General features: G+C 41.5%; 5 protein-coding genes across 5 annotated transcripts; 2 read left to right on the forward strand and 3 right to left on the reverse strand.

Annotated features, from left to right (window-relative positions):
* Positions 1–494: 494 nt before the first annotated feature.
* LOC124805725 (putative inorganic phosphate cotransporter) lies at positions 495–113,343 on the forward strand. The gene is made up of 6 exons (XM_047266295.1): positions 495–522; positions 2,967–3,151; positions 14,066–14,236; positions 24,609–24,696; positions 105,105–105,346; positions 113,188–113,343. The coding sequence occupies exons 1-6, from the start codon at positions 495–497 to the stop codon at positions 113,341–113,343; spliced, it is 870 nt and encodes a 289-aa protein (XP_047122251.1).
* A 22,266-nt stretch (positions 113,344–135,609) lies between these two features.
* LOC124805356 (elongation factor-like GTPase 1) lies at positions 135,610–733,021 on the reverse strand. Its single transcript, XM_047265897.1, has 20 exons — positions 732,860–733,021; positions 724,547–724,724; positions 711,555–711,634; positions 694,755–694,894; positions 683,494–683,625; positions 678,700–678,893; positions 662,997–663,201; positions 659,736–659,871; positions 645,442–645,629; positions 641,604–641,712; positions 620,362–620,585; positions 614,370–614,520; positions 581,212–581,345; positions 573,706–573,851; positions 568,923–569,058; positions 566,560–566,778; positions 550,885–551,153; positions 548,787–548,935; positions 152,138–152,322; positions 135,610–135,943 (listed from the first exon to the last, which is right to left on the reverse strand). The coding sequence occupies exons 2-20, from the start codon at positions 724,708–724,710 to the stop codon at positions 135,755–135,757; spliced, it is 3,150 nt and encodes a 1,049-aa protein (XP_047121853.1). The 5' UTR covers positions 724,711–724,724; positions 732,860–733,021; the 3' UTR covers positions 135,610–135,754.
* On the reverse strand, positions 731,414–732,866 carry LOC124805357 (cytochrome c oxidase assembly factor 7 homolog). Its single transcript, XM_047265898.1, has one exon. The coding sequence runs from the start codon at positions 732,793–732,795 to the stop codon at positions 732,094–732,096; it is 702 nt and encodes a 233-aa protein (XP_047121854.1). The 5' UTR covers positions 732,796–732,866; the 3' UTR covers positions 731,414–732,093.
* A 103-nt stretch (positions 733,022–733,124) lies between the features above and the next one.
* On the forward strand, positions 733,125–847,844 carry LOC124805159 (protein AF-9). The gene is made up of 7 exons (XM_047265637.1): positions 733,125–733,357; positions 748,731–748,908; positions 763,052–763,275; positions 787,811–787,948; positions 802,859–803,896; positions 809,588–810,220; positions 841,862–847,844. Exons 1-7 carry the CDS (start codon positions 733,346–733,348, stop codon positions 841,973–841,975), a joined length of 2,337 nt encoding a protein of 778 aa, XP_047121593.1. The 5' UTR covers positions 733,125–733,345; the 3' UTR covers positions 841,976–847,844.
* A 141,335-nt stretch (positions 847,845–989,179) lies between these two features.
* Positions 989,180–1,097,134, reverse strand: LOC124805027 (myotubularin-related protein 10-B). Its single transcript, XM_047265437.1, has 14 exons — positions 1,096,617–1,097,134; positions 1,096,484–1,096,535; positions 1,096,275–1,096,411; positions 1,091,921–1,092,079; positions 1,091,706–1,091,830; positions 1,076,340–1,076,477; positions 1,070,458–1,070,619; positions 1,066,102–1,066,247; positions 1,057,870–1,058,016; positions 1,047,180–1,047,352; positions 1,046,829–1,046,999; positions 1,020,477–1,020,734; positions 1,013,192–1,013,424; positions 989,180–991,333 (listed from the first exon to the last, which is right to left on the reverse strand). The coding sequence occupies exons 1-13, from the start codon at positions 1,096,677–1,096,679 to the stop codon at positions 1,013,215–1,013,217; spliced, it is 1,941 nt and encodes a 646-aa protein (XP_047121393.1). The 5' UTR covers positions 1,096,680–1,097,134; the 3' UTR covers positions 989,180–991,333; positions 1,013,192–1,013,214.
* Positions 1,097,135–1,153,433: the final 56,299 nt, after the last annotated feature.

The raw sequence follows: 1,153,433 nt of genomic DNA on the forward strand, positions 1-1,153,433 counted from the left end.
ATTGTGAAAAACATGTTGTTCTAGACAGCCATAATTGATGTTGTATTCAAGAATTTCCTTTCATTGGGCCCGCAGCTTGCATGAGTTCGAAGAACGATTTATTTTATTTTAAGAATAAACTTTTTGCAGCACTATTTATTTACATACTAGTAGTGATACAAGTTACAAAAAGGAACACGTTTCCGAGCTTTGCCATTTTCAAGTGTAGCTGTGAGGATGGTAAAATAGGTGTAACATTGTTCCTTACGTCTACGTTACTCCATGTCTACATATTGCACCTTATGTTTACGTCTTAGCTGGTATGAAGTGTCCCTATGTCATCTTGAAGCGGAAACTGAAATTCCATAGTAAATATCCAGAATCTCTGCAGCCGAAGCTGTCAAGAAAGCTGTCAAAAACGAATTTACAAGATCACTCAAATAGAAAGTAAACGTACAAATAACAATATCATATCACAACAAAAAGACAATCGACATTAGGCTGCAAGATGCAATATGGACCACGTCATACCAGGGAAGGCCCGTGAGTATAGGGTGCAATGTGTAAACACAAACGTAAGAAACAATATTATATCTGTTATACCATATTCTCAGGCACACTTTATAACGCCAAAACTTGTATCATCATAATTATATGAATCCATTTTTGTTGTTGTTGTTGTCGTGGTCTTCAGTCCTGAGACTGGTTTGATGCAGCTCTCCATGCTACCCTGTCCTGTGCATGCTTCTTCATCTACCAGTACTTACTGCAAACTACATCCTTCTGAATCTGCTTAGTGTATTCATCTCTTGGTCTCCCTCTACGATTTTTACCTTCCACGCTGCCATCCAATGCTAAATCGGTGATTCTTTGATGCCTCAGAACATGTCCTACCAACCGTCCCTTCTTCTTGTCAAGTTGTGCCACAAACTCCTCTTCTCCCCAATTCTATTCAATACCTCCTCACCAATCTAATCTTCAGCATTCTTCTGTAGCACCACATTTCGAAAGCTTCTATTCTCTTCTTGTCCAAACTATTTATCGTCCATGTTTCACTTCCATACATGGCTACACTAAATACAAATACTTTCAGAAACGACTTCCTGACGCTTAAATCTATACTCGATGTTAACAAATTTCTCTTCTTCAGAAACGCTTTCCTTGTCATTGCCAGTCTACATTTTATATCCTCTCTACTTCGACCATCACCAGTTATTTTGCTCCCCAAATAGAGAAACTCCTTTACTACTGTAAGCGTCTCATTTCCTAATCTAATTCCCTCAGCATCACCCGCCTTAATTCGACTACATTCCATTATCCTCGTTTTGCTTTTGTTGATGTTCATCTTATATCCTCCTTTCAAGACACTGTCCATTCCGTTCAACTGCTCTTCCAAGTCCTCTGCTGTCCCTGACAGAATTACAATGTCATCGGCGAACCTCAAAGTTTTTATTTCTTCTCCATGGATTTTAATACCTACTCCGAATTTTTCTTTTGTTTCCTTCACTGCTTGCTCAATATACAGATTGAATAACATCGGGGAGAGACTACAACCCCGTCTCACTCCCTTCCCAACCACTGCTTCCCTTTCATGTCCCTCGACTCTTATAACTGCTATCTGGTTTCTGTACAAATTGTAAATAGCCTTTCTCTCCCTGTGTTTTACCCCTGCCACCTTTAGAATTTGAAAGAGAGTATTCCAGCTAACATTGTCAAAAGCTTTCTCTAAGTCCACAAATACTAGAAACGTAGGTTTGCCTTTCCTCAATCTTTTTTCTAAGATAAGTCGTAAGGTCAGTATTGCCTCACGTGTTCCATTATTTCTACGGAATCCAAACTGATCTTCCTCGAGGTTGGCTTCTACCAGTTTTTTCCATTCGTCTGTAAAGAATTCGTGTTAGTATTTTACAGCTGTGACTTATTAAACTGATAGTTCGGTAATTTTCACATCTGTCTACACCTGCTTTCTTCGGTATTGGAATTATTATATTCTTCTTGAAGTCTGAGGGTATTTCGCCGGTCTCATACATCTTGTTCACCAGATGGTAGAGTTTTGTCAGGACTGGCTCTCCCATGGCCGTCAGTAGTTCTAATGGAATGTTGTCTACTCCCGGGGCCTTGTTTCGACTCAGGTCTTTCAGTGCTGTGCCAAACTCTTCACGCAGTATCGTATCTCCCATTTCATCTTCATTTGTATTCTCTTCCATTTCCATAATATTGTCCTCAAGTACATCGCCCTTGTATAGACCCTCTATATACTCCTTCCACCGTTCCGCTTTCCCCTCTTTGCTTAGAACTGGGTTTCCGTCTGAGCTCTTGATATTCATACAAGTGGTTCTCTTTTCTCCAAAGGTCTCTTTAATTTTCCTGTAGGCAGTATCTATCTTACCCCTAGTGAGATAAGCCTCTACATCCTTTCATTTGTCCTCTAGCCATCCCTGCTTAGCCATTTTGCACTTCCTATCGATCCCTTTTTTGAGACGTTTGTATTCCTTTTTGCCTGCTTCATTTACTGCATCTTTATGTTTTCGCCTTTCATCAATTAAATTTAATATTTCTTCTGTTACCCAAGGATTTCTACTAGCCCTCGTCTTTTTACCTACTTGATCCTCTGCTGCCTTCACTTCTTCATCCCTCAGAGCTACCCACTCTTCTTCTACTGTATTTCGTTCCCCCATTCCTGTCAATTGTTCCCTTATGCTCTCCCTGAAACTCTGTACAACCTATGAATCCATAGTGCAGCAAAAAAATTCCACTTAAAATCATAAATGACTTAAGCGTAACTTATTTTGGCACGTTTGCATCTGCTCACTATTTTTCATATCAGTAACTGCATTTTCCTATTTAAATAAAATAAGCAAAGTGAACATGCATTGTAAGTTCCTCCTTAAAATTTCATAGATAGTAAAGACACAGGATTGTGTAATTCACGCACGTTGTTGTGTTATTGTGGATACAACACTCACAAAAGAGTATTTTTCTTACAGCTGTTGTTCCACTGCGTGCTGTGATTGGAGTCCTCGGCTTCCTGGGGATAGTTTTCCAGTACGTCCTGAAGGTGACCTTGTCCGTAGCCATCGGCGGAATGGTGAACCACACAACAAGTGGCGCAGTTGACACCAGCACGTGTCCGCTGCCAGACGGCACCAGCACCGGCGAATCAATCACAGAGGTACTTGGCAACGATAATTATGGGTAATACCATGTCTTAGAACAAATCACAAACATACAGCAACGTTAAACTCAAGATGGTATGCGCCCGATGTCAAGAAACCTAGACAAAGTGTATACCACGGCACGGAAAACATAAAATATGATAACAGTGAGAAGTCAGTTGCATGTACCGCAGATCACATCTACCGAAAGCATGTGGAACAACTCAATCAATAGGCTGTGTGTACATGATGATATGTTTGTTGCGGGTGGCCATTTAGAGAGCACTGAAGCGAAATAGCATATATTTCTTAAAAATAACAGTATTAGCACAACTTCTTCATTGTGGGCATCAGAACCCTAAGTCTGTTAAAGAAAGGCGGCAGTCTGGCACTTAGGCTGTATTTATTTATACTTTAATGTTTCACAAGTACATACTTTCATCTTTTTCAGCCATTATCTATATTTTAACTTATAAAAAAGCACGCTGCAATACCGCCACTAAAGAGGAACGCAATAGTGTGAAAGTCATTGTCTCGGAGAGAGAGTAGTTACTTACAGCTAGGCACCACAACTATGATATTCTGGTTAGGTGCTTACGTTCGTTTTGGTTCACGTACTGTGCTGTTTTTGATGGTTTAACAGGTCACTTGTAAGGTGACCACTGTTGTGTCTAGACAAGACAGCCTAGACACAAGGAGAGGAAGCCGAAAGGCACGCGCTTAAACTCACACAGGCTGGCGTGAGGTCTGAAACAGGATACGTAATGAATGCTGTAAAGAAAAGTACGTAGCTTCTGGAATACTTAACTTTAATCCATAATTGTAGAACATCGCTCTTGATGATACAGGCTTTATAAAATAACCAGCAAAAGATAAATGGCGCCTTGCTAGGTCGTAGCAATTGACGTAACTGAAGGCTATGCTAACTATAGTCTCGGCAAATGAGAGCGTAATTGTCAGTGAACCGTTCCTTGAAAAGTCGGCTGTACAACTGGGGCGAGTGCCAGTACGTCTCTCTAGACCTGCCGTGTGGTGGCGCTCGGTCTGCAATTACTGACAGTGGCGACACGCGGGTCCGGCGTATACTAATGGACCGCGGCCGATTTAAAGGCTACCACCTAGCAAGTGTGGTGTCTGGCGGTGACACCACAACCACTCTTTTTACAACCGGATTTCTGTTGCAAGTAATGTGTAACATACCCTGATTTGTGAAACCTATGCCCTATCATAGATAAAGTTATGACTCACGTAATTAATTAACGAACATATAGCAAGAGAAAACTGAACACAAATGAAGACGCAGAATCATCCTCAAGATTTCAGCAGTAATGAATGTGAAGGAAGGAAGATTAATGTCTCGTTGACAGCCTGGTCATTAGAGATAAAGCACAATAAGTGCACGTTTGACTCTACTGCACCTTCTTATATGTTTCCGGTGAATTCATTAAATGTTCGAATAATTTTCCGAGTCAATGATGTAAGTGGACAATGCCACTATGTTTATACACGCAGATCGTAGCGTTCTCTGTTGAGGAGGAAACAGCTGCCTCCTTCACGAACCACAACGACAAGAATAACATGCAGTAAAGCCCCGTATTTTAATTATTATCCTTGCGTTCATCGAAACGTACAATCAAAACGTTGGAACAACTATTTAAAAAATCTACATAAAAATATCACAAGAAAAAGAATCTGAAAAGCAATTACAGATTGTGTTTCAGTATCCAAGTGACACAAACTGTAACCAGAAAATAATATAAAAAAGCCCAGGTGGTGGAATTTAATAATGTGTTACTGAAGTCTGAAATTTTAATGATACAAAATAATTTATAAACAGTCCTGTACACAATCGAAAAATGCTTTACACATAATTTGGATATCCTCAAGAACAATCAACACTGGCACGTTTGGTGGAAGGGTCACTGTGCAGGTGTCTGTGGATCGTGTCAGGAAAATCAAAGATGTAAGCATCCAAAGAGAGTGTTTTTTCGAAATAAAAGTAGGATTTTAATCCTGTTTCTGTATTCTCCCACTATGTAATGTAACTGGGCGTGCCCTGGGTACAATGACAAATGTTCAAATGTGTGTGAATTCCTGAGGGACCAAACTGCTGAGGTCATCAGTCTCTAGACTTACACACTAGTTAAACTAACTTAACCTAAGTTATGCTAAGAACAACACACACACATCCATGCCCGAGGGAGGTCTCGAACCTCCGGCGGGAGGTGCCACGCATTCCGTGACATGGCGCCTCAAACCACTCGGCCACTCCGCCAGTCAAGGTGGTTATTGTAAGACGTTGTGTTGTGTCGGAATAAATTCCGAAAGCTATCAGCAGAGGGAAGCTACACATCATGCCCAGCTGGAGCCCAGAACCAGAGAGAGCGTCCTTATCTGAGTCCTGCAGCCAACACGTGAGTCCTCTGCCACTCTCCCCGTTGGCCATTCAAATGCGATGCAAAGGGACTTGTCGGGCAGCGAATTTTACGGAAGCAAACAGCCTCTGCTGAAGCAGTAATTCTACTCGATTGGTTGGTTGAGTCGGTCATCGATCCCATCGGATTAGGGACAGATGGAGAAGGGAGTCGGCCGTGCCTTTTCAAAAGAACCATCCCGGCATTTGCCTGAAGCGATTTAGGGAAAACCTTGAACGGGATAGCCGGACGCGGGTTTGAACCGTCGTCCTCCCGAATACGAATCCAGTGTGTTAACCACTGCGCCACCTCGCTCGGTGTAATTCTACTCATGACGTAGACTGTACCGTCGAAAATTTTGGAATTAGAAACAAAAACTCGCGCTATCCTTAGAAAGGCCAGTCGACCTGCACAGCACCTTCATTATCACAAGATTTTCGAGTAAGCTTTTCTCCTCTGCTTCGAAAAAACTGCAGCTTTGCATCAAGTGGTTTACATTTCTTCATTCGCCTGTCATTCATAAAGAATACTGTACTTGACCACCGGGTAGTGTAAGTGGGAATAAGTTGGACAACGGTTGATATTCATTTTTACCAGTGTGTATATAGCTTCTAGCTCGCCATAAATTCTCAAAAGCACACAGAGTTGAAGATGGACTGCAGAAAATTGTTGTTCTATGTTGCCAATCATTTGACCATTCCTTATTTCTGTAAACGTATCTAGAAATCGGAGGGCAAGACAGTGATGTTCCTTTTGGAGCCATACATACCGGCTTCCTTCGCCAACTCGTCCATTTTATCATAGTATACCAAACTCACATGAGCTGGAACCTGTATACTACATGTTCCTACATTACTTCTTTGTTTTGCAGTAATTCTTGAGCAATTGACTTTCCAACAACGGGTTTTCGGTGGAATGCGATACACGAAGCCAAATGCTACATTATCCGCTATTAAAGTTGCAACACTGGGATAGAGCAAACAACGAATTTTACTTTGTTTTTGTGCATGTACAAAATAGTCGGAAGCACAAGGGACTACATTTGTAGGCTATTTGTCAGAATACAGAACACGAAATGTAACATAGAGAGCTGCCATCTCAGGCAGCAACAACGGCTCTGGCCCAGTGGGGATCCAGTTGAAATGAGCTTGGATGACAAGTAACTGCCGGCCGGAGTGGCCGAGCGGTTCTAGGCGCTACAGTCTGGAACCGCGCGACTGCTACGGTCGCAGGTTCGAATCCTGCCTCGGGCATGGAAGTGTGTGATGTCCTTAGGTTAGTTAGGCTTAAGTAGTTCTAAGTTCTAGGGGACTGATGACCACAGCGGTTAAGTCCCATAGTGCTCAGTGCCATTTGAACCATTGTTTTTGACAGGTAACTGGCATGTCATTCCATGCTGAGCTTGGATGACAGGTCACTCCATGCTGCTTCAACTATACAGAATGTAACGAGTATATGTGCAGATATTTTTATATGTGATGCTAGGATCCCTCGTGATGACTGGGTGTTGTGTGATGTCCTTAGGTTAGTTAGGTTTAAGTAGTTCTGAGTTCTAGGGGACTGATGACCATAGATGTTTTAAGTCCCATAGTGTTCAGAGCCATTTGAACCATTTGATACTAGGATCTGTACACGTATTTGCATCGAACATTTTTCCCACAAACACGTCACAAACTACATGACCTGATGTTTTCTGCACGGCTGTAACTGCACCACCACGTAGACTACGCCCGTCAGTAACGACTAGCCGTTTTGTGTCCACGCGTCCACACTTCAACATTTGATCTTCTACACAGGGGAAAATAAGCATTAATGACTTGCTCTTGCCACATGTATTTCGAAGTACTAACCAACGTAAAACATACAACTTGTAATAGCTATAATTATTAGTCTGCTAATGACATAAATACTGATGTAATGTTGTTTAGTGCACCGTGCTCAGTCACCAATAGAGATATCTGCACTTCGACCCATTACACCCCGAATGCCAGTGTTCATCAACCATAGTGGCTGGCGAGTGGTACCATGCTAATCTCTTGGCGAGAGGTACGGAGAAAGTGCTGCCCAGGGCAACAGTCGAACACCTTCTATATCGAGGTAGTTCATGGAAGCACAATCAACATACAGTATCGAGTCACATTGCTGAACGATCACGTCATAGAGACCTTGAAGATAGGACAGAGGTAGCAGTCTTAACACTCCGAAAATATAATGCCTACTGTCCAAACTACAGGTTGTTCAAACCAGAGGTGATTGTGTTGTACACCCTCATGTCCTCGTATCCTACACCGTTCACGCAAGGTGCTAGGCCCATATGATGATGACGAATACAATCCGTCAACGTTCGTTCCCCTCGCAGCCTTGACACACAGATATGACCATCGTCATACTGTATGTCAAGGGTCTCAAACTTGCAGCCCATATGTGTGCGCCCATAAAGGTTTCCTGTGCGCCACGTCCAGCCAATGAAACGGTCCTAAATATCGTGTCCCTTACACGCATGTGTACAAAACCTAACTAGCGGTGAAGATATGGCAGGCGTCTACCACACGATAGGCCAAATGAGTGTAAAACGAGACCCCATTTAGGTGTTTTGTAGATTCTTCCTTTCAGAATGCGCTGCAATCGGACCTGTGGAGCAACTGCGTTAGCTTTGATAGATAGAAGAGTTGACTGCTGTGCATTAGAGCAAAATTAGTCTTAGTCAGTATAGTCTGTCGCAGATATTTTAGGTTATCAAAGGACGTAAATCTCGTGTTGGATCTAAAATTTCAGACATTCACTTGGGTTAATTTTGACAGTAATTACTGTGCATAAGTTTTCTCCTGAGGCATGGAAGGCAATAACAGAAAAAGAGAAGGAAGAAAACGTTTATCTTTATCCTCGTGTTTTCTACCGTATTATTTTAAATAAATAAAAACTGAATTTGAAGTACTTTTTTTCTGCGGACCTCCTCAACTTAAACCCATGTCTCCTTTTGAGTTTGATATCCTCGCCGTATGCAGAAGCAAGACTCCTCTGAAAATACGAACTGGTGCCTCTCCTGTGTCGGTGTTGTTTTCGACTGGAGCGCTGTGTGCGCGCCTCTCCACGCTATCGCGTCAAAGGGAGCCGCGACGATGATTGCAGTGCCGACAGTCTTGTCTTGCTCCAACCAAGCCCTTTACATGGGTCATGGTATGTGATGAGGCTTTACAATCCTTCACGACCGAGCATACATAATATCCCTGTCCTCTCGGCCGCTAGTCACGTTGGGCTATTGAAAACCTGCATGGCGTTGAGTATAGCCTTCTTGAACTTATCGATCCCATATTGGCCTGACAATCGTGGGCGTGCGACCAAAGCGAGCAGCTATAACGTGTAAAACTAAACTACAGTCTCCATATGGGCAATTTTGCCCCTACCGAATTCCGTCATATGCAGCTAAACTTATGTGAAGCATAAAACAAATTTCTCAAAAACAGTAACATTGAAATACAAATTCTGTGTAATAAATTCGTTGCTACTCCTTGCATCTACTCATATTGTATTTGGTGTTACTTTACATCTACGTCTATATTACGAAGTCACTTTACGGTGTGCGGTGGAGAGTACTTCCCCCTTTTTCTATTCAGTCGCGTATGGTTCACGGGGAGAACGATTGCTGGTGAGCCTCTCTGTGGGCTCGAATCTCTCTAACTTTATCTTCATGGTCTTTTCACGAGATATACAAAGGTGAAAGAAATATGTTGGTTGACTCTCTATGAACATACGCACTCGGGATTTCATTCGCAAATGGCACCTTGATGCAGGATGCCTCTCTAGCAGTGGCTGCCACTGGAGTTAGCTGAGGATCTCCGTGACGCTTACTAAACGAACCTGTAACGAAACAAGAATAATATACAGAAGAATGGAAAAGAAAATTTAGGATCTATTGATGAAGATCAGTTTGGCTTTAGAAAGGTATATGCAGCAGAGAGATGGTTCTCATGTTCCGGTTGATAGTGGAAGCAAGACTGGAGAAAAATCAAGACATGTTTATTCGTTTTGTCGACCTGAAAAAAGCATTCGACAATGTAAAATGGTGCAAGATGTTCGAAATCATCAGAAAAATAGAGGTAAGCTACAGGGAAAGACGCCTAATGTACAATGTGTACACGAAGCAAGAAGGAACAATAAGAGCGGAGGACCAAGAATGAAGTGCTCGGATTAAAAACGGTCTAAGACAGGGATGTAGTCTTCCACCCCTGCTGTTCAATCATGTATCGAAGAAGCAGTGATTGAAATAACGAGTAAATCGAAGAAAGACGAAAGTGATGTGAAGCAGCAGAAATGAGAACAGCAAGAAACTTAGCATCAGGATTGACAGTCACGAAGTAGATGAAGCTAAGGAATTCTGCTACCTAGGTAGCAAAATAACTAATGACGGACTGAGCAAGGAGAACATAAAAAGCAGACCAGCAGTGGCAAACAGGGCTTTCTTGACCAAGAGAAGTCTATTACTATCAAACATAGGCCTTAACTTGAGGAAGAAATTTCTGAGAAAGTACGTTTGTAGCGCAGCATTGTACGGTAGTGAAACATGGGCTGTGGGAAAACCAGAACAGAAGAGAATCGAAGCATTTGACATGTGGTGCTACAAACGAATGTTGAAAATTAGGTGGACTCATTAGGTAAGGAATAAGGAGGTTCTGCGCAGAATCGGAGAGGAAAGAAATACATTGAAAGCACTGACACGGAGACCAGACATGATGATAGGACACCTGTTAAGACATCAGAGAATGATGTCCGTGGTGCTAGAGAGAGATGTGGAGGGCAAAAACTGTAGAGGAAGACAGAGATTAGGATACATCCAGCAAATAATTGAGAACGTATTTGCCAGTGCTACTAACAAGCAAAATTCACGTATTTGTCGAACTAGTGTTTTGTAAGCTACTCGCTTTGTTAACAGACTACATTATTTCCTGAGAATCCTCCAATAAATCTCAGTGTGAGAATTGCCTTACCAGGAATTAATTTTATGCAGTCGTTCCACTTCATATCGCTCCTTATGCATACTACTAGATATTTTAAAAAAATGGCTCTGAGCACTATGGGACTCAACTGCTGTGGTCATCAGTCCCCTGGAACTTAGAACTACTTAAACCTAACTAACCTAAGGACAGCACACACATCCATGCCCGAGGCAGGATTCGAACCTGCGACCGCAGCAGTCGCACGGTTCCGGACTGCGCGCCTAGAACTGCGAGACCACCGCGGCCGGCACTAGATATTTCACAAAAATAAATGTTTCTTCTGATTGTCTGTAGTTTTCATCTTACAGTAAATGGTCTTTCTGTCTACGTATTCGCAAACGTTGCATTTGTTTGTGATGAGGGCAAATTGTCAGCCCCTGCACAAGTTTCAATCGTCTGCAAGTTTACCTGCATTTCACTACGATTTTCTTCCTTCCAGACTTATCTGTATACAACAGCATCATCCACTAAAAGCCCCATCGAACTTCTGACCTTATCTACTAAGTCATTTGTTCCCTTTGTGAAAACTAATGGTCCTATAACACTCCCCTGAGGCACATCCAAAGTTACTTTTATGTCTAAAGACTTCTCTTTGTTGAAAATAACAGGCCATTTTTGTTTGCTATAAATTCTTCCGTCCAGTCACACATTTGGCCTGGTTTCCAGTACACTCGTATGCTGTTTATTTGACGGCAGTATGGAACTGTATCGAATGCCTTCCGAGAGTCAATGAACACGGCATCTACCTGAACGCCTGCATCTACTGCTTTCTGGGTCTCCCGGATGAATAGAGCAAGCTGGAATTCATAAGGCCGCTGCTGTAGGAAATCCATGTTGATTCCTTCATAGGATGTATTTGGTCTTGAGAAATGTCATAAAACACGAGCGTAAAACATGTTACAGAATTCTGCATAAGATCAGCTTCAGAGATTTAGACCTTTAGTTTCGTGCGTCTGTTCGACAGCCCTTCTTGAAAACGGGAATGACATGTGCGCTTTTTCAGTCATTAGGAACACTTCACTCCTCGAAAGACTTACGGCACACGGCTGCGAGAAGACGGGCAAGCTCTTTCGCATACACTGTGTAGAATCGATTTGATATCCCGTCAGGTTCAGTGTCCTCTGTTGAGAGACTTCAGTTGCTTTTCTATCTCTTGAGCACTTCAATAGCTGTCGTTTTATAGTTTCGTGCGACGATTTATGAGAGAAATTACAGCGCGATCTTTCTCTGTGAAACAGTTCCGGAAAAAGGCGTTCCGTACTTCGGCTTTTCATGTCACTCTCTGTTTCAAAGCCATTATGATGACTGAGAATCTGGACAGATGGCTTCGATCCCTTTACTGATTTGACATAAGACCAAAACTTCTAAAGAGTTTCTGTTATGTCTGTAGAAAAGGTTTTATTTTCTAATTGGTTGAATGCTTCACGCTTAGCCCTCCTTCAGTTTTCGTCTGTCTGTGATGCTTTCGCTAGCATTAAATCTGCAGTGAAGGTCTTCTTGCTTTCACGGCACCTTTCTAAAATAACCCTAAGAATTTTGCTTGGCACATATCCATCTAAATCATATCGTGCGATGTTCTTGAACTTTGTCCTACCTATTTTGCGCCATTCTGTTGAAGTGACACTCATTTTCAAATCAAGCATGTAATAAAGTTCATGCCAGTTTGACTTTCGTTGCATGTCGCTTCATACTGTTGCGATTTTAATGGCCATCAGTGTAGAAGCGGTCTCCGGTATCCCGAATTTAGTTTCCTATTCAAGTACCACATTAACAGCCCCCCCAATCACTGTAGAAAGTGTTTGAACATCAGACAGTTCTCAAAAATAGGGAACCTAATACAGTGCGTCCTCAAAGCCTCTCCGCAGCGGCGACCATCGCATGTCTCGCCTTGGCAGCACATTCAAGTCTCGCCTGAACGTGTTCCATCGACCCGCAATAGTAGGGTGAGGGTAGTGGTGGTGTGAGTGCTTTACAGCTGTTACTTGTGTTACTGTCCACTTCATGTGCAAGCTGAAAGTAGTGACAATGCTTAGTACTGCAGAGAGAGCGTTTTTATTGGAAGAGGTTCTCCGTGGAGGAGGAAACTTTACGGAGAATGTGAGGTGGAAATTTAGATTGCGTTTTCTTACTTCGAAGTGTCCACATCGTGACAATGAAGTTATTTAATTCGCTAATTCTAGACAACAAGTTCATTTCAAGACGCACCTTGAACTGGAGGCCCACAATTTTGACAGGATGGAGACTCAACGACATTTTCGACATCATGTTGTGAAGTCCAAGAAAATCAGTGGGGAGATTATCTCAAGAGGCTAAAGTCTCTCGTACGACAGCACATAAAGGCCAAAACCAAAGAACTGGGGATGTTTCCTGATGAAATTACTGATTGCAACAATTACATTGTACGGAGCATGCGAAACGAATAGCGTATTGTGAACGGTTTCAGCGATTTGTTGACTGAAATGGGGTTGGGTTTTTAGGTAGAACCTTTTTCTCTGATGAGGCTTGATTTCACCTATCTAGCTACATTAATTCCCAAAATACACGAATTTGGTCATCAGAAAATTCACGTACCTTAAGAGAAACGCCATTGCACACAGAGAAAAATCGAAGTGTGTGTTGGCATAACTCGAGCGTGAATGATACGGCCGATCTTTTTCGATACTACCGTCGCTTCCGACGTCTATTGTTCGGAGATAATTTATCCATTTATTGCCCTGCTGAATGAAAATGAAGCCGGCCGAAGTGGCCGTGTGGTTAAAGGCGCTGCAGTCTGGAACCGCAAGACCGCTACGGTCGCAGGTTCGAATCCTGCCTCGGGTATGGATGTTTGTGATGTCCTTAGGTTAGTTAGGTTTAACTAGTTCTAAGTTCTAGGGGACTAATGACCTCAGCAGTTGAGTCCCATAGTGCTCAGAACCATTTATTTGAATGAAAATGAGATCGATCATTCATTTTTCCAACGAGACAACGCTACTGATCATACAGCACACCAGTCCCTCCGGCTTTTAACTGAAATTTTTGGTGACGGAACAATTAGGAAGGTCTCTGGCCCCCACACTCACCTGATCTGTCTCCTCCAGAACATTTCCTTTATTGTGTGGCTAGAGTGTTTGTGTATCAATATAACTCAGAAACAATAGATGAACTGAAGACAGCGATAATTGATTACCTGCATTCGACTACACGTGAAATATTGGTAAGAGCGTTTGCAAGTAAATGTAAAGGTACTGAACTGTATCTTCAAGAAGTAGGAAAAAATTTACAACACCTACTGTAATATTGGTCAGTACACTGTATTTAATTGTAATTAATTTCATTGTTTTAATTTTAATGATGTTGAATCCCATCACCCAACAAAACCGCAGCCAGTAGCAGTGAATCCCGGCCCATAGCTTATACAGCGACATCAATGTGCCGTCAACCTCACGCGCTCCGCAAGGTGACTCCCGTGGAGCTCACCGCTGCGGAGAGATTTTGCGGATGCACATATCTTAGAATAGCAGTTGCTTCTCTCATGTTCCAGGAAGGTGAATTTGACTGGGGCGACAAGATGCAGGGGTACATCCTGTCGTCGTACTACTACGGCTACGCTGCGACCAACATACTCGGTGGGTACGCAGCGGCGCGTTTCAGCGCCCGCTGGGTGTACGGGCTAGGACTCCTCATCGCGGGGGTCTTCACCATTCTTGGACCGGTTTGCGCGTACGGTGGACCTGTCGTATTCATGGTTTCTCGTATTATCGTCGGAATAGCTTCGGTAAGTATTTCACAATCATTCGCTTATTTGTTTGTAGCGTAAAAACGTGCAGCGTACATAAACAGAAATATACAATGAGGCGACAAAAGTCATAGGATAGCGGTACGCGCCTATACAGATGGTGGTAGTATCGCGTGAACAAGGTATAAACCGCAGAAATCACTGTGGAACGTACGACGAGCGTATCCGGTAGGACAGTGAGGCGAAATTTGGTGTTAATGGGCTAAGGCAGCAGACGACCGACGCGAGTGCCGTTGCTAACAGAACGGCATCGCCTGCTGCTCATGTCCTGGGCTCGTGACCACACCGTTTAGATTCTTTTTTTTGTGTGTGTGTGTACATAGTCATCAGTCTTCTACGTCCTCAATTATTTGCTCGGTATATTCCAACCTCTGTCTTCCTCTACAGTTTTTACCCTCTGCAACTCCCTCTAGCACTTAAAAAATGTCCCATCATGCTGTCCCTTCTTCTTGTCAGAGTTTTCCATATATTCCTTTCTTCTCAGATTATGCGCAGAACCTCCTCGTTCCTTACCTTATCAGTCCACCTAATTTTCAACTTTAGTCAGTGGCATTTCCTAGTGTGTTCCTACATTTCTTCAGAATGCAGCCACACATCCCTGAGGTCAGCTTCCAGCTCTGTAAATTTTTCGTGTCAGCATTTTGCAAAGATGAATTATTAAAATGACGGTTAGGTAATACTCGGCACTGTGTGAGGGTATTTCTCCTGTCATATAAATTGTGTACCAGGCAGAATAATTTCCTCTTAGTATCTCTCTCAAGGACGTCTGTGATTCTGAAGGAATGTGGTCATCGCCGTCTTGCCTGTTGCGACTTAGGTCTCTCAGTGCTCTGTCAGGATCTGCTCGCAATATCATTTCTCCCGTCTCATTTTTAGCTGCTTTCTCTATCATTTCTACAACATTTGAAATAAATTAAGATTGCTCCAGTTGCGCAGTCGGACCAAGTATTTCGCGAGGCTGCCGTTGGTTGTTTGGCAAATGCCGGAACTGAAAATTCCCTCACAATTTTTTCGCCCCATTCAGATTCGATTTGTCCCACTACCAGATCGCGTGATATTTGACTGGAAGATTGTTGATGGTGTACAGCAACGAGCTACTTTTTTTTTAGATTCATTTGTTGAAAAAGTACCGTTCCCGGTTTCGAACTGTTCACACTTCATTATTTCATCATCAGACGGTTTGTCATGCTTTCATAAAAACAAACGTACATTGGTTTACTGTACTAACTATGCTAAAAACATACGACTTGTAACGGCTATAATTATTAGTCTGCTAATGACGTGAATACTGATGTAATGTTGTTAAGCAGATTTTACTCACAAGGGAACCTCACCATCGCACCCCCCCCCCCTCCCCCCCCCCCTCAGATTTAGTTATAAGTTGGCACAGTGGATAGGCATTGAAAAACTGAACACAGATCAATCGAGAAAACAGGAAGAAGTTGTGTGGAACTATGAAAAAAATAAGCAAAATATACAAACTGAGTAGTCCATGCGCAAGATTGGCAAGATCAAGGATAGCCTGAGCTCAGGAGCGCCGTGGTCCCGTGGTTAGCGTGAGCAGCTGCGGAAAGAGAGGTCCTTGGTTCAAATTTTCCCTTGACTGAAAAGTTTGCTTCATTTTCGCGAAGTTATGTTCTGCCCGTTCGTTCATTGACGTCTCTGTTTACTGTAATAAGTTTAGTGTGTGTTTTGCGACCGCACCTCAAAACCGTGCGATTAGTAGACGAAAGGACGTGCCTCTCCAATGGGAACCGAAAACATTTGATCGCAAGGTCATAAGTCAGCCGATTCCTCCACAGGAAAATACGTCTGATATATTCTATACGTTCAATTCCTTAAGGAACATTCCGATTCCTTACAGTTCTGAAAATATTCGTTGGCCTTGTTATTGAACTCGCGAGCTATATTTGCTGGATTCATATTGCTCACGGAATACATCTCACGTATTTAATGCACTCCCGTCCAAAGTAGCGAACAGTCAACTGCCAGCCAGGGAGCCTCGTTAGCAGGAATACTCTCTTCCGTGCGCTGTAGTCGACTGACGTCGTGTGTTTCGATGTTTGTTTAGGTGTAGCGTCCCCATGCTACGGCGCAGTAACCTCGCATCGGACGGACGGACGGACAGATAATAATTGTCTGAAAATAATAAATTAAACTTTTCACTCGAGGGAAGACTTGAACTAAGGACCTCTCGTTCTACAGCTGCTCACGTTAACCACGGGATCACGGCGGTCCTGAGCTCACATTATCCTTGATGTTGCCTATCTTGCGCATGGACTACTCAGTTTGTATATTTTGCTTATTTTTTTCATAGTTCCACACAACATCTTCCTGTTTTCTCGATTGATCTGTATTCAGTTTTTCAAGGCCTATCCACTGTGCCAACTTATAACTAAGTCTGAGGGTTTTTTTTTTTGTGTGTGGGGTTTAAGGGCGCTCAACTACTGAGGTCATTAGCGCCCAGTCACAATTGTTAGAGCACATAGAATCTAGTAAAATTCAAAGGGGGGGGGGGGGACACCAGAAAGTTCTTACAAAGATGCAGATAAAATAAGTGAAAGAGTTAGATGTCTCTGGACAAGCCAGTCAAAGTAATGAAACGAAGAACACGAGCAGCTGCTCGAGCGTCATCCGCTAAAATATCCTGTAAAGTAGATGGCAGAGACAGGACAACACGAAATTGACTAAAACGGGGACACGACAATAAAACATGGCGCACCGTTAATGCATGACCACAAGGGCACTGCGGGGCTGGGTCACCGGAGAGCAGGTAGCGGTGGCTAAACCGGCAATGCCCAATCCGCAACCTGGTCAGAAGGACCTCTTCTCGCCGAGATGGTCGAGAGGAGGTTGTCCAAGCAGTTGGAAACGGTTTTACTGCCCGGAGCTTGTTTCCTTGAAGTGACGACCAAGTGTCCCACCACAAGGACACAAGCCTCTTACAAACAACACCATTAACGTCAGATGACGGGACACAAAGGGAGGCTGGCCGAGGCAGGAGGACTGCAGCCTTGGCTGCAGCATCAGCAGCCTCATTCCCAGGCACTCCTACATGGCCGGGAACCCACAGAAAGCTGACAGGAGAGCCATCCTCAGCAAAGGAATGGAGGGACTGCTGGATCCGTTGCACCAAGGGATGGACCGGATATGGAGCTCCAAGGCTCTGAAGAGCACTGAGTGAATCAGAGCAGAGTACATACGATGAATGGCGGTGGCGGCGGGCATACTGAACGGCCTGATGGAGAGCAAAAAGCTCGGCCGTAAAGCTGGAACACTGGTCGAGGAGCCGGTATTTAAAGGTGACGGCCCCAACGACAAAGGCACAGCTGACACCATCGTCAGTTTTGGAGCCATCAGTGTAAATAAAGGTGTGACCGGCAAGTCGAGCACGAAGTTCGACAAACCGTGAGCAATACACTGCAGCCGGAGTACCCTCCTTCGGGAGCGAGCTGAACCGGAGCCTGGAGCCAAGGTGGTGTCGGGCTCTCACCCTCTCTGAAGGTGGTAGGGAGGGCAAAATCCAATTGTCGAAGCAGGCGACGGAAGCGGACTCCAGGGGGCAGCAGGGCAGACACATACAACCCGTACTGACGGTCGAGAGAATCGGCGAAGAAGGACGGATAACAGGGGTGGTCGGGCATTGACAACAGCCGGCAGGCATACCGACAAAGCAGTACGTCGCGCCGGTAGGTCAATGGTAATTCGGCAGCTTCAGCATAAAGACTATCGACGGGACTAGTGTAGAATGCTCCGGTTGTAAGACGTAACCCCCTATGGTGGATGGAGTTGAGACGGCGTAAGAGGGATGGCCGAGCAGACGAGTAGACGAGGCTCCCATAATCCAGCTTTGATCGGACTATGTACCGATACAAGCGAGAACTCTGAGGACATTAAGGGAACGTGTACAACGGGCAGCTAAATAAGAGACGTGCGGAGACCAACAAAGTTTCCTGTCCAGTGTGAGCTCTAGGAACTTAGTTGTTTCCACGAAGGGGAGAACAACGGGACCGAGATGTAAGGATGGCGGAAGGAACGCTTTATATCGCCAAAAGTTGATGCAAACCGTCTTCTCTTCAGAGAACCGGAAGCCATTTGCCACACTCCGTGAGTATAGGCTGTCTAGACAACGCTGAAGGCAGCGCTCCAGGAGGCATGTTCTCTGGGCACTGCAGTAGATCGCGAAGTCATCGACAAAAAGAGAGGCCGAGATATTAGGTGGAATGCAATCCATAATTGGATTGATCGCTATGGCAAAAAGGGCTACGCTCAAGACGGAGCCCTGAGGCACTCCGTTCTCCTGGAGGAAGACGTCGGACAATACGGAACCCACACGTACCCTAAACTTTCGATCTGTTAAAAAGGAATCAATAAAAAGGGACAGGCGGCCGCGTAGACCTCACCTGTGCATAGTGCGGAGGATACCTCCTCTCCAACAGGTATCATAAGCCTTCTCCAAATCGAAGAACACGGCTACCGTTTGGCGCTTTCGCAAAAAGTTGTTCATGATGAATGTCGACAAGGTCACAAGGTGGTCAATAGCGGAGCGGCGGCGACGAAAGTCGCATTGAACATTGGTAAGTAGCTGTCGAGATTCAAGAATCCTAACTAACCGAGCGTTAACCATGCGCTCCATCACCTTACAGACACAGCTTGTAAGAGAAATGGGGCGGTAACTAGAAGGAAGGTGTCTATCCTTCCCGGGTTTGGGTATAGGAACAACGACGGCGTCACGCCAATGCATGGGGACTTGACCTTCGGTCCAGACGCGATTGTAGGTACGAAGAAGGAAGCTTTTGCCTGCCGGAGAAAGGAGTGCCAGCATCTGAACGTGAATGGCATCTGGCCCCGGAGCAGAGTTCCCGAATAGTAAAGGGGGCATTATAATTTTCCAGATTCAGCGAGTGGAAGGAAGGTCGCCGAGCCTCTTCTGCCTCATTCCTGGGAAGGAAGGCAGGGTGGTAATGGGCGGAGCTTGAAACCTCCGCGAAAAAGCGGCCGAAGGCGTTGGAGACATCCACAGGATTGACAAGGACCTCATTACCTGAAGTCAGGCCAGGTACCGAGGAGTGGGCCTTAATGCCCGGCAGCCGGCGCAGGCCACCCCAGACGACAGAAGAGGTAGTAAAACTGTTAAAGGAGCTGGTGAAAGAGGCCCTGATGTGTCGGCAGCTGGGCCAACACCTTGTAGATCGAGATGGCTGAAAATGCACGCTAGACTAACGCAGACGGGCGTGAAGTACTGGAACAGGCTACGTAATTAATGCTATGAAGAAAAGTACGTAGCTGGATTAATACTTATCTTTAATCAATCATTGTGGTACATCGCTCTTGACTATACACAGGAGACTTTAATTACAATCACTGTAAGGCTAATGGCGCCTTGCTAGTTCGTAGCCATTAACTTAGCTGAAGGCTATTCTGTCTCTCGGCTAATGAGAGAGAAAGGCTTCGTACATCTAGTCGCTAGCTAGGTCGTCCGTACAACTGGGGCGAGTGCTTGTTCGTATCACGAGACCTGCCTTGTGGTGGCGCTAGGTCTGCGATCACAGTGGCGACACGCGGGTCCGACATGTACTAAATGGACCGCGGCCGATTTAATCTACCACCTAGCAAGTGTGGTGTCTGGCGGTGACACCACATTCCTCCCCCGCAAATCGGCGAACGGTCGTGAGATAAGGCTTCATCCCATCCTCGTTGCCATGTGATGTGTCGGCAGCTGGGCCAACACCTTGTAGATCGAGATGGCTGAAAATGCACGCTAGACTAACGCAGACGGGCGTGAAGTACTGGAACAGGCTACGTAATTAATGCTATGAAGAAAAGTACGTAGCTGGATTAATACTTATCTTTAATCAATCATTGTGGTACATCGCTCTTGACTATACACAGGAGACTTTAATTACAATCACTGTAAGGCTAATGGCGCCTTGCTAGTTCGTAGCCATTAACTTAGCTGAAGGCTATTCTGTCTCTCGGCTAATGAGAGAGAAAGGCTTCGTACATCTAGTCGCTAGCTAGGTCGTCCGTACAACTGGGGCGAGTGCTTGTTCGTATCATGAGACCTGCCTTGTGGTGGCGCTAGGTCTGCGATCACAGTGGCGACACGCGGGTCCGACATGTACTAAATGGACCGCGGCCGATTTAATCTACCACCTAGCAAGTGTGGTGTCTGGCGGTGACACCACATTCCTCCCCCGCAAATCGGCGAACGGTCGTGAGATAAGGCTTCATCCCATCCTCGTCGCCATGTGATGTGTCGGCAGCTGGGCCAACACCTTGTAGATCGAGATGGCTGAAAATGCACGCTAGACTAACGCAGACGGGCGTGAAGTACTGGAACAGGCTACGTAATTAATGCTATGAAGAAAAGTACGTAGCTGGATTAATACTTATCTTTAATCAATCATTGTGGTACATCGCTCTTGACTATACACAGGAGACTTTAATTACAATCACTGTAAGGCTAATGGCGCCTTGCTAGTTCGTAGCCATTAACTTAGCTGAAGGCTATTCTGTCTCTCGGCTAATGAGAGAGAAAGGCTTCGTACATCTAGTCGCTAGCTAGGTCGTCCGTACAACTGGGGCGAGTGCTTGTTCGTATCACGAGACCTGCCTTGTGGTGGCGCTAGGTCTGCGATCACAGTGGCGACACGCGGGTCCGACATGTACTAAATGGACCGCGGCCGATTTAATCTACCACCTAGCAAGTGTGGTGTCTGGCGGTGACACCACAGGCCCAACAAGCTTTTTTGTTGTCTTTGATGACTCTACGGCATTGTGTTCGGAGTCGTTTGTATCCAATACAATTCGCCAACGTAGGATGGCGGCGAAAGGTGCGTAAAGCATGTCGTCGAGCACGGATAGCGTCTCTACAAGCCTCATTTCACCAGGGGACGGAAACGCGACGTGAAGAAGAGGTAGTATGAGGAATGGAACGTTCAGCAGCATTGATTATAACAGCCGTGAGGTATTCGACCTGACTGTCACAACTGAGAAAATCGTGGTCCGGATATGTCGCCAGGGAGGAGTAAAGCCCCCAGTCAGCTTTCAGTATGTTCCAACTCGAAGGACGTGGGGATGGGGTGTGGTGCAGGAGACGAACGACACAGGGGAAGTGGCCGCTCGAATAGGTGTCAGAAAGGACATACCACTCGAACCGACGGGCAAGAGTGGTAGAACAGATCGAGAGGTCCAAGTGGGAGTAGGTATGAGTGGAATCCGAGAGGAAAGTCGGGGCGCCAGTATTGAGGCAGACAAGATTGAGATGGTTGAAGACATCCGCCAAGAGGGAGCCTCTCTGACAGGATGCAGGAGAGCCCCAAAGGGGATGATGGGCATTGAAGTCGCCAAACAATAAAAACGGCGGAGGAAGCTGAACAATCAGGTGCATCATGTCAGCCCGACTAACTGCGGATGACGATGGAGTATAGACGGTACAAACAGAAAAAGTAAAGGCAGAAAGAGTAATACAGACTGCTATTGCTTGGAGTGGGGTTGTCAATGGGATGGAATGGTAATAGGCAACGTCCCGATCGAGCAACATGACTCCACCATGAGCTGGAATACCATCTGCAGGGGTGAAGTAAGACCGCTCTGAGGTATAGTGGGTAAAAGCAATACGGTCAGTTGGGCACAACTTGGTTTCCTGGAGACCAAGGACGAGTGGACAGTGCAGGCGGAGGAGCAGTTGTAATTCCTCCCGATTAGATCGAATACCTCTTATGTTCCAATGTAACAAAGCCATCGCTAGTCAGAAAAAAAGGGGAACGAAACGGGTGAAGAGCGGGTCACCTCGACGGCCGCGGAGGGCCAGGTTTCGAGGGAACAACGCTACAACTGGCGGGAGGCGGATCCTGTTCCATCTAGTCGTCGCCAGCTGCGGCCGCTTTCCCGGGTTGCGTAGGAGGGGCAGCATCATTCGCCGACAAGAGGCCAGATGAGCGCCTGGCAGCAGAGCGTCTCGGCGAAACTGAGGACGGCCGGGAGCAGCAACTCGCGGATGGAGCTTCAGACGAAACGCGCCGGGGTGGAGAGGGGGATAAAGACTTCTTCTTGGAGTCCTTCTTGGAAGTCCGATGTGGCATGGGGATGGTGGGCTGGACCCGAAGAAGGTCCTCACGCGCGGGGTCCGTTTTGGAACGCCGGACCTCGGAAGCCGGGGTCTGGATCGTTTCCCCGATGGACGCCTGAGAAGAGGATCGCTTCTCAGGCGGAGGAGGGGGAGGAGGAGGAAGGGTGGCCCCTGGGGCAGAGGGGGCAGGGGCCGCAAGGGAGGAGGACTTGGAAGGGAGGGATTTGGGAGGCGGAGGCACAGACCTCGGATGGGGTGAGGAGGTGGAGGGGGGACAGGATAGGGGTGAGGATACTGTGGAAGGATGTACATGACTGAGGCAAACGAAGTTGTCAACGTCACGGGATGGAGGCGGTCATACTTCTTCCTGGCCTCAGAATAAGAGAGACGATCCAAAGTTTTTAATTCTTGAATCTTCTTCTCCATCTGATACGTGGGGCAGTCTAAAGATCTAGGCGAGTGGATGCCAGGACAATTGACGCACCGAGGTGGTGGGGTGCATGTACGTTCCTCACGAAGAGGACGTCCACAATCGCCACAAAGGGGCTCAGCCTCACACCGTGACGACATATGCCCAAAGTGCAAACACCATAAGCAGCGCATAGGAGGCGGGACGTAAGGTCGCACGTCGCACCGGTAGCACATCACCATTACCTTCTCTGAGAGAACGTCCCCTCGAAGGCGAGGATAAAGGCTCCGGTGTCGATGCGATGGTCTTTGGGGCCGCGCTGAACTCGCTGGACGAAATGCACGCCTCGGCGCTCCAGGTTGGCCCTGAGCTCCTCATCAGATTGCAGCAGGAGGTCCCGATGAAAAATAACCCCCTGCGTCCTATTCAGTGCCAGATGCGGGACAATAGACACTGGGATGTCCCCTAGTCGGTTGCACGCCTGGAGCGCCGCCGACTGTGTGGCGGAGGCGGTCTTTATAAGAACGGACCCCGAACGCATTTTACTGAGAGCCTCGATTTCCCCGAAGATTTCCTCGATGTGCTGGACAAAGAACATGGGCTTGGAGGTGGCGAACGTTCCCCCATCGGTCCGAGAACAGACTAAATAGCGGGGTAAGTACTTCGCCCCAAGCCGGCGGGCCTGTCCTTCCTCCCAGGGAGTGGCCAAGGGGGAAAGGGCAGGAGAACCAGAACCAGAGACAGTACCTTTCTTTTTAAAAGACTCGGCCGCAGAGCGACCTGATATATGTTGACGTTTCATCTGTGAAACGTTCGCCCCGATACCACCCACTCCGACCAGGGTCTCTCCCCACGGGCGCCACCTAGCCTCAGCAAGGGCCACCTGGCAGGATGACCGTTGCCAGGAGTCCTGATGCCCCAAGGAGACGGGCATCTACTCCTTGGCCGACGTGGGGAGGGTGCAGCTCAGGTATCGGCAGTACGATCCCTGTGTTGTCAGGGGGCTACAACCTAGAAGGTACATGACGACCCCACCACAACGGGCTGGCTACCATGCTGGATTTCGGGTGCCATAGAAAGTCCATCATGATCAGAGGTGCATATGGGGACGCACTATGGGCGTAACTTGTGCAACCCATCAGAAGTTTAGGCCCAATTTGAGGAATAGTGGGTGTGGTTACAACGCTATTACAACGCTGAGTGCCAAGGTCTGAGTGCACTGAGGACCAGTGATATACCACATAAGGCGTCCTTCCCCAAAAGGCTCGTACTTCTGTAGAATTTTGAAAAATGGAGGTCAAACCCCAAGGGGGACCATGACATGGAAGGCCAAAACGGTTGAGACTCCTTTTAGTAACCTCTTACGACAGGCAGGAATACCTCGGGCGTATTCTTACCCCGGACCCGCAGGGGGGAAGTCTGAGGGGGGTGCGATGGGGAGGTTCCCTTGTTAGTCACGAATAGAAATATCTGCACTTATATCCATTACATTCTTTAAAGCCAACCACAAAGCGTCTACTTGATGCCAATTTGACGTTTCTTGCATTTCACCTTCAATGTGTTGCAATTTTAATGTCCAGGATTACAGTAGCATTGGAAAATATTCCAAGATATCACTGTTCCTACTTGTGCGAAACACTTGGAAGTCCAGGAGCTAACTTCCGGCGGCGTTTACATTTTTATATCTTATGTATCGAGTTGCTTGGTTTCCAGACGAAACTACTTCCACACATGAACACTGTTCCTGTGTGTGTCACGAGAATGTCCCATTTCATGGTAAGGTAACTTCTGTGTTCATGTTGCAGGGCGTCGTGATACCAGCAATGCACGTCCTTTTTGCAAAGTGGTTCCCCGAGCACGAGCGCCAGAGGTTAACAGGAGCTGTTTTCTCAGGTCAGTGTACTAATACAATAAACTATCGAAACTTCCCGTACACGGTATTTAGTAGTAGTGATCCGAACAGCAAATGAGAAATTTTCAATATAATGACTTCTTTTTTTTCAAGAAACACCTATTTCGATGTAGAGAAAGTCATGAAAAAAATCGAAGATGGTTTTTCTGTAAAAATGACTATATTCAAGAATTTCTCTATGACGTAAATAAAATATTACCCCTAAGACATTGGTGGATGAATATGCAAAAAACTGATGCGCGAACCTTAATGACGACAGCAACTTCCGCATGATGTATCACTGTTTGGTGTGTGGTCACGACGGACTGCACTGCATGCTCACATCGTGCTCTTATGCTGGTCACAAGGTTGCTAAGAAGTTCTTGTGTTGGAGCGGTCTATGTCCCATCAGGGCGGTTGACATCTGCCGGACGGTCGTTGGAAGTGATGGGACAACGACTGGTCTTAACATTTGGTTGGTCAGTCGATTGATTTTTCTTTCGGTAGGCTTTTTCAGGCGAATGAAACAAACCGAATGAAAGTATATTCTGCAGCCACGTCAGCTACTTAAATGTTTTTCATTCATTCTCCGAATGACAGACAACAGACTGACAAATCTCTGGCAGTTTCGTCAGTAATACGAAAGTTTCACCCAGCCTCCAGACTTGAGTGATTTCACTTAAGCGCTTATTCAGACTTTGCAGACGTATTTCAGCCATGACTAGCGTTGCCAACTTTTTTAGAGACAAATAACGTATTTTATTTCAAAGAGAGGTAAATGAAAAGCGTACTTCTACAAATAAAGTTTTTGGAAAATTCATATATTTGTTTACTTAAATACGAATTTTTCGTACTTCTGACGTTAACTATCAAACTTTGTTTTAAAAGTCTAAAAACTAGTGCTACATAAATATAGCTAGTGCTACGTAAATGAACAATTACTTTTACAACTTACAAGAGGAAGGCCTCAGACACGGCCAACCGATTCGGCTCAAATTTTGCAGGTCGCTTGTGTACAACCTAAAACGAAGGAATCTAAGATATTTTGGGTCACCCCCGCAATTTTGAGAAAATCATCCCTAAAGGTTATGACGAGCAGTCGACTCAAAATTGGAGGGATCGATGGATAATTGCAAATAGAGCATTTTTCATCATCAGGTATGGGGTCCGCAAATGCAAACTTTTCCTGAAATTGGGGAAAGAAACTTTTACAACTATCGCTTCTGTATCCTCATGGGAAACGCTTTTCGCCAACAGCGCCGATAGCGCAACGGCCAAGCTAACTGGCTGGGAATCGGAAAACCCTGGTTCGAATCTCGAAAAAACCTCGCGGAAGTTATTCTTTTCGTTTGTGTTTTTCCATATCTCAATCGATAGGGATAGGAGGGTTAATAAGGTAAGTAAATCAATAAGGAATGTTAATAATAAGGTAGGCAAACTAATTTCCCAAACGCCGTGAGTTATTAAAGTATTAAACTTTTAAGCCTTGCCACATGAAAGCAACTCCGAATAAGAGTGCTGCGAATTCTTCACGAGGGACCACAGATAGCCAACTGCGCGACGCTTGTTTACAACGAGGCACGGGACGGAATGCACACGGGGAGAGTTATGTTGTCCCAGTTGCCCCGTCGTCATATCATAGTTGTGAACCTGGAAGAGTGAAGGTGTCCAGCACGAGCCTTATAGAAGTCAATCGGAAAGAGTTGTTTTCCGTTATTAGGCTGCCGCGAACCTCATGGATACATATAGTGATTATTTTTCCATCGTTAATGCGCCGAATGAAATACGGTTTCTGAATGAATACAGTGTTCTTCCGCAAGTAACATATAACGAGTACTGTATGTAGTTTGTAGTAATTAGCTCATCTGTTTATGCCGTAGTAACTAGTTATTGCTTGTTGTGTCATATCTTTCAGTTTCTTAATCTGAATAATGGAGGATGTACACCCTTCGACTAGCCCTGTAATATATACTTGGGAGCCTATCACAGACGATGGCAAGCGGGAAGTTACCGACGCTGTGTTTTGGTTTGTAAAAGTGTTGCAAGACAGATGCATTATCAATGTACTACCGGAAGCAGGCAGTTCTGTTTCTCAGCATTCCAGATTGATAGGAGCGGCTATCGTCGAGCGATTTTTGGAGCTGACGAACGAAATGACTTTTGTTGATACTGAAGTACTATACCATGAAGACGAAGCAGAAGGTGATTCAGTGGAAGATATCCCCTTTAGTGAATCGCAAAATAGTCATAACACTTTGGAAATCTCCACGTCACTGGGAATATGTGCGTCATCTGTTCCCGATGAGTATTACGAACCGGTTACCAAACGACTGAACTACGACGCTATACCCCTTGAAGTAAAAGTAAGGGCTAGCCAGGAATCATCCAAATTGGAACTTACAAACACTACAAAAGAATGGAGTAACAACAGCCCTGAAAAGGAAGAACGACTTGAAATTGTGGGAAAGTGATTTCGTTAAAGGAGGGACAAGATACGACAAATACCAGGCGATAAATAAGTGGATATACGACAGATTTGTCGAATCTGGTTGTCTTAACGAGAATGTAACAACGAGAATACTTCAGGAGTGGGCTGCAGATGCAGCGCTTCAGTATGCGGCCAACAAGGATTTTACGTTTGCTGCATCATTATCTTGGCCAATAAATTTCAAATCGGAGTATAAAATTCGTCAACGGCACGTCACTAAATACGTCTCTCATAAGGAGGTACAAAATATAATAGATATACAGAAAGTGGCGGCTCTTTTCAGCACGCAAATGGCGTCACTCGACGCACACTCGACGCACCTCATCGCATAAGGGAGAAAAAACCCTTGTCGCAGTTAGTAGTAAAAACAAACTAACACATTCGTATACGGCGAAATATGCCATCGCAGCCTCTGGAAAAGTGTTGCCTAAGGTTTTCCTGTGTTTACAAGAAACGAATGTTTCATTTGGTCCTCGGGTTATAGAAGAGGTCAATCGTTTAACCGACTCGTTGAAAAATGTTTACATTACCTGCTCTAGATCCGGGAAACTGACGAATGCGATTTACAGAACATTTCTTGAGAATGTTTTAAAACCATACGTTTCTGATACCAAGTTTTATCTAATATTGGGTTCCTGGAGTGGACAAATTAACACTACAATATATGACACAATGTTTATAGATGGTGAGGGTCAGCCAACGTGCACAGTAAAAGTAATACCGCCAAACTGCACACCTGTGTGCCAACTGTGTGATGTTTATTTCTATCGCCAGGTTAAAAACTTTATTTCCAGGCTTCAGAATTGCAGTGTGCTTCTGGAAACCCAGCGGGAATTGCACAACCGCACGGGTGCAGTAACTATTCACAGCACAATTCATAACCAACTTTCAGCACCGATTTTTCACGCAGTGATATCGTATGCGTGGTACGCATCAAAATTAATTACCGGGAAAGACGTATTTTTAAATGTAAACCATGTCTGTTTTCCGCCAACTCTTCGGAAGGAACAGTGTAGCTGTCGAAAGATTGCATTCATTAGATGTCCTTGGTGCCGTGAGTATATTTGTTTCGAATGTTTATATGACAAGTACCATCCATCTGTTTGTTCGAAGAATAGTGAGGACACGTAACAGTGACTGGAAGAGCCACTGTAAAGTGACCTGGAGTATCATTTTAGTTGTTTACTTTCCCAAGAGGTTTGAGAAATTTATTTGCCTACCTTATTATCATAATTCCTTATTGATTTACTTACCTTATTAACCCTCCTATCTCTATCAATTGAGATATGGATAAATACAAACGAAAAGAAAAACACCCGGGCGATTTCTTCACGATTTGAACCCGGGTTCTCCCATTCGCAGCCAGTTACCTCAGCCGTTGCGCTATCGGTGCTATTTTCTTTTTCCTTTATTGAAACAACCATGTATGTACATAAGCACAAAAACAAAATAATGAAGTGCTGGAACTGTTTCAACACGAATTGTATCCTACAATAGACTGAAGAACATATTTCAATATATTGCCATTTGTAAGCTTACAAAATAGAACAAAAATAGTAAATGAAAAATAGCCTCTTTAGTCCAGACAGAGACATAGAACCAAAACACAAACATACAGGGCTATTACAAATGATTGAAGCGATTTCATAAATTCACTATAGCTCCATTCATTGACATATGGTCACGACACACTACAGATACGTAGAAAAACTCATAAAGTTTTGTTCGGCTGAAGCCGCACTTCAGGTTTCTGCCGCCAGAGCGCTCGAGAGCGCAGTGAGACAAAATGGGGACAGGAGCCGAGAAAGCGTATGTCGTGCTTGAAATGCACTCACATCAGTCAGTCATAACAGTGCAACGACACTTCAGGACGAAGTTCAACAAAGATCCACCAACTGCTAACTCCATTCAGCGATGGTATGCGCAGTTTAAAGCTTCTGGATGCCTCTGTAAGGGGAAATCAACGGGCTGGCCTGCAGTGAGCGAAGAAACGGTTGAACGCGTGCGGGCAAGTTTCACGCGTAGCCCGCGGAAGTCAACGAATAAAGCAAGCAGGGAGCTAAACGTACCACAGGATGGTGCTCCACCGCACTTCCATCATGATGTTCGGCATTTCTTAAACAGGAGATTGGAAAACCGATGGATTGGTCGTGGTGGAGATCATGATCAGCAATTCATGTCATGGCCTCTCCGCTCTCCCGACTTAACCCCATGCAATTTCTTTCTGTAGGGTTATGTGAAAGATTCAGTGTTTAAACCTCCTCTACCAAGAAACGTGCCAGAACTGCGAGCTCGCATCAACGATGCTTTCGAACTCATTGATGGGGACATGCTGCACCGAGTGTGGGAGGAACTTGATTATCGCCTTGATGTCTGCCGAATCACTAAAGGGGCACATATCGAACATTTGTGAATGCCTAAAAAAACTTTTTGAGTTTTTGTATGTGTGTGCAAAGCATTGTGAAAATATCTCAAATAATAAAGTTATTGTAGAGCTGTGAAATCGCTTCAATCATTTGTAATAACCCTGTATATATAATTGACTGTCTTAACTAGAATGGCAGTTCTGTCATTTGATTCATAACCGTCCAAACTCAAAGTTATTTGGAGCATACAAACGGAGAACAAGAGATGCGCAGGGGCCTTGAAAGACTCACTTGACCCAGTCATCTCTAGGCAGAAGAAATTCCTGACCCCGCTGGGGTGCTATCAGCGAAAAAACGTTTACCATGTGGGTACAGAAGTGGCAGTTGTAAAGGTTTCTTACCTCGATGTCTGGAAAAGATTGCGTTTTCCGACCCCATACCTGATGATGAAACATGCTCTATTTAAAATTACCTATCGATCCCGCCAGTTTTTAGTCGGTTGCTCGTCATAACCTTTAGGGGTGATTTTCTCAAAAAACGCGGCGGTGTTTACCAAAAATATCTTAGATTCCTTCGTTTTAGGTTGTACACAAGCGACCTACCAAATCTGAGCCGAATCGGTTGGCCGTGTCTGAGGCCTTCCCCTTGTTAGATACATTGAAGCTATATGTCTTTTTCCCGACAGCTTGCACCCAAACCGATTAAGTGTCTTTCGGTAAATGGTGATGTGACGTGAACAGAAAGCAGATAGGACACAATTTTTCCGATGTCATCTACATCTGTATCGACACTCCGCAAGTCACCGTGCGTAGCGGAGGGTACCCTGTACCATTACTTATTTCCTTTTCTGATCAACTCGCAAGTAGAGCGAGGGAAAAACGGCTGTCTATAGGCCTCGGTATGAGCCCTAATTTCTCGTATCCTATCTTCGTGGTCCTTAAGCGCTGCAGCAGAATCGTTCGGCACTCAGTTTCAAAAGCCAGTTCTCTAAATTTTCTCAATAGTTTTCCTCGAAAAGAACGCCCCCTTCCCTCCAGGGATTCCCATTTGAGTTCCCGAAGCATCTCCGTAACACTTACATGTTGGTCGAACCTACCGGTAATAAATCTAGCAGCCCGCCTCTGAATTGCTTCGTGTCTCCTTCAATCCGACCAAGTACGAATTCTAAACACTCGAGCAGTTCTCAACAACAGATGCACCAGCGTCCTATATGCTGTCGCCTTTACAGGTGAATCATTCTTTCCTAAAATTTTCCCAATAAACCGCAGCGTCCTATATGCTGTCGCCTTTACAGGTGAACCATTCTTTCCTAAAATTTTCCCAATAAACCGCAGTCGACCGTTCGCCATCCCTACCACAGTTCTCATTTGCTCGTTCCACCTCATATCGCTTTCCAACGTTACGCCCAGATATTTAAATGACTTGACACTGTGAAGCAGGACACTAGTAATACTGTATCCGAACATTACTGGTTTGATCTTCCTATTAATCCGTATTAACTTACATTTTTCGACATTTAGGGCTAGCTGCCATTTATCACACCAACTGGAAATTTTGTCAAGTCGCTTTGTATTTTCCTACAGCCACTCAACTTCGACACTTTACCGTAACCATGGCAACATCAACAAACAAACGCATATTGCTGCCCACCCTGTCCGCCAAATCATTTACATATATAGAGAACAACAGCAGTCCTATCACACTTGCCGAGGGTACTCCTGACGAAACCCTTGTCTCTCACGAACACCCACTGTCAGGACAACATACCGCGTTCTGTAACTTAGCAAGTCTTCAAGCCACTCACACGAACTTCCGCCAGCCGCCTGTACGAACTGAGGACCGCCTCAGAACCCATGCAACAGGCGCCGTTGGTGCCGACGTGTGCCACAACATGCAGACGATTACAACCTGCACGCTCGATGGCCGCAGTCCAGGCCGCCTCCACATCTCGGATGAGGCGTCTGGCAGACATATCGTCGTTGGCTTTCTTTCCAGCCCTGAACGCTATCTGGCTAAGGGGCTCCATAATGCGCCTAACATTGGAGCTCCCAGCAACTAGTAAACCCCTCCCTCTGTTCCTGCTCGGACCCTGCTGAAGGACGCGTAACCACCCGCCATTCACCCTGCTGTGAGGGCGGATTAACTGCTTCAGATGCAGTAGGCGGTGCTCGGAAGCAGAACCCGTGGGCAAAACAAGCGACACTTGAGGTGTCACATGCGACGCGCCAGTTTCTCCGCCACCGCTACACCCCGAGGGTACAGCCTGAAGCTGACTGACCGTAACCAACTGCGCGTTCAGCTGTTCGCGAACTGCTGCTAGCTATTCCTGCGTCCGCACACAGCATGCACACATCCTAGCCACTCTTGCAAGACTAACTGAAGAAGTGAGCTATAAAAGCAGACAATCCTAGATATGCAACATGCTACCCTCATGAAGTGTGACCAATGGACGCTGATGCTTTAATGAGCTATGTAGCTGGCTTTTTAGTGAGAAACTATTGCACTATAGACTGAATTAATTTACATTTACAAAAACGCGAGATTAAACCACTTAAACAGAGGAACGGGCAAGAAATTTAGTAACTACACTACGTGGAAAACACAGAGAAAAAGAAACACTTAACCTTACTCTCTGTAGACGTGTATTAGCCGAGAGCTGGAGCCTGACTGTCTTACTAAATGAACGGACGGTTGCTTTCAAAACAAAACAAATGAGCAACTACTGCGCTATAGGCTGTTCTGTAACTTAATCACTTGCTTCTTAAACAATACTTTCAGAAGTATTTTTTCTCGAAAAATGTTTGTCACCAGTTGCTAGGATCGGACCTCGTTTCCTCATCGGAGATATCATAAGATAACATGGGTATCCCCTGATCATATTACAGAAAATCAAACTGACCATATCGCAGTATCCATGAAGTTCAGGAGGAGCCTGGAACATGTGCGGAATAGAAGAGGAGCAGACGCAAGTAGCGACCACCATCTTGTTACTGCCAGTTTCCGAATGAAGATTGTGGCTTCCAGAAAGAAATTCGAGCCGAGGAATAGAAGATTAGACGTAGGTGAACTGAAAGATCCACAGATAGCTGAGGGGTTCCAACTGTAACTTCCGAATAGATTCCAGTCGCTGGAACTGGTGATGACTGAGGATAAGAACATGGAGAAAATGTGGACAGAAGTTAAGAATACTTTTGTGCAAGTGAGTGAGAGACAACTTGGCCTTAAAAATCGCCTACGGGGAGATTGGATATCCGAACATACCTGAAGGAAGATCACCCATAGAAATTAGGCCAAGGGAAGAGTAAACCGGAGTAGAACCATACAACAAAAAGCACAGGCACAAATTGATTATAGAGCAGCAGATAAGGAAGTGAAAAGGAGTGTGAGCAGAGACCACAGGATATGGATAGAGCAGAACAGGCAGCCCGGAGAGGGATGTAAAAGAACTATATGATATCACTAAGATGCTCTCAGAGAAAAGCTTCCAGAGGAACCGACCAGAAAGGAATAAGAAAGGTGAGATACTAATTACACATGAAGATCAATCACGTAGTTGGAAAGAACACTTTAACGAAGTTCTAAATAGAGACCATGGAGGTGAGGTAGAAGAACAAGAACAAACGGAATACAATGATCCTCGTCCCAGCACTGGTGTAAATGCACCCACGAAAGCAGAAATTCGGATAGCAGATCAAGAATGGGAAGGCACCAGGACCAAATAATATAACGCCTGAGATGCTGAAAACAGAGTTGGACACCACTGTCGAGGTATTGTACATCCTCTTAGAGAAGATACAAAGAGAGGAGAAACTGCCAACAGATTAGAAACGATGTATTATCGTGAAAATACCCAAAGAGATGGAAACCCAGTTTTAAGCAAAGAAGGGAAAGCAGAAAGGCGGAAGGAGTATATAGAGGGTCTATAAAAGGGAGATGTACTTGAGGATAATATTATGTAAATAGAAGAGGATGTAGATGAAGATGAAATGGGAGATACGATACTGCGTGAAGAGTTTGACAGGGCACTGAAAGACCTGAGTCGAAACAAGGCCCCGGGAGTAGACAACATTCCATTAGAACTACTGACGACCTTGAGAGAGCCTGTCCTAACAAAACTCTACCATCTGGTGAACAAGATGTATGAGACAGGCGAAATGCCCTCAGACTTCAAGAAGAATATAATAATTCCAATCCCAAAGAAAGCGGGTGTTGACAGATGTGAAAATTACCGAACTATCAGTTTAATAAATCACAGCTGCAAAATACTAACACGAAATCTTTACAGAACAATGGAAAAACTGGTAGAAGCCGACCGCGGGGAAGATCAGTTTGGATTCCGTAGAAATATTGGAACACGTGAGGCAATACTGACCTTAAGACTTATTTTAGAAGAAAGATTAAGGAAAGGCAAACCTACGTTTCTAGCATTTGTAGACTTAGAGAAAGCTTTTGACAATATTGACTGGAATACTCTCTTTCAAATTCTAAAGGTGGCAGGGGTAAAATACAGGGAGCGAAAGGCTATTTACAATTTGTACAGAAACCAGATGGCAGTTATAAGAGTCGAGGGGCATGAAAGGGAAGCAGCGGTTGGGAAGGGAGTGAGACAGAGTTGTAGCCTGTCCCCGATTTTATTCAATCTATATATTGAGCAAGCAGTAAAGGAAACAAAAGAAAAATTCGGAGTAGGTATTAAAGTCCATGAAGAAGAAATAAAAACGTTGAGGTTCGCCGATGACATTGTAATTCTGTCAGAGACAGCAAAGGACTTGGAAGAGCTGTTGAACGGAATGGACAGTGTCTTGAAAGGAGGATATAAGATGAACATCAACAAAAGCAAAACGAGGATAATGGAATGTAGTCGAATTAAGTTGGGTGATGCTGCGGGAATTAGATTAGGAAATGAGACACTTAAAGTAGTAAAGGAGTTTTGCTATTTGGGGTGCAAAATAACTGATGATGGTCGAAGTAGATAGGATATAAAATGTAGACTGGCAATGGCAAGGAAAGCGTTTCTGAAGAAGAGAAATTTGTTAACATCGAGTATAGATTGCCGGCTGGAGTGGCCGTGCGGTTCTAGGCGCTACAGTCTGGAACCGCGTGACTGCTGCGGTCGCAGGTTCGAATTCTACCTCGGGCATGGATGTGTGTGCTGTCCTTATGTTAGTTAGGTTTAAGTAGTTCTAAGTTCTAAGGGACTGATGACCACAGCAGTTAAGTCCCATAGTGCTCAGAGCCATTTGAGTATAGATTTAAGTGTCAGGAAGTCGTTTCTGAAAGTATTTGTATGGAGTGTAGTCATGTATGGAAGTGAAACATGGACGATAAATAGTTTGGACAAGAAGAGAATAGAAGCTTTCGAAATGTGGTGCTACAGAAGAACGCTGAAGATTAGATGGGTAGATCACATAACTAATGAGGAGGTATTGAATAGAATTGTGGAGGAGTTTGTGGCACAGCTTGACAAGAAGTAGGGACCGGTTGGTAGGACATGTTCTGAGGCATCAAGGGATCACAAATTTAGCATTGGAGGGCAGCGTGGAGGGTAAAAATCGTAGAGGAAGACCAAGAGATGAATACAGTAAGCAAATTCAGAAGGATGTAGGTTGCAGTAAGTACTGGGAGATGAAGAAGCTTGCACAGGATAGAGTAGCATGGAGAGCTGCATCAAACCAGTTTCAGGACTGAAGACAACAATAACAACAACAACAACCCAAAGAGGAGAAGTTACTAACTGCAACAACTGGCGGGGCCTTACGATATTGTCAGTACCGTGTAAGGTACTTTCGAGGATCATTTTAAACCGCATTAAGGATTCTGCGGAAGCACAACTGAGGAGAGAGCATGCGGGTTTTAGAAAGCATCGAAGCTGTGTGAACCTTATCAATACTATCAGAAATATTCTGGAACAAAGTGCGGAGTGGCAACACACCCTCTACCTTGCCTTCATTGACTTTGAAAAGGCTTTCGACTCTTCCAATCGAAGAGTCGTGTGGGATACACTTGCAAAATATGGCATATTTTAAATGTGAGATGGCCAGATATAATGACAAATGAAGATTTCTGGATGGTGACAAATCAGCAACCAATCAATATACAAAGCAAGGAAATAAAATGGAACTTGATTGGGCATACGTTGAAGGAACTAGATGGATCTGTTGAAGGGGAGGCGTTGGATTGGAACCCTCAAGGAGCTAGAAAACTTGGTCGTCCCAAACAGAAGTGGAAAAGGACGATCGAGAGAGAAGCTGCAGGGGATGGGAAAATCTCAAGTGAAGTGAAGAGGCTTGCTAGAAATCGTACCAGGTGGAGGAATTTCGTCACGTCCCTATGTTCCAGAGGGAACGACAGGAACTAAGTCAAGTCAAGTAAGGATGGTTAACCATTCCAAAATTCGCCAAGACGAGTGTGGAGAAACAGCATGAAAGGTCACATTTCGACTGACTGTTAGAACCGACAGGAGGACTACACAAATTGTTTCTCAATACGCAAAATTACAAGGGACTGTATCGATTGTTGTCATTATGTTGCTCCCTCAGACTGATATCTCACTAAAAATAATGCAACCGTCACGCAAAGCTACCACCGACTGAATCAACTGTTTTCATTCGGTTGTTGCCATAGTCTGGTTCCACTCGAAAAAATGAATGAATAATTTAACCTCTACGCAAAATACAACCGAATGTGTCGATTGTTTCCCATCAATCGACTGAATCGATTGTTTTCATTCGGTTGTTTCCATCACTATATAGTCGTTGCAGCATGTTGACGTGCCGCAATAAGTCTCCCCAACGTATGCCACAAGTGCTCGATGGGATTGCGGTCGGGGGAGCAAGCGGGTCAGTCCATTTGCCGAATATCCTCTCGTTTCCAAGAGCTCCTCCACCTACACAGTTCGATGCGGTCGCGCATTATCATTCATAAAAATGACGACAGGGCCAGGCCTGAAAAGACGCTCATGGGGAAGGGGCACAGTGTCACAGTCATTGACCGGTGAGTGTACCGTGTTCAAAACAACACAGCGATGCAACGGTATGTCTCCCCATACCTAGACCAACAAAGTGATCACATTCGACAATTTTCCCCATCTCTCCCAGTATGACGATACGTCCAGCGTATGTCCGTAATAATAATTATTGGCCAGCAAACTGCAGACGCAAACGTTTTTGTGTCATCAGTCTTCTGAATGGTTTGCTGCGGGTCACCACAGTGGGTCAAGACGCGGAGTTTGGAAGCGACCACGAGATGAGACCAAAGTTGCCAAATGAAATGCGACTCAAAAGAGAAATGAGTGCTTATCGTTCGACATGTCTGATATTGTGGACGTCAGGTATCGGATCATGTGATTTATTCATTCATAGCACGTAGCATGTGCATGCTACAAACTGTCTCTACCTACTACTTGCTCACTTTAAGATGGTTTCCTGAATGATTGCTGCCGAATGTATTATTTAGACTGAAATGAGAAAAAGATAAAGTAACGGAAAATAAAGATATTGTAGCTGAGGGATTCTGTGCACACCACTTCTACCCCAGAGGGCTCACGGATGGCCGTCCTCAACCCAGGAAGGCTTCGCGAGTTAACAGGCAACTCCGTAAAATGTTTAGACAATGAAGCCTTTCAGCGGATCAGGCCTGAGGCGCAGAACGATTGACTTTTGAATCGTATGAGGAGATCCTCATTGATGTCCCCTTTTTCCCGATAATTTCACAGATGTGGTAAGTGCCACCTGCTGGTAGAAATTCTCTTATTATTGTTTTTTTCAGTGCCATCGGGAGAATACCTCGCGTCAGTAAAAAGTCTCCGACGCTTAAACACGCCTAGTATGTTTCAGCGACAATATTCAGCTTGTAGTGTGAGTTTCAAAAGAAGCTTAGGGCTTAAAGCTCGGCTGATAGCTAGACCATTAGATACAAAGCACTCCTCGTATTAATTAAGAAGAGTGAAATAATACCGGGAGTGTCCTTTTGAAAAGAACCGTCCTAGTATTAGCTATAATCATTTTAGGAAGGCCATTATAAACCTAAATCTGGATAGCCAGTCGATATTTGGACTGGTGTGCCCTCAAGTGCGAGTCCAGTGTCCTAACCAACGCAACTCCTCACTCGGCGGATTATGAAACTCCTCTTTCAAAATTACGGAAAAGCAATGGACATTTCAACCCATCTAAAGCTGCCCAAGTCAGCTGTTGTTGATCTGTTTCTGAATGGGGTACAGTGGTCGAGCAGCTCGTCATAAGACACACACTTCGTAGTCAGTGTTACGCGAAGCATGAGGTGGTGCAAAGAGCGACGCCACTGTATTGTGGATGACCGGAAACGAGTGATCTGCAGAGACGAATCACACTGTACTCTGTAGCAATCCGATGGACGGGCTTGGATTTCGCGAATACCTGGAGAGGTAATCTGTCAACATGTATAGTGTCAACACTGAAGTATGGTGTAGATGGTATTGCGTTATGGAGATGTTTTCGTGGTTAGCGTGTGGTCCCATTATTGCACTTAAGAAAACGCTAAATGCGGAGGGATACGTACACTTTTCACAGTATTGTGTTTTGGGTACAACAGAGGAACAATTCGGAGGCGATGATCGTATCAGCATGACAGTGCAGCCTATTAAAAACCTGTACATGTGAGGCAATGGTTTGTGGACAATAACTTTCCAGCAATGGACTGGTTTGCCGATAGTGTCGATCTGAACTTAATGGGACGGCCTTGGAGTGAGTTATAAGGTCGACTTCGCTCTAGACCCAAGCCTCCAACATCACTACCTTCTTTGGTTTCTGCTCTTGACAAAGAATGGGCTGCCATTCCTCCACAGACCTCCAGACGTCTCACTGAAAGTATTCTCAGCAGAGCTAGATACCCCATAAAACCATATTTTCTGTAAGGGGTGTGGTGTTGTGTGAGAGTGAATCAAGAGTTTTTGGAAAGTGAAGAAACACCACAGGGAACTGGTGTCGTATGTGAAAAAATTTACGCATGACCGTCGTTTTATGTAGCCATGCTAATGACCATGGAGAACGATACTTCGTTCCAGATGGGTCATACTATTTGTCATCAGGATATGTTATAGGATTTTGTTGCAAATAGATGTGAATGATTCACGTTGGTAGTTCTGTGTATGAGGTCCACTTCCATTTCTGTACGTTGGTTTGACCTACACGCTTTTACAATCACAGCGACAGCGAGGGCGGTTCAATAAGTAATTGACCACACTTTGTTCTGAGAGTGGATTGGTTTTATTCAGGATTCCAACACACTATGTTGTTTCCCACTCTTCTGACTACAAAACCCTATTTTTCAACATAATCTCCGTTCACTGCAATCGTATTACACCACCTTACTGAGAGGGACTGTGTGTCCGCATGTTACCGCTCCACCTATCGACGTCGGAGCCAAGGTCTTGTTGCATCAATAACCTCCCAACCTTCCACGTACTGCTTCCCACGGATTGCTTCCTTCATTAGGTCAGACGGATGGAAATCGGAAAATGCGAGATCTGGGCTGTAGGGTGGCTGAAGAAGAACAGTCCAACGAAGTTTTGTGAGCTCTTCTCGGGTGGGTGGACTCGTATGAGGCAGCGAGGTGTTTGACAGTGATCCGTCGATCACCTCCAATGAGAGTGTCCGCACGTTCCAACAGTGCAGGAGTCGTAGCAGAGTGGGGCCGGCCGTCAAACGGCAGATTGGACAAGTCTGCGCGACTTTGCTGCGATGATGACAGGCGCCTCGCCCAACGACTAACCATGCATCTGTTAATTACCTCGTCTCCGGAGACATTCGCAAGCACCTATGAATATGAGATGCTCTGGTTTTCGGACAAAAGAAGCTCAGTTAAAACGCTCTGCTTGGGGAGCGCCTTCGCTACAAACGCCATTTTGAAGGATAAGTGCAGCGCCGCAAGCCATCGGAACTTCATGAAACAGTAGGGGATAAAGCAGGAATATTCCACGACGTATCACAACTGATTCTTCATTTTTGTAACCGAAACTGGCTAGAAAACAAAAAAATGTTGCATTACTTATCAAGCGCACCTAGTATATCTACACTCAGTGGGTTTGTGTAGTTTATTATAATCAAGAGTGGAGATAACTGACTTGTAAAGTCTGTATATAACTTCATTCTCTGTTGTGCGTCCTCTTACAAAGTGAATGGGGGCAGCGACGGGAGGGGTGTGAGAGAAGGGGACATATGAAGAGGAGGGGATCTACCTCTAGCCAAGAGAAAGCATCCATATTTAGAATGCAGCTGAGTTGGATACCAATTATATCCATTGATGACCTGATGTTCTCTGCAGGTAATGTTGTTCTTCCGTTTCGCAAACAGCTCAGCAGGTGCGTCACGCGATGCACTTGGACACATGTCTGCAGACATCCTGCGATAATACACAGCAGCTGGCTTGAATCGTCGAGTACAGGTCCGTAACACAACACGGCAGATGTTAGTTTTGTACAAAGGTCGGATCTCAACGTACGCAGAAGCACCACGTAGGGTTTAACATTAGTGTCACGAGCTCCAAAGCGATAATAATTTGGTTGGTGATTCATTTCAAATCTAAATCCAACTGTACAGTTGTCCTGCTTAAGACACAGTTGCGATGAGTCGTGGACTGTGTGCATGGTGCATCATTTCCCACCTTAGCGTTCCAGTCGAAGATGACAAGTGGAAAAATTTAAGCCGATATGACTATTTTTTTAACCCCATTAGTCTTTAGACTGTTTCGACGCTGTCTTCCACATTTTCTTACCTTGCACCAATGTTTTCATCTCTATACAACTACCACATCCAATAGTCTTTATACCCTTTGCATATTCTAGTCTTTTCCTGTCACTACTTTTTTTACTCTCTATTGCTCCTTACAAAATCATGTTAGCTTCTTCTGCAAGCTATAGCAGATGTCTCACTAAAGTGTGTTTTAGAATCGTCCTTTATCTTTATATGTAACTTTTAACTTATTTCGACAGCATCATACTTCAAATGTTTTCACTTACAACTTTCTGTGATATATAAAACGACCGCCAGAGTACACTCGTGTTGTTCGTGTTTAGTATTGTTATCGAGCCTGGTAGTTTATTGCATCTTTTATTAAGAAAAGAAATATGTTATTTGTTGTGAACTAAACATGGACTGTTATTCTTTATAACTAGTGTATCTGTGTGAAATGCGAAACAGTGGAAGTGGTGTAGTTACGGAAACTCTTAGGCGCCAAAACTGAAATTGCGTAACTGTATTTTAATTAACGCAAAAAATTAATTAGAAAACCAAAAATGTAAACTAAGTAGACTGTCCTATGAAACTACGTGTTGTGCAGGAGTGAGCAGTGCTAGATGCGTGTCGTCACAGACTTACAAGTTCAACACACAAAGCTAACAGAATAAAAATGCCACATAAAATTACCAAAACAATTTTGAAAGAATGATACACCAAAACATTTCTGTAAAAAGTCTATTAAGTTTACGTAAGCATTCTGACTAAACAAATATCAAACACTGAATGCTGCATATGGAAAGGTAACACCGCACTGTGAACTAAAACTGCCTGTATATGAAATGAAAACTGAACTGATCCTTGCCTAAACTGAATCTGATAATAATTTTGAAAAGCAAAGGTAACTGTAAATATGCAACTAACGTGACTGTAAAATAAATTTTTATAGCTTACCTGTCGTAACGGGAAGTTGGTACTGGTAGAAGTAATCAACGTAAAATATGCAGCGCAGCACCAAGCAGGCTAAATAAGGAAGAAAGGACTTGCGCAGTGCAATGCAAGGAGATGCAAGGACATGCAACTATTTTAAAAAGGTCTCCTGTTTCATTCTTACTGTGCTGCGCAAAGTTCAGAGCGGTGACGCACCTAATCAGAAAACATAAATTTCTTCCATGAGAATACGGTGATGCAATATGAACTTGCAAAATAATTAAATTGAAACAAACCTTTGAAACACTGTACTGCAAAAGCTGAAAATCATTGTATAATTATTATAATCATCGTCACAAAAAATAACAAATATTATCCGGCCAAGTGAATAATTAATGAAAATGGTAAAGGAGTGGTAAAAACCTCTAACTTCTGAGTGCGAGCCATGAGAATTGATAACTTTACTTACTCTCGTCTGAACAATGATCTAAATAACCCAGACCAATAAATAAAAAATCCTACTAAAAGCTTCCGTTATTCAAACGCATGATTACCCGCAATCGAGTAGTGCAGCAACAACTGTACCTGGTAATCTTCACTTCTGAAATTAATCTTTACCAAATCATATTCCAAAGTTCATCATTCTCTGTAGCTTTATCTCTGTTCACAGCGAGCTATTTAAGACCACTCAGTAGCATAGCCAACACCCAACCTACTCACTAGAGCGGCCAGCACTAAAATAGGGCTTCGCCGGCCGAAGTGGACGAGCGGCTCTGGGCGCTACAGTCTGGAACCGCGCGACCGCTACGGTCGCAGGTTCGAATCCTGCCTCGGGCATGGATGTGTGTGATGTCCTTAGGTTAGTTAGGTTTAAGTAGTTCTAAGTTCTAGGGGACTGATGACCTCAGAAGTTAAGTCCCATAGTGCTCAGAGCCATTTGAACCATTTGAAATATATATATATATATATTAACATCCTCAAAGTTTACAGATGCATATGCTGCTTCTTTTATTTAGTATCGTTAGTGATCTTGAGTTAGACGAGTGTGGGTCTTTGCTATCTCTTATTATTCACCTTGGAGAGTATTTAGCCAGACCGTGGTTCATAAAGTCTTCCACCTTTAGCTACAATTGTTCTGCGTTTGCCAAATCTGAACTAAATGTTTTCTAGTCATTCTTTAAAGGAAATGGTATTGACTTTCAAACAGTTCGACCAAACAAAAGTACTCCTCGCTGTCTTGAAAATATTTCTGCCTTTGGTGACCCTTGTATCTGTAATAGCAATATGGTCGCTGATCCCTCTCTCACTGGTACACTCTCTAAAAATCTGATCTGTTAGTAACTAGGAGATCTATAATATACAAGGGACGTTCAATAAGTAATGCAACACTTTTTTTTTGAAAGTATGTTTGTTTTATTCAGGATTCCAGTACACCATATTATTCCCCACTCTTTTGATTACAAAATCAATTTTTTTCAACATAGTCTGTGTACAGTACGACGGTCTTACGCCAACTTATTAGGAGGGTCTATATGCCCGCGTGGTACCACTCTACTAGCCGATGTTGGAGGCATCGTCTTGCTTCATCAGTAAGTAATCTTCCCATCGTCCACGTACTGCTTCCCGTGGAGTGCATCCTTCATTAGGCCAACAAGATGGAAGTCGGGAGATGCGAATTCCGGGCTTCAGTGAGGATGAGGAAGAATAATCCACGGAAATTTTGTGAGCTCCTCTCGGGTGCGCAGATTTGTGTGAGGGCTTGCATTGTCATGGAGAAGGATAAGCTCGTTTGCATTTTTATGGCGACGAACACGCTGAAATAGTTTCTTCAGTTTCCTGAGGGTATCAAAATACACTTCAGAGTGGATCTTCGCACCATGAAATGGGACGTCACACAGAATAACTCTTCGGAGTCCCAGAAGACCGTCGCCACGACATTATCGGCTGATGGTGCGGCTTTGAACTATTTCTTCGGGGGAAAGGTTGTGTGGCGTCTCTCCATAGATTGCCGTTTGTTTCGTGTTGGAAGTGGTGAACCCATGTTTCACTACCTGTGACGACGTTCGACAACAAACTGTCACGATCAGCGTAGGGCGCAAGAAATTCCGCACAGGTGGTCATTCGTTGCTCTTTATCGTCTGTTAGGCGGCAAGGAACCAAACTGGCACACAGCTTTGGGTACCCCAACCGTCGGGCGAGTGTGTCAGTACTACCAACCGATACGTCCAGTTTAGCAGCGAGATGTTTGCTAATGATCAGTCGATAACCTCGAATGACAGTGTCCGCGAATTCCAACACTGTAGAGCTGCGTGCTGCCGACCGATACGCGAGAGATCGGACAGGTTTGCACGACCTTGTTGCAACGATGACAGACGCCTAGACCAACAACTCACCGTGCTTTTGTTCACTGTTGGATCTCCGTAGCCATTCTAGCAGCACCTATGAAGATCTGCAATACTCTGGTTTTCCGCCGGAACGCACCTCCCTTACAGATGCCAGTTTCAAAGCTATGTATAGCGCTGCCCCATATCGGAACTTTATGAAACTATATGGGCTGAAGCGGGAATATCCCACGATGACCCACAACAAATCCCGTATTTTTCAACCGAAATTGGTCGACAAAAAAAAAAGTGTGATATTACCTACTGAACGCCTCATACCTTTCACTTTTGAGCTATCAGACTAGTTATTCGAGGTCGTTCTTAAACAAAGTTTTCAACAAGCCTGAATGGCCCGACCTGTGTTTATGGCGTTGGTTGATTATTCGGAAACTATTTCAAAAGCATTGTGTTCAGTTTTAAGTGGTTAGAACTGTGAGCCCTGACATCCAACTTGTCAAAATTTATTACTAAGCTACTGAATTCGTCTCAGAAAATATCTATCACAGCCATAAACTCAGCCAGCGAAAGCCAACCAAAAGGCAGATATTCGTTGAATTTATTGTGTTGAAGAATAGATTTGAATCGAGAAGGTTCCTGACAGTTTTTGTTCATCCTGACCAATGAAGACGTACCAGCTGGAAATGAACATCTGCTGTACCTGCGCCCTATAAGTAAAAACTTACCGTACAGAATCTTTGGTTCAAATAATTTGAGTCTCATAAATTACAGTGTGCGCAAATACCAATGCTGAGGCGGATGCTGTGTTGCAGCCGCAGGGACAAAATCAGAAATGAAATCCACAGAAGATCAAAACGGGTAACAGACATTCTCGAGAAAATTACCAGGCTGAAAGAAAAATGGAATGGCCACATAGTGCAGCTGGTAAATTAAAATGATGGTTCATTTTTGACGTTGGGGGCCGGAGTCCCCTGAAGGGTGGCTGCATGAAATCAAAATGACTGCTGTAAGACTGTGGTAACTGACAATATAGAATCGAAAATGAAGAATATAAAAGGTGCCTTCATTCATCTGTGGACAGATGATGGCCATAGAAGAAACGCCAGTTGGAAATTACAACTAGCTCGTCTCGAATACGAATCCGTTACATTAGCCGTTGCACCACTCCGCACAGTAAGAAATTTCCTGCGCTTCGTAATGCGTAATTGGCGTAATTGGCGTAGCTACAGCAAGCAGCTGTTCTCACAAAGGAGTAACCAAATGAAACGAACGCTACATATAAAACCCGGACACCGGAGCTTACTTGTCCATTTGTTCTTACATTCGCTGCCTACGCTTTAGGGCTGTAATTCAATCATTGTAAACAATTTTTTATATTTTCGTACATTTAAATGAACATTAATTTTCATAATAAATATGTTCAAACAATGAAAATTCTAAATTCGATGTAGACCATGTCCAGGTGTAACCCAGTAACGAGTTTGATGAAGATCGAGTTTAGTACCACAGGGTTTGATGTTTAATTTAGTATTTTATTTTCTCGCGTAAAACGAGTACCACTCTGACTCTGCTTTGTGTGTAAAAAATGTAGTCCTCAACCTGGCTAACTAGCCACTCCACTAGTTAGAGGGAGCTAACGGCATACCACGCCCAGTAAGGGCGCACCCAGAATACGATTGTAGTGATCCATACAGTCTACAGCGTGTCTGCTTCGTATTTCAATTATGTTCTAATAACCGCTTAAACAAAGAAATACATCAACAGGCATGAGAATACTACTTCTTCTACCTCCATTTCAAGGAGTGTATGTTGGCCAGTTTCGAAACCAAGGAAATGTAACGAAACTGTTGTCTTCTCTTCATTGCCTCCCTATGTACCATTTTGCAGTTTCGTTCAATGCAGGCGCTCAGGTAACAGCCTTTTGATGTTGCCATACCGTTTTTTTTTTAATCTAATATCTTCTGTTTTTACGTCTAGACGTGAAGTTGTTGCCTCATATCTTCACACCGCGCTCTTTTAACATTAGTCCAAGAAGTTACCTCAGAAACTTCATCTCAGAAGCCTCAATTCTTCGTCCTAACATCTAGTTTTCACTTTCGTTTGTAAGAGCACGCTAACCCACCACGTTGTGTGGGTTTAGTGTTATCTCTTTCCTCATAGTTCTACCAAGATACTTGCTTACATAACCATTTATAGCGTTATGTTTCTGCATATTTTGAACCACATCTGAAATAGTTCTGCAGATTGATACATCTGTCTCGATATATTTGAACGAGTTTACCTGTTCTACTGTTTTACTGTTTATTATTATTTTTGCTCTTCTTACTGATGTAACCATTTTATAAGTATTACTAAAACGTTATTCGATTTAAACACTTTCTTGGAAAGCGCTTTTACTGCCTGCTAGGGGAATTGGATCCTCTGCAAAAAAAAATTGTTAATAAATTTGTTCCTTCCCAGGTCCATCCGTTCTGGGTTTTTAGACTTCCATTCTTCTAAAACTTTTTGTCCATATACAAGATTGGTGAAAGACCCCACCCTTGTTTTAGTCCTTGGTTTTCAGTCAATAACGGTTAGTTTATACTAATTTTAGTGTTAACATAAAGTCGTTTAATAGCATTCAATAACCTTAGGATACATTGTAATTGAAACCTCCCCTTAGAAAAATTTATACAAGACTGTGCTTAAACTGACAATATTTTTTTAGCGCAACGCAATCTGACTTTCAAAAAATCCCTACAAAAGAATGGCCCTGACTAACATTAACCTATACCTTTCACAAATCACTTACCTCACAAAAATCTTCGTTACTCGAACTACTGCAATACCGCGAGCGCCACTACTGCCAGCTAAATAAAAGATTTAAACTACGTAAGGCACTAACTACTGATAGGCATAGTTAGCAAATGAAAGATTTTAATAGAGAACAAACAATGTATTTACCTTAATAGTCATAATATATATAGCAGTTCATGACAAATTACAAAACTCCGCCATCTCTCTCCCCACATCCATCACTGCTGGCGGCTCACCTCCAACTGCGCAACGCTACGTGCTGTTCACATCCAGCTGCCGCTGCCCAACACTACAATGGCAGACAACAATGCAAACTAGCCACAGACTGCACACAGCACAGCCAGTGATTTTTTATACAGAGGTGGCGTTACCAATAAAAAAACCTAAACAGCCTACTTACATAGCCCCCATGCTCCCCACAAAAAATTTTACAAATTGTTTTGGGCAGTGGCCAATAATGATTTGATAAAATTTTTCATAATTACAATAACAAAGTAATCAAAGGCACAAACTTATTGATACAATGTTGGTCAAAAGCTAAACTTTCTCACAGTCCATAAAGACAGTCCTGATCATTCATCACAGAAAAACTGCCGTTTCTTTTCTCAAAGTCTGAGCAGTAAAAGACAATGCACACGGAAATAGTGGATTTCCATGCAGTCTTGAAGAAGTAGTGTTGTCCTTCCAATGGAAAGATAGTGCTGACTCTTGACATGCTGACAGGTAATGGGCTACAACAGAGCAAACCCACAGCAGAGTCAATCGAAGTTTTGAAGAATATCGGTTGGTAGGTCATCACAGAGCAGACCTGGTAGAGATTACGATATTGGTGGGCCACCAGAGGCGCAGACTCGCTGCAGTCCTTGTAGAAATAATGGTACTGGTGAGTCAGCAAAGACGCAGACCCACTGTAGTCCTTGTAGAAATGGCCAGCAGCCATCTGTTGTGGCTGTGTAGGTGCACAATCACCATTGAAGAGTCTTGCGGATAATATAGCAAGTCCATAACCACCACTTGTGCACTCACAAAGTTTTTGGAATTGTCCTTAGAACCAGCAATGCTGTTATCCAGTCCCTTGCTGAATTATTAACACACGTGCAAACACTAACAGTCCCTACTTCTCACATATTGTCCATATACTATGACCAACAGAAACGTGTGCAGTGAAAAGTAACTTACAAGTTACTTAATCTGATGAACTGGTGTCAAGTACAATTTTATAACATAAGAACACAATAACAAAGGTACAAAACACATCATTAAAAACATAATAGTACAGATAACACTTGTAGTAACATGGGCTTTACAAAAGAATTGAAATAACATATACATCAGTGTTACAGGAATTATGACATAAGTAAATATATAAAAGATCAAAATAACTTTTGAAACATCAACTTCACACATGAGCAATAAAACAAAACAGAATAAATAATGTCTAAACATCTTTACAAAATAAATAACATAGTATTTGAAAAATTCTACAACATAAATCTTATTAGCTAAACACTTAAAGACAGGAAAAAGACAAATACACAATGGTACATACAGTCTACCCCCTCTTAAGCTAACTTAAATCTACTGAGCTCAGATGCTAAACTAAGGGATGAGGCAATGCAGCAGCACAAAACAATTAATACAAACCGCAATGAAAAAAAAATGGAAATTGTCAAAGCAAGCAGCAATATTACAACTAATATAAGGCAATGAGCAGCAAACAAGAAAAATAAATAAGTAGTAAATCTGGCTTAACAGAGTAATGTATAGTGAAATTTAGTAGCACTATGCCTGGCAGACAATAGCAGAAAATGAAATAACTTATACCTAAACATGACATAGCTCAAGCAGAAAAAATAGTACACTAAAGATAACAAGGGGAATAAGGGAAATGTATAATCACATCTTAATGTCTAAGTAATTAAAGTGGTGCACCACAACTATTTCTACAAAAGAAATTACCAAGTACTTGAAAAGAAAATTATGAATGCAGTTCCTGTGAAGGTAAATGTCTTTTTGTGTTCCCTCATTTTTTTGAAAAAATTATTATTTTCTCGATCTGTAGACAGAAAATATTTATATTAGTACATCTATAAAATTCGATTTTAACCAATGCTGCAGTGCTGCTAGGAACTATATATTAAACAAAATAGGCAAAGCAAGGCGTGAAACGTCATTCACTAGCCATATGGCATTTCATAATGCAGTAAACAATCTTTCAACTAGCAAGACAATAGACATAAAATGTTTCTCATCATTTCATTTCAGTAAATATCATAAATTAAGAACTCTACAGTGTAATCATGTTTTCAAGTTTGAGGGTGTCGTATTTACGATGCTTTCTACAAAGGAATGTCAGAAGCGACGTTAATGGCCTCTTTTCTTTCTTTTTGCACCTAATGGCTTTCTTTTGTCAGGCGTCTACCTCTCAGCTGGGCGCCAAAAACGCATTACGTCAAGGTCACTTACCTTTCTTAACGAAATATTTACGACAGCAGTTTCCGCTACAGTGGCAGTCTCATGTAAAAATATTTCACAGGTCAAGAATTTGGGTTACACATCTGTAGAAACAAAATCCTATAAATATAACAGCGTCCAAAATATTTTCGCCAGCATTGTGATACATTCACGCATATACACACATTTCATAACTCTTAAAGTACGATTCTTGGTTTCCAACAACCTTTTTCACAAACCAGAGTCCCTGACCACTACTCATTATTCCTTACCCTATTCGTCGGCACTTCTTCAATATTTCATCATTACAGATATGTAGCATAATCAAATAACTCATATAGCATCAGCTTACTGATCATAAACATATCGCAACAGCATAATACACATAGTCATCGTAATAATAACATCATAACACCTCAATCAACTCTCAAAATCGTCGTAGCTTCCTCCAATAATTTCAAAACATAAAAAAAATTCTCTGCTCATTTCAATAGTGTCATCTACCTCAAACATACTTTAAAAATCGTGATCACATACCAAATACCTCATTCAAAGCTCTCATAGTATCACAAGTGTTCCGAAAAAATATGGACAGTTCACAAAGTACAGACAAAATACAGTTCATAAGTGTGAAATTATCCAACTGTGTAATTGCGTAAACATGTGTCACTGACATAAAAAAATTCTTTTGTTTCTCTGTTAAATAATCAGATAGCTGTGTAATTCTGTGTTGAAGAAATATGGTACCGATGTGTAAAGTTGTATAAGCAAATACCATATTAGCTAGGGCTCCTTGTGCTTGCCAAACACATGGTACACAAAGTAGGCGTGTACCCCCCTGAGGATTAATGTAATTATACCCTCAGGTGTTACAGATGACAGCAATGGAATGAAATCTATCACGGAAAACTTTCTTTGTAATTCAAAAATCTTTAAAAATAAATGTTTTAAGAACAAAATTAATCACTCAAATGCGTGTACTGTAGCGCTAAATGTGCGTCTTATTGCAACATAATCTCTGTGGAGGTGTCGTAGTTATCGTCCTCTGAAAGCTAAGTTCTGCAGAAGTCAATGTACTTACCTCATGATACACAAAAGTGAAATGCTTTGCGTATAGATATCTTAGTTATTACGCTTATTGCCATGATGAGGAAAGTACTGTGCTGTAACGTATTGTTGTGCTACGGAAAAGGCAGTCTCATTGTAGCTATACCACAAAAGTTACTACTAAAACCTGTTGTACTTTCCAGAAGAATTCAGAAAAACTGTGCAGATATAAAACAGATACATCGCAAAAGCAACATTGTAAATTGTCACTCATTAGTAGCGTCGTGATAAAATCGTGTAGCTGTCACATAAACTAACCACTGTGTCGTCTGTTCACAATAACAATGCATTCGTAATTTCTGTTTAAATAAGTTCTCTTGGTTCTTGACTGGATATTTAACTTCAAACATTGTTGCATGTTAACAGATTCTAAGTCTGACAAAGCATACTAGAAATGTAAAGTGAAAAGTTATATGGCAAAGACAAAGTTAAAAAGCAGATTATCTTTCAATAAACGGTTTTACATATGAAATGTGGTGCAAGCCTTTACTCTTCCTACTATCCAGAGTTTCAACTGAAAAGCAATTGTCATGTTTTATACGTCGGTAAGGAATGTTAAATCTTTTCTCAAGGTTAGCGTCTGTGTTATTTTTCTCTGAGGCAGCCGGCGCAGGTGGCTGCCTGCGGTGCGAGTCATTGTCTGTTCCTTTGTTGGCACGCGTCGTTATTGGGATTAGGAGACCTAACTTCTACAAATTCACTCTGACGAGAAGGCCCTGCCCTGTTTGAATCCCGCCAGTTCTGATGCAATTCAGGTCTGTCGTTACGATCATATCGTCTGTCGTCATGTCGGTAGATTCCATAGTTTCTTTCTTGTCGGTCACGTGGTGGAGAATTTCTCCCTGAATCGTAACTGCGCGCTGGACCGTTGCGTCTAAACTTATTCTGTCTCCCTTGATAATAATAGTTCTGGTTGCCATATTGTCTGTTTCTGTGATTGTCTCTGTCGTATTCATTACTACGGAAATGCGATCTTTCTCTGTAACTATTATTCTGCCAGCGGTTGTCAAAAGGGTGGTGTCTGTTTTGGTCACGATTTGCGTTGTAAGAATAGACTTGTCGTGTCCAGTTATTGTTTCTGTCGTCACGGAATTGTGACGGATGTGACCTGTAGTGATTGTTTTCCTGTTTTCGCATCCCGCGACTGTCTGTGTCAGTTTCCAGTTCTTGTGACCGTCCCTGAAAAGCTTCAATGTCATCTTTGCAACGTCCTGCCAAAATAATATTTCTTAAATGTTCAGGCAATGTCATTAAGCAAATGCGGATGAGGTCTGAAGGGCTGTATGGGTTTGAAAGATATTGATTCTTCTACAACATGTCTTCAAAATATTTGACAAGACTGGAAAATTCAGATTGTTCAAAGTGTTTCATCATCATGATGCTATGTTTTACTCGGTCTTGTGTAGCTTGAGACCAATGTGCTGAGAGGAAGGCATGGTAAAATTCTCCTTCACTGTGACAATCGTGAATGACCGATCGCATTCTTACAGCTGGTTCATTCTCTAAATAGCCACACATAAATTCTAATCTGTGTTCTAACGACCAGTTGGGAGGAAAACAATGAGAGAATTGATGGAGCCATGCTTGTGGATGAATGTCGTTGCCAGAATTCTTAAATGTTTTGAATTTACGTGTAGTAATGAACAGCTTATAGTCAAAGTCATCATGTCGGCGAGTCGCATATCGGTCATTGTTACGTCGTTTCGGCGGTTCCATTTCAAAATTCGGTGCACCTTGCCAATTTCTTTCATAATTTCCGAAATGCGCTGTGTTATTATTTTGTGGCTGTTCCGTATTTCTATGTCCCTCTTCCCGTATTGGGGCGCGAGTGTCCTCTGAAATACGTAATTCTTGTATTACCTGTGTCAGCTGATCTTGTACTTCGCGGATTTCTCTTTGGTGTTGCGTATTAATTTGATTCTGATTTTGTTTGAATTTCCTAATTTGTTCGCACTCTTCTGTGTCATTAAAGACTACCGGTTTTGTGTCATTCAGATTATCATCTACCTTCGTAGATAAATTATTTAGCTGATCCGAAAGTTCAACTACTTTCTCTGATAATGTACTAATTTCCTCCATGTGTCTTTCTACTGTGTCCTTTAAGTTTTCCTGAGTTTTTGCAAGTTGCGTAACCAAATCGGTAGACGCAACTAAGTCAATTTTAACTTGCAAGGTCTCATGATTTTCATGAACAATAGTTTGCAGTTCTTTTATGGCTGCTTCGTGATTCTGTAATGCATTTTCATGCCGCGAAAAAATAGGTTGAAAATGCTCACAAATTTGTGTTTTTACGTCATTACAGACTTTTTGACATGTCGATTCGATGTTATGTAACTCAGTAGTTAAATCTTCACGTGTTTGTTCAAGTGTGGTGTGAAGATTTAGTTCCATTGCGTCTAACTGTTGCTGTGTTTGTCTCTGGTGTTGTTCCATTGTGTCTAACTTTTTAAGATTTTGTCCCATTTGTCTCTGATTTTGTTCCATTTGTTGCATTAATAGCAATAATAATGTATTAGTGTCTGGAATCTGTTTCTCTATGCTTTTTAGCAGTGCATTTTCACCGGCAACATTCACATTTTGACAAGCAGAAAATGTGTCTTGACTCATTTGAGAAAACGGTGAGGACCCAAAACCTGAATCTACAGTATTTCTGAGATTGTTTCCTGTCATTTCGGATTCCTGAGGCGAGCTGTTGCCTACCGATCGATCGATAATGCTTCCCTGTTCACTTGTTTCACTATGTACACCATTATTTGCAACCCGCTCCATTTCCCTATGCGCAATTACCAAATTACTACTTTGAACATTAGTTAATTCATAACTCTGCGGCGCTAACACACTGCTTTCGTCTTCACTGTCATTTCTCAGTTTACTTTGGAGCCTAGTATTACGTTTTTCACACGCCATAATTGTCACAATATTTCACACGATAACACAGAAAAGCACAATTTGAAGAGCAAAAATAAGAGAACACATTAACATAGCACTGAAAATAATATGTAGTTAATTGCAAGCGCAGCTGCGAAATACTTGGTGCAAATCTAAATGCATGCCACAACTGTGTACAACAATGAAAAACTAGAACTACAAAGGAGATTTTCTCTACAATTACGCGCTAGCAATAAACAAAAGCTACACTAATTACACAAACTACAAGAAAAAAATCAGAAGATTCCAGTGAGGTATCCTCGGCTAAGGGTCGATATATGAAACGTCCCCTTTGAACAATTATACAGGACTGTGCTTAAACTGACACAATATTTTTTTAGCGCAACGCAATCTGACTTTCAAAAAATCCCTACAAAAGAATGGCCCTGACTAACATTAACCTATACCTTTCACAAATCACTTACCTCACAAAAATCTTCGTTACTCGAACTACTGCAATACCGCGAGCGCCACTACTGCCAGCTAAATAAAAGATTCAAACTATGTAAGGCACTAACTACTGATAGGCATAGTTAGCAAATGAAAGACTTTAATAGAGAACAAACAATGTATTTACCTTAATAGTCATAATATATATAGCAATTCATGACAAATTACAAAACTCCGCCATCTCTCTCCCCACATCCATCACTGCTGGCGGCTCACCTCCAACTGCGCAAAGCTACGCGCTGTTCACATCCAGCTGCCGCTGCCCAACACTACAATGGCAGACAACAATGCAAACTAGCCACAGACTGCACACAGCACAGCCAGTGATTTTTTATACAGAGGTGGCATTACCAATAAAAAAACCTAAACAGCCTACTTACATAATCAGTGAGTATGTCCCATAATTTCAACATGCGTATCTTATCATAGACCTCCTCATAACCTAGGAACAGAAGAAATTATGGCTTCTTGAACTGTCTTCTCTTCTAACAGAAGTATCGCTTTCTTGAAATCTCTTCTCTTTTCTATCAAATATTTTAAAACAAACGATGCATGTGCATGGGGCGTGCCTTTACGACATCGGCATTGCTCCTCCATAGAAATTTTTCTGATATTTGTTGGAGCTTCCTTTTAATAGTAGATGAGAATGCTGATAGTTTATTTAAATTTTTTAACTTCTTGGGAGACATCTTATGGCCAAAGACGGGAGACTGGTACTTATAGATCCTATAGGGATTTTTGCCTAGAGAAGAGATTTCTTTCAGACATTTTATCCATCATTTGCCATCATTCATTCTATTTATTTTACTGTGAAGTTTCACGAAAGTACATGGCAAGCATATTTCAATACCGAAAAGAAACTGTCGTTGAACGTTCTTTTGGCAGGAATGATGACAATCTTTATTCCAAACATATATGGTATTAATGGTAAGATTCTTAAAAATCAATGGCGATGGGTGTTCCGTAATAGCTTATAATAGTAATGGGCTTAGTGTTGTGAGCTAACATCCGAAAGTTCGCATTAAACGCCCTAAATTAGACACTTGTGATCCTTTGGTTTAATTGTCTGACTGACGGCAATTTTGCGAAATACAAAGTTAATATAACATATAATAACAGTAATAGTAATATCGGGAATTAAATTAACGATCCATAAATGATGTAGGCCACACAGTTGCGATTTGGTTAGAATAATGTTTATTCAGAAAGCAAACTAATAGAGAAAGTGTACGTATTTAGAATTACTATTACACACGAGCGCATATCCAGTTGACACAGTTCGTTCACAATCTCATCGCGAAATAGAAGTCTAATATTCCACCTCGTTACCTTCACGAAAAGTTAGGGTTCACACCAGGCGCACGCCTGCTAACCTGACAAAGTCCCGTGATACCATACAACACGAAAGTTTCTAAGTCGTTTCTCTTCCTAGCTGCCTAAAGACCGACCGTCCGCTTTCACGTCTCCACCAGCACTGACCTCGAAGCCGTCCATCTGATTGGCTACAATTTATTCTGCATTACTTTACATTTTAACATATTTAAATAATCAAAGCTTGACCACTGTCACGTTCTAAATAAAGTAAAATTAATATCCATTGCATAATAAACGTTAAATTCTTTTACATAAAACCAATACTATTTCCTTCTTAGCGTTGAATGTCACGGCCAGTAGCCTTGCACCAACGTGCTTTCTGATAAATAAAGAATAAAAGTAACTATCATGCACTAAAATTTACAACATGTTCTATTACCTAATGCTTCAATAAGGTGTCATGCTGTCATCGTTCAATGTGTTTTGTGTGGAGGAAATGATGATCTGATGCTTAAATGAAAATATAGATAATTTAAATTTACTATATCGTTTAAACAAATAAAGTTACGGAGTTAATATATTTACAACATTTGTCATTCTAATGATGCCCTTCTATTTTAAATGTCGATCGTTAAAATTGACCAAAGCGTTCAGATTTTAGCATTCAGGTCTTTGTTACAAAACTTGTTAATTTCACTTTAACAGTAAATCCTAAATTATTATGGATATGATCAATATTCAAGTTTTATTGGGCTCACCATGAATTTTTATGGAGGATGGCAGATTAAAATACTGTGGCTTGTTCCCTGCAGTACTACAGAATTAAATGGTTTTCATAAGTGTTTCCCTTTATGGCCGACCTCAGGTCCGCCATTTTAACACTGCTACGTCTCTTTGGCCACTAAAGTCTTCTACTGGGTTTCCCTATGACGTAGGTTCTCGTCTGTCTCACTCGCACACTACAGCGCTTAGGCCTCAATAGACAATAGACGCCTGTGGACGTCCCCATCTCGTGGTGAATTGGCGCCCTTTGTGGCACGCGGTCATGGACGACAGGGTTCGTTTCACAATTCCTGAAGGATGACCCTTTCGGCCATATATTTAAATGAGACCGCAATGCTCGTTAGCTCACAGTGTGCATAGCAGAGAAAAATCAGAGAAATGTAAAACAAATTGCTAGAAAAAGAGAAAAGTGTGTAGAGATGAACGTGAGGAAGTCCTTTGAGAGAAACAGCCCAGAAAATCCACAGGAAGCTGTACAATGAAGAAGACATGGGAACTAACCGGCCAGTGCATGCAACACATGAACGTCTGTGCGACATAGGGGCGATATCAAGTGTCCAACCTGCAGGGGCGAGTAGCGACGTTTCCTCACCTAATAAGACCGCATCTTTACCATCTAACGGAGGCCTGTTGTGGACACGGGCTCTACAATGCCCATAAAATGCGCTTCCTCAAAACTTCGGCATTGTGTAGAACACTCTTACTAAAACTCCATAGAAAGTCTCTGATCACTAATCTGTCGAAGATGTGCGGAATACAGTAAACTATTTTCACACAGCTGCTAGATTATACTTGAAAAGCGTTAACTCCGCACAGTGTTTTCGAATACGAATTGGACTGAAACAGGAATGTACTCCGATCACAGTTTCGACTCCACTTGTTGTGGCAGTGCATAACCAGCAAAAACGATCCATCGGTTACGACAATAAACAGCACAGATAAACTTTTTGCCTTAAGACTGATCTTGTAAGTTGTTTTAGCAAGAGTATTCTACCCCAATTCCGAACTGACGAGGAGGAGCATTTTTATGGACCTACAAAAACCCCAAATGACTGCACAGGATGCATAGATAGAAATAATTATGCAAAATCCGCCTCGATTGCACAAACTACCTCATGTTTACCTAGGTTCCAGCGTGGGTAACCACGTCTTCTTCAGAACAAATATAAAACAGCTTGTCTAAATAGGCATAGTCAAGGGCTAAGATCAACACCTACAGCGACAAGGCCCCATAAAAAATTTTACAAATACACGGTACATGTGTACCAAGTCAAAAATATTACTTATCTCAGCCCTGTGTGTGCTGCCTCGCCCCAGCCAACGTACGATGGTCACAGGCTCTCCAGGCTGAGTTCGGTGGAGAGCCTGTGACCATCGTACGTTGGCTGGGGCGAGGCAGCACACACAGGGTTGAGATAAGTAATATTTTTGACTTGGTACACATGTACCGTGTATTTGTAAAATTTTTTATGGGGCCTTGTCGCTGTAGGTGTTGATCTTAGCCCTTGACTATGCCTATTTAGACAAGCAGTTTTATATTTGTTCTGAAGAAGACGTGGTTACCCACGCTGAAACCTAGGTAAACACCAGGTAGTTTGTGCAATCGAGGCGGATTTTTCATAATCATTTCGATACTTACGATTGCTGACGCGCTGCAATGCTGAAAGTGCATAGATAGCTTTATTTGATGTACTAACCTGACTGTATTGTCAGCCTTTGGGGTACGATCAAAATAATGGATTGTTTAATTAAGGCTCAGTGTAATTTAGTACAACGTCTACATCTGCATCAAAATGATTATTCTTCACTTCACTCTTAAGTGTCAGGTAGAGGGCTCACAAAACCACTTTCAAAGGATCTTGAATAGCACGTGGGAAAAATGAGTACCTAAATATTTCTGCCCGAGGTCTGATTTTTCTTATTTTATTACATTGGACATTTCTCCCTAAGTAAGTGAGAGTCATCGTTTCGAATTCGGAGGAGAAAGTTGAAGATTGTAATATTGCGGAAGTATCCCGCCGGATGTTCTAAGTCAATCCTATCTGGTGAGGATCCCATAGGCACTGTAATACTCCGAAGAGGCAGATCAAGCCGGGTTAGGTTTTATCTAAGTGTTCTGTCAATAAAACGTAGTCTTTGGTTCGCTGTCCTTTCAACGTTTTCTGTGTAATGGCTCCAGTTTAAGTTATTGGCAGTGGTAGTTCCTAGGTATTTAACTGAACTGGCAACCTTTAAATTTGTGAAATTTTTCGTGTAACCGGATATAACCGTAATTTTTTTGTACCCATGTGGATGACCTTACACTTTTTAAAGTACTGAAGAAACTGCCACTTCTCGCACCACATCTTGTTTACATTATTTTGTAATTCATTTGGATCTTCCGATAAATTTGTTAGGCAGCAAATGACAGCACCCTATGCAATCCAAGAGGGCTGCTCAGACCGTCTATTAATTCGTTTAAAAACAGCTGAGAGCCTATAACGGTACCTTCTAAAATCTCAAATATACCATTGGTTTTACTATATGACCCTTCGTCGGTTACTAGGATCTGTGAACTTTCCTACAGAAAATCACGAATCCAGTCGAGCAGTTAAGACTGTACTTCATAGGCAGGGAAACTGATTAGATGTGACCATCGGTGTCAAAAGTCTTCTGGGAATCTAGAAATATGAAATCACGTGAGATCCCCTAGCGATATCACTCATTACTTCGTATGAATAAAGGGACTGTTATATTTCACATGAACGGTAATTTCTGAATCCGCGCTGGTCACGTATGAATAGATCGTTTTCTTCGAGGCATTTCGATAAGTTGGTACACAGTATATACTCCTAAATCCTACGCTATATGAATGTCAATGATTTCGGCCTTCAGTCTCATAAGAAACTTTAGCCTTAACGCCCGCTATAAACGCTTGCACCTCCTAGTCTACACTTGATATATTGAGTTCTTCCCTGCATTGTACGAAATCTCAGATTTTATAACTAATTAAAGTTGTCTGCCATACCAGTCTGAAATCAAGTTTTAGCTTAGAAGGACGTTTGATCTTCTAAGCTGTTGAACGAATGGTCAATTCTAGACAGCCAGAATGAGATTTTCACTCTGCAGCGGAGTGTGCGCTGATATGAAACTTCCTGGCAGATTAAAACTGTGTGCCCGACCGAGACTCGAACTCGGGACCTTTGCCTTTCGCGGGCAAGTGCTCTACCAACTGAGCTACCGAAGCACGACTCACGCCCGGTACTCACAGCTTTACTTCTGCCAGTATCTCGTCTCCTACCTTCCAAACTTTACAGAAGCTCTTCTGCGAACCTTGCAGAACTAGCACTCCTGAAAGAAAGGATATAGCGGAGACATGGCTTAGCCACAGCCTGGAGGATGTTTCCAGAATGAGATTTTCACTCTGCAGTGGAGTGTGCGCTGATATGAAACTTCCTGGCAGATTAAAACTGTGTGCCCGACCGAGACTCGAACTCGGGACCTTTGCCTTTCGCGGGCAAGTGCTCTACCAACTGAGCTAAGCCATGTCTCCGCTATATACTTTCTTTCAGGAGTGCTAGTTCTGCAAGGTTCGCAGAAGAGCTTCTGTAAAGTTTGGAAGGTAGGAGACGAGATACTGGCAGAAGTAAAGCTGTGAGTACCGGGCGTGAGTCGTGCTTCGGTAGCTCAGTTGGTAGAGCACTTGCCCGCGAAAGGCAAAGGTCCCGAGTTCGAGTCTCGGTCGGGCACACAGTTTTAATCTGCCAGGAAGTTTCATATCAGCGCACACTCCGCTGCAGAGTGAAAATCTCATTCTGGAAACATCCTCCAGGCTGTGGCTAAGCCATGTCTCCGCTATATCCTTTCTTTCAGGAGTGCTAGTTCTGCAAGGTTCGCAGAAGAGCTTCTGTAAAGTTTGGAAGGTAGGAGACGAGATACTGGCAGAAGTAAAGCTGTGAGTACCGAGCGTGAGTCGTGCTTCGGTAGCTCAGTTGGTAGAGCACTTGCCCGCGAAAGGCAAAGGTCCCGAGTTCGAGTCTCGGTCGGGCACACAGTTTTAATCTGCCAGGAAGTTTCATATCAGCGCACACTCCGCTGCAGAGTGAAAATCTCATTCTGGAAACATCCTCCAGGCTGTGGCTAAGCCATGTCTCCGCTATATCCTTTCTTTCAGGAGTGCTAGTTCTGCAAGGTTCGCAGAAGAGCTTCTGTAAAGTTTGGAAGGTAGGAGACGAGATACTGGCAGAAGTAAAGCTGTGAGTACCGGGCGTGAGTCGTGCTTCGGTAGCTCAGTTGGTAGAGCACTTGCCCGCGAAAGGCAAAGGTCCCGAGTTCGAGTCTCGGTCGGGCACACAGTTTTAATCTGCCAGGAAGTTTCATATCAGCGCACACTCCGCTGCAGAGTGAAAATCTCATTCTGGAAACATCCTCCAGGCTGTGGCTAAGCCATGTCTCCGCTATATCCTTTCTTTCAGGAGTGCTAGTTCTGCAAGGTTCGCAGAAGAGCTTCTGTAAAGTTTGGAAGGTAGGAGACGAGATACTGGCAGAAGTAAAGCTGTGAGTACCGGGCGTGAGTCGTGCTTCGGTAGCTCAGTTGGTAGAGTACTTGCCCGCGAAAGGCAAAGGTCCCGAGTTCGAGTCTCGGTCGGGCACACAGTTTTAATCTGCCAGGAAGTTTCATATCAGCGCACACTCCGCTGCAGAGTGAAAATCTCATTCTGGAAACATCCTCCAGGCTGTGGCTAAGCCATGTCTCCGCTATATCCTTTCTTTCAGGAGTGCTAGTTCTGCAAGGTTCGCAGAAGAGCTTCTGTAAAGTTTGGAAGGTAGGAGACGAGATACTGGCAGAAGTAAAGCTGTGAGTACCGGGCGTGAGTCGTGCTTCGGTAGCTCAGTTGGTAGAGCACTTGCCCGCGAAAGGCAAAGGTCCCGAGTTCGAGTCTCGGTCGGGCACACAGTTTTAATCTGCCAGGAAGTTTCATATCAGCGCACACTCCGCTGCAGAGTGAAAATCTCATTCTGGAAACATCCTCCAGGCTGTGGCTAAGCCATGTCTCCGCTATATCCTTTCTTTCAGGAGTGCTAGTTCTGCAAGGTTCGCAGAAGAGCTTCTGTAAAGTTTGGAAGGTAGGAGACGAGATACTGGCAGAAGTAAAGCTGTGAGTACCGGGCGTGAGTCGTGCTTCGGTAGCTCAGTTGGTAGAGCACTTGCCCGCGAAAGGCAAAGGTCCCGAGTTCGAGTCTCGGTCGGGCACACAGTTTTAATCTGCCAGGAAGTTTCAATTCTAGACAGCATTTTCCAGCACGACAACATATAAGATTTCATCATCAGTGGTGAGTGAAAAAGTGCTACTCTCTGAGTAATATCAGTGCATAAAGAAGTGAACTACATGTGGCTATAATCCCGTACACGTTTTAGTTAGCGACGTAATCCGTGCAAAGTACACACAGTCAGAAAAAATATAAAATGTTATAAACATTATCAGAAATATTTCATGGACGTATAGAGATAACTCACTGCTAATCGAACATTAAGATTCTTATCAGCATTGTTTAACTGTCTCAGTAATATATCCTATCTCAGTTTACTATCATTTCCATCGTGATTCGTAAATGGAAGATGTAAACTAATCATTTCCTATTCTGTTGCAGCAAACTACTTAGGTACCGTGCTTTCTATGGCTTCGTCAGGAACAATGGTGAAGAATTTGGGATGGAGTTCCGTCTTCTACATATATGGTGGTATAACGACATTTTTAATTCTCCCCTGGGTTTACTTTGTGTATGACGACCCAGAATCTCATCCCAGGGTCTCAGAGAAGGAGAAGACATACATAATAGAAAATACGAAACGCAATCGTATAGAAAGCAGTGACAAGGATCCTGACGCACATGATAAGGTATAGTATAAAAAAGTTTTTTTAAGTAATTAATTGTTGTATCTCTTATCACTCAATCGACGAATATGTTATGAGCACGCACTTAAATATGCGTTGCTCCATTTGCCGCAGGAGCCGGCCGTTGTGGCCGAGCGGTTCTAGGCGCCTCAGTCCGGTTCCGCGCTGCTATTAGGTCGCAGGTTCGAATCTTGCCTCGCGCATCGATGTGTGTTATGTCCTTAGGTTAGTTAGGTTTAAGTAGCCCGTAAGTCTAGGGGACTGATGACGTCAGATGTTAAGTCCCATAGTGCTTAGAGCCATTTGAACCATTTTTGAACCAGCCGCAGGAAAACTACAGTTTGTTTCAGTTTGTGTTCCATTAGTTCCGATATATGACAACAAATAAGTAACACCAAATATCTAGACATAAGTAATCTAATTTCCATAATTACAAGCAAGTAGTCATATTCTAAGTGGGTGCTCAGTGACAAGTAAGATCTGATTAATCTGGGAACCAGGATAGCAAATAGCGTGTAACATACTGTTCTTCATCTCCGTGACCATCTGTTACAAATAGTTGTCCTACTGGTAAGAGAGCATGAAAGATATTGAAGTACAAGGTGTGGACAAAAAATGAAACACCAAAAACTCAACTCATTACCATGCCCAATACTTTGCAGAAAATCCCTTGACATTCAAACCAGTTTCCAGCCGTGTCTGATTGCATAAATTCAAGTCCTGTATGGTTTTCAAGGGAATTTTATACCATTCTTCCTACAAAATAGTGACAAGTTAAGGTAACGATGGTGGTGGTGGATAGCGATTACGCATCCTTCTCTCCAAAGTAGTCCACAAAGGCTCAAAACACATTTAATATCTGGCGAGTGTTGTGGCATCAGAGATGCGACAGTTCGTCCTCGCTCTCACAAAATCATTCCTGGACGATGCGAGCTGTGTGAACAGAGGCGTCACCATTTGGAAACGAACGTTGTACCATGGGGTGGGCCTGACCAGTCAAAATGGCCACATTATCCTTAGCAGTAAAGTGATCTTGCAGAGTGACAATGAGATCATTTAGAATACAGCGGTATGGTTTCCTAAATCATCACCGAACCCGCCGTGTTTCACTCTTAGGACGTAAACTCCGCCAAAAGGTGGAATCAGTGAGAGACGAGATTCACCCGAGCAAATGACATTCTTCCATTGCCCCATAGTCCACTTCGCTTTCGGTCGGCCGTGGTGGCCGAGCGGCTCTAGGCGCTTCAGTCCGGAACCGCGCGACCGCTACGGTCGCAGGTTCGAATCCTGCCTCGGGCACGGGTGTGTGTGATGTCCTTAGGTTAGTTAGGTTTAAGTAGTTCTAAGTTCTAGGGGACTGATGACATCAGATGTTAATTCCCATAGTCCTCAGAGCCATTTGAACCTTTGTGTGTGTGTGTGTGTGTGTGTGTGCGTGTGTGTGTGTGTGAAATCTTATGGGACTTAACTGCTAAGGTCATCAGTCCCTAAGCTTACACACTACTTAACCTAAATTAACCTAAGGACAAACACACACACCCATGCCCGAGGGAGGACTCGAACCTCCGCCGGGACCAGCCGCACAGTCCGTGACTGCAGCGCCTGAGACCGCTCGGCTAATCCCGCGCGGCTATGATGTTTCTCTGCTTTCTCTGTTATGTGTTATAAATCTTCCATACAGTGCCCCTTGAAACACCGAACACTTCGCCTACCTCGGATGCAGCAGCACCCAGCATACGAGCACGCCCACGTTCGAATTCACTTGATTTCGACATAACACACTCACAACTACACAAAACAGTGTTCTGATCACGACTGGCATACGCATCGTGTTGAGGACACTGCACAGGTGCCGTTAATGGTTTAACGCAGTCTGCAGGCTTGGCTAACATCTGCATTTATCTACAAGCATGTATTTCTTGCGGTGTTTTCATGTCTATGTCCAACCACTATAGTTTACATAGCGTACGTCGTGTTCCATGGATCCCGCGTAGAGAAATCTCTGGGACATGCAATTAAGTCAAGAAAGTAAATTTTATATATGTGCAACACAATATATGAGTTAACATTATGAAATATAAGCGTGTTACAACGACTATATTAGTGACGAAATAACATAAAACATTGCTTCTAACAGTTTCTGTGAAAATACTCATTATACCTGTAGTTCACGGAACTGCCCACAGCAAGATCTTCAATTCTGTCTAAAACACGACTATACCATTCAAAACACATTTAATATACTCTAGCAGGTTGTTGACTACATGTGTATCCTCTTTGATAGAAGCTGTTTTTGGGCCTAGTATTACGTTCCAGTTTTGCCACCGTTTTTTATGAGGAAAGGAAGAAACGGTGATAACGTCAAAAGACACTAATGACTGTATGTCTCCTAAAATAGTTGTCAGAATTCCTAAGGTTTTTTCTTCTTTCTAGTTTTTAAGAACTAACAGCAGTTAGTTTCATACTATATTCTTTTAATTAGATAAGATGAAAACTATCTCTGATATCATAATACTTACGTTTCTCTAGGAGAATAGTGTGAAATTCTCAATAGAATACTTTTGACGAGCGACAAAAGCATTTCATTCTGCATTAAACAGTGCATAGTCGACGACTAAATAACTTTACGTGTCATTGTCGTCTCATTCAAGGAAGTGACCAGTAAAATGAATCAGAAAACGGAGGACAAATGTGAAAATTGTTTCTCCGAGTTTTCAGTGTAGTACAAGCACTTAGTTGCGGCAAAGAAGAGATATTAGGTGGAATTAACTTCTCTGATTTGATGCTTATCTCAGTAGGAAAACAGAATCACGACATGTCACTATCGGAAACCAAATTTTTCTTAATTCGTTTCACTGATTCACCAAACTCTTTAGCTGAAGTACGTTGATATTCGGTTACGAAACATATTATGTTCTAGAATAAATGCACTTGTTTTTACATTTTCTCAAATCACTGAGAGTAATGCTGACAGTGTTTGAAATCTACACGAAATAAACTTAAACTCTGAAGATTAAGATTAGTTTTAGGTTTAAAATGGCCATAAAATTAGAGCCAAAGAAGAGTTAGTTATTAATATGTTGTATTTCGTAGATAACGTCTGAATAAAAAATGTTTTTGTTTTGAGGTCGAAAACAGCTTTCGCAAACAGAGCGACCATGAGATTATCTGACGGTCATGTCTGGCACCCTTGAAAAGCTAATCATGGTACACAAGCGGCAACTTACGTAACAGTTACCTTGGATAAGAACATGGTGTTTTGTATGTGATCATCTCGCTCTTCAATTTAGATAACGCAAAATATATTCATTACAAATGATAAAATGTATCAGCAGATAAATACCTCTACAGGGTGTGTCATTTATTTATGATATCACAGCTAAGCGAGGAGCATAATCTTATCCATTTTGAAAAGACGTGAAAGCTGCGAGTAAGCAGTGGTAAAAGGAACATTCAGCCTCTGTCACTGTAAATTAATAGCTGTATATTCACCACACTACATGTTCCAGTCGATTACCTCATCAGGTGTGGTAATGTGAGTGGTGAAATTTTCCCGGTGATCTGAACGGTCGATGACGTTTCGGGAGTGCAGACGGTCGTTGTTTCCCACCATTCACGATATTTCATATTGGCACGTGCCAGACATCTTCAGGTGAGCCAGCGAAGACTGAAATTAATCTGTTCCCATCCATGCACAACCAAGGTAACTCACAAGTTTTGGAACGGAACGCAAAAGGAAAACATACAAACTGTCTACGATGCGGCCATATTTTAGGCATACCAGAATGTGCCCATTAAATAGTACCTCACAAAACCAGTGACAACGCGAAATGGCCTCATGCAGCCGCGCTAACGTTGACGTCAAGTTTTTCACGTTACCAAACCTGATGGCGGAAGCTGGCCTTCCAAAACATAAAATATGGTCACAAATTAATTCACAATGGTAGCGGTTTAATATCCTTTCATCACGGATTATTTCAGTTTACTCGTCTCTGCACCTTAGTTTGTGAATCGACGTAAAAACTCACAACCGTGAGCCTTCCTCCCATTATATTATTCAAATCAACACTAAAGAGTCACGATATCAGCAAGGTTATTGTTGGTGACAGGCTTTAAGCGGACTGAATTCTGCCACCACGAGCTCCGAATAATACATTCGAGACATTGCCGTCATTAAAAATCGAAATATATTAATTACCCTGTTGTTGTTGATGTTGTTGTGGTCTTCAGTCCAAAGACTCGTTTGATGCAGCTCTCCATGCTATTATATCCTGTGCAAGCCTCTTTATCTCCGAGTAACTACTGCAACATACGTCCACCTGAATCTGATTACTGCATTCATCTCTAGGTCTTCCTCTACGATTTTTATCCTCCACACTTTCCTCCAGTACTAAATTGGTGATCCCTTGAGCATCAGAATGTGTCCTATCAACTGATCCCTTCTTCTAGTCAGGTTTTACCACAAATTTCTCTTCTCCCCAATTCTTTTCAGTACTTTCTCATTAGTTACGTGATCTACCCGTCTGATCTACAGCATTTTTCTGCAATACTACAGTTCAAAAACTTTTATTCTGTTCTTGTCTAAACTGTCAATGTTGCGCTACCATACATGTCTATAATCCATACAAATATATTCGAAAAGGACTTCCTGACACTTAAATCTACACTCCATGTTAACAAATTTCTCTTCTTCAGAAACACTTTTTCTTCCCATTGCTAGTCTATATTTTATATCCTCCCTATTTCGACCATCATCAGCTATTTTTCTTCCCAACTAGTAAAACTTACTTACTACTTTAAGAGTCTCATTTCCTAACCTAATTCCCTCAGTATCACCTGATTTAATTTGACTACATTCCATTATCCTTGCTTTGCTTTTGTTGATGTTCATCTTATATGCTCCTTTCAAGATACTGTCCACTCCGTTCAACTGCTCTTCCAGGTCCTCTGCTGTTTCTGACAGAATTACAATTTCATCGGCAAGTTTTTATTTCTTCTCCCTGGGCTTTAATTCCTACTCCAATTTATTCTTTTGTTTCCTTTACTGCTTGCTCAGCATACAGATTTAATAACTCGGGGATACACTACAACCCTGTCTGATTCCCTGCTCAACAACTGTTCCCATTCAAAGTCCTTCGACTCTTTATAACTGACATCTGGTGTCTGTACAAATTGTAAATAGCCTTTCGCTCCCTGTATTTTACCCCTGACACCCTTAGAATTTGAAAAAGAGTATTCCAGTCTACACTGTCAAAAACTTTCTGTAAGTCTACAAATGCTATAAATGTAGGTTTGTCTTTCCCTAACCTATTACCTCAATATTGCCTCGAGTGTTCCCACATTTCTACGGAATCCAAACTGATCCTCCCCGAGGTCGGCCTCTACCAGTTTCTCCATTCTTCTGTAAAGGATTCGTGTTAGTATTTTGCAACCGTGACTTATTAAGCTGATAGTTCAGTCATTTTCACACGTGTCAGCACCTGCTTTCTTTGGAATTGGGATTATTATGTTCTTCTTCAAGTCTAAGGGAATTTCGCCTTTCTGATACATTCTACGCTACCAGATACAACTCCCTACGTCGCGAAAACAAATACATTTGCAGGAAGAAATGATAGACAAGTCATAAGACTATGTGAGAGAGACTGCATTCCGCTATGAACACTGTCTCGGGCGGTTTAAAACACTTTTCCCGAAATTGTGCAATGCCAGATCTTCTGGAGAGGTGAACCAAATGTGTTACAAATCAGATACATTTCTACGGAACAGGGTGAAATCTTGTTTCACGACATCAGTAGTAGTAAGCACGACTTTTATGACATTTGTGCTTTAAACAGAATCGACATCTTTCCGACGGTGGCCATTTGATGTGGCCATTCTAGCGGGTGTCGTGGAAGATAATGAAAACGAAGTTTCATGTAAATGTTACTCTCTTTTATTGGAATGATTGGGTTTACGCACAGACAGTAATCGTACTGGATGAAACGTACTCCGTCAGTACAAAAAGTTTCGATACTGGATTTATAAGAAATAGAGAAAAATTAAGACGTCGATTTTAACGCTTCAGGTGTTCTACATAACGTCTCACCCCTTCCCTCTCTCCCACCCACCTGAATACATTGCACAGAAAGAATCGTGTGAAACTGTCAGAAAAGTCCTTGTTTGGGATGTTGCTCAATCCTCGCATCACATTGGCTTAAATGTCGATTATGTCGACAAAACGTTAACGCTTCAGGTGAATTTCTATACTTTGACGTATGTTCGTACTGTTAACACTAAGTATCCCGCCGTAATGACTCCTGTCTAGGAAAGAACTGCTCGCGTTTTGCGTTTCGAGCAAGTCGGGGCAGGCGTCCACGCATCGTTGTTTTAATTTGGGAGTCAAGGTGTGCGTGACAAACTTTGCACACATTATTATTTTTTTCTATTTTGGAGAATATTTTCAACACTTTTTTGCAGTTGTTACTCCAATGAGATTTGTGACACAAGAACGTGGACACACTACGGTCGCATGTCCACCAATAAGCAGTGCCTTCTCACAACTGAGTGGCCCTGCGTACTGTATATCTGTTGTTCACATTTGTTAATTCAGGCTGCCACCGTAGTTACTGTGCTGACGTCACCTATACGCCAGCAATGAAAGCAGTCCCGAAACTTTTTGCACAGGCTGTGAATTTCGACTCTACACCGCTACTGAAGACGCACCGCAGGTCAGACTGACGACGTCCTCAAGCTCCTCAGTACGCTGCTCAGCTACAGTTATCCGAGGTTTGGGGACCGTAAATACATTCAGAAGCACGACCTGGCCATGGGGTGCCCGTTGTCGTATTGCACTGCTAATATACTCTGAAGCGCCAAAGAAATTGGTACAGGCATGCGTATTCAAATACAGACATATGTAAACAGGCAGAATACGGCGCTGCCGAAGGCAACGCCTGTACTAGACAACAAGTGTCTGGCACAGTTGTTAGATCGGTTACTGCTGCTATAATGCCAGGTTATCAAGATTTAAGGGAGTTTGAACGTGGTGTTATATACGGCGCGCGAGCGATGAGACACAGCATCTCCGAGGTAGCGATGAAGTGGGGATTTTCCCGTGCGACCTTTTCACGAATGTGAATGTACCGTGAATATCAGGAATCCGCTAAAACATGAAATCTCCGTCATCGCTACGGCCGGAAAAAGATCCTGCAAGATTGAAGAGAATCGTTCAACGTGACAGAAGTACAACCCTTCCGAAAATTGCTGCAGATATCAATGCTTGGCCATCAACAAGTGTCAGCGTGCTACGCATTCAACTGAACATCATCGATATGGGCTTTCGGAGCCTAAGGCCCACTCGTGTATCCCTGATGACTGCACGAGACCAAACTTTGCGCCTCTCCTGGGCCCAGCAACACCGACATTGGACTGTTGATGACTGGAAACATGTTGCCTGGTCGGACGAGTCTCGTTTCAGATTGTATCGAGCGGATGGACGTGTGCGTATACGGAGACAACCTCATGAATCCGTGGAACCTGCATTTCAGCAGGGGACTCTTCAAGCTGGAGGTGGCTCAGTAATTGTGTGGACCGAGTGCAGATGGACTGATATGGGACCGCTGATACGTCTAGATACGAGTGTGACAGCTGACAAGCACGTAAGCATCCTGTCAGACCACCTGCATCCATCCATGTCCATTGTGCATTCCTACGGACTTGGGCAATTCCAGCAGGACAATACGACACCCCAAACACCCAGAATTGCTATAGAGTGGTTCCACGAGCACTCTACTGAGTCTAAACACTTCCGATAGCCAGCAAACTCCCCAGACATGAACATTATTGAGCATATCTGGGATGCCTTGCAATGTGTTGTTCAGAAGAGAGCTCCACCCCTCCTACTCTTACGGATTTATGGACAGCCCTGCAGGATTCGTGGCGTCAGTTCCCTCCAACACTACTTCAGACATTAGTCGAGTCCATGCCACGTCGTATAGCTGCACTTCTGCGTGCTCGGGGCGCCCTACACGATATTAGGCAGGTGTACCAGTTTCTTTGGCTCTTCAGTGTATTTATGACTAAGTCTGAAATGATATTTGTGCTCTGCTTCTAACCTATGCTAGTGGAGTTGTAATATGGTGCAGATACGACATATTTCTACTGTACGACAGTACTAATGTGGATGGTGGTGGTTGTTGGTATGTTTAAGGGGGACTAAACAGCGAAGGTCATCAGTCCCCCATTCCAAAATCAGGCGAGCCGAAAATCTACGAAGCAGATAAAATCCAAAGGGGGAGGAGACGTCCCCCCAGGCGCTAAAAGCACACAAATTCAGCAACAAACACTACAGACAAGAACAGGACAGAGGAACACCAGACAGAAAGAAACAGAAGATGATGATGATGGCCGGAGACTGGTTGACTGACCACGAGATCAAAAATGGGAAAGAGTCAACCATCTCACGGCACACCAGAACAGCAACAGACACAAGGACAAAAGACACAGAAAGGGAAAGGCGCAGGACCTCCCTAAATCGAACCATAAAACGGACTACCACGGATAAAATTTAAAACGTCATCAGCCATGGAGGCATCGTCAGATAAAACCAAAGCCAAAGTGCCTGGGAGATTAAAAGAGTGCCGGAGTGTGCGCAGTCGAGGACACTCCAGCAAAATGTGGCCGACCGTCAGCCGGGACCCACACCGACACAAGGGGGGATCCTCCTGACGCAACAGATGGCCGTGCGTCAGGTAGGTATGGCCGATGCGCAGCCGACACAGGACTACCGAGTCCCTGCGAGAAGCCCGCAAGGAGGAACGCCACACATCGGTCGTCTCCTTGACAGCCCGCAGTTTATTTGGGGCTGTCATGCCACGCCATTCAGCAGCCCACATCCCACTCAGCTTACGGCGCAACACCAGCTGCTGGTCGCGAGCCGTAAGGCCGATCTCCAAAGCCGGGCCGTCGATCGCCCCTTTTGCCAGCCTGTCTACACGTTCGTTCCCTGGGATGCCAACATGACCGGGCGTCCAAACCAGGACCACCGAACGACCAGAACGGGCAATGGCGGAAACAGATTCCTGAATGGAGGACACCAGAGGAGAGAAGGGATAGCAGCGGTCGACGGCCTGAATGCTGCTCAGGGAGTCACTGCAGATGACGACGGACGCATCTGAGCAGGAACGCATATGCTCAAGAGCTCGCAAGATGGCCACCAGCTCTGCAGTAAAAATACTGCAGCCAGCCGGCAAGGAGCGTTGCTCAACATGGGCAGCGTGAGCAAAAGCGTAGGCAGTGCGACCATCAACCAGGGAACCATCAGTGTAGACAGGCTCACAGCCCGGAAATGAGTGGAGGAGCGCAAGAAAACGGCGACGGAGGGCCACAGGCGGAACCGAGTCCTTAGGTCCCTGTGCCAAATCCAGATGGACGGACGGCCGGGACAAACACCAGGGAGGCGTAGGTGTACAGACCCGGAAGGGAGGCAGAAGAGGGAATGACCCCAGTTCTGACAGCAGGGACTGGACACGGACAGCGACGGAAAGCCCAGACCGAGGTCGCCGTTCGGGCAGGTGGTGGACCAAGGCAGGGAAAAGCAGGCGACGGTTGGGATGGCCTGGCGAGCAATGTACGTGGACAGCATAGTCGGCGAGCAGACGATGGCGGCGTATCCGCAGCGGGGGAACCCCGGCCTCCACCAGTAGACTGTCCACGGGGCTGGTGCGAAAAGCGCCAGTTGCAAGCCGAACCCCACAGTGATGTATGGGGTCTAACAACTGCAACACTGAGGGTGACGCAGACCCATAGGCCAGGCTCCCATAATCAAGCCGGGACTGCACAAGGGCTCTGTACAATTGCAGTAGCGTGCAGCGATCTGCACCCCAAGACGTGTGGCTAAGGCAGCGGAGGGCGTTGAGGTGCCGCCAGCATTTTTGCTTCAGCTGAGTAACATGAGGAACCCATGTGAGCCGGGCATCAAACACGAGTCCCAAGAAGCGGCAAGTGTCCACCACTTCAAGCAGGTGGCCGTCGAGGTAAAGGTCAGGATGAGGGTGGACCGTCCGACGCCTGCAGAAGTGCATAACCCGAGTCTTGGCAGCAGAGAACTGAAAACCATGAGCCAGAGCCCATGATGCTGCCTTGCGAACGGCGACTTGCAACCTGCGTTCGGCGACTCCCGTAGTTGTGGAGCTAAATGAGATGCAGAAGTCGTCGGCATACAAAGAAGGAGACACCGACGACCCCACTGCTGCAGCCAGACCATTAATGGCCACTAGAAATAACGAGACGCTCAACACCGAGCCCTGCGGGACCCCACTTTCCTGTATATAAGAGGAACTAGAGGTGGCGCCGACTTGCACCCGGAAAGAGCGGCGCAATAAAAAGCTTTGAAGAAAAGCCGGGAGCCGACCACGAAGACCCCACCCGTGCAACGTGGCGAGGATGTGATGCCGCCATGTGGTGTCATACGCCTTCCGCAGATCGAAAAATACAGCAACAAGGTGCTGACGTCGGGCAAAAGCCGTACGGACAGCAGATTCCAGCCGCACCAAATTGTCCACGGCAGACCGGCCCCGACGGAAGCCACCCTGGGATGGAGCGAGGAGACCGCGCGACTCAAGGACCCAACACAAACGCCGCCCCACCATACGTTCGAGCAATTTGCACAAAACGTTGGTGAGGGTAATGGGACGATAGCTGTCCACCGCCAGTGGGTCCGCACCGGGTTTCAAGATGGGGACAATAACGCCCTCCCGCCATTGCGACGGGAACACGCCTTCGCTCCAAATGCGATTAAATATCGCGAGAACGTGTCTCTGGCAGTCCCTGGAGAGATGCTTCAGCATCTGCGCGTGGATGCAGTCTGGGCCTGGTGCTGTATCAGGGCAATCGGCGAGGGCGGCGAGGAATTCCCTCTCGCTGAAAGGAGCATTGTATGTTTCAAAACGACGCGTGTGGAATGAGAACGGCGTCCGCTCGGCTCGCTCCTTTAGAGAGCGAAAGGCGGCGGGATAGGATGCAGTAGCAGAGCTCTGAGCAAAGTGCGCGGCTAGCCGTTCAGCAATGGCGGCAGCGTCCGTGCAGACAGCGCCGTCCAAGGAGAGCCCAGGGACACCCATAGGGGTCTGGGAGCCATAAATCCGCCGGATCCGGGACCACACGTGCGAGGACGAGACACGGGAGCCCAGGGAGGAGACGTACCTCTCCCAGCACTCCTGCTTACGCCGTGCAATAAGACGACGGGCGAAAGCACGGAGCCTCTTAAAGGCGATGAGGGTCTCCAGAGACGGGTGCCGCCTATGACGCTGGAGAGCCCGCCTACGGTCGCGAATAGCCTCAGCAATCTCCGGCGACCACCAGGGGACAGCCTTCCGCCGAGGGAGGCCAGAGGAACGGGGGATGGCAGCCTCGGCCGCCGAAATGATGGACGTGGTGAAAACACGGACCACCTCGTCAATGTCACCCTGTGGGGGAGACGCAATGGTTACAGCGGAAGTAAAAGCTGGCCAGTCAGCCCTGTGGAGAGCCCAGCGGGGCAAGCGCCCAGAAGAATGACACTGTGGCAGTGACAAATAGATGGGAAAATGGTCACTGCCACACAGGTCAGGATGCACCCTCCAGTGGAGGGATGGGACAAGTCCAGGGCTGCAAATAGAGAGATCGATGGCTGAGAACGAGCCATGGGCCACACTGAAATGCGTGGGAGCACCGGTGTTCAAGAGGCTAAGGTCGAGCTGAGCCAACACATGCTCCACGGCCCGACCGCGATCATCGGAGACAGTCCCACCCCATAGAGGATTGTGGGCATTGAAATCGCCCAGAAGCAGCAATGGTGGTGGGAGTTGAGCCAGCAGCGCAGCCAAGACATGGCGGGGGAGCTCCCCATCCGGAGGAATGTAAACAGAGCAAACAGTAATAGCCGGCGAGAGCTCAACCCTGGCAGCAACTGCCTCTAAAGGCGTCTGAAGGGGTACTGGCGAGCTACAGACAGAGTGGTGAACAAAGAGGCAAACCCCACCTGACGCTCGTTGACAGGCAGCACGGTTCTTATAGTATCCCCGATAACCGCGAAGGGCGGGGGTCCGCAGTGCAGGAAACCAAGTTTCCTGCAGAGCAATGCAGAGAACAGGGGAATCACTCAAAAGCATCCGGAGCTCTGGCAGGTGGCGGAAATAACCGCCGCAGTTCCATTGGAGAATGGAAGCAGGAAGGGACTGGGAGGGCGTGAATGCGACTAAGAGGCAGACAGCGCTTCAGAGCCAACCGCCGCCACTGGGGGAGAGTCAGCTGAGTCCATAGGAGAGGCCCCCAAGGGTTCCGTGAGGGCGAGATCCGCGGCAGAGGCGAGGATCTCCACCTCATCCCCGGAGCCAGGACTATGTACAGCAGGCGGTGCTGAAACCGCCGGAACGTCCTTCTTCTTGGACGCATTCTGTTCCTTCTTCTCGCGTCTGCCCTTAGGATGAGAGGGCTGGGAGAGCTTCTCTGAAGGAGCGTCGGAGGCTGACGACGACGCAGAAGCCCTACGACCAGCAGGTGGCGGAACCTTCAGCCACTGGCCGACATCTGGCTGGGAAGGAGAAGAAACGGAGGAAGGGAGAGCCCCGAGGGACCCCTTCCGCGAGTGAGGAACCGGCGGAGGCAACGCCGCCGGAGAAGGAGGGGGAGGAATCGAGCCTCCCGGTTGTGGAGCAGATGTCACTCCCGAAGTAAGCTTGGGGGGAGCGACAGAAGAGGGTTTGCCCCCAACTGCTAAGGGGGCAAGAGAGGAAGGCTTGCCCCCAGGGGGGGCAGACAGAGATACATGGCCCCGAGGGCCCACTGAAGGCGGCACAGATGAAGCGACAACCGTCGCCCGTGCGGGCGACGATAACGTGGCTGCAGCATAAGATGTTCGAAGGGAAGCAGGGTACAACCTTTCATATTTCTGTTTAGCCTCTCGATAAGTAAGCCGGTCCAGGGTCTTAAATTCCATGATCTTCCGCTCCTTATGAAGAACGGGGCAATCCGGCGAGCATGGAGAGTGGTGCTCCCCACAGTTAACACATACAGGTGGAGGTGCACATGGAGAATCAGGATGAGAGGGGCGTCCGCAATCTCGACATGTAGCGCTGGATGGGCAACGGGAGGACATATGCCCAAACTTCCAGCACTGGAAGCACCGCATCGGGGGAGGCACGTATGGCTTGACGTCGCAACGGTAAACCATCACCTTGACCTTCTCGGGCAAGACATCACCCTCGAAGGCCAAGATAAAGGCACCGGTGGCCACCCTGTTTGTCTTGGGTCCTCGATGGACACAACGGACAAAATGCACACCACGTCGTTCCAAGTCGGCTCTCAGCTCGTCATCGGATTGCAACAAGAGGTCACGATGGTAAATAATCCCCCGGACCATATTTAAGCTACTGTGGGGAGTGACGGTAACAGGGACGTCACCCAGCTTATCACACAAGAGCAACGCTCGTGACTGGGCTGGGGAGGACGTCTTGAGGAGGATGGACCCATTCCTCATTTTTGACAACCCCGCCACTTCCCCAAACTTATCCTCCAGGTGTTCCACAAAAAACATAGGCTTCGTCGGAAGAAAGGAGTCACCATCAGTCCTGCTGCAGACAAGGTATTGCGGTACGTAAGGCTCCCGCTTGGCACTAGATCGGCGTCCCTCCCATGGCGCAGCCAACGAGGGGAACGTCTGAGGGTCATACTGCGCAGCATCGAAGTCGACTCTACCTCGCTTAGAGACGCTGGTGGCCGTGCGACCACCAGCTTGATGTGATTTATTGCGCTTCATTGCGCCACATCCGCCCAGATGCCACCTACTCCGAACGAGGGCTCTCCCCAAGGGCGCCACCCAGCCAAAGCAACGGGTACCTGGCCAATATCCCGTTGCCCGGAGTCCCCGTGCCCCAGACAAGATGGGCACATACTCCTTGGCATGCATGGGGAGGAAACAGCTCAGGCATCTGTAGTGCGATCCCTGCGTGGTCAGGGGGCTACCACCAAGAGGGTACATGACGACCCCACCACAACGGACTGGCTACCGTGCTGGATTTTAGGTGTTTAAAGGGTCCACAGTTGTCGTAGGCGCTAAGAAGAATAGTGCGCACAAGGCGAGAAGGAGACCACCCAGAAGATGTTGGGCGTAGTCCCCCCCACACGACAATAGGTAACATGCAAGATGGTGGAGCATGATGGACCAATACAAAAACACCACGTAAGGTGTCCTTCCCCAAATGGCACGCACTGACGACGGAAATTTGGAAGAAAAAAGGAGGTCAAACCCAAGAGGGGACCATCACAGAAGGCCGAAACGTTTGAGACTCCTTTTAGTCGCCTCTTACGACAGGCAGGAATACCGCGGGCCTATTCTTACCCCCGAACCCGCAGGGGGATACTAATGTGGAATGCTGTGATTTTGTTGATAAAGTGAATGCTATACGGGAGAGGACAGTTTACCAAGAAACACAGTGAGGGAGGATTACTACTTTATTTAGATCTAAAAGTTTCCTTTCACTTCAACCATCACTGTAGTAAAAATCTACTAATACCAGTATTGCTGCCCCCTGTTTTGATCACAACCGTGGTAGATTCTTCCTAAACGACGGTGAGGGGCCTGAACGTGGCGTAGTCAAACGCTTGCCAAATAAAATAAGGTTGGAAACTTGACGGCTGAAAGATGTTCAATTTGACATCCTTTAATCACTCGTATCACTCGAAGCGAAAGAAAGAATTAAGGGGGCTTGTGTTCAAATTCCGTGCCATAGACTTGAGGCCATTTTACTTCCCACTGCTAAAAAGAAGAGCTACGGTACTGGTCGAAGCTGAGAAGTGCCTGAAAACCGAATCTGGATTACTGCGCGAGGCGTCCGCAACATTATACGTGTCAGCACTAAACAGGGTCCTCTTCCTTTCTGCGATAACATACATCATTCTCACATAGCACACAGGCGATGTACCAAATCACGAAGGACAACAAAATCTGTAACTGGTATGCCCGACTAAATCACACACACTATCACTTCAACTGGCATGTAATCTCTCGCCTAGCGGAGATTTCGTTTCGGCAGTTAACCCGCGTCGGTTGTTACGTACTGTATGGTCGGTGGGTGACAGTGCTGTGTCGTTTGGTGCATACCATTTACAGAATGCTGTGTTTGCCTAGACCATTAACAACGCTAGCTGTTTACGACATTTCGCCGTTTCCCAGTGTTGTCATTAAAATTGATAAAAAATATGTGTGAAATGTAATGGGACTTAACTGCTAAGGTCATCAGTCCCTAAGCTTATACACCACTTAACCTAAATTATCCTAAGGACAAACACACACCTATGCCCGAGGGAGGACTCGATCCTCCGCCGGGACCAGCCGCACAGTAAAACTGATAGACTTTAACCATTCAATCTCTTAAACATTGTACAAGTGAAATCTTTGAAGATACCAATACACAAACGTCTGAGGCAGTCAAACATTGACCGATTGCTTTATTGCCTTTGTCCATCACACTCGAATGTGCACAGGCAACTGAACTACTAGGCTACTGACCATGAAGTTCTTTCACAATGATTTGCTGCAAATCTAAATCTATTAATGGATGAATGTCCCGTAGGATCTCGTCAGGGTGCTATGGAGTCTTCCGCTTACATTGTCAGTATATTTACTCCTCGATATTAGTCAAGGCAAACAGTTAAGTTGTAATTGAACTGTAAACAGCCCGAAGGTTGATTTGAGCACAACAGTACGTTACTGTGCATGGTCCTATTGGAGGTGGTAAGTGCGTGGCTTCCTCCGTCCACTGAACAGATTCAGCCACCCAGGTGCAGGGAAACCAGCAGTTTAATGTGAACTCCAAACCACGGTACAATTAAGCATTCTTCACATTAATAAATGCTGCCATAAGTGAAAAAAATGATAAATTACAGATTAAATTCCTAGAACTGACCAGGAAACGACTTCACCACTTCTGATCCCACAATGTAGTACTTCAGCACTTTGCCACCAAAACGCACTGCGGCCAGTATAAAAAATATAAAAGTAAGTTCGACGTAGATTTTGCGATCTCGTCCGTGGTTGCAAAGTCATTACTTTATTTCTGTTTGAAAATTTCTGCTAAGTTATCAACAGTAATGACAAGATATTGAAATACGCCATAAATTCAAATCTGAATTAAAAACGTAATTCATTTGCCCAATTATTATGTAGTCTGATAGAACATTAGTATTCTCGACTTACAAACGTTTGTTGTCTGTGTAGAGGGGTCGTTAGGAAGCCTTATTCATTCCCTGTGCTTATACATGACTCTCATTTACAAAATGATTAACCGAAATTCTCATGCTACAGTTACTCGTGTAGTAGCAGATCAGAAGTGGATGTTGTTTGGTCTACAGTCCGAAGACTGGTTTGATGCATTTCCCTTTTCCAAATCAACTTAAGCGTTAATGATTCCATTAGATTTAGTAACTCTTCATTTGCTACACGATCTACCTATCTAGTCTTCAGCATCAATGTAGAGCGACAATTGAAACGCTTCTACTCTCCTCTTGTCTGTAGCGTTTATCAGAGCGCTGCGGGCGCATGCCCTATCCGCTTGTTCACACAGCTGAAATGAGCGAGAGAAGGGGCGAAGAAACTTTACACTCCTTGGCGGATGTTGACGAAGATGAACAACAGTACCTCGCCTATTTTTTCTTTACTGTTATTTTATCCCCCTCGCCTCATATGATGAGCGGCTGTCAGCGGTATAATATTCCGCTGCGTACCAGATAGTTGTTTAGAAAAATAACAAGGACGTGAAACAAACATTAATAAAGGTGAAAAGTTGATTGATGGTTTTGAAAATGATAAAAACGGTGAATTTTGTTAGCGTCTGCATAAAAAACGTTGATACTGTTGTCCTCTTTTTTAAAATTAAAATCAGAGGACTAAAAGCTAGAAAACAAAAATACGAGTACGTGCTCAAAAGTAATGCCTCCTAATTTTATATGCGAAAAACAAACTTTATAAACACTCTCCATCTTAATTCTTGTGGAAAATAAGAAATTTGTGGTAAGTTCTTATGGGACCAAACTGCTGAGGTCATCGGTCCCTAGGCTTACACATTACTTAAACTGACTCACACACATGCCCAAGGGAACTCGAACCTCCGATGGGAAGAGCCGCGCGCAACATGGCAACGTGCCTAAGACCGCGTGGCTGCCCCGAGCGGCCGTATTTCTTTTGTGTACGTATTTTTTTCTCAACATCGTCACCCAAGTGACGAACAAGTTTCTCCCAACGAATGACCTGTTTGTGGATACGGTCACTGACTCTGCTGACAAAGCCACAACCCCACCCCTTCTTACACCGCTATCTCACTATCAAAGCTAAGTTCTCGAAGGTGTTCTTTAAGTTTTGAAAGCAGATGAAAATCAGCTGGAGCGAATCCGGAACTGGATGGAGTATGATAGATGACAGTGAAGTCAATGCGACCCATTGCTACAGATGCAGCAGCGCTCGTGTGTGGTCTGTAGTTGTCATGCTGAAGGATAGGATGCTCCAAATGTGGACGAACTCTTCGAATTTGAAACTCCATTGACAGCGGCGTTCGCTGTTTCTCGCGCATCGACATAAGCACGTTACACGCCGCTCTGTTACACGCTACAATTCGGAGCTCTCCAGCAGCAAACTGATGAAAATATGTACACATGAAGAATAAAGATGTAGTGTATTAATAAAGTTTGTATTATTTAAAAATTACATCAATTCGGAGGCATTACTTTCCAGTATGGCCACGCATGTTGTTGTTGTGGTCTTCAATCTGACCTGTGCACGCCTCTTCAGCACCATATAACCACTGCAGTCTACAAACTTCCGAATCTGCTTACTGTATTCATCTCTTGGTCTCCCTCTACGATTTCTACCACCCACACTTCCCTCCAGTACAAAACTGATGATCGTTTGACGTCCCAGAAAGTGTTCTAACAATTGATCCATCCATGTAGTCATGTACTGACACAAATTTCTTTTCTCCCCAATTTTGTTCAGTACCTCCCCATTAGTTACATGATCGACCAATCTAATTTCAGCATTTTCCTGTAACACCACAGCAGGATCTCCTATTCTCTTCTTGTCTAAACTGTTTATAGTCTATGTGTCACTTCCATACATGGTTACGTGGCCGAGCGCTTCTAGGCGCTGCAGTCTGGAACTGCGCGACCGCTACGGTCGCAGGTTCGAATCATGCCTCGGGCATGGATGTGTGTGTTGTCCTTAGGTCAGTTAGGTTTAAGTAGATCTAAGTTCTAGGGGACTGATGACCTCAGATGTTAAGTCCCATAGTGCTCAGAGCCATTTGAACCATACATGGTTACACTCTATGCAAGTACTTTCAGAAGGGACTTCCTGATAGTTAAAATTATACTCCATGTTTACAAACTTCTGTTCCTCAGAAACGCTTTACTTCCCACCACCAGTCTACATTTTCTATGCTCCCTAATTCGACCATCATCAGTTAGTTGCTTCTCAAATAGGAAAACACATTTACAACTTTCAGAGTCTCATTTCCAAACCCAAATACCTCAGCATCACCTGATTTAATTCGACCAAATTCCATTATCCTCGTTTTGTTTTTGTTGATGTTCATATTACATCCTCCTTTCAAGATACTATCCATTCCGTTCAACTGCTCTTTCTGCTGTTTCTGACTGAATTACAATATCATCGGCAGACCTCAAAGTTTTTATTTATTCTCCCTGCGCTTTAATTCCTATCCCAAGTGTTTCTTTGGTTTCCGGCACTGCTTGTTAAATGTACAGATTGGATAAAATCGGGGACAGGCTACAACCCTGTATCACATCCTTCTCAACCACTGCTTCCCTGTCATGCCACTCGACTCTATAACTGCCGTCAGGTTTCAGTAAAAGTCGTAAACAGGCTTTCGCTCATTATATTTTACCCCTGTTATCTTCAGAATTTCAAAGACAGTATTCCAGTCAACATTGTCCAAATCTTTCTCAAAGTCTACAAATGCTATAAACGTAGGATTACCAACCTACCTTCTAGGTCGTTTGGTCAGTACTGCATCGCGTGCGCCAACACTTCTGCGGAATCCAAACTGATCTTCCGGAAGTCGACTTCTACCAATTTTTCCATTCTTCTGTAAAGAATTCGTGCTAGTGTTTTGCAACCACGAATTATTAAACTGACAGTTCGATAAATGCTTTATTTGCAATTGGAATTATTATACAGTATTCTTCTTGAAATCTGAGACTGTTTCGCTTGTTTCTTATATTTCGCACACCAGATGAAAGAGATTTTCACTGCTGGCTCTCCCAAGGCTATCAGTAGTTCTGACGGAATCTCGTCTGCTCCCGGGGCCTTGTTTCGTTTTAGGTCTTTCAGTGCTCTTCACGCAGTATCATATCTCCCATTTCATCTTCATCTTCATCTACGTCCTCTATCATTTCTACTATATTGCCCTCAAGTACATCTCCCTTGTATAGACCCTCTATATACTCCTTTCAGCTTTCCCTCATTTGCTTAGGATTGGTTTTCCATCTGAGCTCTTGATACTCATACAGTTGGTTCTCTTTTCTCCAAAGGCCTCTTTAATTTTCCTGTAGGCGGCCTCTATCCTTCCCCTAGTGATACATGCTACTAAATCCTTACATTTGTCCTCTAGCCATTCCTGCTTAGCCACTTTGCACTTCCTTTCAGTCTCATTGCTTTGACGTTTGTATTCCCTTTCGCCTCCTTCATTTACTGCATGTTTATATTTTCTACTATCATCAGTTAAATTCAATGCCTCTTTTGTTACCCAATGATTTCTTATTGCCCTCGTCTTTTTATTTACTTGATCCTCTGCTACCTTCACTTATTTCATCTCTCAAATCTACCCATTCTTCTTCTACTGTATTTCTTTCCCCTTTTCTTGTCAATCGTTCCCTGATTCTGAAACACTCTACAACCTCTGGTTCTTTCAATTTATCCAGATCCCATCTCCTTAATTTCCTATCTTTTTGCAATTTCTTCAGTTTTAGTCTACTTTTCATAGCCAATACATTGTGATCGGAATCGATATCTGCCCCTGGAAAAGTCTTAAAATTTAAAATCATGTTCCGAAATCTTTCTATTATCCTTATTAATCAGTCTGAAATCTTCCGGTGTTCCAGTTCTTTTCCATGTACACATCCTTTTACATGATTCCTGAATCGAGTGTTAGCGATGATTAAATTATGCTCTGTACAAAATTCTTCCACGCGGCTTCGTCTTTCACCCAGTCCACACGCACCTACTATTTTTCCTTCTCTCCTTGTCCTACTGATGAATTCCATTCCCCCTTTACTATCAAATTTTCGTATCCCTTAACTATCTGAATAATTTCTTTAATCTCATCAAACATGTCTTCAAACTCTTAATAGTCCGCGAAGTTAGTTGACATATAAACATGTATTAGTGTGGTGGGTTTGAGCTTCGTGTCTATCCTGGCTGTAACAATGCGTCCACTATGTTTTTCTCGGTAGCTTACCCGCGTTCCCATTTTCTTATCCTATTTTCTCATTCATTATTAAGCACGCTCCTGCATTACCTCTATTTGATTTTGTACTTATAACCCTGTATTAAAGTAACCAGAAGTCCTGTTCCTCCTGCCACAGATCTTCACTAATTTCCACTATAACTTCAACGGATCAGTTTCCCTTTCTAAATTTTGTAACCAATCTGCCCGATTAAGGGATCTGACATTCCACCCTCCCATCCGCGTAATGCCAGTTTTGATTCTCCGGACGATATCCTGTTGAGTAGTCCCCACCCGGAAATCCGAATGAGGGACTGATTTAACTCCGTAGTATTTTACCCAAGAAGATTTTTTTCATTTAACAATACAACAGAGTTGCATACCTTGGGGAAAAATTACGGCTGCAGTTTCCCCTTGCTTTTAGCCGTTCGTAATACCATCACAGCAATTCCGTTTTGGTTGATGTTAAAAGGCCAGATCAGTCCATCATCCGCACTGTTGCCCCTGAAACTACTGTAAAGGCTGCTGCTCACGTATATACATTCTAAAACCACATTGCAGAGTTGACATTCTTCTAAGAAAAAAGCACTACACTTTCACTTAAATTGTGGAGGACCTGCACTGTATTTGTCGAGGAGAGAATGTGCTCTGCAGAAATTATCTGGGGGTCCTAAAAGGGTATGAAACGACGGAGATGGAGGTAGGTTATTGAGTGGAATGTGAGAAGACACTAGGTGAAGAGTAGCTTGGTGTGTGGATAGAGCAATGATATCAAGAGGAAAGGTATGGGGAGAGATGGAAAGAAAAAAGGAGATGGGAGCCATGGTGTGGAGTAGGATGGATGGGGAAGAGTTTTACGTTGTAGGACGGCTTAATGTCGGGGTGGATCTGATTATCTGGGAGAGGGAGTCGGTGAAATAGCACAGGGTTAGGATACCGAGTGTGCGTAGGTGCAGGGGCAGTTGGGTATGTTTATAAAGGCGCGGCAGTATACCGGGATTCGTGATCATAGGGTAACAATAGGGTTTCCAGAATGAGATTTTCACTCTGCAGCGGAGTGTGCGCTGATATGAAACTTCCTGGTAGATTAAAACTCGAACTCGGGACCTTTGCCTTTCGCGGGCAAGTTCTCTACCATCTGAACTACCCAAGCACGACTGACGCCCCGTCCTCACAGCTGGAAACATCCCCCAGGCTGTGGCTAAGCCATGTCTCCGTAATATCCTTTCTTTCAGGAGTGCTAATTCTGCAAGGTTCGCAGGAGAGCTTCTGTAAAGTTTGGAAGGTAGGAGACGAGATATTGGCAGAAGTGAAGCTGTGAGGACGGAGCGTGAGTCGTGCTTGGGTAGCTCAGATCGTAGAGCACTTGCCCGCGAAAGGCAAAGGTCCCGAGTTCGAGTCTCGGTCTGGCACACAGTTTTAATCTGCCAGGAAGTTTCGTAACAATAGGGTTATTTGAATCTAGTTTGCGGACAGTGTAGGATATGCGGAGACGTTCGAAGTGAGCTGGGAGAGAGGGGGATTTGAGGAGAAGGCAGCGGATCCACGTGGAGAAGGCAAAAAAATGTTCCCGAATTTATTGGTCTCCAAAAACTTCGTCGCACTCATATTCTCGGGACATGGCTTGCTGGCTGAAATCCAAAGTAGAAATCTCTGAGATATTAGCCATTCATGGAAAGTATATCGAAAAAGAGAGATTAGACGCCATAGGAGAGGGAGTATTCATAGCAGTTGACAATAATATTTCTATTGAGTTCGGATTCCATTATGACAGTGACGTTAGCTGTTCGCGTTTAACAGGCCTAGATGAAATCAAGTTAATTGTTGGACGTTTTTACTCGCCACTCGATTTCGCTGTGACAGTTTTAGTCATTCAAAGACAATCTAATGTCAATAACGTGGAAGTAACCTGATCATACATTGTGAGTTGGATGCCACTTTAACCTACAGCGTATAGACTAGGATACCTTTGGACTCATTACAGGGGGTTCAGACATACAGTATTACGAAGTACTTTGAACACGTTTTCCGAAAACTGTCTTGAGCAGTTAATTATACAGCCCACACGCAACCGAAATATTTTATACTTTGTAGCTATAAACAGGCCTGAATTTATCGACGGCATTAGTAAAGAGAGAGAGATTAGTGAGTATAGTAGCCAACATGGTTACCAGAGCTAATAAATCAATCAAACAGACTAGAAGAGTATTTCTGCTAGAAAAAGCAGTTGTTAGCATACCATTTAGACAGTGATGTCATATACGCTGTGTAATTTAGTTCCAGTAGAGGAATTATGGGCAAAGTTTAAACTGACTGTAAGTCGTGCTCTGGAGAAGTATGTGCCGAATAAGTGGATTAAGGACCCATCGTGGTTTAACAACGAAACTCGTAAAGTGCTGAAGAAGCAAAGACTTTTGCACTCTCCGTTCAAAAGAGAACGCGCAATCGATAACTGGAAAAAGTTAGTTGAGATTCGTGCGTCTGTAAAAAGATCCGTGAGCGATGCATACTATAACTTCTGCCGTCATACCTTAGCAAAAGATCATTCCGAGAATACGAGAAAATTTTGGACCTACGTAAAATCGTTAAGGGGGCCTAAGGCTTATATCCAGTCACTCGTTGACCAGTCTGATGTGGCAAAAGAAGATAGCAAAAGGAAAGAGGAAGTTTTAAATTTCGCATTTAAGAAATCGTTCGCGCAAGAGTTTCGTACAAACATACCGTCGTTTGACCATCGAACAGACTCCCTTATGGACGAAATAATAATAAGCATCCATGGCGTAGAGAAGAAACTGAAACTGTTGAAAGCAAAATGTCGCCAGGTCTGAATGAGTGCCAATTGGGTTTTACGAAGAGCATGACCTCTTACTTAGCTTGGATCTATCGCGAATCTGTCGCCCAGCGCGAAGTCCCAAGTGACTGGAAAAAGGCCACGTGACTCCTGTATATAAGAAGAGCAAAACAACGGACATACATGGTTATGGATTAATATTCTCAACATCGGCTTGCTGCAGAATTCTTGGAATATATTAAACTTTCTTGAGGCTGAGAAGCTTATGTTCACGAATTAGCATGGTTCTAGAAAGCACCGCTCGTGTAAAACTCAGCTTGCCCTTTTCTCACATGATGTACTGCGAACTGTGGATGAAGGATAACAGGCAGGTTACATATTTCTAGATTTCCGGAAAGCACTTGATATCGTGCCCTACCGCAGACTTAACGAATTTACGAGCATACAGAATATGTTCATAAATATGTGAGTGGCTCAAACACTTCTTTAGTAACGGAGCGCTGTACGTTGTCCTGACAGTGAGTGTTCTTTAGAGACAAAGGCATCGTCAGGAGTGCCCCACGGAGCTGTGATATGGCTGCTGTTATTTTTTATACACATAAATGATCCTGCGGACAAGGTGAACAGCAGTCTGCGGCTGTTTGCTGATAATGTTGTGGCGTACGTGAGAGTGTTGTCGTTGAGTGACTTTAGGAGGATACAAGTTGACTTAGGTAAGATTTTTAGTCGGTTTAACGAATGGCACTTATCTCTGTACTTAAAGAAAATATAAGTTAATGCAGATGAGCAGGAAAAACAAGCCAGTAATATTCGAATACAGCAGTAGCAGTGTGCTGCTTGACACAGTCACTTCGATTAAATACACTACTGGCCATTAAAAATGATACACTATGAAGAAACGCAGGTGATATACGGGTATTCATTGGACGAATATATTATACTAGAACTGACATGTGATTACATTTTAACGCAATATGGGTGCATAGATTCTGAGAAATCAGTACCCAGAACAACCACCTCTGGTCGTAATAACAGTTGTCTTGTGACAGCCAGAGCGAGAGCACCAGCAGCAGCGAGTACTGTTTGTATAAAGCGTTTTTGTACTTCTTTGCTGCGCTTAGCTTTTAAATAGTTTTTCTGGGAAAACCTAGCGTAGTTTTCGCGTCTCGTATTTCAGTGAGTGTTTCTTGATTATCAGAGTAGCTCATCAGAAGATTATCTTGGGAATTTGTCACCGTATAGAGTAGGGTAAACATAGTCATGTGTAGGGACTGTGGTTGTTGTGAGCGGACGCAAGGAGAATTGGCCACTCTTCGGGGGCAGGTGGAGGCTTTGTCTGTTAGGCTCATCGAGCTCGAGGCGCAGGCGTCGGCTCGTAGTGGCGTTGGGGCAACTGTGGTGAGACCTATGCCTACTTCGGTGGCCTTGGAATCACATGGAACCCCTGATGTCGCTGCGTCTTCCGGCAGTGAGCATCTTACCGGTCAGTCATCACTCCAGGGTGAATGGCGGACAGTGGTGGGCTCGCGCGTGCCTGGCCGAAAGGCGAAGGTGGGATCTGGCCGCGTGGCAGCTGCCTTACCCCTTTCCAACAGGTACGGGGTGCTTCCTAGTGGTGATGACATCGTTTCCGAGCCACCACAGGATGCCTCGCCTGTTGGGCCAGTGGCCGATTCTCCGGCAAGGTCCCGACAGTCACAGAGGGCGGGCCTATTAGTTATAGGGAGCTCCAACGTTAGGCGGGTTATGGAGCCCCTCAGGAAAATAGCGGGTAGGTCGGGGAAGAATGCCAGTGTGCACTCGGTGTGCTTGCCGGGGGGTCTCGTCCGTAATGTGGAGGAGGCCCTTCCGGCAGCTATTGAACGCACTGGGTGTGACCGGCTGCAGATAGTAGCACATGTCGGAACGAATGACGCCTGCCGCTTGGGTTCTGAGGCCATCCTTGGTTCCTTCCGGCGGCTGGCTGATTTGGTGAAGACAACCAGCATCGCACGCGGAGTGCAAGCTGAGCTTAATATCTGCAGCATAGTGCCCAGAGTCGATCGCGGTCCTCTGGTTTGGAGCCGTGTGGAGGGTCTAAACCAGAGGCTCAGACGACTCTGCGACTATAATGGTTGCAAATTCATCGACCTCCGTTATTGGGTGGAGAACTGTAGGGCCCCCCTAGACAGGTCAGGCGTGCACTACACACCGGAAGCAGCTACTAGGGTAGCAGAGTACGTGTGGCGTGCACACGGGGGTTTTTTAGGTTAGAGGGACCCCCCCTTGGGCGAAACGATAAAATACCTGACTGCTTACCAGAGAGGACATTATCATCGTTGATAAAGAACGTCCGTCCTCAGAGACCAAAAACAGGAAAAGTTAACGTAATATTGGTAAACTGCAGGAGTATCCAGGCAAGGTTCCTGAATTAGTATCTCTTATTGAAGGAAATAGTGCGCATATAGTATTAGGAACGGAAAGTTGGTTAAAACCGGAAGTGAACAGTAACGAAATCCTAGACACAGAATGGAATATATACCGCAAGGATAGGATAAACGCCAATGGTGGAGGAGTATTTATAGCAGTAAAGAATTCAATAATATCCAGTGAAGTTATTAGCGAATGCGAATGTGAAATAATCTGGGTTAAGTTAAGTATCAAAGGTGGGTCAGATATGATAGTCGGATGCTTCTATAGACCACCTGCATCAGCAACCGTAGTAGTTGAGCGCCTCAGAGAGAACCTGCAGAACGTCGTGAAGAAGTTTCGTGATCATACTATTGTAATAGGGGGAGACTTCAATCTACCAGGTATAGAATGGGATAGTCACACAATCAGAACTGGAGCCAGGGACAGAGACTCTTGTGACATTATCCTGACTGCCTTGTCCGAGAATTACTTCGAGCAGATAGTTAGAGAACCAACTCGTGAAGCTAACGTTTTAGACCTCATAGCAACAAATAGACCGGAACTTTTCGACTCCGTGAATGTAGAAGAGGGTATCAGTGATCATAAGTCAGTGGTTGCATCAATGACTACAAGTGTAATAAGAAATGCCAAGAAAGGAAGGAAAATATATTTGCTTAACAAGAGTGATAGGGCACAAATCGCAGAATATCTGAGTGACCACCATCAAACGTTCATTTCTGAGGAAGAGGATGTGGAACAAAAATGGAAAAAATTCAGAAACATCGTCCAGTACGCCTTAGATAAGTTCGTACCGACTAAGGTCCAAAGCGAGGGGAAAGATCCACCGTGGTATAACAATCATGTACGAAAGGTACTACGGAAACAAAGAAAGCTTCATCATAGGTTTAAGAGTAGTCGAATCATAGCTGATAAGGAAAAGCTGAACGAAGCGAAAAAGAGCGTAAAGAGAGCAATGAGAGAAGCATTCAACGAATTCGAACATAAAACATTGGCAAACAATCTAAACAAGAACCCTAAAAAGTTTTGGTCATATGTAAAATCGGTAAGCGGATCTAAATCCCCTATTCAGTCACTCGTTGACCACGATGGCACCGAAACAGAGGACGACCGAAGAAAGGCAGAAATACTGAATTCAGTGTTCCGAAACTGTTTCACTGCGGAAAATCGTAACACGGTCCCTGACTTCAGCCGTCGCACGGACGCCAAAATGGAAAATATTGAAATAAACGATATCGGAATTGAAAAACAACTGCTATCACTTAGTAGCGGAAAAGCATCCGGACCAGACGAGACACCCTTAAGATTCTACAGTGATTATGCTAAAGAACTTGCCCCCTTTCTATCAGCAATTTATCGTAGATCGCTGGAAGAACGTAAAGTACCTAGCGACTGGAAGAAAGCGCAGGTCGTTCCCATTTTCAAGAAGGGTCATAAATCAGATGCGAATAATTATAGGCCTATTTCGCTTACGTCAATCTGTTGTAGAATAATGGAACATGTTTTGTGTTCTCGTATTATGACGTTCTTAGATAATACAAATCTCCTTCATCATAACCAACATGGATTCCGCAAACAGAGATCATGTGAAACTCAGCTCGCCCTATTTGCCCAAGAAATTCACAGTGCCGTAGACACTGGCGAGCAGATTGATGCCGTATTCCTGGACTTCAGGAAGGCATTTGATACGGTTCCGCACTTACGTTTAGTGAAAGAAATACGAGCTTACGGAATATCGGACCAGGTTTGTGATTGGATTCAGGATTTCCTAGAAGAAAGAACACAACATGTCATTCTTAACGGTTCAAAATCTGCAGATGTAGAGGTAATTTCGGGAGTACCGCAGGGAAGCGTGATAGGACCTTTATTGTTTACAATATACATAAATGACTTAGTTGACAACATCGGTAGCTACGTGAGGCTATTTGCAGATGACACGGTTGTCTACAAGAAAGTAGCAACATCAGAAGACTCGTACGTACTCCAGGAGGACCTGCAGAGGATTAATGCATGGTGCGACAGCTGGCAGCTTTCCCTAAACGTAGATAAATGTAATATAATGCGCATACATAGGGGCAGAAATCCATTCCAGTACGATTATGCCATAGGTGGTAAATCATTGGAAGCGGTAACGACCGTAAAATACTTAGGAGTTACTATCCGGAGCGATCTGAAGTGGAATGATCACATAAAACAAATAGTGGGAAAAGCAGGCGCCAGGTTGAGATTCATAGGAAGAATTCTAAGAAAATGTGACTCATCGACGAAAGAAGTAGCTTACAAAACGCTTGTTCGTCCGATTCTTGAGTATTGCTCATCAGTATGGGACCCTTACCAGGTTGGATTAATAGAAGAGATAGACATGATCCAGCGAAAAGCAGCGCGATTCGTCATGGGGACATTTAGTCAGCGCGAGAGCGTTACGGAGATGCTGAACAAGCTCCAGTGGCGGACACTTCAAGAAAGGCGTTACGCAATACGGAGAGGTTTATTATCGAAATTACGAGAGAGCACATTCCGGGAAGAGATGGGCAACATATTACTACCGCCCACATATATCTCGCGTAATGATCACAACGAAAAGATCCGAGAAATTAGAGCAAATACGGAGACTTACAAGCAGTCGTTCTTCCCACGCACAATTCGTGAATGGAACAGGGAAGGGGGGATCAGATAGTGGTACAATAAGTACCCTCCGCCACACACCGTAAGGTGGCTCGCGGAGTATAGATGTAGATGTAGATGTAGACGTAGATACGCCTGAGCATTGAGTCAAACAGAGCTTAGATGGCGGATACAGATATAGCTGCCCATGCAGCTTCAACACGATACCACAGTTCATCAACATTAGTGACCGGCGTATTGTGACGAGCCAGTTGCTCGGCCACCATTGACCAGACGTTTTCAATTGGTGAGGGATCTGGAGAATGTGCTGGCCAGGGTACCAGTCGAACATTTTCTGTATCCAGAAAGGCCCGTACAGGACCTGCAACATGCGGTCGTGCATTATCCTGCTGAAATGTAGGATTTCGGAGGGATCGAGTGAAGGGTAGAGCCACGGGTTGTAACACACCTGAAATGTAACGTCCACTGTTCAAAGTGCCGTCAATGCGAACAAGAGGTGACCGAGACGTGTAACCAATGGCACCCCATACCATCACGCCGGGTGATACGCCAGTATGGCAATGACGAGTACACGCTTCCAATGTACGTTCACCGCGATGTCTCCAAACTCGGATGCGATCATCATGATGCTGTAAACAGAACCTGGATTCATCCGAAAAAAATGACGTTTTGCCATTCGTGCACCCAGGTTCGTCGTTGAGTACACCATCGCAGGCGCTCCTGTCTGTGATGCAGCGTCAAGAGTAACTGCAGCCATGGTCTCCGAGCTGACAGTCCATGCTGCTGCAAACGTCGTCGAACTGTTCGTGCAGATGGTTGTTGTCTTGCAAGCGTCCCCATCTGTTGACTCAGGGATCAAATGGTTCAAATGGCTCTGAGCACTATGGGACTTAACATCTGTGGTCATAAGTCCCCTAGAACTTAGAACTACTTAAACCTAACTAACCTAAGGACATCACACACATCCATGCCCGAAGCAGGATTCGAACCTGCGACCGTAGCAGTCGCGCGGTTCCTGACTGAGCGCCTAGAACCGCTAGACCACCGCGGCCGGCTCTCAGGGATCGAGACGTGGCTGGACGATCCGTTACAGTTATGCGGATAAGATGACTGTCATCTCGACTGCTAGTGATACGAGGCAGTTGGGATCCAGCACGGCGTTCCGTATTACCCTGCTGAACGCACCGATTTCATATTCTGCTAACAGTCATTGGATCTAGATCAACGCGAGCAGCAAAGTCGCGATACGATAAGCCGCAATCGCGATAGGCTACAATCCGACCTTTATCAAAGTCGGAAACGTGATGGTACGCGTTTCTCCTCCTTACACGAGCCATCACAACAACGTTTCACCAGGCATTCCCGGTCAACTACTGTTTGTGTATGAGAAATCGGTTGGAAACTTTCCTCATGTCAGCACGTTGTAGGCGTCACCACCGGCGCCAACCTTGTGTGAATGCTCTGAAAAGCTAATCATTTGCATATCACTGCATCTTCTTGCTGTCGGTTAAATTTCGCGTCTGTAGCACGTCATCTTCGTGGTGTAGCAATTTTAATGGCCAGTAGTGTATCGAGGCCTTCTGTTGCAGAGCGATATGAAAAGGAACGGGTATGTAAGTATTGTAGTAGGGAAGGTGAATGGTGGATTTCGGTTAGTCCCTGAATTTTAGGAAAGCTTGGTTCATCTGTAAAGGAGACAGCATGTAGGACACTAGTGGGACCCATTCTTTGAGTATTGCTCTAGTGTTTGGGATCCGCAAAAGGTCGGACTGAAGGAAGACACCGGAGCAAGTCAGAGGCGGGCTGCTAGATTTGTTACCGCAGATATTACCGAGATGCTTCGAGAACTCAAATAGGAATCTCTGGACGGAAGGCGACTTTCTTTTCGAGGAACACAACTCAGAAAAAATTACGGAACTGTCGTTTGAAGCTGACTGTAGAACGATTCTACTGTCGCCAATGTACATTTTGCTTACGGATCACAAAGAAAGGGAAATTAAGGGTCATATGAAGGCATATAGATAGTTGTTTTCCCCTCGCTCCATTTGCGAGTGGAACAGGAAAATAAATGCCTAGTAATGGTACAGGTGTCCTCAGCTACACACCATAGGGTGGCTTGAGGAATATGTATGTAGAGGGTTAACGGATGCGGAACGTGAAACGGAGTACATGGCGTTCAAGGGTTTGGAGGGACTTAGGGAACTCTGGTGGGACGTAATTCGCTTAAAGCCTAGTTTACATGACGACACCAGGTTGCAAGCAACTTCGATAGCGGCCCCTGAGCATGGGCTCCGTGCGTTTGCGCAACACGTCGGTGAAACTAAACACTTCGGCGTGTTCCAACTTTTGCGATACTAGTTGCGTGAGTTTTGAGGTTACGTGTGTTCGTAGAGTGTAGACAAACTGAAATATGATGTGAGGAACGGAGAATAATGTTCGCGTTTTGGATATCTATGCACTGCATACGTGTTTGTGGGATTTCAGTGGTGCTGATTACAAAAATAGGCAAAATATTGCTGATCCTCAGACCTTCATGTGCTATCATAACCTAGATGGTTTGACAATATCTGAGCTGGAGGACAAAATTTATTGAATTAGGAGCACATGTCCAACTGAATTAAGAGAAATACAAGCAAGTGTAATTCTAGCTGTGGCAATGTTCTCATCTACAAGACTAAAATACCATCGTTCGAGTTGGCCAACTCTTTGTTAAGGAATATTGTTGACAGGAGGGAAGGCTGTACAAATTCAAGAATCTGCATTCTTTATTCAATATTCATCTATTTAAAACTTCGCTGCAGTGCTTCCCATTCACATGTATTAGAATTCTGAAAAATTGCCACTGGACAGATCTATCTTCAAGAGAGCAGTTTGCAAACCATTCTCTTCTGAATGCAGCCTGCTTCGAATATTTATTGCTGTTAATGTTAATAATTATTACTGTTAATGTTAATAATTATTGGTGTTAATGAAAAAGCGTCATCATCAACTAAAACCCTATCTTATAGCATGACGAGTGTTCTCGATTGTAATGCACCCAATATGATATATAATTTCAGTTCTGGCGACAGTGGGTCATGCATTACAGTACCGTTATTCCTTATCACATAATTAACTCTATTTAGAAGAAACGTGAACAGTTCTTGTGACATTCTAAGATAATTAAAATAACTTCTTGGATTTTCCATTGTAAATTATTTCATCAAGGATGCTGGGCAACCGAACTGAGGCCTTTTCTTCATCTAGTCATGAATCGAAACACGTTTCTAATTTTTTTCTTATGTAGCGATTCCACGCAACAAGCTTTAACTCCATCACAACTCGTGCGACGTGCAGCTGCCAACACTTTCATTTCAGACACGACTCAGGGACCCACAAGACGACGAAACTGAAGTGTATACTGGTGTCACCGTGTCTATAGTAAAAAATGAAATCACTTGCGTGCAACTCATTCCACGCAACGAGTGGCACAACCCACTGTCATCGTGTAAACGTGGCTTAATGGCATAGCCGCATGTGTTGCTTGCATATCCTTGGGAACTCAAAATTGGAGAGCGCGCAGGATGAATTCCTCTGCATCTCGTTCTGCATTGTGAAGCAACTAACCACTGGTTTGAGTCGCAGTCAGCGAGTGCTAGCCAATGTGGAGGCGAGAGGTAGGGAGCAACTAGTGGTCAATCGCCATCCCCACACGGGTGCAGTGCTCTGTTTACCGTTTACGATTCATTTTTATGCAAAGCTACACTTTACACAAAGAGATGCAGAAAGTATTTTCAATATTCGAATCACTATTAAGTGTTAACATCATTGTCTTTTTGAGAAAAGCTCTTGTTGTTGTTGCTATGTTATTCTGCGTTTTATATTTTCTGTATAGCAATAATATAATAAAAGTTGCAACCCTATTAAAAGTAGCTGCCTAGTTACTAATTACATAAGACAACACATTCCAGTCTTTCTAAGTGTCCTTGACAAATTACGTGCACAATATGTGTTCAATCGCCGTTTTATATTATGTGCAAAAGTAGTTCATCATAGTTATAATGCAGTGCTTTTACTTATTCTACATCCTTGTGGTTCTCACTCCAGATAAGAGCTACTGAACAGGTTATTTGCAATGATTATATCAGTGAACACTATGTGAATGTCTTGACCGGCAACCTACTAGTTATAATGAAGTGGTATCTCAGCGTATGTTTCAGTTAAGTGTGTATAACGTTTTCTCAACATGCAGCATTCAAAGGTTTTTACTAGAACCAATCTCGTACCTATGAATTTTAGAGATAAATGTTACAATCATGAGGCATATTAAATTTTACAGAAAGATCTGATCGGGAACCCGTGGCCAATGATCCTGACAAGCGTACCGATGTGGGCCCATGTGCTCATCATGTTCGCCACAGGTTGGGTCAACTACACTCTGCTCTCCGAACTGCCCACTTATGTTGGAAATATACTACACTATGACATTGACGATGTGAGTAGGATACTATTCGTTTGTACTTCACCCAGCTCTGGAGGTATAAAATGTTACAGCTGATGATTAACCTTTCGCTCTTCCAGGCTGGTCTCATATCTGCACTGCCTTACCTCTTTGGTTGGATTAGCTGCAGTGTATATAGTTTTCTGACGCAAAAGTTTACGGAAAAGGGAATGCGTGTTATCAATACGATGAGGATTTGGGATGCAGTTGGTAAGTCTCTCTTCGCAGTGCTTTAGATTATAAGAATTTATCTCCGTAAATAAATAACAAAAATGTTGTCTTCTCAATTGAATGCCGAATAAGCACTAAATTTTTCTGTACGTTTTTCCTTATCCTGACAGAAAACTAAATATCAAAATATTTAAATCATATATTTTTTTTAAATTTTAAATGTTGTTAGGTTTCAGCAACGGTGCACGCAGAAACTTTATAGGATTCGAAAATAACAGCCGACCAGTTGCAAATTAAACGTTTATTAAACTCTTATCATGGTTTCGAAGAATATAATTTGTGTGATGAAGGAAAATCGACACTTAAAATCACTTATTGACATAAACGGATGTTGAAGGTTATGGTCTGTTTTCGGGTGACACGCACATTGCACTAGGTAAGAGCCTTATGGCTTCAACACCTGTTTACGTCAGTAAGGGTTTTTCCGAGTCCAGTTTCCTTCCGAAGAAGACAAACTTATATTTGTTGAAACCATGGTAAAGTATAAATAAACGTTTAATTCTGCAAGTGGTTAAATGTTATTTTCCAATCATATCGAGATTTAAGTCATAAGCTAAGTACACGGAAAGCTACAAATACATGAACTTTTAACATACGCTTTTTGGATGTTTTTAAATTGAATTCTTTTAACTGTTTCTCCCGTTTCATGGTTAATACATTGGGGGATATCTGTACTCAATGCGATAGCAACAGAAGCGAATGTTGCTGATACTGCAAGGAATAACAGCAGTTTCCGCTCTAAGCAACCTTTATTTCATAACTCTTTTCGTTATTTCCCTAAAGCGTGAAACATCTGGTAACTGAAGTTGCTTAAAACTGAACTGAAATCATCTTATCAAGCTGACGTTTAAAGCATTGCCACTCTGATTTCTGCAGTGACATCTGTAGAGTGCCTCAGATATACTGATAACGAAAATGATACATCTGAAATAATAGACATTGCGAAATAAAGGCTGCAGCCGTTAAAAGAAAGGCCGGCCGGGTTGGCCGAGCGTTTCTAGGCGTTTCAGTCTGGCACCGCGCGACAGCTACGGTCGCGGGTTCGAATCCTGCCTCGGGCATGGAAGTGTGTGATGTCCTTAGGTTAGTTGGGTTTAAGTAGTTCTAAGTTCTAGGGGACTGATGACCTCAGATGTTAAGTTCCATAGTGCTCAGAGCCATTTGAACCACTTTTCGTTAGAAGAAATTTAACCAGTCTCGAATTTCCATTATTTGCTTTAGGGAAACCATAGAAATCTAAAGTTCATGACCGGACCGGGACTTGAACTGTCGTCCTTCTGTATGCGACTTCTCTAGGCCACCTCGCTTGGCTTCAGCCTCAAGGAAATACAAACATTTACTGCTCTAACCTGTGGCCAATTACAACACATCGTGGTCTTCCTGTCTATAGGACACTGCGCGCAATGATACGGTGCACTTTGGTCAGGTGTGGGATAGGTCAGTTTCGTGAGCACTTAGACAAAAACTGCAGCGGGTACAACATGACGTCGTGGGCATAACCGCATGAAGACTAAAAAATAGCTATGCGTAAGCGGTGCTAGTCGCATAGGACAGAAAATCTTTACTGTAGCTAAACACTACTCTGTGCACTAGACGCTCATAAATTTAAAAAAAATACGATATCTGCTTTTACAGACCATAACTGGAAGTAATGAGAGTGATGAAATTTGAAAATAGTGCAGTCTTGGTGGACGCAGTGACCTACTGAAAACTGGTGATAAAAAGACGGAAGAAATCCGCTTAAGTCCCAGGCTTTTTAATAAAGATAGACGAAGTATTGTCATGAGATATAAAAAATTGTTTAGACAAGAATATGTATGGTGCGAAAAGTGAGAATTGACTTCTAACTACAAGAAGAGTAAGTTTCTCCACATGAGTACTAAAAAGAAAGCCATTAAATTTCAGTTTCACGATAAATAAAAATGTTGTGGGTGTCGATTCAGCTAAATACCAATTATTACCATTATAAACTATCTCATTTGGGACCGTCACATAAAAAATGTTACGAGAGAAGTAGAACCAATGATTCCGTTTTATTGCCTGAACATTACTGTAGAAGACGCAATAAATCTAAACTGCTCAGCACAATGAGAGGGTTACTTCTTCGAAACCCCGTAATTAGCTCCAGTTGCAACGCTAATGTTTGAAAATTGGCTCAAAGGTGCCTAAAACTTTCCTCTGTAATGCAAAAGTGTGGTTCCCTGCCACATCCTCCTCTGTCTCGTCGACGCTTCAAATAGCAAGGTGTTTACATATGCGAAGGAAGCGCCAGAGATAAGTTTATGTGACGTGTAAGATGGGTTAATGATGCCATATTGACACCAAATTTCACTTTAATTCTGCCAAATGCCACTGTTGGGCCGTCACCCTACGGGAAGGTCGTTCAGTCTCTCTTACCCACATTTCAGTCCTTCTTTCGGCACCTTTACGATTTTTATAGCTGACCGAGGGAAGCGTTTCAGACACACCGACGCTCAGAATCGACAGGAAAAGGTCTCAGGAGGTGGCATAAAGGGAGTCTATGGAACCACCCTTCCTCTTGGGGCGTTGATCCCCACATGTTTCGCAGTCGAAAAGGATATTTTGCAGTGCAGTGAGCAATAGGAACAGGACGACGTTTTTGGCAACATTTGACACTGCAGACACTCCTCCCCCACCCTCTCCCAGACGATTCAACACTTCTTTATGGATATCATACACTTTAGAGTGTAGAGCTCTGGTGACCGGGGTGGAACCACTACAACCATTCGACGAAATATGAACGTGATCTTAAGTAGGAAAGGGTGTTTATGCTTTTTCAGGCCTCCTGTTTCACACCATCCTGTGGCGTGATCACAGTGGATACAACATTGACACAAGCATCAATAAAATGGCAAATGGTCCTTCTAATATCCCCCAGTTCGGCAACGCCCTCGGTGCCACACATACACCTTCGTTGAGCGCTTTAAAAATTTTCCTGCACATAAACAACTCTTGATTCCTAGTCGCCTGCAAGCAGCCAACACCTTTGACATCGCCCAGATTCCACATGCTCGCAAGCAGGTGCTACAGGAGCAGTATAATGCCACTCAAGCTGAAAGGTGTCACATGGTTGTCTGCAGGCACCTAGGAATCCATCAGTGTTATCACTGTACAGTTACATCATTAATGTGCCTCAACAAGGGTGTGTGGGTGGCACCGAGAGTGTTGCTGAACTACGGGGTCTTCACTGTTTTATTCATGCATGTGTCAATATTGCGCCTGCCGTGATCACGCCACAACAGGGTGAGAGACAGGAGGGCTGAGGAAGCATGAAAACACTTGCTACTTTGGATCACGTTCAAATTTCGTCGAATGTTGAACGGTTCCTAGTTGTTCCACCCTGTACACCAAAGCAAAATTTGCGATCGCATTACATTCCAAGGGTTGTGATCACATTGCTTGTCTTTGGAGGCCCAAGACGTCCTTAGAGCACGGTGTAATCATCTGAGGGAGGGGGGGCAGGGGGGAGGGGGGTTTCAGTAGTGTTGCCAAGGATGTCGTATTGTTGTTCATCGCACTGCGAACTGCCGTTTTCGACTGCGAAATGTTTATCAACACCTGAAAGAAAGGGGTGGAGTCACTGGCGCCCTTTATGCCACTGTCTGAGGCCTTCTCGTGTCGATTCCGAGCGACGGTGTGTCTGAAATGTTTTCCTCAGTTACCTATAAGCAAATCGCGTCGTTTCAACGCTGGGCGTCGCGGTTATTAACTCCAGTACAGTGGTGTCAAAAGAGGAGCTGAAACGTGGAAAAGGGAGTGCATGACGACCTTCCGATCGAGTGACATTCCACGGTGGCGTTGGGCAGAATTTTAGTGAAATTTGGTGCCAATGTAACATCAGTAACCCATCTTACCCATTACATGAACTTCTGAGCTCTGGCCTTTCTTTCGCATGTGTCGACGACTTGCTGTTAGAAACAATACTCTTATGGAGTATTGCTGGATGATACGCTACCCTTACCAGATACGACTGAGGTAAAACATCAAAAAAGTTCAAAGAACGATAGGTCGTTTTGTATATGATGGGCGAGCTAGGGTGGCATCATTAAAACAAAGGCGTTTTTCGTTTCGGCGAGATTATTTCACAAAATCTCAATCATAATCTTTCTCCTCAAAATATTTTGTTGACTCGAACTTACAAACGCAGAAAGGAGCATCGTAATAAAATGAGACGAATCATAGCTCACACGAAAGATTTAGGTACTCATTTTTGCCATGTGCTGTTCCAGAAATAGTCAAACCTGTGATATGAAGCATCTGCTATGCATTTTTACATGAACTTCGCAGTATTTTCGTAGATGTAGATGTAGATATGCCCGACTGTATAGTTTTGAAATAATAGTCTCAATTGCAAATAGTGGCAAATGGTAACTAACAAAATGCATTTTGCAACCGAGACCGTTTTCATTCAAAAATTTTTATATCCGGTTGTTGCTTCAGACAACCAAAATGGAGTGGAACCAGCATTACCTACTTTATATCACTTAACTGATCATCAACAGACCTGATTAATCACGAGTCGTTAAAAATAAAAATGTTATGTAAAAGAACTGTAGCATGAGTTGTAACACAGAAAGAACATTCAGCGGTATCCACCCCAGACCACAAAAATCTCACGTGATCTGGGTATCCACGTATTCGGGTACATCGTTGAATACCATTGAATGGTTTTAGAAATTTGTTATTCTTCTGTTCATCTTATTTTACAGCTTATGACTGAGCTCTATCACAATTTTTGACTTTTCACAGCTCGTGATTAATCAGAATTGAAGATGATCATTTAACGATAGAAACTCGCTATCGCCTGTCATAATTTGCAGCTGGAATTGCTAAAATATATATATATTTTTATTTTAATAAAGGAAATAGTTAGACCATGCAGTAAGTGAAATAATGCGAGGGATGTTAAGCACTGTAATTGGGGAAAGTTTTACAGATCAATATATAATTAAAGTGGCGACCCTCGCTTCCAAACTTGTCTTCCTCCATGCCAACAACGATAGTAACCAGTCTTAGTGAGGGATTGTCTGGGAGAGAGGCTTTCTTTTGTTTAGTGGTGTTTGATATACAGATCATGCAGCCAGCAGTTTATTACTTAGGGAATAAATCTTACTAAAAAAGAGTTGCGACAGGGCACGCAGAGCCCATAATGGCTGACAGAAAAATCAGTACGTTTTAACTGACAATAAATACAAATTATTTTAGATTACTGGGGGGAGAAATGGTGCAGGACACTACTGATACACTAAGCTGGCCTAAAATTATTTTGTGCCACATTTGTTACACGATGGCTTCTATACGGCATACTTGTCAAACAATACACAAGTATGACGCCATCACCTAACACAATCCAGTGGTCCTATGTGAGAGCATACACTGTATTACATGTGGAGCTTACAGTCTCTTAAAGCCCATGATGGTTCTGTAAGTTGCTCGCTTTTAAATGTGACGGTAGTGGTGACACCTGCGGAAAATTGGTGATTCAGCTTGCTTACTCTCTTGCAGAAGGTAGTTAGTATCTCACACGAAAACTACCTCATCTACTTTTGTTCAGTCGAACGATGTAGTATCAGATTCGTTGACGCTTATCCTCTGTACGTGACTGGTGAAGTCTTCGTGATGAAAAAGCATCTTTACGACGGCAGTAAAATGTTGTCTGCGCCATTTCTAATCCGTAACCAAGCTCTCTGGGAAAGAGCAGGTTGTAAGATTAAAATAGTGGCAGCCTGTAAGGACTCATATTTGTTCCTATTCTTTGCGAGTATTGTATGCCTCCCTTTAAGTTCAGGGACGCGCACAGGCGCATTAAAATCGGGGTTATGCAAATGCCCGTCGTCCGCTGTGTCCTTTGAGAGGAGATCAGCCTACTCTCATTAGTGAATGCATACGTATTCTGATATCCAAAGAAGGTTCAGTGGAGTTCCATACGGCTATAGCTTCTCGCATTAAGTGTGCAACTATTCGTTGTTGTGTTTCTTTCGCGATGGGGTTTGAGAGCTTAACGATCCAGCTACGATCAGGATCTCGTACAGCCCAAGTGGTCTCACCATCTGGAGAGCTTCCGTCGTAAAAACTGATGCTTTCTGTGGGAGTGAATATGATAGTTCTACCTGGAGATAAGCTGCAAAGGCCCTGCCAATATATGGCTGATCAGTTACTTTCGCTGCGTCAACGAGTAATCCAATTGCAACGCCTGTCGTGAATGTTTCGTTGGTGTCTGACGTTTTACATTGGGAAAATCCAGTGAACTGCGTGGTGAGAAAACGTTCCTGTTCAGCAGCAGTTATTATTTAGCAACGTACTTTTCAATTGGACAGAGAAACCGTAACTGCTCCAAAGAAGCTGCGGCGGGTCTTCTAAATTCCCCGCAGTGGAAATAAATGCACCACGTACGGGCGCCGAACATGGAGATAGGTTCACACTACTTCTAACAGTATTTCAAGGGGAATGGACATCTCTAAACTGGGCGGTCGCAGAAGTTGGACACAATAATAAATAAAGATAGAAGGAAGGTAACTGCGAAGAAACCTTAATCAACAGACGAAACACTTCATTTGTTCGACGAAAGTAAGAAACACAAAAATGTTCAGGGAAAGACATGAATATATCAATATAAGTCACTTAGAAATGAAATAAACATGACGTACAGGCAAGTCAAGTTAAAATGGCTGTAGGGAAAAATTAAGAAATGGAAAACGTTGCAGTCATTAAAGGACTGATTCAGCACATACGAAACTGAAAACAATCTTCGGTGAAACTAAAAGCATTGGGGCCAACATTTAGCATGCAATGGAAAATCCACTGTTCAATGTTAAATGCAGGGGAGAGAGTGTGTAAGCGGAAAGAGTATTTTGAAGGTATCTACAAGGGGGGAAGTACTTGTCTGATGACGTGATAGAAGAAGAAACTGGAATCTGTATGGAAGGCATAGGGAATCCAGTATTAGTCAGAACGTACAAACACTCTGGAAGACTTGAGATCAAGTAAGGTAGAACTGCCACATAACATTCCATCGGAATTTCTAAAATCATCGGGGGAAGGGGCAACCAATCGATTTTTCAAGTTGTGTAGAATCTATGTGGCTGGAGATATAATACTTCCAGAAAAATGTCATCCACGCATTTCCAAAGACAAGGGCAGGTAAGTGCGAGAACTAATCACAATCAACTTCATATCTCACTCAACTAAGTTTCTGACAAGAACAATATACAGGAGAACGAAAAAAAAATTCAGGTCTGTTAGACGACGATCAGTTTGGTTTTCGGAAAGGTGAACACACCACAAAGGTAGATCTCGTGTTGCGCTTGGTAATAGAAACAATACTTAAGAAGTGTTCAAGAGTAGGATTAAAATTCAGCTTGAAAGGATCTCAGAGTTAAGATTTATTGATGACGTTGTTATCCTCAGTGAAAGTGAAGAAAAATTACAGGATATGTGAAATAGAATGGACCGCCTAATGTGTGCGGAATATGGATTGAACGACTAAATTAATGAGGAATAGCAGAAATGCGATTAGCGGTACAACTTGAAGTCAGAATTGCTGATCACGGAGTACACAAAATGAAGCAATTCTGGTTCTTTGGAAGCAAAATAACATATGACGGACGAAGTAAATGGAACATAAAAAGTGTACTAGCACAGGCAAAGTGGGCACTCCTGGCCGAAAGAAATCTTCTGTTATCAAATATAGGCATTAAATTAGGGAAGAAGCTAATGAGAATGGATATTTGGAGCACAGTATTGTATGGTAATGACTCATGGATTGTGGCAAAAACGAAAAAAAAAGAATGATAAGGTTTCAAATGTAGTGCTACAGCAAGACGTTGAAAATTAGACGGGGTGATAAGGAATAAAAATGTTATTCGCAGTATCGGCGAAAAAGGAACGTATGGAAAACATTGACGAGAAGAAGGGACAGGGTCGCAGGTTTAGTGTTAAGGCATCATCGAATAACTTCCATGGTACTGGAGGAAGCTGTACAGGGTAAAAATTGTAGGAGAAGATACAGACTCGAACACAAACAACAAATAATTGAGGACGTAGGTTGTAAGTGCTACTCTGAGATGAAGAGTTCAATACAAGAAGGTATTTGCGGCGGGCGCCGTCAAATCAGTTAGAAGATCGATGAATTAAAAAAAAAATGTAATGTGAAGAATTCTATGGGTTGTTCTGCGCCGTTACAAGGATTACCACCATCTAGTTCATGAGATGTAAAACAGGCTACGGTCACTGTAGCAAAACGATACCAACAAACTTCGATAGACTGAAGAGGGTGTCATGAAGAATCAACTGTGTACGAGAAACCAAGGTTATTTTCACCAGAATCGACAGCAAACCAACGACATCAATGACAGTTCAGATATACTTTCTGGCGCCACAAGCAGAAAAGGAACAGATAGAGAAAGTACATGAAGATATTGAACGTTGAGTTCAGTATCTAACGGTTGACTATAATTTAATAAATTTAATAATCATGTGGGATTGGAACGTGTTAACAGGGGGAGTTACTGGATACTTATGGAGTCAGTGTTAGAATTGAGAGAGGAGAAAGACTGAGTTCCGCAATAAATTTCATCCAGTAAAAGCGAGCATCAAAAGCGGAGGAGGTATACTTGGAAAAGGCCTGGAGAAACGAGAACATTCGAGTTGGGTTACATCATGTTCAGACAGAGATTCCGAAATCAGATATTGGATTGTAAGGCTTACCCAGGTGCAGATACAGACTCGGATCGCCATTTGGTAGTGATAAAGAGTAGACTGAAATCAAAGAGAAACCAAGACCTGAAACATCATACAGCAAAGCTATAGGGCGTCGAAGTCATAGAGGCTAACGCCTGTAGCTAGACCACACATTCGGCTGCAAACTCTCTGCAGCATGGATTATCAACCTCTTACACCCACCGCCCACCTTTATGTCTCTGTTGGTAGTAAAAGCTTCTAACCGCCCATCAGTTTCACAGAAATGATGATTTATGAAGTAGGAAAGTAACTTTATAAAATTTATAAAGGAGAGCTGCAGCAAGTTATATCATTTGATAATAATTTCTTATGAAATACTTTATCAATATCGTTTGGAAAACTTAATGAAAATATGTTTAAATCCCAACCGCCTACAGCCCACCATGAAATCTGGAATTCCAATTAGTGGGCGGTAGGGACCAAGTTGACTACTAGTGCTCCGCAGTGTTGTTGTGAAAGGCGTGGACGCGTTGGAAGCCATCTAAAGTAACGGACACCGTCAGGCCTAGTGAGAGGAAATCAATTCACGATCCGTCACCGTGCAAATTTATGTCTGCTGTCAAAGCGCCTGCCACTATGACAGCCTGTAGCGTTGTTGGCTGACGTTTCCGTATATGGGTTCCTCTTCATTATTTATTCCTCAAGACCGCCGCTGCAGTCCGTCAAAATTTATTGGTGTCTTTTCCTTACATACTGAATACCCTCAGGTAAACTCTGATTATACAGGGGATTTACGCAGTTCGCCATGCGCCAGAGCTTACTTTACAATGAAATACCGCTTTCACCCGAACTAGGGCTTAGGCTAAATGGCTGGTTCATTCACGCGTTTGACGGAAGAGTTTCTAAAACAGTTCCAAGGAAAACTGTCCACCGTCCCTGCAATAAATGGCCTGCGAGATCGCAGAATCTGGATTTTTCTCAGACTGTTACTTGAGAGCAGCATTATTACATTACAAAGTAGTTAAGTACTAACTCATCTACACTAGGGTCATGCTATTCTAGAAACAATGTAGAAGAGACTCTTGGGTTTTGCTCTGTCCCTTCACAACTACTATGCTTATATACGTATATGATGGAAAGTTAACAGATTTGGAAAAATGAAATATGCCGATAGCATCACATAAACAAGAAGGATAAAAGATTTTGTGGACACTAGCGTCCCACAATCTGTTATCCCTCACGAAATCAGACGTATGCATTCCAGTTACTATGAATGAATTTCAACCAACAATCGAGAAAATTTCTAACAATAGCCATGCAACTGACAATATTTATTACCCGATTCAATGGATGGCCGTCAAAAGCATTGTATCATCAGCCACATATCCTGAAGGAGTGGCCTACGGAATCCCTTCCAACAAAGTTGGTCACTGGAATCATTATGCCCATCCTGAATCAGGAAATGGAACCCGTCTGCCATGTAAGCAGGAGATCCCGGGTTCGAATCCCGGTCGGGAAACACATTTTCATCTGTCCCCTTTGACGTATGTCAACGCCGGTAAGCAGCTAAGGGTGTTCATTTCATTGTAATTTCATTCTAACGAGCTGCATGGTCACTGATGGTATCTGTTCTTTCTGACATGTCCGAAAGAACAGATACCATCTTAGGATATATATACGAAATAGTTCTACCACTAATTCTCAACCTACGCAGACGCGGACGAAATATGACTCTATTGAGTTATAACATGTTACCACGTTATTAATTAATGTAAAAAAAGACAGTCTGTGTGAATTTCTGCTTGATTACACGATAAACTAAACATGTAAATAGTTGATTTTGGCGAAAGAGAACTGCACAACAGATCGTAGTCAAAAAATATGTAAGCTCACTCAGTACTCGAGTATGAGATTAAGTTCTTGGAAATCCTGTGCTACACATGAATAAACCTAACGGGTGCAGTAAATTTATTCTTGAAACCGAAGTTGGAACAGTTGGAGGATTTCCAGAAACATTGTTTGTGATGGGTGAAGTTAAATTTTCACCCACGTTCCAATAAACACAAACATCTTATCAGTACATTCCAGCCAAATCTGAGAAACTTACAGCGTCACTTGGGAAGCTTCGCCACAGAATGTGTTTGGTTCCTTTATCCACAGCGTGCGTCGGCAGCGCGCTGTGCCTGCTGGGAGTGACGCTGGTCGACTGTGACGTCACACTGATCATCGTGCTGTTCGTGCTGACGATGGTGTGCCGCTGCGCCGTGTACGGCGGCTCCTACATGAACCACCTCTACCTCTTCCCGCACTCGTACGGCGGCGCGGCCGGGCTCGCGCTGACCGGCGCCAACGTGTCCGGCATCATAACGCCAATTGTCACCGGCGCCTTTGTTTCGGGACGGGTAAGTTTCAGCCGCTCTTATCGTGAGTGACGTCACTTTCTGGCAGGGGGTCGTTCGGATAGAGAAGAACATATTCGAGGCACCTAAGCTTCCGTTCTCTTTTAGTTGATTCCATATTTCAGTGATCATTTCCACTATTTCCAACGAAATTATATAAAGTAAGGCCCTTTACGAACTTTATATATGTGATCTGTTTTTGTTATGGCAGCAAGCGTGGCTTTTACGGGCTACTAAACTTCCGAAACATTACAAGGACTTAAAAATAACAACAAAAATTAATATACTAGTTTTTGACATTGACTACTACTGCAATATGCATTCTTCTTCTTCTCCTTCTTCTTATTTCGTTTCACCCTACTTTGCGGTACGTTAAATCGATCAATTTTTCATGTTCTATGCCTTTCTATTAGCCCAATATTATTTCATTCTTTTTGATCTTGCTATCTTTCTTCTTCAGTGATTTGTATTGTTCGTTTGGTCTTCATTTTGACATGGAGCCTTTCTTTCTTGTCTTTTTTTTTTCAGTTTTATCCATGAGCATATTTTCTGTAATTTGAAGTTCTCTCAAGTCCTTATCCGTTTTCTTAAACCAATTTGGTTGGGTGTTTTTTTTTTTTTTTGTTGCAGAAGTAGTAAGAACCATTTTGTTTATCTATTTGCGTTCATTCTGAGTACGTGTTCATAAAAACCTATTCCTCTTTTCCTCATTTTGTCTTAGAGTTTTTTTGGTAGTTTCGTAAAGGGTTCCTTTTTTATGTGAATTTGTTCGCTGTTGTGGTGTCTGGGGCCAAAGATTTTTCTTAATATCTTCCCTTCTTTGATATCCAGCATTTCAACTGGGCCATGATTGGTGATGGACAATGTTTCGGCTGCATGTAGGGCTTCAGGATTTGATTACTGCATTGTAATGTCTAATTTTTGCATTCCATGGCAGGGACTTTTTATTACGAGTCATTTTTTGGTAAGTTGGAAAGCCAGTTCAACTTTATTTCTACTAGATTCTGTTGCCCTTTCCTCGAGGCCATTCCAGCTGATCCATTCTTGAATATATTTGAAGTCTTTAACGATCTTTATTTTTTATTCTCTCTCTTTAAAGTGTTTTGGTGGATTTTTTTATTTTGTCATTATCTTGGTCTTTTCAAAGGAGATTTTGAGGCAGATTTTGTCAGCTTGTTTTTGTAGGCCGAGGGTTTGTTCTTTGGCTTTGTCCCATGTCTCGGCTAGTAGTGCTATCTATCTGCAGAGGCTAGATAATTGACATCGATGATTTTCTGTTTCGTTCCTAGGTGGATTTCACTATGGATCTTTGTGTACCACTCTCTCTCTACATTTTCTAGGGGGCAATTACACAGCAGTGGAGAGAGTCGATATCCTTGCCATACACCAATATTTATCTTAAAAGGGTCGGAGAGATATCCATGAATTTGACTTTGGAGTTTGTGTTTTCTGATTAAGTTTGTGGTTTTGTTGTTTATGTGTAATTCTTTTACCAAAAAGATGAGGGATTCCCTGTCTAGTGAGTCGTATGCTTTCTGAAAGTAAATGAGACTGATACCATATGATTTTGCTCTTGATTTTTGGTACACCATGAAGTTTTTGGGGTTTAGGTCTTGTACTTTCCTGAAACCCGCTTGGTATTCTCTAAGCTGATGGTCTAATTGTTGTTCTGCCCTGTTTAGTAGGACTTTAAAGAATATCTTGTACGTTACACCTAGGATTGAGAAACCTCTGTAGTTGTTGTGGTCTGTTTTCGACTGTTTATTATGGAGTGGTAGGATGAGGGCCGTCTTCCATTCAGCTGGAATTTTTTCATTTTTCCATATTTCTTCAAAGATTTTTTTTTTAGATCAAAGTTCAGTTGTGATTTGGTTTCCTCTCAAGACTTTATAGTTTTCGAGATTTGAAATGACTGTCTGTAGTTCCTCGGAGGAGGATGGATCAGAGTTAAGGTTGGTTATTGTTGACACCTTAAAGTCCATTTTTTCTGTGAGTTCTTCACAGCTGAGAATGTGAGAGAGGACAAGTTACTCTCCCACCCACTTTTCGCATATGGAAAATTATTAAAGATTTTATTACAATCTGACACACCATAAGTGAGAGTCCAGAAAGTTAATGGCCTGAGCAGACATTGATGGAGCCTGGTAGGGTGCTAAAAGCATGAGGTACTTTTATGATTCTTAGCTCATAGAAACGGCTTGTTGGGAGTAGAAAGCCATTGGTGGCGAGCCCATCCCTTAGTAAATCTTGCCGGACAGCTCCATAGCCATACAGGACACACAGGGCATCCCCTCGTCAAGACAGGGCTCCAGTAGAACAATGCCGAGATACCTGCCACGACGCCAGTAGAAGACTGGGCAGGGCCGTCTTCACATGTTTTCGTGTTCATCGATATTGCAAGAAGGCCAGTGAGCCACTTCCCTCAGCTGCCCCTGTTGTATAAGAAAATTCTGGCACCTGAGAAACGTTTAGGAATGGAATCTTTATTACACCTCATAGCTAAGACTAACAAGCTCCAAGACACAGGCGATTTCGATAAAGACCTTTGAGATTGTATCTGTTCGCTTGTTGCCATGGGACATGAGACATGATTTCAGAGAAAATCACCTTTTCCACCTCTGTGAAAACTTAAGAAAGCCAGTAATTGGCGGTTTCTTTCTTTTTAAGAGATGCCAGTTTCTTCACTCCTGCCCTGGTGACATGAGTTTGTGCTGTCGTGTGGGAGGGGAGCTTCAGCGCCTCTAGAGCCTTGTGATTGGCTCAAGACGATGTGAAGGCGATGTAGTTCGTGCACTTTGAGGGAAAACAGAATTTTTTTCTGGATATATGGGAAGTACTCAAGTGCAGGACCTCGGTCTGGTAAGCCCTTCTGGTGGTTGGTACTAGGGGCCTGTCCAGATACTGATTTCACTTGCAAATAGTTTAGACTGGGGAGCCTGTGGGGAAGTTCTTACTGTATTGACAGCATGAATTCAAATGTCTCGGACTACTCGTTTGTTGAGGACACACTTATTCGTTTTTGTTTTACCAGTCTTGACGTTTGGTATCCTTGTGCACTCTGTCATATAAGTGAGCCAAATTGGTCCTTGGTACGACCAGCAAACAGGTGTGTCGCACGCTGAAATCTACCGTGATTTCAGGGGAGGGTAAATTGCGATCCATCTGCCTGATCTCTAGACTATGAGATTTTTGCATTTCTTTTGTGGCAGTGATCGATTCACAGGTGACGCCTCCACGTCTCACCTCCTCCGCCGCACACATCTCGCCAGCTGCAAGTCACGTCGCCGCACGAAGTAAACAGGGTAACATACTGCCGCCCTGGCATTGTCAGGGTGTACAGATCTCAATCGCCACTTGCTCTCAGCTGCATCTACGTAGAGAAACTTCGGTCGAGTTGATCAGTCAAAGTCTGCTCAGCATCAGATCAATTCAGTTTGCGTTATCCACATTTTTAGGGCGAGAGTACTTGACTCACTGATCATCTAGTTACACTGTATTTGCCAATCAGGCGTCACCCATTGGAGTGTTTAATCATCTGTTAGTTGTTTAGGGAATTTAATCTATAAATTGTTTAGTATAATTTATGTCTTGTTTGGTAAAATAAATGTAATTAGTACACTAAATTTTGTCAATATTCTCAATGAGCTAAATAGTCCAAACAAGTTACCTTTCAAATGTTTCTAAAATATTCTACCAATATTTTGCAATTATTCCTGTTGTGGGCAATATTTTCGTTTTTGTCTTGGAGCTGTGGGATTGGAGGGCTACGTTTGGCCATTTTTTGTTTAAAAGTCCTATAAAAATTCCTTGTGTTGGTTTTGATGAAGTCATCATTGATCAGAAAGCGGAGTTGGTCTTCTTGGGCTTTTTACACTCTTTTGGTATTTTTGATCACTAGTTTTCTTAAATCTACGAATTTTGTCTGTTACGTTCATTTTTCTGTGATTGCCACTCTTGCCGCACTTTTCTTTTTACTCAAGGAGTCTGTCACATACTTCTGCTCATCAGGCCTGCTTTTTGGCTTTGGGTCTGGGAACTAATTGTTCGGCTTTACTTATTAGGCACTCTTTTATTTGATCCCAGTTTTGGTTTTGCATGTCTTTTGTTATGGAAAAAAATGGTTCAAATGGATCTGAGCACTATGGGACGTAACTGCTGAGGTCATCAGTCCCCTAGAACTTTTTAGAACTACTTAAACCTAACTAACCTAAGGACATCACACATACAGCCATGCCCGAGGCAGGATTCGAACCTGCGACCGTAGCGGTCGCGCGGTTCCAGACTGTAGCGCCTAGGACCGCTCGGCCACTCTGGCTGGCTTTTGTTATGGAGGTAATTCCTTGGAGTTAATACCTTTTCTGGATTGTATTTTCTTTTTTGGGTTGTTGGTTCCGTTTTCCTTTTTTGGGGTGATTTTGAGTTTTATTTTGGAAAGGAGAATCAATGTTAGCTCCTCTGAGAACTTTGAAATTCCGTATTTCTGTATGGAACTTCAGTGATCAAGTTGGCATTCACCTATTTGTGAGTTTATTGAGACCCATCTTTTCCGTTTTCAAGGTAGCTTTTTAAAGGCTCTGGATTTAAGAATCATGTTGTGTGCTTGGCGAAGTTCTATTAGTCTAAAGCCATTTTGGTTAATCCTGTTGTGTGCTGGGTAGTTACCAACAACTTTCTGTATTTCTTCTCCTTCCCTATCTGAGCAGTGAAGTCCCCCAGAAGAAGACATTGTGTTTTTATGGGATTTTTTGCACAACATCATAAAGCTGGTCCAAAAAAACGTTCCATCTTGTCTTTGTCCTTTCTATTATCTTCATTTATGGGGCTTGTGCATTCACGATGGTGCGTACTGTGTTAGCAGATAAGGAGGTAGGTGTGGAGAGTCTTTTGGACTGTGATTCAAAGTTGATACCAGTCTAAAATATTTTTGTCTATTATTAGCTCATTTCCAAAGTGCGGTGTGTTTTTCATAATTTTTTTGCCTACCTTATCATTGTTTATTCTGAAGTCTTCAGATTCAAAATTGCTTTCACCCAAGTATTTAGTTTCTTGTTTGGCCGTTATAAGAATTTTGTGGTTCTTAGCGGTGTCTATAGATGTTTTAATTTTCCAGTTTTTAGAAGAGAATTTACGTTGAAATTAGCTATGTAACTTGGTTTTCTGTACTTGAGGTTCCAAAACACTCCGACTTTTCTCTTTGTAATGATGCAGACTCTCCAGAATCCGATTGTCTGCTTACGCACTTTGGTGTGGTGGATTGTCTACATGGGGTTTCACATCACACTCTTCCATAATTAATACAATTGTGTATGATGTGACTCCAGTGTTTGAAGATCAGAAGTAAACCAATTTTTTCTACTGTAATATGCATACATTTAAATTCGTTAGTAGAATAGATGTAATGTATTTCTCCAGAAGAAGTAATTTTTGTTTGGATTTGCTACCTGTGAGACATTTCACGTGTTTGGGTGGATGGTCAACGATTTTGTTGACTGCTAATTGCATGCCTCTCGGCCACCGGCAGCTGTAGTACACTGAGGTGACAATTTTTTCTGTCTGTATGTGACGGCTAACAACCTCAGGAACTACCATAGCGACTTTGTCACGCTTTTCTCTAATAGACAGAATGAGTCACAAGGAATTAGTGTGTGTGTGTGTGTGTGTGTGTGTGTGTGTGACGTCACGCCAGACAAATTGTCCGGCTAGAGATCGTTAGTGCCATCCATGCGAAGCCAATGCGAGGCGCTGGTACTCTTCATTTCTGACTTCCTGTCTGTTTTGCCCGAGACGATGACGGAAATCCATCGTATAACGAAGCCTAATTCGCCACAAAAGCTGTTGGACACTCACTCAACTCCCAAAATGAAGGAAAACGCTGTTCAGCACTGACTGAATCCCAAAGCAATCACATGCTGTGGAGAGAGACAGTTTAAACTGGCCTCGAAATCCGACAATTCTCCCATGTACAAATCATTTGTGAAGGAATGAAAATCTATCTACAACAAAACGTTCTTTATTTCTCGAATGACGTAGTTGGTAGCCTATCGCCTGATTTCACATTGTTCTCCGATACTTATTTCTACGTTTCTGCAAACCCAAAACTAATTTTTATTCAATTCTGCAATCTTCTTCATAACTTCGCCTTAACCACCAAACTGACCACTCATGATTTCTTAAGGAAAATCTATTGACGCAGAAATGATACTTACCACTTACTGTCAGCGTCATTTTATTATGTGCTGATATTCATCATAGTTCACTTGGACATTTCTTGCATATTTCTTGTTAAAAATCGTTTTTCGCCCATCAGTAAGTTTTTCCTATTCTTTTACCTTCATTTATTTTGTGTTGTACCTGTTTGCATATTACATTCTAAATTCTATCTATGCACCGCTGGACAGCTAACAGCTATGCAGTTCTTGTCATAAGAATTTGCATAAAATATATATGCGCCCTCATGCTACTCTAAACTGATTAGCAGTTTCCTAGTACACCGTCTCAAAAAATTTATTTAGCAAAGATTTCTCGTTATGAGAGGTCCCAGCGGTGGGATCGACTTTTTGAAACCAAATATACGGCGATATACGTTATGATCCCAGGTATCACATCTTGCAGCCTTTCACACTGGTGAACTCTCGTTTGCGAGTAAATGACGAAAAAATTGCGGAATTTGTGTGGTGCTCGATAGCATAAAAAAAATAAAATTATGTAATACGATTGTGTAATGTGATGGGTATGATAATAGTTTCACCTGCGAGAGGGTGTGGGTTCGTATCTCGTCAAGTGCATTAATGTTTTCTTTTTATTTTTACATTTTTATCGAAATGACTTTTGTCATTACTTTTATTCAAGTAATTGGTTTACATGTAATTTCGTAATTGTATTCCTTTATCACATTACTTAAATCACCATATGAAATTTTCTCATTTGTTTCATTTTTTCTGTATATCATTCTTTTTCCAGTTTTAGTGAATATGAATTTAATTGTACTTGTTTATTGTAATATTCAATTATTTGAAAATTCCGACCTATCAATTAAAAAGAGACCAAATAATCCATTTATATTTACTGTGCAGTGGTGTGAAAATTGTATTTTTCGTTACCAGATGTGCAGTTTTGTTTGCATGTTAATAGTCATACAAACTCAACCTAAATACCTATTGCACTATGGATAAAATAAAGTCGATGAACATGTAAATGAAAGAAGGGTTTTAAGTATAACGAAATTCAAACTAAATGAGAAATAGATATAATGTACTGTGCATGATATAACGTGCATGGAAAAACAGGGTAGTAAAACAAAAGCATTTAGATCGAAATTAAAACATAAAATTTATTAAAACCACATGAACAAAGATTTCAAGTGGAAAAAGAATGATAGGAAGGAAAATGAGAGCAAACGAATAAGTTGATATTATGATTAAAGTGGCGGGACAAGGGAATAGAAATAAAAAATTACATTTAAATCAATTAAATGAATAACAGTGACGACCAAATCATTTCGATAAAGATTTTAAAATAAAAAGATTTACTGTACCTGGTGAGATTTGATCTCACAACCTCCTGCATGTGAAGCTACTATCCCATGAATTAGACCTGCAACTAGACTATTTAATTTAACTTTTTTAGCTTTACTGAACGTCACACAAAATTCCGAGTTCTTTTCTTGAATTACTTGCAAATAAGGGTCCAAAAGGGTGAACGGATACAGTGTATGATACCTCGGATCTTAACCTAAATAACTGTAAGTTGATCCCACGCCTGGGGAGCTCTCCTCATCAGTCACAAAAACTTTTCAGTGTGTACGTAATTCTCATATTAATGGCTATTTTTGTACTGTGTTTCAGCAAACGGTACAGCAGTGGAAATACGTTTTCTATCTAGCAATGGGTATCTCTGCAGTACCGTACATTTTCTATCTAATTTTTGGCTCTGCTGAGGATCAAGAAACTCCCTGGATGGAGAAGAGAAAACTCAAGAGGAAACAACAAAGTGAACCTTGAACAACGTCACCGTGTGTCTTAGAAATTCGTCAATACTCAACTGCATGGACATAATGTTCGAAATGTTCTTCGTCGTTCGACGGGCGATGAGTAGGACTGCACTACTGAGTGAACGAAGGAACTGTGTAGACAAGCACAGAGCGCTCATTTTGCGCATTTTTCTTCAACGATGCCAGCGTTAGTATCCCAGTAAGAAACGATTAGATCGCTGTTAAGTTCGTATCGGCAGCAACTCTCGAGCCAGTCATAGAGCAGCTTTACTAGAGTTGAACGTGAAATGAAAAAGAGTTTAAGAGATAAGGGGACGATCTGAAACGTATCTGGAGCAGTATTACGAAAATATGATAGCTAACTATAACGCCACGATCTGTGATCAAAAAACGCTAAAATTAATAGTTATTCCTAGTCAGGATATATCACTCATTGGCATTTTATACAGCCGAGGCAGCTTAAGACAAATGAAACAGTCCACATTTGAGCCAACAGTTCGTCCTTCGTAAGTTTTGGCCTTTCCATTCGACAGCAGTGTGCTGTTTTGCGTAAATAAGTAGGGTGCATTACGCCAAGAATTTAATTGTTATTTTTATTAGGGGTCTCTGAACCCTTGCGCGATAATAATGGTATTTTAACACTCTACTTGCAATTTTACGTATTTCCGTCTACATTCTATTTAAAAAGTAGTATATAGCAGATATGCCCCAATTTTATAGTGTTGCCGCAATAAAAAAGAAAAAAATGTTATTGAAGTGTCGACTCGACTTATAATACAAACATTTTGACTGTTCAAATTAACAAATAAATCACCAGATTTTTTTAAGTGGATAATATTACGTTTTAATACTTCCAACGGACAAAAAACTAAATGACCCAGGGACTCTCTGTGGTTTTTTTCTTCTCTGCTACAGCTCTCAAAATGAAAAAAATTCCTATTCTTGAGTTCTAGTTTTTTCAACTATAACTTTTAAGAAGGAAAAGCAGTCTAGCTATTTTAAATTTACCACAACTTTCTCAAACAACATGCTGGTGTAATAATGAATGTTTTTTGTACTCTGTTTTGTTTCTGTGTGTAAGTAGAAATTTAATCCGTATCTGATATGTTGTATTTGCACTTTAATGTGTATGTAAAAAATTTCGAGTTGTACCAGAGCAAATATAAATATGATGAATATGTACCACAATACTTTCTTCTTCCTATCTTATGCACGACACCACAACGTGTACCCCAGTTCGAGACTCAGCCAGATGGCTAAACGAAATTGGCACATTGAGTCGTATCATAAAAAGAAATTAAATGCCTGGCTAGGAATGACATTTCTCTTTGAAGAAGTGAATAATTAGTTGTCTTCTAGCTGTGAGTAGGCTAGCCCAGACTATAATTAAATGTAGAGAGCAACCATGGACCATTTGATTTTTCAATATACACGAAACATTCCGAACACTAGCGGTCATGATACATAAAAACTCTGAAGACTATGTGGGTGGAGATCAAAGAGTACACGGCGACTGTACCAGCTGCAACTGATTAATACCGCACGAAACCAAACAATTGTAATGTACTGGGCGCTGGGTAATGAATAAAGAGAAATTAATTGCCTGTCAGCATTCATTTGTTGCTGCCTAACCACCAGAGGGTTTGTACACTACCTTAGATTTTAATGTAGTGTTGCTTTCAGCCCCTATAGAAACATACATTATTCATGAGGCATCTAAATTTGACACAGATAAATCAGTGAAATTATTCAAACAAATCATCAATTGGAATTATTACAGGAAAAATAATTAAGAATATGATCCCGTAGAGTAATAATGTGGATTACAGCCAAAGGATTAACCTTGTGTATTCATTTAAATCACGCATAAATTGATTCTGGATGGTGGCCTCACACAGGTTGTTGCTGAACACACGTGGGCTTCCACTCTGCTGGGAAACTGACATTATGTACGGTAGGGGCGCTAGGGTTTAACTCACCATGATTCATAGTGTGTAATAAGGATATGCAGAACACAATTTCACTGCGATCGTGCACATTTGTAATCTTCATCATAACGTATCTGCGCAGCACTATACACCAACAGGCCACGCATCCAGCAACGAACAATGAACACTTGCAACGCAGTCTCCCTATCTCATCTACTTATATCTTTGTCCCCTTTGAACCCCATCCATCCTTTACCACCACAGGTGTAGCAGTTACGCTGTGGACTGCGTTTTATTAGCGGAACATTTATAAGATGCAGCAAATCTACTAAAGAGAACAGTAAATAGAAGCAGTTCAGTAACACAGATTTCGTTCTTACCATTAAGACTAGGTCCTGCTGTCAATTGGGGATTGTATATAAACTTCTCCCATCTATGTTAGTAATAACTATACACTGCTTAATATTTTTCATGTATAAATAACACACTGGGAGGGCTATAACGTATGACTGACTTCAGTATCAGTTTCTGTAGAACTAATACAAGTTTTTGACAAATAATATAGACAGTTTACACTTGAGAATAACATTGTTTACTTTGGTACAAACGTCAAATTATTCCCATCAAGGGGTGCACTTTAAGCTGTAAGTCAGATCATTTGCAGCGCCATACGTGTGTGTTTTGTAATGTTACAGAAACAGTCTTTACGTATTTTCATTATCAATAGCGTCAATCGTTAGCCCTGTGTATTTTTTCACCGCTATAGAACAAATAAGTCACAAATGTGAGACGAAAATCGACAGATGTAATGGTAATTTCGAGTCAAATGGTTGTTAGTGTTGTTACTACCTACAACAGGTAACACTCAAGGTTCCATTGTTACCAATGGAGACGCAAAAGGCCGAAATCAAAAAGTAAAATCAAGAATATTTGGTGATAACAATCGTCACGAAGAAGGAATGTAAACTGCTGCCGGAAAAAAAAGAAACGTCAATAGAAGATATCAGCATCTCTACTTAAGGACCAGAACATCTCTGCTTTGAGTATAAAAGAAAAATACTCTGAAAGGCCACAGTTTGGAAGCTTCGGGTCGTTATAGGGTTGTTACTGCCTACAGTAAATAGAACTGGAAATATTTACCAGACAATACCGTTGTCTATACAAAGATTGCAACATCAAAATCTGTATGTTTCGTGTATAAATGACATCTTTACGTACTCTTCTGCAGGCCGAAGTGGCCGTGCCGTTAAAGGCGCTGCAATCTGGAACCGCAAGACCGCTACGGTCGCAGGTTCGAATCCTGCCTCGGGCATGGATATTTGTGATGTCCTTAGGTTAGTTAGGTTTAACTATTTCTAAGTACTAGGGGACTAATGAGCGCAGCAGTTGAGTTCAATAGTGCTCAGAGCCATTTGAACCATTTGAACATACTCTTCTGGACGAGATATCATACTATCCTCTACACAATTGGCTGGTCTCATGGAAGGCGAACCAAAGACCGTGTATTATTCCCAAAACAGTTGGAAAGTACAGCAAGTCTGCTAAAGAGACAAAGTACTCTACATTTACCAGTCCTCTTTTAAATTATTGCTGTGAAGTATGGGATAACTGCCGGATATGATGGTTCCTCAGAGAAGAACACAGTCGACTTACTTCGTCATACCTACCTAATTATCGGTTGTGCTCCCTCTACATCGTAATCTCTGTGTATAAAAGGCAAAATCCTGACCGACTGATGGACTCATCATCGCCCAGCCAAGCAGCTAAGGATACAAACTTGAAATGTGGAGAAGTTGTGGTCTTATACTGTAGGCGTCTTTCAATAAGGTATTTTTCGAAATTCCAGCCGTAAGGGGGTGAAATACGTTTAGTTTTTGTTTGAAAAATGTCACTACTAAGATAATTTTGAAGCTAGACCTACGAAATTTGGTATTTGATTCAAATTGTTCAAATGGCTCTGAGCACTATAGGACTTAACATCTGAGGTCATCAGTTGTATTTGATTCCTCTATAAGAAATAACGAAACACGTGTTTCAGCATTTTTGAAAATTTAACCCCTATGGGGGTGAAATAGTGGGTTAAAGTTTTTTTGAAACTAAATAATTAACAAAGAACTACTAAAAGATTTTTAAAGCTACATCTATGACACCTGGTATTTGACTTCTCGTTTGGAAATAAAAAAATACCTGTTTCATTGGTTCTGGACATTCAGCTCCTAAGGGAGTGCAGTAAGGGTTTATAATTTTTAAGAAAATATTTCGTTACATTAAAAAAAATTTAAATCTATATTAATGAAAATTGGTATTTCATTTCTCCGTTAGATATAAAGAAATATTTGTTATGATATGAAAGTTTCTATGGAAATATCTCAACAAGAACGCAAAAGGCATGATTAACAAAGTTTGGACTCCAGCTAACAGAATAGCATTTTGGTTGGGAAGTACATTCGGAAAAGGCTATGCTTATATGGCCTTAATTAGCGTGAAAAGCTTAGTACGTGTTGCAGTTTGTAGACAACATAAAAATTCGTATAAATAAAAACAAAAAAAATCTCTGTTGACCATACATTCTACATGAGCGAAGCAGTGAGCGCTAAGCTACTAAAATAAAAACGGGCAAATCGGCAGATATAACCACAATTTCGAGTTACAGGGTCGTTACTGTTTACAGTGGATAACATCAGGAACCCTATAAAGGTTTTACTATGCGAAGAGATTTCTTACAGCTCTATTTTGCTAATGGAAACAGTATCAAACATAAAATTCTTCGTCAGTACTACTTGGTTCATGATGATGACTCATATAGTTTTTATCAGGCTACAGGTAAAAAAAAAGGTGATGGAATGCAGTTGTTATGTGATATTTGGTCTAATCATGCACATAACTACAACTACAGTTTCCGTTAAGACTTGAGAATTGTATAAAGATATATTTTGTTGACTCTATCCTACATAGGGATAAAACAACTATTGTAATAGAATAAGAGTAAAAAAGAGGCATGAAAAGACTTAGGTGTCCCTCTTTCCCAAATGCTATTCAAAAGTGGAATGATCGACAAACAGTCTCTGAGCGCCATGTCAAGTACTTGGATGTGTATTGCAGAATAGTTACCTACAATTTTGATGTGACATGATAATGTATGATGCAAAGTGTCACAATTTTGTTCAATGCTTATCTAAAACCGAGAATACTATTTGCAATCTATTAGCTGACACCTTGTAAAATACTTTGTTACAGTTTTACTGCAAAATGGTGAAGTATGGGGTGAAGTGTCATGTACTCTCCACTGTGCAATAGCATATGTAAGCAGAAGATGGCAAATATTTTGTAATGTAAGATAAAATGTTTACCCTACCATGGAGTCATTACAATGACTGAATGACTTTTACGTTAGTTTTAACAGAACTAAGACGAGTTCTTGACAAATAATACAGACAACTTAGCTGTGAGAATAATATTGTTTGCTTTGGTAAAAATATTGAACTATTCTTGCTGAGAAGTTCACTTCAAGCTGTAAGATAGATTCTCCATTTTATGAAAAATAAAACTGATAATTTTGGGTTTCTTAATGTATGTTTAATGTATGGTACTAAACGCATTGACAAATGCTGTTAATCTGTTAGTTTCTTCAGTAGTGCCATTATGTAAGCCATGCCTCTTTTGTTTACTGCTGTACAACAGTTAAGTTATGACAGTAGTGTCACTTGTTTTTTACACAAAATCTTACATATTTTGGTAAATTATATAGACATTTTATTTTGAAGATAGAGGACTGAACATTTTTGTTTGCAGTCAAAGGTTTGTAATCATAATTGTGTATTACACTAAGCAATCTGCATACATTTTGTGTGCACATTGTGACTCTGTACCCTAGTTGTACGTGTATTGAAGTTCATATTAAAAATAATTGAATGCTTTTAAAAATTATTTTGTTTCCACACATTTTACGTGCACATACGCCACCTAACGATTTTTTAACTGTGTAGAATTAAGGAATAGCACACAACAGCTTTATAAAATTATGTGGTATAACCAGAAGTAACATCATGAGCATCTGATTCGAAGTTTCACTGTCTTGGATCTTTACAATGTATAATACCCTTGATAACCACACCTGATCAATATTCTGTGGTGGCAGAAAGTTTAAACATGTCTCGCTCCAAAGTGCTAAACTTGCCTCAGCTGTTAGGAAAGAAAATGACACAAACCAGTGAATGCTTTGGTATGTGGTTATTATCATATAAATTGGACACTCTTTTTAATTACAATTATATACTAAACACACTGAAAATGGCAAACTCCTTAGCAAGAAAAATTTAAATGTACTTCCATCCATTTTGGAACCCTTTTGTGACAACATAGCAATGTTTAAAATCTGTGATCAAGTGGACTGCAGAATTGGAGAAAGGCAAATCTGTAATGTTAAAGAAGACAATTTGTACTGTATTTGACAATTCTCTGTACAGTAAAATTGTCAAGCCTTGCTGCTGTGAGACTTGGTTTCAAGGGAAATACCATTTCTCCTATATGGGAATGACCATATAGCTGCAAGGGACATACTGGAAAAAAATTGGCATGGAACAGATGGAAACCATAAGGAAACACAAAAATCCAGTGGCTATACAATAAATATAAAGTAGAATTGGCCAACATTAAAATGACTGTATTAATGGGTGAGCCATCTCGGATATTGCAGCAGCTTCACGTAGATGACTATTTGTTAATGGACAGTACCACTGGGTGAGCCACCTGGTATATTGCAGCAGCTTTATATAGATGCCTATTTTAGATGACTATTTCTTTGTGGACCTGGATATAATGCAAGATTTTGCTGAAATTTCTAACAAAATGGAAATGTGTGACTACTTAACATCAAAGCACATCTTCTTTCTGCAACAAGACTATCAACAAAATTGCAATGTGATTGCAACCAATGAACAGAAAGTTGCAATAGTTTAACATGGACAAGTTCCAACTGTATTGTAAAGATATATAACAACTGTAAATGTCAATTCACAAGTCCAGGAGGGAACAAAGATATTGTTGACCACCTTATCAATTTTTTAGTGTCCTGATATCCACCTAAAGGAAAATTTTACATCTTCCTTGACTAAAGAACATGGTATTAACAGACCGGAAGCAATGACTTAAAGCTATGGAATTGATGGTGTGTTTGATCCTGTGGAAGACTGCTGAAATGTATAAAATGTCAAAAAACAGTATTTACAATATCCTCTGCTGAACTCTGTGTCAATTGTTTCTACATGGTACAAATTATTGGGTGGCTTAAAGAAAAGTTGCTATGTTGTGTTTAACGATATTCCTCAATTTTTTGTTTTGGGGTAGTAAAGTTACTCAAAAGTTGACCGAGAAAAGATTATAAACCGTGTTCTTTCTGTCTACAATTTTAATTATTTACATGTAAACTATGTGGAAATTGTTAAGACAGAATCCAACAAACTTGATAGAGGCAAACAGTGTTATATTAAAACTGTAAAAACATATTTTCCCAATCCAGGACGTTGTCTTCCACAATATCATCAAGTACAGATATCGTCAAATTAGAAATGGTTTCCACATATAATGTTCTTGCACACATTTTAAGAAAATGAACCAACATATTGTACCGACTTAAACCATCCCCTATTTAAAAAATTACTCATTTAAGTGTAATTAATGTATTGTGCTTACGAAAAAGGAAACTGGGAATTGGAAAGATCAAAGTCAAAAAAGTCTGGCGAAAACAATTTGCCTGAAGAGGGGAGTACAAACTACAATCGGAAAGTGAACAAGCCATTGCAGAAGCACAGGCAAGCCTTACAAATTACTTTAAAAATACAGTATGGAAAAATCTGGATGTGATTGGGGAATACAACATATCAACATTTACCTTGAATCGCAAAGAAAAGAAGTTATACATAGAAGTACTCACAAAAAATTAAGGATTTGAGGACTTATACTACTGGGCAATTACAATTAAAGTTGAACTTTCACAACGCTGTAGAAATAAGACCACTGGTCAGAATGACGTTAAATGCCAACGGAATATTATCGGAGAAGGGGAAAACGTATGGCAGAAGAAAAAAATAATGTGAAAATTGATCAACAGGTGGTGTTGTATGTGTCAGAGTATATAGATGAAAACACCTGGCATGCGCATGACGCCTTGAAGTTGGTATAAACAAGTTGCGTGCACGGCTTTTCCTCCTTTCGCGTCTGCGACGTTCGCCATGACTGTCTCAATGCAGAATCGTGCTCTGCTTGTAAAGCTGTATTACAAGACTGATGACTGTGCACACGTCGCTCTGTAGACCTTCCGGAAACTGAACGGTTTGAAAGAAGGGCGTTAAGTCCGATGACTGCCATGGGTCTGGAGATCGTTGTTGTTGTTGTTGTGGTCGTCAGTCCCGAGACTGGTTTGATGCAGCTCTCCATGCTACTCTATCGCGTGCAAGCTTCTTCATCTCCCAGTACCTACCGCAACCTACATCCTTCTGAATCTGCTTAGTGTAGTCATCTCTTGGTCTCCCTCTGCGATTTTTACCCTCCACGCTGCCCTCCAATACTAAATTGGTAATCCCTTGATGCCTCAGAACATGTCCTACCAAACGATCCCTTCTTCTAGTCAAGTTGTGCCACAAACTTCTCTCCTCACCAATCCTATTCAATACTTCCTCATTAGTTATGTGATCTACCCATCTAATCTTTAGCATTCTTCTGTAGCACCACAATTCAAAAGCTTCTATTCTCTTCTAGTCCAAACTATTTACTGTCCATGTTTCACTTCCATACATGGCTACACTCCATACAAATACTTTCAGAAACGACTTCCTGACACTTAAATCTATACTCGATGTTAACAAATTTCTCTTCTTCAGAAACGCTTTCCTTTCCATTGCCAGTCTACATTTTATATCCTCTCTACTCCGAACATCATCAGTTATTTTGCTCCCCAAATAGCAAAACTCCTTTACTACTTTAAGTGTCTCATTTCCTAATCTAATTCCCTCAGCATCACCCGACTTAATTCGACTACATTCCATTATCCTCGTTTTGCTTTTGTTGATGTTCATCTTATATCCTCCTTTCAAGACACTATCCATTCCGTTCAACTGCTCTTCCAAGTCCTCTGCTGTCCCTGACAGAATTACAGTGTCATCGGCCAACCTCCAAGTTTTTATTTCTTCCCCATGGATTTTAATACCTACTCCTTACTTTTCTTTTGTTTCCTTCACTGCTTGCTCAATATACAGATTGAATAACATCGGGGAGAGACTACAACCCCGTCTCACTCCCTTCCCAACCACTGCTTCCCTTTCATGTCCCTCGACTCTTATAACTGCCATCTGGTTTCTGTACAAATTGTAAATAGCCTTTCGCTCCCTATATTTTACCCCTGCCACCTTCAGAATTTCAAAGAGAGTATTCCAGTCAACATTATCAACAGCTTTCTCTAAGTCTACAAATGCTAGAAACGTAGGTTTGCCCTTCCTTAATCTAGCTTCTAAGATAAGTCGTAGGGTCGGTATTGCCTCTCGTGTTCCAACATTTCTACGGAATCCAAACTGATCTTCCCCGAGGTCGGCCTCTACCAGTTTTTCCATTCGTCTGTAAAGGATTCGCGTTAATATTTTGCAGCTGTGACTTATTAAACAGATAGTTAGATAATTTTAACATCTGTCAACACCTGCTTTCTTTGGGATTGGAATTATTATATTCTTCTTGAAGTCTCAGGGTATTTCGTCCGTTTCATACATCTTGCTCACCAGATGGTAGAGTTTTGTCAGGACTGGCTCTCCCAAGGCCGTCAGTAGTTCTAATGGAATGTTGTCTACTCCGGGGGGCCTTGTTTCGACTCAGGTCTTTCAGTGCTCTGTCAAACTCTTCACGTAGTATCATATCTCCCATTTCATCTTCATCTACATCCTCTTCCATTTCCATAATATTGTCCTCAAGTACATCGCCCTTGTATAGACCCTCTATATACTCCTTCCACCTTTCTGCTTTCCGTTCTTTGCTTAGAACTAGGTTTCCATCTGAGCTCTTGATGTTCATGCAAGTGGTTCTCTTTTCTCCAAAGGTCTCTTTAATTTTCCTGTAGGCAGCATCTATCTTTCCCCCGTCTTTTTACCTACTTGATCCTCTGCTGCCTTCACTACTTCATCCCTCAGAGCTACCCATCCTTCTTCTACTGTATTTCTTTCCCTCATTCCTGTCAATTGTTCCCTTGTGCTCTCCCTGAAACTCTGTACAACCTCTGGTTTAGTCAGTTTATCCAGGTCCCATATCCTTAAATTCCCACCTTTTTGCAGTTTCTTCAGTTTTAATCTACAGTTCATAACCAATAGATTGTGGTCAGAGTCCACATCTGCTCCTGGAAATGTCTTACAATTTAAAAGCTGGTTCCTAAATCTCTGTCTTACCATTATATAAACTATCTGATACCTTTTAGTATCTCCAGGATTCTTCCATGCATACAACCTTCTTTTATGATTCTTGAACCAAGTGTTAGCTATGATTAAGTTATGCTCTGCGCAAAATTCTACCAGGCGGCTACCTCTTTCATCTCATAGCCCCAATCCATATTCACCTACTAAATTTCCTTCTCTCCCTTTTCCTACTACCGAATTCCAGTCACCCACGACTATTAAATTTTCGTCACCGTTCACTATCTCAATAATTTCTTTTATTTCATCATACATTTCTTCAATTTGTTCGTCATATGCAGAGCTAGTTGGCATATAAACTTGTACTACTGTAGTAGGCATGGGCTTCGTGTCCATCTTGGCCACAATAATGCGTTCACTATGCTGTTTGTAGTAGCTTATCCGCATTCCTATTTTCCTATTCATTATTAAACCTACTCCTGCATTACCCCTATTTGATTTTGTGTTTATAACCCCGTAGTCACCTGACCAGAAGTCTTGTTCCTCCTGCCACCGAACTTCACTAATTCCCACTATATCTAACTTTAACCTATCCATTTCCCTTTTTAAATTTTCTAACCTACCTGCGCGATTAAGTGATCTGACATTCCACGCGCCGATCTGTAGAACACCAGTTTTCTTTCGCCTGATAACGACATCCTCTTGAGTAGTCCCCGCACGGAGATCCGAATGGGGGACTATTTTACCTCCGGAATATTTTACCCAAGAGGACGCCATCATCATTTAACCATACAGTAAAGCTGCATGCCCTCGGGAAAAATTACGGCCTTAGTTTCCCCTTGCTTTCAGCCGTTCGCAGTACCAGCATAGCAAGGCCGATTTGGTTAGTGTTACAAGGCCAGATCAGTCAATCATCCAGACTGTTGCCCCTGCAACTACTGAAAAGGCTGCTGCCCCTCTTCAGGAACAACACGTTTGTCTGGCCTCTCAACAGATACCCCTCCATTCTGGTTGCACCTACGGTACGGCTATCTGTATCGCTGAGGCACGCAAGCCTCCCCACCAACGTCAAGGTCCATGTTTCATGGGGGGGGTGGGGGGGGGGGTCTGGAGAAAATGATCCTTAGATACGAAAAGACGGATTCTTTTGGTGAGCAACCTGGTAGAGGGAGGAAACAAATTGATTCGACGTCAGTGGAAGCAGTGGCCACAGCAACACATGAGGAGATGAGTGGTGGTGTGCAAACGTGTAGTGCACAGAGAATTATTCGAACTTTGGACATACCCTGAACACGGTGTGTAAAATCCTACGAAACATTCTTCTTTGCTATCCATCCAAAATTATCGATGCGCACGAGTTGCTTCCTGTTGACCTGCCAGGAAGATAGACCTTTCCTCTAGAATTTCTTACGCGCATGGAAGTGGACAATGACTGGCCGTGGAAGATTTAGTGGACAGACAAAGCCCACTTCCATCTTACAGGATATGCCAATACAAAGAATGTCGAATATGGGCAACGGAAATTCCACACGCAAATTAACCAGTAACGCTTCATCCTGAAAAGGTCACTGCTTGGTGCCGGTTTACGGCATCTTTTATCATAGGGACATATTTTTTCGAAGAGGCAGGTGCTTCTAATCCTGCTACCTGTACCGTCACTGGGAGACGCTTTGAGTGTCTTTTACGCAACCACGTCATTCTAGCTCTCCACCAGCGTGAATGTGTGGATGGGATCATTTTTATGCAAGATAGTGCACCTCGGCACGTGGCAAATCCAGTTAAGCAGCTGCTTAAGCGCCATTTCGGAAATGCTAGAATTATCAGCTGCCATTTCCCTACAGCCTGGCTGTCCCGATCACCTGATAATCCGTGTGACTTCTGGCTGTGGGCTATCTGGAAGATGTTGTGTTCAGTGTTCCGATTGCAAACTTATCTGCATTCAAGGCATGCATTGCGCAACACATGCCGAATGTGACCCCATAAACACTTCGATCAGTTGTGGAATATGCTGTTTCTCGATTTCAACTTGTTGCAGAAAACTGTGGAGAGCATATTGAACATGTTTTGCGCCAGTCACACCGAAATTAAGAATAGAATTTGATTTTGATTGATGCTTTTTATGCTGTTTTTGGCCTCAGGACAATTAAAAACCGATTTTTCCCATTCATTGTGATGTGACCTTGTCGTGGTGGATGGGCTTACGTAACTATCAGTATCACACCTAAATAAATGGCAAATTTAAAATACCCCATATGCCCCAAACTAGAAGAACTGCAAGAAGGATTGCAGCTAATTGTTAAGGGGACAAGACAGATAATTCACAAGAAGGAGTGCACCTAACTGTTAAGGAGATAAGACAGATAATTTACAGGGAAACAATTGGATATGTATTAAAATATGAGAACGTACATTCTCCACATTTATTGAATTACTGGTTGGAAAAAGAATTAGATCATCTGGATGCAGATTATATATCACAAATGAAATATTATACTGGGTGTAATCAAAACTATACCAAGTAAACACAAAGAAAGAATTGTTTTCTGTGTATAAACGTCTATGAAAAAAACAATAAAGATTTTGACATGAAGAATTGTGATCTTACTCATTACCCTATCAGGTGTGGGCCAATTTCCTCAGCACCCACCAGTGATTTCGATTGCCCACTCAGTCAGCCTATCTACAAAGTGTTTCAAGGACCACTACCAAGAAAAGCTTACGTCTAAACAATGTTAGCTGCCAAATCTGGCCATTATATACACTGGAATAAATGAATTGTGGTGGAGGTGGAATGCATTACAATCTTAGTTAGCACACTGTTGGTGACCGTGTTGGCTTAAGCTCTCTTAAATGCATACTGATTCTTACAAAATCTTACTCTATGACCAGCTAACAAAGGTGACACACTATACTAGTAAAATACAGCTGTCAAATTTTCTACTATACTGTAAGGATACAAGGTGAATGTAACAAATGAATATAATGTTCAAGGAACTGGGTTACTCAGTTGTAAATTCATAACCTAATTAAATGACAGTAGTTTGATCTTTTTACCAAAGTAAAAACTGTTACTCCCACATCTGAATTGTTTTTACTATTTTTCAAAAATTCGTCTTAATTCACCTATAACCAATATCAAAGTCAGTCATGCATTGTAGTGACTCCCGTGCTGGGACAGAAAATTTATGTTGCCGTCTTCTGCTAGCACGTGCTCTAGCACAATAGAGTGACAGCTAAATTGTAACAAACCACTGCACATTACAACAAAATTGCAACAAACTACTCTGCAATTCACGCCTGAGTGCTTGCCATATGGTTCACAAATTATTTCTCGAGTCTTCCACTCCTGAACAGCATCTGATAGAAATGAACAGCTAAATCTTTTGTTTCTATTATTCTGTTATGATAGTAATTTCTTCCTATGCAGGATGGAGTCAAAGAGATGTTTCCATAGAACATTCGAAGGCTTGTGCAAATTTGTAATCATGTATGTATGATAATCCCAAAGAGGACATAACAACAATATTTGATCATACATTTTCCCCCCATAGCCTGATGCAAACTATGCAAGTTACTGCCATGAACCTTATAGTGCTGTCAAGGTATTTAATGGTTCATACTATGTCCACTAGCAAAATCTAACAGTAATGGATATCTTCGCCTATTAATAGGCTTTATCCCCCATTTATTTACGTTCAGGACCAACTACAAGACCTGCACGAATCACTGATTCTCTCTCTGCAGGATTTCCTGTATTTCGGTACTGTCTTTTGGTGTTGCAGCATTTGTATAGTAAGAGCTTTATGGAACTTTCAACGTCATCAATACAGAATGACTCTATAACTAAAAATCATGGTTATGTCTATGGATTTCTTCTCATTATATTTTATTATGATGTATGTAAAGCATAAGAGATGAATCTGTAAGGATGGGGAAGTAATTAATCTGTGTCCTCTAAGAGACCATCAGTCCTATTCCACGTTGCAAGGCAGTACTCTTGGATGGGTAAGCGTAGTATGCACTGTCTGTAATCGATTTGCTGCATTTTCTAAGTGTTCTGGGAATAAAATGCTGTCTTAGGTTCGACTTCAACGTGACCTAGCCTTTTTTTTAAAGATAGTCGTGATATTTCCTCTGATCAGTTTATGTACAGATGTTATTTATACACGAAATATGCAGTCTTTTGTCGTTGCATTCTTCATAGAGACAATAATATGGTCTGGTAGAAGCTTTCAGTGTTATCTATTGCAAGCAGTAAAAACCCTGTAACCATTCCGTGACTCGAAATTATGACTACATCTGTCGATTTTAGTTCTCTATTGCAACTTAAATAGCAATATTCATTGCTCACATATTGACACTGCCGATAATCAGAATATGTAAATATTTCTTCTGTAACATTACAGAACACACACATATGGGACTATCACTAATATAACTTACAGCCTTAAGTGCACTTGTCGATGGGAATACTTTTGACATTTTTACCAAATCAAACAATATTATTCCTACATCTAAAGTGTCGGTGTTATTTAACAAAGGTCTGACATAAGTCACATATTATCTGTCAGAAATACGTCTTAGTTTGACTAAAACCACTATCAAATTCAATCATACATTATAGCGCCCCAGACTATTTTTTGTAGAGGAAACAAACTAAGTAGATTATAATTATTACTAACTTGAATAAGGAAGTTACTATACAATCCACAGTGGACCAAAGGACTTCATCTTACTGGAACATATGAAATCTGTGTTACACATATGTTTCCAGTTGCTACTCTCTTAAACAGATTTGCTGTGTCTTCTAAATATTCAAGCATTAAAATGTAGTCACACAGTGTAATTGTTACTCTCGTGTTGGTAGAGGATGGGCAGGGTTTGAAGCAGACAAAGGCACAAGTGTATGAGATAGACTGACTTGCTGGTGTTCCTTATGCACGATGGATGCGTGACCAGCAGTCATGTCCACTGGCTGTCCTCTCTACAAGGCCCACTATGGAACTATCCCCCCATCCTGGCCGGATTGACTCAGAGTTGTGGGTACAAACAAAATTGCCGCACATGCGGCCGTGTTCTCCCATTCCCATGGATTGGACTACCATATGTGTCCCGGAACACAGAAGGCCAAATAAGGAGGCCAGGCGAGACAGAAATGTTTATAAAATGCTCCAAATAACACTTGACGGCGCAGCGAGACCATTATTGTTAGATTTACTAATTCCGCTGTGCATACCTATGTCAGCTCTTGTATGAGCATCAAATGACAGGAGAACGTCCGTATTTCCTACATATGTCACCTAACATCACAAGTTCCAGAATTCTCTCAGGGCACAATTATGATTAACTGGGGCCCAAATTATTTTCATTTGTATATCCACTCCAGTAGGACGCAATTATTATTAATTAGGAGTTGGGGATCATCACACTTCCCTTGGCTTGTGATGTAATCACTCATAGGGGAGCACAGTGGGCGCCATCTTAGACCGCCATCTTGGCACCTCGGGGTCCAGTTATGATTACTTAGGAGTGGGGGTAAAGGAGAGGGAGAAGGTCATAAATCATTGTATTGTTTTCGTTCTGTGTCCAATAGGACAACTGCCCATCTGGCAATTAGCACATCCGGTCCACAACTATGATTAAGTGGGGTAGGGTCAAATATCAGACTTTTGTTTTGGATGACATATTGTGGAGAGGGGTAATAAAAACACTGGGCAACTACTATCGGTCCACGCTCGTCGTTGTATCAATCCTTTTGACTTTTTACTTGTTTCCACAAAAACTGTTGACTTACACATGATTAAGTACATAATTTAAAATAGTTTCTCTATGTCGCATCTGTTATGCTACAGCTTAGCGTATAGTTCCATATACAGCAACTGTAGCTGACCCTGTATCTACGTCATATAAATAGGGCCAAAAGGAAATACATTTTATCTTAGCAGTATATAATGAAAGAATATCATAGCAAAAAATGCCACTTGGAGGTGTTTACAGAGCAATAGCTGTCTCAGACGGTCGTCCGTTTCAGTTTTAGCACATATCCTGGATATTTTGGTCTTACGTTTCAATGGCAACATTAACGACTACTCTGTTGCTGTATTCATCTTTTCAGCAGCTTTCAGTGGCGTTAGAAATATACCGTTCCATTTCAAAATTATGTACACTACTTCAATATCTTGACTGATACATGAGTTACGAGTATTATCCAAACAACAAAACTGCGCCCCCACTCTCCACTATCATTTGTAAAAATGTTTTGTCTCAGTACCTTGCACAATTCACGAAGTAAAATGGCTCTGAGCACTACGGGACTTAACATCTGAGGTCATCAGTCCCCTAGAACTTAGAACTAATTAAACCTAACTAACCTCAGGACAGCACACACATCCATGCCCGAGGCAGGATTCGAACCTCGACCGTAGCGGTCGCGTGGTTCCAGTCTGTAGTGCCTAGAACCGCTCAGCCACACCGGCTGCCAACGAAATAAAAGAGGTGTTAGTAATTACTACAGATACAAAAAACAGCATTGTACACTACAACCTGTTTTCACGCTAATTCCACTCAGCACTGAGGTGGCATAAGGTACTCCATAGCAAATTCTGAAACACTTTCCGATACTTTCCCGCAACTTTCATTTGAATTTTCATTAGATTTGATGTAAGGCAGAAAGTAAAATCGTCTGCTTCTGACTGAAAGTTCGCAGTCTCAGTTGTGGTGCATGGATTTTAGGAAAAGGCATTAGCGCTATGAGGGATTGGGGTTCAATTCGAAGCGGGACTCATCACTGAGGACAATTCTATACCAGTCAATGAAATTCCAGACCCCAATGAACATTTATTTATTTGTTTATTTGCTGCCATTTACAAGTGACCTGTCGCCTTATTACTAAGATAGGTCGTACTTTCACAATAGAATATCGTATATGTACAGAATGTGAAACTTATTTGTTATTTCTTATTTTTAATAATGATTAATAATATTGCAGCTTTAAATACTTATAGACTTAAATGGAATTAAGAAAAGAAAATCTTAAAATTAATTATTTATGAATAGAAAATACGAGTTTAGGGAGATATAGAAGAGGTTATGACATATCAAAACTTTAAGAAATATTATAAATTCGGAAATTTTTTCTAAAATAAACAAGATCCTTGCATTTAAGATGGATAAATAAAAGCTAAATAACATTTATGAAAATCGAAATATAAACCATAACCATATTTTTAAGAAGAATGGATCAGAAGAGGAAAGATGATAGTGGAAGAATGTTCCTTCACCAAATGTGTATGACAGTGAGTGGAATTGTCCATTTAGCCACCAACTGCCAATTACAGCTCTTCATCTAAATCTAACATCTACTCTAGATTCCCTAATAACTAAACATTAACCTCTAATAATTGTCTTTACAATATGTTGTCAGTATGTTCTTTTTCTTCTTGGATACAGTGTTGTTTATTTAGGGAATTTCATTTTCATTTATGGTTGTGTCGGAATCAATATCATCATCTCATTCCATGTCGGTATCATAGCTGTTTTCCACTCTGTGGATTCCTACGGTCTGTGCGTATTGGCTCATTGTCTGGCTCAGACATACTCTCTATAGGTCGCTTTGGATGCAACGTCAGTGAGTGTGTTTAACATGGTCCAATGGTCTTCGTCTATGAGCATTGCGTGTATGGTATCTTGAATATTGTTTAGGTTTAAACGTAATGTGTGTTTGACGTTGGTATGTTGACCGCAGAAAAATATGATGTGTTCTGGAGAGCCTTCTCCCCACATGTCCATGTTGGTGTCTGCCTCAGACTCACGCGGTTAAGTGCGTGGGATAAGGGTCTTGTCCTGTTAAGAAGTTGGCAATACTGTGGCTGGGATCGACATGTTTGAATTTCAGTCTCTCACTTACATCGGGAAAGAACTGGTGTAGCCTGTAGCTCTTATCACTTGTGTTCCAGTCACCTTGACCGATATCAATCCTCCAATTTTTTAATTGACATTTCGTGTCGATTGGTACTCCACTGATCTTTCGAACCTGGTTCTTGCTTTCCCACCTTAAGCCAGTAAATGGCCACTCTGTATCTTATCTTAATGTCTGTTGAATAGATTCCGAGCACCACACAGAATGATTCCACTGAGGTGGTGCTGAAAGTAAGCTACTCCTTTGTCCTCGTCTGACGAGGGTCCGTTTTGTTGATAGGCTCAGCCTGTGAGTCCATGTACTGGCGGCGAAGCTACGTACCGACCTGAAGAAAGCACAATGGTATGTCCGTGTAACTAACAAGGGTAGTTTTAATTGTTCTGAATTTAGTCTTGCCGGTTTGTGTAGTATTTTTTCTGCTTTGTTTGTGATGATGCGCATGTGTTCATGGAAATTTTGTTTTTCTTCTATATGTACGCCAAAATAGCATGTGGTGACTGATCGATTAGTGTTTGTGTCCCCTAATTTAACACTAGGGTTTCTCTGGAGAGACCCTTTCTGTGATGTGTATGTTGTTTTTTTGTTGGCTATCTTGAGTTCATTGTTCTGACACCATCGTGTAATTGTTTTGAGTGTTCCATCTACTTTTTCTTCCAGCTGGGACCTATCGTTAGCAAACACTACGACCAAAAGGTCATCTGTATATGTGACAACTCCATCTATCGCTATTGTTCCCTCCAGTACTTGCAGGATGTGTTTGATAGTGATGTCCCAGAAGATGTAACCACAGATCGACTATTTGGGGCAGCCTTTTGTAATTCGTCTGATTACTTTTCGGCCGCCCATTTTCCATTCGACCATTCTGTTCTTTCAGTAGTCTAATAGACTGCCGTATAGTGTTTCAGGTACCTCCAGTTGTCTGAGTCTCTTAAACACTAAGAGCCAACAAAGATTATCAAAGGGACCCACAATGTCGATCATAGCTGCCCTTGCATACTTAGCCTTCGTGTTGTTGACAAATTGTAACGCTTGGTTGATGGCATCATCAATCGACTTTCCCTCTCTGAATTAGAATTGGTGTTAGCTTAGGACATGGAGAGCTCTGTGCCCCTGTAAATGCCTGCTACAGCAGCTTTTCCTGGACCTTGGCAAGTGTTTTTATAAGACACATAGGCCTATATGATTTAGGATCTAATGGATCCCTGTCAGCTGCCTTCTTTATTACGACTGTCTTGGAGACCATCCAAACTGTAGGCACTTGACCCAGCTGTAGAGCGTCATTTAGCAGAGTTGTAAGGAATGGTGTGATCTGTGGTTCAACTGTTTTAATACTTCTGAATGAATTCTGCCTGGTCCCTAGTCCAGGTGCTTTCTTGTTTTTGAGCTCTGAGATTGCTATCGCCTCCTCTTCTTATGCATAGGGACACGTGACCGTGGCGTTCAGTTCCTCTCACAGTGTTGCTTGTTGGTGTGTCAGTGTTGATGATATCATCAGGTAGGAGCTTGTGCAGCAGGAATTGTGCTGTTTGTCTCCATATCTTTGTCATCGCACCGTGATACTGTCTTAGCGTTCCCAGATCTAATGGGCTCTTTATTTTTTCAGTAGTTATTTTTCATGGTTCCCCGTCATATGTTTGTCTGCATTTGCGATGCCACACGTCTGTTCCAGTGTTGTTTGCGTGTTCTGAACATTTCATTTTTGTGTTGGTTTTTAACGAGCTTATGTCCTTCCAGTCTTCTTTGTCTATCTCTGTCTGCTATTGTCCGTTGGTATAGTCATCTCGCTCTTCGGGATTCTTGTTTTAGTCTAGTCAGTTTATTTGTCCATGGTGTTAGCCTGCGTTTTGTGTTCAGTGTTTTTGGCATGGATGTATTTTGTGAAGAGATCGGTAATCATGTGTGTCTTGAAGTCATGCTTCCGTCGATAGTTTCAAAGTTTCCATTTTGTACTATTCCCCTTAGTCTCTCCCGTACAGCTTTATGCAATAGTAAGCGGCGAGTGCGAACTGTGTTGGATATGTTGTTTTGTCTTGTTAGTGTCAGAGTGATCGCGTCATGGTCGCTGACAGTAATGTGGTCTTATACTTTCCAGTACGTTATGTGTTCTCTGGCGGCGTTATTTGTGTGTGTGATGTCTACATGACTTTTCGATCTTTCATGTCCACTGTATGTTGGTATGTTCCCTTCTACGTTAACTACGTGTAGTCATGTTTCCTGTATTAGTCGTTTATCATGCATCCTCCGTCGTCTGTTGTATTGGAATTCTGCGGGGTTGACCTGACATTTATGTCCGAGCATATGAATACCTTTTTACCTTGTGCATATTCGGCTATTAGTTTTGTATAATTTGCATATGGCGCTATGGAATGACTATATTGGGCATACAGTGAAGTCAATGATCCATTTATCTCCTTGGTATGAAAGCTCAATTGTTACCAAGTGTTCATCATATAATTCGGTTATTTTGACAATATTTACATGTTTATTTAATATAGAGACTGATGCCTTGCTGACTACCGGTCAAGGTTATCACATTTGCCGGTAAGATTGTCAGGTTACCTTGGCTGGTGTATGGATCCTTTAGACACAGTATATCCATTTAGATCTTTCACTATTTTGGGGAGTTCTTCATTAACTTCTTTGCTCCTCTTTGCATTCAGTTGAAGAATATTCGTTAGCGATGCTATGGGTGTTTAACGTATACGTGGCATTAGCTAACAGTTTGAGCATAGTTGAAGTATGTCTGTCCGTGTGCCCTGACATGGTCGGCATAAATCCTTCCATGTCAAATGGTTCTTCTCCTCGTGTACATACTTGCATCATTAAGTCGAACAACTGTTTGGGGTCGGTTATTATGCTTTCCGTCGCAAGGGTGCTTCTGTCTGTTTGCCCCAATGAACAGTGAAGACGTCCCAGACAGCGGCAGGATACCCAACTACCTGTCGCCCGCCATACGGCCCGACAAACACGAATGATCGTACAGGGTGCCATCTCATTTCACAGCAGGATTCATTTGGTTGTCATCTGCGGAACCCTTACAGCTCAGCAGTAGGTCGACGATATTCTACGCCCTGTTTTGTTGCCCTTCATGGCAAGCCTTCTTTGACTTACGTTTCAGCGAGATAACGCCCGCCTACGCATGGCGAGAGTTTCTACTGCTTATCTTCGTGCTTATCACAGTTGAGAACGTTTGGACCATTATGGGCATGGCCTTCCAACCTTCTCGGGATCTTGACGACAAAACGCGCCAATTGGATAGAATTTGGCACGATATGCCTCAAGAGAAAATATAACAACTCTACGTGTGTATGCCGAATCGAATAACTGCTTGTATACGGACCAGAGGTGGACTAATATGTTACTTACATGCTCAATTTGTGAATCTCTTTCTCTTGAATACATCATACAATTTTATTTGAAATTGTGGACATTTGTTTGCCTGTACATGTACGGCATATGTACCGATTTCCGTCCCAGTCCGATAACTCTTTCGTGGTGCGTCGTTTGTGTTGTCTTAAGAGTTTATTGTCGGTGTGATTCATATCCAGGGAAGTGCACGATGAGCCGATAGGAGAAGACATCTCTAGAGGTCTGAATCGTCGACATAATCATGAGGCTAACGTCTCCAGATTGTACTGCAAGAGTTTACATGTGCGGTATTGGTACAACGCGTTACAATATTGAGTTCTGTTGCGAAATGCGAGTGCCCCTTCGCTACTGGCGTTGCAGTAACTTTAAAAGGCATCACAAGAACTCTCAAATTCCAGTGGTGCTACAATGCTACACCTTAAAGGTGTAACGTCGTTTCAGCAAAGGAACGACTACCGCGAAGTGTTGCATTCTTGTGCAGATGAAGAGTCAGAGTCTGATGCTTATGCTAATCTGCAGTTCTCGTTGATGTGGTATTGGTAGCCAAGAATTTTGTATTTGACGATGTGCGTAAAGCACTGATATCGGTCAAGAGTAATAATTGCCGCTAGGACCGAAAAAGTTATTTTATTTACAACAATTGTTCTTGTCAAGGGGGAGAAAATAAAAATCTATAAGCTGAGCAATATTTATTTAAAAGTTATTTTCTCGTACAAAAGGCTCATAAAAAAAGAAAACAACACGTGTATGGTATAATACGTCACTGGTGGCTGTTTTTAGCGTCGCGAGGCGATCACGTGCGGCTGTCAGTCCAGCCGCCTACTTGTTCTTGGAGAGCGTGCGCTGCTTCTCGGCGAACTCGACGATCTTGCGCTCGACAGGCAGCCCCTTGCGGCGGCGCACGGCGTCCATGTACTGGCGGGCGCGGTTGCCCGAGTCCGCCTTCTCCCCGAAGTGCAGCAGCTCCTCCTCCGTGTTCGGCCGCCAGAACGGGTCTATGTCGATCACCTGCAACAGCCGCACGGACTTCAGTTTACGGTACACGACAGCCAACTGTGCACTGCACACCAGGGCCGGCTATCACTGTAGCTGACTGTGTATGGAATACCTACTAGGATTTTTCAAAACAAGCGAATTTGTCCAACCAGGAAAATATATTTCTATAAAGAGCTCCAAAATTCTCTTCTATAGGCCTCAAGAACTGCCCCAAACGAGTGGCAAAATTAAGACATTCAGATGTTCTTCTCGTCTGTATTTCGGAGCTTCCGTGACATCGTTCGAAGTCTAATCGCGGCCACGGGTACTATTCACACACTCGTACCTTTATCCGGCACTCGAGACAAATTACACGACGTATCTCTCCGTATAATTAATCGGAAGCGTTTATTGGCGGGCCCGGAGTAATCCTCTGCCTGCTACGCTTCCGAATTAGCCTAATTAACAGTCGCCAGTGCCGCTTTGACCTGAGAGACAGTTAAATTTCTCTATGCTCCAAAGTCAAAGATGAAGACCCCTGCACCACAAAAATACTCTCTGCAACACAGATGCCGCTAACAGTTCATACACCTACAACTGAATCCATCAACTTCCATCCATATTCTCCACAAAATCAAAATTGGTCAACGTCGAAAGGAAAACAATATAATTCATTGGCTTTAATTAAAGGTCACTAAGTCTCTAGGTCGATCGTTACACACTACCTTCCAGCTAGCTATTTGGTTACGCAACATAATTTGAAGTCTCTGCCTACTGCACAACAGATACAAAACGAATTCGCAGGCAAGTAGATGTTAATTGAAACACACTAGGCTACCAGGCGGTCAATCCCTGAGGCCATCAATTTATTACCGCGGCAAAATATTATTGCAGGAGCCCTGCCAAAAACTCTGGAAATTTTAGTCATCTGTTAAGACTGTCAGTGGCACAAAAAATAGTTTCTACACACCTATGTGCGAGACTGGAACCTAAAGATAAAAAAAAACAGCATGACAAAAGAGGAAACATAGAATTTCGACTTTAAGTGTTCTCTCATAACCAAGGAATATTGTTATACACGGCGACTTTTCCATCGTGTACAAACTCTAGGTACTGATCGATGAGAGGATAGGGAACAAAAACGGTCTAATGAACTTACGTCCGGAAATGCATGGTTTCCATGCTAGAGACTATTTATTTAATCATACTTTGTACAGAGACTGCGGTCTAATACGCGCTGCACCATGTAGCCACAGTTACAGTATGCATGGCTTCTTACTAGAGGGTGATACTGTTCCTCTTACGTCATGCCCTAGTGTCCTATCCTGCCATAGCAATTGGCAATGTTGTGTCCGATTCACTTCTCTTGCTAGCCCACCTTGTAATGGATTAATACAGCGTTGTACACAGTCGTTCCGTATTCGAAGCTTGACGACATTGTGTTCACTTACAGAATGGCAAATGGTAATAGGCGGCGGGCAGCAAGGTTGTATAAGGAGTCTTACCCCCCCCCCCCCCCCAAAAACAACTACAGCATTTAATGTTTGCAACGTGTTTCACCGTTTGTCTGCGACAGGGTCGTTTCAGGAAGCAGGAAATTCTGGACGACGTACCCGAAATGTTCGGAACCAGACTTGGACGAAAATGTAACACTGTGGAAGGCGAGCGCCGTGTCAGTATCAGGCAATAGGCCCGCAGACGATCGTGTGGTATATTTTCCATGACCATTGTTACTGCCTTTATCACTTACAGCGTGTGTAGGGCTTATTAGCGACAGACTTTGCACATCGGAAGCAGTTTCGTCACTGGTTTCTTCACCAGGCAACTACGATTCCGGGATTTGTGTCATCCATCCTATTCACAGATGAGGCCATCTTTACGTGGAGTGGTATCTTCAACTCTCATAACAGTCATCTGTAGGATAGTATGCAGAAACCCCATGGATAGTGACAACGAATCATCAGTATTGGTGCAGCCGGAATGTGCGGATCGGGATAATTGACGACCGTATTTTGGGACCAGTCTTCCTCCCATGTCGCCTAACACGCCGGAACTATCGGCATTTCTTGCGGGTGACTTTGCCTCCCCTGCTGGATGAAGTGTCATTGATGATTCGAAGGGCTATGTGCTGCTACATGATGGTGCTCCACTTCGCCGTTAACGTCCGGACGCATCTCAATCGTGTCTTTCCTGTTCGACGGATCGGACGTGGGGGTCCAGTTGCATGGCCTGCTCATTTACCGGATCTCAACCTGTGAGATTTCTGGTTATGGGTTCATCTCAAAAGTATCTTGTATGCAGAGCCCATTCCAGATCAGGAGACACTGGAGCAGTGTATTCATGCTGTCTTTGACACTGATCAGATGCAGCCTGCCGATGTGAACGTGTGAGACAGAACATGCTACAGCGCGTACACGCATGCGTTGAGGCACATGGAAACAATTTTCAACACATACTTTAACTGTGGCTGCGTGGCACAGCGCATATTATACCGCAGTCTCTGTGACAATGTATGATTGAATAAATGGTCTCTAGCATGGAATTCGACTCCCGGCCGAGTTGGGGATTTTCTCTGCCCGGGGACTGGGTGTCTGTGTTGTCCTCATCATTTGATCATCATCATTCGTGACAGTGGCTAGACTGCATTGTGAAAAACTTGGATAGCGTCAAAACTGGACTTCGTATGGGCGCTGATGACCGCGCAGTTGAGCGCCCCACATCATCATCTAGTATGGAAACCATACCTGGACGTAAGTTCGTGAGATCTTTTTTGTTTCGTATCCTCTGATCGATCAATGCCTATAGTTTGTACACGGTTGAAAAAATCATCCTGTAATTCAGAAGGTGTATCGATTCTAAGTCACATAGCTATGGGTATTAGTGGTGTTGAAAAACGCCTAAAATCACAAAAAGTCTATAAGGACCCAAGAACACGCACTGTCCCTGCGGCTTCCGATACAGAACTTGGATTGGATTGGTTAACCTCATAACAGTAATTTAGCTCAGATTCCTTTGTCAGGAAGACGTTCTTCACGAATGCAAGAAAGTACAAGTCACACACAGAAAAAAAAACGGAATATAGGTTAGATATGTCGGCTACTTGGAGACACAGAAACAGATAATGTGTTGATGTAGCGTTTCTTGACTTTTGTTTCAGTATGACGTAAGTGCGTTCTACTGAAGAAATGTTCCTATAGGGGTGTATAAGCAGGTTTTCGACTGGTTCGAAAATTTGCTAACAGGCACGACTCAGTACGTTGTCGGAGACAGAGTGTTACTTGCAGACAGAAGCAATGTCTAGTATAGCCCACGAGAGTTTAATAGGATCGTTTCTGTTATCCATCAGTGTCTAAGCAGGTAATATTGGTTGCAATCGTATCTATAAGGTAATTGTGTCCGGTAAAATCCCAGAAATATCCTGTTGATGTCGACAAAATATAAGCCGACTGGAACTATTGGCAACTTGCTCTCAATGAAGGCAAATGAAAAGTTGTCAAAAAAAAAAAAAAAAAACAAAAAAAAAAAAACGTAAAAGCGTGACCTCCTCTGACCAAAGGATTAATGAGTTCCAGCTAGAGACACCCATACCATACATATGCTTGAGAGTAACAATTGAAGTAGTTATGCGCAGATGAAGAGGCTTGCATGAGATCTTCAGACTGAAGACGACAACAGCAGCAACAGTGCATAAACACACAAAACTGAGCGACTATGTAAGTTTATTTGTAGATACAGCAAATGGCAGACTACGATCCCACACTTGAAAACTGTTGTTAGTCTACAAAATATATTGTATACGAAATACAAATACATCTCAACCTGAGTTTCTCTCAAGCGTATGTGACCATGATCAGGACCAACTAACAGGGGAGATCGATCATCTACGACGAAGTGGGGTGCAAACAATCACTGCCTCGTTTCACTGGAAGAGAGTGCAACAACAAATATCGAAAAAGATTAAATGACTGACCGAAATGCGCCGTATATCTCGCGAGAAACTGATAAGATGGATTATTTATGAAAGAAACTACGAAATTCTTCAGCCTCCTACGTGCGTATCCTCTAACGAGCGTGCACATAAATACGGTCAAATAACACCACGTGTACACTATCTGATCAAAAGTATCTGGGCACCTAATAGTGGGCATTAATATGGGGTGAGTCAACCCTTCGCCTCTGTTGACGGCTTGAACTCTTTTGAGGACACTTCCAGTGAGGTGTCTGAATGGCAGCCCACTATTTCTCAAGAGCCGAAACCAGAGAACGTACTGATGTTGGACGCTATGGTCTGGCGCGAAATCGAAGTTCTAACTTATCCCAAACGTTTTCTATTGGGTTCACGTCGGGACTCTGGGCAGACCAGACCATTTGCGGAACGTTGTCCACAAAACTTTGCCTCACAAATGTTGCTTTATGTCAGGGCGCACTGTCATAATGATTCAAACGTTCGTCGTCTCCGAAATGTTCCTCTGCTGTACGCGGTACACAACATCGCAAAATGTGTTCAGAGCCTTCCGCATTTAGTGTTTTCTTAAAGACACTAAGGGGAACACACCCTAACCACGAAAAACACCCTCATGCCGTAACACACCATCTCTGTTCTTCACTGTTGGCACTACACGTGATGACAGGTAATTTTCTCCGGTTTCCATTCATCCACTGCTGAGAGGGGTCGCTCCATACACCACTTCAATCGTGACGTAGTATGGACTACAGAAATGTGTGGCTCATAAGGAGCTGCTCGGCCATTCTACCTAACTCCCTACTCACACAGCCACTGTGTTAGCTGGACAGCTGGTAGCACTTTGGAAGTCGCGAGTGATTACTTCCGCTGATTTTATTCGATTTTTTACAAATACTGTCCTCGAGGCACGATCCCTGTACGTCAGTACATGAGGTCTCTCTGGTCTCGTTTTAGCGGTGGCTGTTCCTCCGCGTTTCCACTTCGTAATCAGATGATCAAGAGTCGACTTGGGAAGCTTTAGGAGTGTTAAATGTCACTGACGGACTTGATGCTCTGGAGACATCCAACGAGTAGTCCTCGTTTAATATCACTGAACTCTCCTGACCATGATCCATTCCCCTGTTACTGCTCCTCTTGTAATAACACAATAATGTTAGTCTCTTTTTGTACACCTCTCGTGAGACCCAGCGATCAATTCCACATAACGCAGCACTCTGCGGATACTTCTGACCAGGAGCATACGCGAGATGCTCCCCACGCTCTTCTCGTATATGGACCGGGAAGAAAGGTTAATATATGGTATATTCATTCGTTCCTTCATTTATACAAGGTGGAGAAAATTTGTGTCACGAAATTTTAACCCTGGATAGCTGATGCCAGTAGGAACCAAAATTACTAATGTTGTGTAGGTCGACAAAACACCATTTTTGTACTACGGAAATTTGCTGCCAAGCGCTCCGACTGGCCGCGGGACAAACAAAAAGACCTATTAGACACGTGTGCGTATCACGTGACGGGGCGAGGGACGTTTTTATGAGTGAACCGCCGGCCGAGGTGGCCGAGCGGTTCTAGGCGTAATGTCTGGAACCGCGCGACCGCTACGGTCGCAGGTTCGAATCCTGCCTCAGGCATGGATGTGTGTGATGTCCTTAGGTTAGTTAGGTTTAATTAGTTCTAAATTCTAGGGGACTGATGACCTTAGAAGTTAAGTCCCATAGTGCTCAGAGCAATTTGAACCATTTTTATGAGTGAACCGACAACCGTGGCGCTGCCTGTCAACCGACGAACGGCAACAGGGCAGTCCCACGGCCAATCGGAGCGTGTGGCGGCGAGTTTAAAAATTGTGCGTTGTCGAGATACACAACATTAGTAGTTCTGGTTCCTACTGGCACCAGATATCCAGGGTTAAAATTTCGTGACACAATTTTTCTCCACCCAGTATATTGCGACCCACAGACTACAGCACTGAAAAGATTGATCACTGGTATGAAAAAAGATAAATTCTACATCAATTTGCGGTGACAGCTACTTGAGACTACTTCTTTGAAGTACAGAAACAACGGATTGCAAGTGCGGTAATCTTCTCAAAATGATAATCACGGGCATTTGACTCCTGGATTACTTTAGGTAACTATATTTTTAAAGTATTTGATTAGCAATAGTTTCAAGTGGTTATCGCTATAGTTTACAGAATTAAATAGAAGTGTCTGTTTCTGTAAAGTGATGAACAATTTCACACGTTCCGTATCCTTGGAGGTCCTCCTCCATTATGGGATTTAAGCATCAAGCAGCTACTCTGAAAGAAGCTAGTGCTTTTCCTGTTACACAATTTAGCAGCAGTTTTATATAATATTTCAAACAAAGCTTTTATACAGCCGCAGAACGCTATCGACTGTGTAAATACACTCTAGCGGGAAAAAAACGCAACACGAAGTAAAAGTTGTGCGAAATAAGCGAAAGTTGGTACGCGCTTTTCTACTTCTGAAAGATAATGTTTAATAAAATGTCATGATAGTCGCATAAGAGTGGCGTTAGTGGCTCCACTATGAGGACGGAAATCAGGTTTGCTTTAGTTAGTGAGCGTTAGTTACCTTTGAGACTGGACGTGGTAAATTATTGTTCTTCAAGAATGCCTTACCAGGCGACATCGATGCCATTATCAGCACGTCACTGAGTTTTAACAAGGTCGTGTGATAGGGCGACGAGAAGCTGGATGTTTCTTTTGTGATACTGCAGAAAGATTTGACAGGAAAGTAACCACTGAACACGACTGCCAGAAGCAGTGGTCACGAGAATGGACGGTAGCAAGAAGACCAGGCTCTGGATGGCCACGTGGCACTACCGAGAGGGAAGGTCATCGTGTTCGGTGTGTGACTGCCACATCGTACTGCATTTGCAGCAGCCGTTTGAGCATCGGTTGGCACCACAGTGACACAACGAACTGTTACAAATCGGTTACTTTAAGGACAGTTCCGTGTCAGACGCCCTGTAACTTACATTCCACTGACACAAAACTAGCGCTATTTGCGACTTCGGTGGTGTCAAGAGAGAGCTCATTGGAGGGTAGGGTAGAGGTCTGTTGTGTTTTCCGATGAAAGCTGGTTATGCCTCGGTGCGAGTGATGGCTGTGTGTTGGTTGGAAAGAGCCAAGTTGAGGGACTGCCACCAACCTATCTGACACACTGGACCTACACATTGTGTCATGGTCTGGGGCGATTTCGTAGTGCAGCAGGAGCACTCTCGTGGTTATCTCACGCACCCAGACCGCAGAACTGTACGCCAGTCTGGCGATGCGACCTGTTGTGCTGCCATTCATGAACAGCATTCCATGGGATGTTTTGCAACTGGATAACGTTCGCTCACCTACCACTGTTGTAACCCAACGTGCTCAACAGAGTGTGCAGATGTTGCACTGACCTGCTTGATCACCAGATCTGTCTCCAATAGAGCAGATATGGGACATAATCGGACGAAAAGTCCTGCGTCATCCACAAACAGTATTAACCGTCCCTGTACTGACAGTCCAAGCGCAACAGGCATGGAACTCTATCTCATAAACTGACATCTGGCATCCGTCCGACACAATGCATGTATGCTTGCATTGAACATTCTGGGGATTACACCGATTATTAATCTACCAACATTTCACAATTCAATAGCTTATCTCGATCTGACATTTACCTTCTAACTTGCAATGTTAATCACTTAAATACGATACCTAGACAAATGTATTCCCGAAATTTCATTACTCGACATTAATTGAAGTGATTAATAAGGTGCTATTTTACTTTTGACTATTTCAAGATTTACAGATTCCAGCATTAGTAAACTTCTGAACCCTGTACAGATATAAATAGTTTATACGGAAATTATTAACAATTCTAGAATTTTGGTCGTGAATTTCGCAAGTCATCGCAAATTTGCTCTTATTATGAACCACAAGTATCATTAGAAAGGAAATATATTCATACGCAAGCGTAAGAAACCCATGGTACCTGAAGAGGCTTCTGCAAAATGTTATGCTATCAACTTTATATAATATTCTTACTGCCTGCTTCTGTAGAGAAGATACTTCTTTTTACCGTGGCTGAATTGACCCAAAGGTATGCTACAGGGCAGCATCGCAGTGACTACACAACACGGACGACATTAGAGAGGCGGAATGTTATGGTCGTTGGACAGTGAGTTTAACAGGTGCCGTTTATGTCCTGCCAGTACCGCTGTTCCGTTAGGACGGCAATCGGCACACATCAAGTCTCCCAACATGGCGAGCACAGGCGTCGCGTAACCTGAATGCAAATATGCAGACCGTACTACTTGATTCGCTGTGTCAGGCAAACATACAGAGTATTTCAGCTAAGGTGTTTTCCTCCTAACTTACAAAATAATAAGTTAAAAGAATATTCACTTAGACGGGTAAACGTAAGAAACGGTACTCTTTCTGCAGAATTATGAACATAGTTCATTTAGTTACGGTAACTACAAAAAGTATCCGTCCGACCATAGCGCACAGAATATAACAAGCTCAATCATAAAAATATAGCTTAGAAACGGACAATAACTATTTCCTTACAACGGTTAATATCTACATTTAGAAATAAAATTCTGTTTGGGTTCATAGGTTGCTTAATTTGTGAAAAAAACCACATTGTTTAAAATTATGTCCCACATGATGTCAAACGAATATTCGTCTAGTAAACAAAATACCAGGTATGGTGCCGCAGTGTCACATATACCTCTCCCTTTCCTTATGAAGTTATGTTCCATCCATTGCAGTGAATGTTCCCCCTCTGTTTTCAAAGCCGTTGAGTTATATTTAAGTAATATGGGTCGAAAGCGTCGCCAAACTACAAAGAAGATGGAGAAATCTGCTTCATCAGGTTGTTTCGAAAACGAAAATAGTATCAAGAAATCGGAGAAATCATGGGCAGACATGGTACTACAGGGAAGACGCAGGCTTAATCGGAACACACCAATCAGGAAGTGTTCTTCTTACAGGTCTACTCCAGATGGAAAAAGACAGCGAAAAATCCAAAACTAACCGTTTCAAAGCTTGCAACTGCACATAAAATGCTTACTGGAAAGTCTGTTTCAGCATGATGTGTGATAAATATGCGTTATAAAACTGGGTATAAAAGCTGAACACCAGTAAAATGGACAGAAGGAAGCAAGGACGTAAATCCGATGGAAGACGGTTGTATTTACTGACGAGAGTCGATATGAGCTGCTTCAGTCAAATGGGGGACTAACAGTGTGGAGAAAATATAATTTTTAAGTTGTAGAGAGAAATATAACAGCCTCACTTAAACGTGGAGGAGTCTCAGAACTTTTCTAGTGGTTGCCTGAGTGCAAATGGTGTGGGGGATTTGTGTTTTATTTATGCAATTATGGAGAACAAGGTTTACATAAACAGCCAAAAACACATCTACACAGAAGTGCTAAAAGCATGAGCTTTTTTTGGAGATTATATTTTCACACAAGATAATGATCCGAAACACACAGCTCTCCATGAACGGCTGTGACTGTTATTTAACACTCCCCGCTGGATGCCGACACCACCACGATACATTAATCCAACAGAGTATTTGTGGAATGTATGCGACAAAAATATGAGGAATCATCAGACACTCAAATGATCAAGTAACGCTTTACTAGAGGAATGAAATAAAATTACAGTGAAAACAACAAAATCTTTGGTGAAATCCATGTCAAGGACAAAGCAAGAAATTATAAACTGTATAGGAGCGTCTATTAACTACTAACGATAACATTCTATGTACAGAGCGCCATATTCAGTATTGCAGACAAATGCTTATTTTGCACCGTACTTTGCGTATCTTTGCTTCTGAATGTTTGCTATGCTTATGTAAACAGAAATTTGAGTTTCTTTATCACATTCTCCTTTCCACTGTATAATAAACAAGTGCAAGTCTCTGTTTTACTTCATTCTGACAATTTTGCAGTATCTATATATCCTTGAACATAAATTCATGTATCATACGAATACTTTTTGGAGTAACCGTATTTTCCAGAAAGGTAGAGGAACTAGTTATAATTTTTTTTAACTCATAATTATGTTTTCGACCATATATCTGGTGTATTTAAACCAACTGCGTACAAACCAATGTAAACCAAATTTCTATCAGTTTTGATAAGGTAGCTAGAGACGGCCAAAAGCGTCAGGAGTGGATGCAACATGTTGTACGTTACTGTCTGTGTTCAGATGTGTGTTCCGGTAACAGAATGTTCATTGAAGTCAAGCGTCAAACGACTGTCAATTTTCCTGAATGCACAACTCAATGTGCCTTTTAAACAACCTGTGGACGAGATGTCAAGCAGCTGGTGTCAGGGAGTGACAAGCTTCTTCCGTGTCAGACCGAACCTCGTTTGTTTATGTACTTTGATCTGTCTTGTATACGGAAGAGTAAAGCTGCAAAAAATTGTTCAAATGGCTCTGCGCACTATGAGACTTGACTTCTTAGGTCATCAGTCCCCTAGAACTTAGAACTACTTAAGCCTAAGTAACCTAAGGACACCACACACATCCATGCCCGAGGCAGGATTCGAACCCGCGACCGTAGCGGTCCTCTACCTTTCTGGAAAATACGGTTACTCCAAAAAGACTGTAGTGCCTAGAACCGCTCGGCCACTCCTGCCGGCAGTAAAGCTACAGTCTACAGTCTAACCGAATATCATTTCAAACAGCGGACCAAGGAAACTCATCCGCAAAAAATGCTAGGATTCGCAGAATTTTTGCCTATAGATTTATTGACCAGTGTACAACTAAAGTCAATGGAGACTAGAAGTTGACCGTTATACACAGAGTGAAGTACGAGGAAACCGTAACAAAAAAAAAAAATATCTGTGAAAGGCACATATTTTGCTTGCGTCTGAGCGGAAGATCGTACTATGGAATACCACGAAGGGAATCAGTGGACGATTCCAGCTAATCACAAGGATAAGCGTTAAATAAATACCATTATCTGGCGACCTAGCGAGAGAAGAGAGGGAGTTGGGCGACAGAGTGGGAAGGTGTAACATGGGGCACTCGGTACGGAGAGGTGAAAAAGAAAATAGGCCGGTTCGAGAAGCGTGTTCTGTATGAAGATATTCAAATGAGAGGCAGAAGGTTGCTAACTCCTTACTTCCCAAAACAGTAGTGCAGCGCGCACTCAGCAGATACGGTCGTGTGTGTGACGAGAGGTCAGTCACCGACCAGCGCTTGTCGAGAGGACCGAAGGGACAGCGTTTCCATTAAATATGTGAATTGAAGGTGGAGGGGGCAGCAAGGAAAGTAAAAGAAAGGAACTGATGATATCAACTGCATCGGGAGTTTATGTGGAATCAGCAGCGACGAGTGAAAATGCGTGTCACACCGAGACTTGAACCTGGGATCTCCTGCTAACCAGGCAGCTGTGTCACCGGCGGCATAACCCGGACGCAGTGTTCTACATCTACATCCACATACATACTCCGCAATCCACCATACGGTGCGTGGCGGAGGGTACCTCGTACCACAACTAGCATCTGCTCTCCCTGTTCCACTCCCAAACAGACCGAGGGAAAAATGACTGCCTATATGCCTCTGTACGAGCCCTAATCTCTCTTATCTTATCTTTGTGGTCTTTCCGCGAAATGTAAGTTGGCGGCAGTAAAATTGTACTGCAGTCAGCCTCAAATGCTGGTTCTCTAAATTTCCTCAGTAGCGATTCACGAAAAGAACGCCTCCTTTCCTCTAGAGACTCCCACCCGAGTTCCTGAAGCATTTCCGTAACACTCGCGTGATGATCAAACCTACCAGTAACAAATCTAGCAGCCCGCCTCTGAATTGCTTCTATGTCCTCACTCAATCCGACCTGACAGGGATCCCAAACGCTCGAGCAGTACTCAAGAATAGGTCGTATTAGTGTTTTATAAACGGTCTCCTTTACAGATGAACCACATCTTCCCAAAATTCTACCAATGAACCGAAGACAACTATCCGCCTTCCCCACAACTGCCATTACATGCTTGTCCCACTTCATATCCCTCTGCAATGTTACGCCCAAATATTTAATTGACGTGACTGTGTCAAGCGCTACACTACTAATGGAGTATTCAAACATTATGGGATTCTTTTTCCTATTCATCTGCATTAATTTACATTTATCTTTATTTAGTGTTAGCTGCCATTCTTTACACCAATCACAAATCCTGTCCAAGTCATCTTGTATCCTCCTACAGTCACTCAACGATGACACCTTCCCGTACTCCACAGCATCATCAGCAAACAGCCGCACATTGCTGTCCACCCTATCCAAAACATTATTTACGTAGATAGAAAACAGTAGCGGACCTACCACACTTCCTTGGGGCACTCCAGGTGATACCCTCACCTCCGACGAACACTCACCATCGAGGTCAACGTACTGGGTTCTATTACTTAAGAAGTCTTCGAGCCACTCACATACTTGGGAACCAATCCCATATGCTCGTACCTTAGTTAGGAGTCTGCAGTGGAGCACCGAGTCAAACGCTTTCCGGAAGTCATGGAATATGGCATCCGTCTAATACCCTTCATCCATGGTTCGCAAGATATCATGTGAAAAAAGGGCGAGTTGCGTTTCGCAGGGGCGATGCTTTCTAAAGCCGTGCTGATGCATGGACAGATGGACAGCAACTTCTCTGTCTCAGGGAAATTCATTATTTTCGAACTGAAAATATGTTCAAGAATCCTGCAACAAACCAATGTCAAGGATATTGGTATGTAATTTTGAGGATCCGTCCTTCTACCCTTCTTATACACAGGCGTCACCTGCGCTTTTTTTTTCTTCTTTTTTTTTTTGACCGCAAATGCGCGGACTACCACGTTCCCACCCACCGTCACCTTTCCGCAGTCCCCGTCCGCGTCCTCCACGCTCGCTAATTTTAGATTCCCACTCACGGCCAAACGTCAATGTACGTCTGCACCGATGGCTGTGGCTCCATTGCCCATAGAGGTGAGTCAATTACATGAATGCGTGGTGTCTGTTCCTTCCGACACGTCTGAAAGAACTCAGACGCCACGCATTCGCATAAAAGTTTCCTCAAGTGTATTACAGCGGTACACGGTGTGTTTGTAATTGCTGCTTCATAGGTGCACTATAACATAAAAATCACAAAAACTACAGATGACAAACAGTTGGATGAAAAACATTATTTACTAGAAAGAAAACACTGGGAACCCACCGATTACAGTGAAATGTCGCTTAAATGTGTATGTGTGATAGCAGTAAAGAAAACTGTGTGTGTTACCGAAAGTTTTTCTAAAACATATTTATTTAAAATCAAACACGGACACAAAAAATGAGCTTGAGCCTTAAGATGGATATAAGTGGAAACTGTTTATTAGCAGCAGCCTCACACTGCCAGAGATCATGACATATTTTACATGCAAGACTACTCCAGTTCACGACTTTTAAATTCACTCGAGTTTAATCGCCCGTAAAACGACCGTTGAGAAGGAAACACGTATCAGCATTTATAACAGTTTGAATTTCATTTAAGTCCGTGCATGACCTGGTCGACTGAATTAAATAAATCCCCAGCATTCTAATTGCTCTATACGTGTTTGTATTTCAGGAGATGCTCGATTTATTCATGCAGCACCACGGCCACTGGCGCCCAAAATTCAACGCAAATCATTCCAATCAACTTCTCATAATAAAAATAATCACACACTGAATGAGGAGTTCCTATTGTAATTGCAAAATATTAACATTTAAGGCAATCACTTTCGTCTGGAGTGAAGGTATGCAAATGAATTTCGCAATCGCATCCCCAGCTCAACACATTCAGAGAAATTTCTGTATGCAAAGAGGGTAGAAGTGAGTTTTTCTGTCAATTCAGCCAATTTATGGTGTCGCCTCGTTTTGTTAAGTGTGTGCCTACGTATCACTCTTTCTGGTACCTTGAGTAGTTTTTATTTGTTTCGAGCTGCATCTTGTGAGTCTCTGTAGGATAAAGAGTTGACAAAAGGGCCAAGGCTTAATGCAGTAAGCATGTTCGGTTTCGTTATGGAGGAAAGTGTGAGAGATAAAAAATTGTAGAGGGAGACCAAGTTTTGACTACAGTATGCATGTTGAAGACGATGTAGCTTGTAGTAGTTACGCAGAAATGAGAAGGCTTGCGCACCATAAACTAATTTGGAAAGCTGCATGAAACCAGTCTTCGGCCTGAATACCACAACAACAACAAAAACTTAACGTTGGAACAAGAATAAGAGTGCATTGCATTTTGATGTAGCATGTCTCTCCAAAAAGTCATCAGGCACAATTTCTCCGGTGTTTCGGCATATTTTTGCAACGTGTAGCTGGCGTTAGGCCAGACAAATCCTGCTCGTCACGTCTTTCATGAGGCGCCCGTTACGAAGAAGATTATTTTTAAAGTGGAATTTTAGGTGTCAATCATACAGAGTGGTCCAAAATTAGTCTAGTGCGATATTCGTTTTATCGATATGTATATACAAGGACTTCGTATGTTGTATTACCTAAACGAAACACTTTTCTAGCATTGTTTACAAATTTTATTATTACCGTACGACCTAGATTTCGGGTTATAAGGTCATTTTCTAGTACAAACCGATCCCAAAGATGAGAACCAAGCATAGATAAACATGTCACTTTTCAAATCTATGAGTTCTCGACTTAAACCATAAAAGTTATCTCTGTTAACAATTTTGACAAATTACAAGTGGATTTATAAAATTCATTGGGGCATTCTTTGCAAAATTCATTGGTACAGCATTTACAATAATTATAAAGCACTGCGTGCATCCCAGCACAGTGCCAGTTAACAAGTTGACATTGAGTTGTACAGTGTTGTATTGCCTCATTTCTTACGAGTGCAAAATAACATTAGAGAGAGAGAAGGTGGTTGCGTCTATGGGCAAAACGTTACATACACTGTACAGAATAGACAAAGGAGAACTGTTGCAAAAATTTCGGGTTCGTTCAGGAGTACAGACCCATACCGGCGACAATTCACTATTCAGTGCCCTATGATATGGCCATCCGGGCGCGTCTGCAATGGTTTATCTCTGAAAAGCTCGTTGGCTTCCTACAATTCACGTCGTTTCACTTTAAAGCTGTATTACGAGCACAAACTCTTACATACTCCATTTCTCCATCGTAACTGAATTTCCCACTCCCTTGAAATGCTGCTAGCATGTCAGTAACGGTCCTCCGCCAGGCATGTGTGTGTGTGTGTGTGTGTGTGTGTGTGTGTGTGTGTGTGTGTGTGTGTGTGTTTTGTCTTTAGCATAAGTTAGATTAAGTGGTGTCTGAGCTTAGGGACCGATGACCTCAGCGGTTTGGTTCCATAAGACCTTACCACAAATTTCCAACTTCCATGTCACTGAAGACCTGCGCATGCACCCACAGTCACAATCGCCAGCTGGAAAGGGGCGTTGTTCCTGACTCACCTTGTATATGTATCAGTATCTCTTCTGTTTTTAATTGGCGTTTGGAGTGACAGCTCACATGCTACGATCTCGTATGATAGACAAGGCAGTATCTTGTGGGAAAAACAGCCGACACAACTCCAGAGAACAGCACATCTTTACTATGAAGTATACGTATTATAAAGTCCCCCTTTTCTCTAGCTGTATGTGAAAACTAAATTCAGGAGCTGCTGTAGGCTTTTTGAAATGGTTTGGCTCTTGAGGGAGGTTTAGGTATACGTACACATATGACAAATTAAAGACTCTCACTGCACTTTTCTGGGTGTTTGTGAAGGGTAATTGTAGAATCAATTGTAGCTATTCTCAGGTACTACCGTAAGGATTCTCATACAATGAATGATTCACGTGAATGGTTTGTTTATATCATTACATATTATAAATAAGTTGTCCTCCCGTAGATACTTAGTACTACAAGTGCGAAGCTGCAGCGGGTCGCTAGTAACATATATTTTCAGATAAGAAATTTAATGTGATCGCATTCGTTAAGACACATGATCATCGTTAACAACAAATGCGCGGTACAGATGTGATACTGCTATCCGTGAAACAATCCGATGCCTAAATATTAAAAATCATTACAAAATGGATAAGGAGTTTACAACTATGGAGATGTCTACAATCCAGAATTGAGCCAAAGTTGAATTGCCATGAGGAACACGCAATGCCAGCTTGACTAATTTGACGAATTCTATGTAGCCATAAGGACAGCGTAATATGGAGGAAGTTGTGAACGGTGTGGCTAAACCCGTGCAGCATGGTATGGTGTTGCGTCGTGTCGACTGACCTCCCAGTGGCTGAAGACGAGCTGCGGGCTGGCCAGTCCCGATGTCTGCTTGCGGATCTCGGCGGCAAAGTTGAAGCTCTCGACGACGGGCAGCACGGCTTCGATGGTGAAGGAGGCGGAGCCCTCCGTCATGTCACCGTGCAGCACGCGCCCCTGCCGCCGGCCCAGCACCGCGTACATCCTGCCTGTCGACACACAAACACCACCACGCGTCAGCTCCAGTGCCCTCTCCTCACACCCCACTATTCTGTCGCTTTCTTGTTGTACACTCAAATCAAACGCAGTTTATTTTTACCTCACATAGCCCAGTGCGATAACTTCGTACACACACACACAATGGCAGATGCACTTCACAAAGATTCAAAACTCCTCTCCAGAGAACACTCAACTGTTAACCTGTCCGCTATCTTCTTTCTGTAGTCTGTAATGTGTGACAGTGCAAGTTACTTAGCGCAGCCTTCACAGTGAAGATAACGGGAAAACCAGAAAAAGTAAATGAAACGTATCGTAAACACACACACACACACACACTTCTTCCACATAGACTTAGCTAATGGGACGCATAACAATATCATCCCCAGCCATAAAATTTCTAAGTAAATAAGTGTTCTACATCAAGTTCTGTATGGTTACAGATGAAAAACTGGAAAACAAAACAACTACAACAAGTAACATAAGAATGCAAGTAATCCACACCATGTGTAGCTAGACATGTATAAAAAAAACTTTGTATGCTTTTCAGATATGTAAATACTGTGTGAAAAATTCATTTATATGTGTATAAGTAGTAAACACCACTTTCCTGTTTTATAGAAAGATATTTTAAAAAATCAGAAAAACATCTCCGAAAAATAAAAATAAAAATTGTGTTTTGTTCAATGTGGACCCTCTCCAAAAACAAATCTATCTGTAAGCAAACAAGGACAGAAGAGCTTCAACTCCAAGATGAATACTAATATTAACAGCAAACTCTTCACAGATGATGAAGTTATCTATAAAGAAGTACCGTGTGATAAAATCTGCAGAAATATTCACTTAAATCTTCATAAGATGTCGAAGGGGTACAAAGATTGTGGATTGTGTTCAGAAATGTAAAATTGTGCTCTTCACAAAAGGGGAGAAAAACATAGTATCCTATGACTACAGTATCGATGTGTCACAAGTAGAATCTGTCGACTCATACGAATAGTTCTGTGTTCCAGTTGTAGGGATATGAAATGGGACGATCACACACGCTCAGTCGTAGGTTCATCAATAGAGGACTAGGAACCTGAATCCGTCTACAAAAGAGATTCTTACCAAAACACTCGTGCTATCAGTCCTAGAACATTGCTTCGACGCGTGGGAAACGCACTAAGTAGGACTAACAGAAGACACTGAATGAATACAAACAACATGAATGTATATAAACAACATGAAGGGTCACAGGTTTGTTTGACCTACTGGAGAGGGTCATGAAGATGCTGAATGAACTAAATTGGCTGATGTTTGAAGACAGACGCAAAGTATTCCGAGAAAGCCTAATTACAAAATTTTAAGAAACAAATTTAGGTGCCGAATACATGATTATATTACAAGACCCTACGTATTGGCCGGCCGGAGTGGCCGTGCGGTTGTAGGCGCTACAGTCTGGAGCCGAGCGACCGCAACGGTCGCAGGTTCGAATCCTGCCTCGGGCATGGATGTGTGTGATGTCCTTAGGTTAGTTAGGTTTAATTAGTTCTAAGTTCTAGGCGACTGATGACCTCAGCAGTTAAGTCGCGTAGTGCTCAGAGCCATTTGAGCCTACGTGTTGCTCCCGTAGGAATCTCGAAGGCAAGATTAAGGTAATTATAGCTGGCACATAGGCTTTTAAACAATCATCGCTGAACAATCATTATTCCCTCACTCCTTGAGTGAATGGAACGGGAAGAAGCACTAATAACTGGTACAATGGCAAGTACCTTCTGCCATGCACTTCACAATGGTTTGCAGAATGTAGATGTAGAGTCCCAGAAAGCGTTATTTCGTGGGAAATAGCAAGCTATGTAACGATGTAAAGAAGGTCTTACAGAAACTAACACTGTAATGAATATGTCACTCACCATGAGAAGCATAAAACGTTATAGCCCAAATTTCGTTCCAATAAGTATTACCTAAAACACGATTGTGTTTTATTCAGACCTACTAACGATAGTGTCGCATATAAAAACAAAACCTTGTTGCAGATCAGATTCACGGAATGCCGTAATGTGAAACAGGAAACGCGTCTGCAACATTAATAAATATACATTGCAGCAGGAAAATGCGTTTCAATTTATAAAACGAAAAAAATATAAAGTGTATGTTACAAGTAAGTCTTTCAACTTAGATCTGTAAATGAGATTTATCTCATTTTTTCGTTTCTCCTTCAGGTTATTGAGAACAGAATCTGCACAACAGTCCATGGTTTCGTGCACAAGGGTGAATTGTTACCCAAAAGAGGATCTTTTTTCTCTCTACTATTTATAGAGAGAACCTCTGGAAAACCTGTTGTACTACTTCTGTATTCTGTGACGAAACTGAATTTCAGGCTGTAATTTCTGTGACATTTTCCGGAAGGAGCTACTTTTTCTGAGTGTTCAGAGCGAAGAGGAAAAGATGGCGCTATTGGCCACCTAGATGCCTGTGGTCACGGGAAGAGGGGCCTGTAGACAGCAGCCTTTGTGCGCAGCGGAAATGCCCGGCAGCCCCACAAAGGCTTAGAAATTTCCAGTGAAGCGGGAACAAGTTTGGCACGCCTAGAAGCAAGTCTCACGTCTGAGCAACGAGAAGACGACATTTCTTATACTTCGTGTTTAGTATTTAATTTCAGTATAGCCGACGTCCCACAACATAAAGCATTAGGAAGAAAGTTGTCCGATAAGTGAAGATACGGGCCAAATTAACTTTTGACGCAAGTAAACAATAAAAACATTAAACTATGGTGGGGGCAATGTAACTCACTGATTTGTCTTTCGTCAGCTGGACTCAGAACGATGCGAAGTTTTCACTGTTTGGACACTCTTGTCGTAGCTCACTGCTATGGAAAAAAAAGTTTTTAACTGCAACTCTTAAACTAATGTTCAACCAAATCAATACGGTTGTACTAAATCTTCTGCATGTAATTTCATTTTAACATTAACTTACAAATGGTTCAAATGGCTCTGAGCACTATGGGACTCAACTTCTGAGGTCATCAGTCCCCTAGAACTTAGAACTACTTAAACCTAACTAACCTAAGGACATCACACACATCCATGCCCGAGGCAGGATTCGAACCTGCGAGCGTAGCCGTCTCGCGGTTCCAGACTGTAGCGCCTAGAACCGCACGGCCACTCCGGCCGGCCATTAACTTACATCTAAGCGCAAATTTCTTAGTTCATTACTAGAATTATTTTTGAGTCAGGCTTCCAAATTCAGTTTCGTTGATCCTTGCGAATATTATTTCTCTCAAGTACTCAGTAACTTAGTTAGCCACACGTCCTATAGATCGCTTGAACCATTTTTTACACCAAAATGATGTGGAAGGATTCAATTTACAGGATATTTATACATGATTACTTTTAACATTAATGAAAATATTTGCCGCGCGGGATTAGGCGAGCGGTCTAACGCGCTGCAGTCATGGACTGTGCTGCTGATCCCGGTGGAGTTTCGAGTCCTCCCTCGGGCATGGGTGTGTGTGTGTGTGTGTGTGTTTGTCCTTAGGTTAATTTAGGTTAAGTAGTGTGTAAGCTTAGGGACTGATGACCTTAGCAGTTAAGTCCCATAAGATTTCACACACATTTGAACATTTTAACATATTTTGAAAATATTTTTCCTCTCTACTCGTGCAACAATACTTAAAAGTTTATTTGTACAACTACAAGATTTTAAATTAATTTGTCTCTGGAATAGAACGAATTGTCCAGAAAAACTGGTTTTAGTTTAGATTTAAAATTTGTTTTGCTACCGATAAAACATTTTATGTTACTCGGCAAATGAGGAAAAATTTATGTTGATGCATATTAAACTCCTTCCTAAGCCACTGGCAGTTATAATATTGGGTAATAAAAGTCATTTTTTCTTGTAGCGTTGTAGGTATGGATATCACTGGTCTCCTCAAAATGTTGTGGATTATTTATGACGAATTTCATTGGCGAATACATACGTGGAGTCCCAGGACAAATGGTCAATATTCATATATATGACAGCAACGATCATTCGAAGCAAAACAGTGAAGTAAACAAGGGTCTAAAACGCTTTACCTTTAAAGGTGTGAGCATTTCTCATCTTCGATACTGCGGAATAAATCTCTTCTATTTCTCTATTTCTACGTTTTGAGAAGAATTAGTAAGGACCAGAACAAGAAAAAAAGTCCAATAAACGTAAGCTCTAAAATGTATAGGACCAGAACAAGAAAAAAGTCCAATAAACGTAAGCTCTAAAATGTATACGTTACGAGCTATGATCGTTTGTTCATCTCCTCAATACAACTAGTGCTTATAGCAGGCATTTTAGAGGCCACGTTTGCTACACAATTTTTTATTGTTTTCATCCTTACTACCTTTTCCCAAAATATGGAAAGCAAAGAGCTTGTTGTAGAAGAGATTTATTTCACAGTATCGAAGATGTAGAAGTGCTCATAGCTGCATTATGGAGCCCACAGTTAGCAGATGTTTTTGCTTCGAATGATATTTCCTGTCATATCCCCAAATATTGAGCATTTCTCCTGATACACCCTGTATGTTGTGAGGGCGGAGTTAAAATGACTGACTACTACAAGGTGACTGCAGTTCAATCTACATATTATTCTTACTGATCTCTTTTGTGCTGTCAATGCTGCCAATATTTTCTTTCTAAGTAATAAGTTACCCCAAAAAATTCTTTCATAAGACATTTAGTGAAAATATTCAAAATACGTTGGCTGTATTCTTCTGTTTGCAAGAATAGCAATTATACGAAGTGCAAAAGTAACTCAACAGTTTGAGCAGTTCAGTAATATGTCTCTTCCAGATTAAGTTTTCAAAAATTTGGAGCATTCTACCCCCTTTACTCACTCCTGTTCAAGCGGTACATCAATTGTCTATCTGCTGTACAGGTGGGAACATAATGCGTTTTCTCAAAATTTTGGGTGAGCCTATTTTTAAAGAACCACCTAATAAAACTTTGAAAAATATGATTAACAATTTCTGTTGTTGCTTTCTCTCTAATGGGATTTATTATAATACTTCTGCTTGATGAATTTCAAGTGAAAGGTCATTCACATATATAGGGAATACGAGTGGACCCACAACAGAACCCTGGATTCTGTATAATTTCTTGCATCCTGCATGTGAAATATGATTCGAACCAACTGTTTGTAAGGCCATCAATGCGATAAAACTTAACTTTTTCTCTAATAGAATAACATGTGTAAAACCTGCTAATATAAGCAAGCTAAATCGTTCTTAGTGCCGAAATGGTACAAAATTATCGACGTGATGAAATTCCATCATAAGTCAATAACTGTTCGACGAAATCGGTGGTGGCCCATTGATTAATAAAAATGTGTGGTTAGTAGATTCAACTTACCCTGCTGCTGTATTGTCAATTGCACTTACGGAAGTTCAGTAATTAGAAGTCGTTATGAGGAGACACGTATCTTTTCTTCCACACTGTCAAGGACATTAGACTAAGAGTGCGAACTGAAAACAGTTTTCAAAGTACTGCGTGTCCAGACGCAAGGTAAAATGCATTGTTTCTCGTGTAAATTTCAGGCCGAGGGACGAACATGGCTGGCATGAACTGACAAGAATCTAATTGTTTAGCGAGCTGTTTACGAAGTCCGCTTTGCTAGTGCCACTGCAGCGATCCCTGGTTAGTCGCTTCCCTCCGTCCTGTTAGCAGCACGGATGGCTCTGCTGCCGTCTCGGAGCTCAACTGTTGCTGCTCGATTAGTCTCAATAGCGTCTCGTTAGGCTCAATGGGTGACACGACGTGAATTCGCTGGTGGCAAACCTGTAGCGCTCGCGTTGCATTTCGCCCAGTGTGAGAGTCAAGCCGTCCCGCTGTGATCCTCTCTTGGAATGGAGAAAGGGAGGTTTCATTTTAACATCCCGTCAACGTCGAAGTCACTGAAGATAGAGCAAAGCACCGTTTGAACAAGGCTGGGAAAAAGAGCCAAATGTGTCCTTTCTGAAGGGAGGATATAGACCAGGGCTATCCAACCCGCGGTCCGCATGCGGTCTAAAGTGAGAATCTGTCACACGACCGGTAAAAAAATAAAAAAAATAAAAATAAAAATAAAAATAAAAATAAAAAAAATAAAAAAATAAAAAAAAGAGATAGAACTCACGCCCTTCTCACGACCTTGTCTTTTACCTTAAGTCTAATTCAGTTGCAACACTCACGACCTTGTCTTTTACCTTAAGTCTAATTCAGTTGCAACTGGAAACTAGAGATATAGGGACATATAATGAAATTAATTTATGAAAATACAAGAAAATTCTGTGTTATTTCTGTACAGTTGTGATAAAGAACCTTTTTCACCGAAGTTCGGCTGATTACAAGTCGACAGAAATTAGAAATCGTCATACATATTGCAATTACTGCCTATGTTTGCTGTCCAACAGCGCCATAATTCTATTGTAACAAGTTTAATTTGAATATTTCATCCACAGCAACACACAAAAAACACATTTCAACATGAACGTCTCTCTAATGGGCTTTCACGTACGTTTGTCAACAGGTATTTTCAAGACTAAAACAATAAAGCATAAAAACAGAAAACATTGAGAACAGCCTGAGAATTGCAACCACTCCGATCGGGTCTGATACTAATATACGAGTTTCCCAAATTCAAAGCCAGATTTCACATTAATTCTATAATTTGTAATAATTCATACATGCAATTATTAATGAAATCTCATACAAAATGTGTCAAATTAATTCTGTCTTGCCTTTCTGTAATAAAGACTCCGATCGTTCCTCCTTATTTTCTCACTCTTGTTTTTATTTTTTTCTTCAACAGTTATTGTTAGTGTTGAGTATATTATGTGCGGCCCAAAAATACTCGTTTTCTTCCAATGTGGCCCAGATAATCAAAAAGGCTGAACACCCTTGATATAGACATTCACTTTACGTGTTTGAGGGAGACCAAAGAGAAATTGGATGAGGATGCCCCGCAAGTGATCTGAAGCCCAATCATCGTATTACCTCTAATGGCGAATAAGTCTTCGATAAAACCAAATTCAGTGCTCAAATCACACACTAAACAAAACGTAAAGAACTTGAAGATGTATTTAAAATAGGCACTGCAAGGATTCTACGACAAGGCACTCAGTTGACACCTGGCAATGGCCGATAATCCCTGGGCCGATAGCTAGTAAGAGTTCATATACGTGATGCCTGAGATGATTTTATTGGTTCAAATTACCGCCAGACCATGAACAAAGCCAATAGAGCAAAGGGACAGCCAGTCGATGAAGCAATCAACGAATTCAAAAGTAAAATTCTATTTGTCGATCTGACAGGAAATACTAAGAACGTTCGGTCTTAACGTTAAATCAGTAAACGGATTAAAGCCATCTGTCCAGACACTCTACGACCTTAAGGACATCGAAACGGAGAATGATGCAGAGAAGGCAGAAATACTAAATTCCCTTTCGCTGAAGATTACTATACTGCTGTTGCACCTATAAATCGTCCCAAAAACGTCAAAATAACAGATATCGAATTAAGTGATCTGGCAGGGCTTCAATACGGTATTACACTGAATATGCGAAAGAAATCGTGCATCTTGAAGCGGCAGTACGACTATACCGTAGATCGGTGGAGAAGGGAAGCGTTTCTGGTGGTTGGAAAAAAGCGCTGGTCATCCCAGTTTTCGAGAAGAGCTGTTCAATAGATGCACTAAACTACAGACCTCTATCGCTGACGTGAGTATGTCGTACAACTTTGGAATATTGTTTATTACATTTCTGAGAACCGAATCAACATAGATCCAGCAAACAAAGACCTTGTGAAACCCAGCTCGCTCTGTTCATCCACGAGACACACAAATCACTGTATACCGGCGCCCAGGTTGAATACGTGTTCTTTGACTCCAGAAGGCATTCGATACAGTTCCACACTGCTGCCTAATGAACAAAATATGAGCGAACGGAATATCAGAGAAGCCGTGTAATTGAACTGAAGCGTACCTAGCAAGCAGAACATAGCATGTCATTTTTAACGAAGTGAAATCTTCAGACGTTAAAGTAATTTCGGGCTTATTCCAAGGATAGTGATATGCACACATACAGGTGACGGTAGTAGTAGTATCGCGTACACACGGTACAAAAGAGCAGTGAATTTGCAGAGCTGTCATTTGTACTCACGTGAGTCATGTAAAATGATGTCCGACGTGATTATGGCTACACGACGGGAATCAACACATTCTGATCGGGGAATAGCAGTTGGAGCTTGGCGTACGGGACATTCCGTTTTGGAAATCGTTACGGAATTCAATATTCCGAGATCCACAGTATCAAGAGTGTGTCGAGAATACCAAATTTCAAACATTACATCTGACCACGGACAACAAAGAGGCGCCGGCCGGAGTGGCCGTGCGGTTCTAGGCGCTACAGTCTGGAACCGAGCGACCGCTACGGTCACAGGTTCGAATCCTGCCTCGGGCATGGATGTGTGTGATGATGTCCTTAGGTTAGTTAGGTTTAATTAGTTCTAAGTTCTAGGCGACTGATGACCTCAGAAGTTAAGTTGCATAGTGCTCAGAGCCATTTGAACCATTTGAACAAAGAGGCCGACGGTCTTCACTTAAGAAACGATAGCAGTGGCTTTTATGTAGAGTTGTAAGTGCTAACAGAGAAGCAACACTGCGTGAACTAACCACAGAAATCAATGTGGGACGTACGACGAATGTATCCGCTGGGACAGTATGGCGAAATGCGGCGTTAATGGGCTACAGAAGCGAGTGCCTTTGTTAACGGCACTACATCGGCTGCAGCGTCTCTCCTCAGCTCGTGACAATATCGGTTGGACCATAGACGACTAGAAAACCGTGCCGTGGTTAGATTAGTCTCGAATTCAGCTGGTACGAGCAGATAGTAGGGTTCGAATGTGGAACACACTCCACGCAGACATGGACCCAAGTTTTCAACAAGACACTGTAAGCTGGTGGTGGCTCCATCATGTTGTGAACTGTTTACATGGTGTGGACTGGGTCCTCTGGTCAAACTGACCCGATCATTGACTGAAAATAGTTATTTTCGGCTACTTGGAGACCATTTGCAGCCATTCATGGACTTCATGTTCCCTAACAACGATGGAATTTATATGGATGTCAATATGCCATGTCATCGGATCCAGTTGTTCGTAATTGGTTTGAAGAACATTCTGGACAATTCGAGCGAAAGATTTGGCCACCCACATCGCCCGACATGAATCCCATCGAACATTTATGGGACTTAATCGAGAGGTCAGTTTGTGCACAGAATTCTGCACCGGCAGCACTTTCGCAGTTATGGACGGCTATAGAGGCAGTGTGGCTCAATATTTCTGCAGGGGACTTCCGACGACTTGTTGAGTTCATGTCGAGAAGCTGTACTATGCCAGGAAAAAGAAGGACCTAAACGCTGTTAGGAGGTATCTCATGACTTTTGTCATCTCAGTGTAAATGACCTATTGAATAACATTGGAAATTACGTGTCTCTCACCGAGCGAGGTGGCGCAGTGGTTAGCACACTGGACTCGAATTCGGGAGGACGACGGTTCAATCCCGTCTCCGGCCATCCTGATTTAGGTTTTCCGTGATTTCCCTAAATCGCTTCAGGCAAATGCCGGGATGGTTCATTTGAAAGGGCACGGCCGATTTCCTTCCCCATCCTTCCCTCACCTGAGCTTGCGCTCCGTCTCTAATGACCTCGTTGTCGACGGGACGTTAAACACTAATCTCCTCCTCCTCCTCCTCCTCCTCCTCCGTGTCTCTCATCGAGGATGATACTGTTGTACACAGAGAAGTCGCAACGCTAGAAAATTGTAGTGAAATTTAGGAAGACCTAAACACGAATAACAACAGGTGCAGAGACTGGTAGTTATTTTCCACATAAATAAGCAGTATGTAACTTTACAATTACACGATTGCAGAACAATCACTGGAACCAGCTGCATACGTAATATATACGGAGTGATTTAAAGTGGAACGATCACATAGAACTAATCGCAGATGGAAGGCTAATGCCAAACTGAGACTCATTGGAAGAATCCTCAAGTAGTGTAGTCCACTCACAAATGAAGTAGCTCACAAAATCCTCCTTCCACAAATACTTGAATGTAGCTCGTCAATCTAGGTTCCGTACCAGGTGGGACTGAAAGAGGAAACACAGAATATCCAAAGAAGAGCAGCATGTTTCGTTACAGGTTCAGACGCTCAGCCAACTCCAGTGGTATACGCTACAAGAGAGACGTTCTGCGCAGCGGTGTAGTTTAGTGATACATTTATGAGAGTGTACGTTTGCAAAAGAGTAAACCCCAATATACTGTTACCCTCCACGTACATCTCGCGGAAAAATCATGCAAGTAAAATTAGAGAGATTCGATCTGACAGTTCGTTCTGCCTGCAGACCATTCGTGACTGGAACAGGAAAGGGGGAGATGAAACGGTATACAAAGTACTCTTCGCTACACATCATGTGGTGGTTTGCGGAATAGAGGCGTAGAGGGAGATATATCATTCTCACAAGCTACTAGCTTCTGTGAATTTTAGGGAGGCCTATTAAGATAATGTTTCGGAGAAACAAATATCAGGTTCTGATTTTAATTGGGGCAGGGATTTACTTTCTATCTGTATCTGCCGCAGCAGATGGCCGTACCATGGGAATGTGATCTCGGCTGTTAGCACTGTAAGAGCTGGTGTCGACAAGAGTCGCCTTGGGCCGTGGCTACGTGGCTTGACCTTGCCTGTCAATCTGGAGCTCATGAACTAGTTTCTCCTTGTCCGCTGGAAGTGAGTCGAGCGGAGACCAACGATGCACACTAAACGTTTTGGCACTCCTCGCTCTCTTAAAAGTTAGACAAGTTTTCCATAATAGCAAGTATTTTTCCAGAAACATTATTTTTATAAAAATATTGCAAGAATCCCAGAGAAATGTATTGGCGGGGAAAGAGGATTATCAGTGAAGAAGCTTGCATGTGACTCAAAAGTTAATCATTCTGCAAGTCAGGAATGGGGAAGATGAAAGGCCTCAATGTTTAAAAAATTTAAAGAATTTCTTGGAGATCGTGAAAGATGAACGTCGGTCGGCAGCCACTCTTTTAGGCGAGTCGTGGGCCCTCTGGAGAACACTTAATGTATAAATCTGTTTTATGGTTCTGAAAGTTATAGTTAGTATCCACAGTGCTAGGTAAAGTTATTCTGCCACTAAAAGGAAAGCTTACATGAGTTTGCAAATATGACCCCGTGTACGGGCGGCGCAAACTATTAGTTCTTCCAAGTTTTGTAGAGTTATGGCTTAGTGACTGCAAATCAAATGTTCAAATGTGTGTGAAATCCTATGGGACTTAACTGCAAAGGTCATCAGTCCCTAAGCTTACACACTACTTAACCTAAATTATCCTATGGACAAACACACACACCCAAGCCCGAGGGAGGACTCGAACCTCCGCCGCGACCAGCCGCACAGTCCCTGACTGCAGCGCCTTAGAGCGCTCGGCTAATCCCGCGCGGCACTTAGTTACTGCGCAAGTGGTTTTATTACACTGTGGTCAACTGCTACATACCTCGTGTTTGTTGGGATAGACGGACATATAGTGGATTACTTAAAGGTAATAAACTAAATTTGCTTCTGTAGAAACTTGATGTGTTTGAGTTTGGTGTGACATTACATACTTTTTTTTTTTGGCTTGTTATGTCGTGGGTATAAACGTGATCGTAAACGTGGCATTTGAGTGGGATCTCTTTCCTGAAGATATTTTTCTCTTCAATGTATTGATGAACAGTCACCATAGCTGTGCAGCTGATACTGCAGGAATTGAACTTGTCGCCATATCGGAGTAATTCCGAACTCAATCAGGACGTCACTGCCTCACGTAGGCCACTACAGACGTGCACGGCAATTCTGTCGTGTGGTGGCTGGCCTCTGCAGTGGCAGAGAGCGGCAACACATGGTCGACGGAAGGCAGCAGCTGCGTTGCGGCGGCTCGCTGTAACCCTGTTAAAATACTTGTTTAACACTGTGGGCCATCGAAAAGCCAGCGAGCTGCTGTACGGCGGAGTCTGTAGCGTGTTAGGAGAAGGAATTAGAGGATTACGAATAGCGCCGACTCCGACCGAGTCGGACACAAATTGCATGTGGGGAACAAAAGACGTGAGCGATAAAATTTATTCGATACTCCGTGTCACTAACTACTTACTCCACAGAGACTAAGAAGCTGGAGGATTACGACAACTACTAACTAGGCGCCCACAAAGCATCTATATCGGGAAAAGGAAAGGAAGCTCTTGCGGAGAGAGAGGCTCCCAGAGCACGTCGTAATACACTGCTCACTTCTCACTTAGGCCAGTCGACTAAGGTACATACATATACGAGGACTTGAACAACGCGACCAGAGACGAAACAGCATGTAAAGAAATCAACAGCACGTAGACTCGATCTCAAAGGCCCTGCATCTGCAATAAAGAAACGAATGACAAAATGGACGTGAAAAGAGACCCAAGAAACAGCAAACAGTCTACATGATAGACACTTCAGAAGAAGACGGCGAATATCGCCCAAGAAACTACACAGACTATAATGATAACGATTTCTCTGACTTAGTCACTTAGTATATGTGCCGTGACAGGTTACTGTAGGTAGAGTCACGTAAAACGTGTATAGTAGAAGTAGCACAGTAACAACGAGAACCAGTGATGGGCGCATGGCTCCACATCTTTTCGAGGTACACCCTCCCCCCTCTCCCCCCCCCCCCCCAACCCCGCGGTGGCCTATCGTGGCTCATCTCTAATCTTTTCTATCATCTTTAAACTTCCTTCAGTTTCAACCATTTACTAACAATCTTATCTAACATCCTCCGTTTCCGTTATTTAATTCTTTACCATTACTTCGATTTTTATTGCTGTATCAACATTTGCTTGGAATGATGGAACAATTTATGTTACCGTATGGAACTCTGTAAACAGTTTTAAAATACTAGGTAATAAGCTCTCTAAATATGCAAGTAATGAAATGATAAAAATGTCGGTACGAATGCGCAGAAAAGAATGGCAAGTAACGATACATTTCAGTTACTTTGAATCCGCTGCGGGCAAAATTGGAGGAGTACCTAAATTACCGACTTGGCCCGAGTCTGGCAGTAACTGCGTGCGGGACGAAAAACATACAAGTAAGGTCGTACCGAAACGGTACCCTTTTGAGCTGTGGTCTACGACAACAGCTGCCAGTACTAACGTCGGAGAAACTGAGGCGAAATCACATGCTCTAGCTGACAGTGGACATACAGTCTAAATGCAGATGCGACTCCTACGGGTCCCACAGGGTACAATTCCCTTCCTAGAAACGAGAGTGTCGGCCGCCCGGCCGGCGCCGCTGAAGGCAGCGGTTATCTTACCCGTTGGACCTCTCATGGTCACCTTTATGCTTACAGTGACCGACTCGTATCATGCCCGCTGTAAGCACATGGTTCAACTCGCTCTCGAGCGAATTCGTAGCTCAGCGTTTCTCCTACGCCTGGAATGCTGAGTGAAAGCTTTTGACCAGAGCCGACCCCACTCCAGCTAGATAGAAGTAGGAATACTTAGTTCCTCCCCACCAAATTTCGTACAGGCGACAACCGCTGTTATCGTTCAGACCAAAAAAGGTAACAACCTTCCCTTGCGACCACACACTAAGGCAGACACTTCACATGGTTCCGCGATGCTCTGGGATGTTTGTCACGTGGAAGTGGCCGACTACTACCTCTGCAGAAGGTGAAGACGAAAGATCCTAGCCTATAAAAGCCCTTATTTTTTATTGAACATGGAGTATCCGGGCGTCAGTCTCACAGATGCCGAACCTGTGACGGTATAGGAATTTTCATTTTCGCCCGATCCTCTACACTTTCTATGTACTTCTTGTATGGTTACTCATAGGTAAAAAGTACACACCTGCTAAACTTCATTGTTGGTTCCGTAGAATTTCCTTTCTCTCAGACTTTACAGGATACAGGTGTTGACCGTCTAAGGCGCGGTTCACACTGATACGATACTTTATGCGAAACGACACATTCCAATATATATATATGAAATGTATTCGCAGCTGCAAATATGCAAAACCATCAGCTATATAATGCAATGACGACAATGAAAATTGGTGCCGGGCTGGAACTCGAACCCGGATTTTCCGCGTATCTAGAGCGGTCGCCTTACCATTAGCTACTTGAGCACGTGTCAAGGCCAGAACCAAACTTTAGATGAAATTTATTCGCAGGTGCGATTATGGACAACAGTCAGCTGCATAATGGAACGACGACAATGAAAATTTGTGCCGGACCAGGACTCGAACCCGGATTTCCCGCTTGTCGAGAGCTGTGGCCTAACCATTTCGCTATCCATGCACGACTCATGACCAGATCCAAACTTCCACACGCCATCAACTATGTGTCTACAACCTGTACTCGTACATCTATTATGGATATTCCCCTACAGGTGACACATTTAAATTACTTGCACGGTGTCTACGGATAAGTACGATATTGTAGTGTCTGTGTTGTTCACAGGTACTATGCAGTATTCCTTCGGTTACGCACGCACTACATCGTACCTCTGAACAACACATACACTACAATATCGCACTGAAATAAAGGTCGCGCAACGCGACGGTTATTGGTACGATACGTGTGTTCCCACCGAGACGATACGATAAGCGATGCGACTAGCCATACGACAAGCAACAACACAGCACAAATCACGTTTCTACTTCATTTTCAATTACAATCGTGAGCTCGTTTGAAGAAGACGTTAGTGTGGCTTAGCGCTGCAAAACTCAAAAAGCTGAAATAAACAAGGCGTTACTGAGTGCACCTGTACAATGCTACAATTATCAAACACAGTTCGGCTGTGGTTCTTCGAAAGGTCTCTCAACACGAAAACAAATTCCACTAATTCCACAGAATAAGTTCAGGCAGCTGCCACTTTTTGTAGCAACCAGTATCAGCTACTCTGACAAAGCAGGACACAAATTTTCGACTTGCTGTATTTTCTGCTGAGAAGCTACTCCTTACAATAAGGTACGTTGGTGAAAATGCGTGAATGGCGTTAAAAATGTTAATCTCGTGTGACGGACAACCCAAATCATCGCGTAACTCTCAGAAGTATTCTCCTCGTTTCAGTGTGCGGTTGCGAAGGAGGGTTGCTTGCGTTTTTGGTAAACACGTTGTCGCCTCTCTAGTATGGTACTGTATTCAATTTGGTTCAAACTGTTTAAATGGCTCTGAGCACTATGCGACTTAACTTCTGAGGTCATCAGTCGCCTAGAACTTAGAACTAATTAAACCTAACTAACCTAAGGACACCACACACATCCACGCCCGAGGCAGGATTCGAACCTGCGACCAGAGCGGTCGCTCGGCTCCAGACTGTAGCGCCTAGAACCGCACGGCCACTCCGGCCGGCATTTAATTTGGTACATATCTTGTACATAAATAACGGTTACAAATTAATAAACCTAAGATAGCACTTCTACAACCGTTCAGTTTCGCGAAGTACATGAGTCAGTTTAAGGAGTGTTCAGAAGAAACCCTGCTCAATTCGAAATGGGATGAGTCGCAATGGATGGTGTAGCAGTGGGTGGTGAACTCTCTGTAGCGGTAGATAATGGGTTTTAAAAAGCAAAAGAAGCCCACAGTAACAACAAGAATCTCGGCTTCGTCCTGCTGCTCATTCAGAAGTAACAGGAATTTAGCTTTCAGATCTCCTTTTTGCCAGTCACGAAGTTTCCTGAAATCAGAGGGCACAGACTGAAAGAAATATCTGGTCAGCATCGTCAGCTGATGACTCCCGGTGCCTTTTCATTGCCAGCTTCGGTTTGTATCGGCAGCATACTAAAAAAGAAACATGAGGCAGTTCACCTCCGCATTCCGCATAGCACGCAACAGCGGGAGGCAATAGCGTCGCACGTGACTAGTAGTTGACAACCTCATCGAGGAAAACCTCAAATAAATCTCGCGTACCTTCTCGAGAATGGAAACCTTCCACCGTTAAAAACAATTTCGATATGTTACCTACAGTTCGTGAGCAGCAGTCTAAGATCGAAAACTCGTCAAACCTAACTGGGCAGTGACTATCCCCTTCACAGTAAACTTTTCAAAATATGTAGGGTGGTTTACGTATTTGCGAAGTATCACAATAACTAAGGACAATAACCACTTCGTCATCAAGTTGTAATTTCAGACTATAAGCTAATGCCAAAACAGCGGTTTTTAATTTTTTACGCAAAAAGTAAAAGTTTTACTGGGAACGAGCTACATAGACGAATATAGTTTTGCTTCATCTACTAAAACAATATTTTTTAGCCACATCAGATGACATGAAGTTTCCCTCGCCGCGTATAGTACAACAGTACTTGGTTTCAGAAGGTTTGTGCTAGTGAGAATGCCATTTACATATTCGCTTACCAGATTTTAGAAGCATTAAATAATAAAATAGCGCCGGTGGTATTTTCTGCGACCTATCCACGGTATTTGACTCTGTTAATCACAGTATTCTCCCAGATAAATTGATGTTTTATGGCCTCGATGGTATAGCCAACCAATCGATAATGTCAAATCTAGCCGAAAGAATGCAGAAGTTTGTACTCAGTAATTCAACCAATATAGTTCGGCGACATAATTCTGAGCGGGGAGAAATCACGTTATGGGGTTCCCCAAGGCTCAATCTTAGGTCCGCTATTGTTCCTCTCATATGTAAACGACCTTCTGTATTACATACAACTAGCAGATTTAGTTCTTTTTGTCGTTGACGCCAGTGTTGTAATCAGTCCAAGCACGCATACAGAAACAGAAGAAATCTTAAAGTTCTTAAAAATATCATTGACTGGTTTTCTGCGAATGGTCTCACCCTCTATTTTAAAAAGGCACAACGTACTCAGTTCTGTACATATAGAGGTACTCTACCAGGGATAAGTACAGGACAAGATGAGGAAATAATAAATAGGATGGAAACTTGGAAATTCTTAGGTGTACATATTGATGATAACTTATATTGAAAGAAAAAAAGCACTTTAGAATTGCTAAGACAACTTAGTTCAGCCGCATTTGCGCTTACAATCATCGCAAATCTTGGACAGAGACAAATCGGTAAGCTGATATTGCATATTTTCATTCAATAACGTCATATGGAATAATGTTCGGGAGCAACTTTTCTTTAAGAAAGAAAGTTTTCATTGCGCAAAAAGTCTGTGACGATAATATGTCGTGGTCAAACGCGATCATCTTGTAAACATCTGTTTAAGGAGTTGCACATTCTGACTACTGCTTCACAGTGTATTTACTCTCTCATGAAGTTAGTTGTAAATAATCCACTGAAACAATGACGTACGTAATTACAATACCAGAAGGAAAAATGACATTTATTACTCCATATTAAGGTTGTCTTTAGCACAAAAAGGGGTGCGCGACACTGCAACAAAAATTTTTGATCACTTTATGTAAAATGTCTCACAGACAGCAAAGCAAATTTTGAAAACAAACTGAGAAATTTTCTACTTGACAACTCCTATTTCGTAGAAGAACTTGTATTACAGTAATACATGTACAAGGTGGTGGGTAGGAATTACTAATCCACATCCGTGTATCTATTATCTTTTTATAAAAACAAAAAATTAGAAATGTTCAGAATGTAACCATATGTACAAACTAATTTCTGATATGAATATAAGTCGCTCATTCCACATCATTACGATCTATCGTGCATAATGATCCATGGAACATGTAACTAACACAAGTTGCGTGGAGCGACCTGCACTCAGTGTTGCGCCGGTCGACAAAACGGGTACGTATCAGCGTCGTATCGCTGTCGTCCAAGTGAGAACCATTTACGTCAGTTCCACTATGTTTCTATGCGTTCCGCCGATGCGGGTTGCTTTTGAGTATTCGTGGAGTAATTGTTAGTCAGTAACGAATACATACGATATACAAGAGTCTTGCCCGCGGCATTTATCGTTGGTACTGGATTAGCGTTGGTATTCGCAGGTTGAAGAGACTTGCAACCTTCATTAAGACTTATAAGACCGCCAATTAAAGTTTTCTTGTAAATCATTGGTACAACACGATCCGGAATTAGCCTCGTGCAGCTCATATCACTAGCAACGCGTGCACCCTGGCGGTGCGGAGGAGCCTGAACCTTCGCACAACGCCACGGCACCGCCTAGGACAAGTCGGGGGAACGGTTCAGAATACGGTGCGTAATGCCTGCATGAGCACTTGAGCCCATCTGTTCCCGCAGGCCTCAAATTCTTCCCTGGAACAGGACGGACTCCATTTCTTGTTAGGACTTCTTTGTACAGCTCGGCTCAGGTCGGGTCGCGTGATCCTTAATGCGTGCAGCGCCGTGTACAGAGATGCGCTGTAGCGGCGGTGAGTCAACATGACCGTGACGCTGCTTCCTGGAATGAGGGATTCCACTGTGCGCGCGCACGCAATGAGTGCGGTGGCGGCGGCGGCGGCGGCGAGGGTCTCGTGAGTAACGCCGTGACTCAACGCGCGGCCCGGCTTTGTTTACCTGCGTCTGCCTCTGCCCGTGCCGCGTCGATAGCCACCTGGGATCGCATCTGCTGGCTGCCGCGCTCGGGAAAGCTGCCGTGTCTTCCACATCCGGCAGCATTGTCTACTGTCGTATGCAGGAAGCGAAAGTGGTCAACTCAGACAAACAGGCCGGCAAAACGGCACGAGCAGCATTCTGAAATGCGACTGCTATTTCTATCATGGGACGGCTATTAATTACATGGGATTGGGGGGGGGGGGGGGGGGGAAGGACCGGTCAGAGTTTCACCAAATCTCATTTAAAGGAGGGGACGGCAATGTAAACCTGTTTTAAATGGTTCAAATGGCTCTGAGCACTATGCGACTTAACTTCAGAGTTCATCAGTCCCCTAGAAAAACCTAACTAAAATGGCTCTGAACACTATGGGACTCAACATCTGAGGTCTTCAGTCCCCTAGAACTTCGAACTACTTAAACCTAACTAACCTAAGGACATCACACAAATCCATGCCCGAGGCAGGATTCGAACCTGCGACCGTGGCGGTCGCGCGGTTCCAGACTGAAGCGCGTAGAACCGCTCGGCCATTCCGGCCGGCAAACCTGTTTTAAGTCAGACAGTATATATATATATATATATATATATATATATATATATATATATATATATATATATATATATATACTATCATTATAACGGATAGCATTTATTGTCCCATAAAATTAATCCCGAGCACAGATAGGTTTTAAAGTGCCCACCAGTCTTTAACGCCTCTCTGAACTGAACTGTTTGCTTTAGGCGAGTCTGTGCCCGGGATGCTCCAATTTGCAACAAGTGCCGCACAAGTGACGTCGAAAGCACTGCGAATCAGTCTGTGCTTGAGTCCTAATATTGTGAAACGCATATATACTGAGGTGAAAAAAGTCATTGCATACCTCCTAGAATCGTCATGCAGCACATCGATGTGGCATCGACTCAACTAGTCTTTGGAAGACCCTTGCAGGAATCCTGAGGCAAGCCGCGTCTATAGCCGTCCATAATTTTGAACGTGTTGCCGGTGCAGGATTTTATGCACGAACTGACCTCTCGATTATGTCCTTTAAATTGTCGTTGGGATTCGTGTCGGGTGATCTGGGTGGATCGGTTTAGCTGGAACGTACGACCCAGTCCATTTCATGTAAACGCAGCTACCATCATCACGCAGCCACCACCAGCTTGCACAGTGCCTTGTTGAAATCTTGGGTCCATGGCTTAATGGAGTCTGCGCCACACACGAAAACTACCATCAGCTCTTACCAGCTGAAATCGAGACTCATCTGACCAGACCACGGTGGGTTATTTCACAAAGTGCTGCTTGTCTGTTAGCACTGACAGCTCTACGCAAATGCCGCTGCTCTCGGTTGCTAAGTGAAGGTCGTCGGCCACTGCGTTGTCCGCGGTGAGGGGTTAATGCCTGAAATCTGGTATTCTCGGTACATTCTTCACCCTGTGGACCTCGGGATGCCGAATTCCCTAACGATTTCCGGAATGAAATGTCCCATGCCCATGTGTCTAGCTCCAACTAATGTTCCACGTTCAAAGACTTAACTCCCGTCCTGCGGCCATAATTATGTCGTAAACCTTCTCACCTTTATACCCTGTGCACGCAATATTACCGCCATCCGTATAAGTGCCTATCGTTATCCCATGATTTTTGTCACCTTAGTGTAAAGCCGATGTTACTAAGTTCAACATACACTTGTGTCAAAACTTGGCCAATTCAATTAAACTCGTTATATTGCACCTTAAACGTATTTATCATTTTCGCCTGTAATTTCCCCTGAAAAAAATGTAGTACGTAGAAGATACGCTTTAGGTAGTTTTACTGGCATGAAGCAAGAACACGAACAAACCAAATAAATTTAATCATTTAAAAATTATATGGTAGCCTTCGCGCGAGGGGAAGGGGGATCCTACCACATGAAATTAAATCCTATCATGAGAGAGGAGGAGAGGATCCAAATTAGGAAAAAACCGCACGTACTTAATGGACGTCCCCTAAGCATCCGAAAACCTGTCCAACCACTCTCACGGTATATCACGCTGCAGCCTCAAAGCTGGAACACTGCTGCTCCCCTAGAGCCTTTACTACAAAGCTAAAGGTATCTTCGGTTAGAAAACATTTTTCAACATAAGCGACATGTCGCATGCCCCCGCATCGCAATCCCTCACCCCGCCTACAGCTGCCTCAGAATTAGAATACCTTGGGCTCTAGTAATAGTGGATGAGTTGTTTTCTTATAAAATACGAGCGGAGTTGAATAAGTAGTACAACAATTTTTCTCTGAAATCGGGTTGGTTTTATTCACGATTGCAATACATCACATTATTCCCCTGTTTTTTGGCTCCAAAATCCTATTTTTCAATAAAATCTCCGTCCAATGGGAGGGCCCTACGCCACCTTATTGGGAGGGCCTATATATGTCCGCATGGTACCACTCTACTAGTTCCCACAATCCACGTACTTCTTCCTGCGGGGTACATCCTTCATTGGGCGAAACAGATGGAAGTCTGAAAGTGCCAGGTCCGGGCTGTAGGATGGATGGCGAAGAACAGTTTTGTGAGCTCCTCTCGGGTGCGCAGACTTGTGAGAGACCTTGCGATGTCACGGAGAAGGAGAAGTTCGTTTGTATTTTCTGGCAATGAACTCGCTGAAATCGTTTCTTCAGTTTCCTGAGAGTAGCAAAATACATTTCAGAGTAGATCGTTGATGAGGGAGGACATCAAACAGAGTAACCCCTTCAGAGTCGCAGAAGATCGTCGCCGTGATGACCACGCTCGTATAACGCGCAAACAATTTCACACGAACGGTACTTCGTGCTCTTTACGATCTTCTGTTAGGCGGCGAGAAACTCAGCTTGCACACACCTTCTATTCGTTGGATGGTTGGTTTGAAGAGTAAAGGGGCTAAACTGCAAGGTCATCAGTTCCACACACTTTGGGGTACCCCAACTGGTGGACGAGTGTGTCAGCGCTACCAATAGAGATGTCGAGTTGAGCAGCGAGGTGTTTCATTGTGAACCGTTCATCACTTCGAATGAGTGTGTCCGCACGTTCCAACACTGCAAGAGTCACAATTGTGTGCCGGAGATCGGACAGGTTTGCGCAAGCTTTTTGCGATGATGACAGACACCTACCCCACCCACTCACCGTGCTTTTTTTCACTGCCAGGTCTCCGCTGACATTCTACAAGCGCCTATGAATATCTGCGTTGCTCTGGTTTTCCGCCGAAACAAACTCAATGATAGCTCTCTGCTTGAAACGCACCTCCATTAAAGATCCCATTCTGAAGGCTACGCATACCGCTGCCACCTATCGGAACGTCACGAAACTATAAGGACTGAAGGGCAAATATTCCACGATCCCCACAGCGAATCTCGCATATTTTCAACCGGAATTGGCCGAGAGAAGAAATAATTACTGCGTTGCGCAAAGAAAGATACGCCTTAAGTGAAATTGGAGTCCGATTATAAGGCGATTTAATCGGAATGTTTACCTTTCAAACATATATGTACTAACTAGAACAGTATTTGACTCTGAAGTCAGTGACGCCTCGGTTTCTCACATTCGCCGTTATCGTTCTGGGACCTATGTTTACTGGAACATTTCTCCTTCTGTACTTTCACAGATGTCAGTTTTCGCTGCTAATTATCATACACGGCGTGCTCCTTCCAGCTTGGCGTACGGTTTTGTCGCTTGGGCCTACACCGGCCCTGGCTAGGTGAATTTATTAAGTGCACAGCTGTGAAGTGAAAATTATATCCTCCGCGTCATCTGACGACAGTAAGAGCAGTTGTTGTTCGCCAAAAATGCTGCTACTGGTGTAAACGAAGAGGATGCATAGATGTACATTTTGAATGCGGGAAGTCTATACTAAAGATATGTTCACTAACTCTAAAAGCAGCTCAAAAATTATCCTGATCACTTTACAGAGAGTTTCAAATGTTCCAACAAATTTTCCAGTTTATTTTAAGCATTATTCAAACATAAATAATTAAATTATTGAAGATTCGACCCAACATTATTAATGCAATTCCTATGGAAGAGCGATTGGTAGGCCTACTCCGAGGTAATATTGGCTCAATTTCCTGCCTGCACCCACTTCATGTGCTATTTCTACCACAAGCAGCGTCTCAGTCTGATATTTGCCGGAATAAAAACGGTAATTCAAGTGAAACAGAAAATAATTTCCAAAAAATATCACACCTAATATTAATCAGCCGTCCTTATAGTCCACGTACCTTTGGCCACAAAAAGTTTTGTGTTCAGGAGCGACTGAAAAAAAGTGCCTGCTTAAACTTGCGGATCTCACACTTCAAATTATCTCCTAAACTGAAATAAACATTACTGTCTATGTGTAGTAGTTTCTTTGGTGAAAGACTGGGAAAAGCAGTGTGTTTCCAAGGGATCTCCATCAGTTCAAATGTTTGCAGAAAATGATACAAGCTGAACCACATATGAACAGCAGCAGGTCTCACATAGCATTCGTTACCTAAAGTTGACAACGACCAGACACTGAGAGTAGTGACACCTTTAGAGACAAACCAAATTGTTTACTGGAAGGCTATGCACTTTGGGGTTGAATCTGATGTATTTGCAGCTGTAGAAAAGTAAATTAAATATATGTGGAATTGTTTGTGCAACATTAAATACTATGGGTAGGCTAAAATTTGCATATACATCTTTCTGCATAGTATTAGACTAAATACGTTCCTCAGTCACAGCATAAATTTGAACGTTATTTTAACTAGCTCAGGCACTAAAAGATGTTTTAAAGCCTTTCTCTAAAACTGAAAAAAAAAACAATTTGGATGTACACCTACTGCGGAAATATGTTAAGTCTCTTCGGGAAAGCGACGCCGTTGGCACGCTCACAAGGAGAAAGAAATCTACGATCATGATGCAGTTGGAGCGACAGCAGTTGCCCAGTAAATATGGTGCAAAAATATGGAGAAACGGATAAATCTTCAATAAACTGAGTAATCAGGGGCCCAACACTGCTACCTGATGGGAACTGTAATAACTTACGCCAGCAGGGAATATGGAAGGCACTGTAGCTTAAGTTGAGGTCAACAGCTGATCGGGCTCTTCAAAACTACATCCATTGCAAAAAAATCAAAGATGATAGAGATTCCACGTGATACAAAAACATCAGGTGCAAACTAAAAGATTAGACAGGCAGATGCAACAGATACACGTTTAGCTACAGGAAGGGTGCTGTACGAAGCCTTTAATAGGTAATGTAGGAAAGTGCCCCCGCTAGACCTCTCTCGACACCCTAAGAATTGTAGTGACATGTTTAGACTACCACGGAAGAAAATTTAGTGTCCTGTTTCTTGTGAATGCCCCAAGGACCTTCCCGGACAGAAATAAAACCAGAGCTGAAATGTTTAATTCCGATGAACAAACAGCGATCATGCTAAATACCACGTGTGCCTTTCACACAGGGTCCTGACAGCGGTGCACAAAAGGTAAGCAGATAAATTTGTTGTGTCCCGGCTTACGAAAATATTTTGATTCAGTAACACACAGATGCTTACAACAGACTAAACAAGATGTGGTATCTAGCCGGAGTTGTGACTGATATAAAATGTCACGCGAAACTTGATAGCCTATCGACACAAAACTGCGTTACACAAAACAAACAGTAATTACAGAGATGCGACGTATACTGTTACAAAAGACAAGATATTACAAAATTTTGAAAACAGAGCTACGGCATTGTTAATGTTGTTGATCTGCATATCTTCTTCAGTGGATGGTAATATTATATTAATGATTTTATGGATATGTCTATGCGTAACTGAACAAATACAATTTTCGTTTTGCCAGACGTATTTGGCGTCAATTTATTGAGACTTCTTCAGTGCCAGTATATGTTGAAGCTGGTGTTCTCCTACCGTGTGCATGCTATTCTGTTAGTGCAACTACACTTCTGCTAACGCCACTAAAAATAATCATCAGCACAGCATGCAAACTTGACATAATGTTCGAACAAAAGCAGTTTCTCTCAGACCAAGAAGTCCACATCATCCTTCCCCCTCCCCACAGTATCTCCTTCACGTTCCTTTCACTATCCAGGTCCTCCTGTTTTCTTTCTCTGTCCATCTCCTCTTCTCCCCGCTTTCTGTTCATCTCTTTCTCCTTCATGCTCTCTCTCTCTCTCTCTCATCCGTATCCTCCTCCATATGTCTCTGTTCATAAACTCCTCTTCCATTTCTCAGTCTATTTCCTCCTCCTCACTCTCTATTCATCTCCATCTCCCACCTTCCTCTGCCATCTCTGTCTCTCCTCTCTCTCTGACCACACCCCAATCTCTGTTCGTCTGCCTTCCCCCCTTATCTCTGCCATCTTTGTCTGTCTTCTCTCTCTCTGTCCACCTCTGCATCTTTCCCTTCTCTGTCCTCCTCCGCCTCCCCCACTTCCCTCTAAACGTTATCACACCACCTCCAGTAGAAGGTTGCTGGTTCTTGCCCCCATATTATTTCTTTCCAGATAGTAAGTAATATGTGTACGAATTTTGGTTGAACTCGAGCCAGTGGTTAAGGAGGAACTTTTTACCCGCAGTTTTGCCCGCATACATTAAACATACTTCACACATATTTATTCAGATATTTCACCTGTATCTCTAGCGAACCTTGCCCTGCAGTTTCGTCTCCACACAGCTCAATGTTTATGACGTCGTACCCCCTGAACTGTATGTCCTACAACGATATATTTTTGCATGTTCAATCAGTGGTAAATGTGAATACTGTCTACAAAATGTGTCGCAAATATGGTACTAAAGAAGTAATAAATTAAAAGGCCATGCCGCATGAAACAGTTCTGGTGTATACATGACGAAAATGTAGTAAATGTTCATATTTTTTTCCTGTCATTATATATTAAGGGGTGCCAGCGAGAAAAAGTCTTGTAAACGTTCGAAATTATATGTAAAGATGGTTGCAAATCAGAAAGTGGTTTCATATTGGATGAATATAGCTTGGGTATTTGCGCCTCATGAGCATGGTATGTGTAGCAACTTTAGTTGAAATCGATACAGTGGCTTAGGAGGAGATGTGGAACATACGTATACATACATCCACTTTTAAAATACAGAGGGGTCCAAAAAATGTATCCACTGTTTAAAAGTCCATAACTGGCAAACTAATTGACGGAGTTGTCTCATCTTTGGTAGTGTAATAGTTTGTAGTTCCGGCAATCGGCACACAAGCGTTGTATTGCTTTGTTTTGTTTTGTCAGATGACAGTCACCAGATAGTCAGTGTTTTGTTCTTAGTTGCACCTAGTTACTCGAGTAAACATGGCTGGCGCAAGGCTTACATTCGATGAGAGGAAGTCAGTTTTGAAGTGGTATTTTAAGTACGAAAACATTAATGAGGTATAACGGCAATGACGAAATGAGTATCAAACAGAGCCACCGACACGTTTAACGATTCGTCGCATTCGAGACAAATTTGAAGCCGAAGGCTGTGTTAAAAATGTACACAAACAACGATCTGGGCGACCCGCAACAGTAACAAGTCCAGCTAACTCCCGTCGTGTGTTACAACAATTCACTCGCGCACCACTGAAGTCTGTGAGACAGTGTGCCCGTGAAACTGGAGTGAGTCGCCCAAGTGTTCGGCGAATTTTGATGACAGCAAAGCGGAAGTGCTACATCCCACGATTGCTACACGCAATGAACGAGGACGACCGAGATCATATTCGGAGTACTGCGAGTGGTTTACTAACATGGTGCGCAACGATGAAGAGTTTGCAGATGTGATTGTGTGGTCTGATGATACACATTTCAAACTCAATGGTACAGTAAATGGCCACAATTGCATCTACTGGGTCGCCAAAAATCCGAACGTCCATGTAGACAAAGCTGAATTTGCCAGGAGTAAATGTGTGGTGCGGGTTGCCTTACAGGGGCTTGATTAGACTATTCTTCTTTGACGGCACAGTTACCGCTGAGGTGTATCTTCAGAAGTATCAGACATCCATTTTACCTGCCACCCGAGACAATGGAGACGGAAGAGTATACTTTCAACAAGATGGTGCCCCAGCCCACTACCAAAATCGTGCTAGGGCGTATCTCGACGAAAATCTGCCAGGAAGATGGATAGGCCGTAGAGGTGCTGTGGAGAATCACCAAGTTCCCCAGACCTAACTCCTCTGGACTAGTGGGCAACACTAAAGGACGTCGTTTATCGACAAAAGCCACGCACATTGGATGAACTTCGAGAATCCATCGTACATTCATGTGCAAATATCCAACTGAACACGTTGCAATCAGTTGTTCGTGCTGCAGGTCGGCGGCATCGTTTGTGTGTGGATGATAATGATGACCATTTCGAACACCTACAGTAATATCCTTAAGTTGGACTTTAAGCTACACTTTCACCAAAAATGAGACAATTAGTTTGGAGGTTATGGACTTTTAAACAGTGGATACATTTTTTTGGACGTGTCTGTATGTGTAGATGCAAGGATTTAGGTAACCAATCATTGTTCCGGCAACGCATATCTCGCCTAAACGCCGTAAAGATAAAATTGGAGAGATCAGAGATCAAATGGAATCGTTCTTCTCGCATACAATTTGTGACTGAAACTGGACGAAAGTGACAGCGGTACAATAAGTCCCCTCCGTCACACACTGTCAGCTGCCTTGCGGTGTACAAACGAACATACCACTTTGAGCTCGGAGGGCACAGATGTACTCATTTCAGGACATCGCCGTAGACGCACTAGAAATTTTCCATTCATTGACCCACTGGTTTCTCCCGTGAGACTTGGCGCGACAGCATGACATCACGGAAGGACGTAGTAAAGAAACGTTCCAGCTTTACGGGCGGTCCCCACGCAGACAGATCGTTTTGCACACAAGAAAAAGGGAAGGGTAGCGAACTCGGCCGAATTACCAGCGAATGCTCTTTCGTTTGTGTTCGCTCGGGTGTAAACGCGCCTCTATAAGAGTGGACGCCCGCCACGTGCGTACGTGGTGTTGTGAGAGAGCTGGCAGGCCGCCAGCGGCAGGTTCGGGGCGCGGGCGCGTGCTGCGGCCGGTAGTATCGGCACGGTAGTAGTAGTCCTTGGTGCGCCCACGCGACTGTACAGGCGGGCTCGGCCTCATGAATGGACGGCGGCAGTGGGAGCGGAGTGGGAGAGGGAGAGGCGGCCGCCTTGCCCTGCCTCGCCTCCTCAGCCCTGGCCGGCCGCGGCCGCTTTTTCCTTTTGGCTCGCGGCGCTGGTCCGTCTGTCGAGGCGAGGCGAGCCGAGCCGAGGCGCTCCCCGGGTCCCCCCACCCCCACCCCCAGAGCTACGCTGCCCGGGCTGCACCTGGCCGCCCGCTCGGGTCCATTCACGCGCGCGAACCCGCGCCGCCGACGACGACGACAACGAGCGCCAGCAGGCAGCCCCCGCAGACGGCCGCGCCCGCGATGCCCCCGACCACGCCGCTGGTGATGATGACGCTGCTCCTGCTCCCGCTGCTGATGGAGATGGCCGGCGCCGTCCGCGCGGTGAGTACGTCCGCCGGACCCTAACGGCGTCCCACAACCTACGAGCAACTGACGTCTCGGACGCTAAACGCGGTGACAGTGCTCCATGTCTCGTGCCAACACTTATGGTTTGTACTACCTCAGCATTCCTTACAGCTGTTTGCTGTTCTACCCGTAGGACTACGTACGACAACGTCTTCACTCACAAGTTATTTTATACCACAGAGGTGTCCGTTCTTCCTAAAAATTACATACAGTCCATGCAGATTAAGGGGTTGAATGACTATGTACTTTCATTTATTTATTTATTGCAAGATACATTTCCAAGAGCATTTCACATTCTCGCAACTGGTTTCGCCCAGTTAGTGGTCAACTTTAAAATGCCAAAAGGTATAAAAGAGGAAACCATCAGTCATTATACATTATTATTATTATTATTAAGAATAATATTTAATTATTATTCATATCTGTGGATTTTTCGCCGGCCGTAGTGGCCGAGCGGTTCTAGGCGCTTCAGTCTGGAACCGCGCGACCGCTAGGGTCGCAGGTTCGAATCCTGCCTCGGGCATGGATGTGTGTGATGTCCATGGGTTAGCTAGGTTTAAGTAGTTCTAAGTTCTAGGGGACTAATGACCTCAGATGTTAAGTCCCGTAGTGCTCAGAACCATTTGAACCATTTTTTGTGGATTTTTCCGTCACTGCTTGTTACAACAGTTTCATATTTAAGGCTGAAAAAAAAGCGAACTGCGTTATTCTTCTACTAATATTTTATATATATATATATATATATATATATATATATATATATATATATATATAATTAAGACGTGACGGCCAATGATCTCTTGAGTGCAGATGTACACCAGATTCGAAATCTTACGAGAATCGGCGAAATGCCGCGAGTAATGAGAATAATACACAAGGGGCACTAAATTAGTGGTGTGTAGGATAAGTTGAGAATTTCAGTCTGACGTGAGGCGTGCTATGTTAGTCCGTATAGCTGCAATGATCACCGTGTCCGGATGGTTCAATGGTATGCCGGCACGGTAGCTCAGCGTGTTCCGTCAAAGGGTTAGCTGCCCTCTGTCATAAAAAATAGAGTGAATCGATCAACAATGAACTTGAACGGGTGTCATGGGACGTCCAAACCGAAGAAATGCAACGGAAAAAAGGCGGTCAGAGCGACTCCCTCGTAAGCAGAAGAACCGGGTTCGAACTCCAGTCTGGCACAAATTTTTAACCCTCCCCACTGATTTAAGTCAGTGCCACTCGCAGTCAATGTCTGTAATTCCTTTACGTATACTCATATCTTCTATTTCGGACGAGTTTGCCATTTATTGGGCCAGCGTCAGGAAATAACTGACTAGCGTCCAAGAGACACACTAGTGTGTGTAGGAAACCAGACATTAGAAACAGATACCATCAACACACACAGAATCTTTGGTCTTGGTGTTAACATGAGAAATATCAAATCGAGTCCTCAACACTTGCGTTGTGCCTCAAACATGTTGAATTACAGTCTTAAATTACAGTTTACAAGATTAATATTATGAAACGCAGTTCCAGACGAAAACATACAACATTAAAATGTTCAAGTTGACTGAATGGAATACTAAAGGTCGTAAGGGAAAAAAACGTAAGGTATAATAACGATTCTTTTGAGGTACAAGTTTTTGGGAGATGAATGTGATGACTGGGATCGAGGTGTGGATGTGCGTGGCTGGTTGTTTGGAACAAGTGGAGCTTAACAGTGGAGATATTCTCAACTGTAACTGGTCATTCAGAACCAGGTCAATTACAGGTGAGCATATCCCCACTTTTAAGCTTCACGGGATCCAATCAACCAGCCACACACTCCCAATCCAGACGTCTAACCGAATGATCACATTCATCTCCACAAATTTGTAACACAATAGAATAAAAAAATATTAGTACCACATAAAAGCAATTAGTTCATCTTGCAACCTTAAAATAGTAATAGTTATTATTATTTTATACATTCTATAATGATTCGTAGCCTCCCCTTTTTAACCACTGACGGTGTAAGATGACCACTGGGTGGCACGAATCGGTTACAGTATTGTAAAATGCTTATGTGATAACACCTACAGCACTATTCAGCAACTCACACGTGTTTGGCAGGGGATGATTTGAATTAATTTAAGACTATTTCTCTGCTGTTACGTTCACGGAGTGCAGAAGGAAGGGGTGAACATTTACGTGCGCGCCGTAAGTATTTTGACTCTGCTCGTACATCAAGTACTTCTTCACTCTAATCGGCGGTAATTTCACATCTGCCTGAAATTGATGAACATTAACAGGGAGATGTTAACTTGTATTTACTTGACACATCATCTCCCACCGTCCTACACCGCGCCCATTTATTTTGGCAGCATGAAACATGGCAGAGGAAAATTGAATTTGCCTCATCGTTGTCGGTGTGTTGTCTCTCTATGGTATCCAATCTCTTTGATCTAATCTTACCTTGCGCATTAAGTTGCGTGTGCAGACAAGTGAAGATGCTTTTTGCAGCCTTCAGTAATTACTTAGATTGCAACATAAGACTTCTCTTGGTTCAAGGGCTTGCCTATTTGAAATGGATAGCACACATGTAACACTTTTGAAGTAACTGAACAAATCCTGGAAATACATCCTCAGTCGCTAGACCATTCGACCTGGTAAGTATCTAAATGCGAAATGACCCACTGTCATAATTCCATTTTCTGTCTACTGCTTCAAGTCGTGACGATATCCCACGGGTGGTTGAGACGTTACTTTTTCAATTTTTGTCCAGGAGGATCAAGGAGCATTTCCCATTTGAGATTACAGTTAAGTAAAGCAATTCTGAATCTAAAAAAGAAGTGAAGACACTACTTAGTGCTTGCGTTCCTTCAACTCGCGAATCGTGTTATTTCGGAAATTATTGATATAAAACAAATGCCTGACAGTATAACTGCCATTCACGAGCCGATCTTTGCAATTTTTACTCGTGGTTTGATTGTAGTAGTCCTAAAGACATCCTATGCCAGTAAAACAGCCAGGTCTTTCTTAAATCCGCCATCGATTAAACATTATTCCTTCGATTTAACTTTTCGGAAAGAAAAACTACTTTGTTGACGACTAGTCTGACTATGAAAAGCAAATTTGTTCCAGCAGTGACCACTGCGTTATGCCATCTCTACTCTCGCGGCTACTTGTGCGTACGCTATAGAGAGAGAAATGAACGGTAAAATCGAAGTAAAAACACGAAAAGAAACGTAGTCGACACCAGTGCTTGCAAAACGTTTCTACATGCCGACGTTATGTAATTAGATTTCAAAATGAGAGCACGTGGTTATTGGGTTTGGCAGAGCTTCCTGAACTGTACTGTGTGCCTAATTAAAGAATTACAGTTGCTATGGAAGTTAGTGAGATATCGCTGCTTGAAGATAAGGAAGCCATTATACACTACTGTTTTTAAGTAATGAAAGGCTCCATTGCACATTTGTAAACACACAGCTGTGCCTGTAGGGTTGTTCTCTTATGTCCTCATAAGCTTTAAAATTATGACTATATATTACAGCGTTCGACCATGTTAGGCGTCTTCTGCACTGAGCAGAAAGTGGTCTAACATACACACACATGAGAAGCTGGATTGGTAATGATCTCCTCTTTCCGTGGTAATTCTGCGAGATTGCATAAATTTCTGGTAAGGTGGGTGGGAGGGAGGGAGGGAGGGGAAGGGGGAGGGCAGGAGGGGAGGAGGGACGGTACGGCAGTATTTAGATCACTAACTCACTTGGTAGATCGTGATTTTGTTAAAGGGACGGGTGGTGGCACGGAAATTCTAATCCTGCCTCTCTTGAACATGAACCCATTGAGTCATCTTATTTTGTCAGGAACCGACATGCCTTACCAAGTGGGCCACAACTTGTGCGTCTTAAGTAGCACCTACAACTACAGCAATTCATGATGAGAGCTGTTTTATTTTCGTACTGTTTCAACTATTTCTCATAGAATGGGTTAAAATAGTACACTCGATTCGATTCTGTGAAATCACTTACTGGTAAGGCAGTATGACCTCATTTGTATCTGGATGTATTTTAGACAACCTGTTAAATTTTAACGCTGTGAAGGAACAGCGTAAATGAAACGGAAGTTACAGGACATGCAAAATATTGTTTGAAAAGAAAGAAATTAGATTTTAAAATGAGAGCACGTGGTTCTAGGGTTTAGCAGAGCTTCCTGAAATGTCCCGTGTTACCTGTATTAAAGAATTACACAGTTCTATATCGCTGTCTGCTCGAATGTTCACTACAGCTTTGGACTTCCCAGCACACCAAATGACCAATCTGTGGATCTCGAAAGGGGATGAATGCTTGACTTCCGTGAATGCAAAATATCCTATTGTCAGTCTGACTCCCGAACGAAACATAACGCTACTGCAGCGACGCGTATCTACCTGTGATGTACTCGTCTGGCAGTTGCGTCTTGAACTTGAGATCACATGCTGCACTCCTTTGCGCAATATACGACCGATACATACCGAAGCAGCCTGCTTTTGCAGTAAGGAACCTGCTGATATCGATTTAACCGCGAGCAGATGATCTCAGCCTGAAGGTATAATGGTAAGAGGGTCTTTAGAGACGAACAACTAAGTCTGTTGTACCAGGATATGGGAAGAAGTAAGCAGTCGCCTCGTTGACAGAAAAATTCTGGCATTCGCGCGAAGTGATTCAGGGAAGCCAGGGAAATCTTAAATATAATATAATTGACACAGAATTCACAGAACAGATACAGATGTAGCCATCTTGGAAATATGGTTCATGGTGCCTAACTGATGTACGTTTCGTCACACACACTGTATGATCACTCACATACTTCGTACACATTTAAAATTATTAAAATGCTGTAGATAACGGATTACCATGTTCCACAGAGCTCAGTTTAGTCGTTCCGTGATGAACAAGTTACCGAACCAGTTAGTTTTCCTTATAACGGCAAGCGTCCTGGCGTGAAACGATCGAGCTGCTGCCCTCTGTCCCTGCCTCGCAGCGATGCTTCACATTTTCTCAGGGATTATGTCAAGAACCCATTATAAAGTCTAATTGGAGTTTTTGCAAATGAGTTTCCAAATCTTAGTCCCATCCTTATACAAAGCAGCAAAGCAATATATTAAGAATGTTCCTACGAAGGGACAGATTGAGTTTCAGTACTGAAGAAACAAATAACATTAAACGGCATTTGTACAATGGCATTTGTACAAAATTATAGGGAGTCTGAAACACGTCACAGAGCTTAAAAATAAAGCTTCGAGGATAGTAAAAACCCTGTAAATGACTTCCGTTGTATGCGCCCGTTCTTTCAACAGCACGTAAAGAACTATATATATTTTTCGAAAGGGAACTTATGTTAGTCGAACTGTCTTCCAAAGAAAAGAATCTGACGATATAGTAATCAAACAAAATATCCCTAAGATCGGAAGAAAGGACGATTTAAATGAACTGATACGTTACAACGCCCAAATAATGATTTTGTAGGATTATTCTGAAACTCACTAGTGCACACTCAACATTAGTTGGTTTGCTGAGATCTAATACGCAACCCTTGAACCGGGCTGTAAACTAAATAACGAAAGCGTGTAGCTGCAGACACCTAGCAGAGAGTTATGACACTGAACTCGTGAGAACTGGGCCTCATACACTTAACACATTCTCAATAGGTCTTACACTTTTTCTCTATCACTTCTCGTTCACATTCAGAGTACATACCAAAACATCTAGTCGCCAACTTAAAGTTGAATTATCCACCTAATTCCCAACATCTTACTCACAATGTTCACATTTTTGTGACTCCTACTACGGAGGTCTTAGGCAGGCAGTATGACTGTAATTCTTAGTACTAGTTTATTATGGAAGCAACTACAAATTTGAAGACACAGTAACTACGTGCTTCGTACCATACGTGCTGTCGCGTGAAATGGAATTAGCAACCCCGAGCTACATAGACGCACTATTTGGCGAAGCGCGCCGCGCGTGACAAATTACGCTGCATAACTGTACCATGGATTTAATTGGAAATGTTTATTAGCGGACCCGGAGTGTTTGCTACCCTACACTATCAAATCAATCTAAATAAGGGTCACTAGCCACGGTTTATCCCGCGAGACAGGAATAAACTTCCGTCACTCGAAAGTCAACAACTAAAAGCCCTCAAGCTACCAAACTACCTTCAAGAAAGATTCCAAGATTTCACCACGGGACTGGAGTATGTTCAGTACACTGGTTCCAACTGGCTACACGCCACGCAACTCTCCTGATAATCACAACAATAACACAGGAATACAGTTTAAAGTTAGCAGGGAAAGAGTTATTAAAAAATATCAACCTCAAATGTTTACGGAAACAAATTAAATTTGTTGGCACGAATAAATCCTAGCCAAGTCCGTCACCTGTATCCAAAGCCACCTCCAGCTAGCTAATGGCTCAACGCTCTGCTCCGGTTTCTCTTGCTACGGAATATGTCCACGCTCAATAATCGCAGCAGTCGCCGAGAACTCTTACGAAAGTTCAACCCGAAACCCTCGCCTGCGCACGGTAAAGCACTTCCGGAAATCTCAAATTTCCGTACTTCTGGAAACAATTTGGTTCAATACGAAGTATCACCTGCTCCCGATTTTTAAAATACAAACAGAAAACACCGCCTCCTCCCCAGAAGATACACGGCGTTTACACTCCACGACAATTGGATTGGATAGGATTAACTGTGGGGAAGAGACCAAACGGCGAGGTCATCGGCCTCATCGGATGAGGAAAGGATAGGGATGGAAGTCGGCCGTGTCCTGTACAAAGAACCATCCCGGCATTTGCCTGAAGAGATTTAGGGAAATCACGGAAAACCTAAATCAGAATGGCCTGACGCGGGATTGAACCGTCGTCCTCCCGAATGCGAGTCCAGTGTGCTAACCACTGCGCCACCTCGCTCGGTCCACGACAATTGCCAGTTAACAACTGTATTTCGGGAGCTCACAACCGCAGCACGAAATTATTTAACAATTAGCCAATTAAAATCAGGAGCAGTACGTAGGCATTTTGATATTCGATTTCCTACTTCCCACTGCCTTATAACCATCCTATAAAGTGCTGCTTCCTGTGAGGATTTTAGAGAAATATTCAACTTTTGAGCCGGCTTGATAAGCCCAGTCCACTACTAATTTAGGAGGATTAAGGGAAGATTGGCCCAGCAACTTCTGGCTGAAACAAGCCTCCTCCCACCTCCCCCCCCCCCCCCCCCCCCCAAGCAACCGACGCCGCTGTAGACCGTAATCACAGGGAGAACATAAAGGAGCGGCCAGTAAATGAGATGTTACAACTCGGAAACTGAGATGTCCACGAAGAAGAGTTATTCAAGAACTCGTGATCGAACAGCGACTGACAGACCACCGCGAAACATCATGGCGCATAAAAATGAAAATGCAGTAGCAGTATTAGGGTGAGGGGGGGGGGGGGAGGAATAGGGAAGAGGAAAGCAGGGTGGGGGGGGAGGTAGGAAGAGGAGGAGGAGGAGGAGGAGGAGGAGGAGGAAGACGGGCAGCAATGCAATCGGACCTTGATCTATGAGGTCCACGCCATATCTTGAAGCGAGGACTCTGAGAAGTTGGTGCTTTCTCTTTTCTTTCGTTACTGTTAAAATTACTTGGTGTCTCATGTAGCTCGGATACCTCTTATATCACGTGAATTGTTAACTACAAAGAAAAACACTTTAAGTCATATAGCCGTCGTAAACGGTAGCAGAAAATTTTGTCTTAAAATGTGTTTAGAATGTACTGAAAGATAATGCCAAGCCCAGTTTTAGTTCCATTACGTGATTTTTACTTGCTTAGTTAAGGTACACCTATACTGTTCCGATAGCTTTGCCCTTTTTTTTGTTGCAATGTTTGCCGGTTATTTGTGGTACATTTGACTCCAAACATTGACAAGGACAAGGAAAATATGATTCAATTTTTCTTTTTTATAGCTGTATCATAGGACTTTTATCAGTAACTTGTCACCTTCTTTCACCTATGCTAATGTGAAAAATACCAAAGTGCACATGGTTTAGAGGCCATATTAAGCTGTGGGTCATACAGTAACTGGCTGAATAAGTGGGTGGAAAAATCAAAGGAAGGCAACGGATGTCATCTCAAGAGGACTATTCCTAGTAAACCACCGTGGCGTTCAAACCAACCTTCGGGTTGATGGCATCTTTACCTTTTAATGGACCAGTACCCATTAACGGCACTACGCATACCACGTCCTCGCTGGACGGTCAGTGCAGCGACTCCGTGCATCATTCATTCACGAGGCGAGTCCGCCGCCGGTAGCGGGCAGCGAGCGGCCCACAGTCGGCGAGCACGGGGACGGCCAAGGCAGGCCGGCGAGGAGGAAGCGGCCGCCATTAGCTCGTTACTCTAACTGCCGCTACCACAGACACGCGGCCCGCTCCGTCGTAAATAATTCGCTGCGTCTGCTCCACTCTCGCCTGCGACGATACAAGCAAACGCATTGCGAGTCGGGGCCGAGGATTTTCTGTATCCTACAGCCAGCGTGGCCCCAGCCTTCATTGTCGTTTTCGGTCACGGTTGAACTTGCTATCGACGGCGCTATTTCTTACGGCTGAAGGGCTTACTTCGACATTCTGCTACGCAAGCGGGTGGGGGGGGGGGGGGGGGGTAGACTGTCACGAGCTTTGAAAACTGCTGCACTTGCTATAGGCCTATTACCGCTCCCTTCCTTTGTACAGACGAAATACATATCCTCCGTCTACTGTGTAAGTAGTTGCAAAAACATTTTCTTCAATGAAATATTCAAACCTTACAATTCACTAAAACCACAAGGACTGCAAAATTTGTTTTACAATTGACCTACCTTATCTGAAAGCACTCATTTTCTTGTTTCTAAGAAACATATTCCCTTTTCTGAAAAATGTCTGATTAAAAAGTTATCTTCATTCGAAACTGATGGATTCCAGAATGGTCGAATCTTAGAAAGCAATATTTTTGAAAATCCACTATGAGAGTATCGTAGCTCCGAGTTTTACATTTCTAAACACGTATGATTTTACTACAATAACATGTTAGTTAATGAAATATTTCAATTACAATCAATGTTTTCAAAAAATCTTGGCAAACTTCACGTCCAAAATTTTACTACATAAATTGAATAAATGACTTTTGGCAATTGAAGAATACTTATGCCATTGTTAAACAAAATAAGTTATCTCTAAAGTATATACATATCATCCTGTATCTTATTTTATTACTAAATATGTTATTACCCTCTATTCATACAAAGTGTTAAAAAACAAGCTTACTCACGTCTTCAAATATGCGCTGCAAACAAAGTCAAAGTCAGTCAGCTCTGAGTTACAATCATGTCAGTCACTATGTTCGTTAGTCAATGAGTAAACTTCGGTGAAAGTTGAACACTTATTAAATATGTCTAATGTTTTATTGTGACTCGTTAAATTATGTTAGACGCGTCAAAGCCTATGTGGTTTCGATTAAATCATAACAGTCAATGTCTTGCTCATACGTTACTTCATTAAAATTGATTAACGGTTCCGGCTTTGCAACCATCATCAGAGCTAATGATTAAAGCAATGATATGTAGGCACATAGTCAATAAATGACATATTGGCTATCCTATGACTACAACATCAGTTAGTCACAGTTATTATCAGTCAACTCATAGAAATACGTGGGTGAAATAATTTGTAGTCGTATAAAATGGAACGATCGCACAGGCTCAGTAGTAGGTAAACAAAGGTGGCACACAACGGTTCATCTTGGTAGGATACTAAGAAAATGCAACCAGTCTACAATTAAGTAAGTCTCCTTACAAAATACCTATGTGACCCATACAAAATTGATCAAGTTGTGGGAGCAGTACCAAATACTACCAACAAAGGAGGTCAACATTAAGGGTCACAGGTTTGTTGGATACGCGGGAGAGCGTCACTTCAGTGCTGGGAGACCAAAGCTGGCTGACGCCTGAAGGTGGACGTCAGTTATTCCTTGGAAGCCGACTTTCAAAAGTTTCAAGAACCAGCTTTAAGTGAGGGATCTAGGAATGTAGTGCACACTCCTGCGTTTCGCTCCTGTACAGATCGCAAGGTAAGATTAGACCAAATAGATTGAATACCACAGAGAGAGAACACAGCGACGACAGTGAGGCTAATTCAGCTTTTCTCCGCCATGTTTTACGCTGTCAAAATAAATGGGCGTGTTCTGGAACAGTGGGAGACAATGTGTCAAGTGACTACAAATTAACATCTCACTGTTAATGTTCATCAGTTATAATTACCGCCGGTTAGAGTAAAGGAACACGTGATATACGAGGGGTGGACAAAAACACAGAAAAATCATAAACAAAGCACATTGCCGTGCCTGATACGGTGTAGAAAATCCGTTGACATTCAAGACAGCTTCCAGTCGTTTCGGAATGGATAAATACAGGGCTATTACAAATGATTGAAGCGATTTCATAAATTCACTGTAGCTCCATTCATTCGCATATGGTCACGACACACTACAGATACGTAGAAAAACTCATAAAGTTTTGTTCGGCTGAAGCCGCACTTCACGTTTCTGCCGCCAGAGCGCTCGAGAGCGCAGTGAGACAAAATAGCGACAGGAGCCGAGAAAGCGTATGTCGTGCTTGAAATGCACTCACATCAGTCAGTCATAACAAAGCAACGACACTTCAGGACGAAGTTCAACAAAGATCCACCAACTGCTAACTCCATTCGGCGATGGTATGCGCAGTTTAAAGCTTCTGGATGCCTCTGTAGGGGGAAATCAACGGGTCGGCCTGCAGTGAGCGAAGAAACGGTTGAACGCGTGCGGGCAAGTTTCACGCGTTGCCCGCGGAAGTCGACGAATAAAGCAAGCAGGGAGCTAAACGTACCACAGCCGACGGTTTGGAAAATCTTACGGAAAAGGCTAAAGCAGAAGCCTTACCGTTTACAATTGCTACAAGCCCTGACACCCGATGACAGAGTCAAACGCTTTGAATTTTCGGCGCGGTTGCAACAGCTCATGGAAGAGGATGCGTTCAGTGCGAAACTTATTTTCAGTGATGAAGCAACATTTTTTCTTAATGGTGAAGTGAACAGACACAATGTGCGAATCTGGGCGGTAGAGAATCCTCACGCATTCCTGCAGCAAATTCGCAATTCACCAAAAGTTAACGTGTTTTGTGCAATCTCACGGTTTAAAGTTTACGGCCCCTTTTTCTTCTGCGATAAAAACGTTACAGGACACGTGTATCTGGACATGCTGGAAAATTGGCTCATGCCACAACTGGAGACCGACAGCGCCGACTTCATCATTCAACAGGATGGTGCTCCACCGCAATTCCATCATGATGTTCGGCACTTCTTAAACAGGAGATTGGAAAACCGATGGATCGGCCGTGGTGGAGATCATGATCAGCAATTTATGTCATGGCCTCCACGCTCTCCCGACTTAATCCCATGCGATTTCTTTCTGTGGGGTTATGTGAAAGATTCAGTGTTTAAACCTCCTCTACCAAGAAACGTGCCAGAACTGCGAGCTCGCATCAACGATGCTTTCGAACTCATTGATGGGGACATGCTGCGCCGAGTGTGGGAGGAACTTGATTATCGGCTTGATGTCTGCCGAATCACTAAAGGGGCACATATAGAACATTTGTGAATGCCTAAAAAAACTTTTTGAGTTTTTGTATGTGTGTGCAAAGCATTGTGAAAATATCTCAAATAATAAAGTTATTGTAGAGCTGTGAAATCGCTTCAATCATTTGTAATAACCCTGTACAGGTCCTGCCTATATGGTTTTCTAAGATATCATATACCATTCTTGCTGCAAAATAGAGTCAAGTTCAGGGAACGATGATGGACGTGGATAGCGACTAGACACCCTTCTCTCGAAAGCAGAGCACAAATGAGCGATAACACTGAGATCTGTTGACCGTGGTGGGCAGGGGAGATGCGACAGTACAGCCTCGTGCTCACAAAAGCAGCTCTGGACGATGCGAGATGTATGAACACGGGCCCTGTCGTCTTCGGACAAAGCATCACTACTGGGGAACAAACATTGTACCATGGAATGAACCTGACCGGCCAAAATGGTCACATAATCCTTGGCAGTAATGTACCATTCTGAGCAAGTATGCGGACCATGCTATACAATGATATGGCTGGCCAAATCATCGCCGAAAACCACTCGTTTCGTTCTTGGGACGTAAACTCAGCAAGAAGTTGGAAACAGTGTGAAACAGGGCTCATCCGACCGAATTACGTTCTTGAATTGCTCCATAGTCCAGGTTTTTATGGCTTCGGTGGCACGTTTTTCTTTTACAGGCATTTGAATCACCGATGAGTGGTTTTGGAATTTTAGTTCGTCCTGCAATTCCATGCTTTTAGAGCTTCCTTCGTGTTGATTTGCTGCTGACAGGGTTCGCGAGTGCGACATTCAGTTCTGCAGTGACTTTTGCAGCTGCCGTCCTCTTATTTTTTGTCTGAATCGTCTTCAACGACCGTCCGTCGCGATCACTGAACACACACTTTCGTCTGCGTTGTGACTTAGTGGATAACGTTTTACCGCTTTCTCTGTACGTAGCGTAAATCTTCGATACGGTGCCTCTTGAAACGTCAATAACTTCAGCTACCTCAACTACGGAAGCATCCACCATACGACCAACAACAATTTGCCCACCATAAAGTTTACTTACCTCTGACATGATGCAACACAACACTGTTCTGATCACGATGGAAAGTTGCGACATATTAAGGACGTAGCACAGATACCGTTAGTGGTCTGACACAACAGCGTAATTTGCGCAGGGTCGGCTAGCATCTGTATTTAGGCTCAAGCGTGCATTTCTAGGGGTCTTTGCACATTTTTGACCAACCCCTGTACGTAATCTTTCAGCAGCGACTGTAACGTATAGATGCAAATGCTGTAGTTGCAAACGATAAATTGTGTGACTTTCACAATCGGAAGACACCGTTTGGAAGATTCGGTTTTAGATCAGTATTCGTGTGTAATTATTAATTAGTACAGCCTTTGCTATACTTAAAATATATTCAATAAAGAAAAATCCCACCATCAACGCAGAAGTTGGGAAGAACAGAGATTTCAGGTAGAAACATTGTAGAGAAAGTCTGCTTTTATATAAATTTGATGTAACAAGTGGTTAAATGATTATGAGATTTTAAATAAATTGTGTTTTACTTGGGCCGAAAACGAAAACTCTGACTTATGGATGGCGTAAAATATAACCTAATCGATCCAGTCAGTCGAATGTGGAAAGTAAAGTGCTAGCTAACCGTAAGTTACCAAAATTAATACTTGAAACACACCCTAGCTAAACTGTCTCTCTCCTAAATCAGCTTATCTTCTTCTAGTATACAGATCAAAATTTTACAGAATGGCTACTCATATATAAAAGGACGACACGATTATTGCTAGAGTAAGACGCTGGAATTTTTAACTTTCCGTACAAACGGCTTCTGTTATAATTTGAAGTTATAACTTAAAACAAGTAACTACGTACTGAAAAGAAATTAAAGGTCTTTCTGTCCGTAATGCATATTTCCTTATGTTCTAGCATACTTCATTTAAAATTTAACAAAAGCGCCAAAAACAGGTACTGAGTAATGCCTATTAGGGCTGTCAAAAACTGAATAAATTACTTTGTAATAAACGTATAAAAAAGACGTAGTTGAAAAAAAAAATGGTTCAAATGGCTCTGAGCACTATGCGACTTAACGTCTGAGGTCATCAGTCAACTAGAACTTAGAACTAATTAAACCTAACTAACCTAAGGACATCACACACATCCATGCCCGAGGCAGGATTCGAACCTGCGACCGTAGCGGTCGCTCGGTTCCAGACTGTAGCGCCCAGAACCGCACGGCCACTGCGGCCGGCAGGCGTAGTTGACTACCTGCCTTCAGCAAATATGTTTTCTGTCACAACAAGAACTCCTGACATTCTGGATATGTTACAAAGTGTACTGCAAACCTTTGTCAAGATTCTTAATTGCCACAAAATTTTGGAAATATCACTTGGCTTAAGCAATATGCCAAGGAGGACTGGGATGAAACAAGCTTTATTACAACAGTAAACAAATGCATCAATACGCACAAAATACAGCTCAGACAGAGAACAAGTGTAAAAGTATGTACCGTAATCTTTACAGATATGTACGTGCGTTTATACCCTGAGCAAACGGCCGACATGATTCTGAAAATAAAGTTGGAAATTGTGTAGCTTAAAAACGAAACACGAACTCTCTCGGTTCCACAACAACCGCAGAACGAGCACATAAAATACGGATGTGGTAGTATGGCCCAAGGAGCGCTAAGTAACGCCCCACAGCCTTTGTATGTATCTCTTTCTCCTTCTATTAGACTAATTACAGCGCGCGGAGGGTCATCCAAGCAACCATTCACCCCACGCTCCATGCGTGAATGGGAGTAGAAGAAGCCCTAATAAGCGGAAAAATGTGATGTAACCTCAGCCTAGCGCTTCACGGTAGACTGTATAGTTCAAATTAACACTGAGGAAAAACAGTCATGGAATTCCTCCTAATATCGTTCGGACCTCCTTTTGCCCGGAGTAGTGCAGGAACTCGACGTGGTATGGAGTCAACAATTCGCTGGAAGTCCTCTGCGGAAATATTGAGCCGTGCTGCCTCCATAGCCGTCCATAATGGCCGGTGTAGGATTCTGTGCACGTACTGACCTCCCCATTACGTCCTATAAATTTTCGATGGAATTCACGTCGGGTGATCTGGGTGGCCAAATCATTCGCTCGAGTTGTCCAGAATGTTCTTCAAACCAATCGCAAACAACTTTGGTGTGGTGACATGGTGCGCTATCATCTACAAAAATTCCGTCGTTGTTTGGGAACATGAAGTCCATGAATAGCTACAAACGATCTCCAAGTAGACGAACATAACCAATTCCAGTCAATCATCGGTTCAGTTGGACCAGAGAACCCAGTCCATTCCATATAAACACAGCCAACACCACTATGGAGCCACCACCAAATTGCACAGTGGCTTATTGACAACTTGGGTCCATGGCTTCGTGGAGTCTGCACCATACTTACTCATCTCAACAGGCACGGTTTTACACTCGTCTAGGGAGCAACTGATATGGCTACGAGCCCAGAAGAGGCACTGCAGGCAATGTCGCGTTATCAGCAGAGGCACTCGTGTCGTCGTCTACTGCTACATCCCATTATTGCCACATTTCGCCGCACTGTCCTAACGCTGGGTTGGGTTGTTTGGGGGAAGAGCCCAAACAGCGAGGTCATCGGTCTCATCGCATTAGGGAAGCATGGGGAAGGAAGTCGGCCGTGCCCTTTCAAAGGAACCATCCCGGTGTTTGCCTGGAGCGATTTAGGGAAATCACGGAAAACCTAAATCAGGATGGCCGACGCGGGATTGAACCGTCGTCCTCCCGAATGCGAGTCCAGTGTGCTAACCACTGCGCCACCTCGCTCGGTCTGTCCTAACGGATATCCCTACATCCATCCACATCCATAGTCCGCAAGCCACCTGACGGTGTGTGGCGGAGGGTACTTTGAGTACCTCTATCGGTTCTCCCTTCTATTCCAGTCTCGTATTGTTCGTGGACAGAAAGATTGTCGGTATGCCTCTGTGTGGGCTCTAACCTCTCTGATTTTATCCTCATGGTCTCTTCGCGAGATATACGTAGGGGGGAGCAATATACTGCTTGACTCCTCGGTGAAGGTATGTTCTCGAAACTTCAACAAAAGCCCGTGCCGAGCTACTGAGCGTTTCTCCTGCAGAGTCTTCCACTGGAGTTTATCTATCATCTCCGTAACCCTTTCGCGATTACTAAATTATCCTGTAACGAAGCGCGCTGTTCTCCGTTGGATCTTCTCTATCTCTTCTATCAACCCCATCTGGTACGGATCCCACGCTGGTGAGCAATATTCAAGCAGTGGACGAACAAGTGTACTGTAACCTACTTCCTTTGTTTACGGATTGCATTTCCTTAGGATTCTTCCAATGAATCTCAGTCTGACACCTGCTTTACCGACGATCAACTTTATATGATCATTCCATTTTAAATCACTCCTAATGCGCCGGCCGCGGTGGTCTAGCGGTTCTAGGCGCTCAGTCCGGAACCGCGCGACTGCTACGGTCGCAGGTTCGAATCCTGCCTCGGGCATGGATGTGTGTGATGTCCTTAGGTTAGTTAGGTTTAAGTAGGTCTAAGTTCTAGGGGACTGATGACCACAGATGTTAAGTCCCATAGTACTCAGAGTCATTTTTTTGAACTCCTAATGCGTACTCCCAAATGGTTCAAATGGCTCTGAGCACTATGGGACTCAACTGTTGAGGTCATAAGTCCCCTAGAACTTAGAACTACTTAAACCTAACTAACCTAAGGACAACACACACATCCATGCCCGAGGCAGGATTCGAACCTGGGACCGTAGCGGTCGCGCGGTTCCAGACTGTAGCGTACTCCCAGATAATTTATGGAATTAACTGCTTCCAGTTGCTGACCTGCTATATTGTAGCTAAATGTTAAACGATCTTACTTTCCATGTATTCGCAGCACATTACACTTACGTTCATCGTTCGTCGTAAGTCTCACTGATTTCTGCGTTTATATCACGCAGTGTTGCTTGTCTGTTAGCATTTTAGCACTGACAACTCTTTGCAAACGCCGCTGCTCTCGGTCGTTAAGTGACGGCCTTTGGCCGCTGCGATGTCCGTGCTGAGAGGTGATGCCTGATATGTGGTATTCTCGGCACATTCTTGACACTGTGGATCTCGGAATATTGAATCCTCTAACGGTTTTCAAAATGGAATGTCCCCCGCGTCTAGCACCAACTACCATTTCGCGTTCAAAGTCTGTTAATTCCCTTTGAGTGTCCATCATCATGTTGGAAGCCTTCTCACATGAATCACCTGAGTACAAACGACAGCTCCGCCAATGCCTTGAACTTTTGCATCTTGTGTACGCGGTACTACCGGCATCTGTATATGCGCATTGTGTCATCACATGATGCAGGTACAGTTCGTGCTACAAACGACGTTGCGGCGTGTGTACAGAGACAGAGAGAGAGAGAGAGAGAGAGAGAGAGAGAGAGAGAGAGAGAGACGTACACGCTACGCGCCGTGGCGGGGAGTCCCGATTTCCGCCACGTAGGAGTGAAAGCTCCGCCGGCCGTGGGCGCAGCTGCTGTCATTACAGGTTGCGGCAAAAAGCCGTCCTCGGTGCGTCCGGTCGCCCCGGCCGCCCTTGTTTACACCCACGCGGAGCGCAGCGGAGCCGGCCAGGTGCGGCGACCTGCCGCTGGCGACGTCACGCACCGCACCGCACCACCTCCACGCCTGCCCGGCACTGGCGGCGGCGCGCAGGTGCCGCTGCGGTAGCTGCCGGTGCACGGCGAGGCGCTGGTCCGTTACTTACTGCCTCTGCTTCCCGTTGCAGCAATCGCTAATAGCCTCTTTCCTCCGAGAGACTTTACTGCTTATGACTGAGATACTGATAGGCGAAAGCGTCAAGTACAATGAGCCCAAGTAACATCAGGTGTACCCCAAGGAAGCGTAATTTGAGCACTGATGTTCTCAGTAAACAAGGCGGTGAAAAGCAACCTAACAAAAATGTTCAAATGTGTGCGAAATCTTATGGGACTTAACTGCCAAGGTCATCAGTCCCTAAACTTACACACTACTTAATGTAAATTATCCTAAAGACAAACACACACACACACACACACACACCCATGCCCGAAGGAGGACTCGAACCTCCGCCGGGAGCTGCTCACAGTCCATCCTTAGACCGCTCGGCTAAACAACCTAACAAAATAGAAAAAAATAAACAATGGTCAGAAATGCATCGTTCTAAAGGTGTAGTCATCAAACCATTACTTATCAGTGCTCGACCAGAACTCTACACTGCATATTCTTCAAAGCGCGCTTTTCACCGGCACGTCGATACGAGGGGCGTTTGAAAAGGCCGTGCAAAAATAATAACTACTTACGTGTTTGGGGTAAACGTTTTTCATTTTTCGACATAGTCTCCTTTTAGGCGTATACACTTCGTCCAAAGCTGTTCTAATTTGTTGATCCCTTCCGAATAAAAGGAATTGTCCAAGTCTGTAAAATAGCTATTAGTTGCTGCAATCACCTTCTCGTTTAAACAAAATCTTTTTCCCGCCAGCCATTTCTTCAAATTGAGGGACAAATAGTAGTCCGTGGGAGCCAAGTCTGGAGAATAGGGGGGGGGGGGGGGATGTGAAACGAGTCGGAATCCTATTTCCATTAATTTTGCGACCACACCTGTTGAGGTGTGTGCTGGTGCATTGTCGTGATGGAAAAGGACTTCCTTGCGGTCCATTCGCCGGCGTTTTTCTTGCAGCTCGGTTTTCAAACGGTCCAATAATGATGAATAATATGCACCTGTAATAGTTTTACCCTTTTACAGATAGTCGATGAGGATTATCCCTTGCGAATCCCACGAGACTAAAAAATGGTTCAAATGACTCTGAGCACTATGGGACTTAACTTCTGAGGTCATCAGTCCCCTAGAACTTAGAACTACTAAAACCTAACTAACCCAAGGACATCACACACACATCCATACCCGAGGCAGGATTCCAACCTGCGACCGGAGCGGTCGCGCGGTTCCAGACTGTAGCACCTAGAACCGCTCGGCCAACCCGGCCGGCCCAAAAGACTAACCTTTCCGGCCGAAGGTCTGGTCTTTGCCTTTTTTGGTGCAGATTCTCCCTTGGTAACCCATTGTTTAGGTTGTTGTTTGGTCTCAGGAGTATAGTAATGTATCCATGTTTCATCCACAGTGACGAAACGACGCTTAAAGTCATGCGGGTTCTTCCTGAACAGCTGCAAACCATCCTTGCAACACTTCACACGATGTCGTCTTTGGTCAAGCGTGAGCAATCGCGTAATCCATCTTGCGGATAGCTTTCTCATGTCCAAATGTTTATGCAGAATACTATGTACCCCTTCATGTGAGATGCCCACAGCACTAGTAATCTCACGCACCTTTAACTCTTCTGTCATCCATCACCATATCATGGATTTTATAAATGATTTCTGCAGTAGTAACCTCCATAGGGCGTCCAGAACTTTCACCATCACTTGTGCCCATATGGTCACTCCGAAAATTTTGAAACCACTTATAAACTGTTCTTAATCGAAGGTGCAGTATCACTGTAATATGTTTCAAGCTTCTCTTTAGTCTCCTGAACCGTTTTTCCTTTCATAAAGTAATGTTTAATCACCACACGAAATTCTTATTCGTCCATTTTTTGACAATCACTCGATTTCCTTGATTCACACGAATGCCAGACACAAAGAAATAGACCAATACAGCTGAAACTTGGTATGCGTTCTTTCCAAAGATGCTATGGGCCGGTGGTTCCATCTCTCAGACTTTGCACGGACTTTTCAAACGCCCCTCGTAGATCCCAACTGATAAATCTCTCACAAGTTGAACACTATCTTCTCAAATTCTACTGTGTAACCGATTCTTTGCCGACAATACTCGTCAGTATTCTGGGGCTTGTACGACCCAATTTCACGTACGTAACTCTCGACGGCGACAAATTTAAGAATACAATTGTTGCAAAATGTTTCTCTATAGTCTATACGATAGACGGGCATTCCGCAACAACATACTGCTGCAACATACTTTAAATGTTAGATTCTGTAACGAGTAATACTGTAGTTTCGACAGTAAGACAATTACGTATTGTTAGGAAGGTGCAGCCAAAAACGTCCATGCTGCATCAGTGGCTTGTCATGAAACATGGGCAGAATTATAAATAGGCGCCTCAAAAATGCATTACTCAGTGAAGATCTTGTACCGCCTGAAGTATTTATGACCTTATCACTTCTCCTTTGTTTCAAATAGTTTAGAATACCCTACAGCTTGCAAACTCTGACCGTATGATTTTGGGATACCTTGTATCTACATCTACACACACACACACACACACACACACACACACACACACACACACACACAAAGCAAGCCACCATATGGCGCATGGCGGAGGATACCTTTCACCAGTGCTAGTCATTATCGTTTTTGTTCTACTCGCAAATTCAGTGATTAACGACTTGTAAGCATCCTTCGCAAACCCCCCTCCCCTCCCCCCACCCCCACCCGCTTATCCAACGAGCCGAGAGATGACGAGAATATCCTTGGGGCACGTGACTGCTACTGGGCAAGCAGTCCGTTGGCGGAAATCGCATCAGGTGGTAGCAAGAGCGGGTGTGGACGTTTTTAGTATTTCTGTAGAAAAAGCAGATAGTCGAATTCAGTAACGACGACAGCAAAATATTAAAATCTTTATAACCTGACAACCTTTTATCTTTGCGTAAAATTCGCCCCATAACTGTGTTACCGAGGACGTACAACGGCAGGAATGCCAACAGCACGTAATCAGTGAGCGAAAGAACGCAAAAACCTACACGTAAGTACTTTCGGCAGCGGTTCGAGAGTTCGTGTATGAATTTATGTGTGTTAGCTGTAGGCTGCGACGAAACTACATGTTATTAATGGTAGCGAAATTTTAAGTCTTTAGTCGCCATAGAGAAAGACATCGGATAAATCCGAAAGATGCCCAAAGCCCGCTTACAGACTGCCTGCCTGCTTCCGTACAAGCCGTGATTTGTCTTGTCTTGTCTTGTCGTTGCATTGGTAGCAGTACAATTGTTCTGCCGTTAACAGTAAATGCCATTTCTCTAAACTTTCTCAATAGTGTTTCGCGAAAGGAACGTCTTCTTCCCTCCACGGATTCCCATTTGAGTACACGGAGCATTTCTGTAAAACTAACGTTTCGATGAAACCTGCCGGTAACAACAGTCACGCCTCTGAATTCCATCGATGTCTTGCTTTAAACCGACCTGGTGGCAACCCCATAAGCACGAGCAGTACTCTTAAGAATGGACGTCACAAGTGCTCTGTATGCAACCTCGTTAATGAATGAGCTACACTTTCCTAGAATTCTCTCAAAAAACCGGAGTCGACCATTCGCCTTCCCTTCAACGGACCTTACGTGCTCGTTCCATTTCATCTCTCTCTGCAGTGTTATAGATTTTTAATCGACGTGACTGCATCAGTCAGCACACCACTAATACTGTATTACAACATGACGGGATTGTTTTTCCTGCTCATCTGTATCAACTTAAATTTTTCTACATTTAAAGCAAACTGCCATTTTTATCACCTCAAATAGAAATTCCGTTTAAGTGATCGTGTTTCCTCCTACAGTCACTCAACGATGACACTTTCCCGTTTTTGTAGAGTGGTCCTATCACGCTTCCTTGGGATACTCTCGGCGATACCTTTGTTTCTGATGAGTACTCGTCGGACAGGACAGCGTACACGAGGCCATTACTTAAAAAGTCTTCGAGTCACGCACATATCAGATAACCTACACCTTGCGTTTGGACCTTCTTTAACAGTAGGCAGCGTGATGCTATGTCAAACACTTATGGGCTCGGTCTGTTCCCCTTCATCCACGGTTCGCAGGATATCGCGCGAGGAAAGAGCACGCTGAGTTTCGCACCAGCGAAGTTTTCTAACTCCACGCTGATTTGTGGACAGAGGTTGTTGTTAAACAATCATTTTTTCTGTCAACAGCTGTAGAGTTTTATTTGTTCGCTCCCGGTTTCGGTACTAGCTACCATCTTCACAGGACATATTGCAAGGTACAAGACAAGAATGACACAAGTATGTCATTTCCCATAATTTTGCAGCATGAAAGTAGTTACAAAAATTTGAGGCATCGTAATACTTACATAATGTACATCAACTGGTCGAAAATTCATCTCTGCCAAATACGGTAACAACAAGTATAAAATGCGAGTAATTATCATGACGACTGTTTCAGTAAGTTTCCACTGTAGTACAGTTACACAGTCAAAGTGTGGTACAAGCACACACTTAATCTTAACATCTAATAACTAATACAAGCTTAGTCAAAACACTATCTACGCAAGAAAACACTACTCGGTAGATATGTAGCACACCGGTCAAAAGAGAGTTCAAAGATAAAATAACAATACTGAAAGAAGTAGACATTAAATGTTCATCAAAGAATATCAGAATATAGTTATTTGTTGCTGGTATATCTACTGTATTATTCTTTGGCCAGAGCTGAAGTGAATAAAAAGTCAGGCGTCTGTTAGCAAAAGTGACAACGGTGTTATTACACAAAAATGCGCGCCACAACTGCATACAAAACTAAATAAACGCTCAACACAGGTGTTTTTCGCTCACCGACTGGAGGAATCTACAGTAATCAAATACTCATATGTATTACGTGTTCTCTATGATACTGTAGATACCTCCAGTTGTGAGCGAAAAATACCTGTGTTGAGGGTTTATTTAGTTTTGTATGCAAATGTGGCACACATTTTCTGGGCAATACACCCTTGTCACCATCGCGAACAATCACCCTCTTATTTTGTAAGTTTATTCATTTAATCAGTGGTCACAGAATAACACAGTAGATATACCGACGACACATAACTATAGCCTGGTGTTCTTTCATGAATATGTAATGTCTATGTCTTTCAATAAAGTAATTTTATCTTTGAGCTGTACTATGACCTGTAGACTATATATCAACTGTATTAGTCATATGATGTTAAGATTAATTGTGTCCATATTATCACACTCCGATTGCATAGTACTACTAGCGTGTAAATTTACCGAAACAAGCATCGTGATAATTAGACACATTTTATATTTGAAGTTGCCGTATTTGGCAGAGACTTATTTTTGACCAATTGACGTACATTGTGTACGTATTAAGAAATCTCAATTTTTTGTACCTATTTTCATGTCGTAAGATTGCAGGGAACCAGATACGTATGTCACTCTTTTCTTGTCCTTTGCAGTATCTCCTGTGAAGACGGTAGCAAGTACCGAAATTGTCACAAAAAATGATTTTTTCCAAATATTTATCGGTTGTAGATAGCCACTTAAAGAAAGCTTCAGAAACTTTTCTGTCTCTAGGAAATTTATTATATTCGAACTCTGAATATGCTCAACGATTCTCCAGCAAACCGCTGTTAAGAATATAGGTCTACAATTTTGCGGGTCTGTATTTCACCTTTCTTAAGTCGGGGAATCACCTACGTTTTCTCCCAGTCGCTTGGTATTTTGCTCTGGGCGAGAGATTCGAGATAAATGCACACTAATTAACCGATCAACGCCTAAGAGTATACTCTGTAAAATCTAATTGGGATTCCATTCGGACCGGGACACTTACCTGTTTTCAACTCTCTAAGTTGCACGTCAACGGCATTATTCGTTTCAGATAGACAGCCTTGTAGATAAGGCAACCACAACTATGACTAATCATCTTGGATATTAATAAAACGCTTCAGCTGTATTTAGTCATTTATTTTTAGCTCGTTACCAGTTTCAGTGCACTAGAAACCACATCTTCAGGAGAAGATCTGTTTAGTAATAAATCAAGAAGGAATAACAACCTCAAGACATCCACTGATCTGGTAATATTCAGAAAACATTTTAAGGTTATCAATCAATGGATGTCTTCAGGTTGTAATTTCTTTTTCATTTATTGTTACGCAGATGTTCGCCTGAAAATGTGGCTCCTAGTGTCGTGAAAGCAGTAGTAATCTAAAAATAAATGACTAAAGCAGTTTGTTAATACCCAAGATCGTTTCAGATAATTTTTTGGTGCTACAATTAGTAGTCCAAGTCAAAGTAATCACATCGTAAAGGTAAAATACTCCTCGTTAAGAAACTGCAAACGATGTTAAGCCTCCAAATGGTAATGACTTTCCGATAGAATGAAGCTGTATTAACTTTGGAGCCGTGTCCGCATGTACAAATCTTCGACATTTACATTAGCGATATTTGTACACTGACCAGCTGCACTATATTCATACACTGCGGTACTTGTTTTGCTCTCAACTTTCTACCGACATCCTCGTCAGGAATTTCTCCTCCCAAGGTTGGCTGCAGAAACAGGCCGTGGAGTTCACAGGCAGACGGTCAGCCCTCTGGCCTTAATTATTACTGCGGTCAAATGAGCAAAATCTACATCTACATCTAGATGATTATTCTGCATTTTCCACTCTAGTGCTTGGAAAAAGGTTCATCGAACCATCTTCAGACTATTTCTCCACAGTTTGACTCTCGAATTGCACGCGGAAAAAAATGAACACTTAAATGTTTCCGTGCGAGCTCTGATTTCTCTTATCCTTTTACTACGATCATTTCTCCCTATGTAAGTGAACATCAACAAAATATTTTCGCATTCGAAGGAGAAAGTTGATGACAGAAATTTCGTGAAATGATCTCGCCGCAACGAAGAACGCCTTCGTCTTAATGACTGCACATCGTATTCATGACACAGGGTGGTTCCTCAAACTTAGAAAAAAATTCCCTTAGAATTCCTGGTGTGAGGACGAAGAGCATGTTAGGAAGAATTAATGGTGAGCGTGGGGGTGGGAGGCAGCACACCCCAACAGTGATTTTCCTTGCCTCTCAGATGAGCTATACACCAGACACAACAGCTTAATCTCTCAGTTTTTAAACATCGATAATTTACATTCACATAATTAACAAACTTTGAATATCAGGTATTTTAAAATCTGTGGTTTATAAAGCTCAATAAAATTCAATTTCAATGCTGGGTTAAGAAGAAGAATTCCCTGAGATTTTATGAAGTTTCTGAAATTTCCCTGATTTTTCCGGGTAAAACGTAATTCCCTGAGAATTCCAAATTTTCCAGAAGAATAACCACCCTTGACACTATCTCTCGCATTTCGCGATAAAACAAAACGAGCTGCTCTTCTTTGAACTTCATCGATGACCTTCGTCAATATTGCCTGGTAAGAATCCCAAACTGCACATAAATAGTCCAGAAGAGGACTGACAAGCGCATCGTAGGCACTATCTTACGTTGCACCTTCTAAGTGTTCTGCCACAAAAAAACGCAGTTATTAGTTCGCTTCCCAACAAAATTTTCTTAGTGATGGCTCAAATTTAAATTCTTCGTAATTGTAATCCGTAACTATTTTGCGAATCGACAAGCTTTAAATTTGTATTATTTATCAAACAAAAAAATTTAACAGATTATTATCAGTAGTCATATGGAGGACCTCAAACTTTTTATTGTTTAGTGTCAATTGCCACTTTTTGCATCGTACAGGTATATTGTACATAATGCGGTGGACAGTCAAACAAATTAAAAATCAAAGATGGTAAAATGGTCTATATTAAACTGACTGAAAGTCCAAATCCGCACTAGCTGTTTATTGTGTTTTTCCCTGTATGACGACATGTTTCATACCCTGGAGGTATACCTTCAGGTACATAGAATGATATTACATACATAAAAGCGCTAATAAATCAACAAAGTGCACAGAAAAGCGATGTACTCAAAAAATCAATACTTCATGAGCAACGACTTCCACGGAGCAAGTGCGCCTAAAAATATGTTACTCCTTGGCAAAATCATAGATGAACCAGCAGATGGGCATCCGATCCGAACCGTGCATGACCAATAAAACAACTCCAAAACTCTGTCAAAAGACGAGCCCGAACAGCACATGATAATCCACGTCTGATAGGATAAAATCTATGAGCACAATAAAATGCTGAATGAACGTAATGTAAATTAAAACGTAGCTCGTGGTGTCGGTAGAGTATAAAAGAGGAGAAACCTACCATCGTCAAAATTCGCGGGGAAACAAAGAATTAAAAGACACACAATCCTTGGGAGTCGTCAACATACTAAAATATATTGGCAGGCGTCAAATAGAATTGTTTGGTATGTTATGCTGATTATTAGCGCTTTTACTTACGTAGTTTAATTCTATATGCAGATATGATCTGAAGATATTCGTCCAAGGTATGAAACCGGTCGTCATACAGGGAAAAACCCAATAAACAGCAAGTGCCCATTTGTACTTTCACTCAGTTTAATATAGACTTATTTTACCGTCTTTGATTTTACATTGTTTGATTTTCCGTCACATTCTTACAAGTTCTTTAGCTGAGTTTGCTCGACCTTTGTACACAGATGTCTCATCTAAAATAACCCGCAAATGGCTTTGATCTTCTGATGAATTTACTAGACGGTAAACCACAGAATCACCTGCAAACAATCTAAGAGGACTCCTCAGAGGACCTATAACACTTCCTTGAGGAACACCAGATACTTCTGTTTCACTCGACGACTTCCCGTTAGTTGCTACGAACTGTGACCTTTCTGACAAGAAATCACGAATCCAGTGGCACAAATGTGACGATACTCTACAGGCACGCAATTTGATTAGAAGCCGCTAGTGAAGAACGATGTCACAATTACCAAATATTCACAGATGCTGTCGTACGACAGGCAGAATACAGACTAGTATTTTCGCAACAACAACAGGCAGAGCCCATTTCCGCATCTGCTACCGGCACTTTCAAAAGAGATGACCTTAAGAGTAAAATAGAAGAGAAAGGTATTAAGCGCAAAATACTGGCAGAATTCCTGATGCTTTTCCGTCACCATAATGACGTTTCTCACTCGCACGCCCGTCTCTGCATCGCTACACACTACTCATTAACAGAAAGACGATGTATCATTTACAGAGTGTACGATTGTCTCGTGTCATGGATACAGCCAGTAATGTACACCCAGTAAGTTCCCGACAAAACCACTTTAAAAGACTGCCAACAAGATCAAGTGATTTTCTTAAGGATTACGGGCGAAATACAACGTCGCGGTATAGAGTCTCTGTCTGACCAACACACATTTTAAATACGCCACGAAAGATCCATTACGGGAGTTTAGATGTTTAAAGTGTAGTCGGTAACAGGGTTGTACGAGAAGGAGAAGACGCTCCCAATAGACAAGAATACGGGAGAAAATCTTACTATCAATGAACAAAGACGCTTACATACGTTCATCACAGTCGATAATTAGCTAACAATGGTACAATAAATTTTATAATTGACAGCTTTATGTGTGTAATTTGATGCACAGGAAATGTAACACGTCTGACTATAGAAACTCTGTATGAAAGCATACTATCGTAATATCTCTGCAGCATGTTTTGACTACAAAAACAAACCGCGTAAGTGATTATTCCATGAGTATGATATTCTTCGTAATGGAGGAGACACAATGCTTGTAAGAAGAAAAACAAAAATACTATCTCTAACAGCAGCATACAAAAAACATTCCTAGATCCATTTCTCCAATTTTCCGAGTGCAGTATAATCTCAAGAAGACAACTACAATAGAAGAGTGGCAGAAAATGACACATGCAGACGACACAAAAAAAAATTGACGTAAACAAACAGACTTGAAAATGAGAGCTAATACTCCAAAAGGGTTGTGCTAACCATAAAAAACTAAGTAACTGGTACAGATTTCATTATTAAATCACAATAAACACTCTGTTTTCACAGATTTAGGGCGACCATAGAAAACTGAAGTCTGTATGGTCCGCTCCTCTCCCATTAGGGGAGGGGATGCTAAACCGCAGCGCTGATATACATTATTTGTAGACAGGCGTCTTGTCATTGTGTTCAACTATAGAAACTCGCTAGTCGGATCTATGACGTCAATTGCAACGAATACAATTTTGTTTTCGATGTGTCGTTGTCGATTTTCAAGCTTACTTTCAAACTTTTCTTATTAATACGATATTGCAGCGCCTGTGTTATTCCGAATTACGATGCAGGCACTGCGGCGACTACAGCCGTTATGAAATACACGAAATGTATTCGTAGTCGTGAATATGAACAACCATCAGTTGCATAATGGCAGACATTCCACTATGCAACTGATGGCTGTTCATATTCGCGACTGTGAATACGTTCCACGTATTTTCTTTTTAATGTTTTGTGTTCGTAGGTGAATTCTATCTTCACTAGAGGTAAACAGTGCAATGTCATCGGCAAAACTACGAGAGTTCAGGGATGGACTAAAAATTTGTCGTGTTAATAGAAAAAAAATTCAATATGAGATTCTTCATTTATTTTTCTGCGAGTGTTAAGCTTACCTGGGATGAGTTATTACGTAACGCTTTGTTGGGACATGAAGGGAATTATGTACACTCGGATCGTGCGTGTGAGGTCGTCTCTGTTCGGAGCACGCCAGTTAACATAGCATTTCAGTGCCGTACGCCTGTCGACAACCTGTATTCATGTTTTCTTGGTGTCCGAGCGGCTGGGGGTAATCTATTACGACGTGTATAAAAAGTTAATCTACGGACGCGGAAGAGGCCCAACCCCCTAACGCCTAATTATGGGAACCCTCCGCTTCTCCGCCAGGTAAGGAGGCGGGAGTGTATCCCGGATGGGAGTGAGTGAGTGAATGAGAGAGAGAGGGGGGGGGGGGAGGAGAGGAGTGGAAGGAGGGGCAAAAGCCCAGAGAAGTGAGCATCCGCAGGACCAGTACATTAGCACTTCCTTAGCTGTCACGTTTCCGTTCTGAATGCGTTCTAATGAATTCGGTAGTTCTGTACTACAGTTCACGGACTTTCATATTACAGAAACGCGTTCACACGTTCCTAGTTCAATTTGCTTAACTAATCGTTTCTTGAAATCTTTTTTATTTCTGGTATAGTTTTGACGATCTAAAGCAGTAATATAAACACATACCTGATTCTGTCTGGAAATAAGGATTATTTTAGCAGATATAGCAAGGAAGATCGTCTCCAAATAATAAAAATTTCGTATTGCATACAGCTATTTCTGCTTACGATATGCTGCTTTCGCGCCTTTGTTATTGGCGGCTTGTTCGCTTAACAAAATCCTATCTATGGGTATTTGGATGTCTATGTTCTACAGAGCTGTTATATATATATATAGTTTTCGTCTTAAGTGGTCTGTAGTTTAAGAGTTACACCACATGCGTTTGGCTTTTACTGAAAATCCTTATCACTGACAGTTATGTAAAGTTTACACTCAAGACACGTTTCTGCATATAGATTAAAAACAGGTTATCAAACTGTTCACCGCATTTACAGGCATAAACCATTTTACTGTATAACAATCAAATTGCAGACATGTACGATGTTGCAATATTTACAGAACAGCAGCTGAGGCTGATTTGCCAATAAAATCCAAACACATTTTGTGCAACACGCTCTTAAATTGCAGTACGCTTACGACAGAAAAAAAGTAAGGCAACATACATTGAAAGTAATATTGTCAATATAGGTTGCATGAAATTAAGATGAATGATTGATGAGTATGAGAAAATCATCGAGGAACTCAGGCATGGTGTATCAATCAGAAAGCACAACAATCAAAGGGATCTATAAGCTAACCTCCACTTTTCTTCTTTGCTCTAGGTGCCAGCATGTGATGACTAGTTTCAGGACAGAGAAAGTCCCCTGGAAGAAGAACCACCTTTCGTGTGAAACGCAATACACTCTTTGTTGTAGAGAACCAAAGGATTAGAGATAGAACAGCCGATTTTCAAGTTTTCTTTCTTTTTTTCGTCTGAGTGTTGTGTTTCTCATACAAAGACGTAATAACAAATGTGCGATTGGCTGTTGTAGCAGCCCGACGATAGTTAGAACGAATCTGAAGTGACAATTCAAAATTTGTGCCAATACCGGCTTTTCCTACTTGTCACAAGGTGTCACCTTGTCATTAGATTAATGATATTCGCCTCTTGGCGAGTAAGCGCTTCACCAAATATGAAACAGTGGAATCCTTTGGCTACAGGATTTATAAGTAACAACTAGATTTAGTCATGTCATAAAGTATTTGGCGTAACAAAGGGTACAGTTGTGGAATGAAACTATCAACGAGGCTCACTTGTGAGAGAACAAAATGGAAGATTGTTACGCAATGACAGGATGCACGCGAATTGCAGTTCGTCTACAAAAGAAACTTCATAATAAACACGTGCACAGCACATACTTGAATACTTTTGAACTTCATGGAACAAGTATCGACTCGCACTAACAGAAACTTTCTTCAGCCTCCTACTTATCTAACCCGTAGAGGTAGCACATATGGAATCAGGCAAAACAGCTCGCACAGGATGATACAACTGACCATTCTTTTCGTGCCCCGTTCGTGAATGGAAAGGAAAGAAGTCTTAATATGTACGGTACGGTAAGACGCAGTCTCTGCCATGCGCTTCAGTGGTCTGCAGAGTGTTTTTGTGTAAGTAAGCCATGTGAGAAAAAGTCTCCGAATACCCCTACGTAATGGAAATAAGTGAGGAGTGGAACAGTTTGGAGATAATGGTTGTTTGTATCAGCATGAAACAGGGTTAAAGCTCAATCCATTAACAAACCAAGCGGCACTGGTTGATCAGTCTAGTCTCATTAGCCCAAATATCCGGAATCTCTTGCATTGTTAACCCTAAATGGGACAAATATCAGCTTCTCTCCCTGAGCACAGAGTCTAGAAGTCATAATGCATGAAAATTTAAACTGTACTGAGCACGTAATTGCAATGTGCAAGAAGACATCAACATCTCTCCATGCCTTCTCTTTGACCTGAAAACGAAACTTATACAAACACTTACGCATCCAATTATTGATTACAGCGATGTTATCCTGCAAGGTCCAACTCAGGAAAGCTCACAGTGCCTGGAACTCGTTATGAATGTATGTGCTCGTTGTACCTCTGATGTTCGACTCTTTGATCATATTTCACCATCATTTGCACATCTATCCTGGCTGCGCGCAGACAAACACAGAGATTTCCGTACCCTCTGTCTTTTCTACTATCTTATCAAGGAACACTGTCCCTCATATCCCTCCACGACTTTAACGCTCTTGACCGCACAACATAGAAGAAGCACCCACTCCCGTCAGAACAAAACTCCATTCCATAGGTCAGTTACTTTCTCAAAGCCCTACTCAGTAGCGACTCTGCAATAATTTCCCGTATTATATTAGAGCAATGAATAACATCTCCAGCTTCAAAAGACAGTTAATGACATACGTGTTAAAGGAACAATAAGGATTACGTTGTGCCTATACGCAACCGTTACCAGTGTACTCTCGTTACCGTTGTGCACCTTTCTTTCCGACCACATCATCCGCATTTGCCAGTAGTCTTAGCTGGTGCAGCCTCCTTAAGTTTCCTTTCCCCAGAAATCGCTATATCAGAAAACATCTATTTTGTAGACCTATAAATTCTTTTTGTATCTGCCGCTATCATTATTGTTATTATTGTCATTTAATTTATAATAATAATAATTATTATTATTATTATTACTATTTTAATGGCTATCAGTAATAACAGCAACAACAGTACTAGTACTGCCAGTATTAACTTTATTAGTTCATAGTCGGTATTATTTATTTATGACTATAGACACTCAAATCAGGCCGGCCGAGGTGGATGAGCGGTTCTAGGCGCTACAGTCTGAAACCGCGCGACCGCTAAGGTCGCAGGTTCGAATCCTGCCTCGGGCATGGATGTGTGTGATGTCCTTAGGTTAGTTAGGTTTAAGTAGGTCTAAGTTCTAGGGGACTGATGACCTTAGAAGTTAAGTCCCATGGTGCTCAGAGCCATTTGAGTCATTTTGAACTCAAATCATTTTAATACTATCTGTCATTATTTCTTTGGCAACTATGATCTAAAAAAGGTACTGTATGTGTGAAACCCTGGCCCCATGTAAAAGAGGGCCTGAGGGTTCTAACCACATCAGATTAAATAAATAAATAATGCACCCGATCATAAACCAGAGCCCAACCTGAACCCAACAGAACAACTTTGGGATGACTCAGAACATCGACTTCGCTCCAGACCCTAGCGTTCGACATCACTACTTTTACTGATTTCAGCTCTTGAGGAAGAATGGGCTGCCATTCCTCCGGAGACATTCAGACACCTTACTGAAAGCGTCCCCACGAGAATTCAAATCGTCTTGAGGGCGAAGGGTGGACATATCTCACATTAATTTCCATTAACAGGTGCCATCTTTCGAAGAGACTGTCCGTAAAACGCTGCACGCCAGTTTTCGGAGCAATGACGCAGGGGCTGATACAGGATGCTGTTTCTCAGCCGGTCTTCGAAGCTCCTTGAAAAGCGTCTCTCGTGCGGAGGCCCGCTGTGTTATAAGTCTCTCGTCGTCCCAAGCGGGGCCACATGCGCGGCGTAGACCGGTGTCGCAGATTGCGGCGGCGTGTGCGTGGAGCGCGCCACGGTGCGTGAGAACGGAATGCGCGCGGCCGGCGGGCTGGCGGCCAGGACTCCTGGGGGCGGGAGGGGCGGAGGCCGGAGAGGCGAGGCGAGGCGAGCGGACCAGCAATGCCGGCCCCGGCGGGTGGCGCGCAGGATATCCGGTCACCCGCGGCGAAAAAAGCGGCACCGCACCGCGCCGGGCAGCGCGCGGACGCCGCCTCTCACTTTCTGACCCATTTCGGACCCCTTCTTCTCTTCTCTCTCCATTTGCACGTGCTCTTTTTATACCGCGCTGTTGTTTATTTGTTGCCTCAATTTGCTCATCAAATATGCCGCTGGATGGAGCATTTATCGACAGAAGGATGAAAACTCACAGGCAAAAATGATTATCGTGCCAGATTTGTGACTGGATTCGCGACTACTTTGCAGGTAGAAATCAAGACGTTGCTCTTAAGAAATAAAATCGACAGATGTGAAAGCACGAGGGGCGCTCAATAAGTAATGCAACACACTTTTTTCCTCGGTCAGTTTCGGTTGAAAAAATGCGGAATTCGTTGTGGGACATAGCGGAATATTCGCGCTTCAGTCCCTATAGTTCATGAAGTTTCGACAGATTGCTGCGCTATACGTTGCTTCAAAATGGCGTCTGTAACGGAGTTGCGTTCCAAGCAGAGAGCCGTTGTTGAGTTTCTTTTGGCGGAAAACCAGAGCGTCGCAGGTAATCGTTGGCGCTTGCAGAATGTCTACGCAGACCTGGCAGTGAACAAAAGCACGGTGAGTCGTTGGGCGAGGCGTCTGTCATCATTGCAATGAGCTAGCGCAAACCCGTCCGATCTCCCGCGTGCCAGTCGGCCCGCTCAGCTGTGACTCCTGCACGTGCGGACACTCTCATCCGAGGTGATCGACCAATCACAATCAAACACCTTGCTACACAACTGGACGTCTCTGTCGTAGTGCTGGCACATTCGACAGGAGCTCATAACTTCATTTGACTGTTCTTCCCGATCCACCCTAAGGCCCGGATTTTGCACCTTCCGTCTTCCACCTGTTCGTCCCAACGAAGGATGCGTCCTGTAGGAAGCAAAATGTGGATGACTGGGATGTTACTGACGCAGCAAGACGCTGCCTCTGTGGTCGACCAGTAGAGTGGTATCATGTGAGCGTACACACTCTCCCAGTAAGGTGGAGCAAGACCATCGAAGTGAACGAAGATTATGTTGGAAAATTAGGTTTTCTAGCTAAAGGGTGGGGAATAATATAGTGTATTGGAATCCTGAATTTAAAAAATGTGTAGCATTGCTTACTAAATGACCCTTTATATACAGGGTGTCCCACAAATGTTGCAACAAACTTCGAGGGCTTGTTGAGGGCGCCTTGAGGAACAAATCGACGATAGGAACCCGTTCCCGGAAACGTCATCCAACAACGCTACAGAGCGTCGAAGTTATAGGTGCTGGTGCCTGGCAATAGATCACCCCTTCAGCAGCAAATGTGACTTCATCCATTGACAGACCGTAGGTGGAACGCCTTGCAATGTTGTTTCTTATTCAATGATCACGGCTGATGGCCACTATCGTCAGCGAAGAAGATGGAACTAGCTGCTATGAATGCGATGCTGTATCGCCTTGGTGGATGACAGTTTCGGGTACTGGTTCCATCCGTAGTTTATTTTTCTTCTGTATACCTAACAGTGCACATTTAGAGGGTTCCAGGAGAAAAGTACACTGTGAATGGAAATTCGTGTCTGAAACCGCCATCCACAGCGGCAAAAGAGCGTCACATTAATAGGAACAAGGCCTTTCTATGCAGCAGCTAGCTGCATATTCCCCACTGGCGATCGTGGCAATCAGTCGCGATCACTGAATAACAAACAACATTGCGACAGGTTCTGCCTACAGTCCGTCAGTGTACAAAGTCATGTTTGCTGTCGAAGGGGCAGCCTGCTGGCAAGCGCCGTCACCTGTAAGTTCGACGCTCTGTAGCATCATTGAATGACGTTTCCGAACACGGGTTCCTATCCTCGATATGTTCCTCAAGACACCCTCTACAACTCCTCGAAGTTTGTCGCGACATTTCTGGGACACCCTGTATATATGAACTAGAGTCCCACCGAGAAACTGATTTCTTGCCACAGTTAGCTCTGCATCTGCATTGCACTGAAAACAGCACACAACAGCGTGAATGTCAACGGTATACGCTGTGTGTCTTCTTTCCATTCGCTCATGGTACCTGCTATTGAGAACAGTAACGCCTTTGTTGTCTTATCTCTTTCAGATTTACATGCAGCACTATTCGATTCTGTCTATAGTTTTGTTTTCCAGCAGAGTTAGTTTTACGTTACAGTGGTAAAGAGCACTACTCTGAACAGGTTCACTGATAAGAAGAGTTGGCCGATATCCACCTCATGTATAGGTTCACTGAATGCAGTGGTAGGCCAGTACAAAGACGCTATGTTGAGTTGTTCCCGCAGTAACGGCAACCCCATCACAGCAATGACCATTATGAGGATTGTTGCATTACTCTGTGTTGTGTTGTATGTTTTCGTTATTGCATATTACAGGCTTTTTCACTAATGTGAAGCTATTTTCACAGAAACAACGGCGACTGCGGTAACACAGCGTAAAATCATAGTTAGTTTATTACTGTGTAACGAGGCGCCGTTGGTTGTGCTTAACTTGTACGAAAACACTCAGAAGGTTATCTCTCAACAACCTGTGAAAGTTCGTCGGTGGAGTTGTGGTTCACTCTATGTAATAATCTACTGTAAACCACAGGAAGCTACACGGGACTGTTGGCAGATGAGGCAGTTGTCTCTAAGGTCGAAGCAGAGCGAAGAAACTGTAGTGAAACGCAGGACGATCTACAGTGGATCGACGAACGGTGCAGGGACTGGCAGTTGACCCTCAATGTACATAAACGTAAAGTATTGCGCATACACAGGCGAAGACATATACGACTGGCCGCGCAGTTTGAGGCGCCATGTCATGGATTGCGCGACCCCTCCCGCCAGAGGTTCAAGTCCTCACTCGGGTATGGGTGCGTGTGTCGTTCTTAGCATAAGTTAGTTTAAGTAGTGTGTAAGTCTAGGAACCTATGATCTCAGCAGTCTGGTCCTTAGGAATTCACACACATTTGAACATTTGAAGATCTACGACTGTTCAATTACACTGTTGTTGACAGACCACTGTAAAGACGAAGTATGGGTAAATACTTGAGCGTAAACCATCCGGAGCGACCTAACGTGGAACGATCACATAAAACAAACAATAGGAAAGCATTTGACAGGAAAATTCAATGGAAAAGAAAATGTAAGCAATCCACTAATAAAGTGGTTTACTAAACTCTCGTTCGATCGATTTTCGAGTATTGCTCATCAGTCTGGGACCCTTACCACATTGGATTAACATACTTCAACGAAGCAGTCGTTTACTCGGTGCGAGAGCGTTACAGAGATGATCAACAACCCTCAGTGGCAGACGCTACAAGTGAGGCGATGTGCGTCATGGAGAAGTTTGCTAATGAAATTTTGAGAGTGTACGTCTCAGTAGGAGTCGGGCAACATGTCACATCCTCCCACATACGTCTCACGAAATGAGCACAAGGAGTTAAGGCGAGGAATTAGAGCTATTATGAAGGTTTACCCAGGGCTGGTTCGAGAACATTTTTCGCATAGGCGAGTTATAATTTGTCGCCTCCCCCGACCCCCCCCCCCCTTCTTTGTTTCTCGCACAATCTCACCGTGCCAGTGGGTCAGTTTTCGTTACTAAGTTTCATAAAACAGTCATCAATCCGATGAATGTTTTAAACACCACAGTGCTTTACTGGGCACGGTCCTGTTGGAGATGGTATGCCGCTACCTTCTTCCGACCTCTGAACTGACTGACGTGGATTCCGAAGCACAGTGCTACCCGCCATGTTTCACACCAACAAACATTGCCAGAGATGAATGAAGTATCAAGGTTGTTTCGAGTACGCTACAGAAGTTTCGCTGGAAAGTTCTTACACATCCTTCATACACTGGGGAGGAGTGGTGACAGCAACGATACCCAGCCATTCTCTACCACTAACACTGCCAGTTACAAAAATTAACATACCTACGTAGTGAAAGCACAAGATAAAGTCCAGCAAAAAGAAGAAAATGTGGTATACCTGCAGTGTATCTAACCCAATTGCTTACCTCATTGCTCTTCGTATGTCAGCCGGCCGATGTGGCCGAGCGGTTCTAGGCGCTACAGTCCGGAACCGCGCGACCCCTACGGTCGCAGGTTCGAATCCTGCCTCGGGCATGGATGTGTGTGATGTCCTTTGGTTAGTTAGGTTTAAGTAGTTCTAAGTTCTAGGGGACTGATGACCTCAGATGTTAAGTCCCATAGTTCTCAGAGCCATTTGAAGGTGAAGAGTAAATCGGTAATTACTGTAGTCAACACGGAATTATCCTGAGTTTTTAAACAAGGCATTCGGCGCATACTAAGGTGGGCTCTAAAATTCATACCTTAGGAGCCATGAGCACGTTCAGAAGAAGATATGTGTTTCACAGCAGGGAAGATGGACAAGTGCTCATAACGCTTAAGGTGTGCAGTTTGGAGCCCATGTTTACTACGCTTTTTTGCTTCTAATGATCGTTCCTGTCATACCCCATAATATTTACAATTCCTCCTGGTACAACTTCTATACACACAAAGTAAGATATCAAACGATATACAATGAGGTGACAAAAGTCATTGGATACCTCTTAATATCGTGCCGGACCTCCTTTTGCCCAATATAGTGTAGCAACTCGACGTAGTGTGGACTCAACAAGTCGTTGGAAGTCCCCTGCAAAATATTGAGCTATGCTGCCTCTATAGCTGTTCACAATTCCGAAAGTGTTGCCGATGCAGGAGTTTCTGCACGAACTGACCTCTCGATTACGTCACATAAATGTTGGAAGGGATTCACTTTGGGCGATCTGGGTGGCCAAATCTTTCACTCGAATTGTCCAGAATGTTCTTCACACCGATAGTGAACAACTGGGGCCTGGTGACATGACATCGTTGTTTGGGAACATGAGGTCCATGAATGGCTGCAAAAGGTCTCAAAGCAGCCGAAAATAACCATTTCCCGTCAAGGATCAGTTCAGTTGGACCACAGGACCCAGTCAGTTCAACGTGAACACAGCTCACACCACTATGGAACCACTACCATTTTGCACAGTGTCTTGTTCTCAACTTGGGTCCATGGCTTCGCGGGGTCTGCGCCACTCTCAAATCCTATCATCAGCTCTTAGAAGCCGAAATCGGGACTCACGGTTTTCCAGTCATCTAGGCTCCAACCGATATGGTCACGAGCCCATAACAGGCGCTCCAGGCGTTGTCGTGCTGTTAGCGAAGGCACTCGCGTCGGCCGTCTGTTGCCATACCCCATAAACGCCACATTTCGCCGCCATGTCCTAACGGATATTTTCTTTGTACGGCACACATTATTTCACGCAGTGCTGCTTGTCTGTCAGCACTGACAACTCAGAGCAAACTCCGCTGATCTCGATACTACCGCCATCTGTATATGTGCCTATCGCCCTCAATGTATAATGACTCTGTAAAGAATCACCTGACACCACTGATCCCCGATACTAAAATATTTAGAATATATCCCTCAACTACCTTCGAGACTTTGGCGCTGGAGTTCGGGGAGACGGTACCCTCACAGTGTAAAGAGAGGGAGTTTTGTGCCATACGATCATGGACTACGAAAACGACAATGACAATCATGGAAAGCTAGTTTTGTTCCACGGAAGCCACTATGTTTGGACTCGGAAGAAGTTCGTCAATCCAGTTAATGACAAAGTGATGGATTTAGGATGAGACCAAGTATATCAGTTGAGCTGCCTTTTTCTGTAGATAGTTAATTGTACCCTTTTTCCATTCCTTTGGGACTCCCAGGTGGCAGAAAAAGTATAACATAGTGATATCCGACCGCTTCGTGTGTTCCTGCGCACTCAAGGAGCGGGGAGGACGAGCGAGGTATCAGTGGGAAGCTTCAAGCGTCTGGCACGGTTAGACAGTGCATGGGAAAGAATGCGAGTGCGGCCTTCAGCAGGAGCTATACTGGAATCCGGCTGGACGCGCTCGAGAAGAGCGCGGAAAACATAAATCAGGGGTCGGAATGCGCGCGCGGCGTCTTCCCGGATGCTGCGCCGCTCGCCGGCGCAGGCGCAGGTGCCGTCGGCGGCCAGGTAGCCAGCTGGACCGGTCCACTTCCGCGCGCCGCGCCTCCACAAGAAACAGGCGACCGGCGCCCCCTGCTACGTCACTTCCTGCCGCGGCCGCGGCCGCCGGCGCCGCCGCCCGCCGGCCCGAGCTGGACACCGCTACTCCCTCCGGCTCCCGCTCCCAAATCCCGACCGCTAATGGTCCGCATATCTTCTCGCCGCAGCCGGCGTCAACCGGGAAGTTGTACAGTTGGGATGGCCTAAACTGTGAATTCTGAAGGCAGTGATTACTGTGAATGCTGTTTTTCGATAATTGGTACTCTTAGTTGCGATCTGTCACAGTTTAAAATCACTTTTTACGATTTCGCATATTATATCCTTCCGCACTGCACCAACGTTGTGTTCCTTACGTTACCTATCGTCGTCACAGTAGCTGTTACACTGTGACTAATCACAAATCTTATATATGAATAGTGTCTGTTTGTTCGTACCTTATATAAATCTACAGTTTTATTCCGACTTGGTGAAATTTTGCACATTTTACCTTCAAGACAAGACGAAGATCAGTCTCTATATAATATTCCGTAATTTGATTTGAAACATATATGTATAAAATGTATACGTAAACGGGAAAGGCTCTTACCAAAAACTTCTAAAAGTTCTTAGCTGATTTACTTCAACTTTCTACATTCACATGAAACAATGAAGATTCAAATGGCTCTAAGCACTAAGGGACTTAACATCTGAGGTCATCAGTCCCATAGAACTTAGAACTACTTACACCTAACTAACCTAAGGACATCACACATATCCATGCCCGAGGCAGGATTCGAACCTGCGACCGTAGCAGTCGCGCGGTTCCGGACTGAAGCGCCTAGAACCGCTCGGCCCCCGCGGCCTGCAATGAAGATAATTAAGAAAAGTTAAATACATAACAAACCAAATACATCGTGATAAACTAACTGTAATTGCTATCGCGAAAATATACAGCATCAATACCCGTCTTGCAGATAGTGCTATCAGACGTCTCTAAATTACGGGAAGAGCAAGGAAAACGTCCAGAACTTGACACAAACATGACCGCAAACTCTTTTCTTCATCGATTAGCTGCCGATGTTACTTATTCAACGGAACAAGGCTGGTAGTGAAGAACCTATTGCCGAACCTAGTAGAGACCATCATCATCGCGGGATATGCCGCATTCATTCTTCGCGTTCCGTTGATACCCAGTGATTTAAAGCGATTGGAGTTTTCTGTGCGGCTTGCATTCGCTGTGAGTTTCGACAAGGCATAGTGTCAGTCACTTTCTGTGATAGACATTAAACATCCCCGGAAATTCCGGCCATTACAGCTGATAACGACTAACAGATACTGGCAAGACTAGTATAACTGCTAATTGATGTACACTGAAGAGTCAAAGAAACCGATACACCTGCCTAATATCGTGCAGGGCCTCCGCGAGCACGCAGAATTGCCGCAAAACGACGTGGCATGGACTCGACTAACGTCTGAAGTAGTGCCGGAGGGAACCGACACCATGAATCCTACAGGGCTGTCCATAAATCCGTGGAAGAGTACGGGGTGGAGATCTCTTCTGAACAGCACGTTGCAAGGCATCCCAGATATGCTCAATAGTGTTCATGTTTGGGGAGTTTGGTGGCCAGCGGAAGTGTTCAAACTCAGAAGAGTGCTCCTGGAGCCATTCTGTCGCACTGTCCTGCTGGAATTGCTCAAGTCCGTTGGAATGCACAACGGACATGAATGAATGCAAGTGATCAGACAGGATGCTTATGTACGTGTCACCTGTCAGAGTCGTATCTAGACGTATCAGGGGTCCCATATCACTCCAACAGCACATGCCCCATACCATTGCAGAGCTTCCACTATCTTGAACAGTCCCCTGCTAACATGGAGGGTCCACGAATTCATGACATTGTCTCCATACCCGTGCACGTCGATCCGCTCGATACAATCTGAAACGAGACTAGTCCGACCGGGCAACATGTTCCCAGTCATCAATAGTCCAATGTCGGTGTTCAAGGGCGAAGTGTAAAGCTTTGTGTTGTGCAGTCCTCAAGGGTACACAAGTTGGCCTTCGGCTCCGATAGCCCATATCGATGATGTTACATTGAAGGGTTCGCACACTGACACTTGTCGATGTCCCAGCACTGAACTCTCCAAGCAATTTGCAGACGGGTTGCACTTCTGTCACGTTGAACGATTCTCCTCAGTCGTCGTTGGTCCCGCTCTTGCAGGATCTTTTTCCGGCCGCAGCGATATCGGAGATTTGATGTTTTACTGGATTCCTGATATTCACGGTACACTCGTGAAATGATCGTACGGGAAAATCCCCACTTCATCGCTACCTCGGAGACGGTGTGTCCCATTGCTCGTGCGCCGACTACAACACCACTTTTAAACCAACTTACATCTTGATAATCTGCCACTGTAGCAGCAGTAACCGATCTAACAACTGCGCCAGACACCTGTTGTATTATATAGGCGCTGCCGACCGCAGCACCGTATTCTGCCTGTTTACATATCTCTTTACTTGAATACTCATGCTTATACCAGTTTCTTTGGCGCTTCAGTGTATCTGCCCAGTTGAACTGTGACAACGCAAATTATATTTTATCGCCTGTAAAGTGTGCATATTGAGTATTTCAACAACGTGTCTTTCAAGTAATTATGCGGTTTGTAAATTATGATAAATAAATGTGAAATACACATGAGCGAATAATGAAAATACCATTCTTCTCTTGTTAAAGTCGTCGAATGACCCAAAATTTTCTGTCATGCAGTTATTAATAGAGACTTTTTTATCTCCTTTAATGTTGAGATTTGCAAGTGGAAAGTGTGGGAAGAAGGATCTTCCAGTTAAAAGCTGACATCGCGAATAGCTTAAGTGCAAAGATTGAAGATACACAGAAAAGATTTATCTTTCTTTTATAGTGTTAAAAAATATACGAATATGTCTTGTGAAAACACTATTGCCAAACATTTGGTAAAAATTACACATTGTAGCACCACTTCCCCTTGCATTTTTCGTTGTTTACGTATGATATATGTGTACAATACGCATCAAAACACTCGTTGGGACTTTTTCCATTATCTGATATACATTTTCTTAATTTACCTCGCAGTTTAAGATTTTATGATGAAAAGTGTGTTGTGTGTGTTTAAATATGGCGCCAATGTAAACACTGGCTTACGCTACAGGTCAGACCAATGTGTTACCACAAACTCTACTTGGCTTTGACATTCGTTCGCTTCGCCAACTCGCAACCAAATCATCAAACTTCAATCTAACCTAGACCTCGGGCTACGCTAGAGATAAGTCTATCACCACAACCAACATTTCAGTGGGGGGAGCGGGATCAACATTACACTGTCGCGAAAAATTTCAGTGATTCCGCCAGTTGTACATCAAGTATAATTTTTTTCCTCAGAGCAAATTGGTTTCTAGGTTCATTTATTTGACCACAGATAGGCTATACATCGATAACGTAACGTACAAGGTTATTAGAACGAAGTACAAATGTCGGTTAACAGATGGCACACAGCGTAGAATGATACCTTTCGTCATTTATTGTGACACAAATGACATTCACATACCGAAAACTTGTTACTGTGAAAACTTCCATTCATCAGTCACTCGTGATTTGTAACATACGTGATTTCTCGCCCACCCTTTTTGGACAGTTTGCGAATCTATAGGTCTGTATGTATGCAGGCATCCGCACGTAATTTTACTTTACCTTTTCATGTCCAGAGGTCGAAGTTTTTCATCCTAAAATTGAGCTAAGTTCAATGTTTCCTTGCCATAATTCATCAAGAGTATATTTACTGGGACAGTTACGTCAGGTGATGTTCCAATTCTCGATATTCCGCAAAATCACATCTGTCATCACGTTCATTTATAAAGCGTCCCATTTGATCACATTTGCCTTCACTTTGCTACGCCTGGTCTGATGCGGTTTAGGATACACTAAATCTTCCACCCCAAGTTCTCGTTCTGGATACGAGCTACAGCGGAGGTCAGTCGTTGGTAGCTTCGGCAAGTTTTTTGCTCAAGAATCTCTTGCGAGATTTAAGTCTTCCAGGACCACAGGAAGCTCCAAATAAGGCGTGACGATCTTCGAAGGTTCGCTTAAGCTTCTCAGTGTGTCCGTGACCGGGTCTTCCGCAGTTGGGGTCTCTAAACCCGGCCCCTTTGTATGCTTGGGTTTCACGCAACCTGCTACTGGTCGGCTTGTCTCATTAAAGCTTTAAGTTGATATTTATCAGAAGCACAGATCTGGACCACACCGGCCAATCATATCCTGCTGTGCCTCAGCTGTGGTTCTCAGTACCTTTGGTCCCCATTGGCCGTTAGCAGTAAAAATTACCTTGAGACTAAAAGGTAATGGACAGTGTAAATGTTACAATTTTTCGCTATTTACCTTCCATGTACGTAAATAATGTTTGGTATAAAATCAATGAATCCATCGGCTTTCTTTGAAACATATTTACATGTAAGTTACATACAGCAAGTTTTCTTACATTGGGAAGTGTAGAACGCTGAAATGTCGTTGCGTAATGATGAATTAACACGCATTTTATACACGAATTGTAAAACTAACATACAAAGGCGAAATACCCACAGACTTCAAAAATAATATAACAATTCCAATTCCAAAGAAGACAGGTGTTGACAGGTGTGAATATTACGACACATTAGTTCAATAAATTATGGTTGCAAAATAGTGACGTGTATTAGTTACAGATGGATGGAAGAAAAATGTAGAAGCACACCTCGGGGATGATCAGTTTGTATCTTGGAGAAATGTAGAAATTCGCGAGGCAATACTGACACTACGACAGTTTTAGAAGATATGTTTACAGCATTTATCGGTGTAACGATAGCTTTTGAGAACGTTGATGCGGAATTATGAAGGTAAAAGGTATAAAAAATGTAAACCTAGCTACAGTTTGTACAGAAATCAGACTGCAGTTATGTGCGTCGAACGACATGGAACGGAAGAAGTAATCAGGCACAGCTTGCGACATGGTTATAGCATATCCCCAATGTTACTCAATATGTACACTGAGCAGGTTGTACAGGAAATTAAGGAGAAATTTCGAAAGATAATTAAACGTAAGGGAGGAGAAACGAAAACCCTGAGGTTCACAGAGGGCATTCCAGTTCTGTAAGAAATGGAAATGCCGTGTGGCTAGGGCCTCCCGTCGGGTAGACAGTTCGCCTGGTGGAAGTCTTTCGAGTTGACGCTAGTGAGGCTACTTGAGTGTCGATGGGAGTGAAATAATGATGATAAGGACAACACAAAACCCAGTCCCTGAACGGATAAAATCTCCGACCCAGCCGGGAATCGATCCTGGGCCGTTATGTATGACATCCGTCGCGCTGACCACTCAGCTACTAGGGGCGGACGATTCTGTAAGAGACAGCAAAGGACTTAGAAAGTGGGTACATCTACACCGATACTCTGCAAATTACATTTAAGTGCCTGGAAAAGGATTCATCGAACCACCTTCACAATTATCTATTATTCCAAGCTCGTATAGCACGCGGAAACAACGAACACCTATATCTTTCCGTACGAGCACTGATTTCCCTTATTTTCTCGTGGTGATCGTTTCTCCCTATGTAGGTCGGTTTCAACAAAATAATTTCGCATTCGGAGGAGAAAGTTGGTGATTGGAATTTCGTGAGAAGATTCCGTCGCAACGAAAACCGCCTTTCTTTTAACGATATCCAGCCCAAATCCTGTATCATTTCAATGACACTCTCTCCCATACTTCGCGATTCTCCTTAATAGATCTGTTACATTTTCTAAATGTCCTGCCAATAAAACGCAGCCTTTGGTTAGCCTTCCCCACAACATTTTCTGTGTGTCCCATCCAATTTAAGTTGTTCGTAATTTTAATTCCTAGGTATTTAGTTGAATTTAAGGCCTTTAGATTTGACTGATTTGTTGTGTAACCGAATTCCTTTTAGCACTCACGTGGATGACCTAACAGTTTTCGTTATTTGGGGTAGGTTGAGTAATCTAATAGGTGAAAATCAAATTTGTGGCACAATCTGACTAAAAGAAGGCTTCGGATGATAGGACACATCCTGAGGCAACAAGAAATAGTTCCTCCGGTCTGAGTGGGATAATAAATAATGTGCCCTCTAGTATTTCGGGTAACTCTAAAATATTACTGTTTGTTGGTGGCATTAGCTTGGTAGTAAAGGATGTTGTGTGCAACACTGGCTCCGTTTCGAATAATACAGTTCATGGCTTTAATTCATTGCTTGTAGAAAATAAACTAACACTAAATCACAGTAAGACTCAGTTTTTACACTTTCTAATATAAAATTCATCAAAATCTGACGTTTCAATTTCACAGAATGGGCATATGATTAGTGAAACTGAACAGTTCAAAATTCTTGGTGTTCAGATAGATAGTAAACTTTCGTGGAAAGCCCACGTTCAGGATCTTGTTCAAAGATTTAATGCTGCCATTTTTACTATTCAAACAGTATCTGGAGTGAGTGATCATTCGACACGAAAATTAGCCTACTTTGCTTATTTTCATTCGCGTATGTCGTATGGTATTATATTTTGGGGTATCTCTTCCCATTCTAAAAGGATATTTTTGGCTCAGAAACGGGCGGTTCAGGCAATAAGTAGTGTAAATTTACGAACCTCTTGTTGATCCCTGTTCACGAGCCTGAGTATTTTGACATTGGCCTCTCAATATATATATTACTTACAGTCACTTCTTGTTAACAATATTAGCTTATTTCCAAGAATAAGCAGCTTTCACTCAGTTAATACTCGGCAGAAATCAAACCTGCATTTGGATCGGACTTTCTTAGCTCTTGTGCAGCATACTGCTGCATCCATTTTCAGTTAGCTACCACTAGAATTCAAAAATCTTAGCCGTAATCCACGCGTTTTCAAATCTGAACTGAAGATTTTCCTCAGGGGTCACTCCTCGCTTAAACTTATGGCTTGACTTTTTTCGGGTTCATAAACACTTCATTATTATCAGTTATTACATTTTTGTTGTAATTTCATGTACTGACACGTTCCATGACCTTGGAGATTTGCTCCTCAATTTGGTCCTACGCAACTTGACGTGTAAATAAACAAATAAATTTATCCGTCGCAACAGTATAGCCACGTTACCCTCAACAAACATCTACATCTACGTGATTACTCTGCTATTCACAATAAAGTGCCTGGCAGAGGGTTCAATGAAGCACCTCTACCGCTCCACTCTAGAACGGTGCGCGAGAAAAATGAGCAATTAAATTTTTCTGTGCGAGCTCTGATTTCTTTTATTTTATCATGATGATTATTTCTTCCTATGTAGGTGGCTGACTGCCACACCAATTCACGTATCATGTCTGTGGAACTATCTTCCTTACTTCGCGATAATACAAAACGAGCTGCCCTTCTTTGTACTTTTTCGATGTCATCCGTCAGACCCTTCTGATGCGGATCCCACACCGTACAGCAATACTCCAGAATAGGGCGGACAAGCGTGGTGTAAGCAGTCTCTTTAGTAGACTTGTTGCACCTTCTAAGTGTTCTGCCAATGAATCGCAGTCTTTGGTTTGCTTTACCCACAACATCATCTATGTGATCGTTCCGGTTTAGGGTATTTGTAATTATAATCCCTAAGTATTTTTAGTTGAATTTACAGCCTTCAGGTTTGTGTGACTTACCGCGTAATCGGAATTTAGCGGATCACTTTTCTTTTTTCAGGTCAATTCCCACTTTTCGCACCATACAGATATCTTATCCAAATCATTTTGTAATTCGATTTGATCTCTAATGACTTTACAAGACGGTAAATGACAGCATCATCTGCAAACAATTTAAAACGGGTACTGAGATTGTCTCCTATGTCGTTAATATGGATCAGGAACAATAGAGAACCTATAACACTTCCTTGGGGAACGCTGGATGTTATTTCTGTTTTACTCGATGACTTTCTGTCTATTACTACGAACTGGGACCTTTCTGAAATGAAATCACGAATGCAGTCGCACAACTGAGGCGATATTCCATAGACACGCAGTTTGGTTAGAAGACGCTTGTGAGGAACAGTGTCGAAAGCCTTCTGGAAATCTAAAGTTATGGAATCAATTTGACATCTCCTGTCGATAGCACTCATTACTTCATGAGTATCAAGAGCTAGTTGTGTTTCTCAAGAACGATATTTTCTGAATCCGTGCTGACTACGAGTCAATAAATTGTTTTCTTCGACGTGGCGCAGTGGTTGAGACGCTGCACTCTCGTTCGAGAGGATAAGGTTCAAGTCCCAACTCGGCCACCCAGACCTATGTGTTCCGTGGTTTCCCTAAATCGCTGAAGACGAATGCCTGGATGGTTCCTTTTCAAAAGGACAAGACCAGCTTCAAATTTATGCTTCGTCTCGAAAGATCTGGTCCTCGGTCGGGCGTTAAACCCTACTCCTCCTTCCTTCCCCCTACAGGCCATCTGCTAAAAGTAGGTTTACACCAAATTTTAATGTCTACAATATTACAAAACATAATTCTAAACACTTTTTGTATCATAGATTTTACGTTTATCTTCAGTATTTATAAAGAAGGTTTAGTGCACGGGATTCCTGGGATGGGCTACATCCGAAAGGCAAAAAAAGAAGAAAAGAAAAAAAAACACCAAATGGACTCTCCACCTAGCGGCCAAAAAGCGACGATAAGGAAATGCTTAGTATTTATATTGTTGTCGCAGACCTCCTGCACGAATTCATATGGCAAGTTAATCAGCCAGGAGACAAATTTTAAAAGCCTGCTGCTCAGGAAGGAGGGTATGATATTTGATCACTAAGCTGCCCCACATTCCTCCTCCCCCTCCACACACACACACACACACACACACACACACACACACACACACACACACACACTCATTCGGTACGCTAACCGAAGCAGTTACGTTTTGGGTGTCAATTGATTTCATTCTACATCTTTTTCAATGCGTTCTTGTGCTTACTTCCAGCAGTGGCTGCAAGCAAGTCCACAGTCGAGTCGACGTAAGATGAACTCTGATAGCTAACAGCGCTACTCCGAGCTTTCAACTGCGACGTGCAAACGGTTGCAGGCGAAAGCAGTGGGCGCGCAAAACTTTTGCACCCAGCCAACTGCAACTGTCAGGAGTGAACTTAACGTCGACTGGACTATAACAACACAGAATGCCGCACAGTGTAATGTGATTTCAAAGGTTGAATCCTGTAGGCTCTTGACATTTTCCCATCCAAACTTCTTACTTTTCACAGCGTTCCGATTTGCCAATGTTATTTTTGTTCTTGTATTAACCTATCTATGAAACGCACAAGCTGGTGAAATATAAATCTGATTGGTATACAGAATATATGTTTATTCCTTTAGTTTAAATGTAAGAAATGTTATTTTTACACTGTTGGCGCCACTGCCGACCCACTACTTTCTACACGGCGTGTTGCAATGCACCAGATTTCAGTTACATCACTGTTGTGGTGCCAACTTTAAAGCCTGCTGAAACGAAACATGGGCACTACTTTTTTTACAGGTAATATTGTACAGCGAGTTTCCACGTGTAATAGGAAAGTTTACATGTACACACGTTTGGTAGGCTGCTTCTGTGATTGTCTGTTTAAAATATGAATAAAAACAACCTAATCACTCGCTAAAATTGAAGTGTTTTATTTACGGCGTGTTTCTGAGACTTTGCGCCATCATCAGGTGGCAGTTCCGCTGTTTAGTTCAAATGCATTGTTCGTGAAAAACCAACGACGACGAATTATCTAGGATTTTTTAAATTTATCACTTTTACTGCAGAATTTTTTTTTCGTGGATTCGTAGCAAGAAATATTTTGGAACTGTTCCACCAATGCATTTTGCAATCAACTTGATAACCTTAAAACATCCTAGATATTTCGACACCGTTAGTTTCGCGTAAGCAGTACACCTAAGCTAAACAACGGAACATCTGACAATAGAGCTAAGCCTCCGAAACACGTCGTAGATGAAAACTTTAGATTTAGTGCCTACTTACATTGTATTTTTATTTATACTGTAATGTAATAGTAAATGTCTTCTAGTATCAGTGTGCCTTGTCAAAACTCCATATAACATCATTCTTCGAACGGACTGAATGGTTCAAATGGCTCTGAGCACTATGGGACTTAACATCTGTGGTCATCAGTCCCCTAGAACTTAGAACTACTTAAACCTAACTAACCTAAGGACATCACACACATCCATGCCCGAGGCAGGATTCGAACCTGCGACCGTAGCAGTCGCGCGGTTCCGGACTGAGCGCCTTAACCGCGAGACCACCGCGGCCAACGGACTGAAGCGTGGACGTCACAACCATATATCCGAAAATAGCTTCGAAAGGCATTTTAAGTACATCATAATATTAGTCGACCACAATATTATTGCATATGGGAATGAGGACGCTTCGGTCGGCTTATCGTGTGTTTTTAACATGACATTTCACGAGGAAACGCTACACCACTTGACAGTACGTGCGCAAGTGTCCTGAAAGCATTCACAGTGCGATGCGTCTTCTTTTATCTGCGCTGTAATTGTTTACTGTAACGTCACCGCAAGTTTCCGATAACGGCTACGGTAGGTCAAAAAAAAAAATGGCTCTGAGCACTACGGGACTTAACTTCTAAGGTCATCAGTCCCCTAGAACTTAGAACTAGTTAAACCTAACTAACCTAAGGGCATCACACACACCCATGCCCCAGGCAGGATTCGAACCTGCGACCGTAGCGGTCGCGCGGTTCCAGACTGCAGCGCCAAGAACCGCTTGGCCACTCCGGCCGGCCACGGTAGGTCAAGTGCAGTAATATCGAGGTCGAGTCGTTGTCGTTTGGCATTGTTAGCCAGGATGTCCCACGGGATGGGTTGAGCCACTGATTGGAAAGGTTATTCTTCCTCTACGCCCACTGGCCCCTTTCCCTGCAGGTATGTGAGAGTTGTGTCTATGCGTATTTTATGAGTGTTGGTAAGTGTAACGGATGCGTCCATAATGTGTTGGATGATGATGATGGTGATGCAAGAAAGAAGTGCCACCCGGTGCCGTCACATAGCCTACTCCTCTCGAATAGCACGAAGGGGGGAGGGGGCGCCAAGCTTAACGTCCCCATCCAACGGACGGATCACCATTAACGATTTCACACGACCCCCCTTCACGTGGCACTGCGGAGAGAATTAGAATTTAATCTAGGACATTGGCGTAAAGACTAGTGGTAAAGAACTTTACGCCACCACGTCTCCTACCCTTGCCAGCCAAATAATGATACCGAAAATTACAGCCACCACCAGGATTCGAAGCGACATACTTCCGAGTCGAGCGCCACTGCACAGGCGTGCCTTAATGACCGCCCTCCCCCCTTTTTTCTTTAAGGAACACGCGAGTCAGAAAATTCAAATGAGCAAACTGACAGTTCCTTGTAAGCGGACGGAAGATAGGGATGATGGGAGATAAGTACGTATGGCGTCACCAGCTCAATGACAGGACGGGAGGCGAAGTGGGCAAGGACTACCACACGAGACCTGGCCACGGCCTCGCCAACGCCACCAACCAAACGAAGAAGACATGAATGGACAGTCTCGGAAGGAGTTACTCAGCTGTAATCACGAAATCATATAATTCCAACATGTGACACAGCCGTGGTAGGCAGGGGAGAGGGGAAACGGAAAACAAGGACTGTGCGGTATCAAGCATTGTGCTCGCTGATGGCTTGAATTTAGTTCAAGGGGGTACTAGTAGTGCCCCTCGACAGCAGTCGAGCCAACAGCGGCACGCACGTTCCAGCTGAGAGTGGGATCGCACAAAACACCATAGAGGTAACTGGCGAAACAGGCGCTGTAGAGTGGACGTATTTCTATCAGCGCATGTTCGTTCTGTAGGATAGTCCAAAGACCGAGCCGCGATTTGACCCCGTCTCCATAAAGGTGAGTGACTGTCCACCCACTGATTCAGACTGTCGTTGTAAGTCTTGGCTGCAGGCAATCACATGTACTCCGGGCGAATGAAAGCGTACGTGCCGACCACATATGGAGAGGCGTGGAGGAAACAGGGACATTTGCCGCTCCAGCGTCCAGATTCCACGAACACCAGTGCAGTGTGTCCACCAAACCAGTCGCATGTAAACGCTGGTCTGTGGCGAATTTTCTACATGCGATGTGATACCACGTCGCTCCGAAAGATGTCGGGAGGTAAAGCTGATGAGGGTTGTGCCGCACCGCCTCCACCTCGTTAAGGGATATTTGACCTCAACGTTGTTACAAGGTACGCCGCGCAGTAAATGAACGTAAAAATCCTTTGGGTGTGAAGGGCGCATACATAGGAGGTCGGCGGGTCCTACATAGCTCAGGTCCACGAGAATAGAGGTGCAACGTGTTCTACGGACACCAGCAGGGAGTTGGAGGCCGGGGCGTAAATTTCCAAGAGTTGTCGCATGAGTGAGTTCCCTGTGTCCGAGCACTGCTTTTTCGTGGTGTTCGGATATAAGGCTGCAGCGCGACACCGGACATTGGTCAAGTCCAAGTCCGGGAGAAGGTGAGTGTATCGTATTTGACTTTAAAAATTTTACAAGCCGTTACGAAGTAGCCCATGGCAGCCTGCATCGGCTGCGAAGGCAGGTTGTACCAGCGTATCGTATAGTCATGGTAGTGGTAAAGTTAAACATTTGCTATTAAAAAGAGGTATTACTTTCATGCTTTGTCGAAAAGAGCGTACCGCCTTCGTGCTATTTTGAATACCGCTGCTAGCTACTTCCGCTGGAGTCCCTGGTGCAATTCACGGTGACCTATGATTTTCCTGTGGTGGAAAGATCGAGAACGGAGAACACTCAGTTTTGTGAAACCACAGGAGGCGGCGGTCGTTAAAACAAGCAGCGAAGCTCGCGCCGCTGAAGCGGACGTCGAATCGAAAGTTTCGCGCCTGGCTGGGAGCCACAAAACATTAATTACTATCGGAAAAGGCCCGGAGAGACTGCAGCTGCCGGCGACTCGGCACTGTAACGCGAGTGGCGTCGTAACTGAGAGCGTTTTCTGCTTTCGATTGTCACTCTAAAGGAAACAAGCGAGCGGGAACAGAGCGGGCACCTGCGGCGGCCGCCCCGTAACCCGATCGCCGGAGCGTGGCGGCCACCCGACCTGTTGCCGCCGCCGCCGCCGCCGCCGCCTCCGCCGTGGCTGCGTTGCGCAACGGCACGCGCGGGGCACGTGGGGGCCCACGTGGCCTGCCCGCCGTCGCGCCGTTTTCAGAGGCGCCACCACAGCTCGGTACACTGGTCCGCCGACAAGTGGGAGGGGTAGTCACCTCGAAAAAAATTATGTTAACCCTCACAGTACCAAGCTGGGTATTCTGACTATCTCACTTTGACTTCTTTACCTATTACAATATTATCTGCAGAGCTGAATGCTTGTGGCGTATGGCTTTGTTCTAAAACGATTGAAGTTGTATTCACATTCGTGACTGAGCCATTTTTTTGTTTTTATACTTATTGTTGACAGGATATATTATTGGGATTGTGAGATTACCCTGCTTGGTATGAACTGTCTTATTTGCTTACTAGTAAAAAATTAAGGTTTTACGAAATCTGCTGGGTTGTATGGCCATGGTCGAAGAAATTTTTCGGTTCCTGACGTGTCACCCAGAACTCCGCTGGATATCTTCGGAGTTGCTCCTGGCGATGCTGAGTCTTGCCGACTGAAGACGAGTCGGACGCCAGAGAGTGTCTAATGAAGGTCTAATCATCTGCCCATTAAGGGAGGTACCTGTTGTAAATAAAACACGCGAAAGTCCTGGTAGGAAGGGGCGCTTCCAGACGAGTGCCATTATAGAGAAAAGAAAATAACCAATGAGAATGTTTGGTTTCTGCTCCTGAGGCTGAAAGTTTAAAGTATTTTCGGAAGCTGTGAGACGACCGTGAAATCGGTTAGCGGACCGGCAGCCCTCCTGGCCGTTGGAGTGGAAGGCTGTCCGCAGGTGACATACTGTTACGCGACCAATCCTGATTCCTGAGTTCGGAGGTTTGTGATTCACCGTGATCCACAATGTGTTTCCGGCAGTACAGGAAACTGAAAGAATTTCGAAGTGCGTTTCCCCGTGTTCTAGTGGGTAGAAGTCAGTTTTTTCCGAATGTTGACAACAAGAGTGCAGTTTACGATATGCGTACGTGGTTCGTAGGGAGAGGCCGGTACCAGGTTGTGGAGCCATCAACTAGCTGGTAGCCGGCCGGGGTGGCCGAGCGGTTCTAGGCGCTTCAGTCTGGAACCGCTTGACCGCTACGGTCGCAGGTTCGAATCCTGTCTCGGGCATAGATGCGTGTGATGTCCTTAGGTTGGTTAGGTTTAAGTAGTTCCAAGTCCTAGGGGACTGATGACCTCACATGTTAAGTCCCATAGTGCTCAGAGCCATTTGAACCAATTTTGAACTAGCTGGAGGTGACAGTTTATCCAACAGGCAGATAAGACCTAATTGAATCTAACTAACAACATTTGTTTCCGTGAAAGATTGACTATGGTGTTTTGGATGCCTTGTGGCTTATTGATTTGGAATTGTTATCCCGCTTTTTTCGTTGTGGACATAATCTCAGTGAGTTGCTAGCAGGAGGCAGCATCTTTACTGTCAGAGTTGTACGTTCTCCAATCCTGAGTCCGGACGTTGTTATCTTTCTACATGCAATTACACAGCTGCAGCGCATCAATCATTGGTTTTGGAGCACTGACGACTATTATCCTTTTCCGCAGAACAAAGCGGCGCTGGCGACCCTTATTAAGACAATTTTATGAAGTATAGCAGTGCTGAGAATTAATCCGCGTCCATCGACAGCGGATTCCTAGTTAATCTTCAGAGCGATACGTCGCGTGCTAAGAGCGTCTGGGTGCCGGCCGCGGCAGAACGTGTGAATTCGCTGAAATCCTGACCACGAAGCGAAGGATCGTTTCAAGTGTTAGCGTCGACATCAGTGGTGTAGTTCCAGATCACACTTCCTTTATGCTCCACTGCGATTACTTTTCAAGTTCAGTTTGCAGTTGAAAAGCTACTGGCGTTATTGGCCACATTGAAACTGCAGTTTCAGCCTGTGAACATTCTGTCAGCATCCAGTTGAGCTCCAAAGCAAGTGACGGCTGCAGTTAGTAAAAAGTGAAGATATGTACATACCTTTTAAAAAGGAGCACCTCGGAGAAAGCAAGACGAATGCCACCATCAGAACACACTTTCGCTAGAAAACATGTCTTCAGGCAATTTGGGATTAAATGTGGAATTCATTATCAATTATCTCGGAAGAACTGCACAGATGACACTAACTCCGCAAACCCCACCTTGCGGAAAATGTTTTTAATTACAAATAAGAAGTCCCATATATACGCTAGCATTGACACGTTCTTCAGAGAGAAACTGTAACACATACCGACAGAAAAACTAAAAAATATTCTAAATTAAAGGTCATAACGAAATTTACAAAGACGCACATAAAACACATAATTTAAACCTACGAGCCCTGACATCTTTCGTCGGGACGGAGACGGAAATTGTTGTGCATTACTGAACCATCCCTGGGCAGTGTCCATTCGACTAGCTGAAGCAAGAAATGGCTTGTGTAGAGGAAGTAGTTGTGACATCTATTTCGTATCACGGTGTTATTATCTTAAGTGACGACCTGTTCTGGCGCTTATATTAGGCCATTCTCAGGCGTGAAACTGCCAAATGTTAATATATATAGTACTACGGGTATATAGATGTATTTTTATAATAGAAGATAAGAGACAATGCGTATAGGTCCCAAATGGACAATAACAGTTCAGAACGAGTATACAACTTACTTAATGCAGTTGAAAAGCAGTGTCAAATGATAAAAGCAGTGAAAGTCAAGTGAATTTTCAAGTTTCGCGCTCAGTGACGTCATGACAAAATGGGTGTGTCGCAATTATAAAAACAGTAAAATCCGATTCATTAAAACTCTTAACAATATTTAGCTTAAAGGGAGTTATTTGACGTGTTTCAAAATCGTATTTCATGTTTTTCAGATAATATGCTGATAGCAAATCATAAAACAGTAAAATTCAAGTGCTTTTAAAAAAGTTTCACACCTAATGACGTCTTTAAATCCACTTGACTGTTACTGTTTCCGCGTCCAATGACGTCTTTAAACCCACTTGACTGTTGCTGTTGTTATCATTTTACGTTGCTTCTATAAAGCATAGCGTATGTTGTATACTGTTTCTGCACTAGTACCGTGCATACATAAGAATTGTGTAGCGTCTCCTATTACAAAAGAAATACCTAAACACCTATCATATTATGTATTAATAAAGTGGCGCTCCACCAAAACTACGGTTCAGTAGTTTTCGTACAGTACATTGATGCCGTAATAAATGGTAGTCTTACCGGTAGTGCAGGTACCGTTGGTAGAGAAAGAAACACACATGAATCTGTGAGAGAGAAACTGCGAGGCGACGACTTCTCTTTGTTTGTTAGTTTGTTTTAGCGCATAATTAGAACCGTGCATCGCTCAGAGTTCGTCCATTGTGCATTTCATATCCTTAATAAACATAAACTGCATTTTATAGATAATAAAATTTAGTTTATCGCGTACCTTCTGCGTTTTTATGTACGAAAGCAATTAATTTTTATGCAAGTACAGTTTACACGGACAAACATAATAGAATCTATATAATAATTGTTGTTAGTTTGCACTCCATAAAACGTTCATCATCTTGATCAAAGGAAAGAGTTCCCTGTTATTATTGATAAGTGCGAAAGCTGTTTGTGAATAACCGAAACATGTTTCATATAAGCTCGACGAAGTATTGAAGAGATCTTTGATATGTTTTTGTTTTGTGTGGTTTTTTTATAATTTTAACTATTTCAGGAAATTGCGTTTTCTAGCTCTATATAATAAATCTGCATTATTTTTTGTGTTTAATACAACAATTTTCGAAAAGAAAACGAATTAAAAATTTACAGTTTCAGCTTTGCTACAAACACTTTATTTTAAGTAACAGGCAGGGGGATAACTATGCAGGACATAAATGTTCGGTAGGTTACATTCACTTTCATATATCCTCACTCAGTTTCTAGAGGTTTCGTCGGTTCCAGTTTCTCCGCGTATCTCGTAAGACACTGATCGCAAATGCAGACAAAGTGATAGAAATGAGGTAACGCCCATTACGTATTCGACACACCCAACGTGCTTGTAACGCAGTTACGATATTACCTGACCACAGCCACTAGCAAAACTATAGTAGTCTACCCCTACTTATGATAGTCTACGGTAGTTCCACAATACTATACATTAACATTTGGCAGCTTCAGATACACTTAATAACGGTCTAATATAAAAGCCGAAACTGGTCGTGGAGTTCTAATTAAGCAACTGGGGAGGTTTTTCATTAATTGAACAACAATGTTGTGGAATCAGTATCATCGAAACATGGTAAAACTGTTAACCATGGGAGAACGTCACAGAGAGGCTAAAAAGTCTGAAATACGCGACGCTTGAAGACAGCCGCCTACTATACCGTGAAAGCGTATTTATAAAGTTTCAAGAATCAGTTGTAAGTGAGGAATCTGGAAGTATACTATAAGCCCGTACATGTGGTAACTGTAGTGACCGCGAGGACAAGGTTAGAGTAATAACATTATGCACAATGGCATTTAAGCAACCGTTCTCTCCACGCTCAACTCGCGAATGGAATGGAAAGAAGCCCTAATTTATGGTACAAAGTGAAGTATCTTACGCCATGCACAACGTAGTGGTAAATCTGCTGGCCGGCAAACTGCCGCCAGAATACAATGCAAGACTCCGGTCGTCAGTGGAACTCGGCGACTTCCGTGGTGCACAGGCACGCCCGCGAGGCGCGGCCTTGGCTGCAGACGCACTGCGCGCGGGGCACGCACCTGCGTAAGGAGACGCCGGCGGCCGGCCCGCGGTCTGCGGCCGCAACTCGGGACTCTGGTTACGCCGCCAGGTGGCGCGCGGAGCACAAAAAACCAGCCGCACCCACCTGGTGTCGGTTTCACGGCGGCCCCCTCGGTCCAATACTGTCAACTGGTGGTGCAGGGGGACGGACAAAGTAACCTGTTTCTCCAAGGGCCCAAGTATGCTTCCGAACAACGTGCAGTGTTCCAGGTCGTACCGCAACCGGTCCAGTGAAGTGGATGAGAGGGTACTGATGTCACCGGACGTCGAAGATACCGACATCTTACGTGCAACTAGCTTAGCGCACGCTGCTTTTCAAAATGTCAGCATGACGAGTGCGAAGCACGCCCATGTGTTACACAATCGCATCATCCCTAGACTGGGTGATAAAAGACTTCTGGAAGGTACGACCTCTACGCACCGTGGCGCTTCACCCCGTATTGTCACGTGTGTGAAAGATCTCTTGCGCACATCGTCTGGTGAGGACCGCGTGCTGAGCCGCCACTTCCGTCATGCTTGGTCTCCCACGTTCCCAGACCACAATCCATGTAATTATTGGTTGTGGGGTTCCCTGAAATCGCAAGTCTACCGCGATCGTCTGATCTTATTAGGCATGCTAAAAGACAACATCCGACGTCAGTTTCTCACCATAACCACAGATATGCAGTACAGTGATGCTCATAACATTGTCCCTCGGCTACACAAGAATGGTCTCCCGCAAAGAAGTGTTTTGGCTCCAATTCTGTTTCATATACACACGAACGACCAACCTATAGCCTCAAACACCAGGAGCTTCCTATATGCTGACGACCTCGCTCTAGCCACCCAGAGCACAGATTTTGAATCAGTGGAGAACAACCTCACGAGTGTCCTATCCAGATACTACAACACAAACCATCTTAAACCAAACCCTTTGTCCGCAACCCGTGGTCGTGCGGTAGCGTTGTCGCTTCCCGCGCCCGGGTTCCCGGGTTCGATTCCCGGCGGGGTCAGGGATTTTCTCTGCCTCGTGAAGACTGGGTGTTGTGTGATGTCCTTAGGTTAGTTAGGTCTACGTAGTTCTACGTTCTAGAGGACTGATGACCATAGATGTTAAGTCCCATAGTACTCAGAAGCATTTTTTTGAACCAAACCCTTTAAAGACCCAAGTGTGTGCCTTTCATTTGAGAAACAAGGAAGCCGCTCGCATGTTTAAAACAGTATAGTCGGGGGTCGAACTGGAACACTACGAGACTCCAAAATACCTAGGAGTGACACTTCACAGATCTCTCACTTTCAAACAGCACTGCATGAAATGCTAGTTGAAAGTTCCCCCTACGAAACCTGACCGGATCACAGTGGGGTAGTCAACCTGAAACAATCCAAATATCTGCAATGGCACTATGCTATTCTGCGCCAGAGTATGCTTGTCCTGTTTGGTATAATTCAACTCATGCCAAACAGGTGGATGTAGCTCTCAACGAAACCTGCAGAATTATACCAGGTTGCTTGAAATCCACTCGAGTCGGATGGCTTTACGACCTCGCAGGAGTAGCACCGCCACCTGTTCGAAGAGAGATAGTTGCGAACATGGAAAGAAAGGCAGTGGAACAGGAAATTACACATCCTCTGTATGGGCATGAACCGCATCTGCAACGACTGAAGTCAAGGAAAAGTTTCCTTACGACATCAAAGTAACTTAGAACCACAGCTGAAAAAGCTACGCTACAACTATGGTGGAATACGAGCTACCTTCCCCCTGGTTGGAAAAGAGTTGTCGAAGCTTTACCTCCAGGCGATGACGGGAAATGGACAACTTGGAAGTCCCTGAATAGACTGAGATCCGGAGTTGGAAGATCAAACGTTTACTTGGCAAGATGGGGATACACTGATCCAAATGATATTCGGTGTGATTGTGGAGAAGAACAGACAGTTCGGCACATGCTTTGCTATGGATTGTGCCCAGTCTCCTGTACAGAAGGTGATCTTCAACAAGCAACAGAAAATGCACTGGAAGTGGCCAAGTTTTGGTCAAAAGTAATTTAATCATAACTATGTAAATGTATGTACATGTACCTGTATGTTTCTGACACGAGAATAATTAAACAAGTATTGCTCATGAATGGCGGCGGAGATGTTGAGCATTTGTTATAAAGAACGTCGTCTTTGCTAAAAATCAACTGTTATGCTAATTATTGCTTTGGTACCATATGAAGCGCCATGTGTTGCTCATTTTGTGTTCTATACTTTGGTTTCAAAATGCATGTCATTTCAAAAATATATGCCAATTTTTAAGTCTCTACCAAAATTATTCAGTAAAGTATTGACTTTTCAAGCGTTAACGTACTTTTGAGTTACCCCGTGCACTGATTAGCCAGAATATGACGACCGCCTGGTTAACAGCGTGTTTGTCCACCTTTGGAAAACAATGCAGAAGCATTTCCGCGTGGTATGCTTTCGATAAGTCCATTATAGGTTTCAGTAGATCTTCAGACCACTAACTGCTTGCTAAAAGGTCTAGCTGGTACAGGGAATTGTCAAGTGTACTAAAAGATACAAGTAGCAACTGCTTTTGGTACGCACAGCAGCTCCCCGTACCGGCTCCACATGACACCAAACAGTTAGTGGTCTGAAGATGGTCGTGTCTGGCTAAATCGGTCACCAGAGTAAATGAATATTAGTTGCAATCTAGACTGTCTGCTTTTGTTATACTGCTTAAGATGAAGGTCGCTGTCATTCCAATATGAATTACTTCCCACAGAAGCTCTCGACAGTAGCACGCCAACTGCGGACCAGGTTCGCAGTTTCTGATATGCTCATTTCCAGGCGCTGGGCCACAACAATCTGCCGATTTGTCAGAGTTGCTTATATCAGTGGATTTCTCAATTTTCGGCCGGTACAAGTCACTTCAGTCGTCTCTGTTGCGCTTATAAATTTTGTAAAATCTCATTTCTTGATCGCGCCTGTGGGCTCTTCTGCGCCTACTGTCTACGAAAGGGCCAGTTTCTGAGAAAGGAGGCTTTCTTCAGCTTCAGCCTGAGCTTGAAGGCCTTTTCTTTTCCTAATCCTCCTAAATGGACAGTTGTCTGGACATAAGAGGTTGACTCAAGATCGAGAGATTCCCCAGGACGATCGGTGTTTGCAACAAACACTGCAGAATAATTTCTAAAGGCCTCACAAGAAGCAGTACATTGCAGAAGCCCTATACGTGGGAGCAAGAAAGAGAGAATGGGGACGTATCTTTTTTACTCCTGATTCATAAGGGCTGAAAGTCAAAAATATTAAATAATTTTGTGGGGCGATAAGGGGATCACGAAACGGAGGGGTGTAAAAGTGGTGTGAGCCAGAGGCATAGATCCTGTGCTGTATTACAAACATTTCGAGAAGATGATCCTTCGTGATCAATCGACAGCTGAGAGAATCATACACGGGCATAAGACATTTCATTGAATCATTCCCGGTTTTTCTGGGCGACTGGTTCTTTTGAGTGAGTGTGAAAGCGCTTCATAAGAAGATGCGTGTTATACGAGGTCCTGGGGCCAAAAAGCTACCTGCAAATTGTGGTGTTTTAATTTGGCGAGGTGTAATTCAAACAATTAAGCTCCATTTTCTCTGTGGAAATTTGAAGATGGCTTTTTTTTCTCTTAATCTTTTGACTCTGAACTATTGTTTTGTCGTGGTGATTATCGGCGGAAGTTACGAATGGCCTTTTGGATACGGTGTATGAGATGTTAGCGGTATTTATTATCGTGTCAGAAATACAAAATATATAGTTAACAAAGGATATCGATCGCTGACACCAGTTTATATATTAGTTGGCCAGAAAATGGCCACGTCGAGTACGGCGCAAGCGCCTGAAAATGAATAACGCTGTAGTAGATGGCTGTTAGTCTGCACAACAACACACTTGCAAAAAAACTGACCGTACACGAAGGCCCCACGTCTGCAGGTTGGTCTTGTACCGCTTGGTCCTACAAAGTAGTCTGGTAAACAACTGATATACAACTTTGAAGAAACAATAATCTCAGTTTGTCAATAGTGAAACGTAGTCCAGTTAAGACTTTCTCCTAAGTCCTTGATTTGAGTTCGTCGGTCACAGCTGAAGGCTGCTATGATCGTTCATGAATATTCATTCGTACGCCATTTCGAAGTGACGATCTATTTATCACATTTCCGTAAACTTCGGTTGTGTGTCTCTAAAATTTCGATAGGGCGGACAGTTTTTGCATTTAGAAATCGTATCCCACACCGAACCTCCAATTAGGCGGGAACTTTAACTTTGTTACACATTTTAAAATCGCACAAGTAAAGCGTTTACGACCGCTCCTGTGCGGAGTTAGCGCCCACTGGCGCCTACGATTGGGAAGGTCTATTGCACGGTGTGCGGGAGTGTGAGGAATAATGGTATTTTGAATATAATGTCCAATTACAAACATGTAATACCGGGTGATTAAAAAGTCAGTATAAATTTGGAAACTTAGTAAACCACGGAATAATGTAGATAGAGAGGTAAAAATTGACACACATGCTTGGAATGACATGGGGTTTTATTTGAACCAAAAAAAGTTCACAAAATGTCCGAAAGATGGCGCTGGACAGCAAAACGTCAGTGACTACGCATGACAATCGTGTATAAAAGGAGCTGTAATGAGAGACAGAATCAGATGCGCCAGCAGTCGCAGCATGTTGACGTTACCTGAAAAGGCGTTTTTAGTGAAGCTGTATTATCAGAATGGGGAATGTGCTAGTTGAGTGTTATGATCCTATCGTCATAGGAAGGGGACTCGAACGGGTAAAGGTCCGTTGACAAATGCAGCTGTGGCGAGAATGATTTCGAAGTTGCTGCTGAGACAGGGAGACTGTCGCGGGTTCGTCTATGCACGGGGAAGTCAGCTCTCGTGCAGTCGCACGTCGCACCGGCATTCCATGCACTGCTGTTTGGTTGGCACTTAGGCGTATCCTCCGATGCTATCCGTACAAAATCCATCCGCATTATGAACTGTTACCTGACGATTTAGTGAAGCGGAGGGCATTTGCGGTGTGGGCGTTTCAAAAGATGGCGGAAGATGACGATTGGTTGAGTAACGTGTTGTGGACCGACGAAGCTCATTTCACGCTCCGAGGGTCTGTCAGCGCCCACAACTGCAGAATTTGGGCTACCGAAGGTCCTAGAATTGTCGTGGAAACTCCATTGCACGACGAGAAAGTCACGGTATGGGTTGGATTTACCGCATCTACCGTTATCGGGCCATTTTTGTTCGAGGAAATGCGTGATGCTGGTTTTGTAACTACTACCGTGACGGGTGAGAGGTACGCCGATATGTTACAGAATTGCGTCATCCCCAGCCTGGCTGATAAACACCTGCTGGAATGTACGATGTTTATGCAGGATGGCACTCCACCCCATATTGCTAGACGCGTGAAAGAGCTCTTGCGCGCGTCGTTTGGTGATGATCGTGTGCTCAGCCGCAACTTTCGTCATGCTTGGCCTCCCAGGTCCCCAGACCTCAGTCCGTGCGATTATTGGCTTTGGGGTTACCTGAAGTCGCAAGTGTATCGTGATCGAGCGACATCTCTAGGGATGCTGAAAGACAACATACGACGTCAATGCCTCACCATATCCGGCCGGAGTGGTTGTGCCGTTCTAAACGATACAGTCTGGAACCGGGCGACCGCTACGGTCGCAGGTTCGAATCCTGTCTCGGGCATGGATGTGTGTGTGATGTCCTTAGGTTAGTTAGGTTTAATTCGTTCTAAGTTCTAGGCGACTGATGACCTCAGAACTTAAGTCGCATAGTGCTCAGAGCCATTTTTGAGCCTCACCATAAATCCGGACATGCTTTACAAAAAAAATGGCTCTGAGCACTATGGGACTTAACATCTATGGTCATCAGTCCCCTAGAACTTAGAACTACTTAAACCTAACTAACCTAAGGGCATCACACAACACAACATGCTTTACAGTGCTGTTCACAACATTATTCCTCGACTACAGCTATTGTTGAGGAATGATGGTGGACATATTGAGCATTTCCTGTAAAGAACATCACCTTTGCTTTGTCTTGCTTTGTTACGGTAATTACTGCTATTCTGATCAGATGAAGCGCCATCTGTCGGACATTTTTTGAACTTTTGTATTTTTTTGGTTCTAATAAAACCCCATGTCATTCCAAGCTTGTGTGTCAATTTGTACCTCTCTATCTACATTATTCCGTGAGTTATTCAGATTTCAAATTTATACTGACTTTTTGATCACCCGGTACATTCTCCCCCCCCCCCCCTCTCTCTCTCTCTCTCTCTCTCTCTCTCTCTCTGTGTGTGTGTGTGTGTGTGTGTGTGTGTGTGTGTGTGTTGGGCGCGCTGGCTGGCACGGGCTGGAGCTCGCCAGCCGGGTCGTAAGACGGCGGTCGGCGCGGCGTGGCGCTGCGCGGCGTGTCGTGCGATGGTAAAAACGACCGGAAAAGCCGCGGGCTAAAAAGCCGCCCGCTGCCTGCCGCAGCGCCGGGCAGGAGCAGCGCAGGGCAGAGTGGAGCGGGCGACGCCGGCTGGCTGGCCGGCTGGCTAGCCGCAGTTCTCCCGGGCAGCCGCTGTGGATTCCGATTCCGCCGGCAAAACTTGTAACACGGCGTAACGTGTTGTAAACAGGTTGCCCGCCCAAAGTTACACAAGCTGGGCACTACTGGTAGACCAACCCCAGGCCAGTACTCGTACGGTTTTTTAGTACTGTCTCTTCGAGGAAATTGTTAGTGTTATCTGCGCCCGTGTACCAACATCCCACTAGGTACCCGCACATGGCTACCTTTGACATGAGCAACATGTATACCAAATATGTGGAATAGTTCTTGAAACCCTTAATAGATTTAGCGGCAGGCCATTGAATGAAATCACGAAGGTTGTCAATATTTTAACTTTGTTCTTGAGTTTTAATTATTTTAAAACTGGCGCCAAGCGTACAGGCTGCAACAAGGTCTAGCCATATGGTCCCCTCCCCGCTCCCTAACATGCAGTTTTGCCACTATTTTAATATTTTATTTCGAGTATGAGTTTTTTAAGAAGTATCCGGAGAAGTCCGCTAAGGTGGTATGCTGGAAACGTTATGTTCCTGACATTTTTGTTGTTTTTGGGGACAGTAACGAGGAGTGTGACAATTTACATAACAAATTTAAAACATTTGTTGGACAGATTTCTTTCTCTGTTGAACATCAGATTAACGGGATCTTGCCGTATTTAGACTTATAGATCGCCTTAATGGCGGCAAGGTAGAGTCTACTACTGATTTAGCTCTGAATGTTGCATCGAATCACCCGTTTAAATATAAAACCGTTGCCTTTCGGTCCCTCCCAAACATATTAAATAATGTGCCCCCTCACATCAAGGGCACGCGAAAAGGACTTCGGTGTCATCAACTATATTGCAGTGCGTAATGGGTATCCGGGGTCTATGATCGAGAAATTGAATAAGAAAATACTAGTGAAGCGGGGGGGCAGGGGGGGGGGCAGAGAGGGAGGACTGGAAAGAAACTGATGTCAGCCAACATAGCTCCAGCATTTTTCACGACAAAAAATTTGGGCAATACATTAAGGAGCCGTGAAATCTTCAGAAAGGATCCTTTCCCCTATTCCGGAGTGTATCGCATTGAGTGTGATAAAACCCATTTATATAAGAGCAGACACACTGGCCAGACAGGCAGGAATTTTTACACGAGATTTAAAGAACAAACACCTGGCCAGTTACAGGTCAGCTCTGCAAATGCATTCGACTGACAACCAACGTCAGCTGCAGCAGGTTAGCGACAATTTAACTCTCTCACATACTGAAGAGAAAGGTCGGATACTCAATGGTATGGATGAAATTGGAATCTTAAGACGTCCTTATCCCCATCCTCTCAATACAATGATGAACGAACAAACCTGTATCACAAAAATATTTTAGTACATCTTGACATTTCCCATGCAAACGAAGGTGTCCACCTAACGTAATATTTTTCCTTATGCGGCTCCCTCCTAATGTTGCGATGGTTCCGCCACCTTTCTCCTGTTAATTCCCGATTCTACGCTTTAAACAATTCACCAATCTTATGTCTGTTTCGTATCGCGCTTGCGCTTGGGGCGTGTGCGGTTTCAGCACTCACGGCTAATATTTATTATTACATAGTTTCTTCTGTTTTGTGTTCCCGGTTGTGCAGCACGGGGGAGGGTGGTTATGGAATTTAAGTTAGTAATTCCACGCTAAATGTGATTTTTCCCAACCCCGAGCGATTTCATTGCATTTTACACGTTTCATTATTTAGGTAACTTTTAGTGCCCGGTCGTGATATCGGTTTTTCGGATTTTTTTACGTTCCGTTTATCCTTTTGACACGGAAGCTTTGGTTCCATGACAACACTGGTGTGAGGATGACCTAGTTGATTAAGTAACGTCTTGTTCTCTCTTTTAACTTGTTTTAATTTAGAAATGTTTAGCCTCATAGTTCTTTACCTGATATTTCAGGCTTGAGGATCCCCACCCACTACCGTGTAACAGAGCATTTTTACTATCACAGTTTACACCGGATGATGGTAGTGGTCTAGTGGCTAGCGTTGCTGCCTCACGATCACGGATCCCAGGTTCGATTCAAGGTTGGGGATTTTCTCTGCCTGGGGACTGGGTGTTTGCCAGCCGGAGTGGCCGTGCGGTTTTAGGCGCTACAGTTTGGAACCGCGAGACCGCTGCGGTCGCAGGTTCGGATCCTGCCTAGGGCATGGATGTGTGTGGTGTTCTTAGGTTAGTTAGGTTTAAGTGGTTCTACGTTCTAGGGGACTGATGACCTCAGAAGTTAAGTCCCATAGTGCTCAGAGCCATTTGAACCATTTTTTGACTGGGTGTTTGTGTTGTCCTTGTGTTGTCATCATCATCTCATCATCCTCATATGCATAACAGGGTGGCGACAGGAAGGGCATCCGGCCACCACTTCAATTAACACTACCAAATCTGCTCCTAACCATGCCGACCCTGTGAAACTGTGAGACGTAGGCACCAGGATTAGAAGAAGACACCAGATGATGGAACTTTAACTGTTCCAAAACCAGTCGTGTGTACATAATAAAAAATTATACATTAGGCAACTATCCCATAGTTCCTTCATTATCTTCAGTATCTTGAGAATGAGACATTGTCGTCTCAGTTATACATAGTTATACATACAAACTGTCAACGTACTGCCTTTGCTGTCGAGACCAGTCTTGAGCCTGTCAACATTCGAGTACTGCATAACATCTACTCCATATCCTCGGCCTTTCTAGGTACCGGAGAACGGTCCAAAGATTTCCAACAACAAGAGGCATGCAATAGTTATTGTCATACCTATATCAGGGATATAATACTACTGATTCTTTCATTATCGAATTAACTGTTCCACGTCAGATAAATCAATACCGTGTCCCTTGTTCTGATAAACTAAGCGAGAGGCCTCAATGCCTCGCACAGTGGACTCGCACTGGGGAGGACGATGGTCCAAAATCCCCGTCCGGCCATCTAGTTTTGGGTTTTCCGTGATCTTTTTAGCACTTCACACCAGACTGCTTCTACCTCTTTTCTGTTTTTTGCGTGGACAATTCTCCACTTGCGTGTAGGGATGCCAAACTGTAACATTCGTCTTCTGTCGCTTTTGTACTATTTCGGGACCCTATTCCTCGACGATTCCACCCAAATATTTCTTATCGGTAGACCAGTTTTAATGAAAAGAACTTTCAGTAACTATAAGGGCCTATTTCTGACACCTGCTTCGTACATATTCACAAATCATTCTTCCTAGTTAAGAGCGATGCCTAACTTGTTGTCAGAAAAAAATGATGCAACAATTGCCTCATCTTAGCAAGAGACCTATAAATCTTTCCTCCTTAATTTTTCTACAAGGCAGTCACACAATTGTCATCCGCCGACGGACTCAGCATTGCTCTCCTCGATACCTGCTCATCACCCCAAAGACAAAGACAGTCATAATATTATACTGCACATCTGGTAGAGTAAGTCGTTCAAAAACCGGACAAAGCCTTCGGGTTGAGGACATGCACCTTGCCAAGCCGTCTGCTCCCTTAAATAAGTAATTATTCCCACTTACTTCAGGTTTCTTTGTACCAAATACACGATCACACTGTAAGTCGGACACCTGCCTACAAAAGACAGAAGAAAGTGCTTAGCTCTAAACGCTGCTACATGGGAAACACATTTGCCAATTCTCGTAAGTTTTCATACTGTATGAAATATGCTCTAAGATAAAAAATACGACGCACCACGAAGGACATATGCAAACTGATCACAAATTGATGTTTATACAGATATCGACGGAAAATCCAAATTTGTAAACTTTGGCGGCCGATGGATGGATGTGTGGCGCGGCAGCGCAATTTCACCGCGCAGCTGATAAGTATAGTAAACACGGGACATGTCGACAACAGGACATAAAGTCTGCGAATTCCATTCCGTGCACTCAGAGTTGGACAGTAACTATGCGTCGCAGGCAGGCGCGTGAACAATACACGCAGATGCCAGCAGTTGAGAGAGGACGTGTAGTTGAACTTGTGAGGGTACTGGTGTGTAGTATCTGTAAGTGGTTGTTCTTTGGAGGGCGACAATGCCCAGTGGCGCAGAGTCGCAAGCAGAGGCAGTTGTTGAGAGGCTGTGGAAGGTGTAGGCTGCGTGAGCCAAAGGCGGTTGCGTAGCGAAGGATTTATCTCTATGTTTAATACTAGTGGCACACAGTTTGAATAATAGTGTGTTTATGTTTGTGCAGTGTGATAAAGGAAATAAATTAAATTTTACCAGTTCTTAATGTGTCTCCATCAGTTACTACCACACCATTGCATTTAACAATGAACGAAGTCTCGATATACACGGTCAACTACAACAAGAGGATTGTAACAAAATAATCATTAATTAACCCATATAATCTAAGGAGACGGGAGCTTATAAACTCAAAGAAGCAGTTGGGAGTAATCGGCGAACCGATTGAATAGGGGCGATGCCACTATTCGACGATGCTGGCTGGAATGGGTGAACAATGGCCGAACACAGCGTCAAGAAGGAAGTGGTCGATCTAGACACACGACAGAACGAGAGGACCGAGCAATCTTCAAAGTGGCACTAAGAGCCCCGGATTCATCATTATCACTGATCCGACGTGCAACTGGTGCTTCAGTGATCACAAGGACTATTAACAGGCATCTCACACAAAGCGGGGTGAGCTCATAGCGTCCCTTACGATGACCTCTGTACACCAACAAAACCGTTTGCAGTGGTATCGGGAACATTCGGGTTGAATCTTATTTGACTGGAGTAGAATTGTCTTCAGGGATGAGCCCTGCTTGGAGCTGAACCCCGAGGACCAGCGAAGACGTGTCTGGAGACGCCCTGGACAGTGGTGGAACACGAACCTGACTGTCGCCCGCCATACTGCGCGACAACCAAGAGTGATAGTTTGGGATACCATTTCATTTCACAACTGGATCCCTTTGGTTATCGCCCGCGGCACCCTTACAGCACAGCGGTACGTCGACGATATTCTGTTCCCCGTTTTGTTGCTCTGCATGACAAGCCATCCTGGGCTTGTATTTCAGCAAGATAATGCCCGCCCGCACTCGGCGAGAGTTTCTACTGTTCATCTTCGCGCTTGCCAAGCTCTGCCTTGGCCAGAGAGGTCGCCGGGTCTCTCCCCATTTGAAAAAGTTAGGAGCATTGTGTGCAGGACTCTCCAAACAACTCGTGATTTTGACACTCTATTATAACTTGCCAATTGGACAGAATTTGGCACGATATCCCTCAGGAGAACATCAACCAACTCTATCAATCAGTGCCAAGGTGAATAACTGCTCGCAGGGTCAAAGGTGGACCAACGCGTTATTTACTTGGTCCATTTGTGAAGCTCTTTCTCTTAAATGAATCATGTAATTTTTCAGAAATTGTAGTCTTTGTTTGTCTGTACATGTAAATCATATCTACCTATTTCCGCCCCTTTTGCATAATTACTTAGTGGTGCGTCTTTTGTTTGAACTTTCCGACCTTCCACCCAATCAGCAGAATGCAGGCATTCTTGTTGGTCATTTCCGTCTCCCGATCGTAGCAGCCCGTTGGAAAGTGCTGGTTTCCGCCAGGAATTTTTCAATGTTTATTTCCAATAGGTCCTGGACAATCTCTACCACCACTGAAAATTCGCCATCCTTCCAAACTAACCTATTATGTTCCGACCGCAACAATCAGGCTGCATTGTGAATCTCGCATACAATTCACTTAACGCGGAATAGGGAGACAAAATGAGACCCAGACTGTTTCCACGACATGACGTCTCTCGTGTCTGTAGCAGCCAAGAGAACAGCCCCACACCACATCCGTCAATCGGGGGAGACTCAAAAGGAATAAAACCACGACCCAAGTAAAATTAGAATCGGAATTTTCATCCGAAACTTATTTTTAACGGGCTCGGATACGAAACTTTACGCGTTTCTGAAATGTTGGTAGCGCTGCGTCACGTGGAACAGCGTGCATCTTCATAGCAAAATGTTTTTTACCTCACACAGTAGAACATTCACTAAATTAGTGGCCACGCTGTATAAATAAATACGTTATCCCTGTAGAGAGTGGCATGGAGCACCCTTCGCGACGTCCACGTGGCCGACGTAACGGCAGCTGGCTGGCTGGCGGTAAAGGTATCGCGTGTGGGGGTTTTAAAAGTCGGGCTGCGGTCGGCGTGCGCGCCCTGCTGAAACGGAAGCGGACCCGCAGAAACCGCAGCCAGCACCGGAGCTACCTGCCCCGCCGGCTCGCGCCAGGGGCACAAAATACAGCCTCTGCTAATAAACACAGCTAAACTCCGCGCTCAGATGAAACACAACACGTTAATGTCCAATAGGTAAACAACATAAAAGAAGGAAAGCTCTCATCATGTAAGAGCTTCGTTGGCATGGGTCTTTCTTTCCCTTCATTCTGCATGCTGAAGAATAAAGTCCAGCGAGACTGCCACCAGTTCTGGCTTCTTCCAGAGTTGCAAAGCTCAATAAGAAGTAACATTTATCTTACGAATACTTTAATGTTTTGTATTATTATAGTCATATGTAATTCATAGCCCGCAACACACAGTAACACGATAATCAATGTTTACGTCTCGCATTTAAGCCGCAGCATTACCTTTTACGGTTTGTCTAACATTTCTTTGTCTGTTTACTCTTTTTCTCCTTACTTCTCTACTATCCATTTCATTCATAGCCTTTTTGGAATCTTCTACAAAGAAAACCTTTCCAAGTCTCAATTTTGATCCTGTATTCCTTTCGAACATCGTACGAACGTCGAAATGGCGCCGATGCTGAGATAACCGATCGCGCTATAAGAAAGCAACTACAGTCCCTTAGTAGTAGAAAGGCATCAGGACCAGATGAGATATTTATAAGATTCTACACAGATTATGCGAAAGAATTTGCTCCTCTTCTGGCAGCAGTTTATCGCAGATCGCTGAAGCAACGAAAGGTACCTAGCGACTGGAAAGAAGCGCAAATCATTTCCGTTTTAAAGACGGATCGAAGAACAGATGCACATAATTATAAGCCTATATCGTTTACGCCACTCTGTTGTACAATTATGGATCATGTTTTGCACTCACGTATTAGTAGGTTTTTGGAGAACAAAAGTCTGATCAACAAAAATCAACATGGATACTTCAGGAAGGCACCTGACAACGTCTCGCACCGCGATTTAGTGAAAAAAATACGAGCTTATCAAGTATCGGACAAGATTTGCCACAGCATACAAGAGTTCCTTAGAGACACAATTCAACGCGTCGCTCTAAACGGAACAAAGTCGACAGATGCAAAGGTAATCCCCGGAGTAGTTCAAATGTGACAGGACCGTTATTGTTTACAATGAATATAAATGACCAAGTAGAAACTGTCGGAAACTCTTTAAGACTGTTCGCAGATGATACGGTTGCCCATAATAGAGTAGCAACACCAGAAGAAAGAACTGATTTCCAGAATGACCTGCACAGGATTGATGAATGATGCAGGCTCTATCAGTTGACCCTGAAAGTAAATACATGTAATTTATTGCGCATACAGAAGAAAAAACCCACAACTGTGTAACTACACTACTGACGACGAACTGCTGGAAACAGTATACATCTTAAAATACCTAGGAGTAACTATCCAGAGCGACCATAAGTAGAATGACCACATAAAGCAAATAGTAGAAAAGGCAGATTCCAGACTCATATCCATAGGAAGAATCTTAAGACAATGTAAGTTGTCCATAAAAGGAGTGGGTTACATAGCGGTTGTTCGACCTATTCTTGAGTACACTTCATGAAACTGGACTCCTTAGGACTGACAAAAGAGACAGAAAGATCCAACAAAGAGCGGCGCGTTTCGTCACAAGATCGCTTCTACCGCGCGAGAGCGTAAAGGAGATGCCTAAGAAATTCCGATGGCAGACGATACACGTGAGGCGTTGTGCATCACGGAGACAGCACTTTCTGGGAAGAGTCGGACAACGTATTACTTCCTCTCATATACATCACACGAATGATCACGACGAGACACTTCGAGAAATTAAAGTTAATACACTGGCTTACCACAACCATTCTTCCCATGCGCCATTCGTAAGTGGAACAGGGAAGAGGGAATCACGCAATAGTACCGGATGCAGCCCCCGCTATGCACCGTTAAGTGGCTTGCGGTGTATGATGTAGATGTTGATGCAGATTTAGTTCTGTTTTCATTTCTTGCTTATAAACGCAAAACTCTTCTAATTTATAGGCCTATACACAAACCTCTTCAAAGTCTTCATGCATTTTCCTAAATCAGTCAGGTTTGCCATTTCATTTTATAAAATACTGTACAACTTTTCTTGTCAGTCTGTTAATTATAACTTAGAGTATTTTATAGCACATACACTCCTACTTCCTATTATTATGAACACTCTTGATCAAATACGTTCAAAATTCGTAACTTGGTTTTCATTTGTTACCACGAAAAAAAGTCAGTTAATGTAAAGAAATTGTAACTTCTCCATTACTTGGCCATAACTGTGCACTCTCCCTTTCGGCATTGTCTACGACAGGATCGCGTTTGTGGGGGAAGGAGGCTTGCTTCAGACAGGGTTTTCCACAAATCCTCCACTATGCGTTGTGTCTGGAACCTCCAAGTTAATGTTTGCAACATCCGTTGCTGAAAAAGTTCCTAATGCTCTGCTAGGAGGCAGAACCTCCTGGAAGCGGTGTAAATAGCAGGGAACGGACAATGAGAATGTCAACATTGTGGTCCTGATTCTGAATGGCTGAAAGACTCATTTGTTGGACTAATTTCGTGGAGCAGTACGAAGATCGTGAGATCGACGACTCAGCCGATGGCTCTCGAAGGGGTAACATGAAAATTCGTGGGCCCTCTAGTGGTTTTTTCTGAGTTCTAGAGTGAGTGAGTGATCGTCCGCGATCAGTACGCAAACATTACAAAGCATTCTGAAGTGCGTTCCCGTGTGCAGGCGTCGTGTTCTGCTAAGACACTTCTGAGCGAGTTGTGGAGTCCACCACCTTAGGTGCGTGGTCGGCGCGACTGACTGCCATGAAGTGGGCCCGGGTTCGATTCCCGGACGGATTGGAGATTTTCTCCGTTCGGAGACCGGCTATTGTGTTGTTCTCATTGTCTTTTCATCATCATCATCGGCACGCAAGTCGCCCCGTGTGGCGTCAACTGAAATGACTTGCAACTCGGCGGCCAAACTTCCCCAGGAGCTCACTCCCGGCCATCAGTGCCATACGATCATACAGTATATAGCGAGTCTTGTGGATTAGCCACCATGGACTTATTCGGTCAGACGAGGACTCAAGGCAGAATGCTGTGGCATTAGCTAGCTAAGGGAGTGTAGGATAAAAGTGATGGACTTGGCTAGTGTTAGGTGATGGCAATGGATTTTATTTGTTGTCGTGCAGATTTGAGTGCGTTGTTTTTGTGAGACTTTTTCCTGTATTGACGTTGATCTGAAATGCTGTTTTAGTGTGGAGATAATCGACGGGAGTTGTTACGGGCCAGTTGGGAAGCTGCACGCAAGTTGATAGCGGTGATCGCATTCCACTCCAGTCATATCTCGGAAGCTTTCTTGACAATACTTAAGAGATAGGTACACGGCTTTTAATTATTGACTTAGGGCTGTGAAATTTAACCAAGGTATTTGGTATCTGTTGAAAAGAGCCACGCAGAGACACAATTATCAATGTTAACTGTGAAATACCGCGCAAAAGTAGCAGGATAATAGCAAGACGAGGCCAATGTCTGAGTGTGCGCCGCAGTTTAATACTCTCTGTAGAAATGTTTAGACGACAGTAGGGGCGAAAAGTCTTATTACAAATATTAGTTCAGATGTGTCCATTTTTTTAGAACTTGAAATAATGATTATTAAACTAGCCTACAGTGACACGTCACATCGCACAGCAAGTTGACCTTCGTATAAGCTTCACTACGATCTCGCTTCGAGCTGCGGCATTACTATCTTTGAAGTTTCAATAGCAGCCATGCAGAAGGTCAAAGCCGTTGCAGCAGGTGTCCTAGCCACGAATGTAGGAATATGTGTCTGACACTCGTCGGAAAATGGCTGTCGAGCAGCGAGGCGGCACGTAGTTTTCTGTTTGTGGGCGAGAATTCGTCACATTCGACCCGAATACCGGGAGGCAGGTACACAGTCCCTCCCCCACGACAACGCCCCACCCAACAAACGAAGATTGTGCACGTGTTTTTGGCCAGCAAATAGATCGCAGTGCTGGATCACCAACCGTATTGGCTGGATTTAGAGCCAGCCGACTTATGGTTGTTCCCAACTGGCAGTGAAAAAACACCGTTACGACGCAATTAAAGACATCCAGGAATACAGTTCTGCAGCACTAAACGCAAGTCCGAAAAGGAACTACAGAGAGTATCTGAAAATACTTTTAAAACGATTTCACCTGTGTACTGATTCAGGTGAATAAATATAGTGAGTTTGTAAACATAAGCCACGATTTATACTTTTCATATCCACAGTCCTAATGGAACTGTGACACAATGAGTACACAGTAGAAGGGAAATGTGACTTTCTTTTGCGAGTTGCGGTGTTGTCGAGCGCCTGCAGCGAGTTTATTTACAATGCGGGTTGTCGCCGTGGTGCGCCGCAGGTGCCGCAGACGACGCACTCGCCCTCGCCCTCCCCCGCGCAGTCGCCCGCGCCTTCGCCGGCCCTGCCTCTGCCGCTGCCGCTGTGCCCACCGCGCGCCGTCTGCGCCAAGCTGGACCTGTACGAGCCGTCGGCGCCGTGGCTGGAGCGCCAGTGCGCCTGTCCCAGGGGCCTTCAGTGCCCGGAGTCGCTCGACCCCGCCGACGGGCACACGCTCCGCGACCGCACCCGCCTCTACAAGGTACGCTTCCTCATTCTACTTAGCGCATGATTCATACATCAATTGATACAAGACGCTATATTACCTATACAACAAAATTACGTGCCCTTCCATATCCTACCACTGGAGCCCCGAGGGGTAGCCGTGCTGTCTCAGGCGTCTTGCCACGGTTCGCGCGGGTCCCCCCGTCGGAGGTTCGAGTCCTCCCTTGGGCGTGTGTGTGTGTGTGTGTGTGTGTGTGTGTGTGTGTGTGTGTGTGTGTGTGTGTGTGTTGCCCTTAGTTTAAGTTAGAATAAGTAGTGTGTAAGCCTATGGACCGATGACCTCAGCAGTTTGGTCCCATAGAGCTTACCACAAAATTTTAAATTAGCACCAATGGCCAAAAACCTCGTTTCGATATCTTGAACAGATCATGAAATAAAGTGGGTTGCAAGTATTACGTGAGTCATCCTGTATAAACGTACGAAATTAAAATCTTGAAGTTACATAAACATTATTACTATTCCTAATTATTCTCCGTGGTCTGATGCTTCGTGAACAACACAGTTTCCAAGAAAATATGTCCATTTGTGTCTGACGCCTTTGCTACGACTGCACAGCTTATACATAAAGAGTTTCCTCTGATTCCAATACTACCCCATACAGTCCCTTTTCTGTTGCTTTTGTTCTTCCGTTCATGTACTTCCAGTCTTTGTAGCTCTTCTTTCGGCTTCAAAAACTTTCCTAACTTTGTATTCTGTTTCGAAACAAGTCCCTTTCTAACGTGCGAGATTACAGGGAGTTGGATCTATCAAGGTATTTCTGAACTGCTTTAATCCACGTCTCATTGGTCTTCTTCTTCTTCTTCTTCTTCTTCTTATCGGTATCTGCCTTGTAGCTTAATAGCCATTCACTACAACTTACAAACAGCCTACCAACAGCTGTCCCGCAGTCGTGCACCGCGACACTCCTCCAATAGCGCACGTATACACTGAAGAGCCAAAAAACTGGTACACCTGCCCAATATGGTGTAGGGCCCCCGCGAGCACGCAGAACTGCCGCAAAATGACGTGGCATGGACTCGACTAATGTCTGAAGTAGTGCTGGAGTGAATTAACGCCATGAATCTTTCAGGACTGTCCATACATCCATAGGAGTACGAGGGGGTCGAGAGCTCTTCTGAACAGCACGGTGCAAGGCATCTCTGATATGCTCAATAATCTTCATATCTGTGGAATCTGGTGGCCAGTGGAAGTGTTTGAACTCGTAAGAGTGTTCCTGTAGCCACTCTGTAACAATTCTAGATGTGTGGGGTGTCGCATTCTCCTGCCGTAATCGCCCAAGTCCTTCGGAATGCACAATGGACATGAATGGATGCAGCTGATCAGACACGATGCTTACGTACGTGTCACCTGTCAGAGTCGTATCTAGTCGTATCAGTCCATATCACTCCAACTGCACACGCCGCACACCATTACAGAGCCTCCACCACCTTGAACAGTCCACTGCTGACATGCAGGGTCCATGGAACCATGAGGTTGTTTCCATACACGCAAAGGTCGATCCGCTCGATGCAATCTGAAACGCCGGGCGGTGTGGCCGTGCGGTTCTAGGCGCTGCAGTCTGGAACCGCGTGACCGCAGGTTCGAATCCTGCCTCGGGCATGGATGTGTGTGATGTCCTTAGGTTAGTTAGGTTTAAGTAGTTCTAAGTTCTAGGGGACTGATGACCACAGATGTTAAGTCCCATAGTGCTCAGAGCCAATCTGAAACGAGACTCGTCCGACCAGGCACCATGTTTCCAGTCATCAACAGTCCAATGTCCGTGTTGACGAGCCCAGGCGAGGCGTAAAGCTTTGTATCGTGGAGTCATCAAGTGTACACGAGTGGACCTTCGGCTCCAAAAGCCCATACCGATGATGTTTCATTGAATGGTTCGCACGCTGACACTTGTCGATGGCCCAGCACTGAAATCTGCAAGCAAATTGCGGAAGGGTTGCACTTCTGTCACGGTCAAGGGTCCCCCTCAGCCGTCGTTAGTCTCCTTCTTGCAGGATCTTTTTCCGGCCACAACAATTTCGGAGATCTGACGTTTTACAGCATTCCTGATATTCAGGGTACACTCCTGAAACGGTCGTATGGGTAAATCAACAACACTTCATCGCTAACTCGGAGATGCTTGTGTACCATATCTAGTGCACCGACTATAACACCACGTTCAAACTGACTTAATCTTGATAGTCTGCCATTGCAGTAGCAGTAACCGATCAAAGAACTGCGGCAGACAGCTGTTGTATTATATAGGCGCTGCCGACCGCAGCGCCATATTCTGCCTGTTTACACATCTCTGTACTGGAATACGCATGCCTATACCAGTTTATTTGGCGCTTCAGTGTAGTGTGGCTTCGTACTACTTCCATGTAACTATTTCGTTTGATGTAAATCAATAAGCGATTCTGAGTCAGTCACATACTTAATATTCGTCACTACCTGTTTCGAGGATTCTTCAGTTAAAAAATTAGGTGAATTACATCACTAACATGACGATATGAATTTATCACTGTTTGATCTCACCAAAATTTATCTGTTTATCATCTTCGATTTTATTACATCTATTGAAGGATAATCAACATTGGACGTTACGAAACAGGATAGGACGTCACCGCCAAATTGTGGTATGTTGACACTAGGTGGAGCTTGAAATTGACTGAACGTTGTATATCAGGTTATTAGAGACCGTCCCACACAAATTAGGAATACATTCTCAGAATTAAGGAACTTTCAACGACGGTATAGTTTATTAATGTCCAAAGGAAACTTCATAGCGGATAATCGCACAAGATAGGTGAAAGAGGGTTCTTTATAATGTTAAAGATGACGTAGATCTCCGGAGTCTGAATGTCTACCGTATTTCACGCAAATGTGGACTGTGTAATGTACGGGAAACCATTAGAGAACTGCATGAGAGGTGCTAGGAAGATGAGCGACATAGTCGACAAAAAATAACCAAGCAAACGGCTGTGGCCCTAGAATACGATCATGAAATGAAATACGACGAGATCAGTATCATGGTCAAAACGTTACGTTCCTGGGAAAAAGTAATTACGGAATTTATCGAAAGAGAGATATCGCAAAAACTAATGAACAGGGGCGGAGGTTTCAGTTCAAACAAGGCTCGAGGTCCAGCGCACAGTTTATTAAAATATCGCCGGCTATCTACATCCACGAGAGAGAATGTGCGTTTCATGCAATACAGTGCGATTTCTGAAAAACAAAAACACATGAAAGGGCGTATTGGACGTCGGCGTCGAACTCAGGTACAAAGGGTGGCGCGACACCAACAACATTGAGAGTCTGGGTCGAATTCAGCCAAGCGAGTACACATAACAACATCATTCGCAATTTCTGAAGAGGGCTGCCTCCGTCGCATAAGTATTCTGCATAAAACAGAAATAAGAACTCGGCTCAGTATCTGACAACACAACACGCATGTCAGATCCCGAGCATTTTTGAAAGTAACGTCGACGGTCTGTGAGGAAGCCACCATCTGAAAAGTTATGTTCAATGTTCCGTTCTCTGACATCCGGTGAGAATCGACTTTGAAGGAAGCGGGGGAAGGGTGGGACGTGAATGACAAATAACAAAACAAAATCGCCATAGATGACGTTACATTGCGTAGCGACTTTCTGAGCCTTTTGACTAAATGTGTACTGCATGCGCCCGAGACGTGTTTGCCTGAGGTGAGGACGGTGTCGTTGTGGCAGATGTGCGAGCCGGTGCGGACGCTGCCGCGGTGCCGCTTCTTCCGGGACGCGACGTGGTCGGTGTCTGTGGAGGGCGGCGGCCGCACGCAGCAGGTGGTGCACTGCGCGTGCCCGCGCGGCGCCGTCGTCTACCTGCTGAGCAGCCGCCGGCCCGCGGGCAGGCAGCGCGCCACGCAGTACGCCTTCGCCTGCTCTCCGCAGAGCGTAAGTACCACACCCCTAGTCCCGCCCCTTTCCACCTCCCCTTCCCCCACCTCGGCGCTCTAACGAAAGTAGCCAAGAAAGTTTGTTCTTGTGCGCGCTCGGTTTCACTCAGATATGCTCGGTACATTTCACGGTGTGGAAGACTGAATTTTATTTATATTTATTATTCATACAACACATATAATAGACCTAGAAACACTCATTCCAACGTCAGATGTATATGGAAAACCATCATATTTACTCTGTCTGATAAAAAAAGTGAAGTTTCTAGAAGGAGAGGAGAAACCAAATCGAAACTTTGCATGTTGAGAGAATATGTGCAGAATTTGGCAGTATGAGGCCCTTAATCATCATGACGTTGCAGACCCTCTAGTCTGGGTGCACCTATGAATATGGTTGGGAAGGGTGTCATAAAGCCGTTGTGAGGTAAACTGGCCCACAGCTGTTGTAACTGATCCTTGTCCTGGATACCGGCGCTGGGACAGAGTTGACGTCCGAGCTGGTCCCACACAACTTCTCCCGGAGACAGAGCTTGGGGTCTTGCTGGCCACGGCTGTACCTCAGCATCATGCTGACACTTGGCAGCCACACGTGGACTGGTGGACGAGCATTATCCTGTGCCGGCCGGGGTGGCCGAGCGGTTCTAGGCGCTACAATCTGGAACCGCGCGACCGCTACGTCGCAGGTTCGAATCCTGCCTCGGGCATGGATGTGTGTGATGTCCTTAGGTTAGTTAGGTTTAAGTAGTTCTAAGTTCTAGGGGACTGATGACCTTAGAAGATAAGTCCCATAGTGCTCAGAGCCATTTGAACCATTTGAGCCATTATCCTGTTGAAAAATCACTGCCAGCCGTGACTTGAAGTTATACCCTACAGCTTCTCACACCGTAATGCCAGGATTAACACCGGCGAGCCTCTCCAAAACACTGGAAGAAAAGGGACCTCTCCCCAGGTCGCTGTCGTACTCGCCGACGATAGGTTGGGTTGGGTTGTTTGGGGGAAGAGACCAAACAGCTAGATCATCGGTCTCATCGGGTTAGGGAAGGAAGTCGGCCGTGCCCTTTCAGAGGAACCATCCCAGCATTTGCCTGAAGCGATTTAGGGAAATCACGGAAAACCTAAATCAGGATGGCCGGACGCGGGATTGAACCGTCGTCCTCCCGAATGCGAGTCCAGTGTCTAAACACTGCGCCACCTCGCTCGGTACCGACGATGGACATCCAGCGTGCTGCACAACGCCGATTCATCGCTGAACACAATGCGACGGCATACATCGACATTCCAGCATCACACGAAACACAGCCGATTGTGTTTTGGTATTTACGGCAGACTACACACAGAACGATAATTCCCTAGTCCTACTGCAGCTAGTCCCTGACTAATAGTGCGGCATTACACGGAATGTTGTTGCACTTTACCCGGTTGGCGGGCACAGTTGTTAAGCTGTTACGACGTGCTGGTGCACAATATGGCGATTCTCCCTTGTGGTGGTCATATGCGGTCCTCCAGAACCTTGACGAAGTGTATGCCTGCCCACGCAGTCCAATATGGGCACTGTCGCATCCTAATAGTACACATATCTCAATACTGTACGATTCGACCAACCAGACAAACAATGAGAGCTCTTTCAAATTGTCAGGTGCTGATAACGCCGTCTCATATTTGTACGCGGTTTCTCCATATCCTTCACACTGATCACTCAACATCCGATGCCGTTCACACCACATATGAATCTTTTCCAGCCCTGGTAACATTACCAAACACGACAACACTAATGCACTCTGGTGGCTGGTCTATCGTCAAAACGAATTACAGCTCTAATCATTTACATACCCTTTTGTGTCAGACTGTATTTTTACCCAGAGTTTGTAAGACATGGCAGTCCAGAATACAACTTTGTCAAGTCTGTCTCTGCCATGAAACATCACTTTCACCTAAGTATTTGCCTGGACCATAAGTTCACAGCGCTTTTGTTTTGCACGTTGAGATACCGGTTGCTATAGGATTGCTTATCGATTGTTATTTTCTATTTGTAGTTCTCTGTTGACATTTGAATTTACATATTACCACTTTGTCATTTGGAGAAACTGAGTGGAGAGCTGTGGATGCTATAAAATCGAGTGCCAAGTGGAGAAATCGGAACGTTCTGACATATTCTTATTTTTGAGTTCAACAAAGGGGTCACAGCAGCTGAGGCAGCCAGAAATATTTGCAGTGTGTTTTGGGATAATGCCACTGGACAGAAGACGGCAAGAAAATGGTTGTCTCGTTTTGAGGAGGATCATCAGTGACTCTACAAGTTCAGGAAGACGTTCGCGTTTTGATGAAGATCGTTTGAACGCATTAATTCACATTGATCCACGTCAGTGTACTCGACAACTGGCATATGTGATGAACTATGATCATCATGCAAAGGGCACGTTCAAAAATCCGGTGTATGGCTCCTGAGTGTTCTAAGCCAAAAATCACAAAAATCAGTGTGATGTTTCTGGTGACGAGAAAGGTGTCTTTATGCTGACATAAGGAAAAGAAAGGAATGGTTGAGACCAAGCAAAGCAGCAACTCCCCTACAAAAATTTGCGCCCATTCACAATAGCTAATGTTATGTATCTCATGGAACAGCGACGGTGTGGTGTACTACGAATTGCTTCTCCGAGCTGTAACCATCACTGCTTACGTTTATTTTCAACAACTGAGACGTCTTGGAGACGCAGTCCAAGAGCAACTACCAGGCAGACTATGTGAAGTGATGCTACTCAACGATAATGCCCGCTCGCATTCTGCTAGACTGACAAAAGACGCTATACTGGACGTGGATTGAGAAGTCATTCCGCACCCACCTCATTCACCCGATCTTGCACCCTCAGATTTCCACCTTCTCCGCTCTCTATCGAACAACTTTCAAAGAACTTCCTTTCCGGTGAAAACGCGATCCGAACATGGCTCGACGAGTTCTTCGTCTCAAAACACGAGATTTCTACAGTCGTGGAATCGAAAAATTACCCCAGCGTCGACACTGTTGTAAACAGTAAAGGAGAATATATTACTGATGACTACAGTCTCTGTTATGTGTATTTCTTGTGTTTATTAGACTTATGGAAAAACATTGTGAACTTAAGCACTAATCTAGTACCAGCTTCTCATTCTAATGAGTAATTCACGTCTTCTAGTAACACACACTTACTAAGCTCCAAGTCGCCTGCTACTTTCGGAAAACTGATCAAAGCTCCAAGACCATGCACGGGAACGCACTTGGAAGTTCTTACCAGTTTCCCATTTTGGCAGACTCAGTTTATCAAATATTGTGGACCACTGAGTCCGAACTTTACAAATATTAAACACTTCGAAAAATCCCCATCGGGCCAAAGGACCTACGCCTCCTCTCTTTACACTGCAGCCTTTCATCAAATCTGATCTGCGATGTAAAACGATTGACGTTTGACACAAATGCGGGCATTTTCATTAGTGATCTCCTTTGTCTCACTAATAGCACTCTTCTGGCCAGATAATCTTCCTGACAGGACGTCTTGTGCTATTATTTACCACTTAATGGAATTCGGGAGAGTAAGTGATGTCAACGAATGCGGGCTTGGTTCACTGAATTCAGCATGTATTGTCAATTTCCCCTGGGACCCACATTATGTGTCTTAGGAAAAATCAACCAGTTAGTTACCGACTGCACACAAAAGCGAGCATCAGCAAGCGAGCAACAGCACGCAATGGAGCCTCGAAACTCAGTAAGTGCTCGCTCTTGCCTGAATGAGAGCTAAGATTTAGACCGAGGGCGCGGCCATCATTGTATTAGTATTGCTCCTTTTTAGTGTAGTTGTAAGGCCTTGTAGGGTACATAAGGCGGAATGGACAGCGTCAGATGTTGAATGATCGCTGTGAAGAACACGGAGATGTCGCGTACTCCCGTGAGACAGCGTCATCAGCTCCTGACAGAGTTTGAAAAGTGCATCATGGTGGTTCTCCATTTGACTGGCTGGTCGAATCACGCAATATCCACATTTGTGGGATAGTCAGATGTGACAGTGGCTCGATGTTAGACTGTATGGGAACGCGAGGGGAGGCACACTCGTCAAGATTTCTGTCTACCATATCTGAAAACCACAAGGTAGAATCGCCCAGTTGTGCACAGGGCACATCGTAATGCATTCACATCTGTGTCTGCCATGCGAGAACATTTCTGCAACAATGGTCGGAGACTAACAGCAGCCAGACTATAAAATTACCGTCCCATGTGTAGGCTGCCGTTAGCACAACAACACAAAGGGCTGCGTTTGGATTGGTGCCATGACAGGGAGGCGAGTATGATGGTGACCTAAGGAGATGTCAAGAGCTTTCCAGTGTTTGGGAATGGTGCAACGTTGTTATTATCGACGTCGTGGTGCGGTGAGCCACCGGGTATGACTTCAGGTCACGGCTGGCAGTGATTGACGGAGCTCTGACAGCACTACGGGCGTCACGGACACAGTGGATCGCCACGTGTTACCTCACATGCAGCAGTATCGCGGTGCCATTTTTCAGCAGGAAAAGGTTGTCCTCAAAAGGCATGTGTCTCTGTGACGAGTCTGCGTGATGCTGCGGTACCGCCATGTCCAACGAGACCCCCAGAACTGTCCCAGATGTAAGGTGTGTGGGACCAGCCCAGATATCAGCACTCTCTCTCAACGATGATATACACGATATCAGAGACTAGTTACAACAGCTGGGGGCCAGCTTGCCTCAGCAGAGGATACAAATGCTTTTTACTACATTTCCCAACCGAATCAGTGCATTCATCTAGGCCACAGGAGTGCAACGTTATACTGGTAAGTATAAAGTTCTTTGTAAATTTGACTCGATGTTGTGATCTCTGAAATAACGTCATATACACTGAAGAGATCTCCGCTCCCTCGTACCCCTACGGATTTATGGACAGTCCGCAGCTCGTGGTCGTGCGGTAGCGTTCTCGCTTCCCGAACCCCGGGTTCGTTTCCCGGCGGGGTCAGGGATTTTCTCTGCCCCATGGTGACTGGGTCTTGTGTGATGTCCTTAGGTTAGTTAGATTTAAGTAGTTCTAAGTTCTAGGGGACTGATGACCATAGATGTTACGTCCCATAGTGCTCAGAGCCATTTTGATTTATGGACAGCCCTGCAGGATTCATGGCGTCAGTTACCTCCAGCACTACTTCAGACATTAGTCGATTCCATTCCATGTCGTGTTGCGGCACTTCTGCGTGCTCGCGGGGCCCTACACGATATGCAAGTGTACAAGTTTCTTTCGCTCTTCAGTGTACCTGCTCAACCCGTGAAGTTTCATTTCGTATCGTCATTCCCGTCTGGGTAGTTCACTTTTTTTTGTCGGGAGGTGCATAAACGCGAGAGACACGTATCCTCTTGAGTTATCGTGTTTTTAGTGCTGTATCCTCGATTTGTGAAAATCAGTGTTATTTCGTGTGAATTTCTTGTTTCGCATGTTATCCTATTTGCTGCCACTCATTTCCCGCGTCTGTTTAGGAAGAGATGCACAATGTTTACCTAGACTCCCAAATCCAGTTTTTCGCAAGTATAATACTCATTGTCTATTTGCGTATATTACAACAATTTCGCATTGTTTAATTTGCGTAGATGGGCGTTATCTATTCTGATAACCACTTCATTGTGCTGACCAAATCGAAACAGCTGTCTTACAAACAGTATTGGTGTAAAACAGCACACACTCGGAAAACGATATGCGATCGGGCTAGCGAAGTCTACATGTAAATACGTCAGTGAAAATCGGTTCCCGAAATTAGATTTTCGTCCTCCGGGAACTGTGCTCCGCGCTTTACGCTTGCGGACATAACGGCCAGTGCCGTGGACCGGGGCCCTGGATGCGGGAGTGTGTCGGAGGAGGACGCGGGCCGCCCGCGTCGCCGGAAACCGGCTTCCCGGGCCGCAGTGACATGCGGCGAAAATTGCGCGCTTCCGCTCCACGGGCGGCACTCGAGGGGCAAATCTCACCTCGAATCACCTCACCTCTTGCGGACAGTCGTGTACCAGAGAAAGGGTCACAGGGCCTGAAGACGTCAACTCTTCTAAAGTTTCCGCCGCATTTACGTTCACTTAAATAAGCGGAACAAGCATATGAACTTGAGTTCTACCCAACCGGTACTCGATGTTCTTGCTGCCGATTGTAACCGTGTAAATCCATCTCGTGGGATAATTAACTACCTAACTGACGATGGGTCATACCTTGAAACTTCATCAAGTATAAAGAAACGTCCGACAAAAGTGGTACACCAGACCATACCAAACTCAAGTGTCGAGCATACGAAGATTTGCGGCTTCAAGACAAGTGGCAGTTGTTGAACGAAGTAGCAAATAAGATATCTGGGAGTGAACTTAGAAAGTATTTTAGAGTGTAAGAGAAACCACAGATGTAAGTGATAATGCTGAAGTGAATCGCGTGAGTGAGTGGGTGAATATCATCGAGGATTCATCAATGAAAAAAAATGGCTCTGAGCACTATGGGACTTAACATCTATGGTCATCAGTCCCCTAGAACTTAGAACTACTTAAACCTAACTAACCTAAGGACATCACAGAATACCCAGTCATCACGAGGCAGAGAAAATCCCTGACCCCGCCGGGAATCGAACCCGGGAACCCGGGCGCGGGAAGCGAGAACGCTACCGCACGACCACGAGCTGCGGACGATTCATCGACGCTAAAATTAATTATTACACAGAGGACGGCAGGAAGCATCGAATATGAGATCAAAAACGTGGCAGTTATGACAAAAGCGTCAGAATGAATGTGAGGTTGTAGGTGACTTACGCGACCCTCTCAGCAACAGCAAGCTGCAGGGGGTTGGTACTGTGGATATGTTAGGTCACATTGGTTGATTCGACTGGGGAAGCGGATGACAACGCTGCCTAGCTCACATGTCAACCTTAGGGCTGACGCGCGGTAAGTTCGGGATTATTAGGGGTTGGTGAGTGTTTCCTGAAAATACGGTTCTAGAGATTTAGCATTCTGTCCCCAGAAATCGGGATTCACTCGTATAGAAGTAACGCTAGCCCGGGTCATGCATGTAGAATTCCGTAACATGGGCTTCCTGAGGAATATTTTATCTTCCTTAAACCTAATGTGTCCCACCACTGCGAACTGCCTGCAAGCCACCTGCCGTGATGGTAGTGTACGTGATTAACCAACGTAGTACCATGGTTAAGAGTTCTGGATATTTTTCCTTTAGATTTATCTCTGTAAATAAACGGCAATATCCCGAATAACTGACTCATTCGCCGACTCATCATCGCCCAGCTCAAACCCACAGGATAGACACTTGAAATTTGCAGAGGGTGCTGAACTAATGCAATAGTCGTTGTTTAAGAAGAGATCTTTCGAAACTGTACCCCTAAGGAGGTGAAGTAGAATACGTAAACTTTTTTTAAAAAAATATTTCGCTATTAAGGCAATTTTGAAGCTAGACGCACGAAAATTTGTATCTGGTTTCTCGGTCAGAAATAAGGAATTACGCGTTTCAGCATTTTGAAAAATGTACTACTTTGGGGGTGAAAGAGTGTGTGAATTTTTTTTTAGTAAATCATTATTAGAGTAGGTGTTAAGACATTTATCCACTGGGGGACGAGACGATCAATTTCTGTTTCGCAATACACGCTCGGCCACTGATGGATCCACAACTGTTCCCACTCCTGTGATAATCACACGGTGAAATATCCGGGCTATACGGAAGTGGTGCAGTGTTTCCCAACAAAATCACTGAAGCGTAGCCTTCGTTCGATCAGCGGTGTTGAGGGCGGGCGTTATCGTGCAGCAGGATGATTCCGTCCGACAGCATTCCTGGGAATTTTGACTTTACGGTGCGTCGCAGTTTCTGCAAAGTGTCTTCATAGCGCTTCGCATCGATTGTAGTTCTACGCTCGAGGAACTCTGCGAGTGGAGGGCCCTTGCAGTCGAACAAGGTCAACATGACGCTACCGGAGCCTGTGTGAACAGCTTGGAATTCTTTGGCGGGAGAGGTGTGGGATGTTTCCACTGTTGGCTTTGCCGTTTGCCCTAGGGCTATCGGAATGCTGTCGCCCCCATATTGCCAGTCGGACGAAGACTGCGCTACAGTTTACAGCAATCTGGTTAGGAAACGCAGTAACGTTCTCTGTACAGCCCGGATCGTTCACCGTGTGGTTTACATATCAAGGCGGCCTGAAGAAAGACATGAGTGGACGTCGGTTTCAGTCGGACGAGGAAGTGCAAGAGTCGGTGTAGTTGTGGTTCCGTCAGCGACCGACTGCGTTCTACGAAACAGGAATTGATCATCTCGTTTTTACTTTTGAATAGACCATTCCACGGTACCGTTGTAGCGGAAATTCGGTTTTCATTTGACTGCCCCTCATAACTAAGACTGAATTCATCTTGTTTGTTGACTACTGCCCCTGCCCGCGCGACTGCTACGGTCGCAGGTTCGAATCCTGCCTCGGGCATGGATGTGTGTGATGTCCTTAGGTTAGTTAGGTTTAAGTAGTTCTAAGTTCTAGTGGACTGATGACCACAGCTGTTAAGTCCCATAATGCTCAGAGCCATTTGAACCATTTTGAACTACTGCCCCTGCAGTTCAGCTACCATTAGCCAATGATGTCGATATAGCTCTGCAGAGATGGAGGGGTGCATTATTTTCACGACAATCCATGATGCCATCGCCCACTTACAGCAGCTCTTAACGGACGTCCGGAAGCATACAGGGATAAATTATATCCCTTGCAAATGTCACACGTTCTTTTTTAATACGATTCACTTTGTATCTTGAAGGATAGTGCGGGCTGTTAGACATTCGGCCATTGTAGAGCTCTGTTGTTTTCAGCTAAATCTTAAATGGTGCACACAGGATAGCAAATGCAAAAATTTGGGAGTGGGTTACCAGTTACGGTATTGGCCTTAGAACCGAACCGTAGGCTACCTACCCTAAACCGTGGATGGAACCGGCGGACTGGAACTATTTTTCATTTCTTTCGGGGAAAGTTTGTATGAAACAAAAATATGAACGTATAGTGTGTGTTTGCATATCTGTTGGTGGGTATCAGACAGTGAAGTCGATGTGTAGCTCGATAGGTGCAGTACGTAGGAATTATTCATCAGCAGTGAGCATTAATCCACAACCGACAATGGTACAACAGGAAGATCGAGTGCAAAAAAGATATTGCCACGACAGACTTTCTGGAGTGGTAATTACATAACACGACTCCACCAGAGGCACAGGGTAACAGCAGATTTTTGATTTACTCCGTATCTGTTCTGGACCTAGTAAAATTTTGAGAGCATATAAAAGGAAACGGCGACTGTGCAGCAACGGGGGGGAATAAACAGAAGGCGTGAACGGTACACGAACAGATATTAGTTGCTTACATGGCAAAACAAAAGCTATGGCTCAGAGATCTTGTATTGTGTTGCACTGTTTAAAGATGCATGAAATACAGCAGTTCGATGTGGAACCAATTGACTTTGCCAGAGAAACATGTATGGCGGCAACTCTGTGAGATTGATACATCTGTCTTTCAGGAAGAAATCGAAGATCAAGAACCAACATTCCGCCGCCGACGAGGTCATTAGAGACGGAGCTGAAGCTCTCGTAGGGCGAGAACTGGTCATTGAAATCGCAAAAAGCTGGTAATTCCTCTTAATCGATCTGGGTAAATCACGCGTAACCTAAATCCGGACGGTCAGATGGGTATTTCAACCTTACTTCTCTCGAATGGGAGTCCAAACCCCCCGTGACCTTGCTCCATGCGTGTTACAGAACAGGTGAAACATTAAGAAGAGAAAAATACATTGTGGAGAAAGCACTACAACCTCTTACCAAAAAAAACTTAATTTACTTCCTGAATAATTACGTGTTTTCAAATGAAACGTTTCATAAAGTGCCAGTACACTGGCAGTAACGTATTTAGATCGATGAAGCGCTCAGCACTCTAACAACAAGAAACATCTTCGCCTTCAACTTTCGGCGAAAACTGCTCAGCAGACATTGAAACGTATTCGTGCAGCACACGCTGTCTCCCGTCACGGACGGCACGTCTTGTGTCAAAGTGTGACGAATCTGCAACGTCCCTTCGTGAGCAAGCAAGCAAGAACAGTCGACACGTCTCGTTACAAAGCCACGAAGCCGCAGCAAGGGAGAGGCGGAGCAGCAAGCTACCTGGGTCCGTGACTGTAACTGTCCTCACACGAGTGGTAATGTAAAAAATGCAATGCTTACAGACTGCGCCGACTGCATGCTGCAGTCATGCAAAATCTGGTCCTGGACAACTGTGCTCTGAAATCAAAATTTACTGTCAAACGGTGCTTTCATTACGCAAGAAAGAAGCATCTTTGTCGGTGATAAATGTGCAAAATATATTCATTCATGGTACGATGTTACTGGATACGACATGGATAGCGATTCGAACCAGAATCCAATGAGTTACATCTTACTGATGCACGGCCTCGCTGACCGTGCGGATGTATCCCCTCCAAGTGAGTTACAGACATTGTCCCTAATACGGAACTCCGGTCATTGTGCGAAGTATGTCTTCGTCTTTCACACAAACTTCGCAGTCATTTAAATTTTATTAATGTTGCTCCCAAATAATTCCTAGACAATGGTGTAACTACACCTCTCAGACAGTCGCCAGCACTATTTGCTTCTAATGCTATTCATTTTAATAGAAAATGCTGATAAACGAACATAATCGATTTGTGAAATCTTACGACATATCAATATGAAGCGTCAGAATGCGACTGGAGATAAAACACTATTTATCACACGACAGGAATCGATTTTATTTCAAACTGACAGGATTCTGGCTAATAAACCCAGCCCCTCCCTCCGTCTTCGCTTTACACACACACACACACACACACACACACACACACACACACACACACACACATTTCAATTTATACACGCGTATACTATCCCCCACGAATGTGATGCATTTCACGGTTAAGTTTTTCAATTATTACACTTTTTATAAGCAACAGTTCGGTAATTCGTTGTACTTTTGATCTAAATCTCTATTCTGAGTTCAATAACTCACAATTTACTATGGTACATTGTAACCAGGTCGTGAACTTATTGGGTGTATTAACCAGGAGACATGCGAAATGTTTCACCATGCGCGTATTCATCAGTTTATATGACTGGTTTACTAGCCAACTATGGTCTAGTTACTGACCTCAGACTCCAGCACTGTGCGGTTAAATTAGCTGTCGTATAAGTCGTTCTGTGCGTGGGGTTCGAGTCAAGAAAGTTTTGTGAGCTTCCGTGACCACAGCTCTAACAACGAAGCAATTACTTTCCAAATTTTTTAAATTTTGGTCTGCGTACAATCATATTACTAGTAAACAGGCATTTTCAATTACAGAGATTCCGAAAAAAATTATAAAACAATATTTGACGTGTTGTGAACTTTTCAGTCGATCGACATGTATATTTATGTTCTTTTGCGTTTATTGGCAGGCACCTTCACAAATTATGTTGGCAAAATAAACATAGTGTAAAATAGAGTAAACGGACCGAAAGGCCACATAACCAGTGAAAAAAAAGTGCGAGTGTATCTAACTGCCAAGCAATTGTAAAAAGAGAAAGAGAAAGAGAGAGAGAGAGAGAGAGAGAACGCCACCCGCCATAGTTAGGGTTTCCCGGAGATAATTATTCATGATATTATGCTGAAGAAGTGTCACTACTAGTACACAAAAGTTAATTACGTCACGAACCCGACAGAATGACTGTATGAAAACGCTTTGAGTATGTAACGATTATAGTGAGTAACACGGAGGCCGAAGGAGCCATTGTAAGATGTGTATCAGAGGCGAAACGACATTTCATTTCCACGGATACCCAAGTTGGCTCCACTAATGTATTTGGGTTTAGGACTAACCTAACAATAATGTATTAACAATCCGCTCAAATAAAAGTGTTACCTGAACAAACACTGTGTGTCCTTTTTATTTTCAAAGAAATATCATTATTTACATAAGTATCTAATAGTATTCTAGGCGCTACAGTCTGGAACCGCGAGACCGCTACGGTCGCAGGGTCGAATCCTGCATCGGGCATGGATGTGTGTGATGTCCTTAGGTTAGTTAGGTTTAAGTAGTTCTAAGTTCTACGGGACTGATGACCTCAGCAGTTAAGTCTCATGGTGCTCAGAGCCATTTGAACCATTTTTTATGTAATAGTAGCATAGCTGTTTACTTTCGTACAATCTCGAAAGAATAGGATCATACTGTCCTTGAAAAGGACGGTGCAACATTGTATTTCAGCTTGATAGTCCGAAATGTGGTCAACGAACAATTTCCCCAATGAGATGACTGGAAGGAGAGACCCTATTACTTGGCAGTATCCAAGTTCATATGGCACACTATTAGACTTCAGTGTCTATTTGGTGTCAGCTGTCGCACTACTACAGACGCGCCTTTGAAAATGGCTACATTCAATTGCATGAAACGAGTACCACTGAACAGGGACAAGGCCATTGCTGCCGCGCGCCTTGTGTCGCCGAAGTAGCCGCACTGAAATCGCTGATTATTGATCATTGTGTACTCCCCTGAATGTGTATTGTCGCTGCCTCACACCGGTCATGATCCAAAAAAGGCTGAGAATGACTCAATATCGTTTTGGTTGTGTCGCACTCTTAGCGGCATGCCTTTCAAAGTTTGCTGACAATGATATAATAGCCGATGGGTGTCGTGTAAAAAATTTTACCGAAGTAAATATTCTACTACAGCACAAAATAGTTTTTTTGTGCAGACCTCGCACCCGCTACCTATTATTCGTTTCTTTTATTAAGACATTGCGACTGTTAGTGAGAGACAAAAGGACTAACTAACAGTTATGAATGATGATCCGTCCAGTACTAAAACAGTGAATACTATTAACTAGGTTTTATTTATCGAAGTTTTCGCAATGCGTCTTATATCTTGCACCCCACACAGGAGCTTCTGAAAGGATAAGGATGAAAGATTTTGGTGCAATTCTTTGTGGCTGTAATGGAAGAAAGAAATGCTAAAGACAGAACAATGGTTCAAATGGCACTGAGCACTATGGGACTTAACTTCTGAGGTCATAAGTCCCCTAGAACTTAGAACTACTTAAACCTAACTAACCTAAGGACATCACACACATCCATGCCCGAGGCAGGATTCGAACCTGCGACCGTAGCGGTCACGCGGTTCCAAACTGAAGCGCTTAGAACCGCACGGCCACACCGGCCGGCGCTAAAGACAGAGTAGCTGTTATTGCCCCTTTCCTTATTGACTCTTGAAAGATGAACTCCAAATACTAATAATTAAAATGAGATTTATTTAATCCTCTCCATGATGTATGGAGATTTATGACGTTTCTGACTGCGTCTTCAGTCAAGTGATGTACAGTTACTGTCACGCTGGTAAATATACATTGTGTTTGTGCCTTGCGATAATGCCTGGTGTGCTTATCTCTAACAAGACAACATAATCCCAGTGATAATTAGCAAGATATGCCAGATATATTTTTCAGACATCTCTTTCTGTTCCACAGATAAATATTTTACGAAACACTGGTAGATTTTCCAGTATAGCAGAAAAATATGTTTACTTTGTTGGTTAAATTCGTGAATCACTTGCAAGAAAAACAATAGCGAAAACTAATATATTCATTCTTTTTTTTAATTATAACATTTTCCTGTTTACTATTCTGTAAACGATCAGTATGCATCAATAAAGACAAGCAAATCATAGAATAACATGGCCCGTTATCGGCCCGTTTCTCTATTATTTCACAAATTCTGCAAATGATGTAGGGAACATTAACTTTATGTCCTCGATTGCGCTTAATCTTACAGCGATCCCACCTGTGAGCAATGTAGTGCAGCAATTTACTGAAAACGTACATATAAGGCGAATTCGCGAGTTCATTAACTTTTTCCATATCGAGTGGAAGAGCCAGAAAATTTATTAAAAGACGTTTCCATTTTCCACCTTAGCTGTATTATGATCACTATCATCTATATTACACGATCATTTGATTTCGGTCCTGTGCCATTTTCAAATCTACTCCTGTCGTCCTAATTTGACACCGTCACCCTCCGTGGGTCTGGGAGTGATCAAATGTGTGTCTATCATTTAAATATGGAACCGCTGTCGTAGTAGAAACGAGCGAGAGCGGCGGACCACACAGCATATAAAACAATATGACTGCCGAAAATAGGCTACTTAAAAATACTTAAAGTGTCTAATGTAATTATGCAGCGTGTCTGGTTAAGAAACAAAATTAAATCCCGCTGCAAAGAATGATTAATACTAATTTTGATCTATATGGTAAAAAGCCTTGTTTGGGTACCGTCTTCATACCACTCAGACCTCCCATCTGCTCCATTGCCAGTGTCGGGTAACGTGAAGCAGTGCCAACTTCTCTTACGCACAGGGATTGCATTGCTGTGGACATAACATTTTAACAAAAATGTTTACTTTGCATGAGAAACATGGGCGAATGAACTACTTACCTTTGGAGCGTTAAATTTTTGAGACTCGGCTGCACTTTTTGACAAATGACAAATGAAAATCGTGAAAGATGTGTTAGCGCGAGATGTATTAATATGTAAAACGACACCGCATGGAACACAAAGCAGGGGATGAATCAGTAAAGTTACTGCAAAAAACTTAATTTAAGTAGTTTTCCTTCCTTTTAAAGGCACCATAGATTTCTAACAGAATCACAGTAGCAAACTAAAACCATATCATCTTCCTGCAGAGTTTGATGTTCAACAGCTTATTTGTTTTACAATACGGACAATGCTCAAGCAAGGAAAATAGGAATGGAAGACTAGGAAACACCTGAAGAAAATTAGTCACGAGGTGAATCCAATGGCGGCGCAGAGCGGGTTGGTCTGCAGTCTCCAAACTTTTGCTTCGCGTCCTTGGACTGATGAACGGGCATGCATCTAATGGAGCTGTCGAAATGACCAACTGACATCTTCACGTAATCAGCACTGACAGTGAGCATCGTTATCAATGGTCCGATCTTAAAAACAATGCCCTGAAGGCTGAAATTTAGTGGTGTTAACTGTTCATCGAAAATTTTACACAGATTCGTAATCAACCGAACACATTCTCATTGAAACTGTGATTGTCAAGTCGTCGAAGTAAACACTCCAAAAACGAATTCGCGGAATCCAGATAGTAATGGCTCCAATGTGCAAGTATCGATATATTTGACTGACGATATATGGAGCGCTTAGAGCTCTGAATATGGCATTACTGAGATGCCGGAACTGATTGTCTTAATGAAATAACTTCTCAAAACATACAGCTGTTTGGCGATTTTCCTTGGTAAATCAAATTTTGTTTCCTCGTGCGGCCCAGAGTACAGGTTAAACTGTTGCTCGCGCTACAAATGACCAGGAAAGTCCTATCAAAGGTTGGAGGAAGTCGCGACGCTTAGTGAAGGACAACAAAACAATGTTCGGGATGAAGTCGGCATAAGCCTAGTACAACAACGCGGATGGCGACTAGTTGGCACATGTAATCAGAAATAACTCTGAGGACATTTCCCCTCTTCAAACGCATTTTTAAAGAAAAACATTGCTTGATTCTACTTATAACTTGTAGTAATCGGCTCTCTCTTCCTGTTACGGAGAAAATTTAAAACAGGGATGAAAGAGCAGAGCCGATACAAAATATTCACTCCCATCTTTTTATCAAGCGTAAGTGTCGATACCTCAAGGTAGCATATTTTTCTTCCGGAATTCTATGAGTAGAATAGTTTGCTTACGACACTTCTCATAAGTATCAATAGTTTTCGTTCGATGCGATGTCCCGTACATTCAAATGATCAGTGACGTCACTGACTCGCTCGTGATGTGGTTGGCGGGTGATTTACACACGCGAATGTGAAGCGCACCCACCGTGATTTTGACCAGCAAGTTGTTCGTGTAAAAAGGGCTTACGCCACGAGAAGAGAACAGATTCGCTGTGTGTGTGTTTTGCTGTAGCGCGCGGCGCGCGGCGCGCGGCGGTGTTGCAGAAGCTGCGGTGCTCGCGCAAGGAGCCGTGCCGGCTGTTCACGGCGCGGAAGCGGCCCGAGCTGCGCGACGAGGTGACGACGAGCTCGCTGTGCGTGTGCCCGCCGGCGCACTCGTGCCCGCGCCACCACGCGGCGCCCGGCGTCGTCCCGGGCGGCGTCGCAGCGGCGGGCGGCGCCGTCCGCACCTACAGCGCCTTCTGCGTGCCCGACTAGGCCGCGGGGCGCGCCCGCCGCTGTCCTCCACCGTCCGCCGCCCTGCCGCCACATCCCAGCCACATCCCACCTGTGCACTACGCCGACCTCCCTGAGCTGTTGCTAACTCTTGTGGTTATGTGTCTCACTGGGGTAACAGTCCGCGACACCCACAGGACAGCTCAAGTGACATGCAGCTACGGAAAAATACCTGTATCATCAAACAAAGCCTCACCCCACGACCAGTTTTCCTGTTGCAGACTTCCACTTCCCCTAATTCGCTGTGTGAGTTGCTTTTAGCGCCTGAGGATAGCAAATAGACTATATAACATCTCTCACACGTTCACAGTAGCAAAGTACTGCCGTATTCAATCCAGTCTGCGGCACTGTAACTACCTCATCTATCTGTAGACGTAAGAGCAGTAAATTCTGATAGATGCGCGTGCGACTCATCGCAAAATAGGCTGAAACCTGACGATGACATTAGAGCTCCGAGAAAAGCAACAGTTAAAAAATGCATAGGTCTCATTACTTGAATAAATACCAAATTCACAAGTGGATCCTACAGATTGTACCTCTTCGATTTTCTTCATACTTTAATAGTACTTGAAGCACAGTGTTCGGTCATCAATTCTTTACAGCTGTGAAGTACAAAAAAATTTTAACGTATAAACATAGTTGTTTGTACATGAGAGCATAGTGCAAAATCCTCGTAATTCTTAGGTCGCTACTTCGAATCTCACGGTTACAAACATGTTCTCGTTGCTTTTACTTACATTGCATAATTATTAACAAACAGAAATGTTACTTAACAAACATAATACCGTAATTTTTAATAAAAATAACACCTTTCCACTTTTAATTACTAATTCCTTACAGTTGGCATCAATCACAATCAGTTTAAATTTGGTGCAAAAGTCCTATATGTTAAACAAAAAAGAAAATACTCTTTTATTCGAAGAGACCGAACGCTATTTCATGTTCGTACTTTTTTTCGTTTAATAATAAGGCGTTTCAGATGTCTGTTTCGAAATTTAAATTCTTGTCAGAGAGTAAGTAATTAAACGTAAAGGATATAATTTTTATTAAAAACGAGATGACTGGATATTTGTTAACATTTCTGCTTGTTAATAAGTATGCAATTTAAAGAGAAGCAACGAAAATATTTTCACTAGCGATATTTGGACCACGCACTTCTCGGTTGTCAGACCCCTCCCCTACGTACTTCGCTACCAACGGTATCTATATTAATGACCAGCTATCCTAGAAGCAGCTACTAGTTGCAGGTTGCCTATCTAAAGGTTTCCAGCGGCAACAAAAATTTTATTTTCTATATTTAGCTTAATTATTGACCGAATTCAAAAACGTAAAATGCTGTCATAATATACTTATTAATATACCTTATGTTAAAATTTTAACATAATAAGACAAGAATTATACCTAGAAATACACTTAGAAATTGCGTGTCTTGAAGCAGCGTATCTGACAGCACACAAATACCCTGGTTATACTCACTCACTATTTTACAGTGAAAAGTTACGACTTTAGCACATTCAGTCAAACTTCAGCAACAGACGTTACAGTTTAAGTTATTATTTCTGCAATAGTAACTCTATTCCCAACACAAGACAGGATCCCTATAACCCATTGAATGCACCCGCAAACTTATATAATTGCAGGGCACTTACTTCAGGAAAGATGACTTCATTAATATTGAGTTCCCTGAAACACTACCTTTTGCTTAAAATGGAACGCAAATTACTCAAACTGTATACATCCAGTGTTTCATAATGGCAGCAATAGCGACATCCAACAAACTTTATTCATAATTTTAAACAATTCCTAATCTTTCTCTCGCTTATATGCTGAAAGTCAAATATTTAACAGTTTAACTCATTAGTAAAGTAATCTGATGTTTCGAGCTTTTTTTATAAATGGCAGCTCGATTCTTTAAACAATCGAATGTTTACTGGTGTTAACATTATGTCTTATAACTGACAGCACTTGAAATCTTCTGCTCTTCAGACATGATGTTTACGAGTTTTCTGCTTCAGGAAACTGATGTCTGGATACTGCTTTCAGATCCTCTAGGTATGCAGAAAATGGAAGAGGGCAGAGTAGTGCGCAAGGTCCCCTTCTCAGTGTCTATTGACACCAGCAGAATACAAAATTCGTTCACTGAAATCTACAAACACCTTTCATACACGCTCACAATCACATTTCCACTCAATATTTTGCGCGTAAAGAAGAGCCTCTGCAGCGACCGTACCAACTACATAATTTGACAGAAATCAAAAATGAAACGTCCAAATCTACAGAGAGTAATTAGTAACTATGTAACAAGGTACATGTTAAAAGCGTCTTGCATATTTGTGCCGCAATGACAAGTTAACAATCGATTAATCAAAATTAGAGATAATTCCAATCACAATGGAGCCTTTGATTACGAAAGTTCTCGTCAGTAAATAATTTATCGAAATTCATAGAAAGACGGCAACTGCTCCCTCCTGTACGTATGCAATTGATCAACTGGGATTAGAGTTTCCGCGTAAGTAATTCGTTACCTAAACGATATATCACAAAATGTCCTTCCTCATAATGTGAGGCACCGTGATGTCTCTTTACTCTCACAAACTTATACCACACTTGCTTTAAAGTTTTCTCAAAAGACTTCAAAATGGTTGGATAGTAGCTCAGTCAAGCTCCTCTACTACAGACTAAACGGGGTCTAAAATCAAATATTATGTCACGCAGACTGTCTTAGGATCTTCTTGGCGACAATCATATTCAAATAATCTCTTTCAAATATAGAACAAATAGCAATGAACAGTTAATACCACGCGGAAGTTGAGATTATTTTTCGAGCGAAAAACAATTAAATGTCCCTCCTTCTCCTCACCCACCCATCACAGCCACTACCAACAACCATACAACAAACGTAAAGGTGGCCCTATAAAAGCCTAGAGAACACAGGGATCAAACGATCAAAACGCAGACACTCTGCAATAGAAAACTGTAAAATAAAGGAGAACGCGTAGGAATTACGAGGAGAACCCGAATTCCTAATAGAAGATAAGTGTCAGACACGAAAGAACTTTTACTTCCTTTCCTTTCGTTGCTGCACGTCACGCAAAGATTCGATCGATCATGGAGCGTCTTAAACGGGTAAAATAATTAAAGTTTCACACACTGACTCTGGGTGCTCCTGCATCTTCGACAGTTCCATACAATCGACGAAAGTTTACCACTATGTAATGTACAAGCTAAGGCGACAAGATTTCAAAGCAATGATCTTTTTTTTTTCTTCCTACAGCACTGATCTGTCAAAATTAAAACACAAGACCGAAAACAATTGAGGGAGGCAGGAAAATGGTTGCAGACAGAGACCGTGGGTAGGCTCTGCCAGAAGGGTATAGCATATGCAAAGTGCTTTACAGTGTGTACCATACTAATGCTAGATCTTCTTTTGTACCTGATTATTGTAAGCCTTTTGCCAACAAGTATATTAGTTATTAAGTATTTAAAAACGTCACTACATTAACATGTATTATATGCAAATAGAATATAATTATTTTTTGTATAAAAAAGGAATGTAGCTCCTCTGAGTTGTATATCAAATAAAACTCTAATACAAGTTCAACTGCTGTATCTGGTAACCACAACGTTTCTCATACTATATTCTGTTATTGCTCTCCCATACACTCAACCAAATAACCATACTACCAACTGCACCTAGTTCCCACAGAGCCTTTGCTTGTCCCCGACGCAACAGCATCAGCAAGAGCGACAGATTCTCTTCAACAAGCAAATGTAGCATGTAGTGTCAATAGATAAATTATCTATAGTACCAACTGTCAGTGATCGAGGTGCTTCTAAACAATTTCTATACGACAGTCTTTATTATTCACTTCCTGTTTGTATTAAAATATTATTATCACATTTGAACTCACCTATGTAAAAAAAAACGCGGTACACAATGATTGGAATGGAAGGAAACTTTAAATACATGATACACTAAGAAATATGCTCTGCCACCAACACTACCGCGTTTTTTAGAGCAGAGGTTGTGACAATTCCAATTATCCGCGGAGTTTACTGTATAATATATATCGATTCCACCTCAACAACCGACTAAGTTCTGCAGTCTGGAATGTTTGTGGCTCACAAAATAAGTTTAGGTAATAGTTCACTTAGATTTCCATTGTACACTACATAGATCTGAGAGCACGTTAAATTTTGCTTGGAATTTTTTGATTTGTTGGACACGAACACACTAAATGCATTTGCTCTAGTTGTTATTTGCAGTTGAATCCAATGCACATCTAAATTCTCTGTTTTATATGGAAACTGGTATATATTAACATTTATTGGAAGATAGTACGCATAGTTCGTAGTGATATTATAGGTTATGGAACTAATCATTTCATGAAACTGATCCATTGCACCTGAAAAGTGGTGATACACATGCGTAATACTGTTACATTTGCATTACATCATGAATTACCCTGATCTTGCTATTGCAAACAACGCAGGGTGCTGAACTATTTCGCTGCATTAAAATGAATTAAGCCACAGTGGTATAATAAACATTGACTGCAGGCTGGGATAGATTGAAATCAGTGGGGAAGGTAAAAAATTGGGCAGGACCAGCATTCGAACCCGTGTCTCTTGCGTACTAGGTAGATACTCTCGCCACTAAGCGATCCGAACACAGTCGTCACTGCAACTGCACGGACTACACTAGCACGCCTCCCGTCAGACCCAAATTCTCAGCTTGTCCACATAATATTAATATACAGGGTGTTACAAAAAGGTAAAGCCAAACTTTCAGGAAACATTCCTCACACACAAATAAAGAAAAGATGCTATGTGGACATGTGTCCGGAAACGCTTAATTTCCATGTTAGAGCTCATTTTAGTTTCGTTCTTCCACCTACGCTCAATGGAGCACGTTATCATGATTTCATACGGGATACTCTACCTGTGCTGCTAGAACATGTGCCTTTACAAGTGCGACACAACATGTGGTTCATGCACGATGGAGCTCCTGCACATTTCAGTCGAAGTGTTCGTACGCTTCTCAACAACAGATTCGGTGACCGATGGATTGGTAGAGGCGGACCAATTCTATGGCCTCCACGCTCTCCTGACCTCAACCCTCTTGACTTTCATTTATGGGGGCATTTGAAAGCTCTTGTTACGCAACCCCAGTAACAAATGTAGAGACTCTTCGTGCTCGTTTTGTAGACGGCTGTGATACAATACGCCATTCTCCAGGGCTGCATCAGCGCATCAAGGATTCCATGCGACGGAGGGTGGATGCATGTATCCTCGCTAACGGAGGACATTTTGAACATTTCCTGTAACAAAGTGTTTGAAGTCACGCTGGTACGTTCTGTTCCTGTGTGTTTCCATTCCATGATTAATGTGATTTGAAGAAAAGTAATAAAATGAGCTCTAACATGGAAAGTAAGCGTTTCCGGACACATGTCCACATAACATATTTTCTTTCTTTATGTGTGAGGAATGTTTCCTGAAAGTTTGGCCGTACCTTTTTGTAACACCCTGTAGTATTCCTTGCCCATTATCCCCATTACTCGCGGAATTTCTCTGATTCCCGTAAGAGATCGAGCGTGGTGTGTATCAGCACTTATTACATCATGGGCCGTCTCTCTTTAAGTCACATTAAATTATTTTACATCATGACCATAAAGGAAAATTTAAATGCGTTGAATAATCTTTAGATACAAAATGTAACGGAATAACAAGGACCAGAAAAGTATTTCCGCAGTTTCAAATTTTAAGCAAAGTTAGTTTTTTATCATTCCATGTAGGCTTTCACGGCCGGCGTCTTTATCAGTAAACTCTTCCGCGCTAAGTTGCCGTGGTCGATCTGTAGAACTTCTTCTCCCTGACGTTTCGTTCTCAACTACGGAGAACGTCTTCCGAGGTGGGTCGACGACTCACCTCGGAAGATGTTCTCCATAGTTGAGAACGAAACGTCAGGGAGAAGAAGTTCTACAGATCGACCACGGCAACTTAGCCCGGAAGAGTTTACTGATAAATTAGTTTTTTTAGTTTTAAACTAGCTGAAAAACAGGCTTTGTTTGGTCTTTATTTTCTGAGATCATCTATGTCAGTTGTAAACAGACTAGATATGAACATAAAACAATATGTTACTTTTTCAAGTTCAAATATACTCTCGCAAATTCAAAAATACTCTTAAGTACTCTTAAATATTCTGAAGTATTCAACAATATCTTAATCTGAAATAATATTCTCTGTCACTCACATAATCATTACTTTATAGAACACGGAGGTACATCGCAAAACATTCAAAAATATTCGATAAGGCTGAAGAAAATTGGAAATTTCTAGAACATTCGAAAACAATGAACACTCCAAGATGACTTGAAACACTGTCGAGTATTCAAGAACATTCTAGAAGATTTTAGAACATTCGAAAATATTCGTTGACATTCGGGAATAATAAATATCGGATTTTTTACCACGAAAGATGCATTGATACGATATAGATGGTAGATGTCCTGGTGATCAAGTCAACTGGATTGCGATCACTTCAAACACTCATATTTACACAACCATACACTGCCTGTCAAGCACAGTGAAGCGTCCAGAAAGGCAGTAGGACACGAAATGAAAGTTCACGGAGTGAGAGGGTGATGTTATTACAGTGATCACAAAATCGAGTCAGATTAACACAGAACTTGGCAATATGAGCCCACTTATCAGTATGACGTTGCATCCCATTTGGCCAGAATGCATGCATTGGTTCGGTTGGGAAGGGTATCATAAAGTCGTTGTATCCTCCCCTCAGGCAAGCTGGCCCACAACTGTTGGCTATTTTACCTCTCACAGAGAACTGCAACACTAATTATACACACATGACGATAGTATGTACGAGTACAAAGTTACACTGGCATCCTAACATGTCTTCTGATTGGTTCAGGTTCTTTGTCAGACAAGTACTTTCTATCATTTTAGAAATTACACACATCAAAAAAAGTTTTGCATCACCTCGGTTCCGAGAGTTCCCAAACCTGTACAGAAAACTGGAATAGAGATCAACATAAACGACATTTATGCCCTTTATATTGCTCATGAAAACCACACATTGCATGTTGTACCTCCATACAGCGAGACCTTCAGAGGTGGTGGTCCAGATTGCTGTACACATCGGTACCTCTAATATCCAGTAGCACGTCCTCTTGCATTGATGCATGCCTGTATTCGTCGTGGCATACCATCCACAAGTTCATCAAGGCACTGTTGGTTCAGATTGTCTCACTCCTCAACGGCCATTCGGCATAGATCCCTCAGAGTGGTTGATGGGTCACGTCGTTCATAAACAGCCCTTTTCAATCTATCCAGGTATGTTCGATGGGATTCATGTCTGGAGAACATGCTGGCCACTCTAGTCGAGCGGTTATCCTGAAGGAAATCATTCACAAGATGTGCATGATGGGGGCGCGAATTGTCGTCCATGAAAACGAATGCCTCGTCAATGTGCTGCCGATATGGTTGCACTGTCGGTCGGAGGACGGCAGTCAGGTATCGTACAGCCATTACGGCGCCATCCATGACCACCAGCGGAATACGTCGCTCCACATAATGCCACCCCAAAACGTCAGGGAACTACCACCTTGCTGCACTCGCTGGACAGTGTGTCTAAGGCGTTCAGCCTGGTAGGGTTGTCTCCAAACACGTCTCCGACGATTGTCTGATTCAAGGCATATGCGACACTCGTCGGTGAAGAGAACGTGATGCCAATCCTAAGCGGTCCATTCGGCATGTTGTTGTGCCCATCTGTACCGCGCTGCATGGTGTCGTGGTTGCAAAGATGGGTCTCGCCATGGTCGTCGGGAGTGAAGTTATGCATTATGCAGCCTACTGCGCACAGTTTGAGTCGTAACACGACGTCCTGTGGCTGCACGAAAAGCATTATTCAACATGGTGGCGTTGCTGTCAGGGTTCCTCCGAGCCATAATACATTGGTAGCGGTCATCCACTGCAGCAGTAGCCCTTGGGCGGCCTGAGCCATGCATGTCATCGACAGTTCCTGTCTCTCTCTATCTCCTCCATGTCCGAACAACATCGCTTTGGTTCACTCCGAGACGCCTGTACACTTCCCCTGTTGAGAGCCCTTCCTGGCGATCGAACCGCGGTATTGACTGTCTAGGCATTGTTGAACTACAGACAACACGCGCCGTGTACCTCCTTCCTGGTGGAATGACCGGAACTGATCGGCTGTCCAACCCTCTCCGTCTAATAGGCGCTGCTCGTGAATGGTTGTTTACATCTTTGGGCGGGTTTAGTGACATATCTGAGCAGTCAAAGGGACTGTGCCTGTGATACAATATGAACAGTCAACGTCTATCTTTAGGACTTCTGGGAACCAGGGTGATGCAAAACTTTTTTTTTTATTTTATATAACCTAGCGTGCAGTTCGTTAAACAGACACATGTATTACCTCGACTGGTACGGGAAAAGACTTAATGCACCTACTACACTTGTATAGAGCACCAGTTAGTTTTATAAGGTAAGTAATCTTACAGTTTCCACTAAATTATACCAGAATAGTGCCAAATTCAGAACTGAAAGCGGGGCTGAGAAAGGAAATTCCACATCGTCAATACTGTGCACAGTAATCCTAGAAGAAGTTTTTAGAACTTCCCCAGAGAGAACGAAGAAGGAATACACATACTGTACGACATACTGGACGACTCTGGTGCATATGAACGTCATCAATTAAAGGAAGAGCTTGAAAATCCGTTACAATAATACCACAGTTATGTACAGTCAACATACCTGCGATAAAATGGTGCAATTTACATAAGAATTCACACAACTTGTTGAAGGCTACGCCGTCTTATGTACAAAACATAACATTACCAAGTGTCGGGTCAGATTTGCGACTCAATTCAAGATTTACTTGCAAAAAGAACTCAACACATCGCTATTAACGGAACAAAATCTGCAAATGGAAAGGTACTTTCAGCAGTGTCCCAAGGAAGTGTTATGGGACTGTCACTGTATACAACATATGTAAATGATCTAATAGATAACGTAGGGACCTCCGTAAGACTGTTCGCAAATCATGTGGTTGCCTATAATAATGGAGCAACGTCAGAAGACTGCAGTGACCTGCAATAGGAGCGGAGGACTGCGAAGTGCACGGCCCACATATTAGGTATCTTCCCAGTCCATTCGCGGGATAAATGATTTTAAGTAACTCTAGGCGAGTTGCAATTAATTTTGTCTTCGCGGTACCTACTAGCGCAATATGCAAGGAGCTCTAGTATATTCCTAGATTCCTCACTTCATACTGGTTCTTGAAACTATTTGTGTAGGATTTCGCGAGATAGTTGCTGACTCGCTAATGACATGAAGCACTGATTTACTCTGATTCACTGAGTCTCAGTTTTATGTAAGAAGAATATGGTAATTTACAAGAAAATTATTTCGCCGAGTCACTACGAGTATCGACTGGTGCTGTATAAAATTTCATGTTAAAATACCATCCCAAAACATTTAGAAAACTTAGTGGGCAAACCCTTAACTCACGAACTACTGTGGTCTCTCTCAGACCGTACGAAATTTTTCGTGCTCGCTCTCCAAGGTCAGTTCTGGCGGAATGCTTCTATTCCCCTACTACCCCCCCCCCCCTTAAATCGCAAACCCTAAAATGTTATACTGTCGGCGGCGTTATCGCCTTCTTTGTTTGTTGTTGATACGTGTTGTTCACACGCATCAGAGTTTCTTAGGCAGTGCCTTGTAAACTTCGCATCTGTATTCTAAATGTTTTCGCAGGAACGTTTCAATTTCAAATGATCCTATGTCTGATAAAATTTTTAGCCTGTGGATGGAGAAAGATGACAGTGACACAGATCAAGAAATAGACGAAAATGACGACGGTTTTGCAATATCCAGTGATCACAATTCTGTTAGTGAAGAATAGGATCATTCACAGAAAGTACTGCAGGACAATGATGATGGTCACCCTCTTGTTTCTCCAATAAAATAGGGAGGCCAACTTTAACTGGATCCAAAACCAGACAACTCAAATATGTATTATTATTATTATTATTATTATTATTATTATATTACTGTTATTATTATTACTAATCCTATTCTTATTATTCACAACACATTACAAAAAACATACATTACAGTTGCTACAACAGGAAGCACGCATTTATTTAACGCCATACTCACTGATAATACCGCGAATCCAGCCATTTCTGCGAGTCTCTAGTTTCTTTGTTAGTTATATTTTTAAGTTATACTTCTTTTCTAATTTCACAGCTTTAACAAATTCTTTACCGTTGTCGGATCAGACAAATTTAGCAAATTCAGCACATTTCATACGGTAGTTAAAACTCACAAATAGTTCAGCTTTTACAATTTCCGGTTCTAGGCGCTCAGTCCGGAGCCGCGCGACTGCTACGGTCGAAGGTTCGAATCCTGCCTCGGGCAAAACTCACAAATAGTTCAGCTTTTACAATTTCCGGTTCTAGGCGCTCAGTCCGGAGCCGCGCGACTGCTACGGGCGAAGGTTCGAATCCTGCCTCGGGCATGGATGTGTGTGATGTCCTTAGGTTAGTTAGGTTTAAGTAGTTCTACGTTCTAGGGGACTTATGACCTCAGCAGTTGAGTCCCATAGTGCTCAGAGCCATTTTTACAATTTCCGCTTTCAGTCTGTTTCTTTCGTCGCTACAGATATTTTGCATCACACTGAAAATCCGCTCTCCAAACGCATTGGACGGTGGCAACTTTCAGCAAATTATGTGCTTTCATAAAAAATGTCACCCATTTGTCTGAAATGTTTGAGTTTGGTAAGTCCTTAACGAATGGCAACACGTCATGCAGTGCACATATTTTTGTCCATTTTAAGGGACTCTTCAAGATTTAACGGAGAGTTAAACTTGAAAATTGCACCTTCACTGAAGTCCAACCATTTTTCTAGATATTCCGGAATCCTAGTAAAGACTTTCTGAGCTTCTCTGACAACTTTTGCTTGTTCGTGTTGCCGATATTTTTTCAGCTGTTGTAATACCTTGAACCGAAGCAATTATTTCTTTGTCTACTAATAATGACTGTACGCAACTTCAGGAATACAGAATATATTTCAGTTACCCGTATATAATCACTTTCCACGTGTTTAAGGTTGTATTAAATAAACGTATAATACTGTGAACAAAATAAATGCAAATCTCTGGGAGTGTTACTTCATCGTACACTTCACCGTCGTTTTCATGGGCTACAGAACGTCCAAATAAGTTTTGCAGTATTGTCTTCACCCTGGCTTAGAAAATACGACTTCAACAACGGCCAGGTCTGGAGCAAAGTATCTACAGCAGAAAAAAAAAAAAAATCACAATACGTGCAGGAACATGACGGAGAAGTTTGGAGTACTCTGACTGCAAGAATTCAAGAAAAGTTCTTCACCTCATTCACCTTGAAGGAAACTCATTAATACCTTAACCACTAACGATTCAACATCGTATGGCAGTAGTTTTAGTCCATATATCGCAGTATTATGCAGTATGAGTACGTGACAACGTCCTGCAAAAAGGTGTGGTGCTTCAAACATTTTTTCAACCTCACGAAAACAGGTTGGTTTCGCCCGTAATTGACGGAACAGTTACCCGAACCATAAGCAACTAGCTGCCATCCCCTGACGGAACAGTTATCCGCACCAGAAGCAACTAGCTGCCATCCCCAAACACCAATCTTCATTATGCTCTCTTTGAGTTTCTTGGCTATAGAAGTTGATGTTTCGTCAGCGTCTTCATAAAAATCTATAACAGCTTAAGTCGTTCCCATTTCTTAGTCGAAGTATCAGATAGCAACTGGAAATAATTTCGTATTTCGTTTATTTGAAGCATCACATGCAGTCGAGAATGGAGATGTATCAACTTTTTTTTCGGAAGTTCTTGCAGAGATTGTGGAGCCAGTATATTCTCTCTACTATAACTTCGGATGATAGTTTCGAACCTTGAAACTAAAAGTGAGATAGGAGAGCATTTCCACAGCCTTGTGAACGGCAACTGTGATGATGTTTCACTCCATATGTGTTAATATTAGTTTCTTTGCTGACACTTTCTCTTCCTTACTAGTTCCCGCTGGCACTACAGCGGAGTTTCTTAACACATCCTGCACCTTATCAAAAAGGAGTCTTGGTACTGGCATGATGCTATACCGTTTTCACTGAGTCGTATTTCACAGCAAAATGTACACGGCGTGTTTCACAATATCCGGTATAGTCATCTTGTTTCGAAAGCCACTCAGAAAAGACTGTTTCTTGTAGCCATTTGTCATTGAAATGACACTCATGGCCTTGTTTTCAGAGTGCTGTATTTGAGAAGCTTATTTAATACGATGTTACATACGTACACGTAACACACAGTCACTACAATGCCGTTCTTAAACACTTCAATTTTAAACTATATGCACGCCGTGTGTGGTTCACCCAATACGGCCACGACAAAACAGTTCACTACATCAATCAGCTGCCCGCAACAATATGTATAATTGGCGAGTTCATTTGTTCGACAGCCACATTTAAAATTAGTAAGTCTTTACTGCAAAACCGATAATAAAATGAAAATGCGATAATTGTCTCGGGTTGTTTTGTTTATTGCTTTTCTCGATGTATAATGTAACTGTGCAGAAGAACAAATAGACATAAACTGATACTGTGACTCAGCTTATTGTCCACGTGGAAGTGAAATATAAGGTGATAAGAAAATACAAAGTGTTATTGGCCTGTCCTTCCTAGTCCGTTCTTATTGGAGCGGTCTTTAAATGACTTGACGACAATGGACCCCGCGGTGCAATAAAAATACAAAGCCTGTTTGACCTCTTTGACAAGGCTTGCAGAACAAATTAATGCTCCAACTTATATTAAAACACATTGGAATTCGTGGTCACAAATTCCCAATGCTCCCAATTTACAACACAATCTGATACAAAATATTGAAACCAGAGAATAACAAAACTGAAAAGTTTAACAGACTCCATTTTCATTACTTGGCTTCCGCAACAAATTTAAAAAAATTAAATTGGTAAATAAAAATTTAGCCTAATTTAAGGGGGACCGAAAATCGGAATTTTGACGTCCGGTCGGGACGTTCGACCGGACGCCACAGTTTTTAATCAAAAACCGGACAGTTCGCAAGCCTACAATAAAATACACTATGTAATCAAACGTATCTGGACAGCTGGCTGAAAATGACTTACAAGTTCGTGGCGACCTCCATCGGCGATGCTGAATTCATTATGGTGTTGGCCCACCCTTACCCTAGATGACAGCCTCCACTCTCGCAGGCATACGTTCAATAAAGTGCTGGAAGGTTTCTTGGGGAATGGCAGCCCATTCTTCAGGGAGTGCTGCACTGAGGAGAGGTATCGATGTCGGTCGGCGAGACGTGGCACGAAGTCAGCGTTCCAAAACATATCAAAGGCGTGCTATAGGATTCAGGTCAGGAGTCTGTGCAGACCAGTCCATTACACGGATGTTACTGTCGTGTAACCACTCCACCACAGCCCTAAATTATGTACAGGTGCTCGATCGCGTTGAAACATGCAATCGCCATCCCCGAATTGCTCTTCAAAAGTGGGAAGGAAGTATGTGCTTGAAACAACATTGTAGGCATGTGCTGTGATAGTGGCACGCAAAATAAAGGGGTGGAAGCCATCTCCATGAAATACACGACCACACCATAAAACCACCGGCTCCGAATTTTACTGTTGGCACTACATGCGCTGGCAGATGACGTTCACCGGGCTATCGGATCGCCACATTGTGTAACGTGATTCGTCACTCCACACAACGTTTTTCCACTGCTCAACCGTCCAATGTTAACGCTCCTTACATCAAGCGAAGCGTCGTTTGGCATTTACCGGCGAGATGTTTGGCTAATCAGCAGCCGCTCGACCATAAAATCCAAGTTTTCTCACCTCCTGCGTAACGGTCACAGTACTTGCAGTGGATCCCGATACGGTTTGGAATTCCTGCATGATGGTCTGGATAGATGTCTACCTATTGCAAGTTACGACCCTCTTCAACTGTCGGTGGTCTCTTTCAGTCAACAGACGAGGTCGGCCTATACGCTTTTATGCTGTGCGTGTCCCTTCACGTTTCCACTTCACTATCACATCGGAAACAGTGGACCTGGGGATGTTTAGGAATGTGGAAATCTCGCTTACAGACGTATGACACAAGTGACACCCAATCACGTGACCACGTTCGAACTCCGTGAGTTCCGCGGGGCACCCCATTCCGCTCTCTCAACGATTTCTAATGACTACCGAGGTCGCTGATATGGAATACATGGCAGTAGGTGGTAGCACAATGTACCTAATATGAAAAACGTATGTTTTTGTGGATGTCCGGTTACTTTGGATCACTTAGTGTACTTAGGTTTTGGTTACAATCGGCTGTGTTCTGAGTGGCAGTAGCGAAAAAGTAGGATATCAGCATTTAATGTCAATTTTGGAGACTTTCTTTTTCTAGTTATACAGTGAAATTTTTATGTGCAAGTTTCAAATCAGGAAGGTAATTTTATGCGAAAATTAAGCTCCTACAGAGATGATATAAATTTTCCGAGTGTAAAATTCAGTTCTATAACAATTCGATTAGACGTAATATTTAAAAAAAAAACTGCACAAAGTATTTGATTTTATGTGGTAAAAGTAAAATACTACAGGCTCTGCACTCCGCTGCACAGTGAAAATCTCATTCTGGAAATCAAAAGTGTATTTAAACCAAACTTAAATACTTGTAAAAATAAACGTTACACGACCTAAACTAAAATTTTCAAATGACTTTTTTCTTAAGTACTGGTCTAAACATAGGTGTCCCAGAGACACCATTTCGTAGAATCCCAAATGTCACAGAAAAATCACCTCTTTAATTAAGGGTGAAATCGGTGATTACTGACATCTTTCTCGAAATCCTTATTTAGAAAAAAATCAACAATGACTAAATTAATCTCTCCACATTAATGCCTAGAACCAAATGTGGATTTCATGTTTAAGTTCAAATTTCACTTATTTCATGAAATCACTATATAGAAAATATTCAACAATGGCTAATTTAATCTCTCCACATTAATTAATGCCCAGAGCTAAAAGCGAATTACATATTTAAGTTAAAAAATCACTTATTGTGAGAATAATTTCAACTCAGTCAAAAAGGATAGGCCAATTAAATTTGTTTCATACTTTGCAACATTCGCTGTACGATTTTTAACTGAAAAAAAAAAAAACTCGTTACCTTACCTTTTATCTGAGTAATCTCATTCAGTCGCAGTCGATATAGTATGAAAGCTCTAGCTGAATGGCTTACAACGCTCTTCACGGTTGAAAAAAGCGTTCAAAAACTTTTTTTAAACAATATACGCATTTTAGGAAACAGGAAATGACAGTCGTGACAAAGTGAGAAAGGAAGGACGTTACCGTGACACCTAGCGGTGATGCCTGTAACGCCGTAGTTCCCGGTTTCGCCGTCGAGGTCAGGAGAGTAAGGTATTTGCGGCAAGGCGCTGCGTTGCCCTGCTTTTAAAAGAAATACCAAGATCGAGGTATCGCACACCTCATACATTACATTATAGTTGACATATCCGTCACCGCGAATTCAGCAACTGTGTTGATGTTTAAATATAATTTTAATCATGAACATTTTACTTCATATCTTTCAAAATATTAGTGTTATAAAGCTATTTACCTATGAAAAACTTGAGAATGACATGTGTTTTTAGATGATCTATGCATTTCACCTCAGCTAAATGTCCATAAACTGTTATCTGCTATAAGTTTTCACCCCTTTTAATTTAAGGTCTTGTCTATAGCGAATACGGACAGGACAAAACTATGTAACAGATATTAAACAAAGGATCTTCCAGTCTAAATCAGAGGCAATGTATTCTGCTTCTAGATTATTATCGATAGCTAGGCAAAACGGCAAATCTATTTTGTTTGTAAAACCATTACGCTACACCTAACAAACGTATTCGCTGTTCTTTTGCAACGAATTTATGGAGTGTGTCTTTCTTCATTTTAATTTTAACAAATTAAATTTCATTCATGACTTATGGGAAGTATGACTGTTTATGTGCCTCCGTGATTACTGTAATTAATTCACTATGGGACCATTATGTTGTCCGTTGCAGATAGTTGTAGACACAACTGGCATCGTGACATGAAGTTTACGACACTAGATTACTAGCAAGGGAACCTCCCCATCGCACCCCCTCAGATTTAGTTATAACTTGGCACAGTGGATAGGCCTTGATAAACTGAACACAGATCAATTAAGAAAACAGGAAGAAGTTGTGTAGAACTGTGAAAAAATAAGCAAAATATACAAACTGGTCATCAGTCTTCGTCACATAGGCAACATAAAGGAGAACATGAGCTCAGGAGCGCCGTGGTCCCGTGGTAGAGTGAGCAGCTGGAAAAGGAGAGGTCCTTGGTTCAAGTCTTCCCACGAGTGAAAATTTTACTTTCTTTATTTTTGCATAGTTATTATCAGTCAGTTCGTTCATTGACGTCTCTGTTCACTGTAATAAGTTTAGTGTCTGTGTTTTGCGACCGCATCGCAAAACCGTGCGAATAGTAGACGAAAGGACGTGCCTCTCCAATCGGAACCGAAAACATTTGATCGCAAGGTCATAGGTCAACCGATTCCTCCACAGGAAAACACATCTGATATATTCTATACGACACTGGTGACGGCATGTGCGTCACATGACAGGAATATGTTGTCGACCCACCTAACTTGTACACTTGGCGAATGGGTAAAAAGATTCTTCTACCTTGCCGGATTTAGGTTTTCTTGTGGATGTGATAATTATTCCCAAAAAAGTGATGAAAACATAAGAGTTTGTCACATAAACTGAAAATAAAAAAATTAAAGATTTCACTCGATGAAAGATTTGAACCAAGGACCTTTCGTTCCGCAGCTGCTCACGTTACCACGAGACCACGGCGCTGCTGCGGTCCCAGCGTCCTTAATGTTGCCTATCTTGCCATGAACTACTCAGTTTATATATTTTGCTTATTTTTTCACAGTTCCACACAACTTCTTCCTGTTTTCTCAATTGATCTGTGTTCAGTTTTTCAAGGCCTATCCACTGTGCCAACTTATAACTAAATCTGAGGGGGGGTGCGATGGGGAGGTTCCCTTGTAGGTATACAAGAAGAATGTTCTTCAGAGCCCTTCGTGACACCCCGATTTAGGTTTTCCACAATTTTACTAAATCATTTCTCGTGACTGATGCCTATAAGTAGATTCTTACAGCAGCCACGATTTCTCTCACCTCGGTGCTTCTCAAACCGAGCCAGTGTTCTTTTCGCCTAAAGACATTACTATCTATAAAATTTTAAATATTAAACCCTCTTTCCGTTTGACCTAAAATGTGTGTGATTCTGAAGCACTATCTCTTGTCTTTGCATCAAATAAGCTGATTTTTATTCGTCTTCGGTACATAAACAAACTCGAGTTTATGTCAGAATTAAACATAAAGCCTTTATCCAAAGAGAAAGAAAAAGAACCGCGAGGAAGACGGCAGATTTCCCAACGTCGGTTAGTTAGTGAAAAGTTGCTGCGAGCTACAGAAGAACTGCCGATTGCAGAAGAACTGCTGTTGATCGGCTGCAACTGTTCTCTCGAGCAGACAGTAAAACCTAGATATAAGGAAACTGTACATGAAGCAGAAACGAAAGGTATGAAGCTTGCTTTGATATTGCAAGGACAATGTATGCGTTTGTACGTCTTATGTCGACATAATATATGCTTCTGGTTACGTAGCGTTCCGTTGGCGTAAACTGTTAAAATACTATTTTTGAAATACATAACCGAAGTCAGTTACATGTGCATCACAAGACAGATTTCAAGGCATGCTGAAATATACTATTGTCAGTGTCATTTAAAATATGGCTTCAAGACTGCTACCAATAATTATCTCCGCCTTAAAAGTATTGGAAAAGTGTAAGTATCCGTAAAAGGTAACACAACTATCCCAAAGTAAGATACTTAGCGTCAGTTGGGATTCAAAAAGAGTATCACCAAGTTACATACTATTTCTCATTTATTGAAACATTTTAAACAAAATTTAAGTGACAAAACTTTGCCAACTGATGTTTTCTGAGATTTGTGGAAAGCATTCGATTGTGCAGATCACAACGTTCTAGAAACAAACTGAGGTATCACCCTCTCGGTTACCTGCTGGGAAGTGGTTCCTCCCTTCTAACCTCAAGAATACAGAGTGACACATTGTTAAACACAGGGAGTGTACATAACAAAGCAGTATTTTTCGAATGGCGAATAATTACTGCGATGTAAATGGTGTAGCATCGTACGTCTAAGAATTTGAAAGAGTTCACTTTTCTAAGAAAGCAAGTATTCTAGTCTGTTCTAATGGGCGAATTTCAACACAGAAAAATCTAAATATAATTTTGTTATAAAACATTAACTGATTCTCGGTAAATCACTGAATTTCAAAGGGAGTCGATGTGCTATTAGATTACAACGCCGCGTGTACATCCGAATTATTTTTATATATTTCATTTCTCATGTAAACTACAGGCTCGTTGCCACCAGATTCCTACGTGCTGTGAATAGAGCAGAGTAACACCAACAGAGGATTTTTGAACATAACGTGATTATTACTGCGATAATATGCGAGTCTCGTGTAAATGCTTCTGTGTGAAAATTAAAATCTACGAATTACTCGATACGGTATGTAATCTTAGCAGCACTAGAGTTCCCACACCTTGGAATGATTAAGAGATGTGTGTGTGTGTGTGTGTGTGTGTGTGTGTGTGTGTGTGTGTGTGTGAGTGAGAGAGAGAGAGAGAGAGAGAGAGAGAGAGAGAATGGATGTAGGCCACTCCTCGAAATGGAAGCGTCGGAGTAGTCTGTTGACAACACATATACTTCTTTTTAAAACGGTACGAGTTCAGTGACACTGAAAGAAAAAATTTATTGATAATATCATGCTCGTGGATATATGGCGTTCACAGGCATAAGTGTTAACTAGAACTTTTAAGAGTTGCAAGTAAACAAGTATTTTTTTTATTTATTACACATGAACCATGGACTTTGCCATTGGTGGGAAGGCTTGCGTGTCTCAGCGATGCAATAGCCGTGTCGTAGGTGCAACCACGACGGAGGTGTGACTGTTGAGAGGCCAGAAAAATGTGTGGTTCCTGAAGAGGGGCAGCAGCCTTTATAGTAGTTGCAGGGGCAATAGTCTGAACATCAACTTCTAACATCAACAAAACGGCCTTGCTTATCCCGAGGGCATGCAGCTTTACTGTGTGGTTAAATGATGATGGTGTCCTCTTGGGTAAAGTATTCTGGAGTTAAATAGTCCCCCATTAGGATCTCCGGGCGGGGACTACTAAAGACGATGTCTTTATCGGTAGAAACAAAACTGGCGTTCTACGGATCGGAGTGTGGAATGTCAGAGATCCTTTAATCGGACAGGTAGGTTAGAAAATATAAAAAAGGAAATGGATAGGTGAAAGTTAGATACAGTGGGAATAAGTGAAATTCGGTGGCAGGAAGAACAAGACTTCTGGTCGGGTGCATACAGAAATATAAACACAAAAGAGGCCTGGAGACGCTGGAAGGTTTCAGATAGATTATATAATGGTAAGACAGAGATTCAGAAACCAGGTATTAAATTGAAAGACATTTCCAGGGGCAGAAGTGGACTCTGACCGCAATTTATTTGTTATGAACTGTAGATTAAAACTGGAGAAAGTGCAGAAAGGTAGGAATTTAAGAAGATGGGACCTGGATAAACTGAAAGAGCCGGAGGTGGAGGTTGTAGACAGTTTCAGAGAGAGAATTAGGGAACGATTGACAAGAACGGGTGAAACAAATAAAATAGAAAAAGAATGGGTAACTTTGAGAGATGAAATAGAGAAGGCAGTGAAGGTTAAAAGACGAGGGCTAGTAGAAATCCTTGGGTAACAGAAGAGAGATTGAATTTAATTGATGAAAGGAGAAATCACATAAATGCAATAAATGAAGCAGGCGAAAAGGAATACAAACGTCTCAAAAATGAGATCGACACGAAATGCAAAGTGGCTAAGCAGGGGAGGCTAGAGGACAAATGTAAGAACGTAGAAGCGTATATCACTAGGGGTAATATTGATACTGCCCACAGAAAAATTAAAGAGATATTTGGAGAAAAAATCACCAGTATGAATATCAAGAACTCAGGTGGGAAATCAAAGCAGAAAGATGGAGGGAGTATATAGACGGCCTATACAAGAACGATGTACTTGAGGGCATATTATGGAAATGGAAGAGGACGTAGATGAAGGTAAAATGGGAGATATGATATTGCGTGAAGAATACGACAGTGCACTGAAAGAGCAAGTCGAATCAAGGCCCCGGGTGTAGACAACATTTCATTAGAATTACTGATATCCTTGGGTGAGGCAGGCATGACAAAACTCTAACATCTGGTGAGTAAGATGTATGAGCCAGGCGACATACCCTCAGACTTCAAGAAGAATATAACAATTCCAATCTCATGAAATAATATGTTGACAGGTATGAAAATTACCGAACTATCAGTTTAATATGTCTCGGATGCAAAACACTAATACGAATTCTTTACAGATTAAGGGAAAAACTGGTAGAAGTCGGAATTTGGAATCCGTAAAGATGTTGGAACACACGAGGCAGTACTGACCCTAGAAACTTTTGTAGACTCAGAAAAAGCTTTTGAAAATGTTGACTGGAATACTCTCTTTCAAATTCTGAAGGTGGCTGGGGTAAAATACAGGGAGCGAAACGCTATTTACAATTTGTACAGAAGCCAAATGACAGTTACAAGAGTCGAGGGGCACGAAAGGGAAGAAGGGAGCGAGACAGGATTGTAGTCTATCCCCGATGTTACTCGAACTGTATGTTGAGCAAGCAGTAAAGGAAACAAAAGAAAAATTCCGAGTAGGGATTAAATCCATGGAGAAGAAATAAAAGCTTTGAGGTTTGCCGACGACATTGTAATTCTGTTAGAAACAGCAAAGGACCTGTGTGTGTGTGTGTGTGTGTGTGTGTGTGTGTGTGTGTGTGTGTGTGTGTGTGGCTTCCTAAGGGACCAAACTGCTGAGGTCATCGGTCCCAAGACTTAAGCACTACTTAAACTAACTTATCCTAAGAACACCACACACACCCATGCCCGAGGGAAGACTCGAACCTCCGACGGGAGGGGCCGCGCAAGCAAAGGGCCTGGAAGAGCAGCTGAACGCAATGGACAGTGTCTTGAAAGAAGGATATAAGATGAACATCAACAGAAGCAAAACGAGGATAATGGAATGTAGTCGAATTAAATCAGGTGATGGTGAGGGAATTAGATTAGGAAATGAGATGCTTAAAGTAGTAGATGAGTTTTGCTATCTGGGAAGCAAGATAACTGATGATGGTCGAAGTAGAGAGGATACAAAATGTAGACTGGCTACGGCAAGAAAAGCGTTTCTGGAGAAGAGAAATTTGTTAACATCGAGTATAGATTTAAGTGTCAGGAAGTCGTTTCTGAAAGTATTTGTATGGAGTTTAGCCATGTATGGAAGTGAAACATGGACGATAAATAGTTTAGACAAGAAGAGAAGAGAAGAGAAGAGAAGCTTTCGAATTGTGGTGCTACAGAAGAATGCTAAATATTAGATGGGTAGATCATGTAACTAATGAATAGGTACTGAGTAGAATTAGGGAGAAGAGGAATTTGTGGCACAACTAAGCTAGAAGAAGGGATCGGTTGATAGGACACGTTCTGAAGCATCAAGGGATCACCAATTTGGTATTGGAGGGAAGTGTGGAGTGTAAAAATCGTAGAGGGGGCCCAGAGATGAATACACTAAGAAGCTTCAGAAGGATGTAGTTTGCAATAGTTACTCGGAGATGAAGGGGCTTGCACAGGACTGAGTGGCATGAAGAACTGCATCAAACCAGACTCTGGACTGAAGACCACAACAACAACAACAACACATATTAGTTACAATATTTTTTCTCGCACTTGGCTGTTTCCCACCTTATTTTACTGTGTACCTAAACTTGCAAGGATTACTTGTCATGCCTTACAATTTCTAAGCACAGCACGCAGTATTCGGATTTGAGTGCCCTGTACGTCTCGGAAATCCCGTTCTCGCATTCCTGCTATCAAATTCGCATTTCTCAGCATATCTCCACGAAATAAAGAAGTATTATGGCCGTGTCAGGCGAGTGAAGCGTCGTGATAGCGCAAGTTCACTGCCATCAATCATTATCTACTGCGAACGACTGACAACAGATTAACGAGCGAGCGATACGGCTCCTCGTGATGACAACATGAGGCAAACACAGCTTATGATAAGAACGCCAGTGAGTTATCATATTACTCAAGTAATCAGACAAACAGAACTATATATCAGATTTCTTATGAAGATAATGGACAATCGGGTACAATGCTGTTTTTAACCTTCCATTTGCTTGGACAACAGTTCGGCAAGCTATCGTCCGCACTCGGCAGAAACGTTGCTTCCATATCGCGCGAACGGAATCCACAAACCACGTCTTGTACGGCTACGGATGTCGCTGTCTCTTGCAGTGGCATTGTACAGCTGAAGGCGCGTCAGACTGTCTTATCGTGCTCTGCTAGTACATTTCACATTTTCGGTAGAGAAGAATGACGAGAACCATTATGTAATGGTTTGTACTGTCTCCCTGTAAGTGAACTCTTGACATCAATAGATAGAAGTCTCTGTGAAGGAATAACTATGTCATGCACACAGACGGTTGTGAGCTGTGCTATCACAGTGTATATGAATGCATATTGTGTAAAAGGGTGTGATGTGGTAACAACTGGCCATCACAATGGAAGCAGACAGATGGATACTAACTCAAAAACACCGCCATACTGTCGCAAGCCAGCACCCAGCATTACGCTTGAAATAGATATGTAACTCATCTGACGATGAGCCTGATAAGGTTTGAAAACCGATTCATGGAAAAATAAATATCTATTTTACAACAGTGACTGGTTACAGTTTTATGTATTTATATATGTTGTTATTTCTTCTATTTTGTTCAGCGCGACCCAGGTTACTGCTCCACAGTTCAGGTAATCAATTTCTCTACGACATTTATAATTAGTGCGAATTTCGCGTCTGTAAGGAAAATTGAACCGTCACTCTAAACCAGATTTAACTCACGCATGCCTCCGATTGAGTGAATCGATTTAGATACTTAAATTCAATGGAATAGCACACCCAAAAGGGCACTGTCTGTGAAAGCAGTGCGCATCTACATACATACTCTGCAAACCACTGTGAAGTGCACAAAAGAGGGTGCTTCCCCCTGCACCATATATTTGGACTCCTTCCTGTGGCAAATGTATATGGAGTTTGGCAAATATTGCTACTTCAATGCCTCCACGTGCTCTATAATTAGTCTAATATTGTCTTCCCCGTCCCTGTGGGACTCTTACTTAGACAGGTGTAATATATTATTAAATTTCTCACGCACTGGTTCTTGAACCTTTGTACGTATGCTTTCACCGATAATTGGTGTCTATCTTCAAGTGCTTCCAAGTTCAGGGTTTTTAGCATTCTCTTGATGTCCTCTCGTGGGCCAAACAAACCTGTAAGCATTCCAGCTGCTCTTCTTTGTATACCTGCGATACTGACTATTACCTCTATTTGGTACGTCTTCCACACACTTTTGGAATATTCTACGATGAATCGCAGAGTGTACACAGCTGTTGTACAGTTCACAATTAATGTTCGAATATGCATTTCTGCACTATAGGGAGACCATGTTGTGTTGCTTGTCTGAGTGCCTCTGCGCGTTCTTTAATGAGGATAGCAGCGTACATGATGCGACCAAGCATTTCATCTCGCGTATTCATCTTCCATATGTACGCCTCAGACTTCATACAACCTTGTAACATAAATCTAATCGTGTTAGGTCTGGCGATCTTGGTGCCCAGTTAATTGTACTAGCAGGACCGATGCAGCGATTAGGATAAGACATATATATGCGCGCCTCTAGTGCAAAAATAAATGAATATTAAGTGGGTTATATATCGGAAATCATTCAGAATAGGGCGTAGTTCGAAACGAAGTTTTTTTTGCTCCACATTACCATTCCTGTCATGTCTCTGAATACAGCCCACTCCTCCTGGGACATCCTGTATTTTCGTACCACTCATCTTTGCAGTGGGGTGAGATTTAAACTGGAAAAGTATTCCTGGTGTCCTTTAAAGAGGAACATTTGATAACGGAGTCCACTATTTCTGCTTTTGCTTTGCTACCCTCAGTTTCAGTTCCTGTGTTCTCCGTGAGTATCTTGATACTTACTTCGATGATACTGACTGATTGTCTTCGCAATATCGTATCTTCTAGGAGTGCTAGTTATGCGAGGTACGCAGAAGAGCTTCTGTGAAGTTTGGAAGGTAGGAGACGAGGTACTGGCGGAAGTAAAGCTGTGAGGACGGGGCGTGAGTCGTGCTTGGGTGCTCAGACGGTATAGCACTTGTCCGTGGAAGGCAAAGGTCCCGAGCTCGAGTCTCGGTCCAGCACACAGTTTTAATCTGCCAGGAAATTTCATATCAGCACACACTCCGCTGCAGAGTGAAAATTCAATTCTGAAATACCTAAAACATGGTCACAATTCTAATGGTTCCTAAAGCGTCACTCACAGTAAGAATAGGCACTTTTTTTCTTTCTTCTTCATCTCCCCCGCTCACTTCGTAGTCACTGTGGCCCTGATTCTTCACTTCATTTGCAATTTCATCTTCAGTTTGCGCTTCGTTTGTAACGAGGTCATCATCTATTGTTGCATACATTTCATAGTCGCACTGATTGAGAATATCACAGTTAATTTCCGACAGCAATGTTGATAGCGGCAGATCTTGAGTGTCATTGAATGTGTCTTCAGTTTCGGCGACATCTGTTCCTTCAGTTGTGATTCCCGCATGGTGGAAACAGTTCTTGATGATTTGGACTGCGACTCAAATCCAACCTTTGGCGATGCATCTGATCGCATCCATCAGTGTAACACAATAATCCTGCTGTTTCTCAATGCTTAGTATCATTTTCAATAATATGAACTTGCGATAGTGGCATTTCAGACTCCTAATTACTCCTTGGTTCATTGACTGTTATAAACTTGTCGTATTTGCAGGAAGAAAAACAGACTTTATATTCTTCAGACCAGAGTATGCAGGATGCGCTGGACAGTTGTCAACAAGAACCAGTATCTTCCTTTTATGACTTCTAAGTTCCCGATCGCAACGCCTTGTTACAGCTTCGAAGAGTTCAGAGGTCTTCCAGCACTTTTCATTAGCATTGCAGTGCATTGGTAGACTTTTTACGTTCTTAAAACACCTACGATTTTTTGATTTACCTATAACGAGCAACTTTTTCATCTCCGTTCCATATGTGTTAGCACGAACCAGAACTGTTATTCGTTCTTTGGATGTCTTGCTACCAACACATTTTTCGCTCTTGAATTTCAGAGTTTTGTCAGGTGCCAAGTTAAATACAATGTCAGTCTCGTCTGCAATAAGGACATCACAGTCTACATATCCTTCACGAATTGCAGGCCACTCGGTAGTGAGCCATTGTTGGATTGATTTAGTATTTACACTGTGGCTTCACGCTCACTTTGATAAAAGTAATGCGTGACGTTGCTTGAATCTGCCAATCCAGCCACTGCTACACACACATTCCTCATCTGTTAATTTCTTTGCAAATTCTTCTGTTTTCGTCACAAGGAGAGGTCCACTAATGAGAACATTGGCGCTTCTCTGTTACTTAAACCACTTAAGCAGCACTTCATCCACGGCGCTCTGTTCAGGTTTTTATGACCGCTTAACTTTGGATCCATTTTGTTCATGTGCAGTAGCAATTTTATCCCTGTTCTTCCTAATCGATTGAACTGTGGAATTTACGAGGCCAAATTGACGACACACGTCAACCTTTTCAGCTCCATTCACGATTTCATGATTCACGTTCACTTTTTCTTCCATCGTCAAAACTTTTCTTTTACTAGCCATACTGTGTTAAAATGCGTGCACTTACTAACAAATTGTTATGACTGGTGACGAGTGCGCTAGAGTAAAAATGAGGGGAGGAATCTATACTAACCTATTGTTGACGTAAGAGTAGAGAGAAGAGTATGGCAGTTGGCACATTACAACAACAGATCTCCTTCTACAGTACATTGATTCTTGAAAAATCTTGCTAACTGAGGCTGAAAATGACGTTGAACGCGAGGTACACGCATATACATTTGTCGTATTCAGCAAGGATGAGAAGTACGTTCCTTAGAAGGCATATGGCTATACCACAGAAATCACTAAGTTATAGCCGGGTTATCGATGTAAACGATGTCGTTATAATGAATCTCAATTATATATATATAAATTTTAGAAAAAGGCGTAATACGAAACTAACTTTAGCTCTCCTGTGCTAACACACAGCGCCGGTATTAAGGTTAACGTAACTCGTTCACTTGCTTACGTCAACAGTAATTACATGGAAACACAAAGTAAAATGTCCAGTGGTCATTAAGTCAACCATGTTCAGTTGCAGGCATGTGAGAGTAGAATGCACACCAATGAAGTTTTCATCATCGTGGCACATCCCTCGGTTGAACTGTCGGCCGGCGCGCTTGGTTCACTGTTACGAATGTCGTCTACCACCTTCTCAGCTATATTTGGACGACGTTTAAAGACCTGCCATCGCCCACTTACATGCAGAAACATCGTGAACGGGTAATTGTCGCATAACGTGTGCATGTTACCAACATTTGCAAAGATTATAACTACCACAGAAACTTTTGCCGTCCGTTAAAGGCGTTGCTCATGCGAGTATAATATCAAAAACACAAAAGTCAATTAGATTCTCAAAGGAGACCAGTTGCTTTGTATAGCCAGTGCGGGAATGAAGTTTCTCGCGACGGCATTCGTGTACAAAATATGTAGGGTCCTGGGCAGACAAAGCATATCACTGAAAACCCAAAAAGATTAGAGAGATTCTGCGCTCGGATAAGAACAGTTTTAGCTTCAGGGTACATAACATTTATAACATTATTTCCAGAATGAATTTTTAGTCTGCAGCGCACTGACAGCACATTATTTTAGAAAAATACGCGGCTGCTGAGAAAAGCTTCACAGACAAAGATACAATTATATTTATTGAAATAAAAATCCTCCTCCAGGCTTCAACGTACAGGCTCTCTTCCAATAAAGAGGCCGTAAACATCAGGATGTGCAACGATAACATTATGGGGACAGAGACTACCTTCTTGATGCTGCATGGACCCGTGTCCTCGACCGCGGGACACTGCAAAGAAATTCGCCTAATTGTTTACATTCCAACCCACCACCACTAGCATCATAGATAATATAATGATCTCTGACGGAAGGACGACAATAATTTCTTCCTAAGGAAGATTATGGAACTCATTGTCAGTAGCCCTAGTTTTTATTCGAATACGTCGCCGGACGAACGTAGAGAATATTTTACTATACAAAATAAAGTTTTCCATGTCCCTCATGACTTCCATAGTTTGTGTTATTTTGGTCGGGAATCTCTTTCTCAATACTCCTGTGATAACATGAATCCCTAGTTACAACCACCTGTTTAAAGGAGGTAAACGTGAGCCAGCACTTAGTGTGTGACGTGTCTCCAATAGTGAACGGGAAAATGCAATATGTGTATGATGTTCAGTATGTCTTGAAGAGTCGTTTTAAGCCCAGACCATGTGCTCATGTCACTGGTACTTTACAGCTAGAATGGTTGCCAGAACTGGAAGTTAACTGCTCAATATTAGAATCCACCAGACTGACATCATTTGCGCTATCGTGAGACACAAAAGAATGAATATATGTCCCGTAATGCCCACTCGCGATTACCAGCACCATATAACAACCATTACCAACAAATTATAGTCCGTAGGTCCAGCGAAAAAAAAACTGTATTCCTCTTCTTTTGGAGAAAACTGGAAAGGCCGTGTCGAAACTGACAATTCGCAAAGTCTCCACACGATCAATTTGGCCTCTAGGCGTCCATTATGAACAGCTGTGCATACCACCAGCACCGTGGTGGGTGAAGAAGGTAGGTAAGGGAACAGCTGGAACTGAACAGTTATCAATTGCTTCGTGCTCTCTTCACCGGCGAGTGCAGCGTATGTCTGGCGCCAGAGAATAAAAAGAGTGCGGATGCAGGCAGATATTAATCCACCTCTCAGGCATGCAGACCTACAGATTCAGCTGTTGAGTGGGTCAATCATGTTCTGAACCGACACCACGTAAGGATTTCGGAGGCCTCAAATCTCTCACGAGGATAGTTAGTAAGCTGTGCAGTACAGACAGAGGGCTCTTCATCCTACTGTTCACCTCGATAGTCAACATTTCGGTAATAGGTTGCTCTCTGAAGGTGGTAGCGCACGAGCATACAGCGCCCACTTTGTACATACATTCCTCCAAGAGATAGGATTGAATCGAATGACATACCTTTCTCTAAGAGATAGGATTGAATCGAATTAAAAGGCGTGTGGTATCCGCTGGGAAAAAAAAAAAAACAAAAAAAACAAAAAAAAAACAGACTGAACATGCATTGGACTCTTTTTCTTCTAGGTAAATTTGTGGAAAGAAATTAATAAAGCCCGGTGGAATGGCGTCTTTCCTCAAATGGACGGGCTACTTGAATTTTGCAATGCGTCTTAACAGGAACCTTTCTGACACATTGGCTGACCTCACGAAGTCAAACAGTGGAGGGAGCTTCCGTAACATCGTTTCGACCATCTTGGGTACACCACACCAAGGAGGACCCAAGCATGTTACCAGCTACAGAGCGGGGCAACACGTTACTGAATGTTGTCTAGCAGCAGATTCTGGTTTCACAGATATGCACTTTCAAACAGGCTGTCTCTTTTGTTACTGTTCTCTTTTTAATACTCAGAACAATTAATTTTTTAAGGCTTATTCTTTGATTCCCTTCTCACACTGAATTTGCAGTTATACAAATGGTATTAAAAAAATTGAGTCGTTTACGAGCGACTGGAGGTTCATCGTGTTATCTACACTGAGAATCCCCCCCACCGTGCAGCAGGGAGGTCACGCGCATTACCCTGTGAGTGACAGAATAACAAACAGTGGTCCCGTTAATATACCGGCGGGGCGTGAAGATTTGCACGAGAGCGCACTTCGTGTCGAGATGTCGCGTCAGCTTCCGGTTCCCACCGCTGGAGGCGCGCTAGCCGTGAAACACGACGCTACCGAGTTACACGGTGGTACTAGATATTCCCGCCCACGAAACGCCCACTGTCCATGACGCCTGCAATGGAGGAGAATCAATCTTCAGAACAAGATCGTATTTCTTTTTCACGGGCAGCATCAAAGGATTTGATCGTGGCTTCTAAAGCTTGAGACGCTCCATTTTTGAGAACGTACAGACATTGGATTATTTCCTTTTTTTATCTTGTCATGTGCGTCCCATATACCGGTATGTGCTTCCAGGGGATTTAGAGAGGACACTTTTGGTAAGGAGTTCACGCCCGGAAACGTACGTTTGGACGTAAAATAAGTATAAGTCTGAAGATAGCATCACTTTTAAATCTCCAGCTTCACGGCATGCACACGGCGCAGAGAACGACCTCTGACCTCTGTGCTTTACGGCAGCTGCTCCTCGTGGTGAGCCTCCTTTCCGTTGCACAAGGCGTACGTGCGAGGCATGCTTTCATACACATACACAAACGCGTGCGCGCGTTCCACCAACCATGGCGTGCGTCCGTGGAGCATCACAGCCAATTCCTAATTGCGAAGCCGTTGTTATAGCCAGACGACAACTCTCCCACTACGTACTGCACCGCGAAGAGGGAGATTTGAAAGTGTTTCGATCTTCAAACTTTATATCCAACTGGCACATTTCCGGACATGGGTTCCTTATCAAGACTTTATCCACTAAGTCCCTCTACAAACCCTAGAAGTCTATATCTTATTGCCGTAGGTAATAGGCAGTAATATTCAGAAAAAGCTCTTTCTTCAGTCTTGCAGGACGACCGACAATCAGCAGAACTGTCGTAGCTTCATCTACAAGAACGATTCAGCAGGTATTCACAGGTTCAAATGGCTCTGAGCACTATGGGACTTAACTTCTAAGGTCATCAGTCCCCTAGAACTTAGAACTACTTAAATCTAACTAACCTAAGGACATCACAAACATCCGTGCCCAAGGCAGGATTCGAACCTGCGACCGTAGCAGTCGCGCGGTTCCGGACGGAGCGCCTAGAACCGCTAGACCACCGCGGCCGGCATATACAGGTGTCTGCCCCAAGATTTGTTAGGCTCATTTTCTCCAATATTTCAGCAGACATTTGCAATTTCGTTTTTGCAGTGTGAAGCTGGAGTTAGTCCAAACAAATACTACTCATCACGTCTTACACGCAAGGCCCGACATCGCCTTGTTCCTCCTTTCATAGCGACATTTTACGAGCTCATTACACGGTGATCCCACATTAGTCTCGTGCGATATTTGTTTTACCGGTACGTATTAACAGGAACAGTATAACAGGAAGAATAACCAGAGCTCCAGCAGAGAATGAGGAGCGCAGGTTCATGGCGGCAGCAGTTAGTGCAGGCCAAGGCGGTGCTGTCGCTGTTGGAATATTGTTTATTCTTCGTGTTACGCTGTCCCTGTTAATAGATATCGATAAAACACGTACCACACTTGACTAATTTGAGACCGCTCTACCGAATTGACACGTAAAATTTCTCTTTAATTTAAACAAAAAACAAAACAAAGAAGGGATCAAACCGACGCTGGCGTCACGTGAAAGATCTGGTGAAGAGTATCTGTTTGGATTGACTCCAGCTTCACATTGCATAAACGAAATTGCAAGTACCTGCCGAAACACCAAGGAAAATGCGCCTTACGACTCTTAAGACGGACACCCTGTATATATCAAACAGCGGTTGCAAAATGTAGCGACATCGCTCTGTTCTTGTTCAGAATACAGTTTTACGTTTTTTTGAAATCCTGCAACGCTAAAGGGCATCCACTGTGAACATTAACTTCATGAGATTCAGTTTTTATTTCTGGTGGACTAAGCCTGTTTATTTATGAAGACGTTTCGGCCACTGGCATTATAAGATCTGTGATTAAGATCTAAGGGGAATGAAATATGTTAATTATGCATTATCAGCGCTCAAAATATTAAAAACTTTAAAAAATTCACTTACCAAAATTTAGAACATGTAAAATATGGTTCTAAGGTGTGGTGAGAGAAATTTTTAAAAATTTTACACTTCTAATTTTTTTAAATCTTTTGTCTCCTGGTAATATATCACGTCTCAATCTTATGTTCCTTTGATCTCAATTACAGGTATGATAATGGAAAGAGCTACATTAATCGATCTAGAAATCTTTAATTTACAAAAGTCCACAATAATCGCAGACTCGTTCAGGAAACGCATTCACTTTCTTAAATGGACAAAGATCAATCTTCAGTTATCCAATAAGGTGACTACTGTGAACAACCGCAACAAGCCACTACCTGTCAGAAACTGAAGCCGTGCTGGGCGCCGGTTCCCGTCAGTTACGACCATTTACATCATTCCTAGTGGACATACTGTACTGTCCTCGTTGATACAACAATAAATCTGGGAACTTTATTCTACTGCGCCGATTCCATAAAACCGATTGCCTAACACATTCAACATCATGCCAGTGTTGGAGCATCAAATGACCGCGTCGTGTCAAAGAGCTTCTAAGCTGACCAGTGCGGTCTTTTAAGGAAAGGGTGACTAATAATTTATCGGGTACCGTATTTATGTATGCATTTCTATAACGATCCCAGTTGTACCGTAAGCTAAAGGTAGATCAGTGTTGCGGTAACCACGTTCTCTCAGAGTTTTTCAAAACTCTGATAACCTTCTGTGTAGTGGAATTCTTACAGATAATAATTTTCATTTTTATCGCGCGAATATGAGCTGTAATCGATAGCTGATTGCCTGCAAGTCATGACTAAGGCCATGTGCTATCATTGTGGCGATAAGTGCCCAAGCTGAGGGATCAAGTATCTCGGACAGTAGCTGTGGCGCCACGAACTGATAACTTCAGGGAACATGTGTTACGCCACTGGCCATGGATCCACAGGGCATGGAAAAATAAAGGCAAGCAACTATGGCTTCACAGCTAAAGAAGAACTGATCGTTGTAAATAATGAACTCTAACCAGTCAGTATCAACGACGTACAATAGCAGCTAAAAAAGGAAGCGGTTCTTGATTTTCAGTTATCAGTGTAACGTGATCACGCATATGAGTTAATTAAGAGCAACATACTAATGAGCTGAATTACAAATAAGAGGAAAATGTTAGTTTTTTTGTCTTATAGCTGAAACACTTGGTATCAACAACAACAAACGTATCTCCACAGAGCTCCGGAGACTAATTCCATATGCTAGCTAACTGTTGTTGGTTCCCTTACACGTATCCAGTAATCTGTCCATGTACTGTAAACGTGCTGATGATAGTGGTGGTCTTGTTCCATTGCCGGCCGGAGTGGTCGTGCGGTTCTAGGCGCTACAGTCTGGAACCGAGCGACCGCTACGGTCGCAGGTTCGAATCCTGCCTCGGGAATGGATGTGTGTGATGTCCTTAGGTTAGTTAGGTTTAATTAGTTCTATGTTCTAGGCGACTGATGACCTCAGAGCCATTTGAGCCATCTTGGTCCATGTCAACTGGTAGTTTTCCCGGACCTATCTAGATCTAAAGGAAGTTCTTAAATTTCACAGACATACTCTCGGAATACCTTGTGAACGTAGTACGCGAGGAAGAAAAATAAAGAGAGACAACGTTCGGCGCAACTGTATCCTTTAAGTGGTGATATTAAGTACATTGAGGACGGCAATTTGCAGGTTTCTATAGGTAAATAACATAGTTATTACGGTTTGTGCACGTAGCCTTTGTTGATTTTAATTGTAATGAGAATTTCAATAGGAAAATAATTTTAACTCGTAATTTTTGTGTTCATGGGAGTCTGTTTAGCTCCATGAGTCGAATTATATACAGGGTGTCCGGGCCAGAGGTATACGCAAACAGATCACTACAACGAAAGAACTCGACATTTTATGTTGTTGGGTAAATACGCAATAGATAGAGACACGCTCCAAGATGTGATTCTCAGCAGTTCATGAACAAGACTGAGTCGCGTGGCACATGCGCGCTAGTGACAGGGCACACCTATCGCGACATGATGATGAACTAAAATTTTCAAAGATGCCACTCGATACCATTTTCCAGCAGTATGGTGGCCCCCTCCAGTATCATGGGGATGTTACCACCATTTCTCCATGGGACGTTTCCTGAGAGTTGAATCGGAATGGGGTCCCACTGCCTGGCAACATCAGTCTCCCAACCTGATTCTGCTGGATTTCGGTGCATGGGGATTTATCAAGGACATTGTTCAGAACCAGGGTACGAAATATGATCGATTTAAGACAAATGATCTACGTCGCAGTAGAGGCCGTAACACCTATCGCGCTTATGAACATCTGGCGAGAAGTGGAGTACCTTTTTGATGTCTGTCGAGCTACAAACGGTGCCCACATTGAACTGTACCAATATGCATAAAATTTTTCAGCTCCTTTGCACAATATTGGACAAATAAAGTTTTAAATTTTAAAAGGTACTCAAATATAGACAAATGTTTTTGTGTACCTCTAGCCTGGGCACCTCGTATATGAGATTCATTTCTGCAGATGATGTACGATGTGGAAGATTAGACAAACTCTTAATAAGATTTCTCTGGTGTACTATCATGCAGTAAAAGCAAGTACAAACCTAATACCAAGCTAATTTCTCCAAGTATATCAAATGCGTTAGCATTACAAACCGGCAGCACATTATATAAAGGACGAAGGTCCAAACCAACGTATGGCAATCCGGCTTTAGATTTTCCGTGACTTTTCTGAACAGTTAAAGGCAAATACCGGGAGGGTTCCTTTGAAAGAGCATGGCCGACTTCCTTCCCCATCCTGCACTCCCCTGAGCTTGTGCTCCGACACTAGTGATCTCGCCGTCGCGGGTATACGAAGGGTAGTTATTACATTTAAATTATCGTCTCGGAAAAATATCAGGTTGCTAACATGAAACCTGACAATTGTGTTAATCCTTCTCTTATATTCACTCTCCAATGTGCACATTTTTGCTAACTATGGACACTTGGTGGAGACCTCGGTTTTACGAGTCTGTGTTTTGGCTGTTCAGGAAACGTTTCACCTCGAAAACGAACTCGCCACGCACTGGTTTCTCCCTCTGAGGAAAGAGGAAGAAGTCACTGAATGGCATGACAGGAGAATATGAGGGATGGGGCAAAATCTGATTGGCCACAGAATCAGCATGTGAGCTGGGGCGTTGCCCTGTTGCAAAAGCACCCCGGTGGACAGCTTCTTAACAGTCTCCGGTAATCTCATTAGGAAATTTCTGTGGTACGCTGACGCTCCTGTGACAGTCTGTTAGCACCACGCCATCGTAGTCTCAAAATACACTCAACGGCACCTGGCCCGACAATGGTTGAATCTGTGACTTTTCCAGCTGTGATGAATTCGCACGTTTCCACCGCTTGCTTTGCTGCTTCGTCCCAGGGAACACCGGTACTACTAGCATTGGTGCATGGTTGTTACGCAGCTGTAGAAGTCATCTGGATTGGCCTCACATAACTACAACATTTCTGCCGCTGTCTCGGTTCGGCTGACTTTTTAAATGAGCGTGGCCAGTCATGAAACTGCGAGTGACGACTTCTGTCAGTTTCAAAATGTGGCGCAAGATGTTGAAACTGATCCATGACTGGCTTTCATTTTTTCCACTATGGCCTCAGTTGTGATACGTCGACTTCGAACACCATGTCATCTACTTCTCTTGCAATTCCCGACTCTTGCCAAAGAGATGATCTGCCACTTCCTTCTTCCTCATTCAGACTTCTTTGACCACACTGGAAGCGTTGAGCTACCTAACCATTCTGTCACATGATGGTCCCCGTGCACTTTCACCAACTCAACGTCGACTGTTGGAGCGTTGTTCTTCTTCAAATGCAGAAAACTAATTACTGCACGATACTCCACTTTATCAATTGGAAGCGCTGTACGTTGGAGTATTTGCACTCTAAAACAAGTCAAAATTGCCAAGTTACTTTAAAATATTTTCAAAAATGTTAATCTTCGAGGTCGATAAGCCGCCCGACTTTTAGCAGCCAGAACCTTCCTCCACGTTCACGCCACCTGTTGCAAAGTCAGCACAAACAAGACACAGTGGACAATACATTCGCTCGTCTGTGCGCTCTTGATAGTGACATTTGTTTCTCCCGCTTTTGTGATTAAATTTAGATAAAAACACCTCCTGAATATGGTCGGAGCACTCATTTTCAACTGTCCCCGTTGACGTATATCAACGCCTGTATGCAGCCTAGTGATTTAATTGTAATTTCATTCTAAATAAAGGTATTTACTTCATGTTACATCATAACTTTATTGCTTTAATGTTTAAATTGTACGTTTATAAAAAAATACTGTTTATAAACAGTATTTCTGTGGCTATTTTTGTTACCTTAAAATCTCGAGATTTAAAAATTTTTAGTTACCTGTCACATCTTGTTGAGCTATATTTGTTTTACAAGCATGAAATGATAATTGTTTAACACAATAATGTTGTCCACCCTCATCCGCCATTTTGTTTTTATTCATTCATTCAAAGCGAAATCTTAAATTAGTTAAACTACTTCAGCACAGCAATTTTTTGTTTATTCTGTTGCAGATTCTTTGGGAACAGTCAAGATGTTTACCAGAAGAGCTTTGTACGATACTTTGAAGCAATTTAATGGAAAATTATAAGACGTTTTCGTTCATAAAAGAAAAACCAGCATAAATTTTAAAATGTCCAGCTGATCAAGTCGTGCTTTGAGATCTTTCGAAAGTGACTTCATGGATGTGCGAATACAAATGACGGCGACACATCCCGAATATTTTTTGCCGACCCAGAATGCTCTTCCCGAATCACTGGTCTCAATGCGGATTTAATTAAACGATTCAATGTAATCCTGGAAGTTATTTCGAATAGTAAAAACAACGATACTGAGAAATTTCATGCCTTTGCTAATGAAACTGTAAAAATGTACACAGATTTGTATGGCTGGTATCCTATGTCGCTAACTCTTCACAAAGTTTTAATGCATGGTGCCGAAGTCAAATCTAAAGCAGTTCTACTTATAGGTCATTTGTCAGAGAAAGCTGCTGAGCCGCACAACAACCGTATACCGCAATACAGAATAAATTTCACTCGTAAATTTTCAAGTGTGGATTGTAATACAGATGAACTACACGGATTGTTACTATGTTCAAACCCCTTATTCAAGTCGTAGTAGAGCAATGCATCATAAGAAAAGTGCCTAATTTCCTCAGGAGGCAACTAGATGAAAACGATAGCGACGAAACTATAGAGGAAGGGAAAGATGATTAAGTGGATGTTGACACTGCATAAAGATATATTGTAGTGGTTTGAATGTCAAGTTTGTATATTTTGTAAATAAACATATAGTTACGGTCAAATAACGTAGTTTAGGTGAAAATGTTGTGAGAAAAGCACAAAATAATTTTGACCGGTTTTTGAGTGCAAATACTACGACCTGCGCTGTTATGTTTTGGTTCCTGTAGCATCGTGCTGCGGTAGTGTGGCGCGGGCATTTCAATGGTACTAGATCTGCAAACATCTGCCTTACAAACAAATAAAACAAATTTATTTCTCTTTGCGATAATTATAAGTTAATGTACAGGATGATTATAATTAAAGTTTCAAAACGTTGCAGAAATAACACCACTGGTCAGAATGACGTCAAATTGCAACGGAATATTATCGGAGAAGGGGGAAAACGTATGGCAGAAGAAAAAAAAAGTAGTGTGAAAATTGATGAGTAGATGGCGCTGTATGCGTCAGAATACGTAAATGAAAACACCTGTCATGCGCACGACCCACTGAAGTTGGTATAAACACGCCGGATACAGGGCTTTTCCTCCTCTCGCGTCTGCGGCGTTCGCCATGACTGTCTCAATGCAGTATCGCGCTCTGCTTGTAAAGCTGTATTACAAGAATGATGACTGTGCACACGTCGCTCTGCAGAAGTTCCGGACACTGAAGGGTTTGAAAAAAGGCGTTGGTCCGATGACTGCCGTGGGTCTGGAGAAAATGATTCGGAAATTCGAAAAGACGGGTGCTTTTGTTGTGCAACCTGGTAGAGGGAGGAAACGAACTGATTCGACGTCACTGGAAACATTGGCCACAGCAGTACAGGAGGAGACGAGCGGTGGTGTCCAAACGTGTAGTGCACGGAGAATTGCCCGAACACTGGACATACCCATGAGCACGGTGCGTAAAATCCTACGAAACATCCTTCTTTGCTATCCACTCAAAATTACCCATGTACACTAGTTGCTTCCTGTTGACCTACCAGCAAGAGAGACCTTCGCTTTAGAATTTTCTGCTCGCATGGAAGTGGACAACGATTGGGCGTGGAAGATTTTTGTGGACAAACGAAGCCCACTTCCATCCGACAGGATATGTCAATACACAGGATTGTTGAATGTGGGCAGCCGAAAATCCACACGCAAATCAACCAGTACCACTTCATCCTGAAAAGGTCACTTTGTGGTGCAGCTTTACGGCATCATTTATCATAGTGCCATATTTTTTCGAAGAGAGAGATGTTTCCGATCCTGTTACTTTTACCGTCACTGGTAAGCACTACGAGGATCTTTTGCTCCCCAACAGCGTGAATGTGTGGATGGGATCGTTTTTACGTAAGATCGCGCATCTCCGCACATTGCAAATCCAGTTAAGCAGCTGCTGGAGCGCCATTTCGGAAATGCTAGAATTGTCAGCCGCCATTTCCCTACAGCCTGGCTGCCCCGATCACCTGATCTTAATCCGTGTGACGTCTGGCTGTGTGGCTATCTGAAAGATGTGTTCAGTGTTCCGACTGCAAACTTATCTGCATTGAAGGCACGCATTGCGCAACACAATCTGAACCTGACTTCTGAAATACCTCAATAATTTGTGGAACATGCTGTTTCTCGATTTCAACTTGTTGCAGAAAACGGTAGACAGTATATTGAACATGTTTTGCGCCAGTCACACGGATATTAATAACCCGATTTGGTTTTTATTGATCCTTTTCATAAAGTTTTTGGCCTCAGGACAGCTAAAAATTGATTTTTCCCATCCGATGTGATATTGCCTTATCTTTGTGGAGGGGCTTACGTAACTAACAGTATCATACCTTTAGACCCATGCACACTGAGTAGTAAAAGCTTGTTTAACGTCAAACGTACACCTTAGGCATTGTTGTGTGATTCATTTGTCATTTGCAGTCGACCACTATTAAATTATGATGCTTACAGCGCCATCTATTGCTACATTTTGTAACTATTTATTTTTCTTCTGTTATACGTTTTCCCCCTTTTCCGATAACATTCCGTTGCAATTTGACGTCATTCTGACCGGTGGTGTTATTTCTACACCGGTTTGAAGGTTTAACTTTAATTATAATCACCTTGTATACCCCCTGTAAAACCTAGTTTTCATATTTTTGATATTCAAATCCATATGGGAACCGATGTGCAACATATTATCTACGAAATTACGGATGTAGGGTGCCTCCCTCCTTCCATCCGCTTAGTTAATAGTGTCGTAATGTGTTCACGTCGGCAGAGTAGATTCGCTGTCAACTGTAAACTCCCGCAGAGGCATCGTCTACACATCTTCTCCATTAGATAATGGAAAATCATTTAATGCATCATACAATTCCAACCAAATCAATGATCTTCGAAGTTTCTGTTTCTGGATTTGCTGTTTAGAAAGACATGCAACATTCTCTGCTTGACACGATCTGATCAACAGCGTACGGACAACCCTACGTAATGCTGTCACAAGAGGCGGACCCGTCAGTACAAAACGAGGCGGGGGCTATGCAGCAGGATTTTAGAACATATCTTGTGTTCGAACATAATGAATTACCTCGAAGAAAACGGTCTATTGACACACAGTCAACATGGGTTTAGAAAACATCGTTCCTGTGAAACACAACTAGCTCTTTATTCACATGAAGTGGTGAGTGCTATTGACAAGCGATTTCAGATCGATTCCGTATTTCTGGATTTCTGGAAGGCTTTCGACACTGTATCACACAAGCGGCTCGTAGTGTAATTGCATCTTTATGGAATATCGTCTCAGTTATCTGTCTGGATTTGTGATTTCCTGTCAAAGAGGTCACAGTTCGTAGTAATTGACGGAAAGTAATCGAGTAAAACAGAAGTGATTTCTGGCGTTCCCCAAGGTAGTGTTATAGGCCCTTTGTTGTTCCTTATCTGTATCCTAGAACATATACTGTATTAGAACATTATGAAGTACCTCGAAGGAAACGATTTATTGACATACAGTCAGCACGGATTCAGAAAATATCGTTCTTGTGAAACACAACTAGCTTTTTATACTCATGAAGTAATAAGTGCTATCGAAAGGGGATATCAAATTGATTCCATATTTTTAGGTTTCCAGAAGGCTTTCGACACCGTTCATCACAAGCGTCTTCTAACCAAACTGCGTGTCTATGGAATATCGCCTCAGTTGTGCGACTGGATTCGTGATTTCATGTCAGAAAGGTCACAGTACGTAGTAATAGACGGAAAGTCATCGAGTAAAACAGAAGTAATATCCGGCCTTCCCCAAGGAAGTGTTATAGGCCCTCTATTGTTCCTGATCTATATTAACGATAATCTGAGTGGCCGTCTTAGATTGTTTGTAGATGATGCTGTCATTTACGGTCTTGTAAAGTCATCAGATGATCAAAACGACATGCAATATGATTTAGATAAGATATCTGTATGGTGAGAAAAGAGACAATTGGCCCTGAATAAGGAAAAGTGTGAAGTTATTCACATGACTACTAAAAGAAATCAGCTAAATTTCGATTACGCGGTAAGTCACACAAATCTGAAGGCTGTAAATTCAACTAAATACTTAGGGATTACAGTTACAAATAACCTAAATTGGAACGATCACATAGATAATATTGTGGGTAGAGCCAACCAAAGACTGCCATTCATTGGCAAAACACTTAGAAAGTGCAACAGGTCAACTAAAGAGACTGCTTACACCACGCTTGTCCACCCTATTCTGGAGTACTGCTGTGCGGTGTGGGACCCGCATCAGGTGGGACTGGCGGATGACATCGAAAAAGTACAAAAAAGGGCAGCTCGTTTTGTATTATGGCGAAATAGGGGAGATAGTGCCACAGACATGATACGTGAATTGGAGTGGCAATCATTAAAACAAAGGCATTTTTCGTTGCGACGGTATCTTCTCATGAAATTTCAATCACCAGTTTTCTCCTCCGATTGCGAAAACATTCTGTTAGCACACACCTACATAGGGAGAAGTGATCATCACGATAAAATAAGAGAAATCAGGGCTCGTACAGAAAATTTAAGTGCTCGTTTTTCTCGCGCGCCGATCGAGAGTGGAACGATAGAGAGACAGCTGGAAGGTGGTTCATTGAAACGTCTGACAGGCATTTTATGGTGGCTCTGAGCACTATGGGACTTAACATCTGTGGTCATCAGTCCCCTAGAACTTAGAACTACTTAAACCTAACTAACCTAAGGACATCACACACATCCATGCCCGAGGCAGGATTCGAACCTGCGACCGTAGCAGTCGCGCAGTTCCGGACTGAGCGCCTAGAACCGCTAGACCACCGCGTTTTATGGTGAATAGCAGAGTAATCCCGTAGATGTAGATATTATCTATATAAACGATTTGGGAGACAATCTGAGCAGCCGTCTTCGGTTGTTTGTAGATGACGCTGTCGTTTATCGACTAATAAAGTCATCAGAAGATCAAAACAAACTGCAAAACGATTTAGAATAGGTACCTGAATGGTGCTAAAAGTGAAAGTTGACCCTAAACAACGAAAAGTGTGAGGTCATCCACATGAGTGCTAAAAGGAACTCATTGAACTTCGGTTACACGATAAATCAGTCTAATCTAAAAGTCGTAAATTCAACTAAATACCTAGGTATTACAATTGCGAACAACTTAAACTGGAAGGAACACATAGAAAATGTCGTGGGGAAGGCTAACCAAAGACTGCGTTTTATTGGTAGGACACTTAGAAAATGTAACAGACCTACTAAGAAGACTGCCTACACTACGCTTCTCCGTCCTCTTTTAGAACACTGCTGCGTGGTGTGGGATCCTTACCAGATAGGACTGACAGAGTACATCTAAAAAGTTCAAAGAAAGGCAGCACGTTTTGTATTATCACGAAATATGGGAGATAGTGTCACAGCAATGATACAGGATTTGGGCTGGAGATCATTACAAGAAAGGCGTTCTTCGTTACGACGGAATCTTCTCACGAAATTCCAATCACCAACTTTCTCCTCCGAATGCGAAAATATTTTGTTGACACAGACCTACATAGGGAGGAACGATCACCACGATAAAATAAGGGAAATCCGAGCTCGTACAGAAAGATATAGGTGTTCGTTCTTTCCGCGCGATATACGAGATTGGAATAATAGAGAATTGTGAAGGTAGTTCGATGAACCCTCTGCCAGGTACTTAAATGTGATTTGAAGAGTATCCTTGTAGATGTAGATGTAAATGTAAATGTAGATGTGGAAACGCTAAGGAACAACCACAGCTAAATCAAGACCAGGCAGACTTCATGTACTAAAGGGCAGGCACCGCCGAGCATCGATAGTGGGTTCCAAAGCGCTATCAGTAGTCCAGTTAGCATAATGAGTATGCATAGAGAATTAAAAAGAATGGGATACAACGGCCGAGCAGCCCCTCATAAGCCACACGTTTCCGTAGTCAGTGCTTAAGCGACACCTGAGGCGGTGTAAAGAACGACGCCACTGCACATCTGATGACTGGGAACCAGTGAGCTGGAGTGATGAATCGCGCTATACCCTCTTGCAATCCGGCGGAACGGTTTGGCTTTCGCGAATGCCTGGAGAATTTTACCTGTCATCATAGTGCCAATATTGAAGTTAAGAGGAGGTGGTGTTACGATACGGGGTGTTTTTCGTGGTTGGAGTGTGGTCCTTTACTGCCCTTGAGAAAAAGCGCGACAATACACCCTATCATAAAGCAGCTTCTACGAGGTAATAGTTTATGCACAATAACATTGCTGAAATTGACTGATCTGCCCAGAATCCTGATCTGAATCCAGTGGAACACCTTTAGGGTAAGTTAGAATGTCGAGTTCGCTCCAGATCTCAGTATCCAGCATAACTACGTTCTCTGATTTCGGCTCTTGAGTAAGAATGTTAGCACAAATATTCACCCATCTCGTTGAAAGCGTCCCCTGCAAGATCGTAGCCGCCATAAAGGCGAATGCTGGACATACCACATATTAATGTCCTCAAACAAATATCCAAATGCTTTTGATTAGTGTATTGAATCAGTTTCATCACTTTCTTTGGCTAAGTATTTATTCTGAGATTTTCACCGACGCCATTGATTTTAGAGACACCTCAAAAGAGGATGGACTGTGTCGTCAACACCGAGAATAGTAGAAAAAGGAATTATTCCAATATTGTTTTCTCTCGGGCTTTCTCGGCTGACTGATTCGGCTGTTCAGCCGAACCGTTGATTACATTTTACCCATTTTATACATGACACAGAATCAAGAGGTAGGTTGAACAACCGACAATGCACAATCGATCATCCTAATATTCTTCGAAATTGTTAGCTGAATCTCGGACAGTCTCAGTCAAGACCTGCAGTTTTGCATTTAGTTTCTACAGCCAAAAATTTATTGAAAATAATTCTTTGTCATGTCGATCGAATTTATTAGCAAACACGCATTTACAAAATGAATAACTTTTCATATCAGGAAAATTGGAGCGAGACTTGAGAACCTCACATTCTGGATTCGATTACAGTTTCTTACGTAAGCGCATTACAGATGAGACAACCAGTTTTGAGTTAAATGTCTCTACCGCATTAAGCAGCACTTACGTGTATTTAAAGTTGCCATCAATATTTGTTCACTTCTTCTTTAACAGTTTCCCTGTTATTTCATCTCTCCATAAGAATTTGAACATTCTATAGCACCATTTCAGCTGTAACAAGCCATTCCTTCCACTCACTCACTTAATCGTGCGGATGTCACGTAGGAGAAAGTTTTACACATTAGAAATCTGTGTACCAAAGTATCAATGCGTCGTCCGATAACCAGAGAAATAGATAATAAGCAAGTCGTTCTATTTTTATCTGCACAACATCTATTGAGATAAGCGCCGTTTACTTCAGGTTTTCGAAATAACGCTAATTTCAATGTTGGAGTTATAAACAATTTTTCGCAGTTTTATTAAGCAGTGATACCGTCACTGTCACACTACTTTGTTGATTTCATGCCAATATTGTATAAGAGATTTCAAATAATAAAACCAACGAAACACACGGAAAAGAATCACCCGATTTTCTTCAATATTTGCTAGTTCATTTGCACAAGAAAATACGAAGTATTAAAACAGATCATAATTTCAGCCACATTGTCAAGAGATCACCACTGTTTCCAATCTTCAGATTAAGTCAATACGGTTTTATTTATCAGTAATTAGTTAGACAACTGTGTCTCAGACGAAAAACAAATTAGTCCACACAAAAACGATTGACGCTGAGATACACATTACACACAGTTTGCACGATGTACAGCTATCAGGGACTTCAAAAGGTCTCACACAAACGTTCTTTCGCAAAATACAATGCTGACCTCGAAATTCCCAGGATCTGTTTGCCCTACAACGTAGTCCGCGACCAGTAGAGGAGCCCCTCGGCTAGAAACGAAACGTGCGGTGATGCGCTGCTCTCATGGTCCAGACACCGCAAAGCGTTGCTCCAGCTGTGCTCTCTCTGATGTTTTGCCCTCCCACCGCACTGGCAATGGCCTGTTATTCGCTGCTGGTTACTTCTTCCTCTTTTCGTTCTTTTTTTTTTGTGGGGCCGTTACTCTCAAGGATTCTCAACAGCCTTGCGAGCATATGCCATGACTCACCGCACTGGAACGTCGGTTTTCTCTGAGGGGATATTCTGTTTCTTGGACTGCGACTATGAAGATACATCTTTTAAAATCGGATAGAATCAAAGGATCCTTACAGAATACAGCTTGAGCTTGGTGACGTTTGAGAGGCATCCACGTATCCCGTCATATCGATTTACACACCACGAGCGGACGTCGGAAACAGATTTAATTACAGGTGTCTTCCCACAAAACAAACGACTGATTTCGGCTGCAGTTGTATTGCATCAGCACAGTGTTCGCCAAGCTACAGAGAGTAATATTTAGTAGCACCGTCAATCAAAACACCAGCACCCCTACAGGAGTGTGGGGTCCTACAAAGACATCTCGGCGAAAAGATCTCTTGAAAAATAAACAGCACGGATTCAGGAAATTTCGTTCTTATGAAGCACAAATGACACTCTATTCGTACGAAGTAATCAGTGTCATCGTTAAGTGATCTCAAATTCATTACACGTTCCTAGGTTTTCAAGAGATTACGACACCGTTTCTTACAAGCTGCTTCTAATCAAATTTTATGTCAGTGGAATATAGTCCCAGTTGTGAGTGGCTCACCTGAAGATGACTGCAGGCGCGGTGAATTAAACGATGACCGGCTGCAAGCCGGAAATTTGCTTCAATAGTCTTGGTTTTGCGACTAGGTTCGTCATTGCCTGCACAAAGATCACAGTTCGTAGGAATTAACAGGAATACATCCAGGAAAACATAATTTACGTCTGGCGTTCCACAAGGAATGGTGATAGGCGATTTACGGTTCTTGATCTACATAAATGATTAAGAAAATATCTGATAATCTCTGTTAGACTGTTTGCATATGACGCCGCTGTTTCTCGTCAAAAGAAATCAAAAAAAGAACAAAATTAATAATAAAATTATTAAGAGAACTTTCCTGAATAGTGTGAAAAGTGGCTACTGACACTGTTCAGCGAGGAGTGGTCTTCCACATGAGTACGCGCGATAAAATAAGAGAACTCGGAGCTTGCATTTTTACTACAGACTATTCCAGTCTAATGGTAGAGATCGAGTGTTTCAAAGTGGTGCCTCACATCCTCTGCCGAGTAGTAAACTGTATATTGGAGATAATAATACAGATGTAAGTGTAGATCATATGACCAAGTTGGCAATCGAAGTAGTGCAACATTAGGTGAATATAGTAACCGTCATTAACTAGAAAGCAAGTTAAAATTCGAAAAAGACAAATTTAGAATTACTTATAACAGTACGAACGTCAAAAAAGTGAAATGTAGTAAGGAAATAAATAAATCAAACTGTAGTCTCAGACATCTGTTTACAAATTAGAGCTTTAAAGAGCGAATGAATGAGATGGGGTATGGGATGTTTTTCGCTAGTAATTTACTTAAAATTTCTTCCAACACACTGAATTTGTTTACATGGACGGCTAGCGAAATACGTGCTGTTTTGTTCTTAGGATTCAGTAAAGTTTACATGATACAATGAATGCTGGTAAACAACGGCGTAGTTCAGCATGTGATAAGTTATTTATGTTCAAACGCATTGTGGCTATCGGTGGTCACAGCGTAAATCCCTGCAGCATGCGCTTACGTTAATTTCATTTCCATCGCTGAGTTTGTATTATAAATGATAATATAATTACTCTGTCAGAAAATAAGTGCTCCATGTAGTAGCGTATTCGGCAAACGAAAATAAATTGTGACAGTTAATCAGTAACAGTACGAACCAACGGACACCAGACATTCATATAATTTACATGAATGAAAATTGGGTTTTGTTTCGTTTTCCTGTAGTAACTAGGCCGGTCTCCACTACGAGGTCAACCACCACGCCAAGAGTTCCTTGAAACTACCTGGCAGACTAGAACTGTGTGCCGGACCTGGACTCTAACCTGGCACCTTTGCCTTTTGCTGGGCAAATGTTTTGCCGTCGAAGCTATCCAAGCGCGACTCACAGCCTATCCTCACAGCTTTCACTTCCGCCAGTACCTCATCTGCCACGTTCCAAACATCACAGAAGTTCTCCTGCGTACTAGGGCCGTTGATAAAATATCGACAACGATACATCGATGTGTTTCCAAAAAATGTCGAATGCATCGGAAATATATCGATTTAGAAATGGCAATATCGAGTGCTTATATTTTTATTTTATATTATTTTTTTCACAATTTTCGGTAAATATTTGTTCTATTGAAATCGTAGTACCTTACTTTCACTGTGTGAAGGAATCTTACTATTGTCTGAGCTTTCACTACATCCAATCTTTAACACAACTAGTGTGCTATTTCTTCACATCACCATTCGTCAAAAACAGTTGCTGAAAACTACGAACACAAATCTAAATGGCAAGATCGGTCTTTGCGGTGGGCCGAGACGTGTGAGGAGAAATGCTGACGTAATCGGCACTCAGTGCTATCAACATTTACTGCAACGTTTAGCTTCACCATGCAGTTTTCACACTACAACTGCTAGGTCGCTGGCATTGGTAGAAACGAAATCGCACGACGGACCCATTGGATAGCTTTTATTGTGTCGCTTACATGCACTTACAGCTGGTAGCAAAGTGGTCAATGTGGTTATCGCCAAGCGTGAACCTGCGTCGTTTTCCTTTCAATTCTTGATCTAAGGGGGATAGAAAGGCTGCTAGCTTGTTGATGTACAAAATATCTAATAATAAATCAGTACTTAAATATACAGCTCCAAAGCTGGTAGTATATTTGCAATGTGCAGCAGATATTCTCATAGGCTGATACGTCGATATTTTTTCGGTCAGTATATGAATACTTTTCGAAAAATCGAGAGCCGGTAAAATGTTTTTTAAAATATTGATATATCGGACTCCCGATATTTTTAAAAATATCAACAGTCCTACTGCGTATCTTGTGCACGTAGCCGTCCCGGGCCGGCCGCGGAACCGCGCGACTGCTACGGTAGCAGGTTCGAATCCTGCCTCGGGCATGGATGTGTGTGATGTCCTTAGGTGAGTTAGGTTTAAGTAGTTCTAAATTCTAGGGGACTGATGACCTCAGATGTTAAGTCCCATAGTGCTCAGAGCCATTTTAACCATTTTTAGCCGTCCCGGAAGAAAGGATATAATGGTGGCTTCGCTTAGCCACAGCCTGGGGTATGTTTTCCAGGAGAACTTCTGTGAAGTTTGGAGTGTAGGAAACGAGATACTGACGGACGTAAAGCAGTGAGTACGGGTCATGAGTCGTGCTTCAACAGCTCAACTGGTGAAGCACTTGCACGCGAAAGACAAAGGTCCCGGGTTCGAATAACCGTGCGGCACACTATCTTAATCTGCCAGGAAGTTTCATATTAGCGAACACTTCAATGCAGAGTGAAAAGTCATTCCGGCAAGTGCTTCTTGTCAATGAGGCAGATGGAATAGGAGCTGAGCTCTTTGAACAACTGTTCAATGTTCTACATTGCTCGGTTGTTTAGTAACAATATTGTCCTGCGCCCCGATGCCATTCCAATAATCATCTTTTCTTTGTGCTAAGCAGAGGCGACGACTTATAATCCTCATATAAAGTGGTCAAAGTACTCTGTATGCATCAGTAAAGAGAGTAGACCGTCGTCCGTTAGTCTGTTCAAAACATCGGTGCTCTTTACTTTCGACTTGCCGTGCTCTCAACATTCCTATGCGCAACTGCATTCCAAAAGTTTCGAGTCATTTTATTCTGTCAATAAAACCGTACAGATCGCTTAGTAAAATTTCTCTATTTATTACAACGTTCCGGCTATTGCTGTTATTAGATACCAAAAAGCTTAGAACTGCGACAAGGTTCAGCGTGAGCACTGCAATCCTACGCGTAGTCGGGACGGGTTGACGCCGATGTCAAATGCTGTCAGCGACGGTTCTGCTGGAGACTTAGTCAACGTGTGACATAGTGCGTTATTCAAAATATTACGCTTAAAAATGGATCTGCTGACCTACGTACATTGATTGCACTGAGTAAACCTCAGGTTTCATGTCAAGATGCTCCCAACCAAACCATTTGACAGTTCCTAAAAAATGGTTCAAATGGCTCTGAGCACTATGGGACTCAACTGCTGAGGTCATTAGTCCCCTAGAACTTAGAACTAGTTAAACCTAACTAACCTAAGGACATCACACACATCCATGCCCGAGGCAGGATTCGAACCTGCGACCGTAGCGGTCTCGCGGTTCCGGACTGCAGCGCCAGAACCGCGCGGCCACTTCGGCCGGCGACAGTTCCTATATCAGTGTTCTGACGAAATGAGTGTTAAATAAATAAAGCAGACTCTGAAGATTACCGTAAGTGTTAAACGTCGCTGTTACAGAAAAAACAAACGAAAAAGTTCGTTTGTACCTTACAGTGATTCATAAGATAAAAACGTATTTTTAAGAAAAGAGTTACATATAAATTTCTGATATACGTGTTTTGTATCTGTAAATGAAAAAAGTCCTTTCGCGTCGCGGCCTACATGGTGCGATTCCCGGCACCTAATCAAATTTTTTCTGATGTAGAAAGATCTGAAACTGAGTCCTCTCATGATCAGCCTCATGAGGTCAAAAGAGGAGCGGCTTGAACAAAGAAGCAGTGACGTCACCAGGAACCATCTACTGGCAATAACGACTAGAAGGATCGGTAGCTTGTTGATCATATGTCCGGCTATCACATATCGCTCTTCGTACTGCCTTGAAGACAGCAGTCGGCCAGTCGGAACAGGTCTAAGGCCTAATCCGTGACTGGTGTTTACATTTGAGGAGAAATGACGTACACCATCCAGCACTCGCCGTTTAAGTAGTTCTAAGTTCTAGGAGGCTGATGGCCTCAGAAGTTAAGTCCCATAGTGTTCAGAGCCATTTGAACCAAGCCAACAGTCCCCTAGAACTTAGAACTACTTAATCTAACTAACCTAAGGACATCACACACATCCACACCCGAGGCAGGATTCGATCCTGCGACCGTAGCGATCGCGCGGTTTCAGACTGTAGCGCCTAGAACCGCGCTTAGAAGCAGCTGTTGAAAACACACACACACACACACACACACACACACACACACACACACACACACATACGAAAAATGCAAATAACTAACTAGGGAAGGATGAGAAAGGGGCATAGGCCGCGTCCTCTTCTAAGAAATCACCTCGGCATACAGGGGACAACTGTGAAAAGCCGGGCGAAGCTTCAAACCGCTGTCCTCCCAAGTGCGACTCTATGTCTTACCGCGGCACGGCCACAGCACAGAAAGTGGGAAAGCTAAGGAATACTCTAACGCTGCGTGAGGATGTAGGAAAGAGAGAGACAGGGAACGAGGGAGGGAGGTTAAAAAAGCAACACCATGAGACTGGGCTGAGGACGAGTAAGGCCGCTGCGGTTGCAAGTCCGCGGTCCGCTCTGGTTGGGAGCGGCTAAAAACGTGGCGAGCGACGTGACTGCCGCGTGCACCGCAAGGCACAGTTTCTACGCCGGCGGAGGAGGCTCGCGGCTGATATGCCTGCCATCTGGCGTGCCACGCGCGTACTGCCTGAGGACGTCTGCGGCAGACAGCGCGGCGCCTGCCCGCAGGCACCGGGGCGCAATACGGGGCGGTGGCGCTTGTTGGTAACGAAACAACCCCTCCCCCCCCCCCCCCCCCCCGCAACAAATAGGTGCTGTCATATGTCTCTTTAATTCCTCCCTCTTCTGGTCAATTTAAGATCGTCTACAAGCATTCCATAACTAACACAAGTGTTCAAATGAAAAGCTACGAAACGACGTAGTAATCAAACCGGATGAAATTTACATACGCCGCTTTGGGATAAGGTAGGGAGACACCTAGCGCCGCGAGTGTAGCGTCGTCACCTCTCCCGTAAAAGATTCAAAGCTGTGCGCTCAGCAGGCAAGGTGAAGGGCGCTTATCGAATTCCTCGAGTACGGGAAAACCATTAACAGTGACGCGTCCACAGTAGACGAAAGTCCTTTAAGAACAAACGGCCTTGATTGCTCCACAATAACGCGCGTTCATACTAGGGATGCGAAAAAACGACCGATTAAATTACACTACTGGCCATTACAATTGCTACACCAAGAATAAATACAGATGATGAACGGATATTCATTGGACAAATACATTATACTAGAACTGACATGTTACTACATTTTCACGCAATTTGGGCGCATAGATCCTGAGAAATCAGTACCCAGAACAACCACCTCTGGCCGTAATAACGGCCTTGATACACCTGGGTATTGAGTCAAACAGAGCTTGGATGGCGTGTACAGGTACAGCTGCCCATGCAGCTTCAACACGATACCACAGTTCATCAAGAATAGTGACTGGCGTATTGTGACGAGCCAGTTGCTCGGCCACCATTGACCAGACGTTTTCAATTGGTGAGAGATCTGGAGAATGTGCTGGCCAGGGCAGCAGTCCAACATTTTCTGTATCCGGAAAGGCCCGTACAGGACCTGCAACATGCGGTCGTGCATTATCCTGCTGAAATGTAGGGTTTCGCAGGGATCGAATGAAGGGTAGAGCCATGGGTCGTAACACATCTGAAATGTAACGTCCACTGTTCAAAGTGCCGTCAATGCGGACAAGAGGTGACCGAGACGTGTAACCAATGGCACCCATACCATCACGCCGGGTGATACGCCAGTATGGCGATGACGAATACACGCTTCCAATGTGCGTTCACCGCGATGTCGCCAAACACGGATGCGACAATCATGATGCTGTAAACAGAACCTAGATTCATCAGAAAAAATGACGTTTTGCCATACGTGCACCCAGGTTCGTCGTTGAGTACACCATAGCAGGCGCTCCTGTCTGTGATGCAGCGTAAAGGGTAACCGCAGACATGGTCTCCGAGCTGATAGTCCATGATGCTGCAAACGTCGTTGAACTGTTCGTGCAGATGGTGGTTGTCTTGCAAACGTCCCCATCTGTTGATTCAGGGATCGAGACGAGGCTGCACGATCCGTTACAACCATGCTGATAAGATGCCTGTCATCTCAACTGCTAGTGATACGAGGCCGTTGGGATCCAGCACGGCGTTCCGTATTACGCCTCCTGAACCCATCGATTCCATATTCTGCTAACAGTCATTGGATCTCGACCAACGCGAGCAGCAATGTCGCGATACGATAAACCGCAATCGCGATAGGCTACAATCCGACCTTTATCGAAGTCGGAAACGTGATGGTACGCATTTCTCCTCCTTACACGAGGCATCACAAGAACGTTTCACCAAGCAACGCCGGTCAACTGCTATCTGTGTATGAGAAATCGGTTGGAAACTTTCCTCATATCAGCACGTTGTAGGTGTCGCCACCGGCGCCAACCTTGTGCGAATGCTCTGAAAAGCTAATCATTTGCATATCACAGCATCTTCTTCCTGTCGGTTAACTTTCGCGTCTGTAGCACATCATCTTCGTGGCGTAGCCATTTTAATGGCCAGTAGTGTAGATATTACTAGTATTTTAGTTCTCAATAACCGGTATTTTTAGATATTTGTTTGGTCTCGATTATAAAGGATGTTTTTTTTTTATTTTTTTCTAATCACCGAGTAAAAACCGAAATATCAATTAGCCATAGAAGCAGTCCCCAAAATTTTCGGTTGTAAATAAACCATTTTTTTAAAAAAAGAGACTAATTTTTATTTGTAAAATTTGCGCAGATTTGAAACACTATGTTATTATAGAAAACAGGAAGAGCGACCAGCGCTATTTTAATAACAAGCGACCGACAAACACATGGCATAAGAACTGGCACAGCACTGCCGAAACAATGATGTCCTTGTTGCCCTGTGTCGTGGCTTAAGGGGGGTACGCCTGTACGTGCAGTGTACAAGACTTCTCCCACATCGTATATACAGTAGTTTCTCGCTGTTGTCGCTGGGCACCCGTCGTATTGCGGAATGACGCCAACCCTAGACTGGAAACTTTTTTACGACGTGACGTAGTAATGAAGTACAACGCTTCATTTGCCCTCAAACATAAAAGATTTATCTGCCACTTCTATGAAATAATAAAAGAGGAAGGAAATTATGGTTACAGTAATAAATTAAATTCATTCACACACAATAAAAATAGAAAGTAGCTGATCTGCTGCCCGTCTCTAAATAATATACCTTTATCTGCTTGTAGCTCCTGACTATTCGTAATGCCAAAATAATGGTATCATCCCCGATTACAATATGATTTTTGGGTAGAGTTACAAAAAACCAAAATCAACAGGAGACTACTGGTGATTTTTTTAGTATTCAACCACTTATCACATTTCAAAAAAAGCAGTGAACGATAAACGGACTAAGTTTTCTCTCATTAGTCTGTTGAATTTAATGTCCCCAGGAACTCACACCTACTGAGTACATGGCTGATGACCACGGGACCCCGAGCTGACTCCTGGTATTGCTTCCACTTACTAATGTCAGGCTCCTCACTTTTATCTTTCCTATCTGGCCACCCTCGGCCAACTCTTGTTCTTTTCCGACCCTGACGCTATTAAGTTTCGAGGGCTAGGGGTCTTTCATTTTCCAACCTCTACTTCTCATGCAGCGTCTGACCCGGAGCGGACGGCTACGAAAGGCGTCTGTATCCCATGTTAGGGGCGGCCTACAGAACTGCGGAAGGCAACAGAATACCACCGCAGATTATGAGTCTCCATTTTATGCACAAAAATGGCTTCCGCTCTTGTTAAATCAGAATCCTGAGGTCCCCCATTCGGATGTCTGGGGCGGACAACCTGAAAGGAGGCAAAAATTCAAAACGAGAATTGATACCTGGAATGTTAGAATTCTGCTACAAGCAGCGAAACTAGAAAACTTTGAAAGAGAAATGGAAAAGAATCATGTGGACCTCGTAGGAGTTGTTGAGGGAAGATAGAATGGATGTGGAGAGTTACAGTTAGATGAATATGTATTGTACTACTCAGGAGGAGAAGTAAAAGGAATGTATGGAGTAGGAATGATTATGACAAAGGAATTGGCTAAATGTGTGAAGTATGTGGACTATGCAAATGACCGGGTGGTGTAAGGCTGACGGAGCACAGAAAGATTTACTGATTGCACAGGTGTATATGCCAACTTCAGAACATGATGACCAAATTGCAGATGAAACGAACAATGTAATAGAGAGTATAATGGACAAAAATAAAAAATGCTGCAAAATAGTAATGGGAGACTGGAACGCCATTGTGGGAAAAGGAAAAGAGGGAAACATAGTAAGCAGTCATGTTCCTGGCAAGAGAAGTGATAAAGGCGAATTGCTAATTGACTTCTGCAGCGAAAGGCAGTTGATAGTGGCAAATACATGGTTCAAGAACCACGAGAGGAGGATGTACACTTGGAAATCAGCAGAGGTTACATAGAGAAATTTTGTACTGGTAAAAGAAAGATACAGGAATGGAATTAAGAAGGCGCACACATTACCAGGTGCAAATATTAATAGCGACCACAACTTACTTATGGAAGAAGAGAAACAAAAATGAAAAAACTGAAGAAGACGACCATGGTGAAGAAGTGGGATCTAGAGAAGATAAGATCCAACAAAGAACAAATTACAGAAATTCTGTCACTTGCGTTTCTAATGCTGAAAGAAAGAATGATTAAAGCAGGACAGCAAAATATAGGATATCTGGAAGGGAAAAGGGCAAAACAAACCATGGGTCACACATGAAATGATTTCCAAGATGGAAGAGAGAAGAAAATTTAAAAACAAGAACTCTGAAGATGCAAGAAAGATGTATCGAAGGTCAAATGATGAACTGTTAAGAGAAACAGAGCAGGCTAGGAAAAAATGGCTAAAAGAGGAATGTGATGCTACTGAAGAACTGGACAGGGGAAGATACGACTTACTATACAAGAGAGTAAAGACTATGACATGGGATCAAAACAGAGCAGGAAGTGCTACTATGGACATTTTGAGTAGAGACGAGGAGGTAGTGTATAAAGATCGTGATGATGTCCTCCAGAGATCGGAAGAATATCTAAAAGAGCTATATGACACAGATCACAAACCAGAAACTCTGGAACTTGAATCACTCAACAGTGTAAGTGATGACGAGAAAGAACCAACCATCATAGTGGAAGAAGTTAAGTCTACCACAGCTGCAATGAAAAATGGCAAAGCAGTAGGTACAGGCACGATATCAGGAGAAATATTAAAATGCTTGAACCAAGATGGAATAAGAGTAATATTGAGGTTATGTAATAAAATATATGACAGTGGTGAATGGCCTGAGGACTTTCTGACAACAGTAATGATTTCATTACCGAAAAAACAAGGAACCAAGATATGCAGTGAGCACAGGACAATTAGCCTCATTTCACATGCAGCCAAAATGATGTTGAGAATAATTAATAAGAGATTTGAAAAAGTAATGGAGGAGAATCTTGGCGAGGAGCAGTTTGGCTTTAGACGCAATACGGGCACCAGAGATGCGATAAGGCTCATACGAATCTTGGGACAAAGGTTTATTGAAAAAGAAAGAGACCTCTATATGTGATTCATCGATCTAGAAAAGGCTTTTGACAATGTGGCTTGGGACAAGCTGGCGACTATAATGAGGGCAAGATAGTAGACTGGAAACCTAGAAGACTTGCAAACTCATTATATCTGAATCAAAAAGCCTCAGTTAAAGTGAGAGTAGAAAGTACAAACTGGATCGGACTAGGAAAAGGAGCAAGACAAGGACGCTGTCTATCATCTACCTTTTTCAACCTCTACTTGGAAAATATGATTGACCAATGCTCACTACATGACGAAGGAGTAGAAATTGGAGAAAGAAGAGTGGAGTGTTTGAGGACTGCTGCTGACATGGTCCTTCTAGCCACAGGGGGAAAAGAATTACAGAATTTAGTGGACACCATTGAAGCTAACGGAAGAAATTATGGAATGAAAATTAACACAAAGAAAACAAAAGTATTGGCACTAGGAGGAAATAAAGAAATAAAAACCATGCTGCATGGAAAAATATTAGCACAGGTGCAAAATTTTAAGTATTCTGGAAGCAGGATAGACACCGACTGAAAGTGCAGCACAGAAATTAAAACAAGGATAGCAATGGCAAAAGAGGCATTTTATAAGAAAAGGAGAATTTTCTGCAGCAGTGTGGAAAGAGAACTGAGGAAAAGACTCATAAAATGTTTTGTATGGAGTGTTCTTCTGTATGGCGCTGAAACATGGACTTTGAGCGGAAGAAAGACAGAGAAAAGCAGAAGGCTTTTGAGATGTGGACATGGCGGAGGATGGGAAGAATAAGTTGGACAGAGTAAAAAATAAAGAGTGGGAGAGAGAAAAAAATGTTCAAATGTGTGTGAAATCTTATGGGACTTAACTGCTAAGGTCATCAGTCCCTAAGCTTACACACTACTTAACATAAATTATCCTAAGGACAAACACACACACCCATGCCCGAGGGAGGACTCGAACCTCCCCCAGGAACAGCCGCGCAGTCCATGACTGCAGCGCCTCAGACCGCTCCGCTAATCACTCGCGGCGGGAGAGAGAAGACAGTTTCTATATGTAATAAAAATATATTAAGAAAGAACGACGGACTGATAAAAACAGTTTTTGAAGGTTTTGTAGAAAAGAAAAGGAAGCGAGGAAGGAAGAGATTTCAGATACTGGATGACATGATGGACGGCACAACATACAGCAGCCTTAAGAAGGAAGCAATGGATAGCAGAAAATGGAGAGGCAAAGGACGTGCTAATATAGCCGAAAGCTGATGATGATGATGATGAATTTAATATTTTCGTTCTCTGTCTCTTCAAACTGAGAGCGAAAAAAATTTTCAAACTTCGTTCGATTTCTACGTTTACTACAGTAAATAATAGGAATAAAAAACCGAAAATCGGTCGTTTCAGAAATCAGTTATTTAGAGCAGTTTATAAGTCAGGTTAAACTGGCATGGAAAAAACCAGATAAACCAAAAACCGGTTGCTTCAGTGATAACCGCCGCCCACGGTCCACACGTCTCCAGGTCACACAAACTGTAAAGGCCAAGTTCAAGTGGCAGCGGCTTGAACATCCACCCTACGGCCCGGACATGTCGCCCTGCGACTCCTATGTATTTAGTGCGCCAGTAAAGAAGGACACAGTGGAGGACTGGATCCTGTCACAGCCACAGGACTTCTGGGAACAGTGAATCCTTCGTCTCGTAAAACAATGGGATACTTGTGCTCAGGCCTCTGGTGATTACTTTTGAATAACTACTCCACAGTGTTGTTTCGTACCTTTTCTTTTGAAAACCCCTTGCTCATCTAATCGACTGATTCAGAAGCGTGGCACTTTGTTCATCACAATCTAAATTTTCGTGTAATTAAAGTTGGTCCTGATACAACATTGCAGACACTTCTGCGTACAACAAATAATTGCTGGATAATTCCTTTAAATTATCCTTCTGTTTTCATATCAGCCTTTTTACTTAAATGATGAGATAAAAGATTTGTGACCACGGCCCCCCACGAGATTAAAAGTTGCCTGATGGAGTTGCGGACAAAAAATATATAAACGGGACAAAGACGAATGGGGAACTGATTGTAGAAACGATAAGAGACGCGAATGAGGAAATCCACTGGCATAGGCGACTTTGGGAAACGGGAGATGGTTATGGCCCTCCACCTGGGAACAAGCATCTATGCAACAGTGAATATGGTCGGCAGTTCACTTGCTATTCTCGTCAGCACCTTTGGAAAGCGTTGAAGGACGGTGAAACCACCAGTCGGCGAAAAGATGTTGGACGTCCACGCCACATCAAAGAAAGTGCACGTCGGAAGCTTGCCCGCTCTGTACAATGGCGACGCTGGTGTAGGCACAAATGTTTAGGAGCACACTGTCGAGGGAACATTGTTATTCTGAAATAGACGACCCCTTGTTGTTCCCATGCTGACCGTCTGACAAAGGAAACAAGTTACCTGCTCGGGTGACTCAAGTTCCTTGTTACACGAAGTGGATGGTAGTGCCCAAATATGCCATCACCCAGGCGATTGGCTACTCGAACTATGCACCACCTCACGGCGCAGCCGATGGTGACAGTATTACGATATGCAGGATATTTACCTGGGCTTCCGTGGAATCGTAAAGACATCGTGACAACGGCGGATCGCGTGAACATTATTGCGGACTACCTGCATCCCTTCATGCTTGATCTCTTCCCCGACTGCGATGGCATGTTCCAGAAGCTGTCTGTGTCACAATTCGCCTGATATGAACCCAATGGAATACATCTGGGACACTGTCGGGCACCAGCATCCCTTCATGCTTGATCTCTTCCCCGACTGCGATCGCATGTTCCAGCAGCTGTCTGTGTCACAATTCGCCTGATATGAACCCGATGGAATACATCTGGGACACTGTCGGGCACCAGCTCCGCGTCCATAAGCCACCGGCTCGTAATTCACGGAAACTGCGTGACCTGTGCCTAGACATCTGGTGCCACATACCACTGGAAACCTATCAAGGACTTGTCGAATTCATGCTATGAAGAATCGCTGCTGTACTGTGTTCCAAAGATTGGACCAACACGCTGTTATACAAGTGGCGTTAATGTTTCGACTCATCTGTGTGTACTTACTACATCAGCTTTTATCGTGTCATTCAAGTTTTCGCATTTTTTCTCTTGCGTAGAAATTACTGCAACATTGGTAAAATTTGTGAGAAAGTCAGAACCATATATTGCTCAAAAAGACACGATAGGTTTTGTGCGGGACAGCTTTCTTGAAGTAATCCTGGAAAACCTGATACGAGAGATCTCTCAACCTACTTCTTGATATTTTCTTTGAAAAGAAGCCTAAAGCAATGTAGCAGATCGAAATACCACGACATGGATAACGTGTTTCGTCTAAAAGAGAATATTTTGATTTCTATCGTTTAATTAAAACATCGATAAAATGTATCGATACTTTTGGCGATAATAAGTCTTCACGAAGTCCAGATTTGTATTGTACTAATCAAAATCAATCATTTTATCCAAGTACCAAGCATATTCTGTTTAATTTTTATTTTGGTACTTGTGTAGTGGTTTCCTTATGTATGTTTGTAGCCTCTCTGGACTACCTGGGAGCTCGGTTCAGTGTATATATTGTAAACTAGCTGAGTACCCGGCGTTACCCGGGTATGTATTTCTTCCAGTCTTCTACCATCCCATCCCCTCCCTCCCCTCTCTCTGCCCATCTCGACCACCTCTCTCTCTGTCCACTTCCTCCACCCCGCCTCCTCTACCACTCTCAGTCTATCTCCTCCTCTCCCCTCTTTCTGTCCATTTCCATCTCCCCTGTCTCTACCATATCCTCCTCCTCTGTATGTGCCTATCTCCTCGTTCCCTCTCGCTGTCTGTCCATCTGCTCGTCCTCCGTTCTCTCCCACCGTTATCACACTCACTCCAATAAGAGGCTAGTAATTCTTACCCCTACAGTATTTCTTTTCAGATTGTAACTAATACGTGTACCAATTTGATTGAAATCGTTCCAGAGGTTCACGGCGAGCTTTTTACCCGTGGATTTCGTGAAAACGCACAAGTCACATATTTTCACACATATTTACAAATTTCACGCGTGTTAATACACATATTTTACCTGTATCTCTATCGAGTTTCGCTCTGTAGTTTCATTATAACGGAGCTCAATATTTATGACACCGTCTCTACTGAAATATGCGCTGTACAGTAATATGATTTTTCAGGCACATCCAGTCTGCGAAATATGCCGTGAATGGAGTTAGTGGTAAAGAAGTAATAAATTAAAACGCTATGCATGATGTGACAGTTCTTTCTCACATATCAGTATTTGTCGCCTTTTCTCCTGAACGTCGTCGTACAATGATATATTTTTTGTAGGTATATTCGGTGCCAAATGTGGCTACTGTCTGCGAGAAGTGTTGCAAGTAGTTATTAGCAACGAAGTAATAAATTTAAACGTCATGCACAATGCAGCAATTTTACAGCACGGACAGCGAGAATGTAGTAAGCAACAAACTTTTTTTCCTTTCACCATTTTGTGGGGGCCGTCAGCGAGAAAAAGATTCATAAAGATTTAAAATTATGTGTAAAGTTTGTTGCAAGTCTCTAAGCCCTCTCATTCTCAATATTTAAGACTAAAAATATGGCTATTTTCATGTCGTGGGTGGTTGTTACCTCCACAGTGGTCCTTTCCAGACAGCACTATATGATATGAGTACCATAGTCGGTTGAAATCTGTCCAGTGGTTTAGCAGGAGATGGGGAAAATACATGCATGTGTACATGCATTTTTATAATTTGTATGGATATGATTTGCATGTGAACAGAACCGAAAATCTGTGAGGGTTCTCGTAACCTATTTCGACCCAATGAATGTTTCGTAAAATTATCCTCCAGTGTCATTTTAAATGGTAATAGTCATAATTTGATTCAAAAGTCTCTGACGAGGGGTACGGCTAACACCAGAAGAATGACGCGACAAGGCGCCGCAATAAAATAATTTTCTCGGATTATGGTGGACAGCTTTCAATCGGTCAGGAGAAGGCGCAAACTGACAGGGTTACCGTACGTGCTGACAACAACAAAGCTGAATGGTTCACGATTCCTCAGGTGAAAGTGATAATCCACAAAGCCATCTCAAACATCGCATGACACCATCGACCTGCAACTATGGATACAGCAAAGACTGCGAGATAAGTATGACCACACATGTAGTGAATTTACTGCAGTGGCAGGTTTCGTGGACTACAAAAGGCGAGTGCAGCGTAGACATACTACGCAACGTTCTTCTATGGTGCTTGTCGTCAGACCTACACAAACCATAAAACATTGACAACCATAATCGATTATTGAACACGGTGGGAAAATTTCATAATTCTCTGCTAGAAGTGCTCCTGCATTTACAAGACCAGTGTTCCTAGACGAAAGGATTTCGGGGCTTATTTCCAGATAGAAATTTTCACCTGCTAGCGCTGTGTGTGCTGTTCTGTAACTTCCTAGAAGACTAAAACTGTGTGCTGGATGAGAAACTGACCCGGGACCTTGCCCCTAGAGTGTGGCTAAGGCAGTTCTCTGCATAACCGTTCTTCCCAGAGAGTTTGTCCCGCCAGGCATGCAGAATGTATGAGAGATACTAGCAGAAGTAGAGGTGCGACGGTGGGTTGTGAATCCTGCCTGGGTACCTCAGTCGGTAAGAGCATTGTCCGAGAAAGGCAAAGGTTTCGGGGTTCGAGTACCGCTCAGGCATACAGATGTAATGTGCCAGAAAGTTTCATGCAACTAAATGGTTCTCACACGTGTTGCAAATGAGCTGCGAGTTACCCGTAAGTAACGGGGTCGCAGCCGGGGCGCTACGGGTGCAGTGGGCGGGTCCCGCTGGGCCCGCGACAGGAATATCGCAATTGGGCGCGGCGGTGCGGCGACGCACCACTGCCGTCACAGTTAGGCAGGGCAGCCGAGCCCCAGGCCAGGCCAGGCCTCGGTCTAGCCCACAAAGGCACGCCACGGAACGGAATGCGACGCTGCCGACCCCCCCCCCCCCGATGGGTCCAGCCGGACCGAGCCGGATGCTGCCTCCGCCTCTGCCACTGACAACAACTCACTCCTAGTGTTATGACCAGACAGGGGTCTCGGTGGGAACCGCCCATCACGATGCACCTAGTTCACAAAATCGAACATTTTAGTGTACAGATATACACTCCTGGAAATTGAAATAAGAACACCGTGAATTCATTGTCCCAGGAAGGGGAAACTTTATTGACACATTCCCGGGGTCAGATACATCACATGATCACACTGACAGAACCACAGGCACATAGACACAGGCAACAGAGCATGCACAATGTCGGCACTAGTACAGTGTATATCCACCTTTCGCAGCAATGCAGGCTGCTATTCTCCCATGGAGACGATCGTAGAGATGCTGGATGTAGTCCTGTGGAACGGCTTGCCATGCCATTTCCACCTGGCGCCTCAGTTGGACCAGCGTCCGTGCTGGACGTGCAGACCGCGTGAGACGACGCTTCATCCAGTCCCAAACATGCTCAATGGGGGACAGATCCGGAGATCTTGCTGGCCAGGGTAGTTGACTTACACCTTCTAGAGCACGTTGGGTGGCACGGGATACATGCGGACGTGCATTGTCCTGTTGGAACAGCAAGTTCCCTTGCCGGTCTAGGGATGGTAGAACGATGGGTTCGATGACGGTTTGGATGTACCGTGCACTATTCAGTGTCCCCTCGACGATCACCAGTGGTGTACGGCCAGTGTAGGAGATCGCTCCCCACACCATGATGCCGGGTGTTGGCCCTGTGTGCCTCGGTCGTATGCAGTCCTGATTGTGGCGCTCACCTGCACGGCGCCAAACACGCATACGACCACCATTGGCACCAAGGCAGAAGCGACTCTCATCGCTGAAGACGACACGTCTCCATTCGTCCCTCCATTCACGCCTGTCGCGACACCACTGGAGGCGGGCTGCACGATGTTGGGGCGTGAGCGGAAGACGGCCTAACGGTGTGCGGGACCGTAGCCCAGCTTCATGGAGACGGTTGCGAATGGTCCTCGCCGATACCCCAGGAGCAACAGTGTCCCTAATTTGCTGGGAAGTGGCGGTGCGGTCCCCTACGGCACTGCGTAGGATCCTACGGTCTTGGCGTGCATCCGTGCGTCGCTGCGGTCCGGTCCCTGGTCGACGGGCACGTGCACCTTCCGCCGACCACTGGCGACAACATCGATGTACTGTGGAGACCTCACGCCCCACGTGTTGAGCAATTCGGCTGTACGTCCACCCGGCCTCCCGCATGCCCACTATACGCCCTCGCTCAAAGTCCGTCAACTGCACATACGGTTCACGTCCACGCTGTCGCGGCATGCTACCAGTGTTAAAGACTGCGATGGTGCTCCGTATGCCACGGCAAACTGGCTGACACTGACGGCGGCGGTGCACAAATGCTGCGCAGCTAGCGCCATTCGACGGCCAACACCGCGGTTCCTGGTGTGTCCACTGTGCCGTGCGTGTGATCATTGCTTGTACAGCCCTCTCGCAGTGTCCGGAGCAAGTATGGTGGGTCTGACACACCGGTGTCAATGTGTTCTTTTTTCCATTTCCAGGAGTGTATTCCGAAACCCACTTTATAATGTGTGGTGGACGGAACTTTGTATGCCCCCCCCCCCTTTCCTGTTCCAGTGCCGGCCGCGGTGGCCATGCGGTTCTAGGCGCTTCAGTCCGGAACCGTGGGACTCCTAAGATGTTAAGTCCCATAGTGCTCAGAGCCATTTGAACCATTTGAACTTGTTCCAGTACCGAATGGAGCTCAGAAAGTACAACTGTTCGTAAACCTCCGCGTAGGCTCTTAAGTACTCGACTAAGAAGCGAAATGAAACGCGACGATCATGTGAATTCCCAGTATTAGGAAACGCGAACAGAAGATAGGAAAAGTGTTATGCATATAAAGAATGTAGCACACAAGACGCTAGTGCGATCAGTTCTAAGAGTTCCGTTGTAGTTTCCTTTTACCTTCATTATAATGTGCCAGAAAGTTTCATGTAACTAAATGGTTCTCAGACGTGTTGCAAATGAGCTGCGAGTTACCCGTAAGTAACGGGGTCGCAGCCGGGGCGCTACGGGTGCAGTGGGCGGGTCCCGCTGGGACACTACCTGATCAAAAGTATCCCGACTCATATTAGTGAACACTGATAGGGGCTGTGTCTACCCTTCGCCTGTATTTTTGCGGGGTACACTATCGATCAAAAGTATCCCGACTCATATTAGTGAACACTGATAGGGGCTGTGTCTACCCTTCGCCTGTATTTTTGCGGGGTACACTATCGATCAAAAGTATCCCGACACATATTAGTGAACACTGATAGGGGCTGTGTCTACCCTTCGCCTGTGTAATGGTTTTAAATCAGCAGCGGGCTCTTTCAATGAGCTGTCTGAATATCTGTTGACGAATAACAGCCCATTTTTCCTCAAGAGCTGAAACCAGGGAAGGTACTGATGTTAAACTCTGGTGTCTGCAGCTATGCACACGTTCCAACTCATACCAAAGAAGCTCCATTGGGTTGAGATCGGGATTCGGCGCGGGCCGCTTCATTTTTGCAATGAATTGCCCACTGACAATTGCCTCAGAGATGATGATTTATGACAGGCTACACTGTCACACTGACACAAGTTATCATCGTCTCCGAACAGTTCTTCTACAGTACACAGCACACAATACTGTAAAATCTACTCATATCCGTCTGCATTAACACCACTTCTTTCATACCTCACCGTTCCCACTACATATAACGGCAGGTAAGATTCTCCAGGCATACGCCAAACCCAAACCATCGCATTTGATTGCTATAGAGTGCATCGCGATTCATCAGTCCACATGCGTCGTTTCAAATCATCCACTGACCAGTCGCGTCGCTCGTTACACAACCTAAAGAGGCGGTAGAACTGACTACAGAAATGTGTGGTTTATGTGGAGTTGCTAGACCATTGTACCCCGTCCTTTTTGACTCCCTACGCACAGTCACTGAGCTAGCTGGACTGGTAGTAGCACTTTGGATCTCACGACTGATTCCTACAGCGAATCCGTACGACTTCTTACAACCGCCCTCTGCAATTCTCGACGGTTCCAGTCCGTCGGTACATGAGAGGTCTGGCTGGGGTTTGTTCAGCTGTGCTTGTTCCTTCTCGTTTCCACTTCATAATCACGTCACCACCAGTCAGCTTCGGCAGCTTTAGAAGGGTTGAAATGTCCCCGACGGATCTGTTACTCAGCTGACATCCAATGACTAGCCCACGTTGCGAGTCACAGCTCTCCTGACCGACTCGTTCTGCTGTTGCTGGTTCTCTATTGGTAGCACGATATTCCGCGCCTCCTTTTATACTAGCGGGCTGGTCCCGCCTCCCGTGACATCTAGTGCCCGATTCCGCATTACATAGGGGTGTCCGGTTATTTCCGATCGGATAGTGTAAACATACGAGGAAGCAATATATTGGCTCAATCTTCCAGGAAAGTTCGGTCTAGGAATTTTAAGAACAAAGCAAACGGTGATATACAATGCCTATGTTGTAGGGTCCACCAATGTGGTTTGTTGAGAACTTCCGAGACCTTTTCGCACTTACTAAATGAACCTGTGACGAAACGCCCTGCTCTTCTTTTGATCTTCTCTATTTCTTCTATCAGTCCTGTCTGGTAGGACTGAAGAACAATACGGAACTATCGACTGAACAAGGGTTTTCTAAAGCACCTCCTCCGTGGCTGCACTACACGTTCATAGAATTCTCGCACTAAAACTTCGTTTGGCATCTGCCTTTTTTCCATTTACTTTATGTGGTCGTTCCAAATGGCTCTGGCCGGCCGGTGTGGCCAAGACGTTCTAGGCCCTTCAGTCTGGAACAGCGCGACCGCTACGGTTGCAGGTCCGATTCCTGCCTCGGGCATGGATGTGTTTGATGTCCTTAGGTTAGTTAGGTTTAAGTTGTTCTAAGTCTAGGGGACTGATGACCTCAGATGTTGAGTCCCATAGTGCTCAGAGCCTTAAAAAAAAAAGTACAAAATAAGTGACTAATGCTCAGTTAAGTAGTTCTCAACCAATGTCACAACTTCACAAACTATGGCACCACAAACAATCATAGACCTGTAAAACTGTAGTAGTCTATATATTAATTATTGCGTTTAATACTGTCCAATGCGTAATATGTAATTTACGAGATTGAAAAACATGTTTGGTGCACAACATAAACGAAGATGCTCAGTTTGACAGTTGTTCAATCAATGTGACATTATAACCATATAACCTGTAATAATTTAATATTGTATATTTTAATTATTTATAGTGCATTACTCTGTCCATTGTCTAAAGAGTAATTTGTAATGTTAAAAACTAAATTTGCTGCACAACATCCTGTGCAAGTGGACTGTATCCTTGCTTATAATGTTTTGTTAGCTAAGAACTAGTGTCCCTTGCAGACTCTACTCAATTGTTTCCTGAAGATGGCCCAATAAGACGCAGACTAGTTAGAAATACAGAAAAACCAGCAGAACGAAAACAGTTGTCTCGATATTCAACATTAAATAATAATAATAATAATAATAAAATAGAAGTGTGCACTCACCATTATCAATATTTCACTTAACTCTAAAAATTGTGAACACAGATCCGCGGACAAGGGATACACGAGCATATAAAAGGGGTGGATGGGGGAGAGCTGTATCTCACCATCGTTTCCACTTACGTTCGGGAAAGTCGGTCTTTCTGTTATATTTTTTTCTTAGTGGATCATCTTTTCCCCATCCTCTTGCCTTCCCTCAAATTGCTGTCGGCTCACGAACCGTATCGGGTTTGTTATTGGCAGCAGGCGCGGTCAGTCTGTGACTAGGCGCCTAAAGCTGGCTGGAATGTTTTCTACATCAGTCAGCAGTCAGGCTGCAAACCATTCCAGGCAGGCTGACCCTCAGGAACGCAACTGAAAAATACGCCGCATTAGATGAAGCGTGTAATTCCTTTCAGCTTCTTCCTATTGTCGAAGTTGGGTTCCCACGATAACGTATTCCCCGAAAATTATCTGAAAATTTGGAAATTAATATACGCAAAAATATAACACAATCAGATATTAGCGTTTGAAGGGTGGGGGGAGTTCATGACCCTCCCCTTCCCCACCTACGAATCCGCGCCTGATATCACGCGGTTAATTTTCTTAGCGTTTTTTACGACTGTGAAACCTTGATCACTTATAGGAGACGCACAAAATTTACCAAGACTCACACCTTTGTATTTGTAGTCTGTGATTGTACGGCAGTCATTCTGTCAGCAGCATCGGGGTCCGACAGACGCCGCGAACTTTCCCTGCTACAGCCTACGCGATCAGCAAAGCGGCGCAGATGAGTAACCCTCGCCGTTGGACAAGAGATGGCTCCCTAGGCCCGTTAGCCTGTAGCGTCACGCGGATGCTGCTAGTACTGCGCAGGCGTTAACTTCCGGGCGTTATGTCCGGTCTTTCCACAGCTGCCGTCATCACCGAACCGAAAAGGACGCGCTACAATGGAAACCAGGTCGACTCGACCGCAGGTATGCGAACGGTAAGCGGCGAGCCTCAGTCCAAAGGAACAATGCATTTCAATGCCTTGCGACTCACAAAAGGGTAGAAACCGCAAGTCGGACATCGATGCTCATGAGCATAGATTTAGGGATAACGCGTATGCTTTTTGGAGACGTCTCCGCGAATGCAGTAATTTGGGGTGGTAAATAGCCGCTATGCCTGGGATCTTACGCGGCAGATCTCAGTGACACTCGCAGGATGCGAAACATTCCTGCGTCGCTTCCACGCTCATATGACTCTCCAGTAGGAAACAGAGTCAGAAAGAAAGAGTTTACGTATCCAACAGAAATCCATCAGAAAGTAAGTCGTGAAAATGCTTTCCACCCAATGATACAGCCAGAGGTCTATGCAGATGAGAGTATGCGCAGTAAGGTTGATAAAAGTCTGGGCCGAAGTGGATACATACGTGTGTATCTGTGGACATCCGCAATAACTACCACTTTGTAGTTAAAATTTAATGAACAGTGTCCATATCAGTACATTCGTCTATTTTTGCAACACAAACAATGGGTGATGAATTACTGTTCATATCATTATTATTACCCATCTTGATGGAATCCCATCCTGTTGGCTTCAAGGCGTCGTACCATCGAGACGGTAGATGTACGTTGACGGCTCCAATGGGCTAAGAAGCCGACAAAACACTCTTCCTTGTGCGGCGCACTGTTACAGGTACTTTCTGTTTGTGTCGTATTAGCAACGACCTGGATGATTTATGTACCGTTCACATTAACAAAGATCATTTACATAATTACCGAAAGCATTCAAAAAACGACGTGAACGCTGTTCTAGGTCTCTCCATTAACTGGAATTTTCACTTCATTCTGTTTGTATATCACACTTAACACAAATAACGTGCACAAAATCAGTAATCTAATGATGTTTCTCGTCAATACACTGTCTGGCAAAAAAAAAGGTGAAGCACGCAAAAGGAGACGAAGAAACGAAATGAAACTTTAGGGTTGAGAGGGTATGTGATGTTACGCAATGATTACAAAAACGAGTCGAATTTACAAAAAATACTTGGCAGTATAACCTCACATAACATTAAGACGTTGCACCCCCTCTGGCCTGAATGCATGCACTAACTTGGTTGCGAAGGGGGTCGTAAAGCTGTTGTACCCAACCTGGCCCACAACTGTTGTAACCAGTCCTTCACATCGTGCTTGCTGGCACTATAACGAAGGTGACATCTGAGCTGGTCCCACACTTGTTCTATCAGGCACAGATCGGGGAATCTTTCCGGTCACGGTAGTATCTCAACATCACTCATCCAGTTCATAGAAGCATAGGTCAAGTGTGAACGAGCATTGTTCTGTTGAAAAATGGCAACACGATACTGTCGTATGAGAGGTAACACGTAAGAGCACAGGACGCCTGTGACGCACTGTTGCGCCATCAGAGTTCCCTCAATCACTACCAATTCGTGACCTCAGGTCATAATCGATGCCTCCCCCTACCATGACGCCAGGAATAACACCACTGTACCTCTCCAAAAGACTGGAACCATTGGACCTCTCCATAGGCCACTAAAATTATTCGCCGACGATTGTCATCCGGGGTAGTGCAGAAACGCGATTCATCGCTGAACACACTGCGACGGCATTCATCGACAGTTCATGCTTCCTGGTTACGGCACCATACCAAATGCAGCCGTATGTGTTGTGGTGTTAACTAAAACCTAGGCACACGATGGTAATTCGCTAGTCCGGCTAGTCTCCGGTCAATGGTGTGGGATGGGACAGAACGTTGCAGGAAGTCCATTACTTCTTCTCGGATGACAGGGGCAGATGTGAAGGCGTTATGAGGTGATTGGTGCACAGTATGGCGATGCTGCCTTGCCCTGATCTGACGTGGTCGACTGGAACCTCGACGAGTATACTTGCCCCTACATTCCCATGTAACCCAACATCGAGCCACTGTCAAATCTGAATATCCCATTCACCTGGATACTGCACGATTTGATCAGCCGGCCACAATGAGGCCCCTTTCAAACTCCGTCGGGTGTTGACAACGCTGTCTCATACAGAAGTGGAAATCAGTTTAAAGGCAGGGTTCCTATGAAGTAATAGTACAATGTCGAATTTAAAATGAAAATAGCAGACACATAAAGACATACACAATCATGACGGAATTAGATTCTTTCATAACAGGAGTAGCAAAAAGGGTGTTTGGATTTCCTGTATAAAAATTGGTGTAAAGGCACCCACAGTCCTCTTGCGTTATTGGACTGTCGGTATCTTGTCCAACCTCCCCGTTCTTCCTACTTATCTCAAAAATTCTCTTCGGCGTTGATTTTGTTAGAGTTTGTAGTTCTTACAGTGAAATCGTCGACCACACTTCTCGAATCGCTCTTTCCAGTTCACATACCGCATCGAATTGCCTTCCATTGCGATAACCAAGCCTTGCAAGTATTCCCCAGATGTTTTCCACGGGGCTGAAATAAGAGCTACGTGCAGACCAGGGAAAGACATCAATAGCTTTATCTACAAACCACTTTTTGGTTATAGCAGAAAGATGCACGGATGCATTACCTTGTTGAAACATTAGACTTTCGTTTCCTAGGTCCTCATACATCCCAATGAATTCTGTTTATAGCATCTCAGTGTATATGTTACAGTTCATTCTAGTGTTCAACGAAGCAATGCGTGATTTACCTTTAGCGCAAAAGGCGACGCTAACCATAACACTTCCACTTTGTACTCATTCTTACCTGCTGCTCTGTTGTAAGATCATGGTAATAACACTGAAATCCATCTGGCCCATCTAAATGCAAGTTCTTCTAATCACTGGAGATCACTTCATCCCAGTCTCATGTCCATGACATACATTATTCAGAAAACTTCATCCTAGCCAGTTTATGTCTGGGTGTTAGAGCAAGTTTCTGCAGTCGTTTCGAGAATGCAAGATGTTTATTATTTTGCAAAATTTGTCGTATACGTCCGGCAACTACTCACAAATATAAATCAGCAAAGAGTTGAGAAGAATTATGGTTTTTGGCTCTTGCTTTGCGCAAAAGGAATCGTTCGATGCCTCAAATAATTTTCTTCATAGCCCGTATTTGCCGTTCTGTCCATATCGTGCGCCCAATATAACGAAATTATTAGTCATTGAACTTCAATGGTTCAACTTTTTGGCGATTTGAAGATTAGAGAATCCCATTTTCTTGTATGCAGCGATTTTTGCATTTTCATCACATGATAACTGTTTTGTGCGTGGCATGGTCACAATCGTGGATTATGTGCATTGTCACTAATAGTACTTACTTCCTACTTGCAGTAAAGACACATAGGCACACACTAACATCGTAGACAGCCAACAGCCTATATACTGAGTTCCATCCTCTATGATCCGCACGGTTGATGTTATACACTGAACTACTGACATCAACTGCGGTACCATTTGAGTACATTTGTCGGTATTACCGGATGTCATATTATTGCATATAGAATTTTCACGATTATTCCAACCGGCAATGTTAATTTTCCAGCAAATATCCATGTCTTTTACCGATTTCCACTACTGCAGGAGATGGCTGCATCTCCAAGGACTTCACACAGACCACTCAACATCTGACGATGTTCACGCTCTTTGTATACCCTGCCAGGCCTGCTAACAACACTAAACACGAACAACACTAATGCACTTCGATGGCTGTTCTATCTGCCACATACAATTGCAACTGTTATAATTTACATAACCACCGATGATGTATACTTGTACAAAGTTACATCTGACATTCGACCACGTCTTCAATGTGCTTTACTTGTTTGTCAGGCAGTGTAAATTTTTCATTGACATTCGAGAGCTCTTGAAATTGCGAGCAGGCCCACAGCGATACAACGCTATGTTCCGCAAAAATATTCCAGAAATGTGCAAAAACTGAATGGCAAGGAGGTCGGAACCGGCTACAGCGGTGTAATCATCGCCCCTCTTGGGGGAGGTTACTCCGCAGTAGCAGGTTCCAGCGACCACGTCAGCAGTGGAGGCTCACACGAGCGCCTCGTACCAGTCCTGCACCATCTACAGCACTCCAAGTGAGTAATATTTATTCCGGTGAGTCTATATCGAGAACTCACTTGGCGACTGGCGCCGTGTGCCGTACTTGGGCCGCGCCACTGGACTACTTGCAGTTGCCTGGGTGACCCGGCGCGCCGCTGACCTCGCGCTGCGGCCTTGCCAGCGCCTGGGGGGCCCCGTCCATCTCCAGCGTACCTCCCGTCCCGTTTGGCTTGCTGACAGAAGAAAGCAGCGCAGGTCGGAGGTCGCCCATCTCGCAGTCCGTACTTGGCAGAAGGCGGGCGGGGCGCCCAGAGTCATTGTATTCTGATCGGCAGAAACACTCCTTTGTTCGTGCAGGAAGGAATTCTGAAATTTCTCCAAGTCCTCAGGGCAGGGAGACGTAATGGATTCCGACTGGTAGGACAAGTAGATCGAATGCGAACAAGAACAACATAAACCACCCGAAGAACCGCGGTGGAGCGGTAAGTATGGTAAATATCTATCACAGTTGTGATGTCTTGAACTGAACTCACATTTACGCAAATGTAATTACCTAGATCCAAGGGGCAAATTGATAGGTGATATGTCCCAGCAACTGATTTATATTTCACGGAAGCAAGTAAATGAGTTTAAGGTTTAATGTGACGTCGAAGACGAGAATATTAGAAAGGAAGCATTCGCTCGGATGGGAAAAGGAGATAGACGATGTCCTTTTCGCAGTAACCGTGTCGGCATTTGTTTTAAGCAAGTAAGGGAAACGGCTGAAAACTTAAATCTTGAGGGCCAGACGGGTTTTGAAACGCCGTCCTCCAGAATCTCAGTCTATGACATGCTACTGAAGAAGCTAAATTATGCTGACAGGACGAAATACAGAGAGGTCCAAAAAAATTTATCCACTGTTTAAAAGTCCCTAACTGGCAAACTAATTGACGGAGTTATCTCATCTTTGGAAATAGTTTGTAGTTCCGGCAATCGTCACAAAAGCGTTGTATTGCGTTGTTTTGTTTTGTCAGATGACAGTCGTCAGATAGTCAGTGTTTTGTTCTTAGTTGCACCTAGTTACTCGAGTAAACATGGCTGGTGCAAGGCTTACATGCGATGAAAGGAAGTCAGTTCAAGTGTTCGGCGAATTTTGAAGACAGCAAAGTGGAAGTGCTACATCCCACGATTGCTACACGCAATGAACAAGGATGACCCAGATCGTACAGCGAGTGGTTTACTAACAAGGTGCGCAATGAAGAAGAGTTTGCAGAGAAGATTGTGTGGTCTGATGAGGCACATTTCAAACTCAATGGTACAGTAAATGGCCACAATTGCATCTACTGGGTCGCCAAAAATCCGAACGTCCATGTAGACAAAGCTGAATTTGCCAGGAGTAAATGTGTGGTGCGGGTTGCCTTACCGGGGCTTGATTGGGCCATTCTTCTTTGACGGCACAGTTACCGCTGAGGTGTATCTTCAGAAGTATCAGACATCCATTTTACCTGCCACCCGAGACAATGGAGACGGAAGAGTATACTTTCAACAAGATGGTGCCCCAGCCCACTACCAAAATCGTGCTAGGGCGTATCTCGACGAAAATCTGCCAGGAAGATGGATAGGCCGTAGAGGTGCTGCGGAGAATCACCAAGTTCCCCAGACCTAACTCCTCTGGACTAATGGGCAACACTAAAGGACGTCGTTTATCGACAAAAGCCACGCGCATTGGATGAACTTCGAGAATCCATCGTACATTCATGTGCAAATATCCAACTGAACACGTTGCAGTCAGTAGTTCATGCTGCAGTTCGGCGGCATCGTTTGTGTGTGGATGTTAATGGTGACCATTTCGAACACGTACAGTGATATCTTTCAGTTGGACTTTAAGCTACACTTTCACCAAAAATGAGACAGCTCCGTCAATTAGTTGGCAAGTTATGGACTTTTAAACAGTGGGTACATTTTTTGGACCCCTCTGTGTACTGACGGGAAAAAAATCCCAGGGCCAAGAAGGAGTTGAGCGACATGAACGAAAGTTGGTAGATGTGTTTCTAAACTTGAAAGGTGATGTCTATTCCAGTTTCGCACTAGTCGCATAAGAGTGGTCCAAGTAGAACCACTATGAGGATGCAAATCAGGTTTGCTTTAAATATTCACTGTAATGGTCGTGAGCGTTCGTTACCTTTCAGATTGGACGTGGTGACTTGATGTTAGTCAAGAATGTCCTTAAGGCTACAAAGACGCCACTATCAACAACTCAATGAACTTGAAAGAGGTCGTGTCAGGGCTACGAAATGTTGGATGTACCTTCTACGATACTGCATAAAGATTTGGCAGGAATGTAGCCACTGTACATGATTGCTGGTATCGATGATCAGGACATTGTACAGTCGCAAGAAGACCGGGCTCCGAACAGTCAGGCGACACTACCTACAGGGAAGACCATGGTATCCGACATTTGGCCTTGGTCCATCGTAGTGCATATGTAGCAAAAATTTCAGCTGCAGCTGGCGACACAGAGAATTGTTATATATCTGTTGTTTCAAGGATCGCTCAGAACTAGACGCCCTTTTGCGTGCATTTCACTGACGCCAAAGCAGCGCTTTTGCAACTTCAGTGGTATCAAACGATAGCTAATTGGAGGGCGTAGTGGAAGTCTGTTGCGTTAAAAAAAAAAAAATTTGGATCCGCCTCGGTGTCAGTAATGGCCGTGTGTCGGTAGTAGGAGGCGGTCTGCCACCAACCTGTTTGCGTGCTAAACACATTGGACCTACACCTGCAGTTATCGTTTGGGGTGCGATTTCGTATGACAGCAGCAGCACTCTCGTGGTTATCCCACAGACACCGTACTGAAAATTTGTACGTCACTCTGGTAATCAGACCTGTTGTGTTGCCATTAATGAACAGCATTCCGACGGGTATTTTCCAACTCGATAACGCTCGTCCACATAACTCAGTTGTAACCCAACATGCTCTACAATGTGTCGACATCTTGCCTTGGCCTGTTCGATCACCAGATCTGTCTCCAATCGAGCACATATGGGACATCATTGGATGACAACACCATCGTCACCCACAAACAGCATTAAACGTCCCCGTATTGACCAAGCGCAACAGGCGTGGAACTGTATCCCACAAACTGACATCCAGCACCTATACAACACAATGCATGCATTCAACATTCTGGTGGTTACACCGGCGATTTATGTACCAGTAGCTCACATTTGCATTGGCTTATCGCACGCTTACAATAACCTGTGATCTCGCAATGTTAATAACTTACTTATGTTACCTAGACAAATGTATTCCCGAATTTCATTACTCTAAATTAATTTTTTTCAGTGTTGCTGCGATTTTTTTCCCGTCAGTCTATATAATTAATCGAGACATTTGCATCCTACAATACTCTCAAATACATGCAATAATATTCGATAATTGAAGAAAACAAAGTTGCTGGTGACTGGAGAAGGTTGGGCAGAGGGCGGCATACGGTAAACCAAGGATTTGTTGTGAAGCATCAGCTCACTAAAAACGATGATGTTAAAGCGCTTGTGCCACCTTAAGCTACGAGATGTATTCAAGTTATAACACCTCTGAATTTTTCTTCGTCACTGGAAAGAAATAACATGCGGTTTGTTTTAAAATATACGTGCACCTGTTGTGGAAGCGTAATGGACATGACCCCACTGTACGACACAGAGAACTCCAGCGGCAGTCGGGAGAGAGAGGGCCTTTTCTGATACTTGGAGATTTTTTGCATTACAACAGCGTGTTATCATTCGTTTTCTCCATTTTCGTGTCTTGATACAAACTGAAATTCATCGTCAGTTGAGCGAAATGTGCGGCGATTGAGGTTGGATGTGTGTAGTGTGCGTTCGTGGGTGCGGTAGTTAAAAGAAGACAGAGCGTCTGTGACACCAAACGAAGACTATGTCGGCCTCACACCAGCCGATCTGACGACATGATCGAGCAAGTGGAGAAAGTTGTTTTGGAGGATCGCCGATCGAGTGTTGAACACATCGCCTCCAAAATTGCCATTTCCATGGCACGTGTGCACGCAGTCCAACAAAACAAGACCTAAAAATGGGAACAGTGCCCGCCAGGTGGGTGCTATGAATGCCGGGAGGCGACCACAAGGTTGTGCGTGTGGCACGTCGCCAGGCAATGTTGATGTGTGAACACGGCATGAATGGAAGTTTCGTTTCACCGATTGTGACAACAACTGAGACATGGAAGCCGTTTCTCAATCCTGAAACGAAGCGCCAGTCAGCCCAATGGAAGCACACACTCTCACCGCCATCAGAATTTTTTTTTTCAGATAAGCGCCAGTGCTGAAAACATGATGGTGCCCATGATCTGGAACAGCGATGGCGTCATCCTCACTCACTGCGTTCCAAATGTCACTACGATGACAGGCGCATTCTACTAAATGTTACAAACACAAGCTCCTTCCAGAATTGCACGAAAAACCGTCGAAAAAGGCAGCATGTGTGCTCTTTCACCAAGAAAACGCATTACTTTGTGATAACTACTCTGATGTGATTTCTCATGCTCCCTACTCACATGAACTGGTTCCTAGCAACTTTTAGCTACTTCCAGCGATGAAAGACACACTCCATGGTCACAAATTCAACAGCCGAGCCGCTATTCCATCAGCGATTTTCCAGTGACCGACCCAGGCTCCTAAAGAAGTGTTCGCAGCAGCAATGGAATAATGGGGGTCAACATTGTGAAAAACTTGTACAGTTGCTCGGATATTTCGTTGAGAAGCGACATAAATATCACAATTTTCGTGTGAGTGGCATGTGAGAAAAATATCGGAGGTGTTACAATTGAATACACCAAGTAGATCTGATTCGCTTGATTCCGTAGCAGGGAACAGTGAAGGAACAGAGATAAGATAAATTCTGCATCTGTATTATCTTCCTGTTTCAGGGCAGCTCCAGAACTCCACATACAAGCAAAATACAGCCGAAAATTGTATACAATGGATGCCTCTCGACAGCCTTCAGAGCCGTATCATGCTCTCTCGTCCGACAAGGACGAAAATCCGTCACGTATCGAATATGTTTGGAATGGGAAAAGGTCTTCTTCGGCTAGTTTGTAACAAGGACATATTAAACCATATGCCTCGCAGTCTTGGACGTAAAACGACTGAATGAAGACTCCAAGAACCATTCCAATTTAGCACACTCAACTTGCATTCGGTAGGTTTTCTGTAGTTTCCTTACGTCGTTCATGCAAATGCCGAAATATTTCCTTTAAAAATGACACGGGCGATTTACTTTCCCAGTCTGAACTTGTGCTGTCTCTAATGACATCGTCGTCGACGGAACGTTAAACCCTAATCTTGTTTCCACTTCGTGTCATCTTCGACAACGTGTCGTACGCCGTAAGCTGCCTTGTTAAAAGCGTAATTGAACAATGTGATCATCGATAAGGATAGAAGCTGTGGCAGCCACAATGCCACGGTGGTGTAGTGGTTAGTCCATCTGCCTAGTACGCAGCAGACCCGTGTACAAGTCCCAGGGTTGGCTCAAATTTTAATTTATTACTTCAGCTTCTAGCATTATCGAAGATAAATTTGAATTTCATATGTCTGTACGAAAATGTAATTCTATCAGATCAGTGTGATCATGTTCACATCACTGCAACACTGGACAACTGCGACTAATATGTAAATGTGGAAGATATTTTTTTCTCTCTTTATTGCGACGTATTGGTCAGATTTGGAAGTATTACTTACGCTTGTACACCAGCTTTGACAGCTCTGAACTAACGACGGTTGGTAGCTTTGACGCGCTGGGATCACTATCCTCTACGAACTCTGTACGATCTCCGGAGCATTTGGTCGATGGCACCGGTCATGTATCATATTTTTTCTGCTATCATCCCTTACCCCTAGCTGCGCAAAATGTGCCCAAGGCGTGTCTAATTATGAAGAAAATTGTCAACTGACGACCGAAAGCAAAATGAGTTCTCACGTGCACATAAAAACAACGCGTTCCGAGAGAAGAACGAGACAGCTGCAATTTTCATCGCCCCACGTAACAGCCGGAAGAAGCTGTTTGTTGCGCGTGGCGGTCTCGGTATACGAAAGAACTGGAGATAGGAAGCACACTGCGTCTGCTACGTCTACTCACTGTCGCGGCAGTGACGTGGATTTCCCTTCCAACTATGAGATGACACCTATCCGAACAGCGCTAGAGAAGACCGTAACAGACATAGTAGCGTCACCAATCATACAGAACACGCGAGGTAAACTTCAGAAGAACAAGCCACAGGCCTCCAGTATCTTACCTCCATTGGTTTCCACCTTCCATAAGGCTCGATCCATGAGACTGTATACTTTCAACACATTCCGAGGTTAACTGTTCTGGATTTTATTATGAGATGATGACCTGAAGAGACGCCTACGTCGAAAATTGGAGAAGGATACGACGATTTTCTTGTTAGTGAACACTAAGCGTTGGAAAGCTCGTCCGTACAAGCCAACAATAGACCTATTCCGTCTGCAGCATCATTAAAGAATAATCCATCGTAACTCTCTCAATTCTTGTTGACTTCTTCAACTTTTAGTACTTTGCTTGAACGTGCCGTACCGTTTTACGCAAACACTGTCACTCCTTTCCCCTTTCCATCGTCAATAAATTTACTAACGTTAACACCAAGCCTCCACGGATGAACACGAAGGGATTAAACCGCGATCGCCATCCATTCTTACAGAGCGAATTAATAACGCGCTCTACTGTGAACTGGAACATGACTTAAGCGGCCGGATCTAAGGTTCGCATTGTGGAGTAGTGTATGTTTGTATGTTTATATTCAGAAGGTGTTTCATAATTAATAATGGAAACTAACAAGGCTGAAAGTATACGACAATGGAAGCAAAAATGTTCCAGTCTGCAAAGGTGCTATTTGTGAGATGATCGCAAATTAGTCGTTAAGATCGGGCACTGACTTCAGAAATGACATAAATGTATTTGAAGAGTAATCTTTTCAATTAAGTCCCAATTTAATTGTGCTCAGATTTCAATTGTGCCCTACCTTAACAAGAAGTACAATATTGCTTCAGCACATTACATGTCACACTTTACAGTACACTTGCATCTTTTGTAGCACGTGTTCCATTGGCCTATTGAATTTAGATGCAATACTGCATTCGGCACGGCAGTGTGTTACGAATTCTTTCAAACACCCCCTAACCATATCGTAAATCTTGACAAGGCTGTACAACTCGCCCGTCCAGTCCTTCAATTGTGTCAACGGGAATATTATACATTTCACTTCTGAGATGGCTGTAGATTGAAAAAATTCCGGAAGACTGAGGTCAGGCGATCTTAGAGGCCGAAGTACAGCCATGCTCGATCTATACAACTAGGACATTATTGGTGCGTTAGATATCATTTTATTTCAGCAATAAAATGTTCCAGTACCCCGACCGCATGATCGACATTCTCCAGCGACAAACTTGGATTGAATTTCAGCTCTATTAGATTGAGACTGAACCGAAAAGTCTAAATCTGAAATACACTGAAGAGCCAAAGAAAATGATACAACTGCCTAATATCGTGTAGGGCCCCCGCGCACGCAGAAATGGCGCAGCACGACGTGGCATGGAATCGACTAATGGCTGAAGTAGTGCTGGAGGGAATTGACACAATGAATCCTGTAGGGCCGAATGTCTATGAATATCCATAAAACCGTAGGAATACGAAGGAGTGGAGATCCCTTCTGAACACTACGTTGCATGGCATCCCAAAGATGCCCAATAATTTTCATATCTAGTGAGTTTGGTGGGCAGCAGAAGTGTTTAAACTTAGAAGAGTGCTCCTGGAGCCACTCTATAGCAATTCTTGACGTATGGGGTGTCGTATTGACCTGTTGGAGTTGTCCAAGTTCGTCGGAATGCAGAATAGACATGAATGGATGCAGGTGATCAGACAGGATGCTTACGTACGTGTTACCAGTCAGAGTCGTATAAGGAGTCCCATTTAACTCCAACTGCACACGCCTCACACCATTACAGAGCCTCCACCAGCTTGAACAGTCTCCTGCTGACATGCAGGGCCCATGGATTCAAGAGATTGTATCCATACCCGTACACGTCCATCCGCTCGATACAATTTGAAACAAGACTCGTCCGATCAGGCAACATGTATCCAGTGATCAACAATCCAATGTCGGTGTTGACGGGCCCAGGCGAGGCATAAAGCTTTGCGCCGTGTAGTCATCAAGGGTACAAGAGTCGGCCTTCGGCTATGAAAGCCCATATAGATGATGTTTCGTTGAATGGTTCGCACCCTGACACTTGCTGATGGTGCAGCACTGAAATCTGCAGCAAGTTGCGGGAGGGCTGCATTTTTGTCACGCTGAACGATTCTCTTCAGCCGTCGCTGGTCCCGTTCTTGCAGGATCTTTTTCCAGCCGCAGCGATGTCGGAGATTTGATGTTTTACCGGATTCTCGGTATTCGCGGTACACTCGTGAAATGGTCGTACCGGAGAATACTCACTTCATCGCTACCTCGGAGATGCTGTATCACATCGCTCGTGCGCCGACTGTAATACAACGTTCAAACTCACTTAAATCTTGATAACCTGCCACTGTAGCAGCAGTAACCGATCTAACAACTGCGCCAGACACTTGTCTTATAGAGGTGTTGCCGACTGTAGCGCCGTATTCTGCTTGTTTACATACCTCTACATTTTAATACGCATGCCTCTACCAGTTTCTTTGGCGCTTCGGTGTATATTTGCACTAACTAGGACAATATTTCAAAATGATGTTAGTGGCGGCTCCTGACTAAACATTCACAGTTAGATCACGAACGGCTCGTTTGCAAAACCGTGTTTAATTAAACAATCACTGTCTTCGAAACCACGTAATTCTGATGCATAAGTTTGAAATTTGGCTGACAGGTGCGTACAACCTTCATTTCTAATGAAATGGTAATTAAAACAAGACCCTAACCTGTCGACAGGCGTTGATATAAATCAACCGGGACAGTTGAAAATGTGTGCCCCGACCGGGACTCGAAGCCAGGATCTCCTGTTTAGATGGCAGACGCTCTATCCATCTGAGTCACCGAGGGCACAGAGGATAGTGCGACTGCAAGGATTTATTCATTGCACGCTCCCCGTGAGACCCGCATTCCAAAATTATATTTCATTTGTAATGATGCAAAACTCTGACCCCCTGCGACCTCACCCTCAGTCTCGACGACGCTTCGAACAGCAAGGTGTCGACACACGCGAGAAAAAGGTCGCAGCTCGGAAGTTCACATGACGTTTAATGTGCCACATAAGTATCAAATTCTACCACAATTCTGCCTAAGGCCACTGTGAACGTGTCACATGATGGGAAGATTGTCACAGCCTCTCTTACCCACATTTCACCCTTTCTTTTGGCGATCCTGCGATGGAGGTCAGATCCGCGAAGCGCGGCGTTTAAATCACGCGGTTTTCTCATGTGTGGCCGAGGAAAACATTCCAGACACACAGCTCCTCAAAATCGGCACGAAAATAACCTCAAGAGGTGGCATAAAGAGCGTGAATGAGACCACCTCTTTCCCTACTGCGGTGATCCCACTAATTTCGTGGTCAAAAACGATAGTTGGCAGTGTGACGAGAAAAAGGAAGATGTTCTTGACAGCCTTTGACACTGCTAGCACCCTCGGGCGTTTCAACCCTTCTCTAAGGACACTGAGGGGCACACTGAGGGGCCGCATCCCCATTAAACGTGATCGCACCCCTTTGTGGTACAGTTCGACCACAACTTTTGCTCTCGTGCACAGTCTCGAAGCTGTACGTACCGTTCAAAACCATTAGACGAAATCTGGACGTGATCGAAAGCAACAAAAGGTGCTTAGGCGTTTCTAGCCCTTCTGTTTTGGTCCTCCTGTGGTGTGATTACGGATGGCTGCGACATTGACACATGCGTGAATAAAACGGAAAAGGATACCTCTAAGAACCCTCACTTTGGCAAAACCCACTGTGGCACCCACCCATCTTTACTGAGAATTTTAAAAATGAATGTCTATAGAGACAAGCTGTACAGTAGTCCGAGTCACTTGCAGGCAGGCAACTGGAACTGCAGCGCTGTCAAGGAGTTGGCTGCTTGCAGATGCCTTGGACTGCTTCACAGATTGTCTCTGTTCACATTCAGTTTCAAAATTCTCAATAATGACGGACGGATGCCGGCGCGGGTTTTGCCGAAATAGGGTTTCTTAGAGAGAGATCCTTTGCCGTTTTATTTACGCATGTCTCAACGTCGCATCCAACTGTGATCACACCACAGAAGGACGCTAAACAGGAGGGCTGGAAAAGCCTAAGGACCCTCTGCTGCTTCAGACCCCGTTCAAATTTCGTAGAATAGTTTTGCTTGATCCCTAATGGTTCCAACCAGTACCCAAGAGCAAAAATTGCGGTTGCGTTGCACTTCAAAAGGGTGAGATCAAGTTTAACGGGGCTGCAGCCCCCCAATATACTTACAAGGGAACCTCCCCATCGCACCCCCCTCAGATTTAGTTATAAGTTGGCACAGTGGATAGGCCTTGATAAACTGAACACAGATCAATTGAGAAAACAGGAAAAAGTTGTGTGGAACTGTGAAAAAATAAGCAAAATATACAAACTGAGTAGTCCATGGGCCACATAGACAACATTATGGAGCTCAGGAGCGCCGTGGTCCCGTGGTAGCGTGAGCAGCTGCGGAACGAGAGGTCCTTGGTTCAAGTCTTCCCTCGAATGAAAATTTTACTTTCTTTATTTTTGCATAGTTATTATCTGTCCGTTCCTTCATTGACGTCCCTGTTCACTGTAATAAGTTTAGTGTCTGTGTTTTGCGACCGCATCGCAAAACCGTGCGATTAGTAGACGAAAGGACATGCCTCTCCAATGGGAACCGAAAACATTTGATCGCAAGGTCATAGGTCAACCGATTCCTCCACAGGAAAACACATCTGATATATTCTATACGACACTGGTGACGGCATGTGCGTCACATGACAGGAATATGTTGTCGACCCACCTAACTTGTACACTTGGCGAATGGGTAAAAAGATTCTTCTACCTTGCCGGATTTAGGTTTTCTTGTGGATGTGATAATTATTCCCAAAAAAGTGATGAAAACATAAGAGTTTGTCACATAAATTGAAAATAAAAAATTAAACTTTTCACTCGATGGAAGATTTGAACCAACGACCTGCTCACGTTACCACGAGACCACGGCGCTCCTACGTTCTCAGTGTCCTTGATGTTGCCTATCTTCCCATGAACTACTCAGTTTGTATATTTTGCTCATTTTTTCACAGTTCCACACAACTTTTTCCTGTTTTTTCAATTGATCTGTGTTCAGTTTATCAAGGCCTATCCACTGTGCCAACTTATAACTAAATCTGAGGGGGGTGCGATGGAGAGGTTCCCTTGTTAGAGTATGATTGAAACGTCCGAGGGTGTCAACAGTTTCAAGAACGTCTTCCTGTCGCCCATCTCACTGCGAACTTTCGTTTTCGACCGTGAAGTGTATGGGAATCAAAGCAGCAGGGAAAAGGGGTGGTTTCATTGAAGCTATTTATGCAACCCACACAGACCTTCTCGTATCAGTTCTGAGCGGCGGTGTATCTGAAATGTTTTCCTCGGCCGCCCATAACAAAAACGCGTGATTTCAACACTGGGCTTCGTTATTCTCATCTCCAACGCACTGCGTCAAAACAAAGGCTGCAATGTGGGCAATAGGGGCTGTGATGACCTCCTTCTTATGCGACACGTCCACAGGGGGGTTTGGGCAGAATTCTAGGGAAATTTGGTGCCGGTATGTCAATAACCCACGTTACACGTCACATCGTCTTCTGATTGTGGTCTTTTTCTCGGATGTGTTGACACCAACTGTTTGAGGCGTCGTCGAGGCCGAAGGTGATGTTGCAGGGCGCCATGCTTTTGGACCATTTCAGAGGAAGGTTGTACGGACCTTTGACAGAAGAACCAAATTTCAAACTTACGCATCGCAATGGGAGGCAATTGTAGGGTTTCGAAAAAACAGTCATTTAACTCTGTTCCGCAGTAGACCGGGGTGACAGAAGTCAAAAATGGCTCTGAGCACTATGGGACTTAACATCTATGGTCATCAGTCCCCTAGAACTTAGAACTACTTAAACCTAACTAACCTAAGGACAGCACACAACACCCAGCCATCACGAGGCAGAGAAAATCCCTGACCCCGCCGGGAATCGAACCCGGGAACCCGGGCGTGGGAAGCGAGAACGCTACCGCACGACCACGAGATGCGGGCAACACAGAAGTCATTGAATAGCGATATGCACATCACGTACACAAGGTACACACTGATAGCCAGAACGTTATGACCACCGACCAACTGTTCTATAAACCCGTCCAGGCAATAGTAGCGTCACCTGGCAAGGAATGACTGCTAACCAGACATACGCACGGTGCATGTTGTATCAGTCAGCGTGCTGTCTGTGTGTAGAATGGGAAAAGTGCGCGATGTATCAGAGTTTGGCCGAGAGCAGATTCTGACTCCCCGAAGGCTCGGCACGAGCATTTCGGAAACTGCACGACTTGTCGGGTGTTCGAAGAGTGCTGTGGCTAGTGTCTACAACACGTTGTGAAACCAAGGTGAAACCATATCCATACGTCGTGGAGTTGCGTGGCTGCGCCTCATTACAGATGTCGGACGTTGTAGGCTGGGCAGACTGGTAAAACAGGGCAGGCGGCGAACTATGGAGGAACTAACATCAGACTTTTAATGCTGGGCACAGCACATGTGTGTCTGAACACACGGTGCACCAAACACTCCTAACGATGGGCCTCCGCAGCCGACGACCCGTGCATGTGGCAATGTTAACACCGCGATATCGGCAACTACGACTGAAATGGGCACTTCACCATCGCCCCTGGACGTTGGTGCAGTGGCAAAGCATCGCATGGTCTGGTGAATGCCAGTACCTTCTTCATCATACCGTTGGGAGGGCGCGAATTCGTTGTCTTTCAGGGGAACAGCTCCTTGACACCTCTGTTGCAGGAAGGAGACAAGTTGACGGCGGCTCAGTTATGCTCTAGAGAACATTCACGTGGGCATCCATAAGTCCAGTGGTGCTCGCGCAAGGCACAATGGCGGGTAAGGATTATTGTACGCTGATTGTAGGCGACGTACATCCCTTCATAACGATCTTGTTTCCCGACAGTAGTTGCTTCTTTCAACAAGATAATGCGCCATGTCACTAGGCCAGAAGTGTGATAAAGTGGTTCGAGAAACACAATGGCGAATTCCAATTGATGTGCTGCCCCCCCCCCCCCCCCCCAACTCGCCAGATCTGAACCCGATTGAATGCATCTAGGATGTGATTGAACGTGGCCTCAGAGCTCCGCGCGCCCTCCCCGGGAATTACGAGACTTGTGAGTGCAGATGTGGCGCCAACACCCCCTCCCCCCCCCCCCCCCAGCGACATAACAAGGCCTCATTGCTTGCATGCCACGACGCATAGCCACTATTATGCGTGCCAGATGTGGTCATACCGGCTGTTAGGTATGTGGTCATAATGTTCTGGCTGGCTGCTCAGTGTAAACGGACAGTGATTGGCGGAGTTTTCATTTGTACTCAAATGGTTCAAATGGCTCTAAGCACTGTGGGACTTTCCCGAGGCAGGATTCGAACCTGCGACCGTGGCAGCAGCGCGGTTCCGGATTGAAGCGCCTAGAACCGCTCGGCCACAGCGGCCGGCTGTCACTTGTACTCAGGTAATTCATATGACAGGTTTCCGACATGATTATGGTCGCACGACTCGGGTTAACAAATTTTCAACGCAGAATGTTACTTGGAGCTAGACACATGGAACATTCCATTTCGGAAATCGTTAGGGGTCTCAATATTCCCAGATCCACAGTGTCAAGAGCGTGCCGAGAATACCAAATTTCAGCAGTCATCACGGACAACGTTGTGGTCGACGGCCATCAATTAACGACTGGGAGCAGCTGTGTTTGCCAAGTTTTGTCAGTGCTAACAGACAAGCAACACTGTGCGAAATAGCAGCAGAAATCAATGTGAGACGTACGAATAATGTATCCGTTAGGACAGTGCGGCGAAATATGGCGTTAATGGGCTGTGGCAGAAGACGATGGACGTGAGTGCCTTTGCTAACAGCACGACATCGCCTGCACCCTCTCCTGAGTTCGTGACCATATCGGTTGATCCATAGGCAACTGAAAAACAGTGGCCTGATCAAATTAGTTCCGATTTCCGTTCAAGTATGGTGCAGACATCACAAAGCTATAGAGCCTAGTTGTCAAAAAGACACTGTGCAAACTGATGGTGGCTCCATAATAGTTTGGGTTGCTTTTACATGGAATGGATTGGGTCCTCTGGTGCAAGTCAGCCGATCAATGACTGTAAATGGTCATGCTCCGCGACTTAGAGACCGTTTTCAGACGTTCGTAGACTTACGTTCCCAAACAACGATGGAATTTTTATGTATGACAAAGCGCCATGTCACCGGGCCGCAATTGTTCGCAATTGGTTTGAAGAACATTCCGGACAATTCGAGCGAATAATTTGGCCACCCATCGAATATTTATGAGACATGCCACGTCGAACCGCTGTATTACGCCGGGCAAAAGGAGGTTCGACATGATATAGGAGGTATTCCATGACTTTTGTCACCTCAGAGTATTTGCTGCATCTTCTTTTGGTGAATGAATTTCCGACAACCGTGTTCAGTGACTGCGCTTTAGTGGCGCTCTCATCAGTAACATTAACACTGGTATCGCGTGGTGAAGGTACTGATCACGCGTTGCCGCTGCTGTAAGTTAATTAAGACCGGAAACTCATTGGATCAGGTTCAAATGGCTCTGAGCACTATGGGACTTAACATCTGAGGTCATCAGTTCCCTAGAACTTAGAACTACTTAAACCTAACTAACCTAAAGACATCACACACATCCATGCCCGAGGCAGGATTCGAACCTGCGACCGTAGCAGTCGCGCGGTTCCGGACTGAAGCGCCTAGAACCGCTCGGCCACTGCGGCCGGTCATTGGATCAGGTTTCGGACTGAAGACAACAACAACAGCAGCAATATTTTATCTCGGTTTACTACGCTCGGTAAGACTCTCTGGTGACTTGGTGTTCGCCTGCAGTAAAGAGAAAGTCGCGTGAGTGCGCCCATCTATACTAGCGTGTGATTCACGGCCAGCTTTAGCTTCAGCTTAATGCCGGCCAGCCGCCTCGCATCTGAGGTCTACTCATTTCACGGCTCGTGGAGAGCGTCGCGGCGGGCTGTCAGCCCGTGTATTTAGAGGCACGCGCCGTCGCGCAGCGTTACGGGCTTTCTTATTCACACTGTGTGGAGTCACCTCGCGACGGCGACCTCGCACCGCCTAGCCGGGACGGGACGGGGCGTTGGCACGCGAGCACTGCGCTCAGTCGGTCGACGACTCTCCAGCCGTAAGGGTTCTTTATGGCGGCTGCTCTGGAGAACTGAATACACGACGCACTGCGGCTTTACGATCCTCGTACAATCAGACGGCCAATCGCTCAGCGTAGCTACTGGTGAAAGGGTACAACGTCCAGTACTGTGTTAACAACACGTTTGGAATTACATTGAGATTTTCTACATGACCAGATCGAAAATTTACTGTACGTTATAAGAATTGCTACTGTCGCATAACAAAATAATAAACAAATCTGAGAGATTCCGCAAAGAATTACTCATGAATACTCTTTATGACATAGGGGTTTTCTAGAATAAACAGACGCTGAGAATCCACTTTTTAATAAGATACATATTTTTTAATTTTCCACCTACGCATGTTCCAGCAGTATTTTGAAGTCTTCACTGCACTATTACCATTATTATAATTATTATTTCTCAAGTGCAGAGTTGTTTCAAGATCGCGGTCCATACATCACGGACGCGTGGTGTAGCCGCTCGGTCAAGGGCGCCTTGCAATGGTTAGTGCAACTCCCCCTATCGGAGGTTCGAGTCCTCCCTCGGGAATGGGTATCTGTGTGTTGTCCTTAGCATAAATTACTTTAAGTTAGACTAAGTAGTGTGTAAGCCTGTGGAGCGATGACCTCAGCAGCTTGGTCCCATAGAAACTTACCAAAAATTTCCAAACATCACGACTGCAATAAAATAACCTTCGAAATACCATTAAATTCTTGTCCTAGAATATATGAAGTCGTTGGAACTTTACCATTCCTTCATTTTGTATTATATGCACCGTAAATCTTACCTGCTTTAAGAAATAAAATATTTCATTCAGCGACGGATATAACTGCTGACCGCAGAACGAAACAAATACGGAATGCAACATATTCCATCGTAAAAGCAATGTATCGTGAAAATGATCATTGCAATATTTTATTCTTGTTTACATAGTAAAAAACGTTTAACACGAAACTGAGGCGAAGATATATTTTTTCGTGTTACAAGTATTTTATATTTTTTATGACTCAGTATTCATTTATTTTAATTTCCATTTGACACATATAGAATTTAAATAAAAGTAAAAAAATTGCTACTAAAGAGATTCGAACAAGAGATTCTTCGAATACCAGACTCTGATTCTTCACACTTTTTTAATTATAAAATTTTATTTAAAAAATACAGTTTCTAAAGTTATTTCTGTTAAGTTTCGCGCCTCATGCCGGTTAGTACTCGTTTCTATCTCAATGACGGCGTTTTCGATCTCGTTAGATTTTATTGCAATACATTAATTCTATTTCGAGATAAAACTCACTGCTATCAGCTACACACTGCACAATGACAGCCTGTATAGTATATTATTGTTTTTAGAAACCAAAGGTTTTTCTTTTTGCAGTGTCTTTTTCAGCATCTAATTTTCGAAAACTGCTCGATATCATCCATAGTTTTATTCATTTCGGGATTCGAAGCACAATAAAATACACTAACGGAAAAAGAAATAGCAACACCAAAAAATAATTAACGTAGAGTAATGAAATGTCTGGAATACGTTTCTCTTGGTAACATATTTAAGTGATTAACATTGCAAGATGTCAGAAGCATCAGGTAATCCATTGCAAATGTGAACTGCTGATACATAAATCACTGATATAACAGACAGAATGTTGAATGCAAGCATGCAAACGCGCCTGCATCGTGTTGTACACTTGCCGGATGTCAGTTTGTGGGATATAGTTCGATGCCTGTTGTACTTGGTCGGTTAATATAGAATCAATTAATGCTGCACAACAGCAGTTTCTTGGGGAGCATTATACTGTTGGAAAAGCACCCCCTGGAATGCTGTTCATGAGTGGCAGCACAACAATTCGCGTGACCGGACTGACGTACAATTTTGCCGTCAGCGTACGCGGAATAAACACGAGAGCGCTACTTCTGTCATATGAAATCATACCTCAAACTAAAAATCCAGGTGTAGGTCCAAGGTGTCTAGCTCGCAGACAGGTTGTCTGCATGCCCTCAACTGGCCTCCTAACCGACACATGACCATCACTGCCACCGACGCAGAGCCGGTTTCCATCAGAAAACGCAACAGATCTCCACTACTCCCTCCAATGAGATTTCGCTTGACACCACTGAAGTTGCAAATAGAGTTGTTTGGGAAAAATGGACTGCACACTACGGGGTGTCTGGATCGGAGTTGTCCATTAAGTATTCGATGTATAACAGTTCTTTATGTCATTGTGGTGTCAATTACTGCTCAAATTATTGCAGATGCAGAACGATGCGACAGAGCCATACGCCGAACACGATGGTCTTCCCTCTCGATACTGCCACTTGGCCATCCAGAGCTCACTTTTCTTGCGACCGTACACACTAACGACCACCGCTGCCATCCATTATGTACACTGGCTAGATTCCTGCAAAACTTTCTGCAGAATCACAGAAGGAACATCCAGCAACTAGTAGCCTATAACATGACCGCATTCAAACTCAGTGAGATGCTGACAATGCCGTCTTTGTTGCTTTAAAGGTATTCTTGACCAACATTAACTCACCACGTCCAATCTCGAAGGTAATTAACGCTCACGACCTTTACAGAGTGTATTTAGAGCAACCCTGATATGCTACTAGTACCACTGTTATAAGACTGGCGCGAAATTTGAACAGAGATCATCTTTCAGATACAGAAACACGCCTACCGACTTTCGTTTATGTCGCACAACTACTTCTTGCTGTAGTGATTTATTTTTTCCGTCAGTGTAGACGCTCATACTTTTCATGATGTTTAGCATTTTTGATGTAGTGGAGGCGGGACGTCGCCTACACAGATGCGATCTTTTCTCCTCTGGCTGATATTTGCCATTGTACATAAAAAAGTACATATATCTAAAAATAAAAATATACGAAACAATTTTGACAAAACATTCATTGATTTCGACACAAAATTCATCCACTTCGACTCACCAACTGCTTTTCGACTACACTGTACGTTTACCAGCATTTCAAATTGTAAATGGAACGCCACCATTACGAATTCATTCAACTTTATACATCGGTACATTGTCGAGAGAGAAAAAAAGAAGATCCACAATACAGTAAAACAAGAAGTTAATAAAAAATAATTACGCAGCAATTATCGCAAATGGAGGGAAAAAAATCAAGATTCACTGACACGATTTCCAGACGCCTACGAGCCCCCGAGCCCTGATTCTTGTACTGTCACCTGATTTTCTGACGGATCATGATAACCCCGAGGATCAAGGAGCGATATAGAGGCACTCACATTAAGACCCAGATGCAAAGAATTTCAGTGTTGGTGACAGAGTTTCGTGAGGGGAATGGACTTTCTCATTAACGTATCTTTCTTCGCTCGCGGGGATTACAACTGAGAGCAGTTTACCCATACGGAAGATATTATTATAAATCTTTGGCTCAACCCTGAGCTCCTTTAAGTCGTTGACATTGCTGTACCCCATCCTTTTCAGCAGATATAGCTTACACCATTTCGCGCATTTCTCCTTTTGAATGTTATTCGGGTGTTCACAGCAAGTAACGAACCTACTATAATCAAGTTGTTTTTTCTTTTAAACCTTATCGGGTTAAGCGTAAAACAATTTATTCTGTTATTTATCCAAGATAAATTTCGTTCCTGTGAACAAAGCGTAAAATATGCAATCGTCAAAACATGGATGAAACAGGTTTTTCGTTGGTGCCAACGTACAGATGCAAAAGTATGTGATCGAGTACCGGTTGCTGTAAGAACTGTTCAACGTAGCTTCGTTGCACTGTTCTACCATTGCATTCAGCACGCCCACACACGAGATGCATATCGCCAAACTCTTCATGAGTAAATCTATCCATATGCGTCTGTATCAGTGTTGAAGTACCACTAACACTGACGGAAAGACAAATCCCATATCGCACCAAGCTGTTCTGAGTGGCAGCTTGACGGCGAAGAGCAAACTGGGCACTACTGTTGTCAACAGGAAGTACTGTGGGTGAATGGAACAGGTTTGCTACAAAGACACACAGCACATACAGTCGACATTTGCACCGTTGCGCAGATTTATTTATTTATTTATTCGTATGGCTCACAAGCAGTTTAAAAATACACGAAACAATTTTGACAAAGCCTCGGCTCCGAGAGTTTTGGAACCTGTACAGAACATTGGAATAGAGATCAACATAAACATCATTTCCGCTCTTTTTATTCCTCATAAAAACCACACATTCCATGTTGTACCACCATATAGCGAGACCTTCAGAGGTGGTGGTCCAGATTGCTGTACACGCCAGTACCTCTAATACCCAGTCCTCTTGCATTGATGCAGGCCTGTATTCGTCGTGGCATACAATCCACAAGTTCATCAAGGGACTGCTGGTCCAGATTGTTCCACTCCTTAATGGCCAATCGGCGTAGATCCCTCAGAGTGGTTGGTGGGTCACGTCGTCTGTAAACAGCACTTTTCAGTCTATTCAGGCATGTTCGATGGGGTTAATGTCTAGAGAACATGCTGGGCACTCTAGTCGAGCGATGTTGTTATCTTGAAGGAAGTCATTCACAAGAAGTGCACCACAGGGGCGCGAAATGTCGTCCATGAAAACGAATGCCTCACCAATATGCTGCCGATATGGTTGCACTATCGATCGGAGGAAGGCATTCACGTATCGTACAGCCGTTACGACGCCTTCCATGACCACTAGCGGCGTACGTTGGCCCCACATAATGCCACACCAAAACAGCAGGGAACCTCCAGCTTGCTGCATTCGCTGGACAGTGTGTCTAAGGCGTTCAGCCTGACTGGGTTGCCTCCAAATACGTCTCGGACGATTTTCTGGTTGAAGGTATATGCGACACTTATCGGTGAAGAGAACGTGATGCCAATTCTGAGCGGTCCATTCGGCATGTTTTGGGCTCATCTGTACCGCGCTGAATGGTATCGTGGTTGCAAAGATGGACCTCGCCATGGTTGTCGGGAGTGAAGTTGCGCACCATGCAGCCTACTGCACACAGTTTGTGTCGTAACACGACGTCCTGTAGCTGTACGAAAAGCATTATTCAACATGGTGGCGTTGCTGTCAGGGTTCCTCCGAGTCATAATCCGTAGGTAGCGGTCATCCACTGCAGTAGTAGCCCTTAGGCGGCCTGAGGAAGGCATGTCACCGACATATCCTACGTCTCTGTATCCCCTCCATGTCCGAACATCGTTTTGGTTCACTCCGAGACGCCTGGACACTTCCCTTGTTGAGAGCCCTTCCGGACACAGAGTAACAATGCGGTCGCGATCGAACCGCGGTATTGACCGTCTAGGCATGGTAGAACTACACACAACACGAGCCGTATACCTCCTTCCTGGTGGAATGACTGGAACTGATCGGCTGCCAGACCCCCTCCGTCTTATAGGCGCTGCTCGTGCATGGTTGTTTTCATCTTTGGGCGGATTTAGTGACATCTCTGAACAGTCAAAGGGACTATGTCTGTGATACGATATTCAGGAGTTCTGGGAACGGAGTGAAGCAAAACTTTTTTTGATGTGTGTATAACAGGAATGAGAAAATACAAAACTACATTTAAAACTAACTAAATGTCAATATCTTGGTTCCTAATCCATATAAGAGCCGTATCTTCAGCTTTCATGAGGTCGCTCCAACTCCCGTGGTATGAACGTAAGGGGCATTCATCTCTAAGGTGCTTGATTGTCTGTTTCGGAGCCCCACAGTCACAAACCGGAGACTCTGTAGCACCCCATTTGTAAAGAGAGTCTGCGGATCGTCCACGCCCAGTGCGAGCTCTGTGAAATTTGACCCACAGTTTCCTGTCGAGTTCTGCGCCAGCACTATCAAAAATATACTTTCGGAACCACTCACGCTCTTCAGGATTTTCAGTACGTTGATAGCTCTGTTCCCACATGTCTCTCGCCCCAGTATTACTGGCATCTAGCTGATGTGCTTGTCGTAATGGTGGTTTTCTTGAACGGAGTTTGTTTCTTTGTAAACTTGGTATGTCTTCCTGTATGGGTAATTCCAGGTTCTCCTGTATCTTGTAGTATTCCCTAAGCAAGGCCTCGCTTCTGCCGATTGCGCAGATATTTTCAGTGCAGTACAGATAACAGAGGGTGCCATGATCATGGTTAAAGTTTAATCTGTATTGAGTTGCCTCTGCGCTGCACCAACATAGAACGTCGATTAGCAAAACATGTTCAGCTAGCAGGGAATTTTATCATTATTGACTATGTGTGTTACAAAGGCAAGCGCCCATTACACACGCAAAGTTAACCTATAATTGCCCTCTGTGGTGCTTATGCTCGCTTTTCAGTTTGTTATCGTGACGTGAATATTGTTACTGCGCAAAGGAGAGCAAGAAAAGGACGCCGAATTTTTCAAACTTTGAAACTGATATTCTTTTAGAACTGCTCGGCTGTAATGCAAAAATTTTAGAAGGCAAAAAGCCGACGGAAATAGTATTAGGGAGAAACTGGAAGCAAGTAGAGAGAGTACAATCGTCCATCGCAATACAGTTTAATTCCACTACAAGTAAGATTAAATTTTATTCGATTCATAAATTAAAAAATTTCTGCTAGTAACGTACCAAAATGAAAACACTGTTTTCTAGGGCGCCTAGGTTACCGCCGTTACCAATAACTATATCAAATGCACAATTTGCATTGCCATAATGTAGAGTGTCCATTTCATTTTTCTTAGAAAATGGGACGTTTTATAACGTTTAGGAAAAAAATCCTGGGACACTTCTGGAGAAAAAAAAAACCGGGAGGCACATCTGTATGGACAAAATTTAATGGACATAAATTTTAGCTGAGCATCGTGCACAGAAGTGATCCAAAAGACTTGCTGAACTTTGACTGCAGTTTTCACTTTAACGTGTTTCATCAAGAACTGCGTTTTCATTTGAATTTTGTCATAAAAGTGAGCACATGATAGCCCATGAAAGTGTGTTTTGAATCAGCAACGCCTTCAGTGTTTCAACTTTCATTCGGTTTTAATTTTTATGTTTTTTATCTGACCACTAAGGGTAACACACATATCTCGCTGAACAGTTTCTGCACCTCCGGTGATAAAAGATAAGGCACTATTTGTATTCCTGTGATAATTACACTTTTGTTTTTGCATAATGACACAGTGATTGTGTAGATTTAAAACTGTCACGTATCTACGAAACAGAAAATACAACTCAACATGAATCGGCACGACCAACAGTGAAAAACATTAACAGTTTATAAACAAAAATTGTGGGGTAATTTGTACATATGACGCTTCCTAGTGTATATACTTGCGCAGTAAATTGCTCGCAGAAAATATTTAAGCCAAGGGGCATCACAAAGAAGCGGAACATTGGAGCGTCCCAGAAAGGACTTTCGGAACAGCGGGACTGTCCCGGCAACAACGGGCTGAATGGTCACTCTAACTTAGCGTCATTAGAAGTCTGTTCATGCGCGAGGTAGGGTTATGCCGATAAGGAGAAAATTCCAACCTCTCGTTGACTTGACCTAATAAAAACCACACTCTTACTTTTGAAAGACGAAATCTCTCTTCAAATTTCCTATCCGCCGTAAACTTCGAAAGCATTTCACTTTTCACAAGTACGCCAATATGGTTGCTATGGGATTTACGAGTACATGGTGACGATATAACATTTCTTCAACTTCAGTGCCGTCTAAAACATCAAAACGTGCCGCCATCTTATTACAGTACATATTTATTTTATTGTAACCGCGATCAATTCAAGATAGACGAGCCTCCGACCTCGTTCAACTTTAACTGTGATCAGTTCCTTGGTGTAATTTTAGTCAGTGTTCAGGGAGTCGAATTTTGCGCTGAACAGGTTAAGCGCTGGCTAAACCGCGGTCAACTTTTAATCGACGTCGGTGCAGACGGCCCTCAGACGTCAGTATCTGGGATGCTGGTAAACAGCACCGCACTGCCTGTGCTCTCAGCACGGGCCTCGTTGGGAGAAACTGTCGCGAGTCGACAGAGTACATTCGCGGCTGGGCCGCGCCTCCCCCCAGGGCGCGAGGTGACTGTCATTAGCGGCGACGTCATTGCGCTCTCTAGTGGCTGAGTAGCGGGACGCAGGCGTAAGAAAGCGGATGTCTAGTCGCTCAACGGCCCCAGGCCAGCGCTGCCGCTCCAGGCTCCCCCACTGAGCGCGTACTTTGTCCACAATGGCGATGTAACACGCACATCTATCGCCATTCAACTGGTATGAGCATGCCACAGAACAGCTGGAGCGTATAATCAAACTTTTACCTGCAATCTAGATGTTGTCAGGCAAGAGAGATAACGAATAAAAGAAGTACTATATAAAGGGCATTCACATAAAAACGAGCCGGAGGCATAATTACAGAAACCAGTACCTGTATGTTAGAAGTATTGACCCTGGCTGTTGAGACTCTTGTCCAACTGTGACAAGGCGGTGAAGGCTGTCTCAAAAAATTCCCAGAACTGTGATGTTAACCAGTTCCGCACGTACAGCTGGACATCGTCGTCCAAGGTGAATCGTTTGCCCCTCAGAGCCTTTTTAAGGGGACCAAAAATGACCTAGTCACAGGGAGAGAGGTCCGGACTGTATGGAGGGTGGCCGAGAATCTCCAATTTGAATTTCTGCAGGAGTGCCGCGATTTTGTTGGCTGTATGAAGCTTTGCATTGTCGTGGATCAGAATGACCCAACGGGTGACATTGCCTGGTCATTTTGATTTGATCGGTTGGAACGCGGTGGTTAAGGTTTGCGCGTAACGCTAGGCATTCACTGTTGTCTCGTGCTGCAGGATGTGAATCAGAAGGGGGGCATTTGGTCAAAGAAGAAAGTCAGCATAACCTTTCCCGCACTCGTGCGGGACTGGTTAACATCGCAGCCCCGGGAATTTTATGAGACAGCCATTAACCGCCTTGTGTCGCAGTGGGACAAGTATCTCAACAGCCAGGGTCAATACTTCTAACATACAGGCACTGGTTTCTGTAATTATGCCTCCAGCTCGTTTCTTTTTGAACGCCCCTTATACATCTTATTTTTTTTTTTTTTTTTTGGAGTAATTCATAAAGTGAAGCTAAGGTTTTCAGAGTCCAAAAACATGTAATAAGAATTGTTTTTGACGTGAACTCACCAACGTTCTGCAGAGGCAGTAAAATGCACAAGGGATACTAACTAGGGCTTTTCACTATCTTTATTCCCTAACGAAATATGTTACAATTAATATATTTCTTTTTCAAACCAATATCTCAGTTCATGGAAACAATGCTGCACTAACAATAAACTCAACACCGATTTAAAGTTATTCATTTAGGTCCACATAGCTGTCCACTGCTCAGGAACACACATTTTCAAAAACATGCCAGCAGCCTTAAAAGTTTAACTAGTACTAAAGTTCAATGTAACAGGAGCCTAAAGAATTCACTGTTGGCCCACTCTTCCTACCTCCCACTAACGAATTTCTTTGCTGAATATATGGGGTGACTCAGCTGCCCCTGCCGATGTCGTTTGATGCAGCCCGCAATTTTATATCTAGCCTTCAAAAACCACACACAAGATTTCCATATTCTCTCACTCGCTAAACTCCAACTATGCGTAGGAAATTTAATGTGATTAAATCTTGCACTGGGGTACGTTTCGCTGGAGACCACGGCTTCCGAGTTAATGAAGAAAAACTTACAAAAGTAACCTTCAAACGAACCTCCGCCACCACACTCATAGCTTATCACCAGGATTTCTAGTATGTTGTTCGAGGCACCCCCTCCTACCACTATACAAAAATTTGCGACAAGACGTAGTATTCTCGATATTCGACATTTTGTTTCAATTGAGTGAGCTATTACGCCACCAGCACAGTCGGCTATTTCATCAACATTAATAATTTAAACCTGTCCGTGAGGGTAATGAAAGAGAAACGACTTTTGTAAAGGTTAGGCTAAAACATATTATGTTGAAAATTCGATCCAAACTGAACCCTTACAAGCACAATAATTTCGTAGTCGGAAGGCCTGACGAATACAACGATTTAATTGTTAACTTCAAGTTGTTAAAATTCAGTGGACTGTTGGGAAAAATTTACATAAACTTCAATTTTACTGTTTTTTAAGTGCTAAATTAAGCTAGTAGCGTAATAAGGTCAATGACGGAAATAATTCTTGCAGCAACAGATTTCGTGCAGTGGTAAGAGGAGCGCCATAAGCAACTTACTAGAAATCCTGACCAGTGGGACCGCGTTTGACTGTCACTTTTGTAGGTTTGTCTTAAATAACGCAAAAACTACGGCCTCTTGCGAAAATGTATAAAAGTGCAAAATTAAACTACATTAAATTCACTACAAAAGGGCGCTGTTCATTTTTTTTCCGTAGGATTAAGAGTTCGCGCGTAGGTAGCGAGAGAATACACAAATATCGCGCGGCTTTTTTGAAGGCTAAATATATCATTACAGGTTTATATAAAAAGACATCGATAAGGGCAGCTCTATCGCTCTGTATACTATTAATAATATCACATAACGTGCGCGTTACATAACAGCTTACTTCTATTTATCTCCAGTGTAGTAATGTCATCAGTGTAATTAAGTGTTGTAATATTTCCTCTGACGATCGTTGCACAAGTTTCTTGTCAGCACTGAAAATAAGTTTACGATTTTTTTTTATTTGTTCCACATCCATGAGGACCAAAAGCTTAGGATCTACGGAAGGAACATTAGCATATCTACATTGTTTTGTAGATATGTATTATGTATACCTATTTTATGAGATGTTCTACATCCTTGAGGATCTCCTCATAATGAGTCTATAAAACAAGAAGTAAAACTAATCTAATGTATTCACGCCTAATCGAATTTAACCCACTATTTTTTGGTCAAGGTTCGAAAAAACAAGTCGTTTAGACAGAATTTTTGTTAGCAATGGTCATTTTATAAGAGTGATTATTCTCCACAGTGCAAACTCCGCTACAGAGTGAAATACCAATGCAGAAAAAAAATTCTCTATTAGTCTGAAAAAGAAGTCACGAGGACTTCACACTTAATAGACTTCAAGGGCCGCTGTTTTTATAGAAATAGGGAAAATATCACTTGTAATAACCATGCTTCGTCCATGTACGGCCAACATCACGTGTTTCAAGGGTTTTCATCATCATTCTCAAGTGGATACAATAGTTTCCACACACGGCAAGGAAAAATACAGATCTATATCACAGTACCCACCAGAGGATGACGGTGAAAAACCGACTATGCGCGTCTTGGTGGTTTGATAAAAAGGTGTCCGATGCAGTTACCTAGTTTAACTTCTCATGTAACGTTTTTTAAATAACTGTGAAAGAACAGACCGACGAAGTACAGGAAGAGTGCACTTCGGTTTCGCAGGAGTTGACACAAGTATTTATTGCCTCAGTGCCTCCAGGAATCCAACAGTGCCTTTAATACGTGGTGATCACATCGTGCATCGAAGGGTCGAAAGGTGCGCACAAACGGAAATCTTCGTCTATATTTCACAAGCCACCCTACGGGGGAAATATTATCACTACCCAACGCCCTGCATGTACATGTGGATCAGTGCTGACACACCTCTTCATGTAGGTGAATTTACAATCCCTTCAATGGATTTACAAAAAGAACTGTCAGCTGTTCTATATATAAGAAAGGTAAATAATAAGTTTCAGATCAGTTCTCCACTGACTGCGCTCTGACAATGTTTTCATCAATTGGAAAGCTACGCTCTCGTCATCCGTTATTATAATAGTGAAATGCGATCAAACACGATCATCTCTGGCTACTGTACTGACTTTTCTTTGCTGCCTGTGGTAGGTGTGACTGCGGCGGCAGCCAAGTGTGAACGTAACAAGCGTGAGTTCATCTGAATGAAAGTAACTTTCACTCTGCACGGAAACTGAGCTGATTTCACCTCGGGCAGGGACAATAGATCAGTGTGCCGCAGACTGCACTGAAACCCAGAGCCGCAAATCCGGGATCGATACTCTCTCGTCAATGATGCCAGCGTGTACACAACAGTACAGGCTGACAGGCGCTTACTAGAGCGTACCGACGCTGTAGGAAACGCTCGCTTACGGCGTTGCGGTAGCTGGAGCTCAGGAGGATTGCAGTCCTGTGGAACGTTCCTATTTTCCATATCACATAACAGACTAGTTGGCCACACTCGCCGAGTCAGTCACAATGAAAGGGTGGAAAAAATCGAACAGCTGAACTATTAGACTGGAAATACTTTGCCATATTCTTGTATAACGATAAGGTATATATGACTACGATTAGTGCAAGAGATAAATGGGACTACAACTTCGTCGTGAACTGAAATATAAACAATAACGAAGGTGGATTCCATACCGGGAGATAATCGACATGTGCAAATGACCTTCAATGGGACCACGACGTCCTCGTTCAAAAATCGTCTTCAATAGTGAATCACGTACTGACTTCAAAACCACAAGATGTTTTATATTTAACACTGTTTCGATACATAAAACGCATTTTCTCGTATCGTGACAGCCAAACATTAAATCCTTCACTCGACATTATTCGCCCAGTGAACTTTTTGTTGCGAGTCACGGCTAATACGTGAATCAACGCCTCTACGCTGCACTCATTAGGGAGCGGCGGGATTCAAAAAATCTTCAGATGTGTGTGAACTCCTAAGGGACCAAACTCCTGAGGTCATCGGCCCCTAGACTTACACACTACTTATATCTTATATTAAGTTATGCTAACAACAACAACAACAACACACACACACACACACACACACACACACACACACACACACACAAACCCATGTCCGAAGGACGACTCGAACCACCGGCGGGAGGAGCCGCGCAATCCATGCCATGGCGTCTCTAACCACGTGGCCACTCCGCGCGGCGCGGGATTCAACCTGCGATAATCATCGACATATTGATTTCCGAATGCCAGGATCTTTCCATCACTAAGACTGTGGCCAAATCTTTCAGCTATGTTTTATTTATGTTGGGGACTCAAAGCATTTAGTCAACATCGCACATGAAATCTTTATTTCGATTGATTCCTAGCCGTCTTCAGACCATAAAACATTCTTGATTCGTGTTGGTGCCATTTGGCTTCACACAGTATTTAAACCTTTCTTAAAATGACAACATCCATGCATGATATAATTAATAACAGCTTTTCATCATTCGTGGCCAGAATAATTGAATGATGATCATAAAACAAAATCGTTATGCCGTTACAACGTAGTAACTGACAAAATCAGTGTTTCAATCATTTCGTAGCAGAGATCAGCCGATGCCCATTAAAACATATATATGATGATCTCTGTTACGAAATACTGTAATACTGATTGTGTAAGTTACTAAATTGTAACGGCATAACGTCTTTGTTTTATGACCATCGTTCAATTACTCTAGCACGAATGATAAAAAGCTGTTTTTAATTATGCCATGTATGGATGTAGTAAGTGTGTGAAAGATTTTGAGGCTGTGTGAAGCGTAATCGCACCAAAACGAATTAAGAAAGTTTTATGATCTGAAGGTGGCTAGACCGTTAGCCGAAACTAGTAATCGATAGAAACAAAGAATATTTCAAGTGTGATCTTGACTGTGTGGTTTTCAGTCCCTAACACAAATAAAAAATTTACAACAGACCTCGTATCTCCTGGGTGACAATGTCAACAAATTTTTCTTTCATCTATGTTTGTATAAATTACTTATCTGTCTCTGATGACTCGGATGTCGATGACTTGGGACACCCAAAAAGAAGGATAACAAATTCATTAAACCATTCCACGCAAACTGTATGAACTGATGGTCTCATAAGACAGTGCAGTGGTTTGTCGACTGGAAAATTAAACCGGATATGTTTTTGGTCGAAATGCTTTGAACAATAAGTGAAGTATTTTCTATTACTTGAGAGCCTAACTAATTTAGTGAGTTTGTTATCCTTCTTTCTCTCTCTCTCTCTCTCTCTCTCTCTCTCTCTCTCTCTCTCTCTCTCTCTCTCTCTCTCTCTCTGTGTGTGTGTGTGTGTGTGTGTGTGTGTGTGTCCGAGATCATCGACATCTTTGTTGTTAGGGACTGAGAAATCACACCCAGTTAGACATACATATGTGAATGAAGGAGTTGACCACAGTCTGCCAGTGTTTATTCATTTCTTTCTCTTTTTAAATGTCTCCATACCACTTAATTTCACAAATCTCCTACATCCTCTAACGGAAAAGCGCTTTTGGTGAATTTTCACAATCCGCACAAATATTGCAAGACGCTATTCACAGATCATTAGCGTCGATTAAATTAAAACAGTGAAGGACATTGTAAATCTATGCAAGCCCAAGTAAAGAGCCGACATTTCAGAGATTGCTTAAAGAATTATTGGAACATGGTTCGGACCGTTAGAGTAGTGTTCGTGTTTCACCCGCCTCTCTAAGTCTCTGCAGATGCCGAAATCCGTATCGGTTCGCGGCAGACAAACTGTGACTACATCATCATGTGGGTAAATAAAAGTGTCATTTTTACAACGGCGCCAGACAATGTTCTATAGTAAAAATGATGTTATGTTTTTCCTGTCCGCAATTTAAGTAGAAACTCTACACTGCGAATCCTGGCCAAACACTGAATTTAAAACAGAGCAAAAAATAAATCGCCAGGATATTGGACGTTGAAATATCGGAAATACGATGGATGAAAAACTCGATTCCCATAAACACGGCGCGTCAAAAACTGTTATCTGTCAGCACAGTGTCTCTCTCCGAACAATGGAACGTGTACGAGTGGGCTCAAGATTGTGGACTGCCATCCAGCCGTACAACATCTCATGATCCAATACACACATTCTCTTTGTGCAGATTTTATTAAGACGACTATAGCACTGCGTGTGATACTTCGTCCTTAATATATCAAATAAAAATCCTTAATACATCAAATAAAAACTCATTCCCATTTTGAAAACGAGCCTCAATTAACCAGTTTCTCTTCGCTCTATTTCCGTAGTCAGTCTTAAAAATCACATATCATGTTCCTACAAATCTGGAAAACATGTAATAAAATTACCGTGAATCAGAAACGAAAGAAGAACTCAAATATACGGATACATAAAAAACGCTTTTTCTCTTCATTTCGGATGACAAGACCTCGTCCGGCCTCTTTCAATTATTGGTCCTCTATAACGAGACAACCTAACGCGGTTAAACCAGCCTAACAGCCATGGTGCTTCTTCGTTGCGCCTGGCGTAGATAAGGAGAAACTACGTTATATTATTCTTATATCCAAAAATATTAAAGCGATGCAGCGACTGCTTAAAGGCAGCTTCGTTCTAGTATTTCCCACATGTTTTTAAAAATGTTTCAGCTGCGTGCGGCAGGTACCCATCGCAACATCAGTGACATGGTCGTAATTTGGACAAATTGGCCCAGGATAAGAATAGTGAAACAAGCACAAAATTAAATGTGATCAATCAAAAATTGCATCTCTACTTGTTCTAACTGCGTCCATGACACTGAGGTCACTAAAATCAGAAGGGGTAGAAACAGTCCTTAGTGAGGCCCCTAAATTCAAAATGCACAACAGCAATCCCTACTTGTATGGGGAAGCGGGCGCTTGAAGCTGAGGGGTTACACGGAAATACATTCGCTGTTAATAGCGGGTTGATCTCTCAAACCAAAGGCATATTATTTTCATGACGTCAGTTACAAATTGACTACAAAGTGATCACAACGGCAGTCGCAGCATTCATTTGCTCCTTAACTTGATGGCCTAGAGTGCTTATTCCATTATTTTTATTGAGGACCAGCGAATATTCACAAAAAGGATAGCCGAGGTACTCGCCAATTCCTGGACGCGTATTGGTGTAATTTTTAAGAATTACCGAGACATAAGGAAGCTTTCATCGAAATTGCTGCGGAAATCTCTCAACAAAGGTCACAAGAAGGGACGAATTGAGAAATCCAGAGCGCTTTTGGTCCATTTTGATGATGGAAGGGACTTTATGACTACATTAGCGACTCAGAATGAAGCATAACTCCAAGTTATTATCGCGAAAGCGAGGAATATTCAAAGGAATAGCGCCTCAGTACGAACCACGCGATCGAAGAAATTAAGCACCCTAAAATCATCAAAAAAAGCCACATGGCGTAAGTCTTCTGGTACAAAGACGATGTCTTATTGGTCAGGGCTCTAGCGTAACCGGAGGCTACTCGATTATCTGAATGTGGCAGTAGGAAGCTGATGAAACGGATCCCTTTGCTGCAGGACAAGGCATCTTCCCGTACGATGCAAGTAGTGGCTGCCAAACTGAAGACCCTATATTTTCAGTTGTTCGACTATCCCCCATGTTTGCCTAACGTGAGTCCTTCGGCCTACCGTCTGTTTCCAAACTTGAATTCCAAACAATGTGAGCATCGCGCAAAGGCAGGTTTGCCATAGCGACATTTCTTCGTAAGAATATGACTCGGCAAAGAAACGTCGTTAACACTGCTGAAGACTACACGCGCTGGCAATAATTTCTCAGCAAACAATACATAACGGACCACTTCACCGAAAAGTGGCGCTTGTAATTTATTATGAATCTAAATACACCATAGGAATTTCACCGAAAACAGTTTCAAATAATTTTTCCAATCATTTACTTTAAATTCATTCACCATGGAATTAGTTTTCGAATAAGGACAACGTTATTTTAATACACATTGGAAAACATTCGTGTATTAATCTGTTAGAAACATGGGTAGATAAACTAAAAACAAAAATAAAGTAATATTTGTAAGTCGTATCTGTTCTTCGGACATGCCCGAAAGAACAGCCAACACTTTTATCCAGCAGCCACTACGAATTAAGACGCAAAGGAATTACAGACAATGGTTGCGAGTGGGCACTGATTTAAATCAAATGGTGTCTGTTCTTTCGAACATGTCCGAAAGAACACACACGAAGCGAGGACGGAGAATTATTTCTTCTGTGCGGATGCACACCAAGCTCGAACTCTTACGGGAATCAGCGAAATGCGGCTAGTAATGAGGATAACGTGGAAGGGACACTACGTTCCACTGGGGTAGTACGTGCAGTTGCGATGACCACTGTGTCTGCATAGCTTAGTGGTCCGAGCATGTGCCTGGTAAGCAGGAGACGCGGGTCCGACTTACAATCCGGCACAAATATTCAACTTTTAGCGTTGATTTAAATCAATGCCTACTTGCAGGCCAATGTCTGTAATTCATCTGTGTCTCCAATAAAAATAATAATCGGGTTCCGAACGGGGGGTGCAGAAGTGTGAGACCGCGACGTTATCCACTGTGTCACCGATTCGGTTGAACCATTTACTCCCTCAAAGGCACGTAAACTACCTCGAAAACTTTGAATATGTTTTCACGGACACTGTCGAGTATATACTGGTAAGCTGAGACACGTGTTCGCTTATTTTGACTCCTCTTCCACTGAGCGAAGTGTCTGGGAAATCGAGTTAGGGCACCTGCCGCGTTCTTCTCTCAAGTGGTAGAGTGGAAGGAAGAGTTTATACGGACAGCTGTATCACGACTAGCAGTTTGTAATTCAGCGGCGACATCCATAAGACACTGGGCGGCGGCGGCGGCCTAGAAAGGCGTGCCGCGTGTATTTTGTGAGGCGCAGCGGCAGCGGCGGCGGCAGAGGCCCCCCCCTGGTGGGGGAGGAGCGGCGGCCGGCGCGGAGGCCGTAGTCTGCGCGAGGACATGGCCACGACCGGCAGCTCTGGCCGCTGCCGCTGCCCCCGGACGCTGCTTCTGTCGCTCCTGCTGGCGCTCGCCGACCTCTGCGGAGCGCTGGCCGCCAGAGCCAACTCCACCGCCCAGGTAAGCGCGGGATTTCAAAATAAAGGCAACTCGTCGACCAGCAACTGTGCGTAGTCGACGTAGCCACCAGCGAAGTATTTGTGCACTAAGGCCACTAATAAAAAATGATGGACAGTGTCTCAAGGACTGAGACAGATTAGGTAATACACCAAATAAATCTTTTACATTATTTTAACTCCAGTGCGCGTTCCGAAGCTCGTCCCAACATCAGAGCTGACAAGTTTGGAAAGAAGATACCAACTTAACAACTGAAAATGCTATATTCTCCTTTCTCTGTGAGGTATTGGATAGTTTAAACAAAAGGTTTCAAGCGATAGGGATATTTTTTTGATTTTACTAAGGCGTTTGATTGTGTTGATCACAAAATATTCCTCCAGAAGTTGGACCATTTCGGAATATGTGGAGCAGCACACAACTGGTTCACTTCTTACTTTACCAAGAGGCAACAAAAGGTCATTATTCACAGTGTTGAGAATAGCTGTGATGTGGGGTTTGAGTGGGGTATGGTAAAATGGCGGGTGCCCCAGGGATCAGTGTTGGGGCCACTCCTGTTTCTTATGTATATAAATGACATGTCCTCTAGTGTTACGGGTAACTCTAAAATATTTGTTTGCTGATGACACTACCTTGGTAGTAAAGTATGTTGTGTGCAACATTGGCTCGGTAGTGCAGTTCATGACATAAGTTCATGGTTTGTAGAAAAGAAACTAACGCTAAATCACAGTAAAACTCAGTTTTTACAGTTTCTAACACACAGTTCAACAAACCCGACGTCTTAATTTCACAGAATGGGCATATGAAACTAAACAGTTCAAATTTCTAGGTGTTCAGATAGATAGTAAACTGTCGTGGAAAGCTCACAATCAGGATCTTGTTCAAAGACTTAATGCTGCCATTTTTACAATTCGAATGGTATCTTAAGTGAGTGGTCGTTCATCTCGAAAATGAGTCTGCTTTGCTTATTTTCATTCGCTTATATCGTATGGTATTATATTTTGGGGTAACTCTTCCCACTCTGAAAGGATATTTTTGACTCAGAAACGGGCGGTTCGGGCAATAAGTGAGATAAGTTCGCCAACCTCTTGTCGACTCCTGTTCACGAGTCTGGGTATTTTGACATTGGCCTCTCAATATGTATATTCCTGACTGTTATTTCTTATTAACAATATTAGCTTATTCCCGAGAATAAGCAGCTTTCACTCAATTAATACTCGGCAGAAATCAAATCTGCATTTGGATCGCACTTTCCTAACTCTTGTGCAGAAAGGTATGCAGTACACTACTGCATCCATTTTCAATAAGCTACCACTAGAATTCAAAAATCTTAGCAGTAGTCCACTCGCTTTCAAATCGTAACTGAAGAGTCTCCTCGTGCGTCATTCCTTCTATTCTGTCGAGGAGTTCCTTGAAAAATTAAGCTGATTCTTGTTGTATTGTTGACTGCGTTTATTTAAGCTAATGGCTTGACTTTTGTCGGGTTCATAAACATTTTAGTTTTACCTGTTATTTCTTTTATGTTGTTATCTCATGTACTAACACGTTCCATGACCTTGCAGATTTGCTCCTCAATTTGGTCCTACGGATCTTGACGTGTAGATAAATAAATAAAAGTAACCGGGACAATAAATGGGGAGCTGAGTCCGGGAGCCCTCCAACTCACTTTTTTTAAATTGACAACAAAATTCTAATAGTAACGCTTGAAAATTAAATATTTAGGCCCGAAAGAGACTAAAGAAAGTGGGAGAGTTAATTTAAATGCTACTCCGTTGGTTTACACTCTACTGTGACGTCACAGCGTGAACATCAGTACGCCAAATCGCAATATAACTACAAGCTTACGCACCCACAGTAGTGAAATTAGCGAGGCACCATTGTATTGGAGAAGTGCCTGTGTATGTTATACAGATGATGTGATAAACAGATGATGAAAAGGTATTGCTTTACTTCTGAAATACACTGCTTTACAAAATAATGCGCCGAAAAAGATTTTCTTGTCACACTACTAAAATAAATCAAGTAACGAATTCCGTAATTTTAGCAGCAGCTCCCGTACGACCGTAATTTTAGCCTAAACATCGTGATGATTACGGACAAATCGTAATACCTGACATGTCTGCGTCATCATAGTCACCATCAGGTGGATTTTGAAGTTATTAGCCCATGTACTGTGCTAGTGACATGCTCATGCGTCGTCCACTTGAGAGATAGCTACGTGACAACGAGCTAATGTGTCGTCTTGCTCTTCTGAAGAAACGATTTACAGACTGAAAGGTGTTTCATAAATTGCTGCATCAATACTAAAGCGCCAGACTATGGATCCAAGGTCTCTAGTTCAGTCCCCGGTCCAGTCCTACGGTTTTCGTCTGTTATTTATTACTTCTGTCACATCTGACCAAGTCAGTTAATGTGGATTCCGATTTCCACCGTGGTTCAGAAGCCACGTTTAACTTTAGCCCCCCCCCCCAGTGACTGGATCGTAGGTGGGTAAGTCAATTGCAGATCGGAGGTACGCAACGTCATACCACCCCCATGCTGACAAAGAAGACATGACAAGTGCCATAACCCGATTTCCCAGAAACTTCACTCAGTGGAAGGGAGCTCAAAGTAAGCGCAGAAGTGTCTCGGTTTATCCATAGATACTCGACCGTTTCTGAGAAAACGACAGTCAAAGTTTTTGAGGTGCTTCATATCCCGTTGAGCACGTAACTACCTCAGTGGAAGCGCTCGCACAGTTGCTGATGTCGTGGCTTAGCACTTTGTGCCCCGTATTCGAAACTCGATTGTTGTTTTCATTTCATTTTTCTCTTTGTTTTTTATCTACCCATTTCCGTAGAAACTTACTGTACGAATTTTTCCTATCAAGAGCTACAAGGGCGTTATATTAATTGCAAGATTACAACTGGTTTCACAATAAATGTCATACATTTATTGTATACTGTGTGTGTGAGTGGTCCACTACTGTCTGTTCGCTTTGACAACTGATTCGGGAACGATGTGTCTCCCTTACGGATTCCCTCAAAAGGACAAAACCAGCTGGGTAGATCAGAATAGATTGAATGCAAAACCCTCCTTGCAGGCTGCAGGAATAAGTGGATATACCTGCTAGCCGACCGATATCCATTTCTCGGGAACAGGTACGCAACACCACCAATATTACTGACAAGATGCACAACAAGAATTTGACTAAAACCAGTTTAAAATAATTAATTATTGTTTTACACATTTGTGTAGTAACATGGATTGGTAGACGAAAAAAATAAATAAAATGAAAGCAATAATCGGGTTTCAAACGCAGGGCGCAAAAATTTGAAACCTCGATGTTAGCCACTGTGCCAAGGCTTCGACTTACATGATTACGTGCTGAACGACATATACATCCTCAAAAACATTGAATGTCGTTTTCTCAGAAACGGTCGAATATTTACGGATAAGCCAAGACACGTGTCCGTTTATTCTGACCCCTCTTCCATTGGGCGAAGTTTCTGGGAAGTCAGGTTATGGCACTTGCTGTGTTCTCGTCATGATGATTTATTGCCACTTCACTTTTTTTTTACGTTTTGTGCAGGTTATTATATCGCACCGCAAGTGGTTGTCACTACACATTTCAAAATCACAAGATTCTGCAAGTCTTATAATGTAAAGATGTTAGCTGTTACAAAGATTCTGGGCACTTTGGAGCGACGCTTCAAACATACTGAGATTTATTAATAATAGGGAATTCTTAGTTCTATATATTATACTACTAATAAACTAATTATTTTTATTTTAAAACACAACGAAAATGTGATACGAATCAGTACTATTGATCTGCAGATTTTGACAGGTCTACTTTACTGCATCGTGTACTTAAATTAATATTAAATTTAATATATATTAAGATTTCCTGGCAGATTAAAACTGTGTGCCGGACCGAGATTCGAACTCGGAACCTTTGCCTTTCGCGAGCAAGTGCTCTACCAACTGAGCTACCCAAGAACGACTCACGCCCCGTCCTCACAGCTTTACTTCTGCCAGTACCTCGTCTCCTACCTTCCAAACTTTACAGAAGCTCTCCTGCGAACCTGCAGAACTAGCACTCCTGAAAGAAAGGATATTGCGGAGACATGGCTTAGCCACAGCCTGGGGGATGTTTCTAGAATGAAATTTTCACTCTACAGCGGAGTGTGCGCTGATATGAAACTTCCTGGCAGATTAAAACTGTGTAACGGACCGAGACTCGAACTCGACACCTTTGCCTTTCGCGGGCAAGTGCTCTACCAACTGAGCTACCCAAGCACGACTCACGCCGCGTCCTCACAGCTTTACTTCTGCCAGTATCTCGTTTCCTACCTTGGGTAGCTCAGTTGGTAGAGCACTTGCCCGCGAAAGGCAAAGATCCCGAGTTCGAGTCTCGGTCCGGCACACAGTTTTAATCTGCCAGGAAGTTTCGTATCAGCGCACACTCCGCTGTAGAGTGAAAATTTCATTCTTTAATATATATTGTTTGCAGTTAACTGGTATGACACTGCTAAAATTGGGACACTTTCAAACACCCTGACAACATTTGATTCGGTTTATCATATAGTGCATTTTGGCTGTTCTGCTTATTCTCTACGATAATCTCAAGCTCTTCGTTAAGGACCATTTATGGTCTTTCTGTAATTTGAGCAGTACTTCGGCGATACTGGTAATGTGCTCAAACGTATGTGCAGTGTCTGTCATGCGTATCGTGTGGACAGCTTCAAATGGTTCACATGGCTCTGAGCACTATGGGATTTAACATCTGAGGTCATCAGTCCCCTAGACTTAGAACTACTTAAACCTAACTAACCTAAGGACATCACACACATCCATGCCCGCGGCAGGATTCGAACCTGCGACCGTAGCAACAGTGCGGTTCCGGACTGAAGCGCCTAGAACCTCTCGGCCACCGCGGCCGGCGACAGCTTCAAGATACATGCAGTAATGTGAGGACACATTGCAGTGCTGTAAATAACGCTAATCATTTCTTCACTGCTGCAAAACAACAAACACACAATTTTCTTGCCACAGAAATGTCTGCCAATTACACGATACACGTGGTCACCACAAGTACACTCTTTGATGTAAAAAAAAAAAAAAAAAAAAAAAAAAAAAAAAAAAAAAAAAAAAAAAACAGACATCCACCTGATGATGATGGTACGATCTTTGAAACTATCAGTGGACTTCATAACGAAAGTGGCCGAACTACTGACCAATGACTTTTATATGTGTACGAAGCAACCAACGCTGAAGTTCGGCGATGCGGGATTCCAAACCTACCAGCAAGTGTTTCTGCGAATTGCTTCAATGATGCTGACTTTACTAACTGTGGCGACTCTGTTCCCAGAGAGATTTTGAACAATGAGGAAAACTGTCGGTGACCATTCGGAAATGATAAGCAGCAAATTAGATTTAATAAAGATACAATGGAGGCAGATTTATACACTCGGTTCAGAATCCTGTATTGTGAATTCCAGTGGACGATGCGATGTAATTGGCCGTGGGAGTGAGGCGGCGGGCAGGACCACGCTCACATACCAGCCACGTGAGTCTGCGTACTGCAGGACGCACTTCTTAACAGCAAGCCGCTGCCGCCACAGTCAGCACTGCCGCACCTTTTCAGGATTCAGGATGCTAAACCGAGTCATCCGTGGAAACAAAATAGCCGCTAATCGCCTCCCACAGTTTGTCTCTCTTGTTCAGTTTCACTCTGTTTACTAAAAGTATCGTAATCGATAGGCGAAACAACTGGCGATTTCACAGCGCAAGAACTGTACACTCCTGAGTTCTCGATTTTAAAAAACGTAAGTAATTGTTGACGCATTCCATCCAGAACAGAAAAACGTTCTCAGTCATCAGCATTTCACAGATTTCCAAGTCATATATTATATATATTATATATTTATAATCTAATATATATTTTTCCGTATTATGTCACTGATATGTGCGGAAAAGGGGACGAATGTACTGAGAGAAAGAAACGAAGGCACTGCTTTACAATTAACGTTAAAATTACCTTTAGGTGTCGTTCTCTGAGCTTTGGGTTTGAGCTATATGTCTGCAACATTTTTTGAGAGCTGAAAGACGATGACGAAGCCATCCAAAATGCAGTTTTCACTCCGTTGAGGAGTGTACATTGCTTTGAAACTTATGGCACATTAATAAAAGAAGCGGGGTTGGAAGCTTCCCAGGTCACAAGGCGTGCCTGCGTGCCTCAATCGGTGAAAACACTGCCCACGAAACACAATAGTCGGGTTTCGAAGCTTGGTCCAACATATTGTATTAATCTGCCAGGATGTGCCACATAATGTCATTGTTATGGCCCTCAAGAGGCTGAGGAAAATAAGATTTCACCAGCAGTTCTATTCGATGTCTATTCGGCTGTTCACCGCTATTCTCTTTGCAGTGATGATGCGCAGCGACAGAATTCCTCGAACCACACCTGTTTATTTCGATGTTTTACTGCGAAAATGCCTAGTTCCTTGCCGATTTTTTACCATCTCTCTATAAGTCACAAACAAGTTCCGATAGGAAAAAACTGTAATTCACTGATCAACCATTACGTTAATTTGAAAAGAACGTTCTCCACAAAAGGAAATTTGACGCTGACTACCTATGAACTGAAAACTGGCTCATCCACTCACGCAGTCTTTGCATTTTCCACACGCAGAAAGCATGTATGTAGGTAAATGATTGAAATAACCGCATTCACTTAATATAATTTTACGTCTGTTTTATAATATGAAACCTTAATACTTAACTGATTTCTTACTTTCAGAATGTGTGGTTAAGTTACGTCTACCTTGTAGTTACATGAAAAAAAATGACTCACGTCTAGTGACGTACTTTTTTTTAAAAAATAATAAATGGTAAAAGACTGCAGCGTCTGACATGATCACATTATATTGTTGCTGCGTCTGATATTTCACTTGCAATGTTGAAACAGGTAGGCACAATACTTCTCGTAAGGTACTCACAACAAGTAACAAAAATAACGTTACAACTTGATCACTAGCCATATCGAGAAATGGGGTATTTACCTGGCGCTATTGTGTTGAGAACTGAGATTTCAGAATTTTGGTGACCTGTGCGTACGAACAGAGAGCTAATTTTAGTAAACTATAGGCATTTAGCAATGTTTTAGTAAGGTTTATATACAGTTCCAAACGTTCTCCAAATTTATGTATCAGTACATAAGTTTCCTCGGGTAAGACCTCTGCATCAGACCACAGTGGACAGTTCCATTTAAAATATATAAACGTTGAATATGGAGTTTTCGCTTTTAAATGCGCGTATTGGTTCAATGCCCGAAAGAAAATCAGCTGCCAGACTTTCATTAACAAAACGTGTACTTGAAACAACTCTTTCATTGCAGGTTAAATTACATTATACGACAGAAATGTAGTTTAGATGCTCTGATGCACGCTTGAAAGAATTTCTAAGCCATGGAGGAACCACCGCTTGCGTTCTTACGAGTAAAAATCTAAATGTCGTGTGACTAGGGCCTCCCGTCGGGTAGACCGTTCCCCGGGTGCAAGTCTTTCGATTTGACACCACTTCGGCGACTTGCGCGTCGATGGTGATGAAATGATGATGATTAGGAGAACACAACACCCAGTCCCTGAGTGGAGAAAATCTCCGACCCAGCCGAGAATCGAACCCGGGCCCTTTGGATTGACATTCTGTCGCGCTGACCACTCAGCTACCGGGGGGCGAGTACAACCCTATCTACTTGGCGTTGATGATAAGAACAAGTTCCAGAAACGTCTAGCACACTTAGAACTACACAGTCTCCTATTGATACCTGGTTTTTTTTTTTCCCCCACTGTATTACCTAATCCCTTTGCCGCCGTCGCAGGACTTGTGCGGTCATTAGCGCACTTTTTCTAGGAGGCGATTTACTCATGTTTGTTTTTCCCGCCAAATTCCTTCGTAAAAACAATCATGATACGCGTCCAGTAGATCACCTCGCCCCCTAAGTTAACAGTCATCTAAGGCGGATTCCAATTACCTCAAAAGAGGAACTCCCCACAGAGAGTTTTAAACTAACTCCTAGACACTACTGTCAGTACTACTGCTATTCTCGACAATGCTGTCTTTCATGTTACGCGCCTGGTATAAGTTGTGGTACGACTAACTTAGGAAACTACGATATACACCTTAATCAGCTCAAGCAGCGTTAGCAATATAAACTTATCTCCCAGCTGCCGCCTCCGCGCAGCCAGCGACGCGTCACATGTTCCACACGCCACGTCCACTAAGGCGCGGTGACATGCCTCTGGAAATACAGCAGCATGCCCGAATCCTGCTATCACTTTTAATAGAGGAGTGTGTTTGTCAGCTTCACTGTTATTCGTGAGAGAGTATTAACTGTTAATTTTCATTAGGTACCCTCTCCTCTGATGGCATGCTGGCCGCTATATGCAATTCCCACCTCCGTGTTCCAAACTGGAGATCACATACCTAACGCAGACTATGCTTTCCTCTTTTGATAAAAGTGGAACTTCATGAAAATCTGGAGCGATACAATCTTCATACTCTGGTTTGTTGTACAGTGTGGGGAAAAGATCACACCAATTCCCCAAAGATACGGTATTCAATAGCCAATAACTTTTTGGATTTTGTTGGTACTTACAGTGCACGTTCACCTTAAGACTGTGCTTTGTGTTCCTGAATTGTAAACAATGTTAACGTGATACATGAAGCATTTGACTGCAGACCACCTGTAAGTTACTAGCTCAGACGATTCCTAATTTGAAAGGGTGTGAGATTTAAAAATGCCTCGACACTTACTAAAACCACAACTTAAGCTAAAACAATAAGAGATTGCTTTATTGTGAACACAGGTTGCTGTAACCAGTCAACTTCATTAATCTTCCTACTACCAGTTTCGGAGGATTATACCTCCATCATCAAGCAGACTTATCTCAATAAATAAGACATAGAAAATTAGTAAAACGACTTTTACGAAAAACCTGTGACACTGTCTGGCAGAAGAGGACAGAAATGCGTGTAATGTATTATTCAAGAGTTATGTGGGTGCTAACACAAATGTAAATTAATTTCACTCAACATGATGATGAAGGCATAACCCATCGAAATGTGTGCTAGAAAGACCAGTCAAAGCTACTCGTTACAGTTATTTGTGTATTTCAGTTGATAGGAAGGGCTGCTTCGTATATTTGTTCTATTCGTTTACACCTTGCTTGACTGTATTTCCCGCATGACCTACTCAACTTCACGGCTGTTGTTGAGCTCACCACAGTCCGACAGGGCAGGCACCGTTCTCAACCCACGCTCCTTAGCAGCCGAACAAGACTGCCTTTGGATAACGAGCCAAGTATTTTTCCAAAGTTCGGATCCTTGACAAAATTTTCCGCCAGCACTAACTTCCCTTAGAAACGCATTTATTTAAAGAGTCATTAAAGCTCGTAACTATGGCTCCGTCCGACCTGTATCGTCAAACACTGAGTATTTTCGGGAAATTTCTACAAATTTCGTCGGAAACCTAAATGGTTCAAATGGCTCTAAGCACCATGGGACTTAACATCTGAGGTATCAGTCTCCTAGACTTAGAACTACTTAAACCTAACTAAGCCAAGGACATCACACACATCCATGCCTGAGGCAGGATTCGAACCTGCGAAGATTCGAACCTGCGACTGTAGCAGCAGCGCGGTTCCAGATTGAAGCGCCTAGAACCGCTCGTTCACAATGACTGGTGTGGGTGACCTAGACAGCTAGGATAGTCAGTCACTTCTTGGTGATACGTAAGTAACCTTTTCACACATATCATATAAAACTTTGATTTTAAGGTTATTATTAAAATTTTTTGTTTAGTTAGTTGTTCAGATAGTAGTTTATTTAGTTCTTCTGTTATTCAGCTGTTGTTCTTTAATTAATCGGTAATGATCTGAGGTCAGTGGATTCTGAACTGCTAGCAAAATTTCAGAAAGCCGCTGCACTAGCCTAAGATTTCGTCTGTTAGCTGCGACTCCGCTACGTAATATACGATAGCCCGAAACTGTATATTGTATTTATCTTCAAACATCTTCGGAACTGATACTAGTGGAATTACAGAACTCGGCTGACACATGGATCCGGATACAGTGACCGTGCATGCAGATTCTCCGAGAAACATCTAGAAATCTTGTCCGAAAATCCTATGGAAATATTCACTGTTCACGACTCAGAAAAGCCCTTTCGGATAAAAAACAAACGCTGTTTACCTTAAACTTTTTATGTTCTATTTCCTTGAAAATATTACACGTCTTTAAATAGAGATAAAATTGATCGTACACTATTTGTGTCGAAAAACTGACTTTGAATGAATAAAGACCGTAATGGCGCCAACAATAGTAGAAATTGCTGCTAATCAATATACACGTCTATAGTCGCTAAGTCTCCGTCACGATCGTTGCATACGTTCATTAGAAGATTCGCTCTCCAAGCAGAAGCAGTACGGTCACAGGACGTCTAGCGGATTCTCACAGTTCTCAATTTGATAAAATCCGTTTAAATTTTTTGAATGTGGACGTAAGCTGATCTGAAAAACTGTAGATTAACTAATGTACGTTAATCTAAGTCAGCCATTAAATAAACAAATGAGACTCGTCCGCGAACTGGCAACTCTAATTAAACATGAACTTAATCTCACATAATTAGCCAAATGGTAGGTCAATAGGTTCGAAACTATTCCTTCATCTTCAACAATACATTCAAAGAGCAAGATGGTGCAATAGTTGAAGGCGCTAGACTCTAATAATAAAGCAGCAATATTCAAAATGATTTTAACTAGTCTCTTCGGTCACCTGAGGTGAATGTTCATTTTGAGCCATGGCCAGAGCCCCGTCTCTAATGGAAACACACACACACATTTTCCCATTTTCCGACGCGTGCCTTAGTAAGCACCTGGTACATCTGTCAGTGTAAGAGAGACAGAACTCACCCGATCGTGGCGGTGGTAACGGCAATAAACAGCACCCTAGTAATCGCTGCTTGTCCAGCCGTATGTGAACTTCCTTTCTCATAACTGCTGCAGGAAAACGACAATACACTTCTTCCACATGGCCGCAACTGTATATTTATGTAGTCGCATATTTTAATGGTTTCGTTGCTCCAAGTAATACTGAGTCGGCAGAGAACACCTGTCATGAAAATTACACATTGTGTTCTTGCTTTATGAACAAATAAAAGTGTTTGATGATACAGTACTGTTGAGAACACTGAGAGACACTCGTACTGCTGTACTGTGCAGAATTTGGTAAAAGTAATTTGTCGTTGACTTGCTCCGATCGGATATGAGATGTTAGCTCTGTATCTGTTTCTTAGGGCTGACAGCAATGAGTGTTTGTGAAGTAACTGTTGGGTTATTATAACGGAATATGAAATGTAAGGAAGGGAGATGGTGAGTCACGGTACCAGCACATAGCCTATCTGCCTCGAATAGCGTCAAACCACCCACGAGGTTAATCCCTCCATCCGACAGTAGGAAGTCCAGAAACATTGCCACATGCCTTCCTCACTCCACTGGACGCTGCAGAAAGATTTGGGGTTTTACCAAAGATATTCGAGCGTAGACTGATGATTAGGAACTCAACACCTGTCGTCACCTCCTTACCCGACATATTTTAATGGTGACATTTTTACCAACAACGAAATTTTAATACCACTATAGCTGGTTTAACAGAGACCGCATTTATTTGATTACGGAGACGAATTAATATTTAACACAAACATACAGGGTAACCAGGGGAAATGTCAACTTCATGTGCTGTGTGCCTTGCTTGGAAACAAACTTGTTCCAGTCACTCACGGTATTTGCTGTTGACAAGAGATATGCTCCACTTACTCTTCCACCGCGAGGTTGCGTTTAGTACTGCTTGGCTCCGTCTTAGGTTAGTTTTTTCGGCAGTGTTAGTTGTGAACAGTGATACACTGCAGTGTAGACAGCACTTTCTGATAATGAGAGAGAAAAGCTGCAGTACTGCGCCGTCATTGCGTCATTATGCCGCTCTTTCTGTACGTTCATCCATCCTATCGACGAGGTGCCTAAACGCCGGCTGCTTTGTATCACCATTAACGCACAACTACACTCAAGGGAAAAAATCGCTACGTAAAAACATAATTAATGTAGAGTAATGAAACTTCGGGAATACATTTGTCTAGGTAACATATTTAAGTGATTAACATTGCAAGATCAGCGGTAAGCGCGCCATAAGCCACTGCAAATGTGAAATGCGGGTACATTGGCAACAGGTATAGCTTTAAAAATGTTGAATGCAAGCAAGTAAATGTAGGCCTACATGCATTGTGTTGTGCAGGAGCAGGCTGTCAGCTTGTGGGATGGACTTCCGTGCCTTCTGCACTTGGTCGGTCAATAGAGGGATGGTTAACGCTGGTTGTGGATGACGCTGGAGTTGTCGTCCGATGATGTCCAATGCGTGTTCCATTGGAGACAGTTCTGGTGATCGAACAGGCCGAGACAACACGTCGACACTCTGTACAGTACGTTAGGTTACAACAGACAAAAAGAGAATAATATACAGGGTGAAAAGTATTTAAACCGACAAACTCTGGGAGGTTGTAGGGGAAATCAAAACAAATATTTTTCCCTAATGTCATTTTTTCCGATGAGGAGTATTTAAACCAGTAGAAGAAGATTTCTCTGGCAGCAAATTAATTAAACCAACAAATACTTCTCCATTTTTTTATGACCGAGAGACATCACATTAACACAACCCAATTCCAATTGCAGTATATTTTCAAAAATGCCTCCATTGACACGTAAACAAAGGCTACACCGTCGGATCATGTTCTGTCTGACACGGGCAAAAACCCCAGAAGTATCCTGAATTGCTCCTGCTGCTGCTACTATCCGGGCAGCCAGTCTTCTTCTGACGCAACAGGGTTGCGTAAAGAAGGTTGCGCATCTCTCCCCACACAAAAAAGTCCAGAGGGGACACATCTGGGGATCGAGCAGGCTATGGTACAGGGCCACCTCTGCCAATCCACGTTTCTGGGAACCGTCGGTCCAGGAATCTACGCACAGACGACTGAAATATGTCGGCACCCTGTCATGTTGGAACCACATGCATTGTCTTGTAGGGAGCGGAACGTCTTCCAACAATTCTGGCAATGCTCTGGCGAGAAAATTGTAACAGTGTCTGCTATTTAATGGCCTAGGTAGCAGATACGGCCCAGTTAAACAGTCCTCAACATCACCGACCCACACATTAACGAAGAACCGTACTTGATGAGCGCTAATAACTGTGGAATGTGGGTTATCCTCACTCCAAACTTGCGAATTGTGCATGTTGAAGACTCCATCACGCCCGAACGTTGCTTCATCGGTAAACAGCACAGAGGATGGAAATGTAGGATCCATTTCATCCTGTTCCAGGTACCACTGCGAAAACTGTGCTCTGGGTGGATATTCAACCGGTTCCAGGTTGTGTACACGCTGTAAGTGAAATGGACGTAACAATTGCTCTCGAAGGACTGTTCTTACATTCGTCCCCATGTTACGTGCAATTGCACGAGTGCTGATTGAATGATCCCGCTCCACATGCTGCAAGACAGCTTCGTCAAATTGCAACGTTCTTACCGTGCGACGGCGTCCCTGTTCAGGTAATCTGCAAAATGACCTGGTCTCACGTAGACGTTGGTACACAGCAGCAAAGGTCGTATGATGCGGGATACGGCGATTAGGATATTGTTGCTGATAAACCCACCGTGTAGCTCGACCGTTGTGGTGCGCTACGTAGTACGCACCAACCATATCAATGTACTCACTCCAGGTGTATCGCTCCATTAGTAAACAGAGACAATGCACTACTACACTGGTGGACAGCAGTTGCTTACAACTGAAGAGCGTAATACGCCCTCTAACAACTGAAGATCGTAATACGGCTTCTAACAACTGAAGAGCATAATACAGCCTCCACCGGTTTAAATAATCCTCACAGGAAAAAATGACATTAGGGAAATATATTTGTTTTCATGTCCCCTACAACCACCCAGAGTTTGTCGGTTTAAATACTTTTCACCCTGTATAATGAAGGACATACAGAATCGAAGAGAAAGTGTGGCTGGGCACTTAACTACGGCGTGAGTCAATTCTGGAAAGTTGTAGTTGAGGGAACAGAAAGGGAACACTCGCAGGAGAGGCCTATACATGAGTACGTAGGGCAAATTGTTGATAATGTAGGACACAGAAGTTATACTGATATGAGGAACAAATCTGGGGAAAGACACGATTGGAGAACGGCATCAAATCAACCTTAGAGTTGACGACCAAAACAAATGCCAAACTATAATGACGGCTTCGTGTGGAAGGACGGTTGAAACCTCATCTTCTTTCCAGCGAATATCCGTAAGCCGTCCTCAAATGAGATGTGAAAGCGAACGTGGTGGTGGTGGAGCTGGACGACGTCACAAAGTGGGATTTCACGTTGCAGAGCAGGCCCAAGCGCGAAAGGCTGGAACAGACACGTCAGACTTCCGCTTCGTGGATACAAAATCGCCTTCTACGTCACAAGCAGAACTTAACCAAATTATGCGGGATTAGTTTGGTTACAGTAAATACAGTATTTGGCGATTTTTATATTGTAACTAACGCGCTTTAAATATATACAGTTTCAAAGCATTGGCACTGATAATCTCTCGGAAAAGCTTCGTTTTCGATACGATTAGTTTTAATAAAATGACGAGAAACAGCATATAGCTAGATAAAGGCTTTCGTATTTGGTACTTTTCTGTATTATAACTTGCTTGATATAAAAGTATGCCGTTTCAAGACACCGGCACATTCAAAATTTATCAGAGGCGCGTGGCTTTTGGTACACTTTGGTATAATCAAATGCCAGGTAAAGTGGTTAATGTCTTTCGGGCTTCGTAAGATAAAAGGAATTAACTGAAGAGACTTCAGTCAACTGTAGTGTGGTGGACAGAATCTGTTTGGCTGTAGGCTGGGGCCATTCTAACAGTAAATATTTTTCACTCAAATTTACGTTACCTAAAAAGTGGTTTACAAGGCGCCAGTGCGGCCAATTTTTGAATAGCTTTCCAAAGAGAGTCGAACAACATATTAATTCCTTTCACACACACTGCATGAAATGACTACGAGAAAATTCAAGAAATTAGAGCTTATAGAGGTCCTTAATGATGATCATTCTTCCCATGCGCCATTCGCATATTGAACATGTAACGGGGGACCAGTTAGTGGTACCAGAAGTACCCTCCGCCACACACCGTTAGATGACCTGCGAAGTACTGATGTAGATGTGGATACTGACGTAAAAATATTCAGACGCGTTAATTTCATAGAAGTGTATTATGGAATGTCTGATGTAGTGCGTATATTAAGAGGGCTGTCCGTTCAGGAGTGAGTGTGTTCCATTTGCTGACCGTCCCAAGAGAATATGCACCTTCCGTCGACGTCACTGGTTGATTCCTTCGCAGTTCAGTACAGTGTATACTACAAACAGAAAAATACGGCTAGCATATGGACGATGGAGCAAATGTGCGCTCTAACAGACCGAGTGAAAGAGGAGCAGTGTTTGTATAATGTTAAAAGTAACATATGCAGCTATCCTCCACCAACAATTCGCTGTCCTATCGACGTGTCCAGAATCTTCTTCGTGATTTCCTCCATTTATCTTCGATGCTCGCTAACAGAGATGTCGTAGCTACTTCACGCGCGCCCATTTTTGTAAATAAACCGTTTTCGTTTGAGCGCCAGATATAGCCGACAACTGCTGATAGAGAGCCCTACCGACCGTATAAGAAACCACGTTTGGCGTGTTTCACCTTCAGAGTCGTGGCCCGAGCGAGGAAGGCATTAGCCTAACGCTCGGTACAGCGCGGCTAAGTAGCAGGTGCCGCCGCAGAGGCTGAGCCCGGCGTGAGGCGAGAGAAGTCGGCTGATCGGAGGCGGAGACGTCGTCGGATTGTAGGCCGCCGCCGCCGCTTCCGCGACACCTGCCCGTTCCGTCTCCTACCTTTCCAGGTCAGAGCTGCACCGCTTCCGCAACGCAGGCGCCGCCCGACGCTGGTATTCCAGCGTTTACGCAGCAAACAGAAAGCTGCACCCAGGTCGTCGCGGAGACGCAGCCCGTGGCCTTCGGCGCCTGAGAAGTCCACCCAGCTGACCACGGTTGGAAGCCCTACCCCGATTATGAGACTTCTCAATCCACATCCACAGGCCTACTCCGCAAGAAACCTTCGGGGTGTGGCGCAGGGTAGATTGTGTACCACTGACACTTCTCCCCTTCCCTGTTTCTGGCGCGAATGGTTCGCAGAAGGAGCGATTATAAGTAAGCTTCCGTGAGACATCGAATCTCTCTAATTTTAACTCCATGGCATTTTCGAGAGATATACGCGGGAGGAAGCACTACACCGATTGACTCTCCTAGGAAAGAAGCCACTCAGAACTTTAATAGTACACCACACCGTGATGCAAAACGCCTCTCCTGCAGCGTCTGCTACTGGAATTGGCTAGCATCCCCGTGACGCGCCAGTGTATCTACGGCCGAGAATTTAAAGGAACGGAGGGAGTGCTGCACCTCAGTCGTTTGGCTCACTCTGGAGATGGCTGAACGATATACAGACGAAATATTAGAAGAAGCAGTGGAATTTATACGAGTGCACGCACGAACTTTAATGGAGCAAACGCAAGTGTGAGTGTAACTTGTCGAATGTTACTGAGCACGCCCTCCATCTGTGTTCTGTAATGAAATTGTACGTGTTGTGCAGCAGCGACGTGGCGTGTCGCTGAATTGTGAATCAACACGACGCAGAAGAGAGTATGCAGCAATAGCTCCTGACTGCCGATACGCCGTTGACATGAAGACGGCCATGGTCACGACAGTTCAACAAAATGACTAAACGTTTTAACTTCAATTATGCACACTTCAAGAAGTCCCTCCTTGGTAACGATGTCATTAATTCTTCCATTTGTCCTGGTAGTGATGAAGAGGATATCGACCACTAGTTCACTAACAGCAAAAGTCGTTTTTCTTGTGGTTTACCACTAGAATTCGTAAAACGTCATTCTTTCCAGGCAATTCCCATACAAAAATCTTAAATAGACCTCGGTGGTTATTACAATTGACGTGACTTAGAAAATGTGCAATAAGTGATCAGGCGCTAGGAAAAGGGACATTGATAAAGCAAAGGCTCTAACCAACATCAGAAATTCAGGTAGTTTGCTTACAGTAAAAACAAAACTCGCATTCTTCTTCTTTCCACAGCACCACTATAAGTTTTGCGACAATCTACGTGTTATTCCCGTTGTTTTCAGTCGTAAGTGTCATCACCTCACAATGAATCTGATAAAGACTGAAAGGCAAATCGTGCACAAGCACGCATTTAAAACAAGCAATTGCAAAAGTTGTTTTTTTCTAACGGAACTACCAAAAAGAAAAAACTTCTTTCAAAATTGTTTCTTCGATAGAGACCCGGAAAATAAAAATTAATATTTCGAACTGTTTGTAACAAATCAAAGTCTCAACACATGTATTAATGTTTTGAAAAATCAGTCTTCTTAGATTGACAACATCGCTTCTTTTCCCTACAAACGAAAACTCTTACTATTATGCCACAGTTACCCAGTTGTGGAACGATGTATCTCAAGTCTCATAAAAGTTCTTTTTTTCATGCTCAAAATTAACTTAGCGTTGTCTCTCAGTGGTCAGTCATGTGTCACCTCGAACAAAATCAACGAGTGACTGAAATGAACACTCCAAATTAGGTGCCACAGGGTTATGGAATTGGGCTCGCATTCGGAGGAACTACTCTCTTGCGGCCAAACAGATTTACTTCTTAAGTGGTTATCCCCAATCGCGGCAGGTGTCGGGATTGGTGCCTTGAGGAGGACATGGCCGATTTCTTTTCTCATTCTGAGCCTGAGATCTGTCTCTAATGAGGTCGTCGTCGACACGACTGCAAACTCTAATCATTCTCTAAAGCCCGTGCGATCTTGCAAGATTACTCATGATTCACCATGTCTACCGGTCTCTACCGTGTAGACGGGACCACATGCACAAGATTCACGCGTATGATCGCTTTTAGACGGAATAGGATGGACCCATCCTCATGTGTATTCAGGTGCTTCGCGCATTCGCGAACGACCGAGTGAGGAGCCCACCCGACAAACAGCAAGAAGTCATTTGGGAATTGTCTCTCCTGCTCAGCGGAATGTTTGATTTGTTCGTCTCATATATAGTTAACGGATGAAACATCTGCTATAAACACGCAATGGAATTTAAACGATAAGCCACCCGTGCGAGGAAATGAATGCAATTCAGCGATCCCGATCTGTCTGGAACTACCGTTAAAAATATGTTCTTGTTCCCTTGCACAAGCAATCACAACGTAATTAGAGGTGAGCCTCAATGTGTCTTCTCATTCAAGGAAAAACTTGTCTTAATCGAGTAAATTAACACTGGCAACAGAAAGGAGACGTTTGTGTTGGTCTGTCCGTGATATCCAGCTTTTATAATTTGATCGTTTATACGTATAGGCGACTTAGTTTCACATAAACTGCATGAGAACAAGTAATACAGCATCACAGTGTCCGTGTATAATACCAATAAATAAAGTGATCATTACAAAAGAACTAATATATTTGATAGTCTTGGAAACGGAATTTAAGCAGTAGACACGCAGAGCAGACCACTAGGTAATTACATACCGTGAAAACGCTTTTTTGTTTAGCTGGACCTTCTATCGCATGAAGCGTTGCAGCAGGCAACTTTCTTGTTCGTGTCGCACGTCCCATGTGACTGTGTCCCTTTGGCTTAAAGGGACACAGTCGCGAAGGAACTCCCATAAGGAATCAATGTTAAAAGAGCAAACTTTAGGTACACTTTCTGAAGAAACTGAGAGAGATAAAGACCCAAAACCTTTATACAAAACAGATGAAACACCATCTTCAAATCGCATAAAAATTGTCACTGTATACAATGCATGTTATGAGTAATGTTTTTTGTTCTAAAAGAAAAAATGTAACTTTTTTAAAAAAACCTTGCAGCTTTTAAATTTATTCTAGGTGTCATTAGAGGTCCTTTTTTTACCTGTTTAATCATCGTTTTAAAACAAGAGATACTGAAAGTCTTATGTCTTTATCAGTCTTAGTTATTGAGAAAAGTATACCAAAATATTTTAAAATGTAAAGCGAGTTGAAGTTTTACGTACAAGAAACTAAAATACATTAGCATACAGACACTCTTTTAAAACATTACAGGGCAATACTGGGGCTCAGATTCAATCGCTTCATGTGCTTTTCTTACTTTCTTTGAACTTCTGGCTATCCTGGCCTACTTGGTTGCATTTCCTACAGAAATTTCAGCATAAGAGATACGGTTCATATCGATGATTTTCAGTCACCTTTCACTGCTATGCCTCCTTTGTTCCCAAGAGCTTTCTTTTTTTTAATCGTAAACACCAAACCTTAGTAAATTCTTTCTAACAAGAACAGTTTTTGGCAGCATTGCCCAATGACCAAATACAATCTTTCACTTCAATTCAGTGTTTTACGATGGAGATACTGTTTCAAGAGCTGTTATTGGCTAAGGTCTCTGAAAATAGGTTTGACAGTAGGCAGGATAGTTTCTGGAATTCAATGTTTATGCTTTTAATTGTTTATTTTTATATATTTATTTCCACGAAATCTGGGCTTCTACCCAAACTTCCTTACTCTGTTCATTCTACTTACAGCTGTATCTGGGTTGTTGAATTTGCTCCAATTGTAGGGTCCCCTTAGGCAAAGATGATGTTGTGGTTTCCCATTCATTGAAATTTTATGAAAGAATATAGCCCAGATAGCTCTTCTCATTGCTTGTATATCGTTATTATTAATTGCTTTAACATGACAATTTCATCCTTCGACAGGCCCCCTTTAGCGCATTATTCCTATTTGCCATATCATAATAATTCCAGATTCTTTCTATTTCAACCTTCATCAGGTCTCCTTTACCACATAACTTTTTTCCTTACACGTCTTTAGAGGTTGTGATCCCATTCTTTTCCGTATATCCAGTATACATTCCAGTTTATTAATTTTTACTGTAGGCCCAAATGGTTTCTTTTGTACCACTTTCTAATAAGCCTTACTGTCCGCTTCCTCCAAGACATTCTGTACACAGGAGACTTGTTGACTGCTTGGACCTTCGGCACAGGAAGCACCCAGAAGCTTTTTAATTGAAGAACAGACACTCGGACTAACTTCACCTTCAGCATTATTTTCTTCCCTCTGTTAATAATTAACAACTTCATTGTTTACTTGTACATATTTATTTCCACTAAATCTGGGCTTCCACCCAAACTTTCTTACTCTGTTCATTCTACCTACAGCTTTTCACATAACCGCAATAGAACATTACATTTGCATCGCAAAAACATAAACAACAAAGGTAAGAGAGCTGAGAAACGATAGTCAATAATGCAGATGGGCTGGCAAACATCGAAACAACGAATCTCTCTTGTAAGCGACACGATAGTATATATGAAACAAGTTATTGCTGTGCTGTAGTCAATTCTCAGCAAGACAGTGTTAAAGCACTTAGCTGCCATGTGTCACGAAAAAAAAGGCTAAAAATCTACTCGATAAATGACTTTTGCAGTCAAATAATAGGCGCATTTAACAAGACTAAAAATATATTTCTGGTTTTTTTTTAAATCGCGTTGGTGACTGCGTCACTTTAAAGGAACGCGGTGACCGCCGTGGTACTTGCTGGACCACGCGGGACGAGCAGGGAACGGCCGGCTACCGGCAGCTAACAGCCGGCTATCAACAGGCGGTGACGCCGGAAGGACACAGGACGGGCCGGGCGCCTAAGCAAAGTTGACACTCCCAGGCCGCGACGACACCGAGTGAATAACGTATAGGCAAGCCGGAGGGCAACGGGGAGACAGGACGATCACAAGTGGGACACTTAACCACCCTGGCAGTGGGACACTACGCTTCTCAGGTACCTATTTTGGTATGCAGTTCCTTCCTACAAGGGTTGGAAATAAAACGGAACACCGCCAGAAATGCATTCTTGAATACAAATGCAAATCTTAGCCAAGCCCTGCGGGTTGCGCTGTTGTATCTGACGACGAACGGAAACTTTGCAATGCCCACAATACGTTGCAAGCGTCAGTCGCTGTCCGAAAAGTGTTCTGTGTAGTTGTGGGTGCATTATGTGAATTCGAGCGAGGGCAAATTGTTGGTGCTCGTACACTATGTGATCAAAAGTATCCGGACACCTAGCTGAAAATGACTTACAAGTTCGTGGCGCCCTCCATCGGTAATGCTGGAATTCAATATGGTGTTGACCCAACCTTAGCCTTGATGACAGCTTCCACTCTAGCAGGTATACGTGCAATCAGGTGCTGGGAGGTTTCTTGGTGAATAGCAGCCCGTTCTTCACGGAGTGCTGCACTGAGGAGAAGTATCGATGTCCATTGGTGAGGCCTGGCACGAAGTCGGCGTTCCAAAACAGCCCAAAGATGCGCTATAGGATTCAGGTCAGGAATCTGTGCAGGTCAGTCCATTACAGGGATGTTATTGTCGTGTAACCACTCCGCCACGGGCCGCGTATTATGAACAAATTTCATATGGCTCTCAGCACTATGGGACTGAACATCTGAGGTCATCAGTCCCCTAGACTTAGAGCTACTTAAACCAAACTAACCTAAGGACATCACACACATCCATGTCCCAGGCGGGATTCGAACCTGTGACCGTAGCAGGAGCACGGTTCCGGACTGAAGCGCCTAGAACCGCACGGCCACATCGGCCGGCCCAATATGAACAGGTGCTCGATCGTGTTGAAAGATGCAATCGCCATCCCCGAATCGCTCTTCAACAGTGGGAAGCAAGAAGGTGCTTAAATCATCAATTTGGGCCTGTGCTCTGATAGTGCCATGCAAAACAACAAGGGGTGCAAGGCCTGTCCATGAAAAACAAGACCACACCATAACACCACCGCCTCGAATTTTACTGTTGGCACTACACACGCTGCCAGATGATGTTCACCGGGCATTTGCCATATCCACACCCTGGCATCGGATCGCCACTCTGTATACCATGATTCGTCACTCCACACGATTTTTTGACACTGTTCAATCGTCCAATGTTTACGCTCCTTACACCAAGCGAGACGTCGTTTGGCATTTACCGGCGAGATGTTTGGCTTATGAGCAGCCGCTCAAGCATTAAATCCAAGTTTTCTCATCTCCTGCCAAACTGTCACAGTACTTGCAGCGGATCTTGATGCAGTTTGGAATTCCTGTGTGATGGTCAGGATAGATGGCTGCCTGTTACGCATTACGACCCTCTTCAACTGTCGGCGGTATCTCTCAGTCAACATACAAGGTTGCCCTGTACGCTTTTGTGCTGTACGTGTCCCTTCCCGTTTCCACTTCACTATCACATCGGAAACAGTGGACCTAGGGATGTTTAACACAGTGGATATCTTGCGTACAGACGTATGACGCAAGTGACACCCAATCACCTGACCACTTTCGGAGGCAGTGAGTTCCGCGGAGCGCCCCATTCTGCTCTCTCACGATGTCTACTGACTACTGACGTCGCTGATACGGCGTACCTGGCAGTGGGTGGCAACACAATGCACCTAATATGAAAAACGGATGTTTTTAGGGGTGTCCGGATACTTTTGATCACACAGTGTGTGGTGGGTGCTTCTGTAACCAAGGTAGCTGCAGCGTTTGGCGTTTCAAGAGGCACCGAATCCAAGATTTACACCGCATAGATGGAATGCGGTAATCATCATCCGCTAAGTGACAACGCGGACGAAAATGTGTGTTGTGTGATCGTGACGGACTGTCACTGAAGAACATTGTGGCGAAAAATAAGAAGACGACTGCTGCAAAAGTCACTGCAGAAATGAATGTCGCACTCGCGAACCCTAACACCAAAACAACACGGAAAGATCCGTAAGTTGGGAAATTGCAAGTCGAGATAGAATTTAAAAGCTAATCATCATTGATAACGGGAAAACTTGATGCCGGAGCCATAAAACCTCGATTACGGAGCGATGGAAGAAAATCATGTTTTGCATTGTTTCCATCCTCTGGCTGAGATTACGCTCCAAGAGTGAAACATGGCGTGTGTTCAGAGAAGATTTGGGTTCAAACGGTTCAAATGGCTCTGGGCACTATGGGACTTAACTGCTGTGGTCATCAGTCCCCTAGAACTTAGAACTACTTAAACCTAACTAACCTAAGGACATCACAAACATCCATGCCCGAGGTAGGATTCGAACCTGCGACCGCAGCGGTCGCGCGGTTCCATACTGTAGCGCCTAGAACCGCTCGTCCACTCCGGCCGGCGCAGATTTGGGCAGCCATGGCCCTCCATGGCTACTCTAGGAGGTCGCATTACTGCCAAGGATTATGCGACCATTTTGGCTGATCAGCACCATCCCAAAGTTCAGTGTTTGTTTACAACTGCTGATGCTGTGTTCCAAAACGACAGGACCCGTGTTTACACCGCTCACATCATCCAGGACTGGTTTTGTGATCACGAAGTTGAACTGTGGCATCATCCGTGGCCACCACAGTCGCCAGATCTCAATACTACTGGGTCTTTGTGGTCTATTTTGGATAAAGGAGTGGGTGATGGCTATCCACCTCCATCATCGTTACTTGGCTTTGCCACTAACGTGCAGGAAGAATCGTATAAGATTTCCTTGAAAACCATACAGAACCTGTACTTATCCATTACCAGACAACTAGAAACTGTTTTGAATGACAACGGATTTCCTACGCCATGTTAGGCATGTTAGTGAGTTGTGTTTTTTGTTTTTTTTGTTTTTTTGTTTTGTTTCCATATTGCTGTCCTGTAGGTGAAAACACTTACGTCTGTGCTCCATACAGCTACTGGGTATCATCCCTAATGCGTAATTCATGGAGGCCAGCAAACAATCTGTGGCTGCCAAACCCGCCTCACTGGGCTGAAAACTTTTTCCAGTCATAAAATTCCTTATCTGAGACAACATCTGGAAGCGAGTACTAAATCCTGCAAACAAAGTGGATGTTCCAACAATTACTATTTCAAATCCCAATATGAAAGCACATTTGAGGACACGTACACTGTCTTGAAGTAAAATAATTATTCCATTTTACTGTCCAGGCCTCGTCTAGCGGTTTTTCCATTCGGTTGCACCAGAAGACTTGCGTCGTTTTTGTCAGTTACTTTCAGCCTTTCGCAAGGAAATCAATGAGAAGAATCACTTTTACATTCCAGTTTACACGACAATGAGCTTTCTGGAACACAACCGAGCGAGGTGGTGCAGTGGCTAGTACAGTAGACTCGCATTCGGCAGGGCAACGGCTCAAGTCCCCGTTCGGCCATTCAGCTTTCGTTTTTCTGTGATTTCCGTAAATCGCTTACAACAAGTGCCGGGGTAGTTCCTACGAAAATGGCACGTTCTATCTCCTTCCCATCCTTCGCTAATTCGAATCTGTGCTCTAGTCGTTAATGACCTGACGGGACACTAAACTCTAATCTTCCTTCCTTCCTTCTTGGAAAATGCACTTTTTGATGGAGGGCCATCAGCTGCAACTCTTACTTTCAAAGGCTTTTTAATTTTTGTCGTGAATAACGAAGCAACCTCAAACCTCATCTATATGATCAAATCGGTGCAAAACACCAGTCGGATTCCTTCTTATAACTGCCCAAATATTTTCCGTATCGGTTGCCACAGAGGTAATTTACTAAGCGCTAAGTTTTAATCAATGCATTTACATACAGTCATTATAAAGTAAGTCATACGTATCGTCCCACGCTAAGACCACTGCGTAACATGAATGGGGCATTGTCAGAATACAGCACAAGTTTTGAATTTTCTGCAGATGCAATTCTACTGCGGTACGGAAAACAGGAGCACCACTGTGTGCGAGTGAAATGGCGTGGCAACTGGAAACGTACTCCAAACTTAAAGTACGCGGGACAGTACGATTCTTGTGGGCAAAACATCTAAATTGCACACAGATCCATCATCCAATTCTGACGGTATATGGACCAGACGCAATGTAGCGTCCAGGTGTAGTAAAATGGCCTCAACAATAAGATCAAAGCCGCGCTGACGTGGGTGACGCTGAACGGGAAAGCAAGTCATCGACATCGACTACAGACTAAAATGTCCACGCAATGGAGGAACTGATTCGCAGTAATCGCAGAACAGCTATCGCGGATATTGCTCGGCAGACACGCATGTCAATAAGCAACGTTCATTCGATATCCTAGACCGTCTGCAGTATCGGGAATTGTGCTTTCGCTCGGTTCCGCGATCATTGTGCCTGCACACAAAGACGGAAAGTTTACGGCCATAATGAACAAGAGGCGTGGGAAATGCAAAGGCATTGTTCTCCTGTACGACAACGCAACACCCCACACGGCGAGCACAACACAAGCTTACAGAATGCAGTTTTCACTTTGCAGCGGTGTGTGCGATGACATGAAACCTCCTGGCAGATTAAAACTGTGTGCCGGGCCGAGACTCGACCTCGGGACTTTTGTCTTTCGCGGGCAAGTGCTCTACCGTCTGAGCTACCCAAGTACGACTCACGACCTGTCCTCACAGCCTTACTTTGTACAGTACCTCATCTCCTACCTCCCAGACTTTACAGAAGTTCTCCTGCGAATTTGCAAGTCTAGTACTTCAGGAAGAGAGGATATTAGGGAACATGGCTCGGCCACAGCCTGGGGGATGTTTCTAGAATGCAATTTTCACTCTGCAGCGAAATGTGCGCTGATAGGAAACCTCCTGGCACATTAAGAGTGTATGCCAGGACCGAAACTCGAACTCGGGACCTTTGCTTTTGCGGGCAGTGCTCTACCAACTGAGCTACCTAAGCACAACTCACGCCCCGTCCTCACACTTTTACTTCCACCAGTACCTCATCCCCTTGCTTCCAAGAGTGGTAATCCTGCAAGTTTCGGTGGAGAGCTTCTGTGAAGTTTGGAAGGTAGGAGTTCAGGTACTGGCGGAAATAAAGCTGTAAGGACGGTTCGTGAGTCGTGTTTAGGTAGCTCAGTTAGTAGACCACTTGCCGGCGAAAGGCAAAGTTCCCGACTTCGGTCTCGGTCCGGCACACAGCTTTATAATCTACCTGCAAGCTCCAACAGAAGCTTTGCTTCAACGTTTTATAGTTTTGGAAACATCCACCATACAGTTCAGTTCTTGAACCATGCGATTTCCATCTTATCGGCAAGCTGAAAAAACTTCTGGCGGAAAATAGATGGGACCGTTCACAGGGTGGGTCTCGAACGGCTCCATGGACCAAGGAACGGGTTTCTGACGTCGAGGAAATGAACTATTGGTAGAACGTTGAGATTGTTCTTTACAGAGGTTTGGTGTTTTTACTGAAAAATAGTGTCATCTATCTGTGCCACTTTGAATGATAGTGCACCGTTCAATAAAGTTTACTTGGCCTGCCATAATAATGAGTAGCTTATTGGCGCTTTTTGATGCTACCTCATACAATAGCTCTGGGTATCGAGAGCCAATATTCTGAAGCACAAACACTCACTGATTTTACGTAGCTTTACGTACAGAAATAAAGACCATCTTGATACAATATACTTCATGGATTTTTTGGCATTTATAATTTTATTTGTAGTTCCCATAATACACTGAAACTGGCCAATCGTGTGTATATACTGAAAAACCTTACAGATAAAGTAATAGACAGCTGATGTGGAAGCAATAACTCTAACGTCAAATACTGTTGAAAAATTCATTTTCGAATTTTTTGTGATTTGAATAAACAATAGGTTCTTTATGAAAAAGTAAACGTTTGCACTTATTATACCACGATACCCAATTTATATAATAACGCTGTGTGGCACGAGGGTTATTCAGATAGGCGTATATTGGTTAGCCAAAACGTCATAACTGGTTAATACAGCAGTGCTTTAGGCCACAATACAGCAGTGGTTCAACGTGGCATGGATTCTAGAACACGTTTCCAGGGGTATATGACACCAGGTCACGCTGTTCCCGTGTATTACGGGCTAGTGGCTTCTTGGCGCGAAGCGTCAGAGATGTATTCCATCGAGTTCAGGTCAGGCGAAGCTGTTAGTCAAGACATCGTCGAGAGTTCATGTCATGCTCCTCAAACCACTGCAGCACTATTCTGGCCTTGTGAAACAGACAGTTACCAACTGGAAGATGCCATCGCCGTCGGAGAAAATATCATGCATGAAGGGACGCAAGTGGTCCGCAATAATGTTGTCATCGTCCCGACACTTTTCAGCTGTTCCACGGTCCATCTCGATGATTCTTTGCTCACTGCAGAGATCACTGAGGACGTCGTTGGATCAACATGGAAACAGGTAGGTGTCTTCTAGTGCGGAGCCTCATTATAAGGGTTATGTGTGAAGGGGACTGGTTCGTAAACACAAGGGGGAAATCTTGAAGAATTTGTCCGTTTTCTAAACAGCGTAGCTTAAAGAATAACAGAGGTATGCCCTTGTAACGCTTACCATCTTTAAACAGATCTTTTGGAACAATCGATTTCTGACACTTATTTACGTATTACCCTGAAACCAGTGGCCGTCAAACTTTGGCCCGAATCACGTATTTGTGCTGCCCACGGCTCCAGCCGTACTTTATAATAATATGCATGCAGCAACTAATACCCGAATCCATAAACGTTAAGAGTTTCTTAAGAGAGTAGTTTTTCTGCTCAGTAACGCACAAAAAGACTTACAGAGACAGTAATATTTTAAGATATGCTTGATTTTAAAAGACACTGGTGAATTCGACCGCATAGCTCAGGGACAGAAGCGTAACTAACGCGGCCACTACCGGGTTAGAGAATATGAGATGGGGAATGTCTTATTGTTTGTCTTCCACTACTGACAATGCACGGGCGTGAGCAACGAGTACCGATCAGCAGCCGATCTTTAAGTCCGGAATATAATTGTAGCAAGGATTATGAAATTAAATCGGGTATATTGTAATGCAACGCAATGAGTAGAAGATAAATGACTTCCATAACACTTAGCAAACATTCGTACACTTAACTCATAATGCATAATTCCTTTAATTGCCACAGTAATGTTACAGGATCGCTAGTACTCCTGATCTACATAAACGATTTAGGGGACAATCCCTTAGATTGTTTGCACATAATGCTGTCATTTACTGCCTTATAAAGTCATCCGATTACCCAAACAAATTGCAAAACGGTTTAGACAATCTATCTGTATGGCGTGTAAAGTGGATATTGGTTCTAAATAATGAAAAGTGTGAATTCATCCACATGAGTATAAAAACGATTCCGCTAAATTTCGGTTACACGATAAATCACACAAATCTAAAGGCTGTAAATTCAACTAAATACTTAGGGATAATAATTACGAATACCTTAAATTAAAATGATCACATAGGGAATGTTATGGGTAAAGAAAACCAAAGACTGCTATTCACTGGCAGAACACTGAGAAATAGCAACAGGTCGACTACAGAGGCTGGCTGCACTGCGCTTGTAGACACTCTTTTGGAGTACTGCTGTGCAGACGGGATCGACGGAGGACATCGAAAACGTTCAAAGAAAGGCAGCACGTTTTGTCCTACGGCGAAATGTGGGACAGAGCGCCATGGGTATGCTATGGTGAACTGACATTACAACAAAGGTTTTTCTCGTTGCGGCAGGATCTCCTTATGGAATTTCAAGCACCAATTTTTCTCCTCAGAGTGTGAAAACAAATTGTTGGCGCTCGCCTACGTAGGGAGTAATGAACATCATAATAAAATAAGAGAACTCAGAGCTCGCACAGGAAGATTTGGGTGTTAATTTTTCCCGCCTGCTCTTCTAGAATGGAACGGTGGAGAAATAGCTTGAAGGTGGTTCGGTGAATCCTCTGCTAGGCACTTAACTGTGAACTGCAGAGGAGTCATGCAGATGTAGATGCATATATGAGTACCATTACTGCTGTTAATCAATTAATCATTCGCTCACACAGACAACACAAGAACACATCGTCAGGCAATTATAGTGTCATAACTTTGGGGTCGCTGAGAGTGGCAGCAATCTGAGACAGAGAACAGTTGACACGAAGTGTTCCGAATGGTGCCGACTTTTCGCGATCAGTGCTTAGGGGTAGCGGCCGACTTACTAAGCTCTTACTATAGTTAATCTATTGGTTGTTCATAACGTACTAATTTATGCAGGACATCAATTAATAATAAGATCGGTACATAAGTGGCTCGAGATGCATCCCCACAATGTCATTAACTGACTCTTTAACAAGAAAGTTTGACGACCACTGTCATAAACGGTGTCTTCCGAAGCACTTATGCTTACAGCAGCATTGTACCCTGTCGTCTCGTCCGTCGCAGATCGTCGCCTCTCCTGCTTTACACATCAGGAGAGCCTACTACCTCCACGTCCAGTGATGAGGCGTGGACGGCCAACACCTTATCGCCTAGTGGAGCTTTCACCGTCGTTCAGCCACCTTCCACAGGTGCTCACGACAGTGGCACACCGACAGCCGATATGCTCGTTCCCGGGCCGTAACAACCTGCCCTTTGTCAAAGCTGCTTATGTCAGTGGACTTCCGCACTTATTACCCGTATCGTTGTTAGAATGATTTCTCATTAGTCTCTGCTCCGTTTATGTGCTTTCCTTACCGAGTCAAATGGCCGCAACGCTACCAAGTGGCATTCATTCCAGTGACGCGTAGTGGCCGTAATGTTTTGGCTCATCCGTGCAAAATGTCAGTAGCAGACTGCCCGAAAATTAGCCGACTCTCCCTGCACAACAAAAAGAGGAAAAGATGTCCCAGAACGGTGGCCGCACGCCCGACGTCCGCCCGCTGCTCAGCGTTCTGAGGGCCACAAGCAGCGAGGCGCCAGCGGAAGCGATTAACGGTTCCGGGTGACAGTCAGCTCGGCTCGTCCCATTCACGAGGAACAAACGGCGTTCCGCACGTGATTCACAAACCAAAGCACTCTTCCCCCAAACCGAGAGCGCTTTTTTTCGTAGCGACTTCTCTAGACTGAGGTCGCCAAACTGTACGAAACAGCAAGGGAGAATTCTGGCAGTCAGTGCCCTCTTTCACATTCCCGTGACTTGCGCTTTCTCGGTCTCACGCCGCACTGAAACATAGCACTTCTCCAGGTGGCTCCGTGTCCCGATCGGGCACACCGACACTGCAAAAGTAGACAACTATCACAAGAAAGAATTGCATTGGCGTCGATTAGGAGCGTCATGCAGAAGCACTTTTCACTGTGTCACCCTAATAAGACCTTCGCGCCACTGTGATTACATACATAGTAAACAAGCAAGGTCAACAATGGCAATTAAGTACATGCATCTACTTCTTTCGCTCAAAAGTATTTTGTAATTTGCTCTGATGGGACTTAAGCATTTAGACAGCGTTTGTTTATTTGTACAGACAACTAGAAGCATGTCAAAACACAAAGGATACTCGGCTTGTGTCAGACAAGATGTTTTTCACGCTTTGTAGACAAAAAAGTCGCAGTCTAATGTTGCTGGACACTTTGGCGTATCACAGCTACTAATAAGTGTGTGGAGTCGACGACAAAACATGAACGAACAGTAGCCAATAAGCCTCGAAAAACAATAACGAGGGAGCAGCAGTCGGCTGCTGATCCATTAAAATCAACTGTTCAAATTAGGGTTGACTTGGAGCAGCATCACGCACAGAACATACACGTCTCTACTGTAAAATGGTAGACGACCATCACGTAAACCACTCATAAGTTCGAATACTAGAAACACTAGGACAGAGTTTGCCAATAAACATCATACATGTAATGCTACAGATTGGTCTAACGTTTTACGGAGTGCTGAGAGCAAATTTAATGCATTTTCTTCTGATAGTGAGCAGCATATACATCAACCAAGAAACCAATGGGACAGCAAAAAGAACCAGGTACCGACCATTAAGCACGGTGTTGGCAACGTCATGGTGTCGGGATGCTTTTCTAGATGTGGGATTGGTCCTCTAGTCCAAACAGAAGGTAAAATGGGTCGTTTCCTGGACACTGACATTTTAGAAAAGAGTGTTTCCACATCGGAAAAATAACATGGCACGTAACTGGACATTTCAGCCGCCGGCCATTTAAAACATTTCTTTTCAGCGCAAAAAACCTAATTTTCGGAATGGTCAAGCCAAAGCCCGGATCTAAATCCAACTGAACACCTCTGGGAGGGATTGGATCGACGTGTTCGTCGTAGAAGCTACTGAAACAAGTATGTTTGCTGTTGCCTTATTTGTCATTCGAATGGTTAAAACTTCTATCTGTCCTATTACGAAAGCTTGTGGATTCAGTGCCAAATAGATGTGCATATGTGATCAAAACGCATGGGTAGTATACAACAAAATTCTGATTTGTTCTTCAGATTCCAAAATAGTTTTGTTTTATTATTACATACTTACACCTGAAAATTACTTTCGAGCAAAAAGATTTGTTATTTCCGTTTTGATGCAATACAACTTTGTTTAAACTAAATGTAGTTTTGTACTAAATGGATTTTAATTACCCACTTTTCAACTATCCACTGGCAGTCTTTTCTATTACACACTTATCTTTATGCAATTGTACCTAAGCTCTCTATAAAATACTTTTGAGCGCTACTGTACATCAACATTCTGAAAAGCACTGAAAATGTGAGGCAAACTGGGTGCATTTTAATGTATCATGTTCCTCCTATTCTATTCATGAATGGAGCATGGGAAGAATGTCTGCTTGTATGCCTCTGTACGAGCCGTTGTTTTCCAAATTTTATCTCTACCCTCTCTAAGATAGATAGTCTGAAAAATATTCGTAACGTCTACCACGAAGGCTGGGTTTTGAAATTTTCTAAGCAGATTTTCGTAAGATGTTAGGTGTTTTACTTCAAGTGCCTGGCAGTCAACGTTTTTCAATATTTCTGTTACACTTAATCGCCTATCCAGCAACGCTATGTCAGTTGGTATCCACTCGGTCTCCCCTGTTTCTTCACTTTGATACGAATTCCATGCTTTTCAATAGTATTTATGTTGAGTGCACTAAATATGTTTTATGAAATCTCTTTTGTACACAAACTGCAGTATCAACCCAATGACGTGAAGCCAAATTTGTATCCTACACCTAGAACTGAGCCTGTGTAGTCGTTCAAACTTCATACCGCTACATACCGTTAACCGGAGTTATTTCAGTAGCATGGCTGGCTCGAGTTGTAACTATTGAATCATGTACTCAAACGATAGCACACATTCACGTTTCGTGAATAGCACCCTTTGCATTTATCTACATTAAGAACTAGTTATCCGTGTTTGCATCAGGCTCATATTTCGTCCATCGTGTTTGCATCAGGCTCATATTTCGTCCATTAGTAACTGGATTGCTGTAATTTTTACAGGACAAAATTTCTTCATAAAAAACTGTATCATTTACGAGAAGCCTGAGACTGCTAATAATACTGTCAGTGTTATTTTATTTCAGGTCGGATTTTGTTGAACTCCATGGCTTGTTATTCAATTCAATTGTTGAGGGAGACCACTACCAGCCAAAGATGCTTTTATGAAGCTGTATTCTACTAGCATGAGCGGTTTGGGGCCATTTTTCGCATCTTCAGATTGCCACACTTGTTAAGCCAACTGAAAATGGGCATAATGGCCAGAAACCGGTCATGGCAGTTGACTAAAGTCTCTTAAAAGTATTTCTGGATGATTGCGTTCTCCCTTACCAACCCTCAATACCTGCTAAGGTCCACAAACATAAAAATCGAAAGAGGTGTCCTCCGTAATTCTAGAACCAGGCAGTCGCAAGCAATACGAATTTTAGTGGATGTGTACACCCCGTTAAGCAGCACCATTTTATGACGCTGTGTGCCATCCTTACTACAGTATTTGTTTAGCAATATTAACCTCGTTTTTCCCCCCAAATACACCGCGACTCTCTATAACGTTTACACTTTCTAAAGCACATACGCCCAAACACCAACCTATATTTCGTAAAGGTGATCATTTTCCTCTGTAGGCCATTCTTGTGTTTTGAAATGAACGCTTTATTTCATTACTTAGAATTAGCTACTTGCGCCTCCTTGCGGATTATCAACCTGCATCACAATAAAGATTGTTATTCTTCGAGCACGCTATACTTCACACATCACTATGGAGAAAGTGCAACATATGAGTGCATTTAGCACAATCATGGTAGGTTACGACAAAGTATCACAGACGCATACTGGAAAAAGTGCAACTTCTATGCGGTTTTCGTCACTGTGCTAGCATACATAACAATATTTTTTGATTGATGTAATGCTCAGGGTGGTGAAATTAGCTAATTGTTAAAAATAAAGTGGTTAATTTCAAACTAAATTAACAGCCAACGTAGGAAAACTCTCTCCTCCAAGAAATTAACAACAGCTGTGGAACCTTATATAAAAAACACTTACCTGTATTGTGCCTTCAAGAAATCTGATAAGGTAACTAGCTCAGAGATTTTACAGACGTATTCTGCGCCATGTATGTAGGCATAACTCACGTCCTGAGCACGCATTAAGTTGCACCCATCCAATGCAGCACCGCCATGTTGCCGCGCACCAGTGGTAGCGACATGGCCCTCGAGTTGCGAGTGCCTCATGTAACAGGGTGGCCTACATAAAGACAAATCTCGCTGTGATATTCGAGAAGTGTCTCGCACTTGCATCAGCGTCGCAACAAGGAAGTTACCACATTTTCATTTAGAAAGTTAGAGCTGGCGAACTATGGCCATAACCTTCACAAGAGCTGGGTCTCGGGTTACAAACGGGTAGGAGAGAAATAAGGTTTGGCCTTGTTGTAGAAATCATTCTGCCTTTCATCTGACTTTTCAGTGTTCACTATGGGTTAGAATGAAACCAATTCCCTAATGATAGGAAGGAAATTTAACTTGCTCACCCCACTCCGTCTCACTTAAACACAGCAACTACCAACTCAACAATATAGGGAAAAATGCACGAAAGCTAAACGATAATCTCTGTACTCCTGAGCGCGAGTCTTTTGCTTGACCATGAAATCTTTCTCCGAAAGAGCAGATTTTACTAACGCCTTTATTAAAGACGTTAACAATGGGTCACAGAAGATCTTGCGCTTCGAACAAAAAGACACTCTTATTCTAGTACTACAGAGGTAGATAGGCTCGAGCAACTGAATGGGCGCACAAGATGCCATGTCCTCCAGTCTGTACCTTAACAGCACTAAACTCGATAAAAGCTAGAGGAATATATGAGGACTGAGCTCTTTCCGGCCTTGGCTTGTTTCAGAGGATAACAGTTCCCTCTCTTCATGGGACAGAAGAAATACGGTCTTGCATTTTCTTTCACTTTTATCTTCGAAGGCATATAGCATTATGTTCGTACTTATCTTGAAACTTCCGGGCAGATTTAAACTGTGTGCCGGGACGGGGGACTCGAAACTTGGACCTTTGCCTTTCGTGGGAAAGTCCTCTGTCGACTGAGTTATCCAAGTACGTCTCGTGATCCGCCCTCACAGCTTTACTTCCGTCAGTACCTCAGCTCCTACATTCCAAACGTGACAATTTCTCCTGTATCTTTGCAGGACTTAGCACTTCTGGAAGAAAGGATGTTGCGGAGTCATAGCCGGAGGGACTGTTACCAGAATGAATGAAAGACGAAAATCTAAGATTCGAGACCCGGTCTGCGATACAGTTTTAAACTGCCAGGAAGTTACAAACAAGCATCCGATCCGCTGCAGAGTGATAATTCACTGTGGAAATTATCTTATATGTGAAGGAAACTCCTCAAGAACATAACATAGAACTGGGTTGTTGTTCTTTTGAATATACTATTTTATGTTTTTGATTCTAAACGTTGCAGTATCATATCTTACGTGAGTTTGGAGTATCTAGATACACATTTATATACCCCTTGATCGCCTTAATGCATCTGGCGGAGTGTAATTGTGGTTCCACTGTGATATAATCACTTTTCCATATGCGACTGATGTGGGTGAAGATCGAAATGTCGGTGAGCCTCTACACGCGGTAGAAATTCTCTGAACTTCCTTCACGATCACTGTGCAAGATGCACACGGGAGGAAGTTCTCTTATTCTCCTTGCAATGTACGCCACTGCAAGTTTAATAGTTAATATCCGTATGACCTACAAAAAACTGTTACAGAGTCTGGCTATGGAGTTTCATGAGAATCTCAATGACATTTTCGAGCTTATTAAATGGGACCGTGATGAAAGGTTCTGCCTTTCAATTGAAACAAATTTGTTTTAACTAGTCACAATTTATTTTATTCCCACTAAGTGTTTTAGATGTTTAAACGCCCATCATCCGATGGATTTATGTGAATTAATGCGGCATGTATGTGACGTAATTTAGATTCTGGGGCTACGTGAGGCATCTTTAAAAAGACGAACAGAAATATATATGTTTTCAATGAAAGATTTCCTAAAACTATGAGACATGTACTAATTTTTTGTTTTGTTTTTGCCTCTTCCTCCATTACACAGTGCCACAGGTTACTCCAAAATCGTAAACAAATCACATACACTGATCAGTCAGAATATTATGACCACCGACCTACTAACAACAAAAATCCGTCCAGGCGATAGCAGCGTCACCTAACGAGGAACGACTGCCAGTCACACATATGCAGGGTGCATGTAATATCGGTGAGCATGCTGTCCGTGTGTAGAATGGGGAAGGCGCGCGATCTGTCTGAGTTTGATCGAGAGGAGATTGCGATGGCTCGGAGGCTAGGCACGAGCATTTCGAAAACTACACGACTTGTCGGCTGTTCAATGAGTGCTGTGGTGAATGTTTTCAAGGCATGGCGAAACCGTCATGAGGTGGGATGGCCACCCATCATTACAAGTGACGTACGTTGTAGGCGGGGCAAACTGGTAAAACAGGACAGGTTGAACTGTGCCAGAACTAACATCAGACTTTAATGTTGGGCAGAATACAATATTGTATGAACACAGAGAGCATCGAACACTCGTAACGATGGGTCCTCCGCAGACGACGACCCATGTAAGTGCCAATGTTACCACCACGGCATCGGCAGCTGCGACTGAAATGGGTATGTGACTGTCGCCAGTAGGTGTTGGCGCAGTGGCGGAGCGTTGCATGGTCTCATGAATCCCGATGCCATCTTCATCTTGCCAAAGGGAGGGCGTGAATTCATTGTTTTTCAGGGGAACAGCTCCTTGACCCCTTTACTGTGGGACGGAGACAAGCTGAAGGTGGCTCCATTATGCTCTAGGGAACATTCACGTCGGCATTCATGGGTCTAGTGGACTTCGTGCAAGGCACAATGACCTACATGACGATGATGTTTCCCGACAGCAATGGCATTTTTCAACAGCAATAATGCGCCGTGTCACAAGGCCAGGAGGGCGACGAAGGCATCTTAGGAACACAGTGGCGAGTTCCAATTGATGTGCTGACCGGCTATTAGGTTATTAGGTATGGAAATGAAGCCCCATTCTTCTTGACGGAGAGTAGGGGAACGATGCGGGAGACCCGCACCGCCGTACTAGGCTAAGTTCCTACTGGAACAGTCTTCCGACCGTAACGGGGATGAATGATGATGATGATGAAGGCGACACGGCAACACCCAGTCATCTCGGGGTAGGTGAAAACCCCTGATCCCGCCGGAAATCGAACCGGGACCCCGTGCTCGGGAAGCGAGAACGCAACCGCGAGACCACGAGCAGCGGACGGCTATTAGGTAGGTGGTGATAATGTTCTTGCTAATCAGTATATATGTTGCTGCGACTCGTAATAGTAAACTTGTTGTTTCATTGGACCTCGAAAACAGTCGCGGTAAAACCAAACCTAAAATGTTCGCATTTAAAGTAATGCTCTTCTTTAGATCAGTCCTATCTCCTCATTTACTATTAACTCTAATTTGTACAGGCCAAAGACTGATCAACAATACTCAAGAATATGTCTGATGGGCGTCGTAAACTTCCTCCTTTACCGGTAAAAATTTCTTTAGGATTCTTCTCAAATAACTTTACCTGTGATCTTGCGATCTACCTTTCCTACAATTAGATACCTGCTGTGCCCACCGCACCACACGGTACGCTGCTGTACCTACAGAGGGAGCAACACGAAAGGCAGTTTTCAGCGTAGCGCACACTGTTCTGATCAGCGGCCATACGGATGGTACGAATAACAGTAACCTGTTGATGCTTCCGACGTACGACTCACAAATAGTCCGCTCCATCCACCAATAGTTACTTCAGCCTCAGGCGCTGATATCAAAAGTACTTTCAGTATCTGCAAAATAGTTCGCAGATGGGCACGCTTCGTCCTTCGCGGATGAATGCGGACGCACAGATTCACTCCCAAAGTTGTCGCAAATCACCAGTTGCCGACCAGTTATCTACAGCTGCCGCAGTTATAGGCCAGTAGCTATCAAGAGTGATCATCGTACAGTTGACGCCGAGTGTCAAACTGTTCACGGCGCATATACTAAAAAACAGTCTCGTTTTATCCGTATTTTGCAGCTGCAAACGTGTCTGTATTCAACAAACTGCAAGTACGAATTAAAAAACGCCTTCAGGCACAAATTTTCGTCTTTTATTAACCACACGATGCATTTCGGACCCTGTGGGTCCATCCTCAGATGTAAGATGTCTTAATATATGATTTATTTTTGCTCTTGGATGATGTGATATGCATGTTCCTGTCATGCATCGTGTAGTTAATGAAACACGAAATTTTGTGACTGAAGGCGTTTTTTAATTAATATTGCAGTGTAATAAACCGTCAACCGACGGCGGACTATGACTGAACTTTTATTGTTCATCGTACAATGAATTAATTTAGACCAGTATTCCGAACTTTTAGTACAGTACTGCTCCTTATGATCAGATTAAAGATTAATATCTCTGTTGTACATACTTTTAACAAATGAACTGTTATTCTTTACTTACGGTGTTGCCAGCCTTATTCATGTTTTAGATTAAGCTTGCCCTATGACGAGTGTAGTTGCAAGCGTGCAAGCATGCCACCTACATACAGCAACCAGTTTTCTGTGGTACAGGGTTTGCTTCCTGCTGCCTTTTATGTTCGTTATCAAACTTATTTGGTGACTTACGCCATTTTCTGTGTTCGATTCACTGTAAATAGCTCCTGACACCTGTGATCAGTCGATTATAAAGTAACTGAATAGCACTGTCTTCCTGCCTGTTTACGCGCAGTACGAATATTTCTTTCATTGGACGGTGAATAATTAGACCTCTGCATGTCTTTCTGCATTTATCAACAATTTTATGACACCGCGAGTTCCCTTGCATCATCTACGAGTTGTCTGGCGATTTCCATCAGATCATTTATACGTTTCGTTAACCACAACTGTCCTTGGTGAAAGTCCGAAGTTACTTACAAGTAAACCCACGCAAGGGAAACACTTCGATTTTGATCGGCTTAGAGGAGTGAAACTCCTCCTTGAAACCTGAGAATACAGCCGTTAAAGGTGCGAAACATCTCCTTGCAGAAAAAAACTAAGATTAACATTTCTGAACGTTCTTTTCTAAATCCCTTTCGCCCTCTTTCGAAAAAAGGACTTTTTCGACATGTCTGAGTGCACCGCTGTAACGTACACTGAAAGCCATAGAACTTTTATTTGTAGTTCTTTTTCGTATCTGTTACCGTTTCAACGGTATTCGTTCATAAATATTAAACTCAGTTTTTTCAAGATGGTGTTTCGCCCCGTTAACGGCCATACGGGCACGTATAAAAAAATATGTTTCTTATTTTGCTCTACACTACAACATATTCAAAGCCGATTGTATCCCTTAGGCAGGTTTACTTGATGTACATCCGACGACCTCACTCGGTAGGATAGACGTCCTGAGTTCTACTTGCGAAGACGTTCTCAAGCCATCACCTAGCTGGTCCGATATACCGCATGCTCGTATTCTGTTTATTGGGCGACTAAGCCGAACTGTGTCAACCATCCCCCGAAGTTAAGGAACACCACCTGAGCTCTGCTATTCATCGTCTTCTGGTTCTCATTGGCGAACAAAGAGCGATTTTTCACGCGACCGCTGTCTAAACTCATTTTTATCCCTCCAAAACAGATTTCAGGCATCCTGACAGGTGGTAAAGCGCGAGCAGCAAACTGTAACACACGAATAATTGTACAACAGACTGACAGTCAAATGTATCTATCCCATGAATCTACTTGAAAACGGGAATGACCTGCGGCTTTTTCCGGTCTTCAGCGTCAATATGAGAAATCGCGCTGACTTTGACGACTTCATGAATACTCCTGCTGTTTGTTCTTCAGTACGCCGGTAGCCTGCCGATGCGGCTTTATAGGTCGTGGCGGCGGTCTTCTGCCTTTCCGGAGTCTCTCCGCTGTGTTCGCACAGGGTCCCGACCACCATAAACCGTAAGCGCCGAGGACCTTGTCTCCAGCAAAGGAAGCGCCCGAAAACAGTGCACTCCATTGTAATTGCAGCGTGCCGCCGCATGCCGGCACGTAAAGAAGGGGACCCTTTCACTGCCAATAAAGGGACTGCGACCCAGAAATGACGGCCATTCCAGCGTGAGTACTCTACCTTCTGTCGTCTTCTGCCACCGTTCATCCACGACCTGAGTGTTCGTAAATTCACACAACATATTTCGAGAAATCGTAGCGGGGATCAACTAGATATCATGTGGAATAGCAGTTTATGTCTGGAAACGAACCTTGCTGCTGGAACGAACATCTTAAGGGAGAATCGAAACGTTCACTATTCACATTACACGCATGGGACTGCTTCTTTTCTACCACTACGAAAGCTATGGCACAGGTAAGCACTGAGCATTGGTATCTAGGCAGTTAATTGCTTACAAATGTAGTAATTACCGAAGTCACGTTAACTTGTCGGTATGTGCTCAAGAGACTCAGGGGAATAATGCGCTACTTTTCCATGTTCGAAATTTCGTGATACTGGACTGCCCTTTTGTCCCATTCCACATGAAGGCAACAGTGTTAACCCACGCAGCACACAACAACCGTTATGCTACCGACACCCTTAAATCTCTTCAGAAATGCGAACGCAAACGTGAACATGTACAATTACTTTGAGTCAAACAACACTTCGAAAACTCGCAAAATGAAATGGTAGACCGACTGATGAAGTTAGCTGTGACATTAGGCCCCTAATACACACTAAATTATGAGGCTCACTTTATCTCTATCTTGAAGAATTAGAGCCCAAAGGAGTGCAAAGAGGTACAGCAAGTCTTCCAGCTGGAAGAGGGACGACACTATTCCTAAATCCAGGGACGACACTATTCCTAAATCCGACTTCACATATATAAAAATTTTTAACAGCAATACAGTTCGTTCAAAGAAGATTATCTAAACGCCACAAAACTTCAGTAATTCGCATCTGGTTGTGACACTGCGGCCTGCAACGTCCTTGTTTCATATTTGAAAGAATCTTACATCCAATTCAAAGTAAGTTTAAATCGGTTGTGTGTAGACCAAGAGAAGCACCCAAGGATGAATCACGACATGTCTGCAGTTGCATTAAAATTTTGAACTTTTGTCAGATTTTGTAGTTACACGTTACCTCTGCACCTCTATACAAGAAAGGTGAATATCTTATTTAATTTAAAATGCATTTGTAGCCGTGTCAACCAGAGCAGCAGTGTATAAACATATTTTTCTTTATTTTGGAGTATCGTTTATCGGGTATTTCGACAACGGAATCAGTATTTCTAGTGATTTAACATTTCAGAGTATTGTGTACATCATCAGATCAAGACGACTGAATGTTGGTTGGGTTGTTTTGGGGGAAGAGACCAAACAGCGAGGTCATCGGTCTCATCTGATTAGTGAAGGACGGGGAGGGAAGTCGGCCGTGCCCTTTCAAAGGAACCATCCCGGAATTTGCTTCGAGCGATTTAGGGAAATCACGGAAAACCTAAATCAGGATGGCCGGACGCGGGATTGAACCGTCGTCCTCCCGAATGCGAGTCCAGTGGGCTACCACTGCGCCATCTCGCTCGGTAAGACTGTATGCCAATACCGATCATCACAGCTGATTTTCTCTCTCTCTCTCTCTCTCTCTCAAGAGTACATTACATCTGTAAAGTTGAGAGAGTTATCTTCATCTCTAGCCTCTAAACATCCCACTCTTATTCTTTTTAGGCCAACGGCAAAACAGTAGCGGCCCCTTAACTAGTCTTCGCCTGCCTGGACGACAACTACTTAAAATCTCAGTACTGTTCGATCCATAGGCCATCGGATCAGTAATCAAAGATCGAATTACTACACCATGTAGAAATAAGGACACATTTATATTGATAGGATCCCTTGGGAACATCTGATGGCATACGGTTCCACTGGGAAGGCTGAGCCTGACGAAGGAGGGCGAATAAAGGAGGACGTGACACGGAAGCAGCAAGATGAACGGCTGAAGAACGCCCGGGTGCCTTATTACGGGCGTGCGCCAGTGTACACAGCGTTAGTTCTCTCTCTTCTCTCTTCTCTCTCTCTCTCTCTCTCTCTCTCTCTCTCACACACACTCTAACCCAACATCCGCGTCACGGCAGTACCCCGCGCAAGCAGCCCGCCCAATTTACGTTAGCCCAATCAACTATTTCATCTCTTGGAAATGTAAATCAAAGTAATGAGGCATGCCCCAAAAATGACGCGCGTTTTTCTAGGAACTACTGTTACCAGCGAGTACGTTCGTATCCAAAATATACGACAGAAAATCTCGTGGGGGACGTTTTCTCATTACTGATGTGAGATGTGACAGTTTGATAAGTAATCTAAAAAGTCCATAACGACAATCTCCAGACATAATTTCGGGAAAGCTATAATTGCCGCTCAAGAAATCGAGAACAGTGACAACCCACTGAAAAGGAACTTACTTGTCATAAGTGTTGTTAATATTCAATGGATGTAGTGAAGTTGTAAGGCTAAACTTGAGTCCACCTTGAGAACACGCTAGGCTCCTAAAAAGAACAAGGGGAGGGAAGACTTAGAGGCATTTGTTTGCGAGCAGAGAGTGCGGTTGAGATACGCGGCCAAGCGGGAAGTCGACATACAAGCAAGCCAGCGTCAGTACAAGTGACGTCAAAGAAACCGGTGGGTAGTTCAAATTGCGATAAAGCTGAGGATAAAAGCTGACATCGAATCAATTTTTTAAGCAGTTTATTCTGGACCTGGATAATTTTTATAGCATGGTTGCTTTGGTACCAACGGCGTCGCCGCAATGGTAACACCGGTTCCCGTCGGATCACCGAAGTTAAGCGCTGTCGGGCTTGGCTAGCACATGGATGGGTGACCATCCGGTCTGCCGAGCGCTGTTGGCAAGCGGGGTGCATTCAGCCCTTGTGAGGCAAACTGAGAAGCTACTTGATTGAGAAGTAGCGACTCCGGTCTCGTAAACTGACATACGGCCGGGAAAGCGGTGTATTGACCACATGCCCCTCCGTATCTGCATCCACTGACGGCAGTGGGCTGAGGATGGCACGGCTGCCGGCCGGTACCGTTGGGCCTTCATGGCCTGTTCGAGCGTAATTTATTTTTAACTTTTATGGTTGCTTATGGGGCGGTAATTCATGTTGGAAGCAAGTACTAGAACACATATTCAGACCCCAAGCGGACGACGTGGCTCTAAAGTTTGCGTTCTTTCTTTCTAATTTTGTCAATCCAGAAGTAGTTCAACAGCATTTTATTATCTTTTTCAAAAACTGACACTCTTGTTGTAGTTGACATCTAATAAAAGTTATTCGATTTGGGTTTCTGTTACATATATACAAGGTCCAGATACATTAATGTGACCACCGCCTATGCTTGACGACCACGTCCAATTATTACTCACAGACGGAAGATGGTAGCACTAACAGTGGAGATTGTATAAAGATTGTCGGGAGGGGGGGGGGGGGGCGACAACAGAGCAGTAGTTGTCGTAATGCGGAAACAGAGTGATTTATCTGACGTCCGATAGGGCTTGATCATTGGCTTTCGGGACAAGGGTGGAAGCATTTCCGAAACGGCTAGGTCTGTAAACTGCTCGCGTGCCGCAGTGTATGGCAAAGTGGCGCCACCCAAAGCGTGCAGCTGTTGAGCAATTGATCACTTAACTCCCCGGATTTAAATCCAATCGAAAATGTGTAGGACCACCTCGATCGGGCTGTTTGCTCCATGGATCCTCAAATGAGAAATCTAGCGCACTTGGCTACGGCAGTAGAGTCGGCACGGCTCTACATCCCTGTCGGTGTCTTTCAGAACCTCACTGGCTCCCTTTCTGCGTGTCTCGCAGCGGTCTGAAAGGTGGTTATTCATGTTTTTGACAGGTGGTCACATTAATGTGACACGGCAGTGTATATACACCGTATCCGCGAGTGCACATTAGCTCGCTGAATTTCATTAACTACATCGGATGATCAGCCGAGTAATAGCTTCGTTCTGATGTCGCATTCTGGCAAAGCATCACTGAGAGATCACCAACGTAACACAAGACGGCTGGAGCATAAAAATACCACCCTTAGCAGTACAGTGAATAACTACTGAATCAATTTGTTGCCTACAGTGTTGTTAATAATGCAGTTCCTTCTCAGGTCGAGAATGACTGCGTTGTAAACGCGTCCCTTACACAATGCTTAGTTAAGTTGTAGAACCTCATCTACAAATATTCAGTCTGCTACGAAATTCTCGACTGAGAAAGAAGTATAATCGTTGTTTCAAGACGAAGAGGAGGACTGAAAGGCGTGGGCTGGAAAAATCTTCCTACTGATATCAATGACAAAGAACACTGACCGCCAGACAAAGAGAAATGATTCGTCAACACATTCATCTTCAGAAAATAATAATTAGTGAAGTGAAACCAGGAGGGCAGAACTGTAAATTGGAAAAATGGCTCTAAGTACGAAGGGACTTAACATCTGAAGTCATCAGTCACCTAGACTTACAACTACTTAAACCTAACTAACCTAAGGACATCACACACATCCATGCTCGAGGCAGGATTCGAACCTGCGACCGTAGTAGCAGCCGGCTGTAAATTGAAGCTCACTCCTTTGTAAAGAGTGCAAAAACCTATCACCGCCCACCTTTGTTGGTTTCTTACAAAGCTGACAACGCGTTGTTGTTTTGTACTTTGTCTGAGAACTGTTTTAATTCAGGTAGCTCTCCACGCTAGTCTATCCCGTGCAAGCCTCATCACCTGCGAATAACTACCGCAGCCTACATCCTTCTGAATCTGCTTATTGTATTCCAGCCTTCATCTCGTTCTACAACCCCCCCGCCCCCCACCTCCGCCCCACTTCCTTTCGTTACCAAATTCATAATTCCTTGATGCCTCAGGTCGTGTCATGTCGAACCATCCATTCTTTTAGTCAACTTGGGCCACGAATTTCTATTTTCCCCAGTTAGATTCAATATCTGATCTCACAATCTAATTTCCAATATTCTTCTGGCGCAACACATCTCGAAAGCTTCTATTCTCTTCTTGTCTGAAGTGCTTATGGACCGTGTTCCTCTTCCCTATAAAACTACTTCCCAGGTAATCGCTTTCCTTGCTATTACCAGTCAGCATTTTACTCGTATGTCCTGTTTACTTCGGGCCCATCACTTATTTTTCTGCCCTACTAGCAACTCATCCATTATTTTTAGAGTCTCATTTCCTAACCTAATTCTGTCAGCATCGCCTGATTTCACTACATTTCAGTATCCTTGTTTTACTTTTATCGATGTTCATTTTATTAGATCTTTTCAAGACATTATCCATCCCCCTGAACTGCTCTTTCAAGTCTTTTATCGTCTCTGAAAGAATTGCAATTCCGTCAGCAAACTGCACAGTTCTTATGTCTGCTCCCTAGACTTCAACTCTCTTCTCCTTTGTTTTCTTTACTGCTTGCCCAACGTACAGACTAAATAACATCGGATAGAGACTTGAACCTAGTCTCACTCCTTTCTCAGCTACTGCTTCCCTTTCTACACTTCGACTTTAATTGCACCAGTTCCTGTACAAGTTTTAGACAACTTTTCGCTCCCTGTGTTTTATCCCTGCCACCTTCAGCATTTCATATTGTCTACTCCGGTCCGCACAATCAATAGCTTTCTCTAAATCTACAAATGTTATACACGTAGGTTTGCCTATCTACAGACTATCTCCTAAGTCAGAGGGTCGGTATGGGACAGGATGTTCCTATATTTCTCCGGAACTCAAACTGATCTTCCCTGAGTCCTACCAATTTTTCCATTCTTCTGTATATAATTCGTGTCAGTATTTTCCAACAATGACTTATTACATCTACAGTTACATCTACATACATACTCCGCAAGTCACCATACGGTGTACCAGCATTAGTCATTTCGTTTCCTGTTCCACTCGCATATGGAGCGTGGGAAAAATGACTGTTTATAAGCCTCCGTACGAGGTCTAATTTCTCCTATCTCGCTTCGTGGTCATAACGCGAAAGGTACGTTGACGGCAGTAGACTCGTTGTGCAGTCTGCCGCAAATGTCAGTTCTCTAAATTTTCTCAACAGTTTTTTGCGAAAATATCGACGCCTTTCCTTCAGGGATTCTCATTTGAGTTCCCGAAAGATTTCTGCAATACTCGTATGTTGATCCAACATATCGGTACCAAATCTAGCAGCATGTCTCTGAATGGCTACGATGTCTTTCTTTAAGCCGACCAGCTGCGGATCCCAAACACTCGAACAGCACTCAAGAATGGACCACACTAGTGTTCCTTTATGCGGTCTCCTTTTACAGACGAACCACACTTTCCTAAAACTCTCCCAATAATCCAAATTCGACCATTCGCGTTCCCAATTACTGATCTTACGTGCTGGTTCCATTTCCTATAGTTTTGGTACGATGCGACTACATATTTAATCGTCTTGGCTTTGTCAACCAGCACATCACTAATACCGCATTCGAACATAACAGAATTGTTTATGCTAGTAGTCTACATTAACTCACATTTCTCTACATTTAAAACCAGCTGCCATTCATTATACCAAATAGAATTTCTCTCTACGTATCTCCTTCAGTCAGTCAACGAAGACACTTTCTTGTACACTTCAGCAAACACTCGCAGATTGCTGTTCACCCTCTCCTTCACTCCGTTGATGTATATAGAGAACAAGAGTCGTACTATCGCATCTGCCTGGGGCACTCCTGACGATGCTTCAGTAATATTCACAAGTGTCAGGTCCTGTCTTCTTTGATAAAGCAATTATTAGGCTACATTCTTTTTAAAGCATACAGGTATTTCACAAGCTTGCATATAAAGTGGAACAATTCCGTCATCCCAAGGTCTTCCAAGAACGCCAGAGATCCTGAGATAATTCAGTCTACTCCTCAACCCCAGGAACTCGTTTCGACTTAGGTCTTTCGGAGCAGTGTCAAATTCTTCTCGCAGTATCGTATCTACCATCTCATCCTCATTTACTGCCGCTTCTGATTCGATAATATTGTCTTCAGTCTTGTTTCCCTTGTAGAAACCTTCAACGTATTTCTTCCACCTTTCAGCCATCCTTTCATTGCGTAAAATAGACTTGTTACCTGAGCCTTTAATAATGACACAGATGCTTGCTTTTTTTCTCCAAAAATTTCTTAATTTTCCTATACGCCGCATCTATCTTTCTCACAGTCATGCACGGTCCCACAGCCTTGTATTTATGTTCTTATTTTAGTACAGTCAGGGGAAGACCGTGATTCCCAAAATAGTTAAAATGCTTTTTTATTATTTTCCGACACAATCAGTGTATCTTTTCCGATTACAAGTTTCGATCGTGTCAAAGAGCCATTTTTATATACAACTGCTGCATAGGAGGAGAACGTCCAGTCACTAACGTACGTAACCTCCAGGACCTGAAGGTGACCGTTTGAGTTAATCTGAAAAAAAATAATTGTGATCACGTCGGAATATAATAAAAGGAAACGTTATTGTCTTCTACGCATTTCTACTTTGCCAGTTTGCACTTCCTATCACTCTCATTTTTTAGGCGTATTTATTCCGTTTTGCTTGCTTCACACGGTGCATTTTCATATTTCCTACTTTCGTAAATAACGTTCAGGCCTGCTCGTACAGCGTAGCGCGCTGCCTTGCGAGACAGGGAGGTGAGTCACACCAGGATCGAATCCTTGCGGCGGATTAACGGCCGTGTCTGGCGCACCGGCCAGTCTGAGGGCGGTTTTTGGGCGGTTTCCCATGCTCGTTTAGGCAAATGCTACAGTGGGCTGGGTCCCGCGCAGAACATACGATACACAAACAGTTAAAATATGATCATACACAGAACAAAGTCTACACAATTCACAGAGGGGTGGCGAACACAAATTGCCTCCCTTAGGTTACCTATGAGAGCGGCGTCAGCTATGGCATCTGCCGCAAAGTCAAATAAAATAAAATTTGCCAGAATGGGGAATGGCTCTGAGCACTATGGGACTCAACTACAGTGGTCATAAGTCCCCTAGAACTTAGAACTACTTAAACCTAACTAACCTAAGGACATCACACACATCCATGCCCGAGGCAGGAGTCGAACCTGCGACCGTAGCGGTCGTGCGGTTCCAGACTGTAGCGCCTTTAATCGCTCGGCCACTCCGGCCGGCCAATTTGCCAGAACATGAGCATAGGCGGAGCCCGTAATATACACGGGGAAAACGCTTCAGAAAAGAAGATGTCAATCAGATTCAGTATCTAATGACGTATACGTACGCCAGATGCAACTGATGCGCGAAGGAAACTTTACCCGCCTAGTTCATTGTCCACGTTGCTGTATTCAGCCAAGTGGTATAAATGGTAACAGTTGTTGTGCCAAAGAGCTGAAGACACGAATCAATATACGCGACTGAATTTTAGTATCTCCACCCAGTGCGAGTACCGATTCAGGCAGCGAGTCAGGGATGATCGTGTTGTCCAGTTGGGACCGCAATGTTTGTGAAGGGGGTGAAGTCTCTTACACTCTACTTTTTCCCATCATTCATTGTACACCATTCAACTTGTCATTACTGTTGCAAGTATGTAATAGTTTGGTGTAGACGTAGATGGCACGACAGTCACTATAAGTGTAATTCCTGCACGGTACGGCCCATTTACTAAACTCCTATCATTACGAGACTGGACAACATGGAGGGAGATCAGCAAGAGTGGCGCTGGACAACTTGGTTTCTGTGTGAGGAGGATGGAAACACTTCAGATATTCACATGCAATTGGTGGCATTGTATGGATAGTTATCACCGACAAGAAAAGTGATCTTGCAACACGACAACGCTTGTCCCCACATTCGTCGGAAACCTGCAGCTGTCACCGCTGAAATGGTGTTCCAGGTACTGCTGCACCCATCATATTTTGCTGACCTGGCTCCTTTTACCTCAATAGACCCTCTTCGAACCACTTTTCTGGAGGCTGTTGAACCCATTGCATGACAGCTGCTCGCAGTTCCGGGAAGTTTGCGAAACGATGTTCGCACAGATATTTTTTGGCAGCCCAGAGTAAGTGGCCAAGTCAGGAGAATACGGTGGGTGTGGCACTACCTGGAATCCCATTTCAGCGACGGCACCCGTATTTTTGCGATGCGTATTGGGACGAGAGTTGTCATGTTGCAAGATCACTCACTAACCACACACTGCCATCAAACGCCTGTGAAAGTCCGGAGTATTTGCATACCCCTTCCACAGGTGCCAGCTCGCCCAGTGCTGACCTTGATAATCACGCTCTATGTTGTCCGTTCGTGTAATGACAGCGCTTAGGGAAATGGGCTGTAACGCACAGAGATTACACTTCCAGTGGTTGTCTGACCACCTACGATTAGAGCAAAATACTGCATACTTTGAACTGTAATGACAGATCAAGTGAAGCAGGATGATTTATGAGAATGATCGTCCTATTTGGTTTATGCTTCATACTTGGTTTTCGTTTCGTATTTTAAATCCTTCAGCGACCTTGCTTGCAGACGAAAAGCAGGTGAGAACTGTTTCTTTCTATGGCCACAGCTTGACCTGCACGAGTGATCGCATTTCTCATGTTTGAAAGAAAACTAGGCATGAAAAAGTAAAAATAGAATTCTATTTACCCCGCAGCAATATGAGGGTTCACTGAACAAGATCGCCGGTGATCGTCAAATCACAGTTCATATGTTCGTGCTCGTAGCTTGCACAACACATATCATAGTGAAATATTACACTGAGTACCTCAGATCGTGTATGTTACTAACTCTAATGACGTTTGATAGAGATTGGCTGCCTGCACAACTTGAAATGGAATTCGTGTGGAAGAGGCAAAGGAACGTCGCTTAAAACAAAATTCAAAACTGTACAACGAATAAAATGGGTTTTCTTGTGAATATATCTAAAATTATATATTATATTTCGGAGGTGCATCCGCAGAAACTTCATTCCTTCAATTGCTACTTCCGACGTATATCTTTTTGCATCTTCGGACTGAGTCCAGAGACTAAATCTACAGCACTCGCGTCCCCGTCCTTTAAAACCCAAGCACCGCCTTACTGCGCATCCGGTCACAGATACACAAGGATCAGAGATGATGTTCTGCCGTAAAAAACTTTGAACTCAATCTATGGTTAGACGCTCGATCCCTGCTTCGATAGTGATGCAAAAAAATGGTTCAAATGGCTCTGAGCACTATGGGACTTAACATCTTAGGTCATCAGTCCCCTAGAACTTAGAACTACTTAAACCTAACTAACCTAAGGACATCACACACATCCATGCCTGAGGCAGGATTCGAACCTGCGACCGTAGCAGTCCCGCGGTTCCGGACTGCAGCGCTAGAACCGCACGACCACCGCGGCCGGCGATAGTGATGCATCAATAACAGTTAAGCTGTCGAGACGTTATTACGAGCTGATCAAAGAAAACGGCGGATACCACAATTTGTGCAGGCTGAACCCGCTACTTGATTATTTGAATTCCCCGCCAAACAAATTTCCACTGCTTCCTTCGCCACCGAGTACTAGAATGTTGAAGTCAACGATAGAATTTCGCCATTGTCGTTCAGAGCGACCCTCGGTTTTTAAAAGGACGGACGCGACTGCTGTAGCTTCAGTCATGGATCACTCGCAGGTGGGTCGAAAAGTATATGGCTGAAATTTTATGGATCGGTTAATGCGCAGCGAAAACATGAAGATGCGCAAATAATATTCATTTATATTTCACACCATCTTTATGTACAGAATGTATTTCTTCTGGCAGCTACACTACTGGCCATTAAAATTGCTACACCAAGAATAAATGCGGATGATAAATGGGTATTCCTTGGACAAATATATTATACTAGAACTGACATGTGATTACATTTTCAAGCAATTTGGGTGCATAGATCCTGAGAAATCAGTACCCACAACAACCACCTTGATACGCCTGAGCATCGGGTCAAACAGAGCTTGGATGGCGTGTACAGGTACAGTTGCCCATGCAGCTTCAACATGATACCACATTTCAACAAGAGTAGTGACTGGCGTATTGTGACGAGCCAGTTGCTCGGCCACCATTGACCAGACGTTTTCAATTGGTGAGAGATCTGAAGAATGTGCTGGCCAGGACAGCAGTCGAACATTTTTTGTATCCAGAAAGGCCTGTACAGGACCTACAACATGTGGTCGTGCATTATCCTGCTGAAATGTAGGGTTTCGCAGGGATCGAATGAAGGGCAGAGCCACGGGTCATAACACATCTTAAATGTAACGTGCACTGTTCAAAGTGCCGTCAATGCGAACAAGAGGTGACTGAGACGTGAAACCAGTGGCACCCCATACCGTCACGCCGGGTGATACGCCAGTATGGCGATGACGAATACACGCTTTCAATGTGCTTCCGATGTCGCCAAACACGGATTCGACCATCATGGTGCCGTAAACAGAACCTGGATTCATAAAAAAAATGACGTTTTGCCATGTGTGCATCCAGGTTCGTCGTTGAGTACACCATCGCAGGCGCTCCTGTCTCTGATGCAGCGTCAAGGGTAACTGCAGCCATGGTCTCCGAGCTGATAGTCCATGCTGCTGCAAACGTCGTTGAACTGTTCGTGCAGATGGTTGTTGTCTTGCAAACGTCTCCATCTGTTGACTCAGGGATCGAGACGTGGCTGCACGATCCGTTACAGCCATGCGGATAAGATGCCTGTCATCGCGACTGCTAGTGATACGAGGCCGTTGGGATTCAGCATGGCGTCCCATATTACCCTCCTGAAACCACGGATTCCATATTCTGCTAACAGTCAGTGGATCTCGACCAACGCGAGCAGCGATGTCACGATTCGATAAACCGCAATCGCGATAGGCTACAATCCGACCTTTATCGAAGTCGGAAGCGTGATGGTACGCATTTCTCCTCCTTACACGAGTCATCACAACAACGTTTCACCAGGCAACGCCGGTCAACTGCTATTTGTGTATGAGAAATCGGTTGGAAACTTTCCTAATGTCAGTACGTTGTAGGTGTCGCCACCGGCGCCAACATTGTGTGAATACTCTGAAAAGCTAATCATTTGCATATCACAGCATCTTCTTCCTGTCGGTTAAATTTCGCGTCTCTAGCACGTCATCTTCGTGGTGTAACAATTTTAATGGCCAGTAGTGTAGATGGTATCAGAGAGGAAAATGCAGTATTGTCAGCTATTGTTTTATGCAGAAAACTGAGTGAGAAATTCTTTATTACAGTAGAAGGAACTTCATGATTCTGGCTGGCTGTGTTGAGGCCGAGACTTCGCAGTAAATACAACTGGGCATAAATGTGCAAAGGCGAGTAAGACTGGATGGGAAGCAGAAGAATAGCCTCTCTACCAGGTAGTGTGTACGCGATCTCCGCAACAGCATTATGCGCCTAACCGCTACAAAGTGCTGCTGAGCCGAACAATTGCCGCAAGCTGAGACGGGTTGACACACATGCGGCGCCTTGGCGCGCCGCTCTACTTGTCGCCGAGTACACACTTTGCGAAGCCTCGTAACCAGCGAGGAGTCTCTGCAGCACGCCATGTTGCGACAGCTACTGCAGTGGGCCCCGCTAGCCCACAGCACGCACGGACGACGAGACCGCTTGCCTCTTCCCACTCTACTGGGAACCGATCCCAGAAAAGTAGTGGAGTCATCTACCGCTGCATCTACAGCGTGTCCCAAACCCTTCGGGTCAACATTATACAGGGTAAACCAGAGCTGCACCGACAAACTTTCGGAGGTGGCAGTATGGACTAAAACAAGTCTAGTAAACATGGGCTGTAAAATGCATATATCCAGAGCACTCCAGAGCATTCGTTCATATTCGATAGTGTGAAACACATTTCTCCTACTGAAAAGTGCTCGTAGTTCTTAAAGTATGCACTTTAGAACCCATGTTTACTCAACATCTTTTTCCATGTTTTGGTCCATATTACCTCCGTCTAAAATATGGAAAGCAAAGAGCTCCCAGTAGAAGCGATGTTTCTCACAGTAGCGAAGACGAACAAGTGCTCATAGCTTTTAACGTGTAGATTTTAGATCCCATGTTCCCCAGACATTCTTTTCTTGTTTCGGTCCATTGTCCCACCTCTGAAAGTTTTTCGGTGGAGTTCTGGTTCACCCTGAGTAGCTAACAGAGGAGCCTACGCTGAGGATTAAGACATACGAAAATGATGGTCGAAAATGAATATTCAGTTTGTACACTTTATTGACGTCGATGACTAACACATCCAGTAACCAGTGTATACTACCAGTCATGGGTGTACGCGCAAGATTATATTTTCTCCATGTTTGTTATAATCGATTCGATAAGACTGAAAATGAATCGTGCCCCTAGTACTAAAAATGACAGCCAGCAAGTACACTCAAACGAGTGGTAGGTATCCACTCGATGGTTTAAATGTAGATTGCATTGAAACCCAAATAGTAAGCATATTTCGAAATAAATCTTTTTATACTATTAATACGAATATAAATGCCACCTTTTTCACCAAAAGATCTCAAATTACATCCTTATTTTAAAATGTGGAGTATCTAAGGAGTTAATCACAAAAATTTTAAATAGTTTAACAATAATGTTAGGTTGGCAATAAAAATTAAAAACCTGAAGTAGCAAAAATCAAAATGTCTAAGAAGGTCCTGCTGGGTAGCAACAAGAGTTGCTGGCAAAAACATGTCGCATCAATACTCCTTAAAGTGAAGAAACAGGAAATGCATGTTAAAAACCGCTTGTTCAACTTTGATACCACCTGTAACACTTTGTTTGCATACAAAACGTTACATCAGACCGTGTTCATTAATTCCTTGTATTATTTTCTGTTCCTCCATTATTTAATGTTGATTGCCATAACTGAAGATGAACAAAACGTGCTTTGAAAGCTACTTTTTTTGGGATGTTTAGGTGAAATGTAACCCATGTCCAGCATTCGATTAGGTGAATGTGGAAAACCTCCCGAAACTACACGGGCTGGCCAATACAATCGACTTTTACCTGTTTGACACATTGTTATGCAGCATGCCAACTGGACTGCAGGGTTCTTCACCCAATAACTCCATGTTGCGCTGTTGCGCCCCCAGTTACTAAAAAGGACATATTTTCGACCTTAAAATTTTATACATTTTTTCCGCTCTTCTCGAATAATGCTTTTGGGTGCACAGACGTGTAGATATACACACCTACAACAACAGCATGTCAGTGTTCTTGAGAATCTACTCCTATAGCTCTGCCATATAAAACTGAATGTAGATTAAGCAGGCCATCACTAGTCTTCTCTGTCCACAGAAAAATGGTAAGCTGTTGTAAAGAAGCTGCTCAGGGACTCTGATTGGGTTTTGGTTAATAGGTAGACTGATTCACGAGGAAGTTTTGTGTATATAATAAAGTACCACTGCGCCAGTCATCTCGTCTAGCTGTGCGAAGCCGGGACTGGTCGGTAATATATATATAAATTTGGAACTAGCTTCGGGACTATTCCATTAGAGTGTTACAGGACCTTTACTATATATATATATATATATATATATATATACTATTCCATTAGAGTGTTACAGGACCTTTACTATATATATATATATATATATATATATAGTAAAGGTCCTGTAACACTCTAATGGAATAGTCCCGAAGCTAGTTCCAAATTTACCGATTTCATTCAGCTGATAACGACGTGCTGAGTTCTGTATATACGAAGTCCTGAACTCAGTCACAAATCTAGTCTGATACTCGGTAAGCTAGTATTTTCTTTCCTTAGCTACAGAGCGGAACTGTTTCGAATGTTTTGGATAAATCAAGGAGCACGGCATCTACATGGGAGCTGTTGTCTACGGGGTTCTCGATCTCACAGACGAACAGAGCAAGCCTTGAAAATATTTCCATTTGCTGCAACCGCGTTGAATAAATGTAGGCTAAAGACGAAAACAACAGCGCTAGTTGCAACTGACTTACTCGCTGACAAAGTACGACCGATTTCGGCCTCAAGGACGTCCATTATCAAGCGGAGACATGTGCCTGAGTGACAAATGTACAGCTATTGTGTGAGCACTATTATTAATAAAAGGAAATAGTACTCTTTTATTTTCTTGTGCCTTTGTCCCGCATCGGCACAGGGTCGGCATGGTTATTATTTAAGGGTTGGCCGGACGCAATATGCGTAACCCGTACCCCAACTGCCTGCGTGATGTGTTATTCACGCGGAAGTGAGCGAAAGTTTTCTAAATGTTTGCAAATCGTGTAACTGAGATAGGACTCGGGTACTAGCCCAGTATTCATCAAATAGGATGTTGGAAACTGTCTGAAAATCGAAATACGATAGAGTGCCTACGTTTTCGTCAAACCAGAAACGGAAACCTGCAGTCCTGAGAACACGGCTATTGTCTTGGAAGACGTGAGGTTCCACACTATTCTCTTCATGATGATATAGAATAGGGGCGTCCACCCGAGGGCCTCATGCAAGTATCAATAGAGCCCAAGAAGTGAGCGACTATCAAGCAATCAGAAAAAAAATGTTTATGTAATGTTTTGATAAAAATTATTATTTTCAATTTGAAACTCCCGCCACACCTCCGACGTCCCTTTATCTCTCTACCTAACCTCCCCCTCTCTTTCTCTCTCCCTCTGCTCTCTCTCTCTCTCTCTCTCTCTCTCTCTCTCTCTCTCTCTCAGCGTACTAGTGTTAAGTATATGATGTACGGCACAAAAATATTCTTCTTCCTCCAATATGTCCCACGTAAGCTAAAACATTGGACATCCCTGGTAGAGAAGACGGGCAAAACTAGATAACAGAGAATGCTGTAATAAACATACTAGCTCTTGTTCACGGTATCTTGACTCGTTGGCTGAAAGTCATGGCTCGAAAAAACACCCCACCACATCACAGATGCTCATCAGGCCTGCACAACAAATGTCACATACAGACTGTGTCTTCGATGACTGGTATTACTTGGAAAGAGTCAAAATCGCGACTATTTAGACCATACTGGACGCCTCCAGTCCGTTACTGCACAGTTTCTATGTTGTTCGGTCCATCGAAGTAGTGAACTTTTGCGTGCCATTGTGAGCAATGGCCTTTAGTGACGTAGCCAATGCCACATGTCCGTTCAGGCAGTTCTTTTCGTAATGTTCGGACGGGTTTGAAACCCATTGTCATTAACAAGCCGTGACACTCGTCTCCTATTCATGTCGGTTAAGATCTTTTACGAACGACAACTGGTCTTCGCTGAATTACAATGCTGCAAGGGGTGCACCATTGCTCGACGATTGGGCAGTCTGCACTGAAACTCCAACAAAATGGGAAACTTTATTCACAGTGCGGTCATGGGACAACCGACTGGCACATATACAGCACCTTACTGCGATAACTAACATCAACGGTGGAGGGTCACATGATCGCCTGGTACCAGTTCAACGCCATTCACAATTCTCCAAAGCGACCATTGTCGTCTCAAAAGATGTGTTCTAATACTTTGTCCGGCGAGCTTTCGTCTCACAAGGCTTCGTCACACTTCGTGGGAGACGTGTGAGTTGGCGCTCGGTCAGCACGCCGTACTATACACTCGCGGTGGAGGCGGCGGGAGGAAATGGGCAGCGACCGGCCTTGCCAAGCCATCGTGGCGCGGCAGCAAGCGGAACGTGACCGGCTGGCCTCTCTGCCCGAACAAACAGCGGCGTCTTTCAGCATCCGAACGGGCACCGCCGCCGCTGACACGGAACTGATCAGCTATGGAATAGCTTTCTCAGCTTTCCCAGCCAGGTCGCTATTAGCAGGGGCGCGCGGTAGAGGCAGCAGCTCCGGCTCGGCGATCTACATAGCCAGTCACAAAGAGCTATTTTTCGCCTTTTCTTAGGGTTCTATACCTCAATCGGTAAAAAGGGAACCCTTATAGGATCGCTTCGTTGTCCGTGTTTGTCTGTGTGTCTGTCTTCTGCCCGGCTATTAAGAACCCTTCTTCTCAGGAATTCTCAGGAATTTCTCAGGAGCACCTCCAGTCACTTGGTGGTCTAAAAAATTTAAGCTTCTAAGTCAAAGCAATCAAAAGATAGAGTCATTTACGTCACATATTTTGATACTAGGGCACTTCCGGTGGATCCGAAATCATGAAATTGGCAAAAAGCAAGGTTTCACAGTGACACTACATGAAAAAATCCTAAAATTGTTAATCTGTAAGTACAGACCTACCACACGAAAAAAATTCTTTTTTTCATATTTTATCCGTCTGTTTATCTGTCCATCCGTTACGACCTTTTTTCCTCACGAACGTTTGGATGTATCAATCTCAAATTTACGTCACACAAATGGTTCAAATGACTCTGAGCACTGTGGGACTTAACATGTGAGGTCCTCAGTCCCCTAGAACTTAGAACTACTTAAACCTAACTAACCTAAGGACATCACACACATCCATGCCCGAGGCAGGATTCGAACCTGCGACCGTAGCAGTCTCGCGGTTCCGGACTAAAGCGCCTAGAACCGCACGGCCACCGCGGCCGGCCTACGTCACACATTAAGGTCTATGGTACCTTGGCGATGTAGAACATTTAAGCTTCTAAGTCAGTGCAGTCAAAAGATATAGCCATTTATGTCACACGTTCGGATACTCGCAAATTCACTCATTCAAACCTATAGGGCACGTCCCATTGAACTAGAATCATGAAATTAGGCAAAAAGCAAGTTTCACAGTTGTTCAACTGTAATTATATACCATAATTTTTTCGCCATTAGAACTTACATTGCATTCATCACCCGACAAAAGCATAACACAAAAATATTACAGCATACAAACGTAAAATGTACGTTGTAATCATGTTTCAGCAAGTAAATAAGAAATAATTTATTAACTTTTGTCTCTCTGTATATATAAAGTGAAGTTCCCTGCTCACTTCGTATTGTACAGGTATGTCTGGGATACTCTCGGGAACTATTGTGGAGATTCACGGGACCTATATTTTGCCAGTATCGATATCGATAACAGGCGAAAATCGTCGAGATTGTCGATTTCCGGCATGGATGAATCATCCACATACATCATTAAGTCTGTACGAAACCCTCACTGTGTGAGTCCTACTCGCACTTTCTTAATATACGCTACAATAAGACGAAAAGAAAATCAAAAGTAACGTTCAATGACAGACGGAAAGATTGCTCCAAATCACGGTGAGCATTTGGAGCTGCTTTAGACATTCACACGTCACAACTATAACATCTATGGGCAGCAGCAGACAGGTCAGATCCAATCACTTGAAATTATCTAGAACGAAATTTTCATTCTACAGCGGAATGTGCACTGACACGAAACTACCTGGCAGATTAAAATTGTTTGTCGGACCGAGACTCACCTCGGGACCTTTGTCTTTCGCGGACACGTGCTCTACCGACTCAGCTGCCCAAGCACGACTCATGACCAGTCCTCACAGCTTTACTCCTGCCTTCTCATCTCCTACCTACTAAATTTTACATAAATTCTCCTATGAAGCTTGCACACAGTTTTAATCCGTCAGGAAGTTTTATATCAGCGCACACTCCGCTACAGAGTGAAAATTTCTTTCTGAAAACATCACCCAGACTGTAGCTAAGGCATGTCTCCGCAATATCCTTTGACCCATTAGTGCTAGACCTGCAAGTTTCGTAGGAGAACTTCTGTGAAGTTTGGAAGGTGGGAGATGAGCTACTGTACTGCTGCGAGTACAGGTTATGAGTCATGCTTGAGTAAGTTCGGCGGTAGAGCACTTGCCTGCGAAAGGAAAAGGTCTTGATTTCGAGTCTCGGTTCGGCACACAATCTGAATCTGCCAGAAAGTTAATACTTATTATATTTTGGTGCAAGATGGGGTTATAAGAGCGTGGGCGACGGGAGGCCAGAGAAGAATGGTTTTTAGTGAAGCTGTTTATATTTTTAAGATAAATCAATTTCCTAAATTCAACTAACATAGGGAGAACAGAACTTCACGAAAACTGTCTCGACAACGGCAGTGAATTGTAGAAATTACGCAAAACCCTTCTCAATTATTTGCGTGAGGACGTGCCCATGGGAATGGGATTGCGGCCTCACAGTCTGCAAAGAACATTTCAGCGTGATAAAGGGGCCATTCACAGGTTGACCGTACGTGCTGTCGACAGCAAATCCCACACGGTTCGTGACTCCCCAGGCAGAGCCGGCAAACTACACGAAGTTCAGTGAGGAAACGCATAATGGGAAAAACTCTTTCCATCAACGAAACTAGGCAGAAAATACTGAAATAAAGAGTATCCCAGCATTTAACATGATGGTTATTCTGAATTCGAACAATCATCACGTCACCTCTAATACAAGTTTTCTGGTGCGAGCAGAACCGTCTCCGAAAGAAGAGATCCTTTGCAAATAAGATCCTGAAGATGTGTATTACACTGCAACGCCAACTACAGTAAGTTTTTGGAAGGCTAAAATCTGTAACCTTAGTATGTTTCAGCCAAATATGGCTCTAGTTATACCAATTTTAATTAATTTTCCCACGATGTGTATTGCGGGTTCGCTGAATTCATTCTAAATGGCCAGAACAGCTCATTTTGAATTTTTCAGATGAATTTTAGCAAACAAAGTTCGTTTTCCATATTATGTTAATCTAAAAAAATCATGTCTGAAAGAAGAAGCTTTTCTTTCATACTAATCTTTATTCGCACAACGTTACATATTAGCAAAAAAATGGTTCAAATGGCTCTAAGCACTATGGGACTCAACATCTGAGGTCATCAGTCCCCTAGAACTTAGAACTACTTAAACCTAACTAACCTAAGGACATCACATACATCCATGCCCGAGGCAGGATTCGAACCTGCGACCGTAGCGGTCACGCGGTTCCAAACTGAAGCGCCTAGAACCACACGGCCACACCGGCAGGCTACATATTAGCAGAATGTGGTTTTAAACATCCACTGAGACGTATTTTTTTTTCCTATTTCAGTCAATGTCTGCCTTAAATTTAGAAAGCCTATATATCGCTAAATGATCTCAGTTCCTTAGCACACATTTCCAAACCCTTGTCAGCTACTAAGTCTTTATCTTCTTTCAAAGTATTTATGGAGGGAGGAAACTACGGGTCAAATTTAGAAAAATGTCGCAATATACTCGAATCGAATGAGTGTTTGATAGCTTTTAACATAATCTTCATAGCGAAACACTTACCTATTTATTTGTGCCTGCCTCATAAACAGGAAAACTTTTACCCTGCTGGACTTGGGGTCTGTTTCGTGACTGGTATGTATTCCCAATTCTTAATTTCTCCTCAACCTCCTTTAAATTTGTTTGTTCATTCTGCTGCTCCCACCGTTACGACAAATGAGCTTCAGTGAAACTACCTACGCAAACACACATCTGGCTAGTCACGGTGCATTGACAGCACAACCTGTTGTCACGTGCACTCTGCCTCGTGATGACTGGGTGTTGTGTGATGTCCTTAGGTTAGTTAGGTTCAAATGGCTCTGAGCACTATGGGACTTAACACCTATGGTCATCAGTCCCCTAGAACTTAGAACTACTTAAACCTAACTAAACTAAGGACAGTACACAACACCCAGTCATCACGAGGCAGAGAAAATCCCTGGCCCCGCCGGGAATCGAACCCGGGAACCCGGGCGTGGGAAGCGAGAACGCTACCGCACGACCACGAGCTGCGGACGGTTAGTTAGGTTTAAGTAGTTCTAAGTTCTAGGGGACTGATGACCATAGATGTTAAGTCCCATAGTGCTCAGAGCCATTTGTCACGTGCAGCAGTCTGAACGGGTCTCGTGAAGCCTGCCTGGCTTGCGGAAACTTAAGATGGCCTGCTTTAACCATTGTGCTTCGGTACAAATGTACTCTTTGTGTTTCGCTTGCGGCAGGCTCAGCCGCTTTAATGGTTGCGGCGGAGATAGGGGCAGGCAGGCTGGAAAGACAATCTGTACACCTCTGCCTCGAACACACGAGTGCTGAGAATGCGGCCGCGGCCGACGCTTAATTTGCGCGGGGCATCTCGATGCCGCACCGCATGGCAGAGGCCACCTGCGGTTCAAACGAAAAGGGAGCAGCCGTTTTTACGCGCTGCGGTTTCGACCGCTATACTTTTTAGCCCAGAACATCGTCATCTTAGGAAGCATCTGCCGTATCGGCTCCGATGCTCACAGCAGCAGAAACGGTCACGAAATCGAGACAAACACTGCCCGCCGCAATCTGGAATCTTCAACAAGCGAGCGTTGCCTTGTAGTGGTGAGGCGAAGCAAACATCCGGCCACACCGATGAACCGAGTATTCCTGCAGGGTGTCCCGCGTCTTTACCGTCAAAACCACGAAGGGTATTAATATGTCCCTGGCGTTTCCTACTTAACGTGATGTAGATTAATTATGATGTTGGCATTAAAGTTTCTTCTTTACACAAACGTGATAGTAATTCCGTAGCAGTAACATCGGTCTTTATTTTTCTGTGTAGATTTGAAGCGAACATTGTATAAGAAAACAGAGAATTCACAGTCAAAGACACTTGAGTAGTGCAGTGTTAAGTATATTTGTAAAACGGTGAACACGCACAAACAAATTTATGATTATATGTCTGGTATGAAGGCCATTTCAGACGTTCTGCACTCTGTAAGATCAGATATAACTGAAGAAAATAATTTATTTTGCAAAATACCTTTACAGGCCTTCAATATAATCTACATTCTTGCTTATGACAGCTTCCCGACGTTTTGGCAACTTCGGTATGCCGTATAGGGCACCTTCATTGTTGAGCTATCTGATTACTCGCTTCACCTCATTGGAAGCTTCATCGATTGTATCAAAACGTATTCCACGGAGTTGTTTCTTCAATTTGGGACCAAAGAACAGTCCAAAGAATGGAGAGCCAGTGCTTCTCCACATCCAAAGCAGTTCGAAACATACAGATCAGCAGACAAGTAATTCGCATCCCTCTTTTGGCATAAAAATGGAATCCTCCTACTTATTGACAACATAAAAGTACAGTTGAACTTTTCGACAAACTGACGGAAGAACTGGTCTCCAATGTTAACGAAAGCTGAGAAAAGAAATCTTGTTTCTCCAACACAATTCCCCTCCACACAACGCGCCCATCACGCAGCAAACACCGGCAGATCTTCACTTTCAGATCCTCAACCAACCACCCTACCGGGGTCAGGGATTTTCTCTGCCTCGTGATGACTGAGTGTTGTGTGATGTCCTTAGGTTAGTTAGGTTTAAGTAGTTCTAGGGGACTGATGACCATAGCTGTTAAGACCCATAGTGCTCAGAGCCAGCCAGCCACCCTACTCACCTGACTTGGCACCTTCAAACTATTATCTGTTCCCAAACCTCAAGAAACATCTCAAGTGAAGACAATTTCTGAATATTGAGGGGCCAAAAAGGCTGCGGATAAGTGGTTTGCAGCACATTCGATTTTCTTTTACTTTTTTTAGACGTGTTAAAGAAACTGGAATAAAGATGCTACCAAAGTATTGAGCTCAAGGGGGATATGTTGAGTAAAACTTTTATTTTCAAACCCATAAAAGCATTTTTTTTCTTTATAAAGCCAATGATTGATCAGCACGCCCTCGCAAAACATACGGTAGAGGGTCCTAAGCGGATTATATCGAGAAACCGTCACATCTACAATGGTGGCGGAACGTTGAAAAACAACACACAATCGCGTGTGATATGACCACGGCAGAGTTCGGCACTGTTTCTAAAGTTTGTGACTGCAAGGTAAATCACCCATCGAAAGGAAGCCTCAATACTCACTAAAAAAAACACGAAATCTCTAAGGCTAGTTACAACAATTTACGAAATCATCCGACACGCCATAAAACGAATTTACCACAAACTTAATAAAAATAATCAGGTCACAACAGTGGGACACGGGCTCCCACAAATGAAGGCGCGAAATCATTTCCCGGCACCAAAGTGCGCCAGGTATCTTCCCTGACTGGCTGGACAAAATGGTAGCCAATCAGCTTCCTGGTTCAACTCATACACTTGCTGATCTCCCTTCCGTATTCAGTTTACTTAAAACCTAAATTTAATAAATTCTAAAATGCAAATAATGTAAAAATAACGTTATCTTTACTCGTCTGAAGGACCTAACTAAATAATACGTTCCTGAAGTACCGGCTAGTTTACAATCATGGTATTCACCCAAGAATGTGACACAAGAAAATGGCTGTGAGCACTATGGGACTTAACAGCTGTGGTCATCAGTCCCCTAGAACGTAGAACTACTTAAACCTAACTAACCTAAGGACATCACACACATCGATGCCCGAGGCAGAATTCGAACCTGCGACCGTAGCAGTCGCGCGGCTCCGGACTGCGCGCCTAGAACCGCGAGACCACGGCGGCCGGCTGACACAAGAAGGTCTGGCACTCACTCACACTAAGTTACTAGCTATTTCGATGATTAACACTTCCCAACATGCCACATTCGCTCCCTCATTCTTTCAGGCAGTACAACAAATGAAAATAAGAACAGCCAACACATAAAATAATAGGGGTTGTTTGAGATAGAAAAAATTATGTAAATTGTAGCTTTATAATCAAAATACCTGTTAATTATTTATTTAGCACAGTATTCAGTTGAAGTCACGGTTGTCTCTTACGCAAAACACATTAGCCAATGAGGAAATTACTTATGGTGTAAAGTCCTAAATTCTGTTTTAGGTGATTTTGTGTATTTCAAAAGACACTTAAGATATTAAACTGGAATTCATACGGTGATTAACTACTGTGATTATAAAAGGGTATACAAAATTTAATAGCAGTTGGTTTGCTAGAAATATCTCTAACAATCCCAAAGGAGGGGCTTAATAGTTGCTAGCCGCAAAGTAAGAGTACACCCGTAGTTTGTCTTGACGACCCGGTCGTCTGACCAGTAACTGGTGGGCATCTTCTTGCTGAAACGTAAAACCCAGGCCGGCTAGCCATGAAGGGCAACAAAGCGGGGCGTAGAATATCGTCTACATACAGCTCTGCTGTAAGTGTGCCACAGATGACAACCATATGGGTACTGTTATAAAAAGAAATGGCACCTCAGACCATTACTCTTGGGTGTCGGGTCGTATGCGGGCCGCAGTTAGGTTGATATTCCAGTGTCCGGGATGTACCCAAACACGTCTTCCCTGGGCGTCTGGGTACGTTCGATGCGGGAGTCACCAGTGAAGACAATTTTCCTCCACTCAATACGCTTCCAGGCCAGAGACGTGTCTGGAGACGCCCCAGAGATATGTGGGATAGCAACCTGACCATTGGCCGCCATACGGTCTGCAAACTAGGAGTGCTGGTCTGCAATGCCGTTTCTTTCCATAACAGGACCACTTTGGTTGTCATCCGTGGCACCCTTACGGCACAGCGGCACTTCAACGACATTCTAGGCCCCGTTTTGTTGACCTTCATGGCAAGCCATCCTGGACTCACATTTCAACAAGATAATGCCCGCCCTCACGCGGTGATAGCTTCTACTGCTTCTCTTCGTAGTTGCCAAACCCTGTCTTGGCCAGCAGCGTCGCCAGATTTTTCCCCAACTGAGAACGACGCAGCACTGTGGGCAGGGCCCTTCTATCAGTTCGGGATTTTCACGGTCTAACGCACCAATTGGACAGAATTTGGCACAATATCCCTCACAAGGGCATTCAACAACTCTATCAGTCAATGTCAAGCCAAATAACTGCTTCCACAAGGTCAGAGGTGCACCACCGCGTCATTCAAAAATGGTTCAAATGGTTCTGAGCACTATGGGACTTAACATCTGAGGTCATCAGTCCCCTAGAACTTAGAACTACTTAAACCTAACTAACCTAAGGACTTCACACACATCCATGCCCGAGGCAGGATTCGAATCTGCGACCGTAGCAGTCGCGCGGTTCTGGACTGCAGCGCCTAGAACCGCGTGGCCACCGCGGTCGGCCACCGCGTCATTGGTTTGCTCAATTAGTGAAGCTCTTTCTCTTAAGTAAATCATCCAATTTTTCTGAAATTGTCATCATTTGTTTGTCTGTACATGTATACCATATCTACCGATTTCCGCCCCATTCGGATAGTTCCTTCCTGGTGCGTCTTTTTTTTTCCCCTCAAGAGTATACATTAGCAAACGGCTTATCCAGTTCATGATTGATTCATAGTGCACAATCCCAGTGGCAGGTTACCTATCTAACGGTTTCGAGGGGCAGTAAAATTATTTTTTTCTATTTTTCGTGTAATTATTGACCGATTTTATAAATTTGAAATGCTGTCATAAATTACTCATTAAGATGGTATAAACTTACGTTAAAGTTTTAACACAGTTAGAAGTATCACAGTTGCAGTGTAATTCATTGCTCGCACGTTTCCAAGGCCATGTTAACAGTATTTGAGAATGACCGCAATTAGCGACTTCCAACAAACTTCACGCATAATACCTAATTTTTCCGAGACTTTTCGTGGCTGACACTCCCCACAAAATAATGAAAACAGTTCACTGCTTACAACATTTTCGCTGTTCGTACAGTAAAGCATAAATATCAGGTTCAAATGGCTCTGAACACTATGGGACTTAACATCTGAAGTCATCAGTCCCCCAGAACTTAGAACTAATTAAACCTAAGGACATTACACACATCCATGCGCGAGGCAGGATGCGAACCTGCGACCGTAGTGGTCGCGTGGTTCCAGACTGAAGCGCCTAGAACCTCTAGGCCACACCGGCCGGCTCCTTGCTACTACCTCCAGTGGCAACACATTCTGTAGACATTATCGACATATATCAGAGAATGTACCCGCAAAATTATATCATTGTACGATACACAGAACAGGAGAAATGACGTCATAAACACTGACTGAGAAGCGTGGAAGACGAATTTTTGCTTAAAACGGAGCGCAAATTACTTAGAGTACATTCATTCAGTGTCTGATAAAGAGAGCTCTTAGCGACTTCAAACAAATCTTAAGCACAATTTTATACTTTTTCTAAACTTTGTCTCGCTTACGTGGTTAACATGAAATATTTAATACATTAACTTATTTGTAAAGTAATCAGACGTTTGAAGCTGTTTTACACACGGGAGTTCGACTGTTTAAAGAATCGGGGATTTACTGGTAGAACAAGAGGCTGCGAATATCGTTGCACGAGTCGTAGGCGGTCGTGTCCCTGCGCGAGGTCACCGCTGTCTTGACGGGCGTGTTTCACGGCTGTTTTTACGGCAGCGAGCGCTTCCTGTCTCCAGACCGCTGGACGGCGGATCCTCCGGCGGAGAGCGCGGGAAAAAGACGCCCTCTAACGGCCAACCCCCGCCGCTCTGGTCGCCGCCCTTTGCTCCACTGAGGCCTCTCCGCGACGGACCACGACAGCCGTCCTCGTTGTAGCACCAAGCAACTGCTTCTCACCTTCGCCTAAACACCTACATCTGCCGTCACATGAATTGTAAAATTATGCATACACTGAAGACCTCATAGGAGTCTAAAGTGCGGCGACGCAGCCGAACAATGCGAGCATACACCAAACAGGTCACTGGTTTTGTTTATATTTCGGACTATTGTAGTAATACTTAGATGTAATAAATGCTGCTCCAGTACGATGCGCTACTCAAGGGTTTCCAACAAATCTAGTTTCATAGTTTTACGACACTTCTGAATACCAGACAGCCTATATATATATGGATTCTCTATTGAATGCAATACGATAGCACCAGTCTTCGAGCAGCGACATTACTGCGATCAGCTAGGGCAGCAGAACGGAAGTCTGTAGGTACTGCACTGACTTTCATCATTTCTTTTTCTTCTTCTTCTCTTTCTTCTAATCTCCTGCCAAACACTTGTACGACTACTGCGAATCACATTCCTTCGGAGCAATTATAATAATAATGACAATTATAGTAGTGCGTTCGAGGTGAGGTATAACGAGGTGTCGACATGAAATTAACATTTATGAGTATGTAGCGAAATGATGACATTGTTTCTGGACAGTCATTCAATGTCTTTCTCACATTCGCGATTTCAGCCTACCATGTCATTCTCAAGTGACTGCTGACTATGAAGTGTGCCAAAGCACAATCCTTCCTTTTACAAGGAACACTGTGCTCATGCAAACCACATTTACATGTTTCATATGCATAACAGCATATGAGTCTCATGGATGACGCAGACTCCTGTTTTATTATGCATATGAAATAATTATGGCGGCCGGTGTGGCCGAGCGGTTCTATGCCCTTCAGTCTGGAACCGCGCGACCGCTACGGTCGCAGGTTCGAAACCCGCCTCGGGCATGGATGTGTGTGATGTCCTTAGGTGAGTTAGGTTTAAGTAGTTCTAAGTTCTAGCGGACTGATGACCTCAGATGTTAAGTCACAGCCGGCCGCTGTGGCCGAGAGGTTCTAGGCGCTTCAGTCTGGAACCGCGCGACCGCTACGGTCGCAGGTTCGAATCCTGCCTCGGGCATGAATGTGTGTGATGTCCTTAGGTTAGTTAGGTTTACGTAGTTCTAGGTTCTAGGGGACTGATGACCTCAGCTGTTAAGTCCCATAGTGCTCAGAGCCATTTGAACCATTTTGATAAGCCACATAATGCTCAGAGCCATTTGAAATAATTATGTAAACATGGTCGACAAGAGGACAGTGTCCTGTCAACAGGAACGGATACGCATCGGCGCACTTCATAGTGAATTGAGAATGGCATAAATGGCCGAAATCACGGTTGCGAATAAATATGTTTCACAGAAGTGCAAGAGGAAAACATTCTTATTTTTAAAATAATATGAGACTTTGGACGCAGAAAAAACAAATAAAATGTATTTATCCATAAATTCATGTGCTTATCGCAGTGATGTCCTACCAGAATATACCTATTTGTATTGGTTTTAAGATACCCACAAAAAAGTGTGTCCACTGTTCGTGGAATAGGTCAGAGTTGCCAGGTTCTTACGTGCTGTGTCGCCATGGTTTCGATGCCAAAAGTGATAGAGTTGTTAACACAAGAGATCAGAAATATTCAGAGTGGTCGTTCGTTGCTCTCCACAGTCGTGGATTCTAATAGGGGGGCGGATCATGTAACAGAAATTTTACGGAATTTTTTAAGTACTTACTGTATGTGGACGACCTCATACTTTTTAACACTGAGGGTCAATTGCCATGTTTCGCAGCATCCAGATATCTTGTGCAAATCATTTTGTAATTCGTATTGATCTTCCGACGACTTAACTACACGGTAATCGGCATTTCATCTGCAAAGAACGCATGAGGGCTGCTCAAATCGAGTATGTGTCAACGACAGAACTATACCACTTCCGTTTATCTGCAGAGACTGTTTCACCATACGGAAGTGACGTCAAAATCACATGTCACTCGATTCGGCAGACGTTATACTGCTTTTGGTGTATTAAGATATTTTGTACTATAACTTGCAGTATAATCTTTCACGCCAACGGTACATTGAAGATTTTTCACAAACACGTCACCCTTACAATTAAATGTCAGCTAATTTTGCATCAACTATGTAAGTCTTCAGGAGATGGTATGATATTCGAGAGTAAAGACGAAAATTCATCTCTTCGGCATTTCGTAGTGGATACGGACGTGGATTACAGACCCAAAGGGAGACTCTTCGCGTTCCGCTATATGCTAGTTTTTCATTCATCTTAGCGTTTTTAACATACTCTGGGACTTTCTTATGAATGTAAAACGACTGTGTTCGACAGAATTCGATGTTATTTACATATAAATGCGCGCTCTCTGAGGAATGAGTTTCTTGATTCTCCCTGATTACAAAACGAAGGACGAAATAAATGAAAGCTGTTTACTTCATAATATATATAGCGATTTCAAAATGGTTCAAATGTAACATACTCTGGGACTTTCTTATGAATGTAAAACGACTGTGTTCGACAGAATTCGATGTTATTTACATATAAATGCGCGCTCTCTGAGGAATGAGTTTCTTGATTCTCCCTGATTACAAAACGAAGGACGAAATAAATGAAAGCTGTTTACTTCATAATATATATAGCGATTTCAAAATGGTTCAAATGGCTCTGAGCACTATGGGACTTAACATTTGAGGTTATCAGTCCCCTAGAACTTAGAACTACTTAAACCTAACCAACCTAAGGACATCACACACATCCATGCCCGAGACAGGATTCGAACCTACGATCGTAGCGGTCACAAATATTGGCTTGTTTATTTCCGAAAACAAAGATCATGAAGAGACAGGCACTTCCGCCAGGTATAATTGTGCCGGTAGCGACGTCTCTCAGATCATCTCCTAAATCGTTTATATCGATCAATAACAGTCATAGGATACTACTTTTCAGCGTTTTGTGGAGTACACAGTTTTACATGTCTGTAATTTAAAGCAAGCTACCAATATCTGCACCACTTTGAAATATAATCAAGATCTGATTGGATATTTGTACAACTTTTTTCAGGTAGTATTTTACTGTAGACGAGTGTACCATCTGTCTGACGTTACGGCTGTCTGTCAAATAATTAATATACAACATGAACAGCAAGATCCTCAACAATTTTCTCTAGGGCAGGCCACAAGTTACAACAACATGCGTCGCTGGCTCTCCAGCCACAATAACATGCCCCGTCCGATTACCAATTTCATTTCATACCAAAACGATGATTCCACTAGGGAAAAGATAGATACCACCTAAAGGAAAATTAAACAGGGCTTTGGAGAAAAGACAACTAGCTCTATGAGTATCAAAAGCTCAGATGCGTAACAATTACTAAGCAAAGAAGGGAAAGCTGAAAGGTGGAAGGAGTGTAGCGAGGCTCTATACAAGGGCGATGTACTTGAAGGCAATACTATAGAAAGGGAAGTGGACGTAGGTGAAGATGAGAAGGGAGATACGACACTGCGAGACAAATATGATTGAGCGCAGGAAGACCAAAGTCGAAACAAGGCCCCAGGAGTAGACAACATTTCGTCAAAAATACTGACAGCCTTGAGAAAAGCACCCATGACAAAAATCTTCCATCTGGCGTGTAAGATGTATGAGACAGGCAAAATACCCGCAGACTTCAAGAAAAATATAATAATTCCAGTTCCGAAGAAAGCAGATGTCGAACTACCAGTTTAGTAAGTCATGGTTGCAAAACACTAACTCGAACACTTTACAGAGGAATAGAAAATCTGGCAAAAACCGGCCTCGGGAAAGATCAGTTTGGATTCCGGGGAAATGTATGAACACGAGAGGCAATACTGAAACTACTAAATGCAAACCTACGTTTATAGCATTTTTAGACTTAGAAAAGCTTTGGATAATATTGACTAGAACACTCTCTTTCAAATTCTGAAGGTGGCAGGGATAAAATACAGGGAGAGAAAGACTATTTACAACTTGTACTGACACCAGACGTAAGTTATGAGAATAGTGGGGCATGAAAGGTATCCAGTGGTTGAGAATGTCGTGACAGAGTGCTGTAGCCTATCCCCGATGATATTCAATATATAGACTGAGCGAACAGTAAAGGAAATCAAAGAAAAATTTGGAGTAGGGATTAAAGTTGAGGGAGAACAAATAAGAACTTTGAGGTTTGCCGCCGACACTGTAATTCTGTCAGAGGCAGCAAAAGACTTGGAAGAGCAGTTGAAAGGGATGGATAGTGTCTTGAAAGGAGGATATGAGATGAACATCAAGAAAAGCAAAACAAGGATAATGGAATGTAGTCGAATTAAACCAGGTTATGCTGAGGGAATTACATTAAGAAAATAGACATTTACAGTGGTAAATGAGTATTGCTATTTGGGGAGCAAAATAACTGATGACTGTCGAAGTAGAAAGGATATAAAATGTAGATGGGCAATAGCAAGAAAGGCGTTTCTAACGAAGATAAAATTGTTACCGTCAAGTAAAGATTCCTGAAGAGGGGCAGCAGCCTTTTCAGTAGTTGTAGGGGCAACAGTCTGGATGATTGACTGATCTGGCCTTGTAACATTAACCAAAACGGCCTTGCTGTTGTGGTACTGCGAACGGCTGAAAGCAAGGGGAAACTACAGCCGTAATTTTTCCCGAGGGCACGCAGCTTTACTGTATGGTTAAATGATGATGGCGTCCTCTTGGGTAAAATATTCCGGAGGTAAAATAGCCCCCCATTCGGATCTCCGGGCGGGGACTACTCAGGAGGACTTTATTATCAGGAGAAAGAAAACTGGCATTCTACGGATCGGAGCGTGGAATGTCAGATCCCTTAATCGGGCAGGTAGGTTAGAAAATTTAAAAAGGAAATGGATAGGTTAAAGTTAGATATAGTGGGAATTAGTGAAGTTCGGTGGCAGGAGGAACAAGACTTCTGGTCAGGTGAATACAGGGCTATAAATACAAAATCAAATAGGGGTAATGCAGGAGTAGGTTTAATAATGAATAAAAAAAATAGGAGTGCGGGTAAGCTACTACATATAGCATAGTGAACGTATTATAGTGGCCAAGATAGACACGAAGCCCATGCCTACTACAGTAGTACAAGTTTATATGCCAACTAGCTCTGCAGATGACGAAGAAATTGAAGAAATGTATGATGAGATAAAAGAAATTATTCAGGTAGTGAAGGGAGACGAAAATTTAATAGTCATGGGGGACTGGAATTCGACAGTAGGAAAAGGGAGAGAAGGAAACATAGTAGGTGAACATGGATTGGGGCTAAGAAATGAAAGAGGAAGCCGTCTGGTAGAATTTTGCACAGAGCATAACTTAATCATAGCTAACACTTGGTTCAAGAATCATAAAATAAGGTTGTATACATGGAAGAATCCTGGAGATACTAAAAGGTATCAGATAGATTATATAATGGTAAGACAGAGATTTAGGAACCAGACTTTAAATTGTAGGACATTTCCAGGGACAGATGTGGACTCTGACCACATTCTATTGGTTATGAACTGTAGATTAAAACTGATGAAACTGCAAAAAGGTGGGCATTTAAGGAGATGGGACCGGGATAAACTGTAAGAACCAGAGGTTGTACAGAGTTTCAAGGAGAGCGTAAGGGAACAATTGACAGGAATGGGGGAAATAAATACAGTAGAAGACGAATGGGTAGCTCTGAGGGATGAAGTAGTGAAGGCGGCAGAGGATCAAGTAGGTAAAAAGACGAGGGCTAGTAGAAATCCTTGGCTAACAGAAGAAATATTGAATTTAATTGAGGAAAGGAGAAAATACAAAAATGCAGTAAATGAAGCAGGCAAAAAGGAATACAAACGTCTCAAAAATGAAATCGACAGGAAGTGCAAAATGGCTAAGCAGGCATGGCTAGAGGACAAATGTAAGGATGTAGAAGCTTATCTCACTAGGGGTAAGATAGATACTGCATACAGGAAAATTAAAGAGATCTTTGGAGAAAAGAGAATCACTTGTATGAATATCAAGAGCTCAGATGGAAACCCAGCTCTAAGCAAAGAGGGGAAAGCAGAAAGGTGGAAGGAGTACATAGAGGGTCTATACAAGGGCGATGTACTTGAGGACAATATTATGGAAATGGAAGAGGATGTAGATGACGATGAAATGGGAGATACGATACAGCGTGAAGAGTTTGACAGAGCACTGAAAGACCTGAGTCGAAACATGGCCCCGGGAGTAGACAACATTCCATTAGAACTACTGGCGGCCTTGGGAGAACCAGTCCTGAAAAAATTCTACCATCTGGTGAGCAAGATGTATGAGACAAGCGAAATACCCTCAGACTTCAAGAAGAATATAATAATTCCAATCCCAAAGAAAGCAGGTGTTGACAGATGTGAAAATTACCGAACTATCAGTTTAGTAAGTCACAGCTGTAAAATACTAACGCGAATTATTTATAGACGAATGGAAAAACTGGTAGAAGCCGACCTCGGGGAAGATCAGAGTGGATTCCGTAGAAATACTGGAACACGTGAGGCAATACTGACCTTATGACGTATCTTAGAAGGAAGATTAAGGAAAGGCAAACCTACGTTTCTAGCATATGTAGACTTAGAGAAAGCTTTTGACAATGTTCACTGGAACACTCTCTTTCAAATTCTAAAGGTGGCAGGAGTAAAATACAGGGAGCGAAAGGCTATTTACAATTTGTACAGAAACCAGATGGCAGTTATAAGAGTCGAGGGGCATGAAAGGGAAGCAGTGGTTGGGAAGGGAGTGAGACAGGGTTGTAGCCTCTCCCCGATGTTATTCAATCTGTATATTGAGCAAGCAGTAAAGGAAACAAAAGAAAAATTTGGAGTAGGTATTAAAATCCAAGGAGAAGAAATAAAAACTTTGAGGTTCGCCGATGACATTGTAATTCTGTCAGAGACAGCAAAGGATTTGGATGAGCAGTTGAACGGAATGGACAGTGTCTTGAAAGGAGGATATAAGATAGACATCAACAAAAGTTAAACGAGGATAATGGAATGTAATCGAATTAAGTCGGGTGATGCTGAGGGAATTAGATTAGGAAATGAGACACTTAAAGTAGTAAAGGAGTTTTGCTATTTGGGGAGCAAAATAACTGATGATGGTCGAAGTAGAGAGGATATAAAATGTAGACTGGCAATGGCAAGGAAAGCGTTTCTGAAGAAGAGAAATTTGTTAACATCGAGTATAGATTTAAGTGTCAGGAAGTCGTTTCTGAAAGTATTTGTATGGAGTGTGGCCATGTATGGAAGTGAAACATGGACAATAAATAGTTTGGACAAGAAGAGAATAGAAGCTTTTGAAATGTGGTGCTACAGAAGAATGTTGAAGCTTAGGTGGGTAGATCACGTAACTAATGAGGAGGTATTGAATAGGATTGGGGAGAAGAGAAGTTTGTGGCACAACTTGACTAGAAGAAGGGATCGGTTGGTAGGACATGTCCTGAGGCATCAAGGGATCACCAATTTAGCATTGGAGGGCAGTGTGGAGGGTAAAAATCGTAGAGGGAGACCAAGAGATGAATACACTAAGCAGATTCAGAAGGATGTAGGTTGCAGTAGGTACTGGGAGATGAAGGAGCTTGCACAGGATAGATTAGCATGGAGAGCTGCATCAAACCAGTCTCAAGACTGAAGACCACAACAACAACAAGTGAAGATTTCAGTGTCAGGAAGTCTTTTCTGGAAGAATTCCTATGGAATGTAGCCATATACGGAAGTGAAACATGGATGATACACAGTATAGACACGAAGAGAATAGAAGCTTTCGAAGTGTGTGCGTATTGTTTATTGGACCGGGGACCTAGAAACGTCGGGGAGGCTTCGTGCCTTCGTAGCCCTCAGTGGTTCAGAACCCCACAACAGGCCACAGCAATCCACCCGCTCCACACCGAACCCAGGGTTCAAATGGTTCAAATGGCTCTGAGCACTATGGGACGTAACATCTGTGGTCATGAGTCCCCTAGAACTTAGAACTACTTAAACCTAACTAACCTAAGGACATCACACATCCATGCCCGAGGCAGGATTCGAACCTGCGACCGTAGCGGTCACGCGGTTCCAGACTGAAGCGCCTAGAACTACACGGCCACAACGGCCGGCGAAGCCAGGGTTATTGTACGGTTCGGCCACCAATGGATGCCCGCGGAAACGTCTCATACCAGACGAATGTAGCCCCAAATGTTTGCGTGGTACAGTGATGATGGTGTACGCATACGTGGAGACAGTGTATGCGCAGCAATCGCCAACATAGTGTAACTGAGGCGGAATAAGTGGAGCCAACCCGCATTCGCCGAGGCAGATGGAAAACCGCCTTAAAAACCATCCACAGGCTGGCCGGCACACCGGACCTGGACACTAATCCGCCGGGCGGATTCGTGCAGGGGACCAGCACGCCTTCCCGCTCGGAAAGCAGCGCGTTAGACCGCGCGACTTGCCAGGCGGGCGACTTTTGAAGCGTGTTGCTACAGAAGAACGCTGAAGGATGGGTAGATCACCAAACTAATGAGGAGTTACTGAATAGAATTGGGGAGAAAAGAAATTTGTGGCACAACCTGACTAGAAGAAGGGATTGGTTGACAGGACACATTCTGAGGCATCAAGGGATCATTCAGTTTAGTACTGTAGAGAACTGTGTGTGTGGGTGGGGGGGGGGGGGGGTTAAAAATCGTAGAGGAAGAGCAAAAGATGAATATAGTAGGCAGATTCATAAGGATGTAGGTTGCGGCAGCTACTGGGAGATGATGATGATTATGATGATGGTCGTGGTGGTGGTGGTGGTGGTGGTGGTGCGGCGGAGGTGGTGGTGGTTGGTTTGTGGGTCGCTCGACTGCACGCTCATTAGTGCCCGTACAAAGTCCCAATCTTTACACAGTCCAGTCTAGCCACTTTCACAAATGATAATGAAATGATGAGGACAACACAAACACCCAGTCTCCGGGCAGAGAAAATCCCCAACCCGGCCGGGAATCGAACCCGGGACCTCGCGATCCAAAAACCACTAGATCACGACCTGTGAACGTTACTGGGAGATGAAGAGGCTTACACAGTGTAGGATAGAATGGAGAGTCGCATCAAACCAGTCTTCATATTGAAGGTCATAACAGCAACAACCAGTACAATCGTATTCTGAGTAATAAGATAAGGCGTGGAGCTGATTCAAATGCATTCAGAAGTCAAGAAATCCAGGACATGTCTGAGTTAAAGCATGGCTTTCAGGGTATGACGTGAGAAGTGCGTGAGTCGGGTTTCGCCCGACCGGTTGCACAGGTAACTGGATTCGGGTCTCCCGTGTGGACAGAGTGAGCAGCTGGGGCGGCGCGCCCGGACTGAAGTGCAGGAGCGGCGTAGGTGCAGCCGGCGCCCAGAACTGGCGCGCGCGACCCGTTACGGCGCGACGCCCGCCGGTTCCCCGGCAGCTCGCGGGGTGATTTAGTGGCCGTCCTGGCGGAGAGCGGCGTGGCGGCCGTATAACGAGACTCCCGCCTCGCCTCGGCCCGTGGTGAGCAGTCGCGGCGGCACCGGCGCGGCGCCACAGCCTCCGCCGGAACCGGCTGCCGCCCCGCACACACCTGTGCTGGCGAGTGCTCACAATCCCGCGCCCATGCGGAAACCGAGCAGGTCGCCTCCGTTATGCAGATAATAAGCAGAATGCCACTTTCCCTTTTCATAATTTCTTTTCACTTAGGCGTAACCTATTTCACCGTCTTCTCGCGCGACAACGTAGTTATATATATACACTGAAGGAAGGAAAGTCTTGGAATACCTCCTAAAATCGTGTCGGATCTCCTTTTGCCCGCTATTATGCAGCACTTCGATGTGGTACGGACGCAACAAGTCGTTGGAAGTCGCCTGCATAAATACTAAGCCACGCTGCCTCTACAGCCGTCCATAATTACGAGAGTGTTCCCGTGCAGGATTTCGCTCACGATTATGTCCCACAAATATTCGATGCGATTCATGTGAGACGATGCAGGTGGCCAAATCAATCGCTCCATTTGACGAGAATGTTCTTCAAACCAATCGCGAACAACTGTGGCACGGTGACATGGCGCTCTGTCGACCACAAAACTGAACTGGATCAGAACACACAGTCCACTCCATGTAAACACAGCCCGCGCCATTATGGAGCCATCGTCGGCTTCCACAGTGCCTCTGTTAACAACCTGGGTCCATAGCTTCGTCAGGTCTGCGCCACACTCCAACCCTACCATCAGCTCTTACCCTCTGATACAGACAGATGCGTGTCTTTCATGCCATAAAATACTGAACAGCTGTATGCAATCGCCTTCAAAAAGTATCTAATCAAAGGAACCACTGCGGCCTTCGCTTGAACTGATTTCGATAGCCCACCGAAAACCTTACGTAGCCACTGCACCTCCTCGTTCGGAACCACTTTGACAATGTGATTAACGTCGCATGAGGAACATGATGCCATATTGCTGTCGGAGTGCCTGTAAAACCCGAACAGTAAACATCTCCCATCTACGACTGATTGGGAACGTGCCCATGTTCTCCAATAACAATAACGTTATTGAAGACGAACACAGGCGTATACCAAATTCGAATCTTCGAACGCCACACTTCGAAATGGTGATATTACGGGTTTATGTTCCGTGGTCTTCTATGAATTCGACCAGTAACTTGTAATCAGCTGCAGAAACTCGTGCACATCACAATTATCGCCGCAGCCCAGAGCCGTCAAGTTGGGCGATCGGCGCGCACTGTTTGTCCGTTTCCTGCAAGAGCGCCGCAGCTTCCGCAGTCCCGGGCTCCAAGACCCGGAACGGTCGCTGCCTTCGCGCGCGCGGTGCGCAGCGAGCAAACAGCGCGCTCACCGTCATCGTCATTGTTCCCTGCGCAGCGCAGAAGGCTTAAGCCGGACATCGCGACGCGCCCGTATCTGTTTAAATGTAGCAAGGAAAACCTCCGAATGACAACTAGCTGTCAGGCAGAAAACCTAAGAGGGGGTTCATTAAGCTACTCAACACTTTTTTTTTTTTTTGTAGGTTGGCTTTTTCTTTTTTGAGGATTCCAATACATCACACTACTCCTCACTCTTTTCACTACAAAATCCTATTTTTCAGCATAATCTCCAGTGCGACGACCTCACATCACCTTACTGGGAGGGCCTGTATGCCTGCATGGTATCACTCTACTGGTCGACGTCAGAGCCAACAACTTGCTGCATCAACCATTTCCCGTCATCCACGCACTGCTTCCCACGGATTGTATTCTTCATTGGGCCGAACAGATGAAGTCGAAAGGCGAGACTTCCGGGCTGAAGTGTGGTAGAGGAAAAAAAGTCCAATTCGCTCATCTCGGGTGAGCAGACTTATGTGAGGATTTGAAGTTCATTTTCATTTCTATGGCGACGGACACGCTGAAATAGTTTCAATTTCCTGTTAGGTGGTGAAGAACCCAGCGTGCACGCACCTTTGGGTACCCATACTTATGAGCGACTGTGTCAGCAACAACAACAGAGACGTACAGTTGTGCAGCGAGGTGTTTGGTTGTGGCCTGTCGACCATTTGGAATGAGAGTGGCCGCGTGTTTCAACACTGAAGGAGTCACAGCTGTGTGGGGCCACTCGGCACGCCGGAAAATCGGACAGGTCTGCGCAACCTTGCTGCGATGATGAAAGACGCTTCGCCCAACGACTTAACGTGCTTTTGCTCATTGCCAGGCCTGCGCAGACATTCTGCAAGCGCCTATGAATATCTGCGACACTCTGGTTTTTCGTTAAAACAAACTCAGTGACAGCTCTCTAGACGCCATTTTGAAGGGTACGTATGGTGTCGCCACCTTTTGGAAGTTCCACGAAACTATAGGAGCTGAAGTTGAAATACTCCACGATGTTCCACTACAAATTCCGCCTTTTTTCAACTGAAACTGGCTGAGAAAAAATTGTGTAGCATTATTTATTGAATGCCCCTCGTACTATTTCTGGAAAATTTGGAAATTTGTCGTAAGTTCCTATGGGACCAAACTGCTCGGTCCCTAGGCTTCCACACTACTTAATATAGTGTGTCTACGGAAATGGTTTCAGATGCCACACAGATCGCCGACTCAGGCTCGTCTGGCGTGGTAGAGAGTGCTTTCAACGTAGTCACAAGGAGTATTCACCAAGAAAGTGAAACATCTGTTCGGTGCGACGTGGTCTGGCCCCATCTTGCTTGAACCAGTCGGTGCCTGGTCGATCCTCCAACGCCTGCTGTGTCGCGAAAAACTGCTTCAAAATGGCAACGTAACGTCAACCAGTGATCGTTTCTCGCATGAAAAAAGGGCCAATAATGCCTTTGATGCATATCACAGCCTAAATAATAATGACAAAATACAGTGGTTTAGATTCCCACAAATAGGGATTTGCGGGAACTTAGAATTGCGTTTTATTTATTCGCGACTCCCTTTAGGTGGAAGTGTGGTTCATCTGTGAACTAGATGCAGCCGACATCCTTCATTATCAGTTATTGTGAGAATCTCGTTGGCAAAGTTTATCCTCTGTCGTACAGCTCGTCCACTGCGTGCTGGAACACTTCAAATCAGTCTCTGCTGCAATTCTTCCAATGGATTTCCTTGGTTTTTGCTGAATAATTCCAGAAACCGTGGCGACATTTTCAGGTGTTACTACAATTTGCCTAGGGCCAATATTCCCCGCTAGATCTTCACCCACGCTGCTTGTCCGTCGGAATCTAGTGAAGAGGCTGCGAATGGATTACGCATCGTGTCATTTTGAAACATTAAATCGTGTTCGAAAACTGCGCCTTGTAGGTGTAGAAATGTGTTCTGACCTGCGGTATTCCAGTACCACAAAAACTAGTTGTTAAATGGAATACATGATTTCAACGTCTTCCTTCGATACGCTAACCTCCTTTCTCGTTTCAACAGGATGATCGCTCTGTGCTGTGGCACACTATTTATAGGCACTACGTATCGGGATCAGTGTGTCATCTGTTAGCAGCTTTTCGAATTATTTGGAAACTTCTGTATAAACTTCTTACAGATTTCACAATAGACATATCGTTTTTTGCACTCGTCTATCGATCTTAGTTTACGAGATCTTGAATTTTGGATTCAGGGACTCCTTCGTTGGATGCCCTGTATGACTGATGCATGAATAGAGTCGTAAACTCATCGAGTTTGCATTTTACACTCTACAAACGTTGTAGGTGTGCTCCGCTGGTTATACTACACACGTCCAAGCGGTAGTCAAGTCCGTTGCACATCCGATGTAGCTACATCCTGTCAATGGCCATCACAGCTGCACTGAGACATCCCCTAAGCTGTTCGAATGTTCATGGCAGTGAGGGAACGTAAACTGAGCCCTTAATATACCACCAAAGGAAAAAGTCACAAACGTTAGGTCAGGCGACCCTGGAGGAGGGAGTGGGGGGGGGCAAAGGAACAGAGCGACATTATCTTCATCGTTACGCTCAATTCAGCGATGGGAAAGTTCGTCATTTAGGGAGCCACGAACATCAATGCTCCAATGAGGGGGTGCCTTGTCTTTTTGGAAGATGAAATTCTCGGAATCAAGTCACCAACCGCAGTTCATCAGGGCAAGGGTACCCAACACAGTCTTCTCACAAAATTTACACGGCCCATACAGCTTCATATGTCCCACGGCGCAGAAAACATTAACCTTCCGCAAATCTTGTTCATGCACCACAATTTCTTGAAGATGTTGAGTGCGCCACATTCTCACACTGTCGCGATTAACATTTCCAGACTAATGGAAGGTTCCTCTGTCGCTGAATTTCAGCTTGAGTGAGTCGTTCATCCTCATTCTCAAGTGCTTCTTGTACTGTGATGCAAAATTGAAGTCGCCAGCAATAGTCCTTCGGTATTAATTGTTGCACGAGTTGCAGACGAAAGGATTTGAAAAGTAACTGCCGTCGCAATCTATTCCTCGCAGTTTGATGTGGTATTCCAAGTTCGCGGCTTGTGCAGATCGCTGATTATGTCGGACTGCGTCCTAAACTTTCCCTGACACTCTCCACTGTTGCACCTGGCAGACTTGGTCGGCCGGTACTTTTCTGTTTACGGAGACAACCAGTATCACTAAACTGTCTATACCAACGCACACTGCTCCGTTTATACGGCGTTTCTTTACCATAATTACATCTGAATGCACGCTGCACTGTTGTGACAGATAAAAAACTCTTTTCTTACTTTGGCGTCATTTTATCAAGGTCCTGCACTAGCAACGCTAACAGGTAAGCACAATGCAAACTCGTTGTAATTACAGTTCTATTCACGCATCACTCATACTTGTACACGTAATACTTTGGGAAACTATAGAATTTTGAAAACGAATAGATCATTTGTAGTAATACTACACAATGTCTGACCATTTGAAGCCCACAGGGGTCGAAAAACGTATTAAACTGGCGATGGCTCGAATACGTCTGACGCTATGCATACATATGTAGCTGCCAGAACCAATGGACGAGAATGTTTTAACGTCCTTGCCTGTTTCGAAGAAAGACCCGTTGTTTAAGGAGTTGAGAAATGTGACTGGACGATCTGACATGGCAATGAAATAATGAGGTGTAGTTGAGTTAAATATGTGTGTTTACCGCAGCGCAACTGGATTAGAAGGTCTCTGATTCATCTATTTCCAAGAAATTAAATAGAGAACGGGGAGTGGAGGGGAAGTGAGGGGGAGTGGAGGGGGAGGATGTGACTTAGAAAAGGTGTGTGGCTTAGGACAGGCCTGGAGCATGCAGATGTCAAATATTTATCATACGTGCCCCTGCACGTAGACAATCCGACAGGCAAAGGTCAAATTTTATACGCAGTCGCCATTGCAGTCCTACTGACATATATTAAGTGATATGGACGGCTTTGTTCACATCATATCCACAATGACTGCAGAATCATTCAGAAAATTTATTTTCTTTATTAATAAGGCAACCAATTTTGTTTGAAAATTGTTTTTATTTCTTCATGAAGAATTTAAAAATTACATTTAGGTTGGAAATGAATGAATGTATGAATCATCAGTTATGAACTCATTTTGTAATACACACACAAGAGGTCACTCTATGAAATTTTTGAAAGAGCAGACAATTCCTCATAGACCTCTATATCTTCAGATACGAAGCACAGTCTGAAGTGACTCTGAGACATGTGTGTGGAAACCGCATGGTGCTACATAACGCGATTTCCGGTTGTTGAACACACTATTTACATAATTTGCCGTGCAGCGTAGTGTCGAGGCTCGCAAAACTCGAGATTGTCGTTCCGGCTTCCATGGGGCAGAGCATATAAACGTCCGCCGTAGAGTAGCACGGAATAACTGGCTGTGAGGGTCTCAACGATTTCCCTAAGAGAAGCCATCCAGCACTTTCCACCGGAGACTTGGTGACGACCTTCTCAGAAATAAGATATGCGTCACCTTTTTCAGGCAGCTCGTCCCACATTTTGGTGGCGTTAACACTGGCTTGGCTCCCCACCTGTAGACGCGTCATCGTCCTGGTTGTCACGCATGACTTTCTCTCTCAGTTCTACCTAGGTGTGATAGGAGGCGTGGGGCGCAGAGGTGAGGTTGACGTTCCAGGCAGTTCAATTCTGCATCACAGTACAAGATGCGCTTGAGGATGAACGTCTCACTCCAAGCTGAAATTCAGGGACGGAGGAACGTTCCATTAGTCTGGAAAGGTTAATCGCGACACTGTGAGAATGTGGCGCACTCAACATCTTCAAGAAATTGTGGTGCATGAACAAGATTCGCGGAAGGTTAATGTTTTCTGTGGCGTTTACATTTTGTGAGAAGACTGTATTGGGTACCCTTGCCCTGATGAACTGCGGTTGTGGTTGTTACTTAAGGTGATTGTTGATTCCGAGAATTTCATCTTCCAAAAAGACAAGGCACCCCCTCATTGGAGCATTGATGTTCGTCGCTTGTACGAGGGACGTTCAATAAGTACTGCAACAATTTTTTTTCTGGAACCAGGTTAGCTTTATTTAGGATTCCTATATCCCATATTATTTCCCACTCTTTTGGCTACAAAATCCTATTTTTCATCACTGCCTCCATCCAATTCGACGGCCTTACGCGACCTTACTGGGAGGGCCTGTTTGGCCGGATGGCACCACTTTATAGGTCGATGTCGGAGCCAACGTGTCGCTGCATTAGTAACCTACCCATCATCCCATAAAGTGCTTGCTTTAAGGGCGAAACAGATGCAAGTCGGAAGGTTGATAGATCCGGGCTGTAGAGTGGATGAGGAAGAACAGTCCATGAAGTTTTGTGAGCTTCTCTCGGGAGCACAAACTTGTGTGAGGTGTTTGATTCTGATCCGTCGATCGTCTCAAAGGAGAGTGTCCGCACGTTCCAACTGCACTAATCACAGTTGTGTGCGGCCGGTCGACAGGCTTGCGCGACCTTGCGATGATGACAGACGCCTCACCCAATGACTCACCGAGCTTTTGTTCACTGCCAGGTCTCCGTAGGTACTCTGCAAACGCCTCGAATATCTGAGAGCCTCTGGTTTTCGCCAAAAGAAACTCAATGACAGCTCTCTGCTTGTAACGCATCTCCGTTACAGACGCCATTTGGAAGGCTACACATACAGCTGCCACCTATCGGAACTTCATGAAACTATAGGGGCAGAAGCGGGAATATTCCACGATGTCCGACAACAAATTTTGCACATTTGCAACCGAAACTGGCTCAGAAAAAAAGTATTCCATTACATATTGAACGCCCTCGTAATTCACGGCAGCCTCTGTAGCTCTTCGAGATCCGATCTGCTTCTTCTACAGTTCCCCGCGTAAGGAATCCAGAAGTACTCTGACCACAACGGAACATGTCATATGATGCACACTTTGATCAAATGTTATAACTCATTTTTGTTTTCAGGAAATAAAAATTCATTTCAGTGGATGTCGAATGGTTTGAGTAAATGATGAGTGTTGGCGTGTGACTAACATTACTGGAAGTTTGCCGACAAACATTGCAACACAGCATGTGTGGAAGTCATGCATGTGCATCCCTATCTAACGGACTTTGAGAAAGGTCGAAGCATTGGCATTACCGTCATCAGACAGAGAGATCTCACAGACAGATGGCTGTAGCGTAATGACTGTAGATAGAGTGATGAAGAGATGGACGCAGGACAACATTGTGGCGAGACGTGTTGATATGGGTCCTTCCAGAAGGACTACACTACGAGAATATTGTAGATTTGCTCGACTGGCTCTGATGAATAGACGTATGACAACAACAGAAATCTGAACAGATGCAACAAGCAGAGTGTCTCCACAAACTGTCATTAATCAAAGGTGGATTGAGTGGATCTCTAGCTGGCATGCGTCGTTTACTGCTGACAACATAGCACAGGGTCCTACATGGTGCAGAGCCACATTTAACTGGGGCACTGAGTGCAATTCTGTGTTGAGTCTCGCTTCTGTCTGTGGTGGTCAGATCGACGCCAACGTGAACAAGTATGACAAGGTGAAATACGACAGGAAGCCACTAATCACGAGACCCGCCCTTCTAACTACTGGAATCATGGTGCAGGAAACTATTGGACATGAAAACTGGCTCCGTAATTCTTGAATGCAGCTGAATGATGGCCAGTATCATGACCAGGGTACTAAATGGCATATTCTGCGAGTAAAACGCAAGCCATAACACTGCAGATTGCGCTACAAATGCCTTGAGGAATGTATGGATAATCTTGACTGGCCTGTTCAATTCCCTGTTTTGTCACCCACAAGCAATAGCCGGAATCCGATGGAAAGACATCTACTTTCATACCAGCCTTCCGCTAACAATTATCCGGAACTTACACAGTACATGTTTGTTTGCCTCCATGCCACAACCGACACAAGAGCCTAATTGTACACGTGAGGTTGACGCCTTAGACGAGGGGCGTTCAATAAGTAATGCAACACATTTTTTTCGCGGTCAGTTTCGGTTGAAAACATGCGTAATTTGTTGTGGGACATCGTGGAATATTCCCGCTTCTTTCCCTATAGTTTCATGAAGATCCGATACGTGGTGGACCTATACGTAGCCTCCCAAATGGCGTCTTTAGCGGAAGCGCGTTCCAAGCAGAGAGCTGTCATTGAGTTCGCTTTGGCGGAAAACCAGAGCATCGCAGATATTCATAAGCTCTGCAGAATATCTACGGAGACCTGGCAGTGAACACGGTGTGTCATCACAATAAGGTCGCGCAAACTTGCCCGATCTCCGGCGTGCCGGCCGGTCGCAGACAGCTGTGACTCCTGTGAAATGGGAACGTGTGGACACTCTCACACGAGGTGACTGGCGGATCACAATCAAACACTTCGCTGCTCGACTGGACGTCTCTGTTGGTAGTGCTGACATACACGTCCACCAGTCGGGGTACTCAAAGGTGTGTGCCCGCTGCGTTCCTCGCCGCCTAACAGAAGAGGACAGAGAGCAACGAAGGGTCTTCTGTGCCGAACGAAAGATACACTCCGCGGGAAGCAATACGTGGATGATTGGGTGGTTATTGATGCGGCAAGGCGCTGGCTCCGACGTCGGCCAGTAGAGTGGTACCATGCAGGCACACAGGACCTCCCAGTAAGGTGGTATAAGGTTGTCGCATTGAAAGGAAATTACGTTCAAAAACAGGGTTTTGTAACCAGGAGAGTGGGGAATAACAAGTTGTATCGGAATACTGAATGTAAACAACCTGCTTTCACAAAAAATGTATTGCATTACTTATCGAACTCCCCTAGTATTAATGTTGTCGACGGAGATCAGTTGCGAATGGAATGGAAGATTAATCACTTAATGCCCATTATGTGATGAACACCTCCACAAAGCTCAAGAACTGTCATACTGGTGCTTCATGGTGTAACACTTTCCATTTCCGTCTGTGTACATGTATACACACTAACAATTTAATTTCAAAACGAATATATTGACTTAAGAACAACGAAGGAGGGTTAGAGTTCCAAATCTTGTAAACAATGAAGTCACGGTATTCCATTTGCTGAGTAGGAATAAGAAAGGATATGCAGAAGTTCGAACGAAGAGCGGTTCGTTTCGTCCCGGGATCGTTTACCAGGAGTGATATGGACATGATCAACAAACTCCAGTGGCAGTCACTACAAGTTAAACGCGATGTGTTTCTGAGTGTGCGTTCGAAGAAAAGTCGGGCAAGGGAGACAATGATAGTGGTACCAGAAATATTCTCCCCATTGCGAAGTATAGATGCAGATGTATGTTTGGAAAATGTTTGTCAGCCGGCCGGTGTGGCCGTGCGGTTCTAGGCGCTTCAGTTTGGAACCGCGTGACCGCACGGTCGCAGGTTCGAATCCTGCCTCGGGCATGGATGTGTGTGATGTCCTTAGGTTAGTTAGGTTTACGTAGTTCTAAGTTCTAGGGGACTGATGACCACAGATGTTAAGTCCCATAGTGCTCAGAGCCATTTGAACCATTTTTGAAAATGTTTGTCGCGAAATGAGACACGAAATAGTTCCTAATTGACTACTGACGCAAGATAAGCAGTTCCTGCTTCCAATAAATTATACAAGTGCCTGTTCGTGTTGCATGTCAGTCTTAACTACGCACATGTTCAGTACAAAGTATAAAGCCCCATTTTCCTTGTCGGCGACACAGCATAACAAAAATGGTGGTTACTCCTTTCGCGTGTCATATGCATACCTCTGTGCGGTCGCCACTATACAACTACGAAAGAAAGGGAGCTTAGCTGTTATCTTATTTCTACTTATCGTCTCGTCGATGTCAAAATCAAAACGGGACATACGTGCTTAACGGAAGAGAGAAAGGGACTCAAGCGGCCATGACTGTTTAAGGAATCAGTCGTCTATTCGCCTACAGCAATATGGGGAAACCACGCAAACACAGATCATATAAGTCGGATGGTGTTTCAACCCTAGTAAATTGTCTTATACACTGTACAACCACATTGAGTACACGATTCTGAAAACAACAAAAACAGAAATATTGAATCTGTGGATATCAGCCGCCAGCTCTGACGAATGATGCCATCAAAATGACGGACATGAATCAGTGGCCGAAATCCGATAAGTAAGTATTTCTATTCTATAGATGTTTCTAATAGACCCACTGTACTTGGCGAAGGTAAATTTGTATAATTTTGTGACAGATTAAGATTAAAACAGGGACATTCTATACATGACCACAAAATGGCCATTTTTTACACAGAACCCCGTTTAGTTGTAAACCTATTGAAACGTTCTACGTCATAGCAAGTCGTCGCGATTATGATTCACGGAACACGCAAAACAAAAGTGAAAACAACCGAAACGCCACCTTGCAACCTAATCATGACCCCGGGCTACAATATAGTTTATCACCGCAATCTACATTTCATAAAAATACCATACAGGCAAAATAAATATTGTCAGTGATATGTTCTACCTCTGTCTGCGCAATCCTGAATGTTGCACGCTACATCATCAATACGTCAAGGGTCATTGTCGATGTCCAATATGGGTATGTTCAACCCACCCGCAATTAAGTTGTGCAGAAGTTGAGACAGCACAGAACGAAGATAATGGTACACAATTTATGGATCTTCCCTCTACCTCAACTCAGCACCTCAGCATGAAAAAATACCTCGGCGAACTCGGAGGTTGTTCAGATTTATTTCCTGAGTTTATTAGTGTAAGGGACCAGTGATCTCTGGTGGCTCGCTAAAGACTCAATGCATTTAGCTTGATTTCTTACCCACATTTATCGTTGTATCTGTGTTGCACTGAAAATATCTGCTCAGCGTTGAGAATGTGGGCTGTACGCGCCGTTTGTCTTGTTTGGAAACAAACTTGAACCGGTTTCTCAAGGTATTTGCTCTTGGTAACGCTTTACTACTCCCCACTCAAGCTAGCTTCCGGTACTACAGTGTTCCGACTCGGGCATGTTTTTCCGGCAGTGTTAGTTGTTACTCAATGTTTTGTGTTGTACGTTTCGGTCATTGCACATTGCCGGTTTTTTCAATGGTATGAAGGTATTTTCACAGAAACAAAGGTAATTGGGGTAATAAACCGAATAAATGATAATTACATTATGGCTCCGTAACGAGCCACCGGAGAGCACGGGTCCGTTGTATCAAAATACAGTGGAACCTCGTTCATCCGAACTAGATGGATCCACATGTATCCAGAATACTCAGAAAGTATTCCTGAACAAACGTCCAAGTTTTGTAGGTGGAGTCCGGGGTGACCTTGCACAATTAACTCCTTTGTAGATCACACTGAACCCAGAAATATGAACAACCCAAGTTGCTGTCGGATTCGAGTAACAGATAGAGGAAGACAATGCGTAGCGTTGACCCTTTGCACCTGCGGACATGGGAAGCAAATGAGACAGGAAAGGCACGGCGTCGCTGTTCCCACACATTTCAGCGCGGTATCTGCTCACCGTTAGTCGCGGACAGCGGGCTCGGGACGCCTAAATATTCATGTCATGTCGCAGCCCGGCGCTTAGCTTTTGCGGGAGCGGCAGCCGCAGCGTGCTGCTCATCCCGGCGTCTGCAGCAACAGCGCGCGCCGCCGCTCCCCGCATCTCTCAGACGTACACGCCGTTTTACTGGCTCCTCCGTACTGCTGAACCCTTGTGTAAAGTTCCAAGCGTACCAGAGATACTCGTAAAGTTTTGAATGTTCTTGTTGTGGTCTTCAATCCGAAGACTAGTTTGATGCACGTCTCCAGACAGTCTATCCTGTGGAAGCCTCTCCATCAACCAATCGAACTTGCTTACCACAGTCAATCTATGTCCCCCTCTCCCTCACATGCTTCCTTCTATTGCGGATCCCTTGATGCCCCAGGTCGCGACATATCAACCAATCCCCTCTTTTAGTCAAGTGATGCCATACCACCCCCTCCCCCCCCCCCCAAAAAAAAAAGACTCAGCATTTTCTCATCTGTTAGTCGATCTACCCTCTACTTTGCAAGATTTTTCTGTGGCATCACATTTCAAAAACATCTAGCCTCTTCTTGTCCACACAAGGCTACACTCCAGAGGAATACCTTCAGAAAACAGTGACTGACACTTAATAAATTTCCCTTCAGAAACGCTTCCCTTGCCATTACCCGTTTACATCTTATATCTTCTCTACTTCGGAGATTGTCGGTTATTTTTATACCCAAAAACTCATGTACCACTTTCATCATCTCGTTTCGTAATCTAATACTATCAGCATCACCTAGTTTAATTTGCCTACGTTCTATTACACTTGTTTTGCTTTTGTTATATTCAGCTTATAATCTTTTTGAAGACAATATCCATTTTCTTGAACAGCTCTCCCAAGTCCTTTGCCGTCTCTGACAGAATTATAGTGTCATCGACAAACCACAAGTTTTTATTTTCTCTCTTAACTTTAATTCGCTTTCCAAATTTCTTCTTGGTTTCCTTTACTACTTGCTCACTGTACAGATCGAATAACGTGGGGAAAGACTACAACCCCTCTCATTCCCTTCTCAACTACTATTTCCCTTTCACGCCGTTCGATTCTGCAGTCTGTTTTTGTACCAGATGTAGATAATTTTCGGTACTTGGATTTTATCCCTGAAATATTTAACTATCGCCTCGAAAACACAGAGCTACGAAATTAATTCTTTGTTCGTTTGCGGCACACGTCTGGCGTCCTGGTACGCAATATAAACTCCTTGCGACAGTAATGTAAAACGTAGCTGGACGAGCCAAAACAAAATTGTGCAGCCCTTTTATAAAATGGAGGTGCAGTGCACCATTTTGTCTTGTTTCCTCCAGTACTGTGCTACGGTACTTTGTCGTGGGGATTACATCGCATACCACGACTGCAGACGTATAACTGCAAATGAAGTAAGTATTAATCGTGTAATTTTATTTTTCGCGGTGATAATTAAAAGTTTATGACTACCTTTGCTTCTCCCTTTTAATACTGGACGCGTTCATAAGGTAGTTGTTCGCATTACAGTTCTTTAAGAGTGACAATTGGAAACAATAAGAATATGAAAAACGTAAAACAAGAACTAAAACTTCGGGCGCAGATCGAAGAGGGATGGAAGGAAATTTGGTGGTAATGGGGGTCTGTATCGCCCCATCCCAACATTTCAGCAGAAGCGTTCAGATTTTTACTTACATCAATTTTCAAATTTCTCAGCTAAATTTCAGAGAATAAAGTAGCATGAAAAGTAAAGTGTCTAGAAGATGACGAGGAATTTTGTAAATTACAAGATGTGTTTCACTTGGGATATTTTTCAGGAGGACTGCCCACGTGGAAAGACTGGTAACACTGCAGCCAGGTAAACGCGCAGATTCACAGGCTGACTATGCCTGGTGTCAACAACACAATCGACATGGTTCATGAGTCCAGAGCTAAAATCGTCAAACCATAGAAAGTTGAGTAACGGAAAACGGAAGTTTTTTTATATGTCCATCCTTTTGATTGGAGGTGGGACTTCGGCAGTTCACTTATGTAATAAAATGGGACGTTCACAGCCGTCCTTATTATGTTATTTATTATATGGCTGCCAGTTTCGGCGCTTCACTGCACCGTCTTCAGGCCTTAACTGACGGTGAGGGGATTAACTCCAATCGTATACACGATACATCCGTGGCCAACATTTATGAACTGGTTTCCGCTGACTACCTGTAACAAAGATGTTGTGTCTTCAACCTTCAACTAACAACTCAATGCTGGTTGGAGGCACAACATTCTCGTTAGAAGCAGTCTGGGTAAACCAGTCCATAGATGTTGGACACTGATGAATCGTATATAAGACTGGAGTTAACCCCCGCAGCGCCAGTTAAGGCCTGAAGATGATGCACTGAAGCACCGAAATAAGTAACCATATAATAGATAACATCACAAGGACCGCTGCAGGTGTTCCATTTCATTAAGAAAACGGAAATAACCTCTGAAGAAAAAAAACGAAAGAAGAAGGGATGTCCTCCCAACAATAGGTGGGAACAACGGAAGGAAACAGCATTCCTCTCACTTACACGCTCACACATCCATGGTCGGCACACTTGTGTTCTTCATCGAAGTGCTTAGTGGAGTACTAATAAAGGCTATGCACATTTGGACTCAATACTACGCAAATTATGACCCAGTCAATGCTCTGTGAGTTTGTTAGTATCAGTTCTTAAATAAAGTCCAATTTTCATAAGAATGCCTCTCAGAGCTATATTTCTCCGAATTACAATTCCTTGGGTACTACGGTAGAGCGATGAACTCAGTGCTGACGTAAACAAATTAGTATTATAAAATTAAACATTTAAATACAGGGTGTAACAGATATAAGTGCAGATATTTTTATTGTTGACTGAGGACAATATATTGAACAACATCACATCAGGAATTACTTCATTTGCAGACTAATGATTACAGTATGGTTTTGGATAGTTAGTACCATCAAGAACATGGGGCAAAAGCAAGCCATTAATGCTTATCTGCACCTGGGCAGCAAGCCAGGTGCTGAAGTGCTGACGCATGGACGCAAAATGATTGCTCTATACAGACAGGCGTAGTCCACTTAGTGGTGCATAACGGCCGTGCAGAAAACATCAGGTCGTAACATTTGTGTTGTGTTTGTGGTGAGACTGCTCCACGCAGAGAAAAAACGACCGACACACTGATGTGTGTACATTTAAGGTACCGCGTATAAAAATATCTGCACTTATATCCGTTACACCTTGTATTTTTTTGCTATTATTATTATTAAAATCGTGGACAGTGAGCACAATGACAAGTTATATTTTCGGGAGTGGAGTGCGCTCCCTTCCCTATGCAGAACGGAATCCTGTATCCGCGTTCCTGTATCCGTGCCTGCTTTATTCCGTTTCCGAAACTGTCGCGCGAAAACTCACTCAAGTCCGCGGTCGGAACCATGCGTTCTTAACGATGTGCGGTACGCAAGACAAATTACGCATCATACTGCACCACTGATTAGTAAGAGTAGGTTCTCACTGCTACACTTATGAAATAGTCTTAGTAAGTTAGTAAAATTTTCTCGAGTTTTCAGCCGCATCACGTGGTTAAATATCCTTTAGCTTTCGGCTGAGTGCTCCATGGTCATTGTCAAGGTGTGACTGCCCTGTGGTTGATACTTGGGTCCTTATACAGCCGTGCTACGGTCTGTGAAGGCACAGGGCACAATCCAGTGCCCGCCACATCCGCTATGCTTATCGGCACGCCGCTGTCGTTATTGAGGGTGTCGTCAGATATTTTTAGCGTATGGGAGGTATTGGAGGAATAAGGCTACAGTAACTGAAAATTTTCAAAATCAAAATGCCATGAAGAAGTTCGCGTTTTTGCCAATCTGTGGCACCTGACAGGAAATATTAGCTGCCCCTGAAGAGGCATAAAAATCATTCGGCTTTTAGAGTTCCAGCAAAAATTGGTCATTTCATGAGACCTGTGGAAGATGATATAAGCCTCAAAACACCTGTAATATGCAGAATACTGTGTGGTTGTGATCAATTTTATGTCAGGCAGACTTAGCGCACTAATGAAAAGCGAAAGGTGTTTACATCGTCCACGGTATACTGAGAAATCAGTAATAGCAGAACACGCTCTAAAAACGGAGAGCGTGTTGCACCCGACCAGATATCCATCAGTAAACGGTAAAATCGTTTCTGGGATAGCGTAATAAAAGACGCGATAAGAGATGGTTAGCTGCCCGTGGCGCGAACCTCTGTGGGACCAGACTCAAAAGGAATAAAGTGGCTGCCTCAGATAAAATCCGAATCCTTCGATTAAGCCTCCGAAACATCGTCAAAGAGTCCCGAGAAGCACATTTCATTGGTTAACATGCCAGATGACACAGTCCCTGTAAACAGAGAGAGAATTGTAACGCTTTCAAACATTTATTTTAATGTTTGAATAGTGCATCAGTTGAATGGGAAATATAGTCAATGATGTAAATGACGTTCTGGATGTAACGCAAGACGATGAGTGTAAGCCATTCGAGGTGTGCAGAAAGGAACACTTGTTCATTGCCTATGTAGTGTGCACTGTGTATTGATTTGTAACTGCCGAGAGCACGAGCCAGGGGCACATTACCTAGCCTTATCTTGTTCTAAACATTTGTTATACTGTTACTGCTGTACATAGATTACGTGTATGAACGCCATGCACATTGTTCTTACAGGTAAGACTTTTCGTTGCTTTGTACTAAGGTGTAGTTATTCTAATGGTATTGTACCCGATTCACACTGTAAAAAGGCGTGCACGTATATCGTTACCATTCACTTCAGCCTTTTAGTGGTTTCACCTATCTCGGCGCATCAGGGCAACGTACAAAACAGGATGTAAATAAGAGTTGTAAGTCCCTCTCTTTCAAATGACTCTCTTAATAAGTTTTAGATCAATATTGTTTCACCACCAGCTAATTCACGTTCTCTTCTGCTCTCTCCTTTTACCTCCCCGCCCCCTCTCCTAATTAAATTTCTCAACATAGCCGTGACGATAAGTAGAATATGTATACATATGCGTACTGTCCTAAATGGAACTGGGAAACTGGAAGGAGGCTTGGAGAAAGTGGTACGTGGTACCCCCTGCCATACATTACACGGCCGCTCGGATGTAGCGCGGTCCAAGAGTTGGCGTTCACCTCACGACGCTCGCGCTATCGACAGCTGAGGAGTGAAAGGCGTAAGTAGCGGTACTATCGCTCGTGGGTGTTTCGGACCGCGACGCGCGGGTCTGCTTTGTGTTTGTGTGTGTGTGTGTGTGTGTGTGTCTGTGTGTGTCACGCAAGGCGAGGGCCGCTACAGCGCTCAGCGCCAGATGCGGAGAACGAAGGGGTCGGTGGCTTTGCGGCAGCCGACAGATAATGTGCACATTAGTGCTCTAATGTTTCACCACCCTATCTTCTCGCAAAATCACGCCAAAGTAATTGTAAAACTGTATACATGTGAAAAGACTGCGGTGTTCCGCTGTAGTAGCACGCATTCAGTAATATTGAATATTTAGAACTGGGTGATATTCAAGAACGCTTCTCAGCATAACTGAGCACATGAAAAAATACGCTCCTGGAAATTGAAATAAGAACACCGTGAATTCATTGTCCCAGGAAGGGGAAACTTTATTGACACATTCCTGGGGTCAGATACATCACATGATCACACTGACAGAACCACAGGCACATAGACACAGGCAACAGAGCATGCACAATGTCGGCACTAGTACAGTGTATATCCACCTTTCGCAGCAATGCAGGCTGCTGTTCTCCCATGGAGACGATCGTAGAGATGCTGGATGTAGTCCTGTGGAACGGCTTGCCATGCCATTTCCACCTGGCGCCTCAGTTGGACCAGCGTTCGTGCTGGACGTGCAGACCGTGTGAGACGACGCTTCATCCAGTCCCAAACATGCTCAATGGGGGACAGATCCGGAGATCTTGCTGGCCAGGGTAGTTGACTTACACCTTCTAGAGCACGTTGGGTGGCACGGGATACATGCGGACGTGCATTGTCCTGTTGGAACAGCAAGTTCCCTTGCCGGTCTAGGAATGGTAGAACGATGGGTTCGATGACGGTTTGGATGTACCGTGCACTATTCAGTGTCCCCTCGACGATCACCAGTGGTGTACGGCCAGTGTAGGAGATCGCTCCCCACACCATGATGCCGGGTGTTGGCCCTGTGTGTCTCGGTCGTATTCAGTCCTGATTGTGGCGCTCACCTACACGGCGCCAAACACGCATACGACCATCATTGGCACCAAGGCAGAAGCGACTCTCATCGCTGAAGACGACACGTCTCCATTCGTCCCTCCATTCACGCCTGTCGCGACACCACTGGAGGCGGGCTGCACGATGTTGGGGCGTGAGCGGAAGACGGCCTAACGGTGTGCGGGACCGTAGCCCAGCTTCATGGAGACGGTTGCGAATGGTCCTCGCCGATACCCCAGGAGCAACAGTGTCCCTAATTTGCTGGGAAGTGGCGGTGCGGTCCCCTACGGCACTGCGTAGGATCCTACGGTCTTGGCGTGCATCCGTGCGTCGCTGCGGTCCGGTCCCAGGTCGACGGGCACGTGCACCTTCCGCCGACCACTGGCGACAACATCGATGTACTGTGGAGACCTCACGCCCCACGTGTTGAGCAATTCGGCGGTACGTCCACCCGGCCTCCCGCATGTCCACTATACGCCCTCGCTCAAAGTCCGTCAACTGCACATACGGTTCACGTCCACGACGTCGCGGCATGCTACCAGTGTTAAAGACTGCGATGGAGCTCCGTATGCCACGGCAAACTGGCTGACACTGACGGCGGCGGTGCACAAATGCTGCGCAGCTAGCGCCATTCGACGGCCAACACCGCGGTTCCTGGTGTGTCCGCTGTGCCGTGCGTGTGATCATTGCTTGTACAGCCCTCTCGCAGTGTCCGGAGCAAGTATGATGGGTCTGACACACCGGTGTCAATGTGTTCTTTTTTCCATTTCCAGGAGTGTAGTAGGGTTATGGAAGGTGCCACAAATTTAACTTTTTGTTTATCAGCTTGTTTTCAGTTGCAGTGGAAGGAAATTCTTTTCCCAGATTACCTCACTTATTTGCATCTCTGTTAATGATCACTTGGTATGTTATTACTCCATTACTGACTCCTAAAGGTAGATTCACACTGGACGTCATCGGACCTTAACGGAAAGGATGACGGCAACATCGTCCAATGGTAACGTGTTTACACTAGACGGAAAGTCAACACAGTACCACAAGGTGAAAGTGAAATTCGGGTCAAACGCATGTACGGTATTACTTGGCAGGAGACACCCCCTGTCTGGGGTTGATCAACCGCCTAGTACCAGCCTCCCTATCGGACGCCACTTCGGCGACTTGCACGTCGAGGAAGATGCGATTAAATGATTATGACAACATGAACACTCAGTGCCCCAGCTAAGAAAATCTTCGACCTGACCGGAAATCGAACCCAGAGCCCTGCGATTTGGAGGCTGCGACGCTAACCACTAGACCAGGATCTATGGACACGACGCACTTAATGTTATGAGATACCGCCCGTGACAGAAAAAGCCGGAATAAGGTATCAGAACTAAGGGACTATAGTGATCGTCACGAAATTAGGGAGATGGAAGTCATCTCACCGTCTTGCAGTATTTGAAGTTAGTGAAAGTTTCAAATGCCAGAAAGAAATTCGGAAAAAAGTCCTACATCTCTGTAATTATCATACATTTTATAAGATATATCGTGCTTTACCATAGCTTACGTTATAATTATGTCATCAGCCTTAACACATTTGTTAAGGATCTTTTCACGTTGTCTAACATTGGTCTGCTGTTCTCGTATCTTACTGCGTCAAAAATGGTCAAATGTGTGTGAAATCTTATGGGACTTAACTGCTAAGGTCATGAGTCCCTAAGCTTACACACTACTTAACCTAAATTATCCTAAGGACAAACACACACACCCATGCCCGAGGGAGGACTCGAACCTCCGCCGGGATCAGCCGCACAGTCCATGACTGTAGCGCCTTAGACCGCTCGGCTAATCCCGCACGGCTCTTACTGCGTCTAGTATGAAATGTTGACTACTGATAATCATAGCTCTACTCTCTGTGCATATTGTCAATATCATAACATACATGGTTATACTCCTCACACTGTTCTACTATCACCTCGAAGATCTTGTAAATTCATGACGTCATTTATCTTCACACTCTCTATTTTTGTATTTTGAGTATGTATATATTGCCGCCACTGTATTTTAAGTTCAAATTATATTATCCTTTGATACTGGCACATCTTTCTCGAACATAACGAATACGTTAATTACTTTCACTAAATATTTTGCGATTATTATGATCGGAAAAAATACTGCATGACCTATAATGTTGCAATAATTTTGTTAGCTTGTTGTTGATGCAAACAAATTGGTTTACTCTGTACACAGCTTAACGTTGTTCCTATATTACATATTATTATGTACGATACTACTGCCACTTGGTAGTACTACGTAATATTATGTAATTCTTTTGACAACTTTCCGGGAGTACGGAGTAAGTTATCAACATACACACTTCTGATAGCTGTGGATATGCTCTCTCTGATGTATTTGACACCCCTGTGCCTTGCTGATACAGTTATCGATTTATTTTAGTGTACTTCGTGTTGCATGCGAGTGTCTTTTCTGTGAGGTAAACGTTATAGTCCACGACGGTGAAGTCACCACAAACTTTTTTTCAGCGCTTTCTTTTACGTAATATTTTTAATTTCAGAGTTTAACTCCGTGGTTTCAATGGCCTGGTGGCAATGTGCCACACGTAGGAGCTTTATTATTCACGTATCAGATGGTATGAAAAACTGAGTTAACATTTTTTTCGAAATTACGTATGATATTTATGCACCTTGTAACATACACTCCTGGAAATTGAAATAAGAACACCGTGAATTCATTGTCCCAGGAAGGGGAAACTTTATTGACACATTCCTGGGGTCAGATACATCACATGATCACACTGACAGAACCACAGGCACATAGACACAGGCAACAGAGCATGCACAATGTCGGCACTAGTACAGTGTATATCCACCTTTCGCAGCAATGCAGGCTGCTATTCTCCCATGGAGACGATCGTAGAGATGCTGTATGTAGCCCTGTGGAACGGCTTGCCATGCCATTTCCACCTGGCGCCTCAGTTGGACCAGCGTTCGTGCTGGACGTGCAGACCGCGTGAGACGACGCTTCATCCAGTCCCAAACATGCTCAATGGGGGACAGATCCGGAGATCTTGCTGGCCAGGGTAGTTGACGTACACCTTCTAGAGCACGTTGGGTGGCACGGGATACATGCGGACGTGCATTGTCCTGTTGGAACAGCAAGTTCCCTTGCCGGTCTAGGAATGGTAGAACGATGGGTTCGATGACGGTTTGGATGTACCGTGCACTATTCAGTGTCCCCTCGACGATCACCAGTGGTGTACGGCCAGTGTAGGAGATCGCTCCCCACAATATGATGCCTGGTGTTGGCCCTGTGTGCCTCGGTCGTATGCAGTCCTGATTGTGGCGCTCACCTGCACGGCGCCAAACACGCATACGACCATCATTGGCACCAAGGCAGAAGCGACTCTCATCGCTGAAGACGACACGTCTCCATTCGTCCCTCCATTCACGCCTGTCGCAACACCACTGGAGGCGGGCTGCACGATGTTGGGGCGTGAGCGGAAGACGGCCTAACGGTGTGCGGGACCGTAGCCCAGCTTCATGGAGACGGTTGCGAATGGTCCTCGCCGATACCCCAGGAGCAACAGTGTCCCTAATTTGCTGGGAAGTGGCGGTGCGGTCCCCTACGGCACTGCGTGGGATCCTACGGTCTTGGCGTGCATCCGTGCGTCGCTGCGGTCCGGTCCCAGGTCGACGGGCACGTGCACCTTCCGCCGACCACTGGCGACAACATCGATGTACTGTGGAGACCTCACGCCCCACGTGTTGAGCAATTCGGCGGTACGTCCACCCGGCCTCCCGCATGCCCACTATACGCCCTCGCTCAAAGTCCGTCAGCTGCACATACGGTTCACGTCCACGCTGTCGCGGCATGCTACCAGTGTTAAAGACTGCGATGGAGCTCCGTATGCCACGGCAAACTGGCTGACACTGACGGCGGCGGTGCACAAATGCTGCGCTGCTAGCGCCATTCGACGGCCAACACCGCGGTTCCTGGTGTGTCCGCTGTGCCGTGCGTGTGATCATTGCTTGTACAGCCCTCTCGCAGTGTCCGGAGCAAGTATGGTGGGTCTGACACACCGGTGTCAATGTGTTCTTTTTTCCATTTCCAGGAGTGTATTTGAAATACATATCTGAAGATGAAACTAGTATTCAGAACTTATATCAGCTGTGATCTGGCCAATAAAATTTCTATTTTGGAAGCTTTTTTACATGCACACATCTCTAAATGGATCTAAGCACTATGGGACTTAACATCTGAGGCCATCAGTCCCCTAGACTTAGACCTACTTAAACCTAACTAACCTAAGGACATCACTCACATCCATGCCCGAGGCAGGATTCGAACCTGCGACCGTAGCACCAGCGCGGTTCCGGACTGAAGCGCCTAGAACCGCTCGGCCACAGCAGCCAGCTGCAGACATCTCTATTTTTAGTTTGAAATATGGTGCAGTTCTTCCCAAAAGCAAGTTACTGTGAGTCGTTAGGGTAAAAAATAAAAACTAATGTTACAAGAAACTATCAAGAAAAATAGTTTTTTACTGAAGGTGTTGAGACAAACAAAACACTACCATTTTCGGACTCAAAAAATGTATGAATATTCTTGAAGTTTATAAATACATTACATATATATTTTATTGCGAAAACATAAACGTATTCCGAAACAAAAAAAATAAAACACCGTAAGAGGTGTGAAACTGTCTCGCCCGTGCAATGAGAAATGTTGCTGATGAGTTTGCTTTCTGGTGGACCTCGTAGAACACTTCCAGAGGGAAAGTTCTTAAGCGGGGTAGGACGTCAAACGGGCCGACTTGGAGCAGGAGAGGCATCACAGGACATTTTAATCTCCAGTTTCTATACTTTTACAAATAAATTCATAAAACTTTGTCAGCATCACCAGGAAGGATTCAGGATTCACACTCATTGCAGTGGAAGTTTGAAAACATAACAAAATAAATTTTTTTTACGTGTAAAATTTCATCATTTTTTGACTTACTAATGGGTGCATTTGTTGCTATAGGTACACTTTTCTTCATAAGATAGAGACATTCTTCGATGAATTTTGCACAGCATACATACCATACCTGCCATTAGTAAGTAAAAAAAATGATGAAATTTCACATGTAAAAAAAATTATTCGTTATGTTTTCGAAATTCCACTGCTACGAGTGTGAATTCTGAATCCTTCCTGGTCATGCTGACAAAGTTTTATGAATTTATTTGTAAAAGTATAGACAGTGGAAATTAAAATGTCCTGCGGTGCCTCTCCTGCTCCAAGTCGGCATGTTTGACGTCCTACCCCACTTAAGAAAATAATAAAATTAATTTGGAAACCTCTGTGATACCATTACTCCATCGTGTCATCCATGAATGGGATTTACTTGTGAGATACTCAGTGCGAGGCACTGCTCGAGGAACTGGATGCCGCTATCAGGGTTCTTATTCCGACGGCTCGCTTTAATAAGACCGAGAATATTCCATATCGCCCAAAGGGATTATATTTGCAGCTCTTACAGACTTTTCATCACTGCACCCGTCACCCAAAACAGCAATACTCGCTATGCGAAAGTATTTGTAGGTTTTTCGGGCCAGCGTTGCCCTTGGAGTCTGAATAAATATACTCGTTTGTATGGTTTTGTGAAACTCGAGTTTTGTCCAAATAAATCACATGCCTATTGTTATCTGTATGCAATAAATGCAGAGTCCGCAAAAATTACAGCACGGACATCCAGCCACCCTCTTCCACTAACATTACCAGTTCCATAAATTAACATGCTCATCCTGTGAAGAAAAGGGATGAAGACATGGAAAAAGAAGAATAATTCAATTTCGTAAGGACGTCATGCTCAGAAGCAATACTCGAACGAAGGCTGTGTAAGCTACGTCTATCGTACTACACTTGATGAGCATTCTTGGAACGAATCTCAATCTGCCATCCCTATCCCTCCAATTAGTTAAAGAGATCATTCCACCTCCGCCCGCAGACACGCACAAGTTTAGATTTTTAATGGATGTTACTGTTTCCAGTGGTTGTTCAACAATCACAGGAAGAGTGTTCGCAAAGTAAGGTCCGATCGGTTGCGAAATAGAAACCAAAGTGAAAATCAAAAACGTTTTACTTACAACATTTAGCCACACGTCCTAGCTATTTCTCTACATAGTCGCCGCTCCGATTTAGAAATTTGTGGTAGCGTTGTACCAACTTTCCAATACCGTCGACATAGAAGGCAGCCGCCTGCGCTTTCCGGCACTTCTCTACGCTTGTCTGCAGTTCTTTGTCCTTGCGAAAATGTTATCTTCATAGCCAGCGGTTCATGTGAGCAGAGATGAACATCAGAGGGAGCCAAGTCCGGGCTGTATGGTGGGTAATCAGACACTTCCCATAGAAAACGCTGCAGGGGCTTCCTCATTGCCCCTGCAGTGTGCGGCCGAGAATTGTCATGAAGAAGGAAATTTATGACAGGTACGTTATGTGGGGTTGCATGAAATCAGGTGAAACTTCGCAAAGGGCCCCCTTACTTGGAGGGAGAAGTAGTTGTTCTAGGCATCTTTACGTGTTCAGTGTGTGCTCAGAACTGAAAAGAGCGACGTGATGCGATCGACAAACATACTGAGAGACTGCCCAAGACACCTCTGCTTCATCGGACTTTCACTGTCGTTTCTATTTCGCGACCTATCGGACCTTACCTTCCGAATAGCCCTCGAATAATCACACAATCACGGGGTTTTGCGCCGACTGTGTACATCGCAGCTCACTTAAGACAACAAAGTAAAACGTTTAGCAAATGCACAAATAAATAAATAGGCAGGTACAATATTAAGTCTTGCACTACGTATTAAAATCTTCACGTAAATGTGCGAAATACAGCCGCATGAATTCCAGTATCTACAGAAGTGCAGACACTTTTGTAACAATGATTTTATTATTCAGTCTTTTCGCAATTGATTGAACTCGGAACGGAGAATAGCCCTGGCACGCATTTCGTTTAACACAAGCGGGATCCTTCCAGTTATGCTGCTGACATGTCGCGGAAATGCCCCAGTATGTTGGTGCAATCGGCATCCCGTTTATGCATTGAGGTTTCTAGTACAGGTGGAGCGAGCGTGCGAGCGAGCGAGAGAGAAAGAGAGAGAGCAGGGATCTTTCACCACGCAGAAACAACTGTTCAACGACCGCTTGGGATGTTCACACCTACAGCTGTGAAAAAAAGCGCTCGCTCCGGCTAGAGGGAAAAGGAAGTCACGCCGCAGGCCGGAATCGAACCGCGGACGGCGCGCGAGCGGTCGCATTTCTCAGCGCACTTGACAGTGAGCTGCGCGCACGGATGGTGGGGGCAGCGGTGACCGCGGGGTCGGCGCGGTGAAAGTAGAGCATGGCGGCGGGGGCGGAGGCGGAGGGCATTCCGCGAGTGCCGAGTGCCGTCACGGGCCAACGGTACCCGCCCGCGGCCGGCAGCTCCTGCAAGGACCCGCCGTGGCCTTGCCCCTCCGGGGCTCTGTGCCAGCCACAAGCCCTTCAGCGCTCGCCGTGTCTTCTGAACTCTGTTCACCGTAAGTTCAACACCCAGGGTAAACAAACGTACGCTCAGGTTTTGGGCGGAGACACAATGCACATCTGGAATAAATCGTTCACGGAGTTCTTGCCGCGTCAGATTTGTCAGTTTCGAGTTTCCGAAAACTTCCTCAGTCGTCATCGTCAGGGGATTAGGGTTCAGTTGGCCGAATTGTGACGTCACGATGACACGGAACTTCCATACCCTACCAGAGCTTAATGTGAATATCTATGACTCAAGAACAATGTGGATATCTATGACTGAAGAACAATGTGGATGTCTGTGACTGAAGAACATTGGCGGCGAGGCTGATATCGTTAGATGGTGGATGACTAGCAACCATTGTCTCGGAACTGTTGTTACACATTCTGATCTCAACGGCTTCTTTGACAGCACAAGATGCAGGTAGATGCACGGGATGATACTTCCGTTTCATCAAACATAATCGTATGTTTTTTTGTGAGCTTGTGTTCGGTCACAGCAGATTTGTCGAAATCGCGGTATTTAATGTGGCGTCAATCAATAAGAACAATATCAGAACGCTGAACAGAGCACCGATGCCACATAAAACACCGCGATTTCGACAAATTTGCTTTTGCCGAACACGGCTTCATGAACTACTAAACGATTATGTTTGATAAAACAGATATACACTGACGGAATAAAATCGCAGCACCAAAAAGTAATTAAAGTAACGAAATTTTGGAAATACATTTGTCTGAAAGCAAGGGGAAACTACAGACGTAATTTTTCCCGAGGGGATGCAGCTTTACTGTATGATTAAATGATGATGGCGTCCTCTTGGGTAAAATATTCCGGAGGTAAAATAGTCCCCCATTCCGATCTCCGGGTGGGGACTACTCAGGAGGATGTCGTTATCAGGAGAAAGAAAACTGGCGTTCTACGGATCGGAGGGTGGAATGTCAGATCACTTAATCGGGCAGGTAGGTTAGCTGCCCTCCAATACTAAATTGGTGATTCCTTGATAGCTCAAAACATGTCCTACCCACAGATCCCTTCTTCTAGTCAAGTTGTGTCATAAATTCCTCTTCTCCCAAATTCTAGTCAGTACCTCCTCATTAGTTACGTGATCTATCCATCTAATCTTCAGCATTCTTCTGTAGCACCACATTTCGAAAGCTTCTATTCTCTTCTTGTCTAAATTATTTATCGTCAATGTTTCGCATCCATACATGGCTACACTGCATACAAATACTTTCAGAAATGACTTCCTGACACTTAAATCTATACTCGATGTCAACAATTTTTTCTTCTTCAGAAACGCTTTTCTTGCCATTGCCAGTCTACGTTTTATATCCTCTCTACTTCGACGATCATTACTTATTTTCCTCCCCAAATAACAAAACTCATCTACTACTTTAAGTCTCTCGTTTCCTAATCTAATTCCCTCAGCATCACCTGATTTAATTACACTACATTCCATTATCCTCGTTTTGCTTTTGCTGATGTTCATTTTATATTCTCCTCTTAACACACTGTCCATTCCGTTCAACTGCTCTTCCACGTCCTTTGCTACCTCTGGCAGAATTACAATGTCATCAGCAAACCTCAAAGTTTTTATTTCTTCTCGATGGATTTGATTTCCTAATCCCAATTTTTCTTTTGTTTCCTTTACTGCTTGCTCAATATACAGATTAAATAACATCTGGGATAGGCTATAACCCTGTCTCACTCCCTTCCCACCCACTGCTTCCCTTTTATGCCCCTCGACTCTTATAACTGCCATCTGGTGTCTGTACAAATTGTAAATAGCCTCTCGCTCCCTGTATTTCACCCCTGCCACCTTCAGAATTTGAAAGAGAATATTCCAGTCAGCATTGTCAAAAGCTTTCTCTAAGTCTACAAATTCTAGAAAAGTAGGTTTGCCTTTCCTTAATCTATTGTGGTAAAGAAGAAATAAATTAAAAAGTAATGCCTGATGCTGCTATTTTATTGTATGAACAGCGAAAATGTAGTAATGGATAAACCTTTTTCCCTTTTTATTATTTTGTGGGGGATTTCAACGAGAAAAACTTTCGAAAAGGTTTGAAATTATGTGTAAAGACTGTTGGATGTCGCTAAGTGCTTTCATTTTCAAATACTGGATGAATATGATCTGGATACTTTGCGCGCTGTGAGTTATGCTGCTCTAAGACTTATATAGAATTTCTAACTTACATAGCTGACTTTTTTGTTAAGCCTTTAACGTACGATTATACCTCTTAATGAGTAGATTATGATAGCATTTTAAATTCGGTCACTAATTAACGAAATAATGAAAATCACATTTTTGTTGCCCCTGGAACCCGTTAGATAGGCAAACCGCTAATGGAAATGTGTACCATGAACCAGGTTAACAGTTTAGCAATACAGATCCATCGAGCCAGTCGCCTGTCTGTGAAGATACTCCGTATGATTGTATGTTGGTTGTCGTCGGCAACGTGGAACACTATCGAACGGCCGGCCGGTGTGACAGTGCGGTTCTAGGCGGTTCAGTCTGGAACCGCGCGAGCGCTACGGTCGCAGGTTCGAATCCTGCCTCGGGCATGGATGTGTGTGATGTCCTTAGGTTAGTTAGGTTTAACTAGTTCTAAGTTCTAGAGGACTGATGACCACAGATGTTAAGTCCCATAGTGCTCAGAGCCATTTGAACCATTTGAACTATCGAACGCCGTAACTTGGATGGTTTTCTCCACGAACATCATAATGTTGGAGCACAAAATACGTTCAACAAAGCTGCAACAGATTGACGGCGGAGATACTGTTCTATTCAGTGCATCCGTCTTCTTGGCCTCCTGGTAAAGAGGACACTGCGCAAGTGCTTACTACACATACTTCTGGTGCAGATGGAAGTATCCTACATTGTAATTACACGTCTATTCGCGCGAAAGCGGCGGTAAAAGCGCAAGAAAAATTTATAGCACAACTGAAGCTCTCGGTCAGTGCGTCCGATTGCGTCGTTAAAACTGTGCAACATTTCGACGGAACATCTGCTTCTCATCCTCACACGACGATTAAAAAAGTTAAAAGCCGTCACAAGTGCAGTGGCCGGCCTCAAACTAACTCATGTGGTTCACGAAGTCAACAAGAATGCTATTATATAGCAAACAACGAACATGTGCATGTTGTGTAATTTACCAAGCCCATTAAATGCTCCCTCGTGTACAGAAGCCTTACTTTTACTTTGTATGTGGCAAAGCCCCTATCAGTCAAACGTGTGCTCTATGAACTTCTTCCACTTCTTTCTGTCGAGTGCACAGTTTATCCATTCGGCATTGACGTTCATCCTAGCTGTGTCCTCCAGGCTGTTATCTCGCCACGTAATACTAGGTCTTGATCTTCCTCTCCTTCCATCTACTGCTCTGCAAACTTCTATTCTATGTAGTCTATTCTCCGTCATTCTTGCGATGTGGCCAGCTCAGTTCAATCTTTTCTTCGACGACGTTACAGTTTACATGTTAATTTCGTGGTATGTTTGGCCAAAACGTTTCTTCTGTATTTTTCTTTTGAATATTAATCCTCTGTCTTCATCTGTCTTTCTAAATATTAGTGCTTCACATCCTTATAACGTAACCAGTACGATAGTCTATTTATAAGTGCGGATTCTGAAGTTAGTACTAAATGATCGTTCTTTAAGATTATGATAAACCTAAAAACCTGTTTTGTTCGCTGTTAGCAGACGACCATCTATTTCTATACCCGTTCTATTGTTAGCACTAAAAAAGACTCCCTAGGTAATTGAAGCCGTCAGCTGTCTTGAAAGCGAATCCGTCTACAGCCAAAGATGCATCTCTTCGGATTTCCATTCCATTGACCAGATATTCTGTCTTTTCTTCATTAAAACGTAATCCCGTTTTCTCAGCGACCCTGTGATACTTTTGCATCTACTTTTGGATCTACTCCTTAATGCTACGTCATCTGCGTAGGCAAGTCTAGTAAAACGTTCAACTCCTACAGTTGGATGTCTTGTGGATTAGATTTCGAACAAATCTTCTCTAAGACGAGCTTAAGTAAAAAAGATTTTCAGTTTCTCCAGCAGGTATCTTTCCACGACATAAAGCTTCGTCTATACACGTTTTAATTAACTAATCTGATTACCTTTGAGAGTATTTTAAATTCCCTCATTATTTAGGAGTGCCTGTCGGTGTATGCTACCATATGGCTTTTTGAAATATAATAATAATAATAATAATAATAATAATAGGGGGACATCTAGACTGAATTCCCAAGCCTTCTCAATAATTTTTCGTTGAGTGAATAATCCTTTCACACAATAAATAGACTAGGAGACTGCTCATTCTCCGCAGTCGAATTGAAGAGTACCGTTGCTTCAGGCAATTGTAGGATGAAAACAACGCAACACATGTGGCTGCAAATATGAGTCGAAATTAAGGCTGACAGAATCATAAAACCATCATTTACGGCCACAAAAACATTCAAGGAGAAAAAACTGGTCCCACTGTGAGACTCGTTTAGCTGTAACCTCAAAGTCACCTCTTGGCCATGTTCACTACAACAGCCTACAGCCTACCATTCGCTTTCTTATTGGAGTACTCGGCCACCTGTACACTCTAAGTTGAAGCGGAACAAAGAACCAGTCTCCTTGCTAGTAACACTTCTTTATTTAAAAAAACGTCGCAAAGAAAATCTCTATGGTAAACGTCAATGAGAAGCCAGGAAGTTTGATAACGGCGAACGCTCCGTTGAAGAGTGAAAGATTTATTTTGGAAAAACATTTAGGTTGTGACAAGGCCGTTTCTCTACGATAGCGTTTGTTCCAGTAGTAGTAGTCCAGCGACATACACTATGTGATCAGAAGTATCCGGAACCCCCAAAAATATACGATTTCATATTAGGTGCATTGTGCTACCACCTACTGCCAGTTACTCCACACCAGCGACCTCGGTAGTCATTAGACATCGTGAGAGCCGGCCGATGTAGCCGCGAGGTTCTAGGCGCTTCATTCTGGAACCCCGCGACCGCTACGGTCGCAGGTTCGAATCCTGCCTCGGGCATGGATGTGTGTGATGTCCTTAAGTTAGTTAGGTTTAAGTAGTTCTAAGTTCTAGGGGACTGATGACCTCAGATGTTAAGTCCCATAGTGCTCGGATCCACTTGAACCATTTGAACATCGTGAGAGAGCAGAATGGGGCGCTCCGCGTGACTCACGGCTTCGAACGTGGTCAGATGATTTGATGTCACTTGTGTCATGCGTCTGTACGCTAGATTTCCACACTCCCAAATATCCCTAGGTTCACTCTTTCCGATGTGATAGTGAAGTAGAAGGGTGAAGGGACACGTACAGCACAAAAGCGTACAGGCCGACCTCGTCTGTTTACTGACAGAGACCGCCGACAGTTGAAGGGGGTTGTAATGTGTAATAGGCAGACATCTATCCAGACCATCACATAGGAATTCCAAACTGCATCAGGATGCACTGCAAGTACTATGACAGTTAGGCGGGAGGTGAGAAAACTTGGATTTCATGGTCGAGCGGCTGCTCATAAGCCACACATCACGCCGGTAAATGCCAAGCGATGCCTCGCTTGGTCTAAGCAGCGTAAACATTGGACGATTGAACAGTGGAGAAACGTTGTGTGGAGTGACGAATCACGGTACACAATGCGGCAGTCCGATGGTCAGCGTGTGTAGCGCCAACAGTAAAATTCGAGGCGGTGGTGTTATGGTGTGGTCGTGTTTTCCATGGAGGGGGCTTGCAACCCTCGTTGTTTTGCGTGGCACTATCACAGCACAGGCCTACAATGATGTTTTAAGCACCTTCTTGCTTCCCACTGTTGAAGAGCAATTCGGGGATGGCGATTGCATCTTTCAACACGATCGAGCACCTGCTCGTAATGCACGGCCTGTGTCGGAGAGGTTACATGACAGTAACATCCCTGTAATGGACTGGCCTGCACAGAGTCAAATGGTTCAAATGGCTCTGAGCACTATGGGACTTAACTTCTAAGGTCATCAGTCCCCTAGAACTTAGAACTACTTAAACCTAACTAACCTAAGGACATCACACACATCCATGCCCGAGGCAGGATTCGAACCTGCGACCGTAGCGGTCGCGCGGTTCCAGACTGTAGCGCCTTTAACCGCTTGGCCACCACGGCCGGCGCACAGAGTCCTAACCTGAATCATATAGAACACCTTCGGGATGTTTTTGGAACGCCGACTTCGTGCCAGGCTTCATCGACCGACATCGATACCTCTCCTCACTGCAGCACTCCGTGAAGAATTGGCTGTCGTTCCTCAAGAAACCTTCCAGCACCTGATTGAGCGTACGCCTGCTGTCGTCAAGGCTAAGTGTGGGCCAACACCATATTGAATTCCAGCATTACCGATGGAGGGCGCCACGAACTTGTAGGTCATTTTCAGCCAGGTGTCCGAATACTTTTGATCACATAGTGTAGGTAGAACAGCTTCAATGAAGTATGGGAAATATTGGAGAGGCACTGCTAGAATAGAACATACGAAAATAGCTTATAACTCGTGCCTGGATAGCTCAGACGATAAAAGCATTGCCCACGAGAGGCTGGGTTCCGGGTTGGAGTCCATGTCTGGCATACAGCTTTAATCTACATCTACTACTACACTCTGCATGCCACCCTAAGGTGTGTGGCAGAGGGTACTTTCTGACTTTCTGTAGCACTGTCGCTTCCCCCGTTTCCTTTTCCAGTCACGAATGGTAAAACGGGAGAACGGTTGCTGATAAGCTTTCGTATGAGTTGGAATGTCTTTTAATTTTACCTTCATGAGTTTTTCGCGAGATATGTGTACGAGGAAGTAATGTATTAGTTGACTCTTTTACGAACGTACGCTCTCAGAATTTTAACAATAAACCGCACTGTAATGCACAACGCCTCTCTCGTAGCGTCTACCACTGGAGATGCATCTCCGCAACGCTTTCGCGCTTACTGAATTATCATGTAAGGAAACGTGCTGCTCTTCCTAAAAGGTTTGGTAACGAATATAGTGGAATTAAGAACGCAGGTGAAAAGCAACCAGACATGAGTGCACCTTGTTTTTGTATCGCTTGAAAAGGAGGACGGTTAAGATGTAGCTGAGGTGAACTACCGTGCACGAAAGTGTATGCAGCCCGGTTACTGGGCAGTTGCGTATCTCATAGCTCGGATTTATTCCCCTGTAATCGGACAATGCCGCAAACGGCGGTATTACGGCGCATGAATCACCAGATAGGATCTGGCTTCCTGCGCGCTGAACTCCGCGATCCTCACCGTTACGCGGCAGAACCACATTTCGCCTCTCTCGCGACAGTTACTGCCACACCTGCACCACAAGCTGGCGGAAGCACGGGACTGACACCGAGTGAGTGTACCGGGAGGTGGTAGCAGGAGCCTGTCGTCTGCCTCTACTTTCCTGGGACGTTTCTTTCTTTCTTTTTAATCTGTATTCTGACTGGTTTGACGCGACCTCCACTAATTCAGTGCCAGCCTCGTCATCTCAGAGTATCAGTTGCATTCAACGACCTCGGTTATTTGTTGGATATATCCAAGTTTATGTCTTCCTCTACAGGTTTTAACCACTTAAGTTCCCTCAAGTGCGATGAAAGTCATTCCTTAATGGCTTAGCAAAGTAGGATAGAACAAATACACGATTCATCAACATAATACACCCACAAATACCCGTCGCAATGGAAGCTGAAGACAACAAATTTCCCAGGACCACACACTAACAAGAAACAACAACCAACATGAATTTTCCATCTACTGAAATCCTACATCCACAAGCTCTGTTATCAATAACATATCCAACCACATGACAGTTCATAAATGTGCTAGCTTCACATGCATGCTCCACAGGTGCAACAGAACACCTCTCAGTGCTTCAAAACTACACATACGAACAAGAAATACCCAAACAAATTGCTGTTAAACAAGCTCAAAAACAAATTAAAAATGAAAGGTAATGAAAGTGGCCACCCACGCAAGTGCACAACCGAAGTGACTGAAAAAAACATTGCAGAACACACAGATAGCACGGCAGACCACACCGCGTCAGAAAAAAGAAATAAATGGAACACATTAACATACATATAATAAAATGGTTCATAGAATTGTAAATATAATGAAGAAGCAAGGCATCCCAATAACTTTCAGAACAAACAGTACAAAGAGGAGTAAGGTCAGACGGAAGAATTCTAGACAAATTCAGCAACTCATGCAGGAATATACCAACTCACATGTAACTTCGGACACTTTTGATAAATAGAAAAAACTTGCAGAAACTTCCAAACAAAGTACAGACAAATTATGAGAGCTCTAAAAAGTGACACCACAAATTCCAGTTTCCCTGGACATTTACTAAGTGGAAACCACGGCCCCACAGATCTCGAAACTGATCTACACATCCTGAAATACAACAACAGCTTACACCAGAAATTAACGTTAGAAGAAAATTATCACTTTTAAAAGGCTGTAGAGGAAGGCAAAAAAGTAATAAATGAACACACAAAACACTGCAGCAACATACTCTTTACTCCTTTAAGAACTGACGTAGGACACAGAACCGAAATAACTCACACACACACACACTCGAAGGCATGATTACTCCCCACACCCTCCCCCATCCCACACAGACTCTTCCGTAAGAAACAGACGACATCAGAATTCCCCCAACAACTTCCAAAATTTTCTCTGGGAAAGCGATATGTCTCGGGACACGCATCTCAACAGTAAGATGGCGTAATGTATGAACTACTGCCAAGGTAAAAACTAACGCTTTTTATGTGTCTTCAGAGCAACTATAGATTTGAAACACACAGATGTTTGTAAGTTTACATTTTCATATTTGTTAATAACAGCCGTTCATATCTTTGCAGATGAGATGTGTACGCCGAAAAAACGGAACAAACTTACGAAGTATGCAATGACTTTAAAGTAAAAATTTACTATAAAATTATTCACACAATATCTGAAACCAAACAGTACACATGTAATTAAGCTTTTTCTTAATGTATTGCATGTTTTTAGAAAAAAGAAACCTACAGATAATGGCGGTATTCCGCTGAAACTAGTTTGGGGAAGCAAGTAAACAAAAAGTATTTGCATCACGGTGGACCCACAATCCCACACCGTTTTACGTAGACACGGGCCAACAGAAGAGTTCAAGTTACAATGATAATCAGCAAAGATCACTGGGGTCGAGGATACTTTCCACGTGGACAAGTGGCCTCTGACATTGTCTCTAAACAACACCAGGGGCGACTAACCACTGCCCGTAACAACGTGCGTTCTTCCAAGAATGCTCGCATACTGCTCGATATGTTTTTAGCGTGGCACGGCAAAGTCTACCGCACAGTGATGCAAATGGGCTCATTGAAAAAGATTTAAATATTCATCAATCGACAGAGGTCGAATTTCGACATCAAAACATTTCTTGCGGCCTCCTCTTGCTGCCGATAAAACTTTAAGTAGCCTATTGATGAGTGAGTTGACACTTTTTGTATTAGCAATCACATAAGCGTCATAGCCGATGTTCGTCTTTCATGTCGTCATCACGGTGATAAATTACAATGGCGCAATTCGCGCCCTGATCCGTTATCGAAACATTACCATCTCGACGGTTCATAAATTGCGCCAACGAATGAACACAAACCCACTTGTCTGGAGAGTGTTTTCGCGAGTCATACACATTATTCGCTTACATTTACACCCGCACTTTAGGAACCAAAATGAATTGCGCCGTGAAAAAAAAAGAAAAAAGCATTTTATCGTATCATGCATTTAAGTTTCTTCCCGTTCTGTCCACGGAGTGAGCATAAGAAGCGTAATTGCTTGTACGCTTCAGGGTGAGTTATTATTTGCTAATTCTGACTGAGCGATCTGCATGGGGGTGCGCACCTGAAAAGACGGAAGAATATTCATAGTTTGTACCATGAGAGACGATTCATGACGTTTACTGAGCAGGTTCTTGCAAGATGTACGGTGTCAAGGGCCAGCCAGCTCAGGTTTCTCAGCATTTCTACTTCACTATATCTCCATTCAAATTCTTTTGTAGACGCCCCATAGTCCGGCAGGAAATGTGTCCCATAATACAGTGGAACAGTATTCAAGTATTTATCGTAACAGTGGAAGATGTCGAAACAGCTTTTAGGGGAAAAAAATGAATTTTTCTGCAAGGTCAATATTCGTAAACTTTTAACTCATCCAGATATTGAAGCAGTTACGTTTATTTGTTGGATGTACAAGGGAATGCTGACAAGTAATGCCTCCGAATATTTTATTCTCTCCTCAGCATCGGTTGAGGTATTACACGTCATGCATATTACTCGGTCGACTTCCCACTTCGCAGACGCAATTTCAACCCTCTGCCGCTAGAGGGCTCCGGAATCTAGTGTGTAACATGGCTGTGCGGAACATAACTATGTGAGAAACAGCGCGCTGTAATCGAGTTTCGAATTCGAAGAGTTCGTCCACACATGGGGTACCACACACACAAGCGCTTCGATATCTGCAACTATCCGACGCCTTGGGTTCGCTGTCATCGACCATCCTCCATATCATCAACACTTGGCCCCATCCGAAATTCATCTCTTAACAAAACTTACAGCACACCTTCGAAGTCCTGTAATGTCACTACGTAATGTAATGTGATTGTAATATTCAGACTACGTGTACCGGCGATGAAGCGCTACTGTAATTTGATACGACAACGCTCTTTGTTCTGACGACAGCGCTCTTTGCTGAAAAAAAAGAGGAGCATCTATGTTTTCTTGTAATTGTTGGAAATAAGTTTGAATATAGAAGTAATTTGAAGTACAGAGATCAACAAGTAATCGCGATTATCAAGAATAAAAATTGAATTTGTGGAAAAAAGAAGGTAAATATCGTTTACGAGCCTTTATTCGATGTTGGATCCTCGGACCTTCATAAAAACTATTAGTGTGTTTAGCATGACAGTGCATAGTGATTCCTTCGCGAACTAACAATACTGGGCGAATCTGCTGCTGGCAGGGTCCGAACAACGCGCAATATTTCGTCATCAGCTTGTATGTTCAACACGGTCCCTAAGCGACCGTTTGTTAGAAGATATCATACTGCCACTGTTGATCAACCTTGTCAGTCTGAGTGTTTCCAGAAAATAAAATCTTACGGCAACTGTGAATATTGTAGCTGCTAAGACAGACGGTGGCTTCATCGCGAGTTGTAGCAGTTTTCTCCGACTTTGCCGGGCGTTCTCTGAGAACCGGAGAAGCGGAAACCTCAGACCGCCAATTCATCCTGTGCCTAACCCGTTCTCTCCCTAGAGCAGCCACGAAGAAAAAACGTTCATCTATAGTCAAATTTTTTTCACAGATTGTATTAAACAGATAAAATTTTTATAATGTATGCATCTAGGAGAAAGAATCAAAAGAGAGTTTTAAATGGAATACCTGTCTTATCTTTGTCAGAGACAAAGTCAAACAGCAAGTTAATTAATAATTTTTTTTCTTTACGACGCATTAAAGTCATCACTCTGATAGTGATGATGCGATGCAAGCAGAGGTGAAGTTGTGGCTCCGTGAACAAAGTCAAACATTCCCTAGTAAAGGGTTCAACAAAATGGTTTGTTGTTCGTCGCCAGGGTGACACGTTGAGAAATAAATATGTATACATGAAGTATAAAGATGCAGAATGTTCATAACTTTCGTTTTATTCGAAAAGTTTGAAGATTTTCACGCAATAAATTCGGAGGCATTACTTTCAACCGTCCGCAGCTCGTGGTCTTGCGGTAGCGTTCTCGCTTCCCGCGCACGGGGTATCGAGTTCGATTCCCGACGGGGTTATGAATTTTCCCTGCCTCGAGATGACTGGGTGTTGTGTCGTCTTCATCATCATTCATCCGCATTACGGTCGGAGGAAGGCAATGGCAAACCACCTCCGCTAGGACCTTGCCTAATCGGCGGTGCGGGTCTCCCGCATCGTCCCCTACGCTCCTCGGAGTATGGGACATCATCATCATCATCATCATCATCATCATCATCACTATCAACACGTCCTCGTATGTACTTTATGCCGACTTAATAGTCCGTGGAAACAGCGATACGGTAGTATGTAGCTTGTTACTATCAAATGCGATTTTTTTCGGTTAAATAAGCAGGGAAAATGATGAAGACGTGGTCAGAACAACAACTCTGCACCGTTCAGGTAACAACGCCCAGTAAACGTCGGATACGCCGCGGAGTCTGTACAATGATGGCAGCCTTGGTCTTCACGCAGCACATTATTTGCCTCTTTATCACAAAAGTTTCACTGTAAATTACATTACGCAATTCGTTGCTGCACTCCTCTTTTCATGCTGTTAGCTCCATAAAAATCGCTTTACCTTTCTTTTATTTTTCATTATCCCACTCTGGCTTTCTCAAATTATATTTCTAACAAGTTACCGAAGTTTAGTTTTCAGATTACCATATTGGTGTCTTTGCCAAAATGCTATCTCCATGCACACAGGGAAATCGACTATTGATTACATACACTCCTGGAAATGGAAAAAAGAACACATTGACACCGGTGTGTCAGACCCACCATACTTGCTCCGGACACTGCGAGAGGGCTGTACAAGCAATGATCACACGCACGGCACAGCGGACACACCAGGAACCGCGGTGTTGGCCGTCGAATGGCGCTAGCTGCGCAGCATTTGTGCACCGCCGCCGTCAGTGTCAGCCAGTTTGCCGTGGCATACGGAGCTCCATCGCAGTCTTTAACACTGGTAGCATGCCGCGACAGCGTGGACGTGAACCGTATGTGCAGTTGACGGACTTTGAGCGAGGGCGTATAGTGGGCATGCGGGAGGCCGGGTGGACGTACCGCCGAATTGCTCAACACGTGGGGCGTGAGGTCTCCACAGTACATCGATGTTGTCGCCAGTGGTCGGCGGAAGGTGCACGTGCCCGTCGACCTGGGACCGGACCGCAGCGACGCACGGATGCACGCCAAGACCGTAGGATCCTACGCAGTGCCGTAGGGGACCGCACCGCCACTTCCCAGCAAATTAGGGACACTGTTGCTCCTGGGGTATCGGCGAGGACCATTCGCAACCGTCTCCATGAAGCTGGGCTACGGTCCCGCACGCCGTTAGGCCGTCTTCCGCTCACGCCCCAACATCGTGCAGCCCGCCTCCAGTGGTGTCGCGACAGGCGTGAATGGAGGGACGAATGGAGACGTGTCGTCTTCAGCGATGAGAGTCGCTTCTGCCTTGGTGCCAATGATGGTCGTATGCGTGTTTGGCGCCGTGCAGGTGAGCGCCACAATCAGGACTGCATACGACCGAGGCACACAGGGCCAACACCCGGCATCATGGTGTGGGGAGCGATCTCCTACACTGGCCGTACACCACTGGTGATCGTCGAGGGGACACTGAATAGTGCACGGTACATCCAAACCGTCATCGAACCCATCGTTCTACCATTCCTAGACCGGCAAGGGAACTTGCTGTTCCAACAGGACAATGCACGTCCGCATGTATCCCGTGCCACCCAACGTGCTCTAGAAGGTGTAAGTCAACTACCCTGGCCAGCAAGATCTCCGGATCTGTCCCTCATTGAGCATGTTTGGGACGATGAAGCGTCGTCTCACGCGGTCTGCACGTCCAGCACGAACGCTGGTCCAACTGAGGCGCCAGGTGGAAATGGCATGGCAAGCCGTTCCACAGGACTACATCCACCATCTCTACGATCGTCTCCATGGGAGAATAGCAGCCTGCATTGCTGCGAAAGGTGGATATACACTGTACTAGTGCCGACATTGTGCATGCTCTGTTGCCTGTGTCTATGTGCCTGTGGTTCTGTCAGTGTGATCATGTGATGTATCTGACCCCAGGAATGTGTCAATAAAGTTTCCCCTTCCTGGGACAATGAATTCACGGTGTTCTTATTTCAATTTCCAGGAGTGTAGTTAACATAACTCCCGAGTAGCCCTATGAATGTCAGCAAACTGAATTTTAAGATAAAGCATATCAAAGAATTTTACCTGGAAATAAGTAACATTGGAGGAAACACACAAAAAACTCAGTTAACGAGAAGAAGATTGATGGAAACGTGGCAGAAGTCAGAGAGCCCGTCAACAATCAAATTAATTATCCCTCAGTCAGTATGGGTCAATCTTAGCATCAGAATTCACATAGATCTAATGTCTCAGTATGGTATACAGTTGTCAGCAACAGGGTACCAACATATGAAATATTGTATCGCATAGGAACGGGCGAAAGCGGCCAGTGTTTAAAATGTGAGCTAACAGATACAGTACTCCATAGATTGTCGTGGACAGAACAACAACTGGAAATAGGTGCGAAATAGATTAGCGCTGCTCATGAAAAGTGTCAAAAAAAATTACTATGGAGATCCAACTACGCCAAGATGCATAATTTTACTCGACCAAAATAAAACCACAATGAAGTGATTACCCGGAAATTATGAGAACTCTGCAATCAATAGTCGATTTCCCAGTGTACATAGAGATAGCATTCTGGCAAAGACACCAATATGGTAGTCTGAAAACTAAACATCGGTAACTTGTTAGAAATAGATTTTGAGAAAGCTGGAGTGGTGAAATGAAAAGTAAAAGAAAGGTAAACCGATTTTTATGGAGAAACATTTAAGCATTTCATTAAGAAGAAAATCTTTAATTTTCATACTCCATTAAAATCGTATAGGTTCTACCGCAAAAAAGATGCAAGAGAAGTAGACACTACTTCACACGCAGAAAATCCTGGGTTCATATTCCAGCTCCTCCAAAACTGTCTACATGTACGGAGATCTAAACTTTGGAAATTATTTCATTTTTACCCTAGTTTCGATAGAGTATGTAAATGTGTTAGAAAACCATAATGAATAAGTCAGAAAAAAGGATAATGGATAACGCATTGGTCTCCTCAACTACTGATTCAAGGGCCGAGACCCAACAGGGGTACATAATATTTCGATATCTCAGATCTGACAGTTCAGTGTGTTTCGTAATTATTTGTACAAAATGTGGATTGAACATTGATTCTTATTATAAAGCTATACAACTTTTTGCTATGGGAAAACAGAAATTATACGTGTTTTATACAGTAAAAATAAAATGGAGTATATATGCAGATCGACACGACGAATTAAAATTTGTAGCAAGGTCAGGATTCTAAACTGTGTCTCGTGCTTACTACGCAGATACGCTAACCACTACGCCACCCTGGCATGGGGTGCTATTCCAGTACTGTTAGAGAGCTTCTGCATTGTTGTTCCAGTTTAGAGGGAATATCACGGGAGCTGAGGTGTGAATGGGAATTTGGATTGAAGATGGATGTGTGCTAGGGAAGTCTGTGCAGTTGTACAAAGTCACTGTGCCAGGGTGGCGTAGTGGTTAGCGCATCTGTCTAGTGAGCACGAGACCAAGGTTCGAATCCCAACCTCGGTAGAAATTTTCAGTCTGCATATATGTATCACAGATGTTTGAGTCTTGAAAAGGCCTCTGGAACCATATAGTTTTATTTGATTAAAATAAAGTGGTTAAGTGCCAGGCTAATCCCCGATTCGGTCCCTGGGCCGTTCTAGGATTTCAATGTTGTTTTTTTTATTGTTTTTATTTTTTATCAGGTCTTGAACCTCTGACAATGTTTGTTACTGTGAAAAATGCCAAGCCGTGCCTTGAGATGAGGTTCACGTTAAACTGTAGGTCCTCGTGCAACTGGCTGAGTACGCCAGTTCAAAAGTCAGAGGAAAGCGAGGGCATACCGTTAACCATTGTGGTATTCAAGCTGGGATTGGCGACAGCTGTACCCAAGCACCTGACACTGTAGCCGGTGACCGGACTACGCAGCTGCCCGGAACTGGGAATCGAGCCCCGCAGACGGCGCCGCCCGCATTCGGCCCAGCCGTTATGCTCTGCCGTTCCGGTGCGACTCACTTGCCTACTTTACAAGTCGGCTGCTTCATTTGCCTCTCGCTCTCCCCGCCTCCCCCGCTTTCTTTCTTAATACCGGCAGAGAGGCAGTCCGAAGAACACGACCGCGGCGCAATTAACCCCTGTGCGTTACTACGGGATACGGTATTTCAGTGGCGCGCACGCCACGGTCCATGCCAGTGGACGGCAATTCAATCCTCTCCACTGCAGAGAGGCGCAGTGTGTTTGCTTGGGGCCCAATTCGTTCTTCACGGGGCGTGAAAACGTATGTGGATGAGGTGATGGTGACGTCACAGAGTGGTATTCCACTTTCCATTACACTAGGGAGCGTGGAACGAGGAATCTGGTATGTCAGATTTTTGCCGCGTGGAGAGGAACGTGGTCAATCAGATGCGATATCGTTTTCATCTTGCAAACAGAACTAAGGAGCCGCCATATATTATTCGTATTTGGTGGGTTTATTTTATCGTACAGTGCTTGGTATGAACACAAGCTGTTTCAAAACATCAGCAAACTGAGGATCTTATGAAAACGCGTCATTTTAGCTACGATTCGTTATAATAAAGTGGCGTATAATTACATGCCAGCAGATAAAGGTTTCCTTTATTTGATGTTTTTAGTTTTATAACTCGTGTACTATGAAAGTTTACCGTTTCAGTGCTACGGCACAGTGATGATCTATCAAAAGAGCGTCGTTTTGATGGAATTTGTCACAATTAAATAGCAAATAATGTCAGTAGTAGGTACAGTATTTAGGCAGTATATACCATACACGGAGGCCTCTGTAACATGCTCAAGCCGTAGTTCAGATGATAACGTCGTGAGCTGTGAAGCAAAAGGTAGCAAATTCGCGTCCACTTCCTGCCAGGATTTTTCCCCCTTTCGTTTTCTAAAAGATTCTAGGCCTTTCTTATTAATTTTACTATAAATAATGTATTCGCTGTAGTTCCTGTTGGAAAAGCCACGGACTGCTCTCCCCAGAAGCCAGAAATCTTAACATAACAGCCAGTCTTTGTCTGAAACTAAACACAAGTTATACGCTGGAAGCTTTTGCCATTACGAACTGTGTGTTAAATATATATACCTATCTCTTGCTTTTATGGACTGTCTCATGTTTGTATCTTGTCGCTAAATACCTTTTCCAGTTATGATGAGCAGCTTCGACAAAATCTCCTCTTCCATCAAATTAAATTACAAAGTGAATCTCGAGCTTGAATTCTGTGTGTTGAAGTACGTTATTTCAGCATGATGGTAGTCAATGCAACTTCGAGAAAGTGGATACTGCGCATGCGCAAATTGACACTAGACACTATACTTAAACTATGTTCAATTTAAAACTGAAAATGGGATGATGATTCAATTGAGTTAAGGAATAACTTCTACTAGTACGGATGTCAGATCGCTGTACAGCATTGTTCGCTGCTCAAGCCATCGACGAGCCGACAATCTTCTTCGCGAGTTCCTCCTCTTTTCTCTGGACAAAGTTAAATCAGCTATTTCATGTGCGTCCATTTTCGTAAAGAAACTGTGATATGTACGCGCCAGATGCCGCAGACTGCCGCTGGAGGGCACTGAGGTCACAAATCACGTTGAGGGGCATCTTCCATGAGAGGCAGCGTGCAGCAACCACGACGGGAACCACGTACCGCATGCTACATCTCACGGAACGTTCTCCTCATCGTGGTTTGCGAAGCAGCGCTGACCAGCGGCAGTTCTCGGCTCTGCAACTGGAAGATGGATGTGTGTAAAATAACTGCATTAACTCTGTTAGCGATTGTCGAAGAAGGGCGGAGAAAATCACGAAGAAGTTTCTCGGCTCGTCGATGGCTAATTGCTGGTAGAGGAACACTTCATACGCTACACAACGATATGAGATACGCAATAGCAGCAATTATTCGGTAACTCAACCTCCATCACATTTTCGGTCTTAAATTCAATATAATGAAAATAGTGTGTCTAATGTCAGTTTGTGCATGCATCTCCATAGTCCGATATTGTACTGTCTACCATCACACCGAAGTAATGTACTTCATCACATAGGTTTCAAGGTCGAGGTTAATTTTGTAATTTCATTTCAAGGAAAGAGGAGGGTTTTTTTTAGCTGCTTACCATCACTGTAAAAGGTATTTTACTAGCAACATACAAATATGAGACAGCCCATAACACCAAGATATAGGTACTACCTGACCACATATTAATCGTCTTGGCCTCTCATGGCCGTTATCGTAAATACGTGATGACGTTGCAGTAAACAAGACAGTGGTCCAAAATGGTCCAAATGGCTCTGAGCACTATAGGACTTAGGTCATCAGTCCCCTAGAACTTAGAACTACTTAAACCAACTAACCTAAGTACATCACACACATCCATGCCCGAGGCAGGATTCTAACCTGCGACGTGGCGGTCGCGCGGTTCCACACTGAAGCGCCTAGAACTGCTCGGCCACACTGGCCGGCAAGACAGTGGTGACAACGGAAATTGTATCGCACTCTGAATGACTTCAAGTCAGGCGTGCGTATAGAATCAAGTGGTTCAATGTGTCCTCGTGAAATATCTCGATAAAAACTCAAGTCGACCGACGCGCCCTCACTCTCAGGTGCAATAACATTGTGGTGGACTACTATAGGCTATATCTTTTACACGAAGTTTCATAATTAACAAAAACTGCTAGTGTGTAACTAGTGTTTACTTTCTGACATAGACTAGTAGTCACATTAAGATTTCTCGCCACTGGGGACATATTCCAATCGTTGGTATATGCATCAAGAACTGCAGAAGATACGTTTTTATAATAAATAACATCGACTGTTGCTGATAACATTTCTATAAATCAGTAAGAAAGGCACAGAGTTTTTAAGAAAAGAAAAGGTTTTTTTTTTCTTTTAAATAACCAGACGTGGAAGTGCTACCTTTCTTTTGATAGTTTACGACGCTATCAACTACCTTACGGCTTCAGCATGAGACAGACGTATTATTTACATGATATACAATGCCAAAAAGCTGTAACTAAAAATGTCTTTATTTGATATTAAACTATGACAGAGTGTACCGAAAACGGCGCGCTAATGATACTTCGCCAATGTATAATACTTTCGTAGCACGCAAGTTATAACACGAAAAACATCAAATAGAAAAAGCCTCAAGTTGCTCCTGTATACTGTCCTGTCATTTAATTATAACAAATAGTACCTAAAACGACGCGTCTTCGAGAGATCCTTAATGTACTGGTACTTTGAAACCGATAATATTCATATCAAGTACGCTATAGGATAAAAACCACCAAACGACTTAAACTATATATGACTTAATACAAGAGTGGGGTCTCGTAAGTTGTGCCTGTGACGAAAAGCACAACTACTCTCAACGAGACAAAACTCAAACATGGCAGATTCTTCCTTTCGTATTCCGTAATACAGTGGAGTGTGAAATTCCACACTATGACATCACCAGGTCCCCGTCCATGAAAGTTTTCACGTCCCATGAGAGGACGCCTAAGCATACACTGAGGTGACAGAAGTCATGGGATACCTCCTAATATCGTGTCCGACCTCCTTTTTCCCAGCGTAGTGCAGTAATCGACTTGGCAGAGACTCAACAAGTCGCTGGAATTCACTGCAGAAATACTGAGTCATGTTACCTCTACAGCTGCCCACAATTGCGAAAGCGTTGACTGTGCAAAGAGTTTGTGCACGATTTGACCTCTCAATTATGTGCCGTGTCGAGCGATCTGGGTGGCCAAATCATTCGCTCGAATTGTCCAGACTGCTCTTCAAACCAATCGCGAACAATTGTTGGGCGGTGACATGGGGCATTGCCATCCGTAAAAAGTCAGTGAATGTTGTAACTAAAAACAACAATGGCAATGTAAAGAAATAATTAACGTTTACTGCGTGTAAGACCCCAGTTAGATTCTAAAGATAGGAAGTCTACGCTAATTACTAAATGTTCATAACTGAACAAAGCGTGCTCTGAAATACACAGTGTCATTCGATTGGCGTCAAGTCCCTACCCCCTGTAGGTCAAAGAGATTCAAAAAATATTATTAGTGAACGACGTCTGTTGTGAACGCTAATGTAAATAAATAATGTAACGCTCCACTGGCGCGAGTGAACGAACTTAGAAATTTCATGGTGTATTAAAAGTGAAACAAGAAGGCCAACCACAACTCCAAAAGTTTAATTTATTGGGCACGACCGGCTTTGATAATGAGTGCGAAGAAAATGTTTCACTGCAATAGTAAACATGCAAGTTGGAAGAAGCCCCTACCGCCTGCCTGAGTTAAAAAAATGGTTCAAATGGCTCTGAGCACTATGGGACTTAACATCTGTGGTCATCAGTCCCCTAGACCATGCCAGTGGCCTACTTAAACCTAACTAACCCAAGGACACCACACACATCCATGCCCGAGGCAGGATTCGAACCCGCGACCGTATCGGACGCGCGGTTCCAGACTGTAGCGCCTAGAACCGCTCGGCCACCGCGGCCGGCCGCCTGAGTTAAATTATCGTTGTAGGAATAGGTATCTCCCTGCTGATGAGTACTGTACCACTGGGGAAGCACTGACAGCAACTTGAAGTCGGAAACGGCCATAAGCTCTTTTTTAAACTTTTACAGTTGAAGACAGTTCTAACCATAAATATGGACGCGGTAATAAATAATCGATTCCCTCATTTCCAGCTAGTCCGAATTTCTTTATTTTAACAGCGGAGTCCGAAAGTACACATGCAAGTTCTACCTCGTTCCGATTGTAAAAGCATAATATCCAGCTCCAATAATTTCCTACCCGATAGAAATTACTTGTGTGTTTCATACATCCGCCCCCCAGCCCACCCAAAACTGTAAAATCCATTGTTATGTTGGGATATAATGATCAATGACGTGGAACAAATGACGACGGTAACAGCAGTCGAAAACTCGAGAATTTTATTCGAAATCACGAGACTACAGTACCGACAAGATCACAGAACTTACAACTATATTACGAAATTCAAAGCGTATGTTTTAATGTTAAAGATGGCCTGCAGGTCCTAAGCGGGACCAACGGGATGAATAATTAAATATTTAGGATATGTCAATCGGCAGACGTTCAAGCAGAAAAGAAGCAAATTCGCTTTTCACGCATTACCGTTTTGCAAAACATAAAATTATTTTTCTCTCTTCATGTGTAAAATATTTTTTATGTTAATATCAGAGATGGCATCAACATTTATTTAACACGTTCTGAATTTACACAAAATAGACGTTTAAGTTTTAAGGATTTTTAGCAAATCCATACACTATAGATACTGAAACAATATTAAGACAATAATCGGAATATATTGGAAAACATTTGTTATTAAGAAGTCTGTTGCAGTATTCATTAGATAATATTAATAATTATTATCCTCGACATTTTAACTGCTCTTCGAGTTTTGAATCTGAGGACCCACCTTCAACCCGAATATACGGAAAACATCTGTGTTAGTGTACATTGATCAGTCAGATCTACTATCATACAAACCCGTCCAGGCAATAGCAGCGTCACCTGGCGAGAAATGACTGCTAGTCACACACAAGTACAGTGCATATAATATTAGTGAGCGCGCTGTCCGAATATAGAATGGGGAAGGCGTACGACCTACAGGATGACATTTATTGAACTTTTTTAAAAAAAAGTAAATTAGTTACAAACTACGGCGGGCACACACTTTATTCAACACGTATACGTCACTACAGAAATTCGTATTTCGATTACGACATGTTCGATATGCCTGCCATCATTGGCAATGACGTGGTACAGACGAATTGCGAAATTCTGCTTGACCCTTTGAAGGTCGGAACATCGATGTTGTCGATGACCTCCTGAATGGCTGTTTTCAGCTCAACAATGGTTTTGGGGTTATTGCTGTACACTTTGCCTTTAATACAGCCCCACAAAAAGGAGACTATGTGTTGAATCCGGAGAATATGACGGCCAATCGAGGACCATGCCAGTGGCCTCTGGGTACCCCAGAGCCAGAATGCGGTCTCCAAAGTGCTCCTCCAGAACATCAAACACTCTCCTGCTTCTATGGGGTCGAGCTCTGTCTTGCGTGAACCACAACTTGTCGAAATAAGGGCCATTTGGGATAATGAGGACGAAATCATCTTCCAAATCCGTAACGTTCGGTAGTCACCGTGCCATCAAGGAATATCGCACCGATTATTCCGCGACTGGACATTGAACAGTTCACAGTCAGCCATCGAGGGCGAAGAGACTTTTCGATCGCGAAATGCGGATTCTCAGTTCCCCAAATGCGCCAATTTTGCTTATTGACGACCCATCCAAATGAAAGTGGACTTCGTCGCTAAAACAAACCATACACGCGCATAGTAATTTCCGTCACGCCCTGCGGCCACCCATGCAGTTTGGACGTGCTAACGCAAACCGTTCAGAAGTTATGACGATTTTATTTCATATAGTTAAATAACTGTCATTCCGTCTCTGATTATGACCTAAGGCACCCGGAGTCTCGGCACGAGCATTTCACAAATTGCACGACTTGCCGTGTGTTCGAGGAGTCGGACGTCGTAGGCTGGGCAAACTGGTAAACAGGACAGGCGGAGAACTGTGACAGAACTAACATCAGACTTTAGTGACAGGCAGAATAAACGGCTTCATCATATCGATGGGAGGGCACGAATCCGCAGTCTTCCAGGGGATCAGCTCCTTGACACCTTTATTGCAGGACGGAGACAAGCTGACAGTGGCTCCATTATGCTCTGGGGAACGTTCACATGGGCATCCATGGGTCCAGTGCAGCTCGTGTAAGGCACCAAGACGGCCAAGAAGTCTCGTATACTGGTTGCAGATCAAGTACACCCCTTCATTACGATTATGTTTCCCGACGGCAGTGGCATTTTTCAACAAGACAATGCACCATGTAATAAGGCCTGGAGTGAGATGGAGCGGTTCGAGAAACACAGTGGCGAATGCCGATTGATGTGCTGGGACCACCATCTCGCCAGATCTAAACCCGATCGAACACATCTGGGATGTGATTGAACTTGGCGCCAGAACTCATCGCCCCCTCCCCGGAATTTACGGGAATTAGGGGACGTGTGTGCAGACGTGGTGCCAACTCTCTCCAGCAACCTATCAAGGCCTCATTCGTTCCACAACACGACGCATCGCTGCTGTTATCCGCGCCGAAGGTGTGTTCAAACGGTTCCAATGGCTCTGAGCACTATGGGACTTAACATCTGAGGTCAACAGTCCCCTAGAACATAGAACTACTGAAACCTAACTAACCTAAGGACATCATACACATCCACGCCCGAGGCAGTATTCGAACCTGCGTCCATAGCGGTCGCGCGGTTCCACACTGAAGCGCCTAGAACCACTCAGCCACCGAAGGTGGACATACGGGCTATTGCGTAGGGGGTCATAATGCTCTGGCTGATTAGTGAAGGCCTCCATGTGATAACGTAGGCGTAAAACAATAGTACCCATTACTTTGTACAGATGTACTGCATTTTTCATACACAGAGATCTAGAAAATATGCCACACACGCTCCAAAACAAGTGTGAGAGAATAAAACAACAAAATACTGAGTACTGCAACAGCAACCCACGTACGGACACAGTAGTAATGTGATGTTGCCAACGCTGTGGGAACAGTTCAGCTTAGTGTCGTCGTGCCGAGCAGAACTGCATGGAAGCTTGAAGGTGAGAAATAAAGCGCTTATCACTGTTGTGAAAGGAACACTGTCGATATTTGCACTATTGTGCAGATACTTCCGGTGTAATACAGATACAAAGAGAAATGAGCGTGAGAAATTTAACGATCACTCTGCGTCGAGGCACCGGAGAGCACGGGTATCTTATTCCAAAATACTCAGTAAATAACTCTGAGCAAGCTGTAGGTGGAGTTCTGGTTCACTCTGTACATCTCTGTACACAGTAGGGCCTCTCTAAGGTAGGGCAGTGGCACAGCGTACACGCGCACGTAGTGGCGCGGCGCGCGCTGGCCCGCGGCTGTGGCTACGCGACTGCTTTGCTAGGGCAAGCCTCCCCCGCACAAACAATACACGTACTGGCTGGCGCACACCGCCTTCTGACCCGCTACATGGTCACACGCGACCCACTCACGCAGCTGCGCCAAACGCAATCTTTTCCGTACTTCTCCAAAAACTACGTGTGCGAGGTATAAATTCGTCTACCAAACATTAAAAGTAAAAACTGCGTGTACAGTGCCTGGGGGCGGGAGGGGGGGGGGGATATAGTACACCTGGAAAGGCGACGTCGATTTCGTTCCAATGACGGAAAAAGCCACCTGAGGGATTGCAGATGTACTGATAGTGGTTTCAACGTCGTCCGGATAGTGGTTTCAACGTCGTCCGGCAGCAGACAGCGTAGTGGCATAGCTACCAGAGCGCCATCTGTGTCTACCCTTTGATAGGGAATGCTCACAGCCAGAAGGCTCAATGGGATAATGGGATGAAAATGCGTGAAGCAAGGAGGCAACCACGCCACGGAGACGCATTTGTGCTTCCTACAGTCAATCAAGAGAAAGGGGTCAAATTGTGGCCTTACGAGTGGGCTCAAAATGGCTCTGAGCACTATGGGACTTAACATCTATGGTCATCAGTCCCTTACGAGTGGCAGGATGGTCCTCCTTTCGGAGAACTGCCACACAAGTTGGGCGTGCTGTGTCAACTGTGCAACGAGTCTGGTATCATTGGGCACGTGAACATCCCCACACCTGTGGATGAGGTTCTGGACATTCACGCAGCATACATGCCCGCCAAGATCGTCGTATTGTAAGGGTAGCAAGGGCGGATCGTACAGCTAGCACAGCACAGATAAGATGGTTTGTGAGCCAAAATGTGTCAACAGTAACTGTTGTGAAATGGTTATTAGCAGTGGGACTATGCACACGTATATCTCTAACCCCTCTTCCATTCATGCCACAGCATCGACGTACACGGCTCGACTGGTGCCGTCACAACATCACCTGGAAGGTGGAATGGCTCGCTGTGGTCTAAAGAGATGAAAGCAGATTCTACCTGCACCCAAGTGATGCTCGTTTGCGCTTAGAACGTAGACCTGGTGAGCGCTGACTCGTACAGTGCATTCGTCCAAGACATTCTGGCCATACCCCACGCCTTACGGTCTTCAACTCTCGTTCAACTTTTGTGTTTCTGGGGGGTATGCTGTCCAGCGCTCGGTACGTGCAGAATGTTCTTAGACCTGTTATTTTGCCGTGGCCGTTCTCGCGGCAGGAAAGTGATGTGTTGTTCCAACAGGATAATGCTCGCCTGGACACTTCCCGTAAAATTCAACGTGCTCCGCAAGACGTACAGCAACTTCCCTGGCCAGCACGATCTCCGAACTTGTCTCTAGTCGAGCACGCGTGGGATATGAAAGGGCGAGGAGTGACTACGGCGACTCATCAACCAACAACTCTTACAGAACTACGTGAACACGTCGATCAGGACGGTATTCGTCATCTGTACGATCGACTGGATTCCAGATTCAGCGTCTACTTTGCCATCGGTGGAGGCTACACCACGTGTCAGTACTGGTGTTTCAGCATGGCTCGATATCTGGTGCCTCAGAACTACTTGCGCTATTCATCTGTAAATGTAATCATTTCATGTACTCCATACGCGCTGATGCAACAATAAATACTGAGTGTATTGAAAATCTCTAAAACAATGTACTAATTTTTTACCGGCAGTGTATTTTTACACAGAGATACATGTAACCGTATTGTTTGATCGACGTTTCTCCATTGATCAGATCACACTCTTTGAGTGAAAGTCTCAAAAATAGCCAACTAACAAGTAAACGCAGACACTGCTTAATATCCAGATAAAACAGCTGGTTATAGGTCGCGCACAATTTGATTCCCTGTTAATTGTTCACTCTAAGAACAGTTTTGGCGCGGTGGCTGAGGATAGCAGCTCTTTCGATAAAACAAGGATGGTGTATGACTTCGGACCGATATTCACTTTTCTCCGGTAGCTGTCAAACGCAGGTTTCAATACAGTGCGCAACGTATCAACAAATTTAAACCATTACGAATTCAGTTACACATACTACTTCCGGCTCTAACGCTGTGTGTTAAGTCTTCGTTTCTTTACAAGTACGTAGACGCTGAACACATTGTCGTCTGTTATAGTTGACTATAGCTTATTTTTTTATTTATTGGCTTTCGGAACGTACCCATAGAGCCATCTCAACACTCAAATGTTATGCTACAGTTTGTTTTGACAATGCAGAATATAATTAGTTAAGTCGTACCCTGATCCGAAGTTACACAGGCTTAACGAAGGGCAGATTCCGACGCAAAACACGGTTTACATCCACAGCGTACTGAAACGAGTAAACAAGACGAAAATAAAACTCAGGATACACGGGGGCAGTATGCTATAAAAATCCTACTGGTGACACAATAAGCAAAGATAAATCGCCGTTGGTACACATTTGAGTTATTCCCTATTAAATTCATATTAATGACTATGTTTCTAAATTAGCAATAAAGTGTTCTTTTGTATGCTCTGCAACAACAGTTTCAAAAGCTTCGGATAGATAATTGAATATTTGTGCAGGTTTACAAGTACAGTCTAGACAGAACATGAGAACAGTATACAAGATTACACGCTGACTGCGTCGAAAATGCCATCAACACCGATCGAGAACATTCGACTACTGTCAAAACAGCTACTGCAGTCAGCCACTAGGCTGTAGTTTATCATAAAACGAACAGGTAATCTGACCGCTTTCGCTTGTCATATAAAGAGCATGAAGCTGATAATCACTGCCCTGGTGGCAACGGGTCTCGGGGTTAAAAGCACCGCTCTGTGCTCACACCACTCAGAGTGTGACAGTAGTACCAAGCGGTGCTTTTAACCTCGTAACGTACTGCCACCAGGGCGATGATTATCTGCTTGATGCTCGCTTCTCACGAGGTAACCGTCACCAGTGAATCAAACTGTGCCCGATCTGTGGCAAAATATAGCTCCCCAGCCGGCCGGAGTGGCCGTGCGGTTCTAGGCGCTTCAGTCTGAAACCGCGCTACCGCTACGGTCGCAGGTTCGAATCCTGCCTCGGGCATGGATGTGTGTGATGCCCTTAGGTTAGTTAGGTTTAAGTAGTTCCAAGTTCTAGGGGACTGCTGACCTCAGATGTTAAGTCCCATAGTGCTCAGAGCCATTTGAACCATTTTTATAGCTCCCCAAACAACTTTCATAACCTCTCATTGGACTCAACAACGTTTTCCTGCCACGAACATTTTTACAGACGCTCAAAGGGTTAGCGCGGGCTGTTTGCCATCCTGCCCATTATAGAGTCGCGGTTCTTTACGGCAATGTACCAGGCGAGCTGTTGGTTCCCAGGAGGGAACAAATGGTAGGAGATTAGCACTCTTCCAACATTTGCCTTACATCCAAGGGAAATCTCCCGGGGACCTTGGTCGGAACGGGGGAATTACAACTATTTTTAAATTTATTTCTAGGACAATGTCATCCAGACGATTCCTCAAAAGCAAGTGTAAAATACTTTTTTATGTTAGTCTCAGAAATAACATCCACTTCTACTCATCACGCCGTGAATTTACACAAAATAGGCGTTCAAGTTTTATGGATTTAACTAAATCTATAAAGTATAGATACCGAAACAATATTAAGACAATAATCGGAATATACTGGAAAATATTTGTTGAGAACTCGATTGTAGTGAGCACTAGATAATATTTATATTTACTCCCCTCAAAATCTTAGCTGCTCATCGGGTTTTGGACCTGAGAACCCGCCTCCATCTCGAATACACGGAAAATATCTGTGTTAGTATATTTCCTAACAGAGCCTATTGCCAGATTTTTATCCAAAACAAATCCAATTTTCGCGAAACGGAATATCAGATGGAATGAAACTATTTGTTGAAGTGGTTTAAACTTTTTCTTATATATTTTCCTTTACACTCATGTCGATAAAAATACGGATACACGCGTTTTAAAATTCACAGTATGAGGACACTAATCGTATATTTCTCTGAAATGGTGGATTTCTCTCTTTTATTCCTTTAGGTGTTAAGTGCAGAAGAAAATTAATAATGTATGGCACATCATTTGGCTTTTATTTTCTTCTTACTCCTAACGCCTCGCTGTCAAACCTTTTCGGTGACAAATATTTACCGGATAGATTTCAGTGGTCGCTTGCCGTAAAATTCTTCCTTTTGCAGCAAAGCGCCAAACATTTCTTTGCACTTTATTGATGGGTATATCGTTACTAGCATTGTTAATTGCATAAAAAGATGTAGTAAGTTCGTGTCATGAACACAAAAAGTCACTATTTTATCATAAATTTCCGCAGTTACTCTTGCAGTCCTAACGGATGTCCATTTGTGTCTGCTCGGCAACGATAACCATTTCTTAACTTCACCCTATAATTCAATGACTCGATTTCGAAAAATGTGTTAGTATTTTTTATATTTTTATACAACCTTCCTTACCTCTAGATCGTGCAACACGATATCGTCTTTGCGATAATAAAGTCTTGAATGAAAAATTCAATGAAGAAAAATTGACATTTTTTTCCCCATGAGCCATTTACACTGTCCACCCATCAACTGAACGACAAATAAGTTTCCATAAGCGACATGAGCTGTTTTAGCAGTGGCTGGAGATTCACGGAAGCAACAATTACTTTGTTTCATCCTTAGCGTCCTCTGTTTATAAGTAACACAATCTAAAAATGGAGCCTGCACGGGTCTCGGATAGATCGTGCTTTTGCGGTAAGTTAATGGTGGATCGTAGTGCAGTTTCTCACGTGGTCGCGTGAGTCTGCATAAACAACTATCAAAGACCATAAGAATAATTGTAAAAATCGCGCGTCATGGTGACAAATCGTAATTACTAAAGTAACCAGGAGGGCCGAAAACGTCAACAGAAAAACGAAGCTAATATTTGACAAATGCTCAAGAAGAATGTCATCGTGTGACAGGCGAAAAACTTACTGCTGAACAAAAACTTAAAAGGATAGCCGTCGCCGACTTGATGAAACAGTGAGTCGCCTTTGAACGTGAAGCATTCTTGCATCGAATTGTTGCTATTGGTTAAACATCAGGTAGAGGCTTTTGAGCTGGAGTTGAATTCACAGTCCAACGTCATCTATCCTTTTATAATAACCATGTTTCTACTCTAAGATATTTGAGTCCAACGAGTGGAGCTTCAAGCTTCCCCATGAACATGAAAAGTTGCAAATAGCTCAGGATCAAACAAATTATAAACTTCGGTTGTAATCGGCAAGGATCATTAACTTACGGTAGACAGTGTGTTAGATGGAAAAAGAATAACCGCAAATTTTTTCGTTGCGATTTTAAGCAAGACAGGCACAGAAAAATGCGTAAAACACGACTTCAACTGTTCGTCGCTGCCTCAGTCAGCCCTTATGGAAACACTCGTGCGCACGATACAAATTTCGTAAAGAAAAGCTGTGCGTGTCAAGCAGTGCTCCTCACAACCACCCAGACACGCCAATGAAGAGCAAATCTCGAAGCTATTTTTTCAGTCTGTGTGTTTCGAGTGGGGGGGGGGGGGGCAGCCAATCAGTTCATTGATTTTGTCTAACGTGAATTATAAAGATAAGTTTTCGTCCTCCAAATCCCTCGGGACAACTTTTTGTAGCCAAAACACCAAGAAGTTTTGGCACTTTTTCAGGTTTTCTCCATTACTCGGAAATCATGCATCCTACTGAAATTGCCAAAATGAAAGAGAATTAAATTTTGCGTCGAATGACCTATATAAATGTCAAAATCGGTGCAGCCGTTTGGCCGCAATCAGTTGTCAAAGTTCGTTCATTTTTACCAACTTGGCTAAAAAGTCGAATCCAACGCCTGTAACTCAAAACGGTTACTCCACATGAAAAATGTCAGTCTATCAACGGTTTAGAGCATGACATTTAATGTTACAAAATCATCTAGTTTTTCATTTTTAAGCACTATTAAGCGCTCATACACTTGAAAGTCAAAGTAATTCCATGCGGTTGTTTCTTTGTAAGTCAAAGTTATCCAATGAAATTAAATTTCCAATAGGAAGACATAAATCTGCCCCAACTTCGGGTATAGAGGTAGCTATAGATCTCCCAAGATTTACATGACCGAGCGAGCTGGCGCACTGGTTAGCATACTGGACTCGCTTTCGGGAGGACAACAGCTCAACCCCGCGTCCGAACAACATCCTGATTTAGGCGTTCTGTGATTTCCCTAAATCGCTTCAGGCGAATGCCGGGGTGGTTCATTGAAAGGGCACGGTCGACTTTCTTCGCCATCCTTCCCTAATCCGATGTGAGCGATGACCTCGCTGTTTGGTCCCCTTCCCTATACCAACCAACCATCCAACCAACCAACGATTGAAATGTCGCAAACAGCCGAGGCAGGCATCCCCTCCGTTCCTTTGTTATTGTATCCATCATTAGCCAAGCCCAGTCTTACTTCCCGTGAAGTGCGAGCGACGCGTTCAAAACTCCTTGAGTCTTGCAAAACTCTCGTCCCTCGTTCGAGTTTACTTTTTCTGTGCGGTAAATTCATTTGAAATGAGTGCTCCAAATCGTATGGAGGTATGTCTGGCAGATGGTAACGTGGTTAAAGTGAAACAGAAAGGACTGGAAAAGCTACTACAATCCAGTAAAGATAGAAAATCGCAGTTATTAACTGGTCTAGCTGAAGCTGAAGTGCACAGCGCCCGTCAGAAGAAGTACAGCAGCCCAAAACTGATTAGATCGTCTTTGGCAAAAGGCCTTGCACCATCGGCGTCGAATCTTCGATCATACATGAAGGTATTTGATTTTAATAAACGCTGATTTCATTGTGGCGAGAAAATTATTGCTAATTGGGAGAAACTTAGCAGACTTCCCTACACAAAGCAGAATACTGTTCGTAAAGAGATGAAACTCGAATTAACAGATACTGCTATTGGGATAGCTGAAACACGAGATGGTGACTGGGCTCGCGAATTGTTGGAACATAGCCGTGGTGAGGGCCTTTGTACTAAAGACACTTGATGTCAGAGATTTTGTCAGAGGGATTTTTATCGGCCAATCAGGGGTGGAGGAAAACAGGGAAGTCTTGGATCCACACAGATAGATTAAACAATGGAAATGACTTCTTCATACATCGAACAATCGGAAGAGTGCCAGTTTACTTTGCAGGAGTTAAAGGATCAAATCACGAATGACTGAGAGGGGAAGGTAAGGACCATAAATCCCTGAATCATTTCTCCATTTCTCTGAGTAGTTGATTTTGGAAACACGATACACGATGAACTCTAGATAAATGGGAAAAAAGTGCGTTGGTTTGTCACATGCAGTGATTTCTGCCGTAACGCCACCGTCATTTCTATCTTCATTATTGATTGGGCTCAGTACATTCACGTACAAAAGATTCGGATCAAGATTTGTTGTCGACGTTCTTAGTGCAATTGGATCAGTAGTTCAATATATGGAAGCTTCCACATTTGAGACGATGGCACGACCTGAGCATCCTAACATTCCCAGTGAAGGATTCATCCAGCTCATCTCTGATAAGGCCGATTTTATCATCTGCACGACTGGCGGTTTGAATACTTTCCGTTCCATGGGAGGAATCACGGCAGTCTCTCCCTGCACAGCTATGGAGTGTGACAAGAACACTGATCGAGAGAGAAGACTTTCAACTTCCGAATGTTTGTCTACCCAAGGGATGCTTCGCAAAGGGGAACAAAGTCTTCTGAAGGATCTCGTCGTTTAAAGACACCAAGTTCTTCATCAGATATCTTTTTCGATGAAGATACAGATGCTGCAGTCGCACAGGAGAAGTTTCTCGCAACTACTTGATTTTCATGCTCATGAGGAAATTTGAGGATGGAGGTATTCAAGTGCTACAGGCAGAAGAAGGTGTGGATTTCTTAATTGTGGAAATTGTTGCTTAGTCTGACACTGCGGCAATCGTAAGTCAGGACACTGGCGTGCTTATTCTCCTAACGGGTCGAGGAAACAACAACTTGTTCTTCCATAAACCGGGGAGATGGAAATAGGAGTGTGATGCTGCAATAATTTTTCAATTTTGATCCTGGATTTGCCATGTTCCGCCATGTCTTCACAGGAAGTGATACCACATCCTCTTTTTTTTCTTTTTTTTTTTACCAGAGGTAAAAGCAAATTACTAAATCTTGTGGAGCAACAGCCACGCCTCGAACTTCAAGCTGCTGAGTTTGTTAAACCCTCAGTCTCTCACGACTTAACAGCACACGCAGGAGAACAGCTAATGTTAGCACCGTATGGGAAATCCAGCTGCGCGACTTTCGGCGAGCTCACGTACGAGCTTTTTGTGAAGTCTGCCCCGAGAACATCTTTCAAACATGAAAGGCTACCGCCAGCATCGGAGGCAGCAAGGTGCCAAATTTGCGACCCTGCCATCAGGTGCAATCTTGGCTGGGAAGAAAATTGATCCATGACAGTGGGGCTGGAAGAAAAACTTATCAAACTTGTTTCCCGTAATGATGACGAAAGATGCGGCACCACACGCACTACTGAAGATGGTTTCCGGCACATGCGAAACAGGATGCACAGCAGTACGTAAATGTCGCAAATATGGACTGAACTGCTCCTCGGCGTGCAAACACTATTGTGGCTTATATTTCAAGAACGGCCCAGAAATTGGATTCGACGCGGATGAGGAAGAGATCTGAGGTATGTTCCAGGACGGATCGGATGCTGGACCGGGACCTGCCGCAGTCTCCCAAACGACTTCGACGGAATAGAAATTTGAAAAATGTTAATCTCTGTTATTTACATTGTTCTTTTGATGCTGACATGCCCTTTTATTTGTTCATTTGTACAAATCTTTATATTACTCTTACATAAATATGTCTTTATATGGGTTCTAGGCGCTTCAGTCTGGAACCGCGCTATCGCTACGGTCGCAGGTTCGAATCCTGCCTCGGGCATGGATGTGTGTGATGTCCTTAGGTTAGTTAGGTTTAAGTAGTTCTAAGTTCTAGGGGACTGATGACCTCAGATGTTAAGTCCCATAGTGCTCAGAGCCATTTTTTGTCTTTACATGTTGACCATACTATTACTTTGTTTTCAGTTTAGTAACCCATTCTTTCCAATTAAGGCATGGATAAAAACTTATAAATACACATGAATCAAAAAAATTAAAAAGATATACACAAAGATCACGTATGTGCTCATTAGAGAGCAGTCTTCCTACTGGAAATTTCATTTCAGTTATGACTTTGACGTGAAAGAAAAACAACATGGAATTACTTTGGCTTTACAGTGTATGAACGCTTAACAGTGCCAAAGAGAGGAAAAATAGATGTTTTTGTAACTTTAAGTTACATGTTCTACACCTTTGATAACTTGACATTTTTCATTTGGAGTAGCCGTTTTTTAGTTACAGGCGTCGGATTGTCTCTGAGCACTATGGGACTTAACATCTGAGGTCATCAGTCCCCTAGAACTTAGAACTACTTAAACCTAACTCACCTAAGGACATCACGCACATCCATGCCCGAGGCAGGATTCGAACCTGCGACCGTAGCGCATAGGCGTTGGAGCCGACTTTTTAGCCAAGCTGATAAAATGAACGAACTTTTGACAACTGATTGCTACACCGATTTTGACATTTAAATAGGTCATTCGATGCCAAATTTAATGCTCTTCAGTAGAATGCTTAGTTTCCAAGTAATTGGCGAAAACCTGAAACAAGTGCCAGAATTTCTTGGTTTTTTGGTCACAAAAAGTTGTCCCGAGGGATTTGGAGGTCGAAAATTTGGATTCAACATACTTCCAACTACATACAGCAGATAAAAAAAATTCTATCTCGATTTTTGCAAGCAAAATGTACCCCTTACTGGGCTATTAGGCAGTCACTGCATTGTTGTTCTACAAAGAGAAACATTTCATTAATATTAAAAGTAGTAAATGTGGGCCTAATTTCCAGCTTCTGGGAAATAATTTCTTCTTTTAATTTGGAAAAAGAGACCACTTACGACCTGGCGTTCAGATTTTCTGTAGATCATAATTCAGTCGTCTGTAGGATATGAAACAGTAAGCCTTATGAAACCAAAAAGCAGGGCCTTTCTGTGTGCATAAACGTGCAGAGAGTGACATTTTTGCCATAAAAATATATATGCAAAACTTATTTTGGGCAGTATAGTACTCATGCAGGTAAGAACAAAAAACCAATTTGTTGAATGTTTCAGGATATTTGTCTGTTTGACGTGCGATCTCTAAAATGGGGCACGCTAGGCGGATATTGCGTAGTTCGCCTACACAACAGACTCGACCAGTCTTAACCACTGTTCATATGTTTACACAAAAGCAATATCCGGAAATGATTACGTATACTGACACAGCTTGCACCCATTAGCACTTTTCTTTTTTTTTTGGGGGGGGGGGGGGGCAGGGAGCACGGCACGGACTGAAAAATAAGACGAAGGGGCAGAGATTGAGAAGAACAGGGCGGAATGTGGTTGGAGTTTAACGTTGTTTAACTGTAAGGATGCGACATATGCAAGCAAACATTGCCGTCAGCCACGACACTAACAGCATATTTGCTGACGTGCACCATAATATTTTTCGATTGCGCAGCCCGTAGATTGTATCCATCTTCAAGTGAATTTGGCGGGAGGAGGGCAGAAACCTTATCTCGCACCCTCTCCCTCTCTCCTGCTCCATTAGCCATTGCCCCACCCCCACCACCAATAGTGCCCTCACCCTCTCAATACAGTTGACGCGCGGTTACTCTCAAATCAATGTTAGGAAATGTACTGAGGAAACGCCTCGGAATTAAAGAAACCCATGTGCAGAAGAGACTTCTTATGTGGTGGAAAATACATACGGCTATCGAAATATTAGATGCATCTATGTTTCTAACGTAGCTTTTTGCTGTAGAAGTAACATTTGTAATTTTATAATTTGCGCATTGGGATTGTTGTTTGTTACTGCAGCGAACTGCAGGTGATGAAGACGTAAATGACTCAAGGTAAAAAGGATGACGAAAGAGTACACCGTTATTACGAACGATTATGTCGTACACTGCGAGTTTCTGTTGTCAAGTAGTATTGAAAAAACTGCAATCACATAACGAAACTCTAGTTTCCACTTTCTTACACAGAGCCGTGCATGCTTGTGACATTTGCTGAGAGACGTCGGCATTGGTATTTGATTTTAACGGGTCTTGCACTATAAGATTCGATAAACAGAACATTAGCTAGCATGCTAACACGGATCCCCGCAGGAGTTTCCGCGGCTGACCTACAGAGGCGCTGCTCGTTTGCTATTCCGGGCAGGCCGCAAGCTCGACCTGCGACCCGGGTCAGTGCGGCACGCGCTAACCGGCACTGGGTCAGCGGGAGGAAAGTTTGATGACTGTTGAGCACGAGTAAACTTACACGAGAGACGATCGAAACTTTAGCGTACACCATGGATTGCGAAAACGTCGGTCAACCAAAACCCCACTCGCGCTTTTCTCACATGATATCATGAAAGCGACGGATCGAGGCAGTCAGCTAGATGCAGAATTTCTTGACTTCCGAAAAGCATTTGACTCAATGCCGCATCAAAGCATATTAAAAAAAGTTCGATTATATGGGCATCACAAGAAAATTTGTGACTGGACTGAGGATTTATTGGTAGGGAGGTTTCTGAATGTTGTCTCAAGACAGAGAGTCGTCGACAAAGTTGCAAGTAACTTAAGGTGTGCCCCAGAAACGCGTGTCGGGACCCGTACTCTTCATGCTTTATATTAATGATCTGCATTCTGTGTCAATAAACTAAGTTTTTTTGCTGATCGTACAGTTATCTACAATGAAGTACTATCGAGGAAATAACAGCTGCACAAATATTTAGTCAGATACTGGCAAGATTTCAAAGTGGCGCAATGACTGGCAACAATATTTAAATGTTCACTAATGTAAAATTGTACACATCACTTCACAAAATGTAAATACATCATAACATCATGAATGAGTTACAACTGGAATCAGTCAGATCATATAAACATTTGGGGATATAAAGTAGAATGATTACCTAAGCTTAGTGGTAAGTAAAGCAAGCGGCTGATTTCAGTTCAGTAGTAGGATATTGGCGAAAATACAGACTATAAAGGAAATTACTTAAAATATTCTTGTGCGACCCATCCTGGAATATTGCTCAAGCACATAAAACCCATACCAAATAGGGCTAATAAGGGATACTGAACACAAAGCAGGGCAGCACAATGGGGAACAATTTCTTTTTTATGTATGGGAGTGTGTCACAAAATTGTGAAAAACCTGAACTGCCAGACACTTGAAAACAGACATTAACTGTCCAGCAAAAGCCTGCTTACAAAGTTCAAAGGGATTAATTCGATGCACACAGAAGCAGTATTCTTCCTAATACGGTACCTGATATTGTGGGAAATACTGTCTCCCTGCATTTCATTGTGATATGTGGAATATTGATGCAGATATATGAGTTGTCTGCTGATCACAAGCAAGTACCTGCAATAGGCATGAAAGGAAAAAGGAACTTGAACATTGCCAAAAGAACCTCAAAATTAACGCTGGACAATACGAATGACTGATATTCACACAGTTAATTCAATGTTTCATCAACATAATATCACTGTCCTAGGCACAGAATGGAAACAGCTTCACTACTTACAGACCCGATAAAAATGAAACAAGAACTTCCCTCGAATTCTTTTGACAACACTGAATATCAACATTTATAAATTGCATGTGGAATCCTTTTTAAAAGTTGGCATTAAATTACAATTAATCAGTTTAGTTCTGTGTATGTTTATTTGCCTTCTTTAGAAAGTCGTTTGTTAACCTAAGAGACAGAGAATTTTTTGGCTGCTATATAGTCAACAATTTGTAGCAAAGGAAGATTTATGCCCTCAATGAAAAGGAGCTCTGTAAGTTTCAATTGCAGTATTGGTTCACCCCAAGGCAAATTAAAAACATGGTAAGCACAAAAAAAATAAAAATAAAACTATTCAGCAATATGATTGAACATTTCTCGAAAGTTCCTACTATTAGAGCAAGAGATAGACCCATTTGATTAAAAATTCCTCAAGGCTCAAAATATATTCCCATAATGCTGATTTTTGTAAGATGCACAGTAGGCATATCCACTTTTCCTGATTTCCCTCCCTATCCTTATCAAACCCATATTTGTGGGCCATCTCTAATTACATTTGAAATGGAGAAGGTTAAATTATAAACCACTGTTCCTTCCTTCCTCCCACATAGACACCACTTCCATTACACTGGGTTCTAACTTTTTCCCATATCACAGTTGCATCCAATATTTATTTATTTATATGTTTTATTTATTTGTGCTGACTAGTCTCAATTTTTTTAATTTCTGCCCACCAGAAAATTGAGCAACTCTCATTTGTGTAATTAACATTACAACCCTGCATTGGAAAAATTAACATACATTTTCACCATGCATACACATGTAATAGCTGTAACTTATTTTTATATATGTATAAAATAGTAATGCTTATATGTGATCCAATAACTTCACTAAGACAAGAAATTACAGCTTGCTCCAACCCTACTCAGTATACTGACAGCCCATGTTATGACCACGTCGAAGTGAGCTCAAGCCTTATATGCTTTGTGCTTCTATTGTGGTAATCATCTGCTGAATCAAATAGTACCAATCCAACTACAAATTTCACAGCATCTATTACAATCCACTAAATAGTTAACAAACCATTAAGGCTGTTCAGAGTCAATAAGTATTAAAAATACAGCACCATAATGGTGTGAACTCAAACACTTACAGTGGCTACAAGCTGTGGTCTCAACTTTACTCTAAAAATATAGAATACCAACTACAAAATGGCACATGGCCACTAATGAATAACTGGTGTATTGCCATGCATCATGCTAATGGCCTATTACTCTCGTGCACAGAATAACAGATTTGTATTTACTGCTTAAAAAAAAAATTAAAATTTCAGTGATCTGAAAATACTTAAGAAGTAAAAATGCACAGTCTATTTCATGTACACAAAAATAATAGTTCACCATAAGTGAATCATATGGAGCAACAATTGTAATTAAATAATAACATTATATTTCAATTTCATAAATATATTGGCTTCTGTCAAAGTCCTACAAGTTCCCGATAAAGAAAAAAACGCAATGCAGCTCTTTGGAGGGAACGTAAATGCTTGAAGTGTTTTCAAATTGAATGGTTCAAAGGAAATAGAGTAATTACATGATATTTCTGCAACACACTGAACCACTACCGTCGGGTGATCTGATGCTGCTGAAGTGCAGTGTGATTAATGTTTCACTTACTATTTGTATGCATGGAACAAGCAAAACTTTGGAAAATAATGGCCATAACCTTTGCTGCAGATGAAGTGAAGTGTACACTGAAGCGCCAAAGGAACTGGTATAGACATGCGTATTCAAATACAGAGACAACAATATATAAGACGACAAGTGCCTGGCACAGTTGTTAGATTGGTTACTGCTGCTATAAAGTCAGATTATCAAGATTTAAGTGAGTTTGAATGTGGTGTTATCATGAACGCGTGAGTGATGGGACACAGCACCTCTGAGGTAGCTATGAAGTGGGGATTTTCCAATACGACCATTTCACAAGAGTACTGTGAATATCAGGAATCCGGTAAAACATGAAATCTCTGACATCACTGTGGCCAGCAAAAGATCCTGCAAGAATCGGATGACCAATGACTGAAGAGAACTGTTCAACATGACAGAAGTACAACCCTTCTGCGGATTGCTGCAGATTTTAATCCTGGGCCATCAACAACTGTCAGCGTGCACACCATTCAACAAAGCATCATCGATTTGGGCTTTCAGAGCCAAAGGCCCACTCGTGTACTCTTGATGACTGCACGGCACAAAGCTTTACGCCTCGCCTGGATCCGTCAACACCAACATTGGACTGTTGATGACTGGAAACATGTTGCCTGGTCAGACGAGTCTCATTTCAAATTGTATTGAACGGATGGACATGTACGTGTATGGAGACAACCTCATGAATCCATGGACGCTGCATGTCAGCAGGGTACTGTTCAAGCTGGTGAAGCCTCTCTAATGATGTGGGGCATGCGCACATGCAGTGATATGGGACCCCTGATACATCTGGATACGACTCTGGTAGGTGACACCTATGTAGGCATCCTGTCTGATAACCTGCAACCATTCAAGCTCACTGTGAATTCCGATGGACTTGGGCAATTCCAGCAGGACAAAGCAACACCCCACAAGACCAGAATTCACACAGAGTGGCTCCAGGAATACTCCTCTGAGCTTGAACACTTCTGATGATCATCAAACTCCCCGGGCATGAGCTTTATTGAGCATACATGGGATGCCTTTCAACGTGCTGTGCACAGGAGATCGCCATCCCCTCGTTCTCTTACAGATTTATGGACAGCCCTGCAGGATTTGTGGTATCAGTTCCCTCCAGCACTACTTCAGAATTAGTCGAATCCATGCCATGTCATGATGGGGCACTTCTGTGTGCTCGCATGGGACCTACATGATATTAGGCAGGTGTACCAGTTTCTTTGGTTCTTCAGTGTATAATGGCCCCATGAAGGAACCAGTGGCTTGGCACAATTAAATAAGTAAAATTTGATGACTTCATCTCTCAAGTACAGCATTTCCATGCTACATGGTTCATAGTTGAGAAATACTTTTGGGAAAAAAGTTACTGCATGTAGCTTTACTGAACCAAGAAAAGACCTTCAGTCAGTGGCAAGTTGCAATCAAACTAGTCTTTGACTGCCAAAGAAAATACCATTTGAAATTAAAAAAAAATCTATCACACTGTCATTCATCTCATTCCTTGGCATTGAAAGTAGAGTTGCTACAATGGAGGAAAACTTGGCTAAATGTGCCAGAAACGGAGATTTTCAAAGAGCACCTGCTGTCACTAGATTGGCCATGTTTCAAATTATGATATATGAGTAAAATATACAAAAGTTTGCAGAGCATCAGACAACACAATGCAATTCAAGAAAAATGGTCCTAGGGTTAACCAAGAAAGTGCTGGGCAAACACACTATAAAGCAATCTAAAGGCTATAACATTTCACCCTGTCTAAGCAGCAAAATCCACACAGCAGACACAGTCACAGGTTAGGACAAATTCTGGAAAAAAATAAATAAATAAAATATGTACAAGCACCTTTTCCGGTAACAGTTAAGAAGAAAGTGAATCTGCTCCTATACCTTATGAGGAAGGGACGTGAGCCAGACCTGGATAATATTTGCGCAGTGAGTTACCTACTGTTTGTCAGGTAAACCAGCCAGTCTGAGTGTGATTTTTAGGTGGCTTGTCACTCATTTAGGCAAATGCTAGGCTGTCTGGTGTGACCAGAATGTGGCAGTCGGGCCACAGCAGTCAGAGACAGTGGTCACGTGTGTGTTAGTTGAGCATGTGTGGATACGTATGTATTTTCTATTTCTGAAGAAGAACTTTTTTGCGCAAAAACTTAAATGTTTAGCCATCTTTTCATTGTGGCTGACTGCAACTCAGTACCTCCTATCTGTGGTGAATAGCAATCTATTCTTTTCGATATATTAGTGTTATTCCATTCTGGACTTCCATTGTTTGATATGCTTGATACACTGTCTTAAAAGTGTCCTATCCTTCCTAGAAGCATTTGCATTTCTGTTCTTTTCCCGTCTTCTCTTTTGCTTTCTTCATTGTATTCTGACTTTTAAGGTCTTGTTTGAAGTTTATACTAGAAAAATATGTTTGCTACTACTATCTTGAAGCTAAGAGTTAAAATCATACTGTGTGTGTTCCAGGTGGTGTCAGGGACCAGCAGTGGGAAGCCCACCAAGTATCACTATTATCCACATAACCAACACGTCTACTTGTTGCCAGAGTGTGCCACACAACAGGTTTGTTCACTACTCAATTGTTGAACTCCTACAGCTGCGTTCAGAGCAGCACAGACAACGGTCAACAGATGCAGTTGCCATAGGCCAACCAATAACATCAGCCGACAGCTTGGTCACAGCAAGTCTGTTCTCTCCATCAGTTTCTGGCCGGATCAAGGAGTTTTAAGTTAGGTCAAAATGAGATTAGAATGTATTTTAAACTCCTTGGGCAGGATGGAGGCCACACTGCTTCTGTGCTTGAAGAAAAGTGCTGAATTGTGCCTCTCGCTATTAAAAAGAAGCTGAATGCATTTGAATGAGCTAATCTGTCTTGAAAGGAACATGTCAAGTACTGTAAACTCTTTCTTCAGTTAATGGAACAAGCAGACAAGTTTTATGAATATATAAGATGAAGAACATTCTATTTGTTGATGCACAACTTTAAAAAAATTCAGCAAAACAGACATATGTTGATTAAACTTCATTGACAGTCACACAGCATGTGTGTGAAACACAAACATAAATTTTAGAATAAGATACTGTTAATACCCAAAGAAAATGGAAACACATATGCCATATTTGCAAACCACCTTGTATAACAGAATCACCACCTTACTGGCATAAAATACTAGTAAGCTGTAATGACAATTCAAAGACAGCTAATGCCCACCTACCACAATCCAAAAAAGATCCACTATAGAAATTTTAAGCATAAGATACACTACCCTTGTCACTTGAGTAAATTATTTTTTTAGGTTATAATTTACACTTAAAATTTCAATAAAGATTTTGCCGGTTTGCGGTTTCCAATAAAGATGCAGTTACAGTCCACTGATTCTGAGCTATATGCTGACTATGTTAATTTTCATCCTCAGGATGACAAAAACTCCTCCTTTCTTGGACTTATCAGTTTCTCATGGTCCATATTATGTGCCTGAGAATGTTGTCCAATTCGAGGAAAGAAAACAAACTTATTTGAGAGTTGTGTATCACAGTTATCAAAAGCACCTCAAGTTTCTACATCAACATCTACACCTGTGTGATTGCTCTGCTATTCAAAATAAAGTGCCTGGTAGATGGTTCAATGAACCACCTTCAAGCTGTCTCTCTACTGCTCCACTCTCGAATGGCATGCGGGAAAAACAAGCACTTAAATTTTTCTGTGCAAGCAGATTTCTCTTATTTTATTGTGATGATATGGGTGCCAACAGAATGTTTTCACCATTGGAGGAGAAAACTGATGATTGAAATTTCATGAGAAGATCCCGTGGCAATGAAAAAGTCTTTATTTTACTGATTGCCACTTCAATTCACGTATCATGTCTATGGCACTATCTCCTCTATTTCAAGATAATACAAAATGAGCTGCCCTTCTTTGAACTTTTTTGATGTCATCCATCAGTCCCACCTGATGCGGATCCCATACCTCACAGCAGCAGTCCAGAACAGGGCAGACAAGTGTGGTGTAAGCAGTCTCTTTAGTAGACCTGTTGCACCTTTTAAGTGTTCTGCCAATGAATCACAGTCTTTGGTTTGCTCGACCCACAACACTATCTATGTGATCATTCCAATTTAGGTTATTTGTAATTGTAATCCATAAGTATTTAGTTGAATTTACAGCCTTCAGGTTTGCATGACCTACCTCGTAATCAAAATTTAGCAGATTTCTTTTAGTAATCATGTGAATAACTTCACACTTTCCTTTATTCAGGGTCAATTGCCACTTTTTTCACACCAAACTGATATCATATCTACATCATTTTGGAATTCATTTTGGTCATCTGATGACTTGACAAGATGGTAAATGGCAACATCATCTGCAAACAATCTAAGAGGGCTACTCAGATTATCTCCTGTGTCGTTAATATAGATCAGGAACAATAGAGGGCCTAAAACACTTCCTTGGGGAACACCGGATATTACTTATGTTTTACTCGATGACATTCCATCTATTACTACAAACTGTGACCTTTCTGACAGGAAATCATGAATCCAGTCGCACAACTGAGGCAATGTTCCATAGGCAAGCAGTTTGGTTAGAAGACGGTTGGGAGGAGCGGCATCCAAAGCCTTCTATAAATCTAAAAAGGTGGAATCAATTTGACATCCCCTGTTGATAGCATTCATTATTTCACGAGTATAAAGAGCTAGTTGTGTTTCACAAGAACAATGTTTTCTGAATCCTTGCTGACTATGTGTCAGTAAATCATTTTCTTCGTGGTAATCCATAATGTCCAAATACAGTATATGTTCCAAAATCCTACTGCCAATCGACGTTAGTGATATGGACCTGTAATTCAACGGATTACTCCTATTTCCCTCTTTGGGTATTGGTGTGACTTGAGCAACTTTCCAGTCTTTAGGTGCAGATCTTTATGTGAGCGAGCAGTGATATATAATTGCTAAATATGGAGCTATTGTATTGGCATAGTCTGAAAGAAGCCTGACTGGTATAAAGGACCGAAGGCCTTGCCTTTATTAAGTGATTCAAGTTGCTTGCTTCACCGAGGATATCTTCTTCTATGTTTCTCATCTTGGAAGTTGTTCTTGGTTGGAATTCTGGAATATTTACTTTGTATTCTTTGGTGAAGGAGTTTCGGAAAACCATGTTTAATAACTCTGCTTTTGTGGCACTGTCATCAGTGACTTCGCTGTTGTTATCATGCAGTGAAGGCATTGATTGCATCTTGCCACTGGTGTGCTTTATATATGACCAGAATCTCTTTGGGTTTTCTGCCAGGTTCCGAGACAGAGTTTCATTGTGGAAATTATTATAAGCATCTCACATTAAAGTACGAGCTATATTTTGAACTTCTGCAAAACTTTGCCATTCTTGGGGATTTTGCATTCTTTTAAATTTGGCATGGTTTTTTCGTTGCTTCTGCAACAGCAGTCTGAGCCGCACTATCCTCCCCTGTAGGTTCTGTCTGTTCTGTATGAAATACTGACTCTGTCACTTCTCATCCACTTGACAGTGAGAGTGTGTCAGTGTTAGGTCTAGATGTACTGTACAGGGGAGACAGAACCAAAGGAGAACTGAGGACGTTATATCCATTCCTCTAACAAATGAGTTTGAGATGGTGTCCTTCACTGAAATTTAGCCACTCAGACTCACTTCATCTGTTGGGAAGCCGGCTTTGTCTCTTGTCAAGGCAAGTCAAACACAAAAGAGTAGGGTCTGTTAATTGTCAACAGTTCAAACTTACAGCAAAACACACTTCAGGAACTTACACAAATCATTACAGATATTTGGCACATAGAAAAACTGACAGGAGATCGGAAGTATGCAATCATTTCAAATAACATGCAAGACAGTCTCAGCATGTTTACTTCAAAGAGCACAAGCACAGCACAAACAAACATCAGTGAATACCATGGGGGACTGATGACCTCAGCTGTTAAGTCCCATAGTGCTCAGAGCCATTTTGAATACCATGCGAATTTTCTACTAGGCTGCTCATGGCTAGAACAAATTTTCAAGCTAAAAACAATACTGAAATAATATGGCAACTTGATGCTGATCAATCATTTATACTTTTGTCAACTTCAAGAAGATATGACTTGATTGACCAATAGTCTCTGTATGATAGCCTATAAGGGCAGGGACTAGACCAAAAGACAGTAAGCCTCATTAATCAAACACTCACACACACAAGGTCCTAAGTGTAATTTATGTACGAAATATTAAAATCCTTTGAAATTAAAGCAGGTGTTCACCAATAACATGGACTGTCACCATTCACTTCAGTCTCATCTTGGACAAAGTCCCTAGGGAATGGAGAAAGAACTAAAAAAATATAAATCTCTCAAAACCTATTTTGCTTCAGTGGACAAAGATGACAACATCTCTTGCTTAGCTTTTGCAACTCATTTACTGAAATGGTCAGATGCTTCCAGTGTTTTGGTGAGGTCATAGAACAAACAAGGCTAATAGAGGAAACAGTGATAACTCGATTACAAAAATTCAAGCGAGCGTATGTAAGAACACATGACATTTACAACAAAGATGCATATCCACATACACAAAGACTAGACATTAAAACATGGTGATGAATCCTGAAGCTCTGTATGGGAGTAAAATTTTAATTCTCAACAGGAAATGTCCCCAGCATAGTTAGACCACCACACTTCCATCTATCTTTAGTGGGTCAGGTAATGCCCCTGCACCACCTAAGAGGTTTTTAGTAAATGGGCAAGACAAGGCACTGTATACAGTGATGCCATCAACAGCTGCCGTAACTTCTGGGATGCCAGCTCCACCACTAAGTGATGTCTGAGTCGCAGCACTGCGATTGGTGGGCACTATTTTACGTTCACATGGTCATGTGGTTACATGGTACCACAACCTATTTTTCTAAAAGGCAGCTACAAAGGTCCATACTCTGTCTGGAGGATGCCAGACACATCCCAGACTCCAGAAGATCAAGAACTGCTTCAAGTCTCCATAACAGACCCCACTTGCCATGACTCTGCCACTTTCACTGCCTGCTGAGTTGTTGTTCCATCTATGGCATGAGCCACATATGCCACTGCACTTCCAACCACTGCTCACAAAGCACCACTTCACTGTGGTTACCCGAGACTCTCTATGAACTCCTCATCTTGCATGGCTGTGCCGAACTCTTTTTCTCTGCGCCTCAAGATATTGTGCAGGACAGACAGTTTTCAGTTATCAAGCTGTTAAGGTATTCTCTCTCAAAAATATATTTTGTTTAGTTATTGAAATAAACAGTTGTGTTGTAAAAGTGTGTTTCATCACTTCTCAGTGTAAGGATAGAACAGACATAAATTATCCTAAGAAATCCTACTTACAGAGTTTAAGGAACTCTAGGAATATACTACAACCCGCTCCATATCGCTCACATAGAGATCGTGATGACAAGATCAGACTAATTACAGCATGCACAAAAGCATTTAAATACTCACTTGTCCCACTCTCCATACATGAATGGAATGGGAAAAAGTTATAATAACTGTTAAAATGGGATGTACCCTCTGCCATGCACTTTGGAATGGTTTGAAGTAGTTACAGATGAATTTCACCAATTCTCATCCAAAGTCTGTACATTTGGGCAATCAGAGCAGCTGCATTGTGACTGCACATGTACTGTCTTACTGATTTGAAAAGATCAGTTGATATTGGACATCGGTAGAATCCACCACCATCAATGACACTGTGACTGCAGGCTAAGCAATGGCCCCCAACAGAGCAGCACTAAAGATGACTTTCATTTTCTAAGCTCACTAAGCACAGAAATGATTTGTGGTTAAGGTTCTTCGTGCATCTGATATGAAGCTTATATGTATGCATTTACAAATGTTTGTAAATGAAAGTGAAAGTACAAAATTTTGCATTGCCAGTGAAATCACAATAAAAATTGTGAAAGAGGGTCAATAATGGAATGAAACTGAAACAAATATGCAAGTGGAAAATATAAAAAATAAGCAACCCGTAGAAATGTTCTACACAAAAAAACCATACAAATAAAAGCCACATACACGATGTTTCATTCATGTATAATGAAAATTATATGCTTCATATGGTCTCATAATCACAGGACCATACATCTATGCTCTGATTGCATTCATTAATAATTGCAGTATCTCTATAGAGATATGGGAAGGAAGTGACAAGTTTCATCTTGGGAGATTGTGAAAGGAGATGATAATGATGGTGATGTGCTGGGGCACAATGACATCTGTAGGGCCCATTCTAAATTCTAAAAGTGAAAAAAAATCACTGGAACTAAAATATGATATTATCTAACCACCACACACACACACACACACACACACACACACACACACACACACACAATCATGTTAAATGCCAGTTTCAAGAGAAACAGAACAGAAAAGGATCGAAAACAGTACAACAGAAATATGGGACTGGATTATTATAGACTCAAAAGTGCACTCAAAACATATTAAAATCTCACCTTCAAAAACACGGAGACTGGACAATGTACAATACCATAAATTTTTTCCAATAATTGTCATAGACTAATACGTAAAATAAGGAAAAGGCAACCCCTCATCTACTATGGATTGATGTGTGGAGTACAGAAACAAATAACTGAAAACGGCACACGCACTAGTTCTCAAGCACTAGCTCTTTATATAGCAAAAGTACACACATTCACACACAACCACACAGACACCCAAATACACACTCGTGTGGCCATGGTATGAGTCTTGCCATGGTCATGGGAGTGTGCATTTTGCTATCAGTCTAGTTGTGTGTGTGAATGTGTGTACTTTCTGCTACAAAAAGAGCTTGTGCTCAAAAGCTACTGTGTATGCTGCTTTCTGTTATGTGTTTCTGTGCTCCACACAACAATCCACTGTGAGTGAGTGATTGCCTTTCCATTTTTTTATATACTGCTTCCTTTCTGGAATTTCCATAACTGTCATAGCCTAAAATAGGCAGTAGGTTCCCTGCCCTCTTGTCAAAAGTAATATGCATTCTGTTAAAATTTGGGGGAACCATAATTTTTTATGCTGCAAGCACCACATCCTAGGCAAACCTCTTAATGGGGTGTGAAGCTATGTATAAGAGGACAGTGTCCTCTTCCAAGGCAGGTTAGGATGACTTTGTGCCATCAAAGCACCAGAATCATTAACACTACTGATTGACAGTTGTTTTTACTGCCCACGGCTTATATCTCTCACTGCCAGCTACTTCACCTCCCATATATGCATAGATACTGAACAGGGATATGACAGTTTGCAGGGGGGGGGGGGACCACACATTGTGTCAGATATCATACTATCTGCAAGCTTCTTGGGCTACTGTGTCAGTTTGTCAACTTCCTTACATTCCTGGCATTTATCAGAATGATACAGGTTTATCTTCTTGCTTTGAAAGGGAAATGGAGTATTGTATCATTTGTGTCACTTTGTCTGCTGGGTACAGCTGTTACAGCATTTGTAGGGCACTAAAAGAATAGAATCATGAGAGAAATTCCTTACTACAATAAGGCCTGAAGTACTTCACTGTCTTCATGATTGCCTATAATTCTGCATTATAAACAGTAAATTTGTTAGGCAGACAAATCTTTAAAACAATGCGAGAAAACGATTAAACAGCCTATACAGTTTTCTTACTTTTTTCCACTTCTGCATGCTACAACAAAATCGTAGTACTAACTTAAACTACTGTGAAGTAAAACTCAGAAGTTAAATGTAGAGCATTTCTTTTCTTAATCTATCACATCTTTAACAATTCTGGGTCTCTAGAGAAGTTGTGATGATGACCTGTCCCAACTACTGTGTAACATACAGATAAGAACTGCAGGTTGCTAGCTGGCAATTGTTAAGAACTAATTCTATTTGTTTGCATTTTAAATATTAAATGCTCTGAGGGACCATTCCTTCAGATTCCTAAGGTGTGCCAACTAGGCAAGCTTAAAACTAAATATGAGATGCAAAAACCTCAGAATTCAAACAATGCCCTTCATCTGCAGTTCAGTTAAATTAAAAACAGATCACTGACAGTTAAAAGGATATAAATAGATTTCTAATAAAAAAAAATTTAAAAACTTTTTTTTCTCTATTAAGTCTTCCAATCTCATAATTGCTTTTGCTGGCAGGTTGTTATTGAAGGGCTAGAGAAATAATAGAAGATGGAGAACTCATCTACAAATAAAGAACACTGGACAGGACATTATACTGTTAATAGGTGCAGTAAAGGCAGAGAGACTAAGACAACAGACAGACACAGAGAGAGAGAGAGAGAGAGAGAGAGAGAGAGAGAGAGAGAGAGAGAGAGACAGAGAGATTTAACATAGTATCTTGAGGGGACTGTTCTCTTGTTCAAAAAGATCAAATGGACATCACAAATACAATATTTAAAATAACACACAGATTAACAGCTACAGCAAAGAGAGTCACACTTGAAACACTGTACTGAGGGACTTAATCTCTTATTCAAAGAGATCAGACAGAACATCACCAAGGAGATATTTCAGATAATGTGGAGGGGAGAAGGGCTGTATAAAAATGGGAAGACATCCTCAAAAGCCTCATTCACAGAGTTATCCCCAGACATTACATCTCCAAATAGTACTGCTAGCCTTCTCAATATAAAAATAAATCATAAAACCTATAAAACAATACTAATGTAGAAAGGCTTCTTATATATAAAGTCACATGAGAATGGATAGGTTATCAATGGTAGAGTATTGCAACAAGTGAAAATTTGTACTCAAGGCCAGGAATCAAACCTAGGTCTCCTGCTTACTAGGCAGGTGCGTTAGCCAGTAAGCCACCTTGGCACAGTGGTCCACACAACTGCAAGGATTACCCTGGAATGCCTCCCTCCACAATCCAAATTCTTACTGCCGTCCTTACACACCAATAAAATTTCTGAGACTCTCCCTGTTGTGGAAAAGCACCTCAGCATCACATGTAATGGGGGATTTAGTGTGAAACCCAGGTGCATGTACTTATAAAAATGAAATGACACTATTTCAGAGACTGCACTTGTCTCATACAGATATGATTTTGTGTATACAGACTGCAGCGGAAAGCGAAAATTTGTACTAATGTTGGGAACCTAATGTGGGCCTCCTGCTTACTAGGCAGATGTATACGAGGTGCAGCTAGAAAAAAACCGGACTGATGCTGGAAAAAAACATTTATTTACAATTATTTACAATTTCATGTTATCTCCTTCAATGTACTCTCCTCCTCGGTCTCTACACCGCTCCATACGAATTTTCCACTGTTCATAGCAATGCTGCAAATCATTTTCGGTAAGTCCATACATTACTTCCGTCGCTTTTCTTTTACTGCTTCAACAGTCTCAAATCTAGTTCCTTTCAAAGCTGACTTGACTTTAGGGAAAAGAAAAAAGTCACAGGGGGCCAAATCAGGTGAGTAGGGTGGATGATCTAAGATGGGAATGTTGTGTTTTGCCAAAAACGTCTTCACTGACAACGCACTGTGAGCTGGGGCATTGTCTTGGTGAAGGATCCATGACTTTTTTCTCCACAAATTGTTCCGTTTTCTCTGTACTCGCTCACGTACGGTAGCCAGGACGCTAATGTAGTAATGCTGATTCACTGTTTGTCCCTCTGGTACCCAATCAATGTGCACAATCCCTTTGATGTCACAAAAAACAATCATCATTGCCTTGAATTTCGATTTTGACATTCGTGCTTTTTTTTGTCGTGGAGAACCAGGAGTTTTCCAATGCATCGATTGGTGTTTAGTTTCGGGATCGTAAGTAAAAAACTATGATTCATCGCAAGTAATAACATTTTGTAAGAAGGTGGGATCACTTTCAATGTTTTCCAGGATGTCAGAACAAATCATTCTTCGGCGTTCCTTCTGTTCAATTGTGAGACACTTTGGAACCATTTCTGAACACACTTTGTTCATGTTGAAACTTTCATGAAGAATCTGCCTAACACTTTCCTTGTCAACTCCTGTTAACTCAGACACTGCTCTGATTGTTAAACGGTGATCTTGTCGAACAAGTTTACCGATTTTTTCAATGTTTGCATCAGTTTTTGCTGACAATGGTCTGCCAGTGCAAGTGTCATCACTGGTGTCTTCGCGGCCATCTTTAAATCATTTAAACCACTCAAACACTTGTGTTTGCGATAAACAATCATCGCCGTACACTTGTTGTAACATTACAAATGTTTCACTTGCAGATTTTCCTAGTTTGAAACAAAATTTGATGTTAACACGCTGTTCTTTCTGTACACTCAACATTTTCCGACGCACAAACAAAACGTCAACTACTTAAAACAGACGCCATGGGCAGACTGAGTGCAGGAGGCAGATGAAACTCAAGCAGTAGGCGGAGCGAGAGTCACGTGACAGGCCACGCGACTTCCAGCCTTATTGCATTCGTTTTATTGTTTCACCAGTACTAGTCCGGTTTTTTTCTAGCCACACCTCGTAAGCCACTAAGGCACCTTGGCACAGCAGTTCACACAATTGCACAAATTACCCAGGAACGCCTCCTTCCTCAATCCATATTCTCACTGCCGTCCCAGTCTGCTTTAAATCCCAATTGCACATGAACAGAATTGCCAAGGCTGAACCATCGTGCCAAGGTTGCTTATTGGCTACTCTACCTGCCTAGTATGCATGAGAGACAGCATCGATTCCCAACCTTGGTGCAAATTTTCACTTGCTGCTTCAGTCTATATAAATAAAATCATATCTGTATGAGACCAGTACAGTCTCTCAAATCATGTCATCTCATTTGTGTAAGTACCTGCACCTGGGTTTCAGCCTGGATCCCCCATTTAGTTCGATATCAAGGTGCTATTCCTCGGCAATTCTGTTTGTGTGTAAGGCTGAATTTAAAGTAAACTGGGGCCGCAGTGAGAATTTAGATCGAGGAGGGAGTGTTGCAGGGTAATCCGTGCAGTTATGTGAATTGCTGTGCCAATGTGCCTTACTGGCAAATGCACCTGCCTAGACACAGGAGCCCTGGATTTGATTCCTGCCCATGGTACAAATTTTCACTCACTGCTTCTGTCTATATATACAAAATCATATCTGTATGAGACCAGTACAGTCTCTGAAATTGTGTCATTTCACCATTATACAAAAGTTGGCCAAAGATCTTGAGATGGAATCCAACAAGAAATATGTCTGGGCAGCAGTTGTCCATTTGCCCAAGATCTTTCCTACTCAGTAGTTGAAGGCATTTATATGATAGCTACATTGGTACATACAGTCCTTCCCAGCTTTTAAGAGGCACAGCAGTATCTCTTGTCTCCATGAGTCAGGAAATTACCCTGCCTCCCAGATAAACTAAACCTGAGAGGTGTTGCAAATATGCTGTTCTGGTTTCTATCAACGCCAGGTGGTGCACAGTGTGTAAACTTTTAGATGGCAGACCTCTCCCAAGTCCTGAATTGGTAGATGTCGGGAGGCTTCGGTAGGCATGCAGTTTCGACTGCTACCAACATTACATACCGGACTGTGTTGTACAAGGTAGCCATTGTCATCTGCTTCGTTATTGTTTTGCGCTGTACTGTTCTGCGTGTTTTTATTGTGCAGTGTGCTAAATATTATCAAAATGAGTGAAGAGGCAGTTGCTGGCCCACCTCGAGAGTCGCCAACAACCCCTACCGGTAGGCCTACGGTTAGAAGGAAACCAGTATTACATAGCGATGCTCGCAAAATTATATTGCGTGTGATTGAATGCTGCGAAAGGGAATATTTTGATGTACATGATGACTTCAGTTTCGTTTATGGACAACATTTAAAGCGAGTTTTACTTCCAAGCCTTTCATCTGCTTTCGTGTAAGCATGACGTGCAATTTTTAGTGCCAGCACTGCAACTGGTACGTATGCCTTGCCCCCCCCCCCCCCCCCCCCAACAGCTCCTCTCCCCTCGCCAGCCAATGCTGGCTTCCTCCTCTCCTCACACTCCCCTCGCAACTCTGCCGTATTACAGTTAACACACTGTGTCACAGACATTCCTATACACAAATTCCATAAGTAGAAGGGTCAGGTGTACTTCAGCACGGGCAACCTTGAAGGCATAATCACCTATCTCAGCGAACATGTCTTGACTGGCATGGATGGTAACTATGGCAAAATATTCTGTCGTTATCTGAATCATGTCTCAAAAGCTGGTCTGGGGCTTCCACTTCACATTATAGCAGAAACTGGGTATCAGTCACGTCTCCCCATCTGCAAGGTTGCTAAGTGCTCTGCAATTGGTCAGTTGTTGAACCTACTCAGATCCACAAATCTACCACTGCACAGTGGCGTTCGTCACTCCATCATGGTATAGACTGCCTTCATTAGTTCCAATGAAAACTTTGTTGTGGGTGCTTCAGCAGTGTGGTGGATCATGTTGGTGACATAATCCATCTACTCCTGAATGCTGTCGTAATGTTCAGCTGTAACACGTCAACTGCAAAGCATCCAGTTTACCTCCCTCAGCAGTCATCAGGACAGTTTACTTTTAAGCAGTGCTCTCTCTGGAAAATGGATCTAGGCTGGCAACAGAACTGCCAGATAGTATTCATGCCATTTTAGGTATAAAGTGTATGGACTACAAGGATGAAGATATGCAGAAGCTGGTACACATGTAACTTATTTTGTTGACAACTGCCGCTAATAATTATGGCGTAATATGTATATTTTGAATCCTTACTTGAGTTTTATGCAGCTTCTGAAGCAAAGAGCTCTCACCTGAGCTTATGTAGATACTGGCGTGTCTCTACAGAAATGGTTACAATGACTTCTATATGCTTACAATAAAAGCTTTTCAACTTCTAATGTACTAACATTTCAGGAAAAACTGTCAGAATTTTTACCATATTTTTTAGACCTCTGACTATCAAAATTATGCACCAACCATAGTATTTTGAAGTTCTATGGAGCATCTACATCATTACAAAGAATGTGCCTTATAGGTTCCACACTTAAGATCATGTCTACATTGACCTCTGATATTTATTATTTTGTTATTTGTTGCAGATGCTACACTAAACAAACAGGGGGAAAATTGTGGAAGTATTGTATAGAAATAATTTAATTTGCTTGTAGGTATGCAATGCTGTGTTTGTTCGCCTGAAGATGACACAGCCATTATGCGCATGTCCTACAGAACCTTGCTCAGCCAGCCTTGAAGAAGATGACCAGCACACAACACCACTTATAAGTGTTGATGAAAATGGACAGGTAAGATGACACTTACGCAAAAGTTCTTTGTAAAATATGTTGCCTGTGATGAAATATCCTCTCCAATGAGGCTCTACTGTTTCCCATTGATCAGCCAATGTATTGCATAACTTTATAGTTATAAAACACGAGAGATTACTATATGTAAAATGAGATGAGAGGGCATTTTTAACCAATTAGACACAAAAATATAAATTATACAAAACTTTTTTAGGTAAATTTGTGAGAAGATCTGTAATTTTGTTTACATGTATGAGGTGCTATCCAAATTTTTTGAGACTGGTGCTGTCATCAATTGAAAACCTTATCTTTGGACTAATGGTCACCATCATGATGGAGTGTCTAGCAGAACATTAAAGTACTGTGCTGAACATGTTAGCCCTGTATTTAGCCGTAATTTTTCCTTTAGGAATGGTCAGTTTCCTGAGCGATTAAAGTACTCAGCCGCTTTATAAAAAGGGAGAAAGGGATAATGTAGATAATTTTAGATCTATTTCTATGCCATCAGTGTTTGCAAAAGTTATTGAAAAGGCTGTGTATGTAAGGTTAACTGATCATTTTATATCACACAATTTGCTATCAAATGTACAGTTCGGCTTTAGAAGTCATTTAACAACTGAAAATTCTATATTCTCTTTTCTCTGTGAGGTACTGGATGGGCTAAACAAAAATTTTCAAATGCCTGGCGTATTTTTTGATTTAACTAACGCATCTGACTGTGTTGATCACAAAATATTGCTCCAGAAGTTGGACCATTATGGAATACGGGGAGGGGAGTAGCTCACAATTGGTTCACCTCTTACTTTAGCAACAAGCAGCAAAAGGTCATTATTGGCAATGTTGATAACGACTGTGATGTGGGATCTGAGTGGGGTACTGTCAAGTGGAGAGGGGGAGGGGGGGGGGGGGGTGCCCCAGGCATCAGTGTTGGGGCCACTCCTGTTCCTTATTTATATAAATGATATGCCCTCTAGTATTATGGGTAACACTAAAATATTTCTGTTTGCTGGTGACCCTAGGTTGATAGTATAGGATGTAGTGTGCAACATAGACTCAGTTTCAAATAGTGCAGTACACGATCTCAGTTCATGGCTTGTGGAAAATAAACTAATGTTAAATCACAGTAAGACTCAGTTTTTACAGTTTCTAACACACAATTCAACAAAACCTGACTTTTAATCTCACAGAACGGGCATATGATTAGTGAAACTGAACAGTTCAAATTTCTAGGTGTTCAGATAGATAGTAAGCTGTCGTGGAAAGCCCACATTCAGGATCTTGTTCAAAGACTTAATACTGCCATTTTTACTATTCGAATGGTATCAAAAGTGAGTGATACTTCGACACGTAAATTAGTCTAGTTTGCTTATTTTCATTCACTTATGTCATATGGTATTTTATTTTGGGGTAACTCTTCCCATTCTACAAGGATATTTTTGGCTCAGAAACGGGTGGTTCGGGCAATAAGTGGTGTGAGTTCACAAACCTCTTGTCGACCTCTGCCTCTCAATATGTATATTCCTTACTGTCATTTCTTGTTACCAATATTAGTTTATTCCCAAGAATAAGCAGCTTTCACTCAGTTAATACTCAGCACAGAAATCAAACATGCATTTGGATCGGACTTCCTTAACTCTTATGCAAAAAGGTGTGCAGTATACTGCTGCATCCTTTTTCAATAAGCTGCCACTCAAATTCAAAGATCTTAGCAGTAATCCATGCACTTTCAAATAGAGACTGAAGAGTTTCCTCATGGGTCACTCCTTCTATTCTGTCGAGGAGTTCCTTAAAAAAAAAAAGGTCACCCTTGAAGTAGTTTCCATCCACATGTACACACCGGTCCCAGGGCTTCTGCCACTGGTCAAAAGATTTCTGGAAATCCTGTTCTTTGAAGCTGTTTATCATGCCATTGATGCTTCTTGAATCCTCTCTAGAGTGTCGAACTGATGGCCTTTCAACTTGAATTTCAGTTTTGGGAATAGCGGGAAGTTGTAAGGTGCCAAATCTGGCGAGTACGGTGGGTGGGGTACAAACACCATGTTGTTTTATGCCAAAAAGTTCCAGATGAGCAAGGTAGTGTGACAGGGCACGTTGTCGTGATGCAGCAGCCAGTTCCCTTGATGCCAAAGTTCGGGCCATCGTCGCCACACGTTTTTATGGAGCTGTCACAAAAGTCACAGTAGTAGGCGGAATTCACTGTTTGGTTGGATGGAGCAAATTCTTTGTGCACAATTTCCTTGGTATCAAAGAAAACAATGATCATGCTCTTCACCTATCTCACTTTTTTGGGTCTTGGAAAGCCCGGGCTCTTCCACTGGGATGATTGTTGCTTTGTCGTACATGCATGATCTGCCCCCAAACACTTGTTGATTTATTGCAAGGGTCTCCGTAGCACATTTCCCGAGATTCGCACAGAATTTTATACTCACGTGCTGTTCTGTTTGTGGACCCATCGTAAAATCACCACACACCAAACACAGAGTATTAAGGAAATCACTGTGAAAACGCAACATGTCCTCCCAGTTGAATGCCACTCTGCACACTGACTCATCAGATATGCAGCTCTCACGACCTAGCGGTGCAAAGATCTACTACTCCTACTTTCCAGATGGCAGCACCAGTCCTGAAACTTTTGGATTCCACATTTATATTACTTTTATTTATATGTAACACTACTCTTTTTTGAGGAATTAAGTGACTCTCCTGCTTTTCATTCCTTTTCTAATACATTTTACATCCACTACCTCTGAGCATACTTAAACATTGATCTGATTAATTACTAGTTAATTTCTGCAATATGAAACAAATCACTTCAACTTGCGATTTACTGATTATATCTTACTGTTTATCATAAATTTTTGTCTGCAGTGCTGCAGATTCTCTGCTTTTATAATTTTTTCTGGTTATTTTTCTTCATGGTGTAAATGAAAACTGATGACACTTTCTTCCACAGGAAACTTTTTCCTTTTGTGTTTTGCTTTTGTGTCATACCCTTCCCAGTATTGTAATGACCACTGAGTTAGACTTCATGAAATGCAGAAACCAAAATAAACATATAATAATATTTCGTATCATCCCCATACATAACGTTTGAATTATCTTTATGTTATGCTGAGTACCATCAAATTTTCAAAACATTCTGATATTTCCCCCTATGCATCCCGTACATCCTGATATATTTTCATCTTTTCATTACTTGTTTGAGAAAATGCTCAACAGAATATGTTAATGGTCAGCTCGTAGGATTATCCAGGAAAAAGGCACTTTCACTTAGTGGTGTATCATCATCACTCAGTTTCACCATATGCAGCACGGTCTGCACTGAATGCTCTTGGGAAGAAAGTGCTTACACAGCTAATTGGCAAATTCATTCAGTCTAAGCAAATCAGCATCCACCCAATCGCACTGATTTACAGAGTTTCATTGTGTCTGGTTTCAACATCTATGATGCCACGAGGCACAGAATGGATATAGTTACAGTTGAAGTACCGACCAGCAATCTAAAATGCTTAATCTCAGTTAGACTCATATTTAGTGTCTTAAAATTATTCAGGGCAAAAATATCAGCAATATCAGCATCACCTTTGCACACACAATTTGCAGTAGAATTAGGTTTTCGTCTTCAATAGATTTAAACTCCTTACAACAGTATAATGCTAAGATATCATTTAGAAACCACACAAGCCTTTCTAAAACATGGAAGTTTTTATCAGAACCACATTCTTAAGCACATGTACATGTATCTTTTGTACTATTTGTTAGATGATGGAAACCCATTTTATTTATTTTGCAATATCATTGTTGCTATTACAGTGCTAAAGAAAATCTGTTAACTGGCCTGTTATATATAATAAACTGGCAAATATTTATTGATGTAGTAGAAGTATCATGCAATTCTCATATGAATTTATTGCAGCGTAAAGCACTCACACTAGCAAAGACATGTGAACCAGTTCGTCAGATTCGTCTCTGCCGGCCACCTAGAGACTGGGCATTGCTAGCATTGCAGAATGTGAGGACAGGAAAATCACATTATTTAGTGGTCTGTCGCTGCCCTGATCCAGCTAAGCTTGGTAAGTAACATTCTGTGCAGCAATTACATTACACCAACAAGATAATCTATGCATTCATCATACACAGTAAAAAGATTAACAATTACAAAAATGTACTTGAACTAAGAATATAATGTGCCACATATATTGCTTTTAGATGATAACAGCTCTGCTTCCAAAACAAAGACAATTGGCATCTACGGTCATTATCTTGAGGAGTGAGCACAATGGCTGTAGTTGTACAAAAGGATGGGCAGGGTGTGCTGAAATGTTGAAGACATGGCTGCATGAAGTTGAAGCAGCTTAATGCATATTCACTGATTAACGTTTACAATCACATTTTCCATTGATTCTCCATTTGCTTGCTGTGTGCATCAGTGACTGAAAATTATGTAGTTGCATCCACTGCTTAATTTTCACAGCTAAAATGTACTCTTTCTTCCAATCCCTATCCTGCCTTCAATAATAGTTTGATAGAATTTTTATTTGTCATGTAGAATCATATGTTCTAAATATGACATCTTTCTCTTCTTAATTATACTGCATAGTTCTAAATAACCTTTGCTGAAATTCTTAAAGACTTAATAATGTTTCATTTCCAGTGCACTCTATGGGATATCCACATCTCAAAAATTTCCACTTTGTTGATGTGTTTACTTTTAATGTCCAACCTTCCACACAGTAAAGAAGTTTCAAACAAATGTAATCTTGGGGTTAAGTTCAGGGTAAAAACCAAAATACTTCAGTCCTTTTTCAAATTTAAGAACAGCTTTTCAGCTTGTTCAATAAGATATTTTGCTATGTGGCCAGATGTCCATTCTCTGTGAAGTCATACATCCAGATATTTGAACTTGCCAATATTAATGAATTTTGTTATTTCGGCGTTGATATCTAGGCACACTGATATACTGTGTTCTCTTATTACATACATCAGTTACTGTAGCTCATAAATATTATTAGCCATTTAGACCTTATCATCAGCATAAAGGATGATGTTAATCCACTTTTCATTTTCCTGTGCTCCAATTTGATTTGAAAGTGTGTGGATTACTGCTAAGATTTTTTTATTTGAGTGGTAGCTTATTGAAAATGGATGCAGCAGTATACTGCAAACCTTTCTGCACAAGAGTTAAGGATGTCCAATCCAAATGCAGGTTTGATTTCTGCCGAGTATTAACTGAATGAAATGTGCTTGTTCTTGGGAATAAGCTAATACTGTTAACGAGAAATGACAGTAAGGAATATATATATATCGAGGGGCTAATGTCAAAATACCCAGACTGACCTTCAGACAAATTAAAGCTTCACCTTTTACATACAAAGACATGAAAAATGGATAAGCAGGAAACCTGGTGGAAAAATTACCAAAACAACCTAGAAATGGGCATCACAGGCTAACTGTTGAGTGAAAGCAAAAATATAAAAATTGAGAATTGCTTGCCACTTCATCTGTGAATATTTATTAAGCATTCAATGAATTTCTTGATTAATTTCTCTGGAAGGAATGGCTAGTACATTTACATGGTCAGTCTGCAGATAAGTACAATCAGAGAAAGCAATCTGCTTTCTTTTAAGCTATTTAAAAATAGATTTTTTCCAGCATCCCATAAACACTGTGCAGTAGAATAACTGACATCTTGCAACACATCTCTGCAGAGAGAATAGATAGACAAAATCAATACAACTGTCAACTTTCTTTGTACTGAAACCAGAAAGTCTGAATTATATTACGGCACTCCCATTGCTGTGATAATGGTTAAGAGAGAAAATCAATATAGTTTTCACAGCCATATAAGTTGATAACAGACGTTCCAGAATGTTTGTGGAGTAAGTTAGAAAATATATAAATTACATATAAGTAAATGTTTTTAAATCTGCATAAAAACTAAGTTCCTTCAAAGACTTGGTATGTGACTCTGTGTTTCAGTACTCAAGTGCTTTGGTGTAACAAATTTTCATTCTCCCCTCAAACTAATACTTTGCTGTAGGCTTTGTTATTTATTTTGATTTGATAATTTGAACAATAATGTAAACAAATAAACTTTAAACATCAAAGCTTCTAATGTCCTATTGTTTCAAATTAGTTTCCTATTTCAGATACTCTAGTATGTCCCATTATTTATTTTTTTAATCAAATAAATAAAAATAATAAATAATGTGACACACCAGATTACCTGAAAACAAGCAACATGAAAATGGATGAATGATTAGAGTGTAACATCCAGTCAAGGACAATGTCATTAGAGATGAACCACAAGCTCAAAATGCAGAAGGAAATCATCCACGTCTTTTCCAAAGGAACAATCCATTTGTCTTAAGCAGTTTAGGAAAAATATAGAAGACATAAATTTAGATGGATGGACATGGATTTGAACCAATGTTTTCCTAAATGCTGTCCAATGTAGCAAGACAAATTTTATCTAAAGAATGATAATTAAAAAATCAATGTTATGTGACTGAATACATTATATTATCCAACTGAAGATTACTGACTGTTCACTCTAAGCTCCATCAAATGGCGACCTCTTGCTAGAATTAAGGACTTATCTTCTTTCATATTATAAATGAATATTGTATTTTGGTTGAATAGTCATTGATATATGAGGCAACATCTCTTCACAGTTAACAGTTCCTGTGTTTATAAAAAATACACACACATTTACAGTAAGAAGCTAAAAAGCATGGAATGATACAATTTTGAGTCACTGAAACTTCACGTACAAAATTCCTGTGTGTCCACATGGATAAAAAACAAGTGATGGCACCAGCATGTGGACAATTTAATGAAGCCACAAGGTTTCTTCTGCATTTATACTCTCACTGATTTTATTAACATGTCGGATTTCCAGATTACTCAGCACACTTTCACTCTATACTGTTGTATGTCAGAACTTTCTGAGGAAAATGTAGCTATGGTTAAATGAGGATCTGCTGTATAGTAGCACGTAGTAAGAATAGTGTATCAGTTCAATAACTGAGCATCTTGCAGAAGTCTCTTCAAGGCTGTTGGGATTTTCATACTCATCAGAATTAAAGGAAATACCTTATCAGTCACTCCTCCTATATTTAGTATAATATTTCTTATCAGTCACACCTCCTATATTTAGTATAATATTTAACACAAGAATGTAAATTCTGGTTAACACAAATTTTCACATTTAACACATTTTAGCTTTTGAAATAGCATCCTCTGAAATCAGAAAAGTTACAGAAATACTCATGAAGTGGTAGACAAAAAGAACAACCGTGTTGTTTAAAAGGAAAAGCAGTGAAATTTTTTTAAAAAAGAAGTTGCTTTCCTGCTAATATACAAAAGTCCTGATTCATAATGATTTAAAAAATTTAATCTAAAAATATTACCCCTAATTACCTGGTAGATTAGCATTAGGAATGGTTTGTTAGACTACAAAAAAGAGGTCACCTGTAGTTTTACAGAACAAAATGTGTGAATGAAATGAACAAATAAAAAATGTAGCATTTAAGATGGTTACAGTTGTAATAACGATGATTGCATTCACATTGCAGTATATTCATTATGGGCCTGTTACTGATTTCATGTGACATAATATTAGACAGCAGCACTGGATCTTAACACAACTGTTCAACAAAGAGCCCAGCTTTTTCTTATGTGTGATTATTCCCAACACACAGGCTGCCATTTGCTGTCACCAGACAATGGAAAACTGTTTTACAACTTGAAATATTGAAAAATTTGTTAATTATACCAAAAAATAAAAGAAGATGCTGATTTAAGATAATTCTTCATTAGTGTGACCAATTTTTACTCATTCATGTACAAAAAATTTGAAGTCAAGGGTTGTATATAAAGAAATGAGGCTAAATCAATCTGCAATTTTCAAATTTCAGAGGGTCCTGTACCACATGAACAGCCCACATATGCCAGTGTCCCTGGAATAAGAGTATATGGGATGACTTGTGCACAGGAAGTCGGGCGCCGTGGTAGACCAATGCGTTTTAGAAGATCTACAGGTAAGTTCAAATAGTCTCAACAGTTGTTAATCAAATTCTTATAATTTAATTATGATGTTAGCACAGCTTAATGTGAATGCAGACTTATTCAGCATTTATTACTGATGAACATCTTTCACATCTCACCAGAAGACTTTGAGTAAGACATTAATCAAAATGTTGCGGTATTTTAATGTTGCCAACCAGCTGCAAGTTTTCATCAACATAAACAACATTTTTAATCCGATACACTACTTCCAGAATAACTTCATTTGGAATATATGTGGACACCAAAATTTAATGCAAAGGTACAAACACCAGGTTGTATTTCATGTGGTTTTCAGGTTAACAGAAACTTCAGTTCAAATGGTGATGTTTCTGGCAATTCTGCTTGCATTTAGTAACAACAAAGACAATACATAAATAAAGTAAGAGTGACTGCAGACAGCTGAAAATGAAAAGTTCAAGAAAAGTAGCAAAAATAATAACAATGAACCCAAGATGGACAGACCACACACTGAGATTAACTTTTTATCAACACACTCGATGAAGCAACTGTTGCAATTTTATCTAAGGAACTGAAATTCAAAAATGATGCCTAAATGCCTTGCAGAGATGGGGAGGCTTATGTGCTTCAACAATACAGATACCCATACTACCAATGCAGCCACAATAGAGGGGTATCTGTGGAGAAGCCAGATTAACCTATGGTTCCTGAAGAGGAGCAGCAGATTTTTCAGCAGTGACTGAGGCAACAGTCTAGATGACTGCGTGATCTGGCCTTGTAACATCAGCCAACATGATCTTGCTGCGACTGTACTCCAAATGGCTGAAAGTAAGGGGTAACTACAATTGTTACTTTTTTCTTGAGGGCATGGCTTAGTGATGATAGCATCCTTTTTGGTAAAATATGCTATAGATAAAATAGTCGTCCATTCAGATCTCTGGATTGAGACTACGGTACTTGGATGGAAGTTTTCATGAAGAAAAATAAAACTGGCATTCTACAGCTTGGAGTGTAGAATGTTAGATAACCTCAAAGGGTAGGTAGATTAGTGAATTTCAAAAGGGAATAGAGAAGTTGAAAGTAGATACAATGAGGATTTGTGAGGTGTGCTGGTAGGAAGAAAAAAACTTCCAGTCTTATCAGTATAGGGATATGAGCACAAAATCAAATAAGTGTAATGCGTAGTAGGTCTACTAATGAATAAGAAAATAAGAATGTATGTAAGCTGCTATGAATAGCATACTGAAACATTACTGGAGCAAAGATAGACATGAAGCCAATACCCAAAACAGTAGTACAAGTTTATATGCCAACTAGTGCCACAAATGACAGAGAGACTGTTCAGATAGCTAAGGAAGATGAAAAGTTAATTGTGATGGGTGACTGAAGTTCATTAATAGGGAAAGAAAAAAAGAAAAAAACATTGTAGGAGAAGGTGGACTGAGGGAAAAGCATGTAAGAAGAAGCCACCTGGTACAATTTTGTGAAGAGCATAATTTAATCATCACTAACACTTGGTTTAAGAGCCATGAAGAAGATTGTGTATGTGGAAGAGACATGGGGAAACTTAAAGGTTTGAGATTGATTATATAATAGCAAAGCAGAGATTTCAAAACCAGATTTTAAACTGTAAGACATTTCCAGGGCCCAGATGAAGACCCTGACCATAATTTAACGATTATGACTTGCAGACTGACACTGAAGAAATTTCATAAAGGGAGGAAATTGAGGTATGACCTGTATAAATTGAAGGGACCATATGTTTCAGAGGGAGCATTAGTCAATGTTGGACCAATACAAGGGAAATGAATACAACAGAAGACAAATGGGTAGCTTTGAGAGATGAAAGAGAGAAGGCAGCAACAGATCATATAGGTAACGAGACAAAGTCTGGTAGAGATCCCTAGATAATAAAGGAGATATCAAATTTATTTGTCAAAAGCAAATATAAAAATGTAGAAAATGATGCAGGCAAAATGGACACAAAAATAAGACTGACAGCAAGTGCAAAATGGCCAAACAGGAATTTCTAGAGGACAAATGCAAGGCTGTAAGAGCAAACATAACTAGAGAAAGGATAGATGCCGTCTACAGAAAAATTAAAGAGTTCTTTGGAGAAAAGAGAAGCAACTGCATCAATATCACATGCTGAGATGGCAAACCACTACCAAGCAAAGAAGTGCAAGCAATAAAGGTGGGAGGAGTACATGGAGGGTCTATAAATGGGGAACAAAATTGAGGACAATGTTATACAAAAAGACCAGAAAGTAGGAAAAGATGAGATAGGAGATATGATACTGCAAGAAAAATTTGACACAGCACTGAAAGACCTAAGAGAAAACATACTCCTTGAAACAGACAGCATTTCCTCAGAACTACTGAGAGATAGCAATGATGACATTACTCCACCTGCGGTGCAAGATATATGAAATAGGCAATGTCCCTTCAAACTTCAGGAAAACTGTAAAAATTTCAATTACAAGGAAGGCTGGCACTGACAAGTATGAATACTACCAAACCATTGGTTTAATAAATCATGGTCACAAAATACTGGCTTAAATTATTTACAGAAGAATGAAATAACAGACAGAAGCCAATCTTAGGAATGGTCAGTTGTGTTCAAAAGAAATTTCAGAATACCTGATACAATACTGATCCTACAATTTATCCTAGAAGACAGACTGAAGAAAACTAAACTTATGTTTATAGCACTTGTAGATTTAGGGAAAGTTTTTGTCAGTGTTGATTAGGTTACACACTTCAAAATCCTGAAGATAGCAGAGATAAAATATAGGGAATGAAAGGTTATCTACAACTTCTACAGCAATCAGATGGCAGTTTAAGGGCATGAAAAGTAAGCAGAGGTCGTGAAGGGAGTGGGACAGGGTTGCGGCCTACCCCCAATGTTATTCAGTCTGCACAATGAGCAAGCAATAAATGAAACCAAAGAAAAATTTGGAGAAGGAATTAAAGTTCAGAGAGAAGAAACACAAACTTAGAGATTTGCGAATGAAATTGTAATTCTGTCAGACACAGCAAAGGACTTGGAAGAGCAGGTGAACAGAATGGACAGCATCTCGAAAGGAGGATATAAGATGACCATCAACAAAAGCAAAAAAAGGATACTGGAATATAGCCAAATTTAATTAGGCAATGTTAAAGGAATTAGGAAATAAGAAACTAAAAGTAGTAGTTTTGCTATTTGAGCAGTAAAATAACTGACAGTGTCAGAAGTAGAGAGAATGTAAAACGCAGACTGGCAACAGCAAGAATAGCACAGCCAAAAAAGAGGAATTTATTAACAACTAATATCAATCTAAGGGTTAGGAAGTCTTTGCAGAAGATGTTTATCTGGAGCACAGCCTTGTACAGAAGTGAAATGTGGATGATAAGCAGTTCAGACAAGAAGAGAGTAGAAACGTTTGAAATTCAGTACTATAAACTGCTCAAGAGTAGATGGGTAGATCACATAACTAAGTAGCAGGTACTGAATCAAACTACGAAGAAAAGAAAGTTATTGGACACAGGAATAGGTTGATAGGATAATGAGACATCAACGAATTGTCAATCTTGCATTGGAAGGAAATGTGTATGTGTGTGGAGGAAGGGTGGGAGAAGGGGGTAAAAACTATAAAGGGAGACTAACACTTGAATATAGTAAGTGGGCTCAAATGGATATATGTTGTGATAGTTATGCAGAGACGAAGAAGCTTGCTCAGGATGGGGTAGTGTGGGGAGATTCATCAAACCACCCTTCAGACTGAACACCACAGGAACAGCAACATCTAAGTGTCTCTCAAAAGAAGAGATCATAGAATCAATGAAAACAGGGCTATGTCATCTGCCACAAGTTGAGGCAGAGAAAGTCAGTACAGAATTTGTGATAATTTTGGTGTGTGTAAAACTGCTGGAAGAAAATATTTGCAAGGATTATCTTTGAACTACTGCAGAACTTAGAAAACAACTGCAAGATATTTACCATACAAGAAGCAAGGGCAAATTCATTATCCTACTTGTTTCAGCCAATGATTGGAGAAAACGAGAACTATTCAGTGATCCCACATATAAGAAACGTGAACATGACTCCATCACCATTTAGAAGGACACAAGTCATGCATTACGATTACAGAACAGTTTCTTACATGGTCAGATGCAATTCTTGCTTTACAAAATATATCTGCTTATCAGGTGCATTAGAGGAACTAGTTTTCAATCTACGTCAGTGCACACAAATTACTCACTGCCTTGCTATTAGCAAACTTCCATTTGGGATCAACTGGAGGAATAATTCCACTATTTTCCTCAACATCTTAGACAGCAGCACACAAACTCCACCTTACAATGGAACTACAATAGGACACAGCGTTGCTTTTTTTCTCAGTGTGAAGGTATGTAATAATACAGAAATCATCCAAAACAAACAATGTCCACAGAAAGAATAGAGGTGGAACAATGATGTAGTATGTTTTTACCAGCATGTACTCTAAGAAAACTTCTCTGTGAAATAGCTGGCATGTCACTTTAACACGGCAGTAAAAACATCACAGATCTGTTGGGCTCCTTAAAAGGAGGGTGCATGGCAGAGGATATCTTGAACCACCTCTAGTCATTCCCTTTCCTGTTCCACTCACAAATGTGAGGGATACAGGACTATCCATATGCCCCTGTAGGAGCCTTATTTTTTCTTACCTTGTCTTCATGGCCCTTATATAGGATGTACCTTGGTGGCAGGTAAATCGTTGTGCACTTTATCACAAATCTTGGTTCTCTAAACTTTCTCAGTAGTTTTTCTGAAAAACAATATTGTCTTTTCTCCATGAATTTCCATTTGATTTCACAGAACATTTCAATAATACTTGCATACCGATCGACCCTACTGGTAACTAATCTATCAGTACACCTCTGAATTGCTTTGATGTTATCCTTTAATCTGACTTGATGGGGATTCCAAACACTCAAGCAGTACTCAAGAATGGGTAATGCAAGTGTTCTATACATGGTCTCCTTTACAGATGAGCTACACTTCTCTAGAATCCTCCAATTAAACTGATGTCACCTTCCCTACTATGGGCTTCTTGTGCTCATTCCATTTCATATTGTTTTGCAGTGTTAAGCCCAAATATTTAATAGATGTGACAGTGTCAAGCAGCACACCAGTTATACTGTATCTGAATAGTGCAAATTCAGCTTAATCTACATCACTGAGATAAAATCACCACCAGCACACATCTACCAGAATATAAGCATCACATACACCTCAAAAAGCATATCACATAAGCAGTGGTAGAACATTGAAATAAATACAACAGACTAATGCCATCAAAAGGAAAATACGTGATATCCTTGAAATAACTCAACAAACAGCTAGCAAGAGCCCTCAACAACAATAACCAATAATGGGTGCACACATTGTAACTGAGAAAACAAGACCAACTGATATATCTCAACAACCACTTGGGATTGCTGGAGTCAAGGTAAGAAGTGGTTTCCACATGATTAACTTAAATTTCCAATAAATTACTGAATTAAATCCCCCCCCCCCCCCCCCCACACACACACACACAAACATCTGTGGCAATCACTCATTGCTCTCTCTCTCTCTCTCTCTCTCCTTACCAGTTACGCAAACAACTGTAAAATATATGAATTTTGTAATTATTTCTATTATGAATGTCAGCTGTTCTGCTTCACTTGAACCATGAACTTATTGTCTTCTCACTAAATGACAGTTTGTACTCAACTATGGAAAGAACACAATTGTTGTAAGCTATAACTGCTACACAACTGGCATCAGCCAATTAGCCAGCATTCTATTAACCGATCACATTTTTTATGTATATGTAACTGGGTTATATAGGCGTTCTGACTAAATATTAAAGAGGTCCATCTGGTCAACATCTTCGGGTTTCTAAACATCAGCAGAACTGATTCCTGCTGTATTTGTGCCTGTTCATTCTTCAGGGCTACCTGTGAGATAGTTCTGAAGAGATAATTCTATACTAGTATCTTTGTGTCTCATTTTTGATCACTAAACTTTAAAGAATGCTGAGGGTGCCCAATGAACAACTTAATAGTACTGAATTAAATAACTATTATTTTGGTTGGTGCCAATTCACTACAATCATATCTATTTTTATAAAAAAGGTTTTCATTATGATGTAGTAATACATTTAGAAGCTATTGTGTTTTGAAAGAAGTAAGGAAGGGAGTTTAGGATGTAATGTCCCATGAGTGATCAGATCGTTAGAGATAAAGTAAAAGCCGAGTCAAACAGATTTTGATTTCCAGTAAACACCTAAGATTTTTCTGGCAGGAGATAACATAGTCTATGTCCAAAAGCACAGTTAGTCCTACAGATGTTTCAAAGTTGGGTCTCCAGCTAACCATGCTGATGCTCTGACCAAGAAGCCGTAACTTCCCTCACTGATTTAAATCAGTGCCCACTTGCAGCCACTGTCTGCAATTTCTTTGTGTCTTAATCTGTATATGTATTCTCAAAATTGAAACTCATTACAATTCTTGCCATAACTAACATAATTGACAGATGTCACCTGAGCAGTTTCGCCCTGTTTTCCTCCTGATACTTTCTTCACTTTTTTTTTTCTTTCCACTAGTAAAGGGTTTATTGGTAATTTGAGAATGACTTAGTTTGCCCATTCCACCTTCCATAAGCATTACAAGCCAGTATCTGACAAGAATGAAATAAAGTGAGTGCTGATGACCTAATAATTGTTTCTTGCCTGAAATTTTATTCACTGCCATCAACATTTCATCTTCCTAGAAGCTTAAATACAGAGTAAGGGCATTTTTCATTACTGTTAATCCCAAGTATTTCACAAGAGCAGGTGCTGTAAATTTTAAGAACTAATGATGATTATCACATAAATTAATGTATGCATGCCAACATTTTGTGGAATTAGCAAAATAAAATATTATTGTTTCATGATCATTCTTGTATACAGATGTTAACAAGCAGTAATGGTATTTCAGGATTTGTACGGCACATCACACCTTTCCCTTGGCATGAAGTTGAAAGATTAATGGAAAGGATGACATCGAAAAACTGAGAGACTTCTTTGGGCAGTTTTTATGCTGTGCTGAACTCAACACCTGCCCTGGTGGTTACAATGTAATAACCATACAGGACACCACAATCACCTTCACAATCAACATGCTGTGTAATACGTGCAGGAAAGTGATGGACTCCTAAAAATTCAATTGGAGCTAGTGTTAATGTCCAGAAGATAATTATAGTAACACCATTTGTTATGGATGTTCTGTCAATATGAAAATTTCCACAAGGTTCCTCATTCACAATGTAAGATATTTAGAGATTAACCAAATAGTCCAGCAGAGAAGTATAGTGAAACTGATGTAATGGTACATCAGTACACAAATGTCAGTGGAAATTCCTAGGAGTTTTACAGTGATTAATAGTTATAACCAGTACTGATCACCTTATTTATATCAGAATAATTAGTACAGAGTTTTCTAAATATGTGTTATTATCACAACAACAAACGAGTGTAGAGACTTTTACATCTTTGATGAACTGAAATATTCAACTTATAATTGCTAGATATTACAATGAATAAAAAATAGCCTGTTTTCCTTGTTAGTAACTATATTATTGGTCACACACATATCATGTAATATACCTAATATATGCGTAGCCAATGTTGTGGTAAATTTGTAAGAAAAACTGTAATACTGATAACTGGTTTGTTGCTAAATCAGTTTTTTTATATTGCCATTTTTTTTGTATATACACCTTATATTAGATTATTCATTACACCTTGATAGTTTGGAATTATTATAAAGTACTGTTCCATAATATATGTGTGTGTGTGTGTGTGTGTGTGTGTGTGTGTGTGTGTGTGTGTGGGTGTGTGTAAGAGAAAGAAAGACGGATAGATAGATAGATAGAGAGAGAGAGAGAGAGAGAGAGAGAGAGAGAGAGAGAAGAGAGAGAGAGATGATATATTATGTAGTTGCAGTATTTATATTTATTTATGTTTAATTAATTTCTATTAATTTGCAATTCATTCTTGTTCCCTGTTCCCACAAGGCTTTTACCCACTGCCTGTGACAGGTAAGATCTGGTGACAATAATTCAGGTGTTACATTGTCATTTGGTCAGTGATGAATATTTCCGAAGTGTTCACCATTTCTCAATTCTTTAACTGTTCCAGGCTTTCAACTGGCACCGTTTAGGAGTATTTAGTTAAAATGTTTACACACTTTACTGCAGTCTGTAACAATTATACAGTTTCATAGCAAAGTACATAAATGCAGACTTGACTGAAGTTACAGGATATACACTGAAATGCCATCTGTTGGATTTACAACAAACTAATGTTTGATGTGGGTCCACTGAAATTGCTGATACTGAACTGATAACAAAGTCATGTAATGTAAACTGAATCACCAACTATTGGGTATTAAGTGAATGATGAGAGTGTACCAGTAGTGGTGTAATGGACCTCATATTTCATCACAGCTACATGATATACAAGTGTATATCTCAAAACTTTTACAATGGCTGACTGTCATGGGCACTTTGACACTGAAGTGCTGTAGCAGTCAACTGCACTTAGGGAAAGCACACTCTGACAGCTACAGCAATCAAAGAGTTGACACTAAATTATAATTCAGCTGTAGTAACCAGTCAGACATTGAAAAGAATAGCAAATTAAGCAAATAACAAATTTTGCAAGCTCCAAATGTGAACAAGTCATCAATACTTTGAGATGAACAGAAAACTTATTAAATATCTGCTTTACACCAAAAATTCATATTAAAGATTAGTTGAGCAACAGTATACATAAAACTCATTCTACTCACCCAGCACTTCTGCATTTGCTTGTATGGAACATTTGTACATAGCAGCCATTAGCCTCTGAGGTTGGGCTTGAAATGCCTTTCTGCAGCCTTCCTTCACTGCTGACATTAACTGACCAGAAAATGGACCAAAGGGTTGTGTTACATCTGAGCTATTAAGAAAAAATTGCAATAAGTATAACTGCACAAACATCTGTTTTGTAATTGATTTATATTCTATAAAACTGGTATGTAATGCAGCTGCTACATCAATAAAACAGTTGTGCTTTCTCCACTTCTTACAGATTATATATTTCATGGAAAGCAGTGTTATAGCATGTTTTATGATTCAATTTTAGTACTCTATTACTCGTTCTAGTTGTATTCACAGACAACAGAGACCTGTCATGTCACAAAGTTTTTACTGCATAAAAGTGAGAGATTTCTTTGTCTGAGGGCACTAGATTTGTTTAAAGGATAATATTCTTCAAAATATAACTTACATCAAATGTATATGATAACGTTTATACTCATCAAATAGCTGCTTAGATAAACATTCACAGGTGATTACAAAAACACATGCTTTCAGAAAACAGAAGCCAACGTGAGAGCAAAATATGCTGACTTCTACTCCCTGTCTGTGACCTGTCAGCTGCCCCTTTCATCACTACTGCCTTCTCAACCTTTTAAATATCATCTACTCCTAGCATTCCACAGTTAATTTCTCTTGTTCTATCAAGAGGATATTGTTATCAAGAGAAACAAAACTGGCCTTCTATGGATTGGAGTGTAAAATGTCAGATTCCTTAATTGGGCAGGTAGGTTAGAAAATATAAAAAGAGAAGTGGATAGGTTGAAGTTTGATACAGTGGCAGTTAGTGAAGTTTGGTGACAGAAGAACAGGACTTCTGGTCAGGTGAATAAAGGGTTATAAATATAAAATCAAATAGGGGTAATAAAGGAGTAGGTTTAATAATGAATTAAAAATAGGAATATGGATATGCTACTAATAATAGCATAGTTAATGCATTATTATAGCCAAGATAGACACAAAGCCCACACCTACCACAATAGTATAAGTTTATATGCCAACTAGCTCTGCAGATGATGAAGAGATTGAAGAAATGTACAATGAAATAAAAGAAATTATTCAGATAGTTTAGAGAGATGAAGATTTAATAGTCAAGGGGGACTGTAATTTGATAGTAGGAAAAGGAAGAGAAGGAAAAAATGGTAGGTGAATATGGACTGGGGAAAAGGAATGAAAGAGGAAGCCAACTGGCAGAATTTTGCACAGATAATAATTTAACCATAGCTAACATGCCCCCCAATGAACCATGGACCTTGCCGTTGGTAGGGAGGCTTGTGTGCCTCAGCGATACAGATAGCCGTACCGTAGGTGCAACCACAACGGAGGGGTATCTGTTGAGAGGCCAGACAAATGTGTGGTTCCCGAAGAGGGGCAGCAGCCTTTTCAGTAGTTGCAGGGGCAACAGTCTGGATGATTGACTGATCTGGCCTTGCAACACTAACCAAAACAGCCTTGCTGTGCTGGTACTGCAAACATTTGAAAGCAAGGGGAAACTACAGCCATAATTTTTCCTGAGGGCATGCAGCTTTACTGTATGGCTAATGATGATGGCATCCTCTTGGGTAAAATTTCTGGAGGTGCGCACACTCCACTGCAGAGTGAAAATCTCATTCTGGAAACATCCCCCAGGCTGTGGCTAAGCCATGTCTCCGCAGTATCCTTTCTTTCTGGAGTGCTAGTTCTGCAAGTTTCGCAGAGAGTTTCTGTAAAGTTTAGAAGGTAGGAGACGAGATACTGGCAGAAGTAAAGCTGGGAGGACCGGGCATGAGTCGTGCTTCGGTAGCTCAGATGGTAGAGCACTTGCCCGCAAAAGACAGAGGTCCCGAGTTCGACTCTCAGTCGGACACACAGTTTTAATCTGCCATGAAGTTTCAAGGAACATTACAGTTCGATGTCCTCTCAACATCAGGGTCATAAGAGATGAAGCAATGACTTGGGTGGACAAGGAAGGATCACAATATTGTCACTTTCCTGCCTGAAGAAACCACCTCAAATTTATGCAAAGTGATTTAGTAATAAGATAACACTTACCTTACTGGAGAAGCCTTTATACTCCATTCCAGAATTTCAAAGCAGACCCCCATCATAGGTTCTTCACAGAGAGGACCTGCTAAAGTTGCCATTTGGAATCCATTAACAAAACTGCTCTCATGTTCTGACCTGGAGTATGACTCTGAAGATATCACCTCTGAAGGTGGTGTAGGATCCCAAATAGAAGTGTGGTTGTAGCCAGCAACACAGTTCAGAAGGACATTTGGACCACAGCGACGGGGACCAAGGCTCCACACAGAATCAATAGACTGGAAGAAGTAAATTATACAGTACTTACACATTTACACAAAGCAGTAGCCCAATTCATTGGCTATAGTAGTAAACTACTGGGAGAACGTAAGTATTTTAGGAGAAAGGAGACCAATCACAGAACACCAGAAGCATTGAGTCACTAACAGGCACACAAAAATCAGGAAGAAAACTTTGTATTGTTTTCACTCAAGATGATCCTCATGTAACATTTGTTGAAAACATTTAGAAACATCCTTTATAGAAGCTAAAAACTTTCCAAACCTGAGGCACACAAATATTTCTGTTTACAAACAACCGGTTTTGACCGACTTTGCTATCATCTTCAGATCTTCAAAAATTTATTTTATGAAATGGGTTCTTTTTAGATATCACCTCTGAAGGTTAGACCTCATGCCAAGTTGACATGAAGTAAAACGTAGCACATTAATATAAAGGCTTGTGATAGATAAAACATTTGAAATCAAGAAGCACCTTGTGCACATGGCCATGTCCATATACGTAGCACACACAGATAACTGTTACATCATAAAAAACACAGTATACAATACAACATACGGTAGTGCATCTGTTAACATTAGCTTGACATGTTCTAATCATTGAAGGTCTACCTTAGACTGTATATAAGGTACCTTACACACCATCTATGATGGAGCTTCAGCGGTTAAAACATTTCCAGCTAATGTTAATAGATGTGCTGCTCTGTGGTTTTAAGGATGGAGCAATAATTAACGAGCGATATGTATACGGACGTGGCGATGTGCAGAAGGTGCTTCTTGATTTTACAATATTTTATGGGCTATAAGCCGCACCCTTTTCCTTTGAAAATTTGCCTTCAAAATTCAGGTGCATCTTACACTCAAAATTAATATAAAAACGTCCAGTGTTTGATTCAAATTCCTGCCAGTCATAAAAATGACCATATATTCAGTGCCACGGGAAACCTCTCTCTATCTGGCAACATTGGATTCAACTGACAGCAGCAGTGCACTGATGCGATGAACACGAGTTGTGGGGATCCACAAGCTTGCTAACATGTCTCCTTCCTACCAGGCCATCACAAACCAGAACACGTCATTGTAGTCCACGGTGCAAGTGAACTTGAAGTGAAAGTGATTTGTGTTATCAGTACCAGTACAATATTTTTGTTAGTAGCAAGTTTCGTAATGGAAAAAAAAAGGTATTGATATGATGCAGGCTATAAATTGAAAGTAATAGTATATGCAGAAGAACATGGAAACAGAGCAGTTGAGTGGCATTTTGGCCTTCCTCGAACACAGAAAGCCATTCACGATTGGCATGCTTCCCAAGTAGAACTGAAAACAATGAGGAAGACTAAATGTGCAGAAGACTGAGTGCAAAATGGCCAAAACTAGAAGATGACATATTGAAACGTATTCAAGGACACTGTCAAAACAGCATTGGAATCAATACAAAAATGATTCAAATACATGCTCATAAGCTAGCGCTACTGTGGAACTTAACAGACTTTAATGGTGGAGTTGGTTGGTGCTACAGGTTTATGAAGTGTCACCGACTTAGCCTGTGAACCAAAACCGAAATATCTCAGAAAATGCCACAAGAGCACAAAGAGAAAATATTATCTTTGCATCATTTTATTGCTCAACATCGAATGAAAACCAGTGTGGAACTAAGCCAAATAGCAAACATGGACGAAACTCCTCTGACATCTGATGCGCCAAGTAACAGAACTGTTGCCATAAATGGTGCTAAAACTGTAACTACAAAAACAAGTGGACATGAAAAAATGCACTACTCTATTGCCCTTGTATGTTGTGCTGATGGTACTAAACATAGTCTAATGATCATTTTCAAGAGCAAAACAAATTCAAAACTTTCTGAAATGCCACCCGATGTTGTTGTTGTTGTTGCTGTTCACATACATGACGAGGGCAGGACGAACAAAAACGCTGGCAGGTCGATAGACACACAAACAAACACAAACATACACACAAAATTCAAGCTTTCGCAACAAATTGTTGCCTCATCAGGAAAGAGGGAAGGAGAGGGGAAGACGAAAGGAAGTGGGTTTTAAAGGAGAGGGTAAGGAGTCATTCCAATCCCGGGAGCGGAAAGACTTACCTTAGGGGGAAAAAAGGACAGGTATACACTCGCACACACGCACATATCCATCCACACATACAGACACAAGCAGACATATTTAAAGACAAAGAGTTTGGGCAGAGATGTCAGTCGAGGCAGAAGTGTAGAGGCAAAGAAGTTGTTGAAAGACAGGTGAGGTATGAGTGGCGGCAACTTGAAATTAGCGGAGATTGAGGCCTGGCGGATGACGAGAAGAGAGGATATACTGAAGGGCAAGTTCCCATCTCCGGAGTTCGGATAGGTTGGTGTTGGTGGGAAGTATCCAGATAACCCGGACGGTGTAACACTGTGCCAAGATGTGCTGGCCGTGCACCAAGGCATGTTTAGCCACAGGGTGATCCTCATTACCAACAAACACTGTCTGCCTGTGTCCATTCATGCGAATGGACAGTTTGTTGCTGGTCATTCCCACATAGAATGCGTCACAGTGTAGACAGGTCAGTTGGTAAATCACGTGGGTGCTTTCACACGTGGCTCTGCCTTTGATCGTGTACACCTTCCGGGTTACAGGACTGGAGTAGGTAGTGGTGGGAGGGTGCATGGGACAGGTTTTGCATCGGGGGCGGTTACAAGGATAGGAGCCAGAGGGTAGGGAAGGTGGTTTGGGGATTTCATAGGGATGAACTAACAGGTTACGAAGGTTAGGTGGACGGCGGAAAGACACTCTTGGCGGAGTGGGGAGGATTTCATGAAGGATGGATCTCATTTCAGGGCAGGATTTGAGGAAGTCGTATCCCTGCTGGAGAGCCACATTCAGAGTCTGGTCCAGTCCCGGAAAGTATCCTGTCACAAGTGGGGCACTTTTGTGGTTCTTCTGTGGGGGATTCTGGGTTTGAGGGGACGAGGAAGTGGCTCTGGTTATTTGCTTCTGTACCAGGTCGGGAGGGTAGTTGCGGGATGCGAAAGCTGTTTTCAGGTTGTTGGTGTAATGATTCAGGGATTCCGGACTGGAGCAGATTCGTTTGCCACGAAGACCTAGGCTGTAGGGAAGGGACCGTTTGATGTGGAATGGGTGGCAGCTGTCATAATGGAGGTACTGTTGCTTGTTGGTGGGTTTGATGTGGACAGACGTGTGAAGTTGGCCATTGGACAGGTGGAGGTCAACGTCAAGGAAAGTGGCATGGGATTTGGAGTAGGACCAGGTGAAACTGATGGAACCAAAGGAGTTGAGGTTGGAGAGGAAATTCTGGAGTTCTTCTTCACTGTGAGTCCAGATCATGAAGATGTCATCAATGAATCTGTACCAAACTTTGGGTTGGCAGACTTGGGTAACCAAGAAGGCTTCCTCTAAGCGACCCATGAATAGGTTGGCGTACGAGGGGGCCATCCTGGTACCCATGGCTGTTCCCTTTAATTGTTGGTATGTCTGGCCTTCAAAAGTGAAGAAGTTGTGGGTCAGGATGAAGCTGGCTAAGGTGATGAGGAAAGAGGTTTTAGGTAGGGTGGCAGGTGATCGGCGTGAAAGGAAATGCTCCATCGCAGCGAGGCCCTGGACGTGCGGAATATTTGTGTATAAGGACGTGGCATCAATGGTTACAAGGATGGTTTCCGGGGGTAACAGATTGGGTAAGGATTCCAGGCGTTCAAGGAAGTGGTTGGTGTCCTTGATGAAGGATGGGAGACTGCATGTAATGGGTTGAAGGTGTTGATCTACGTAGGCAGAGATACGTTCTGTGGGGGCTTGGTAACCAGCTACAATGGGGCGGCCGGGATGATTGGGTTTGTGGATTTTAGGAAGAAGGTAGAAGGTAGGGGTGCGGGGTGTCGGTGGGGTCAGGAGGTTGATGGAGTCAGGTGAAAGGTTTTGCAGGGGGCCTAAGGTTCTGAGGATTCCTTGAAGCTCCGCCTGGACATCGGGAATGGGGTTACCTTGGCAAACTTTGTATGTGGTGTTGTCTGAAAGCTGACGCAGTCCCTCAGCCACATACTCCCGACGATCAAGTACCACGGTCGTGGAACCCTTGTCTGCCGGAAGAATGATGATGGATCGGTCAGCCTTCAGATCACGGATAGCCTGGGCTTCAGCAGTGGTGATGTTGGGTGTAGGATTAAGGTTTTTTAAGAAGGATTGAGATGCAAGGCTGGAAGTCAGATATTCCTGGAAGGTTTGGAGAGGGTGATTTTGAGGAAGAGGAGGTGGGTCCCGCTGTGACGGAGGACGGAACTGTTCCAGGCAGGGTTCAATTTGGATGGTGTCTTGAGGAGTCGGATCATTAGGAGTAGGATTAGGATCATTTTTCTTCGTGGCAAAGTGATACTTCCAGCAGAGAGTACGAGTGTAGGACATATATATATATATGCGCTTGTGACTGTATATGTGTGGATGGATATGAGTGTGTGTGCGAGTGTATACCCGTCCTTTTTTCCCCCTAAGGTAAGTCTTTCCACTCCCGGGGTTGGAATGACTCCTTACCCTCTCCCTTAAAACCCACATCCTTTCATCTTTCCCTCTCCTTCCCTCTTTCCTGATGAGGCAACAGTTTGTTGCGAAAGCTTGAATTTTGTGTGTATGTTTGTGTGTGTGTCGACCTGCCAGCACTTTCATTTGGTAAGTCACATCATCTTTGTTTTTAGATATATATTTTTCCTACGTGGAATGTTTCCCTCTATATATAATAGAGGGAAACATTCCACGTGGGAAAAATTATATATAAAAACAAAGATGAGGTGACTTACCGAACGAAAGCGCTGGCAGGTCGATAGACACACAAACAAACACAAACATACACACAAAATTCAAGCTTTCGCAACAAACTGTTGCCTCATCAGGAAAGAGGGAAGGAGAGGGAAAGACGAAAGGAAGTGGGTTTTAAGGGAGAGGGTAAGGAGTCATTCCAATCCCGGGAGTGGAAAGACTTACCTTAGGGGGAAAAAAGGACAGGTATACACTCGCACACACACACATATCCATCCACACATACAGACACAAGCAGACATATTTCTGCTTGTGTCTGTATGTGTGGATTGATATGTGTGTGTGTGTGTGTGCGAGTGTATACCTGTCCTTTTTCCCCCCTAAGGTAAGTCTTTCCGCTCCCGGGGTTGGAATGACTCCTTACCCTCTCCCTTAAAACCCACTTCCTTTCGTCTTTCCCTCTCCTTCCCTCTTTCCTGATGAGGCAACAGTTTGTTGCGAAAGCTTGAATTTTGTGTGTATGTTTGTGTGTCTATCGACCTGCCAGCGCTTTCGTTCGGTAAGTCACCTCATCTTTGTGTGTGTGTGTGTGTGATATATATATATAGGGAATGATTGACAGGAATAGGAGAAAAGAAATACAGTAGAAGAAGAATGGGTATCTTTGAGGGATGAAATAGTGAAGTCAGCAGAGGATCAAGTAGGTAAAAAGACAGGGGCTAATAGAAATCCTTGAGTAACAGAAGAGATATTGAATTTAATTGATGAAAGGTGAAGGCAGCAAAGGATCAAGCAGGTAAAAAGACAACGGCTAGTAGAAATCATTGGGTAACAGAAGATATATATATTGGCTGAGTTGATGTGTAGGTGAAGGATTAGGTGGGTGAGGGCAATGGATTGTTCAGTTTGGAACTGGTATAGGGACTGATGGAAAGAAGGGTTGCAGCCAGAGATGGGAACTTTAAGTGTGAGGCCTTTGGGGGTAATGCCAAATGTCAGACAAGCCTGAGAAAATAGAATATGGGAGCGTAATCTGGCTAGGGCAAAGGCATGTTTGTGGAGGGAACGTAAATAAAACTTAATGGGGTCGTTGTGGGGGTGTTGTGAGGGTGACATGGTATTAGAAGGTGGAAAGTGTAACATGAGGCTGAAATGAAAATGAAAATAAAAATATATGGGGAGAGATAAAGGTGGACTGGAAAGTAACTGGAGATCTGGTGTGAAAAAAGGCGAAAAGGTGTTGGTTACAGCTGGGCTATGTTGGACTTGGGTTGGTAGACAACGATGTGCACAAAGGTTAGGTGGTTGTGTTGCCGCCAAAACACTTTAGAGGACGGAGAAATTCGGGAAAATTTCGAAAAAACTGCGTGTAATATATTAAAAGGAGTGGTTTTGTGGTGGCAGATTATGAAAATGAGGCTAACAATTGTCTGACGAAGAAATAATGACGTTAAAACCTGTGGGAAGCGGCTAAAAATTATCAGTGATGTGGGAAAAACGGAAATGGAAATAAAGCGAAAGTTATTAGAACCAGCCGAAATGGTTGTTTAAGAGGTGAAAGGAACTGTTTGTGAACTAGAAATGGTGGATTTTATAGCGGCGATAGTGCTGAAAGTGGCAAAAAAATTTTTTTTAAATAGCGGCAAAAAAATTTTTTTTAAATATGTCTGCTTGTGTCTGTATATGTGTGGATGGATATGTGTGTGGGTGCGACTGTATACCCGTCCTTTTTTCCCCCTAAGGTAAGTCTTTCCGCTCCCGGGATTGGAATGACTCCTTACCCTCTCCCTTAAAACCCACTTCCTTTCGTCTTTCCCTCTCCTTCCCTCTTTCCTGACGAAGCAACCATTTGTTGCGAAAGATAGAATTTTTTTTTGTGTGTGTGTGTGTGTGTGTGTGTGTGTGTGTGTGTGTGTGTGTGTGTCTATATATATATATAATAGAGGGAAACATTCCACGTAGGAAAAATATATCTAAAAACAAAGATGATGTGACTTACCAAATGAAAGTGCTGGCAGGTCGACAGACACACAAACAAACACAAACATACACACAAAATTCAAGCTTTCGCAACAAACTGTTGCCTCATCAGGAAAGAGGGAAGGAGACAGAAAGACGAAAGGATGTGGGTTTTAAGGGAGACGGTAAGGAGTCATTCCAATCCCGGGAGCGGAAAGACTTACCTTAGGGGGAAAAAAGGACGGGTATACACTCGCACACACACACATATCCATCCACACATATACAGCGAATATGTGTGGATGGATATGTGTGTGTGTGTGTGTGTGTGTGTGTGTGTGTGTGTGTGCGAGTGTATACCCATCCTTTTTTCCCCCTAAGGTAAGTCTTTCCACACATATACAGCGTATATGTGTGGATGGATATGTGTGTGTGTGTGCGAGTGTATACCCGTCCTTTTTTCCCCCTAAGGTAAGTCTTTCCGCTCCCGGGATTGGAATGACTCCTTACCCTCTCCCTTAAAACCCACATCCTTTCGTCTTTCCCTCTCCTTCCCTCTTTCCTGATGAGGCAACAGTTTATTGCGAAAGCTTGAATTTTGTGTGTATGTTTGTGTTTGTTTGTGTGTCTGTCGACCTGCCAGCACTTTCATTTGGTAAGTCACATCATCTTTAAACAAAGATGATGTGACTTACCATACGAAAGCGCTGGCAGGTCGATAGAAACACAAACAAACACATACATACACACAAAATTGTATGTATGTGTGTGTTTGTGTTTCTATCGACCTGCCAGCGCTTTCGTATGGCAAGTCACATCATCTTTGTTTTTAAATATATTTTTCCCGCGTGGAATGTTTCCCTATATATATATATTTTATTTTTTATTTTTTTTTTCCCAGTGAAAGAGAGATTGAGACAAGGAAACACAGAGCTTGCTGTTATTCTGGGAAGACTTACTTCACAATTGCAACCTCTTGATGTCTCAATGAATAAACCATTTAAAGTGCATATGAGAGAGGAATGGAAAAAATGGATGATGGATGAAACCCAACATGAATTCATGCTGAAGGGAGCTTTAAAACGACCTACAATCAAACAAGTGTGTCAGTGGATAAAACAGTCATGGTCTGAAATGAGAGGAGACATTATTGTTTAACCTTTCAAGAAATGCAGCATAAGTAAAGCTCTCAATGGCAATGAAGACCATATTACATGTGAAGAGGATGACAAGGCCGAAGAAGAAGAAGAAAGTTCTGATCATGATTTTCAGTGATGTTAAAGTTCAGTTCAGTTCAGTTTTATAAAATAAAGTTTTTTTTTTTTTTTTTTTTTTTTTTTTTTTTTTTTTTTTTTTTTTTTTTTTTTTTTTAAAATCTGGCTATGCAATCTAATAAAAAAATGGTAAAAATATTATTTTTTTTAAAAAAATATTGATTACAAATCAAGGTGTATCTTATAGTTCACAGTGTCTTACAGCCTGTAAAACATGGTAAATGTTTTATTTATGACAAACATTTATATTATGTGCTACATTTTATCTACACTTGACACTTTTATCTACACATGACAACTGGACATGAGGTCCAACTCAAAATGACCACGTTTCATAACATAAATTTTTGAAGACCATAAGATAACATAAAATAAGATTATGAGATAAAAAGAAAATATTCAGATAGTGAGGAGAGGCGAAAATTTAATAGTCATGGGTGACTGGAATTCAACAGTAGGAAAAGGAGGAGAAGGAAACGTATTAGGTGAATAGGGAATTGGGGTGAGAAATGAAAGAGGAAGCCGCTTGGTAAAATTTTGCACAGAGTATAAGAAAACATAGCTAACACTTGGTTCAAGAATCATAAAAGAAGGCTGTATACATGGAAGAGGCCTGGAGATTCTCGAAGGTTTCAGATAGATTATGTAATGGTAAGACGGAGATTTAGGAACCAGGTTTTAAATTGTAAGAATTTCCAGGGGCAGATGTGGACTCTGATCACAATCTATTGGTTATGAACTATAGATTAAAACTCAGAAACTGCAAAAAGGTGGGAATTTAAGGAGATGGGATCTGGATAAACTGACAGAACCAGAGGTTGTAGAGAGTACCAGGGAGAACATTGGGGAATGATTGACAGGAATAGGAGAAAAGAAATACAGTAGAAGAAGAATGGGTATCTTTGAGGGATGAAATAGTGAAGTCAGCAGAGGATCAAGTAGGTAAAAAGACAGGGGCTAATAGAAATCCTTGAGTAACAGAAGAGATATTGAATTTAATTGATGAAAGGTGAAGGCAGCAAAGGATCAAGCAGGTAAAAAGACAACGGCTAGTAGAAATCCTTGGGTAACAGAAGAAATATTGAATTTAATTGATGGAAGAAGAAAATATAAAAATGCAGTAAATGAAGCAGGCAGAAAGGAATACAAACGTCTCAAAAATGAGATCGACAGGAAGTGCAAAATGGCTAAGCAGGTGTGGTTAGAGGGCAAATGTAAGGGTGTAGAGGCTTATCTGACTAGAGGTAAGATACATACTGCCTACAGGAAAATTAAAGAGACCATTGCAGAAAAGAGAACCACTTGCATGAAAATCAGGAGCTCAGATGGAAACTCAGTTCTAGGCAAAGAAGGGAAAGCAGAAAGATGGAAGGAGTATATAAAGTGTCTATACAAGGGCGATGTACTTCAGGGCAATATTATGGAAATGGAAGAGGTTGTAGATGAAGATGAAATGGGAGATATGATACTGCATGAAGAGTTTGACAGAGCACCGAAAGACCTAAGCTGAAACAAGGCCCCGGGAGTAGACAACATTCCATTAGAACTAATGACAGCCTTGGGAGAGCCAGTCCTGACAAAACTCTACCATCTGGTGAGCAAGATGTATGAGATGCGAAATTCCCTCAGACTTCAAGAAGAATATAATAATTCCAATCCCAAAGAAAGCAGGTGTTGACAGATGTGAAAATTACCGAACTATCAGTTTAATAAGTCACAGCTGCAAAACACTAATGCGAATTATTTACAGACAAATGGAAAAACTGGTAGAAGCCAACCTCGGGATAGATCAGTTTGGATTCTGCAGATATGTTGGAACACATGAGGCAATACTGACCCTACGACTTATCTTAGAAGAAAGATTAAGGAAAGACAAACCTATGTTTCTAGCATTTGTAGACTAAGAGAAAGCTTTTGACAATGTTGACTGGAATACTCTCTTTCAAATTCTGAAGGTGGCAGGGGTAAAATACAGAGAGTGAAAGGCTATTTACAATTTGTACAGAAAGCAGATGGCAGTTACAAGAGTCGAGTGGCACGAAAGGGAAGCAGTGGTTGGGAAGGGAGTGAGACAGGGTTGTAGCCTCTCCCCAATGTTATTCAATCTGTATATTGAACAAGCAGTAAAGGAAACAAAAGCAAAATTTGGAGAATGTATTAAAACCCATGGAGAAGAAATAAAAACTTTGAGGTTCGCCGATGACATTGCAATTCTGTCAGAGACAGCAAAGGACTTGGAAGAGCAGTTGAACGGAATGAACAGTGTCATGAACGGAGGGTATAAGATGAACATCAACAAAAGCAAAACAAGGATAATGGAATGTAGTCAAATTAAGTCGGGTGATGCTGAGGGAATTAGATTAGGAAATGAGATGCTTAAAGTAGAAAATGAGTTTTGCTATTTGGGAAGCAAAATAACTGATGATGGTCGAAGTAGAGAGAATATAAAATGTAGACTGGCAATGGCAAGGAAAGCGTTTCTGAAGAAGAGAAATTTGTTAACATCGAGTATAGATTTAAGTGTCAGGAAGTCATTTCTGAAAGAGTGTGGCCATGTCTGGAAGTGAAACGTAGACGATAAATAGTTTAGACAAGAAGAGAATATAAACTTTCGAAATGTGGTGCTACAGAAGATTGCTGAAGATTAGATAGGTAGATCACATAACTAATAAGGAGGTATTGAATAGAATTGGGGAGAAGAGAAATTTGTGGGACACCTTGACTAGAAGAAGGGATCGGTTGGTAGGACATGTTCTGAGGCATCAAGGGATTACCAATTTAGCATTGGAGGGCAGCATGGAGGGTAAAAATTGTAGAGGGAGACCAAGAGATGAATACACTAAGCAGATTCAGAAGGATGTAGGTTGCAGTAGGTACTGGGAGACGTAGAAGCTTGCACAGGATAGAGTAGCATGGAGAGCTGCATCAGACCAATCTCTGGACTGAAGACCACAACACAAAACAACACAAGATGATAGCGAAGTTTGCCAAGAGAAAGTTATGTGATCTTGGCTTTAGAATATTTATCCTTCTGTAAAGGGTGTTTCTTAACATTTTCAACAAATGTTAGAGGAGGATCTTTGGGTCAAAGCAAGACAAAATTTTTCTGTAAGTGTTGCTCTACAACACAGTGTTGCTGAGTTGCATGCTACAGCGTTGCAGGATGTACATTGCCCATGTCACAGGAGACACTCAAAATGTCTGCTACAAGCACCAATGCATGCAAGGGTCTGACAAATACTTGCAAAAGGGATAGGGTTACGGTGACCTGTTTCTTGACATGATTAATGTGCATATCATACGCAACTCAATGCCTTAACCAAAATTTTGGGAAGGTTTTATTGACAAACAGGTATATGGCCAAACTGAAGTACAATGGAACCCATCCATGAACGAACCACGTGGTGTGGAAAATTCGTAAGTCCACATTTTCTAACAATACAGGCAGCTTGTTTCGCAAGAAGGTCAACTGCAGTCATTTATCATCAGGGTAGCTCATATAGGCTGATCAAGTGGAAGTAATTGATACTGTATCACACATTAAGTCCAAATTTATGTTGATGATTAGCAACAAGTGTTTATGTAAGTTTATGAAGTTACCTCATGCAAATAAGGCCTCACAACAAAGTAAGTTGTTGTGGTAGTCATGTAGATTACAATGTTCTGTGTAAGACCTGTACCTCACCAAAATACTGAATCACACATGTTTGTGTGAACATTTTTGTACTATTGATACAAGGAAATATTCAGATTGTTACACGATAACATTAACAATGCTGTGTACATCTTGGTCACATAATATGAACTGCTGTTCATGCTTTCATGTCACACCTGTAGGAATAAGACTACTTCTATCAATAAAAAGGACACAGAAGTGTGCTTCGTATACAGATGTGTGTAGAAATGTACAAGTGTAAGCTGAGCATGCTTCTGCTTCTTCTGTTGTTAGTGCTAGTATTATTACTATTGGAGTGATGTAGAAGCATGCTTCTATGTCCCCTATTGATAGTGTTAACTCTACTCCTATAGACATAATGCAGAACCAGGAATGAACAAACAATGGAAAGTCCAGGATGGAATAACAACAATATTATTAAAAGGGTAGATTGCTATTTATCATACCAAGCAGATATTCAATCACAGACAAGCACCATGAAAAGACTGCTATACATTTAAGATTTCAGTCAAAAGGCCTTCTTCTTAGTTAGAAAACACACACGTTCAAACAAGCACAACTCTCAAACACATGACCACTGCCTCTGGCCACTGAGGCTTAAACACATAGCAGCCTTTCCATGGTGCCTGCCATACCAAGCAGATATTCAATCATAGATAGGCACAATGAAAAGACTGCTATACATTTAAGCTTTCAGTCAAAAGCCCCTCTTCTGAGTTAGAAAACACACACATTCATACAAGCACAACTCTCAAACACATGACCACTGCCTATGGTCACTGAGTCTTAGACGTATAGCAGTCTTTTCATCGTTCCTGTCTGCAACTCAATGTCTCCTCTATATGGTCAGTTAGAAATTTAAGAGATTTACACACCATGACTGTGACATTTTACTTTCTAACAAGCCAGACAAAGTTCTGATGATGACTGCTTAGCAATCAAAACCAGTTTCATCATATTTAAAACATATTTGAGCAGCAAGTGTTCGTTCTATCATTGTTTCAGTTGAGTGGAGTTAATCACTTCACATTCAGATTTTATATTGCTAATAATGCAAAACCCTTCAACAATACCTGCATGTAACATATTTAAAAGCCATTACTATTGATTATAATTTGATAAGTGATACAAATTCATGGTTGTCAGTTAATGTAGAATGAAAAGCCTATGAATTTTCCACATCAGAAGCACATACTCTGTACATCTTGCATATACCAGACACAACATAACCTCCTGGATAGCTGACATGCCACTGGAATAAACTGTTCAATACTCTCCAGTACAAATAGCCATATACAGGAAGTCTTCCACCAGATGATGATAGTATAACTGCCAAAACACGTAGTGGCCAAAATGTAAATAAATAAAATTGGTTCATGCTCTCAGAAAACACCAGAAAATCTACAGAACTTCCATGTAGTAAGGACAAGCACTGCCAAAACTATCAGGAATCTCAACAGAAAATATGAAAAGGAATACTTAACTCAAATGCAATCGGACTTACAAATGAACAATATGAAAGACTTTTATCAAACATTCAAGAGTAACATAGAGCTCCAAAACAATGAAGTGTCATTTGAGTTATTCAGTTACAACCACAAATAACCAAATCCTGACTCAGAAGTGCAAACTGTAGAAGAGGTTAGGAGTGTCATGTATACTGAAGAATAATAAAGGCACTGAGAAAGATGAGATCATTGCAGAAATCTTGAAGTATGCTGATGAGAATACGATAATCAAATGGACACATATTATAAGTAAAATTTGGGAAGAATAACAGCCTCCAACAAAATTTTTGTGGTTGCATCCATAGACTTCAAAAAAGCCTACGAGTCAGTAGACTATTTTGGAGGTGATGAATTTTGATGGAAAATCCAGACCTTAAGCAACACAACATCCAAGGTCAAGTTCAGAGGAAAGCTTTCAGAGACCTTCAAGATCAAAACCAGAACCATACAGGTAGGTGGACTCTCTCCTTTGCTGTTTAAATGTGTACTTGATAACATGATCAGGTAATAGCAATGAGAAATGAAAGGAATGGGTGGAAAATGAGTGGGATGCACGAAGACAGGAATATGGGTAAATTGTCTGGCATTCGCAGATGATACTGTAATATTTTTATTGTAATATTAGAAGAGATGGTTAACCAAACCATACAACTACAGAGACAAGCGGCTAAAGTCTTTCGAAAAGACAGTGTATATGACAAAACTTTGAGGCATTTCCTAGATGGACAACAATAGGAGGAGGGAAAATTTAGTAGGAGAGGAGATTTAAAAACTTAGGAGGATGGATAAAAACTGGTCTGACAGAAACAGAAGCAATGGGAGCACAAATAAAGAAAATGAATTTAGCATACAAAGTATGTACAACTACAATAAGAAGCTTATTTTTATCAATGCAGAAAGTGATCCTCCATGAAGCCTTATATGGAGCAGAAAGTATGAACCTAGTAAGAGTATTTAAGAAACTAAAACTTGTGGAATCAAGGATCCTCAAGAGGATATTGGAGTCTCGAAGAACAGGAGACAGTCAATATAGAATATAAGCAAATGACGATCTCTGTAACCAGATAGGTAAAATCTTGGACATCACCAGGAAAAGAAGGAGCAGTTTCTTTGGACACATCCCTAGTATGGACCAGTGGAGTGTCATGATGTGACGGCTACGCCACATCAATGACACCTCACGAGCTAACACACTCCATGCGGCCGCAGCCACACTGTGGCAGCTCAAAGGACTGACCAACAGAGGGCAGTAGCTTCAAGCCATCCAGGACATTCGCTGATGTGTGCATCCTACAAGATGTGTGCATGTGGAACTATCGTGTTCTACTGAAGCTGCAAGGGCAGCCAATTAAAAACTTGCAGCTCTACATTGTGGTCTATTTAGTTCAGCATAGTGGCCCTTGAAGTCAGGATCATCACAGTCTATGACTCAAGATCATCAATGACACCGATTGGGACTTCGCAGCTCTGGTAATCACCTCCACAGTCTATGACCCAAGATCATCAATGACACTGATTGGGACTTCGCAGCTCTGGTAATCAGCTCTCTTCATGGATCCGTGACAGCATTCTGATCAGCTCCCTGAAGAGATGTAACTGGTGTCTGTTCCATACTTTGTCCAGGCTGTAGAAACTCTATTTCAAACTTACAAATATTTCACTGCTTTCTCAGCAGGACTTAACTCCATATTCCATAGGGACTAATACCATGGAGATGTGGGATGAAATTTACAAGCTACTTTTCAGAAGAGTGTTCTTGGACATTATGTTTAAGTCAAGAAGAAACCTTATGTTGTGTAATTCATTTCTGCAATTCTCCATTGAACTTAATTCATGTTTCTGTTGTTATAAAGTTACTCTGTATTCATGAGACAGTGTCAGTTGTCAATAAATGTGTTAAGTGCTACCTGACTTTCTATGCTAGTTATCTCTGGAGTACCGGATATAGCATGGAGGTTGGATAACAAATAATACAGTTTCTTGTGAACAGGAGAACAAAAGTACACTGGATCCAATATGTACAAAGATTTCTGGAAGACATGGGACTATAGGAACCAGAGATTTAAAATAGTGCATTTTCAAATAAAAATTTCAAAGAAAATAAAGAAAAACATTGTAATTGATGCACCTGTTGTAATATTTTCATACCATAAATCTCCTTGTGAAATATCCAAGTATTTTCAGTGCTCAAAACTATTGTAAAGAATTCATTAACAGTAAAACACAAACCTTCTTGTTCCAAGCATCTTCCAGCCTCTTACGTAAAAGTTTTATTGCTTCAATGGTCCGCCCTGATAAAGTACCTGCAGCCAAGCTATGGTCCATAGCTCGGAGCAACTCTGAGTTTTCCTCTAGTAATTGTGTCACTTCAGTCGGTAGTGGTGCAGCTTTGATTTTCACTGTACACTGTTTATTTGCTGTTGTGATTACCACAGATCCGTCTTCATTCTGAAACAGTAAAATGACTCTGGCTTCATACTAATCACAATTCAAGAATGTGGCTATTGCAGCAGAAACTATTTTGGAAGTTTCTCGAATGGCATACAGCATTAAAACTTCATTAATTTACAGCCCATTACACAGGAATGTAAATAATCTAAAAAAAGCTAATGTTATTTTTTTCACATAGTTGCAACTTCCTTTTAAAAAGGGTTTAGTTTGCTAAACATGTATTTTTTCAATATATTATATTATATCCTTACAAATATTTATTTAATTGTATTCATTTGATAAAACTGCAAAATTTTGAGGACACAGAATGACTGGTCAGTACCTACCTTCAAGAGACAAAATTTCAAGTACTGAAGGTACAAAATTTAAAAGTATAAAAATTATACCTTGCACTTGAAACTGTTAGCTCCTTCCATAAAGAGGAAAGAGGAATAGGTTAAAGAAAGTTTGTAAAGAAGGGTTCAGACATTCAGACCTCAGGAGATGTCATGTTGAGAGAGACCACGTGTTGTGAGGATGAGGAGAAACAAAGATGATGAGGGAGGTGTCAGACAGAATAGGAAGTCGAAGATACACTATGATGAGTACTGTGCCAGTTTTAGTTCAGACATGACACAAGGGCAAAGTGAGGAGTAAAGATGAATTGTGAGAAATGAGAATTGAAATGAATAGTGCAATTAAGAACTAAGAGACACATGGAAAATAAATGACGATAAAACCAGGAACAGATATAGAAAGGGAAAGATGAAAATAAATAAGTAAATAATTAAATTCTATCAATGAAAAAAGGGGGAGGGAGCAGTTACCAAGGATTAAGTCTATGAGGATGGTGGACTGTGAGGGTATGTTTGAGAGCAAGTTTTCCCTCTCCAGAATTCAGAGAAACTTGTACTGCATTCTTTGGGTCAGGTAATTTTGAGTCATGTTGTAGAGCATGTTCATCAACTGGGTATTGTATGTAGGTCCCCAAGGTATATAGATCTTCTGTGTTCATTCAAGCACTCATTCAATTTAGTAGAGGCCATCCCTGCATAAAAAGCCTTACAGTGAACACATGTAGTCATAGACATGAAAATCACTGCTTGAGTTGTTAGGCTTTTATTTTTAAAGTCACAGTTGGTTTCTGGCTAACAAATGCCCATCATCAAGAACCAGAATACTTACCTAATTCCATGCATCTACACGTAGGTGGTTTCTCTGTTTTATTATTAGTTGTTGCCATGGTACTGTGATGTATTCCTTTCTCACTTTCTAGTGTATCTAGCCTGACCACTGTTAGAATTTTATATGTGATAGTCCTCATTCACTTTATTTTATGCATATACAGACATAAAGATTATTTTTTAGCACACTTCTGTTGTTTATTTTCAGTAATTGCACCTGATGATAAGTATTTGCTAGCTCAAACCCAGTCATGAATTTAAAAATAAAAGCTTACAACTGAAGCAGTGACTTCCACATCTATTATGATGCTCAGTTGTAACTGTTCCCCAACAGGACATGTTAGTGTTTTCATACGTTTCTCTGCTTTTGATATTGTAGGTTTTTTCAGTGGTGATGCTGGAGTAAATGGTTGTGAGCACTTGCATGGGACAGGTTTTACAGAGCGAAAAATTGCAGGCATAGGAATATTGGTGTAGAGATGGTGGTCTGTGAACATTATAACTTGACAAGGATATTACGGAGGTTAGTAAGGATACAGAAGGCAGCACTGAGTGCATGGGAATGATGTCAGGAATGTATGAGTAAAAACTAGACTTTGCTGAGCTCCTACACAGAATGTACTAAAAAACAGTGCTGTAGCTAACATTATTTTACTATAGAACAAATCGATGTATTCTCCAGATGCAACCAATAAAAAGTCAAAATTGACTAAAATCAAACAATGGAAAATCCAGGATGATATACTGACAATATTATGAAAAATGAAAGATTGATACTCACTATACAGAGGAGATGTTGATTCACAGACCGACACAACAAACAGACTGCCACACATGTAGAGCTTTCAGGTAAAAGGCCTTTTGTTGTGGCTGTCTGTGACCCAACATCTCCTCTGTATGGTGTTAGTAATTTTTCTTTTTCATAATACTAAAGTTGATTAAAATGTAGATCTACAGCAATAAACAGAAATTACTTACAGCACCAACTTCTTTCCTAGAAGCACTACTTTGCTCTATTATGGCCTCATTCACCATGTCAACTGTTGGTGGTTCCACAACAGTTTCACGGAAAGGAACTATTGGTTCAGAGACACTTATTTCCACTTTTGCATACCTATAAAAAAATCAAATCCATCAAAGAATGAATAGAATGCATCATGATCACCCCTGGACATTGAAGAGGACTGGATAATTTCCATGCATTTACAGAGTGAGCTTCTAATGTAAGAAAACCAATACTGGCATCATCTGGTGTGTGTCCTAAAAATCCTTTAACCCTGGCCTGTGAGAAAGTTCTGAATTCATGACGCTCCATGTTCTCAGAGCTTCAATTTTAGTTCACAGTCAATGCAAACTAAGATTATTTTGAGATGAGAACAAAACCTTAGTTTTAGAATTAAGAAAGAAATTGTGGCTGGATGGACTTTACGTACCAAAGTAATGATAAATGATTTAGGACATTGGGCAGTGTATGTACCTTTCATATTTTGTGTTATATAGCAATTTAAATTAGTTTCACAGTTGAAGCTATTATGTAGAGTAAAAAAAATTATAAATCAAGGTAAGAGAAACATAGATCACATGGTACCCAGTTCACACTGTGCTTGAGCTCTAAAGCTTCTACCTATCTCACTTTAGTGTATGTTAACAGCATGTGGACATCAAATCCTAGGATAACTGATACAAATACCATAAATCTTCACCTCATATCAAATGATTTGTTATTCCACAAAACTACTTGTGAAATACCTTTCACACTATGGAATTTAACAAAACAGGGAATGGCTATTTCTTGCAATTTTATCCCTACACTTTCCAGTCCATCCTAGTACTTGAAACAGCAGACTGACAAAGCCAACTGAACCATCATTTCATTCTGAAAGTTTTTAAAAATATTCCTATTATTTATATTCCTATTATCCTTCCTGTTAGTTCCTTACCACTGTGACTTTGGTCACTAATTTATGGTAGAAATACAGTGTTGGATTTTCATAATAGTAAATTGGACAAATTCTATTCATCAGAATGTGTGCTAATGTTCTGTATGGAATTCAGAACTTTCATTCATTCATTCACACATCATTTCCCATACAACATTTCATGAAGGAGAGTCATCAGTGATGTGGATCAAGTCAAGTTATACAGTAGTAACTGGTAGAAACAGCCACTGCAGGCTCCTTCTGTACATTAGAGGAGGAGGAGGAGGAGGAGGAGACTAGTGTTTAACATCCCGTCGACAACGAGGTCATTAGAGACGGAACACACGCTCGGATTAGGGAAGGATGGGGAAGGAAATCGGCCATGCCCTTTCATAGGAACCATTGCAGCATTTGCCTGAAATGATTTAGGGAAATGATGGAAAACCTAAATCAGGATGGCCAGAGATAGGTTCGAACCGTCATCCTCCTGAATGCGAGTCCAGTGTGCTAACCACTGTGCCACCTTGCTCGCTGTGTACATTAGAACAACAATAAATTAAGACTAGTGCTAAACTACTCACTCTGCTAAGTATGGAAACTGATTAATTAAGCACAAAGCAGCTACTTAAACAAAACCACACCCCATATTTTCCATTATTCAGCTGCACCACAGTGTGAAGGCTTGAGGCCCTGCTCTTGTATGTTATAGTTACCTACATTTCCTTTCTTTTCTTTCAGTGCTCAACAGCATGACACAAACCAAATACTAGATTTCATAATTATTCATTGCGGCCATTCATATAATGAAGATACACACTTGATACTTCATCAACAAGCCAAACAATGTAAATGGCAAACGACACCATTAGGTTCATGAACAGGATATCAGCGTGTGAGCCACTAATGAGTATGGTGTATGCATTTCCATCCATGTATGTATGCAAAATGTAAATTTATGTAATTCACCAATGATCAATTTTTGACACAGTTTCTGTTGTCCACTGCCTACCTGACACACCTAATTTTTGCTTGCACACCCACTGAAGTAGTTCTCTAATAACTCTCAGTTTAATCCCAACATAAAAATTTGTAATGCTGCTGGATGTATGTACCATTTATGTAACAATGGAAAGTCTGTGATGCAATGACAACAATACAGAGAGGATGCACTACTGGAGAGGATACACTACCAGTCAAAAGTTTTTGATCACCTGTTATAAAAATTATGTAATTTATTTCAGTGTACAAACATACCATACACACTAAATTGATGATCAAAATGAATGTTTTATCCCTCTATCATTAAGTACAATAAAATGTGGTTTAAATTTTAGCCTCTTCAAAGTATCCACTCTTTGCAATCAGGAAAGCTGTACAAATACCTGGCATTCAGGAGATATGTTTTTGTAGTGCTTTTGCAGATGCTGCAGTCCAATACATCTGTAAATTATTCCACAGATCTCCAAATTTGATGACCTCAGTTTTCTGACTTCCCTATCAACTTCATCCCGTAAGAGTTCAATGGGACTTAAGTCAGGTGTCTGACTTGGTAAGACCATATTCTTCAGTTCTCCACATATGTCTTTTCTATTTACATACCAACTGCACAATTTAGAAAAATGTTTTGGATCATTGTCCTGATGCAGAACACATCCACAACCAATAAGTCTCTTGCCAGATGGAACTGAATCATTGATCAATATCCTATGACATCCTTCCTTCTTTAATGTTTCATTAATTCTCACTATATCACCAACTTTATCACCCACAAAACATCCCCACATCATGACCAACCCGCCACTACGCTTGACCATTGGTGTCACACACTGAGTCTTCACGCATTCTCCACAAAGTCGACAAACAAACAGTCAACAATGGCTTCCAAATACTTCAAACTTAGATTCATCTCTTTATAACACCTTGGACAATTGCTGCACACTTCAGGCTTTATGTTTCTGTTCCCATTGCAATATTTTCATCTTATTTTGTTTGGATAATAAAAGCTTTTTGGCGGCTGTGTACCATTTTAAACCTTCTTGGTGAAGATGGCATTGCACTGTTGAGACAGAGATTGGAGCTGCTCACACACTATTTACTACATAGCGTATTTGTGTTGCAGTACGAGTTGTCTGATGTTTACTCTACACACATATGAACCGATCTTCTCTGTACGATCTTACTTGGGGTCTACAATATCACAAAACACTTGCATTGGCACCAATTTGCTTGAACCATTGTACTGTATACACCATGGTAGATTGAGCTATGCCAATTTTTGTTGCTATTGTCCTACTAGTACAGCCATCCTGATGCAAAGCTACAATTAGAACTTCTTTTTCAATTCCAGTCTCCTGCTTCTGTTTCATTAGGGAGTAATATGGTATGAACATGATTAGGTATACAAAAACAGTGATAGATGCACAAAGTGTACTGTAACCTAATGGGAACTGACTGCTGCACAGACAGCTGGAGGACTGAATCCTATGTGAAAGGAATCATCTTACGTAAAGGCATATCAGTGTTGTCGTATATACCCATCAGCACCACTCTATGCAAACAACCAGTCAAATACACAACAGAGGCACTTAATATTTACATGTTTATATTTGTTTTATTATCAGAATGGGGATTTAATATGATTTTCAAAACAAAATCCCTGTTTAAACCAAAAATCTATTGTTGTGAAAGGTGATGAAAAATTTTGACCTGTAGTGTAGATTGTTACTCACCACATAGAGAAGGCACTCATAAGCGGACAGGCAAAAACAAACAGGATGTATTCTTTTTCTTTGAGCCTTTCTAGGATTCAGTGCCTCCTCTATGTGATGAACAGCAGTCTATCCTTTCCACATTGTTGTTAAACACTAAAAATTCTTTTATACGATTCAGTGCTTGCATGCTACTAAATGCGTGTTGTGTAATAGATTTTTACTCAAATGCATTTAATATTTGGAATGTTAAAAAAGTGTACACATGCCAGAAATTTTTAAAAGGTCTAAAGACAAATACATGATCTCTTTATCTTCACCAAAAAGGGCAATAATAGTAGTAGTTTTCATCCCACTTTGATGTGGGATCTCCACGATCTTTCTATTTAATAATTCTTTTCTTCTCTTCTTCCACATCACACATCACAATTCCAAAAGTAAGACATTTGCCTTATTAAATGTTGAGATTCAACTTTTTTCCTGCTTCTGATGCTACTTTTTTATGTCAGCAAACAGACCTTTTAATTAAGAAATGTATGAAAGCACAGGCAATCATGTATAAAAAAGTTCTTATTCCCTTTGATTTGATTGTATTAGAGATGGAAGTTCAGTTCTTGGCACACATAAGTGAAATATAGTCGTGAGGGAAAACTAAATTGTAGTCTTGAGAATGAAGTTCACTCTTGAGTCCATATTTATTTATGAATACATTTGTTTCTGTATAGGTTCCACCTTGAGCAAACACAGTGTTTCTTCTTTTTTACCCAGCCATCCCCCCCCCACACACACACACAGAGAAAGAAACATTCCACATGCGAAAAATATATTTAAAAAATGCTGTGACTTACCAAGCGAGAAAGCGCTGGTAGATAGACACTCCCGGGATTGGAATGACTCCTTACCCTCTCCCTTAAAATGCACATCCTTTTGTCTTTCCCTCTCCTTCCCTCTTTCCTGATGAAGCAACCGTGGGTTGCGAAAGCTTGAGATTTGTTTGTGTGTTTTTTATTGTGTCTATCTACCAGCGCTTTCTCGCTTGGTAAGTCACAGCATTTTTTTAATATATGAGATTTTCCTTTAATCATTTAGAACAAATATTAAGCATGATAAACATAATACATAAAAGAGTCTCACCTTTCTCTGAGATCAGTTATGCACCTGTCTAAATGAACTTCTCCAGCAGTGGCTAGCACATGTTCACCTGTTTCCTGCACAAATACCTGAACACATGCATCAGCTTGATTCAACAGCTTCAAGCCATTGACTAGAGCTGGCATGTCCTGGAAAAAATTTTTATACATTCAAAATACACAATCATGCAAGTGGCATTTCAATGTGCATTTCTTTAACAGTCACCAGATTTTCTACTAGTGTGATATTAAGTTCCATTTGTACTGATTTTTACACAACTACAGACTAACTGTACATAATGCAGTTAAAATTAAGTGTTATATGCCTTAAGTTTTGTCAGCGGCACAATTTTCCCCATCTAACACCTTTTTTGTGCCAAGTGAACTACTCCTGGTTGCCTTAGCAACTGTCCCTTCATTTGGTAATGGGGTTTTTCACAGACTTCTTTTGGCATTTATTCTTTCTATTAACTCACTGCTCTTGCAGCTGAGTGGTCAGCATTTCTGATTGTAAAGCAGAGCATCCAGGTTAAATTCCCAGTACCACCTGGAATTTTTCCTGGGTGGGAAGACTGGAACAAGGTGTAATCAGCCTCATGATACCACCAAATAAGGAGCTATTTCAATGAGAAGTAACAGCTCCAAGATCTGCAAAGCTAACAACAAATGGGAAAGCATCATGCCTATCCCATACCCCCCCCCCCCCCCCTCCCCCAGTGCCACATCTGAATTATACCACAGGCAGCATATGACACATTGGCTAGCTCTGCAAAGAAAGGTTGACTAGTGTCAGGATGTGGAGGTGGTAGTAAGTCACTGCACCCAAATTATCCAACATCAAGAGTGTTTGTGAAAGACATTGACTATTAATTGAAGGTAAAATCTTCTGAGATGTTAGGTTTCATCATGTTCCTCATCAAAATTCTAAGATATTCAATATTTCTTCTCTCTGCTGGGATCTTCTTAAGGCTTGTTTTGATGTCCCCTAAGACTTACCTTCAGGAGAAAGAATGTTTAGTACTGCTGATAGAAATATAGAATATAAGAACAAAAGTGATGACACAATCCTAGCTTTTGGAATTACTAATTTCATCCTTGGGAGGAGAGAGGCATACGTTGGGGAAGGTTAAAAAAAGTTGCATGTCACTCAGACCCCAGGACACTTGGACACCTTTAGTTAGAATGAGGATAGACAAAGATGAATGGGGAGGTGTCACAGAGAGCTGAAGGTTTGACATGGTACTCTGCTGCATACTGCACCAGCTTTAGTCCACAGATGATAAATACAAAGTGAGAAATACAAATAGGTAGGACTTAAAGAAATGAAGTAGGATAGCGGAAAAGGAGAGAGACAAAAGGAGGGGAGGGAGGAGAATGAACACAAAGAAATAAAAAATAAAAGCATTAAAGAAAATAATGAGGTCCAATAAATAAAAAAATATATATGATAAATGGTAGGTGACAATGTGTTGAGGACAATCTCTCTTCCCCAGAGTTCAACGAAATTAGTATCGGGTAGGAGGATCCAAATAGCAAGTGTGGTGTAGCAGGCATTCAGGTGCCTTGAGTTAAGATGTACAGCATGTTCAGCAACTTGGTAGTGGGTGTCCCTACACTATGCGAGCTGCCATAAGGTGCATGGTGGAGAGTACCATGTACCATTACTAGTCACCTCCCTTTCCTGTTCCACTTGCAAATGGAGTGTGGCAAAAACAACTATCTACACCCCTCCATACAAGCCCTAATTCCTCTCATCTTGACTTCATGGCTGTTACACAAAATATTGATGACAGTGGAATCATTCTGTGGTAACCTGTAAATGCCAGTTCTCCTAATTTTCTCAATAGCGTTTCACAAAAAGAACTTCGTCTTCCCTCCAGATATTTCAATCTGAATTCACATAGCATCTCCTTAATCCTCACACGTTGATCAAACCTACTGGCAACAAGTCTAGCAGCATGTCTCTGAAGTGCTTCAATGTCTTCTTTTAATCCAACCTGTTGAGGATCCCAAATACTTAATCAACACTCAAGAATGGGTCACGCTAGTGTTGCATTATGCGATATCCTTTATAGATGAGCTACACTTTCCTAAAATTCTCCCAATAACTTGAAGTTTACCATTTGTCTCCCCCACAACCAACCTTAAGTACTTGTTCAATTTCATACCACTTTGCAATGTTATGCAGAGATATTTAATAATCATAACTGTGTCAAGAAGCACACCAAAGTACTATGTTTGAACACTACATGGTTGTTTTTTCTGTTCATCTGCATCAACCTCCATTTTTTCTAGACTTAGAGCAAGCTGCCATTCATCACACCAAACAGAACTATTGTCTAAGTCATCCCTTATCCTCCTATAGTCACAAGATGATGACACTTTCCCATATGTTACAGTGTTGTCAGCCGTATCAGTTAGTTCACTTATGTGTACATGAACAAGAGCAGTGCTATCACATTTCCCAGAATACTACTAACCCCAGTACTCCTGTCTCTGAAGAAACACTTGCCATCTAGGACAACATACTGGGTCTGCTACTTAAGAGGTCCTCAAACCGTTCACATATTTGGGAACCTATTCCAAATGCTTGGTCCTTTGCTAACGTTCTGCAGTGGGGCACTGTGTCAAACACTTTCCAGAAATCCAGGAATATGGAATCTGCCAGTTGTCAATCATCCATGGCTCACAGGAATCGTGTAAGAAAAGAGCAAGCTGGGTTTCGCATGAATAGCGCTTTTAAAATCCATACTAATTTGTGGACAAAGCTATTCTGCCTCACAGAAATTTATTACATTAAAACAGGATACGCACAATAATTCTGCAGCAAATCAATGTTAAGGGTATTGGTCTGTAATTTTGTGGGTCCATCATTTTACCCTTCTTAAATAAGGGAGTTCCAGAAAATTTCCCACCACTTGTGACTTTTTACTGGTTATATTTGACGGTAGTATCTGTTCCCAAAAGAACAGTTACTGTAGATGACCATGCAGCTTTGCTAGAAATGACAGACACTACCGTCATATATAGTTAAAATATGGATTCCTGGCCATTGACCTTCTTGTGCGAACGCACATGCTATTCTCGAACTCATACAGGACTTGGTAGATTAATCTGCCACGAGTAATGGGCATGACGGGCTAACATCCATTAGGCACACTACGAATGTAGAGGTGTGGACATGTTGGGAATATGGGTCTCACGAGGAGCGTGCAAGTGATAAGTCCCTGCAGGCACACTATCCTCTGTGCCCTCGGTGGCTCAGATGGACAGTGTGTCTGCCATGTAAACAGGAGATCCCGGGTTCGAGTCCTGGTCGGGGCACATGTTTTCAACATGTACCCAATGAAGTACATCAACGCCTGTTTGCAGCTAGGGTGTCCATTTAATTATCCATTTCTCTTTGTACTGGGTAGGATTTTGATAAATGCAAGCTAAGTAAGAGGCCAATGCTGAAGAGTATTCTCCACAAAACGGAACTGGGATTCCATCGAGAAGTGGTGACTTATTTGCTTTTACCTCTTTCGGTTGTTTCTCTATGACAGGTATGCCTACCTCTATATCTTCCAGATGGGAGTTTATGCAATAGTCAAAAAATCATATGTCTGTACAAACCTCCTGTGTGATTGATTTTAACTGTGAAATTTAAAATTTCAACTTTTCTTTTGCTCTCTTCTGTTGCCACAACATACTGGTCTTTGAGTGACTGGTTAGAAATGTTTGCTCCACATAGTGATTTTACATAGGAACAGAATTTTCTCAGGCTCTCAGCAAGATCTTTTGCTAGCTATAATGATGGAAATTGTTATGTGCTCTGCACATCAAACTTCTTATAGATGCATGAATTTCTAATAATTGTTGCTTGTTGAGGTTTCTACATCCTTTTCTTTGAACGAAGAGTGCAACAATCTCTGCTTCCTCAGCATTTTCAAAATTTTGTGATTTAATCACAGTACATCTTTTCTGTTTTTAATATACTTTCTCAGTACAGAGTGCAATTTACAATCAGTTCAAACTACTACAAAGTTTTTTTTTTATTTTTTATATTCTGTGCATTCACAGCTGTTGAAAGGTATGGTGTTAAAAAGAATCTGCTGACAGGTAGTAAAATCCTTGTTTTATTGATACACATCTGGTTTTGCAGTCTAAAGTCACATCATCAGGTGCAACAATGTTAAAAGGCCATAGGTGTACCCATCACTCCTAGTCAAGATATATTATTCAGTGAATAGTGTCCAAAGTTTAAACTTTGCTTATAATCCCTCTATGTCTATCGTATTTGAACCAAATGATGCCCATACATTGTCAAGTAGAATGCTTACAACTCCTTTTCTGTTCTTTCCAGAGTAAACACTCTCCTGCCCTTGTTGATGGGTTTATGAACTTAAGTAACTATCCTCCCTCTGATGACATCATGATCACTTAATCCTGTCTCTATTGTGGCAATGTTGATACGGTTAGGCCTGTATGTAGCTATACATCTAAAATATTTCCACTGTGTGGGGTTGTCAAAATAGCTTTCAGTTTTCAGAAAGTGTTTTCAGAACTAGTTCACAAAACTGTCTGTCCATACCACCTGCAATGAATTCTACGCCAGAAATTCTGTCTCAGAATTTATTACTTTTCTCAACAGAATTTTCCTTTGATACCATGAGCACTTCTTTTGTAAATACGTATTATATATTTTTGTTTTTAAGAAATGTTCTATGTCCCTAAGGGTTGCTATTATGGATGTGTGGAATGAAAAGTACAAGGATTTCTATCTATCTATCTTCTTTTTGACATTAGAAAGAGACAATTTCTGAGATTGTTGTTTTCTCTTAATGGAGTCACTTACTCACCTCAAAATTTTATAAGAAAAGTGATTAAAATCAAGGAACATGCACATTATGTCAAAAATCAGCAAACATGACAACAGACTTAAGGCTATTTGGCATGTAGTGAAATGAACGACAGCACAATCACTACTGAACAGGATAACATCATTATCGAATTAAATGGGAGGGCTATAAATGACAAGTAACAAGTAGAAAATATGTTTAATAATCATTCCTTAAATGCAATAGAAAATATAAACAGTTCAAGAGAAATATCACAGCAGTACGTTGAAAAGTAACTCTCATAAAATTCAATCATATCAATGTATCACCAATTTCTCTTTCTGAAATGAAGAATATTATATATTCTCTCACAAATAGAAGCTCAACAGGATTTAATGAAGTTTCCAACAGACTAATAAATATTTGTTCCTATATAACAGGTCATACAGTGAAATAATCAGCAACCAGTTACATTAAATTTCTTAACCAGGTTCAGGTACTTAGTGTTCTTCTTCAGAACTTCTTCAGAAGGTTATAACTATCACATTATTTGTGAGTGTCAAGAATATGATGCACACAGCATATTGCTGTGATGTTTCCACAGACACCTGTTCCTCAAAGAATTTCTTAGATGCCTGGTTTTGTTCATTATCTGTTCAACTCTAATGTTAGGCCTATAAAAATATGTTTTAACCTATTAATAATAACATTACTTCATTTATTTTTAAAGAACATTAGTTCATCCTTAATATTATAGCACCTAAATGTTTGCATTTGTTTAGCATATGAAGCAAACAGCCCTGTACCCTCTTGGTTAGTAACCTTTCCAGTGTAATTAAACTCTGTACAGTAAGTCTCAATAAACTGTGTCTCCCATCTACACATCTTTCCCAATCTAATGCCTAAGGGGACTACATTTCCTACTCATGCTACAATATTTCATCCTTCTCACACAATTAAAACTCCCATACTGGGACCTCTTCATCAGAACACTTTTCTGTCTGCAGCTCCTCCTTTACATGCAAACCACTTAAGAAATTAAATTTCTTTTATGCAAATGGTTGCTGATTATTTTGATATATACAACTGCAGTTGCTAAATAAGATGGATAAAATACTAATAATAGGCCACCTTATCTGAAATATATAGTGTATCACTAATTCAAGTCATTTTTCCACAGAGACTGAAATACGCCAGTGTAAAACACCTCTCTAAGAAGTATGATAAGAGAGTTGTCAATAACTACTGACCTGTTTTACAACTCACATAATTTTCCAAAATTTTTGAGAAGGTGATGTATTCTAAAACATTATCTCATCCGAGCAACAATAATATCCTCTGTAAATGACAGTTCGGATTTCAGAAAAGTTGCTGCACTGAGAAAACCATTAACACATTAAATAATGCCAGCTGATATTTTCTTTGACTTACCTAAGATGGATAACATAATATCTAACGAAAAAAAATTAGTAACTCAGCCAATGAAGTCAGTGGAGGTTATTCTGATTAGGGAGAAATAACATATGGGATTTCCCATGGGTCAAACTTAGGTCTGCTATTCTTCCTCATGTATGTAAGTAATCTTCTTGTCTAATATACAACAAGCAGAAGTGATTCCTTTTGCAGATGCCACAAGTATTGTAGTCAGTTCGAGTATACATACAGCAACAGAAGAAATAAAAAACAATGCTCTTAAAAGTATCACTGACTAGTTGTCTGTGAATGATCTCTCTCTCAGTTTTAAAAAGACACACCACATTCAGTTCTGCACGTCCAAAGGTACTACGTCAATGGTAAGTATAACACATGATGACGGAACAATAAATAGGGTGGAATCTTTAAAATTCTTATATGTCTTTATTGATGAAAATTGAAACTGTGAAAAGCACATTTTTAAACTCCTACAAAAACTTAGCTCAGCCACATTTGCACTTAGAATCATTGCAAATTGCGGATTCATAAGCTGACACATTTTCATTTAGTAATGTCATATGGAAAAATGTTCTGGGGAAACAGAATAACATTCCACATCATTACAATATATCAAAGAAATGATCCATGGAACATGAAACTAACTAACTAATTGCACCTCTCACATTTTTTTAAAATTTACAATACAACCATGCTTTATTTACATATAATTTTTGACCTAGAAAGAATGGTTTAATTATGTATTTTTAAATCACAAATTTTACACTTTAAAATGAAAAGGATATTCACCATATAGTGGAGATGCAGAGTCGCAAAAAGACAATACAAAAAGACTGTCACACAATTAGCTTTCGGCCAACAAGGCCTTTGTCAAAATTAGACAAAACACACACACACACACACACACACACACACACACACACACACACACAAATGCAACTCACATCAAGTCCGTGCATACTCCACCAGAAGATAGCGTTCATCTCTCCCCCCACCCGTACACTACTATCCCTTCCCCTTCTTGCATCCCACATGATGTTGCATTCTGGCCCAAGATGCTGGAGATGGCAGTCGTGTGTGTGAGGTGTGCTTGCTTGTGTGTGTGTACTGACAAAGGATGTGGCCGAAAGCTATATGTGAGTGTCTTTTAATCGTGACTGTCTGTGACTTGACATGTCTTAATTACATAGTTCTAATTTAAAATTACCTTGAACAAAAATAATGTAGGTATAGACTTGGGAAGTGTATATTGGTTTCACCTGTGGGTGTGCTGGCTCTACAGCAACTCGGAGAATAGGTGCAGCACTCACTAACAGCTCTGTAAATGCAGGACAAGCAACAGTGGAACTTAATGTTGCTGACTTCAGGATGTGTTCCTCTAAACCACTGATACCTGTATAAAAAAAAAAAAAAAATTATTGGTAGCTCTTTTTATCAGTGATTAGGCTCTAAAATCTCACTGATTTGTTGGAATTTAAAACAGTGCCTCTTGCACACAATTCAGCTACATTAAAAGCATTATGTCAATGATTTTTAAAAAAAGTAGATACAGATATCTCACTAGAAAATTTAAAATGTGCTTTCTGCTCATTCCTCTAGTATCTTAACTGATGGATATGATTGTTTGTTGTTACTGAAGATGGAAGAAGAGCCACAAATTTAAAAAAAATCATCCATAAACAAGGACCATTGAATGGGTTCCTTATCACAGAAATAATATTATCTATATCAATCAAAAACAGATTCAGATTCAAACTGCTTCCTTGAGAGACACTGTGCTCTTGTATAAATTAATGTGATAGGCCATCACTGCTATATCTGTGAACAGGCAGATATCAGCATGCACGTCAAAGCCTAGGAGAGAAACGGGTGAAGCCACAAGGCGGAAGGGCTGCCTGCAGAAGAGAACATGATACCATTTGGTAGTTGACCTAAACACAGCAGATGAAACAGACAAAACTAGGACAATCTTAAAGCAACATATGCATCAAAGAGGTGCAAAGCAAAAACTTTTATCTCAACAATGTCTGTGGCCAAGAACAAAGAGAGAACAATCAAAAATGTAACCAGAGAGAAGAACCAACTGCCACAGGAGGCTGTTATAAAATAGTCTGTAGTACAGTGATAATAGTAACTGATAATATCAGACGTGAGTACAGAACCAACTACCCATTCGCTGGGAGGCTGTATTTATACTTCCCATGAGGAATACTATTGGCCAATGTATCCATGTGGTAAGAGTAGCTCTGTGGCAATACTAAGCCATCTAGGTCCATTCCCTCTGGCAGGCATTCAACTACCACAGGGCTAGATGCCAGATTCTTCCCCAAAAACAGGCGTGTATGGGAGAATATGCCCTGGACAGCAATATCGGTGAAGACCCACTCCCATTGAATGCCCACTGCAGGAAGAGAGGGTGGCCGGTGGCATCCATCAGGACATCACTGGTGATGTGCGTGCCAGGGGTTCCATAGATCCACAAAGTTGCAGAATGTATTATCAGTGGAACTGTGGGGAGTCACAGGCAACCACCAAGAATACCACCCATGGCATCACACTGTCACCAGAATGTGGTGAAGGAGGTGGTGACAGATTCAATGTCTGTACTTGAGGCTAGAGCTGGTTGTGGTGCCAGTGCTCAGGTCCCTTCTGTGTTTGGACAAAAGTAGCTCACTGCCTCTGTGCCTTTACTCCCATCACAGCATCCAGTCCTCAGTACTCGCATTGGGGTGAGCCTACATAACCACACTTGGCGCGTAATGTTGGGATGGCTCTGAAGGCCACAGCATCAGAAGATGAAGCAGGGACCACAATTCCCACCTGTGGAGTAGCTCAATGGCACTACAATTGATAATCGGCATGGTTCACTGTATGCTCAAAAATAGGGTGAGGGTCGACCAGTGGCAGAGGATTTGACAGCTGTAAACATTTTTTATGCCATTAGCCTCACAGAAATCTCTGAAGGTGGACACCATGAACTGTGGCCCTTTATTGGAGACTAACGTGCAAAGCAATCCTTCGATGGCCAAAATCTGGGCCAAGGTAGTGAAGGTGGGTTTGGTCGTGGTGGATGCCATGTATACAACATATGGGTACTTTGAGTAAGCATCCAAAATGAGCAACCACATTGATCCCAATAACAAGCCTACATAATCAAGATCGATGTGTTCCCAGAGGAGGTGGCAGGGTGGGGGGGGGGGGGGGGGGGGAAGTGTGGTAGGATAGGGAATGCCAGATTTTGGGGGTGCTGCCTGGCATTGGGCACATGTTGTGCAGCCATGGACCACAGTTTCAATGTTGTTGCTTATCCCTGCCTCGCAAACATGTCAGTGAGCTAACGCCTTCATGTGGAACATCCCCCAGTGTCCCCAGTGCAGCAAGCTAACATCTGTTGGTGCAACTCTGCCAGGTGACCACCTAATGCACATCAGTCTCAATGTTCAAAACAATTATATCATCTACAACCAACAGCCTATGAGAAATATATTTCCACGTGATGACCTTGGCCATCAACTGGTGGATAAGGTAAGTTGGCCAGCCATCAGTAATGTAGAGGAGGGCCCGCCACAGTGTGCGGTTCACAGCACAGCGGCTACACAAGCAACCATAATGGGGAAACCATCCAATGTTTGTTTCTGATCGGAATCAATGTAGAAGCAGAGGATCTCTGTTGGTGAAAATCAGGGTCTGGACCAGATGGTAGATGTGACAATGCACTGGTGTTGGACTGCTATTCCATGGGCTTATAATCGATGGTATAATTGTATGCACTCAGGAACAATACCCAGTGTTGGAGGCATTGGCTGTTTGCACTGGAAGGCTGGAATGTGGCCCGAATAATGCCATCAACTTCTTGTGATCCTTTATTAGAGAGAATTTATACCAGAATGATAGACATGAAACTTTTTAATGGAAAACACTATTGGCAATACCTCCTTTTCAGTAGAAATAGTTTCACTGTGTGGGTGTCATTGGACATGTATGCTATAGGGTCTTCGGAGCCATCCTCATTCCTGTGTGTTAAGACTGCCCCAATAACATAGGCAGACGCTTTGGTGCCCACAACCAATGGGCAACTGGAAGAGAATGGCGTGAGGCAAGGGGCAGATTTCAGCAAGGTTTCCAGTTGGGTAAAAGTCTGGTCACAAGCGGTGGTCCAGTTGTAAGGCACGTCCTTTTTATGGAACTGATGAGGGACTGCAAAATTAGGGCCATCATCATCATCAGTTATCTGCTATATTAGCAGGTCCTTTGCCTCTCCATTTTCTACGATACATTGCTTCCTTCTTAAGGCTGCTGTATGTTGTACCGTCCATCATGTCATCCAGTATCTGGAATCCCTTCCTTCCTTGCTTCCTTTTCCCTTCTACATAACCTTCTAAAACTGTTTTTATCAGTCCGTCATTCTTTCTTAATATATGCCCAATCCAATTTCTTTTTCTTCTCTTTATTACATCTAGTAACCGTCTTTTCTCTCCCACTCTTCTCAGTACCTCTTCATTTTTTACTCCGTCCATCCAACTTATTCTTTCCATCTTCCGCCAAGTCCAGATCTCAAAAGCCTCCAGCCTTTCTCTGTCTTTTTTCCTCATAGTCAATGTTTCAGCGCCATATAGAAGAACACTCCATACAAGACATTTTATGAGTCTCTTTCTGAGTTCTCTGTCCAGACTGCTGCAGAAGATTCTCCTTTTCTTATAAAACGCCTCTTTTGCCATATGGGGTAAGAATTTGGAATAATAATGATTCTGCCCAAACCACCTGTAACTCAGGTAAGTTCGTTGGGTGGGATAAGGAATCTATTGCAGCAACATTCCAATCACTGGGCCTGATTCCCTCTTTGCTGAGACAGTGTAAGATGTTCGCCTGCTTTATTTCTTCATTGATGGTCCTGAGTGTCGACATACTGCATTGTTATATTGACTAAAAAATGAGGGTTGGAACTCCAACACTGACTACTGTAGATGATGTAGCCGGCAGTGGCACAATTGCGTTTCACAGTTCTTTACTTTCACTGTTCACAACCCCCCCCCCCCCCCCCCCCATATAATACAATTATATGGCCAGTTCACTATTGGTAAACGTTGATAAGCCTCATTAATAGGTTGCAGGCAACACCAGTATACCACTACAATAGTTTGCTGTTGAACATCTATGAGCAGTAAAAACCTAACCACACAGTTCACAGTTCTTGCAGAATAATACGGCATGTGTGACACTATTTTTCAAATAAATTAAACAGACATTGTCATTAATTGTTTTAACACTTGGCCTATTTGTATTACACTTATTCCAATGTTAAGTTGATGCATTGTTGTTAATGCAACCAATAAATGTATCTCGTCTGAAAATCAGCCGTGGACTGACTGTCTTAGGGCTAAAAATCGGTCCTTTATATATCCTCACAATAATAGGCACTGAAACCATACACCATTCAATGTTTAAGTTACAATCATGTTTCTTGTTTCGCTTGCCATTTCTTCCTCACTGCTGCTCCTTAACGAATTCGTCCCAACATGTATAAACACCCCATTATAGTTACGTCTGGTTTCAGAATCTGGTTCTGTAGTATCTTGTCTTGCATTTACCATATTTTTAAAATGTTTACCGAGTTGATGCATTCTAATACCAGGTCGTACGTCGATCTTGCAATTGGGGACAGCGATATTCTTCAGCAGCGAATCGCCAATTATTAAAAAGTCATTTTCCTTTTGTTGCGTATCTGTCACCTTGTTTTTCCTTTTGCTGTATGTCACCACCTTCCATTTATATTTATCTTCCGGTTTTTGGCTTACTGAGTTTACCGAGACATCAACGGGAACACTTGAAATGTTGTTTTTAAAGTACGATCGGTCATTCGTATTTTCGCGATCTTCTTGCTTTTTCATTTGATGGCTTTTACACACACAAGACTTCTTTTCTTGTATTAATGTATCGTTTTCTTTCTTGATGGTTGAAAGTTCGGTTTTTAATGCCTCAATGTCACTTCGTAGTAACTTTATAATTTCGTTTTTTGTATCAACTGCACTTACAAGATCGGCCGTTTCGTCACGTAAACAACTGTGACATGTCCACGCACTTTTCGCGCACTTTTCGTGCAACATAATTACTAATATGTGTAACTATGAGTCACATGTAGTTCAGACAGAAATATCTGATCATCATGGACAACTGATCAGCTTTTGCAGAAGTAATGACACAGTATCAGAACCAAAACAAACAACCAAAGAAATTAGGATCATCAGTGAACAAAATATCAACATCTTTAGAACAATGTTAAGTAAGGAAACCTGGAATGAAACCCTACAGGCCCAGAGTGTAAATGAAAAATATGATGCATTTATTTCAACAATTAAGTACCATTTTAATGTAGCATTTCCCAAAGTAAAGAGACAAGAAAGGCATCAAGATCAAACACAGTGGATTACGAGTGAAATACTAGAACAGCGAAGGAAGCTTCAGGACGTGAGACGGATGGGCGAAGCTGAAAACTATAAAATGTTAAAAAAGAAGTATAGAAAAACAATAAGAGAAGTGAAAGCAAGAGCAATTGACACCACTATAGCGAACTCAAAAAACAAGGCAAAGGCAGCTTGGAATGCAATCAATGCTGAAAGAAAGGAAAAAGACGGGTCAAACAAAGAAGAAGGTATTAGGTCAATTAAAGTAGACAACACAGTGGTCACAGATGGTATGGAAATAGCAAACATACTGAATAATAACTATATCAGTGTAGTAGAAAACCTAAAATTGGAAAGAAATAGTCAAAAACAGAAGGGTATTAAGGTACCAAAAAGATCATGCAGTACTATGTTCTTAAGACCAGTCACGGAAGATGAATTGCGGAAAACTATACAGAAACTGAAGTCCAAGAAATCAGCTGGTGATGATGAAATATCAAATCATGTAATAAAGCTGGTATGTGAGGAGATAATAACACCACTGCTGAACATAGCAAACTGTTCTTTCAGAGATGCAATTTTTCCAGAAAAACTGAAGATAACGAAGGTAGTGCCAGTGTACAAGAAAGGGCGTAAGGATGATCCCAACAACTACAGACCAGTTTCACTGATATCAGGTTTCTCAAAAATCCTAGAAATGCTTATGTATACCAGATTAGTTAACTATTTGGACAAACATAACATTCTCGTGACCTCACAACATGGTTTCAGAAAGGGTAAATCTACAGAATCAGCAATTGTCAGTCTAACAGAATACATTTTACAGTCCTTAGATGAGAAAAAGGTTGTCTCTGCAATGTTTCTGGATCTTTCAAAGGCATTTGACACCATTGACCATGAAATGCTGATACAAAAATTAAGCAACTATGGCATTTGGGGGCAATCATACTTGTGCAACCGCAAGCAGTATGTATCATTAGGAAACTCGTACCAATCAGAAACCAAATCCATCAAATATGGAGTGCCGCAGGGTTCGGTAATGGGGCCATTGTTATTTAATGTATTTGTTAATGATATAGGTGTTGAGGAGGAAGAAAAGAAAATATTGTATGCTGATGACATGACAATACTAAATAGTGACCAAAATATGGAACAGCTTGAGAGAAGAGCATACATATCTGCAAATGTCACAGCTCAATGGCTGTTGGAAAATGAACTGGTTATAAATCTAAAAAAGACTATGTATGCAGTGTTTAAAAACAAGGAAAAGGCTGTAGACATGGATTTAGAGGTTGACGGAACAAGGCTGGAAGAATTAGAATCTGCTAGATTCTTAGGTATTCTTGTGGATAATGAACTGAAATGGAAAAAACATATTAATAATGTCTGTAAGAAACTGAGCTCTGTCATATTCTTAATGATGCAGCTATCACAGTATTCAGACAAGAACCTTCTGTGTACAGTGTATCATGGACTTTTCGAACCATACTTACAGTACGGAGTGACGGTGTGGGGAAACTCAAACAAACAAGAGACAAAACGAGTGTACAAAAAAAAGCAATTAGGACCATTTTAAGAAGAAAGACCTCTGAAACATGCAGAAACTGTTTCAAGAATTTAGGTATCTTAACTTTTTCATCATTATATATATACAAAACAATAATGTACATCACAAAAGGTAGTGAGGACTGGATTACAAATGCTAGTGTACACACCCACAATACAAGAAAGAAGAATGAAGTACGGAGCATACCCCACCGACTGGCAATGCTAGAAAAAGGACCCCAGTACTCTGGTATCAGACTACTAAGAAGTCTGCCCAAAACCCTGCAAGATAGTGTACTTCACAATGACTTTACAAAGAAACTTAAAGACTATCTCATTGAAAAAGAGTTTTACAGTGTTGCAGAATACTTACGCCATTAAATTTGTATATATTGTTACTCATTATCAGTGATGTAAAAATGTAAGCTAAAGGTGTAGAAAAATAATTGATAAAGAATTTTAATACTTTGACATGTCCTATATTAAACGTACATTTACTGTACACGATGTAATCTTACAGGATCAAATAAAATTCAATTCAATTCAATTCTACAGAAATTGCAATTAAAATGTAACTCATTCAGTTCACTGAATACATCCAAAAATCCCTTCTTTTTAACAGTTCCTTCTACCACAAAGGTTAGGCTGAATTATTTGTTTAAATAATGAAATTAACAGATATAGTTATACAAACAATACTTTTGACAAACGTGGCTATAACTTCAACAAGAAAGAAGAAAGCCTTGAGGTGAATGCATTCTCGATCCTTGTGCTGCAGCAAATGAGCACTGCATGTAGCAAGGAGATAACCGCAGTGGTTATGACCATGAAAAATCCCCTGGATGTTGGTGTGCCAGGTACATACGCAATTTGTCAGATTACAATATGCTATTATTAAGCAATCTTACAAGAAATGTGACAAGTATCTTATAGATAGTTATAGCCCAATTCTGTGGGGAATGAGGAAGTATCGCAAGAGGAGTTACAATGACACCACAAACTTGAAGCTGATGACTGCCAAGTTAATTGTCCCAAACATTAGCTTTTGATGGAAGTATTTCAATCAAAAATGCCAGCTTCCATTTTTCATGGGCTTAGTAATAATTTTGATTACAGTCTTAACATGTAACCGCATTTAATTTGTACATGGATACATTATAGTGATATTATCTTTTACTCGTATATACGTGATGACCACATAAGATGGCAGTTAGTGAGTGAAAATCAAACAATGGAAACTCCAGGTACAAATATCAACAATGTAGAAAAAGACAGACACGTCAAGTTGCAGACAGGAGAGATTAAAAGACATATAACTTTCGGCAAAATTCACATACTCATTCTCTCTCTCTCTCTCTCTCTCTCTCTCTCTCTCTCTCTCTCACACACACACACACACACACACACACACACACACACACACAGAAGCAAGCAAGCATACATTACGCACGCATGACTGCCAACTCCAGCATCTTGGGCCGGAGTGCAACATCATATGGAATGCAGGCAGCTATCTGGAGGGGTTAGGGAAGGGGAAGGGATAGTAGTGTATGGGTGGGGAGAGAGACAAATGCTGTCTGATGGAGTGTGCAGGGACTAGGCTGCCAACAGGTGCAGTGTCAGGAGGTTGTGGGGCAGGGAAGTGGCGGAAAAAGGAACAAAAAAGGAGATGAGAGGGTTGCAAATAAACAGGGTGGAAGATGAGAATGGGGAGGGATGATAGGACAAATGATGTGGAAACTGTTGGGTGTAGGGTGTGGGGACAGTATGTTATAGTAGACTGAGGTCAGGATAATTACAGGAGTGGAGAATGTGTTGTAAGGATAACTCCCACCTGTGAATTTCAGAAGAGCTGGTGGTGGGGGGAAGGATCCAGATGGCTTGGGTAGTGAAGCACCCATTGAAATCAAGTGTGTTATGTTCAGCTGCATGTTGTGCCACAGGGTGGTCTACTTTGCCCTTTGCCACCGCCAAACTGTGGCCAATTCAACTACATTCTCATCTATGAATCTTGTTTCCTGCACTGCTAAAATTTGTATATGGTTCTTCTCTAGAAATAATTCCAACTAATTCTGTCTCCCAATTTTCAAAAGAGAATTTACATTTAACATTCCAAAGTAGTACTTCTTTTTTAACGTAAGCTTAGAGCGCTTTTCAGTACAGTGCATTTCATCACCACCGCAAATGTAGAACTTTGCGGAATCCTCAGTCTCAATGCATTACAAGATGTAATGGCAGATTCTCATCAAAGTTATGACTTGGGGTAGTGCATCCATTGTGCAAACTTTCCATTTTGAGATTTAAAGTTGTGAATTGTAGAGTGTAGGAAATCTATGCTCACCTTTGAATTTCCAAAATAAGACCACGTTGTTAGCCTGAAATATTACTGATTCAGCCACCACAAACATGTGGAACAGACGCTGTCGAGGTACCACCACTAACATGTAGAACCAATGTGCCCTCTGTCCACTTTAGGCTTGGACGAGAAGCTGACTCTTTTGCATCTTTTGTTTGTGTGTTTATTTTTGTGTCTTTATTTTGCAGAGAAACAATTTATTTTTTGCAGCACTTTCCTTAAAATAGTTTCATGTTATTACCATTTGCGTGTTTAGGTTTACTTTTAATAGTAATTATAAACTTTCTGTTCAGTTCTCACACTTAAAATATCGCAATTTTCTTAAAGAGTTTTGTATTGTTATCATTTGTTTCTTTAGGTCTACTTTTAGTACTAATTATAAATTTTCTGTTCAACTTTCATACTTCCAATACCAATATAGTGCATTATTTTCATTATTATTTCAATATTCTTATAGGGCAGTGAGTCGGATGATTAATTTACCATCTTACTTCCATTTTTATTTAGCAATTTATTAACCTAGAACCTTTAATAACATGCTCTGGTTTTATCAATTAACCTTTCTTTTTATACTGTCATGCACAGATTATGTTAGCTCTATTTAACAAATCTCCCCCCCCATGAACCATGGACCTTGCCATTGGTGGGGAGGCTTGCGTGCCTCAGCGATACAGATAGCCGTACCGTAGGTGCAACCACAACGGAGAGGTATCTCTTGAGAGGCCAGACAAACGTGTGGTTCCTGAAGAGGGGCAGCAGCCTTTTCAGTAGTTGCAGGGGCAAGAGTCTGGATGATTGACTGATCTGGCATTGTAACTAACCAAAACGGCCATGCTGTGCAGGTACTGCGAATGGTTGAAAGCAAGGGGAAAATACAGCCGTAATTTTTCCCGAGGGCATGCAGCTTCACTGTATGATTAAATGATGATGGCGGCCTCTTGGGTAAAATATTCCAGAGGTAAAATAGTCCCCCATTTGGATCTCCGGGCGGGGACTATGCAGGAGGACGTCATTATCAGGAGAACTGGCGTTTTACGGATTGGAGCGTGGAATGTCAGATCCCTTAATCGGGCAGGTAGGTTAGAAAATTTAAAAAGGGAAATGGATAGTTTAAAGTTAGATATAGTGGGAATTAGTGAAGTTCAGTGGCAGGAGGAACAAGACTTTTGGTCAGGTGAATACAGGGTTATAAATACAAAATCAAATAGGGGAAATGAAGGAGTAGGTTTAATAATGAATAAAAAAATAGGAGTGCGGGTAAGCTACTACAAACAGCATAGTGAACGCATTATTGTGGCCAAGACAGACACGATGCCCACGGCTAGTACAATAGTACAAGTTTATATGCCAACTAGCTCGGCACATGATGAAGATATTGATGAAATGTATGATGAGATAAAAGACATTATTCAGGTAGTGAAGGGAGACAAAAATTTAATAGTCATGGGTGACTGGAATTCAACAGTAGGAAAAGGAAGAGAAGGAAACATAGTAGGTGAATATGGATTGGGGCTAAGAAATGAAAGAAGAAGCCGTCTGGTAGAATTTTGCACAGAGCATAACTTAATCGTAACTAACACTTGGTTCAAGAATTATGAAAGAAGATTGTATACATGGAAGAACCCTGGAAATACTAGAAGGTTTCAGATAGATTATACAATGGTAAGACAGAGATTTAGGAACCAGGTTTTAAATTGTAAGACATTTCCAGGGGCAGATGTGGACTCTGACCACAATCTATTGGTTATGACCTGTAGATTAAAATTGAAGAAACTGCAGAAAGGTGGGAATTCAAGGAGATGGGACCTAGATAAACTGACTAAACCAGAGGTTGTACAGAGTTTCAGGGAGAGCATAAGGGAACAATTGACAGGAATGGGGGAAAGAAATACAGTAGAAGAAGAATGGGTAGCTCTGAGGGATGAAGTAGTGAAGGCAGCAAAGATTTAATTGATGAAAGGAGAAAATATAAAAATGCAGTAAGTGAAGCAGGCAAAAATGAATACAAACGTCTCAAAAATGAGATCGACAGATGGCTAGGCAGGTATGGCTAGAGGTTTATCTCATTAGGGGTAAATAGATACTGCCTACAGGAAAATTAAAGAGACCTTTGGAGAAAAGAGAACCACTTGCATGAATATCAAGAGCTCAGATGGAATCCCAGTTCTAAGCAGAGAAGGGAAAGCAGAAAGATGGAAGGAGTACATAGAGAATCTATACAGGGGCGTTGTTCTTGAGGGCAGAATTATGGAAATGGAAGAGGATGTAGATGAAGATGAAATGGGAGATATGATACTGTGTGAAGAGTTTGACAGAGCACTGAAAGACGTAAGTCAAAACAAGGCCCCGGGTGTAGACAACATTCCATTAGAACTACTGACAGCCTTGGGAGAGCCAGTCTTGACAAAACTCTACCATCTGGTGAGCAAGGGTGAGCAAGATGTATGAGACAGGCGAAATTCCCTCAGACTTCAAGAAGAATGTAATAATTCCAATCCCAAAGAGAGCAGGTGTTGACAGATGTGAAAATTACAGACCTACCAGTTTAATAAGTCACGGCTGCAAAATACTAACCCGAATTCTTTACAGACGAATGAAAAAACTGGTAGAAGCCGACCTCGGGGAAGATCAGTTTGGATTCCGTACAAATGTTGCACCATGTGAGGCAATGCTGACCCTACGACTGATCTTAGAGAATAGATCAAGGAAAGGCAAGCCTACATTTCTAGCATTTGTAGACTTAGAGGAAGCTTTTGACAATGTTGATTGGAATACTCTCTTTCGTATTCTGAAGGTGGCAAGGGTAAAATACAGGGAGCGAAAGGCTATTTACAATTTGTACAGAAACAGAAACCACATGGCAGTTATAAGAGTCAAGGGGCATGAAAGGGAAGCAGTGGTTGGGAAGGGAGTGAGACAGGGTTGTAGCCTATCCCCGATGTTATTCATTCTGTATATTGAGCAAGCAGTAAAGGAAACAAAAGAAAAGTTCGGAATAGGTATTAAAATCCATGGAGAAGAAATAAAAACTTTGAGGTTCGCCGATGACGTTGTAATTCTATCAGAGACAGCAAAGGACTTGGAGGAGCAGTTGAATGGAATGGACAGAGTCTTGAAAGGAGGATATAAGATGAACATCAACAAAAGCAAAATGAGGATAATGGAATGTAGTCGAATTAAATCAGGTGTGGGAATTAGATTAGGAAATGAGACACTTAAAGTAGTGGGAGCAAAATAACTCACGATGGTCGAAGTAGAGAGAATATAAAATGTAGACTGGCAATGGCAAGGAAAGCATTTCTGAAGAAGAGAAATTTGTTAACATCGAGTATACATTTAAATGTCAGGAAGTCATTTCTGAAAGTATTTGTATAGAGTGTGGCCATGTATGGAAGTGAAATGTGGACGATAAATAGTTTAGACAAGAAGAGAGTAGAACCTTTCGAAATGTGGTGCTACAGAAGAATGCTGAAGATTAGATGGGTAGATCATATAATTAATGAGAAGGTACTGAACAGAATTGGGGAGAAGAGGAGTATGTGGCACAACTTGACTAGAAGAAGGGATTGGTTGGTAGGTCATATTCTGAGGCATCAAGGGATCACCAATTTAGTATTGGAGGGCAGCTTGGAGGGTAAAAATCGTAGAGGGAGACCAAGAGATGAATACACTAAACAGATTCAGAAGGATGTAGGTTGCAGTAGGTACTGGGAGATGAAGAAGCTTGCACAGGATTGAATAGCATGGAGAGCTGCATCAAACCAGTCTCTGGACTGAAGACCATAACAACAACAATGATTAAAAGTATCCGGACACCTGGCTGAAAATGACTTACAAGTACGTGGCGCCCTCCATTGGTAATGCTGGAATTCAGAATGGTGTTGACCCACCCTTAGCCTTGATGACAGCTTCCACCCTCGCAAGCATACATTCAATCAGGTGCTGGAAGGTTTCTTGGGAGATGGCAGGCCATTCTTCACCGGAGTGCTACACTGAGGAGAGGTGTCGAAGTCCATTGATGAGGCCTGGCACGAAGTTGGCATTCCAAAATGTCCCAAAGGTGTTCTGTAGGATTCAGGTCAGGACTCTGTGCAGGCCCGTCCATTACAGGGATGTTATTGAAGTGTAACCACTCTGCCACAGGCTGTGCACTATGAACAGGTGCTCGATTGTGTTGAAAGATGCAATCGCCATCACTGAATTACTCTTCAATAGTGGGAAGCAAGAATGTACTTAAAACATCAATGTAGGCCTGTGCTCTAATAGTGCCATGCAAAACAACAAAGGGTGTAAGGCCCTTCCAAGAAGAACATGACTACACCATAACACCACCACCTCAGAATTCTACTGTTGGCACTACACACACTGGCAGATGATGTTCACTGGTTATTCACCCTGCCATCGGATCACCACATTGTGTACTGTGATTCGTCACTCTACATAATGTTTTTCCACTGTTCAATCGTCCTATGTTTACGCTCCTTACACCAAGCGAGGCGTCGTTTGGCATTTACTGGTGTGATGTGTGGCTTATGAGCAGCCGCTCAACCATGAAATCCATGTTTTCTTGACTACCACCTAACTGTCATAGTACTTGCAGTGCATCCTGATGCAGTGTGGAATTCCTGTGTGATGGTCTGGATAGATGTCTGCCTATTACACATTACGACCCTCTTCAGCTGTCGGCGGTATCTGTCAGTCAACATACGAGGTCGGCCGGTACGTTTTTGTGCTGTACGTGTCCCTTCATGTTTCCACTTCACTATCACATTGGAAACAGAGGACCTAGGGATGTTTAGGAGTGTGGAAATCTCGTGTACAGATGTATGATATGAGTGACACCCAATCACCAGACCACATTCGAAGTCCGTGAGTTCCGCGGAGTGCCCCATTTTGCTCTCTCACAACATCTAATGACTACTGGGTCACTGATATGGAGTACCTAGCAGTAGATGGCAGCACACTGCACCTAATATGAACAACATATGTTTTTGGGGATGTCTGGATACTTTTGATCACATAGTGTATATTGAGAATAACAGCGGTTCTATCACACCCCAGACAATACCCTTGTCTCTTATGAACACTCACCATCGAGGACAACATACTAAGTTCTGTAACTACAGTGTATGTCTGTAGTGATATCTCCCCTTATTATACCTTCACAAGGGAGAATCGGTATATGAGGCCTCTAAGTTGTATTGTATCTCTGCTTTGTAATGAAAGCTAATATGTAACTTCCATGATATATAAGTTCTGTACAAAATTGTTTGTTACTTGACATTAAAATCGCCTTCTAATTGTTCCTACACATTTTCTGGTGCTGAAACCCAGGAAAAAGTGACACAAACAGAACATTTGGACTCTCTGGTTATCTACAACACTTCAAGAGGACTGACATCTATTTGGGGTGAATTCATGGCAGAATTTCTTCACGTGTACATGTGTAATGTCTAACACTCACACTCGGCTAAATCCTATACCCATTGAGACCTTCAGCTTACCTCCATTTGTTGTATCAGTTTACTGCTTGTACATTAGCTGTCAGAGTAATACCTGAGCAGAAGATGGAAGAATAATTTGATTACACAGCAAGTGCACAGCTGACCTCCAGCAAGAAACTTTAACATTAAAACTTGTCAAGGACTGTCATCTGTCTCAGCTGGAGACATGAACAATGGTGGTCAAGTTTAGGCTTGTTCTGTGCATCTACATCACGCATCCTCCAGTAACCAATGAGCATTCAGTAGTGTCCTCAGTGCTCTACTGTGAGTGTCATAGCCAATACAAGCACTAAACGTGATCCTAGCAAGCTGTCAAGTGAATTTTTATTCCATTTGCTGAGAGTTATCATGGCTGATGATGGTGGTGAGCGATAAATTCTGCACAAGCATGAAGAGACATAATTTGCTATATAAACACTTCTGTCAAATGCGGAGCACATGCATGTGCTTAACACAACTGTTGCTTGGAAGTGGCATCTCTGCAGTTACCATCCCTGTCTAGAGCTGCATGAACCGCCATCATCTGTGGCTCAGATTTTAGCGACACTACAATTACAACTACACATGAGCACAAATACTGAAAAAGTTGACTGATTTTCTAAGTTAAAACAAAAATGAGGAACACAGTGGTCCAATATTATATGCTTTGTTAATCAAATAAATTTGTTTGATCACTCCATGCCCAAAAATGAGACAGAATATGTTAACAGTTGACTGCAGGAAACTTGGGATAGTTTAATGACCCTGGACTATGCTATCCAAGACTTACTTGACAGCACAGAATGCAAACTACATTTGCAACTGGCTAGTAATTTCACTTCCTTTTCCTGGGATTGGATTGATGGTGACACCTGGGTTGCAGCTGATTCCGCTCATAAGAAGGCAACAGGACGTCAAACAGCTAAGTTCTCACGTCTCCTTGACAAACCATCTCTGCAGGTTCCGTGCAAGACTGTCATCAATTTGAGTGGCATGGTGTTGAGTGATGATGCGGTCTCGGTTTTGCAGAAAGGTCTCAACTTCGCTCCCACCTCCAAGTTCACTCCGGTCGCAGAAATTGATAGTGCTGTTGAACAGGTTGCAGCTCAACTTCCGCCTGAATCAGATGAGGAAATACGTCGTGAAACTTGTCGTGCGTTGACGAAATCCAAGCCGATGAAGTCAAACATCACCAGTAAAGAGAGGGCGGCCATTCGTGATCTGAGGGAGTGTTCTGAAATTGTTGTCTTACTGGCTGACAAAGGCAATGCTACAGTTGTTGTCTCCCATAAGGACTACACTGATAAGATGCAGAGCCTGCTACATGACATTTCCTACCGGAAGATCAGCGTTGACCCTACAAAGAAGGTGGAGAACAAGACGAGGTCGCTTCTCAAGGACGCAGATTTACCGGAGGGTGACGCTAAGAAATTGTTACCCCAAGGTCCGGTACTGCCTAGACTATACGGACTCCCGAAGGTTCACAAAGAGGGGGTACCATTACGCCCCATTGTCAGCAACATCAGGGCACCTACATATTTGTTGGCCAAATACCTGACGGGAATATTAAGTCCTTACGTGGGTAAATCCCCTCATCACATCCGTAATTCCGTGGATTTTGTTAAACGCCTTGATAGCTTCAGGTTGGATGAGTCAGATATCATGGTGAGTTTTGATGTCGTTTCCTTGTTTACGAGGGTACCCCTGCGAGAGTCACTAGAATTGATTAGTCAGAAGTTTGACGAGAAGACCATTGAACCTCTTAGGCATGTCTTGACTTCCACGTATTTTCTTTTTAATGGAGAATACTACGAACAAATGGAGGGAGTCGCCATGGGTAGCCCACCCTCACCGGTGGTAGTGAATTTGTACATGGAGAACTTTGAGGAGGAAGCCCTGTCGTCATCCTAATGGAAACCTACTTGGTTTTTCCGTTACGTGGACGACACGTTCGTCGTCTGGCCACATGGTATGGATAAACTCCTTGACTTCCTTACACATCTAAACTCCATACACCCCAACATCAAATTCATTATGGAGACTGAAACGGAGGGTAAATTACCTTTCCTTGACGTCTTGGTCAAGAGAAGGGCTGACGGCACCGTAGGTCATGGGGTGTATCGGAAGACAATGCACACTGATCTGTATTTGCATGCAGACAGCAGACAGCTGCCACCACCCTTCACAGAGGAATGGGGTATTTATAACTCTAGTACATAGGGCGCGCACTGTCTCTGACGCAGAGTGTTTACCCCAGGAATTTGAACATCTGAGACCTGTATTTCGAAAAAATGGGTACTCAGAGTGGCAGATTCAACGTGCTCTACGCCCAACCACTACAGCACAACCTATGGAGATGGATGAAATCACGAGGGAGGAGGTAGGCACTGTGTTTATTCCATATACAGGCGCACTCTCGGGGAAAATCACCCGAATTTTGAAGAAACACTAGGTCAGAATTGTGTTTTGTCCTCCGAATAAAACTCGTGCACTGGTGGGGAGTGCCAAAGATGACCTCGGTTTGAGGAAGGCTGCCGTGTACCAGATTCCGTGTCAATGTGGCAAGTCGTATATTGGTCAGACGATGCGTACCGTTGAGGATCGATGCCGTGAACACCAGAGGAACACTCGACTGATGTATCCGAGCAAGTCGGTGGTCACTGAACATTGTTTGTCGGAAAATCATGCTATGGAGTATGAACGCACGAGGATTCTGGTACAGACATCGCAATACTGGGACAGAGTTGTTAGAGAGGCCATCGAAATTCGCACCAATGACGATCTCACAAACCGTGACTGGGAACCAGCAATTGGGTTAACCAAGACTAAATCGAGCAAACGTATAGTTGTGACAACAATGGCAGACAGAGCCATCACACCAACGTCATCTCAGACGCCGTCGCAATCTGTTCCACCGCGCGACCGTGGCGCGGGGCACGGACGGTGGAGGGAGTGCGCCGCGGGCGGAGGGTATTTAAATCGGCCACCACCGCAACAGAACCCAGTTCCCCCTGAGCAGCCATAGTGTACGGATCTCTGTACCAGCACAGGAGCTCAGTCCGTCAGTTCACCTGATGATGGCGACATGTATGATCGCCGAAATATTGTGCCTGTTGGACACTGTAGACCGGCAGTACACCTGTGGATATTTTGATTATCAAATACGCCGGGAGAAACTCAAGAATCACATAACAATTGTTAGCTCTGAGGAGTATCCAAAAGCTTAGAAACAACTTCAGTCTTGTGAAATTTAAAACTTTCTCAGTGTATAGGTTCTTCCACAAAACATCAGGCAAACTGACAGACCTCATTATCTTTGTGCCACTATATTTCAGTACAGAGTCTTCAGCCATCTTCAGTGTGTACTGATGAAAGTGTACCAAGTTCTGTTATTTAAGACCTTTCTGGAGTGTGCATGTCATACCCAGTTGTCACTACACATGTATCGCTACAGGACATGTGCTTCTGCTGCAAGTCTGTGCACTGCTGTGAGCACTCTTTGTGGTGAAAGCTCACCTCTTTGATATAAAATCCATCATCTTCATGTGGTAAAATTAAAGAACGATGATAGATACACAGAGCATGAAGCTTTTCTATAACAGGATTCCATGTGTTATTTAAGAGGGAATCGCTAACTCGAAACATAAGGGTCTCAGGGAGTCGTATTTCCTGTGATTCATTCATAAAATAGTCTACTATGTTTGAAGTACAGGTCATAGCCTACATCACACGTACTCTGACAGCCAATGAGAATTCAGTAGTGTTCTGAGCACTCTGCTCTGAATGCTGCAGCTGATGCGAGCATTAAATGTGATCGTAGCGAGTTGTTGAGTGACTTTCTATTTCGTTTGTTGCAAGCTGTCATTGCTGATGGTGATGGTAAGTGATAAATCCTGCAAAAACAAGCAAGAGAGACAATTTGCAGGATATACGCTTCCTTCAAGAGGAAAGCACGCACGTGCATGTAACGCAACTGTCGCTTGTAATTGTCAAAGACGCCATTCCCGTCCTTGCCTCGGCATGCACAAACTGCCATCATTCACGGGTTGAACTATAGTGTTCCATGACGTGCTGTTGAACAGGATATGTCATTTGCCCTGTATATGATCAGCCACATTCACATGGACTCTTATTAACACCTGCCATGAACGGCTCCAATAAAGTCATCTTTGATTGATCACAAAGGTGCCAAGATTTTTGTACTCTGCCTATTTCTGAAGAAACATTTCCAATACGTGTTGTGTTGTGGTCTTCAGTCCTAAGACTGGTTTGATGCAGCTCTCCATGCTACCCTATCCTGTGAAAGTTTCTTTATCTCCCAGTACCTACTGCAACCTACATCCTTCTGAATCTGCTTAGTGTATTCATCTCTTGGTCTCCCTCTATGATTTTTACCCTCCATGCTGCCTTCCAATGCTAAATTTGTGATCCCTTGATGCCTCAGAACATGTCCTACCAACCGGTCCCTTCTTCTCGTCAAGTTGTGCCACAAACTCCTCTTCTCCCCAATTCTATTCAATACCTCCTCATTAGTTATGTGATCTACCCATCTAATCTTCACCATTCTTCTGTAGCACCACATTTCGAAGGCTTCTATTCCCTTCCTGTCCAAACTATTTATCATCCATGTTTCACTTCCATACATGCCTACACTCCATACAAATACTTTCAGAAACGACTTCCTGACAATTAAATCTATACTCGATGTTAACAAATTCATCTTCTTCACAAACGCTTTCCTTGCCATTGCCAGTCTACATTTTATATCTTCTCTATTTTGACCATCATCAGTTATTTTGCTCCCCAAATAGCAAAACTCCTTTACTACTTTAAGTGTCTCATTTCCTAATCTAATTCCCTCAGCATCACCTGACTTAATTCGACTACATTCCATTATCCTCATTTTGCTTTTGTTGATGTTCATCTTATACCCTCCTTTCAAGACACTGTCCATTCCGTTCAACTGCTCTTCCAAGTCCTTTGCTGTCTCTGACAGAATTACAATGTCATCAGCGAACCTCAAAGTTTTTATTTCTTCTCCATGGATTTTAATACCTACTCCGAACTTCTCTTTTGTTTCCTTTATTGCTAGCTCAATATACAGATTGAATAACATCGGGGAGAGGCTACAACCCGGTCTCACTCCCTTCCCAACCACTGCTTCCCTTTCATGCCCCTTGACTCTTATAACTGTCAGCTGGTTCTGTACAATTTGTAAATAGCCTTTCGCTCCCTGTATTTTACCCCTGCCATCTTTAGAATTTGAAAGAGAGTATTCCAGTCAACAATGTCAAAAGCTTTCTCTAACTCTACAAATGCTAGAAATGTAGGTTTGCCTTTCCTTAATCTTCCTTCTAAGATAAGTCGTAAGGCCAGTATTGCCTCACGTGTTCCAATATTTCTACGGAATCCAAACTGATCTTCCCCGAGGTCGGCTTCTACCAGTTTTTCCATTCGTCTGTAAAGAATTTGTGTTAGTATTTTGCAGCTGTGACTTGTTAAACTGATAGTTCGGTAATTTTCACATCTGTCAACCTCTGCTTTCTTTGGGATTGGAATTATTATATTCTTCTTGAAGTCTGAGGGTACTTCGCCTGTCTCATACATCTTGCTCACCAGATGGTAGAGTTTTGTCAAGACTGGCTCTCCCAAGGCCGTCAGTAGTTTTAATGGAATGTTGTCTACTCCGGGGCCTTGTTTCGGCTCAGGTCTTTCACTGCTCTGTCAAGCTCTTCATGCAGTATCGTATCTCCCATTTCATCTTCATCTACATTCTCTTCCATTTCCATAATATTGTCCTTAAGTACATCGCCCTTGTATAGACCCTCTATATACTCCTTCCACCTTTCTGCTTTCCCTTCTTTGCTTAGAACTGGGTTTCCATCTGAGCTCTTAATATTCATACAAGTGGTTCTCTTTTCTCCAAAGGTCTCTTTAATTTTCCTGTAGGCAGTATCTATCTAACCCCTAGTGAGATAAGCCTCTGCATCCTTACATTTGTCCTCTAGCCATCCCTGCCATTTTGCACTTCCTGTCGATCTCATTTTTGAGACGTTTGTATTCATTTTTGCCTGCTTCATTTACTGCATTTCTATATTTTCTCCTTTCATCAATTAAATTCAATATTTTTTCTGTTACCCAAGGGTTTCTACTAGCCCTCATCTTTTTACCTACTTGATCCTCTGCTGCCTTCAATACTTCATCCCTCAAAGCTACCCATTCTTCTTCTACTGTACTTCTTTCCCCAACTGCTGTCAATTGTTTCCTTATGCTCTCCCTGAAACTCTGTACAACCTCTGGTTTAGTCAGTTTATCTAGGTCCCATCTCCTTGAATTCGCACCTTTCTGCAGTTTCTTCAATTTTAATCGGCAGTTCATAACCAATAGATTGTGGTCAGAGTCCACATCTGCCCCTGGAAATGTCTTACAATTTAAAACCTGGTTCCTAAATCTCTGTCTTACCATTATATAATCTATCTGATACCTTTTAGTATCTCCGGGATTCTTCCATGTATACAACCTTCTTTTATGATTCTTGAACCAAGTGTTAGCTATGATTAAGTTATGCTCTGTGCAAAATTCTACCAGACGGCTTCCTCTTTCATTTCTTAGCCCCAATCCATATTCACCTACTATGTTTCCTTCTCTCCCTTTTCCTACACTCAAATTCCAGTCACCCTTGACTATTAAATTTTCGTCCCCCTTCACTACCTGAATAATTTCTTTTATCTCATCATACATTTCATCAATTTCTTCATCATCTGCAGAGCTAGTTGGCATATAAACTTGTACTACTGTAGTAGGCGTGGGCTTCATGTCTATCTTGGGCACAATAATGCGTTCACTATGCTGTTTGTAGTAGCTTACCTGTACTCCTATTTTTTATTCATTATTAAACCTACTCCTGCATTACCCCTTTTTGTATTTGTATTTATAACCCTGCATTCACCTGACCAAAAGTCTTGTTCCTCCTGCCACTGAACTTCACTAATTCCCACTATATCTAACTTTAACCTATCCATTTCCCTTTTTAAATTTTCTAACCTACCTGCCCGATTAAGGGATCTGACATTCCACGCTACGATTCGTAGAACACCAGTTTTCTTTCTCCTGATAACAACGTCCTCTTGAGTAGTCCCTTCCCGGAGATCCGAATGGGGGACTATTTTACCTTGGTTCAAATGGCTCTGAGCACCATGGGACTCAACATCTTAGGTCATAAGTCCCCAAGAACTTAGAACTACTTAAACCTAACTAACCTAAGGACATCACACACATCCATGATCGAGGCAGGATTCGAACCTGTGACTGTAGCAGTCCCGCGGTTCCGGACTGCAGCGCCAGAACCGCACGGCCACCGTGGCCGGCACTATTTTACCTCCGGAATATTTTACCCAAGAGGACACAATCATCGTTTAACCATACAGTAAAGCTGCATGCCCTCGGGAAAAATTACGGCTGTAGTTTCCCCTTGCTTTCAATCGTTTGCAGTACCAGCACAGCAAGGCCATTTTGGTTAGTGTTACAAGGCCAGATCAGTCAATCATCCAGACTCTTGCCCCTGCAACTATTGAAAAGGCTGCTGCCCCTCTTCAGGAACCACACGTTTGTCTGGCCTCTCCATTGTGGTTGCACCTACGGTATGGCCATCTGTATCACTGAGGCACGCAAGCCTCCCCACCAACGGCAAGGTCCATGGTTCATGAAACTTGTGGAAATGAAAATAAATCTGAATTGAACTGAAAGTATTATGACGGTACCAAGTTATTTTAAGAGAGAGAGAGAGAGAGAGAGAGAGAGAGAGAGTCTTTTATAATCCCTATAACCAGCATTATTTCTTCAGAGAAGAAGTTGTGGAGATCAGCGCAACCACGGGCCCAGAGAAGAGGATCAGCTAAACATTTCAAGTAAGTCAACTGTAGTAAGAGAAGTGTGAAGTTCGCAATCTAGTTTTCCACCACTTCTCTTGTCCCCGAAACCATTAGAACGTGGAGACCAACGTGATCAGGACTTGAAGAAAGAGGAATTTTGAAAGGAAATCAAGATAAGAAGATATTGTGAGTTGCCATAGCAACAAGGCAGGGGAATTGTTTCACAGAGTTGGATTTTGCATAAACAGTAAAAAGGGTATAGAAGAGGAGACATAAGGAAAATCTTAACAGTTTAGACTAAGAGGAGTTATGACGAGATCTATTTAATGACAAAAATCCAGTGTGGAGGGTAAGTAACCCTACACACATTGTGGGGGTGTGGACGCCGTAACCAGCAACCAATGCGAATGGAGCCAGCTGCTGCTCATTGGTGCTGCCTACTAATCCGTTCACCAGCATCGATGCTGAAACCAACCTTCAATGCTGTCAGCGCCCATGCTGTTCACCGGCGCTGATCGCACACCAATATATGAATACAAAATTGCCTTCGAACACGCATTTATGAAGGAAAATTGTACTGTACTTCTTCACAACACAGGCACTGCAATTTCATATTTATCAGCCAATACTGGGCCTGTGACTTAGAAATAAAATGCCTCCCTGTATGGGAATAAAATTAATCGGATGTTCTAGTACAGGTATGTCACACAGCTGATAATGTATGGAAATTTGGGTTTGGCTCCGAGTCATGATCAAGTAGCTGAGGCCGTGAAGGTGACCACTTATTAGGTGAAGTGAGAAACCCAGGTTTGAGTCCCAGTTTGTCACAAATTTTCACTGTTTTTATTCCATTATACAGATGGAGGCAGTTGATATTCAGAACTGTGGATACATTTTATGTGTTTACAATATAGGCTGTTATTTCGAGGGCCTTGCACTCTTCGTTTTTGTGTCATTAGCATGACTCTGTATCTGTTGAGATATCCATTTTCCTGCACCAAAGTATGGACTTAGTCCTGTTCTGTTTGGAATATACCAGCAGCTGAGGTGGTAAGGGCTCCATGAATTAAGGCCTTCAGAACACCCATCATTCGGGCCAGATAGTGGCATCTGTTACCTGTAAATAGGGATCTATAGGAACGGATTTTCAAAATACCGAATGTCAAAGGGTACCATCACTCTTGCACCTAACCAAAGGTGGTCATTAAGACACAGCAGATTTAAGTCAATTAAGCTGGGAAGCTATAACTTATTGGTAAGTTTTGTATGTTGATTCATTTGCTACATTACATTAGGAACAGGTTTTATGTTGACATAACAGCATTATTTGAGGACACTTTCTCCTTGACATACATTTTATTTAACAACAAGTTTCATAAATGATCTGATGGTGTCACCATGGAGAATCCTTTGTGTCTCCTGGTAGCCAACCTTTTTATGGAAGATTTTAAGAAGAGGGCACTTGACTCAGCAGTTTTAAAAGAAACAGTATTTTGGCGATACACTGATGATACTTTTATATCTACATCTACATCTACATGACTACTCTGCAATTCACATTTAAGTGCTTGGCAGAGGGTTCATCGAACCACAATCATACTATCTCTCTACCATTCCACTCCCAAACAGCGCGCGGGAGAAACCAACACCTAAACCTTTCTGTTCGAGCTCTGATTTCTCTTATTTTATTTTGATGATCATTCCTACCTATGTAGGTTGGGCTCAACAAAATATTTTCGCATTCGGAAGAGAAAGTTGGTGACTGAAATTTCGTAAATAGATCTCGCCGCGACGAAAAACGTCTTTGCTTTAATGACTTCCATCCCAACTCGCATATCATATCTGCCACACTCTCTCCCCTATTACGTGATAATACAAAACGAGCTGCCCTTTTTTGCACCCTTTCGATGTCCTCCGTCAATCCCACCTGGTAAGGATCCCACACAGCGCAGCAATATTCTAACAGAGGACGAATGAGTGTAGTGTAAGCTGTCCCTTTAGTGGACTTGTTGCATCTTCTAAGTGTCCTGCCAATGAAACGCAACCTTTGGCTCACCTTCCCCACAATATTATCTATATGGTCTTTCCAACTGAAGTTGTTCGTGATTTAAACACCCAGTTGAATTGACAGCCCTGAGAATTGTACTATTTATCGAGTAATCGAATTCCCACGAATATCTTTTGGAACTCATGTGGATCACCTCACCTTTTCATTATTTAGCGTCAACTGCCACCTGCCACATCATATAGCAATCTTTTCTAAATCACTTTGCAACTGATACTGGTCTTCGGATGACCTTACTAGACGGTAAATTACAGCATCATCTGCGAACAACCTAAGAGAACTGCTCAGATTGTCACCCAGGTCATTTATATAGATCAGGAACAGCAGATGTCCCAGGACACTTCCCTGGGGAACACCTGATATCACTTCAGTTTTACTCGATGATTTGCTGTCTATTACTACGAACTGCGACCTTCCTGACAGGAAATCACAAATCCAGTCGCACAACTGAGACGATACCCCATAGGCCCGCAGCTTGATTAGAAGCTGCTTGTGAGGAACGGTGTCCAAAGCTTTCCGGAAATCCAGAACTATGGAATCAACCTGAGATCCCCTGTCGATAGTGGCCATTATTTCGTACGAATAAAGAACTAGCTGCGTTGCACAAGAATGATGTTTTCTGAAACCATGCTGATTACATATCAATAGATCATTCTCTTCGAGGTGATTCATAATGTTTGAATACAGTATATGCTCCAAAACCCTACTGCAAACCAATGTCAATGATATAGGTCTGTAGTTCGTTGGATTACTCCTACTACCCTTCTTAAACACTGGTGCGACCTGCGCAATTTTCCAATCTCTAGGTACAGACTATCGGTGAACGAGCGGTTGCATATGATTGCTAAGTAGGGAGCTATTGTATCAGCATAATCTGAAAGGAACCTAATCGGTATACAATCTGGACCTGAAGACTTTTCCGTATCAAGCGATTTGAGTTGCTTCGCAACCCTTAAGGTATCTACTTCTAAGAAACTCATGCTAGCAGCGGTTCGTGTTTCAAATTCTGGAATATTCCATTCGTCTTCCCTGGTGAACAAATTTCAGAAAACTGCGTTCAATAACTCCGCTTTAAGGGCACAGTCATCGGTAACAGTACCATCGGCACTGCGCAGCGAAGGTATTGACTGCGTCTTGCCACTTGTGTACTTTACATACGACCAGAATTTCTTCGGATTTTCTACCAAATTTCGAGACAATGTTTCGTTGTGGAACCCATTAAAGGCATCTCGCATTGAAGTCCGTGCCAAATTTCATGCGGCTGTAAATTTTAGCCAATGTTCGGGATTTCGCTTTCTTCTGAACTTCACATGCTTTTTCCATTGCCTCTGCAACAGCGTTCGGACCTGTTTTGTGTACCATGGGGGATCAGTTCCATCTCTTACCAATTTATGAGGTATGAATCTCTCAATTGCTGTTGCTACTATATCTTTGAATTTGAGCCACATCTCGTCTACATTTGCATAGTTAGTTCGGAAGGAATGGAGATTGTCTCTTAGAAAGGCTTCTCGTGACACTTTATCTGCTTTTTTAAATAAAATTATTTTGCATTTGTTTCTGGTGGATTTGGAAGAAACGGTATTGAGCCTAGCTACAATGACCTTGTGATCACTAATCCCTGTATCAGTCATAATGCTCTCTATTAGCTCTGGATTGTTTCTGGCTAAGAGGTCAAGTGCGTTTTCGCAACCATTTACAATAGGCATGGGTTCGTGGACTAACTGCTCGAAATAATTTTCAGAGAAAGCATTTAGGACAATCTCGGAAGATGTTTTCTGCCTACCACTGGTTCTGAACAAGTATTTTTGCCAACATATCGAGGGAAGGTTGAAGTCCCCACCAACTATAACCGTATGAGTGGGGTATTTATTTGATACGAGACTCAAATTTTCTCTGAACTGTTCAGCAACTATATCATCGGAGTCTGGGGGTCGGTAGAAGGAGCCAATTATTAACTTAGTTTGGCTGTTAAGTATAACCTCCATCCATACCAATTCGCACTGAGTATCTACTTCGACTTCACTACAAGATAAACCACTACTGACAGACACAAACACTCCACCACCAATTCTGCCTAATCTATATTTCCTGCACACCTTCTGAGACTTCGTAAAAATTTCTGCAGAACTTATTTCAGGCTTTAGCCAGCTTTCTGTGCCTATAACGATTTCAGCTTCTGTGCTTTCTATTAGCGGTTGGTAGCTCAGGGACTTTCCCAGCACAACTACAACAATTTACAACTACAATTCCGACTGTTCCTTGATCCAAGCACATCCTGTATTTGCCATGCACCCTTTGAGATTGCAGCCCACCCCGTACTTTCCCGAGGCCTTCTAACCTAAAAAACAGCCCAGTCCATGCCACACAGCCTCCGCTACCCGTGTAGCCGCCAGCTGAGTGTAGTGAACTCCTGACCTATTCAGCGGGACCCGAAAACCCACCACCCTATGGCGCAAGTCAAGGAATCTGCAGCCAACACGGTCGCAAAACCGTCGCAGCCTCTGATTCAGACCCTCCACCCGGCTCTGCACCAAAGGTCTGCAGTCGGTTCTGTCAACGATGCTGCAGATGGTGAGCTCTGCCTTCATCTCGTAAGCAAGACCGGCAGCCTTCACCAAATCAGATAGTCGCTGGAATCCAGAGAGAATTTCCTCAGGTCCAAAGCGACACACGTCATTAGTGCCAACATGTGCCACCACCTGCAGCTGGCTGCACTCTGTGCTCTTCATGGCATCTGGAAGGACCCTTTCCACATCAGGAATGACTCCACCCGGAATGCACACTGGATTTCTTCCCCTCCTTAGCCGCCATATCCCTAAGGGGCCCCATTACGCGCCTAACATTGGAGCTCCCAACTACCAATAAGCCCACCCTCTGCGATTGCCCGGACATTGAAGGCTGAGAATGATCCTCTGAAACAGGGCAGGCAGCTGCATCTGGCTCAGCCAGAGACAGTGCCTGAAACTTGTTTGTCAGACGCACCGGGGAGGCTTTCTGATCAGCCTCCGGGGACGTCTTTCACTGCCTGTCAGGCCTTGGAACGACCTCCCAATCAACCACAGGTGAGAGCTCAGCCCCACTGCAGGCAGCAACCGGGGCAATCACAGCGGCAGACCGATCTGGGGACAGATGGGACGAGGTTGCCATCCCCCGTGATACCCAAGTCCGGCTCCCCACAGTGGTGCCCATTGGCAACAGCCTCAAGCTGCACGACCGAAGTCAGCGCCACTTGCAGCTGTGAGCGAAGGGATGCCAACTCAGCCCTCATCCGAACACAGCAATCACAGTCCCTGTCCATTCTAATCGATGTTGAACAACAGTTACTGAAACACGAGTCGGTGCCTAGAAAACGCAAGGGAAACACGCAAAGAATGTATTAACTAACCTGTACAAATGCCTAATGACTGCGCTACAATCTGCCTGAATTTACAATTACAGTCACTAAAACTCGAAATTACACCTCCTATACAAAACTCACATGCAATTTAAGTTAGAATCTACGAAGTAAACACTAAAGTGCGATGCTACAACTCTCAAATACTATAATACGCCCGAAATTTATGAATTAAACAATGCAAGTAGCCAAAAACACGCAAAGAAATTAAGAATTGAACTACGTAACAAGTATGTAAGCTAAGAGTATACAACTTGCTGCTGGCAGCTGCTTATACAACGGCGGCAGGTTGGCCCTCATGGTCTGGAAAGTCTCCAAGAGTTTCTTCAACATCTAAAATCCACACATGAAAATGCAAAATTTACTATGAAGGTGCAAAAAGAAGGCTGTTTCCATTTTAGGCATCTTGCTGAACATAAGAGTGATGGTACATTCGAACATTTGGCATTTTGAAAGCCTACTCATACACACTTGCATTTACAGGCAATTAGCTGTTAACATCCAGCAAACACGGGATTCTATATACCTTGATTCACTGTGTCCATAGCATCTTAGATGTAAATAACCTGCAAGCTGAACTGGAAAACCTCAAAACTGTGTTATTTGAAAGTGGATATTCATCTCAGCAGACAAAGGGTGTTACAAACACACAAACAGCACAAGAAGGAAGAGGATAATGCCTTCAAGACAAGAACCTAGCTACCATACATCGGAAATGTTCTCACGAAAATAGGCAGAGTACTAAGAAAACAAGAGGTTAAAAAGCGTGGAACTTTTAGAATCAGTCAAAGACAAGATCTGCATGAGGCAGATGTCTATTAGATTTTGTGTAAGGGCAGCAAATCATATACAGAGCAAATGACACATGCTGTTTAGGAGCACATTGTGGAACACCAGCAACATACTCACATCCTCTAAGCTAGCAAATCTGCTATCACAAACACGGTATTTCTACTGGGTGTTTGATGAAATACAATGAAACAAAAATTGAGATCTAAGCTTCATACTTTTGAAAATCTGTTATGAACGAGTCAGAGGAAATTACTATCTGAGGCCCTTATCAGTTGGGACGGTGGTTTCTAGTTACATAATGCATCAAATCATGTTATAGAAAAGTTTCATGCTCTTGAAGCTGTGTCATTCTGTAGTTTGACCATGTGAAGATGATTCATGTGATATTGATGAGGCAAGCTCTCACCATGGCAACACACGAACTTGCAGTAGAAGCACATGTGCTCTATCAACACATGTGCAGTGACAACTGTGTACACTCCAGGTCTTAAATAGGGGAACTTAGTGTACTTTCATCAGTATACACCTAAAGATGGCTAGAAGACTCTGTGCCAAAATGTAGTGCAGTAAGTTACTGACATCTGGAAATTCATATGAAATTTCATGGGATTTCAATCTTGCCTAGATGCCTGTTAACTGTTTCTACCTCTACATCTACATTTATACTCTGCAAACTACCCAACGGTGTGTGGCGGAGGGCACTTTACATGCCACTGTCATCACCTCCCTTTTCTGTTCCAGTCGCGAATGGTTTGCGGGAAGAACGACTGCCGGAAAGCCTCCATGCACGCTCGAATATCTCTAATTTTACATTCATGATCTCCTCGGGAGGTATAAGTAAGGGGAAGCAATATATTCGATACCTCATCCAGAAATGCACCCTCTCGAAACCTGGACAGCAAGCTACACCACGATGCAGAGTGCCTCTCTTTCAGAGTCTGCCACTTGAGTCTGCTAAACATCTCCGTAACGCTATCATGCTTACCAAATAAACTGTGCCAAAACACACAGCTCTTCTTTGGATCTTCTCTATCTCCTCTGTCAACCCGACCTAGTATGGATCCCATACTGATGGGCAATACTCAAGTATGGGTCGAACGAGTGTTTTGTAAGCCACCTCCTTTGTTGATGGACTATATTTTCTAAGGACTCTCCCAATGAATCTCAACCTGGCACCTGCCTTACCAACAATTAATTTTATGTGATCACTCCACTTCAAATTGTTCCGTACGCATACTCCCAGATATTTTACAGAAGTAACTGCTACCAGTGTTTTTGCCACTATCATACAATCGTACAATAAAGGATCCTTCTTTCTATGTATTCGCAATACATTACATTTGTCTATGTTAAGGGTCGTATGCACTCCCTGCACCAAGTGCCTATCCGCTGCAGATCTTCCTGCATTTTGCTGCAATTTTCTAATGCTGCAACTTCTCTGTATACTACAGCATCAACCATGAAAAGCTGCATGGAACTTCCGACTCTATCTACTAGGTCATTTTTATATATTGTGAAAAGCAATGGTCCCATAACACTAACCTGTGGCATGCCAGAAGTTACTTTAATGTCTGTAGACGTCTCTCCATTGAGAACAACATGCTGTGTTCTGTTTGCTAAAAACTCTTCAATCCAGCCACACAGCTTGTCTGATACTCCGTAGGCTCTTACTTTGTTAATCAGGTGACAGTGCAGAACTGTATCAAATGCTTTCCGGAAGTCAAGGAAAATGGCATCTACCTGGGAGCCTGTATCTAATATTTTCTCAGTTTCATGAACAAATAAAACGAGTTGGGTCTCACACGATCACTGTTTCCAGAATCCATGTTGATTCCTACAGAGTAGATTCTGGGTTTCCAGAAATGACACGATAGGCGAGCAAAAAACAAGTTCTAAAATTCTACAACAGATCGATGTCAGAAATATAGGCCTATAGTTTTGCGCATCTGCTTGATGACCCTTCTTGAAAACTGGGACTACCTGTGCTCTTTTCCAATCATTTGGAACCTTCCATACCTCTAGAGACTTGCGGTACGCGGCTGTTAGAAGGGGGGCAAGTTCTTTCACGTACTCTGTGTAGAATCGAACTGGTATCCCGTCAGGTCCAGTGGACTTTCCTCTGTTGAGTGATATCAGTTGCTTTTCTATTCCTTGGTCACTTATTTTGATGACAAACATTTTTGCGTTTGTGTGGTGATTTAGAAAAGGAACTGCAGTGCGGTCTTCCTCTGTGAAATAGCTTTGGAAAAAGGTGTTTAGTATTTCAGCTTTACGCGTGTCATCCTCTGTTTCAATGCCGTCATCATCCCAGAGTGTCTGGATATGCTGTTTCGATCCACTTACTGATTTAACATAAGACCAGAACTTCCTAGGATTTTCTGTCAAGGCAGTACATAGAATTTTACTTTCGAATTCACTTAACGCTTCACGCATAGCCCTCCTTACACTAACTTTGACATCGTTTAGCTTCTGTTTGTCTGAGAGGTTTTGGCTGTGTTTAAACTTGCAGTGAAGCTCTCTTTGCTTTCGCAGTAGTTTCCTTACTTTGTTTTGGAACCACAGTGGGTTTCTCCTGTCCCTCGCAGTTTTACTCGGCACATACCTGTCTAAAACGCATTTTACGATTGCCTTGAACTTTTTCCATAAACACTCAACATTGTCAGTGTCAGAACAGAAATTTTCGTTTTGATCTGTTAGGTAGTCTGAAATCTGCCTCATATTACTCTTGCTAAACAGATAAACCTTCCTCCCTTTTTTTATAATCCTATTTACTTCCATTTTCAGGGACGCTGCAATGGCCTTATGATCACTGATTCCCTGTTCTGCACTTACAGAGTCAAAAAGTTCGGGTCTGTTTGTTGCCATTAGATCCAAGATGTTATCTCTATGAGTCGGTTCTCTGTTTAATTGCTCGAGGTAATTTTCGGATAGTGCACTCAGTATAATGTCACTCGATGCTCTGTCCCTATCACCCGTCCTAAACATCTGAGTGTCCCAGTCTATATCTGGTAAATTGAAATCTCCACCTAAGACTATAACATGCTGAGGAAATTTATGTGAATGTATTCCAGATTTTCTCTCAGTTGTTCCGCCACTAATGCTGCTGAGTCGGGAGGTCGGTAAAAGGAGCCAATTATTAACGTAGCTCGGTTGTTGAGTATACTCTCCACCCATAATAATTCACAGGAACTATCCACTTCTATTTCACTACAGGATAAACTACTACTAACAGCGACAAACACGCCACCACCGGTTGCATGCAATCTATCCTTTCTAAACACCGTCTGTGCCTTTGTAAAAATTTCGGCAGAATTTATCTCTGGCTTCAGCCAGCTTTCCGTACCTATAACGATTTCAGTTTCGGTGCTTTTTATCAGCGCTTGAAGTTCCGGTTCTTTACCAATGCACCTTCGACAGTTTACAATTACAATACCGACTGCTGCTTGGTCCCCGCATGTCCTGACTTTGCCACGCACCCTTTGAGGCTGTTGCCCTTTCTGTACTTGCCCAAGGCCATCTAACCTAAAAAACCACCCAGTCCACGCCACACAACCCCTGCTACCCGTGTAGCCACCTGTTGGGTGTAGTGGACTCCTGACCTATCCAGTGGAACCCGAAACCCCACCACCCTATGGCACAAGTCGAGGAATCTGCAGCCCACACGGTCGCAGAACTGTCTCAGCCTCTGATTCAGACCCTCCACTTGGCTCTGTACCAAAGGTCCGCAGTCAGTCCTGTCGACAATGCTGCAGATGGTTGGTGGCGACCCCGGGTGGGCTCGAACCACCAACCTTTCGGTTGACAGTATGATGAGTGGGTACTTATATATCCTTATTATTTGTGCTTCATTCATGACTTCCCAGTATCAGAAAAATCTATTTTCATACATCACATACTGTCTTTATGTAATGTAGAGGTATGACCTGCATTTTGAGTCTAAAGAAATTTAGCAATCCTGTGGCCAAAAATGAGCTATAAAAATGGATACGAAAGGCTTTGCATGGTTACTGTCTATCCATCAGGTTAACGTTATGGAAAAATTCACAGCACACAAATGAGTATAACATCACCCTCAATCTGCCAACTAACCTTACATCCACAGAAAGAACTGCAGTCTACCATTTAAAAACTATTCCTGACCTTACAATCCTACCTGCGGACAATGTATACAGACTCAACCAAAGACCAATATTGAACCTTGCCTGACTCAGTTCATTCCTCCATCCAACCATAATTCACCCCCATTGCCCCCAAACCGCCCCCTGTTAACTTTCCATAATTTTTTAACCTCAAACCTTGCCACACCACCATTCCCCAAATCCCTCAAACACACAAACTAACCTTACATCCACAGAAGGAACCGCAGTCCACCATCTAAAAACTGATCCTGACTTTATAATACTCCTTGCAGACAAAAGAATATAACAGCTTGATAAATGAAATTAAGAGAAATCTAGGTACTAAAGTAAGTGTATAAAGAAACCATTAGCCTGGAAGCCAGAGCATATACCTATTACATTTCCTGCAGGTGCTTCTGTTACAGGCATTAACTCTCGCCCCATGAGAATGTACAGCTGACCAATCCGAGCTCTTGTTAAGTGCTGCCCAGGTTTCAAATCCTTCAAGGTGAGACTAGGATCCACTTCTTCCTTGTTTTCTTCCTGTCAGCAACATACGAAAAAAACTACAGATACCAACTTGTAATTTATTTCAGAATATTGTTATGTTGGAAGTTGTGAAATCAGAATGAAGGCAAAAATGTGAATAGTACATACAGAATACACAGAGCACAGCTACAGAATTGGATGTATCATGCAGCTGTTTTCTAATATAAAAGAAATTATATAGGAAAAAATATAAAAATGTGTACTTATATTTCAAGGATATTTTATAGCCATAAGGGCAAAAATAAAATTTCTCAGAGATGACATTGATGTTAACAAAATTCTGTTTTTATTATTTTGATATATGATATGCAATAACCAAATCAAGTGTTAACTTGATCTCCAGATAATTTTGTTGCTATTGCTTACCAAAGTACCTACACTGGATGTTTCACTGAAATGAATAAACTAACCTAACAAACTATCATAAGATTATTTGTTCTGGACAGTTTATTATCAATCAAGGTTAATCAAAAGTTGGTGGAGATTTCTAAATCATCTGCTCTTTCATTTTCAAAAGAAGAAAACCAGATTTGAATATGATCCATGTGCAGGATGTTCCAAAACTGTCTCCAGTGTTGAGCCATCAAAAAAGTGCCCAATGTGACACTGGCATTTTAAAATTTTCCCAACAAATTGAATGTTTAAACAAATTTCGGGCTTGCAGCCAGTTCTCATTTAATTCATTGTACAATATTTTGACTGGTGGGTGCTCAGTCGAAATATTGTGCAATGAATTAAACAATGACAGGCTGGAAGCCAGAAATTTGTTTGAACATAACAGATACATAATACAAAATAGTGTGAAAACTACGAATTAACTATGGCACAGTTTTATGCAAAAATGCTGCTGATCAAAAGCAAATGCTAAAACAAATTTATTGTCAATGTTAGAATCGGTTTTAAAGAAACCATCATATTTTACGTATCAGTTTCATACTAGAAACGAACAGTAAATGAATGTGCAACAAAGCAAGAGGATCCTTTTTTTTCCCCTTCCCCTCCCCTCCCAATGCCACCCCTCCCCTCCCCTCCCCTCCCATTCCAAATTAGTATTATTTTTTTCCAAATTTTGTGATATTTTCGATATGGTCATCTAGATGACATGTCCACAGTATATAAAGATACCAAATATTGACTCAGGGCTTCAACCCTTACTTTATCATTTATCACATTCCTTTGGTTATCAAGAGATAATGAGACAGATAGTTTGCCAAAAAACTGGACTAATTACAAAACATCAGCAAGTTTAGATTTCCTTTTCATTGTCCATTAGTGAACATATACATGATTACTAAGTTCCCGTTAGAGTAGATGAAAAATGCATGTAAATATCATGTTTGTACAGTTAATTACAAAAATATGTTAATACCATTCATGCTCATTTAATTCTGTAATAACAACATACTTAGTTAAAATATTTTTACTGAAGTATAATCCAATTTTTAGCCAAACTAGCCAGAGTAATTCTACAGAAATTACTATACTATATAAAAGTACTAGTTTAAACTAATATCTATTGTAAAATTATAGGAAAAGGATATGGAAATGGCAAGGGAAACATTATTTAAAGGGTTAAATTATTTTTTAAGATTATTCTTGAATATATTATTGGATAAAGAAGGGGTTTTGGATATCTGAATAGTCACTGAAACTAATGAAGAAAAAAATTGAACTATAATAATTCATTATGAATTCATAGATATAAAAATTATAATGTTCTTATGTTCTTTCTTCAAATGATTTCTTATACCTCTTTGACACTGTGGTGGCATGTTGGTGTTTCCCTCTATTATTACTGGCATCCTTGCAGGTCCTCACAATCATCCAAGCATTTATTATGATGTACTTTTATGATGTAATTTTCAAAACTGTGCTGACTATATTTTCACACACAACCCTTTTTTAATACATTCACAAGGTTAATAATATTTGGCATGTGTACATTTTTTACACAGGTCATCATATGCATCTGGTCTCTTTCAGATCTCAACACAGACAGTCAGTTACCAATTAATTAGCGCACAGTGTACTGCTCATTAATAATCATCTTTGGTCTCACTATCTTTGATCATTGTCACAGATGTTATCACTATCTAGCAGCTAGACAGTGCATCTTTTAATCAACTTAAAAATTACTGCTGCACCATCCACTATTCAGTTACTCAGAAACATAAATCTTTAACTGTAAATTAAGAAAATGCAACAATCAATAACAGCCAGCTTTAGTTTTAATTACTGCAAATATATATAAGAGGCAGTTTGGAAGCTATTTTAGGCTAGTTCATGGTGAGTTTGAATGGAGTAAAATATAGGCCCAAAAATACAGGATAGTGTACTGCAGACGATTTAGTACAGGTAACAAATCAGAACATGTATGACGATTTATCCAAATTTCATGTCTGTGAGTTTGCTCCATAGTATAGTGACTGACTGTGAACCAGCAACTGTGTTAATCTTCTAATAATGGCCAATGCTTATTGTGACAACAGGATCAGAATGTGAACAGTGTTATTTCCAATAGTTACATTTGCTGTGCACATTATCTTTGTATCAATATAACTGTTATGACTTCAAGGAAAGTGATTTAAGAACTTTGTACAGTGACTGTGTTACACATACCTTGTCACATGTGAACTTTCGAGTCACCCCCATGTTAGGTTATCACACATTAACAATCGCATAACAGGACATCAAACAAGTGTAGTATGTAGCTGTTTAGCTGTATGTAGCTATTTAGCTGTACATAATTTAAACAGATGAAATTCAATTTGCCATTAACTGCAGTTCAATCAACATCTAAGTGCAATTAAAATGTGTGAATGCAAATCTGGTGTGGACCACATTATTAGCAGTAAACTGTCCCCACCACCAACTCTTCAGCCAGATTCAATGGAGGCAAATATACAAAATGTACTTTAGTACAGGTAATGCTTACACTACCGATGGAGGCCAGTGTGTCAGCATCAAAAATGCCTGAGTTGATTTTATCAAGTATGAAAACAACCAATGTTTCCTAGAGGTGCAAAAGCAACTCTTCATATTGATGACTTACACAAGTCTTCTGGGTTACTTCAATGAAAAACTACATCAGAAGAGGCCTAATCTGACTCTTTTCAGAAAAAAGAATTTGAAATACAAATTGTTGGGACTTACAACCAATACACTAGATTTGGCACACACTGAACCCCTCTTATTCCCATATGCAAAGAAATTTCTGATTGAAAATGTTTTGAGTTCAGTGACGATGTGTACAGACTTTCCAGAATCATACTTCTGTGATGGAATATACTCACTGTATAAATATTAGTAATTTGACACAAAGTCACTTTTTTATTATTTTATTTTCTGGTAATTAGTTTTAGCCATGCCACCATCAGACCAGATTGTTGTTGCAGTGGCAGTGCAGGCACCAACGAAATAGTGGTCTGCTGTACTGGACATTAGTCAGCTGTGTAAAAAAGACAAGTTGACACAGTCCCCTGGTGCCTAATACAGAAACTGCTATTTCATTGCTGCCTTTGTTGCCACCAAAATAATATTCTGGTCTGAAGAGAGCACAGCTGAAAATGGTTACCATAAAATAAGATAATGAAAAAGCAGCTGAACAGTGTCAAGATTATTGATTTCATTTCAGCCACTGCAATTTCTAAGATGTTATTCCTACAAGGAAAAGTATTAGATGAAGTGAACTGGCCTAAAGTGGAACTTCATTGAACAATAAGTGCATTGTTTAACCTCCTGATCTTGCAAACTTCTCCAGCATCTTTTTCAATGAAAACTAGTTGTTCAGATACATATAGAGGTAAAAATGGTATTAAGCATAATAAAAGTCACAGAAGAAAGCAAAGAGTCAGCATGTTCACAAATGCTGTGAAATCTGGATATAAAGACTTTATCTTTTCATGTTCTTTTTTTTGTTTTTCTCTTTCTTCTAGAATTAAGAGATGAAGTACTTTCATCCAGTTAAATACAGTTATATTTTCTCACATAATATATTCAAATTGTTCTGTAGGTTCCACATTTTTCCCTCTCATTACATATGAGATGTGTTACATTCAGTTTTGAGAAGTGTGAATAGTACCCTGTCTTAGTTGATCTGTTTCTTGATAGTCAACTATTACGGTGATGATGATCATATTTTTTTGTAGGATACTCAAAACTGGACTCCTTAGTACCCATACTAAAATATTACAACACAGGTGAAGTCAAAATTTATAAAACTGTTTACAACAATGCTTAAAATTGTCACTCTATTCTCAAAGATCTGTTGTTCTTGTCATGGTCTTCAGTCTGAAGACTGGTTTATGTAGTTTTCCATTCTCCATACTACTCTATAATATGTAAGCCTCTACATCTTCGAATAACTAGTGCAACTTACATCCTTCTGAATCTGATTACCATAGATCTACAATATTGTAAAGAAAATTTATAGACATGGTCAAGTTCCACAGTCTATATACCTTCATCAGTTTAATGCATATTAGCAATGCACTCAGAAATAAAAAAAATGGGACAGGTATGCAGTATCACTTCTCTGTGACACTCTGATACATAGGACTGTGTAACACCACATGGTTACACCTCCTGTGACCTTTTTACTTAAAAAAATAAAGATAAAATTCCATACAAATGGTCAAACAATAACAAATGAATAAATAAAAAGGTGGCTGGGTTTACAGACAGGGAGTACCAGTTCTGGAGAGTTGAGTAGTCTGTTTTGGTATCTTCTTTAAAATAAAGCTTTTTTTTTTTTTTTTTTAGTGTGTTTGTATAAAAGTACACTTTGTTATGTGGATATATTAAATGCAAGTAAAATAAATGTAACTTATTATATGCATGTAGAATTGAATTAGACACATCCATCCACCAACATGTACCACTCCCTTCCACTCTGATGGCAGCAACAATATGTCATAGCACAGACTCCTTTAGACACCAAAAACACTGGGTACCCATCATGATCCATGACAGTTCAACTGACCAATCACAATTCACAGAGATTGATCAGAGGGACTTCATAGCACTCTCATCCCACTTGATGGTATCCTAGATGTGCTTAATAGGGCTGAGATCAAGTGAGTCTGAGGAACATGTAACAACCCTTGGCTGTTTCTCAAATAATTCTAGCTCAGTTCACCAACTGGTGAGGATATCAATTGTCTATGTAATACTGAAGAGAAACAAATGGATGCAAATGATCAGGCTGTAGGTTCCTGTCTTCAATGGTGAATGATGATGGCTGACATGTCAGAGCCCGCATTTTATCCTGTGATTACATCTCCTTTGCAATCACATGAGAGCCTGATGGTGGACACAATGTACTGCCAGAGTACACTGACATCAATGTCTACCAACATGTATACTAAGTTATCTGACTATATGATCTTATTTCATGTTATGCACATCCAATAATTGTGATTCTGCACTGTTTCTAATTCTTGTGCTCTTTGGTATCTAATGAGCACAGGTACATGCAAGGGATGGGGGTCAGCATCTTCTGTATGCTACACCTTGAAGATGGCTCAGATGGTATAGTTGCTGACAGACTATTCTTGTCAAGCAATGAAATGCTGGTGATTTGCTACACTGTGGCCCTTCTATCCACTGCTACTGCCAAGCCTCTGGCCAATAACATGTTTGCTAACATCTCATCCCCACAGCACACTGAACTACTTCATCCACCATGCTAACAGCGGCACTCTCTCTCCAATACAACAGTTATCACCAACTCAGTTGTTTAAGAATGTATTTATTTCAGAAATGTGAAAAAACAAGAACTTAACCTAAAGGAAAAATTATAGCTTATATTTTTAAAAAGAGCAACATATTCCTCACCTTTTCTAGTGCAGCCTGTGGGTTGTGCTTGGGTCCCAAGACAAAGACATCTTCTCCAACTTTTAATGTACCACTATATACCCTTGCAAATGCCATAAATACATCTTCACTTTCTTGCCCACCAGGTTTAGTGTCTTCAACTTTAATGTCCTCTGTACCCTCTTTGTTCTTTGTTTGTTGTGCTTCAGTGTCACTTAGCAGCCTCATTCCTTCTGAATCCACTTCTAGAAAGAAAATCACACAACTCAAGCTCTAAACCAAATTTAAGAAATTTGCTGTGTAACAGAGCAGAAATTTTCTGCATAGTATACAACAACACTGTAAATTTTACTCAGGAGTCACATAACCAAGCCAGATTTCAACAGAATAACAGAGGAAAATGGACAGACATTGATACTGCAGATGAGAGCCAGAAACTGAAGAAGCACTAACAAGTAGGTACAATTTTAAGTCAATGCTAATATGCAGAAAATACATATTTTCACTGATAATTAAACATATATGACATATGCAATGGAAACAGATGGTGCAGCAGTTAAGACAAAAGGAGGAAATTCAAATGACTTGCCATACTGATTTACGTTTCCACAGTTCGCATACATCAATTTAGACAGTAAGATGTCTTTGTACATACATAAAATAATAGCATACATCACAAAAGACAGCTCAGAGTGGATTACAAATGCAAGTGTAAACACCCACAACACATGTAAACACTCATAACACACAGACAAAGAACGATATATGAAGTATACCCTGCCATCTGACAGTGTTTGAAACAGTACCAGGTATTAAGTTACTAAGAAGTCTGCCTAGAAACCTGCATGATAGTAACATGACACTAACTTTCCAAAACAATATGCTAACTTTCCAAAACAATTCAAATACTATCAGGAGCAAAATGAATTTTATGATGTTATAGAGTATCTACAAATTTAAATTTGTGTATATTGTTTTTCATTAATTAATTGTGTTAGAGGGTGTAATCAAAATGGTTGGTCCTTTGGAAATAATAATGAACTTTTCTGTTTTGACATGTTCTATATTACACCTATGTTTACTGTACACAACATCACAGGATCAAAGATTCAGTTAAATTCAAAACATCATTGCCATTTAATGTTCCCTATTTTTGGGCCGTATGAGTCATTGCTTCATCTACTGACTTCATTGTCAAAGAAACTTTAAGTCATAACAAATTCAGTGAACAAAGAAATATAAAATCTACAAACTACAGAAACAAGAAAGGTAAGATTAAAATGTAATGCAACAACTTTGATCAGAAGTCAGGAAATAATATGCAAAGTAAATAAATAAAGGAAGCAAGATCGGTATTTGGCCTTTGGTTGATGACAATAACATTGGAGGGAGCACAATAAAAGAATATGAAACGTGTAAAGACTATGAAGAAAAGCCTAAGTGTTCACAAAACTACATGAAACGATAAGAAACATGGTACGAAGTTAACAGTGAAGTTAGAAATGATAGAGAGAGGGAAGGAAGAAGGAACTGAAAAATATTTTTCAGTGAGGATACTAATAAACAACTTTCCAACTTACGAAAACATCTTGGTGAATGCATCAGAGATGATAAAATTATTGCTATATTTAGTGGTATAATACATATTTATAAAGATATGTTGAAACTCGCCCGGATAGGCAAGCATGTTGAAGCACCCACTTTCACGACATGGGGAGGCACACCAGAATCTACCTTACAGATTAATGCGATGTGGTTTATAAGCAGTTTTCCACATCCACCTAGGTATGTACTAGGCTGGTTCTCATGTCCCGCCTCAGAGATACGACACGCTAACACTTTAAGAAGCAATCCCACATCTGACCATGAGATTACACTAATTGCAGGCAGAAGGGGTACACAGATTACTTCCAAAGATGGAGTCGGCAGCATTTTTAAAATACTTTTGGGAGTGGTGATGCCATCATAATAACCTACATAATGGATGATTGGTTCTCTGTGAAGTTGAAAAAGGATCATACCAGTCTTGATATTGTGTTGGCTGGGTAATGGGTACTGGAAGGAGGAAGGGAAGGAAAGGTATGTTCAAATCTGGTGACTACAGAGTGATCTGTTAAACTCGTTCTAAACAAAAACTGTAAAATGTGATTCCAATGATAGCATAATGCAAAAGTAACTGGAAGTAAAGTCTGTTGCCTGCAGCTTCAGTAAATGACACAGATTGACACTGAAGTTAACCTGCATTTATGTCCGACAAATCTATGAATACAAAGCATTTAGTACACTAGTAAATAGTAAGGAAGGGGAATCTCCATATGTTCAGATGTAGACAATAGGGATTATAGGCACACAAAAACATTGAAAGTTTACAAATGGTTTAACAGAGATGCACTGAGATAAACCTGTGAAATTCTACTCCAGGTTATGAACCACCTCACTTATTCTCATAAGAAATAGGAACAAATGAGAAACAGTACACCACAATGGATGTAAGTAAACTAATCTGATATCAGTTTTGAATTTTCCCAACACAGTTTTATAGGATAATATATAACATTTTTGTGCATGAAGAAATAATCAATTGGGTTATCATACGGCACATAAACAGGACTGAAAACTTTGCCAGGTTACAAATAAATCATTTTTACACACACACACACATTCTCTCTCTCTCTCTCTCTCTCTCTCTCTCTCTCTCTCTCTCTCTCCTCTCTCTCTCTTTCTCTCTCTCTGTATAGTTACAGAATGCCAGCTGAAGGCACAGTGCCAGAAATGCAGCTCTGCAGCTTGACTGGGGTGAGAGGTGGTTGTGTCAGGTGATGGAGTGTGCTTTCTTTTTTCATTTATTCATTCAAAGATCGTGTTCCATCAAACCCATCATAAAAGAGAACCTTTGGGGATGTGGGATGAGTCAAGTTACACAATAACAAGCAGTAGCAACCACTGCTGGTTACTTCTGTAAAGTATATTAGCAACAGATTATGACTAGTATGAATCCTATCAAACTGATAATTATAGTAATTAATCCTAGATTGTTTAGGGGAGAAGGGAGGTGCAAAGTAGAAGCGAAGTTTGTGATGTGGTAGATGGCTGGAAGGGAGGCAGCAAGTGCACAGAGTGGGAAGCAGGATAGGAATGTGACATGGGTACCAACACTACTGAGTTTGTGCAACAATGACAACATTGTGGATTTGGAGGAGGCGTCAGAACAGAGAATGTCGAGACTGGAGGGCGAGAGGGAGGAGATTCGGGTGTGGATGCAGAATGAGTCAAGCAGGGTAGGGGTGGGTTTGGGGCAGGTGTGTAGTGGAAACTGTGGGCAGGAATGAAAGATACAATGCAAGGACTGCTCTCATCAACGCAGTTCAGAAAAACCAATTTGGTGAGAAGGATACAGATGGCACAGATCATATAGCAACATTTCAAATCAAACCATTGAAACTGAATACCACTTCATTCCTTATATATCTAATTAGATCCTCACACACACTGCTTCTCCTTTAAGGGGAAGATATACAAACAAATGGCCATGGGCACCCACATACCACTGACTTACACCAATTTTTCTGTGGGCTCTCAAGAGAAAACCTTCCTTGCCCCAAAAACTCCAAACCCCCTTGTCTTGTTCATGTTCATTGACAATGTTTTCCTGATCAGGGTCCAGAGTCAAGAAACACTATCCTCATTCCTCCGCAGCCTGAACACTTCTCCCCCATTTGCTTCTTGTGGCCCTCCTCAGTCCAATGTGTCACCATACTGGATGTTGTCACATTTATGTCCATATTAACAGTACACCTACATTTTGATAGCTGTCATTCCTTCAATGTCAAAAGACACTTTCATATATTCTGGCCATCCATTGAGTGCAGTGATAAGAATTCTCTTACCCAAAAATGTTGAAGGTCTCACTAAGATCTGCACAGACAGGCATTGTCCACTGAGCCCAGGTCACTGAAAGATTTTCCATGCCATATCCTCTAATCACTCAACCACTTCCAAGGACCAGCTGCAAAGGAGCACTCCAATCATCATCAATATCACCCTGGACTGTAACAATTAAACCCCATTCTAAGCTGGGGCTTTGACTACTTATCATTATATTTAAAAATGAGGAATATGCTACCCACAGTCCTATCCACCCCTCTCAAAGAGCTGTTCCATTGCCCACCCAATTTCCACAATATCCTGGTTCATCCTCATGCCACACCCACTCTCATCTCCTTGTCACATGGGTCATATCCATGTAGAAGATCCAGGTGCAAGGCATATCTGATATGCCCAGCCAGCACATACTACTCTGGTCCTTTCACAAGTTATCCTATCCTATCACAGAGTGGGTCACCTGTGAAAGCACTCATGTCATATATCAGCTCTGTTGCAATTTCTGCACAGCATTTTTGTGGGAATGACTACCGGACACTTGTCACCCACATGAATGGCCACATCTAAACTGTGGCTAAAAGGAGTTGACCATCCAATGGGGGCACACACTGAGGAGGACAACATACTTCAATGGCTACTTTACAATCCATGCCATCTGGATCCTTCCCTCCAACAGCAGCTCCTCTGAATTACATAGATGTGAATTGTCCTTGCAACACATCCTTCACTCTTGTAATAGTCCAGGGCTCAACATCTGGAAACCTCCTGCCGCAGAATCCTAAGTTCACTTATCGTGCACCTAAGCCCTCTTCCCTACAGTCTCTCCTTCCTCTGTTCAGTCACTCTCTGCCAATTCATTCCTCCACATCATCATCATTATGTGCTACATGAGCTCACTAGTGTCAGTGGCCGTATCACATTCCCATCCCACGCTCCTGCTGTATCTCACTCCCACATCCTAACTATACATCACCAACCCTCTATTCTACTCCCTGACTTTCTCCCCTAGCTCACTACACCCAACACAATTCCGCACACCGCCTACCACCCAAGGGGCCCGGGTTTGATTTCTTGGCAGCGGACTGGGTGTTGTGTGTCCTCCATCATCATTTTCATCATCATTGACCCACAAGTCACCAAAGTAGCATAGACTAAAAAGGACTTGCAATACAGCGGCTGAACTCCCCAGCATGGGGCTTCCTGGCCAACAATGCCATACGATCATTTCATTTCATTTCAATTCCTCACACCAGTCAAACAACAGAACTACAGTCCTGACACTGAGTTGCCAGCTGGCACAATTTAGCAATATACATACCACTGACTTACACCAATTTTTCTGTGGGCTCTCAAGAGAAAACCTTCCTTGCCCCAAAAACTCCAAACCCCCTTGTCTTGTTCATGTTCATTGACAATGTTTTCCTGATCAGGGTCCAGAGTCAAGAAACACTATCCTCATTCCTCCACAGCCTGAACACTTCTCCCCCATTAGCTTCTTGTGGCCCTCCTCAGTCCAATGTGTCACCATACTGGATGTTGCCACATTTATGTCCATATTAACAGTACACCTACATTTTGATAGCTGTCATTCCTTCAATGTCAAAAGACACTTTCATATATTCTGGCCATCCATTGAGTGCAGTGATAAGAATTCTCTTACCCAAAAATGTTGAAGGTCTCACTAAGATCTGCACAGACAGGCATTGTCCACTGAGCCCAGGTCACTGAAAGATTTTCCATGCCATATCCTCTAATCACTCAACCACTTCCAAGGACCAGCTGCAAAGGAGCACTCCAATCATCATCAGTATCACCCTGGACTGTAACAATTAAACCCCATTCTAAGCTGGGGCTTTGACTACTTATCATTACATTTAAAAATGAGGAATATGCTACCCACAGTCCTATCCACCCCTCTCAAAGTGCTGTTCCATTGCCCACCCAATTTCCACAATATCCTGGTTCATCCTCATGCCACACCCACTCTCATCTCCTTGTCACATGGGTCATATCCATGTAGAAGATCCAGGTGCAAGGCATATCTGATATGCCCAGCCAGCACATACTACTCTGGTCCTTTCACAAGTTATCCTATCCTATCACAGAGTGGGTCACCTGTGAAAGCACTCATGTCATATATCAGCTCTGTTGCAATTTCTGCACAGCATTTTTGTGGGAATGACTACCGGACACTTGTCACCCACATGAATGGCCACATCTAAACTGTGGCTAAAAGGAGTTGACCATCCAATGGGGGCACACACTGAGGAGGACAACATACTTCAATGGCTACTTTACAATCCATGCCATCTGGATCCTTCCCTCCAACAGCAGCTCCTCTGAATTACATAGATGTGAATTGTCCTTGCAACACATCCTTCACTCTTGTAATAGTCCAGGGCTCAACATCTGGAAACCTCCTGCCGCAGAATCCTAAGTTCACTTATCGTGCACCTAAGCCCTCTTCCCTACAGTCTCTCCTTCCTCTGTTCAGTCACTCTCTGCCAATTCATTCCTCCACATCATCATCATTATGTGCTACATGAGCTCACTAGTGTCAGTGGCCGTATCACATTCCCATCCCACGCTCCTGCTGTATCTCACTCCCACATCCTAACTATACATCACCAACCCTCTATCCTACTCCCTGACTTTCTCCCCTAGCTCACTACACCCAACACAATTCCACACACCGCCTACCACCCAAGGGGCCCGGGTTTGATTTCTTGGCAGCGGACTGGGTGTTGTGTGTCCTCCATCATCATTTTCATCATCATTGACCCACAAGTCACCAAAGTAGCATAGACTAAAAAGGACTTGCAATACAGCGGCTGGACTCCCCAGCATGGGGCTTCCTGGCCAACAATGCCATACGATCATTTCATTTCATTTCAATTCCTCACACCAGTCAAACAACAGAACTACAGTCCTGACACTGAGTTGCCAGCTGGCACAATTTATCAATATACATACCACTGACTTACACCAATTTTTCTGTGGGCTCTCAAGAGAAAACCTTCCTTGCCCCAAAAACTCCAAACCCCCTTGTCTTGTTCATGTTCATTGACAATGTTTTCCTGATCAGGGTCCAGAGTCAAGAAACACTATCCTCATTCCTCCACAGCCTGAACACTTCTCCCCCATTAGCTTCTTGTGGCCCTCCTCAGTCCAATGTGTCACCATACTGGATGTTGCCACATTTATGTCCATATTAACAGTACACCTACATTTTGATAGCTGTCATTCCTTCAATGTCAAAAGACACTTTCATATATTCTGGCCATCCATTGAGTGCAGTGATAAGAATTCTCTTACCCAAAAATGTTGAAGGTCTCACTAAGATCTGCACAGACAGGCATTGTCCACTGAGCCCAGGTCACTGAAAGATTTTCCATGCCATATCCTCTAATCACTCAACCACTTCCAAGGACCAGCTGCAAAGGAGCACTCCAATCATCATCAGTATCACCCTGGACTGTAACAATTAAACCCCATTCTAAGCTGGGGCTTTGACTACTTATCATTACATTTAAAAATGAGGAATATGCTACCCACAGTCCTATCCACCCCTCTCAAAGAGCTGTTCCATTGCCCACCCAATTTCCACAATATCCTGGTTCATCCTCATGCCACACCCACTCTCATCTCCTTGTCACATGGGTCATATCCATGTAGAAGATCCAGGTGCAAGGCATATCTGATATGCCCAGCCAGCACATACTACTCTGGTCCTTTCACAAGTTATCCTATCCTATCACAGAGTGGGTCACCTGTGAAAGCACTCATGTCATATATCAGCTCTGTTGCAATTTCTGCACAGCATTTTTGTGGGAATGACTACCGGACACTTGTCACCCACATGAATGGCCACATCTAAACTGTGGCTAAAAGGAGTTGACCATCCAATGGGGGCACACACTGAGGAGGACAACATACTTCAATGGCTACTTTACAATCCATGCCATCTGGATCCTTCCCTCCAACAGCAGCTCCTCTGAATTACATAGATGTGAATTGTCCTTGCAACACATCCTTCACTCTTGTAATAGTCCAGGGCTCAACATCTGGAAACCTCCTGCCGCAGAATCCTAAGTTCACTTATCGTGCACCTAAGCCCTCTTCCCTACAGTCTCTCCTTCCTCTGTTCAGTCACTCTCTGCCAATTCATTCCTCCACATCATCATCATTATGTGCTACATGAGCTCACTAGTGTCAGTGGCCGTATCACATTCCCATCCCACGCTCCTGCTGTATCTCACTCCCACATCCTAACTATACATCACCAACCCTCTATCCTACTCCCTGACTTTCTCCCCTAGCTCACTACACCCAACACAATTCCACACACCGCCTACCACCCAAGGGGCCCGGGTTTGATTTCTTGGCAGCGGACTGGGTGTTGTGTGTCCTCCATCATCATTTTCATCATCATTGACCCACAAGTCACCAAAGTAGCATAGACTAAAAAGGACTTGCAATACTGCGGCTGGACTCCCCAGCATGGGGCTTCCTGGCCAACAATGCCATACGATCATTTCATTACATTTCAATTCCTCACACCAGTCAAACAACAGAACTACAGTCCTGACACTGAGTTGCCAGCTGGCACAATTTAGCAATATACATACCACTGACTTACACCAATTTTTCTGTGGGCTCTCAAGAGAAAACCTTCCTTGCCCCAAAAACTCCAAACCCCCTTGTCTTGTTCATGTTCATTGACAATGTTTTCCTGATCAGGGTCCAGAGTCAAGAAACACTATCCTCATTCCTCCACAGCCTGAACACTTCTCCCCCATTAGCTTCTTGTGGCCCTCCTCAGTCCAATGTGTCACCATACTGGATGTTGCCACATTTATGTCCATATTAACAGTACACCTACATTTTGATAGCTGTCATTCCTTCAATGTCAAAAGACACTTTCATATATTCTGGCCATCCATTGAGTGCAGTGATAAGAATTCTCTTACCCAAAAATGTTGAAGGTCTCACTAAGATCTGCACAGACAGGCATTGTCCACTGAGCCCAGGTCACTGAAAGATTTTCCATGCCATATCCTCTAATCACTCAACCACTTCCAAGGACCAGCTGCAAAGGAGCACTCCAATCATCATCAGTATCACCCTGGACTGTAACAATTAAACCCCATTCTAAGCTGGGGCTTTGACTACTTATCATTACATTTAAAAATGAGGAATATGCTACCCACAGTCCTATCCACCCCTCTCAAAGTGCTGTTCCATTGCCCACCCAATTTCCACAATATCCTGGTTCATCCTCATGCCACACCCACTCTCATCTCCTTGTCACATGGGTCATATCCATGTAGAAGATCCAGGTGCAAGGCATATCTGATATGCCCAGCCAGCACATACTACTCTGGTCCTTTCACAAGTTATCCTATCCTATCACAGAGTGGGTCACCTGTGAAAGCACTCATGTCATATATCAGCTCTGTTGCAATTTCTGCACAGCATTTTTGTGGGAATGACTACCGGACACTTGTCACCCACATGAATGGCCACATCTAAACTGTGGCTAAAAGGAGTTGACCATCCAATGGGGGCACACACTGAGGAGGACAACATACTTCAATGGCTACTTTACAATCCATGCCATCTGGATCCTTCCCTCCAACAGCAGCTCCTCTGAATTACATAGATGTGAATTGTCCTTGCAACACATCCTTCACTCTTGTAATAGTCCAGGGCTCAACATCTGGAAACCTCCTGCCGCAGAATCCTAAGTTCACTTATCGTGCACCTAAGCCCTCTTCCCTACAGTCTCTCCTTCCTCTGTTCAGTCACTCTCTGCCAATTCATTCCTCCACATCATCATCATTATGTGCTACATGAGCTCACTAGTGTCAGTGGCCATATCACATTCACATCCCATGCTCCTGCTGTATCTCACTCCCACATCCTAACTATACATCACCAACCCTCTATCCTACTCCCTGACTTTCTCCCCAGCACGTTTTCAGTCTTGTTTGTGTAGCTGTCAAGAACTCATCTCTAATATTCAGTGAGTTGGCACCTTCAGTCCCAAATTACTTACATTCTACCAGAACTTCCCATTATCAAATCCTTAGTTTTATGTCCTTATAGATTAATTCCTCTTCAGCTTTGCTCTAAAATGGCCAGAAATGAATTTTAACCCATAAGTATTCCAGTCAGCACAAAACATTTTGGCTGTCTTACAAATTCCTTCAACCGGCCATGGACAGTGCAGTGCCAACAGAAATTGCATTCATGTCCACCAATGTTCATACAAGTGATGATTCAAGTGAGCAATGAGTACACATGACAGAACATCATAGTAGCTTTTCCTTGGCTGTTGGTCTGCAGACCAATTTATAAGTGGATGTACCAGCAAGTTCATGCAGTTCATTGTCTGTTGTGAATTGTTCTGATTTTCTCCTTGCTGCTCTATCAACAACTGGACTTCTTTTCTACATACTTAGATTCTCTTGATATGGAATGCTCACACTGGAAATAACTTTAGGCTGGACAGTAAGTACTTTTTAATAATCTCCCCAGATACTCTGCACAATGATGATGGCAAACTAGTATAGCAGGAACCATACAGATCTTTATAGTGACTGTAACTATTGGTGTGCTATACTTTCTTTGAGGAAATAATGTGTTTGCAAAAATTTCATCAAATTCAAGTCTCCTTGGATGTGAATCCCATCTCATAACTACTACAGCATGACTGTTACAACGGTGAAGAACAACAATTTAGTCAGAATGTTCTGCATATGGAACATGTAACATATAACATATAAAATCCTTATGTGGCAGATTTAGCGAAGTCAAAGCAAAGGAGAAAATATATATATTTCTATACAACACCTAGGAATGGACAAAGGCATTGGGAGAACATACTTGAGTCATGAGAGTATGATAGACACCACTAGCAGTAATCCCTCAACTGACTCTGCTTTGCTCTTCACAAAATAATACTGTCGCAACAAAAATCATAAAATAACATACAGTATTACTGCAGGCCATGAAACAATCAACAACAAAAATCTATGTTTAAAAGGCAAAAACAAGTAAAAATATAGTGAAAATAATGCTCAGAAAAAATGAGAAATACGTAAGATCAAAATTTTGTTTTCCTGTTCATTGAGCATGCTGTGTTCAGCAATATCTTCTGCCACTAGGTGGCCAACTCTGCTCCTCATCAGTTTGGCGATTTCCATTTATTCGGGAGAACAATTAGATGGTGACCATACCCCGATAAAATGCTGTGTAAAAATTACAACAGAGGAAGTATATAATATGACAGTTCTCACATGTGGCTTTGCATCTGACAGTATAGGATAGGACAGGATAAGCCTGTGAGGGGACCAGAATAGGATGTTCCGGGTGGGTATATAGGTAAGGTCTTGCACCTGGGTCTTCCAAAGGGCTATGACTGATGTGATAATGCAATGGCAGTAAGTACAATCACAGTATAGGCTAGTATATTATGTAGATTGGATGGTCAGTGGAATACCACTTTGGAAGGGGTGGGAATAACTGTGGGTAGGGCATTCCTCATTTTGAGGCATAATGATAAGTAAAAGCCCTGGTTGTGGGATGCTGGGAATGGTTAGAGAATTTGGGGCCCGTATGGGTACATGTTGTTGTTGTGGTCTTCAGTCCTGAGACTGGTTTGATGCAGCCCTCCATGCTACTCTATCCTGTGCAAGCCTTTTCATCTCCCAGTACCTACTGCAACCCACATCCTTCTGAATCTGCTTAGTGTATTCATCTCATGGTCTCCCTCTACGATTTTTACCCTCCACGCTGCCCTCCAATACTAAATTGGTGATCCCTTGATGCCTCAGAACATGTCCTACCAACCGATCCCTTCTTCTGGTCAAGTTGTGCCACAAACTTCTCTTCTCCCCAATCCTATTCAATACTTCCTCATTAGTTATGTGATCTACCCATCTAATCTTCAGCATTCTTCTGTAGCACCACATTTCGAAAGCTTCTATTCTCTTCTTGTCCAAACTATTTATCGTCCATGTTTCACTTCCGTACATGGCTACACTCCATACGAATACTTTCAGAAATGACTTCCTGACACTTAAATCAATACTGGATGTTAACAAATTTCTCTTCTTCAGAAACGCTTTCCTTGCCATTGCCAGTCGACATTTTATATCCTCTACTTCGACCATCATCAGTTATTTTGCTCCCCAAATAGCAAAACTCCTCTACTACTTTAAGTGCCTCATTTCCTAATCTAATTCCCTCAGCATCACCCGGCTTAATTAGACTACATTCCATTACCCTTGTTTTGCTTTTGTTGATGTTCATCTTATATCCTCCTTTCAAGACACTGTCCATTCCATTCAAATTCAACTGCTCTTCCAAGTCCTTTGCTGTCTCTGACAGAATTACAATGTCATCGGCGAACCTCAAAGTTTTTATTTCTTCTCCATGAATTTTAATACCTACTCCGAATTTTTCTTTTGTTTCCTTTATTGCTTGCTCAATATGCAGATTGAACAACATCAGGGAGAGGCTACAACCCTGTCTTACTCCCTTCCCAACCACTGCTTCCCTTTCATGTCCCTCGACTCTTATAACTGCCATCTGGTTTCTGTACAAATTGTAAATAGCCTTTCGCTCCCTGTATTTTACCCCTGCCACCTTTAGAATTTGAAAGAGAGTATTCCAGTCAACATTGTCAAAAGCTTTCTCTAAGTCTACAAATGCTAGAAACGTAGGTTTGCCTTTCCTTAATCTTTCTTCTAAGATAAGTCGTAAGGTCAGTATTGCCTCACGTGTTCCAGTGTTTCTACGGAATCCAAACTGATCTTCCCCGAGGTTGGCTTCTACTAGTTTTTCCATTCGTCTGTAAAGAATTCGTGTTAGTATTTTGCAGCTGTGACTTATTAAGCTGATAGTTCGGTAATTTTCACATCTGTCAACACCTGCTTTCTTTGGGATTGGAATTATTATATTCTTCTTGAAGTCTGAGGGAATTTCGCATCTCATACATCTTGCTCACCAGATGGTAGAGTTTTGTCAGGACTGGCTCTCCCACGGCCGCCAGTAGTTCCAATGGAATATTGTCTACTCCGGGGGCCTTGTTTCGACTCAGGTCTTTCAGTGCTCTGTCAAACTCTTCACGCAGTATCATATCTCCCATTTCATCTTCATCTACATCCTCTTCCATTTCCATAAAATTGTCCTCAAGTACATCGCCCTTGTATAGACCCTCTATATACTCCTTCCACCTTTCTGCTTTCCCTTCTTCGCTTAGAACTGGGTTTCCATCTGAGCTCTTGATATTCATACAAGTCGTTCTCTTATCTCCAAAGGTCTCTTTAATTTTCCTGTAGGCGGTATCTATCTTACCCCTAGTGAGATAGGCCTCTACATCCTTACATTTGTCCTCTAGCCATCCCTGCTTAGCCATTTTGCACTTCCTGTCGATCTCATTTTTGAGACGTTTGTATTCCTTTTTGCCTGTTTCACTTACTGCATTTTTATATTTTCTCCTTTCATCAATTAAATTCAATATTTCTTCTGTTACCCAAGGATTTCTACTAGTCCTCGTCTTTTTACCTACTTGATCCTCTGCTGCCTTCACTACTTCATCCCTCAAAGCTACCCATTCTTCTTCTACTGTATTTATTTCCCCCATTCCTGTCAATTGCTCCCTTATGCTCTCCCTGAATCTCTGTACCACCTCTGGTTCTTTTAGTTTATCCAGGTCCCATCTCCTTAAATTCCCACCTTTTTGCAGTTTCTTCAGTTTTAATCTACAGGTCATAACCAATAGATTGTGGTCAGAGTCCACATCTGCCCCTGGAAATGTCTTACAATTTAAACCTGGTTCCTAAATCTCTGTCTTACCATTATATAATCTATCTGATACCTTTTAGTATCTCCAGGGTCCTTCCATGTATACAACCTTCTTTCATGATTAAGTTATGCTCTGTGCAAAATTCGACCAGGCGGCTTCCTCTTTCATTTCTGTCCCCCAATCCATATTCACCTACTATGTTTCCTTCCCTCCCTTTTCCTACCCTCGAATTCCAGTCACCCATGACTATTAAATTTTCGTCTCCCTTCACAATCTGAATAATTTCTTTTATTTCATCATACATTTCTTCAATTTCTTCGTCATCTGCAGAGCTAGTTGGCATATAAACTTGTACTACTGTAGTAGGCGTGGGCTTCGTATCTATCTTGGCCACAATAATGCGTTCACAATGCTGTTTGTAGTAGCTTACCCGCATTCCTATTTTCCTATTCATTATTAAACCTACTCCTGTATTACCCCTATTTGATTTTGTGTTTATAACCCTGTAGTCACCTGACCAGAAGTCTTGTTCCTCCTGCCACCGAACTTCACTAATTCCCACTATATCTAACTTCACCCTATCCATTTCCCTTTTTAAATTTTCTAACCTACCTGCCCGATTAAGGGATCTGACATTCCACACTCCGATCCGTAGAACACCAGTTTTGTTTCTCCTGATAACGACATCCTCTTGAGTAGTCCCCGCCCGGAGATTCGAATGGGGGACTATTTTACCTCCGGAATATTTTACCCAAGAGGACGCCATCATCATGTAATCATACAGTAAAGCTGTATGCCCTCGGAAAAAATTACGGCTGTAGTTTCCCCTTGCTTTCAGCCGTTCGCAGTACCAGCACAGCAAGGCCGTTTTGGTTATTGTTACAAGGCCAGATCAGTCAATCATCCAGACTGTTGCCCTTGCAACTACTGAAAAGGCTGCTGCCCCTCTTCAGGAACCACACGTTTGTCTGGCCTCTCAGCAGATACCCCTCCGCTGTGGTTGCACCTACGGTACGGCTATCTGTATCGCTGAGGCACGCAAGCCTCCCCACCAACGGCAAGGTCCATGGTTCACGGGGGGATATGGGTACATATAGCATGGGAAATCTGTCTGAGGACTAGGTTTGGGTGGTAAAATTTATCACTGGAGGCCTTAATAAGACCTTCAGCATACTGGAAGAGGGATAGTTTGCCACTGCAGATGTGCCATCCACAACTGACCAGACTATATGAGAGAGACTTTTTAGTGTGGAAGGTTGACAGCTATCAAATTGCAGTTACTGTTGACAGGTAGTGGGCTTCATAAAGACAGATGTGGAGGTCAACATTCATGATGGCAACAAATCGGACTGAGGAGGACCAGGTGAAGCAAATGGAGGAGAAGGTGTTGAGGCTGTGCATGAATGAGTTGAGAATGTCTTCACCCAGCATCCAGATCATGAAGATATCACAAATGAATCTAGACCAGGAACAAACAGGGCGTTGGGGACTATTGGTCACTAGAAGAGTTTCCTCTAGGTAGCCCACAAACTGGTTGGTAGGAGGGTGTGATGCAGATGTTCATGGCTACGGCATAGACATGACTGTATATATTCCTCTTAGGTAATGACCATGGTCTAGGGGTAGGGTCTTTGATTAGTAAGCAAAACACACTGGGTCCTGAGTTAGAAACATGCCACTGCTTAAATTCTGAATAAAAACACTAGCAATGGCAGGCAAAGACATTCCATACAACAAGTCATTCTCATTCTGCCAATGGCCTTGGCAAAGAGGGCAGAGGAGCAGACAGGGTTTCATGGCAACCTCTTGCCCTTGGGATGGGAAACTGCACCTAAAAGGCAGAAGAATCAGCTATGACCAATAGCACAAGAATTTACAAGGCAATGGAAATCACTGCATAAAAGGTGGAACATGACATCTATAATTGGAAAAGTATAATGATGATCTCTCCATTGCCAAAAGATTCTGGACTAGGTCTCATTCAGATTTTTGAGACAGGACTGCCATGGAAGAAGTAACCATGAGGAAAAGAATGACTAACCAACAAAAAGTTGCATTCTACAAGTCTGTGAATGGAATGTCAGAAGTAAGACTGTGGTGGGGAAGCTAGAAAATTTGAAAAGGAAATGGAAAGGCTCAATCTAATTGTAGTGAGGGACAGTGAAGTGAAATGAAAATAAGAGAAGGATTTATGTTCATACAATTGTTGGGCAATATCAACAGCAACAGATTAGATTAGATTAATACTAGTTCCATGGATCATGAATACGATATTTCGTAATGATGTGGAACGAGTCGAATTTTCCAATACATGACATAATTAGGTTAATTTAACAACATACTTAAGTTAATATAACAACTTTATTTTTTTGTGTTTTTTTGTTTTTCTTTATTTTTTATTTTTTTTATTTTTTAAATATTTTTGGTTTTTTTTTTCTTTTTTTTCTTCATTTATATCTAAAAATTCCTCTATGGAGTAGAAGGAGTTGTCATTCAGAAATTCTTTTAATTTCTTCTTAAATACTTGTTGGTTATCTGTCAGACTTTTGATACTATTTGGTAAGTGACCAAAGACTTTAGTGCCAGTATAATTCACCCCTTTCTGTGCCAAAGTTAGATTTAATCTTGAATAGTGAAGATCGTCCTTTCTCCTAGTATTTTAGTTATGCACACTGCTATTACTTTTGAATTGGGTTTGGTTGTTAATAACAAATTTCATAAGAGAGTATATATACTGAGAAGCTACTGTGAATATCCCTAGATCCTTAAATAAATGTCTGCAGGATGATCTTGGGTGGACTCCAGCTATTATTCTGATTACACGCTTTTGTGCAATAAATACTTTATTCCTCAGTGATGAATTACCCCAAAATATGATGCCATATGAAAGCAATGAGTGAAAATAGGCGTAGTAAGCTAATTTACTAAGATGTTTATCACCAAAATTTGCAATGACCCTTATTGCATAAGTAGCTGAACTCAAACGTTTCAGCAGATCATCAATGTGTTTCTTCCAATTTAATCTCTCATCAATGGACATACCTAAAAATTTGGAATATTCTACCTTAGCTATATGCTTCTGATTAAGGTCTATATTTATTAATGGCGTCATACCATTCACTGTACGGAACTGTATGTACTGTGTCTTATCAAAATTCAGTGAGAGTCCGTTTACAAGGAACCACTTAGTAATTTTCTGAAAGACAGTATTGACAATTTCCTCAGTCAATTCTTGTTTCTCAGGTGTGATTACTATACTTGTATTATCAGCGAAGAGAACTAACTTTGCCTCTTCATGAATATAGAATGGCAAGTCATTAATATATAATAAGAACAACAAAGGACCCAAGACTGACCCTTGTGGAACCCCATTCTTGATAGTTCCCCAGTTTGAGGAATTTGCTGATCTTTGCATGTTACGAGAACTACTTATTTCAACTTTCTGCACTCTTCCAGTTAGGTACGAATTAAACCATTTGTGCACTGTCCCACTCATGCCACAATACTTGAGCTTGTCTAGCAGAATTTCATGATTTACACAATCAAAAGCCTTTGAGAGATCACAAAAAATCCCAATGGGTGGTGTTCGGTTATTCAGATCATTCAAAATTTGACTGGTGAAAGCATATATGGCATTTTCTGTTGAAAAACCTTTCTGGAAACCAAACTGACATTTTGTTAGTACTTCATTTTTACAGATATGTGAAGCTACTCTTGAATACATTACTTTCTCAAAAATTTTGGATAAAGCTGTTAGAAGGGAGATTAGACGGTAATTGTTGACATCAGATCTATCCCCCTTTTTATGCAAAGGTATAACAATAGCATATTTCAGTCTATCAGGGAAAATGCCCTGTTCCAGAGAGCTAATACACAGGTGGCTGAGAATCTTACTTATCTGTTGAGAACAAGCTTTTAGTATTTTGCTGGAAATGCCATCAATTCCATGTGAGTTTTTGCTTTCAAGCAAGTTTATTATTTTCCTAATTTCAGAGGGAGAAGTGGGTGAGATTTCAATTGTATCAAATTGCATAGGTATGGCCTCTTCCATTAACAGCCTAGCATCTTCTAATGAACACCTGGATCCTACTATATCCACAACATTTAGAAAATGATTATTAAAAATATTTTCAACTTCTGACTTTTTGTTCGTAAAGTTTTCATTCAATTTCATGGTAATACTGTCTTCCTCTGCTCTTGGTTGACCTGTTTCTCTTTTAATAATATTCCAAATTGTTTTAATTTTATTATCAGAGTTGCTGATTTCAGACATGATACACATACTCCTGGATTTTTTAATAACTTTTCTTAATATAACACAGTAGTTTTTATAATTTTTGATAGTTTCTGGGTCACTACTCTTTCTTGCTGTCAGATACAGTTCCCTTTTCCGGTTACAAGATATTTTTATACCCTTAGTAAGCCATGGTTTGTTACAAGGTTTCTTACGAGTATATTTAACTATTTTCTTGGGGAAGCAGTTTTCAAATGCATTTACAAAAATGTCATGAAATAAATTATATTTTAAATTGGCATCAGGTTCACAGTACACCTCATCCCAGTCTAACTGCTGTAGGCTTTCCCTGAAATTTGCAATTGTTAAATCGTTGACTGAACGTACTACTTTGGAGGACTGTTTAGTATTGCTGAATGGAGCTATGTCATATATTGTGACTAGCTGTGCACCATGATCAGAAAGACCATTCTCAACAGGCTGAGCATTTATCTGGTTAAACGTATCTTGGTCTATAAAGAAGTTATCTATCAGTGAGCTGCTATCCTTTACCACCCGAGTAGGAAAATCAATAACGGGTGTCAAATTGAAAGAACCGAGTAATACTTCAAGGTCATTTTTCCTATTACCCTCTTTCAGAGAATCTACATTGAAGTCCCCACAAATAATAATTTGCTTCCCCCTGTCTGACAGATAGCACAACAAGGAGTCCAAATTTTTCAGAAATAGATGAAAATTTCCTGATGGGGACCTATATACAGTTACAATTATAAATGTGCCTTTATTTAATTTAAGGTCACAGGCACATGCTTCTATATGTTTCTCTACACAAAACTTTTTTGTTTCTATACTTTTTGCACAATGATAACTTTTGACATATATGGCAACTCCTCCTTTCTCCATATTTTCTCTCATTACATGTGCAGAGAGCTTATAACCACTTACATTTACCTTATCCATATCAGTAACAATGTGATGCTCAGACAGGCATAGTATATCTATTTCATTCTCAGCTTCTAAATCTTCTAAACAAACCAGAAGCTCATCTACTTTATTCTTTAAGCTCCCAATATTTTGATGAAATATACTTACATTATTTTTAATTATACTTTTATGAGAACCTTTCCTTATTCTAACATTTGCAGTACTCTCCCGTCTGAGTTTCTCATTGTGCTTAGGCCTAGTTCCTATACCAGTGGTCACATGGTGTTCAGAGAGGCAGATTATGCCAACTGGGTTGGGTGACTTTAATTCATCAATGCAATTACCTAGGACTGAGATACAACTTGGTGGAGATAAAATTTCTGGTGATTGGTGAAAATTTATAATTGATAGCTGTGATTGGTGATCCAATGTGCTAGAATTGTGCTGTTTAATTTCTTTCCTAAACTGAAGATTTGTTTCAATCCTGACCTCTCATAGAACTTGACATCTTTCTGTCTTACCTATCCTAAAAAAGGTGCTGCTCCAACACCTGTAACCACTGGTATTTTACCATTCATGGCAGTGCCTCCCTCCCCTTAAATTTCCTGCTATTACCCCAGCCAGTTTCCCCTTCCCTTTCCTGTTGAGATGTAGGCCATGCCTGGTATAGTCCCACCTATTGAGATAATCAACAGGAACCACACCAATATGAGCCCCCGCACCCGACCCAAGCAGCCGTTCCAACTCCAAATTAACTCTCCCAACAGAAGAGTTCAAATGAGGCCGGTCATGGCGTCTCAGGACAGATGCAAATTCAACATTGGTGTGTCTCGATGCCGACGCAATCTGGTATAACAGGATATTCATTACAAATAGGAAGGTGGGGCAGAGAATGAGTTACTGTGAACAATTCAGTGACACGATTGTTCTCATCAGAACAGACATCGAACCACTACCAACAGCAATGCTACAGGTATACATGCTGACATCACAAGCAGAAGACAGAGAGACAAAGAAAATATCTGAGGATACTGAATGGGTAATTTAGCACGTAAAGGACAAGAATGATTTAATAATCATGAGGAGTGGAATGCAGCAATAGGAGAAGAAATACATTACAGAGTTATGGGAGAGTATTTGCACCAAATACACTGTTCCAAAAACACAAATGGATGAGATATACTTGGAAAAGGCCCACAAACATGGTAAACTTCCAGAGATTTCAAAATCGTATATGGGAATGTAAGCCACATCCAGGAACAGATATAGACTCAGATCACAATTTAATAATGATGAAGTGTAGATAAGTTTACGTCATTTGGATCTGGAAGAATAAATGTGGAAAGAAATGAGATACTGAAGTACTGAAGAATGATGAAACACATTTGAATTGCTCTAAGGCAGCAGATACTGTGATAGTGAATACTACAGTAGGCAGCTCAGTTGAAGAGGATATGTCTAACAAGGCAATCACAGAAGTTGGACAAACATAGCTAGGAGAAAGGTACTGCAAAGAACCCTTAGATAATGCAAGAAATACTTTAATGACTGTAAAAGGATGGAAATGCAAAAATGTCCTAGGAAAAACAGAAATATGGCAATAAAAGTCACCAAGGAGTTAAATAAATAGGAAGTGCAGGAAAGTCAGGGTGAAATGACTGCAGGAAAAACGTGAAGAATTCAAAAAATAAATACTGATCAGAAGGACTGATTCAGTATACAGAGAAGTCAAAACAATCTTCAGTGTAATTAAAAGCAAAAACATTAATATTAAGAGTGCAATGGAAATTGCACTGTTTAACATAGAGGAGAAAGAGCAGACAGGTGGAAAGTGTACACACAAGGCCTTTACCACAGGGAGGATTTATCTCATGACAGGATGGAAGAAGAAATGGGATTTGATGTGGAATATATAAGGGTTCCAGTGTTGAAGTCAGAATTTAACAGAGCTTTGGAAGACTTGCAATTGAGTAAAGTCATGATAACAATCCTTTGGAATTTTTAAAATCACTGGGGGTAGCGGCAACCAGACAATGATTCAAGCTGGTGTGCTGTATCTAAGAGACTGGAGACGTACCATCAAGACTTTCACAAAAAGATGATCCACACAATTCCTACAACAGTAAGAGCAGATAAGTGTGAGAAATGTCACACAATAAACTTAATATCTCACACATCCAAGTTACTGACAAGAATAATACACTGAACTATTGAAAAGAAAGTCTAGGCACTCTTACATGAAAATCACTTTGACTATCAGAAAACAGTTCAAAAATTCTGAAAGACTTTCTGGGACATTATTAACCTTCTAACGTGCAAATCTGAAATATACATAGTCATTAAAGTATGATGTTATCACTAACAAGGATTCTGAAATTTTGAAACTGTTTTATTATGAGGTAGCTGTACCTGCAAGTGATTTTTGAGCATGTCTATGTCTTGCTTGTTCACGACGTTGTGCTATTTCCTCTGCAGTCAAAGGTCTTGCTTGGTTTTCAGGAAGATTTTTCCTCTCCACCTGTAATTAATAGTATTATTACCTAAAAAGTTTATATTTTGAATTATTTAAATTAACCACAATTTTTCAGCTTACATCAGTAACAGTAAAACACTAAAATCTTGGGATTATTGTTACATGGGAATTTCAATTGAAATACGTGCACAGAACATTTGAATGCAAAATTAAGCAAAATCTGACACCTATTCTGTACAGTGACAAAACAGTAAATAGTGTTTATCATGCTTACTTTTGTTCTCAATTTAAATATGGAGTCATATTTTGAAAAGACTCAGATGAAATCACCAGTACTTTCAGATTACAAAAAAGGGTCATTAGAATCACAGATACAAACCTAGAATGTCAAGAAAACATTATGGTAACTAATATTTCATTTAAAACAATTTATTTTTATTCACTATATGACTGAAAAAACATAGAATTTAGGTAACAATATATATAATATAAAAGTTTTGAAATAAACATCCAGGGTATTTATATAATCTATGTGAGTCACCAGCAAGAAGTCTTCTGGTCTACCATTGTATGATGTTGTGGGGCATTCTTTGGTGATTAAGTTAGATTAGATTAGATTAATTATTCATTCCATAGACCTACAAAAGAGGGGATCCTCCTGGGTGTGGAATATGCCAGATAAACACATTACAAAAATGTAAGCAGAAAAATTTGAGTTTCATTAATTTTAATGATCCTCAGTCAATAAACATTAAAATTAAGTACATGAATTAAAATTAAACTTCTAATATTTACAGGTTTAATACTTACATCTGTTTTCATTAAATCCATCATTCAGACATTTGCTAGTTTCTTGGCTATTACAACCAAGTATTGTCAAAAATTAAAATAAATTATTCATTTCAATGATCCTCAGTTAAGAATGCTCAAATTATGTACAAGATTTAAAATTAAACTTCCACTATTTACAGACTTAAGGCTTACACATGCTTTCCATACACCCACCATTCACACAGTATGTGGTTATTTGGCTGTTACAACCAAGTATTGTCAAAAATTAAAGTATAATAAATTTTCATTAAAATGGTCAACTGCACTTGTTGAGAAATTCATGGATGGAATAGAAGGAGTTGGTCACCAAAAATTCTTTTAAATTATGTTTAAATTGTGCCTTGTCTGAAACTAAGCTCTTAATGGTTGCTGGTAAGTTATTGAAAATATGCGTTGCTGAATACTGGACTCCTTTCTGGGCAAGAGTAAATGATTTTAAATCTTTATGTATATTGTTCTTATTCCTAGTATTGATACTGTGTACCAAGCAGTTAGTTGTAAAAAGAGATGTATTATTTACAACAAACTTCATTAAGGAATAAATATACTGAGAAGCTGCAGTTAGTATGCCCAATTCTTTGAATAGGTTTCGACATGATGTTCTTGGATTTACACTACACATTGCTCTTATTGTATGCTTCTGTACCCTAAAAATTTTTTCTCAGTTTGTGGAGTTACCCCAAAATATGATACCATATGACATAATGGAGTGAAAATAAGCAAAATATGCCAGTTTCTTATATTTATATCTCCTATGTCTGACATCATTCACATTGCAAACACAGACTTGTTTAAGCACTTTATCAGTTTGTTAGTATGTCGCTCCCAACTGAATTTATTATCAAGTTGTAATCCCAAGAATTTAACACTCTCAACTTCTCCTATTTCCATGTCATCATATTTTATACACACACTAGGAAGTTCTGAACTGCATATAGTGGGTCTTTTCAAAGTTTAATGACAGTGGCTTGGCTATGAACCTCTTATTAATGTCAGTAAAAATTTGACTAGCTGCCCTTTCTAAATTTATATTTGATTGCAATGTTTGTATCATCTGCAAATAAGACAAACTTGGCATCTGGTAATGTAACATATAACATGTCATTAATATAAACAAGAGAAAGTAATGAACCTAGTATGGAACATTGGGGAACACCACATGTAATTTCTTCCCAGTCAGATGATGTCTGACTGCCTACTGCTGAAGTGTTACATAATGACACCCTTTGTTTTCTATTAGTAAGATATGACTGAAACCACTTTACAGCACTACCAGTGATGCCATACTATTTTATTTTACTTTTTTAATTTACTTAAAAGAATGCTGTGATTCACACAGTCTAAAGCCTTTGACAGGTCACAGAATATGCCAGTTGCCTCTAATTTGTTGTCTAGCGAGTTAAGGACATCTTCACTGTAAGTGTAAATAACCTTCTCAATATCAGAACCCTTAAGAAGCCCAAACTGTGACTCTGACAGTATTTTCACTAAGGTGCTTAAGTAGACGCTTGAACATAACCTTTTCAAAGATTTTTGAAAAAGCTGACAAAAGTGAGATCGGTTGGTAATTTGACGGCATTTCTTTGTCCCCTTTCTTGTGGAGAGGTATAACTTCAGCATATTTAAGCCAGTCCGAGAATGTTCCTATGATAAGTGATTGATTACACAAATAACTTAAGATATGACTAAGCTCACATGAACACTCTTTTATTAACTTTGTTGATATGTAATCATAACCACTAGAATGCTTTCATTTCAAGGTTTTTATGATGGACTCTATTTCTTTGGGTGAAGTATGTGTCAATTCCATTTTACTGAGATTGCTTGTGTGCATTGGTCTCAGATATTCCATTGCATTATTTACTGAACCTGACAACCCCATGCTATCAGTAACAGAGACAAAACACTTGTTTAAATGGTTTGCAACACAACATGCATTTATTACCAGGGCTTCATTTATTTTTAGAGCTATTTGTTCCTCCTCATTTCTGGTCTACTTGTCTCTGACTTAACTATATCCCACATTTCCAGAATGAGATTTTCACTCTGCAGCGGAGTGTGCACTGATATGAAACTTCCTGGCAGATTAAAACTGTGTGCCGGACCGAGACTCAAACTCGGGACCTTTGCCTTTCAACACGAAAAGTAGTCTACTTCACATATTTTCATACGCTTATGTCGTATGGTACTATTTTTTGGGGTAATTCTGATTCAAAATGGGTATTTTTGGCTCAAAAACGGGCTGTTAGAGCTATATGTGGTGTAAGTTCGAGAACCTCTTGTCGATCCCTATTCAATAGTCTGGGAATTATGACATTGCCCTCACAGTATATATTTTCTTTAATGTCGTTTGTTGTTAGCAATATTAGCTTATTCCCAAGAGTTAGCAGCTTTCACGCAGATAATACTAGGCAGAAATCAAATCTGCATGTGGAATGCACTTCCTTGACTCTTGTGCAGAAAGGAGTGCAGTATTCTGCTGCATCCATTTTCAATAAGCTACCACAAGAACTCAAAAATCTTAGCAGTAGCCCAAACACTTTTAAGTCTAAACTGAAGAGTTTCCTCATGGCTCACTCCTTCTATTCTGTCGAGGAGCTCCTGGAAGAGCTAAAAAATTAAGCAAATTCCAGTGTTACATTCTTGATTTTCTTTATTTAAACTAACGACTTGTCGCCTGAATATGTTTCTTATATTTCATTTTATCTGTTTCTACAATCGTGTTATAATTTCATGTATTGACTCGTTCCATGACCATGGAGACTTCTCCTAAATGTGGTCCCATGGAACAATAAATAAATAAATAAATAAATAAACAACAACAGAGCTATTCTTATTTTTACAGCTCAGCAGCAAAATCAATATACAGATGAACACTACTAGTAATGTGCAAAAAAGCAAATAAATAAATAAATAAGACAACGAAAAAAAGGGACTACTTACAGGGAACATTTTTGACACGAAAACAATAAGTGGGGCTTCCTTGCTGCTGTTACAGTCCATAAAAGCAGAGCGTAGGACTTGTGTTGGTACAGGAAGTGTGTCAAACCTCTGTGTGTGTGAACACATAAGTTTTTCTGCTTTTTCTTGAGAAAGATGAGATGGTGAAGGTAGCTTCGTGCAGACCATATCTGTAAACATGAACAAAAACTTAATAAAAACTGTGGGCAGAACTAGTTCAGTTGGTATGTTTTAAGCACCCAATGTGCATCCATCTACACTAAAAGCAATTTTCAGAACTGCAGCAGTTCACACAACCGTATTTTGAAATTACAGCAAAAATATAGATAAAAACAAACAGATGTGCGCGCACACACACACACACACACACACACACACACACACACACACACACACACACACACACACACATTATTTCTCTCTCATTTCAAATGATGCAGTACCAAGTATCTGTGCCTCTCCCCTGGTTAACAATAGGTACTCTACAAAGGATTAACTTTTAGCCACACAATTTGCACCCGGTTAGCAACTGCAATGAGCATTATAGGTGTACAGCCAACATTAGCATAACATGTGATTATTAATAGCAGTCTTGCCAGTGAAGTACTCTCTGCTGGTGCCATGAGCTACATATAACACAAACTTTATGAATTAAAGGGAATCAAATGGATCAAAAGCCAGAATTCTAAAATAGAAAGTGGCAGCTATATCTAAATGATCATTATTGTTTCCAGAAATAAAACTTATAATTTCACAATTTTGCATATACTTAAGCCTATAAATAGTAAAGGAAAGAGGATCAGGGTTTAACTTTTCATCAAATCATCACAGACAGCGCACAAGTTTCACTCAGACAAGAGTGAGGAGCAAAAGACTGGTAGTGTGTGTCTCAAAGAAGTCATCTTGGAACTTGCCTTGAGCTGTTTATGGAAACTAAGGAAGTTCTAACTCTGGATCGTTAGAAAGGAATTTGAACCTGGTAACTCCAAAATGCATGTCCAATATATTACACATTGCACATTTTCAAGGAGAATGAAAAAATCCACCTTGCATGTTTTTTTTAAATATATTTCTTGCCAAGTAATATTTTTATTGAAAGATCTGTAAGCTGTAAAACAATGGCATCTTCTTGTTGTGATTTCTGATATTTTTCCAGTATGACTGATAGATGCAATGATTTTGAGCATCCAACTTAATTGGCAATTTATTTAATGCTTATTATTTTGACATCTGCTTGACTTGTATTTGTCCGGTGCTGCGAGCAGTGATCTTACTTGTGGGTTAAAATACTGTTGCCAACATGGTTGGGTACACAAAACCATATGTAATAAAGTGGAACACATACAGCCACCCTTGCAATGTTATTTAATATATGGCTTCCAGTGTCAGTGCTTCAGTTCACCATCTTCAGGCCTTAACTGACATTGAGGGTGTTAACTCAAATCGTGTATACAACTGAAGCTGAGCCCCTCAATGTCAGTTACAGCCTGAAACTGGTGTACTAGAGCACTGAAACTGGTGGCCACATAATAAACAACATCGTACGAATGGCTGTAGGTATTCCATTTTATTACAGGAGTGAATGGCTGAAGTCCCCCAAACCTCCAATCTGAAGGATGGACATACAAAAACAAAAACATATGTTTTACACTCGATGTTGTTATTAAATTAGATATCTTCTCAAACTGTCGACTGGCAGAATTCACCCATGCATGCAACATCACCATCAGTCATTTGACATCCACTGCTGGATATAGGCCTCCTCTAAACTTTTCAGTGCACTGATGTCTCCAACTATATGCATCCAAGTTGCTTCCCTGTGTTTCTTATGTCATCAACTGACCTTGCATTCCATTAGGCTGCCATTCCATCCCCTCCCTCCTTGTAATGCAGCCATAATATCTTTCACCTACCATCCACTCACATGGATATTTGATCTGTCCGCTTTTGTTTCATGTTCATTTAAGTACAACTTCTGCTCCAGTCCATACATTGGGATATTTGTTACTTTTCCTGTCTCTTGTAGTAATTCCCAACACGCATTTCCCCATGACTCACAGAGTAAGTTTCAGTTTTTGAATATTAGAAGTCCATATCTGACTTCCATAACTCGTAACTAGTAGTATAAACTGATTGTCAACTTTGGTAACACACACACACACACACACACACACACACACAAATTGTGCACGGAGCAGTGGACTGAAAGGGGGAGATACAGGAAGAGGCACAATGTGGAGAAGTGGATGTGGGTGCAGGACAGGTGAAGTGGGTCATGGAGCAAGGGTGGAGGTGGGTGTGATGCTAGCTAGTTAGTTAAATGTTCCATAGATCATCTGAAAGATTCATTTATTGAAATGATGTGAAACAAGTCAGTCCACAGGCTGTGTGTACATGGTTAGTGTTAACACCGTTGAATACATTACTATTTTAGTCCTACTCGTGAAACTACACTTAAAAACAAGTCTGCCTAGGCCTAGCAGAGATTGAGGACAGGAGGATTAAATGATCAAAGAATGTGTTGCAAGCATAAACCCCACCTAAATAAACCACAGAAGCTGAAGTTGTGGAGAAGAAATCTCATGGCACTAGTTGAGAAGTAGCCACTGAAATTAAAGATGTTGTACTAAACTGTTTTGCTACTGAGTGGTCAGTTCTGCTCCTGGCCACAGTTTGGCAAGAATCATTCATTTGGTTAGACAGCTAGTTGGTAGTCATGCTCAAATAAAATTCTGTGCAGAAATTACAGCAAATCTGGTATATTATATGACTGGTTTGATCTTGTGATATGAAGGACAACCCCGTGACCAAACTGGAGTAGGTAAAGTTTGTTTGTTTACTTACTGCTGCTTAGGCCTAATTTTTTGAGTGCGCATTTTTAGCGTTATACCGCTGATTAAATATGTTCATTAGGGGCTTTCCAAGCTCACCATTAAAGGTTTTTCTTTTATTTGTGTATTGTTCTAGTAATCGCGAAAAGTTCATTTTGTTTACCTTTCGTGGCTTTGCCTTACTTTCCAAGTGAGCATACTTAGTGTTATACTGCAATCTTAGTGCATTTGCTATAGATTAACTGATAAATACATTCATTAGTGTGCTCTTCCTCCCCATGAACCATGGACCTTGCCGCTGATGGGGAGGCTTGCGTGCCTCAACGATACAGATAGCCGGAGGGGTAACTGTTGAAAGGCCAGACAAACATGTGGTTCCTGAAGAGGGGCAGCAGCCTTTTCAGTAGTTGCAGGGGCAACAATCTGGATGATTGACTGACCTGGCCTTGTAACACTAACCAAAACGGCCTTGCTGTGCTGGTAATGTGAACAGCTGAAAGCAAGGGGAAACTACAGCCGTAATTTTTCCCAAGGGCATGCAGCTTTACTGTATGGTTAAACGATGATTGTTTCCTCTTGGGTAAAATATTCCGGAGGTAAAATAGTCCTCCATTCGGATCTCCGGGCAGGGACTACTCAGGAGGACGTCGTTATCAGGACAAAGAAAACTGGCATTCTAAGCATCGGAGCGTGGAATGTCAGATCCCTTAATCGGGCAAGTAGGTTAGAAAATTTAAAAAGGGAAATGGATAGGTTAAAGTTATATATAGTGGGAATTAGTGAAGTTCAGTGGCAGGAGAAACAAGACTTTTGGGCAGGTGAATACAGGGTTATGAATACAAAATCAAAAAGAGGTAATGCACGAGTAGGTTTAATAATGAATAAAAAAATTAGGAGTGCGGGTAAACTACTACAAACAGCATAGTGAACGCATTATTGTGGCTAAGATAGAAACGAAGCCCACGGCTACTACAGTAGTATAAGTTTATATGCTAACTAGCTCTGCAGATGATGAAGAAATTGATGAAATGTATGATGAGATAAAAGAAATTATTCAGGTAGTGAAGGGAGACAAAAATTTAATAGTCATGGGTGACTGGAATTCGACAGTAGGAAAAGGAAGAGAAGGAAACATAGTAGGTGAATATGGATTGGGGCTAAGAAATGAAAGAGGAAGCCGCCTGGTAGAATTTTGCACAGAGCATAACTTAATCATAGCTAACACTTGGTTCAAGAATCATGAAAGAAGGTTGTACACATGGAAGAATCCTGGAGATACTAGAAGGTTTCAGATAGATTATATAATGGTAAGACAGAGATTTAGGAACCAGATTTTAAATTGTAAGACATTTCCAGGGGCAGATGTAGACTTTGACCACAATCTATTGGTTATGAACTGTAGATTAAAACTGAAGAAACTGCAAAAAGGTGGGAATGTAAGGAGATGGGACCTGGATAAACTGAATGAACCAGAGGTTGTACGGAGATTCAGGGAGAGCATAAGGGAACAATTGACAAGAATGGGGGAAAGAAATACAGTAGAAGAAGAATGGGCAGCTTTGAGGAATGAAATAGTGAAGGCAGCAGAGGCTCAAGTAGGTAAAAAGACGAGGGCTAATAGAATTCCTTGGGTAACAGAAGAGATACTGAATTTAATTGATGAAATGAGAAAATACAAAAATGCAGTAAGTGAAGCAGGCAAAAAGGAATACAAACGTCTCAAAAATGAGATCGACAGGAAGTGTAAAATGGCTAAGCATGGGTGGCTAGAGGACAAATGTAAGGATGTAGAGGCTTATCTCATGAGGGGTAAGATAGATACTGCCCTACAGGAAAACATTCCATTAGAACTACTGACAGCCTTGGGAGAGCCAGTCCTGACAAAACTCTACCATCTGGTGAGCAAGATGTGTGGGACAGGCGAAATTCCCTCAGACTTCAAGAAGAATATGATAATTCCAATCCCAAAGAAAGCAGGTGTTGACAGATGTGAAAATTACCGAACTATTAGTTTAATAAGTCACAGCTGCAAAATACTAATGCAAATTCTTTACAGACGAAGGGAAAAACTGGTAGAAGCCGACCTCGGGGAAGATCAGTATGGATTCCGTAAAAATGTTGGAACACGTGAGGCAATACTGACCTTATGACTTATCTTAAAAGAAAGATTAAGGAAAGGCAAACCTATGTTTCTAGCATTTGTAGACTTAGAGAAAGCTTTTGACAATGTTGACTGGAATACTCTCTTTCAAATTTTGAAGGTGGCAGGGGTAAAATACAGGGAGCGGAAGGCTACTTACAATTTGTACAGAAAACAGATGGCAGTTATAAGAGTCGAGGGACATGAAAGGGAAGCAGTGGTTGGGAGGGGAGTGAGACAGGGTTGTAGCCTCTCCCCAAAGCTATTCGATCTGTATATTGAGCAAGCAGTAAAGGAAACAAAAAAAAGTTTGGAGTAGGTATTAAAATCCATTGAGAAGAAATAAAAACTTTGAGGTTCGCTGATGGGATTGTAATTCTGTCAGAGACAGCAAAGGACTTGGAAGAGCAGTTGAAGAGAATGGACAGTGTCTTGAAAGGAGGGTATAAGATGAACATCAACAAAAGGAAAACTAGGATAATGCAATGTAGTCTAATTAAGTCAGGTGATGCTGAGGGAATTAGATTAGGAAATGAGACACTTAAAGTAGTAAAAGAGTTTTGCTATTTGGGGAGCAAAATAACTGATGATGGGCGAAGTAAAGAGGATATAAAATGTAGACTGGCAATGGCAAGGAAACCGTTCCTGAAGAAGAGAAATTTGTTAACATCGAGTACAGATTTAAGTGTCAGGAAGTCGTTTCTGAAAGTATTTGTGTGGAGTGTAGCCATATATGGAAGTGAAATATGGACGATAAATAGTTTAGACAAGAAGAGAATAGAAGCTTTCGAAATGTGGTGCTACAGAAGAATGCTGAAGATTAGATGGGTAGATCACATAACTAATGAGGAGGTGTTGAATAGAATTGGGGAGAAGAGGATTTTGTGGCACAACTTGACCAGAAGAAGGGATCGGTTGGTAGGACATGTTCTGAGGCATCAAGGGATCACTAATTTAGTACTGGAGGGCAGCGTGGAGGGTAAAAATCGTAGAGGGAGACCAAGAGATGAATACACTAAGCAGATTCAGAAGGGTGTAGGCTGCAGTAGGTAATGGGAGATGAAGAAGCTTGCACAGGATAGAGCAGCATGGAGAGCTGTATCAAACCAGTATCTGGACTGAAAACAACAACAACAACAGTGTGCTCTTCAAGCTTGCCATTAAAGGTTTTTCTTTTATTTGTGTATTCTTCCAGTAATCGCAAAAAGTTTGTTTTGGTTACATTCAGCTGTTTAGGTCTAATTTTTGAATGCACATCTTTAGCGTTATACCACAAATTTAAGTGCATTTGCTAATAGTTTACTTACATATTAGTTTCCAAAACATATTTAGTGTCCTTTTACTTCTGTATTTAATATATTACCATTATCACTTAGTAAATCTCTTAACTAATTTCCAAACTACCATGGATACTAAGTGTGTGAGGAAAGTTAGTTCAGGGGTTTTGTGCAGCTGTTGTGACAGGTGGTTTCATTAGGGAAATTGTAGCAGTGTGGGAATTGGGGAAGCAAACGAGACTCTCCCATTCTTTTGCAGGGTTTGCTCGAGAGATAGGATAATAGCTGAACAGGAGGAAAACATTAGAGCCCTTCAGGCTGATTTGGACAGAGCGAGGGAGGACCTGAAAAGGTTAAGGGGGGAGGAGGGTAAACAGCGGTGGGAAGTGGTAGCTGGGAACAGGGGCCACAGAAAGAGAACAGTGTATGACAGTTTCCCAATTGGCACAACCAATAGATTTGCCTTGCTACCACAGTTAAGTGAGGAAGAGGCTCCAGTAGAAGTAGCTGTAGTTAAGATGCAACAGAATCTCACTAGGAAACCAACTGCTTCAAAAAAAGTAGAAAGTAAGAGGAAAGTTCTGTTGCTAGGTAGCAGCCATGGAATAGGTGTGGGCCAGATTTTGCAGGAAAAATTAGGTGACAGGTACCAGGTCACAAACTTTTTCAAGCCAAGTGCATGTCTTAGCCAGGTGGTAGAGGGTATACGTTCCTTGTGAATAGGTTTCTCAAAGCAGGATCACGTGACGATAGTAGTGGGAAACAGTATTGGAAGGGATCAGGGCTGCAGTATTGAGTGTGAGCTGGTGAAATTAGCCTCTGCAACAACCCATACCAATGTTGGGTTGGTGCCTCCTTTCGTGCAGCATGATCAGCACCAGTTGAACCCCTCTGTCAGGAGGGTAAATATGGAGTTGGATCAGTTGCATAGGGTGGCCACTCTGTCAGACATTGGTTTGGTTCCTGTTGAGGCTATTGATCAGGGGGGATTTCACAAGGCATGGCCTACACCTCAATAGGAAAGGGAAGGGTAAACTGGCAGGATAGTTAGCGAAATACATAAGGGGGGACACTAGTACTCATGGATGTACCTCTTTTTTAGACTAATATCAGAGTCCAATGAGAAGTTCAGGCAGGCAGGTGCTAAAGAGGTCCAAAACTCACAAGATTCTCACAACAGTAAAGTAAATAATAATGTTACCATATTTAACCAAAATATTGGTGGATTAAAGAAAAAAGTAGATGAGCTCCTGGTTTGTTTAGATGACACTGAATCTGATAATGTAATAGATATACTATGCCTGTCTGAGCATCACATTGTGTCTGATACGGAAAGGGTAAATATCAGTGGTTATAAACTAGCTGCACATATGAGTACAGAGAGTAAGGTGAGAGGAGGAGTTGGCATATATGTCAAAAGTTAGCACTGTGTAAAAAGCTTAGATACAAAAAAGTTTTGTCTGGAGCAACATATAGAAGCATGTGCCTGTCAACTTAAACTGAAGGAGGGCTCTTTTATAATTGTAACAGTATATAGGTCCCCTTCAGGAAACTTTCATTTATTCCTGGAGAACTTGGATACCTTGTTGTGCTATCTGTCAGATAGGGGAAAGCAAATTATTATTTGTAGGGACTTCAATGTTGATTCACTGAAAGAGTGAAATGTGAAGAATGACCTGGAAGTCCTGCTCGGTTCTTTCAATTTGACATCTGTCATTGATTTTCCTACTCAGGTAGTAAAGGAGAGCAGCACATTGATAGATAACACTTTTATAGACCAAGATAAGTTTCAAAAAAATAAATTCTTGTCCTGTTGAGAATGGCCTTTCTGATCATGGTGCTCAGCTAGTTACAGTATATGACATAGCTCCATTCCGTAAATCAAAACTACCCTCCAAAGTTGTGTGTTCAGTTAATGACTCAACAATTAGAACTTTCAGGGAAAATCTTCAGCAGTTAGGCTGGGATAAGGTGTACCAGGAACCCAATGCTAAGTTAAAATAAAACTTATATCATGATACACTTGTAAGAGAATTTGAAAACTGTTTCCCCAAGAAACTAGTTAAATCTAATTATAAGAAAACATGCAAAAAACCTTGGCTTGCTAAAGGAATAAAAATATCTTGTAACCACAAAAGGGAACTGTATCTAACAACAAGAAAGGGTAATGACCCAGAAACAGTCAAATATCATAAAAACTACTGTGCTACATTAAGAAAGGTTATTAAAAAGTCCAGAAGTATGTGCATCATGTCTGAGATTAATGCCTCTGATAACAAAATCAAATCAATTTGGAATATTATTACAAGAGAGGCAGGGCAACCAAGAGTACAGGATGACGGCATTACCATCAAAGCGAATGGAAACTTGACAAACAACAAGCCGGAAGTCGAAAACATTTTGAATAATCATTTTTTAAATGTTGTAGAGGAAATAGGATCTAAATGTTCATTGGAAGAAGCAAGGCAGTTAATGGAAGAGGCCTTACCCACACAATTTGATACAATTGAAATTCCACCCACCTCTCCATCTGAAATTAGGAAGATAATAAACTCTCTCAAGAATAAAAGCTCACATGGAATTGATGGCATTTCCAGCAGGATAATAAGAGCTTGTTCCCAAGAGATAAGTGGGATTCTTAGCCACATATGTAATAGCTCTCTGAAGCAGGGTATTTTCTCAGATAGACTGAAGTATGCCACTGTTAAACCACTGCAAAAAAAAAAAAGGGGGGGGGGGGGGGTCGATACGTCTGATGTCAACAACTACCATCCAGTCTCTCTTCTGACTGCCTTATCCAAAATTCTTGAAAATGTAATGTATTGTACAGTAGCTTCACACCTTCGTAAAAATAAAGTTTTAACAAAATGTCAGTTTGGTTTCCAGAAAGGTTTTTCAATGGAAAATGGTATATATACTTTCACTAATGAAATATTAAATGCTCTGAATAAACAGAACTCACCCGTTGGGATTTTTTATAATCTCTTAAAGGCTATTGACTGTGTAAATCATGGAATAGTTCTAGATAAGCTCAAGTACTGTGGTATGAATGGGCAGCACTCAAATGGTTTAAATCATACCTAACTGGAAGAGTGCAGAAAGTTGAAATAAGCAGTTCACATAATATGCAAAAAACTGGTGATTTCTCAAACTGGGGAAAAATCAAGAATGGGGTGCTGCAAGGTTCGGTCTTGGGTACTCTGCTGTTCTTAATATATATTAATGACTTGCCATTCTATATTCATGATGATGCAAAGCTGGTACCTTTTGCTGGTGATAAAAGTATAGCTATCATACCCAACAGACAAGAATCAGTGATGAAATTGTAAACAATGTTTTTCAGAAAATCAATAAGTGGGTCTCTGCAAATGGTTTCTCATTAAACACAGTATATACAGTTCCACACAGTAAATGGAATGATACCATAATAAATATAGACTTCAATCAGAAATTGGTAGATAAGGTAGAATATTCAAAATTTCTAGGTGTATGCATTGATGAGGGGTTGAACTGGAAAAAACACACTGAAGATCTGCTGAAACATTTGAGTTCAGCTATTTATACTATTAGGGTCATTGCAAATTTTGGCGATATACATCTCAGTAAATTAGCTTACCATGCCCATTTTCATTCTCTGCTTTCATATGGCATCACATTCTGGAGTAACTCATCATTGAGTAAAAGAGTGTTCATTGCACAAAAGCATGTAATCAGAATAACTGCTGGACCTCATCCAAGATCATCCAGTAGACAACTTATTTAAAGAGCTAGGGATATATATATATATATAAAAAAAAATAGAGGGAAACATTCCACGTGGGAAAAATATATCTAAAAAGAAAGATGATGAAACTTACCAAACAAAAGCGCTGGCAGGTCGATAGACACACAAACAAACACACAAAATTCTAGCTTTCGCAACCAATGGTTGCCTCGTCAGGAAAGAGGGAAGGAGAAGGAAAGACAAAAGGATATGGGTTTTAAGGGAGTGGGTAAGGAGTCATTCCAATCCCGGGAGCGGAAAGACTTACCTTAGGGGGAAAAAAGGACAGGTATACACTCGCACACACACACAGCATATAAAAAGAAAGATGATGAAACTTACCAAACAAAAGCGCTGGCAGGTCGACAGACACACAAACAAACACAAACATACACACAAAATTCTAGCTTTCGCAACCAATGGTTGCCTCGTCAGGAAAGAGGGAAGGAGAAGGAAAGACAAAAGGATATGGGTTTTAAGGGAGAGGGTAAGGAGTCATTCCAATCCCGTGGAATGTTTCCCTCTATATATAGTGGAGTAAAAACTTTGAGTCAGGTTTATCTTTTATAGACACCTCATGATCTATGGAACAAGTACTAAAGTACTAATCTAATCTAATCTAATCTGTGGTAGGAAGGTGTATCGGACAGATCTTCCAGCTGCGTCTTCCACAGGGCTATGATGAATTTGGCAGTAGATGTAGTGTAAGAATGGACCAAGATATTTCATAATTTGGAAAGGCAGTAGAGTAAAAACTCTGAGACAGGTTGGAAGGATTGTGTGTAGCATGTGTCTCATGTCCAGGTACAATGATAAATAGTAAAGCCCCAGTGAAAGATTTGGTTCAGTTGTTCCAATCTGGTATGATATTGGCTGATGAAGTAGCTGACTCCTGGGGCTAGTCAGAGAATTAGGGGGTGCCACGCCATAATGTTTACTGTGAATATAGTATACAGAACATGGACTCAACTAACTAAGAGACTAAAAGGCCATCTGTTTGTATATTTTCAGAATTAACTAACTACAAATTTTATTTGGCTGCAATAAACTGTTAACTTTAGGAACCAAAGAGAAGTTAGTGGAGCTTCAAGAGGAGATAAACAAGATCAAATGGTATATAATGGGACCATGGTAAGTGCAGCAAAAAAAAGGTAACTTACGACCAGCAATAATTTAGCTTGTCTCCAAAACCTACTATTTTTGAAATGGTTGATTTTTGGTTATAAATTATTCATTCCACATTACTGAGATTACAACTCATATGGAGGCATGTAGATAGTCCTTTTTCCTTCATTCTATTTGCAAGTGGAACAGAAAAGGAAATGACTCAGAGGGTAAATGGTACCCTCCGTCACACACCAGAGTGTGGATGCAGATATAGATAAATGTTACTCTTTGCATTATCACCTTGTGAATTCAACAGTGAGAACATTCATCTGCGATTCCTGCAATATGATGCTAAAGCTACTCCCTAAAATTCAAGTTTTTCTCTTGAACCTGCTATTTTTAGTGATGTGGTATGCAATTGTGCCCCTGTTATAAAATTTGTATAAGCTAAAATAGTAGGTTTTGGAAACAAGCTACTATTTATTCAGCCTCATAATTTTATAGCTATCTCGTGACTGTTGATTATACCAAACAGTATAGTTAGTACAGTTTAATTTGTTTGATGGATGGTATATGCAAGAAGAACATGAATGTTTTTTCCCAGAAGTATTCTCAGGGATATAACACAATAATCTTCCATAAATTCATACCCAAGAGTAATTTGAAAGTCTGTTTTAATTTTTACTGTTTAGTTTCAAACCATGTTCAATGTTTTTCATCATATTTCTTTTAATTCAATTAGATTAAACTAGTGTTCCAAGTAGCCTAGTACTTACAAGTACAGATGTACCATCAGCAAAAATAAATGGGCAGGGATTTATGTTTAGAGGTAAAACACACAGATGCTTGTATAGGTCAACTGATTTGTGAGACTATAAAAAAGAGGCACTAGCTAAACTTTTCAAAGATGGCAGTATAAGCAGCTGTGATATTCTTAAAGGACTCTACTCAAAGTCTGCAGGAAGTCCCTTAGGATAACTACAAAAAAAATCTGAGCTGGAGCTTCAGCTTATTTCTCATAACACAAGAATAACGTTTGGTACAGCTCCAATTCACATGACAATTATACTGAAACAATGGTTGTAGTTTTTGTGGAGAGTGTACACATCAATGGTTATTCTGACTCATGAAAGCATCTCTCTTTTTTCATTTCATTTTGCATTTTTTACATGCATCTGTTTCTTTTTTGCTGGCCTGTATTGGTCTACATCTGCTGTTTACTATTTATTTGGTACTTCTAACTCTTCCAATCATATTTCAGTCCATTGCATTTCACATTTTAACATGAACTGCTTACATTCTCTTCACGTAGTTACATAACAGTAACTTCGCATGTGACATAATGACATGATTCAGAAGCCGTCTCTTGCACGTTCTATCCAGCAAAATTGCTAGCATGTCTTGCAATGTGTCTCTGTATGAGAGTATAGTGTGATGTATCTTTCCTACCCAGCCCTACATCTTCAATGAAAACTTAGGTTACTTAATGGAGCTTTTTCAGTGCATTTTGTCATTATGTTTGACAAGACTTCTTGCGGGCTGTTAACAAAATTTATTTTTGTACGTGGGCACATCCTGGAACATCTCCAACACTGTAAGGCCATGGTTATGTTCCCAAACATTCAGCACTCAACATTAGATGAGGTATGAGGTCCAACTATGTAGACAGCTTTTCTAAACACAAGTATTTCTATCAAGCTATGACGGCCCTCTTTGTTAGAATTCATAAAAGAGAACATATTTTGTAAATAAATATTCTATTTATTTTAACAAAAAATATGTTGCACAGTTATTCCCCAAAGCAAAAGTTAATTTTTGTTTAATCAGTTCTAATATATTCTGCATTTAGGACATTTTCAGTACAATTACTAATGATACAAAAACATGTAGATGCTATCATTCAATGAGTAACTAATTGTATCAAATGAGTATTCATTTTCAGGAAGCCAAATGTGTAGTACTGCCAGTAGACACATATACAAACACAAGAGACACACTACCTAGCTTTTAGAACTAATGGCTCCTCCATCAGTGATGAGAGAGGACTAGGTTTGGGAAGGTTATAAAGGAAGGGCAGATCACTCAAGCTCCTGAATGAGATACACCTACCTGTAGTCAGGGAGTAGTTGGACAAAGATGAAAGAGGATGTGTCAGAGATAACAGGTCAGAGTTGGTACATTAGTAAGCAATGTACCAACTCCAGTCCAGATATAAGGACAGAGTGAGAAGTAAACACAGATTGGGAAGAAAAGAGATGAATAGTGTAATTAAGAGTCAGGACAGAAAAAAATGTCACAATAAACAAATAATTATACATCCTTACTTCTCACTCTTTCCTTATCTCTGACACAATGCTTACCAATGTACCACTCTGACCAGCTGTTCTGACACCTCATCCATCATCTTTGGTGAACCTCCTCTTCGCCACAAGTAGTTCACTCTTCTCCCTCCTTCTGGGGGCTGAGTGGTCTGCCATTCTTTTTTAAGCTAGAAAGTGTGTCTCTTTTACTTTTATGTGTATCTATTGGCAGTACTACACATTTTGCCTTCTGAAGGTAAGCACTACAAGCACTAGCCAGCAATTCCATATTACAAGAAATTAATTACATATACATCATTTTTTTAAGAAAAGAAAGAGTGAAAGAAACATATTAATACAAATAAACTCCATAACCTGAAGTCTAAAGTGTGATGAGTCTAGGAAACTGGATGAGATCCTTGGGCTAAAAATGAATATTTGGTGTTAAATGAATTAGTAATTAAAGTACTGTAATACACTATGGACATAACAATGAGTTATATCACTGCAATCTGTAAGACATGTAACCATATTTCCTACATACAAATGAGACAACAAAAATGTGGCTACATATAGATGATATAAATAAAACTTGCCACTATTTTTTCCTCATAACCTTGAAGAATATCAGTTGTGTAATAAAACATTATGTATCACACAAACCAACAACTGCAGTAAGCTGTTGTACAGTATGAAGCTGATTATTAAACCAAAATTACACCTTCTTGCAACTGTTCATCATCATGTATGGTAGAAAAAGAAAGGAATTTCTCACAAATGCAATTTCAAGAAGTTTGTTGCTTTGAAAAAGAATTATAATGTTACAGATAACTGCTTGAATTTCAATATTTATATTACCAAGAATAGCTGAAGAGAGAGGTAACCACTGAGAGCAGACTGCTTGTAGCTGTACCTTGCCATCTGTATGACGCAAGTCTCTAGTTGTTAATTTGACATTCAAACTCTCACAAATCTTCTGCAGTCGTTCCTTATCCTGGAAGAAAAAGAAAAATCTGCTGAATAAATTCAGAAAATAAATTATTTTTAAAATTATACAAGGTGTACAACTTTGCTTGCACTGTTTGCCGATAGGTGGCGACAACAGTAAGTAGCGGTCAAAAGAAACAGATTGCAGACGTCAGGCAGTTAGTTTGGACCTCGGTCAACATAACCTCATACAAACATCAGTCAATTTGTTTCTGCTTCATAGAGTTATTCTTGATTGAAAATGTCAGTTTACGAGCCTAATTCTCGTCATTTGCAGGAGGTTTTACTGTTTTGTTTCCATATGAAGAAAGCGGCTGAGTCTCAACGAATGCTCTCAAGTACATATGGTAAGGATGCTATTAGTGAAATAATGTGTTGTGAGTGGTTTCAATGCTTCAAGAACGGTGATTTTAATGGCGTAGACCAGCATAGTGGTGGAAGAGAGAATGTTTTCGAAGATGCAGAATTGGAGACATTGCTGAGTGCAGACTCACATCAAATTCAAGAAGAATTGGCATGATTAGTGGGAGTGACACAGCAAGCCATTTCAAAATGTCTCACAGCTATGGGCATGATTCAGAAAGAAGGAACTTGGGTCTCGTGTGAGCTGAAACCAAGAGACATTAAATGGCGATTGTGTGTTTGTGAACAGTTGCTTCAGAGGCAAAAACGGAAGGGATTTCTGCATTGCATTGTGACTGGGGACGAAAAATGGGTTCATTATGATAACCCTAAATGCAAAAAATCATGGGGATATCCAGGCCATGCTTCCACGTCGACGGCCAAACTGAACATTCGCGGCTCCTAGATCATGCTCTGCATTTGGTGGGACCTGCTCGGTGTCGTGTACTATGAGGTGTTAAAACCAAATGAAACAATCACAGGTGCTCATTATCGAATACAAATAATGCGTTTGAGCAGAGCATTAAAAGACAAATGGCCACAATACAGCGTGAGATACGATAAAGTGATTTTGCACTACGACAACGCTTGACCCCACGTTACAAAAGAGGTCAAAACATACTTGGAAACATTAAAATGGGAAAACCTACCCCACCTAGATAAATGGCGCATGACCCGGCTGATCAACACTTATGATCTCATGAAGAAGTCACAAATTGAGTCGATTCATGGATCACTTCAAAAGATGAACAATTTTTTCGACACAGGATTCATACATTGCTCGAAAGATGGGAGAAAGTAGTGGCCAGTGATGAAAAATACTTTGAATGATACATGTGCAATCAATTTGTTTCATTAAAGCCTCAAATGTTGGGGAAAAAACAGCAGAAGCAAAGTTGAACACCTTTTATGTATTTTATCACATCACTTCGAAATACTGACTAAATTTGTCCACTTGTCTATAGTAACCTTAATGTCAGTAAACATTAAGCCATTCAAATGATGGAAACAAAAGAAAGGAATAAAAAATTACACACACTTAAGACATTAATTATGATTTATCTACTCCATAAGGTATTCATGTAGTGTACAAGATCAAAATACACTTAACCCAGTGATATCAATTTTAAATACTCAACTGCTTGCTGTGAAATCAGATTTAATTAATATCAGTTAGTATTAGCTAATATGATGTTTGGGTAGTCTTCTACATGTAGGACAACACCACAGTTTCCGCACAGCCATGCACTTTCATTTCTTTTTTCTCTGCGATTACGGCTCTTCATTCCATGTGACTGGGTTAATATTTTTACTCTTTTACTGAGAGCCACAACAGGCATACATCTGGCAGAGACAATGTAGTCAGTCAGAACAATATAGCCCTTTGTGTAGTTTTTGTTAGCCCTGTAACTTGTTCCATTATCTGTATTCCACCCAGGACTTTCCAGTACCATATTAATATGAGCTGGATTCTAGGAAAGACAAATAACCTACTACGTGATAGTAATAGAAGAATATAAGGGTTACCAAATTTCATGAAGTTTTTTTTAAGACTGTGTCTAGTGTAATAATAAGAAGAGTCATAAAAATTTCTTCATATTTTTGTATTTTCCTTGTCTTCTCATGTCAGTCCAAGGAAAAGTTGAAAACTGTAATTTCTCAGTGTGCTGGCAGACAGAGTGCACTGTGTGTGTGTGTGTGTGTGTGTGTGTGTGTGTCGTGGTGGCAGATCTCTTCAAGGCATAGAACAGCTTAAAGGCTGGTGCTGTGATTGTTGTGTGGCAAAATGGTTCAGTGTGGTTCTGTTCATCAGACTGGGTACTAGTTTACTAGTTTTTCAAATGTCTGTGACTGTTCAGCACAGAACCCCGTGCTCCACTGTCTGGTTCACTGCATGTCACAGGTTTCTGTCCTAATCAGGTGTATGACTGCAAGTTTTTCTTTGGAGGAATGTCTGTAGGTTGTCCTCATCCTCAGTCCATATCATGAAGATGGCACAAATGAATCTGAATTACACGGGAGTTTTGGGCTTCTGGTTGATTAGGAAGGATTCCTTTAAATGGCCCACGAACAGGGTAGCACAGGGTTGTGCCACACAGGTGACCCTGGCTACACCACAGGTTTGCTTGTAGGTGATGCCCTCACAGGACAAATAATTGTGGATGAGGATACAGTTGGTCATGGTGACAAAGAAGGAAGTTGTAGGTTTCCTAATTAGGAGCGAACATATTCAAAGACTTTATAAGAAGTGTCTCTACAGCAGGGTAGGATGGATGAAAATTCTTGTGTGTATGATAATGACAAGTTTCATAAAAGTTTAATCTTGAATTATCAGACAGTACTTAAAGTCTTTCGCCTAGGGTGGATGCATTCCCAAAGCCATCAGAGTTTCTTCACACATTACAGTTCATTCATTCATTCATTCATTCATTCATTGTGTTCAGCAGATCCCATCAAGGAGGAGAAACTCCACATTTCTGAGAGCTCTCCCTTCGGTGTGGTTTATGGAACATGCTGAAAAAATGACTGAATGAATGAAGAAACTAACATATGTGAAGAAACTAATGACTGCTCCCTGAAGACTGTGAGAAACACACCTATACAGAAAAATCTTATGGAACTTTTCATTATCACACTGAACACCCAAAAATATTCATCCTTGCCTTCATGTAGGTAGTGAAATATCTTCAAAGCAATTACTAATTCAGCAAACACAAAACTATCACTCACCTTTCTTACAATAATAGTGTCATACAATGACCAAATATTCTCCAACACAAACTGCACAAAAATAGGTTTTTTTGCTTTCTCCTGAGCTCCAGGCATCAGTTTACGTGTTTTACCATGGAGGTAGTAGTCTCCCCAAAGACAGTTCAGTAGTTCATCCTCAGAAATTTCCAGTTTTTTTGCATACAAAGATGCAAAGTCATGTAAACTGCAACAGATAATTCACATAATTCTCATTACAGAAGAAAGCAAGTAAATTATACAGTGAGATATTCAAAATAAATTACTTCTTGTAAAATTTATACAAAAATATGGCTATCGTGGAAAGGGTAGTTGCTATTCACCATATAGCGGACACACACACGAGATCACAGTCTCTGGCCTCAGCAGCAGCCAGAGACTGTGGTCATTTTGTGTGTGTGTGTGTGTGTGTGTGTGTGTGTGTGTGTGTGTGTTTAGGCTTTGTCTATTTCCAATGAAGGCATTGTGGTCAAAAGCTTAGTTTCTGACAGTCTTTTTGTTGTGCCTATCTGCAACTCAACATCTCAGCTTTATAGTGAGTAGCAACCATCCTTTTCATAATACTCTCATTATTCCATTCTGGATTTTCCATTGTTTAAAATATGGCTATTATTTGTTAAGCTTCTAAAATAAAACAAACAGGTTCAAAAATAAAACAAATTGAGGAAAACTAATCCACTAAAGTCATTTCACTTTACTGAGCATTCTTTTTGTGAGCCTGACATTTATCAGTTTCATCTTCAGAGTATTTATTGAAGAGTGGAACTTGCTCTTTGATGGATCAAACAAACCTGTGACCATACATATTACTCTCCTTTATATATGTTCAACATTCCTTGTTAGTCGTATTTGAAATATTATCAAAATCTGAAGGAATGTTTGTGCAGCTCTTTTCACAGGGTACTTCATTATAGATAACTGCAACATCTGCAAAGAGTCTGAATTATGATTAATATTGTCTCATAGGTCACCAAGATACAACACCAACAGCAAGGGTCCTCACATTTGCCTGGAATTCACTTGAAGTTACTTCTGTATTGTCAATGACTCTCCATGCAAGATAATACACTGTATCTTCCCTACTTAAAAAAAAAGAAAACACCCTCAATCAAGTGACAAATTTATATGAAATAGAGGATGGGGAAAGATAGGGAAAGGATGGATGGGAGACTCATGACTTCCACTCCATTGTGGTAATGCAATGGTGAAAATTGAAAACTTGTGCCAGACCGGGAATTGAACCGGGATTTATTACTTCTCATAAGTGGTTGTCTTAACAGCTTCAGTCGCCCAAAAGCAGACCCTGACTGACTCAAATTTCCAACTTATCACATGATGCAATGCAGTGCCCCTGATCCACCAAATCCCTACTCACAAATTATTGATCCCGAAGGAGTTCAGATGATATTAGTGCATCTACACTGAAACAAACATCAAGGAACTGCTGCACTTTTACAGAAATGTACTTAGCTGTGCGGTTTCTGTTATGCTGGACATGTCTGACAGAACAGAGAATGGAGAAGAAAGGGAGAGGATGGGTGGAAAACTCATGTCTTCCAGCCATACAGGACATTGTGGTAACGCAATGGCGAAAGTTGAAAACTTTCCAGTCTGGCACAAGTTTCTGTTTTTGCCACTGCATTATCACAACACCCTGTGTGGGTGGAAGTCACCGGTATCCCACCCATCCTTTATCTTTCTTTCCCCATCCTCTATTTCATATAAATATTTGCACCAGCTGCTTGATCTACAAGTGATGTCTGTTCTGTGAGACTTGTCTGACAGAACAGACACTACTTACACCACTTACTAGTCACGAATTTCACTTGATACTCCATTTGATATTACTTTCATTGTTAAGCACTGGAGTGATGTTGAATTAAAGCTTTTCATAAATCCACAAATACTGCATCTGTCTGTCAATCTTGATTCCCAGCTTTCAGGATGTTGTGAAAGATGTGCGAGTTGGATTTCGCATGATTAATGTTTTAGAAATCCATGCTGGTTGATGTGAAGGAGGTCATTCTGTTCAAGATACTTCATAGCACTTAAGTTCTATTTATATTTTAAGATTATACAGCAGTTGTAGAGTCGTAAAACTGCCAGCCCTTACATACGACCAGAATTTCTTTGGATTTTATGAGAGGTCTTCCGATAAGGTTTCTCCACAGTGAACAATACAGGCTTCACACATTGCTTTCTCGACAGCCAAATGCATTTCATTTATCATTTCTCACTTTCATTAACTGTTGACTCCTTATTAAACTTTAAACAATGTCAGCTCTTCATATGGTTTCAAAATGGTGCAAAGATTAAATGTACATGTAATTGTGTACTTCACAACACAAACAAAAAACAGAACATCAGTGAATTACAACTGGAATCATCTGACTCACACAAATATCTGGTTGTAACAGTTTCTAGGAATAGGAACTGGAATAATCATACAGGTTCCGTTGTAGGTAAAGCAGACTTTGACTGATTCATAGGAAATGGAAAATGTCATCATTCTACACAGCTTACAAGAGACTTGTACAGCTCATCCTAGAATACTGCTCTAATGTGTGGGACCCATACCAAACAGAACTGCTAGGGGATGTTAAGTATCTACAAAGATGAATAGTAAGTATAGTCACAGATTTGTCTGACTCATGGGAGAGTGGCACAGAGACGCTGACAAATCTGAAATAGCACACGCTTCAAGAGAAATGCCAACTACCCAAGTGAGTAATCTGTGAATGCGTTACAAAATCCCACTTATTCTCCTGCAGGGACTGCAAAAGCATTATTACACCAATTACAGTGCACTCGGAGGCATGCCATCAATAATTCATGTTATATATTATTTATTAAAGGAATAATAAGAAGTCTTAATAAGTGGTACAAATATATCATCGTTTCTAAGCAACGTTTCAACATTTTTAAAAAAGAGTATAATTGAGTTTGTGCTATAATGTGCATAACACTTCAGAAACGAAACAAGTTATCAAATCAGAAAGTAGAATCCTGTTTTAAAAAAATTAAAATAAAAAATATATAAATTACTAACCAAATTTTAATAAAGTATCTGCTTATAAGAAATGCAAAATGAATTCATCTTACTTATATTACAAAGGAAAGCAACACTAACTGGTATAAATTTCATGCAAGGAAACTGGTATTACTGGAGGAAACATTGTTCTGGATGCAAAAGGAAAAAGAGGTATCTTTCTTCAACACATTGCCTTTCACCTTAAAGGCACTTTTGTGGTGGGGGAACCACGAAATTTGAAGTGCAGATTATCTCTGTTGCAATGTTAGACATAAACAATATTGTGGTCACAAAGAAAGATAATTTATTTATCCACAATCAAGTAAACAATAAACACAGAAACAGTACAATAAGCAGTACAGCACAATCTGAGGATAGGTGATGTGATGGGATGTCCAGGCTTTATCAGGGGCAACCCGACCCCTGGGTAGGCAGAGTCCTAGTAGGCTGTCCCAACTTTGCCTCCAGATCTTCTGTGGAATGGTGTGGGGTGTTTTCTTCTCGTTGTCTTGTTGTCTTCACATTGTCCTTCTCAGGATTTATTTTCTTCTATGCTGCCTGTGTGGCAGTCAGCTGTGGCAACCCATTACAGGCCTACTTCGCTGTTCCTGGCATGGACGGCATAGCGAGTGCCTTACTGTGACGTCAGCTGGGCGGCCACCGATGTGGCAGACAGTACTGTCTCAGCAACTCTCTGCAGCATATCGGCCAGGTGCAAGTCATTTTCGATCACTGCAAAGAGTGTGGAGACTATTGCTGTCAGCTCTCCTTCGTGCACTGTGTACGCAGTGCTGTGGCTGGGTGCAGTTGGGTTGCAATTGGTGGCTGGTGTGTTGCCACTCATGCCACCACCCGCCGATGTGGCCTCTTCTTTGCACGATTTTCCCCTGGGGGATCAAAGCACTAATCTTGCGAGCATGTTTTCTGGTGTGGGCACATTGTCTTCTTTTGCCCCCTTCAGTGGGGCTGGAAGTGACAGCATCAGCTGCCGGCATCATCCTCGTGGTTGCTGGCTGCCTCGCCGGCTGTGTACCTGGGTACAGACAGCAGTGGAGGGAGTGGTCAGCAGTCTTCTGCAACTGCCGCTCCTGTTGGAAAGCAACTGCGACTAATTACTGCTCAGCCGCAGTTTTTGCATCCTTGGGAGTGGACAGTTTCTGCTTACATGGGCGCCTGCACACTTCACGCACTCCTCAGGGAAGGAGCAGTGGCGAGCCACATGGCCTGTCCCCTGGCAGTGGAAGCACTACAGCAAGCCCCTCTTCTGCTGAATGTTTTCCATGGTGACCATAGTGTTGGCTGCCCATTTCAGCTTGTAGAGCCGCCTGTTCTCCGATGTGTCAGTGGCAATCACCAGCAGAGACGGCAACTCCTTGTGTGTGATGTGAGACTTGTCCCACTTCACATTGTGCATGCTAAAGTAAAGCTCTGCCAGTTTGTATCTCAGGAGTTCAGGTTCCACCACCTTGGGGAAGTCCTTGATGGTGATCTTTAACAGCCTCTCGGGGATGACGGTGTGCATGTACCAGTGCAAGCCTTGGTTCGACACCTCGCTCGTCACCTTGATGAAATCCTCCGTGTTTGCGACTTGCAGACGCAAGAGGTTTCCTGCTTCCGCTCGCACTGTGCAGTCTGCAGTCATCCACTGCTTCACAAGCTGCAGGAAACCTTTTTAGTCTTTGGCCACCTTGAAGACTATGGGCAGCAGGCGTCGCTGTGACCATCCAGAAGTGGTGTCCGATCGGGAGGCGGTCACTTCTTCTTCTGCATAGTGGCCAGTGTGGGCAGCGGCCATGGTCTCCGTCTGTTTGGGTGCTGTTGGCTGCTCCAACTTCTCCTTGTCTGCTAGCGCACCGTAGCGGTTAGCAGTAGCATTGGGCGGCGGGGAAGGTGTCGCCTTGGGTCTCGCCCCCTGCCGAGATGTGACGGTAGTCCAGGTTGCACCTGCCACACTGTCAACTGGTATGGCGCATCTTCTGCCACCGGAAATTGATACAGTGAGCTGCCTCTTCCTCTTGGGTGCCTTTTTGGTGCCAGTTGATGCTGCGGAGATTGGTCATTAGTGCCACTCACCATCTGGGTGCTGCAGTGCTCTGGCCGTCATCCTTTGCGCCCTCTTGTTGGCCGGGAGTACACCATGCACTATAAAGTCATCCTCACCGGAATCATCGTCCAAGTCAAGGTCCATGGATGGTGGCCAGGTTGTTCTAGGCAGCAGGTCAGATGGGGCCATCATGTGAGCAAGCTCATCCACACGGTGGTCTGCCACACCAGCACTCCAGTCGTTGTAAGTGGGGGGCCGGCTGGGGCCATCGACCAAGCAGGCTCAGCCAAACTGTGATCTGCCACACCCATCACTCTATTCAGTGCTCCTTGGAACTCAGGTGTGCTGAGCCATGCCGAGCTGAGCTGAGCCATGTGGTGCAGTGGTGTGCCGAGCCAAGCTGTTTTTATATAGAGGAGAGCTCTAGTAGATGGTGCACCAGGTTTCAGACTGCGTGCACAAGCCTCTGGTGGCCAACCTGTGTAGATGCCACTAGTGTAGTACAGGTGTGTAGCACGTTGTCGGACTATGGACTTGGCACATACTCAGGTATGACATACAGGCTTATAGCACCCCTACCTCCCGGTGGAAACGGCACTCTCTGATGTGGGTATTGGAGTGACTGATGACACATCCTTGGCATCTGTAACGGTCACTGCTTGTGATGGCAGCAGCAGCAGAAGGAGATTCTGACCTGAAACTAATTAGTAGGGGACACGTCGTGCAGCTGCAGACATATGCAGTGGCTATTTCCCTGCAAAGTGCCATAAAGGAGAACCAGCAAAAAGGGCACAGATAGCATCTTAATGTCCAGGTCCTCAACATGGTAGAGCTGTGCTGATGGTGAAGGTGTTGGCCACTCACACAGTGTTGTCAGGTACATCCATGGTGAAGGACCCAAAGGCATCAGCCCATGTGATAGTGTAAATGCAGGTGGCAGTGAAGCACCATGGGATGGGCTGGCAGTATGCATCAGGGCACTGGACCCCAGAGGAGAGGCAGGAGGCAGCAACACCCACAAGGTAGGCAGGTCTGCCTCTGCAGCAGGAGCACCCCACAAGGCCTGGACAGGCACTGAGGGAGGATGTGAAGGAGGGGGCAGTGGGCCCATGGTCCTTGCCATGCTTTAAGGATGCAGCTGATTGTGGTGGCATGCCACCAGCCCTTTGCTGGTGCCCACCATAAAGATGCAGCAACCGCAGCAGCTGTGGACCATAGCTGGAATCCACTTTGTTCAGCAGTCAAACCCCAGAGGCAGACCATGGAGACAGAGGTGAACCGCAATGTGGGTCTCGCTGGTGGAGTACATCAAGGCATCATTCATGGATGAGTTTGTGAGATATTTCCTCATTTGAACCTTCAAGAAGCAGACGTTTCACTCCACCTCATGTTAGGTAGGGGGTGAAAAGGAGGAGCAGCCACATGGTGAATGCCTTGACGAGTGCAAAAATCATCATAGGTCTGAGACACAAACTGTGGACCGCTATCTGTCACAATCCTTTGCAGAATTTTTTTTTTTGGAGGTACTGAACTTTAGCCACAGCTGATACGGAAGGACAGCAGATAATGTATGGAAATTTAGAGAAAATATTGGCAACCAACAACTAATAATAATTTAGGAAGGGGCCTGCAAAATCAAAATGGACGGGTTACCACAGGCTCTGCTGTGCAGATCCCAGAGGGAGCATCGCCCGTGGTACCAACTGTTGTTAAGTCCACTGTTGCTGAGTCCACTGAGAGCAGGCCATAACAACACACTTAGTGTCACCTTTGATGATAGGCCTAAATACGTGTAAATGAGCCAACAACTTGATATGAAAGATCTTCCAATGTCCCACATGTAGGAGCTGAAGCACATCTTGCCGTAGGGTGGCTATGATCACAACTCTGGGCAACAACCCATCTGTAGCTAAGGCAATACCACCATCAAATGCCAAAAGGTGGTGATGAACAGTAAAGCAGTTATAGAAATGATCGGAACCTCTGTCAATTGGTTGATCCAGCCAACAAGCTGAACACAGTGAACTACTTGGTGCAAAAACAGATCAACAGCAACAGTAGTTGTGATCTGGGAGCCCATAATAGCAAATACTTCCATTGTATCCACTGTATGTTGCACCTCAATATCTAAGTGAAAACAAAGGGCTCATTGTGATCAAAAGAGGATCTGGCCCCATCACAAGCCAGGACCATGCATCAGCATAGCCATGCTGCGTGGTAGGCAGAAAATGTATTTTATACACTCCAGGAAATTGAAATAAAAACACCGTGAATTCATTGTCCCAGGAAGGGGAAACTTTATTGACACATTCCTGGGGTCAGATACATCACATGATCACACTGACAGAACCACAGGCACATAGACACAGGCAACAGAGCATGCACAATGTCGGCACTAGTACAGTGTATATCCACCTTTCGCAGCAATGCAGGCTGCTATTCTCCCATGGAGACGATCGTAGAGATGCTGGATGTAGTCCTCTGGAATGGCTTGCCATGCCATTTCCACCTGGCGCCTCAGTTGGACCAGCGTTCGTGCTTGACGTGCAGACCGCGTGAGACGACGCTTCACCCAGTCCCAAACATGCTCAATGGGGAACAGATCCGGAGATCTTGCTGGCCAGGGTAGTTGACTTACACCTTCTAGAGCACGTTGGGTGGCACGGGATACATGCGGACGTGCATTGTCCTGTTGGAACAGCAAGTTCCCTTGCCGGTCTAGGAATGGTAGAACGATGGGTTCGATGACGGTTTGGATGTACCGTGCACTATTCAGTGTCCCCTCGACGATCACCAGTGGTGTACGGCCAGTGTAGGAGATCGCTCCCCACACCATGATGCCGAGTGTTGGCCCTGTGTGCCTCGGTCGTATGCAGTCCTGATTGTGGCGCTCACCTGCACGGCGCCAAACACGCATACGACCATCATTGGCACCAAGGCAGAAGCGACTCTCATCGCTGAAGACGACACGTCTCCATTCGTCCCTCCATTCACGCCTGTCGCGACACCACTGGAGGCGGGCTGCACGATGTTGGGGCGTGAGCGGAAGACGGCCTAACGGTGTGCGGGACCGTAGCCCAGCTTCATGGAGACGGTTGCGAATGGTCCTCGCCGATACCCCAGGAGCAACAGTGTCCCTAATTTGCTGGGAAGTGGCGGTGCAGTCCCCTACGGCACTGCGTAGGATCCTACGGTCTTGGCGTGCATCCGTGCGTCGCTGCGGTCCGGTCCCAGGTCGACGGGCACGTGCACCTTCCGCCGACCACTGGCGACAACATCGATGTACTGTGGAGACCTCACGCCCCACGTGTTGAGCAATTCGGCGGTACGTCCACCCGGCCTCCCGCATGCCCACTATACGCCCTCGCTCAAAGTCCTTCAACTGCACATACGGTTCACGTCCACGCTGTCGCGGCATGCTACCAGCGTTAAAGACTGCGATGGAGCTCCGTATGCCACGGCAAACTGGGTGACACTGATGGCGGCTGTGCACAAATGCTGCGCAGCTAGCGCCATTCGACGGCCAACACCGCGGTTCCTGGTGTGTCCGCTGTGCCGTGCGTGTGATCATTGCTTGTACAGCCCTCTCGCAGTGTCCGGAGCAAGTATGGTGGGTCTGACACACCGGTGTCAATGTGTTCTTTTTTCCATTTCCAGGAGTGTAGTTGTAGCAAGATGGGAGCAAGGTCCAACACTGGAAGTGATGTGTTGCTTTGTTGGGTAATGAAGCAGAAGGAATAAACAACAAAATCAAGGGCTTGTGGTCTGTAATGAGAAGGAACTTTGACCCATACAAGAATATACAAAACTTTTTTAGGGCACAGATTATGGCAAGTGCTTCCTTTTCAACTTTGAAGTAGCGCTGCTGAGTGGAGTTGAGCTTTTTTTTATGTGTATGCTATCAGACATTCGGAACCATCTTCATAGTGGCATACAAGAATGGCCTTGAGGCCATACTGAGAGGCATGTGTAGCCAAGATGAGGTGGTGGGCAGGATGGAAGCTAGCCAAACAAGAAATAGAATGCAATTTAGATTTCAAAAGCATGAAAGCACACTTACAAGCCACTATCTAGCGAAAGGAAATGTCCTTGTGAAGGAATTAATGGAGAGGATGGACCAGCATGGCTGCATTCAGAATGAACCTGGGATAGTAGGCAATTTTCCTAAAAAATACTTGGAGTTCTTTGACTTTGGAAGGGTGAGGCACTTTGCACCATCCTAAGAAACATCAAATCATGAATACTCAATGGATGACTGAAAAAGTGGAACTTAGTCAAGATGCACTTCAACCTTGCAGTATCTAAGACCGTGAACAAGTTCATGATGCACCTATTATGATGACGTTATTAAGAAAGTTGATGCACCTTGGAATGAATATCATCAATCGTTCTTTAAAATGCTGAGAAATTGCAGAAGTGTTAGCCACACTGAACAGGAGGCCCTGATATTAATACAACGCAAAGGACCGATTAATTGCAGGGAGCTGTTTCTAATCCTCATCCAATGCAAATTATAAATAGACATCAGATAAATCGATTTTCATGTAAAACTGGCCTCAAGCAAGTTTGGCTAATAGCTTGTCCTGACAGAGCAAAGGGTGGGCGTGAATGATAGATTGAGCATCAATGGAAACTTTAAAACCACCGCAGAGGAAAATCTGACCATTCAGTTCTTTAACAATATGAGGAGGGTAGATCACTCACAGGACATAATGGGTTGTATGACTCCAAAGACATCAGCTTGTCCAATTCTGATTTTACTTGATTGCGCAGTGCCACTGGAATAGAGTGCACACAGAAAAAATGTGGCTGTGCTATATGTTTCAAGGTAAAATGAGCCATAAAATTAGTGACACACACAAAAAAAAAAAAAAAAAAAAAAACTCAGAACACAAGAGATTCTGACTGGTGATAAGGGAACAAGGTGTACTGCATCAGCAATGAAAAAACAAAAGCACGAAAAGCATCCAGACTGAACAAATTGTCAATGCCAGCATCATCCACTACCATAAAGCTCAAGGAACAAATCACAGATCTATATATGATGGGAGCCATAAATTGCCCTAAAATTGGGATATGTTCCTTGTTGTAAATCATCAAACATTGAGTAACTGAAAACAATGACAGAGTCCCCAAATCCACACAAGTTTGTGGGTTCAGCAGTGTCAAAGCTACACCCACGTCCAACTGTAGTCTGAGAACTTCGTCCATCACTCACACTTCAGTAAACAGCATAAGTTATATTAAAACTGTCTTCTTCAGAAGGTATTATACCTATTAACAAATATTATGACATTGTGTGTAGAACAGATATGGTATTATTACAATAAACACAATTACAGGAAATGTTAACAAATAATTTTAGTGAAACATACTCACATAGCATCATGTTATCTGTATCCAATGTGTGAGCCACTGACTCCGTGTAGTACATGTATATGTCATCCACTTAATCACCATTTAAAATGCATGCTTTAAAAGTAGTAGTGCTCTACTGCACAGATTTGTCTTAAAATTTTTGAAATATCACACATTTGATGTTGGATCTAACTACATGTAGTGTGCCACTTGACAAATTGTGTACCACATACAGAACTAATGACAAGCTGACAAGTGCCAACAGGCTAAAGAGTAGAGGCAGTACTTTCAGGTTGCTTCTGATAGGTGGCATTCATGAGTGTCCTGTATGAGCACAGCTGCAATGAGCAGCATGTGTGATATCAAAAGTCCATATTCACTACTTGAATTAACATATTAATCAAAACGATTGGGAGAGGAGAGAAGAGGGGGAGCAAAGTGTGCCATTAAAATCATGTGGCTAACAAAGAGCTCATAGGCTCAGGTCAATATCATGAAAACGTACAACAAGTATTTGTGTTTGAATACACAACTGCAACAAGTGTGAGTGTCGAAGCAAAAATGCTCCTAGGAAATATTATTGATGTATCCAATACTGAAATATTAAGTTGACCCCAGACACAAGGGAACACTGTAAAAGTACAAACTGTGATAGGCAAACAGCAAATATTAAAAGACAATAAAGATTGGTGAAAGAGAATGGTGGAGGGGGCAGTGCTAGATCATCGCTCATGAAGCATCGTGTTGAACAAAGTGGTTGTACTAAGAAAGTATTCTGTATGAACAAATACACCGGGGGGGGGGGGGGGGGGGGGGGGGGGGGAGTGTTGTAAAATACCCTCAAATAATGAATAAACAAAGGCCACTAAGTAGTGTACCTATGGCTAGAAATCAGCTATAGGCAGAATAAAACACACTAAAAATTTAAAAAAAGTGGGTAGTTCTAATATGGTTGATTGGTAAAATGTTGAACAGCCACGTAACTATGGATGATAAATTGTATGTTGTAAAATAACAAAATAAAAGATGTACTCTTAGTGAAAATAGAATTCTGAGGAAAACAAACACCACATGGAGGCCAGCACTGAACAGTAAACTTGGCTGCTTGGCCAGAAGTAGAGGTTTAAAGCCTTCTAGGAAATGTCTACTTGCAAGCAGAAGTTGATTGTTTAGGATGTAGCCATAATTTTCATTTAAGTGTTTTAAAATTTCGAGCTCTCCCCATAAATCTAATCTACAATGTTTCACTTCTTTGTGTTAGATTACAGTATCCTCTAAAACCTTCAGAGTACGATCAGAAACATGTAAATGGTCTTCAAAGATGGGACAGTGTACATTATTACCTTTCTTCCCCAAAAATATATTCTTTATACCTCACCTTGATTGCACCACCAGTTTGTCTACTATAGTAACTGGGACTGCCACTGCAGATCATTTTGTACATGCTTGAGTCTAAGAATGCATCCTCAGCATTTCTGATAGTAGCCACATGACTTTAGTAATACACTTTTTTACTCCCTCCCCTCACCCTTTTCAAAATTTTCAGTTAATATGTTAATTCTAGTAAAGAAAATGTAATTATGATATCGAACACGCTGCTCATTCCAGCTATATGCATCAGAGGCAACCAAAAACTAGTGCCTCTACTCTTCAGCCAGTTGGTGCACGTTACTAATTCTGTTCGTGGGACACTCACATGCTACATGAATCGAAGCCATATTTTTTATTTTATGTTATATATACAGGATGTTCAATTCATCTGAAGATATTGAAATAGCCCTAAAACTAAGATTCAGATCCAAACAATTTACAGTTGAAATATGTCTATCTGTGAGGGGGTCGTCCAATGATACCAAACTTGACTGCCGCCCCACCGCATGTGTGGGGGGGGGGGAGGTAACTTTGAAATCTTAAATGGGAACCCCCATTATCTGTTGCAGAATCAGATTCTACAGAAAATAATATGTAATTTATCTGGAACACTTTTTTTCATTTCATGACAGATGGGGCTATAATCGGAAAAATCAAAATGAGTAGAAAACCATTGTTTCAAAATGCTATCCAATGGCCCATCTCCATGCTTTGAGGGTAGGACAGGCAGTTATTTCATAATTTTTAATGGGAAACCCCATTCGCAATGCTGTATTCCTCCGAACAATGAAAAGGGTACTGCTCAACATGCCATTTTAACCGTCTATTGAACTACAACTTATTATAACAGGCAGAGTAGTCCCATTAAAAATTATGAAATAATTGTCTGTCTGACCCTCACACTGTGGAGGTGAGATGTTAATTTAAGTGTCACTGAATAGCATTTAGAAACACACGATTTTCTACCCATTTTGATTTTTCAGATTAGAGTGCCATCTGTCGGATAAAGAAAAAAGTGTATTTTTTGGATCCAATGTGTTGTGTTCAAGATATTTCAATGCATTCATAAATTGAACATTCTGTACATACAAATTTTTCAAGTAGCACACTACATGTTGTTGGATCCAATGTCAAATGTGTGAAATTTTTAAAATTTTAAGACCAAGCTCTACAGTAGAAAGCAACTACTTTTGATCATGTACTTTAAATGATGATTAAATGGATGATACTACCTGTACTAGACAGAGTCATCAACTTCCACATTGGATACATATAATGTGATTCTATATGAGTATGTTTCACTAAGATGATTTGTAAACATTTCCTGTAATTTTGTTTATTGTAATGATACCATATCTGTTCTGCTTACAATGTTGCGATACCTTTTAATAAACACAATATGTTCTGAAGAAGACTGTTTTAAAAACTGTCAATAACATGGTCAAGGTTTAATAGAACTGTATTTTGCAACTGGCTGGCTCTTATTCCCAATCCACTGAAGCCCTTGCATGCACAATTGCTGGAGTGCACCCATGTTCAAAATTTTAAACTTTTGTTTTTACTCGAAGCAATGGACATCCCTGTCCATATCTGCAGGAGAGGGCTGGGAGTGACAGACAGAGGCTATACGTCCTTTTTTCCTGACATTGTTACAAGTCGCCCAGTGTTTAGAGCACATGACCCTGTAATGTTGCATGAAACATGTAGGCAAAACAGGAGTGCTGAGATCTGAGGTGGTTGTTGTTTGACACGATGTTGTCCAGTGCAAGGCAGAGGCCACAGTTGTATGGCTGCTATGTTGTCCTCCCCCTGACAACTAACTGATACCTGACAACCAGTAACAGGAGCCACCACGGCAATGTCACACCAAGCCTCAATCTGATCACCAGCAGTGTGAGATACTTCAAAAGACTGTGAAATATGCAACATTTCAGCCAAAGATGGATTCTCACACTGTAGTACACACTGATGCACCTTCAATGGCATCACAGACCATACAAACAGCACAGAAATCATGACAAGTATCAGTAACAAATTCACATTTGCGACTGAGGCTGTGAAGTTTGGCCACTTGAGCACAGTAGGAGTGTTGGAGGTATTCATGACATTGACAGAACTTTATACATGCTGTAGTCACATGCACACATTTACAATGATTATTTGATGACAACCTACACATTTCGTCGAACAAAACTGACCCAGGTTCCTTGACTGATGCTAACTGGCACAACAGCTGGTAGATCCAAGGAGAAATTCAAGAAAGGAACACGGCCTTACTCATGTTTGCATCAGTGACATCAAAAGCAAGAAAAGGTTGCCAAAGCTGCGTCTTGTAAGCCTTCCAGTCTTCGGTCACTTCATTGTAAGGGGGAAAAGACGACAAGTACACCAACAGCATGGAAGCCTTCAACATCAAAAGGTTGAAAAGTTCATGATAGCTGTTGTGACTTGGCAAGACAGCCAAGTCACTATGAGAGGAAGCCGAAAGGCACGCGCTTAAGCTCACGCAGGCTGGCGTGAGGTCTGGAACAGTTAAGGGAATTAATAGTAGCAAATAAAGTACGTAGTTGATGTAATACTTAACTTTAATCCATAATTGGAGAACATCGCTCTTGACGGTACATGTTTTATAATTTCAATATTAACTGGTAATGGCACCTTGCTAGGTCGTAGCAAATGACGTAGCTGAAGGCTATGCTAACTATCGTCTTGGCAATTGAGAGCGTATTTGTCAGTGTAGCATCGCTAGCAAAGTCGGCTGTACAACTAGGGCGAGTGCTAGTACGTCTCTCTGGACCTGCCATGTGGCGGCGCTCGGTCTGCAATCACTGACAGTGGCGACACGCAGGTCCGACGTATACTAGTGGACCGCGGCCGATTTAAAGGCTACCACCTAGCAAGTGTGGTGTCTGGCGGTGACACCACAATAGCAACTGTAAGAGCCTACTGCTGCTCTAGGAGAGATTTGAGCACTGCCTCCATGGACATGAGAACTGACAGAACAACCAGATAGACTGAGCACACAGAAGTTAACACCACACTTATTACCAACTGTGTCACAATGCTAGACACAGACAACAGTATTGTCACAAGAACAAGAGTTTATGTACCCACAGTCAAGTAAACACCAACACTATAACAGCACAACAGGCACCAGAGCACAATCTGAGCATGGGCACTGTCACACTGTCCTTATATAGACGACAGCACTGGTGCATGGTGCAGCAGGTGCTGCACTATGTGCATAACTCGTGAGTGGCCTTCAGTGGCCAACCCACACAGATGCTGGGGCGAGTAATTGAGTGTAGCATGCCAGCAACCTGGTGCTGCAGTGCATATCCAGGTATAATGTACACGATTATAGCAATTTGAATAGCCATCCCATGTACTACAAATGAAATACTCCCATTCCCACATAACCTGCTCACACACATACAGAAATTTATCAATGGAAAAAGTCTGAATGGAATTTAGGGTATACAACGTGCATAAGTGGATATTCTGCAGAATCACACTTCAGGGATGGAACTAATCCATGTAAAAATACCACACAAAGTGCACTGACCTCAAAGGGAACTACATGAAAAAGTAAGTGAATTTTTTAGCCAAGTACACATCAATCTAAAACAAACACACACACTTTTTTTTGTTGCTACAAGTGAAGAGTGCGTACATTTCCTACACTTTTCCATAATGGTCATTTTACTGGATTAGGAGCAGTACAATAACACAATATTTTTAAATTGTTAAATTAATCAAATTACTTAACTTAATTACATTATATGTTTTTCCTGTTTCATGTAACATGTAACTTACTTTGTTGTTACTGTAAACAACAGTTTAACAACGAATATGTTTTGTCATCATTTCCAAATACCCACCTGAAGCCCCATCCATCAATTGCACTTGCAAAGACAACATTCCCTTTCTCTGGTGAAAAATAAATATTTGAGTCATCAATATCTTCCAGACCTGTAGTCCAGTCATAGAGGCCTCCAATAGTTACAGAAGATGAATCTGATGCAGATTTTCCAAGGATTTCTGTTGTAAACAACTGTGCCACCACTGCATTCACCTGGGAGGGTCATAATACAAATAAGACAAACTGCTTTATACTATGTATTCTGCTTGCTTTAAAATATTAAAATGCAGTAATCATTCAAATTACAGAGAATATCATTGATTTAAGCATTTATGTGACCACTTCATAACTATTTGGAGTCATCTCACAGATGTGAAAAGTTAGATAAATTGACTGTATGAGGGCTTGTCATAATGTTTTAATAACCACCTTGAAAAAACAAAATGATGTAATTAATTTGATGTTTGTTAGCAGGAACATATCTGCAGTCCTTGTACACATGGAAATCCCCTTGCCACAACACCATCAGAAGAGCTGTAACAAAATGGTGCAGCACTTTGATAAAGTAGAGTATCATGCAATAATTCATTTCCTGCATTTGAAGGTGAAGAACAATGCAGCAAAAATGCTGAGTTGGTGAGGGCATACAGCAACAATGCACCATCCTACGAGCACAGGCTAGGTGGTGCAGATGCTTTCAGAGTTGTTAACCAAGTCTGGATGACAAAATATGAAGTGCCAAACCAACTCAATGTGAAGAACAAGGAACTGCTAGGGAAGCACAGGCCCCGGTGTTCAAAGATTGAGACAGCAGCAGAAATGTTGCAGCAGAACAAGACACATGACTTCTTTTGATGCCTGTCATCTCGTATGAGTGCTGGGTGTATCACTGCAACCCCAAAGCAATGGACCAAAGCAAGTAGTGGAAACATTGATTCATCAGCACCCATAAGGTGAAGACACAACCATCACTTGGCAAGTTATTGATGCTGAGTGTGTTTTGTGATTGCCATGGAGTACTGTTAACACATTATGCTCATGAGGGAGAAACCATCACAGGAGCATACTACTGAAATGACCTGATGAAGTTACTGGAGGATGTCCACACGAAATGCCATGGGAAGCTGTCAAAGGACGTGCTTCTGCTTCACAACAATACTCCAGCGCATTCTGCCAGAACAGTCATACATGACGATTCTCTATCAAATTTTGTCTCACCCTCCACCCTCTACTCCGTCCTCATATTCTCCTTACATAACACCCAGTGTCTGCTACCTCTTTCTTTGGTTGAAGGAACCATTGTATGATGCATTTTCAGAAAGGCACCAAGGTGATTATTGAGCTGAATCATTTCCTGAATAACCAAAATGCCAAGTTCTACAATGAGGTTTCTGCATTGTTGGGAAAAATGATTTTCATTTAAGGGTGAATTTGCTGAGGACTAACACCATTGCCAAGTTTCATCATTGCAGATTGGTTTTTTGAGATGATAATTAAAGCTTTATAATTATCTCTTGTAGAAGATTTATTTTAACATCAAGACTTCATATATGAAGCTCCTGTTTATCGAAAATTTTTAGCTACACAAATTTCATATTTCTGAAATATTTAACATACATTGGTCAACATCCTGCACAAATGTTTTGGTACGATGCTTCCAAATAACAATGAAATAACATACTGAGTCTGTACAGCATTATCTAGTCAATTACCTTGTTCTGCTTGAGAACAGCAAATACTGTCTTCTTGTGTAAACCTAAGTTACTTCAATTTGTCCTTCAGTTTCTGGGCTGTTGACATAAAACTGTTTTACAATGCGTCATTGCTAACAACACACCACATACTTTTTCCATATCTGGCTCTATCACAGCATTTTCATTCCATGTCCTTTAGCACTAATCCCCGTTATTTCTCCTTTATATTTTTACATTTATCATTCATAAAGATCATACTGGATAATCCTTGGTGGAATACAAACAATGAAATGAGTCAAGATAGCTCTCCACTATGTGCTGTACAGATGCAGAAACAAGAAATGGAATAGATCCTACCTACACAATTCATAGAATTTGAGAGGGAGATCCAGACAAGTGGGTTTGTAAAGCAGGCACTGAAGTTGGCCATGTGCACTCTTCTATAATTCAGTTGCCAAACCTGTCCTTCACCACAGTTTGACCATGAACACACACATAGGTCATCAGTTTCTTTAAATTACATATATAAGAACTGCCTTCAAACATATCCTCTGGTGTTAAAATCAACTGACTTACTTTCACTAGTCCCTGTCCAATACTTATTTGCAATATACAGTGCATGTTGTTAAGAAGTACTACACAGTGTTCCTTAGGACATGCATGCTAGTCCAAAGGGACAGGCACAGCAGCAAGTACAGCCACCATGAAAAACAGGAAATATATTCGCAGTTACAAATACAAACCACCTTCAGCTGGATAATGGAATGACGACAATGAAAATATGTGCTGGACTGGGACTTGAATCCAGGTTTCCCTCATCAGATGAGCGATTGCCTTAACCACTTTTGCTATGCACGCACGACTCACAGCCGGACTCAAACTTCCATATATTATCGTTTATGACTCACAACCTGCAATCGTATACATTATGTAATTCCCGCACAGGGGGAAGACATTTTAACTGAAGTATGCCTCCCCAAAGGAATGTTGCATAATACTTGTTGATGACAAAGGCAGTGCAAGATTGTATTTATTTGCGACACCAGGCTTGAGTTAAGTGTGAAATTTGGGTTTGAGACCCAGTATGGCACAAATTTTCATTGTCATCATTCCATTTTACAGTTTATGGTGGTCTGTTTTATCTACTGGGAATATACACTCCTGGAAATTGAAATAAGAACACCGTGAATTCATTGTCCCAGGAATGGGAAACTTTATTGACACATTCCTGGGGTCAGATACATCACATGATCACACTGACAGAACCACAGGCACATAGACACAGGCAACAGAGCATGCACAATGTCGGCACTAGTACAGTGTATATCCACCTTTCGCAGCAATGCAGGCTGCTCTTCTCCCATGGAGACGATCGTAGAGATGCTGGATGTAGTCCTGTGGAACGGCTTGCCATGCCATTTCCACCTGGCGCCTCAGTTGGACCAGCGTTCGTGCTGGACGTGCAGACCGCGTGAGATGATGCTTCATCCCGTCCCAAACATGCTCAATGGGGGACAGATCCGGAGATCTTGCTGGCCAGGGTAGTTGACTTACACCTTCTAGAGCACGTTGGGTGGCACGGGATACATGCGGACGTGCATTGTCCTGTTGGAACAGCAAGTTCCCTTGCCGGTCTAGGAATGGTAGAACGATGGGTTCGATGACGGTTTGGATGTACCGTGCACTATTCAGTGTCCCCTCGACGATCACCAGTGGTGTACGGCCAGTGTAGGAGATCGCTCCCCACACCATGATGCCGGGTGTTGGCCCTGTGTGCCTCGGTCGTATGCAGTCCTGATTGTGGCGCTCACCTGCACGGCGCCAAACACGCATACGACCATCATTGGCACCAAGGCAGAAGCGACTCTCATCGCTGAAGACGACACGTCTCCATTCGTCCCTCCATTCACGCCTGTCGCGACACCACTGGAGGCGGGCTGCACGATGTTGGGGCGTGAGCGGAAGACGGCCTAACGGTGTGCGGGACCGTAGCCCAGCTTCATGGAGACGGTTGCGAATGGTCCTCGCCGATACCCCAGGAGCAACAGTGTCCCTAATTTGCTGGGAAGTGGCGGTGCAGTCCCCTACGGCACTGCGTAGGATCCTACGGTCTTGGCGTGCATCCGTGCATCGCTGCGGTCCGGTCCCAGGTCGACGGGCACGTGCACCTTCCGCCGACCACTGGCGACAACATCGATGTACTGTGGAGACCTCACGCCCCACGTGTTGAGCAATTCGGCGGTACGTCCACCCGGCCTCCCGCATGCCCACTATACGCCCTCGCTCAAAGTCCGTCAACTGCACATACGGTTCACGTCCACGCTGTCGCGGCATGCTACCAGTGTTAAAGACTGCGATGGAGCTCCGTATGCCACGGCAAACTGGCTGACACTGACGGCGGCAGTGCACAAATGCTGCGCAGCTAGCGCCATTCGACGGCCAACACCGCGGTTCCTGGTGTGTCCGCTGTGCCATGCGTGTGATCATTGCTTGTACAGCCCTCTCGCAGTGTCCGGAGCAAGTATGGTGGGTCTGACACACCGGTGTCAATGTTTTCTTTTTTCCATTTCCAGGAGTGTATTTCATGCAATACTTATCTCTCCAAGTGTGTCCCTATTCTATTTATCCCCCCCCCCCTTCCACCCCTCAGAGTCTTACTATAGACTATCCACTTGTACCTCAATCTCTCCACCCTATTTAGTTTCACTGCTGCCTCATCCACATTGTGGAGGAATGTCTACCACTCTTTCACTACTACCACCCCACCCCCCCCCCCCCCCAAATTCCTTCCTGCTCCTTAAACTTACACATACAACACATCACTACCTCCTCTCACTTCACCAGGTTGCAATTATTCCCATCACATTTTCCATGTTGACACCATGCACTGCACCCATAACACTTCACCCACTCTTCCCCTACCTATCTTCCTAGGTTACCCCAAATAGTGCCAAGGCCAGGAACAGGAAGTGTTTGGGACTAAATACCAATGGGAAAAGCAGATTACTATATTTGCTATTAATTAGTACATATATTACTTGAAGGTTGAGTGCTTGTTCTTATAATTTACTTTCTTTAATATCTTAAGCATTTGTTAAGCTAGTAACAATATTACATACCTGCTCAAGTACTTGTGTCAGATGCACATAAGCATCTAATGGAGACAACTTCATCTCCAGAATGAGTCGATCAATCTTATTCAGCACCAAGACTGGAACAATATTTTCGAGCCATGCTTGTCTCAAAGCAACCTAAGAAAGAAAAATGTTGTTTGTGACAGCATCAAATCCCAGCATTTGTTGTGTTACTTAACCCCTATTTCAAACAATTACACACTTATTGCCTTTTATCTATCAACAGAGCAGAGACTGTGTAACTTTACCTTTACCTCACAAAGGAAGTGCTTTACATACTCATTTAGAGCAAATTTGGAAAATCAGTTCCAAAGCATGAAGGTGGGATACAAAAAAAGGAAAAACAGGCTACAGGAATAGATTATGAAGTCATAAAAAATAAACAGTTCTGATTCAAATTTCAGAACATCCGTGACAATAAGAAAGAGATGGACACTAAGTCAAAGATTAAAGTCAAACATAAAAGAAAAAGGTACAAAAGTAAGACATTAAAAAAATGAAACAACAGATCATCCACCCTGTTCAACATTAGTAACAAAGTACAAATTGATGGACAAGCCAAAAAATAACACTGGCACGAATGGTCAGAAAACTGGAAGGAAAAACATAGTTTATTCCCATCAAGTTTAAATGCACTAACTGAGCACAACAAAGAAAGTAGTACAAATGGCAACTGCAAACAATACAATAATTCCCAAAATGAATTTTCACTTTGCAGTGGAGTGTGTACTGATTTGAAAACCCAAGCACGCCTCACAAGCCACCCAGTAGACACTTGACCATGAAACACAAAGTCGCAGGTTTGAGTCGTGGTCAAGCACAGATTAATAAAAATATAAATCACATTGTTAAAAGGGAAAAAAAGAAAAAAAAGTAAGTGAGTCAAATGGGGCAAAAAAGTAAACAGAAGTGTAGAGAGAGGTAGAGATAGATAGATAGATAGAGAAAGAGAAAGAGAAAGAGAAAGAGAAAGAGAGAGAGAGAGAGAGAGAGACGTGACATGATAAGAAAGGTATATAAGCAGAGCAGAAATTATTGAGAAATCATTCCAACAATGACATGGGTCACAAATAGGGAAACACACTGACCTAAGTGACTTTGATAAAGGACAGGTTATTATAATATGTTATTCAGATCAAGCATCTTAGAAATGGCAGAGCTAGTCAGCTGTTTGCAGGCTACTGTCATGGAAAGTGGTTGAAGGACAGTGAACCACAAGTAGACCATGAAGTGTTGGATCTCCATGCATGTGATACAGCACACAGAGGTTGATGGTTTACCAGCTCTGTAGAGCAGGAAAAGGGCCAATTTGTAGCAGATCTAATGAAGAGAACAAAGGTGATGCAGACAAGTGTTTTGGAGCACATCATTCAGAGTAAATTGTAGAATATGATGCTCCTCTGCAGATTACCCATATGTGTTCTCTTGCTGACCCAATGATATTATCAATTATGGTTGCAGTGTGCACAATGTCATCAAGGCTGGAAAGTGGATGAATGGAAATGTATTGCCTGGTTGGGTGAATCACATTTCTTGTTACACTAGGTCAATGGCCATGTCTAGATACAGCATCATCCTGGCAAAAAGCTGATCAAAACATGCACCGCACAATGGACACAAGTTGATGGGGGCAGTATTATGCTGTGAGGAACATTCACGTGGGCTTCTATGGGATCTGTAGTACTAACTGATGGCACCTTGACAGATGTGTACTAGGTGAACATTACTGTGGACCAAAGGCATCTCTTCATGCTTGATTTCTTCCCCAATGGTGATGGCATCTTTCAGCAGGTTTACTGCCCATGTCAAAACATCAGAATGGTGCTATAATAGATTGAGAAGCATGATAATGAACTCACGCTGATGTCTTGGACAACAAATTCACCTCATCTGAAACCAACGGAACAGATCTGGGATGGTACTGGGCGTAAGGTCCACATCCACAAACCACTGGCCGTAATTTATAGGAACAGCATGACCCACATGTAGACAGCAACTTCACATACCTCTGGGAACCAACTGATGAATGGTTAAAGCCATGACACATGGTTAAATCCATGTCACATAGAACCGCTGTGGTATTGTGTTACAAAGGTGGACTAACACATTATTAGGCAAATGTTCGTAATGTTTTGGATGATCCAGTGAATATTTGCAAACAAACAAAATGAAATAATGAGGCAAGTATATTTATAAGAATAGAAGAGGAACAATAATGCAAGAAATAAATCAAAACAGAAAGGAGTGGAAGTCTGTGGATGTGAAACAACAGGTAAAAACTTCCTGCTGTAATGTTCAAAAACAGATATTTCAAGAGAGTCAGTGAGGTTCTGGAAGTTACAGACAAGAATGTGGAGCCAAGCTGACTCCAGTGCCATGGCCAGTGGCATTACATTTCTTGGTTGAGTAACTAGAGTGTGAACAGTCCAATCAAGGCGGTCCCACAGATTCTCAGTTGGGTTTAAGTCTGGGGAGTTTGGTGGTCAGGGGAGTATGGTAAACTCATCCTAGTACTTAGCAAACCATAAAAACAATGAACATGCTCCCCAAGTACAGAAGCATGTGTGTGTTGCTACATTACCTCGCATGAACGAAAAAATGGCTGACATCGAAATAAGTGTCCAAGGACTAGAAAAGCAACTGAAATCACTCAACAGAGGAAAGTCCACTGGACCTGACGAGATACCAATTCGATTCTACACAGAGTACGAGAAAGAACTTGCCCCCCTTCTAACAGCCGTGTACCGCAAGTCTCTAGAGGAATGGAAGGTTCCAAATGATTGTAAAAGAGCACAGGTAGTTCCAGTTTTCAAGAAGGGTCATCGAGCAGATGCACAAAACTATAGGCCCATATCTCTGACATCGATCTGTTGTAGAATTTTAGAACATGTTTTTTGCTCACGTATCATGTTATTTCTGGAAACCCAGAATCTACTCTGTAGGAATCAACATGGATTCCGGAAACAGTGATCGTGTGAGACCCAACTCACATTATTTGTTCATGAGACCCAGAAAATATTAGATACAGGCTACCAGGTAGATGTCATTATCCATGACTTCTGGAAGGCATTTGATACAGTTCTGCACTGTCGCCTGATAAACAAAGTAAGAGCCTACAAAATATCAGACCAGCTGTGTGGCTGGATTGAAGAGTTTTTAGCTTGAGTATTGCTCATCAGTGTGGGATCTGTACCAAGTTGGGTTGACAGAGGGGATAAAGAAGATCCAAAGAAGAGCGGCACATTTCGTCACAGGGTTATTTGGTAAGCGTGACTGAGATATTTAGCAAACTCAAGTGGCAGACTCTGCAAGAGAGGCGCTCTGCATCGCGGTGTAGCTTGCTGTACAGGTTTCGAGAGGGTGCGTTTCTGAATGAGGTATCGAATATATTGCTTCCCCCTACTTATACCTCCCGAGGAGGCCACAAATGTAAAATCATAGAGATTCAAGCATGCACAGAGGCTTTCCGGCAGTCGTTCTTCCCACGAACCATACGTGACTGGAACAGGAAAGGGAGGTAATGACGGTGGCATGAAAAGTGTCCTCCGCCACACACCGTTGGGTGGCTTGTGGAGTATAAATGTAGATGTAGATTATGCCTTCCAGAATGATGATATCATCCACAAATTCTCTCCAGTCTGAACACTTCTGATAATTGTTGCACGGTATTTGCTCTCAGAAGTTTCATTTTGCACACGCCAATGATCATCTGTCCGATGGAGCATAGCCCCTGATTCATCCAAAAATGCCACCTGTCACCAATCAGCTGATCTCTAGTTGTGTTATTGACAGGCAAATTCCAACCTTCATCACTGATGAATAGCAGTCAGCATGGGTGCATGAACGAGGCACACGCTGCAAAGGCCCTAATGCCGTAACAGTCACTGAATGGTCATTGAGGAGATACTGTTGGTAGCTCTTTGGTTCACCTTCGTGGTCAGTTGCTCAACAACTGCACATGCATTCACCCATACACTTCTTGACAGCTGTCATTTGCCCTTGTCATTTACACATTAAATGTATTCGCAAATGCGAATATAGATAACCATCAGCTGTAGAATGGGATGATGACAATGAAAATTTGTGCCAGACCAGTACTCAAACTTGGATTTCCCACTTATCATGAGTGGTCACCTTACTATTTGGCTTACCAAGTGGTAAGGTGACTGCTCGCAATAAGCAGGAAATCCAGGCTTGAGTCCTGGTCTGGCACAAATTTTCATTGTTCTCATACCATTCTAAAGCTGATGGTTAGCCATATTCGCAACTGCAAATACATTTAATGTATTTCATAATGGCTATAATCACTGCAGTGCCTGTTCTTTTGGACATGAAGTGGTTCCACCCCTGGCCCAAAAGCCAATGATCATGCCCTTTTTGGACAACAATAACGACTGCACTGTTGTCCGTGTCCCCCCCAGAACTAGTTATCTACAGGGTGGTCCCGAATTCATGGTACAAACTTTAATGGTAGGTACAGGACATTGTAACAAGGATTTATTGTATAGGAATGTATAGTCGCAGGTGACGCGGTGAGGCGTAAACAGGGGAAAGAGAAATGGAGTGATCGGTTGGTGTCACTGCCGGTAGAGGGCAGTAGATGAACATGATGTATCGCAGTAGGGACAAGCGCCATTCACAATTGTGCTGCCGTAGACGATGGGTGACTTTACGTATGCAGAAAAAGCAGACATGCATTACATGTACGGCCGTGCAAATGGTAACGCCAGAGCTGCGTTACGAATGTATCGCGCGGAGTATCCTAATCGACGAATGCCGGATCATAGAATTTTTCAACGGTTACATCGTCAACTTTGTGAAACAGGTACGTTCGACGTCAACAGACATGACGCTGGTCGATTAAGAGCTGTACGCACTCCAAGACTGGAAGAACGCATCTTGAACATAGTGGCTGATAGACCCGAGTCAAGCACAAGAACTGTTGCGCGCGACGTACATGTGAGTCATCAGACTGTATGCAGAGTGTTAAATGAAAATCGCTTACACCCCTTCCATTTTCAAAAAGTACAAGCATTGAATCCGGCAGATTATCCTCTTCGCGTGAACTTCTGCCAGTGGTTGTTGCAGCAATGTGCGTTGCAGCCGGATTTCGTAGGTCATGTGCTATTTACAGATGAAGCGACATTTTCACGCGAGGGTGTCTTTAATGCGCACAATTCCCATGTGTGGGCAACAGATAATCCACATGCAACGCGTCCACATGCGTATCAACAACGTTTCAGTATTAATGTGTGGGCTGGTATTGTGAACGACTTTTTGATTGGGCCATACTTACTACCCACGCGACTCTGTGGCGAAAGCTATCTTATTTTTCTGCAAGAAGTGTTACCAGAACTGCTGCAAGATGTTCCGCTCGCCATTCGTAACCGCATGTGGTTTCAGCACGATGGAGCGCCAGCACACTTCAGCACTGCTGTACGGAATTACCTGAATGCCACGTTTGGTGCTAGATGGATTGGGCGTGGTGGACCAGTCCCTTGGCCACCCCGATCTCCTGATTTCTCTTGCCTCGATTACTTTTTATGGGGACATCTTAAGAGTCTTGTTTATGAGACTCCAGTTGACTCAGATGAGGATCTCGTTGCTCGCATATCTGTAGCTGCTGCAGGTGTGCGTGAAATACCAGGCATCTTTGAACGTGTACGCCAATCGCTGCACCGACGCTGTCAAGCATGTATCGCTCATGGTGGACGCAATTTTGAACACTTACTGTAAACATGACACTTGTCAACAACGATTTCAATAAAATCTTTCGTTTTCCTTTCGGCCGTTATTTCCCCTGTTTACGCCTCACCGCGTCACCTGGGACTATACATTCCTATACAATATATCCTTGTTACAATGTCCTGCACCTACCATTAAAGTTTGTACCATGAATTCGGGACCACCCTGTATATTCACAATTGCAAATACATTAATGTATTTCATAATGGCTGCACTCACCACAGTAGTTGTTACTTTGGACATGTATGCATAATTCAAAATGACACAGGCACTGCAATGTCGTACTTGTCATTTATGATCCATGGTGCACCACAGCTGTCTCGACACTGGTTTTGGATTGCATCATTTTGCCACACATGGTATAGTTTAACCAAGGCAGTATGCTAACAGTTAACAGACTTAGCTATTTGGGAAATGGTTCCACCCTTGGCCTAAAAGCCAACGCTCATGCCCTTTTGGACATCAGATAAATCGGACAGTTTCCACATTACAATGATGAGTGCACTGCCATCTGCATCCCCTGGCACTGTTTATACACACTCCACTGCTAATGCTGCCACCTGCCATTTGTGAGTGGTTACTGCAAACTGACTTCATACATAGGTGCCGGTCACTTTAACATGACTGTACAGTGCCTACATAATTTTCAAATATCTCAACTAAATTTTTGAAAATAAAGTAACACGAGAACTAAGAGTCTCAAAAATGAGAAGGAATTCTAGAAAATTATAAGCTAATTTTTTCTTTAGTTTCTTGCACATGTACATGGGCTTGCATCCTGACCACCTGAAGCAAACATTACAGCCAGATAAAGGTGCCCAATCACAGGCTGAACATACCTGCTGCCAACAACAAATTCAAAACAGTGTGAGAGTCCACAGGTAAGCAACAGGAAGTTGTGTAAGCCGAGACAGAGAGTGAATTAAGGTCCTCAAGAGCAAAGTTATTAGTGCCCTTTTGAAAACAAAATGTGTTAGGAAGATTGTTAAAACACTTCAGACTAAAAATGCCTAAAATATAATATCACTTACCATTATCATCACTATCTCCCATTTTCATTCACATTCACCTACCCATTCATACCCTATCATGAATAAATTTTTAAATTAGTCAATGTTAAAAATGTGTTATTAAAACTATGTTTGAGATATAGAACAAAAGTGAAGAGAAACCACGGAAAATGTTACTGACTGATCACTTACAAAGACCAGATGAGCATGCACACCAGTACCACACCAAAACCTCCTTCTTGAAAGTTTAGAGAGCAAGTCAAACATCTCACAAAATCATACAAGTTGTACCACATTCATCTCATTGTTACCTAAAATGAAGGGAAAAACAGCTGGTAAAAGAACCTCTATCCTCTCGTCTAAGTATAAAACACATTAAGTTAAAACATGGTGTACTGCAATTTGTACACCACAAGCACTACACACTGTAGGGTCCCCCTGCCAGAATAGGAAGCCATGCAACATTGGACTTTGCTCTACCCAATGACAACTGAGGACTTCATGTCATATCAGATCATTTCATGGTTATAGTCATGTCAGGGCCAGAAGGAGGGACACCATTGCCTGGTAGCTCGTTTTACTGAGTGTCACTTCCTGTAACTCTTCTTCCCACCGATGCATGACCCTGTACCTCAACTCTGAGGATATAGTATGTAGGGTGACAGTGCATTGATCCACCTGATTTAGAAGACACACTTCCTTCACTATCACATCTACTGATTTATTTCCCTGAATTTTGTTGTGCCTTGGCACCCAACAGAATGCTCCTCCTTCCCAGCCTTTGCAGGCAGAGAAGTAAGTCCTGGATGTCCTGGTCATATCTGTCTGCTGGGTATTTTCATTGAATAGATTGAAGAGCACTTAGGCAGCTGGAATATATGACAAATTTTTCATCACGAATATGTCACATCTGCACCACTACCCTCAAAATTGTAAGCAATTCTGCACTCTGAATCAAAGACACTAAAGTTATTTTGTAAACAATTCTAGAGGACATCCCCATGAAAATAACCACCGAGCAGCCAAGACAATCCCCCTGCCTAGAGGAATCCATAACTACAGCTACATAGTTGAGGTGTTCATTTAAAATTTCATTAAAAATTGAATTACAAACATAGGCAGGAGCGCTATTATTCCCATGCCATACCAAGTCTAAAACTATTCTGGACCTCTTCAGTAGCCAAAGAATCAATTGACTCCAAACCTGTGTGAATGTTAGTATTTGACCCACGCCATGTGCCACAAGATATTGACGGTATCAATTGACTCCAAACCAGGGTGAATGTTAGTATTTGACCCACAACATGTGCCACAAGATATTGCTTTGCACAGATCCCAACAGACGCCACTGCTCACAGATTATCTGCAATAACTGCTTCTATTGGAAAGCAAGTGGCAGTTTGGATTGTAGTGAATCTGGAACCGCACAGAACTTGTACTGACAAGTTGCTGTAGCAGGACTGAGAGAGGAACAAAAAGACTGCAAAATCATACACATGTATGAAACACTGCACAGGGCTCCTTATTAGTTCAGTTTTACCACTGAATGATTGATTGATTGATTGACTGACTGATTTTTTATTGGTCCAGCTTTGAAATACTGCCTAGGAGGACTTTTATAACTTCAAGTTGAACAAATATATTTCAAGGAAGATGCAATATATGAAAGTCACAGATCAAGTAAACAGAGTAAGACATGTGTACACTTTAACAATCAAATCATAACTGAGTCCAAGTCTAGCGACCATTGGCTGGCTGGCCGCTTAGGTGGTGCTGCTGCTGCATGGCTGGCAGACAGCGCCGCATGTAGAGAACGCACGTAACTGCGCGGCGGCACTTTGAAAGATCGGCGAGTCACAACAGGGACAACATTCTCCTGCTCAAATCTGTCAGACATAACTTCCCTAATGTGGTATCTAAAAAAAATTGTGATAGGATGGACAGTAAAAGCAGGTAGCATTCCATGGAGCTGTCTGAGAATTTTTGCTTCCAAGTATTAGGCTGGTGCATTCGTTCATTGTGTTTCTGTCTTCTATGTGGGTATTCTGGTTGCTATGAGTTTATTTATCAATTAGCATTTTTTATTTGTAGTTCACTGTTGCTATTTGAGTTTACATATTGTCAATTTGTCATTTGGAGACAATGGAGCTGTGGACACTAGAAAAAAAATGCTAAGTGGAGATGTTGGAGCATTTCCAACATACTCATATTCTTCTGTTTGAGTTCAATAGAGGAGGCACAGCAGGGGTGGCCACCAGAAACATTTGTGCCATATGGTGTGGATAACATCACTGGACAAAGCATGGCACGAAAATGGTTTTCTCGTTTTAAGGAGGATTGTGTTGACATTAATGACTCTCCATGTTCAGGATGACCTTCGGGGATTTTGAAGATTGTTTAAACACTTTTATCCACAATGATCCTCATCAGCATACTCAATAACTAGCAAATGTGATGCAGTGTGATCATTCAACCATTGTGCAACATTTGCATGCATTGGAGAAGGTTCAAAAATTAGGTGCATGGGTACCATATGCACTAAGTCAAAGTCACAGAAACTGGCAGTGGTCGTATGTGCATCTTTGCCTGCTTGTCATCAATTTGCTCATGAAAAACGCTAATCGTTCCTACCCTGTATCATTACTGGGATGAGAAATGATCTCTTTACACTAACTTAAGGAATAGAAAGGCATGGTTGAGCCCAAACAAAGCAGCAATCCCCCTACAAAGAGCCGCAAGAGATAGTGTTATGCATATGGTGGAACAGAAATGGTGTGGTGTACTACAAATTGCTTCCCCAAGATGAGCCCATCACTGCTGACATTTATTGTCAACAACTAAGATGTCTTGCAGATGCAATCCAAGAACAACAACCAGGAAAACTGAATGAAGTGATGCTTATCCTTGATAACGCTCGTTCTTATTCTTCTGGACTGACAAAAAGTGCTATACAGAAGATAGGTTGGGAAGTCATTCCACAACCACCTTATCCAACTGACCTTGCACCCTCACATTTTCACCATTTTGACTCTCTATTGAAAAAATTTCAAAGAACTTCCTTTCCAGGTGAAAATGTGCTCCTAACATGGTTTGATGAGTTCTTTGCCTCAAACTACATGATTTCTACAATCACGGAATCAAAAAGTTATCCCAGTGTTGGCAGACTCCTGTAAATAGTGAAAAAGAATATGTTATTGAAAACTATAGTCTCTGTTATGTGTCTCTGTTGTGGTTAATAAACTTATGGAAAATGCTGTGAACTTATGCACCTACCTAATAGTATGATATGCTTTGTTTATTTTAAAAAATATACCTACTGCATGCAAAAGTGTTTGGATTAAATCTGATCCTCACCAGAGAGCAGAAGCACTGAGTTGTTGATATGTGCACATAAAAGTCAGAAAACACACACACACACACACACACACACACACACACACACACACACACACACACACACACACACACGGTGATGGCTGGACAGACAGTGCCAGTGCTGAATTTTGGTAGGTGGGGTAGGTTGTGGTGGGGGCAGTTTTGGATGGGATGGATAGAGGGTGAGAGAGGTGGGAGATTGGCACAGTGACTGGGGGTTGGTGGCTAACGGCTCAGAGAGAGGAAGCCGATTTTCCGACTAGAAATGCATGAGGGAGGGGTTGCAGGTACACAGATTAGGCATCCGAGCATGACTGTCTCAGCAGTCCTGTACATCAATGTATATTTCCATTACCAATAATTTATCTTTATTCATTTATAACTGAATAACAAAGTTGTTTGCTGTAAATCATTCACAGGGCTGTTCAGCCTTCATCTGGGATGTGCCAATTATGGTTGAGTTTGGGACTTTAATTAGTATGTTTGCACTACCAAGTAACATTAAAGTCATGGGACATTTCTTGAAAGTTACTGGGAGTTCAATTACTTGTTCTAAGAACAGGAGTGGACCTCTGATTAGAGAATTTTATGTTCAGCCATCCTGTGTTTAGCCTCACTTTTGTGACGCAGATTGCCAATGTAATTGTTTTTTCTTCTCTCTCTGTCTTTTTAAGGTAAGATTCTGCCAGTGCAAGAGAGATGCCTTTAATCCACAAATAGTGCAGTTTACCTCTATGATTTTATAGTCAACATAATCAAAGCCTTTGACAATGTCACAAAGCACATCATATGCCTTGAGTCACAGATGTATTACAAAGATAGTTAAACAGGGAATGTGTGTGTCAGCTCTGCTCCAGTTGCCACAGTTTCTTCTCTGACAAATTTAATTATTATTCATTTTATATTCTTCTGCAAGAATGCCATTCTACTAAATTAGTCTTGAAACACAAAGAAGTAAGACAATGTGCCATTTACATCCTAACAGCAATGGTAATTATGTGTATGTTGCAACAGGTAGAAAGATACCGATATGACTAAAGTCTTACAAATAATGGAAGTTAACATCTACAGAAATGATGTGATATTAAATAATTATGACTAAAATAATTTTTATACCCTTGTTTGAGGACAAACTCCCTCAACTACATCAACAACAACTATAGCTCCATCACATAACCGAACAGCTGTTGAAACCTCCAGGGAAAAATCTACATGGCCAGGTGAATCAATCAAATTCACAAGAAATTCTTCTTTACCTAGAAAAATAAATTTTGCTCAGATTTAAAATGATTCATTCCAGAGAAAATGAGTTAAAGACAATCTGAACAACAGAATATTAACATTAGTAAATTATGAGCACAAATTATAAGAAAACTGACAAATAACTCACAAGAATTCCATTATATACAAGATTAAAGCATCAGTATACAGGAAATATAAATATAGGAAAATGCAATGAACCACCTACTTTCATTTGCAGCTTCATTCGATTATTATTCAATATATGCATTTTAGTAACACTGAACATAAACATATTATCATACACCATACTGAAACAGAAGGTTGATGCTCCAATACTGGCTATTGATTACAGATATTATCAAATGGGAAATGTGTACATTGCTATTGCAGAATATGGCACATCACCAGTCAGTCACAGTTATGTTTGAAAATTCTTGATGAAAAGGTATTATTGCAGTTTAACATGCACTTAGCCATCAGTTAAATCCAAAGATGTAGTACAAGAACTATTGACATAAGATGACAAGAATAACAACACAAACTCATTTGTGACAAGCAACAAAGTCAGCCATTGCTGAACACTGCTTGGGACATGATAATTTCATGAGCTATGAAGAGATGAGAATCCTGGCCCAGATTCCCAGGTACTGGGGCAGCAGAGTGAGGAAGTCTATCGATATTCGACTGACCGAGAGTCTTACCAATCGGGACACAGACTACCGGCTCAGTTAAGTGTGATATCCTGCACTACATCTATTAAAAACAATGGAATGTCCCAGGACAACCCAAATGGGAACAGATTGCACACAGAATGTGAGTAGTTGGCTTGGACCAAAAACAGAAGACTCAAGGGTGGCGCCTATAGGCACAGACAGAAACTGGAATGTCAGATGGTTCAGACATCCGATTGCAGCTCCTGCATGAGAAGACGTCAGACAGAATGAGAAGGCAGAAGCTACAAATTACAGACATGTTGCATTGACGACTGGTCTCAGGTAGCACTTGACCAAGGCAAAAGTCATGTCAGTGAAATATCATGCAAGGAAGATGACGATATCTTACTGTATACCCAACAATTCAAGAATGACAAATACACTTCTTGATAAAAAAATTAAAGCACCTAGAAGACATGGTCAGATGCCAATGTAACTTCATACACAGACACACCACTGGCAGATATGTAAATGATTAGAGCTGCAATTTTCTTTGACAGGTAGAATGGTCACCACATTGCATTAGTGTTGTTTATGTTTAGTGATTTTACCAAGCCTACTAGGGTATAGAATGGCTGTGAACAGAGTCAGATATTGAGAGACCACTGCAAAGGACACAGAGAGGCCACCTTCTCGTGTGAGACAGAGTTATTGACATCTGATAGAGGCTAAAAGGGGCCCCGTTGCAAGTCTCAAATTAGCCAGTTGGTTGAATTGTCAACATCCAGTTTTTTTGGGAATTTGGATGTGACAGTGGCCCAGTGCTGGATGGCATGGGAAATGAGGGCACGCATACTCATTGTAAAGGTTCAGTTGGCCACATCTGACAACCACACAGAAGTACCAATGAACTGTGCACCAGGAACACTGTAGCTCCTACACATCTGTGTCTGCCATCTGAGAACAAGCAATGGACTCCCTGCAACATTCTGTGTCATGCTGCACCACTGGATGAAAACCAGCAGCAGCCAGACGGGAATTATTGTCCCATGCCTACGCTGCTGTTAGTACCATGGAACAAATGGCTATGTTTGAATGGTATCATGACTAGGAAGACGGGACTGCTGGTAAATAGCGTTGTATTGTTTTCAGTGATGAATCGTGGATCTGCACTACCCTGGATGACAATCATTGGCAAGTATGGTGGCGAGCTGGGGATAGGTCTCTTCTTCCAGTTTTTGGAGAGGCACAGCAGTGTTGTTCACGGTGTGGGGTGCTATTCAGGTCAAGCCCATACTGATTAAGGGAATTCTGATGACACAATGTACAACATATATGTAATGTTTCCCCATGTATTACCCCTCACATGACAGAATGGTTGTAACGTAGCAAGTTATTATTAGATGACATTCATTGCAGTAAGGTGCACAGCCATTTGGTATGGTGGCTGCAGGATGGCTATGATTTTTTTTCACTTCGCTCAAGCGCAGCTGATGCTGCCTGCCATGAGAACTGCAGAGCATAACAGTCAGTCAATGCGAAGAGCCATACCCTCTACGAATCCAAAGAATCAGTATTAGTTATTATCCAATTATGTTCAAATTTGGTAAATGGCCTTTTGTTATTAATGGAACGGTGCTGTCAAAATTTCAGATTTTTATTTATTATAGTTCCGGAGGCAGAGAAAATTACCTAAAAGTCCTAAAACCGACACTTGTTTTTTAAAACCAAGTCAGAAATAAATACAGATTGACTTTCATTATCATTTGAAGCCATTACAAATTTATCAGTGCATAAAGTCAATTAATTAGAATTTTATTTTTAATACTGTAGTCACTGTGCATTATATAATACAAAAATCGGTCAAAATTATTATTTGATTATTTTTTGTTGTGTGAGTACGTAAGAATGATTGAGAGAGTGTATGTGGGACATATGTTAAAACTTATATGTCAGTTTTCATAAAACCTTGTACAAATAGACTGAGGGAAAGTTATGGTGCAACCATGATTCAGATGACGTATGTCAGTGTGAGCTTGCTTTTGTATAAAAGTAGCCAGAATAAAAGCTAGAGACAGAATAGGTTTATTTATCAATTTGGAGAATAATTTATACTTCACTTACTTTGATTACACAATATACTAGGAATTGAAGTTTTAATGACATTAATTACTATCAGATTATTGATTGGATAAGTCAAGTTTTGCCATGAGAATGATCTGAAAGGAACATTCTGATTGGTCATTTAGATCAACAGCCAATCTCGCATGAATATAGTGCAGTGGGGCAGTGGGGCAGTGAGTAGAATAGTTCAAGACAGTCGCTTGCTAACCAGCCTACGGATAACACCATGTTAGATAGCTCCATAAAAATACTCTGGGAAATGAAGAATAGTGAGTTAATTGCAGTTCAAATACCTCGTGACTAAAGTGACTGGAGTACGAACATTTTAATGAAAGTTTGGTATTTTTAAATTAAATAGTTTGAAAGTTATGAGTGTGTGAACTTTCTGGTTGTAGTAACAATTTCACGTGGCATGTTTTGTGCTCTGTACGGAATACTTTGGCTAGCACTTCTTACTAAGAAGACCACTGAAACAACTGAATGTTTAAGTCATGAATAGATGTGGGTCTGTGACTGTTAGAATGCGATAATTAGTTGGGCCAGACTTGCAAAAATTCTGGCTCCTTCTCGAATGAAATTATGTTGTACAGACAGTGAACTTTGAATGATAGCGCATTACCATATTAAATACGGACTTGATAGCCATTTCATGAGTTTCCATATGAATAAAAAGCAGATTCAATTTAATTTTAAATACTTTCTGCAAGTGGACTGCATCCTCCGAGCACTCAATTTTTTAAAAATTAACTTTCAGGAACTGACTTTCAACTCGAGTTACGTGGCCTGTTTGTGATAGGTATTAGGTAGTGGTTTCATCAACGCTGCTTTACACTGGATAGCATGTATCTGCTACTACAGAGTGAAGGGATGTGGGAAAGAAGTATATCGAGGCTAGATACTGATGCTACCGTAGCCACCAAGATCCCCAGTACAACATGTGAAGGACCAGCTCAGGTATCACCTACATCCCAGCGCCAGTATCAAGTGTGTCAATGACCAGTTACAACAGTTGTGGGCCAGTGTGCCCTAGGGAAGTACACATCTACATCTACATCTACATTGATACTCCGCAAGCCACCCAACGGTGTGTGGCGGAGGGCACTTTACGTGCCACTGTCATTACCTCCCTTTCCTGTTCCAGTCGCGTATGGTTCACGGGAAAAACGACTGTCTGAAAGCCTCCGTGCGCGCTCTAATCTCTCTAATTTTACATTCGTGATCTCCTCAGGAGGTATAAGTAGGGGGAAGCAATATATTCGATACCTCATCCAGAAACGCACCCTTTCGAAACCTGGCGAGCAAGCTACACCGCGATGCAGAGCGCCTCTCTTGCAGAGTCTGCCACTTGAGTTTATTAAACATCTCCGTAACGCTATCACAGTTACCAAATAACCCTGTGACGAAACGCGCCGCTCTTCTTTGGATCTTCTCTATCTCCTCCGTCAGACCGATCTGGTACGGATCCCACACTGATGAGCAATACTCAAGTATAGGTCGAACGAGTGTTTTGTAAGCCACCTCCTTTGTTGATGGACTACATTTTCTAAGCACTCTCCCAATGAATCTCAACCTGGTACCCGCCTTACCAACAATTAATTTTATATGATCATTCCACTTCAAATCGTTCCGCACGCATACTCCCAGATATTTTACAGAAGTAACTGCTACCAGTGTTTGTTCCGCTATCATATAATCATACAATAAAGGATCCTTCTTTCTATGTATTCGCAATACATTACATTTGTCTATGTTAAGGGTCAGTTGCCACTCCCTGCACCAAGTGCCTATCCGCTGCAGAGCTTCCTGCATTTCGCTACAATTTTCTAATGCTGCAACTTCTCTGTATACTACAGCATCATCCGCGAAAAGCCGCATGGAACTTCCGACACTATCTACTAAGTCATTTATATATATATTGTGAAAAGCAATGGTCCCATAACACTCCCCTGTGGCACGCCAGAGGTTACTTTAACGTCTGTAGACGTCTCTCCATTGATAACAACATGCTGTGTTCTGTTTGCTAAAAACTCTTCAATCCAGCCACACAGCTGGTCTGATATTCCGTAGGCTCTTACTTTGTTTATCAGGTGACAGTGCGGAACTGTATCGAACGCCTTCCGGAAGTCAAGACAAATAGCATCTACCTGGGAGCCTGTATCTAATATTTTCTGGGTCTCATGAACAAATAAGGCGAGTTGGGTCTCACATGATCGCTGTTTCCGGAATCCATGTTGATTCCTACAGAGTAGATTCTGGGTGTCCAGAAATGACATGATACGCGAGCAAAAAACATGTTCTAAAATTCTACAAGAGATCGACGTAAGAGATATAGGTCTATAGTTTTGCGCATCTGCTCGACGACCCTTCTTGAAGACTGAGACTATTTGCGCTCTTTTCCAATCATTTGGAACCCTCCGTTCCTCTAGAGACTTGCGGTACACGGCTGTTAGAAGGGGGGCAAGTTCTTTCGCGTACTCTGTGTAGAATCGAATTGGTATCCCGTCAGGTCCAGTGGACTTTCCTCTATTGAGTGATTCCAGTTGCTTTTCTATTCCTTGGACACTTATTTCGATGTCAGCCATTTTTTCGTTTGTGCGAGGATTTAGAGAAGGAACTGCAGTGCGGTCTTCCTCTGTGAAACAGCTTTGGAAAAAGGTGTTTAGTATTTCAGCTTTACGCGAGTCATCCTCTGTTTCAATGCCATCATCATCCCGTAGTGTCTGGATATGCTGTTTCGAGCCACTTACTGATTTAACGTAAGACCAGAACTTCCTAGGATTTTCTGTCAAGTCGGTACATAGAATTTTACTTTCGAATTCAATGAACGCTTCACGCATAGCCCTCCTTACGCTAACTTTGACATCGTTTAGCTTCTGTTTGTCTGAGAGGTTTTGGCTGCGTTTAAACTTGGAGTGGAACTCTCTTTGCTTTCGCAGTAGTTTCCTAACTTTGTTGTTGTACCACGGTGGGTTTTTCCCGTCCCTCACAGTTTTACTCGGCACGTACCTGTCTAAAACGCATTTTACGATTGCCTTGAACTTTTTCCATAAACACTCAACATTGTCAGTGTCGGAACAGAAATTTTCGTTTTGATCTGTTAGGTAGTCTGAAATCTGCCTTCTATTACTCTTGCTAAACAGATAAACCTTCCTCCCTTTTTTTATATTCCTATTAACTTCCATATTCAGGGATGCTGCAACGGCCTTATGATCACTGATTCCCTGTTCTGTACATACAGAGTCGAAAAGTTCGGGTCTGTTTGTTATCAGTAGGTCCAAGATGTTATTTCCACGAGTCGGTTCTCTGTTTAATTGCTCGAGGTAATTTTCGGATAGTGCACTCAGTATAATGTCACTCGATGCTCTGTCCCTACCACCCGTCCTAAACATCTGAGTGTCCCAGTCTATATCTGGTAAATTGAAATCTCCACCTAAGACTATAACATGCTGAGAAAATTTATGTGAAATGTATTCCAAATTTTCTCTCAGTTGTTCTGCCACTAATGCTGCTGAGTCGGGAGGTCGGTAAAAGGAGCCAATTATTAACCTAGTTCAGTTGTTTAGTGTAACCTCCACCCATAATAATTCACAGGAACTATCCACTTCTACTTCACTACAGGATAAACTACTACTAACAGCGACGAACACTCCACCACCGGTTGCATGCAATCTATCCTTTCTAAACACCGTCTGTACCTTTGTAAAAATTTCGGCAGAATTTATCTCTGGCTTAAGCCAGCTTTCTGTACCTATAACGATTTCAGCTTCGGTGCTTTCTATCAGCGCTTGAAGTTCCGGTACTTTACCAACGCAGCTTCGACAGTTGACAATTACAATACCGATTGCTGCTTGGTCCCCGCATGTCCTGACTTTGCCCCGCACCCGCTGAGGCTGTTGCCCTTTATGTACTTGCCCAAGGCCATCTAACCTAAAAAACCGCCAAGGCCACGCCACACAACCCCTGCTACCCGTGTAGCCGCTTGTTGCGTGTAGTGGACTCCTGATCTATCCAGCGGAACCCGAAACCCCACCACCCTATGGTGCAAGTCGAGGAATCTGCAGCCCACACGGTCGCAGAACCGTCTCAGCCTCTGATTCAGACCCTCAACTCGGCTCTGTACCAAAGGTCCGCAGTCAGTCCTGTCGACGATGCTGCAGATGGTGAGCTCTGCTTTCATCCCGCTAGCGAGACTGGCAGTCTTCACCAAATCGGATAGCCGCCGGAAGCCAGAGAGGATTTCCTCCGATCCATAGCGACACACATCACTGGTGCCGACATGAGCGACCACCTGCAGATGGGTGCACCCTGTACCCTTCATGGCATCCGGAAGGACCCTTTCCACATCTGGAATGACTCCCCCCGGTATGCACATGGAGTGCACATTGGTTTTCTTCCCCTCTCTTGCTGCCATTTCCCTAAGGGGCCCCATTACGCGCCTGACGTTGGAGCTCCCAACTACCAGTAAGCCCACCCTCTGCAACTGCCTGGATCTTGCAGACTGAGGGGCAACCTCTGGAACAGGACAAGCAGCCGTGTCAGGCCGAAGATCAGTATCAGCCTGAGACAGAGCCTGAAATCGGTTCGTCAGACAAACTGGAGAGGCTTTCCGTTCAGCCCTCCGGAATGTCTTTCGCCCCCTGCCACACCTTGAAACGACCTCCCACTCTACCACAGGTGAGGGATCAGCCTCAATGTGGGCAGTATCCCGGGCAGCCACAGTCGTAGTCCGATCGGGGGATGCGTGGGACGAGCTGGCCGTCCCCGACAAACCCCCATCCGGACCCCCACAGTGATGCCCATTGGCAACAGCCTCAAGCTGTGTGACCGAAGCCAACACTGCCTGAAGCTGGGAGCGAAGGGATGCCAACTCAGCCTGCATCCGAACACAGCAGTTGCAGTCCCTATCCATGCTAAAAACTGTTTTGCAAAGAACGTCTGAACTAATTTACAGAGAGCGCAAACAAATCAACAAAATTTAAACGGTTATTAAAATACAAGATTGCCTAGTAAATGCAGTAATGCTGCTACTTGCGCACTGCTGACACTGCTCGGCGGCGGAAGGAGACTAAGCGAAATTACACTATTCAGGTACTAAAACGCGATGCTACACTCTCAAATACTATAATACGCCCGAAATTTATGAATTAAACAATGCAAGTACCAAAAACACGCAAAGAAATTAAGAATTAAACTATGTAACAAATGAGTGAGCTAGGAGTATACGACTTGCTGCTCAGCTGCTTATCCAACGGCGGCAGGGAGCACACTGACTGTGACCAACCGACACTGGCCGTTCAAAACAAAAACAGTAGACAAACGACTACGCGAATTTACACTATTCAGGTACTAAAACGCGATGCTACAACTCTCAAATACTATAATAGGCCCGAAATTTATGAATTAAACAATGCAAGTACCAAAAACACGCACAGAAATTAAGAATTAAAGTATGTAACAAACGAGTGAGCTAGGAGTATACGACTTGCTGCTCAGCTGCTTATCCAACGGCGGCAGGGAGCACACAATGGCTTTATGACACACTACCCAACTGAATCAGTCACAGGGGGTGGAAAATCATAATAATAAGTGGACTCATATTGCCAAGTTTTTTTTTTTTTTTAATTTGACTAGATTTTTGTAAATACTGAAATAACATCACATACCCTCTCAATCTGTGAAATTTCATTTTGTTTCCTCCTCCCCTTCTACATTCCCCCTATCCCCCAGTCACCAGGCAGAGTATATTCAGCTCTTGTCATATATATTCACTGCTTAGTCAGTCTATCGTCCACCTTGGTAGCTGTGAGGATCAGCGTGGCTGGATGTCAACCAAAGGGAGCTAGGTTCACTTCCTTTCAAGGTCAGAGATTTTCTCCGATTGGGGACTGGGAGTTGTGTTGTCATCATCATCATTTCACAATCACCAACATGCGACATGTAAGTCATCTAAACGCCTCATAACAGAGCGAGAGAGGAGGGGGGAGATAGTTAGTTTATCAGAATGACACCTCTCACACTCCATATTAGCTCTATATCAGCTGCCTGAAGATATGACTTTTTTTTTCCTATTTACAGCTATTCACTTCATATCAGTGTATCACAACCTCAGTTATGGATATCATATGGTACTCCAACGTAAAGGAGCACATTTTCACATTTCATTACTGCTGCACCATGATTCTGCCTAGCAAAGCAAATGGCTCATGACGACTCAGGAAAATAACATCATAAGGAGGGCATTTCAGGCAACTCAGCAACTAGATGCCCTGTGGCAAGAGCATGCATTCAGTATGCAAGACCCAGTATTTAGCAAGCTGACAATGCGGAAACCAGACAGACAGACTTCAGAGAGGAGAGTTGTGAAGTTGCTGATATGATGGAAGAATTGGAGCATGATATCATGGTTACTCAATGGCTGAGCTTCATGCCTTGGCTTAGGGGCCAAAATGTCTGTTGCAGAAACAGCAGTGGATCAGGCTATCATATATACCACAAAATTTAGGCATTCATTCTCAGTCATCACCAACTACTAGCTGACGAAGCAAAATATTACAAGGTTCTTTCGTGAGCAGCTGAGTGGCATATCTCAGAGGCAGAATGAATCGGTGGAGAGTTTTCTTGATATGATAAGGAAGACAAATATTCAGACCTACCACATGATGGTGTGATGGAGAGTGACAAAGAAAACAGAGTTATTCTTCAGAAAACAGAGCATGGAGCATTGGGTGTTTTTCTAACGGGTATTCCACCCAATATGTCAAGGAAGGTGCATACAGAAAACCACAAGAATGTGTGTGCTGCCATCAGAGTAGCAGCACAGTCAGAAAAAGTGGTTGTGGTGACAGGGATGTGGGACTAAAAAAGGTGTCTTCTTTAGGGACATAATATCAATGCGCAAGTCGCCGAAGTGGCATCAAATCGAAAGACTCGCACCCAGCGAACGGTCTACCCGATGGGAGGCCCTAGTCACATGACACAACGACGAGGGTCATAATATGCTATAAATGTGGGTCAGTGGGCCACATTCAGAAACATCACCAATCACAATGTTATAAGTATGGAATGGTTGGGCACCATGAGCAAGATTGGAGAGAGAGAGAGAGAGAGAGAGAGAAAGCAGAATGGGCAAGGACATAGTAATTGCTTGGTGAACACCAACCTGGACTCCAAATCTGCTGGATGGTGTTCTCAATAAGTTTCAATGCTACGAAGACGTTTGCAGAGGCAGAGTGTTGTTTAGTTGGCATAATAAATGGTAAAGAGCATAAGTTCTTATTGGTCACAGGGGTCACATGTCTGTGGCGAGTCTGGTCTTCCTGTGTGTGAGAAGATTGACACTCCATGTTATAGGTTACTCTGGTTAGGGATAGCAATGTGGAATCGTTAGGTTCAGCAGAACTCAATTTTCAGGTGGGAACAAACAGAGAGAAATTGTGAAAGTTTTGACTCAAAAGGCTATGGGGTACTGCACAATCTTGGGGTTAGATTTCTTAACAAAATGTCAGGAAAAAATTGATCTTTCGTAGCACACTGTGGAACTCGGCAGAGCATTTTTCCATCTGAGGGACGCTGCTGTCAATGATGCAACACTGCAATGTTCTCCTCTCATGAGGGAAGAGCCAATTAAACTGCATACAGAGGCATTAAAACTCAGTTTGCATGATAAGTGCCACAGGGTACAGGGAAGTTGCTTTCAGTATGCATAAGTACAGACTTACTGAAAAATATCTTATATGTGGTGCAGCCATTAAAAACCAATGATGAATTAGATGTATCACAATGTTTCATATGGTGGAGTATTGTGTGCATACAGGAAGTAGGTAACAAATATGTGGTTCCTACCAGTGTTGATAATTTCGACACCTATGAAGTGACTTTGGGAAAAGAACTGCTACTTGTCAGTTTGGATGTTTTGGGTGAGGACTGTTTAGACAGATGATGTGTGGACTTCAGCCATAAGTAAATTGTTGATACAGCTGCATTACATGCCAAAATCGAGGATTTAAGGAGGAAGACAGGACAGATTTCAACTGAGGACAAATCTGCTTTGTAATAGAAGCCGTATAGAATAGCCTACCATTTACAGCCAATAATGGAGAGGGATGCTGCTGTCAATGATGCAACACTGCAATGTTCTCCTCTCATGAGGGAAGAGCCAATTAAACTGCATACAGAGGAATTAAAACTCAGTTTGCATGATAAGTTCCACAGGGTACAGGGAAGTTGCTTTCAGTATGCATAAGTACAGACTTACTGAATATTCTGGAGGTAAAATAGTTCCCCATTCGGATCTCCGGGCGGGGACTACTCAAGAGGATGTCGTTATCAGGAGGAAGAAAACTGGCGTTCTAACGATCGGAGCGTGGAATGTCAGATCCCTTAATCAGGCAAGTAGGTTAGAAAATTTAAAAAGGGAAATGGACAGGTTGAAGTTAGATATAGTGGGAATTAGTGAAGTTCGGTGGCAGGAGGAACAAGACTTCTAGTCAGGTGACTACAGGGTTATAAACACAAAATCAAATAGGGGTAATGCAGGAGTAGGTTTAATAATGAATAGGAAAATAGGAATGCGGGTAAGCTACTACAAACAGCATAGTGAACGCATTATTGTGGCCAAGATAGATACGAAGCCCACACCTACTACAGTAGTACAAGTTTATATGCCAACTAGCTCTACAGATCACGAAGAAATTGAAGAAATGTATGATGAAATAAAACAAATTACTCAGATTGTGAAGGTGACTGGAATTCGGTAGTTGGAAAAGGGAGAGAAGGAAACGTAATAGGTGAATATGGATTGGGGCTAAGAAATGAAAGAGGAAGCCGTCTGGTAGAATTTTGCACAGAGCATAACTTAATCATAGCTAACACTTGGTTTAAGAATCATGAAAGAAGGTTGTATACATGGAAGAACCCTGGGGATACTTAAAGGTATCAGATAGATTATATAATGGTAAGACAGAGATTTAGGAACCAGGTTTTAAATTGTAAGACATTTCCAGGGGCAGATGTGGATTCTGACCACAATCTATTGGTTATGACCTGTAGATTAAAACTGAAGAAACTGCAAAAAGGTGTGAATTTAAGGAGATGGGACCTGGATAAACTGAAAGAACCAGAGCTTGTACAGAGTTTCAGGGAGAGCATAAGGGAACAATTGACAGGAATGGGGGAAAGAAATACAGTAGAAGAAGAATGGGTAGCTCTGAGGGATGAAGTAGTGAAGGCAGCAAAGCATCAAGTAGGTAAAAAGACGAGGGCTAGTAGAACTCCTTGGGTAACAGAAGAAATATTGAACTTAGTTGATCAAAGGAGAAAATATAAAAATGCAGTAAATGAAGCAGGCAAAAAGGAATACAAACGTCTCAAAAATGAGATCAACAGGAAGTGCAAAACGGCTAAGCAGGGATGGCTAGAGAACAAATGTAAGGATGTAGAGGCTTATCTCACTAGGGGTAAGATAGATACTGCCTACACGAAAGTTAAAGAGACCTTTGGAGATAAGAGAACCACTTGTATGAACATCAAGAGCTCAGATGGAAACCCAGTTCTAAGCAAAGAAGGGAAAGCACAAAGGTGGAAGGAGTATATAGAGGGTCTATACAAGGGCGATGTACTTGAGGACAACATTATGGAAATGGAAGAGGATGTAGATGAAGATGAAATGGGAGATACGATACTGCGTGAAGAGTTTGACAGAGCACTGAAAGACCTGAGTCGAAACAAGGCCCCCGGAGTAGACAACATTCCATTGGAACTACTGACGGCCTTGGGAGAGCCAGTCCTGACAAAACTCTACCATCTGGTGAGCAAGATGTATGAAACAGGTGAAATACCCTCAGACTTCAAGAAGAATATAATAATTCCAATCCCAAAGAAAGCACGTGTTGACAGATGTGAAAATTACTGAACTATCAGTTTAATAAGCCACAGCTGCAAAATACTAACATGAATTCTTTACAGACGAATGGAAAAACTAGTAGAAGCCGACCTCGGGGAAGATCAGTTTGGATTCCGTAGAAATACTGGAACACGTGAGGCAATACTGACCTTAAGACTTATCTTAGAAGAAAGATTAAGGAAAGGCAAACCTACGTTTCTAGCATTTGTAGACTTAGAGAAAGCTTTTGACAATGTTGACTGGAATACACTCTTTCAAATTTTGAAGGTGGCAGGGGTAAAATACAGGGAGCGGAAGGCTACTTACAATTTGTACAGAAAGCAGATGGCAGTTATAAGAGTCGAGGGACATGAAAGGGAAGCAGTTGTTGGGAAGGGAGTAAGACAGGGTTGTAGCCTCTCCCCAATGTTATTCAATCTGTATATTGAGCAAGCAGTAAAGGAAACAAAAGAATAATTCGGAGTAGGTATTAAAATCCATGGAGAAGAAATAAAAACTTTGAGGTTCGCCGATGACATTGTAATTCAGTTAGAGACAGCAAAGGACTAGGAAGAGCAGTTGAATGGAATGGATAGCGTCTTGAAAGGAAGATATAAGATGAACATCAACAAAAGCAAAACGAGGATAATGGAATGTAGTCGAATTAAGTCTGGTGATGCTGAGGGAATTAGATTAGGAAATGAGACACTTAAAGTAGTAAAGGAGTTTTGCTATTTGGGGAGCAAAATAACTGATGATGGTCGAAGTAAAGAGGATATAAAATGTAGACTGGCAATGGCAAGGAAACCGTTCCTGAAGAAGAGAAATTTGTTAACATCGAGTACAGATTTAAGTGTCAGGAAGTCATTTCTGAAAATATTTGTGTGGCGTGTAGCCATATATGGAAGTGAAATATGGACGATAAATAGTTTAGACAAGAAGAGAATAGAAGCTTTCGAAATGTGGTGCTACAGAAGAATGCTGAAGATTAGATGGGTGGATCACATAACTAATGAGGAAGTATTGAATAGGATTGGGGAGAAGAGGAGTTTGCAGCACAGCTTGACCAGAAGGAGGGATCGGTTGGTAGGACATGTTCTGAGGCATCAAGGGATCACCAATTTAGTATTGGAGGGCAGTGTGGAGGGTACAAATCGTAGAGGGAGACCAAGAGATGAATACACTAAGCAGATTCAGAAGGATGTAGGTTGCATTAGGTACTGGGAGATGAAGAAGCTTGCACAGGATAGAGTAGCATGGAGAGCTGCATCAAACCAGTCTCAGGGCTGAAGACCACAACAACAACAACAATGGAAAGTTTATTAATTAGTACAGTAGAAGAACATAATAGTACTTGGGGAGCACTGGTAGTCATTGTACCCAAAAAATCCTCAGACAGGACAAGAAAGTACATGTTCTTTCGTACTTATTGTTACATGAATGCTAAGATGATTACAGATCCATATCCGATAGCAAATATTACAGAGATCCTGGACAACTTGGGTCAGTGTAAATACTTTTCCATGACAGACATGAAGAGTGGAGGTAGTGCTGGAGGAGCAGCAAAAGACTGTGTTCACAGTCCCCTGATGCCGTTACCAACATCAGAGAATGACCATTTGTTTGATGAATGCATCAGCCACATTTCAATGATTGCTACATGGAGGGCTAAGAAGTTTAAAGCTGTGTCAGTAAGTGTACTTGAAAGAAATTATTATGTTTTTTAAGGATATGACTGTGATTCTTGCACTTGTCAGCTCTTGCAGTCTTTCGAATTGAGTGGATGATATTTTTCTGAGAGTCAGATGGTATGTCATCAACTCATAAATTCTACACACCAACCTGTATAGTGAGTTTGTTGCCACTTCCTACAATTATTTTAGAGATTCTGATGAAATGTTATCTATCCCTTCTGTCTAACTTGATCTTAAGTCCTCCAAAGCTCTATCATATTCTGATTCTAATGCTGGATCCCCTACCTCTTATAAATTGACTCCTGTTTCTTCTTCTATCACATCAGACAAATCTTTGCCTTCATAGAGGCTCTCATGTACTCTTTCCACCTATTTGTTCTCTCCTCTGCATTTAATAGTGGAATTCCCATTGCACTCTTAATGTTAGCACCCTTGCTTTTTATTTCACCAAAGGTTGCTTTGACTTTTCTATATGCTGAGTCAGTCCTCCGCCACTCATTTCTTCTTTTATTTCTTCACATTTTTCACGCAGCCATTTCATCTTAGCTTCCCTGCACTTCTTATTTATTTCATTCCCCAGTGCCTAGTATCTCTGCATTCCTAAATTCCTCTCTTCTTTGTACATATGTTTTTCTTTCCAGTTTCTGTAACTGCCCTTTTTATAGATGTCCATTCCTCTTCAACAGTACTGCCTACTGAGCTATTCATTATCGCTGTATCTATAGCCTTAGAGAACTTCAAGCATATCTTGTCTTTCCTTAGTACTTCTGTATCCCACTTTTTGCGTATTGATTCTTCCTGACTAATCTCCTAAGCTTCAGCCTACCCTTCATCAGCACTACATTGTGATCTGAGTCTATATCTGTTCATGGGTACGCCTTCTGTATCACCTGGCCTTTTCCAAGTATACCTCCACCTCTTGTGATTCTTGAACACAGTATTTGCAATTAATAGCTGAAATTTATTACGGAACTCACTTAGTCTTTCTCTTCTCTCATTCTTTGTCTCAAGCCCATTTTCTCCTGTAACCTTTTCTTCAACTCCTCCTCCTACAACTACTTTCCAGTCCCCTCGACAATTAGATTTTCGTCTCCCTTTACGTACTGTATTACCCTTTCAAAATCCTCATATACTTTCTTATCTCTTTATCTTCACCTTGCAATGTTGTCACGTCTTCCTCTACAGTCTGAACTATCACTGTCAGTGTTGGTTTGCTGTCAATTCTGATAAGAACAACCCGATCACTGAACTGTTCACAGTAACAGACTCTCTGCCCTACCTTCATATTCATGACAAATCCTACTCCCGTTATAGCATTTTCTGCTGCTGTTGATATTGTCCTATACTCATCTGACCAGAAATCCTCATCTTCTTTCTATTTCACTTCACTGACCCTTACTATATCTAGACTGAGCCTTTGCATTTCCCTTTTCAGATATTCTAGCTCCATTACCATGTTCAAGCTTCTGGCAGTCCACACCCTGGCTCGTAGAACATTGTCCTATCATTGGTTATGTTGTGGACTGACAAGACAGCCAGTCCACAGTGACGGGTAACCGTAAGGCACACGCTTAAACTCACGCAGGCTGGCGTGAGGTCTGAAACAGGATACGTAATGAATGCTATAAAGAAAAGTACGTAGCTTCTGGAATACTTAACTTTAATCCATATTTGTAGAACATCGCTCTTGATGATACATTAATAGAATATCAATATCAATGGAATACGGCGCCTTGCTAGGTCGTAGCAAATGTAGCTGAAGGCTATGCTAGGTTATTCAATTTTTTTCTCACAGTCACCTCCCCCTTGGCAGTCCTCTCCAGTAGATCTGAATGGGAGACTATTCCAGAATCTTTTGCCAATGGAGAGATCATCATGACATTTTTTTTCAATTACAGGCCACATGTCCTGTGAATACACATTGTGTCTTTTTAATGAAAGATTTTCCATTGCCCTTCTGCATCTGATTCTTCCACCTTTAGGAGCAATTTCCCACTCCAAGGACAAGAGAGTGCCATGAACCTCCCCCACCCCCTTTGACAAGGCTATTGGCAGAATGAGGGTGACTTCTTATGCCAGAAGTCTTTGGCCGCCAATGCTGATTATTAATCAAAATTTAAGTGGTGGTGGGTTTCAAACCTGGGACTGAGGACGTTTTCATTATTAATCAAAGATGCTACACCTAGGCCACAGGTGCATAAACGATTATAGCAACCTAAATGCTGACCTACTCATTCTTTTCTCTTTTTTTAATACAGTACTACTATTCCATATGATAAACAAGGTGGTGTCAGAAAAAATGCATGTACATTGAAGTTCTTACCTATAGTATACAGGAGAGCAATGGAGCTACTCTTCATTGTAATTCCCCTCTCCTGCTCATCTTTACGACTGTCCATGTACCTGCAAGTATAAATTACTTGTGTTACATAAGTCACTAAAATAAAAGAAATTCTTACATGAGCATCTTATCAATCTCTCTCCCTCTCTCTCTCTCTCTCTCTCTATCTCTCTCTCTCTCACACACACACACACACATACATACACACACACACAGCCTCAGTGTGGTCTCAGTTGCCTGAAACTGCAGTCAAGTGTGTGTGAATTGTGTTTGCGTGAGTGTGTATGTGTGTGTTTGTCATCTAAGACAAAGGCTTTACTGGTTGAAAGCTATATCAGTGACAGTCTTTTTGTTGAGCCTATCTGCGACACAGCATCTCTGCTATATAGTGAGTAGCAACTTTCCTTTTTACAATATTGTTACATTCCACCCTGGATTTTCCATTGTTCAATATCCCAGAAAGATATTTGTACTACTTGGTGTGATGTCATTCACATTTAACGGAAAATACGTTAACCAGTCACTAAATTTCAGTTTTCTAGCTGTAATGTTAAAGCTAAGTTTCAAAAAGTGGTGGATGACGACTACACAGGAGGAACAAATAAGAATACAAAAATTCTATTAGAAAAACAAAGATGATGTAACTTACCAAACGAAAGCACTGGCCTGTTGATAGACACACAAACAAACACATACATACACACAAAATTCAAGCTTTCGCAACCAACGGTTGCTTCATCAGGGAAGAGGGAAGGAGAGGGAAAGATGAAAGGACGTGGGTTTTAAGGGAGAGGGTAAGGAGTCGTTCCAATCCTGGGAGCGGAAAGACTTACCTTAGAGGGAAAAAAGGACAGGTATACACTCGCACACACACACATATCCATCCGCACAGACACAGACACAAGCAGACATACATAAAGGCAAAGAGTTTGGGCAGAGATGTCAGTCAAGGCGGAAGTACAGAGGCAAAGATGTTGTTGAATGACAGGTGAGGTATGAGCGGCGGCAACTTGAAATTAGCGGAGGTTGAGGCCTGGTGGATAACGGGAAGAGAGGATATACTGAAGGGCAAGTTCACATCTCCGGAGTTCTGACTGGTTGGTGTTAGTGGGAAGTATCCAGATAACCCGGACGGTGTAACACTGTGCCAAGATGTGCTGGCCATGCACCAAGGCATGTTTAGCCACAGGGTGATCCTCATTACCAACAAACACTGTCTGCCTGTGTCCATTCATGTGAATGGACAGTTTGTTGCTGGTCATTCCCACATAGAAAGCTTCACAGTGTACGCAGGTCAGTTGGTAAATCACATGGGTGCTTTCACACGTGGCTCTGCCTTTGATCGTGTACACCTTCCGGGTTACAGGACTGGAGTAGATGGTGGTGGGAGGGTGCATGGGACAGGTTTTACACTGGGGGCGGTTACAAGGGTAGGAGCCAGAGGGTAGGGAAGGTGGTTTGGGGATTTCATAGGGATGAACCAAGAGATTACAAAGGTTAGGTGGACGGCGGAAAGACACTCTTGGTGGAGTGGGGAGGATTTCATTTCAAAATGATGGATATGTGTGTGTGTGTGCAAGTGTATACCTGTCCTTTTTCCCCCTAAGGGAAGTCTTTCCGCTCCCGGGATTGGAATGACTCCTTACCCCTTCCCTTAAAACCCATATCCTTCCCTCTTTCCTGATGAAGCAACCATTGGTTGTGAAAGCTTGAATTTTGTGTGTATGTTTGTGTTTGTTTGTGTGTCTATCAACATGCCAGCACTTTCGTTTGGTAAGTTACATCATCTTTGTTTATATATATAAAAACAAAGATGATGTAACTTACCAAACGAAAGCGCTGGCATGTTGATAGACACACAAACAAACACAAACATACACACAAAATTCAAGCTCACTTCTGATGCCATACATCAGGCTTTTAAAACTTTCCACAGAAAATCCCCCCCACCCCCTACCTACCCCCTCTGAAATTCAGTAACAAGTCAAGTGATTTCCATATCTGTTTCATAATCAAAACAGATATGTCTACCTGCTGAAAAACTATGTTGTCATATACATAGCTGAATATGTTCCAATTACTGTTTTAAAACTCTTAACAGTTAAAAACATTTAACAGCAAAAGTCTTTGAAATGATATGTATGGAATGATGCAACATAGCTAAAAACTACCATGTCTCAACATAACATCAGATTTTTAAAATCTCATATGATTAACAGAAGACAGCACCAGTTCATGCCAAGAAGAAACTAGTAAGTTGTTCCATGTGGAGAGTTATGAATTAATGTTAATGTGCAGTCCATAGAAACTGTGGGGAAACTTCTGTTGTTCACACCTGCTAAAAAACTAGACTACATTATTTGTAACACTTTGAGATTGTTTACAAAGAAGATGCTTATGAGAACAACCAAGATCTACTTCAACATTCAGATCCCTTGAAATGAATATATGAAAAATTATATTTCTCTGTGGTATTATGCCTTTGTGAATCAAAAGGGATTTTTATGAACATCAAGAAATACTGCTATTGCTTTTTCTGCAGCAAGTGAGACATTTCGGCCAAGCCTTGGATGCTGCACTATTGCTCCCTGAGTGTTGAATACTACCATCATGCAATACATTCTTATTCTGTGCTTTGGACGAGCACTAGGAAAGGTGGGAAATATTTATTTACATTCTTGAGTGAGATGCTTTAACTTGATAAACAGTTTCAGCTACATAAATCATAATAGTAGATGCACAAACCAGTTTAAGCAAAGAATTAAAATTTGATGACCTTTCAATACCACAAGTTTCAATACTGACTACTGAATTTAAGGTCAATGATATAGTCTTGTGGAAGTACACCAATAAGAGCTTCAGTCAAAGATTAGAGATGAAAATGGTAAACAAGTTTGAATCAAAACTGCTACAGCAGCTGAGAACATCTGGAGCAGGTCAGCATGGGACTGCCATAGCAGTCAGCCACAGTTAAGGAGGTAAGAACGCAAAATGTTTTTGAAGTGGCCTCTGCAACGGTGTGCAGTTGTCTCATCTACACAGAGTATTTACTGCTCACTTTAGATGAATGTATACTCTTTTTTATAAATCTGTAACCTAAAGAGTGGAAAATGCACCAGCACTCTGTGTTTTGATTCTATTTTAGGTTTTTATCCAGGTGTAGCCCAAACACATTCCACACAATTTTTCATCTTGAAAAATTCTTTAACCCTGACATAAAGCCCCGAGTTGTCTCATTTTTATAATTTTAATGAAAGCTTAAAATCCCGAGTATACTTGAGCAACTTAAGAAGAGACCCTCGAAATAACAAAACCCAGTTTATATCCATTTCAGCACTGATGGTTACGAGTTTAGCTGCTAGACAGCATCTGGTACCACATTTGTAACCTGGCTGTTGTGTTTTGGTTGAGGTGGTTGTGTGCGTCTTCGGATATTCAACAAGAAAACAAGCGGTTTCAGACTTTCTCCTCTCTTGTTATTTAGGAAATGTTCTCAATGAAGGATTACTATAATGATCCTGAATTTAACACTGGGTTCAGAAAGTGAAGAAGACGGTGATGTTGTTTCATTAGAGACTGAAAATGATGACAGTTCGTCAGCTGAGCAACAAGTGCTCACCAGTGGTACAAGATCAATACATCCACTGTGCTCCAGCCAGCTCCTCCAAGATTTATGATCACAGGAAATCACTGTGAAATCCATGGTCAGACTTCAAAGCTACACAGAAAGTACAAAATGACTTCAAGTTTCAGGACACTTTAGTCAAAGTCTAGCTCATGAGTATACTCAGGATTTTATTATTGGTGATCTTCAAACTTTTGTAACTCATTCTTTTGAACTTTAAAAGCTATCTGTATTTATGTTCACAGTAAACCATTGTGAAATACATGGTTTAGACTTCATAGCTACACAGAAACTAAAAAAATGACTTCAAGTTTCAGGATATTTTAGTCAAAGTCCAGTGCACAAGTATACTTGGGATTTTATTATTGGTGATTTTGAAATTTTGTAACTTATTATTTTGAGACTTAAAAGCCATTTTATATGTTTACACATAATTTCATTCATTACAGAATCTTTTCCACTAATAAAAAAATTATTATTTTGGAAAATCATTAAGTTAAGGGGTTAAAATTACTGGAAGGTCAATTAAGTGGTACAAATTGTTGAGACTTTTGTGATTGATTGAATACTACACAATTAAAGATTACCTAGAAAACTCAGTGTAGTGGTTAGTAATAACTACAACAACCTGTCACATTGTTATACATGACCACAGAGTATGGCTTCACAAAAAATTATGTGCTAAGATCCATAGTCCATGATGGTGATGTCTTGTCATTCTCCTGAGCTCAACATCTGACTTATCATGATGGGATGCTGCCTCAGTTTTTCGGGTGGACTGAGGGAAAAACATGAAGACATGCATGGGGCATAGCTGCATGTTTATGGGCTTAGAGTGAATTTTCTGAAAAGACTAGTGTTAGCACAAGGGGCGTAGCAGCACAATCATAGCCCAGAAGTCACCAGTAGGTGTCCTTAGCATGTGAAGTCTGAAGTACAAAATTGTGTTTTATAATACAAATTATTTGGAGCAAATTGTGTTTAAATCAAACAACATCGTCCAAAAAGGATTGGCCAAATGAGGCAGTGCAGTTGTTAAGACATTAACCTCACATTCAATGAAAATAATCAATTTTTGACAATATAATGTATTTGGATGGATAAAAAATCTACATACCAAGTGGTGACAGAACATGCATATAAAAGAATGTTATACTTATGCAAGCTTTCAGAGCCAGTGGCTCCTACTTCTAGCAGAAGGGGAAGGAAGAGGGGTGAAGGAAAAGGACTGGAGAGGTTTACCGAGGGGTTGATTTCAGAGAACCGCAGGTCAGGGGAGACTTACTACATGGGATGAAAAGGAAAGAGTGATTGTTGGGGAGTGCACTCGACAATATGTGGAAACCCAAGAGCTTAAAGGTGGAAGATAGGGTAATATCCAAGACAGAGATTACACCAGTTTCTCAGAACTCTGTAGATAGAAAACAGTGATACAACATGTCCTTCGTTCTCACCACCCAACCGGCCTTAGTTTATGTTTATTTCTGAGTCTCAGCATTTCTTCACAGTAAATGCTCCTTTCTTCACTCCATTTTAGTTTGCTACATCTTTCATATTCTGACCTGTCTATTTTTTGCCGTCTCTGTACAGCAAGTTGAAAAAGAGAGGGGAAGAGGGAGAGATAAACACGTGCATATCATAAACCCTTCCCTCAAAAATATTTCTCTTTCATACCTCCTCTGTGTTACCACACATGACGTGTCATTGATCTCATTTGTACTAAGATAGCAGTACACGCGAGATGCCTATTTGCTTCCACCACCCTGAGTTGAAGGCATAAGTTCTAACGAATCATCTCAAAGCTGCAGTCTTCTACAGTGTGCAGAAAACAGCTCATAGGTTGTGAATCTGTTATCTTAAGGCTGTAAGAAACTCTAAGCAAGGAACTGTTATTTCAGAAATAATTAATTTTTCAATCAGTTTGTTTATACGAGATGCCATTCGGCTTTATTAGCAGAACACAAGAAACTGCACAATTACAATCCACTTTGGAGTCACAAATAACTTTCCTTCTTCAACAAAATAACAAACAGCACATTTTCATAGTTACTATCACACCACACTGTTCTCAATTATACGTTCCAAATAACCATATTTTGCTAATAAAGTCTTAATTAACACTGACCACAGCAGACAACATGTAGACAACATGTCTGTCCTCTGAGGCTTCCCAACCAGCTCTCACATTTACAAATGGCACATTGCAAATTAAGTCTTAACTGACACTGCAGCAGACAACATGGCCGTCCTCCAAGACTGCCGAACCAACTCTGATCTTACAGCCAAACCACTTCGCCCATCATCGAAGTTAGAAGTGATCCGAAGATCTCCAAAGTGCTTCATCTGTCTTTTCGTTTAGCAGTTGTTTATTATTCTACTCGTTATTAATATTTGTGAAATAATGGAATGACAGCACACTATTGAGATATGCTTCAATTTGAAATTCAAGTAAATATGTTGTTTAATTTTTCAAATATTAATAATAGAAGATAACCATTTTGGTGCACAACTATCGAATGCAGCAGCCAATCATGGAGAAGGACCACAATTTAGGCGGTCTTTCTCACGATATCCGTACCTAACAAACCATCTGTCATCGGTACCTCACACCACCTTAGTTATCATGCCACTGTTGCCTTCTCAACTGCTCTAAGAACAACTTCTTATACCTGAGTATGAGGGCTCACTCTTATTAAATCGTGCACAATGTTTCAGCAGTAATCACTGTGTGTGTACTGTCACCGTCTAGAGATCAGATTTTTTATCTACCCAGTTACATTACAACCTCATATTCAGCAGGATGGAGTTCGCTTTATCTGGTGATCCTGATTTAGGTTCTCTGTGGTTTCCTTAAATCATTTCAGGCAAATGCCAGAATGGTTCCGTAGTGATTGTATGTTGCTGTGACATTTATAGTGACATCAGACAGTGTTCAAAGTATTTACATTGGGTAATACATTCACTGACATATGTTTATTCTTCATTTTGTAGTGGTTAGTTATTCCTTGCTCTTTTAAAATAAAAGTTTTATGCCACTTTGGTATGGTTCTTTAACAGTATTAATGCCTGAGGGTGACTCTAATAAACAACATTTTTGGTGATCACGGCATGGTCTGAACACGCAATAAGACTGGAAACAACCGTGTCACGTTGCACTGACTGCCCTACGCAGGTGAAACAAACCACAGGAGATGCGTCACTCTGCACATCTTTTATGAGTCCCTTTGAAGTGTGTATTCAGAGTGACAGGTGCAATTCCTTGGGTACATCATCAACACCCAAGAAATTCAGCCACCGCAAGAGAAAGTTGAAAGCTGCCGCAAGAGAAAAATGAAGCCACAGTCAAATACCCAGAGCCAGTCAGAATATGAGAGTTATGACAATACCTAGGCTTAATAAATTTCTATTGTCATTTTCTGCACAACCATGCATTGTTGACAGCTACAATGAATGACTTGTTACGAGGTGTTCCAAACCCAGAGGATCAAATCTTGTGTAGCAACACAGAGGCAGGTTTCACCAAAGTGAAAACTATCATCACTGAAACTATGCTGTTAGCACATTCTGTCACCTAGCCCCCTCCCTCCCGCCTCCCCTCACTTTAATGGTAGACACATCAGTAACAGCAATGAGCCCTATACTACAGTAGTAAATAGAACAGTGTTGACAGCCAGAAGCTTTCACAAGCACAACAAGGATGGCTGACATACGGTCGCAAGCTGTACACAATGTATGCTGCCATAAAAACGTTTTACCACATGCTTGAAGGCCAGCAGTTTACTTTAGTCACCAAGTACAAACTAATGTCAATTCCCTTTTATCAAATGCCAGACAAGGCATCACCACGGCAGATGCAAAACTTGGATTACATTGGAAAATTTATGACATATGTTATTTGTGTTCAGGATTATTTGAATATTCCAGCAGATGCCTCTCTCACATCAAGATGTTTAACACCACAATTGACCACAAAGCTCTCACTAAGTCACAACATCTTGATCCAGAGTTATGCGCATTACTGGAGTGACCAACCAGCCTGCATGTCCACCACATTCTAGTACCACTACTGAACATATGGATGCATTGTGAAGTTTCAGTAGTGAATATGTGATCATTTGTCCTTCTGCAATTTCAACAGCAAACCATTGTGTCATTAAAAAAGTTGGCACATCCAGGTGTCCATGGTACACTGAATCTTGTGAAATGCTCTTATACAGTGGTCGAGTATCGACAAAGATTGAAAATTGTTGGATTGGGGGATGGGGTTGATTTGGGGGAAGAGACCAGAATGCGAGGTCATCGGTCTCATCGGATTAGGGAAGGATGGGGAAGGAAGTCAGCCAAGCCCTTTCAAAGGAACCATCCTGGTATTTGCCTGAGGTGATTTAGGGAAATCACAGAAAACCTAAATCAGGACAGGCAGACATGGGACTGAACCATAGTCCTCCTGAATGCGAGTGCAGTGTGCTAACCACTGCACCACATTATTCGGTGATTGCAAATCATCTGTGCACGACTTGCCAGAGGAATAAATGACTTGATATGTCAATGTGGCAACTGGCTCACTTCTACCACATAAGCAAAGATTTGAGCACATCCATTTACATCACTCCAGGCAAATGCCGGGATGGTTCCTCTGAAAGGGCACGGCCGACTTCCTTCCCCATCCTTCCCTAATCCGATGAGACCGATGACCACGCTGTCTGGTCTCCTTCCCCAAACCAACCAACCAACCATCCATTTAGACATAATTCAGCTGTTGCATCATCTGACAGTTTCACTACTGCCTTACGGCCATTGACCTCTTTCTGCGTCAGTCAGAGGCACTCCCTATGGGTAATATAACCACTGAAACTGCAGTAACCACATTCTTTTGATGATGGACTGCCGATTTCAGCATGCCTCTTTGTACTGCCACATATCAAAGTTGACAATTTGAGTGTTATTTTATTCAAGCACCCGTTACCTTGCCAAACATGAAGTCTATCCACACTAGGTTGCCACTCTGCAGCTAAGGGACTCATGGAACGACACTGAAAGGAACATTAAGATGTCACAATTTGCAACATTGGACAGAGACATTATCCATTGTGATTCTAAGCCTTCAAGCATCCATCAACGAAGATCTCAGGGCTACAATAGCTGATCTTGTATACAGCCAAACAATATGGCAAGCAAGTGAATTCTTTGAGTACAAATCTAATGACCGCGTTGGTGCATCTGACATTGTCTCGAAGCTGCGGCCACAACTCTGCCCTGTCGCACCATGTGGCCAACCTCACTCGTCACCCTTTTATTTTCAAGGCTCTAGCAATGTATGACCAAGTTTTTGTCTGGAACGAAGCGGTATGCAAGCCACTTCAACCCCCATATTATGAAGCTTATGCAGTGGTCAGCAGGGAAGAAAAAGATGTTTAAGATCAATATTATGGGCACTTTCACCACAGTCTCCATGGATCGCCTCAAGCCCACATTTTGCTGCCCCCCATCAGTATGGGCAATGCAGCTACTCCACCTACTGAAAATATGGCGTCACCTTCAGCTACCATCAACCAGCCACAACACTCAGCAGAAACCAAACTTACGGGTGCTGTAGCAGATGTGACAATGCCACAAGATGCAGCTCACAGCAGTCCACAAAATACTGCAATGGACTCCATGAAGCAAGTAAACTGCAAGCAGGGAAATAAGTCTGTTTCAATACCAAGTATCTTTGACACTGGTGGTGGTGGATCATACATTTTCAGTGATTATAGTGACATCACACAGTCCTCAATGTGTGTAAGTTCGGCTAAATGTTCACTGACATATGTTTATTCCATGTTCATAGTAGTTAGTTATACCTTGCTCTTGTAAAATAAATGTTGTATGCTACCTGAATATGGTGCTTTAACAGTTTTAATGCCGGCAGGTAACTTATATAAACAACACTCCCTTCATCAAGGCCACAGCTAACCACCAGACCCATCCTCATAAAAGTATACTTATACATTCTGTATGTATGTATATTTTGAGCTTTGCATTTTTGTTGTATTAGGGTCACAAAACTTAAGTCATTGTGGTTCCTGGATGAATAAATAAATCAAGTTAAAAATGACTATCCAAGATAACATGCTGCGCCATCCCTACCAAAAAGTCCTTAATCCAGTCACAAATTTCAGTTGATGCCCCATTTGATCATCCTTTTGACAATAAGTGCAGGTATGGTATCGAGTCAAACACTTTTTGGAAATAACGAAATTTTCATCTACCCGACTGTCTCAATCCAAAGCTTTCAGTATGTAATGTGAGAAAACTGCAAGTAGGTTTTCACATGATTGATGGTTGCAGAATCTCTGCTGATTGGCATTGAGGAGGTCATTCTGTTCAAGATATCTCATTATGTTTTAGCTCAGAATATGTTCTAAGATGCTATAACAAACTGATGTCAAGGATATTGGACGGTAGTTTTGTGTATCACTTCTGCTACCCTTGTTGACGGGTGTGACCTGTGCTTTTTTTCAAGAACTGGGCACAGTTTCTTGTTCAAGGGATCTAAGACAGATTACAATTACAAGAAGGACTAATTCAGATGCAAATCTGCGTATAAAATTTTCAGTAATCTATTGATTTCAGCTGTTTCTCAACACCACTGACACTAACACCTTTTTCATTCATCTTTTCAGTGGTACTAAGATTAAGTTGGGGCAGTTCTCACGGGTTTTCCTTCATAAAGGAGATTTGAAAACAGAGTTAAGCATTTCAGTCACTGGAGGCATCACGCATTGCTCTCCTGACAGCCGAATGTGTTTCATTCAGTATCTCTCAGACTATAGCCTATGCTCTGTTTTGCACTTATTATGCGGCAATCTTTGTTTCTTTACAGTGATTGAATATCATGGAGGGACCCTCCTATTATGAACTGTTCTACTGGGTACATATCTATCTAGATCATCCAGAATGAGATTTTCACTCTGCAGCGGAGTGTGCGCTGATATGAAACTTCCTGGCAGATTAAAACTGTGTGCCCAACCGAGACTGGAACTCGGGACCTTTGCCTTTCACGGGCAAGTGCTCTACCATCTGAGCTACCGAAGCACGACTCACGCGCAGTACTCACAGCTTTACTTCTGCCAGTATCTCGTCTCCTACCTTCCAAACTTTACAGAAGCTCTCCTGCGAAGGTAGGAGATGAGATACTGGCAGAAGTAAAGCTGTGAGTACCGGGCATGAGTCGTGCTTCGGTAGCTCAGATGGTAGAGCACTTGCCCGCGAAAGGCAAAGGTGCCAAGTTCGAGTCTCGGTCGGGCACACAGTTTTAATCTGCCAGGAAGTTTCATATCAGCACACACTCCGCTGCAGAGTGAAAATCTCATTCTGGAAACATCCCCCAGGTTGTGGCTAAGCCATGTCTCCGCTATATCCTTTCTTTCAGGAGTGATGGTTCTGCAAGGTTCGCAGGAGAGCTTCTGTAAAGTAGCGAAGGTAGGAGATGAGATACTGGCAGAAGTAAAGCTGTGAGTACCGGGCGTGAGTCGTGCTTCGGTAGCTCAGATGGTAGAGCACTTGCCCACGAAAGGCAAAGGTCCCGAGTTCGAGTCTCGGTCGGGCACACAGTTTTAATCTGCCAAGAAGTTTCATATCTAGAGCATGGTCAACTACTCTTTTAAACTTGAACCACAGTTCCTCTACATGCTCCTGTCTCATACTGAAAGTTTCAAGTTCCTCACTGATTTTTTATCTAGTTTACTGTACATTTACATCTTTCTGTTCGTTTGTAGTTGTCCCTTGTATTTCGGTAGTCACTGCTGCCACAACTGCGTCATGGTCACTGACATTAGTTTCGATGTGGACATCATCAAAGACATCAGGTCTATTTGTTGTCATTAGATCCAATACATTCTCATCATGAGAGGGGTTCATAACTACCTGTTCTAGGTAGTTTTCAGAGAAGGCATTTATCTCACACGATGTCTTATCATGCCCACCACTAACAAAACTGTAATTTTCCCAATTAATTGTTGGATGATTAAAGTCTCCCCTGATGACTGCATTATGACAGGGGAACTTACATACAAGTGTATTGAGTTGTTTTCTGAAATTTTCAGTTACATCGGAAATGAGACTGGTGGGATAGAAGGATCCAAGTATAATTTTACACCTACCCCTGAGTCTTGTCCAAACAATCTCGTATGTAGCTTTAATATTGATCTCAGTGGATTTGAGTTTCTTGTCTACAGAGACACATACACCATTTCCATTTCCCATTGGCCAATCCTTCTGATATACACCCAAATTTTCCACAAAAACCTCACTGCTATCAATTTCAGGTTTCAAAGAGCTTTTTGTAACTAGTATTACATGAGCTTCACTGCTTTTCACGAACACTTCAAACTCTGGCACTTTGTTGTGAATACTTTGGCAGCACCACACATCAGTCAGCTATAGGTGAGTTGTTGCCTTTCCTTTATTTTATGTGTTAAACTCTGCAAGTATTGCAAATTTTGGAGATGAAAATTTTAAAAATTTATTTGCTTCTATGTTTATTTATTAATGCCATTTGGCATCAAATTCTGGGTTAACTCATCATCGAGGAAATAAGTGTTTGTTGTACATGTAATAAGGATAAAAAGTGGTGTCCACTCTTATAGACAACTCTTTAAATAGTTGGGCATACTGAAAACAGTTCGTAATATATATACTCCATTAAGAATGAGGTATTCAGACATAAAAATGACTGACTATCTACCCAGCGATGTAAAGAATTTAATACATACTTATTAACTTCAAACACAAACTCAAATGACATCTTTTTAATTACAGTTTCTACTTCATTAAATAATTTATTAATTAATAATTAACATGGTGTGTGGAGAGAGAGAGAGAGAGAGAGAGAGAGAGAGAGAGAGAGAGAGAGAGAGAGAGAGAGAATAGTTATGTGTAAATCAATGTATGTAAAAGAAGAGTATAAACAGATTGACTGAACATAATTATGCATAAATCACTTTATGTAAAAGGAAGTAGCTCAAGACAATCTTGTAAACTGTTAGCATGTAACAATATTTCTTGCTTAGAGAGTGTATTGTAATTTGCATAACTGTATGTTTTTGAAGTGTGGCTACTGTGCACCATTCATGTGCATATGATTGGTTGCCTATTATCATTCTTTGTACTTTGTTTCTATTTTACTTTGATGATAGTTATGGTGGTAAATTATTATTGTACATATAAACTGTTATCAAGTAATACTGACTGTATTTTGCAGAGTAAATACTTTACTGTGTAAGTAGTATAAAGATATGAATGATATCTGAACTGTAGAACTCTATGCGAAAAAATTATCTTCATCTCTCAAAAAAAGGTAACATACCTGAGTTTTCCTACCATCTTCGGTGAGATTATCCCATTACTAGCAACTAGTGAGTCTGCTAATGTTGTTTTCCCATGATCTACATGTGCAATGATACATATATTGCGTATGTGATCAGTTTTTGTTTGCAAGTGAGACAATTTCTCTGCATTAACTAACCTCATCTTGCATCAAATTCCTAAAAACAAAATACAAATAAATTATTGTTACTTTGGTTCTAGTACTATTTCATACATGTATATCTGTGTCTCCACAAGAGAATTTTTTTTTATTTTTATTTATTTATTTATTTTTTTATACAAATGAACAGATTATGAATCAACAGATTTAAAACTGGTACAGGGAATAGATTACAACTATATCCAGACATACACAGAATTCAAATCTCTGGCTTTTATTGACAATGTTTCATTAGCTCAGCCACTTGAACATGCCTCAGGGTTTAACTATTAGCTCCAGCCTTCAAATGTTAACACAGACTCTCTCATTATGATGTACGAGGAAATAATTAAAGATAGTGCAGTAAGTTGTGTCACAAAACCTGCTTATATGTCTCAGATGCCTGAAAAACCCAATGACCAAGATTTTAATTTCAATGTTGTTCAATTTTTAATTTCTCAGCTGCACGGGTATCAATTAAGAGTCTACTAATGAGTTAAAGTTTGCTGCTGTTCAACTGTTACACTTGAAAAGCGATAATAAATGAGAGTACAGAAGTATACCAACAAAATGAAAAGTCACTTAAACACTGTGTTCAATGTATTCCAATCTACCTCAAATATGTGTGACAAATATATATGTCCCACACAAATATACATGAGACCTCAAATACAACAACTCATTGTGACAATCTGCCACAATTTGAGAACAGTAAGAGTTTAACATTCCATCAATGACAATTAGAGACTGACTGAACATGGATCGGGAAGATCCTTTTCAGTGGAGCCACTCTGGAAAATACCTTTAGTGATTTAGATAAACCACTTATCACTGACTAATAAAAAAAGGAAGGAGGTTTAAAGTTTAATGTTCTGCTGTAGATGAGGTACTTAGAAACAGAACACAAGTCTTTATTATTCAAGGGTGGGAAAGTAAGTTGACTGCACCCCCTCCCCCCCTCAAGGAATAACCACAGCATCCAACTTAATTAATTTATAAAAACCACATAAAAAATCTACCAGACGTCCGGTTGAAGACACGAAACCTGCTCCATCAGAATGAGACTGCTGTATGGTAACCTACGCACCACCTTGCTCACTCCTACAATTTAGAGCACAGTGGTACCTATCTCAATTAGTTAGTTACATGTTCCATAGATCATTTGAATGATTCATTTATTGAAATGATGTAGATTTTACGTTACTGGGCAGGTGATGAAAGATTTTTGTTGCTGCATATTGAGCTCCTTTCTGAACCACTGACAGCTTTAATAACAGGTAACACATGTATTTTCCCATCTAGTGTTGTAAGTATGGACATCACTGTTCTTCTCAAGTTGTAATGGATTATTTATAATGAATTTCATTTCAGTGTGTAGCAAAAGATTACATGCCCCACAATAACAGGATTTATATAGCCTTCGATTATAATATATTCTAAATGAAACTATGTTTTTTGTGGTGTTTCATAATTTAAGGACATAAAAATTAGTGGTCACTGAGAATAAAAGGGTGCTCAGAACATCAGGATTAAATCTTAGACAAAAAAAAAAAAAAAAAAAAAAAATGTGCAAGGCTTGTCTGAAAGATTATTGGGACAAGTTAACTAACTGGAAGCAAGATGACTGCAGAGCTGCATCAATATTAAAGCAAACGTTCCTGTCTGCAAATTACTGAAAAGTAATAGCTAAGAGAAGATTTTTGCACTGATCATTTTTTGTTGGTGAAATGAAGCACCATCTGTAAAAAAAGTTATGTTTCTCAAAATGTTTCAGTATGCGACTATCTTTTTCCTTCTAGTACCTACATATCTGTCTGTAAGGTATCAGTTATTATTTATAAACACACTGAAAACTGAGACTTGCAAACCAACAGTGCTTGATCTCAATTCTATGTAAAACTATGAAGGTACTATTTTCACTATTTCTGTGATCTAGCTACATATGACAATTCTTTTACATCTTCAGTCAATATTGAATTATGAGCAAACCACAACTATTTATAGTATACCTGAAGCACAATACAGATCTGACAACTCTACAGCTAAATGCCCCCCCCCCCCCCCCCCCCCCCAGTGCTAAAAGGATCAACTTCACAGGATGTAATGCCAATCAAGAACACAGCATGGTGTGTAAAAAATAGTTACTCAATGACACAATTTGGAAAAATCAGCTTTCATGAGTTAGAGGATAAGAGTAAAAAAGGCTACCACTAAACAGACCTGAAAAATGATTGCTTACTTTATGGGTACGGACCTGTCATGGAGAAGGGCAGTAAGTGCTGGAAAGAGTTATATACTTGACTGATATTCTACATGACAAATAGGATTTCTTGTGATACACTTACAGGCAATGATTATCATCTGTTGCACTTACAAGGCAACTGCAGTGTCATTAAAAATGTTTCTATTTTTTGAATGCATAAATTAATGAATTCAAATCACTTTTCATTTCACACTACAATAGATTGATTTTATTTTATTTTGTCTTGTTGAAATGGAGTTTTGGTTTAAAAGAAGTGTAATTATAGTTAGCTTAATTGCCACAGTGTTTGCATTACATATAAGTCCATCAGATTCTGTTACCTTTTCCCGCTTTCACATGTTAAGAAATGAAGTTTCTCTTACTTAAAGACAAATATCGAAAAGTATTAGGTTAGAAATACGCCCGAGCTGTGGCCTATTCTTGATAATGTGACTTTCAGCTGTAGTATAGCTTTAAAATGTAGAAACAAGTCACATTCCAAATTAAACTGCAGGTTCCTTTACAACAGACTGGTCAAGCTGATTGATAGGATACCCATATAATACATATTTTAGGTGTTCATAGGCACAGTTACTGTGGTCACAGTTCCCCAAAAAGCAACCATGCAGCATCCACAGCAGCATGTGGTACTCAGCATCATTACAACTGCAAACATAACCTAAAGGTTAGCACAGCATTGTAAATCTTCAATGAAAGCTATCTTTTCTGCCTATTGTCTGCATCCATCTTCGTATTTCACCTACTTCTGCACACTCCTCATATGTACATCTTGACTGTTAATTGTTTTAATCTTTCCAAGTAAATCTCATTCAACACTTCCCCTTAAAAATTTATTTGTTTATTCTTGTGTTTTGAATGCATTCTCTTTTTCATTGGGATTTTATTTCCAACATCAAATTTGTGGTTTCTTTTAGAAAAACATTATTTCTAAAATGTTCTGTGTTTATACTGATCTATGCCATACTCAACACATCATTTCAAACAAAGATGACTGGTAACTTTCACACTTATCTACACTAGACCCCCCCCCCCCCCTTTGCATGAAGACCACTGGCTTTTAACATATATTTTTCCATAATGGTACCACTAAAACAGTCTTAGAAGATTAGTAGTTTACCGTATGATTGAGAACCACTCCTTCCACTATCCAGTAACTCAATATAGTGTCTATTAAATGTATTTCATTTTTTAGCTTCTTAAAATTATCCTTAAATTATTCTAAAAGAATGACAACTTCATATCTATATGACAGGTTTTGTTTCAAGTACATCTACTTTTATTTTTATTGTGAACAGCTGATAATACCGATATCAATTCATTTAGTGGTACTTAAAAATGTAAATCATGATAACAGTGGTTCAGGTATCAAATTTCTACCTTACTGCTTATGTCATAAAATAAGTAAAATCCGGGAAATATCTGATTTCTCCTCCTGCACTTACAGCATTTAGTCAAATAACTTAAAGGAGCAATGTATTTACATTTCTGTGTGATCAAAACTTTCAGATTTCAGAATTACTCATTTCCCTATATGTAAGAAAGAAGATGACAGAATTCCTAATTTGTCGTTGCACACCTCCTAGAGTGTAAGTTTTCAGAGTCAAATCATAACCTATAACATCTTTTATCAGCTCTTGACACCCTTCTGTTTCATTCTTTCTTTCCCTAAACTTACAGAATTGTTATGGAGTCATAGTATTTCTTATTCTTCACAGTCTACTGTGGTTCAGTGTTTTTTAGTGCCTAAAGCTTTTGCTCTGGTTTTGCATCACGTGGACTATGTTTCTCAATAAACATGATTAATTTAATATTTTATTTATAACTTTAGGTAGTGGATGGGGCAATGGACTGGAACCCATCAGGTAGTACATAAAGATGAGGCAGTTCCTTTTGTGAATGATCTTTATTCCAAAAACATCAATCTTCTGACTAAAAAAGTATATCCTCATGTATAACAACAAGTGAAACAGCAACCCACAATCTTTGGTAGTTATATAAATATACATTTACATAGGTCATTTTGAACTGTGTGTCCTTTAATTACATTTTATTTCCTGCTTCAAAATTATGCTAGCTAAATCAGTGAACTGGAACATACAGGTAACACATTCCCATCAGCCCCTCACAGATATGGTACAAATAGAGTCCCTGAAGAAAAACTCACAGGACAGAACAAATACAACAGAAATCAGCAGTTTAATGTTATTATTATAACATAAGTGTAAGAAATTTATATAAGAGTAAGAATCAAATAATACAGAAATGGAAGTTAAGAGGTTCATAAGTCTATAAGTCTTTGCAACAAATTTTAGGCATATCAATACAATTACAGTTATCACGCAATCCGTAAGCTCTGACAGCTGTCACAGTGAAATGATTCAAATAACAATCAGCTCAGACAAAACAGCATCATAATTCTGTAATCATCAAGAAATAAATAATTTGCAATTAGCCTAAAGTGAGAAAACTTAAAGCCAATCTCCAGTTTAACTGTTGATTATGTCAACACCAATAGTAATGACATTTTGACTGACAGTTAAAAACGGTTAGTTGGAATATTTAACAAAATATAAGCATCCTCTGACAAGCACTTCACTAGTTTTTGCAGAATGTAAATGTACAAGTACAATCAAAGCCTGCAGTGAGTGTCACCCCATTATGGTAATGTAATATCTTAAAAAAAAAAAAAAAAAAAAAAAAATTAAAACACTGAACTCAGATCAACAGGTATACGCAAATGTCCTCACTCCTGCATGCTTTTGAAGTGTGCTGCTCCCACACTGAGAAAAACATAGGGAAGAGAAAACAAGAAGTGGGCCACTGCTAATAAGAATAAACGAGTTTTAACAAAAGTCTACTACATTGACAACACATAACTTCTTGCACAAAGAATGCTGTCATTTTTCTTGCCTGCCATAATTCAAAAAAGTGTGGCCCCCATTACGTCCAATCTTGATTTTCTAATTATCTTCTCTCTCATTTTTAGCTTTTTATATATTCAAATATAATGTTTTGTTGGCATTTTATTGACAAATTTCATGTCTTCCTGCCCACTGTCATTTTCTCAATCTATGCTTCTGGATGTTTTTCTCCTTAGTCTTCAAAAGCTCCTAATCACCTTTTCTCACCTCACCCCTTTTTTTCAGATCTAAGAAAAGTGAATTCAGAAAGCTCGTGTGGCTTCACCATTTTGTACATCTGATACTGCTGCCTGCTAGTGAAATGGTGCCTTTATAGATTTATTGTATTCTAATTTCATACACAACTATCTTTGATGGTGTAGAAATACAGACTGCATTGGACTAATACATGAAATGTAAACACAGGTCAATACAACAAATTACATGTTTCCAACAGCAAAGAACAAGTTGTAATGTCAACATACTCTAAACAAACACACTTACATCTTTTACAGGTAAAGGATAACAGTTATCTAATTGCAAAGTATCATGAAAGAGGAAGAAATATTCTAAAGATAGCCCGCAATCAATCTAAAATGAAATTATGGAAAAATGCAGTTGGCATTCAATATACTGCAAACACTTTCAGTGAAACTGATTTCAGCCCACACTGTCTTTGTCTCTACTTTCTATTTTCACACAGATATGAAACTAAGAAATCAATATTCTCTTCAATAACATTCTAATTCATTTGGATAGGACTCTTCTGTCAATGGCACGTAAAATAGGCATGCTACCTCCCTCAAGAGGTGAAGTTGAATGCTGATGATGTTTTCATTCAAAGTGACTAATGACAAAAAAGTTTAGTCTCTCAAACACCAACTACCATAATTATTATTTAATTAATATACTACTTTCTCTATAACTATTTTGTTAAGTCCAATAAGTTCAGAGACCAACAGAAAATTAAATCCCATTAATAACCACAGAGTTGAATGTAAACCACATCTTTACTGAAGTTGGACTTCAGAGTTTGAAGCCAGCATTTCATGGTCCATTACAGACCAAACCAAAAATGAACAAAAAAGGCAATCAATTTCTGTAGGCCTACAGTATGTCCAAATGTTAATAATTAATATAACAACTTTTCTGAGGTAAATATCAAAATATGATTTGAAACAAATGGTGGTGGAGGCAAATGTCATATGATATTATCCAAAACTAGAATGATAGATTCACTACAAAATGCATATTTAAAGCTTCCTCTGTAAAAGCAGCACACTGCTTCAAAGAGACAAAATAATATGTTAATAGACAAAAGAAAAGTATGCGAACCACTTGAATATGGCAATTTGATAAAATAATAATAAAAAAGAAAAACACTATTAAAACTGTACAAATGCAGTGTGATATGGGATACAAACTGCTAAGACTGAGCAAAGCATTTCAACACTTGTGAGAAATTAGCAAGGACAATAACATACCATGCCTCAGTGTATGGCAGTGATATACAAAGAGTCTCAGTTACAAGGGCTACTGATGTACCTGTGCCTGTCACTATCATTCAGCAACAAAACAAACCTTTTTTCCCATCATAAGTAAAAATCCACTCACAACCAAGATCCAATACCTAAGCCTCCATTGACATTCTAATACGTGTGGTCTAGCCATTTTTCTGTTCTTTTTTGCCACCAACATAAAAATAATCCATTTTTGATATTCAGATGTGTAAAGAGAGATCTTATACATGACAGTCTAGAATAATGCTCTGTTGACAATAGTTACACAGTCAACACAGAACAAATATGCTCAATTATTAGTACACTAGAGAGATGTGTCCTGTTGCTGCTGTACTGTGTTTCCTACAGTCTTACTGAAACCCAAAACAAATTCACCAGAGCGAATAATCCACATTTTACAGGCAGTACAAATGTTTTACATTCAGTTCGTTTTCATGAAACTACAAAGAGCTGATAATATATTGTGATAAGAATAGTATCTATTGACAATTATTGTCTGTACATCTCAAATTGCCATAAGCATGAGTAGTCCATTTTTAATGCATATTCCAAAAGTAATTCTGTGTTTTATTCTGCCCAGCAATATGCAACCCAATCACACAGGTGCTACAATGTCCTGCTAGGAAGTTTTGAAACAGCATGCCTATTTATTAAGTATGTACCTGATTTTGATAAATATCTGCTTTGCTTGTACATAACATTCAATTACACACGCTTTGCCCCTTGCTGAAACTCCAGCTGCTGCTGTTTGAATGTCTGCTGCTGCAATTCCAGTGCTTTTTTCTTATATTTCTCGGCTAAATCTTCATTTTTGTCAACACCATCACCCCTCTGATACATCTGACTTACATTTGCACAGGCCTGCATGCTACCTAGATCACAAGCTTTTAATGAAAATGAATAAGCTTTAGCCATATCTTTCTCAATTAAACCATTTTTCAGACCCTGTAAAAACATAGTACTGACATAAAAGCAACAGAGCGCGTCGTTATCATCACAACATTTGTGTAGTGAAGCTACCCCTAAAGCATAGTCCTTCTCTTTCCTGCTGTTTTTAGTATCTAGAATGTTTAAAACGCCAACATTAAAGCAAGCTTTTGTTTCACCCAGGTCACATGCCTTTTTATAATACTTAAATGCAACTTCTGTATCTTTAGTGGTGTTTCCCTTCCCAACAAATGAATAATTTCCAAATTTCTGACAGCTTTTACCAAAATTATAGTCATCACAGTTAGTTTTATACACTTTCGCTGCTTTATCAAAATCCTTCTTGATGGCTTCTAAGTAATCCCCCAACAAATGACATACCTCTGGTTTCTTTTCTTGATAGCAACCAAAACGATATTCAATACCTAAATTATGTAAGTATTGCTTCACTTCTTCTTCATCTTTTAAGTTTACACCCATATTGCACAACACACTCGCTTAATCTAATTTAGTCAACACGACAGCTTATGAAGCACTGTTATACCTTCTTGTCTCACAATATTTTCAGCCTCCAGTGACTCACTTCTGTATACTGTCATTTATTTACACCTTTAATATGGGTTACTGTAACACCACACAACTCTTCTGCCCCAAATATCGCCGACCGAAGTTTACCGACTCTCCTTTGTTATTTCAAAGTCTCAAAGATCTGTGCTCTCGTCGTAAGACAGCTGAGCAGCATTTGTTGATTGTTTGAGAAGCTTTGACGTACCTGTTGACAACAGACTATCGCTCCAAATTTTAATCGAGTAAAACGGCTCTGTGTTGAAGGGAGGTTTGTTTGTGTATTACGTGTTGATGTTGTTGTTATGTTTCCTTGCCTATTGCAGGCGGCAGGATGTAAATATTTTTAGTTAGTAAAAGTGCAATGTGATTGTAACAACGGTGTAATGAATTGTTACATGAAATTTTCACCAAGGGATACAAAGACTGCCAAGAATGATCTTTTCAGTATCAGTGTAAACAGGATATGGCATATTCGGTGCGTTTAGAAATATAAAAATTACTTTTACGTAAATTTAAATTTGAATACACGTGATTGGATTTTTCCTGTACTATATTCTGGCACTTTTTCGGGTAAATACATGCACAGCTTCACATTAAGAATTACTTCCTAGATATTGTCAAAAAAAGTCGTAACGATTTTACATTTTTGACCCGTCAGCCCTAAGTAATGTAAAAAAAAAATTAATTACGTATTGACTCTCGGAATTTTAAATCCCAGTACTGACAGAATCGCACAATTGTGTGGCAGTTTCGTTAAGTATGGCACAATGAAAGTAATTGTTCAGTTTTTTGGTGTAAAAGGAAACACAGCGACAACTATGTTCCGCAGAAGAGCCTTGTGTATAGCGATTGCTTTAGAGTCGACCTGACAGTGTAATTTGTATGCGATAGAGTTACACAGCGACACAAAAAACTTTGAAAAGGAAATGATTTTCATGTTCAGAGTTTCAGTTTTTATTCAGGTCGTCTGTTCAGAACCGTGTTTTGAGCCATAACGCATCCCCCACCACATTTTGGTAGACTAAAGCAATGGAAAAAAAAAAAAAAAATCTGTGCCCGAAATACCATTATTTCAGATCTAATGGTGACAACTAATTTTGATTTTTTTGTTTTTTTCGCCATTCGTATTTTAGATGAGCAGTGGTATATATTTTCAACCAACACTGGATCACAGGACATCGTTAAAGCATTCGGAACATAGTGGATAGCATAATAACAATTTGCATTTATCGCTTCTTTTCAATGGGTTAATTATATGTATACACTATTCTTTTGGTGAAGGAGAAGTGGATGAGTAGTGACATCATAAAAAAGAGAAAGATGACAATTTTTATGGATACTGCTCAGAGTTGAGCAAGTTGATAATTTAATCCAAGCAGAAAAGTTCTATTGTGGGAAAAAAGCCTACTGTGCTCCACTAAGTGAAATAAAAAATAGTAGACAGTATAGACATTCAACATACCAGGAGGCATTTCTTCAGCAGCAAGGTCATCTTCATTTTTCTTCTGTAAATCTTCTTTTGGAATGTAACAGGAAAGATATCTTCATTCCTTTTTCTCTAATTAGGCCTATCCTTCTTCTTGTCAGTTTTACACAAACATGACATAATATACCTAACTTGGTCACACATTTAATTCCTGAGAACTTGGGAATTTGTGGTACAAGTAAGAGACTAACTTATGGAAAGAGGCAACAATTTGATCTGTGTAGATCATTATTATGTAAATAATTTAGGAGTTAAAGAGAGCACTCACTGAATAGTAGAAACACTGAATAATTGACAAGCACAGTTTTATTCCCACATAATTTACATTTACCAGAACATTTCTTATGTAAAGAACACTATCAGTCACTTTCAGTATGAACTGGAAATAATTTACAGGCTTTAATTTCTCTGTGCTATATACAAAATGCACATATTATGCAAGATACACACAAGCCTTAAGATATATGTTTATTATTATGGAATGGCATGTATCTGTAAAACAGTGAATTTCACTTTGTAGATTATATAGGCGAATGTAAAAAATTAATAGTATTTACCATTGAGAAGTGTTCCATAGCAGTTGTCACAACATGAAAAGTGAAGAAGAAGTGACAGTGATACTTATAAAAATCACAGTTGAATTTTCATTTTCGGTATTATGTGAATTTCATTTATCTGACCGAGCGAGGTGGCGCAGTGGTTAGACACTGGACTCGCATTCGGGAGGACGACGGTTCAATCCCGTGTCCGGCCATCCTGATTTAGGTTTTCCGTGATTTCCCTAAATCACTCCAGGCAAATGCCGGGATGGTTCCTCTGAAAGGGCACGGCCGACTTCCTTCCCCATCCTTCCCTAATCCGATGAGACCGATGACCACGCTGTCTGGTCTCCTTCCCAAAAAACAACCAACAACAATCATTTATCTGAATTAATATGTGCATATGAGTGTGTGTCAAATGCTTGCAATGCACAACTTAATTGTTGCTATTATTGTTGTCAATGCATATGACGTGCTTTAGATATGCAAGAGGGCATGTTTCCAGAAAGCAATAAACATGTAGATGAAATCAGTTAGAATAAAAATTTGTGAATGGGTGACTGAATTATAAATTAAGAGCAATTTCACATTCACTGCTCTATAAGCACCTTCCCTAGACCTTTCCATGTACTATAGTATTCTGTGGTAAACGTGTTTTTTAAAGTCATCTACCCACCTTATACATCTGCTACATATACCACAGGCCACCATACAGTGGTGGCGGATTTTACCCTGTACCTCTAGTAGTTATTTCCTTTTCTGTTCCACTTGAAAATAAATCGAGGGAAGAATGACTGTCTTTAAGTCTTCAAATGAGCCCTAATTTCTTATATCTTTATCTTTGTGGTCCTTAGGTTGAATTTATGTGGGCAGCTGTAGTATCTTTCTACAGTTAGCTACAAATGCCGGTTCTCTATATTTTCTCAACAGTGTTCGTAAAAAAGGATGTTGCCATCCCTCCAGGGATCCCAGTTGAGTTCCCAAAGCCTCTCCCTAACACTTGCATATTGTTCAAACCTACTGGTAATAAATCTAGGCCTAGCAGCTATCTCTGTATTGCTTCAATATCTTCCTTTAATCTGACCTGGCAAGGATCACAAACACTGAAGCAGTACTAAAGAATAATTCTTGCTAGCATCCTACGTGCAGTCACCTTTACAGATGAACCACACTTTCCCAACGTTCTCCCAGTAAACTGAAGGCCGACCAGTCACCTTCCCCTACCACAATCCTCACATGCTCAGTCCATTTCATATCGCTTTGCAGTGTAATGCCAAGATATTTAAATGATGTGACTTTATCAAATGGGACACTACTAATGATGTATTTCAACATTTTGGGTTAGATTATCCTACTCATTCACATTTTATTACATTTAGAGCTAGCTGTCATTCATCACACCAACTAGAAATTTTATGTAAGTCGTCTTGTGTCCTCCTACAGTCACTCAGCTTCAACAACTTCACATATGCCACAGCATCATCAGCAAACAACCACTGATTCCTCTCTATCGAATCATTTAGGTATATGTGAAATAATAAACGCCCTATCATACTTCCCTGGGGTACTCCTGGCAGTATACTTGCCTCTGATGAACACTCGTTGTCAAGGACAACATGCTGAAGTTCTATTACTTAAAAAGCCTTCGAGTTGCTCACATATCTGGGAACCTATTCCATATGATTGTACCTTCATTAAGAATCCGCAGTGTCGCATCATGTCAGACGCTTTCCAGAAATCTGGAGATATGGAATCTACCTTTTGCCCTTCATCAATAGTGTTTGCAGTATATCAAGAGAAAAGGACAAGATGAATTTTGCACAAGTGGGGCTTTCTAAAACCAAACTGATTTGTGGAGATAAGCTTCTCAGCCTCAAGAAAATTAAGTAGATTACAACTGAGAATACATTCAAGAATTCTACAGCAATCCCAATCTTAGGGATATTTGTCTGTAATTTGCCGGTTCTGTAATTTTACCCTTCTTATATACAGGAGTCATCTGCACTTTTTTCCAGTCACTTGGGATTTTGTGCTGGGTGAGAGATTCACAATAAAAGCAAGCCGAGTACGGAACCAATGCCATAGAGTACTCTCTGTTAAACCAAATTGGGATTCCATCTAGACCTGGTGACTTATTTGTTTTCAACTATTCCATTATTTCTATATGCCAGGGATGCATATTACTGTGTCTTCTATATGAGAGTCTGTTCGATGTCAAATGACAATATGTTTGCACGATTCTCCTGCATGAACAATTTCTTAAATGTGAAATTTAAAACTTCAGCTTTCATATTACTGTCTTAACAGCCACATCAGATTTGTCAACAAGTGACATAATAGAAGCCTTAGACCCACTTAGCAATTTTACATAGGACCAGGATTTCCTCAGGTTCTTGGTCAGATCTTTTGCCAAGTATGACGGTGGTATGCTTTGTACATAGAACTTTTCACAGACACACAAATCTCTGCTAAAATTTCCATTTCATCATTTGTGTGTTCTATTTTGAACCAAGAGTGCCACAGCCTTTGCTTCCTCACTAATCCCCATCTCCATACATATGCTGTCAATAAAGTCCAGCCCGTTTGTAGCTGCAAGACTGTCTAACATATTTGCATTATATGTGAGTTGCCGAACTAGCTGCGGACGACTGTTTTCAGAAAATGTGTTCAAAAGAACTTCTGAGGAGTGACTGTCTGTAGGCTACGGACTCCTCCCCCGCAGTGAATACATAGATATTCCAGCCAATACTCGGTAGGTTAAAGTCACCTCCAACTGTTATTACATGATCTGAGTATTTATGTGCTGTTGACCATAGAATTTCTTTGAATGACTGTAAAATTGTCACAGTTGCTTTGGTGGCCAGTAAAAACATCCATCAATTAATTTGGTATCGTATTGACTGTTGATATGTGCCCTGATAACTTCACTGTAACATTCGACTTTGACCTTAATGGAGACAATATTTTTGTCAACAACAATGAAGACTCCCGATCCTATGAAATCTAATGTGTCTTTCTGATACACATTCTATGGCTTGCTATATATCTCAGAGCTTTGTACTTCATGTTTGGTCCCAAGAATATCTTGAGTGAGAGAACTTTCCTGGAGGGCAGCAAATTCGAGAACTCTGTTATGAATGCTGCGACAATTTACTGATGAAGTTTTAACAGTTAAAGTGTTTTACCCTGAATGTGGTCTGACTTCCCTTTCTGCATGTCAAATGTGAGTGTTCATTAGAGTACCTCAAACTACCGCACAGCCTAAGTAACCCCATGTGTACTCCAAAAGTAGTGTGCTACCCAAGTAGCTGCTTCATTTTGTAGTGCACCCCTGACCTGTCAAAGGGAGTACTACAAATCCCCACCTGATAATGCTGGTCTAGATATCTGCATCCAATACTGTCACAGATTTGACGAAGCTATTGATTGAGACCCTCCACTTGGTTCCAAACCAAAGGACCCCAATCAACTATGGGAACAATGCTGAAAATTGCAAGCTCTATGTGGACATCATGTGTGAGGCTAGCAGCCTCATCACTCCACTAGCCACCTGCACTAACTGAGGATGGCGTCAGAACCCATGTGACAGGCGTTGTTGATATCGACATGAGCCACAACTTGCAGATGACTGCACCCTGCGCGCTCGATAGCCATAGGCAAGGATGCTCTCGTGTGAGCCCACTCCCCCAGCAGGCATACCAAGTGCACACTGGCTTTCTGAACGCTATCTTCCTAAGGAGCTCCATAACTTGCCTTATGTTGGAGCTCCGGAAAACTAGCATCCCACTGCCCATGTGAGCGTGCTCAGACCCCTCTGAGGAAACAGCCACATGTTCACTCACAGATCAAATAGACAAGTCCATAAGGTCAGCCGCCACGTTTGCCATCCACCTCAAGGGATGCGAGTGCATTACTACAGACCATTTAGCCGGCTGTGAGAGTGGATACAATGCATCGGGTACACTAGGAGGGCCTAGACAGCAGAGCCCACGGGCGAACCAACCAACACCTGGGGTGTTCCATGTGACACGCCAAATTCTCTGCCACCACTACACCCAGAGAGCACTGCCTGAAGATGGCTGACCTTAGCATTCTTCTATTCGTGAACAGTGTCAGCTCTTCCTGCATCCACACACAGTGTACACACATCCTACCCATGCCAGCAGCACTGACTGAAGAAGTAAACTACAAAAGCAGACAGAAACTTAGATATGTAACTTGCTACAGTCTCAATGTGTCGCTAATGGAAGCTGAGCCTTAATAAGATGTGTGGCTGGCTGTTCAGAAAAAATGAAACTACTCTACAGAGCGCCTGAATTTATCCATAGAGTTAAAAATGCAAGATTAAACCTCTTAAGTGGAGGGCCTGACTGACTGGCTTACACAGGAAATGGACGCTTGTCTTCAAAACAAAATAAGAGAGCAAATACTGTGCTACAGACTGAATGAAATTACACTTCCAAAATTTGAGACTAAACCTCTTAAATGGAAAAACACGCACAAAAATTAAGAAATATGGTACTAGTAAAACACAGGAAAAGCTAAATAAGAAACGTAATATAATTGATTATTTTTGTTGTTATAAACATGTAACTTGCCGCACTGGAGATGTGAACTAGTGACAGCAGATCACCTTTCATTAAAACTCTCAAGGCTAGGTAATGATGCAGAAATACACCTCCCGACTGGTACAGTTATCCAACCATTGCATTGAGCAAAGTACCAGTACTGTCTACACTAAAATTAAGCATACAACCAACAAACACACAGGCCAGTAAGCAGGATATTCTGTGCAGTTCCCTTCACTTATTTATACTGAACAGTGTTTTTTAATTACATCATGGATATAGGTAGGTGGGAATAAATTGATCAAGAGTTTGGAGTTGACATATTGTCCAATGAGAATAAACAATAAAGCAATGAAGGGAACTGCACAGAATACCCTGGTTACTGGTCTATGTGTGTCTGTTGGTTTAAATTTAATTTTTGTGTAGACAGTACTGGTACTTTTCTTCAAAGTAATGGTTATATAACTGTAACAGCTGTGAGATGTATTTCAGCATCAGTAGCTTTTTCCTTTGCTTCAATAAAGTCCAGTGACATTTTTTACAGATTTGTTGATGTTTGTAATAAGAGTCTTGTACTTTATGGAAAGAAGGATGAAATGTTTAATATGCGTTCCTGTGAAGTAGAACAGTTACAGCGTTGTTTATTGTTTTGTCGATTTACCTTTGTCCACAGACATTCTGTAAACAATTTTGCAAGGGTCTTTTACATTATTTTGCCTCCAACTTCAAGTATTTCTGTTTCAATACAATCATCCCCAAGGGGCTTTCCTTTCCTTCTGGCTTGAATGGCTGTGTAACCTCCTCTTACATAACATCCAGATTATTGTTATTTTCTGTATATTAACTGTCTGTGCTTCAAAGTCATCCCTTGAACTATATAAACATTTAAAGAAAACTTTGAATGCTTGTCCTGTTTTCTCTCTCTCAGCTGTTGAAATATGATGTCTGTCCAATATAAGTTTCTGTTCTATTTTCTTAATACTCTCGTTACCAATTCTTTCTCTTGCCACATTTTGCTTTGTACCTGTTCATGTCCCTTCAAAGACACATCTGAATAATTTTATGTAATTCAGCATTTTCTACCACCTTTCTGTTATTATTTGTTTGAGATTTCCACCATCTCTTTAATAGTTGTTTATTTCCATTTACATTTTGCTTTTGCTTTCTTCATACGCACAACATATTTTGGTTTGTACATTCATACATTCATTATGTAATTCCCTCTTTATTTGTATAATCTGTGACAGGACATACTGATCGTGCTGCTAAATTTTAAGTGCCATATCTTACTATGTAGAACCAAGGTCAAGTGTCGCTGGTAAGTGGAAAACAGTGTCTCCTCTCTGCCTAAATGAGTTTTTTTAGTGGGATGCAGCAAGATGAAGAAGCCCATAAAATAAGTAGTGGTTGGTTGGTTGGTTGGTTGGGGGAAGGAGACCAGACAGCGTGGTCATCGGTCTCATCGGAGTAGGGAAGGATTGGGAAGGAAGTCGGCCGTGCCCTTTCAGAGGAACCATCCCGGCATTTGCCTGGAGTGATTTAGGGAAATCACGGAAAACCTAAATCAGGATGGCCGGACGCGGGATTGAACCGTCGTCCTCCCGAATGCGAGTCCAGTGTCTAACCACTGCGCCACCCCGCTTGGTGATAAGTAGTGTGAAAGATACTATAGCTCCTTGCCAAAACATTCGGTCTGAAGGGAATAACAGTTTTGAGATTAAGATTTGCTTCCTGAACATTCAAGGAGTAAAAAAAAAGAAAGAATTTTTGGTGAATAATTTTGGACGAGAATATATTTGATATTTTTTCCTTGAATGAACAGTGGGCTATCCAGAGGGAACTTGCATATAAGAGGTGGTGTAGCAATCTATATGAAAGAGTAACTCAATTGCTCCATTAATAAGTTGGATCTAGAGTGTGTTGATGATTTTCACTTATGGACCGTCTGACAGCAACTGAATAAAACACAATTTTAGTGCCAGAACTGTTTATAACCTATAGGCACAGTGACAAAAATCTAAATAAAATAGCTAACATATGTACATATTACAGGCCACTGGTGATGCCTTGCAGAAAATAAAGGCGAAACGCGTATGGCACTAAAATTGTGTTTTATTCAGTTGCTGTCAGACGGTCCATAAGTGAAAATCATCAACACACCGTAGTATTACGCGCAACTGAGGAGGACAGGACCAAAAAATTGAAGATGGATCTAGAGTATTTGTGGGACGAATAGAATTTTAAAGCTACTGGTATAGTTATTGATAGTTTTAAGTTATTAACAATGTCCTGGTACAGGTCACCTAAGGGTATCACCAGTGTATTTCTAGAAAAACTGGAGTTTCTGTTAGATGCCAGATTAGTCTATGTTAAGTATAGGAATCTATCATAAAAAAAGCCATTGTGGAAGCAAAAAAAACACCCAGTTTCAGCAGTATTGGAAACTAATAAATACTTTTGCTAAAAATGAAAGAAACAAGAAAATTAATGTATTTTCCCAAACATTCAATGATTATTGTATTAAATCAGTTGAAGAAGTAAGAAATGCTATTGCCAAACCATCAGCTATGTCTGTTTATTACGAGGTCTCACCTAGTCTAGTCCCAAGAATAGTAAAACAGTGAAAACCTTTAGACAGAGTAGATATATGTGACATATCTTGCAATATATCAAAGAAAGTAGTAGATTGTACTATGTATCCTGTAACATATTGTATAAACAGTCCTATATTTGAGGGATATTTTCCTCATGAGCTGAAACTGTCTAGGGTAGTTTCACTGTATGAAAAAGGAGGTACTGACTCACCTTCAAGTTACAGGCCAGTTTCTGTAGTCCCAACTTTTTCTAAAGAACTGGAATGTGTAATTTATCAACAGTTACCTGTTTACTTTGAAAATCTAGGAATAATTAGTGAATCACAGTATAATTTTAGGAAAAACTTGTCAACTATTTATGCTGTAGACTATGTACTGAAATACATACATTGAGTGTCAGAAGATAAAGCCTTTGCTCAAGTCATTTTTTGTGATCTAATTAAAGCCTTTGACTCTATAGAGCACATACCACTTCTGGAAAAATGGAATGCTATAGTACTGAAGGCAACATCCTTAACTATTAAAATCATATCTACAGAACCGTAGGCAAGTTGTCTGTGTTGACAAGAATATGTCAAGTACAGAACAAGTTACTGTAGGTGTTCCACAAGGACCATACTGGGTCCTTTTTTTGTTCCTTATAATGATAAATGATTTGCCATCATTCAGAGTGTCCGGTACAGTGATAACAAAACACAGCACATGGTTTTTAGTCTGAAAGGCAAGCATCCATCAGATGATTCTAGTTATGGTAAGTTTTTGGGAATATATTTAGACAATAAATTATCTTGGGGTCATCATGTACAATACATTAGTAGTGAGCTGTTAAGAGTAATTTTTATGTTTAGGCGACTTATGGACTGTGTACACAAAAAGTATGTTAGAAGAGCCTATTTTTGCTTCTGTGAAAGCATACTGACATATGGTATTATTTTATGGGGGCGCTCTAGTTGTGTGTACATTATCTTTATGCTGCAGAAGGAAGCTGTTAGGGCAATTACTGGTTCTTAGTATAAGGCACACTGTAAACTTGTTTTATGAACAAAAAAATCATGACTGTAACAAACTTACACATATACTATGTTTTAATTTAAACAAAAAAGAAGTTACAGGAAGCAAAATGTAGAGAAAATGTACATTGTTACAACACAGGAGGGAGAGTTGTATTTATACTCCATATCACAGACTATCAAAATCGCTGAACAGCTATGAACTTATGGGGCGTAACTTATTTAATAAGGTACCACATTCGGTACAAGAATTACCTGAACAAGCATTCAAACAAATACTTTTTATTTATTTATTTATTTTCTGTCCATGTAACAAAAAGTTTTTGGACATTGTCAGGAAAATTTAGATTACATTACACATATACAGTAAAATATTTACATTCTTTCATAACAACATATGGATCAGACACATGTCTGTACACATTATTTTTCGAAAGGGCACTACAAGTAGATTCCTCTATAGTGTAACACAATTTAGCTTATATTTACAATAGTACAGTACACACAATACAGTGTATAATTACATTCTTTCATACCACTGATAGATTGGAGACATTGTCTGTATACACTGTTTTCCAAGACCTTTAAAGTCCTGTATAGAGTAACAGCACTTCTCTATTAATAATTGCTTCAGTCTACTCTTTAGCATATTTAGATTTACTTTCTTGAGTTCACAGAGTAGTGCATTGTAGAAAATTGCTCCCTTTCTCTGTGGGCTGTGGTCTGTTGCCTTTTTATTGGTCACAATTCTATGAAAATTTTCCCTTCCCCGTGTATCATAGTTGTGTACATTACTATTTCTCATATTAAATTCAGGATTTTGTTTCACGAATATGACTGTCTGCAGTATATACATGGAGTACACCGTAAGAATTTTATATTTTCTAAAGATGTCTCTACAAGGCTCTCTCTTCTTTACCTTGGCTACTATTCTTACTGCCTTTTTTTGTAATCTAAAAAGTCTGTCTATGTGAACTGTTGGTGCCCCACCCCATATCTCAATACCGTACTGAAGGTGCAGATGAATTAACCCAAAATATATTTGCCTTAAAGTATAATGGCCCAAGAAGGCTGAGACCCGTTTCAGTAGATACACATTTCTAATGATTTTCTTGCAAATATTATCTACATGTTCTTTCCATGATAAGTGTTCATCAACAATGGTGCCAAAAAATTTATGTGAATTTGCATATTGAAGACCCAATGGGGATGTAAATACAGTATCAGTTATGGCAGCATTATAACTGTGGATGACTTTCGTTATTACCGTTTTGTCTTTATTTACAAGAAGCTTGTTTGCTGTAAGGTATGCGGACAGAGTATTGAAACTGATCTCTGTACTGTGAGCTGCAGACTGCATATCACTGCCAGAGCTGATGAAGGATATGTCATCAGCATAGCTTACGACCATGCAATTTTGGGGTTCAAATAAGTTATTTACATATACAAGGAACAGAAAAGGCCCTAGTATGCTTCCTTGAGGCACGCCACATTGAAGTGTCCTGAAGTTTGATTTGGTTGTTAGGAGCTGCTCATTATTTTGATAAGTTAGCTTTACACACTGTTTCCTGTCTTTCAAATAGGAGGTAAGTAGTTTCTAGGCTAGTCTTCTCAACCCGCACTCTTCTAGCTTACACAGAAGAATGGTATGATTCACAGTGTCAAAGGCTTTACTCATATCTAGGAAAGTGCCTATTACCTTGTCACTTTTGTCCAGCTTATTTAATATTTCATGTATAAAAGATGCTACTGCTGTTGTAGTAAATCTCCCCTTTCTAAATCCATGTTGTAGGTTGTTTAACAGATTGAGTTTGGTGAAATATGATTCAACTTGATTTAGTATTACTCTCTCTAACAATTTACCTAGTTCTGAGGTTAATGATATTGGCCTGTGGTTTTTAGTGTCAGTTTTTAATCCCTTTTTATGCACTGGTATAATTTCAGTAATTTTCAAAAGGTCAGGTAATTTCTGAGGGAGGTATGTATCAAGTGAGTCAGGGGTTTCACCAATTCATACCTGCATTCCTTTAGCAGTTTAGGCGAAATGTCATCCCAGCCACAAGACATTTTTGCTGATATGATTGCCAGGACGTCCCTCTCAGTAATGCCGTGGATATAAAAGGACTGGCTAGATTTTCCAAGACTAAAATTTTGTGGCTTGACATGAACTTCATTTGTACCAACTGTACTGAACTTTTGTATAAATTTCTCACACACTTCTTTTGTGTCATTTATTTCTTCACCATTTTCTTTTAATGTTATGTTGCTGTGTTCATAGTAATTCTGTTTCCCACTTTCTTTATGCATTATTTTCAGGCAGTTTTACTGATACAGCTAGAGTTCCTTATTTCAGAGGTATATTTCTGTGCTTTTAGGTTAGTCAAGGACTCTGTATGTTTTTTCTGAGCAGTTTATATTTTGTTGAGAAATATTATAGTTTAGTATCTCTAAAAAGTGTATAGCAATCTTTCATTTTCTCCCTCAGTTCAATAATTTCAGAAGGGAGGTTCTCGGCTTTATTGTTTACAGCTTTATTTACTTTTTTAACTAAAGGACAGGTTTCATTTAAACTGTTACTGAATAACTTATAGAAATATTCCCATTTTTCGTTCACTCCAGTTGCATTGTACACTGGTTCCCATTTTTCATTCCCTAGTGCCATCTTAAGTTTAGAATAATTAAGTTTAACTGTAAGACTGTGTGATGTTATCTACTGCTGTAAAGGCCAATTGCCAATAAAATTATTATTAGTATTATTATTATTCTTAATTAAATTCTTTTTTAATCTATAGCTCTGACTTTCAGCCTGATGAGCTATTTTCTTTCAAGTACTATAATTATTTTTGCTCTGCATCTTACCATTCTATAATCAGTTGCTGTTCATTAGTGCTTTAGGTTTGCAAAATACCAGTAGAGTGTATTGTACAGTATGTTTAATACTCAATAAAATATAGCCATTTTCATTTTTTGTTTGATTTAGTTCTTTTCAAAAAAGTTTGACCCTTGATATCATCAAAACAAATATTAACCTCTACTTGAAATCCAAAATTTGCAATACCAAGAATTAGAGTTGTTCATCAGCTACACCATCTAACAAGCAAACTATTACCTTCATACTTAACCTAAACCTCAAACTACACTACCAGTAAATCTGTAAACACAATGAACATCCCAAAAAATAATGTAGAAGCGAAACAAAAATGCCAGTGTACTGTTCCATCTATGTTCGCGCACATATGATGTCACATATGATGTTAAAGATCAAAACCCCTCTCAATAGGTTCAACTGACCCAATTTTACTGTGTGCCAGTTACTTGGTAAAGTTTAAAACCTTTCCTGTTGGTGACTGTAGATTGTTAGTTCTGATATTCTTCATATTCACATATTCTCTACTGTAAGAAAATGAAACACCTACAGCCATCCTTATGATGCCCTTTATTGTGTAGTTACCAGCTTCAGCGGACCATCTTCAGGAACTAATGCCTGAAGATGGTGCATTGAGGTGCCGAAACTGTAGCATCACATGGAGGACATCATAAGGATGGCTGTAGGTGTTCCATTTTCTTACAATAATGAACAGCTGTAGTCCCCCAGACCTTCAGGCAAAAGGATGGACATACAGAAACATTCTCTAATGTGTTACAGTATTCTGAGAAGCTATTTATATGCTTTACATTAGGACCTAAGCCTTGGACTGTGCTCTTCTTTTATTATGTATAGCAGCTTCTGTTTGCCTCTTCCAGTTTTCATTGTACTATCATTTAGTAACAGTACTCTTCCTCCTTTTCTTAATTTGTTTTGAAGTAGTACTCCATGGCTATTATATATTTTAAAAATGACACCTTGAACTACCAAATACCTGCGACATAGATGTTGATTGCTAGTCTTGATCACAGGGGTAGTCATTTGGAGGGCATAATATTACCAGTAGAATTGTTGCTTAAAATGAAAGTTCTTTGATCTTGTGTAGCCTATGTGTTATTTTAAGCAACAGTCGTGTTGTATTGATAACACTGTGCAATCCAGATGAGGATCCCAGAGCTTAAAATTGTCAGTTAAGAACATTAAACTTTCAGTAAAGTATTTTGTGTAACCTCCAATGGTTTGAAATTGTGTTACAAATTTGTTCTTTAGCTTGGCCTTCAAAAACGTGTACCTTAAAAGAGGCGTGGTACAAACCCCCATTATTATGTGGATAAAGTTATGCACAAAGTGAATGCTTTTGCTAAGTAATCATGTGAGAAGTCACTTACAGTATCTGACACATTTGTATGCAAACCATGAAACCTGTCATGTAATGTATGCTAATGTAACAGTCATATCCATACATGACTTTTCTTATAAATTCTCCATTCCTTAATTTTGTGCACCTAACAAAATACTTCACCCATTTTGTAGCATGTCGCTTTGAAAGTAAACCTTCAAAGTAATGTAATGAGCATTCCAAATTATCTTCCAGATATCATCATCAGTTGAGGTTACAGTTTAACTCTAGTACTCTTCTTATTACCTTATTTGCCAAGGTTTTTCGTGAGAGAACTTACATACCAGTAATGTTGTAAAGCCCTGTATTTTTTAAATAAAAATACTAGCTTCAAAGACTTTTTTTCTGTCTATGGAACACTCTACCAGCGAAACTTCAAAACAGTTATGCGTATTGCTTCTTGCTTGATGAAATAATTCTATGATATAGAATACAGGAAGGAAAATTTATGGTTTAATGCCCCTTCAATTAGAAAGCCAGTAGACAGGTAATAATAATGATAATTCCATGTGGCACAGTTGCCAGGTGCAAATCTTCTAACTGGACACCGCTTTGCCATCTTTTGTGTGCATACTCTACCCCAGTAATAAAATAGGAGTCTGCAGTTTAATCTTGAAGCTGAAACCATCTGCCATTCCTGATGAATTTTCACATCATTTAGAGGTGAAGCTAGATTAAAGGCTGACTGAAATATTCTGTTTTCACAGTGATCCTGTGACCTTTTTGTTTCCAACACACACATTACTAACCCAACATTAGTCAAATTATGAAATAGAGATTATCTATCCTGTGATAGTAGGCAGTCTGTAAAGACTACCCTAGTAGACTTTGCAATTTATTAGACATCAGACTAGTAGAAAGAACACACTGTGAGTTATACGAACATGTGATCTATATGTACACTGATGTAATACAGCTATTTAATAAATTCTCATTTATATTGATATTCATGGGCACATCCCTTAGTAGTAACTAAAAAATTATATTTGTTCCACAGTTGTATCTGATGTGATTACCAAGAACAATTGAAAGAGTCAACGGAAGAAAGTGCTAATCCACAAGAACATATTTTGGGTTATTTGCATGTTACATGTTTGATCAAATTCAAAGACAATAACATCAATACAAAAGGACTAAACCATTTATACAATAGACAATGCCTTCTAGTGGTACATATGGAGAGGTATTTGTTACCAGCATGTGGGGAATTCTAAAATACGACAGTTTGTTTGTCAGAGTAATCCTTAGTAAACTGAGGGTCAGCACTTTCTTCTGCCAGTACCTTCATCACTACCAGTCAGTATTTTCTGAGAGACAATGTAGTGTGGTATACAAGGCGTACCTCTTTTTCTTATTAATGAGACATTATTTCCTTTTTGTCAGCAGTGTGTGCGAGTATCATTTGACATTGGTCATGAGGCATCCATTCGTGCAAAACGCACCCCAGAAGGCTTCACTCATGATTGGAAAGTGTTTGTGCGAGGTACAGATAATGCTGAGATACAGCATTTTGTGGAAAAAGTAGTGTTCCATTTGCATGAAACGTTTCCTAAACCTATCCGTGGTAAGTGTCTTTACATAATTATTTAGTATTAATGTGATCTCAAATTTGTTTATACTTTATTCTCTGATACTTGTATCGAAAAGTGAATTGGATGACATTTTGATCATAATGGTGATCCAGTAACTTAAATAATATATGTATCTCTCTCTCTCTCTCTCTCTATCTATCTATCTATCTCTCTCTCTCTCTCTCTCTCTGTGTAAAACTGCATGCACGATAGCAGCAGCTGTTGTGTTGGTGTCGATCTTAGTAATAATTTGCATGATATGATGGGAACTGAATACAATGAACCATGATTTGATTGTCAGTAGTGAATCAGAAGACTTGTTTGTAATTTTCTATTGTTTGTAAATAAATTAGCTGGTATTTTGTTCCATTTGCTTAGAATGTAAACACATTGACACAGTTTTCTTCAAAATTGGAAATAAAACAATGGAACCTCCAGGTTGGAATATCAGCAATTTAAGGAAAGGATAGATTGAGTTTCAGACAGCCACAATGAAAAGACGCTTACACATTAGCGTTCAGCCAAAGCCTTCTTCAGAGCAGGAAAATCTCTCTCTCTCTCTCTCTCTCTCTCTCTCTCTCTCTCTCTCTCTCTCGCTCTCTCACTCACACACACACACACACACACACACACACACACACACATATTCACACAAGCAGGCAGACCTCATGCACACATGACCACCATCTCTGGCAGCTTGGGCTACGTTGCACATCGGTGTATTACGGCAATCATATTTTTGCATTGAGATTCACTAGCTGTGTCAACTCACACACAGATTGTCACATTCCAACCTAACATAGATGTTGGGCTGTGCTACAGGCTAGTCTGTCAGCATAACTAGTTTTCTGCTACTCACTACCAAACTGTTACATTCTACCCTAACATAGACATAGGGCTATACTACATGTCAGCCTCAGAGCACCTAGTTTTCTTCCATTAACATTTTTTGGCTTCGCCAACTTACAACCAAATTGTCACATGAAAGCCTAGCTTAAGTTTTGGGTTTGCTACATACAAATCTGCCAGAACGTCTAGTTTTTTTACGTTCACTAAATAAATACGAATATCAGTGAGCAGACCTAAATTCATAATAGCCAGATGAGTGAAAGTTATTCTGGCACACACTATATAGAAAACAAATGTGATCGGTTCATATCTTCTGTCTAAAGAAAGCATTAGATTCTCCAGTTCACTCACTCACACCTCCTCCTCCTCCTCCACCTCTCCTCCCCCCCCCCCCCCCCCCCATCCCCCACACTCCCCCATCCTCACACACGCACACACAAAATATTTTCATGGCTGTGAGCCATGCATTGTTAGAGGCTTCCCTCCTCATGTCTTTGCACACATGAGGAGGTCCATTGTGAAGACCATGTAGGGCATCTCATCATCATCATCATCATCATCAGTAGTGTTCTGCCAAAAGGCAGGTATTCACATGGTAGTTCTCCAGGCTGTCCAGTCTTCTGCCATCCTCTTGAGGTCTGCATAATTTCCTCTTCCCTTTATGTCGTCTATCATCTTGTATAGCCTTCTTCCTCTCAGTCTTCTCCCACAAACCAATCCTTCCAAAGCATCTACTAGCAAGCACTCCCTTCTCAGTGAATGTCCCAACCAGTTCTTTTTCCTTTCTCTTACAACCTTCAGCAGACATCTTGTCTCACCAACCTTTTCCAATACTGTTTCATTACTCACTCTTTCCATCCAACTTATCCTCTCCATTCTTCCCCACATCCACATCTCAAATGCTTCTAACCTTTTTTCATCCTCTCGTCTCAGCGTCCATGGTTCTGCCCCTTATAGTGCCACACTCCAGACAAAACATTTGCCAGCCCTTTTCCTTAGATCTTTATCTAATTTGTCACATAAGAATGTCCTCATTCTGTTGAATGCCTCCTTCACTATGGCAATTCGAGTTTTCACCTCCTGGTGACATCTCAAGTCTTCAGTTATTGTGCTTCCAAGATATTTAAATGCACTTACTTGGCTAATGGTAGATTGTCCTATTTTAATATTAGACAGTCTGTGTCTTGTACTGATGACCATACTCTTTGTTTTTTCTGTGTTTATTTGCATCCCATATTCAACACAAGCTTCATTCAGATCTTTGAGCATGTTATTCACTTTCTGCTCACTTTCTGCCACTAACACCATGTCCTCAGCAAATCTTATACATTCTATTCTCTTTCCACCAATACGCATTCCTCTTTTCCCACCTAAGCCTTTCGCAGTAATCTCTTCAAGGTATGCATTAAACAACAGTGGGGAAAGGCAACAACCTTGTCTAACACCTCATCCAATGCTGCTTCCTTCTGACATTTCATTTCCAATCCTTATCCTTACTTTCTGGTGTAAATATAGAGTCTGTATCAGGCGTCTCTCTGTCCAATCTACTCCTTTCCTCTTCAAAATATCCATCAACTTGTTCCACTGAACTCTGTCAAAAGCCTTTTCTAAATCTATAAAAACAGCAAATATTTCTCTACCTTTTTCCGTATATCTTTCCCCTACAGTTCTGATTAGGCCAATAGCATCTCTTGTTCCTTTTCCTCTTCTAAATCCAAACTGCTCCTCTGCATTGCCTCTATCCAGCTTGCCATATAGCCTTCTATTCAACACTCTCACCAAGACTTCAGCTGCATGAGAAATTAGACTGATGGTCTGATGCTCTTCACATTTTTTAGTGTTTCTCTTTTTCTCTATTGGTATCATAACTGTTGCAAGAAAGTCCTCAGGCCATTCCCCTTTGTCATATATCTTGTTACAGAAGTAGAGTATTTCTTTTCTTGCCTTGTTTCCCAGACTCTTCAACAGTTCTGCTGGCAAATCATCAATTCCACATGCCTTCTATTCTTCATCTTCGTCAACACCTTTTCTACTTCTGCTTCCAAGGTGATGAATCCCTGGCACATATTGCTCCTCTTCAACCTTAATTTTGCTTTGCATTTCATCCCCCTTATTCAGACATTCAATATATTCTTGCCATCTGTTCAAAACCTCCTGTGGTTCTTCTGCTACAGTACCATCTGCTCTTTCTATTTCCATGTTATTCCTCTTTCTTTTATGTTAAAAAACTATCTCACTAGCCAGTCTATACATTATTTCACACTTTCCCTCTTTCGCCATTTTCTCTGTTTTGTCGCATTTCTGTTTCATCCATTTTTTCCTTGCTTCTTCAGTTTCTCTTCTTAATTCATTATTCAGTTTCCTGTACCTGTTTTTGCCTTTTTCAGTTTCTACACTTTTCCATTTTCTGTGCTCTTCGATCTTTTTCAACATGTTTTCTGTTATCCGTTCTTTCCTAGTGCTTTTGGATACTCGTAACTCCTAGTTCTTCTTTGGCAGAGTCCATGAGTCCTTCCCTCATTTTTATCCATTTGTCATTAACACTTTCATCAGCACTACCTCTTTGCCATTTTTCCATAAATCTGTTCTCCAAATCTGATGCCTTTCCTATGTCTTTGAGTCTTTCTATGTTTAGTCTTTCCTTTGCTTTACCTCTCCAGACTTTTTTCAACTTCACCACTTGTATTTCTCCCATTACTAAGTTGTGGTCTGAATTTATATCTGCTCCTGGATAAGCTTTAGCATTCTGCAAACAGTTCCTAAACCTTTTTTGTATCAGGTTGCAGTCCAACTGATATCTTTCCCTATTCAAATTTGATATCCCTGTGTAACGTCTCCTTTTGTGGTGTTCAAATAATGTGTTACCCACTGCTAGTGAATTTTCTTTACGGAAACTAATGAATAGTTCACCTCTCTCATTTCTTATTCCTAATCCAAATTTTCCTACTTCATCTTCATCTCTTCCTTCACCCACCACTGCGTTCCAGTCCCCCATGATGATAACGCAGGCATTTCTATTTTCTTTCTCGATGAGTTCTTGTATTTTCTCATAATATTCTTCCACTTCCTCATCTCTATGCTGGCTGGTAGACATATATACCTGTATTAACACCATCGTCAGTCTTCCATCAATATATTGTACCTTCATTACCTTATAACTTTTGCCCTATCAATATTCCTGCTCCGTTTTCACCACTCTTGATTTCCCCTGAGTAAAACAGCTTATAATCTCCACTTTCTATCTCCCCATTCTCTCCTCATCTCATTTCACACAAACCAAGGGCATCTAATCTGTTCCTTTTCATCTCCTGTTTTGCATTCTCTATCTTTCCTGCTTGCAGTAGTGTCCTCACATTCCATGTTCCAATCCTTACTTTTCCTCCTTTCACTGTCCATTTCTTCCTTTCAAATATGGCATAGGGCATCTGCTGCTGCACCATAATTAGCTTCAGGTATCCTATACCAATCCACACTGATTCATGTATTGCAGTCTTCATTTTCTTCCCGTGTAGAGGCTTAGTCAACAACTCACACACACACACACACACACACACACACACACACACACACACACACACACGGCTGTAACAGACGTATGCCTTTATGAATTGGCACTCCATGTCCTGCTCATCAGGAAAGTAAAGGTAATGTTTCTGGTACATATTTCAGCTTTTTTTGTTGATATAGTGCAGCTCATATGTTGGGAAAATCATGTCTATATCTGTGAACTGTGTACAGTGCTTTAGGTTTCACCTCACCATTCACACTATGTCTGGGATGTCGATGGGTAGGTCAGAACTGTGCCATGCTGGAGTGTAACTGCAAATGGTTAGCATCATAATACTGTCTGACTAAATTCAGAGTCTGCACCAGTTTCTCTTTTATCTTTTCTGTACTGGGAGGTGTAACAATTACTTGATATGATTTGACATTGACTTGTCATTTGTGAACACATTGTACTATTCTTGAGTCCTCCACTTGTTGCCTTATTTGCAGAAACTGATGTAGAATCACTTGGGCCAGCCAGGCGTAACAGACAAAAGGCCATATGAGCATACAACTTAATCAGTCATTTACTGTAGTCGATGGTGCCAAATGCAGCTGTCAGATCATTGTAGGCCCCACATAATCTTCTTCCTCAGAACCATTCTTTGTATTTTGTGTGTGGTTTGAGACTTGGGCAGTACACAATTTCCGGGGTCTGAAATCAGCTTGTTTGCGAAAGAAGTTTTCTTCCAAGATGTTTGTGATGTGGTGGACCGTCACTCATTTTAAGGCCTTTAAAAGCATGGTAATGATACAAATGAGAAAATCATTGGCTCATATGGTTTTCTTAATGGTTTCAGCAGACTGACACCACTGCCCTCCTCCATATCTTCAGCATTTGCAAGTTGGCGTCACAGATATTCGTCATGTCCAAGAGTCATTTCAGTGTTATCGTTCCAAGGTACAGAACCCTCCTGTTTGACACTAAATGCCGTGTTGGGCTCAGTGCTGGAGAAATCCATTTCAAACACACTTGTGAAAATTCTTCTTTGCGGAAATGGTTTTTGCTTGCCATGTCCCATAAAATGTTTTCTCGAGTCCTGATGAGTTTTTCTTTTCAGCATCAGTTGGCTGGACATTTGATCTGCAGTCATTTCTGAAATGTTGCTTTTAGGTTTTGTGGGATCACCTCTGAGGATCTTGAGAAGTGCCCACGCTCATCTACTGTTTAATTTCATGTCGAGGTTTTTTTCGTCTTGACCACTATGTCTTTTGTCTTCCAATAATTGGTTACTTATGTTTGTCTGCTACATGTGTGGTCTCTTCAGAGAAAGTATTGTTCTTGATAGTTTTTAACTAGAGGCTTGGCTGTCTCAAACAGTCCTGGGATATACTCTGAAGTTGTCATATTTCTCAGGCTCTGAGGGCATCTTTGCCGCCTTGGCTAGTAGATCCTCATTTTTCTGAAACTGAACCCCCTCTTGACAAGCAACTTTGACTGCTCCACATCCGTGCATCCAGAACAAGCTCATCATTGCCACATTCCTATGCTCCATGCACCTGTTGCCCCCCCCCCCCCCCTCTCTCTCTCTCTCTCTCTCTCTCTCTCTCTCTCTCTCTCTCTCTCAGCTGTCAGCCAGGCTTCCCCAAACCTATCCCTCCACTTCCCTGCTGCCTTTCTCACCTCACCAACTTCTCTTAACACAACCTTCCACGACTGTCGAGATACAGGACCATCACAATATATTATATTCAGCTGGAAGTATGTAGCTGTTCAGGCTTATGCATGCCTAGATGATGTTATATATATTAATAGAGGGAAACATTCCACATGGGAAAAATACATCTAAAAACAAAGATGATGTGACTTACCAAATGAAAGCGCTGGCACGTCGATAGACACACAAACATACACACAAAATTCAAGCTTTCGCAACAAACTGTTGCCTCATCAGGAAAGAGGGAAGGAGAGGGAAAGACGAAAATGTCTGCTTGTGTCTGTATATGTGTGGATGGATATGTGTGTGTGTGCGAGTGTATACCAGTCCTTTTTTCCCCCTAAGGTAAATCTTTCCGCTCCCGGGATTGGAATGACTCCTTACCCTCTCCCTTAAAACCCACTTCCTTTCGTCTTTCCCTCTCCTTCCCTCTTTCCTGATGAGGCAACAGTTTGTTGCGAAAGCTTGAATTTTGTGTGTATGTTTGTGTTTGTTTGTGTGTCTATCGACGTGCCAGTGCTTTCGTTTGGTAAGTCACATCATCTTTGTTTTTTTTTATATATATATAATTTGTTTTCTTGACTTTCAAATTGAATTTCTCCTTTTTTCTATTTCAATCACTTTTTTTCGTGTCATATAGATCACCCACTCATTACATCTTATTGATGATTTTCTTATGAATTTTTCTAATTTTTTTTTACTTTTTTCCTTGCTTTACTTCCATTTTTCTGTCTTTTCCATCCTCTGCATATTTATTTACTTATTGCCACCCCCACGATTTCTAACTCTCCAAACTGTCCTCTCTTGCCGTAATGAATCCCATCTCATTTTATATCCCTGTGAAACCTGAGTTTCTCTTGGCGTATATAATTTTCAAACAACTTACAGTAATTCAGCTAGGTAATATTTACAGCAACCGTCAGTGGCTGAATTACCATAAGTTGTTTCATTTTATATCTGTTCTTTCTGAAAACATGCCCTTGCACTATCAAAACGAAGATCCCACATTCTGTTTCTTGAAAACGGCTTTGTCCCTTGGAGTTACTCCAAAAGGTCTAACATTGAAAGTCTCTGTTTCTGAATGGACCAGGCTCTCTTACAGTTTCAAATACAATAATCTCTTGCTCTTACCTGGCTAATCTGTGACATATATGCCTCATCAGCAAATTTCCACTCTAGCCCACATTTCTTCTTCTGTAAAATTCTGCAGTTATCTGCATATTTCCTTGAGTGGTATCATCTGCCAAGCCAACTTCAAGCTGCAACAACATGCCAGACTTCACCTCAAAAAGCTATCCCACCTTCTCCTGAATTACCTGAACAGTGGTGTTTCCCTTCCTGTCCCTCTGCAGCTCCCTAAACAGCCACACCACCAACCATCACTACTCTCCTACAAACCGAGCTTGGCCAACCTCCTAACATCCCACAGCCTTCACCACTGCATCCCATACCAAGAATAACCCCTAATTCCAAGAATGAGTCACAACAGTACAGTGTCTCTAACCTCTCATCTAAAGCAATCTCCCCTCCTGAATTATTTGTATTATCTAAGGGCCTCACTTTCAGCCTTAAACCTGCATTTGATCATGCTGCTTTGGTGGACTTACTTTCCTTCAAACATAATATTCGTGGAAAATATCACTTTGCAACTCAATCCCAAAACCCTTCCAACAGCAAACCTGACACTGAACCATGCCTCTGACAGTTCAGGCCAAATCCCAACTTAATCCACCACCACTACCTCAAAATCATCCCTTAGAGGCCTTCCAAGAGTGCCTCCCATCCAGCATTGCTTCACAACCCTTCCTCAGGTCTCTACAACAAGACCCTAACCTGTCCTCTGCAGAACTCCAGGCTCTACATTCCCTAAAAGCTGATGACTCCATCATTACCAAGCAAACAAAGGATCTACCAGTGTGGCACTTGACTGAAATGAGTACAAGAGGTGTTTGAAAAATAAGTGCAAAAATAAAAACTACTTATGTGTTTGTGGTAAACCTTTTTTTATTTTTCGACATAGTCTCCTTTTAGACTTACACATCTCATCCAATACTGTTCGAATTTGTTGATCCCTTCCAAATAATAAGAATTGTCCAAGTATACAAAATAGCTATTAATTGCTGCAATCACCTCCTCGCTTGAATAAAATCTTTGTCCCTCCAGCCATTTCTTCAAATTGGGGAACAAATAGTAGTCCGAGGGAGCCAACTCTGGAAAATAGGGGGGATGTTAAAGGAATTGGAATCCTATTTCCATTAATTTTGCGACCACAACTGCTGAGGTGTGTGCTAGTGCATTGTCATGATGGAAAAGGACCTTTTTGCGGTACAATCGCTGGCGTTTTTCTTGCAACTCGGTTTTCAGATGGTCCAATAACAATGAATAATGTGCACCTGTAATAGTTTTACCCTTTTCCAGGTAGTCGATGAAGATTATCCCTTGCGCATCCCAAAAGGCACTCGCCATAACCTTTCCGGCCGAAGGAAAGGTCTTCGCCATTTTTGTTGCAGATTCTCCCTTGGTAACCCATTATTTAGACTGTTGTTTGGTCTCAAGAGTATAGTAATGTATCCATGTTTCATCCACAGTGATGAAACGACACTTGGAGTCCTGCGGATTCTTCCTGAGCAACTGCAAATCATCCTTGCAACGCTTCATACGATTCCGTTTTTGGCCAAGCTTGAGCAATCACGGAACCCATCTTGCGGATAACTTTCTCATGTCCAAATGTTTATGCAAAATATTATGTAACCATTCATTCGAGATGCTCACAGCACTAGCAATCTCACACACCTTAACTCTTCTGTCTTCCATCACCATATCATGGATTTTATCAATGATTTCTGGAGTCGTAACTTCCATAGGGCATCCAGAATGTTCAGCATCTCTTGTGCTGATATGGCCACTCCGAAAATTTTGAAACCACTTATAAACTGTTCTAATCGAAGATGCAGAGTCACCGTAATGTTTATCAAGCTTCTCTTCAGTCTCCTGAGGCATTTTGCCTTTCATAAAGTAATGTTTAGTCATCACACGAAATTCTTTTTCGTCCATTTTTTGACAACACTCGACTTCATTGATTCACACAAATGCCTAACACAAAGAAATAGACCAATATGGCTGAAACTTGGTGTGTGTTCTTTCCAAAGATGCTACTAACTAAACATAAGGTGTCATCTTTTGGACTTTGCACGGACTTTTCAAACACCCCTTGTATGTTAGTGAAGGTCTACGCCAGCTGTCTTAACACCTCTACGTACAGTGTCTGCCATCAGGATCCCAACCCTGTGATTAAAATTGACCTGCAGTCCCTCCTGAAAACCTCAAGCCCCTCACAAAGACTAACACCTCAATCCATTGAACTTCTCACCCCACCCAAACCATGTACTCCCTCCTTTTACCTTCTTCCTAAGATTCATAAACCCAATCATCGTGGCCTTCCTATAGTTGCTGGCTTCAGAACAACCACCAAACGTATATGTTCCTTAGTAAATCAACACCTACAACCCATAGTACAAAGATTCCCCTCCTACATCAAAGATACCAACCATTTCCTAGATCGTCTGAAATCAGTGCCCATCCCACTCCCACAATACACCTTGCTTGTAACCGTGGATGCCACCTCCCTCTATACCAACATCCTCCATGTATATAGTCTGTCTGCCGCTGAACATTTCCTCAGTCAGGCTCCACTTGAATCCAAACCTATGACATTCCTCCTACTCACCTCATTCAACTTAATACTTACCGACAACTACTTCACCTTTGAGGGACGGACATACCAACAGATCGGAGGTAAGTCCATGGGAACCAGGATGGCTTCTTCCTGTGCCAACCTTTTCGCAGGTCGCTTGGAGTGGCTTTCCTGGGAGCTATAAGTCTTCAACCCCTAGTTTTGTTTAGATACATTGATGACATCTTTACTATATGGACTCATGGTTAGGCTGATGTGCTAAAATTCCTCATCTCTAAATATCTTCTCCCAATTAAATTTCACATGGTCCTTTTCCAAATCCCCTGCCACTTTCCTTGATGTTGATCTCATCCTCGCCAAATGGCAACTACACATTTCCATACACATTAAACGGACCAACAAACAACAGTATTTACATTTTGACAGTTGCCATTCTTTCCATGTCAAAAGTTCCATCTCATGAAGCTTTGGCATCCAAGGCAAATGTATTTGTTCGGATACAGACTCTTTACAGCAAAACATCACCATTCTCACTTCAGCCTTCACTGCATGTAATTACCACACCAGCCTAGTTAAAAAGCAGATTTCCCGGGCCATCTCATCCAATCCTGGTACTGCTGATGTCTCCAAAACAGCTTTGGAGCACACCATTGATGACTCAGTATTGTCCTGGTCTGGAATGTGTTAATTAGCTACTACAGCAGGGCAGTGACTTCCTAAAATCATGCCCTGAAATGAGATCCATTCTTTCAGATTTTGCCTGCTACACCTAGAATAGCTTTCCATCGCCCTCCTAATCTCTGCAGTATTCCTGTCAGACCCTATGCTCCTTCTGCGCCCGTCTTCATACCCTACGGCTCCTATCCCTGTGACCGTTCCTGCTGCAAGACACCCTATGCGCCCTCCTACCACCAGCTGTAATAGCCCTGTAACTGACAAAACATATACTATCAAAGGGAGAGCTGTATGTGAAACGACGTGTCATATACCAGCTGTTATGTAAACAATGTTCGGCCTGCTACATTGGTATGACTACCACCAAATTATCAATTAGGATGAATGGGCATAGGCAGAGGGTGTATATTGGCAAGTCATAATATCCTGATGCGGAGCATGCTCTACAACATTACATTTGTGACCTCAGCACCTGTTTCACCACACTCACCATCTGGATTCTTCTCCCAGATACAACTTTCTCAGAACTCCATGGATGGGAAATAGCACTACAAGAGGTCCTTGGTTCTCGCCATTCATCGGGCCTTAATTTATGTTATAATTTCTTCTGTCTCAGCATTTCTTCACTGTAACTACTCTTTGCTTCACTCCATTTTAATTTTCTACATCTTTCATTGTCTTTCCAGCCTACTTTTCACCATCCCCTTCCCACCTCTGTTATGTACAATGCACTTAGATTTTCACTCATATTAACTCATGCATAATGTTTAAGCAGTAATCTCTGTCTACATATTACTCTGTCTTCCACCTTTAAGCTCTCAGGTTTTCAAATCTCATCCAATGCAGTACCCAACAATCAGTCTTTCCTTCTCATCCCCTACATTAAGTCCTCCGTCACCAGTGGTTCTGGGCAACTTTCCCCTCTCCATTTCTTTTCTTTCACCTTTCTTTCCTCCTCTTCAACCCTTCTGCCTGAAGAAGGAGCCACTGGCTCCCAAAGCTTGCCAATTATGACCGGCTTTTATGAGTGTTTTCTGCCATGCTTGGTGAGTAGATCTTCTATCTAACCAGTACCCAGACAAATCTTCAGTAAATAATGCTAAGTTATTTCTATGAGAACAAAAGCATTATTGTATGTTTGTATTGACTAATGAATGGAAACATTTCACTTAAAATTCTCTTGCACTTTCGCTCTTGAGGTAGCTATTTGAATTACATCACTAACTGTTTTTTTCTGTTCATTGAGCTTTTACTCAGACACTTGTTCGTTTTGTTTGGTGAGATTACAAGACGAAAAGAAAAGATGTTACGTCTTGCTCTTGTTGCTGCAATAAAATGTGCTATGATCCCCACAAAACAGTCATTCAGCTCAGTAGTGTAACTTTCAGGTCAGTTGGTTATCTACTGTCACAATAGGTAACAGAAATGAGTAGGACCTTTGTGACTAACTATATTAGATTTTGGGGAGGCAAAATTCCAGTACTGCTGATAGACAATACTAAAAGTTGAAGAAAAAAAATCCTAGTTTTCGGAACAGAAGAGAGATACACTGAGAAAGGTTTGAAAGGAAGAGCATGTCCTCAAATCCCCTAGTTCTCAAAGCTAGATTAAAGCTTTTTTGCCCCTATGTACGTGTCATCAGTTCTGAGATTTTGCCTCCTGGAGGTAAACACTTGACAGCCATTCTATCATGTAATTTTATTTTACTCACATGCGAATTTCCTTTTTGTATATATTCTTTTCCCTAATTTAACAAGAAAAAACACTCAATTTTTGACAATGCAGTGTAATTAAATAAAAAAAATCTACTACCCAAAAGGCGATAGAACACACACATAAAAGAAGGTTATAAGTAGGCAAGCTTTCGGAGCCAGCGGCTGCTTCTTCAGGCAGAAGGGTTGAAGGGGAAGGAAGAGGGGTGAAAGAAAAGGACTGGAGAAGTCTAGGAAAAGGAGTAGATTTCAGGTAAGTCACCCTGAGCTGAAGGTCGGGGGGGGGGGGGGGGGGGGTGACTTATGGGAAGGGATGAGAAGGAAAGACTGATTGTTGGGAACTGCACTGGATGAGATTTGAAAACCTGAGAGCTTAAAGGTGGAAGACAGGTTAATATGCAGGACAGTGATTGCTGCTAAAACATCATGTATGAGTTAAAAAGAGTGAAAAGCTAAGTGCTCTGTACATAACACAGGTGGGAGGGGGACAGTGAAAAATAGACAGGTAAGGAAATGAAAGATGTAGAAAACTAAAATGAAGTGAAGAAAGCAATAATTACTGTGAAGAAATGTTGAGATAGAAGAAATTAATGTAAATTAAATCCATGTGGTGGACGTGGGTGGCTAGAACCAAGGACATGTTGTAGTGCTAGTTCTCACATGCAGAGTTCTGGGAAAATGCTGTCTGGGGGAAGAAACCAGGTGACACATATGGTGAAAGAGGCACCAAGTTCATGACTGTCATGTTGTAGAGCATGACAGGTAGCTCTCCCTTTGATGGTATTTGTTTTGCCAGTTATGGGCTGATATAGATATGGAGGAGGGTAAGTCTTGCAGTGGGGACAGTCACAGGGGTAGGAGACGCAGGGTAGGGAGATAGGTAGAGAAGGAGCATAGGGTCTGATTAGAATATTACAGAGACTCGGAGGGCGATAAAAAACTATTCTAGGTCCGCCGAGTATAACCATTGTGGATGATGAACTGCGACAGTGATTTAAATTGGTGATTTATCTGATAATATATATGCAACGAGTTACCTTTTTATGATTTATTCAACCATGAACATGTTTTTGAGCCACTGCAGGCTCATCATGAGATGGAGGTGTTACAAGAACATTATGTTATGGACCAATTGTATCTAGATGCAGGGTAAAATGAAGTGTAGCTAAATACTGTGTATATTCATGTGCATAGCTTAATAATGTATGTTATAAGAAGAAATCTGATGTGGATAACATAAGGCAGTGTACTCACCAGCACTGCATCTAGCTACACTTGGTCCACAACATAATGTTCTTGTAACATCTCCATCTGATGATGACCCTGTAGTGGCTCGAAAAAATGTTCATGGTTGAATAAATCATAAAAAAGCGACAGGTTGCATATCTGTTACCAGATAAATCACCAGTTTTGTAGGTGGGTAGGCAAAATCTCAGATAGAATGGATCTCATTTCTGGGCATGATTTTAGGAAGCCATGGCCTTGTCAAAGTAGCAAATTAATACCTTCCATACCAGGACAATACTAAGTGACAAGTGGTGTGCTCCGAAGTTGTTTTTGGGAGGATAGGCAGCACCAGAATTCGACATAACAACCCAGGAAATCTGCTTTTGAACTAGGCCAGTGGGGTAATTACATCCAGTGAAGGGTAAGGTGAGAGTGATGGTGTATTGCTGTAGGAAGTCTGTATTGAACAAGTACATTTGCCTTGAATCACAAGGCTGTATGGGAGGGAACGTTTGACATGGAAAGGATGACTACTGTCAGATTCTAAGTACTGTTGTTTGTTGTAGGCCAGCTACACAGTTCTGTCCACTTTGAACCAATCTTTTTCTTAATTTATATTTATTGACATTAGCTGAAGGGAAAATTATCTTCTGCCGAAGTGAACAAGTGACTGCTCAAACACATGTAAAAAAAGGAGCTTAATTTAAAATTATTACATTATAGTTTTTGAATTATCTGTGTACATTTCAATCCAAGTGATGTTTTCCTTTTGCAGTTGTGAAAGAACCACCATTCACTGTCAAGGAGTCTGGCTATGCAGGTTTTACACTGCCAATTGAGATTTATTTCAAGACCACTGAAGAGCCAAAAAAATTCCGGTATGAATATGATCTGCACCTTCAACCAGCAGGTCCTCCCATCCACAAAGTCTTGACACACCCGTTCACATTTCCAAACCCTGGTGAAGAACTACGAAGGAGGCTTATAAAGGGTGGTGGTGTAAGTGTTATTAAGTGATTATTATGAGTTTCCAGGTCACATGTTATTGTAAAAATGACTTACTTTACAAATTAGAAAATTCTAGCTGTAATATACTTAATAGATTGAGTAAATCTGACAACTAATCGTATACTGGAGGCAGTGAGTAGTGAATATGCATTGAAACAAGTTTTTGTTACTTCTTGTAATGTATGGTGAATAATATCATAGTTGTGTCATCTAGAACCAAATACTGTTGCCAAGAGGCATCCTTCATAAGATTCATTGATGACAGATATTTTGAGTGTTATAAAGTTATGGAAACATTTTGGGAAGGGAAGCTCATAAGGAATTCGGGCTGCAAAATGTTTTTTTACATTTACATTCAAAGATGGAACATGTAAAGAGAAACTGTTCATTTGTTTCTGTGTAAAATTAAGTCTCCCTGCAATCATATATTCACAATACCAATGCCAGTAGGTATGAAGGTACATGCAAAATATTCCCTGAGCTCTCTTTTAAGACTTAATTTTCTCTCCCCCACATATCCAGTGGCCATTTGTATTAATGTATACCACTTTAGAACTCGGCAGAATTTCAGTATTGTTTTCTTGTATGTCAGTAAACATGCAACCATTGGTGCTATTCTTATTCTTGCTCTCTCGTATTGGTGCAGCCTTTTGCAAACTAGCACAAAACTGAGTACCAGTTCAATAAATACTAATAAATACGCTTGTCGAAAGCTTGTTTACCCACAAGCATTTGTGTGAAATGACTAATTCCTGTGGTACTACACTTGTAAATGTATACAGATGCAGTATTTTTAACACCTTCAGTATGTCTGCTATACGGTTTACTCCTAACATGGATAAATCAGACTGTACATGGAAACTTATTTTTCTTTGCCAGTTCCAATTACACCTCTGTGTCATGTCATCATGTTTTACGTCCTTCCTGGTAGCATTAACTGTTTCTTTGTGCACATATCAATCTTTATTTGAAGTTGATTTGTGATGTTTTATGGCATTTTGAGTTCTCTATTAACCCCTTCCATTGTAGGGGCTTGTATTTGAGTTTTATTGTACACATTATATGAAGAACAACTTTCCAAGAGTATTTCTCAAATTTCAAAATTTAAATATGATACGATGACTAAAGGGTTACCCATACCAATATTTTCTTATTTTTTATCATTTCAGTATGCTGCACTATTTTTCTGCATCCCTTATATTTCCTTACCGCAACCACAGAACTATTAGAGAAGGTGCTCTATGACAATAAGCTCAAATTTCAGAATTTTGCTGATGCCTTTTACATTATTGTCACATTACTTTCTCTTTTTTGAGCAGTTTTTAGTGCTGTATCAATTTGGAGGAGTAGAGCAAGAGGGAGTATAGCAGCAGATGAATATGAACTCATATGTAATTGTACTGATGATTATCATCTGTACAGTTGTATATACTGCATCTTTGACATTTATAATCATAGAAGTGTAACATACAGGGTTTACTGTACATATTTTTGTTACGTGTAATATAGTTTTTTTGACAGTTTGTCGTTTGTATTCACTAACTTGGCTTTGTGACTGCTGACATACTCAGCAGTTCTTTGTGTGTATAATAGTGTTACCTTTGTACATCATCAGAAACAGAATGCCTGGCCTCATCATCCATACACAATATTTAAAAATTGCTGTAGAACATGGCAGAAATATCATGAGAAAATACTAAAAAATAGAATTATTAAAATACAGTACATGGAACAGCTTAATATGTTTCATATAGGTATCAGCACAGATAAAAATGCTTGCAGTTGTTCAAACAAATTTCGGGCTTGCAGCCGGTCGTCGTTCAATTCCTCGCACAATATTTCAACTGGGCACCTGCCAGTTCATCTTCAGGTGAGTCGTTGCAGACTGGCGAAAACGTCCTCTGTTCCACAATATATAGTGCACTGTAACTATTCTGTGCATGTGTCGAAAACTTGATAGATGAACCACACTGCCCGCCGGCAGTGCCCTTGCTGGTGGAATAGCGGCACTCAGTCGCCCTCTGTGTTGCGGAACGGAGGACGTTTTCACCAGTCTGCGGTGGCTCACCTGAAGATGACCGGCAGGTGCCCAGTTGAAATATCGTGTGAGGAATTGAACGACAACCAGCTGCAGGCCCGAAATTTGTGTGAACAGACAATTCGCCAGGAAAATTTTAAAATTCACATGGTTTCAGTTGTCTAATGTAAATCTACATATTGACACAGTTTTGAAGCTTGAAGCTGCTTTATGTGTGTACACAACACCAGTGGTTGTGTACTCCAAAGAATTCTCCCCAGTCACTACTGTAGGGAAAAACTGTGAATGAGCAGTGTCATATAATGGTGTCAGGCATCCAATTTACATGAGTAGATGTAGTGCAGATTATGAATAATGTAGTTCTTATTTATTTTTACATAATAGTTGCTGTTTTTTATGATACTGGCAAGTCATGGCTGTAATATAAGTACTGGAAGGAATAAAAGTAATTACTGCCTGATAGTAAGGTGTTGGGTTTTGAGTAGTCAGTAACTATGTAAACAAGACTGGAAAAGTTGCTAAGTTTTTAAATGATGCCCTCCATCAGAGTTCCCTAATGTAAAACACACACACACACACACACACACACACATTCTACTAGTGCTACAGCTTGACAATGGCAGGAAAGGGGGGGGGGGTGTTAGGTTGACTGGGTGATAGTAGGAAGGATGTGTGGAGGGAGCGATGCTGTGAAGACTGACAGATGGAAAGGGTGGTAGCAAGCAGATAGGATAGCCACAGGCAGGGCAAATTTTATGTAGCATTAAATGAAGTAGAGGAATAAAGTGAGAGATGAAAATGGAACAGAAAAATAGAGAGACTGTGGGGAGGATTATGTGAATGTAATCTGGGTAAAGTGGGGATGTGGGTGGGTACAATAGTGGAGGTGTGTGTAGGACAGGGCCTAGAGGAGATTAAAGAGTAGGAAAAGTATGGGATTGAACTAGGGGTGGCAGTCAATGCTGAAACAGCTGGTTTTCGATTGTACAATTTTTTTCATATCCAATCTAATCTGACTTTTAAAACCGCTCAAAATAACTGGTTTCTGAAATAACCAATTTTCAATTTTTTATTGCTATTATTTCCAATAATTAATGTTGACTTCAAACGAAGACTGAAAAATTCTAGGACTCTCACAGATTCTTGCATTATCATTTCAACATATGTAGAATAAAAATATCAGATAAAATAGGTAAACAAAATAAAACTTTGTCTATCGTTTGATGCTTTTCTCGAGAAATTATGAGAGGTTGAAAACTACGAAAAAATCACCAGTATTCTCTTATTGATTCTAATATTTTTGTAACTCTGTTTTTATTTATTTATATATATATTATCTTTTTTTGCATATAGTCACCAACTGGTGACTTTTGCAAACGTTATAGCATTTTTATACAATTTTTGTACAAACAGTACAATTCTCAATCATGTTATGATTGAGAATTGTACCACTGTTTGGGGATTAGTGATAGTGCTAAAGGATGAAAGCTTAGGTTGAAGAACATTTTTTGAAGTTGTCAGCTTCCAAAGGCTAAAAGGAGGTAAGGGCATACTATGTATTTGCTGGTAACACATCAGCTACATACTGTTTTTATTATAAAGTATGAATGACTTTTTGTCTCAGTAATGATAGACTAGGTGTGCACACGTGTTGTCTAATAGGCCATGCCACACAGCAGCAGTTGTACAAATTCTTATATCCTGTGCTTGTTGCTCATTTCTAACTGTCAAAATTTTTATTGAAATAGCACTGATTGCTTTTCCCATTTTGAATAATAAGCCAATATTTCAAAGGAATGGAAATTTTAGAAATAGACATTACTCATTTAAGAAAACTGCAGTGCCATTATTGTAGCAAATTGATTTACTGGTTTTTTATCTAGTTATTAGTAAAAACAAAAAAATATCTGTCCCAACTGAGACCAGACAAATACTGAAATAATTGAAAGAGGCTAGGTGGCAAACTCTGCTCTTCTCCATAGTGTGACAGTGGCCATCTAATCTGCTTGACAATTTGCTAATATTCTCTCTGAGTTACAACAGAGCTAGTTTGTGGTATGCCTGCCTACATTGCTGCATCTGCTTCTGATATGATATACTTGTGACAGGACTGTAATATAATGCTTTGGGTGGGTGAGTAGGACAAGTCTTGCACTGAGCCTTCTACAGGTGGATGGGGTGAGAGTAGTCAGACTGTATTCCAGGTATGCTGTAACTTTAGCACAGCCTTCTAAGCGGGTGTTATAATCAACCACATGTCAACCCCAATGAATGGTCATCGCCAAACTGTGACGTAGAGTAGAGTTACCAACCTAGTGACTGAACACAGCACCAAGCTGGCTGCTAACTAACCCATGTTATCTGAATTGTCAGCTCCCTGTCCTTCCCCCCTGCTCCCCCCCCCCTTTCCACTCACCCCCAGAGAAAGCATCTCTGAATGATGTAGATGAGATTTGCCCTTACAACTTGTCTTTTGATCATGCAGTCCTCTCAGCCTCAGTATCTGCTAGCCCCTGTCCCATACCCATACCCAATGTCCACCTCTGTCCCATGCACCCACTTAACTCATTCTACACTCACACCCTCTTCCTTGTGGTCTTCTTCTCCTTCTGTTCCGTGTTTCCCCCCAGTCCATTCCTTTACCTCTCTGTGCATTTTGTGCAAATCTTCTTACTTTTGCCAGGAGAAGATCACTGGTGTCTTGTTCCTATATCATTTGCATGCTGGTCTGCCTCCCAACTGTCAGCCATCCATCCATCCATCCAACCCTATCTTCTTTTCGACTCACCCCAACCAACATAACACTTCACCCCAGTCAGCTAGAATAGCTTTAAAAGTCTTCTGTGCTTGCAAATTATGTAAAATAACCTGTATAGTTCCAAGACTATACAGCTAAAATTTGCTGGAGTGAAGAGTGCTCACTGGTCAGGGATTCGGGCATTTGATTGTGAAACAAAGCATAAGAGACATTTAATCTTGGCATATATTACAAGTCCAAGTAATTTTCATCTCACTTTTTTTTCCAAAAATGAACTTAATGTTCAACATCATGATCTTTAGTCCGAAGACTAGTTTGATGTAGCTCTCCACACTAGCCTGTCAGCACAAGCCTCTTCTCTGCATAACTACTTCCACTTACACTCACTTTAACCTGCATATTGAACTCAAACCTTCCTCTCCCTGTAAAATTTTTACCTCCCACACATCTCTCCAGTACCAAATTGACAATTCCTTGAGTCTCAGGATGTGCTCTATTAACAACCAATCCTTTCTTTTAGTCAAGTGTGCTATAAATTTCTTTTCTTCCCAGTTTGATTCAGTACCTTCTCATAGTTCCGATCAGTCCATCTAATCCTCAGCATTCTTTTGTGGTACCACATTTTGAAAGCTTCTATTCTCTTGTCTGTGCTGTTTATTGTTCTTATTCCACTTCTGAACAAGGCTTGCCCCAGCAAATTCCTACAGAAAATACTTCTAAGCATTTACATTTTTATTTGGTATTACCAGCTTACCCTTACTCAGAAATGCTTTCCTTATTATTACCAGCCTGCATTTCACATCCTCTCTATTTCAGCCATCATGTTATTTTGCTATTTGGATTACTCTTAGTGTCTCCTTACCTAATCAGCGTTAACTCATGTAATTTGACTACATTGTCTTACCCTTGTTTAATTTTTGTTGATGTTCAGCTTGTAATCTCCTTTTTTAATAAATTATCAATTCGATTCAACTGATCTTCCAAGTCCTTTACCATCATTGACAAAATTGCAGTGTCATTGGCAAGTCTTGAAAGTTTTATTTATTCTTCCTGAATTTTAGTTCCTTTTCCAAATTTCTCATTTGTTTCCTTTACTGCTTGCTCATTGTACAGTCGAATAACATCAGGGATGGGATAAAACCTTATGTCACTCTCTTCTCACCTAATTTCATATTCATGTTGTAAAACAGATTTTGATGTCTGTCTCAATTGCTTTTATTTCCTTGTTAATATGACCAGTTTCACTGCACCTGAACCATCCTCAAGCCTACATCTATGTCTCAGTTTGTAATCCGAAAGTCACAATACAGTGCATGGCGGAGGGTGTCTTTTACTATTTCAGGTTATTCTCTTTCCCATTCTATACGTAACTGGACTGACGGAAAAAATGACTTCTGTATCTCTCTATATGATCCCTAATTTCTCTTCTCTTGTCTTTGTGGTCCTTATGTATGTTGGCAGCAATAGAATCATTCTGCAATTATCCGCAAATGCTGATTTTCTAAATTTTCTCAGTAGTCCAGTATTGAGTCGTGTCCAGAGTTCCTTTCTTGTCTAGCCACAAATCAATGAGGTTGCTTCTGTAGGGACAGTTTTAACAGGCCAGGAGGTGTTCCATGTCTTGCACAGCACCACAGTCTCACTTAGCGTCATCCTTGTTATGGTTCAAATGGCTCTGAGCACTATGGGACTTAACTTCTGAGGTCATCAGTCACCTAGAACTTAGAACTACTTAAACCTAACTAACCTCAGGACATCACACACGTCCATGTCCGAGGCAAGATTCGAACCTGCGACCGTAGCGGCCGCGCGGTTCCAGACTGTAGTGGCTAGAACCGCTCAGCCACCCCAGCTGGTGTCATCCATGTTATTATGTGTCCAATTGGTAATGTTTGTTTTCACTGGGGCCACTCCTGTTCATACGCAGTTCAGGGTCCTACAAGTTTTCCAGTTTGTGTGAAACTTCCAGTCACTACCTGTGCTGGTGGATAGTCAGGTGGTTGTTCTTCATTGACCTTGTTTTAGAACCTTTTTTGGGATCTCAGTCGCCCAGGCTCATATTCTGTGCCAGAGAGAGGATGTTGATCATTGGTGGTTTATCTGGGCCTCTCTCTGAATTCCTGAGATGTTCTTCAAGAGCTGGGACTCACAGGACTAGCAAATCTGTAAAGCTTTGCTAGGGCCTTGGGTTTCATACACACTGTCGTGATTTGACACGTTTCATTAAGGCTTATGTTGACCTCCTTCGCGTCGGTGGATCTCGTCGCCATACCGGACAGGTGTATTTAACTGTAGAGAACATAGTGCTTGGGAGGTTGTTCTCAGGATCATAGGTTTTGCTCCCTATTTGCTGTGACGACTTCCCCCAAAATATTGTTTCTTAAGGCCACTGTATATTGAGAAAGCAGTAAAGGAAACAAAAGAAAAATTCGAAGTAGGTATTAAAATCCATGGAGAAGAAATAAAAACTTTGAGGTTCGCCGATGACATTGTAATTCTGTCAGAGACAGCGAAGGACTTGGAAAAGCAGTTGAACAGAATGGATGGTGTTTTGAAGGGAGGCTATAAGATGAACATCAACAAAAGCAAAACGAAGATAATGGAATGTAGTCGAATTAAGTCGGGTGATGTTGAGGGTATTAGATTAGGAAATGAGACACTTAAAGTAGTAAAGGAGTTTTGCTATTTGGGGAGCAAAATAACTGATGATGGTCGAAGTAGAGAGGATATAAAATGTAGACTGGCAATGGCAAGGAAAGCATTTCTGAAGAAGAGAAATTTGTTAACATCGAGTATAGATTTAAGTGTCAGGAAGTCATTTCTGAAAGTATTTGTATGGAGTGTAGCCATGTATGGAAGTGAAACATGGACAATAAATAGTTTGGACAAGAAGAGAATAGAAGCTTTCGAAATGTGGTGCTACAGAAGAATGCTGAAGATTAGATGGGTAGATCACATAACTAATGAGGAAGTATTGAATAGGATTGGGGAGAAGAGAAGTTTGTGGCACAACTTGACCAGAAGAAGGGATCGGTTGGTAGGACATGTTCTGAGGCATCAAGGGATCACCAGTTTAGTATTGGAGGGCAGCGTGGAGGGTAAAAATCGTAGGGGGAAACCAAGAGATGAATACACTAAGCAGATTCAGAAGGATGTAGGTAGCAGTAGGTACTGGGAGATGAAGAAGCTTGCACAGGATAGAGTAGCATGGAGAGCTGCATCAAACCAGTCTCAGGACTGAAGACCACAACAACAACAAGGCCACATTCTGATGGATCTTTTCACAGTGGGGTTTATATGCCAGGGATCTATCCAACATCACATCCAGATAGGTTGGTTTATCTGTGTGTTCCAGTGTGGTATTATTCCAGAAAAGACTGAGCTTTCACTTTGTTTGCCAAGATTGAAGGTGGAAAGCGCTTATTTAAGTTTTCGAAGGATTCGGTTTAAGGAAGTTAAAAAAGCGTCTTCATGATACTCACATGTTGATCGGTTTTACCTGTAACAAATCTAGCAGTATCCTCTGAGTTGCTTCAATGTTTTCCTTTGATGTGACCTGGTTTGGATCCCAAACATTTGTGGAGTGCTCAGAAATAAGTAATACCAGTTTTCTAAATGCTGTCCCTTTAATAGGTGAGCTACACTTTCCTAGATTTCTCCCAATAAACCCAAGTCAACTATTTGCTTTCCATTTTGTCAGTCTCACATGCTCATTCCATTTCATATCATTTTGCAACTTTATGCATTGTTATTTAACTGATGTGAGTGCGTCAAGCAGCACACCACGAATATTGTATTCCTATTCAATCAGATTGACTAAGATTTTTCTACGTGTAAAGCAAGCTGCAATTCATCTCACCAAATATAAATTCTGTCTACATCATCTTCCTGCAGTCGCTCAACAACACTTTCTCGCACACTCCAGTATCATCAACAATCTTTACAGATTCCTGTTCACCTTATTCCTCAAATATTTATGTACATAGAAAACATGAGTGGTCCTATCACAGTTCCCTGGGGCATTCCTGTTGATGTTTTTGTCTCTCACAAACACTCACTGTCCAGGACAACATACTTACCTAAGAAGTCTTCAAGCTATTCATATATCTGAGAACATATTCCATATGGTTGGATGTTCATTAACAGTCAGCACTATTGCATGTGTCAATGCTTTCTGGCAATCGAGGAACATGGGATCTGCTGTTGGCCTTTATCCATGGTTTTCAGGCTACTGTACAAGGAAAAGTCAAGCTAAGTTTCACATATGCATGCTTTCTTAACCTGTGCTGATTTACAGAGAGAAGTTTCTCTTTCTCAAGGGAATTTATTATATTTGAACTTTAAATGTGCTCAAGAATTGTATATCAAACCAATGTTAGGGATACTGGGCTATAATTTTATACATCCATTATTTTACCCTTCTTATATACAGGAGTCACCTACACTTTTGATCCAGTCACTTGGGACTTAGTGGTTGACAAGAGATTCTTAATGAATGCAAGCTAAGTAAGGAGTTAACGCCAAAAGGTACTATGTGTAAAACAGATTGGACTCCATTGGGACCTGACAACTTGTTTGTTTCCAACTCTCAATTGCTTCTCAACCCCAGGATGCCTATTACTATGTCCCCCATATAGGAGACTATGCAAAGATACAAAACTCTCTACAATGCTCCCTTGTGAATGCATATTGAATGTGGTACATTTTATCTATTGATAAAAATTAAATGAGTAACCATAATATACTGTATGATATGCAACACTGCTATTATATCTGATCTAAAATCAAATGTACCAGAATGTGTATGATTGCATTGGTTACCAGAGTAATCTATCCAAATTACGAGGGTCAGTCAGAAAGTAATGTCTCCAGTTTTTTTGTTTATGTTTTACAAGGAGAGAAAATGCCATACACATAAGATAACCACTCCAAAGTTCACAATTAATTTGTCACCTTATCTGTCAGCACTTTTTTCCACCTTGAAACAAGAGCATGTATAACTGAGCAGTAAGTGTCATTAGTCCTACTCCTCAGCCACTGGTGCACAGAACATTTCGAGGTCTCTACATCTTCAAAGTGATACCCCCAATGAACATCTTTGATTGGGATGAACAGATGAAAGTCTGTTGTTGCTAGGTCAGGGCAAGACTTCCCAGCCAGTTTTTTCAATATGCTAGTGGTGTAATGAGAATGGTGTGGGGTCTTGCATTGTCAGGCAAAAGAAGAATATTTTCCATAATTTTTGGTGGGTGAAAGCTATGAAGACATGCTTTCAAGTGCTTGAGGTTTTTCATGTAGTGGGTAGTATATTGTGTATCCTGTTGCACTGCTGTCACTGGTCGGCCACTCTATGTTGCATCAGCCAAATGTGTTCATTCTTCAGCTTTTCTACAGTGATGAACCGACTGTCTAATGCTGCTGATGTCCACCATAGCATTTCCGTGCACCTTCTTCAGCCTCTCTTGAATGTGATGGGGCAGTTCATCTTCTGCAGTATGGAATTCAGTCATAAAATGCTGTCTTATATAGTACGCACAGAATAACATGCTTGGTAGATGTGCTGTCACCAGGGCACGTATAGGGAAAGTGGTAGTGGTGGCAGTTACGGGCAGGTGCTGTAGGGAAAATGCCAAATGCTGGAAGGGAAGTGCCATTCTAAACTGCTAAACTGAAGCCCTTTTGTAAATATTAAGTGGAGCCCCTCCATGCCCACACTTGCATGTTGACCATTGAAAAAGATCTACTGTCGTATCTGTTTTGGTTAGTATCTAAAAAGAAACCGCTGAAAGTGCAACAAAAACAACGAGCTATTTTCGCCTGACTTGTTAACATTTGTAACTTTCAGAGAAGCGTTTTGCCAAAACACAGTGGAACTTATACAATGTCACCTCCCCACAGACCATGGATCTTGCCATTGGTGGGAAGGCTTGCGTGCCTCAGCAATACATGTAGCCATACCGTAGGTGCAACCACAATAGAGGGGCATTTGTTGAGAGGCCAGACAAAATGTGGTTCCTGAAGAGGGGCAGGAACCTTTTCAGTAGTTATAGGGGCAATAGTCTGATTGACTGATCTGGCTTTGTAACATCAACCAAAGCGGCCTTTCTGTGCTGCTACTGTGAACGACTGAAAGCAAGGAGAAACTAAAGCTATAACTTCCCCCGAGAGCACACAGCTTTACTGTGTGGTTAAATGATGATAGTGTCTTGGGTAAAATATTGCGGAGGTAAAATAGTCCCCCATTCGGATCTTTGGGCAGGGACTACTCAGGAGGTCATCGTTATAGGAGAAACAAAATTGGATTTCTAAGGATCACAGTGCGGAGTGTCAGATCCCTTAATCAGACAGGTACATTAGAAAATTTCAAAAGGGAAATGGATAGGTTAAAGTTAGATATTATGGGAATTAGTGAAGTTCGGTGGAAGGAGGAACAAGATTTCTGGTCAGGTGAATACAGGGCTATAAATACAAAATCAAATATGGGTAAATGAAGGAGTAGGTTTAATAATGAATTAAAAGAAATAGGAATGTGGATAAGCTACTACAAACAGCATACTGAATGCATTACTGTAGCCTAGATAGACAAAAAGCCCATGCCTACCACAGTAGTACAAATATATATGCCAACTAGCTCCACAGATCATGAAGAGATTGAAGAAATGTATGATGCAATAAAAGAAATTATTAAGATAGTTAAGGGAGATGAAAATTTAATAGCCATGTCGGACTGGAATCCAATAGAAGGAAAAGGAAGAGAAGGAAAAGTAGTAGGTGAATATGGACAGGGGGTAAGGAATGAAAGAGGAAGCCACCTGATAGAATTTTGCACAGAGCACAACTTAATCATAGCTAACATTTCATTTAAGAATCATGAAAGAATGTTGTATATGTGGAGGAGGCCTGGAGACACTGTAAAGTTTCAGATAGATTATACAAGGTGTACATAGAGTCCAGGAACACTTTCAGTTATTTATTGCACAAGAACCAAACATTGTACAGATATCATATGTATGTCTTTCTCCCCCCCCCCCCCCCCCCCCCCCCCCGCCCCCCCTATATATCGCCACAGCATAGTTTGGTAATTTGCCGATAGTCAGTGCTAGTCGCCCACATGGCGCGTTCAGGTGTGGAGGGAGCTTTCTGGCTTTCTGTGTGTTGGAGTTCGACAAAAACAAGTGTGCTACAGCTGTTCAATGGGTGTTTAGAACCAAGTATGGTAAGAATCCACCATTAAGGAAGGCCATTTGTAACTGGCACAACAAATTCGTTACAACGGGTTGCCTGTCCCCGGCAAAGAGAAGTGGACGTCCCAGTGTGTGTGAAGTGGATGTGGAGCATGCATGAGAGGTTACCGGGTCACTCATGGTTCGCATATTGAATGTTTGTAAAAAAAACTTTCAGTTTTTCTCTTCAAAATTTAAAGTGTTCCTGGACTTCATGTACACCTTGTATAATGGTAAGACAGAGATTTAGGAAACAAGTTTTAAATTGTAAGACATTTCCAGGGGCAGATGTGGACTCTGACCACTATGTATTGTTTATGAACTCTAGATTAAAACTGAAGAAAGTGCAAAAAGGTAGGAATTTAGGAACAAGGGCCTTGGATAAACTGATAGAACCAAAGATTGTAGAGAGTTTCAGAGAGAGCATTAGGGAACAGTTGACAGGAATAGGGGAAAAAATACAATAGAAGAAAATGGGTAGCTGTGAGAGATGAAATAGTGAAGGCAGCAGAGGATCAAGTAGGTAAAAAGGCAAAGGCTAGTAGAAATCCTAGGATAACAGAAGAGATATTGAATTTAATTGATGAAGGAGAAAATATAAAAATACAGTAAATGAATCAGGCGAAAAGGAATACAAATGTCTCAGAAATGAAATCGAGAGGAAGGTAGAAGCATATATCACAAGGGGTAAGATAGATACTGCCTACAGGAAAATTAAAAGAGACCTTTCGAGAAAAGGGAACCACTTGCATGAATATCAAGCACTTGGAGGGAAAACCAATCCTAAAAAGAAGGGAAAGCAGAAATGTGGAAGGAGTATATAGAGGGTCTATACGGGGCTGATGTATTTGAGAGCAGTATTATGGAAGTGGAAGAGGATGTAGATGAAGACAAAATGGGATATATGATACTGTACGAAGAATTTGACAGAGCATTGAAAGATCTAAGTCGAAACAAGGCACTGGGAGTGGACAACATTCCATTAGAACTACTGACAGCCTTGGGAGAACCAGCCATGACAAAAATCTTCCATCTGGTGAGCAAGATATATGAGACAGGTGAAATATCTTTAGACTTCAAGAAGAATATAATAATTCCAATCCCAAAGAAAGCAGGTGTTTATAGGTGTGAAAATTACCAAACTATCAGTTTAATAAGTCATGGTTGCAAAATACTAACACGAATTCTTTACAAACGAATGGAAAAACTGGTAGAAGCAGACCTCAGGCAACAGCAGTTTGGATTCTGTAGAAATGACGAAACACGCAAGGCAACACTGACCCTGCAACTTATCTTAGAAGATAGGTTAAGAAAGGGCAAACATATGTTTCTAGCATTTGTAAACTTAGATAAATCTTTTGACAATGTTGACTGGAATATTCTCTTTCAAATTCTAAAGGTGGTAGGTGCAAAGTACAGGGAGTGAAAGGCTGTTTACAATTTGTACAGAAACCAGATGGCAGTTGCAACAGTCGAGGGGCAAGAAAGGGAAGCAGTGATTGATAAGGGAGCGAGACAGGGTTGTAGCCTATCCCCAATGTTACTCAATCTATATTTTGAGCAAGTAGTAAAGGAAACAAAAGAAAAATTGGGAGTAGGAATTAAAATCCACGAAGACGAAATAAAAACTTTGAGGTTTGCCAGTGACATTGTAATTCAGTCAGTGAAAGGAGGATATAAAATGAACATCGACAAAAGCAAAACAAGGATAATGGAATGTAGTTGAATGAAATCTGGTGATGCTGAGAGAATTAGATTAGGAAATGTGACACATGAAGTAGTAGATGAGTTTTGCTATTTGGGGAACAAAATTACTGATTATGTTCGAAGTAGAGAGGATATAAAATGTAGACTGGCTATGGCAAGGAAAGCGTTTCTGAAGAAGAGAAATTTGTTAACACTGAGTATAGATTTAAGTGTCAGGAAGTCTTTTCTGAAAGTATTTTTATGGAGTGTAGCCATGTATGGAAGTGAAACATGGACAACACATAGTTTAGCCAAGAACTGAATAGAAGCTTTCCATATATGGTGCTACAGAAGAATGTTGAAGATTAGATGGGTAGATCATGTAACTAATGAGGAGGTACTGAGTAGAATGCGGGGGAGAAGAGAAATTTGTGGCACAACTTGTCTAGAAGAAGGGATCAGTTGGTAGGAGTCATTCTGAGGCAGCAAGGGATCACCAATTTAATATTGTAGGGAAGCATGGAGGGTAAAACTCGTAAAGGAAGACCAAGAGATTCAAAAGGATGTAGGTTGCAGTAATTACTCAGACATGAAGAGGCTTGCACAGGATAGAGTACCATGGAGGGCTACATCAAACCAGTCTCTGGACTGAAGACCACAACAACAACACCTCACTAATGTGCTGTGCAGATGCAGTTGTGATAAGTGAGAAACTCAGGACTAGTAAGGAAAATAGCTTATGAAAAAGCACATCCTTGGTTTAAAAAAAAAAAAAATAAATAAATAAAATAAACTTGTAATGTCCTCACTTATGCTGTTCCAAAACTCACTACATTTCTTGTTTCACCAGCTATCAGTGGCCTGTAAAAATTATATTTGTTCATCAAAAAAGTCTGTAGTTAGTTTGATTAACACAGTCGATAATCAAGTTTTGCATATAATCCAATGGCAAAATACTCTCCTGTTTCCATGCTGTTGTTTGCCAAAATTCTATTTCGATATCTCAAACAGTTTATTAAATATGAGGGATGTTGTGGATATTTCATTCTAGTTTTATCACAGGCCCACGCAATCAGAAATGAGTGTGCTACATCAGATTGGTTTTCTCAAGTTTGGTGACAGTAACCTCCATCCAAGTCTAAAGAAAAATTCAAGATGTTATATAAATTTCATGCACAGCAATGTTTTATGTAATATACACCACATGCAAAATTATAGCGACCCCTGTGTTTCATTGCAAAGTTTTTTGAATTTCGCACAGTGTCTTACTTAAATTGAAAAATATCATGAGAACTATGACCATTAATGAAATGATGGGTGCGCCATTGTGGAGCTGAGCTATAAAGATACTAGTGATGCAAAAATGATTTTTTTTTATCTTATAGTTTCTGTAAAATTGTTCATGAAAGATATAGGTCATGCATGTCAATTCTGTTGTTGCCGACCAGTTGAAAGCAGTCAAATGATGTTGGCCTCCCCTTCTAAACAAACGAATGAACTCATCAAGTGCTTCCGACAAAAATTGGTTACTGCACATCGACCACCATATCCAATGCAGACTCTACATACATCAGTGTGAGCCATTTTCTAATCTTATACAATGCTACCATCTATTGATGTAGAATGTTGTTACTGGAGTGGGCTGCAGAAGGTGGTTTATGGAAGTGTGCAAAATTCTTGATAAGTGCATTACCAAATAAATGAAAGATGAAAAAAGTAGGTGGCATTTCTTTCTTTCTAGGTCTTATATCAGCAAAAATTTACTTGCTACCTCATAGGATAAAATAGTGGCCTTGTAGAATCTACATTTATACAAAATAGAGGCTGGGGAAAAAAATGATGGGTGGGAATACTTGACTTTCAGCCGCACAGGATATTGTTGTAATGCAATGCCTTAAGTTTAAAATTTGTGCCAGGCCAGGACTCAAAGCCAGCACAAGTTTTTAACTTTCACCACAATGCTCCGTGTGGCTGGAAATCATGAATTCCTACCCACCCTTTCCCTTTCTTTCCCTGTCCTCTATTTCATATAAATATATGCACCAGACACATCATCATAAGTGGTGTCTGTTCTGTCAGACATATCTGAAAGAAAAGACACCACTCAAATACATACATAAAATCTACATTGTACTTATAGCACACAAGTCAACTACCAGCTGGTGGCACCTGGTACTTGTGCCACATATGAATAAAAACTAAATTTATAAAATTAATAGATAATATTTTTTCTTTGTTGAGAATTCTGTTCTTGGGAAATCTTTATTACAGTGTGTGGTTTGTTAGGAATAAAAACGTTATAAAAAGTCACAAAAATATGTAATTCGATTGGCACAGTTGGTATAATATCAGTGTTGCCTATCGTAGAGTATATGTTGATCAGTTATTGTATTTTTATCTATTAATCTGAGAATGTTTTGGGTGAACTAAAATCACTAATTTCAATAAGAAAATTAAAACAACCTAGACAGACAAAACAATCTGTTTTTCTGGAAGAAGGGGTTGAGCATTGTATTCAGCCTGCTCCTACCCCCTCTAATAGCATGACATGCACTTTGCACACTCATGTGCAGTATCTCATTCCCTACTGTGCGTTGTTATTCTCTGAAAAAGAATGTAAGTTCAACAGATTTTGACTCCTTCTTATGTATCGTGAATGGTTCTCTTAACTCATTCTGTTCCAAAGACCTACAAAAGTCAAGTTTTAGTAATGAAATTCCTGTTTGCTATTTTTAAAATGGAATACTGAGGTTGCTTCATGTTTCTGCTGCTGTATAATGCAGTGGTTGTGCCCTACAATTGATGTACACTTCATCTTGAGCATCTTTTGTTATTTATTTAGTATTCACAGCTATAGTAGAGAAATCGACTTGCAACTCTCCCCCTGCCACTTCATTCAGCAGTTGTTAATGTACATAAGTGTTATTTATTTGTAACAATGTTAAAATTTTCGCTTTTAAATCTCCCAAAGAAAGCGTGTGTTGACAGATGCGAAAATTACCGAACTATCAGTTTAATAAATTACAGCTGCAAAATACTAACGCGAATTCCTTACAGACAAATGGAAAAACTGATAGAAACCAACCTCGAGGAAGATCAGTTTGGATTCCATAGAAATGTTGGAACACGTGAGGCGATACTGACCCTACGACTTATCTTAGAAGAAAGATTAAGGAAAGGCAAACCTACGTTTCTAGCATTTGTAGACTTAGAGAAAGCTTTTGACAATGTTGACTGGAATACTCTCTTTCAAGTTCTGAAGGTGACAGGGGTAAAATACAGGGAGCGAAAGTCTATTTACAATTTGTACAGAAACCAGATGGCAGGTATAAGAGTCGAGGGACATGAAAAGGAAGCAGTGGTTAGGAAGGGAGTGAGACAGGGTTGTAGCCTCTCCCCAATGCTATTCAATCTGTATATTGAGCAAGCAGTAAAGGAAACGAAAGAAAAGTTCAGAGTAGGTATTAAAATCCATGGAGAAGAAATAAAAACTTTGAGGTTCGCCAATGACATTGTGATTCTGTCAGAGACAGCGAAGGACCTGGAAGAGCAGTTGAACGGAATGGACAATGCCTTGAAAGAAGGGTATAAGATGAACATCAACAAAATCAAAATGAAGATAATGGAATGTAGTCGAATTAAGTCGGGTGATGCTGAGGGAATTAGATTAGGAACTGAGACACTTCAAGTACTAAAGGAGTTTTGCTATTTAGGGAGCAAAATAACTGATGATGGTCGAAGTAGAGAAGATATAAAATGTAGACTGGCAGTGGCAAGGAAAGCGTTTCTGAAGAAGAGAAATTTGTTAACATCGAGTATTGATTTAAGTGTCAGGAAGTCGTTTCTGAAAGTATTTGTATGGAGTGTAGCCATGTATGGAAGTGAAACATGGACGATAAATAGTGTAGACAAGAAGAGAATAGAAGCTTTCGAAATGTGGTGCTACAGAAGAATGCTGAAGATTAGATGGGTAGATCACATAACTAATGAGGAGGTATTGAATAGCATTGGGGAGAAGAGGAGTTTTTGGCACAACTTGACTAGAAGAAGGCATCGTTTGGTAGGACATGTTTTGAGGCATCAAGGGATCACCAATTTAGTACTGGAGGGCAGCATGGAGGGTAAAAATTGTAGAGGGAGACCAAGAGATGAATACACTAAGCAGATTCAGAAGGATGTAGGCTGCAGCAGGTACTGGGAAGTGAAGAGGCTTGCGCAGGATGGAGTAGCATGGAGAGCTGCATCAAACCAGTCTCAGGACTGAAGACCACAACAACAACATAAAAATTTTTGCTTAAGAAAATGGGAACGTTGGAATTTAATGCATCACAGAAATTAAAATGGGGAAGTGATAGTTTAAGTTGGACTTGGTAGAAGAAAAGAGAAAAAATTCTTAATAGGATAGTACTAATTTAAAAATTTCTCTCTTGGTTAACAGACATTTGAATTCAGGGTGTTTTGTACCTGCTCTCTCTAGTGTTGTATGGGAACCAATGCCCTGTAGGCAAGCTGCAGTGACCACGTGATGCTCAACCCTGTTGTTCAGACAGTTTGCCAGGATGAACTTGATAAGTTTGAAGTGGCCTTGGAAAGAAAGCTGAGAAAATCATTGCACCATGTAGCACTTCAGAGTGGTGTGTAATTAGTATCAGCTCTCACAGCTGTGCTATCAGCAAAACACTCCGTAATACTGTCATAGACACATTGGTGTGCATGGAATAAATCCAGGTCTTTTCGTTAGCTGTTAGTTCCTTGAAATATGGTTGCAGTATATTGTTTACATACCTTTCAGCAGGTATGGTTTGATGGAAAAAACCTGTCTAATTATTTGTCTTGCTATGACTGCGCACTGCACTCATGTTTTTACATCATGCAGAGGCTCTTGGTGCGACTGATAAGGATTTTCTAAAACTTTTTAAAAAAATTATAAAAAATGTTAACTCTCTTCATCGTAGAAAACACATTACGTTACATTTGACTGTTAGTTTTGGTTGCTAAACAACAATCTTCAGATCATTGAGAGTAACAAGAAACAGAAAATTGTCCTAGGTTAAACTGACTTCAACAATCTTCAAAAACATACATTATTTTGGAGTAATGAACATTAAATGCTATAGCATATCACCTGTGGTCAAGTCTGTCTGCCCACATTGTAGGTCCGAACGACATCATCTAATAAAATATCTCAGCAATACAAAAATAAATGGAAAATACGTATCAGGTCAATATGAATAATAAACAATTTCAGTATATTGTAGAAAAAAGCAAAAAGAAATAATAAAAACATATCATACTCACTGATAAGCCGGGTTAAAAAGTGTTGGCTATATCAATGAAGCTGCAGAGTGTAATTGTGAATCTTTGAGGAAAACGGAACATAATCTTTTCTTAAAAATGAAGGCACTAGAACAAATTAAAAGCATAAATTAATTTAAAAACAAATGAACACAAGAAATGTAAAATATAAAGAAACATACTGTGCTTATTAAGAAGTATGTCTGAGTGTAATTTTTGCCAATTTTTTAACGGTGTCATCAGCACAGACAGAATTTAGTGTTCTAATGATTTCAAATGGTAATAGACTTGATCAAGTTTTTGTATTTAACATTTTCAATATTTACAAGTTGAAATGGGTATGTGTATGCTTTGTACTCTGATACATTTCTCAGCAAGCATGGTATGTTTTCTTATATTTTACATTTCACGTATCCTTCTGTTTTTAAATTAAGTAATCTTTTTAAGCTGGTCTGTTGCCTTTATTTCTAATGAAGGAATGTGCTTTGCTTTCCTCATATGTTCAGAATTGGACTTTGTAACTTTGTTGGTATAACTAACAGTGTATTGAAATCTGGCTCATTAGTGAGCATGGTATGTTTTTACTATTTATATTCCTACAAAGTCTTAAAATTTTTCATTGTTCACATTGATGTGATAGGTATTTTGCATTTATTCACATTGTGGCAAGTTATACTACCAGATATCAGCATTCTACCCTACGGTTTGCGTAGAGGGTTGTTACCATAAGTGATATCTTATTACTGTTAACTTTTCATTACTTTGAAATAATTTCTTGAAGATTGTTAAAGTCAGTTTAACCTAAGGCAGTTTTCTGTTTCGCATTACTTTTATGTATACGAAGATAGTTGTTGGGAACCGAAACTAGTAATGAATTGGAAAATAATGTATTTTTTGTGATCAAGACAATTTAATGGTATTTTTTTTAATTATTTTAGAAATACATAAGAACACTTATCTTGATCACCTGAAAATATCAGCTCTTACTAACTCTAACATTGACAATATTACAAAAAGGATTGGATACTACTCATCATATGTTGGAGATTTTGAGTCGCAGACAGGCGTGATAAAAAGATTGCTAAACAAGTGAATTTTCAGGTTCTTCTAAAGTAGACAAAACACACACACACACACACACACACACACACACACACACACACACACACACACACACACACAAAATAAAAACAAAGATGCTGTAACTTACCAAACGAAAGCATTGGTATGTTGATAGGAGACAATAAAAAACACACACACACACAAATATCAAGCTTTCACAACCCACGATTGCTTCATCAGGAAAGAGGTAAGGAGAGGGAAAGACAAAAGGATGTGGGTTTTAAGGGAGAGAGTAAGGAGTCCTTCCAATCCCGGGAGCGAAAAGACTTACCTTGGGGGGGGGGGGGGGGGGGGGGGACAGGTATACACCACTCGCGCACACACACACACACACATATCCATCGGCACATATATTGTGGTATATGTGCCGATGGATATGTGTGTGTGTGCGAGTGTATACCTGTCCCTTTTTCCCCCTAAGGTAAGTCTTTCCACTCCCGGGACTGGAATGACTCCTTACCCTCTCTCTTAAAACCCACATCCTTTTGTCTTTCCCTCTCCTTCCCTCTTTCCTGATGAAGCAACCGTGTGTTGCGAAAGCTTGATATTTGTGTGTGTGTGTGTGTGTGTGTGTGACTTACCAAACGAAAGTGCTGGCAGGTCGATAGACACACAAAATTCTAGCTTTTGCAACCAACGGTTGCTTCGTTAGGAAAGAGGAAAGACTAAGCAACCGTTGGTTGCGAAAGCTTGAATTTTGTGTGTATGTTTGTGTGTCTATCGACCTGCCAGCACTTTCGTTCGGTAAGTCACCTCATCTTTGTTTTTATATATAATTTTTCCCACGTGGAATGTTTCCTTCTATTTTTATATATATATATATATATATATATATATATATATATAAAAACAAAGATGAGGTGACTTACCGAACAAAAGCGCTGGCAGGTCGATAGACACACAAACAAACACAAACATACACACAAAATTCAAGCTTTCGCAACAAACTGTTGCCTCATCAGGAAAGAGGGAAGGAGAGGGGAAGACGAAAGGAAGTGGGTTTTAAGGGAGAGGGTAAGGAGTCATTCCAATCCCGGGAGCGGAAAGACTTACCTTAGGGGGAAAAAAGGACAGGTACACACACGCACATATCCATCCACACATACAGACGGCTTGTGTCTGTATGTGTGGATGGATATGTGCGTGTGTGCGAGTGTATACCTGTCCTTTTTTCCCCCTAAGGTAAGTCTTTCCGCTCCCGGGATTGGAATGACTCCTTACCCTCTCCCTTAAAACCCACTTCCTTTCGTCTTCCCCTCTCCTTCCCTCTTTCCTGATGAGGCAACAGTTTGTTGCGAAAGCTTGAATTTTGTGTGTATGTTTGTGTTTGTTTGTGTGTCTATCGACCTGCCAGCGCTTTTGTTCGGTAAGTCACCTCATCTTTGTTTTTATATATAATTTTTCCCACGTGGAATGTTTCCTTCCAATATATATATAAAACAAAGATGATGTGACTTACCAAATGAAAGTGCTGGCAGGTCGACAGACACGCAAACAACCACAAACATACACATGAAATTCAAGCTTTCGCAACAAACTGTTGCCTCATCAGGAAAGAGGGAAGGAGAGGGAAAGACGAAAGGATGTGGGTTTTAAGGGAGAGGGTAAGGGGTCATTCCAATCCCCGGGAGCGGAAAGACTTACCTAAGGGGGAAAAAAGGGCTATACACTCGCACACACACACATATCCATCCGCACATACACAGACACAAGCAGACAGAAATATATAACCCACATCCACATGCCCGCTGCCTCTGAAATGCCTGACATCTTATAGAAAACATAACGAAACCTGTTATTTCTGATCTAGAAAAGACACTCAGTGTGATGCGGTGGAGTCAGGTCAAAATAATGGGGAGAACTGTCCAGATATTGGAGTGTCCGAAATAATGTTGGTGTCTTAGTGGCTAAGTGAGTTATCTGACAAGCTGGAATGGTGTCGCATAACAGCAGTATTTTGTTTAACCTATGCTTCAAGCTTTTTCTTTTAAATAATTTCTGTCAAACTATAAACCTAATTGAGCAAAGAGATCAGAGATCGTATTCAGGTATTTTGGCCATCTAAAGGGTACAACATGTAGTATCATCACCATTTAGTACTTCGTCCAAGACTTTCATTTTTATTCATTTTCATCCTGGAAAGAACAAAGTTTAATAAGTGTTCAATAAATTCCTTTTTTTTTATGGCAGCTGGAATGGCCTACCAAAAGTTTTCTCGGGCCCTCAGGGCAGGATCTTACCAATTCCGTCATATAATCCATTTCATTTCAACACATATGTTTTTGGTAAGAATGGGATCTTAGGTGGAAGTAAACCATTCAAGGACAACTTACTATAGCTGTGTATTTCAAACCATGTTTGTTCCAATATTGAAATTTTTGTGGAACATTGGTTCTGCTTGAAACATGCTACTTCCTCAAGATATAAATCTTTCACTGGTGAGTATGTTAAGCAACAACAACTAGACAACTATTTGCTGCAGAAAATACTGGTTCATTGAAAAATTATTAAATTTTGCAGTTTTGATTGAGATTGTTGTTTACCATAGAGTGTCTGCTTGATGGCTGCACATCGGCTTTTTGTAGACCAAAAACATTGGAAAATCATGTCCATCAACTGAGGAAACACTGTAATTCATTAATTCTTTCATTCATGTGTCCCATTATTTTGTAACAATTATTGCATACCACATCTTCATGGTATTACTATGATCATGTTGTTACTCTCACAAAAATGTACTGTTTGGTTGGATTATGTGATCAGTGCATTCCATGCTACAAATTTGTTCCATAAAAAGGTCCTGCATTCCAAGATATCATTACTCTCAAAGTCACATTGGTAGCTTTCTTCTGGTTGGATAAATATACAGATGGAATTGGAAAGCTCACAAGTCTACTTCCTTTCCAATCATTGCACATGAACATCGTCAAGCTTTTGTGGTTGGTTTTGGAGTAGGAAACCCAACACAGGTTTCCTCTTCCATTTCTACCAAGAGAACAAAGTGTTACACTGTATAACGAATGCGTAAAAGTAGCTTTGGAAACAATTCACAAATTTTACATATACATTTGAAAGGTAATTGCAGGAGACACTAGGCTAAAAGTGATCCAGAATTCATTCATTTATTCCATTATTTTAGTGACCACCTGTTTTTGACATTCTAAATACCATCTTTCCTTCTACTTTTCTTGTTACGTAACTGATTTGAAGTATGTCTTGAATTGGCAAATGCTAAAGCAGCTGAAAAGTACAGAGTGAACGTGTACATAAATCATAGCACAATCTACATGTCTCCTCTGTAGCATGGCAGCAGATGTCTATTAGAAATAAAACCGAGATTAAAGATGCACATTATTAAACTACCAGTAAATGTGAATATGTAAAGTTGGACATAAGTTATTGCATTTCACTTACATTACTTATGATATTTTGAAAAACCAGGAAACTATCCAGATGTAGAATTTTATATTTTGAAGAAGGAAAAATTGCCATTGAATGTATTGTTAAGAAATTAGCATATCCAGGTGATAGTAAGAAACAGTTTTTGAATATTTTTACATGCATTTTAAAACCAGTATTCAGTTTCTATATATTTGTATTCCGCTGGTACTCAAGCTAGAGCCCATCGTCCAAAACTGTAGACAAAAATAGACTTTCCTTATTATCTGAGTATTGTCAGGTGCTGTTCAAGATGCAGGGTGCCGAATATACTGAAATTTATAGTCTTTCAAGTGAGAAAAATATTTAAAGAAGAAAGGACGCCATCTCTAGTTTGATGAAACTATGGGTGGCTACTGGGTGTTTTGTTTGAGCTATTAACAAGATAGATGTATTGTTGTGAAAGTCTGTTTTTAATGTGAAGCATTCATGCCATTAATCATACTCTGCATAGGGTATAATTATGTGAGAGCTAAATTTTATCATATTACATAACTGTTTGCTGCTGAACAGTAATAAAACTTCAGATATTTTCAGTCTTTCCCTCTTCAATTAAACGAGCAAACAATTAGCTTTTTTTGTTAATTGTTGCAGAAGACTCAAGAGTAGTTGATTTTTAGAGACTTGCAAGTCCTTTAATATCTTGCAAAAGTCACATGTAGTAATCATTATTTTTTGGTTTGATGTAGTAATAAGAAGACAAAGAACTTAGTGCTGCTTTTTGGTGCATCCAATTCTTAATGCAAATGTGACATAACAGCACTTAAAATGATATGCAAATGTGTCATTACAGCACTTAGAATAATTTTGATTAAGATTTTTCAAGTCTTCTTATCTTAATTTGAAACAGATATATTTTCTGTTTTAATTTGAAACCCATCACTTTTGTCTCATGCCTCTAATCCTTGCACCTGGTCAGAAGGATTAATCTGAGATGGGAAGTAGAGATACAACTGATGGTTGCAGGTAGGTGTAGGGACGGAGCCTGGATCCCAATTAGAAAAACTTCCTGCCAGTGGAGGGGACGAACAGTCCTCTGCAGCCCCTTCATTAGGCAGCAAATCCAAGCTTGGATGGGATGCAACAAAGAAGCACAAGGTTAAAGTAAGTTACTCTGTCACATCTTATGTGTAAAGCATTGTGTGTAAGTGTGCAAACATAATTCATCCAGAGCTCATTAATAAAACTTAATGAATTTAGCATGTTTCCAGCAGTTATGAGTTGTGCACTATGTAGCATTAAGTGTTTTCTGCTTGGAGGTAATACCTTCAGTTGAAGGCTTGTTTATGAGGCCAACAGAAATGCTTATGGATTTGCTCCCTTTGGCAATACATTTTTTTACCTCATTCCATTCTTACCTATTCTGCATGCTTACAGACACAGGCATTATATTTTTTGAAACTACTTGGATGTAATTTTTTTTTCATTCTTATTTTTAATGGTCAGGCAAGTTTCAAATAATTCTCAATCAATATGAATGATATACTTAGTGAAGGCGTACATAGTACTATAGTACTGTTCACACGCAAATGAAAGTGTGAGCAATCAATAGAGCATGCTGAAGCAAATGATAGTGTCTAACATATAGATGCACAACCTTAGCAGGCATCAGAGCTTCTCAGTCGCATGCGGTACTTTAAAAAATTAATTAGCTGATTTATAAATTAATGCCATTCTTGCTATTGATTATTTACCATTAAAAAAGTTAAAAGACTATTAAATATTGGCAGTTTATTTGTTAGTAGGTAGTGTTGTCTTCCAAGCAAGTCTGAAACTGCTTAAAACAGCACTGAAGCCAGGTAGAGCCCTGATAAGATAGTCCTGGAGAGCAACTTTAGACTACAGTCGAAAGTACTGTAAATGCACCACAGTTTTTCTTTGGTCTTCAGGCTGCCAATTGATTTGTCATTAAAACTGTGGTATATCTTCATAACATGCTAAAATTGTGTGACAGAGTTGAGTCTGCTGCCTTTGATAAACATTGTTAACCTTGGAAAAGCTGTAGCAGTCAACAGCTTCACGTTTCATGCAAAATAATTTGCTGTTTTAGATCGATATCACTGTAGAAGAAACACCTTTAGGAAAATATGCTTTCAAATTGCTACCTTTTGCACATTTTCTTCTCTGTTAATCAAAGCATCAGCCTTTTTGCATTGTAACTCAAGAGAAATTCAATGAGAGGCCCATGTTTAGAATATTACACCAGGAAATGTAAATGTTCATGATAGATGTAAAACAGTGTGTGCCAGAATAGACCTGTGTGGCTGAATTAAAACTGCTTACCATAGCATAACAAACCTAAATCATTACCTTCTACGAGCAGTATTGAGTTGGGAGAGCATTGCCCCTGAAAGGCAAGAACTTTTCATTCTGGCTATAAGGTGCATCGAGTCATATGTATTTTGTATTTCAATTTTCTCATAAACTAGGAGGTATGTATCAGGAAAGTGTATGTGTGTCTGATACAATGTCTGGAAAGAGCCAAGTCTAGATTATGTACTGTTATTAACACACTGCAGTAAAGAGTTTCATTTAAAATAAACTGAAATACAATTTTATCAATGCTCACACTTTGAGATGAAGAGATATGGGGTATCACTGTGATGACACTAACAGAAATATGCACAAAACAATCAGTTGTATATTCTCTTGAAATTCTTGAAGCTGTATTGTGTACTCTCATAGGCACAGAGTGCAGGCTGGGCTCTCCACCAGCATTTGCAATGAGTGTACTAGCTGCTGACATATGACAGTCTATACCCAATTCCCACACCTGCCCTCTCTGTCAAGTGGATCGAGAACAAGTTAATGTCTACTAGTTGTACAATCTACCAACTCAGATATAATTTTTTTGGAGCATTGTTCCAGGAAAAACAGCAATTTATTAAGATTATAACGTGTAACAATAAACACAATCATTATCACATTTAACTTGTGTGTTTTTATTTTTAGATAACTGGTTTCGATCTTCTAAGATATCATCTTCAGATCTTACATTCCTTGATGACAATAGGAACCATTGGCGTGAAGCAGGTCCATCTGTGCAGGCATGGAGAACATTGCTCACTGCTGCAGTTTTCTCCATGCCTGCACAGATATATCTGCTTCATGCCAGTAGTTCCTACTGTCATCAAGGAATGTAAGATCTGAAGATGATCTCTTAGAAGATTAAAGCTGGCCATCAAAAATAAAAATACACAATTAGCATGCAATCATGACTGTGTTTATTGATATAAGTTATCAGATATTTTCGTCCTGTGATAAAGGAAATACAATGCTGTAAGTTGCCGATTTCTTGCCAGATGCAAATCACCTAAACAGAAAAATATGCCTCTCATCAACTTCCATTTCATGTAAGAAATTCCAAAATGAATTGAGAAGTTAGCAAAATTCTTGACACCAGTTTTACATGCACTTCACATTACATGTGTCTGTCTACTTGGTTGGCAAGCATGCTGATGAAGCAGTGATCAGATAGTAAGGCAATAACTCTGTCAGACTACTAGATGCACCATGCTTAGCAAGTAGATGGTTATGATAATTTGGTATCATCACTAACTACATGCAAATTTCAAACAATGTAATTCATATTTTTGGCCATTCTGATTTAGGTTTTCTGTGATTTCCTAAATTGCTTCAGGCAAATGATGGGATGGTTCCTTTGAAGGGGCAGCCGATTTCCTTCCCCATCCTTCCCTCATCCGATGGGACTGATGACTTCACTTTTTGGTCCCCTCCCCCAAATCAACCAATCAACCAGTCATATTTTTCTTACAGAATTTGTGGCAGACACAGCATTATTTTGTGCAGTAATTCTTTTATTCAAAAACTTTAGGCAATTATTGGTTACTTATAAATAAATATTAGAGTTAAATTGAAATACTCCTAATAGTGAGGATTGTTTTAAATAATTTAGTGTCATGACCAAACCAGAATCAATTTTTTGTTGTATCCCTCATAAAATTTTTCTTTACCCACCAGGAGGTAACTACAAATGCTTGGCAATTGTGAACTATAAAAGGTTGGACATTCATGTGGTGGTCAAGTAGAGCAGAAATGGCTAACCTAATGATATTGTTATGAACGTAGGAACTGAATGCTAATCTTAATTCAGCACAAACATCCACAGTAACAGAAGAAATGTTTTCTTACAGTTCCTTAACAGTGGTTGTTGCATGGTGTGATAAGTGAACACTTGCCGTGACAGTGCATGTTATAACAAAGGTGTGGCAACACAGTAGAAACTAACCAATAATGGAAAATCCAGGATGGAATAATGGCAATGTTATGAAAAGGACAGATTGCTACTCACTGAATAGTGGAGTGTTGAGTTGCTGACAGGCACACCAAAATGACTGCTAAACAAGTAAGCTTTTGGCCAAAAGGTCTTCTCCTGAATTAGGCAACACACACACACACACACACAACTTGCACACACATGACCAGTGTCTCTGGCTGCCGAGGCCAGACCGCAAGTAACAGCGCGTGATGAGAGAGGCACTCTTGGTTGGGTAGGTAGGAATCAGGCTGGGGTGGGGAGGGAGAGGAATAGTAGGGTAGGGGTGGGGGGCAGTAGCCACCACCCCTACCCTGCTATCCCTCTGCAGCCCAGCTTCCTTCCTACCCCCACCAACCAGGTTGCCTCTCCTATCATGCACTGTTGCTCGCAGTCTGGTCTCGGCACCCAGAGACAGTGGGCATGTGTGTGTGAGTTCTGTTTCTGTGTGTGTGTGTGTGTATGTTGCCTAATTCAGAAGAAGACCTTTTGCCTATAAGCTTACTTGTTTTAGCAGTCTTTTTGGTGTGCCTGTCTGTGACTCAACCCTCCACTGTATGGTGAGTAGCAATCTATCCTTTTCCTAATACTGGAGCGCACAAATAAAATTTATTGGGAACATTATGAAATCATACTTAACTTTGATACACTTTGATGCTTGGCACTTGTTTTGCTAAACCTAATACAATGATATCTAACTATGAGTCTCTTGGCAGTCTGTAATATTGTAAGTCTCACTAATATTAAGGCTCGCAGACACACTGTTACTGGCCATAGTTATCCATAAATAGCTCCTGCTAAATCGGAAGGTAGGGAATACTGTCTGAGCTAACTGCAGACACTGATGTGAACTTTCAAACTGTTGGTGTGAAACTGATGAGTGACAGATGCACATCGTGTTTGGAGACCATCAGCCCACCAGTACAAGGTTGAAGTAAAGTAGTCCGCTGATGACCTTGTACCCTATTGGCTGTTCCCACTGTCAGTGAACATACAGTGTGCCAGAGAAAGTGGTGTGGAAGCAGAAGACGTCGTCGTTTGTGAACGCCATATGGAAACTGCTGCGCAGTGCTGAGAGATACCAGGCAAGTGGTTGTGCCTGTGTGGTGGCAGCCTCTCACAGTATTTGTTGATACATCTTGCTTGGTACACAACAGATCTGAATGATTATCTTGTACTGAGATCATGAAAAGTGACGAGAAGATGGTGTACTTCATTAGTGCAAAAAGTTTCGAGACTGGATTAATAAAAACATAGAGAAAAGTTAAGACGGTAATTTTAATGCTCCAGCTGTTCTATGTAGCATCCCCCGATACGAGTACAATGCTCAAAAATGTTCATACAACCAAGCAAAACTGTCATAAAAGTCTTTCTTGGTGATGTGCAACTCACGCATTACAGTTCACCTTCTTCAGTCGGGGCAAACCATCAGAGATCTAGTCTTCACTTTGTTGTTTTGTGACAAGTTTGTATTGATAACACAAAGTCTTATCATCCATGACTATTTTTCTCAGAAAAGAGATGCTTCCATTTTTCCTTTCAGTTAAGTAATGGCAAGTGTCCACACATCATTGTTTTTTTTATTCCCGAGTCAGGGTGTGTTTGACAAACTTTGCACACTTTTCTTGTCTTTAAAACTTTCTTGGGAATATCTTGAACACTTGATGTGGAACTGTTCCATCCATTGCAGTTTGTGACGCAATTGTGTTGACACACTATGACTGCACTGCCTGTTCACAACTTACTGATTGAATGCAGATGTTAGTTCAAACTGCTACCATAATAACAGCACTGATGTCACTTATACACCAGGAATAAAATCAGTTTTGGAACATTCTGGGTGGATGGTGCACAGTGTTGATCATAAGAAGAAAAGCATGTGATCTCCTGGTCAAATGGACCTATACTAATCTAACGGAAATAGTAGCTGGATTTTTGTTAAGGAATGTCTTGGCAATGTTAGCTTACACATCAATAGAGGAAACTGAAAAATGCATGTATAATGACCTACAAGTTACAGGATAGGAATGTGAAGTTTCAAGCTAATGATTTTGCAATTGATATAGCCAAGGGCATGTCTTTGGTCCATATAAATTGGTACAGCAAACCAGCTATATAATAGTCAGACCTCTATGTCAGAATCGTGTGCTTAAATAGGTAAGAACATCCTCAAGACGACATGAATATCACCTGGAGTGCCACATCGAATGAAACTGACTTTGTGTGTGTGTGATTTTGGGAAAAACAATGGAAACCTAAATTGGGATGACTGTACAGGATTTGAACATCACTCCTCCAAAGGTCAACTCCAATGGCTTGCCCTCTTAACCACCATGCTCACTTGACACATATGAATATGCACATATAAAACATATAATTCTATAAGATATTGCTGATCAGTTTGATAACTTACAAACAGTTCTTTCTCAATCCAGTGAAAATTAAAATGCAATACAGTTGAGATCTCAATATCTACATGACATTTCATCACCATCACCATCACCATCATCATCATCATCATCATCATCAACAACAACTATAACAATGTATCAAAGTTTAAAAAAGGACTCTTTTAAAAGCATTCAGTTGAAAATCAGAAAACATGGCAGTGTGCTAAATATTTTTGTGGAATGTTGCCCAAGATAAGTCATTGTGGTCTCGTATTGTGAGCACATCATAACAAAGAAAACTTATAAAATCAAATTTGAAACAAGTGCAAGTAAAGTCTCTACAATGCAGATGCAACTTGCTGAATACATGATATCATCTAAGAACTTTATGGAAGTGGTTACCACCTAAATTGAAAGCAAATGAAATACCTGACATAACATAGCTTAGAAATGATCTATAAATCGGTGGTATCGCTGGGCTGATTTTAGAACTACTGTGAGTTACATATACCACTACAAACTGTTTAATGTTTATTGTTCTTTGCAGAAGAGCAGATGATGACGGAACATAAGGGATAACATATAATATGAAAATGATGTTCCTAATCAAGTAAATATTTTACTTGGTTTCATTGTTACTGACAGCTTTTAGAAAGTAATACTTTATTCGTACAGCAGAGTATTGCAGTAGGAGTTGCTGTGTGCATATCTGCACTTTAAACATTTAATTCAAAGACTTTTTAAATTTCTTTTGGCATTAAGTATTTATAAAATGCAAGTCATGCCTTCTAATCCAACTAAAATGAATCTCGTGTAATGCGAGTATTAGTTGTGACATTGTTATGCCAAAGAAGTAGAAAAGACAAGGTGTAGCCAGCTACTGTGTTCTTTTCAAAAAGGAGAAATTTATTCCATTTTGAAACAGCCAAGCCTTCACCATTTCAGTTTGAGACCAGCTGCCATTCTTTATTGGAAGCTTTATTATTTTCTAAAGTGAATCAAGGGCTGCAGAATGTAATAGGATTAAATCAGCAAATGCTGAGGGGAGTGTGGCACTAAAAGTAGTAAATGAGTTTTGCTGTTTGGGCAGCAAAATAACTGATATTGGCAGAAGTAGAGTGGGTATAAAATGCAAACAGACAATAGCAAGAAAAGTGTTTCTGAAACAGACATTATTATGAAAAGGATGGACTGTTATTTACCATATAGAGGAGGCATTTACTTGCAGGTAGGCACAACAAAAAGACATCCATTCATTTGAGCTTCCAGCCAAAAGACCTTCTTCTAAAGTAGAAAACACACACACACACAAACCACTATGTCTGGATGCAGAGACTGGACAGCTTATAGCCAACTGCACCCCATGGGAATAGCAATCTGTGAGTGGTGTGGGAGGCTGAGGTGAGGGATACTAAGGTAGCGGTAAGGCAAGATGTAGTGCTAGTTTTAGTGCTGGAGTGCCCACAATTACTTTACCTTTGATAACATCACATACAAATAAATCTATGTTACACCAGTGAGCACCCACATGGCACCATCTTATGCCAACCTATTCATGGGCCATCTAGTGGAATCCTTCCTACAAACAGAATCCAAACCCATCACCTGGGTTCAGATTTATTGATGACATCTTCTTGATCTGGACTGAGGGTGAGGACATCCCATCCACATTCCACCAGAACCTCAACACCTTCTCCCCCCTCCCCTCCCCCCCATTCACTTCACCTGGTCCTCGTCAACCCAACAAACCACCTTCCTCGATATTGACCTCCTCAAAGATGACTACATCAGTACCTCCGTCCATATAAAACCTACCGATCACCCGCAATACCTCCACTTCAACAGCTGCCACCCATTCCATATCAGGAGTCCCTTCCATACACTCTAGCTACCCATGGCTGTCACATCTGTAGTGACAGCAGTCCCTCTCCAGAAAATACCAAGGGCCTCACTGAGGCCTTCATAGACCAAAATTACTCTCCTAACTTTGTACAGAAATAGATGTCCCATGCCATGTCTCGCCAGAAACCTACCAACTCCCACATTCCACACACAAAGGAGCACACTCCTCATGGCTCAGTATCACCCAGGATTGGAGTAACTGAATCACATTCTCTGCCTGGGTTTTGACTACATCTTGTTGTGCCCTGAAATAGGGACTATCTTTCCCACTATACTTCCCACTCTTCCCACTGTGTTATTCCGCTGCCCTCCAAACTTACACAGTATCCTTGTTTATCCTTAGTACACTGCTGCTACAAACTCCTTGCTTCATGGCTCATATCCCTGCAATAGACCTAGATGTAAGACGTGTCCCATACATCCTTCCATCAACATCTACTCCAGTCTGGTAACAGGTGTCTCCTGTCCTGTCAGTGGCAGAGCTACCTGTGAAAGCAGTTATGTGATCTACTTAATAAGCTGCAACCATTGTACTGCCTTCTACATGCGCATGACAACCAACAAGCTGTCTACCCACTTCAGTGGGCACCGAAAAGCTGAGGTCAAGAGACAGCAGGACAACCCAGTTGCTGAACTTGCTGCTAACGCAATCTCCTTCACTTCAGTGACTGCGTCACAGCCTGTGCTGTCTGGAACCTTTCTACCAACAAGTTTTTCTGAACTGTAGAGGTGGGAACACTCCCTACAGTATATCCTACATTCCCATAACTCCCCTGGACTCAACCTTCCCTACTTCCTGTCATGTACCTACCTATCCCCTTATATGTCCCAATCCATCACTACACAGCCTTCTATTCTACCAGTGCACCACATAGTCTTTCCCCCACTCTTCTACTTCTCTTCTTTACCACCACCGCCCCTCCCCTACTTAGCACCCCTACTCTGTTGTTGCCGTATCCCTGCTCCCACAAGCAGCACACCACCTCCTCCCATCCCCTCACGCCCCTGCTCTCCCCCTCCCCAACCCCCTCCTCCTTACCCTCACCACCCATGGTTGCTTCTCCCATTAGGAGCAGTTGGCCATACACAGTCTGGCCTCAGTAGTCAGAGACACTGGTCATGTGTGTGTATGTTGTGCTATTTTATAAGGCAGCCTTAAAACCAAAAGCTCAAATGTATAGCTATCTTTTTATTGTACCTCTTTGCAACTCCTTTCCTCTATATGATGAGTAGTAGTCTACCCAGATTTCTGAAAAAGAGAAATTTCTGAACGTCTAATACAGATTTGTGTGTTAGGAAGTCTTAAGCTTTGGAGTGTGACCTTGTACAGAAGTAAAACGTAGTCTGTAAACAGTTCAGAAAAGAAAAGAGTAGAAGCTTTTCAAATGTGGTGTTACGGAAAAATGCTGAAGATTAGTTGTGTAGGTCAGATAACTAATGACGAAGTACTGAATAGAATTTGTTAGAAAAGAAATTTGTGACAGAACTTGACTAAAAGAAGGGATCAGTTGACTGGACATATTCTGGGGCATCAAGAAATTGTCAATTTGGTAATGAAGAGAAATGTGTGTGTGTTTGGAGGAGGAAGGGTAAATGTAGGGGGAGCCAATGATTTGATTACAGTTCAGAAGGATGTAGGTTACATTAGTTATTCAAAGGTGATAACACTTGTGGAGGATAGCCTTATGTGAAGGGCTGCATCAAACAATTCTTCGAAGTGAAGACCACAATAACTTCTACGACATTATTATTTGAATCTATGTTGTGATGACCATTATGTTACCATCAAGTCAGAGAGCAGACAATTCAATTTTAACTTATATCTCTCCTAGAAATACTGAATGTGTTTGTTTTGATATTGGGTAATGTTAGTCTTTGGTTCTTCACTTAGCAGTATGAATATGTAACAGGTTCCTAACACTGCTATTGGGCATGTTCTATCACCGTTAAACTATAGTTGCTCTACTAGAATGAAGTTTGTCTTATCAGTGCAAAAACCAATACTGATTTAGAATGTATTGTTTGCGTTATTAAGGTTAACTTTATTTCATACCTACACAACAGATGGATACCTTACAATATGAGTTCTGACATACGTACTGCTACATTTTGGGGCCTAAAATAGCTATTCAATTTCTTCATTATGAAATGTAGGCGTAATATCTCATTAAATTCGATAATGTGAAACACAGAATGATGTAACTGGCTACCACAATATAGAAGCAGATATGTAAAGGACGATACTTGCATTTCAGGATTGTGTGGCATTCAAATAACCGGTATTGATTCTCATTTTATCATGGAGAGTTGTCATTATGATATTAGCTAAGTAGGCTGGATAGTATGGAGGCCCATATAGTCATGATCTGGATAAACTGTACATCCTTTCTTGAGGTAAAGAATATATATATACATGATAATACATGATGTAAGTTACCAAACAAAAGCGTTGGTATGTTGATAGACACACAAATAAACACACACACACAAAATTCAAGCTTTCACAACCCACGGTTGCTTCATCAGGAAAGAGGGAAGGAGAGGGAAAGATAGGCACAATAAAAAAAGAACACACACACACAAAATTTCGAGCTTTCGCAACCCACAGTTGCTTCGTCAGGAAAGAGGGAAGGAGAGGGAAAGATGAAAGGATGTGGGTTTTAAGGGAGAGGGTAAGGAGTCATTCCAATCTGGGGAGCGGAAAGACTTACCTTAGGTGGAAAAAAGGAGAGGTATACACTCGCACACACACACACACACATATCAATCCACACATATACAGACACAAGCAAAGGCAAAGAGTTTGGGCAGAGATGTCAGTCGAGGTGGAAGTGTAGAGGCAAAGATGTTGTTGAATGACAGGTGAGGTATGATGGCGGCAACTTGAAATTAGCGGAGATGAGGCCTGGTGGATAACAGGAAGAGAGGATATACTGAAGGGCAAGTTCCCATCTCCGGAGTTCGGATAGGTTGGTGTTAGTGGGAAGTATCCAGATAACCCAGACGGTGTAACACTGTGCCAAGATGTGCTGGCCGTGCACCAAGGCATTTTTAGCCACAGGGTGATCCTCATTACCAACAAACACTGTCTGCCTGTGTCCATTCATGTGAATGGACAGTTTGTTGCTGGTCATTCCCACATAGAAAGCATCACAGTGTGCACGGTTGTTGGTGCTGGTGGGGAGCAACACATGGTGAAGGTGACATGGAGAGGTAAATTGGGAGGGGGGCGGGGGGGGGGGGATAGGCAGAGGAAGTGTAAGATGTTGGGTGGAGGTTGTGGGCATAGTTGGTTAATGGAGATTGAAACCAGGATGGTTCCACGACCAAAGGAAATGTTGCAAGAATAATTCCCATCTCCGTAGTTCAGAAAAACTGGTGGTGAAGAGAAGAATCCAGATAACTTGGGCTGTGAAGTAGCCATCGAAATCTAGCATGTTGTGCTCAACTGCATGTTGTGCTACTGGATGGTCTGTCTAGTTCCTGGGCACAGTTTGGTGGTGGCCATTCATTCTGGTGGACTGCTGCACAGTGATTGGAACAGGATTAGTATATAATATGGCTGCTTTCACAGACGGCCTGTCCTCTGGTGGGGTAGGATAAACGGGTGGATTGGACAGGTCGTACATCAGGGTCTTCCACAGGGATATGATTCCTGTGGCAAAGTACTGGGAGTAGGGATGGACTAGGATGTTATATAGTTTGGGTGGATGGCAGAACACCATGTTAGGAAGGATCTTGGGTAAGGTATCCCTCATTTCAGGGCATGATGTTAGAATATCAAAAACCTGACAAACGATATGATTCAGCTTTCCAGTCCAGGTTGATATTTGGAGATGAGCGATATTCCTTTTTAGCTGATTGTTGAGGGTGATGGGAGGATTAGGGTGTGCAAAGACGTGGCCTGTAATAATCTTTTTGTGGACTGGGTTTGGAGGTTAGTTCCTGTCTGTGAAGGCCCTCAGGAGACATTTGGCAAACTGAGCAAGGGAGTTGGCGTCATTGCAGATGTGTCGTTCACGAGTGGGCAAGTCACTAGTTACCCATCCCCAGCCCCTCTTCCTGTCTCCTGCCTTTCTCTCCCTCTACCCACACTACCCAACACAACTCCCACCTTACCTTAGTCCATCTGCCAAACTGTACTTCCGGCATTGTGCATCCTCCATGTAGGGGCACAGGTGTGTGTGTGCATACATACATACGTACGCGCGTGCGCGTGTGTGTGTGTGTGTGTGTGTGTGTGTGCTGCAAAAACTAGCAAGTTCTGTCTTTTTCTTTTGTTTATGCCTGTCAACAACTTGGTGCTTCTGATTTTTTGTGAGTGGTCTCCTTTACGACCAAAGTATTTTTGTGATTAATCATTCACTTGTTTGGCTTTTAATTTGCAATTTTTTGAATGTCAGTCATGTTTCATATGTGTATATGTATGCTTCTGCTAATAGTGGTGTAGTTTTAGCATGTGTGTCTCCATCATATCATTTTACTCAAGCTACTAATATACTACAGAAGTAATTGGTTTACATATAATAACAGTGAAAGTCTTCAGTCTGCAATAAAAAATATCTCAAAATGCTGTAGTTGTTATGCCACCAAATCTTGAGCACTCATAAGTTTCTAGACATGAGTATACATGGTTACTGCCAAGTTTCTACTTAGGTCAAAACAGTTATGGAGACGAGGACATTTTTTTTTCCATCTGTGGAGTAACCTGGGAACATGTAAAGTGTCCACATTTACCATTTACTAATGCTGCCGTGTATGATACATAATTTTGTATTCCCAAGAAACATTATTTTTTGTAGATATATATTAATTCTTTCTCATTTCTTTTCTGTGATTTAATAATCGTGCTAATTCAGTATTTCCACTCTTGTTTAATTAGACGTGCTTTTTGTGTAGTTTAAATGTATTAAACTACACCATGAAAGTTGTTTATCATAATTTTCGGGGATTTGATATTAATGGGTTTTATACTCCAATTTTTAGCATGTAATATTGAAAAAAAAGAAAAAAACACTTACTGTTCTACGATGTACTCCATTACATCAGTCCACATGATAATGGATATGTTTTGCAGATATAAAACTGAAGTGTATGGTTACTATTTTTCTCCTGTATTTTCAAGATTTTATGACAAACAAGAGGTGTTACACTTACAAATGTGTGAGTGTTTTCCTTTCCTTACCAGGCTCAGTGGTAAAAGGGAGTGGGTGACCAAGCAAGATGGAATGGTGATTAAGGCACAGGACTCTTTAACAAGATAACTGGCTTTCAGTTTTCCAACTGGCCACTCTAAAGTATAGATGTGGAATGTGATTAATTAATCTTGTTATGAACAGTTTTCAAACAATTTGCTTTCATGTAGAGGAGACGTGTCACATTTTACAGTAAATGTCACATTTTACAGTAAATGTCACATTTTACAGTAAATGTCACATTTTACAATAAGAACATTTTTTGGAGAAATAAGAAAGTTGACACTATTTTGTATGCATTTCTGAGATACAACTGCACAGATACATCCTGTAGTTTTCATACTCAAAAAGTAATTATGTGATTCTCTTTTCCAAACTGCAAAACTGTGCTCAATAAATTATTCAATATGACAGCAAAATTTTCCCATCAGAATTGCCGAATTTCCCCAGAAGATTATTCCATTAGAAATAACCGACTCAAAGTAGCAGTGATAGACTATTTTTCTGGTATCTGTGTTTGTGGCACATGATAAAATACATATTGAAAAAAACTTAACTATTCAGTTTTCATGCTGAGTTGTCAATGTGTACCTCTCAGTTTAAATCTTTATCAAGATTTTGCCTAAGAACTCTGTGTGGTTTGCTTCTTGATCATTGCAATTTATTTTTATTTCGCCCCATTCTAATGATTTGGTTTCAGATTGCATACTTTTGGTTTTAGCAACATTTAGTTTTGCTGGACCTAAGATTCATTATTTTCTGAAGTATTTTTGACACTTTCTGGAATTCATTCAGACATCTTGTCTTCAATTAGAGCCGATGTATCATCAGCAGATAAAGCTAAATGAGCATCTGTAGCAAGTGGTAGACCATTTATGTAGGAAAGGAACAGATAGGGATCCAATATCAAACATTGTGGGAGTCCTTGGGAAATTGTTTTCTAGTTTGTAGAATAATTGCTTGAATTTGGAACTACATTTACTCTGTTTCCTGTCTATTACATTACAGTTGAACCATTGTAAAGCAATGTCCCTGGTTCCGTACATTTGTAATTTGCGGATAAGTATGGAGCAGCTCACTGAATCAAATACATTTGTCACCTCCTATGAGCTTCTTAATCTTATTTAATGTGGAGCATATCTTCTAAGTAAACTTATTGATGGTATTGACAGTGCATTTCCCTTGTTGCAATCCAAATTGGTTTGTGAAAATTGTGCCATTTACAGTAAGAAATTTAGATTTTGTTTTGCTTCAGTGTTTTCAAATACTCTACACAAGACTGGAAGAAGAGAGATAAGATAGTAATTCCCCATATCTTCTGTTGATCAACTTTTGAGAAATGATTTTAGCTCAGCATATTTCAACACATTTGGAGAACATCCCACCTCAAAAGACTGGGGTATAATAATCGACAGTGGTAGTGCAATGATATCATACACACCCTTTATTGCAGAGGTGTTTCTTTCATCCCACCCAGATGAGGTTTTGCTTTTCCACATTTCTGTAGGTGATTTTTTTCAAATTGTGTAAAAGATGTGTTCTGGTTGTTTTCAAAACTTATGAAGTTTATCGTGTCTTGATAGGCTAACATTTTTACATCAGATGTTTCTAGTTTCTGTAGGTTTCTTGTATCATAGCAAGCAGATATTGGTATACTTTTGACACGTCCACAACAAATCCCCCTCCCTCCTCCTCTTCTCTTTGCCTGCTGGGCCAAATCTCCACACCCTCGATTTTGATGAAGTTAACAGGTCACTATACTCAACTTGGGCACTATCGTTACTGGAAAATTAAATGAAACACTGTACATGAAACACGTTGAACTGTTATTTTAATGGTTTCCTCTATAGTTATTTATCATTTGTATATCACCAGCATTTCTTTCTTTATATGTTATGTACAACATTGTTTCAGACAGTGTTTTCAACTAATAAATAACTCATTTTTTATCCATGTCAAGATTGAATGACTAACTGTGAATTAATTTGTGACAATTCTTAAATTTAGTCAAATATGCACTCACCAAATTTTTGTAGAAATTTTATTTCTTAAAGTATAATAATAACACTTTTCCCTTGTGCATTCATGTTTTTCCTCACATCATAAACTCTCTGTATTGGAATGTTTACATACACAGAAGTAGCCACTTGTAGTAGTAAAATTTGATTTCAGTATTACACTGTGAATTTTGTGTGTGTGTTTTTCTTCCCTAATGGATTAATCCAATAATGCATTCTGAATTTGTTTTCAGGATCTACGTCCCCCTGAGAAGTTTTCCAATATTTTTGGAGATCCTATTAAACCCAGTTCCAGTAAAGTTTCTCCAGATGGGACCAAAAAATCATCATCAAGTGCTCCATCACCCAAAATATCACCAAGTTCCAAAACTGTTCCGGGTTCAACGGGTGGAAAACAACTACCACATCATTCAAAATCTGGAAAACATTCATCGGAAAGTCGAGGCAGTAAGGAAAAGGATAAGGATAAGGACAAGGAAAAGAAAGAAGGAAAAGATCGGAAAGATGGTAGCAAATCCCATCACACGTCACCAAAAGTTCCTCCACCTTCATCACCATCTTCAAAATCCTCATCCCACCCTGCTCAAGTTCCTGGTTCTCAAAAGCAGCCCTCTTCCTCATCATCAAGTACACCACCAAAAATACCTGGTGCAGCACCTGCAGCAACAAAATCATCCTCTTCATCTCATAAGAGTTTAAAAGATGACACAACTCTAAAAAAGCCGTCATCTTTAGCAGTAGAAGAAACAAAATCAAAATCAGATGCCAAATCAGCAACAGAAAGTAACAAATCAGAAAAGAAAAAGAAGGACAAGAAAAATCGTGATGAAAAACCAAAGAAGGAGAAACATTCCAATAAACATGAGTCTGCCAGTAAGGGAAGTAGTGAGAAGCCATCAACTGATAAGGTGCAGAAAGAACACAAGGATAAAGAGGCCACAGACACAAAGAAGAAGGACAAAGAACATATTCCTACCAAAGACCCTGTTAGTAAACCACCAGGAGAAAAGGAGAAGGAAAGAGAAAAGTCAAAGCACAGTGAAAGTAATGATAAGGAGAAAAGGCACAAGCACAAGAAAAAAGATAAGAGCACAAAAGACAGAGACAGAGAAAAGCAAAAAGAGATCAAAAGTAAAGTAAAAGAACGTGAAAAGACTGAAGTAGTGACACAGAATCTGCCAGAAACAGCTGTTGATGTTATAAAACAGGATTCTAGCAGTCCCAAACAAGATTCCAGCAGTCCTTCACCAGAGAACACATCATCTAAGACGGTATGTTTTAAGTTTTACTGTACTGCATCATCATCTTTTGTTTTGATTTTCTCCCAAGATTATAACATGCTTGTATAGTCGATTTGAAAATGTTCTTTATTGCTGTCTAACTGTTTCATTGGTGTTACAGTTTGTATGTGCTAGTTGCTCATCTTGTTGAACATATGCCATTTGATATTGGTATATCATTCACGAGAAAAATGTGTGAATTCATGTTCTGGTTCCATCGCAAAATATGCTGATGTATGGACACTATAAGTGTTTGCCGGATTATTAAGTGAAACACAGAAAATTTCCATAGGATTTCCTCTTTAATTGCACTGTTTTCATTTCTCATCATAGTAGTCAGATGATTGGGTATACATTTGCCTATCATAAACAAATTTCATTAAGATGTGACAGAAGAACTCCATCTTCTGTTTCCAGAAGATGGCATTCTTCTGTCACACAGTTCACACTGCTGATTGTATTTCTTTAAAGTTTTATCAAGGTGAACTCATGCTTCATTCAAAGTCACAGTGTTGTTGAAAAAAATCTTCACTTTCAGTTGCTTTTATTTTAGGCAAGAACAACCATACAAATCACTGAGCTCTGACTTCTGTGATAATGTGAACCCTGTTGTGATGTTTCACATCTGCCAGCAATTTTCTGCTAAGTCATGTACCAGTTCTCCTTAATCATGTAGTCAACTCATAGTTTGTAACTCATTGTTGCTGACAAATGTCATATAATACTTCGTTTGTCACACAGTTCCATTTTGCAGGTCCATTGGCTTAACATCTACTTCAGTTACAGCATACTACTTTAGTTACAGAGATGAGTTTCCCTCACATGGTTCCATTTTGACCACAATAACTATGGAACTAATCACAGCAGTAAGTTGAAGCTAGCTGTGATTTTGACTGAGACTCATTGCAACATATTGAAACAACTTACCCACAAGTGCTATCATTTGTTGAGGAGTGTAGTGCTTGGATTAGTCTGAATTTGACTGATTGCGTAAGGGGCAGTCAAATGAAAACCGAATACTTGTCAGTGCGGGACCATGGAATGTTTCCATTCAAAAGTAATCACCACATGCGTTAAGACATTTAGCCCTCTGTGAGATGAGACAATCAATTCCTATTTCATAGAACGCAGTCCCCCCCATGAACCGTGGGCCTTGCCGTTGGTGGGGAGGCTTGCGTGCCTCAGCGATACAGATAGCCGTACCGTAGGTACAACCACAACGGAGGGGTATCTGTTGAGAGGCCAGACAAACATGTGGTTCCTGAAGAGGGGCAGCAGCCTTTTCAGTAGTTGCAGGGGCAACAGTCTGGATGATTGACTGATCTGGCCTTGTAACAATAACCAAAACGGCCTTGCTGTGCTGGTACTGCGAACGGCTGAAAGCAAGGGGAAACTACAGCCGTAATTTTTTCCGAGGGCATACAGCTTTACTGTATGATTACATGATGATGGCGTCCTCTTGGGTAAAATATTCCGGAGGTAAAATAGTCCCCCATTCGGATCTCCGGGCGGGGACTACTTAAGAGGATGTCGTTATCAGGAGAAAGAAAACTGGCGTTCTACGGATCGGAGCGTGGAATGTCAGATCCCTTAATCGGGCAGGTAGGTTAGAAAATTTAAAAAGGGAAATGGATAGGTTGAAGTTAGATATAGTGGGAATTAGTGAAGTTCGGTGGCAGGAGGAACAAGACTTCTGGTCAGGTGACTACAGGGTTATAAACACAAAATCAAGTAGGGGTAATGCAGGAGTAGGTTTAATAATGAATAGGAAAATAGGAATGCGGGTAAGCTACTACAAACAGCATAGTGAACGCATTATTGTGGCCAAGATAGATACGAAGCCCACACTTACTACAGTAGTACAAGTTTATATGCCAACTAGCTCTGCAGATGACGAAGAAATTGAAGAAATGTATGAAGAAATAAAAGAAATTATTCAGATAGTGAAGGGAGACGAAAATTTAACAGTCATGGGTAACTGGAATTCGAGTGTAGGAAAAGGGAGAGAAGGAAACGTAGTAGGTGAATATGGATTGGGGCTAAGAAATGAAAGAGGAAGCCGCCTGATAGAATTTTGCACAGAGCACAACTTAATCATAGCTAACACTTGGTTTAAGAATGAATCATGACAGAAGGTTGTATACATGGAAGAACCCTGGAGATACTAAAAGGTATCAGATAGATTATATAATGGTAAGACAGAGATTTAGGAACCAGTTTTTAAATTGTAAGACATTTCCAGGGGCAGATGTGGACTCTGACCACAATCTATTGGTTATGACCTTTAGATTAAAACTGAAGAAACTGCAAAAAGGTGGGAATTTAAGGAGATGGGACCTGGATAAACTGAAAGAACCAGAGGTTGTACAGAGTTTCAGGGAGAGCATAAGGGAACAATTGAAAGGAATGGTGGAAAGAAATACAGTAGAAGAAGAATGGGTAGCTCTGAGGGATGAAGTAGTGAAGGCAGCAAACGATCAAGTAGGTAAAAAGAAGAGGGTTAGTAGAAATCCTTGGGTAACAGAAGAAATATTGAATTTAATTGATGAAAGGAGAAAATATAAAAATGCAGTAAATGATGCAGGCAAAAAGGAATACAAACGTCTCAAAAATGAGATCGACAGGAAGTGCAAAATGGCTAAGCAGGGATGGCTAGAGGACAAATGTAAGGATGCAGAGGCTTATCTCACTAGGCGTAAGATAGATACTGCCTACAGGAAAATTAAAGAGACCTTTAGAGATAAGAGAACCACATGTATGAACATCAAGAGCTCAGATGGAAACCCAGTTCTAAGCAAAGAAGGGAAAGCAGAAAGGTGGAAGGAGTATATAGAGAGTCTATACAAGGGCGATGCACTTGAGGACAATATTATAGAAATGGAAGAGGATGTAGATGAAGATGAAATGGGAGATACGATACTGCGTGAAGAGTTTGACAGAGCACTGAAAGACCTGAGTCGAAACAAGGCCCCCGGAGTAGACAACATTCCATTGGAACTACTGACGGCCTTGGGAGAGCCAGTTCTGACAAAACTCTACCATCTGGTGAGCAAGATGTATGAAACAGGCGAAATACCCTCAGACTTCAAGAAGAATATAATAATTCCAATCCCAAAGAAAGCAGGTGTTGACAGATGTGAAAATTACCGAGCAATCAGTTTAATAAGCCACAGCTGCAAAGTACTAACACGAATTCTGTACAGACGAATGGAAAAACTAGTAGAAGCCGACCTCGGGGAAGATCAGTTTGGATTCCGTAGAAATACTGGAACACGTGAGGCAATACTGACCTTACGACTTATCTTAGAAGAAAGATTAAGGAAAGGCAAACCTACGTTTCTAGCATTTGTAGACTTAGAGGAAGCTTTTGACAATGTTGACTGGAATACTCTCTTTCAAATTCTAAAGGTGGCAGGGGTAAAATACAGGGAGCGAAAGGCTATTTACAACTTGTACAGAAACCAGATGGCAGTTATAAGAGTTGAGGGACATGAAAGGGAAGCAGTGGTTGGGAAGGGAGTAAGACAGGGTTGTAGCCTCTCCCCGATGTTATTCAATCTCTATATTGAGCAAGCAGTAAAGGAAACAAAAGAAAAGTTCAGAGTAGGTATTAAAATCCATGGAGAAGAAATAAAAACTTTGAGGTTCGCCGATGAGATTGTAATTCTGTCAGAGACAGCAAAGGACTTGGAAGAGCAGTTGAACGGAATGGATGGTGTCTTGAAGGGAGGATATAAGATGAACATCAACAAAAGCAAAACGAGGATAATGGAATGTAGTCGAGTTAAGTCGGGTGATGCTGAGGGTATTAGATTAGGAAATGAGACACTTAAAGTAGTAAAGGAGTTTTGCTATTTGGGGAGCAAAATAACTGATGATGGACGAAGTAGAGAGGATATAAAATGTAGACTGGCAATGGCAAGGAAAGCGTTTCTGAAGAAGAGAAATTTGTTAACATCGAGTATAGATTTAAGTGTCAGGAAGTTATTTCTGAAAGTATTTGTATGGAGTGTAGCCATGTATGGAAGTGAAACATGGACGATAAATAGTTTGGACAAGAAGAGACTAGAAGCTTTTGAAATGTGGTGCTACAGAAGAATGCTGAAGATTAGATGGGTAGATCACATAACTAATGAGGAAGTATTGAATAGGATTGGGGAGAAGAGAAGTTTGTGGCACAACTTGACCAGAAGAAGGGATCGGTTGGTAGGACATGTTCTGAGGCATCAAGGGATCACCAATTTAGTATTGGAGGGCAGCATGGAGGGTAAAAATCATAGGGGGAGACCAAGATATGAATACACTAAGCAGATTCAGAAGGATGTAGGTTGCAGTAGGTACTGGGAGATGAAGAAGCTTGCACAGGATAGAGTAGCATGGAGAGCTGCATCAAACCAGTCTCAGGACTGAAGACCACAACAACAATAACAACAACAGAACGCAGTTGACCGCGGACAGATCCACAACTACACTCATTCTTGCACTTCCTTGTTTGACTGAAACTGAAGTCTGTGCATGTCATTTTTCAGGTCACCAAAGATGTAAGAATCACATGGTGATAGATCTGGGCTGTATGGAGGATTTTGCTGTGTTTCCCAACCAAATGCTGAAGCATAGCCTTCATCCAATTGGCTGTGTGGGGGCAGTCATTATTGTGCAACAGCATGGTTCCATCCAACACCTTGAGGGCAAATTTCAAAGTCAGCGGTGGAAACATCCTACTTCTGTCCTGCCAAAGAAATCCAAAGTTGTTCTCAGAAGTTGGCTCATGATGACCTCCTCTGCCCCTCAGCTCATTGAGTTCCTCGAGCATGGAACCACAATCAGTGTGCAGCACTATGGAGACATTTTGCAGAAATTGCGACATGCCTTGAAGTCGAAACTCCCAGGAACATTGTTGAATGGAATCATCCTGTTGCCCGCCCCTGCACTGCCAATTGGACAAAGGCTATGCTTCAGTGATTTGTTTGAGAAATGCTGCAGCATCCTTCATACAGCTTGGATCTGTCACCATGTGATTTTCTTATCTTTAGCAACCTGAAGAAAGACATGCATGGATGTAGGTTTCAGTCAGATGAGGAAGTGCAAGAATGGTTGTGGTTGTGGATCCATCAGCGGCTGACTGCATTCTATGAAACAGGAGTTGCTAATTTCGTCTCTAGTGGGATAAATATCTTAACACGTTTGCTGATTACTTTTGAACGGAACCGTTTCATGGTCTCAGTGTGGCTGGTGTTCGATTTTTGTTTGACTGCCCTTCATATTGTTCCCTTCAGAGGAGCATGTTGAATCTCTTATTCCATGCTGTTATAAACAGTTCCAGCAATCATCCTGCAACTACAGGAAACTGTTAACTCACCTCCATTCTCTTCTCCCCCCCCCCCCCCCCCCCCCCCCCCCCCCCCCCCCGTAACCCCTCAGTGTGTGTGGGGAGGGGGAGGGACTTGGGTATGGATAAATCTTTATGAATTGCTTAATACATTTAAATGTCTTATGGCACTTTGGCCCTGCAATCATCAGATCAAAACCTAGGACTGTTAAAACAAAGATCATTGTCATTTGGAGTAAATCTTTTGCCTAAAAGGGTTCTCAACTTTATCAAATGCTTTCTTTTACATGTTACTTAATAAACATTTTTTATTTGACTTAAGAAATTAACATTGTTGTCTTTTTATTTCATAGTGGAACAACAACTACAGTGGAGAAGCTGAGGTCCAGAATCACACTGCATCGTCCCAGCCAGCTCCATCAAAGCGCCCATTGAATGCATTGATACAAGAAATGGAGGGCAATGACTCCTTATCTGATCTGTCTGAGGTAGAAGATGTCTTACCACCACCTCGGCAAGTTGTAGCTGCACCACCACCACCTCCTCCGCCGCCACCTCCACCACCTCCTCCACACCAGAGCTCACCATCCTCGGGTTCACCAAAACAGAGTTCTCCTGCAGTAACAGACCCTGCTATTACAGCAAAATCAGGTTCAAACCGTGCCACAAAGGAGAAGGGTGAGCGCTCTGCTGCAAAAAAAGCAAAAGATAAACAACCAAAAGAGGGCAAAGAACGTAAGCGCAAAAGGCATAGTAGCACAAGTGCTTCAACTGCAGAAGAGACTTCACAACCTCCACCTCCGAAATTACCAAGACAGGATTCGCCAGAACCTGAGCCTCGTGTAACACTTGAAGACAAAATAGTGTCTCCAGAAACACAGTCTAGTGAACGTGTTCTTACAGCGGAGTATGTCTCTCAACTGCGTGACCTCCAACGAAAGATAATGACCCTTGAAGACAATGCTGAGCTTCAGAAAGTTGTGCAGGTATATATAACAAAGTATAAAAAAATCCACACTTCATGATATACTAATCCATTCATTTTGTGTGACGTAACAACACGTAGCTTTTGTTGTAAAACAGTAAGTAAAATAACAGTAAGATTTTCCTTCTGTACAGTACAGTTGTGCATGTCAGGAAAAAATTAAGAAAATTTAATTATTCAGAGTTTAAAATAATTAGACCTGTTGCTCAATGATTCAGTGGTTAATTGCCAGATTATGTGCCCAAAGATGTGGGTTCAGCCCTATGTCAGTCCAAGGATTTTTGTCTGTCTCTTATCATTTATTTCGCCTTTGACAGTGTTTGTTAATGTGAAAAGTGCTGAGCTGTGCCATGTTTGGAAGTCCACACTAACCTGAAGATCTCCCTATAATTGGCAGGGTAAGCCAGTTGAAATGTTGGGGGACATTGAGGGCATACTGCTTCTCATAGCACCATTCCAAGTAAACCACAGTATTGTTCAAAACAATCTTCAGGTTGATGACAGATGTATCTTTTAATAAGTAGACATGGCAAAACATTCTTCCATCATGTCCTTAGGAAGTTCGTGGTGTCATGCAAAGTCTTACAACCAAAATCCACATGCTCTTGTTGAACAAGAACAATTATATGATGTATTACTCCAAATACAAACTACCAAAGCATTTATTGGCAAAGACTAACTACCAGAATGTGTATTGGTGGACCTGGAGAAATTCGTATCACTGCTACAGGTATAAAATCAGTCTAAATTAAAGACACCTGCTTTGCTTTGCAATGTGAGACGGGGTTGACTTTGTCACTGTTCCAGAACCAATTATTAATACACTATAGCTGTCTGACTGCCTTCAGAATGATTCTGAGATCTGACCAAAGGATTGGGAAATATATCCATTGAGAATCACTACACTTTCTCCAGCTGGTTCCCAGCAACTCCTACTGATACTCTCTACTACGACAAAATCTCAATAGGTCAAAAAGTTACATAAAAGCACCAAGCTTCAATTTTCCTCATAAACAAATGTATTTTTTTTGTTTTTTTTTTTTGTTTCAGTTAGAACTTTCCATCTCTTTTGTTAAACCCTGGTACCAGTTAGTTAATGGCTTCACATTCTGATCTGAGGCTGCTTTGTATCAACTATGAGCGTGCCACTGAACTTGACTAAAAAACCGGAAAATGACTAAGCAGAATTTCACACCTGCTGGTAGACACACCATGTTGAATTTTTGTATTCAGTTCTGGGAGAAATACTTTGTGGATCATGGTACATCACTAATATCCCAACTCTGAAATCCGTAGGACTTGGAACTGAAAGCATTTTTATTGGTGACACCATCATACAAATGGTTCAAATGGCTCTGAGCACTATGGGACTTCACATGTGAGATCATCAGTCCCCTAGAACTTAGAACTACTTAAACTTAACTAATCTAAGGACATCACACGCATCCATGCTCGAGGCAGGATTCGAACCTGCGACTGTAGCAGTCGCGTGGTTCCGGACTGAAGCACCTAGAACTGCTTGGCCACAGTGGCCGGTACACCATCATAAAGCCACAACAGAAATGAACTCCTGGACAGAATGTGCAGCCATTTATGCAAACACCAACTATTCCATAATACTAGTATTTATACAAACATCAAATTTTCCAGAATCTACTAACATAAGCTATTTCAAGAAATTCCAGAAATGATAAATACTAAATAACAAATAATTGCTAGTGGTCAGTTTTGAAATGGCAATCCCCGCTGCACCCACCACTACGCCACCTGTGTGCATCATAGCTCGTAGCATTGCTCCTTCTCCTGGGGAAACAGTGACCCACCATTTCAGAAATCCTCATTGGCTCCAGCTACAGCATCATGGATTTAGGTCTTGTTAATGGTCTTCTGAATGGCAGGAATGACGGATTCTCATTTTCTGGTGATATTGTTACATCCTCTTCACTGTTATAAGCATTGAAGGTAGCCCCTCCCATTGAAGCTTCGCAATTATCTAGTGGGTCTGCAGTTTCCTTTAACTTCCCGTTGTTGATCTGCACTTCTGGGCCATAGTAGGGCTACATAAGGATGACATGGATGATGTCTATATACTTTTGTCTTCTTGACGAGCGGTCATAATCCTCGACCTTGTAATGTGACATCTGACAAGTTATGAAGGCTATGATACAACCCAAAGTAGCTCTTTGGTAACACTCCTGGTAGCCCTACTTACCATACAGATGTAAGAATCCAAATTAGTTCTTCTGGCTTGTATGTCACTGGTTTGTGCTTGGCATTGTGGAGCTCTCAGTCTTTCTCCTGGGTGTGCAGGGTCCATATGCAAGCCATGCAGAGTCCATATGCAAGCGTTTCCTTCTTCAGTTCTGGTGATGAAGTGTTTCATGTAGTCATGCTGAGTATCATCCATCTGAAATGGAAAAAAAATATCCTTTGTCATTTCAGCTTCGCGGCTGATGCAGGAAGAATGTTGAGAAGCCTGTAGTGTCTTATTTTACTGTATTCTATTTTAATATCACAACGGGCAATATTGTATCTCAGTCTAACAGGTTGAAATCAGTGCACACTGAGAGAATGTTTGCTACTGTCTTGTTAAAGTTCTGTGAGGACATTCATCTGCGGATGAGGTAGGCAGTCATCATCCTGTAGATGATGTTGCGACCATAAATTACCTCTTCTGCTACTTTTGGCTGGGGCCCTCCATGTTTCAAAAATTATTTCTTCTACAAGGAACTGCGCAATTTCCTTAGCTTCAATAGTCGGCACAGCTTCAGTGATAGCATAGCAGATGAAGTATTCAGTGCAGAGTATTATCCATTTCTTCCCATTTGTCGACTTCTGGAACCTCTATAAAAAGTCAGTTCTAGTTCGATGGAATGGTGTTGCAAGCAGGATTGGTACTAGATGGAAAAACTTCAGTATAGGTGGCTGTAGATGAGCCAGGATGAAAAGCAGCCATTCATGCCCAATTGGGTCATAGTTCCTTCTATACAGTGATCCATTTCCCCTTTGATCCATTCTTCCTCCTTCAAGACTTCTGTGGTTTTCAGCAGTGCTGGACTTCCCACTATTCAGAAACAATGTCATTTAATGTAGCAATGACTGAGATTTCGTGCACACTGCTGCGTTCTGCCAAAAGATTCTGTGAAATGTCATTGACATCCTTCTGTTTGCATCTGCTTTTGTGCATCACTCTGATGTCATGCTGCTAAGGCTCAGTAGCCATGTCACCTGTCAACAGATTCTTCAGGCTAGTCAGCCAACAGATAGAATGTTGGTCTGTCACAGTGATGTTTGGTTTGCCAAATAAATACAGCCAGAACTGCAAGGCACTCTTTCTCCGTTGTGGGGTAATTTATCTTGGACTTGGAGAGTACTCTGGAAGCATAAACTGTCAAATTTTCAGTGCCTTCCTGAATTTGTACTAGAGCTGCCCCTCTTCTAAAACTGCTAGCATATGTATGAAATTGTGTCTCAGTATTCTCACCATAAAATGCTAGAAAATGAAGAATAATTTAGCACCTCCTTAGGGACAAGGCCAGATCATTCATGTGCCTTGTACCAGGAAAATTTGGTGGCTCCCTGCGGTAGTTCTTGTAGGGGACGTGCCTTGGTTCAGAAGTCCTGTATGAAGCACTGGTAGTGCCAGAACATTCCAAAAAAACTTCTCGTATCACGAGTGTGCTGAGGAACCGAAAATGAGTGACTGCTCTTATTTTCTCTGTATCGGGCCAGACTCCATCGCCATTCCCTAGGTGCTCCAAGTTTTTTATTTCTTGTGTGAAAAATGGCAGTTTCTTGGATGCAGTCTGAATACAGGTCAGCACATTTCCAAGTGGTTTGGGTTTTCTTTAACTGTCTTTGAAAAAATGAAAATTTCATCCAGATAGCAAAGACACGTCATCCATTTAAGGTATTGAAGCAGATTGTCCATCATATGTTTGAAGGTTTAGTGATGTCATCTTTGCAGCACCTTCTCTACTCATTCCTGTATTATTTGTCTTTCAGCTGGTGGTACCATATGCAAGTACTAACTAATTGGTGGATGATCTCCAGTGTTGATACAGGGTTCTGTCTTTTGTCCACTCCTGATTTGAAAACATTGTACTAAAATTGACATTATATGTGTTACTAATAGTCGACACGTGTTCTCTGTAGTAGTCATTGAACTCTTGGCTAAATGAAATCCTCTTAGATCTTGATTTGATGCCAACGTCTAGTAAATCAATATTCCAACAACTTGGAATTACAATAAGAATTTATTATACGTTGACTATGAATCAAGCAAGAAGTTAGTCATTTCTGTGTTTCTTTATGTTGGGGTTACATTCAGTTCAGAATCTGACATTCCTCCAACGAAACAAAATGCTATTACAAAAAGATTCTGTGTATGTTGACATTGTTGCAATATATCATGTTTGAGTTGTTGATATTCCTTGGAGCTACATATGGCACAGCAGTCACTTTGCTGCACTTGCAATGACATCAAGCACAGCACTACAGCTCTTGTCGCCACACGAAGCCCATTAAGAATACCTCAGCCAAATGAATAGAACAGCTGCAAAAGACTGTGTTCCATAATAGACCTTCATACAAAATAAAGCTAATTTTTTTTCTCAGAATTTAAATCAAAGAATGGTCTATAACATGTTATAGACCATTCTTTGATTTAAATTCTGAGGAAGACACTCCTAGCAGTGTTGAAACCCGGTTAATTCGTTAAAAGTAGTGACCGAGGGCTGTTTTTCTTTCATTTTCAAAATAAAGCTAGTTCTAATTCTCAAAATGACCCTTCTACTCAATTTTACTAAAACACACAACAGTGTACACTTGTTCATCAAGCTAGTACAGGATTTTCCTGTTAATCAAATGGTGTTATTTTTTAGATTCATACCTATAAAATAACAGAAAATCTCATACTCTCTCAATTTTTTCCTATAAATTATAGCATCACCCCTTGTGTGTATATGTGTAGCAAAGCACAATTCTTTGCTGTTGGGACTAAGCTGCCCTCCGAGACTGATATAGGAATTAGTTGTAGCTGTTCATGACAGTCAGTCATCCAAAAGTTCTCCTTGACCACCTACAGTGCTGAGACCGATGACCTCACAGTTTGATCCCTTCCCCTACCCCCACCCCCTTCCCCCTCCCTTTTAAACCAACCAACCTACAGTGCTTATAACTGTTGGTGGGCATGTAGATTTCTTTTGTGGGCGTGAGAAGCTTTTTGCAATAAATAAAGCTTCACAGTTTAACTGAGCATCTTGACAGAAAAGCTCCACAGTTTAATTGAGCATTTTTTTCTGATGACTAGAACTCGTATTATTGAAGATTGTAAGCTAACTATGTGATCAACAGCAAACAATCACTCAGTGCAGTCTTTGTCATATGTGCTTGTTGTACTAGTTTTGTCAATCTGGAGCTCTGATCTTCCACAGTCCTTTAATCTTCCAAGGTCCTTTAATCTTCCACAATCTGTGATGGTTTATAATGGCTACATTCTGATAAAATGACAGATTTGAAATGCTGCATTCTGTTGTTGATATTTATTCTTACAGTACATGGTCCTGTTGATTGGATGTATTTTCCTCATGAACTTTTCAGCACAACTGCTTTTGTATCATGGAACAGTGTCTTTATTGGCTGCTGATGATAACCATTCAACAATACGGAAAAAGAATCCTCTGAATCTACTAGTGGCTGGATAGGTTGTCTGTCTATGGTATGTGGCAGCCTCACCTCCGTAGGTGGTCATCTCGTGTAGTTTCCCTGAATTCGGCAGCTAGGTGAGTGGCTACTAGCTCTGTACAATAATAGGGAACAGCTATGGCAAGAGGGAGATGGACCTTGTCCAGAATACATTGATGGGCTTTGTTCCACAGATCAACTGTAATCATCTGCAGTTGACTGGGTCAACAGGAATGTTGTGGTGGTTGATGTCATGCAGCATAATAGTTGTCGGGCATTGGTCCTCTCTCTGTGAAGTAACATACAACATGTCAGGGCGCCCCCAGTGAAAACTACTGATGTGTTTTTCTCCGTCTTCCAAAATGTCACTTTTTTTGGGTGTTGTACTTGGTGGAGCAGTTGGTTGTACCTGCATTGGTCAGATGCTGGGTTATCATTTGATGGTTGTGGCATAAATTTGAGATGGCAGAATCCATTCTTCATGGCATGTTCAACTATTGGCATAGACTGCTACCTAAGATCACTACAGTACAACTTCAGTCTTCTCTTTTACCTCCTGATGTATGGGGTCAACATTCATGGCTGCTTTCTCTTGTTTACTTGGTCTTTATACAAATATCAAATATTCCAAATGCTGCCATTTATACAGACATTGCAAACATGAGATATTTCAGTAAAATTCTAGAAACAATAAATAATGAATCCATACATATTATAAAAATGTGTGTGTGTGTGTGTGTATTCCACATCTCCTCCTAAACTACTGGAGCGGTTTCAACCAAACTTGATACACAAGTCCTTTACTTGTATAACAATGAACATAATCAGTTATTGTTAATATAATGTAAATGGAAACCTAAAAAAATCTACTCACTAAGTGGTTACCAAACGAAAGCGTTGGTATGTTGATAGAGACACTAACAAACACAAACACACACACAAAATTCAAGCTTTCGCAACCCACGGTTGCTTCATCAGGAAAGAGGGAAGGAGAGGGAAAGACGAAAGGATGTGGGTTTTAAGGGAGAAGTTAAGGAGTCATTTCAATCCCGGGAGCGGAAAGACTTACCTTAGGGGGAAAAAGCGACAGGTATACACTCGCGCGCGCGCACACACACACACGTATCCATCCGCACATATACAGACACAAGCAGACATATGTAAAGGCCAAGAGTTTGGGCAGAGATGTTAGTCAAGGCAGAAGTATAGAGGCAAAGATGTTGTTGAATGACAGGTGAGGTATGAGCGGTGGCAACTTGAAATTAGTGGAGGTTGAGGCCTGGTGGGTAACGGCAAGAGAGGATATATTGCAGGGCAAGTTTCCATCTCCCGAGTTCTGATAGGTTGGTGTTAGTGGGAAGTATCCAATCCCAGGAGCGGAAAGACTTACCTTAGAGGGGAAAAGGACAGGTATACACTTGCACACACACACACACACACACACACACACACACCCGCACATATACAGACACAGGCAGACATATGTCTCCCTTAAAACCCACATCCTTTCGTCTTTCCCTATCCTTCCCTCTTTCCTGATGAAGCAACCTTGGGTTACGAAAGCTTGAAATTTGAGTGTGTGTTTTTTATTGTCTCTATCAACATACCAACACTTTCGTTGGGTAAATTACAGCATCTTTGTTTTTATATATCAAAAAAGATGCTGTGACTTACCAAACAAGAAAGTGCTGGTAGATAGAAACAATAAAAAACACACACTACAAAAATGTTCCTGCCTGGAACAGTTCCGTCCTCCATCACAGGGGGACCCACCTCCTCTTCCTCAAAATCACCCTCTCCAAACCTTCCAGCAATTTCCCACTTGCCTAGCCTCTCAATCTTTCTTGAAAAACCTTAATCCTACTCCCAACATCACCACAGCTGAAGCCCAGGATATCCGTGATCTGTAAGCTGACCGATCCATTGTCATTCTTCTGGCTGACAAGGGTTCCACGACCGTAGTACTTGATCGTCAGGAGTACGTGGCTGAGGAGGGACTGCATCAGCTTTCAGACAACACTACATACAAAGTTTGCCAAGGTAATCCCATTCCTGATGTCCAGGCAGAGTTTCAAGGAATCCTCAGAACCTTTCACCTGACTCCATCAACCTCCTGACCCCACCGACACCCCACACCCCTACCTTCTGCCTACTTCCTAATATTCACAAACCCAAACATCCCGGCCGCCCCATTGTAGCTGGTTACCATGCCCCCACAGAACGTATCTCTGCCTACAGAGATCAACACCTTCAACCCATTACTTGCAGTCTCCCATCCTTCATCAAAGACACCAACCACTTTCTCGAACGCCTGGAATCCTTACCCAATCTGTTACCCCCGGAAACCATCCTTGTAACCATTGATGCCACTTCCCTATACACAAATATCCCGCATGTCCAGGGCCTCGCTGCGCTGGAGCACTTCCTTTCATGCCGATCACCTGCCAACCTATTTAAAACCTCTTTCCTCATTACCTTAGCCAGCTTCATCCTAACTCACAACTTCTTCACTTTTGAAGGTCAGACATACCAACAATTAAAGGGAACAGCCATGGGTACCAGGATGGTCCCCTCGTACGCCAATCTATAAATAGATTGGCATACGAGGGGGCCATCCTGGTACCCATGGCTGACCCATAAATGGGTCGCTTAGAGGAAGCCTTCTTGGTTACCCAGGCCTGCCAACCCAAATTTTGATACAGATTTATTGATGACATCTTCATGATCTTGACTCATAGTGAAGAAGAACTCCAGAATTTCCTCTCCAACCTCAACTCCTTTGGTTTCGTCAGATTCACCTGGTCCTACTCCAAATCCCATGCCACTTTCCTCGACGTTGACCTCCATCTGTCCAATGGCCAGCTTCACGCATCTGTCCACATCAAACTCACCAACAAGCAACAGTACCTCCATTATGACAGCTGCCACCCATTCCATATCAAATGGTCCCTTCCCTACAGCCTAGGTCTTCGTGGCAAACGAATCTGCTCCAATCCCGAATCCCTGAACCATTACACCAACAACCTGAAAACAGCTTTCGCATCCCGCAACTACCCTCCCGACCTGTTACAGAAGCAAACAACCAGAGCCACTTCCTCATCCCCTCAAACCCAGAACCTCCCACAGAAGAACCCCAAAAGTGCCCTACTTGTGACAGGATACTTTCCAGAACTGGATCAGACTCTGAATGTGGGTCTCCAGCAGGGATATGACTTCCTCAAATCCTGCCCTGAAATGAGATCCATCCTTCATGAAATCCTTTACACTCCACCCAGAGTGTCTTTCCGCCGGCCACCTAACCTTCGTAACCTCTTGGTTCATCCCTATGAAATCCCCAAACCACCTTCCCTACCCTCTGGCTCCTACCCTTGTAACCGCCCCCAGTGTAAAACATGTCCCATGCACTCTCCCACCACCACCACGTACTCCAGTTCTGTAACCTGGAAGGTGTAGACGATCAAAGGCAGAGCCACGTGTGAAAGCACCCACGTTATTTATCAACTGACCTGCCTACACTGTGAAGCTTTCTATGTGGGAATGACCAGCAACAAACTGTCCATTGGCATGAACGGACACAGGCAGACAGTGTTTGTTGGTAATGAGGATCACCCTGTGGCCAAACATGCCTTGGTTCACAGCCAGCACATCTTGGCACAGTGTTACACTGTCCGGGTTATCTGGATACTTCCCACTGACACCAACCTATCAGAACTCCGGAGATGGGAACTTGCCCTTCAATATATCCTCTCTTCCCTTTACCCACCAGGCCTCAACCTCCGCTAATTTCAAGTTGCCGTCCCTCGTACATCACTTGTCACTCAACAACATCTTTGCCTCTGTACTTCCGCCTCGACTGACATCTCTGCCCAAACTCTTTGCCTTTACGTATGTCTGCTTGTGTCTGTATATGTGCGGATGGATATGTGTGTGTGTGCGCGAGTGTATACCTGTCCCTTTTTCCCCCTAAGGTAAGTCTTTCTGCTCCCGGAATTGGAATGACTCCTTACCCTCTCCCTTAAAACCTACATCCTTTCGTCTTTCTCTCTCCTTCCCTCTTTCCTGATGAAGCAACCATGGGTTGCGAAAGCTTGAATTTTGTGTGTGTGTTTGTGTGTTTTTTATTGTTTCTATCTACCAACACCTTCTCGTTTGGAAAGTCACAGCATCTTTTTTGAATATATTTTTCCCATGCGGAATGTTTCTATCTATTTTTTTATATACTGTAGTAAAGTCAATACCATAAAAGAAAAGATGTATGCACAACTACTTACTACTTGTAACCAATTTTGAGATGATGACATTTAGTTTGGTGACTATGGATGAGCAACAAATATAAAACACCCAGCAAAGATTTCAGCACTGACATAAGCAACAAAACATATATTCGATGATAAGCTACATTAATCATGCAAACATACACTGCAGTATTACGTAATATAAAAACCTGCTAAGCACTGAAGATGCTTAGCCACTGTGGTGGTAAGTTTTGATAAGTCTGTAATGTTGGATGTAAACTTGATAGAATTTGCTTATATTAGTTTAAGGCAATTTTCACTAACTACTCAGACATGATCTTTTATGCGAGACGCATTGCACGACGCGGACCAGTGAAAAGGCACGTTATTATGCAACAGGCGATGCAACGGCTGAGCCACCGAATCCGCAGATGGTAAAAACCTGTCATAGTATTCTATTTTCCCCAAGAAGGCCTGCAGTTCCTTAACAGATGTAGGGCGAGGAAGGGCATCAATCGCAGCAACAGTTTGCTGAAGCGGATGAATACCATCCCGAGAGAGTTGAAACCCCAAGTACGTGATAGATGCCTGAAAAAATTTTGATTTCTGAAGATTACACTTAAGACCGGCAGTCCGTAAGACATGAAAAAGTGTGCGGAGATTCTGAAGATGTTCTTCAGTGGTGGAGCCAGTGCCAACAATGTCGTCCATGTGATTTATACATCCAGGGACAGGGAGCAATAATTGTTCCAAGAATCGCTGAAAGAGAGCAGGGGTGCTGGCAACCCCGAATGGCAATCGTTGGTATTGATAGAGGCTGAAAGGTGTGTTAAGGACCAGAAACTGCCAGGAAGCAGCGTCGAGAGGAAGTTGATGATAAGCTTCTGACAGGTCAAGTTTAGAAAAATACTGGCCTCAAGCAAGTTCAGTGAACAATTCTTCAGGTCGGCGCATAGGGTAAGTGTCGATGAGGCATTGAGCGCTTACAGTGGCTTTGAAATTGCCACAGAGATGAATATCACCATCGGGCTTAGCAACGACAACGACAGGAGAGGACCACTCACTGGAAGTGACAGGGAGCAAGACCCCTGAAGCAGTGAGACGATCCAGCTCCCGTTTGACCCGATCACGAAGGGCCACAGGAATGGTCTGAGCCCGAAAAAACTTAGGCCAAGCAGTGGGTTTGAGCGTGATATGAGCTTCAAAGTCATTTGCACTGGAAAAAAGGGGACGAAATTGTCATCGACAAGGAATCAAATTGAGCATAAGGAATAGCATCAGAGATGATATTGACAGTCATCTATGGAGAACCCAAAAACACAAAAGGCATCGAAACGAAAAAGATTCTCCGTGTTACTATGGTCGACCACAAATTCGGGAACAGTGCGAACGACGGATTTGTAAGATACCTCAGCATTAAATTGTCCCAAGAGAGAAGTCTTCTGTTTATTGTACGTCCGTAATTGCCCAGTGACAGGTGATAGGATTGGAGAACCCAACTGATGATACGTCTGAGAATTGATGATAGTGGCAGCAGAACCAGTATCCACCTGCATGTGAACATCCCGACCAAGGACTTGGACAGTGAGGAATAACTTCCCTGAAAGGGAAGAAGTACCATTGACGGACAACATAGAAGCAGAATCAGCGTCATTTTCATGAATGTCAGGTATGCACTCGGATTCGCAAACGGATGACACATGACCCTTCTTATTGCATTTGTAACACATGGCCCAACATTGGGGACAATCCTCCCGTGAATGTTCTGTAAAACACTGCGGACATGGAGGAAGTTGCCGTGAGTTTTGCTGCAGTTTCTTAGAAATTTGTTTATGGTTAGGCCGAGGCTGCGCTTGGGAGTGCACTGCGGCCACGTCGGCCGTCGGGGACATGCCACACGCTTTGTCAACATCGCACAGAGGTTGTATTTCCCCGACATCGCCCCATGCCTCTATTTGCGCGAGAAATTTCAAAAGACTGAGCGATAGATAGGACTTCATCTAGAGTCAGATTTGCCAACTGAAGGCCACGTTGCCTAACTTCTTTGTAGGGCGCCGATCGGATAATAGAATCCCATACCATGGAATCAGCGTAGGATTCTTTGTGACCTTCAGTAACAAATTGACACTTTCTACTGAGGCCATGAAATTCAGCAGCCCAAGCGCGATAGGATTGATTCGGTTGTTTTTGACAATGATAAAAGGCAACACGAGTGGCTACCACATGCGTATGCTTTTGAAAATAAACGGACAGAAGTGAGCACATTTCAGCAAAGGACAAAGACGCAGGATCTTTCAAAGAATCCAATTGCGACAACAACCGATACATTTGAGGTGAAATCCATTAAAGGAACAGAGACTTACATGTTTGGTCGTCCGCGACATGGAATGCCAAGAAGTGCTGTCGAAGACGTTTTTCGTAATCAGACCATTCTTCTGCCGTCTCGTCGTAAGGAGGAAAAGGAGGTAGAGACGATGAGAGACACCCCTCATTGGATGCTGCGACGAAATCATGAAACGCAGATGTGAGAAGCATTTGCTGTTCAATGAGACCTTGCAATAGTTGCTCTAAAATAGCCATGGAAATCTGTGGGTCAACGATGAAAAAGCAAAATTCACTACCTCGTTGCCAATTGTTATAACGTCAAGTTGAACAAATATATTTCTTGGACGACACAATACATGTAAGTCACAGATCAAGTAAACAAAGTAAGACGTGTGTACACTGTAACAGTCAAATCAGCACTGAGTCCAAGTCTAGTGGCCGCTGGCTGGCTGGCCACTTAGGTGGCGCGGCTGCTGCATGGCTGGCAGACAGCACCGCATGTAGAGGACGCGCTTAACTGCGTGGCAGCGCTTTGAAATATCGGCGAGTCACAACACCCTTTAGCCTGCACTTATAGCTTTGAGAGCAAAGGTCGTCACAAGCAAAAATCTCTCATAGAATTTTGTGTGTAGCTTCAGTATCCACTGCAGTAGTTACTTTCCTTAATACAAAATTATTCACAAACTTTTTGTTGACTTTATCTACTACACAGTGTCTTCATGTATCTTTTGTTATTTGTTTTTGTTTTTACTCCATGTATTCACCATAAATAATCAGTGCTATAATTGAACCAGCTAATTTATTTGAAAATTGTTCTGCTATAGTTATACAATTTAGGAAAGAATTATTGGTTCACTCAAAGTTTTCAGTGAAATTAGGAAATTGTTAAAGCCATTTAGCTTTGTATAAATGTCAAAAAATATCTTACTTAACTTTTACATTTCATCACTGATCATGGCTTTCACAAGATGGATTCCTATCCCTTATTACATGGTACATTAAACTTCACAAATGAAATTATACTTGAGTCTTTTACTTGGTGATGAGCTCAGTTTATCATCCCATATGTGTAATGCTACCCGAAGAATAATTTGCAGCAAGTAATAGTGGTTCCACAATTGTAGTAATTACTGTTACTGTGCAGGCCAGTATAATGTTTCTTGTGGTTGCGTAGTATGTAAGCAAGTCAGTACATACTATTTCCAAATTGGAAAATAAATATTGCCACTTCTTTTTACTTGCATTTGTGCTGCTCTAAACACACTGTAGTGGCATTGGTAGCTACTTTTAACTCATTCCCCTCAACTTCGTAACTTGGTATTAAAGCCATGAACACTTACATAATTGTTCACATAGTCATAATATAATTAAAAATAGAAAAACTATTTTATGAAATGTATTACTCATTAAACAATTGAGTATTTAAACAATATCATTTCTAAATAGTCGTCAATGATTAGATTGTTCTGTTTTCTTTAGGTGGCAGCACCCTTAATCCACTTGTATTCAGTTTGTATTTCTATACTTCAGCCACTAGATGGAGATGGCTATGCTAGGTGCTCACTGTTGCCTCACTACCGGCTATATTTGAGCATCATCTGATACCTGGTGAACAATCATGATAAATAAAGTTATGACAAAGATTTACTGCATGGCCTGGAACTATCTGTTGTATTGTAATGATACTTGTATCGTTACACACTACTAAACAGTGTAGTTGCTTTTATGTTTGGCGATCAGTTATCTCAATATCTGCCATTTTGACATTCATACGATGACTGAAAGGAGGAACCATGTTACGATCTTTCACGGTGAAACAGTATTTTAGCTATCTGTCTATTATTTTTCGTTTTGGTGCCAGTATGGACATTGAGTGAATGAATAGAATATTTCAAACTGCTTACTGATTTTACGTAAGATCAAAACCCTTATGGTTTTTTACTAAGATTTGTGACAAAATTTTATGTTCAAAGTTTCCTACCGCAGTTATTAAACCGTAGTGGGTCTTTTGCATCTCTTAAGATCTTACTCATAACATACTTGTCTAAGGAATATTGATCAATGCTTTTGAATTTCTCACATATGCACTCCACATCTTTGTCCTCAGCACTGAATACTTAATGCTAACTACTCAGATATTCTGCAATTTTTGTCCTGTCGCTCTTGCTAACCAAAAATATTTTCCTACCTTTCTTAACATTCCTTGTACAATCCATGACCATAGTTGCTGTCACAACCTTCTTGATCACTGATACCTCAGCTGCGAAAAGTCTGAGGTTACTGTTAGTATTTTCTGCAAGGTCATTAACATACAACATGAACAACGATGGTCTCAGTACTCTTCCCTGGGGCACTCCTGAAGTTGCTTCTGCTTTTGTCAATGACTCTTCATCCAAGATAACATGCTATATCCTCCCTACTAAGATATTCTCGACCTAGTCGCAAATTTCACTTGAAATGTCGTGCAATTGTATATTTGTTAATAAGAGTAGCTGTGGTAATAGATAAAATTTGTTTTGAAAGTAAAGAGATACTGCACCTACCTGATGCTGTGATTTACTGCTTTAATGGTGTCATATGAGAAAAACACGAGTTGGCTGTTTTTGAAATTCATGCTGGTAGTCATTTAGGTGATCATTCTGCTCAAGATTCCTCATTACATTTGAACTTGAAATATGTCCTAAGATTCTAGAACAAATAGATGTCAAGGATATTAAATAAATGTCAAGGATATTGGACACTCATTTTGTGGATAGCATCTGCTGTCCTTATTGTAGTTGGGTGAGACCTGAGCTTTCTTCAGTGATCGACAGGATGTTATGGTTAAATTCATTTCTTAGTAAATAATATCTATATGCAGTTGGACTGCATTTATTAAGTATTATTGTACAATAAGATTAAAGTAAAAATCCAATTTTGTAAATGGCCAGCATGAAGCCATATTTTTATAAAGGAAATGTATTTCATAAACTTGGGCTTCTGCAGCCATTGTCACATTCAATATAAATTTTCTGTGTTTGTTGACCGCATTGTCAATATATGTAGAAGTAAACGAAAACACCCTGAAGAAAGTCACTTGTAACAGGGACCGAAGCATCGGTAGTTTTATATATATTGACAATGCAGTCAAATGCAGTCCAGAAAAATTTTATTGGAAATGTATTTTATTTAACCTACTGACAGATTTACATAATAGCTTGCAAAATGTTTCATGAAATGTGCTAGTAAGTTACTAACAAAATAATGAACAATTGTAAACAAGACATCATGAACAAGAACTTAAAACATTGTTTAGCATCAAATCCAGATTTTTATTAATTATCAAGCAAGATATGCTGAAAACATTTGAAAGTAGAGTTGACTTTGGATAAAAGTTTGAATGTAAAGAATGTTACTCTCTCTACTGTTACCTTGCTTCAGACTCTAGCAGTAGTCAATATAATAGTGTTGAAACATTGAGCACTTGCTGCTTGATTATCATCACATGTATTCATCATCATGATCATCAGATACCTATCTTTTTTTTATTATTTGTCTGAAGTAGGTGTAATACTGGTATCTCCTTAGGACACTGAATAAAAGCAGTGCAATGACACAACTATTTTGATAGTGACCATTGTGTTTTGATGATTGTTACAATTTACTTAGTTTTTTGGTGATTGAACTGTGCATTGTGCCAACACATAGGAAAGAAAAAGATCTTTTGCATTATTAGATGGGAATCTCATTGTAATTGTTTCCTTACAGGATTGAGAGACCCTGTATTACTTTACGTCTCCCTTTTATAAAATTTGAGGGATGTATTGTAAATAAACTATTCACGGTAGATGAATGGGTTGAAAGCGTATTTGATATATTAGTGTTTTTGTGCTCTTTATAGACTAGAATGTTTTATCCACTTTTCAGATTTTTTTCATACAATTGGCTTTGTTAAAGTTTGCAGTGAACTCAAGTTTGTATACTAATGAATCACATACACAAAGAATAACACAGAAAATAACTAGCTTATTCGAGAACTAAAATATTTTATTTATCTCTTAGGAAAAACATATAGAACAAAAACGAAAAACATTCCTATCTTAGCACAAAAAAGTCAAATGTGTACTGGGCAGAGTTAGGGATCTAAAAGAAGGGAACTAACATCTTGATTTATCTGGCAGCTTCAGAGATGTTTAAATCTAATCAGCTTGACAAATTCCTACTCTTTTTTTTTTTTTTTTTTAGTACCCTAGTCCTATAACATAATGCATCACGTCAAGTAAAGTAACACGATAGACGATTGTGTTGTTGTTGTCTTCAGTCGTGAGACTGGTTTGATGCAGCTCTCCATGCTACCCTATCCTGTGCAAGTTTCTTCATCTCCCAGTACTTACTGCAACCTACGTGCTTCTGAATCTGCTTAGTGTATTCATTTCTTGGTATCCATCTACGATTTTTACACCCCAAGCTGCCCTCCAATGCTAAATTTGTGATCCCTTGATGCCTCAGAACATGTCCTACCAACCGGTCCCTTCTTCTTGTCAAGTTGTGCCAAGAACTCCTCTTCTCCCCAATCCTATTCAATACCTCCTCATTAGTTATGTGATCTACTCATCTAATCTTCAGTATTCTTCTATAGCACCATATTTCGAAAGCTTCTATTCTCTTCTTGTCCAAACTATTTATCGTCCATGATTCACTTCCATACATGGCTACACTCCATACAAATACTTTCAGAAATACCTTCCTGACACTTAAATCTATACTCGATGTTAACAAATTTCTCTTCTTCAGAAACGCTTTCGTTGCCATTGCCAATCGACATTTTATATCCTCTCTACTTCGACCATCAACAGTTATTTTGCTCCCCAAATAGCAAAACTCCTTTACTACTTCAAGTGTGTCATTTCCTAATCTAATTCCCTCAGCATCACCTGACTTAATTTGACTATATTCCATTATCCTCATTTTATTTTTGTTGATGTTCATCTTATATCCTTCTTTCAAGACACTGTCCATTCCGTTCAACTGCTCTTCCAGGTCCTATGCTGTTTCTGACAGAATTAAAATGTCATCAGCGAACCTCAAAGTTTTTATTTCTTCTCCATGGATTTTAATACCTACTCTGAACTTTTCTTTTGTTTCCTTTACTGCTTGCTCAATATACAGATTGAATAGCATTGGGGAGAGGCTACAACCCTGTCTCACTCCCTTCCTAACCACTGCTTCCCTTTCATGTCCCTCGACTCTTATAACTTCCATCTGGTTTCTGTACAAATTGTAAATAGCCTTTCGCTCCCTGTATTTTACCCCTGCCACCTTCAGAACTTGAAAGAGAGTATTCCAGTCAACATTGTCAAAAGCTTTCTCTAAGTCTACAAATGCTAGAAACGTTGGTTTGCCTTTCCTTAATCTTTCTTCTAAGATAAGTCGTAGGGTCAGTATTGCCTCACGTGTTCCAATATTTCTCTGGAATCCAAACTGATCTTCCCCAAGGTTGGCTTCTACTAGTTTTTCCATTCGTCTGTAAAGAATTCGCGTTAGTATTTTGCAGCTGTGGCTTATTAAACTGATAGTTTGGTAATTTTCACATCTGTCAACACCTGCTTTCTTTGGGATTGGAATTATTATATTCTTCTTGGTGTCTAAGGGTATTTCACCTGTCTCATACATCTTGCTCACCAGATGGTAGAGTTTTTTCAGGACTGGTTCTCCCAAGGCCGCCAGTAGTTCTAAAGGAATGTTGTTTACTCCCGGGGCCTTGTTTCGACTCAGGTCTTTCAGTGCTCTGTCAAATTCTTCACGCAGTATTTTATCTCCCATTTCGTCTTCATCTACATTCTCTTCCATTTCCAGAATATTGTCCTCTACGTCGCCCTTGTATAGACCCTCTATATACTCCTTCCACCTATCTGCTTTCCCTTCTTTGCTTCCATCTGAGCTCTTGATATTCATACAAGTGGTTCTCTTTTCTCCAAAGGTCTCTTTAATTTTCCTGTAGGCAGTATCTATCTTACCCCTAGTGAGATAAGCCTCTACATCCTTACATTTGTCCTCTAGCCATCCCTGCTTAGCCATTTTGCACTTCCTCTCGATCTCATTTTTGAGACGTTTGTATTCCTTTTTGCCTGCTTCATTTACTGCATTTTTATATTTTCTCCTTTCATAAATTAAATTCAATATTTCTTCTGTTACCCAAGGATTTCTGCTAGCCCTCGTCTTTTTACCTACTTGATCCTCTGCTGCCTTCACTACTTCATCCCTCAAAGCTGCCCATTCTTCTTCTACTGTATTTCTTTCCACCATTCCTGTCAATTGTTCCCTTATGCTCTCTCTGAAACTCTGTACAACCTCTGGTTTTATCAGTTTGTCCAGGTCCCATCTCCTTAGATTCCCACCTTTTTGCAGTTTCCACATCTGCCCCTGGAAATGTCTTACAATTTAATACTTGGTTCCTAAATCTCTGTCTTACCATTATATAATCTATCTGATACCTTCTAGTAGTTCCAGGATTCTTCCATGTGTACAACGTTGTTTTATGATATCATTCATATAACATGTCATGTGTACTATGAATGGCAAATTTTTAGATTTTGGTTGTAGGATCAGGGATTTTAGCAGATAAATTGCCAGATACAGGTGTGCCAACACCTTGTAGCTAAAAGAGCTCACTGCACTGCTGAAGTAGGACTAAACTCGTAAAAAAGTATGAATATATTAAGATGTTTTGATTTAAATGTCTTTGAATCTGCCAGATAAGTTGGTAGTCTAGTTCCTTCTTTTACATCCCTGGCTCCGCCCAGGAGGCATTAGACTTTTTGTGTAACATGGTAGCAACATTTTCATTTTTGTTCATAATTTTGACATTAGACCACCATAAGTTGGCAACCAGTGTAGATTTTTATTGAGTAGGGTAACAATTGATGGTTTTGTTATTGTCTTTTTAATCTTGTTGCTTATATTGTAGCTATAGATAAAGCTTTCACAAACCAACAAGACGACCATTAATTACATGTATTTTTGTATGTTCTTACAAAATTTGAACCAATTCTCTCAAATTTGGAACACAGAAGTGGCATGGATAAGAATGTTCACAATTTTTTTTTTTTACATAAAAACTGAATGCAGCTAGATTTTTGAAAATGAGTCTTCAATTTTATCACAAGATTGCATTTTATATGTTTTTGATTTATTTAAAACTGTTTCTGCACATTCAGTTACATTAGGAAACATGTTACATTTAGCTTGACTTTAAACCCTCATATCTTGATAATAGATAAAGATTATGGGATTAAAAAATTCTTTTTGACTCTAGCCATTTATATATATTTGTGCAAAGTTTGAACTGATTCATACAAGTTTTAAAGTGTGGAAGTGGGGGGCTTCAAAAAAAAACCGGAAAAATGGGTGAAAAATTGAATGAAGCTGATTCTTGAAAGCGAGTTTTCAGTTTTATTGTAAGAACACATTTTTTTTATTTATTTGATTCACTTTAACCGTTTTCCGCACTTTCATTTCATATAAGAATAAATTTTATGTGCTACATTTAGATCAACTTTAAAACATCATATCTTGACAATGAATAAAGATTATTGGATGAAAAAATTTCGTTTTGGCTTCATGAATTGATCCGTACAAGTTTAAAATATAGAAGTCGCGCATGCCAAAACCAGCCTGGAAAAGTGTTTATTTGCATGTTTTTGCACATAAAATCTGAACAGTGCACATACAAAGGGCACCACTGGTGAAGCATTAATTTCAGCTCAGCTGAAATCTTTTGCAAAAAGAATTAATCAATTCGCACAATTTATGTGGGTGCCAGCTCTGGTTCATTGTCCAAACCTAGTGTGATATACTGTAACGTACACACGGTAAAACAGATGTTCGAATGGCTATACGAATGGCTGCCATTCAGGGTTAAACCAAAAAATTTGTACCCTCATGTTCCTAGCTCAGATAGGAACCAAGTACCAAGAACGCCCATCCCCCAGTCTCAATTCTATGCATGACCTTTTCATGCATATTTGTTCCAGCACTTTGACACTGTAAAAATTTTAATGATAGCTTCTAGGACCTCTTCATTTCAGTAGAATTCACTGTATCTTTGCCATGTGTGTAATACGCTCTTGTAGTTATGTAGTGGTAATATACGAGTTGAGTAAAGTAACTTACTGAAAAATTTCATGCTCAAGTATATAGTTATTACAGACTGTAGTAAATCTTGAGGAATGCAGATTCAACAAGTGACTGTTTCTGGTATTGTGTACATGCACCTCACATCAAGTGTTGAATATTTCCAGGTTTTCCCTAGCATATATTGTTGTTGTTGTGGTCTTCAGTCCAGAGACTGGTTTGATGCAGCTCTCCATGCTACTCTATCCTGTGCAAGCTTCTTCATCTCCCAGTACCTACAGCAACCAACATCCTTCTGAATCTGCTTAGTGTATTCATCTCTTGGTCTCCCTCTCTGATTTTTACCCTCCATGCTGCCCTCCAATACTAAATTGGTGATCCCTTGATGCCTCAGAATATGCCCTACCAACCAATCCCTACTTCTAGTCAAGTTGTGCCACAAATTTCTCTTCTCTCCAATTCTATTCAGTACCTCCTCATTAGTTATGTGATCTACCCATCTAATCTTCAGCATTCTTCTGTAGCACCACATTTCGAAAGTTTCTATTCTCTTCTTGTCTAAACTATTTATCGTCCACGTTTCACTTCCATACAAATACTTTCTGACACTTAAATCTATACTCGATGTTAACAAATTTCTCTTCTTCAGAAACGCTTTCTTGTTGCCATTGCCAGTCTACATTTTATATCCTCTCTACTTCAACCACCATCAGTTATTTAGCTCCCCAAATAGCAAAACTCATTTACTACTTTAAGTGTCTCATTTCCTAATCTAATTCCCGCAGCATCACCCGATTTAATTCGACTACATTCCATTATCCTCGTTTTGCTTTTGATGTTCATCTTATATCCTCCTTTCAAGACACTGTCCGTTCTGTTCAACTCCTTTTCTAGGTCCTTTGCTGTCTCTGACAGAATCACAATGTCATCGGCGAACATCAAACTTTTTATTTCTTCTCCATGGATTTTAATACCTACTCCGAATTTTTCTTTTGTTTCCTTTACTGCTTGCTCAATATACAGATTGAATAACATCAGGGAGAGGCTACAACCCTGTCTCACTCCCTTCCCAACCACTGCTTCTCTTTCATGCCCCTCGACTCTTATAACTGCCATTTGCTTTCTGTACAGATTGTAAATAGCCTTTCGCTCCCTGTATTTTACCCCTGCCACCTTTAGAATTTGAAAGAGAGTATTCCAGTCAACATTGTCAAAAGCTTTCTCTTAGTCTACAAATGCTAGAAACGTAGGTTTGTCTTTCCTTAATCTTACTTCTAAGATAAGTCATAGGGTCAATATTGCCTAACATGTTCCTACGTTTCTATGGAATCCAAACTGATCTTCCCCGAGGTCAGCTTCTACCAGTTTCTCCATTTGTCTGTAAAGAATTCGTGTTAGTATTTTGCAGCTGTGGCTTAGTAAACGGATAGTTCAGTAATTTTCACATCTGTCAACACCTGCATTCTTTGGGATTGGAATTATTATATTCTTCTTGAAGTCTGAAGGTATTTCACCTGTCTTATACATCTTGCACACTAGATGGTAGAGTTTTGTTAGGCCTGGCTCTCCCAAGGCTGTCAGTAGTTCTAATGGAATGTTGTCTACTCCCGGGGCCTTGTTTCGACTTAGGTCTTTCAGTGCTCTGTCAAACTCTTCACGCAATATCATATCTCCTATTTCATCTTCATCCTTTTCTGTTTCTATAATATTGTCCTCAAGAACATCGCCTTGTGTAGTCCCTCTATATACTCCTCCCACCTCTCTGCTTTCCCTTCTTTGCTTAGAACTGGGTTTCCATCTGAGCTCTTTATATTCATGCAAGTGGTTTTCTTTTCTCCAAAGGTCTCTTTAATTTTCCTTTAAGCAGTATCTATCTTACCCCTAGTGATATGTACCTCTACATCCTTACATTTGTCCTCTAGCCATCCCTGCTTAGCCATTTTGCACTTCCTGTCAATCTCATTTTTGAAACGTTTGTATTCCTTTTTGCCCGCTTCATTTAATGCATTTTTATATTTTCTCCTTTCATAAATTAAATTCAATATTTCTTCTGTTAACCAAGGATTTCTATTAGCCCTCATCTTTTTACTTACTTGATCCTCTGCTACCTTCACTATTTCGTCTCTCAAAGCTTTTTCTACTGTATTTCTTTCCCCCATTCTTGTCAATCGTTCCCCAATGCTCTCCCTGAAGCTCTCTACAACCTCTGGTTCTTTCAGTTTATCCAAGTCCCATCTCCTTAAATTCCCACCTTTTTGAAGTTTCTTCAGTTTTAATCTACAGCTCATAACCAATAGATTGTGGTCAGAGTCCACATCTACCCCTGGAAATGTCTTACAATTTAAAACCTGGTTCTTAAATCTCTGTTTTACCGTTACATAATCTATCTGAAACCTGTGAGTATCTCCAGGCTTCTTCCATGTATACAACCTTCTTTTATGGTTCCTGAACCAAGTGTTAGCTCTGTGCAAAATTCTACCAGGCGGCTTCCTCTTTCATTCCTTACTCCCATTCCATATTCACCTACTATGTTTCCTTCTCTTCCTTTTCCTACTATCGAGTTCCAGTCACCGATGACTATTAAATTTTTGTCTCCCTTCACTATCTGAACAATTTCTTTTATCGCATCATACATTTCATCAATCTCTTCGTCATCTGCAGAGCTAGTTGGCATATAAACTTATACTACTGTGGTAGGTGTGGGCTTCGTATATATCTTGGCCACAATAATGCATTCACTATGCTGTTTGTAGTAGCTTATTAAACCTACTCCTGCATTACCCCTGTTTGATTTTGTATTCATAACCCTGTAGTCACCTGACCAGAAGTCTTGTTTCTCCTGCCACCGAACTTTACTAATTCCCACTATATCTAACTTTAACCTATACATTTCCCTTTTTAAATTTTCTAACCTACCTGTCCGATTAAGTGATCTGACATTCCACACTCCGATCCATAGATTGCCAGTTTTCTTTCTCCTGATATCAACGACCTCCTGAGCAGTCCCTACCCGAAGATCCGAATGGGGGACTATTTTACCTCCAGATTATTTTACTCAAGAGGATGCCATCATCATTTAACCATACAGTAAAGTAGCATGCCCTTGGGAAAAATGATGGCTGTAGTTTCCCCTTGCTTTCAACCGTTCACAGTAACAGCACAGAAAGGCTGTTTTGGTTAGTGTTACAATGCCAGATCAGTCAATCATCCAGACAGTTGCCCCTGCAACTACTGAAAATGCTGCTGCCCCTCTTCAGGAACGACACGTTTGTCTGGCCTCCATTGTGGTTGCACCTACAGTACGGCTATCTGTATCACTGAGGCATGCAAGCCTCCCCACCAACGGCAAGCATATATTAAGCATTTATAAATATGAAGGCTAGGTATTGTCATTATGCCAAGACATTTGAAGCAGTTTCTGCTGGACTGTATAGGTGTTTATCATAATAAAACACCTGATAGTCTTTTTCTGCCCTCTGAAAATATATTTAGCTCCTGGGGAATTACCCCAGAGCAGCATTCCATATTGCAAATGGGAATGGAAGGAAGCAAAATATGAGTGGATTAACAACTGTTTGCTACAATGATAATTAGTGTGTTCTTTCCAAGAGAGTTTTTAGTTATCTTTGGATTAAAACTGGTTTATTCGTATGAGTAATTAGTCATTTGGATTGTTTCTCTATTGTTAGTATACTTTGTAAATCCTCACCTGTGATTATTAGTGCCATGTCATCAGTATGTAGTATACTCTTACTACTGTATCCTGCTACTGGTGTGTGTGAGACTGAGTGCACCGAGTGCATGTCACCACGCATGTGTACTTAGGTTAACCAACAACTGTATCAGCGTGGGCCGTAGGAAGCGTACTCATGGCACGGTCTCTGCCGCCCCGTATACGAGCAACTTACGCCTATATACACACGAAGTAGCTCTGACTCACTATCACTATGTTCTTTTAGTTTGTACCATTCATTTCAGTTGTTCTGCATATCACGTATGTTGCACCTTCTGTATGATTCTTGTGTCTTGTTACATGTGGAAGCACAAGAGGATTAATTCTGTTATTGTTCAGCCATATTTGTGTTACTTGGATCGGTTTCATGTATTTCTTGGTTACTACACAATTGGCGCAGAAGATGGGATGGTTTCTGTATGTGCAATCTTTAAGTGCAGTTTCATCAGTTTCAGTCATTGTGGACGCCATGCTGCCGGCTGTGATTGAACAGCTTACTTCAGCAGAGATCATTTTGTCACTTTCAGTTAACAGATGGGATACCACTCCACTGGTCTATCCATCCACTTTTCCTCCATATGATGATTCAGCTGAGAATTGGGGAGCTTATGAAAAAGATTCATACAGCATTTTTTTGGCGGTCATTGTGACAGACTCGAATTTGTGCAGTCTTATCCCTCTTGTGGATTCCACCTAAGGTGTATCAATTACTGTATCAGCTTGCCCATTTACAAAAACTGATAGCTCTTACTTTTGATCATATGTGCAGTTTGTTCAACTACAATTGCATAGGAACGCGTGACATAGCAGCATGAGCTGAAGCCTACCAATGCTGTAAGAAACCAAACCAGTCATACAGGACCTGGCCAGCCGAATTTCGGGGCTGTAGCCAAAAGTGTCAGTTTGTTTCTGATGCTCATAATGACTCTGATGCAGATTCATTGGTACATGACAATTATCTGTTTAGCTCCGGACAAGGAAGTGCACCAGAAAGCTCTACTCTGTGAAACTCCTCGTTGGTTAAGTTTTGCAAATAGGACAGTCTTTTGAAGTTTCTCAACTGAAGTGTGGGGCAATGTGGCAGTAGTGTCACAAGTGCACACACTAGGATGACAGATAGCTTGCACGAGGAAGTGGCAATGGCAGTGGTTAACATGTGGCCTGGCACCAAGCAGCCCAAGTTTGGTCCAAGCAGCCTGAACCACCACAGTGCCAGCTCAGCATTCTCTGTTTCCATAATCCATTTTGTCCAGCATGAATGTTCGGCCCGCCGTAAGCACTGGGCCACTTGTAATGCTTGCCAAAAGAAAGGCCACATTTTCTCGATGTGTTGTTCGCTGAAAGTTGTTCAGGATGTGGACATGGACGTTATTGTGTGACTCCAATGCTTGTGACTTCTCCCAGGTTGTTTAACGAGCTACGTGTTTTTCACGAAGTGTGGCTACAGGTGGACACAGGTGCCGCAGTTATGTAATTGAATTCTCAAACGTATGTGAGTTTAGGTTTGCCACAGGCTTCAATCTCTAGTGGTGGTACTTGCAACCTGTTATGGCTGGTGAATTGTCTTCTCCACAGGTTGTAACTCAGAACCGTCAGAGAAACTTTGCTCCTGTGGAAACTTCAATACTATTGTCAATGCAAAGTCGATCGTGGATATGTATCCTCTCCCACATCAGGAGGAACTGTTGGTGAAAATATTGATTGGCCATACTTTTCTAAAATTGATTTGTCTGAAGTGTTTCTGCATGTTCCTGTGGATGAAGGGCCTCGGCAAGTTCTGGTTTTGAGTACTCTTTGTCTCTATCAATATTTGCACCTTCCTTTTGGTGTGGCTAACGCCCCTGCTATTTTTCAGTAATTTTTAGAGCAATTGACTATGCTCAACCCGGGTTGCATTAATTATCTGGATGATATTGCTGTTATGCGCTCCTCCACGGACAATGACCTGAAAAATTTTTGCACATTGTTTTCTGCCTTATGGTCAGCAGGCATACAGTTTAACCTCACGAAATTTCAGTTTTTCCTATCTTCTTATGTTTATTTGGAGTTTGAAGTCTCATGGGATGGGGTTCGCCCTCTGTCTGACCACATCTCTACTGCTAAACCTATGCTTTGGCTGTCATCCTTGAAGGAGCTTCAGGCCTTCCTAGGGAAGATAACCTACTACTGCAAATTCCTGCCTGGGGTGGCCACATTGATCCAGCCGTTACACGACTTGTTACACAAGAATGTACCTTCTTGCTGGAGCCCAGATTGTGAACGTGCTTTTCAGATGTTGAAATCCAAACTACTCTTGGCCCCTTGTGTAGCTACATTCTCTCTGAAACAGCACATAGTTTTGGGCCTAACACCTCACAGAGCGGTTTCGACGCGGTCCCAGCGCAATGATATACCGACGGCTGTGAATAATTTGTTGCATTTGCCTTTTCCCATAGTCTGTGCTCCCCAGAAATTTCATGTTTTTTTGTTCTGCTCCAAGTTTCACCTTATTACTTACCATAAACCCTTGGTTTTCTTGTCTCAACCTCACAATTCATACGAGACACCTTCTCCATCAGAGCCATTGGGGAGCTTCACACACTAAACAGTTAGCTAGGAGACATGTTTTTTGCCCAGGGTGATGGCAAAATTGTCTGTTTTCTCACGGCTTCTGAGCAGTGTGCCCAATAACAGGCAGCTTCCAGGGTGTGTCTGTTCCCCTGGCCCGCTCCGCACCAGCCATGGGAATGCATTAATGTAAACTTTGCAGGTCCCTTACTGAATACCTGTTGGCTCTTGGTTATGGATGCATTTTCCCAGTTTCCTTACATACTCCAGTGTATGCAAACATCAACTTCGATAACAATTTATATGCTTTTGAGGGTTCTTCTGTTGAGGGCTTGCCCTGTATCTTAGTGTACAATATTTGGTCCTAGTTCGTTTCACACACCTTTCAATTGTTTTGTTCCCATTACAACATTCATCTTGTTATGGCTTCGCCATTCCACCCTCAATCAAATGTTGAGTTGGAAAGACTAGTGCCTACATTCAAGTCCCAAATGAAAAAGTTTTTTGTGGATTCTTCTCCAGACGACACCTGTATCCATTTTCTGCTAAGCCATTGCTTCACGCCTATGGTGCAGCAGAGGCCCGGCTGTGTTGCTTCATGGCTGGCAGCCAAGAACACTACACCATTAACAGCAACCTTTGCCCACATGCCACGGTCGGGTTCGTCCAACTGCTTCACGCCAGGATCACCGATGTGGACACAAGGGTTTGGTCGCTGGTCGAAGTGGGTACCGGTCATATTTGTCTGCCACCAGAGTGCCATCTTTGTGACGTCAGTACAGCCGACGGGCTACTGGAGTGCCACTTTGATCAGTTGCGCCCACACTCACAACTGGAAGCTACCGGTTCGCAGGTGCAAGCGCCACACGGGTGCAGTGCCCTTGTACATGCCCATGTCTCTGCGCATTCCAGCTCTATGCTCCGGTGTGCACCTGGCATTTCGTTCTGTCAGCACCGGCTGCCGCTGCTCTTGATCCAATGGGTGTGTGTCTCATCAGGCCACCAGCTTCTCCTTTGTTGCCTGGTGCCCTCTTTGCACAAGGGAGAGCTGTTCTGTATCCTGCTGCTAGTGATTGCACCATTGCGTGTAAGAGTGAGTGTGCCAAGCATAGTGTCACCGCGCATGTGTACTTAAATCAACTGTAACTGTATCATTGTAGGCTGGCCGCTAGAGATTGGAAGTAGGAAGTGTGCACACAGAACAGTCTGCATCGCTTAGTCTTCCGGCGACTTGAGCCTCTATAAGCATGGACTAGAACTGTCTCACCCACACTATTTTGTTTTGGGTGAGGTGAGACCTCACATATGTTGCACCTTTTGTATGATTCTTTTGTCGTGTTACATGTGGAGTCATGAGACATACACGGTATGTAACTTGAAAACTCATTAATGTAGATAATAAACAGGAAATGTCCAATAATATAATCTCTTTAAGTTTTTGAAGATTATGTCATGTGACACTAAGGCAGATGCTTTGCTTAAATCGATAAGGGTGCCAGACATAGATACCCTTTTCTGTACCCTGGATAAACATTATTCACCAAAGCTTCAATTGCTTTTATGGTTGGCAGGTGATACCTGAATCCAAGCTGTTGTTCATTTAAAATTTTGTTGCATGTCTGTAGATGTTTGTGAGGTTTTTATTGCCCCCCCCCCCTTTTTTTATTTTTAGATAGGTAATGTAACGTTTTGAGCACAAGACGTCCTTTGCTACACACTTTGTTATGAAATTACTAAATCAAAATAATCTTCTATTTGAACTGCTTGTTTTGTGTATCAATCTGTGAATGTTATTTAAAATGATTAGGTTCTGAGTAAATTTCTTACTTGTTTGTTTGGCATGAGTGAGCAGGGCTTCAATGTGCAGTGTGGAATTCAAGAAATATTCATTGAGTGTAACACAGTCAGTAGAGGTACTGCTTTCCTTATTTGTATTATTAATTTCCATTTTAATGACATTCCACACTGCTTTAATTTATTTAATGTAAACTTCATTTGCACTGTATTAAGCAGTTTTTTTTTTTTTTTTATCTGTCCCAGTCAGTTGTGTGAGACTTATCTTTCATAATGAATAGTAGTTACCTGAGTGTATTAAGTTTTGGGGTGTACCACTGTTGGTTTGATGATGCTTAAGTGTAATATCTTTTGATTACAGTGGGGCACATCTTTTCTGCTAAGTGCTTAATCTCTATTAGGAAAACGGAAAATCATTTATCAATTGTTTTATTATTATGCATTATATGGGACCAATCCATTTCTTTTGACTGATGTGTCATAATTGTTTACACTGAAGTCAATATTCACATGTCTTTCAGCAATGTAGAGAGTTGAGCTTTCCAGTCGAAGCCACTGCACTGATATTTACAGTTCTGTAACATCTGCATTCAAGAGTGTCTCTTTGTACATTAGTAATTATATTATCCAGAAACACATTTAGTCTGGTGGGCTTTTCATTGAGACAATAATAGTTTAATAACTTCAGAGAATAAACCACGTGAATCACATTTTTTCTCTTTGGCCATATATCTATGTTAATATCACCTACAATTATAATTTTATGCTGGTTACATATTATAGATGCTGTAAGTGACATGATGAAACCTAAACACACTTAATTGCCTGCCTCGTGCAAAAGTATTATGTTGGTGAATAAGTTCATAGTGTTTTTCCATAAATTTAATAAACGCAACAGACACTCATAACAATATATTCTCCTTCGCTATGTACAACAGTCTGTCAGTGCTGGACTAACTTTTTGGTTCCTTGACTGTCGACACCATGTGGTTTTGATGCAGTGAACTTGTTGAGCTATGTTCGGAGTGCTTTTTTATCCAGAAAAAAAGCTGCTTGAAGGTTGTTCAATAGAGAGCAGAAAAGATGAAAGTCTGAGGGTGTGAAATCAGGTGAATAAGGTGTGTGCCAAATGACTTCCCAACTCATTTCCCGTATATTGCTTTTTGTCAGTCTATCAGAATGCAGGCAGGTGTTATTGTTGAGAAGCATCACTTCACACACTGTTCCTGGTTGTAGTCTTGGGTTGCATGAGCAAGACACCCCAGTCGTTGACAATAAATGGCAGCAGTGATGGTTACAATGTGGGGGAGTAATTTTTAGTACACCACACCATTGCTGTTCTACCAAATGCATAACATTATCTTTTGTGGCTTTTGTATGAGGATTTGCTGCTTTGTTTGGGCTGAACCGTTCCTTTCTTTTCCTTATATTAGCGTAAAGACACCATTTCTCGTCACCAGTAACAATACAGATTAGAAACGGTCAATGTTGTTCACGAGCCAATTGATGATGAGCAAGCAGAAATGCACATATGGCCACTCTGCTGATTTTTGTTATTTTGGCTTAGAGCACGCAGTGCACATTAGGACTGTTTATAAAATATGGATGTATTGATATTTCCCCCAGAAAATATCGATATATGTCAGTGAAATGTTCTTTCCCAATATGTCGACATCAATATGACAATATTGAGTGCCGATATTTTTATTTTATGTTGAGTTTTCATCATGTCTAGTCTTCCTCTTTGACTGTTTGAAGCAAATATAGGTGGCACAAAAGAAGTAGTCCAATTGTATGGGGAGGGGGGGGGGCCTTAGCTGTGTGAATGGGTGAATGGAATAACAAGATTTTCGATGTGATGAAATAGCACACCAGTTGCGTTAAAAAACAATTTTTAATCCAACTTGTTTGCTATTTTTTCACATCAGCATTCTTTAAAAAACAGTTGCTGAAAATGACGAACAAAAATCTAAATGACAAGATTGGCCTTTGTGGTAGTGGGGACATGTGAGGGGAAATGCTGATGTAATTGGTGCTTGGCACTAATAACAGAAACCGCAACATTTAGCTTTACCACACAGTTTAATTTAAGAGTATCATTTCAACATGTAGCCAATGACAGATTAAGAAAATAAGGTATGAGAGGTTACCTGAAATGAAATATTGCATGACAATGCACAATGTACACAGTTGTTAATTAACAACACAACAGTTGACCAAAAAAATATTGTAATACAAGTTTTCATCTGTAAAGAGTCCCATTATTAACCTACAGATTTTCAGATTAAATGTTTTTCTCTCAATTCTTGCTCTAAGGGGTATAGGCAGGCTGTCAGCACATTGATGTACAGAATATCTAATAATAAATCAATACTTGAATATACAGCTATAAAACCGGCAGTATATTTGCATTGTGCAGCCGATATTTTTTTAGGCCAATATGTCACAATACCTTTTGTCGATATGTGGAGAGCTGATAATGATGATGTTTAAAATATCGATATATTAGATTCCCAGTACTTTTAAAAATATCAACAGCCCTAGTACCCATACACTCGATTTTTGAACTTTTCTCATTGCATGCAAATGCCACATGATCGTGGAATGATTACACAGTTTATCACATTTACCAGTTCTTGAGTACACTAGTATGGATCATTGTGGATTAATGCACTCAAGTGATCTTCATCACACCCTAGAAGTCCTCTTGAGCATGGAGAGTCACTAATTCCAAAATGATCCTCCTTAAAATGTGAAAACCAGTTTCTTGCTGTGCTCTGCCCAGTGGCATTATGCCCATACATGGCACAAGTGTTTCTGGCTTCCTACACTGCTGTCACCCTTCTTTTGAGCTCAAGCAAAAGAATATGTTGGAAATGTTCCAATTTCTTCACTTGGCCGTCCATCTTCTAGCGTCCACAGCTCTAGTCCCTTTATCTCCAAATGACAGAATAGCAGTATGTAAACTCAAATAGCATCAGTAAACTACAAAGAAAAAATTACAATCAATAAATAAATACAGAGCATCTGGCATACCAACATGCAGAACAATAACGCTACGAACTTATGCACCAACATAAAACGCAGGGGCCATCAGACAAGCAGGATTCATACACTCTGTATTATCATGAATTTCATTTTGTAACATTTTAAAATTTTTTTGAGATATTATGTGAAGAATGCAAGTAGTAATTTTCTTTTCCCATAACAGGTTATTGCAGAAACAGGCCAGTATGAGATAACAAAGAAGACTTTTGATTTTGATCTCTGTACATTGGACCGAAGCACAGTTCGCAAGCTGCAGGAATTCTTTGCCCCCTCCTGACAGCAGCCATTCATGGATGAAGGAGTCTAGTACCTGGAAACACATCATCAGTCAACTATGGCTGCATGTAGTTTCACTATAACATGGGCATCTGTAACACGTACTTAGTATGTGACTGTGGTGATTATACAGTGATGCCAAATAGAATAGAAAGGAGCTGAATAAAAGTGTGTAACTAAGGATGGTTATTCCTGTAGCTGATATTTATCAGCTTTAGTACTGTGTGAATGCCTTTATGTGAGTTTCACAGGAGTTTTGATGTAATTCTCTGCTCCCTGAAGTATTTTTTTGAGTTGTGGCAGTACTGCAAAGCAGTAATTATTGCGTGTGTTCCGATGAAATTAGAGAGTATTTTACCACTCTCTATAAGTTAGGGTTCTGTGGAGCATATGAAAACAGTGCATCAGTCACTGTTATGTGTAACGGTATTCAGTATGTACTGCATCAACAGCGCTCTTGAACTGTGGTATCTTTAATCACTGTGATTGCAGCAATCAAATGCATGTAGTACCATATTGCTGTAACTGTTTTTTTAATAGTGCATTCCCCATTTCATCACACTTTTAGCTTTTATATGAAAAACTTGATGACAAGATTGGCAGTACCTGCTAAGGAAGACACCAAGTTGAGGGCATACATTGAAAGTTACAGTATATATCTTGATGAAGATTGCTTTTTTCTCACCAGGCAGCAGAAGTAACAGTGAATTGTTATCAGACTCCTGACAGAGGCAGTTAAGATGCTTCACTCTGTCTGGTGAGAGTGAGTAGTTCGTAAAAAAATGCAGCAGCATTTGTGTAACAGCATTTTCTTCTTCTGTATGTAATACAGTGTCATTATGGAATGCCACCTGTTAAAAAAGCAATCTCACATTACTTTACGTGAATGACATGAGGAACTTGATTAATAATTGTGATTAGACTGCTTTTTATCTTGTTTTTGTTTTCTATTTTGTATCATACACTGTTGTGTTTCAGTTTATGATAGCGTAACTTTTTATGTGTAATTTGTTGTGTGTTGTCTCTTTCTGTAAAAAAGATAGTGGTTGAAAATGTTATTGTTGCAGTTGCAATTTATTGTTTAAAATTTGTTACTATGATTTAGCAAGTTTAGTTATGTCACCTTATAATAATGATCTCACATTTTCATTTAGCATGCATCACAATTTTACTGTGTCCACTGGATGTGAGGTGTCCATTTGTAACTGATTCAGATATGTACTTAATAGAAATTTCATTTAAAAACATCAATTTCTCAGGAACTCTGTTTAGTATTTACATGTTGTTGTTGTACAACAAATTTCTTTGAGTTTTTACAAAAATACACCTACAGTTTACTGCAGCCACCCTTACTTTCATTCCCTCTCTTCTTCTTCTTCTTCTTCTTGTGGGAGCAGTGCACCTCTGAAAGGAAGTTGCCCAATGTCATCCTGTTCTCTTATATTTCACAAGATTTTTTATTCAGAACTCCCAAAGATTATTGTGATGTCAAATGTTTACTGAGTTTTAAAATCCTTTGGTTTTTTTTCCGTGCTCCAGTATTCAAACATTTTGAAATAACACTTGTACATTATACAATGAAGATAAATTCCAAGCTAATGTTTGTCATGAAATGTGACATTTTGTTCCCGGATATGTTTCATCATTGTTAATTGTACTGTGTAGCACATACACCTGTGATAAGTTTTCATTAAAGTGTCCTTGAGTACTGTAAAGCCTACTGGTGATATGATAGGCCTAATAATTATTAAGAAAATTGTATTATTTGTTGTAACTGTTTAAAACCAGTAAGTGAAAGGAGCATTTTTGATAGTTACAAAAAAGAAAAGAGTATTTCATCTATGTCCAAAATATTACAGTGTTAATTTCATTGATTACTGGGCTGTAAACACAGTTTCTTCATTGAGTCCAGTCATAACATGGAACATTTATTTGAGCTGTAGTTTGTACACATAAAATGATTCAACAGTTGTGATCAAACAAATATGTGTGTCAGAATTTAAAATTGATGTTTCAGACTATAAAAAATTTAATATATGAAAAATGGAAGCAGTTATTACTTACAGAATAGTTTTCCCTTAAAGCAGAATTTATAATCTTCCACCCTTATTACATTTAACATTTCTTAAAACCTATTGCTTTTTCATGCTGAATACTAACTTTTTGTGTTATTTTCCACCCTTTTTTTTCTCTAATGTGAGTGTAATTGCCCCTCATTCTGATTACAAATTTTGTATAAAGGAAGGAAACCATGCTCTAAAGACATCAGGAAGAGTTTAGTTGTGAATGGAATGTAACTCACTAAGGAAATTGTAAAGGTATACAAATTTACATGAGAGATCAGTTCGTTAATTGAATAAAAAAATGTGTAATGCAATGTAGGATAGTTATTTGATATCCTGCGATTTGAGAAAAATAAGCATACAGAACTGCTTGACTGATGGGGTTACTTGCAGTAAACAGGACATACTGACAAAAACTGGCAATTGATAAAAAGTTTAAGTATTTATGTTGTGTGTGCTTTTTGTTTAATCTGTTCTGTTTATTCCTGCAGAAAAACAGACATTGAATAAATGATTAAAGTTGTTTCAGCCTTGGCCTTTTATTGAGTGCCTTTGGCACTAATTTGGTTGTCCGTAATTTCTTAAATTACAGAGTTTTTTTGTTTACTTGGTATGTGATGCGTCTTACACTACTTCAGTGGGTGTCTTTAACATATAACAAATATCCACTGTGCAGTATATAATATAATTTTTCTTGTATTTTTAATTAAGTATGACAGTTACACATAGGGAATGGTTGCAGTGGAACACAGGTTTACAATTAGTGGGTTGTTATACTTCGAACATTATTACATGTAAAGAATTGCTTCATCTGTTTAGTCACATGACATTAAAATGTTTGAGTCTCAGTCAGGTTTGTTTCATGAAATTATTTTGTCAAATGATGTACTGGTGGCACTGAGAAGAGAGAATTTCTACTTAAAGAATTTAAAATGTAATATAAAGTATGACCAAGATTGAAAAGAGAGAGAAGCCAGTGGAAAAAAATACATGTTGTACTTCCCATTTTTCCCTTTCTCTCTCTCTCTCTCTCTCTCTCTCTCTCTCTCTCTCTCTCTCTTTCTGTCTTGTGTCTGATCCCTTCCCGATGATGTATGTTGATATGGCACTGATATGCCATTAAATAACATGATATTAAAAATGCCCAAAAAACAGTACAAAACAAACATTATCTTAGGGAAAAAGTAAATGACTATTAGCCTCAAAAACAAAACTGATAATGGCAAGTAAAATGCATAAACTAAATACATCTGTTAACAAAGTTCATTTCCTGCTGCACTGCAATAGTGTATAACTTGATCTTAGTTTGTTCCTAATTTTGGAGGGAGACTTGGCTAATTTTTTTAAAACAAAAGACAACTGTGTTCAGTAAGTTACAAATTTTGCAGGCTCTCTGGTGCTCCTTGAGAAACACAGTTGGCTTTTAAACCATGCAAGGTGAAAACAGCAAATCACATATTTAATATTATTCAGACTGTCAGCAGAATGTGACAGAGGTGAAATATTTGTGTTGTTTTGCACAGTATATGCTGCAATAAACATTGGTAAGAAGTTGAAACTGTGTGTCAGACTAGTATTTGACCTTGATGCCATCAGTGCACTCCAATTGCCCTCTCCAAGCTGGACTGTGAGGCATCCTCGAACAGTACAGTTGGTAGTTCACTGCCCACAAAAGGCAGATACTTTGAATCTTGATATCTCACATAGTTTTAACTTGTCAAAAATACTCCAAATTCTCTGTGCTACAGACACCAAGGTACAGTGTCTTGTTTTTGTATTGTGTCTTATCATAGTGCTCCATAACTTCTTCCTTTATTTCTCCATATTGTGAGTAATGAACTACGAAAATGCTCATAGATGTTATAATAGTAATCAGTTGTTGTTCGATGTATGGCTGTTTTCTCTGCCATTCTGGAGCATCTTTTTTGTCTCTTGGATCAGTTTGTAGAATTAATATCAGCCAAAATCTCTTTTGTCACTGATTTAAACCTGAGCCTTAAACCAAATGTAATAAAGTAGATACATCAAGCATAAATTGTATTGTGGATTTACACATGTGACCAGCAAATTATAAAAAGCGGCAGAAGCAGAACTAAGGCTCACCAGTTACAAGTTAACATGCTTTTGCATGATGCATCATACTGAGAGAATTCAAATTCAAAACACACATAACATTTATTTCTTAAATTGTTCATTGTTATCGTTCAAAATATCTGACCAAACTTTCTAGATGCAATATCAATCCATTAACATCAGACAAATGAAAGTACATAACAACATTAATGGACCTTAAGCCAGTATACCCAATATGTTAGAATATTTATTTATATAGTCCCATATTAATGGGCTTGTATTGCATTATAAATTTTTTCCCACCGTTTATTTGCATTTATTCAGCTTTTTAATTTGTGTTGTGTGCTAAAATGTTGCAAAATCAGTAAAGGTTTTCTGTTATCTTGATGTAAACAACTGATTTTGCTATGTGAGTATACTGATGTGCAATATGTTAAGTATTTCAAAATAAAATAAATTTTGTTCTCACGGATACCGCATAGCGAATTCAATGTTCAGTGATGAACTCTGTTTAATATGAATAAAATGCAGTATTTTTTAAGAATGTGTTCCATGTTATTGTTAGAATAAGAGTTCTTCACAATTACGAGCACTTGTTTTGTATGTGTTGTTATTGTTGTTGTTGGTACCATTGTTGTTGTTATCATCATCATCATCATAATCATTATCATTGCCACCATTATCATTATTGCTATTATTAGTGGCACCATTTTGTTCACACTGAAGACAGTTTATTTATTGGGTACTGAGCTGCTAATTTTATCTCACATGTTCCACATGAGACTGAAATTCAAGATATTTCTTCCAAATATCATTTTTTTCCATTGTAATTAAACAGTGATTAGATGTTTGGGTGGTGGGGGGAGGGTGGAGGGGGAACACACAAAATAAAATCATTTTCTCAAAATGCAAAGAGATGAAGACTGTTCATAACTCACTCAAAGTATTGTGCAGCATTTGTTGAACCATGCTACAGCTGTTAATAGCTTCTGTTCCATTTGTTTCAATTTAATGTTTAGTGTCCGTCTTTTCAACAATCATGCAGAAAAATAGAAGTTTAAGTTAAGAAACTGTTTTAAACTGGGGTTCATTTTTGAAGGCCAGTTTAAATCCTTGAAAGAGTTATTAATTTAATGCATCCAGTCATAAATATACCTGGAAACGACTTGTGTATTGAGTCCTTTCATCAGTGTATTCACATCTTGTAAAACTGATTGCAATTACTTGTACTTAGAGTTTATATTTGTTTCAACAGAATGCACTGATAATATATCAAGTAATGACTGGTTGGAGAGGTATAAGTGTATCACCATATACACATACATTTCTACTCTTAGCTACACAGTACAACAATGGCTTGTAAATCACAGTCACCACATGTAACAAGTTTTTAAAGTGTGTGGAATGCCAAAACACAGTTTATTAGCAAATACCTCTCTTTATTTTTTAGCAGTGTTTGCAAATGATGTAAAGAATGACCGATTTTGGAAATGTATTTGTAATGTATTATTGTAAGTACTAGTTAAATGAGTGTTTCAGTAGGAACTACTTAATATTACTTTTGTGAAAGATTTAATTGTGAAATGGTATTCATTCTCATGTTTCAAGTTTGTGATAGAACACTTGGCCTTTTAATCTCTGATACGAGAAATTTAAAGTGGTACTATTTTACCGACTGACTATGAAAATAGTACAAATTGTACAGAAAGTTTTGTTCTTTTCGAAAATGGGCATTTGATAATACCATTTTAATAAACCATATTCTTCAAGTATCTTGTTTTATTGCATTTAATGAGCATAATGTAACATTTAGTCAAGTATGAACATGATGACAAGGGGTTGCCATAAGGTATTCTGGCATTCAGTGTGTTGTATCTAATTACTTCATATTTGCATGTAAGTTCTGGATTTTAAATTTTCCATTACCATTAAACATTACTCTGTGGTTTATGGACAGAGCATATTAGTTACATCCAAGAAGCTAACTGGCATACATACATGTTGGCAATCCTACAATCGCAATATTACTGCCACAGTGTGCACCAGAATGTGATAACACGGTGTAAGGCAGGAAACATGATGCAGTGTCATCATACTTAATTGCCATAAGGAGAAATAAACTGAAGTTAGTGTTCTGAGAGGCCTGAGATAAAGGCCACTGAGGAATGAGCATCAGGCAAACTTAGAAAAATTGAAGTGATGGCTTAGAGATAAAATCACAACACTGCAGATGGTTGTAGTGAGAGAGAGAGGGGGAAATAAGAAATAAGTGAGAATAGATATAAATTTGAACCAAGGAGGAAATTGGAGAGTTGAAGAATAACACCAAAAGAGAAAATATTGAATTATAAATTAAATGGAAAATAATCCTGGATGGGCATGGAATGTGTGAAAAAAGAACAAGAAAAGTAGGGTGTAGTTTGACAGACGATGTAATGCTGAGACCCACCAAATGAATTGTTTCAGCTGTGTAATACAATGTTCTAAGACTCCAAGAATAAATGTGATAAATAACTGCAACAAGACTGTTTATTCTTTGGAGGTGATGTGTGTCCATTGGAAATAAAAATTTTTTCGCATCAGTCTGCAGCATTCCTCTAATTCACCATCAGTCTTACACCTTGGAATTCCCAGAGAGACTACTTATCGTCATGGAGAGTCAGTACTTCAGCTCCAAATTCTGTCAAAGTATATGTAGCTTTTACAAACAATCTGGCTACTAGTACTAACAAGTCATATATTTGGGAGAAAGGTCGGAACAAATATTTCTGTATGTTCCCAGTTTGATTAAAATTCTACCAAGTTGCATTATGAAACCACCTATGAATGTGCAAAGTTTCTCAGATTGCCTTTGAGGTTCTTGATTGCCCCCTGAGCATATTTTTTATTAGGAACAGTAATTTATCAAAACAGATGTCATATTTGATAGTCTTTTTATACAACTAAAGTCTTAGCTACCATTCAGGATATGCCACTAGTTAATTTAACTATTATGTTTATTAAAAACATCTCCCAAAACACTGTGCATTCATCCCAGGGCATCCTGTATACAGTGTCTTGGCTTTTGTATAGCTATTTCATAGGTGGATCACAATAATTGGAAGATTCTGGGAACCCAAACAAAGAAATGAAATGTTAAGACTTCCATTCTACAAAAGAAATTAGCAAAGCTCCATGTTTACACAAATCTGAATATCTTTGTAAACAAAATTTCAGTTCAGTATGTCTTACAGCACAATTAACAAGTAACACAGTAGCTTTCCAAGTCTTGGATACGGCATAACAATCTTTTTTGAATGAAAACACATGACAAGTCTGTATATTCTATAGTATTTATTATTTATTTTACAAATTGGTTTTCAGCTATTATGGCATCATTAAGTACAAAGCTGATGATGGAGTAACAGCTGAAAACCGGTTTTTAAAATAAATAACAAATATTGTATAATATTACAGAAGTTTCTTGTGTATTTTCGTTCACAATTTATAAAATATTCCACCAAGATCCAACAGAACAGCCAATCAGTGTAAGTTTTCTGCCAATGTAATTGGTTTTCCAAATATTGTACTGACATCAGACATCAAATCACTGTTCTCAGTCATCTTTTGCACTCATGTAGAATTAAGGAGGATTGTGTAATGGCACATGTACAGTAGAAACTGTATACCTCAAACAAAAATGAAGCAACAGTGCAAGAAACAAAAATATTTTCATGTCACTAACTGTAGGAAAAATTTGAAAGAAAAACATTAATATTGTACCCATACCATTCCAAACTCCTAATGAATGCAGACAAGACTTAGATAAATAGTGGCATTAGGCAGCTGACCCCTAGAGAGAAAGAGAGACTGACAAAGAAAAGTCAGTTAAAATTCATGAGAACTTTCCAGTTAATTATTCATTATACAAGTGGTAGCAGTATATCCAACCATTAAATTCAATCTCTAAATATATAATGTAAAAACTATATTTTTGAAATGATACTGAAAAATAGTTTAACAATGGTATAGACTAAATATTCAATTGCCCGACAGATTAAAACTGTGTACTGGACTCAGACTTGAACTTGGACATTTGCCTTTCACAAGCAAGTGCTCTACCAACGGAGCTACCCAGGATAACTCGCAACCTGTCCTCGCAGCTTTACTTCTGCCATTACCTCGTCTCGTACCTTCTAAACTCCACAGAAGTTCTCTTGCGAAACTTGCCAGACTGGCACTCCTGGAAGAAAGTGTATAGCAGAGATGGTTTAGCCACAGCCTAGGGAATATTTCCAGAATGAGCTTGAGGCTTGGCATAGCACAGTTTTAGTCTGTGAGAAAGTTTAATATCACTGCACACTCCACTGCAGAAAGAAAATTTCATTCTGGCACCTGTATACAAAATTCACCATCCTTAACATGTCATCATCATCTTGGACAGTTTCCAGCCACTGGCTGGGTCTGTCGGGAACACAAGCCTCTCCATCGTGTTCTGTCTTTCCACCATTCCCCCTCTTCCACCTTCGTCCAGTTCTCTCCTCGTCACACATTCCTTCACTCCCTTCACCCATCTATCCCTTGGTCTTCCTCTGGGCCTCTTCCCCTCCAGTTGCAGATCAAACATCCTCTTTGGAATTCTTCCCTCATCCATTCTCTTCATGTGTCCATACCACTGCAGTCTTGATTTTTCTATCCTGTCCTGTACTGGTTCCTCCTTTAGTCTTTCCCTCACATACACATTTCGCAATCTGTCTCATCTTGTTACACTCAACCTGCTCCTCTGGAACTTCATTTCACTAGCCTGTATTCTACTTTTGTCGCTTTTGTGCATTACCCATGTCTCACTTCCGTATGCCAATATGGGGACAAAGTAGGTTCGGTATATAATTCCCTTGGATTTCTGTGGCACCTCCTTGCTCCAAATAAGCCCCCTAATGCATTTGTAGAACTGCCCTGCTTTTCTGCACCTTTCATTTATTTCCATTGCATTTCCCCCCTTACTTTCAATCATGCTTCCCAGGTACTTGAAGTTCTCTACCACTTGTAGTTTTTTCCCCTCCACAAGTTATATCCACATTTGGCCTATTCTTCTTCCTTGTTGTGACAATTATTTCACTTTTCTTTGCAGAGAAATGCATTCCATATTGTGCTGCCGTTGCCTCCCATACATCTAACTGCTCTTGCACCTCCTTCACGCAATTTCCCCATAACATCAGGTCATCGGCAAAAAGCACTGCTTTCATTTTATGATCTCCAATTGCATCTGATACTTGCTGTAGGATTTCATCCATAACAATAATAAACAATAAAGGCGAAAGTGCACTTCCCTGTTGCAGCCCATTTTCCAGCTTGAACCATGCAGTACGTTCCCTCCCCACTTTCACACAACTCTCACTTCCCTCATACATTTTTCTGACTTTCCGTGTTATATCTTCATCTATCCCTTTTGCGTTCAGCACATCCCACAGCTTGTCCCTACAAGATACTGTCATACGCCTTCTCAATATCTAAAAAGGCCATGATTAAGTCCTTCCCGTACTCATAGTGCCTTTCCTGCAGTTGCCTTACAGCAAATATGAGGTCCGTTGTTGATCTTCCCGGTCTGAAACCATACTGCTCCTCTTGAAGTCTACTTTCAATACTGCTTCTTATTCTCTTCTCCAGGATCTTTTCATAGATTTTTCCACAGTGGCATAGCAGGGTGATTCCTCTGTAGTTCTCACATCTCCTTTTATCCCCTTTCTTGAAGATCGGGACTATAATTCCTTTCTTCCAATCCTCAGGAATTCTGTTCTCCTTCCACACCACCCTCAGCACTCTGTATAGCCACTGGGTTCCTACTTCTCCTGCTGCTCGTATCATATCCACTGTTACTTCGTCCCAACCTGGTGCCTTGCCCCCTTTCATCCTTTTTATGGCTTCCTCCACTTCATTCCAAGTTAGATCATCAATTTCCCCACTATTATAATCGTCTGCTGCCTTAGGCTCTCCATCGCTGTTAGTTACCCGCTTGGCGGCATTCAACAGATCTTCAAAGTACTCCTTCCAAATCTTTTTGAGCTCATGCATTTCTTCCACAACTCTTCCATTATTATCCATGATCCTCAGGCACTCACTTCTGTCGTTCCTCTTATTTCTTACCATGGTGTAAAGTACTTTTTTGTTCCCTTCACTGTCCTCTTCTAACATTCTTGTCCATTTTTCCATCCACTTCTTCTTCTCCACCCTTACTATGGTCTGTGCCGCTTTCTTGCTTTCCTTATATTTTACCCTAGCTTCCTCTGTTCGGGTCTGGAACCATTCTCTGAAGGCTTTGTTCTTTCGAAGTACTGCCTCTTTACATATGTTGTTCCACCATGGGGTTTCCTTACTTCTCCTCTTTGTGCTAGTTCTTCCGCACACAGTCTCAGCTGCCTCAACTAGAGCCCTCTTAAAATCTCCCCATTCTTCTTCCACTGTTCTCTGATCTTCCTTTGGCAGCTTCTTCCTGATCAGTGTCTGGTACTGGGTCCTCCGTTCATCCTCTTTCAGCATCCATGTCTTCAACCTTTTCTCCTGTATATCTGCTGCCCTCCTATCTTTTTTCTCTCTCAGGGTGGCTACCAACAGCCGATGGTCACTGTCTAAGGCCTCAGATGGAATGACCTTAACATCTGTGAGGCTGCTCATCATCTGCCTATCCACTAGTACATAGTCTACTACTGAAGTTTGGGACCAGTCTCCACTGTACCAAGTTATTTTGTGGCTACTTCTCTTCTTGTACCAGGAATTTGCGATCGCCAGCCCATTCCTCTTGCAGAATTCCAGCAACAATTTTCCTTCTCTATTTCGGTTCCCCCAGCCCTCTGGTCCCATTATCTCCTCGAATCCTTTCCTGTCTGTGCCAACATGTGCATTGAGGTCCCCTATTATAATCTGATTACCTCCATTTAGCTGCTTTTGCATGTCATCTTCAAATTCCTCCTTCTCCTTTTTTGTACACCCCACCTGTGGGGCATATGCTTGGATGATTTCAATGCTTTTTCCTTTCACTCGTACTCTGGCTTTTATCATTCGATCATTGATACCTTCCACCTCCTCCTGCAGACCCTCTCTGACCACTATTGCCACTCCATTTCTTCCCCTCTCATTCCCTATCCAGTACAGTTTACATCCTTTACTTAGTGGTTTTTCACCAACTCCTCTCCACCTAGTCTCAGCAAGTCCCAAGATGTCCAATTTCCTCCTTTCCATCATTTCTACAATTTCTTCTAACTTCCCAGTTAGAGTCCTTACGTTTAAGGTGCCCAGTCGTAAACCATCTCGTAATCCTTTTCCATTGCTTGGTCGGTTTCCTTTAAATCCGTTCCGTGATCCAAGGCATGTTCCCTTTTTAAAAGCAGTTGATTTATCCACTACTGGCTTGCTAGGCCTATCGCAGCTTCACCAGAGCCCCGTTAGCCGTCACGTTTCAGGGTTCCCATAGGGCCTTCCCAGCTACCATAGCGGTCCTGGGGCACACGAAGTCCCCGCTGTACATCGCCCCTATAGGCAGTCCCCTACTTTGTGCCGTTGCCCATCTCCCACGACTTGGACGAGGGGTTGGACTTAACATGTAAGATCTTTAAAATTTCATTCTGGCACCTGTATAGAAAATTCACCATCCTTAACATGTAGGATCTTTAAAACTGCTTCACATATATTCAGTGCTCTTAGTGAATGAAACTGTATTGAAGATTTGTCTTACTGTGTTATATTAAAGGAATTGTACTTTATGTCAAATCAAATAACTTTGTAAATAGTTTGGGACTAAAGGAGACAAAGCACCAGATAGTACGAGTGTTGAAGTGTTGACGTGCACAAAAAAAAAAGAATGAAAACTTTCTTAGCTTTTGGATGAATGCTTTAACGAGCTGAGGTACACATACATACATCTACACTTGTGCTGGCTGAACCCATAATGGCAATGGGTAGACTGAGGTGAGGGGCTGTGTCATGTGGGGTGGGTAGAGGGAAGAAATAGGTGGGAGGGAGGCTTAGGGAGAGATGTCTAATGGCTCAGAGGGGGGTAGCAGTTGTGCGGGATAGGAATGCAGGAGGTAGAGGCAGCAGGTGTCAGGGGTAGGGGTATGATGGGCATGAACTGGAGCTAATGAGTTCATGAAGTGCACAGTGGTGATGTGGAGGATTGGATTGGAAGGAGGTGCAGGATGGCAGAGGGGAGGCTGTTGGGTTGCACCTGCTTTCACAGGTGACCCAGCCTCTGACGAGATAGGATAAATCTGTAACAGGATCGGATTAGGATGTGCTGGATGGATGAATCGAGTAGGTCTTGGAAGTGGCATAGGTATGGACCAGGGTGTTGGGTAGGTGGCGGAATACCACTTTAGGAAAGGTGTGAGTGCTGTGTGTAGGATGTCCCTTATTTGTGGGCACAACGTCAAAGCCCTGATGAAACACATGGTTAAGTTGCTGCATTCCAGGATGATACTGAGAGATGGGGGAGGGGGGGGGGGGGGTACTCCTTTGCAGCTCGTTGTTCTTGTGGTGGTGGGAGGATTAGGGGGTGTGATGATTTAGTAAAGGCTTTGACTGTTGTCATGCCCGGAGAGAAGGGACATCCTATCCACAAACCTTCGCAGGCCTCCTAAAGTCATATTCTGACACCCACCCAAACTACACAACATCTTAATCCACCCCTATGCCATTCCCACTCCCAACTATTTGCCACAGGGCTCATATCCCTGTGTCATATACCAGCTTGCACAACATTTTATGTGAGCCTGGCCAATAACAGTGGCCACACACAAAATTGCTCAAGTTCTATGATTTCTTCACAAACAGAGTCATCTGGGTTCTTCCTCCCAACACCAGTTTTTGTGAACTATGTAGATGGGATTATCCTTAAAAACATCCTTCACTCCCGTAATCCTCCTGGCCTTGGTCTCCACTAACACATTGCGTTTGCATCATCTACCCAACAGTTTCTCCTACTGTCTTCTGTATCTCGTCCCAACCCACTCCTCCAAATCGTGGTTAATGTGCGCAGTATGAACTCATCGGCTTTGGTTCTGGTGCATCACATCCGTAGCCCATACACCTGTTGCCTCTCCCTCCTGCATTCCTATCCTGCACAACTGCTGGCACCCTTTGAGCCATTAACCACCTATTCCAGACCCTCCCTCCACCTCTTTTTCCTCTCTATCCACCCCACCCAACATAACTCCTCACCCCAGTCTACTTGCTGAACTGCAGTCATTCATTGCACAGCCAGCACAATGTTGTGGTACAGGTGTGTGTGTGTGTGTGTGTGTGTGTGTGTGTGTGTGTGTGAGGTCTTGCTCATTAGAGGATTTTTCCAAAGACCAGCGAAGTTTTCATTCTGATCAGTGTACCTTTCAATGCCACAACACTTCCATTATCTGGTGAGTTTTCTCCTTTACCCCTAAGTTATTTATATTCTACCGTAACTTTCTTTACCATGTATCAAATAACTTTGTGACTGAGAAACATGAGTGGCCAGAGGGCTGGAAGGAGGCAGGAGGCGTCGCCAGTTACGTTCCCCCCTTCACCAGCTGTAACTTCAGTTTCACAGTAAGGTTCTTGCATGTAGCTTATAAAACATACCACACAGCAAGCATGTGGAGCTGTAGGAAGAGCCACTACTGGCTGATGCCTGGCCTTCACCACTGGACACTCTGATACATCAACCTAGTAATTTTAGTTCAAGTATAGTTAACATTGTAAATTCAATCAGCTCTGTTTGTGGAGCAAAATATTTTGAAATAAGATGTTTACAAGTATCTGGCTGTTTGAATTAAATCATAAGCAGGTAAAAGTTTAATTATTTTGTAATTCTTTACAAGGGAGAGTAAATTATGAGTCTTGTAGGGGCAATTTTTGAATGCTTGCTCTTATAGTGTGGTTTATTTTTACTAAGTTATCTCTGTCTGCCCAATAAATATAGAAGCTGCTATAGCCTGGTTGGACAGGGATTGTTTGATTTCATGTAGGATGTAAGCAGGAATTCTTAATTGGACTTCCCCATAGGCAAGTAGAAATTTCAGAAAAGACAGAAAATATCACAAGCAGAACATGGAGCCACAAAATAAGAACAAGATCATGTTTGAAGGGGGAGGGGGGGGGGGCTGGTTGCAGGGGGCTGGGAAAGGACAAATAGGGTACAGTCTGAAATTGCTCCTTTAGTATGAAAATGAAATATGACCTGTTAGATGAAAATGAGTGTAGAGAAAAGCACCAGGCAGCAAGGTGGATGTATCCAACAGTTGTTCCTGGGAAGCAGTCACGAGAATTGTTATAGCTCATTCACCTACATTACGAAATCTAGTGCCAGTAATTACCAAGTGATAGGAGGTATCACAGTGCTAACTAAGTATTTGAATAATGAGGGTTTGGGGCCAATAAAGAAGCAGCCAACAGCCTGGTCAGTGATACAAGATACTGGATCAGGAGTAATTTGGGCACATTGGGTGCAACTTCTGTGTGCACAATGGGGACTGTATGGAGATTATGTAACAGTAGCAATATTTTACAGTGATTGTCTGGAAACAGAGCAGATTGTTGCTGACTTTTTAAGAGAGAATGGGGTTATGCAAAACAAGTCTTTTAATAGAAGAGGAAAGATAAACTGTTGATGCGTGGCCTCTGTAGCGAAACCATTTTACTCCTCTTCATATCATAGCATCTGTTTTCTGGAGTCCTATGGTTATTAATTTTAGTTGTTGTTGTTGTGGTCTTCAGTCCTGAGACTGGTTTGATGCAGCTCTCAATCCTACTCTATCCTGTGCAAGCTTCTTTATCTCCCAGTACCTACTGCAGCCTACATCCTTCTGAATCTGCTTAGTGTATTCATCTCTTGGTCTCCCTCTACGATTTTTACCCTCCACACTGCCCTCCAATGCTAAATTTGTGATCCCTTGATGCCTCAGAATATGTCCTACCAACTGGTCCCCTCTTCTTGTCAAGTTGTGCCACAAACTCCTCTTCTCCCCAATTCTATTCAATACCTCCTCATTAGTTATGTGATCTACCCATCTAATCTTCAGCATTCCTCTGTAGCACCACATTTCTAAAACTTCTATTCTCTCTTGTCCAAACTATTTATCGTCCATTTTCCACTTCCATACATGGCTACACTCCATACAAATAATTTCAGAAATGACTTCCTGACACTTAAATCTATATTCGATGTTAACAAATTTCTCTTCTTCAGAAACGCTTTCCTTGCCATTGCCAGTCTACATATTATATCCTCTCTACTTCGACCATCATCAGTTATTTTGGTCCCCAAATAGCAAAACTCCTTTACTACTTTAAGTGTCTCATTTTCTAATCTAATTCCCTCAGCATCACCAGACTTAATTCGACTACATTGCATTATCCTAGTTTTCCTTTTGTTGATCTTCATCTTATATCCTCCTTTCAAGACACTGTCCATTCCGTTCAACTGCTCTTCGAAGTCCTTTGCTATCTCTGACAGAATTACAATGTCATCGGCGAACCTCAAAAGTTTTTATTTCTTCTCCATGGATTTTAATACCTACTCCGAACTTTTCTTTTGTTTCCTTTATTGCTTGCTCAATATACAGATTGAATTACATCGGGGATAGGCTACAACTCTGTCTCACTCCCTTCCCAACCACTGCTTCCCTTTCATGCCCCTCCACTCTCATAACTGCCATCTGATTTCTGTACAAATTGTAAATAGCCTTTTGCTCCCTGTATTTCACCCCTGCCACCCTTATAATTTGAAAGAGAGTATTCCAGTCAACATTGTCAAAAGCTTTCTCTAAGTCTACAAATGCTAGAAACGTAGGTTTGCCTTTCCTTAATCTTTCTTCTAAGATAAGTTGTAAGGTCAGTATTGCCTCACGTGTTCCAATATTTCTCTGGAATCCAAACTGATCTTCCCCAAGGTTGGCTTCTACCAGTTTTTCCATTCGTCTGTTAAGAATTCATGTTAGGATTTTGCAGCTGTGACTTATTAAACTGATAGTTCAGTAATTTTCACATCTGTCAACACCTGCTTTCTTTGGGACTGGAATTATTGTATTCTTCTCGAAGTCTGAGGGTATTTCGCCAGTCTAATACATCTTGCTCACCAGATGGTAGAGTTTTGTCAGGACTGGCTCTTCCGAGGCTGTCAGTAGGTCTAATGGAATGTTGTCTACTCCCGGGGCACTTTGTTTCGACTCAGGTCTTTCAGTGCTCTGTCAAACTCTTCATGCAGTATCGTATCTCCCATTTCATCTTCATCTACATCCTCTTCCATTTCCATAATATTGTCCTCAAGTACATCGCCCCTGTATAGACCCTCTATATACTCCTTCCACCTTTCTGTTTTCCCTTCTTTGCTTAGAACTGGGTTTCCATCTGAGCTCTTGATATTCATACAAGTGGTTCTCTTTTCTCCAGAGGTCTCTTTAATTTTCCTGTAGGCAGTATCTATCTTACCCCTAGTGAGATAAGTCTCTACATCCTTACATTTATCCTCTAGCAATCCCTGCTTAGCCATTTTGCACTTCCTGTCGATCTTATTTTTGAGACGTTTGTATTCCTTTTTGCCCACTTCATTTACTGCATTTTTATATTTTCTCCTTTCATAAATTAAATTCAATATTTCTTCTGTTACCCAAGGATTTCTACTAGCCTTCATCTTTTTACCTACTTGATGCTTTGCTGTCTTCACTACTTCATCCCTGAGAGCTACTCATTCTTCTTCTACTGTATTTCTTTCCCCCATTCCTGTCAATTGTTCCCTTATGCTCTCCCTGAAACTCTGTACAACCGCTGGTTTAGTCAGTTTATCCAGGTCCCATCTCCTTAAATTCCCACCTTTCTGCAGTTTCTTTAGTTTTAATCTACAGTTGATAGCCAATAGATTGTGGTCAGAGTCCACATCTGCCCCTGGAAATGCCTTACAATTTAAAACCTGATTCCTAAATCTCTGTCTTACCATTATATAATCTATCTGATACCTTCTAGTATCTCCAGGTTTCTTCCAGGTATAGAACCTTCTTTTATGATTCTTGAACCAAGTGTTAGCTATGATTAAGTTATGCTCTGTGCATAATTCTACCAGACAGCTTCCTCTTTCATTTCTTACCCCCAATCCATATTCACCTACTATGTTTCCTTCTCTTCCTTTTCCTCCTCTCGCATTCCAGTCACCCATGACTATTAAATTTTCGTTTCCCTTTACTATCTGAATAATTTCTTTTATCTCATCATACATTTCATCAATTTCTACATCATCTGCAGAGCTAGTTGGCATATGAACTTGTACTACTGTAGTAGGCGTGGGCTTCCTGTCTATCTTGGCCACAATAATGTGTTCTCTATGCTGTTGTAGTAGCTTACCTGCACTCCTATTTTTTTATTCATTATTAAACCTACTCCTGCATTACCCCTATTTGATTTTGTATTTATAACCCTGTATTCACCTGACCGAAAGTCTTGTTCCTCCTGCCACTGAACTTCACTAATTCCCTCTATGTCTAACGTTAACCTATCCATTTCCCTTTTTAAATTTTCTGACCTACCTGCCCGATTAAGGGATCTGACATTCCACACTCCGATCCGTAGAATGCCAGTTTTCTTTCTCCTGATAACTTCATCCTCTTGAGTAGTCCCCACCCGGAGATCCAAATGGGGGACTATTTTACCTGCGGAATATTTTACCCAAGAGGAGGTCATCATCATTTAATCATACAGTAAAGCTGCATGCCCTCGGGAAAAATTATGGCTGTATTTTCCCTTTTCTTTCAGCCGTTCGCAGTACCAGCACAGCAAGGCCGTTAATTTTAGTACTAGTTTTATTTCTAGAATCTAGTAAACCCTGTCCTCATTAATGTCATTTCTCTTGCACTTTTTGGAGAGTGCTAGAGCACCAACAGAATTTCTTCGTTGTGGATGTATTTATGTACTCAGTTATTTTTTTACTCCAGCATATGCATCTGATATGGAAAAATGAAGCTAGTAACAATTAATATTAGTTTTGCCCCATGCTTTCATTCATGCCTTATGCAACATTCCACCAAATTCACTTGTGATAGTAAACTGTCAATTCAGTTTTCAAAATCTATCCTTTATTGTACTTTCAATTATGTAGGAAAAGATTGATTGCTACTTACTGTAAAGTTGCAGCAGACATGATACACACTTCACGTAGACACAACCACCAACTCCAGCATCTCGTGCCGGAATATACGTGTGTGTGTGTGTGTGTGTGTGTGTGTGTGTGTGTGTGTGTGTGTGTGTGTTTGCTGTTGAAGGCTGTGGCCCAAAGCTATATGTGAGTGGTTTTTAATCATGCCTGTCTGCAACTTGATGTGTCTTCTGTACAGTAAGTGGCAATCTGTCTTTTCCTAAACGGTTGATATTCCTACCTGGAGTTTCCATTGCTTCATTTGACTTTACAGTGTGTGTAAATGATCTAGTAGAAAGTGTTGATCTTTAAGACTGAGTGCAGATGATGCGATTGTCTATAACAAAGTAGCAATGCCAGAAGACAGTATCGATTTGCAGAATGGCCTGCAGTGGATTGGTGAATGGTGCAGACTCTGGCAATTGACGCTGAACATAAATAAATGTAACTCATTGCATATATGTGGGAAAATGAAGTCACTATGGTACTACAACTACATTATTGATGAGACTGCTGGAAACAGAATCTGCCGTAAAACGTCTGTGACTAACTATGCTGACCAACCTTAAGTGGAATGAGCACATAAAACAAACAGCAGGAAAAACAATGCCACACTGAGATTCATAGGAAGAATCTTAAGTAACTGTAACTCATCCATGAAAGAAGTGGCTTATAAGGCACTTACTAGACCGATTTTTGCGTATTGTTCATCAATATGGGTTCTTAGGAGATAGGACTAATAGAAGAGAGAGAGAAGATCTAACAAATAGTGACAAGTTTCATCCAGGATCCTTTAGTCCGCGTGAGAACATTACCAAGATGCTCAACAAACTCCATTGGCAGACATTACAGGAGATGCGGTGTGCATCACGGAGCAGTTTACTAGCAAAATTTTTAGAGAGTGCTTTCTGGGAAGAGTTGGGCAACATATTACATCCTCCCACAAAAATTTTCTGTAATGACCACAATGAGAAAATTGAAGAAGTTCGGGCCAACACAGAGACTTATCAACAATCATTCTTCCCATGCTCCATTCACGATTGTAACAGGGCAGGGAGAAACAGTTAGTAGTACCAGAAGCAGCCTTCAACACAAACTGTGAGGTGGCTTGCTGAGTATAATGTAGGTGTGGGTACTGAAACAATGAAACAAACTTCAAACAAACACACTCCATTTCATAAATCCTAATTCTGACACAAGGGAAGATACTAACAAAGTCACAGTCCTTCAGTTCAAAACGGTATACAAACCCACCAGCACGTGCATTTTAGAGGCAATTGCACATAGAAAATGGTGTGCCATACATGTAAACACTTCCTGCAGAATCCTCAACCTGAAGGCCAGGATATTTAGTCTAGACTTTCTCCTGGTAAACCAAAGGCTATAGTCTTAAGAAATTGGAGAACAATGTCATATACACTTCCAGCTGCTACACATGTAGGGAAATACATTTGTTACAGACTTTGTTCAGATTTGACACTGTTTCATTCTTGGCAAGACTGCATTCAAAACTAGCACAAACTACCATTTGTAATGCAGATTTCTAGCAAAGAAGATCATACCTCTGCTTCTACATCTACTTGGATACTCTGCTTGCCACCATACGGTGCATAGCGGAGAGTACCCTGTACCAGTACTAGTTATGTCCTTTCCTGTGCCACTCGCAAATAGAGCGAGAGAAAACTGATTGTCTATATGCCTCGGTAAGAGCCCTAATTTCTTGAATGTAATCTTTGTGGTCCTCAGGCGCAATGTATGTTGGTGGTAGTAGAACTGTTCCGCAGTCAACTTCAAATGGTGGGTCTCTTTCTCAACAGCATTTCTCAAAAACAACGTCGCCTTCCCTCCAGGAATTTCCATTTTAGTTCCCAAAACAACTTCATAACACTTATGTGTTGTTCAAACCTACCAGTAACAAATCTAGCAGCCCACCTCTGAATTGGTTTGATGTCTTCCTTCAATCTGATCTGGTGCAGCAGTACTCAAGAGTAGGTTGCACCAGCATCCTATATGTAGTCTCTTCTACAGGTGGACCATTCTTTTCTAAAATTCTCCCAATATACCACAGTCGACCAATTGCCTTTCCTACCACAGTTCTCATAAGCTCATTCCATCTTGTATTGCTTCGCAACATTACGCACAGGTATTTAAACGGCTTCCCTGTGTCAAGCAGGACTCTAGTAGTACTGAAACCAAACATTACAAATTTGTTCTTCCTACTCATCTTCATTAACTTACATTTTTCCACATTTGGAGCCAGCTGCCATTCATCATGCCAACTAGAAATTTTGTGTAAGCCATCTTGTTTCTTCCTACAGACACTCGAATTTGACACCTCACCTTACATCGCAGCGTCATCAGCATACAACCACAAATTGCTGTCCACTCTGCCAAATCTTTTATGTATATAGACAACAACAGTGGTCCTATCACGCTTCCCTGGGCGCTCTTGACAATACCCTTGTCTCTGATGAACATTCGCTGTCGAGGACAACAAATTGCAGTCTATTACTTAAAAAGTCTTCAAGCCACTCATGCATCCGTGAACTTACTCCATATGTTTGTACCTTCATTAACAGCCTGCAATGCGACAGTGTGTCATGGGGTTTCCAGAAATCTAGAAATATGGAATCTGCCTGTTCCCTTTCATCCATAGTTTGTAGAATATCATGTGGGAAAAGGGCAAGCTGAGTTTCACATGAGCAGTGCTTTCTTAAACCATGCTGTTTCATGGACATAAGTTTCTCAATCTTAAAAAAGTTTATTATAATCAAACTGAGAATATGTTCAAGGATTCTGTTGAAAACTGAAGTTAGGGATATTGGTCTGTAATTTTGCAGGTCCGTTCTTTTACCTTTTGTTATGTACTGGAGCCACCTGCGCTTTTTTCCATTCACTTGGGACAACGTGCTGGCCGAAAGATTCAGGATAAGTGCAAGCCAAGTTAGGGGACAATGCCTTAGAGTACTCTGTAAAATTGAATTAGGATTCCATCCGAACCTGGTGACTTATTTGCTTTCAAGTCTTTCAGTTGTTTCTCTGCACCAGGATGTTTATTACTGTGTTGCCCATATGGGAGCCTGTCCATTGGTCAAATGATGGTATCATTACCAGCAGACTAATGATATACCACTGCAGTACTTGACCAACAGGAGTATGTTAGTGAAGGTCTATACCAGCTGTAGGACACTGCTACATACAGTATCTACCATCAAGATCCCATCCCTGTGATTAAAACTGACATGCAGCGCCTCCTTAAAACCTCAGGCCCCTTATGGGGACTAACACCTCAATCCATAGAATGTATTTTCCCACTCAAACTATGCATCTCCACCTTTTACCTTCTTCCTAAGATCCACAAACCCAATCATCCTAGCTGTCCTATAGTTGTTGGCTTCAGTGCACCCACTGAACATATGTTTACACCTACATCTATTCTCTGCAAACCTCTGTGAGGTGCATGGCAGAGGGGATGTCCTACTGTACCAGTTATTAGGGTTTCTTCCTGTTCCATTCATATATGGGGCATGGGAAGAATGATTGTTTGAATGCCTCAGTGTGTGCAGTAGTTATTCTAATCTTATCTTCAGGATCCCTATGTGAGTGATATGTAGGGGGTTATAGTGTATTTTTTACTTTCATTGGACTAAACAAATAACAGCTGTAGGTCATATGGATATTCGGTATATAGCCGGCTCCACAAAAATCTTTTATTTGTCTGTGGAGCATGTATTAATTATCATTAAATTATATGTGTTCAAGAACAATAGTTATGGCATATTGCACATATATTCAGATATAGTTAGTGAACAACACTTTGTGACATCATCATTTCTTCAGGGTGCAACATGATGACTCACAAGATAAGACAATCTCCAGATGTGTGGGTTGAGGCTGCCGTTCCTGCCCCATCCATGATTATGGAATATGTATGCCTTGTAAAAGACAGCATTCAAATCAGATTGCCTTTGTATTCTTTGTGAATGTGGTACTATTTATGTGGTCCAAACCCATCATACTTAATGAAAGTATATATAAATAAGTTAAGGAGTAATTGGGGCACTGAGTGATCAACAAGCACATAAACAAGGCTCAGAATGTTGCTAGCTTTTGGGTGAATCCTTCTACAGAGCTATAGAGTACACATAGTTCTGTTTGGTCGCATTGTCCAGGCTGTGAATGTAGTGGTGCAGGTGTAAGTGTGAGAATGAATGTGTGTGAGTGTATGTGTAAATTATAGGTCTGAAGAAAGAGGGATGCCAAAACTGAGGGGTACAGGGGATTCTCCTGACCAGAGTGAGCAACATAGGAACACGGTAGTATGTAAACTCATTTTGTAGTGTGTGACTGCATGAAGTATGTTCATAAGAAATCCCACCAAGCGAGCCATGTGCCGTGATCTGCTTCCTACTTGTGGATGACAACTACCAATTTTTTTTCACAAATCAAATTGGTTTGCAGTGAAAGGAGAATGAACAGAACAAGTGTATAAATGGCATAGGGAGTTTAGTGGAGGCAGAACAGATGTTCATGACAAAAAGTGGTGTGGAAGACCCATTTTGAGTGATGAGTTGGTGCAAAACATGAGGAAACTTTGTGAAGAGGTTGACTGACAGCGGGTTAAGTTTCTGTGATGTGTCCACAACTTTTCAGAACTATTTTAGATGACACACTTACAGAAGAACTCAGATACCAGAAACTGTATGCAATATGGGTCCCAAAACAACTGACAGAGCAGCACAAGAAAAATCGGGCCAATAGCACCTGCGAGATTATTGAGCAACTTGTATTGGAAGGTGAGGATTTTCTGAGCTCTGTTGTGACAAATGAAACTTGGGTGGCTCATTACACACCTTGACAAAAAGACAGTCATAGCAGTGACATCACACCAATTCCCCATTTGCCAAAAAATTCAAAACCACAATTTTGGGCAAAGAAACCTGGCCTCAGTGTTTTGGTACTGAAAAGGCATCATTTTGGTCAAATTTCTGCCTCAGAGGGAGACTATTAGTGCACAATGATATTGTGAGACCCTTAAAAAGCTCAAAAGGATCATTCAAAACAAAAGGAGGGGAACACTGATAAGAGGAGTGTGCTTGTTGCACCACAATGCCCATCCTCACATAGCCTTAGCCACCAAGATGCTCTTAGATTCATTTGGTTGTGATATTTTGAACCACCCTCCCCCCTCCCTATTCCTCTGACTTGGCACCTTCAGATTATCATCTTTTCAACTCCCTGAAGGCACATGTGAGTATAATTAAATTTTCAATCAATAGATTCTGAGGTGGGGGAAGGAGCTGGCCGGAGAGTTTTTGGAAGAAGACATAAAGAACTTGTGCCATAGCTTGTGCATTGAACAGGATGACAGTTATATGGAAAAATTGTCAACAAGTGTACCAACAATATCCTGGAATTTTTAAATAAACTTTATACACTTACTTTTTGAATGTCTCTTGTACACCGTCTGAGTATATTTACCAAACAGTTATAAACATCAAAAACCTTGATAATTTCTGCATAAATTGCTTTGTCTATGACTGTACAGCAAGATCTATACTGAAATTACATTTACCGAGATGGAATAAATCTAAAGCTTAAAAGAACATTTTCTACCAAGAAATAAAAGGTATCTGTTAAGCTATACATTTATAAAGTGAAGGATTACTTAGATAACATGGAGTAGGGTTTTGGTGAAAATTCATCTTACTTTTTTCTGATCTCAAAGTCTCACAGGTTATGGAGGGGTGCTGACGGTTTTTCAGGCAAACTAATGAAACATTGTGTTACAAAAAAAAGGAAACCACACATCATGATCCTCATGTTGTTTGTGTATAGTGTGTGCAAGTGTTGATAAATGAATTCCAGATCAGAAATGAGGTCCATATATTCACTTTAAACTCATCAATGGATCCTATGACATCACTTCTGAACTCACTGTCTCCATACACATGAATACTCAACTTGTAGTTGCCATCAGCGTATTTAACTGAAAACTTGTTGTTTGAGTCTATTGTTGGGCACAAGCAAACTATACAAATGCAGAAAGGGGAGTGAGTACATGAGTTTGTAAGTATAACAGAGGGCTACAGCATTGTCACTTTATACACAACTGTTGGGCATGACAATTATTATTTATAAATATATTTATAAGTCAGTTGGCAGTGAATGTTGTTATGTTTATAATACATACATATATATGTAAGCGCAAGAAAGATTATGTCATTTTCATGCTGTCGCTGTTCCACTACAATAGCAGTATCCCAATACTCCTGCGTTCTTTAGTAAGAGGAAATGAGTCGATGAGTAGGACATGAGTGCAGTGCCACAATGCTCAGACTTGTTATACTGACAGAACTAGACTGGGAGGGAAGTAAGTCAGTATACCACTGACATGTCAGCTGGGGTTGATTTCTAATGTATGCAACTCTCAACATTGGACTTGTACTCACTCTGTTTCTGATCACTAAAGTAAATTAACATTGTAGCATTAGGCTGTTACATTATGAAATAACTTACTTTCAGTATTGTACTGTAACAGAATACTTGTCATCTGCTGGTTCTCATCACAGGCTAAAATATAATTACATGATACACCAACCCAAAGACCAACTTCCACTGCTCCAATTAGCCAGTATCCCTACTGCAAACGAACAATAAAGCAACATCACAAGGAAATTCCCTTCATAAATATTCCCATCAAATCACAAATGGGATGCAGCACAATTGCTACTATCAATCATAAATAACCAGGTAACATAAAAAATAAAATTTATACATTTAACCAAAAACAAAGAACAAAACTTGGCAAGGTTCAACAAAAATACACTTAATATGCTCTGATTTCCCTCAGCACTGATGAAATGATAAATTGATTTTTCTTCTTAATACAACTTATTAACATCTTATTCCATTGCAGAAGACTCTGGATAAACTGAGGATGGAGGCTCTGATGTCTGTAGATGTAAAATATGTCCATTTAGATTTTGTTTCCCACAGCTTCCTTAAACTAATTCATGCTACTCTAGAATTTACTTAATTTATGAAAAAATGAATGAGCTGTTACATTTTAAACTTCATGTTTAGAAAAAACTCAAATTTTATAGTTAATTATCTCAATTTTTACCACGGTTTTTAATAGATTTGGAAAATTCTAGTTTCACACACCTGTAAGTATGGTTTGTATGCTGTGCAAAATTCATCACAGACCTCTCTTACTTATGAAGAAAAGTGTACCTATAACAACAAATGCAGCCAATGGTAAGTGAAAAAAGGTGAAATTTTACATGTAAAAAAATTTATTTTGTTATGATTTTGAACTTCCACTGCTATGAGTGTGAACCCTGAATCCATCCTGGTCATGCTGACAAAGTTTTATGAATCTCTTGCCCCAAGTTGGCCTGTTTGACATCCCACCTACATTAAGAGAGAGAGAGAGAGAATTTAAAATGACTTCATCCACAACAAATTAAACTATTTTAGATGTGGCTCAGTGGCCCAGTGATAACTACAGATCCAAAGGTCTCGGTTCAGTACCTGGCCAATCCAAGGATTTTTAGATGTTACTTGTCACTTCTTTTACCTCTGGCAATGTTTGTTAATGTGGATAATACTGAGTTTACTTACTCAACAGAAACATTCTCTATTATTCAATGGTTCACAAACAGCATTCTGACATACATACACATCTACATCTACATCCATACTCCGCAAGCCACACTTACAGCATCTCAGAAGCCAATTGAGGCTAATAGCAGTGGGTGATGTGCCCAGCGGAATGCTGAGGCAGCACAACAGCAGCTTGCAGCATCATGTCTTGCTGATGTGAGTCGTGTGACAACTTTGTGGTGCTGCAGGACTGAGCAACTGAGCTGGCAAGCATCATCTGTAGACTGAGGCTTCTGGGAGGAAAATCTGGGTGCCCCAAGTTAACTCGGGACCCCCAGAGACCGACGGGAATTTCAGGTGATTTTGCCCACTGAGCAGCCACAACTAGGCAGATCCACTTTAAAGCTCAGAACCATCAGGGTTTGCTGCCAGCTGGAATAGCTCAGCGACACATTTGACCAATGTATGGCATGGAGACTGCACAATCTGAATGCATGATATCAAAGAAATGTGCTGCTGAAAGAGCTTGCAGCACTTACATTTGCTTTGGCTGGGTGTGTTTTGACAGGAGCTATGTTCCTTTTATATAGCTGGTGGTAGAAACACTGGGTTGTTTTGCAGCAGGTAGTAATCTCAAGATAACCTGAAATGGAATACACATACAGGAAAGGTAAATGCCAGGAATTGTACTGGCTGTTATGCATTGAGTGTACTGAAAACATGTGCTAGCCTGAAAACATTAACCAGTGCATACTACGCTTACATACAAGCCCACCTAAAATATGGTGTAATATTCTGAGGAAATTCTCCAACTGCTCTGAGCACATTCAGAATCCAGAAGAGAGCAATGAGGATTATTACTGGGAGCAAATCCAGAGACTCCTGCAAACCCATCTTCAGGAAGTTGGAAATCCTTACACTGCCTTGCCTCTACATTCTTGAGACTCTAAAATTTTTCAGAAACCACATAGTGCCAACTGACCCCAGAGTCATAAAAAATAATGAAATACATGAACACAACACCAGGAAAAACACAAACCTGCATATTATACATACAATCACTCAACTGTGTAAAAAGGGAGCTTTCCACACGGGGCCTCCAACTGTTCAACAATCTTCCCACTGGTATTAAGTCCATTGAAGACAACATAAAATTTAGCAAAGCCATGAAGTCGTATTTGTTGTGTCACTGTTTTTACTCTGTAAATGAATACTTAGAACAGTAATCTTGCTGTTTGTGTTAAATTGAGAACATTGAGCAATATAATACCTTAGGATACTATAGGCCTATGTTAATATATGTTAACAATGTTAAATGATATTATCCAACATCTGCAACACACTGTGTACCATCAGATCACATGTAATAAATAAATAAATAATCCAGTCCACCACAGACAGTAGACTGTAACATTTCAGGGTGCTGTGCTAGCACTACTGCAGTGTCCAGCTGCCAGCTGGCCTGCACATTCCCCTTGGTTGACTGCAAAGGCTTATCTGAGGCTGATGTCACAACATTTCTCCCCCCCCCCCCACCCCTCCCCCACCTCACCACCACCACCACTCCCCCCCTGAGAGACTTCCATCCTCCAATTTCCAGGCTGCTGCTGAACATATGAACATCACGATACTATTGCGTCTACATTTTGCCCACTGCCTCTGCAGTGGACTCTCTCTTGCATCATTATTTACATTTCAAATATTGTCTGTCCTTCTCCACAGACTCTCCATCACATGGTATATGGTGATGATCACATCAAGACTGTTTCAACATTTATGAAAACTTTACAGTGAATCCATTAGATTGGCAGGTAATGCAAAGAGAGATACAGGTAGGCAGATGGCTCATTGCTGATGATAGACCTGGGCCACACAAGTGATGACTAAGATTAAGAAACTTCCTGGCAGATTAAAACTCTGTGCCATATTGAGACTCGAACTCAGAACCTTTGCCTTTTGTAGGCAAGTATTCTACCAACTGGACTACCCAAGCACGACTGATGACCCATCCTCGCAGCTCTACTTCTGCCAGTACCTGGTCTCCTACCTTCCAAACTTCACAGAAGTTCTACTGCGAAATTTGCAGGACCAGCATTCCTGGAGGAAAGGATATTGCAGAGACATGGCTTAGCCACAGCCTGGCAGATGTTCCAGAATGAAATTTTCACTCTGCAGTGGATTGTGCACTGTTATGAATCTTCTTAGCATTTTAAAACTATGTGCAAGACTGAGACTCAAGCTTTCCCAGGAAGTTTCATATCAGTGAACACTCCACTGCAGAGTGAAAATTTCATTCTGGAAACATGCCCCAGGCCGTGGCTGGGCCATGTCTCTACAACATGCTTTCTTCCTGGAGCGCTAGTCCTCCAAGTTTCACAGGAGAACTTCTGTGAAGTTTGGAAGGTAGTAGACAAGGTACCAGCATAAACAGAGCTGTGAGGATGCATTATGAGTTGTGCTTGAGTGGCTTAATTGGTAGAGCACTTGCCTGTGAAGGGCAAAGGTCCCGAGCTCTAGTCTCGGTATGGCAATCAGTTTTAATCTGCTAGGAAGTTACATATTCATACACATTCCAATGCAGAGTAAAAAATTTCATTCTGGAAACATCCCCCATGCTGTGGCTAAGCCATGTCTCTGCAATATCCTTTCTTCCAGGAGTGCTAGACCCATAACTTTCACAGGAGAATGTTTGTGAAACTTGGAAGGTGCAAGACAAGGTAGTGGTGGAAGTAGAGCCGTGGGGATGGGTCGTAAGTCATGCTTGGGTAGCTCAGTTGGTAGAGCAATTACCTATGAAAGGCAAAAGTCTTGAGTTCAAGTCTCAGTTGATCACAAAGTTTTAACCTGCCAAGAAGTTTCATATCCGTGCATACTATGCTGTAGGACGAAAATTTCAGAGGAAGACTAAGTAACTACGGAGAGTGACATTCTTCTTACCATGACTCAGAGCTGGTATCCACTGTGGTGCTGTTGCACCTGCTGGAACAACTGTTCTGCACTGTGGCACCCATACTTTGCTGCTAACAGCTGGTTATGGGAGCTAAGTTGGTGAGATAAACAATGATGTTCAGGCAGTTAGGTTCTTCACTGGCTGGATTTTTAAAGGATTATCAGATGGATACGGCAGAGGATACATTATGTTCAGAGCCATAATCCCTTTTATTACTGTTGACAGCCAAAATCTTAGTCCCAAGGTATCATATTGAGTACCATTTAAAATACCCCACTGTTCTGTAACTCCAGTCATTCAGTTCCTCTTGGTCTTCCCTCCTTGCAGGGGGTGGTGACACCTACAAGTGAGTCATACACTGAATACTCCCAGTAAGATCCTACTTTCTGAAAATATTGGTGTATTGTAAGGATGTCTCATGGGGATCCACTCATACCTGTTCCCAGGAGGAAGAGTTCAATTTCACATATCCCAATGGCAGTAACCACTACAGAGGAAAGTAACATTACTGCTGGGGAATGTGAGTAAGTACAGTTATTTGAAACTGCTAAATAGTAATTTTCACTTTGAAACCTCTTTGAGTAATATCACCAAAAATGAATAATAAAAGAAGTTCATCCACGAAGGACAGAACACAATGTGCTGGTACCAAAAATTTTAATTGAAACTAGTAAGAATGAAAATGTCAACAAAATTCTTGGATATGTAAACTTGGTGGTAGAATTTAATACCCAACTTTTAGATCATATCTGCATTGCTGCTGATGTCCTGTTGTCCATAATATGTTGCTGTTAGAAATTGTAGCGATCTTGCCACATCATGGAAATCATCAATGAAACTTAAGGAGTTGCAATGAATTCTTTAATGCTGCATAGGTGGTGTGCAGCAATGAACAATTGGTGTTACAAACTGACTACATCTTGACTCTCTGAAAGCTGACTACAATCTGCATAATGACAATGCTGTTGCACCTGTTTATACTTTTAGTTACAATCAACAGCATTCTTTAAGTTGCAAATTTACAAAATTACAATAGAAAATTAATGCACGGAGATAAACTGTGGACTATGTAATTTAGGCACTTCCTGATGCAAAATATAAGTTGCATCATTTTCCTAACATAAACTGGAGTTACAAATTAAATATTCTTTCATTAAATTTTTATTTTGCAATTAAGTAAATACAACTAGTCCCACAACATTACATTCCATCCTGGATTTTCCATTGTTTAGTTTAGCTAATTAGTGACTTCATTGTTAACAAAAAATATTCCTACCAATCACAGAGTCTGGGTATTAAGTATACTTGAATCTGATGCAGTCATGAGCTGTCTATTTGGTTTCTAATCAGAACTTCCATATTAACTGTTGTGTAATTCACATAGTAATCGGTATCAAATTGCAACATTTCAAATGTTTGACAGTATTTCATATGCATATGCTCTTCAGAGGGTGTTCTGTGACAGGGGCATACTGTAACCTGCTCTCTCTGACATCGGCACAGTTCTTCTGCTGGCATCAATGCAAAAGTCTTTCTGTCCAGCATAAATTAACTAAATTAACATGATCTCCTTTACTTTAAGATGAACAAATTCAGTTGAAGTCCCCCTGTTGGACCAGATATAGGTGTACACATAACATTAGCATCTGCCGTAGGTCTTGCTATCTAATTAACCTTCTCTCTTCTCAATGATTGTCTGTCTTTTGATCTTAGTGCCTACAGCTAGGTATGTACAGACTGTGCGAGAGTGGCTTGCTCACTTTGTCATCCACTTTTTTGTTCTTACCTGGTTCCTCCTTTTTTGAGAGACAGACACGGATAATGAAGGTAAAGCCTCCAATGTCCCTGGAAAAGGGTCGAATGTGCCCGACATGGATGACTGTCATTCGAGTAAAGAGTTGCAAATTTACATTTACCATAAGGTCATTTGACTGCTTGGTATGGACCATGGTAACAAGCATAAAATTATTTAATTTTTCCCCTTTCAATGTAAGTTTTCACTCACTGCCCTACACAGTATGTAGGAAACTTAGCATTCCATTGTTCCATTTGCCACTGCAACTCCTCTGTGACCTTTGTGTTTGCTTTTTGCAAGTGGTGCAGTAATGTCCAGAAAGATTTCACAAGATTCTGCACTGATCCATGGTCTTTCCCTACTCTGGATTTCACTATCTGAAATGGTGATGCCATCTTTCATTCATGTACAACCTCATATGGTGGTAATCCCTCACTCTCATGCACTTCTGAATTGTACTCTGCTACTGTGTAAGGTAATAGGATACCCCAGTAAGGTAACAGTGACTCAATATCTTCATTATTGCCCTGCAAAGGATATTTATTTATTTATTTATTTAGCATCCAATAGATCACACATGTGATATAGGATTTGTCATTTGATTACACGTAACACATAACAACACATTGACAAACATATATAAACAGCAAACAAATTACATACACGTAGTACATAAGTAGTGTACAAGAACTTATTACCCAAAAACAAAAGTACATGCTCATGATAAAGAATTATAGATCATGAACTACGTCTTATACACAAAACATATTACAGATATTTAACAGATTGTTCCTAAATACCATAATTATGAAGTTGAAAACATAATTAAATTAGTTTGAATTTTTTTTAAAAGTAAGTACAGGTTTCAATCCACACTCTGAGACAGGTATTCATTTACACTGTAGTAGCATTTTTCCATCAAGTAATTTTTTACTTCTCGCTAGAAATTATTTTTGCCTTTCAGGTCCTTAATTTGAGATGTAAGTGCATTTAAAAGCTTTATTCCTAAATGGCTAACATGTTTCTGACTTCTAGTTTTTGCTACATAGGGAATGTGGAAGTCTTTACAATGCCTTGTATTGTGATCATGGTAGCTTGCGTTGGTTTGGAGATCGCAATTACTTTTACTGATCATTTCCACGCATTTAAAAATATATATTGATGGTATTGTAAGTATCTTTAGTTGTTTGAATAAGGGTCTACAGTGAGTTTGTGGTGGGCTGTGTGTCATGATACAAATAGCTCTTTTTTTGCATAATAAAAATGTCATTTAGTCTTGACCTGGTTTTTCCCCAAAAGCTGATGCCATAGCTTGCAACTGATTGGAAATAACTAAAGTACACCACTCTAATACATTCTTTGTTACATACCTTGGATATTATTCTTAAGGTGAAACATGCTGAGCTAAGTTTCTGAGTAAGATATACACTGTGTTCATTCCAGTTTAAATCTTGGTCAGTTCGCATTCCCAGAAACTTTGTGGTGCACACTTTTTCTATTTGTTTGCTATCCAGCATAAGGCACATATTTTCACCTTGATACTTGCTTCCATACTGTATAAAGTTTGTTTTCTTTGTGTTTAATGTCAGCTTATTTGAATAAAACCATGACTGTATGTATGAGAGCATTTTTTCTGCTGTAGTACGCAATGATTCTTTTATATCACTAATTATGATACTCGTGTCTGAATTGTACTCTGCTACTGTGTAAGGTAATAGGATACCCCAGTAAGGTAACAGTGACTCAATATCTTCATTATTGCCCTGCAAAGGATATTTATTTATTTATTTATTTATTTAGCATCCAATAGATCACACATGTGATATAGGATTTGTCATTTGATTACACGTAACACATAACAACACATTGACAAACATATATAAACAGCAAACAAATTACATACACGTAGTACATAAGTAGTGTACAAGAACTTATTACCCAAAAACAAAAGTACATGCTCATGATAAAGAATTATAGATCATGAACTACGTCTTATACACAAAACATATTACAGATATTTAACAGATTGTTCCTAAATACCATAATTATGAAGTTGAAAACATAATTAAATTAGTTTGAATTTTTTTTAAAAGTAAGTACAGGTTTCAATCCACACTCTGAGACAGGTATTCATTTACACTGTAGTAGCATTTTTCCATCAAGTAATTTTTTACTTCTCGCTAGAAATTATTTTTGCCTTTCAGGTCCTTAATTTGAGATGTAAGTGCATTTAAAAGCTTTATTCCTAAATGGCTAACATGTTTCTGACTTCTAGTTTTTGCTACATAGGGAATGTGGAAGTCTTTACAATGCCTTGTATTGTGATCACGGTAGCTTGCGTTGGTTTGGAGATCGCAATTACTTTTACTGATCATTTCCACGCATTTAAAAATATATATTGATGGTATTGTAAGTATCTTTAGTTGTTTGAATAAGGGTCTACAGTGAGTTTGTGGTGGGCTGTGTGTCATGATACAAATAGCTCTTTTTTTGCATAATAAAAATGTCATTTAGTCTTGACCTGGTTTTTCCCCAAAAGCTGATGCCATAGCTTGCAACTGATTGGAAATAACTAAAGTACACCACTCTAATACATTCTTTGTTACATACCTTGGATATTATTCTTAAGGTGAAACATGCTGAGCTAAGTTTCTGAGTAAGATATACACTGTGTTCATTCCAGTTTAAATCTTGGTCAGTTCGCAGTCCCAGAAACTTTGTGGTGCACACTTTTTCTATTTGTTTGCTATCCAGCATAAGGCACATATTTTCACCTTGATACTTGCTTCCATACTGTATAAAGTTTGTTTTCTTTGTGTTTAATGTCAGCTTATTTGAATAAAACCATGACTGTATGTATGAGAGCATTTTTTCTGCTGTAGTACGCAATGATTCTTTTATATCACTAATTATGATACTCGTGTCTGAATTGTACTCTGCTACTGTGTAAGGTAATAGGATACCCCAGTAAGGTAACAGTGACTCAATATCTTCATTATTGCCCTGCAAAGGATATTTATTTATTTATTTAGCATCCAATAGATCACACATGTGATATAGGATTTGTCATTTGATTACACGTAACACATAACAACACATTGACAAACATATATAAACAGCAAACAAATTACATACACGTAGTACATAAGTAGTGTACAAGAACTTATTACCCAAAAACAAAAGTACATGCTCATGATAAAGAATTATAGATCATGAACTACGTCTTATACACAAAACATATTACAGATATTTAACAGATTGTTCCTAAATACCATAATTATGAAGTTGAAAACATAATTAAATTAGTTTGAATTTTTTTTAAAAGTAAGTACAGGTTTCAATCCACACTCTGAGACAGGTATTCATTTACACTGTAGTAGCATTTTTCCATCAAGTAATTTTTTACTTCTCGCTAGAAATTATTTTTGCCTTTCAGGTCCTTAATTTGAGATGTAAGTGCATTTAAAAGCTTTATTCCTAAATGGCTAACATGTTTCTGACTTCTAGTTTTTGCTACATAGGGAATGTGGAAGTCTTTACAATGCCTTGTATTGTGATCATGGTAGCTTGCGTTGGTTTGGAGATCGCAATTACTTTTACTGATCATTTCCACGCATTTAAAAATATATATTGATGGTATTGTAAGTATCTTTAGTTGTTTGAATAAGGGTCTACAGTGAGTTTGTGGTGGGCTGTGTGTCATGATACAAATAGCTCTTTTTTTGCATAATAAAAATGTCATTTAGTCTTGACCTGGTTTTTCCCCAAAAGCTGATGCCATAGCTTGCAACTGATTGGAAATAACTAAAGTACACCACTCTAATACATTCTTTGTTACATACCTTGGATATTATTCTTAAGGTGAAACATGCTGAGCTAAGTTTCTGAGTAAGATATACACTGTGTTCATTCCAGTTTAAATCTTGGTCAGTTCGCATTCCCAGAAACTTTGTGGTGCACACTTTTTCTATTTGTTTGCTATCCAGCATAAGGCACATATTTTCACCTTGATACTTGCTTCCATACTGTATAAAGTTTGTTTTCTTTGTGTTTAATGTCAGCTTATTTGAATAAAACCATGACTGTATGTATGAGAGCATTTTTTCTGCTGTAGTACGCAATGATTCTTTTATATCACTAATTATGATACTCGTGTCATCTGCAAATAGTAGAATTTTGGCTGAGCTGTCTGTAGCCTGTATATCATTAATATAAATTAGAAATAATGATGGGCCCAGAATGCTGCCCTGTGGAACACCTATTTCAATTTGTTTCGGTTCAGATATGTGTTTAAAGTTGTGAAGATTGTTGGATGACCTCAGCTCAACAACTTGTGACCTGTTTTGCAGATAAGATTCAAACCATTTTTTAACAGTGCCCCTGATGCCTATTGCTTCAAGTTTCTCTAGTAATATTACATGGTTCACAGTATCGAAGGCTTTGGATAAATCTAGATTAATTCCAACAACCTGTTTATTTGACTCCAAATTTCTTACTATTTCTGTTGCGTAGTCCAATATGGCTGTTTCTGTACTGTGCCCTGCTCGAAAGCCATGTTGACTGTTATTTATTAGTTTATGTTTTTCAAGGTATTTTATAACCCTGATTTTCATTAATTCCTCAAGTATTTTGGAGAAGGCTGGGAGGAGAGATATAGGTCGGTAATTTTCTATTTTATGTCTGTCACCATTTTTGTATAGAGGTATCACTTTAGAGATTTTAAGTTTATCTGGAAATACCTCTTCAATAAGGGACAAGTTTGCTATGTGCACTATAGGTTTGACAACACATGGAGCAATTTTCTTAATTATTGATACAGGTACATCATCCAACCCAGAGAACATTTTGATTTCAAGCATTTAATGACTTTTAGAACTTCATGCTCATCTGTTGGGATTGCCATCATGCTGGTATTTACCATTGGAGTTGTCACTGTTGGTTGTTGCTTAAATTTACTACTTAAAGTAAGGGGAATATTTACAAAATAATTGTTTACATGGTTTGCCATGGCATCTTTTTATATGGGAACATTTTCATTATTTTTAAGATTGATTTCCTGTTCTTTAGTTTGGCCTCCAGTTTCTTTTTTTACCATTTTCCACATCATTCTGGACTTGTTACTAGCCTGCCTTATTGATCTATCATTACTTAATAATTTTGCTTTTGCTATTACTTTGCGGTAAGTCTTTTTGTATGTCTTCACATACTCAACAAACTGCTGATCATGACATGTTTTTAACTTTAAACTTGGTAATTTCATGGTTTCACTTCACTTTTTAATTCTGGGTGTAATCCAGGTCCCTTTGGATCCAGATGATCTATAACTCAAAAGCTTTTTTGGGAAACACATTTCAAAGTATGTCATAAAAATGGAAGAAAATATATTATAAGCATCATTTGTGTTTGTTTGTGCCAAGACCTCTGACCAAACTGCATTTTTTAAATTATTTTTGAGCTGATTACAATTTTCAGTAGAGAAAAATCGTTTGTACTCCTTTTTATTTTCCTCCTCCTTGGGAGTTGCAGTGAGATTAAAGGTTAGTGCATTATGATCTGATAATCCTATATTCACATTTGTAACTGCAACTTCATGTGTGACCACATTTGAGAAGGTGTTATCTATTAGGCTTTCACTGGAATCTGTTGTTCTAGTGGGAGCTGATATGTGGGGGAACATGTTGAAGCTTTTTAGTATGCCTAAAAACTTGTTTTTTACTGGACTCTGGACCAATAGATTAATATTAAAGTCACCAAAAAGAATTATGGTAGAGTTCTCATTTGAGAAAATGTTGAGCATTTCTTCCAAATTCTTAAGAAAGACTTCAGTATCTCCAGATGGTGACCTGTAAATTGCTGCAACAATTATTTTCTTCTTTAAACTATATAACTGAATGGCTACTGCCTCAAAATCCTTTTCTATGATTAATGGTTTAGCCTTGTATCTTAACTTAAATTTAAGCTTGGGATTTAGATAAATGCACACACCACCACCTTTGGCATTTTGCCTACAGTACTGACTGGCAAGTTTATATTGGCTTAAGTTTATGCTGTTTAGTTCACTGTCCCTGCACCAATGTTCCATAACACATAAACAATCAATATGGTCACTCTTTGCTGCCACCTCAAGTTCAAGGTACTTGTTTTTAAGACACTGAATGTTCAGACTCATAATTCTTAGCTGATTTGAACAATCCGACTGACCTGTGACTTTACACTCTGTTGATGCATTTTCTATTACACTGTTACAAGATTTCATACCTTGTTGTAGATTCCTCTGCTTGCAAGCATTTACCTGTTTCCCTGTTATGTGCTGTTCTTCACTGTTTTGCCCCAGCAAAAATCCTGGCTTCTCAAGGGTGGCTGCCTTCTTCTGGTGTGATGACTGCTGCTATTACCACTGCTGCTGCTGCTGTGTGCTGTTGCAGTGAATGCCAGTGATTCTGGTTACTTGGTTATTGATGTTGGAACTACTGCTTCTGACATTGCTGTGACTGCTAATGATTCTGGTTGGTTGGTTTTTGATGCTGTAACTATTGCTTCTGTTGTTAGTTCTGCTGCTGCTAATGTTGGTTCAGTAGTAGGTTCCTCTGTTGCTACTGTTTTTTGGATGGTCCATTTGCGTGCTGCTCCTGTTTGTGCTGGTGTTTCTGCTATTGGAGATTTATATCATCCCAGTTCAGTGGCTGTCACTTTGTAATTGCATTTAATTGCTTCCCTTATTAAGTTTCCTAACCTGGCCTTCCCGTTTCTGTTAAGGTGAAGCCCATGTTTCGTAAAACATTCTCTATCAAGTGTGCTTGAGTCAATTAATTTCACATTGTTGAATAGCCTACAACTACTTTTAAGTTTTGCATTAATTCTGTGAATTTCCTTATTCACACATGACCATTCAGGTAAATCATGCCTGTGGGTAAAGTTCACCAGTAAAATGATTGTATTTGACAGTACTAGCAAAAGACTCAAGAGATGTTTATACATTTTCATAGCATTCTTTTCGTAAATGTCTTTAGCTCCAGCTCAGATTACAACACTGTCCTGCTTGTCATAGTTATATTTTACGATGTTTTTTGTCACTTCTTTGAAACCAGCACCTGGTTTAACCATGCCTGTGACTGTCGTAGATGTGGCTTAGCCACAGCCTAGGGGATGTTTTCAGAATGAAATTTTCACTCTGCAGTGGAATGTGCCCTGTTCGTTCTGCAATTTGTTTGTTGGTGTCATGCAATTGTTCTTAATTTATGAATTCATAAACAATTACAATGTTGCTTTATCAATTTCAAAATGAAGTCAGTTCTTTGGTCTATAAACAATGTCTCCGGAATTCTGAACTTCAACAATCAATTATTAACCATGGCTTGTGCCACTTTGTTGTCTTCTTGATATGGAATAGCTATCATGACTAAAAGTGACCTATTATTGTTAATATATAGTGATTCCCTGCTGGAATATGACCAAAAGTATGTAAGATGTCCAAACTAATCATCTCAAACAGTCTTCTGGCCTCTGATAACCTCTGCAATGGAATATGCTGATGCCACTCACAACCACTTAATGGCTAAGCATGCTCTTCCATGTTCTTAGCAAAGACAAATGTGTCATCTAGATAGTCTATATTTTAATACACACAATATGGCATGTATGAGGTGTTTAATTATGTCCAGTGAGTGTATTTTTCAGTCCAAACAGCATACACTAGCACCGATAAAATCCTGACAAGACCAAAAGTACTGTTTTGTACACATATACCCAGAATATGTGTTCAAACATGAATAATATTGGATTTATTATTTTTTTTAAACTTAATTATTTTACATGTATTGGAGTTATTTCAAAACTTGATTATCCATTTTTAATTTCATTTGAAGTCATTGACATTATAATTATTAAATATAATCCTTCAAAATAACTTTTGAAAAGATTATTGATAAATAATTCATCTGCTACGTAAAAAAGTTTCTTTGATAAATGTATTATCTTCGTACTTTTTGGCAAGAAGTTGAGAGGTGCATGCTGGGAAGATGAGAGATGTGAAACTTTGTTTTGTATTATGCACATGTTGTATTGTGTCTGTAATTGTTTATTAGAGGGACAGTCATTTGGAAAATATAGAATAAATTGGTCAACAGTGAATGTGAACATCTGTGTCTTTATTTTTCTTGTTAATACTCAACATTACATGAATCCACTATCATTTTTTCACCAATCAGGAATCTAATGGAACTCAAGACTGCTGTGCTGACAAAGTATAGAGCTTCAAGAAACAAGATAAGTCAGAATATTGCTTTTCAATTTTACTATTTCTAAACTGACCCCTCTGTTCTTCACTTATTAAAGAAGTTGAAGAATATTAACCTGAACAAGTTCATTGTAAAAGCAAGGTTTGGGAGGACAGTTTGAGTCATGATAACATTTAGTAAATTTGTAGGTGGCAGATGTTTGGATGTCACTTCCCCCCCCCCCCCCCACCTGCCCCCCCCTACCCCCCACCATGCCCCCCCCCCCCCCCCCCAAAAAAAAGGAAGAGAGAAAGACTAGGGTAGTAGTACTAGTGTGTAAGATAATAATAATAAAAAAAAAGTAAAGAGAAAGGAACCAGCACCAGTGCCACAGTCATATATCCTGCTACAGAACCCTTGTAATGCTTACTTCTGAGTGCTAACCATGGGCATTCCCTGATGTAATGTTCAACATTCCTATTCAAGCAGTTAGACACTGTGCACTGGATCCTAACACTTGCAAAACTGCTCATTTCCACTCACTCTGTTAAGGTGAAGGTGAAGGTTGTTGTTCCGCAATGTCACTCCTAAGTACTGGCTCTTCTGACTCTAATGTTACTGTTGGCTGACGCCAGTGTTGCACATGCAGGGGTGGATTCTCCAGTACCATAGTAGGCACAGAGCAAAGAATGCTTACTCAGCAAAAACATTCTTTACTATTAAGTGCCTCTCATACAGCACTCTGATAAAAGTGGCCCAGCAACCTGGTGAGGCTTCATTAAGTGAGTGATGTCTCCAGTGGAATGCTAAGGCAGCATCTCAGCAGCTGTAAGCGTTGTGCTTTTGCTGATGAGAGTCATGTGTCAGCTCAGTGATACAGTGAAGCTAAGCAGCTGGGATGATGGCCATCATCTGAAACCTGATGCTTCTGGCAGGAACATCCAGGCAATGTGGCTCAAACTGAGGATCCTCAGTTTCTGGCTGGAATGTATGGCAATGGCATCCACTGGTTGGCTTTGCTTTGCCAGATCCAGTTCGAAGTGTGGAACTATGAGGGCTAGCTGATAGATGTAGTGGCTTAGCTGCACACTCAACTGGTGATGGCATGGAAAGTGCACTGGTTGGATGTAGGGTGCCAAAGTGTGCAAGCCACCACCAGCCACTGGGATTATTTTATTGCTAATTGAAAATTTTTTCTTAACATTTAAATTCACAGCCAATACTTTAGTACTATTTCCCAATTTCTCATGGCCTAATCCAACCATCCCTTCATCATAAAAGTAGTTTGTTCTTGTTAAGGATGCTGACAATGTTTCTCCATGTGGCATCTGAGTGACCAGTGAAATGAATGGGGGAGGTATCATATGCTGGCTGCAGGGATGTAAGTGAACCCTCAGTTGAGAGGCTTTTGTTCACTTGCCCCATGTCTCAGCATAGCATGATGTTTCCCCTCTCCCTCTCCGTCTCCCTCTTCTCTCTCTCTCTCTCTCTCTCTCTCTCTCTCTCTCTCTCTCTCTCTCTCTCTCTCTCTCTCTCTCCATCTCTCTCTCTCTGTCTCTCTCTCTGTCTCTCTCTCTCTCTCTTATTCTTTGCCTGCTACCTATTTCCAGACTCTGTTCCACCATCACTGACTGACTACCATGACCCTATGACCCATCTCCCTTTTTACTGGATAGTGGCTTATTCACTGACCAAAGGGCACACTCAGCTGCACTCTGAAGTGGAGACTATGGGTATCTTTTTACCTCTTAAGCCATCTGTTCTTGTTGCTGTTTTCTTTGGAAGCTCAGATATCCTGACAAACTTGCTGACACCAGCATAAACTAGTATCAGAAATGAGATCTCCCATCATTAAGTCTGTGAGGGAGGATGATATCTTTTCATGGAAAGCCCTGCCATGAAACAGATGTCAGAGCCATCTTGCTGTGCACCAAGGAAATGAAGACAGATAACAATAGGAAATTTAGTGCAGTTAACGATCAGTTAACTGAAATAAGAACTGCAAACAATAGTAAAGTGGACAGGGTGAAAGAGCAAATGGACCAACTTAGTAATCAGGTTTCAGAGCTAAAAAATGGATTGTCAGAGGTTTAAAAAGTGTGAATGAAAAAGTTAATGTCTTTGAAAATAAATTTATTGTTTTGGAAAATGAGTTAATTGTCATATCTGCAAGACAGTTGAAGTATGTTAATGACATCAGTGTTGAACAGAAAGCTGTACCGGAAAAAATGGAACAAAACTTTTGCAGTTTAGATCAAAAAAATTTAAATGATGAAAACAATATGCAAACTAATGTAAATATTTTGGATGAAAATATTTCAGCAGTTCAGGAAAATTGAATTCAGAAAAATCAGTATTCAAACAGTAGTACTGGTATTGTGTGGGCCAACATTCCTATCATGTTTTCCATCAGACAATTTACATCCAGTGGATTTTCTGCACCACTGTAGAGATAGTTATGTGTCAAGCATGAGTGACAATCAAAAAACTACATTTGTTAAAAGATGTCTTGAAGGTGAAGATCTGATTGATTGATTTCTTTATTAATCCATGTAACAATTTACATTGTGTGGATTTTGTCAGCAAAATCATATACAATACAATATACCTACAATTTATACACATAAAATTAATATTTACACACATTTTTTAAGGTATCTTACATTAGTTTTATATCCTTATGTAATTTTCTTATAGTACTGCACAATTCTGGATTTCATATTATGATTTTTTCCTTGTGTATTACAATGCAGCTTAATTACACTACGTGTTTTAATTCAGATAGTCCATTACTGTGTAATAACTTTTATTTAATAAAAATTTTTTTAGTTTTGTTTTGAACTTTCCAATTGTGTCAATATCTTTTATATTTTGGGGTAATTTATTATATAATTTAACGGCATTGTACAACAAGCTCTGCTGATTTTTAACTTTATTTTTCCTCTCTAGGTGCAGATTGTATTGATTTCTAGTTTCATAGCTGTGTATTAAAGAATTTTTAACATAGCAGTCAATACTTTTTTTTATATACATAATACTTTGAAAAATATATTCACAGGGGACAGTTAGGATTTCCAGCTTTTGGAAATGTTCAAGGCAGTGAGCCCTACTGTCACTCTTGGTTACTATACGAATTGCTCTTTTCTGTAATTTGAAAACTATTTGAATATTTTTACAGTTGACTCCCCAAAATATTATTCCATAGGTAATAACAGAGTGGATATAAGAAAAATATACAGATCTGACACATGTAGTATCACACACTGCAGTCAGAATTCTAAGAGCATAGCATGCAGTAGCGATTCTGTTACTAAGTATTTTAATATGTTCTTCCCACTTTAACTGACTGTCAACACGCATACCAAGAAATTTTGTGTAGTGTACACATTCTATAGTTTCATCGTTTAACTTAAAGTTGTTATAGTGTGGTTTTTTGCAGACATAGAAGTTAACAGCATTTTTTTAATTTTTTATATTTTTTTAGTCTATTATTGGATGCCCACTCACGTACACTGTTTAGTGTTTGTTCGGCTTTTTCTTTCACTGCATCTGGTGATTTGTCACTGATTAGAACATTTGAGTCATCTGCAAACAATATTGTTTGTCCATGCTTGATGCTCTGTGGGAAGCCATTTATGTGAATGAGGAATAGTATTGGGCCAATGACACTACCCTGTGGGACACCTATATTTACATAATTTGGGTCTGAAGTATACTTTACAATATAGTTTGAGCAACTTGAAATATGTGAGATTTTGGTTATCTGTCTTCTATTTTTTAGATATGACTGTAACCACTTTTTCACAAGTTTTGTCTTGGGTAAATTTAAATTTAAGTCATTGGGAAATGTATCAAAGTATTTTAAATAAATATTGGTCAGAAGCTGAACAGGGGAGAATTAAAAATGAATTTTGAATGGTCCTACTTATAGAAATAGGGTCAGTACTCTGAGAGAGTTTTGTAAGAATCAACTTAAGAAATTAACACACCTTGACAAACTATTTGACAAAATGACATTGATTGGTGCACTTAAAAGGAGATTACCAAAAAGGTTGTAGTGGGATTTGGTACATGGACCTGATGTTTGTCTTGAGTAGTTTTTATGATATGTTGACAGGCTGGATAGGGCAGTAGAAAGAAGTATGTACCATAATAATCAAAATGATAGAAATCACAATGGGAATAAGTACAGAAACAGAGATAATGCTAACTTCTATCAGGGTCAAAATGTTAACAGAGAGAGAAATTTTGAACATCAGGCAATTTAATAGAAAAAATAATCATAGAGGTAACTACTTGTGAAATGGTGGTCCACCTCAGTGAAAGTCCACAGTTTTGGGCCGAAGAAACACAACAAGAACAGGGGCCCCAATTTACACTTGCAATTAGACAATAGTAACAGTGTTAATGATATGGCACAGGTGTCTGAAGTTGAACAGAAGGAATATCAGATTTCTCATTTATGTTTTGATCTGAAGTTTTGGGATACCATGTTAACTTATGGTGATGTAGGTACTAATCACAAACCAGAATGTGAGAGTAATAAGAATTTTGATGTAGTATGTACTAATGATTTCTTCTCTCGGTCAAAAAACAGTGTTATTGATGTATGTAAATCAGGTGATGACTGTCTTGGATCTGAATTAGGTGGTATTTTTTGTGTAGATGTGAATGAGTGCTGTAAAATAACTGAGGTTAGTAAGTCTGAGACTGGTAGCTTACTGCAAAAGAATATAGGATATGAAGCTTGTGTTGTTAATGATGTTGTTGATGAAGTGATTTTGGAAGAATATGATGATGATAATGATGATGATGAGTATCTGGTACTTGTGGAATTTAAAAATAATGAAGTTCCAGAGTTATTTTTGAATGATGTTGACAATACTGTTACGGTAAGTGATGTATGTGATGACATGAGTGAGAGTCATGGTATACCAATCCAGTCAAAGCAGTTTTTCATTAATGTCATGCTGAGTAATGATCCAAACAGTAAAAGTGAGTTATCTGTAAACGTACACAATAAAGGTGAAAACTTTTTGAAGTTTGTTTGGGGCCAGATTGATGATAACATAGATAAATGTGCATTCTGGGATAAATTAGCTGTGGTTAGTCCAAATTTGTATTCAAATTGGTGGAGTGAAGTGAAAGAAGATCTAAGCAGGAGGTATAATTTGACAGCAACATATTTTGTGTTCCTTCTGTAATAAGTGATGTTAGTTGTGCTACGTAATCCATTCATTCTGTTCTTTCTATATCTAGAATCATGAGTAACCAAAGTTATGCTATGATACCAGTGAAGCTGATAAAACCCAGTAAAAACAGTGTGGATGTAGCATTTGATGAAACTAAAAGTGAAGGTGATCTTTAACATGAAGTGTCTAATAACAGAGATGATGATTCAGATTTTGGGTGTCCTTACATTAAGATTAAGATTGATCACTGGGAAGGGAACTGTTTGATTGATACAGGGCAGCCTTTGTGGTATATCTGAATACTTTAGAGACAAGGTCCAGTATAGTAAGAACTTTGTGGAAATGTTCATTGTACGTGTTAAAATAAGATGAGCTACTGATAAGCAAAGCAAGTATGTAAAATGCCAAGCACTGTTAATTTTTAGTATAGAGGACAAGACCTTTGAACATGGATGCATAATGACCCCTAGTCTGGAAGAAAATATACACTACATTTGAAGATTCATAAGACTATATAATTGTGTTTTGTTTGTTAGTAATGTAGTATGTAAGATGATGTGATTTTTAAAGTTCTGCATTAGCTATTGACTGAGTTTAAATCTATGGTACACTATATAATTATGTTTTGTAATAGATTTGTGCTTTAGAATTTGGAACATATATGCCATGAGACTAAATGAGTAGATCCCTTTGCAGTTTTGAAATGCGACAATGTTTATAATTTGTACTGTAAAAATTAGGAATAGTATCTCTTAATGTATCTGTGTGTATCACCTTGTTAGTTCTTTTTTTCCATTGCATTTAATGCTTTTTATTAAAGTTTCATATGTGAACACTTCTTAAGCTCATCCGATGTAAATCCTATTGCTTTTGCAATATAAGTAATGAGAGCATATGCCATGTGATGTGAAGAAGGTATTGAACTGCTTATTTAGTACACAAAACAATGTTTCAGGATTTGATGTGAATGCTAGACATTGGAGCATGTGATACGCATGTGATAAGAATTCTAGGGAGGGAAACGAAATATGTGGGCAGATCCACTCTCCACACTGCTGTATGACAGTACCCTGCTGAACCAGTCAACTTACAAGAGTTCATAGGTGCTGGGTAATGTACTCAAGCCTCTGTCAATTACATCATGTTAGCCAAGACTAACAAAGACAGGGTTGTTTAGTTTGTATGGACACGTAGCAAATAGTGTGGAAGACATTTACTAGTATATACAATATAATAAGATGTATACAGGTCTTCTTCCAACACTGATTCTGGTCCCCAAGGTGCTCGATTATGTCATCATTCAAAGCTATTTATGACTCTGTTTATCCTGAGTACTGCAATATTCTATCTGACTGGAACCTGAGTTGTGGGCAGATTCATGCTTAACTCTGTTTTGGGCACCCCCGGTCATCGCAACTGTGTGTGTATACTCAAGGAGAACATACAACTGTTGATTGGCGCTAGATGCTTCTTATAATTACTGTTTACATACAATTGAACTTGTTGATATGATATGAACTTTATTAATTTTGTTCTGTCGAAACATTTTTTGCTGTTTTGTACCCGGTGTGGTTTGGATTCAGGTGGGACAGTCCCCACATCGTAAGCTTAAGCCCTAATTTTTTTTAAATTATTTTGTCCTTTCATGAGTCAACATATCCTTAAATACTTTGGTTTATGTGGCTGATTGATTTTGTGAGTTTTTGTGTCAGCTCACTCGTACACTTAGGCTCTGAATTTTTCCTGATCTCTTTTGAAAATTTTGAAGCTGTGACTTTATGGATGTAAACTTACAATTTTTAATTCTAGTAATTTACAATGTCTCTGTATTTATTTCTCTAGTTTAGTGTTGCAGTCTTGTAGTTTTGATTTTGTATCAATTGGCTTGTGACAGAATGTTCCACAGATCTGTAAATCTGAATGTCATGTCCTGATTGTAATATAACATGGCAAAAATGTTTTAGTGTGATGAAGTTTGGGATGTGTATTGTTGCTTAACACAAGAAAATCAGACTACCATGTACTGTCTTTTTATTTCATGTAAATTTGTATGTAATCTGGGAAAATGTATGAAAAAGTTTTAATTGTTAAAACTAAAAATTCAATATGTTGTTGTAACCGCAGGAACAAGCCAAGTCTAATTACAGTCATTTTCAGGCAGTACACCGAGAACAGTATGTAGGAAGGAGTTAAAATTGTAGCACTGGACGCTGGGCATGGCCGAGGGGTCAGCCGAGGCGGAAGTTCAAACTGTCGGGCAACGGCGCTTGATAAGAAAGCAAACAGCCAACAGATACAAATGAAGCTCTGTGCTGGGACTCATGATAAGCAATCAATTAAGAGTATCAACAGAAAGCATTCCTGGCTAGAGAGAGAGGTCTGGGAGTGGAGAGAGAAAGAAAGAGGGCCCTTGGTGGGGACAGCACTACGTCATGAGAAGCCAATGAAGGGCTCAGGACACAGTGCGTGACCATGTAGGGAGAGGCACCTCTGTCGCTCCACCCAGCCTCTGAAGAACAATAACAACAATAATACTTTAACAATACCAAATAAGGACAAGTTGCCTTCAATGCTACATCATGCCAAGTGCTGGCGGGGTCGAAGGGGGAACACTAACAAAACTCGGGAGCACGCCACTCTGCAGTCTTGTAGTTCTTCGTCTCTCAATGTTAGGCTCCAGGTAGTGACAGTAGTCAGCATGATAGCAGCAGCCGACTTGGGCTGAGGAACGAGCTGTAGGCAGGCAGCCGGAGATAGTCACTGAAGAGCGTTAGGGCGTAGCGGCGGGACTCTGACATAGGGCGCTAGGAAGTATTGCAGAGCTTCTAGTAAACAGTCGGAATGGTGGAATCAGTTACCATTTCTGTATTAGACTAGGCCTTCCTGTGAATGCAATCACCACGCAGTTAGGGTGAGCTGTAGTTATTCAGAATAAACTGCAATTTGTTAAAGTTAGCAAGACCTTAATTCTACCCACTTCCTAGCCTTGTACCTTCACACCGGGGATTTCCACATCATAGCCAGATCAAAAAATCTCCCTCTCACTAAGGTCAACCAGCTAAATCCATTTCACGAACCATGTCACTCAATCCCTTGCAATACCCATGCTTGGGATGCGACATAAATAAAACTTTTGGTGCCAGGTGTGGGGAACCACAAAGGCGTATAGGCAAATAGGAGGTAGGAGCCAGTAGATTTTGCTATAGTGACTGTGGCAATTGGCAGGAAGTTGTGACGACTCGCAACTTTCAGCATTAGTAGCCCCACTACGGCAGAGTCCAGAAAGGTAGTCCTCGTGGGTGGAGGGCAACACAGGACAGTGGCAGCGCGATGCAGAGCGACGAGGCGCAGAGGTGCCTAAGCAGCCAGCTTTTGAGAACGAGGGTCCAGGACGAGCAGCAGCAGCAGCCATAGCAGTGGCAGCCAAGGAGAGTGACGGGGTTGGCACAGCCCAGCAGAGCAGGGGCCGACGCATCGCAGCAGCGGGGAACAGTGCGGGCCCAGAGACAGTGCGGGACAGTGTGGAGCAGCACGGAACAACGCGGATCAACAGAACAGATGGCGCACCACAAAAGAAGCGGTACTAATAAAATTGTCTTAAGAATATTGTATCTTTATAGTGTTGAGAGTTAACATAGTTAAGATGCCCCAAACTAACGAAGTTGCGTCATCCTCCACTAACGGTAAGATGTCAGTGAAGGAAGCCTTATGTATTGTTTCAAAAGTGTTCAAAGGGAATAAAAAGGATTTAAGGGAATTTATCGAAAATGTAGATGTGGCATTTGAATTAGTAAAGCCAGAGGAACATGAAACGTTACTGAAGTTCGTTAAAGCAAAAATAACCAGTGAGGCCAGATCGAGACTGCAAGTGCGTGAGTGCACCAGGACGTGGCAGGAGGTGAAACGCATTCTAGAAGAAAACTATGCAAGTAAGCATACCATAGACTGCTACGCATGTAAGATATTCCAAGCAAGACAGGGACAGGGAGAACCAATTGCAATGTGGGCAAGCCAAATAGACGAAATGCAGAGAGATTTTAGAGAAGCAGTAAACAGAGTTATGGCTAGAGAAAACTTGAAGGGTGCCATAGAACTGGTCGATTCCTTAGGAAGAGCCTGCTTTATACAGGGGTTGAGCAACGATAGAGTACAAACAATAGTGAGAAGCAGAGGCGATGAAATTACGTTAGCAGCAGCAGTGGAGCTGGCACTGCAGGAAGAGAGTGCAATACTGTCCATGAAAGAGCGGGGACTAGCACCAAGGGTAATGTTCACCCGACGTAAGAAAGTGGTAAAAAGTGCAAGAGAAACTAAAGAACAGAAATGTTTCAATTGTGGGTTGAGAGGCCACATAGCAAGCAAGTGTAGGAAAAACAGGCCCGAAGGTAGAGTACGAGCAATGACGGACAAAGAGTTTACAAACTTTTGCTATGGGTGCGACAAGTGGGGACACACAGACATGGAATGCTGGGTGTGGTTAAGAAAAGTTCATCTGATAGATGTAAGGGAATTCAGAGGATATCACAGAGAAACCGATGGAGGGTTACAAGAGTGGAGATGCCCACAGTGTAATCTACCAGGGAACTGCAGAGTTCCGCATACGAGAGTAAAGGATGTAGCCTGTTTTAAGTGTAAGTGGCAGGGCCACTATGCAGAAGATTGCCACAAAGGGCCCTAGCACGCCTGGAGAAAAGGCAGGGTACCAGTATCAAGTAAAACCAGCAAGGTGGTACAGAGAAACTAAGAGGTGGCAAGGCTGCGCAGTCGGGCCTTGTTGTGATAGGTAAACCCACAGTTAGGGTAATCAACTGTGCAACAGAAAACGATGTGATAGTATTGTGCTGCGTAGAGTTAAAAAAGTATTTGAAGCTACTAATAGACACTGGAGCACAATTGTGTTAGCTCAAGAGAACAAGTATTCCGGTAAAGAGTACGCTTAGAATCAATGAAGCAGAAAGGCTTCGGTTATAAGGTGTAACCAGTGAAGCCATTAGCACAATAGGCACGGTACAAATACACTTAAGTATAGACAGCTCCAAAAAAGTGAGAGAAATTTCACGTGTACAGCAGAGGACTAGACATTCCATACAATGACCTGGTAGGAAGAAATTTCTTAGCAAAGCATAGAGTCAATCTTGACTATGCCACTAAAGTAATATGGCTAAAAGGGTGAGATATACCCTTAGTAGCAGAGGAAGAACCAAAGGGACAGGAGATAGAAGCAGATTCAGCAATAGGTGGGGAGATAGGGCCCCGAGAAGAAAGAATAATGTTGTTGAAAGTGGACGGAAACGTACCACAGGAAATCGAAGAAGAAATGGTCATACCAAGGCAGGAGATAGCACAAGGGGTACAAATACCTGAGTCCTTAGGAAAAGTGCGAAATGGGAAATGCAATTTTTTTTTTTTTTTAATCAGTCTACTGACTGGTTTGATGCAGCCCGCCACGAATTCCTTTCATGTGCTAACCTCTTCATCTCAGAGTAGCACTTGCAACCTACGTCCTCAATTATTTGCTTGACGTATTCCAATCTCTGTCTTCCTCTACAGTTTTTGCCCTCTACAGCTCCCTCTAGTACCATGGAAGTCATTCCCTCATGTCTTAGCAGATGTCCTATCATCCTGTCCCTTCTCCTTATCAGTGTTTTCCACATATTCCTTTCCTCTCCGATTCTGCGTAGAACCTCCTCATTCCTTACCTTATCAGTCCACCTAATTTTCAACATTCGTCTATAGCACCACATCTCAAATGCTTTGATTCTCTTCTGTTCCGGTTTTCCCACAGTCCATGTTTCACTACCATACAATGCTGTACTCCAGATGTACTTCCTCAGAAATTTCTTCCTCAAATTAAGGCCGGTATTTGATATTAGTAGACTTCTCTTGGCCAGAAATGCCTTTTTTGCCATAGCGAGTCTCCTTTTGATGTCCTCCTTGCTCTGTCCGTCATTGGTTATTTTACTGCCTAGGTAGCAGAATTCCTTAACTTCATTGACTTTGTGACCATCAATCCTGATGTTAAGTTTCTCGCTGTTCTCATTTCTACTACTTCTCATTACCTTCGTCTTTCTCCGATTTACTCTCAAACCATACTGTGTACTCATTATACTGTTCATTCCGTTCAGCAGATCATTTAATTCTTCTTCACTTTCACTCAGGATAGCAATGTCATCAGCGAATCATATCATTGATATCCTTTCACCTTGTATTTTAATTCCACTCCTGAACCTTTCTTTTATTTCCATCATTGCTTCCTCGATGTACAGATTGGAGAGCAGGGGCGAAAGGCTACAGCCTTGTCTTACACCCTTCTTAATACGAGCACTTCGTTCTTGATCGTCCACTCTTATTACTCCCTCTTGGTTGTTGTACATATTGTATATGACCCATCTCTCCCTATAGCTTACCCCTACTATTTTCAGAATCTCGAACAGCTTGCACCATTTTATATTGTCGAACGCTTTTTCCAGGTCGACAAATCCTATGAAAGTGTCTTGATTTTTCTTTAGCCTTGCTTCCATTATTAGCCATAATGTCAGAATTGCCTCTCTCGTCCATTTACTTTTCCTAAAGCCAAACTGACTGTCACCTAGCGCATTCTCAATTTTCTTTTCCATTCTTCTGTATATTATTCTTGTAAGCAGCTTCGATGCATGACATGTTAAGCTGATTGTGCGATAATTCTCGCACTTGTCAGCTCTTGCTGTCTTCGGAATTGTGTGGATGATGCTTTTCCGAAAGTCAGATGGTATATCGCCAGACTCATATATTCTACACACCAACGTGAATAGTTGTTTTGTTGCCACTTCCCCCAATGATTTTAGAAATTCTGATGGAATGTTATCTATCCCTTCTGCCTTATTTGACCATAAGCCCTCCAAAGCTCTTTTAAATTCTGATTCTAATACTTGATCCCCTATCTCTTCTAAATCGACTCCTGTTTCTTCTTCTATCACATCAGACAAATCTTCACCCTCACAGAGGCTTTCAATGTATTCTTTCCGCCTATCTGCTCTCTCCTCCACATTTAACAGTGGAATTCCCGTTGCATTCTTAATGTTACCACCGTTGCCTTTAATGTCACCAAAGGTTGTTTTGACTTTCCTGTATGCTGAGTCTGTCCATCCGACAATCATATCTTTTCGACGTCTTCACATTTTTCCTGGAGCCATTTTGTCTTAGCTTCCCTGCACTTCCTATTTATTTCATTCCTCAGCGACTTGTATTTCTGTATTCCTGATTTTCCCGGAACATGTTTGTACTTCCTCCTTTCATCAATCAGCTGAAGTATTTCTTCTGTTACCCATGGTTTCTTCGCAGCTACCTTCTTTGTACCTATGTTTTCCTTCCCAACTTCTGTGATGGCCCTTTTTAGAGATGTCCATTCCTCTTCAACTGTACTGCCTACTGTGCTATTCCTTATTGCTGTATCTATAGCGTTAGAGAACTTCAAACGTATCTCGTTATTCCTTAGAACTTCCGTATCCCACTTCTTTGCGTATTGCTTCTTCCTGACTAATGTCTTGAACTTCAGCCTACTCTTCATCACTGCTATATTGTGATCTGAGTCTATATCTGCTCCTGGGAACACCTTACAATCCAGTATCTGATTTCGGAATCTCTGTCTGACCATGATGTAATCTAATTGAAATCTTCCCATATCTCCCAGCCTTTTACAAGTATACCTCCTCCTCTTGTGATTCTTGAACAGGGTATTCGCTATTACTAGCTGAAACTTGTTACAGAACTCAATTAGTCTTTCTCCTCTTTCATTCCTTGTCCCAAGCCCATATTCTCCTGTAACCTTTTCTTCTACTCCTTCCCCTACAACTGCATTCCAGTCGCCCATGACTATTAGATTTTCATCCCCCTTTACATACTGCATTACCCTTTCAATATCCTCATACACTTTTTCTATCTGTTCATCTTCAGCTTGCGACGTCGACATGTATACCTGAACTATCGTTGTCGGTGTTGGTCTGCTGTCGATTCTGATTAGAACAACCCGGTCACTGAACTGTTCACAGTAATACACCCTTTCCCCTACCTTCCTATTCATAATGAATCCTACATCTGTTATACCGTTTTCTGCTGCTGTTGATATTACCCGATACTCATCTGACCAGAAATCCTTGTCTTCCTTCCACTTCACTTCACTGACCCCTACTATATCTAGATTGAGCCTTTGCATTTCGCTTTTCAGATTTTCTAGTTTCCCTACCATGTACAAGCTTCTGACATTCCACGCCCTGACTCATAGAACTTTATCCTTTCGTAGATTATTCAATCTTTTTCTCATGGTAACCTCTCCCTTGGCAGTCCCCTCCCGGAGATCTGAATGGGGGACTATTCCGGAATCTTTTGCCAATGGAGAGATCATCGTGACACTTCTTCAATTACAGGCCACATGTCCTGTGGATACACGTTACGTGTCTTTAATGCAGTGGTTTCCATTGCCTTCTGCATCCTCATGTCGTTGATCATTGCTGATTCTTCTGCCTTTAGGGGCAATTTCCCACCCCTAGGACAAGAGAGTGCCCTGAACCTCTATCCGCTCCTCCGCCCTCTTTGACAAGGCCATTGGCAGAATGAGGCTGACTTCTTATGCCGGAAGTCTTCGGCCACCAATGCTGATTATTTATCAAAATTTAGGCAGTGGCGGGGATCGAACCCGGGACCGAAGACGTTTTGATTATGAATCAAAGACACTACCCCTAGACCACGGGTACCCCCCCAAGTGCATTGAACGTGTCAGAGGACAGAGTTTGACTAGGAAATGTCAGGTTAATAACGGAAGAATTAGAAAGAATCGTGAAAGTACGTGAAGTAAAATGTAGCACTGATGTCGTAGGTAAGACAGAAAGTCATGTTAGGGTGTTGTGAAGGCAACTCAGAATGGATCATTTGAACGTCAAAGAAAAGAGCACTCTATCAGAGGTCTGCATGGAGTTTGGAGATGTGTTTCATCTACCAGGGGACAAATTGTCCCATACTTCTGCAGTGAAACACAGAATGCCGATTGAGCCAGAACACGTGGGGAAGGTAGTGAACGCTAGACCATACAGGATCCCTGAAGCACAAAAGGAAGTGCTAAAAGAGCAAATAGAATAGATGCTCAAGGATGACATAATTGTCAAAAGCAAGAGCACAAGGAATGCACTGTTACTATTAGTTCCAAAGAAGCTAGATGCCAGTGGCAAGCAGAAATGGGGAATCGTAGTGGACTACAGACATTTAAATGACATCACGGTAGGCGATGCATTTCCACTACCGAATATCTCCGAAATCCTGGATCAATTAGGGCAAGCAAAGTACTTCTCGACACTTGACCTCACAAGCGGGTACCATCAAATATTGACAGACGAGAAGGACAGAGAGAAAACGGCATTCAGCTCAAACTATCAACACTACGAATACAAAAGAATGCCGATGGGGCTGAAGGGAGCCCCAGGATGTTTCCAGAGACTGATGAACACAGTCTTGGCAGTTTTGCAAGGTGTGAAATGCTTTGTCTATTTGGATGACATAGTATGTTATAGGAAAAACCTGCAGGAGTGTAATGAAAAACTCCAGGAAATATTTGACAGGTTGCGAGAGCACAATTTGAAGCTGCAACCAGACAAGTGTGAATTCTTGAGGAAGGAAGTAATCTTCCTAGGTCATTGTATCACTGACAAGGGAATATCACCGGATATGGCAAAGGGGGAGAAGGTGAAGTTCTTCCCACAGCCGAGAACAACGAAAGAACTAAAAGGGTTTCTAGGATTGATAGGGTATTACCGATGTTTCATTGCAAATTTCAGCAAAATTGTGAAACCTCTCCATGAGCTCTTAAAGAAAGGAGTAGAAACCAATGGGGAGAATGACAGAACAATGCATTCGAAGAGCTGAAAGAGAAATTAATAAATCCTCCTTTACTTCAGTACCCTGACTTTACGAAACCATTTATAATCACAATGGACACGAGTAACGCAGTGTTGGGTGCCATGTTATCACAAGAGAAGAAGATTGGCAAAGACTTGCCCATTGCATATGCATCCAGAGCACTAAACAAAGCAGAACAAAACTATAGTGCAACGGAAAAAGAGTTGTTGGCTATAGCGTACGCGGTAAAGCAGTTTAGACCGTACGTGTATGGCTGAAAATTCACTGTGGTGACAGACCATAAGCCACTAACATGGATATTTAGTGTGAAGGATCTGAGTTTGAGGCTCCTAAAGCGGAGTCTGAAGCTCGAAGAGTACGACTACGAGGTAGTATATAAGCCAGGAAAGCTAAACAGTAATGCGGACGCGTTAAGCCGGATAAGGCATGAAGGAAGGGAAGAGATAGGTCCAAAGCGAAATGTGGAGGCAGAAAGAACCTCCGTAGCAGAAGCAAAGGCGGAACAGAGTTCTGTAAATGTGCGGCAAGCGCAAGTGTCGTGTGAGATAGACCAGGAAACGAATAGCAGTGAGGAAATTAGCCCCGAAGGAAAGGAGAATATATTAAAAGAGATGCACGATAATCCCTTGGGAGGGCACCAAGGAATGCATAGGGCACTCGAAAGGATAAAAGCATACAAGTAGTGGTACGGAATGAAGCGGGACATTGAAAATTACATTAGGAAGTACCCATCATGTCAAAAGAACAAAAACACACAGAGGAAAACCAGGATGCCCTTAGAAATTACGGACACAGCAGAAACGGTATTTGCAAAATGCGCAATGGATATAGTGGGTCCACTAGATGTATCTAGTACAGGGAAAAGATACATGTTAACATTCCAAGATGACCTGAGCAAATTCACCTTAGCAGTCCCGATTGACAAGCAAGATGCTGAAACAGTAGCGGAAGTATTTGTGGAAAACATAGTACTAAGATATGGGATTCCATCAGTTTTGTTAACAGACCAGGGATCAAACTTTCTGAGTGACATGTTTAAAAGAGTATGTAAATTGTTGAAGATTAAACGTATAAATACTACAGCGTACCACCCTGAGTCAAATGGTGCACTAGAAAGGCGCCATAGAACAATTGTAGAATATCTCAGACACTTTGTAACAGGCGATCAAAGTTCATGGGACAAATGGGTGCCGTATGCAATTTTTGTGTTCAACACTACACCACACAGAAGCACAAGTTATACACCATTTGAGTTACCTTACAGAAGGAAGGGTAACGTACCAGGAGTATTGTAGCAAGAAACACCGCAGGTAAGTTACGATTATGATTCGTATGTCAATAAGCTAAGAGCAAGAATGCAGGAAGCCCACAGAGTGCCTAGGGATTCGATTATAAGGAATAAGGTAATCAGCAAAGGACAATATGATCTGAAACAGAACCCAAAAGAATTCAATGTAGGAGACAAAGTGTTATTGCACAACGAGTCAGTGAGACGTGGTAGATCTCAGAAACTAGATTCACAATGGAGAGGTCCATTTGCAGTGTTAAAAGTGGAAGGTCCTAACGTAGTAATAAAAGTTAAGATAAATAAGGAAACCAAAGCACATGTCAACAGGCTGAAACAGTTCTTTTAAATTTCAGGTATGGCATTCACGTGGCAAGTTGTGCAACTCATCATAGTGATAACAACGTACAGCTTTGCTGCATCAGGGTATGAAATGAATGATTTCAAAGTGACCCCAACTCCAAGCTCATCAGGACTATATTACGATAACATAGGACAAGTAGAAATATACAGTACCACATGGAGAATAGTCACATATGTAAATCTAGATGTAATAACAGAAAGATTTCAGAAAGCAGAGAGGTACGGTAAGGCAGCAGTACAGAGGTGCCGAGAAACATTGAAACAACTAAACGTAGGATTAATAAAATGTAGAGTACTAGATCAGCAAGTTACACATCATATGGAAAAGATCACAGGTCTGCAGCAACTAGTACAACAACTCACAGAAGACAAAACCAGAAGAAAGCGAGGAGTATTTAACTTTGTCGGACAGGTAAGTAAGATAGTGTTCAGAACGTGGGACGAAGTGGACGCAGCGTACTATAAAGAAAGAATAGATGCTATGGAGAGGAACTCTGAAGGGTTGCTGAGGTCAACTAAGGAACAGGTGGCAGTGGTAAGGATCACATTGGCAGGAGTAAACAGAACAGTATATACACTAGAGTCAAATGAACACATTCTGAAGACAGGCATGCAAAGACTGGAAAGGTTCATGAAGGAATACATGAAGGAAACAGATATGGGTTTTAAACGAGTAGCATCTTTTGCCACGGTAACAGAACAAGTATTACAACTAGTGGCAGGCAGTGTTTGGCCAAATCAAAGAGGAATACAAGCTGATGATAAATGCCATTTAAATGCTCAAAAGGGAATACTGCAGCCTCACATCATTAATCCAGTCCAAATTGTGAAATATCTAAGTTTAATATGGGATGAACTAAAAGATGTGAAGTTTCCTGTTCCTATCGCGTAGTCTTCAGGCTACCTCTTATTGAGAATAATTGATTTAGATGTTTTCATCTCCGGTAGTATACTAGGGTACATAATTAACATTCCTTTAATAGATAATAACAATTTTAATCTGTACAGAGTTCTCCCATTACCAAAAGAGATCCCAGATATGAAGGGAAGATACATATACATACAGCCAGAGAAAGAATTTATACTGATAGATGAAGCCAAAAGGCAGTACGCGAAACTTTCTGCGGATGACCTAAAATATAAGGAACTGAGTAAGAATAGGCGATTGTGCAGACAGTCATTCACATTGCTATGGACATTCGACCATGAGGAGTGCGAAGCCAAATTGTTACAACCGGTAAGAGAAATTCTGGAAGATTGTGTGAGAAAAATAGTCGCACTGAATCAGAGCATTTGGACCCATCTAAACTGTTACGAATGGCTATATGTAGCTACTAAGGAAGAAGGACTAACAATATTATGTGGAAAGGAACCCCCAAAGGACTTATTAATGAAAGGGGTAGGAAAAATAAGTTTTTATAGTAAATGTAAAGGGTGTGGGATGAAAGTGTTCATACAAACAGATAGAGTAATTCATAGCAATGTAACGAATAAAGATATAATACAGCAGATTAATTTAGAATTTGATTGTTGTGTTGTAAATGACGAAAAGAAAAATGTCTCAATGATAACATTAGAATTACCATTGGATCAGGTAATAACACAATTTGATGATTTGAAAGTCGCTGGGAAAAGACTGGATGATGTCCAGCGAATGGCAGAAAGGCAGGAGGAAGAACTCAAATATTCCAGATATTTTACACATTACTCAGTAACTACATATGCAGCTATAGCAATAGTCATTTTTATTATAATAACATGTTGCTGTAAAAACTGTAGATGTTGTAAAGAATGCTTCAAAAGCATATGGAAATACTTTGGCGAGTGACTGTTGTGGTAAAGTATGTATAAGAAACACCACTGTAAATCACTACCCAGAGACTACGTAGAAGACAAACTAATAAAGAAACTGGAGATGTGGTAATACATGAAAGATGTGGGAAAAACCAAGAAGAGTCAGTTCTGTTCAGAAACAAGCACTAAGTAAAAGCAAAAGATAAATGGTATGTATACCAAAGGTATTAAAAGTGTCTTATAAAAAGGTGTAGTCAATGTTTAGTGTTTTGTCCATGTTTTATGAAACTGTACCTACTATGTAATTGTAATTACCAATGTTGAATGAAAATGGTATTTTATATCAATGCTTTGTGAAATTGTACCTTTATAAATGTATGTTTGATAAATAGTAGTTTGTATCAATGCTCTGTAAAAAAAAAATGTACCTTGATAAATGTATGTTTGATAAATGTTATCTATGTATAAAATAATTGTGTCTAATGAAGAACTTAATGGAATTAAGTGTACCGAATGTATATGAAAGAAAATAACCTTTCAAGTATTGATGTAACAAAGAAAATGTAAGCAAGTAACCCAAATAAAATGAGAGAGTCACAATTGACGCTACTCTGAGGAGTAATGCCAATTTCCCTGGCGGGGGAGGTGTTGTAACCGCAGGAACAATCCAAGTCTAATTAGAGTCATTTTCAGGCAGTACACTGAGAATAGTACGTAGGAAGGAGTTAAAATTGTAGTGCTGGATGCTGGGCATGGCCGAGGGGTCAGTCGAGGCGGAAGTTCAAACTGTCAGGCAGTGGCACTTGATAAGAAAGCAACAGCCAACAGATACAAATGAAGATCTGCGCAGGGATTCATGATAAGCAATCAATTAAGAGTATCAACAGAAAACATTCCTGGCTAGAGAGAGAGGTCTGGGATTGGAGAGAGAAAGAAAGACTGCCCTTGGTGGGGACAGCACTACGTCATAAGTAGCCAATGAAGGGCTCAAGACACAGTGCATGACCATATAGGGAGAGGCACCTCTATCCCTCCACCCAGCCTCTGAAGAACAATAACAACAATAATACTTTAACTACACCAAATAAGGACAAGTTTCCAACAATGCTACATCATGCCAAGCACTGATGGGGTCGAAGGGGGAACGCTAACAAAACTCGAGAGCACGCAGCTCTGCGGTCTTGTCGGTCTTCGTCTCTCAATGTTAGGCTCCAGGTAGCGACAGTAGTCAGTGTGATAGCAGCAGCCAACTTGGGCTGAGAAACGGGCTGTAGGCAGGCAGCCAGAGATAGTCGCTGAAGAGCATTAGGGTGTAGCGGCGGGACTTTGACGTAGGGCGCTAGGAAGTATTGCAGAGCTTCTAGTAGGCAGTCAGAATGGTGGAATCAGTCACCATCTCTGTATTAGACTTGGCCTTCCTGCGAATGCAATCACCACACAGTTAGGGTGAGCTGTAATTATTCGGAATAAACTGCAATTTGTTAAAGTTAGCAAGACTTTAATTCTACCCGCTTCCTACCCTTGTACCTTCACACTGGGGATTTCCACATCTTAGCCAGATCAGAAAGTCTCCCTCTCACTAAGGTCAACTGGCTAAATCCCTTTCACGAACCGTGTCACTCAATCCCTCGCAATACCCACACTCAGGATGTGACAATGTAACAATGTCAGTAATTGTTTAAAATCATATAAATAGAGGCAATTTGTGCACCGCCATATCTCAGTCTTAGTTCAGCTCATTGCAGTTTGAGATCAGTCTTAGTTCGCTGCTGAACACCTAGCGTGCAAAATAAAACTCTTTTGTGAACATGAATTCCTGGAGCATATTTCTACCACTTCATTATTCCTGAGGGGCGATGCAGTAACATCAAGATGAACCTACTACAGCATTAAGAAGCAGCACCTCAGATTACACAAGATGGCGTTTACCTGGCTGTGTTCAATGTAGTATTGTTTTTGGACCAGATGACACTATTGAGGAATTTCTGAAATATGTAGATGAATTGGATTGTACTTGGGAGAACAATTTTCAGAATGGGGGGTCATCACACGATCACCAGTATAACAACAACAGGAACAATATTAACAGATATGATGGTAATAGAAGTAATAATAGTTTTGGTAACAACTATCACAACCAGAGTAATAACAATAATAATTGAAATGAGCATGGCAGGGGTAATCAAAGGAGAAATTGTAACAGATCTTATGAAAATAATAATCAGGAAAACAGGTAAGCACCTCATTGTGTGTCTGTCAGTTTGAGGTGAAAAACAGTTGCAGGAATCAGGCTAGAGGTAGAAGAGGAAGGCAAAGATCAGGTCACACACATCAAAATAGACACTATCATTATCAGATAAACAGAGTTGATTATGGTAAGGCATTTTGGGACTTCATGCTGATGGAAATGGGTGAAGACACTAGTAAAGTAGAAAATAAATTTAATCTTAGTACAGATGATTTGACTAACTCATTTGATGATGGTTGTGTGTTTAGTACTAGTAACATTTATGATGATGCTGATTACTATGGTTTAGTTAGCTTATTTTGTGAAAATGAATCTTCAATGTTGTCTGAAAAAGATGTGAAAGGAAGCAAGGATCATATACCTAAGTTGAATTATGTTTATGTGCCCGTTGACACAAGTTCTGGTACTTTTGATAATGATTGTAATGTGGAAACATGTGTAGTTAAAGTTGAGGCTCATGTAGATGCAAATGATGTTGCAAATGAGTATTTTGAGACTACTGATGCTGACACTGATGTTGAATTTTATGATAAATTAGATGGTGTGGTCTATGTGGAAGTACTAGAGAATGATATGAGAAATGGAATGATGGGATATGATGATTTGGAGTTGGAAAAACAGGTATGTGAAAATCAGTTGATACCCATTGAAGTCAGTAAGATATTACATGATTGTTACAATAAGGAGGATCAAAATAAGCTAATTAGTGATAAGATAATGAAAGTATTGGAAGAGAATGAGGAGTCTGTAGGAACAAGGATGTCTAGTAATAATTGACCTGAATGAACACATGTTATTAGGGCTGGATTGGATACTGAAAGATAATGCTAGGTTTGATTGGTTACATATGAAGCTAAATTTTATCGATCCAAAATCTGGTGTTCATGGTGAAACTAAATTATACATAATGTTCGATGAAAATTGTAGCAATAATTTAAGAGGATTGGAGGTATTTGATGACAGAAATTATTTAGATGATGATAATGAGTATTTTGATAACCAAGTGGTTAGTGAATACTTTTCTCAATTAGTATTGGACAAACTTAACTCAACAGACAATTTAAATAGGGATGAAAAAAGTGACTTGGAGAGATCCTTGTGGGAATATAATAGCATTTTCAGTGACAGGCCAGGCAGGGTGAAAGATTATATGTGGAAGTTAAAACTGAGACCACATGAAGCATTTTCTATTAGGCCACATGGAGTACCTATTTGTAAGAGGAAGGTTGTTATAAAGGAGTTAGAGAAATTGCAGAGTTGGGGGGATAATAGAAAGGAGTAGCAGTCAGTAATACAATCCTATGATTGTAGTAGCTAAGAAAGATGGTGGCATTAGAATAGTACTTGACTCTCAACATTTAAACAGGAAATTTTTGGAAAAGGAAACTGACCAATCAGAATCAATGGAGGAATTGTTATATAAATTCCAAGATGCAAATTATTTTACAAGTTTGGATTTGGCATCAGGATTTCATTAGATTACTTTAGAACCTAATTCTAAGCCATATACTACATTTTTTATAATGGAAAATGTTTTCAGTACTGTGTATTATCTTTTGGGTTAAACTTATCAGTTGCTGAATTTATCAGGGCTTTGGATTTGTTTTGGGAAGTGTGTTACTTTCAAAACTAATCATTTATGTGGATGCCATTCTGGTAGTCAGTAAAACTGGGGACGAACATATTGAAATTCTGAAAGCTATTGCAATAAAATTTAGGCAGGGAGGCATGACATTAAAATTGGAAAAATGTAAATTTGGAGTAAAAGAAGTGAAGTTTCTTGGACACACTATTAATAAGGAAGGAATTCTGCCTGATAAAGACAAATTGTTGGCCATTGCAGATTTCCCCAAGCCGAGATCAAAGAAGGAATTTAGGTCATTTTATGGTTTACGCAAGTTCTATAGGAAATATATAAGGACACAAGCTTTAAATGTTTTATGTCTTCTTGTACTTTTAAAAAAGAACAGTATTTGGGAATGTACTGATGAATGTCAAACAGCTTTTGATGAGATTAAAAGACAACTTGTCAATAGTGAAATCTTACATAGACCAGACTTAACTTTACCATTTTGTATAATGACAGATGGGTATGATCATGGCTTAGGAGTTAGTTTACTTCAACAGAAGGAAGTTGAGGGAGAGATGATGCACTGTGTTATTAGTTTTGCCAGAAGAAGTTTACAAAAGAATGACAAAAATTATACAGTCACTGAGAAGGAATTTTTAGCCATTGTTTGGGGGTTTTAAAAAATTTCAAAATTGTTTAGTAGGACACAGTCAATGTATACACAGATCACAAAGCTTTGTGCTACATTCATGAGTGCAAACTATTTCACAGTAGGATTACCAGGTGGGCAGTTTTCTTACAGAAATTTGACTATTCAATCCAGTACATTACAGGTGATCCGAGTGTAGTCACTGCTGCTGTGTCTAGATTACCAGTAGGTGGTAACTTGGCTAGTGAGAATATTCAAGAGAATAGGATCTTTAGGATCAAACACATTCAAGGAATTAAAGAAGAGAAAGAAACTACGAGAATCTGTAGACAACTGAGATGTAATCAAAATCAGGATGAAACATGGAAACTAGTTAAGAGCTACTTAGGTAAGAAAGGATGTGATAATTTAATATGATAATTTAATATTACCAAGTGTTTAAAGGAATTTATTTAAAACAAGTAATCCTGATTCGGATAAGTGGAAGGTTTGTTGGCCCAGACAATATACTAACACTTTGATTAACTATATACATAAGAGTTATGGCCATTGTGGATCCATGAAGTGTATCCAAAAGAAGCAGGGAAATGTTTACTTTGATTAATATCTCCAAGAGGATCAGGAAGTGTTTGAATTCTTGTGTTCAATGTAGGCAGTAAAACTTGCCAACTAGAAGCATAAAGGTTTCATGCAGAGCATAATTCCACAGGTAAGTCAGAACTGGTGGGAATTGACTTATTTGGTCAACTTCCCTGCATTAAAGAAGGCTACACATATTTGTTTGTTACTATCACCTTGTTTTCAAAACAGGTAAAGCTGCATCCTTTGAAAAGAGCTACAAGTAAAAAAAATTATTCAGTGTTTTACTAATGACTATTTTAGGAACGTTAAGCCAGTTCACATCTCATGTGTGGAAGGAATTTATTAACAATGAGAACATCAAACACATTTTAATATCAGTGTATTCACCATCACACAATCCTATAGAGAGGTATATGAGGGAAACTGGTAGACTGTGCAGAACATACTGTTCCAAGTCAGTTTGAAGTCATTCTAAATAGCTTGCAACACACTACAACTGGATTCACACCATATGAAGTTCATTTCAATCAGAAACCTACTAACTTACTAAGTGAATTGATTGAGTTTCGAGCCGGTGCAGAGTTGACTACTGATGAGAGGGAAGAGGTGGTGAAAAAAAAAAAAATATGGAGGCATATCATAGTAAGAGGAATAAGAAAAATGACAAAAATCTTAAAGTTACACAATTTAAAGTAGGAGACCTCGTGTTGACTAAAAGTTATGCAAAGTCAAAAGCAATTAAAAAAAAAAAATTCTTCGATATATACATTGGACCATTTGAAATCTTAGAGATACCACATCCAAATGCATTCAGGCTAGTTTATCCAAAGTCACATAAGCTAATTGGTTTAAGAAACATCACACAACGGAAGCCATATATACGAATATGATCAACCTTCGGGGTGGGGGGGTGGGGGGGGAGGTGGGGGGGGGGGGGGGGGGGAATACTCTCTGCATGTACTATGTGTCTGGCCAGCACAAGGGCCCCAGCTAATGTAGTATTTGCTTAAACATCTTTATACGTAGGTATTACATTCCTTATTTGCACCATTTACACTTAGTGTCTTGTCACATGTTTAAATCAACTCTGGGTATAAGAAGTGCTTTGGCTGATTTGAAAATAGCATCTATCTCATCTATACTGACAGGAACTGACAACAATATGAATTTTAAAGAGAAGTACAGCCAACTGGATAATACACATGTATTTGTCTACTTAACACTCTAGTTGATCAGCAGGAACTATGGTATAACTTGGTCACTTGCATAACATTTGGTATTATTTCACATATATATGATATTACAATTATTCAGTGATATGTAAATCTCAGATACCTCATACATATATGATTGAATGTTCAGTATGATTATTATGGAGACTTTTAGCAACAAATTACATTGCATACACTTAGCCTGTTATTTGAAGTTTACATATGACACAGATTCTATGGATTTCAATGATTTACTTATTATTTACTTTATCTTGACTCTAATGAATTCCATTGCTCTGCAGTAAATCTGGTGTTGTCTTTGAAAGCTTTTGATTAATAAGATTCAGGAGTATTTTGCTTGCTGTTGTCCTAGGGAGACAATAGTATTATTAGTGGATTTTTGGCTGCATGGTTACTGATGACCACAGTCTTGATGAAATATAAGTGTTGGCTGATTAGTCTGTGGAAGGCATAAGTCAGATAGGAGATATTTTGGTTGGATGCTCCAACTGGACAGCAACCGTTTCTTTAACACACCAATTACACTTGGAGCTTCAGCTATGTTTCAGTATGTCAAGTGTAATACTCTGATCTGCATTATGCTTTGTACTTTTACCTACATTTGGTTCTTTATATGCTTACATGTCATGTTTTCTAAACTGGTTGTTAGCATTCATCCACACACACAAAATTCAAGCTTTCGCAACCAACCGTTGCTTCATCAGGAAAAAAGGAAGGAGAGGGAAAGACGAAAGGATGTGGGTTTTAAGGGAGAGAGTAAGGAGTCATTCCAATCCCAGGAGTGGAAAGACTTACCTTAGGGGGAAAAACGACAGGTATACACTCGCTACACACACACATATCCATCCGCACATATACAGACACAAGCAGACATACGTAAAGGCAAAGAGTTTGGGCAGAGATGTCAGTCGAGGCGGAAGTACAGAGGCAAAGATGTTGTTGAATGACAGGTGAGGTATGAGCAACGGCAACTTGAAATTAGCGGAGGTTGAGGCCTGGTGGATAACGGGAAGAGAGGATATACTGAAGGACAAGTTCCCATCTCCGGAGTTCTGACAGGTTGGTGTTAGTGGGAAGTATCCAGATAACCCGGACGGTGTAACACTGTGCCAAGATGTGCTGGCCATGCAACAAGGCATGTTTAGCCACAAGGTGATCCTCATTACCAACAAACACTGTCTGCCTGTGTCCATTCATGTGAATGGACAGTTTGTTGCTGGTCAGTCCCACATAGAAAGCGTCACAGTGTAGGCAGATCAGTTTTTAAATCACGTGGGTGCTTTCACACGTGGCTCTGCCTTTGATCGTGTATGCCTTCTGGGTTACAGGACTGGATTAGGTGGTGGTGGGAGGGTGCATGGGACAGGTTTTACACTGGGGGCAGTTACAAGGGTAGGAGCCAGAGGGTAGGGAAGGTGGTTTGGGGATTTCATAGGGATGAACCAAGAGGTTATGAAGGTTAGATGGACGGCAGAAAGACACTCTTGGTGGAGTGGGGAGGACTTCATGAAGGATGGATCTCATTTCAGGGCAGAATTTGAGGAAGTCGTATCCCTGCTGGAGAGCCAGCAGAGCCTAATGCCAGATTTTGTGATACATGCATCATTGTGCGGGCGATGTACACCCACCAGGACTGCAACACGATGCCTCTCACTCGATGATTCCACTGATTTCACTAGACGTTTTCGAGCCTGCAACAATAAGTGAGGTTAGGATTGTGCATGACTCCGGCTATCAAATACCTGATCTCCACCTCCGTACCACTGCTACGCCTCAGTGTTTTGTGCCACAACATTCACCTTATCCACACACCATTTTGAGTGGAGTGACTATGAACAGTGAAAATTCACACATTCCGTCCCACGTTCAACATCATTTCCCACACTGTGCTTCAGGACAGCCCACACCTCCGCAGCCTCCTTGCAACACAGGTGGCCCTGGCTCTGATCATATGTCAAGCTTTCTGCAGACTAACACGCGTTCTCAATCTTTGAACTTTTTTCCCTTGTCGCCTCCGCGCCGGCTCCAGTCGAGCTTCCACAACTGTTCTCAGCACATCTCGGTGCCTCATCTGCGTCGGTCTTCCGCAACGTGCCAATCCAAACACACCCGCAATGTTTTGAGCTTCCACAACCACAATCGATGCATTACGGTGTCTCACCTGCGTCGGCCTCCCGCGTTGCAACAGATCACGCTCAACCACAACGTGTCACTTTCATGCTGCCACCCAAACAGCCATCGTTGCCACATCCCCTGGAGGCACACTCTCCTGGAATACTACAGCAACCACAGCTCGATTCAGGCAGTGCACTGATGAACTCAACTCAACCTGTTCTTCCGAACATTCTACAACGCTTACTGACGCTGCCGCCATTTAATCCCGACAGAGCAACAACCTGGTTCAAAATTGTGGATGAAGTGTTCGACCATTACAAACTCGATGAGTCAACCAGGTTTCTGTGCCTCATCACCCACCTGCACGACCAGGAGGACTTGATTGCTGATCTGGTCGACGCCCTGTACTCATCTACCCGGTACACTCTAGTCAAAACGACAGTTCTACGTTGGCTTGCACGCTCAACTGTTGCAGCAATACAGCAAGTGCTCCACATCGAGCAACTAGGCAGTGACAAACCTTCCCAGCTCTGGAGACAGCTACATGCCCTGGTCAGCGCCAATCTACTCTCTGACACAGCTCTCCTTGCCATCTGGTCAGATAAACTATCTCCTCGCATCCGCTTTGCTCTGGCTCAAAGGTCTCCTGAACCTGTCAAGCAAAGAATGACAATTGCTGACAAGCTACACGATGCATCACTGCTCTATTTCGCCAGCCACTGCCTACCTGACAAGTCTCAGGTTCAGGCTCATCGCCCTGCATCCGGATGCGGCCGGGGCCATAGTGTGCCGACCATTCTGCTCGCTCCGTCGCTCCGGGAAGCAGTAAACAAGCAACTGGGATGTCACCGGCTCCGCCAATGGTCACGCCCCCTCCTGCAACCGAACCTGCTGCGGCCACCGAACCTTGGCCACCGCCACTGGCAACGAACCTTCCACAGGAAATGCAACCGCACTACCCATACTGTTACTTCCACACACGGTTTGGTGAGACAGCACGGAACTGCAGACCACCCTGCTACTTCCCAAACGCCAATCGCACGTAGGTCCAGGTGCCGCCTCCTGCGCACAATATGACAGGCATCCCCCAGTGCTCCATTCTGTCCAGGAACAACCGCATAATTGTGGACGACTTTGCATTAAAGACATTTCGTCGGGATATCTTTTCCTAGTGGACACAGGCACCGATATTTCGCTGCTGCCTATGTCCTTAGCGTCATCGAACATCTTCCCTCATCATACTTCACTGCAAGCCATGAATTCAACTAAACTACAATGCTCGGGTTCAACTTCCCACGTCGTCTCACTCTCCACAAACTGTAAACTCGAGTGGACTTTTTTAGTGTGTGAAATTGACGAACCTATACTAGGCATTGACTTCTTGCGACACCACAAACCTTCACCGGACCTAGTGTGAAACAACGTGTTTCTTCATCTGTCCAAGACTCACCTCACTTCCCTTGTGCTCCGTCGAGCACCCCCCTCCCCCCCCAACACCCCACCCCCTGTGACACATCGGTCTGGGCTCATCTCATCCGTACATGCTTGTCTCTGTCGATGACGTTACAAGAAACCACGCACAAGTGTCTTATCAAGCTTGAACATGTCACTCGCCTATGCAAGGAAAACTTTGAGCTCTCCCTCTGGCTCCACAAAACACAGTTCCAGCTCTCCGATGCAGCAAAGGAATTACAGACACTACAACAAGGACAAAGCAAGGTCAGTAAGTGTGCCGAATCTGCTTGCAATCCCAGCAAACGAGCCTCTGCGTGTTTACCTCCCACTACCCCTCGCAACTGTGCTATCAAGACTGCCATAATGTGTACTGACAGTTCTGCAGGGCCACACCCTCCTAACACGGCAGCGTTTGACACTCGGCTGGACACAAGTGCGCATGCACGATGAGCGTCACGTGTTCCTGAACTGACGGCTCCTACCCCACCCCTCGCGGACAGCACCTCAAACTATACAACTTCGGCTCCTGCACGCTGCCATGCGACCACCACTGACAACACTAACAGTGCACTCGCGCCAAGAGTTCCGCTCGCAACCATGCTGCCAAAGGCCACGCCCGCAGACAATGGACTCACTAACGGCTCAGGAGCTCTACCGAGCTCACCTGACCATGGTGCCACTGCTTCGTACTGGCGGCCATCTTGTCATGTTGACTCCTGGTACACTTTGCTGTCTTGGCTCCCGTCGGATCCGTTGAGTGGCTCCGAACATCACGACCACGCCTCACCTGCCCTGCCCACCACACATTGTAAACAAACTGCATCCCGTGTTGCCGGCAACATTTTTGTCATCACCAACGGCATGGTTCACAAGTTTCACCCCCCGCCAGGTCCCCCGATCTCCAGTAAACCACATCGACTTTGTCCCATGTGCCTCTACGACCTTAAAAATGAGGTTTCTGAACTACTAAGCTCTGGTGTCATTGAACCCTCTGTCAGTAGCTGGTCTATGCCCATACATATGACACCCAAGAAAGACGGGTCCTGGTGCATGTGCGGAGACTACCATCGACTAAACGCATGAACAATTATGGACACCTACCCCATACCCAACATTTCCAACTTTACCAGTTCCCTCACAGGTGCGCCCACGTTCTCTGTCATTGATTGCAAATGGGCCTACCACCAGATCCCCATGGCACCTGAAGACATCGAGAAGACAGCAATCACCACCCCGATCGGGTTATTTCAGTTTCGATTCATGCCCTTCGGTCTGAGAAACACAACCCAGACCTGGCAACACTTCATCAACGAAGTGCTATTCAACCTAAAATTCTGCTTTGCATATGTTGATGACATTCTGGTGTTCATCTCCTCCATCGAGGACAACATTCGACATGTGCAAACTGTTATGAACACTCTCGCAGCAGCCGGCATTGAGACCAACCAGGACAAATTGCAGCTACATCAACCCATTGTCACTTTTCTTGGTTTTCAGGTCTCTGCCGATGGCATTTCACCGCCCCCTGAGAACGTACAAACAATACTAAATCTACCGAGACCTTCATCATTCAAAGAGCTCCTGTGCTTTCTGGGGATGGTTAATTATTATCGCTGACATCTACCTTGGAGATTCAGGCTCCACTGACGGATGCCTTGGCAGGCACCAACACTTCTGGATCTCGGCCCGTTCCATGGACCCCTGCTATGACTGACTCTTTCACTGCCCTCAAAAATCTTTTTGCCGAGGCCTGCACCATCGCGCGTCTTCATCCCAATGTGCAGCTTTTCATCACCACACAGATGTGAGTGATACTGCCATCGGCGCTGTCCTTAGCCAGACAATCGACGGCCAAACTTCGCCTCTGCAGTTCTTCTCATGCAAGCTCACCAATGCACAATGGAAATATTCTGTATTTGACAGGGAGTTGCTCGTGGTCTACGAAGTGATTAAGCATGTTAAGACTGACGTTGAGGGACACCCTTTCTATGTTTTAACGGACCACAAACCCCTGGCTACGGCCATTACAAACCCGCCAGCTGACCTGCCTCCTCGCCGCGTCAGATACATGGACTTCATATCTCAGTTCACCACCAATGTCAGACACATAAAGGGTGCTGACAATATAGTTGCTGATTTTCTTTCACGATTCGACGCCATCCATTCACTGTTAGACCTCTCTGAACTGCCTAACCTCAAACCCACCGACGAGGAAACACAAAACCTGATTTCAGACTCTACTTCTTCACTACACTTCATCCGCACCACTGTCCCTTGCATTTCTGGTGAGATCTGGTGTGACGACAGTACGGGCACGTTATGCCGCTTCATCCCAACCACGCTCCGTCGAGCTGTCTTCAACGCATTGCATAATTTAGCCCACCCCAGTGTTCGTGCGTCCGCCTGTCTCGTAGCGGAGCACTTTGTGTGGAGAAATGTCAACAAGGACAGCCAGCAATGGGCACGCTCCTGTGTCACATGCCAACGCTGCAAAGTATACAAGCACACTTCCACCCCCCTCGGTGCCTTTTCAATCCCTCCTGGGCATTTCCAGCATATTCATATTGACATTGTTGGCCCTCTCTCCCCCTCTAACGGCTTTCATTATGTTCCTGGTCTATCGACTGAACAACTCTCTGGGTTGAGGCTGTCCCCCTCCCCAGTATTATGGCAGAAACTGTTGCTTGAGTTTTCATCGAGTCATGGGTATCGTGTTTCGGACTGACCAGGGCAGACAATCTGAGTCGGCCCTGTTCAACGGGATTTGTAACATTTGCGGCATCTGGCGCATCCATACCACAGCATATCACCCACAAAGTAACGGGCTAGTCTTAAATATGAATTTGTCCTACCAAGAACTAAAGGGAAAATATGCATAAATAAGATTAATGGCACTGATACAAGGCTTTTATCCATCATATACAACGGGTTACTCAAGCAAAAAGTGAAGGTAACACAACATGTTTGGTTGAATAAACAGTATTAAAAACTAATTATTACACTGAAATATGTGTGCATCAAGTTACGAAGTGCGTCTCCTGTGGCAAAAAAAGCAATGAAGGCCGTAGTGACTACATGGATAAAGAAAGAAACTGAAAACCGGTACAGCATCAGCGACAATGAGAGTACACATCTTAAAGTAATACACATGCGAATCGCACATATTCCAAGCCCATATGAATTAGACGTTTTTGATAATGAAATGCGTGAACACGTGTGTATCATAATCCAAGATATGTACTTATGCTGAAAGCACAAAATAAACAGCCTATGCGATCGTAGGGCAGCCGTAACCAGAAAAACCAAACTAAACTTTTCGGAATGAGTAGTAAATTTACCTGAAACAGTTCTTTCGTCGAAAGAAATGGAATTGCTAGCAAAAGGTTTCAATTATGTCCCTTCACATAAACCTTCCAAAAAATAGTTACATGTTTTAAAAGTTGATATAGAAAACAGTGTAAGGAATGATATTGCAATCAAGTATATAGTATGCCGTGATATACAAAAATGGCTTCAGTTACATATTCCAACGTCACAATATGAGGACCAGAACACACTGAAGGACCTAAAGAAAAAAATTACCAAAAGTAAGAAAATTCTTACATAAGCAGATAGTAGTAGTACTTAGGTTCTCATGGACAAAGTGATATCTTAAGAAAGTGAAACAACTCCTCAGACCTAATTCCTACCAAAAGATCACCCCAAAACCTACAATGAAGAAATTAAAAACTTAACCAATACCTGCAAAGCGTAACACCTGAGTATGAAGCTAAGTATTTGATCAACATGAACCCAGCAGCTCCTAAACTGTGTGGACTTCTTAAACTGCACAAGGCAGGCCAACTTTTACGACATCTTGTGCCAACTTACACCACACAAAACTATAAAATTACCAAAGAATTACATATCTGTATCAAAACAAAGACAAAATTAAAACCTGTTTGGAACTGTAAATTCAATGTACCTGTTTAACGAAATTAAAGTGCTGGCACTGCACTTTCAAGGTGGCTCTTCGATGCCACGACTCTCTATGGATGGAGGCCCTTCCCCTTGTACTACTCAACATTCGTGCAATCTATAAGGAAGACCTCAAAGGCACAATAGCCGAGTTCGTATACGGCCAGAACATTGTTCTCCCTGGTGAACTTGTGAGCCCTTCTGCTTCTCTCCCTCAGTCCGATTTACCTTCCTTCATGGACCGTGTCAGACGCCATGTCATAAAACTCCATATCCCTCCGCACACTTCATCAAACTCCATATCCCTCAACCCTCTACCCATTCCCGCCCTAAGGTTCACATCCTGAAATCTCTGTACAATTGCGAGTACGTCATGCTCTGAGATGACACTTTCCGTGCTCCCCTCCAGCCTCCATATACTGGCCCGTACCGAGTTTTCTGGTGGTCAGACAACACCTATGACATCCAGATGAAAGATTCAGCTGTTACAGTCTCTCTCAACAGACTTAAGCCTGCTCATGTCGAGCCTTCTTCTACCCCCCCTTCAGGCCACAACCATGCCACTGACTGTCATGGCTCACAACGCTCTGACCACTCCCTCCACGTCAGACTTACACACTCGATCGAGTGATTTCCAGTTCCAATCGTCGATCTCTTCTCCGTCCTCCGACCTCGCCCTCTACTCCGGTCTCACGCACTCTGTCGGGTGACCACATGCTCCCCACGTCGAGCTTTAATCCACGAGACGTCTCAATAATACTGCGTGATTATACACTGTTCGTTGTGTGTTCCTCTTCATCCAGCGCTCATGACACAACCTCCGCCATTCACTGCCACCTGGAGAAATGTGTTCCCCTGCCATCCGATGTCGACCTGGATATGCTATGTGTTCGCCACACCCACTGGAGACATCGTCTTCATCGCTCCGTTCCACCCGCAAACCGCCAACCTACCTGTCGCCGCACGATCAGCATGCCCAGTACAACGGCCGGCTCTCTTCAACAACTTCCAGGTTCGGTGGCCGAACCTTCCTTCACGACATCTACCCACACAGCTCCCTGATGATGCTGTCGAGCTGACCATGGTCCAGCTCCTGTGGACCACTCCTGCCGATGCCATAGTCACCCCCCCCTCCCGCCTCTCGAGAGTACTCTGTAATGCAGTGGGGGTGGGGGGTGTGGGGTGTGGTGGGGCTATGTGGCGCAGATGAAGTCGACACCAACATCGGTATGCGTTCATCTTTGGACTCTAAGCATTATCTTTGGCTGTTCCGCCCTGTTCAGTTCAGTTCTTTGTGATCCTTGTATGTGTTAAGGTTAATGAATGAACTGTTGCTAAATGAGTGTGATTATTGGTGCAACCAACCCGATAATCCTCCCGAAAGGAAACATGTTAGATTAAAAATTATTGTACCATCACAATTTGTACTTTATACAAACTTCAGGCACATGGTAAGAATAAAATTGCTATTGTAATTATGGAGTAATTAATGATTAAAGGTCTGAGATTTCTAACCACTGAAAGACGGCTATTTTTATGTTTTCAAACTAAAGAAAACAAATATCATCCATAATAGAAATATGACATGATAATTTTTGAGTCAGAATTAAGCATACTTATATTTTAATTGGTGTTAGTTAATGGAATTGTAATTATGACTATATAGAAATGTAAAATTTACTCATACAAAATTTAATTAATTGAAACTAGGCCTTTCATTCAATAACACTAATCCCTCTGTTTATGTGAAAATGATAGGATGATTATCCTTTAAGTAAGTAAGATGATATATGGAAATTAATGAAATATAGTGATGCAATGATAAAACATGTGATTGATGGTCTTAATAGAAACAGATTCTTTCCTGTCTTTCTATGAAATTATTCACTTTTATTTCATGTAAATTTCTATGTAATTTGGGAAGATGTATGTGAAAATTTTAATTGTTAAACCTAGAAATTTAATAAGTAACAATGTCAGTAATTGTTTAAAATCATATAAATAGAGGCAATTTGTGCACTGCCATATCTCAGTTGGAGTTCAGTTTGACATCTGTCCTCTTTATATAGTATATATTTATATACCAAGTATATTTAAAAAATGTGTAGCCTATGTCTACATGAACATTTACTAGAGTAAAGTGTAAAAATCTGAAGAAAATCAGCCAAGAACTTTTTGAGATTTTTGGTAACAATGTTAAACAATGGCTTGTCTTTATATAGTAGTGCAGATATGTCTCTCTGGTTCAATCTACATTTAATGTTCCTGTATTTGGGTGTCTACACATTCTTCTTCATGTGTTGTGTCCCCTGTGTTGTTGTTGGAAGAGTCCGTAGTACTGGAGTCCTCATCCTCACTAACCCAGTTGTCTCTTTGACATCTGCTACAATGCCTGTAAGGTCTTCTTTGTTTATAGATGGTGTGTCTGTCTTGCAGATGTAGTCTGCTAGTTCATTTATTTGCCCTCATTTTGTGAGCCCCTGAGTGTGTGTTGTAGTGCTTCTGTTGTGGTTTTTGTTATTTTTCACAATTCATGTGACTACCACTCACAGTACAGTGTGATGTGTTCAGGAGATCCATGTTCACCACATTGGCAATTGCCATCCACAGAAAGTGAGAAGTGCTGAATATAGGCTGTGCCCAGTCAGGAAATAAACCATGCCATGGCTGGAATTGGCATGATTCACCCATAAACATTCCCAGATGTCTGGGAAAAAGTTATACGCCCTACGTCTTTTGTCACTTGTGTTTGTGCTTGTGAGTTTGTAGAGTATTTTCTCTGCTTTACCAGTAGTTATGCATATGTGTTGATGTCACAGAGTAGTACTTCGATCACAAACTTGCCCAGTTTTATGGCACTACAAAAAAGGGGACAGGATTTTGATGTATTCCTGTGATTTCCTCAGCCACTCTTGGGGCATCATTGTCTTCCACCACAAACAGTCCAGTTTGGTGGTCCTGTACACTGATTTGTAGGTGATATCACTGTAAAGATGCATGTACACTACTGGCCATTAAAATTGCTACACCACAAAGATGACGTGCTACAGACGTGAAATTTAACCGACAGGAAGAAGATGCTGTGATATGCAAATGATTAGCTTTTCAGAGCATTCACACAAGGTTGGCACCAGTGACGACACCTACAACATGCTGACATGAGAAAAGTTTCCAACCGATTTCTCATATACAAACAACAGTTGACCAGCGTTGCCTGGTGAAACATTGTTGTAATGCCTCCTGTAAGGAGGAGAAATGCGTACCATCACATTTCAAACTTTGATAAAGGTCGGATTGTAGCCTATCACGATTGTGGTTTATCATATCGTGACATTGCTGCTCGCGTTGGTTGAGATCCAATGACTGTTAGCAGAATATGGAATCAGTGGGTTCAGGAGGGTAATACGGAATGCCGTGCTGGATCCCAACGGCCTCGTATCACTAGCAGTTGAGATGACATGCATCTTATCTGCATGGCTGTAACGGATCATGCAGCCACATCTCGATGCCTGAGTCAACACATGGAGACGTTTGCAAGACCACAACCATCTGCATGAACAGTTCGACAACGTTTGCAGCTGCATGGATTATCAGCTCAGAGACCATGTCTGCGGTTACCCTTGACACTGCATCACAGACAGGAGCACCTGCGATGGTGTACTCAATGACAAACCTGGGTGCACGAATGGCAAAACGTCATTTTTTCGGATGAATCCAGGTTCTGTTTACATCATGGTGAACACACATTGGAAGCATGTATTCGTCGTCGCCATATTGGTGTATCACCCAGTGTGATGGTATGGGGTGCCACTGGTTACACATCTCGGTCACCTCTTGTTTGCATTGATGGCACTTTGAACAGTGGACGTTACATTTCAGATGTGTTACGACCCGTGGCTCTACCCTTCATTCGATCCCTGCGAAACCCTACATTTCAGCAAGATAATGCACGACCACATGTTGCAGGTCCTGTACGGGCCTTTCTGATTACAGAAAATGTTTGACTGCTGCCCTGGCCAGCACATTCTCCAGATCTCTCACCAACTGAAAGTGTCTGGTCAATGGTGGCCGAGCAACTGGCTCGTCACAATACGACAGCCACTACTCTTGATGAACTGTGGTATCGAGTTGAAGCTGCATGGGCAGCTGTATCTGTACATGCCATCCAAGCTCTGTTTGACTCAATGCCCAGACACATCAAGGCCGTTATTATGGCAAGAGGTGGTTGTTCTGGGTACTGATTTCTCAGGATCTATGCACCCAAATTGTGTGAAAATGTAATCACATGTCAGTTCTAGTATAATATATTTGTCCAATGAATACCCATTTATAATCTGCATTTCTTCTTGGTGTAAAATTTTAATGGCCAGTAGTGTATCTCACAGGAAGATGCCTATTCTATGAGATACACTAAACCACATATCTTTGGTTTGAAAGCCAGTGCACCTGAAACCATGCTTGGTGGAATGGGAAGAGTTCTCTGGGTGGCAACCAAAATTCAAGAGGCTACCAAGATATCTTTCTCATTGACCCACTCAGCCAGTACCATCACATTTCAAACTTTGATAAAGGTTGGATTGTAGCCTATCACGATTGTGGTTTATCATATCGTGACATTGCTGCTCGCGTTGGTTGAGATCCAATGACTGTTAGCAGAATATGGAATCAGTGGGTTCAGGAGGGTAATACGGAATGCCGTGCTGGATCCCAACGGCCTCGTATCACTAGCAGTTGAGACGACATGCATCTTATCTGCATGGCTGTAATGGATCATGCAGCCACATCTCGATCCCTGAGTCAACACATGGAGATCACTTCTTGATTGAGAAAAGATGATGTCTCTTTAAGGCAGAGACCATGAATGGAAAAATTTGTGTCCCCATTTACCTGGATAATTTTGGAGCAAACAATGTTGTAGTTCGTCATGGAACAGTGCTGGCCACTTTACATAACATAACTGGTAATTAATGGTCTCTGATGGGAGAAACTCAATTTCTGAATGGTTTGAAGTGATGCAGCAAACACCCTGCAAAGAATCACAAGACATTGCCAATCCAAGAAGAGTATGTAATCATGCCACTCCTTAGAAACCAGCTGGAAAAAATTAATACATTTATCTGAACTGGAGAGAATCCTACTGTATTCAGTGTTGGAGGAATTCATGTGACTGTTTGAAGAAAGACAGTATTTACTAGCCACAGATTTAACACAGTACGAAATTCTGGCAGGGAATGTGTGGTTGGTAGTGCAAAAGCCCAATAGAATTTCATATAATGTATAATCAGTAGTTGGAGAAAGTGTTCAACAGCAACTGGATGCTAGGATAATTCGACACTGCTCTAGCCCTTTGGTTTCTCCTATAGTTTTTGTGTCCAATAAAAACATTAATTGTAAGGAAACCCAATGTATGTGTCAACACGTGAGCACTGAACTGGGTGACTATCCGTGATTGCTGCCTCATATTGATGCAACATTCAATGAATTAGGAAACTGCAAGTACAGGGTATCTGCATTAAACATTTAATAACATAAAATGTAATAACTTGAAATGGAACTGAGTTATTTATTGGCTCTTTGCTTCTGCAAGTTAAGTAACTGCTTGCAGCAGTTGGTAATACATGCATACGCATGTAGTTGTTTGTTCATGTAAATGTGCATCAGCAGCCATGTGGACTCCACAGCAGAAGGTGTTCTGTACGTGCTTTCTCTCATGGAGCATAAGTATAAGCACTGTGTGTTACGCTGATGCAATGTCGTTTTCACCATGAGTCTGGATTGCGACCAACTGATGATGTTCTTACTTACATAACAATCAAGAAATGGGATAAGTGGCTTCAGGAAACTGGGAGTTTGCTTTTGATGTCATCCCACTATACCAAGCATGCAGTTCCAGAGACTACTGTTGAATTAATCAGTGCATCCTTCCAGCAGAGCCCTTATAAGTCAATATGACAAGGAAGTAGTAAGCAGTTATAATTACCTCATTCGAAAGTACATGATGTAGTCCATAAAAAATTGTGCACCTACGGGCATACAAACTGCAACTCATCACAGAATGAAGCCTGAGGACAGGCCATGGGAGATTGCATTCTGGCAAAAAGGGATGAAAATTAGGCATTCCTCAATTTTGTCTGTTTCTTGGATGAGGCTGCACTTTGCATTTCAGCACAGTAAACAAGCCCAATTGCCTCTGAGCACCCCTCTTCATGTATTGATAGAGTGTGAATGTGACTTTCTGAAAGTGAATGTGTGGTGTGAATTGTTGAAGAATATGGTTGTAGACCCATTCTTCTTCATGGAGCCTACGGTTAATGAAACACCATATACAGATCTACTGGAGCTGTATGCTGTGCCACAACTGCCTCATGATGTGATCTTTCAATAAAAATGGCGCACCAAGCAATTTTGAGAACTTTGTGAGGGATTTCTTCCCAGATTGCTGGATTGAGATGGATAGGCTATCGATTGCTTGGTCCACTAGAAACCCAGGCTGGATTGTGAGAGGTGGTTACTAGAAGCTCAGACGTTACATAACTTGATTCTTTTCTGTGGGGACTTATCAAGGATCACCGTATTTACTCGAATCTAAGCCGCACTTTTTTCCAGTTTTTGTAATCCAAAAAACTGCCTGCGGCTTAGAATCGAGTGCAAAGTAAGAGGAAGTTCTGAAAAATGTTGGTGGGTGCCACCACAACTAACTTCTGCCGTCGAATATATGTAGCGCTACACAGGCATGGTTTGTAGGCACAAAGATAAATACTGGCGCCTAGACCTCTGCGTCAGTAAATAAATTTAAAAAAAAGTGGAAGACGAGCTTTTTTTCCGCCGCCCCGAGTTTCGACCACTGTATTTTCATATATTGTCCAACGAAGTAAATACAAATTCCATATTGTTCATCTTTGAATGTAGCAGCATTTCAATGTACTACAAAAATCCGACTGGCAAGACTATTTGTATTTGGGATGTTTGTCAATATGGCCAACTCTACGTTCTGAATTTTTTCTTACCTGTGAGAAGAGATGGTTGCTAATAGGAAATTTTATGAATTGTGAATCACATGCAGTATTCTCTTCACCATAAGAATAATACAAATACAAACATTTTGACATGTATTGTTTCGTGTTTGCTGCTATCTCATTTAAATCCTGTCTGCTTAATAAACTACGAAACTAGTGAGACAACAGCAAATGCGGAAGAATATACATATCATGTCATGTTTATATTCGTATTATTCTTACGCCTAATAGTGATACAGTCAGAAATGAAGCACGGAAATTGACTAGATTTTTAAATCTAAGATGACTCTAATTTCTGTGCAGAATGTAATGTACTAAAGAGGCGCCTGCAAAGATTTTCAAACGGAGAAAAATTTTCGCTAAACCACAGTCTAACATAACAGTCGCGACACTCACTGCTGTGAAAGTTGTTGCCGTTTGACAGATGGAGCGACACTAGCGCTCCAAGCGGCAGGTAAGGTGAACGTCAGACGCGTCGTAAGCATAATGTTTGTTTGCATCCATTTCCTATGTAATTTCCGAATTATTCGAGCGATTTTCTTGCCTTCAAGGGCTTGTGTAGTATCAGAAGGCATATATGTTTCTAAAAATGATTCTAAAATAAGCGCAAGTATGGACAAAAACAATGAATAGAGTGGCAAGCTACAACACATTCGTGAAGAAACACTTGTGACATTGGACAGAATTGCAGCTGACCATGTTGATATCAAAAGGATATAAACACACAGATTCACATGTAAGAAGCACAGACATGTACCTCTACATGCAAAAGCGATCGACAGCTCGTTTATCGTTCTGTAGGCCTACTGTGTTTGTCATTGTCGCCTGTCCCCACAAGTACGACCTCCATCTTTATATTATTCTAAGTGGGACAAGCAACTGCCAAATAGTGGGAGAAATATACTGAAAACATTATAATGAGCTGATTACATTACATTTCACGAAAAACCAAATATTTGAATAATTTTCAAACAATCTGTCTGTAGGCATTTTCCTTGTCCCATAATAGTTTCGCTCGAAGTCTAGCGATCTGCACATTCTGACATAGGACAGTTTTACAGCTTTAGATTGACTGTAGAATCTTTGTGGCAGTTTCCTCTTCATCGTCAGCTGAGGTGGCTTATTTGGAATGTCAAACTCTGTGGGTACTGCATTCCACACGAGTTTGTTATTGTCTGCGTTCACGAACTGGTTTTGTTCGAAATGTAGCGAACAAAACCTAATATTATTATACAGGTAAACTGGGTCTTTCTTCATAAGGTCTTCTCGTCTGCTATTAACTAGCCCTTTTCAGCTCCTAAAACGAAACAGTCATCATTTATACACATACAGTTTGCAAGTGAATCCTGACGATACAGTTCAGTAACATGATGGTATTTACCTCTCAGGATCCTTAGGAAACCTAAAAAAGACAGCTGTGGTGTCTTCTTCCTGTTGCTGCTGCAATTTATTGCGCTACAAACGTTCCCGATGGTAAAAACCACAGTATAAATCAAAATAAACAACCACTATTCGCTTTCACGATCGCGCCGAACTCACAGTTCAACCTACCGGCTGCTTGGGGCGCTCTGGCGCTGAAGGCAACAAAATCGAGGCGAAGTGTCGCGACTGTTATGTTAGACTGTGGCTAAACTCTCGTTCAGAACATTTTCTATCATACGCAGTCTATTATTTGGTTCTTGTTATCTCATTATCAAAGAAAACAGCAGTGTAAGTAACAACAAATAGCAGTCTCTTGTCATTGTTTCGCTAATGAGACGACTCCTCTCTTTTTTATTTTTTTTAACTGTAAGCGGCGGTAGCGCGCACAAAAGCAAGCCATGCCGCGAGCGGTGACAGGCCGTAAACATGCATGTCAGAATGCGACAAACAATGCATGACACAGTACAGTAATGCATTTTCAGCTTAGAATGATGTAAACACCTATAACAAAGAAAACAGCGCCTATCAGATCAAAGAAAAATAAGCACTCAGTTCAAACCAGACGAAGCACGTGAAAAAGGAAGGGTATCCGTATATATATTGACGGAGCGCCTGACGCATAGCAATGGCTACCTGGTAAAGCTTAACTGCTAAGCTTACGACTCCAATCCAACTAATGTAGCTGTATCGTCATTCATTCGACCTAAATTGTGTCTCATATTACAATGGACCAACTTTGTTTCGATTTGGAGATGCGGCCTAAAACTTTTCTCTCCCCTTGAATTTCGAGTCTCAAATTTTAGGTGCGGCTTAGATTCGGGAAATTTTTTTTTCCTTGATTTCGAGTCTCATTTTTCAGGTGCGGCTTAGATTCGAGTAAATACGGCAAGTGTGCCAGGTCTGTACCGTCACATTCATGCAGTTACTGCAAATGTTATGCCAGAAATGCTGCAAAACACTTGGAGAGAAGTGGAATACAGGTTAGAAGTCTGTTGTGCCAGTAATGGTGCACATACAAAGACATATTAGGTGTCTAAAAAAACATTTGAGTTACCATAACTGTCGAAATACACCATCAATAAAAAATCTCAATTATTTCTGAAGTTATTACATTTTATATAATTATATGTTTAACCCACTCTAGACAGATATCAGGTTCTCATCAGATTCTCAGACCTAAGATGACATTTGTAGTACCTTCTGGATTATAGAAGTTTCTTAGAATGGCTTTTGGTATGAGAAGTGCATCCACAACTTTTCGGTAGTTTGTGGATCTATTACTGTGGACATTGAAATTGACAATATGTTTAGTATAACTTCATGATATCATTGTCTTTTTGTGGGTGATAGAGCAACATGCTGAAATTCTGATAAGCATAGTATCAAGGGGCACAGTTTAGAAAAGTCACCCAGAACCTAGGTCAGGGGAGACTTACCAGACGGGATGAGAAGAAAAGTCTGATTGTTGGAGACTGCTTTAAGGTGGTATGCTCTACATAACAATTTACCTGAAAGCACCTTTACTTTCTAGAATTCATATTATAAAAATAATTGTAAGTAGTGTTAACAGTTTCATTCTCAGTAGTGTATTGCTGCTGCAGCCTCCACCAATTTTCTTAATAGATAATAGGACATTACTAAATTTAGTGTTTGTAATTCAAATCCTGTTAGTAACATCAATGTTATCAGTCTGAACTCACTAGACTATAATGATAGCCCCTGGACATGACAAATGGCAGGACATGGTTTTTAAAAGGGGTATGGTGACCATGGATGGCAATGCACACTCTGCAACATGTTTCCACAACATGCTCTCATACTGGCCACAATATTGGTAATGAATTCCTGTGACAGGGCATACCATTCCTCCACCTGTGTGGCTGACAACTGTTGAGTGGTTACCAATACATGTGGGCATACTGCAATACGTCCCCCACCTCATCCCATGGATGCTACATGGGATTTAAGTCAGGGGCTTGGGAAAGCCAGTCCATTCACTGAATATCATCTCATTCCAAGATCTCTTCCACTTGCATAGTTCGATGTAATCATGTGCTGTCATCCATAAACATGAAGCCAGCACCTAATGCACCTCTGAGAAGATGCAGATGGGGAAAGAATACAGTGTTTCAATAACACTGACCAGTGAGCTTACCACTTCCAAAGGTTCGGGGGTCAGTAATGTATATCTACCTCTACACTCTGCAAACCACTGTGAAATGTGCAGCACAGGGTACATCTCATCATACCAGTAATTAGGACTTATCCCCATTCCATTCATGTATGGAGTGTGGGAAGAATGATTGTTTAAATGCCTCCATGCATGCTGTAATTAATCTAATCTTGTCAGACAACCTCTATGGGAGCAATACATAGAATGTTGTAGTTTATTTCTAGACTCATCATTTAAAGCTGTTCTTGAAACTCTGTAAGTAGACTTTCTTGCTATAGTTTACATCTGTGTTCAAGAGTCTGCCCATTCAGTTTCTTCAGTACCTCTGTAACACTCTCCCACAGGTCAAACAAACCTGTGACCATTCATGCTGTACTTCTCTGTATACATTTGATATCCCCCATTAGCCCTGTTTGGTATGGATTCCACACAACTGAGGATGTGAACTACGATGGGTGAAACAACTGATTTGTAAGTTATCTCATTAGCAGACTGATTTCATTTTCCCAGTATTCTAGCAATAAACCAAAGTCTGCCACCTGCTTTACCCATGACTGAGCCTATCCCTACAAAGTATTGTGAAGTGTGCAATTTTACATTACATTTAAAGCTAGTTGCCTATCTCTGCACCACTCTGAAATCTTATCAAGCTCTGACTGCATATTTGTGCAACACGTTTCAGATAGTAATTCATTATAGATAACAGCATTATCTGTGAAAAGTGTGAGGTTACTATTACACTAATGTTCAGAAAAAATAATATACCTTGAACAATTAGATAGGATGTTCATATTCACAGGACATATACATTATGTTGTGGGGTGTGGATCGTCGAACCCGGGACTACAGATGGCCGAGCTGAAGCCGGGACCCACCGTGCCACATTTCGTCAGTAGGCCGAGCAAGTTCAAGAGCATTGAGGGGCAGTGCAGAATGATACAGTGGTATTCAGTAGCATTGCTTTATTCACATAATTTACAGTACTTCGATGGGTGCAGCAGTGTTGGCATGCTGCCTGCAATGCTGTTCCGTGAGTCCAGCCAGCTCAGCAACTCCTGGTACACCAACGCTGCCTCTCCATCATCAAGGCCGCTCAGCTGGGAGTCAGCCAATCTCTGCCTGGTCAATGCCCGCCGATGCGTCACGTCTTGCCAAGGCATCTTGTCTTGCGTCACATAGTTGCCCACGATTCCAGAGACTGCTACAGTCCCTGGTCCCTGCCGCCCTCTGCCCTGTTTGGCCTGCTCTGTCTGACCATGAGATGAAGGTGGATGCACTGGTCACCCATGGCCCTCGGGTTACTGCTGCTCCCAGGACAGGACCGAACTCGAACCCATGTCCTCCTGGATGCTGTGTCGCAGCTTTCCGCTAGTGGTGCTTGCCGGATGGCAACACCCGCCGCTGTTCCTAATGTTGTCGCAGCGCTGCTGTGCCTCCCACAGTGTACGCCTCGCCCCGATCCCGGTACGCCAAGTGGGAAGTGAACATGGCCCATCCTGGACTCGCTGCAGACCATTGTCACTGCCCTCCTTCAGGCAGACCATGCAGTCTCTGAGTACCTGGCTGCCATTCTGTCCCTCCCTGGTATTGTGTCCCTGGAGGTGGAATGCAGCCCAAACAAGTACGTGGAAACAAAGTACAGATTACACAGAATATTTACAACATCGCTGCCAGACTGGCCCCTATAAGCATAGACCAGCACAGATCCGACCTGACTCTCAACTGACCTGGCACACCCCTCCAGCTAAAAGTGCCTGACTATTTATACTGCTTTTCCCTTCACTTCTGATGTAGTGTCAAGAGAAAGACAGGAACTACGGCAGGGATAAATTCCCATATGTCAGCCATTGACACATCTCCCTCCTGGCTCTGGCCTAATGCTCCACCCCATACATCGTAATAACTTCAAGCAACTTTACATTTCCCTGCCTCACTGTTGCTCCACACCAAACAAATCGTATGTGCAATACGCCACCATGTTCACCCTTCCTGGCCTACTGGCTGCCGATTATTACCACACACTGCCAGAGGCCCCAGACTTCATCTCCCAACTGTGCCTTTACTGAATTAAAAAAAAAAAATCCCCTTTTCTATGACTAAGACTAATCCTAGTGCAGCACACCTCCCTCCTTTCAACAAGATTCACCCCAAATCGAAATATAACAGATGTGGGCTGTGGCTGCGTAAACATACCTTGTTCACAAATATACGTTCTAAAGACTAAAACTAACAAGAACATCAAAACATTAACTCTACATCTATACACTGTTTGCACTTGTTACCCATGCTGTAGGCAATTGATGTGTTGGCACCTCCTCTAATGGTGCACGTTTCCACACTCTCCACAGAGCTATACTCAAGAAAAATAGAAAAACAGCACACACTGTGGCTGAATTGTTCGCTGTCATTATTCTGTTGATGTGATGCTGTTGTAACATTCGAATGTGTTCCAATACTTTAGTAACCATGGTAGATCCTTGCCATGCATTAATAAAGGAATGCAATGTTTACAAAAACTCTGGGTTTAATGTGGAGTTCAAATATGTCACATTCTGCATTGGTAATATCTCCAGAACACCTTCCCACTACAAGTCACTACGACATCATATGACATCCTCAAAAATTCCCAATAGTTCACTCTGCTCCTGTCGAATTCTCTGAGAAACAAAAAAAAATATCTCCCCCCATACAATGACAAAACTAAACAAACAAACAAGAAAAACACAACTATTATCTGACCCAAAAAAAGAAAAAAAAAAAGAAAAAAAAAGCAAATTATTCCTTGATACAAAAACACAAAATGTAAACATGCCATACATTATTACACATATAATAATTTACTCCCTCTGTGACTGTAACGCATATGGAACGTTATGCATCTGCTGTTGTCCCTCCGCCACGACCTTCTCCTTCTGTTTGCTTTGCATAGCCTCTGCAATTGAGTCAATTCCTTGTAATTGAGGTAATCCATCCACCATTCCTTTAAAAGGCTTTACTCTACTTATGTGGATAATGGATGTTTTTGTTTGCAGCTGCATTTTAACATTTACAGTTGAAATCATCTCCACGACCTGGTATGGTCCGTGGTACTTCGTCAAGAATTTTTTCGTCTTTCCCTTGGATGTATATGGATTCGTGATCAGTACCCAGTGACCTACCCTGTACTGTGGCGAAGGTCTCAACCACTTATTCTGTTCTTCCTGCCTTTCCAACACTTTCATATTGGCCTTCTGTACCCTCTTCCAGACTTCCTGTATTGTTCATGCAAATTTCCTCACTGCGTCCACTTTAGCTCCCAATTTCAGACATAGAATGTCAAACGGTGATGGCATCTTTCTTCCATAGACCACCTCGAATGGTGACATTCCGACCCCCGAATGTATTTTGGTGTTATAACTCGATACCACGTACGGAAGATAAATGTTCCAGTTGTTATGGTTTCCATTCACATAATAACTTAGCATTTTTGAAATTGTCTTATGTACTCACTCTGTTCTCCCATTCGCCTGTGGATGAAATGGACTGGTGGTAATTTTTTAATTCTCAATAACCGACACAACTGTGACATTAATTCGGACATGAAGTTCGTTCCCTGATCCGTAATTGTGGTGTCAGGCATCCCAAACTTCAATAACCAATTATTGACTAAAGCTTGTGTTAAGATACTTGCCTATTGGTCTGATATTGTGACCATGGCTAGAAACTACGAAAAGTGATCAATTATAGTTAAAACATAACGATTCCATGCCGGTGTTTTTTTATATGGCCTGCAGATGGTGAGCCCGATAAATTCGAAAGGTTTTGAAGCCTCTGGTAACCATCGCAATGGAATTCTTCTGCACATCACATCCACTTGCTACGCACATGGTACACAATTAGTTATGTATTGTTCCACATCCCTTCTCCGAGTGCACCACCAAAATGTTCTGCTACTCGTCTTTCTGTTGCTCGATGACCCCCATGCCCTGAAAGCACATGATCATGGGCCTGCTTTAAGACTTCCTCTCTCAAACTCTTTGGTACCACTACCCTTGGGCCACATCTGGTAACTCTACACAACAAATTTCCCTCCACAATGAATGTGGTTGAGTTCTAAAACTGTGGCACTCCTCATCCTCTGCTTGTGTCCTTTGCCTTTCCATGACACTCTTACCCATTACTTCTAATGCGTCTGACTTGCAACTTACTGCATCTGCATTCCCGTGTTTCTTCCCTGGCTTATGAATTACTTCAAAGTCAAACTCGCTTAATTTTAGAGCCCAGTGTTAACTGACTAAAAGGATCCTTGAGTCCCAGTAACCATCTCAATGCTGTATGATCTGTCACGACCTTAAAATTCCTACCATGGAGGTAAGAACGAAAATACGTTACTCCATATATTACAGCCAACATCTCCTTTTCCATTGTGGAATAATTCCACTCTGCCCTATTTAACTGTCTGGGAGCATACACCACTGGATGCTCCTGTGCCTTTACCATTTGCCCCAGAACACGTCCTACTGAACCATTTGAAGCATCACATGATAAGATGAAGTCTTCTTCAAAATTCAGAAACACCAACACCGGACCAGAAACTACTCTCATTTTTAATTCTTTGACAGCTTGCTGGCATTCCTCCATCCATTGAAATTTAACCCCTTTCTTTAAAAGCTTTGTTAACGGCTTGGCTATCTTAGCAAAATCATTTACAAATTTACGATAATGTGAACATAACCCAATATACGATTGTAATTGCTTCATTGTATGTGATGTCAGAAAATTTTGAAATGCCTCTGTTAACTGAGGATTGGTTTGAACCCCTTGTACACTGATTACATGACCTAAATATTTGACCTGTGTCTGCACAAAATTACATTTTTCTAAACTTAATGTTAACCATGCCGACCGCAATCTTCTAAGGACTTCTCTTAAACATAATACATGTTCTGGTATATCCTTCGAAAATACTATAATGTCACCTAGGTACCCCATACATGTCTTTGGTTTCTATCCCCTTAAAATACCATCTAATAATTGCTGAAAAGTTGCTGGTGCATTCTTCAACCCGAATGGCATGCGTATATACCAATAGTGCCCCCCAGGAATAGTAAAAGCTGTCTTTGCCCTATCCTCTGATGCTATTTCCAACTGGTGGTATCCACTCCATAAATCCATCATCGTAAAATACTTACATTGTCCCAGATTATCCAATGTGTCCATGATATTCGGGATCGAATATGCATCTGAAATAGTTTTCGCATTCAGAAACGTATAATCACAACAAAACCTATATTTCCTTGTACCATCCATGGACTTCTTAGGTATGAGAACTACATTGCTTGAATATGGACTATCACTATGCTCTATGATTCCATCCTGTAGTAGTTGTTCTATATACTCCTCTAGTAGCAGTTGCATATGACGTGCTACCCTATACGGTTTCCTAAACACTGGTGTATTACCCTCCATTGGTATGTGATGCTTCATAATTGGTGTTGCCAGTAACGTACCCTCCATTCTGAATAAATTGCTGAATGTCAAAAGCAATTTCTCCAATGCAATCCTGTCGTCTCCCTGCCAATGCTGTAATTTTCCTCTCAATTGTGCTGCATCGACGTTTTGGCTTATGGCTCACTCATCACTCACCAAAACCAACTCTCTCACCAAAACATAGAGTTGGATGTGGATGAACACAATGTATTATGCTGGAAAGCAAAATGATCACCTCCTTACAGCAGATTGGTACAACCACCCAAGCTCAGTGCTTGTAATACGTCAGAACAACTGAGAGGTGTGGTTTGGGAGAGAGGAGTGACTCATGCCTTAGCATGCAGAGAAACACCAGGAAGTCTGTCACTGACTTTATTGCACCAAATGCACACAGCCAGCCTTTCACTGATTCTGTTGATGGTGCCACATGGCATGCGTGTGTGGGTCAGTACCAATGGCAATGTTGGTATCTGCTGCATTGGCATCTAGTCACACACCCCTGCAGATGTAGAGCCCCCACTCACACCACAGCTAAGTGGTCTCTGCATGTGTTGGCTGCACTGGTAGTCCACGACATGGCTGACTGCTCCCTCAAGCACACAAGCACAACTCGTGGACTCCCATGTAGAGTGCCGAAGTGGAACAGCCATCCATTGTCACTGTAGTGAGCCTTATCAGCTGCAGACATCTGCCCAGGGCACCTTGTTCAGTGACCACAGACAGCTTTGCACCCGGGAGGCCATGAACTTGTGCCTCGGCCATACCCCTGCGGATGGCAGCTTGCAGTCTGCCAGATGATGTCATCCAGAGATGGAGGCCAGCAGCCTTCTTGCAACTCATGCTGATGCAGCTCCAAGGTGCAGCCCGCCCCACCACAGGTGTGGTGCATCTGTGCAGTGGAGGTTTGTGGTAGTTTCAGTGGGCCCATTGGCCACTGATATCCATCACCATAGTTCATTGTGACTGGTCTGCAACTTAAACAATCATTATTCTATTCAGTTCTAGATGTGGACAGATTGGTGACACGTCTGCCTAATTTGAGCCTCCGGGCTTTCTCCTGTCCTCTGATGTAGTTCCTCTGGAGATGACAAGCAGAGTGCCCTTTAATAATTACATCAGCTTTTCTCAGCCCACTTTGGCCCCTACACTCAGGTCACTAGGTGCTGTTGTAACTGCAACATATGGTTCTTCACACCATGTCAGTGCCCTTTGCTGCCCTGATTACATCATACTTGTGTACAGTACCCACTGGGATGTGGCTTCTTGCCTGCAAGTGGTGTTGCAAACCTGCCTCGCAGAATCGTTTGCTATATATCTACATGACCCGCACATGCCATACAATGTGACAGTTGGTCCCTTAACTACTACCTTCCAGCTATAGCTGCTCGAAATTTACAAGAATTCTCCAAATCCACATCTGTACTTATTTGTGGTGCAGCAACTTGTTGATCCAATGAGGTCATCAATTACAACTGCAGTGGGCACGGGACTATCAGGGTTCGACTGTTGATCAATGGAAACATGTAGGCTCTTTGGGTGAATCACACTTCTGTTACACTAGGTCGATGGTTGTCTCTGCAAATACTGTCATCAAGGTGAATGGTGGCTTGGAACGTGCAGTACGCCATAGATGCAGGCTGGTGGGAGTGGTATTATGCTGTGGGAGACATCCTCCTGCTCTTGCAAAGGACCTGTGGTAGTAATAGAAAACATACTGCATCCTTTCATGCTTGATGTCTTCCTTGATGGCAATGTTGTATTTCAGCAGTATAATTATCCACATCTTGGAGCCAGAGCTGTGCTACAGTGGTTTGAGCAGCATTATAGTGAGCTCACAATAATATCTAGGCAACCAAATTCATCTGATGTAAATCCTATGGAACCCATCTGGGTCACAATGGGATGCCATCACTGTGTACAATCAGCAGCCCATTATTTATGTGAATTACATGACATGGACATAGACATCAATGCTACAAACATACCAACAAACTGTCAGATCCCTGATATGCAGAATCACTGATGTATTTTGTTCTAAATATGGCTAAAAAGCCTGAAGATGAGGTTTACCTCGAAATAAATAAGTAATACAATAGTTGAAAAAGTTTGTGACTGGTAGCGGTAATTTAAAAATACCTTTACATATGTTCAGATGAAGGTGACATCTTAGCCTCACCCACATCTTCCAGAGTAGGTGTTGGGTAATGGTTGTAATGCAGGTCCATAGTAATGTTTCTGGCAGCAGGTAGGCATGCTTAACCAGTCCAGAGATACAGTCATGAATTTACCATTTAGTAGGATCTTCAACATTTGCTCATCTAGCACCAAGACGGGGTATGGGCCAGTGTATGGGGTTTTTACAAGTGCCCTGACTGTATTTGTACATGACATAACATGAAACATGCACATAGATCTGTATGTATGAGAAACGTTCATGTCCATATGCCAAGGTGCCAACGGTGGCGAAATTTAGAGACGTACAAAGCTTTACTTTTTGAAGAAAAAATGATAGTTTACTATGGGGTACCCTATGATGAACTCCAATGGAAGTCAGAGGGGTTCACCATAAACGAATTTCATAGCAGAAGTTCTAGTGTCTGGTTTAACATCCATGTGTAGTCCCAATTGCACTAAAGGTACAATAGATATCCATACAAAGTGCTGTGACAGATTATATAAGATTTCAGATTATGATGCCACCTTTCAACCACCCCATTGCTGGCTGGATGATAGCTGATAGTATAATGGTGTTTGAAACCACAGAGATTGGCTAGTTTATTGAGCAAAACCAATTCAAATTATCATCCTTGGACAATAGTCTTGTAGGTGGGACGTCCAAAGCAGAAAATCCATGTGGTGAAAGAAGTTTGCACCACGGTTTCCACTGAGACGCAGAAAATAGCCACAATCAAAGTGTACATGCTTGAAATGTTGTGTCAGTTCACTGAATATATCTGCTTATTTGTATATGGCAGCCCACTTTAACCTTTTGGCATGCCAAATTCAGCTCCATGAGCAAGAGTTACGCATAAAGCATGTCCACAGATATCTATCAGTGACTGTACAAACAGTACAATTTCCTCCAAAGTGCATGAGTCCATGAACAGAATCATAAACTTGTCTCCAAAAAGCAGGAGGTACAAAAAGGAGGGGACAGTTTTTGGAAACGTCCCACCACAACAATGTCTTGGTTCTATCCACAGGAAACCATTTTAGTTCCAATCCAATGTTTTAGCTGCTGATAAGTTTCTGCAATTGGATGTTTGTGCCCTGTGGTGCCACGAGTAGTTTGTAATTGATGTCACCGGTTATAGTATTGATCCTAGAAAAATGATCTGCTACTACATTGTCTGCCCCTTTTATATGGAAAATGTCTGTTGAAAACTGGCTGATAAATTCCAGTTGGCAGAAGTGTCTATGTGAAAAGGATTAATGCATCTTGTAAATGCAAATTAAATAGGAAAATCTTCTGCAGTCAAGATCAATTGGCATTTTTATTTCACAATTTGGACTGAATCTTGCTGTCATCATTGGATCTACAGTGTACCAAAAGTAAAGCCACTACAAAGAGAATTTATTACTTTACACAAATCTGTATATTACTCATGAGAAGTAGTAAGTATCAGTTTACACACCTTTGGAAAATTCTTATTAACATGCATGTGTGCCACCAATACAATGATAATACTTGCCTCACCTAGGAAATGACACCATGTTGACTTGTTAGCCACATAAAAAAGAATATATGAAATATCCATTGCATTAACTGTGTGACCAAGAGTGGAGGTGAACAAAATAGAAAGTGCAAACATAGCCCAAGTACATCACAGGAAAAACTGAGAGGGCCAGCAGCCTATGGCAGACCGAGCTGTTACACGAACAGTCAACAGGTGGTGTATGTATGCACATATCGATACTTGATATTCTTACAGAAAAACACTGGAAAATCATTAATTGGCATTCTTACTTCTAGTAAAGTATACCATGATTTGTGCACCATCACATGAGTTACATAAGTGAAAAATGACCACACAGACCAAAACTCCATTCGTATAACAAGACCCTTACTTAGAGATGAAAAAACCAGGGATAATCTGGCTCATAACAAACAGCATGATAGGTACATTATTAAATGTCCATACACTTCATGTTCATCAAAATTTACAATTACATAAAATTATAAAAACATTTTTTGATACCATAACAAGAGTTTTTTTTTTTTTACAACTTTTACATTAAAAACTAATATAATGTAACAAACCTTAAAGGGATAGGTTGGATCTACGCTACACATCATCAAGCCACAGAAATCCAAGAAAATCATTATGAGGGTGTGACACATGGAATCAGGAAGTTTACAGGCAGAAAACCATTTTTAGTGCAATTACTTAAGTTTTTTTACAATTTTCATCGACTTTTTTTTAATGTTTGTAATAGCAAAAAGGTGGGAATTTAAGGAGATGGGACTTGGATAAACTGACTAAACCAGAGGTTGTACATAGTTTCAGGGACAGCATAAGGGAACAATTGACAGGAATGGGGGAAAGAAATACAGTAGAAGAAGAATGGGTAGCTCTGAGGGATGAAGTAGTGAAGGCAGCAGAGGATCAAGTAGGTAAAAAGACGAGGGCTAGTAGAAATCCTTGGGTAACAGAAGAAATAATGAATTTAATTGATGAAAGGAGAAAATATAAAAATGCAGTAAATGAAGCAGGCAAAAGGAATACGAACGTCTCAAAAATGAGATCGACAGGAAGTGCAAAATGGCTAAGCAGGGATGGCTAGAGGACAAATGTAAGGATGTAGAGGCTTATCTCACTAGGGGTAAGATAGATACTGCCTACAGGAAAATTAAAGAGATATTTGGAGAAAAGAGAACCACTTGTATGAATATCAGGAGTTCAGATGGAAACCCAGTTCTAAGCAAAGAGGGGAAAGCAGAAAGGTGGAAGGAATATATAGAGGGTCTATACAAGGGCGATGTACTTGAGGACAATATTATAGAAATGGAAGAGGATGTAGATGAAGATGAAATGGGAGATATGATACTGCGTGAAGAGTTTGACAGAGCACTGAAAGACCTGAGTCGAAAAAAGGCCCCAGGAGTAGACAACATTCCATTAGAACTACTGATGGCCTTGGGAGAGCCAGTCCTGACAAAACTCTACCATCTGGTGAGCAAGATGTACGAGACAGGTGAAATACCCTCAGACTTCAAGAAGAATATAATAATTCCAATCCCAAAGAAAGCAGGTGTTGACAGATGTGAAAATTACTGAACAATCAGTTTAATAAGCCACAGCTGCAAAATACTAACACGAATTCTTTACAGATGAATGGAAAAACTAGTAGAAGCCGACCTCGGGGAGATCGGTTTGGATTCCATAGAAACACTGGAACACGTGACGCAATACTGACCATACGACTTATCTTAGAAGAAAGATTAAGGAAAGGCAAACCTACGTTTTTAGCATTTGTAGACTTAGAGAAAGCTTTTGACAATGTTGACTGGAATACTCTCTTTCAAATTCTAAAGGTGGCAGGGGTAAAAAGCAGGGAGCAAAAGGCTATTTACAATTTGTACAGAAACCAGATGGCAGTTATAAGAGTCGAGGGGCATGAAAGGGAAGTAGTGGTTGGGAAGGGAGTGAGACAGGGTTGTAGCCTGTCCCCAATGTTATTCAATCTGTACATTGAGCAAGCAGTAAAGGAAACAAAAGAAAAATTTGGAGTAGGTATTAAAATCCATGGAGAAGAAATAAAAACTTTGAGGTTCACTGATGACATTGTAATTCTGTCAGAGACAGCAAAGGACTTGGAAGAGCAGTTGAACGGAATGGACAGTGTCTTGAAAGGAGGATATAAGATAAACATCAACAAAAGTTAAACGAGGATAATGGAATGTGGTCGGATTAAGTCGGGTGATGCTGAGGGAATTAGGTTAGGAAATGGGTCACTTAAAGTAGTAGATGAGTATTGCTATTTGGGGAGTAAAATAACTGATGATGGTCGAAGTAGAGAGGATATAAAATGTAGACTGGCAATGGCAAGGAAAGCATTTCTGAAGAAGAGGAATTTGTTAACATCGAGTATAGATTTAAGTGTCAGGAAGTCGTTTCTGAAAGTATTTGTATGGAGTGTAGCCATGTATGGAAGTGAAACATGGACAATAAATAGTTTGGACAAGAAGAGAATAGAAGCTTTCGAAATGTGGTGCTACAGAAGAATGTTGAAGATTGGGTGGGTAGATCATGTAACTAATGAGGAGGTATTGAATAGGATTGGGGAGAAGAGAAGTTTGTGGCACAACTTGACTAGAAGAAGGGATCGGTTGATAGGACATTTGTCTGAGGCATCAAGGGTCACAAATTTAGCATTGGAGGGCAGCGTGGAGGGTAAAAATCGTAGAGGGAGACCAAGAGATGAATACACTAAACAGATACAGAAGGATGTACGTTGCAGTAGGTACTGGGAGATGAAGAAGCTTGCACAGGTTAGACTTTGCTATGCAGTGCAGATGATGCAATGCAGCCAAACAGTGAAATGCATGTAGGCTGTATTAAATTTCATATTCCTGGCACATTTACATTGTTCAGATACATTTGAGAGTGGAGACTGGTAGTCATGCCATTCAATTCACTCACTGACTGTTCCAATGAAATGGCATCCATTGTGACCAGTGTTGTAGGTTCACACTTGATGTGCCTCTTGCTATTTGTTGTTTTTATGGGGGTCACCACTTGTGGAAACATTATCCACAATAAACACAGTGTTTAACTGATACTGGTGAGATAAAGCAATTTATTATTGAACTCTTGTGAAGGCAAACAAATTACAAGAACAATATAGTAACACTGACACATGGATGGGAAACAGAGAGAGTGAGCAAAGAACAGCAGTACAGAATACATAACATGCTGTTCTCATTCTGTGATTGTCTTTTAGTTTTTGATTACTTGTGTCACCACAGCCTTTTTAAATAAATAAATGTCCCAAAGACAGCCCAGGCAGCAATTTTTGCCTTTTTAAAAGAAAGGTTAATAGCAGTATTGTGAAAAGGAGATTGTTACTCGTTGTAAAGCTAACACATTGATTTGCAAACAGGCATGATGAAAAAAACTGTTACATATTAGTTTACAGCCAAAGCCTTCTTCAGAAAACAGAAGTGGACACACATTCACACGAGCAAGCACACCTCATGCACACATGACCCCTACCTCTGGCCAGAGTGACTGGAGTCTGTCCCTCTTCACTATTCAGCTAGTCATACATTAGCCCTTACTCATGGATGAGAGCGTCTGTGAAGAGAGGAAATTGCTTGTTTGAGAAAATCTGCTGTAATAAATTGTCATGCTTGCGACATTGATATGTTGTAGTATAGTGCTACATTCAAGGCAGGTGTTCAAAACACATTGGAGCTGTAATCCTGATAATGTTTCAGGGTGCACCTTCAATTTGCTGTCTCCTTGCTGGTTGTCAGCAAGTGCTATGAAATAAAGGTCGTTCACAGTGGTGTCACTGCAGATAGTGCACCTGCTGGTTCATTCTGCTCACCATCAACATAGTAAATTGTGCAATGAAGTCTAAATGACACAACTGTATGATGATGCCTTATCTGCATTCTGACGGAAAGTGAACACAAGTGGCTTATGGTCTGTGAGAAGTATAAAATGTCTACCTATGAGCATGTGGCTCAACCCATTGATTCATGCTTAAGCCACACAGAGCCTGTGATCACACAGTGGCCAATTTGCTTGTGAAGTTGAAAATTTTTTGCTGAAGAAAGCTAAACATTTCCAGTTATGTTGCACATGTCCTTGTAACAGCTCCAATTGCTGTTGATGATGTTTACATCACAAATGCAGCAGATGTGTCAGGAAGAGGATGAGCTAACAGCGCAACCTCTGCAACAGCAGCTTTCAATCTGGCTGAGGATGTTTTCTTTTCGTCGAACCACTGTACTGTGTGTCTCCAGGTTTCGGTGAACCTTTCAGCATTTTGTAGAGAGGTGCTGCCAACAATGCATGATTGTGCACAAGATGTCATAAAAATTTGCCAAGCCCAAGAAAAAGTGTGATTCTCATATTGTAGTGGGCTAGGGAAACTGAGAAATAGCTTCTACTCTGTCTTGCAGTGACAGAATTCCTTCAGCAGCGATGAGGTATCCCAAGAATTTTATTTCTATTGCTCCAAAGACTATTTTTACAGATTAATCACTAACCCATGTTCTTTTAGTCTAGTGAACAGTTGCTGTAGATGTGTTAGATGATCTGCCTCATTGGATGACATTACAAGTAGGTTACTGATGTAGACATAACAAAATCCAAGTCTTTAATTACTTCACCCATGACTCATAGAAGAGTCTGGGTGCCACTGCACACTCCAAAAGGCATTTGAATAAATTTGTGAAGTCTGAATGGAGTGCAAACAGCTGTTTTGGGTATATCTTCCAGTGCAGTTGGTAGATGATAAAAAGAATGGATGAGGTCAGTTGTGGAGAAAACAAACTTACCATGAATGCGCGTACCAAAGTCTTCAATATGTGGCACAGGATAATGATCATGTATTGTTCTGGCATCAAGCTGATGATAGTCAACACATTGGTGCAACCCATTACTCCTCTTAGGGACTATTTTAAGGGCAACAGATCCATTGTGTTAACATAAAAGAGAACTCTTGGTTTGCCGTTTTTAGTTTTTCTTGATGCAGATGATGAGGCAATGTGTGAACTGGCAGTCCTGGTGTGGTGACAATATGATGTACCACTGAGCTTCTTACCAGTGCTAGAGCAGATAACAGACAGGTGACTTAAGAGGATTGGTGAAGCAGGTCATTGAATGGTGAATCACCTGTGATCAATTTTATGCCATAAGTGCCCATGACTTAACAACTGTGTTGTAATGTCAACCAAGGGTCGATTATGAAAATCTGGTAGGAGGCTGTAAATAATAACAAATCTGCTCCTGCATTTGGGTACCTCACATCAGCAAAAATGAATCTCCATATGAATTCATATCAAAAATTGAAGTTTTGATGTAAGGTTAGTCATGTAAGATAAGTCTTGATGAAGGATGCATTACAGTATACAGGTAATTGCCATCAGTAGTCCACTGTGCAAGATGACAAGGGGAAGCTGAGATGTCAGCTCTTTTACCAATGAGAAACTGTAGTTTGGTAAAGTGCTCTGTTACAAACGGTTGATGGCTGTCTGATTTGAAATCAGTCACTGTCACCACTGATTCCCAATGGTGTATCCATTTTCACAGGGTGGTTGTTGCTGCCTAACTGCAACTCTGTTCATAAGTGGTTCCACATAGTGTGGTTGATGTGGAAACGTACATAAAACATGTTTTATTGTTCCTGTGCAATATTCAGTTTTTCCAGCATGCAATGCTATTGTTCTGGAACATGGTTTGGAAACTCGGAGTCATGAAATGTCACGCTTAAATAAAATTCATTTGTTCAGCACAACTTGTGTGATTAATTACAATATGTAACTGTATGGCTGTAAGGAGCATCTACATCAGGAGGGTACCATAATGGCTGACAGCAGTAGACAATTTCTTTCACTGGCCTGAAATCTGTCCTATGAAAGATGCAATGGCAGCAACTGCAGCCATGATCTTCTTTTCAGTGGACTCCACATTTTGGCATTTCTCTCCATGTCGCTACCAATCAGGGCAAACAGTTCAAGTCTTATATCTTTAAAGTACTCCCAGCATTTCTTGATATGAACTATATTTGAACCTGTGCCTACCACCCTTCCACTAATGGTCTTGTGGAATGGCTCTACTGACAATTAAAGGCCTCACACAGAGCACTGGACCGATAGCCTCCCTATTGTCCTACGAGGCCTCCAGACAGCTATCAGAGAAGATATTAATGCAACAACAGCTGAATTAGGGTATTGACACAGACTCTGAGTACTAGAAGAGTTCTTTACTAACACATCAAATGGTATTATTGAAGCGTTGGACTTTCCGCAACAACTTTGCTCACAGATTTGCAAGCCACATTTCAAAAGAATATTCTACCCTGTGTCTATTCTTTTTCTATGGCTACAATCCCAAAAACAGGTTTTGTCCAACATGATGCCATTCAAAAACCTCTCCAGCACCATATGATAGTCCATACATGGTATTGGCATTCCACGATAAAACTTTCAGTGTTGATTTCAATGGCTCTTCCACCACAATATCCATTGGCAGACACAAGCTGACCTTTACTCCAACTGAGACTTACAGAGGTAGGAAATTTAAAAGGCACAAAGGTTCAAATGGCAATGAAGTAAGTTTTCTTATCTAACAGCTGTATTATTAGAAAATGACAAATTTATCAGTACTCTTTTATGTGAGAGCAGTTTAATGTGCTTGGAGATTCCCTAAGTTTGCCAAAAATTTTGTAGAAAGTGAAATTTTTGATTGGGATAATTCATAAACTAACAGGAAACTGAAAAATCAAGACCACATAACTGTGCCACCAGACTTTGGAAATAATTACATTTTAAGGTTTAAACATTTTCAAAACACAAAAATTTTTAATACAAAGAATTTTTGAAATATTGTGGTCTCATGAAAAGTAAGATGTTTGTTGAAATAAGAAGAATGTCAACCCTAAAACAAATAATTTTTACCAGCATTAAATTTAACATCCCATGGTTTGCAGGTGCAGAAAATCATGAATACTTATTTAAGTAAAATATTTTCATATTGATAAAATGTAGAATTATCATTGGCAATCATTAAATTTTATACAGCGAATAATGAAGTTTAAGAAATGTTCTCGAAAAAGAAAATAGTTATTTCATGTAACTATCATATACAGTACAAGTAATGAGGGAGATCAGAAAAGGAAAAAGAAAATAATAATAATATTGACAAGTAGGATAATCATACAGTGTTATGTTATATACTCTTCATGGATTCACAATAAAGGATGGCAGCCAAAAACAGTTGCAGGATAGAATTTTTTTATTAAAATTCTTGACCAAGGTTTCGGTACATATAAATATACCTTCATCAGAAGTAAAACTTCCTGAATAGAAAGACACATTCATTAGAAAAGCCATATCAACGAAAGTGAGAAACAGAAGCTTAAATAACGGTGAAATTGCTAAAGTAATACAGGTACACAATCTTTAGTACTTACTAAAATTACATCATGCACTGGAGAATAATAAAACAATTATGCCAAAAGGCGTCGTCAATAACCATCATGGTGGCTCCCTCAACAGCGATCAAGTGGAATTTTTTTTGAACCTGTTGCACTGAGGGAAGGACTGTGTACAGCACACAGAGGCTCTGAAGGACACTGAGAGAATGGAGCATGCGACATAATTACAATGCCTGTGTCACTCAACTTACAGGGTGGCCTAATAGAGATTGAAGAGCTCTCCTGCAAAAATTGAGCAGTGTTTGTAAGCTGATGCCAAAAATGGTCAGTACCAATGACACCAAGGTCAGTGCTAGAGCCACCAGTGTACATGAAGGTATTACTGCTAAGTTGTGTGTGTAGATCGAGAAACTTACAGCAATAGATCAAATCTGAAGTAGTGTCCTTGGGAAGCAAATGAAGTCCAGGATGAATATTGGCCACCACACGAAGCCAAGGTGGTGAAGGGTTCACACCCATTCAGAACTTGGTAGGTAGCATGAGGTTAAGCTGCTAGAGCAATAGCCAGAGGCAAACTTCAGGAAGTAATAGAGAAGAAGAAGAGTCAGTCAAGAGGCAGTCAAGGTAGTCATTGAAAATTGGGGCATAGGATGGGTGGCCGGGCATGGAAGACAAACAACACAAGTATCCACTAAGGAAGACAGCACAACAGTATGACAGTGGTAGTTTGGCAGCTTTTGCGTAGAGACTCTCGCCCAGGCTAGTGTAACAGGCACCAATGGCTAAACATATTCAGTGATGGTGGATTTTATTAAGATGGCATAAGATGGATAGATGTGCAGAGGAGTAAACGAAACACCAATAGTCTAGTTTTGAAGGAACAAGGGACTGGTGTAAATGGAGGAGGGTGGTCTGATCTGCTCCCCAGTATGTATCACTTAGGACACTGAGGGACCAGATACAGCATGCAGCCGGATATGACACATTGGAGGTCCAAAAAAGTTTCCTATCAAGCATAAGCCCCAGGAATTTTGTAGATCCAATGAATGGTAGAGCAACAGCCATAAGATGTAAGTATGGTGGAAGAAATCCACTGTGCCGTCAGAAATTTATACAAATGGTTTTGTCAGTGGACAAGCAAAAATCTTTGTCAATACTCCATCAGTAAAGACTACAGAGACATCACTGAGGATGCCACTCAAGGAGACAAGTCAATAGAGAAACACAATAGATCACAAAGTGCTCGATGAAAAGGGAGCTGGAGATGCCTGGCAAGAAATAGTCCAGGACAGGTTTAATGGCAACAGAATAGAGGGTGATGCTTAGGATGGAGCTGTGAAGCACTCTGTTCTTTTAGGTAAAGATTACGACAAGGCCAAACACACACATGTGCCTTGAAAATTTGATCTTTTAAGATCTACTGAAGGAAATCGAGTAGGGGGCACTGGAAGTCCCATGAGTATAAAACACAGATACCAGTCATCCATCAGGCATCATAGGCTTGCTCCAAATCAAAAAACATGGCCATTGTCTGGTATCTCTGTAGAAAACTATTCATGACATGGGTTGACAAAGTAACAAGATGGTCAACTGCAGAATGATGCACACAAAATCAACATTGTGTACATGTTAGTAGACTGCGAGACTTACCATACCACCCAACCATGAATTATATGTTCCATCACCTTGCAAACACAGCTGGTGAGAGAAATGGGGTGGTAGCTAGAAGGAAGGTGTTTGTCCTTCCCGAGTTTAGGAATGGGTACGACAGTAGCTTCACACCAGCATCTGAGAAATGTGCTGTCTGCCCAAATGCAACAGTAAATATAAGAAGAAAATGCTTGCGTGCAAGAGAAAAGGGCTGCAACATCTGAATGTGAACATCGTCCAGCCCAGAAGCAAAAGATCAGTATGAGGTGAGGCATGGTCAAGCTTCATTGTTGTAAAGATGGCATTGTAGCATTAATGATTCTGAGAGGAGAAGGGAATCACCTGAGTCTACTCCACTCATTTCTGAGGGAGGTTGGCAGGGTGATTAGTGGGTGGAGCTTGAAATCTCTGCAAAATTGTGGCCCAAGTTTTTGGAGATAGCAATAGGGTCCATAATGACATCATTTGCTACGGTCAGGCTGGAAATCAGGGAATGTACCTTGGTCCCACAGAGCTGATGAAGGTTGCCCCACACAATGGAATAGGGAGTTAAACTGTTAAAAGAATTAGTAAAGGAAATCCAGCTAGCTTTTCTGCTATTCCAAGGAATGCAATGATGCTGTGCACGCAACTGTTTACAACAAGTACAGTTTGACATTGTAGGATGATGCTTCAAAGTGCAGAGAGCACGTTTCCACATGTGAATCATGCAGCATGCCACAGTGCACTAGGGTTTGGTACAATGCAGGGTAAAGAAGACTAAAGGCCGAAATACTAAATGTCTTTATTCAAAGCTGTTTCACAGAGGAAGACTGCACTGTAGTTCCTTCTCTAGATTGTCACACAGATGACAAAATGGTAGATATCGAAATAGATGACAGAGGGATAGAAAAACAATTAGAATCGCTCATAAAAGGAAAGGCCACTGGACCTGATGGGATACCAGTTTGATTGTACACAGAGTACATGAAGGAACTTGCCCCCCTTCTTGCAGTGGTGTACCGTAAGTCTCTAGAAGAGTGTAGCGTTCCAAAATATTGGAAAAGGGCACATGTCATCCCCGTTTTCAAGAAGGGATGTCGAACAGATGTGAAGAACTATAGACCTATACCTCTAATGTCGATCAGTTGTAGAATTTTGGACAACGTATTATGTTCGAGTATAATGACTTTTCTGGAGACTAGAAATCTACCCTGTAGAAATCAGCATGGGGATTGAAGAGTTTCTAGATAACAGAAGGCAGCATGTCATTCTCAATGGTGAGAAGTCTTCCAAAGTAAGAGTGATTTCAGGTGTGCTGCAGGGGAGTGTCGTAGGACTGTTGCTATTCACAATACATATAAATGACCTTGTGGATAACATCGGAAGTTCACTGAGGCTTTTTGCAGATGATGCTGTAGTGAAGTTCGGTGGCAGGAGGAACAAGACTTTTGGTCAGGCGAATACAGGGTTATAAATACAAAATCAAATAGGGGTAATGCAGGAGTCAGTTTAATAATGAATAAAAAAATTGGAGTGCGGATAAGGTACTACTAACAGCATAGTGAATGCCTTATTGTGGCCAAGATAGACACGAAGCCCACGCCTATTACAGTAGTACAAGTTTATATGCCATCTAGCTCTGCAGATGATGAAGAAATTGAAGAAATATATGATGAAATAAAAGAAATTATTCAGATAGTGAAGGGAGACGAAAATTTAATAGTCATGGGGGACTGGAATTTGGTAGTAAGAAAAGGGAGAGAAGGAAACGTAGTAGGTGAATATGGATTGAGGGTAAGAAATGAAAGAGGAAGCTGTCTGGTAGAATTATGCACAGAGCATAACTTATTATTATGCATCATCGCTAACACTTGGTTCAAGAATCATAAAAGAAGGTTGTATACATGGAAGAATCCTGGAGATACTAGAAGGTATTGTAATTGTCAACTGTCGAAGCTGCGTTGGTAAAGTACCGGAACTTCAAGCGCTGATATATAGGTACAGAAAGCTGGCTTAAGCCAGAGATAAATTCTGCCGAAATTTTTACAAAGGTACAGATGGTGTTTAGAAAGGATAGATTGCATGCAACCGGTGGTGGAGTGTTCGTCGCTGTTAGTAGTAGTTTATCCTGTAGTGAAGTAGAAGTGGATAGTTCCTGTGAATTATTATGGGTGGAGGTTACACTAAACAACCGAACTAGGTTAATAATTGGCTCCTTTTACTGACCTCCCGACTCAGCAGCATTAGTGGCAGAACAACTGAGAGAAAATTTGGAATACATTTCACATAAATTTTCTCAGCATGTTATAGTCTTAGGTGGAGATTTCAATTTACCAGATATAGACTGGGACACTCAGATGTTTAGGACGGGTGGTAGGGACAGAGCATCGAGTGACATTATACTGAGTGCACTATCCGAAAATTACCTCGAGCAATTAAACAGAGAACCGACTCGTGGAAATAACATCTTGGACCTACTGATAACAAACAGACCCGAACTTTTCGACTCTGTATGTACAGAACAGGGAATCAGTGATCATAAGGCCGTTGCAGCATCCCTGAATATGGAAGTTAATAGGAATATAAAAAAAGGGAGGAAGGTTTATCTGTTTAGCAAGAGTAATAGAAGGCAGATTTCAGACTACCTAACAGATCAAAACGAAAATTTCTGTTCCGACACTGACAATGTTGAGTGTTTATGGAAAAAGTTCAAGGCAATCGTAAAATGCGTTTTAGACAGGTACGTGCCGAGTAAAACTGTGAGGGACGGGAAAAACCCACCATGGTACAACAACAAAGTTAGGAAACTACTGCGAAAGCAAAGAGAGTTCCACTCCAAGTTTAAACGCAGCCAAAACCTCTCAGACAAACAGAAGCTAAACGATGTCAAAGTTAGCGTAAGGAGGGCTATGCGTGAAGCGTTCATTGAATTCGAAAGTAAAATTCTATGTACCGACTTGACAGAAAATCCTAGGAAGTTCTGGTCTTACGTTAAATCAGTAAGTGGCTCGAAACAGCATATCCAGACACTACGGGATGATGATGGCATTGAAACAGAGGATGACTCGCGTAAAGCTGAAATACTAAACACCTTTTTCCAAAGCTGTTTCACAGAGGAAGACCGCACTGCAGTTCCTTCTCTAAATCCTCGCACAAACAAAAAAATGGCTGACATCGAAATAAGTGTCCAAGGAATAGAAAAGCAACTGGAATCACTCAATAGAGGAAAGTCCATTGGACCTGACGGGATACCAATTCGATTCTACACAGAGTACGCGAAAGAACTTGCTCCCCTTCTAACAGCCGTGTACCGCAAGTCTCTAGAGGAACTGAGGGTTCCAAATGATTGGAAAAGAGCGCAAATAGTCCCAGTCTTCAAGAAGGGTCGTCGAGCAGATGCGCAAAACTATAGACCTATATCTCTTACGTCGATCTCTTGTAGAATTTTAGAACATGTTTTTTGCTCGCGTATCATGTCATTTCTGGAAACCCAGAATCTACTATGTAGGAATCAACATGGATTCCGGAAACAGCGATCATGTGAGACCCAACTCGCCTTATTTGTTCATGAGACCCAGAAAATATTAGATACAGGCTCCCAGGTAGATGCTATTTTTCTTGACTTCCGGAAGGCGTTCGATACAGTTCCGCACTGTCACCTGATAAACAAAGTAAGAGCCTACGGAATATCAGACCAGCTGTGTGGCTGGATTGAAGAGTTTTTAGCAAACAGAACACAGCATGTTGTTATCAATGGAGAGACGTCTACAGACGTTAAAGTAACCTCTGGCGTGCCACAGGGGAGTGTTATGGGACCATTGCTTTTCACAATATATATAAATGATCTAGTAGATAGTGTCGGAAGTTCCATGCGGCTTTTCGCGGATGATGCTGTAGTATACAGAGAAGTTGCAGCATTAGAAAATTGTAGCGAAATGCAGGAAGATCTGCAGCGGATAGGCACTTGGTGCAGGGAGTGGCAACTGACCCTTAACATAGGCAAATGTAATGTATTGCGAATACATAGAAAGAAGGATCCTTTATTGTATGATTATATGATAGCGGAACAAACACTGGTAGCAGTTACTTCTGTAAAATATCTGGGAGTATGCGTGCGGAACGATTTGAAGTGGAATGATCATATAAAATTAATTGTTGGTAAGGCGGGTACCAGGTTGAGATTCATTGGGAGAGTGCTTAGAAAATGTAGTCCATCAACAAAGGAGGTGGCTTACAAAGCACTCGTTCGACCTATACTTGAGTATTGCTCATCAGTGTGGGATCCGTACCAGATCGGTCTGACGGAGGAGATAGAGAAGATCCAAAGAAGAGCGGCGCGTTTCGTCACAGGGTTATTTGGTAACCGTGATAGCGTTACGGAGATGTTTAATAAACTCAAGTGGCAGACTCTGCAAGAGAGGCGCTCTGCATCGCGGTGTAGCTTGCTCGCCAGGTTTCGAGAGGGTGCGTTTCTGGATGAGGTATCGAATATATTGCTTCCCCCTACTTATACCTCCCGAGGAGATCACGAATGTAAAATTAGAGAGATTAGAGCGCGCACGGAGGCTTTCAGACAGTCGTTCTTCCCGCGAACCATACGCGACTGGAACAGGAAAGGGAGGTAATGACAGTGGCACGTAAAGTGCCCTCCGCCACACACCGTTGGGTGGCTTGCGGAGTATCAATGTAGATGTAGATGTAGATAATGGTAAGAAAGAGATTTAGAAACCAGGTTTTAAATTGTAAGACATTTCCAGGGGCAGATGTGGACTCTGACCACAATCTATTGGCTATGAACTGTAGATTAAAACTGAAGAAACTGCAAAAAGGTGGGAATTTAAGGAGATGGGACCTGGATAAACTAACTAAACCAGAGGTTGTACAGAGTTTCAGGGACAGCATAAGGGAACAATTGACAGGAATGGGGGAAAGAAATACAGTAGAAGAAGAATGGGTAGCTTTGAGAGATGAAGGAGTGAAGGCAGCAGAGGATCAAGTAGGTAAAAAGACGAGGGCTAGTAGCAGTCCTTGGGTAACAGAAGAAATATTGAATTTAATTGATGAAAGGAGAAAATATAAAAATGCAGTAAATGAAGCAGGCAAAAAGAAATACAAACGTCTCAAAAATGAGATCGACAGGAAGTGCAAAATGACTAAGCAGGGATGGCTTGAGGACAAATGCAAGGATGTAGAGGCTTATCTCACTAGGGGTAAGATAGATACTGCCTACAGGAAAATTAAAGGACCTTTGGAGAAAAGAGAACCACTTGTATGAATATCAAGAGCTCAGATGGAAACCTAGTACTAAGCAAAGAAGGGAAAGCAGAAAGGTGGAAGGAGTATATAGAGGGTCTATACAAGGGTGATGTACTTGAGGACAATATTATGGAAATGGAAGAAAATGTAGATGAAGATGAAATGGGAGATACGATACTGCGTGAAGAGTTTGACAGAGCACTGAAAGACTTGAGTTGAAACAAGGCCCCAGGAGTAGACAACATTCCATTAGAACTACTGACGGCCATGAGAGAGCCAGTCCTGACAAAACTCTACCATCTGGTGAGCAAGATGTATGAGACAGGCGAAATACCCTCAGACTTCAAGAAGAATATAATAATTCCAATCCCAAAGAAAGCAGGTGTTGACAGATGGGAAAATTACCGAACTATCAATTTAATAAGTCACAGCTGCAAAATACTAACGTGAATTATTTACAGACAAATGGAAAAACTGGTAGAAGCCGACCTCAGGGAAGATCAGTTTGGATTCCGTAGAAATATTGGAACACATGAGGCAGTACTGACCCTACGACTTATCTTAGAAGCTAGATTAAGAAAAGGCAAACCTACGTTTTTAGCATTTGTAGACTTAGATAAAGCTTTTGACAATGTTGACTGGAATACTCTCTTTCAAATTCTGAAGGTGGCAGGGGTAAAATACAGGGAGCGAAAGGCTATTTACAATTTGTATAGAAACCAGATGGCAGTTATAAGAGTCGAGGGGCATGAAAGGGAAGCAGTGGTTGGGAAGGGAGTGAGACAGGGTTGTAGCCTGTCCCCAATGTTATTCAATCTGTATATTGAGCAAGCAGTGAAGGAAACAAAAGAAAAATTTGGAGTAGGTATTAAAACCCATGGAGAAGAAATAAAACTTTGAGGTTCACTGATGACGTTGTAATTCTGTCAGAGACAGCAAAGGACTTGGAATAGCAGTTGAATGGAATGGATAGTGTCTTGAAAGGAGGATATAAGATGAACATCAACAAAAGCAAAACGAGGATAATGGAATGTAGTCGAATAAAATCGGGTGATGCTGAGGGAATTAGATTAGGAAATGAGACACTTAAAGAAGTAAAGGAGTTTTGCTATTTGGGGAGAAAAATAACTGATGATGGTCGAAGTAGAGAGGCTATAAAATGTAGACTGGCAATGGCAAGGAAAGCGTTTCTGGAGAAGAGAAATTTGTTAACATCGAGTATAGATTTAAGTGTCAGGAAGTCGTTTCTGGAAGTATTTGTATGGAGTGTTGCCATGTATGGAAGTGAAACATGGATGATAACTAGTTTGGACAGGAAGAGAATAGAAGCTTTCGAAATGTGGTGCTACAGAAGAATGCTGAAGATTAGCTTGGTAGATCATATAACTAATGAGGAGGTATTGAATAGGATTGGGGAGAAGAGAAGTTTGTGGCACAACTTGACTAGAAGAAGGGATTGGTTGGTAGGACATGTTCTGGGGCATCAAGGGATTACCAATTTAGTATTGGAGGGCAGCGTGGAGGGTAAAAATCGCAGAGGGAGACCAAGAGATGAATACACTAAACAGATACAGAAGGATGTACGTTGCAGTAGGTACTGGGAGATGAAGAAGCTTGCACAGGTTAGAGTAGCATGGAGAGCTGCATCAAACCAGTCTCAGGACTGAAGACCACAACAACAACAACAGCTGTAGTATATCAAGAAGTTGTAACAATGGAAAATTGTACTAAAATGCAGGAGGATCTGCAACCAATTAATGCTTGGTGCAGGGAATGGCAATTGAATCTCAATGTAGACAAGTGTAATGTGCTGCAAATACATAGAAAGAAAGATCCTTTATCATTTAGCTACAATATAGCAGGTCAGCAATTGGAAGCAGTTAATTCCATAAATTATCTGGGAGTAGGCATTAAATTGAATAACCATATAAAATTAATCGCTGGTGAAGCAGATGCCAGACTGAGATTCATTGGAAGGATCCTAAGGAAATGCAGTTCGAAAACAAAGGAAGTAGGTCACAGTACACTTGTTCGCCCACTGCTTGAATACTGCTCACCACTGTGGGATCCGTACCAGATAGGGTTGATAGAAGAGATAGAGAAGATCCAACGGAGAGCAACGCGCTTCATTACAGGATCATTTAGTAATCACAAAAGCATTACGGAGATGATAGATAAACTCCAGTGGAAGACTCTGCAAGAGAGATGCTCAGTAGCTTGGTACGGGCTTTTGTTGAGGATTCAAGAACATACCTTCGCAGAGGAGTCAAGCATTATCTTGCTCCCTCTTACATATATGTCACAAAGAGACCATGAGGATAAAATCAGAGACATTAGAGCCCACACAGAGGCATACCAACAATCTTTCTTTCCATGAACAATATGAGACAGGAATAGAAGGGAGAACCGATAGAGGTACTCAAGGTACCCTCCGCCACACACCGTCAGGTGGCGTGCTGAGTATGGATGAAGATGAAAGAAGAAGTGCAAGGCATTGAACAGTCTGCAATGGTAAGGATAACATTCATAAGGTACTCTACCTGGTCATCACAGCTGGTGAAATGTTGTTTGTTGAATGTAGCCAGGGAGGAGTTAAACCTCCTGTCACACTTAGAAATCTACCAGTTGGGTTTACACACAGGCAGGATGTGAGTCAGCAAACAGATAGCCAATAGGAAATGCTTGCTCAGGTACATGTCAGAGAGATTGGCCACTCAAGGTGATGGACAAGCTGGGAAGTACAGAACAAAAGGTGCTTGGAGTCTGAAAGGAACGTGGGTGCTCCACTGTTATGAAGATGACACAGAGGTGATGGAGAAGGTCAGACAAGAGGGAAGCTCTTGGACAAGTTCTCAAAGAGCTCCAAAGGGGATGGTGGGCATTAAAGTCACCAAGCAGCAAAAAGAGGTGAGTGAGCTGACCAATGAACTGGAGTAAGTCTGCCCTGATGACAGTGAATGACATGGGGATGTGGACATTACAAAGAGAAAAGGTGAAATGAGGAAGGAAAATGTGGACTGGAACAGCTTGCTGCCAGGTGTTCAGTGAGATGATTTGGCTGTGGATATCATCACCAATGAGATGGAATGCTGTCCTCAGGGAGAAGGTCAAAATGGGTTGAAGCAAACACGGGAGGTCAAAGTGGCTGCAAGGACATAAGTTCACTATTTGGAGGCAGAAAACAACTGGACACTGTCATTCCAAGAGCAGCCATAATTCCTAAATTTTGGACCCAATGCCATGAACATTCCATTGGAGGAGAGGCATAATGGGGAATGAGGAGAAGGGAACAAACATATGACAGTCACCTCAGCAGCTGGCGAGAGCCAGCCTTCAAAGACTCACTTCTACAGGCTGGAGGATCCAGTTCCATGAAATCTACGGAGGCACCAACAGTCTGTCTGGGCTGGCCTGCAGACTACAGGGCAAAAGAAACTAGGTGGCATACACCAGTGAAATGGAGGTCGGCCGGTGAGGGAATCATGCAGCAATGCTGTTGGAGATGATCTCTAAGTCAGGGAAGGGGAAGATTTCTTATTGCCTTTACAGTTGGTAGATGGAGACTCAGATGTTTGTTGGTGGAAGGGATGTAAAATGTCTCCACAGGAGAGTTCCTTTTGTTCTTTCTGGCCTGCCAATTGTGTAGCAGGTGATTTTGCCACCAAGGGTGAAGATTTGGTGGCTTTTTGCGCTGCTGTAGGAGATGGAGATGGGGATGCTTCCATGGTATTGGATGATTTCACAACTGCAGGTATGGAGAGCTTCAAAAACTAAAATGATATGAATGACCTCTACAACACATAATGCCACTTTGACTGACACTCAAATAAAATGTAGAAAAACCAATTACACAATAAAAATACCTGAAAATGTATTAGACTACAACAAATACATGAAAGGAGTGGATCTGGCAGACCATTATTTGAGTTATAACCCTATATACAGAAAAACTATAATTTGGTCAAATGAGGTTTGCATGTACCTCTTTAATTGCACCTTATTTAATGCTTTCCATATATGGCAATATTTCAATACAGACCACAAGAGTCTCCGAGTTCACGATTTTTTATTGAAAGTGTCTGATTCATGGATAAAAGACCATGTACTTGCTTCTGAGCAAAACTTGGTTTCCACTACATCATGTACACCTCATCACAATCCGGTTGACAGACTTTCCAGTCACAGAAAGCAACACCAGCTAATACTTATTTCTGAAACAAATAAATGAAAATGAAAGAACTGCCATGTATTTTCCAAAAACAGAAAAAGGAGAACAACAAACTTAATGTGCAAGTATTGTGGAGTTTCATTACATCTTGGAGACTGTTAAGTTGCTTATCATACTAAACAGAAGTACTAAGTACCAAAGACAATGCAAATAAACAAATATATGAAACAAACAAATTTTGTGTTTATTTACATATGTATATCTTCAAAATTTTATGAAAGTAGGGGAACAGGGCTTTGAACTTATGAGAACTAACGAGGAGATTAGTGAAACTTATATTATAATGTCCCAATAATGTCAAGTAATCCGAATTAGCACTGCCAGCACCAAGCGAGTACATTTGTATGAGGTGTGCGGACAGCAAAGTGTTAAGCATTTTACAATACTGTTTGTAATGGGCTACTGTAACTTGATTGTGACTACTTCTGACATTTTGATGTAATTCCCACTTTGTTCTACATGATATCCTTATCCCACTAGTCAGCCACCTGGGCTGCCTATTACTGTTAGTACCCCATTTAGAATGTTCTAATGGAAAGCAATTTTCAAAGAGCATGGGAAATGTGTTAAGAAAAGCATTATATTTATCATCTACGTTATCGGCACTATAAACATCCTGCCACTCTTGTTCCTTGACAAGATTTAAAAAACTCTCTATTGCTGTTGGATTAAATTTCCTACATATTTTGTAATTATATGTGATTTTTTTGAGTACAAAAGCCTTTTAGTGTAAAAATTTGTGCAGCATGGTCTGAAAGACCATTTATCCTTTTACTGACAGAATGCCCATCTAGTAACAAACAATGAATAAAAATATTGTCTATGGCTGTACTACTGTTTCCCTGCACCATGGTTGGAAAAAACACAGTCTGCATCAGATCATATGAATTTAGGAGATCTACTAACATCCTTTTTCTTGCAACATCATATACAAAATTTATACTGAAGTCCCCACGTATGAGTAATTTCTGGTACTTCTTACAAAGTTAATCAAGAACCCCCTCTAGCTTGAGCAAAAATGCTCTGAAGTCAGAGTTAGGGGACCTATAAACAACAACAATTATAAGTTTAGTTTCACTAAAATCAACTGCCTCTGCACAACATTCAAATATCTGTTCAGTGCAGTGTCGCGATACATCTATGGACTCAAATGGAATTCTGTTTTTCTTGTACATAGCCACTCCCTCACTCTGCAAGGAACTCCTTGAAAAACAGCCAGTTAATCTGTATCCTGGTAAAGGAAGCCTCTGAACTGTTAAATTATTTAAGTGGTGCTCCGATATACCAATAATTTCAGAGTCAACATCTATAAGCAGTTCACTAATTTTATCTCCAATACCTCTTATATTTTGATGAAACGTGCTAATTCCTTCTCTACTTGGAAACATGACATCCTCTGAAGGTGATCCCTTAGTTAGAGGGACTTCCTTTAAGCAGGTATAACTACCAGCTGACTTCAATCTAAAAAAGGTGCAGTTCTAACACCAACTACCACATGAATTGTTCCATGAGTAATCCTACTACCACCCACTACACTGTCATCTATAAGCTTTGCCAGCCTCCCCTTCCCAAACCTATTGAGGTGCAGGCCATGCCTAGGGAAACATGACCTAGTGATAGACCCAACTGGCACCACTGGAATATGACCCATGCCCTCTGCCATCAGCGCCCTCTCCAGCCCCATGTTCACACACCTAACAGCCGCATTAAAATGAGGCCGATCATGACACTGAAACAGTTGCACAAAATGCACCTTATTGACATCAGTTTGAGTAGCTATCTTTACCAGGTCACCACCTACATCATATTCCCCATCCCCATCAAGACTGTTCCCTGCTCCACCCATTACCACTACCTGATTCTCCTTCGTAAAATTTCTACATAACTCCCCTACGCTGTCAGTCACCTGAGCCAACCCTGCCCTAGGCTTCACAATGCTGGTGACCTGGTACTCACTCCCCAACACTCTCTGCAACTGCTGGCCCACACCTCTACCATGTGAACTACCTAGCAGCAGAACCTTCTTCTTTCTGTTAGACTTAGCAACTGACATAGGCCTCCTAACTGCTGAGGACTGCTGCATGTTCCCTACGTCTACAGCTACAAGAGGTTCCTCTCCACTCAGCTCTGAGAGTTGGACACTCTATAGCATGTACGCTAAGTGTAACTATCTGAATACCTCCTCCTCCTCTTCCTAGCTGCCTTCTTGCCAACTGCCAGTTCCCATTCTCCACCACCCTTCACCCTCCTCAACTTATCTAGTTCCTCCTTTGCACGTTGCAACTGCACCTGAAGGGCACAGATCTTATGCTCCTCCTCCTCTATCAGCTTATTTCTACTACAGATTCTGCATTCCCAGGAGAGGATCTTGCTAGAGATTGTCTTCAGATATTCTGTAATGTTCCCAGCTACCCTGGTCTGTCTCCTATTTCTTAGTCTATGAATTACTGTTGTGACCATCCGAGATACAACATCGTCAACCCTCCACAGTTCCTTTTTCTTTACCATGATGCCCTGGTCATCACTATTGATGCCAACTCCTTCTACCCTGACATTGCTAATGTCCAAGGCCTTGCCACTATTGAACACTACCTTTCCAAACACCCAATTGATTCCAAACCGACAATCTCCTTCCATGTCACAATGACCAACTATTTCCTCCCGCACAATTAATTCACATTTAAAGGGTCTCACTGAGTACTTCACAGACCAAAATTATCCTCCCAACCTTAGAAACAGATCCCCAGCACCATGTCTCTCCATTCAGCTACCATCTACCACATTCCCACCTTACGGGCATTAAGGAGCACTCCCCTCTTGACTCAGTGCCACTCAGGACTGAAGCAACTGAGTCACATTCTCTGCCAGGGTTTCGACTATCTCTCATCATGCCCTGAAACAAGGAAAATCCTACTCAATTACCTTCCCATTCCTTCCACATGGGTATTCTGCTGCTCACTGAACCTACGCTGGATCCTAGTTCATCCCTATTCCATCCCACTGCCAACTCCTTGTTCATGGCTCACATCCCCAATAACCTAGATGCAAGACCTGTCCCATTCATTCTCCTACCACTATCTAGTCCTATCTGGTCACAAACAGAGGTGTGCACTGATCCTGCATAGCCTGTGCACTTATTAAGACAAATGAATGTGGAGATGAACTAAAACTGTTGTACACGCATGCACTCAAAATGACCACACACTCACTCTATCTCACATGCACTCACACATGCAGTACCACCAGTTATGAGGGAAGATAGATAATCAAGAAATTAAAACATAGAGAGAACAAACCATAGATGAGCTAAAAGAGAAGTACAGGGAAATGTGACTGGCTGACCATTTACAAAAAAACCTGGGTGAGACAGCCACCCTGTTGACACATTAAAAACATCTCCCTAACATCCTGTTAAAAATGTTGGACAATTCACAAAACATTAAAACTTGAACCACATTTGTTTGGTCATTACATGGACTGTAGGTCCACCAGTAACTCTGCCACAGTCTGCTGGTCCACAAATAAAATGCAGTCCAATAAAATGTGGCGCTCCGTGATCTGCAGGCCAGAAGCATCATGAGTAAGGAGGACCTCATCCCGTCGAAGTGACTGGAAGGAAGTACTCCATGGCCGAGTTGTGGGCTTTATGACACGGAGCTTGTTGTCACTCACTTCCAGCTACTCATCTTCCCATTGACACAGGACTTTATACCTCAACAGCAAGGTAACAGTATGCATGGGGATAGCACAACGAAATACCTAAGGGTCATGACATGCCTCCTTGGCTGCTCGATCCGCCCTTTCATTCCCCGCATTTCTCACATGCCCTGGTACCCAACAGAAGGACACCTCCTTCCCCAGTTGTCATAATTGGAGGAGTGTATCCTAGATATTCTGGGTTTCTTTATCTGTTGGGTACAAACGTTGGAGAGAATGAAGGGCACTCAGAGAATCTGAACAGATGAGAAATCTAACACTGGAAGAATGTCTCATCTGTTCCAGTGCCCACAAGATTGCATATAATTCTGCATTGAAGACAGTGAAGACAGTAAATTCTGGAGGCAGTCTAACCTTTGAGCACACGATCCGGGAAGATGACAGAGTGACTAACGGAGTACCCCTGCTTAGACTCATCCGTAAACACAGCTACACAGTTGTGATGCTCAGATAAAATGTTAGAAAATATCACATTAAAAATGGAAGAAGGAGTGCTCTCTCTCCTGCACTGCACCAAATCTATAAGGGGCATTCAAATGAAACTCAGTCACTACTGTAAAGTAATGGTAATGATTTGATTAACTCAAAAGTGTTGTTATGCACAGTACACATACTCAAAAATAGTCGCCAAAACTGTTGGCACATTTATCCCACTGTGACACTAGCCAGTCAATTACATCCTTGAAGAAGCTAGTAGGCTGTTGTCAGATCAAGGCCTGGACCCAGTCACACACTTCGTCACCAGTTGCGAAGCAATGTCTGTTAATAGCTTGTTGTAGAGGTCCAAACAGATGAAAGTCACATGGTGAAAGGTTGGGACTGTACAGTAGATGTTCCAGTGCTTCCCACTGAAACTGATGCAACATCATCTTCACCATATTGTCTGTGTGTGGGTGGGCATTATCATGCGGGAGGATAACACCACTGGACAACATGCCTCGGCTTTTTGGCTTGATGGCTCGTCTGAGGTTCTGTAAAGTGGCTTGATAACTCTGGGCATTGATGTTGATTCCCTGTTCCAGAAACTCGACAAGCAGTGTGCCCTTGTGGTCAAAAAAAAAAAAAAAAAAGGACCATCATAACCTTACCAGAACTTGTGTGCATGGCCTTTGATTTATTTGTAGTTGGTGAAGTCGCATATGTTTCCATTGCTTGCTCTGACGCTTGCTTTCCGGTTCAAAATGGTGGCACCATGTTTCGTCACCTGTGACAATACATGACAGAAAGTCGTATTCCTCCTTATGATACTGTTGCAGATGATTCAAAGACAGTGCCATTTGAGTATTGCACTGTTTGGTGGTCGGTTGGTGGAGAACCCACTGCGCACAGATTTTTTGAAAGTTCAAATGTTGATGCACTATGGTGTGGGTGGTGCCTACTCTAACACCCAGTAACCAGTGGATCTCGTCCCCAGTGATTCTGCAGTTATACAAGACTAAAGCATTCACTTCCACAACCATTTCCAGTGTGATGGCACAATGAGCCTATCCAGGATGAGCATCATCTTCCAGTGACTTGCGCCCCTCAGTGAATCATTTTCGCCATTCCACAACACTTGAATGAATCAGACTGTATGCACAATACACAGCCTTCATCCGTTGATACATTTCACAGCCTCCAACTCCCTCCACTGCCAAAAATTGAATCACTCCTTGTTGTTCCCGCCTACTCCCTGTATGTTCGGTAGTGGACGATGACTTGTGTGACCACATTCTCTTTGGCATGAAACCACACTGGCACTATGCAACATCAAACAGTGCACACATCAATCTCTCTACCAATAGATGGCATCACCATACCCATAGTTACGTGGGACCACCTTACATGTAAGGCAAAGGTAGACACACTAACAGGTTTCATTTGAATGAACCTCATAAAATCACTCTGGGCCTCTCCAGTAACAAGGGTGGCAGACAGTTAAAACACCGGATTTGGGCTCATACTGGCTCCACACCGAGTGACTCCAGCACATGCTGCACACAGATCCCAAATGGCCTCGTGGATTGTGGATGGTTGGAGAAAAGGTGCTCCAGACATGGACAAGCAACAGTATGGTGTGCAGATGAAGTTGAAGCTGCAAGGAACTTACACACCTGACTCACCATGAGGAACTGGCACCAGATGGTAAGTGGCAGATCCCCCACCTCAACACAGAGGCTGGGTACAGGACTGGTCTGATGAACACCCATGGCCAGCCAAATCCCCTAATGGTGGACAGTCAAAGATCCGCAAATAAGAAGGCCTCGCTGACCCATACACTGTGCACCCATAGTCAAGCTGTGAATGCACGAAAGTCCAATAAAACTGGAGGAGACGTGCCCTGTCCACTCCTCAAGACCTGTGGCTAAGGCACTTGATGATGTACAGTGCCTTCATGGTTCTGGCTTTCAGGTCTCACAGGTGCAGAAACCATGACAATATGGAGCAAAAACTGAGGTCCAGAAACTGCACTGTGTCTCTAAAATGTAGGATGGTGTCCCCCATATTCAAGGGAGGCAAATTAAAAACACGATGAGAATGATTAAAATGAACACTCACACATTTATCCGCAGAAAACTGAACACCCGTCTTTGCAGCCCACTTCTCTAACCTCCGTGCTGTAAGTTGCAATGGACAGCTCGCCATTCCACCACTGGAGGAGGAACAGAAAACAACAAACTCATCCACAAACAAAGAGCACTGTACAGGACTCCTTACTGTAGGCGTGATACTGTTGATGGCTATGGCAAGGAGGGTAACACTTAAAGCACTGCCCTGCGGGATAACATTCTCCTACTCAAATCGATCAGACAGCACATCATCAACTCGGGTCCTAAAAACCGCAGAGACAGGAAAGATTGTATGAAGATGGTTAGGTGACCATGAAAGCCCCATTGATGCGGTTGTATGAGAATACAGTGTCTCCAAGTAGTACCGTATACCTTACTGATGTTGTTGTTGTTGTGGTCTTCAGTCCTGAGACTGGTTTGATGCAGCCCTCCATGCTACTCTATCCTGTGCAAGCTTTTTCATCTCCCAGTACCTACTGCAACCCACATCCTTCTGAATCTGCTTAGTGTATTCATCTCTTGGTCTCCCTCTACGATTTTTACCCTCCACGCTGCCCTCCAATACTAAATTGGTGATCCCTTGATGCCTCAGAACATGTCCTACCAACCGATCCCTTCTTCTGGTCAAGTTGTGCCACAAACTTCTCTTCTCCCCAATCCTATTCAATACTTCCTCATTAGTTATGTGATCTACCCATCTAATCTTCAGCATTCTTCTGTAGCACCACATTTCGAAAGCTTCTATTCTCTTCTTGTCCAAACTATTTATCGTCCATGTTTCACTTCCATACATGGCTACACTCCATACGAATACTTTCAGAAATGACTTCCTGACACTTAAATCAATACTGGATGTTAACAAATTTCTCTTCTTCAGAAACGCTTTCCTTGCCATTGCCAGCCTACATTTTATATCCTCTCTACTTTGACCATCATCAGTTATTTTGCTCCCTAAATAGCAAAACTCCTTTACTACTTTAAGTGCCTCATTTCCTAATCTAATTCCCTCAGCATCACCCGACTTAATTAGACTACATTCCATTATCCTTGTTTTGCTTTTGTTGATGTTCATCTTATATCCTCCTTTCAAGACACTGTCCATTCCATTCAACTGCTCTTCCAAGTCCTTTGCTGTCTCTGACAGAATTACAATGTCATCGGCGAACCTCAAAGTTTTTATTACTTCTCCATGAATTTTAACACCTACTCCGAATTTTTCTTTTGTTTCCTTTACTGCTTGCTCAATATACAGATTGAACAACATCGGGGAGAGGCTACAACCCTGTCTTACTCCCTTCCCAACCACTGCTTCCCTTTCATGTCCCTCGACTCTTATAACTGCCATCTGGTTTCTGTACAAATTGTAAATAGCCTTTCGCTCCCTGTATTTTACCCCTGCCACCTTTAGAATTTGAAAGAGAGTATTCCAGTCAACATTGTCAAAAGCTTTCTCTAAGTCTACAAATGCTAGAAACGTAGGTTTGCCTTTCCTTAATCTTTCTTCTAAGATAAGTCATAAGGTCAGTATTGCCTCACGTGTTCCAGTGTTTCTACGGAATCCAAACTGATCTTCCCCGAGGTTGGCTTCTACTAGTTTTTCCATTCGTCTGTAAAGAATTCGTGTTAGTATTTTGCAGCTGTGACTTATTAAGCTGACAGTTCGGTAATTTTCACATCTGTCAACACCTGCTTTCTTTGGGATTGGAATTATTATATTCTTCTTGAAGTCTGAGGGTATTTCGCCTGTTTCATACATCTTGCTCACCAGATGGTAGAGTTTTGTCAGGACTGGCTCTCCCAAGGCCGTCAGTAGTTCCAATGGAATATTGTCTACTCCGGGGGCCTTGTTTCGACTCAGGTCTTTCAGTGCTCTGTCAAACTCTTCACGCAGTATCATATCTCCCATTTCATCTTTATCTACATCCTCTTCCATTTCCATAATATTGTCCTCAAGTACATCGCCCTTGTATAGATCCTCTATATACTCCTTCCACCTTTCTGCTTTCCCTTCTTTGCTTAGAACTGGGTTTCCATCTGAGCTCTTGATATTCATACAAGTCGTTCTCTTATCTCCAAAGGTCTCTTTAATTTTCCTGTAGGCAGTATCTATCTTACCCCTAGTGAGATAGGCCTCTACATCCTTACATTTGTCCTCTAGCCATCCCTGCTTAGCCATTTTGCACTTCCTGTCGATCTCATTTTTGAGACGTTTGTATTCCTTTTTGCCTGTTTCACTTACTGCATTTTTATATTTTCTCCTTTCATCAATTAAATTCAATATTTCTTCTGTTACCCAAGGATTTCTACTAGCCCTCGTCTTTTTACCTACTTGATCCTCTGCTGCCTTCACTACTTCATCCCTCAAAGCTACCCATTCTTCTTCTACTGTACTTATTTCCCCCATTCCTGTCAATTGCTCCCTTATGCTCTCCCTGAATCTCTGTACCACCTCTGGTTCTTTTAGTTTATCCTGGTCCCATCTCCTTAAATTCCCACCTTTTTGCAGTTTCTTCAGTTTTAATCTACAGGTCATAACCAATAGATTGTGGTCAGAGTCCACATCTGCCCCTGGAAATGTCTTACAATTTAAAACCTGGTTCCTAAATCTCTGTCTTACCATTATATAATCTATCTGATACCTTTTAGTATCTCCAGGGTTCTTCCATGTGTACAACCTTTTTTCATGATTCTTAAACCAAGTGTTAGTTATGATTATGTTGTGCTCTGTGCAAAATTCGACCAGGCGGCTTCCTCTTTCATTTCTGTCCCCCAATCCATATTCACCTACTATGTTTCCTTCTCTCCCTTTTCCTACACTCGAATTCCAGTCACCCATGACTATTAAATTTTCGTCTCCCTTCACAATCTGAATAATTTCTTTTATTTCATCATACATTTCTTCAATTTCTTCTTCATCTGCAGAGCTAGTTGGCATATAAACTTGTACTACTGTAGTAGGCGTGGGCTTCGTATCTATCTTGGCCACAATAATGCGTTCACTATGCTGTTTGTAGTAGCTTACCCGCATTCCTATTTTCCTATTCATTATTAAACCTACTCCTGCATTACCCCTATTTGATTTTGTGTTTATAACCCTGTAGTCCCCCCCCCAATGAACCATGGACCTTGCCGTTGGTGGGGAGGCTTGCGTGCCTCAGCGATACAGATAGCCGTACCGTAGGTGCAACCACAACGGAGGGGTATATGTTGAGAGGCCAGACAAACGTGTGGTTCCTGAAGAGGGGCAGCAGTCTTTTCAGTAGTTGCAAGGGCAACAGTCTGGATGATTGACTGATCTGGCCTTGTAACAATAACCAAAACGGCCTTGCTGTGCTGGTACTGCGAACGGCTGAAAGCAAGGGGAAACTACAGCCGTAATTTTTCCCGAGGGCATGCAGCTTTACTGTATGATTACATGATGATGGCGTCCTCTTGGGTAAAATATTCTGGAGGTAAAATAGTCCCCCATTCGGATCTCCGGGTGGGGACTACTCAAGAGGATGTCGTTATCAGGAGAAAGAAAACTAGCATTCTACGGATCGGAGCGTGGAATGTCAGATCCCTTAATCGGGCAGGTAGGTTAGAAAATTTAAAAAGGGAAATGGATAGGTTAAAGTTAGATATAGTGGGAATTAGTGAAGTTCGGTGGCAGGAGGAACAAGACTTCTGGTCAGGTGACTACAGGGTTATAAACACTAAATCAAATAGGGGTAATGCAGGAGTAGGTTTAATAATGAATAGGAAAATAGGAATGCGGGTAAGCTACTACAAACAGCATAGTGAACGCATTATTGTGGCCAAGATAGATACGAAGCCCACGCCTACTACAGTAGTACAAGTTTATATGCCAACTAGCTCTGCAGATGAAGAAGAAATTGAAGAAATGTATGATGAAATAAAAGAAATTATTCAGATTGTGAAGGGAGACGAAAATTTAATAGTCATGGGTGACTGGAATTCGAGTGTAGGAAAAGGGAGAGAAGGAAACATAGTAGGTGAATATGGATTGGGGGACAGAAATGAAAGAGGAAGCCGCCTGGTAGAATTTTGCACAGAGCACAACATAATCATAACTAACACTTGGTTTAAGAATCATGAAAGAATGTTGTATACATAGAAGAACCCTGGAGATACTAAAAGGTATCAGATAGATTATGTAATGGTAAGACAGAGATTTAGGAACCAGGTTTTAAATTGTAAGACATTTCCAGGGGCAGATGTGGACTCTGACCACAATCTATTGGTTATGACCTGTAGATTAAAACTGAAGAAACTGCAAAAAGGTGGGAATTTAAGGAGATGGGACCTGGATAAACTAAAAGAACCAGAGATTGTACAGAGATTTAGGGAGAGCATAAGGAAGCAATTGACAGGAATGGGGGAAATAAATACAGTAGAAGAAGAATGGGTAGCTTTGAGGGATGAAGTAGTGAAGGCAGCAGAGGATCAAGTAGGTAAAAAGACGAGGGCTAGTAGAAATCCTTGGGTAACAGAAGAAACATTGAATTTAATTGATGAAAGGAGAAAATATAAATGCAGTAAGTGAAACAGGCAAAAAGGAATACAAACGTCTCAAAAATGAGATCGACAGGAAGTGCAAAATGGCTAAGCAGGGATGGCTAGAGGACAAATGTAGGGATGTAGAAGCCTATCTCACTAGGGGTAAGATAGATACCGCCTACAGGAAAATTAAAGAGACCTTTGGAGATAAGAGAACGACTTGTATGAATATCAAGAGCTCAGATGGAAACCCAGTTCTAAGCGAAGAAGGGAAAGCAGAAAGGTGGAAGGAGTATATAGAGGGTCTATACAAGGGCGATGTACTTGAGGACAATATTATGGAAATGGAAGAGGATGTAGATGAAGATGAAATGGGAGATATGATACTGCGAGAAGAGTTTGACAGAGCACTGAAAGACCTGAGTCGAAACAAGGCCCCCGGAGTAGACAATATTCCATTGGAACTACTGACGGCCGTGGGAGAGCCAGTCCTGACAAAACTCTACCATCTGGTGAGCAAGATGTATGAAACAGGCGAAATACCCTCAGACCTCAAGAAGAATATAATAATTCCAATCCCAAAGAAAGCAGGTGTTGACAGATGTGTAATAAGTCACAGCTGCAAAATACTAACACGAATTCTTTACAGACGAATGGAAAAACTAGTAGAAGCCAACCTCGGGGAAATAGATTAAGGAAAGGCAAGCCTATGTTTTTAGCATTTGTAGACTTAGAGAAAGCTTTTGACAATGTTGACTGAAATACTCTCTTTCAAATTCTAAAGGTGGCAGGGGTAAAATACAGGGAGCGAAAGGCTATTTACAATTTGTACAGAAACCAGATGGCAGTTATAAGAGTCGAGGGACATGAAAGGGAAGCAGTGGTTGGGAAGGGAGTAAGACAGGGTTGTAGCCTCTCCCCGATGTTGTTCAATCTGTATATTGAGCAAGCAGTAAAGGAAACAAAAGAAAAATTCGGAGTAGGTATTAAAATTCATGGAGAAGAAATAAAAACTTTGAGGTTCGCCGATGACATTGTAATTCTGTCAGAGACAGCAAAGGACTTGGAAGAGCAGTTGAATGGAATGGACAGTGTCTTGAAAGGAGGATATAAGATGAACATCAACAAAAGCAAAACAAGGATAATGGAATGTAGTCTATTTAAGTCGGGTGATGCTGAGGGAAATAGATTAGGAAATGAGGCACTTAAAGTAGTAAAGGAGTTTTGCTATTTGGGGAGCAAAATAACTGATGATGGTCGAAGTAGAGAGGATATAAAATGTAGGCTGGCAATGGCAAGGAAAGCGTTTCTGAAGAAGAGAAATTTGTTAACATCCAGTATTGATTTAAGTGTCAGGAAGTCATTTCTGAAAGTATTCGTATGGAGTGTAGCCATGTATGGAAGTGAAACATGGACGATAACCAGTTTGGACAAGAAGAGAATAGAAGCTTTCGAAATGTGGTGCTACAGAAGAATGCTGAAGATTAGATGGGTAGATCACATAACTAATGAGGAAGTATTGAATAGGATTGGGGAGAAGAGAAGTTTGTGGCACAACTTGACCAGAAGAAGGGATCGGTTGGTAGGACATGTTCTGAGGCATCAAGGGATCACCAATTTAGTATTGGAGGGCAGCGTGGAGGGTAAAAATCGTAGAGGGAGACCAAGAGATGAATACACTAAGCAGATTCAGAAGGATGTAGGTTGCAGTAGGTACTGGGAGATGAAAAAGCTTGCACAGGATAGAGTAGCATGGAGAGCTGCATCAAACCAGTCTCAGGACTGAAGACCACAACAACAACAACCCTGTAGTCACCTGACCAGAAGTCTTGTTCCTCCTGCCACCGAACTTCACTAATTCCCACTATATCTAACTTCAACCTATCCATTTCCCTTTTTAAATTTTCTAACCTACCTGCCCGATTAAGGGATCTGACATTCCACGCTCCGATCCGTAGAACGCCAGTTTTGTTTCTCCTGATAACGACATCCTCTTGAGTAGTCCCCGCCCGAAGATCCGAATGGGGGACTATTTTACCTCCGGAATATTTTACCCAAGAGGACGCCATCATCATGTAATCATACAGTAAAGCTGCATGCCCTCGGGAAAAATTACGGCTGTAGTTTCCCCTTGCTTTCAGCCGTTCGCAGTACCAGCACAGCAAGGCTGTTTTGGTTATTGTTACAAGGCCAGATCAGTCAATCATCCAGACTGTTGCCCTTGCAACTACTGAAAAGGCTGCTGCCCCTCTTCAGGAACCACACGTTTGTCTGGCCTCTCAGCAGATACCCCTCCGTTGTGGTTGCACCTACGGTACGGCTATCTGTATCGCTGAGGCACGCAGGCCTCCCCACCAACGGCAAGGTCCATGGTTCATGGGGGAAGACCTTACTGATATCGAAGAAAATGCCAATTGTTGACAGTGGACCGAAATCTTCGGAATCCACACTGAGAGCACCTAAGGAGTTGCCTGGTCTCTAACAACCAGACCAGGTAATGGTTAACCATTCACTCCATGGCCTTTCCTTTAAGGCGATGTTCCATTAACTACTGGGACATGGGCGGTCCTTCCCTGATATGAGGGAAGGATCAAAATTGCCTTCCTCCATGAGTTGGGGAAGCTGCCTGTCTGCCATATTAGATTAAAACATTTGAGGAGGATTTCCTCAGATGCTGCTGGCAAATGTCAAAGCATGCAGTACTGGATGGGGTCACGACTGGGTGCAGTGTCATAAGTCTCAGTCAGTGCCAATTCAAGCTCCCACATGGCGAAAGGGGAGTTGTAGGTCTCAGAACTGTTGGACCTGAAGTCCAACTTTTCTCTCTCTACAGTCACACTGTAGCAACAAAACACCGGATCCTGGCTTGCGTTGGCAGTAGTCTGTGCAAAATGTTTGGCCAGTGTCTTAGCAATGTCTCTGGATGTTGTTTGGAGGCACTCCTGTATCAGCACTGCTGCTATCAGTAAACAGCTCTGTGTATTGGAAATCCTCCAGATGGCTTCCCATACTTTTGTGGAACACCTGGAATGGTTGATGGAGTACAGGAACTCTTGCCATGGCCGTTTTTTCTCTCTTTAATGACATGGCAAGCCTTGGCTCTTGCGATTCGAAACGCGATCAGATTGTCCGTTGTCGGGCAGTATTTAAACCTTCAAAGAACTGGACTCCTGTCCTGGATGGTTGAAAGGCAATCGTCTGTCCACCAAGGTAAAGATCACCTCTTAAGAGGGTTGAAAGACTTTGGTATGGGTAGGTCAGCAGCATGATGGATCACATGCATGATGTGATCCACCTACTCCTGGATGCTGTTATGGTGTTCAAACACAGCCAACTGGCTGAACAGCGTCCAGTTAGCCCTTCCGAACATCCGTGTTGGTGGCTTCTGTTCCAGAAACACACTATCCTGTAGGTGAATGTAGATGGGGAGGTTGTCAATAACTTCCCAGTGAACATAGTCAGTGAGGGCTGGAGAGCAGAGAGATAGGTCGATGGCTGAGAATGACCCAGTAGCAGCACGGAAATGAGTCAGAGTACCAATGTTTAGGATGCGCAGCACTCGAAATGTCAGGAGGCTCTCCAAAAGTCGACCCCAAGGGCAAGTAGAGGTTGAGCCCAACAGGACATACTGGGCATTGAAGTCTCCCAGGAGCAGAAATGGTTGGGGGAGTTGTTCCATAAGTTCTGTGAGAGCCTCAGAGTCTGCTGCATCCAGTGGAGGTAAATAAAGAGAACAAACTGTAAGCCTCTGATGTGTATGAATTTCAGCTGCAACTGCTTGCAAGTCAGTATCGAGGGGGAGAGCAGAGGAGTGGTGCCTATTGCTGACAAACACGGCGACCCCTCCTTTTGCCCTTTCCCAGTCAGGTCATCCTTGCGATATAGCGTATTGCGCCATAGTACAGGAGCATCAGATGCTTTTAAATTGTTTTCTGTAAACACAAGCGCAGGGGGTGTTGCTGTGCTGGGATTTTCAGTTCCTCCATGTGTGTCCTGAATCCATTCATGTTCCACTGTATAATGGGAGCCATCTATCAGAGTGGTAGTACTTTCATCCTGACTTTCTACCAGGAAGAGGAGTGCTCAAAGGCTGGAGGCTCAGTTTTGGGGTGAGATGATTGCCCCAGCCCGACACCAATCTCCATTGTCTTTGAAGAAGGTTCGAGAGAGACGTCAGATAGAATGACATCGACATCATCGGACTATGATCCTCCTGTCTCCTCCAGCGGGTGATTCTTTGACTTTGATGTTTTGGTCTGAGGCAGCTTTGGAGCCACTACCTCAGAAGTGGTAGAGGGGTGTGGCAGCACTGGGCGGTGCACAAGACTTGACCAGTGGAGGGGCAGGGAGGTCCACGATGTCAGCAACATGGCCTTTTCTGAAGTTCGGGGTGGGGGGGGGGGGGGGGAGCAGGCTTCAAAGACAAAGGAACTGGAGCAGCACATACAAGTGCATTGACAAACACAGGAGCTAGTGTCTAACATTTTTCGGACGACAAGAGACAGTGTGGTATTGGGTTGCAAGGCACAAACGTCTCTCAATTCAGTTAACTTGCACATTGTGTGTAGCCGATCCTCTTCTCTGGGTAAACAGCTATGCCGATCTCCCAAAAGCTTCTTCCCTGAAGACTATAGCTGGTTAATGGAATTTATTAAAATGCTTCTCTATCCTTGAAATAATTTCAGTGCTCATAAAATACTTTTCAGTTCAATCACTATATATTTTCAACTTTTACAGACAATAACTTCTGCAAGCTAACTTATTCCTTAAACATTAGATCCATTTACACTTATTCAAATAGCATACATGTGTCTTGCTTTGTTCATAGCCAAGATTTGAAGTAATTCAAAAGTCTCTAGTCTCAAACGAATCCAGTACATGACTTAACATAGAAATCTATATTCAATTGTTTATTAGTCTTTTTACAATCAACAGAGACACTAAAGAGCACAGAATATTACATAAAGTTTCCTTATTCTTCTCAACCCATACACAGAGTTTGTGAACTGTACAACAGGTACTTGTCTGCCACCATTCAGCCGCCGGGTCCATCTTTTTCTTGGAACTATTTTTTTTTTTTTTTTTGTCCAACCTGCACATACAAACAGGCGATGCGCAGTAATGCCTATTCGTTTCTCCCACTCACCTCTAAAACATCAGGTGTTCAAAACAGTGGAAGGCCAAGTGGTTCTAGAATTTACTCTGAAATTCTCGAAGCACTACATATTCCCCCCCTTAAATTGAACATGCAATATTTTATACAATCATTACGTAAATTTATATCACACACAATTCTAGCAATATACACTCCAACATAGATCTTTATACTCAGTTAGAATAAACTCTAGCTAATCTTTCACATATTCTACTCTCACTATATTTTGAAATCAATCTCGAATATTCCATCGTGATCTGGTAAGTTTTTCTAATATTTAGGATTCGTTAGGACTCAGTCTCAATTTCCAACTGCAAACTCCAGGTGTTCCTAAGACTTGAGTACTTTATATTTTTATTGCAATTCCTTGCACTGCTTCTTTAGTACACAATGGTCTTATTATTTATAAACTTTTTGTAGTCTGGAGGAACTCTGGGTAAAATAAAAGTGTTCCCATTACCACTCATAAAACATAATAATGCTGGTGAAGTATAGAATTCAAACTGCCTACTGGCTTCTGTCTCGGGTTCTTCGGCCGACGTTCATCTAATGATTTTTCTGACGTTTCACCAGCACGAGTGGCTGACATTGTCAAAGCTTCACCCCTCATAGCCGGTGGTGAACTGGAGCCGAGCTTGCGGGCGCAGACTATATTTACCTGGCGTGCCAACGTCCGAGGGCTTCTCTGTGGTCATTTCCAGTGCGGTTCTCCTCTTGCTACCTGCGACGGTCATTCGCTGCAGTATAGGAGGCCAGGATCCGTTTAACTTAAGGCTTTCCTCTTTCTTGTTCAAACTGTTTGTGTGTTTTTGTATTTCCACAGCTTCTCTGAACAAGTGCGTGTGATAGTGCTTCTCTACAGCCAGAACTTCTGTGTCGGCAAATTTTATTACATGGTCAGTCTCATTCAGTGCGTGCTCTGCCACGGCCGATTTCTCCACCTGCCCCAACCTGCAATGTCGCTTATGCTCTTTGATCCTGGTGTTAATGGATCATCCAGTCATTTTGACATAAACTTTTCCGCATGTGCATAGTATACGGTATATTCCTGACATTGCAAATGGGTCTCTTTTCTCCTTCGCCGATCTAAGACACTCTTTGATCTTCCTTGTCAGTTTGAAAATCATCTTTATGCCATGTTTGCGCAATATACGGCCGATTCTGTCCGTCACTCTGGGAATGTAGGGCAGAAAGGCCGTACCCGACATTTCTTTTTCTGGTTCCTTACTTCGCCGAGTGTTTGGCTCTGTTACACTTCTAATATAATTTGTGGAGTACCCATTGCTCCTCAGGACAGTTTCCAGGTGTTGCATTTCTCGTTTGAGGTGTTGCGGTTCACATATTCGTCCTGCTCTCATTACGAGCGTACTAATCATGCCTCTTTTCTGGCTTGGGTCGTGGTTTGACAGTTTGTGCAGGTATCGGTCCGTGTGTGTCGGTTTTCAATACACACTGTGTCCCAGGTTTTCGCCGTCCCTTGTGACCAACACATCTAGAAATGGCAGTTTCTTGTCCTTTTCTACTTCCATGGTAAATGTTATGTTGGCATGGAGGCTGTTCAAGTGTCTTAGGAAGTCACCGAGCTCTTCTTCACCATGGCTCCACACCACAAAAGTATCATCGACGTACCTGTACCACACCTTAGGTTTGCAAGTCGCCGAGTCCAGTGCCTGTGCTTCGAATTGTTACATGAAGAAGTTGGCCACCACTGGACTGAGAGGACTACCCATGGCAACGCCTTCCAGCTGTTCGTAGAAATCGCCATTCCACGTGAAATAGCTCGTGGTGAGACATGCATGGAAGAGCTTTCTGATGTCTTGCGGGAAAATGGAACCGATGTGCTCCAGAGCGTCACTGAGTGACACTTTCGTAAATAACGAAACAATATCAAAGCTGACCAGGATGTCGTTTGGTGCAAGTTTCAGTTTCTTAAGCTTCTCAATGAAATGTCCTGAGTCCTTAATGTATGTGTCGGTCTTCCTCACGTGTGGCTGGAGCAGAGAGACCAAGTGTTTTGCCAGTTTATATGACGGTGATCCAGGAGCGCTAACGATCGGTCTCAGTGGAACGTTGTTCTTATGGATCTTGGGTAATCCATACAGCCGAGGTGGTAGGGCTTCTGTGTTGTGCAGGTTTCTCCGTATGTCCGCCGACAGAGAAGACGCCTTGATTAACTGATTCGTATTCCGTGTGATACGCTGCGTTGGATCTGTGCTTAGTTTTCAGTATGTCGTCGGATCTAATAGGTCTCGGATCTTTTGCTCATAATCTTCGGTCTTCATTACGACGGTCGCATTCCCCTTATCGGCGGGCAGTACCAATATACTCTTGTCGGCATTGAGATTCTTAATGGCTTGTACCTCTTCTCTCTTCAGGTTGCAAGCTGGTGGTTTTGCTCGGCGCAGTATCCTGGCTGTTTCAGTGCGTATTTCCTCTGCCCTTTCACAGGGAAGGGTCCGAATGGCTGCTTCGGTGTTGGCAATGATGTCCTCCATAGGTATAGTTCTCGGGGTGATAGCGAAATTCCCTCCTTTTTGAAGAACAGACACTTCCTCTTTGGTCAGTTGTCGTTCAGTGAGGTTGATCACTGTGTGTGACATGTCGGGATTCGCCTTGTCGGTCTGCTTCCGGCATCTTTCAAACTTTTTCTTCTGTCACTCGGTGCAGCGCTCGTGTTCATTCTGCATGCTCCTGTGAGTGATGCTGTCAATCTTGTCCCAGTCGTCTCGCTGCATTCTGCTACTTAGTTGGTAGAAAATGTCCAGTAGTTCCTGATCCGTTCTTGCCAAGTCTCTCCGTGTTGTATGTATTTGCTCACGAAGAAAAGCTCGTTCCATTCTGTCGTAGATACGATGTGCTTGGGCGGTAGTGAATAGGCGCTTACATCTCAAGAACTTCGGTGTAGCACATTCATCTCGGCACCATGACAGAATGGCAAGAGAGGACATCAGTCGCGCTTTCTTCTTCCAGTGTTGGTCAAGGCGTCGGTACAATCTGCAAATCTCCTCCCCGTAGAGATGTAATACAAAATTGTTGAGGCTTTCGTGGCCACTTGTTGACAAACTGCCTACTGGCTTCTGTCTCGGGTTCTTCGGCCGACGTTCATCTAATGATTTTTCTGACGTTTCGCCAGCACGAGTGGCTGGCATTGTCAAAGCTTCACCCTCCATTGCCGGTGGTGAACTGGAGCCGAGCTTGCGGGTGCAGACTATATGTACCTGGCGTGCCAACGTCCGAGGGCTTCTCCGCAGTCATTTCCGGTGCGGTTCTCCTCTTGCTACCTGCGACGGTCGTTCGCTGCAGTACGGGAAGCCAGAATCCGTTTACCTTAAGGCTTTCCTCTTTCTTGTTCAAACTGTTTGCGTGTTTTTGTATTTCCACAGCTTCTCTGAACAAGCACGTGTGATAGCGCTTCTCTACAGCCAGAACTTCTGTGTCGGCGAATTTTATTACGTGGTCGGTCTCATTAACACCAGGATCAAAGAGCATAAGCGACATTGCAGGTTGGGGCAGGTGGAGAAATCGGCCGTGGCAGAGCACGCACTGAATGAGACCGACCACGTAATAAAATTCGCCGACACGGAAGTTCTGGCTGTAGAGAAGCACTACCACACACGCTTGTTCAGAGAAGCTGTGGAAATACAAAAACACACGAACAGTTTGAACAAGAAAGAGGAAAGCCTTAAGGTAAACGGATCCTGGCTTCCCATACTGCAGCGAACGACCGTCACAGGTAGCAAGAGGAGAACCGCACCGGAAATGGCCGCAGAGAAGCCCTCGGACGTTGGCGCGCCAGGTACATATAGTCTGCACCCGCGAGCTCGGCTCCAGTTCACCACTGGCAATGGAGGGTGAAGCTTTGACAATGCCAGCCACTCGTGCTGGCGAAATGTCAGAAAAATCATTAGATGAACGTCAGCCGAAGAACCCGAGACAGAAGCCAGTAAGCAGTTTGTCAACGAAAGCCTCAACAATTTTGTATAGAATTCAAACTTACCAGAATAATTTCTACAAAATTTTGTGATTTTTGACATGATACTATCCTTTCCCCTCTAGAAACAGTACCTATATCTCACATACAGGTTGATTCTATGAGTAACCTTTCTCCTTCCGTTTTTATTTTCCTATGGTGCACGTCAATCCCCTTCTTGGTGCCCCTGTCCGCACAATATAGGTCAGCCTTTCTTAGGTCTGATATCTGCCCTTTTCAACCAATATATGCTGAGTGCGACCCCCTTATCCTTTATGAGTAGGCCTCATGGTTCATTTCTCTGGTATACATCTTTATGAACACTATAATTAAATGTTTTCTGGTAAAGTTACAAATCTATTTCACACCTCAATTCCACTTCTTGCTACTTCATTTAGTTCCCGGAGTCCTCCCCTACTTTTCGACTTATACATACTTGGTATATACTATGTTTCTATACACCATTCAATACATAATATGTTTACTTAGGTTATTAGAGTCCCACTAAACTACAAATCATTAGAATATTTGTTAGACTGACATTCCTTAATAATTATCACAATTAGTTCCTCCCTGACTTATGCTCATTAGTTATGCTCCTTATCAACATCATAGTTTTTTGACGATGTAGAACTTTCACAATGAAAAACCATAAGTGCTTATTTCTCTATGTGCACATTCTTTCCCCCTAACTAGACAATGTAGAACCGTCACGGTGAACAACCTTAAGTGCATATTTCTCTATGTGCACATTCTTTCCCCCTACAACACTTGGCGGTTCTCACATCCTTTTAATTTGTATTTTCATTGTTTGCATCTTCATGTTATGGTGTGTGTGTTTGTGTAGCCTGATTCTTTGGCCTACTTATATGAAATAAGTTCAAGGTTATTGGAAACCACGGAAAATAAAAAGGACTTCAGAGATAGAAGTATATGCATGTGTAAAGAGGGAGAGATAGATCGGTTCTCAGATGAGAAGTAAGAAAGGAAAAAGTAGAATTGGTTGCTAAGATCGAAGAAGAGAAAGAAGATAGCCCCAAAGACAGGAAACCCGTCCCAACCCCCTTCCCCAGGATCCCTACTGGCCAGTACTTGAGTGAGAAGCAGGAGCAGGTATAATGTTAAACGTCAACTACTTCACCTTTGAAGTCCCCAAAGAAAAATCTTAGCAACCCCTATGGAATGGCAAATGGTGAAGAACCAGTCACACTTGTCTGTGAGTGTCGTTTGGAAGGTGTGGTGTGCATTCTGTTAGCCATGTTTGTACTTATACTACCCACCCCTTCCAAAACTAATACAAAGCCTCTCCTACAAATCACATCAGAAAGGTAAAATTATACGTCATGGTACCACAAAACTCTACCATCTGGTGAGCAAGATGTATGAAACAGGCAAAATACCCTTCAAGAAGAATATAATAATTCCAATCCCAAAGAAAGCAGTTGTTGACAGATGTGAAAATTACCGAACTCTCAGTTTAATAAGTCACAGCTGCAAAATACTAACGCAAATTATTTACAGGCGAATGGAAAAACTGGTAGAAGCTGACCTCGGGGAAGATCAGTTTGGATTCCGTGAGGCAATACTGACCTTACGACTTATCTTAGAAGAAAGATTAAGGAAAGGCAAACCTACATTTCTAGCATTTGTAGACTTAGAGAAAGCTTTTGACAATGTTGATTGGAATACCCTCTTTCAAATTCTGAAGGTGGCAGGGATAAAACACAGGGAGCGAAAGGCTATTTACAATTTTTACAGAAACCAGATGGCAGTTATAAGAGTCGAGGGGCATGAAAGGGAAGCAGTGGTTGGGAAGGGAGTGAGACAGGGTTGTAGCCTCTCCCCGATGTTATTCAATCTGTATATTGAGCAAGCAGTAAAGGAAACAAAAGAAAAGTTCGGAATAGGTATTAAAATCCTTGGAGAAGAAATAAAAACTGTGAGGTTCGCCGATGACGTTGTAATTCTATCAGAGACAGCAAAGGACTTGGAGGAGCAGTTGAATGGAATGGACAGCGTCTTGAAAGGAGGATATAAGATGAACATCAACAAAAGCAAAACGAGGATAATGGAATGTAGTTGAATTAAGTCGGGTGATGCCGAGAGAATTAGATTAGGAAATGAGACACTTAAAGTAGTAAAGGAGTTTTGCTATTTGGGGAGCAAAATAACTGATGATGGTCGAAGTAGAGAGGATATAAAATGTAGACTGGCAATGGCAAGGAAAGCGTTTCTGAAGAAGAGGAATTTGTTAACATCGAGTATAGATTTAAGTGTCAGGAAGTCGTTTCTGAAAGTATTTGTATGGAGTGTAGCCATGTATGGAAGTGAAACATGGACGATAAATAGTTTGGACAAGAAGAGAATAGAAGCTTTTGAAATGTGGTGCTACAGAAGAATGCTGAAGATTAGATGGGTAGATCACATAACTAATGATGAAGTATTGAATAGAATTGGGGAGAAGAGGAGTTTGTGGCACAACTTGACAAAAAGATGGGACCAGTTAGTAGGACATGTTCTGAGGCATCAAGGGATCACAAATTTAGCATTGGAGGGCAGCGTGGAGGGTAAAAATCATAGAGGGAGACCAAGAGATGAATACACTAAGCAGATTCAGAAGGATGTAGGTTGCAGTAAGTACTGGGAGATGAAGGAGCTTGCACAGGATAGGGTAGCATGGAGAGCTGCATCAAACCAGTCTCAGGACTGAAGACCACAACAACAACAACAACATCACAATTATATAATAATTCATATAAAATTCCATTTTCTATTAATCTAATATTATTTGCAGTTTATTAATCTTCACCCAAGTTTACATAGATTAACTATATAAGAGAATACTTTAAAAAGAATAGCTTAGGCAAAAATAAGACCTAACTATACGCTGATGCCAGGATTCGAGACCACCACTGACTAGGGCAGAGTGTGAAGATGACTTAAATACTTATTGGGCACTGACAGCTGACTACTGAGAGCACAGACTGTTGTGGATGTAATTGCAGATATATCAAATTGGAATCCAACTGCATCTAAGGAGCATATTATGAAAACAGTAATAGGTGCTTCAGTCCTGACTCGATATAACAACAAAATTTAGCGTGGAACAGAGGCCCACATAACCCATTTGATACCATGAATAGTGATAAGATCACTTATTGCCATTGCTACAAGAAGCAGAATGGCATTGATATCAATGATTTGTAGTAGCCATTTCTTGTCAGCCAAGTAAAGACAAGGATACAGTAGCAAGAGAAAACTGATCAACTTACGTGCCTCTCTAAAGGTGGATAATAGGATAGTATAAGAATTCAAGAATAGATTACAGAATAGTTTAAGATCTGAAGGGGATTCAGTGTAGAAAAAATAATACAGAAGAAACACCGAAAACAACTAGGGATCCAATGGTCATTCACTCCGCCCGTTAACACAGAATGTTAACGTCCTTGGGTGACAAATGTGAATCCGCCTGGATCCAACGGATCTGACATTAACCTCACTCGATTACGAGGTGCATTCAAGTTCTAAGGCCTCCGATTTTTTTTTCTAATTAACTAATCACCCGAAATCGATGAAGCTGGCGTTACGTCTCGGCGTAATCGCCCTGCAGACATACACATTTTTCACAACGCTGATGCCATGATTTCATGGCAGCGGCGAAGGCTTCTTTAGGAGTCTGTTTTGACCACTGGAAAATCGCTGAGGCAATAGCAGCACGGCTGGTGAATGTGCGGCCACGGAGAGTGTCTTTCATTGTTGGAAAAAGCCAAAAGTCACTAGGAGCCAGGTCAGGTGAGTAGGGAGCATGAGGAATCACTTCAAAGTTGTTACCACAAAGAAACTGTTGCGTAACGTTAGCTCGATGTGCGAGTGCGTTGTCTTGGTGAAACAGCACACGCACAACCCTTCCCGGACGTTTTTGTTGCAGTGCAGGAAGGAATTTGTTCTTCAAAACATTTTCGTAGGATGCACCTGTTACCGTAGTGCCCTTTGGAATGCAATGGGTAAGGATTACGCCCTCGCTGTCCCAGAACATGGACACCATCATTTTTTCAGCACTGGCGGTTACCCGAAATTTTTTTGGTGGCGGTGAATCTGTGTGCTTCCATTGAGCTGACTGGCCCTTTGTTTCTGGATTGAAAAATGGCATCCACGTCTCATTCATTGTCACAACCGACAAAAAGAAAGTCTCATTCATGCTGTCATTGTGCGTCAACATTGCTTGGCAACATGCCGCACGAGCAGCCATGTGGTCATCTGTCAGCATTCGTGGCACCCACCTGAATGACACTTTTCGCATTTTCAGGTCGTCATGCAGGATTGTGTGCACAGAACCCACAGAAATGCCAACTCTGGAGGCGATCTGTTCAACAGTCATTTGGCGATCCCCCAAAACAATTCTCTCCACTTTCTCGATCATGTCGTCAGACCGGCTTGTGCGAGCCCAAGGTTGTTTCAGTTTGTTGTCACACGATGTTCTGCCTTCATTAAACTGTCGCACCCACAAACGCACTTTCGACACACCCATAACTCCATCACCACATGTCTCCTTCAACTGTCGATGAATTTCAATTGGTTTCACACCACGCAAATTCAGAAAACGAATGATTGCACGCTGTTCAAGTAAGGAAAACATCACCATTTTAAGTATTTAAAACAGTTCTCATTCTCGCCGCTGGCGGTAAAATTCCATCTGCTGTATGGTGCTGCCATCTCTGGGATGTATTGACAATGAACGCGGCCTCATTTTAAAACAATGTGCATGTTTCTATCTCTTTCCAGTCCGGAGAAAAAAAATCAGAGGCCTTAGAACTTGAATGCACCTCGTACTTATGGACCAAAACTTCTCATTAAATTTTGTGTGAAAGCCTCCCCACAACAAAATAATTATCACTTTACTAGGAAACACAACAGTAGGTAAAGTTATTCTATTTTCTACTTTGTTATGGACAAGTTTGAATTCTTCGCACAAGTCGTCCATAACCCTGCTTGCATCATTAAGTTCGGAAAAAGCAACTGTCGAAATGTTTCCGGAAATTATACTCTCGATAATTTCTCAATCTTTAATTAGTTCAAATGGTTCCACCAAACTACTTACATTTATAATGTCATAGTTGGCTATTTTCCCTTCAAAACTTCATCCTATATTATCTACTCATGAACTGACAACTCTTGTACTGTGTGGTACTGGGTTGCAAAGCACACACGTCTCTCAGTTCAGTTAACTTGCACGTTGTGTGTAGCCAATCCTTCTCTGGGTAATCAGTTACATCGATGTCCCAAAAGCTTCTTCTCCAAAGACTATAGCTGGTTAAAGGAATTTATTAAAATACTTCTCTATCCTTGAAATAATTATGGTATTCGTAAAGTACTTTTCAGTTCAGTCACTATATATTTTCAACTTTCACAGACAGTAACAACTGCAAGCTAACTTATTCCTTAAACATTAGTCTCATTTACACATATTCAAATAGCATACATGTGTCTTGCTTCGTTCACAGCCAAGACTTGAAGTAATTCAAAAGTCTCTAGTCTCAAATGAGTCCAATACACGAATGAACATAGAAATCTATATTCAATTGTTCATTCGTCTTTTTACAATCAACAGAGACACTAAAGAGCCCAGAATACTACATAAAGTTTCCTTGTTGTTCTTTACCTGTACACGGAGACTATGTGGAGCGTACAGCAGGTACTCGTCTGCCGCCGTTTGGCCGCCAGGTCCATCTCTTTCTCGTAACTGTTTTTTTTACCTGCACATACAAATAGGCAATGCACAGTAGGGCATATTCGTTTCTCCCACTCACCTCTAAAATATCGGGTGTTTAAGACAGTGGAAGGCCGAGTGGTACTAGAGTTTACTCCAAAATTCTCGAAGCACTATGAGTGCTGATAGTAGCAACCATCATTTGTTTAGTGGCATCAGTTTTCAGAACTGGCTGTTTCAGAATGGAAGAAAAGGATGCAGTGAACTTGGGTGCCTGTATGGATTTGTGTAACTTCTTGACTTCACCATACAGGATATGTTTTGTCATATTGATCTCCTGGATCTTCTGCTCCTCGAGGAAAACTCTGCAGTCCCTGCTCAATACAGGGTGATCCCCAGAGCAGGAGGAGAGGGGTAACCAACTCCCTCATGGACGGATTTACCACATTTCCCGCAAAAGGTTTCTCCTTTATAGCCTAGAGTAGTGTGCCCAAAGTGAGGCATAGGAAACCTGCCTTCACATGCTCTGGTAGTTTACTGCTGTTAAAAGTGAGGATAAATGAGTCTGATTTTATGAGATTGCTATCCACCTGTTGCATAATGTGTTGCATGCTAATAATGCTTTCCCGGGACCATTCGGCTTTCAGTTCTTCTCAGGGAATGTCAACTAGATCCCTGCAAATCACAACACCTTTGCTGTAGTTGAAGGTGGTGTCCATTTCAGTTCCTATCGCATACTCCCTGAGGCATTAAGCTTTCTGAAGGTTCTTGGCTTGTTGGGGGCTAGATGTTTCAACTAACAGGGTCCCATTGCCCAAGTGCTTAACAGATTTTAAGAGGCCAGCAATGCCTTCTAAGTCTTTCTGTATGTTAAATGGAGAAACTTTTCCAAAACTCTACTCTTCTTTTAACTATAAGAAACACATTATGCAAAACGGCATGCATTCTGTTACTAGTGACTGAATCAGGACTGGCTACATGGCCACCCTTTACACTGAGAAGGGGTAAAGAAAATTTCGGAGGATCCATTTTTGTCCCATGAGCAGCTAGGGAAATAAGGGCCCACTCAGAGTCCCGCACAGCTGAGTAAGCCTTATACAACTGAGGTGTGGCAGGTTCTACAGAGGTGCCCACTAAAGACTGTTCCACCTCAACAGCCATGCGTCTCATCAGTGCACAGCAGTCCTTGAGATTGAGAGGTTTTTTTTTTTTTTTTTTAAGTTTATTCTGTCCTTGCGATCCAGGTGGTCAAGCCAAGATCCCCGTTCCCTGAGACAGACAAGATTCCACCACAGTGCCGCACGGTGGTCGCTGAAGCATGCCCAGAGCTTATGGTGGCAGAAGACTGGTGGCGTGTTCCAGTCTCCAGCTCAGGAACCCCAGGGTCACCAAGCCCGTGCTCAGTAAACAAATGCTGGGCCCCTGAGGGCACCACCAATAAGTTTCTGGTTAAATTTAAAGACACATTTTCCAATGCTATCACATAAAGTGATAACAAGTTTATTACCTATCTCATCCACATATCTGAGCAGAAAGGCTTTTCCTTCTTATGAATATATAAAAAATAAATCAAGGAACAAACTTCACAGCAAAAGCAATCTGAGACTGTCTTTACGTTTTGAGGTTCCTGATTTCACAGTTATGTCACATGCAAAGCAGGTGCACCCTCCTCAACGAATTCTGAGGAAGGGTTGAGCCAGTTAGATTAACAGAAAAGTGTAAAATATTTTAATATTGCATTCTTGACCCACCTATTGTGCAAAAGCTTCTTCTTTTGGTGTGGTACATGTGAAATGTAAAGCATTATAAAAACATTAGGGCTAAACCATCGGTAAATACATAAAACTGCAAGCAGTCACTTTTAAGAAATAGTTATTTACTCATTCCATGAACTGGTTTTTGAATCTTTTCAGGCTCATCTTCAGATGGTGTACAGAACGTTAAATAGATATTTCAAGCATAATGCTGGGTGCTGACTCTGTGAAAAGAAGACGGAACATGCTTTCATGCACTGCTATGAGTATTGTTTATCTGCCAATTTGGCTCCAAAATTTAGTTTTGTACTAACTGTGACGGTATGTGAGGTTTTTGTCATTAATATCCAACTGTCTGCTTCCATCATGATGACCGGTTGGTACCGACAAAAGCTGCCCTTACTGTCACAGTAAGTAAAAAACTAAATTTTTTAACCAAACTTATATTGACGCATTACAGCATGTTCCACCTTCTTGCCACAGAGGCAGCATCCAGCATTATGGTTGAAATAGCAATGTAATGTCCTGTACACCATCTGAAGATGAGCCTGAAACAGTTCGAAAACCATTTCGTGGAATGAATAAATAACTATTTCAGAAAAGTTGCTGGTTGCAGTTTTATGTATTTATATTCGATAAACAGTCGCGGGTTTTGTAACATCCATAATGGATAAGCTTAGTCTAACCATCTGCTTTGAATTCAATTACTACCATGTTATGGTACATACTTTTTTGTATAACATCCATCATTTTATATTACATGTAATTTTTCTTTGTAAAGGATCAAGAATGTCCTGTTCCTAGCATATCAAACCTTCATGATTCTCTAAGGAGTGTACATGATTCAGAAAGCAATTCCACATGTGCGTGACCAGTCAATCCCACCTTCCCATCGCTTCCTGTTTCCCGGTTGCACAGCCTTGTTGACACCCGGGCTTGGCCAGGTATCCGATGAGCCATGGGCCTCGACGACACATCGTGGCCCACACACCTCGTTACTGGTGCACTTGAGCTCATCTACCCACAGTGCAGGCAGCAGGATGGACCGGTCGGCAGCAGCTGGGTTGGGGTGGCTAAATTTGGCATGATGCATGGCTCTGGTCACAAGCATCACCTATCCTATCAAGGCAGAGTTACCTATAAACCAAACATGTGATCTACAAACTAAGCTCCAATGAAAGTGCTGCATTCTACATGAATGTGACAATCAATAAGTTGTCCATCCACATGAATGGCTGCCAACAAACCTTGGCCGACAGCCCAACTGACATTCTTCACTTCAATGACTACTTCACATCCTGTGCCATTTGGATCCTTCCTACCGTGACTTGTGCAGGTGGGAACTCTCCCTGAAATATATCCTATGTTCCCATAACACCCTGGCCTCAACCTTCACTAGTCCACAGCCTTTACCCACATGTCCCCTTCCCTGCTCCAACTCCAGCAATGCACCCACTAGCCTCTCTCTTTTTCCACTCCTTTCCTTCTCCATTTCCCACCTCCATCTCCTGCAAAATTCCTGACGGCACCTAGCAGCCATACCCTGGCCCCATCACAAGCAGCACTAACAACTGCCCCCACACCAGCCACCTCCTTACCCCCACCACCCATCAGGCGCAGTTGCTCGCAGTCTAGCCTCAGTGGCCAGAGGCTGTGGTTTTTTTTTTGCGTGTGTTTTTTCTACATTACGAGGAGGTGCCTTTGGCTGATAGCTCACATGTATAGCAGTCCCTTTTGTCATGCCCATCTGCGATTCATAATCTCCCCTATATGGTGAGTAGTAATCTATCCTCTTATTGAGATACTAATGTTGTTTCAATGGTGTAAGTGCTTTTCACATCAATATAGATTCATTGTTTAAGCTATAGCTCAGTAATTGCTCACCAAATGTACTGAGCACGAAGACCAAAAACTTAAATCTGTTGAAAGCCCTGAAAATCAAGAAACATCTCGCCCACAGTACTGACTTTATATTAAATGACCGAACACAGCTTAATACTTCCCCTCTTCTAAACTTCACAGTTTTCCAACACCTCCCACACAGGGTTCCATTCTGTTCCCCCATTTTTCCTGTAATTTCTTTATTTTATTATGATTGTCAATTCTTTTATTCCATTTCTGTATCTCTTTTCATATATAATACCTCCTTTCTTCATTATTCTTGGCATACGTTGACTTTTTTCTGGTTAGTTTAATTTAAATTGTTAACAAGGCATACATATTTTGAATTTAGTGTTAATGCTTTCTGGTTTGTTCCCTTGACATCCATTTATTGTTTAACTTTGACATGTATAATTGCATTAGTACTGCATTGTTAAAGATGACCTCAACTTCGAATTCATACCTCACTCTCGAAGCATAATATTTTTTCAATGTTGTTCACGAGTATTTTTCTCTCTTTGATGATGATAATTAAAGTTTGATGATGGCTTTGTAAGCTCGAAACTGGTTAGTAAAATAAATGCTGTAGAACATACAAAACATTGTGCTTTTCATTTACAACTGTTAGAGAAATCACAAAAATCATTAGGACACTGAAAAATGGTGACTACTGTGGATATTATGGTATTTCAAAAAAAGCTCTAAAATCTTGTGCTGACTCAATAGAGTATGAAGGTATCAGGAGTAGAGATCATTGAGCATACACTGGAAGTACATGGATAAGTTAACTGAAAAGCTCAGTATTGGCTGCTTTGCACTTACAACTCTCTCCCACACTATGTTGACTTGCAAAGGGATTGGTGGGGGACTTTAACTCAGAACTGTTCACAGCATGATCTTCTTGAGAAATACAGTCAACACCAAACACATATCAGCTCTGTAGAATAATGCAGTAAGAATAGTATGTAAAGCGAACGGTTGAACATTTTGTAGGAGACTCTCCAGGATACTTTGGAATTCTTACACTTACGTGTTTCGTCTTCTGTAATGGCATTTGTGTTTAATAATAAAAGCAAATAGCTGATGTACTGTGGAATTCACAACCACTATGCTCAAAGTCAAAATAAATTCCACAATAAGACCAGAAAAGCCAGTTGAGGCCAACTGATTATTTTTTATTTTGAAGTATGAATTTCTCCAGACTTTCAAATAATCTGTTCCTGTGATATTATGATTTTTAATCATTTTACAAAAGGTTTAATTTGGCTTTGCTTTTTAACTACAAGTTTGTAAGACAGTTCACATTTATCACTGGTTCCCGATGGTGGTCGGTTGACAGCTTCTCACAGAAAAGCATTTTATTTGGTTTATTTGGTCCTTTTTGTAGCCAACAATGATGAACTTCATACAATGTTGCTCGTAACAGTTTTTGCGCATCTGTTGTCACTGAACAGTTCAACTGGTTACTAATGGATCAGTATCTGAATCGTTTTCCTTAAATATGAAATGAGAGCAACTAGCCTGTGAGAAGACATTACACTACATCTCATGGAAACTTACTTATGAAAGGGGAGAAATGTTACACTGCACAACTTCTTCACTTCTCTCAAACTGGCAAAAAGAGTTGAAAAAGAGGAAAGTGAGCACTGTTGGCACTTTGAGTAATAGTAGAAGGGAAGTACTGCCATTTGTGAGACAAGTACAAGGTGTACTTAATTCAGATGGTATTCACAGGTCTGTTGACATTGCTCTAACATCTTACCAAGGTATGACTAAGAAAAATATGCTTAACCTTAGTTCCATGCATGCCAGTGTAACAGTTGACGAAGCTGCAGAAAATAAAAACTCCAGAAACAGTCAGTTTTAATAACACCAAACTCTGTGTAGATGTGTTAGATCAAAGATCATGGAAATATAGTGTAAGAACCATTATGAGGCCTGTACATGTTTTCTATAACATTCTGGACCTGGTTATGATCAATGCCCACACCTTGTACAGGTTGATAACTGGCTCTGCCATAATAATTAGTGGTACCAATGAGGAATTCTTTCCCTCAGCAATTAGATATTCCATCCATTTTGCCTGCTGATGGAGACGAAAGAACATCTAAAGATGCTAAACGAAAAACTTGCCAAGTTGGATTTTGCAAGAAAAACAAAACTAGCAGTAGAAATAATTGCATGCAATTCATGTCTCAGCAAAAGGATGTGCAAAAATGTGCAACTGAAATTCTCTGAGTATAGAAACCAGTCCATACAGATGTGTCTAGTAAAACACTACCTACTTGTTACAGGAAAAAAGTGTAGTTAGTGAATAGCTAAGCAATTCTACAATAATAACATATGCCACCTTTTGTTGTTTGATGTAAAACAGAAACAATGAAATGTAAGAATTTTATTTACCTCAAAGACAGTGTCACTGACTTTTGTATGATGCAAGGAAAAATTAAATGTAGTAGGTTCAAATAAAAATGTACCTACATAATTATTATGCATGAAAACAATCAATATTGAAGGCAATAAATAGGAAATATCATTACATTTTGTAAAAAGAAGCTTAAAATGCATTAACAACCTTAATGGTCAACTGGCTTCCATTGGGGATTATAGCATTTCCTTGTCATAATCCCCTCAACCCAAACACTGATATAATACCAAACAATATTATTTATGAGATAAATTAAATAGATGAACAAAAATCTACTCACCACACAGTAGCAGACCACATGCACAAAAGAATGTTATAATTAGGCAAGCTTTTGGAGCCAGTGGCTCCTCCTTCAGGTAGAAGAGGGAGGAAGAGGGGCGAAGGAAAAAGAAGTGAAGAGGTCTAGGAAAAGAGGTAGATTTCCTTGATGTTGATCTCATCCTCACCGAGGGTCAGCTACACACTTCTGTCCACGTTAAACCTACTAACAAACAACAGTACTCACATTTTGACAGTTGCCATTCTTTCCATGTCAAACATTCCCTCCCATACAGCCTTGCCATCCGAGGCAAGTGTATTTGTTCGGATGCAGACTCTTTACAGCAGTACTCTCCAAAAGCAGATTTCCTGGGCCATCACTTCCCATCCTCACACAGTATTATCCTGGTCTGGAATGTATTAAACAGCTACTTCTACATGGCCATGACTTTTTAAAATCATGCCCTGAAATGAGATCCATTCTCTCTGAGATTTTGCGCACCTCACAGCACCCATCTTCCCTACCCTAAGGCTCATACCCCAGTGACCATCCCCACTGCAAGATGTGCCCTATGCACCCTCCTACCACCGCTTATAATAGTCCTGTAACTGGCAAAGATACTCGATCAAAGGGAGAGCCACCTGTGAAATGACATGTCATATACTAGCTGTTACGTAAACACTGTTCAGCCTTTTACGTCAGCATGACTACCAGCAAATTATCAATTAGGATGAATGGGCACAGGCAGAGTGTGTATACTGGCAACATGCGATATCCTCTTGCAGAGCCTGATCTACAACATGACACTCATGACCTCGGTGCCTGTTCCACCACATGTGCCGTCTGGACTCTTCCTCCAGACACTAATTTCTCAGAACTCAGCAGGTGGGAACTAGCACTGCAGCATGTCCTTGATTCTTGCCACCCACCTGACCTCAATTTACATTAATTTCTTCTGTCTCAGCATTTCTTCACAGTAACTTCTCTTTTCTTCATTACATTTTAGTTTTCTACGTCTTTCATTTTCTTACCTGTCTGTTTTTCGCCACCCTCCCTTCCCACCTATGTTACGAACAATGCACTTAGCTTTTCACTCTTATAAACTCAAGCATGACATTTAAGCAGTAATCTCTGGCTTACATATTACCCTCTCTTCCACCTTTAAAGCCTCAGATTTTCAAATCTCATGTGATGCAGTCCCCAACAATCAGTCTTTCCTTCTCATCACTTTCAGTAAGTCTCCCCTGACCTGTGTTCTGGGTGACTTTTCCAAAATATGTCCCTTTCCCTAAACCTCTCGAATCCTTTTCCTTCACCCCTCTTCCTTCTGCTTCAAAACCCTTTTGCCTGAAGAAGTCACTGGCTCTGAAAGCTTGTCTAACTATAATCTTCTTTTATGTGTGTATTTTGTCACCGCTTGGTGAGTAGATTTTTTATCCTGGTGAGTAGATTTTTTTATCCATCCAATTACATTACGTTGTCAAACAATATTATTGTACGAATTATTGTTTCTGAGCTACAATGTAATTCTTATGAAGCCAACTATTCACAGTTGTTGTTGTTGTGGTCTTCAGTCCTGAGACTGGTTTGATGCAGCTCTCCATGCTACTCTATCCTGTGCAAGCTTCTTCATCTCCCAGTACCTACTGCAACCTACATCCTTCTGAATCTGCTTAGTGTATTCATCTCTTGGTCTCCCTCTACGATTTTTACCCTCCACGCTGCCCTCCAATGCTAAATTTGTGATCCCTTGATGCCTCAAAACATGTCCTACCAACCGATCCCTTCTTGTAGTCAAGTTGTGCCACAAACTTCTCTTCACCCCAATCCTATTCAATACCTCCTCATTAGTTACGTGATCTACCCACCTTATCTTCAGCATTCTTCTGTAGCACCACATTTCGAAAGCTTCTATTCTCTTCTTGTCCAAACTGGTTATCGTCCATGTTTCACTTCCATACATGGCTACACTCCATACAAATACTTTCAGAAACGACTTCCTGACACTTAAATCTATACTCGATGTTAACAAATTTCTCTTCTTCAGAAACGATTTCCTTGCCATTGCCAGTCTACATTTTAAATCCTCTCTACTTCGACCATCATCAGTTATTTTGCTCCCTAAATAGCAAAACTCCTTTACTACTTTAAGTGTCTCATTTCCTAATCTAATCCCCTCAGCATCACCCAATTTAATTTGACTACATTCCATTATCCTCGTTTTGCTTTTGTTGATGTTCATCTTATATCCTCCTTTCAAGACACTGTCCATTCCGTTCAACTGCTCTTCCAAGTCCTTTGCTGTCTCCGACAGAATTACAATGTCATCGGCGAACCTCAAAGTTTTTACTTCTTCTCCATGAATTTTAATACCTACTCCGAATTTTTCTTTTGTTTCCTTTACTGCTTGCTCAATATACAGATTGAATAACATCGGGGAGAGGCTACAACCCTGTCTCACTCCTTTCCCAACCACTGCTTCCCTTTCATGTCCCTCGACTCTTATAACTGCCATCTGGTTTCTGTACAAATTGTAAATAGCCTTTCGCTCCCTGTATTTTACCCCTGCCACCTTCAGAATTTGAAAGAGAGTATTCCAGTTAACGTTGTCAAAAGCTTTCTCTAAGTCTACAAATGCTAGAAACATAGGTTTGCCTTTTCTTAATCTTTCTTCTAAGATAAGTCGTAAGGTTAGTATTGCCTCATGTGTTCCAACATTTCTACGGAATCCAAACTGATCTTCCCCGAGGTCCGCTTCTACCAGTTTTTCCATTCGTCTGTAAAGAATTCGCGTTAGTATTTTGCAGCTGTGACTTAATAAACTGATAGTTCGGTAATTTTCCCATCTGTCAACACCTGCTTTCTTTGGGATTGGAATTATTATATTCTTCTTGAAGTCTGTGGGTATTTCGCCTGCCTCATACATCTTACTCACCAGGTGGTAGAGTTTTGTCAGGACTGGCTCTCCCAAGGCCATCAGTAGTTCTAATGGAATGTTGTCTACTCCTGGGGCCTTGTTTCAACTCAGGTCTTTCAGTGCTCTGTCAAACTCTTCACGTAGTATCATATCTCCCATTTCATCTTCGTCTACATCCTCTTCCATTTCCATAATATTCTTCTCAAGTACATCGCCCTTGTATAGACCCTCTATATACTCCTTCCACCTTTCTGCTTTCCCTTCTTTGCATAGAACTGTGTTTCCATCTGAGCTCTTGATGTTCATACAAGTGGTTCTCTTATCTCCAAAGGTCTCTTTAATTTTCCTGTAGGCAGTATCTATCTTACCCCTAGTGAGACAAGCCTCTACATCCTTACATTTGTCCTCTAGCCATCCCTGCTTAGCCATTTTGCACTTCCTGTCGATCTCATTTTTGAGACGTTTGTATTCCTTTTTGCCTGCTTCATTTACTGCATTTTTATATTTTCTCCTTTCATCAATTAAATTCAATCTTTCTTCTGTTACCCAAGGATTTCTATTAGCCCTCGTCTTTTTACCTACTTGATCCTCTGCTGCCTTCACTACTTCATCCCTCAGAGTTACCCATTCTTCTTCTACTGTATTTCTTTCCCCCATTCCTGTCAATTGTTCCCTTATGCTCTCCCTGAAACTCTCTACAACCTCTGGTTCTTTCAGTTTATCCAGGTCCCATCTCCTTAAATTCCCGCCTTTTTGCAGTTTCTTCAGTTTCAATCTGCAGTTCATAACCAATAGATTGTGGTCAGAATCCCCATCTGCCCCTGGAAATGTCTTACAATTTGAAACCTGGTTCCTAAATCTCTGTCTTACCATTATGTAATCTATCTGATACGTTTTAGTATCTCCAGGCTTCTTCCAGGTATACAACCTTCTTTCATGATTCTTGAACCAAGTGTTAGCTATGATTAAGTTATGCTCTGTGCAAAATTCTACCAGGCTTCCTCTTTCATTTCTTCCCCCCAATCCATATTCACCTACTATGTTTCCTTCTCTCCCTTTTCCTACTGACGAATTCCAGTCACCCATGACTATTAAATTTTCATCTCCCTTCACTACCTGAATAATTTCTTTTATCTCGTCATACATTTCATCAATTTCTTCATCATCTGTAGAGCTAGTTGGCATATAAACTTGTACTACTGTAGTAGACATGGGCTTCGTGTCTATCTTGGCCACAATAATGCGTTCACTATGCTGTTTGTAGTAGCTAACCCGCACTCCTATTTTTTTATTCATTATTAAACCTACTCCTGCATTACCCCTATTTGATTTTGTATTTATAACCCTGTAATCACCTGACCAAAAGTCTTGTTCCTCCTGCTACCGAACTTCACTAATTCCCACTATATCTAACTTTAACCTATCCATTTCCCTTTTTAAATTTTCTAACCTACCTGCCCGATTAAGGGATCTGACATTCCACGCTCCGATCCGTAGAACACTAGTTTTGTTTCTCCAGATAACGACGTCCTCTTGATAGTCCCCTCCCGGAGATCCGAATGGGGGACTATTTTACCTCCGGAATATTTTACCCAAGAGGACGCCATCATGATTTATCTATACAGTAGAGCTGCATGCCCTCGGGAAAAATTACGGCTGTAGTTTCCCCTTGCTTTCAGCCGTTCGCAGTACCAGCACAGCAAGGCTGTTTTGGTTAATGTTACAAGGCCAAATCAGTCAATCATCCAGACTGTTGCCCCTGCAACTACTGAAAAGGCTGCTGCCCCTCTTCAGGAACCACATGTTTGTCTGGCCTCTCAACAGATACCCCTCCGTTGTGGTTGCACCTACGGTACGGCCATCTGTATCGCTGAGGCACGCAAGCCTCCCCACCAACGGCAAGGTCCATGGTTCATGGGGGGGCTATTCACAGTGTAATCTCATTTTATAAAGCAAAGTAAATACAATAAAGCAATGTTCTATCAATCGTCCTGTCAAGTGAAAATTATCTTTGTAACAGAAAATTGTTCTTAAATTGTGTTTTAATTAATTTTTTCATCTTTCTGCATGATGACTAGCATGGATGTAAGTTTGTTGTGCTGTGTTACATTTGGTGAATAATAATATTGTATTCAATCTCAAACCATTTTTATTTCAGTAACAACGCAACCTATTATTCCTCTCATATGCAACATTAGTGCTCTATTGTAAACTGTTCATTTACATAAGAGCGAATCTGCATGTTTATTCTGAAGCCAGATAATCTTTTAGAAAATATTTTATGTGTGTGAGAATATTAACTTACTTATGAGGTCAAGCATCATCATGAACAACCAATATCAAACTTAGTCCTGTAGTCTTCTTTGGAATTACAAAATAATAAAAAATAATTTATCAGTGGACTTCACAAAGAAAATTCATTTAAATGACTCAATGAATGCAATTTGTTCCATTGATGAGATCCTTTTGTTAAATACTTTGAAATTTATCAACACAAAAACTAACTGGTAGACCAGAAGGAAGCAATTCAGCATTCTCAGGGACAGTTCGAAGCTGGGTGATCTAGTGTTAATTACGCAGCCCCGTCTAGGGTGTGGAGTGGAATTTTACAACATGAGCAACTGTTTATAATACCATGCAGACAGACATCAGACAAAAAAAAGGTAAATCCACAGAGAGAGAGAGAGAGAGAGAGGGAGAGGGAGAGGGAGAGGGAGAGGGAGAGGGAGAGGGAGAGGGAGAGGGAGAGGGTGGAGGGGGGGAGGGGGGGGAGGTAGGTTTATATTCAACATGGATAGGTACAGTGAAAATCAGTAATGTTACATAAATGCTTTGTATGAAGCAGAAGACAGACACCATAGTTGAATAATGTAAAAGGAGGAGCAATGGCTTTTCCCAATCTTTTTTTATTTTAGCTCAGCACACCTACATACTTACAAAGTAATTCCCACATCAGTGTAACTAATTTAGCACTACTCAAATTTTTTTTTGAATACTTTCAAGAAAATAGGCAGACCTGTTAAACAGTAATCAAATAACATTTCGTGATAAAACATCTTGGCAGATTAAAACTGTGCACTCGACCAGGACTCAAAGGCAAATGCTTTACCATCTGGGCATCCAAAAACAACTCACAACCCATCCCCACCATATCACTTATCTTCCAAATTTCACAAAACTCTGCTGCAACACTTGCAAGTCTAAACTCCTGGAATAAAGGATAACATGGAGACGGGTCCCAAGCCGTGCTTGAGTAGCTCAATTGGTGAGTACTTGCCCATGAAAGGCAAAGGTCCTGAGGTCAAGCCTCGATCTGGCACACAGTTTTAATGTGCCAGGAAGTTTTTCGTCTGTGTACACTCTGCTGCAACAGAAAATTTCATTCTAGAAACATCCTCCAGGCTGTGGCTATGCCTCATCCCTACAATATCCTTTCTGCCAGGAATGCTAGTCGTTTAAGTTTAGCAGGTGAGCTTCTGCGAAGTTTGGAAGGTAGGAGATGAGGTATTGGTGGAAGTAGAGCTGCAAGGATGGGTCATGATTTGCGCTTAGCTCAGTCAGAACAGCACTTATCTACAACAGGCCAAGATCCCAATTTTGAGTCTCTGTCCAGCACACAATTTTAATCTGACAGGAAGTTTCATATCCACACACACACTACTGCAGAGCGACAATTGCTCCCTGAAAACATTTTGTGATAACGGAACTGTCGCATCACAATCAAACAGCCCCATAGCAAATGGAAAGAGGAGAGTCAAGCACAAGTTGTAATGACAAGATGTACCAAAGAAAGCTATCATTTTGTCCACATTGCTTACCAGCTGGATCCAGTTTTGCATTAGAGTCCACAACTACTATACATAATATTAAAATATTAAACATCTATTTTATTTTCTATACTGTATTGCTCACAAGAGTGAAAACGTCTTTTGAAAGATTTGGGATTTGGTTTTAGACTATGAGTCAATACAGAATAACGATAGTGTTTTACACAAAACTGTGAAATCATCCAGTGTAAATTGAAAATAGTCATAATATACATATTTTTATTTGTGTACATTATATTTCAGTTTCTCAACTTGGATATCCAAATTTATGTATTGCACACAAAAGTGCATGTACAGGAAGACATCATTATAGAACAAAAGCCATTTTCATTTACAATGTAAGGTAATAAACTCTGCACTAAATTTTACCAACAATACAAATATTTAACACTTTACAAAGTCAAAAGACAAACATTATTTGAATTCTTTGTTGCTGTAATCATGAATATTTATGTCCAGCAGCACAGCTAATAGAAACTTTCAGTTTGAAAGAGAAATGCCTCACATGCCTCTAACTTTCAAGTACTACATCATCATTAACATCCACTGATAACATTTCAGGGTAAATTCTCACAATAAATTACACATCAACAATTTGAGCTAAAACATTTGCATAAATTATTTTCATGTATAAATATATTTTATACAGTATATACAAATCAAAATTGAATCTCTCTCTCTCTCTCTCTCTCTCTCTCTCTCTCTCTCTCTCACACACACACACACACACACACACACACACACACACACACACACACATATAAACTTTCTTACAAATATTACAATTTTTCCACTGTTAAGCAACCACAAATGAAACTGGATGCAGAAATAAGCACCACTGAATGAAAAAAACTTTCCTAATGGACCTACCTATGATATATATGGCACAGAACATTCAACACAAATTTCCATATAGTTCAATATACAAACAGATCTGCACAGACAAACATGTTTCCATTTACTCAAATTTATACAACAAGCAGGAAAAAAGTGTGAATCTGGCATGAATTACCAAGTGGGAAAGTAGACAACAATTTTCTTTGGTAAATAAATTATGTGTTTCCTTTGTTTCAAGTTGTTATACATTCTAATACTTGCTAATCATGGCTTATAATAGTGGAGTTAAATGACATACATTAAAATAAATTCTTTGGAAAGATGTCCTGTGAATAATTGTTCTGCAGTCTTCTCATCCAGTAACATCTTTCTACTGCTAGCGACATACCCCTGAAAAAGAAACATATATTATTGAAATATGACATTTTAATAACTTATAGAAACTAAATGTAAAGTTCATAACAACTGTAAATAGTCCAGAGTTCTAGAAAATTGATTATTATGGCACCCTTAAGAATTCGTGACTAGGCCTATCCCTTTGGGACACACTGAGTATTGTTTGCACTAACTAAGTTGACACTCAGTGTGATGGCCGATGTGTGCAAAAGTACATGCATTTTCCATTTACAGTCGCTCCCATCAACCACCACACTGCGTGTCAACTTACACTGAGTGGACAGTACAATGAAAAGTGTCTGGAAATAGCAACTACCACGAAGCCTCCGAATACGCTTGAATTTCCAATTCTTCTTGTCACTGTCTAGTCACAAGATATATGTGGTAGGAACTAATACGCTCTCTCACTCTTCTTAAAATGTACCTTCTCTAAATTTTAACAGTACATCTCTCTGTGATGCACAATTCCCTTCTTCTAGTGTGCCACTGTACATACATACATACATACATTAATTCTTGTTCCATAGATCATGAATACGACATTTCATAATGATGTGGAACGTGTCACTTTAACATAAGTTTTCTTTACACAAAATAATTTTTTTTTTTTTTACTGTTACTACTTCATATCTAAGAATTCATCTATTGAGTAGAAGGAGTTGTCATTCAGAAATTCTTTTAATTTGCTTTTAAATGTTGGTTGGCTTGTGTCAAACTTCTAACACTATTTGGCACATGACTAAAGAGTTTTGTGGCAGCATAATTCAGTCTTTCTGTGCCAAAGTGAGATTTAATCCAGAATAGTGAATATCATTCTTTCTTCTAGTGCTGTAGCTATGCACTTCACTGTTATTTTAGAATTGGGATGGGTTATTAACGACAAATTTCATAAGTGAATATATGTATTGCGAAGGTACTGTGAATATTCTGAGTTTCTTAAATAAATGTCTGTAAGATGATCTTGAGTGGGCTCCAGCTATTATTCTGATTACATACTTTTGTGCAATGAATACTTTCTCTCTTAATGATGAACTGCCCCAAAATATGATGCCATATGAAAGCAGTGAACGAAAATAGACATAGTAGGCTAATTTACTGATATGTTTACCACTAACATTTGCAATAACCCTAACAGCATAAGTAGCTGAACCTAACCGTTTCACAGATCATCAATGTGTTTCTTCAAATTCAATCTCTCATCAATGCACACACGCAGAAATTTTGAGTATTCTACCTTAGCAACAGACTTCCATTCATAGTCTATATTTATCAATGGTGTTTTGCCATTTACTATACAGAATTGTATAAACTGTGTTTTCTCAAAATTTAGTGAGAGTCTATTTGCAGAGAACCACTTAATAATTTTCCTCAGCTAATTCTTGCTTCTTGGGTGTGACTACTATACTTGTATCATCAGCAAAAAGAACTAACTTTGCATCTTCATGAATACAGTGGCAAGTCGTTAATATATATTAAGAACAATAAGGGACCCCAAGACTGAACCCTGTGGGACACCATTCTTGATACCTCCCCAGTTAGAGGACTCTGCTGGTTTTTGTAGACTATCTGTACTGTTAATTTCAGCCTTCTGCGTTCTTCAAGTTAAGTATGAATTAAATCATGTATGCACTATCCCACACATACCACAATACTTAAACTTATCTAGAAGAATTTCATGATTCACACAATCAAAAGCCTGTGAGAGATCACAAAATATTCCAATGGGTGATTTTCGGTTATTCATTGCATTTAATATTTGATCAGTGAAAGCATATATAGCATTTTCTGTTGAAAAGCCTTTCTGAAAACAAACCTGACATTTTGCTAGTACTTCACTTTTACAAATATTTGATGCTACTCTTAAATACATTACTTTTTCAAGAATTTTGGATAAAGATGTCGGAAGTGAGATTGGACAGTAGTTGTTAGCATCAGATCTATCCCTTTTTTTATGCAATGGTTTAACAATGGCATATTTCAGAACATCTAGAAAAATTCTCTGTTTCAGTGAACTACTACATATGCAGCTGAAAATCCTGCTTATTTGTTGGGATCAAGCTTTTAGTACTCTGTTGGAAATGTCGTCAATTCCATGTGAGCTTTTACATTTGAGTGAATTTATTATTTTCCTAATTTCAATAGGAGAGGTGGATTGAATTTCAATTTTATCAAATTGCGTAGGTACTGCATCTTCCACACACTGCCTTGCATTTTCTAATGAATAGCTGGAACCTATTTTCTCTACAACACTTAATAAATGATTATTAAAAATGTTTTCTACTTCTGACTTCTTGTTAACAAACTTTTCATTGTGTTTGATAGAAATACAGTCTTCCTGTTCTCTCGGTTGCCCTGTATCCCTTTTCACAATATTCCAAATTGTTTTAATTTTATTATCAGATGTGCTAATCTCAGACATAATGCACATACTTCTTGACTTTTTAATAAATTTTCTTAATACAGTGCAGTAGTTTTTATAATGTTTCATTGTTTCAGGATCATTACTCCTACTAGCTATAAGATACATTTCCCTTATCTGTTTACAAGATATTTTTATCCCTTTAGTAAGCCATGGTTTTTTACATGGTTTGTTACAGTTATATTTCACTGTTTTCTTAAGAAAACGGTTTACAAATATACTCACAAAGGTATCATGAAATAGGTTAAATTTTAAATTGCCATCATGTTCCCTGTACACCTCATCCCACTCTAACTGTTGCAAGCTTTCCCTAAAATTTTGAAGTGTTAAATCATTAATGGAACGCACTATTTTGGGGCACTGTTTCGCATTACTGTATGGAGCTATATCCTACACTGTAACTAGCTATGCAATATGACCAGACAGACTATTCTTAATAGGAAAAGTTTTTATTTGATTAAATTTATCTTGGTCTATGAAAACATTATCTATCAGTGTGCTGCTTTCTTGTACCACACAAGTAGGAAAATCAATAACTGATGTCAAATTGAAAGAAGCAAGTAATACTTGAAGATCAAGCTTTCTATCTGTGGTTTGCTGATCATATCCAGGACACACTCATGATAACTAAAGAAACCCATACAAACACACTATTCTTCTTTGAATCTTATCAGTCAATACCACCTCATTGTGGTGACATGACGAGCAATACCCAAGTATCAGTTATCAAGGGTTTTTAATCTACCTATTTCATGAATGAATTACACTTCCTAAGTGTTTTTCTGATGAAGCAACATTTTGCTTATATAACTGAAAATAATCAATTTTTGAGGCAAATGCCCACATCATATATGTAACTTGGCGTTTTATCAGTACTTATCCATTTTTGTAGCATTATTTTCTACCTGCTCACTGATTCCACAGTAATGTTGATTATTCTGAAGGGATGTAACTTCTTTACTTACTTTACTTTTACTTTACACGTGGCAAGGGCCTTATCGAACATACGCCTGCTCTATGAGCCTCTTCCACTTCTGCCTGTCCAATGCGCTGTTAGTCCAGTTGCTGCTGCTGTTCATCCTCATTGTTTCCCCCTGAATGTTATCCTGCCATCTGATTCTGGGTCTCCCTCTTCTTCTCGTTCCTTCTATTGTTCTGCTGAATGCCATTCTAGGTAGTCTATCCTCTGTCATTCTTGCTATATGGCCTGCCCAATTCAACCTTCTCCTCTTGAGCACTTCAATGACGTTATGGTGTTTGTACAGCCCTCTTAATTCTTAATTTCTTCTTATTCTCCATTCCATGTTATTTTCGTCGTATACAGGTCCAAAAATTTTCCTTGGTACTTTTCTTTTGAATATTAACAGTTTTTCTTCATCTTTCTTTCTAAATATTAATGTTTCACATCCATATAACACTACAGGTATAATGGGCGATTGATATAAGTGGATTTTGAAATTACTGCTAAGTGATCTTTTTCTTAGAATTTTGATGAAACTAAAAAGTGTCTTGTTTGCTGTTGATAAACGGGCATCTATTTCTGTATCTGTTCTGTTGTTATTACTAAAAATACTTCCTAGGTACTTGAAGTGGTCAACAGTCTTGAAATTGAATCCATCTACAGTCAAGAGGTGCATCTTTTCTGGTTTTCTTACTTATGGGCAGGTATTCTGTCTTTTCTTCATTAACATGTAATCCTGTTTTCTCAGCAATTTTGTAGTAATTTTGCATCATTCTGATTAATTCTCTTTTGGAACTACTTATTAGTGCTACATCATCTGCACAGGCAAGTCTTGTAATGTTCACATCCTGTAGCTGGATCCCTTGTGGACTGGTTTTAGAAAATTCTCTATCAATCTTCTCTAGGACAAGGTTAAATAAAATACGTGAAATGGCATCCCCTTGTCTCAGTCCAGTGTACACCTTAAAATCTTCAGTTTCTCCTACTGGTGACTTTATGCGACATAAAGTTTCATTGATACACATTTTAACTAATCTTATTAAATTTTGATGGTATTTTAAATTCCTTCATTATATTTAGGAGTGTCTGTCGGTGTATGCTATCATAGGCCTTTTTAAAATCTACGAATAATATGTGGACATCTACACAGAATTCCCACGCCTTCTCAGTTCCTTGTCTTAGGGTGGATAAATGATCTAATGTGGATCTGTTTCTGCGGAAACCGCATTTGTAGTCCCCAATCAGTTCTTCTGTTATTGGTATCAGCCTTTTTAATAGGCAGCTTGATAAGATTTTGTAGGTGACATCCAGTATGGCAATTCCTCTGTAGTTGTCTCACAAACTAGTGGATCATTCTTCATAAATATGGGGCACACAATTGCAGTTTTCCAATCTGCAGGAATAGTTTCCGTCTCCCAAATTGTTTCTATTAACGCCTGTACTTCTAATTCCAGTTGTGGGCATCCATTCTTTAATAACTCAGCGTATATCTTGTCCTCGCCACAAGTCTTGTTATTCTTTAATTTCTTTATTGCTTGCTGTATTTCATTTACTGATGGGGTAGTAACTGTATCAGCTGTATCAATTATGTCAGGTTCTTCCAATTTAAAGTAAGAGTGTGGGTCATTGCAGTTGAGAAGTTGTGAAAAGTATGTCTTCCATCTGTTTTGTATGTCACTTTTGTTGGTCAATATTTTCCCATACTGATCCTTTATAAACTTTTCCCTTTTATTGAATTTACCAAAGGATTTTTTTATATTTTGATACATCTGCCTTGTCCTGTGATGTTGGAAATCATCCTCTGCTTCTCTGATCATACTGTTATAGTATTCCCTTTTCTCTTGTCTTAGGGTTCTTTGCGTTTCTTGGCGGAGTTTGTAGTATCTTTCCTTCAGTGTCCATATTGTCCCTTCCTTTAATCCATGCCTTCCTCGCATTTCTTCTTTCCAGCACTTTTTCTTGGCACTTTGTGTTAAACCAAATTTTATTAGGTCGTTTTCTTTCACCTATGATTTTGGAAGCTGCTTCTTGAATACTGCCCTTCAGGTGTCTCCATCTGCTTTCGACATCCTGTGTTTCTGTGTTGGTCAGTCTCTGTTTTGTTAGGTTGCTTTTAATTTCTTTTGTAAAATTTTCTTTTATATCTACTTTCACCAGGTTTCCTATGTTATATCTTATATCACTTTAATTTTTGATATTATTAACACGTGGTCTGTGTCACAATCCGCTCCGCTAAAGGTTCTGACATCTTTAATGCTGTTTTGGAATTGTTTCTGGATAGCTACATGATCTATTTGATTGACTACCTTTCCATCCGGTGATATCAATCTTCCTAAATGAATGCGTAACTTCACTTTATAAAATTTATAAAGCAGAGTTACAGTAAGTTAAAGCATGTAATAATAATTACTTAACAAATACTTCATGTCAAAATTTTATGTTTTTTAAATTCCTACCACCTACCACCCATCATGAAAACTATAACACTCACTAGTGGGCAGTACGAAGCAGGCTGACCACCAAAGGATTAGAGTGTCTCCATTTAAACAGTCGAGACCATCTAGTTAGCTACGATGTAGTATAATTTTTTTCTAAATATACTTCTTTTAGAGTTATCAGCACTAATTTTTAATATATTCGAGTCAAATACCACTGTTTTGTTTCATGCATGTTCTTTCTTTGACCTACTTTATGTTCAACTGGGGTGGCCAACTATTTTATGGAGAACTTTGAGGAGAGAGTTTTGAAAACAGTGGCACTTGCACAAACTGTATTTTGGAAGCATGAGGACAACATTTTCATAGTGTGGACTCATGGAAAGGAGTTTTTACATCACCTCAACTCTGTTCATAAAAACATTCAATTCACTACAGAAATAGGAAAAGATGGTTGTCTGCCTTTCCTGGACATTTTGGCATTCATAAGTCCAATCACACAGATACACAATGGCATTGTTGGGCTTATAATGATCGAATTGTCATCACACACTATAAGTGTGCTTAGAACACTTGCAGAGTTCACAGTCTGCAGATCCAGGTGGTTTGCCAAAAGAGCTCACTCACCTAAAGACAGTTGTTTTGAGGAAATATTCCACCTGGCATATTAAAAAGTCACTATCAGTTGGTTGGTCGGTTGGTTGGAGATTAAGGGGACCAAACTACAGGGTAATCAGCCCCTTTTCCCTCATGCAAACAGGCCATGTATTAAAACCATTACCAAAAGGAGCTGGGGAAAGTAAAAAGGCATAAAACTAACTGGGAACCACACTGAAAGAGAAAACGAAAGAAGCAAAACAAAAGAGGAACACATACACTAAAAGGGAAAAAAGCAGTTTAAGGTATTAAAATAATATAGCAGATAGCCTGGGCTGGTTGATCGCAAGAATAAAAAAGGAAGAACCAGCCACTCTGCAACACGCTATGATCTCTGGTCGAAAAACACAAGGCTAGAGAAACACACATAGGGAAAGACAAATATCAAGGTGAACGAACAGCAAAGAAAGAGTCTGTTTATTGGTAGTTTGTGTCAGCCAGTCAACAAGTTCATTTCCCAGGACTCCAATATGTCCTGGAGTCCTGATGAAGGCCACTGAACATCCAATGTTGCTGAGGGAATAAACAGACTTCTGGATAGTCATCACTAAAGGATGGCAAGGAAAACACTGGTTGAGAGCTTGTAGGCTGCTTAAGGAATCACTACAGATGAGGAAGGACTCACCTGCGCAGGAGCGGATATGCTCAAGAGATGGCTTCCAACTCTACAGTGAAAGCACGCAGACATCTGGCACGGAGAACTGTTCAGTATGTCCAGTGTGAATGTAAGCAAAGCCAACATTACCACTGAGTCACCAATGTAGAAATCTCCGAGTCCTGGAACGCACTGAGAATTGAGAAAAATTGCCGGTGGAGAGCATCAAGAGGAACTGGCTTTTTTGGGCCTTGCAATAGGTCCAGGCAAAGCTGTGACCGAGGTGTGGACCATGGAGGTGTATGTGAGTGGAGCCACAGCAAAGGTGGTAGAGGGAATGTGTCGAGTTCAGTAAGAAGGAACCAGACACGGGCTGCAATTGGAATCTCTGATCGGGGCTGCAATTGGAATCTCTGATCGGGGCTGCCTTTGCAGGAGATGGATAGCCATGGTGGGGAAAAGAGATGGTAATTTGGGTGTTTTGGCAAGTTGCGAATATGCACAGTATAACTGGCAAGCAGTTGTTGTCACCTGATCCACAGTGGAGGAACACCAGCTTCCATGAGCAGGCTGTTCACTCAGCTCGTTCAGAAAGCTCCTGCTGCAAATCGAACTCCCCAGTGGTGTATAGGGTCCAGCATCCGAAATTCTGAGGGCATTTCTGAACCATACGCCACGCTCCCATAGTCAAGTCAAGACTGTGCAAGTGCTATGTACAGCTGCAGCAGTGTAGAGCGACTTGCACCCCCATTGGTGTAACTCAGGCATTGAAGAATGTTAAGGTGCCAACACTGCTGCTTAAGCCAACGAAGATAGGGGAGCCAAGTTAAGTGGGTGTCGAGAACCACTCCTAAAAAGTCTCCACTACATTAAGCAGTTGGTCATCGAGGTAAAGTGCTGGGTGTGGGTGACAGTATGACGATAACAAAAGGGCATGACACGAGCCTTTGAGGTTGAAAATTGAAAGCCATGGGTGACTGCCCATGACTGCGTCTTTTGTACGGCTCCCTGCAGTCGACATTCAGCCAAACCAACTGTAGATCAGCAAAGGAAATACAAAATTTGTCAGCATATAAGAATGGTGATACTGACGCACCACTGCTGCTGTAAGACCATTAATGGCAATTAAAAAGAGTGGGACACTCAGGACAGAGCCTTGTGGGACCCCATTCTCTTGAATATGGGGAGGAACTGTGGGAAGCACCAACTCAAATTCTGAACATGTGGAGTGAAAAAAATTCTGTATAAAAATCGGGAGCAGGCCCTGAAGATCACACTCATGCAAAGTAGCGAGGAAACTGGGTTTCTTGAAGGGCAACACAAAAAGCAAGCATAACACTTAAAGAGTTGCCATAACTCAGCCAGGTGTGGGAAAGAACCATTGCAATTCCACTGGAGGATGACACTTTCTGTTGTCTGGGAAGGCATGAAGGGACCAAGGAGGCAGGTTATGGCTCAGGGTCACCTGCTGCCACCAGCTGAGTGTGTGAATCCATCTCCATGGCTGCTGAGGTGCTGGCAAGATTTAGGCCTCCAGGGACACTACAATTTCCACATCATCCTCCGACGTGGAACTTACAGGGAGAGTGGTGTTGGGGTCACCTGAGTCTCCTGTTCCTTAACTGATTTCTTCTTCATCAGTTTGTCCTCTCCCTGCTCTTTAGGCATTTGCTGGAAGTCCTTCCCTGAAACAGCATCAGGTACAGAGGAAAAACATGAAGCCTTTCAACCAACAGCTTGTGGGTCCACTTTTGCACTGATGGAGATCTTGGAAGGGAGAGTCCCGATGGACCCCTTCCATGCAAGAGGAGCTGGAGAAGGCTGTTGCTTCTCTTGCTGGGAGATGGGGACTGAAGTTCCTGGCATTTGGGAAGGCATTGCTCCCAAAGTAGAAGCTTTGGGAGCAACAGACGAAGTGCCCCCAACAACCAAAGAGGCGGGGGCGGGTGTAGTCAGGTGATCCTGAGAGCCCACTGTACGAGACAGAGATGAGGAAACTACATTCGCCAGTGGGGGTGATGTCAACATAGCTGTAGGTATGAAGAAGATAAGGGAATGTGGTGCAACTTTCATATTTCCGTTTAGCCTCTTGGTTCAGGATCTTGGACTCCAGAATTTTCCATTCCTTTTGAAGTACTGTGCAGTCCGGCAAGCAGAGGGAGTTGTGCTCTCCACAGTTGCCACAGGTGGGAGGAGATGCACATGGAGTATTTGGATACTTCCGCAGTCTTAATACATGGCACTGGAAATGCATCGGGAAGACATATGCCCGAATTTTGAGCACCGAATATAGGGAGGGACGTATGGTTTTATGTCATATCAGTATAGTATCACCTTGACCTATTCAGGTAATGAACCACCCTCAAGGGCCAAGATGAAGGCACCTGTAGTAACCCGGGCAATGTGAAGACACCACTGTTCTAAATTGGCACACAGCTCATTGTCGGATAGCAAGAACAGGTCACAATGTAAAATAGTTCCCTGGACAATGTTAAGGCTTTTGGCTTTTATGGAGCATGATGGAAAAGGGAATATCACCCAGCTGACCACAGGTGAGCAAAGCCTGGGACTGGGCTGGGGATGCTGTCTGAATCAGGACTAACCCATTTCTCATTTTGGACAGTGCAGCCACTTCTCCAGACTTGTCCTCCAGATTTCCAACAAAAAAAAAAAAGGGGGGGGGGGGCTTTGTAGCCAGAAAGGAGTCCCCATCTGTCCTACTGCAGACGAAATACTGAGGCGAATAAGGCTCTATTTTTTCCAGTCCTATGTTTCTGCCATGATGCAGCTATGGAGGAGAACTATTTGGTATCATATGTCACTGCATTATAGTCTACCTTATCCTTCTTAGAGACTGCCGGGGCCATTCGGCCACGAACAAGAGATTACTTTCTCTGCTTCTTTGCAGGTCATCTGGCCTGACGCCACTCACTCTGATCAGACGCTCTTCCACATGCACCACCAAACTATAGCATAGGCCACCAAGACGACGAGCACCTACTCCTTGGCATACGTGGGGAGGTTGTAGATCAGGCATCAGCAGGGCAACCACTGTGTTTCAGGAGGCTACAACCAATTGGGTGCATAATGGCCCCACCATGATGGATTGGCTACCGTGCTGGATATCGGGTGCAGAGAAAGGCAATATTGTCATGGTGGCGAAAGAGGACAGCAAACTATGGAAGTTGATGATGGACCCCATGAGGGCCCTCGCCCAAATAGCTGGATTGTGGTTGGATGGTCAAACCCTAAAAGGGAACCCAAACTTATCAGGCCGGAATGTGGGAGACTCCGCTTAGTTGCTTCTTATAACAGCCGGGAGTACCTCGGTCCTATTCTAACCCCCGGACCCGCAATGGGGGTCACTATCAGTTAAACCCAAAAACGAAGAAGTGGAGAAAGAGGGGATTATGCCGGAAAAATCCCTAGCTCTGCCTTCATTTATTAATTGTTCAAGGCAGCCAGGAACTTCTAGAAATCTCTGATTAAAGTGTTCACCATATGCTATTTAAAATTGTCGACTTTTTGCGGATCAGTGAAGGACCATTTGTTACTGTGGAAGGCTGTAGTTTACAAAATACCTTGCCAATGTCGTATGGCTTACACTGGCCAGTTTCTGCACACCATTGGAGAATGCTGCACCAAACATTAACATTGCCCTTTCCTTATGCAACCAATGAAGTGTGCTTTTGCTTAACATTGTATCTCCAACAGAAATTCAATGGAGTATGACACAACAATAGTTTTGGCCACAGCAACATTATTTTGGGACTCCACAATCAAAGAATCCATGGAAATATATGTGGCAGAAAATTTGGTGAATCATGATAGTGAGTACCAGTTGGATAATGCATGGAACTCCCATCTCTCCATGAACTGATCAAAATGAAGACTGCAATGTTTGAAGTTTGCAAGGCGCGTGTCAGTCCTGAGGACATCTGAATTCAGCAACACCAGCGATGGCGAAGTTCACTAAGTAGTGTGCTCAGTCAGTCACCACTGTCCAAAACACACACACACACACACACACACCCACCCACCCACACACACACACACACACACACACACACACACACACACACACACACTCTCTCTCTCTTCACTAACAAAATGCGTAACAAGAAGTCTTTGTCAGGAAGTCTTTGTCAGCATATGATAGTTTACCTGAGGATGACTGGCAGGTGCCCAGTCAAAATATCTCACTGTGAAGTGGACAATGACTGTCTGCAAGTCTGAAATTTCTTTGGATAAGGTGTGTTGTGAAAACTGAAGCATAACAAGTAATTTCAACCATATTTGAAGTCACACATAGAACTGTCATTTACTAAATACTGATGTCGAGATATTTATCTGGCTCTTTTGTAATCCACAAAAAAGCAATCCCAAACAATGAGTGATGCAATGTAATTTATCAAACATTACAAACATCATATTTCAATGTAATAATATTAACCCAAACACTTAACCTTTTCAAGTGTTCAAAGCTACAGAAACAAGTTCATATGTTAAAACTGTTCAATTCATGGTGACAGCATTATTAGGAATTGTAAACAAATCTAACTTTCTGATAACCAAGCCAATTATGTAAATTTTATCTCTCAATAAATGGTAGGAACTCTTTTTTTATTAATTAGTTTAGCTGTCAGTAAAGAAAGCAGTAATTGTATTGTAGTTAAATTGAACAACTCATATTTCACTACAAAAACATAAAAATTACTGTGGCCATTTTATTTAAAAACATGTACCTGTAAATTAGAAGTATTTTTCCATCCAAGTTGTCAACTGAATGTAAAACTTTTCATTGTAATTCACTTAAAGTCTGTTTATAACAATTAATCCATTGTAGTGTTTACTATCAATACCGGTGGATTTTTGTAGCCTGCAGGTCCGTCTTCCGTCAATTTTTGAGGCAGAATCTACGTTTGTCATCTGTCTTTGCTATGTGGCAATAAACAGTATTTTATAATCATCATAATGATGACAGGGAAACAAGGGAATATTCAAGGGGAGATAGACCTACAGATAAAATAACCAAAGACAGGACAGGAACCGACCTACTAAGAGAGAACCAGAAGCAGGAAACAGACAGGGGTGTGGTAATGAAAAGAGGCATGATAATAGGCAATTTGAGAACAAAAGAAACCATCAGGGAAACTGACTTTTGTTCACAGGGAGCCTGTCGGTCTTAAGGAGTTTTGACGTAACTAGAAACCAACCTAATACAAATGGAAGACGTAGAGATAATCATAGGGAAAAATCTCTTAATAGAAATGACAAATTGTATCAGGTAAATTAAATAAACTTCAAAAGAGTTTTTTGGGAGGAAGATCTACCCAGCATAAACAAGGAGGAGCCTCGAAAACCAAAGATAGACAATGAACTGGATGCAGTTATCTTGACAAATTTATTTAACAAGTCTCATGGTAGTAATGAAGTTTTGAATAAAAAAGATAGCTCTGAAAACGCTCAATGTGATGAATATGGTTCTAAGAATTTATTTAGTGAAGCAACTTTTAAGGATATTTCTGAACCTCTGTTAGCTGATATTAATTGTGACAAACAGCAAAACTGATGATCTTAATGTTGTTTTTTAGTGACACTTGCGATGTGTATGAAGGTGGTTATGTTTTTGTGGTTGTTAGTGATGATGATCTGCTAGAAGAAGAATTAGATGGGATGACTTATATGGAAATAAAAGGTGGTGATATGTATGACAACGGGAGTGCCATTACTTGTCTTAATGATGAAGATGATGTAGGTACATATAGGGAAATATATGATAGTCAAATCATTCCAGTTGATTTTTTTTTCAGTTACTATTTCATATCTAAAAATTCATCTATTGAACATGAATTGTCATCCAGATTCCTTTAATTTGTTTATAAATGCTGGTTGGCTATCTGTCCGACTTTTAATGCTGTTTGGCAAACGACCAAAGATTTTTGTGGCATCATCCCTTTCTGTGGCAAAGTCAGATTCAACCCAGAATAGTGAAAATCATCCTTTCTTCTGATATTACTATGCACTTTGCTTTTATTTTTGAATTGGGATGGGTTATTAATAACAAATTTCTTAAGTGAATACATGTATTGCAAAGATACTGTGAATATCCCAAATGTCTGAAAGGTGATCTTGGGTGGCCTCCAGCTATTATTCTGATTACAAGCTTTTGTGCAATGAATACTTTTTCTCTTAGTGTGAATTACCCCAGAATATGACTCCATACGAAAGTATTGACTGAAAATAGGCATAATAGGCTAATTCACTGATATGTTTATCACCAAAATTTGTGTTAACTCTAACAGCATAAGTAGCTGAACTTAATGTTTCAGCAGATCACCAATGTGTTTCTTCCAATTCAATTCCTCATCAATACACATGCCAAGAAATTTTGAATATTCTGCCTTAGCAACAGACTTCTGTTCATTTATCGTTGATGTTATACCATTTACTGTACAGAACTGTATACGAAATGTTTTCTCAAAATTTAGTGAGAGCGGGATTGCTTAAGCCAAACAATGGAAAATCCACAATGGAATGTAACAATACTATGAAAAGGAAAGACTCACATCTGCAGTTTTAGGCAACTGAAACCACACTAAACACAACTCACACACATGACTGCTGTCTTAGGCAACTGAAAACACACGAGTGTGGTTTCAGCTGCCTGAAACTGCAGCCGAGTGTATGTGAGTTGCATTTGTTTGTGTGTGTGTGTGTGTGTGTGTGTGTGTGTGTGTGTGTCCGTTTTTGACTAATGCCTTACTGGCCGAAAGGCCGAAAGCCTTATTTGTGACAGTCTTTTTGTTGCGCCTATCTGCGACTCATGGACTGCTTAAGGATAGATTAGAGAGCATACTACGGAGTATTTTGATAAATTTGGAAAAGTAATAAGGATGAAGGGGTAGTGGATACAATTTGTCAGGATTTTAGACCAGAAAGTGAAATTATAAAACAACTGTTGAATCCAACTGCATAATCATAGTTGAAAGTTTACAGCCTATTGAAAGTAATGCCCCTCTTTAAAATGAGAAAGATGTGGGTTTCAGAGAGATTGAGGAGTGTTTATTATATGAGAGGGAAAATAGGTAACAATGAAATTCAAAGAAGCCCATATATTCACATCCAATTGGATACCAGTAAAGGAAACTGCCCGACAGATACTGGGAGTATAATTTGTGGGATCTCTAGAAAATTGAGAGATAAAAATAAAAGAGGGTGTCAGTTTTACTGAATTCTCTGCAATTAGGGTTAAGCTACAAAGTGCAACAGGGAGAAACAATAAACTAATTACAGAACAGATTCCTCTGCTATGATGATCCTTTTGATACAGAATCTTACAGTGAACTAGTTAGAAGTAAAGCAGAGGAGGTTAAAGAATTAAATTTGGAAGAGAAGACAGAGCTTGAGGCATTTTTATGGGAATTTCGTGATATTTTCAGGGAAAGATCTGGATGCGTAAAAGATTATAAATGCACCTTGAGACTAAAACCCTATGACCCTTTCTTTATAAAGCCCTGTAGTATTCCCAAAAATGGAAAATAATAGAATATAGTTGCAACCAATACAATAATCTGCTGGTTGTTGTAGCAAAGGCTGACAGGTGCATTAGACTAGTTTTCGACTCACGATATCTGACCAAATTTTTAGGATGTGAGCACCTTTTGGCTTAAATGTGTTGGTGGCAGAGCTTATGAGGGGGGTTGGATTATACACTGTGAAGAGAACTATTAGATAAACTGACTATATATGCAGATGATATTTTATTCTTAACCAAGACTTGGAAAGAACATGTGGAAACTATGAGACAAATTGGTGACAAAATGAGAAAGGGAGGAATGAAATTGAAGCTATCTAACTGAAATTTGCTCTCAAAGAGCTTAAGTTTCTGGGACATAGGATCACTGAAGATGGGATGCTCCCTGACAAAGATAAAGTGCAAGCAACTGCTGATTTCTTTCCTCCTAAGACTAAGAAACAACTTAAGTCATTTTTGGTTTTGTAGGGTTCCTTCACAAACATGTGAAAACACAAGCACTAAATGCAACATGTCTCAATACACTGCTTAAAAAGAGTAGTGTCTGGGAAAGGAACGATGAATGTCAATCTTCATCTAATGACATCAAAGCACAGTTAGTGAACAGCGAATTATTACACAGACCTGACTTATCCACCCCTTTTTGCCTTACAACTGACAGCAGTGATTTTGGGTTGGTGGTCCATGTATCCCAAGAAAAAGAAATAGATGAGGTAAAAGTCCACCATTCAGCTGCCTTTGCAAGTAGGATACTTCAAGAGAGAGAGAGAGAGAGAGAGAGAGAGAGAGAGAGAGAGAGAGAGACTACTCCATTTCAGAAGAGAACTTTCAACTATAGTATGGGGAATCATAAATTTAGGAATTACTTATTAGGTCACCAAGTAAAGGTATATACAGATCATAAAGTCTTAAAGCTATATTCAAGAATGTGAACTCTACCACCCTAGACTGACCCAATGGACTATTTTTCTCCAGCAGTTTAACTTTTCTGTGGAATAAATTAAGGGGAGTGTCAACACTGTGGCTGAAGCCCTATCCAGACTACCAGTGGGAAATATAGATTACACTGAACATGAAAATAAAAGGAAAGACCTCACCATGATGTATATAAAGGGGGCAAAGAAAGGAAATAGATCTTAAAATAATTTGCAGTCACCTCAGACGTAATCAGAACCATGACGATAACTGGAAACTGGTAAAAAGTTATCTAGGGGAAAAAAGGGCCCAGAAAAGATACAACAATACTACTACATTTTCAAGGGGGTACCTTTTTACAGGCACAGCCTTGATAGTGATAGGTGGAAGGTTTGCTGGTCTGAAGAGAACATAGGCACCTTAATATTTTACACTCGTACCAGTTTTGGTCATTGTGGGAGCCTTAAGTGTACTCAAAAAATACAGGACTGTGTCTATGTTCTTAATATTGCCTGCAGAGTAACAAAGTGTCTCGAATCCTGTGGCAGGTGCCAACATATCAATGTTGATAATCACACCAACAAGGGACATTTACAAAGTGTAATGCCTAACAAGAAAATGGACCTCATGGGCACTGACTTACATGTGTAATTACCCAGAGCAAAAGGGGAGGGAGGGATACTGTTACATTTTTGTAATGGTAGACCTAGTCTCGAAGTTCATTAATATGTACTCCCTAAAGAAAACAACCAGCAAGAAAATAATTCGAAAAAATGACCCGAGACTACTTTCTTATAGTTGGTACACTAAAGGCTTTACTTGCAGATAATAGATGCCGGGTCACATCCAAAACCTGGAAGGAGTTTACAAATGAACACAACATTAAACATATTCTCATCTCAATCTACTCTCCATCCTGTAATCCAACAGAACAATACTTAAGGGAGATATGTCGCCTATGCAGGATGTGTTGCAATAAGGGCCATACCAATTGGTTAGAACATACTGAAAACTTTTCGGATGTCTTAAACAGTCTCCAACGTACCACCACAGGATTGTCCCCCTATGAAATAATTTATGATAAACAATCTGCATATTTTGTCAAAGAGTTAATAGAATATCCATTGTGCAAACATATCTCAGCAGCAGACAGGGAAGATGTTATTAGGGAGATTATGAAGCAACATTGCAACAAAAGAAAAGAAAGGCATGATGGTAGGTTAAAACAGAGGCGATTCAATGTTAGCAACTTGGTCTTAGCAAAAAGTTATGCAAAATCTAAATTCATAAAGAGCAGAAAAAAAAACAATCTTCAACATATACATTGGACAATTGTGGGAAATCCTCACCCTAATACAATAAGCCATAAGTTTTGACACTATCTGTAAAAGTCAGAAATAAGAGAGAAGCAGACACTGGAAGTGACCACCACCTTGTTTTCATCCAGTTCAGATTGAAGATAGTGGAAAACAGATCAAGGCCAATCACAGGAGCAAAGCAATGGATATGGTAAGGTTAAAAGATCAATACATCAAAGAAAGATTTGCCCTTGAACTACAAAACAGATTTCAGATCCTCTTCAATGATTTCTTTTTTTTTTCCCCAGGAAGGAACTGAAACAGGTTGACAAAAACTTAACTTATTGGCAGCTATCTAGATGTTGGAGAGAAGAACTTAGCATTTAACACAGACCAAAGGAAAAAATGGTTCTCTGATGACATGTGGGATGAAATTAACTGCAGCAAAGAACTAAAACAAAAGTTAAATCTTTGTAAGACATGAGCGCACAAGATAGAAGTGCAAAGAGAGACAAACAAAAGCGTGAAAATAGGGACAAAATGAGATCACAACAGGCACCATCACAGAGACAGGAAGGGCATTTTAAGGGGCTGTTAAAATTGTGAAGACAACTAGGAGGAATAGGTGAGAGATGTATTAGAGGAAGTCAAAGCAGATCAAGACATAAATCTGTAATGTACAATGGACGAAATTTGAAGTACTTTGTGGATCCTAAAAAAATGCAAAGGTTCCAGGCCTATTTTACAACAGAGCACTGGAGTTCTTAAACGCGAATACCGAAAGTAGTGTTAAAATGTTCCACCCATTGCTGAAGCATATTTGGCTCAAAGTAAAATCCCCAGGGGAGTACAAAAATGGACTGTTCCCAAAAACGGGAAATTTGGCAGATTGTAGCTGGCATGGCATTACATTGCTGTCAGTGCCCTGTAAGGTCCTCAGTAGAGTTATTTTAAATATGATTAATGATTCACTTGAAAATAGACTGCGTAATGAATAGACAGCTTTTGGGCACAATGCTGTCATATTGATCTTACTAACAGTTTTAGGATCATTTTAGAGCAAAGCAAAGAATTCCAGGCAACTATGTACTTGCCATTCATTCAATTTTAAAAAAAGCCTTCAATTTTGTGAAGCACCAAGTGTTGTGGCAGATGTCGTGGAAGTATGGAATACCACAAAAAATTCTAAACATCAACAAAGATCTGTGTGTTGGCTACAACTGTTCTGTGTTTCACAAGGGAAATCTCACAGAGCCAATAGAGGTAACAACTGGAGTCCAGCAAGATTGTATTTTATCAGTAATGTTTCTTCTACTTGTCTCTGACTCAGTTATGAGACATTCACAGCAGGCAGTAGACAAGAAACCCAATGGGGGAGCCATGGACATCTGGAGGATTTGGAATTTGGAGATGACATAGTTCTTTAGCTCAAAGGCTGGCAGATATGAAAGTTAACTTAAACTCACCAAAAAAGCAGCAGAGATGGCTGGCCTCATGATAAATGTAGATAATACAAAGGAAATAAGAGTAAATTCTGGAAACATGGAAGTACCACTGTTTATTGGAGAGCAGCAGATGGAGATTCTCAATTCATTCCTGTCTCTGGGTACTGCAGTGACAGAAGGTGTTGGAGCTGTAGGAGATGTGAAGAACCACATAAAGAAGGCAAATGCTGCCTTCGTACAACTGATTCTATATGGAGACACAGAAATGTCACATGTGATCTAAAATTCATATTTTTAATACAAATGTGAAGGCTGTCCTTCTGTATGCCAGTGAGAGAGGGAATTAAACAAATAGATAACGAACAGTTACAAAGCTTCATAAATTGGTGCCTCTGGCATATAATGAAAATCTGGTGGCCATGAAAAATAAGTGATGCACATCTCTGGAGATAAATAAACCAATATCTAACAAAGAACTGATGCATGACAGGGTGGAAATGGCTGGGGCACACACTGAGAAAGCCAGATGGAGCAATTGAGAAGAAAGCATTGGAATGGAATCCCCAAGGAACAAGGCAGAAAAGCAACCCTACAGCTACATGGAAGAGGATGGTCAAAGAGAAGCAAGGAGAGTTGGCAAGACATGGGTGAAATTGTCGGAAATGGTCAAAGACAGAGACAGAATTAAGGCAAGTAAGTCATTAACTGATATTGGAAAGAAGCTTAAGTTGGAGACAGTGTGATTCAAAGATATGCATCAGGCTAAATGGCGAAGTCAGTGCTGAGATCGATAAAACAGGTCACAAGTTAGGAGCACTGTGTTCAATATTGGAAGAAAGTACAGTTTGGTTAAATTGGAAGGAGTCAGATAACACAGATGAGTGAGAAAGACTGAGTTTACCAATGATGAAGTATGTAGTAACTTGAGATAATTGTGTAGACAGCATTTTGCCATAGTTTGCACTAAGAAATTGTGCCATAACTTTAAAACTAATGTGTTCCACATCATAGTGAGAGAGTGCAATTGTTATCCATGGAAGACACAAATAACTAACAAGTTTCATCTACCCACACAATATTATCCTCCACAGAAATCTGCAACATCATGTGACAATATTTTTTGTTTGCATTAATAATTTTTATCCAGTAGTAACCGAGTGACTAATGCCTGTCTGTTTCAGCACACCACAATGAAAATTCACTATTTTAAAAAGATTATCTTTCTGAAGCGACAAGAGCAGTTCTGAAAAAGCTCGATGTTCCTTTCTCTTATAACAATTAGACATATCTGACAAATAGCATCTTTCTAAAAATCATTTCAAGTTGTCACTTGCCTCTTCCTCTACCATTTTCCTCCTGGTATCTGCAGCTTTTTTGTGCCAATGTTATCACAATCTACAATGTACTGTTATTTCCCTAGCTACAACAGTGCTTTTGCTTACTGTCAAAGCTGTTGCAGTCTTCTTTACAATTTCAGTGATGGAAAATAAGGGCTCACCCTTGTTTTCTTTCTCAAGGTATACCACCAATAAATGCATGAAGCTGCAGACCAAGCTGTGTAGCATGCTTTTCTTCCTCTGTTTCCCTTCATGTGATGAGTTTACACCCCTCAGCACATTGGACAATGTTTCAGATAAAATTCAACTGAATAAACAGTAAATCTGGAATAACTATGAAATAAAATTCAAGTTAAACAAAGTAACAGGTCACTCAAGGAACTTATTGTTAAGTATATAAATGAAAGGGTTTGTTTTTTTAATGCAACAACATGGCTTCTGTCAACTGTTGAACCACTTCCTGAGATTGTCAGGGAACAAAATAATGCTACTGAGCATCAGTACCAAAGATTCATCCCTCAGACTATAAGTACTGAATATAAAAGTTCCAATGTACTTCAATACTGCTTCTGCTTTGTTTCTAAAGGAAATGGTCAGACCCAAAGGGAAGGTAGTGGCTTACTGAGCATTATGTTTTGATACTGTTTGAGGAAGAATTCAGATCTCTGAAACATCAGTGGAAAGATATTACAGTGAGTTGGCAGCCATTTACAGGAACTTTTCAGAATGTTTACAATGGCATCAAATGGTACTGGAAGCAGAGAATATCATAGTGAATAGCAGAAGGGGTACAGACAGATATGGTAGTGACTGAAGTGTTCACAGAAACATACAGGAAAAACTCCAAATTCAGAATCTTTACATTACGAGTAAAACGAACTACGTATTTATCACAGAAACAATCATAATGCAGTGGCAGAACACGCACATAAAAAAAGTTATAATTATGCAAGCAAGCTTTTGGAGACAGTGATTCTTTCTTCTGACAGAAAGATTGAAGAGGAAGGAAGTGCAGGGGTGTGGGGGGGGGGGGGGGGGGGGCTGGAGAGGTCTAGAAAAAGAGGTAGATTTTGGAAAATTTACCCAAAACTGCAGGTCAGGGGAGATTTCACCAGATGGGATGAGAAGGAAAGACTTATTGTTGGGGACAGCATGAGGTGAGATTTGAAAAGCTGAGATCTTAAAGTTGGAAGATAGGGCAGTATGCAAGACAGAGAATACTGCTGAAACATCATGCACGAATTAATAAGAGTGCAAAGCTAAGTGCATTGTACTTAACAGAGGTGGGAGGGGGCAGCAAAAAACAGACAGGTAAGAAAATGAAAGATGTAGAAAAGTACTGTGAAGAAATGCTGAGATGAAAGAAATTAAAGTACATTAGGGCCTTTTACACTGCCATGACCACCACCAAATTATCAGTTAGGATGAATGGGCACAGACAGAGGGTGTACACTGGCAACACACAATATCCTGTCTAAGAGCATGCTCTACAAGGCAGTCGTGACCTTAGTGGATGTTTCACCACACGCGGGATCCCCCAGACATCAGTTTCTCAGAATTCCACAGATGGGAACTAGTCCTACATATCCTTGGTTATCACCTCCCATCTGGCCTTAATTTATACTAATTTCTTATGTCTCAGCATTTCTTTGAAGTAACTATCCTTTCTTTACACCGTTTTCAATTTCTAGATCTTTCATTTTCTTACCTGTCTATTTTTCACCGTCCCCCTCCCACCTTTGTCTTGTACAAACAACATAGCTTTAGCTTTTCACTCTTACTAACTTGTGCACAGTGTTTTAGCAGTAATCTCTGTCTTGCATATTACCCTGTCTTCCACCATTAAGCTCTCAGGTTTTCAAATCTTGTCAGGTAGAGACCCCAACAATCAGTCTTTCCTTCTCATTCCATCTGGTTAAGTCTACCCTCACCCGCGGTTCTGGGTGACTTTTCTGGAATCTACCCTTTTTCCTAGACCTCTCCAGTCCTTTTCTTTCAACCCTCTCCCTTCCCCTTCAATCCTATTGCCGGAAGGGGAAGCCACTGGCTCCAAAAGCTTGCATAATTGTAACTTTTTCAAATGTGCATATTGTGCTGTCGCATGGTGAGTAGATATTTTATCTATCCAATTATATTGTAAGTATTTATGATAGTAATATTTTCAAGTCGTTAATGTTTCATATTGCTCTGCTTGCTTTTTTATAAAAAGTGATTTGATTGACTAATGCAGGCGAAACTGCAGTAATTACTTACTTTACTTCCAAATACAGTCCACTTCAGTCAGGTGCATTGAGAAGAGACTGTGAATCCAAGCCATCTCCACCAAGAAAGCTTGTGTTGAGAGTCAACTGGCTACCAAGTAGTGCAACAGCTGCTGCGCCTGTATTCACACCAAAACCACTCTGGCCAAAGGGGAAGAATGAGCCTACTACACCTGGTTGTGGGCAGCACAACACTGGTTCTGACCCCTGATTTAATGCTTGAATCTGTAAAAAATATTTTTTTAAGCTGCTGTAAGTTAATGAGGAATGCATTAAATTTATTAGACCCAACACTTACATAACTCAATATATTACATTTAAATAAAAAATTTCTCAGAGAATGAGGAATTGTGTATTACAGTACATCAACACTATTGTAGACGACACACCAGGATTACAAAATCCTGTTAGAGCACACAGTGAAGGCTTTCATGACTGATACATATATATTTGGTTATTTTAGTTTATGGATATTGGGCTTTAGTTGGCTGGTTGTGTGTGTGTGTGTGTGTGTGTGTGTGTGTGTGTGTGTGTGTGTGTGTGTGTGTGTGGAGGGGGGGGGGGGGGGCTACAGGACAGAGGTCTATCTGAAGTTAGTGGTGATATCAGCCATAAATTTGATCAAATTCTAATAATACACACAACCGTAAAATCAAGTCATTGATGCCACAGATGAGGAATAAATGAATGAGGTATAAATATAAACCGATTGGGCCAGTCTGCATGCTAGAGAGAAGATGAGCCCACCTCCCATCAGTTTCATTTTATCTTCTCCTGTACTGATGCAGAGTAACACAGTACCAGGATAAATAACTCCTAGTCAAGTAGAGACGAGATCCATGACAGTAAAAGTGAAAAGGTTATAAAATAATGAAAATCAGTAGTACCAACAAAAGTAAAATAAAGTAAGAAAAGCAATCTGATGAGTAGGTGTGTTCACTGTTTTGTGTCCCGCAGGGCTCAGCATGCAGTGGGAGGCATCTCCCCCACAACTGTCCCACCCCCAATCCGTGATAGTCAAACTGCTAAAAATGGGAATACAACCCACTCTCCTGGAGGAAGCATACCAAGCCTATTCAACTCTCCTTCCACTGTCACCTAGTATCAGGTATAAGGAATCAAAGTCTTAGTCAAACAATGGAAACTTCAGGTTTCTGAATCAAAGTCTTGCCTTATGGGAATGCAATACAAGGGGAAGAAGTAACTTTGAGGGAGGCGAGGAGGGGGGGGGGGGGGAGGTGGAGGGGAGGAGGAGATATTCCAACACCAACAACTCCAAACCCTCCCCAAAAGCAGTTTAAAATGTTGGATATGAGAATAAAATCCAATTTCTTGGAGTAAATGAAGAACCAAACCACCTGTCTGAATGTTGTCAACATTAAAAGCAAAGAACATGGAAGGCAATGCAAGGCATGGAGATACAGTGGGAGGGGGCATTCCACCAGGATGAGAGCTACTCTCTGCAAGTCTCCACAATCACAAAGTGATGTTGCTCAGTACTTAAGAGAGAATTATGGGTTAATCTGGAAGGAGCAATGCGGGAATGACATAGGACGGTGGATTCCATACATAAGGAACAAAAGGAGCCATGCACTCATAATTTATTTGACAGCATGGAGTTTATTAGAGGGAGCAGTAGGCCACCAGATGATGTTCCATCTCCAATTGTGTACAGGCCTTATTTGCCCCTGCAACTCTCGGTCTGAAATTGTCAAAGCAACTGTTAGACAAGTTGGGCAGCTTATTTCCCAAGATACCCACATGAACAGGTATCCAGAGAAAGACAACTGAGCAGGTTGTTGTTGTTGTGGTCTTCAGTCCTGAGACTGGTTTGATGCAGCTCTCCATGCTACTCTATCCTGTGCAAGCTTCTTCATCTCCCAGTATGTACTGCAGCCTACATCCTCCTGAATCTGCTTAGTGTATTCATCTCTTGGTCTCCCTCTACGATTTTTACCCGGCACGCTGCCCTCCAATACTAAATTGGTGATCCCTTGATGCCTCAGAACGTGTCCTACCAACCGATCCCTTCTTCTAGTCAAGTTGCACCACAAACTCCTCTTCTCCCCTATCCTATTCAATACCTCCTCATAAGTTATGTGATCTACCCATCTAATCTTCAGCATTCTTCTGTAGCACCACATTTCGAAAGCTTCTATTCTCTTCTTGTCCCAACTAGTTATCGTCCAGGTTTCACTTCCATACATGGCTACACTCCATACAAGTACTTTCAGAAACGACTTCCTGACACTTAAATCTATACTCAATGTTAACAAATTTCTCTTCTTCAGAAATGCTTTCCTTGCCATTGCCAGTCTACATTTTATATCCTCTCTACTTCGACAATCATCACTTATTTTAACTGAGCAGGTATTCTCCAATTAAAATAGCTTCGCGATTGACAATCATAGTGGAGATGGGAAGTGTTGCCGGTGTGCAACCAGATATGCTAGACAAGGCTCTGCATGCATCTACAAAGCAGGTAACACAGTGACCATGTGGCTCTGAAGAAAGAACTATGATTGGCTGGCAGCTGGCCTTTCCACTCAACTCACTGAAATTTCAGTCACAAATCGGAGTACAGCATGACTAAGAACAGAGAGAAGATCAGTAGACTGGAGACTGTTCAGTGAGTTACTAGAATTTGAGACAAGTGGAGACATAGTGGAGATGGGAAGTGTTGCCGGTGTGCAACCAGATATGCTAGACAAGGCTCTGCATGCATCTACAAAGCAGGTAACACAGTGAGCATGTGGCTCTGAAGAAAGAACTATGATTGGCTGGCAGCTGGCCTTTCCACTCAACTCACTGAAATTTCAGTCACAAATCGGAGTACAGCATGACTAAGAACAGAGAGAAGATCAGTAGACTGGAGACTGTTCAGTGAGTTACTAGAATTTGAGACAAGATTGATGGTGATCTGTTTAATAAAACATAGGGCACTGTTAGTGTTAGAAGTTTTGCTGCATAAACAAAACATTTTCCCATCCTGTCCAAGGGTTTAGAGCCATCAGGGTAAATAACAGTAGCACCTCCTCATACTTCCAAAGAACTCAGAGAAACAGAAAGGTCAGGAAGGAGTGACGGAAATTGAGGTTCCTGAAACAGACCAGACTTAACTCATTGTCTGGATACTAACCAAGGACAAGTCACAGAAATACACAGCGACCACACTCTAAGGGAGCTATGGAGAAGGCAGAGGATCCAGCAGAGGGGCATTGTAACGGAGAAACACATTCAACAGTGGGCATCAGATGGTTGATATCCCTTGTATGAAAAGCAATTTAGTAAGTTGTATGAATAGCAAGAGTTCATACAATTGGAAGTGAAGAGGTAAGATCCCCACTTCGGCAAGCAGACTGCCTATGGGACTGGTCTGGAAGACACCAGTGGCCAGTCTTCCACCACAACGATGTACCGGGTCCAATAATTTCAGAGATGAAGGTAGCACTGAACCAGACATTCAATCATAGTCCAATCAAGACGAGACCAATGTCCTGTAAGAATGAAGTAGAACAGCACTTTCTGCAACCCAAGAGCTGTGGGCAAGGAAGTAGTAAGCTTTAAATTTCCACATTCAGCTAGTTTTAAAGTAACAAATATGGTGGAGTCAAGCCATATTATTTCAAGGAGGAGTCACAAAATTTGGAATTGTGCACCACTGTGTACCAAAACAGAGTTGCAGTTTCAGATGAACTGTGGTACAAAGACAGAAATACGTAACTCATGATTAGTGGGGGAAAACTGAAGGCCATGGGAAAGGGTCCAAGCAGAGGCCCTCCAGATGGCTCCTTGGAACTGGCATTCAGATAAGGCTACTGACTGACAGTTGTACAAAAATCAAAAGCCATTGATAAGCAGTTCAGTGGTGACCACAAGTTTGACAGATGTCACTTGGCCATTGATGGTGATAAGGAAGAGTGTAACATTCTGCACCGAGCCCTTAGAGACACTGTTCTTTCGGACCCATTGGGAGTCGAGCGATGTACCACTTCCAACCTGAAACAATCGGAACGATAAAAACTGGCAGATAAAAGTTGATAGCACACCTTGAAAACCCAATCTTGGAGGATAAGTAAAAAGTGCTGGTGCCAACAAGTGTCATATGCCTTACATAATTTGAAAAAGGCTGCAAATGAGATTTTGGCATTTAGAAAAAGCTTGTCAGACTGCTGTGTCTAGCAAAAATCTGCAAATGAGATGTTGGCATTTAGAAAAAACTTGTCAGACTGCTATGTCTAGCATAACCAGATGGCCAGTTGTGGCACCCCCCCCCCCCCCCCCCCTCCCAGAAACAACACTGATAGACAGACAAAAGACAATGTGATTTCAGAACCCATCATTATCATCCCTCTACCATCTATTCAAACAGTTTGCAGAGCATGTTGGTGAGGCTGTCGATGGTCATAGGTTTTTGCCTGGTTTACGGTCAGGATGATGAATTTACTGCACTCAAAGAGAAGGGAAAACATCTTCAAGTGAAATAAAGTTGAAGACCTTGAGTAGATGGGCGTCTGGTTGTCACATCCATATGGTGGATCATCTGATTATGAACTGAATCAGGGCCTGGAGCCATATCAAGAGATGAGTCAAGAGCCTGTAGCAGTTCCTGATCAGCAAAAGGAACATTACATAATTCAGTATTACGGAGGTAAACTACAGAGTGTCATCTTCAACATGTCTTTTATGCATTGGAAGGTAGTTAGATAAGAAGAGATGCTGACATTGTTGTGAACTGGGTCATGAGCTGTTCATCAATAGTCAACACATCCGTAGAATTACCACCATGAAGGAGGAGACTCTGAACAGTTGTTTATCTTTGACAAACCAGTACACTACTGAGTTTCATCCACACCTGGGATGCCAGAGGCAAATGTTCCCACAGAGGAAACATAGCTCTCCCAGCACTCCTTACTGTGCTTAACTTGGTAGCAAGGCTTTGCATAGAGCCCCAAAGCAATGAGTGTGGTATGTGAAGGAAGTCACTCAAGATATCAGAGAGCCATATGACAGTCCTGAGTAGTACTGTGCCACATCTCTGGTCCACCACACAACCAGCTGCTGATGGAGATATCCCATAAAAAGGGGCACAGTAGTTCTATTAATGTGGGTGATCGAGTCAGAGACATCTCGACAACCTTTCTGATACAATCTGATGGAGAGGGACAAATGTAATGGCAAAGGCATATAAATACCAACTGGCTCTTCGGGGACCTCAATACAGTAATGGGTCCATTGGGTGGTGACAAAAAAGGTGACAGGATCACCTGAACGTAATAAATTTCACAAGGATGGTGACGTAGTGCCCACTGTAGAGAAGCCATGAGATCGAGAGAAGATATTGTAATGTCAACATCTGAAAAGATGCCAAGGACAGCACTAAAGTGGTTAGAGGTACAGTCATAGAGAGGAGACATATCAAGATAAGAAAGAAGCTAATCAACTGCAAGGCCTCTACCAGAAGAAGTAGCACTTCTTCACACGGGGTGATGTGGACTGTAATCCCCAGGCAGGAGAAAGGGTGGAGAAACATGATGGATTAAGGTAGTCATCTCAATGTAAGTCAGTGCCTGCCTGGAAGAAAATAAATGTTACAAACGCTGATCACTGATATCAATTTCACTGATACTGTGGGTCCACTCACTGATGACATCTGTAAAAACTAATGTACAGATCTCATTAGATGCTCTCTCAGGGCCAGTACAGTTCAAAAAGAAAGCATGATAACCTCAACAGGTTAGGGAATGGAATGGTCATTAATGAAATATGTTTCTCAGAGAGCAACACAGATCAAAGAACTGGAGGACATTTGTAGTTTTAGTTCTGGCTGGTGACAATAATATCCATTGCAGTTACATTGTTTAATCACATTATGGGAGTCCTTGTTAGGTGTGAAGGTGGCAAGGGGACAGTTCATGCCCCAGGATCACAGCCTATCATTAGTGGGGAGGGAAAAACACCTACAAACACAGGCTCCGAGTTCAGGGGCACAGAAGGATCTGGTACCTGGCGTGAGAACTTAACTGCTTAAAGCAGCAGTGGGGCACAAAGTCTAGGGCTCCTTCATACACTGACTGATATAAAAGCTGTAAAGTAATCATCATACTTTGTCTATCAGTGTTGGAAATAACTGGTGAGATTAATCAACAACAGAAATGAAACATTCTCAAGCAATGAATGCTACAACCATAAGAGAAGATAAACATAACTGGATGAAGATGAAATTAAATGAATGGTTTGACGGAGATGAAATCAATGAAACTACAACAACTCTAAATGGTACCAATGCAAACCATTCAGATATGCCGAACCAGCAATGTAATGGAGATTTGCACCAAAGGGCCTAATGGTTAATGAAACAACTAATGACAAACAGGAAATCCAGGTTAGTCTCAGTCTGGCACAAATTTTAAATTATCGCTATGTTTCCACACCAGGCAGCCTTTTAGAACAAACTCTGGAGTTTTATCTCCCAGCTACAACCTGCTGGAAGTAGTGTGGCACAAAATTTTTTCAATGGAAAAAACCATTTACAGATGGGCCAAACAAAATTAAAAATAGAATTAATTTATGATACCTAATATGCATCATCTAACAAGAATGGAGGATGAAATGTTTAATTTTAAGTAATGGTTGCTAGATTAGGGGAGGACGGCAATAAGACTTGAGATTACAGATCAGTGTAATTGACTTACTTTAAGTGATTTAGGAATACAGGAATCATTCAAATGCTGTATGGAAGATGTAATTAACTAACTTATTACATCAAGGTAATAGGACCTTAATGTAAATAGAGCTCCCCTACAAATGTTTTGAGTTGAAAAATTTGAGGTGTATAAAAAATAAAGGCCTTTACAAATGAAAATAAAGGAATGTTACAAAGACTGAGAAGCTGGAGTGGGAAAAAACAGTGCAGTCATAGATCCAAAGAAACAAAACAGTAGGTGCAGAATATCAAAGTGAGTCTCCATGAGGATAGCTAAAAAAGTTAGATATGCTTAAAAAGGAAATCTGGACAGCAAAGAAAAAACAAAAAGCTGCATTCACAAGTTGCACCTGTCAAAAGGAATATTTTACGTACGTAAACTAATTTGGACAGTACAAAAAATGAATATGTTCAAAGAAAGGTTCACATGAACATTTGCAACATAAGCAATTAGACAGCAAATCCAGAATCAATATTTACAAATCATAATCTCAAAAAGGAAAAAAAAGTGAAATTATTGTAATTTTATTTAAAAGTTGCACTATATCAGCCAGATATACAATGCACTGACCTGTGCAGCAAGAGCACGAGTAATTATTTCAACTTGCACACGACCACCTCGCTTTATCTCCAGTGGTGGCAGCCACCGATAATAGCACTGTGCCCAGAGTTGCAACGATGAAACTCCACAGCGAGGTGACAGTGGAGAAACAGACGACTTAGAAAGCCGCCTGAACAGCGGATTGTGAAACAGCTCTTGGTCACGTGCTTCTGAGAACTGCTCATCCCAGTCCCAAACACTGCGGAGTATTAATGGATTTTGTGGATCCTGGAAGAAGCAATTTGTTATACATGAAGTAAAAATGGTAATCATTTATTCAAGGAAAAAATAAACCAACAGAACTTTATGGTCAAGACTTTCCACTACCATATGAAAAATTCTATGTTTAATGATAATTGTTCACTGCAACATAGTAGTTCTGCCCGGAAGATGATTGCATAAAAACTAAACAGCACACAGTAATTCATTACTTTTGAACTTGGATATCTCGCTCGCTCGCTTGCTCTCTCTCTCTCTCTCTCTCTCTCTCTCTCTCTCTCTCTCACACACACACACACACACACACAAACAAAATGCCATTAACAAACTGCCTATTGGCTTCTGTCTCGGGTTCTTCGGCCGACGTTCATCTAATGATTTTTCTGACGTTTCGCCAGCACGAGTGGCTGGCATTGTCAAAGCTTCACCCTCCATTGCCGGTGGTGAACTGGAGCCGAGCTCGCGGGCGCAGACTATATGTAGCTGGCGCGCCAACGTCTGAGGGCTTCTCCGTGGTCATTTCCGGTGCTGTTCTCCTCTTGCTACCTGCGACGGACATTCGCTGCAGTAGGGGAAGCCAGGATCCGTTGACCTTAAGGCTTTCCTCTTTCTTGTTCAAACTGTTCGCGTGTTTTTGTATTTCTACAGCTTCTCTGAACAAGCGCGTACAGGGCAGCACTAATACTTCTAACCGTAAGCTCAATACCCTCAAGGTGAACACAGTGTCCAATATTCCTAGATAGAATGTTTTGTTCATCCACATTACTGGGATGCAATATCTCTGCATAACTTCATATGTACTTCTATATCTATATCTATAATCTGCAAACCACTGAGATGTGTATGGCAGAAGATACTTCCCCACTGTGCCACATATTAGAGTTTCCTTCTGTTCTGTATACACTGAGCATAGGAAGAATGGCTGCTCAAACACATCTATGCATGCTGCAATTAGTTTAACCTTGGCTTTGCGGCCCCTGTGGGAGTGATATTTACGGAGCTGCAGTATATTACTAGATTCCTCACTGAATACTAGTTCCTGCAACTTTGTAAGTAGGCTTTTGTATGCTCTTTTGTATGTGTTCAGTATTCTCTGTTAGTCGTATTCGGATGGGTCCAATACAAAGGAGCAATATTCTATGATGGGTCACACGAGATGTTTGTAAACAGACTGCATTTTCTCAGTTTTCTACCAATGAACCAAAGACTGTCACCTGCTTTGTATATGACTGAGCCTAAGTGATTACTCCCTTACTAAACCCCACAAATGGTTTTATTCACGTATCTGTACAAGATCCTTGATTCCAATTTTGAAAAACTGATATGCTAGTCACATGCAGCTACAATTTTTCATTTAGTGCTATGCGCAATTCTACACTTATAAACATGTAAAGCAAGAAAAAGTTCAACGTATCTCTTCTCATTTGTCTTACTCAAGTATGTAAACTATTAATCATACCAAGATAACCATCATAATTGGTAACACTGTATAACACTTCAGAAAACCAATGTTAACATTTCTCTTCTACATAAAACCACATTCAGAAGTGCCCCTCATGTATTGAAAGATTCAATTCACTCGGATTATATCACAATACCTAGATATACTATATCATGTCAGAAAACTGCCCATACAGAGCAACCATTAAGTAACCCTTCTTCTGTCTCCTTGTCCTCAATTTTTTTTTTTTACATAATGAAACTGACAGACTTGTATACACTTATTTTCCTTCTGATGAATTTCCAGGCCATAGTAGAATGACACTGGCAGTGAACTTTTTCTTCGAATTACTTATGGATATATAAGCTAATAAGTTCATCTGCAGTGTAAATAACTTAAATTTTTATGGAACCTCTGTGCTACACAGAGAGACTTCTTTCAAACCCCATTTCAATAACATACTTGCTGAATTTTCTATTCCAAGCATGATGAGTTTGTTTTAGATCATAAAGACTTTTCTTCAAATGAAATAGCCTTCATTATATCAAGCAGGTCACTTATATAGATGGTTACTTCCAAATCACCATACAAAAAAGCAAAATTCACATATATCTTGATAAGGTTTGTATTCTGATTTGGAGAAACGCTCATTAGTTATTGAGCAATGAACATACATATCTTAAAACTCTGTTAATAATCAAAACTTGTGGCGAAAAATCCTTTACTACCAGTCTAGCCTTAACTTTATCAATGGAACTGTCAGTACTCCTTTTTGTTTTGCAAATCCATTAACAAGGAGTGGTTCTAAAGCCCAAGTCAGATTGTCTTAAAGTGCTTTTATTTCTTCATCCACTGCTCCTTTCCACTTACGTTGTTGATCTGATCTCATGACTTATTGACTTGTTTGTGGATCTAGACAATCTATTAAAGCAGAAGCTACGTAATTTTCATATGTTATTGGACCTTTAAAACTGGAACCATGTCTCCTGGTTGTTAATTAGTTAGTTACATGTTCCATGGATAATTTTGTACGATAGATCCTAATGATGTGGAACAAGCCATTTTACATTCACATCACATTTTTTTAATGCTTACCTTCTATACAAAAGATATTTTAGGCTAAAATGTAAAGTCTGTCATTTATTCCCAGCTGGATGAGGCACACAAAACTAAAATTATCATCCACGACTTTTCAGAGAATTAAATGTCATTCCTGAAAGTACTAGAGAGAAAACTATGCTCTAAACAGTACCTTAGGGGAGTGATGTAATGGTTTGACAGTGCATGACTTATAACTCACTAGAGGAAGTATCTTGTCCAAGACAAAAACAGTATTAAAATGTGCACACATCTTCTATAACCAATATATTATACTCTCTAAGAATACCGTAACTCCACATCAAATCTTGAGTCTTTTCCAGATCATAAAACCCCACAATGGAGATGTAAATAAATGTATGAAATACTTTTATATGACCATGTCCCATCAGGTCATATTAACAAGTAAGGGACCACGTTGTCCAGTATCACACTGTAGCTCACAGGAGTTAGTCATGAATATATAAAAGGTAATGGTTACTATCTGCTATGGAATATTTTGTTTGTATGTGGTGAGATTAATGCTATGGTAACTACTCCAACTGTTTCAGTTTCTATGAGAATCATTCTGATTCTAATGCCTCCCATTTATTTTCACAGAAGTTACATACATAAAGAAATAACAATAACACAACTAAATACAGCTAGATTTCATGTAAATACTGTCATTTTTTTTCTACTTAGTCACCATCATTTGTCATGCACTTTTGATAATGATGAACACGAACCTGCATGCCGTACTCTTAAAAACATGAACAAGCTGAGGCTAGCCACCATCTTACAGCTTTGATGACAGCTATGGAGTCTGGAAAATGTGGGCCATACAGTCCATCTTTCATAGGCCTAAAGAGATGGAAGTCTGAAGATGCTAAATGATGGCTCTATAGCAAATCTGATAGGACAGTGCAGCTAAAATTAGCAATGAATTCCACAGTTGCAAAACTGTTGTGGGTCATGGTATTATAAAGCTGCAATGAAAATTCAGGTTTGCAGCCTCGTTGGTGTCAACTTGTAGTGTTCTGACTCGATAGCTGCATTAGGCTCCACACTATCCAGAAGAAAAGTCTCCTGCCTACATCAAAAGACTGAACATCACTTTCCTTGCAGGTACCCGCGTCTTGTTTGGAGAATTCAAATGTCATCACTCACATTCTGCCAAGTAGTGGTGACACTATGTCTCATCTCCAGTGATGATGACTTTAAGAAAATTTTTGCCTTCAGCCTCATATTTGTTCAGAAGATCCTGACAAATTGGCATTCAGTGATTCTTTTGGTCTTGTGTTAACATCTGCAGGACCCTTCTCACACACATTTTGCGATAACTGGGGTTGGATAATAAATTGTTTAAGATTGCAGCCAAAACATTCATATGTGCACACAATCCCTTAACTGTAATCTGATGACCATCATGAATGAATTGATCAAGACTACACCCAGTCATCCCAGTCTTCAGTTTCACTCAACACTGCCTTAAAGTCACACTCCCAGGCATGAGATGCAATGGTGCAGGAGCTAGCGAAAGACATCTGCCACAGCTGCGCTCTAAGAGTTCTAGTTACTCGAGTGCCATTTGTTCCGAGAACTATTATGATGAAACAGGACATTCTGTCAATATTAGCAGGCATGGCATATGTTCTGCTGGACAGACCCAGAACGAAGTCAAGATAGTTCCTGCTGGATTACCATCAAAGTACTAGCTTAATTTTATTATGAATTTGCATCATCACATTAGATGAACAAAGTAACAATGATCATATTATCTGATTTACTCTTACAATGAACTGAAACAAGAATGCTTATGATTTATTTTCCTATCTCTTTGAGTTCCTGAACTGTGTGAATGTGGCAGTGGTATGTCATCTCACTGTGCAAGATCATCTCAGCTATAATAATTGGGTAAACTAAAATAAGGATGGAGAGAAGGAGTATGGTAAAATCACATGTAGATGTAGGTAAAATTTTATTAGAGTGAGATTGATGAAAGCTGCATCATGATCTGAGTGAAGAATCATATTATATTTCAATTTTAATCGAGTTTAATTATCTGAATTCATGAGAGCTGGTGGTGGCCGCAGATAGCCTCTGTCATGGAGAAGGGCAAAGGTGTCCACAAAAACACAAGTCAATATGATGGGAATTCAGACTATGGCTTCTGAAAGTTTGAAAGCTGGCATACGAATACTATCAGTTGACGAAATAAAAATACAGCTTAGTTTTCAGGGACAGACATCCCTCAGCTACAATCTGGTAGAAAAGTTCAACAGAACGCAGAAGGGGAAGGAAAAATAGCCCATCATAGAGCTAAGAATTGTCAGAGTTCGCAGGGAGGAGAAATTATGTCATATGTCAGTCTGAGAGAGCCTTCACTGGAGCCACTGATTTAAGCTGTTATAATATTAGAAGAATTAATATTCCTAAAGTGGATGGTCTGCTGTCACTGAAATCCATAATGGGCAGCAGCAGGGGCAACATGCGACTGTTAGGGAGAATGAGGGTGGTGTTGGAAGAGCTTGGACATGTGATGAATGTCAGCTCCACACCTACGACATAGGAAGCCCTGCTTTTGCTTGAGTTGATTTTACAACATCTAATGGAGTAAAGTTGCTTAGGAAGTGAATTTGATTGCTTTTGACAAAGCATTCTTGACAATCTAAATCAACTTAAATGATGGTAGAAAATGAGCAAAGCTTATGCCAGGTAAGATGGAATCACTCCAACCCATGTTGGTAAGTACAGTGCCATGATTACACCAGCAGTCAATGTCTTAATGTTGTGATTTTATCATCACTGACGACCACTTTTTCCAAATGGTGGGGTTAGGTTATTATTGTGGCTTGGAAAATATTGGGTTATTAATTGCCAGAAGATGTTAAAACTATTCTGGCATTGTAGTTTGAAGCCCCGTGTGCCAGCTCACCTAAATCATATGCTGCACAGCACAGCAGAGATGTGGCTTAAAATTGTAAATTGATTTGCAAAATTTTTTTTCTTTTGTGCTAGTAGTGACACTTCGAAGATGCAAATCAGGTTTGCTTTAAATACATGCTGCAACAGTCATGAAAGTTAGTTACCTTTGAGATTGGACATGGTGAGTTGATGTTAGTCAAGAATGCATTTCAAGCAACAAAGACACCATTATCAACACCTCACTGAGTTAGAATGGGATCATGTAACAGGGCTACGAGGAGCTGAATATTTCTTCTGCGATACTGCAGGAAGACATGGCAGGAATGTAGCCATTGTACATGATTGCTGGCAGTGGTAGTCATAGAATGTATGGATGCAAGTAGACTGGGCTCTGGACAGCCATTTGGCACTACCAAGAGGGAAGGCCACTGTGTTCCACTTATGGCTCTGATGCATTATGCTGCATCTACAGCAGCAATTTGAGCAGCAGTTGGCACCACAGTGACACAAAGAACTGTTATAAATCTATTACATCCTGTAGTGCACGTTTCACTGACCTCAAATTGCTATTTGCAACTTAAATGATGTCAGGTGAGAGCTCATTGGAGGGCAGGGTGTTCTGTTTTCAGATAAAAGCTGGTCTGCATGCTTGACAAACCGGAACTACACCTGGAGTTACAGTCTGGAGTGCAATTTCATATGACAGCAGGAGTCCTCTCGTGGTTGTATGACACACACCAACAGCAAAATCAAACAACAGAAAATCCAGGATGTAATGTAACATATTATGAAAAGGATACTTGCTACTCACTGTGCAGCAGAGATGGTGAGTTGGAGAAAGGAACAAAAAGACTGTTGGAAAGTTAGCTTTCGGCATACAAGGCCTATATTAAAAAATACACACACACAGCTGACAGAGATGGTGGTCATGTGCATACGGGTTACATTTGTGTGTGTGTGTGCGTGGGGGGGGGGGGGGGGGGGGGAGGAGGGAGGGTGTGTCTATTTTTGACAAAGGCCTTGTTGGCTGAAAACTAATTTTCCAACAGTCTTTTTGTTGGGTCTTCCTGTAACTCAGCATCTCCACTGTAAGGCGAGTTATGCCATTTATGAACACCATTCAAGGGAGCGTTTTCCCACCCGATAATGGCCGCCAGCAAACTGTGTAACCCAACATGTTCTACAGAATGTTGACATGTTGCCTTGGCCTGCTCAATCACCAAGTCAGTCTCCAATCAAGTACATATGGGATTTCAATAGGTGACAATTCCAACATCATCCACAAACAGCATTAACTGTTGCTGTATTGACTCACCAAGAGTAACAAGCATGGAACGCCATCCCACAAACTGACATCCGACACCTGTCCATACAATGCATGTCCATTTGCAAGCTCGCAGTTATCATTCTGGCAGTTACAACAGTTGTTAGGCCTAATGCACCAGGATTTCACATTTGCAATGGCTTATCTCATGCTTACATTAACATGTGATCTTGCAGCATTAGTCACTTAACTATGTTACTTAGCAAATTTATTCCCAAAATTTCATTACTCTACATTAATTATTTTTGGGTGTTGTAATTTTTTTTTCATTGATGTGTAGGATTTTACCAGATATATCTGCTGTTTATTTACACATGTACCAACCTCGCCCAGAGTGTAATTGTCTTAAAACAATTCATTATTGGAATTGATATGGTAGGGCGCAATATACTAGCAACTGCACTGGAGGTAAGGTTGGGTAAGTTTACCACACCAAGGATATCTGGATGGACCTCGAAGACATAGGACCAACAGGTAGGTCTGCAATCTAATAGTTACACACCTTTGTAGGGTGCTTCTTCCTGATACAGGCAATATGCTCACAGTACTTTGTTGGTTAGGGTTTGGACAAAGTAAGTAAATAAAATTGAGAACAGAATTAGAAAAGTGTTCCTTCAATTTAATTGAAATTTGAATGATACTTCTTATTTACTGACAGGACTGTAGACAATGTTTCAACTTGGGAATAACAATCACAATATTTTCCACTTTAATTGGCTGTCACCCACTAGTTTCGAAAAATCTGCTTTATTATTTAAGTGGTAAAGAAAAAAGGTAGCAGTTTTATTTGACAGAACAAATGTTTATTACTGCTATTCTTAATACCATATAGTAGCTGAAAGGGATACTTATGGTCCCGTGGCTTATGTTCAGTGCCAAAGAGAGGGAACAAAGCATTACTCGTACACATGGAAAACGCCATGGGCAGGATATGACTTGTTGTTGTCATCGTCGTCTTCTTCAGTCCAGAGACGGGTTTGATGCAGCTCTCCATGCTACTCTGTCCTGTGCAAGCCTCTTCATCTCCGAATAACTACTGCAACCTACATCCTTCTGAGTCTGCTTAGTGTATTCATCTCTTGGTCTCCCTCTATGATTTTTACCCTCCACACTTCCCTCCAATACTAAATTGGTGATCCCTTGATGCCTCAGAATGCGCGTGACCAACTGATCTCTTGTTCTGGTCATGTTGTGCCACAATTTCCACTTCTCCCCAATTCTATTCAGTACCTCATTAGTTACATGATCTATCAATCTAATCCTTAGCATTCTTTCGTAGCACCTTATTTCGAAAGCTTCCATTTTCTTCTTGTCTACACTGTTTAGTGTCCATGTTTCACTTCCATACACGGCTACATCCCATACATATACTTCAAGACAAGACTTCCTGTCACTTAAATCTATACTCAGTGTTAACAAATTTCTCTTCTTTAGAAATGCTTTCCTTGCCATAGCCAGTCTACATTTTATATCCTCCATACTTCGAACATCATCATCAATTATTTTGCTCCCCAAATAGCAAAACTCATCTACTGCTTTAAGTACCTCATTTCCTAATCTAATTCCCTAAGAATCACCTGATATAATTCAACTACAGTCCATTATCCTTGTTTTGCTTTCATTGATTTTCATCTTATATCCTCCTTTCAAGACACTGTCCATCCCGTTCAGCTGCTCTTCCAGGTCCTTTGCTGTTTCTCACTGAATTATAATGTCAGTGGCAAACCTCAAACTGCTTATTTCGTTTTCATGGAATTGAATTCATACTCCAAATTTTTCTTTTGTTTCCTTTACTGCTTGCTCAATATATAGACTGAATGTCAGGGATAGGCTACAACCCTGTCTCAATCACTGCTTCCTTTTCATGCCCCTTGACTGTTCTAACTGCCATCTGGTTTCTTTACAAATTGTAAATAGCCTTTCATTCCCTTTAATTTGCACCTACTACCTTCAGAATTTGAAAGAGAGTATTCTAGTCAACATTGTCAAAAGCTTTCTCTAAGTCTACAAATGATAGAAACATATGTTTGCCTTTCCTTAACCTATCTTCTAAGATAAGTCGTTGGGTCAGTATTGCCTTGCACGTTCCAACACTTCTACGGAGTCCAAACTGCTCTTCCCCTAGGTCGGTTTCTACCAGTTTTTCATTCATTTGTAAAGAATTCGTGTTAATATTTTGCAACCATGACTTATTAAACTCATAGTTTGGTAATTTTCACACCTGTCAGCACCTGCGGGATTGGAATTATTATATTCTTCTTGAAGTCTGAAGGTATTTCACCTGTCTCATATATCTTGCTCACCAGATGGAAGAGTTTTGTCATAGATGGTCCCCCCTAGGCTATCTGTAGATCTAATGGAATTTTGTCCACTCCCGGTGCCTTGTTTCGACTTAGATCTTTCAGTGCTCTGTCAAATTCTTCGCACAGTATCATATATCCCATTTCGTCTTCATCTACATCCTCTTCCACTTCCATAATACTGCCCTCAAGTATATCAGCCCTGTATAGACCCTCTTTCCATCTTTCTGCTTTCCCTTCTTTGCTTAGGACTGGTTTTCCATCCGAGCTCTTGATATTCATAAAGGTGGTTCTCTTTTCTTTAAAGGTCTCTTTAATTTTCCTGTAGGCAGTATCTATCTTACACCTTGTGAAATATGCTTCTACATTCTTACATTTGTCCTCTAGCCATCCCTGCTTATCCATTGTGCATTTCCTATCAATCTCATTTTTTAGACATTTGTAATCATTTTTGCCTGCTTCATTTACTGTATTTATATATTTTCTTCTTTCACCAATTAAATATCTCTTCTGTTACCCAATGATTTCTACTAGCCCTCATCTTTTTACCTACTTGATCCTCTGCTGCCTTCACTATTTCATCTCTCAAAGCTACCCATTCTTCTTCTGCTGTATTTATTTCCCAGTTCTTGTCAGCCGTTCCTTAATGCTCTCTCTGAAAATCTCTAAGCCCTCTGGTTCTTTCAGTTTATCCAGGTCCCATCTCCTTAAATTCTTACGTTTTTGTAGTTTCTTCAGTTTTAATCTACAGTTCATAACCAATTAATTGTGGCTAGAGTCCACATCTGTCCTTGGAGATGTCTTACAATGTAAAACCTGGTTCCTAAACCTCTGTCTTACCATTATACAACCTGTCTGAAACCTTCCAGTGTCTCCAGACCTATGCCACAAATACAATCTTCTTTCATGATTCTTAAACCAAGTGTAAGGTATAATTAAGTTATGCTCTGTGCAAAATTCTACCAGGTAGCTTCCTCTTTCATTTCTTACACCCAGTCCATATTCACTTACTACTTTTCCTTCTCTTCCTTTTCCTAAATTCGAATTCCAGTCTCCCATGACTATTAAATTTTCATCTCCTTTAACTATATGAATAATTCCTTTATCGCATCATACGTTTCTTCGATCTCTTCATCATCTGCAGAGCTACTTGGCATATAAACTTGTACTACTATGGTAGGTGTGGGTTTTGTGTCTATCTTGGCTTCAATAATGGGTTCAGTATGCTGTTCATAGTAGCTTATCTACATTCCTATTTTTTACTCATTATTAAACCTATTCCTGGATTACCATTACTTGAATTTTGTATTTATAACCATGTAGTCACCTGACCAGAAGTCTTGTTACTCCTATCACTGAACTTCACTAATTCCCACTATATCTAACTTCCCCTTTTAAATTTTCTAACCTACCTGTCCGATTAAGAGATCCGACATTCCACGCTCCAGTCCATAGAATGCCGATTTTCTTTCTCCTGATAACGATGCCCTCCTGAGTAGTCCCTGCCTGGAGGTCCGAATGGGGGACTATTTTATCTCCGTAATATTATACCCAAGAGGACACCATCATCATTTAACCATAGAGTAAAGCTGCATGTCATTGGGAAAAATTATGGCTGTAGTTTCCCTTTGCCTTCAGCCGTTCACAGTACCAGCACAGCAAGGCCGTTTTGGTTAGTGTTACACGGCCAGATCAGTCAATCATCCAGACTGTTGCCCCTGCAACTACTGAAAAGGCTGCTTCCTTTTCAGGAATGGCATTTTAGTCTGGCCTGCGCACGAGTGTAGAAATATCATACATCTGACAGCAACAACAGTTTCAATTATAGATAAACAACCTGGGACAAGTGCATGCAGATATGTACCTTCAACGTTATCAGTGGAGAATGGTTTATTAGTCTTTCATGAGATCTAATTGGCACTGGTGCCAAGTACAGCACAGTGAATGCACAAGAGATTTTGCCGTCTCCAAGAACTGCATCTTGGCATATACAAGATATTGGTAACCAAGTGAGAAGTGAGATCTTGCCTTAAGTAAAGAAAGCTACTAACCGAAGTAAGTATGCTATTATGTGCGATCTTCGTACTGACAATTATTGCAAAATACATTACCTTACTGTCACATGCAGCGTTATTGTAGACTTGGAAGACAGGTGTAAACTAAGAAACAATGTGCATCTCAAAACAAAGCTTCCAGACAAACAAGTGAAAATATTCAAGTGAAAATATTCTTACAGAGTCATATTTAAAATTTATAAATTATATGAGATTGATACATCTCATCTAGAACTAAGTGAAGTTACATTTGTAATGGATCAAGGGCCGAACATAAAGCTCTTCAATACTTCTAAAGCCAGCAATGTGCAGTGCACTGTATAAACACAGCATTAAAGCACACACTGGATGAGAAATTCCTTAATGACAAATTGCCTGATACTTAAAAATCCGTCCATACAGTGCGCAGAACTGAAAATTTACTGTTGGAGAAAAGCAAGCAGGAATTGATACCCCTGTACCAGCAAGATGTAATGGAGGGTATAATTAAATTCCTGGAACATATCAAAGAAGTTAGAAATGAGCTGGAAGGTGAAAAAGAACTGACCCTGCCTTTTGTAATGGCACAGGCATTTAGTTTGTTAGATTCACGACAAGCTGAAGAAGACAAGCTGAAAAAATATGTAGAGAAACTCGTTAATGAACTATAAGATTCTCGCTTCACGGCTACAGTTTTTTGTTCATGTTTCAAGGAACTCTTAGTAGTGAGTGAGGAAAAGAAAGAAAATATATATTAAACAGTTCATCAGAAATCAAACAGTGTATTTGTGGAAGAAGAGAAAGAAGAGCCCATTCTGTCTGCCATAAACCAGTTCCTGAACTGGGATTCACCAACTTTCAAACATAAAGAGGAACCTGAACAATGGAAACTCCAGACTGGAATATCAACAGTACATGGAAAAAGACAGATTGCTAACTCACCATGAAGATGACATGAGTTGCAGTCAGGCACAATGAAAGGACTGTTACACACATAGCTCTTGGCTGGAGCCTTCTTCAGAAAAGGAAATGCACATACATTCATTCACAGAAATAAGAACACCTCATGCACATGTGACAGCCACCTCCGACGTTCCAGTCAAAGCTGTTGGAGATGGCAGTCACATGTGCAAGACATGTGCTTGCTTGTGGGAAAGAAAGTTTGCGTGAAACATTCTTTTCATTGTGTCCATCTGCAACTCAATGTGTCATCTTTATGGTGGGATTCCCTTGTAGGATGTTTAGGGTTAGCTTAGCAGCAGATATCATTCCTAATGCTTGGAGGACAGTGAGGGTTGAGGGTTGTTTTCACTCTATGAAACTGATCAGTCTGTCCACCTTTCTTTTAAAGATGTTAAAAAAACTGGTTAATGTGCATTTTAGGGAAAGAAGCCTAACTAAGATTTCTCTGCATATAAACCAACACGCATACCAATCAGTCAAATCATGTGACGCAGCAGTTCACTGACTTCTTGGGCATTACACTTTCAGGAAATCGCTCTCTGCATCTTCCTGGAAACTGAGAGGGTATTTAGAGTACAACCTTCAAATCTATGGTTAGAGCCGCAGAAGAACATGGCACTGAGAGCACTATATGTTGAAGGATTAAGATCCTGCTGAGCAGAAGCTAGAAGCCACAAAGATGAATGAAAAAATGGTGATCAACACCAGCAGAGGGTCCCCGCAAGGAGGGCTTTTGTATTCACTACTGTGGAACCTAGAGTGAATGAACTTATTGAAGAGCTAAATACTTTTGCCATGGATATAAAGATGACTGAGTCATGGCAATACTTGGTAAATTTTCTAATACTGTCAGAACTATGGCACAATAAGCATTGAACTTTGTGAAACTGGTGCAACAAACAGGTTCTACGAGTCAACCTCAAGAAAACTGTTTTATTACCATTTACGAGGAAGAATATCCAACACACATACTGGAATCTTAAGCTTCTTGATGAAATTATACAGTAGAGGGGGTAGTGAAGTGTCTACTTGTAATGCCGGATCCTCAAAGTGTCTACTTGTAATGCCGGATCCTCAAAGTGTCTACTTGTAATGCCGGATCCTCATAAAAATAACATGTGTTCCGAGGCGAAATGTACTCTTATGAGCATTAGAAGAGCCTGTGAAAAAATCTGGGGTCTTAATTTCAAAAGTATTTACTGGATTTACACTACAGTAATAATAAGACCTGTGATAATTTATGGAGCATAAGTATGGTGGAACAAAATAGAACAGAAGGTGGCTGCTAGGGAACTTGGCAAGTTACACAGACTGGCCTTCTTAGACATAACAGCCAGGATTAGCAGCACACCCACTGCTGGGATGGAGACTATGCTGGACATGCCCCCTTTACACCTGTGCACTTGGAGGCATCGGCAGCGGCTTATAGGCCAAAAACTTGAAATAACTAGATACCTTTAGGATATCCTGAATCCCACGACAATATAGGGGATGTGGTAAATATAGAGATGCTTGGGGAAATGCCAGACTACATACAATAACTTCCCACTGCTTCAATAAACCTTTCAATGTAACAACTGGAAGTAGGGAGCAGTGATAGAATGAGCCATGACACTGTGCATGAGACAGTGATTACTGACAGTTCAAACACAGATGAAGGCATTGGATTAAGTCACTGGGGCAGGAGTATACAGTGCACAGCCTATGCTAGAGAGCAAAATCTCTCTGGAGAAGCTGGCCCAGTATTCCAGGTGGAAATATCTGCTATCAAGATGTGCATGGAGGAGGATCTGCATAGCTGCTAAAAAGATCATAGCATCCACATTTATTCAGCAGCCAAGCAGCTCTGAACTCTCTATCATCCCCTGCAATGAGGTTGAAGTTACAGAATGAAATTTTCACTCGGCAGCAGAGTGTGTGCCAAATATGGAACTTCCTGGTAGATCAAAACTGTGTGCCAGACCGAGACTCGAACTCGGGACCTTTGCCTTTTGCGGGCAAATGCTCTACCAACTAGAGATGGGCAGTCTGCTCCTCAATTGAGTCAAACAGCCCAGCTCTTTCAAAATATTGAATGATGGATGATTCAGAAAAAATGAATGGTAGCTCATCTGATTTCAAAAGCATCTCTGGTGACTGTAACAAACAGGATGAAAACTCTACTCTAGACTGCTGCAATGGTGCCCCTCCCCATGTCCTAAAGAAAACATTTCCCAAGCTACAAAAAATGTGTGTACCATGAGCATGTGTGGATTTGCATACCTTTCTAGTACATAAAGCTTTTCTTTTCCATGAAAACAAAAAACAAAGAAGCTCTGTTTTTTTCCTTCAATTTACCGTCTAGCAGGCAGTACCCATTCAGCCATCTCAATAGTAATACTAATTATGACACTATGAAAGTAAACACAACACTTTGCCCAGTTTCCGAGAAAAAAGAAAAATCTTTGATCCAATTGGGAATCAAATCTGAATCCCTTTGCCTCAAAAACTGTCACATTGATTGTTTTGTTCTGCTTTAGGGCGCAAAAAACAACTGGGGTCATACGCGCCCATGCCGCATTAACCACGCAGCTAATGGGCGAAATGAGACAAAAGTGCTTCAGTACAATACATTGACACTGAAAACATCTGCAGCATCATGTTTCTGCCCTTGAGTTCAGAAGAATATCTCAAATTTCAGAAGTTCAATAAAAGTTTACATACTTTTGAGTTAGTTATTATTTATTATCCTTTGACTTAGCAATGCACTTGGGATGTGTTGCCAGCAATCATAGAAGCTGCGGCCTTTAGCCACCGTGCGGTTGGAGTGTATTGCAAAGCTCCCCTCCCAAAAGCTCAGGCTTCCTACCACTCTCACTGGCCATCTCACTGCTCCCCACCACTCTCACGAATCAGACTGCAAGACAGCTCTCTAGCTCACTATTCCCCACCACTCTTATGAATCGGATTGCAAGCTAGCTCATTACAACTTGCTTTCTTGGCTCAACACCCCTTCAACCGAGTTCAACTCTTTATTCTTTGTATCCTTATTTGATTTGTTCTAGTCGTCACCTCCTTGTGTTATTGCTCTTCTGTTTTCTTCTTGTGCAAGTGTTCTAGTTAGGTGAACTATTATGTCTTCTTCTATATCTGTTGAATTTACAGTTGTTGTTGTTGGTGGCATTTATGAAGTAAAACCTAATTACTTGGGGTGCATAGAATACTAAATACAATGGTATGTACAATCAACAATTATTTCAACATACAAGTCCATATATAAAAGTTGTCTCACGTGAAATGGCCAATATTCAGAGATATGACAGGAATGATAATTTGAAGCAAAAAACTAAATATGGACATATGCCCTATTCCAAATGGTTTCTGAGATGGAAAACATTTCAAGTTACTTTTGTAAATTTTTCTTGAACAACACGAAATCCACGACCTCTAGTGCAAACTTGTTGCAGTATAACATTGAACTACATTAAATTTCCTTTAAAAAGATCATATTCATTTTTTCAAGGACTTAAAGGTTGCATAAAGAAAGTGAGAGAATATGGAAAGTCTTGCACAACGTGCTTGCGTTGGGTGTAGGTAAGCCAGTTTGCAGTAGTTTCCTGACTTGGTAAACCACATGTCCATATCAAATTATTCATCTTGACTTCATCCAAACTACTATGGTATGTTGTAAACAATGACAATGTACCAAACAATAAAGAAAATAGTAACAATGTCCATTAAATATGTTGTGTTTCAGAAACCATCCAGAATTATGCATATGTCCACATGAAGTATTTTGCTTCAAATGATCATTCCTGTCATATCTCTGATTACGGACCATTTTTCCTGGGACGACCTATATACTATGTTTAATTTTTTATTTATTCATTTAACCCGAACAGATTAATATGTTCAGGAGTCCTCTTACACCAGACCAGAGTTTTGTATGTAATTACAAAACTTATCAAAATCACAGTTACTTAAGAACTCATGATATTTTTAATACAATACCTCGTCTCCTCTCCGCATATATTAGGCATTTGCCTGTTGTGCCCCCTTGGTTGAAACTGTTGATTTTCCTCAATCTTCCAAATTTCTTCTGCCCACTGGGTAATAATGATCACCAATTTTGGTAATCTGTCATCTTCCATTCCTGTGTCATAATCCTTCCAGTTGTATCACTATTCTTTAATCTGATCATTTATCTCAGTTCTTTTCTGATGTCTACATTCACTTTCCTGCCAGACAGAATGTACCCAGTTGCCCGATGTGCAGTGTCTCTGAGATTCATGAACTGTTTTCACTATTCCGTTACCAAAGGTGCAGGTTTTCCCTTCACGTTTCTGGTCTTTGGGTGAGCATATTTATTGTATAATATAGTTACTTTGGCAGTACATCCATGGAGTTGGTCTTTAACATCCAGGAATGGTATGGAAGTCGTCTCTCAAATTATCTCTTGTGCCTCCACTGCAAGTTCAGGCACACTGATACGCTTCAAGTCTCTGTATGTGGGCACAGTTTATTACTTGCATATTTTGGAGCATTAGTCATGAATATTATGTTGTAAGCCGATATTCCAGGTAAGAATTTCTTTGCTTGTGGATTTCGTGCCAAAGATTTGTATGGGGGCCAGACTACAGGCTGCATTATGGATAGGGCAAGCTGAAATACTGTTACATCTGAAGAAGAAACTACACACTTGATTTTCACAGTGAAGGGGCAAAATATTTATGTTAGCGTTTCTAGCATTATTTGTATGCTCCTAAGTCAAACTGAATTTTGAAAGGTCAGTTTTGAAACATTCTATCCCACCTACTTTCAGAGCTCTGTAGAGGACGCACATTAGGCAAATTTTCTTAATGGATTTGATATTTACGAACATATATTTGACATTTTGCCTTCTTTAGTAACGGATGTAAGTAGCATAGTCAGCAATAAGTTAAAGTGTTTGTAAGCCACTATTCCACTTGCTCTTCTGTTATTTCTGTGGTGTCTTAGGACAGTGAAGTCTATATTTAGGGAACTGGAGAGTGTGCTTGACTTGAGCTAGGTGTCCACGTTCATTAGAAGAAAGACATGAATGTCGATATTCTGAAATAATGGTGGAGTTTGTCAAAAAAAGTTGAAAGTGATGGCCAACTATATTCTACAGTAACAATACAGACACGCTGGTAAAATTAGTGGCTGCATGAATAAACAAGTTAATAGCTCCTAAAGCACAAGTTTTAGTGTTCATTTGCACTGCTTTTTTCTGGCCTTCATCTGCACCATTATCCTGTCATCTCTTGTTCGCATGCTATGAAGCTCAAATCTGGATATAACATTAGTCAAAATTTTTATCTTTCAGCAGTGAAATCCCTGCACATAATCAGACTTGCCTTCGTGAGTTTCTTGATCACTATAACTGTTTTAGACCTTTTCGTATGAGACACAAGTTTCACAATTGTGGGTATATGCTTTGCAGATCACAACGTTCAATAACCTACTCTATAACTTCTGATTATAGAATGTGCTGCATGTATGTTCTCGCTTTAAGCTTTTACAATTTAAAATGGCTATGTTAATTGTAAATATTTTAATTTTACCAGTGTACTTTTCAGTGCTGCACAACAATATGTCATCCACATTTCTTTTTTCCTAGAAGAATTACAAGCAATGTTCAGTAGCATTTTACCAAAATGGGAGAAAAAGGAAAATACCACTACTGTGAGCAGATAATTGCCATGGCTTCTGGCTCATCATCAAGCTGAAGAGACATCTAAAATCGAAGCATCCTACAGTACGTCTGGAATGATGTGGGTCAGAAAGCCAATCAGGATCACCATCAAGTGATGTAGAAATTCGAGAAATAATTTCTCGTGAACTGTCGTCATCTGCGTCTGCTTCTACCTCAGGTGAAGTTATTGTGGTGCCCTCATCCTCAACTGATTTTCATTTACGACAAACAATAAGTAATTTTTTTAATAATATTATAAAGCCGCTCACATTAAATAAAAGTATAGTATTAGATGTACCGCTTTTAAAAATGATTTGCAGAGAATACCATCCTTTCTCTGTAAGTATATATACTTACATCTAAAAACAAAGATGATGTGACTTATCAAACGAAAGCGCTGGCACGTCGATAGACACACAAACAAACACAAACATACACACAAAATTCTAGCTTTCGCAACCAATGGTTGCCTCATCAGGAAAGAGGGAAGGAGAGGGAAAGACGAAAGGATTTGGGTTTTAAGGGAGAGGGTAAGGAGTCATTTCAATCCCGGGAGCGGAAAGTATATATACTTATGTATTTGCAGAAATCTGGAAGAATGCTGGAAAACCTGTGGTCATAAATCTCCATCAACATCTAACTGAAATGTGGATCACAGAGAAAATTCCAGAGCACTGGACCTCAGGAATAATCCATCCATTATTTAAAAAAGGAGATAGAGCCAACCCAGATAATTACAGAGGAATAAGCCTTCTGGACTGCACATACAAAATTTTTTCACGCATAATTTACAATAGGATGAGAAACATTCTGGAACCACAACTTGGAGAATATCAAGGAGGATTTTGACCATACAGAAGCTGCTCAGACCAAATTCTTAGCCAGAAACTAATAATGGAGTATTACAAGTAAAGAAATGAACAATTATTCATCTCATTCATAGATTTTAAAAACGTATATGATAGTGTTCACGGATCCACAATTTTAAAAATCCTTAGAGTATATGGCCTCCATCCCAAACTGGTAAGACTCATTCAGCTAACTTTAACTAACACAATTCAAAGGCTAAGTTTAGAGGAGAAATGTCAAAAGCTTTCACAATAAAAACAGGACAGACAAGGTGGTGGATTGCCCCCTTTGCTTTTCAATGTGGCCCTTGATTACATCATGACAATCTGGCAAAAACAAAATCCATGTAAAATTAAAATTGGAGGAAAACCAGCAATAAGAACAAACTGCCTTGGGTTTGCTGATGATTTAGTTCTCTTAGCCCTTGACATGGAAGAAGTTCAGGCTCAGATCACAAGTCTCCAGAAAATTGCTTCAAAAATAGGATTACAAATATACTTTGAGAAAACTGAAATCATGCCCATGAAAACTCTTTGCATAGATAAAATCTTCATAAATGATCAAGCAATTAATACAGTTTTACAATTTAAATATCTTGAAGAAATTATTTTGCACAACTTAGATGTGAAAGCAACATGAATAATAGAACCAACAAAATGAAAAAAAAAGCACAATTTCTAACCTGGTCAACATATAATAAGAAATTCCTGTCAACAGACACTAAGATCCAACATTACATAACTGTAACTCTCCCGGAAGCAACTTATGCTTGTGAAACTCTGTTCAAATTAAAAATGAAAGAAGAACCAATCAACTCTTCAAAACTGAACAAAGAATTATCAGAACATGCATCAATAAAAAATAGCAGGTTGATGGAGTCCGGAGAATCCTCCCTAACGAAACTGTCTATTGTAAGATTGACCCAATCAGCAGCACAATTAAGAAGAAAAGAATCTCATATTTCTTTCATGTCTTACGACTGCCTGACAACAGGATTTTAAAACAACTAGAGATGAGAAGTCTCGGAAAGAAGACAGGAGGACAGAGTGTCAAAGAAATTCAGCAAGATCTTGAAGCAGTTAGGCTCCGAATTAGTGATGCAGAGAACAAAATTAACACTCTCCTTATGAATCATAAATTTTAAGCAGAAATGATGCACAGAAGACCAGTAGAGATTTCAGACAAGTTAAGAAAATTGTTTACGGAACGAATGAAACAGTACTGAGCTGAAGTCAAGAAGCAAGTAGTCCAATCTTCAAACATAAATTCAACATGGAATGACTCAAGTGGTCCAATGAGGCCAATCAAGTTAATATATACGACAGTTGGAACTTTAATAGTGGCAACTATTTATTTACAGCTCGTACAAAATAGATATATTTTTCAAACTTTTACTGACCTTCAAAGTAGTCACCAGCATTGTGTATAACCTGCTGACAGCAATGTTGACAGTTTGAGCAGCGTGGTCTATTGCCCGACGAATTTGCAGCAGTTCTGAAGCGAATACCGTGAAGTGTTTCCTTCAGTTTAGGAATAGAGTTGAGCTTACAAGGGCTTAAGTCAGGTGAGTGCAATAGGTGGTATAGCACTTACCAGCCCCATCACTCAAACAAATCAGTAACAGCTTGCAATGTACGTGCTTGAGCACTGTCCTGCAAAATAATGGTCAGGTCCTGCAGAAAGGGTCATCACTTCTGTCTCTAAGATGGTCATAGGTTGTGTTCCAAAAATGAACAGCATAGAGACAGAAGCAATGACACTTTCTGCAGGACATGGCCATCATTTTGGAGGACAGTGCTCAAGCACGTACAGTGCAAGCTGTTACTGATTTGTTTGACTGATGGGACTGCTAAGTGCTGTACCACCTACTGCAGTCCCCTGACTTATGCCCTTCTGACTTCACGGCATTCGATTCAGAACTTCTACAAATTCGTCAGGCAATAGACCACACTGTTCAAACTGTCAACACAACTGGCACTGCTAAGAGTATCCTATGACTTCCACATCGCTGACAACAGGTTATACACAATGATGGTGACAACTTTGAAGGTCAGTAAAACTTTGAAACATGTATCTATTTTGTACGAGCTGTAAATAAATAGTCACCAATATTAAGGTTCCAATAATTAACCAAGTTGTAAAATAATGTCAAGCTCTCTAATACCCAGTTTGCATTATGAGTTATTTGATAAAATTAAAAGTTATTTGACCACTGCAAAGGCGGTCTGCCTTTTGCCAGATGCATGGATGAGTGTAAATATCATTAGTTTCTATGCATTCACCCGCACATTTCATACATGAGAAGAGTCAACTAAAGCCATACCTTTTAGAGTGCTCATAATTCAAGGACAGACACACTGCAGAAAACACTCAAACCGAGTAAAGTCTGTTATCCCAAATACAATATCAATTTTCAAATCATTTCCATAACAACACAAGCTGCATCAAATATGAAATTAACTGCCATGCTCCTGAAACTTCCACATATTACCCACTTTGCACATTCTTTAAACCTCACTCTGCAACAGGCAGCTAGAAAGCCCACATAAAAAACCATTGATGAGGTCAATATGAGTTGTTATCTTTCTTAAGGAGAGACCCTTTGTTTTAAGCAAACTTGCTGAAATGCAAGAAAATTTAAAAAAGATTGACTGATACTGAAACACAATGTACCAACCAGATGGAACACTACTGACAAAATGTTGCAAAGATTTACTTTAAATACAGATGCTATTATTTCTTGCCTCGCTATTTTAGGTGGAAAATCGATCACCTTAAACTTAAAAGGTACAGATTAGGAGATAATACAACAGGCTTTAAGGATTTTGTAAGTGTTAGATGAGGCAACCAAAGAAGTGTTCTCAGAGAAAACAATATCACTTTTAAAAATGAAAATCTTACCAAGATCAATGGAACAGCAACTAGAGTCTTTTAAATATAAAAATAAAAAAATCCTCAAGAAGTAGAGTCATTGGTCGATAATTTGCTTAAAGGGTTATCAGAGTGGCTTGGGGTTATCTCCAACAATGAACTGATTAGTCAGGCTATATTACTGGACACCCGATTCAAAGACCAGAATTTTCAGACTACAACATGTTTCAGAACCACTACATGAAGGATATTGTAAAAATGAAAGTGTTGGTTGTTCAACAAGAAAAAAACAGAGCTCATTTCTCAACCACTGTGACACATGAGACTTCTTCAGTCTGGGAAGAGTTCAACGAAACAAGTCATGACCCAAAAGTGTGGCAATTGTCGAACTGAACAATTATTTAGTGGTGGGAAATTTGCCTGGACACAGCAACCCCTTAAACTGGTGGGAAACAAGAAAATTGTTGTGGCCAGCACTGTATAAGCTGATTCTAAAAATATTATGTATCACAGCAGCATCAGTGACCTGTGAACGAACATTTTCAAAAGCAGGACAAATGTGCACTAACAAGAGAAAGAGACTCACATAAACTAGAATGGGTCAAATTTTATTTATAAATGACAATATTGATTAATTTTTCCTTTATGCGAACATACCGACTCTAAGTGATAACTGCAGATATACTTCAATTACAATTGATATAATTTTTATATTTTTTTCCAATAAAAGTATCAAAATATAACAAGAATAAGTCCTCATTCTCAAAATTTTTCCACTTCATAAGAAATATTTAGGATTTTGATATAATATTTATAATTTTTACAACAAACAAAATTTTAAACTGTTTTATCTGAAAATTACTGGGGACACAACACAAAATTATTATGTCTCTTTACAAGTTCTTTCACAATAGGACCACATCAGATAAAAATTCAGGTTTAGTGACATGAATTGAAAAGGCAACGTACTTCCTTTTACTTATTTTTTGTTAGTGAATGGTGAGTGTTGAATCATGAAAAAGAGCTAGTTCATTTCAGTGACTGACCAGTTCTGATCCGATTTCTGAAAAGAACAGTTTTTACCACCTCTACTACCAACTGAGATACCCAAGCATGGCTCATGACCCATCCTTGCAGCTTCAATTCTGCCAGTACCTCATCTCCTACCTTCCAAACTTCACAGAAGCTCTCCTGCAAACCTAGCAGAACTAGCACCCCTGGAAGAATGGAATTGCAGAGACATGGCTTATCCACAGCCTGGGGGAAGTTCCCATAATGAAATTTTCACTCTGCAGTGGAGTGTGCACTGATATAAAACTTCCTGGCAGATTAAAACTGTGTGCTGGATCGATAGTCAAACTCTGGACCTTTGACTTTCCTGGAAAAGGGCTCTACTAACTGAGCTATCTGAGTACGCCTCATGACCCATCCTCACAGCTTCAATTGTTCCAGGCCTGCTAGACTGCTAGTTCTGCAAGTTTCACAGGAGAGCTTCTGTGAAGTTTGGAAGGTAGGAGACGAGGTAGTGGCAGAACTGAAGCTGTGAGGACGGGTTGTGCGTTGTGCTTGGGTACCTCAGTCAGTAGAGCAGTTGCCCGCAAAAGGCAAAGTTCCCGAGTTTGAGTCTCAGCCCGGCAACAGTTTTAAACTGCCAGGAAGTTTCAGGTCGAAGATCACTGCAGAATGACGCAAAGCCCTTGTGAGACTAGGGGAAAGCAACAGGGTAAACTGCTGTGGGTCCCTGGTCACTCAGAAATCAGTGGTAATGAACAAATCAACAGGCTAGCCAGGCCAGCTCCAACAGCTCCATTTCCTGGACCAAAAACTTTCCTAAGCATCATTAAGGCGATAACTATGAAACTAGTTCAGTAGACAACATGTAAAATATTGGACACTATGATCCCAAAACAAAAACTTGGCAAGCTAATGTTGCCAAAGTCATGTTTTAAGAGTAGTTCTCTACTCTTGGGCTGAACAGGTAACAGACTAAGCTCATGGTAGGACGAACGACAGGCTACGGGAACTTTAAGAAACATATAAAAATGATGGGTGTAGAGAAAGAAGCCCCTAGGCGTAGGCTGTGTGATGAGGACAATGGAACTGCATGACAGCTAATCTTCCAATGTGAGTCACTGGAGATCAATAGGCACACAAAATTGTGTCTAAAAAGGAAGTAGTAAGGGGCATTGTAGCAGTCTTCAAGAGTACTGATTGGCTTTATTAGAACCACATGGAGTGAAAATTCACAATAAACACTGTTTCAGTGCAGGCAATAGTGGGCCAGGATTGCTGTTGTTCTGATGTCCCTGTTCAAATCAAATCAATGAGATGCAAACTGGGTCACATCGTGTTGTGCACATCCTTGTCACTGAAATGCAATTACCACCACCACACGCTACTCATTTCTAATTTAGTGCTATATGTTCAACAGTGTAGAATTTAATGACACCATCTCTGTTTTATAAGCATCTCATTGTCAGATACAATTTTGGAATAATACCCTGCTGTGGCTATCTGTCACAAAACTAAGAAAACAACAGAACTTTAGTGAAAAGATTAAAAAAATTAGTACCACACCAACATAATATGGCTCGATCAGTCAAGGTGGATGCAAAAAAAATTTGACACGTTAGGTTCAGAATGAATTTTGTACTATGTTTCTAAAGGGGAGCACAATCAATTCCTTCAAGTATTAGATTTTGTATAATACCTACAACACTGCAGGGAGGATGTTTTGGCTCCAGCACAGCATTTTATTCAGTTTGGTTTGATGCCCTCTCTCTCTGTTCTAATAAATAAAATTTCCACTTCATACAAATTTTATCACTGTTGGCTTAGCAAACGTTGCAAAAAGCCTATCTTGAAAGACCAGGATATAATTCAGTTTGGCTATGGAATGTCACTTCTGATAGCTTTAGCCAAAATTCTTGAAAAAGTAATGTATTCATGAGCGGCTTCACATATTTGTAAAAATCAGGTACTAAGAAAATGTCAGTTTGGTTTTCAGAAAGGCTTTTCAACAGAAAATGCTATATATGCTTTCACTGCTCAAATATTAAATGCAATGAATAACCAAACATCACCCATTGGAATATTTTGTGATCTCTCACAGGCTTTTGATTGTGTGAATCATGAAATTCTTCTAGATAAGCTTAAGTATTGTGGTATGTGTGGGATAGTGCATACATGATTTAATTCATACTTAACTTGAAGAATGCAGAAGGCTGAAATTAACAGTACAGATAGTCTACAAAAACGAACAGAGTCCTCTAACTGGGGAGGTATCAAGAATGGTGTCCCACAGGGTTCAGTCTTGGGGTCCCTTATCATTCTTAATATGTATTAACAACTTGCCACTCTATATTCATGAAGATGCAAAGTTAGTTCTTTTTGCTGATGATACAAGTATAGTAATCACACCCAAGGAGCAAGAATCAGCTGAGGAAAATTATTAAGTGGTTCTCTCCAAATGGACTCCCACTAAATTTTGAGGAAACACAGTTTATACAATTCTGTACAGTAAATGGCATAATACCATGGATAAATATAGACTATGAATGGAAGTCTGTTGCTAAGGCAGAATATTCAAAATTTCTGGGTGTGTGGACTGATGAGAAATTGAATTCTTAAGAAACACATTGATGATCTGCTGAGACGATTGAGTTCAGCTACTTGTGCAATTAGGGTCATTTAAAATGTTGGTGATTAACATACGAGTAAATTAATCTACTACGCCTATTTTCATTCACTGCTTTCATATGACATCATATTTTCGGGTAATTCACCATTAAGAGAAAAAGTAATCATTGCACAAAAGCATGCAATCAGAAAAATAGCTGGAGTCCACCCAAGATCATCTTGCAGACTTTTTTAAAGGATTTAGGGATATTCACAGAACCTTCACAATACATGTATTCACTTTAAAATTTGTTAAAAACCTATCCCAATTAAAAAATAATAGCAAAGTGCATAGTAACAACACTAGATGAAAGGATGATCTTCACTATTCTGCATTAAATCTGTCTTTGAAACACAAAGGAGTGAATTATGCTGCTACAAACGTCTTTGTTCATTTACCAAACAGCATTACAAGTCTGACAAACAGCCAACCAGCATTTAGAAACAAATTAAAAGAATTTATGAAAGACAACTCCTTTTACTCAACAGATGAATTTTTAGACATTAAGTAATAATTGTAAAAATAAATCAATAAATAAACAGATAAACAAATTTAATTATATCACTTAAAGAAACCTAATGGTAAACTGACAATTTCCACATTATTACGAAATGTCATTCATGATCTATGGAACAAGTAATGGTGTAATGTAACTGTAAACCTACATTTTATTTAGTCTGCGAATGGCAACAGCTGAAAATGAAGTAACAAAATGAAAGTTCAACATTCATTGAGTTTTAATTCTGGCAATGCACCAATAAACAAACAAACAAAGGCAGAGTGGGAAAAAACATAATGTGACACAATGCTGAGTTAGCTAAAATATTTCTTTGTCAGACTTATATGACCCAAATCCCAACTTCCTTTTCCAGCAACTACAATGTAAAAAGCTCAAACACTTTTGTTACAATATCTAAGAGGTACTTGGTATATAACAATTTACCTTAGCAGCAACATCACGATCCCTCTCACAGTCAAAAAGGAAGGTCTCAAATACTGAGATATGAGCTGAATCCCATAATGTAGTCAAGTATGTTTCAGTGAACTCGAACTCGATGGGAAACTGCTGTAATAGCTGCCACACACAATCCAGAAACAGCAGGAGTTCAGGGGACTGCAAAAGCACACATCATTGAGTATGATTTCAGTGTTGATTACATTTGTTTTATGGGACAAGTAAAGTTATGGCACAGAACTTTCATGTTTAAAAAATATGTTTGAAATAAATAATGTATTCTAAAATGGGAGTTAGCCAGCAAAGTAAATTACAATAAAGTCTTCAGCACTCACTAACCCTTTCAGAAGAAGAGCGTAGAACATGACCAAGTCTTGAGCTAAATGGATGTCCCAGAGACACCCATTCCTTCTGTATGAGCGCCTGAAATCCCACAAGTGTTCGGTACTGTGGAACCAATAAAAGCTGGCACAGTGATGAGATCACACAGCACATGTCACGTCCCTCTGATTCTTGAAAACACAGAACGACAACAGTATTTGTAAGATGTTGCACATATTACTTTAGTGCTGAATCAACAGTACGGAACAGTTTTGCCACCAACTACTTTAAATAATTGAAACAGTTTGAATACCAGGATCCCATCACAAAATTAGCTATAACAATATCTGAGCATTATGAGGAAGACGTTTGCATGAACTACGTAATGTCCTTTCAGGTTATGTTGGCAGGACTTTTTATGGGTGTGCTCTCATTTAGATTCCAAATTGTGTAAATCAGTGTGTGAAAACACTACTGATGGACTTCAGTCTTGTGCAATATTGCATCAGAATAGTGATCATCATACAGTGCAAGTTCTTGCTACTTCATCTAACCCCCAATAATCCGTCTACCCACATGACTGCACAGTAGACTGATTTGCAGTATCTTAACAATTCACAGTTTCTCATTGTTATGCTATATCTGGATGGAGACACATTGAATTAACTACTATACTGCTTGGCAACAGCAGTATGCCATGTCTGGATGGAACACACTGAATTAACTGCTATACCGCTTTGTTGTTGAGTCATATTATATGATTTGAAATTAAGCAAATATTATTAGGATACAAATAAAAGTCTAATTAACAATTTCTCTTGGTGTAGGCCCACCCATCAAGCTTGTCCACTGTCAAATTCCAACAGTATACATTTGTATGGACTCTGGTATATGTTAAAAGAAACTGTACTGTTGGCCCTTGCTAATATACAATTGTGATCTACATCTACATTTATACTCCGCAAGCCACCCTACGGTGTGTGGCGGAGGGCACTTTACGTGCCACTGTCATCACCTCCCTTTCCTGTTCCAGTCGCGTATGGTTCGCGGGAAGAATGACTGTCTGAAAGCCTCCGTGCGCGCTCTAATCTCCCTAATTTTACATTCGTGATCTCCTCGGGAGGTATAAGTAGGGGGAAGCAATATATTCGATACCTCATCCAGAAACGCACCCTCTCGAAACCTGGCGAGCAAGCTACACCGCGATAGGTCGAACGAGTTTTTTTTTTTTAAGCCACCTCCTTTGTTGATGGACTACATTTTCTAAGGACTCTCCCAATGAATCTCAACCTTGTACCCGCCTTACCAACAATTAATTTTATATGATCATTCCACTTCAAATCGTTCCGCACGCATACTCCCAGATATTTTACAGAAGTAACTGCTACCAGTGTTTGTTCCGCTATCATATAATCATACAATAAAGGAACCTTCTTTCTATGTATTCGCAAGTGACAACGGGACCTTACAGACTGACCCACTTCAATATGCTTCATACTTCCAGGATTTGAAGGGCAGTGCCTGGCATCAATTAAAACGCACAATATGATGGAATTTATCTCTCTTCTTTAAAATCACTGAAGAAAGTCACCTTCGAAAATCGGGAGATTTCCAATTGCTGTTACATATTTCCAGCTTACTAACACAGATGCCAGCAGCTGACTGCATAATATTAAACTCTAGTAATTTGTTCGGGGTGCATACGAGAACAAGGAAAAAAATATTCCCAGATTTTTCCTGGATTTCCCAGTTAAAAATTCACTTTTTCCACATTAAGTGACAGTACACCTTCCCTCAGGACTGTAAAACTGATCAGTTCTCTGAAAGAGAAACACGTTTTGGAAAAATATTTGATGGGCAGCAACACATATGCTATATATTCTCGTATTACAATAGGCTGCATAGTTTCATATTACAAATGTATATATTCAAATTCAACCAAACACAGAACATTAATTTCTGAAGCACTGATATCAAGATTGCGATGTCCTTTTGTAAGCCAATCATAGCTCACCAGTCGATGATAGCACATATTCAGAGTATAGAACACATGCTGTAGTCAGACAATAGCAATATCACTATTAAGTAGTATAAACACACAAACAGGAAAAGTTAATAGTTTTAATTAATATACATATTGCAGCTACGAGGAAGGCTAAGCTTCCACATATAATATTGGTATTTTTTTTTTTGCATATGTTACATTTTAAGATACTTCACCCAAAAGTACCAGTAAAATTTTAAATAATGACATAAATGTCTGGCCTTCTAGGCTCAAAATTCTTCCAAGAGGCTGGCCCTCAAACTGTTAAACTTTAAACGAGAGTCAAACACCCTGTGATTTATGAAATTCAAAGCAGATTCTCACATAAAACAATTATTCTTGTGTGACATGAAATTTACTTTGTAAGTAACACTTTTCAAACCAACATTTGAAATATTTTCCTGCGACCTGTTAGATTACATTTCAGCAGTTGTCAGAGGGCGCTGGAAAACAGGTGTTACTGTGCATGCCCAGCTACAATGACATAAGAAGCTCGTATGTTTGTATGTATATAGAATTAAGAAATCTTACATTACATCCTGAACAAAACAGGATATCACAGGATACTCCAAGAGCTTAGGAATTTCGTAAACTATACTAAAATGAATAATTTGGCTTAAAGTGCACATCAGTATGTCCAGATTCACAAAGAAGTAGTCCCAACCTGATATTAAGTTTTCCCGTGTGGTTTTTGGGATGCAAATTTTCTTGGGTTACCAGTACTGTAGTATCTCTGTTTCGTTCTTTATCATGGCATAAAGCCGTACATGCCAGACGATCAAAACATGCTCTCGAAATTCAGCAAACAGTTGAAACCAGCCAATAGTGTGGAATGAAACACTTTGTTACAAATAAATTGACTGCCTCTGTGGAAAAGATCAATAAAAGCCACATTTCTTTAACAAACCGTCAAAAATAACTTCACTGTTCTGCAAGGCAATTAATGCTTGACTACCAAAAATGTGAAAATAAAATAAAATTATAAAACCGAAACTAATAACATATTTTAGCTTTCCGTAATTATGTGAATACATTTTAATTCGCTTCATAGCTCCCAGCCACAGAAATCAGTAAACAAAAACACGACTCACGAGGAGACTAAGCATCTAGCCGCTTATTGCTACTGCTGACAGAGCTACTAGCCACACTTCAGGTAGCCAGAAGCGGGAGAAGGTACTGCTCATAGGGGACTCAACTGTGAATGCGCATGAGCCCACTGGCAACTGCTCAAATGAACTATTGCAAACAGCAGTGACACAGTGCTCATCGGAAGCAGTTTGTTGTTATAAAGTATTGCATACACTTTGTCCTAAAGCCTTTGACAAGCTTTGCTATTGGCAGACACTTGTGTACGCACTGTGTTTTTTTGTTGTAAATGGTGCATTTCCTCTGCAACTCAAGTTTTTTCCTCTCTAGTTTATTTGTTGTTGTTGCAGTATTATTCTGCAGTAGTAAGACACACTAAAATTCTTTGTTACGGTATCAGTTTTTACCACTCAGAATTACATAAATTTAAATGAAAATAAAAGCAATGATAAAATTCCTGGAATTCTAAAAAATTCCCAGTTTTTTTCCGGTTTTCTCACAGATGACAAAATTCCTAGTTTTTTCCCAGATTTCCCCGGTTGTCCCAAGATATATGTATCCTGTGGTTCGTATCTTTTGGTAGTGAGTTTCTTTTACTTTGCTGTAAATTCCATATTTATTTAACATGTGGAAATATTAATTATCAAATGCTGGATCATAAATTTGAATATAAATAAAATGTTCTGTTTTTAATTACTAACTGCATGGAAATAAAATTTGATAGATATTTGAACTGTCTTACTGTATGTTGTTGTCATCTTCAGTCTGAAGATTGGTTTGATGCAGTTCTCCAGCCTAATCTATGCCGTACTTAAATAATACTGATCAAGTGTTTTATTTTCTTTTTCTTTTTGATCTTTTGCAATTTTGTACCATATTTTAATTTATGTGAATACTTACATTTTGATGTTTTTTTTAATTAAAAACAAAAATGTTATTTTTATTAAATAACATGATTCAGTATTTTTATTAATATTTCCAAATATTAATTAACATGGGATTAAAAAATATAAATAATAAAAATAAAAGGTTGGTATTGGTGAGATACGAACCAATGGTAATGCAATTACTAAACTTTTACTTTACACACTCAGCTGCAGGTAATAACGTTAATAAGGTCAACATATTTTGTAGATAAGTGGTCAGATAACTTCTAATTTTCAAGTGAAATTTTTTTGAGTTGTTTTTAGAAATGTACCCCACTGCTTGGAAACTGACGTCTGTGCATTTACTTTCACATCCTACAATTATGAAGAAAATATAGGACAGCTAGTCCCTAAGGTCCCCTAATGAGTAAAAACGTCCTCTTACAAATTGAGACAGATTAATCTCCTATGTTACACATGACAACTATTTTATTAGATTTCTGAGCTTAGTTAAAACACCAGTATTTACTGGCAGATCAATAAAGGCTGGTATGCAATTTTCACTAACAAACATCAGTCTTATTATGTTCCTGACTTATCAGGAGGGACTGTGTGTGTGTGTGTGTGTGTGTGTGTGTCGTATGGCCAATTTCAATTTTATTTTGTCCATTCTGGTGTTATTTTTTTTAAACATGTGTTGTTATCTGCTGATTTTAATGATGTCCTTTTTGCCAATTTTGGTATTAGTTTCTGATGGCCTATTTTTGAAGTACAAACGATTCTCATTTAGTTGCATAGGCAGACCATTTCTCCAAGAATATAGAAGAAACCAAGGAAAGACAGAAAACATTAAAAAATGCTGATGCATTATATTTACTGGCATCACAGCTCACATTTATTTAAATTATTTAAAAAAAATCTTTTCTGTTAAACCCATTTAATCTTATCAATTAAAATTCAGCAACCATACATAATTGAAAAATGAAAATATTGTCACCATTACTTCAAATTTCTCTTCTGAAACAATATGCTGCTGATAAGTCACCACTTCACTACAGTGAGGAAATCACCTGTATTCTACATTTGCCCAGTCAGAACATGAGGCGTTTGAAAATGTGCCCATTCCCTACTGGCACACAAAGTTGCTTTTCCACTATATTATGAAGGAATGTGTATCTCTATAGAACATCTACATGGCTGAGATTTGCTATTCAAGATACATTTAACAACCTCTTTGCCATGGGAGCATTACTTGAGGTCACCACCACCACCACCACCACCACCACCAACAACAACATTATCCTATCACTCAAGCAAGAACTTACGACAGTCAGTAGACACATGCATGGATCTGTGCCCATAGAGGGGTGCAAGAGATCTGTTTCTGGATAAGGCATGCCAGGTAATTTCAGTCAGCGAAGGCCTCGGCACACTTGGCATATCTGGGGAGGGACTGTTTGTCTCTGCAGATGGTGACAGCTGCAGGTGGTTACTGTGTATGGAAGGAACTTCTTGGTATTGAATGGACGCCAGCTGTGGAAATAGGGGTGTTGGTATTGTTACTGGTTGGTGGGTTTGATTAAAAAATGCTGATGCAAGGAAGGTGGATCATTGAGCTGAGGAGGACTAGGTGAAGTGAATGGTGGAGATGTTGAGGTTCTAGAGGATTGTGGATAGGGTGTCCTTACCCTCAGTCCAGACCATCTCTCTATTCACATTCCTCCACAATCACATCATCTCCACTTCAACAGTTGCCACCCATTCCACAATGTCCAGTCCCTTCCATACAGCCCAGTCACCTGTGGTCATTGCATCTGCAATGACATGCAAAACAATGTGCTCGACTTGAATGACTTCTCCACAATTTACGCCAGCTCGATTCTACCCATCAACAACAGCTTCTCTGAATTGTGCAGGTGAGAACTCCCTCTACAACATACTCTTCGTTCTCATTAACTCCCCCCCTCCCCCCCCCTCCAAATCTTCGCTAGCCCCTACCTCCACGTGCCTCTTTCAGCCTCACACATGCTTTTCGTTCCCCCAGCATGGTCCTTTCCCCCTTTCGCTTCTGTCAACCCCACCCCTCCTTCTCCCAGCAAATCTTTCTCGATTCTGCACTTAGCAGCCCAATATCCTGTCCCTGCCACAACTGCACAGTCTTACAGGGAGCACTACAGTATCTTTTTCCACTTATAGTTCTTATTTCTCTCCTCCTCTTCTGTACTCCCAGCATCCACCCAAATCGACATTGCTAAGCTAATATTTACCAACAGGCTACTCTTAGATGTGACTCTCTGCCACTCCACGTCTCCTCTATGTGGTGAGTAACATTCTATCCTAATTCATACAATTTATATTATTATTCTATTCCAAATTTTCCACTGTTAGTTCTTATGTAATTGTTGAAATCACTGACTAGTGGCTTAAGATGAAGATCCAAATTCATATACGAAGAAATTAGAGAGTTAATATTTTAGGATATCTTCACTGATATCAAACTATTTAACGTTTGTAGCAAAAACATGTATATCATGTAAGTATACACTGAAACAATTATAAAAACATGTACACAGAAATAAATTTCAAGAAGAAAATACACTCAAGTATTGATACACAGCATTCACTTTACAGCCAGCAGCTGAAGATGTGTGACACACACAGCTTTTCAGACCCATATTATCCATCTCACAAGAGAGGAAAGGAGCTTTACTATTAAGATATTAGGACACTGGAGTTGTGCAGAGCCCCAAGTCAATGGTCAATTCTCGTTTGTTTGTATTTAATTTACATTACTTAGAACACTAGCAACATGTCTTAATGAATTGGCCTTAATGTAAAAACAATGTACTGAAGCACTGTAGATATTATACAAGTCACTTATGATATTTTTACAGTCATTTTCATTATATATGAACTTCAGATAGGCATAATCTGTAACTCTTCAGGCAGGTGGGTTACCTTCATAATATCAAATGTTATTGAATTTAGCATATGTTAAATTTCAGAAGTAAGAAGCACACATTTTTTTGTTTTCTCCAAAAAAATTCCTGCCCTGAGATACAAGACTCCAAAGATGACACTGCAAACACCATTTTGAAGATGCGAATTTCAGAAAATTTTTTAAAATGCTGTATCTCTCTAACAGTTCTAGATATATTGTTAGAGACTTTTTTATTTGAAAGATTATTACTTTATGATTACAGTGGTATCCTCCATTTGGACATATCTGTCAGTTCCTTTACTGTCGCCTTTTTATTTTTTTATATAATTTAGGTTTTTTTTTGTTTCAAAAATGACAATCCAGAAAAGGTAGATTTTTTTCTGTTGATTAGTACTATATAGTACTATATTCTCTATAAAGGAGAGCTTCCACTTTAAAGCTGGACTGGTTTTATTTTAAAAATTCATTTTTTTTTAACTTTTAAGGGTAATGTATGTCTTCTCTGAAGTTTTTTCTTACTAATATCTTTGTTACAATGTTTATTTCTATTGTCTTTGTTACAGTCATTTCTTGTCATTTTCTCTGTTGCAGTTATTTCTTTTCACTTTCATTGTTGCAGATATTTTAAAACTCTTGTTGTTGTTTCTTGTCAGTTTCTTTGTCGTGGTTGTTCATTGCAGGTTTCTGTATTGTAGTTGTTCAGTGCTAATTTGTTTACTGAAGAGGCTTCTAAGAAATATGAGACCATCCAGTGAGTTATGTGTTTTCGTGAGGAATTTGCCGCTTGACACAGTTGCAGTGTGTTTTGTGAAAAGGACTGTTTGAAATGGCTTCTGACTGGGGCCACAGGAGAGTACAGTGTGCTGATTGTTTGCATATCCATAAAAGAGTTATACATAAGACAAACAAAAAACCTGACTTTGTTCAGGTTGGGAATAAGTATTCTCATTTGAAGACTGTTTCAAAGTGAAGATGTTTCCAGTGATGACTTTGTGTGTTCTAAATGTCTTGACAGAATAACAACAAGGATGGTATCTGAACAAGGTGAAGCCTCTCATGGTGCAGGTGATGCAGATTTTGCATCAATAGAGGAAGAATTAAATACCCTGAATCAGTCAGCTACAGAGGCAGGTGTTAGCCCTGTTAAGAAACCGTGGTCAGTGAAGTCGAGTCATAAGCTCAATGCATGAAGAAAGCACAAGGAAATTACCAAAGCTATGGATGAATACACTACAGATTCCACAAATATCAATTCAGCTGTTGAATATTGTGCATCCTACAGTGAAAACGTGCAAGTTTTAACTATTATTCCAGAGACATTTTCAAAGAAAACAAATTCGAACCATCGGTATCAAAGTACATGGTACACAAATCAAGAAATGTGATGTCTGTAAAAGGAGTCTTTGGAAAACCAGATCCCTATTATGGTCATCCTGTAGAAGCAGCTCGAGTTCAAATAGTGCAGTCATTTACCTAGAAGATAAATGGGACTGTTCTCACCAGAGTGCAAACAAAAAAGACACTATAACTGTAACAGTTGAAGGTCAAAAAAGTTGTGAAAGTGAAGAGGTACATGACTCACAGTATTAAAGAAACTTTTGCAATTTATAAAAGTAACTATACAACTTCACGTATTGGAAGGTCAAAATGTTATGCACTAAAACCTAAGTGGGTAGTTCCATACCCATCTAGAGATGTCTGTGTATGTGTGTACTGCGCGAATTTTGAACTTTGTGTGGTAACTTTGAAGAACTTACTGGAGCACGTGACATATAACACCTTGGTTGGGCGTGTGAAGTCATTACTAATCTGCAACATAAAGCAAGAGACCTGTTTGTTTCAAGAATGCCTTTACAGACACTTGGCCTGGAAGACATAGAAGATAACTTTGCAGAAATTACATATGCGATATGGGAAGAAAATCAATTAAGAAAACTGTTGCCTTTGACAGTTTCATTGATAAACTTGGTAAATGGTCGGTGAAAGCAGTAACACACCAGCATCTGAAGAAATTGCTACAACACATTGCAGAAGTTAAAGAGTGTGTACAGGCTGAAGAACTATGTTTCGTGCTTCACTGTGATTTTACTCAGAACTGGTCTGTAATCCTCCCAAAAGAATTACAAGGGTATCACTGGAGTAATGAGCAGATTTCCATTTTTACAGGAGTGACATATTTTCAAAACAGGACCACAAGTGTTGCAGTTATAAGTGATGACACAGGACATGATTCGCACATGCTTTGCTAGCAATGTGCAAAATTTTTCAACTGCAAACAGGGGCAGAGAAGATCATCATTATTTCTGATGGTGCTCCTAGTCATTTTAAAAATCGTTACCAGCTGGTTGAATTGAGTAAGTCGCTTGTGCCAACTGACTGGGTATACAGTGCTATTGGTCACAGGAAAGGGCCTTGTAATGGTGTAGGAGGCCGGCTGAAGCACCATGCTACAAAACATAATCTTTCCAGGCCAAATGCAGCTGTGATTCAGAATGCTGAGAATCTTATGAGAGTCGTGAAATCTTACACATCCACAGCCATCATTCTTTTGTCCAAAGAGGAAATCGAAGAATTCCATGAGCAGAAAAAAGAAGAATTGTCCAAACAAACTACTCCTAAGAAAGGGATTCAGAAGACACATTTTTGGACTCAGAGTGATGGGTGAACTCTTATTGCAAGCACGAAAGAAGAAATTTTGTTCTTTCAGCCAACACCTCAGAAACAGCAGGATAATATGCAGATTCACATCCTCAAAAGTGGGATGTTTGTAGCATGTGTGTATGACTGTGACTGGTGGATTGCAGAGATTATAAACACCAGTTATGAGTTAAACAAAATAATAGTGAACTTTATGCTACCACATGGATCAGCTGCTGGATATAGGTTTCCAGCTTAGGGACAACAACAACGCCACCACTTCTCACTTCCATTCACAATATTTTGAAGATTGTAAATGCTCCAGTTCCTACTGGTTCAACAGGAAGGCACCACTCTATATCAAAGAAAGATACTGAAGCAATGGAACACATTTCTAGTTCATTGACTGGCTAGTTTCAGTACAAAACAGAGTACACAGAAGTTGTATAAATTGACCTTTCACATACATTTTGTAACCATTTAAAATGCTTGAAAAATGAGTCTCTTACTCATCCTTCAAAACTGAAATTATGTTAAATAAGGCTATGTTTTGATTTTCAAGAGCCTGTTACACGGTAATGTGGTAATAAAACAGGTTTTATGTATGGCAAAAATTTCAATTGTTTTTCAAATCTGTTCAACCTTAAAGTGGAAGCTCTTCTTTTCAGGGAATGTAGACCTATATGGTACTAATCAACAGAAAAAAATAAAAATTTATGGATTGGCATTTTTGAAAAAAAAAAAAAAAATTGTTTTCCTTTCATTATATATATATATATATATATATATATATATAAAAATCAGTAGGCTACAGTAAAAGAACTTTGACAGGTAAGTTCAAATGGAGGATTTCTTTGTAATCATAAAACAATTATCTTTCAAATAAAAAAAACAACAAAATATCTAGAAATGGTCCAGAGATACAGCATTTTAAATTTTTTTCCCAAAAGTCACATCTTCAAAATGGTATGTGCAGATTTTTTCCTAGCCTGCCTCAATTGATATGGACTATGCCGATAAAAGAAATTTGGACACACTGATATCATGTCAATGAATACAAACACGAAATCTTTTACACAGTCTTGGTGGAAGATGATCTGTAGAACAGACATGTACAAAAGTGCTAAAACTCACCCTGAAGAACCACTGTGAATCCTTTTAAAAGATGAGCGGCTGCCTCCGATGCTTTGCACAAACACAGAGACACACTGTGCAACCACCGTGTTAACTCCAGTTGTGACATGAAGTGGCTATCTTGTACCCACAACTGACGAATGGTTTCTAAAAGAAAATAGTCTGTTCAAATTTGACGTTAGACTAACACAGTCAAGAAAGCACAGTATTTACATTGTGGCATACCAATGATTAAAAAATTTACTTTTCTATTTAGAATGTACCATAAAACCAACACAAACTCCAGTCAGAAGGACCGGATGAACATAAACTATACGATACTCAACCAAGTATGGTCCTTGTATTTACAAAACATGAGTTAATACATCAATGAACAAACTTTTAATACTTTGCAGATAATGGTAACACTGCTAAATAATCCAGAAGGTAAGTTAAAGTGATGCATAAAACAATTTTGTTGCCCTTTCCATTCATACATAAAAGCTTGTTGGCTGATGAAGATAAACTGCTCAGATTACAAGCCACTATATTCAACAGAATCAGATTTATACTTCTTCAGGGGAAGGGGAGACAATAGTAACTCCTACTACAGAACTTTCTGTGGCCAAAACATTAAAGAAGATAAATGTTTTCAATATAATGAGGATATAACATAGAATTTTCGTAGATCATTATTGATTTTCTGATGTGTGTTCACCAGTTGTTTGCATGATGAATTCACAATTGAGCCTGTACTACCAAACAATTACAGGAAGCAATTAAACGCAAAGTCATTGCCATTTGCTTATAATGTCTAGCAAACCATAAGATCGTTTCAATGATGGATTTCAGTAGGGTCACCAGTAACAGCTAACACATTCACGATACTGCTTTCAAAAATAGATTGGATGCCTTATCAATCAAAACACTCAAAATCTTTTGTTCCAATTCATTCTTAACATTTGAAAAGTGTAGGGAGTCTTTTCAGCCACATACTGAATGAGCTTTAATGTAAACATGTTAGGAGTAAAGGACACTACATACCGAACAACAGAAGCGTTGTTATCGATAGAACACACAAAAAAGAAAAAAAAATTGCTAGCTTATGGACTAAATCCTTTGTCGAGTTGGAGTACAACTACCCACACACTGTGCCCCTGTCTACATCTACATCTACACACATACTCCGCACGCCACCATACCTTGTGTGGCAGAGGGTATCCCTTACCATCACTAGGCATTTCCTTTCTTGTTACACTTGCAGACAGAGCAAGAAAAAAAGCGACTGTCAATATGCTCCATTTAAGCCCTAATTTCTTGGTCCTTATGCAACATGTATGTTGACAGCAGTAGGATCATTCAACAGTCAATTTTCTCAATAGTGTTCATCGAAAACAATTTCACCTTCCTTCCAGGAGTTCCCATCTGAATTACCAGAGCATCTCCATAAAACTTTGCTGTTGTTTAAATCTACCAGTAACAAATCTAGCAGCATCACAAGTTGTTGTTGTTTTTAACCAAGGATGTGCTTTTTCATAAGCTATTTTCCTTACTTGACCTGAGTTTCTCCCTTAATAAACTTAAGAAATCACTATTTCAGGATTCTCTCACAACTGCATCTCCACAACATGTTAGTAAGGTGTTTTTGTTGTGGTCTTCAGTCCAGAGACTGGTTTGAAGCAGCTCTCCATGCTAGTTTATCCTGTGCAAGCCTCTTCATCTCTCAGTAACTACAGCAACCAACATCCCTCTGCATCTGCTTACTATATTCATCTCTTGGTCTTGCTCTACGATTTTTACCCTACACGCCTCCCTCCAGTACTAAATTGGTGATTCTTTGATGACTCAGAATGTGACCTACAAACTGATCCCCTCTTTTCGTCAGGTTGTACCACAAATTTCTCTTCTCCACAAGTCTGTTCAGTACCTCCTCCTTAGTTACATGATCTACCTATCTAATTTTCAGCATTTTTCTGTAGCACCTAATTTCAAAAGCTGCTATTCTCTTATTGTCTATACTGTTTATTGTCCATGCTTCATTTCCTTACAAGGTTACACTCCATAAAATTGAGGATTTCCTGACACTTAAATCTGTACTCAATGTTAACAAATCTCTCTTCTTCAGAAATGCTTATCTCACCTTTGCCAGTCTACATCTTATATCGTCCCTACTTCGACCATCATCAGTTATTTTGCTTCCCAAACAGAAAAACTCATTTACTACTTTAAGTGCCTCATTTCATAATCTGATTATCTTGTATCTCTTGATTTAATTATACTACATTCCATTTTGCTTTTGTTGATGTTCATCTTATATCCTCCTTTCAAGACACTGTCCATTACATTCAATTGCTCTTCCAAGCCCTTTTCTGTCTCTGACAGAATTCTGTCTCTGACATAATTATGTCATCGGCAAATTTCTTCCCCCTGGACTTTAATTCCTGCTCCAATTTTTTTCTTTTGTTTCCTTTACTGCTTGCTCAGTATACACATTGAACATCGGGCATACGCTAGAACCTTCTCACTCCCTTCTCAACCATTGTTTCCCTTTCGTGCCCCTCGAACTTTATAACTGCCATCTCGTTTCTGTACAAATTGTAAGTAGCCTTTCGCACCCTGTATTTTACCCCTGCCACCTTTAGAATTTGAAAGAGAGTATCCAGTCAATAGAAATTCTTCCAGTCCATATGTGGCATAACAGCAAACCAGTGCTTAACAGGGGTGCCTCTTGCATCCATCTAGAAAAGATAACCAGAAGATGCCTAAATAACGCGAAATGCGTTGTTTAAAAATAAAGAAAATAAAACTAAAATTGCAACCAAGACTGTTTTTAACAATATATTCCAGTCAACATTGTCAAAAGCTTTCTCTAAGTCTACCAATGCTACAAACGTAGGTTTGCCTTCCCTTAATCTGTCTTCTATGAGAAGTCGTTGGGTCGTATTGCCTTGTGTGTTAATACATTTCTCCAGAATCCAAACTGATCTATCCCTAGGTCGGCTTCTATGAGTTTTTCCATTCTTCTGTAAAGGATTCATGTTAGTATTTTGCAGCCATGACTTGTTAAACTGATAGTTTTTCACACCTTTCAGCACCTGCTTTCTCTGGAATTGAGATTATTATATTCTTCTTGAGGTCTGAGGGTATTTCACCTGTCTCATACATCTTGCTCACCAGATGGAAGATTTTTGTCATGGATAATTTTCCCTGGGCAATCAGCAGCTCTAATGGAGCTTCATATCATTTCGCAACGTTACGCCCAGATATTTAAATGATGTGACTGTGTGAAGTAGGACATTAGTAAAGCTGTACTCTAAGATTGTGGATTTGTTTTTCCTACTCATCCTCATTAACTTACATTTTTCTACATTTAGAGCCAGCTGTCAATCATCACACTAACTACAAATTTTGTCTAAGTTATCTTGTATCGTCTTACAGTCACTCATCTTCAACACCTTTCCACACACCACAGAATCATCAACAAAAAAACAACAGATATTCATCTAGAAAATAATAGCGGGTCTACCACATTTCTCTGGGGCACTTGTGACAACACCCTTGCCTCGCATGAACACTCACCATCGAAGACAACATACTGGGTTCTATTTCTTAAGAAGTCTTCAAGCCACTAAGATATCTGTGGACTTATTTCATACACTCATATCTTCGTTAACAGTCTGCAGTGGGCAACCACATCAAATGCTTTTCAGAAATCTAGAAATATAGAATGTGTCTGCTGCCCTTCATCCATAGCTCGTAGTATGTCATGTAAGAAAATGCAAGCTGAGCTTCACACATGTGATGCTTTCTAAATCTGTGCTGATTCATTGGCATGAGCTTTTTGGCCTCTAGGAAATTTATTATACTCGAACTCTGAATATGTTCTAGAACTCTGCAGCAAACCAATGTTAAGGAAATTGGTCCGAATTTTGCAGGTCCATTCTTTTACCCTTCTTGTATACAGGAGTCAACTGTGCTTTTCTCCAGTTACTTGGGCCTTTGCACTGGGCAAGAGACTCACAATTAGTACAAGCTAAGTATGGAGCCAATGCTGTAGAGTACTCTTTTGTAAAACCAAAGTGGGATTTCATCCAGACCTCCAGACCTGGCGGCTTATTTATTTTCATCTCTTCAGTTGTGCCTCTATGCCAGGGATACTTGTTGTTGTTGTTGTGGTCTTCAGTCCTGAGACTGGTTTGATGCAGCTCTCGATGCTACTCTATCCTGTGCAAGCTTCTTCATCTCCCAGCACCTACTGCAACCTACATCCTTCTGAATCTGCTTAGTGTATTCATCTCTTGGTCTCCCCCTACGATTTTTACCCTCCACACTGCCCTCCAATACTAAATTGGTGATCCCTTGATGCCTCAGAACATGTCCTACCAACCGATCCCTTCTTCTGGTCAAGTGATGCCACAAACTCCTCTTCTCCCCAATCCTATTCAGTACCTCCTCATTAGTTATGTGATCTACCCATCTAATCTTCAGCATTCTTCTGTAGCACCACATTTCGAAACCTTCTATTCTCTCCTTGTCCAAACTATTTACCATCCACGTTTCACTTCCATACATGGGGACACTCCATACAAATACTTTCAGAAATGACTTCCTGACACTTAAATCTATACTCGATGTTAACAAATTTCTCTTCTTCAGAAACACTTTCCTTGCCATTGCCAGTCTACATTTTATATCCTCTCTACTTCGACCATCATCAGTTATTTTGCTCCCCAAATAGCAAAACTCCTTTACTACTTTAAGTGTCTCATTTCCTAATCCAATACCCTCAACATCACCCGACTTAATTCGACTACATTCCATTATCTTCGTTTTGCTTTTGTTGATGTTCATCTTATAGCCTCCCTTCAAAACACCATCCATTCTGTTCAACTGCTTTTCCAAGTCCTTCGCTGTCTCTGACAGAATTACAATGTCATCGGCGAACCTCAAAGTTTTTATTTCTTCTCCATGGATTTTAATACCTACTTCGAATTTTTCTTTTGTTTCCTTTACTGCTCGCTCAATATACAGATTGAATAACATTGGGGAGAGGCTACAACCCTGTCTTACCCCCTTCCCAACAACCGCTTCCCTTTCATGTCCCTCGACTCTTATAACTGCCATCTGGTTTCTGTACAAATTGAAAATAGCCTTTCGCTCCCTGTATTTTACCCCTGCCACCTTTAGAATTTGAAAGAGAGTATTCCACTCAACATTGTCAAAAGCTTTCTCTAAGTCTACAAATGCTAGAAACGTAGGTTTGCCTTTCCTTAATCTTTCTTCTAAGATAAGTCGTGTTCCAGTATTTCTACGGAATCCAAACTGATCTTCCCCGAGGTCGGCTTCTACTAGTTTTTCCATTCGTCTGTAAAGAATTCATGTTAGTATTTTGCAGCTGTGGCTTATTAAACTGATTGTTCGGTAATTCTCACATCTGTCAACACCTGCTTTCTTTGGGATTGGAATTATTATATTCTTCTTGAAGTTTGAGGGTATTTCGCCTGTTTCATACATCTTGCTCACCAGATGGTAGAGTTTTGTCAGGACTGGCTCTCCCAAGGCCGTCAGTAGTTCCAATGGAATGTTGTCTACTCCGGGGGCCTTGTTTCGACTCAGGTCTTTCAGTGCTCTGTCAAACTCTTCACGCAGTATCGTATCTCCCATTTCATCTTCATCTACATCCTCTTCCATTTCCATAATATTGTCCTCAAGTACATCGGCCTTGTATAGACCCTCTATACACTCCTTCCACCTTTCTGCTTTCCCTTCTTTGCTTAGAACTGGGTTTCCATCAGAGCTCTTGATGTTCATACAAGTGGTTCTCTTATCTCCAAAGGTCTCTTTAATTTTCCTGTAGGCAGTATCTATCTTACCCCTAGTGAGATAAGCCTCTACATCCTTACATTTGTCCTCTAGCCATCCCTGCTTAGCCATTTTGCACTTCCTGTCGATCTCATTTTTGAGACGTTTGTATTCCTTTTTGCCTGCTTCATTTACTGCATTTTTATATTTTCTCCTTTCATCAATTAAATTCAATATTTCTTCTGTTACCCAAGGATTTCTACTAGCACTCGTCTTTTTACCTACTTGATCCTCTGCTGCTTTCACTACTTCATCCCTCAAAGCTACCCATTCTTCTTCTACTGTATTTCTTTCCTCCATTCCTGTCAATTGTTCCCTTATGCTCTCCCTGAAACTCTGTACAACCTCTGGTTCTTTCAGTTTATCCAGGTCCCATCTCCTTAAATTCCCACCTTTTTGCAGTTTCTTCAGTTTTAATCTACAGGTCATAACCAATAGATTGTGGTCAGAGTCCACATCTGCCCCTGGAAATGTCTTACAATTTAAAACCTGGTACCTAAATCTCTGTCTTACCATCATATAATCTATCTGATACCTTTTAGTGTCTCCAGGGTTCTTCCATGTATACAACCTTCTATCATGATTCATTCTTAAACCAAGTGTTAGCTATGATTAAGTTGTGCTCTGTGCAAAATTCTACCAGGCGGCTTCCTCTTTCATTTCTTAGCCCCAATCCATATTCACCTACTACATTTCCTTCTCTCCCTTTTCCTACACTCGAATTCCAGTCACCCATGACTATTAAATTTTCGTCTCCCTTCACTATCTGAATAATTTCTTTTATTTCATCATACATTTCTTTAATTTCTTCGTCATCTGTAGAGCTAGTTGGCATATAAACTTGTACTACTGTAGTAGGTGTGGGCTTCGTATCTATCTTGGCCACAATAATGCGTTCACTATGCTGTTTGTAGTAGCTTACCCGCATTCCTATTTTCATATTCATTATTAAGCCTACTCCTGCATTACCCCTATTTGACTTTGTGTTTATAACCCTGTAGTCACCTGACCAGAAGTCTTGTTCCTCCTGCCACCGAACTTCACGAATTCCCACTATACCTAACTTTAACCTATCCATTTCCCTTTTTAAATTTTCTAACCTACCTGCCCGATTACGGGATCTGACATTCCACACTCCGATCCGTAGAACGCCAGTTTTCTTTCTCCTGATAACGACATCCTCTTGAGTAGTCCCTGCCCGAAGATCCGAATGGGGAATTATTTTACCTCCGGAATATTTTACCCAAGAGGACGCCATCATCATTTAATCATACAGTAAAGCTGCATGCCCTCGGGAAAAATTACGGCCGTAGTTTCCCCTTGCTTTCAGCCGTTCGCAGTACCAGCACAGCAAGACCGTTTTGGTTATTGTTACAAGGCCAGATCAGTCAATCATCCAGACTGTTGCCCTTGCAAGTACTGAAAAGACTGCTGCCCCTCTTCAGGAACCACACGTTTGTCTGGCCTGTCAACAGATACCCCTCCGTTGTGGTTGTACCTACGGTATGGCTATCTGTATCACTGAGGCACGCAAGCCTCCCCACCAACGGCAAGGTCCATGGTTCATGGGGGGCAGGGATACTTATTACTATGATATCCATATGGGACTCCTTGCGATAGTAAAACATTGGTATGCTTTGTATGATTCTCCTGCATGAACAATTTCTTAAACACAAAATTTAAAACTTCAGCTTTCATTTTCTGTCTTCAACTTCCACCCTGTTCTGGTCAATGAGTGACTGGATGAAAGCCTTTGATATACTCAGTGATTTTACATAGGGCTAGAATTTAGTTGCACAGGTGTGTGTGTGTGTGTGTGTGTGTGTGTGTGTGTGTGTGTGTGTGTGTGAAAAAGGGGGTGTGGTGGTGGGGGGGGGGGGGGGGGGGGGGGTGCGTGCTCTAGCTCTGCAAATGATTTGTTCCAAAATCTAGCAAGTTTTCTCTTCCTTCTGTGTGTGCCTGTTGACGACTCAAGGTTTCTGCTGTTCAGTGAGTGGTATTTTTTTATTCCTAAATTTTCTGCTAATTTCTACTATATTTGTAGTTATTAATTTTCTGCACATGCAATTACCTCTCTAATCAAGCAAATAAAGGCTAAATTCAACTACAAAATTGTATAAATGCATCATAACTGACATGCAAAAATACAATGAAACGCATGCATGCATGTCCTACACGTTACAATGTGTGTGTGTGTGTGTGTGTGTGTGTGTGTGTGTGAGGGGTGGAGGAGGGGTGGCGAGAGCGAGAGAGAGAGAGAGAGAGAGAGAGAGAGAGAGAGAGAGAGAATTTACTTTTATGATCACATTCAATTATAGGTTGGCTTTCAGTAGAATGAAAAAGTCATGTGCTGTTACAAAAAGTAGATTGCTGACAAACGCTTACACACACCTGGTGTACAAAGTTCTCGCAATTTACAATAACTTGTCTGTAGCTCCTTTGGAGTGGGAACTTCCCGTGATAGCTCCAGCACGTGTGGTACTCGTCGTCCAGGATGAGACTTGCGAACTTGCTCCAGCATTATATTTTCTTGAGTTCTAAATGTAATGTAATATGAGAGTGTAATGAATTATTACTAACAAACAGATAAAATAGCATAAACCTCAGTAAAAAATCAAAATGTTAATAATAAATATCATTGTAAACCAAATGCAACAACTCTTTTACACTATCAACTGACATCAAAAGTGAGGAGAGTAAACAATAAACTGGGCACGTATCACATTAATATTAACATCCAATATTTAGTAGTGGATGCCTTTTAAGATGACTTTGGAAACTCAAATTTTATACTTTGGTAACAAATATATTGATACTAATTTGCTTACCAACAAATTTCTGCTAGAACTGTATGCACCTGGCTAAAAATTTCATTGTCAATATTTTACAGAAGTTGTAGGTGGTCCAGAAAAGACAGAACTATTATAGATATTATAGATCCAGGTCCAGCTTAATGTCCAAGTAACACAAGCTGCCATTTGAGGCACAGGGCTGAGAGGGACACCAAAACTATAAGATTTCTCTACAGGACATGTCACAACTAGTGTTGGCCACATGGGGTACTAATCTGAGTGGAAGTGCAAGATTTGTATGCAGTGTATATGGCAATGAATAAGTGATGAGTAAGTATACAAGGGAAATGGAGAGGGGGGAGCGGGGGGGGGGGGGGGGGGGGGGAGGGGATGCCAAATAATAAGTAGCTTGTGTGGATAAAAGTTCTTGAACCAGCCCTGTGTAGATCATGGTTTCCAGCAGTGTGTGTTATAGAATATTTAAGTACTATTTGTAAGTGTTTGGTAAATTGGTCATGAATAAGCATATAACTATTAGGGGATCAAAGAAAGTTTTCAAAATGAATGGCTTCTGATACCACTGTCACACTTACGAGCAAGACTCATGGATAGTAGTAACCACATAAAATGGCATCAATTTTCCATACTATATTCAGTCAAGTTCCTGAATAATCTTTCCAAGTAAATGAGTCATGAGGCAGTTCTTAGCTGCGTGTAACAGACTATGAGACAGTGGGAAAGAGCAAACAATAACAATATCACTGCAGCCACTGAAACTTCAGTGTGGATGAGGCTTAGTACCTTATAGTTTTATTATGCAGTTTACAGTGTTTATATTGTCTGTACATGCAATTGTGTTCATATTCAGTACCTCTGTTACAATGAGTAACGTGGTATATATGATTATTACTGCCACATTTGCTGGACTTTAAGAGCAATCAAGTTACTCTGAAGTATTTTAAAGCTGATGACTTATATTCTATTACACCACACCTTAAATAAAGTTCCCGTTCCCTTCCTAACTCATATAGTTGTATTCTAACACAGAATGTTTGTCAACTAATTTAGAAATGATATTAAGTTAATCATACAGCACATGTTTACTCTGTAGTGTATGACCTTTGATGATAGCACACGAAAAATACAATCTGTGCATGTGTTTTTCCCATCAACAGCCTCATCTGTCATATATACAATGTACACGAGCAGTGGTTTGATGCAATTTATGTAAAAGATGATAAAAACAGTAACAGCATTTATAATTTATGCAATTTTTATGATATGCATAGTCTTTGAAGTAACTACACATAAAAATAAATGCACCTATAATATCAAAATCTCTTTAATGAGAAAACTGTTTAGAAGTTCCGTACAAAGTCCAAGTACGACAGGTTGAGTCCAGTTAGGTACGGAGAGTCTCGAAAGTAGAGTCAAGTGAGGATGGGAACAAACAATAACTGAATGAGAATGAGTGAATTCTGCTCCGAGATTATATTGTACATTGCTAATCAGTTCCGCAAGGTGGCACTGTCCATCAGCTACATGTGCCAATCTTGATGCAATGCTAACTTTGATGTTTGATAATGCCACTGACTGGTGGCCAGATCTGAGCTGCTGGGTGCCGATGAGCTGAATCTTAATGAGTTGAGCCAGCAGCTCGCGTACTGTTATGGTAATGACCGGTGAGGTGCTGGTGCAATCGGAATGGTAATAGAAGGTTTCCACAATTCTTTCCCCCTGGCAGGGTGACCGAGATTGTGGAAACCCAGCGTCCTTCCTCCACAGTCCAAAAATCAGGCTGACGGTGATGGCTCCAACACAGGCAGATGACCATGGATGCTAATACTGGAGCTGGATCCACGAAGAAATCCGGCGCCTTGGAGGGTAGGAGTAGGAATTGGCTGGTACAGAATCTGCTGACCATTTGGCACCACCATTTCCTGCTGAATTTCGTCCACACCCGGGCCCTGACATTGGTGCACAGGGCTGGAAAAACCATTGGAGAAGGGTGAAGTAGGCAAGATTGTACTCAACGTATGAGATGGGGGCGGAATCAGAGAAGGGTCCCAAGAACGGAGAAAGTGAGGACCTGAATCCATAGAGAGAGGAAGGCTCACAATTTATGTGTGGAGGCCAATTCCCTGGTCCTGGGTGGAGTTGATTTCAATGGCAGGCCACCAGCCTGTCCTCCATCTGCAGCATGAAGATTCTCCTACTCCACTAGCCATGGACGACTGCTGCAATTGAGCACTTGTGGCAAGCAAAAGCATGAGCTCGGATGAGGATCCTGGTGTGTATTGCAGTGATGTCGGTGCCCTTGGAGATATCAGGGCAGGCTGCGGGAATTCAGCACCATGTATGGCTAGCACTTGTAGAGCAGTTCAGTTGGGATCTTCTCATCAACTGAGCTGGACCTATAAGAACTGAGAAAACACGAGTGCATCTTTCACTAGGGCATCTCCAATGCACTACTTCATTTGTCTTAAGAGTCCATGCAAGGTGTTCTGCCTCCCCTTTCGACTGAGGGTGAAAGGATCCCACCCAGCATTAAAGTCTCATGTTAATTCCACCACAGTTCACCCACTGTCCTATTTTACCCATCGCCCCAGACTATGACGTCCGACATCTGTAATGAGGGATGGCTGCCCACCTCACGGAAGTCTGGACGTTGTTTCACCTATGGTTTCGTATCATGTTGAAGCCACTCACCACAGCAATCCCTGAACATCCGATAAATAACGCAGTTTCTGAAATTTCTCGTGCCGAGCCTCCAGGCCATCAAACAACATATATTTTGTGTCAGCACCTTGAAGATAGTAAAGAGATCAAGGCTCGTGTGGAGTCATGTAGACAGTCGTTTTTCTCTTGCTGTATTTGTGAGTGGAAATGACTAGTAGTGGTACTAGGTACCCTCCACCACACACCTTGTGGTGGCTTGCAGACTATGTATGTATGTGGATGTAGAAGCAGAAGTTCCAAATGAAGGCAAGTACTATCCATGCTAAGGCCGAGGAGGTACCGAGAGGCCTAAGAGTAGAGACAAGAGAGCGAAATCACAACAGAATGAAAATAAGTGCATCCAACTCTAGGATTAAATAATGTAGGGTTTTTAGTCAGTTTCTCAAGGTGGTGCTGTCTGTCGACTGCACATGTTGACCTCGATGCAATGCTTCCTTTAACAATCGACCGTGCTACCACTTGGCGGTCAGACGTAAGCTACCAAGCATTGGTGCAGGCAATTTGCGCATAATGAAGTGAGCCTGTGCCTCACTTTCTGTTATGGTGCAGGTGGTGAGGTGCAGTGTGGTTGGAGTGGCAAAACAGGATTATCACAGTTTTGTTCCTAATTAATGTAGACCCATTCTTGAAGCTAAAATATCCAACAAACGGATGTGATACTGCCACACATAGAAGTCAGATATATTTTACTCTTTGATTATGTGCTGAAGCACAATGTGGGTAATATGTTGTTATTTACAAGTTATTTTTTTTTTTTTTTTTTTTTTTTTTTTGCCTAACTGCCATGGTATGATGTAACAGCCACGTAAATATCACTTACACTCTATTGTAGAAATTCACAGTATTCCACTTGATAATGGTCACATAGATTTTCACAACTGGATTTTATAAATCAATAATTTTACAGACAAAGGCAAGCATAATGCCTCAAAAATGCATTTCTGATTTTTTTCCTATGTTATTTCCTTTAGTATTACTCAGTCACTTATGCGCAAAACTACGTTACAGGCTAACTTTTTTAATCATATATTGTATACATAAATATGTAAGTAAAACTATAGTATTCACCGTCTCTGTAATGAATAAGAGATTTATGTGCATGATTACTGTTCCTCTGAGAGAATCAAAACAACACTGAGTAACTCACCCATTAGGCTCAAATACACAGTGGAGTCAGTGTTTACTCTGTGTACTATTATGAAGAAACATTACTTGCCTGTCAGTAGTAGTTGCATGCAGCTCAGCCATGCGCACCAAAGCAGCACCTTCTGAAGTGCCCCAGACCCACAATGGTGGGCGATGACCTTGGAAATGTGATGCTGCACGTATCAACTGCTTGTCTGGCAGTGACTCAGGTACTATAAGCCACATGGGCAAACTGTAAAAAATTACATTTTTGATCAATTTTGTCAAGTTTTGCAAAGGCATTCACAAAAATTCAGCCAAAATTACTTTTGTAGTAGCTAAAACCATAATTTCTGGACAGTTTAAATTTTTTTTCTCCATTGCTCACTCAATCTCACCATTACTCCTTATTGTCTCTACAGCTTTCCGTATTGGTTACACTACTTCTGACATTTCTCCTTTTAACCTCACAATCTGTTTGAACATTCACCACTTCGTCCTTCATTATAATTTACCTCTATTCCATTTCACTTTTCCTTCTCCCCTTCTTTAAAACCTTCACTTTTTGAAGATCCACTACACTATCTTTCACAGAGTAGTATGGCAATAATTGGAAACATAGCATAAATTAAGATCTGCTGATCAGGATTTAGATTTATATAATTTCCCTAAAGCATGATGTATAATTGCAGTTGTAGCTTTGCTAATTCAATGACAGAATCATCAAATTTGCACGAATATTTTACATTCAATGACACTTTACTCAGATGCTGAATTTTAATCAAATTTGATCTCGTCATAGAGAAATATTGTTGTGGGGATTTGCTATATGAAGAGAAGACTAATTATGAGAGTATTTATTCTCTACCAGCAGATCTAAATTTTAGACTAGATAGAAAAGTTACTCATACGAATAACAGGCTGCACTAAACAGAACATCGACATGATGGGGAAAAAAAGACATTACATTTACAAGCAACATGTTTCTTCTCCACATTTATGAAGGAGGAGAAAAATGTTGCTGACACTTCAATGGTACTACAGAAAAGAATAAATAAGTAGGAGGTCCATTTCAAAAGGCCCCCCCCCCCCCCCCCCCCCACACACACACACACACACACACACACACACACACCGCGCGCACATTCGCACACATGTAAAATGTGAAAAACAATGGTTAAAGGGCACTTAATGTGTCTGACTCATTTGGTACTGTTTTTAATACCTGTTTGCATGACAAATGATGGGAACTGAATATCACGAATCATGAGTTGAACGTGGGTGGTCAAACACATTAATCATTAGTAATTTCTTATGCTTTGTGAATACAGTTGACTGCTATTTTATGCTATTAGATGCCAAGTTAACCACTTCCTCAGAAATTGTTGCAAATTCCGAAGTAAGAGACTCAAGGATTTGACTGCAACAATAAAAGTGGACCTTGGGCTAAGTTACATGTCAATCTGTTACAATATTCATTTTTTGTATTTATATTTGTTGGTTTCAACAACTCATAACACGTACAATAAAATAAATACTGTAAATACGAAAATCAGTGACCAACCTTAAAATCCATAATAAAACAAATGTAATCAATTTGTATCTTCTGCCAAAAGGAATCATTAGATTCAGCTACTCTCATTGGCTACCACATATCAACCAATTGGCTACGACAAATGACAACAAACTGACAGCAGCAGCATGCAAAGGAAGAGCTGCTGACACTAAGTTCACTTTAGCTAAAAATTAATATTGGATATATCTGAAATTTTCTATTGCTTCTAACTATTTTTTGTGCGTGCGCTTCTTCAAGTCTCTTCTTTTCACAAAAATTCTATAACACTATAATCAGCAGCTATTTTCATTCAAACCCTCAGTGAACAGCCCTAAACAACTCATTCTCTCTCTCTCTCTCTCCAACTACTAATGTCAGAACTGCTGAGCGTTTTTTCTCCATGACCATATTGTCTATCATATGTCCATGTCTGTTGTTCAGATCTGTTCTGTCCAGTGAGTAGTTTGTGTGCGTCCCCAGGAATCCAGAAAATTCTAGTCTTCTCTATCACAATTCAGATTAAAAATTCGTTACTTTTCTGCACCTTGTGTAACCCCCACTCCCCTTTTTCCACTGTTTGATTTCGGTCATTGAGCTTTTATTTATAACTTCTTTTATTTATAACTTTTTGTTTAATCATCACATTTTATTTTCCTGTCTTTTTATTACTATGTACCACTTTCGTTATCATTACAAACCTGTTGTTCCCTTGCATACAAATCACTTCTAAGTGCCAAACACAGAGCGATGCTTTTGCACTGTCCTTCAATACCATCTGTTACTGGCATTATAGTAATTGCACATGAAACTAATAATTCATCTACTGCTAGTTCAGTTACGATCTAAATTTTGGCTTAGCTATACTTCAATACGGAAGAGAAAATATTTTCATGAACACAAGGTATTAGTAAAATCATCATGTATTTGAGAAATTAAGTAACATATGAAAATCGTAAATGGCTGTAAACAATGTTTCAATACTGTAGGTGTCCATGTGAACAAATTCAACTAGGTTTTAACAACATAAAACAACAAAAACTAAATGAATATTAAAAACCACTCATCTATAACAGATGAATGTGTGGTGCGTGCACACACACATAACAGAAAACAGTGTTCATTAACTTCCAAGCTCTAACTCTTTTCCTAATAGAAAGTCCCCACCACCGCACACGCTACAGCAGCAACAATGTGTTGCTGTGACAGTGGTAGTGCGCAATTGTTTTTGTGTGTGAATGTGTGTACTTTCTACAAGAAAAAAAGCCAGAACTTGAAAGCTAGTGAATAGTGAACACTGTTTTCCATTACATGTGTCTGCCTCTGATTAGTCAGTAATTACACAATGCCGTTGCAAAAGGTGTCAATACCTGTGCTGGTGGTGCCCCAAAAATTACAACGAATGCCTCTGGCTCTTCCTTGCGTCGAGAGCTTGCTTCCTTGCACAGCAAGGATTATATCCACTGTCATGGTTGAAGGTCTTATCACACATTCTTATTTCTGCAGCCTCTTTAAGTACAGAATCCCAGTATGTTGAAGACTGACATGGAATTATGTAATTACTGACCAATCAGAAGCCATCATGCGCTATAAAACACCACCAAAGCAGCAATTTTGACAGTCAGTTGCTGCTGACAAAGACAATGGAGGTAATCATTGAATGCTCAATGTTTTACCTAGAACTGGTGTGGCAAGAAGATGGAGAATGTTTTATACAGTATTTTTTCCCCCCTTGGGTTTCAAAATTCTGTTTTGCAAGTGGAACACTTCTGTTTAACAAGTCTTGTATATTATTGTCAGAGTGAACATCTGAAGTACTGTGTACCAGGACACATCTAATAATGAAAAACAGTGTGGCCAGCTCCGGAATCACAGTAGGCTCATAAGGTAACAAGGTGGGATTATCCAAATTGTTCTTATACCACTCCTGATGCTAATAACACTTTTTTCCCTTTCCTGATCTCTTTCTGTTAACAGTACAAATATGGCAGTTACATGAAATAATTAGTCTTTTGTTCAGTCAGTATTTCATTATTCAATGTTTAACTTACCAATTGCTGATGACAACAGTATACTTTGTTATTAGGGAAACATTTTTTTTTTTTAAGAAACGATGATGATTTACCATACTTGCAAACTATATGACCATAAAAATTTAACAATGCTAAAAATTATTTGTTTCAATATTCACATAGCTTCTTTAACCCTTTCACCGATGTGGATATGGATAAATGTCCTGCTATGCCATTCCTCAGGTGCTGTGGCACGTGTACACACACTGCTAGGTTTTCCTACAGTGCTGTGGAGGTGTGTAAGCGTCCTGAGCCACTGATATCTCACTGCTGTGGGCAAGTTATACCATAACCCAGTGAATAAAAAAGTTCTGAGTATTTATCATATAACATATGTGCCACTGTGTGCTATCATTTGTAAAAATCTTGTTTCAATATCTTGAACTGTTATGAGATATGACAACTGTTATGACCACATTGTTTGAAACACACAAGGACAAGAATGGGTGCATTGCGCGCAGCTATCCATCGGATAATAAAAAAAAAGACATCGTTCTGCTCTCAATTTCAAAAAAAGATCTCAATGTCTTATCTACATTTCATTCACTGCAATGCATGGGCTAAAATCAACCAAATGCAACGTTTACACAATGTGAAACTTCCTGGCAGATGAAAACTGTGTGCCGGACCAAGGCTAGAATTCGGGACCTTCGCTTTTTGTGGGAAAGTGCACTTGCCCACGAAAGGCAAAGGTCCTGCCAGGAAGTTTCACATCAGTGCACACTCTGTTGCAGACTGAAAATCTCATTCTGTTTACCCCATGAATTTTTACCTCTGCTAATATTTAAAATTTTGTGCAATGTTTTACTTAATCCGATGCAGCACAGTAAGTATCAGGATTAGCAAAAAGTTATTTGGTTGTTTACTGAGTGAAGATATCAGACTTAATACATACAAAACTCAATTTTTTTTGCTAACAGTTTTTGAAAAATCAGATTAAAAGTATTTCATATCGGCCAGAATGCCATCTCTGAGTGCAGGCACCAGCATTTGGCGAGCAGTACAGCCATAACAAATCCTGCCTTCAGCACAGGATGCAGAGAGCACATCTGTAGCAGTCAAGGTTAATAGCCCTCATCTTCCACTTTTCAACAAATGTTTTACTTTTCCTAAAAACTTCATATTTCAACAGTTCTTTGTAATTTTCATGATCAGAAATGTTCAAATCCAAAATCCTGAGCCACAGTTTTTCTATTTCCAAAAATATAAAAATTTAAAAAAATAATTTGTTAGTTTGTTAATTATTCCAATTAGAAGAACACACTTTATAGAAACTTTTTGGCAAACTAAAGGAATCACACGCACATTAATACTTCACTCTCATAAGGTAGTAGCAAGGGTTTTGCCATTCTATTAGTTAAACTTATTTCACTGACTATTGGATTTTTATCCCCTTCAATTTTCCTGTTTTTACGTTAATATCTAAAATGGAATAACTTTAACAGTTTGTAATTTCTGTAATATGCACAAGCATCTCTGAATAGGTGTCATGTACAAAGTCTTAAGTAATTTGTGCCAGTTATACAAACTGTACAGTTACTATGTCAGTTGGTCACAGCCTGGTAATATGAATGTATAAATATGAGTGAGTAATGACTATGTGAAGTTCATAGTGAATCTTGTAAAACGTACAGTTGCTTTGTTGATTGCTGCCACTTGAAAAAATTCTGAACATTCTTCAAGTCTGTGTATCTAACTGACCTAAGAAAAGACATCTGTCCTACAGTTTATAAAGCTGATCATCAAATTACACCGTATGTTAATAAATGCGAAGAGAAATGAAATATTCTACAGTTCTGTGTACATCATTTAAAACTAGTTAATCATAATCAATAATCACAGAATGAGAATTAAGGCGGATATTCTACGAGACATACGAGGTAGAGGCATATGAACCAGGTTGGTAAGTTACAACTTAACTTAGAAATTTTGCTTTCAAAGTTGTGAGTCTTCCAGAACATATTTTAACTCTGCAGTAGTGTGTGGGCTGATTTGAAACTTCCTGGTGGATTAAAACTGAATGCCTGATCAGTACTTGAACCCGAGACCTTCGCCTTTTGTAGACAAGGTGCAAGGTAGCACTTACTGATGAAAGGCAAAGGTTTGAGTCCCAGCCGGGCACACAGGTTTAATCTTGGGTCTTATTATTTATTATTCTATAACATTGTGTCACTTACACAAACATCCAACTGAATAAAAATTGTAGAAAGGATTACAGTGTTACATTTTACACAAAGCTGAAATCAAAAACAAACAATGGAATGGATTGTATGTTGCAATCTATCCTTTCCTTACTTGTTGAAATCAAAAGCTGATATTCTACGACACGCCATTCAATTGATCACTTACCTGGAGGATATCTCAAAGTTTCTGTTAGCAGAAGAGATTCTCCAGCCACTACACTTTGAATTTTCCAGCTCATTTTGCCAGTCCTCCACATCTCTGTACATGCTTGTCAGATGGCGACATGCATAATAGTAGGGTTCTCTGAAAATTTAATATGAAAAAGATAGCTATCAAGACATAATTTATCAGAACAATTATAAAGGATGAATTATGAAAATACACAATTTATTTAGCATTGTTTTCAAAACTTCAATTTTGTCGCACACAGCTTTGAGCAGATCTAAAGAAAATTATTTTATGCAGGTGTGGGTTCAATATTGTGTTGTTAGCAATGACATCAGTTTAAAGGAGTTGATTCTTGGTTATTGATGGAACAGTGTACATGATTACACAAGGACACACATTTACATTTATTTTACGTGCCCTAGATCTTGAGATAGTTACTGTTTCAAATATTTCATTCACATTTTGTAATGTGTTGTAGAACTACACCCAGCAAAGAAACTATGTAGTAATTGAAAATGAATCAAGAACTTAACAAAACCCACAAAGAAATTAAGTGATGATATAAGATATAATGGTGTGAGGTTTACAGACAAAATGGAGAGTTTATCATTACGTAATAGGCTGTTAATTACTATAAAACAGTCACAGTTTTTTCAGTTATTTTCCCAGTATTTAAGAATGGAGTTTTCTCTGGAAATAATATAACTACACAAAACAGGGTATATGAGGGAGTGAGGCATGGTTTTCCTACACTTAATCAAGCCATACCCAGAAGAGTCGCCAAAGCAAAATACATTTGGCTGCTCAGTGGCCAGCCTGTGTCTGACTCCTGGTCTTTTTAATTTCCAATATTTTAGGCATTAAGAATGCAAATGGTGCAAGTCCAGAGATGTTAGAGGGTAATAAAAGTAAAAAGACAGCATAAACTTTACAAACATAATTTACTTTATTTTGAAACAGACATGCAAACAGCATACACGAACTGGAAACGGCAATAATGATCGAAATGGAAAAAACTGACTTGCTTCAGTAGTCTCCTGAAAATGCAAACAAAATTGTACACAATATAACAGCTCGATGTTTAATACTTTCAGATATGTTCCTATATTGAATACATTTACCTATGTATTCACATATGGAACAATTCACCAATACCTTCAGACTCAGCATCATTTTCAACAAACTGTTTCTGACGTGTTTTTGCAATGCAAGGAGTATGTTTGAAGAAAGAGAGCTGAATGAGAAAAATAAAAGGCAGCAAATCCAACAAACTTTTCTTCTTTCCATCTGTAACTACTCAACACTGCTTATAGAGGTCTTGTTCCAATAGCTGACTACTGGTCTTCTTTTACCTTTCCTTGTCAAATTAATTTCATGGACCTGTATATCAGGTTTGATGCCGTTTTAGTATTTTGGTGAACACGCACATTCCTTTTCGCTCTCCATGCACTGATGTCAAGCCAATTCACTTTGTGGACATCAACAGTTTTCTTCCAGTTTACAATTGTTGTTTGCAATTTCTTTGTGCATAAAACATCAGTATGCATTGTGTGAACTATTTTAACCCTTTATTTGGCAGTATTGCTCTCAAGCAACATCAAATTTACGTTGGCCTTATGGGACAACAAACACTTCCCAGTGCCTTTTACTGGCATTGTCGCCTCCAGGCAACGTTCCTTTACACACTGCGAATGCCAGTTGTTGTAATAGTTCCACGTTTTCCACACAAGATGGCATTTTGTGCAGTGGTGTTACAGAGATCTCCCCGTGTGAGCAACAGGGGTGTCTTATTTTGATTCTGGAAGAGCGGATTTCAATAAATTGGCAGTAATCTTAGTAGATTTCCTAGAAGAAATACCCAGAGGTGACTTTATAGCAGAAATATTTCAATCTAATATTGTTTTGAATTACGTAAATAGTATAAAACTTTTATGTTGCCTGTGAGCAACACTGCCCATAGTTGGGACATGTGCCATTAGTATATTACATACGCTTACGACGTGACAAAGTAGACATTTTTATTTTTAGGGGCTTTTATAGCTATGGATACCAGAATATTTTATGGAATTAATTTTAGTAAGGTGGGCAGACAATAAAATCGTGACACTTGCAAGCTCAATTTGTGGTGTCCAACCACTCTCAACAGTAAAACGATGGGACGGCAACGAAAAAAGAAGAATTGATGTGCCCAGTCCCAGTATTGTATGTCAGTACAACAAGCATATGGGAGGAGTTGATCTTGCTGGTATGCTGATAGAGCTCTACAGAGTACCAATGAAAACTTGGCATTGGTACATCAGATTGTTTGGATTTATGCTAGATCTGAGTGTTGTAAATGTCTGGCTGGTATCTCGAAGAGAATCTCTGGACAAGCAGGCCTCATTGAAGTCATTCAGGGCAGATATTGTCAATGGTTTGATGTTTTCAGGGAAAAGGGAAGTAGGAAGGCCCTCAATAGACATAACACCACCACAAAAGAAGAGGAGGAAGCCAACAGCTCCGAATGTTACAAAATATGTCCGATTTGATAACATGGAGCATTGACCTGTATACGATCCCAAAGGTCATTGTCGTTATTGTCCATCTGGATATTCTACAGTCATGTGTTCAAAATGCAATCTAGTACTGTACTTCGTTCCAAAGAGGAACTGTTTCAAAAATTTCTAAAACTGACATGTACATAAAACCATTCTTTTCATCAAATGAATGTATTCCAAAGTTGTACATATACAGATTCCTCTTTTAGTATGGTGTTGATGTGGACAGTTTCAGAAATGGGAGTGCCTTCTGTAGATCAAAGGTCAGCACATACAAGTCATTTGAAATATTATCTACATCTGATTTCAAATTATCCCTAGCCTGAGCAGCTTTTCATGAGTATACATCTCTTTCCTACGTCATTGACAGCAATACAGCTTCGTTCTGTTCCATTTAAATCTTCTTGTTAATTTTATCACACGAACTGCACCTGTCTTTTGATGGTCACTTGAAATGGAGATTTAATTATGTTGAAAAGACATAGTAATAGAACAATTTTTGAGGACTTACACCACTTGTACTCCGATCACCTCAGTTCTTGCCTTCAAGGTACATGTCCTCTTTGCAATGAATGCAGTAATATTGTTGTTATAAATATCGTATTTTTTAGAGTTTCGTTTTGTGTTTTCCGTAATTTACAACCTACATTAAGTGAATAAATATTGGTGGTGTGTTTATAAGCTAGAACTTTGTTTGCCGTTTAATCGTTGAGTGTTGTTTTGGATGCGTTACAGTGCTTTACATAATTTCCTGACAGCATTGGTTTAAGAGTGTTGTTAAAAAATATTGTGCATGCCAGGCTTGTAGGTTGGTGTTTCACTGGAGGGACTGAAGCAGGGAAGCTAAAAATGTGTCAGATGAAGCTCTTCCATGGAGTTGTAGATTACTTAGTCAAGACAAGAAATTCGTGGAACAGGGAAGAAATATTTGTGCCCTCCAGGCAGCATTAGAAATGGCATATTTTGAATTATATATGTTGAAGAGGAAAGAGACAATGGGAGCTGGGAGAAGGTGACAAGTAATAGACAGAAGGTGGAAATCTCAGAAATCACACTTCAAATTCCAGTTAGCAATCCCATTTGACTTCCTAAATGAAGTAGGACAAGAGCCTCAATCAGTTTCTGAGCTTAACACGGCGCAGTAGACTTGTAGGAATCGCTTTAATGCTAGGAGAATAAAGGGGCCTTATGCAGAGATTCTGATGGTGAGCATAAAGTACTTAGCAGGAAACAGCATGGCTAGCAACATAGAATATAGCATTAAAGGCTGTTAGCCATGTGAACAAAGAGCTTGGCGAATTGCTTTTGACTGAAATGCTGTCTCATATCTGTGATGCACCTGTTGCTGCATTGGGAGATGGGGATACACTAATCATGGCCTGCACCTAAATAGGAGGGAGGACAGAAGATTACCTGAGCATCTTGTAGAAAATATAAGGAGGGGGGGGGGGGGTGAGGTGGCACAAGCACACAAATCCCTGTATCCCTTTGGTTACTGGAATCAAAGGGGCACATATTTTAGTTCAGCATCAGGTTACAGACTTACAGACAGAGAGTATTGAAAGAACTTAAAGCAGTAGAAGACCATAATATATATAATAGTTTCCAGAAAAATAAAATTAGTTTGTTTCGTCAGAACAGTGGGGGTTTAAAAACAGTATAGATGAACTTATTGAATGCCTAGAAGATGTGAAAAATTCTGAAGAGAGAGTTGTTCTGTCCCTCTCTGAACACCATGTAACCACAGGGATTGAGAAGTTAAATACCTTGCATCATTTTAGTGTATGAAGTTAACATGGTAAAAGGAGCAGTTCCAACATACGTAGAAGCTGAACACAAGGTCAAAGGGACCGATGACCTCAGAAGTTTGGTCCCATAGGAACTTACCACCACCAAGGTCAAAAACATTGAAAACAAATAGTTTTTGTGTTGATCAGATCCTAGAATCATGTGCTTATGAAGTGTTACTGAAAAACATATCTCTGATAATCATAAAAGTCTACAGATCCCCTTTAGGAAACTTTCAGCTATTTATGAGAAATCCAGATGCATTTTTTGAGCTGCCTGTCAGACACAAAGAAACAGTAGTTCATGGAGATTTCAATGTAGATTTCTTAAAAGATACAGACAGGGAAAATGAACTACAATTATTGTTAGGGCATTTCACTTTAATTTCAGTAGTCAATTTTCCAACTCGTGTGCAGAAAAGTAGTAGGACAGTGCTTGATAATGTTTTTATAGACAGAGCTTAAGTTGAAACAATTAATATGAACTCAATTGCTAATGGACCATAGTATCTGATCATGATGCACAATTCATGGAAATAAACAGTATGGTGCCTTACTACTATGAGGTAGGTTCGAACCAAACAGTGAGGCTTATAAAGAACAGGACTCAACATTTTATGAGCAAGCTAAAATGGTTGGTGGGGGACCAGACATATTTAGAAAGAGAGACTATGTCAAATTCAGTTTCTCCATAGGAAATTTGTGTTAATATTTGAAAGCCCCCCCCCCCCCCCCCCCCATGAACTATGGACCTTGCCGTTGGTGGGGAGGCTTGTGTGCCTCAGCGATACAGATGGCCGTACCGTAGGTGCAACCACAACGGAGGGGTATCTGTTGAGAGGCCAGACATACGTGTGGTTCCTGAAGAGGGGCAGCAGCCTTTTCAGTAGTTGCAGGGGAAACAGTGTGGATGATTGACTGATATGGCCTTGCAACACTAACCAAAACAGCCTTGCTGTGCTGGTACTGAGAACTGTTGAAAGCAAGGGGAAACTACAGCCGTAATTTTTCCCGAGGGCATGCAACTTTACTTTATGGTTAAATGATGAGGGCGTCCTCTTGGGTAAAATATTCCGGAGGTAAAATAGTCCCCCATTCGGATCTCTGGGCGGGGACTACTCAAGAGGATGTCATTACCAGGAGAAAGAAAACTGGCGTTCTACGGATCGGAGCGTGGAATGTCAGATCCCTTAAACGGGCACGTAGGTTAGAAAACTTAAAAAGGGAAATGGATAGGTTGAAGTTAGATATAGTGGGAATTAGTGAAGTTCGGTGGCAGGAGGAACAAGACTTTTGGTCAGGTGAATACAGGATTATAAACACAAAATCAAATAGGGGTAACGCAGGAGTAGGTTTAATAATGAATAAAAAATAGAAGTGTGGGTAAGCTACTACCAATAGCATAAAGAACACATTATTGTTGCCAAGATAGACACGAAGCCCACACCTACTACAGTAGTACAAGTTTATATGCCAACTAGCTCTGCAGATGATGAAGAAATTGATGAAATGTATGATGAGATAAAAGAAATTATTCAGGTAGTGAAGGGAGACGAAAATTTAATAGTCATGGGTGACTGGAATTCGAGAGTAGGAAAAGGGAGAGAAGGAAATGTAGTGGGTGAATATGGATTGGGGGAGAGAAATGAAAGAGGATGCCGTCTGGTAGAATTTTGAACAGAGCATAATTTAATCATAGCTAACACTTGGTTCAAGAATCATAAAAGAAGGTTGTATACATGGAAGAACCCTGGAGATACTAAAAGGTATCAGATAGATTATATGATGTTAAGACAGAGATTTAGGGACCAGGTTTTAAATTGTAAAACATTTCCAGGGGCAGATGTGGACTCTGACCACAATCTATTGGTTATGAACTGTAGATTAAAACTGAAGAAACTGCAAAAAGGTGGGAATTTAAGGAGATGAGACCTGGATAAACTGAAAGAACCAGAGGTTGTACAGAGTTTCAGGGAGAGCATAAGGGAACAATTGACAGGAATGGGGGAAAGAAATACAGTAGAAGAAGAATGGATAGCTCTGAGGGATGAAGTAGTGAAGGCAGCAGAGGATCAAGAAGGTAAAAAGACGAGTGCTAGTATAAATCCTTGGGTAACAGAAGTAATATTGAATTTAACTGATGAAAGGAGAAAACATAAAAACGCAGTAAATGAAGCAGGCAAAAGGGAATACAAACGTCTCAAAAATGAGATCGACAGGAAGTACAAAATGGCTAAGCAGGGATGGCTACAGGACAAATGTAAGGATGTAGAGGCCTATCTCACTAGGGGTAAGATAGAACTACCTACAGGAAAATTAAAGAGACCTTTGGAGAAAAGAGAGCCATTTGTATGAATATCAAGAGCTCAGATGGAAACCCAGTTCTAAGCAAAGAAGGGAAAGCAGAAAGGTGGAAGGAGTATATAGAGGGTCTGTACAAGGGCGATGTACTTGAGGACAATATTATGGAAATGGAAGAGGATGTAGATGAAGATGAAATGGGAGATATGGTACTGCGTGAAAAGTTTGACAGAGCACTGAAAGACCTGAGTCAAAAACAAGGCCCCCGGAGTAGACAACATTCCATTGGAACTACTGACGGCCTTGGGAGAGCCAGTCCTTAACCTAACCTAACCTAACCGACAAAACTCTACCATCTGGTGAGCAAGATGTATGAGACAGGCGAAGTACCCTCAGACTTCAAGAAGAATATAATAATTCCAATCCCAAAGAAAGCAGGTGTTGTCAGATGTGAAAATTACTGAACTATCAGTTTAATAAGTCACAGCTGCAAAATACTAACACGAATTCTTTACAGACAAATGGAGAAACTGGTAGAAGCTGACCTCGGGAAAGATCAGTTTGGATTCCATAGAAACGTAGGAACATGTTAGGCAATACTGACCCTATGACTTATCTTAGAAGTAAGATTAAGGAAAGACAAACCTACGTTTCTAGCATTTGTAGACTAAGAGAAAGCTTTTGACAATGTTGACTGGAATACTCTCTTTCAAATTCTAAAGGTGGCAGGGGTAAAATACAGGGAGCGAAAGGCTATTTTCAATTTGTACAGAAACCAGATGGCAGTTATAAGAGTCAAGGGACATGAAAGGGAAGCAGCGGTTGGGAAGGGAGTGAGACAGGGTTGTAGCCTGCCCCCGATGTTATTCAATCTGTATATTGAGCAAGCAGTAAAGGAAACAAAAGAAAAGTTCAGATTAGGTATTAAAATCCATGGAGAAGAAATAAAAACTTTGAGGTTCGCCAATGACATTGTAATTCTGTCAGAGACAGCAAAGGACCTGGAAGAGCAGTTGAACGGAATGGACAGTGTCTTGAAAGGAGGATATAAGATGAACATCAACAAAAGCAAAACGAGGATAATGGAATGTAGTTGAATTAAGTCTGGTGATGCTGAGGGAATAAGATTAGGAAATGAGATGCTTAAAGGAGTTTTGCTATTTGGGGAGCAAAATAACTGATGATGGTCAAAGTGGAGAGGATATAAAATGTAGACTGGCAATGGCAAGGAAAGCGTTTCTGAAGAAGAGAAATTTGTTAACATTGAGTATAGATTTAAGTGTCAGGAAGTTGTTTCTGAAAGTATTTGTATGGAGCGTAGCCATGTATGGAAGTGAAACATGGACGATAAATAGTTTGGACAAGAAGAGAATAGAAACTTTCGAAATGTGGTGCTACTGAAGAATGCGGATGATTAGATGGGTAGATCACATAACTAATGAGGAGGTATTGAATAGAATTGGGGAGAAGAGAAGTTTGTGGCACAACTTGACAAGAAGAAGGGACCGGTTGGTAGGACATGTTCTGAGGCATCAAGGGATCACAAATTTAGCATTGGAGGGCAGTGTAAAGGGTAAAAATCGTAGAGGGAGACCAAGAGATGAATACACTAAGCAGATTCAGAAGGATGTAGGTTGCAGTGAGTACTGGGAAATGAAGAAGCTTGCACAGGAAAGAGTAGCATAGAGAGCTGCATCAAACCAGTCTCAGGACAAAAAAAAAAAAAAAAAAAAAAACACACAAGCATTCAGTTCACAGTGCTGTCGAATGTGGAAAAAAACCGCAAATTGGCGTTAATAAGAAGAAGAACAACACATAAAATGCAACAGGAGCGTAATATGTAAGAAATTGTCCACGCAACCTGCCACTGATGATGCCTTGCAGAAAATAAAGGCGAAACGCGTATGGCACTAAAATTGTGTTTTATTCAGTTGCTGTCAGACGGTCCATAAGTAAAAATCATTAATATACCGTAACTGTACGGGGTGTTTCCGTAAGAGTGGGCAAAAATTTAACAGGACATAGTGGATGATCCACTGAACTATTTGAGGTAGGGAACCTGGGGTTGGAGAAGCCACCTTCAGGAGATAATAGGAACAAAATCGCATTGCTGTGTACTTTTTTATTTATATTATTTGCAGTTAACTGCGAATACCATCAATGACACAATGAACATACCAGGGGTACTATATCTTACAAAATGCGCTGAACCTGACAGCCATCAACCTCAATGCAAGTATGACATCAGAGAACAAGATTCTGACACATCCTGACAAATATACCTGGTGTGTTTCGAATCACGTCAGAGCCCGCTACAATTTTAGCAACTAATTCCATCATCTTACCCACTGGGGTCTCATACACAAGTGGCTTTAGATATCCCAATAGGAAATACGCATGGGGATTCCGGTTAGGTGACCTCGCAGGCCATGGAACAGGACCTCCCTTTCCAATCCAGCGACTATATAGGAAATACAGCACTGAGATGGTTGCAGACATCCACACATAAGTGAGGTGGTGCACTGTCATGCGGAATGGGTCTGTCGCTGATTCATAGCATGTTCTGTCATGGGAAAATGTATATACGATATCTTATGGACAAGTAAAATAAATAAAACCTGAATCACGACTGCCTAGTAATCAGGCTCGTTGTCCTTATTTCCTTGCGGGAAATAAAGAACTTACATGTAGTTTACTTCCATATCTCCTTAAGCTGGCTCCTATAACCCCAGGTTCCCTACCTCAAATTGTTCAATGGAGCATTCTCTATGTCCTGTTACATTTTTGCACACTCTTACAGAAACACCCTGCAAACCTATCAGCCTCTTCTCCATAATATTTAAGTTGGTCATGGAAATAATTAGCAACTCTGTACAAAAAACTGGACTTAAACCAAGTGAAGGGACAAATTAGCTTTAGTTGTGGACATAGCACAATGGACAACTGCAAGTCAGGTCACAAATTACAAACTAGAGAAACGAGTATGAATTATTACTTTACTGGGGTTCATGGATTTTGAGAAAGTTTTTGACTTGAATTTCAACTAAATCTATGCTAGTAGCCCTTGAGAAAAACAACATTGATTCATTCTCTGTTTGACTCACAGGAGAATGTTACCAAAATGCTGAGAAACTTGAGATAACAGATGCTTGAAGATGGACACCAACTATCCTGCAAGCACTTTCTAATGTAGCTTCAAGAACCAGTATGCAATAAGAAATTAAGGAATATAGTACAGCCGCCTATGTATACTTCCATAAGGTCTCAAAAGACAATGTTAGACTGATTACAGCAAACACAGATGAATTTCAGCAGTCTTTCTTCCTGCACCCCATATACAAATGAAACAGGAAGAAACCCTAATATGTGGTACAATAGAAAGCACCCTCTCCAAGCACTTCACAGTGATTTGTAGACTTGGTTACAATGGTGGATATAGATGTTAAGATGTTGTTATACTGAAGAAGACATATGTGAATGCTACAGCTTTCAATTAGAATATGTATGAAGATTCATAAATTTGAAACTTGAAGAAGAGGTGGCAAGTGGAGATATCATAGAACCTTTTCTCAGCAGCCCTAGAGAAAGTTTTCATTACTTAAATTAAAAAAAAAAAAAAATGTGTTATGTGTCAATGGAACATACACGAATTACCTTTCTTTCGCTGATGACACTGTATGGTTTGCCTCTAGAACAGACAACTCTCAACAACTAAATGATAAAGTTAATTAACAGCATAAGTTGTGAAGGTACAAGAGCATTTTATGAAATGTATAAGAGTTTGGGTGGCATTAGTACCCTCAACGGCTTTTATAACTGAGCAAGGGTGACCAGTTCAAATAAGATATCATCAAAAATGAAGTTAGCATTTATTAGTTGAAATAGCAGTACAGTTCTGGTTTCAGATGATCATTTTTTTTTTTTTTTGTGAGGTACTCCTGGAGCATTGTGAAATGACACAAGGTCTTATTAGACGTGCTTGCCTCACCACGAGTGTTTCCTCCGAGTCTGCAACATTGTGTACTGCGCCATGGATCCCTTCCTAGTTAAGTTGCATGGTGTGGTCTTTCCAACAGTACTCTTTCCGACAGTATTGTGATTCAGTCAGCCACACTTTTCAATAGGTGCACCACCAGTTATGCTCCCATGTTTCCTATAGCTGCCACTGCGGCACATGGGTATTGCCATGAACAATTACATCACTGACAATGAGGAGCAAACACCCCCTCTCTCTCAAGATCCAGCAGTTGGTGTACTTAAGTTCGAACATTCATACACTGAACCCATTCATTATGTTTGCCAGTTGAATAACTTTAACAGACTTTCATAGTGGTCAGGGCTCGACATCTTCTGAACAGGCATTGTATTGACGAGTGACAGATTCATAAATTTCTTGTATCTGTATATATTTTTACATTCAAATCAACTGATGCTGCAAATACAGTAACGAAGTTATATATTATTTTTACTATTCGATTATCCACTACAGAACCACAGAGCATGCAAAGGAAAACATAACATAATCAACATGTATTTGATTTACATCCCAGGAAATGGGACAGTATGCATAGAGTGTCTACTGAAAGGTACCAGACTGTAAAGCCCATTGTAAACTAAGAACGAGTTATTCTGTGGATAGTAAATCCAGCAAATCAACAGCATTTGGGCTTTTGCTTTGTAGTCAGAACTTTTTTCTTTGAAGATTTCCTTGCATTTTCTGAGGTCTTGTCCACCTTGCACCAGGGTGAAACTTAAAAAAAAATTAAGCAAGATGGAACCCTTCGGGAAGTTTGGAACTATGCTTGAAAATAAATCACAATAAGAAGAAAACAATCTATAATCAACAGACTGACAAGAAAAATGTACAAATTAGTAACTGGATTATAGAGCTAGCTGACAAATTTTTGTAATCAGGGCAATTAAAGGCAATGAGGATAGTTAAAGACAATGAGGATAGTTAAATACAATGAGTGCATAGGCAGAAAAAGAAATATACAGAAAAGTAAAAGAGGCCTACAGCACATACGGTATACTGCACAGTGTTTTAAAAACTGAGCTTCCAAGTGTGAAACTGAAAGTTCACGATCAGTGTATATTACCAGTTTTGATCCATCCTGTTGGGATAATTTATATGTATGTGAGAGCACTGCAATACTATGAAGCTAGAGGAAAGATGGTTGACTCAATGATAGTTGTACAAAGTCTACAGAAATCAGATGAGGAATTTATGATGGAGTTGGGATATGTCACTCACTCTAGAAGTCTCACTCACCATTTAGTTTGCCAGAGCCAAAGAAACAGTAAAGGTCAAGACATTTTATGATATGCAGCCCCTAGCACAGAGAAATAAACCATAATGAAGGAGTATATTCACCAAGTGACAGCAGGGGAACACACACACACACACACACACACACACACACACACACAACAAACAAAAGGATTGAACTTTCACAAGCTTTCAGAGCCATTGGCTCCTCCTCCTGGTAGAAGCATTGAAGGGGATGGAAGAGGGTAAAGGAAAAGGACTGGGGAGGTTTAGGGGACAGGGGCACAGTTCAGAAAAGTCACCCAGAACCGTGTATTAGGGGAAACTTACCAGACAGGATGAGATGGAAAGATTGATTGTTGGGACTGCAGTGGACAAGATTTGAAATCCTGAGAGCTTAACGGTGAAAGACAGGGTAACATGCAAGACAGAGATTACAACTAAAACATCATGCATGAGTTAATAAGAGTAAAAAGCTAAGTGCATTGTATGTAACATAAGTGGAAGGGGGGGGGAGGGCGGTCGAAAAATATACAAATCAGAAAATGAAAGATGTAGATAATAAATTGGAGTGAAGAAAGGAATAGTTACTGTCAATAAATGTTGAGATGGAAGGAATTAATGTAAGTTAAGGCCAGGTAGGTGACCAAAACCAAGGACCTGTTGTAGTACTAGTTCCCAAATCTGAGAAACTGATGGTGTCTGGGGCAAGAATCCATATGGCGTGAAACAGGCACCGAGGTCATGACTGTCATGTAGTACAGCATGCTCTGCAACAGGATACCGTGTGTTGCCTGCATACACCCTCTGCCTATGCCCATTCACCCTTACTGACAACTGGGTGGTAGTCATGCCAATGTAAAACGCTGAACAGTGTTTACATAATGGCTGGTATACGACGTGTCGTTTCACAGGCGACTCTCTTTTTGACAGTATATGTTTTGCCAGTTACAAGGCTGTAACAGGGGGTGGTAGGAGGGTGCATAGGGCAAGTCTTGCACTGGGAACGGTAATAGGGGTAGGAGCCGTAGGATAATACTGGATGAGAAGTGAGGTGCTCCAAAGTTGTTTATTAGAGGGGTCATTAGTACCAGGAATGATGGCCCAGGAAATCTGTTTTTGGCCTAGGCTGTGATTAATTACGTCCAGTGAAGGCTGAAATGAGAGTGGTGGTATATTGCTGTAAACAGTCTGCATCCGAACAAATATGTTTGCCTCGAATGCCAAGGCTGTATAGGAGGGAACATTTGACATGGAAGGTATGGCAACTGTCAAAATATAAGTACTACTGTTTGTTAGTGGGCTTATGGGCAATTCAGGAACAGTCACTGTTTCCGAAGATCAGTAGTGATAATGGACACTGTGCACTCTTTGACTGAAACATCTTTACGGGCAGGAGCTATCATCAGGACTCTTACTTTCAAGCATGGTAGGCTTGTGCATCTTTGATCAACTTCGTTCATCATGATCTCCAATTATTTTCCATTCCCCATGGAAGAAGAGGGGACACAATTTTCTTGAGGTATGCCCTACTCAACTGAAGTCTCTCATCGAAGATTAGCTCCCAAAGAGCTATTGAATCTCAGGAATATTGATTGATATGTTTCAGGCACTGTTCCAAGTAGCCTCAGATATTTTCTGTTGAATGATTTAGCAAGTCAGTTGAAGTGTGATAGGGTGCCTGAATGTTTGTCAAACCAGGAATGTATGCATGTACCCCTGTGAGCACAGCTGTTGTCATCGTGAAAGATGGGAGTATTCCCAGATGAAGATGAGGAAGAAAGGCAACACTTGGTCACCATAAGTGCTGAAATAAATATCCTGGTTCATGCTCACAGTAACTTGAATAAATGGGCCCTAGTCATAGTACGTATCATCAAAACATCACAGAGCCACCTCCAGTCTGAATTACTATCTCCATACATTGTAGGAAATAATAAGAGTGCTGCTGCTGCTGCTACTACTACTACTACTACTACTACTCTCTCACACACACACACACACACACACACACACACACACACACACACACACACCTCACGCACACATGACCGCTAACTCCAGCACTCGGGCCAGAATGCAACATCGTGTGAGATACAAGCAGCAATACTGGTGTGTGTGTGTGTGTGGGGGGGGGGGGGGGGGAGGGGGGGGGAGAAGATAGTAGTGTACAGGTGGGAAGAGAGATGAACGCTGTCTGCTGGAGTGTGCAATGAACGCTGTCTGCTGGAGTGTGCACGGACTAGACTGCCAACAGGCACAGTATCAGGAGGCTGAGGGGCAGGGAGGTGGGGAAAAAAGGAACAAAACAGGAGTGGAGCATGGAAAGATAGACAGATGCGTTGGTAGAGGGCTGCAAATAAACACGGTGGGAGATGAGATCAACGGTAACAAACTGTCCCCACACCCTGCACCCAACAGTTTCCACCCTCACTGTCCTATCATCTTCTCCCTATGCACGACGCTGCAGTTTTTCATGTATCTCTGTGTTTAGGATGTCATATTTCCTGAAATGTGTGTGTCATACACTAACATAATTTTGTAAGTACATTCAGCGGCATACGTAAATACCATCTGCAAAAAAGTGTCACGAATGCACTTAGTAGTAAAAAAGTAATAAATTAAAAGTCACACTTCATGGGGCAGTTTTACTGCAACAACAGTGGAAATGTAGTAAGTGATTAAGTTTTTTCTTTTCATCATTTTGTGGGGATTGTCAACGATAAAAAGTGTCATAAAGGTTTGAAATTATGGGTATAATTTGTTGTAGGTCACTAAGTGCTCTCATTCTCATGGGCTACACTGCTTTTTTCAACACACCCCTTTCACACATAGGTAGTTCTTACCCTCACAACGATTCTTTCCAGACAACACATGACATGTGTGCCAAGTTGAAGTTTGATTGAAACCAGATCAGTGTAGACACAGCAGTCAAGATTTATTCTGTCAGTTTCTGCAGCAGTAGCAGAAAATGTTACAAAAGACACTGTATGCAGTTCCTCTCGCAATATTTGCCTAGAAACTGGTAGAGGTGGACCCGCATTGATTGATACCAGCAATTCACACTGAATTTTAAAGCAATTGTCATTGTCAAGGCATCTCTAGTCCCTGTCATTAGTGTTTTTACAGCCACTGTTCTTACATAGTGTTGAATGGCTGTGAGTGATTCAATATTCCTTGTAGACTGACTGACTGCTTTGATACATGAAACTGGACAACTTTATTCAACTGGCACTAATGGACATGTCCAAACAAGATAGCTCCTGTCTGCCATTCTGTCATGTCTTCACACTGACCAATCTTAATGTGCTTGCTTCGAGAAAGAGAGAGAGAGAGAGAGAGAGAGAGAGAGAGAGAGAGAGAGGGGGGGGGGAGATGGGGAGAGGCTGGGAGGTGGGGGGGGGGGGAGGGAGGGGGAGGGAGAGAGAGGGGGAGGGAGAGAGAGATAGAGAGAGGGGCTTCAACTTACCTGTAATCATAAGCAAACAACAAATGATGTCTGGAAGGAAAAGCATGATGAAGCAATGCATTTGTCAGCATTTTTCCATGCCCTACAGGTGAGAATTTGAAGCTAAAAGAAAGTACCCTCATATTCTGAAAATAAAGGCAACAAAAATTCATTACTGACTTGTATGGAGTTCTAATACTATGAAGTTCAACAGTATAAAAATTAATTGTACCAACCTTGCAAATTATGTATATCCCTTTAACCTTATTAGTGGACACATTACTGCCGGGAATCAATTTCTTTTTCTTGTCACCAAAAACTTGATACACAATATCAACATTTGAAAGACAAACTTCATTTTCTGCTAAAAGTGAGTTTTGCTGACTTAAGGAGTCCTACAAAATAAAACAGAAAGTAATGAAGAACATACATTGATTACAGAGCTACTCAACAAACATACATATTGGAAGAAGAGAGGAAGACAAGAAATGTAGTAGCCAGTTGACAGTTGTAGTCAAAGTTGCACAGTATAATTAAAGTACAGCATTACTATTACCCCATACTCATGAAAAGTAACATAAAAATATAGAGCATGGTTTCAACACACACACACACACACACACACACACACACACACACACACACACACACACACACAGCCGTACACAGACATAATCAGGGTTAGGGTATTTAGGTGCGCACTTTTTTCTTAGTGTAAATTAAAACTCTTTGGGTATCCCTTTTTCCTCCAACCATGCCTGTAATTTATTTATTTATTTTTTTTCCTGTAGCTTTTCAGTACTCTTTCTGAGGGCACTTTATTATTTCTATGAGAAATGACTTGTGAGTTTAATTCCATTTGTATATGATTTCGAATCAATATACCATTTCAGACCGCTGTGCAGAACACCAATGGCATATTAAAAATACAGAACTGGAGAAATCGGCAATTGCGGAGCAAAGCCTCAAGAACAAACATAAAATACTGTTTGAGGAAACAAAAATTTTGTCCCATGCGTCCACATACTGGGATTCTGTTATTGAGGAAGCTGTTGAAATAAGAATGAGCGAGAAGCACTGTAACCACGATAGTAGATACTATCTGAGCAATGCATGGAAACGAGCGCTTGATGCAGAGAAGCAGCACAGACATTCCTTGAAGGGTTTACGTTCTCACAGAAGTGGTGGCACTGTCTGCGACAGCAGTATGTTATCACCGACCAATCACAAGCTGACAAATCTGAAGCCGTCCACGAGCTATATAAGGCCACGACAACTTCAGTGAAGACAGTCAATGCTCCTGACGATGGAGGCTATTGTCAAAAGCTTGAGATTTTATCCCAAATTGACGTAGCAAGAAAACCAAGAATGTTTTGCGTATAACACGGTATTGCAGGGGCAGGGGCAATGGAATATTTTGCTTGCATCAGGGAGCAGTTGCACGGCTTTGCCAAAGACAAACTTCACTCTGGTCTTACATCTAGAGATGCCATTCGGAATTAATACAAAATTTGCACCACTGGTTTCTGTGGATGTTGAAACAAGCTTAAGCATTTACATAGGCATTCTAAATGCTAACAGAAACAGACTAATTTTTAAATATGTAGAAATGCTTAAAGTCTTTAAGTACAACAGCTTCAAGTTTATTTTTCCTTCGTCTGATGGGTAATGATTTGACGTACTTGTTTATAGCTCAATAACCTAGAATTAGTTGAATCACTTGAGTAAATCAGTTCCCTTTTCCCGTTTTACCTCATTCTAGCACATTTCCCTTCCTTTCTTCATCTGAAATTTGCACATAAAAATCCTAACTCTGGTTATAACACAGAAACTTCAGGTGTGCCCCAGGGAACTTTGTTGGGACCCTTGCTGTTTATGTTGTATATTAATGATCTTGCGAGCAATATTAATAGTAACCTCAGACTTTTTGTAGATGGTGCAGTTATCTATATTGAAGTTCTGTCTGAAAGAAGCTGCATAAATATTCAGTCAGATCTTGATAAAATTTCAAAGTGGTGCAAAGATTGGAAACTTGCTTTAAGTGTCCAGAAATGTAAATTGTGCAATTCACAAAATGAAAAAACACAGTATCCTGTGACTATAATATCAGTCAGTCAAAAATGGAAACAGCCAACTCGTACAAATATTTGGATGTAACACTTCGTAGGTATAAGAAATGGAACAATCACATAGGCTAAGTCATGGTGGTAGATTACAGTTTACTAGTAGACTACTGGGCAAGTGCAATCAGCCTGCAGAGGAGATTGCTTACAAATCACTCAGGCGGTCCATTCTACAATATTGCTCCAGTGTGTGGGACATGTACCAAATAAGGCTAACAGGGGATATTGAATGTACACAAGAAGAGCAGCACAAATGGTCACGATTTCGTTTGAGCTTTGGGAGAGTGTCAAGAGATGCTGAAGAAAGTGAACTGGCAGACTTGTGAAGATAGATGTAAACTAGGATGAGAAAGTCTACTTACAAAGTTTCAAGAACCAAATTTCAATGAGGACTCTAGAAATATACAACAACTCCTATGTATTGCTCACATAGGGTTTGCGTGGAAAAGATTAGAATAATTACAGCATGCACAGAGGACTTCAAAGAATCACTCTTCCCGCAATCCATATGTCAATGAAACGGGAAGAAACCCTAATAATTGGTACAATGGGACATATCCTCTGCTAAGTTCTTCACAGTGGTTTGCAGAGTGTAGATGTAGATGCAGCTGCAGTAGGTGTCAAGCACGTGGGTACCAAAATAACAAGGAGATAAATGGTATTCTCTTTCTACTGTAACTACTAAGACTTAGAATTTGTGAAAGCGACATTAAAGCAATAATTTGATTTACGTCAATCTCTTGATATCAGAGGAGAGATTTTAAGGAAACTGTAAACTTTAAAACTTTAGTCTTGACATCTAAAATAGCTCCAGCACTTCTGAGACTGTGGAAACCCGGATGATAAGTCTGGGAAGATTAAGATTCTGAATGGACTGAATAAATTTCAATGCCTTAATACTTGCAAGAGGAGAATGCTGGAACTGGTGAAGGTGTGTGTGTGTGTGTGTGTGTGTGTGTGTGTGTGTGTGTGAATTCTCATGTACATAATTGATAAACAAGTTATCAAAACATAGTATGAGGTGCACAGCACATTGCAGAATAATTTTCCTTTGTGAAAGATCTGGAAGACATTCATGGTGCAAAGACAATAATACGATGACAGCTTCATTTGCCAAACAAGTTTCATTTCTAGGAACACCTCACGTTAGTATAATCACACCAAGCTATATGACAAAGCCTGGATTTGACATATCTAGGTCACAAAAGAATCTAGGGAGAGGTAGGAGAGATCAAATGGTTGGTCAACACACACACCTTACTCATGCACATCATACATGGCAAAGAAGTAAACCGAAAAATTTTCTTATGAGGCTGCTTATGCAGGTAATTATCAATCTACTCTAAGAGTAAAATTCTAAACTTAGTGGTTACCAATATCTTACATCTCTAATTTTATGAGTAAATTACAGGCACAATGTTTGCAAGTAAATACAGCTACAGTTGAAACAGATATTAGGTCTACTATAGTAACACACTGAAAGCAGAACAACTATCCCAGCATGTACTTTAGGTGGTTTGAGTAAACTACAGAAAACCTACATGGTTCAATAGAGATTTCAACCACCTTCCTTCCAATGAGAGTAAAGTGTTTTCTCATTTTGCCACATCACTTAGCTCAAGCAATAAAATGCACAGGCACATTGAAGTCCTACTTCAGAAATAATGCTGTTTTGGCAATATCTGTGAGCTAAAAATGATATAGAAAGTTGTGGGAGGCATCAAAAATTTGCTACTTATTTCACTGTTGGACCAATACGCCTGATACCCGGATCCAGTATCAGCACTGTAATCACTTACTAAGAAAATTGTCATGCTGACTATAAAATACTGTACGTTAATTATACTTCATTTAATACAGCTTTGCGCTTGATAATTCAGCAAGTCTAGCCCTTGGGGGCCAAATGAAAGTCAATCACAGTTCTTTTCTCAAGCACTGCATGCTCACTGTTCTGTCAGTTCTGAGGTACAATTACAACAATTTAAATATTGTTGTCAGCATGCTGAGAACATTTTCCCATTGCACTACAATCTGTCCATCATGATGTTATTTTACTGTATAATGTTCAAAGTATTAAGTGCTAACACGATGCGTAAGGCCTGTAGGTTCAGGTTTTTGGTGGGGCTACTAGTAAGTGAACAATGTCATGGTACATTATGCACATTGACTGCCATGGGGAAAAGAGCAGTGCAGTCTTACCTTTGTAAAACAGTCTATACCAAAGTCACACAACTACTAATCCCTCCACTCCCAGCAAATCACACTAAAATCATCAATTTGTAATTGACAAATTGGACCAAAACAAAACAAGAAAAGTTTCTACATGTCAATTTCTAGAAATAACCCTATAACTAGTGTGAATTGACAGTTTTCATAGAACGTTATTGAAATGAACTGTTTGAGCTGTAAGGTACATTGGTTGCCCAAAAGGCAACAGCCTATAAAAACTTTAAATACAACGATATACCTCTTGTGCCCGATCGTCTGTGGTGACAAATGATAATTTGAAATTGGTGACATAAAGTGTTCCAGATTTGCCATGTTTCTGTTCACTCACTGGAGCAAACATTAAGACATTCTGTGCTTCTGCGATGACGACTTCACCTGTAAATTCACAACAATGTAATTTCACAAGGACCTTCAAGTAATGCATAACTGTACTAAATAATTACCAACCCGCTAAGATTCTTGGGTTTAGCTCGGTGATGGAATCCTCTCCACTAGTATTCTGTTAAAAGATAAAGAAATATTCACTAATTAATGAATCTTTCATGCTGCGAATGATGGAGTGCTCTAAACAAAAAAATACCTGCAAATCCTGATCGTCAAGTCCTACGTAGCTCCGGAAGCTGTTGGTCATTTTATCTGACATAACTGCTACTTTGATTGTGTTCTCGGAATAGAAGCTTAAGTAACCATATTTTCTATAACCCTGTCACCTTACGGATCAGAACGAGATGGTAGAATCAGAACCCCTAGAATCACATTTGTCACACATCACGTACCAGACATTATTTAAAAGCTGTCACTGCCTATTTGTGTTATATTCTTCACGAGTCCAGCATGGCAGCATATTTTCAAAACACATTACTCTTTTCCTTTAAATATTTTTTCCTAAATTGTCACACGTAACTTGTGTATCAGTGGTGCACAGCGTGTAATACTTCAAAAAGTCCTAGCCGTAGAGCTATAATTTTTTTCATTTCTGCCGAAGTTTTGATATCAAATATAAATTTTGATAACAAATACACATCGATTTTGAATATTAATAAATTTGGACGTAGAAATAACCCAAAACAATACACATCATAGACGTGACGCGCATATCTTTACACCCTTCAAAAATAATTTCTTTGGTATTACGATGTTGTAAAATCTGTGATACTTTTCTGTTTTCTCGAACAACGATTTGTAAGAAACACCGCTTATCACACAGACATGCATTTCATGCACTTTCTTAGTAATTCCTGGGGTGGTGGCACATATGGGCCAACCACTATCACAAGAAAGTCCATTAACAAAGTTTTAAGAATTTCAATGATTAATCTAGCTATATACTACAACACTCTTCGTCACGCTCACATAGGGATCGTGTGGATAACACTAGAAATAATTGCTGCACGTACAGCGGCATTCAAACAATCATTCTCTCCGTGCTCCATACATGAATGGAACAGGAAGAAATCCTAATAAATGGTACAATGGGACGTACCCCTGCCACGCACCTCACGGCGGTTTGCAGAGTATAGATGTAAGTGTAGATAGATGCAGATGTCGGATCGAAATTTAAACTTATTTGTCCACTTGTTAACAGATGCATATGAAGGAACAGATTCCCCCAGTGGGATCCGAAAAATGGCATAAATTTGTTTTGCTCATGGGGAAGTTGCCGCCGCCAGGATAAATGTCACAGTATTCTTTTGTGTCTATTTGGAGCGGAGTAAGACATAGTCATTTTAGTCCTTCAATGATCAAACATCGTTACTGGTACTTTTAACAGTTACGAAATTGTGTTAATAAAGAAATAAACTTTTTTGAGTAATATTTGACATTCTGTGATCAAGCGAACATGCAGGAATACTACAAAGTGGTGATACCACAAAAACGCGAAAATATGCGAGCAGGCATGCAAAGTGAGACGATATCGTTGGCATAAGAGCCGATTCGTATTCAAATATTCAAACTACGAGACAGCTAGCGAATCTACAGAACGATTTACAGATGCGGCTATAAAAAGTCCAGTCGGCAATAGAGGAATAGGAAAATTCATTGGTGAGTAGACATACAGCTGCCAACAAGAGAATTACAGTGGTCAAAAAACCACGAGTGAAGGTACATACGCCGCAGTTCTTGCCAGAAAAACCGGAACATTGGTTTTCAATGCTCGGAATACCACTGCCGCAAAACGAGATGACCGATAAACGGATGAAGTTTGCAGTGGCAATGAATGGATTAGATGCTAGGGCGGCCGCTATAGTTGCAGATGTAATACTAAATCAGCCACAAGATCAGCAATATATGAGTCGAAAGAAGCTGTAAATCAGTAGAGTATGCAAACCACTGGACCATGAACACAGCAAGTACTGAAAAACGAGCAAATATGAGACAGACCACCCTCTGAATATTGGCGAGATTATGGGAGAGACAGAATTGTCAGGTGCGACGTTATGGCACATCCGAATGGTGCAACTACTTGGGACAGTCAGCAGTGGTAATGTGCGAAAAGATGATGTCTACCAAGTGGTCATAGTAGCGGACGAAGTTTATGCAACATTGGATACTACGTGCATGTCAAGCAAAATAATGGATACTGGGGTATTCGTTACACAAGAAACCGTGGCTATCCAAAAAGGGCAACGGTCGGACGTCAATAAGCAGGTACTCTGCCTTAAAGAATTGATCGACATATTGCAAAAGAAGGTTGCAAGACTGTTAGGAAACAAGAGAACCATGCCCACAATCAGTGAAACTGTTTAATAATAATAATAATAATGTTTATTTGTCCATGTTAACTTTACAGTCTTGGACATCGACATTTTTTGTACAATTATATCAATATCAGGTCATTCCAAGAATGAATACATACATCAAGTAGCACATTGTATATCATTCCATGCAATAATGCTATAAACACATTAGCACATTATATGTCACTCCATACATATAATGATTATATACACCAATTAGCCAATTATAACACTACCACCACTAATATACTGCAGTATGCAAAAGAATAAACTAACAGTACTGCAGCTCAGAATTCTTTTAATGAGTATAAACATCTTTCTATTAACCAATTTTTCAACTTGCTCTTGAAAAGATTGCCTTGGAGTTGCTTTATATTTTTTGGCAACTTATTATAGAATTGTCTCCCAGTTACATATGGACTGTGGTCTGTAGCTTTCTTGTTAGTCCGTATCCTATGATAGTCACTTTTGGCTCGAGTATTGTAATTATGGATGTCTTTGTTCTTTACACTATTTTACTCATTCTCTTTTACAAACATTATGGTCTTAAATACATACAATGAGTAAACAGTCAGTAATTTATAATTTATAAAATAGTCCCTACAGGACTGGCGTTTGCTTATATTAGCAATTATCCTAACTGCTCTCTTTTGAAGCCTGAAAATGCAATCCATATAGACAGTGGGTGCCCCACCCCAGGCCTCGATCCCATATTGCAGATGTAAGTGTATTAACCCATAATACACTTGTTTAAGGACAAGGGGAGCTACTATATTTGCAAGACGTTTTAGTAAGTAAATATTACTAGAAACCTTTTTACAAGTGGAGCTGATATGCTCTTTCCAAGTGAGATGTTCATCAATCAATATGCTGAAAAACTTATGTTTCAACTATAGAAAGTGATTGAGTTAGAGTATTATTAAAATGTAGCAAGAACTTTATTACTACAGTCTTGTCCTTATTCAGTGTAAGCTTATTCACTGTTAGATATTCTCTGATAATTTCAAAGTTGTCTTTGTTGCTTTGGAATGCTGCCCACTCTGTATAGCTCCAGCTAATAAAAGATGTATCATCAGCGTAGTTCACTAGTCTGGAGTTTTGTGGCTGTGTTAAATCACATATATATATATATATATATATATATATATATACTATAAACAAGAATGGTCCAAGTATACTTCCTTGTGGAACTCCACAATTGAGAGTTCTGTATGCTGACTTTACTGTTTGGATCTTACTTTCATCCTTATAATTTAGTTTTGTGCACTGTCTTCTATCATGGAGATAAGAAGTTAGTAATTTTAGAGCTACTCCTCTTATCCCGTAATTTTCTAACATGGATAACAGTGCTGCATGATTCACAGAATTGAATGCTTTAGACAGATCTAGGAAAGTCCCTATAACTTTGTTTCCTTCAACCAGCCTGTTCAGTAGTTCATGGAAAAAGTTGCTAATGCTGTTATTGTAGATCGCCCTTTTTGAAACCCATGTTCTGTTTTATTTAATAGTTTGTATATACCGAAGAAGGATTACATTTGATCTAGAATTTTTCTTTCAAGTAGCCGGCCAAGTGTTGAAGTCAAAGGGATTGGTTGGTAATTATTTATGTCTGTGATAGCCCTCTTTGCATACAGTGGTTGTATCTCAGTGATTTTTAAAAACTCTGGAAAGGTCCCCTGGCCAATTGAACTGTTAATTAGATGTGTTATTGGTTTTATCAACTCATTTTTGTGGACGATATGTCATCCCAGCCACTAGATGATTTCACTTTGAGTTTTGAGATTATATTCATGACCTCAAACTCTGTTACACTCCTTAGGAAAAATGAATTACTTATTTTAACTGTGTTTATTTTCAGGGCTGATTCACCTCTCTTCTCTGCATACCATACTAAAATGTTCAAAGAAGGCCTCACATACAGACTTTGGTTCATTCAACAGCATTCCATTTTCTTTAATGCAATGTTGCTGCAGCCTGGTTATTCTCTATGTTGACATTGTTTGTTTACAGTATGCCAGGCTGCTTTGCTAATGTTACTAGTTTTTCTTATCTGTTCAGCATAATGAAATGCTTTTAATCTCTTCAGGGATTCCCTGTATGTCTTTCTGGTGCTTTTGTATTTTGTAAGGGAGTACTGCAATTTTATTTCTCGGAACAGCACATTAAGGTCCTTCATATTTTCCTTTAGTTTATGTATTTCTGGGGGAATTTTAAGCTTCTTTGTGGGATCTGATTTCTTTAGTTCTTTTTTTACTATTGGACATGCCTGATTAAAGCTATGGTTAAATATTTCATAGAAAAGGCCCCAATTTTCATTAATACCTTGTGATCTATATACCTTACCCCACTTTCTCTCAGCAAGCTTCCTCCTAAGTAAGTTATAATTAATCTTCCTTTTATAAGTGTGTAGGTCACTATGCAGAACTATTTTGTGGTCTGTACTAATTTCTATGGATAGATCTGTATGGTCTGAGTGATATGTTTCAACCACTCTTATCACTATATGTTTCCTATCTATATTCGAAAGAACATGATCAATACAAGATTTTGAGTTAGGTGTTATTCTGGTTGGTTCATCATTTATTTTGTTATAGTTATGGCAATGCAATAAATCAGAATATCTAAGATAATCATTTATTTTGTTATAGTTATAGCAATGCAATAAGTCAGAATATCTAAGATATTTTACACTACCAGTTGAGTTTGAAGTGTCTATGTTTACATCTCCTGTTATTATTACCTGTTTTTTGTTTGTTGACAGTTTATGTTGGTATCACTGACGTAATGGCGAGAGAGCTACGAGATATACTTCACCATTTACATGCCCAAATGGCGTCAGTGGCTGGCAGTAGGCGCGACGGGCCATGAGAACCAGCAAGAGCGCCTTATTCAGGGAATGGGGTGGTTAATTCAACAAGCTTACCAACACCATTACAGCGGGTATATGTAAAACGTGTGAAGTCAGACTGTTACTACCTCATTGATTCTGGTTCATATGTCAGCACATTGCAAGTTGGTGAACAAGGAGGAGTGTGGCTGCAACATCATTGATGTGCCTCACAGCAGTGACTAGTCTACCAGAATTGACATACAGAAGTCATGAAGTGGAGGTATACCTAAGACTTCATAAGTGTTATATTTGGCGATTCGTGCTAGCAGAGGTGGCAAAGCCCATAATCGTTAGTCAGAAGAGGATTGAGATCAGTCTCAGCTCTGCTCAGATTAGGTAGGATTGAGAAGTTGTCACAAGTTTTGTAGGCCAGAATGCTATGAATGCCATGGGTTATACAGACAGTTTGATGATGTGGAAGAATAGTAGCAGAGACTCACACTAGGAGTTTCATACAACACAGTGAATTATACTTAGCCAGGGTAACCTGTCTCACGACAACTGAGAGGGTTAGCACCGGACCATTTTGTGGTGGCAAAACATGACATGCTGCAAAAAGGCATGATATGAATGTCTGATAGCCAGTGAGCGACACTGACACATCTTGTCAGAAAGAATGATAGAACATGAAGATTCTGCACTGATTACCACATGTTGAATGTTCAAAGGATTCCAGACCGCTACCTGGTAGGGTTGTTGATAAGATAACGATATATCAATATCTTTTCCAAGAATTATCGATATATGTAGGCAATAAATGTTTCAGCGATATATTGATATCGAAATGGCAATATCGACTGCCAGTATTTTTATTTTATATTTTATTTTTTCGCAATTTTCGATAAATATTTGACATTGTTCTTTTAAAATTGTAGTAGAACATAATTTTACTTTCACTGTATCTAGGGGTCTTACAACTTTTTTAGCTTTAATCACGTCCAGTCTTCTTCTTTGACTGAGTGAAGCAAGCATATGTGGCACAAAGAAGAAGTCTGATAGCACTGAGGGGTGGCGGTGTGGATGGAAAAACAAGATTACCGATGTGAAGAAATAGCAGACCAATTGTGTTAAAAAAGATTTAACGCAACTAGTATGCTACTTCTTCACATTGGCACTCTTCAAAAACAGTTGCTGAAACTGATGAACAAAAACCTAACTGACAAGATTGGTCTTTGTATTGGGCGGAGACGTGTGAGGAGCTCGGCACTACCAACAGAAACTGCAACGTTTAACTTCACCACGACATTTTGACACTATGACTGCTAGTTCACTGGCGTTTGCAGAAATTAAAACAAAAAAACAGGGAAATCGACCTGAAGTGTTCTAGAAAAATCTGAGGAAACCGAACAACGGACCCACTGGACTCCTTTTATTGTGCAGTTGCCATTGTTATCAAAGTGGTTATTGCCAAGCATGAACATACATATTTTTCCTTTCAGTTCTTGCTCTAAGGGGGATAAGCAGCCTGGTAACTTATTGATGTAAACAACATCAAATAATAAATTATTATTTAAATACACAGTTCCAAAACCGGCAGTATATTTACAACGTGCAGCCGATATTTTTAAAGGCCGGTGCTTTGAAACTATTTTCGTTAATATATCGATAACTTTTCCGATATGTCGAGGGCAATTACCAACGCGGTTTAAATATCGATATATCGGATTCCCGATATTTTTAAAAATATTAACAGTCCTACTACCTGGTGCCGAAAGTCAACTGGCTTTACGATGTGCTGGCAGGAACAACTGTTTTGAGCGTGATAGACTACAAAAAGGCGTACAATCAGATACCAATAGTGGAAGACGCCATACAAAAGACTGTGGTTATAACTCTGTTAGGGTTGTTCGAGTGTTTCAGGCTGAAAAGTGCTGTGAAGATGAGGCAGCGTTTGACTGACGAAGTACTGTGAGCACTGCAACGTTGTTTTGCGTATCTTGACGACATTCTGGTGTTTTCAATGTCACCGCCGTTGCAAGAAGAACACCTTAAGGCTGTTTTCAACCACATAAATAAATATGGTACAGGAGTAAACCAGGTGAAGGGTGTGTTCTGATAGCAGCAATTGACGTTTCTGATCTATGCGATATCACAGCCAGAGTCCGCCCCTTGAAGTACAAAACAGACATCATCAAAGACATATTCGCCTGGCAGAGTTTCACTAACTCAGATTTTTAGAGATTGTAAGTTTCTATCGTTGCCATCTCCCAAGGACAACTGAGATACAAGCATCCTTGTCTGCAGCACTAGTGGGTAAGAATGTAACAGACCGATAGCCACTGCAGTGGACCCCAGAAATGAAGAGGGTTTTTGACCAGGTAAAAGCCAGTCTGCAAAAAGCATGGTTCAATTTGTACACCTGGTGCTCCAAGTGCCGTTATCAACAGCAGTCGGCACCAGCCAACAAGCAGTGTGTGTGGCCCTCCAGCAGTATGTAGATCGTCACAGGTAGACTTTACGACCTTTTTTGTGCGAGCTTACAGTGTCAGAAGTCAAGTTGGGTGTGTATTACAGAGAGCTGCTGGCGATTTATGAGGCAGTGATATATTTTTGCCCACATGTAGAGGCTAAGGCATTTACAGTGTACACTGAGCACAGGCCTATAACCTTCACTTTCAAGAAACATAAGGACAACTGCCCCCAAGAAAATTCTGGCAATTACAAGTCATTGGCTATTTCAATACAGATATACAACACATTAAGGGGGCCGAAAATGGCCTAGCCAATTTCTTTTAAAGAGTCTAAGCCATCTTCTATACAACAGATTACAGGCAATTGGCTGCCATACATGCTACAGATCCCAAGCTAATGCACTATTTACAAGCAGCTCTAGTGGACTGCAGTGTAAACAGATAGTCAGAAGGAGGGAAAATTAATATCTGGTGTGATGTGCCCAGGATAAACCTAGACCTTTCGAGCCTAAGGAGTTAAGAAAGCGGTTTTCAATGTAATACATGACTTAGCCCATCAGAATGCAAACACTAATATGAAGCTCCTAGAAGAAATATTTGTGTAGCTGAACGTGAGAAAGGATTGCTGCAGTTGGAGGAAGACGCATATAGAAAGCCAGAGGTGACAGATTTGGAGACACATCCACAAAACAGTGGGATAATTCCTAGAGACAACAGAAGGGTTGGTGCACATGCATTTGGACATCATGGGGCCACTGACACCCTCAGAAGGATATCCTTACTTACTCATTGCGATCGACAAATACATGTGATGGTCTGAGGCAGTACAGATTACAGATACCTCTGTTAAGATAGTAGCAAGAGTTTTCCTGTTGACATGGATAGAAAAGTTTGGCTGTCTGTTGCGTGTGACCACATTGTGCTTGGAACTGGTCAATCTGTGTGTGTTTTAGCACCATCACACATGTTGATACCACCCAGCTATTAACAGGATGGTGAAACGCTGGCACAGAACTCTAAAAGCGTAATTGATGTGACATAAAAAGAGTTGGTCCTCCACATTGCCATTAATGTTGTTAGGTCTCGGACCATATGCAGGCAGAGATATAGGGGTTTCAACGGTGGATATAGTGTAAGGAGAAATACAGTGCTTAGCAGCAGAATTTTTTGCAGCACATGCAGAACCAGAAACAGTGGATTTACGGATGTACTACAGCAAGTAAATTACGCAGCCAAACTACAACCTTCACGTGTCTCGCGATATGGGGAATTCAATCTGTTCATGCACAAAGAACTGAGCAAAATTTTGAAAAGAGGAGACCATATGATGCAGATGGATTGTAATGGCAAACAGCTGGCTGTCTCCCTAGAATGGGTAAAACCTGCTCATATGTTTGTGGCAGTTGATGAAATAGGGCATGAACAGCAGAGCAATATTGCGCCTGCTGCGCCAGAGCAAACCGAAAAGGATATGGCACAAGCAGAGAACATAATGCCAGCAACAAGTCAAGCATCCATAGAAGAGACTCTGGAAACTCCTATAAACCACACCAGAGCAGGCCGGCACATACACTACAAGTACCTATATGTTCCAGAAGCTGCACAAGACTGCAGGGGAGGGGGGTGGGGGGTTGTGTGGCATTTGCCGCTGGCAGAATAAATTACACAGAGTGTATTTTTGTGTCTTGTTTGGAGTGGACTATGTGATTGTTTGCTTACTGCTTGAATGATTATTCTTTATAATTCATTCTGTTTACAGTTCATGATATTGTGTTAATAAAGAAATAAATTGTTTTTGTGTAGCATCTTGAAATCTTGTGGTCTAGCTAATTTCGTAACGAATGCACAGGATTGCTAAACTTTCATACCTTCCTTTAAGAAGTACTTCATTAATGCTCACATCTCGATTTTTTTTCCATCTTGACAAATCACTACATGGGAACAATAACAGAGTGATGTTCACATCAGAGATCTCTACTCAGAGCACTGATGTGTTTACACATGAAGGACGACCTATTAGTATGTGGGAATCTAGTAGCACTAGCACTAACATCTGGTGATGATTCCACAAGATTTTCAAAGTACCCTCATACAAAGGAAGGGGGACATACATGTTGGATACGAAAACATATTTTCTGCAGGTCCTAAAATGGGGCTACAAATACACTTATAAAAGAATTCACAATCGAAGATGGAAATTCGTTCGAAAATAATTTCCAACTGACAAAACAAATTTCAATATTTGAAATGTAGGGATTATCTGTCATCTCTTCAATATTTTTGCCCTACCCTCAAAAAGACAATCTTAAAATTTTTATATTTTGTATTAGATCATATTTACAATTCCCAGAAGACTCATTCAAAACCTAATATTTTCTCTCTTGCATCCAACATCATTTAAATAAGACAATGTATTAAAGTTATTCTATACCAGATTTTGGAGTTACACTTTTTGCAAGTGCACTAATATACATTGTAACGTAATTAGTGGCTCGATGTTCACATTCCTTTATTAAAAGTTATCATCAAGCTAAAATTATCCTGCCATCAAAACCTTCTTACTTCCTCCCAAAATCCAGAGGAGTGGTGTTTAAGTGTATGTGTGTTGCCAGTACTAGACTAGGAATGTACCTTCAGTACTGCATTAATTTTCACAATTTGTAGAATTAAGTGCTCTGCTGTGGAAATATAAATCACCTTTCACTAATTACCCAGTAATACTTGGTAAACCACAAATAAATCATAACCATGCATCAGATTACAAACATCTCATATACTTTCACCACATAAATTAACCATTATGTGCTCATGACCACAATGGTAAAAGCTTTAACTACCAGCAACCTTTAAAGCAGAACGTTAGTAATGTGTTCCTATTAAAACAAACACCATGACACCAGGCATATGCAATTTAAAATAAGAAAACACATATCATATTGTTGTTGTTGCCTGATGCTGGCCACACAAAATAAAATCATACCCCACATCCTACTGTTGGGGTGATAGCTGTGCACTTACCATACGGGTATAAAATGATCAAATTTTCTGTGTTGACTAAGTACAGTAATACCATTATTTTTATCCAACTCTGACTAATTACGTCACTAGTATTTTAATAAATGCAGGATGTCATATAAACACACATAAAAGAAAGTGACATGATATTAAAGTATAAATTATTTTATGTACCACTATATATTTTCAGGAATAAATCTCTTTGGGTGCCAGAAGGACGTGCAGGCACACCACTTTCATAAGATTATAGAATCTAGGGACCTGTTAGCGACAACAGCTGCCACAAAGAGGAAGCTATCCTACTGGTGACAGCGGCCTGGTGTGGAGTATCTGAGAAACTACGATAAATGTGCTTTACGCCTGCCATGAGCTTAAACATGTACTTGCCTTATCGATTACGGAAAAAAGTGCATGTTATACCTAACTGTGTTGTTACTGCCCATTACCTTTATCCCATCTCTGAATAAAATCCACATCGGTTACCTGCAACGACCATGTATGGCTCATTTGAAAGCTTCTATGTTTCCAGTTCAGATACTGTGTGTGAACACGAGGCATCTGGTAACTGTTGAGCACCAGAATTCCTGCACAAGACAATGGCTTTCCTACAGATGTGTTTAGTGCTTCACAGCGAAATACTCAACAACTGATGTTCATACAGGCAGACGATCCCTCTCAGTGCAGTGTCACTAGTACTGACAATGCTACATATGATGCTGAATAATGTATCCCTACAGATAATCTATCGCGTGATTTCCTTCCAGACTTAACTTCTCATGCATATCATTCCAATTCTGTGCACCAGCTTGTTGGACATGAAAATTTTCGATTGTTCATCAATGTTGACGTGCCTACCATGCACCATTCAACCTCGATGCACTCATTTGCACTGTGTTACATGGTCTAGTCGGTTGGACAGTTTGCAGACATTAATACCAAACTTACACCTTCACCACATTTGGATACTGTGAAATCATGCATCATGCCTCTCCATACCTCATCCTGGCCATCAGCACAACGATGCACCAAAGACTCCACCACTCATTTTGATTCACAATTTAAGCTGCCTTCATTCTGTCCAGACCAGCCTGTGATGTGGTTCACAATTGCTGAGTGCATCCTGGCCTCTCGGATGACAGTGTAAAATACGTCACTTTGCTCAGTTACCTTGGTGAAGAAGCTGACATAAGCAGTGGTATTATATTGGCCTACCTGGATAGCAATAAATACAACATCATGAAGTGGGCGCTACTCCAACACCTTTCATGGACACTGAACCAGTGGGTCATCTACACTGAATTCCTGGGGAACAGAATGCCTTCACAACTTTGACACTGGTATGTACACTCATGGATATTAATCTCATTCCTGGTCACCCACTTCGGAATCTGTGGATCATCAAGCTCCCACCTCAAATACAACTGGCGATGATTTCACAGGGATACGGGTAACAGGAAAGCAAATTAATATTTGCAGAGAGGCTTTTACTGTTTTGCAACACTGACAATGTATGAATTCCACAGATAGAAAAGCCTCTGACTGTGATTAACAGCAGCTACTTCACGCCAATCACTTAGACACAGCAAAATCAAACTGACAACACCTAACCGACGCCGAGTGTGACATCAACTCTGTCACAGGGGACAGTGAATTTCAGCTTACCATAACAAACATTCACACCTAGCATAGCATATTGGCATTCCTGTACAGTGGCAGCTCTGTTAGTTCCAACAGAAATTTGGAAATTTGTGGTATGGTCTTATGGGACCAAACTGCTGAGGTCATTGGTCCCTAAGCTTACACACTACTTAATCTAACTTAAACTAACTTATGCTAAGGACGACACACACACCCATGCCCGAGGGAGGACTCGAACCTCCAACGGGGGAACCCGCAGGGACCGTGACAGATGCCTCAGACCGTTCAGCTATCCCACATAGCGCTTCCACGCAGAGTATGGCGACACGGTGTGCAGCGGCTGGCCACTGTGTTAGTACTCAAAAGCAAGACGCGATCTGCAACAGGTGCATCAGATAACGGTGACAATTCAAATCTCATCACATTCCAATACTTCGACGAAACCTCTTCCACACCGCCTCTTGAGCAGAGCGGCTGACTCTACGTCTTTTGAGTGCATATATAGGGTGGTCCATTGATCGCGACTGGGCCAAATATCTCACTAAATAGGCGTCAAACGAAAAAACTACAAAGAACGAAACTTGTCTAGCTTGAAGGGGGAAACCAGATGGCGCTATGGTTGGCCCGCTAGATGGTGCTGCCATAGGTCAAACGGATATCAACTGCGTTTTTTTAAATAGGAACCCTCCTTTTTTATTACATATTCGTGTAGTACGTAAAGAAATATGAATGTTTTAGTTGCACCACTTTTTTCGCTTTGTGATAGATGGCGCTGTAATAGTCACAAACATAACATGGCTCACAATTTTAGACGAACGGTTGGTAACAGGTAAGTTTTTTCAATTAAAATACAGAACGTAGGTACGTTGCAACATTTTATTTCGGTTGTTCCAATGTGATACATGTACCTTTGTGAACTTATCATTTCTGAGAATGCATGCTGTTACAGCGTGATTACCTGTAAATACCACATTAATGTAATAAATGCCCAAAATGATGTCCATTAATCCCAATGCATTTGGCAACACGTGTAACGACATTCCTCTCAACAGTGAGTAGTTCGCATTCCGTAATGTTCACACATGCATTGACAATGCGCTGACGCTTGTTGTCAGGTGCTGTCAGTGGAGCACGATATCAAATATCCTTCAACTTCCCCCACAGAAGGAAATCTGTGGACGTCAGATCTGGTGAACGTGCGGGCCATGGTATGGTGCTTCGACAAGCAATCCACCGGCCATAAAATATGCTATTCATTGCCGATTCACCTGCACGCGAGCTATGTGCTGGACATCCATCATGTTGGAAGTACGAGTACATCGCCAATCTGTCATGCAGTGAAACAACTTGTAGTAACATCGGTGTGTTAGGGCCAATACTCTTCCTAATATATATCAATGATTTTCCCCAGAGTGTCAAATACAGGGAAGCAATACTATTTGCAGATGATAGCAGCATCCTTATCAGTGATGAGTCACCAGACAAATTAAGAGACAAAGCTGAAGAAACTCTCGATCATGTATGCAAGTGGGTAGTAAGTAACAAATTAACCCTCAATATTAAAAAAAACAAACAGTATTAATGTCCACATAAATAAAAAACATAATAGCATAGGCCTAAAAGTTAAAGATGAACTTATAGATTGTGTCACAAACACAAAATTCCTGGGAATGCATGTTGACTCACAGCTTAACTGGACTGACCATATTGCAGCACTAGAAAAGAAAATTGCTACTGCTTGCTATGCACTCCGGATAATTATGTCTGTATGTAATAGTTCATGTGCTAAGACTACATACTTTGCATATGTGCATTCAATAATTAGTTATGGCATAACCTTCTGGGGTACAAATGTGCAGAACATACAAGTAATTTTCAAGCTGCAAAAGAGGGCTGTACGAATAATAACAAAAAGCAGCAAGAGAGCTCACTGTACTGATTTATTCAAAACCATGGGAATCTTGACAGTACCATGTGAATACATCTTTCAGACTGTGATATATATAAAGAAATACATTGGCCAGCACACACAAAACAGATCTATACACTAACACTGGACTAGATCCTGCTACCATTTGCATCTCATACGAAAAAACAAAACAAAAACCCAAAATAGTTTATTATTTAATGGGATAAAAATGTATAATAGACTTCCAGAGGAGATCAAAACTGAAACTGGAATACATACCTTTAGGAAAGCTGCAAAAAGTTATTTAGCAGATAAATGTTACTATACTGTCAAAGAATACTGTAAATGACATGTGTTCACCTCAATTCATGCAAGAGTACCTTTGTAAATTTATATTTATCTGTAATTAAGATTGGTGTGTATTTGTTTTGTGTAATCCATGCAAGAATAAATTTGTAAATTTATATTTATTTGTAACTAAGATTGGTGTGTATTTGTTCTGTGTACAAACGATAAAGTTGCACCATAGAAATATGTACTACCAGAAGTACTATTATGTATATACTCATTCCATGTATACAGTTGACGACATCCATACAACACAAGTTGTCTACGGATGAATAAATAAATAAATAAATAAAGAATACTACGTAGGAAATCAGCATACATTGCACCATTTAGATTGCCATCGATAAAATGGGGGCCAATTATGCTTCCTCCCATAATGCCGCACCAAACATCAACCCGCCAAGGTCGCTGATGTCCCACTTGTCGCAGCCGTCGTGGATTTTCCGTTGCCCAATAGTGCATATCATGCTGGTTTACATTACCGCTGTTGGTGAATGACGTTTTATAGCTAAATAGAACGCATGCAAAAAACCTGTCATCGTCCCATAATTTCTCTTGTGCCCAGTGGCAGAACTGAACACGACGTTCAAAGTCGTCGCCATGCAATTCCTGGTGCATAGAAATATGGTACAGGTGCAGTCGATGTTGATGTAGCATTCTCAACACCGACGTTTTTGAGATTTACGATTCTCGAGAAATTTGTCTGCTACTTGGGCATCATCTTTTGTTGCAGGTCGCGGTTGACGTTTCACATGTGGCTGAACACTTCCTGTTTCCTCAAATAACGTAACTATCCGGCGAATGGTCCAGACACTTGGGTGATGTCGTCCAGGATACCGAGCAGCATACATCGCACACGCCCGTTGGGCATTTTGATCACAATAGCCATACATCAACACGATATCGACCTTTTCCGCAATTGGAAATTGGTCCATTTTAACAAGGGTAATGTATCACGAAGTAAATAACGCCCCCACTGGAGGAATGGTACGTGATACCACATACTTATAAGTCTGTGACTATTACAGCGCCATCTATCACAAAGCGAAAAAAGTGGTCCAACGAAAACATTCATATTTCTTTATGTCCTACATGAATATGTAATAAAAATGGGGGTTCCTATTTAAAAAAAACGGAGTTGATATCCGTTTGACCTATGGCAGCGCCATCTAGCGGGCCAACCATAGCGCCATCTGGTTTCGCCCTTCAAGCTAGACGAGTTTCGTTCTTTGTAGTTTTTTTCGTTTGATGCTTATTTCGTGAGAAATTTGGCCCAGTCACTATCAATGGACCACCCTGTATAGGCAATACTTTCTCATCAACATGGGTTCGGATGTGAGTAACCCACCCCATAAACATTCCCCAGTGATGAGCGACGTATCTGCCATTCAGCTTTGTGTGGCGAATAACTGCTGCATTACCACCCATGAATCTGCCTTTCACATTTAGAGGGTTGGATTCCCTCCTTCGAAGGCACAAGATTCCAGAGCCTCGGCTACCCTCGGGGTGTAATCTACGTCTTCAAAGCGCTAGTTGCTGTTGCTGTTACGTTTGGTATCTGTCTGTCTGTCGCCTGCTGCTGTTGCTGTCTATCTATCTGCCTGCCTGCCTGCCTGCCTGCTCGCCGTCCATCGTCGTCGCCACTGCCTGCTGTCCGTCTGATCGTCGCCGTCCATCGCTGCCGCTGCCTGCTGTCCGACCGCCATTGTCCGTCACCGCCGCCGCCGCCGCCTGCTCTCCGTCTGTCGCCGTTCGTCCACCATGAGCACTCCCACCTCCACTGTCATCTACACCTCTCCGTCCCCCTCTTCCACAAAAAAATGGTTCTGAGCACTATGGGACTTAACTTCTGAGGTCATCAGTCCCCTAGAACTTAGAACTACTTAAACCTATCTAACCTAAGGACATCACACACATCCATGCCCGAGGCAGGATTCGAATCTGCGACCGTAGAGGTGGCGCGGTTCCAGACTGTAGCACCTAGAACCAATCGGCCACTTTGGCCGGCCCTCTTCCACAGTCAGTTCCTGGAGTGCCACCCCTGGCCAGCCTCCTTCCCCCACTTACCCATTCCCATATCTCCTCCCCTGCTGTGTATCCCCACCTCTACACCCTTCCACCAGCCTCCACACCCTCAGCAGCTCCCGCTACTACCCCCGTCCTCACATTCGCCTCTGTTGCCACCTACGCTGGTCGGCTTCCCCTCTCTCACCCACCCGATCACTTTATCGTCTGCATCCCCCGCACGCATCACATCATGCCAAGCCACCATCGCCACTGAACCCACTGCTTCTCCTGGAACCTCCACTACACCACAGGTATCTGCCACCCGCCACCACCCTTTCCTACCCGTCCCTCTCCCCTCCTCCCAGCCTCCAGTCTGCAAAAAACCCAAAAGCGCGTCATTACCGACTCTGCTCCCGCCACTTCCCACAAATGTCAACACCACCTCCCCCTCCTCCTGTCGTCTCCATGGACACCTCCCCTCCTCCAGCCACCCATATCCCAGCTCCCAACCTCCACACCTCTGCCCTGTCAAATGCCGATTCTAAGTTCCTGGGGTGTAAAGCTAGTTCGCGTCTGTCGTAGAATACTACACGTGCACCCTGGGTAACGCTAAATGAACTAGCAAAGTACAGGCGACCAGATAATCTTTAATTGATCTCCTGGTCACGGCAAATCACGATGAATTCTAGCAAAACGAACCCTTTGACTAGAGAACTCGGATCGCTGATTCGAGTCTGCCACCTGAATATTGAAGGCATAAGTAGAGCCAAATGCATGTACTTGCATAAAGTTTTAACAAAGAACGACATTGACGTAGTCGCAATTCAGGAGACCCATACTGAAGATGACGAGCAGCTAAGATCAAGGGGCATAATATCTGGCTATGACCTAATAGGCGCCACACACCACAGACATTATGGCACGGCAACATACGTCAGGAGAAATATCGAAGAAGTGGCTCTCGTATCAACATCTACCACAAACGAGATTCACGAAGTCGTTATAAAAGTGGGTGAAGTCACAATAAATAATATATACAAGCCTCCAGGGCAATCGTGGCCCCCACAAGCCCTTCAAACCCTGCCTCACCCAGCAATATATGTGGGTGACTTTAATAGCCACCATGAACTGTGGAAATATCGAATATCTGATAAAAACGGCGAAGACCTGGTGAAATGGACAGATCATAATACTCAACTAATCTTTGACGCCAAAGACCGAGGTACATTTAAATCAGCCGCTTGGCTAACTGAGACCTGCCCTGACCTCAGTTTTGTTACAACTGACAAGAACAACAAACCCCTGCCGGTCTCTCGCAGGGTACTTGAGGATTTCCCCCACTCTCAGCATCGTCCAGTGCTCTTAGAAATAGGTCTTACTATTCCCCTGATATCCTCTTATCCTCGTCCTAGATGGAACTTTGGGAGGGCAGATTGGGCTGCTTTCTCGGAGAAACTTGATAAATGCCTTGGATGGATACCCCCAACGTATAAGAACTACGAAAGATTTGTTGGAGCCGTCATCAGCTCAGCTAAAGTTAGTATGCCCAGAGGATTCAGAAACGAATATGTGCCAGGATGGAGCGAGGAAAGTGAACGGCTTTATAGACAGTTTCTGGACAATGGGGATAAAGAAATTGCAGACGATCTATTACATAGCCTAGACGCGGCCAGGCGTGCTAAGTCGATGGAGACCGTGGAACAAATGGATTTTACAAGATCAAGCAGAAGGGCGTGGTCTTTGCTTCGGAGACTTGGAGGTGGAGGTAAAAATCTGCGAATGACCAGCGCTATGTCCCAAAATACAATTGCGGTTCACATCAGCAAGACGTCCAGGGCCCCAAAGGAACGAGCCCATACTATAAAAATTTAAAAGGAGCTTAAAGAGCTAAAATCGACAGCAGAGAACAATACATCTTATTCCCAACCCTTTTCAGTCGCAATTCAGGAGACCCATACTGAAGATGACGAGCAGCTAAGATCAAGGGGCATAATATCTGGCTATGACCTAATAGGCGCCACACACCACAGACATTATGGCACGGCAACATACGTCAGGAGAAATATCGAAGAAGTGGCTCTCGTATCAACATCTACCACAAACGAGATTCACGAAGTCGTTATAAAAGTGGGTGAAGTCACAATAAATAATATATACAAGCCTCCAGGGCAATCGTGGCCCCCACAAGCCCTTCAAACCCTGCCTCACCCAGCAATATATGTGGGTGACTTTAATAGCCACCATGAACTGTGGAAATATCGAATATCTGATAAAAACGGCGAAGACCTGGTGAAATGGACAGATCATAATACTCAACTAATCTTTGACGCCAAAGACCGAGGTACATTTAAATCAGCCGCTTGGCTAACTGAGACCTGCCCTGACCTCAGTTTTGTTACAACTGACAAGAACAACAAACCCCTGCCGGTCTCTCGCAGGGTACTTGAGGATTTCCCCCACTCTCAGCATCGTCCAGTGCTCTTAGAAATAGGTCTTACTATTCCCCTGATATCCTCTTATCCTCGTCCTAGATGGAACTTTGGGAGGGCAGATTGGGCTGCTTTCTCGGAGAAACTTGATAAATGCCTTGGATGGATACCCCCAACGTATAAGAACTACGAAAGATTTGTTGGAGCCGTCATCAGCTCAGCTAAAGTTAGTATGCCCAGAGGATTCAGAAACGAATATGTGCCAGGATGGAGCGAGGAAAGTGAACGGCTTTATAGACAGTTTCTGGACAATGGGGATAAAGAAATTGCAGACGATCTATTACATAGCCTGGACGCGGCCAGGCGTGCTAAGTCGATGGAGACCGTGGAACAAATGGATTTTACAAGATCAAGCAGAAGGGCGTGGTCTTTGCTTCGGAGACTTGGAGGTGGAGGTAAAAATCTGCGAATGACCAGCGCTATGTCCCAAAATACAGTTGCGGTTCACATCAGCAAGACGTCCAGGGCCCCAAAGGAACGAGCCCATACTATAAAAATTTAAAAGGAGCTTAAAGAGCTAAAATCGACAGCAGAGAACAATACATCTTATTCCCAACCCTTTTCAGTCGAAGAGTTAAATATGGCCCTGAACGATATAAAACCAGGAGAGGCCCCAGGGTTTGATGGGATTCACCCAGAATTTCTGCTCCACTGTGGTAAATTTGCAAGATTATGGCTTGCGCAATTCTTCTCTAACGTGTTGCAAACTGGAAAAATTCTGCACACTCTCAAAAAGGCTAAAATTGTTGCCATATTAAAACCAGGCAAACCGAGTGACCAACCTCAGAGCTACCGCCCAATCGCCTTACTCAGCATGATCTATAAATTACTGGAGAGACTTATGTACAACAGAATGAGCGAAGTCATCCTGGAGGCTGTACCGGTAGAACAGGCGGGCTTCCGGCCGAAGAGAAGCTGCACGGATCAGGTCCTCGCTCTAACAACCTACATAGAGGCGGGCTTCCAAAGACAGCAAAAAACATCAGTGGTATTTGTTGACCTGACGGCGGCGTTCGACACTATCTGGAGACAGGGCCTGATTTATAAGCTCCTCCGCATCGTGCCATGTCTAAAAACGGCTAACCTTATCAACGAAATGCTCTGCAATAGACCATTCCAGGTTGTCATCGGTAACAACAGAAGTAAATTCATGAAACTTAATAATGGCCTGCCCCAAGGTTCAGTACTGGCTCCACTGCTTTTCAGCATGTATATAGCCGATACGCCTAGGACGAGATCCAAAATGTTCGGATATGCGGACGACTGGGCCTTGGCCACACAACATCGAGTGATGGAGGAAACTGAGATCACACTATCCAGCGATTTGACCACTCTAGGAAAATACTTCCGTGACTGGAGGCTCCAACCCAGCCCATCCAAAACAGAGGCCACTTGTTTCCACCTGAATAACAAATTAGCAAACAAAGAGCTCAAGATCCGCTTTGATGGCGGCATTCTTCCATATAATAGAACACCTAAGTATCTGGACGTGACACTCGATAGAACATTGAGCTATAAACAACACCTTGTAAACACTGCTGAAAAAGTCAGAACTAGAAACAACATTGTCCAAAAGCTTTGTGGCACTAATTGGGGGTCCACTGCCTCCGTTCTGCGTAGCTCTGCACTAGGACTTGTCTATTCTGCAGCAGAGTACTGTTCCCCAATATGGTTAAATAGTGCTCACATCAAGAAGGTGGATGCAGTCTTGAACCAAACGATGAGGATTATCTCTGGAACGATCAGGTCAACTCCTGTCCAATGGCTGCCTGTATTGAGCCATATCCCGCCACCACATTTGCGCAGAGAACACGCACTTGTCAGGGAGTGTCGAAAAATCCAAAATAGCCCAGATCTTCCTATCCACACCCTGAGTAATGGAATTGAGCAAAATAGATTGAAATCCAGACACCCCCCTCTCGCAAGTGCCAAAGATCTGGTAAAGAACACTTTTATTCTTGAGGACCGCTGGAGAGAAGAATGGGAGGAAAAGACACTGCCTCAGGTTAACACCTTATTGGGAACATCTAACAGACCTCGGGGCTTTGACTTGCCCCGCAAAATCTGGTCTACCCTTAACAGGATCAGGACGAGCCACGGCCGTTGTGCGGACTCCTTGTACAAATGGAGCATAGTGCCATCACCACAGTGCGACTGCGGCGCTGACAGGCAGACAATTCACCATATCGTGGTAGAATGCCCTCTGAGGGCCTACCCTGGGCCAACAAGGGACTTCATGGATGCGACTAACAGTGCAATCGATTATATTTCTAACCTAGATGTTTGTTTGTGATATTGTAACTGTTTTGTGTGTTATGTACTTTTAGATTTTTCATACGTGATTTGTACTTGCCATACGCTAAATAAAAATAAATCTAAGTTCCTATATGCCTGTACCCTCACCATAGAGATATGAAAGTATTTACCTTGTGCTCCCATCTCCAAACTCATAGGGATTCAGTCCTTATCAAGTCCCCGTCCCCCTCCTTTGACACAGACCTCCTTCGTAAACACCCACGAGTTATGTTTGGCCCCCATGCATCTCTGACATCCTTCCTTTCCTCTTCCACTCCTCATCAGCGCCAGCCTCCCTCGCCCTCTCCCCCCACCTACACCGCTGTGATCACCAAGCTCAGACCGGTTATCACGTAAGATCCGGTGTTGGCGGAACTAAACTCCCACCCAGACCTGGAAATCGTCTCTGTCCGCCGTATCCACAATGCCTCTGGTCCTATCTACCTCATGCGGGTCTTCTCTGAGTCCGCCCCTTCCATTGACCATCTCCTCACCCAGGGTGCCCTGATTTACCACCGTCGCCACCCTGTTGAATCCTCCATATCCCCTCCCCAATCCTACCAATGCCAGCGATGCCTCATGTACAATGACCACCTGACACCCAACTGCAAACCGCCCCTCCCCCCACCTGTCCCCATTGCAAGGCCTCCCACTTTCTCAAAAACTGCCCCAACCTCGCTGCTCCTCCTTCCTGTAACACACAAAATGGCGCCCATCCCACCTACTCCCACAAGTGTAAAGCCAAACCCCCTCCAGCCACCCCTGAGCTTACAATCCCTGTCCGTCCCATTGATCCCAATGTCCATCCCAACAATTCCCTCCGTCCACCCTCCACAGCCAAGGACATCATCCGGTTCCTTACCATTGTACTCCAAAACATTCACCCATTTCAGCGCCCCCACACCTTCCAACAAATCTACCTTGCTACCTGCTCCATATTCCACCTGAACACCTTTGCCACTTATTCCCACAGCTAAGCCCACAGCCTTCACCCACCTTGACACCCTAGTTTAAGCCTCTTCCCTTTCCTCTCTTCCCCCCCTCTCTTACCGCCATGACGCGGCACAAGTATCGCATCCTCTTCCAGAACATTCGCTCCTTCCACTCCAACAAATACCTACTCATGCACACCCTCTCCCGCCACCAGGTCGACACCTTCCTCTTGAACGAAACCTTCCTCCAGCCTCACCATTCTATCTGCACCTCTCCCTATATCCTCCACCTTGACACCCTAGTTTAAGCCTCTTCCCTTCCCTCTCTTCCCCCCCTCTCTTACCGCCATGACGCGGCACAAGTATCGCATCCTCTTCCAGAACATTCGCTCCTTCCACTCCAACAAATACCTACTCATGCACACCCTCTCCCGCCACCAGGTCGACACCTTCCTCTTGAACGAAACCTTCCTCCAGCCTCACCATTCTATCTGCACCTCTCCCTATATCCTCCACCGCACTGACAGTCCTGGCCCGTGTGCCCAGGGTGGAGTCACGATTTTCCACCTTAAGCACATCCCCGTCCGGCCACAACCACTCCTCAATGACCCCACAGAACACCTTATCCTCATCGTCTTCTTCCCCTCCCTCAACGTTACTTGTGCCACCATCTGTGTCCGCTCCACTGCTCTTCTTTCTTATGACTTCATCTAGCACATTCACTGCACCTTCTCCACCAATGTGATTGCAGCCAACCTCAACATCCATAGCTGCTCTCCTGGCGCCTTCGGTGGTGGCATCGGTTCCTCTCCACGATCCAAGGTGACCTTGTTCCCATTCCCCAGCACACCCGACCTAAAAGTGACATCACCCCAGATGTTGTCATTGCCTCCACCAACCTCCTTGGGCATATCGCCGTCGTCATCCTTGACCCCACAGGTAGCGATCACCTCCCCATCCTTCTCACCATAACGTCTGCTCACTGCCCCCCTCAGGCTCCCCACCCTGCACCCTCTCCCAAGGTCGTCCATGACTACCACCATGCCAACTGGAATGCCTACCGGGAATCCACCACTACCCAGGTCGAAAGACACCCTCTTACCTATCGCCATCATGATGACATCATCCACGCCTCATCCTTCCTTCAGAAGGTAATTACTGACGCCGTGGAGGCCCATGTTCCTTCTAAAACCATCCACCCCGACCATCCCACTCTCCCTCCGCTGGCTGTCCTCCTCCTTCGTGAATCCCGCCGCCTCTATCGCTCCTTGCTGTGCACTCATGACAGGGATACCCTCCAACACCACCGCCAAATACAGCGACACGTACAGAACCTTATTACAGCAACGAAACGACGAGACTGGCTTCAGACCTGCACATGACTCAATGCCACCCTCCCTATCAACTCCTGCAAGTACTGGTCCGCCTGCCATTGCCTTACTGGTTCCCATTCCGCTCCCCACTACCCCCTTCTCCATAACGATCGCCCCCTTCCTGACAACCTCAGTGAGGCCAACCACTTCGCTTCTCACCTTTCTGAGGTCTTCTCCATCCCAGATGATCCCCACTTTGATTATTCTCTTTTCCCCACCATCATGGAATGTGCCAATACCTCAGTCGCTCCACTTGCTCCTAGTCTCCAGTACTTGGGGCAATTGCCTCCCTCCGACATCAACACTCCAATCACAGCACAAGACATTAAACTTATCCTCCCGTCCAAACGCAACATGGCCCCTGGTCATGACTGTGTCACCTACTGCCAGAGAAAGCCCCTATTCCTTCCTGACTGTCCTCGCCCATCTCTATAACTTCACCCTCTCTACCGGCTTCTACCCTGACCTGTGGAAGACTTCCTGCGTCCTCTTATTCCTCAAATCCAACAAACCCCCTTCTGCCGCCTCTTCCTATCACCCCATCTGCCTCACCTCCGTCTTCAGTAAGGTCTTCGAATCCATCCTCTCCCGCCGTATCCATTAGCACCTTAATCAACACCACCTCCTCCCCCTTACCCAGTGTGGCTTCTGACCCTCCTTCTCTGCTGAATACCAACTCCTTAACCTCGTTCACCTTCTCTCCCTCCAGCTCAACTCCCGTCGCTCCGCCTATTTTGTTTCCCTTGACCTCCAAAATGCCTATGACCGTGTATGGTCACTTCCTTCCTCTCGCGCCGACCTTCCTATGTCACCCTCCACAACACTGCTGGCATCCCTCAGAAGCTACATAATCCTTGAGGGAACATCAAAAGTTTACAGGTAGATCAGAAAGTGCTGCTCAAATCACATCGTTTATCACATAAAGAGAAGTCTTTAAGTAGCAAATTTTTATTGGTGTGTGAAGGTCTTTTTCGCTTATGGCGAATCGCACATGCAAATACTGTGGAACTTGAAACCATATGCACACATAAAGCATGGGGTCTTCATCATGCATCAAACATCAAAGTGTACAAAGAATAGCACCGTATGGGGTTTTCTATTCTTTGGTAAACACATGCAGTGACGAGCAGAGGTGCCCCAGCTGTTGCAGTGCATTTTGTTACTTTAGTTTTCAACACTGTTTCATACTCTTCAACTAATCTCTATATCAGTTAATGTATCTCTTACTATCAATCTACTTAATATGGAATTTTAATGAATAGCGATAATCTATCATTTGTGTTGTGTGAAGAAACATACATTGAATTTACTGAGCATAATCTGACAGGGTGATAATACCTTGGAAACAGAAATTTTTCTTTTGCATCTATATTTCCACTGTGACAATGTGGGATGGTAATCCATCTGTGAACAATTTGTATTCAGCTGGTATTATTCTGAGTTTACTACTGAAGTCTCTGATTGAAATGTAATACAGTTTTCTTATTGCAAGTTATTTTGAGATCTTGGTATAGCACAGTCGACTTGGTTTTGAAGTTCTGAGATAATCATTTTTTTTCTCTGGGAAGATGGTTTGCTCATATACTGAAGTTTCTTGTGTCCTGTGATGTAGATTAACTTTATCTTAATCAGACACAATATTGTGTTACTTTTGAGGAAAGCGCAGGAGATGATTTTTTCTGTAGGTACATATTTTGTGAAGCAGTTAATGAATTATAGAGGTATAACTGCTGACTTTAGTTCACTGATTTTTTTTTTTCTATTCTGTTCACTGTGGCAAGGGCTGGCAGTATTGCTTTACACCCATACATGGGAATGTGGCTACATGTGTCTTCTCAATGTGCGTTATCTGTGCAAAGGGGTATCCGGTTTTGCTAAATTATTGAAGAGTTTGCATCTGCTCCCATGTGGGCGATGCAATAGAAGTCTACCCTGTAATCGAAACATGCCGTAAAGATTATAAAGATTAAATATTAGCGATGTAATAGTGGTGTCCAGCATGATTCTAAGTGAAACCAAGGCGTAAGAAGCGGTATGACAGCATGCTGTTGCCCTTCTGGGCAGGGAACATTCAAATTCTAAAAAAGCCATGATTTAGAATCACTGGTGTCTCAAAGGGTTACCACTTTATTCTTAGAAGTGGCGCACCACGGAAATTAGTTATTGTTTACTTTCTGGTTAAAGATGATTTAAATCAGGAGTAAAGCTGTTAAGCAAGACTTCATTAGCATAACTTTATCTTAAGCTACCCTCAGCCATCAAACACGACTGTGCGATTTGTCTGGGTTCTGATGTTTGGGCAGTAACGAGTTAAATCGCAATGCTGCATGATAAGTCGGTGCAGTGGGGCATTAGTAATTGTGTAGCATATGTATGGTCTGTAGTGGTTGATGTGCAAGGTGTGTGTATGTCCTTTGTATTTGGTTTACGTGTATTGTGATTCTTGTCCATGGGACCAAGCTAATTAAACTCCGATTTTATTTTTGATCAGTTTTACTAATTAATGATTTATTTAGTAAAACTTTTATTAACGAATGTACACTACTGGCCATTAAAATTGCTACACCACGAAGATGACGTGCTACAGACGCGAAATGTAACCGACAGGAAGACGATGCTGTGATATGCAAATGATTAGCTTTTCACAGCATTCACACAAGGTTGGCGCCAGTGGCGACAACTACAACGTGCTGACATGAGGAAAGTTTCCAACCGATTTCTCATACAGAAACAGCAGTTGACAGGCGTTGCCTGGTGGAACGTTGTTGTGATGCCTCGTATAAGGAGGAGAAAAGCGTACCATCACGTTTCCGACTTTGATAAGGGTCGGATTGTAGCCTATCGCGATTGCGGTTTATAGTATCACGACATTGCTACTCGCGTTGGTCGAGATCCTCTGACTGTTAGCAGAATATGGATTCAGTGGGTTCAGGAGGGTAATACGGAACGCCGTGCTGGATCCCAACGGCCTCGTATCACTAGCAGTCGAGATGACAGGCATCTTACCCACATGGCTGTAACGGATCGTGCAGCCACGTCTCGATCCCTGAATCAACAGATAGGGATGTTTGCAAGATAACAACCATCTGCACGAACGGTTCGACGACGTTTGCAGCAAGCAGCTTGGACTATCAGCTCGGAGACCATGGCTGCAGTTACCCTTGACGCTGCACCACAGACAGGAGCGCCTGTGATAGTGTACTCAAAGACGAACCTGGGTGCACGATGGCAAAACGTCATTTTTTCGAATGAATCCCGGTTCTGTTTACAGCATCATGATGGTCGCATCCGTGTTTGGCGACAACGCGGTGAACGCACATTGGAAGCGTGTATTCGTCATCGCCATACTGGCGTATCACTCAGTGCGATGGTATGGGGTGCCATTGGTTACACGTCTCGGTCACCTCTTGTTCGCATTGACGGCACTTTGAACAGTGGACGTTATATTTCAGATGTGTTACGACCCGTGGCTCTACCTTTCATTCGATCCTTGCGAAACCCTACATTTCAGCAGGATAATGCACGACCGCATGTTGCAGGTCCTGTACGGGCCTTTCTGGATACAGAAAATGATCGACTGCTGCCCTGGCCAGCACATTCTCCAGATCTTTCACCAATTGAAAACGTCTGGTCAATGGTGGCCGAGCAACTGGCTTGTCACAATACGCCAATCATTACTCTTGATGAACTGTGGTATCGTGTTGAAGCTACATGGGCAGCTGTACCTGTACACACCATCCAAGCTCTGTTTGACTCAATACCCAGAAGTATCAAGGCCGTTATTATGGCCAGAGGTGGTTGTTCTGCACCCAAATTGCATGAAAATGTAATCGCATGTCACTTCTAGTAGAATATATTTGTCCAATGAATACCCGTTTATCATCTGCATTTCTTCTTGGTGTAGCAGTTTGAATGGCCAGTAGTGTATATATTTTAAAGATAATAATGTCAGTATGCTTTGATCATTTGAATTCAATTTTAAGTATCCTCAGTACTTCCATAGTCTGTCTATATCACTGCCAGATTAACTACTTTCACTATGGTTAAAGACTATGGGAACATAGTAAGTGGGCTGTTGCCTTTTATCTGTCTTAGTTGCAGATTGAGATCGGTGCTTATGACTGGAGGAACTGTGATGCTCAGCATGTCCTCCTTCCCTGATGGTCTTGCAGCCATGTGGCCGGCAGCCCTGTAGCCAGCCAAGAGTACTTGCTTTATCTAAGGCATATTTTTGTTAATAAACGGCATTCAGCTCAGTCTCATCAGTTAATTACCCAGCCCTCCACTCCCAACTACAAAAAACCTGCACAATGATATTGACTCATATTGAATGCAGCTACCAATTAAAAGGTACACTACAAGGATCAGAAAACTTCTAGGGCGGCACTACCTTAGGCTAGTCTTGTTATAGCAAGTTCCATAGATAGGATATAAGGAAAGGTTCACATGTTAGAACTATTGCATATGGACAGAAGAAGGATAGAACCTGTTCTCCAGTAAGGGAAGTAAGAAAAGAAAGGGAGGAACTAGGAGCACAAGGACCTAAGAAAGACAGAAGACAGATCCCAACGATTGATACCATTCCTACCCCCACCTCAACTCCGGAATAGCCACCTTGAGGAAGTTCTTCTCTGGTCAGCCAGAGAATAGTTATGCTTGTCTATTCTTCAAGATGGACACCATCTGCTTCACCATCCCAGACCCCAAAAATTGGTCCCTACCCCCTACTAAAGAATGCTGATGGATAGCATAGTGCAGTTACCTAGCTTTGAACTGAAGAAGACGGAAACTTGATACTATGATGTTAAGATTGTACACCTGATTATTCAAATGGTTCAGACATAACTGCTGCTTTCTGTAGAATGGGAGTGGTTTCTACTGAACAACTAAGTACAAAATTCGTTAACCTGTTATCGATTCGCATTAATTTATTGTCAAGTTGTGAGACTGCATTACCCGTTTGTGTGAATCTGTTATTCATATGTGGAAACTATTCTAAGACCACGTGTATGAATCTATCATGATCATACCCCTCTCCATAACAGCACTGTTAATAGTGTTAGGAAATCTATGAAGATAAATAAATGTACTAACATGTAAACACAATTCACAACTGTCTTGTGTTTCATTTTTTCCTTTATTATATTTCGATGTCCCCCCCCCCCCCCCCCCAAGAGGGGAGAAGGTGGTCTCTGGCAGCAGCGTAATACGCCGCTCTGCAGCCTACAGATAAAGTTATAAACGTAATGAAGAGATATAACAATAAAAAGAGGTGATAAAACGGTGCCGGCCGCGGCGGTCTAGCGGTTCTAGGCGCGCAGCCCGGAACCGCGCGGCTGCTACGGTCGCAGGTTCGAATCCTGCCTCGGGCATGGATGTGTGTGATGTCCTTAGGTTAGTTAGGTTTAAGTAGTTCTAAGTTCTAGGGGACTGATGACCACAGATGTTATGTCCCATAGTGCTCAGAGCCATTTGAACCATTTGATAAAACGGCGACTGTTTAAATCTGGTACATTGTGGAAAAGTTTGGAAGAAAACATAAAAAACAAAGAACTCGGTGATGCTGATTAAAAACACTTAGGAAATAGACAGGCACAATTAAAAAACACAGCGACAGTCTGGTTTCTGTTCACAGTACTGTAAAAAGGGGACTCACATCACTGAACTCTCACAGAAAAGACCGTACTATAGAGTACAAAGGCATATGGGTATGAGGGGGGGAGGACCCAGACAAATGGGAGTGGGGGGGGCAATGAGGGGAGCTGATGGAGGGAGAGGGCACAGAAAAAGGGGGGGGGGAGCAGGGTGATTGCGAGAAAGGAGAGGGAAGACAGTGGTGGATAAAGAAAAAGGACTCGGGGGGGGGGGGGGGGCACAGAATGGAGTCAAGGAGTGGGTAGGTAGATAAAAAACAGGATAAAAGGGGGGGAGAGGGAGTCCAGTAAAAGGACAGAGGGAGGGAGGGGAAGGTGACGATCGTAGTTGATAGGAGGGATAAGTGTATCATTATGATCCCTGAAGGTAAATGTGTTGTGTCATAATAAGTAACTGAAGAGATCTATATCTCATGCTCCACGGCTCCTGTTAGCTACTACTGCCATCGCTGTGTGCTGCTGGTTCCATCTCATGGTGATGCAGCGAACTGCAACTCCACTGCCAACTTACGTTGCTCTGCTCGACACACCAGTTACTCTGCCTCATTTATCTTACTGCTCATTGGTGAGTGATTTGCTTGTTCCTGCCTCTGCAAATGTAGTAACAGTTTTTCATGGTTGTGACTGGATTTATCAGTATTCATCTTCGCTTAAACCACTTCGATCATTTGTGAATGGTCTTGGTCATGCCTGTCTCTTTAATTTTGATTATTAATATCTTGTTGAGTAATATTATTTTGCGGTAATTTTGCTGATCATTTGGTTCGCTATGTTATGTTGATTAGTTGATGAAGCAAGATTCATTATGGGTTAAACTTCTAAATGAGTTATAAGTGTCCAAGAAACTGTATAATTCTTCTTTGAATGTGGGTTGTATCAATTTTCTTGATGAAAGAGACCTACTCTAGTATCAATCTTCTTCTCATGGCAAAAAACTTCCTAATTACTTTTATCTTCTTGGTTTTTAATTCTCAGCTTAATCTTCTTTTCTTTGAGGTTCGTTTCACTTCAAGGTGGCCAAGTGTGGGTGTTTGGTCGATATGTGTGTTACCCATAAACTCTACATCTGCCCTGTAGTAGTCGACGAAATGAAATCTTCTTAAACATCGATTCGACGCCAACTTCTACTAAATCAGTATTCTAGCAACTTGGAGTTATAATCGGATTTTATTACCTATTGACTACACATCGGACAAGAGATTTACATGCACCTTTGTTTTACGCTTACATTTAATTCAAATTATGACACTGAACCAATTAAACGAGATGTTATTAGAAAAAGCTTCAAATATGTTTAGACTTTTGCTATACATTATGTTTGGGTCATTGACGTTCCTTGGAGCCACTCATGGTACAGCATTCTTTTTGCTGCAATTGCAATGATGTCAAACACCACTCTGCAGTTGTCATAGTCATACAAAGCCCATAAGGGATACCTCATGTAAATAAATAGAAATAAATAGAACAACCACAACAGAACATACTCTGTAAAAAACCTTCATATCCAATAAAAATAGTTCTAACCCTCGAAATGACTCTTCTACTCAACTTTACCAAAACATAACATCTACATACACTTACTCATGTATATATCAATCTAGTGTGGTATTTTCCTATTAATCAAATGGTTTCCTATTTTTAAATTCTTACCAATGAAATAAAGAAAAATCTTGTACCATATGGTTTATGGCTGCCCACCACCACTATTTGCCTCCTCACTCTCTCGGCAGGAAAGCAGTGTCATGGCATGAGTGACGAATATTAATGATATGTGCCCAACTTCATCATGTCACAGGCCCAACTGCAACAAGTCAATCAACATTACTTTGACACAAAGTTGGAGTTGTTACACATATGGGATGAAAACGAAAGCGTATTACAAACCATTCGCATGGTGTCAGATGAACTCCCTACCACATGATGCCATCTGGCCTCCACTATGACACAACAATCTCATCCATCTACTCCGACTGCCCCTAACACAGTATCTCATCCAGAATACTCCAAAACAGGGACACTTACCACTGCATCATGTACAAAAACGCTCTCTCGATACACAACATAGGTTAGTAATGTATGTCCTATATCCATTCCTTTTGTGTCGACGTATTGTGTTCCACATCTACCACAGATCCACAAGAGCAATTTAAGCGAAGTATTATATGCAGCTGTACAATATACAAGTTTACCACCACCCCAAGCAATTCTGTTTGCCACAGACCGCAGAGGTTACTGTCAGACTAGCTCTATATAGCCAAAACCGCCATTGATGAACTACTAAATGCCACAATCATGCAACCTTATTATAGTTCATGGGACTTCCCTATCAAATCAGTGCTGAAGAGAAATGGTAGAGGTGGCTATGAGGAGATTACAGGGCCTTGAATACTCACAATCACTGATAGCTACCTGATGCTTCATACTCAGAACTTCGCACACTGCCTCAGCTTTCAGCATCTTAGATCACAACAACGCATACCTGTGGGTAAGTCTGCAGATAAGTGAAGAGAATATTCAAAACCCATCCATTTCGCACCCTTTGGTTTATATGAAATTCTGTACATGAGTGATGGCCTCAAGAAGACAGCATAGATCTGGCAACGATTTATTGGTGGCATCATGTTTAAGCTCTCTTTTTACTATGCATATCTGGAAGACATTTTAATATTCTCTCTTTTACAGGAAAAATACGACGTGCATCCCAAGCAAATTATTGATGAGCTTACTGGAAACAGTGTCATCATTAACATGCAAATGGTCCACCTATGACCACGAGCAATTGGTGGCATATGTTGTTATCCACCAGTTTAAAGAGGATGTGGAGGGCAGACCCTTCATCATTTACACAGACTACCGACCTTCAGCAAACTCGATACAAAATCCGTTGAAAATTCCTGCTCTTGACAATTCCGTCACCCAGATTATGCAGTGCAATTTACACTGATGTCAGAAGTATCCAGAATGTTATTACAGACTGAGGCATGGCGCCTTATATCGTTCCTGTCTACAGCCTATGTATCGGGAGAATGTCTCATGCATGCACAGTGACAGATGGTCTGAAGCAGGTTCAGTCGAGAACAAGGTTCTAATTTTCGTCTGCTAGAGGACAGCAGCGGACATGATTAAACAGAAAGAACTATACTGTAGTTAAGAGTCACCGGAGAGACATATAAGAAACAAGATTTTAAACAGTCACAATAACAACAAAGGTGCATCAAAGCAGCACACGGCGCCATAGCGGAATCAACGAGCAGCAGTATGGAGGGCAGCGCTGCCAACTTACGTGATGAGCGGGGATACTTAAACTGGATCCGGCAGACGAAGAGGGTTGGACTCACAGTTTCAGTACGCAGCATTTCACGAAAGATAAGTTTGTTACATTTGTTGTGTGTGTGTGTGTGTGTGTGTGCAGGAAGACTGAGTATCGTGGAAAGTGATAAATATTTTGTGAATATGATGAAAGAGGAATAACTCTCATTTAGTGTAAGTGCTTCACAAACTAGCATGCCCGAACAGAGAGGAGTAGATGTTAAACTAAAAGAGGAGGTTTTTGATAATACTTCTGTGTTATTTACAGACAATGGAGTAGATCCTGTTTCAAGGATGTCAGTTAATGTAACTAGTGGGGATAATGTAAATCCTAAAAGTGACATTAAGCATGAAATCGCTAACAACCAATTGTGTGATGACTGTGTTGGAAGTGTTATTGAATCAAATGTGTCAAATGTGGAAACCTAATTTAGTATAGTACCGGTGGAACAAGGTAAACAGGAAACAGTAATGCAGAAAATAGAACCTGGAAGAATGGAAGAAATGTTCACAGCATTAATGGGTTCTATAAAAGATGGACATACTAATTTGGCTGAAACAATTTGTACATAAATTTAGTAAACTTGATGAAAAACTCGAAAAGCAGAATGCTGTTTTAAAAGAAATGTGGGAAAATGATTTGAAGTGGCTAGAAAGTAAAGTGGATGCAAGATTTCTCAAGTTAAGAATAAGTGCCAACAATCCATTAAAACTGTAAAAAGTGAATTAACAGGTGCCTTGAAAAAAATTGCTATTGCAAACAAACAAAGTTTAGATTTGATAAAAGAAAGTGTGCAGAAAGTAGAGGTCAAAATAGTGGTGGTAGAGTCTATATGTGTAAATTATCACAAATTGTTAGACAGCAAAATCAATTCTGAATATGCCAAATGTATGAACGAAATAAAATGTGTGTCTGACTGAGTGGGTGTCTCTGAAGAAAATGTTCTTCAGCTAATTAACCAGGTAGAAGAGGTTGAAAATAAATTGGATGAGCATAGCAGTAGATTATGCCCAGTTGAAACTAACCTCAGACATGGAACTAACAATAGTGGGTATAGTTATGTTGTAGAATCGTCTGAAATATCATACGTCACTAAGAGGCAGTTTTTACGTTTTGATCCAACATGGGCATGGAAAGCAAACTGTCCACGGACTGGCTAAACACAATTATTGCAGCTCCAAGGGATGTCGTTCATAAATTCATTAGTTATTTGGAGAGAGTTGAGAAGTTGCTGCATGAGGAGGAGCATGCAAATAATAATGTCAGACCACCAAATAATGCAGAACTGCGGCAGAATATAAACGTTAATAGAAATGGCTTGTACCATGGAAATAGCAGGAGCAGAGGCGCCGGGAGGTGGCGCTATCCAGCAAATAGTAGGCGAAATAATGAGGAGGAGCTGCACAATTATCGATCGTATTCTCCAGTGCGAGAGGATGATGTTGCACTGGGGCTACATCAAATGGGTGTATACGTTAGAAAAGGTACAGAATCGCAGAATCCCTTAAACTAAATACCATCTGTGAAGGTGCTAGCATTTACAAGTCTGGAAGTAGTAATTTGAACCCGCTATCAAAATCCTTTGTACATGCTAGCACTAAATAGACAGGGACTATAAGTGAGGAGCAGAAGATGGCAGAAACAACAGATGAAACGAAATACATAAAAACCTGTACATTTAATAGAGGTTCAGGGGATTTTTTGGACAGACATAATCAATATAAGCACTGTATAGCAGACGAAGTGGGTGTTGTATTAGTGGAAAATGTGAAAGAACCTGATTGCCAGAATGTCTTTACCAACAAAGTTGAAGTCAAGTCATGTTCTGGGGAAAGAGAAAGTACAGAAGCTGCAGAACTACGGGAGATTAGTGATGTCAGTGTAGAAGAAATACTAGCGTCTATAAATGATGACATTTGTGAGGCTATAAGGGAGAGTCAGGAAAATGGTGACTAAAAGGGGGTCAGCCAACTGATTGTGGAAAAAAGGAAGAGAGAGAGGAAAGGGAGAACGGCAAAATGCCGAAAAAAATTTTGAGTTGTCATTAGTGGACAGAATAGTTAGTATGGGGGAGGAATTCTGCAAAAATATGTGTAATTTCTGGAAACAGGGAAGGTTTCGATAGAAGGGAGGTTGTGAACGATTTGTTGGAGGAGGGTTCTGACACTAGTAATGAAAGGAAGGTGTTTAGTCGACCAGTAACTAGTCTGCAAGTGTGTAGCAAAGAAGTACAGTGTTTAGCAGATAGTGGCAGTGATTTATGTGTTGTAAGTGAAAGTTGGTTAGAATAGTTGCAGAATAGAAATGAACTTGCAATTACGCCAGTGATGTGGATGCAGATAATTGTAGCTACAGGAAAAGTTAAAAAATAATTTAAGAATTAAGTTTTGTTGCCAGTAAAAATAAATGATGTGCAAGTACTCCATAACTTCCTTATAATCCCTGATCTGTGTATAAAAATGCTAATTGGCATAGATTTCTTTAACCAGTGCAAAGGGAGATTAAATTTTAATGAAAATGTAGTAATTTTGGAAAGAAAAGGGGAAGATGTGGTTGTACTACTTTTCGAAAAAATAATTTGACCAAAGAAGAAGTAGTTTGTATACCAGTTAGGTACTGCAGAAGGATGGAAGATTTAGGAGTAAATGAGTATGGGGATGATGTGGGGGTGGATCCTGAGGAATTGAAGGTGATACAAGAAGAAATAGGGAGGGCGTTGCAACCTATGCAATGCTAGGTGTTTGACGAACACCAGGTGATCGAGTTATTGACAATGCTATTTCAGATTCTTTTCGCATTTTCAATCTTTCTCTTCTGCCATTCTGAGCTGCATCAATCGTCTTTAAATTTCTTCTCTATCAGTGAAGGTAAACTGTTTGAGAGCCTCAGAGGGCGTTATGGTGTCTTATGACAAAATAAGTTTTATGGTGAGAGAAATGGGGGTTAAATTGTAATGAAGTGAAGTGATGACAAAGTATGTGATGTAGGAAAATAATTAAGGTATGAAGGTGTTGATGCAAAGGGAAAGTAGAAAAAGGGCGCATTATCCTGCTGAAAGCTGACAGAAAGGATTGACTTTAGTAATATTAGAAGCTATTCCATGGTATGTGGAAGTGTATAAAGCATTAATGCATCATTTAAAATAATGGCAGGCAGGAAGGAATATCCTGTTGGAATATTTAAAAATAAATTTCAAGCTGAGTGAAATGTAGGGAAATGAAAGTAACTGGCTGTGACAAGTGCAGTCAATGAAGAAGATTTTGATGAGTGGTCAGGAAAAGGTGCATGGTAATGTTGAAAAGGGATATACAGTGGCCACATAGGAAAGGAAGTTTAACAAATATGACGAAAAATATATCTGGATAAAGCTGAAGAACATTTACTATGAAAGAAATATGAATAAATGTGGAGACTATATATATATATATATAGTCTCCACATTTATATATATATATATATATATATATGATTTCTGTTCAGTAGTGTTAAAAGATATGAAGAAGTGATGCAAGAGGCACTGCATAAAACTGGTAACTAAGTATTATAAAATGTTTTAAGTAACTGCTTTGTGTGAAATATGTTTTTCACAATTAAATGTTCTCAAGTTGGGTTAAAGTAAATAAAATGTTTAAGTTTTGCTTTCTATAGCAACTCGTTTTTTTAAAAAAACTCATTAAGTCTTCTAAAGGAAATAACTTCTCAAAAAAATTTGTAGTAGAATTGATCTTGCTGATTAAAGTAAAATAAAGAAGTAACACTCAGTTAATTTACTTTCATTTGAAGTCAAGTTATATTAAATATAAAATTTGTAAATAATAAGTGATTGTGTATTAGGATACGTGTAAAGAAAGTAGCCTTAGATGGAAGAATGGTTTCAGGTACAATATTGCATGTAAATGTGAGAATGTGAGGGATGCTACAATGCAAAGGTGCCATAATCAAAAACCAGGAAAATATATGTAACAAAAAGACAGTAGTGATGAGCTGGTGCTAGGGTAGGATAACATACCATCATTAAATGGAAGGACACAAATCGCAGTGCCTTGAAATAAAAAAGTGAAACAAGTAGTTATCTTCAACAGACTTCCACGAAACATAAACTTAAAAATGTTGAAAAAGTTATTAAAAGTGCTGAAAATATGTTTTGAAAATTTGTGTCAGTTTTGTGAAGTAAGAAATGATTTTTCATAAAGAAATTAAAACATTAGGCAAGATTAGTTGTAGTTGCGAAGTCTGGAGAAAGAAATTTCTAATTTTAGTTTATAAGATTGAAAATTTTTTGAAAGATTTAAAATTTGAAGCCAGGATCGATAATTTGTATAATTCTAAAATTTATAATCCTTGGGGGTGTGAGGCATGGCACCTTATATCGCTCCCTTCTAGAGCCTGAGTATCGGGAGAATGACTCATGTGTGCACAGTGACAGATGGTCTGAAACCGGTTCAGTTGAGTATGTAGTCCTAATGTTCATCTGCTAGAGAACAGTAGTAGACAGGATTAAACAGAAAGAACTATACTGTTGTTTAAGAATTTTGGCCGCCAGAGTCTAGTAGTGTTCCGAGACATTCAAGAAGCAGGTCAATAGAATGCTTTGTGAATTTCTCTGTTTATTTCTTGAAGGATTTGTTTGTCTATTTATGTTTGGACAGTTGCCTATATGGTTTTAGTAGCGTGAATGATCCCTGTATGTAGTCTAAAGTAAATATGTAGGTCATTGTTCTACTGATGAACGCTGTACGAACTAGTGTATGGAAGTTTTAAGACAGTGTGAATGCAGACGATGGGGAATTTTGTATCATAATATGCTAAGTACGTTTTTGGTAAAAGGAAAGCTAATTCGAGCGCAAATGGAAATAGTTAATAACGTAAAGTATAAACAAAATATTAGAATGTTAAATATTTATTTTGGGTAAAAGTACAGTTCTAAAGCATTTTATTTGTTGATTGGTTAGTCATGAAAAGCGCGGACTAACGTGAGCTTACATGTTTTTCTATTGACCTTAAAGAAAATTGACCAATCAGAGTGGAGTATTCGTCACGAACCTTTTGTCTTGGAGATATACAACGCTTATGGCAGTCTAAGGAGTCGGAGCCCAGCCTTTCAATGGTACAGCCGTGTGTAGTATGAGCTCTAAAGGAAGCTATAATTTGCCGGTTTTAGTTGTGCTACATGTTCCAAAAGTGTTTTAAAGTGAAGGCATATTTATTCCGGTGTGGTTTTTATAGAAAGTACGAAATTTTTAAATAATTTTGTGTGTGAGAAAAGACGTGCTTAGTAGCCGTTCAGATTTCGGGAAATACGTTACCATAAACTTGCTAAAATGAATGAAAGGGTTTGTGGATGATTGTGTTAAGATTAGCACGAGCTTGGCAGTGAACGTGTACATTATCAAGGTTCAGAGTATACCGAAGTTTTGCCAGTATTTCCACCTTTAACTCAGAATGAAGACTTTTTCCGATTCTTGGAATTGTTACGTTGTATGCAGCTTGGTGCGAGTGGCAGTACGGTAGGTTTCTGCTTGGCTTTCCTACCAGCGATCTGCTGCAACGAGTTCACAGGTGGTTGCAGGTAATGGACGAAAGGAACCATGTCGTTGCAAGATTATATGATAAGAATAAACACCTACATCACACACTGCGACTGTGACAGATTAACAAAGGCATAGTTGCAAGACTGACATAGACCTCCTGAAACATTCAACAAACAACTTACATATAGAGAGCTATCTTGTCTCTGGATCCACCGAGCAAGTACTGCGTGATGTTTTGGGAAATCGAATCTACCTCACATGCCCACATCAACGAGCAAGATCTTATTTAGACAACCACTTTTGGCACGCAAAAATGCCGTCTTCAGGCCCCTACGCTGTCCATGTACAGACTGTTGTCAAGTCATCGAAGTAAACACTCTAAAAACGAATTCACAGAATCCAGATACTGATGACTCCAGTACGCAAGTATCGATGTTTGACTGTCTGTACATGACTTGCACAGTGGACTGAAGATGACATTATTAAGATGCCAAAACTGGTTTTCTACATAAAATAACTTCTCGAAACATAGAGCTTTATGGCAATTTTCCTTGGTAAATATTTGAGTGGCCGTTGTCCTGATTCCACAATGTATCAACAGACATATGTCTATGCCTTATCAGCGCAGCAAATTTGATCATCATGCACAGCCGTCACTCGATCACTTTGAGATTCTGGAAGGTCGATTTCAGCATGTCCACCCCGACCTGGTGGGCCTCTTCCCGAGTCTGAGGGCTATCCCTACATATTCTCCATCAACGATAGCGCGATGTGCTGAGTGGAAGCCATTCTCCTCAAGGACTTTACAGCAACCACAACAGCAAGAGCATTTGTCGACACATGGATGTCACGCTTTGGCTGCCTAATCTCTTTAGAAACTGGCCAAGGGCGACAGCTGGAATGAACATATTTAGTGGACTACACAGCCTCTTTGATATACGACATTACCACAAAATGGCCTACAGTCCACAAAGCAATAGCCTCATGGAACGATCAATGACAGTGAACCTAAGGCATCGGATTGTAGCAGATGTCACAGCTCTTGTGTGTTGTCTGACATTGTCATGCTGAAGGAGAGAATGCTCTTCGAATTCATACTTTTACTGTTCTGAGGATCTCACAGTTCCTTGCAGATTTTATGGTAGTATCTTTAGGCATGAATTCCAAATGCACCGCAACTTGAACATCCCAGAACACTGTAAGTATTACTTTGCCTGTTGATGGCATGGTCTTGAAATTTTTTGGTGGCAGTGATCCTTTGTGGTGGAACCCCACTGATGCTCTCTTGTTTTTTAGGTCAAAATGGTGAACCCAGTGTTCATCACCTGTAACAATGTTGTTAAGGAACTTATCAACCTCACACTCAAAATGCGAAAGAAATTGTTCACAAATGTCCATCCTCCTCTACTTCACGTCAGGAGTGAGCATTCAAGGCACCTACCATGTACACAGTTTTCTGTATGACAGGTCTGCAGTAATGACCTGTACACACTCCCATGACATATTGCTCCTACCTGCGAGCTGTGCCTCTGTTATCTGACGATTTTCTCTGATGAGTTCATCAACCCAATTTCAATGAGTCTCGTCAGTTACCATGCTTGGTCACCCACTTCCAGCTTTCTCACACATGTTGAGTTAACAGCACTGTTTCCTTCATTAAGAGCATGAATAACCCAAAATTGCACATTACTGATGTTGATACAATCATTATCGTACACAGCTTTCATTCTTTTATGGATTTCAGTTGGAGGCACGTTTTCTACCGTTAGAAACTCCCTTACAACACGCTGTTTCTCACACCTCAAGATACTTACATTACATGATGCCTCATTACATGCTACGATTCGGAGCACTCTGGCTGCAGAGGGTTGCAACTTGCGTCAGCGATGCGTGGAAGTAGACCGAGTAATAAGCATAAAATTTAATATTTCAGCCCATATTGAGAACAGAACAAAAAATTCGGAGGCATTACTTTTTATCACACTCTCGTTTGTGTATGCACTGCTTACAAAGATGATCTCTCTGCCTTCCTCAGAGAAGTTCTCTATGGCGAATCGCTCATTCTGCCTGTGCACTTTGTTCTACAACTACCCACCAAGAGAGACGTCAGAATTCCCTACTCGGATGAGATGACTGAAATGACACATTGCGTGGCTCAGGATACGAACTCCACAGCCACACATTTCTCTGAAAATATTCATCCATAAGGCACAGTCAGACTGCTACTACGTCACGCCCCAGAATGACATATTCGCCTTGCCCTACAGCCGCCTTACACCAGCCCTTACAGAGTCATCAGCTGAGGTACTAACACTTTCGACATGTTTCTTCATAACCAGCTTACCACTGTGGCAGTCAACCACTTAAAAACAGCTTGCACATTATGCAGTGTCACCCATACCAATGAGATACAAACTATTCCAACTGATGTGGTTCCACAGGCCCTTTTGAGACCCAGTGACACATCGCCCAGCACAAACATAATACATTTCTGTTCCAACTAGACAAGCAGCACATTCTACTACACGACATTCAGGTCAAATTAGTCGGTGATTTTCTTGTGGTTGATGGGTGGCATGAGGAATGTCGTGTCAAGAATGGATTTATCACCCAATATTTCTCCTGTAGTTACTAAATCCTAAGTGATGAGGACAAAACTGCAATCATATAATGACTTTCGTCCAAGGGCTTCCTCACCGTCATGGCCCCCATCACTTTATGACAGCCTGCAACAGATCCTGCGGATCATGACATAAGCACCCCCACAGCCTTACCACACTCACACTCTAGCTCTGCACTATTAAGAATCATCATCGAACATTCTCGTTAGATTAGATTAGATTAGATTTACTTTCATTCCAATTGATGCGTAGTGAGGAGGTCCTCCAGGATGTGGAACATGTCAGAAAAACAACAATACATGACAAATATTTACAACTAAAACAAATAAGCTAATGTACCATTCCACAGGTCCCAAGTGGAATGATCGTCATTTTTTAATGAACACTAAGAGTCATTTTACAAATACTATTGCACTGAATTTAAAATAAAAAAGTTTTTTATTTATTTATAAGGTAAGAAACATGTAATACAACTACTGTAATACTTATTTACAATGAACACATTACTGCACTGAAATGGTGCAGAAGTTAGATTATACTTACACACTTACACACACACACACACACACACACACACACACACACACACACACACACACACACACACACACACACACACACAAATTTTCAGTGAACACATTACTGCACTGAAATTGTGCAGAAGTTATGTTGTACTTATATACAAATCAGTTGGTTTTCCTAAGAAATTCATCAATGGAGTAGAAGGAGTTGGCCACCAATAAATCCTTTAGGCTTCTCTTAAACTGAATTTCATTGGTTGTTAAGCTTTTTATGGCTGCTGGCAAGTTATTGAAAATGTGTGTTCCTGAATAATGCACACCTTTTTGTACAAGACTAAGTGACTTTAAATCCTTGTGAAGATTATTCTTATTTCTAGTATTGATTCCATGAATTGAGCTGTTGGTTTGAAAAAGTGATATATTTTTAATGACAAATTTCATTAAGGAATAAATATATTGGGAAGCTGTAGTTAGTATCCCTAGTTCCCTAAACAGGCTTCTGCAGGATGTTCTTGAGTTCACACCACATATAATTCTTACTGCACGTTTTTGTGCCCGGAAAACTTTAGCTTGGCTTGATGAATTACCCCAGAAAATAATCCCATATGACATTATGGAATGAAAGTAAGCATAGTATGCCAGCTTTTTCATTTTTATATCCCCTACGTCTGACAAAATTCGCATTGCAAACAGAGATTTGTTAAGACGCTTCAGCAGTTCTGTGGTGTGCTCCTCCCAATTGAATTTATTATCAAGCTGTAATCCCAAGAATTTAACACTGTCCACTTCTTCTATCTTCTTGTCATCATGTGTTAGACATATACTCTTGGGACACCCCTTACAAGTTCTGAACTGCATGTAGTGTGTTTTTTCAAAGTTTAGTGACAAAGAATTGGCTAGGAACCAGTGATTAATGTCCACAAATATTTTATTGGCTGATCTTTCTAAGACTACACTTGATTTGCTATTTATTGCAATGTTTGTATCATCAGCAAACAAAACAAACTTGGCATCTGGTAATGTTACTGATGAAAGGTCATTGATATACACAAGAAAAAGTAAGGGCCCCAAAATGGAACCTTGTGGGACCCCACATGTAATTAGTTCCCAGTTGGATGATGCCTGATAGCTTGATACATGTCTCTTTCCTAATAACACCCTTTGTTTCCTGCCAGAGATATAAGATTTGAACCATTTTGCAGCATTTCCTGTTACACTATAATATTCTAGTTTACTTAAAAGGATATTGTGATTTACACAGTCAAATGCCTTTGACAGATCACAAAATATACCAGTTGCCTGCAATTTTTTGTCTAATGAATTAAGTACATTTTCACTGTAAGTGTAGATAGCCTTCTCAATATCAGAACCTTTTAGAAATCCAAACTGTGACTTTGACAGTATGTTATTTGAGATAAGATGGTTATAAAGACGACTGTACATTACTTTTTCGAAAATTTTTGAGAATGCTGGCAACAGTGAAATTGGACGGAAATTTGATGCTATTTCTTTATCTCCCTTCTTAAACAGTGGCTTAACTTCAGCATATTTCAGCCATTCGGGAAATATTCCACTGATAAACGACTGGTTACACAGATAGCTTAATATGTTACTTAGCTCAGAATCACATTCTTTAATTAACTTTGTTGATATTTCATCATACCCACTAGATGTTTTTGATTTTAAAGATTTTATGATGGACGTTATTTCTGTTGGGGTAGTGAGGGTCAAATTCATATTATGGAAGTTACTTGAAATGTCTGGTCTAAGGTAATCCATAGCAACATCTACCGAACCTGACAACCCCATCTTTTCAGTAACAGTTATAAAATGTTTGTTAAAAAGTTCTGCAACACTATACACATCTGTCACCAATGCATCATTTACTCTTAATGCTATTTGTTCCTCTTCATGTCTGGTTCTACCGGTCTCCTCCTTCACTATATCCCATATTGTCTTTATTTTGTTATCTGATATGACTATCTTTTCCTTGTAATATATTTGCTTTGACATCCGTATTACAGTCTTTAATATTTTGCAGTATTTCTTATAATGTGCTATAGCATCAACATTGGAAATGTTTCGGATTGACAGATACAGTTTTCTTTTTGTTTTACAAGATACCCCTATTCCTCGAGTAATCCATGGCTTCTTTGTAGACTTTGCTCTAACCTTGGTAAGTTTTGGGGGAAAGCAGTGTTCAAATAAGGTAAGCACTTTATTAGCAAAAATGTTATATTTTTCATTCATGCCATGAACACTGTAAACATCAGTCCAGTGAATGTCTCTGAGGAGTGTCCTAAAATAATCAATTTTTGGCTTACTGATTACCCTCTTGAGCTCAGATTTAACAGATTTTATATCCTGTTCAGTATTAACATTTAACAGAAGGAACTGCATGTCATGGTCTGAGAGGCCATTGACTATTGGTTTTGTAATATAATTTTGTTCATTTGACTTTTCTATAAAGATATTATCAATGGCTGTTTGTGAGCAAGTGGTTATCCTAGTGGGGAACTTTACTGTGGGAATTAAGTTGAATGATAGTGTTACTAACTCAAATAGGTTCTTATTGGGAGAGTCTTTAAGGAAATCTACATTGAAATCACCAGCAACCACTATTTCTTTGTTTTTGGTTGTTAAATGGGCCAGTACAGCTTCAAGGTGGTTTACAAACAGATTAAAGTTACCTGCAGGTGCTCGATATACACTTAATATTATGAAAGATTTTTTGTGAAAATCTAATTCTGTTGCACATGCTTCCATATGCTGTTCTAGGCAAAATTTATGAATGTCTATGTTCTTAAATTTATGACAGTTCCTGATGAATGTGGCAACTCCTCCTTTCTCCATTTCTGATCTACAAAAATGAGATGCTAACCTAAACCCTGTAACACTTAAAAGTTCTATACCAGTGGTCACATGATGTTCAGAGAGGCAGATTATGTCAGCTGGGTTTGAAGACTCTAATTCATCTATGCAGATAGTTAATTCATTAATTTTATTTCTCAGTCCTCGAATATTTTGATGCAATAAAGATAGCTGACATTTCACATTGACTGACTTAAAATTGGGTGGAGTTAAAATATCTGCTGACAGTTGAAAATTCTTAACCAATGGCTGTTTATGTTGATGTAATAAGCTGGAATTATGTTTTTTGATTTCTTTCTCAAACTGAAGGTTTGTCTCAGTTCTAACCTCTCTTAAAATTTGTTTTCTTTCTGTCCTCCCTACCCTAAAAAAGGGTCTTTTCTGAATCCTATAACCACTGGTATTTTACCACTCATGACAGTGCCTCCCCCCTTTAACTTTCTTGCTATTTCCCCAGCCAATTTACCCTTCCCCTTCCTGTTGAGGTGAAGGCCATGCCTAGTATAATCCCACCTACTGATAGAATCAACATGAACCACACCAATGTGTGACCCCGCACCCGACATGAGCAGCCGTTCCAGCTCCAAATTAACTCTCTTGACAGAAGAGTTCAAATGAGGTCGGTCATGGCGCCCAAGAACAGATACAAACTCAACACTGGTATGCCTCGATGCTGATGCAATCTTCGCCAGGTCACACTCTACGCTGTACCCAGGATCTCTGTCAATACTGTTACCTGCCCCACCCACTATAACCACGGTGTCTTCCTTAGTGAAATCTTTGCAAAGTGATCCTAAATCCTCTGTCACCTGCTCCAGACCAGCACTAGGTTTAAAAAAATTGGTGACCTGGTATTCTGATCCTAGTTCATCCTGCAAGAGTTGGCCAACACCTCTTCCATGGGAACTACCTAACAACAACACTTTCTTTCTCTTTACTGATTTCCCTACATTCTTACTTTTCAATTTGCTGCTGAAAGTTTGTTGTGCCCTGTCTACACCTGTAACTGCTTGAGGCTCACCAGCTTCTAACTGAAGCAACAGGTCAAATCTATTTTCCACATTCACCATAGAGCTGTCAGACAAAGTTCTAGGCCTGTTCCTCCTGTTGCCTGTTGCCACTTCCCACCTCTCTTTACCCTTCTCCCTCCTTAACCTGTCAAGATCTCCCCTGGCCTTGTCTAACTCAGCCTGAAGGGCAGCAATTTTCCCCTCCTGTTCCAGTATCTTCCTATCTCTACTACAAATCCTACAAAACCACTGATGAGTCTCATTTACTTCCCCTATTCCCACGCCACTACAGTCACCCACATGGAAAAAACTACAGCACCCATCACACCAAAGCCCCGACCTAACAATTCTACGGCAAGTCAAGCACTTTTCACTCATGATAAACGTAATAATTTATTAAGAATAAGTCAGTTAAATTACAGATAAACACGAAAATATGGTTACACAAATTTGGCCTATACGCAACTGTGTGTAAACAAAAACAAAAGTGCAAAGTTTCTGAAACAACAAGTTAAACTTTACGCTACTTTCCGGAAATGCTAGTTAAATAATGAAGAGGTACGCTAAGTTAAATTGCTGGAGAGAGCAAGGAACAACTAAACGAAATTCTATAGATTTGCTGCAGCAGAACGTAAACAGAAAATACGACTGTACGGTCTTTTCGCGTTTTCTGCTATATTACGTAAAGAGAAATGAAACCTTTAATGGTACACTTAAACGGCACACTAATACACTTATTTACCACGTAATCAGTACTAATCTATGTGTTTTATAATCTAAAATAACTTATCTTTACGAGAACACCAAACCTCGCGCTAGTCGCTTGGCTGCAAATTAAGAATGAAACATACTTGTTCCACAGTATGCGGTATGCTGTTTCAGTGTATGGGATTCTGGATACGGATCGCAATATACGTAATAAACACTTCCCAAGTTTTCTATATACACATATATTTTACCATAAAGACGGATACATACAACACTGCATGAAGTACAAAGGCAGACTCTATGGCTGACCTTGCCACACTTTGCCTCACCTAATCAAATACCATCTATATACCACAGAACGGAATCGACATCATTGCGCTCATCCTACAGGTTGAATGAGATACAGTCCAACTGTGTCCTGCTTTGCAGCCAGCCACGACACAGTTGGCTATGCACACAGATGCGAAGAGGATCGCACGGCGACATTCACTGACCTTTCTTGTCACCCTGTGCTCCACACTCTCAGGGGGAAGGGGAGGGGGCACTATGGTACACCGGCATTGATAGTGGGTGCCACAGAGAGGAAACTCTCTGACTCTCTGACTAGCGACAGTGGCCTGGTCGAATATCTGAGGAACTATTATTCAGTGTACTTTATAGCTGCCTTGAACTTAGACATGTATTCGTCCTGAGTCGATTACGAAATGAAGAACGTGTTATATGCAAGTGTGTCGTTATTACACTTTACAAATACTTCGTTATGCCCATCAATGTAGGCACTGCGAGTACTTCTTACTTTAGCTTTTGCGATTCATAAATCACAACCAGACGCTTGAGTGAAGCCACTGAGAACTTGGCGTTTATATGTGCAATTGTGGTGCCACTGCAGTATACCACCAGCTACGTTGTCACTTCAGTTCCTTGTGTTAAATGAGCTTTAGAATCCTTCTAACCTCATTGATCGTTCCCGTAATTGTTAAGGCTTCTATATCCTGAATACCTAGTCTAGCCATGCTTGATATGCCATTTTACACTTCCTGTCAATCTTATTTTTTAAACATCTATATTCCCTTTTGCCTGGCACATAGTACAAGATGGCATCGTTTATAAATTTAGTGGTAAATCACTCCGTAAATGTCGGTAAATTACCTTCAGTAAATTGCCTACTGTATGAAAAAATGATAAAGGGTGTCAGAAAATGTCGAATGACATGTAAATAGTATCAACTAAGTTGTTTCATTTAAGCAAAACTTTGTAAAATTTCGTGTGACTGTGGAGCTGCGTGCAATAACAGTGAAGCTGCTTTTGAATCGTGTAGTGTTGTGGTTGAAGCAAGTGTCTAGGAAGAACTGCAAAAGATCCAAGTACAGCCAGACAGTATACTGAAATGCTGAAAAGTTTGATTCACAATGTGGGCATTTCCAGAGATGCAAATATGTAAACAAGATAGTGTGCGTATTTGGTCTAAGAAATTCGTCCACTCCGTTTGCAATATGCTCGTAAAACTGTTCTGTCTTCCACTAATGAATAAACAAGACATTACAAATGCAGATAGTGCAATAATGTGGAAACAAAACTTCAGTGCTACAGCAAACTACCCAGAAATGACAATAAAAGTTCGTTAGCGTCACATGATGTTAGACATAAAAATTGTGTTAGTGTGATGTGCAATGAAATGGAACAGAACTTAGAAAAGCAAACAATAGAAAATGATGAAGAAACATATATGCTATTAACCAGTCGTGGCAGGGGATGCTGTTGTGTTCAGGAAGGTATTGTCGTTGAGTGACTGTAAGAGTATACTCTTATATGATGGCTTAGACAGAATATATATTTGGTGTGATGTATGGCAGCTTCCTCTAAGTGCATAATACTGTTAATGTGAAGTAGCAGGAAAAAAAAATCTGTAATGTTCGAATACAGCAGTAGTAGTGTGATCCTTCACATAGTCACATCGCCCATCGATGAAAGTCAGAGGCAGTGACAAGGGGGGGGGGCTATACGGGCTATACTCATCCCCCCCCCCCCCCCCCCCGTGGAGTGTCGTATTACAATGGATAAAATGACTTCAGAAATCAGCGAATATATTACTTCAACAGATTCAACCATTTATTTATAATTATGTAGCAATATAGGTTGCAATGTATTTCAAACACATTTTAACAAAAGAATAAGAGCGGAGAATAGCTTACTATCTAAAACAATAAATATCATTTAACTTAAAACGGGCGTCTTATTATTTGTTAGTATACATTGAATGTATATTAATGTACGAAAACCACTTACAATAATCAAGAAAGCTAAATATACTGGGAATGCCTACCAACACTTAAATTGCTGACCCTAGACAGAAACTTCGAAATCACCAACCATCTGGGTGAAATCGTATTATTTTCCCAGACACACACATTCTGTAGACAAGTTTTTACCCTGGACTCCAAAACAGTACCAAAAACTACTTTAAGCAACACCAAATTTTACCAATTTGTGGAGGACCCCAACTCTCTTTTTGTTAAGCGATATTCCATTCGCCCAACCCCCCTCTGCCCCCCACCATTAGTCCCCCCCCCCCCCCCCCCCTGACCGACTTCTAGAATCGCCCCTGATGAAAGTTTCTAGGGTAAAGTTGCAAAACAGTATGAAATGGAATGAGTGTGTCGGGGTAGTAACAGGGAAATTGAATGCTCAACTTCATTTCCATGGGAGAATTTTGGGAAAGTGTAGTTCATCTATAAAGGAGACTGCATATAAGACACTAGTCCAACCCAATCTTGACTACTGTTGGGGTGTTTGGGATCCCCATCAGGTCGGATTAAAGGAAGACTTCAAAGCAATTCATGTGAGCTGCCTGATTTCCTACCGGTAGGTTCAAACAATATGCAAGTATTACAGACATGCTTCGTTAACTCAAATGTGGAATCTGTGGAGGGAAGACGAAATTTTTTTCTTGAGGCACTGCTGCAGTAATTTAGAGAGGCAGCATTTGAGCCCGACTTCAGAACAATTCTACTGCCGCCAATGTACATTTCGCGTAAGGACCAGTAGGATAGGATGTGAGAAATTAGGGCTTGTATGGAGGCTCTATTTTCGGGTGGAACAGGAAAGTTGTTCAAATGGCTCTGAGCACTATGGGACTTAACTTCTGAGGTCACCAGTCCCCTAGAACTTAGAACTACTTAAACCTAACCTACCTAAGGACATCATACACATCCATGCCCGAGGCAGGATTCGAACCTGCGACCGTAGCGCTCTCGCGGTTCCAGACTGTAGCGCCTAGAACCGCTCGGCCACCCCGAAAGGCGGGAACAGGAAAGGAAGTGACAAGTAGGGATACGTGGTACCTTGCTCCATGCACCATATGATGGCTTGCAGAGGATGTATGTAGGTGTCCTTTTTTTTTTAGATAACACCAGTTTGAAAAATTCCACTTAATATGGAAGTCCACTGGCTAACGATTGTTCTCTCTCTCTCTCTCTCTCTCTCTCTCTCTCTCTCTCTCTCTGTGTGTGTGTGTGTGTGTGTTTTGATGCGAGAAAAATGAGCTGTATTTATAATGACTATCAGCTAGAAAAAAGGTAATAAATTGTTATTGCTTTTTAGAAGTTACAGTATATGTATAACTTCCCTCGCTAAGGAACTTTGTTTTCAAGGTATGATTTATGACTATGGAATGGATTGTTTGAGTTTGACTCTGTAGAAAGTGGTCTAAATGTATTACTTGACATGCATTATGTTTCTGAAAGTGAGTGCACTGCAAATGCATGTCATGATCGTAGATGAATGAGTATTCATTAGTAAGTGAAAGAAATATTGCTTTGTAAAAATTTGTAGCATATATGAACAGTGCTGTCGCTACATCCAGAGTAAGATATACAGCGATGGTCAGAAACAGTCTGAATAGCTTGTAAGGGTGTTGCAGAAAAGGTTGTGCTGAAAAATATTTGTGACGAAAAAAATTCGATACGTTGCCCCGTTTCCGAGTTATTTAGCAGTGAAGTTAGCCAGTCAGATCGTCGTGTGCCCAAATTCTCGCACTCTGCCAGAGGCGGTGTCACCAAACGCACCAAACGTGGTCTTCGCTTTGCATCCTCAATTTATGCAAACGTAGACTTTGCTCTTCTAGCTTAAATTTATCACTTCCGAAAAGACACATTTCAACTGGTGATGAGTATATTAACAAGTGGTATATCACGGACCCACAGATCTCTGTGCATTACTGCATTTTAGCGCGTCCAAGTGCTTGAATTTACGTCTGCAGCGACCACATCAGCTAACTTCAATGCAAAATAACTCGGGAACGGCGCAACGTATCGAATTTCTTCCTTAAAAATTGTATCCTAGCACAATCTCCCCTGCTACACCCTTACAAGCTTTCAGGCTGTTTTTAACCAACCTGTATTTAATAGACGAAGCTTTAATAAACTGTTTTTTTCCCTACAAGTTGTAATATGTGTTTACTTCTGTCATACATATTAAGATATTTCCCTGGGAATAGATATGATGTAATATGATTGGCTTTATTCTTTTTCATAATGTTGTTGTTGTAGTCATCAGTCCAGAGACTGGTTTGATGCAGCTCTGTGCTGTGAATTTGTAAACCATCCTGTTGAGATAATAAATATTCAGCATTTATATTACTTTTTGCTCTATTCTTCCAAAAAAGTAAATGTCAGTTGTCTGAAATGTTGAAAGCAGTCTTGATTTGTTATTAAAGGTTGTGCACAGCCCCTGTGCGAGTGCCCTAGTGGATATGGCATTGAAAAAATTAACTTCACAGGCATAACAGTTATACAACCTGAAAAATGTTTTGGCCTGGTACATAACTTCGGGTGATTCACGTCCAGCAGCCAATGTGTTAATTAAATATTCTGGTATTTATAGATTATTAGTAATTTCCTCAGCGAACATGGCTATCATAGACAACAAGTTAATAATGAAGGATTCATGCAAACATTAATGCAACTGTTTGACCAATTAACTGAAGAAATGAATAGTAAATTTTCTAAAAGAGATACCAGATTCAGTCAAATAGCGGAGAAAATGTCCGATTCCACATTTCAAATCAAAGGTAGGATTGATCGTTTGGAGACGAGATTATGCATGGGACTGAAACACGTTGAAGACAGAGGTTTGTGACTAGAAATAGTGGAAGGGAAATCAGATAGCAAAATTATAACATATGTTTTTATTGTGGTCTTCAGTCCAGAGACTGGTTTGATGCAGCTCTCCATGCTACACTATCCAGTGCGAGCTTCTTCATCTCCAAGTAACTACTGCAACCTACATCCTTCTAAATCTGCTTACTGTATTCATCTCTTGGTCTCGCTTTATGATTTTTACCCTCCACACTGCCCTCCAATACTAAACTGGTGATCCTTGATGCCTCAGAACGTGTCCTACTAAACGATCCCTTCTTAGTTGTACCACAATTTCCTCTTCTCCCCAATTCGATTCAGTACCTCCTTATTAGTTACATGATCCACCCATCTCATCTTCAGCACCCCTCTGTAGCACCATATTTGGAAAGCTTCTATTCTCTTCTTGTCTAAACTATGTGTCGTCCATGTTTCACTTCCATACATGGCTACACACCGCCACTTCCAGAAAAGACTTCCTGACACTTAAATCTGTATTGATGTCAACAAATTTATCTTCTTTAGAAACGCTTTTCTTGCCATCGCCAGTCTACTGTAGCCATCACTGCCACGTGTAGATGTTGGTGTGCAGTGGAGGAATGTAGGACATGGATGGAAACAATCAGAATGCGCCGTATTAAATCTCGGTTGTGATCTTCAAGTGTTTTATTTTTTCCAGCTACAGTGCCAGATTCCTCTCCGTCTATGTCACAGGGTCCAACGATGCCGTGGACACTACTTTGCTGTCTGCTAATCGGTTTGGTTCGGAAGGGCTAGCTCAGTGACCCATGCAATGTACTGTGGCGTGCCGGCCGTGATGAAGTCGGGATGCCCCGGCAGCCGACTCAGCAGCCGTCGTCCCTGTTGCCTCAGCGCCAGTTGCTGGGAGCCGTAAGGCGGCCCGCTGCATGTCGTGGTTAAGATCGAGGTGACAACAAACGCCTGTGATCCAATAGCCAAATCTGCGGACCTCACCTCGTGGTGCCTCTGGCGTGTGTTGGGAGCCAACAAGACTGCCCATGGTAGCAAGCCGTCGAGTGGCCCGCCGCTGGCTGTCTACGGACTCTGTGGTGGCCTCAGAGGGTCGAACCAGTGACCCGCCATGGACTGGAATGTTGCGCCCCATCTGCTGCTGCGTGTAGCCGGTGGTGTGACGTGCTCTGCCATCCAGGAGAGCTGCCACAGTTGAATCCCCCTCGTTAGAAAACCGGCACCTATTTATACGCGGCTGTGCACCTCTATTTTGCTAACGTGCCGCTCGGAGTCATGTACTCATAACACCTAGATTGCGCCGTGACCCCTTCTGCCTGTAACTTGCGCCTTGCAAACCGCTGGGGTTACTCTTTTCAGCAGTTCGGTTGCCCTGTGGCCTCCATTCTACTTCGCAACTAGTGGTCAGCGTAACTTACTGTCAACAGGCTAACACTTGGCTATAACTTGTGTGCTCAGAAATATTGCAACGAATCTAACCTTCCTATCTTAAACGGTGGTGCCGCTAGATTATTCCATCCTTCGGAAAGACCCGGTCCCCGGGTCGACCTTTAACTACTCTTAAACTTGTTTTGGTCAGCACGTTCTTATGACATATTTACTACTACTATGAGAAAACTTACATGTGGTCTAGTCTTCTTAAAACACCTGACATGAGACAAAACGTAAAAATTCCTTACTGGATGACCACTCCACTTAATGCTCGATCAACCCCTTACCTACCCATCTTACGCCCTCGGTATCCAATCCACTGGGATTTGGACTACCGTCGGTTCCCTCTTGGAACTGGCTCTCCGCTTGATCAGAATGAAAACAACACACAACAAAGTTAAGGTTGTGGTGGCACCTAGCACTGAGGTGCTCAAAACGATCGTTACTTGTCGTTGCCTTTCCCTATATTGAGCGACATGCTGCACAAGCTGTTCAGGTGATATGCGCCCATCTTGCTCTGAAATGAACTGGTTTATGGGTCTCAACAGACCTGATTCCAGAGTTTGTTTAAACAAGGTCAGAATCTTTAAAGTTGTTTCTGGACAGTACAGCTGTGACTGTGTAATATTCAATTGCGTGACTCCTGAAACTGATGCTGGCAGATGGAAGGTTGGTACTATTATGTTACATGCAGTTCCATTGATTAAAATCCCGCTCCCCTCGAGCTCTATACGTTTCGCTTCTGCAAATACTCCCTGCTCAAAACAACTTGCTACTACTATCAAATTTTTGTAGGTGGAGAAGATACAATGCATCTGGACCCATTGCAAGCACAATTTTGGATCCACAGTGTCCCTTGGACAGTCTGTTTCTGTCTCTCTGGCTAAAAATAACTTCACCGTGCACATGTCTGGATTGGTGCTTATCACCCTGGCTGGACATACCATTGCCTGCCCCCTATGGCAGCTCCACAATATCTCCCTTGTCATCTCGGGGTACCGGCTGTTAGCTGCCGAGATCAGCAATACCTCGTCAGTTTTTCTTCTGCAAACTTGCTCAACGCACCCCTTTTCAGTGACCTGAGGACAGGGATCACTATCAAGCTTCCTCCCTCTTCAAAAAGACTGCTGTCCCCTGCAGGCTCACAATACTCGAAAACAGATATAACATATGAAATACAATGCCTAATTAACTACGCAAACCCAATGATACATAACAGGAAAACAACAAACTACAAATACTCTACTACTTTCTGGGTCGCAAAGCATACCGTACATCATGCTGTACTCTATCTTTCTGCTTTTCCCTACGCTTAACACCTCTCTCCACTCTCTCTTTCTTCCTCTTCCCTTCCTGTGACGTGCTTGGAACCACATCCAGACAACCCTTAAATGGCCGCAACCGCCCAATGTTTACTATCATTGTTCTAGTTGGCAGCTGAAGCTTAACATTAACGGGGGATGTGGTTTCAACTACTTGGTATGGTCCTTGATACCTTGTGACAAACTTCTTCATTTTCCCTTTTGCCGTATAGGGTCTGGATAGCATTACTTATTGACCTACTCTATACTGCGGTAATCTTCCTTTCTGCTTCACTGCGTCTTCCTGGCTTTCCAAAGCCTTTGTATTCGCCTTTGTACCCGTTTCCAAACATACCGAATTGTCCTCGCGAATTGACGTACAGATTCACCGCTTCTTTCCTTTCTCTGGCTTCACAAAATCAAACAGTGACCGCATTTTTCGTCCATACACTACCTGAAACGGAGATAAACCGGTATTGGTATGGATTTTTGCATTGTATGCGCATACAATATGCTTCAAATACTCATCCCACTGACGGTGATGGAAATCCACATAAAAATTCAGCATCTTCCCGGTTGTTCTGTGTACCCGCTCTGTCCTTCCGTTCGCCTGTGGATGCAACGCACTCGACCTCAACTTCTCTATGTCCAACAGTTTACACAGTTCCTTCATTAAATCCGACATGAAGTTGGTCCCTTGGTCAGTAATTATTGTCTCCGGTACACCAAACTTCAAAATCAGTTGTTTATTAATGCCTGCGCGACCATTTCTGCTTGTTGATTTGGCACAGCCACCATCTCCACATACCCCGAAAAATGGTCTATTATTGTCAGAACGAATCTGTTCCCTGAGGGTGTTCGACTGAAAGGTCCTAAGTCATCAACTCCCAAGACAGAAAATGGACATGTCGCTCCCGGCAATCGTTGTAGCTGAATCCATTTCCGAGTCAAATCTGCTCTCTGTGCACATGGTATACAATTCTTGACATACTGATCCACATCTACTTTCCTACCTCTCCACCAATACCTCTGTGCCACTCTCCTAACCGTCGCTCTAATCCCACCATGGCCAGATAACACGTGATCATGTGCTTCTTTTAAAACTTCATCTCTCAGTTTCGCTTGCAGTACTACCTTGGCCTGAACTTCGTTTCCCTGCACAGAAGACCGTCATACGTATTAAATTGTGGCTGTGTCCAATACAGTTTACAATCGTTGCCAGTGTCCTGTAATTCTTGCCATACTGCTAGGTCATAACCTATGACTTCTACTTTTGCCACCTTTCTACTCAGTGCATCCGCATTACCGTGCTTCTTCCCAGGCTTGTGTACCACCTCATAGCTGAATTCACTTAGTCTCACAGCCAACCTAGCGAGCCTAGCGGATGGATCCTTCAACCCCAACAACCGCCTCAATGCACAACATGATCTTTCACTACCCAAAATCTTCTCCCATATAAATAACATTTAAAATATGTGATTCCATAGATTACACTAAGCATCTCCCCCTCTGTTGTTGAGTAATTCCTCTCTGCTGCACCCAATTGCTTAGATGCTTAGGCTACAGGATGTACTTTCGCGTCAATTTCCTGACTAAGAACACACACTAATGCTTTATTCGATGCGTCGCATGCTAGAATAAATTCCTTTTCAAAATCTGGAAACACAAGAACCGGACTTGATGTTAAGACTTCTTTCAGTTTGCCAAACGCTTTCTGACACTCTTCTGTCCACTCAAATTTTACACCCTTCCGTAACAATCGCGTCAATGGCTGTGCTAAATCTGCAAAACCCTTCACGAACTTTGGATAGAAATTGCAAATTCCGACGAATGATTGCACTTCCTTAACTGTTTTTGGCTCCCGAAAATGCCTTACAGCCAGTACCAACCTCGAATCTGTTCGCATTCTGTCCTCACTGATGATATGACTTAATATTTCACTTCTTCCAATGCTAAATGACACTTCTCCAGGCTCAATCTCAAACGAGCTTCTCTTAACCTCATAAAGACTTCCCTTAACCGCTGTCTGTGCTGCTCCATACTACTTGAAAACACTATAATGTCATCGAAATAGACAAGACATTGCCGTGGTTTCAAACACACTGTCTAGCAACCTTTGAAATGTTTTAGGAGCGTTTTTCAAACCGAATTGCATTCTGATGTACTGGTAATGGCCTCCAGGAGGAGAGAAAGCAGTTTTCAGACGATCTTCTGGAGCCATCTCTAACTGATGATAACCATTTGTCAAATCCATCGTAGAAAAGTACTGGCACTGTCCTAAGTGATCCAAAGTCTCCGATATGTTTGGAATGGGGTATGCGTCCACTACTGTCTTATTATTGAGATTTCGGTAGTCACAACAGAACCTGTATTTCTTAGTCCCATCCATAGATTTTTTAGGCACAACGACAATGCCTGCTCCCCAGCAACTATTACTATGCTCTATAATACCGTCCGCAAGCTGCTGATCAATGAAATCCTCCACGATCGGCTGCAAATACCTCCGTATTCTGTATGGTTTACGGTAAACAGGTGCTTCGTTCCCTGTTGGTATCCTATGTTGAACTAATGGAGTTGCTGGTAACAGCCCTCGCAGAAAACACAAATCCTTTAATTCCCACAACAATTCCTCCATATGCTCTTTTTCTCCTCCTTTCAAATGCGTAACTTTTTTACGCAATGCAGTTCTATTGGCAGTTGATGGTTGATCGCTACGCCTACCTCTCGAACACCAGTCTTCGGCATCTGGTACATCCAAAATCGCTACTAAAACTCCTTTTCCCAAATTCGCGTCTACAGCGCTAATATTATCCACATTAATGCGGACTACTCTCCCGTCGTTTCCCTCTTGTATGAATACAATACTACGTTTCACAAAACAACCTAATGGATCCAAAACTTCATTATCCTCCAATGGTTCAATAACACATTCCGTATCCACAGGTAGATTTGACTCCACACTTACCCAAAGCGACTTCCCAGTGCCACTAGACATACACTCATGCGAATTAAGCTGCATCGACAACAGCTTCACCTAGCTGAAATAACATTCCACCAAGTTCCACAGTTCGTTGTCCAAGGTCAATTTTGGCGTGATGTTGATGCAAGAAATCTACTCCTAGAATCATGTCGTAGCCCTCGATTACCCATGGCACTATCTCTATGCATGAGCCAAATCGGACTTTTCCTGTGCGAAAGCCAACTTTCACTGACACCAAAGGTGTAACCTCCTTATCCCCCACTACACGCAACCTATAACGTGGTGGGT

This window comes from Schistocerca piceifrons, chromosome 7 (genome assembly GCF_021461385.2).
Source record: "Schistocerca piceifrons isolate TAMUIC-IGC-003096 chromosome 7, iqSchPice1.1, whole genome shotgun sequence".
In the NCBI taxonomy this organism is placed as follows: Eukaryota; Metazoa; Arthropoda; class Insecta; order Orthoptera; family Acrididae; genus Schistocerca; species Schistocerca piceifrons.

Coding starts and splice junctions, on each gene's coding strand:
- LOC124805357 (XM_047265898.1), bottom strand. CDS start 732,795: ATGGGTGTAAACTTAAAAGATGAAGAAGAAGTGAAGCAATACTTACAT.
- LOC124805027 (XM_047265437.1), bottom strand. CDS start 1,096,679: ATGTCAGATAAAATGACCAACAGCTTCCGGAGCTACGTAGGACTTGAC. Junction 1,066,248..1,070,457: donor CATGCAACTACTACTGACAG/GCAAGTAATGTT, acceptor CATTACATTTAG/AACTCAAGAAAATATAATGC. Junction 1,047,000..1,047,179: donor TACGCTCTTCTTCTGAAAGG/GTTAGTGAGTGC, acceptor GTGCTTTTGCAG/TCCCCTGAACTCCTGCTGTT.
- LOC124805356 (XM_047265897.1), bottom strand. CDS start 724,710: ATGAGGTTAGTTAATGCAGAGAAATTGTCTCACTTGCAAACAAAAACT. Junction 683,626..694,754: donor GAGTTTGTCCTCAAACAAGG/GTATAAAAATTA, acceptor TTTCTTTCTTAG/GTTGCTTTGAGACAAGCATG. Junction 620,586..641,603: donor TGCTCAAAAATCACTTGCAG/GTACAGCTACCT, acceptor TTTTCTTTCTAG/AAGTGGATTCAGAAGGAATG.
- LOC124805159 (XM_047265637.1), top strand. Junction 787,949..802,858: donor CAAAGAAGCACAAGGTTAAA/GTAAGTTACTCT, acceptor ATTTGTTTTCAG/GATCTACGTCCCCCTGAGAA. Junction 810,221..841,861: donor AGCTTCAGAAAGTTGTGCAG/GTATATATAACA, acceptor TTCCCATAACAG/GTTATTGCAGAAACAGGCCA.
- LOC124805725 (XM_047266295.1), top strand. CDS start 495: ATGGACCACGTCATACCAGGGAAGGCCC. Junction 24,697..105,104: donor AACAGGAGCTGTTTTCTCAG/GTCAGTGTACTA, acceptor CTTTATCCACAG/CGTGCGTCGGCAGCGCGCTG. Junction 105,347..113,187: donor GCGCCTTTGTTTCGGGACGG/GTAAGTTTCAGC, acceptor ACTGTGTTTCAG/CAAACGGTACAGCAGTGGAA.